The sequence below is a fragment of the Scyliorhinus torazame genome, chromosome 10, assembly GCF_047496885.1.
Source record: "Scyliorhinus torazame isolate Kashiwa2021f chromosome 10, sScyTor2.1, whole genome shotgun sequence".
Taxonomy (NCBI): Eukaryota; Metazoa; Chordata; class Chondrichthyes; order Carcharhiniformes; family Scyliorhinidae; genus Scyliorhinus; species Scyliorhinus torazame.
The window spans coordinates 101,959,286-103,112,718 of NC_092716.1; the positions used below are offsets into that span (position 1 = coordinate 101,959,286).

The window sequence follows — 1,153,433 nt, forward strand, 5'->3', positions numbered from 1 at the left end:
TGGCCTCTGGAAACCTAGTAGACACATCCATTATAGTCAAAAGATATTGATTCTCACTTTTTGTTTTAGGAAGCGGTCCTACACAATCAATTATGACCCTCGTAAAAGGTTCCTCAAATGCTGGAATGGGTATTAAGGGTGCTGGTTTTGTCACTGCTTGAGGTTACCCTATCACTTGACTTGTGTGACATGATTGACAAAATTTAACTCCATCTTTATGTAGGCCAGGCTAATCAAAATGTTTCTGGATATTAGCTTGCGTTTTCCTTATTCCCAAATGACCTCCCACTGGTAACTTATGTGCAACTCGTAACACCTCCTTTCTATACCCTACCGGCAATACTACTTGATGAACTTCTGCCCACTTTTCATCCGCCTGCATATGTACAGGTCTCCATTTTCTCAAACTGCAGCTCTCTGGAAACACACACACACACACAAGCTGCTTTTTCCAACTGAAACTTCAAAATGGCTGACCTGAACTCAGCTCCACCCACTCTCTGACATCACTGTTTTCTGAAAGGTACATTGCTTAAACATCCATGTCTTAAAGGTACTCTCACATGACAACACCAAGCCTATTCTCAAGGTGAATCTAGCTAAGAAGATGGGCATGCAAGTGTAATTCAGGCCCCATTTTAAAGTCACACTTTATTCCATTATTTTTAGGTTGATGTTCAAAATTCTTCTGTCCACGTTTATGATAGAAATTGCCTATGTAAACTTGTCACACTGTAAATACACCTCCCAACAGGGGCAGTGTTGCAGTTTAATTGCAGTTTGACAAAATTACTCAGGCACCTTTAACATAGGAAATATAATGACATTTTTGGAAGAATATTGCAAAAAATAACAACTTTTACTGAGCACCTTTTACATAGTAAAAAGTACCAAAACACTTCACAGGAAAATTATAAAACAATATTTGGCCCGATGCACATAAAGTGATATTAGGCCAGGTAACAGAAAGCTTAATTGCTAAAGAACATAGTGTCTTGAAAGAGAAGCAATTTTGAGAGGGTAAGAGGTTTAGGGACAAAATTCCAGGAATAAGGAACCAGGGCAGCTGAAGGTATGGTCACCAATGTTAGCATAATGAAAATCAGGCTGAGAAAGAGTCCAGAATCGGAGGATCACAGATATCTCAGAGGTTTGTAAGACTGGAGGAGATTACAGACATAGGGAGGGGTGACACCATGACGCAATTTAAACAGCAGGATAAGAATTTTAAATTTGAGGCCTTGCTGGACCAGGAATCAGTGACAGCAAGCATCCACAGTGGTGGGTAAGATTGACCTGTTTCAAGTTGGATACCGATAGCAGGGTTTTGATGGATAAGCTTTATAGAGTTGACATGTGGGAGCCAGTCAATAGGGCTTTGTAATAGTTGAGACTGGAAGTGACAAAGACAAAAGACAGCAGCTAAAGGCCAATGTGTATAATTTGGGATCATTTTTTGGAATCTATCCAAAGTCTCCTGAACGTGAGAAACGGGGCACTATATCTTTCGAATTGAGTGCTATCAATTTTACCGGCATTCTGGAATCCTTTAGATAGCACTCTCACTGGAGTATGTAGCTGGTATGTGTCATTAATGTTCCGTGAAACGCGACTGGGGGCCGCTGCCTGCTGCAATTTAGCAGGTGTGGCTTGGAACTGCTGCCGGTGGAGTCTGCACCCGGCGTCGCTCAGGTTCAGTCAGGTGCCTCTAGGAGCCGCTGTCGGTGGAGTCGGCAGCTGGCGGCGCTCAGGTTCAGACAGGTGCCGCTAGGAGTCGCTGCCGCGGGCGCCCGTCAGCCCCTGCCCCTCAGTCTCTTCTCGCTGACAGACCGGGCTTGTGACCGGTTTCTCAGGGTTGGGTCCGCACCCGGCGGAATATTTTCTTCCGCTGCGGGCCTCGCTCCTGGAAGGCTGGCTCGGTTACCCTGATTTAGGTTCATTCCGCTGCCTGACCCTCCCTTCCCCAAGTCCCCACCCCTTCGCCCCTCTGGGGTCCCTGCTCTTGTTGCCCCGGTTTTGCCCCCCCCCCCCCCCCCCCCCCTCCCCGGGGCCCCGCTCTCGTTGCCTGGGCCTTTCCAACCTTCCTCCTGCCTCGGGGGAAGCTCTCACTGGCTCCACGGGCTCTGTTGCTGAAGTTATCCTTGGTGGTTCTGCGTGGGTTGCGGCCGGGCCTGACTCCTGGTAGTCGGTGTGCCCAGTCGCGGTGCGACCTCTGTGCCCCCTCTGCGGCCTCCCGCTGGGGATTTCGCCCCCTTGTTCCAGAGCTGAGCCCTGGCACTGCCATGCCGGGTCCGGCTACCGGGAGCAGGGCCCGCGTGTATGCCGAGGTAAACAGCCTGAAACCCCGCGAGTACTGGGACTACGAGTCGCACGTTCCTGAGTGGGGGTAAGGCACAATATGTTGTAGCCATGAAGTTAATGTATGACTTGAATGTATAGGCATCTATCTATGTGAAGGCGGGAATAGGTAAATATTTGTTGAATGCATTAATGGCAACGCATAAGGCACAATCATCGAAATGTAGAAACATATTATGCATAGAAGCGTGTATCGGCTAGATAGAAATGTAAAAATAGGCACTCGAAAATAATCCGTGTTTCCTATAGAAGTGGGCTGTAACGGGCTTGATTATAAAAAAATGTCTAATTGTTAGAGGCTCTTGTTAGAGTACTGTTCGTAAGGCAATTTCTTAAGCCTGTTGTTATGATTTTTCAGTGCTTTTGTTTAGGGTGGCCCAGTGGTTAGCAGCTGCCTCACAGCTCCAGGATCCCAGGTTCAATTCCGGCATCGGGTGACTGTGTGGAGTTTGCCGACTGTGCGGAGTTTGCACTTTCTCCCCGTGGGGTTCTTCCCACAGTCCAAAGATGTGCAGGTTAGGTGGATTGGCCATGATAAATTGCCCCTTAGTGTCCAAAGATTAGGTGGGTTTGGGGGTTATGGGGATAGGATGGAGGTGTGCTCTTTCCAAGGGCTGGTGCAGACTTGATGGGCCGAATGACCCCCTGCACTGCAAATTCTATGCCCCACACCCAACTCTTGTTTTGTAGAAATGAAAATTAGTTGAACCAGTAATGCCTTTATGAACTTTATCATCTAAAAGGAGACCACACTTTGGGTTGCAAACTTTTGCTGAAGCTAATTGGAATGCTATTTGATTTCTTTGAATATTTTCTTAAATGATGCCAGTGTAAGATTAACACCAACCTTGGCTGTTTCACTAATCTGAAACCTGAGCAAGCACTTGACTACTATTGATGATTGACCTGCTAGCTCAGTTCACTGATGAGACCAGCACTGATGAGACCCTGGAGATTAGAACTGTTATTAGGACTGGGATTCTTCCCATTGCCGCCATATGAACCTGTAAGCTAATGATGCAATAAACAGGATATCCCTAACGAGAATGAGCAAGACCTTAAGTCTCTGCTTACATACTTGCCCTGAGATAAACATGACATCCCTACTGGGAGAGGTTGTGAATTCCATATTGGGTAAATCAGAATTGCGTTGCGGATTTCTGAAAAACTTGGTTTGGATATTAAGCATGATGACTCGTTTGCATGTATGCTTAGACATTTATTTGACGAAAAATAAAGAAAATTTCTAATGACCTGGTAAAGTTTTATTTTCATTAACGCCCACTCTTTTGTGAGGTCACACTTATTTTTTATTTTTGTGTTGAGCATTTGATTTAGTGTCAGAGGTTTTATAAGAACAAGCTGTTCTTGTCATGTGAATGAAAAATGTGTGGTGTTACTTGCTGCTGCAGCATAGACAGTGAAGGGAAATAAAAAGCAGGGCTTGGGTAAGAGAGCTGTTCCAAACGAGGTTAAATACAGAGCCTGGCCTCAAAATCCAAAAATATCCAAGACGTTCCAGTGAGGAGTTAATTATTAGTGACATTTGTTTCCCTCTTGTTCTAAGTTTAAGATCCAGAGGCATTCATTTCCACAGTGAATCAAAAATTGGTAATCCTCCCATGGTCAAAAGGTGTGTCCATTTTCTATGATGATCTTCATTCTAGTTAGCCATAACAACATTTATGTTGCCTTTGGAATCACAAGTACCTTGGATACAGTAACTAAGACATACATAGAATATCCTTCCCTTATTCAGATTGTCTTGTGTCAAGGTATAAGCAAATTATTGTGGACACTGGAATCTGAAACAAAAACAGAAAATGTTGGACAACCACAACAGGTCTGACAGCATCTGTGGAGAAAGAAGGGAGCTAATGTTTTGAGTCAAACTGAAGAGAACGGGGAAATAAAGTCAGATTTATACTATTTGGGGTATACATAGGTGGAGATTGACGAAGGCTAAGAAGGGTGCTGATAGTGACACTTGGAGAGGCACAAAAATCCCTTAATGTGCCACTACCAACACCCTTCGTAGTCTTAATCACACCATTTACATTTCCTTTGTCTTGCTGTCCACCACATTTTAGTCAATCACCACCTATCGCTGACCCCCTATCCAGCCCCAGCACTCCCCATCCCCTCGCCCCACAACAGTATACATCTTATCCTATTTCCAGTTCTGCCTAGCTTTGACAAAGGGTCATCCAGACTTGAAATGTTAGCTCCATTGTCGCTCCACAGATGCTGTCAGACCTGCTGTGATTGTCCAGCATTTTCTGTTTTTGTGTCAAGGTATGTTGTGCTATGCAAACATTCGACTGACGCAGTGACTTGAGGGCTGATTGTATTGGTGAACTTACCTGTCTGTCCGCAAATATCTTCTCTGAGAGAGGATCGATTAATATTTTGGCAAAATTTGCTCTCTGAATGTAGACAAATACTTTATGCGTGCAAATGTTTGAAATTTGTGTCCATATTCATTTAAAATGTCCAGAATAGAGAAGGGAATCTAGACCCTCAGTAAGTGGCAAGTTGGGGTGATAGGAAAGAAAATTGAGAAAATACTTTTAAAAAAATCTAAAAATGGATACTGTTTGGGGAGAGGAAACATGGATAGAATGAGGTTCCACATACTAATGATCTAGTTTTCTTTGGTCTGTTGCTTTCTCATCTGCCATGGGTGAGTTGTAGTTTGCTCCAGTTAAACATTTAGTAGACCTAAATCATCATCTGTGACTCCCTACACAAAAACTATATCCTCCCCACTAACTCTTTGGCCCAACCTTGATGCCTTGATTTACGTCAAGCTGGTTTTCAGAACCCTTATCATCCCTCGGTGTACCTACTTTCACCTCCATAATATTTCTCTATTCTGTACCGACATTTGCTTATCTGCTGTTGGACTCCTATATATGGTTAACACTGCTGCTTCACAGCGCCAGGCATCCGGGTTTGATTCTGGCCTTGGGTGACTGTGGAGTTTGCATGTTCTCCCTGTGTCTGTGTGGGTTTCATGGAATCATAGAATTTACTGTGCAGAAGGAGGCCATTCGGCCCATCGAACCCTACACCGGAAAGAGCACCCTTAAGCCCACTCCACCTCATCCCAGTAACCCCACCTAACCTTTTGCGCACTAAGGGGCAATTTATCATAGCCAATCCACCTAATCTGCATATCTTTTGATTGTGGGAGGAAACCCATGCAGACATGGGGAGAAAGGGCAAACTCCACACACAGTCACCCGAGGCGACAATTGAACACAGAACCCTGGTGCTGTGAGGTAGCAATTCTAACCACTGTGCCACTATTTCCTCTGGGTGCTCCGGTTTCCTCTCATAGTCCAAAAATATGAAGATTGGGTGAATTAGCTATGATCAGTGCACAGGATTGTGGGGATAGGGCAGGGGAGTGGGTTTAGGTAGAATGCTTTTTCAGATCGTTGCTGCAGACTCGGTGACCTGAGTGGCCTCCTTTTGCAATGTAGGGATTCTATGGACATGATTGCTTAAATGCCTCTCAACTGCCTGGCCATCAATCCTCAGTAAACCAAAACTGTGCTAGTTCTTCTACCTTATCCTGTACCTTGTACCAAGTCCCATTCACCTGTCAATCCTGACTTTGGTTCCTCATATTTTACATTTATTTCTTGATCCTCGTGGTTAAATTCATCCGTAGTCCTTGTTTATTCTAGCCGTACTTCCTCCCTTTCCCTCAATATATTCTTTTGGCCTCCAATGTCCATCCCCTTTCTTTTCACTCTCATAGCTGACCATGCTTTCAACCTCCGTGTAAAGTAAGGGAAGCATGAGGCTGATCCCTAATGTCAAGAGACTCTTTATAAAGAAAATTTTGAAAAGCTTTTACTGCTAAGGCTTGAGATGATTGGGTGGATTCTTTTAAAGGGGATCCAAGTCAGTGTGGAATAAAAATGTTAATCTAGAGCACAAATTGAACAACTATAGGGCAATGAGGTAAAGCGTAAGCTAGAAAAAGACAATTTCTGAGCTGTCAGGAAGCACTTTCACACAACGTGAAGACAAAAACTCTGAAATCATTTAACAGGCATTTGGGTGCTCTACTGTAGATACGTGAATGTCTGTATGATCTGGGTGGACCAAATGTCATCTCTTTTTGCACTTAGCTTTGTGATCATATTGTTGGCAGGTTGTTTAGGAACTAAAGGCAGCATTTCATTTAAAGTAATCAAATAATGGCTTTCAACTTTGCATAAAGATTGTAGGTGTACTCACGAAGAAACAATGATCATGAGTATCATAAGGTTAAGGCTAGCCAAGGAAAAGGTCAAAGAACAATCTGAAGTCAAAAATATTAAGTTGGGGGAGGAGCAATTTAAGTGGGGTAAAAATGGATGTGACCCAGGTAAAGTGGAATAAACATTGACAGACAAAGCTTTAATGGAACAATCCTCTGCCTTGAAAGGTGAGATGGTCTGGGTGCAGTTGAGATACGGTTGCACAAGAGGGAAAAAACCAAAGCCAGTGCTCTATGGATGACGAGCAGAGAGCGAGCCGAAGCAGAAAATAGGGGGTGTAGAAGATGTCAGGTTGATCGTACAAATGCGAGCTAGGTTGAATATAGAAAGTTAAGATGGGAATTGAAAAAGCAAATCAGAGGCAGAGTAAGTGAGAAGAGACTGGCAGCTAACATAAAAATGAATCCAAAAGTCTTCCATAAGAGAATAAATGGTAAAAGGGTAGTAAGAGGAAGGATGGGGCATTTTAGGGATGAAAAAAAGATCTACACATGGAGACAGAGGAAGGCAGAGGTGACTAAATGAGCACTTTGCATCTATGCATCTGTTTTTACCAAGGAAGGAGATGCTTCTAAAGCCATAGTCAAAGAGACGGTTGTGGAGCCATTTGACCGAGCGTGGCATCAAGGAACCATAAAACTGAAACCAATGAGAATTCGGGAAAAGTCCACTGGTTGGAGTTGTACCTAGCAGATAGAAACTGTCCAAGTCCATATGCAGCAAGATCTGAACAACATGCAGAATTACACTGATAAGTAACATTCATGCCACAAAAGAACCGGGCAATGACAATCCTAGAGAGAATATAAACAACAAAACCACCTCCCTGTGACATCCAACAACACTAAAGAAGTTCAACATCATCCAGAGCACAGCGGCTTGCTTGATTGACACCCCATTCAACACCTTAAACCATTCACTCCCTCCATCATCGATGCACAGTGACAAGTGTATATCATCCACAATATACATTACAAAGCTTCTTTGACAGCATCTTCCAAACCCATGACCTCTCACCTAGACGGGTTTGGGCAGCGGGTCCATGGGCTCACCAGCATCTGCAAGTTCTCCTCCAAGCCAACACCATCCTGACTTGGAACTATATCGCTGTCCTTTCACTATTGCTGGGTCAAAATTCTGGAAACTTCCTCCCTGACAGCACTGTGGGTGTACCTGCAGCACACCTGGACTGCAGCAATTCAAGGGCGGCTCACTGCAACCTTCTCGAGGGCGGGCACTAAATGCTGGCCTAGTCTGAGACGGCCACATCCTGTGAACAAATCTTTTAAAAAGTTGGAACATTGCGTGGGCTAAAATCTGATAAAGGAAGGTTTTAGGCTGATTGCATTTAAAGCTGGTAAGTCACCAGTACTGGATCAGATGCATTCAATGATGCTTGAGGAATTGCAGAGGGTCTGACCATAAACATCATGTCCTCTTCGGATGCAGGATGGTGATAAAGGACGGGGGAATTTCAAATCTCATACCCTTGTTCAAAAATTGTGCAAGGATAACCCAGCCACTACAGACCAGTCAGTTTAACCTTGGTGGTGGGAAAGCTTTTGCAGATTATAATCCAGGACAAAGTTCACAGTCACTTAGACAACAGTGATAATTGGAGAAAAACAGAAAACATTTCAAAGATGTCATCTCTAAGTACTTTGGAGTTTCTTGATGAGATAACGGAGATGGTTGATGAGCGTGCCATACATAATGGTTTCCAAAGATATTTGATTAGTTGCCACATTAGATTTTTCAGCAAAGGGAAACTGGTGTTATTCCTTGTGTCTGAATAAAGCTCGTAGTCTTACAGTTGAACTAGATCCTTTATTGTGAGTTTGTTCTCTCTCCAGCACTTATACTATGTTACATCTGAGCTGCCTGTCTGTGTCCTGCTCACCAGCTGCTGTTCCTGTGAAGAGTCCCTGACTTCCTGTTTGTCTGTATTTATACATCTCCCGTGCTCCCTCTAGTGATTGCTTAGTTGTATTGCATTTACATTGACCCCCTGTGTGTGTATATATACACAGATATGAAGATCACTGCATTCCCCCCTTTTTTCTTTTAAATATTTTCTGTACAGTGTTGAAGAAAATTGTTCAAAACAGTTAGATTACTTATGATATATATATCTGCACAAGTGATGATATTGGTTATTATACAAAGCCAATTAATATTTGAGTCCATTCTTGATAAAAACATTTATAAGGCCAAATTTTATGAATTTGTTCGGTTGAGGTTTTTTTTCTGTTGTTGACGTGGTGATATTGATATTGTAACTTTCTTTGTGAATGTTGTCAGTGTTGTTTTAAGTAACCACGTCATCACGAGGTGTTCGAATGGTCGAACCACTGATGTTTACTGACGTGGACTTTTTCTGTGCTTGTGGTATCGATTTAGTGTGTCATCTGCCTTCAAAGCTGGTGTGCTTGTTTGTTCCAGAGCAAATATGTATTTGTGAGATTCGTTGTCGTGCCATGGTATGTTTGTATTCTTGTCATTATTTTGGAGTGTGCTGTTGCATTGTCCTTCATGTGCAGAGTTGTGCCATGTTGTACAGGTCGTTTCATTGTTGTTGTTTCTGTTGTTTCTATCTTTGTTGTTTTTCGTTGTCGTTCTTATTGTTGTCGTTGTCGTGCTTGTTGCCGTTGTTCTTGTCGTGCTTGTTGTTGTCTTTGCTATGCTTCTTGTTGTTCTTGTAGTTGTGCTTCTAGTTTTTGTTGTTCTTGTTGTGCTGCTTGTTGTTGCTGTTGTTCTTGTTTCTGTTGTGCTTCTTGTGGTTTTTATTGTTCTTGTTGCGCTCAATGACTGCTCCGTATGGATAATTTGAGTCATTCTCCAAGTTATTGGTGTCAGTGTCCTTTGTGGTATCTGCTGTTTCATTGAGTGTTTCTTGAGGATTGTGAGAATGATCTGATATTGCACTGTTGGTCTTGGTGACATCAGTCATTTGTGGTGGATTTGATTCCTCTTCTTTGCTTCCTTTGGTGCTCCTCTTCTGGAGTCATTTCTGGTTCATTTGAATCACCTTTGGTTTCTTGGTGCTCCTCTTCTGGAGTCAAAATCTTCACACAATTTCATTTTCTTGTCGGTCTTGGTACTCCTCTTCTGGAGTCAAAATCTTGAAGATTTCATTTTTTTGTGGGTAGTTTAGAGTGGATAAGGTTTCAATTGACGTGGTCTCTCTGGACTCATGAGTAGCCCTACTCTGATTGTTGAGTGCTTCTGTACAGACGAGCTGAGACCTGTCAGTCTCGCTGTGATCCTGCACCTCCTGTATGTCGATTGTGATTACATTGTCACTGTTTTCGCATACAGTGGGTAGACTTGCATTGTCTGCTTGTGGTTGCTCAGATACGGTGGGTAGACCTTCATGGTCTTGATCATGCATGGCGTTCGCTATGGAGTGTTTAATTGCTTCCATTTTGGAGTCTGTGAACGAGCTCTCTGTGGAGGCTTGCATCGCTCTCACTGTGGAGTCTTTCATCGCTTTCTCTGTGGAGTCGTGCAGTGTTCTCTCTGTGGAGTCGATCTCTCTCAACGGAGTCGGTGAGTACTCGCTGTGTGGCATTGTGTTCTTGGGTATTTGACAGGTTGCTGTCATCCAATGTATCGGTGATCTGCCATTGCATCATGGTATTGGATTCATCTACCATATGTAGAGGTGTTTTGAGCTTTGCAACCGTGTTGCTGATGCTGTGATCAGCATATCCGAATAACTCAGCTGGTTTTGTGCCTTTAAAGGTCTTGTTTGTGACTTTCGGGCATTTCGCCTTGAAGTGGGCGTGGTCTGCGTCTGATGACGTCATGACGCTCATGACGTAAAGCGTAGGAATCGATTGCGCATGTGCAAATCGATTTTCATTTGTTGTGCGCTTTTTTATAAACTGCGCATGCACGGCGTGCGCATGCGCAGATCCATCTCTGCACTGTGCAGTCTTTTCTTTAAACTGCGCATGCGCAGATCGATCTGCAGCGAAAACATCTTTTTTTAATTGCGCATGCGCAGAACAGTCTTGGCGCGAAACGGCTGATTTCAACTGCGTGTGTGTGGCTGCGGTTGCCTGCCCATGCGCAGACTCAGATTTGTGTCTTTTGTTCCCCGGGCAGTTTAAAATGTGCTCAGACGCAATTTTAACTGCTTTAGACCCGTGGAAAAGAATGTTATTGTCGTTTTTTTCTAGGTAAGCACTTAGTTATCTTTTTCTTGCGACCTGCACTTATCACTCGCGATTTCCAGCGTTAAACCTTTCTGTTCTGGTAATGATTGGTTGAGTTTCGCATCACTCATTTCCCTTTTCGCATCACTCATTCCCGCATTTTGGTCTCCAAGCATTGAATGTCTTAAAGCAGCATTGTTATTGGTGTTACTGTATTCTTCAAATTTTTTTCAGTATTACTTCTAATTTGGTGTTGTCTTCACCTTTCAAGTATTTAAAGCCGATATATATTTCTCTAGCTTAATGTCCTGTGAGGAGCAGTGCTATTTTCATTTCTTCTGAAGCTGCTTTCAAATCATACGCACCCTCCGGGTGCTCCGGTTTCCTCCCACAGTCCAAAGATTGCAGGTTAGGTGGATTGACCATGCTAAATTGCCCTTAGTGTCCAAAATGGCCCTTCGTGTTGGGTGGGGTTACTGGGTTATGGGGATAGGGTGGAGGTGTGGGCTTGGGTAGAGTGCTCTTTCAAAGATCCAGTGCAGACTCGATGGGCCGAATGGCCTCCCCTGTAAATTCTATGATATATATGTCGAACATTTGTTTAAAACTTTTCCAGCTCTGACTTAAATTACCGGTTGTGTTCAGCTGCGGTGGAGTTCCGCATCTTTTGTAACCTTTTCGTAAATGTTCTGAAGTCTCCTGGTACCATGTGTTATTCCTTGTGCCTGAATAAAGCTCGTCGTCTTACAGTTGAAGTAGATGCTTTATTGTGAGTCCGTTCTCTTATACTATGTTACATCTGAGCTGCCTGTCTTGTGTCCTGCTCATCAGCTGCCGTTCCTGTGAAGAGTCCCTGACTTCCTGTTCGTCTGTATTTCTACACTCTTCCCCCCCCCCCCCCCCCCCCCCCCCCTCCCCCCCCACCACTCCCTCTAGTGATTGCTTAGTTGTATTGCATTTACATTGATCCCTTGTGTATATATACACACAGATATGCAGATCACTACGCTGGTAGCATGGATATGAGCTTTGACAAAGAGTCATCCAGACTTTAAACATTAGCTCCCTTCTCTCTCCACAGATGCTGTAAGACCTGTTGAGATCACCCAGTATTTTCTGTTTTTGTTGTATTATGGATATGAAGTTGTCTCAGTAATACAAAACAGCTTGGTGGCGAATGGTTGTTTGCATTTTAGGCTGGAGGAAACATGCAGTGGGGTTCTGCAGTGATCAAAACCAAGACCACTAACTTTCTCGATGTATATATTAATAAACTAGACTTGGGTGTGTAAGACACGATTTTTCCAAATTTTCAGATGACGAAGCATGCAAGTACTGTGAACTGAGAGGAAAATAGAGATAGACAAGGATAAAGATAGACATCAGGAGGATATAGGCTTGCGGAATGGGCAGATGCGTGGTAGATAAAATTAAATTTTAATGCACATAAATGTGAAGTGATCCTTGGTAGGATGACTTGAGGAGAGGCAATATAAACTCAAGGTTACAATTCTAATGGAGGAAACAGAGACAGATACATGCACAAATGGTTGAAAGTGGTAGGGCAGATTGAGAAACTGGTTTAAAAGGCCTATGGAATCTTGGCTTTTCTAATTTGAAATGTAAAGATCAAACTATGCTGAACCTTTTATAAAGCTGTTATAAAATTTGGCTGTACTGGAGTATTGTGTCCAATTCTGGGCTTTATAGGAAGGGGATGTGAAAGGTCTTTTGAGGGTCCAGAAAAGATTTACAAGAATGATTCCAGGGATGAGGAGCTTCAACGTCAGGGACAAATTGGAGATGGTTGAGTGGTGATTTGGCGGAGAAGGGTGAGAGGTGATTTGGTGAAGGTGTTTAAAATCATGAGGGCTCTGGAACAGAGTGGATATAGAGATAAACTGTTCCCATTGGTGGAAGGTTCAGTAGCTCGGGGGCAAAAGAACCAGTGGTGACAATTAAAACATTTTCTATACATTGTATGGTTAGGATCTAAAACTGAATTGGTTCAACAACTGAAGACGGGAAATTTTCAGGGGTACGAGATGTTGTGTGGGATTGTCCCTGCAGAGAACCGGTGCACATTTTAGTACAAATGGCCATCTCCTGTGCTGTATCCATTCTATGATACAGCAAAATATAATTTTGAGAGAAATTGGAATGTAAATATAATTTGCCAAGTTTACATTTATACAGCATTTTTCCTGTCGAACTATCTCAAAGCACTTTACCAGATCAATTGTTTTCTGGTACGAAGTTCATATTATAAAGCTACGTACTATTGTGTCAGTAGCATGCTGTATAGAACCAAATGATGAATGGGATTTTTTTTCCAAGGAGACCAGGGAGGAATGTTGGTCAGGGCATTGCTGTCCATATAGCTGCATGGAAATCTTTAACATCTGCCATTAGTTTAACATTTTACCCAATGGATGACTCAACACCATGACATTATTTGTCTAGGCTATGGAGTCATGGTCCTAAAACCTGCAGTGTACGAAGGATGCTGGCTAATAGTCAAAGACATCAGGAACATTCGCCCTGAATCCTAAAATGAAAGCTGAACTAACTGAAGGAATGAGGCACAAGGACAGATTCTTGGGTATTTTTAATGTTGAGAGAATTCTTGAGTGTTGCAGTGCAAAAAGCCCCTTTCCGCACCATGAACTGCTTCAATAAAGGTAGTTAAAACCAGGAAATAGCACAAGTACTCTACTAAGATAACAGTGTTCAAAATATATGGGATGGGTGAATTTTCTCTCAACATTTTTCAAGTAGCCTATGAAAAACTAAAAAGACTGGAGAGTAAAATCCAAGGAAGTATGCCCCCAGACATATTACAGTAGATTATGGTTCCTGTAATCCAACCTTTTTTAAACACTAAGTAAACACCATCAAATTAACGGAGCGACAGATTATTTATTTAAATTTGAAGTACCAAATTCTTTTTTTTTTTTTTTGCAATGAAGGGGCAATTTAGCGTGGCCAATCCACCTGCCCTGCACATCTTTGGGTTGTGGGCGTGAGACCCACGCAGACACGTGGAGAATGTGCAAATTCCACACGGACAGTGACTTGGGGCCGGGATCGAACCCGGGTTCTCGGTGCCGTGAGGCAGCAGTGCTAACCACTGCGCCACCATGCCTTGCTGCCCCTCTTGAGGGACACATTAAAAGGACAGTCCCTTAAAGGGAAACTGTCTTAAATAAAAAGCGAATTGCAAATGAGACTTAAAACATTAAACCAAAATGTGATTAACAGGGTCAATAAGGCACCCTGCCCTGCAGTACACAACTGGCACGGAAGATCTTGAGGATGTGAGGATGTCTGTTAACACTGTATGCTCCCTCTCCAGGGACACCCATTTTTTAATTTAAAGTACCCGATTCTTTTTTTTTCCCAATTAAGGGCAATTTAGCGTGGCCAATCCACTTACCCTGTGCATCTTTGTATTGTGGGGGTGAGACCCACGCAGACACGGGGAGAATGTGCAAATTCCACACTAACAGTGACTCTGGATCGAACCCGGATCCTCGGCGTCGTGAGGCATCAGTACTAACTACTGCGCCACTATGGGACAAATGTCCGTGAACATCGTATGCTCCCTCTCCAGCGATACCCGGCTGCGAACATAGCCACAGATATGGGCAAACAGTCGGGTCGGACAACCCTCTCAACCGCCTGCTGTCTGGACCTGTTGATGGCAAGTTTGCTAGCCCAGGAGCAGGTTCATGAGAATGTCCTCCTTCACTTCCCCACTCTGCACCAGGTGCCTGTACATCAGGAGCGTGGGACTGATGTGCAAACAAAACTGTACCAAAAGATGTTAAAAATAACTGAACAGGGCGTATAGCCTACAGCAGCCTGCATAAACGCGGTCCACGGACTCTATAAGGCCGCAAAAATGATAGGTATCTTGGGAGTCCATGAACTGGAGTAGCCATCTGGCCCTTTGAGCCTGCTCCGCCATTCAATGGCTGACCTTTTGTGGACTCAGCTTCAATTTCCCACCTGAACTCTACAACCCTTTATTCCTTTATTCTTCAAAAAACTATCTATCTTTATCTTGAAAACATTTAATGAAGGAGCGTCAACTGCTTCACAAATTCCATATATTCACAACCTTTTGGGTGAAGAAGTTCCTCCTAAGCTCAGTCCTAAATCTACTGCCCCCTAGTTCTGCTTTCACCTGCTCGTGGAAACAACCTGCCCGCATCTATCCTATCTATTCCCTTCATAATTTTATGTTTCTATAAGATCCCCCCCCCCCCCCCCCCCCCCCCCCCCCCCCCCCCCCGAATCCTTCTAAATTCCAACGAGTACAGTCCCAGTCTACTCAACCTCTGCTCGTAATCAAAACCACTCCAGTCTGGGATTAACCTAGTGAATCTCCTCTACACACCCTCCAGTGCCAGTACAATTATCCAGGTGTGGACTCACTAACACCTTATACAGCTGCAGCATAACCTTCTTAGTCTTAAACTTCATCCCTCTAGCAATGAAGGACAAAACTCCATTCGCCTTCTTAATCAGCTGTTGCACCTGTAAACCAACTTTTTGCAACTCGTGCACTAGGACACCCAGGTCCCTCTGCACAGCGGCATGTTTTAATATTTTATCATTTAAATAATCCCTTTTGCTGTTGTTCCCACCAAAATGGATAACCTCATTTGTCAACATTGTATTCCACCTGCCAGACCCTAGCCCATTCACTTAAACTATCCAAATCCCTCTGCAGACTTCCAGTATCCTCTGCACTTTTTGCTTTACCACTCATCTTAGTATCGTCTCAAACTTGGACACACTGCACTTGGTCCCCAACTCCAAATCATCTACGTAAATTGTGGGCCCAACACTGATCCCTGAGGGACACCACTAGCTACTGATTGCCAACCAGGGAAACACCCATTAATCCCCATTCTTTGCTTTTTATTGATTAACCAATCCTCTATCTGTGCTACTACTTTACCCGTAACGCCATGCATCTTTATCTTATAGAACATAGAACAGTACAGCACAGAACAGTCCCTTCAGCCCTCTATGTTGTGCCAAGCATTGTCCGAAACCAAGATCAAACTATCCCTGTAATTCTGGTGTGCTCCATGTGCCTATGCAGCAACCTTTTGTGTGGCACCTTGTCAAAAGCTTTCTGGAAATCCAGATATACTTCATCCATTGGCTCCCTGTTGTCTACCGCAATGGTAATGTCCTCAAAGAATTCCACTAAAGTAGTTAGGCACGACCTGCCCTTTATGAACCCATGCTGCATCTGTCCAATGGGACAATTTCCATCCAGATGCCTCTCTCTTTCTTCCTTGCTGATAGATTGCAGCATCTTCCCGACTACTGAAGTTACGCTAACTGACCTATAATTACCCGCTTTCTGCCTACCTCCTTTTTTAAACAGTGGTGCCACGTTTGCTAATTTCCAATCCGCCGGGACCACCCCAGAGTCTAGTGAATTTTGGTAAATTGTAACTAGTGCATTTGCAATCTCCCTAACCATCTCTTTTAGCACGCTGGAATCATTCCATCGGGGCCAGGAGATTTGTCTACCTTTAGCCCCATTAGCTTGTCCATTGCTACCTCCTTAGTGGTAATAGTTGTCTCAAGGTCCTCACCTGTCATAGCCTCATTTCCATCAGTCACTGGCATGTTATTTGTGTCTTCCACCGTGAAGACTGACCCAAAAAACCTGTTCAGTTCCTCAGCCATTTCCTCATCTTCCATTACTGAATCTCCCTTCTCATCCTCTAAAGGACCAATATTTACCATAGCCACTCTTTTTTAAATTTTTAAAATTTATTTGTAGAAACTTTTACTATCTGTTTTTATATTCTGAGCAAGTTTACTCTCATAATCTATCTTACTATTTTTTTATGCATGCAGCACCCTCCCTGATGTTAAGAGTGACCTTTGCTGTTGGGTGGTAACAAGGCACACCAAGGTGGAGGGCAAGAAAGTGAATGGTGTGCAGCAGCTGCCCATATTTGAAATCCTCCACAGCAGCCACAGTCCGTCCCTCCGCCAGGCACCAGAAGTGGTATTGGTGGAGGTGCAGATTCCTGAGCAGTAGCTAAAAGCAAATTATTGCGAATGCTGGAATCTGAAACAAAAGAGAAAATGCTGGAAAATCTCAGCAGGTCTGACCGCATCTGTGGGGAGAGAAAAGAGCTAACGTTTTGAGTCCGATGACTCATTGTCAAAGCCTTTGACAAAGAGTCATTGGACTGAGATTTTCCAGTATTTTCTCTTTCGTTCCTGAGCAATGGCTCCCTGACGACAGACGCCATTGATGACAGGACAGAGCTGCGGTGCGAGGCAACCATGCTCCAGACTTTGAGTAGGTCCTGGTAAAGATCTCCCCAACCAGCTCCATTGAAGAATAAAATGTGTCCTTTATTGTTAGTGTAAGTACAAAGGACCACAATTAATTTCTTTTGGTATCCAATCTGTCTCATTAAAGCTTGGGAAATCATTGAAATGTCAAATTTATACAAATTAAACCATTTGTTCTCTGCTGGTTAGCTTGGTGATGCAGTATTAATTTGTTTGTTCCTTTATTGCAGAGGTGAACCCTTTGAAGCCAATGTCTTGGCATCAACTTAAAATTGGACAATCATGAGGTGCTATGCACTATCAGCAGCAGCAGAATTGTATACAATCACAATCTGTTAGCTCATGGCCTGGCATATCCCTCACTGTACTGTTAACATTAAACTAAAAAAGGGGGAGGAGCCTCCACAAATATCCACATCAAGATGGGGGAGCCCAGCACTTCAAATCAAAAGGTTAGGCTGAAGCATTGGTAGCCATCTTCAGCCAGAAGTGTTGAGTGGATGATTATCTCAGCCTCCTCCTGAGGTCTCCTCCACTGACATGTACTAGTCTTCAGCCAATTTGATTTACTGCATATGATATCAAGATACTGTTGAAGGCACTGGATACTGCAAAACCTCTGTTAATAATCTGGCAATAGTATTGAAGATTTGTGCTCCAGAACTAACTAGTAGAGTTACAACACTGGCATCTACCCGGCAATGTGAAAAATTGCCCAGGTATGCCCTGTCCACAAAAAGGTCAAATCAAACCAGGCCAATTATTGTCCTATTAACCTATTCTCGATCATAGCAAAGTGTTGTAAGGTGTTATTGGCAGTGCTATTAAGTGGCACTAACTCAGAAATAACCTGTGTACTAAGGCTTACTTCGGTTTCTACCAGTGCCACTTTGTTCCTGAAACCAAAGAGAAAATGCTGGAAAATCTCCGCAGGTCTGGCAGCATTCGTAGGGTGAGAAAAGGGCTAATGTTTCAAGTCCAGGTGACCCTTTGTCAAAGCTTTGACAAAGGCTCCTCTGGACTCGAAACGTTAGCTCTTTTCACTCCCTACATATGTTGCCAGACTTGCTGAGATTTTCCAGCATTTTCTCTTTAGTTTCAGACTCCAGCATCCGCAGTAATTTGCTTTTATCATTTTGTTCCTGACCCTGTTACAGCTTTGGTCCAAACATGGACGTAAGAGTTTGTGCCTTGGACGTGAAGGCAGTGATTGACCAAGTGTGGCATCAAGGAGCCCTGACAAAACTGAAGTCAATTGGAAAACTCTTGACTGGTTGGAATCATACCTGGTACAAAGGAATGTGGTTGTGGTTGTTGGAGCTCAATCATTTCAGCCCAGGACATCACTACTGGAGTCCCCCAAGCTAGTGTCTTAGGCCAAACTGGCTTCAGCTGTTTCATCAATGACCTTTACTCCATGATAAGGTCAGAAGTGGAGATGTTCACCGTGCAATGTTCAGTACCACATGCAATTCCTCAGCTACTAAAGCAGTCTGTGTGCATATGCAACCAGACCTGAATAACGTTCAGGCCTGGGCTGATAAGTGACGAGTAAGATGCATGTCACACAAGTGACAGACAATGATCTCCAAGAACAGAGAAGCCAGTCTACCCATGGCATTCAATGGCATTACTATCACTGAATCCCGCACTATCAACATCTTGCCATTTACTATTGACCAGAAACTTAACTAGATCAGCCCTGAAAATACTGTGCTACAAGAGTAAGTTAGTGCCTGGGGATTCTGCAGTGAGTTACTCAGCTCCTGACTCCCCAACGTCTGTCCACAATCTACACGTCGCAAGTCAAAGTATGATGGAATACTCTCAACTTGTCTGGATGAGTGTAGTTCCAACAATATTCGAGAAGCTTGACACCATCCAGGGCAAAGGTGCTTGCTTGATTGGCACACCACCCAGCACTGTAAACATTCACTCCACCCATTGGCGCACAGTGGCAACAGAGTGTACCATCTACAAGATGTACTGCAACAACTCATCAAGCCTACTTCGACAGTACCTTCTAAACCCATGATGTCTAACACCTAGAAGGATGCGGACCGAAGATGTATGAAATGTCCCTATCTGAAAGTTCCTGTCCAAGTCACGCCATCCTGACCTGGAACTATATTGCCATTCCTTCACTGTTGCGAGGTCAAAATCTTGAATCTCCATTAACAGCATTGTAGGTGAGGGCGGCATGTGACGCAGTGGATAGCACTGGGACTGCGGTGCTGAGGACCCGGGTTCGAATCCCGACCCTGGGTCACTGTCCGTGTGGAGTTTTCACATTCTCCCCATGTCTGCGTGGGTTTCACCCCCACAACCCGAAGATGTGCAGGTTAGGTGGATTGGCCACACTAAATTGTCCCTTAATTGGAAAAAAAACGCTTTGTCGGTGTACTTCCAACACATGGACTGCACTTCTCGAGGGCGGTTAGAGATTGGCAGCCCATGGAAGTATAAGAAAAATCTAAAGCAGGCAACCCTAAAAAACCAACACAACTACAGAAGGTAATGTTCTCCATGACTAACTCCTCTTGGGTGATAAAGTGATTATGAAAAAATGCCTGAAAACCAAAAGTAGCCCTGTTGAAAATCTGAGTCCTTGATGGGGAAAAACACTTTGACACCTGTCAGGCACTATCTATGGAGCGAGGAAAAACAAGAGTTGATTTTTCAGGGCAGTGACCTTTCACCAACTTAAAGACAGCTAACATTGCAATTCTAGCTTGCAAGAGAATCTGAAGACTCCTAACTGAACAACAGGGATGTCCCCAGAGTTTGTGTCTCCAAAAGTGAATCTGTGGAGGATGTTGCTGAGCAGCTCCACCAATAATGAATGTGATGCAATCTCCTGTTCCAATGACATTAATTATCAAAATAAATACTGAGAAAAACGATAGATACTTGAAGATAGAATGTCTGTGATTGGCCTTTATTGTGTGATGAAAATGGAAAGTCTTTGAGAGGGACATCAGATCGTCAAGCTAGCGGTAGTAGTTCTTGAACATTTCAATGTGCGAGACTGCTGTAAATGTTGGTGCATTCCAGTCTGATTTTCTGAAAGTCATATCAGTTGCCCAAAGGAAAATTACGTTATCAATGCAAAACATTTTTAATATACAAGTAGGCACCAAGAGCATAAGCTAGCAAGTACAAAAGAACATGAGATGCAGCATTCTCAAGACGTTGTGCTTTTACAACATTTGGTGTGTCCTATCCCAACAGAAATTTGATGGCCTCACAGATGCCCCAGGCTCCAGAAAATCTACTTCAAACACTTCTATGTTTGCTATCCTCATTTACTGGATTTCTGTACTTCAGCTAGGCTGTCATGGAAAAGCAAGAGGACTGAGCTGGACACTCTAGTTTGTATTATTGTGAGAGAGGCAAAAAATTGGGATTCAATAGTTTGCAATTTCATCAGAAAACATTAGATTGTTTACGATAGATAAGTTGAGTGAGTGGGCTGATGCAGTATAATTTGGATAAATGTGAGGTTATCCACTTTGTAGCAAAAATGGGAAGGCAGATTGTTATCTGAATGACCATAAGTTAGGAGAGGGGAAAGTGCAAAAAGACCTGGGTGTTCCCGTACATCGGACGCTGAATGTAAGTATGCAGGTAGTAAAGAAGGCAAATGATATGTTGGCCATTTATAGCGAGAGGATTCAAGTGCAGGAGGAGGGATGTGTTGCTGCAGTTATCCAGGGCCTTGGTGAGGCCACACATGGAATATTGTTATTTGTGGGTGGAGATTTGGTCTCCTTATCTGAAGTAAGATGCTCTTGATCTAGAGTGCAGAGAAGGTTTACCAGACTGATTCCCAGGATGATTCTCAGACTGACATTTGAGGAGAGATTGAGTCTGTTAGGATTGTGTTCGCTAGAATTCGGAAGCATGCATGAGGGAGGGGATCTCGTTGAAGCCTATAAAACTCTTTTAAACAGAACTGGACAAGGCAGATGCCAGAAGGATGTTTCCGATGGTGGCGGTGTCCAGAACCAGGAATCACAGTCTGTGGATACGGGATAGACTGTTTAGGACAGAGATGAGGAGAAATTTCTTCACTGAGACAGTGGTCAGCCTGTGGAACCCATTACCACAAAGTAGTTGAGGTCAAAACACAGTTTTCAGGAAGCAGTTGGATATAGCTCTTGGAGCGAAGGGGATCAAAGGATATGAGGGGAAGGCGGGATCATGCTATTGAGTTGGATGATCAGTCATGATTATGTTGAATGGTGCAGCGGGCTCGAATGGCCAAATGGCTTCCTCCTATTTTCTATGTTTCTAAACAAACATGGGGGCATTTTTGGGTAATTCAGAAGGGGTTTTATTCTGCAACTAACCCCTGTGCCATCTAGTAACTGATCAAGGACTGGGAGCATGTGACTTTCTCTGTGCCATCGTGATACAGCTTTATTGATGCTTGCTGAGAAGTACAGGATATTTGCTTTTCACAAGCTGACTTTGTGCCATTTGCAGTCCCCAAGGCAGACCAGGAAGTTTATTAAAAAGAACATATCTTATTTTTCAAGATGAGGGGCGTTGGTGCTGATGAATGAAATACCAGTGACATTTTAATGCCTGCAGGGTGAATTGACCTCTGCTGCCCCCTGTGCAATGTTTCAGTTTTTCATACCAACAATTTCACAGCTTCAGTTAGACAAAATTTAATATGTCTTTCCTTTCTAGTTCTCCCACTTTCGCTTTCTGGTAGCATGACATTTTTGCATCTTTCCACTGGTACCATCAGTCCTCTGTTAAGTATGATTCTTGGCTAAGTGTTAGGTCATTCTACCTCGCCTTCCATCTTCCACCCTCCATAAACTTGAGCTCGTCAAAACTCTGCTGCCATGATTCTAAGCTTTCACCAAACTCGCTGACGTACATTGATCCCTGATCTACCAACACCTGAATTATAAAATTCTCATCCATGCGTTCAAATCCTTCCTTAGCCTCACATTTCTCTATCTACGCAATTTTCTCCAGCTCGACAATCTGAAAATCGTACATTCCTCTAACTTTTTATTTGTTCGTGGACTGTGGGTGTCACTGGCTAGGCCAGCATTTATTGACCATCCCTAATTGTTCTTGAGCTGTCTTATTGAACTGCTGACGTCCATGTGCTGTAGGAACATCTACAGTGCGGTTAGGAAGGGAGTTCCAAGATTTTGACTCACTGACATGTAGCAAACTTGACCTTGTGTAACTCCTTCCATTGGTAGCCATTCATCAAGACTGTAAGCTCTGGAATCCCCCATCTAAATGTCTCACCTTTCCAATAAGATCTTTCTTAAAGTTACATTCTTGTCCAAGCTATTAGTTAGCTTTCCTAAGATCTCTTTTGGACTGATGTTGATTTTTATCTGATTTTTTTGTGAAATAGCTCCTAATCTTTTGTTACCTTAAGGATGCTGTATAAGTGCAAGTTTTATTTATCTTCATATGCAAAGTGGTACAAAAGAAATCGTAGGTAAACCTAAGATTTCATTTCATGCCAAATTAGACCGCAGATGGCATTGATCAAGATAAAACTATCTTTATGTCAAAGGTGCAGTAAGATGCATTTTACTAGCAAACCAATTCGGGAGCATTGAGCTTTCAAAACTATCCCAACTGAATGTAATCCTGTCATTTAAAAAAATATATATGTACGGGATGTGGGCATCACTGACTGGTTAGGCCAGAATTTATTGCCCAATCTAGTTGCCCTACAGAAGATGGTGACGAGCTGCCTTATTGAACCACTGCAGTTCCTGAGGTGTAGGTACACCCACTGTGTTGTTAGGGAGGGATACTGACCCAGCGACAGTGAAGGAATGGTGATCTATTTGCAAGTAAGGATGGTGACTGACTTGGAGGGGAACCTCCTGCTGGTTGTTCCCACGTATCTGTTGGTCTTTTCCTTCTAGATGGTAATGGCCGTGTGTTTGGAAAATGCTGCCTAAGGAACCTTGGCGAGTTCCTGCAGTGCATCTTGTAGATGGTACACATGGTTGCCACTGTTCGTCGGTGGTGGAGGGATTGAATGTTTGTGGAAGGGGTAGCAATCAAGCCAGCTGCTTTGTCCTGGATGGTGTTGAGCTTCTTGTGTTGTTGGAGCTGCACTCATCCAGACAAGTGTAGAGTATTCTGCTGTAAGTAACTGAGTTGAGATTGATCTAAATTCACTTTATGTACTGTAGCTGGAACGCCTATTAATCCCAAAGTCAATAGATTGGGGCACTAATTTACAGTACCATCCAACCTCCTGAAGGCAGACTCAGTGCTGTATATGTACCTTGATATGGTTGGCGTTGATTGTGTGCTTCAAGGACTTGGAGGTGAGCAACCCTATGTGGAGCAGAGCAACTTCCTGGTATCGAGTCTTGAGAGTGGAATATTCATGGCCAGTATCAGGATTTTGCTCCCTAGCCCCCATCTTCTGAGCAGTAGATTATTTTTCTCGAAACAAAATATAGACATTTTAAACACTCTGTCCCCAGTGGAAATTAAAGAATCGCTAGTATTGTAACAGCACTAACAACAGTCTGTACACAGCTAGAGCTTTTTGTTCCGCTTAATTCTTCTTCCTCCTGAAAGTCCTCCCTGATATGGGATTGTGGTGACTGGGTGCCAGCAGTTTGAGTACTGCCCCTCAGAGGCCCTTCTTGTGTCAGTGAGCCTTGACTGTGTGTTTAAGGGCATTTCAAAAGTAAATAAAATCTAAGTGCGATCCACTTGTGCAACCTTGAGCAGGGCTCTTGAATAACAGTCAGAAATGAATTTATGGCTGATATTTTTCCTCTATGTAATCCAAAGACAAGGTGATAATTGTGGTGCTCCAACTCCTGTTTGCGTTCATATCTGAAATGTATACCATTAGTGATAGACAAGGCATTGTGGTTGAATGGAATGTTTGCAATCTACTCCAGATTCTCCCTGAACAGATGGAGAAGCTCAGTTTAAAGTTGAACTTTAGTGTCGTGGTAAGACTAATACTTAGTTCAAACTTACAGGCTTTAAATGGGAAAATTGAAATGTGCAGTACGGTGCTATGTTTAGCTAGCAAGCTCCACCTACTTTATTTTACACTTATGAGTACTGTAGACTGGTACATAGCCACAGCATTGCTTGTCGGACTGAAAATAGCAGGGTTGTACTGCCATCCTGTGCTATATACCACACCCCCTCTTGTTCAGGCTTGTCAGTCTGTCTATTCAGTGTTCAATTATCCCTGCTGTGGTTGCTTTCTCCTTTGCATTCTTTTTAAGCAACAAAATCCCCAAGTCGTTATCCTCGCTAGCTGAATTGAGGGGTAGAATTTGTTTGCCTAGAAAATGATGCAGATTGTTGATTATGAAAGGTTTGTAATGAACCTATGTGGGTGGGGCAGTGATTTGCACTGATGCCTCACAGCGCCAAGGACCCAGGTTTTGTTCCCGACCCCGGGTCACTACCTGTGTGGAGTTGACACATTCTCTCCTTGTCTGCGTGGATTTCATCCCCAAAACTCAACTATGTGCAGGGTAAGTAGATTGGCCATGCTAAATTGCCCACTAATTGGAAAAAAAATTATTTAATGAACCTATGTTTAATAAATAATTAATTTTGAATTTGTTAACTTTTTTATTTAAAAAACTCATTAATGGGATGTGAGTAAGCATTTATTGTCCTTGAACTGAGGCTTGCTGGGCCAGTTCAGAGGGCACTTAAAGAGTCAACCAAATTTCTGCCGGCCTGGAGTCACATGTAGACCAGACCAGGTAAGAATGGCAGATTTCCTTGCGTAAAGGACATTAGTGAACCAGATGGATATTTTAAAAAAAACATTTGACAATGGTTTACTGGTTGTCATTAGTTTCTTTTTTGCTGAATACAAATTTCACCATCTGCTTCGGTGTGATTTGAACCCGGGTCCCCAGAGCATTATTTGGGTCTCTGGATTACTGGGCTCATTACAATGCACTGCCTTTGTTTGTACACATTGTCATTCGCCCAAATGTTGCTGGAATGGGGATCTGGCATATGTGCTGTTCGTTAGACTTTGTCCTGTGCCCTTCCGCTTGATAAGACTTTACCCTGTAAGTTACTGGGGCATGCTGGCTGGCATCGACACAGCTAAGTTCAAAAGTGTTTGGAGGTATCCGTAACAAATGACATTTAAGCATCGAGAAAGAAGTGAGTGGGCAACATGAGCGTTAAACCAAATATAGAAATATAAATGAGTGAAAGAGAGATTGGATTGAGAGAGAAAAAGGAGACCAAAAGGGAAAATAATTTTTTTTATATCTCTAAGATTGACAACGTTGAGGAGAGGGAGTCAACAGTTTAAATTAGAGATTTGTGAAATATTTTCCGATGTAATCCCATTTGAGAATTGCTGTTAGCCAGATACGAGTAAAATGAAACAACAGTAAAGCACTATTTAAGAATTGTATTTTTATGTACTCTGATAAGTTAGCCGATGACAAAATGCATAATGTAACCTCTCTCTCCCTCTCTCCCTCTCTCTCTCCCTCTCTCTCTCCCCCTCTCTCTCCCCCTCTCTCTCCCCCCTCTCTCCCCCTCTCTCTCCCCCTCTCTCTCCCCCTCTCTCTCCCCCTCTCTCTCCCCCTCTCTCTCCCCCTCTCTCTCCCCCTCTCTCTCCCCCTCTCTCTCCCCCTCTCTCTCCCCCTCTCTCTCCCCCTCTCTCTCCCCCTCTCTCTCCCCCTCTCTCTCCCCCTCTCTCTCCCCCTCTCTCTCCCCCTCTCTCTCCCCCTCTCTCTCCCCCTCTCTCCCCCCCCTCTCTCCCCCCCCTCTCTCCCCCCCCTCTCTCCCCCCCCTCTCTCCCCCCCCTCTCTTCCCCCCCCTCTCTCCCCCCCTCTCTCCCCCCCCTCTCTTCCCCCCCCTCTCTCCCCCCCCTCTCTCCCCCCCTCTCTCCCCCCCTCTCTCCCCCCCCCTCTCTCCCCCCCCCCTCTCTCCCCCCCCCCTCTCTCCCCCCCCCCTCTCTCCCCCCCCCTCTCTCCCCCCCCCCTCTCTCCCCCCCCCCTCTCTCCCCCCCCCCTCTCTCCCCCCCCCTCTCTCCCCCCCCCCTCTCTCCCCCCCCTCTCTCTCCCCCCCCTCTCTCTCCCCCCCCTCTCTCTCCCCCCCCCTCTCTCTCCCCCCCCCTCTCTCTCCCCCCCCCTCTCTCTCCCCCCCTCTCTCTCCCCCCCCCTCTCTCTCCCCCCCCTCTCTCTCCCCCCCCTCTCTCTCCCCCCCCTCTCTCTCCCCCCCCTCTCTCTCCCCCCCCTCTCTCTCCCCCCCCTCTCTCTCCCCCCCCCTCTCTCTCCCCCCCCTCTCTCTCCCCCCCCTCTCTCTCCCCCCCCTCTCTCTCCCCCCCCTCTCTCTCCCCCCCCTCTCTCTCCCCCCCCTCTCTCTCCCCCCCCTCTCTCTCCCCCCCCCTCTCTCTCCCCCCCCTCTCTCTCCCCCCCCCCTCTCTCTCCCCCCCCTCTCTCTCCCCCCCTCTCTCTCCCCCCCCCCTCTCTCTCCCCCCCCCTCTCTCTCCCCCCCCCCCTCTCTCCCCCCCCCCCCTCTCTCCCCCCCCCCCCCCCCCACCATTTTAGTTTAAATCCTCCCAACCGCTGTAGCAATCAGTCCCAGTCCTCCCCAGGTGTAACCCGTCCAATTTGTACAGGTCCCACCTGCCCTAGAACCGGTCCCAATGCCCCAGGAATCTGAAACCCTCCCCCTGACACCATCTCTTGAGCTCTGTATTCATCCGAACGATCCCGTCATTTCTACTCTAACTAGCACGGTGCACCGATAGTAATCCTGAGATCACTACTTTGGAGGTCCAGATACGAGTAAAATGAAACAACAGTAAAGCACTGTTTAAGAATTGTATTTTTATGTACTCTGATAGGTTAGCCGATGACGAAATGCACAGTGTAACCCCTCTCCCTCTCTCTCTCTCTCTTCCCCCCCCCCCCCCCCCCATTCTGCTTTTAGGACCTCATTCCTCTTTTTACCTATGTCGCTTGTACTGATGTGTTCCACTTTGGACTTAAAATAGAACAAAATACAGGTACAGTGTTTCAAAATCGGCAACCTTGGGATGGATGGCATGCAGGATTTCAGATCTTGCTGGATGCTGTCAGACCTACTGAGATTGTCCAGTATTTTCTGTTTTTTCAGATTCCAGCATCTGGATTAATTTACTTTTATCTCAAGCTATTTATTTTATTTTACTCCATTAAAATTGACGCAAGGCACGTTTTAAAAATGTCCAGTTTTTGGACAGTCAGATTTGACTAACTACTGTACTTAATGGTGAAAAGTTAGTGATGGTCCAAAGGGCCTTGTGGTCCTGATACATAAGTCATTAAAATGTCATGAGAGCGCAGAAAATGATCAGAAGGAGAGTTCTAATGTTGGCCTTTATATCTAGAGCACTAGAATGTAAGGGGTAGAAGTCCTGCTTTGGCCACGTAAAAGTCTAATTTGATCGCACCTGGAGTGCTACGAGCTGTCCTGTGCATTACACCTTAAAGAATGTATTGGCCTTGGAGGGAGCGCAAATTTATCAGAATGATACCTGGACTCCAAAGTTTAAAAATGGATAAATTATACAAACTAGGGATGTAGTTCCTGGAATTTGGAAATGCTAAATGTTGATTTAATTGAAATTTTTGAAATACTATAAGGGACAGATAAGATGGTTAAACTGAAACTATTAGGGCAGGAATCTCCGCTGTCGGGATGTTCCGTTTTGCTGGCAGCCCGGGGGTTTCCCGACGGCGTGGGGCTCCCCCACAATGGGAAACCATATTGACCAGCCAGCGAAACTGAGCATTCCGCCGGCGTACTGAACCAGAAATCTGGCGTGCGGGATGAAGAATCCAGCCCTAGGAGTGGGCATGGGGGTGGCATGTTCTAAAAATTAATATTTCAGAAGTGAAATTAGGATGCATGTCTCCATACAAAGGTTGGGCGAGGTTTGAAATTCTCTTCCGGAAACAAATTTATGTCAGATCAATTGTAAATTTTCAGTGTGAAATTCATGGATTGTTGTTATCCAGCAGCAATAAGCCAGGAAATCTCATAAAGGCAGACACATGGAGTTGGGTAGCAGATCAGTCACAATCTCAATGAACAATAGGATAAGTTCCAGGGGCTAACTATCTTCCTACTCTTGTTCATTTTCTGTCTTCACTTAAAATGACTGCTCAACATTGTGCTCTCCAGAATGGTAGCTAATTTTATATTGTATTGTTTTAGAGAAACTTAAATCGGAACAGTTACAAGGATAATCCATAATACAAGCTAGAGTTTACTGTGGGTAATGTCAAAAGAGAACCGCAGCCTGCTTCCTGATGGTTCATTGCATTTGAATATTTCATCGCTGGATATTCGTTCAAGACTGTTTTGTTAATACCTTAATTATTTCCTTAGTTGGGAGAAGATGTGCTTTGAGACTTATTACTCCATATAGAAGAAATGTATGAGAATTAGCTGGAGTAATTCCTGAATATTACTCTCCCTTGGTATACAGAGGTGAAATATTGTGAATGTTGAACTTGAGATTGCAGTTCAGAGTGAGAGCTGAGGAAAGCTCAAATGCATACCCATGACATGATAGAACGTTTTGGTACTCTAACATGTCATCTCAGTGCATCACTGAACTTTCAGAAGCTTGTGGCTTTTTTCAAGTTGTTTTGCTGTACATGGCATTCTTGGATCCGCAAAAAAAATTAATAAACACCAAGGGATAGGAAAGAAGGATCTTGGCCAACTTGCACTCGACATTGTTTTGTGTTTCCATTTCAGGGAAATGGGTCTGTTTTCTGTTATTGCAAATGAAATAAATCGCTTATTGTCGCAAGTAGGCGTCAAATGAAGTTACTGTGAAAAGCCCCCTAGTCGCCACATTCCGGCGATGAAGGTTCTCCACCATTCACAAGTACTGCAGTCTCAGTGAAGTGGAGCTGTGTAGCCCATTGGCATTACAGAAAGTACATCACATTACCAAACTGGATCCTCAAGTCATTGCAAAGTGTGAGCATCTTTGGGAGTCCCAAGCATCAACTCCAAAGGGCATAAGCTTGTCTGAGATGGAGAATGCCAGTTGTAGAAGCTTTTCGCCTCCTGAGCGGTCTAGACGATGAATGCAGTCCAGAACAAGATTGGACATGCTAGACAGTTTCCAGGCGTAACCTTTTTAAAAAGGGGCAGGAGAGTCTGCTCAACATAGATTATTGAGAGATTGTGAAATTCATTTTCATGATGTGTAGTTGTGGTAGGAATTATCTCAACATTTACAGTTAGATTGGATACGTGGATGAAAGAAAATAGGATAACGGGCTATCGGAGCAAAGCAGGTAAATTTGATTAGAATTATTTGTACCATGGTGGCCTGGTTTGGTTAACTGGCTGGATTCTGTCCTGTAATTTCTATGTAGAACATGCACAATGATGTGAATGTATCGGACATGTTAAATTTTTTGGAGTTATTCCATGCCTTCACAAGTATTCTATTTGGTATGCATCAAATGCCAGCTTTGACTTGCTACTGCAGGTACTTTAGGTATTAATCTGTACTGTGCAGAAAGAGGACTGATGTAAGTAATGCCTTGTGTGTTGGAGCAGGTTGTGAAATGATTGATATTGTGTTCATTGGGATAGAAGTAATTCCAGTGATGAAAGTTTGGAGGAAGAATGTGGGAATGAAGCCTCTTTTTAAAAAAAAAAAACCACTGCATTTAAGCTGTAAATTGCTGAATACCAAATCTTGTTAAGTTTGATTAATCAATCATGAATAGGAACTGACAGAAATGCATTGCATGTTGCAAGCCTTTGAAGAACAACATTTGTTTACCTTTTTGTTTTGCCACAGTAACCAGGATGATTACCAGCTGGTGCGAAAACTTGGCCGCGGGAAATACAGTGAAGTATTCGAGGCTATTAACATAACAAACAATGAAAAAACAGTAGTCAAAATACTGAAAGTGAGTATTGGCTTTTTCTGTTCCGCACCTAATGGTCTGTCACCTGCACGTAGGGTCAGTAATGCATTATTGTCTCTATTATGCATAGCATGAATATTCCTGCATTATATTTCATCTCTTGCTATCTTGCTTTTTGCTCGCTCTTCATCCTTGTTGACCTGTACTTGCCCCCCACCTTCCCTTGTATATTAAATTTAAACTTTCACCTTCAAATCTTCCTGTAGTTCTCTGTCGCTCGCTCTCTTGTCTCTGTCGTCCCCTCTCCCGCTCGGCCCCCCTCTCCCGCTCGGCCCCCCTCTCCCGCTCGGCCCCCCTCTCCCCGTCGGCCCCCCTCTCCCCGTCGGCCCCCCTCTCCCCGTCGGCCCCCCTCTCCCCGTCGGCCCCCCTCTCCCCGTCGGCCCCCCTCTCCCCGTCGGCCCCCCTCTCCCCGTCGGCCCCCTCGTAATCCTCATGCTGTTCAGCACCGTCCCATCATTGCTTCCCAGACCTACTTGATCTAATAGGGTTAGTCTACAGTGATTTATAACCCTAACTTCAGGGACTTGGTTGTGCTGAGTTTTCTTTTAACGTGTGGTTTGGGTCCCAATCAATGCTCCAACAATAGGATGAACATTTTGTGGTTATAATGTTTTACTTGAAATGAGCTTGGGCAGTGGCAATTCACTTCATAGAGAATATGAACTCTCAGCACAAACTCCGTAGTTTGAAAGAAGATGACTTTAAATTATTTATATGAATTGAAAGCCAAAGGATGGCTGATGTGGTAATCAGGAAAAGGCCACGTTGAATACTCTTGTGAAGATTTGGCAGAGGCATGCTGTTGGGCCATTGAATCAAGTGATCTGAAAATGGTTGACAATAATGCTTGCTGCCTGGAAGTAATTCCCCCGCATTCCTTGTCACAAGAGTGTAAACTGACAAAGATCATAAAAATAGGACCCAACTTTGTGTTTCTGACCACTCATTATTGTTAAACAAAAGTGAGGATAGCTGAAAGTTGGAAAAAGAAGTTTCATTTTTTGGAGGTTGCTCCCTTTAAGATGTTGAATTAGTTGGTTTTATTTGGTTTATGGGGCACTCAGTCCTGAACTATAGAAGGGGTAAATTGACCTGATTTACATTGCACATTGTGTGCACTTTTGGTGAAGACAGGACCAAGACCAGCTGCTAAGTTTTCTTGGGTGTTTCGGAGGTTGACGGTCACTATAAAGATCACATGACTAAAGGTCAGTTGGATACTGGCAAGTGTTAGCCACCCATGGAGCCATCCCACAGAGAACAGTCGACTACCTGAGGAGAAGAGACTTCTTAAAAATAATTCTGGGATGCAGGATGAATGTGGACTGTGATGAGGTAAAACTGCATCTTGTGCAGCAGGTTAATTGCCATCTCCATAGGTGACTCTGTAAATTGGCCAAACACCGAACCCTTTAATGATTCCAGTGATTGGGTTAACAATTAAAAGAAAGATCATAGGGGAAAAGCTAATGCTGTTTATTTTTGATTAATCTAAATATTGCGAACTGTAACCTGACATTGGTGGTGTTGCCTTTTAATTTTTGTTTCCTTGGCATTTTCTGGCTTTTCATCTGCATGATGAAGTCGCTATGTGATCTCTTGGATTTTAATAAATGCGTGATTTAATTGAAGCAGCTCCACAGGAAATGTGTCCATAACACCACCAAAATGTCAAGTGTAAGTGAAGAACATGACAAGATGGGAAGGATTTGTTATAGACTTTGTGGGCAGCACGGTAGCATGGTGGTTAGCACAATTGCTTCACAGCTCCAGGGTCCCAGGTTTGATTCCCGGCTTGGGTCTCTGTCTGTGCGGAGTCTGCACGTTCTCCCCGTGTGTGCGTGGGTTTCCTCCGGGTGCTCCGGTTTCCTCCCACAACCCAAAGATGTGCAGGTTAGGTGGATTGGCCATGCTAAATTGCCCTTAATGTCCAAAATTGCCCTTGGTTTTGGGTGGGGTTACTGGTTTATGTGGATAGGGTGAAGGTGTGGTCTTGGGTAGGGCGCTCTTTCCAAGAGCCGGTGCAGACTCAATGGGCTGAATGGCCTCCTTCTGCACTGTAAATTATATGATGATTCTATGAAGTCGAAGGGTTTTAAATTGTTCCAACTAAATGATTCTTCAGATCTCCCAGTTTGAATATACAGGAAAATTGGGGTATTTTAGTTCATGATGTTTGCTGCTTGTTTTTATATCTTCAAGGCAACATCTGAAGGAAAAGCTTGAGATTTGTGTAAATTAGTTCAATTCAATAGTCCCAAATAACTTCTGTCTGCAATGAGGAAGGAGCAGTGCTCCGAAAGCTAGTGATTTGAAACAAACCTGTTGGACTTTAACCTGGTATTGTAAGACTTCTTATTGTGCTCACCCCAGTCCAACGCCGGCATCTCCACATCATGCAATGAATGTAGCCTAACTAAATGACAACCAGTTGTGAGGTTGTGCTACAGTTTAGTATTATTAATGTATGCTGTCCTTGATTAATACAGTGCTTAAATGCTCAAAACTTTTAACATATCAAAACTGTCAGGATGTCAGCTATCTGTGTAAAAGTTTTGGGAGGATTTATCATGCTTCGTACATCAGGATGTTACTGTCGCACTTTGTATACACCTCCGATGATTGATTGGCAAATTAATGTAATCTTTGGAAAGAAAACATGAAAGGGCACAGAAACCCTACTGTTATCCCAGTTGCAATAATGAGACGAGGAGCCTTGCAACTGCTAATCTAGGGAAACTTCCAACGACAATAACTTGCCTTTAATTGACCTTGAGGCCTACTGAGATCACTTCCCCACAGAGAGTATCTCCGTACTGGCCTTAAAGAGACTGGCCAGGTTATTGCACTACACTCAAGGCTACTTGTGAGTAATGTCAAAATGATTTATGCATGGGTGAGTGAGCATCTTTTTTTCAGGATAAAATGCTCTTTTTAGGTATTTCTATTTTCCCCCCCCCTGTTATGAGAGGTCTTGCACTCACTATCCGGAGTTGAAAGGTTGTTAAGTGGGCATGTCAGATGCTCCATGGTTACCTTGCATGACTAATATTGGAGTTGGAAGGAGTTTAACATATGAAAATGACATTGCTCAGTCGAAATTTAGAATATTTTAGTGCATTGTTAGTTTGTAGGGAAAATCTGCAGCTGATGTTTTTCCATATCAAACTATGGACATACATAGGCTTGATTACCAATAATTCTGGATTTTTAGAACTCCGAATGCTAGTTTAGAGGGAAAATTGACTTCTTGACTAGCATGTCTCTTTGCCAAAGCTTTTTACGTGAGACAGGCTATGCAGTTGGTGAGGAAACCTTTTCTTTTGGAAAATATTTTTATTTGGTTTTTTAAAACATTTTATACATAAAACAAAACAACAAGCAGAAAGAACAACATAATCCCCCCCCCCTGCAAATTCTACCAACCAATTCATATATGACTCAAAAAAATAACCCCCCGTCCCCCTCCTTTAGCAGCCGACGATGACCAACTCTTTAAACTGAAGAATAAACAGACTAAATCACCAGATGGGTGAAGGCAGCACTATACAGCACTGGCGTGAGATTTGGAGTGGTCTACCCGGTGAAGTTGAGAGTGACACGCAACTTGAGAAATTTCTATTTCTAGACAGCGGAGGTGGCAGAGGCGTTCGTGAAGGCCGAGGGACTGGGACTGGAATTGGGACTGTGCTTTGTCTTGATCTTTCTTTTTTTGTTTTGTGTTTGATGGTGGGAATGTGGAGTTTGTGTTAGTTGAACGGGGGAAGTGTAGTTTAACATTCTTTATAGTTGGTTACAAGAATATTGAGCCTTGGGTTTATGTCTGTTTTTGGGGGTGCACTGGTTTTGTTTGTTTCTCTGGGACTGGGTTATGGAGGAGAGATTGGGGGGAGAAGGACTTGGGCGGGGCCTCTGCACTAACAAGCGAAGGTCGGCTAGTGAACGGGTGTGGTGGGGGGAGGGTGCCGCAGTTGGAACCTGGTTGAGCAGATTTCGATGGACCTGGGAGGTGTGAAAGATGGGGGAAGAGGACCGATACTGGAAGAGGTGTTTGCAAGAGGAAGTGGATGGGTGATTCTGGGAGGGGAGGATTGGGTTCAATGGTAACAAAAGACTGGGATGGTCAGGCCTGAGGGGGTCTGTGTGTCGGTCTGTGTCGGGTTTCCGCATTGCAGGTTTTGGAGAAGGGGGTAGCCCAGAGGCCGGGGTGGAGAATGGACGTAGGGTTGTTAGCGGACCGGAGCTTCTGTGACAAGATTGGGAAGAGCAGTGGGGGTTGAGGGAATTTCTGGACGAACTGGAGCATCCGAGGCTGGGAGAGGAGGATCGGGCTGGGTTGGAGGATCCGGAGGTGATTGGGAGGAAGGTGGCAGGGCCCGATGGATTGCCGGTCGAATTTTATAAGAAATCTTAAGGACGAGCTGGTTCCGTTGATGGTGGAAATGTTTGAGGATGCGATGGATAGGCGTGTCTTGTTGCAAACGATAGGACAGGCTTCCATCTCATTGCTACTAAAGGATAATGAAAATGATCCGGTGGAGTGTGGGTCGTATAGGCCCATATCTCTGCTGAATGTAGATGCCAAGATACTGGCAAAGCTGTTTAAGTTGGAAGGGAGTCTCCGGAAAGTGATTGGGGAGGACCAGACTAGGTTTGTGAAAGGAAGGCAGTTCTCGAATGTGAGGAGGTTGATGAGCGTGCTCCTTTCTCTGGTGAAGGGAAGGGAGACGGAGGTGGTGGTGGCGCTGGACGCAGAGAAGGTGTTTGATTGGGTAGAATAGTGTTATTTGATGGCGGTACTGGAGAGATTTGGAATTGGGTTGAAGTTTGCGGCATGGGTGCTGCTGCTGTATAAGGAGCTGATGGTGAGTGCATGCACCAACTACATGAATTGAGGGTATTTCACACTGCACCGGGGAACGAGGCAGGGATGTCCCATGTTTTCTCCCCCTCTTCTGTTTGCATTGGATAATAGTCCTTGGCCTTTGTGCTGAGAAGCTCGGGTTGTGGAAGGGAATAGTGAGGGGGGGGGGGGGGGGGGGGGGGGGGGGTGTATAGGATGCAAGGCTTGGGGGATGGGACGAGAGGGGGATTTTAAGGAAATGAAAGATTTGTTCCTTGTGGGGTGCAATTCGTGAACTGAGAGGAGCTGAGAGAGAAGTATGGGTTGGCGCAGGGGGAAGGGTTTAGGTATATTCAGGTGCTAAACTTTGTGAGGAAGGTTTTTCTGACCTTCCCAATAGTGCTGGCCTCCTCGTTGCTGGAGGCGGTGCTGCCGGTTTTTGGGGCGGGGGGGGGGGGGAATATGGGGAGAGGGAATATGGGGAGATATGGGCCTATACGACCCACACTCCACCGGATCATTTTCATTATCCTTTAGTAGCAATGAGATGGAAGCCTGTCCTATTTCTGATAAAGAATGGGTTAAAGGGATATGAGGAACAGGTAGTGGTTTTGAGACCAGGAAGAAATCAGTCATGATATAAGTGAATGGTGGAGCATGCTTCAAGGGCTGAATTGCCTACTTCTCGTAAGTGGGAGATCTCTTGGGAGCTGAGATGGCTCCAAGTTAACAGGCTTGGCGATGCCCACCCTCTACCACAAGACGTGGTAATCCATAACTTGAATCGGAGAGGTCCAGAATACTTCAGTATTCAGTGTGAAGTCTTACAACACCAGGTTAAAGTCGAACAGGTTTGTTTGGAATCACTAGCTTTCAGAGCGTAGCTCCTTCTTCATCGGACTCTCCCGATGAAGGAGCTACACTCCGAAAGCTAGTGATTCCAAGCAAACCTGGTGGACTTTAACCTGGTGTTGGAAGACTTCTTACTGTGCCCACCTCAGTCCAATGTCGGCATCTCCACATCAGTATTCAGTGACTAGCCTGGCTGGCTCAGTAATGAAAGCTGAATGATAAAGCAAGTTTAAGGGGCCAAATGGCCTACTGCTCATTTCTGACTTCCTGGTGTTGGTATGTATTTGCGTTCGTTGCCATTCATGCTTAGATTTGTCGGTAGACTTTGGGGTTTTATGTTGGAACTTTCTGTGATTAGGCTGCCATTTTGGTGCAGTGCCCTCCACACGAGATTTGTGACTGTGCACAGGACAACAACCATAACTCCTTTGCCAGTCCAGCAGAAGCATTGTTACTGAGCAGTGCAGTCTGAACCAGGAAGTGTAAATTGGAATATTTAATTCAATATCCATGTACAGAAATCAAAACAAGGCGATATTTTAAAAAAAGTAACTTTTTTTATTCAAAATCGCCAACAATAATTAAAATTTGAAGGAATGAGACTGCACATTTGAAAGAGTTAATTGCATTGCCAGTGAGGATGTTTAAATGTGTTTAAGACAACATGCCATTAAAATTTTAATAAACTGGAATAGACTAACCCTAACATTTTCTGGTGTGTATTATCACATAAGTGAAACGTGTTTCGCTGTCAAGTCACTCTCAAATTCTGCTGTGGCACAGCTTTTGGACAAGCAGAGCAACTTGGCTAGCTACTTCCTGATTTCTACTTGTAACTATGTATGCAGTGTCATTGGAAGTTGTTGAGTGTTTTAAATTTTAATAACTGAACGCTGTTCGCTTCACTGTTACTTTTACCAAAAATATAGTACATTGTGTTAAGTTCTGCTTTAGATCATATTGAATTCGGAGACATGACAAATGTAACATGGGTGAGATTATCAGTACATTCGTATCTCAGAAATTCTTCTGCACACCTTCAAAGTAGAAAAATCAATTTCGATGACTCTTTCAGATCGGGGAAGCTTTGAGTAAAATTTACATGTTTGCAAAGAATTAACCCAACGTTCGTTTTAATCTAATTTCTGGTCTAACTTTGAAATCCAGTTGATGAAATCGCCCCAGGAAACCACACCTGGTGCTTGTAAACAGATGATATTTCAAGTCAACTCTAGGTTTGATTTGAACTATTTCAGTCGACATCCTCAAATATGTGTAAGTCTTCCATCTGGCATGCACATATAGCATTCCAGCCTTTGTACTTTTTCAGATGCAAAATAATTTTATGAAAAGAGAAAGCCAGGCATTTTGTTTTGGGCCTTTGAATTGGAGCCTGAAATTTACATCAGCTACTTGTATTTGTGTAGTGCCTTTAATGCCATTAAACACCCTATGGCATTTATAAACAATTGGAACATTATAAAACGTTATAACAATTTGACACAGCCCACATAAGATTTTAGGGCAGATGTCCAAAAGCTCAGTTAAAGGAGTAAGTTTTGAAGAGCATCTTACAAACATACAAACAAATGGAAACAGGAGTAGGCCATTTGCCCATCGAGCCTGCTCTGGCATTCAATAAGATTGTGGCTGATCGGTTTGTGTTTTGAGTTCCACATTCCTATCTACCCCAGATAACCATAGATTCTTGTTAGACGGGAATCATAAGATATAGGAGCAGAATTAGGCCATTCGATCTGTTGAGTCTGTTTGGCCATTCGATCATGGCTGATGGGTATCTCATCCCATTTTCCAGCTTTCTCCTGTACCCCTGATTCCTTTATTAATCAAGAGCTTATTTATCTTTTGTCTTAAAGACACTCAGTGACTTGGCCTCTGTCATGATATCCACATTAACATATGGTGCAATCACACACACACACACTGATGGACAGGCAGTTGGACCAACTAACACACACATAACATCGCAGCCAATCACCAGTGAGAGCACACGCACTATAAAACAGTTCCCGCTCATTCTACCAGGAGATAGCTCAGAGCACAGAGCTCACAGCATGCCACTCAGACATACACCATGTGCTGAGTGCCTCACTAAGATAGTGCTAGGGCTGGGTCCACAGGTTAGCTGGTGAAGTACGAACAACAGCCAGAAGTTAATAGTTATTATTGTACAGAATAATAAAACTGAGTTGTATCATCTACAACCGTGTTGGTTCGTTTGTGTATCGGAACACCCAAAACGACAGCCTCCACAGCCTTCTGTGGCAAAGAGTTCCACAGATTCACCACCTTCTGGCTGAAGAAATTCCCCCTCGTCTCAGTTTTGAAGGATTGTCGCTTCAGTCTGAGACTATGCCTTCAGGTTCCAGTCTCTCCTGCTTATGGAAACACCTTCTCCACGTCCACTCTATCTTGGCCTCTCTGTTTTCTGTAAGCTTCAATGAGATGCCCCCTCATTCTTCTAAACTCCATCGAATACAGAGCCAGAGTCCTAAAATGCCCCTCATATGACAAGCCCTTCATTCTTGGGATCATTCTGCTCTGGACCCGCTCCAAGGCCAGCACATCCGTCTTTGGATACGGGGCCCAAAACTGCTAGCAATATTCCAAATGGGCCCTGGCCAGAGACTTGTGCAGCCTCAGCAGTTCATCCCTGCTCTTGTATTCTAGCCCTCTCGAAATGAATGAAAACATTGCATTTGCCTCAAAGTGCCAACTGAACCTTAAGAGAATCCTGAACTAGGATCCCAAGTCCCTTAGTGCTTCTGTTTTCTGAAGCCTTTCCCCATTTAGAAAATAGTCTATGCCTCTAATCTTCCTACCAATACACAACCCCTCACTTTTCCACATTGTATACCATCTGCCACTTCTTTGCCCGCTCTCCTAGCCTGCCCAAGTCCTTCTTCAGCCTCCCCGCTTCCTCAACACTACCTGCCCCTCGACATATCTTTGTATCATCTGCAAACTTAGCAACAATGCCCACAGTTCCTTCTTCCAGATCATTAATTTATATTGTGAATAGTTGTGGTCTCAACACTGACCATTGCGGAACACCAATAGTCGTTGTCTGCTCTCCTGAAAAAGACTGCTTTATCCCCACCCTGTCTCTGTCAGCCAATCCTCTATCCATGCCAGTACATTTTCCCCTAACACCGTGGGCTCTTATCTTATTTAGTAGATTTCTGTAGGGCACCTTGTCAAGAGCCTTCTGAAAACCCAAATAGATCACGTCCACCGGCTCTCCTTGTCATTACCTCAAAGAATTCAAACAGATTTATCAGACATGACCACCCTTGATGAAGCCGTGCTGGCTCAGCCCTATTTTACTCTGCATTTCCAAGTACTCCACAATCTCATCCTTAATAATGGACTTCAAAATCTTACCAACGACCGAAGTCAGGCTGACCGGCTTATCATTTCCAGTCTCTTGCCTCCCTCCCTTCTTAAGCAGGGGCGTTACATTAGCCATTTCAGTCCTCTGGGACCTTCCCTGACTCCAGTGATTCCTGAAAGATCACCACCAATGCTTCCACAATCTTCTCGGCTACTTCCTTCAGAGCCCTGCGGTGTAGTCCATCAGGTCTGGATGATTTATCCACCTTCAGACCTTTCAGCTTCCCCAGACTCTTCTCCTTAGTGATGGCCACTCTGCCTCCTGACTCCCTTGAAATTCTGGTATGCCACTGGTGTCTTCCACTGTGAAGACTGAGGCAAAATACCTATTCAGTTCCTCTGCCATTTCTTTGTTCCCTATTACTACCACTCGAGCCTCATTTTCCAGTGGTCCAATGATCATTCTTGCCCCTCATCGAAAAAAAACCCACTTGCAATGTTTTTTATATTACTTGCTAGCTTACACACATTTCATCTTCTCCACCTTATTGTTTTTTTAGTTGCCCTCTGCTTGCTTTTAAAGGCTTCCCAAACTTCTGGCTTCCCATTAATTCTCGCCACAGTGCATGCCTTTTCTACCCCTGGCCTAAAAATATTCAGTGACCCTACCTCCACAGCCTTCTGAGTCAGAGTTCCAAAGATGCACAGCCCTCAGAGAAAATATTTTGCCTCATCTCTGTCCTTAATGGGCGAACCCTAATTTTAAATCTTAAAAGCGGTGGAGAGGCAGAGAGGTTTAGGGTGGGAATTACCAAGTTTAGGACCTGGATAGGTGTGGCCACCATGGATGGAGAAGTTGTAATCAGGAATTCTCGCGGCTCTATTTGAGGACAGCTGATATCTTAGAGGATTGTGGGGCTGGAGAAGATTGCAGTGGGGCTGGAGAAGATTGCAGAATAGAGGGATGTGAAAACCATGAGAATTTTAAAGTTGATTTTGAGTTTAACTGGGAACCAATTAATAATTTTTAAAGTCACAAGTAGGCTTTTATTAACACTGCAATGAAGTTACTGTGAAAAGGCCCTATTCGCCACATTCTGGCGCCTGTTTGGGTACACTGAGGGAGAATTCAGAATGTCCGATTCACCTAACAGCATGTCTTTCAGGACTTGTGGGAGGAAACCGGAGCACCCGGAGGAAACCCACGCAGACACGGGGAGAACGTGCAGACTCCGCACAGACAGTGACCCAAGCCGGGAATCGAACCTGGGACCCTGGCGCTGTGAAGCAACAATGCTAACCACTGCTACCATGCTGCCCAATTTAGACCAGCATGTACAGGGGTAATGGGTGATTTGGACTTGGTGAAAGTTACGACTCTGGCAGCAGAGTTTTGCATGACCTCCAGTTTGCATAGTACTGGAGCCCAACCAGAAATGTTTTGAAATAGTTAAATCTGGATTAGCAAATACAGGGATGAGGATTTTACATAGGCGATTTGCTAGCTGGATACCAAACTTCTACCAAAGCTTGTCATACAGAATGCATTTTGTACATGAACTCTCTTCCCTAGCAACTTTGCTTCATACGAATCCAACCAACATATTATCCTAAAAATAGAGCATGTATTAAAGTAGGATAGGAAAGGCCCAACTGAATGAGTGTTAAAAGAAAATATCTTCAGCTGACAAAAGATAAGTTTGTAATTTTTACGCCAAGAATAGCATACCAGCCTGTGTGGCTCATCTTAGTTTTATACACGACACCCATTCTGATCTTTCATTTTAATATCATACTATTCTGTTCCAGGTTGATTCTGAAATTCCCCCCTTTTTTTAATTTTCTGACTGCTTCTCATCCACGCTGAATGATTTGTTTAGATTCCTATTTCTGCCAGGGCTGTTTGATAAAGCATTTTTCATTTCTGTGCATCTGTGCCAACATGCACAATGTTGTAAATTGTTACGTTGTTTGTAAATTAGGTCGGTTTTATTGAGATGATGTTTACCTCACTGGCTGTTGTCCAACAAATGCAATCTTTGAGCAAAATACTGTGGATGCTGGAACTCTGAAATAACAACAGGGAATGCTGGAAAAACTCAGCAGGCCTGGCAGCACCTGTGGAAAGAGAAAACAGAGTCAACGTTTCAAGTCCGCATGACTCTTCGTAAAAGGACTGAGTCAGCACGGCTTTGCCGAAGGGAGGTCATGTCTGACAAATCTGTTCTTTGAGGAGGTAACAAGGAAGTGAAGGAGAGTGGGCAATGAAGTAGCAAATTAAATACAATGTGGAAAAGTGTGAGGTTATGCACTTTTGAAGGAGGAATTTAGACATTGCCTAAGCATTTCCCCATTTAGAAAATAGTCAATCAGAAGCACAAAGGGACTTGGGAGTCCCTGTTCAAGATTCTCAAGGTTAACGTGCAGGTTCAGTCAGCAGTTAGGAAGGCAAATGCAATGTTAGCATTCATGTCGAGAGGGCTAGAATACAACACCAGGGATGTACTTCTGAGGCTGTATAAGGCTCCCATTTGGAGTATTGTGAGCAGTTCTGGGCCCCGTATCTGAGGAAGGATGTGCTGGCCCTGGAGAGGGTCCAGAGGAGGTTCGCAAGAACGATCCCTGGAATGAAAAGCTTGTCGCATGAGGAACGGTTGAGGACTCTGGGTCTGTACTCTTGGAGTTTAGAAGGATGAGGGGGGATCTTATTGAAACTTGCAGAATACTGCGAGGTCTGGATAGAGTGGACGTGGAGAGGATGTTTCCACTTGTAGAAAAAACTAGAACCAGAGGACACCATCTCGGACTAAAGGGACGATCCTTTAAAACAGGTGAGGAGGAATTTGTTCAGCCAGAGGGAAGTGAATCTGTGGAACTCTTTACCGCAGAAGGCTCTGGAGGCCAAATCACTGAGCGTCTTTAAGACAGAGATAGATAGGTTCTTGATTAATAAGGGGATCAGGGGTTATGGGGAGAAGGCAGGAGAATGCGGATGAGAAAAATACCAGCCATGATTGAATGGCGGAGCAGACTCGATGGGCCTAATTCTGCTCCTATCTCTTGTGGTCTTATGGACTTGCACTCTAAATTATGTTTAGTTGAAGGATTCCTTGTATTGTCTATTGGCAAGTTCTGCTCAAACTCATGAGTAACTTCTGTGTCTGCTCTCCATCAATTAGGACTGGGTTCCCAGAGTCGCTTAGCCTTTTTCATTGGGATAATATTTCTCTCCTTGTAATAATAATGTTTATTGTCACAAGTAAGCTTACATTAACACTACACTGAAGCTACTGCCATACTCCGGCGCCTGTTCGGGTACACAGAGGGAGAATTCAGAATGTCCAAATTACCTAACAGCACATATTTTTGGGGGACTTTTTGGAGGAAACCGGAGCACCTGGAGGAAATCACTCCGACACGGAGAACGTGCAGACTCCGCATAGACAGTGACCCAAGCAGGGAATCGAACCTGGGACCTGGGCGCTGTGAAGTAACAGTGCTAACCATTGTGCTAGTGCCTGCTTTCTCATTTAAAGAGTTACCAGTAGCTTTGTTGCCTTTAATCCTTTCCTTTAAATGTACAGTGAGCAAAGCTAGTTTTCTCTGTTGTATTACAATATGTTAATATCACATTCTTCGAACTCCTCTCTGTAGATCTACTGCTGTTACAAAAAAAAACAAGAAAATATTTACCTCACTTAACGAGTACTAGAGAACAAGATTTGTGTTGTGGAGTCAGTTCACCATGATCATGATAAATGACCGAGCAGGCTCAAAGGGGCAAAAGGCCTGCTGCTCTCTTCTATGTACCAAAGTTAGTTATATTGTTGATATTAAGCGACCCATGCCAGGAGAGAGTTGAAATCCATTTCATTCTAATGAAAGCTCATTATTGCAAGAATGGAGATTTACCTTTGTGTGCAGGCTGACTTTGGGCCAGTAGCCTGTTTCTCCTCCAACAATTACAGGCTGACATTCCATATTCTTGTGAAGTTGGCTTTGAATGTCATAACGTACACTTTGTGCTTGCCATCGTTTGGGTCCTACTGTGACTCATTATTGGTGGCTGGTGAGAAAATCAAAAATTATTGTTCATATGTCGAGTGAATATCTGAATCTGGGCCACTGGCAAAGTGGTTAGCCTGTAACTAATGGGTATCAAGAAATTGTGCTTAAAATCCTCCAACTTATGGGAGAGGCACTTGCTTGTGCAATCAAGGAACCGGAGACTGTCTATGTTAATTAAGTAACATTGAAAGAGTATATTAATTCTTAATCTGTGACATAACTTTGTGACGTGTCACTGCAGGGGAAAGAACCACATAAATACTTGTGGCTGAGAGCCACCTGCCATGTTGGTATAATTTGAAATAGGAATTTTGAGCTGTTTATAAAGTATAGGGGAGTAAGCAGCAATGTAGCAATTGCCTTATACCTTTGTTGCATACCAAATGTCAAGTGTTTGGCTATCCTCCTTACTTAAGCACTGAATAAATGGGCAAACAGCATGGCTGTTCCCCAAATGACTAATTGCCAACCATCAGAATGTCAAAAGTTTGCCGAGTTATCCATGCATTTGTTGGCACGTTCGTGTCTAACAGCTTCAGGCCTTGCTTCTGAAGCCATACCTGGTATGCTGTACAGATCTGGCATTGCATAAGAGCTTGAACCTGTGCCAGGAGCAATCATGACACGATGATGTTGAAGCTGATTTAATGTGACATATAAATACTTTGTTCAGATTTGTCATGTAAATTGTATTAATAGGATTAGCTGGTGTAAAATGGGGGAGAGAGCTTGACAGTCGGTTGAGTTTTTCATGCTGAAGCAAAGATTTAGTGTAGCCACGATGAACCAAGTAGCCACATTGTCATAGCAGAGAAATATTTGTATACAAGAGTGATGGAGTATGCTAAACAGGTGAATGATGTGCTAAACAGAGGATTTTAAGAATATTGGCGTCTAAATATTCTCTAATTTAAGGGTTAAACACCTGGGGTTATGGTGTGTTTGACTTGTAGTGGCCATGTTTTTAAAAAGGATTTTGTTTTGCAGGGCCAGGAAGCCTTTAGGAGCCAGAAGATGAAATTGACCAGAGGAATGTGGTTTTCAGTCTGGGCTAATGCACTGTGGATTGACTAGGGAAAATCCCTGGGGAGTTGAGTGCTTTCAGCCTGGAGATTTAAGTGGTTTTGCAGCTTGGGGAGATGATATAATTGCTGGGTGGAGCTAAGGCATGCAGAGAGACTTTTGAAGAAAGCGTTGGAGAAGAGTTGCTCCATTTTTTGCAGTCATCCTTTTCTGAGAAATAGCCTTTGAGTCCATCCTTCCCTTCATCCCTCCCTCCTCTATCCTCCTGATGTCCCAGGTTCTGTCCTTCCTGCGAAATATATTGTTCCTCATCACCACTGAACCAGAAATCTGAGAATCCTGTCCCGATTGCTAGCTGGGGCATTCCTTGTGCCCAGGTAGCCTTCCAATTGTGCCTGGCAGCCTTGCCATCTGTGTCCCCACGATCCCAGGAGGGTGACAACCTTGTGCATTGCCAAAGCACATAATCAATGCACTTCCTAAGCCATGTGTGCTCTTGATGCAGCTGTGTGCCAATGGCCAAGACCCTCTCTCTGCCATTCGCCCTTTTATGGGCATTATTATTCCTGACTGGTTACCTACTGTGTTGCCACCTCCATACACCCCGATACAATATGTAGTCCATGTGCCCCCCAAAAAATCTCAACATGCTCCTCAGTGAGTTGCCAATATGCTTGTTAATGACCTCAAATCACATATTAATGCTTTGGGTGAGTTCTGGAGGCCAGCCTCATACCTGCTCTGTCAAAAATCGTCGCCCGCTGGAATGAGAACTGGACAGCAATGGAATTTTCCTCATCGGTCTGCCTCCTATCCCACCCGTGGCGGGTCATAAAATTCCAGCCTGATGTATTTTACAACAATCCTTTTTCATACAGCACCTTTAACACAGTAGCACATACCATGATGCTTTACAGGAGGATTATCCAATAGAATGTGACAGTGAGCCAGCCACGAGGTGATATTCTGGCAGGGAACCAAATGCTTGGTCTACAAGGTTGGTTTTAGGAAGCATTTCAAAGGAGGAGAGGGAAGTGAAAAAAGCGTGAGGTTTCGGGGGAGAATTCCAGTGCTTAATATCCAGGCATGAACACCAATAAAATCAGGGGATTTACAGGGGAGCAATGTTGGAGCTGTGCCTCAGGGGTTTGCCAAACTGGTGGAGTGGATGTGGTGCATTTGCTAGGGGTTGTTGCTGCATCTTCACAGGGAGGGCAGAGGATTACACAGGCTGCAACAGGTATGGGGGCAGCAGTGTCGGTGCCTCTGGGCCTGCAGCACAGCAACAAAATGGAACAAAGGCTGTTGAGAGATCAAGTTCTGCACGATGCTCTCTGCCAACTTGGAGCCAGCCTCCATGCTCCTTGACAGAGACAGGAGGCTTCCTGCGTGAGGTCATGGGGGAATATGAAAACAAGCATATAAATTAAAATTGAGGCTTGAATCAGCCCTCCCCATCAGAATTGTTAAGAAAAGCTGAAAAGCCACATGGATGCGGGACCTAAGAAAGTTCTAACATTTTTAATTTCTGTACATCTGGGAGAAAGAGAAGTACTCTAAGGAGCCCTTCACAATCTCAGGACTTTACATTTTAGAACTAATAAATTTCTAAAGGGTAGTCATTGTTCTAATGTAGGAAACATACAGCCAAAACAACAAACTTCCACAAACAGAAGCACAATAAAAGATTTTATGAAGAAGTTGGTTGGTTACCTCAGTAGGCTGGACAGCTGATTTATGATGTGGAGCGATGCCAACAATTTGAGCTCAATTCCTGTACCGGCTGAGATTATTCATGATGGCCCCGCCTTCTCAACCTTGCCCCTCGTCTGAGGTGTGGTGACCCTCAGGTTAAATCACCACCAGTCAGCCCTCTCTCAAAAGGGGAGAACAGCCTATGGTCCTCTGAGATTGTGGCGACATTTATATATTTACAGTTGGGGGATAAGTATTGGTTCAGGACACCTGGAAGGACTCCTGCTTTTTTCTTTTTAAAATTTTAAATAATTTTTTTTTGTTGTAAATTTAGGGTACCCAATTATCTTTTTCAATTAAGGGGCAATTTAGCAAGGCCAATCCACATTGAGTGACTGCAGCTGCTCTCTATCTCTGTTGCTGAGTGCTGGGCGTGTTGCTGACTTGCCTGCGGGAGGGAGAGAGAAGGAGGGAAGGAACAACAACAGGAAGGTGGCTGCAAAAACAAGGTGGGAGTAAAGCCCCATTGTACTGTTTGTTTGCTGCGCCCCTCCCGGGCTGAGGGCCCGGCCCTGCCCAGTTCTCCAAACTGTCAGGCATTCCTCATTCCATAAGTTTGTTCCGGGACAAGGACATTGAGTGGTTGCTGGGCCCCTCCCGGGCTGAAGATCCCATACACCAGCAGGGAGGAGATCGGTTCCATTGGGTGGTCGTTCCAGAGTGGAGCACAGACTGTATTTTGCTGAGCCCTACTTGGGCTGAAGACTTTAAAAAATATATTTTTTTTTATTAAGGTATTTGAAATTTTTTAAAAATAACATAGATAATGATATCAACATGGTATAATAAACATCCCCCCCCCCCCCCATCTCAATCTTCACACGCCCCAACCTACAACAACAGTCCGGCTCCTCCCACCCACCTCCGCCCTTGGAATACTGCATCTGCTGACATTTTAATTTTCCCCGAGAAAGTCTACAAACGGCTGCCACCTCCGTGTGAACCCGACCATTGACCCTCTTTATTTTCTCGAGACTGAGAAACCCAGCCATATCACTAACCCAGGTCTCTCTACTTGGGGGGGGGGGGGGGGGGGGGGGGGGGGGCGGGGCTTCGAGCCCCTCCACATTAACAAGATCCGTCTCCGGGCTACCAGGGAGGCAAAGGCCAAGACGTCAGCCTCTTTCGCCCCCTGAACTCCCGGCTCTTCCGACACTCCAAAGATCGTTACCTCCAGACTGGGCACCACCCGTGATTTTAGCACCGTGGACATTGCCTTAGCAAAACCCTCTAAGCTTCGGGCATGCCCAAAACATGTGGGCATGATTTGCTGGGCTTCCCGCGCACCTCACACACCTATCTTCTACCCTGAAAAACATGCTCAGCCTAGCCGCTGTCACGTGTGCCAGGTGGACTAACTTAAATTGTACAAGGCTGAGCCTGGCACATGATGAGGAAGTATTAACCCTGCTTAGGGCATCCGCCCATAGATCCGCCTCTATCTCCCCTCCGAGCTCGTCCTCCCAGTTGCCCTTCAGCTCCTCCACCGGAGTTTCCTCCACCTCCGAAAGCTCCTGGCAAATATCTGAAACCTTCCCCTCTCCTACCCAGGTACTGGAGACTATCCTGTATCCCCCATGGCGGCAGCAGCGGAAAGGCTGGCACCTGTTTTCTCAGGAAGTCTCGCACCTGCAAATACCTAACCCTGCTGGCAATTCAAATTTACCCTCCAAGGCTTTCAAGCTGGGAAAGCTCCCATCTATAAATAGATCCCCCATCCTTCTAATTCCTGCCCTTTGCTAACTCCGGAACCCACCATCTAGCTCACCCGGTACATACCTATGATTATTATAAATCGGGGTCCAAACCGATGCTCCCTCCGCTCTCTTATATCTCCTCCATTGCCCCCAGATTCTCAGAGCCGCCACCACCACTGGACTTGTGGAGTATCGGGCCGGCGAGAACGGAAGAGGTGCTGTTATCGGTGCTCCCAAACTGGTGTCTTTGCATGAAGCCGCCTCCATCTGCTCCCATGCCGATCCCTCCCCCACTACCCACTTCCTAATCATGGCTATATTAGCCGCCCAGTAGTAATGCGCGCTCCAGCAAACTTTCTTCACTCGTGGGGTTTTACCCGCCCACACACAGCCCCAAATAACCTTATTCACCCGCTTGAAAAAGGTCTTTGGGATGAAGATGGGGTGGCACTGAAAGACCAAACAGAAATCTGGGGAGGGCTGTCATTTTCACGGTCTGTACCCTCCCCGCCAGTGATAGCGGGAGCATGTCCAATCTCTTAAAGTCCCCTTCCATTTGTTCTACCAACCGGGATAGGTTTAACTTGTGTAGTGCCTCCCATTCCCGGGCCACCTGGATTCCCAGATATTGAAAGCTCTCCCAGTCTCTTCTCCTGTCCTCTTGCTTGGATCGCGAACATCTAGCTTTTCCCCATGTTCAATTTATACCCTGAAAAATTGCCAAATTCCCCCAAGAGTCTTCTCCCATCCCCTCCAACGGGTCTGAAATATACAAGAGCAGGTCATCTGTGTAAAGTGAGACCTGATGCTCCACCCCCCCCGAACCAGCCCTTTCCAGTTCCTCAATGCTCTTAATGCCATGGCCAATGGCCAGAGCAAACAGTAATGGGGAGAGGGGGCACCCTTGCCTCGTCCCTCGATGTAATTTAAAGTACCCCGACCTCAGCAGGTTCGTACGCACACTCGCTACTGGTGCCTGATAGAGCAACCGCACCCAGTCAATAAAGCCCTCACCAAACCCAAACCTTCCCAGCGCCTCCCACAGGTAATTCCACTCCGCCCGATCAAAAGCCTTCTCCGCATCCATCGCTACCACCACCTCCTCTCCTTCTGAGGGCATCATAACATTTAAAAGACTTCGAACATTGGCCTTGAGTTGCCTGCCCTTTACAAATCCTGTCTGGTCTTCCCCTATCACCCCGGGACACAGTCCTCTATTCTTGTGGCCAGTCTCTTAACCAGCAGTTTGGCGTCCATATTCAGTAGTGAAATCGGCCTGTATGACCAGCATTGCTCCGGATCTTTCTCCTGTTTCAGTATCAATGAAATTGAGGCCATGTGAACCGTTTGGCCATTCGGACCAGAGTACGCGAATCCTGGGGCTGAGTGTGAGTTTTCCTTGCCAGTTTTGGAGCCTGGAGTCATGGAGTCCGATAGCCTTTACCTCACTCTCTGTAAATAGCTACTTCACTTAATAAACCATTCATTCATTGATATCAGCCATGATTGAATAGTGGAGTGGACTCGATGGGCCGAATGGCCTTACTTCCGCTCCCATGTCTTATGGTCTTATATACTTGTTGGTCACCAGTCTTACAGGATACTACACTCGCATCCATTTGTTTCGCATTTGCAGGTTTGCAGCGACAAGATGGGTCATATATTAACATTATTTAAAGGCCAGGCAGCCTATTTGCAGATATACTACATTTTTAGAACTTTGTTTGAACTGGAAAGTCTCTGAGAGTATGTAGTGTGTTTTTGGATGTGTTCTGGTGCATTTGTTTAATGCGGAATTGAGTAGTAGTGTCTAAGGGGTAATTAGAAGCAGCTCTTGGGTGCGAAGCAGATCGTAATTAATGCAAAACTGTGAAAAGCCTTGCACTAGTGGCTCTCCAGATAATTCTTTGGATTGTTATGGTGTGTTTATCGGCTGCTTTGAAGGACTAGCAAACGATCAAAGTGGGATAGATGGCATTTTTGAATATGTAGGGCAGTTAGTGGTAGCTGAGATTGCAAAGTGTCTGAAGGCTTTGGAATGCTTTTAAATTGCGACTAATTTAGTAGGGCTCTTTTAGCCCTTGTATAAAACATGATAATGAATGCCATGCCTGGATTTTAGCTCAAATATGTACTTTAGCTCCATTTTGAAGGAGAAATTATAAGAGTTTTTAACTTCCTTGGATAGGGATGTTTTCCTGCAATTTTCCTGCAATTGTATACGGCGGCTAGGGGCGTTTCACAGTAACTTCATTGAAGCCTACTCGTGACAAAAAGCGATTTTCATTTCATTTCATTGGTGAGGCCACACCTGGAGTATTGTGTGTAGTTTTTGTGTCCTTATCTCAGGAAGGATGTTCTTGCTATGGAGGAAGTGCAGCGAAGGTATACAAGGCGGATTCCTCGGATGATGGGAATTTTAAAGGATCGTCCCTTCAGTCTCAGACTGTGCCCTCGGACTCTAGTTTTTTCCTACCAGTGGAAACATCCTCTCCACGTTCATTCTTTCTAGGCTTCAGTATTCTATAAGTTTCAGTCCTCAACCGCTCCTCGTATGATGAGCTCTTCATTCCAGGGATCATTTTTGTGAACCTCCTCTGGACTCTTTCCAAGGCCAGCACATCCTTCCTTTGATACTGCTCACAATACTCCAAATGGGATCTGACCTGAGCCTTATACAACTTCAGAAGCACATCCCTGCTCTTGTATTCCAGCCCTCTCGACATGCTAACATTGCATTTGCCTTCCTAACTGCTGACTGAACATGCATGTTAACCGTTAGAGAATCTTGAATTAGGACTCCTATATGCCTTTATGCTTCTGATTTCCTAAGCCATTTCCCATTTAGAATTCATAGAATTTACAGTGCAGAAGGAGGCCATTCGGCCCATCGAGTCTACACCGGCTCTTGGAAAGAGCACCCCACCCAAGCCCACACCACCCTATCCCCAGAACCCAGTAACCCCACTCAACCGACACTAGGGAGTGGATTGGATTGGATTTGTTTATTGTCACGTGTACCGAGGTACAGTGAAAAGTATTTTTCTGCGAGCAGCTCAACAGATCATTAAGTACGTGGGAAGAAAAGGGAAGAAAAGAAAATACATAATAGGGCAACACAACATATACAATGTAACTACATAAGCACTGGCATCGGATGAAACATACAGGTTGTAGTGTTAATGAGGTCAGTCCATAAGAGGGTCATTTAGGAGTCTGGTGACAGTGGGGAAGAAGCTGTTTTTGAGTCTGTTCGTGCGTGTTCTCAGACTTCTGTATCTCCTGCCCGATGGAAGAAGTTGGAAGAGTGAGTAAGCCGGGTGGGAGGGATCTTTGATTATGCTGCCTGCTTTCCCCAGGCAGCGGGAGGTGTAGATGGAGTCAATGGATGGGAGGCAGGTTCATGTGAGGGACTGGGCGGTGTTCACGACTCTCTGAAGTTTCTTGCGGTCCTGGGCCGAGCAGTTGCCATACCAGGCTGTGATGCAGCACGATAGGATGCTTTCTGTGGTGCATCTGTAAAAGTTGGTAAAGGTTAATGTGGACATGCCAAATTTCCTTAGTTTCCTGAGGAAGTATAGGCGCTGTTGTGCTTTCTTGGTGGTAGCGTTGACGTGGGTGGACCAGGACAGATTTTTGGAAATGTGCACCCCTAGGAATTTGAAATTGCTAACCCTCTCCACCTCGGCCCCCTTGATGCTGACAGGGGTGTGTACAGTACTTTGCTTCCTGAAGTCAATTACTAGCTCTTTATTTTTGCTGGCATTGAGGGAGAGATTGTTGTCGCTACACCACTCCACTAGGTTCTCTATCTCCCACCTGTATTCGGACTCGTCATTATTCGAGATCCGGCCCACTATGGTCGTATCGTCAGCAAACTTGTAGATGGAGTTGGAACCAAGTTTTGCCACGCAGTCGTGTGTGTACAGGGAGTAGGGTAGGGGACTAAGTACGCAGCCTTGCGGGGCCCCGGTGTTGAGGACTATTGTGGAGGAGGTGTTGTTCATTCTTACTGATTGTGGTCTGTTGGTCAGAAAATCGAGAATCCAGTTGCAGAGTGGGGAACCAAGTCCTAGGTTTTGGAGCTTTGATATGAGCTTGGCTGGGATTATGGTGTTGAAGGCGGAGCAGTAGTCAATAAATAGGAGTCTGATGTAGGAGTCCTTGTTTTCGAGATGCTCTAGGGATGAGTGTGGGGCCAGGGAAATGGTGTCTGATGTGGACCGGTTGCAGCGGTATGCGAATTGCAGTGGATCAAGGCGTTCTGGGAGTATGGAGGTGATGCGCTTCATGATCAACCTCTCGAAGCACTTCATTACGACTGAAGTTAGTGCCACTGGACGGTAGTCATTGAGGCACGTTGCCTGGTTCTTCTTTGGTACAGGTATGATGGTGGTCTTCTTGAAGCAGGTGGGGACCTCGGTGTGGAGTAGGGACAGGTTAAAGATGTCCGCGAATACCTCTGCCAGCTGGTCCGCGCAGGCTCTGAGTGCACGACCAGGGATCCCGTCTGGGCCCATTGCCTTCCGAGGGTTCACTTTCAGGAAGGCCAATCTGACTTCGGAAGCTGTGATGGTGGGTATGGGTGAATTATGGGCTGCTGGGGCACTCGATGGTGGATTGTTGGTTACCTGCTCGAACCGAGCATAGACTGCATTGAATTCATCGGGGAGGGGTGTGCTGCTGGAGAGATACTGTTCGGCTTCGCTTTGTATCCCGTTATGTTGTTTAGTCCTTGCCACAACTGCCGAGAGTCTGTCTGTGACTCTAGCTTGGTTTGATATTCTCTCTTGGCATCTTGGATAGCTTTGCGGAGGTCGTACGTGAATTTCTTGTATAGGTCAGGGTCGTCTGTCTTGAACGCCTCCGATCTGTCCTTCAGTAGGGAGTCAATCTCTCGATTGTTCCATGTTTTCTGGTTGGGGAACGCACCTACTGCTTTCTTTGGCACGCAGTCGTCCACACATTTGCTGACGAAGTCTGTGACGGCGGTGGCATACTCATTTAAATTGGTCGCTGAGTTCTTAAATATGGACCAGTTCACTGTCTCTAAGCAGTCACGTAAGAGCTCTTCTGTCTCCTCGGACCAGCACTGCCCATCCTTCTTAGCTGGATTCTCCCGCTTGAGTTTCTGCTTGTATGCCGGGAGAAGGATGGTCTGATTTCCCAAAGTGCGGTCTGGGGATGGAACGGTAGGCGCCCTTGATTTTTGAGTAGCAATGGTCAAGAGTGTTGTCGCCCCTGGTCGGACAGGAGATGTGCTGGTGGAATTTTGGCAGTACACTCTTGAGGTTGGCCTTGTTGAAGTCTCCGTCCACGATGAACAAGGCCTCCGGGTGTTCTGTTTCATAGTTGTTTATTACTGTGTATAGTTCGCCCAGCGCCTTCCTCACTTCTGCCTGCGGTGGGATGTAGACTGCGGTGATAATGGCTGAAGTCCACTCACGTGGAAGATAATATGGGCGGCACTTCGGTCATGTATTCCAGGTCTGGGAGCAGTAGGTCGCCATGGTCGCCACATCCAAGCACCAGGAGGAGTTGATGAGGAGGCACACCCCTCCACCCTTCGCTTTACCTGATGATGCCGTGCGGTCCGCCCGGTGAATTGAGAAGCCTTCAGGTTGTATGGCAAAGTCCGGTGAGGCGGGAGTGAGCCATGTCTCTGTGAAACAGAGCACACAGCAGTCTCTTCCCTCTGAGAGGTAAGTCTGGTGTTAAGTTCATCCAGCTTGTTTTCGTTCGCTTGCACGTTTGCCGTGAGTATGCTGGGGAGAGGGGTCTTGAAACCGCGTTGCTTCAGTCTAACCTGCAGACCGCCGCGTTTCCCTCGCTTCCTCGGTCGTCGGCTGCTGCTGGCTGATCCTGGGATCCAATGGGAGATGTCAGCTCTTGTGGAAGGTAGGTGGTTGCGTCTGGCGGGGTCCAGGGCGCAGGCGGGGACCAGGGCGCTGTTTACGTATCTGGGGTCATGTCTGGCAGGGTCCCGGGCACTGGTTGAGGTAGAGGGGTTGCTAGGGGGGCATGTTTGCGATCCGGATCGGTCCCGGTGTTCTGCGGGCGCAGGAATACCTTGCAGCGCGTTTGGGTCCTCGCGCGGGGTCTCTGCCGTTTCGGGGGTCCTGGGTCGTGGGCAGTGGCTTCCTGAGGCAGGTTGGGCTGGGTCCCGTGGTCTGTACCCTCCCTGGGCGCTCCTGGGGTCGGATCTTGAAGTAGGCCCGGTCGGGCCTCCACGTGGATTTTTCTTTCTTCCATCACCAGGTAGGTCGGGTTGTTGGGCGGGCCTCTCCGGGTCGGGTCGCTGGGCGGGTGGTCTCTCGGCGTCGCGTTGGGCTGGGTCTCGCCGTCGGGAGTCGGGTCGGGAGCTCCGAGGACTCGGCAAGGTGATCCAGGGGCTGGCGTCGGTACTTCGGCCGGGTTTGGAGCTCAGAGGTCCCGGTCGGCTCCAAATCGAGGTTGGGGCTTCACTTCCGATTTGGGCCCGATCTTCTTCCAGGTCGCGGAGGTCAGGTCGGTGTCGTGTTGGGTGTTCTGCCATACGGACGAACCAACACAGTTGCAGATGGTGCAACTCTGTTTTATTACTATCAATAACAAGATCTGTCTCTGTCCGAGTGGCTTGTTGTGAGCTCTGTGCCCTGAGTGTCTCCTGCTGGAATGAGCGGGAATTATGGTGTTCCCCATTTTATAGTGCGTGTGCTCTTGCTTGTGATTGGCTGTGATGTTGCGTGTGTGTTGATTGGTCCGTTGATCTGTCCATCAATGCGTATGTGTGTTTGCACCATGATGTTTATCTGAATGTCATGACAGCCCCCTTTTTTACAAGAATATGTGCCTATGTGGTAATAAATATAGATGTGTACTGAGTGCAGCTGAATGTGTGTGTGCAATATCTACAACATGTACATGAGGCTAAACTATATACATAGGAAGGTGTCAGGTGCAACATAGCAACAAGGTTGTACCATAAACAAAACAAGTGTAATCATCAAACATCAAAAACGAACTCCTGTAACGGCAAAAAGAGAAACATATTAACATTGTGGCATAACACTTTAGTGAGTCCAATGTTCAAACAGGCTCATAAGTCCAAACTAGTAGGTGGGCGACGAATTCGGGTTGACCGCCTCAAGGGTGGGCCAGGATCCACTGGCTGAGGAATGGGCCTGGCCACGGGCGACGACGGAATGGGCATGGTGGCAGGAAGCTCCACAAAGTTGACATCAGGAACAACAGGAGGGCGTGGCACCGGTGTATGATCACGTAGCGAGCGCGGAAGCAGGCGAAGAGCCCGGCGATTACGCCGGTGAATGGAGCCATCAGGCATGCGAACCAGGAACGAGCGGGGAGCCACGCGTCGGAGAACTTCGGCAGTTGCCGACCAGCCACCCTCTGGTAGGTGGATGCGGATGTTGTCTCCAGGCGTCAAGACAGGAAGATCAGTTGCCCGAGTGTCATGTGCCACCTTCTGCTGAGCACGCTGCTGTCGCATCCTTTGCACTACTGGAGCATGGTCGGGTGTAGGAACAAGAATGGATGGCACAGTGGTCCTGAGGGCGCGACCCATCAACAGCTGGGCTGGTGAGAGGCCAGTGGATAGTGGGGCCGAGCGATAGGCCAGCAGGGCTAAGCAGAAATCCGATCCGGCATCAGCAGCCTTGCAGAGGAGCCGCTTGATGATATGGACGCCCTTTTCCGGCTTGCCATTTGATTGGGGATGCAGAAGGCTGGACGTCACGTGTGTGAAGCCATACGAAGCAGCAAAAGAAGACCATTCTTGGCTTGCAAAACAGGGCCCATTGTCCAACATGACCGTTAGCGGAATGCCATGGCGAGCGAAGGTTTCTTCGCATGCCCTGATGACAGCGGACGATGTCAAATCGTGCACGCGTATGACCTCTGGATAATTCGAAAAGTAATCTATAATGATGACGTAGTCTCTGCCGAGCGCATGAAAAAGGTCCACACCCACCTTTGCCCAGGGGGCCGTTACCAACTCATGGGGCTGAAGAGTCTCGGGGTTGCGCCGGCTGAAACCTTTGGCAGGTGGGGCAGTTGAGCACCATGTTGGCGATGTCGTCGCTGATGCCCGGCCAGTATACAGCTTCTCGGGCCCTCCGCCTGCACTTCTCAACACCGAGATGGCCTTTGTGTAATTGTTCGAGGACCAATCTGTGCATGCTGTGTGGAATCACAATCCGGTCCAACTTTAGGAGGACACCGTCAATGACTGCCAAGTTGTCCCGGACATTGTAAATTGTGGGCAGTGTCCTTTGAGTCACCCTCCCGTCATGTGGCGCATCTCGCGTTGTAGAAGGGGGTCAGCCGCAGTCTCCCGGCGAATACGGGCCAGACTTGAATCATTAGCTGGCAGATTGGCCGGTGTGAAGGCCACATGCGCTTCGACCTGACATACGAACCCCTCCGAATCGGGCGGTGTGCTCACTGCTCTGGACAGGGCATCCGCGATGATGAGGTCCTTTCCCTGGGTGTAGACCAGTTGAAAGTCGTACCTCCGGAGCTTGAGCAGAATGTGCTGGAGGAGAGGGGTCATCTCATTCAGGTCCTTTTGTATGATGCTGACCAGGGGGCGATGGTCGGTTTCCACTGTGAACTGAGGGAGACCATACACTTAGTCGTGGAACTTATCTATGCTGGTTAACAAACCCAGGCACTCCTTCTTGATCTGCGCATAGCGCTGTTCTGTGGGGGTCAATTCCCACGAGGCATAGGCGACTGGGGCCCATGGCCCGCGAGGCATAGGCGACCGGGGCCCATGATGCAGTGTCGTCCCGTTGCAGGAGTACCGCCCCAATGCCGGACTGGCTGGCATCAGTCGAGATCTTCGTATCTCGAGAGGTGTCGAAGAACGCCAATACCGGGGCTGTGGTGAGCTTAATCTTGAGCTCCTCCCATTCCTTCTGGTGTGCGGGCAGCCACTGGAACTCCGTGGTCTTCTTCACTAGGTGGCGAAGAGCTGTTGTGTGGGAGGCAAGGTTGGGAATGAACTTCCCCAAGAAGTTGACCATCCCGAGAAAGCGTTGCACTGCCTTCTTGTCTGCCGGTTGCGGCATGGCTGTAATGGCGCTCACTTTTTATCTGCATCCGGACGCACTCCTGACCGGGATATGTGGTCCCCCAGAAACTTTAGCTCAGTTTGGCCAAAAGAACACTTGGCTCGGTTGAGGCGTATCCGAGCAAAGACACGCTGGAGATGACTGATGTGCTCCTGTGGTGTGGTGGACCAGATGATGATGTCGTCAACATAGACGCGCACCCCTTCGATGCCCTCCATAATCTGTTCCATGATTCTATGAAATACCTCGGATGCCGAGATGATGCCAAACGGCATTCTGTTGTAGCAGTACCTGCCAAAGGGAGTGTTGAAGGTGCACAGCTTCCTGCTGGACTGATCCAGTTGAATCTGCCAAAAACCCTTTGAGGCATCAAGCTTCGTAAAAATTTTAGCCCAAGCCATTTCGCTCGTGATCTCTTCCCGTTTGTGTATGGGGTAGTGTTCCCTCGTGATGTTGTTGTTCAGGTCTTTCGGGTCGATGCAGATCCTGAGTTCGCCAGAGGACTTTTTAACGCGCACCATGGAGCTGACCCATGGCGTGGGCTCCGTGACCTGGGAAAGCACTCTTTGGTCCTGGCGATCCTGCACCTGCTGCTTGAGGCAGTCTTTGCTGGGACTCTACGCGGTGCGTGAATGGCCGGGGTGGCGTCCGGTTTGAGCCGTATTCTGTAAGTGTTGGGCAGTGTGCCCATGCCCTCGAAAGGTTGTGGGCGAGGAGCGAATGGAGCTGTGCCCTAAATTCTGCATCCGGGAAGTCGGACGTGCCTTCTGGAGACAGAGTGTGTACCCGCTGAACGAGGTGGAGAACCTTGCACGCCTGTGCGCCTAGCAGGGAGTCCTTCGATGATCCAACTATCTCAAAGGACAGTGTGGCTGTGTATGCATTGTGTGTGACCTCGAGCTGGCAGGATCCCATGGCCGGGATAACATTTCCCCTGTAATCGACCATCTGACAGCGGGATGGCCGAATCGGTGGTCTGACCTTCAAGGCGTAGAAGGCTGACCATGCTAGAAGGTTGGCGGAGGCACCAGTGTCTAAATGGAATGTGATTGGTGATCGGTTGACTGTTAGGGTGGCACACCATTCATCACCCGGATTAACGCTGTTCACTGGCATCGGCTGGTGGGTCCTGCTTGGGGACATCCAGTTCCTGTCAATGACCGTAACGCGGGCTTCCTCTGGGTGCTCCGGTTTCCTCGCATAGTCCAAAGACGTGCAGGTTAGGTGGATTGGCCATGATAAATTGCCCTTAGTGACCAAAAGGGTTAGGAGGGGTTATGGGGATAGGGTGGAAGTGAGGGCTTAAGTGAGTTGGAGCAGACCCGATGGGCCAAATGGCCTCCTTCTTCACTATGTTCTAAAAAACAAATCAGAAGCCCAAAGGGACTTGGGAGTCCTTGTTCAAGATTCTCTTAAGGTTAACGTGCAGGTTCAGTCAGCAGTTAGGAAGGCAAATGCAATGTTAGCATTCATGTCGGGAGGGCTAGAATACAAGAGCAGGGATGTAATTCTGAGGCTGGAAAAGGCTCTGGTCAGACCCCATCTGAAGTATTGCAAGTAGCTTTGGGCCCCGTATCTAAGGAAGGATGTGCTGGCGTTGGAAAGAGTCCAGAGAATGTCCACGAGAATAATTCCTGGAATGAAGGACTTGTCATATGAGGAACGCTTGAGGACTCTGGGTTTGCAGTCGTTGGAGTTTAGAAGGATGAGGGGGGTAATCTTATTGAAATTTACAGGATACTGAGAGGTCTGGATAGAGTGGATGTGGAGAGGATGTTTCCACTAGTAGGAAAAACTAGAACCCAAGGCCACAGCCTCAGACTGAAGGGACAATCCTTTAAAACTGAGATGGGGAGGAATTTCTTCAGCCAGAGGATGGTGAATCTGGAACTCTTTGCTCCAGAAGGCTGCGGAGGCCAAATCACAGTGTCTTTAAGACAGAGATAGATAGGTTCTTGATTAATAGAGGATCAGGGGTTGTGGGGGTGAGAAACATGTCAGCCATGATTGAATGGCGGAGCAGACTCGATAAACCGAATGGCCTAATTCTATTTCTATCTTATGGTCTTGTGTATGATTATGGGGGACAGGGTGGGGAGTGGACCTAAGTAGGGTGCTCTGTTGGAGGATCGGTGCAAACCTGATGGACCGAATGGTCTCCTGTATTGTAGGGTTTCTATAATTGAACTCCTTTTCTTCAACAATATTATATTGGTGGTGGATTCACCTGGAAAGCTAGCTTAACCTTGTTAGACCATAGACTAACAACAACCAATGTGTTTTTGTGGATGAGAGGTGTCTTAAAAGGTATAAGCGCCTCTATCCCAAATGTTGATTTATTTCCTAAATGCCTTGGCATTGTCGTTGAGGAACAAGGGTGAAGATGAGTTGTCAACACTTTGGTGCAAGTTAAGCTAATTGTTTGCAGCTATGGGCATTCAATGTTAGGGTTTTCTGTGGCCCATGTGCCAGATCTGAAACTTCTAAATTTTGTTAATTAATTCAGCTATGGCATATGTATGAGTGTGCTGTGTCCTACGATATTACACAAATCCCACGATGCTCCTGCTGACCCGTTTAAAAAAGGCCTTGGGGATCAGGATGGGAAGGCACTGGAACACAAAGATGGAACCTCGGAAGGACCGTCATTTTTACCGACTGCACCCTACCCGCCAACAACAGTGGCAACATATCCCACCTTTTAAACTCCTCCCCCATCTGCTCCACCAGCCGCGTCAAATTGAGCTTGTGCAGGGCCCCCCAACTCCTAGCCACCTGGATCCCCAGGTACCGAAAGCTCCTTTCCGCCACCTTCAGCGGCAGCTCGTCTATCCCCCTTCCCTGGTCCCCTAGGTGTATCACAAAGAGCTCACTCTTCCCTACGTTAAGCTTGTATCTGGAAACGTCCCCGAACTCCCTGAGGATCCGCATAACCTCCGGCATCCCCTCCACTGTTCCGCCACATACAATAACAGGTCTTCGGCATACAGCGACACCCGGTGTCGTCCCCCCCCGTGCGCGCCCCCCCCCGGCCCCGAACCAGCCCCCTCCAGTTCCTGGACTCCCTCAGTGCCATGGCCAAAGGCTCAAATGCCAATGCGAACAACAAGGGAGATAGGGGCCTACCCCTGCCTCGTCCCCCGGTACAGCCAAAAGTATTCCGACCTCCATCGGTTCGTGGCCACACTCGCCACCGGGGCTTCATAAAGTAGCCTAACCCAACTGATGAACCCCTCCCCGAACCCAAACCTCCTCAGCACTTCCCAAAGATACGCCACTCCACCCTATCGAAGGCCTTCTCCGTCCATAGCCGCCACTACCTCCGCTTCCCCCTCCACTGCAGGCATCATAGTTACGTTGAGGAGCCTCCGCACATTGGTATTCAACTGCCTATCCTTCACAAATCCCGTCTGGTCCTCGTGAATCGCCCCCTGGCCACAGTCCTCCATTCTGGTTGCCAGCACCTTCGCCAACAACTTCGCACCGATGTTGAGGGGCGAGATCGGCCTGTACAACCCACACTGTAATGGGTCATTTTCCCACTTCAGGATCAGCGCCCTGGACATTGTCGGGGGCAGGGGCCCCCCTTCCCTCGCCTAATTGAAAGTCCTCACTAGTAGTGGGCCCAACAGGTCCATGTACTTCCGGTAGAATTCCACCGAGAACCCACCTGGCCCTGGGGCCTTCCCTGCCTGCATGCTCCCCAACCCCTTAACCAGCTCCTCCAGCCCAATCGGTGCCCCTAACCCAACCACCTGCTCCTCCTCTACCCTCGGGAACGTCAGCCGATCCAAAAATCGGTGCATTCCCCCCCCCCCCCTCCCCCATCGGGGGCTCAGACCTATACAGCTCCTCATAAAAGTCCCTGAATACCCCATTTATTCCCACCACACTCCGCACCGTGTTCCCCCCCTCTATCCCTAACTCCCCCAATCTCCCTCGCTGCCTCACGCTTCCGAAGCTGATGTGCCAACATCCGGCTTGCCTTCTTCCCCATATCCGTACGCCGTCCCTTGCGCTTTCCTCCACTACGTCTTCCTGGAGGCTTCGTCGCTCCTTAATATCTCCCCCACCAATCTCTCCCTCTCTCTCCTCTCCTTCCTTTCCTTATGGGCCCTAGTGGAGATTAACTCTCCCCTTACCTCGCCTTCAGCACCTCCCAGACCACCCCCACCTGCACCTCCCCATTGTCGTTAGCCTCTAAATATCTTTCAATGCACCCCCGGATCCGCCCGCTCACCACCTCATCCGTCAACAGTCCCACATCGAGGCACCACAACGGGTGCTGGTCCCTCTCCTCCCCCAACTCCAGCCAATGCGGGACAAGATCTGAGATAGCTATGGCCGAATATTCCGTGCCCTCCACTCTCTGGATTAGTGCCCTACTCATAATGAAGAAATCTATCCGGGAGTAGGCTTTATGGATGTGGGAAAAAAAGGAAAATTTCCTGGCCCCACGCTAGCAAACCTCCATGGGTCCACCCCCCCCCCCCCCCCAACCCAAATCTGGTCCATCAACCCCCTAAACACCTTGGCCGCTGCCGGCCTTTTACCCCGTCCTGGACCTGGAGCAGTCCAGTGCTGGGTCCAACACTGTGTTGAAGTCCCTCCCCACCCATTATCAAGCTCCCCGTCTCCAGGTCCGGAATCCGACCCAACATGCGCCTCATGAATCCGGCATCGTCCCAATCCGGGGCGTATACATTCACTAGTACCACCCGCACCCCCTGCAGCTTGCCACTCACCATCACATACCGACCTCCGTTATCTGCCACAATGCTCAGCGCCTCAAACGACACCCGCTTCCCCACCAAGATCGCCACCCCTCGATTCTTCGCGTCCAACCCAGAGTGGAAAACCTGCCCTACCGACCCCTTTCTCAGCCTAACCTGATCTGCCACCTTCAAATGCGTCTCCTGGAGCATAACCACATCAGCCTTCAGGTGCGCGAACACATGGGCCCTCTTGACCGGCCCGTTCAGGCCCCTCACATTTGAAGTTATCAGCCGGATCAGGGCCCCCCCCCCCCCCAAAGCCGACTAGCCATCTCCCTTTCTAGGCCAGCCACATGCCCGCGCCTCCTGCACCCTCCATTCCCCCAGGCGGCGGACCCCCGCCCCGATTCTCTCTCCGAACCCCAGCTCCCCTTTGGCCAATGCAGCAGCAACCCAGTCCCCCCCCCCCAGCTGTATTGCTCCCTCCCCTGGCACTCCCGTAAGTCAGCTGACTCCTGCTGACCCCTGCCTCTCCCGCCACTCTGTCGACCCCCTAGTGTGAGAATCTCTCCTTCCCCTCCTGGCAGTCAGCGTGCGCTCCTCTTCAACACCGCCCCCCCCAGCCCCGCCCCCTTCCTTCCCCAGCGCGGGAAAAAGCCCGCGCTTTCCACCAAGCCGGCCCCGCCCTCTGGCGAAGCACCTTTTTGCGGCCTTATCGCAGCTCCCCCACCTCGGACCTCCCATTCCCCCCCCCGGGGCAGGGCCCCATCCTTCCAACCACCGATGCCCAGACTCTCTCTCAACCCCCACTTCGAACCATTTACCCAACTCCACCCAGCACCAAAGAAAACAGAACAGGACATCCCCAAAAACACAATAACCACAATAACCCCCCCTCAACACGCCCTCCCAACAAACCCTCAGTCCGTGTCCAACTTTCCGGCCTGGATAAAGGTCCATGCCTCCTCCGGCGTCTCAAAGTAATGGTGCCAGTCCTTAAACGTGACCCACAGTCGCGCCGGCTGCAGCATCCCGCATTTCACCCCCTTCCGTTGCAGAACTGCTTTAGCCCGGTTGTACCCGGCCCTCTTCTTGGCCACCCCTGCGCTCCACTCCTGATATATACTGATCTCTGCGTTCTCCTACCTGCTGCTCCACTCCTTTTTAACCCATCTCAGGACACACTCCCTGTCCACAAAGCGGTGGAACCGCACCATTACAGCCCACGGCAGCTCGTTGGCCTTGGGCCTCCTCACCAGGACTCGGTGAGCCCCACCCAGCTCCAGGGGCCTCGGGAAAGCTCCCGTGCCCATCTGCGTGTTCAGCATCGTGACCACGTATGCTCCAGTATCCGACCCCTCCACTCCCTCTGGGAGACCCAGAATCCGAAGGTTCTTCCTCTTCGACCGATTGTCCATGTCTTCAACCTTTTCTTGCCACTTCTTGTGCAGCGCCTCGTGGGCCTCCGCCTTCACCGCCAGGCCCAAGATCTCGTCCTCGTTCTCCGAGGCCTTTTGCCGCACCTCCTGGATCGCCGCCCCTTGGGCCTTCTGGGTCTCGACCAGCTTATCGATCGATGCCTTCATCGGCTCCAGCAGCTCTGCCTTCAGGTCCGCAAAACAGTGCTTGAGGAACTCCTGCTGCTCTTGCGACCATTGCGCCCACGCTGCCTGGTCTCCACCCGCCGCCGCCTTGGTTCTCCTCCCTCGCACTTTTCGCTGCACCAAAATCACTTTTTTCACCGCTCCACTCCTGGTCCAATCCATACAGTGTCGGGGGAATCGTACTGTCGCTTTCCCACACTGGGAACCGTCGAACAAATGCCGGTGGGGCCCCTAAAAAGAGCCCAAAAGTCCGTTTCTGACGGGAGCTGCCGAATGTGCGACTTAGCTCAGCATAGCCACAACCGAAAGTCTGTCCAAAATTGAATCCAAATTAAAATCTTGCCACAGAATCACAAAATTATTACAGTGCAGTGTAAAATTATTACACCACCTTGTTTATACCGGCTCTCCAAATGACATGCCATTCCCCAGCCTTTTCCACGTACACCTGCACATTGTTTCTATTCAAGTAATCATCTCACGCCCTCTTGAATGCCTCTATTGAGCCCGCCTCCACCACACTTCTAGGCGCCGGAATGTGGCGACTAGGGGCTTTTCACAGTAACTTCATTTGAAGCCTTCTTGCGACTAAGCAATTTTCATTTCATTTAATTTTCATTTCAGGCAGTGCACTGAGACCCAAACTGCTCATCGTGTGAAAATGTTTTTTCCCCTCACACCACATTTGCTTCTTTTTCAAATCACTTCAAATCTATGCATTCTCTCTCAGTCACCCGAGGCCAGCATTGAACCTGGAACCCTGGAGCTATGAGGCACCTTGGCTAACCACTGTGCCGCCCAGAATAAAGGCCCCATGATCTTGGTACCATCAAGTGTACTCCGCAGTCTCTAAACTTTAATTCCCGCAATTCTGCTTCATCAAGAAATGCTTTCACAACGGCACAAACAGCATGGTCCTTTTTTTTAATAAATCCAAATTGGTCTGAATGAATGGATACCTCTCCTTTCTTTCTTTGGAGCCGATGTTTTGTTGTATGTACCCCTCAAATTACCTTGCTAAACGAGATAGACTTTGAGCAGGTGTAGCATTTCAAATCTGGGCATCCATGAGGCGCTGTGGGCCATTCACAGCAGCAGAATTGTATTCAAACCACAGTCTGCAACCTTAAGGCCTGACATATCCCCCACTCTACTATTACCACCAAGGCAGGGGATCAACCCCGGTTCAATGAAGAGTGCAGTAGAACATGCCAGGAGCAACATCAGGCATGCCGAAAAACTGGTAAAGCTGCAACACAGGACTACTTGTGTGCCAAACACCATAAGCAGCAAGTAATAGACAGCTAAGCGATTCCACAACGAACGCATCAGAACTAAGCTCTGCAGTCCTACCAGATCCAGCCATGAATCATGGTGGACAATTTAACAACTCACTAGAGGAGGACGCTCCACAAATATCTCCACCCGGAGGAGCCCAGCATGTATGTGCAAAAGACAAGGCTGAGGCATTTGCAACAATCTTCAGGCAGAAGTGTCGAGTGGATGATCCATCTCAGTCTCCTCATGAAGTTCCCAGCATCTCAGATGTCAGTCTTCAACCAATGCGAAGGCACTGGATACTGCAAAGGCTATTGGCCCTGATGATATTCCGGCAATATTTCTGAAGACTTGTGCTCCAGAACTTGCCCCCCCCCCCCCCCCCCCCCCAAGCCCTACCAAGCTGTTCCAGTACGACTACATCACTGGCATCTACCCGGCAATGTGGAAAATTGCCCAGATGTGTCCTCTACACAAACAAGTCAAATGCAACTCAGCTAATTACCACCCTTTCAGACACTTCTCCATCATCAGCAAAGTGATGGAAGGAGTCATCAACAGTGCTATCAAGCGGCACTTACTCAGCAATAACCTTTTTTTAATGTATTTTATTCCAAACATAATAGACACATCGTTTTTTAAAATTTAGAGTAAGCAATTATTTTTTTCCAATTGAGGGGCAATTTAGTGTGGTCAATCTACCTAACCTGCACATCTTTGGTTTGTGGGGGTGAAACCCACACAGACACTGGGAGAATGTGCAAACTCCACACGGACAGTGACCCAGGGCTGGGATCGAACCCATGTCCTCAATGCCGTGAGACAGCAGTGCTAGCTACTGAGCCACCCCAGCAGTAACATTTTCAACACCCGCAAAGTTCATAGTTCGTGCAATTTTTCTCCCATTTCCCCCCCCACCCTGCTGACAAATAATTCCTCAACCATTGTCATGATCAGTCCCCACTTTATCTCAAAGCACTCTGCTGATCCCCTCAACTTGAACTTGACTCATGCAGGTCACCCAGCCAGCTGACACCCCTGTGGCCAATCCAACAATATCCTTCGCTGGGCAATCAGAGAGGCGATAGCCACGAGATTGGCCCTCGTCCCCTCCAGCTCCGGCATTTCTGATGCCAAAGATCACCACCATTGGGTCCGGCCTGACCTCCACCTCCACAATCTTCAATAGTGTCCTGAATACACCTCCCAGTATCTCTCTAACTTCTCAAAGTCCCAGAATATGCGCACATGATTCGCTATCCCTTGCCCACACTTGTCTGTCCCCTGGGTGGCACGGTAGCACAGTGGTTAGCACTATTGCTTCACAGTGGCAAGGATCCAGGTTTGATTCCCGGCTCAGGTCACTGTCTGTGCGGAGTCTGCATGTTCTTCCAGTGTCTGCGTGGGTTTCCTCCGGGTGCTCCAGTTTCCTCCCATAAGCCCTGAAAGACGTGCTGTTAGGTGAATTGGACATTTTGAATTCTCCCTCGTGTACCCGAACAGGCACCGGAGTGTGGCAACTAGGGGATTTTCACAACTTCATTACAGTGTTAATGTGAGCCTAATTTGACAATAAAGATTATTATTATTAAGTGTGTGAAGACCCGAGACCTCTTCACCGTTCCGTCCCCGTACATTTTGTGTTATGAATCTTACCAGAGGCTTATGCCTCCACTCTCCTCTACCGTCCGCCATCATCCCCTTCCGATTCTACCTTTCTGAATTTCAGCCTAAACCGGGCCCATCCTAGATGTCCCCCATCTCCACCCATGACCACGCTCAGTCTCCAACTCTGCCACATCACAGCGTCTCTTTCCTTCCTTCCCCCCCACCCCCACCCCCCCAAAAAACCTGGCCAACCCCCCTCGGCCATCTCCCTTACCTCACTTCTGTTCACCAGCATTACCTGCCAGTGTGGTAGCTCCTGCCCGAAGACCCCTCCTACCCACCCCGTCCTTCTCTCCTTGGTCTGTGTAATCAGCTCCCTGTGGACCCCACCCTCCCCACATCCAAAACCGCAGGTTTTCCCCTCCAAAAAGAAAACTTACAAACTCCCCACCAAACAACAAAGACAAAATCACCCAAGCCAAAACTCACCTGATGAAGGAGCTGCTCTCCAAAAGCTAGTGATTCAAAACAAACCTGTTGGACTTTAATCTGGTGTTGTAAGACTTCTTACAGAGGGGAAATATGCAGTAAATGGCAAAACTCTTGGGAATATAGAAAGTCAGAGAGATCTGGGTGTGTACACGGATCTTTGAAAGTGGCAACACTAGTGATAAGGTAGTCGAGAAAGTATATGGAATGCTTGCCTTCATTGGCCGGGGCAGTGTGAATAAAAACTGGCAAGTCATGCTACAGTTGTATAGAACCTTGGTAAGGCCGCACTTGGGAATATTGTACACAATTCTGGTCGCCACACTACCAGAAGGATGTGGAGGCTTTGGAGAGGGTGCAGAGGACGTTTACCAGGATGGTGCTAAGCGAGGCTAAATAGACTTGGACTGTTTTTATTAGAACAAAGGAGGTTGAGGGGCGACCTGATAGAGGTCTGCAAGATTATGAGAGGCACGGATAGAGTGGATGGGCAGGCACTCTTTCCCAGGGTGGAGGGGTCAGTTACTCGGGGGGGGGGGGCATAGGTTTAAGGTCCATGGGCAAAGTTCAGAGGAGATGTGCGAGGCAGGTTTTTTACACTTGAGGGTAGTGAGTGGCTGGACTGCGCTGCCAGAGGAGGTTGTGGAAGCAGATGCATTACCGGCGTTCAAAAGGCATCTCGTGGGTAGGATAGGTATAGAGGGATACGGCACTAAGAAGTGCTGAGGGTTCTGGCCAAGGGTGGTATCATGACCGGTACCGACTTGGAGGACCGAAGGGCCTGTTTTTGTGCTGTGTTCTTTGAATAGGAGCACAAATGTCCCTGCTCCTGTTTGCTTTGGCAATAGAACTACTTGCTATAGCGCTGAGGTCCTCTTAAGTGGAGGGGGATAGATCGGGGAGGGGTGGAGGTGTCCCTTTACGAAGATGACCTATTTCTGCATAATACGGACCCAGTACCTGCCATGGGTGAGATAATGAAGCTGCTTAGTACTTTTGGCTCCAACTCTGGTTACAAGTTGAACTTGGAAAAGAGGGTGGCATGTGCACAGTGCCACAGTGGTAGCACTGCTGCCTCACAGTGCCAGGGACCCGGGTTGAATTCCATCCTTGGGTGACTGTGGAAATATGCAGGTTAGGTGGGGTTACAGGGATGGGGTGGGGGAGTGGGCTTGGGTAGTGTGATCTTTCAGAGGGCCGGTGCAGACTCTTGACCAAATGGTCGTCTCCTGCAGTGTAGGAACTCCTGCGCGAATGTTTCCCGGTCAAACCACCAGGGACGGGAGCCCAACTGGGGGATGTGCTGTTTTGTCTTGCCAAGACTAGTTTTTGATATTTTGGGATGGGGGAAGGCCCACAATTGATCTTGTTTCATAAATAAAATTACACTACTCGGGGGCTTCTTTAGCACAGTGGGCTAAACAGCTGGCTTGTAATGCAGAACAATGCCAGCACCGCGGGTTCAATTCCTGAACAGGCCGCCGGAATGTGGTGACTAGGGGCTTTTCACAATGGACTTCATTGAAGCCTACTTGTGACAATAAGCGATCATTATTATTATACTCTGATTGACAGTATCAAAACAGGCTTGGTGACAGTATCAAAACAGGCTTGCAGATGTGGGATAACCTTCCCCTATCATTGGCGGTTGGGGTTCAGACTATTATAAAGAACATGCTCCTGAGATTTTTTAATCATCTTTCAAAGTCTCCCCATTTTTTCTCCCCAAAGCCTTTTTTGTCAAAGTCAAACAATTAATGTCCTCTTTATTTGGGTAGGTAAGACCCCCAGAATCGGTGGGGCTTTCCTCCAAAGTGGCAAACAATCGAGGGGGCCTAGCCCTACCCAATTTATTGTTTTACTATTGGGAAGCCAATATTCAGAAGGCATTGTTGTGGTTTAGCGTTCCTGGATCCATATGGGGAAAACTGGTTCCATATTGGGATAAATTGAAGTGAGCTCCTGCACTGTTTCTGGCCTTCACGTAATAGTTAACGTGTGTAGTTGCCTTTTCCTCTGGAGAGATTTTCCTTGAATCCAGTGGTGGTCTTCACCCTGAGAATCTGGAAACCGTTTAGGCAGCATTGTTCCCCATTTGCGCTAGCCCCCATCTGCAACAACCACTATTTCGGCAGCGGGTTTGGACTCTACATTCAAGGCTTGGAAGGGGAAAGGTCTGGAGAGGTATGCTAGTTTTAAGGAGTTGGCAGAGAAATTCCAACTGTCAGATTCCAGTCTTTCCAGGTATTTAAAAATTAGATTTTCTGTGTAAGGCCCCCCCCCCCCCCCCCCCCCCCCCCCCCCCCCCCCCCCCCCCCCACACCCCTTTTCCCTTGGCGTCACCCCTCTTCCCCGTTGAAGAAGATTTTGTCTTTGGCCGGGACTGATGGGGGACTCTTTCCTGGTCTCCTCTTCTCCCCCCCCCCCCCCCCCCCCCTTCCCGGTCATGCTCCCCCCCCCCCTTCCCGGTCATGCTCCCCCCCCCCCCTTTCCCGGTCGCGCCCCCCCTTCCTGGTCGCGCCCCCCCCCTTCCCGGTCACGCCCCCCCCCCCCCCCTCCCGGCCGCCCCCCTGTAATCCTCATGCTGTTCAGCACCGTCCCATCATTGCTTCCCAGACCTACTTGATCTAATAGGGTTAGTCTACCGTGATTTATAACCCTAACTTCAGGGACTTGGTTGTGCTGAGTTTTCTTTTAACGTGTGGTTTGGGTCCCAATCAATGCTCCAATAGGATGAACATTTTGTGGTTATAATGTTTTTACTTGAAGTGAGCTTGGGCAGTGGCAATTCACTTCATAGAGAATATGAACTCTCAGCACACAGCTCCGTAGTTTGAAAGAAGATGACTTTAAATTATTTATATGAATTGAAAGCCAAAGGATGGCTGATGTGGTAATCAGGAAAAGGCCACGTTGAATACTCTTGTGAAGATTTGGCAGAGGCATGCTGTTGGGCCATTGAATGAAGTGATCTGAAAATGGTTGACAATAATGCTTGCTGCCTGGAAGTAATTCCCCCGCATTCCTTGTCACAAGAGTGTAAACTGACAAAGATCATAAAAATAAGACCCAACTTTGTGTTTCTGACCACTCATTATTGTTTTAAAAAAAAAAGTGAGGATAGCTGAAAGTTGGAAAAAGAAGTTTCATTTTCTGGAGGTTGCTCCCTTTAAGATGTTGAATTAGTTGGTTTTATTTGGTTTATGGGGCACTCAGTCCTGAACTATAGAAGGGGTAAATTGACCTGATTTACATTGCACATTGTGGTGCACTTTTGGTGAAGACAGGACCAAGACCAGCTGCTAAGTTTTCTTGGGTGTTTCGGAGGTTGACGGTCACTATAAAGATCACATGACTAAAGGTCAGTTGGATACTGGCAAGTGTTAGCCACCCATGGAGCCATCCCACAGAGAACAGTCGACTACCTGAGAAGAAGAGACTTCTTAAAAATAATTCTGGGATGCAGGATGAATGTGGACTGTGATGAGGTAAAACTGCATCTTGCGCAGCAGGTTAATTGCCATCTCCACAGGTGACTCTGTAAATTGGCAAACACCGAACCTTTAATGATTCCAGTGATTGGGTTAACAATTAAAAGAAAGATCATAGGGAAAAGGCTAATGCTGTTTATTTTGATTAATCTAAATGTTGCGAACTGTAACCTGACATTGGTGGTGTTGCCCTTTTAATTTTGTTTCCTTGGCATTTTCTGGCTTTTCATCTGCGTGATGAAGTCGCTATGTGATCTCTTGGATTTTAATAAATGCGTGATTTAATTGAAGCAGCTCCACAGGAAATGTGTCCATAACACCACCAAAATGTCAAGTGTAAGTGAAGAACATGACAAGATGGAAAGGATTTGTGATAGAAGTTGTGGGCAGCATGGTGGTTAGCACAATTGCTTCACAGCTCCAGGGTCCCAGGTTTGATTCCCGGCTTGGGTCTCTGTCTGGTGCGGAGTCTGCACGTCCTCCCCGTGTGTGCGTGGGTTTCCTCCGGGTGCTCCGGTTTCCTCCCACAATCCAAAATTGCCCTTCGTGTTGGGTGGGGTTACTGGGTTATGGGGATAGGGTGGAGGTGTGGTCTTGGGTAAGGTGCTCTTTCAAAGAGCCGGTGCAGACTCGATGGGCCCGAATGGCCTCCTTCTGCACTGTAAATTCTATGATGATGATCCTTTCAATGGAGTCTGCTTCATTGAGCGAGGTGAGGATGAAATGGGAGGGGTGAATTGGGTCACATTCTGGATGGTGAGGTGTGGAGTGAGGCCCTTCGCAGGGTCAACTCCACGCCTTGATTTGCTCGGCTAAGTTTGATTCAAATCAAGATGTTGCACAGGGCGCATCTGATTAAAACGAGGATAAGCGGATTCTTCTCTGGGGTGGAGGATAAGTGTGCTCTTTTTATTCTTTTTATCCTGTTTATGTAGCACATGCTCGCCTAATCCAGGCGTTATTACACGCATAGTATGTCCGTTGAAGATTTTTGGTTAAGTGTTGAAGAAATATTGCCGAGGTATCCTAGGAAAGCTGGTGATAAAAGTGAGCAGTCAAATACAAAGGGGTGGAGTTATCTTTTCAATATGGCGACCTGATCCTCAAGTGGACCTTCGACATGGAGCTTTCACAGGCGTTTGCAGATGATGATTGTGAAGACCATTAGTGATAGAAGTTGAGCATTGCTTGTTGACACAGAATATGAGTGCTCATGAAACCAAGCTGCAGAGCTGCACTAAGTGGAACGTCGGTCTGTCAGAAGGAGTGGAAGTTAAGATCCCTCTTACGTTTTTTGAGAGCCATCTACCATGGTTCCTTGAGCTGGATGTGACTGCTGGGCGTTTCAAACTGAAAAATGGAAATCATATCCTGTCTTTGAGGCTGAAGGACAATCAGAGTTCCAGCCTATAATCATTCACTTTTACAAATTCATGGATCGCCAGAAAGATCTGGAGGTGGTGAGGTGTGGTGAGACCTGGCTCCTTGATTGTGCAAGGATCTAATTTTTCCAGCGACGCAGAAGCATAAAGGCTTTGATGAAGTCAGAAAACAGTTCAAGGCAGCTGGAGTGAATTATGCCTTGCTTTATCTAGTGACCCTCAGGGTGCTATCCGACAACTCCATTAACGCATTTGATAATCCGGCTGGTGCCTTGGCCTTTGTGAAGTCAATAGAAGGTGAGGGTTTGGAGTTACAGTCTGCAGCTTATTGAAATATTTGGACTCCCTCCGTGTTATGGTGCCTCTTGTCGGTTCTTAGTGTTGTTATTTATCATGTTTGATGGAGGTGTTGATAACTGAGCACTATAATGACTGTTTTATCCTTAAGAATCTCAGGGACCTCCATTTATGGTAATTGTACCATGTGCTAGTTTATCTTGCCTTTTCTTCTCCGTATCTTCAAGATGGTAATAACTGGTTGTTTTGTATTCTTACTTTAATCATGGAGAGCTGAGGGACAACATTGCCGGGAGGTGGATGAAAGCTTTAGGTGTGTCTAAACTGCAGGAGGGGCATTTGGCTTATCTCTGCTCTTTTCTGAGAAGTTTGTTTCTTGATGATAATAACGGTGCTTGGTACCTGCCCGAATGTGGCGCGAAAATCCTATTTTCCCAAAGCAATGAAGCACTTCCACTTGAAATGTGCGCACTGTGGACGCACCTCAAGCTGGTTTGTGCACAGCAGGATCCCACAAAGCAGCACAGCGATGATGATCAGCTCTCCAGTTTTAATTACCATCATCATTGAGGGATGGACATTGGTCCCAGGACACACACCCGGGGAGAATTCCTCCTCCTTTGACAATCTCTCTGGATCTGAGATGATTTGCTTCCACTAGGGTTTAGTGGGTTCCAAGTTGGCTGATGAGTCTATTGCACAATAGAACATAGAACAATACAGCGCAGTACAGGCCCTTTCGGCCCACGATGTTGCACCGAAACAAAAGCCATCTAACCTACACTATACCATTATCATCCATATGTTTATCCAATAAACTTTTAAATGCCCTCGATGTTGGCGAGTTCACTACTGTAGCAGGTAGGGCATTCCAGAATCTGCAGACTCTGCCACATGTGGAGCAGGTGGGTGTCCGAAGGATTGGGTTAGATGGCAGAAGGCCAGGGTAATGAGGTGGTGAAAAAGGCATATGGGGCACTTTCCATTATCAATCGAGGCATAGCCTACAGAAGAAGGGAGATCATGTTAGAGTTGTATATAACTTGGCCACAGCTTGGAGTAGTGTGCGCAGTTCTGGTCACCACATTATAGGAAGAATGTGATTGCAATGGAGAGGTTGCAGAGATTATTCACCAGGATGTTGCCTGGGATGGAACATTTAAGTTATGCAGAGAGGTTAGATAGGCTTGGGTTGTTTTCGCTGGAGCAGAGAAGATTGAGGGGTGACCTGATCGAGGTGTACAAGATTGAGGGGCATGGACTGGATGGATAGGGAGCAGCTGTTCCCCCTTAGTTGAAGGGTCAATTACAAAGGGACACAAATTCGAAGTGAGGGGCAGGAGGTTTAGGGGGGGGAGATTTGAGGAAAAACGTTTTTATCCAAAGGGTGGTGACAGTCTGGAATGCACTGCCGATGCGGGCTGCCTCACAGCCTTTCAAAAGTACCTGGATGAGCACTTTGCACATCATAACATTCAAGGCTATGGACCAAATGCTGGCAAAGGGATTCGGTAGGCAGGTCAGGTGTTTTTCATGCATTAGTGCAGACTCGATGGCCAAAAGGCTTCTTTTGTGCTGTATTATTATGTGACAATCGTTTCGCAAATAATCCTTATAGTACAGAAGGAGGCCATTCAGCCCACTGAGCCTCACCGACTCTCCAAAAGAGCCCTCCCCTCCAAATCTGCACATTTTTGGATGCTAAGAGGTAATTTAGCATGGTCAATCCACCTAACCTTCAGATCTTTCGATACTAAATGTGTATGGCCCTCCAAATCGCTCCCTAGAGTTTGTTACTGAAGTGTTTATGGATTTTGTGGGGCAGGCATTGGTTAATTCTTTTGTTGGGGGTCATCTAAACCCTTTGGAAAAACTCCTAGCAACCAGAAATTCTTCCACCCTGCAGGCAAGGGGGTTAGCGCTGGTATGCGAGGAGGAGGGGTATTTAGACATGTGGTGAAGTCTACATTCTAGAGATAATGAATTTATATTTTTCTCTGCTCCTCATCAATGTCATGCTAGAACTGACTATTTCTTCATGCCAGGAGCAACCCTACATTTGGTGCCCTCCTGCTCTATAGGTAACATTGATCTCTGATATGTTCCTATTTTTCTTGAGTTTATACTCTCTATCTTGTGGGAAACACGAGCCTTGTGCTTGGAGAGTGATTATTTCTTATACAGCCAATAAAAGACATTGAATGCTAGAAATCAATGCTTGCTGGAAGTTGGATTGGCTCAGGCAGAGAGAGAGTATGGTAGGAACCCCAAACGCTCGTCGTTGAGGGAGATTAATGCGGTTCGGGTGGAGCTTGATTCCTTGTGACTCAGTGTCCGAGAGGCGTTCAAAGTTTGCGAAGCAAAAATTGTATGGGTTTGGGAAAAAGCCGAGTAAATATTTGGCTTTCTTGATTAAGGATCCCATTTCTAGGGCTATTCCGTATGTGCTAGATTCCAATGGTAATAGATTTATTAAAACTGAGGATATTAATAGGACATTTATGGATTTTTATGCTAAGTAACAAAAGAAGGGCCAGCCTGGGGATGTATGGACATATATGGAGCGCTTCTCTCCTTCGAGTGTCTCAGTCTCGGAGGATCAACGGTTGGTCCTAAATGCTCCTATCTCTAAAGGGGAAGTGGCTATGGCCATTAGGGAGTTCCAGCCTGGTAAGGCTCCTGGGTCGGATGGTTTTGGGTGCGAATTCTACAAGGAATTCAAGGTCTTGCTGATAGATCCGTTGACTGGCTTGATTACATTTATTTGAAGTAATCTACTGTTGATACGAGAAGCGAATGTTTCCTTGATTTTGAAGGCAGGCAAGAATCCTGAGGAATGCGGTTACCAGAGGCCTATTCCACTTCTGAATGCTAATTTGAAATTGTTGTCCAAAGTGTTAACACTGTGCTTAGAGGGAATTTTCCTGTTGATCATCTGGGGAGATGAGGCTTAGTTCCTGAAAGGCTGGAATTCTTGCAACAATGTTAGACGGTTACTGAATGTTATTCTGGTCTTCCAGAAACAGGCGTTAGATGGGTTAGTAATTTCCTTGGATGCGGTGAAGGCTTTGACCTGGTGGAATGGATTTACTTATACGCTTCAGAAATTTGGGTTGGGATGGAAATTTGGGTTGGGATGGAAATATGTTAAGTGGATACAGGTGCTGTATCGTAATCCTCTGGTGGCAGTACCTACGAATGGTTATAGAGCTGAGGATTTTAGCCCCTAGTGAGAGGGACCAATTTCCCTCAGTTGATTGTCTTATTAGATGGGACTTGGGCCCGCTCGTCCTCCCTGCTGGTATCGTGGCTGGATGGGATTGCATTGATTAAGATGGCTGCATTGCCTGGGTATCCCTTGCAGATGTTGCCAATCCTATTTCTGTTCGGGTCTTAAAGGGGATCAGTGGAATGATCAGTTTGTTTATATGAAATAAAAATAAATCTCGTTTGAAGTTGGCTATGTTGCAGCTCCCAGGTTCTAAGGAGGGGGGACTGGGATTGTTGAACATTAACTTGTACCAATTAGCCTCTCAAACTTAGGTTTATAAGAAATTGGGTTAGAGAGGGCTGTGCAGGTTTGGTGGATAAGCCATGCTAAATTGCCCCTTAGTGTCCAATGGGTTATGGGGTTGCAGGGATAGGGAGTGGGACTGGGCCTAGTTAGGGTGCTCTTTCGGAGGGTTTGGTGCAAACCTGATGGACTGAATGGCTTCCATCTGCACGTAGGGATTCTATGATTCCTCCATTTGGCTTGACATTGAAGCAGACCAGTTGATACTTACTTTAATGGATCGTTGTTTTACAAGAACTTCAAGACAGGCTTTGCTAAGTGTGAAAATCCTGTAATTATCAACACTCTTAGAGCCTGGAGGATGGTCTATTAGAGGGGAGATCTAAACTGACTTAATCTTTGTTATTGCCACAAGTAGGTTTACATTAACACTGCAATTAAAAATTACTGTGAAAATCCCCTAGTCGCCATACTCTTTCTGCCCCCATATTCTCTAGTCGATCCGTTGTGTAGTTAGAGATACAACATTTTTAGAACCATAGTTCTGAGGTTATGCTGTCTAATGTACGCAGAAATAATTTAACTGTGCTGAAAATTTGTTGTGTTATCTTTAAAAATGAGAAAACACTAAAAACAGATATAAAGAATATCATCTTGCGTGTCATAGGTTGCTGACCCCTGCAATAGAGATTTCAAATCAGAGGTATTTTATGTAGCGGTACATATGGAAAGTGATAGCTGTATAATGTCCAAAGATGTGCAAGTTAGGTGAATTGGCCATGCTAAATTGCCCCCAAATATCCAAAGGCTACAGAGATTTGGGCGGGAGATTAGGTCCAGGTAGCATGCTCCTTTGGAGGGTCAGTGAAGACTCAATGAGCCGAATAGCATCCTTCAGCACGAGGGATTTCTAATGTACCCTATATATATGTTTTATGGTAATTTGACACTCTAGTTGGAATCTGTTGGTGCCTTGGTGAGATTGTGGAGGAGTTGCAATCATTTCCATGTCTCATGGGCTTGTCCAAAAATCTTGGGTTTCCACTGAGATCAGGATGCTCCCAGGTCCCTATCCATGGACCATTTAATAGATTATATTGTTTATAAGATCAGTGTATTTGTCCCACTGTTATGGCATTGGGCACAACGCATGTTTTGTGGAATATAACTGCTGGATGGTTTGAGGAGCTTGTAGTTTGCTCACATCAGTCAGCAGAGTTGCCAACTAGCACGGATTTTCCGTATTTTATATGAAAAATCCATTTGAATACTGAAGTACGCTTTCTCATTGCAATACGGAAAAGCTACTTCCCAAAACGTGTTACTTTGTTTCCTTGGCGAGAGGGCACTGCCCCCTCTCTTCTCCGCCCCGCACACGACCAGCACATGCGTGTCAGACTAATGCGCTGTTGATGAGGAATTGAGATGTGTATTGAATATGCACCTCGATGCCTCATTAACAGCGCATGCATGTCTAACATGTATGCGCTGTTAGTATGCGGAGAGGAGCGGGGGCAGGGCCTCTGAGCGGGGCCCTGTCACCAAGGAAACCAATACACACCTTGATGCCTTGTGCAACACCATACAAAGGTCAGGATACCCTGACATTGTCGGGATACTGACCTTTGCTCAGTCGTTAGGGAGGGTGGGTTACAGTAAGTAGACTCAACACTAGCTCTATCGCTGATCTTTGTAGAGCACTGCTATGTATTTGAAGAAAAGAAAGTTCTGGAAATACTCCGGTCAGGCAGCATCAATGGGGAGAGAAGCAGAATTGACACTTAAGAATCGTTGAAAGGTCATTGATCTGAAATTTTAACTCTACTTCCCTCTTTCTATACTGATGGAGTGCAGCTGATAATACGTTGCACATTATTAAGTTTCAGCAGGATTCAGTTCATAAATCTTTGTTTTACTTATGAAAACTGCACTTTGCTGTGAGCATGAAACAAAAATGCTAAAAAAGGAAACCTGAAAAATCATGCATCAATTTAATCACACCTTCTACTTTTTGTGGCCATTCTTTTCTTTGTGCTCTTTTATCTTTATCATAAACCCTCTTTTGGACATCAAATCTGTTAGTGCTACTTCATGAAAATATTATTTGAAAGAAAGAAATGCACTTGATTCCTCTTGTCTATGTACAGTTTTTTGTAAGAATTCAGTTAAGTTAATCAAGTGTTCAGGCCAATTTTGAACTTCATGTAAAAAGGCGAATGTTTTGTTCACATTTTTAGTTATCCGATTTACTGAATGTTTGAAACTTAATTTGAAAACACCCATTCATGACTTGTACATGTATGAAGCATTGGATTTGCATTTTACATTTATGTTTTAGATTTGTGCAATAAAGGTGGAAAGCTATACTTCAGATTGGTGGGCATTTTTTGTTTGAAATGAAAATGGATTTTACTGCCAAAATACTGATTTTTGGTACCTGGAATACTGATTTCTGTTGGGAAAGCTCTGAGTCAGATGTTAGCAGCCCTGCGGATGCAAACCTTTTGTGTCTCTTCTGGTTTCCTTGTTGTAATGTACAAATGTCTTTACAAATATTCAATGTACCCTGCTGTACACATTAGGAACTGGCTCTTCCTCTGTCCCTGATTTGGATATGGATGTTGACTAACTTTGGCATTGTTCCCTCAGCATTAAATCGTGGTGTTCTTTTACCAAAGTACCACAGAAAATGATGAAATATTACTCATATACGACACTTAGGTTTCTTTTGAATGATGAAGCTATTGCCTGGTCTTCAAACGTTGCAACATTTCTGTTTGTGAGAGTTTAGGAGGTTGGCAGTGTAACCAAACCAAATGGCTACACTTCTGATTCATTCATGAAGCAGATGATCCACACCAGCTGCACGGAATTGGTTAATCCATGCAATCTTAGAAATACTGCTCATCTGACTCCAGTAACAGCAGACCAGCTTGGGGCTGTGCGTCAGTGCCAACTATAGTCTGACCCCAATGATAGTTTCAAAAGGATAAGCTAGCTAAAGTTACAGCTCATGGAACTGAAGGCAAATTATTGACCTAATTTAGGAGATTGGTTGGATAGTAGAAACCAGATTGAAATAATGGATATGCACTCAAATTGGAAGTAAATGATAAGGCTATGAACAGGGGATTCAACCGTCGAGAATTTTTATCAATAACTTGGATAATGCAATAGAGAGCCATTTATTGAGTTTGTTGACGACAGATTGTGGAAATAGTAAGTACTGTGGTGGAGATAGGAGTATAAAATTACAAAGAGGCACTGATAAATTAACCGAGTGGGAAAAACTGTGACAGATGGGTTTTAACACAGCTATGCGTGAAGCTATCTATTTAGGACCAAAAAAATGAAAGATTTGTGTGTACTTTAAATAATCAAATGTTAGAAGCAGCGGAAACCTAAAACGATTTAGGAGTCCACACACACCGATCACGACAATGTGGTGGGTACAAAACATCATATGAAAGGCCAAATAGAATGTTAGCCTTTATAACCACTACTGTTTCTGTGCTACATTTGAGGATTGTTAGCATTTTTTTACCTGAGAAACTGTAAATGGCTTACTACTTCTTACTCTTTCAGAGATTAAATTGAGACGTGTTTTTAAAGTTTTGTACGTTCCTCACTTCTTTATATCCTTGTTGGCCATTTACTCACTAATACAGTGATTTTCTTTGAACAAATAATTCAACCCGTTGTGTGAAGAAATTGTTATAATTTCTGTACAGCCGTGGTCTTATGTTAATGCTGCACTCTGTTATTTGCAGCTTTTCAGCAGAAGGGCTAGGCCACTATGCTGTACCACATGGCAGCTAGCTAAATAGAACTGTTGGTATGTCCCTGGTTGCAGATCATCTTTACAACCCGAGGTTTATGTGATGAGGTGTGGCAGTGGGACTAGAGAAACAGGAGTGAGGAGTGTCAACTTTATTTAATCTCTAAAAGAGGTACAAAAAAGTAATCTATAAAACAGGTTTTATCTTTGTGCAAAAGATGTCAGCAGAATCCTCCGTGTAGCATCCTGCCCTGAATAAGCCCACCTGTTACTCTCTCAGTTCAATTAGTATTTTGAAGTATATTTCATGTTAATTTTGCAGCCTGTGAAAAAGAAGAAAATAAAGCGGGAAATCAAAATATTAGAAAACCTCCGTGGGGGCCCCAACATCATCAAGCTGCTAGATGTGGTAAAGGACCCTGTGGTGAGTAATTGACTTGATCCAAATTAATTTCAGACTTTCACATTCAAACTTGAAAAGTTACATGCTTAGTTTGATCAGCTTTGTTCAGTTGGTGGTGTAATTTCTGAGTTAAAGAATTGTGGATTTAAGTGCCATGCCAACACTTGAGCATATAATCTAGGCTGGACCCCCCCCCTCCCCCATGCAATGGTGTATCAGTTACACCCCTCAGATTAACTGTCTTAAATTCTGTCAATGGTCAGGAGGGTGTGACTGCAAGTGAAGCAGGTAGAGGGATCCAAGGGATAATAGCCTCAGCCCTTGGTCCCTTTCCAACAGGTACAATATTCTTACTCCCTGTATGGACGAGAGGGGGGGACTTGGGGGTGAGAAAAACTGATCACAGCACCATGGTTCAGGGAGCCTTTCGTTTGCGGGGGGGGGGGGGGGGGGGGGGGGGGGGGGGGGGACAAATGCAGTCATAATTGGGGATAGTATAGACAGGGGAATAGAATTATAGAGTCAGATGTTTACAGCATGCAAACAGGCCCTTTGGCCCAGCTTGTCCATGCCGCCCAGTTTCTATCACTAAGCTAGTCCCACTTGCCTGCATTTGGCCCTTATCCCTCTATACTCACCCTGCCCATATAACTGTCTAACTGTTTTTTAAAGGAAAAAATTGTACCCACCTCTACTCCTGCCTCTTCGTTCCAGATGCTCACCACCCTCTGTGAAGAAATCTCCCCTCTGGTCTCTTTTGTATCTCTCCCCTTAAACCTCTGCCCTCTAGTTCTAGACTCCTCTACCTTTGGGAAAAGATGTTGACTATCTACCTTATCTATGCCCCTCATTATTTTATAGACCTCTATAAGATCACCCCTAAGCCTCCTACACTCCTTATAGCTCAAACCATCAGGTCCTGGTAATATCCTCCTAAATCTCTTGCGCACTCTTTCTAGTTTAACAATATCCTTCCTATAATAGGGTGACCAGAACTGAACACAGTATTCCATGTGTGATCTTACTAATGTCTTGTACAACTTCAACAAGACGTCACAACTCCTGTATTCAATATTCTGACCAATAAAACCTAGCATGCTGAATGCCTTCTTCACCACCCTGTCCACCTGCGACTCCACCTTCAAGGAGCTATGAACTTGTACTCCTAGATCTTTGTTCTGTAACTCTCCCCAACTCCCTAACGTTAACTGAGTGGGTCCTGCCCTGATTTGATCTACCAAAATGCATCACCTCCAAATTAAACTCCATCTGCCATTCAGCGGCCCACTGGCCCAATTGGTCAAGATCCTGTTGCAATCTTATATAACCTATTCTTCACTATCCACTATGCCCACCAATCTTGGTGTCATCTGCAAACTTACTAACCATGCCTCCTACATTCTCATCCAAATCATTAATATATATAACAAATAATAGTGGACCCAGCACCGATCCTTGAGGCACACCGCTGGTCACAGGCCTCCAGTTTGAAAAACCGCCCTGCACAACTACCCTTTGGCTTCGGTCGCCGAGCCAATTTTGTATCCATTTGGCTACCTCACCCTGGATTCCGTGAGATTTAACCTTTTGCAACAACCTACCATGCGATCCTTGTCAAAGTCCATGTAGACAACATCGACTGCACCGCCCTCATCTACCTTCTTGGTTACCTCTTCAAAAAACTCAATCAAATTGGTGAGACATGACTTTCCCCTTACAAAGCCATGCTGACTTTCCCTAATTAGCCCTTACCTGTCTAAATGCCTGTAGATCCTGTCCCTCAGAATACCTTCTAACAATTTACCCACTACAGGCGTAAGGCTAACCGGTCTGTAGATCCCAGGCTTATCCCTACAGCCCTTCTTAAACAAGGGCACAACATTTGCTAACCTCCAATCTTTAGGCATCTCTCCTGTGGCTGTCAATAATTCAAATATCTCCGCTAGGGGGCCGGCAATTTCTTCCCTAGCCTCCCACAATGTCCTGGAATACATCGGGTCCCACGGATTTATCTATCTTGATGCGCTTAAATACCTCCAACCCCGCCTTCTCTGTAATATGTACACTCAAGACATCACTTTTTATTTCCCTAACATTCTGTATAGCCAGGATCGAGAGTCTCAAAGGCGGTGTTACCTGCCCAGTGCCAAGGTTTGGGACATCTACTCTGAGCTGGAGAGGAACTTGCGGTGGGAGGGGGAGGATCCAGTGGTTATGGTCTATGTAGGTACCAATGACATGGGTAGAATCGAAGGAGGTTTTGTGTGGACAGTTTGAGGAGGTAAGCACTAAATTAAAGAATAGAACCTCTAAGGTTATAAATCTTTGGATTATTACCTGAGCCAATCAGCAAAAGGTACGTCAAATTAGAGAGATGAATGTGTGACCAAGGACTGGTGTGGGAAAAGTGGTTATTGGTTCATGTGACATTGGCATCAGAAGTGGGGGCTGTTCTGTTGAGAGGGCCTGCATCCAAACCATGCTGGGACCAGTGTTATTGTGGGCCGTATAACAAGGGAGCTAGAGAGGGCTTTACACTAAAGAGTGGGAGTGAGGCTTCATTTGCTTGGAAAATTAGGAAGTCAAAATTTAAGGTTAGGAGTGCAGGTTAGTGACCAGTCTTGAGAATGCCAACAGAAAACAACAGGTAGGTACAGATCATATGAATGTTATATATTTTTTAAAAGCATTTATGGGATGTGGGCATCGCTGGTTAGGCCAGCATTTATTGCCCATCCCTAGTTGCTCTTCAGGTGGTGGTGAGTTGCCTTCTTGAACTGCTGCAGTCCTTGAGGTGCCGGTACACCCACTGTACCGTTAGAGGGAGAGTTCCAGGATTTTTGCCCCAATGACAGTGAAGGAATGGCGATATATTTCCAAGTCAAGGTGATAAGTGACTTGGAGGGGAACCTCTAGGTGGTGGTGGTTCCCAGGTATCTGCTGCTCTTGTCCTTCTAGATGGTAGTGGTTGTGGGTTTGGAAGCTAATGTCTAAGGAATCTTGGCGAGTTACTGTAGTGCGCCCAAGTCTGGATATTGTCTGGGTCTTGCTGCATTTGGACATGGACTGCTTCATTATCTGAGGAGTCACGAATGGTGCGGAACATTGTGCAGCCATCCGCAAACATTCCGACTTATGGTAGAAGGGAGGTCCTTGATGAAGCAGCTAAAGATGGTTGTTTGGGGAATCTTGCTGTGTATAAATAGAACATAGAACAATACAGCGCAGTACAGGCCCTTCGGCCCACGATGTTGCACCAAAACAAAAGCCATCTAACCTACACTATGCCATTATCATCCATATGTTTATCCAATAAACTTTTAAATGCCCTCAATGTTGGCGAGTTCACTACTGTAGCAGGTAGGGCATTCCACGGCCTCACTACTCTTTGCGTAAAGAACCTACCTCTGTCCTATATCTATCACCCCTCAGTTTAAAGTTATGTCCCCTCGTGCCAGCCATTTCCATCCGCGGGAGAAGGCTCTCACTGTCCACCCTATCCAACCCCCTGATCATTTTGTATGCCTCTATTAAGTCTCCTCTTAACCTTCTTCTCTCCAACGAAAACAACCTCAAGTCCATCAGCCTTTCCTCATAAGATTTTCCCTCCATACCAGGCAACATCCTGGTAAATCTCCTCTGCACCCGCTCCAAACCCTCCACGCCCTTCCTATAATGCGGTGACCAGAACTGTACGCAATACTCCAAATGCGGCCGTACCAGAGTTCTGTACAGCTGCAACATGACCTCCCGACTCCGGAACTCAATCCCTCTACCAATAAAGGCCAACACTCCATAGGCCTTCTTCACAACCCTATCAACCTGGGTGGCAACTTTCAGGCATCTATGTACATGGACACCTAGATCCCTCTGCTCATCCACACTTTCAAGAACTTTACCATTAGCCAAATATTCCGCATTCCTGTTATTCCTTCCAAAGTGAATCACCTCACACTTCTCTACATTAAACTCCATTTGCCACCTCTCAGCCCAGCTCTGCAACTTATCTATATCCCTCTGTAACCTGCTACATCCTTCCACACTATCGACAACACCACCGACTTTAGTATCGTCTGCAAATTTACTCACCCACCCTTCTGCGCCTTCCTCTAGGTCATTGATAAAAATGACAAACAGCAACGGCCCCAGAACAGATCCTTGTGGTACTCCACTTGTGACTGTACTCCATTCTGAACATTTCCCATCAACCACCACCCTCTGTCTTCTTTCAGCTAGCCAATTTCTGATCCACATCTCTAAATCACCCTCAATCCCCAGCCTCCGTATTTTTTGCAATAGCCTACCGTGGGGAACCTTATCAAACGCTTTGCTGAAATCCATATACACCACATCAACTGCTCTACCCTCGTCTACCTGTTCAGTCACCTTCTCAAAGAACTCAATAAGGTTTGTGAGGCACGACCTACCCTTCACAAAGCCATGCTGACTATCCCTGATCATATTATTCCTATCTAGATGATTATAAATCTTGTCTCTTATAATCCCCTCCAAGACTTTACCCACTACAGACGTGAGGCTCACCGGTCTATAGTTGCCGGGGTTGTCTCTGCTCCCCTTTTTGAACAAAGGGACCACATTTGCTGTTCTCCAGTCCTCTGGCACTATTCCTGTAGCCAATGATGACATAAAAATCAAAGCCAAAGGTCCAGCAATCTCTTCCCTGGCCTCCCAGAGAATCCTATCTATTTTCAGCCTGTCCAGAATAGCCAACACCTCTTCCCTACGTACCTCAATGCCATCTATTCTATTAGCCTGGGGCTCAGCATTCTCCACAACATTATCTTTTTCCTGAGTGAATACTGACGAAAAATATTCGTTTAGTATCTCGCCTATCTCTTCAGACTCCACACACAATTTCCCATCCCTGTCCTTGACTGGTCCTACTCTTTCCCTAGTCATTCGCTTATTCCTGACATACCTATAGAAAGCTTTTGGGTTTTCCTTGATCCTTCCTGCCAAATACTTCTCATGTCCCCTCCTTGCTCGTCTTAGCTCTCTCTTTAGATCCTTCCTCGCTACCTTGTAACTATCCATCGCCCCAACCGAAACTTCACACCTCATCTTCACATAGGCCTCCTTCTTCCTCTTAACAAGAGATTCCACTTCCTTGGTAAACCACGGTTCCCTCGCTCGACCCCTTCCTCCCTGTCTGACCGGTACATACTTATCAAGAACACGCAGTAGCTGATCCTTGAACAAGCCCCACTTATCCAGTGTGCCCAACACTTGCAGCCTACTTCTCCACCTTATCCCCCCCAAGTCACGTCTAATGGCATCATAATTGCCCTTCCCCCAGCTATAACTCTTGCCCTGCAGTGTATACTTATCCCTTTCCATCATTAACGTAAACGTCAGCGAATTGTGGTCACTGTCCCCAAAGTGCTCTCCTACCTCCAAATCCAACACCTGGCCTGGTTCATTACCCAAAACCAAATCCAACGTGGCCTCGCCTCTTGTTGGCCTGTCAACATATTGTTTCAGGAAACCCTCCTGCACACACTGTACAAAAAATGACCCATCTATTGTACTCTAACTATATCTTTTCCAGTCAATATTTGGAAAGTTAAAGTCTCCCATAATAACTACCCTGTTACTTTCGCTCTTATCCAGAATCATCTTCGCCATCCTTTCCTCTACATCCCTAGAACTATTAGGAGGCCTATAAAAAACTCCCAACAGGGTGACCTCTCCTTTCCTGTTTCTAACTTCAGCCCATACTACCTCGGAAGAAGAGTCCCCATCTAGCATCCTCTCCGCCACCGTAATACTGCTCTTGACTAGCAGCGCCACACCTCCCCCTCTTTTGCCTCCTTCTCTGAGCTTACTAAAACACCTAAACCCCGGAACCTGCAACATCCATTCCTGTCCCTGCTCTATCCATGTCTCCGAAATGGCCACAACATCGAAGTCCCAGGTACCAACCCATGCTGCCAGTTCCCCTACCTTGTTTCGTATACTCCTGGCATTGAAGTAGACACACTTCAAACCACCTACCTGAACACTGGCCCCCTCCGGCGACGTCAAATTTGTGCTCCTGACCTCTATACTCTCATTCTCCCTTACCCTAAAACTACAATCCAGGTTCCCATGCCCCTGCTGCATTAGTTTAAACCCCCCCAAAGAGCACTAACAAATCTCCCCCCCAGGATATTTGTGCCCCTCAGGTTCAGATGTAGACCATCCTGTCTGTAGAGGTCCCACCTTCCCCAGAAAGAGCCCCAGTTATCCAGAAATCTGAATCCCTCCCGCCTGCACCATCCCTGTAGCCACGTGTTTAAATGCTCTCTCTCCCTATTCCTCATCTCACTATCACGTGGCACGGGCAACAACCCAGAGATAACAACTCTGTTTGTTCTAGTTCTGAGCTTCCATCCTAGCTCCCTGAAAGCCTGCCTGACATCCTTGTCCCCTTTCCTACCTATGTCGTTAGTGCCAATGTGGACCACGACTTGGGGCTGCTCCCCCTCCCCCCCTAAGGACCCGGAAAACACGATCCGAGACATCACGTACCCTTGCACCTGGGAGGCAACATACCAAACGTGAGTCTCTCACGCTCCCACAAAATCTCCTATCTGTGCCCCTGACTATAGAGTCCCCAATTACTAATGCTCTGCTCCTCTCCCCCCTTCCCTTCTGAGCAACAGGGACAGACTCCGTGCCAGAGGCCCGTACCCCATGGCTTACCCCTGGTAAGTCATCCCCCCCCACAAGTATCCAAAGCGGTATACTTGTTTCTCAGGGGAACGACCGCAGGGGATCCCTGCACTGACTGCTTTTTCCCAGTCCCTCTTACAGTTACCCACCTATCTCCAATCTTTGGTGTAACTAATTCCCTGAAGCTGCTATCTATGACCCCTTCTGCCTCCCGAATGATCCGAAGTTCTTCCAACTCCAGCTCCAGTTCCCTAACTCGGTCTTGGAGGAGCTGGAGATGGCAGCACTTCCTGCAGGTAAAATCAGCAGGGACACTAACTGCATCCCTCACCTCAAACATCCTGCAGGAGGAACATTGCACTCCCTTCCCTGCCATTCCTCCAACTTTCTACCAAGATCTGGCTAACAACTAAATTAAATTTTTTATAAAAAAATAATTCTATGATAATCTATGATAATAATAATAATATAATAAAATATGGTACTTACCTCAGACCAATGGGTTTTATTTTTAGGTTAGAGGAGGAGGTTGGGTGGGAGACACTACACGTGTAGTGTCTCGGGTTTCCTCTCCACCAGAATTTATTGGTGAGGGTCTTCCCAGATGTCCGCGGGTCGACTTCCTGTTCCCGCCTAAAACACTAATTTTAAAAAAAAATTCTCAGCTCCTGCTGAAATTGTCTAACCAGCCAGCTCCACTCCCGCCAAAATCGACTGGCCTGCCCCTGCAAAGACAAGTGCTTTTAAAGGACAGACTTACCTCCCAGCAACCACTTCCGCACTGCTCCCGCTGAAACTGACTCACCAGCTGTTCTCCCGCCGAAATCGACTGGCCTGCCCCTGCAAAGACAAGTGCTTTTAAAGGACAGACTTACCTCCCAGCAACCACTTCCGCACTGCTCCCGCTGAAACTGACTCACCAGCTGTTCTCCCGCCGAAATCGACATTGGAGGCAACTTTTTTTTTGAAGAATATTTTATTGAAGGCATTTTAAAATATTTACAACCTCAAAACGGCAAAACCAAAAGGTCATTGGAAATACAAGCCCCAACCCCCACACCCGACCACAACCCCCCCCCCCCCCCCCCACTCTCCTTAGAAACCACCCATTCACCCATCCCGACATTCGCCGCCTTTTTCCACCCTTTAAATCGGCTGCAACTTTGGCAGCATAAAGAGACCTCAGTGATTCACTGGAGGTGGAAACTTTACACTTGGGGAGGAGAGGCATATTGGTATTGTCGCTGAACTAGTAATCAGAGACCCAGGGTAATGATCTGGGGACACTGGTTCGAATCCCACCAAGGCAGATATTTGAATTTAAACTCAATATCTGGAATTAAGAATCTAATAATGACCATGAAACCATTGTCGATTGTCATAAAAAGCCATCTGGTTCACTAATCATAGAATTTACAGTGCAGAAGGAGGCCATTAGAACATAGAGCATACAGTGCAGAAGGAGGCCATTTGGCCCATCAAGTCTGCACCGAGCCACTTAAGCCCTCACATCCACCCTATCCCCGTAACCCAATAACCCCATCTAACCTTTTTTCGACACTAAGGGCAATTTCGCACGGCCAGTCCACCTAACCTGCACATCTTTGGACAGTGGGAGGAAACCGGACCACAGACAGTGACCCAAGCCGGGAATCGAACCTGGGATCCTGGAGCTGTGAAGCAACAGTGCTAACCACTGTTCTACCGTCCCACCCACTAATGGCCTTTCGGCACTGAAATCTGCCTTCCTTACCTGGTCTGGTTACATGTGACTCCAGCAATGTGGTTGACTCTTAAATAGCCTAGCAAACCACTCCGTTGCATTCACCTGCCGCAAAAACATGAAACCGGGCAGACCATCTGGCATTAACCCAGGCACCGCCAACTGCAAACCCAGTGCTGTCAGCCCTGCAAAGTCCTCCAGACTAGCAACTGGGGGCTTGTGCCAAAGTTGGGAGAGCTGTCTCACAGACGCGTCAAGCAACAGCCTGACACATTTATACTCTCAAAATCATGCCGTATAATGTCACAGACACCACTATCCCCATTCCTGGGTGTGTCCTGCCTCACTGGCAAGCAGCAGAGGTGGCGGCACAGTGGTACACTCAGGAGGGAGTTGCCCTGGGAGTCCTCAACATCAATTCTGGATCATGTGAAGTCTCATGACTTCTGGTTAAACATTGGCAAGGAAACCTCCTGCTGATTACCACATACTGACAACCATCAGCAGATGAATCCGTACTCCTCTATGTTGAACACCACTTGGGAGGAAGCACTGAGTGTGGCAAATGCACAGAATATGCTCTGGGTGGGGGACTTCAATGTCCCATCACCAAGAGTGGCTCGGTAGTACCACCACAGACCGAGCTGGTGGGTCCTAAAGGATAGCTGCTAGACTGGGACTGCAGCAGGTGGTGAGTGAACCAACAAGAGGGAAAAACATGCTTGACCTCATCCTCACTAACCTACCTGCTGCAGATGCATCTGTACATGACAGTATTGGTAGACGTGCACCGCACAGGCCTTGTGGAGACTGGAGGCAATGACGGTCTCCTACAAGAGAGGAGCTCACCATTGCCGTTGACATTCATTGGCATTGTCATTCTGAATCATGCACAATCAACATCCTGGGGGTCACCATTTATCAAAAACTGAACTGGACTAGCCATATTAATACTGTGGCTACCAGAGTAGGTCAAAGGCTGGGAATCCTACGGTGAGTAACTCCACTCCTGACCTCCCAACTGTCCACCATTTATGAAATGAATGAAAATCGCTTATTGTCACAAGTAGGCTTCAAATGAAGTTACTGTGAAAAGCCCCTAGTCGCCAAATTCCGGTGCCTGTTCGTGGTGGCTGGTACGGGAATTAAACCTGCGCTGCTGGCCTTGTTCTGCTTTGCAAGCCAGCTGTTTAGCCCACTAGGCACAAGTCAGGAGTGTAATGGAATACCCTCCACTTGCCTGGGTGACTGCAGCTCAAATAACTAAAACTCAACACCATCCAGGGCAAAGAAGCCTGCTTGATTGCTGCCTCAAACAAAATTGCGTGCGCACACTTTGACAGGAGGTGAATGGGTAATTAACCAAATGTGAGACACCTAGATGACTTCAGTGATACTACCTGTGACTGAAGCTCCAAGACCCTTCTCCTGGTAGGTATGTGAATTTAGTATCTCCTCCCACTACTGTTTTGGACATCCCACTTACTATTGGTTGAAATAAGGGCAGGAACACAAATAGGAACGGGGTAGGCCATTTGGGCCTTTGAGTCATCCATCATTCAGTAAGATTATGATGGACCCGATGGTGGCCTCACTCGACTTTCCTGCCCGCTTCCCATTTATCCTCGACTCCCTTGTAGATCAAAAATCTGTCTAATTAGGCTTTGAATATATTTAATAAAAAGCCTCCACTACTCACTATGATGGAGAATTCCAAAGATTAACATCCCTCTAAATTTCTTCAACTGTCTTAATTGATTCTGTAATGTCCCCAGTTCTGTATGCCTCCACAAGGGCAAACAGTACCTTATTAAGCCCCTTCATAATCTTGTTTGTTTCAATAAGATCACCTCTTGTTCTTTAAAAAAAAAATAAGTTTAAAGTACCCAATTATTCTTTTTCCCATTAAAGGGCAATTTAGCGTGGTCAATCCACCTAACCTGCACATCTTTGGGTTGTGGGGGTGAAACCCACGCAGACACATGGAGAATGTGCAAACTCCACACGGACAGTGACCCAGGGCCATGATTCGAACTCCGGTCCGCAGCACTGTAGTGCCAGTGCTAACCACTGCACCGCCGTGCTGCCCTAAGATCACCTCTTATTCTTAACTCCAGTGGCACAGGCCCAATCTGCTCCTCGGGTGGATGTAGCTGTTACAAGGGGGCATAACTATAAGGTTCAGGGTGAGAGATATAGGAGGGATGTCCGAGGTAGGTTCTTTACTCAGAGTGGTTAGGGTGTGGAATGGACTGCCTGCTGTGATAGTGGAGTTGGACACTTTAGGAACTTTCAAGCGGTTTTTGGATAGGCACATGGAGCACACCAGAATGACAGGGAGTGGGATAGCTTGATCTTGGCTTCGGACAATGCTCGGCACAACATCGAGGGCCGAAGGGCCTGTTCTGTGCTGTACTGTTCTATGTTCCCTCTTCCACAAATATTCAATCCCTGCACCACCGATGAACAGTGGCAGCTGTATGTACCAACTACAAGATGCATTGCAGGAACTTGCCAAGCTTCCTTAGGCAGCACTTCCAAATCCACGACTACAATCATCTCGAAGGACAAGGGCAACAGATACCTGGCAGCCCCACCACCTTGGAGGTCCCCCTCCAAGTCACTCACCACCTTGACTTGCAAATATATCACCATTCCTTCAATGTTGCTGGGTCAGAATCCTGGAACTCCCCAACAGCACTGTGGGTGTACCTATACCTCACTGATTGCAGCGGTTCAAGAAGGTAACTCCCTTCCTTCTGAAGGGCATTGAGGGATGGGGAATAAATGTTGGCCTAACCAGCAATGCCCACGTCCCATAAATTAATTTATTAAAAAAATTTTTAAAAATAACCCTACCGGCACCCTGATCCCATTGACCCCGCCACACATCCATTATCCACTGATCCTGAGGCAATTCTCCGCCCCTCTTTATGTTCGTGTTTTGTGAGTAATAATTTTACCACACATTGTTCATGGTCTCTGCCAGGTTTTCAGGGAAATGTTGTGCAGAGCACAAGTTCAACACAGGATTGAAATGTGCGCATACACCAGCCACATTCCTCCACTGGACAGCCTCACTGTCCCCAGGCCATTATGATATGGCTCCTACCTGGCAGTTATGTGGCATTTGCAGAGATCTTGGAACATATCTGCACCACTGGATTGCAAACAATGCGTGACTGCAGGAAAATAGGAGCTGATTATGATTCTGCAGAAAGCCGTGTGAGCTTAAAGAAGATAGATCCCAAAAGCGCAATGTGCATACATACAATAAACTAGACCCCTATACATGTACACCATGCATTTCCCCCCTCTTGTCGCACCTCTTATCTTCCATGTTCTCCCTTCATGGGGAAAGAAAAATTAAGTTGTAAAACTTTCGTGACCCAGATCAAAATAGCCTATGGACCACATCTTGGGCATCGCAGTTTTGAGTCTACAGGAATCAATGTAGTGGAATTTAACCATGGTTCATGTTTCATAGAGTACTGAACAAACTCTCAGCCCTGTCTCTGGTGTACTTCTCTGATTTTCCCCCCCACAATCTATGATTTCTGCCTTCTCTCCTGAAGGCCATTCTGTTCCAGAGTATCAGTAAACCATATTTTGTGTACACTGAGTGCATAAATGCCCCCAAAAAACATATTTCTGGATTAATCTAATTTGTGAAGAATGACATTGTTAAGCAGTGTTCAACACTACTCTATAAGAGAGGAGAAGAATTATCTTGGGCAGCCGTTGTCGTTATGTCGCAGTAGGTTTGAGAACAATATTGAGAGAAACCTGGAAGAAGGTTTGGTGCACCACCTCCTGGCTGAGATGGTTCATTTTGCAATCCATCAAAAAAAGGAAAGGGAACGATGTCTTAACAAGGATATAACTTTGTGCAATCAAGAAGTGATGACATCTCCTGTGCAAATGCATTTGTAACCTCTTGCAAGAATTCCCATTGGCCACAGTTACAGGATGTCTCTTGTTGACTGCAGCATTTTGTGTTGATCATTTGTGGTTACTGGTGAAATTGAGTTTGCTAAGGAATTTCTAACATGTTGGCTTTATGCTGTACCTCACGTAATGATCCTGTTCTTTCCACAGTCGAGAACTCCAGCTCTTGTTTTCGAGCATATTGACAACACTGACTTCAAGGTGAGCTCACAGGTGCGTGCGGATCTAATCAGCACGGTTATTGTATTTCACTGGTATTACTGCTTGATCCACACATACATGCAACATTTCTACTCACTCATGCTAAATTTCCTTCCTCCTCCCTCCCAACCATCACTTCCCCTTTTTTTCTCTCCCTTTGTCTAGCAACTGTATCAGATCTTGACAGATTATGACATCCGATTCTACATGTATGAAATCTTGAAGGTGAGTTCGAAGTTGAAAATTCTACTAGATAATTATTTGAATGGTGTTCACAGCAGCAGTAATAGATTTTTAGCTTCTTTCTGCTCTTCCCTTTTAGGTTATCTCTGGCATATCAGTACCCTTCCCACTACCACCAGACAAAAGAATTGCTGTGTGCCCCAGGCTTCTCCCACACCAATCCCTTGGCGTCCAACTAGTGATTGATATTCAATTAGTAGGAGGCCCCTCACAACTGGATAAAGCAATTTGTGCTTCAGGTGGCCTGGGGATAGTGCAGGGGTATGGGGCTGACTGGATTGCTCTACAGAGCTGGCATGGACTTGATGGGCCAAATGGCTGCCTTCTGTACCACAGTGACTGACTTTTCCCTGACCTCTGCCATCGTCAGAAAGTGGTGCTTTAAGTATAATCATCTTTATTAGTGTCACAAGTAGGCTTACATTAAAACTGCAATGAAAGGACAGCACGGTGGTGCAGTGGTTAACACTACTGCCTCATGGCGCTAAGGTCCCAGGTTCAATCCAGGCTCTGGGTCACTTTCCGTGTGGAGTTTGCATATTCTCCCGTGTTTGCGTGGGTTTCACCCCCACAACCCAAAGTTATGCAAGGTAGGTGGATTGGCCACACTAAATTAACCCTTAATTGGTAAAAAAAATGAATTGGGTACTCATTAAAAAAAATTTCCCCCCCCCCCCCCCCCCCCCCCAAAGAAACCACTGCAATGAAGTTACTGTGAAAAGTCCCTAGTTGCCTCACTTTGGCGCCTGGGCTTTAGTGATTCTTCTCTCACTGTTGAAAGCAAGTGCGCTGATGATTTTCATATTAGACTAAATGTTTTGAATCAGAGCTATTACTGATGGCATATTAAGGAGATCAGCCCTTTTTCATTAAAGCAATGCTGACTTAAAGACAACAATAAACTAGAAGAAGGTCTATTCTGTTTGGCTCCATTGGATTTAAGTCAACTAGCCCATTTTGATCTAGCCTGAAGGGAAAACGAGAGATACAAAGACAGGTTGCAGAACTCTCCAGAACAAGACACATGCAGAATTTCCTTAAGGTGCTGTGATCATTTGGAAGCCAGTTCTTCCAATGGGAAGGATGGGGTGTTCTGACATCCACTCCAGGCTGTTGTGTTTAGAACTGCTAACAGCATGGAGCACGTTTCTCGCGTTGCCTTGTGGTAGCAGAGTGACGGGAGAAAAGCCGATTGTGGAATAAAGGTCGGAAAATGCACAACCAAAAAAAAACAATTGCTTAATACTCTTATTCCCACAGGCCTTGGATTATTGCCACAGTATGGGTATCATGCACAGGGACGTGAAACCACATAATGTGATGATCGACCATGCCCAGAAAAAGGTATGGAGCTGGCTGTAGGTCTAAATGTCAAGGGATTGGGTTTGCGTGGGAGGGTGTTGTGTTTTGGGAGCAGCTGAATGATTGATACTTGGGTGTTAACTGAAATGTGCTCTGACTCTCCCCCTCTCTCCAATGTGCTGTAGCCACTTAAAGGTTGTATTGAACTTCTGACAAAATCTTTTCCATTAAAGTGGAGCAAAATTTAACTGAGCTTAGAGGGGGTTGCTATTTCCAGTGCTTGTAGCAGTGAGCTGATCAGATGGCTGACACAAATGGGGTGTATGTGCCAAGTCAAGTAGCTCAGTTTGCTGCAGGCTATTTAAAATCAGCTTCCTAACTCTACTCTTGAGTACTTGCTTTCTATTGAAGGATACATGTCAATGTTCTTAATTGGCCAAGTGTCTTTTCTTTGGAACTCACTGCTGAACCTGTTCCATTGCCATGAAGAGGCATACAGGAGTGATTGTCTGATCTACTTATTACCCTATCTAGGGAGATATTGTACTCCACCCTATGAAACTTTCATTGGAAACTAATTGGAACTAAAGAACAGTTTGTGGTTTTGCCTCTAGTTACACCATGGCCCCCTCTACTTTGTGTATGGATGTGTGCATCAGTTTAAAGCACGTAAGCTCCATCTAGTTAATGACCTTTCATCAGGTGGACGACTGTTTTCTCTCTACATACTGCTCGACCTGCTGAGTATTTCCAGCATTCTGTTTTTATTTCAGATTTACAGCATCTGCAGTATTCTTTTCTGTTAGCTCCATCTAGTGACTGTTTTGTTTCACTCTGTTTTTAGTGTCAGATCTGGCAAATTCGAATTATTTATTTTGTCTTCATATTTCTTGGGAAAAATAAGTGGGAAAAATACACTGCATTAAAAGTTATGACATGGCATGTAGTGTCAATATACTAGCTGATATTTGACTTGCCTATTTATTCTCAGCTTCGGTTGATTGACTGGGGACTGGCTGAGTTTTACCATCCTGAGCAGGAATACAATGTCAGAGTGGCCTCCAGATACTTCAAAGGTCCTGAGCTGCTGGTTGACTACCAGGTACAAGCAAAATGCATGATTTATACTGATTTACACTGAACAGAGATTGGAATGTCTTAGTGAAGGGATGTGGGTGGGGAGAGGGAGGAGGGTGGAGGCAGTGTGTAATGTTCCACGCTTGAGGTTCTCCCTTTTACACCTTTATGCTCCTCTCACACTATGTCATCCTTGTTCTCTATCAAAACAGAATGAGATAGAAGCAGGAGTAGACCATAAGGCCCTTGCAGCCTGCTCCACCTTTCAATACAACCAGGGCCGATCTTCTGCCTCATTTGCCTCACCACTCCCCATATCCCATGGTTTTCTGAGATCAAAAATCTGTCTGTCTCAGCTCAATGATGACAGATTCACATCTGTTTGACGTTGGGAAATCCAGAGGTTCACAACCTTCTGACAAGTAATTTCTCCTCACCTCAGTCCTCAACGATCCTAAGACTGGGCTCTTGTTTTCTAGACTCAGCCAGGGGTACAACGTCGTTGTCTCCCCTGACCAGCCCCTTCAGAATCTTGTATGCTTCAATGTGTTCATCTCATTCTTAACCCCAGAGTACAGGCAGTTTACTCAACCTCTCATCATTCAACAGCCTCTTCATCCCAGGGTCCAATCCCGTGAACCTACGCTATACTGCGTCCAAAACAAGTGTATCTTTCTTTTGAATATGGAGACTAAAACTGCAAATAGTACTTTTATATGTGATGTCATCAAAGCTCTATACATTTGTAGCAAGACTTTATTGATCCCTTACTTGACATTCTCTAGTCTCCTTGCGATAAAGGACTAAAGGTGCCATTTGCCTTCCTGATTGCTTGCTGCATCAGCATGCTGACATTGTTCCTTGTATGACTACACTCAAGTTTTCTGTACGCTCACATTTACAAGTTTCATGTTTTTTTAAAAGTCTGCTCTTCTAATTTGATTGCCAAAGTGAATAACCTCTTCCCCATATTATACTCCATATGCCACTCGTTTTAACCTTTCTTTATGTTGTTGCAGCCTCCATGTCCTTCTTGCAGCTTACATTCCCATCTAGCTTTGTATTGTCAGCAGCCATTACTCTTGATCTCTTTGTTTAAGTCATTAAATATCTTTCTTCAGAATAATTGTTGTAAATAATTGAAACTCCAGCACTGATTCTTGCAACGCTCCAATAATGCAACCTGCCAACTTGAAAATTCTTTGTTTATCCATACTCACTGCATCCTGTCTGTTAACTGATCATCCATTCTAATATAGTACCCCCAACTCCACGAGCCCTTACCTTCCATGTTAATCTTGTTTGTGACGTCTTATTGAATATCTTTTGGAATGCAAGTATATTACATCGACTGGCTTCCCTTTACCCTTCAAAAATACTCATGTTTGTCAAACATGACTCCAGTTTCATTAAACCATACTACGATTTTCTAAGTGCATTGCTAAGACTTTTTAATAGCAGATTCCATCATTTCCCTTCACTTATACTGACCCATAATCATGTATTTCAGCTGGATAAAACCTCCCATTCTTGGCCCTTCCCACCTCAAATACAGGAAATAGAGCAGGAAAGGCAGATAAAATAGTCTTTTTAAGATCGGAACATAGGTTCAAATCTCGGCACCTGTTTAGGTGTTTCAGATGCAGATGTTTTGAATGACTTAGAAAGTTTTAGTCTCACCAATCCCTTCGCTTTCTCCTTTTCTTTTCCAGATGTATGATTACAGCTTGGACATGTGGAGTTTGGGCTGTATGTTGGCCAGCATGATATTCCGTAAGGAGCCTTTCTTCCATGGACATGATAACTATGATCAGGTAAAGTTTGGATGATCCAGCAGTCACTGCTGGAAGAAGATGAAGGCTGAAAATCCGTTGACATTTAAAACAATGCATTAGAACTGTTATCAGATGCCATAGGGGCTGGTTTAGCTCACTGGGCTAAATCGCTGGCTTTTAAAGCAGACCAAGGCAGGCCAGCAGCACGGTTCAATTCATGTACCAGCCTCCCTGAACAGGCGCCGGAATGTGGCGACTAGGGGCTTTTCACAGTAACTTTATTGAAGCCTACTCGTGACAATAAGCGATTTGGTCACATCAAGATAGTAACTGCCAAATATAAACTTGCTGATTGAATTAAGTGTCACCACCAAGTTCCATACTTTTGTTCCAGAGATGTAATTACTTCATGTGATGATCTTCCAAGAATTTAAATAAGAGGTTGCATGTATGTACTTTGCATAAGAATTAGTAACCCTTTGCACTCAACTCTCAGCTTTCACTTTATCATTCACAGCACTCTGTGGAAATCAGTCAATTCCAACTTGCAAAACTTGTGTGCATCAGTTTAGGCAAACCTGTTCTGCCATTGACCGAGATATGCATATATGCCTCCTTCCTGGCAATTTCAATGATACTAAAATTAAACTTTCTTTGTTACATAGCTTCAGCATTCAAAGTTGTCTATGCCCTCCCTAATGCACTTTGAGGTGCTTCTCTTGATGCATTTCCGTTTTTAAAAGAAAATTTTTATTCAAATGTTTACATATTTTCAACAAACCCCCCCTTACTGAAAAAAGAAAAACAAAGAACGCATAAATAAACATCTTACAACTACATCATGAATTCCCCCAATATACAGACCCCCCCATTAAGCAATAATAAACACAGTAGAAAACACAAAGTAAACCCCCCCCCCACCCCCACCCCCCCTGGGTTGCTGCTACTGCTGACCACCTCCTAACGCTCCGCTAGAAAGTCTAGGAACGGTTGCCACTGCCTGAAGAACCCTTGCACCGACCCTCTCAAGGCCAATTTTACCCTCTCCAATTTAATGAATCCTGCCATATCGCTGATCCAGGCTTCCACGCTTGGGGGCCTCGCATCTTTCCACTGTAGCAGAATCCTCCGCCGGGCTACCAGGGACTCAAAGGCCAGAATACCGGCCTCTTTCGCCTCCTGCACTCCCGGCTCGTCCGATACCCCAAATAGTGCTAACCCCAGCTCGGCTTAACCCGGGTGTTCACCATCTTGGACACGGTCCTCGCAATGCCCCTCCAGAACCCATCCAGCGCCGGGCACGCCCAGAACATGTGGGTGTGATTTGCTGGGCTCCCCGAGCACCCCTCACACCTGTCTTCCACCCCAAAGAACCTGCTCAGCCTCGCCGAGGTCTCCTCCTCCTGCATCTCCTGGTAGATCGCCGAGACCCTGCCTTCTCCAACCCACCCCCCCCGAGAGCACCCTATCCTGGATCCTGAGTGCTGGAAGCAGCGGGAACTCCCTCACCTGCCGTCTTACAAACGCCCTTACCTGCATGTACCTGAAGGCATTTCCGGGGGGGAAGCCCAAATTTTTCCTCCAGCGCCCCAAGGCTCGCAAACGTCCCATCTAAAAACAGGTCCCCCATCCTTCTAATTCATGCCCAGTGCAAGCTCAGGAACCCTCCATCCATTCTCCCTGGGGCGAACCGATGGTTCTCCCGGATCGGGGACCAAACCGAAGCCTCTACCTCACCCCTGTGGCATCTCCACTGCCCCAAAATTTTCAAAGTTGCCGCCACCACCGGACTCATGGTGTACCTAGTCGGCGGGAGCGGCAGCGGTGCTGTCACCAGTGCTCCCAGACTCGTGCCCACACAGGACGCCATCTCCAGCCTTTTCCACGCCGCCCCCTCCCCCTCCATTACCTACTTGCGTATCATCGCCACATTGGCAGCCCAGTAATACCCACGCAGATTAGGTAACGCTAACCCTCCTCTGTCCCTACTCCACTCCAGAAACACACTTCTCACCCTCGGGGTCTTTTTCCCCCACACGAACCCCATGATGCTCCTGCTGACCCGCTTAAAAAAGGCCTTGGGGATCAGGATGGGGAGGCCACCAGTCGCGTCAAGTTGAGCTTGTGTAGGGCCCCCCAGCTCCTGGTCACCTGGATCCCCAGGTACCGAAAACTCCTTTCCGCCCTCTTAAATGGAAGCTCGTCTCTCCCCCTTCCCTGGTCCCCTGGGTGTACCACACAGAGCTCACTCTTCCCCACGTTGAGCTTATACCCGGAAAAGTCCCCAAACTCCCTGAGGATCCGCATCACCTCCGGCATTCCCCCCCCCCCCCCCCAACTGGGTCCACCACACACCGTAACAGGTCATCGGCATACAACGATACCCGGTGTCCCCCCGTCCCCCCCGACCAGCCCCCTCCAGTTCTTGGACTCCCTTAGAGCCATAGCCAAAGGCTCAATAGCCAATGCAAATAGCAAGGGGGATAGGGGCCACCCCTGCCTCGTCCCCCGGTTCAGCCGAAAGTATTCCAACCTCCGATTCGTGGCCGCACTCGCCACCGGGGCTTCGTAAAGTAGCCTAACCCAACTAATGAACTCCTCCCCGAACCCAAACTTCCTCAACACTTCCCAAAGGTACCCCCACTCCACCTACCGAAGGCCTTCTCCGCGTCCATCGCCGCCACTATCTCCGCTTCCGCCTCCACTGCAGGCATCATGATTACGTTAAGGAGCCTCCGCACATTGGTATTCAGCTGCCTTCCCTTCACAAAATCTGTCTGGTCCTCGTGAATTACCCCTGGGACACAGTCCTCAATTCTGGTAGCCAACACCTTCGCTAACAGCTTCGCGTCCACGTTGAGGAGAGAGATTGGCCTATACGACCCACACTGTAATGGGTCCTTGCTCCGCTTCGAGATCAGCGCCCTGGACATCGTCGGGGGTAGGGCCTCCCCCCTCGCCTCATTGAAAGTCCTCACTAATAGAGGGCACAGCAGGTCCAAGTACTTCCATTAAACTTCCATCGGGAACCCATCTGGCCCTGGTGCCTTCCCCGCCTGCATACTCCCCAGCCCCATAGTCAGCTCCTCCAGCCCTACCGGTGCCCCAAGCCCCGCCACCTCCTCCTCCATCCTCGGGAACCTCAGCCGATCCAAAAATCAACGCATCTCCCCCCCCCCCCCCCCCCCCTCCTCCGTCGGGGGCTCAGACCTATACAGCCCCTCCTAAAAGTCTCTAAATACCCCATTTATTCCCACCGCACTCCGCACCGTGTTCCCCCCTTTATCCCAAACTCCCCCAATCTCCCTCGTTGCCTCCCGCTTCTGAAGCTGGTGTGCCAATATCCGGCTAGCCTTCTTCCCGTGCTCCTACACCGTCCCTTGCGCTTTCCTCCACTGCACCTCTGCCTTCTTGGTGGTCAACAGGTCGAACTCGGCCTGTAGGCTTCGTCGCTCCTTGAGTAGTCCCTCCTCGGGGACCTCTGCATACCTCCTATCCACCCTTAAAATCTCCCCCACCAGTCACTCCCTCTCTCTCCTCTCCTCCTCCTTGTGTGCCCTAGTGGAGATTAGCTCTCCCCTAATCACCGCCTTCAGCGCCTCCCTCTTGATGCATTTCCAAGTCATCACCAATTAGCCTGCAGCTTTGAGTCTTTTTCAAATCTAACTAACACAGGAATGCCAAATAAGAGAAATTTATCAGCTGCCAGAGCATAATGTGTGCTTGTCAGAATGAGCTATTTGAGGTGAACTTTCTTGTCCTATATGATCAGGGAGCAAACATGAGGCTCTGATTCACACTGGCAAGCTCTCTCCATCTTGCATCATGAACCTTGCCATTAGCAGGTACTTTGTTTCTGGTGATCAATAGGACAATGGTGTGGATCGGTGATGGGCAATTTGCGACTCGTGAACTCGATTAGTCTTCAGGAGCTTGTGTGGCTCTTTGACATGTGGGCAAGATTTCATTAGGTGTAGCACCAGCCATGTTTGGACCAGTGAATAGGTTAGTCGAACTTTTGCAAAGCTGCTCACAGCTTTTCTGGATTCTGGGCATTTCAATGCTTTGTTTAACTCGAGCAGCTCGAAAGATGCACCTCAATTTGAAATGCAGTATTGTTTTGGAAACTGAGCTTGATTGAAAGCCATACACCCAATCACAGACAATGCAGAAATTGGATTGAAGACTTTTTAAAAATGTAAATTTAGAGTATGTTATTTCCAATTAAGGGACAATTTAGCATGGCCAATGCACCTACCCTGCAAATCTTTGGGTTGTAGGGGTGAGACCCACGCAGACACTGGGAGAATGAGCAAACTCCACGGACAGTAACCCGGGCCAGGATCGAATCCTGGTCTGCAGCAGCGCTAACCACTGTGCCGCCCGGAACGGATTGAAGACTTCTATGATTAATCTCCCTTCAGACGTGATCCTTCACTAGCTTCAAAGAAGTGATTTCTTGTTAATTTTCTAGTTGCTGAATCCTCTATTTGTGGCAAAGGAAAACTACATCCTGAATTGGACAATACTTAGCTTTTTGATTTGGCCTTTCTAGCAATGCATTTCTGGATCTGGACAGAGCAAATGCAAGGAAAGGTCATTTTTGGTGTTCAGCAGTGCTGCATACAACGCTGAGGACCTGGGTTTGATCCAGGCTCTGGGTCACTGTCTGTGTGGAGTTTGCACATTCTCCACGTGTCTTCGTGGGTTTCACTCCCACAACCCAAAGATTTTCAGAGTAGGTTGATTGGCCACGCTAAATTGACCCTTAATTGGAAAAAAATAATTGGGTATTCTAAATTTTTTAAAAAATTAAAGGTAACTTTTTTTTGGAACTTGGCAATGTGAGTTTGTTATTGAGAAACTGCAACCTTTGCAGACTCTATGACCAAAGGTGGACTGACCATCCATGATCGAGTATCATGGAAATGATGATGCAGCAAAAGATCCATAGAACTACAAACATTTTACAACCCATGTCTGAATCTTCAAGTCAAATAATTTAAAGATTTGGACTTGAAAAGACCTCTTAGATTTATGGTAAACCCATTCGCCATTGAGGGAGATTCCTTCAAGTCTCCATTGTATATAGATGAAATTGTAACTTTTTCCCAATTAAGGGGCAATTTAACATGGCCAGTTCACCTACTCTGCACATCTTTGGGTTTTGGGGGTGAGACCCACGCACACACAGGGAGAATGTGCAAACACCAAGTGGACAGTGACTCGGGGCTGGGATCAAACCCGGATCCTTGGTGCCGTGAGGCAGCTGTGCAAACCACTACATCACTGAGCCATCCGAGGTGAAATTGTTTCTTGATTTAACATAATTGAACAGCATTAAGATGACCAACTGGAGCCAATCCTGAAAGTTGGAATACTTGAGGGATGTGCCATGAGAGTGGCATCACAGATGCTATCTGATTTCTGCATTCAGTTCACCAATGTGTACATATCCTTTCTCTTCCCTATTCAGCATTTAAAATACAAGTGACATCTGACTGTTCACTTGTTAAGAGTAGTTCATGTACAACCGAGTACAAGCCAGATTCCGATAAAGCAATTTTATTGTGGTGGATTGTCATGGACTGCACATATATACACATGATCTCCCACTGTAAGGGTGCTCTTGAGCAGATTGCCTGAATGTCAGTGTCAGAAGAGATCCGTGTTTTCATCACACTTCCAAAGCTCAAGCTAGAATCATAGAATTTACAGTGCAGAAGGAGGCCATTTGGCCCATTGAGTCTGCACCGGCCCTTGGAAAGAGCACTCACGCCTCCACCCTATCCCAGTAATCCCCACTAACCTTTTTGGACACCAAGGACAATTTATCACGGCCAATCCACCTAACCTGCACCTCGTTGGACTGTGGGAGGAAACCGGAGCACCTGGAGGAAACCCACGCAGACACTGGGAGGACGTGCAGACTCAACACAGACAGTGACCCAAGCCGGGAATCTACAATGAAATGCTTGTCTCATGTTCCAAAGCTGCTTTACACTTCATACTGGTTCAAGAGTTTTGCCAACATTGGAATATTTGATCTCTCTTTGATTGCTCCACATGTTCCTCTGCATCCAAAGTAGTTCTTGAGTTGAGAGTTGACAGCGAGCTCCTAGAATTTGGATGTTTTTTGGTACCAAATTGACAATTCCAAGAGGACTCGGTTACTTAGAAACCAACAAGCTGACCTAGAATTCACTGGCATATTCTGATTCAGTTCTCTTCATCTGGTGTCTTCAGAGCATTACTAAATTCAGTAACTGGTTAGTGGCCTGGTAGGAGGTTTTGGGCAGTAGAAAGAAACTTCACACAACCTCTTTGACCACAGGCGAGGTTCCAGAGGACTGAAGAATAGCCAAAATTGTTCTCTTGTTTAAGAAAGGAAGCAGTGATAATCCAGCAAATTAAAGGCCGGTGAGCCTGACATCAGTGGTGGGGGAGCTTTTGGAAAAGTTACTGAGGGACAGCTTATATGCGCAGTTGGAGGAAAATGGATTAGTTAGTGACAGGAAGCACGGTTTTGTACAGGGAAGGTCATGTCTCACCAACTTGATTGAGTTTTTTGAAGAGGTGGCAAAGAAAATTTATGAGGGAAGGGCTGTGGATGTAGTTTATATGGACTTTAATAAGGCGTTTGACAAGGTCCCATATGGCAGATTGGTGCAAAAACTAAATCACATGGGATTTGGGGTGGGCTGGCCAGATGGATACAGAACTGGCTTGGTTATAGAAGACAGAGTAGTGGTGGATGGGTGTTTTCAAAATGGATATCTGTAGCTAGTGGTGTTCCACATGGATCGGTGCTGGGACCTCTGTTGTTTGTATATATAAATGATCTTGAGGAAAATGTGGGTGGTCTGATTAGTAAGTTTGCAGATGACCTGAAAATTGACAGAGTTGCTGAATGTGCCAACGATTGTCAGAGGACACAACAAGATATAGATAGATTGGAGACTTTGGCACAGAAATGGCAGATGATGTTTAAATCGGACAAATGCGAGGTGATGCATTTTGGAGGATCAAATCTAGGTATGAATTATACTGTAAATGGCAGAACCCTTGGGAACATTAACATACAGAGGGATCTGGGCCTGCGGACCCCTAAAAGTGGCAACATAGGTGGCCAAGGCAGTTAAGATGGCATATGGCATGCTGACCTCCATCAGCTGGTGTTGAGTACATTGAGTTGAGAAATCATGTTGCAGCTATATAAAATCTTTGGTTAGGCTGCATTTGGAGTATTGCGTGCAGTTGTGGTCACCACATTATCAGAAGGGTGTGGAAGCTTTGGAGGGAGTGGAAAGAAGGTTCACCAGGCTGTTGGCTATGAGGAGAGGTTGAATAAACTAGGGATTGTTTTCACTGGAAAGACGGTGGCTGAGAGGAAACCTAATAGAGGTCTACAAAATTGAGAGGCATAGATCAGGTGGATAGTCAGAGGCTTTTTCCAAGGGTGGAAGTGTCAATTACAAGGGGACACAGGTTCAAGGTGAGAGGGGATAAGTTTAAGGGAGATGTGCGGGGTACGTTTTTCATGCAGTGTGGTGGGTGCCTGGAACGCGCTGCCAGAGGATGTGGTGGAAACAGGCACATTAGCAACATTTAAGAGGCATCTGGATGGGTACATGAATAGGGAGGAAATGGAGGGACACGGACCGAGCATCATGATCGGCACAAGCTTGGAGGGCCGAAGGGCCTGTTCCTGTACTGTACTTTTCTTTGTTCTTTGTCTTTGATTGCATTGAGCAAATAAACCTGATAAATTTTCCTCAGTCTAACAAACTACATGTTAAATACAATAGCTGTTCCAAGGATTTGGGCACAGTCTTTATCTTTGTAAGGCCAGATGTTATGAACATGATAGGATTATGAATATTGTGTTATGAAATTAATTAAAAATTAAAAAAAAAAATTTAGAGTACCCAATTCATTTTTTCCAATTAAAGGGCAATTTAGCGTGGCCAATCCACCTAACTACATCTTTTTGGGTTGTGGGGGCGAAACCCACGCAAACACGGAGAATGTGCAAACTCCACACGGACTGTGACCCAGAGCCGGGATCGAACCTGGGACCTCGGCGGCGTGAGGCTGCAGTGCTACCACTGCGCCACCATGCTGCCCAAAATTGATTCAAAATTGACCGATTTATAATCAGATTCAAGTTATGCAGCTACTGATCTTCCAGAGTGGAATTTAAATACTTGAAAATCTTGACATTTGGGCAACTAAGTCTTTTTGCAGTTGGTTATGTTTTTGTTGTTGGTTATGCAGAATCTTACAGGGAGATGGGGAGAAGCCCTAGGAAGAAATGTTGGCTCATTTGCAGCAACCTTTGGTCTCTTCCTCAACATTGACGTAATTAGCAATAGGTGATTTTAAGATTTCATTATGCAAGAGTTCAAAGGACTTTTTTTTTTTTGGATCAGAGTTTGTCTTGTCAGACAGTTCTGTTTTTGAATGTGATAATTTCCTTGCTACTAAGTCGGGGAGGAAGCGATTTGCAATAGTCCAGATAAGGTTAATAATTTTCAAAATTCAATTGTTCTCAGAACGGTTGATGACTGACCGTCCTGATCCTTTGGTTTCTGTATCAAGGCGACCAACTCTGGCTGATGGTAGTTGATTACAAGTCAGATAGTTAAGTTATTTTTTTAAAAACAAGTCATTACTGGTTATTTTCAAAAACTAAATCTTTTCTCAAGCTAATGATGGACATTGTACAAATATCTTGTAGTTGATATAACATTTGTCTGCTCTCAACTATTGAAAAGTTCAAATTTAACGATGGGTTACATTGGTCCTGTCATAATTCAGTACATTAATATTTTCACATTTTTCTTCCAGCTTGTTCGAATTGCCAAGGTTTTAGGAACTGATGAATTGTTTGACTACCTCAAGAAATATCACATTGAACTGGATCCTCGATTTAATGATACTCTGGGCCAGTGAGTAGAAAAGTTATTGAACTATTAAAATAATTTCTGCTCCTGGTAGCCCGGAGATGGATCCTTTTCATGTGGAGGGACTCAAAGCCCCCGAGCGTGGAGACCTGGATTGGTGACATGGCTGGGTTTCTCAATCTCAAGAAAACAAAGTTTGCCTTGAGAGGGTCCATGACCGGGTTCTCTCGGAGGTGGCAGCCGTCTCGCGACTTTCTAGGAGAGCACTAAATGTCAGCAGCAGCAGCAACTGGAGGGAGAAATGTTACATATTCTTCTTTTTTTCTGTATATAATGTTAACATTTACCTTGTTGTGTTAAATGTTGTTAATGGTTATGCAAAAATTATGTTTTGATAAAAAATATAAATAAAAATTAGAAGAAAAAAAATAAGAATTTCTGCTGATCTGAGGCACTTGGTTCATTGAATCTTTAAATGCACATATCGTTTTATAAAGAAAAGGGGTAAACACTGAAAAGTTAATTTCAGAAACCTCTCTACTGTCAACAGGGTAGAAGAGCTTAGTGTATTGACCAGATGATGATTTATAGCAACCAGCAATTGTATGTCTGGCTTTTGCAAACTTGGGTGGAGGAAGGTTTGACTTGGTAGAAATTAAGGTGATCCTCAAGGGACAAAGTACTTTATCAAGCAGAAGCAATTCCTACTTGATAGATATTTACTATTCCGATCAACATAGCCAAGAAGAATATATTTTGAGTGGGATTGATGTATTTTCTTGATTTAATCAAGAACGATGCATGTTATGAATTTGGTATGTGGGAAGAGCATGTGTTGATTTTACTGGGATATATTTACTGCTGCTGTATTCAGTAACATCAACTGGGGGTGTTCAATTTTCTAATAAAGTACCCACTATTTCTCAGACATTCTAGGAAGCGCTGGGAGCAGTTCATTCACAGTGAGAATCGGCACCTTGTCAGCCCAGAGGCCTTGGATTTGTTGGACAAACTACTTCGCTATGATCATCAGCAGAGACTTACAGCTAAGGAAGCAATGGAACATCCATACTTCTGTAAGTATGAGAAAGAATATTAACCCACCACAACTTTACAAAAATCCTCCCTCTGTTCAGGAACTTGCTAGCCTAAATCAGTTCACTCAGTGTACAGAACTATAGCTGTAAGTGATCTGTTTTCATAGGTTAAAGGATTTGGTTACACTATAATTTACCATCAGAGCTGACAAACTTAGCAAAATAGATTGGATGGTGTGTTTCTCCAGCACATTGCTTCCATTCCTCTATCCAATTTAAGCATTCAGTTGTTGATGGCATCATAGTGAGAAGGTAAAATCAAAGAAAGAAGACTTGTATTTCTATAGCCTCTTTTATGACCACCAGACAGTTCAAAGTAATTTGAAATTGATTTTTTTAAGTGAACTCACTGTTGCAGTGTAGGAAACACGACAGCTAACATCGTACAGCAAACAGCAATGTGATAATGACCAGATTTAAAAATATGTTGATTGAGGGATAAATATGGAATATAAGGACTAGGAGGAGGAGTAGCCCACGTGGTCTATCGTGTCCGCTCCGCCATTATCCATGTTCATGGCTGATCTTGGGCTCCAATCCCACTTTCCTGCCTACTCCCCATATCCCTTAATTCTCTAAAAGACCATAAATCTCATTGTCTGAGCCTGTAATGTTTTCAATGGTGAAGCATCCATAACCCTCTAGGATAGAGAATTCCAAAGACACTCAATCCATTGAATGAAGAAATTTCTCATCTCAATCCTAAATGATCGGCCCCTTATCCTGAGATTGTGCCCCCGTGTTTTAGATTCCCAAACCAGTGGATACAATCCAACCCCTGGTCCACTTTATCAAGCCACCTCAGAATTTTGTAGGTTTCAATGAGATTGCCTCTCATTCTTCTAAACGTCAGAAAATATTAGCCCAATTGATTGTGTCTCATCATCGGACAGCCCCCTCATACCAGGGACCAATTTAGTGAACCTTTGCTGTATCACCTCCAATTCAAGTACATCCTGTCTTAAATATGGAGACCAAAACTGCGCACACTCCTCCAGATGTGGTCTCACTAAACCCTGTACAATTGCAGCAAGACTTTATTCTTGTACTCCACTCCCCTTAAAACAAAGGCCTTCATAATTGCGTGTTGCACCTGCAGGCTAACTTATTTGTACAAGCACCACCAAGTCTCCTTGAACATCAACACTTGCAAGTTTCTCATTTTTTTTAAAGAAAAATCTGATTTTTAAATTCCTACAGTAAAGTGAATAAGGTCTCACTTCCCCATATTATACTCCATCTGCCATCTTGTTGCCCACTCACTTCATCTGTTTATATGCCCTTGCAACCTTTCTCTCTCTCTCTCTTTCCTCCGCCGCCGCCACCACCACCACCACACACACACGTTGTCCTTGACTTCACGTTCATTTGAAAAACAGCACCTCCAACAATACCCCCTGGAGTGAAAGCCTTGATTTATGTGCCATAAGGTCCTGAGCTGCTCAAGAACCGTTCATCCGTTGTGTACGTGTTCCTTCAAAAAAAAATAATTAATCCAACCTCTGATGTTTGAGCAGGGAATGAACCCATAAAGTTCTGACTTGGGTAAGTGTGCTACCAGCTAAGCCATGGCTGACACCTAGTGCGGAGTGCAGCTCATCCTCAATTTCCAGATATACCCATGTCCAGTTATTCAAATGCTTTCCAGTGCTGTCACCTTGGAGAATGCAGTAAAAAGACAGTCTTTGTGTATCTGAGAAGGAATATTTCAAACTGGTTTATCACATAGTTTGGCAGGTCTGGGATCCGTCATGTGGTTTTCAGGCAGGGTCCACGGTACCTCCCCAGGTGTCTGCACAAATATTCCAGGCGGGTGGGGGAGCCACAAAATAATGTGAATTACGAAGCAGGAGTGGAGTGTGGCTGTCATGTGCAATAGGATCCCTACAGTGCAGAAGAGAGGCTATTCGGCCCATCCTCCTAAACAGCACTTCACCTAGTCCCAAATGCCCACTTATCCCCGTAACGCCACCTAACCGTAGAATACTAAGGGGCAATTTAGCATGGCCAATCCACCTAACCTGTACATGTTTCGACTGTGGCAGGAAACCAGAGCACCCGGAGGAAATCCATGGGTTGGCTGTCTCACCTAGAAGGGAAGCGTGATGGAGCACTGCTGAGAATGATACAAAGATACAAAATAAATGTGTTTCTTCAAAGCATTTTCACACTCTTTACATGTAGCACTTTTATATCATTAGTATTATATTTAGATGGGGGTTCCATTATTGCTAATCCACGAAAAGCAGTGTGGGGTGGTTCTCGTCCTCTTAACAAAAATCTTTGCGAACCACTGATTTGATAGAGGCCCTGTTGTCATCTGAATACAAATTAAATGAATTACCTCTCAACTCATTGCAGCTGCTATTAATGTTACCACCTGAACAATTCAGCAATAGAAGAACTCTATGTGTCATTATATCCCCTACTGCAGTCTCAGTAATTCAGATCTTTTGAGTCTGTTGCTGAGCTTTGGGTTGCAGTCGTCATTTTGGGGCTTCACTGTGGATAGCTGACATTTAATTTGGTTTGTTTTTTCCTCTCACTCCTGCCTCTCAGATCCAATAATGAAGGAGCATACGGATGGTGCTCGGAGTAACAACTCGCATGTGCCGGGTGTTTCTGCAGCTGTGCGGTGAATCCTGCTGCTGTCTGCACAGTTAAGACTGCAAGACGATGAGTTACAGGTTTTACAGGGGAGACATTGGGCAAAAGAGGAGCTATCACAGTCTGGAAATGTGAACTTGTGACTGCAGCTACACAGGTGACCATGGCTTACCCTAAATCCAGTGGCAACACTCTCTACTACATCCATTTATTTTAGATTTCCATTTATGTTTCGGAGAGAATGACAACTTACTAGATTTTTGGGTTCTGAAATTACAATGTTTTTGTATATTTATATATTATTTTTTTGTACTGTAATAAAATACCTAGAATGTGTTCCATTACCAGATTTTCTTGTGTTGTCCTTTTTCCCATCTTGTTTCTGTAAATATTTATCCAATTTGCCAAATGCAGTTAATATCTTAAAAGAAAAGCTATAATGAGTTCAAGGTTCTGAGCTGCTCACGATCAGTCCATCCGTTGTGTACGTTATGCTTTTTATTTAATCCAACCTCTGTTTAAAGTCGCACTGTCTTGTTTCCAGGAGATTCCAATCAATTTCAGATCTCTTGTAAAATTCAATCTCTGTTGGTGTCCTTGGGCAGATGTGCCCTATAACTGCTCAACTCTGGTAATAGCCCAGATGAACCATCTGGTTATTATTTGATGCCTTGAGTTGCCCTCAGACTGCCAGTCTCGGCCACACTGTGACCCTTAACTATACAACAATCTGCGGATGGTCAGGGCAGACTTGGTGGAAAGGAGGACTCTATCCAAAGTGATGTTGAGTGCTATTATAATCCATTACAGGTTGTAACAGTAAAGCAGCAGCAGGTAGACAAATGCATTACAATGTTCTAAAAAGTTTGACTAAGTTGATTGGAATGGAACTATTAACTTAAGTACAGAAGATATCATTTGATGTTTCTGCTACCGTTCCATGTCCTGGGATAATGCTGACCAGTGTTTTTATTCGCAGACGGTGTTTCCCTGGATGCTTCAAAAATGCCACACTCACCAAAGTGCACGTTTTTACAACCTATTGCTGGAAATGTATGGGATCCAAGAGAGAATACAGAGAGCTGTGCAGGCACATCATTCACAAAACAAAAACTGAGTAGTTTAGATTTCTTTGTTCCAAAAGATTTTGTTGAGACAATCTATTAAATGCCATACAAAAAATAAAGCAAGCAGCTGTACAGAGTGGGCCTGGGCTGTAGCCGGTGACACAATGGCAGTGTAGCAAAGGAGCTGCAGACATGCCAATGGGTAGAAAGAAGACAGGGGGATAGTCACAAAAATTTACACTTTGTATATAGCATATGGGCCATGTCGTGGGGATGAAAATACTGCAACTTTGTTTTTTGAGAACTACGGGTGCTAGAAAACATGCTTGACAGTGTACAGGGAAAGAATGTGAAGTACAAATGGCTGGAGTGCTTGCCAAAAGAAAAAGCATGAGAATGTTTGCAAAATGTACATTCGTTGACCAGTCGCATGGTAAATTGTTCCATTAACACTTTGACCTAATACAAAGCACTGTGTGACCTCGTGCACAGTCCAATTAATTAAGTACTGAACTGTACAGATTTAGACATCCTGATCCAGGCAAGATTTGATCTTTTCCGGCGGGGGGGGGGGGGGGGGGGGGGGTGTGAGGGAAGGTTTCTGTTGAGCAATATTTAAAAGAAAATCCTTGCATGTTGATTTAATTTTTTTTAAACTGCATGGTGTTTTGAATTTTCCAAATTTTGTTCCTGACGTTGTTTAACAATGATCTCAATTGAAATAAATTTTCTGCTTTTGTAACACAGGCTGCATTAAAACACTTGCCAGTAACAGAACTTTTATCCTTTGCAATTCCCATGCAATCACTGTAAGGCGACTTTCACACCCCCCCCCCCTTCATTGAGGTTCATTTTCAAATTGGTCAAGCAAATGAAGGATTTTTTTTTTCCTGAGCCCATTTGCTACAATCTAGTGCATGGTGTAGAGCGAAACTGTGCTTCATTTTAACTGTGTATCAGTTGGTTGACTTGTTTGTGTGGGGTTGGTGCGATGATGTGATGTACCCAATTGATGGCAGCTGCCATCCTAAGACCCAAGTTAACAAAACCAATAAAACATGGAGTCGTTGGCATTGTACACAAGTGTGTCTGGATTATAACGAGTACTGTAATTTTTTTGTTAATTCAGAATAAAAAGATATTGAGCAAATGTAAGTATTCTATGGTTCCTTTGTCAAAGACAACAAACTGCTTAACTCCTGATTCCTGTATTTGACAGCTCCCAAGTTTGGTTTGGATTTAAAAATGTTCAGGATTTGAGCTGAACAATGAGTCTGAACATTTTGGAAACATGGAAAGGAGTATATTTACAGCAGAGGTGGGGGCCCTAATAAAAAACAGTAAACTTGAGACTTCATGCACTGCGAATATCGATTCTGTGAATGAGAATTCAAAAATAGTAGCCCTGCAGACCTAAAGTTCTTTAAAAGCTGTTTTATAACTTTATTGCATGTAGTGTGCAAAGCAAATTTCTTACTCCAGTTATTCCTTATTTTTCTGAAATAACTTTCCAACCTGTGACCATCTTGTTTCCTGCAATAGGTGCTAAACTCTATTCTATTTCATCATACAGATCTCTTTATTTTCCATACCTCTTAAGAATATACTATCATTTAATATTTTAAGGTGTGATTCTGAGTTGTGAAGTCCTCCTTCAGCCATGTATTTACACACAAAAAACTGCTTGTACCAGTCTTTATCAGCTTTTATTGTCTCCACAAGTTCTTATTCTATAATAATGGCCTTTTGGAACACCTGTGTCATCATGATTTTGGTCCAACAGGTTTGCTTTTGGAAATGGTAATTTCTCAAGAGTGCTGTACTTTATATGTTTAAAGCATAAAAGTGATTTTTTTTTTTTAAGGTCTGTTACTCTTTGGAAGTAGTGTATATTTCTATTCCTCTATGTTTGACATTGGAGTATTTGAGTATCAATTTTCACATGGGGTTTGTGTCAAGGATTGGCGAAGGTTACATGATTCCGCATGTAAAGTTACATTTTATACAAAATGGTGGAAGTACTCAGCTTGTCTGGCAGTTAACTTTTTGAGTCTGCATTACTCCTCATCACTCTACTTCCCTCCACTGATGCTGCCAGACCTGCTGAATTTTTCCAGCGTTTTCTGTTTTCATATCTCCAGCATCTGTAGTATTTTGCTTTTATTTTGAAGATGTATTTTATCTTGGATTTTGCAGCCCCTAACTCATACTGGCAGTAAACTGTAAACCTGTTCAATTTGCTATGCATAGCTGTTGGGAAGACCTGGTATAACGCCCATTATAAAAGGAGCTAAAGAAGTTTTGGAGAACAACTCCACGTCCACATAATATGACACAGCACAAACCAAGCCTGTATTCCCCATAACACTTCCATCCCAGAGCTACTGCTAATGTAAGTGATTTTGGATACTGTATACAGTGCGAGTTGTAGTGATATCAGAAATCTGCAAGAAGTATGCAGGGGCTGGGAGTGATGCAGAGGGTAGAGTTAAGATGGCAATGAAGAAATAGATGTAACCAGGGCAGAGGCGAGATGGGAAAGAGGAATCAGCAGTTCTAAGTAGTACATAAGAATGGCTAGGAGTAACACTTAGTGTGGGAAATAGAGAAATTACAACACTGTGGGATGAGAGGAAGGGAAGCTTGAACCAGGGGGAGGAGGTTAAAGAATGCTGATTTGATGGAGAGGGAATTGTGTTGGCTGAACAGATGGATATAGAAGTATGACATTGTCACTGGAACAACATTGTTGTTTAACCATTGAGAATGACACTTGGACGGGCAGCACGGTGGCGCAGTGGGTTAGCCCTGCAGCCTCACGGCGCCGAGGTCCCAGGTTCGATCCCGGCTCTGGGTCACTGTTTGTGTGAAGTTTGCGCATTCTCCCCGTGTTTGCGTGGGTTTCGCCCCCACAACCCAAAGATGTGCAGGCTAGGTGGATTGGCCATGCTAAATTGCCCCTTAATTGGAAAAAATTAATTGGGTGCACTAAATTTTTTTTAAAAAAGAAAAGAATGACACTTGGAAACCTTGAGGACCTTAACTTACCTTTTCGTACCTAGGAATCACTTTAAATGACAGTGAGTAAGAGTGATAACAGGGTTGAGTGAAGATGGCAGTGAGGAAGAGGGAGAAATGGAGGTTACCAGGGCAGAGGCAAGCTGGGAAAGAGAAATCAGCAAACACCGGATTTGGTACATTGCTACATGACCTGATGACTGTTTCCAGGGTTTAAATGCATTTGAGATTTATAAACACAGCAGTGTGTTTTCTTTAGTGCCTGTCTATGAGACTACCTGTTAGACCCTTTACTCAATAGTCATTGCTTTTGGGGCTGGGACTAGGTTGAGAATCATAGAATCATAAGCTACTGTCGACGAGGGAAGAGGACAAGGGGTACAGTTATTTCCTGGTATGAACTGTGCAATGGGAGAGAAACAGGTCTGCAATTGCTTTCCAAAGCAGTGCTATGGTGACAGTGTTGTTTAGTGATGAATGCTGTCCTTGCACATGTGTCTCCATGGAACTCCAAGTCGCATTCATGGCTGCACCTAGAGATGTCGTGCTTCTCTTGGGTTCGCCTGAAACAAAAACCGATGCAACCTTGCAGATACATTGCTTGGTTTAATGTGGTTTTCGCGCTTTATTTTCTTTGTCATTCTCACAAATAAAGCTCAGGTGTTAATTTCTGCAGGGAGAGAATATCAAAGTGGGATTCCAATGAAAGGTCATGGACCTGAAACGTTAACTCTGTTTTTTCTCTCTCCCCACAGGTGCTGCCAGACCCGCAGAGCCTTTCCAGCATTTTCTGTTCTTGTATCAAAACAGTGAAGTCATGTTAAACTTTTACAGAACCTCTGTTACATCACACTGTATTGTGCACAGTTCTCCATATTACGTAAAAGTCGCTGAAGCACTTGAGAAGGTGCAAAACAAAATTTATGAGAATGATACTAGAACTGAGGTTTAACCCATTAGTCAGTGCTCTGTTCTCTAAAAATGAGAAGAGATATAATCGTGATCATTCAAATTATGAAAGAGGTAGGTTAGAAATAAAAATGTTTCCACTTAGGGAGATCAAAACTAAGTGTTGTAAGGTAATTCGGGAGAAACATTTTGGAGAATGATGAGAATATGAAATTTGCTACCACATAGCAAATGTGGGTTGGTTGAAGCAAACAGCATAGGTGCAATTAAGGGAAAACAAAGAAAATGCATAAGGACTGAAAAACGCATTGAGGTATATTTTGGGATTTGAGATTAAGTAAATAGAGTGGATGGAGGGTTATGTGGTGCACAAACACTGGTTGGGCCGAGCGTCCTGTTTCTCTGGTGTAAATTCAATGTTTCCTCATTGTTTTTGCCCTTGTGATGATTGGATATATTTGGAATTTTTGGGCCATCTGTTTCCGCTGCGTAGGACAATAACACTAGAGACCCATCAACTATGAGTTATTGGCTCAAAGTTAGGAGCGTCATATGCACTACGAAACTACTAAAGCTGCATGCATTGGATATTTTGCACAAAGAGTACATAGAACAGTACCAGGCCCTTCAGCCCACGATGTGCCGACCATTTATCCTAATCTAATATCAACCTAACCTACACCCCTTCAATTTACTGCTGTCCGTGTGCCTGTCTAAGAGTCACTTAAATGTCCCTAATGACTGACTCCACCACCTCTGCTGGCAGTGCATTCCACACACCCACCACTCTGTGTAAAGAACCTACCTCTGACATCTCCCCTATACCTTCCTCTAATCACCTTAAAATTATGTTCACTTGTGACAGCAGTTTCCACCCTGGGGAAAAGTCTCTGGCTATCCACTCTATCCATGCCTCTCATCACCTTGTATACCTCTATCAAGTCACCTCTCTTCCTTCACTCCAGTGAGAAAAGCTCTAGCTCCCTCAACCTTTCTTCATTAGACATGCCCTCCAGTCCAAGCAGTATCCTGGTAAATCTCTACCCTCTACAAAGCATCCACATCCTTCTTAGAATGAGGCAACCAGAACTGGACACACTATTCTAAGTGTGGTCGAACTAGAATTTTATAAAGCTGCAGCAAAACCTCGCGGCTCTTAAACTCAATCCCCCTGTTAATGAAAGCCAACACACCATACGCCTTCTTAACAACCCTATCAACCTGGGTGGCAACTTTGAGGGATCTATGTACGTGGACCCCAAGATCCCTCTGTTCCTCCACACTTCCAAGAATCCTGCCTTTAACTCTGTATTCAGCATTCAAATTCGACCTTCCAAAATGAATCACTTCACATTTATCAAGGTTGAACTCCATCAGCCACTTCTCAGCCCAGCTCTGCATCCTGTCAATGTCCTGTTGTAATCTGCAACAACCCTCAACACTATCTACAACTCCACCAACCTTCGTATCATTGGCAAACTTACTAACCCACCCTTCCACTTCCTCATCCAAGTCATTTATAAAAACCACAAAGAGTAGAGGTCCCAGAACAGATCCTTGCGGAGCACCACTGGTCACCAACCTCCAGGCGGAATACTTTCCATCCACTACCACTCGCTGTCTTCTTTCGGCCAGCCAATTCTGTATCCAGACAGCCAAATTTCCCTGTATCCCTTGCCCCCTAACTTTCTGAATGAGCCTACCGTGGGGAACCTTATCAAATGCCTTACTGAAATCCAAAGACACCACATCCACTGCCTGACTGTCATCAATGTGTCTCGTCGCGTCATCAAAGAATTCAATGAGGTTTGTGAGGCATGACCTGCCCCTCACAAAGCCATGCTGACTATCTTTAATAAAACTGTTTTTCTAAATAATCATAAACCTTATCTCTCAGAATCCTTTCCAATATTTTGTTCACCACAGATGTAAGACTGATGGGTCTGTAATTCCCAGGAATTTCCCTATTCCCTTTCTTGAATAGGGGAACAACATTCGCCTCCATCCAATCATCCGGTACTACTCCAGTGGAGAGTGAGGACGCAAAGATCATCGCCAACGGCGCAGCAATCTCATTCCTCGCTTCCCGTAGTAACCTTGGCTATATCCCGTCAGGACCTGGGAACCTATCCTGATGCTTTTCAAAATTTTCAGCACATCCTTCTTAATATCAACCTGTTCCGAGTCTTAACCTGATTCACAGTGTTTTCATGAGCAACAAGGTCCCTCTCTCTAGTGAATACTAAAGCAAAGTATTCATTTGGGGCCTCCCCCATCTCTTCAGACTCTAGGCACAAGTCCCCTCCACTATCCCTGATCGGCTCTACTCTCGCTCTGATCATCCTCTTATTTCTCACAAGTGTCGAATGCCTTGGGGTTTTCCCTGATCCCGCCAGGGCTTTTTCATGCCCCCTTCTAGCTCTCCTCAATCCATTTTTGAGTTCCTTCCTGGCTACCTTGTAACCCTCTAGAGCTGAGTCAGATCAGTAGTAGATGAGGCAAACGGGTCTACAATCAGGAGTTGCGTGAACTAATCCAGAAGACGTAGGAACAGAAGTAAACCATTCAGCCCATTGAGTCTGCTCCACCATTTGAGAATCAATAGAATTTGAGAAAGTTTTGATCAAATCATTTTCCATACAGCAATGTTTAAAACTTGGGGGATTGAATCCATGGACCAAGGAGCAGGAACCTCCCGTTGTAAACCACTTTTTTTACTTTCCCTTTCCTCCTCCTGGCGGCACCTGTGTTTTTTCTTTTTTAAAATAAATTTAGAGTACCCAATTCATTTTTCCAATTAAGTGGCAATTTAGCATGGCCAATCCACTTAACCTGCACATTTTTGGGTTGTGGGGGTGAAACCCACGCAAACACGGGGAGAATGTGCAAACTCCACACGGACAGTGACCCAGAGCCGGGATCGAACCTGAGACCTCGGCGGCAACAGGGCTAACCCACTGTGCCACCGTGCTGCCACCTGTGTTGAGGGTGCAGTTCTCTTGGCACAATGTATGAGGACCCAAACAAATGGAAGGACTTCGAATCTCAGCAGCAGAGATTGAACCTAAGCAGCTGGAGACCAGGCATTTGCCAAACAATATAAATTGGTCAAAATTAGAAACCATATTAAGCCAGCAGGACCAATTAAAAAGCCAGCACAAAGCATATTCAATCACTTGGCTTGAATCATAGAATCCCTCCAGTGCAGAAGGAGGCCATTCAGCCCATCGAGGCTACACCAAGCCTCTGAAAGAACACTGTACCTTCGCCCAATATCCCACCCTATCTCTGTAGCCCGACTTTTATCCGTTGGACACTAAGTGGCAATGTAGGATAACCTGCAAATCTTTGGACTGAGGGGAAACCAGAGTTATCTAAGTATTTTAACATACTCAACGATGCCCGCCACTTTGAAACAATAATCAAATAAGATATTTAATGATGAAGCCAAAACAGTAGTGTGTAGGTTCTAGTTGGTCTGGCTCAAACTGTACAATGCTCTGTCTTCTGTCAATGGCTGGAATCAACTCCAGCCTCCCGGATTGCCTTGATCCACTACAGTTTGCCTACCACTGCAACAGGTCCACAGCAGACACCATCTCCATGGCCCTGCACTCTACCCTGGAACACCTAGATAACAAAGACTCCTATTTATCGACTACAGCTCAGCCTTCAACACCATCATTCCTACGAAACTCATCTCCAAACTCCGTAGCCTTGGCCTTGGCTCCTCCCTCTGCGACTGAATCCTGAACTTTCTAACCCACAGACCCCAATCAGTAGAGATAGGCAACAACACCTCCACGATCATCCTCAACACCGGTGCCCCACAGGGCTGTGTCCTCAGCCCCCTACTATACTCCTTATACACCTATGACTGGCCAAATTCCCCTCCAACTTGATTTTCAAATTTGCTGATGACACCACCGTAGTGGGTCGGATTTCAAACAATGACGAGACAGAGTACAGGAATGAGATAGAGAATCTGGTGAACTGGTGCGACGACAATAATCTCTCCCTCAATGTCAACAAAACGAAGGAGATTGTCATCGACTTCAGGAAGCGTAGTGGAGAACATGCCCCTGTCTACATCAATGGGAACGAAGTAGAAAGGGTCGAGAGCTTCAAGTTTTTAGGTGTACAGATCACCAATAGCCTGTCCTGGTCCCCCCATGCCGACACTATAGTTAAGAAAACCCACCAACGACTCTACTTTCTCAGAAGACTAAGGAAATTTGGCATGTCAGCTACGACCCTCACTAACTTCACTGTCTTCACTAACTTCAAATTTGGCATGTCAGCTACGACCCTCACTGGGGCAGCACGGTAGCACAAGTGATTAGCACTGTGGCTTCACAGCGCCAGGGTCCCAGGTTCGATTCCCCGCTGGGTCACTGTCTGTGCGGAGTTTGCACGTTCTCCCTGTGTCCGCGTGGGTTTCCTCCGGGTGCTCCGGTTTCCTCCCACAGTCCAAAGATGTGCAGGTTAGGTGGATTGGCCATGCTAAATTACCCGTAGTGTCCATAAGGGTTGGGAGGGGTTATTGGGTTGCGGGGATAAGGTGGAAGTGAGGGATTAATGTGGGTCGGTGCAGACTCGATGGGCCGAATGGCCTCCTTCTGCACTGTATGTTCTATGTAATCTATGTAAACTTCTACAGATGCACCATAGAAAGCATTCTTTCTGGTTGTATCACAGCTTGGTATGGAGCCTGCTCTGCCCAAGACCGCAGGAAACTACAAAAGGTCGTGAATGTAGCCCAGTCCATCATGCAAACCAGCCTCCCATCCATTGACTATCTATAATTCCCACTGCCTCAAAGTCAGCCAGCATAATTAAGGACCCCACGCACCCTGGACATACTCTCTTCCACCTTCTTCCGTCAGGAAAAAGATACCAAAGTTTGAGGTCACGTACCAACCGATTCAAGAACAGCTTCTTACCTACTGCCATCAGACTTGAATGGACTTATCTCGTATTGAGTTGATTTTTTTCTCTACACCTTTCTCTCTAACTGTAACATTATATTTTGCAGCCTCTCCTTCCTTCCCTATGTACGGTATGCATTGTACAGCATGCAAGAAACAATACTTTTCACAGTGTACTAATACATATGACAATAATAAAGTCAGACATCCTGAATACGGTGTCCGCTTCTGTTACCCAAACACAATTTCAGGGCTTAACCTGAGAAAGGACATGTTTCCCCATTTCCGATGTGTCATGAGGAAAGACTGGAGAAACCCACAGGTCTAAAGGGAAGTGATTAAAGATAGAGTCTCAATGATGTGGAAAAGATGGATCCAGAAAATTACTTTAAACTGATCAGTGAGAGCACGGTGCAGACAGAAACTGGTAAAAGACACATTTAGGACTTGTTTGGAATGGACTTTTGGATGGGAGGCAAAATTTGATTTATACAGTAGGTGGAAAAGGGGAGGCATTAAAGGGTTGTTCTGGATGGAGGAGAAACGGTGTGACAAATAGCCATCATGATCTTTGAACTGATCCACACAATTAACAAGGTAGCATTGATGGAGAAAATTCCCCATTTCTCCTACATTTTGTTATTTCGTGGGATGCAAGAGTCATTAGTAAGGCCAGCATTTGTTGCTCAAAGCCTTTGGGAAGGAGATGGCCATCCGTGCCAGGACCTGCTGCAGTCTTTCTGGTGCTGGTACACCAACAGTGGTATTTGGAAACAAGCTCCAGGATTTTGACCCAGTAACTTTGAAGAAAAGGTGATATAAGTCCAAGTCGGGATGGTATGTGGCTTGGAGGAGTAATTGTGCCTGCTGACCTTGTTCTTCTACATAGTAGAGACCGTGTGTTTTGCCAGGTTCCCGTATAGAAGCCATGGCAAGTTTGAAGTAATTTTCTAGATCCACCTTTTCCACAACATCATTGAGACTCTATATTTAATCACCTCCCTTTAGACCTGTGGGTTTCTCCAGTCTTTCCTCATGACACATCAGAAACGGGGAGTCAACATGTCCTTTATGATCAAGTATATCTTGTAAATGGTACACACTGGGGTGGCGCAGTGGTTAGCATTGCTGCCTGTGGAGCTGAGGACCTGGGTTCGGCCCCGGCCCCGGGTCACTGTCTGTATGGAGCTTGCACATTCTCCCATGTCTGTGTGAGTCTCACCCCCACAACCCAAAGATGTGCAAGTTAGGTGGATTGGCCATGCTAAATTGCCCCTTAATTGGAAAATAATAATTGGGCACTCTTAATTTATTTTTTAAAAACTAAATGGTACACACTGCTGTCACTGTGCATCAGAGGTGGAGGGAATTAATGTTTACATGCATGAGGTGCCAAACAAGTGGGCAGCTTTGTCCTGAGTGGTGTCGAGCAATTGTGTTTTTGGAGCTTCATTCATCCAGGTAAGTGGAAAATATTCCATCACACTTATGGTGGACAGGCTTTGGGGAGCCTGGAGGTGATTTACATACTACAGAATTACCAGCCACTGACCTCTTGTAGTCACTATTTAGATGGCAAATCTAGTTAAATATATGCTCAATGCTAACTTACAGGATGTTAGTCGTGGGGATTCAGTTTTGGTAATGTAATTTAATGTCCTGAGGAGATGGCCATTGCCTGGCAGTTATGAGGTGTGAATATTTTTTGTCACTTCACCCAAGCCTGAATGATTTCCAGGTCTCGCTCCCGATGGATATTAACTGTTTCATGAGTAATCACAAATTATAGTGAACGGCATGCAATCATTAGCTAACATCCCAATTTCTGACCTTCTGATGGAGGGAAGGTCATTTGCTGCTTCGGCCTAGGATCCTATCCTGAAGACCTGCAGCTATGCTCTAGGGCTATGGAAATCGGCCTCCAATATCCACAACAACCTTCCTTTGTGCATGGTATGGTTCCAACCTGTGGAGAGTTATATGCTGCCATGATGTTTGAGGATAGTCCCTCAGTGCACTTCTTGAGTTCAGCTCTTTTGTCTATGTTTGGACCAACGTTTTAACGAGGTTGGGAACCAAATAGTCCTGGTGGAACCCAAACTGAGCATCAGTGAACAGGTCATTGCTGTGTAAGCACTCCTTGATAACACTGTTGATGACACCTTGCATCAGTCTGATGATTAAGAAGAGTAATGGGGCAGTAAGTGGACAGATTGGATTTATCCTGCTTTTTGTGGATAGGACATACCTGGGCAATTTTCTATATTATTGAGTAAATAAGAACTAGGATCTGGCCCCTCGAGCCTGCTCCACCATTCAGTGAGATCATGGCTGATCTTTTGTGGACTCAGCTCCACTTTCCGGCCCGAACACCATAACCCTTAATCCCTTTATTCTTCAAAAAACTATCTATCTTTATCTTAAAAACATTTAATGAAGGAGCCTCTACTGCTTCACTGGGCAAGGAATTCCATAGATTCACAACCCTTTGGGTGAAGAAGTTCCTCCTAAACTCAGTCCTAAATCTACTTCCCCTTATTTGGAGGCTATGCCCCCTAGTTCTGCTTTCACCCGCCAGTGGAAACAACCTGCCCGCATCTATCCTATCTATTCCCTTCATAATCTTATATGTTTCTATAAGATCCTCCCTCATCCTTCTAAATTCCAATGAGTACAGTCCCAGTCTACTCAACCTCTCCTCGTAATCCAACCCCCTCAACTCTGGGATTAACCTAGTGAATCTACTCTGCACACCCTCCAGTGCCAGTATGTCCTTTCTCAAGTAAGGAGACCAAAACTGAACACAATACTCCAGGTGTGGCCTCACTAACACCTTATACAATTGCAGCATAACCTCCCTAGTCTTAAACTCCATCCCTCTAGCAATGAAGGACAAAATTCCATTTGCCGCCTTAATCAGCTGTTGCACCTGTAAACCAACTTTTTGCGACTCATGCACTAGCACACCCAGGTCTCTGCACAGCAGCATGTTTTAATATTTTATGTTTATATTTAAATGCCAGTGTTGTAGCTATACTGGAACCGCTCGGTTAGGGGTGCAGCCAATTCTGGAGCACAAGTCTTCAGTACTACTACTTGGATATTATAATAGCCTTTAATGCCTTCAGTCAATTCTTTGTATCACTTGGAGTGAATCAAATTAGCTGAAGATTGATGTCTCTAATCTGGAGATCCCAGAAATGGATTACTCACTCAACACCTCTGGCTGAAGATGGTTGCAAACTTCAGCCTTATCTTTTGCACTGGTGTGCTGGGCTCCCCCAACATTCAGGATAAGTATTTTGTGGTGCCACCTCCTCTGGTTAGTTGTGTAATTGTCCACCCACCATTCATGATTGGATGTGGCCTGACTGCAGATTTTTGCTTTGGCTGGTTGTTAGAATTCTTCTGTCTATTGCAAACTGCTTCCGCTGTTTGGCGTGCAAGTAGTAAGTTCTGTCTTTCCTGTGAGGCAAGTTGGACCTTGTTGCTTCAGTTGCATTGGATGCGTGGAAAATTCTGAAAGGCTATCTGCCTTTTCACGCCTCTCAGAAACATCTCTCAGTGCTTCACATACAGTTAAAAACATTGAAGTGCAATTACTTTAGTTATGTAGGTAAACAAGAGTGCAGTCTATTAGAGATAGAGAGAAGAGCAAAATAAGGAACATTGTGGCGTAACGTAACCCCCTGAAACAAAAGAGAATGTAGGCTTGTGTGCAACACCATATAATAAAACAAATATGGGGTGAAAGGGGAAGGAACACCAGTTACTTGAATTTTGTGACCGAGTTTTCTTTTCAGTATCAGAAATTAAACAGTAACAAACCTTTGGACAATGTAGTGTTGAGTATCACTTTGAAAGAAAAATAACAGCACCCAAGAAAGAAGTGCGCAGTTTCTAGGGTCTAGTCACAGGTAAGGAACATTCAATGTAAGTGCCAACCTGTTTGATTAGATCTGGATTGATATTCAATGTGGTTGGTCAAGCAAGACTTTCCTTTTGAAATCCAAGCTCACTTCTCATTTCTTTTATGTTTTTGGTTTCCAGATATTTTTATATTTTCTCCTTTAGCAAGGTTTCCTATATTTGAGGTATTTATCCATTAAGATAAAATGGAAATACATTCTATTGAAGACCAAGGAAACATGGAGTGCACTCAGGAGCACAGAGATCTGTAATTGGAATGGAAGGAATCCTTGTGGTTGATCACCAATGCTATTCAGTGGAATTGAGAACTGATAAAATGATCTGAAAGCTGAGGATGCAGTGAGAGTAATTTTCTAGGGACAATGCAATCCATTTAATCAGAAGTAATACTTTGGTTCACTATGACACATTTGTTTCTTTGTCAAGATGATACAGTAGGAATTGGGGCAAAAATAAAAGATTAGGAGCAATAGCATGTATTTATATAGCCCCTTTTGCATTTGAAAATGTCTTCTAGTTCTTCACAGGAGCATTAACAAAACATGACACCGTAGTATAAGAAGATATTCGGTCAGATTGTCAAAAACAGGTGTTCAAAAAAAATATTTTAAGGGACGTTTTGAAGGAAATAAGTGAGATAGGTGATGATGTGTAGGGATGGTTTTCCAGAGCTTTGGTGGTGTGTGTGTTTGGGGGCGGGGGGGGGGGGGGGGGGGGGGGGAGTGAGGGAATGAAAACATGACTACCAATGGTGAAATGATTCCCTGATGACCAAAAGGACTGAAGTGCAGATAAATTGAATGGCTGTGTGGCCTGTGCTGCAAACACTAATTTCAACTCATGATTTTGAAACACTTTTTAAAAAGTAAATTGATTTATTGATTTATTTGATGTGGTTTGTCAAAACACAGGTGATGGGGAGGCAATAAAAATCAAATGTTTTACTGGCAGAACAGTTGAAATAAATGGGTACTATTGGGATTATGTTTCATATACTGATAAATTATCATTACAAGTAATGCTTTCAAAAAATTTCTCAAGTGCCACAATAGAAAGAATGATAAGTACATGTTCAAGAACATTTGTGAATTGTGCACTACAATTAAATAGGTTGGGCAAGTTACACTTTAAGCGAGTAGGAAAATAAATAAAACAAATTGTCTAAGAAGGTTGTCCAAGGGGGAAAGAGCAGAATAGAAATGTGATAGTATTGGGTGACTCTATAATTAGGACGATGTAGCGTTCTCTTCAGCCAAGAATGAGTTCATCAAAAGGTGTTTGATTGATTGATATTTATTGTCACAGGTACCGAAGTACAGTGGAAAGTATTTTTCTGCGGCCAAGGGAATGTACACAGTACGTATAGAGTAGACAAAAGAATAATCGACAGAGTGCATTGACAGTGGTGCATCAACAAATAGTGATTGGTTACAGTGCATAACAAAGCCAAACGAGCAGCATAGGGCATCGTGAATACATTCTTACAGGGAACAGATCAGTCCAAGGGAGAGTCGTTGAGTCTAGTAACTGGTGAAGAAGCTGTTCCTATGTCTGGATATGTGAGTCTACAGACTTCTGTATCTTCTGGCGTAACCCTTGCCAGGACAAAGGTTGGCAGGATACCTCACAGCTGCTGAAGAGGAGCTTGGAAAGGAAGGGTTTAAATCCAGTTGCTGCGGTTCATGTTGAAGTAAATGCCAAGTTAACAGGGAGGAGGTCTTGCTGAAAGAGTATAGGCTCTAAATTAAAAAGCAGGACTTTTGAGAGGAATAATCTCTGGATTATTGCCTAAACCACATGTTAATTGACATAGGATTGGACTGACCCAAAGAATAAAATCATGGCTAACGGGCTGCTGTGGGTCACTAACGTTGCTTTTTATGGGGCACAGGCACCAGTTCTGGGATAGGCAGGACCTGTAACCATTGGATGATGTTCTCCTGAACCGGGATCGGACCTGGGTCCTAGCGGAAAAGATAAATAGGGAGATAATAACTTTAAACTTTGTGGGGGAGGCACTGACACAGTGATAATCTCATTGAACTAACAATTAGAGGCCCAGACTAATGCTCGGGGCAGGGGCTCAAAACCCAGCACACTTAAATTCAATTAATAAATCGAAAATTAAAATGAAAAGCTAGTCTCAATAAAGCTGACCATGAAACCACAGCAATTATTGTAAAAATCCATCTGGTTCATGAATGTCCTGTAGGGAAGGAAATCTGCCATCCTTACCTGGTCTGGCCTATATGTGACCCACAGCAATGTGGTTGATTCATGTCTTCTACAATGGCCTGTATCAAACTGCTATGAAGCCAAAAAGGAATAAAACCGGATGGACCATTCAACATCGACCTAGGTATGGGAACAATGACAAACCCAACTCTTGTCAACCCTGCAAAATCATCCTTCCGAATATCTGGGGGCTTGTGCCAAATTTTGGAGTGCTGTCTTGCACACTAGTCAAGTAACAGCTTAGCATAGTCATATTCACAATTATACCTTGCAGACAATGTCCCAGACACCGCCATCATCATGCCTGCGTATGCTGAGTGGCTGGTTCATCTTGGCCTTTTCATGAAATCCCCTGTTGCTCTCTTTGGTTGTTTCTAAATATGACGGTCAATATGGTCGCCTTCCTTAATTCTAATTACGTTTGCTTTAGAGTCGCCAGGTATCTTCCGATACCGCCATAAGGTTCAACCCCGAATACTGATCAAAGAGCCGGTACACCGGTTAGTTAGTTCAAAGTCAATACTATTTATTTACATACACAGCAATATCTACTCATGCACGAAATACTACAGACAGTACCGCTAAAGCCTATACTTAGCTTTGGGTGCCCACTCAGTCAGAGGAACAATGGCTGTTCGGTTCTGAGGCTGCTGGGGTCGAAGTGGTAGAGGGGAACAGCTAAGGTCGTCCGTCTGGTAGCGAGTGTTGACCTTGGATTTACTTGCATCTGGTGTAGCTGGTGGACGGGCCTCTCTGCTGTGAGAGCCAAGTCCAAGAGAGCGATTCTCTCTTGGGGCCTTATACCTGAAAGGGGCTTGAACTTGGCCCCAATCAATTGGGCCATTTCTTGATCATTCACATTGATCCTGACCAATAAAGGGGTGGGTGCCCTGATGGCTGGGCGTATCCTAGGTGACCGTTGGCCTGCTTTGTTTTCTGCTTTTGGTTTGGCGAACTGATGCCGTGAGGTCTAGGGCCAGATTGTCTTCCTTTGTTCCCGGAGATGGGTCATCCATATGCTAATGGGCCTACAGTTTCAGTCTTGTCTGGGAGCTGTTTTCCAATATGCAGACAGGCTCTGTGCCTGCCTGCTTTCTTAGCATTGTCCATATTTCCCTGTAATCTTTGCAAATGTCCATTTTGTATTCTGGAAGTGGCCACCCCAGATGGCTACACCCCAGCATCATAGATGCCAGTCTTCAGCCAATCCAGTTAATTCCATTTGATATAACAAATGGCTGAAGGCACTGGATACAGCCAAGTCCATGGGACTAGACAACATTCTGGCAATAGAATTGAAGACTTGTGCCCCAGAACAAGCCATGCACCAAGTCAGCTGCAACTGGAATCTACCCAGCAATGTGGTAAATTGCCCAGCTGTGACCTCAACAAAAAACAGGACAAATCCAACCTGGCCAATTACCACCCCCATCAGTCTACCCTCGACCATCACAAAAGTGATGGAAGGTGTCATTGATAGTGCTACGACTCAGCAATAACCTGCTCACTAATAGAACATAGAACAATACAGCGCAGTACAGGCCCTTCGGCCCACGATGTTGCACCGAAACAAAAGCCATCTAACCTACACTATGCCATTATCATCAATATGTTTATCCAATAAACTTTTAAATGCCCACTAATGCTCAGTTTGTTCTGCCAGATCCATTCCGTGCCTGACCTCAAACAGCTTGGTCCAAACATGAACAAAAGAGCTGAGATCAAGAGGCGAGATGAGAGTAACTGCCCTTGACATCAACGTAACATTTGGCTGTGTGGAAGATGGTTGTGGTTGTTGGAAGTCAATTGTCTTGGTCCGAGGCCCTATTATCCTAGGCCCAACCATCTTGAACTGTTTCATCAATGATCATCCCTCTTATCCTAAAACCAGAAGTGGGTATCTACGCAGATGTGTGCACCATGCTCAGCACCATTTGTGACTTCTTCGATACTGAGCAGGCCATGTCCACATGCAACGATCTGGACAACATTCAGGCTTGGAAAAATAAGTGGCAAGTAACATTTGTGTCACTCAAGTGCTAGGCAATGGTCATCTCTAACAAGAGCGAATCTAACTATCTCCCCATGCATTCAATAACATTGACATCACTGAATCTTGCACATCAACACCCTGGGAGTTACAGTTTTATCAAAAATTGAACTGGACCAGCCAGATATAAACTGTAGCTACAAGAGCAGCTCAGAGGTTGGAAATTCTGCAGCTTGTAACTCACCAGATTCCACAAAGCCCTGAGTGCTGAATTTGGTGCTTTTTGAGTGCGATAGTGAGAGTTTGGTGACAGAGGGAGTGCTGAATTTGGTGCTTTTTGAGTGCGATAGTGAGAGTTTGGTGACCGAGGGAGTTGGGTGAGGAGGGAGTAAGGTGCTCCTTTCATTTTGTTTCCGACATTTCCGCAAAGAGTGTGAAGAGAGCCAGGAGTTTACAGGAAGTGTAGCTGACTGGGAGCAGAGTCGAAGGGCGGAGATCTAGTTAGTCCACACAGCAGCTATATTCTTTAAGGTAAGAGGGGATGGAGGCTAGGCCAGTTACATGCTCCTCCTGTAGGATGTGGGTGGTGAGGGATACCACTGGTGTCCCCGCTGACTATACCTGCGGGAAGTGCACCCAACTTCAGCTCCTCAAAGACCGTGTTAGGGAACTGGAGCTGAAGCTGGATGAACTTCGGATCATCCGGGAGGCAGAGGGGGTGATTGAGAAGAGTTACAGGGAGGTAACCACACCCAAGGTACAGGACAAGAATAGCTGGGTTACAGTCAGGGGGAAAAAAACAAACAGGCAGACAGTGCAGGGATCCCTCGTGGCCGTTCCCCTTCAAAACAAGTATACCGTTTTGGATGCTGTTGGGGGGGATGACCTACCGGGGGAAGGCCCTAGCGGTCAGGTCTCTGGCACGGAGTCTGGCTCTGGGGCTCAGAAGGGAAGGGGGGAGAATAGAAAAGCAATAGTTGTAGGAGATTCAATGGTTAGGGGAATAGATAGGAGATTCTGTGGTCGCGAGCGAGACTCCCGGAAGGTATGTTGCCTCCCGGGTGCCAGGGCCAGGGATGTCTCGGATCGTGTCTTCAGGATCCTTAAGGGGGAGGGTGAGCAGCCAGAAGTCGTGGTGCACATTGGTACCAACGACATAGGTAGGAAAAGGGGTGTGGAGGTAATAAACAAGTTTAGGGAGTTAGGCTGGAAGTTGAAAGCCAGGACAGACAGAGTTGTCATCTCTGGTTTGTTGCCGGTGCCACGTGATAGCGAGGCTAGGAATAGGGAGAGAGTGCAGTTGAACACGTGGCTGCAGGAATGGTGTAGGAGGGAGGGCTTCAGGTATTTGGATAATTGGAGCGCATTCTGGGGAAGGTGGGACCTGTACAAGCAGGACGGGTTGCATCTGAACCAGAGGGGCACCAATATCCTGGGAGGGAGGTTTGCTAGTACTCTTCGGGAGGGTTTAAACTAATTTGGCAGGGGAATGGGAACCGGATTTGTAGTCCAGCAACTAAGGTAGCCGATATTCAGGACGCCAAAGCATGTAATGAGGCAGTGGGGAAGGGAACACTGACAAAGGAGAGTATTTGCAGGCACGGAGATGGGTTGAAGTGTGTATACTTCAACGCAAGAAGCATCAGGAATAAGGTGGGTGAACTTAAGGCATGGATCGGTACTTGGGACTACGATGTGGTGGCCATCACGGAAACTTGGATAGAAGAGGGGCAGAAATGGTTGTTGGAGGTCCCTGGTTATAGATGTTTCAATAAGATTAGGGAGGGTGGTAAAAGAGGTGGGGGGGTGGCATTATTAATTAGAGATAGTATAACAGCTGCAGAAAGGCAGTTCGAGGAGTATCACCCTATTGAGGTAGTATGGGTTGAAGTCAGAAATAGGAAAGGAGCAGTCACCTTGTTAGGAGTTTTCTATAGGCCCCCCAATAGTAACAGATGTGTGGAGGAACAGATTGGGAAACAGATTTTGGAAAGGTGCAGAAGTCATAGGGTAGTAGTCATGGGCGACTTTAACTTCCCAAATATTGAGTGGAAACTCTTTAGATCAAATAGTTTGGATGGGGTGGTGTTTGTGCAGTGTGTCCAGGAAGCTTTTCTAACACAGTATGTAGATTGTCCGACCAGAGGAGGGGCAATATTGGATTTAGTACTGGGTAATGAACCAGGGCAAGTGATAGATTTGTTAGTGGGGGAGCATTTTGGAGATAGTGACCACAATTCTGTGACTTTCACTTTAGTAATGGAGAGGGATAGGTACGTGCAACAGGGCAAGGTTTACAATTGGGGGAAGGGTAAATACGATGTTGTCAGACAAGAATTGAAGTGCATAAGTTGGGAACATAGGCTGGCAGGGAAGGACACAAGTGAAATGTGGAACTTGTTCAAGGAACAGGTGCTACGTGTCCTTGATATGTATGTCCCTGTCAGGCAGGGAAGAGATGGTCGAGTGAGGGAACCATGGTTGACAAGAGAGGTTGAATGTCTTGTTAAGAGGAAAAAGGTGACTTATGTAAGGCTGAGGAAACAAGGTTCAGACAGGGCATTGGAGGGATACAAGATAGCCAGGAGGGAACTGAAGAAAGGGATTAGGAGAGCTAAGAGAGGGCATGAACAATCTTTGGCGGGTAGGATCAAGGAAAACCCCAAGGCCTTTTACACATATGTGAGAAATATGAGAATGACTAGAGCGAGGGTAGGTCCGATCAAGGACAGTAGCGGGAGATTGTGTATTGAGTCTGAAGAGATAGGAGAGGCCTTGAATGAGTATTTTTCTTCTGTATTTACAAATGAGAGGGGCGATATTGTTGGAGAGGACAGTGTGAAACAGATTGGTAAGCTCGAGGAAATACTTGTCAGGAAGGAAGATGTGTTGGGCATTTTGAAAAACTTGAGGATAGACAAGTCCCCCGGGCCTGACGGGATATATCCAAGGATTCTATGGGAAGCAAGAGATGAAATTACAGAGCCGTTGGCAATGATCTTTTCGTCCTCACTGTCAACAGGGGTGGTACCAGGGGATTGGAGAGTGGCGAATGTCGTGCCCCTGTTCAAAAAAGGAACTAGGGATAACCCTGGGAATTACAGGCCAGTTAGTCTTACTTCGGTGGTAGGCAAAGTAATGGAAAGGGTACTGAAGGATAGGATTTCTGAGCACCTGGAAAGACACTGCTTGATTAGGGATAGTCAGCACGGATTTGTGAGGGGTAGGTCTTGCCTTACAAATCTTATTGAATTCTTTGAGGAGGTGACCAAGCATGTGGATGAAGGTAAAGCAGTGGATGTAGTGTACATGGATTTTAATAAGGCATTTGATAAAGTTCCCCATGGTAGGCTTATGCAGAAAGTAAGGAGGCATGGGATAGTGGGAAATTTGGCCAGTTGGATAACGAACTGGCTAACCGATAGAAGTCAGAGAGTGGTGGTGGATGGCAAATATTCAGCCTGGATCCCAGTTACCAGTGGCGTACCGCAGGGATCAGTTCTGGGTCCTCTGCTGTTTGTGATTTTCATTAATGACTTGGATGAGGGAGTTGAAGGGTGGGTCAGTAAATTTGCAGACGATACGAAGATTGGTGGAGTTGTGGATAGTAAGGAGGGCTGTTGTCGGCTGCAAAGAGACATAGATAGGATGCAGAGCTGGGCTGAGAAGTGGCAGATGGAGTTTAACGCTGAAAAGTGTGAGGTTGTCCATTTTGGAAGGACAAATATGAATGCGGAATATAGGGTTAACGGTAGAGTTCTTGGCAATGTGGAGGAGCAGAGAGATCTTGGGGTCTATGTTCATACATCTTTGAAAGTTGCCACTCAAGTGGATAGAGCTGTGAAGAAGGCCTATGGTGTGCTCGCGTTCATTAACAGAGGGATTGAATTTAAGAGCCGTGAGGTGATGATGCAGCTGTACAGAGCTTTGGTGAGGCCGCATTTGGGGTACTGTGTACAGTTCTGGTCGCCTCATTTTAGGAAGGATGTGGAAACTCTGGAAAAGGTGCAAAGAAGATTTACCAGGATGTTGCCTGGAATGGAGAGTAGGTCTTGCGAGGAAAGGTTGAGGGTGCTAGGCCTTTTCTCATTAGAGCGGAGAAGGATGAGGGGCGACTTGATAGAGGTTTATAAGATGATCAGGGGAATAGATAGAGTAGACAGTCAGAGACTTTTTCCCCGGGTGGAACACACCATTACAAGGGGACATAAATTTAAGGTGAAAGGTGGAAGATATAGGAGGGATATCAGAGGTAGGTTCTTTACCCAGAGAGTAGTGGGGGCATGGAATGCACTGCCTGTGGAAGTAGTTGAGTCGGAAACATTAGGGACCTTCAAGCAGCTATTGGATAGGCACATGGATGACGGTAAAATGATGTAGTGTAGATTTATTTGTTCTTAAGGGCAGCACGGTAGCATTGTGGATAGCGCAATTGCTTCACAGCTCCATGGTCCCAAGTTCGATTCCGGCTTGGGTCATTGTCTGTGCGGAGTCTGCACGTCCTCCCCGTGTCTGCGTGGGTTTCCTCCGGGTGCTCCGGTTTCCTCCCACAGTCCAAAGATGTGCGGGTTAGGTGAATTGGCCAATGATAAATTGCCCTTAATGTCCAAATTGCCCTTGGTGTTGGGTGGAGGTGTTGAGTTTGGGTATGGTGCTCTTTCCAAGAGCCGGTGCAGACTCAAAGGGCCGAATGGCCTCCTTCTGCACTGTAAATTCAATGATAATCTATGATTAATCTAGGACAAAGGTTCGGCACAACATCGTGGGCCGAAGGGCCTGTTCTGTGCTGTATTTTTCTATGTTCTATGTTCTAAAGCCTGTCAACCATCTAAAAGGCATAAATCAGGAATGTGATGGAATACTCTCCACTCACTTGGATAAGTGCCACTCCAACAACATTTAAGAAGTTTGAAACCAGCCAGGACAAAGCTGCCCACTTGATTGACCCCATCCACCACCTTAAAAATGCACTTGTCCTCCACTGAGCACAGTAGCAGTGGTGTGTACCATCTATACTGCAGCAACCCGGGATCCTCCAATGCCATCTTCCAAACCTGTGACCTGTACCACCTAGAAGGACAAAGGCAATAGATGAATGGGAACACCATCAACTGTAGGTTCCGCTCTAAGCCATGCACCATCCTGGCTTGGGACTATGTTTCCATTCCTTCACTGTCACTGGGTCAAAATCCTGGAATTCCCTAACAGCACTGTGGGTGTACCTGTATCAAATTTTGGTTAGATCACAGTAAGTGTTAGGCATGCAGTTCTGGTTGCCATGTTATAAAACACATTAGAGGCACTGGAGAGGGTACAGAGAAGAATACACTGACAATACCAGGAATGAATGAATAAACATATCAGGAAAGGATGACCTAGCTGGAACTGTTTCCTCTTGAAAAAAGTTGAGGCCGACCGAATAACGTTATTTGAAATTAAGAAAAGTTTTGATAGAATAGATACAGTGCGTATGTTTCCATTTGTGGGGAAGAGCATAACTAGAGGCTATCGATACAAGATAGACATCAAAAAATCCAATAGGGAATTTAGAAGAACTCATTTACTCTCAAAATGCTGAGAATATGGAATGCACACCCACATAGAATGGCTGAAATAAATATTGTAGATGGATTCAACAGGAAGTTAGACGAGCATAAGAAGAACAGAATAAAGGCTTGTGGTGATAGATTTAGGTGAGGAAAGATGGGAGGCTCAAGGGAATCCTGAACACTAATCATATGTAGACATTCTTTAGATATGATCAAAGACAATTAATTACACAGAAGCATCACATCATGCAGCACAGGAGACCATTTAGCCTATCCTGCTGTGCTGATTCTTTGATTATAGAGCTATTCAATTAATCCCATTACCATGCTTTTTCCATTTTGAAAGTTACTATTGAACCTACTTCCAACACCCTTTCAGGCAGTGCAATCCAAACTCACATCATATATTTAAAAAACTAGAGAATTTTGATTTGTGAAGTATTTGTGAAATTTGATGAAAAGAATGGTTGCAATTCCATGCAGAAAGAGAATTCTATCTTACTTGAGTAAGTAAAGGGTTAAGATGTTGACTGACCTTATCCAACTCTCCTCCCTTAAACCTTATGCCTTAAGACCATCTGCAAGAGTCTCCAATGCAAAATGAAGAAAATCGAGCAGTGCGGAAAGCTTAGACCATAGAATTTGCAGTGCAGTTGCATAGGAAGAAAATAAAACTGAGAAGCCCAAAATAAGTTAAAGTTTTCTTTTATTATTCAATTCTGTTCATTTGCTTTAAGACCTTGAAGCATATAGTAATCATGGATATACATATACACTACCAAAGGAGGGCCTAAAATAATGCAAACCCACACAATCGCATTTCCATAGAATCCTCTTACAAATTTACTTAGAAACCATGCAGTGGGAACCTAGGGGAGAAACCAAATTAAACATTAGGAAAGTACTCTAGAAGATCCTTAATTAGAAACAATGCCCATTATAAAAGCAGCGGTGAACAATTGTAATAGCTTATGCAAGTTAAAGTTTGCATTTTGTACATCATTACAATATAGATTGCCATTTCAACAACATTTTCATAGCTCAGTATCCAAAATCAGTTTTTTTTAAACAGTTAGCATTTTTACAGCACAAAAAGAGGCCCTTCAGCTCATCTTCTAATCCTATTTTCCAGCACTTGGTCAGTAACCTTGTATGCTGTGTTGTTTCAAGTGCTCGTCTAAATGCTTAAATATTGAGGGTTCCTGGCAGTGAGTTCCAGATTCCCACCACCCTCTGGGTGAAAAAGATTTTACTCAAATCCCCTCTAAATCCCCTGATTATTGACACCTCCACTAAGGGGAAATTGCTCTTCCTATCTATGTTTTAATCTTCTAATTTGTATTTTGCATCTTTCTCTCCTAAAATGTCTATCACCCCAAACAGCAAGAGAAACAATATAACTGGAGCAACATCAACTCCCAAGTTCTCCTCTGTCACATACCATCCGAACTTAGACAATTATCTAATTTCTTCTCAATTGCTACCTCACACAATGATATAGAACCATTGCCACAAGCTCCGCAGTGCTTCCAGAAGGCCACCGTTATTATGGAAGGTCTGACCTGCATCTGCCACATCCCTTGAGCAAATTTTTAAAAATCTTAATCGTGCCTCACTGATATTCCAATCTCAGAAAAATAACTCGTACTATAGCTGTGTGACATTCTCAGATTTTCATAGCAGCTATCCAGCAACCTTTTGAGTGAGATTTATACTTAGTGGCAATAATGCCAAGTGATGAGCAGTTTTGTATTGTGGCGCCATGCTACCAAGTGACACACATGGTGCTTTTGACAGCAGACAAGAAAGACTTGCATTGCATCAAACTGAGCTAAATTTGAATGCAGTATTTAATATACTGCACCACCCAGTCACCCAACAAATAACATGTTTATGGGGGATATATACAATAATAAAGTTTAAAAAGATAAATCACATTATTGGCATGTGGATTATAATCTGAACAAGGATATACTGCATATTTCATGATCTGTTTGAGACTTTTGTTTTGAAATCAAATTTACTGTGTTTTGCTGTAATTTGAAATGTATTGCTATTCGTTGTCAGCATCAAATCCTATTGATCCCCACATTTACTAAGTCACCTTTTCACTCTCCTCACTGTCTGCAATTTGGATATGTTTTGGCAATCTCACCTTATTTCAAAGTGGATCCAGATTCACAACACAACAGTCTTAAATGAGCATAAATGGCACAGCTAGGCAATTTCATTTGCGAAGGCAGAAATAAAATTGTAGGAAATAAGAATGTCTCATTGGTGTGCTGCGCTCTCTTTTGAGGATAGGGTAAAAATGCATTATAGAAGCTCTGCACTTAATCTACACTGCTGTATTTAAACTTGTGATTGCTGCTGACATTGTTTGCTGCTGACATTTGGTGACAAAGCTGGACTAATAAACCTCACTTTGATGTATTCATTCTTGGGATTTGGGCACCACTGATGAGGCTGGCACTTAATGTTCATTTCTAGTTGCTTCATAACAATATGATACAACATGAAAGCTTGCTAGGTCATTGCAGAGGACAGTCAAGAGTCGAGCACACTGGTGTGAGACTGGGTTCACCGTGTATGCAAACTTGGCTAAGGACAACAGGTTTCCTTAAGGACATGAGTCAACCCAGATGATTTTTTTTATGGCATTTGACCGCTTTATAGTCACTTTCGCTGATACCTTTTTACTCAGACTATTTTAAATAAAATTCTCAACTGCCTGCCTTGGTGGGTTTTGATCTCATTCTTTGGATTATTAGTCAGTTCTCTCAATTACAAGTTCAACAATATAAGCAACATGCTAACAATAATCGTAATATTTTACTTGACAAAAACAGGCTTTTAGTGGTAGTGTTTTGTCTTCCCAGCTGAGATTTAAATTGGCAAAGCCCAGAATGCAGTTCTGGCAGGGAAGATCCCATGCCCCCAGCAAACCTGCTGAATTTGCCTTCCATTTATTTCAATGGGAGAATAATTCATTGATTCTGTTCCAGTGGTCAAGCCACCCTCACCCCACCACTGGTAGATTTTCATTGAATGAAATCAGACTGGTCTTCTACTTAAAAGTAAAACATAAATTTACAATAGGAAATTACTTGTCTTTGCTAAAGCAGTGTGTAATGTATACTGATAGCAAACACACAAACATGGGTTATATAGCCTTACCTGTACCATCATCTCCATAAACAGCCAAAAGCGGAACATCTGAAGTGGTGCTGCGATCATATACTGCATCAAGAGAAATGTTTAAATGCTATATTTATTTACTTCAGAAGGAAAAAAAAGAAATCACGTATTTCATTCAAGTCAGGAACATATAGAGTTAAAAACAAATTGCTGATATTGACTGTAAACCAGTTTTTACAGGTAACATCAGTAAGACAAATACTGTTCACACTTGTGGCCAATTTAAAGGGCATTATTGCATAGGTTTGCTACTCGCTCATTATTATGTCCTTCATTATGATCCCGAAAATGCTGTAGTATCTCTAAATGGTGACACTGATATCTAAAAATTGTACAAACCCAACCCTATGTCAGCAAATACATTATTTTGTGCTGTTACAGCAGTTTAGAATGATTTACACATCATCTTGTGTTTTTACATTTAATGTTTTGAGACTTAGTTTTTTTACTGAAAAGTTTGGTATGTTTAAGTGTTATTTATTAAAACAAAATAATTTCACTCATGGTTTCAAACTGCTCCTCGTATTGAGGAATGTGTATTAAAGTCAAATGAGTCAAAATGGGCAGTGATGTTAAAAAAATGATTATCTTGACTCAGCTGGTTAAATCCCAATATTCACAACCATTGTGGTGAGGACTATTCATGTGGGTATAACATGAGATATCTCTGGAGAATAGACTCCTGGAGAGGGGACAGTTGGTTTGTTTGACATTCCTGCTGGTGTATCCCTGTCCTTTCAACATGGATTTTTTTTTAATGAAGCTATTACTCTTGGTTAGAACATGGAAGCAAAAACGGCATGAGTTAGCCTTCACTGTATTCTGAAAAGAAAGCATGAAAAACTGCATTATCCCATGAAAGGAACAAGGTGTATGGTTTGTTATTTTTCTCTCTCCTCCCCCTCCCCCACCACCTTTTTGAGAAGTGAAATTACATTCAGTGGAATTTGTGTCAACTATTTGTTCACTTACTGTGTGTGAAATAAAGCAGCTTAATGATTTGGATCTGATCTTTGTCTCACCAAATGCTTCAGTCCACCTTTGAAAAGAGTGGAGAAGTGCATGTGAGGGGACATGTGAAAGACTCAATCTGCAAGGGGACTCTACTGTTACAGATCAGGTTATACTATTGCAGGGGTCGTCAACGTGTGCCAAAGATGGCGTGCAATATTATTTTAAGTGGCACTCACACTCGTCCAATTAACAGCATGAAAAGTCCCGATTTGCTGCTTACATCCCTATTGGACAAAACACTGCATTTTTGACCTTGTGTGTTTGGTGTGATTGTAAAAAAACAAAAGTGTCACATAATACATAACATGTGGCGAGGGATATTAATCTTTTAGCTTAATGTTTACTTTGAGGTTATATTTTTTGCGAATATTAGTACACAGGGATTCAAATTTGTTTTCCTGTTCTGGCATCGTTATCAATGTCCAACAGGAGAGCATAACTGCAAGGTAAAGCTTCCCCAACAATGCACTTCAATCTCAGCTGCAGAAAGATCACCCACTTCTGCAAATATTTCTTATTTCAACTTTCCAGTCCAGCACCCACTTCACATTCCAGTAAGATTGCTCACTTTTGTGCCATTCAAATTTGTGTTCACTGAAACTCATTTTGCTTTATAGAAGCAAACATTCAACTCAACCCGACTATACTGGGACAGGGTGCAGCAGGATATATTGAGGGTTTTCTCATTGAATTAAAAAGCTCAGAATTGTCAACATCAAAGTGCACTTGAAGCTACCAAGAAAGATCATGGGGATTCTATTCTGACCTGCAGGATGTCCCTACCAGAGAAATTTAACTGAAGAAAATTGGCTTTGGAATGTTTTCAGCATTTGGATTCACATACCTGTGTGAACAGGTATTTTCACACATGAAGTCAGTGCTCTGATCTTCTCGGAGCCAGTTAACAACTGATCACCCAGAAGTCTGTGTGCAACTTTAAATATCCAAATATGTTCCGTACGTTGAAAAATTGAACAAGGGCAAGGATCACATAAAGATGCTGCCGTTGGACTGGAGTGAGCACAGTAAGAAGTCTTACAACACCAGGTTAAAGTCCAACAGGTTTGTTTCGAATCACTAGCTTTCAAAGCACTGCTCATTCCTCAGGTGAATGAAGAGGTAGATTCCAGAAACATACATATAGACAAAGTCAAAGATGAAAGACGAATACTTTGAATGCGAGCCTTTGCAGGTAATTAAGTCTTTACATCCAGAGAGAGGGGTAATCATAGGTTAAAGAGATGTGAATTGTCTCTAGCCAGGACAGTTGGTAGGATTTCGCAAGCCGACAGAATCGCCGAGCAGAAACTTATAGCCAAGTTCCACACACATGAGTACGGCCTCAACCGGGACCTTGGATTCATGTCGTATTACATTCACCCCCCCCACCATCTGGCCTGGGCTTGCAAATTCCTACCAACTGTCCTGGCTTGAGACAATTCACACCTGTTTAACCTGTAATTACCCCTCTCTCTGGATCTGTAAAGACTTAATTACCTGTAAAGGCTCGCAGTCAAAGTATCGTCTTGCATCTTTGACTTTGTCTATATATATATGTTTCTGGAACCTTCCTCTTCATTCACCTGAGGAAGGAGCAGTGCTCCGAAAGCTAGTGATTCGAAACAAACCTGTTGGACTTTAACCTGGTGTTGTAAGACTTCTTACTGCACATGAAATTTGTAAGATCTGCATTTTAATTTTAAATGAAGCTTCTTAAGCATTTCAAAACCCTATTTACTTTACATACAACAGTAGTTTGATTATATTGAGATTTTATGAACGTTTAAATTTATTAGTGGCACATAAAACATTAGAGTGAATAAATAAAGACTTGTCACACCACTTTTGAGAGGTTGCTGATTCCTGTGTTATTGAATAGTTATTGCAGCATGGTAGCACAGAGGGTAGCACTGTTGCTTCACACCTCCAGGGTCCCAGGTTCGATGGGTCACTGTCTGTGTGGAGTCTGCACGTTCTCCCCGTGTCTGCATGGGTTTCCTCCGGGTGCCTCCCACAAGTCCCGAAAGACATGCTGTTAGGTAATTTGGACATTCTGAATTCTGTGTACCCGAACAGGCAGGGGCTTTTCACAGTAACTTCATTGCAGCGTTAATGTTAGCCTACTTGTGCCAATAAAGATTATTATTATTGATATATTTATATTATATTTATAGTTATTATAGATATTGATGCGTACAGGCACATCCCTAAAATCTCAGACTGTTTACCATAGTGGTCAGCAGCGCTGTACCTTAGAACATATCTAAAGCAACTTCTAAATTTGTAACAAGAACCTTTCAGAATTCTGTACCTTTTGCGGAGTAATAGAACTAGAATTTTCTTGGTAGTAGAGTTAGGCTTCATGCAGAGGTGGATCTGAGGCTTATGAGGTGCTGAATGTGGTTAGTTTTTGTTTGGATAATGAGTACTTCTGGGATTAATGATATTGGCACTGGAGGGAGAAGGAGTCTCACATGTCAAGTGCTAATCTTGTGGTCCATTGTACATAGAACATAGAACAGTACAGCACAGAACAGGCCCTTTGGCCCTCGATGTTGTGCCGAGCAATGTCCAAAACCAAGATCAAGCTATCCCACTCCCTGTCATTCTGGTGTGCTCCATGTGCCTATCAAATAACCGCTTGAAAGTTCCTAAAGTGTGCGACTCCATTGAGCTCTTAAGACGTTGGGAGAGCAGGGGTTTTGAGGTCAAGATGTTAATGTAAGGGGCAGCACGGTGGCGCAGTGATTAGCACTGCTGCCTCACGGCGCCGAGGTCCCAGGTTTGATCCTGGCTCTGGGTCACTGTCCGTGTGGAGTTTGAACATTCTCCCCGTGTTTGCATGGGTTTCTCCCCCACAACCGAAAGATGTGCAGAGGAGGTGGATTGGTCATGCTAAATTGCATCTTAATTGGAAAAAATGAATGGGGTACTCTAAATTTACTTTTTTTTAAATGGTGTTAATGTAAGCCTACTTGTGACAATAAAGATTATTATTAAGGATAGATCAGCAGAAAAAAGACCTGGGGCGAGATTCTCCCACCCCCCCCGCTGGGTCGGAGAATCGCCGGGGGCTGGCGTGAATCCCGCCCCCGCCGGTTGCCGCAGTCTCCGGCACCGGAGATTTGGCGGGGGCGGGAATTGCGCTGGTTGGCGGCCCCCCCCCCCCCCCCCCCCCCCCGCGCGATTCTCCGGCCCGGATGGGCCGAAGTCCCGCCGCTAAAATGCCTGTCCCGCCGGCGTAGATTAAACCACCTACCTTACCGGCGGGACAAGGCGGCGCGGGCGGGCTCCGAGGTCCTGGGGGGGGGGGGCGCGGGGCGATCTGGCCCCGGGGGGTGCCCCCACGGTGGCCTGGCCCGCGATCAGGGCCCACCGATCCACGGGCGGGCCTGTGCCGTGGGGGCACTCTTTCCCTTCCGCCTCCGCCATGGTCTCCACCATGGCGGAGGCAGAAGAGACTCCCTCCACTGCGCATGCGCGGGAATGCCGTCAGCGGCTGCTGACGCTCCCGCGCTTGCGCCGCCCCGAGATGTCATTTCCACGCCAGCTGGCGAGGCACCAAAGGCCTTTTCCACCAGCTGGGGGGGCAGAAATTCGTCCGGCGCCAACCTAGCCCCTTAAGGTTGGGGCTCGGCCCCCAAAGACGTGGAGAATTCCGCACCTTTGGGGCGGCGTGATGCCCGACTGATTTGCGCCGTTTTGGGCGCCAGTCGGCGGACATCACGCCTTTTCTGGAGAATTTCGCCCCAGAACTTTATACTGCTTCTCTAACTTTTTGTTCAGCCATATAAAGTAAGTAAAGTCTCCACAGTCCCAGAAGACCATAGGCAGCTTTTCCCTTTTGAGGGGGAAAGCTGATTTTCGGTGATTTAACCTGAGTATCACCACACCTCGGGTAAAGGCCAGGGTTGAGAAGGCAGGGCCTTCATTAATAACCTGAGCCAGTATGGGAATTGAACCCATGCTGTTGGCATTCCTTTACATCACAAACCAGCTGTTCAGCCGACTGATCTAAACTAGCCCCTGTCATCTAGCAGGCAGAAGATGTAATGTAATATATGTTATTGAGACAGCAGCATTTCTGTCTAGCCACGAGGCAAGTTTCTTACAACAGTTTATAAATAGTGTGCATCATGTAATTTTCACATATTAAAAAGGGAATGACACTTTAAAAACATTCTGTTATTTTCATATCATCATTACAAAAAGGCTATCTGGGGTTTAAACCCTCTTTAACAATGCCCCTTAAAGCCTGTTCTCACATACCTCATGATATAATGCTGATAGTATGAATACTGAGGTTTGTGCTTCCCATTTTGAATAACCCTTCTCAATCAGTGGTCTGTAAACATGTCTGTTGCATAATAAAAAGAATAATCTTCGTTGTAGCATCCAAATGAATTATTGTTCAATCTATTCTGCTATCATATCTTTATACTAAAAGTTATAAAATATATTAAGTCAATTTATCTATCTGTTCTAATTTTTTCTGTTATACTCACCAAAGTACTTTTACACCTTTTGAGGTAAGATCTCCTGTATATTGCCTAAGACTATTCTAATTCTTAACTGGCATAATGGTAGGATGATGGCGGTCAACCAATTCAAGATCGAACTAAAGTAGTTGTTTGATTGCTCTGCCATTTTCCTTGTTCTCCATTAGAAATTCTCCCATCTCTGACTGCAGGGAACCTTTATTTGTCTTCACCAATCTTTTTCTTTTCACAGACTTATAGAAGCTTTTATAGTCTGATTTTATGTTCCTTGCAAGTTTACTCGCATACTCTATTTTTTCCCTCTTTGTCTCTTTGCTGAATTCTAAAATGCTCCCAATCCTTGGGCTTGCTACTTTTTGTAGTAACTTTATATGACTCCTCTTTGGATTCAATCCTGTCCTTAATTTGTTTTGTCAGACATGATTGGGCTGTTTTAGCTATTGTGTTTTTGCGCCAGAAAGGAATGTATTCTGTTACATTACATGTATTCATTCCTTAAATATTAGCTATTGCTCTTCACCATTCTGCTTTTTATAAGTTTACCAATCTATCGCAGCCAACTCACTCCTCATACCTTGTAGTTTCCTTTGTTTAGATTTAGGAACCTACTTTCAGACTGGATTACTCCGCTTTCCATCCTAAGGAATAATTCTATAATAGTATGGTCACTTCCCTAAAGGACCCCACACAGCAAGATTGTGAATTAATCCTTTCTTATTGCACAACACCAAATCTAGGACAGTCTGTCCCTAGCTGGTTCCTTGACATAGTGGTCTAAAGGCAGGTTGTACACATCCCAAGAATTCACCCACCACCGTACTATTGCCAATTTGGTTTCCTAGTCTACACGTAGATTAAAGACACCCATGATTACTTAATCATTTTTGTTACATGCATCAGTCAATTTAACCTCAGTGGTGGACAAGCTTCCAGAAACAATTATTTGTGATAGTAAATGTAAATGAATAATTTTAAATTTACAAATGGATATAGGTAGGTCAGGAGAGTGTGTCAAATTTTGGCAGATGGAGTTTAACGTGGATAAGTGTGCAGTTATCCATTTTATTTGGAAAAATGGAAAGGCAACTTATCTAAATGAAGAGAAAATTCAGAGTGCTTCGATCCAGAAGGATCTGGGTGTCCTTGCACTATAATCGCAGAAAACTAGTATGAGGTACAGCAGGTAAAAAGGAAGGCAAATGGAATTTTAGCCTTTAAAGCTAAAGGAATAGAGTACAAAAGTAGAAAAGTGTTGCTGCAAATGTATAAGGCATTGATGAGACCGCACCTGGAGGATTGAGTGCATTTCTGGTCCTCTTATTTGAGGAGGGATGAGATTTCATTAGAGGAAGTTCAGAGGATATTCACTAGATTGATTCCAGAGTTAAGGGGTTTGTGAAGAAAGACTGAACAGTTTATGCTCGAATTTAGAAGAATGAGAGGAGATCTAATTGAGGTATAGAGCAGATGCCTCGTCTTGTGGGAAATATAGAATGGGAGGTCATAGTTTTAGGATAAGGTGTAACAGATATAAAATAGAGATGAGGAAAAGTTACTTCTCCCAAAGGGTTGTGAATCTGCAGAATTCACTACGCCAGAGAGCAGTTGTTGATGGGACATTGAGTACATTTAAGGAGATGGACAGATTTTTAATTAGTTTTTTCAATACAAATGTAGAGTACTCGATTCTCTTTTTCCCAAGAAAGATTCAATTTAGCGTAGCCAATTCACCTACCCTGCACATCTTTGGGTTGTGGGGGTGAGACCTGCGCAGGGAAGAACGTGCAAACTCTACACGGACAGTGACACGGGGCCAGGATCAAACCCGGATCCTCGGCGCCTTGAGGCAGCAGTGCTAACCACTACATCACCGTGCTACCTCCAAATTTGTAATTAGTATTGGCGTGAAGGGTAATGGAGAATGGGCAGGAAAGTGGAGTTGAGGCCGATAGGCAATCAGCCATGATTGTATGGCGGAGGGGCTGAATTGCCTACTCCTGCTCCTAGTTCTTATGTTCCTATATTGTTGCGAACAGTGGAACTGTTTGATCTGGCCAGCCAGTCTTTGGGCCCTACGGCCCTAACATTACACTGGCACTGAAATTCAAATACTACAATACTCATTTGTGTGATAAGCAGAGCTTCTTTTTGGCTTGGTGGCAGCATCCTGTTAATTGTGAATGCTGCTTATGTTGACACTGTATAGTAGCAGTGTGAAACAGCTAACTTTACTTGCTCGCATATCTGAGATACTTTGCCCTTCCAGGTTAATCTGAGGTTGACTGGGTACTTTTTAGAGCAGAAAGTGATGACCTTGTGCCTGTTCATGAGTTTGCATGAGAGTGTAAAATGATCGGATCAGGGTAGCCATTATCCCACAGGATTCCTTTGCATCCTATTTCAGCATCAAGTTTTGTCCAGGTTAGACTACAGGCCCATATGCCTGACTCTACTGAAAGATTTTGCATCATTGCCTACAGATCTGATGTCACGTCTGCATGCCTACTTTATTTTGCGACACCAATGCCACCTGAAAAAGCAAAATTTGTAACACCAGTAAGCTGACCATTGAATGCATACATGTAAGCCTTTCTCATTGGACTCTGATCGTGGGACTCTGAAACCTCCCTTTCTGTCTCTATCCCCCCTCCTTTTATTGCATAAATGTGGAGTGAGAAGTTGTGAGCACTCCTTTCTTTTGAATATGAAAAAGAAACTCGCATTCTGAGTATATCCTAACTTGAGTTTGCTGTTATCAGTAAAATCGGATCACACAAAAACCGAAGGATTTGGAAAATACGCCACAGCTTATTCTTAAAAAAATATTTAAAGCACCTTCTATTTACAGATAGGTGGTAAGATGAAAATTAGGACTGCTTAAATTGATCAACTCCTGTCTGTAACACTTATAGTTTTATTTCTTCAAATATTTATCCAATTCTCTTTTGAATGTTATTAAATCTGCTTCAACCACCTTTACAGACAGTTTCTAGATCACAACTCATGTTAAAAAAAAAATCCTTAATATGTCACTTCTGGTTCTTTTGCCAATCACCTTAAATCTACGTCCTCAGATTACTGACCTTTCTGCCACTAGAAATAGATTTTCCTTGTTTACTCTGTAAAATCCATTCATGATTTTGGATACCACCAGCAAGTCTCTTCTTAACTTTCTCTGCTCTAAGGGGAGGACAACTCCAGATTCTTGTCTCTTTTCCTTTTTTTCAGCATTCCGCTTATGCTCTGCTTGGTGAGTCCTCCTGACAGCGCAAAGTCATGGAGCGCACAGCAGTTGGAAACGGAATCCATCCTCTACCCAATGACAATTAAAACATTTAAAGCACATCTTGAAAATCTCAAAGATGCATACCTACACTCATCCCTGGAGCATCTCAACAACAAGGATCTCTACCTTAGACTCCTATTCATTGACTACAGCTCCGCCTTTAACACCATAATCCCAGCCAAGTTCGTATGAAAACTCCAAAACCTAGGACTTGGCTCCTCCCTCTGAAACTGGATCAGCGACTTCTTGACCCATAGACTACAATCAGTAAGGATAAACAACAACACCGCCTCCACGATAGTCCTCAATATCGGTGTCCTGCAAGTCTGCATACTTAGCCCTCTACTATACTCCCTATACACACACGGCTATGGGGCAAAATTTGGCTCCAACTCCATCTACATGTTTGCTGATGACATGACTGTAGTGGGTCGGATCGTGAACAACGAAATGAAATGAAAATTGCTTATTGTCACAAGTAGGCTTCAAATGAAGTTACTGTGAAAAGCCCCTAGTCGCCACATTCCGGCGCTGTTTGGGGAGGCTGGTACGGGAATCGAACCGTGCTGCTGGCCTGCCTTGGTCTGCTTTAAAAGCCAGCGATTTAGCCCAGTGTGCTAAACCAGCCCCTTAACGATGAGTCAGAGTACAGGAAGGAGATAGAAAACCTAATGACATGGTGTAACGACAACAATCTCCCCCTCAGCGTCAGCAAAACTAAGGAGCTGGTGATTGATTTCAGGAAGCGAAGTATACACACCCCTGTCTGCATCAATGGTGTTGATGACAGCTTCAAATTCCTAAGTGTGCACATCACCAACAATCTGTCCTAGTCCACCCACATCGACGCTACGCCCCACTACACTATGACCAAGAAAATACAGCGCCTATAATTCTTCAGGAATCTAAGGAAATTTGGCATGTCCACATTGACTCTCCGCAATTTTTACAGATGCACCACAGAAAGCATCCTATTTGACTGCATCACAGCCTGGTATGGCAATTGCTCAGCCCAATGCCATAAGAAACTACAGACAGTTGTGAACACAGGCCAGTCTGTCACATAAAGCCACCTCCCATCCATTGATTCTGTCAACACCTCCCGTTGCCTTGGGAAAGAGGGCAGCATAATCAAAGACCCCTCCCACAATGGGGTTCTTCTCTCTTCCAACCTCTTCCATCAAGCAGGAGATATAAAAATCTGAGAACAAGCACTAACATTCAAAAACAGCTTATTTTCCGTAGTTACCAGACTCCTGAATGACCCTCTTGTGGACTGAACTGTTCTCTCCACACATCTTTTCTACTGAGTAGCACTGCACTCCGTATGCTTCACCCAATGTCTGTGTCTATGTATTTACATTGTGTATCCATCGTATGTCCTATGTTTTTTCATGTGTCTGGACTGTATGTAGAACAATATGTTTCACTGTACCTCGGTACATGTGACAAACCCAAATCCAAACTCTATTGATTCAATTGGCACTTGCCCAATTATGTCAAAATTCAAGCAAGGGTGGGTGGCACAGTGGTTAGCACTGCTGCCTCATGGCGCTGAGGGCCCAAGTTCGATCCCGGCCCCCTGCCCACTGTTTGTATGGAGTTTGCACATTCTCCCCGTGTCTGCGTGGGTCTCACCCCCACAAGCCAAAGATGTGCAGGGTAGGTGAATTGGCCATGCTAAATTGCCCCTTAATTGGAAAAAAACAATTGGGTATTCTAAATTTTAAAATAAAATAAAAAATTCAAGCAAGGGGTCATGCAGATGTCCACATCACTGGTATCATGACAGGTACTGATGATTGCTGGACCAATCACCATCTTATCCAATCTAGCATCCATTAGCTTGATCCCCAAACAACGGATTTGGAAGCAATTCCACGTGACAATTAACATCAAAGGCCAAAAAGATCCCACCAAGGTGGCCCTTCTCAGTTCGTGCCTCTGCCAACCTCACAACCTCCAGTCACCATGTGCCACAGTGTACCCTTAGTTTGTTGACCCTAATGTCCATCATAACCATCAGTGAACATCCCCACTTCCGATCTTATGATGGAAAGAAGGTCATTTATGAAACAGCTGAAGATGTTTGGACTTGGCCACTACCCTGATGTTGTGGAACTGAGCTGATTGACTTCTAACAAGCACAACTATCTTCCTTTTTATGCTAGGTATGATTTCACCCAGTAGGTGATTTTCCCTCTCCTTTGCATCAACTCCAGTTTTCCTAGGGCCCCTCGATTCCACACTCAAATGCTGCCTTGATGCCAAGGGTCACTCTCGCCTCTGCAGTTCCGCGCTTTTGTCCATGTTTGAACTAAGGCTATAGTATTGTCAGGAACTGAGTGACCTCCGCGGAACCCAAACTGAGCATCAGTGAGCAGGTTATTGCTAAGCAGTGATCATGGCCCCTTCCATTACTTATCGAGAATAGACCGATGGGACAGTAATTGGCTGGGTTGACATTGTCTTGTCTTTTATGTGCAGGGAGTCCCATCCTTCTCCACATTTCCAGCTGTGCCAATTCACCTCCATACCAGACTATTCCAATGATTTCCTGGCTGGCTTTTCATTCTTCATAAATCAACTTTGACCAAGCTTTTTGCCAACATTTCCCATAGTTAATTCTTTAACTGGGTGTCCTTTTTGTCTCTTCTGTTTCTTTATTACAATGTATTTTTCCCCATAAAGGCAATATATAAATGCAAACTGTAGAAGGCATAATGGGAATTCCTATGCAAGCAGGTATATATCTACCCTGCATCATCTTTATTATTTAGCCTAATGCATAACTTCAGCACTGCAGAACACAAATCTCCACTGATCTGCAATTTAGCAGTGTATGAAAAATAGGTTGGAAGTAAGCACTACAATTAGGCTCATTGGCACCAATATTGCCTTTCAGCTATACAATTACATTTATTAAGCTTTACTCCAGGAAGTAAACACATAATATAGACAGACATTTCAATGCAGTACTAATGGGTATTTCATTGCCCAATGTGCCATCATTTAAAGGCAATATCAAACTGGGTCCAAGTTGGTCTGTTCTGATGGATGCATTTGAATGGTCATGATTGAAGAATATATTCTCGTATGTTTTCCTTTCAACCAGCGCCATCCAAAATGTTAGCTGTTCATTTTCTGCTTGAGAAACCTTGCTATATGAAATTTGGCAGCAGCCTTTGTCAATGTGAAAACAGTGACTGCACTAAAAGTAATTAATTGAAATTTTTTGGATATTCTGAAGAGGTGGTAATATGCTATATAAATGCATGTTATTTCTTAATTTTACAATGGATTTCTCAAAATTATTTTAAAAATGTATTTGTGGGATGTGGGCATCGCTGGCAAGGCCAGCATTTATTGCCCCTATTAATTGCCCTTGGCAGTGGTGAGCTGCCTTCTTGAACCACAGCATTCCATGTGGTGAAGCCACCTCACAGTGCCGTCAGATAAAGGGTTCCAGGATATTGAAAAGTGCAAAGAAACAGTGATAAATTTCTCAGTCAGGATAGCATTTGAGTTGGAGAGGGAATTGGAAGTGGTGGGGTTGCTATGAACCTGCTGCCCATGCACTTCTAGGTGGATTTGGAGGGTGCTGTCAAAGAAGCTTTGACGAGTTGCTGCAGTGCATCTTGTTGATAGTACATCCTGTATCCGTGTGCAACTGTGGTGAAGGGAGTGAATGTTTTAGGTGGTGGATGGGGTGCCAATCAAACGTTTACTGTAGCTCTTTAACAGTTCAGGCATTTGAGTTATACCACCAGTAACTTTTAGGTTTCTTTAAATGCAAATTTAAGCACACCTACAAGATCTTGAGATTTTAACTTTACCTCAGGTACCACTTGTGTAGAATAATATTCGAGTTTGACCAGAAATAAGTGAGAGTCTCTGAGTTCCTGTACAGAATACAAAAGTGTTAAAACTGTCAATATTTCCTTGACAAGTCTTTCATTGCTTCTATTCACAAAGTCAGAAATACATTAGATAGTGATACAATTGCACATTTAACTATTACTTCATTAAGAGAATCAGCTGCTGGACTTCCGGTGGCGACATGTGGGTGGAGGTCGCACGTTTGAGGCTCCTGCTTGAGGCTCTGGTTTTTGGACTTTAATGCCTGGTATCAGGGGCAATTTTTGAATGAGCTGGTATAGGAAGGTAGGAGAGTCAAAGTCCCAGAAGAAGCGCACAGGAAAGAAGAGGGCGAGCGAAAGTTTGCCATTGAGTGAGTTGGTGAGTCCGGTGGGAAGAAAGATGGCGAGGGTGGATCGCTGATTGGGGTCACTCCCTTCACAGTGGAAATTCTGACTGAGGTGATGGCTGTGCAGTTTGAGAGGCAATTCACCAAGCACACGGAGGTGCTGCAGAGGGAGATGATGGCTGCGATGAAAGAGTGGGTGGAGGTGGCGATTGTCCCGGTAAAGACCAAGGTATGGGAGAAAGGAGAGAGGTTGAAGGGGTAGAGGAGGCTCTGACACAGCACAGTGACCAGTTCACCTCGATGGGTGAGGAGCTGCAGAGGGTGGCGGAGGCTAACAAAGGGCTCAGAGCCAAGGTGGAGGACCTGAAGAACAGGTCAAGGTGGCAAAATCGGATCATGGGCCTGCCTGAGGGGGTGGAGGGCCCGAGACCGACCGAGTACTTTGCAAAGATGCTGGCAGAGCTGTTAGGGTAGGGGTGCAACCCTCCCAATTTGAGCTGGACAGGGCACATTGGTCGCTCAGGCCGAAGCCAAAAGCAAGTGAGACACCAAGGGCAGTAATAACCTGCTTCCATAAGTTTCATGGGAAGGAGAAGGTCGTGAGTTGGGCAAAGTAAAGATGAGAGATGAAGTGGGAAGGTATTGGTATTTGATGTATACGTGGAACTGGTGAGAAGGCAGGTGGCCTTCTGACAGGTGAAGGCGGCACTGTACAGCAACTGCATGAAGCTAGCTGGAGTGATCTACCTGGCGAAGTTGAGGGTGATGCACAACTCAAGGGATTTCTACTTCGAGACAGTGGAGGCGGCGGAGACGTCATGAAGGCCAAAGAATTGTGGTTGAAATGAGAGATGGGACTGGAATTGGGACTTGGATTGAGGGCATGGGGTCTGTGCTTTGTCTTTATCTCTTCGTTGTTTCTCGTTTTTGATGGGAATGTATGGGTTTTGGGTTGGTTGAATGGGGAGTGTAGTTTACCTTTATTTATAATTGGTTACAAGTATATTGGGCTTTGGGTTTATGTCTGTTTTTTGGGGGTGCAGTTTTGCACTGGTTTTGTTTGTTTTTCTGGGACTGGGTTATGGAGGAGGGGGGCCGGCAGGGGCCTCCGTACTAGCAAGCGAAGGTTGGCTAGTGAACGGGAGTGTGGTGGAGGGAGGGGCCGCAGTCGTTGGAACCTGGTTGAACAAGTTTCAATGGGCCTGGGAGGTGTGAAAGGTGGGGGGAATGGGACTGATACTGGTAGAGGTGCTTGAAAGAGGAAGTGGATGGGGGGGGATTCTAGTATGGGGGGGGAGGGGAGGTTTCGGATGTAACAAAAGGATGGGGCGGGTCAGGCCTGAGGGGCAGGACCCGGGGCTATGATGATGACAGATAAGAGGGGCAGGGCAGGGGGGTTGGGGGCGGCTGGTGAGAGACCCCCGGTCAGAATAGTGAGTGGAACGTGAGGACTTTAGGACCACTAACCAATTGATGGAAAGGAGCATCAATAGTTATCAAGCGGCACTTGCTTAGCAATAACCTGCTCACTGATGTTCAGGTTGTGTTTTGTCAGGGTCATTCAGTTCATGACCTCATTATAGCCTTGGTTCACAGACATGGATAAAAGAGCTGGATTCCAGAAACAACATGAAACTGACTGCCCTTGACATCAAGGTAGCATTTAACCAAGTGTGGCATCAAGGAGCCCCAGCAAAAATTAAGTCAATAGGAATGAGGGGAAATACCTTTGCTGGTTGGCGACCTAGCACCAAGGAAGATAGTTGTGGTGTTTGGATGTCAATCATTTCAGTTTCAGGACATCACTGCAGGAGTTTCTCAGGGTCGTGTCCTAGGTCCAACTATCTTCAGCTGCTTCATCAGTGATCTCCCTTCCATCATAAGGTCAGAAGTGGGGATGTTCATTAATGACTAAACAATGTTCAGCAACATTTGCAACTTCACAGATATTGAAGCAGACCTGGATGGTATCCAGGCTTGGGCTGTCATATGCCAAGGGATATTCACACCACACAACTACCAGGCAATGACCATCTCCAATAAGTGAGAATCTAAACATCGACCCTCGACATTCAATGGGATTACCATCTCTGAATCCTGCACAATTGACATCATGGGGGTTACCACCGATCAGAAACTGAAATAGGGTAGTCAGATAAATAATGTGGTTACAAGAGCAGGACAGAGGTGAGGAATCTTGCAGCAAGTAATTCACCTCCTGACTCACCAAAGCTTGTCCATCATTGCCAAGACATAAGTCAGGAGTGTGATGAAATTATCCACTTGCCTGTGTTATGGGCCAGGGTTTAGAGAACCCCAAAGTGTATCATGGAGTTCACCTGACACAAGACTTGATTGTGGTATGGGGAGCACACAGCCCACTCTACAGGTGTGGTGCAGCAGAAATTGAAAAATAATTTTTAATGCAAAACAACATTTATTCTCTGAACTCAGTTAACCTTTTTAAAACATACAGTGAACATCTTAGCAATCATCAATTCAAATACACCCCAAAGAATGCAACACTCTAAGTAATCCTTAAACTTTCCTTTTAACATCCATAAGACAAAAAGAACCCTTTGTACAGAAAGACATCAGGCTAAACTTCACGACTGAGAACGGGTACCACATTGAAATCACCAAATGGACATTCATAAGCTTGCAGAGATCCACACACATCCTGCTGTGATTGCAGCTTCTCCAAAACTAAAAGATACAGACACACACAAACTTTTCCTCAAAGCGAAACTAAAAAGCAGAGCCAGAGCTCAGCTCCACCCACACTCTGACATCACTGCAGCCACTTGAGCAGACAAACATTTCTTAAAGTGACATTCCCATGACACCTCCCCCCCCCCGCCAGAAAAAAAACCCCATCAACTTCAAGATGGTTTCATTTTTCACCTTTTCACAATCCTTTAAGAAATGCAGACAGTAAATATACTTTTTCATTTTTAAAAAACAACACAGGCAAACAGGCATAATAACATAGTTCATTTCAGTTCTTCATCTTGTAACTCGTCATCACATTCTTGACAAAGCATCGGCTATCACGTTTTCTCGTCCTGCCACATGTATAATTTTTAAATGAAATGGCTGTAACAATAAATTCCATCGAAACAGACTGGCATTGTTATTCCGGAATCGCGCCAAAAACGTCAGTGGATTATGATCAGTATAGATAATTGTGTTAGACAGATTGTTGGTCACATAAATTTGAAAATGTTGCAAAGTCAGCACCAAGCTCAAAGTCTCCTTCTCAATCGTGGAATGCGTCTTCTGGCGAGAATTCAGTTTTTAAAAAAAATAACCAATAGGCCGCTCTAGCCCTTTGTCGTCGTCTTGTAGAAGCACCGCACCTACACCCACATCACTCGCATCAACAGCCACTTTGAATGGTTTTGTGTAATTTGGGATGGCTAACACAGCCTTCAGGCCATCAAATACCTGTTGACACTCCGATGTTCACTGGAATTTGTTACACTTCTTCAGCAAGTCCGTCAGTGGAGCGACCACACTTCAAAAAATTGGCACACCTGTCCGATTGTATGGCCAAGGAAAATGACTTGGGCGTTTCCAAATTCACTTTTGGCTAGGTTTATCACCAAACCCGCCTCCTGAAGTTGATCGAATAACTCCATCAAATGCTTCAAATGTTCTGTCTATGTCTGGCTAAAAATTACCAGATCGTCGATGTATACGCACAATTGGGTAATCCTGAAACAATTTTGTTAGTTAACCGTTGAAATGTGACTGGGGCCTTTTTCATACAAAATGGCATAACTTTCAATTGGTATATACCATCTGAAGTCACAAAAGCTGAAATCTCCTTCGCCCTATCGGATAAAGGTACTTGCCAGTAACCTTTGAGTAAATCCAATTTGGAAATAGAAGCTGATTGTCCCACTTTCTCAATGCAATCCTCCAAACGTGGGATAGGATAAGAGTCTGTTCTTGTAGCTGCATTAACGTTTCTATAGTCCACACACAACCGTTGGGTACCGTCCGGTTTTGGTACCATCACTATGGGTGAGCTCCATTGGCTGCAACCCACTTCAATTATGTCATTTTTAAGCATACTTTCAATCTCTTTATTAACCTGTGCCAATTTTAAAGGGTTAAGTCTATATTGCTGTTGTTTGATTGGAACAGCATTTCCCACATCTACATCATGTATAGCCATTTTAGTGCTTCCCAACTTATCTCCACAAACTTGCCCATGTGATATCAATAACTCTTTCAGGTCAGTCCATTTTTCCTCTGGATGGTAACTCAACAATTTATCGCATTTTTAAGAACATCCTCGTTTTCCAATTTAATTTGAGGTATGTCAAATTCATAGTCACCTGGATTTGGTTTGTCACTTTGAGTTAGAATCATTAAAACCTCCTCCTTTTTCTCTCCTTCCCTTTCAAAGTACCTTTTAAGCATATTCACATGACACACGCAGTGAGTTTTCCTTTTATCCAGCGTTCTTACCACATAATTCACCTCACTTAATTTCCTTTCAATCTGATAACGTCCACAAAACCTTGCTTTTAAAGGTTCAGCTACCACTGGTAACAATACTAAAACTTTATCTCCACAGGCAAAACTTTGAATTTTGGATTTCTTGTCCGCTACCCGTTTCATCACATGTTGTGCAACTTTTAAATGTTGTCTTGCCAATTCCCCTGCTCTATTTAATTGTTCCCTAAATTTTGGCACGTAATCCAAGATTGTAAGTTCTGATTTCTCACTCATCAGTTTTTCCTTAATCAATTTAAGTAGTCCTCTTACCTCATGACTAAAGATTAGTTCAAAAGGATTGAATTTGGTTGACTCATTAGGTGCATCCCTAATTGTAAACAGTACGAATGGAATTCCTTTATCCCAATCCTCTGGATAATCTTGAAAATAAGCCCTCAACATTGTCTTTAATGTCTGATGCCACCTTTCTAAGGCTCCCTGCGATTCTGGATGGTACGCAGTTGATTTAAATTGTTTTATTCCTAAACTATCCATAACTTCTTTGAATAACTTTGAGGTAAAATTTGATCCTTGATCCGATTGTATTTCTATGGGTAGTCCATATCTAGTAAAGAATTTAAGTAACTCCTCCACAATCTTTTTAGCTGTAATATTGCATACTGGAATGGCCTCTGGAAACCTAGTAGACACATCCATTATAGTCAAAAGATATTGATTCCCACTTTTTGTTTTAGGAAGCTGTTCTAAGCAATCAATTAGGACTCTTGTAAAAGGTTCCTCAAATGCTGGAATGGATATTAAGGGCGCTGGTTTTATCACTGCTGAGGTTTCCCTATCACTTGACATGTGTGACATGATCAACAAAATTTAACTACATCTCTATGCAGCCAGGCCAATAAAAATGTTTTTGTATTTTAGCTTGAGTTTTCCTTACTTTCAAATGACCTCCCACTAGTACCTCATGTGCAACTCACAACACCTCCTTTCTATACCCTACCGGCAATACTCCTTGATAAACGTCTGCCCACTTTTCATCCACCTGCATATGTAAAGGTCTCCATTTATTTTTTTTAACAATACAGCGCAGTACAGGCCCTTCGGCCCATGATGTTGCACCGAAACAAAAGCCATCTAACCTACACCATGCCATTATCATCCATATGTTTATCCAATCTACTCATCAAGACATCATTTTTAAGGTAATAATACTCTGGTATACACTCAGATTCCTCTTCCGTGTATGCTTTCTGATACATCCAGTTTATTTCTACATATTTCTGTTGTAGCTCCGCCAATTTTCCTGAACTAAAAATATCCGCCTCATCCTCCACCTGTTCTTGTTCTTTTTCAACCATCTGATCAAAAATCGTTTCTGATAATGGCACTTCACCTTTTCTTCACTCTCTGATTTCTCCTCTTGTCTTAACCTGTGACTTTGCGACCTGGTTACTCCACAATCCGTACAAATCCCAGGGTATTCGTCCTTCAACACTTCAGTTGTCTGATTTTCCACTAGCTTATCAACCATAGTAGGCATCACTCCCACTTGCGATCCAGCTATATTATTACCCAAGATAAACTGTATTTCTGGACAAGATAGTTTCTCTATTACTCCTACCACTACTTCACCACTCTTCACTGGACTTTCCAACCTTACCTTATATAATGGAAGACTACTCTTCTCACCCTGAATTCCACATATTACCACCTTTTCTGGCAATATTCTTCCCAAACTACATAACTCCTCATCTCTTACCATCAAAGATTGACTAGCTCCCGTATCTCTTAAAATTGTGACTTCTTTACCTGCTCCTCCTGATACACGAGTAAACTTTACCCACACAAGTAAATTCTTTAAAGACATCTGACACCTTATTATCTTTTTAAAAAAAAAATTTAATTTAAAAAATAAATAAATTTAGAGTACCCAATTCTTTTTTTTCCAATTAAGGGGCAATTTAGCGTGGCCAATCCACCTAACTTGCACATTTTTGGGTTGTGGGGGCGAAACCCACGCAAACACGGGGAGAATGTGCAAACTCCACACGGACAGTGACCCAGAGCCGGGATCGAACCTGGGACCTCAGTGCCGTGAGGTCGCAAGGCTAACCCACTGCGCCACCCTGGCACCTTATTATTAATCACCTCTTGATCAGGCTGTACAATCTTTTGCACCTCCTTCGCTTCACTTGGGCTTTCCTTTACCACTTTAACAAACCCCACTGTCTTATCCTGTTTTACCATATCAGCCTTCCCAGTGCTTTTCTTCCACCACCAACATTGTGACTTTACATGACCAAGTTTATTACACTGAAAACATTTTAAACTTTTCATTTCTTTTCCACCCTCCTGGATTTCCTTTTTAATCTGAGGTACACTCTCCTTATTATCTCCCATCAGATCACCTTTGCCTCTACCACTTGAGTATTTCTTATGTCCCTCACAGGCTGAAACTGATGTCGGAAACCAATCTTTGATTTATGAACTAATTCATAATCATCTGCCATTTCTGCTGCTAATCTCGCAGTTTTAACCCTCAGTTCTTCCACATGAGTTCTCACTACATCAGGAATTGAATTTTTAAACTCCTCCAAAAGTATAATTTCTCTGAGAGCTTCATACATTTGGTCTATTTTCAAAGCCCTTATCCATCTATCAAAATTACTCTGTTTGATCCTTTCAAACTCCATGTATGTTTGACCAAAATCTTTCCTTAAATTTCTCAACACTTTGTCTGTGGGCTTCAGGCACTAGTTCATATGCATCTAAGATGGATTTTTTTCACCTCCTTACACGTCCCAGATACCTCCTTCGGTAGTGATGCAAACACTTCACTAACCCTACCTAGCAGCTTTGTTTGAATCAGTAATACCCACATGTCCTGTGGTCATTTCATTTGTTTATCAACCTTCTCAAAGGAAATGAAAAAGACTTCTACCTCCTTCTTATTCTACCTTGGCAGTGCGTGGACATATTTAAATTGATCCCCACCAAGCCTTCGACTATGATGCTCTTTCTCACTATCCTCATCACTATCCTCCAACTGTACGTTTCCCTTTCTGCCTGCCAATTTTAACTGACTGTCATGTTTCATGACCATTTTCTGAAGTTCAAACTCCCTCTCATTACCTTTTTCCCTTATCTGTATCTCCCTTTCTCTTTCTTTTTGTTCGGCTAGGCTATTCTTTCTTTTCTCCTTTCTTCTCTCTTCTTTTCTCTTTTTTTTAAAAACATACAGTGAACATCTTAGCAACCATCAATTCAAATACACCCCACAAAGAATACAATACTAAGTAATCCTTAAACTTTCCTTTTAACATCCATAAGACAAAAAGAACCGTTTGTACAGAAAGACATCGGGCTTCACTTCATTACTGAGAACAGTTACCACGTTGAAATCACCAAATGGACAGTCATAAGCTTGCAGAGATTCACACACATCCTGCTGTGATTGCTGCTTCTCCAAAACTAAAACAAAGCTAAAAAATACAGACACACCCAAGCTCAAAGCGAAACTAAAAAGTAGAGCCAGAGCTCAACTCCACCCACACTCTGACATCACTGCAGCCACTTGAGCAGAGAAACATCTCTTAAAGTGACATTCCCATGACATCTGGATGAGTGTAGCTCCAACAGCACTAAACTACCATCAAGAAGGACAAGGGCAGCAGACACATGGGAACACCACCATGTAGAATTTCCCTTCCAGTTCACTCATCATCTTGATTTGGAAGTATATCGCTTTTCCTTCACTGTTATTGGGTAAAATCTTGAAATTCCCTCCCTAATAGAACTATGGATACACCTACACCACAGGGACTGCAGTGGTTCAAGAAGGCAGTTCACCACCATCTTCTTACGGGTAATTAGCCAGCGATGACCACATCCCATAAAAAGAAGAATTAAAACTATTAGTATGGCCAACGGTGCAAAGTGCATCCAGTCATTCCAAAAGTGCAGGCTAGGCTTAATCAGTCTAACAGATCAGACTTAGCCGGCATGTCTTTGGTAAGGTTGAACATATCTTGGGTGCCCTCTGTAGTAATGCATTATACACTCAGATGAAGAGACCTGAACATCAAATGTATTTACAAAGGTGCATGAAATATAAAGTGACTGAACACCCATAACCCAAAAGTGATATCAAGGTTTCTCACTCTTTCGAACTTTACAGCTATGTCTCGGTGGATCCCTGACATCCACAGCAGAGGTGGAGACAGCCTGTTCAATGCTTTGATGACTTTAGCAAGTGTCCTCTGGAGGGCTGAGGCCTAAGGTCCCTCGTGTGCTTTGGGTCTCCTGCTATTAGACATGTGCCTCCTCCTCAGCCTGTGCAGCAGGAGGTGATGGGTTCACAAGCAGAGGGGATTGAGATCAGCTGACCATTTGTATTGTCACTTGAGTGAATCACCCTGGGGTCTCCTGCTGCTAGTCCTTCTCCCTGCGGGTACCCGAGGACCCCTGCCTGACACTTTGAGCAGAAAAGAAACCTGGAGAGACGTCAAGGTGCAAAGTCACCCTTTCACCAAGCCACTGATGGATCCCACCAATGCCCATAGCAATGGAATGAAGGTCCAAGCTCAAATCCAGCAGAACCTTGTGGACCAATGTCTCTAAGGCAGCCACCACCCTTCCTATGGAGACCTCGGGGTGCCCACATGTTGGAGTCATGGCATCAGACAGAACACGGATAGACTTATCCATCCTTTGCTCTAGGCTGTTGACTGCCTCTTGCAACTCTGATATACTGCCGCCTATCTTTGCATCTCCAGCATGTTTGCGACAGCTGCTTCCAGAGACTCATCATCTGACTCAGGGAGTAACTGTTCTCCAGCAGTCCTCCAAGTGCCAGAGACCTGGACTGTCACGTCGTCCACAAGCTGCGGAGATGTGTGAGTTCCCCGGAATGTGACCCCGAGCCTAATCTAAAAATATAATTCTGTGCTGGTGGAGGGTACATGTGAACGCAGTGATGGGCCTTCTTCAAATGGATCCTCAACATCCTTCCCTGAGGTGGCCAGGAGGCTGGGGCTTGTCATGGTATTCAAACACACACATCATGATAGACACACCAACAGACAAATCAGCACACACAACACGACAACCAATCATAGACAAGGACAGAGACAGTATAAGAGAAGAAACACGACACCTGGTGGCCAGTAGATCTGGAGACCAGGACAAGGACAGGACCTGATTAACATCACACACAGGGAGTCACCACGTGCAGAGTATCAAGACAGAACTGTAAATAACAAGTTGAAATAAAACAGCGTTGTACCAAATACAACCGTGTTGGTTCATCTGTACATCAGAACACCCAACACTACATGGTGCAGGAGTGGATCGATACCTGCCGGCAAACCTGCCATCCTGAGATATGGACATCACCAACAAACCGCAGCCATTGCAAGTCGCTGGGAACCTTGGCACCAATTGGAAGCTTTTCAAGCAGCGATTTGAACTGTACATGTGAGCCAATGAGAAACTGAGTGCCTCGGACGAAACAAAGATTGCAATGCTCCTCACCACCGCAGGTCAGCACACCATCGATGTATTCAACTCACTGGTGTTCGCGGAAGGCGAGAACCAATCCAAGTATGACACGGTCCTCCTCAAGCTAGACCAGCACTTTAATGTTGAAGTGAATGAAAGTTTTGAAAGGTATATCTTTCAGCAACGCCTGCAAGGTAAGGATGAGCTTTTTCAATCCTTTCTGACGCACCTCCGCATACTCGCGCAGTCCTGCGGTTACGGCAACACCTCAGAGTCCATGATCCGGGACCAGATTGTTTTTGGCGTTGCCTCCAGTGGCCTACGCCAGCAGCTTCTTAAAATTAAAGGCCTGACCTTAGCGTCTGCGGTGGAAGCTTGTGTCCTCCATGAAAATGCAACCAGCCGTTTTGCCCAATTTCAGGCGACCGAATCGGCACGGAGGGGGTCCCTAGCTGTTGAATCGGCAAGCCAGGCTGCCCACGAGGCCGAACGCATCCAGGCAATTGATTATCTCCCGGCCCGTGGCCCGGACGAGGGCGACCGTTTCCCGCGCTTTTCGCGGTCTCCCGCGCTTGTGCGCGCCAAAACCAACGGCAACATCGAGGGACGCACTGCGCAGGTGCGCCCGATGCAAGACCGAACTGCGCATGCGCAGTGGCGTAACGAACGCCGTGACGTCATGACGTGCGGCAACTGTGGAGCTGTACATTTAAAAGGGCAATGTCCTGCTAAAAACCGACAATGCCTACGATGTGGCAAGATGGGCCACTACGCTGCCTATTGTCGAGCGGTTCAACCGATGGATCCTACACATCTCCGACAACCTCGCAGACACGTCAGGACCGTCCAGCCCGTACATCAGGACATCCAGCCAAATGACACAGATGACCAAGATGCCTTCCGGGTTTCAGTCATTGATGTGAACAGGGTCAACACCATCAATCCGGCCGATGAATGGAGTGCCACCCTGACGGTCAACCGATCGCAGATCACTTTCCGCCTGGACACTGGCGCATCCGCCAACCTCATAGCATATTCAGCATTCCATGCCATGAAGGTCAAACCACCTATCCAGCCATCCCGGTGCAAGATGATTGACTATAACGGGAACGTCACCCCGGCCATGGGATCTTGCCAGCTCCAGGTGACACACAAAACGCACACGGCCACACGCCCCTTTGAAATTGTTGGCTCATCGAAAGATTCCTTGCTGGGCGCACAGGCATGTAAGGCTCTTCACCTTGTACAGCGAATTATGTCTCTCTCTCCAGACGACACATCTGACTTCCTGGATGCTGCCTTCAACGCAAATCTCCAATCCCTCCTTGCTCACAACCAGGAGGTATTTGAAGGCATGGGGACACTGCCATACACATACAAAATTCGCCTCAAACCGGACGCCATCCCGGTCGTTCACGCACCTCGCAGGGTTCCTGCGCCACTTAAAGACCGCCTCAAGTTGCAGCTGCAGGATCTCCAGGACCAAGGTCACAGAGCCCACGCCATGGGTCAGCTCCATGGTGTGTGTCAAGAAGCCCTCTGGCGAGCTCCGCATCTGTAAAGACCCTGAAGACCTAAATAATAACATTATGCGGGAACACTATCCCATACCTAAATGAGAGGAAATCACCAGTGAGATGGCCCAAGCCAAAATATTCACCAAACTGGATGCGTCTAAAGGATTTTGGCAGATCCAACTGGACCCGTCCAGCCGAAAGCTATGTACTTTTAACACCCCTTTCAGCAGATTCTGCTACAACCGGATGCCATTTGGCATCATCTCGGCATCCGATGTCTCCCACAGAATAATGGAGCAGATGATGGAAGGCATCGAAGGGGTACGCGTATATATGGACGATATCATCATCTGGTCCACCACGCCGCAGGAGCACATACATCGTCTCCAACGCGTTTTTGCCCGCATATGAAACAATGGCCTGCGCCTCACCGCGCCAAGTGTGCCTTTGGCCAGACCAAATTGAAGTTCCTGGGGACCACATCCCCCGATCAGGGGTCCGTCCCGATGCGGACAAGGTAAGCGCCATCACAGCCATGCCGCGGCCGGCCGACAAGAAAGCTGTACTACGATTCCTGGGCATGGTCAACTTCCTCGGGAAATTCATTCCCAACCTTGCTTCCCACACAACGGCTCTGCGCCATCTCGTAAATAAATCTACAGAGTTCCAATGGCAACATACACACCAGCTGGAATGGGAGAAGCTCAAACACAAACTTGCCACGGCACCAGTGTTGGCGTTCTTCGACACGTCTCGTCCCACGAAAATCTCAACTGATGCCAGCCAATCTGGTATTGGAGCAGTGCTCCTGCAGAAAGATAACACGTCGTCATGGGCCCCGGTTGCCTATGCATCACGGGCCATGACCCCTACGGAACAGCGCTACGCGCAAATTGAAAAAGAATGCCTGGGCTTGCTAACTGGTTTGGACAAGTTCCACGATTATGTATATGGTCTTCCACGATTCACGGTCGAAACTGACCACCGCCCCCTGGTCAACATAATAAACAAGGACCTGAACGACATGACCCCTCGCCTCCAGCGCATCTTACTTAAACTCAGGAGGTATGATTTCCAACTGATCTACACTCCAGGGAAGGACCTCATCGTGGCGGATACCCTATCCCGAGCAGTGAGTACACCACCAGATGCGGAGGGGTTCGTATGTCAAGTTGAGGCACACGTGGCTTTGACAGCGGCAAATCTGCCGGCTAACGACCCCAGTCTGGCCCGCATACACGCAGAGACAGCGGCCGACCCCCTTCTACAGCGAGTGATGCGCCACATGACGGAAGGTTGGCTCAAAGGGCAGTGCCCGCAGTTCTATAATGTGCGAGATGACCTAACCACCATTGATGGGATCCTTCTGAAGCTAGACAGGATCGTTATTCCGCACAGTATGCGCCAGATGATTCTCAATCAAATACACGAAGGCCACTTGGGAGTCGAGAAGTGCAGACGGAGGGCCCGAGAGGCGGTATATTGGCCGGGCATTAATGACGATATTGCCAACATGGTACTCAATTGCACATCCTGCCAGAGGTTTCAGCCGGCGCAACCTCCTGAGACGCTTCTGCCCCATGAGCTGGTGACGTCCCCCTGGTCGACCTATTTCCCGCGCTTGGCATGGACTATATTATCATCATAGACTACTCCAATTACCCAGAAGTCATACCCCTACACGATCTGATGTCGTCTGCAGTCAGCAGGGCCTGCAAGGACACCTTTGCTCGCCACGGCATTCCGATGACTGTCATGTCGGACAATGGACCCTGTTTCGCCAGCCGTGAATGGTCGTCCTTTGCCGCATCATATGGTTTCACACACGTAACATCCAGCCCTCTACATCCACAGTCAAATGGAAAGGCGGAAAAGGGCGTTCACATTGCCAAGCGGCTCCTCTGCAAGGCTGCTGCTGCCGGATCGGACTTTCACCTTGCCCTGCTGGCCTATCGATCGGCCCCGCTAGCCATGGGTCTCTCGCCAGCACAGTTACTGATGGGTCGCACCCTCAGGACAACTGTGCCTTCCATCCTGACACCAACAACGGACCATGCTAAGGTACTGCACAAGATGCAACTGCAGCGTGATCGCCAGAAGAGTCTGTACGATACAAGGGCGACTGATCTTCCCCCCCCGTCCTCCGGGGATAAAGTCCGCATTCATCTGCCAAATGGTGGCTGGTCAGCACCTGCCGAAATTCTCCGACGTGTGGCTCCCTGCTCGTTCCTGGTACGAATGCCGGATGGATCAGTGCGTCGCCGCAATCGGCGAGCCCTTCGCCGCCTTCCACGCTCGCAACCGAACAGTGCACACACGCCGGGTCCTCCACTGGTTCCCGAGGATGACTTCGTGGAGCTGCCACAGATCATGCCCCTTCCATCGCCACCCGTGGCCAGGCTCGCACCTCAGCCGGTGGTTCTCGACCCACCCTTGAGATGGTCAACCCGAATTCGTCGCACACCTACTAGATTGGACTTATGAGACTGTTCGCACGTTAAAGTTGAAACACTATTGTATTGTAACATGTTACTGTTTTATCATTCCAGATATCGTTTGACCGGACCACACTTCAAAGTTTTTCGTCTTCCTGTTTTGTTATGGTACAACCTCGTTAGCATGACACACCCGACATCGCCCCATATATATAGTTACGCCACATGCACCTGCTGTAAATATCACGCACACACACTTTTAGATGCACTCACGACACATTCGTATTTATAACCACGTAGGCACATAATTTTGTAAAAAAGGGGGGATGTCATGATATTCAAACACACACATCATGATAGACACACCAACAGACAAATCAGCACACACAACACGACAACCAATCATAGACAAGGACAGAGACAGTATAAGAGAAGAAACACGACACCTGGTGGCCAGTAGATCTGGAGAACAGGACAAGGACAGGACCTGATTAACATCACATACAGGGAGTCACCACGTGCAGAGTATCAAGACAGAACTGTAAATAACAAGTTGAAATAAAACAGCGTTGTACCAAATACAACCGTGTTGGTTCATCTGTACATCAGAACACCCAACACTACAGGGCTTATGCTGTCTGTGCTGGTGTATCTGGACCTGCTGCTGCCTGTAAGAGAGAGATTGATTTGGTTCATGAGCAGGCTGAGTACAATATTGCATGCTAGCATTGCTGTTTCACAGCCCTGGGACCCGGGTTCAGTTCTGACTTTGACTGTGTGGAGCTTGCACGTGGTGCTAGTGTCTGCGTGGGTTTCCTCCAGTGCTTCAGTTTCCTTCCACAGTCAAATGATGTGCAGGTTGGGTGGATTGACCATGCTAAATTGCTCCTTAGTGTCCAGGGATTTGTAAGTTAGGTGGGGCTACAGGGGTAGGGTGGGGAGTGTACCTAGGTGGGATGCTCTTTCAGGGGCTGATGCAGCCTCAATTGGCTGAATGGCTTCCTTCTGAAATGTAGGGATTCTATAGTTCTTCTATGATTCTATGGTCACTCGCTGTGAATGTCAGAATGCGATCAACTCATGGATGGCTCATCCGTTTTGGTTTGCTGGGAAGGTTCAGTTCACTTTCCCCATAGGAGCAATCTATGTCCTTGCCCACCACCTCAGCTGCATCCTCCTCAAACCTGGAGAGATCCTGGATGTCCACCATCCCTGTGATCTCTCCCTCTTGTGTAGACAAACGGATGGAATATGATGACAAGAGATCAAACAGGGATTGGGTAGTATGCATACCTACCTTGTGTGCTGAGCACCCCCTCCCCCAAGGGCTGAGGATGATGTTTGTGCCGTATGATAGATGAGATACTGGTGAATGGGCTTTCAATGCTGATCTCCCTTCCTAATATTTTGTGGGAACCCCTGAACTGAGTAATGCTCTAATTGCAAAATGCCATGAGTGTGTGTGTTTGGAGTGAGCAGAATTATAACATATCCTGTTGGTGTGAATGAGATAATTGAAATGAAATGAAAATCGCTTATTGTCACAAGTAGGCTTCAAATGAAGTTACTGTGAAAAGCACCTAGTCGCCACATTCTGCCGCCTGTTCGGGGAGGCTCTTACGGGAATTCTTCCTCTTCCTGCACTTCAAGGTGTTTCTCAGGTGGATGCTCACACAGCTAACATCCCTAGTATTCACCTCCTAGGCCAGGGAGGTGAGGTTGGTTGACCTCCTGGAATCATCCCTTGTTTAGAGGACATCCACCCCCGTGCTCGCACACACTATGAATAAGAGTCCATCGGGAGTCATTGCTCAACCTTTCACTGCCTTATTTCTACTTGAAGTCAACTCAGCCTTGGTTGTCCACACAGTTGGAATGCAGAGAGTAATTTGAGTGTTTGGTTGGCATTTATAAATGGCGTCAGGATCAACGCACCTATTTAAGTTATGGTGGGATGGGCGAATCATTAGCAGCTCCGCTATGTGATTTGGAGAGCTACGTCCAAATGCATAATTCTTGATCTTCCTAGCATAAGATTGGGCTGAATTTCACGATCTGCCGACGTGGAAAACCTGGGTGGGATGGTCCGTTCTGCCGCACCCGTTTTCTGATGCGGCGTGCCCCGCCGGCAGCAGGATTCTCTGTCCCGGCAGCTGGCAAATGGGGTTTCCCATTGTGGCCGCTCCCATCGGGAAATCCATTATGCGCTGCTGGCGAAAGAGGATCCTGCCGACGGAGAATCCAGCCCCGTCTCTAATCTCGCTCTCCATCGCACTTGGTCTCCAGAGCGCAGAATTCTGCTCTACGTTCTTACATTGGATTACACTGAGCATGCAGTGCAGAAACAGGACATTTAGCCCAAAGCAGTCCATGATGGTGTTTATGCTCCACTTGAGCCTCCTTTCTTTTCTCATCTAAATTGACCATCATTGCATCAGTGGCAATCAATAGCGAACAGCAGACGAAGAGAGGCTCACACAGGTTTGCTATACAAGGAGCAGTTAACAACATAGAACGATAACATTTTAATGTGTCAAGAAATTGGTTGAGGTCTTCCGGAGGCGACCATGGAGTGAGTGGTCGCACATTTGGTGGCTCCTGCGCGTGGTGGACCTTTTGGGCCTTTTCCCCGGATAACTGCGGAGCTGAGTGTTAGTAAAAGGTGCATGAGGGATGGAAGAAGAGAGTATCCCACCGTTGTATGGATTTGTGGACCAGAAGTGGCCGAAAAAGGAGAACAACGGTCGAAGGTTTGTGTGGAACCTGCGACACAGGGGAAGATGGGGGAGGGTCAGGGTCCGAGCCTGCCAGCTCAGTGGTCGACGGAGCAGCTAGTGGGCTTCTTCCACGAGAATTTTGCCCAACAGAGGAAGGAGAACTTGGAGGACATGGCCAGGGTGGTAGATCCGATAAAGGCGATTTATTGACCACATGGAGATAAGGTTAGAAGCCGAGGGCCAGGTCATCCGAGAGGTTGAAGAGGTGATGGGGGAGCTCGAGGAGCAGCTTGCCTCAATGGCTGTGGAGATGGGGTTGATGAGTGATCAACATAGGCGGCTGCAGGACAAGATGGAGGACTTGGAGAATAGATCGCGTAGGCAGAACTTCAGGATCGTGGGTCTGCCGGAGGGCAGCGAGAGAGCGGACGCCGGTGCATATATGGCACGGATGTTCGAGAAGCTGCTGGATGAAGGAGCGTTTGCTCGGCCCTAGAGTGGACTGGGCGCTTATGAGGAAGCTGCAAGGGCGATGGTGGTGCGACTGCACCGGTTTATGGATAAGGAATGGATTTTGAGGGGGGCCAGGCAGACGAGGAGCTGCACATGGGAAGGCAGCGAGCTGCATGTATATCAGGACCTGAATGCAGAGCTGGCCAAAAGGAAGGCGAGCTTCAATAAGGAGGACATTGAACTCTGGAGGTGATGTTCCTATCTTGTATCTTGGTTTTTCTTCTGGTTTATATGAACCACTTTTGCACTATACTTGGGGCCGTTGCTCTGTTTTGGGTTTGTTTGCTTTTGATCGGTGACGGTGAGTGCTCTTTTCTATGTGATGGGTAGGGATTGTAAAGTTTGCAGTGGGAGGTTGGTTGAGTTGGAGGGGGGAGGGTAATCAACTGGGAGTAGGATGCTAGGCGCCATGGGCGGGGGCTACCAGGCTGGCTGGGCGGGCTAGCTCACAGAAGCACAGTGGGGGATGAGCAAGTAGTAAGTGTGTAGATGGGGGTTGGGATTGTTATTCTGGTATGAGGTGGGGGGGAAAGGGAGGGGGGTAGATGTCTGCTGACATGGGAGGGACTGTTGAAGAGTGACATGGTCAGGGTTGATGATGGTGGGCAGCCCAAGGGCGGGCCTGAGGCAGTACGGGACGCAGGCTGGATGCTGGCCCTGGAAGGATTATGGTTGATCGGCAGGGGGGGCGCGGTGCTGGTGTGTGGCCCCCGACAAGGCTGATTACATGGAATGTGAGAGGGATGAATGGGCCAGTCAAGAGGGCCCGTGTGTTCACACATCTGAAAAGCTTAAAGGTGGACATGGCAATGATACAGGAGACACACCTGAGGGTGGTGGATCAGACGAGGCTGAGGAAGGGTGGGTAGGGCAGGTATTCCATTTGGGGCTAGATTCCAAAACAAGGGCGGGTGGAGATTTTGATTAATAAGCGGGTTGTGTTCGAAGTGGGAAGTATAATGGTGGACTCTGGGGGGCAGATACATTATGGTGAGCAGGAAGCTGGAGGGGATGACGGTGGTGATGGTGAACATTTATGCACCGAACTGGGATGATGTAGAGTTTGTGAGGCGGATGTTGGGGAAGATCCCTGATCTGGACTCGCATCGGCTGATTATGGGGGTGGGGGGGAAGACTTCAATACAGTTATGGATCCAAGGCTGGATCAGTCGAGTCCGAAGACAGCGAGGGTGTCAGCGGTTGCGAAGGAGCTAAAGGGGTTTATGGGACAGATAGGGGGAGGGTGGGGTAGACCTGTGGAGGTTTTGGCGGCCGAGAGCGAAAGAGTACTCATTCTTTTCCCATGCATACAAAAGTGCAGTCCTGAATTAATTTTTTTGTTATGGATAGGGCGTTGTTGGCGGGGATGGTGGACGTTGAGTACTCGGCAGTAGTAGTGTCGGATCATGCCCCACACTGGGTAGACCTACGGTTGATTAAGGAGGGGGGGCCAGCGCCGGCACTGGAGGTTAGATATAGGACTTTTAGCAGAGGAGATGTGTGTGCGGGTGAGGGAAGCCATTCGGAGATATGTGGAGATAAACGATACTGGGAAGGTCTCGGCAGCTACGGTATGGGAGGCGCTGAAGGCAGTAGTGAGAGGGGAATTTAACTTGATTTGGGCACACGGGGACGGTGGAGCGGGCGGAGATGGATAGATTAGTGAGAAAGATTCTCCAGATGGACAGGAGGTACTCGGAGGCCCTGGAGGCGGGGTTGTTGAAGGAGCGGCAGAAGCTGCAGATGGAGTTTGGGTTGCTATCCACAGGGAAGGCGGTGGGGAAGTTGAGAAAGGTGAGAGGGGCGGTGTATGAATATGGAGAGAAGGCTAGCAGGATGCTAGCACACCAGTTAAGGAAACGGGCGGCGGCGAGGGAGATTGGAAAGTGAAGGACAGAGGGGGGACTACAATTCTGGACCCGGTGGGCTGAACGGGGTATTTGGACTTCCACAGCAGGTTATACGAGTCAGAGCCTCCAGTCAGGGTGGAGGGGATGAGGCGGTTTTTGGAGGGACTGGAGTTTCCGAGGGTGGGGGAAGAGGTGGTGGAGGGCCTAGGTGCACCAATTGGGCTGTTTGAAGTGGTGGAGGGACTGGAGGCGATGCAGTCGGGCAAGGCCCCTGGGCCGGATGGGTACCCAGTGAAATTTTATAAAAGGTTTTCAGGAGTGCTGACGCCCTTGCTGGTAAGGGCGTTTAACGAGGCTAGGGAGCGGTGGGTACTCGCTCCGACGATGTCACAGGCCTCGATCTCTCTCCTGCTGAAGCGGAATAAGGACCCGGAACAATGCGGATCGTATAGGCCAATCGCCTTTCTAAATGGTGATGCCAAGCAGCTGGCCAAGATCTTGGTCTTGAGAATAGAGGACTGTGTGCCAGGGATGATAGGGGAGGACCAGACGAGGTTTGTGAAGGGGAGACATTTAACGGCGAATATTAGAATGCTGCTAAACATGATCATGATGCCCTCCGAGGGAAGTGAGGTGGAGGTGGTGGTCGCCATGGATGTAGAGAATGTGTTTAATCGGATGGAATGGGAGTATCTGTGGGAGGTCCTAGGGCGGTTTGGGTTTGGGCAGGGTTTACTGGGTTGGGTCCGGTTGCTGTGCCAGGCACCTGTGGCAAGTGTGTGGGCAAACCTCGTGAGCTCGGATTATTTTAAGCTGCACCGGGGGACGAGGCAGGGAAGTCCACTGTTGTTTGCCTTGGCCATGGTGCTGAGAGCGTCAAAGGACTGGCAGGGAATTGTGCGGTGGAGGGTTGGAGCACAGGGTCTTGCTATATGCTGACAACCTATTTTTGTATATTTCTGACCCGCAAGGGGTGGGGGGATTGGACTATAGGGATCCTAGGGGAATGTGGCCGGTTTTTGGGGTACAAATTGAATATGGGTAAAAGTGAGGTCTTTGCGATTCAGGCGAGGGGGCAAGAGAGGAGACTGGGGGGAATGCCGTTCAATGGGATGGGAGGGAGCTTTATGTATTTGGGCATCCAGGTGGTGCAGGAGTGGGAGCAGTGGAGGAGATGAAGGGGGACTTTAGAAGGTGGGACGTGCTCCCGCTGTCACTGGCGGGGAGGGTGCTGACGGTAAATATGACGGTTCTCCCAAGGTTTTTGTTCATATACAAGTGCCTACCTATTTTTATTCCCGAGGCTTTCTTTAAAAGGGTGAATGTGTTGATCTCAGGGTTTGTGTGGGTGGGTAAAGCCCCACAGGTAAAGAAGGTGCTGCTGGAGTGGGGTGTAGGGGAGGGGGTGTTGGCTCTGCCGAATTTCAGAAACTACCCCTGGGCGGCTAACATAGCAATGGTTAGGAAGTGGATAGTGGAGGAGGGGTTGGTATGGGAGCAGGTGGAAGCGGCATCATGTAGGGGCACGTTTAGGGGCACTGTTAACGGCACATCTGCCGTTCTCACCAGCTCAGTACTGCACAAGCTTGGTGGTAGTGGCGACCTAGAGGGTGTGGGGACAGTGGTGGAAGCACATGGGAATGGAGTTGGCATGGACACCTATTTGTGGCAACTGCCGGCTTGCACCGTGGGGGCTGGATGGGGGGTTTCGGAGGTGGCAACGAGTGGTCACCATTGCGGTTTGGGGTCCATTCCATGCTTGGAGGACTTGGAGGAGGAGTTTCAGCTGCCCAGGAGGACTGGGTCCCACTACCTGCAGGTGAGGGACTTTGCATGGAGGCAGGTTTTGACCTTTCTGCACCCACCGCCCCAGGGGGTACAGGACAAGGTAGTGTCAAAAACGGGAGTGGGGGAGTAGTTCTCAGAAATTTATAAAGAACTCATGGAATGGGAGGGAACCCCGATAAGGGAGCTAAAGCGAAAATGGGAGGAAGAATTGGGCAAGGGATTGTGGGATGATGCTCTGAGTAGAGCCAACGTCGTGAGCCAGGCTTAGCCTGATACAATTCAAGATGGTCCACAGGGCGCATATGACTGTGGCCAGAATGTGCAGATCTGTTGAAGGCGTGGAGGATAAATGTGGGTTGTGTGCGGGAGGGCCCGCAAATCATGCCCATATGTTTTGGGCATGTCCGGAGCTGGGGGAATTCTGGTAAGGATTTGCCGATGTCATGTCCACGGTATTGAAGGTACAGGTGGTTCCGAGTCCAGAGGTGGCGATTTTTGGTGTCGGAAGACCCGGGAGTCCAGGGGATGAGAGAGGCTAATGTGTTGGCCTTTGCCTCCCTGGTAGCCCGGCGTGGCGTGGAGGGACTCGGAACCCCCCAAATTGGGGGTATGGGTCAGTGACATGGCCGGGTTTCTCAAGCTTGAGAAGATCAAGTTCGTCCTGAGGTGGGCAGGGGGGTTGGTTGAGGTAGGAAATAGTTAGTGGGAAAGGGGGGGCTGGGGAAACTGTGTATGTAAGCCACGTTGGCTGGGTTTGGTTGTTGGTTTGGTGGGCGTTATCTGTTCTGTTGTTTTATTCCTCTTGAAAATTGTTGTTAAAAGTTATATATACCTTAATAAAATTTTTTTTTAAAAAGAAATTGATTGAGGTGTCAAGATGTTGGCATATTAAAGACTTTTAATTTCAAGGAACAGGGCAAAGCATTTTTCAATACCGGGCTTTTAATGATGAGAGGGGAACTGAATTAGCAGGATTTTAGACTATCCCTGCAATGGAGCCAGCCAGATTAGGAATATGGGGTGCAGGCTGGCAACCTAAAACAGCCCTCACCCTTAAAAGTCTCTACTCAAAATACACAACCCCCAAAATAGGATTATGTAGCGCACAATGACTTACGCGAGATGAGAAGCGATGAAGTCTATCTAGGCTTTATTAAGCGAGACTTGTCCCCAGCAGCTCAGCAACAGAATGAGGCTGCGGGGAGAAGCTCTTATACTCCGCCTTCAGGGCGGAGCCAGAAGTCGGCAGATCCAACCAGGACCCGGGACCTGTCAGCCAATAGCCTCTCGGCTTCACAGGTACCACATTACCCCTAATACATACCACCACATTCACCCCTTGTTAAAAAGGAACCCAAAAGGTGGTTCGCATGGTGGTAGGGGTTTACAAGGCTGGCCCTGGAACAAATTTCGGACTGTGTTAATACAGCTTTAGCCCTACACTGGGCTATGTACAAGTTTGTGAGAACTATTTACAATACGGGCAAAAACATTTTTTTTTGTTACAACAACATTCTTGCTTTTTCTTGGTGTCACGCGGATTCCACGAGTCGAGCGGGCGGTCTGGTCTTCCTCGTCGATCGCCTCAGCCCCGGTGGTGGTGCAGGTGCTTGCTCGGGCGTTGTCGTCTCCGGGAGCGTTTCGCTGTTTGTTCCTGTTTTACTTCTGGGTGGGCACGGGAGGAGGACTGATCCCCCCGGGAAGGGGGCGGTCGCGGGGTGCGCCGGTGGCAGGGAGGGGGTGATCGGTGTCGGGGGTGTGTGTGTGTTGCCGGCGGGCGCCAGGTCCCGCAGGGAGACCGTGTCCTGTCGGCCGTCGGGGTACGCCACGTACTGCGGGTTCGCGTGGAGAAGGTGGACCCTCTCGACCAATGGGTCCGATTTGTGCACCCGCACATGTTTCCGAAGCAAGTTGGGTCCTGGGGCCGCCAGTCAGGTCGGCAGCGACGTTCCGGAGGAGGACTTCCTGGGGAAGACAAGGAGGCGCTCATGAGGCGCTTGATTAGTGGTGGTACACAGCAGCGACCGGATGGAGTGGAGAGCGTCCGGGAGGACCTCCTGCCACCGGGAAACTGGGAGATCCCTGGACCGTAGGGCCAGTAGGACGGTCTTCCAGACCGTGCCGTTCTCCCTCTCTACTTGCCCGTTCCCCCGGGGGTTGTAGCTGGTCGTCCTGCTCGAGGCTATGCCCTTGCTGAGCAGGAACTGGCGCAGCTCGTCGCTCATGAAGGAGGACCCCCTGTCGCTATGGATATACGTGGGGAAACTGAACAGTGTGAATATGATGTCAAGGGCTTTAATGACTGTGCCCGCTGTCATGTCGGGGCAGGGGATGGCGAAGGGGAAACGGGAGTACTCGTCCACCACGTTCAGGAAGTATGCGTTGCGGTCGGTGGAGGGGAGGGGCCCTTTGAAATCCAAACTGAGGTGTTCAAAGGGGCGGGAAGCCTTGATCAGGTGCACTCTATCCGGCCTGAAAAAGTGCGGTTTGCACTCTGCGCAGTTGTGGCAGTTCCTGGTGACTGTACGGACCTCCTCCACAGAGTAGGGGAAGTTGCGGGACTTTATAAAATGGTAGAATCGGGTGACCCCCGGGTGGCAGAGGTCTTCGTGGAGGGCTTGGAGGCGGTCTATTTGTGCGTTGGCACATGTGCCGCGGGACAGGGCATCGGACGGCTCGTTCAGCTTTCCGGGACGATACAAGATCTCATAGTTAAAGGTGGAGAGCTCGATCCTCCACCTTAAGATCTTGTCATTCTTAATTTTGCCCCGCTGTGCATTATCGAACATAAAGGCTACCGACCGTTGGTCGGTGAGAAGAGTGAATCTCCTGCCGGCCAGGTAATGCCTCCAATGTCGCACAGCTTCCACTATGGCTTGGGCTTCCTTTTCCACCGAGGAGTGGCGGATTTCTGAGACGTGGAGGGTCCGGGAGAAAAAGACCACGGGTCTGCTCGCTTGGTTAAGGGTGGCCGCCAGAGCTACAGCGGATGCGTCGCTCTCGACCTGGAAGGGGAGGGACTCGTCGATGGCGCGCATTGTGGCCTTTGCGATATCCGCTTTGATGCGGCTGAAGGCCTGGCGAGCCTCTGTCGACAGGGGGAAGGTAGTGGACTGTATTAGCGGGCGGGCCTTGTCTGCGTACTGGGGGACCCACTGGGCGTAATATGAAAAGAAGCCCAGGCAACGTTTCAGGGCTTTGGAGCAGTGGGGCAGGGGAAATTCCATAAGGGGGCGCATGCGTTCGGGGTCGAGGCCTATTACTCCATTGCGCACTACGTATCCCAGGATGGCCAAACGGTTTGTGCTAAAAACGCATTGTTCCTCGTTATATGTGAGGTTCAGGGCGTTTGCGGTCTGAAGGAACTTTTGGAGGTTGGCGCCGTGGTCCTGCTGATTGTGGCCGCAGATGGTTACGTTGTCGAGGTACGGGAATGTGGCCTGCAACCCGTGCTGGTCAACCATTCGGTCCATCTCTCGCTTGAAGACCGAGACCCCGTTCGTGACGCCAAATGGGACCCTTAGGAAGTGGTATAGCCGCCCGTCTGCCTCGAAGGCGGTGTACTTGCGGTCACCTGGGCGGATGGGGAGCTGGTGGTAGGCGGACTTGAGGTCCACGGTGGAAAAGACCTTATACTGAGCAATCCGATTGACCATGTTGGATATGCGGGGGAGAGGGTACGCATCTAGCTGCGTGTACCGGTTGATGGTCTGACTATAGTCTACGACCATCCTTTGCTTCTCCCTGGTCTTTACGACTACCACCTGGGCTCTCCAGGGACTATTGCTGGCCTGGATTATGCCTTCCTTCAGCAACCGCTGGACTTCAGACCGGATAAATATCCGGTCCTGGGCGCTGTACCGTCTGCTCCTAGTGGCGACGGGTTTGCAATCCGGGGTGAGGTTTGCAAACAAGGACGGCGGTTCAACCTTGAGGGTTGCGAGGCCGCAGATAGTGAGTGGGGGTATTGGGCCGCCGAATTGGAATGTTAGGCTCTGAAGGTTACACTGGAAGTCTAATCCCAGTAATGTGGGTGCGCAGAGTTGGGGCAGGACGTAGAGCCTGTAGTTCTTGAACTCCCTCCCTTGCACCGTTAGGTTTGCGATGCAGAACCCTTTGATCTCCACTGAGTGGGATCCTGCAGCTAGGGAAATCTTTTGCGTGCTTGGATGGATGGTCAGAAAACAGCGTCTTACCATGTCTGGGTGAATAAAACTTTCAGTGCTCCCGGAGTCGATCAGGCATGGCGTCTCGTATCCGTTGACCAGCACCGTTGTCGTCGTCGTCTGGAGCGTCCGGGGCCGCGATTGATCCAGTGTCACCAAAGCCAGTCGTGGTAGTAGTGTCGCGGCATCTTCTTCGGACCCCGTGGAGCCGTCGATGCTGTGGTCCTTTGTTGTCAACCAAGATGGTGGCGTCCATGAATCGCACGCAGCCGGAGGTGGACAAAATGGCCGTCCCCATGGGTCGCACGTGGTCGGGGGTGGACAAAATGGCCGCCCCCATGAATCGCACGTGGCTGTCCTCGTTCTTCTCCGGGGATTGCGGCGACCCCCCGGGCCCGGCACACTGCCGCGTGATGGCCCTTTTTGCCGCAGCTTTTACAAGTAGCTGCGCGGGCCGGGCAGTGCTGTTGGGGGTGTTTCGCCTGTCCGCAAAAATAGCAGCGGGCCCCCCCGGGATGGTCTGGCGCTTTAACTGCGCAAGCTTGCGGAGGGGGGGTGCCGGGGAGTTGGTCGCGACGGGGGTCCACGGAGCCCAAGGGGCTGCCGCGTGGTCGGGGCCGTAGGCGCGGGTGTTTTGGGAGGCCACATCCAGGGAGGCCGCAAGGGCCCGTGCCTCTGAGAGTCCTAGCGACTCTCTTTCTAAAAGTCTTTGACGAATTTGGGGAGAGTTCATACCTGCCACGAATGCGTCACGAATTAGCAGGTCCGTGTGTTCGATCGCGTTCACCGGCGGGCAGTTGCAGCCTCGTCCCAAAATCAGCAGCGCGCCGTAGAATTTGCCGTCTCGTCGCGAGTTGGTGGCGCGCGTAGACCTGGTTTACGGGCTGAACGTAGATGCCCTTCAGCAATGCGAGCGCCGTCGGGATATCCTCTGTGTCTTCTATTAGTGAGTAAATTTCCGGGCTTACCCTCGAATGCAGGACCTACATTTTCTGCTCTTCCGTGATCCGGCCGGGGGCCGTTCGGAGGTAGCCTTCAAAGCATGCTTGCCAGTGTTTGAATACGGCCGCCGAGTTAGCGGCATGGGGGCTGATCCGCAGGCACTCCGGGGCGATCCGGAGCTCCACAGTCTTTTAAGCTCGCTTAATAAATTGTAGCGCACAATGACTTACGCGAGACGAGAAGCGATGAAGTCTATCTAGGCTTTATTAAGCGAGACTTGTCCCCAGCAGCTCAGTAACAGAATGAGGCTGCGGGGGAAGCTCGTGCTCTTATACTCCACCTTCAGGGCGGAGCCAGAAGTCGGCAGATCCACCCAGGACCCGGGACCTGTCAGCCAATAGCCTCTCGGCTTCACAGGTACCACATTATCCCGAATACATACCACCACAGATTAGTCATCCAGGAAGTGGATCCTAGTTGCCTTTTACACCACTCTCTGAAAATCCAGGCTCTAAAATCAACTGCCGATTCCCTATCACCTGTTGTACATTGTTGCACAAAGTCAAAACTTACCCTAATGATTTTTTTGCTTCAGTACTGCTCTGTTTCGCTGTGACCCCACTGTCACGGTGGCCATCTTGTGTAAACCTAGGTAGTGAGTTTCAGTGGGCTGTTTAATTGCTAGGATCATCACAGCCAGACTTGACCTTTTAACCGTTACATTTGCACGGTGGCGCAAAGGTTAACTCTGTTGCCTATGGCCCGGGTTCAATCCCGGCCCCGGGTCACTGTCTGTGTGGAGTTTGCAAATTCTCCCCGTGTCTGCGTGGGTTTTACTCCCACAACTCAAAGGTGTGCAGGTTAGGTGGATTGGCCACACTAATTGCCCCTTGATTGGGAAAAATTAAATTTTGGGTACTCTAAATCTACTAAAAAAAGGAAAAATTCACTTAATAAGATTCCTTATTTTTTTCCTCAATGCATAGCGATGCCAATTGTGCATCCATATGAATCCTTCAGCCCGAAGTCAGCTAAACCAGTATAAACCAGGGATCAAATCATGGACTTTTAGGGTTTATTTAGTTCAGTTACTTATTGCTTTAACCAGCAGAGCCATCTGGGGTCTTTAGTTGGTAATTTTTAAGGGATGGATGGAGACCTCAGCTGAAGAGTCTCTTTCAACACAATCTGAAAAAAGCCCCAATGAGGTAATTATCAATCATTTTCAATGTATTCACTCTCATTCTATTATGCTAACCAAGGTCGGCTATTGTTTCTTTCAAGGTAAATAATATTTTTGAAAAAAATTCTTGTCTCCTATGGAGGTTGTGTTCTGCAGGAAAGCACCTACCACCAGTCTCGATAAAACCTCCGATCTCCAAACCGCAAAAGCTCAGCGATAAAGTTCAAGGTCGAATGGAAGAACCCATGGAACAATATGAGCCACATGAAGTGATTAGGAATCTGTAGGAGAAACCACATTGAATAGTCTTTAATTTGCAGTGAACAACACATTTTGAGATGAATTAGAATCTTTATTGCAACATTACTTCTTTAAAACGTGGGCAGCATGGTAGCACTGTGGTTAGAATTATGGCTTCACAGCACCAGGGTCCCAGGTTCAATTCCCGGCTTGGGTCACTGTCTGTGCGGAGTTTGCGCGTTCTCCCGTGTCTGTGTGGGTTTCCCCCCACAAGTCCCGAAAGACGTACTATTAGGTAATTTGAGCATTCTGAATTCTCCCTCTGTGTACCAAACAGGCGCCGGAATGTGGCGACCAGGGGCTTTTCACAGTAAATTCATTGCAGTGTTAATGTAAGCCTACTTGTGATAATAAAGATTATTATTAATTAAATCCTCATCTCAACCCCTAGTTCCCCATGGCATCCATCTCGTATGGCGGATTGGAGCACAATCGGGTGACACGATAGCACAGTGGTTAGCACTGCTGCTTCACAGTGACAGGAACCCAGGTTCAATTCCAGCCTTGGTTGGGTGACCGTCTATGTGGAATTTGCACTTTCTACCTGTGACTGCATGGGTTGCCTCCAGGTGCTCTGGTTTCCTCCCACGGTCCAACTGGATTGGCCATGCTAATGGGTGTCCAAAGATGTGCAGGTTAGGTGGGGTTATGGGAATTCGGTGGGAGAACGGGCCTAGGTAGAGAGCTCTTTCAGAGGGTTGATGCAGACTTGATGGACCAAATGGCCTCCTTCTGCACTGTAGGAATTCTATGGTTTATATAATCTCATCCCGTAACTTGGCCAACACTTTTTTACTGTGCCATCCTATTCCATATTTCCGATAAATTTCCAATCCTTCCATGTTGTTCCTCCTCCCACTCATTGTCATTCGTCCTTAATTCATCGTCCGCTCAAATGCCAGGTCCCCATATTGCTATCCACCTAATCTCTCCAGCCAGGGTAACTGCACATGTGTAACACAATCCAGTCCACAGTGTAACCTACATGCACCGACACACTCCAACAGGGATGTTCATTAAGGGCATGCAACTTGCTGGCAGAAAGTTTATGAGGTTTGGGCCTCTAAACGGATTTTGACACAATCTGGAGGCATTGGTGGATATCTGATGCACGCTGGCAGTTAGCAACCCAAAAGTTAAAATCTACTGTTGACTTTGCATACACAAAAGGACAGCACACTAATTGTTACCTGTAAACCAGTGTTCTTCAAACAGCCAGGTGGACGGTGGAAAGTGCTACCGTGGGCAGGGGTCAGTCCTTGTCAAACAACGCAGAACATTGCAAAGCGTGTCCTCAACATAGAATCCCTACAGTGCAGAAGGAGGCCATTTGGCCATCGAGACTGCACCGAAACTTCAAATGAACAATCTACCCATACCCACCTCCCCCTTTTCCGTAACCTCATAGCCGAGGCTGCACATCCCTGGACACTAAGGCAGTGTTCTTCAAACTTTTTTCCGGGGACCCATTTTTACCAACCGGCCAACCTTCGGGACCCAACCCGGCCGACCTTCGGGACCCAATCCGGCCGACCTTTGTGACCCACACCGGCCGACTTTCGCGACCCACGCCGGCTGACCTGAACGACCCACGCCGGCTGACCTTCGCGACCCACGCCGGCCGACCTGAACGACCCACCATTTTCTCTTACCTTGTTTGCTGCTGATAAAAATGGAGGAAATGGTTTTGGGTCCCTTTGGCCCTCGTACACGCTCCTCCAATGGAACCTTTTGGATGAAGGTGAAGCCTTCCGGTGTCGGAAAGTATGGAGTCTCCATCTGTCCAAAGTTCTGCATTTTTTCCCATAAAACTTTATTAAATAAACCCCGCCCCCCCCGAACTTGTAAAAAAAAAATGAATAAAATAAATGAAAAAAAAATTAAATGAATAAAATAAATGAATAAAACCCCCTCCCGAATTTGTAAAAAAAAAATGAATAAAATAAATGAAAAAAATAAAAATTAAATGAATAAAATAAATGAATTAAAAATACCCCAAACTTGTAAAACAAAAAGCTGCGACCGTTTAAAAAAATAGCGGCCGCACTGCGCATGCGCGCCCGATCATCGGCGTGCATGCGCATAGTTTTGCGCATGCACGCCGATGATTGTGCTGCGCACTGCGGGCAAATTTTTTTACATGTTCGTGGCCATTTTAAAGGCCACTTGCAGCCGGCATTATTAAAAGCCGGCTGCTGCGCGGGGATTTACGCAATCGGGTGCACCGCGAAAGATGGCTCCGCGACCCTCCCGACACCCGCCTGCGACCCACCCACGGGTCACGCCCCCGAGTTTTAAGAACACTGCTGTAAATCATACTGTCAATTTTGGGTGGGCTTGTCACAACGTGAAACTGTATATAAAGTAATACAAATGTATTTATTTTAGGAGCCCAATTGTAAATTTCAGAGCTGCATAGGATTTATTTCAGATATAGCAATGCTGGTCATTCTTGCAAGCAGTCTGAATGTCTTATGTTCAGGAGCATTATCATTTTTACCAATATTTAATCATTCAATATTGTCACCCAGGAATTGCAATAGGATCCCTCCTGAACCGAGCTAGATGGTGTCCTTCAAACATGCTCTCAAATATGTTTCTTCAGTGAACCAAAAATATTGAGGTCAAATGCAAATCGTGACAAATTTTGTTTCATAATTCTCCTGTGAAGTGTCTTGGAATGTATTACTATGTTAAAGGCACTCTATAAATGCAATTAATTGTTGTTAAGCTATTTAATTTCATAGTCATGATGTGGATATGCCGGCGTTGCACTGGGGTGAGCACAGTAAGAGGTCTTACAACACCATGTTAAAGTCCAACAGGTTTGTTTCGAATCATTAGCTTTTGGAGCACAGCTCCTTCCTCAGGTGAATGAAGAGGTGGGTTCCAGAAACATATATATAGATAAAGTCAAAGATGTAAGACGATATTTTGAATGCGAGTCTTTGCAGGATGTCCCGAAGCGTGGTACATTGGTGAGACCATGCAGACGCTACGACAATGGATGAACGGACATCACGCGACAATCGCCAGGCAGGAATGTTCCCTTCCAGACGGGGAACACTTCAACAGTCAAGGGCATTCAGCCTCTGATCTTCGGGTAAGCGTTCTCCAAGGCGGCCTTCAGGACGCGTGACAACGCAGAATCACCGAGCAGAAACTTATAGCCAAGTTCCACACACATGAATACGGCCTCAACCGGGACTTTGGATTCATGTCGCATTACATTCACCCCCCCCACCATCTGGCCTGGGCTTGCGATATCCTACCAACTGTCCTGGCTTGAGACAATTCACACCTCTTTAACCTGTGATTATCCCTCTCTCCAGTTGCTCCGTCTGGACCTGTAAAGGCTTAATTACCTGCAAAGACTCCCACATTGTGGTGGCCTGCCATTCATTCTCCTCCTCCAGCCCGTCACCCCTCTGCTGAGCGATGTGAGGACACGGCAGGCCACCACAATGTGGGAGACTCGCTTTGCGCTATACTGGAAGGCCCCTCCAGAGCGGTCCAGGCACCTGAATCGCATTTTCCGAATGCCAATGCACCAATCGATCACACCCCTGGTCACTGCATGGGCGTCGTTGTGACAGCTCTCCTCGCCTAATAGGACATTAACAGTGTGTCTCCAATCAGATTTCTTGAGAGGAAACGAATCTAAACCATAAAGTGTAAATTATTATATTTAATTCCATACCAAACCTTGCACACATACCAAAATGGAGACAAAGGATTACGAAAGAGATAAAACGGGCATAAAAACATACTACACAAATTTCAGCAGTTTAAGAATGTGCTTCAGCCCCACCTTCTCAAGGGCAGTTAGCAATGGACACTAAATGCAGGCCTTAACACCCCATTAACAATAAAGACACAATTGTGCTGTAATTGCTGAAATGGGCTCATTTTCAGGGCCCTTGTTTATGAACTGGTTTTGTTGAATGTTAGAGACAATGGGTTGGATTCTCCGTTTCTGAGACTAAGTGCTAATGCCAGCGGACCATGTGTGGAGTTTCACGACAAAGAAATCGGCAAAACACCTGCACCGATTCAGCAACTTTTAATCAATGAACTCCATGAAAAATGGTGCCGGATTCGTCCGGTCCGTGATTGGCACTCAGGAGGCTGACATGCTGCAGCCGCACTTAATTGGTCCTTCCCCCCACACACACTGTCCTAGCCAACAAGATGGCTGGAAGGAGAGAAACGCCACAGTTCAGCGACACTGAGCTGGAGTCCCGCCTGGACGCGGTGGAGGAGAAGCGGATGATCCTATACCCAGCCCGGGAGGAAAGCCACCAGGCGCTGCCATTTGCCGTGCCTGGGCGCAGGTGGCAGGGGCGGACAATGCTGTGGGCAATGCCGTCCGGACTGGCACCCAGTGCAGGAAGAAACTGCACGACCTCCTCAGGGCGGCTAGGCTGAGTGTCCCTAGCACTAACCCCGCCCGCCACACACCTGTAACCCGGCCCCTCCCCCCCGGGGGGCCGCTGAAGCCCCACCCTGCCCCACATGCCAGCAAACCCCGCCCTGAGGAGAAGGTCGAGCACAATCGGCAGGAGCGGGTGAAACCCGGAGGGGAACCAGACATGCGGCCCCTCACCATGCCCAAGCAGAGGGCCCTGAACATGACCGGTGGCCAGGGTGGAGTGCGGTCATGAGCGAGGAAGTGAGACCCCGCTGAGTTGCAGTTCCCCATGACACGTGTCGATACCCTCCCTTCACCCCCACCCACCCCCACACCCCCTCACCACCACAGCAGCCTCACACCCCACCCCCACACCATCCATACCCTCCACCACCATAGAGGCTACAGTGGGCATTGTCCTTGGGTGGGTTGCCTAATGCCCCGCTGGTGTGTGGTGGGGGAAAGTATGTCAGAGGGTGGGGTGTGGCGGTGGGGGGTTGGGGGCACCCATATGGCTGGTGTCACTCTGCAGAACCAGGCAGGGGTCAAGGTGGGTGGTCAGTGGGGTGCGCAACAAGATGGCTGCCTTGCCTGGACTATGCTCCAGTCACATTAGGGGTCAACCCGACCACTTGGCCTGTTTCCCTATTACTCCGCCTCTTTCCTCCCCCGGTACTGGCAGGGCCCCAGCCAGCCTAGCCTGTGTCCAGCTCGGAAGCACAGGGTCACGCCTCTCTGTGTCCTACCTCCTCTCACTCGCTCATCAGCCACGATGCCGGTTTCACGACTTTTAAAAGCACAAGTGAACCACGCTATCGGGAACTCGGCCCATCGGAGGTGGAGAATCGCGGAGGCCCGGAGAATACCGGATGTGGCCTGATAATGACATGCAAACGGTGTTAACTGTATGTGCATTCTGGACCGCATTGACGCCGCTGTCAAATTGACTTGAGAATTACGATTTGGCGTCAAATTGGCGCCACCACGATTTTGGCATTGGAACCTTTCTCCGCCCAATCACGTTTTGCGATTTTGTCGTCAACCAACACAGAATCCCGCCCCTAGTTTCCCAATAGGAATTCTTCAGTATCTTTCCTTTTTGGAAGAGTAGTAGTAGTAAGGGAGGGAAGCCACTCTGATTAATCAACACCACTCTGAAATAGTTCTAATTTTAGTATTATACACTTCTATGTACAGAACTCAAACTCCCCTTTATCATATAATGGCAGCATATCTTTCCAAGTGTGCCTGTGTGTACATTGACTTCAGTGATGCAAAATATACTCAACATCTATCGTCTGTTATTGTGTCCGATGCTTACTGCTAGCAATGTGGGCACAATAAAGCTATGGGCTGGATTAACATTAAATTTAGGGCAGCACGGTGGCACAGTGGTTAGCACTGCTGCCGCATAGTGCCAGGAACCGGGTTCAATTCCAGCTTGGGTCACTGTCTGCATGGAGTTTATCCGTTTTCCCCATGTCTGCGTGGGTTTGCTCCTGTTTCCTCCCATAGTCCGATGATGTGCAGGTTAGGTGGAATGGCCATGATAAACTGTCCCTTAGTGCAGTGTTCTTCAAACCCAGGGGTGCGACCCACGGGTGGGTCGCGGGCGGTTGTCGGGAGGGCCGCGGAGCCATCCTTCGCGGCGCTCCCGATCGCGCAAATCCCCGCGCAGCAGCCGGCTTTTAATAACACCGGCTGCAAGCGGCCTTTAAAATGGCCGCGAACATGTAAAAAGAAATCGGCCGCATTGTGCATGCGCACCGATGATTGGGCGCGTATGCGCAGTGCGGCCGCTATTTTTTTAAACAGTCGCAGCTTTTTGTTTTACATATTTGTTTTTTTTAAATTCATTTTATTCATTTATTTTATTCATTTAATTTTTATTTTTTTCATTTATTTTATTCATTTTATTTTTTTTTCATTCATTTTATTCATTTTATTATTTATGTTTTTTTACAAGTTCGGGGGGGTTTTATTGAATAAAATTTTACGGAAAAAAATGCAGAACTTTGGACAGATGGAGACTCCATACTTTCCGACACTGGAAGGCTTCACCTTCATCCAACAGGTTCCATTGGAGGAGTGTGTATGAGGGCCAAATAGACCCAAAACCATTTCCTCCATTTTTATCAGCAGCAAACAAGGTAAGAGAAAATGGTGGGTTGCTCAGGTCGGCCGGCGTGGGTTGCGAAGATCGGCCGGCGTGGGTCGCGAATGTCAGCCGGCGTGGGTCGCGAAGGTCGGCCGGCGTGGGTCGCGAAGGTCGGCCGGGTTGGGTCCCGAAGGTCGGCCGGGTTGCGTCCCGAAGGTTGGCCGGTTGGTAAAAATGGGTCCCCGGAAAAAAGTTTGAAGAACACTGCCTTAGTGTCCAGGGATGTGCAGCCTAGGCTATGAGGTTACAGAAAAGGGGGAAGTGGGTATGGGTAGATTGTTCATTTGACGTTTTGGTGCAGTCTCGATGGCCAATTGGCCTCCTTCTGCACTGTAGGGATTCTATGATGAGGACACGCTTTGTGATGTTCCGTGTTGTTTGACAAGGACTGACTCCTGCCCACGGTAGCACTTCCCACCGTCCACCTGGCTGATCACTGCATGCGAGCTGGCCATTCCATCACATGGTCCCACTGAACCCTTGGGGTGACGGAGGTGGGGTCGGTGTGCGGATTGGGGTTCAGAGGGAGAGGGAGGGGTGGGTAATGTGCGGTGTCCGACCTCAGTGCCCCAGCCCGTGCCCACGTCCAATGACTGTACATCTTCCCCCCCTCCCACCCTGCCCCTCCAGCACCCCTCTGCAGCCAGCCCATCCCTCACATCCTTCTGAAAGAGCACCAAGGCAATTTGGAACTTTTGTGCACAGGTGTTTATTTTGAACATAGCCAGTGACCATGTCTATAACGGTTTGTGCCCTAGTCCCTAACGTTATCCTGTGTCCTGCTCCCATTCCAACTTAACTAGTGTCCACCTTTCTGGCCTTACCCGCCCTAATATTACATCAAGATGGGTCCCCAGGTGACACATCAGGAATGGAGGTGGCCTGATGCGATTCCCGTCCTGTGACCTGGGTCCTTTTTAGCAGCCGTTCTCTGAAGCGACTGGAAATGGCATTTGCTCGGGTGTCCCAGGTGTAGTGGTGGCACCCTGTTCTGCCGACTGCCCACCAGATGCGCCAGAACCAGAGGGACAGGGGTGGGAGTCCAAGGCGCTGTGGTGTTCCAGGGCCTCTCCTTTGGGAGTCACAGCCATGTGCCCCATCACCTCCTCCACCTTCGGGGTGTTCAGTGGCCCCCGGGCTGCTCCGTGGGATGATATAACCGGAGTGAACTGTCCGAGCTCCCCCACCACCTGCACTCTCAGTTCTGGAGGCCCACTCTCGTCACAACCAGGGTATCCATGCTCACAGCCAGGGAGTACAGGGACCGGGTCACCTCCCTCTGGGACTGTACCACAGCTCTCAGTGACTGTGCCATTATCCTCTGGGACTGAATCATGTCAGCCAGCGCCCGGGCTCTGCCATCGACGACCGCAGCCATAACACATTGTGATTGGGCCAAGCTCTGGAGCACTGTTGCAATATCCAGGTGGCTCTGGAACTAGATGCATGTGACATGGCAGCCCCGTTCTGTGCTCGGCCACCTCCCGCACAGAGTGCCCCAGGCCTTGGACATCCTGATCCATGGCCGATAACTTCACCCCCAAGGCCTCCACCGGAGACGTCAACCGTACGGTGTTGGCCTGGGGGCACGCATTGTCGGCATCGCCTCCTGCCACTAAAAGCGGTTGAACTCCTCCACTGCACCTGCAGTCACTGAATGGTTCCTGACAACCCCTCTAGTAGTCCATGGCTCTGTATCTGCATCTCAATTATCGATGGCACCGCCGTTTCCAGAAGCCCGAGACCCATCTGAACGGCACCAATAGTCGGGTGCTCCTATCTCCATCCGATATACTGCTGCATGTGTGTGGTGCAGACCAGATAGTGCCCCAGGAGTCTCTTCACTAACATGCCCAACGAGGTGAGTGTCTATGGGATGTGGAGGCTGTTGGTGACAGCTGTTACGGACAGTCAGTGTCGTCCCTAGACTGGTGCTCCAGGGTGTCTTGGGCTGCCGTTTGGGGGTTCCCGATGCTATCTGTTGCTGACCTCGCTGGAATCTGCTTGGGGTTGGGGTTGTGGGATACCAGAAGGGCCCGCCTCATCACCAGATGATCCTGCAAGACACAAGACATGAAGCATTATTGGATCGGGGTTGGGATAGTAAGTGGTGCGGGGGTGGTGAGGGTATGGTGTGGGGATCGGGCCACGCATGCAATAGGGACACTGAAACTGAGGGGACTCACTTGGTTGCCGGATGCCAACCTCCGCTCGGTGAATGCTCTCTGTCTGGGCCCACCAACTACGTCCAGTGCCCTCTGCTCCGTGACAGTGCGCGCGCTGGTCCAACGGTCCCCCTCCAGCCTTCTCTTTCTCTCTGTGCTTATGCACCGCTTTCTCCTTTGAGTGGGAGACAGCGCAGTGTTAGGCAGTCGGACCCATGCAGCACAGGTGGTGGGCAGCTGGCGACCTTTGTGGCCAGGGCACCCGGGTGGTTTGGTACAGGGGGGGTAGCGCCTACACTGCTGGCAGGTGGGGTTTGGTTGCCCTCTGTGTTGGGGGGTGGGGGGGGGGGGGGGTTACGGGTGTGTCAGACTGGAATTGGTGCGAGGGGAAAGGTGCTGGTTACTCACCCTGGCCGCCCTGAGGAGGTTATGCGGCTTCTTCCTGCACTGTTGTCTGGTTCTGGTGGTGGGGCCCACGGCACACATGGCCTCTGCCACCTGCGCCCAGGCCCGGTGTAAGGCGGTGGGTGGCAGCCCCCTTTCCAACCCGGCCTCTCCTCCACAGCGTCCAGCAGGATCTCTGCATCCGCAAACCAGTGTGCCACTCTCCGTGCTGCCATGATGTTGGGTGCGATGGGTGTGTGTGGGGAGTGGAGTGCTAATATGCGGCTGCAGCTTATCAGCCTCTTGAGTTACAATCCCGACCCCGGCGAATCGGTCACTGTTTTTCATTGGAATCGATTGAGTTCCACGTAGCGCTGGTGCTAGGCCATTAACGGATCATGAACGGCAATTTAGTTGTCGTAGAGGTCCACCAAGATCAACAAAATGGAGAATCGTGCCCAGGCCCCAAGTTTAGACAAACACCTTATGATGTTTTGTGTTAAAACCTGACTATTCTCTTGTTCTATTCATTTTGATCCCACTGCACAAAGGGATGGTTTTCACATGAATAAAACTGTCCTCACTATAATTGGTGTGCAAATTTGTTAGCCATCTGAGATAAAAGATAATGGGCACGATCCAATTGCCACGCTGTGCCTGAAAGTTAGAGTACTGCGGTGCAACTTGGCCAATAAAAGCCGGAAGACCCCGCTCCCGGGATCTATATGGCTCGCAACGCCTCGCAAAATCTAACTCAATCTAACTTGCGATGTAAATCCCACCCATTGTGGTCGGGATAACATTTTGGCAAATTAAAGCGAGACAGCTAATTTCACTTTAATGTGCAGCTTCCCGAGGTACCTGATGCTTTGGAATCTATCCCTTTGCGACAAACGGGGACCTGACCCGACAACACTTGTGGGGGTTTCCCAGGGGATTGGAGACCCCCAGCTGTTTGCCCTTTAGGCAGGGTGGTGCCCTGGCACTGCTCTGCTACCTGGGCACCATGGCAGTGCTACCTGGGTGCCAGCATGACACTGCAAGCTGGCCTGGACACTGCCAATGTGGCAGGGTAGTCTGCCAAGGTGCCAAGTTGGCATTTTTTGCGAATGCGTGATTGGGCCAGGGGTGCCCTGCTTGGCTGTTGGGGTGGGGATCGTCCCATAAAGCATTTGGGCAGGTAGGGGTAGGGGGGGGGGCGCTTCAGGGGCCTCGGAGATCAGCATGCCATTTAAAAATGGCGTCCCCATCTCTCATTACACTGGGGAGTTCTGGTGAGCAGAGCTCCTCAGTGTACAAAACGAGGCTATGTGTGGCCTCAGCCGCGTGTTCCCCACTGAGACCCATTATACAATGTGTGTTGCGCTGCATGCACCGGGAAACAGGGAAACATGCTGATGCTCGATCAATAACTCCAGAAGCGAGATTGGTGAAATTTGAAGGCTTTATTACACTAGATGTTTCCCCTAGCAGCGCAGGTACAGAGGCAGCTGCTGGGGCGACACGGGCTCTTATACCCCGCCTTGCTAGGCGGTGCCAGAAGATAGGCTTACCCAATGAGAACAGAGTACCTTCTACACCAATGGTCTTCCGGCATTTCAGAGTACCGTAATACCTCTAATACGGACTACCACATTCACACCCTGTTAAAACAAAGTCCGGGGGTGGTAGTGGCTCCGGCGGGGGTGGTGGCCTCACATTAGAGTGGTAGAAGTTAAGGTATGAAGGTACCTGGTACACCTCCGTACAGTGTTTCGCCTCGTCACATTGCAACTATTTACAAATTTTATTTACATTTCAGAATGAAGCAATTAGTCGATCTCTGCGATCGTCGTAGCTTTGTAGGTGATGCAGGTGGCGGCTCGGGCATCTGTGGCTCCAGGAGCGTGACTTTGGCTTCTTCGGCAGCTGCTTCATCACCCCTCGACGGGACCGGTGGGAGAACCGATCCACCTGGGAAGGAGGCGGCTGTGGGGTGCGCCGGTGGGAGGGAGGGTGGGACTGGTGGTGGGGGTGTGTGTGGGATCCAGCGGGCGCCAGGTCCCGTAGGGAGACCGTATCCTGTCGGCCGTCGGGGTACGCCACGTAGGCGTACTGGGGGTTAGCGTGGGGGAGATGGACCCTCTCAACCAATGGGTCCGATTTGTGCGCCCGCACGTGTTTGCGGAGCAGGATGGGTCCAGGAGCTGCCAGCCAGGTCGGGAGCGAGGTCCCAGAAGAGGACTTCCTAGGGAAGACAAGGAGACATCCGTGAGGTGTTTGGTTGGTCGTGGTACACAGCAGTGACCGGATGGAGTGGAGGGCATCCGGGAGGACCTCCTGCCAGCGGAAGACTGGGAGATTCCTGGACCGTAGGGCCAGTAGGACGGTCTTCCAGACGGTTCCGTTCTCCCTCTCTACCTGTCCGTTTCCCGGGGGTTGTAACTGGTCGTCCTGCTCGAGGCAATGCCCTTGCTGAGCAGGAATTGACGCAGTTCGTCGCTCATAAAGGAGGACCCCCTATCGCTGTGTATGTAGGCGGGGAAACCGAACAGCGTAAATATACTGTGGAGGGCTTTTATGACGGTGGCTGCAGTCATGTCGGGGCAGGGGATGGCGAATGGGAACCGGGAGTATTCGTCAATCATGTTCAGGAAGTACGTGTTGCGTCCGGTGGAGGGGAGGGGGCCTTTGAAGTCCATACTGAGGCGTCCAAAGGGACGGGAAGCCTTCATCAGGTGCGCTTTCTCTGGCCTGTAAAAGTGCGGCTTGCACTCCGCACAGATTTGGCAGTTCCTGGTGGCTGTCCTGACCTCCTCGATGGAATAGGGCAGGTTGCGGGTCTTGATGAAATGGAAGAATCGAGTGACCCCCGGGTGGCAGAGGTCCTCGTGGAGGGCTCGGAGGCGGTCCACTTGTGCGTTGGCACATGTGCCACGGGATAGGGCATCAGGAGGCTCGTTTAGCTTCCCGGGACGATACAAGATCTCATAGTTGTAGGTGGAGAGTTTGATCCTCCACCGTAAGATCTTGTCGTTTTTTATCTTGCACCGCTGTGCATTATCGAACATGAAAGCAACCGACCGTTGGTCAGTGAGGAGAGTGAATCTCCTGCCGGCTAGGTAATGCCTCCAATGCCGCAGAGCTTCTACTATGGCCTGGGCTTCCTTTTCAACTGAGGAATGGCGGATTTCTGACGCGTGGAGGGTGCGTGAGAAGAAGGCCACGGGTCTGTCCGCTTGGTTGAGGGTGGCCGCTAGAGCTACGTCGACGCGTCGCTCTCGACCTGGAAGGGGAGGGACTCATTGATGGCGTGCATCATGTCCTTTGCAATGTCTGCTTTGATGCGGCTGAAGGCCTGGCGGGCCTCTGTCGACAGGGGAAAAACTGTGGATTGGATCAGCGGGCGCGCCTTATCCGCATAGTTGGGGACCCACTGGGCATAATAAGAAAAAAACCCTAGGCAGCATTTCAGGGCCTTGGAGCAGTGAGAGAGGGGGAACTCCATAAGGGGGCACATGCGTTCAAGGTCTGGGCCTATAACTCCATTATGCACTACGTAGCCGAGGATGGCTAGGCGGTCGGTGCTGAACATGCATTTATCCTCATTATATGTGAGGTTAAGGATTTTTGCGGTATGGAGGAATTTTCGGAGGTTGGTGTCGTGGTTCTGCTGGTCGTGGCCGCAGATGGTGACATTATCAAGGTACGGGAATGTGGCCCGCAAACCGTACCGGTCAACCATTCGGTCCATCTCTCATTGGAAGACCAAGACTCCATTAGTGACACCGAAGGGAACCCTTAAGAAGTGGTAGAGCCGCCCGTCTGCTTCGAAAGCAGTGTATTTGCGGTCGCTAGGGCGGATGAGGAGCTGATGGTAGGCGGACTTTAGATCCACCGTGGAAAAGACCTTGTATTGCGCGATCCTGTTGACCAGGTAGGATATGCGGGGGAGAGGGTACGCGTCAAGCTGCGTATATCTGTTGATGGTCTGGCTATAGTCTATGACCATCCTATGCTTCTCCCCGGTCTTTACAACGACAATGACACCTTCCCTCAGTAATCGCTGGACCTAATAAAGGTCCGGTCCTGAGTACGGTACCGTCTGCTCCTGGTGGCAACGGGTTTGCAATCCAGGGTGAGGTTCGCAAACAGGGAAGGCGGATCGACCTTGAGGGTCGCGAGGCCGCAGACAGTGAGGGGGGGTATAGGGCCGCCGAATTTGAAAGTTAGGCTTTGGAGGTTGCACTGAAAATCTAACCCTAGGAGTGTGGCAGCGCAGAGGTGGGGAAGGACGTAGAGACGGTTGTTTTTAAACTCCCTTCCCTGGACTGTGAGATTCGCTACGCAAAACCCCTTGATTTCTACTGAATGAGACCCAGAGGCCAGGGAGATTTTTTGGTTAACGGGGAGAGAATAGCGCCTTACCGTGTCGGGGTGTATGAAGCTCTCCGTGCTCCCAGAGTTGATCAGACAGGATGTCTCATGTCCACTGATGAGCACCGTTGTCGTTGCAGTCGAGAGTGTTCGGGGCTGCGACTGGTCCAGAGTCACCGAGGTTAGTCGTGGCAGCAGTTGGATGTTCTCTTCGGGCGGTGAGTGGTCATCCGAATTGAGGTCCTGAGAGTCCAGCCAAGATGACGGCGCCTACTGGTCGCACATGGCTGGGGGTGTACAAGATGGCGGCGCCCATCCATCGCACGTGGTGTCCGAGAGACAAAATGGCGGCGCCCGGAGGCCACACGTGACCCTGGAGGAGGAAGATGGCGGCGCCCGCTGGCCGCACGGGGCCCGTGGAGAGGGTTGTGGTGGCGGTCCTTATTCGCCTCCTGGGACTGCAGCGACCGCCCGGGCCTGGCATACTGCCACGAAGTGGCCATTTTTGCCGCATCCTTTGCAGAAGGATGAGTGGGCCGGACAGCGCTGTCGGGGGGTGCTTGGCTTGCCCGCAAAAATAGCAGCCCCGGGGTTGCCAGGCCACCTCGCAGCACAGGCTTGTGCGGGGGGGGGGGGGGGGGGGGGGGGGGGGGGGGGGGAGGATGGGAGATGCATCGGGGTCGGCCGCGGGGGAGGGTCCACGCTGCCCAGGGGGCTGCCGCGCGGTCGGGGACGTAGGTCCGTGCGTTTCGGGAGGCCACATCCAGGGAGCTGGCAAGGGCCCGTGCCTCCTTGAGGCCTAGTGACTCTTTCACCAGCAATCGCTGGTGGATTTGGAAGGACAGCATCCCTGCAATGAAAGTGTCCCGGATCAAAAGTTCTGTGTGGCTGCTCACCGAAACTTGCGGGCAGCTGCAGTTTCTCTCCAACACCAGGAGCGCACGGTAGAACTCCTCCAGCGATTCCCCGAGGATTTGGCACCTCGTCGCTAGTAGATATCGTGCGTAGACCTGGTTTACAGGGCGAATATAATGTCCTTTCAGCAGATCCTTTGCGGCCTCGATGTCGTCCGCATCCTCGATGAGGGTGTAGGTCTCTGGGCTCACCCTCGAGTGCAGAATTTGTAGTTTCTGGTCTTCCATGGGTGTGTTTTCGGCCGTCCCGAGATATCCGTTGCAGCACGCCAGCCAGTGCTTGAAGGTTGCCTCTGAATTTGCCACGTGGGGGCTGAGTTGCAGACACTCCGGCTTGATTCGGAGCTCCATTCTTTAAAATCTAGTGTAATAAATTGATGCTCGATCAATAACTCCAGAAGCGAGATTGGAGACAATTGAAGGCTTTATTACACTAGATGTTTCCCCCAGCAGCGCAGGTACAGAAGACAGCTGCTGGGGCGACACAGGCTCTTATACCCCGCCTTGCTAGGCGGAGCCAGCAGACAGGTTTAACCAATGAGAACAGAGTACCTTCTACACCAATGGTCTTCCGCCATTACAGAATACCGTAATACCTCTAATACTGACTACCACACATGCGGCTAATGATGCTCGCTATCTTCCTAATTAGTTGAATCACGCACAATGAATTGCTTAATATCTTAGTCAGTGGTAATGGACCTCATTGCATTACTCTGAAATGGTGTTGGCTGTGATATCCCAAAATCAGTCTCTTCTGGCATTAATATACAAGTAGAATCCTTAGAATCCCTACGGTGCAGAAGGAGGCCATTCAGCCCATCAAGTCTGTACCAACTGCCTGAAAGAGCACTCTATCTAGGCTCACTCTCCCGCCCTATCCCCATAACCCTGTGCATTGATCATGGCAAATCTATCTAACTTGCACATCTTTTTGCTGTGGGCTTATCTTTTAACTTGTGAAAATTCATTTGTTTTCCAACTCAACACTTGAACAGAACTCAATCCTTTTTGTGCAAAAAGATAAAAATTCAACAAATTGACAATCTTTAACTACAATTGTAGTGATCTCTGTATATGTTAATACATGATTAGTTAATGTGCAGTCAGTACAGTCAGATGATCACTAGATGGCAACACCAACAGGAACTATATAAGGAGTTTCCCGCTCTTTCTTAGTGTTAGTGTGTGTGTATTGCAGCTAGAGGATAGACGTGACCAGTTCTGAGTGTAGTGTATTATATTAATTGTTAATTTAATCTAATCTTAGTTAATTCTATTACTAGTCAAAGTATTAAAGTAAAAGAACTCACAAGTGAATTATTTTGTTACTCAATAAATTGTCATCAATTGGAAGACTTTGACTGTTTATCATCAAGTTAAATACAACTCAGCAAGACAAGTGAGCAATATGTATATTACATCTCTGTAATATAACAACAATCAGAGGGAGATTGCCATTATTTCAGTTATAGGCACTGCATTCGTCCACAGATTCTTTAAATGACAGCACTGTATTCCAATCCATTGCTCCAACTGCCTTCCTCATAAATTTTAAAGCATTTTTAAGCTGTTATGTTCATAAAATAATCTGAAACAACACCATTCATAAATATTAAACATACATAGAAGTACATGGTGTGATACAATGTACAGTTTAGATTGTGACGCTATCAAATAAATTGCAAGCATTCAAGAGGGGCATTGTAAAAGCAGAATGGTTTTGAGGAAAGAGAAAATGCTGGAAAATCTCAGCAGGTCTGGCAGCATCTGTAGGGAGAGAAAAGAGCTAACGTTTCGAGTCGAATGACTCTTTGTCAAAGCTAACAGACAGAGAAAGTGGGAAATATTTTATACTGTGGAGTGAGAATGAAAGATGAGTCATAGCCTTATATGGTTTTGAGGATATCTTTTAAAACCTCACTTTCTAATCTTGACAAAAGAACATTGAATATTGAATGTTTTAGACAAAATAAAGCTTAAATGATATTTTAAAATAAAGCAAAATGGTATAAACCAGCCACATTAGATAAATAATTTAATGCAAAATAATCTGCTGAGGGAAAGTAGTAAACATCTAGGCATTTGCAGCATTTAAGGGGCTGGTTTAGCACACTGGGCTAAATCGCTGGCTTTTAAAGCAGACCAAGCAGGCCAACAGCACGGTTCAATTCCCGAACCAGCCTCCCTGAACAGGTGCCGGAATGTGGTGACTAGGGGCTTTTCACAGTAACTTAATTGAAGCCTACTTGTGACAATAAGCGATTTTCATTTCATTTCATTTAGAACACATTCAAATTGGGAGAGCTGAATGCTTGAGGGATGATGAGTCAAATGGCCTGTTCTCGTCCCTGACCTTTTTAATATTGTTATGATATTGCCCTTGAACAACAGTGCAATATCTAGACATGCAGGATGCTACCAAATAGTCTAGCTGTGTTATTTTTATAGTCAGAAAGCAAATCATAGAATCACTACAGTGCAGAAAGAGGCCATTCAGCCCATCAAATCCACACCGACCCTCTGAAAGAGCATCCTACCTAGGTCCCCCTAACCTGGTAACCCGATAACCCCACCTAACCTTTTGGACAAAGGGGCAATTTAGCTTGGTCAATCCATCAAACCTGCACATCTTTGGACTGTGGGAGGAAACCGGAGCACCCGGAAGAAACCCACCAGACACGGGAAGAACATACAAACTCCACACAGGCAGTCACCCAAGGCTGGAACTGAACGCTGGTTCCTGGTGCTATCAGGCAGCAGTGCTAACCACAGTGCCACCTTGCCGCCCCTCAAATTTCACCATCTGCTGTGGTGGGATTCAAACCCGGGTCCCCAGAGCATTACCCTGGGTATATGGATTACTAGTCCAGTAACAATATCACCATGCCACTGCCTCCTTCTTTTGATCATCAATGAGTACACTGTGAGCAGTGATATGAAAGACACAGAGTTGGGGTTACAAGTCAGGCAGAAATTGTTGCAATCATGCAAATGTAACTTCCTATCATGACTAAAACGCTATTTACTGGAAACGCTATAGTTCGAGTACTTTAGATGGGTCAGTTTTTGTCCAATGTGTGCAGGAGGGTTTCCTGACACAGTATGTAGATAGGCCAACAAGAGGCGAGGCCACATTGGATTTGGTACTGGGTAATGAACCAGGCCAGGTGTTAGATTTGGAGGTAGGTGAGCACTGGTGATAGTGACCACAATTTGGTTACGTTTACTTTAGCGATGGAAAGGGATAGGTATATACCGCAGGGCAAGAGTTACAGCTGGGGGAAAGGCAATTATGATGCGATTAGGCAAGAATTAGGATGCATAGGATCGGGAAGGAACCTGCAGGGGATGGGCACAATTGAAATGTGGAGCTTGTTCAAGGAACAGCTACTGCGTGTCCTTGATAAGTATGTACCTGTCAGGCAGGGAGGAAGTGGGCGAGCGAGGGAACGGTGGTTTACTAAAGTAGTTGAATCACTTGTCAAGAGGAAGAAGGAGGCTTATCTAAAGATGAGACATGAAGGTTCAGTTAAGGCGCTTGAGAGTTACAAGTTAGCCAGGAAGGACCTAAAGAGAGAGCTAAGGAGAGCCAGGAGGGGACATGAGAAGTTTTTGGCAGGTAGGATCAAGGAAAACCCTAAAGCTTTCTATAGGTATGTCAGGAATAAAAGAATGACTAGAGTAAGAGTAGGGCCAGTCATGGACAGTAGTGGGAAGTTGTGCGTGGAGTCCGAGGAGCTAGGAGAGGTGCTAAATGAATATTTTTCATCAGTATTCACACAGGAAAAAGACAATGTTGTCGAGGAGAATACTGAGATACAGGCTACCAGACTAGACGGGATTGAGGTTCATAAGGAGGAGGTGTTAGCAATTCTGGAAAGTGTGAAAATAGATAAGTCCACTGGGCCGGATGGGATTTATCCTAGGATTCTCTGAGAAGCTAGGGAGGAGATTGCAGAGCCTTTGGCTTTAATCTTTACGTCGTCATTGTCTACAGGAATAGTGCCAGAAGACTGGAGGATAGCAAATGTTGTCCCCTTGTTCAAGAAGGGGAGTAGAGACAACCCCGGTAATTATAGACCAGTGAGCCTTACTTCTGTTGTGGGCAAAGTCTTGGAAAGGATTATAAGAGATAGGATTTATAATCATCTAGAAAGGAATAATTTGATTAGGGATAGTGAAGGGTAGGTCGTGCCTCACAAACCTTATTGAGTTCTTTGAGAAGGTGACCAAACAGGTGGACGAGGGTAAAGCAGTTGATGTGGTGTATATGGATTTCAGTAAAGCGTTTGATAAGGTTCCCCACAGTAGGCTATTGCAGAAAATACGGAGGCATGGGATTGAGGGTGATTTAGCGGTTTGGATCAGAAATTGGCTAGCTGTAAGAAGACAGAGGGTGGTGGTTGATGGGAAATGTTCAGCCTGGAGTTCAGTTACTAGTGGTGTACCATAAGGATCTGTTTTGGGGCCACTGCTGTTTGTTATTTTTATAAATGATCTGGGGGAGGGCGTAGAAGGATGGGTGAGTAAATTTGTGGATGACACTAAAGTCGGTGGAGTTGTGGACAGTGCAGAAGGTTGTTGCAGGTTACAGAGGGACATAGATAAGCTATAGCGCTGGGCTGAGAAGTGGCAAATGGAGTTTAATGCAGAAAAGTCTGAGATGATTCATTTTGGAAGGAGTAACAGGAATACAGAGTACTGGGCTAATGGTAAGATTCTTGGTAGTGTGGATGAGCAGAGAGATCTCGGTGTCCATGTACATCGATCCCTGAAAGTTGCCACCCAGGTTGATAGGCTTGTTAAGAAGGCGTACGGTGTGTTAGCTTTTATTGGTAGAGGGATTGAGTTTTGGAGCCATGAGGTTATGTTGCAGCTGTACAAACCTCTGGTGCGGCTGCATTTGGAGTATTGCGTGTAGTTCTGGTCGCCGCATTAAAGGGAGGATGTGGAAGCATTGGAAAGGGTGCAGAGGAGATTTACCAGGATTTTGCCTGGTATGGAGGGAAGATCTTATGAGGAAAGGCTGAGGGACTTGAGGCTGTTTTCGTTAGAGAGAAGAAGGTTAAGAGGTGACTTAATAGAAGCATACAAGATGATCAGAGTATCAGATAGGGTGGACAGTGAGAACCTTTTTCCTCGGATGGTGATGGCTAGCATGAGGGGACATAGCTTTAAATTGAGGGGAGATATATATAGGACAGATGTCAGAGGTAGGTTCTTTACTCAGAGAGTAGTAGGGGCGTGGAATGCCCTGCCTGCAACAGTAGTGGACTCGCCAACATTAAGGGCATTTAAATGGTCATTGGATAAACATATGGATGATAATGGAATAGTATAGATGGGTTTAGATTGGTTTCACAGGTTCGCGCAACATCGAGGGCCGAAGGGCCTGTCCTGCGCTGTAATGTTCTATTGTTCTATGTGTTGATCCTTAGTGATTAGTATTTTCAAGCCTCTTAATTACATTCTGCATGCTTTTGGATTGCCTCTATTCATCATAAATGCACGATTGATGAAGAATGATATTACCCACCGCTAAAAGCATTAGTTGATGAATCACCGTAGTCAGCTTCATCTCCTAAATAAGTTTAAATAAAGACATGTTTAATCAACAACAGCCACTGGTTTAAAAACCCTGCAAGCTAATTTTGAAAAGAATACCTTACTTACAACAAAAGGCTGCATTGAGTTTCGAGTCACTGGCAAAACCCACTGGAGGAAAAAACATTAATTACTCTTTATTCTGTTTGACATCATAATATGAACGATATCTGCAAGTAAAACTTAACAATATAAATAGGCTCACAATTCAAATGGTTGTGAGTTGCTTAATAGAAAACTCCACACAATCATCAACATGCACTCGCAGTCAAATAAAATACATGTATTACATTACATTACAAGCAACTCTGAGATCACTTGCAGATAACGCAACCTATTCCATAAGTGATCACAAGCTGCTGACATGTTCTTTGGTTAATTGCTTCATCAATCCTGTCAGCCCAATTGCAATTCCAAGTTGTAATTTTTTGTTATATTAGAGCTACCTTACAATTTTTCTTTTTTAAAGAGATTAAATGTTATTTAACCCATATAAAATTGATAACAATATCTGTTTAGCTAACACGTTTGATATTTTTGGTTAGAAATTGCAGTGATTATAATTGCAGTGAAGTGTAATGCACTCAAATTTTATCTTTTTTTGCAGAGATGTTAACCCATTTAGAATAACGAGAATCAACTTGTCCCTGCACAACTCAAATTCTACAACCACTGTTTTACACTATTGTAAGCATACTAATATCTGCCAATGAGTTTGGGGACAATATTCAGAGAAATATGTATTCATGAAGTTGTTAGAACTAAAATTTCTCTGAATATTTCTCCCGTTCTTCTGATGCACATAGTTTGCGCTGATTCCACAAATGTCAGCAGTCCTTCATCCAAATGACCATTCTTTATGTGTGGTCGACTGAATGTTGACAAACTATCAATAATGAAAAATCATAGCCAAGTTCTGTGGTGGCCTTACTTGATGTCCACGTTTCACTAGAACTGATCCAATATAATGTCCCCGTATCAGAAACCTTTATTGTCCCTGCCATCTCCTTCGGCAGACTTCCACTGCAGTGACTTAAATCTGCTCATGGCCAATGCTCCTCTGCATTGCCATATTACATCGTATGTAAAGCATTGAGAAAATTTTACAGAAACTGAAGATTCATTTTGCAGTTTAAGTTAAACTTTAAGTGGTTTCAGGCCTTAAGCTGATTATCCACAGTCAAGTCGGGTGTCAGTTATCTCATTCAAACAAATGAGGCACTAATGACGAATCAAAAATAAATCTTGATTTGTCAATGCAGGAAAGTTTCCTGTCAAGGGAATGATAAGATTTTGGGCACTGATTACAAGCTGCCCATTTCTAATTAGCATTTGCCATTGTACTGTGGCTAGATGCCTACAGTTGAAATAATAATAATCTTTATTGTCGCAAGTAGGTTTGCATTAACACTGCAATGAAGTTACTGTGAAAAGCCCCTAGTCGCCACATGCAGGCACCATTCCGGGAGAATTCAGAATGTCCAATTCACCTAACGGCAAGGGCTGGATTCTCCGTGAGGTGACGCTGAAATCACGAAACGTGATCGGCCGGAGAATTGGCTCCAACGGCGAAATTGGGCCTGATGTTGGTTTCACGCCGAATCGGCATTCTCCAGACCCCCGAAAACGACAAAATCGCAGCGCTTGCCGCGTGACCCGGAAGTACAGTATTGCATCTCATTATCGGTCCTGACAACCGATTCTCCGGGTCCTCAGCGATTAAGCACCTCAGATGGGCCGAATTCCCGACGGCGTGTTTCTAATGTGGGATAGAAAATCGTGAACCTGGCGTGTTGGCTGAGAGAGGAGGTAGGAGGTGGAGTGGGGGGACTGCGGGCTTCTGGATCGGACACCGGCCATGCTGCCTGCGGGGGAGAGGGGGGGGGGTGCAGGGGGGGGGTGCGGGGGGTGCCCTGCCAGGGCTGGGGGAGAGGAGGGGAAGGGAGGAACAGGCCAAGCAGCCGGGGAGCCCCCAACAGGACAGGGCCGGTGCCCAGGTACGGACCACCAATACGGTGGCCATCTTGCCGGCCCCTGGGTGCACGCAGTGAAAAAAGCCCCCCCTCACCACATCCGACCATGCCACCCACCCGGCACCACCCACTGGGGGACCATCCAGGGCCATGCTGACCGCAGCCCCCAGTGAGGGCAATGCCATCAGACGTGCCCCTGGCAGCAAGGACGGGCATCAGGACATGGGGCACCGACGGGGCCGGAGTGCAGGGGCATGCGTAGTTGGGGCGCGCGGTGACAACCGGGGCCACCGTGCAGCCCATGGCATCTGGTTGCGCGCGGGTGTATGCGCCAAGATTATATGTTTGCCTTTCACCCCCTGCAGAAAATAATGGCATTCGGACATCAACCTGCGATGCTAACCGCCGTGGCGATGGCCGCTGCCCTGAATGCAACCTTGTGGCAGCGTGAGTGGGGGCGCTCAGAGAGGAGGCGGAGGCTGCAGCAGAGGGACAGGTGGCAGCCGCTCAGCCTGGAGGGCCGTAAGCCCAACAGGCCGAGGAGGAGGAGGAGGTGCCAATGAGGAGCCAGATGAAGCTACGTATTTACCGCGACCACATGTCCTTTGAGGACCTTCCGGACTGGGCATGCAGAAAGAGACTGCGGATGAGCAGGTAGACAGTGTGACACATCTGCCACGTGATGGCACACCTGGCACCGCATGGCAATGGGGAAGGGCACCCGCTACTGGTGGCCGTCAAGGTGACGGTGGCGCTGAACTTTTTCCTGACGGGGTCATTCCAGTCACTGAGTGAGAACCTGTCCGGCATCTCACAGAGACCAGCGCACAGGTGCATCCGTACCATCACCGACACCCTGTATGCCCAGGCAGATCGGTACATCCAGTACCCTGTGGACCGCGGCCTCAAGGATGCCCTGGCAGCGGATGCCATCGGCGGGATGCCCCGGGTCCAGGGGGTCATCGATGGGGTGTATGTTGCCCTATGGCCACTGGCGGATAACAGGCCGGTGTTCACGAACAGTAAGGGGTACCACTCCATGAACATTCAGGTGGTCTGTGACCATCAGATGCGGATTCTGCACGTCTACACCCGATACCTGGGGAGTGTACATGATTTGTTTATCTTGGCGCATGCGGTGATCCCCGACATGTTCAAGGGGCACCCCTCCCAGTTGCGGGGCTGGTTGCTGAACGACAGGTGTTACCCGTTGCGGTCATGGCTGATGGCACCTTAATGGAGGCCATAGACCGACGTGGAGTACCGCTACAATGATGCCCATTGTGTGACCAGGGGTGTTGATGAGAGGTGCTTTGTGGTACTGAAGATGCGCTTCAGGTGCCTGGACCGCTCTGGTGGGGCCCTCTAGTACGTGGCCAGGAGAGTCGCCCACATTGTGGTGGTCTGCTGCGCCCTCCACAATAGAGCCCAGCTGAGGGGCGATGTGCTGGAGTAGGATGAGGAGGAAGGGCAGGCCCCGTCAGATGAGGAGTTTGAGGGGAGTGGGACAATAAGCTAGACATGGGGCCTGGCCAGGCACGGGAGTCCGCACAACGCCATCGCCAGGGCCAGCGCGCATGTGACACATTAATCGAGACATTTTCACAGACTGGGGGGGGGGGGGGGCGGATTTGCTGGCCTGGGGCACGGACATGACCATACCACAACCCTCACCTCCCACACCACCGAACACCCTCACCTCCCACACCACCAAAATACCGGCATGCACACCCCCTCTGTTATATACACCTGCAGCCCTCTGAGCTGGGGGCACTGGCTTGGCAGTGACAGCGGGTCTGGTCCATGGGATGGAAGATGATGACATCCCGCTCTGCGAGGAGCTACATGCTCCACATTGTATGACAATGTCTGACTCATGCCCACAGTAGCGCCTTCCACCTGGTTGATCCCTGCATGCAAGCTGGCCAGTCGATCACACGGCCCTGTCGAATCGCTGGGGTGGGGTGCCGGGGATGGTTGGGGGTTGGGAGGGGGGTGGTGCGACACGGGTCCACCCACTGGACCTCACTCGTCCCCCACTCCTCACTCCCAGTGGCCAGCACAGACCGCCACACCCCCACACCCATCAGTAGAGCACCAAGGCAGCTTTGAACGGTATATATATTGAACAAATATATATAGTCTGTGCCCTAGCCCCTATAATTAAACTGTGCCCTGCACCCGTGCCAACTTAACTGGTGTCAAACTTTCATGCCTTACAGGCCCTACCACTACGCCTTTGTGGTTGCCCAGACGGAACAGCAGGAGTGGAGGTGGACTGCTGTGACTCCTGCCCTGTTGGCAAACGTCTCCTGGGGCAGCCTGGCCTGGATGGGCCCGGCTGCTCCTCGGGCATCCCGGTGGCATGGTGCCGCCCTGTTCTGCCCGCTGCCCACCCGATTCACCAGGAACAGGAGGGAGGGAGTCTGAGATGCTGCGGTTTCCGGCACCTCCCCTGCAGGAACCACCGGCACTGGCCCCAGCACCTCCTCCTCCCTCGGGGTGCCCGAAGGCCCCCGGGCTACTCCATAGGACGGCGGTGTGAGTGGGGTCATCCCCTGAGGTCCCCCCGCCAGCTGCGCTGCCAGTCCTGGAGTCCCGGTCTGGTGTCGACAAGGGTCATAGAATCATAAAATTTACAGTGCAGAAGGAGGCCTTTGACCCATCGAGTCTGCACCGACTCTTGGAAAGAGCACCCCACCCAAGCCCACAACTCCACCCCATCCTCATAACCCAATAACCCCACCCAACACTAAGGGCAATTTTGGACACTCAGTCCAATTTAGAATGGCCAATCCACCTAACCTGCACATCTTTGGACTGTGGGAGGAAACCGGAGCACCCGGAGGAAACCCACGCAGACACAGGGAGAACGTGCAGACTCCGCACAGACAATGACCCAAGCCGGGAATTGAACCTGGGACCCTGGAGCGGTGAAGCAATTGTGCTAACCACTATGCTACCGTGCTGCCCTTGAGCGATAACGGCCAAGGAGCACAGGGAGTAGCCCATCTCCGTCTGGGACTGCAACACATCACTCTGAGACTGTGCCACCACCCTGAGGGTCTGTGCCACATCAGCCAGTGAGTGGGCCACGTCCCTCATGGTGTGGGCCACATAGCCAGTGACTGGGCAACGTCACTCTGGGATTGGATCACCTCCCTCTGTGCCTGCACGACGCAGGCCTGCGATTGGGCACTGCCGCCGACGCTCTCAGCAATGGCCTGCTGTGACTGGGCCACACTGAGGAGCGTCGCTGAAATCTCCAGGTGGCTCTGGCACATGGTTGCCTGTGAGTCGTCAACCCTGCACTGGGCCACAGCCCCCGCTTGCACAAAATTCCCCAGGTTTTGCACACGCTGACCCATGTCCGACACCGTCGCCCCCGTGCGGTTTCGGCCTGGGTGGCACGCATGACCAGCACCGCTCCCTGCTCCTACACGCGTATGGGCTCCTCTACTTGCCCCAGCAGGTTCTGGAAGCCGGCTGTCAACCCCTCCTCTAGTCATTGCATCTCTGACTGCACCTGCACTAGAAAAAGAAAGTAACAGAGGCGGAATACTCCACGATTGTAATCTCCGACCACGTGCTGCACTACATCAACATGTGGTTGGAGAACCACAGAGAGGTCTCACCCTCCATGTTCTGGGAGGCACTGAAGGCGTGATCAGGGGTAGAAATTATAGCTTATACTGTGCTTAGTGACAGGATGGAAAGAGAAGCCAAGAAGTGGCTGATTGGCTCCATACTGGAGGTGGATTGGCACTACTACACGGCCCCAACCATGGAACTGTTGGCGGAAAGGAAAAAGCTGCAGATGGAATTTGACCTGCTCACCACACGGAGGGCAGTCCACCAACTCCGGCAGGCACGGGGCCTTTTACAAACATGGAGACAAAGCCAGCCGCATGTTGGAAACCTGGTGGCCATGAAAGAGATAGCTTAAGTTAAGGACAGTGAGGTTAGTGGACCCAAACGAGGTCAATAAGGCCTTTCCAAACTTTTACTGAGGCCAACACACCTCCGAGACCCTGGAGGAGGTCTTGGGGATGGAACATTTCCTTGACAGGCATAACATACCAGTTGTGGGGGAGGACAGGGAACGGGTGCTGGAAGCACTGCTAGGGCTGGGCAAAATCATGGAGTGCATCAACTCCATGCAATCAAGGAAAGTGCCAAGACTGTATGGGTTCTCAGTAGACTTTTACAAAGAATTCTCAGCAGCACTGGCGTGCACTTGCGGAAGATGACTTACAGTTGAAGGGTGCCCGGACGCCCACACTGGCACATGCTTCAATCTCACTAATCCCCAAGAAGGACAAGGAACCAGTGGAGTGTGGATGATACAGACCCATCTCTCTCTTAAATACTGACACGAAAATTTTAGTGAAAGCACAGGAGAGGCGACTGGAGAGTTGCCTGCCAGAAGATATCGCGGAAGATCAGACCAGGTTCGTTAAGGCAGACAACCAACAGTGAACATTAGACGCCTGCTGAACGTAAACCCAATCCGGGGAGAGGACATCAGAGGCGATTGTCTCCCTAGATGCTGAGAAAGCCTTCGATTGAGTAGGATGAAGGTACCTCATGGAGGTGCTTGAATGGTTTGGGTTTGGGGCAGAGTTCACAACACTAGCCATGACAATCAATCCTCCTCACACGCTTCTGGCGTAGCCTTTTTCCGATCCATAAGAACATCACTGGATTTTTGCTGCAAGGGAGGTAAAGGTTAATGAGAGGGAGGTGAGAGGCATCTGCTGACCCTTGGCGCTGCGATGAATAGAATTTGAATCAAAGACTTGCATTTACATAATGCCTTTCATAACCTCAAGATGTCCCAATGTACTTTACAGCTGTTGAGGTGCTTTTGAAGTGTAGTCAATGCTGTAATGAAGGAAATGTGGTAGCAAATTTATGCACCACCAGCTCCTTTAAATAGCAATGAGGTGATGTTTGTGTGCTGATATTGATTGGATGAATGGACTGAAGGTATGGTTGGGAAATTTGCTGACAACATAAAGATGGTTGAGAAAGTAAATTGTGAAGAGGACATAAGGAGGTTACCAAGGGATGGGTTATTTGAGTAACAAAAGTCTGGCAAAGGGAGTATAATATGAGCAAATTGAAATAATAACGCTTAATGTCGAAATGATGGGAGCTCTGAAGTACAGCGGATCTTGGTGTCCAAGTGCATAAATCACAAAAAGCTATTATATAGGCATTGCAACTTGTGGTGAGCCCTGTATGGCTACGTAAGGCTGTTGTATATATGTTTTACTGTTCTATTAGTATTGTTATCTCCACTGCTGTATATACTTATTGTTATTGCTGTTCTGTTATTGGTTGTTGCTGTTGTACTGTTGGAATGTTATTATTGGTGCTGCTGTTGGCTCCGCCTGTGGCTCCGCCCAGCTGTGGAGGTATAAAGCCTGTTGACCTGAGTCAACCCTGCAGTGCAGGAGGAGCTACAGGTCGGCACATATTTAGCTTATTAAAGCATCGGTTCACGGCTTCTCAGCGTCTCGTCTGAATTGATGTCTATCAATTTAATAAGCTAAAATTTTGATAATGGATGCTGCCCTCAAACCTTAACGTCTTGAACTGGACCCGCAGTGCGCTGAAGCGCCGGCTATCTTTGAGCATTGGCTCAGCTGCTTTGAGGCCTACCTCGAATCCTCGACTGCTGCGGTTTCCCCGGCACTCAAGCAACGTCTCAACGCCCGGGTGAGCAACAGGATCTTCCAGTTAATCCGAGTTGCGGGCTTGTATACGGAGGCTGTAGATGTACTCAAGGATCAGTTTGTGAGGCCGGTCAACGAGGTCCTCGCCCGACACCTCCTCACCATGTGGCATCAGCGCCAGGGTGAGTCGCTCGCGGAGTATCTTCGTGAGTTGAGGGTACTCGCCCGCAGTTGTAACTGCCGGGCGGTCTCTGCATCGGAGCATTCGGAGCTAATGATTCGGGACACTTATGTGGCTGGAGTCCGGTCCAGCTATGTCCGGCAGCGCCTCCTCGAGAAAGGGGCTCTCGACCTCGAGGCGACAGTGAAGCTGGCAACCTCATTAGAAGTGGCTTTCCAGAGCCTCGAGGCCTTCCCGTCTGACCACGCGGCATCCTCAGGGACGTCAGAGACGAAGCCATCACCTGACCCAGGCGTATCTCGCTCCTGCGCCGCACGGCTGCCTGCCAGCTCCAGAGGACCTTGCTGTTATTTCTGCGGGCAGGGCCAGCATCCCCTGCAGCGCTGTCCAGCACGCAGCGCTGTGTGTAATGAGTGCGGCAAGATAGGTCATTTTGCGAAGGTATGTCTGAGCCGCTCTAAAGCCCCCAAATCAAAAGCCTGTCGGGCTGAGGCTCACAGACGCCACAACGTGGCATCGTGCCTGCCGGGACCGCCCCCTTCCGACGCGCCATCCGCCGTGAACGACCCGTGGAGGACGCCATTTTGGTCATCGTTGCCGACGTGGCCTGCCACGTGCGACCAGTGGGCGCCGCCATCTTGGCCGATATTGTCGATGCCGCCATTTTGTGATCACGCTGCTGCCACAGATAGTCCTTCGCATTACCTCAGCTCGGTCCAGCTCGACCAGTCCCGGCCTTACCATCTGCGAAATTCGATGATGGCTGTCAAACTCAATGGGCAGGAGGCATCCTGCCTCTCGACTCCGGGAGCACAGATAGTTTTGTCCACCCGGATATGGTAAGGCGCTGCGCGCTCCAGGTCCTCCCCGTCTCGCAGACTATATCCCTCACGTCCAGTTCGCACTCTGTTCAGATCCGGGGGTATTGCGTCGCAAACCTGTCAATACAAGGCGTAGAGTACACTAACTTTAAGCTCTACGTCCTCCCTCATCTCTGCGCTCCCCATCTGCTTGGGTTAGATTTCTAGTGCAACCTCAGAAGCCTAACACTAAAATTCGGGGGACCCCTGCCCCCTCTCACGATCTGTAGCCTCGCAACCCTGAAGGTCGCCCCTCCCTCGCTCTTCACGAACCTCACCCCAGACTGTAAGCCCGTCGCCACCCGGAGCAGACGGTACAGTGCTCAGGACAGGGCCTTCATCAGGTCAGAGGTTCAGCGGTTCCTGGAGGAAGGGATCATCGAGGCCAGCAACAGCCCCTAGAGAGCGCAAGTGGTGGTCGTCCGGACCGGGTGAAAAGAACCGGATAGTAGTCGACAGTAGGGGCAGCACGGTAGCATAGTGGTTAGCACAATTGCTTCACAGCTCCAGGGTCCCAGGTTCGATTCCCGGCTTGTCTGTGCGGAGTCTGCACCTTCTCCCCGTGTGTGCGTGGGTTTCCTCCGGGTGCTCCGGTTTCCTCCCACAGTCCAAAGATGTGCAGGTTAGGTGGATTGGCCATGCTAAATTGCTCTTAGTGTCCAAAATTGCCCTAAGTGTTGGGTGTGGTTACTGGGTTATGGGGATAGAATGGAGATGAGGGCTTAGGTTGGGTGCTCTTTCAAAGAGCCGGAGCAGACTCGATGGGCCGAATGGCCTCCTTCTGCACTGTAAATTCTATGATCTATGACTACAGTCAGAAGATCAACCGGTACACGCAAACCTGATGCGTACCCCCTCCCACGCATATCTGATATGGTCAATCAGATTGCGCAGTATCGAGTCTTCTCTACGGTAGACTTGAAGTCCGCGTACACCAGCTCCCTATCTGGCCGGAAGACTGCCAGTACACTGCCTGCGAGGCAGATGTCCGCCTCTTCCATTTCCTCAGGGTCCCTTCGGCGTCACCAACGGGGTTTCGGTCTTCCAACGAACAATGGACCGAATGGTGGACCAGTACGGGCTGCGGGCCACATTCCCGTTCTTGGATAATGTCACCATCTGCGGTCATGACCTGCAGGACCATGACGCGAACCTAGACAAATTCCTCTGCACCGCCCGACTCCTTAATTTAACCTACAGTAAGGATGAATGTGTTTTCCGCACAACCCGGCTAGCCATCCTCGGCTATGTCGTGGAAAACGGTGTCCTAGGGCCCGACCCCGACCGTATGCGCCCCCTTTTCCAGCTCCCCCTTCCCCACTGCCCCAAGGCCCTGAAATATGCCTGGGGTTTTTCTCGTATTATGCCCAGTGGGTCCCCAACTACGCGGACAAGGCCCGCCCACTCATTAAGTCCACCATTTTCCCCTGACGGCTGAGGCCCGCTTGGCTTTTAACCGCATTAGAGCCGACATTGCCAAGGCCACGATGCATGCCGTGGATGAATCCCTTCCATTCCAGGTGGAGAGCGATGCGTCTGACTTTGCCCTGGCCGCTACCCTCAACCAGGCAGGAAGGCCTGTCACCTTTTTTTCCTGTACCCTCCATGCCTCCGAGATTCGACACTCCTCCGTCGAGAAGGAGGCACAAGCCATTGTGGAAGCTGTGCGACACTGGAGGCATTACCTGGCCGGCATGAGATTCACTATCCTCACAGACCAACGGTCACTTGCCTTCATGTTTAATAACACGCAGCGGGGCAAGATTAAGAACGACAAGATTTTGTGGTGGAGAATCGAACTCTCCACCTATAATTACGACATCTTGTATCGCCCTGGGAAGCTCAACGAGCCCCCAGATGCCCTGTCCCGCGGTATATGCGCCAGCGCGCAAACAGACCGGTTACGGGCCATCCACAACGACCTCTATCACCCGGGGGTCACCTGGCTTCTTCACTTCGTCAAGGCCCGCAACCTGCCCTACTCCACTGACGATGTCAGGGCTGTGACTAGGGATTGCCAAATCTGTGCAGCGTGCAAGCCGCACTTCTATCGGCCAGACAAGGCTCACCTGGTGAAAGCCTCCCACCCTTTTGAACGCCTCAGCATGGACTTCAAAAGGCCACTCCCCTCCACTGCCCGTAATATGTACTTTCTCAACGTTGTTGATGAGTACTCCCGCTTCCCGTTTGCAATCCCTTGTCCTGATATTGGATTGGATTGGATTTGTTTTGGACGTGTACCGAGGTACAGTGAAAAGTATTTTTCTGCAAGCAGCTCAACAGATCATTAAGTACATGGGAAGAAAAGGGAATAAAAGAAAATACATAAAAGGGCAACACAACATATACAATGTAACTACATAAGCACTGGCATCGGATGAAGCATACAGGGTGTAGTGTTAATGAGGTCAGTCCATAAGAGGGTCATTTAGGAGTCTGGTGACAGTGGGGAAGAAGCTGTTTTTGAGTCTGTTTGTGCGTGTTCTCAGACTTCTGTATCTCCTGCCCGATGGAAGAAGTTGGAAGAGTGAGTAAGCCGGGTGGGAGGGATGTTGATTATGCTGCCCGCTTTCCCCAGGCAGTGGGAAGTGTAGATGGAGTCAATGGCTGGGAGGCAGGTTTGTGCGATGGACTGGGCGGTGTTCACGACTCTCTGAAGTTTCTTGCGGTCCTGGGCCGAGCAGTTGCCATACCAGGCTGTGATGCAGCCCGATAGGATGCTTTCTATGGTGGATCTGTAAAAGTTGGTAAGGGTTAATGTGGACATGCCGAATTTCCTTAGTTTCCTGAGGAAGTATAGGCGCTGTTGTGCTTTCTTGGTGGTAGCGTCGACGTGGGTGGACCAGGACAGATTTTTGGAGATTCCCTAGGAATTTGAAACTGCTAACCATCTCCACCTCGGCCCCGTTGATGCTGACAGGGGTGTGTACAGTACTTTGCTTCCTGAAGTCAATTACCAGCTTTTTAGTTTTGCTGGCATTGAGGGAGAGATTGTTGTCGCTACACCACTCCACTAGATTCTCTATCTCCCCTCTGTATTCGGACTCGTCGTTATTCGAGATCCGGCCCACTATGGTCGTATCGTCAGCAAACTTGTAGATGGAGTTGGAACCAAGTTTTGCCACGCAGTCGTGTGTGTACAGGGAGTAGAGTAGGGGGCTAAGTACGCAACCTTGCGGGGCGCCGGTGTTGAGGACTATTGTGGAGGAGGTGTTGTTGTTCATTCTTACTGATTGTGGTCTGTTGGTCAGAAAATCGAGGATCCAGTTGCAGAGTGGGGAGCCAAGACCTAGGTTTTGGAGCTTTGATATGAGCTTGGCTGGGATTATGGTGTTGAAGGCGGAGCTGTAGTCAATAAATAGGAGTCTAATGTAGGAGTCCTTGTTTTCGAGATGCTCTAGGGATGAGTGTAGGGCCAGGGAAATGGTGTCTGATGTGGACCGGTTGCAGCGGTATGCAAATTGCAGTGGATCAAGGCATTCTGGGAGTATGGAGGTGATGCGCTTCATGATCAACCTCTCGAAGCACTTCATTACGACTGAAGTCAGGGCCACTGGTCGGTAGTCATTGAGGCACGTTGCCTGGTTCTTCTTTGGTACCGGTATGATGGTGGTCTTCTTGAAGCAGGTGGGGACCTCGGAGTGGAGTAGGGACAGGTTAAAGATGTCCACGAATACCTCTGCCAGCTGGTCCGCGCAGGCTCTGAGTGCACGACCAGGGATCCCGTCCGGGCCCGTCACCTTTCGAGGGTTCACTTTCAGGAAGGCCAATCTGACTTCGGAAGCTGTGATGGTGGGTATGGGTGAATTATGGGCTGCTGGGGCACTCAACAGCGGATTGTTGGTTACCTGCTCGAACCGAGCATAGAATGCATTGAGTTCATCGGGGAGGGGTGCGCTGCTGCCAGAGATACTGTTCGGCTTCACCTTGTAGCCCGTTATGTTGTTTAGAGCTTGCCACAACTGCCAAGAGTCTGTCTGTGATTCTAGCTTGGTTTGATATTCTCTCTTGGCATCTCTGATGGCTTTGCGGAGGTCGTACCTGGATTTCTTGTATAGGTCAGGGTGGTCTGCCTTGAACGCCTCAGATCTGTCCTTCAGTAGGGAGTCAATCTCTCGATTGAGCCATGGTTTCCGGTTGGGGAATGCACTTACTGCTTTCTTTGGCACGCAGTCGTCCACACATTTGCTGATGAAGTCTGTGACGGTGGTGGCATACTGATTTAAGTTGGTCGCTGAGTTCTTAAATATGGATCAGTCCATTGTCTCTAAGCAGTCACGTAAGAGCTCTTTTGTGTCCTCGGACCAGCACTGCACAACCTTCTTAGCTGAATTCTCCCGCTTGAGTTTCTGCTTGTATGCCTGGGGAAGGAGCACCGTCTTATGGTCTGATTTCCCAAAGTGCGGTCGGGGGATGGAACGGTAGGCGCCCTTGATTTTTGAGTAGCAGTGGTCAAGAGTGTTGTCGCCCCTGGTGGGACAGGAGATGTGCTGGTGGAATTTTGGCAGTACACTCTTGAAGTTGGCCTTGTTGAAGTCTCTGGCCACAATGAACAAGGCCTCCGGGTGTTCTGTTTCGTAGTTGTTTATTACTGTGTATAGTTTGTCCAGCGCCTTCCTCACTTCTGCCTGGGGTGGGATGTAGACCGCTGTGATAATGGCTGAAGTCAACTCACGTGGAAGATAATATGGGCGGCACTTCACGGTCAGGTATTCTAGGTCTGGGGAGCAGTAGATCGCCAGAGTCGCCACATCCAAGCACCAGGAGGAGTTGACGAGGAGGCAAAACCCTCCACCCTTCGCTTTGCCGATGATGCCGCGCAGTCCGCCCGGTGAATTGAAAAGCCTTCAGGTTGTATGGCACAGTCCGGTGAGGCGGGGGCGAGCCATGTCTCTGTGAAACAGAGCACACAGCAGTCTCTTACTTCCCTCTGAGAGGTAAGTCTGGCGTTAAGTTCATCCAGCTTGTTTTCGATCGTTTGGACGTTTGCCAGGAGTATGCTGGGGAGAGGGGTCTTGAAACCGCGTTGCTTCAGTCTAACCTGCAGACCACCGTGTTTCCCTCGCTTCCTCGGTCGGCGGCTGCTGCTGGATGATCCTGGGATCCGATGGCAGATGTCAGCTCTTATGGAAGGTAGGTGGTTGCGTCTGGCGAGGTCCAGGGCGCTGGCGGGGACCAGGGCGCTGTTTACATATCTGGGGTCGCGTCTGGCAGGGGCCCGGGCACTGGTTGAAGTAGAGGGGTTGCTCGGGGGGCATGTTTGCGATCCGGATGGGTCCCGGTGTTCTGCAGGCGCGGGAATACCTTGCAGCGCGTTCGGGTCATCGCACCACTGTCATCAAGGCAGCATTTTCTCCCTGTTTGGTTTCCCCACCTATATACATAGCGATCGGGGCTTGTCTTTTATGAGTGAGGAGCTGCGTCAGTACCTGCTCAGTAAGGGCGTCGCCTCTAGCAGGACTACCAGCTACAACCCCCAGGGGAACGGGCAGGTGGAGAAGAAGAATGCTACAGTCTGGAAGGCCGTCCTTCTTGCCCTACGGTCTAGAAGTCTCCCAGTCTCCCGCTGGCAGGAGGTCCTCCCTGACGCGCTCCACTCCATCCGGTCGCATCTGTGTACTGCCACAATCGAGACCCCTCACAGCCATCTATTTGTCTTTCCCAGGATGTCGATCTCCGGGGTCTCGCTCCCGGCCTGGTTAACGAAACCTGGGCCAGTCCTCCTATGGAAACACGTGAGGAGCCATAAGGCCGATCCCCTGGTTGAGTGTTTTCAGCTTCTCCACGCGAACCCTCAGTACGCGTATGTGGCACACCGCAATGGACGACAGGAAACAGTCTCCATCCAGGACCTGGCTCCCGCGGGTACCCCTGCGCCCATTACCACCGCGCCCCTCCCAGCCACCTCCCCACCCACTTCCCCACCTACACCTTCACCAACATCTCCCACAGGATCCTTTAGCCCTGCCTCTGCGTCGTCACCCTATCCGGGACCCTGTTGTGTGGATGATGTGCTCCCGGAGCTGAAGATTTTGACGCCAGTGTCCATGCCGCAGCCGGAGCTGAGGCGTTCGCAGCGAACAGTTCATCCTCCTGTGAGACTGAACTTACGAGTCCCTTTCACCCCCGCCGGACTTTTGTTTTAACGGGTGGTGAATGTGGTGAGCTCGGCTACGTAAGGCTGTTGTATATATGTTCTACTGTTCTATTAGTATTGTTATCTCCACTGTTGTATATACTTATTGTTATTGCTGTTCTGTTATTGGTTGTTGCTGTTGTACTGTTGGAATGTTATTCTTGGTGCTGCTGTTGGCTCCGCCTGTGGCTCCACCCAGCTGTGGAGGTATAAAGCCTGTTGACCTGGGTCAGCCCTGCAGTGCAGGAGGAGCTACAGGTCGGCACATATTTAGCTTATTAAAGCATCGGTTCACTGCTTCTCAGCGTCTCGTTGAATTGATGTCTGTCACAACTCACTAGGAAAGCTTCCCTTCAGGAGCATAGAGCACCGGACGAGCAAGGGACATTCTACTGGGAGCGGAGGATAAAGGGAACTCGAGGTTCAGGGCCCACACAGACGTGCGAGGGGACAGGGCCCACACAGACGTGCGAGGGCAGGCCCCACACAGACGTGCGAGGGGACAGGGCCCACACAGACGTGCAAGGGGCAGGGCCCATACAGACATGCGAGGGGACAGGGCCCACACAGACGTGTGAGGGAACAGGGCCCACACAGACTTGCGAGAGGACAGGGCCCAGACAGACGTGCGAGGGGACAGGGCCCAGACAGACGTGCAAGGGGACAGGGCCCACACAGACATGCGAGGAGACAGGGCCCCCACAGACGTGGGAGGGGACAGGGCCCACACAGACATGCGAGGGATCGGCCTTGTTGGGCTCAGGAGCTGTTCACAAGGCAGTAAGCTGATTGGTTGGTGAATAACTGACATTAGGGACTGTGTCTAAATAGCTGAAACTTAAATAACGGAAAAAAGATAACAATTAGGGAATGAAGCTTGGAGGATAATGGAGAAGTGAATCTGAAAGCAGAATCAGGAAATCAAAAGAGTTGATTTGGTGAATACATTTATATATTCTATAATAACAAGGAGCAGAGAAGAAGGACCTTAGTTAATACTAGTTAATATTATTTGATAATAAAAGGCTAAATTTCATTTAAAGGGTGAAACATGGCAGCAGAGCTCCAAGACGTGGTCTGTTCTTGTTGCTGCATGTGGGAGATGAGGAAAGTTTCCAGTTCCCAGGACCAGCATGTGTCTCCAGCTGCAGCTCCTGGAAGCCTGGGTTTCAGAGCTGGAGCAGCGGATGGAGACACTGAGGAGCATCCGCGAGGCAGAGGGTACCGTGGATAGGAAGTATAGAGAGGTGGCCACAGGGCAGGCTCAGACTCCACAGGCAGAAGGAAATGGGTGAACACTAGGCTGGGCAAGAAAGCTAGACAGGCAGTGCAGGAATCTTCTGTGGCCATTCCCCTGCTCAGTATACTGCTTTGGATACTGTTGAGGGATACCTCTCAGAGGAAAACAGCAACAGCCAAATTCATTGCACCACGGTTGGTTCTGCTGCAGCGGGGAGGAGTAAAAAGTGTGGAAATGCAATAGTTATAGGGGATTCAATGTAAGGGGAATAGATAGGCATTTCTGTGGCCGCACACGAGACTCCAGGATGTTATGTTGTCTCCCTGGTACTAGGGTCGCGGACATCTCGGAGCGGTTACAGGACAAATAATAATAATCTTTAATAATAATCTTTAATAATAATAAGTAGGCTTATATTAACCCTGCAATGAAGTTACTGTGAAAAGCCCCTAGTCGCCAAATTCCGGTGCGTGTTCTGGTACACAGAGGGAGAATTCAGAATGTCCAAATTACCTAACAGCACGTCTTTCGGGTCTTGTGGGAGGAAACTGGAGCACCCGGAGGAAACCCACGCAGATACAGAGAGAACGTGCAGACTCTGCACAGACAGTGACCCAAGTTGGAAATCGAACCTGGGACCCTGGCGTCGTGAAGCAACAGTGCTAACCACTGTACTACCCTGCCTCCATTCTGGAGGGGGAGGGTGAACAGCCAGTGGGCGCGGTACACATAAGTACAAATGACACAGGTAAAAAAGGGCTAAGGTACTAAAAGCAGAATCTGAGGAGTTAGGAAGAAAGTTGAGGAGTCGGACCTCAAAGGTAGTGATCTCAGGATATATCAGATGAATATATGGCTGAAGAGATGGTGTGAGGGGCAGGGTTTCAGATTCCTGGAGCATTGGGACCGTTTTTGGGGGAGTTGGGACCTATACAAACTGGACGGGTTACAGCAAACAGGCCAGGAACTGATGCCTTTGCGGGAACCCGCTGGAATGGTTGGGGAGGGTGTGGTGATACACCACTGTACTTCCCTACCATTGTACATAGTATATAATAGTTGTGTGTAACGTGGCCCTGTAATACTGTGTATTGTACTGTAGCTCTGCGGAGGTTCGGTCACTGGTAGGTAACCCGACCTGGCCACGGAGAGCTCCGCCTTAGCCACTCCCCCGGGAGTTAGTATAAGAACCCTCTTCTGGGACCGGCCCCATTCTGTCTGGGGTCGTCTGTGTCGGGTAAGCCTCCCATGTAGTATATTAAAGCCTGAGTTAAAGTCTCACATGTCTTTGTGGTTCTTGACGCTTAGTGCATCAGAGGGTTTAAACATATGGCAGGGGAATGGGAACCTATCTAAGGATTCAGAGCTGGAGGAAATCAAGAACAAGAGAAAAAGACAGCATGGAGAACAAGAAAAGTGATAGGCAGAGAAACCAAGGGCTTGCATCAGATAATGATACTATAAAAAATAATAGGGATGGGACAACGAACATTAAGAGGACTAGCCTTAAGGTTTTGAACCTGAATGCTCGGAGCATTCAAAATAAAATGGACAAATTAGTTGTGCAGATAGATGTAAAGGGGTATTATATAGTTGGGATTACTGCGATATGGCTCCAAGGTGATCAAGGATGGGAACAAAACATTGAGGGCTATTCAGTTTTTAGGAAGGACAGACAGAAAGGAAAAGGTGGTGGAGTTGATTGTTGATTAAAGAAAATATTGACACAATATTGAGGAAAGATAGTAGCACAGACAATGTGGAATCTGTATGGGCTGAGTTAAGTAACACCAAGTGGCAAAAAAGAATTGTAGGGGTGATATACAGTGGCCTACATTTGTAACAAACTGTAGTGGTAATGGTGGAAATAGCATTAGACAGGAAATCTGAGATGCATGTGATAAAAGAACATCTGTGATTATGGGTGACTAAAATCTGCATATAGATTGGGTGAATCAAATTAGTCACAGTACAATAGAGAGGAATATCTAGAGTGTACACGGGATAGTTTTCTGAGCCAATAGACTGAGGAACCAACAAGGGAATAGGCCCTCTTGGACTGGATGTTGTGCAATAAGAAAGGATTAGTTGGCAATCTGGTTGTGAGAGACCCCTTGGGATGAGTGACCATAATATCATAGAATTCATTATCAAGTAGGTAGGTGGTGAGGTAATTGATTCTGAAACTTGGGTCTTAATATCAATAAATGTGATTATGATGGTTTGAGGCATGAGTTAGCTACGATGGAATGGGAAACATTACTGAAAGGAAGGACAGTGGGCAGGCAAAGGCAGGCATTCAAGGAATGAATAGATGATCTCCAAAAGTTGTTTACTACTATTTGGTGCAAGAGTAGAGAGGGATGTGTGGCCAAACCATGGCTCATAAGGGAAATTAGAGATAGTATTAGATTCAAAGAAGAGGCATACAAATTATCAAGAAAAAGCAATAGACCTGAGGATTGGGAAGCATTTAAAATTTATCAAAGGCAGACCAAGGGATTGATTAAGAAAGGAAAATACAATATGAAAGTAAGCTAGTGGGGAACATAAAAACTGACTGTGAAAGTGTCTATAGTGTCATGTGAGAGTGCCTTTAAGACATGGATGTTTAAGCAATGTACCTTTAAGAAATGCAGTGATGTCAGAGTGTGGGTGGAGCTGGGTTTTATCTCGGCCATTTTGCAGTTTAGTTTTAGTTTGAGAAGAAAGCTGAAAAGTGCCTGGCTGGTTTGCTGAGAGCTGCTGAAAAGTGCCTGGCTGGTGTGCTGAGAGCTGCTGAAAAGGAGAAAGCCAGTTTGAGGAGAAAGCTGGGAGTGTTTGTGTGTTTTGAAAAGAGCTGCAAGAAGAAAAACACAGAGCTGGTCTGGTGGTGTCTGAAAATCCAAAGACTATAAGTATATTGAGTGTAACCTCATGTCTGTTGGTAAAGGTGAAGTCTTTTGGAGGTTTGAAGGAACATTTTGAGGGATTATTTACTGTTGTATTATTTTCGGGGTTATCTTTGAAGTAAGGGGTGTTAAGTGATCCAATGTTTATTTAAAAGGTTAACTTGAGTTCATGGAATAAACATTGTTTTATGTTTAAAAACCCATGTGTCCATAATTGCAATACCACACCGTGTGCTTCAAAAGCAACAATACATTAAAGGGGGAGGTTGATTGACCTCCATGATACTTTTTGGGGTTCTGAAAACGCCTCTCCCATAACAATAGGTATGTAAAGAGAAAAAGATTGATTAAAAACAAATGTAGGCCCCTTACAGTCAGAAACAGAGAAATTCATAACCGGGGACAACAAAATTGCTGAGGAACTAAATTTGTACTTTGCTTCTTGTCTTCACAAAGGAAGACATGAATAATGTACCGGAAGTTCTGAGAAACATAAATTTTAGTGAGGAGCTGAAGGAAATTAGTATTAGTAGATAAATGGTTTTGGGGAAATTAATTTTGATTGAAGGTGGATGAATCTCCAGGGCCGGATAATCTTCATCCCAGAGTACTTAAGGAAGTGGCCCTAGAAATAGTAGATCAATGACCACCAATAGTGGTCATTTTCCAAAAATTCTTTAGACTCTGAAATGGTTCCTACAGATTGGAGGATAGCTTATATAACCCTGCTATTCAAAAAGGGAGGTGGAGAGAAAACAGGGTACTATAGACCAGTGAGCCTAACGTCGTAGGGAAGTAGCTAGAGGCCATTATCAAGGATTTCATAGCACAGCATTTGGAAAGCAGTGGTATAATCAGACAAAGTCAGCATGGATTTATAAAAGGGAAATCATGCTTGACAATTCTACTGGAATTCTTTGAAGGTGTGAACCGGTGGATGTGGTTTATTTAGGCTTTCAGACGACTTTCGACAAGGTTGGCACGGTGGCACAGTGGTTAGCACTGCTGCCTTACAGGGACTCGGGTTCAATTCCGGCCTTGGGTCATTATCTGTGTAGAGTTTGTCTGTGTGGGTTTCCTCCGAGTGCTCTGGTTTCCTCCCACAATCCAAAGATGTGCAGGTTAGGTGGATTGGCCATGTTAAAATTGATCTGTAGGTTAGGTAGGGTTACAGGGATATTGCGGGGAGTGAACAAAGAACAAACAATAATACAACACAGGAACAGGCCCTTCGGCCCTCCAAGCCTGTACTGGTCATGATACCACCCTTGGCCAAAACCCTCAGCACTTCCTAGTGCCATATCTCTATACCCATCCTATCCATGTATTTGTTGAGATGCCTTTTGAACCCCGTTAATGTATCTGCTTTCACAATCTTCCCTGACAGCGCTTCCAGGCACTCAGCACCCTCTGTGTAAAATGCTTACATGGCACATCTCCTCTAAATTATGCCGCATGGACCTTAAACCTATGTCCCCTAATGACTGACCCCTCCACCCTGGGAAAGAGTGCCTACCCATCCACTCTATCCATGCCCCTCATAATCTTGTAAATCTCTATCGGGACGCCCCTCAACCTCCATCGTGTTAATGAAAACAGTCGAGTCTATTCAGCCTCTCCGCATAGCTAACACCCTCCAGACCAGGCATCATCCTGGTAAACCTCCTCTGCACCTCTCTAAAGCCTCCACATCCTTCTGGTAGTGTGGCGACCAGAATTGTGCACAATATGCCAAGTGCGGCCTTATCAAGGTTCTATACAACTGTAGCATGACTTGTTAGTTTTTACACTCGATGCCCTATCCAATGAAGACCAGCATTCCATATGCTTTCTTGACTACCTTGTCCACTTGTGTTGCCACTTTCAAAGATCTGTGGACCTGTACATCCAGATCTCTCTAACTTTCTATATTCCTAAGAGTTTTGCCATTTAGTGTATATTTCCCCTCTATGTTAGACCTACCAAAATGCATTAACTCATATTTGTCCGGATTAAACTCCATTTTCCATTTCTCTGCCCAAGTCTCCAACCTATCTATGTCCTGCTGTATCCTGACAATCCTCAACGCTATCTGCCACTCCACCAACGTTGGTGTCATCCGCGATCTTACTAATCAGACCAGCTACATTTTCCTCCAAATCGTTCATGTATATTACAAACAACAGAGGCCCCAGCACCGAACCCTGTGGAACACCACTAGTCACAACCTTCCATTCAGAAAAATACTCTTCTACTGCTACCCTCTGTCTTCTGTGACCGAGCCAGTTCTGTATCCATCTTGCAACCTCACCTCTGATCCTGTGTGACTTCACCTTTTGTACCAGTCTGCCATGAGGCACTTTGTCAAAGGCTTTATTAAAGTCCATGTAAATATCATCCACCACCATCCCCTCATCAATCATCTTTGTCACCTCCTCAAAAAACCCGATCAAGTTAGTGAGGCACGACCTCCCTTTCACAATACCATGCTATCTATCGCTAATGAGTCCATTTGTTTCCAAATGGGTATAAATACTGTCCAGAGAATTATTTCCAATAAGTTACCTACTACCGATGTGAGGCTCACCGACCTATAGTTTCCAAAATTATCCCTGCTACTGTCCGTAAACAGCGGTACCACATTAGCTATTTTCCAGTCCTCTGAGACCTTACCTGGAGCCAATGAGGATACAAAGCAGGATGTTGGAGGGGATGCTGGTGGTGCAAGTGAACATTTACATGCCGACTTGGGACGACAGGGGGTTTATGAAGAGGTTGCTGGTAGTGATTCCAGACCTGAACACTCATCAGTTGATTATGGGGGGTGATTTCAATTGCATGCTAGAACCGAAGGTGGACAGGTCAAGCCCTAAGTCAAGGGAAGGTTGAGGATAGCGAAGGAGTGGGAGGATTTATGGAAAGGGTGGGAATGGTGGATCCATGGAGGTTTAGGAACCCGGGGGAGAGGGCGTACTCCTTCTTCTCGCATGTGTACAAGAAAGGTATACTCCAAAACTGACTTTTTTGTAGTGATCTCTGACCATGCGCCGCACTGGCTGGAGGTTAAACTTAGTTTGAGGCAGGAGCAGAGGTCAGGATGGAGGTAAGAATCGGGGCTCCCAGCGGACAAATGATTCTCTGAGAAGGTACGGTACCGACTATGTGGAGTTGAATCAGAATGGGGAGGTATCGGCGGCCACATTTTGGAAGGCGTTGAAGGTCTCATTCAAGGTGCACAGAGATAGGAGAAGGAGTGAAGAGTATGGACAGTTGTTGGACAAGATAGTCGAGGTGGACAAGAAATATTAGAGTACACCCACTGTAGTGATCTATATATCTGTGTATATATAAGGGGTCAATGTAAATGCAATACAACTAAGCAATCACTAGAGGGAGCACGGGAGATGTATAAATACAGACAAACTGGAAGTCAGGGACACTTCACAGGAATGGCGAGCAGGACACAGACAGGCAGCTCAGATGTAACATAGGATAAGCGCTGGAGAGAGAACAAACTCACAATAAAGCATCTACTTCAACTGTAAGACCACAAGCTTTATTCAGACACAAGGAAGATCACATGGTGCCAGGGGACTTCAGAACGCTTACTATAAGATTACACAAGATGCAGACAAAGAAAGATCAAAATGACAAGAAAACCCGTACCGGACATACGACGTGGGAAGACTTTGTTAATTTAATGGAATTTGTTGGAACTCCACCGCAGCTGAACACAACCGGTAATTTAAGTCATAGCTGGAAAGGTTTTAAACAAATGTTCGACATATATATCATAGCTTATGATTTGAAAGCAGCTTCAGAAGAAATGAAAATAGCGCTGCTACTCGCAACAGCGGGACATGAAGCTAGAGAAATCTATAATTGCTTTAAATACTTGAACGGTGAAGCCAACACCAAATTAGAAGTAATACTGAAAAAATTTGAAGAGTACTGTAACAACAGTAACAATGCTGCTTTAAGACATTCAATGCTTGGAGACCAAACTGCACAGGGAATGAGTGATGCGAAACTCAACCAATCATTACCAGAACAGAAAGGTTTAACGCTGGAAATCACGAGTGGTAAGTGCAGATTGCAAGAAAAAGATAACTTTAAGTGCTTACCTAGAAAAATCGCAGATAATATTCTTTTCAACGGGTCTGAAGAAGTTAAAATGGCGTCTGAGCACAATTTAAACTGCCCACGGAACAAAAGACGCAAATCTGGGTCTGCGCATGTGCAGGGAACCGCAACCACGCAAGTGTAGTTGAAATCAGCCGTTTTGCACGAAGCCGGTTCTGCGCATGCGCAAGATGTGCATGCGCAGTTGAAAAAAGATATTTTGGATGCAAATCGATCTGCGCATGCGCAGTTTATTAAAAAAGCACACAGTAAAGGAAAATCGATTTGCGTATGTGCAATCGATTCCTACACTTTACGTCATATGCGTCATGACGTCATCAGAAGGAGTAAGGTGCTCCTTTCATTTTGTTTCCGACATTTCCGCAAAGAGTGCGAAGAGAGCCAGGAGTTTACAGAAAGTGTAGCTGACTGGGAGCAGAGTCGGAGGGCGGAGATCTAGTTAGTCCACAGGGCAGCTATATTCTGTCAGGTAAGAAGGGATGGAGGCTAGGCCAGTTGCATGCTCCTCCTGTAGGATGTGGGTGGTGAGGGATACCACCGGTGTCCCCGCTGACTATACCTGCGGGAAGTGCACCCAACTTCAGCTCCTCAAAGACCGTGTTAGGGAACTGGAGCTGAAGCTGGATGAACTTCGGATCATCCGGGAGGCAGAGGGGGTGATTGAGAAGAGTTACAAGGAGGTAACCACACCCAAGGTACAGGACAAGAATAGCTGGGTTACAGTCAGGGGGAAAAAAAACAAACAGGCAGACAGTGCAGGGATCCCTCGTGGCCGTTCCCCTTCAAAACAAGTATACCGTTTTGGATGCTGTTGGGGGGGATGGCCTACCGGGGGAAGGCCCTAGCGGCCAGGTCTCTGGCACTGAGTCTGGCTCTGGGGCTCAGAAGGGAAGGAGGGAGAATAGAAAAGCAATAGTTGTAGGAGATTCAATGGTTAGGGGAATAGATAGGAGATTCTGTGGTCGCGAGCGAGACTCCCGGAAGGTATGTTGCCTCCCGGGTGCCAGGGCCAGGGATGTCTCAGATCGTGTCTTCAGGATCCTTAAGGGGGAGGGGGAGCAGCCAGAAGTCGTGGTGCACATTGGTACCAACGACATAGGTAGGAAAAGGGGTGTGGAGGTAATAAACAAGTTTAGGGAGTTAGGCTGGAAGTTAAAAGCCAGGACAGACAGAGTTGTCATCTCTGGTTTGTTGCCGGTGCCACGTGATAGCGAGGCTAGGAATAGGGAGAGAGTGCAGTTGAACACGTGGCTGCAGGAATGGTGTAGGAGGGAGGGCTTCAGGTATTTGGATAATTGGAGCGCATTCTGGGGAAGGTGGGACCTGTACAAGCAGGACGGGTTGCATCTGAACCAGAGGGGCACCAATATCCTGGGAGGGAGGTTTTCTAGTACTCTTCGGGAGAGTTTAAACTAATTTGGCGGGGGAATGGGAACCGGATTTGTAGTCCAGCAACTAAGGTAGCCGATATTCAAGACGCCAAAGCATGTAGTGAGGCAGTGGGGAAGGGAACACTGACAAAGGAGAGTACTTGCAGGCACGGAGATGGGTTGAAGTGTGTATACTTCAACGCAAGAAGCATCAGGAATAAGGTGGGAGAACTTAAGGCATGGATCGGTAGTGGGACTACGATGTGGTTGCCATTGCGGAAACTTGGATAGAAGAGGGGCAGAAATGGTTGTTGGAGGTCCCTGGTTATAGATGTTTCAATAAGATTAGGGAGGGTGGTAAAAGAGGTGGGGGGGTGGAATTATTAATTAGAGATAGTATAACAGCTGCAGAAAGGCAGTTCGAGGAGTATCACCCTATTGAGGTAGTATGGGTTGAAGTCAGAAATAGGAAAGGAGCAATCACCTTGTTAGGAGTTTTCTATAGGCCCCCCAATAGTAGCAGAGATGTGGAGGAACAGATTGGGAAACAGATTTTGGAAAGGTGCAGAAGTGACTTTAACTTCCCAAATATTGAGTGGAAACTCTTTAGATCAAATAGTTTGGATGGGGTGGTGTTTGTGCAGTGTGTCCAGGAAGCTTTTCTAACACAGTATGTAGATTGTCCGACCAGAGGAGGGGCAATATTGGATTTTTTAGTTAAAATGGCGTCTGAGCACAATTTAAACTGCCCACGGAACAAAAGACGCAAATCTGGGTCTGCGCATGTGCAGGGAACCGCAACCACGCAAGTGCAGTTGAAATCAGCCGTTTTGCACGAAGCCGGTTCTGCGCATGCGCAAGATGTGCATGCGCAGTTAAAAAAAGATATTTTGGATGCAAATCGATCTGCGCATGCGCAGTTTATAAAAAAAGCACACAGTAAAGGAAAATCGATTTGCGTATGTGCAATCGATTCCTACACTTTACGTCATGTGCGTCATGACGTCATCAGAAGGAGTAAGGTGCTCCTTTCATTTTGTTTCCGACATTTCCGCAAAGAGTGCGAAGAGAGCCAGGAGTTTACAGAAAGTGTAGCTGACTGGGAGCAGAGTCGGAGGGCGGAGATCTAGTTAGTCCACAGGGCAGCTATATTCTGTCAGGTAAGAAGGGATGGAGGCTAGGCCAGTTGCATGCTCCTCCTGTAGGATGTGGGTGGTGAGGGATACCTCCGGTGTCCCCGCTGACTATACCTGCGGGAAGTGCACCCAACTTCAGCTCCTCAAAGACCGTGTTAGGGAACTGGAGCTGAAGCTGGATGAACTTCGGATCATCCGGGAGGCAGAGGGGGTGATTGAGAAGAGTTACAAGGAGGTAACCACACCCAAGGTACAGGACAAGAATAGCTGGGTTACAGTCAGGGGGAAAAAAAACAAACAGGCAGACAGTGCAGGGATCCCTCGTGGCCGTTCCCCTTCAAAACAAGTATACCGTTTTGGATGCTGTTGGGGGGGATGGCCTACCGGGGGAAGGCCCTAGCGGCCAGGTCTCTGGCACTGAGTCTGGCTCTGGGGCTCAGAAGGGAAGGAGGGAGAATAGAAAAGCAATAGTTGTAGGAGATTCAATGGTTAGGGGAATAGATAGGAGATTCTGTGGTCGCGAGCGAGACTCCCGGAAGGTATGTTGCCTCCCGGGTGCCAGGGCCAGGGATGTCTCAGATCGTGTCTTCAGGATCCTTAAGGGGGAGGGGGAGCAGCCAGAAGTCGTGGTGCACATTGGTACCAACGACATAGGTAGGAAAAGGGGTGTGGAGGTAATAAACAAGTTTAGGGAGTTAGGCTGGAAATTAAAAGCCAGGACAGACAGAGTTGTCATCTCTGGTTTGTTGCCGGTGCCACGTGATAGCGAGGCTAGGAATAGGGAGAGAGTGCAGTTGAACACGTGGCTGCAGGAATGGTGTAGGAGGGAGGGCTTCAGGTATTTGGATAATTGGAGCGCATTCTGGGGAAGGTGGGACCTGTACAAGCAGGACGGGTTGCATCTGAACCAGAGGGGCACCAATATCCTGGGAGGGAGGTTTTCTAGTACTCTTCGGGAGAGTTTAAACTAATTTGGCAGGGGAATGGGAACCGGATTTGTAGTCCAGCAACTAAGGTAGCCGATATTCAGGACGCCAAAGCATGTAGTGAGGCAGTGGGGAAGGGAACACTGACAAAGGAGAGTACTTGCAGGCACGGAGATGGGTTGAAGTGTGTATACTTCAACGCAAGAAGCATCAGGAATAAGGTGGGAGAACTTAAGGCATGGATCGGTACTTGGGACTACGATGTGGTGGCCATCGCGGAAACTTGGATAGAAGAGGGGCAGAAATGGTTGTTGGAGGTCCCTGGTTATAGATGTTTCAATAAGATTAGGGAGGGTGGTAAAAGAGGTGGGGGGGTGGCATTATTAATTAGAGATAGTATAACAGCTGCAGAAAGGCAGTTCGAGGAGTATCACCCTATTGAGGTGGTATGGGTTGAAGTCAGAAATAGGAAAGGAGCAATCACCTTGTTAGGAGTTTTCTATAGGCCCCCCAATAGTAGCAGAGATGTGGAGGAACAGATTGGGAAACAGATTTTGGAAAGGTGCAGAAGTCATAGGGTAGTAGTCATGGGCGACTTTAACTTCCCAAATATTGAGTGGAAACTCTTTAGATCAAATAGTTTGGATGGGGTGGTGTTTGTGCAGTGTGTCCAGGAAGCTTTTCTAACACAGTATGTAGATTGTCCGACCAGAGGAGGGGCAATATTGGATTTAGTACTGGGTAATGAACCAGGGCAAGTGATAGATTTGTTAGTGGGGGAGTATTTTGGAGATAGTGACCACAATTCTGTGACTTTCACTTTAGTAATGGAGAGGGATAGGTACGTGCAACAGGGCAAGGTTTACAATTGGGGGAAGGGTAAATACGATGTTGTCAGACAAGAATTGAAGTGCATAAGTTGGGAACATAGGCTGTCAGGGAAGGACACAAGTGAAATGTGGAACTTGTTCAAGGAACAGGTGCTACGTGTCCTTGATATGTATGTCCCTGTCAGGCAGGGAAGAGATGGTCGAGTGAGGGAACCATGGTTGACAAGAGAGGTTGAATGTCTTGTTATGAGGAAAAAGGAGACTTATGTAAGGCTGAGGAAGCAAGGTTCAGACAGGGCATTGGAGGGATACAAGATAGCCAGGAGGGAACTGAAGAAAGGGATTAGGAGAGCTAAGAGAGGGCATGAACAGTCTTTGGCGGGTAGGATCAAGGAAAACCCCAAGGCCTTTTACACATATGTGAGAAATATGAGAATGACTAGAGCGAGGGTAGGTCCGATCAAGGACAATAGCGGGAGATTGTGTATTGAGTCTGAAGAGATAGGAGAGGTCTTGAACGAGTACTTTTCTTCTGTATTTACAAATGAGAGGGGCGATATTGTTGGAGAGGACAGTGTGAAACAGATTGGTAAGCTCGAGGAAATACTTGTCAGGAAGGAAGATGTGTTGGGCATTTTGAAAAACTTGAGGATAGACAAGTCCCCCGGGCCTGACGGGATATATCCAAGGATTCTATGGGAAGCAAGAGATGAAATTGCAGAGCCGTTGGCAATTATCTTTTCGTCCTCACTGTCAACAGGGGTGGTACCAGGGGATTGGAGAGTGGCGAATGTCGTGCCCCTGTTCAAAAAAGGAACTAGGGATAACCCTGGGAATTACAGGCCAGTTAGTCTTACTTCGGTGGTAGGCAAAGTAATGGAAAGGGTACTGAAGGATAGGATTTCTGAGCATCTGGAAAGACACTGCTTGATTAGGGATAGTCAGCATGGATTTGTGAGGGGTAGATCTTGCCTTACAAGTCTTATTGAATTCTTTGAGGAGGTGACCAAGCATGTGGATGAAGGTAAAGCAGTGGATGTAGTGTACATGGATTTTAGTAAGGCATTTGATAAAGTTCCCCATGGTAGGCTTATGCAGAAAGTAAGGAGGCATGGGATAGTGGGAAATTTGGCCAGTTGGATAACGAACTGGCTAACCGATAGAAGTCAGAGAGTGGTGGTGGATGGTAAATATTCAGCCTGGATCCCAGTTACCAGTGGCGTACCGCAGGGATCAGTTCTGGGTCCTCTGCTGTTTGTGATTTTCATTAATGACTTGGATGAGGGAGTTGAAGGGTGGGTCAGTAAATTTGCAGACGATACGAAGATTGGTGGAGTTGTGGATAGTGAGGAGGGCTGTTGTCGGCTGCAAAGAGACATAGATAGGATGCAGAGCTGGGCTGAGAAGTGGCAGATGGAGTTTAACGCTGAAAAGTGTGAGGTTGTCCATTTTGGAAGGACAAATATGAATGCGGAATACAGGGTTAACGGTAGAGTTCTTGGCAATGTGGAGGAGCAGAGAGATCTTGGGGTCTATGTTCATACATCTTTGAAAGTTGCCACTCAAGTGGATAGAGCTGTGAAGAAGGCCTATGGTGTGCTCGCGTTCATTAACAGAGGGATTGAATTTAAGAGCCGTGAGGTGATGATGCAGCTGTACAAAACTTTGGTAAGGCCACATTTGGAGTACTGTGTACAGTTCTGGTCGCCTCATTTTAGGAAGGATGTGGAAGCTTTGGAAAAGGTGCAAACAAGATTTACCAGGATGTTGCCTGGAATGGAGAGTAGGTCTTATGAAGAAAGGTTGAGGGCGCTAGGCCTTTTCTCATTAGAACGGAGAAGGATGAGGGGCGACTTGATAGAGGTTTATAAGATGATCAGGGGAATAGATAGAGTAGACAGTCAGAGACTTTTTCCCTGGGTGGAACAAACCATTACAAGGGGACATAAATTTAGGGTGAAAGGTGGAAGATTTAGGAGGGATATCAGAGGTAGGTTCTTTACCCAGAGAGTAGTGGGGGCATGGAATGCACTGCCTGTGGAAGTAGTTGAGTCGGAAACATTAGGGACCTTCAAGCAGCTATTGGATAGGTACATGGATTACGGTAAAATGATATAGTGTAGATTTATTTGTTCTTAAGGGCAGCACGGTAGCATTGTGGATAGCACAATGCTTCACAGCTCCAGGGTCCCAGGTTCGATTCCGGCTTGGGTCACTGTCTGTGCGGAGTCTGCACGTCCTCCCCGTGTCTGCGTGGGTTTCCTCCGGGTGCTCCGGTTTCCTCCCACAGTCCAAAGATGTGCAGGTTAGGTGAATTGGCCAATGATAAATTGCCCTTAATGTCCAAAATTGCCCTTGGTGTTGGGTGGAGGTGTTGAGTTTGGGTAGGGTGCTCTTTCCAGGAGCCGGTGCAGGCTCAAAGGGCCGAATGGCGTCCTTCTGCACTGTAAATTTAATGATAATCTATGATTAATCTAGGACAAAGGTTCGGCACAACATCGTGGGCCGAAGGGCCTGTTCTATGCTGTATTTTCTATGTTCCATGTTCTAGACCACGCCCACTTAAAGGGGAAATCACAAACAAGACCTTTAAAGGCACAAAATCACCAAATTCAACCTCATAGGGCAATAACTTGAAAATAACTTTTGCAGCATCCTGGAACAAGCAGTTTGCACCCCCCAAAGTGAAGAGTGCAATGACAAATCCAAAACCAAAGAAGATGATTTGTTCATTGAACATGAAAAGAACGATAACAACTCCGAAACAAAAAGAGGTGATTTGTTTATCGAAAAATACTACTCAGACATGGCTGAGTTATTCGGATATGCTGATCACAGCATCAGCAACACGGTTGCAAAGCTCAATACGCCTCTACATATGGTAGATGAATCCAATACCATGATGCAATGGCAGATCGTCGATACATTGGATGACGGCAACCTGTCAAATATCCAAGAAGAAAACAACGCCACACAGCGAGTACTGACCAACTATGTTGAGAGAGCACAGATTGACTCCACAGAGAGAACACTGCATGACTCCACAGAGAGAGCGATGCAAGCCTCCACAGTGAGCTCGTTCACAGACTCCAAAATGGAAGCAATTAAACACTCCATAGTGAACGCCATGCATGATCAAGACCATGAAGGTCTACCCACCGTATCTGAGCAACCACAAGCAGACAATGCAAGTCTACCCACTGTATTACAGTAGTGAACTCGCCAACATTGAGGGCATTTAAAAGTTTATTGGATAAACATATGGATGATAATGGTATAGTGTAGGTTAGATGGCTTTTGTTTCGGTGCAACATCGTGGGCCGAAGGGCCTGTACTGCGCTGTATTGTTCTATGTTCTATGTTCTATGTATGCGAAAACAGTGACAATGTGATCACAATCGACATACAGGAGGTGCAGGATCACAGCGAGACTGACAGATCCCAGCTCGTCTGTACAGAAGCACTCAACAATCAGAGTAGGGCTACTCATGAGTCCAGAGAGACCACATCAATTGAAACCTCATCCACCCTAAACTACCCACAAAAAAATGAAATCTTGAAGATTTTGACTTCAGATGACACCAAGGCCCACAACAAAATTAAATCTTGACGATTTTGACTCCAGAAGAGGAGCACCAAGACCCACAAGAAAATGAAATCTTGAAGATTTTGACTCCAGAAGAGGAGCACCAAGAAACCAAAGATGATTCAAATGAACCACCGCAAATGACTGAGGACTCCAAGACCAATGCAACAACAGATCATTCTCACAATCCTCAAGAAGAAACGCTCAATGAAATAGCAGATACAACAGAGGACACTGACATCAATAATTTTGAGAATGACTCAAACTATCCACACGGAACAGTCTTTGAGCGCAGCGAGAACAACAAAAACCACAAGCACAGCAGAAATGAGAACAACAGCAACAACAAAACAACAAGAAGCACAACAAGAACAACAAAAACTACAAGCACAACAACAAAAACTACAAGAACAACAACAAAAACAACAAGAAACGTAACAAACACAACAACAGCAACAACAAGCACGATAAAAACAACAAGAACGACGACGAAAACAACAAAGACAAAAACAACAATGAAACAACGACCTGTACAACATGGTACAACTCTGTACATGAAGGACAATGCAACAGCACACTCCAAAACAATAACAAGAATATAGACATACTATGGCATGACAACGAATCTCACAAATTCACATTTGCTCCAGAACAAACAAGCACACCAGCTTTCAAGCCAGATGACACACTAAATCGATACCACAAGCACAGAAGAAAGTCCACGTCAGTCAACATCAGTGGTTCAACCATTCGAATACCTCGTGATGACTTGTTGGTTACTTAAAACACAAGAACACTTGACGACATTCACAAAGAAGTTACAATATCAATAACACCACGTCAAGAACAGAAAAAAAACTTAACCGAACAAATTCATAAAGTTTGGACTCATAAATGTTTTATTAAGATTGGACTCATAACTATTAATTGGCTTTGTATAATAACCAATATTATCACCACTTGTACAGATATACATATCATAAGTAATCTAACTGTTTTGTAAAATTTTCTTTAACGCTGTACAGAAAATATGTAAAAGAAAAAAGGGGGGATGTAGTGATCTGCATATCTGTGTGTATATACAATGTAAATGCAATACAACTAAGCAATCACTAGAGGGAGCACGGGAGATGTATAAATACAGACAAACAGGAAGTCAGGGACTCTTCACAGGAACAACAGCTGGTGAGCAGGACACAGACAGGCAGCTCACATGTAACATAGTATAAGCGCTGGAGAGAGAACAAACTCACAATAAAGCATCTACTTCAACTGTAAGACTACGAGCTTTATTCAGCCACAAGGAAAAACACACCCACCAAGGAGGGGTTGGCGGAGAGAAAGAAATAACAGGGCAGTTCGAGAGGTTGACGACGGGGGAAACAGTGGGGCGGCTACGGACGGCGAGTGCAATATGAATATGAAGAGAAGGCGTGCAAGCCTTATGCTAGCCCATCAGCTATGGAGGCCATGCCTAGGAAAATCCTGAGAGTACGGACAGGGAAGTGGAAGGTAGTGTCAGAGCTGGGAAAGATGAATGAGACATTAATGGAGTACTATGAGGTTATATAGGGCCGATCCGAGTGGTGAGGAAGGGGGCGTGGGGCGGTTTCTGGATGAGCTGGAATTCCCAAGGCTAGATGAGGAAAGGAGGCCGGCGCTGGAGGAGTCATTAGGGTTGAGAGAGGTGATAGATAGCATAAAAGGGAAGACGCCGGGGAAGGTACCGGACAGTTATCCAGCGGAGTTTTATAAGTTTGCAATGGAGCTGGTACCACATCTATCAGGGATGTTTAGTGAGGCACTGGAGAAGGGGGAGCTGCAGGAGACACTGACTCAGGCATTGATCACACTAATCCCAAAGAAGGGGAAGGACCCGTTGGAGTGTGGGGTCATACATGCCCATATCATTGCTAAATGTGGATGCGAAAATGTTGGCTAAGTTAGTGGAAGGGAAGATGGAAGGATGTATTCTGGGGGGTTGGATTTGGGCTGAAGTTTGTGGCGTGGGTGCATCTGATGTAGGTGGCCCCGGTGGTGAGTGTATGGAGAAGCAAAATGAGTTCATGGAGCTTCAGGTTGCATAGAGGAATGAGGCAGGGGTGTCCTCTGTCGCCGCTGCTATTTATGCTGGTGATAGAGTCCTTGGCAATGGTCCTTAGGGGCTCAGTAGAGTGGTAGGGATTGTGAGGGGGAGTAGGGAACACCGGGTGTTGCTGCATGCAAATGACCTGCTGCTGTTCGTATCGGACCCACTGGAAAGTATGGGGAGAATTATAGGCATACTAGAGCGGATCGGGGCCTTCTTGGCTATAAGCTGAATGTTGGAAAGAATGAGATGTTTCCTGTGAATGCCGCGGGTCGGGGGTGCTGCCATCTAGGGTTGCCAGGGACAGGATTAGGTATTTGGGAGTTCAGGTGGTGGGAGAGTGAGCGATGATGCATAAATGGAACCTAATAAAGTTGGTGGACGTTCTGCCAAGGTTCCTGTTTGTATTCCAGACCCTCCCGATCTTCATTCCAAAAACCTATTTCCGGAAACTGGGAGCAGCTATTTCAGAGTTTATCTGGATGGATACCGAAGATGAAGAGACCCCTTTTGGGGCGGCACGGTGTTGCAGTGGTTAGCACTGCTGCCTCACGGCTCTGAGGATCCGGGTTCGATCCCGGCCCCGGGTCACTGTCAGTGTGGAGTTTGCACATTCTCCCTGTGTCTGCGTGGGTCTCACCCCCACAAACCAAAGATGTGCAGGGTAGGTAGATTGGCCACGCTAAATTGCTCCTTAATAGGAAAAAAAAATAATTGGGTACTTTAAATTTCTAAAAAAAAAAGAAGAGGGCCCTGTTACAGAGGCAGAGGCAGAAAGGGGGTTGACGTTACCAAATCTGCTGCATTGCTATTGGGTAGCGAATACAAAGAAGGTGAGGTAGTGGTGGGAAGGAAAGGGGTTAGAATGGGTTAGGATGGAAGAGGAGTCCTGTAGGGGGTCCAGCCTGAGGGCCATGATGATGGTAGCGCTTTCACTGGCACCAAGGAAGTACACGGAGAGCCTGGTGGTACAGTCCACGATTAGGATATAGAATCAGTTGAGGAGACAATTTAGGATGGAGGGGATGTCGGTGTTAACACCGTTGTGTGGTAACCACGTGCATAAGCCGAGGGAGACGGATGGCATGTATATGAGGTGGCGAGAGGGGGGCTGGTGAGGGCGAGGGAACCTGGAGGAGAGGTTTGCAAGTCTGGAAGAGATGCGGGAGAGGGTGGACCTTCTGAAGGGAAGCAAATTCAGGTATGCGCAAGTGAGGGACTTTGTGCGGAAGGAATGGAGAGGGTTTCTCAAGCTGCCGAAGTATACATTATTGGAGTGGTTGCTACACCTGGATGTGGAAGGGGAGGGTAGGCTTCGGGATATATATGGGTGGCTGGGGGAGCAGGGGGGAGTGCAGTTGGTGAGGATTAAGGAGAAATGGGAGGAGGAGCTGGGGTGGGAGATAGGATGGGGAGTGTGGAGTGAGGTGCTGCGTAGGGTGAATTCAACCTCCTCGTGCGAGACGATGAGTTTAATTCAGTTTAAAGTGGTGCGTAAGGTGCATATGACTCGGGCGAGGATGAGCGAGTTCTTCCAGGGGTTGGCAGACAAGTGTGAAAAGTGTGCGCAAGGGTCAGCAAATCGCAAGCATATGTTCTGGGGCTGCGAGAAGTTGGAGAGATACTGGGAGGGGGTGTTTAGGACGTTATCAAACATTATGGAGGTAGAGGCCAGGCCAGACCCAATGGTGGTGATTTTTGGGGTGTCGAAAATGCCGGAGCTGATGGAGGGGAGAAAGGCCGACATTGTGGTCTTCGCTTCTCTAGTTGCCCAGCGAAGGATTCTGCTAAAATGGTGATCGACAATGCTACCAGGGGTGGCGACCTGGCTGAGGGACTTGCATGACTTTCTCTGGTTGGAAAATATTCTTTGAATTGAGGGGATCAACGGAAGGCTTTGAGACACGTAGGGGACTGTTCATGACCATGTTTGAGGAATTGTTTGTCGTGGGGGGGGGGGGTGAAAAGGGGGAAAATCTTGCGCAAACTATGAACTGTGAGGTGTGGAGAATGTTCAGAGAATCATAGAATTCACAGTGCGAAGGAGGCCATTTGGCCCATCATGTCTGCATAGGCCTTTGGAAAGAGCACCCTATTTAAGCCCACGCCTCCACGCTATCCCTGTAACCCAGTAACGCCACCTTACCTTTTGGATACTAAGGGGTAATTTAGCATGGCCAATTCACCTAAACTGCACATCTTTGGACTGTGGGAGGAAACCAAAGCACCCAGAAGAAACCCATGCAGACACGGGGAGAAAGTGCAAACTCCAGACAGTCACCCGGAATTGAACCCGGGACCCTGGAGCTGCGAGGAAGCAGTGCCAACCCCACTGTGCCACCATGTTCTTTGATTTATTTATGATTTTGTAACTTTGAATAAGTTTGGAATAAAATACATTTAAAAAATGGCATGCCACAAGTCAAAATAAGTCCTAACCTGCCTAGTTCTGAACAATGGCCATCAATATGAAAAGTTAACTGTTTCTCTTTCTCTCCAGAGATAACATTTTGTGCTTTTTTAATCAAATTTCCAACATCAGCAGTATTTTACGAATGCATAAACTAAAATTTCTGTTTAAACAAAAATCTGCATGGATATACATTATTCACATGGCATTAAAATAGAAGTTCAAATTACAGCTAGGTAGACTATCCTCCTGACTTCACTGTGACATTTTTGCTTCATTAGAATTCAATAGTACATTTACCCAGAGGGTTAGATTTAATTCATGGTCGAATGTGATGCCTGTACAGATGTTTACCCAACTAATCTGCCAAAAATCTATTTGCATGACCAACAACGTACTCTGTATAAAGCAGAATTTTAACAATACATATTGGATACATTTTTGTCTTGTTGTGTGGGCATTAAAACTGAAAACAATAGAAATCAAATATTGTGGTTTCCATATTGGGGGTAGGGGGAGGGAGGGGCGAGAGATGTGCAGTAAGCCAAGGTGATGGACAGGGAGTGGATGACAACCCATAATGTCAGTATTGCCCAGGTGGTGAATTGAAAATCTACTCCATTATTTCCATATAATAAGTTCTCTATATTGAGATCAAGAAACAGAAACATTAGAAAATTATGCTTGCAACAGGGATGCATTGTTTGCAGGATTTCAATCTTACCTGCTGTATCAGTCCAATAAAAAGATGAATCAAAAATATCTGGAATATAGAAGAAATGTTTAACAGATTATCAACTGAATACATTTTTTAAGAAGAAGAAGTAAAGTTTGAAGATAGGGTAACATTGCAATCATTCACCTCGCAATCTTACTGATTTTCACTATCACCTTGAATGACTGCTTTTAAAGAAACTGTGGGCGGGATTCTCTAATCCCGCGGCAGTGTCCACACCATCGTAAATGCCATTGCGTTTTACGGCGGCATGAATGGGCCGACCCGTCGACTAATTCTGGCCCGCAAAAGGAGCCAGCATGGCAGTGGAGCAGTTCACGCCGCTCCAGCTGCTGATCCCGGTGCGAACTGGGCACCGCGGTATCTGCGCATGCAAAGTGGCACCATCGCCAACGCATACATGCGTCGCGCCAACGCACGCATGCGCAGTGCCTTCCTTCAACGTGCCGGCCCTGACGTAGCATGACGCAGGACTAGAGGGGCCGATGTGGAAGAAGCAAGGCCCCCAGCCAGAGAGGCCGGCCTACCGATCGGTGGGTCCCGGTCGTGGGCCAGGTCACATCGGAGGCCCCCCACAGGGTCGGGTGCCCCCTCCTCCCCCACAGGCTGCCCCCCCCCGACCCTTCCACGCCAAGTTCCTGCCGGCTGAGAGCAGGTGTGGACGCTGCTGGCGGGACTCGGCGTTTTCACGACGGCCGCTCGGCCCATCCCGGCTACGCCAGCCACACCGGTGCAAATGGCGCCAATTCTCCGCTCTGCGGAGAATCGCGTGCCGTCGTCGGGGTGGCGAGGCGCGATTCGCGCCGGTCGCGGGGATTATCCGGCCCGGCCCCGGGCTGAGAGAATCCCGCCCAATCACTTTTATTAAAAAATAATTATCCTGCATTCAGTCAAGTAACAAGCACAAACATAAACCTCCCTGAGAAGAATTCCGAACATGAGATAGTCATGTTGCAAAATGAAAGAGGGTACTTAGCTGTTCCCATGAGCATGCACTCGCTGTTCAAGTTCGAATTATAGAATGGTTAGAGCACAGAAGAAGACTATTTTGCCCATTGAGACCATGCCATCGCTACAAAAACAACTCAGCTAGTCCCCTCCCTTGATCTTTCACCGTTGCCCTGCAAATCTTTCCTCTAATGTTTATCCAATTCACCTTTGAAAGTCCTGATTGTACCTGTCTCCACCATGCTCCCAATTAAAGGGTGAAAGCTTTAGAGAGGATGCAGAAAGGAGTTACAAGAATGATTTCGGGGATGATCAACTTCAATTATGTGGCTCGATTTGAGAAGTTTGAGTTGTGTAGAGATTTAATGGCGATGTTCAAATCCCTAGACAGAGTAGAAAGAAAAAAATTGTTCCCATTGGCAGAAGGATTGAGAACTTGAAGACACAGATTTAAGGTGACTGGCAAAAGGACCACAGTGACATGAGGAAAAACTGCTATGCCGCAAGTGGCTGTGTTCAATTTAGAAGTTAAGAAGCGCATCATCCACTTTGGGTAGTGTTAGGAAAACTCTACATATTAATAATATGATTAGATGACTTTCGGTGGCGGCCATGGAGTGAGAGGTCGCTTATTTGGTAGCACCCGCTCGTGGTGGACTTTTATGACCCTTTCCCCTGATTTATGGGGGATTTGACCGGTAAAATTGGAGACTGGTGAGACAGAGAAGAGGAATCCCCCACCAGTTTATGGAGTCATGGACCAGAAGTGGTCTGCAAAGAAGAGATTGTTGGGCAAAGAAGAGAGTGGAGCCTGCAGCACAGGAAAATATGGGGAAGGTTGAGGAGCTGAGATTGCCGCTCCAGTGGTCAATGGAGCAGCTGGTGAAATTCCTCCAGGAGAGTTTTGCCAAGCAAAGACAGGAGAACCTGTACCCGATTTTTGTGATCCAGGCGAGAGGGCAGGAGAGGAGACTGGGGGAGCTGCTGTTTAAAGTGGTGGGAGGGAGCTTCCGTTATTTAGGAATTCAGGTGGCACGGGGATGGGAGCAGTTACATAAATTAAATTTGACCCGGCTAGTTGAGCAAATGAAGGAGGACTTTCGGAGGTGGGACATGCTCCCGCTGTCACTGGCAGGAGGGTACAAACCGTAAAAATGACAATCCTCCCGAGGTTTCTGTTTGTTTTCCAGTGTCTCCCTATTTTCATACCTAAGGCCTATTTTAAGTGGGTGAGTAGGGTGATCTCTGGTTTTGTGTGGGCGGGTAAAACCCCACGAGTAAAGAAAGTGCTGCTGGAGCGAAGCTGAGGAAGAGGTGGGCTGGCGCTGCCGAACTTCAGTAATTACTACTGGGCGACAAATATAGCCATGATCCGGAAGTGGGTGGGGGGGGGGGTCGGTGTGGGAGCGAGTGGAGGCGGTATCTTGTAAGGGCACAAGATTGGGGGCATTGGTAACTGCTCCTCTGCTGTTCCCGCCGGCCTGGTACTCCACAAGCCCGGTGGTGGTGGCGGCCCCAAAGTCTGAGGGCAGTGGTGGAAACATATGGGAGTGGAGGGAGCATCAGTATGGACTCCAATTTGTGGCAATCACCGGTTTGTCCCGGGGATGCTGGATGGGGGTTTCGGAGGTGGCAGGGAGCAGGGATTGAGAGGCTGGGGGATCTATTTATTGATGGGAGCTTTCCATGTTTTTAAAGGAGTTGGAGGAGGAGTTTGAATTGCTGGGAGGGAATGGGTTTCGATATCGGCAGATAAGGGATTTTGTGCAAAGGCAGGTTGCGACCTTTCTGCTCCTACTGCCACTGGGGATACAGGACAAGGTAGTCTCTAAAATGGGGGTGGGGGAGGGGAAGGTTTCGGATATCTATAAAGAACTCAGGGAGTGGGAGGAAACTCAGATAGATGAACTAAAGCGTAAATGGGAAGATGAGCTGGGAGGGGAGGTAGAGGCAAGTCTGTGGGAGGATGCTCTGAGCAGAGTCAACACGTCCTCATCATGTGCCCGGCTCATCCTGATACAATTCAAGGTGGTTCACCGGGCACACATGACGGGGGCCCGGATGAGCAAGTTTTTTGGGATAGAAGACAAATGTGTGAGGTGTGCGGGAGGGCCAGCAAACCATGTTCATACGTTTTGGGCATGTCCAAAGCTTAGGGGATACTGGCAGCGATTTGAGGATGTCATGTCCACGGTACTAAAAACAAGGGTGGCGCCGAGTCCGGAGGTGGCGGTTTTCAGAGTGTCGGAAGATCCAGGAGTCCAGAGGGTGAGAGAGGCTGACGTTTTGGCCTCCTTGGTAGCCCAGAGATGGATCTTATTAGCGTGGAGGGACTCGAAGCCCCTGAAAGTATGGGTTAGTGACATGGCTGGTTTGTCAGATTTGAGAAAATTAAGTTCACCCTGGCAGGATCAACGTTAGGGTTCGTCCGGAGGTGGCAGCCGTTTATCAACTTCTTTGGAGAAAACTAAACTGTGAGCAGATTCGATAGGGGGGGGGGGGGGGGGGGGGGGGGGGGTTAGGGGGTAGGGGGGAGTTAGGCTATTTTGTGTGTGGAGTAGGTGGGAACAAGAGCAGATGGAGGGATGTGTTATGCACTGAACTATGTGTACATTTGTATTTGTGTTGTTTATTGTTATAAAATCCTAAATGACTTCATAAAATGTTTAAAAATAAATAAATAAATAATATGATGAGATATTTATTGAAATTGAATGCAGATTTTCAAGCTACATTTCTCAAGCCTCTTGTCAGTGAAAATAGATGGGAATATTATGTGTGGAAAAAAGAACAATTATTACTTAAATTACTTGCTTGGCCTTTGAACCCAAAGGTTCATGATTATTATTATTTATAATTAACACATTAGTTACATTAATCCAATTAACCATGCAAGTCTTGCAATCAAGATTCCACTCATCTTGAGGGAAATAAGCAACACAAGACACACAAAGAGGGAAACAATCTCCTTAAACAGCTTTTTAACAATAATCTGAAATATCCAGCTTTACAAGGATAAATTTATATGGCTTTCATAGCCGAGAACAGAATCCTATCTGTAGTGAAGTTACAGGCAAACAGCCGGATTCTCTGTTCCTGAGACTGTTGACACCAGGGCAGGATTAGTGGACTTCTACGACATCAAAACAGCCGCACCTGGAACAATTCAACGACCGGCTAGCACTGGTGCCACATGGAACACAATTGATTCCAATGGAAACAGTGCCGGATTCGCCAGGCTCGGGATTCACACTCAGGAGGCTAACAAGCTGCAGCCGCACAGACACACTAAACTCTCCACACACACCATCCCAGCCAACAGGTGGCATAAGACGCGCAGCCCCGAGATTCACCGGCGCGGAACTGGAGAGGCGGGTGACCCTATAGCCCGGGGTGGGAAGGAGGCTGCCAGCCCCCGCCGTTCGCTGGTATTAGGCACAGGTGGCATAGTTGGTCAGCGCCGTGGGCAACACAGTCCGGACCAGCCAGCAAAACTGGAAAAAACTGCAGAACTTCCTCAGGGTGGCCAGGGTGAGTAGGCACCCGTAACATCAACCTGCCCGTATCATCAACCTGCATCCCACACACCGCTAACCCAACCCCCACCCGGTGGGCAGCTGAACCCACCTTGCTCTACGTGTCGGGATCCAAACTGGCCGCCGTGGCCGGGTGCCCATCCCCAATTGCATGCGTCGGACTGCCTAACACTGTGTGTTTTCCATTGCCCCCATCCCCCTCCCGGAGAAGGCCTTGCACAAACAACAAGAGCAGGTGAAGACTGTAAGGGGATCGCCGGACATGCAGAACAGAGGGCTCTGGACATGGCCAATGGGCCCGAAGAAAGGGCAGTCGCCGGGGTGTAGGTTGGCATCGGGTGAGGAAGTCAGCCCCCGCAGAGTTGCAGGCATGTGTTTAACCCACCCTCCCCCCACCACCCCTCCACCCATGCCCACCGCTCCACCTACTACCAATCTCCCTGTTTCCCCCCCCCCCCACTCCCCCCCCCAGCCCGCGATGCAATCATGCGTCTTGCTTTGTGTCTTGCAGGAGCTGCTAGTGATGGGGCAGGCCCTTCTGGTGTCCCCCGCACCAATCCCAGCCACAGCCAAAATTCTGTGTGTCGGCCAGCGACGAGGACAAGACCAACGCGGACGGGCGTCCACAACCCGCATCCTGAGACACCCCGGAGCTCAACTCTGGGGATGACACTGACTTCCCGTCACAGCTGATTCCAACACTCTCCACCATCCCAGAGACATTCACCTTGGTTGGGGAATTTAGTAAAGAGGCTCTTGGGACACTATCTGGTGTGCACCACACACATGCTCTGGTACAGCACAACACCTTCATCCTGGCACACTCGACGATTCGGAACATGTTCAAGACGGCCCCTCCTGGCTAGGGGGTTGGTTCCTGGGCGACAGGCGTTACCCACTGCGGTCGTGGCTGATGACGCTTATCCGGAGGCCCACGGAGACCCGCTACAACGAAGCCCAGACAGCGATCAGGGGCATGATTGAGTGGTGCTTCGGCATCCTGAAGATGCAGTTCAGGTGCCTGGACCGCTCTGGCGGGGTCCTCCAGTATAGCGCTAGGAGGGTCTCCCATGTGGTGGTGTCCTGCTGCGTCCTCCACAATATTGCGCTGCACAGTGGCGACTTGGTAGAGCAGAAGAATGGACGTCAGTCCTCGTCCAATGAGGAGGATGCAGGGGAGGGTGGGGATGAGCAGGACATGAGGCCTGAGAAGGCACGGGAGACTGCACAACTTGTGCGTCTGGGCTGGCGCGCACAGGATGCTTTAAATGCCTCCAGGTTCACCGATTAGGGGGCCTGGCCAGTGGCATGAACAGACCATCCCACCCCCACTCCTCCCCCACCCCGGCTGATCACGCCCTCCCATGAACACCCACCTTGCAACCCGCTCCATGATACCTACCTGCCTCAATAAGGGGTGTTGGCCCTTGGTTAGCAGTAACATAAGGTGTGGCCCATGGATGAAGGGTGATAATGTCCCACTCTGGAATGAGCTCTGGTGCTCCGCACCATTTAACAATGTCTGACTCCTGCCCACGGTAGCACTTTCTGCTGTCCACCTGGGCGATCCCCGCATGCGAGCTGGCTATTCCTTCACATGGTCCCACCAAACCCCTGGGGTGGCAGACGAGGCGGTGGGGGGGATTAGGGTAGGCCATGGGAGTGGTGGACACTGGCTGCACTGGGGTCCATGGCACAAGCCCCCACCCCCAGCTGCAGCCAGCCCAGCCCATCCCTCACACCCTTCTGACAGAGCATCGAGGCAAGTTATAAAACATATTGAACATGCGTTTATTGTGGACATATATATACAGGTTAGCGCTCTAGCCCCTAACGTTTTCTTATGTGCTGCGCCCATGCCAACCTAACTGGTGCCTTTCTGGCTTTATGGGCTTAAGCTACATCGAGGTGGATATCAGGCGGTACATCAGGAATAGAAGCGGCCTGCTGCTATTCCCACCCTGTGACCAGGGTCCTCTTTAGCGGGAGCGGGAGCAGGAGCGGGAGCGGTGCGCAAGTGATTTCTGGGAGGTAAGTTTATCCTTTTAAGAAAACACTTACCTTCACAGGAACAGGCCAGTCGATTTCAGCGGGAGCGGTGCGCAAGTGATTTCTGGGAGGTAAGTTTATCCTTTTAAAAAAACACTTATCTTTTCTGTTTTATTTTTTTCGACCCACGGACTTCTGGGAAGCCCCCCCCCCCCAACCAATAAATTCTGGTGGAGAGGAAACCCGAGACACTACACGTGTAGTGTCTCCCACCCGCCCTCCTCCTCTAACCTAATAATAAGACCCATTGGTGTGAGGTAAGTGCCATATTATATTATTATTATATTATATAATTAGCATTGTGCAGGTCAAGGTTCGGAGGTGGAGGAGCAGTCTCTGTCAGTCAGAGAACCTGAGAACATCTAAGACACTCAGAAGGTAAGTAAGTGATTTTTACTCATTTTTACTTTTATACCTTTTTCAAATTGTGTGTGTCGGGGGGAAACTGAAGTGGCATCACAGAAAAGCTGTGGTCTGAGTGGCTGGTTGGGAATCTACACTAAATTAAAAAAATTAAGCATTGGTAACTAATTAAACATAATTACTTAATTATAATGTAGAGGGGTATCTAAGCCAGAGATCAGAGAGTACTATATTTAGCTTTCACATTTCTATTAGAAATCTAGTGCTAGGAAACAGATAGTTAACAGTAACTTTGAAATTTAAAAAAATATATATATATTTAAAAAAAATTTTTTTTTTAAATTTTAATTAATTGACGCAATGTCAGTTAGAGGGGTGCAGTGCTCTGACTGTGAGATGTGGCAGGTCCAGGACGCTTCCAGCGTCCCGGATGGCTTCATCTGCAGAAAGTGCACCCAACTGGAGCTCCTCACAGACCGCATGGTTCGGCTGGAGCAGCAATTGGATGCACTTAGGAGCATGCAGGTGGCGGAAAGCGTCATAGATCGCAGTTATATAAATGTGGTCACACCCAAGGTGCAGGCAGAGAAATGGGTGACCACCAGAAAGGGCAGGCAGTCAGTGCAGGAATCCCCTGTGGTTGTCCCCCTCTCGAACAGGTATACATACCCCTTTGGATACTGTCGGGGGGGGATAGCCTATCAGGGGAAAACAGCAGCAGCCAGAGCAGTGGCACCACGGCTGGCTCTGATGTTCAGAAGGGAGGGTCAAAGCGCAGAAGAGCAATAGTAATAGGGGACTCTATAGTCAGGGGCACAGATAGGCGCTTCTGTGGACGTGAAAGAGACTCCAGGATGGTATGTTGCCTCCCTGGTGCCAGGGTCCAGGATGTCTCCGAACGGGTAGAGGGCATCGTGAAGGGGGAGGGCAAACAGGCAGAGGTCGTTGTACATATTGGTACTAACGACATAGGCAGGAAGGGGCATGAGGTCCTGCAGCAGGATTTCAGGGAGCTAAGCAGAAAGTTAAAAGACAGGACCTCTAGGGTTGTAATCTCGGGATTACTCCCTGTGCCACGTGCCAGTGAGGCTAGAAATAGGAAGATAGAGCAGCTAAACACGTGGCTAAACAGCTGGTGTAGGAGGGAGGGTTTCCGTTATCTGGACCACTGGGAGCTCTTCCGGGGCAGGTGTGACCTATATAAGAAGGACGGGTTGCATCTAAACCGGAGAGGCATAAATATCCTGGCCGCGAGGTTTGCTAGTGTCACACGGGAGGGTTTAAACTAGTATGGCAGGGGGGTGGGCACGGGAGCAATAGGTCAGAAGGTGAGAGCATTGAGGGAGAACGAGGGAATAGGGACAGTGGGGCTCTGAGGCAGAGCAGACAGGGAGAAGTTGCTGAACACAGCGGGTCTGGTGGCCTGAAGTGCATATGTTTTAATGCAAGAAGTATTACGGGTAAGGCAGATGAACTTAGAGCTTGGATTAGTACTTGGAACTATGATGTTGTTGCCATTACAGAGACCTGGTTGAGGGAAGGGCAGGATTGGCAGCTAAACGTTCCAGGGTTTAGATGTTTCAGGCGGGATAGAGGGGGATGTAAAAGGGGAGGCGGAGTTGCGCTACTGGTTCGGGAGAATATCACAGCTGTACTGCGGGAGGACACCTCAGAGGGCAGTGAAGCTATATGGGTTGAGATCAGGAATAAGAAGGGTGCAGTCACAATGTTGGGGGTTTACTACAGGCCTCCCAACAGCCAGCGGGAGATAGAGGAGCAGATAGGTAGACAGATTTTGGAAAAGAGTAAAAACAACAGGGTTGTGGTGATGGGAGACTTCAACTTCCCCAATATTGACTGGGACTCACTTAGTGCCAGGGGCTTAGACGGGGTGGAGTTTGTAAGGAGCATCCAGGAGGGCTTCTTAAAACAATATGTAGACAGTCCAACTAGGGAAGGGGCGGTACTGGACCTGGTATTGGGGAATGAGCCCGGCCAGGTGGTAGATGTTTCAGTAGGGGAGCATTTCGGTAACAGTGACCACAATTCAGTAAGTTTTAAAGTACTGGTGGACAAGGATAAGAGTGGTCCTAGGATGAATGTGCTAAATTGGGGGAAGGCTAATTATAACAATATTAGGCGGGAACTGAAGAACATAGATTGGGGGCGGATGTTTGAGGGCAAATCAACATCTGACATGTGGGAGGCTTTCAAGTGGCAGTTGAAAGGAATTCAGGACCGGCATGTTCCTGTGAGGAAGAAGGATAAATACGGCAATTTTCGGGAACCTTGGATAACGAGAGATATTGTAGGCCTCGTCAGAAAGAAAAAGGAGGCATTTGTCAGGGCTAAAAGGCTGGGAACAGACGAAGCCTGCGTGGCATATAAGGAAAGTAGGAAGGAACTTAAGCAAGGAGTCAGGAGGGCTAGAAGGCGTCACGAAAAGTCACTGGCAAATAGGGTTAAGGAAAATCCCAAGGCTTTTTACACATACGTAAAAAGCAAGAGGGTAGCCAGGGAAAGGGTTGGCCCACTGAAGGATAGGCAAAGGAATCTATGTGTGGAGCCAGAGGAAATGGGCGAGGTACTAAATGAATAGTACTTTGCATCAGTATTCACCAAAGAGAAGAAATTGGTAGATATTGAGTCTGGAGAAGGGTGTGTAGATAGCCTGGGTCACACTGAGATCCAAAAAGACGAGGTGTTGGGTGTCTTAAAAAAAATTAAGGTAGATAAGTCCCCAGGACCTGATGGGATCTACCCCAGAATACTGAAGGAGGCTGGAGAGGAAATTGCTGAGGCCTTGACAGAAATCTTTGGATCCTCACTGTCTTCAGGGGATGTCCCGGAGGACTGGAGAATAGCCAATGTTGTTCCTCTGTTAAAGAAGGGTAGCAAGGATAATCCAGGGAACTACAGGCCGGTGAGCCTTACTTCAGTGGTAGGGAAATTACTGGAGAGAATTCTTCGAGACAGGATCTACTCCCATTTGGAAGCAAATGGACGTATTAGTGAGAGGCAGCATGGTTTTGTGAAGGGGAGGTCGTGTCTCACTAACTTGATAGAGTTTTTCGAGGAGGTCACTAAGATGATTGATGCAGGTAGGGCAGTGGATGTTGTCTATATGGACTTCAGTAAGGCCTTTGACAAGGTCCCTCATGGTAGACTAGTACAAAAGGTGAAGTCACACGGGATCAGGGGTGAGCTGGCAAGGTGGATACAGAACTGGCTAGGTCATAGAAGGCAGAGAGTAGCAATGGAAGGATGCTTTTCTAATTGGAGGGCTGTGACCAGTGGTGTTCCACAGGGATCAGTGCTGGGACCTTTGCTCTTTGTAGTATATATAAATGATTTGAAGGAAAATGTAACTGGTCTGATTAGTAAGTTTGCAGACGACACAAAGGTTGGTGGAATTGCGGATAGCGATGAGGACTGTCAGAGGATACAGCAGGATTTAGATTGTTTGGAGACTTGGGCGGAGAGATGGCAGATGGAGTTTAATCCGGACAAATGTGAGGTAATGCATTTTGGAAGGTCTAATGCAGGTAGGGAATATACAGTGAATGGTAGAACCCTCAAGAGTATTGAAAGTCAAAGAGATCTAGGAGTACAGGTCCACAGGTCACTGAAAGGGGCAACACAGGTGGAGAAGGTAGTCAAGAAGGCATACGGCATGCTTGACTTCATTGGGCGGGGCATTGAGTATAAGAATTGGCAAGTCATGTTGCAGCTGTATAGAACTTTAGTTAGGCCACGCTTGGAGTATAGTGTTCAATTCTGGTCGCCACACTACCAGAAGGATGTGGAGGCTTTAGAGAGGGTGCAGAAGAGATTTACCAGAATGTTGCCTGGTATGGAGGGCATTAGCTATGAGGAGCGGATGAATAAACTCGGTTTGTCCTCACTGGAACAAAGGCAGTTGAGGGGAGACCTGATAGAGGTCTACAAAATTATGAGGGGCATAGGCAGAGTGGATAGTCAGAGGCTTTTCCCCAGGGTAGAGGGGTCAATTACTAGGGGGCATAGGTTTAAGGTGAGAGGGGCAAGGTTTAGAGTAGATGTACGAGGCAAGTTTTTTACGCAGAGGGTAGTGGGTGCCTGGAACTCGCTACCGGAGGAGGTGGTGGAAGCAGGGACGATAGTGATATTTAAGGGGCATCTTGACAAATACATGAATAGGATGGGAATAGAGGGATATGGACCCAGGAAGTGTAGAAGATTGTAGTTTAGTCGGGCAGCATGGTCGGCACGGGCTTGGAGGGCCGAAGGGCCTGTTCCTGTGCTGTACATTTCTTTGTTCTTTAATGCCCGACTTCTGGGGCGACGGTGCTGGATGGGCCGGTTGCTCCTCAGGTGTCCCATGTGACGTGGTGCCGCGCTGTTCTGCCCGCTGCCCATATGATGCGCTACAGACAAGAGAGGGGGAGGTTGAGGCGCTGCGGTATTCCGGCACATCCCCTGCAGGAGTCACCGGCATGGGCTCAATCTCCTCCTCGTCCCTCGGAGTGCCCGATAGGCTCTGAACTCCTCCATGGAACGGGGGTGCAAGCGGAGTGAGGCTCCCCCATCACCTGGAGCTGCCAGTACTGGAGGCCCGCTCTCGTTTTGACTAGTGTCTCCATGCCCATGGCCATAGAGCACAGGGAGTGGACAACCTCCCTCTGGGACTGCACCACATCACCCAGTGACTGTGCACCACCTTCTGTGTCTCTGACACGCCAGCCCGTGACTGCGCCATCTGTCTCTCTGGGGCTGGGCTACCTCCCTCTGTGCCACATCCGCCAGCTCCCGGGCAATGCCGCCGATGCTCACATTGATGAACCGCTGTGACTGGGCCATGCTCTGGAGGACCACTGCAATGTCCAGGTGGCTCTGGTACATGGCTGCCTGTGACAGGGTAGACCTGTACTGGGCTTCGGCCACCTCCTGCACAGAGTGCCCCAGGTCTTGGACATCTTGGCCCATGGCCAAAACCTTAGCCCCCAAGGTCTCCACCGCAAACGGCACCCATGCGGTTGGCGTGGGTGCCATGCATAGTCAGCCCCACCTCCTGCTCCTGCACGCGGTTGGACTCCACCATCTGCACCTGCAGGCATTGAATGCTTGCCGACAACCCCTCATGTGGTCCCTGGCTCTGTGACTGCATCTCCATAATCGATGGGACCATACGATCCAGTAGCCCGAAACCCATCTGGATGGCAGTTAGTCCCTGGGGTTGGCCCGCCCTGCACCATCCCCCCCCTTGGAGGTTCCTACCTCCACCTGTTGTCCACAGCACGTGTGTGGTGCACATCAGATAGTGCCCCAGGAATCTCTTCACTAAAGCGCCCAGTTGAGGTGAGTGTCTCTCGGATGGTGGAAGGTGTTGGAGACAACTGTGATGGGAAGTCAATGTCTTCCCCGGACTCGAGCTCCGGGGGATGTCACGGGATGCGGGTTGAAGGCTCCTGTCGCTGAGCGTGTCCTTATCGTTGCGGCTCTTCACTTAATAATAATAATAAGCGCTTATTGTCACAAGTAGGCTTCAATGAAGTTACTGTGAAAAGCCCCTAGTCGCCACATTCCGGCGTCTGTTCGGGGGGAGGCCGGTACGGAAATTGAACCTGCGCTGCTGGCATTGTTCTGCATTGCAAGCCAGCTGTTCAGCCCCTACTTATGGTTGCGGTTAGGGGCGGGTGACACAAGGGCCCGTGCCATCACCAGGAGATTCTGCAAGGCACAAGAGAGGACACATGATTAGACCGTGGGCCAAAGGGGAGTGTGGGGGAAGAGGAGGTGTGTGTGAGAAGGGTGGTGGTGGTGGAGAGGGGGTGTGGGGTGGTGGTGAGTGTGGAGAGGATGTGGATGTGGGTTTAGAAATGGTAGTGGGGGTGATGGTGACAGGGAGGTGACACACATGCCATGGGGAACAGCAACTCAGCGGGGTCTCACTTTCTCGCCCAATGCCGACTTTCGCCTCGTCGACTAGCCTTTCCGGATTCCTGGCTAATGTCTAGTGCCCTCTGTTCTGCATGTCGCCCTGCTGCTGTGCCAAGCTGCAGACGGCACAGCAGACCACCACCAAGCGGGCGACCATCTGCAGTGCACCACCAGAGGGGTCGAGGCACCGGAACCTCATTTTGTGCAGTCCGATGCAGCGCACAATGGTAGCCAGGGTGGCCGCATGGGCCTCGTTGAATGGATCTCCACATCGGTCACCGGGCTTTGTACTATCGTCTTTAGCCAGGTCCTCAGCGGGTATCCCTTATATCCCAAGTGTCAATGGGCCATCCTGGGGTGGTCCTCGAAGAGGCCGGGGTGTCTGACTTCCCAGGATGTAGCTGTCATGAAAAGAAGATTCACTTAAGGTTAAGGTCACTACCGCGGCATACAATAAGGTCCCAGTCAGGGATACCGAGAGTGCCGGTCCCAGATCAGGCTGGTATTTAAAGGACTAAGTAACAAGCTTTAGCTGGGAGAGCTTCCGCCCACTGATGGGAAAGCTCGTATTCTATGAATCCCATGGGGAGATCTATCAGTGTATCCCCATGGGCCTCGTGAGGGTTATCACACCTTGTCTCCAGAGCATTAACAGAAACAGCCTGTCCCTGTCCATGCCAAATTGGTGGTGGGACCAGAGCTGTTGGAGTTATCCTCTAAGGGCATCTACAGCCTACCCACTGAAATTCAGCAGCCTTTCATCAGACATGCTAAAGTCATGGGGTGGCATTGTGCAGTGTCACTACGTCAAGAAAAGCAACATGGAAAACAGCAGATGTTGAATGCAGTGCCCGCAAAATTATCTCTATGCATTCAATGGGAACCCACACTCCAGAAATCTGGAGTGTCTACTTCACTGTCTACTTCTTTTGTGGGAGAAAATGAAATATATTTAATTGTGTTGCCAATACAGTCTAGGGGATGGATTCTCCGTTTTGGGGACAATGTCCCCACGCCGTCGTGAAAACTGTGGTCTTTTACGCCAGAAAAACTGGTCCCAAAAGGCCACAAATTCACAGCCTTGCAGGTAGCTGTCTGGGGGCGGAGAATCGCGGAACCGGTGCCGGTCCTGATTTTGTGCAGGAAACTGGGTTCTCCGTCCCATCGCCGAATGCAATTTGGCGGAGGCTCATCTCATCAATGGGGGAGGGTCGACATTTGCATTGCAGGGGTGAGGGGTGCCTGCCACTGGAATTTGGGATCGGGGAGCCTGCTCTGAATGGTGGCATGAGCCAGAGAGTGATGGGAATCCAATTCATCTGCCGCTCTGCATGCCAAAGGACTGTGACTTGCACCTGCATGCTGTTACTAGCGCCAGCGGTCCAGAGTCTAAGTGCTCCCGCCAGCAAAGAATCAGTCCTTAGACTCTGGAGTGGAAAATCCCAGCCAGGGATACACTGGGCTGGATTCTCTGGCTATGTCCACACGATCCATCAGGTCTTACGACCATGGGGGGGTGGGGGGGGGGGGGAGACTGTGCCCCCGGCTTTACCTGTAGATACGGCATGCGCACAGTGGCGGCGTGCAACATGGTGCTGGCCGTGCATGGACCCGGCCTGCCAAAAACTACCCCCCTGAGGCCGCCTAATGGCGTGTGGCGTACTCTTCCAGTATGCTGCTTATGAGGGGGCGGAGCATCTGAAAAACGGTGCCAACCCGATTCCAGCATAATAAATGCATTCTCCGGCCGATCGGCGAATGCGATTTTAGGGTTGGCGATCGGAGAATCCAGTTCACTGCTCGTTGCTGAGATTCACATTGAATTGCTGCCTGAGTACCCTGGGTACATATGGTCTTCTGCTGAGAGCCATTCTCCTCCTCCTTCTCCCTCTTCCAAAAGCTTCTTCAGCTCTCTGTCATCTCTGCTCATTGGTCCTATCTTGCTATACATGGGGGAAATTAAACTACTCTGCTCAAATATCTGAGCGCAAATAGTTTGCTCTTCCTCCCATTCTGCTCTCAGCATATGGCACAATGAGCATTGAACATTCATATTCTGTATTGAGTATACCTCACTGAATAGCAGGTTAGCTTCATATCCCACAAGCTCTGATGCAATGCAAGTCTAATTGCACAGGAATCTCACTGTTTGCCCATCATATTTTCCAGGTAATCAAATGGATACGGCTGAATTAAATTTAAAATTGATTTTCATTACTGTGCCGCTTACACTTTAGCGAATTCAATGATGATATTGTTGCTCTTCAGTAGTGGTGTACAGTACCACCTATGGCACCAAAACCCTGGAAATCTGGCCCCAATGTCCAAGCCACTATGTTATGGGTCCAGGTTTACAGAACCCCAAAGTGTTTCATGGAGTTCAACCGACCCACAACTTTTAATAGATTGTGGTATGGGAAGCACACGGCATACTCTCCAGGTGTGATACAGCAGAAATTGAGAAGTGGTTTTTAAAACAAAACAATGTTTATTCTATGAACTCAAGTTAACACTTTTAAAACAAACATTGAATATCTTAACACCCATTACTTCAAAGATAATCCCAAAAGACTACAGCACTAAATATTCCTTCAAACTGTTCCTTTAAACATCCAAAAGACTTCAAACCTTCAAAAATAGGAGCACATTAGGTTACATTCAATATATTTATAGTCTTTGGATTGCAGAAATCAACAGACCAGCTCTGTGTTTCTTCCTGCAGCTCACAGCAAAACACACAGACACTCCCAGCTGTGTTCTCAAACTGAAACTCAAAAAGCAGAAGTGAGCTCAGCTCCCCCACCCTCTGACATCACTTTAGTAATATGATCAGCTCCATTTCTTAAAGGTACATTGCTTAAACATCCATTTCTTAAAGGTACTCTCACATGACAACTATGTCCCATTTGTAGTACATTGCTAATTTATAAAAAAATTAATTTATACCGGATGTGGGCTTCGCTGGTTAGGACAGCATTTGTTGCACATCCCTAATTGTCTTTCAGATGGTGGTGATGAGCTGCTTTCTTTAAGCGCTGCAGTCCATGTAGTGTAGGTACACTGACTGTCCAATTAGGGAGGGTATTCCAGGATTTTGACACTGCGGCAAGAAGGAATGGTGATATATTTCCAAGTGAGGATGGTGAGTGACTTGGAGGGGAACTTCCAGGTGTTGGTGTTCCCATTTATCTGCTGCTTGTCTTTCGAGATGGTAATAATTGTGGGTTTGGAAGGTGCTGTTGAAGGAGCCTTAGTGGGTTCCTGCAGGACATCTTGTAGATGGTACACACTGCTGCTACTGTGCATAGGTGGTGGAGGGAGGGAATATTTGTGGCAGGGGCGCCAATCAAGCTGGCTGTTTTGTCCTGCATGGTGTTGAGCTTCTTGAGTGTTGTTGGAGCTCTACTCATCCAGGCAAGTGGGGAGTCTTCCATCACATTCCTGACTTGTGCCTTGTAGGACAGGCTTTGGGTAATCAGGTGAGTTATTGCTGCAAGATTCCTAGCCTCAACCTGCTCTTGTAGCCACAGTATTTATATAGCTAGTCCAGTTCAGTTTCTGGTCAATGGAAACCACCAGAATGTCGATAGTGGGAGACTCAGTGATGGTAATGCCATTGAATGTCAAGGGGCGATGGTTTGATTCTTTTATTGGTAAATGCACTTATATGTTACTTGTCACTTGTCAGCCCAAGTCTGGATATTGTCCAGGTCTTACTGCATTTGCGCGTTGTGATGAACGGTTACTGTATTACTGTACCGTTATCATCATGTAAGGTGATGTCCCCTTTGAGACCGGGCTTGGAACCCTGGGGGACTCCGCCTCTGGCTCCGCCTACCTGGGAGTCGTATATAAGGGGCCGCCTTGTGAGCGGTACCCAGTTAGCACCCGTCTCGGCACCAGGCTAGTTCTTAGCTTATTAAAGCCTTCTTTACCGTTTTACTCGCTAAGCGTCTTTATTGAGGGTACAACACATGTGGACTGCTTCAGTGTCTGATGAGTCGCGAATGGTGCTGAACATTGTGCAAACATCAGTAAACATCCCACATCTGACTTTATGTTGCAAGGAAGGTCATTGATGAAGCAGCTGAAGGTGGTTGGGCCTAAGACTCCTGCAGTGATGTCCTGGGGCTGAGATGACTGACCTCCAACAACCACAAGCATCTTCCTTTGTGTTAGGTATGGTTCCAACCACTGGAGAGTTTTCCCTCCGATTCGCATTGACTTAAGTTTTGCTAAGGCTTCTTGATGTCACACTTGATTTGTCAAGGCAGTCACACTCACCTCACCTCTGGTGTGCAGCTCTTTTGTCCATGTTTGAGCCAAGGCTGTAATGAGGTCAGGAACTTAGTGACCAAGGCGGAACACAAACACTGAGCATCAGTGAGCAGGTTATTACTATGTAAGTGCCGTTTGATAGCATTGTTGATGATCCCTTCCATCACTTTACTGATGATTGAGAATAGACTGATAGTACTACTGATAGGTAATTCGCTGGGTTGGACTTGTCTAGCATTTTGTGTACAGAACATACCTGGGCAATTTTCCACATTGCAGAATAGATGCCAGTGATGTAACTGTACTGGAATTGCTTGGCTAAGGGCATGGTTTGTTCTGAAGCACAAGTCTTCAGTACTATTGTCGGAATATTGTCAGAGCCCATAGTCTTTGCCGTATCCAGTGCCTTCAGCCATTTCTTGATATCACGTGGGGTGAATCGAGTTGGCTGAAAACTGGCATCTGTGATGCTTGGGACCTCTGGAGGAGACCAAGATGGATCATCCACTCAGCACTTCTCGCTGAAGATGATTGCGAATGCTTCATCCTTGTCTTTTGCATTGATATGGTGGGCTTCTGCATCATTAAATTAAGGATGAGGATATTAGTGAAGCCTCTTCCTCCAGTGAGTTGTTTAATTATCCCCCACCATTCACAATTGAATATGGCAGGACTGCAAAGCTTAGAAGTTATCAGTTGGTTGTGGGATCGCTGAGCTCTGTCTGTCACTTGCTGTTTATGTTGTTTGGTGTGCAAGTAGTCCTGTGTTGCGTTACTGCATCCTGGGCTAGAGCACGGCCAATTCCAGCCCCATAGGCCCCAGAGAACCAAAATAAGTGCATTTACCAATAATTTGTATGTTTTCCGAAGATCTTTGACTCTCAACTGCTCCAATGACTTACCGGCACCGGATTTGTAAGCCAAATATTTTAGAATCCCTATAGTGCAGAAGGAGGCCATTTGGCCCATCGAGACTGCACCGACCCTCTGAAAAAGCACTCCACTGAGTACCACTTCCCTGCTCTATTCCTATAATCCCTTAACCTAACCTACACATCCCTGGACATTAAGGGGCAATTTTGCATGGCCAATCCACCTAACCTGCACATCTTTGGACAGTTGGAGGAAGCCAAAGCACCCGGACGAAACCCATGCAGACACAGGGAGAAAGTGCAAATTCCACACACACAGTCACCCAAGGCCAGAATTGAACCTGCGTCCCTGGCGCTGTGAGGCTGCAGTGCTAACCACTGTGCTGCCGTGGCGCAGTTAAAAACTGTTTATATATAACAAAGGAAAAATACACATGTAATGGCAAAGATAGAACAACGATCTGCTAATCTAATTATTCCCCTAACCCGTCCCTAACACACAAGACAAACACATGGTGAAGGGTGGAGAGTAGAAGAAATCCAAAGAGGCAGAGAGCATTTAGTCTCGCTCTTCATGGATAACCTGCTCCTCTACATCTCGGACTCGGAAAGCGTCATGAAAGGAATCAAGAAGCTCCTGAGAGAGTTCGGACCCTTCTCAGGCTGCAAACTCAATCTGGGCAAAAGCGAAGTATTCCCTGTGAACCCGAGAGGGGGCAGAGCAGAGCTGGAGGGACTACCATTTAAACTAGCCCAAAACAAATTCTACTACCTGGGCATCCAGATTGCCCACAACTGAACATGGATCCACAATTGGAAACTGATCAGTCTGGCAGAGGGAGTAAAAAAGGACCTACAGATATAGGATGCACTCCTCTCCCTGGCAGGGAGGGTACAGATGATCAAGAATGTACTGCCCAGGTTCCTCTTCCTGTTCAGGTGCATACCAATCTACATCTAAGCATGGTTAAAGATCTCTGAGAAGATACAACTGGACATCAGTGAAGTTGATGAAGTACTGCATTTAGCTGATTCTTTAATTTCCCCTGTACGTGTTCCTTTTCACTTATGATCAGTGCTTCACAAGAGGAAAAGCACAGCTTGGTGGCAAGGCTCATAGTCGCTGTCCCTGGACTTGTTGGGCTCTTTACTGAGCCGGCGAGGGAATGGCGATGGTGACTGGAGAGATCTGCAGCCTGTGGATTGGGAAGGCATAATAAAGGAGAAGGGAGGAGGGGGGTGGGATTCATCTCAGTAGGTAATTATGCACCCAGCCTCTAGATAGGGTAGGTAAAGGTCCATGTGGGGCACGGGCACTTCAGGTGATGGGTTCAGGGTGTAAGAATGTCCACCAAAACAATGATGGGATCCAGCATTATTGGGGAGGCTGGAGCACAGTAATAGCGGGGTGGTGGTGGTGGTGGGGGGGGGGGGAAACAGTGCGATTGGATAGGGGCCAATGATAGGCAAAGATGTCAAGGACAGAAAACAAAGGGAATGTAAATGGGTGCTGGGGGAGCAGGGAGGCAAAAGGGTCGTGAGATCAAGGAGAAATAGGAAGGGGAGATCAATTTCGGAGCATGCAGTGAGGCACTGCGCAGGGTAAACGAGACTCCCTCCTGTGCAAGGATGAGCCTGATGCAGTTTAAGGGGTGCACAGGGTGTATATGACTCGGGCGAGAATGAGGGTGTTCTTCCAGGGGGTAGCAGATGAGTGTGAGTGGTGTGGGCGGGGGCCAGCGAATCACGCGCGCATGTTTTGGGGTTGTAAAAAATTGTAAAGATTCTGGGCGGGGGTGTTCGCGGTCCTAGCCAGGATAGTGGAGGAGGAGATGGACCCAGACCTTTTGGTGGAGATATTTGGAGTTTCAGATAAGCCTGAGCTCATGGAGAGGAGGAAGGCCGATGTTGTGGCCTTCACCTCTCTGATTGCATGGTGGCGAATCTTGCTGGAATGGTGGTCGACAAAGTACAGCACAGGAACAGGCCGTTCAGCACTCCAAGCCTGCACTGACCATGCTGCCTGTCTAAACTAAAATCCTCTACACTTCCAGGGTCCGTATCCCTCTATTCCCATCCTATTCATGTATTTGTCAAGATGCCCCTTAAATGTCACTATCGTCCCTGCTTCCACCGCCTCCTCCGGCAGCGGGTTCCAGGCACCACTACACTCTGTGTAAAAAAACTGCCTCGTACATCTCCTCTAAACCTTGCCGCTCGCACCTTAAACCTATGCCCCCTAGTAATTGACCCCTCTACCCTCGAACAAAGTCTCTGACTACCCACTCTGTCTATGCCCTTCATAATTTTGTAGACCTCTACTAGGTCGCCCCTCAACCTCCTTCATTCCAGTGAGAACAAACCAAGTTTATCAACCTCTTCTAATCGCTAATGCCCTCACCACCATGCAATTAGAGAGGTGAAGGCCACAATATCGGCCTTCCTCCTCTCCATCAGGCAACATCCTGGTAAATCTCTTCTGCACCCTCTCTAAAGCCTCCACATCCTTCTGGTAGTGTGGCGACCAGAATTGAACACTATACTCCAAGTGTGGCCTAACTAAGGTTCTATACAGCTACAACATGACTTGCTCAATGTTTCGGCCAATGAAGGCAAGCATGCCGTATGCCTTCTTGACTACCTTCTCCACCTGTGTTGTCCCTTTCAGTGACCTGTGGACCTGTATACCTAGGTCTCTCTGACGGTCAATACTCTTGAGGGTTCTACCATTCACTGTATATTCCCTACCTGTATTAGACCTTCCAAAATGCATTACCTCACATTTGTCCGGATTAAACTCCATCTGCCATCTCTCCGCCCAAGTCTCCAAACAATCTAAATCCTGCTGTATCCTCTGACAGTCCTCATCGCTATCCGCAATTCCACCAACTTATGTGTCGTCCGCAAACTTACTAATCAGACCAGTTACATTTTCCTCCAAATCATTTATATATACTACGAACAGCAAAGTTCCCAGCACTGATCCCTGCGGAACACCGCTAGTCATAGTCCTCCAAACAGAAAAGCACCCTTCCATTGCTACTCTCTGCCTTCTATAACCTAGCCAGTTCTGTATCCATCTTGCCAGCTCACCTCTGATCCCATGTGACCTCACCTTTTGTACCAGTCTGCCATGAGGGATCTTGTCAAAGGCCTTACTGAATTCCATATGGACAACATCCACTGCTCTATCTGCATCAATCATCTTTGTGACCTCCTCGAAAACCTCTATCAAGTTGGTGAGATACGACCTCCCCTTCGCAAAACCGTGCTGCTTCTCGTTAATACGTCCACTTGCTTCCAAATGGGAGTAGATCCTGTTTCGAAGAATTCTCTCCAGTAATTTCCCTACCACTGACGTAAGGCTCACCGGCCTGTAGTTCCCTGGATTATCTTTGCTACCCTTCTTAAACAAAGGAACAACATTTGCTATTCTCAAGTCCTCCAGGACATCATCACCGGGGGTAGCTGCACGGTTGGGTGACCTGTACGACTTTCTGCGATTGGAGAAGATAAAGTATGAGCCAAGGGGCTTGGCAGAGGGGTTTGAGAAAAGATGGGGATGCTTGTGATCATGTTTGAGGAGCTGTTCGTCACGGGAGGGTGAAAAAGGGGAAAACATTGTACAGACTGTATAAATTGATTGTTGAAAAGTATGTTTCCCGGGGTGTTTACGTGCTGTAACCTGTTTTGATACATGTTTGTAATGAAATACATTTAAAATAAAGGGAATGTAAATAGAGGTGATTAAGGCTAAGAAGGGGGCTGATAGTGGCTCATAAAGAGATTAATTCACACATTATAGTCTCTTTATGTGCCACTATCAGCATCCTTCTTAGACTTAATCACCTCCATTTACATTCCTTTTGTCTTGTCCTCGACATCTTTGTCTATCTCCACCTATCGCTGGCCCCCTATCCAGCCCCACCACTCCATGCCCCCCCACGAGAGTATAAACCTGACCCCATTTTCAGTTCGCTCTAGTTTTGGCAAAGAGTCATCCAGACTCGAAACGCTAGCTCCCTTTTCTCTCTGCAGATGCTGTCAGACCTGCTGAGATTGTCCAGTATTTTCTGTTTTTGTTCCAGATTCCAGCAGTAAAAGCAGTTATTTGCTTTTACCTACAGTAATGGTGTTCCCTGAAAACAAAAGTAACATTAAATCTGTCCGGGAACTGGTATGAGGCAGTGTGGGAGGACTGCTACTTTGGGCAATGTGGCCCTCCTTGGGGTGCACTCTCAGTCGTTGGTGCAGCAGAAGTGGACCTCCTTGACTCCCGGTGGGAGCCATGGAGTGAGTGGTCGCACATTTGGTGGCTCTTGCTCAAGGCAGATTATTTCGGTCTTTTCCTTGCCCGAAGGACAAGTATTTGAGAGCAAACGATCCAGGAGTGCCTGGGGAAGGTAATACTCACCTGGTGTGGCTGTTGGATGGATCCACGGACAAGGAGTGGTGCAAGAAAGAAAGAGCAGCAGGAGCTGGAGTCTTCATGGTGCGCCACAGGAAAAGATGTCAGACGACCAATGGAGCGCGCGCTGGCTGCCCAGTGGCCAACAGAGTTGTCGGTAGAGTTCCTGAACAATACATTTGGGCAACAGAAGAAAGAGGCCCTGGAAGACCTAGCCAAGATGGTGGAACCGTTGAAATCTGGGATCGAGCGAGTGGAGCAGAGGCTGGATCCCAGGGCCTGGCGATCCGGAAAGTGGAGGAGGCGGTGAGGGAGCATGAGGAGCAGTTGGCCTCATTGGTGGCGGAGGTGGGAGTGATGCGGGAGAACCAGAAGAGGCTGAGGGAGAAGGTGGAGGATCTAGAGAATCACTCCAGGAGGCAAAACATTAGGTTGGTCGGGATGCCTAAAGGCATTGAAGGTGTGGAGGTCGCTGTGTATGTGGCAAGGATGCTGAAGAAATTGATGGGGGAGAGGGTCTTTGATTGGCCTCTGGAGGTGGACCAAGCGCAAAGGGCGTTGAGGAGGAGGCCACAGGCTGGCGAACAGCTGAAGGCGATGGTGGTGCGATTGCACTGCTTTCTGGACAAGGGGGAGATCCTTGTATGGGCGATGCAGACCAAGAAACTATCCTGAGAAGGGAGCGAGCTGCGGGTGTACCAGGACTTGGGTGCAGAGCAGGCGAAGAGGGCCGGGTTTAATCAGATTAAGGCTGCCCTATTTTAAAAGGGGTAAAGTTTGGGGTATTGTACCCGGCCCGCCTATGGTTGACTTTCCAGAAGCAAGAGCTTTATTTTGACATGCCAGAGGAGGCGATGGAATTTATGAGGGACAATGGACTGGGAGGAGTGTGAGGACATTGAACTTTGGAGGAGTTTTGTGTGCTTTTTAAAGTGTTTGGTGGTGGGTTTTCTGTATAAGGTTCTCAAGGGGGAGCAATGATGGTGAGTGGGCCCTTTGTTGCTCTTTAGGGTTTAATGGTTGGGTTGGGCAGGGGGAGGGGAACTGGAGAGAGAATGGGTGGTTGGAGGCCTTGGTTGGGGGCCACAATACAAGCTGGATGGGCTAGTTAACAAGAGTGAAGTGAGGGGTTGCCAAGAGGAAGGTGTGGGGGGTTCGAGTTGGTTATTTATTTGAGGGTGGGGGGAGGGGAGGCTAGCTGACATGGGCGTGGTTGGTGTGGCACAGTTGGGAAGGGATCGATGACGGTGGACATCTGAGGGCGGACCTGGAGGGTCGTGTGACGCGGGCTGGCCCAGAAAGGGATATGGGTGATTGAAAGTGAAAGGGGGCTGGGAGCCCCCTGAGCAGGCTGGTAACATGGACTGTGAGGGTGTTGAATGAGTCGGTTAAACGGTTGCATGTGTTCACACATAGGAGGAGTTTGAAGGCGGACCTGTCTTTTTTGCACAAGAAGCTGGGGGACCAGATGAGGTTGAGCAAGGGATGGATGGGCCAGCACCTGCAGTAGAGGCACGGTAGCACGGTGGTTAGCACTGTTGCTTCACAGCACCAGGGATCTGGGTTCGATTTACGGCTTGGGTCACTGTCTGTGTGGAGTCTGCATGTTCTCCCCGTGTCTGCATGGGTTTCCTCCGGGTTCTCTGGTTTCCTCCCACAAGACCTGAAAGATGAGCTTGTTAGGTGAATTAGACATTCTGAATTCTCCCTCAGTGTACCCGAGCAGGCGCCGGAGTGTGGCGACTAGGGGATTTTCACTGTAACTTCATTGTAGTGTTAACGTAAGCCTGCTTGTAACACATATAAAGATTATGATTATAGCAGGAGATGCTAGTGAAAAAAAGCAGGGGGGTGGGGGCTGTGGTGGTTAGCCTGAGTGGGGGGTGGGGAGGAGGGTAGGAGTGTGGGTGGGTTCGCCACGCAGTTGGTATGTTGGTAGTGCTTGGGTGGGGACAGAGGGGGCAGCCATCTTGGGGAGGCCCGGATTTGTGAAAGGATGGAGGTTTGGCCGGGTATAGCGGATCTTGGTTGGGGGGGGTGGCAGAACTGTCCGGTGAAGGCTACAACGTGAATGTGCGTGGGTTAAGTGTTCCAATTGAATGGTCCCGGGTGGATTGCATTTGTTTATTGTCACTTGTACCAAGGTACAGTGAAAATTAGTTTTCCGTGAGCAGCTCAACAGATCATTAAGTGCATGAAAATAAAAGGAAATAAGAGTTTTGTGAGGGCCACGAAGAATCCAGCACGAGTTTTAAGGATACAAAGTAATAACATTTATTTACAATAACATATATCTATAACAGCAGCAGCAACTTCCTTTGCTGCACACTCCTTCCTGCTGGTTCCTAAACTGGCCAGCTTTATTTATACTAGGAGTTTACTAATGGTTTCTCCGCCCCCCCTCATTGGGAAAGCTCATACTCCCACAGGATTGTGGGATTGTCATTAGTCCCCAGCCAATGGTAAGTAGGCAGGTTATAACATCCCTCCCCCCCAAAGTCCAAGGAATCCACCGAAGACCCTGGCGAAGGAGGGCGTAGGACTCGTTTTGCCACAGGCCGGACACCATTTGCACGCGGTGCTGGATCAGGCGGCGTGTAACGAGACGGAGACCTGTGCTTCCGTGATGATCGGTGCAACGGTTGTACATCCACGGCCCGTGGACCCGAGGATTCCCCCTGTGATGCATCCTGTGTCTCCATCTCGGAGTCAGAGTCTGCTGCCTCCGTCATGTCAGCGTCTCGATCTCCATTCGGTTCTGTAACGACCTGCGCAGGCTTCGAGTGAGGCACCAGTGGAAGATTGTGAGGACTACCTTCCCTTGTCTCTGGTCTCTGCGGCTGTAAAAATTAGCTCCGGGGGCGGGGAATCTTTTGAGGGGATAGTTTTCTGGACCGAACGTGGTCTACATGTTTGCGCTGGAGACGACCCTGGACTTGCACCTGGTAAGATATAGGGCCCGTTTGGTGAAAGATTACACCAGGAACCCACTGGGCACCACCAGCAAAATTCCAAATGAACACTGGGTCACCGGGCGCAAACTGCCGAATTGGCTGATGCCGGGAAAATCCCTGTCCCTGCCGTTCTTGTGTGCGGCGTACTTTTGCGCCATTGTCCGGGAAAACCATACTAAGGCGGGTGCGAAGTCTCCGCCCCATTAGGAGTTCTGCGGGAGCTACCCCAGTCACCGCATGGGGGGTGGTCCTATAGGTAAACAAAAAGCGAGCCAGTCTCGTGCCCATTGATCCGGAAGACTGCTTCTTTAGGCCTCTTTTGAATGTCTGCACTGCGCGCTCTGCCAACCCATTTGAAGCCGGGTGATAAGGGGCAGTGCGGATATGGCGTATGCCATTCATCTTCGTGAACCTCGCAAACTCCTCACTCATGAATGGAGTGCCGTTATCCGTGACCAGCACCTTGGGGAGGCCATGCGTACTAAACGACAAACACATCTTTTCAATTGTTGCGCAGGACGTTGTCACCTGCATCTTATGCACCTCTAGCCATTTAGACTGGGCGTCAATTAATAGAAGGAACATGGATCCTCGAAAAGGGCCTGCGAAATCTGCATGCAAGCGTGCCCAAGGCCGCCCTGGCCATTCCCAGTGATTTAGGGGTGCGGCCGGCGGAAGCCTCTGATGCTCCTGGCAAATGGAGCAGTTTTGGGCCACCTTCTCAATGTCGGTGTCGAGGCCTGGCCACCAGACATAACTCCGGGCCAAAATTTTCATTTTGGTCAAACCTGGATGCCCATAGTGCAAGTCTGTGAGTATCAGCTCCTGGCTTTTTTCCAGGACAATCACACGCATCCCCCACAAGAGGATGCCGTCTTCCACGCTGAATTCTGACAGCTTGGAGGAAAATGCCCGCAACTCGCCTGGGAGCTGTCTATGCTGCCCACCATACAGGACTATGTGCCGAACCTTTGACAGGATTGGCTCCGTCTGGGTCCACTCACGGATCTGTGATGCCGTGACAGGCAAGGTGTCCATAAAATTTAGGGTTGCAACTACCTCACCAGTCGTGGGGGTCGACATGGGGCCGGTCGATAAAGGCAATCGGCTCAGTGCGTCGGCATTTGCTATCTGCGTACCTGGTTTGTGCTCCAGAGAATGCTCGTATGCAGCAAGCAACAAAGCCCAGCGCTGGATCCGTGCGGAAGCAATGGGCGGTATTGGCTTATCCTCTCTGAAAAGACCCAGCAGAGGCTTATGATCAGTCACGATAGTGAAATGGCGACCATACATGTACTGGTGGAAGCGTTTCACCGCAAAAACCACTGCCAGGCCCTCCTTCTCGATCTGCGCATACTTTTTCTCCGCTGCAGTCAATGTGCGGGAGGCGAAAGCTATCGGTCGCTCGGCCCCGTTCTCCATCTTGTGGGACAGTACGGCCCCAATACCATACGGGGATGCATCACATGTGACGAGCAAAGGCTTTCCAGGATCATAGTGGGTTAGTAACACAGACGACGACAATTGTTGCTTTACCCGCCGGAAAGCGGTTTCTTGCGGCTGACCCCAAACCCAGGTGTGATTTTTCTTTAGCAGAAGGTGCAAAGAGGCCAGCGTAGTTGCCAGATTGGGGAGGAACTTCCTGTAATAGTTTACGAGACCGAGAAAAGAACGAAGATACGACGTGTCAGTCGGGGCGGGGGCCTGTTGAATTGCATGTGCCTTCTCTGCGACGGGGTGCAAACCTTCGCGGTCCACCCGATAACCTTGGTAGACTACTTCCTTTGCCTGAAATACGCACTTTGTGCGACGTAAATGGACTCCAGCCTCCGAAAGGCTTCTAAGGACAGCCTCCAGATTTTCCAAATGTGCCTGCTCCGACGCCCTGTAATCAAAACGTCATCGAAGTAGACAGCAACACATGGTAAACCTCTCAAAATGCCCTCCATAACACGTTGAAAAATTGCGCAGGCAGAGGATACTCCAAAGGGCAACCGTGTATATTCATACAGGCCCCGGTGTGTATTAATCGTTACATATGGTCCGGAGGCAGGGTCCAGCTCCAACTGCAGGTAGGCGTGACTCATATCTAATTTTGTGAACGAGAGTCCACCTGCAAGCTTCGCGTAGCGATCCTCTATGCGTGGCATTGGATATCGGTCGAGTCGGGAAGCCGTATTCACTGTATGTTTATAGTCGCCACACAAGCGAACTGTGGCATCTGGCTTCATTACAGGTACAATTGGTGCTGCCCAGTCAGCAAAACGGATGGGCCTGATAATACCCAAACTCTCCAAACGAAGGAGCTCCCCTTCTACCTTCTCGAGCAAGGCGTAAGGCACCGGGCGCCGCCCGGAAATAGCGCGGCGTGGCTCCTGGTTCGACTTGGATACGGGCTACGGCCCCTTTTATTTTCCCCAAACCAGGCTGGAATACATCTGGGTATCGTCCTAGCACCTCAGTCAACCCTTCAGAAACTGTTTGGAGGATGTGCTGCCATTGCAACCGCAAATGGCGCAACCAGTCCCGACCCAACAGGCTGGGCCCATGGCCGCGCACCACGATAAGTGGGAAACGCCCCTCCTGGCGTCCATAAACAACAGGGGTCATTGTAGTTCCTGCAATGTCCAGTGGTTCCCCTGTGTAGGTGGCCAACCTGGCCTGTGAGTCGGTTAATGTAAGGGTCTGTATACCCTGCTTGATGCGGTCGAATGTCCTCTGGGCGATCACGGAGACCGCTGCGCCAGTGTCCAACTCCATCTCAAGCGGGTGGCCATTGACCCGTACTGTCACCTTAATGGGGGCCACACGGGGCGCTGCCACACAATGCAGCTGCAGGCAGTCGTCCTCCGTCTCCACGTCCTCAGGAGTAGTCGCCGCAGGTTCATCCACATGGAAGGTACGGCCCCTGGGCTGGCCCCAGTTACGGCCCCTGGGCTGGTCCCAGTTTCGGTCGGAACGACGGCGCCCCCAGGACCGCCGTCCGCGACGGGGTCGGCGCCTACAAGTCTGACACGGACATGGTTCCTCATCCATTGGTTCTGGAGAAGGCTCCCTTCGGTGAGGAATGTCCGACGGCCACTGGCGTCGGTCCAGACGTTGCCTCGCCCAAGGTACCGCAGGGGTGCCGGGGGGGATGTTTTTGGACGGAAGGGGTTGCGCCCCAAGGCATGCACTTCCATTCCCTGTAGCTCCTGCACTCCTCGTTCTGCGCTCTCTCGGGACAATACTATTTGAATGGCCTGTTGAAAAGTCAATGTTGGCTCAGCTAACAACTTTCTCTGGGTGGCCGCATTGTTAATACCGCAAACCAAACGGTCACATAACATTTCTGACAAGGTCTCACCATAGTCAGGGTACTCCGCAATCCTGCGCAGCCTGGATAGAAAATCGGCAAGGGATTCTCCAGGGGTCCTCTCAGCTGTATTAAACCGGTAACGCTGGACTATCGTGGACGGGGTTGGGTTAAAATGTTGCCCCACTATATTCACAAGTTCATCAAACGTTTTGGTGTCCGGCGCAGCTAGGTACGTAAGGCTCCTAATCACCCCAAACGTATGTGGTCCGCAGGCGGTGAGCAATATGACCACCTGCCGCTCGTTTTCGGTGATATTGTTTGCCCGGAAATAGTAACGCATCCGTTGTGTGTACTGGTTCCAGCTTTCCAGCGCAGCATCAAAAACATCCAAACGTCCGTACAGAGGCATGGTATAATAGAAAACAACTTCCAACCTGTATCCAACAAAAATCCAGGGAGGTGGCTTCAGCAGTGTAGACAGCTATTCACTTTAACCTTCGTCGCCAGTCTTGTGAGGGCCACGAAGAATCCAGCACGAGTTTTAAGGATACAAAGTAATAACATTTATTTACAATAACACATATATATAACAGCAGCAGCAACTTCCCTTGCTGCACTCTCATTCCTGCTGGTTCCTAAACTGGCCAGCTTTATTTATACTTGGAGTTTACTAATGGTTTCTCCGCCCCCCCTCATTGGGGAAGCTCATACTCCCACAGGATTGTGGGATTGTCATTAGTCCCCAGCCAATGGTAAGTAGGCAGGTTATAACAAAGAGAAAATACATAATAGGGCAACACAAGGTACACAATGTAACTACATAACACCGGCATCGGGTGAAGCATACAGGGGAGTAGTGTTAATGAGGTCAGTCCATAAGGGGGTCGTTTAGGAGTCTGGTAACAGCGGGGGATGAAGCTGTTTTTGAGTCTGTTAGTGCGTGTTCTGAGACCTGATGTATCTCCTGCCCGATGGAAGAAGTTGGAAGAATGAGTGAGCCGGGTGGGAGGGGTCTTTGATTATGCTACCCACTTTCCCCAGGCAGCGGGAGGTGTAGGTGGAGTCAATGGATGGGAGGCAGGTTTGTGTGATGGACTGGGCTGTGTTCACGACTCTCTGATGTTTCTTGAGGTCTTGGGCCGAGCAGTTGCCATACCAGCCTGATGCAGCCAGATAGGATGCTTTCTCTGAAGCATCTGTAAAAATTGGAAAGAGTTAATGTGGACATGCCGAATTTCCTTAGTTTCCTGAGGAAGTATAGGCGCTGTTGTGCTTTCTTGGTGGTAGCGTTGACATGGGTGGACCAGGACAGATTTTTGGAGATGTGTACCCCTAGGAATTTGAAACTGCTAATCATCTCCACCTCGGCCCCGTTGATGCTGACAGGGGTGTGTACAGTACTTTGTTTTCTGAAGTCAATGACTAGCTCTTTAGTTTTGCTGGCATTGAGTGATAGATTGTTGTCACTGCACCGCTCCACTAGGTTCTCAATCTCCCTCCTGTATTCTGCCTCGTCGTTATTCAAGATCTGGCCCACTATGGTCGTATCGTCAGCAAACTTGTAGATGGAATTGAAACCAAATTTTGCAACGCAGTCGTGTGTGCACAGGGAGTATAGTACGGGGCTAAGGATGCAGCCTTGCGGGTCCCAGTATTGAGTACTATTGTGGAGGAGGTGTTGTTGTTTGTTCTTACTGATTGCGGTCTGTGGGTTTGAAAGTCGAGGATCCAGTTGCAGAGTGAGGAGCCAAGTCCTAGGTTTTGGAGCTTTGATATGAGCTTGGCTGGGATTATGGTGTTAAAGGCGTAGCTGTAGTCAATAAATAGGAGTCTGGGCAGCACGGCGGTGCAGTGGTTAGCACTACAGCTCCACGGCACCGAGGTCCAGGTTCGATCCTGGCCCTGTGTCACTGTCCGTGTGGAGTTTGCACATTCTTCCCGTGTTTGCGTGGGTTTCGCCCCCACAACCCAAAAGATGGGCAGGGTAGCTGAATTGGCCTCGCTAAATTACCCCTTAATTGGAAAAAATGAATTGGATACTCTAAATTAAAAAATAAATAAATAAACAAGAGTCTGATGTAGGAGTCCTTGTTGCCGAGATGCTCTCGGGATGAGTGTAGGGCCAGGGAGATGGCGTTTGCTGTGGGCCGGTTGCGGCGGTATGTGAATTGCAGTGGATCAAGACATTCTGGGAGTATGGAGGTGAAGCGCTTCATGACCAACCTTTCGAAGCACTTCATTACGACTGATGTCAGGGTCACTGGACGGTAGTCATGAAGGCACGTTGCCTGGTTTTTCTTTGGCACCGGTATGATGGTGATCTTCTTGAAGCAGGTGAGGACCATAAGACCATAAGACATAGGAGTGGAAGTAAGGCCATTCGGCCCATCGAGTCCATTCCACCATTCAATCATGGCTGATTTCAACTCCATTTACCCGCTCTCTCTCCATAGCTCTTAATTCCTCGAGAAATCAAGAATTTATCAACTTTTGGCTTAAAGACACTCAATGTCCTGGCCTCCACCGCCCTCTGTGGCAATGAATTCCACAGACCCACCACTGTCTGGCTGAAGACATTTCTCCTCATCTCTGTTCTAAAGTGACTCCCTTTTATTCTAAGGCTGTGCCCCCGGGTCCTAGTCTCCCCTGCTAATGGAAACAACTTCTCTACGTCCACCCTATCTAAGCCATTCATTATCTTGTAAGTTTCTATTAGATCTCCCCTCAATCTCCTAAACTCCAATGAATATAATCCCAGGATCCTCAGATGTTCATCGTATGTTAGGCCTACCATTCCTGGGACCATCCGTGTGAATCTCCGCTGGACCCGCTCCAGTGCCAGTATGTCCTTCCTGAGGTGTGGGGCCCAAAATTGCTCACAGTATTCTAAATGGGGCCTAACTAATGCTTTATAAAGCTTCAGAAGTACATCCCTGCTTTTATATTCCAAGCCTCTTGAGATAAATGACAACATTGCATTTGCTTTTTTAATTACGGACTCAACCTGCAAATGTACCTTTAGAGAATCCTGGACTAAGACTCCCAAGTCCCTTTGCACTTCAGCATTATGAATTTTGTCACCGTTTAGAAAATAGTCCATGCCTCTATTCTTTTTTCCAAAGTGCAAGACCTCGCACTTGCCCACGTTGAATTTCATCAGCCATTTCTTGGACCACTCTCCTAAACTGTCTAAATCTTTCTGCAGCCTCCCCACCTCCTCCATACTACCTGCCCCTCCACCTATCTTTGTATTATCGGCAAACTTAGCCAGAATGCCCCCAGTCCCGTCATCTAGATCGTTAATATATAAAGAGAACAGCTGTGGTCCCAACACTGAAACCTGCGTGACACCACTCGTTGTGCTGTACATTGCTTTGTTCTTTAGTCGGGCAGCATGGTCGGCATGGGCTTGGAGGGCCGAAGGGCCTGTTCCTGTGCTGTACATTTCTTTGTTCTTTGTCACCGGTTGCCATTCCGAAAAAGAACCTTTTATCCCAACTCTCTGCCTTCTGCCTGACAGCCAATCATCAATCCATGTTAGTACCTTGCCTCGAATACCATGGGCCCTTATTTTACTCAGCAGTCTCCCGTGAGGCACCTTATCAAAGGCCTTTTGGAAGTCAAGATAGATAACATCCATTGGCTCTCCTTGGTCTAACCTATTTGTTATCTCTTCAAAGAACTCTAACAGGTTTGTCAGGCACGACCTCCCCTTACTAAATCCATGCTGACTTGTCCTAATCTGACCCTGCACTTCCAAGAATTTAGAAATCTCATCCTCGGAGCGGAGTAGTGACAGGTTAATGATGTCCGCGAACACATCTGCCAGCTGGTCCACGCTGGCACTTAGTGCTCAACCAGGAATCCCGTCCGGACCTGTCGCCTTCCGAGGTTCATTTTCAGGAAAGCCGATCTGACTTCGGAAGCTGTGATGGTGGGTATGGGTGTGTTATGGGCTGCTGGGGCACTCAACAGCGGATCGTTGGTTTCCTGCTCGAACTGAGAATAGAATGCATTGAGTTCATCGGGGAGGGGTGCGCTACTGCTGGAGATGCTGCTTGGCTTCGTTTTGTAGCCCGTTACGTTGTTTAGGCCTTGCCACAACTGCTGACAGTCTGTAACAATAGTCTGTGACTCTAGCTTGGTCTAATATTCTCTTGGCATCTCGAATGGCTTTGCGGAGGTCGTACCTGGATTTCTTGTATAGGTCAGGGTTGTCTGACTTGAGCGCTCCAGACCTGTCCTTCAGTAGGGAGTCACTCTCGCGATTGAGCCATGGTTTCCGTTGGGGAACGTACGTACTGCTTTCTTTGGCACGCAGTCGTCCACACATTTGCTGATGAAGTCTGTGACGGTGGTGACATACTCATTTAAGTTGGTCGCTGAGTTCTTAAATATGGACCAGTCCACGGCCTCCAAGCAGTCACGTCGGGTGTTCATGCACTTAAAGAGTTTGAAGGCGGAGGTGATTTTTCTGCAGGAGACATATTTACGGGCGAAGGATCAGATGTGGCTAAGGAAGGGTTGGTGGGGCAAATCTTCCACTCGGGGTTTGATTTGACGTTGAGGGGGTTGCAATTTTGTTTAGCAAGACAACAGTGTTTGCGGTGGCCAGGGAGTTGCGGAAGCTGGGGTAGGTTTGTGATAATGAGCGGCGTATTAGCGCGAGCACCGGTGGGACTGGTGAATGTGTATGCGCCCAATTGGGGCGACGTAGACTTTATGAAAAAGTTGTTAGGGTCTATCCTAGATTTGGATTAACACCAATTCATCATGGGCAGGGGCTTTAATTGTGTACTGGAGCTTAGGTTGGATCGATCGAGTTCTCAATCAATGGAAGGCCAGGGAAGGCCAGGGAGCTGGGGGCATTCATGGACCAGATGGGGGATCTGACAGAGGTTGTGGGGGGTTGGAAATATGCGGGAATAGTGATCTTGGGCAATGCGCCATACTATTTGGTGTTAGGTTTAGGTTGGGGTGGACACAGAGACCAGGGTGGAGGTTGGATTCAGTGCTTTTGGTGGATAAGAAGTTTTATGATAAGGTGGCACTGACAATTAAGAATTACATTGAGTTTATCAAAACGGAGTGGTCTCTGCAGCCATGTTCTGGGAGGCATTGAAGGTGGTGGTTTGGGGGTAAATTATTTTGTTTAAGGCCCATAAAGTTAGGGTTGAAAGGGAGGAGAGGCAGAGGTTGTTGGAAGGCATTGTAGACGTGGATCGGAGGTACTTGGTGGCCCCAACTAAGGGGTTGCTGACGGACAGGGCAGTTGGATTAGTTTTGTTTTAAAGAATATTTATTCCAAACACATTCAACAAAACAACACAAGCTTAACATCATATCAAAGCATACAGTTTGCACATTTTTCCCCTTTTAATCCCCCCCATGACAAACAGCTCCTTAAATATAGCCATGAACGGTCTCCATCGTACTGCAAAGCATTCCTCTGACCCCCCTTAAGGCAACCTGAGAGATTTGTACAGATCCCCCAGCCGTGTCTCAACCCCCGGTGGCGTAGCTGACCTCCAATTCAAAAGTATCCGTCACCAGGCAATCAGAATAGTGAAGGTCACGGCATTAGCCCCCTTTCCAACCAGCAGCTCCGGCACCTCCGACACCCCAAAGATCACCACAACCCCGACAATCCTTGATAGGGCCCTGAACACCGCCTCCCGAAAGTTCTCTAACTCCTCACACCCCCAGAACATATGAGCATGAGCATGATTTTCTGGCCACCTCTCACACCCGTCTGCTATTCCCGGAAAAAAAACACTCATCAAAGCCCTAGTCATGTGGACTCTGTGCACCACCTTAAATTGTATCAAAACACATTATTGCGCAGAAGGAGGATGAATTCACTTGCCAATTACCTCACACCATAGTCCACATCCTATCTCCCTCCCAACTCCTCCTCTCACCTCCGCATGATCCTTTTCACGAATGTCTTACCTGCTCCCACAACCATCCATATCTACCCCCAATCCTGCCATCCACCATCACATCCGGGAGCAACATTTTCTACAGAAGTGTATACTCTAGCACTTGAGGGAACAAAGGCAGCTCCTTATGCGCATGTCCCACACCTGCCAGTACTGAAACTCACTCCCCCTTGGAATCTCAAACCTCTCCCACAGTCCCTCTCGCCCAGCAAACTTCCCCTCCGAAAACGTGTCCCTAACCCTCTCCAACCCATCCTCCCCCCACCTCCCCGGTGAACCAAAAGTTCTCACACAATGGCGTTAACATTAACATGTGACCCAGTTTAAAGTGCCTCCTTAGCTGGTTCCAGATTTTTATGTATAACTCCATGACCGGACTCCCCGTATATGTCTTCGGAGCGAGCGGCAGATCGGAGCGAGCGATCACCAGAGCCCCTCTAACCTGACCCAGTCCATCCCCTCCCTCTCCCACCTTCTCCAAGTTCGCCACCCAATAATAATGCAACAAGTTTGAGAGCGCCACCCCTCCTTTCCCCCTCTGCCTTTGCAACAAAGCCCTCTTCACTCTCGGCACCTTCCCTGTCCTCACAAATTCCAAGATTAGAACCTCCATCTTCCAAAAAAAAGGCCTTGCGGAGAAAAATCGGGAGGGACTGAAACACAAACAGGAATCATGGCAGCATGTTCATCTTCACCATCTCCATCCTCCCGGACAATGTCAGGTGTAGCGTATCCCACCTTTAAAGGTCCCCCTTGATTTCCTCCACTTACCCCGTCAGATTCCACCTATGTATTGTGCTCCACTCATGATTTATGTGGATCACCAGGTACCGAAACCACTCCTTTGCCATCTTAAATGGCAGAACCCCCAGATTCATCCCCTGTCCCGCAGCATTCACCGACAACACCTCACTTTTCCATACATTCAGTTTATAACCAGAAAAAGCCCAAACCTTTCCAGTAAGCCCATGATCCTGATCATGCTCTCCAATGGGTCCGACACGAACAACAACATGTCATCGGCATATAACGATACCTGGCACACACCCCTCCAACCTTCTCGCCAATACCTTTGCCAGGACTTCATTCCATATTTAGTAGCGAGATGGGCCTATAGGACCCGCGCTCCAATGGATCCTTTCCCTTTTTCAGGATCAACGAAATTAATGGCAACTCCCCATTTTCCACCGCTTCACTAAACATGCCCAAAAGGTAGGGGGCCAGCTCCGTCGCAAGCTGCTTATAAAATTCTGCCGGAAAGCCATCCGGCCCCAGCGCCTTCCCCAACTGCATCATGCCAATACATTCCATTACCTCCTTTAGCCCTACCGGCTCCTCCAGCGCCTGTCTCTTCCCCATCTCCTGCTCCAGGAAGTCCAGCCTATCCAAAAGCCGACCCTTATCAGCCTCCTTCCCCCACCCTAGTTTGGCTCTATAGAGGTCCTCATAATAGGCCTTGAGCACCTTGTTTATTCTCTCTGGATCCGACACCACATTCCCCCCGACCTCCGCCCTCACTTAAAGCATTTCCCTCGAAGTTACCTGTCGCTACAACTGGTGGGCCTGCATGCGCCTCGCCTTCTCACCATACTCAAAGTGCACCCTCCTTACCCGCCATAGCTGACCCACCGCCCTTCATCAGGTCAAACTGCCCTTGCAACTTCTTTCTGTCCAGCAACAACTCCTTCATGGGGGCCACAGAATATCTCCTATCCACCTCCACTATCTCGTCCAACAATTGCCGATGCTCCTCCTTCCTCATCCCATCCTTATGGGCCTTGAACAAAATATATTCCCCCCGGCATACCACTTTCAAGCCTCCCAAAACGTAGCTGCCAATACCTCCCCTTTCTGATTGAGCTCAACATAATTCTATTTTTTATAAATTTAGACTACCCAATTCATTTTTTCCAATTAAGGGTCAATTTAGCGTGGCCAATCCAACTACTCTACACATCTTTGAGTTGTGGGGGAGCATGTGCAAACTCCACACGGACAGTGACCCAGCACCGGGATCGAACCTGGGACCTCGGCACCATGAGACAGCAGTGGTAGCCATTGTGCCACTGTGCTGCCCCCTGAGCTCAACATAATTCTTAATCACCAGTGTCACCTTCCCACAGAAATCCTTGTCGGCCAAAATCCCCAAATCCAACCTCCACTCAGGCCTCTGCGCCTGACCCAAATGAAGTCTTACGTCTAGCAAGTGGGGAACATGGTCCAAAATCACAATTGCACCATATTCTGCCCCTTCCACCCCCCATCAGCACTGCCCGCCTCACCACAAGAAACCCTATACACAGGCAAGAAGAAGGAATACTTCCTTTATCCCAGGTACCTAAACCTTCAGTGATCCCCATCCCCATCCTCTCCATAAACCATCCCAGCTCTTCTGCCATTCTTGACCTCCCCATCGACTTAGGGCTCAATCTATCAAACCTTGGCTCCAATACACAATTGAAATCCACCGCCCACCCGCTCCATAATCAGCTGGTGAGAGTCCAAGTCCGGGATTGCCCTAGCCTCTTAACAAATCTAGCCTCATCCCAACTGGATGAACAATACTCATTCACCAACACCACCGGAGTACCCACTAGCACCCCACTCACTATCAGAAACCTCTCCCTGGGCCCCACACTTCCCTGGCCCCCGTAAACTCCGTTTTCCTGCTCAACAATATGGCAAACCCCCTCAACTTGGAGTCAAACCCCGAGTGGAACAGCTGCTCCACCCACCCCTTCCTCACCCTCCACCTAATCTTTCACCCGGAGATGCGATTCCTGCAAGAAAATCACCTCTGCTCTCAAACTCTTCGGGGCACGAACTCCTTGCACCATTTAATTGTCTCATTTAGCTCGCGGACATTCCATGTCACGATTCTCACCGGAGGCGCCTGCCTCCCCTCCCCCGCGGAGACTGCCATCGTCACCCCCATCTCCACTCTGTATCGGGCCCACGACCCCGTCCATGACCAAACTCATCCTCCATAACTGCCAGGTCACCTTCCCCCTCACCCCAACCCCCCTCCCCACACTGGCTAACCATCACAGACCCCCACTTCACTTCCATTCACTAGGGTTCCTTGCTAGCATGAAGACTCCCATGCGAAGCCGCCCCCCCCCCCCCCCCCCCATCCAACCTGCACCTCCTCCGGTTCCTTCTCTCCAAACATCATCCTCGGTCCTTCCCCACATATCCCACACTCAACCGAAAATGATAAACATCATCCCAACATGGCCCCTCTACAGATCATTCTTGAGCCACCCTACCCCGACCCTGCGATGGTTAGCAGTTTCAAATTCCTAGGGGTGCACATCTCCAAAAATCTGCCCTGGTCCACCCATGTCGACGATACCACCAAGAAAGCACAACAGCGCCTATACTTCCTCAGGAAACTAAGGAAATTCGGCATGTCCACATTAATCCTTACCAACATTTACAGATGCACCATAGAAAGCTTCCTATCGGGCTGCATCACAGCCTGGTATGGCAACTGCTCGGCCCAGGACCGCAAGAAACTTCAGAGAGTCGTGAACACCGCCCAGTCCATCACACAAACCTGCCTCCCATCCATTGACTCCATCTATACCTCCCGCTGCCTGGGGAAAGCGGGCAGCATAATCAAAGATCCCTCCCACCCGGCTTACTTACTCTTCCAACTTCTTCCATCGGGCAGGAGATACAGAAGTCTGAGAACACGTACGAACAGACTCAAAAACAGCTTCTTCCCCACAGTCACCAGACTCCTAAATGACCCTCTTATGGACTGACCTCATTAACACTACACCCTGTATGCTTCATCCGATGCCAGTGCTTATGTAGTTACATTATATATGTTGTGTTGCCCTATTATGTATTTTTTTAAATTCCCTTTTCTTCCCATGTACTTAATGATCTGTTGAGCTGCTCGCAGAAAAATACTTTTCACTGTACCTTGGTACACGTGACAATAAACAAATCCAATCCAATCCAATCCTTGATGCACTGCACAGATCTTAACTAACAGAGTGCATTAAAACTAAACATTATACCACCAACACTGAAGGCACCCCCTCCGAAACAAGCAGCAATTAAATGTCAGTACATAAATACCAAAATACAAAAAAATAACAATACAAAAAATATAAAAAAAACAAAAAGCACAAAGGAGGGTGGGGGATGGATTCAACTCCCCCCCCTCCCCCAGTACAACTTTCACCAATCAGCAAACAGAAACAGATAATAAACTTTCGCAGAGATAACACTTGTATCCAAGATCTCCATTCAGCCCTCCTCCAGCTTATGTTCCTTAAAAATGTAATCTGCCTCCTCCGGCCTCCCAAAGTAATATTCCCGGCCCGCGAAAGTTATTCAATGTCTGGCCAGGTACAGCATCCCAAACCAAATCTGGCATCGATGCAGCATTGCCTTGGAATTGTTGAACCCCGCTCATCTTCTGGCCAGCTCCGCTCCAATGTCTTGATGGATACGGATTTGCTTTCCTTCCCACTCACAATCACGCTGTGCCCTGGCCATCTCAGAATCTCATCTTTGTCCTGGAACATGTGCATACACACAATCACTGCCCGTGACGGCTCCCTCACTCTTGGCTTCTGCCTCAGGGACCTATGGGCCTGATCCACTTCCAGGGCCTTGTCTAGTACCTTCTCTTCCACCAACCTGGCCAGCATCCTCACAAATAATCCCTTTTTCTGTTCTTCCTACCAAAATGGATAACCTCACATTTGTCAACATTGTATTCCATATGCCAGCCCCTAGCCCATTCACTTAAACTATCCAAATCCCTCTGCAGACTTCCAGTATCCTCTGCACTTTTTGCTTTACCACTCATCTTAGTGTCGTCTGCAAACTTGGACACATTGCACTTGGTCCCCAACTCCAAATCATCTGTGTAAATTGTGAACAATTGTGGGCCCAACACTGATCCCTGAGGGACACCACTAGCTACAGATTGCCAACCAGAGAAATGCCCATTAATCCCCACTCTTTGCTTTTTATTAATCCTCTATCCATGTTACTACTTTCCCCTTAATGCCATGCATCTTTATCTTATGCAGCAACCTTTTGTGTGGCATCTTGTCAAATGCTTTCTGGAAATCCAAATATACCACATCCATTGGCTCCCCATTGTCTACCGCACTGGTAATGTCCTCAAAAAATTCCACGAAATTAGTGAGGCACGACTTGCCCTTTATGAACCCATGCTGCGTCTGCCCAATGGGACAATTTCCATCCAGATGCCTCGCTATTTCTCCCTTGATGATAGATTCCAACATCTTCCCTACTACTGAGGTTAAGCTAACTGGCCTCTAATTACCTCCTTTTTTAAACAGTGGTGTCATGTTTGCTAATTTCCAATCCGCCGGAACCACCCCAGAGTCCAGTGAATTTTGGTAAATTATCACCAGTGCATTTGCAATTTCCCTAGCCATCTCTTTTAGTACTCTGGGATGCATTACATCAGGGCCAGGAGACTTGTCTACCTTTAGCCCCATTAGCTTGCCCATCACTACCTCCTTAGTGATAACAATCGTCTCAAGATCCTCACCTGTCATAGCCTCATTTCCATCAGTCACTGGCATGTTATTTGTGTCTTCTACTGTGAAGACCGACCAAAAACCTGTTCAGTCCTCAGCCATTTCCTCATCTCCCATTATTAAATCTCCCTTCTCATCCTCTAAAGGACCAATATTTACCTTAGCTCTCTTTTTTGTTTTATATATTTGTAGAAACTTTTATTGTCTGCTTTTATGTTCTGAGCAAGTTTACTCTCATAATCCATCTTACTCTTCTTTATAGCTTTTTTAGTAGCTTTCTGTTGCCTCCTAAAGATTTCCCAATCCTCTAGTCTCCCACTGATCTTTGCCACTTTGCATCCTTTTTCCTTCAATTTGATACTCTCCCTTATTTCCTTAGATATCCATGGTCGATTTTCCCTCCTTCTACCGTCCTTCCTTTTTTTTAGGGACCTGTTTACTGAGGGTAAGTTTGTGGGGTTGGAGGAAGTGAGAGAGGTTTGAGTTGCCCGGGGGAAATGAGTTTAGATATTGTCAAGAGAGGGATTCTGTGCGGAAGGAGCTGCCCTTGTTTCCGGGGCTGCCGGACAATAAACTACTGGGGAAGTTGGTCCTGGGCGAGTGGGGGGAAGAGAGGATTGGGGATATGTATGGGTGGGTTGGGAGAGAAGGTGTCGCCCTAATGGAAGGGATGAAGCGGACGTGGGAGGAAGAGTTGGAGATCTGAATGGGGTGGGGGAATTAGGAGCAAGATAATGAATTGAATCAACTCAACATCCTCCTCTGCGAGGAAGAGCCTTATACAGTTTAAGGTGGTACATAAGTGTTAATATGACTCGGATGAGTGGTTCTTCTTGGGAGTAGAGGATGTTTGCGAGAGGTGGGGAAGGGGGCCAGCAGTTTGCTGGCTTCTGGGAGGCAGTGTTTGCGAGTCTGTTGGCGATTGTGGGGTGCAGATGATGGTGGCGATATTTGACGTTTCGGAGACAGCGGGTCTGCAGAAAGGGAAGGGGCCCGATGTGGTGACCTTCGCCTCCCTGATTGCCCAGCGACAGATTCTATTGATGATGTGGAGATGCCGCCGTTGGACTGGGGGGGACACAGTAAGATCTTACAACACCAGGTTAAAGTCCAACAGGTTTGTTTCAAATCACTAGCTTTTGGAGCACTGCTCCTTCCTCAGGTGAATGAAGAGGTAGGTTCCAGAAACATTTATATAGACAAAGTCAAAGGTGCAAGACAATACTTTGAATGTGAGCATTTGCAGGTAATTAGGTATTTACAGAGCGACAGAGAGGGGTACCCCAGGTTAAAGAGGTGTGAATTTCCTCAAGCCGGACAGTTGGTAGGATTTTGCAAGCCCAGGCTAGATGGTGGGGGGTGAATGTAATGCAACATGAATCCAAGGTCCCGGTTGAGGCCGTACTCATTGCCATGATACTCAGGTAAACATCATGGTGCAAACATACATACATACTGATGGACAGATCAACGGATCAATCAATACACACACAACACCACAGCCAATCACAGGCAAGAGCATATACACTATAAAACGGGGAACACGGCACGTCCCGCTCATTCCAGCAGGAGACAGCTCAGGGCACAGAGTTCACAGCAAGCCACTCAGACATCCACCATGTGCTGAGTGCCACTCCAAGATAGTGTTAGGAATAGATCCACAGATTCAAGGGTTATGATCGAACCACAGTAACCAGTTTACCACTGTAAATATATGTTAGTAATAAAACTGAGTTGTACCATCCGCAACCGTGTTGGTTCGTCTGTGTAGCAGAGCACCCAACACATCATCGTACCAGGTTTGGTCCTCAGGAATCTGCCATCCTGCGCCATGGACACCGTCAGCACGCCGCAGCCGCTACAAATCGCTGGAAACCTCGGCGTCAATTGGAAGCTGTTCAAACAGCGCTTCCAGCTCTTCCTGGAAGCCAACGAAAGGGAGAGCGCTTCGGACACCAGAAATATCGCCCTCCTCCTCTCCACGGCAGGGCAACACGCCATCCATGTCTACAACTCCCTGGTGTTCGCGGAAGGTGAGGACAAGACCAAGTACAAGATGGTCCTTCTCAAACTCGACCAACACTCCAGTGTCGAGGTAAACGAGAGTATCGAGAGGTATCGCTTCCAGCAGCGCCTACAGGGTAAGGATGAGCCCTTTCAATCTTTCCTTACACACTTCCGTATCCTCACGCAGTCCTGCGGTTACGACACCACCTCCGATTCAGTGATTCGGGACCAGATTGTTTTTGGGGTCGCCTCGGGCACCCTACGCCAGCAGCTCCTCAAAATTAAAGGCCTCACCCTAGCCTCCGCAATCGAAGCCTGTGTCCTTCATGAAAACGCGACCAGCCGCTACTCCCAATTTCAAGCGGCCGAATCGGCGCGGCAGGGGTCCTACGCAGTCGGATCGGCAAGGCAGGCGTCCTACGAGGCCGAACAGGTCCAGGCGATCGAGATCCCCCCGGCCCGCAGCCCGGACGAGGGCAGCCATTTCGCGCGCTTTCCGCGGCCTCCCGCGTTTGTGCGTGCCAAAAAAGACATTGACGCAGAGGGACGTGATGCGCAGGCGCGCTCGACGCAAGACAGAACTGCGCATGCGCGGTGGCGCAACGAACGCCATGACGTCACGACATGCGGCAACTGCGGAGCCGCACATTTAAAGCGGCAATGTCCGGCAAAAATCCGACAATGCCTCCGCTGTGGCAAGATGGGCCACTACGCTGCCTGCTGTCGAGCAGCTCAACCTGCCAATGCTCCCCAATTCTGACAACCTCGCAGGGACGTGCGGACCATTCAGCCTCCTTACTACGAGTCGTGCCCAGACGATATCCAGACCAGTGACACAGACGACCGGGACGCCTTCCGTGTTGTGGTCATTGATAGGAACCAGATGTGTCCAGGCAGGACCCACCAGCCGATGCCAGTGAACAACGTCAATCTGGGTGATCAATGGTGTGCCACCCTAACGGTCAACCAATCACCGATAACATTCCGTCTGGACACTGGTGCCTCCGCCAACCTAATAGCATGGTCAGCCTTCTACGCCTTGAAGGTCAGACCACCAATTCGGCCATCCCGTTGCAAGATGGTGGACTACAATGGAAACGTTATCCCGGCCATGGGATCCTGCCAGCTCCAGGTGACACACAACACATACACGGCCACACTGTCCTTCGAAATAGTCGGATTATCAAAGGACTCCCTGCTAGGCGCACAAGCATGCAAGGTTCTCCACCTCATGCAGCGGGTCCACGCTCTGTCTCCAGAAGGCACATCAGACTTCCCGGATGCAGAATTTAGGGCACAGCTTCAATCGCTCCTCGCCCACAACCAGGAGGCATTCGAGGGCATGGGCACACTGCCCTATACCTACAGAATATGACTCAAACCGGACGCCACCCCGGTCATTCACGCACCTCGCAGGGTCCCAGCGCCACTCAAAGACCGCCTCAAGCAGCAGCTGCAGGATCTCCAGGACCAAGGGGTGCTATCCCGGGTCACAGAGCCCACGCCATGGGTCAGCTCCATGGTGTGTGTTAGGAAAACCCGCTGGCGAGCTCCGGATCTGCATTGATCCAAAAGACCTCAACAACAACATAATGAGGGAACACTACCCCATACCCAAACGGGAAGAGATCACGAGCGAAATGGCCCGGGCTAAAATCTTTATAAAACTGGATGCCTCGAAGGGTTTTTGGCAGATCCAACTGGACCAGTCCAGCAGGAAGCTGTGCTCCTCCAACACTCCTTTCGGCAGGTTCTGCTATAACAGAATGCCATTTAGCATCATCTCGGCATCCAAGGTCTTTCACAGGGTCATGAAACAGATGATGGAGGGCATCGAAGGGGTGCGCGTCTACGTTGACGACGTCATCATCTGGTCCACCACACCACAGGAGCACATCAATCGTCTCCAGCGCGTCTTTGCGCGGATACGGGAAAACGGCTTGCACCTCAACCGAGCCAAGTGTTCTTTCGTCCAAACCGAGCTGAAGTTTCTGGGGGACCACATATCCCGGTCAGGGGTCCGTCCGGATGCAGACAAGGTGAGCGCCATTACAGCCATGCTGCAGCCGGCAGACAAGAAAGCAGTGCTACGCTTCCTAGGCATGGTCAACTTCCTGGGGAAGTTCATTCCCAACCTTGCCTCCCACACGACGGCTCTTCGCCACCTAGTCAAGAAGTCCACGGAGTTCCAGTGGCTGCCCGCACACCAGAAGGAATGGGAGGAGCTCAAAATTAAGCTCACCACAGCCCCGGTATTGGCGTTTTTCGACACATCTCGTGACACTAAAATTTCGACTGATGCCAGCCAGTCCGGCATTGGGGTGGTACTCCTACAGCGGGATGACACTGCGTCATGGGCCCCGGTCGCCTATGCCTCGCGGGCCATGACCCCCACAGAACAGCGCTACGCGCAGATCGAAAAGGAGTGCCTGCGTTTGCTAACCGGAATAGACAAGTTCCATGTCGGACAATGGGCCCTGTTTTGTCAGCCAGGAATGGTCATCCTTTGCTGCTTCGTATGGCTTCACACACGTGACGTCCAGCCCTCTGCATCCCCAGTCCAATGGAAAGGCTGAGAAGGGCGTTCACATCGTCAAGCGGCTCCTCTGCAAGGCTGCTGCTGCCGGATCGGATTTCTGCTTAGCCCTGCTAGCCTATCACTCGGCCCCACTAGCCACTGGCCTCTCACCAGCCCAGCTGTTAATGGGTCGCGCCCTCAGGACCACTGTGCCATCCATTCTGGTACCCACAACCGACCATGCTCCGGTACTGCACAGGTTGCAACAGCAGCGCGTTCGCCAGAAGATGGCATATGACACACGGGAAACTGATCTTCCCGCCCTGGCGCCTGGAGACGACGTCCGCATCCACCTACCAGAAGGTGGCTGGTCAGCACCTGCCAAAGTTCTCCGACGTGTGGCTCCCCGCTCGTTCCTGGTTCGCATGCCTTGATGGCTCCATTCGCAGGCGCAATCGCCGGGCTCTTCGCCTGCTTCCACGCTCGCTACGGGAACTTACACCGGTACCACACCCTCCTGTTGTTCCTGATGTCGACTTCGTGGAGCTTCCTGCCACCATGCCCATTCCGTCGTCGCCCGTGGCCAGGCCCATTCCTCAGCCGGTGGATCCTGACCCACCCTTGAGGCAGTCAACCCGAATTTGTTGCCCACCTACTAGACTTATGAGCCTGTTTGAACATTGAACTCACTGATGCATAATACCACTGTGTTAATATGTTTCTATTTTTCCTTGTCGTTACAGGAGTTCGTTTTGACGTTCAACATTTCCCCGTCTTTTGTATATGGTACAACCTCGTTGCTATATCGCACCTGACATCGCCCCTTGTATATAGTTTAGCCTCGTGTACATGCTGTAGATATTGCACACACACACATTCAGCTGCACTCAGTACACATCTCTATTTATAACCACATAGGCACATGTTCTTGTAAAAAAGGGGGGATGTAATGATATTCAGGTAAACATACATACTGATGGACAGATCAACGGACCAATCAATACACACACAACACCACAGCCAATCACAGGCAAGAGCATATACGCTATAAAACGGGGAACACGACACTTCCCGCTCATTCCAGCAGTAGACAGCTCAGGGCACAGAGCTCACAGCAAGCCACTCAGACATCCACCATGTGCTGAGTGCCACTCCAAGATAGTGTTAGGAATAGGTCCACAGATTTAAGGGTTATGATCGAACCACAGTAACCAGTTTACCACTGTAAATATATGTTAGTAATAAAACTGAGTTGTACAATCCGCAACCGTGTTGGTTCGTCTGTGTAGCAGAGCACCCAACACATCACTCATGTGTGCGGAACTAGGCTATAAGTTCCTGCTCGGCAATTCTGCGTTGTTGCGCGTCCTGAAGGCCGCCTTGGAGAATGCTTACCCGAAGATTAGAGGCTAAATGCCCTCGACTGCTGAAGTGTTCCCCGACTGGAAGGGAACATTCCTGTCTGGTGATGGTTGCGCGATGTCCATTCATCCGTTGTCGCAGCATCTGCATGGTTTCGCCAATGTACAACGCTTTGGGACATCTGTTGCTGCAGCGCATGAAGCAGGCAACGTTGGCCGAGTCGCATGTGTATGTACCGCATACCTGGTAGTGGTGTTCTCACGTGTAATGGTGGTACCCATGTCGATGATCTGGCACATCTTGTAGAGATTGCCATGGCAGGGTTGTGTGGTATCGTGGTCGCTGTTCTGAAGGCTGGGTAGTTTGCTGCAAACAATGGTTTGTTTGAGGTTGCGCGGTTGTTTGAAGGCAAGTAGTGGGGGTGTGGGGATGACCTTGGCAAGATGTTCGCCTTCATCGATGACGTGTTGAAGGCTGTGAAAGCAGGCAAAGGCGGGGGGGGGGGGGCACCGTCATACTGAACAGAATGGACTACTGCAAAGAAGTGTACCGACAACCCAACAACCAGGAATACTGCAGATAGTTACCCGCAGATCCGACCAAAGAACACACTCGCCAACTCAACAGACTGATCAAGACCTTGGATCCACACCTTCAGGGCATTTTACGTGCTCTCATCCCACGTACTCCCCGCATTGGAGATCTCTACTGCCTCACGAAAATACACACGGCCAACACACCAGGCCGTGCTATCGTATCAGGCACTGGGACCCTGTGTGAGAACCTCTCTGGCTACATCGATGGCATCTTGAAACCCATCGTACAAAGAATGCCCAGCTTCTGTAATGATACGACGGACTTCTTACAGAAACTCAGCACCCATGGACCAGTTGAACCAGGAACATTCCTCGTCACAATGGGCGTCTCGGCACTCTACACCAGCATCCCCCATGACGAAGGCATTGCTGCAACAGCCTCAGTACTCAACACCGACAACTGCCAATCTCCAGCTGCAATTCTGCAACTCATCCGCATCATTCTGGATCACAATGTCTTCACCTTCGACAAAACGTTCTTCATGCAGACACACGGAACAGCCTTGGGGATCAAATTCGCACCTCAACATGCCAACATCTTCATGTACAAGTTTGAACAAGACATCCTCACCGCACAGGACCCTCAACCGACATTATACACCAGATACACAGATGACAATTTTTTCCTTTGGACCCACAGTAAAGAATCACTGAAACGACTACACAATGACATCAATAAGTTCCATCCCACCATCAGACTCACCATAGACTACTCCCCAAAATCGGTTGCATTCTTGGACACACTCATCTCCATCAAGGACGGTCACCTCAGCACTTCGCTTTACCGCAAGCCTACGGATAACCTCATGATGCTCCACTTCTCCAGCTTCCACCCTAAACACATTAAAGAAGCCATCCCCTATGGACAAGCCCTCCGTATACACAGGATCTGCTCAGACGAGGAGGAAAGTAACAGACATCTACAGATGCTGAAAGATGCCCTCGTATGAATGGGATACGGCGCTCGACTCATCAACCGACAGTTCCAACTCGCCACAGCAAAAAACCGCACCGACCTCCTCAGAAGACAAACACGGGACACAACCGACAGAGTACGCTTCGTCATCCAGTACTTCCCAGGAGCGGAGATACTACGACATCTTCTTCGCAGTCTTCAATACGTCATCGATGAAAATGAACATCTTGCCAAGGTCATCCCCACCCCCCCACTACTTGCCTTCAAACAACCGCGCAACCTCAACAAACCATTGTTTGCAGCAAACTACCCAGCCTTCAGAACAGCGACCACGACACCACACAACCCTGCCATGGCATCGCTGCAAGACGTGCCAGATCATCGACATGGGTACCACCATTACACGTGAGAACACCACCCACCAGGTACGCAGTACATACTCATGCGTCTCGGCCAATGTTGTCTACCTCATACACTGCAGGAAAGGATGTCCCAAAGCGTGATACATTGGCGAGACCATGCAGACCCTGCGACAATGGATGAATGGACATCGCGTGACCATCATCAGGCAGGAATGTTCTCTTCCAGTCGGGGAACACTTCAGCAGTCGAGGGCATTCAGCCTCGGATCTTCGGGTAAGCGTTCTCCAAGGCGGCCTTCAGGACGCGCAACAACGCAGAATCACTGACAGAAACTTATAGCCAAGTTCCGCACACATGAGTACGGCCTCAACCGGGACCTTGGATTCATGTCGCATTACATCCACCCCCCACAATCTGGTCTGGGCTTGAAATCCTCCCAACTGTCCTGGCTTGAGTATATTCACACCTCTTTAACCTGGGGTTACCCTTCTCTCTCGCTCGGTAAAGACTTAATTACCTGCAAATGCTCACATTTAAAGTATTGTCTTGCATCTTTGACTTTGTCTATATAAATGTTTCTGGAACCTACCTCTTCATTCACCTGAGGAAGGAGCAGTGCTCCGAAAGCTAGTGATTTGAAACAAACCTGTTAGACTTTAACCTGGTGTTGTAAGACTTTTTACCAGATTCTATTGAGGTGGTGGTTGGCTGTGCCGCAGGGGGTCACGGCATGGTTGAAGGATCTGGATGAATTACTTAGGCTGGAGAAGATAAAGTTTGCCATTAGGCGGTCGGAGGAGGAGTTTTACATGCGTTGGCACGTTTCTGTCCATGTTTGTGGAATTGTTCATTGCGGGGAGGGAGGCAAGGCTGGGGATTAAAAGGGGGAAAATCTAACAAACTGTATGTAATTTGTTTATTTTGTGCTATGTTGATGTGCTGTCTTGTGTTTGGAATAAAACATATTTTTTTAAAAAGAAAATAGTAGCAGATGTAGGCCATTGTACCCTGATTCTGCCTTTCCCCCATCTCTAATTCCTTCTTGAAATCACACAACAATTTGGCCTCAACTACTTTCTGTGGTTGTGGATTGCACAGATTCACCATTCTCTAGGTGAAGAAATTTCTCCTCATGTCAGTCCTAAAAGGTTTATCACTTGTCCTCAAAACTATGGCCCCTCGTTCTGGCCTCTCCCACCATCGGGAATTCTTTTGGAATCTACCCTGTCTAATCCTGTTAGAATTTTATTAGTTTCCATGAGATCCCCTCTCACTCTTCTAAACTCCAATGAATATAATCCGAACATGGGGTGAAATTCTCCCCCAGCGGCACGATGTCCACCGACTGGCGCCAAAAACGGCGCCAATCAGACGGGCATCGCGCCGGCCCAAAGGTGCGGAATGCTCCGCATCTTTGGGGGCCGAGCCCCAACATTGAGGGGCTAGGCCGGCGCCGGAGGGATTTCCGTCCCGCCAGCTGGCAGAAATGGCGTTTGTTGCCCCGCCAGCTGGCGCGGAAATGCGGCGCATGCGCGGGAGCGTCAGCGGCTGCTGTCAGTTTCCCGGCGCATGCGCGGGAGCGTCAGCAGGCGCCGACATTTTCCCGCGCATGCGCAGTGGGGAGAGTCACTTCCTCCTCTGCCATGGTGGAGGCCTTGGCGGAGGCGGAAGGGAAAGAGTGCCCCCACGGCACAGGCCCGCCCGCGGATCGGTGGGCCCCGATCACGGGCCAGGCCACCGTGGGGGCAACCCCCGGGGTCAGATCGCCCCGCGCCCCCCCCAGGACCCCGGAGCCCGCCCACGCCGCCTGGTCCCGCCGGTAAATACCAGGTTTAATTTACGCCGGCGGGACAGGCAATTTCTGGACGGGACTTTGGCCCATCCGGGCCGGAGAATTGAGTGGGGGGTCCCGCCAACTGGCGCGGCCCGATTCCCGCCCCATCTCCGGTACCGGAGACTTCGGCGGGGGCGGGATTCACGGCGGCCAACGGCCATTCTCCGACCCGGCGGGGGGTCGGAGAATGACGCCCCAGATCTCTCTTCATATGACAGTCCCACCACCCCAGGAATCAGCCTGGTAAACCTTTGCTGCACTTCCTCCATAGCAAGAACTTCCTTCCTCCAATACGGTAACCAAAACTTTTTTAAAAATTTGTTCATGGGACGTGGGCAGCGCAGGCTGTGTCAGCATTTAATGCCGATCCCTAATTGCCCTTGAGGGCAGTTAAGAGTCAACCACATTGCTGTGAGTCTGGAGTCAGATGTAGTCACATGTAGGCCAGACCAGGTAAGAGCGGCAGATTTCCTTCCCTAAAGGACATTAATGAATCAGGTGGGTTTTTACGACATGTTATTTCATGGTCATCATTAGACTTTTTTAATTCCAGATTTTTATTGAATTCTAATTTCACCATCTGCAGTGGTGGGATTTGAACCTGGGACCCCAGAGTACTCTGGGTCTCTGAATTACTGGTCCAGTAACAATACCACTACGTTACCGCCTATATGGTACAAAATACTCCAGGAGTGACCTCACAATGCCCGATACAATTGCAATAAAACATCCCTATTTCTATGCTCAAATCACTATGAAGGCCAACATATCATTTGCCTTTGTTACTGCCTGCTGTACCTGCGCCCTTACGTTCAATGACTAATGCATGAGGATACCAAAGGTTTGCTGAGTATTCACATCTCTCAATTTACACCCATTCAAATAATAATCTGCCGTCCTATTTTTGCTACCTAATGATAACCTCACATTTATCCACATTATACTGAAACTGCCATGCATATGCCCACTCATTCAGCCTGTCCAAATCCTGCTAAAGCATCTCTGCATCCTCCTCACAGCTCACCCTCCCACCCAACTTTGTATTATATGCAAATTTGGAGATAATACATTTAGTTCCCCTGTCCAATCATTCATATATAATGTGAACAGTTGGGGTCCTAACGCAGATCCCTGCAGTACCCCAGTAGTCACTACCTGCCAATCGGAAAAAGACCCATTTATTTCAACTTTTGCTTCCTATCTACTAACCAGCTTTCTAACCATCTCAAGGCACTGCCCGCAATCCCATAGGCATTCACTTTATATCGCAATCTGCTGTGTGGGACTTGTCAAAAGCCTTCTGAAAGTATAAATAAATCACATTCACCGGTTCTCCCTGGCCAACTCTATTGGTTACATCTTCAAAAAATTCCAGTTGATTTGCCAAACAGATTTCCCTTTTGTAAATCCATACTGGCTTTGTCTGATTATATCACTGCTTTCCAAATTCTGTGTTCTGAAATCGTTGATAATGGACTTTAGCAACTTACGTACTACTGGTGTTAGGCTCACTGGGCTATAGTACCCTGTTTTCTACCTCCATTTTTGAATAGCTAGGTTATATAAGCTATCCTCCAATCTGTAGGATCCATTCCAGAGTCCCAAAAAATTTGGAAAATGACCACCAATGGATCTGCTATTTCTAAGGCCACTTCCTTCAGGACTCTGGAATGAAGATTATCAGGCCCTGGAGGTTTATCCGTCTTCAAGCCCATTAATTCCCCCCAAACCATTTCTCTACTAATACTGATTTCCTTGAGCTCCTCGCTAAAACTTGTGTTTCTCAGAACTTCTAGTACATTAGTCATGTCTTCCTTTGTCAAGACAGAAGCAAGGCATAAATTTAGTTCCTCAGCAATTTTGTTGTTCCCCGTTATGAATTCCCTTGTTTCTGACTGTAAAGGGTGTATGTTTGTTTTTGTCAATCTTTTTCTCTTTATATACCTATAGAAACTTTTGCAGTTAGTTTTTATGATCCATGCAGGGCAACATGGTGGCACCGAGGACCCGGGTTCGACTCCGGCCCTGAGTCACTGTCCGTGTGGAGTTTGCACATTCTTCTCGTGTCTGTGTGGGTCTCATCCCCACAACCCAAAGATGTGCAGGGTAGGTGGATTGTCCACGCTAAGTTGCCCTCTAATTGGAAAAAAAAATAATTGGATACTTTAAATGTATAAACATTTAAAGAAAAATGTTTTTATGTTATCCGCTAGATTACTTTCATATTGCATTTTCCCCTTCTTCAATCAATCCCTTGGTCCACCTTTGCTGAATTTTAAACTATTCCCAATCCTCAGATCTATTGTTTTTTCTTGCTAATTTCTATGCCAATCTTTGAATCTAATACGATCTCTGATTTCCCTGGTAAGCCATGGTTTGGGCACAGTTCCCTTTCTACTCTTGCACCAAATAGGAATAAACAACTTTTGGAGTTCACCTATTTGCTCCTTGAATGCCTGCCATTGCCTGTCCACTGTCCTTTCAGTAATGTTTCCCAGCACATCATAGTCAACTCATGCCTTTATTGAGATTTAAGACCCTGGTCTCAGTATCAACCACCTCACTATCCACCTTGATAAAGAATTCTATCATATTATGGTCACTCATCTCCAAGGATTCTCTCACAACTAGATGGCCAACTAATTCCTTCTCATTGCACAACACCCAGTCCAAGATGGCCTGTTCCCTTGTTGGTTCCTCAACCTATTGGTCCAGAAAACCATCCCGTATACACTCCAGAAATTACTCTCCTATCGTACTGTGACTAATTTGACTCACCCAATCTAAAGTCCCCCATAAACACAAATGTTCCTTTATCACATGCGACTCAGATTTCCTGTCTAATGCTATTTCCAACATTACCACTACAGTTTGGTGGTCTGTATACCACCCCTACAAATGTTTTTTTGCCCCTTGGTGTTTCTTGACTTGACCCATACAGGTTTCACATCATCTATACTAATATCCTTCCTCAATATTGTATCAACATCTTTTTTTTTTTAATAAACAATTTTATTGAGGTATTTTTGGCATATAAAACAATGACATTGTATAGTACCGTACAAAAAGAAAAGCAAGCAACACATAGTGCAAACCACGACTCCATTCGCGCAAAGCCTTGCCTAAACCACCCCCTACTCTACACTACCCTAGCCCCCCCCCCATGCTGATGATTAATTCTCCGCGAAGAAGTCAATGAATGGCTGCCACATCCGGGCGAACCACGATAGTGAACCTCTCAAGGCGAACTTAACCTTGTCTAGACCGAGAAAGCTCGCCATGTCCGATAGCCATGCTTCGGTCTTCGGGGGCTTTGAGTCCCTCCATGCCAACAGTATTCGTCGCCGGGCTACCAGGGAAGCAAAGGCGAAGATATCGGCCTCCTTCTCCTCCTGGATTGCCACCTCAGGACTCATTACCACCCCAGTTTTCAAAACCCGGAGCATGATGTCCGCGAATCCCTGCCAGTACCCCCTGAGTCTAGGGCACAACCAAAACATGTGCACGTGATTAGCCGGCCCACCGGCGCATCTGGCACACTTGTCCTCCAGCCCGGAAAATTTACTCATCCGGGCCACCGTCATGTGGGCCCGGTGGCACGACCTTAACCTGGATCAGACTGAGCCTGGCACACGGTGCGGTCATATTTACTCTGCCCAGAGCTTCTGCCCAAATACCGTCCTCCATCTCCCCCCCGAGCTCCTCCTCCCACTTACGCTTCAGGTCATCAGTCTGTGTATCCTCTGCTCCCATTAGTTCTTTGTAAATATCTGAGACTCTACCCTCACCGACCTCTCCTCTAGAAATTACCCTGCCCTGCCTCCCCTTTGGTGGGAGGCGTGGGAAGGACGGCACCAGTCTGCGCACGAAATCCCGCCACTGTAAGTATCTAAAATCATTCCCTCCCACCAGCCCAAACTTCTCCTCCAACGCCCTCATGCTCGGAAAGCTCCCTTCCAGGAACAGATCCCACCCTCACAATCCCCGCCCTCCGCCAGTCGATACCCACCGTCCATGTTCCCCGGGGCAAATCAGTGATTGCCGCAGACTGGGGACCACACCGATGCTCTGACTTCCCCTATATGCCTCCTCCACTGGCTCCAGATCCGCAAAGCCGCCACCACTATAGGGCTGGTGGAGTACCGCGCCGGCGGGAGCAGCAGAGGTGCCGTAACCAGGGCCGCCAAACTGGTGCCCCCGCACGAAGCAGCCTCCATCCGCTCCCAGACCAACCCCGTGTCCACCATCCATTTCCTTATCATCGCTATGTTGGCCGCCCAGTAGTAGTTGCTAAAGTTCGGCAACGCCAGCCCCCCCTCCCCTCTGTTCCTTTCGAGCATCACCTTGCTCACCTGTGGGGACTTCCCCGCCCAGACAAATCCCAGGATAATTTTATTCAGCCTCTTGAAGAAGGACCTCGGGATAAAAATGGGGAGACACTGAAATATGAACAAGAATCTCGGGGGAATCGTCATCTTGACAGTCTGCACCCTCCCCGCTAGTGACAGCGGGAGCGCATCTCAACTCCGAACCTCCTCCCTCACTCGTTCCACCAATCAGGACAGGTTGAGCTTATGCAACCTGCCCCAGTCCCATGCTACCTGTATCCTCAAATATCTAAAACTTTCCCCTACCAGCCTGAACGGCAACCCCTTCAGCCTACTCTCCTGCCCCCTCGCCTGAATTACGAACAACTCGCTCTTAGCCATCTTCAATTTATATACTGAAAACCGGCCAAATTCCCTCAGGATTTCCATAATGCTATCCATCCCCGCCATTGGGTCCGCTACGTATAACAACAGGTCATCCACGTATAACGAGACTTTATGTTCCACTCCCCCCCGGACCAGCCCTTTCCAGTCCTTTGAATCTCTCAGAGCAATTGCCAGCGGCTCTATGGCCAGCGCGAACAGCAGTGGGGAGAGAGAGCAACTCTGTCTTGTCCCGCGGTGTAGTCTGAAGTAATCTGATGTTGTCCTGTTCGTCCTTACACTAGCCTCTGGGGCCTGGTATAACAGCCTAACCCAGTCAATGAACCCCTCCCCGAACCCAAACCTTCCCAGCACCTCCCACAGATAGTCCCACTCGACCCGGTCAAAAGCCTTTTCCGCATCCATAGCTACCACTATCTCTGCCTCCCTGCTCTCCGGGGGCATCATGATCACATTAAGCAGCCTTCATAGATTGGCCGCCAGTTGCCTACCCTTTACGAACTCAGTTTGGTCCTCTGCAATTACGTCCGGTACACAGTCCTCAATTCTAGTCGCCTAAATCTTGGCCAGTAACTTAGCGTCTGTGTTGATCAAAGAGATCGGCCTATAAGACCCACAGGCCTCCGGGTATTTATCCCGTTTCAGAATAAGCCTGCGACATCGTCGGGGGTAGGACCCCTCTGTCTCTTGCCTGGTTAAAAACCCTGACCAGCACCGGCCCCACTATCTCGGCAAACCTTTTGTAAAACTCCAGCGGATACCCATCCGGCCCCGGGGCTTTACCCGACTGCATGACCTTCAGGCCCCCCAGTACCTCTTCGATCCCAACCAGGGCCCCCAGTCCGTCTACCAACCCCCTACCCATTCTTGGGAAGGTCAGTCCGTCCAGGAATCGTCTCATCCCCTCCGGTCCCCTGGGGGGTTCCGAAGTGTATAGCTTACTATAAAAGTCCCTAAACACCTTGTTCAGCCCTGCCGGGTCCCCCACCAGATTTCCCTCCCCATCTGCTATCCTTCCTATCTCCCTAGCCACTTCTCTCTTCCTTAGTTGTTGCGTGAGCATTCTGCTGGCCTTCTCTCCATGCTCATATATCGCACCTTTTGCCTTTCTAAGCTGCTCTACAGCCTTGCCTGATGTCAGCACCCTGAACTCAGCCTACAGCCTCTGTCATTTCCTAAGTAACTCTGGCCTCGGGGACTCCGCGTAGCTCCTGTCCGTCCGTAAAATTTCCTGAACCAGTCGGTCCGTTTCTGCCCTGTCTGTCCTGTCCCTATGGGCCCGGATTGAGATCAGCTCCCCTCTCACCACTGCCTTCAGTGCCTCCCAGAGCACTGCTGCTGAGACTTCTCCGGTATCATTTACCTGCAGGTAATTCTGCATGCATCTCCTGAGTCTCTCACACACCGCCTCGTCTGCTAGCAATCCAACTTCCAGCCTCCATTGTGGGCGCTGGAAACTATCCTGACAAATTCGGAGGTCTACCCAGTGCGGAGCATGGTCCGATACGGTAATTGCCAAATATTCTGCCCCCACCATCCCGGACAGCAAGTCCCTACTCATGACAAAGAAATCAATTCGGGAATACACCTTATGGACGTGGGAGTAGTACGAAAACTCCCTCGCCGACAGCCGACTAAATCTCCACCCATTTGCTCCATGAACCCTCTCAGTTCCTTTGCTATCGCTGGCAACCTGCCCATTTTTGAAGACAACCGATCCAGGCTCGGGTCCAGGACTGTGTTAAAGTCCCCACCCATGATCAGTTTGCGTGAGTCCAAGTCGGGGATCTTCCCTAGCAACCTCCTGATAAAATCCACATCGTCCCAATTAAGGGCATACACACTGACCAAGTCTACTCTCACCCCTTCGAGCTTACCCCTAACCATAACGAATCTGCCGTTCCCGTCCGCAACTGTACCCTCCGCCTCAAATTGAACCCTTTTATTAATCAGGATCACGACCCCCCCTCGTCTTAGTGTCGAGCCCCGAATGAAAGACCTGGCTAACCCAGCCCTTCCTCAACCTAACCTGGTCTGCCACTTTCAGGTGCATCTCCTGCAGCATGACTACGTCCGCCTTCAGAACCCGCAAATGCCCATTTAACCCTCTAACATTCCAGGTGATCAGCCTGGTTGGGGAGCACTTCTTCCGTCCCCCTTTGCCGATCAGCCATCCCCTTTCCTTGGCCAGCCCCCCAGCCATGTGTCGCGCTTCCTCTGGCCCACCTCCTGGCCGGCTCCACCCATGACCTCCTCACCGTTGCCATGTCCAGTTTCCATCTTCGTCAGCAGATCAACCCCCCCCCCCCCCGTACACCATCCTACCACCCAACCCCTGCTCTAGTCTAACTGTATGAATCCCCCCACCTGGCTTCCATTGACTAGCCCACCCAGCTAGCCTGGTGGCTCCCCGCTTCGGCGCCAGTGCGTCTCTCACCCATTGTTTCCTGGCTCCCCTATCCCGGCCCATCCATACCACTTCCCCAAACCAGCCCTGCTTAAACACATACTCTATACAAGTCGAAGACATCCCCTACAATAGTGCAATTTAGATCAAATAGACAGAGATAAGAACTACCAGGCACTCTCAGCCCTTCCACTCCACACACAGAAAAAGATTACAAAGAATTCCCCCGAAACCCCCATCATAACCACACCTTTTTAGCTATTTTATTTTTTCTTTTCCACCTACCAAACCTCCAACCCAACAAGAGACCCCAAAAAGAAACATTTAGGGAAACCACAAAAAAGAACAAGAAAAACACATCGCAACCAAAATACATCAACCTAAAAAGGTTGATAAAACCAAAAAGAATGGATCCAAACATGCAGGCATCTCTCAAGGCGAAAGAGAAACAAAATAGACTTTAAAGTTCTACCATGAGTCCAAGAGTCCTCAGCTCAGAGCCAGCCCTTGCTTCTTAACAAAGTCCATCGCATCCTCGGGTTCCTCAAAATAGTGGTGCTGGCTCTCATACGTAACCCACAGTCGTGCCGGAAAAAGCAGCCCAAATTTCACCTTGTTCTTGTACAAAATCTCCTTCACCTGCCTGTCGCCTCCCCTCATCCTGGCCACCTCAGTGCTCAGGTCTTGGTAAACACGCAGGGTGCTATTGTCCCATGTACAGCTTTGTGCACTCTTGGTCCATTACAGAACCCGCTCCTTGTCCAGGTACCTGTGGAACCGGACCACCGTTGCTCGTGCGGGACCCCCTCGTCGCGGCGGCCTCACCTGCACTCTGTGTGCCCTGTCCGCCACCGGCGGCGGGGGAACACCTCGTTCCCCAGCAGCTTCTGAAATATACCCTCCACATACGCGGCGGCATCCAGCCCCTCAGCCCCCTCCGGGAGGCCAACAATTCTTACATTCTGCCAGTGAGATCTGTTGTGCAGGTCCTCCAGCCTTTCCAGGAGCATTTTTTCCTGATCCCTCAGCCTCCGAATCTCCATGTCCGCCACCGTTTGAAAGTCTGCCTGCTCCTCCACCGTCTTCTCCAGCTTCTGGAACTTCTCAGCCTGATCATCCAGCCTTTTTTTCCGATCGGTCCATTGACTTCTGGAGCGGCTCCAAATTATCACGTTTCAGAGCTAAAAAGCTCTCCTGCATGGCCTGTAGCAGCTGCTCCATTGTAGGCTGGGCTGTCGGCGCCTTACTCTGGACACTGGCCATATTGGTCTCTCTCACAGCCTCCACCTTGCCCTTGTTTGACCACTTTTTCTGCTGTTTACGGTCCCTCCGGCTTCTTAAGTCCATGCAACTCTGTATGGGTTCAGTGCCTGAGTGCTATTGCTTTCCAGTTCCGCGCTCAAAAGCGCAAAAAAGTCGGGGGAAAAGGTCCAAAAGTCCGACTGAAACGGGAGCCACCAAATATGCGACATACTCCCTCATAGTCCCCACCGGCTGTGATCAACATCTTCTTTAATCAACAATGCAACTCCACCACCTTTTCCTTTCTGCCTGTCCTTCCTAAAAACCTCAATGTTTAGTTCCTACCCTTGGTCACCTTGGAGCCATGTCTCCGTAATCACAACTATATCATACTCCTGAAGTTTTTGGGGGTGGAGAATGTTACACGTAGTATTTTACGGACAGAAACGAAAAGCAGACTGTTAGATTTGCAAGAACATTGCAGTTAACATTACCTGACAAAATGCGAAACGATGAGGTAATTATGGCGGTGGTTAAGCATTTAAAGTTGCCTGAGATAGAGTTTGACTCATTGGAAATGGCAAAAATTCAGTTGCAAATTAAACAAATGGAACATGAGAAAGAATTAAAGCCGCTGGAATACGAGAGTGAGAGAGAGGAAAAAGAAAGAGAAAGAGAGAGAGTAGAAAAAGAAAGAGAAAGAGAGAGAGAGGAAAAAGAAAGAGAAAGAGAGAGAGAGGAAAAAGAAAAGGAGAGAGAAGAAAGGAGAAAAGAAAGAATAGCTCGAGCAGAACAAAAAGAAAACGAAAGGGAGATACAGATCAGGGAAAAAGATAAAGAGAGGGAGTTTGAACTTCAGAAAATGGCCATGAAACATGACAATCAGTTAAAATTGGCAGACGTAAAGGGAAACGTACAGTTGGATGATAGTGATGAGGATAGTAAGAAAGAGCGTCATAGTCGAAGGCTTGGTGGGAATCTATTTAAATATGTCCAAGCATTGCCAAGGTTTGACGAGAAGGAAGTGAAAGCCTTTTCATTTCATTTGAGAAGGTAGCTAAACAAATGAAATGGCCACAGGACATGTGGGTGTTGCTGATTGATTCAAACAAAGCTGGTAGGTAGAGCTAGTGAAGTGTTTGCATCACTACCGGAGGAGGTATCTGGAACATATGAGGAGGTGAAGAAATCCATCTTAAGTGCATATGAACTAGTGCCTGAAGCCTACAGACAAAGGTTTAGAAATTTAAGGAAAGAATTTGGTCAAACATACATGGAGTTTGAAAGGCTCAAACAGAGTTTGAAAATAGACCAAACTTATGAAGCTCTCAGAGAAATTATACTTTTGGGGGAGTTTAAAAATTCAATTCCTGATGTAGTGAGAACTCATTAGGAAGAACTGAGGGTTAAAACTGCAAGGTTAGCAGCAGAAATGGCAGATGATTATGAATTAGTTCATAAATCAAAGATTGGTTTCCGACATCAGTTTCAGCCGGTGAGGGATAGAAACTGGGGACATGAGAAATACTCAAGTGGTAAAGGTAAAGGTGATCTGATGGGAGACAATAAAGAGAGTGTACCTCAGATTTAAAAAGAAATCCAGGAGGGTGAAAAAGAAATGAAAAGTTTCAAATGTTTTCACCGTAATAAACTAGGCCATGTAAAGTCACAGTGTTGGTGGTTGAAGAAAAGCACTGGGAAGGCTGATGTGGTAAAATAGGATAAGACAGTGGGATTTGTTAGAGTGGTAAAGGAAAGCCCAAGGGAAGCGAAGGAGGTGCAAATGATTGTATAGCCTGTTCAAGAAGTAATTATTAAGAAGGTGCCAGATGTCTTTAAAGAATTTACTTGTGTGGGTAAAGTTTACTCATGTGTATCAGGAGGAGCAGGTAAAGAAGTCACAATTTTAAGAGATATAGGGGCTAGTCAATCTTTAATGGTAAGAGATGAGGAATTATGTAGTTTGGGAAGAATGTTGCCAGAAAAGGTGGTGATATGTGGAATTCATGGTGAGAGGAGTAGCTTTCCATTATATAAGGTAAGGTTAGAAAGTCCAGTGAAGAGTGGTGAAGTGGTAGCAGGAGTAATAAAGAAACTATCTTGTACAGGAATACAGTTTATCTTGGGTAATGATATAGCTGGATCGCAGGTGGGAGTGATGCCTACTGTGGTTGATAAGCCAGTGGAAAATCGGACAACTGAAGTGTTGAAGGACGAATATTCTGGGATTTTTCCAGATTGTGTAGTAACAAGGTTGTAAAGTCACAGGTTAAGGCAAGAGGAGACATCAAAGAGTGAAGATGAAGTTGGAGTGCAATTATCAGAAACGATTTTTGATCAGGTGGTTGAAAAAGAACAAGAACAGGTGGAGGATGAGGCGGATATTTTTAGTTCAGGAAAATTGGCGGAGTTACAACAGAAAGATGCAGAAATAAAACGGATATATCAGAAAGCATATGCGGAAGAGGAATCTGAGAATATACCAGAGTGTTATTACCGTAAAAATGATGTCTTGATGAGAAAATGGAGACCTGTACATATGCAGGCGGATGAAAAGTGGGCAGAAGTTCATCAAGTAGTATTGCCGGTAGGGTTTAGAAAGGAGGTGTTGCGAGTTGCACATGAGGTACAAATGGGAGGTCATTTGGGAATAAGGAAAACTCAAGCTAAAATCCAGAAACATTTTTATTGGCCTGCACTAAATAAAGATGTAGTTAAATTTTGTCAGTCATGTCACACATGTCAAGTGATAGGGAAACCTCAAGCAGTGATAAAACCAGTGCCCTTTATACCCATTGCAGCATTTGAGGAACCTTTTACGAGGGTCATAATTGATTGTGTAGGACCGCTTCTTAAAACAAAAAGTGGGAATCAATATCTTTTGACTGTAATGGATGTGTCTACTAGGTTTCCAGAGGCCATTCCAGTACGTAATATTACAGCTAAAAGGATTGTGGAGGAGTTACTTAAGATTCTTTACTAGATATGGACTACCCACAGAAATTCAATCGGATCAAGGATCAAATTTTACTTCAAAGTTATTCAAAGAAGTTATGGCTAGCTTGGGAATAAAACACTTTAAATCAACTGCGTACCATCCAGAATCACAGGGAGCGTTAGAAAGGTGGCATTAGACATTAAAGACAATGTTGATGGCGTATTTTCAAGATTATCCAGAGGATTGGAATAAAGGAATCCCATTCGTATTGTTTGCAATTAGGGATGCACCTAATGAGTCTACCAAATTTAGTCCTTTTGAACTAGGTTTTGTGGACCGTATCAGATTGAAAGGAAATTAAGTGAGGTGAATTATGTGGTAAAAACACCAGATTGAAGGAAAACTCACCGAGTGTGTCATGTGAATATGCTTAAAAGGTACTTTGAAAGGGAAGGAGAGAAAAAGGAGGTTTTAATGATTCTAACTCAAAGTGACAAACGAAATCCAGATGACTGTGAATTTGACATACCTCAAATTAAATTGGAAAATGAGGATGTTCTTAAAAATTGGGATGAATTGTTAAGTTACCTTCCAGAGGAAAATCGAACTGGCCTGAAAGAGTTATTGATATCACATGGGCAGGTTTGTAGAGATAAATTGGGAAGTACTAAAATGGCTGTACATGATGTAGATGTGGGAAATGCTGTTCCTATCAAACAACATCCATATGGACTTAATCCTTTAAAATTGGCACAGGTTAACAAAGAGATTGAGAGTACGCTGAAGAATGGCATAATTGAAGTGGGTTGCAGCCAATGGAGCTCACTCATAGTGATGGTACCTAAACCAGACGGTACCCAACGGTTGTGTGTGGACTATCGAAAGGTCACTGCAGTTACAAGAAGGGACTCTTATCCTATCCCACGTTTGAAGGATTGCATTCCGAAAGTGGGACAATCTGCTTTTATTTCCAACTTCCAACAAAGAGCATTTAAAACATCGTATGGAGTTCTTCGATCGACTTCATGAGGCGGGTTTGGTGATGAACCTAGCTGAAAGTGAATTTGGAGAAGCCCGAATCACTTTCCTTGCGGAGTTTCCGGTAACCTCAAGACGAAGGCAAATAATGCGATTTCTTAGCATGAGTGGATTTGATCGAACATTTGTTCAAACGTTTTGTGGCGCGATTACTCCACTGATGGACTTGCTAAAGAAACGTCAAAAATTTCAAGGGACAGCAGACTTTCAACAGGCATTTGACTTCCTGAAAGCTGTGGTAACCAATGTTCCTGTATTGGAGAATTGCAAGGAGCTCTGTGGTCAGATTGAACCACAGTATCTGATTCTAAAGAGAAATGCCGAGGAGTAGAGGAATGGATGGATCGTGCAGAGACTCTGTTCAAAGAAACTGTCAATCGGGAAGGATTTCGGTTGGAGGAAGAAGAACAAAGAAAAATGGACTGTATTGTTATGCCTGTTTGCGTGTGTTGTTTTTTTTGAAAACGAAAAGGTATATTTGCTGTGTACATTTCTTAGTGGATGGTGCAAAAGTGAAAAATGAAAAATCTTGAAGTTGATGGGGTTTTTTTTTTCTTGGGGGGGAGGTGTCATGTGAGGGTACCTTTAAGATATGGATGTTTAAGCAATGTACCTTTAAGAAAACAGTGATGTCAGAGAGTGGTGGAGCTGGGCTTTAGGTCAGCCATTTTGGCAGGTTTTTAGTTTCAGTTTAAAAAGCAGTGTGTGTGTCTGTGTGTTTCCAGAGAGCTGCAAGTTTTGAAAAGAGCTGGGTGTGTGTCTGTGTTTTGCAGTGAGCTGGATCTCTACCATGAAAGACTATCTCTGGATCATTTGGGTGATTTAAAGTAAAGCCTTTAACCTGATGTGATTTTGTTTAAAGGTGTTAAGTCTCTTGGAAGTTTGAAGGAACATTTTAAGGAGTTATTTACTGTTGCAATATTTTCTGAGTCATCTTTGAAGTAACGGGTGTTAAGAGATCCAATGTTTATTTAAGATGTTAAGTTGAGTTCATGGAATAAACAGTGTTTTGTGTTTTAAAATCCCACATGTCCATAATTGTAATCCCACACCTAGGAAAAAAGCCGTGTGCTCAGAAAAGCAACAATGGCATTAAAGGGGGAGGTTGGTTGAACTCCATGATACATTTTGGGGTTCTGAAAACGCCTCGCCCATAACACTCCTTTACATCCATCTGCACAAATAATTCATCCATCGCTGGGCCAAATGGCCTCCTTCTGCACTGTAGGGATTGTATGATTCTTCTATGATTTTATTTTGAATGCTCCAAGCATTCAAGTACAAAACCTTAAGGCCAGTCCTTTTAACATTCCTTGTCCCATCTCTACCTTCTGGTTGCTTGTTATTTTAATCCACCACATGCTCTCATACTCATATTTCTTTCCTCACCTGGGCCGGGATTCTCCCCTACCCGGCGGGGCGGGGGGTCCCGGCAGGATGGAGTGGCGGGAACCACTCTGGCGTCGGGCCGCCCCAATGGTGTGGATTTCTCCGCGCCTTTAGGGGCCAAGCCCTCACCTTGAGGGGCTAGGCCCGTGCCGGAGTGGTTGGCGCGCTGCCGGCCAGCGGGAAAGGCCTTTGGCACCATGCCAGCCGGGGCCGAAGGGACTCGGCGGGGAGCGTCAGTGGCTGCTGACGTCACCCCCGGGCATGCGTGGGGGGTTGTCACTTCCGCATGGCCATCGGCCTGTGGCCGAGGCGGAAGGAAAAGAGTGCCCCCACGGCACAGGCCTGCCTGCGGATCGGTGGACCCCGATCGCGGGCCAGGCCACCGTGGGGGCACCCCTTGGGGCCAGATCGCCCGTGCCCCCCCGAGGATCCCGGAGCCCCCCCGAGGATCCCGGAGCCCGCCCACGCTGCCAGTTCCGCTGGTAAGGAAGATGGTTTGATTCACGCCGGTGGGACTGCATGACAGCAGCGGGACTTCGGCCCATCGCGGGCCGGAGAATCGCCGGGGGGTCCTGCCGACCGGCGCGATTCCCGCCATCGCCAAATTTGCGGTGCCGGCGACCGGAGAATTCCACGACCGGCGGGGGCGGGATTCACGCCACCCCCGGCGATTCTCCGACCCGGCGGGGGGTCGGAGAATCCCGCCCATAATGTTCCAGTGAAGCCTAACACAAGCTTGAAAAATAAATTAGGCACTTTGCAGCCTTCTGGATTAACATGGAGTTCAACAACTTCAGAGCATGAACTCTGTTTTGTCAAGTGTCAGTCTGTATCTTGTTTCCTGTTTTTGCTGTCAAGACAGCCGTTCATTATTTTGCCATTAGCATGCATTCTGGACCAATGCTTTGCTACTACAACCATTACCACTCCATTTTCTCCACAACATTGATGTTATTTTATCTCTCCCATCCTCTGCCCTATCTCAGACCTTCCCTTTTGTCCTTCACACCCTCCTTTCAACAGCATAAAAAACATCAGATTTCTACCTCCCTTCAATTCTGATGAAGTCTTATTCAGCTCAAACATTAACTTTGTTCTTTTTCTACAGATGCTTCAAGATCTGCTGAATATCTCCAGCACTTTCTATTTTTATTTCAGATTTCCAGCACAGTATTTTGCTTTTATTTTAGATACTGGGACTTCTCTATCCCCAAAAGCATACATTGACACAAAGGCAGCCCCATTTGGTGAAACATTTATGAGCATGATTAAGCAGAAAGAACACTGAACACTTTCTCTTCGGAATAGCACGACAGCCAAATGCACTGCATCACACATAGGGTTGAGTGATGTGCAATTGAGTCATGACGGTTGTTTTGTTATGATGCAGATTAGGGTAGTTAGGGAGAAATAATGTGGTATTCATGAGTCATTATGCATTCTTGGGACCAATAAAGGTCATGTTTCATTTGGCATCACCATGGACATTGTGAAGTTGACGTTGTGCATTGGAAGTATCAAGGTAATTAGGTATGATCTAATAAACACTGCCGTATACATCTTGACGACTGGGCTCAGCTTCACCAGGGTGAATCTTCTGTTTTACATTCATGACTGTCTTCTTCCATTGTTTGCTGCTGTCTTTCTTCATCTGCTTGTTCTGTAACTTTGTGGCAAACTTATGCAGCACATAACATTCACAATTCCATCCCTGAAGTCACAGGCCAAGATAACCATGAAATGATAGCCTTGGAAATCTTTCCCAGTTGCACAAGAGACTCTTCCACATCTGCCCAAGCCTCTGAATCATTGTTTCAAGGGAATATTTAATTGGATCTTTAAATATTAGAGATTTAGGATAGAGAGCAAAAGAAGTGTTTTTATATAGATTATAAAGAACTATGTAATCATTTCGCCAAGGTCAGTCTTCCAACACCATACCCTTTTATTTACACGACGGAAAAAGCTGCAGCTATTGGTGAGAGTGAAAACGTCCAAGCTTGGGGACTGCAGATTACCGGCCCGGTTTGAACCAGCGTGCTATAAACTCCTGCTGCTCATTTCCCATTGGGCGGGTTCCTGCCCGCTCAGTAGGGAAATTCATACTTCACGAAACCCATGGGGAGATGTATTTATGATCCCCCTTGTCCTGAGTGGCCACCATAACACACTAGAATGTACAGTGGAATTAAATGATCAAAAAAGATTTCATGTCAACATTTACGGCGCGATTCTCCGGAAAGATTATTAAGTAGCGAGCGGGAAATGTCGCATGCTTTACGCCGCTCGGCCCAGTGAGGTCAGAAACGCTATTCAACATTAAGCAACGCTATTCAACGTTAAGTGGTACACTCAACGAGGCCTCATGGGCATTTCGCCGTACATTAAGGCTAGCCAGCTGATTCGCCGGTACCACGATCGTTAGCCCCCTGCTAACAAGGTCGAGCAGTACTTAAGCTGCACTTGCTCAGATAACTCCAGCCAGCTCGCAACAATGGCGCCGAGTGGACCAGCCCCAAGATTCAGGATGTTGATCTGTGGAGGCTGCTAGACGCTGTGGAGGCCAGGAGGGATGCCCTGTTCCCCCAAGGGTCCAGGAGGGTCAGCCATAGGGCAGCCAATGCCGTCTGGGACGAGGTGACGGCGGCTGTGAGCTTGGGAAGTGTGACCAGGAGGACTGGCCTCCAGTGCAGGTAAAAGGTCAATGACCTACATCGGGCAGCATGACTGAGTAGACAGCAACGCCCCCCCCCCCCCCACTGAGACCTTTCTGCTCCCATGGGAGCGTCCACCCCTCCCATCACAACCCCCTCCCACCACTGTGAACCACACATGTGGCTAACGATGCCCTATCTGTGCCCCCTGAGGAAAAGCTCTCCGACAATCGCCGTTAGAGGGCCCAGACTGGCGGTGGTGTGCCAGACATCAGGATCCTCACCACCTTCGAGGAGCGTGTCCTGGAGGTGACCGGTGTGGCCGAGGACAGGGCGGTCACCAATGCAGAGGCGGGTGGATGCCACAGAGATAAGGAGCCCCCGGGCTCCCCCGGAGAACCTGTCAAACATGAGTTGTTATTGGCTTGCTGACTGCCCCCCCCCCCCCCCACCCCGCCACGGCCCCACTGACCACATGTCCATTCTCCCGCAGGTCCTCCAGCCGCCAGCCCTGGCCCATCCCGGGTGACTCCCTGTCCCATCTCCTATGAGACCACCTCGGTGATGGGCACAAAGGATGCCGCCATACTAGCCGCGCCACAGCTTCATCCCCGCCCTCCACCAGCGCAGATAAATGCACCTTTGTGGGACATGTTAGTGGTGAGGCTTCTGGGCCACAATCTGGTGAGCACCACACTGTTGCTAATGTACATCAGATGGAGGCAGGAACCCCCAGGCGAGACAGCAGTCGGAGGTCTGCTGCATTCTGGGTCCCAGCCTGATGCTGAGCCTGTGGAAGAGGTCATCCCGAAGCTGATGGAGACGTTAGGGTGAGGCCGGGACATTCAGAGGGAGAAGTCAGCGTCACTCCAGCAGATCCATAGATGCTTGCCGCAGATGTCGGCGGGAATGCGTGGCATGGAGGCCAGCACTGCGAGGGTGGCGACAGCAGTGGAGAGCCTGGTGCATGACGTCGCCACCATTAGTGAAAGTGTCCAATGCATCACGCAGTCGGTGACAGCCATGGCTGAGGGTCTAGACAGAATGTCTGTCTCGCTGGGGGATGTGACCCAGTATCCGACCGACCTTGATGAGGTTCTGCGAACATGTCCTGCTCTTAGATGGGCATTGCTGAGGCACTTCATAACATGGTTCAATCACTGAGGAGCATCGCTGAGGGCATCGACACGATGATGCGGACCATGGGGAACTGCCAGGGCCCGTTGAGCCAGATGATGCAGGGGCAGGCGGGGCTTGAACCAGCTGTTCCTCCTTCCCAAGGTGAACCCCAGGGCCCATTGGGCACCGAGCGGGAGGGGGCACCAGGTGACAACCTGGACCCATTGCATGGAATGGCGGCGGTGGCCACCAGCTCCTCTGATTTCCACGCCTCTGATTAGGCCGAGGCTCTCAGCCAGCACACGGGACAGGGTGGCACAGCTGTGCCGACAACAAGTGAGCCGGGGCACTCCAGCCTCAAAGCGCCTAGTGGACGCCCGCCAGGGGCATCGAAGGACACGGGACGTGGTAAGCTGCTATCCTGGGGACACACCTCGACGTAGTGGTGAAGCTAGGAGGATCAAGCACATTGAGGATCACTGAGGGCCCCGGGGGAGGGGTGTAGGTCGGGGGTGAGGGTCTGGGGGGTGCAACATCAGGAGGGTGGGGAATTGTAAAACACAATAATAACACTTCCGTGCACAACTAGTATGGCGCCGCTGTTACTTTCCTCCGCAATGCGGGCTGACCTCCAAGCCCTTGGCCCATCTCGCCAGGCATCTACCCCTTCCCTTGGAACTCACCCACCTTCCGTAGTGGACGTGTCCCTGGAGCTGTGTCTCATCCCCTGGGTGTTCAGATGTTGGCTGCTACGTGTGTGATATTGCCTCTCACGATGTTCAAGCACAGTGTCCATGCACCAAGGTGTGAATGCTCGACAATGATGCCAACATGCTACATGGCACGCCCACCCATGGGATCCACTTGGGTTGTGTGAAGTGCTCACTTAACCACGATTGCCAATACCCTGTTAGCAAGAGCCTTGAGCCGCATGACCAAAGGCCTCGGCAGTCGGTGGGAGTTATGGGAAGTCGGTGGGGCAGACAGGCAGGCATAAGGGTTGCCCCAGGAATGGGTACACACAATCCAGGGTTTGGCATGGTGGTGCCGCACACGGTTGACCCCCAGTGATGTGTTGGGTACTCTGGATCTGTGGAGACTGCGTTTACCTTAGCAGTAACATAGACAGGCTACCAACACTTGTAATAGTACTACACTATTTTGTTATGCTAGAAACCGTTGAACATACTTTCACTGTGGGTTAACACGATGTTAGATTAAACTAAAGACCTATGCCTGTCCTAACCAGTCTATGCACTCGGCACATGGTGAAGATCTGTGTTGTATGCTGTAAGCTCTGTCCTTCTGAGAGGCTGCATCCCGAATGAGCGGGAAAACTGATGCTCTCTGTCTTTATAGTGAGTGTGCTCTAATTGGTGATTGGCTGCGGTGTTGTGTGTGTTGATTGGTCTTGCTGTGTGTCCATCAGTGTGTGTGTCTGCACCATGATATACTGGTGTATATTATGACATTCCCCCCTTTTATTAAAAAAATGCATGTTTATGGCAATAAATAATGTGTGGTGATAATGTTCTTAACTACGTGTGGGGTGCATATTTACAGGACTATGTACATGAGAACTAAGCTATTTACATGGGAAGGTGCAGAGAAGCAGTATGCAACAAGAGTAACGAGATCAACACTATATATAAACCAGGGAAAAGATCAAACAAAGCAACAAAACAATTCAGAGAGTCCATAAATTTGAAAAGTTCATAAATTTAGTCTCTGAGGTGGGCGACGAATTCTGGTTGACCGCCTCAAGGGTGGGTCGAGAGCTGCCGGTTCAGGAGCGGGCAGGACTGCGTCAAAGTCAGGGGGAGGCAGAGTGACAGGGAGCTCTGCATAGTCCGTGGCAGGGTCAGCAGGAGGGCGAGGCGACTCTGGAGGATCATGTGGCGAGCGTGGAACAAGATGAAGGGCACGTCAATTGCGGCGCAGAATACAGCCATCCGGTAGACGAGCCAGGAACGAGCGGGGGGCCACCTGCCGAAGGACAACAGCGGTTGCAGACCAGCCACCATCCGGAAGATGGACGCGGACGTTGTCATCTGGAGCCAGAGCAGGGAGATCAGCTGCACGGGTGTCATGAGCTGCCTTGTGCTGTGCACGAGTCAGCTGCATCTGGCAAAGGACTGGAACGTGGTCGAGGCCTGGGACATGGATGGACGGCACTGTCGTCCTCAGGGTGCGATTCATGAGTAATTGGGCTGGCGACAGGCCAGTGGACAGTGGGGCGGAGCGATAGGCCAGCAAGGCAAGGTAGAAATCAGACCCAGCATCGGCAGTCTTGCATAGGAGCCGTTTGACGTTATGTACTCCCTTCTCTGCTTTGCTGTTGGACTGGGGGTACAGGGGACTGGACGTCACATGGGCAAAATTGTTCCACCTGGCAAAGTTGGACCATTCTTAGCTGGCGAAGCAGGGGCCATTGTCTGACATAACCGTGAGTGGGATGCCGTGTCCAGCAAAGGTTTCTTTACATGCACGAATGACTGCCGACGAAGTGAGGTCGTGCAACCATTTCACTTCCGGATAATTCAAAAAGTAGTCCATGATCAGGACATAGTCTCTACCCAGCGCATGGAACAGGTCATGCCCACCTTGGTCCATGGTGACGTGACCAACTCATGGGGCTGCAGGGTCTCACGTGGTTGGGTCGGCTGGAAGCGCTGACAAGTGGGGCAGTTGAGCACTGTGTTGGCTATGTCCTCATTAATGCCGGGCCAGTACACTGCCTCTCGGGCCCGTCGGCGGCACTTTTCCACGCCAAGGTGGCCCTCGTGTAGTTGTTCCAGGACAAGCTGGCGCATGCTATGCGGGATGACAATACGGTCCAGTTTTAGAAGAACGCCGTCTACTACCGCCAGATCATCTCTGACATTATAGAATTGAGGGCACTGGCCCTTGAGCCACCCGTCCGTTAGGTGGCGCATGACACGCTGTAGCAAGGGGTCAGCCGCCGTCTCGCGGCGAATTTCGACGAGGCGTTCATCCGAGGCAGTTAGATTGGAGGCTGCGAATGACACATGGGCGTCAACCTGTCAGACAAACCCGCTGGGTCACATGGAGAGTTGACTGACCTGGAGAGAGCATCAGCAATGATGAGGTCCTTGCCCGGGGTGTATACCAGCTGGAAGTCATATCGCCGGAGCATGAGAAGAATACGTTGGAGGCGAGGCGTCATGTCATTCAAGTCTTTCTGTATTATATTGACCAGCGGGCGATGGTCGGTCTCGACGGTGAATTGAGGAAGACTGTAGACATAATCGTGAAATTTAACAACACCGGTCAGAAGGCCCAGGCACTCCTTTTCTATCTGCGCGTAGCGCTGCTCCGTGGGGGTCATCGCACGTGACGCATATGCAACAGTGACCCATGATGAGGCCTCATCACATTGAAGGAGCACTGCCCCAATGCCGGATTGACTGGCATTGGTCGAAATTTTGGTCTCCTTTGCTGGATCAAAGAAGGCAAAGACCGGGGCCGTGGTCAGTTTTGCCTTGAGTTCCCTCCATTCGCGCTTCTGGGCGGGGAGCCATTGGAAGTCTGTCGTCTTCCTGACCAGGTTCCTGAGAGCCGTGGTATGAGAGGCGAGGTTAGGGATGAGTTTCCCTAAAAAATTGACAATGCCCAGAAATCGGAGGACCGCCTTCGTGTCCTCTGGTGTTTTCATAGCTGTGATGGCAGCTACCTTGTCCACGTCCGGCTGCACGCCCAATTGGGAGATGTGGTCCCCGAGGAACTTGATTTCTGTCTGACCAAAAGAGCATTTGGCCCTGTTGAGGTGGAGGCCATGCTCATGTATACGTCTGAATACGCACTGGAGGCGACTAACATGCTCCTGCGGGGTGGTGGACCAGATGATTATGTCATCGACATAGACGCGAACACCTTCAATACCTTCCATAATCCTAAGGAACACTTCTGATGCAGAGATGATGCCAAACGGCATCCTGTTGTAACAATATCTTCCAAAGGAGGTGTTAAACGTGCAGAGTTTCCTGTTGGATTCATCGAGCCGGATTTGCCAGAATCCTTTTGAGGAGTCGAGTTTGGTAAAGAGCTTGGCGTGAGCCATCTCACATGTGAGGTCTTCGCGCTTGGGAATTGGATAGTGCTCCCTCATAATATTGCGATTGAGATCTTTGGGATCAATACAAAGTCTCAATTCGCCGGAAGGCTTTTTTACACATACCATGGAACTGACCCAGTTGGTCGGTTCCGTGACTTTGGAGATCACTCCTTGGTCCTGGCTGTCCTGCAGCTGCTGCTTGAGGCGGTCCTTAAGGGGTGCTGGGACCCTGCAGGGTGCGTGCACCACAGGCATGGCATTCGGTTTTAATAATATCCTGCAGGTGTACGGGAGCATGCCCATGTCCTCGAAGACGTTGTGGTACTGGTTGATAATGGCCTCGAGCTGCGCCCTGAACTCAGTGTCCTGAAAGGCAGACGCGTCAGCAGGAGAGAGAGAGAGTGAACTCTCTGAACTAGGTTCAACAGCTTGCATGCCTGTGCGCCAAGCAGGGAGGCTTTCGAGGAGCCGACGATTTCAAAGGGAAGGATGGCTTTGCATGACCTGTGCATCACTTCAAGTTGGCATGAGCCGCTGGCAGCAATGGCATTGCCATTATAATCTAATAGCTGGCAGATTGATGGCAGGATGGCTGGTTTGACAAGAAGGCTTTGGAGGTCAGACCATGCAAAGAGATTGGCGGAGGCACTGGTGTCTAGGCGGAATCATATTTGGGACAGGTTGACCGTAAGGGTGGCACACCACTCATCGTCCGGATCGATGCTGTATACTGATAGAGGCTGGATTGTTTGCTTCGGGGACACCCTGTTTTTTGTAATGATACCGACTCGAAAAGGCGCCTTCGGGTCCTCCGTGTCAATATCGGGTAGCAGCTTCGAATCGGGCTCGGTGACCGTGGGTTGAATGGCCCGGACATTCCTGCGAGGCTGGCTGGAGCGACGAGAGTTGGCAGGCTGAGCTGATCTGCATAAAGCAGCAAAGTGGCCAGGTTTGCCACATTGCAGGCATCGTCGGGATTTGGCAGGACATTGCCGGTTTAAATGGGCAGAGCCACAGTTGCCGCACGTTGTAGCGTCAGTACGCTCACTGCGCCACCGCGCATGCACGGCGCAGCCATACGTGATGTGTAGTACGTTTGTCGATGTCGCCGTCCCCTTGGTCGGTGCACACAAGTGCGGGAGTCCGCGAAAAGCGTGCAAAATGGCCGCCCTCATCCAGGCTGAGGCCCTGGAGTTGCTCGATTGTTTGGACCCGTTCTGCCTCGTGGGGACCTTGCCGCGCCGTTTCAGCCGCTTGGATGTGGGAATACCGACTAGTGGCGTGTTCATGTAGCACGCAGGTCTCGATGGCAATCGCTAGGGTGAGCTGCTTTACCTTGAGGAGCTGCTGGCGTAGGGGGTCCGACTGAACACCGAAAACGATCTGGTCGCATATCATGGAGTCGGAGGTGGACCCGTAATTACAGGACTGCGCAAGGATGCGGTGGTGGGTGAGAAAGGACTGGAACGGTTCATCCTTACCCTGCAAACGCTGTTGGAATACATAGCGCTCAAAACTTTCATTCACTCGATGTCGCAGTGACTGTCAAACTTAAGGAGGACCGTCTTGAATTTTGATTTATCTTCACCATCAGCAAAGGTGAGAGAATTGAAAATGTGGATGGCAGGGTCCCCGGCCGTGGATAGGAAGGGAGCGACCTTCCTGGTGTCTGAGGCAGCTTCCCGGTCTGTGGCTTCAAGGTAGAGCTGGAAGCGTTGTTTGAATATCTTCCAGTTGGCCCCTAGGTTACCGGTGATGCGGAGCAGCGGCGGCGGGCAGACGCTGTCCATTTTGCAGGATGGCTGCATGCTGGTGGAAGGCAGATCACTTGCAGGTAGGTCTAAGAAGTTCTAACATCCTTCAACTACTGGTACCATAATGTGTTGGGTACTCTGGATCTGTGAACACTGCGTTTAGCTTAGCAGTAACATAGACAGGCTACCAACACTTGTAATAGTACAACACTATTTTATTAAGCTAGAAACATACTTTCACTGTGGGTTAACACGATGTTAGATTAAACTAAAGACCTATGCCTGTCCTAACCAGTCTATGCACTCAGCACCTGGTGAAGATCTGTTTTGTAAGTGTAAGCTCTGTCCTTCTGAGAGGCTGCATCCCGAATGAGCGGGAAAACTGATGCCCTCTGCCGTTATAGTGAGTGTGCTCTAACTGGTGATTGGCTGCAGTGTTGTGTGTGTTGATTGGTCTTGCTGTGTGTCCATCAGTGTGTGTCTGCACCATGATATACTGGTGTATATTATGACACCCAGGTGCTGCCCCAGCACCTCCCCCCCACCCTCCCATGTTGGCCCATCGCTGCGGGGTCCCCCACCTCTCCACCGTGCACTTGGGTGACATATCCAGCACCCCCGTATACTTTGCCTGTGAGCAAAGATGGCTATTCACCTTCTGGGCTCCTCACAGAAGCTCTTCTGCCAGGTTCATGTTTTTCAAAAGGAGTACTAATCGGCACCATCGTGGCCACTTGCTGGGGAGACTGCTGAATGATGGGAGGCCTTTGGATATCGGGTGGCTCTCGTTAACTGTATCAAAATAGGGCTTAAGTGGAGATAATTGGAATCTCGCCATGCTACAGCGATTTCGCCTACGGGAGCAGGCTGTTTGTATCGCAAATTGTTTGGCGCCTGGCACGGTTCTCATTTTCTGCCTCTCCGCTCTTCACCGGCCTCGTTTCACTTGAGCATAACAAGGCCAGAGAATCACGCCCTTAGAGATAAATGAGATGGGGGTTGAAGGAAATAGGAATACGGGTGTATATAGAGGAATAGAACTGTTTCATCAAAATAGTGGCCCCGGGTCACTGTTCGTGTGGAGTTTACACATTTGGAGCCGACCCGGACCTCGGAGCTCCCAACCCGGCCAAACTACCGATGCCAGCCCCCGGATCGCCTTGCCCAGTCCCCGGAGCTCCCGACCCGACCCCCGACAGCAAGACCCGGCCCAACGCGACCCCCAGAGACCCGCCCAGCGACCCGACCCGGAGAGGCCCGCCCAACAACCCGACCTACCTGGAGATGGAAGAAAGAAAAATCCACGTGGAGGCCCGACCGGGCCGACTTCAAGATCCGACCCCAGGAGTGGCCAGGGAGGGAACAGACCACGGGATCCAGCCCAACCTGCCTCAGGATGCCCCTGCACACGACCCAGGACCCCCAAAACTGCGGAGACCCCGCACGAGCACCCAAACGCGCTGCAAGGTATTCCCGCGCCCGCAGAACGCCGGGACCCATCCGGATTGCAAACATGCCCTCCTAGCAACCCCTCTACCTCAACCAGCGCCCAGGACCCTGCCAGACGCGACCCCAGATACGTAAACAGCACCCTGGTCCCCGCCAGCGCCCTGGACCCCGCCAGACGCAACCACCTACCTTCCACAAGAGCTGACATCTCCCATCGGATCCCAGGATCATCCAGCAGCAGCCGCCGACCGAGGAAGCGAGGGAAACGCGGCAGTCTGCAAATTAGACTGAAGCAACGCGGTTTCAAGACCCCTCTCCCCAGCATACTCCTGGCAAACGTCCAAACGATCGAAAACAAGCTGGAAGAACTTAACGCCAGACTTACCTCTCATAGGGAAGTAAGAGACTGCTGTGTGCTCTGTTTCACAGAGACATGGCTCACCCTCGCCTCACCGGACTGTGCCATACAACCTGAAGGCTTCTCAATTCACTGGGCGGACCGCCCGGCATCATCAGGTAAAGCGAAGGGTGGAGGGGTTTGCCTCCTCATCAACTCCTCCTGGTGTTTGGATGTGGCGACTCTGGATACCTACGGCTCCCAGACCTGGAATACCTGACCGTGAAGTGCCGCCCATATTATCTTCCACGTGAGTTGACTTCAGCCACTATCACGGCGGTCTACATCCCACCCCAGGCAAAAGTGAGGAAGGCGCTGGACGAACTATACACAGTAATAAACAACTACGAAACAGAACACCCGGAGGCCTTGTTCATCGTGGCCGGAGTCTTCAACAAGGCCAACCTCAAGAATGTACTGCCAATATTCCACCAGCGCATCTCCTGTCCCACCAGAGGCGACAACACTCTTGACCACTGCTACTCAAAAATCAAGGGCACTTACCGTTCCATCCCACGACCGCACTTTGGGAAATCAGACCATAAGACGGTGCTCCTTCTCCCGGCATACAAGCAGAAACTCAAGCGGGAGAATCCAGCTAAGAAGGTTGTGCAGTGCTGGTCCGAGGATACAGAAGAGCTCTTACGTGACTGCTTAGAGACAGTGGACTGGTCCATATTTAAGAACTCAGCGACCAACTTAAATGAGTATGCCACCATCGTCACAGACTTCATCAGCAAATGTGTGGACGACTGCGTGCCAAAGAAAGCAGTACGTGCGTTCCCCAACCGGAAACCATGGCTCAATCGCGAGATTGACTCCCTACTGAAGGACAGATCTGAGGCGTTCAAGGCAGGCGACCCTGACCTATACAAGAAATCCAGGTACGACCTCCGCAAAGCCATCAGAGATGCCAAGAGAGAATATCAAACCAAGCTAGAGTCACAGACAGACTCTCGGCGGTTGTGGCAAGGACTAAACAACATAACAGGCTACAAAGCGAAGCCGAACAGTATCTCTGGCAGCAGCGCACCCCTCCCCGATGAACTCAATGCATTCTATGCTCGGTTCGAGCAGGTAACCAACAATCCGCTGTCGAGTGCCCCAGCAGCCCATAATTCACCCATACCCACCATCACAGCTTCCGAAGTCAGATTGGCCTTCCTGAAAGTGAACCCTTGGAAGGCGACGGGCCCGGACGGGATCCCTGGTCGTTCACTCAGAGCCTGCGCGGACCAGCTGGCAGAGGTATTCGCGGACATCTTTAACCTGTCCCTACTCCACTCCGAGGTCACCACCTGCTTCAGGAAGACCACCATCATACCGGTACCAAAGAAGAACCAGGCAACGTGCCTCAATGACTACCGACCAGTGGCCCTGACTCCAGTCGTAATGAAGGATCATGAAGCGCATCACCTCCATACTCCCAGAACGCCTTGATCCACTGCAATTCGCATACCGCTGCAACCGGTCCACATCAGATACCATTTCCCTGGCCCTACACTCATCCCGAGAGCATCTCGAAAACAAGGACTCCTACATCAGACTCCTATTTATTGACTACAGCTCCGCCTTCAACACCATAATCCCAGCCAAGCTCATATCAAAGCTCCAAAACCTAGGACTTGGCTCTCCACTCTGCAACTGGATCCTCGATTTTCTGACCAACAGACCACAATCAGTAAGAATGAACAACAACACCTCCTCCACAATAGTCCTCAACACCGGCGCCCCGCAAGCCTGCGTACTTAGCTCCCTACTCTACTCCCTGTTCACACACGACTGTGTGGCAAAACTTGGTTCCAACTCCATCTATAAGTTTGCTGACGATACGACCATAGTGGGCCGGATCTCGAATAATGACGAGTCCGAATACAGGAGGGAGATAGAGAATCTAGTGGAGTGGTGTAGCGACAACAATCTCTCCCTCAATGCCAGCAAAACTAAAGAGCTAGTAATTGACTTCAGGAAGCAAAGTACTGTACACACCCCTGTCAGCATCAACGGGGCCGAGGTGGAGATGGTTAGCAGTTTCAAATTCCTAGGGGTGCACATCTCCAAAAATCTGTCCTGGTCCACCCACGTCGACGCTACCACCAAGAAAGCACAACAGCGCCTATACTTGCTCAGGAAACTAAGGAAATTTGGCATGTCCACATTAACCCTTACCAACTTTTACAGATCCACCATAGAAAGCATCCTATTGGGCTGCATCACAGCCTGGTATGGCAACTGCTCGGCCCAGGACCGCAAGAAACTTCAGAGAGTCGTGAACACCGCCCAGTCCATCACACAAACCCGCCTCCAATCCATTGACTCCATCTACGCCTCCCGCTGCCTGGGGAAAGCGGGCAGTATAATCAAAGATCCCTCCCACCCGGCTTACTCACTCTTCCAACTTCTTCCATCGGGCAGGAGATACAGAAGTCTGAGAACACGCACGAACAGACTCAAAAACAGCTTCTTCCCCACTGTCACCAGACTCCTAAATGACCCTCTTATGGACTGACCTCATTAACACTACACTCTGTATGCTTCATCTGATGCCAGTGCTTATGTAGTTACATTGTATATGTTGTGTTGCCCTTTTATGTATTTTCTTTTATTCCCTTTTCTTGTCATGTACTTAATGATCTGTTGAGCTGCTCGCAGATAAATACTTTTCACTGTACCTCGGTACACGTGACAATAAACAAATCCAATCCAATCCAATGCAATGTCTGCGTGGGTCTCACCCCCACAACCCAAAGATGTGCAGGGTAGGTGGATTGGCTAAATTGACCCTTAATTGTAAAAAAAAGAATTGGGTACTCTAAATATATATTATATATATATATTAAAAAAACATCAACATGGATTATTTGGGATGAGTGGCATGTTTCTGTGTTATAATTCTTTAGATTTTGCCAATGTTATGCAGCGGTTCCTTAAAACATGGTCACAGTAGAAATCCTTGGTAACCAACAAAATGTCCTATTGTCTTCATGGTCCTTCAAATAATGTTGGTGCTATTGACTATCATAATGAATCATGGAACTGCACGGATTATAAATATTCATGTGCATAATTCTATTCCTGTAGTCACAGACTGGGTGGATAATCATAAAGTTATAGCCTCTTCTGTTGATGATTGGTGCAGTATTTGGGATAGGTGATAGGGGATGGTCATATGTACAGTAAATTGGGCCTTTTAATCTGTCTATGGTGGATGTGAAGGGCGGCACGGTATCACAGTGGTTAGCACTGTTGCTTCACAGTGCCAGGGACCCAGGTTCGATTCACGGCTTGGGTCACTGTCTGTGCGGCGTCTATGAGTTCTCCCCATGTCTGCGTGGGTTTCTTCCGGGTGCTCCGGTTCCCTCCTACAACTGCCAAAAGATGTGCTCAGTCAGAAGTCTTACAACACCAGGTTAAAGTCCAACAGGTTTGTTTCGAATCACTAGCTTTCGGAGCGCTGCTCCAACCTCAGGTGAGGAAGGAGCAGCGCTCCGAAAGATAGTGATTCATAACAAACCTGTTGGACATTAACCTGGTGTTGTAAGACTTCTTACTGTGCTCACCCCAGTCCAACGCCGGCATCTCCACATCAAAGATGTGCTGTTAGGTAATTTGGACATTCTGAATTCTCCCTCTGTGTACCCGAACAGGCGCCGAAATATGGCGACTAGGGGCTTTTCGCAGTAACCTCATTGCAGCGTTAATGTAAGCCTACTTGTGATAATAAAGATTTTTATTATTGTTATTTTTTCTACTGCAGCTTACTTTCCAATGAAAAAATGGTGAATTCACTGACCCTGGCAAACGTTACATATCCATTAACTCCATGCCCCAAGTGTGTACTGAATGAGATGTGACAAAGATTTCCTATGATGGCTTTGTACGAGCCTGCCACATAAACATTCAAAGAAGTTGTAACCTTCACAGCCACTACCAGATCCATTACTTTCTAGGTTTAGTTGCAACAATATAATAATAATCTTTATTAGTGTCACTAGTAGGCTTACTGTTATGGGTCCGGGTTTCCAGAACCCCAAAGTGTTTCATGGCGTTCAACCGACCCACAACTTTTAATAGATTGTGGTGTAGGAAGCACACGGCGTACTCTCCAGGTGTGATACAGCAATTATGGACGTTTGGCTTTTCAAACAAAACAATGTTTATTCTATGACCTCAAGTTAACCTTTTAAAAACAAACATTGAATATCTTAACCCCCATTACTTCAAAGATAACCCCAAAAGACTACAATACTAAATAATCCTTCAAACTGTTCCTTTAAACATCCAAAAGACTTCAAACCTTCAAAAATAATAACACATTAGGTTACATTCAATATATTTATACTCTTTGGATTGCAGACATCAACAGACCAGTTCTGTGTTTCTTTCTGCAGCTCTCAGCAAAACACATAGACACTCCCAGCTGCCTTCACAAACTGAAACAAAAAAGCAAAAGTGAGCTCAGCTCCCCCCGCCCTCTGACATCACTTCAGTAATATGATCAGCTCCATTCCTTAAAGTTACATTGCTTAAACATCCATTTCTTAAACATCCATTTCTTAAAGGTACTCTCACATGACACCTCCCCCCAAGAAAAAAAAAAAACCCATCAACTTCAAAATGGTTTCATTTTTCACCTTTGCACCATCAATTAAGAAATGCACACAGTGAAAACACTTTACCGGTTCAAAAAAACAACACATGCAAACAGGTATAATAATATAGCCCATTTTTTCCCCTGTTCTTTTTCCTCCAGTCGAAATCCTTCTCAATTGACAGTCTCTTTGAACACAAAAGTCTCTGCACAATCCATCCATTCCTCTACGCCTCGGCATTTCTCTTTAAAGTTAGATGCTTCAGTTCAATCTGATCACAGAGTCTCTTGCAATTCTCTAATACCACAGCTTTCAGGCAGTCAAATGCATGTTGAAACTCCGCTGTCCATTGACATTTTTTGTACGTTTCTTCAACAAGTCCGTCAGTGGAGCAATCATGCTACAAAACTCTTGCACAAATGTTCGATCAAATCCACAAAATTGAATTATTTCCCGTCGTGTCGAGGGTATCGGAAACTACCCAAATAACTTTCGTTTTCACATCCCGTGGGACCAATTGACCCTGTCCGATTGTATGGCCAAGGAAAGTGACTTGGGCTTTTCCAAATTCACTTTTGGCTAGGTTTATCACCAAACCCGCCTCCTGAAGTCGATCGAATAACTCCAGAAGATGTTTTAAATGTTCTTTCCATGTCTGGCTGAAAACTACCAGATCGTCGATATACATCGCACAATTGGGTAATCCTGAAACAACTGAATTAGTTAACCGTTGAAATGTGCCTGGGGCGTTTTTCATACCAAATGGCATAACTTTGAATTGGTATATACCATCTGGAGTCACAAAAGCTGAAATCTACTTCGCCCTTTCGGATAAAGGTACCTGCCAGTAACCTTTAAGTAAATCCAATTTGGAAATAAAAGGGGATTGTCCCACTTTCTCAATGCAATCCTCCAAACGTGGGATAGGATAAGAATTTGTTCTTGTAATACATTCACCTTTCTATAGTCCACACACAACCGTTGGGTACCATCTGGTTTAGGTACCATCACTATGGGTGAGCTCCATTGGCTGCAACCCCACTCAATTATGCCATTTTTAAGCATACTCTCAATCTCTTTGTTAATCTGTGCCAATTTTAAAGGGTTAAGTCTACATGGATGTTGTTTGATTGGAACAGCATTTCCCACATCTACATCATGTATAGCCATTTTAGTACTTCCCAATTTATCTCCACAAACTTGCCCATGTGATATCAATAACTCTTCCAGGTCAGTTCGTTTTTCCTTTGGAAGATAACTCCAATTTATCCCAATTTTTAAGAACAACCTCATTTTCCAATTTAATTTGAGGAATGTCAAATTCACAGTCATCTGGATTTGGTTCGTCACTTTGAGTTATAATCATTAAAACCTCCTCCTGTTTCTCTCCTTCCCTTTCAAAGTACCTTTTAAGCATATTCACATGACACACTCGGTGAGTCTTTCTTTTATCTGGTGTTTTTACCACATAATTCACCTCACTTTATTTCCTTTCAATCTGATACGGTCCACAAAACCTTGCTTTTAAAGGTTCACCTACCACTGGTAACAACACTAAAACTTTATCTCCACTGGCAAACCTACAAACTTTGGAGTTCTTATCCGCTACCCGTTTCATCACATTTTGTGCAACTTTCAAATGTTGTCTAGCCAATTCACCTGCTCTATTTAATCGTTCCCTAAAATTTGACACGTAATCCAATAGTGTAATTTCCGATTTCTCACCCACCAATTATTCTTTAATCAATTTAAGTGGTCCTCTTACCTCATGACCGCAAATTAGTTCAAAAGGACTAAATTTTGTTGACTCATTAGGTGCATTCCTAATTGTAAACAGTATGAATGGAATTCCTTTATCCCAATCCTCTGGATAATTGTGACAATAAGCCCTCAACATTGTCTTTAATGTCTGATGCCACCTTTCTAACGCTCCCTGCGATTCTGGATGGTACGCAGTTGATTTAAATTGTTTTATTCCTAAGCTATCCATAACTTCTTTGAATAACTTTGAGGTAAAATTTGATCCTTGATCCAATTGAATTTCTGTGGGTAGTCAATAACTAATAAAGAATTTAAGTAACTCCTCCACAACCTTTTACTGTAATATTACGTACTGGCATGGCCTCTGGAAACCTAGTAGACACATCCATTATAGTCAAAAGATATTGATTTCCACTTTTTGTTTTAGGAAGCGGTCCTACACAATCAATTAGGACCCTTGTAAAAGGTTCCTCAAATGCTAGAATGGGTATTAAGGACGCTGGTTTTATCACTGCTTGAGGTTTCCCTTTCACTTGACATGTGTGACATGATTGACAAAATTTTACTACATCTTTATGTAGTCCAGGCCAATAAAAATGTTTCTGGATTTTAGCTTGCGTTTTCCTTATCCCCAAATGACCACCCACTGGTACCTCATGTGCCACTCGCAGCACGTCCTTTCTGTACCCTACCAGCAATACTACTTGATGAACTTCTGCCCACTTTTCATCCGCCTGCATATGTACAGGTCTCCATTTTCTCATCAGGACATCACTTTTACGGTAATAACACTCTGGTATACTCTCAGATTCCTCTTCCGTATATGCTTTCTGATATATCCGTTCTATTTATACATCTTTCTGTTGTAACTCCGCCAATTTGCCTGAACTAAAAATATCCGCCTCACCTTCCACCTGTTCTTGTTCTTTTTCAACCATCTGATCAAAAATCGTTTCTGATAATTGCACTTCAACTTCATCTTCACTCTTTGATTTCTCCTCTTGCCTTAACCTGTGACTTTGCAACCTGGAAAACGATCTGGAAAAATCCCAGGATATTCGCCCTTCAACACTTCAGTTGTCCGATTTTCCATTGGCTTATCAACCACAGTAGGCATCACTCCCACCTGCGATCCAGCTATAACATTACCCCCAAGATAAACTGTATTCCTGGACAAGATAGCTTCTCTATTACTCCTACTACCACTTCACCACTCTTCCCTGGACTTTCCAATCTTACCTTATATAATGGAACGCTACTCCTCTCACCATGAATTCCACATATTACCACCTTTTCTGGCAACATTCTTCGCAAACTACGTAACTCCTCATCTCTTACCATTAAAGATTGACTAGCTCCTGTATCTCTACAAATTGTGACTTCTATACCTGCTCCTCCTGATACACATGAGTAAACTTTACCCACACAAGTAAATTCTTTAAAGACATCGGGCAACTTCTTATCAATCACCTCTTGATCAGGCTGTACAATATTTTGCACTTCCTTCGTTTCACTTGGGCTTTCCTTACCACTCTAACAAACCCCACTGTCTTATCCTGTTTCACCACATCAGCCTTCCCAGTGCTTTTCTTCAACCACCAACACTGTGACTTTACATGGTCTACTTTATTACAGTGAAAACATTTGAAACTTTTCATTTCTTTTCCACCCTCCTGGATTTCTTTTTTAATCTGAGGTACACTCTCCTTATTATCTCCCATCAGATTACCTTTACCTTTACCACTTGAGTATTTCTCATGTCCCCAGTTTCTATCCCTCACAGGCTGAAACTGGTATCGGAAACCAATCTTTGATTTATGAACTAATTCATAATCATCTGCCATTTCTACTGCTAACCACACAGTTTTAACCCTCTGCTCTTCCACATGAGTTCTCACTACATCAGGAATTGAATTTTTAAACTCCTCCAAAAGTATAATTTCTCTGAGAGCTTCATACGTTTGGTCTATTTTCAAAGCCCTTATCCATCTATCAAAATTACTCTGTTTGAGCCTTTCAAACTCCATGTATGTTTGACCAAATTCTTTCCTTAAATTTCTAAACCTTTGTCTGTGGGCTTCAGGCACTGGTTCATATGCACCTCAGATGGATTTTCTCACCTCCTCATATGTCCCAGATAGCTCCTCCGGTAGTGATGCAAACACTTCACGAGCTCTACCTACCAGCTTTGTTTGAATCAGTAATACCTACATGTCCTGTGGCCATTTAATTTGTTTAGCTACCTTCTCAAATGAAATGAAAAAGGCTTCTACCTCCTTCTCGTCAAACCTTGGCCATATTTTAAATAGATCCCCACCAAGCCTTCGACTTTGATGCTCTTTCTCACTATCCTCATCACTATCATCCAACTGTAGGTTTCCCTTTACATCTGCCAATTTTAACTGACTGTCATGTTTCATGGCCATTTTCTGAAGTTCAAACTCTCTCTCTTTATCTTTTTCCCTGATCTGTATCTCCCTTTCTCTTTCTTTTTGTTCTGTTAGGGCTATTCTTTCTTTCCTCATTTCTTCTCTCTCCTTTTCTTTTTCCTCTCTCTCTCTTTCTTTTTCCGCTCTCTCTCTTTCTTTTTCCTCTCTACCTCTTTCGTATTCAAGCTGTTTTAATTCTTTCTCATGTTCCATTTGTTTAATTTGCAACTGAATTTTTGCCATTTCCAATGAATCAAACTGTATCTCAGGCAACTTTAAATGCTTAACCACCGCCATAATTACCTCATCTTTTCGCATTTTGTCAGGTAATGGTAACTGCAATATTTTAGCCAAATCTAACAGTCTGCTTTTAGTCTATGTCCGTAAGGTACTGCGTGTGACCGTCTCCACCCCCAAAAACTTCTGAGCATCTGAAAGAGCCATTGTCCACAACACACTCCCCACTTAAACTAAAGTACCACACCTGAAGAGCAACCACAATATGCTCACCCCTCACTGTCTTTAAGTTCACTAAGCCAATCCAATAGATAGACTTTTGTCCCCCTCGAGCCCCCAATTCTTATGGGTCCGGGTTTACAGAACCCCAAAGTGTTTCGTGGCGTTCAACCGACCCACAACTTTTAATAGATTGTGGTGTGGGAAGCACACGGCATACTCTCCAGGTGTGATACAGCAATTATGGACAAAATGGTTTTTCAAACAAAACAATGTTTATTCTATGAACTCAAGTTAACCTTTTAAAAACAAACATTGGATATCTTAACATCCATTACTTCAAGGATAACCCCAAAAGACTACAACACTAAATAATACTTCAAACTGTTCCTTTAAACATCCAAAAGACTTCAAACCTTCAAAAATAATAACACGTTAGGTTACATTCAATATGTTTATGCTCTTTGGATTGCAGACATCAACAGACCAGCTCTGTGTTTCTTCCTGCAGCCCTCAGCAAAACACAAGACACTCCCAGCTGCCTTCTCAAACTGAAACCAAAAAGCAGAAGTGAGCTCAGCTCCCCCCACCCTGACATCACTTCAGTAATATGATCAGCTCCATTTCTTAAAGGTACATTGCTTAAACATCCATTTCTTAAAGGTACTCTCACATGACACTTTTATTAACTTTTTATTAAAAAAAAATTTTTTATTCTCCTCCATTTTCACATTTTTTCCCACATTTACATCCATCAACAATAAACAATAATCAGCAAGATACATCAGTCCCCATAATAACAACAACGATCCCATCTACCCACCGACCCCCAAACCTCCACCCGCATGTTTACATAAACAAATGATAAAAAGGAATCAGGGATTACCCGTAGTCACCCTTAATCTTACACAGCTCCCCCCCCCCCCCCCCCCCCCCCCCCCCCGCCACCCACCCCAAGTCTCCAGCTCCTCCCGTCCACTGCCTCTTGTAAAACTCCTCCTCCCAACCTCGGTTCCTTCCCCCAACTTTCCACCCCGGCTAGACCACCCGGACCCTGTTCTGCCAGGCTCCGATGGCCGCAGCCCCTCCCCCCACCTCACTCCCGTTCACTGGCCGGCACACACCGGCCAGCGTGGAGGCCCCCGCCCGGGTCCCTTTCCCACTTGCCCGGCCGCAGGAAAGCCCAAAGATCCCCTTTTAGCACATAAACCCCGCCTATCCACCTACACCCCAACAAACTCTCATTTTGAGTGAAAGTCTCGTCCCTTCCCTTGTCCAAATATATACCACCTTGGCTCCTTTAATCTCTACACCCGCTCGCAGTGATACAAAATAGAAGAAAATACAGTCATGAGGTTACATCGGCACATGGCCATTCCTCAATTTGTCAGTTCTGCCACAGTCCTTCTGCTTTCGCAAACTCCTCCGCTGCTTCCGCCGTTCCAAAATAAAAGTCCCTGAGCTTGTAAGTCACCCTCAGCTTCGCTGGATATACAATGCCGCACCGCACCTTGCTAATGTACAGTGCCCTCTTCACCCGGTTGAAGGCAGCCCGCCTCCTTGCCAGCTCCACCGTAAAGTCCTGGTATACACGTATACCAGCTCCAGCCCACTGCACCACCCGCTTCTGCTTGGCCCAGCTCAGGACCTTCTCCTTCACCCTGTACCTACGGAAGCACAGAGTCACTGCCCTTGGCGGCTCACTCGCCTTTGGTACAGGCCTCCACGACCGATGAGCCCGATCCAGTTCATATCGGGAGGGGTCCTCCCCCTCCCCCAGTAGTTTTGCCAGCATCGCGGCAAAATACTCAGTCGGCTTCGGTCCTTCAACTCCTTCGGGCAGCCCCACAGTCCTCAAGTTCTGTCGCCTGGATCTATTTTCCAGGTCTTCCATTTTTCCTCGCAGATCCTTGTTAGTATCCATCACCTTCCGCATCTCTTTCCCCATCGAGGCAAGTTGATCACCGTGGTGCAATAACGTCTCCTTCACTTCCTTCAGCACCTCCCCAAGCTCTCGCACCTCCGCCACTGCGATCGCCACCTCCGTCCTTACCGGGGAAACCGCCTCCTCCACCAGCACACTCAAGACCTCCCTCATCTCCTTCCTCACCGTCTCCATGCATTTCGCAATCTGCGCCAACTGCTTTTCAAATTCCGCAGCCATCACCTTGGTTATTTCTTCAGCCGTAAGCAGTGCGGCCTTCCCTGGTGCTCCAGCCTCCATTTTTCCTGGTGACCCCGCGGTGACCTTTCCACTCCCCGACAGACCTCCAGCTGGTTTTTTTTCGGCCGTTTTTTTGCTCACCCTCGACATTTTTCTTTGGGGTTTTTTTCCCTCCTGTGTCTTCTCCGTGCCTCCTCCGTGCCTTCTCCCTTCTTCTGCCGCCTCCGCGGACCCTGGGACCGGGCTTAAAGCCCCGAAATTGCCGTTCCTGAGCGGGGCTCTCCATTGTGCGGCCGCCTCCCGCCCGCCGTCACCGGAAGTCACACTTACATTAACATGCAATGAAGTTACTGTGAAGACTTCTTTGTCGCCACACGACGGTGCCTGTTCGGGTACACTGAGGGAGAATTCGGAATTGTCCAATTGCAAGTCTTTCAGGACTTGTGGGAGGAAACAGAAGCACCTGGAGGAAACCCACGCAGACACTAGAAGATGTTGCAGTGTCTGCACAGACAGTGACCCAAGCTGGGAATCAAACCAGTGTCCCTAGTGCTGTGAAACAACAGTGCTAACCACTGTGCTCCCGAGCTGCCCCAATTATTTGCATAGTTCTCTCTTTTTGGGGGTTAAGGTATCTTCTGATATGTTTAGCCATTTTCAGCCTAATGTGGGTAATGTAAGAAAATTTCCAATGGATCATCCAAACACACCTGTGCGGCATACCTTTCTTGGTTCATCATTTTGTCAGGCATTGCCATTTTGTTTGGGGCCTTGAGAAGGCCATCCGAGGTGTTTGTCAGGAGCAGAAAGGAACCCCATTCCAGTATCCTTATTGGGATCCTATAATACAATCACAATGCCACTTTTACGCAAAATTGCCAAAAGAATATGTAGTGCTGGACTTGTCCAGATGTAGTGGGTACAATCTTCGAGGTTAATTTCAAAACATTTTAATTGAGCAGGCATCTGAGACTTCCGGTGGCGGCGGCATGTAAGAGGAGGGCGCACACCAGGCAGCTCAGATCAGGATCCAAACTTTTCTAGGCCTTTTTGCCTGATTTTCGGGGGGATTTTTACAGGAAAACGCTTTGTTAGTAAAGGATTCCAACACCAAATAATTGGGGGAAAAAGACCACAGAGACAACTCTTCGATGGACTCGATTACACAGCTCATCGATAGAGAAAATGGTGAAGGCAGCGTTGTCGACGACAGCAACCCCGATAACGGGAGACATGCTTTCAGGAATATTCAGAAAGGAGTTTGAGAAGCACGTCAACAGGCAATGGGAGGTGATGTTATAGAGGCTACTGAAATTGATTGAGGAGGCACTGGGACCCATTCGGATGAAATTTGTCAAAACTGCTGACGCAGTAAAGAAACAGAGTGAGTTCTGGAGGGAGTGGAGAATGGCCCTGACAATGCAAGGTAAGCAGCTTGCATCGTTGGAGGCCGAGATGGCGATGATAGCCAATGAAAACAAATGATTGAAGGCTATGGTTGACGACCTAGAAAATTGCTCAAGCAGGCAGAACCTCTGGGTGGTGGGGTTGCCAGAAGGGTGGAGGGCCCTGTAGCCATCTGGGATGGCCACGTCCCGATTACAAAATGGACACTTTGCAAAGAATGCAGGGAAAATTGGACAATACCGAGAAAGCAAGCAGGTGCAAGGTTTGTCTGTTGATTGGAGCGATAGCTCCCAGACACGACCAAGACTGCAGAACCATCTACATACTAATGAGCCATCTCCGGGGACAAAAGGGTAACATTTAGGTAAACAATGCTAAGACAGACACCACAGCACGCGAGGAGATTAAAACAAAGCAGACCAACGACCACCTAGGACATGCCCAGCAATCAGGGAACCCATCCCTCTATTGGAGGAAAATCACAGACAGACAGACTACGAGATCTTAAGCAAGATAATAACAGATATTATGGTTGTGTGCATAGAACTCCGGAACCTCAGGAACCCAGAGGAAGACAAAGAAGAAGACAGATAGACGGAAAGATGAAGACAACCTCCATCTATTTCACCTGGATCTTAGCGGGATCCCTTCAGTTGCGCGCGGACGCTACCCCCCTGAACCCTACCACACAGACCGTGAATGATTCCCACCCATGCCATACACAGAACCCCGAGATAGTTAGTCCTAAGACAGTTAATAATACCCCGACCTGGTGTGATAGGTTTATCACCTGGTATTCACTATCGTATGTAGTAGAAGCCCTCTTAGTACTGGCGATACTTTGCAGTGTCGTGCAGACACTTAGAATCAGAAAGTGGTGAAGGAGAGCCGATCGCTCTCGCACCCCGGTATACAGGTTTGGGTCCCCTATTTTCGGATTTCACCAAACCCCCGAACTCCTTGACATGAATTAAAGTGCATCTGTTTCTCTTTACGTGTGTTTTGTTCAATGAAGAAATGTAAACCTCTGTGTCTGACTGCCAGGCCAGAGAAACTTCTTTTGCTGCTATTTTGCACATTTAAAGTGTTATAGATTATTTTTGATTGTTTGAGTGAGGATAGTTTATTGAGGATAGTTAGAGGTTCCAGTTTTTTTATTTTGTAATGTATGCTGAATGTCATAGCGCCCCGAAGAGTTTTATACTGATGTATGTAAGTAAAATGATTTTAGGTAAAGAATTGTGTTTCATAGGATAGGGCAGAGTAGAGCATGATTATGGGTGCCCCGTTTGGTCAGAGAACGAAGACGACGCAGTAATGTGATCCTTCACGTTTTGCATTGAGGATCACAAGAAGGGGGTGTAGCCATCTGGGATGGCCACGTCCCGATTACAAAATGGACACTTTGCAAAGAATACAGGGAAAATCGGACAATACCGAGAAAGCAAACAGGTGCGGTTTATCTGTTGATTGGAGCTATAGCTCCTAGACAAGACCGAGACTGCAGAACCATCTACATACTAATGAGCCATCTCCAGGGACAAAAGGGTAACATATAGGTAAACAATGCGAAGACAGACACCCCGGTGCCAGAGGAGACTAAAACAAAGCAGACCAACAGCCACCTAGGACACGCCCAGCAATCAGGGAACCCACCCCTCTATTGGAGGAAAATCGATAAGAATGATTGGGAAATGGCCCAATTAATTGGGGCCAAGTTCAATGCCCACCCAAAAGCGCGCAAAGCCCTTTCGAGTATAAAAAGGACTCCCCAAGAGAGAATCGCTCTCTTGGCCTTGGCTCTCAGCGGAGAGACCGGCCCAAACTACTCCAGACCAAGTAAGTTCCAAGTCAACGCACGCTACGAGATAGACGCTCCTAGTTGCTATCCTGTAAACAGCTCAACCCAGCAGCCAAAGAACCGAGCAACGGCCATTGTTCCTCTGACTTAGTGGGCACCCAAAGCTAAGTATAGGCTTTTAGTAATAATGTTAGTTTAGGTTGTAGAGTTTTATGCATGAGTATATTTGACTGTGTGTAAATAGGGGCAGCATGGTAGCATGGTGAAGGGGCAGCACGGTAGCATGGTGATTAGCACAATTGCTTCACAGCTCCAGGGTCTCAGGTTCGATTCCCGGCTTGGGTCACTGTCTGTGTGGAGTCTGCACGTTCTTCCCGTGTGTGCGTGGGTTTCCTCCGGGTGCTCCGGTTTCCTCCCACAGTCCAAAGATGTGCAGGTTAGGTGGGTTGGCCCTGATAAATTGCCCTTAGTGTTTGGTGGGGTTACTGAGTTATGGGGATAGGATGGAGGTGTTGACCTTAGGTAGGGTGCTCTTTCCAAGAGCCGGTGCAGACTCGATGGGCTGAATGGCCTCCTTCTGCACTGTAAATTCTATAATAAATTCTATGATAAATTCTATGATAAATGAGCATTGCTTTTGAACTTACTAACTGGTGTATCGAGTCTTTGATCAGTATTCAGTTTTGAACCTTGTGGCGGTATCGAAAGATACCTGGCGACTCTTTTTTAAAAAATATATATTTATTAAAGTTTTTTAACACAATTTTTCTCCCTTACAAACAATAACCCCCCCCCCACCCCCCACCCCCGTAACAAAAAAAAACGAGAAATCGCGCAGAGCAAGATATATACATGGCAAAATGATATAATTACACAGCTTTGTACACTGGCCCTCTCCCGTACGTGCCAGTTTCCCCAACCCTTCATGTTATCTCTTGCTCATCCACCCTCCCAGGCAGTCCCCCCTCCCCCCCCCCCCTCCCAGGACATCCCCCCCCCCCAAGGTTGCTGCTGCTGACCGACCTTCCTCTAACGCTCCGCGAGATAATCTAGGAACGGTTGCCACCGCCTGTAGAACCCCTGCGCAGACCCTCTCAAGGCGAACTTAATCCTCTCCAACTTTATGAACCCAGCCATATCATTTATCCAGGCCTCCAGGCTGGGGGGCTTCGCCTCATTCCACATTAGCAAGATCCTTCGCCGGGCTACTAGGGACGCAAAGGCCAGAATGCTGGCCTCTTTCGCCTCCTGCACTCCCGGTTCGTCCACTACTCCGAATATTGATAGCCCCCAGCCTGGCTTGACCTGGACTTTCACCACCTGAGATATTGCTCCCGCCACTCCTCTCCAGAACCCCTCCAGTGCCGGGCATGACCAAAACATATGGACATGGTTCGCCGGGCTCCCTGAGCACCTTCCACATCTGTCCTCTACCCCAAAGAACCTACTCAACCTCGCCCCCGTCAAGTGCGCTCTGTGAACCACCTTAAATTGTATCAGGCTGAGCCTGGCACACGAGGAGGAGGAATTAACCCTACCGAGGGCATCAGCCCACAGCCCTTCCTCGATCTCCTCCCCCAGCTCCTCCTCCCATTTACCCTTCAACTCTTCTACTAGCACTTCCCCCTCTTCTTTCATCTCTTGGTGTATTTCCGACACCTTGCCCTCCTCGGCCCATACCCCCGAGATCACCCTGTCTTGAACTTCTTGTGCCGGGAGCAACGGGAATTCCCTCACCTGTCGCCTCTCAAAAGCCTTCACCTGCATATATCTAAAGGCATTTCCCGGGGGTAACTCGAACTTCTCCTCCAGTGCCCCTAGGCTCGCAAACGTCCCGTCGATGAACAGGTCCCCCATTCTTCCAATCCCCACCCGATGCCAGCTCTGGAACCCCCCGTCCATCTTCCCCGGGACAAACCGGTGGTTACCCCTGATCGGGGACCACACCGATGCTCCCATTGCACCCCGGTGCCATCGCCACTGGCCCCAGATCCTTAGCGTTGCCGCCACCACCGGGCTCGTGGTATACTTTGTCGGCGAGAGCGGCAGCGGTGCCGTCACCAACGCCCCCAGGCTCGTTCCTTTACAGGACGCCATCTCCATCCTCTTCCATGCCGCCCCCTCTCCCTCCATAACCCACTTGTGGATCATTGCCACATTTGCTGCCCAGTAGTAGCTCCCCAGGTTTGGCAGCGCCAACCCTCCTCGGTCCCTACTGCGTTCCAGGAACCCTCTCCTTACTCTCGGGCTCTTATTCGCCCACACAAACCCCATAATACTCCTACCTACTCTCTTAAAAAAGGCCTCAGTGATCACGATGGGAAGGCACTGAAATCCAAACAGAAACCTCGGAAGAACCACCATTTTGACCGACTGCACTCTACCCGCCAGCGGGAGCGGTAACAAGTCCCATCTTTTGTAGTCCTCCTCCATTTGCTCCACCAACCTCGTCAGATTCAGTTTATGTAGGGTCCCCCAACTCCTGGCTATCTTGTTCCCCAGATACCGAAAGCTCCCCTCCGCCCTCCTCAGCGGTAGGTCCCCTATCCCTCTTTCTTGGTCCCATGCCTGTAATACAAAGAGCTCGCTCTTCCCTACATTGAGCTTATAGACCGAAAACTCCCCAAACTCCCTTAGAGTCTGCATGACCTCCACCATCCCCTCCATTGGATCCGCCACGTACAGCAACAGGTCATCCACATATAGCGACACCCGATGCTCTTCTCCCCCTCGGACCACCCCCCTCCATTTACTGGACTCCCTCAATGACATGGCCAATGGTTCGATCGGCAATGCGAACAACATGGGGAACAGGGGGCACCCCTGCCTCGTCCCTCGGTACAGTCGAAAGTACTCCGACCTCCGCCGGTTCGTCACTACACTCGCCATCGGGGCTCTGTAAAGGAGCTTAACCCAACTGATAAACCCTCCCCCGAACCCAAACCTATGCAGCACCTCCCAGAGGTACTCCCACTCTACTCGGTCAAAGGCCTTCTCCGCGTCCATAGCTGCCACTATCTCCGCCTCTCCCTCCTCCGATGGCATCATCATCACGTTTAATTGCCTGCCCTTTACGAATCCCGTCTGGTCCTCATGGATCACCCCCGGGACACAGTCCTCGATCCTCGTGGCCAGCACTTTTGCCAGCAACTTTGCATCCACATTGAGGAGCGAGATCGGCCTGTACGATCCACATTGCAGTGGGTCCTTGTCCCGCTTTAGGATCAAAGAAATTGTCGCTTCCGACATTGTCGGGGGCAGGGTCCCCTCCTCTCTTGCCTCATTAAAGGTCCTCACCAGTAGCGGGGCCAACAGGTCTACGTACTTCCTGTAGAACTCCACCGGGAATCCGTCCGGTCCCGAGTCTTTCCCCGCCTGCATACTCCCCAAACCCTTGCTCAGCTCCTCCAACCCAATTGGTGCCCCCAAACCAGACACCTCCTGCTCCTCCACCCTCGGGAATCTCAGTTGATCTAGGAATCGTCTCATCCCCTCTTCCCCCGCTGGGGGATGGGATCTGTACAGCTCTTCTTAAAAGGCCTTAAATACCACGTTTATTTTCGTCGCACTCCGAACCACGGCTCCCCTTCCATCTTTGACTTCCCCTATTTCCCTCGCTGCCATCCTCTTACGGAGCTGGTGTGCCAGCATCCGACTAGCCTTTTCCCCATACTCGTAGGTCGCCCCCTGCGCTTTCCTCCACTGTGCCTCCGCCTTCCCTGTGGTCAACAGGTCAAACTCCGTCTGGAGCCGTCGTCTTTCCCCAAGTAATCTTTCCTCCAGAGCCTCTGCGTATCTCCTGTCTACTCTCAAAATCTCCCCCACTAACCTCTCCCTTTCCTTACCCTCTGTCTTCTCCCTATGAGCCCTAATGGAGATTAGCTCTCCCCTGATCACCGCCTTCAACGCCTCCCATATCACCCCCACCCGCACCTCCCCGTTGTCGTTGGCCTCCAAGTACCTTTCGATACACCCCCTCACCTTCCCACACACCACCTCGTCCGCCAGCAGTCCCACATCCAGCCGCCACAATGGGCGTTGGTCCCTCTCCTCTCCCAGCTCCAGTTCCACCCAGTGCGGGGCATGGTCCGAAACGGCTATGGCCGAATACTCCGTCCCCTCCACCCTCGGGATGAGCGCCCTACCCAGAACAAAGAAATCTATCCGGGAGTAGGCTTTGTGTACATGAGAGAAGAAAGAAAATTCCCTGGCCTGCGGCCTTGCAAACCGCCATGGGTCCACTCCCCCCATCTGATCCATAAACCCCCTAAGTACCTTGGCCGCCGCCGGCCTCTTTCCAGTCCTTGATTTGGAGCGGTCCAGTGCTGGATCCAACACTGTATTGAAGTCCCCTCCCATTATCAGGCCTCCTATCTCCAGGTCCGGAATGCGCCCCAACATGCGCTTCATGAATCCTGCATCATCCCAGTTTGGGGCGTATGCGTTTACCAACACCACCCACGTCCCTTGCAGCCTACCACTCACCATTACATATCGCCCTCCATTGTCCACTACAATAGTCTTGGCCTCAAATGACATCCGCTTTCCCACCAATATTGCCACCCTTCTATTCTTCGTGTCCAGTCCCGAGTGGAATAGCTGTCCTACCCATCCCTTTCTTTACCTGACCTGGTCCGCCACTTTCAGGTGTGTCCCTTGGAGCATGACCATGTCCGCCTTCAGTCCCTTTAAGTGCGCGAACACTCGAGCCCTCTTCACCGGCCCATTCAGGCCCCTCACGTTCCACGTTATCAGCCGGATTGGAGGGGCTCCCCCCCCACCCCCCCCCCCCCCCCCCCCCACCCTCCCACCCCCCGGCTGACTAGCCATCTCCTTTTCTGGGCCAGTCCCGTGTCCACGCCTCCCTCCCCCTCCAGTCCCCCAAAGGGGGGACCCCCATCCCGACCACCTCTTCTGTGTCCCATTCCCTTTCGGCCAGTGCAGCAGCAACCCTTCCCCACCCCCCTTCCCCCCTCCCCTCCCCCCGCTAAACCCCTGTCTAGCTTTTTTTCTCCCCCCCATGTCACTCCCGTAAGTCAGCTGACGCCTGCTGACCCCTGCTTCCCCCGCTGTCCCATTGACCTCCCCGTGTGGGAGACTCCCAATCAATATGCATTCCTTCGTTCCCCTTCCCGCCTTTCTTCCCGCGCACGGGAAAAAAAACCCGCGCTTTCCAAAGCCCGATCTGTCCCCTCTGGCGCAACTCCTGTCGCGGCCTTGTCTCTCTCCCCCAGCCCAGCTAACATTTCCTGCATGTGATTGACCCCCTATATACAACAACCATCACACATCAAACCTCAAACATCCCCCCCACCCTCACAAACCCTCAGTTAGAGTCCAACTTTTCGGCTTGTACAAAGGTCCACGCCTCTTCAGGCGTTTCGAAGTAATAGTGTTGGCCCTTGTATGTGACCCACAGTCACGCTGGCTGCAGCATTCCGAATTTCACTTCTTTCCGGTACAACGCCGCTTTGGCCCGATTGAAACTCGCTCTCCGCTTTGCAACCTCCGTGCTCCAGTCCGGGTATATTCAGATCTCTGCATTGTCCCACTTACTTCTCCGCTCTTTCTTGGCCCATCTCAGGACCCACTCTCTGTCCGTGAACCGGTGAAACCTCACCACCATCGCCCTTGGCGGCTCATTTGCCTGGGGCTTCCTCGCCAGCACCCGATGTGCCCCATCCAACTCCAGCGGCCTCGAAGGGGCCTTCGTGCCCATCATCGCCTCGAGCATCGTGCTCGCGTATGCCCCGGCATCGGCCCCCTCCACTCCCTCAGGGAGACCCAGGATCCGTAGATTCTTTCTCCTCGACCTGTTCTCCAGGTCTTCGAGTCTTCCCGCCCACCTCTTGTGTAGCGCCTCGTTCTGCTCCACTCTCACCGCCAGGCCCACGAGCTCTTCCTCGTTCTGACTGACTCTTTTCTGTACCGCCTGGATCTTAACTTCATGGGCCTTCTGGGTGATCCCGAGTCCTTCAATTGCCGAAAGCATAGGCGCCAACATCTTCATGAAGAGGCTTTTCCCCAGGGTAGAGGGGTCAATTACTAGGGGGCATAGGTTTAAGGTGAGAGGGGCAAGGTTTAGAGTAGATGTGCGAGGCAAGTTTTTTACGCAGAGGGTAGTGGGTGCCTGGAACTCGCTACCGGAGGAGGTGGTGGAAGCAGGGACGATAGTGACATTTAAGGGGCATCTTGACAAATACATGAATAGGATGGGAATAGAAGGATACGGACCCAGGAAGTGTAGAAGATTGTAGTTTTGTCGGGCAGCATGGTCGGCACGGGCTTGGAGGGCCGAAGGGCCTGTTCCTGTGCTGTACATTTCTTTGTTCTTTGTATCTCCTTGCGCATCTCCTCGCGCTGCTCCTCGAAGCAGCGCTTGATGAACTCCTGCAGCTCCCCTTTGTCCCTGGCCGCCGCCATTTTCTTTTCTTTCCCTCGCTTCTCCCGTTGCTCCAGTGTCGCTCCTTTGGACGTTGCACTTCTGGTCCGTTTCATAGAAGTTGGAGGGGGAACCTCTCTCTTCCCTTCCCCACGGGTTGCGTCAAAAAAAAGTTCCGTTGGGGCTCCTCTAGCGAGCCCGAAAGTCCGTGGTAGTGGGAGCTGCTGAATCGTGCGGCTTAGCTCCGCATAGCCGCAACCGGAAGTCCCATACCTGGCGACTCTTGAGCAAACGTAATTAAACAGAGCCAAATTAAGAGACCACAGCAAATTAGCAACAGCCTGAAGCCCACTGAATACCTGTCGCAAATGTTTCGGAACGTGATAGGCGAGAGTGGATCCATCTCCCCTCTGGAGCTTAACAGGGCCCGTCAGCAGCCTGGCCGAATGAGCCATCCCGAGCACTTATTGTTCACTTCCACAGCTTTAGGGAGGAGAGAGTTCAGAAGTGGGCCAAAGAAAACCATGAGTTGAAATGGGAGAGAAATCTCGTAAGTATTTACCATGACGGGCGGCACGGTGGCTAGCACTGTTGCTTCACAGCTCCAAGGTCCCAGGTTCGATTCCCGGCTTGTGTCACTGTCTGTGCGAAGTCTGCACGTTCTCCCCGTGTCTGCGTGGGTTTCCTCCGGATGCTCCGGTTTCGTCCCACAGTCCAAAGATGTGCAAGTTAGGTGGATTGGCCATGCTAAATTGCCCTTAGTGTCCAAAAAAAAGTAAGAAGTCTTACCACACCAGGTTAAAGTCCAACTGGTTTGTTTCAAAGACGAGCTTTCGGAGCACTGCTCCTTCCTCAGGTGAATGAAGAGGTATGTTCCAGAAACATATATAACGACACATTCAAAGATGCAAGACAATGCTTAGAATGTGAGCATTTGCAGGTAATTAAGTCTTTACAGATCCAGAGATAGGGGTAACCCCAGGTTAAAGAGGTGTGAATTGTGTCAAGCCAGGACAGTTGGTAGGATTTCGCAAGCCCAGGCCAGATGGTGGGGGATGAATGTAATGCGACATGAATTCCAGGTCCCGGTTGAGGCTGTACTCATGTGTCCGGAACTTGGCTATAAGTTTCTGCTCGGCGATTCTGCATTGTCGTGCATCCTGAAGGCTACCTTGGAGAACGCTTACCCGGAAGACGGCGAATGCCTATCACGAAGCTGTTAGGGTACACTGAGGGAGAATTCAGAATGCCCAAGTCACCTAACAGCACGTCTTACAGGACTTGTGGGAGGAAACCGGAGTACCCGGAGGAAACCCGCGCAGACACGGGGAGAATGTACAGACTCCGCACAGTGACACAGGCCAGGAATCAAACCCGGGCCCTGTGAAGCAACAGTGCTAATCACTGTGCTACCGATATTATGGCTCCAGAACTGTTTTTGTTTTACTCTGAGGGTTTGTTTGGTGGCCATCTTGAGTAGGCGCTTGGCCTGCACATTCTGAAAATGTATTTATTGCGGGGAGTGGGGACACACACACACAAATCCGTGATTTATGAACCCAAGGGTTAAGGAGTTTCCATTCTTTTTGCATGCATATAGAGTTTATTCCACGATTGATTGATTTCTAATGGGTAGGTCCCTGCTCCCTTGGGGAAAAAGAACGGAATTGTTATAACCCGAAAGAAGGTCCCTGAATCAGGACCATACGGTTTCCCATGATCTTCTCGGAATATGAACTTCCCCTATAAGGGAACGGGGCCTCCTCTTAACAAGGAGATTTCCAACTCGTATAAAACACTGACCTAGTTGCAGGTCGAAGAAGGAGACCCTTAGGGGAGTGAAGAAGTTTTGGAATTGCATTATAATAAACCTTGTTCATTTGTTTCTCGGCGTTCTTCTTACCGTAACACTGGAGACGGAAATTCAGTGGAGCTGCTGTCGATGCCGGTTGCTGCACGCCCGGTCCAGCTCTTCGCCTAGTCTAGGCTACGGGAAGCCCACTACTAACCGCCGAAATCCCACATATAGAAAAGCTGGAATCTTCTAACGCAGGTACAGATGATTGGGGGGAATACGTGGATCGCATTAAAAAAAAATTTCAAACAAATGCAATTACTGGCAATGAGATACAAACTGTGGTATTGCTAACGGCTTGCCTACCTACAGTGTGATCTAGGAGTACAGGTCCACAGATCACTGAAAGGGGCTACACAGGTGGAGAAGGTAGTCAAGAAGGCATATGGCATGCTTGCCTTCATTGGCCGGGGCATTGAGTATAAGAATTGGCAAGTCATGTTGCAGCTGTATAGAACCTTAGTTAGGCCACACTTGGAGTATAGTGTTCAATTCTGGTCGCCACACTACCAGAAGGATGTGGAGGCTTTAGAGAGGGTGCAGAAGAGATTTACCAGAATGTTGCCTGGTATGGAGGGCATAAGCTATGAGGAGCGATTGAATAAACTCGGTTTGTTCTCACTGGAACGAAGGAGGTTGAGGGGCGACCTGATAGAGGTATACAAAATTATGAGGGGCATAGACAGAGTGGATAGTCAGAGGCTTTTCCCCAGGGTAGAGGGGTCAATTACTAGGGGGCATAGGTTTAAGGTGAGAGGGGCAAAGTTTAGAGTAGATGTACGAGGCAAGTTTTTTACGCAGAGGGTAGTGGGTGCCTGGAACTCACTACCGGAGGAGGTAGTGGAGGCAGGGACGATAGGGACATTTAAGGGGCATCTTGACAAATATATGAATAGGATGGGAATAGAAGGATACGGACCCAGGAAGTGTAGAAGATTGTAGTTTAGTCGGGCAGTATGGTCGGCACGGGCTTGGAGGGCCGAAGGGCCTGTTCCTGTGCTGTACATTTCTTTGTTCTTTGTTCTTTGATAAAGAACCTGACTCACCCGGATCCCCAATATCCACCCTGGTGACATTAGTGGGGGAGCCATTGCTCATCGTGCACCATATCTGGTTCCACTTGGCTGCTCAGGCCCAGGCCAAGTCGTGAGTGACCTCTTGGCCCACCTCCGAAAACTGGTTGAGATTTGCAAGTTCGGAGTGACACTGAATGACACTTCGGGGCCGTTTGGTTTGTGGACTCTGCGATGTGGCTACGCAATGGAAATTACTAGTTGAGGCCCACCTGGACATGCAATACGTGGTGGGGATAGCCATCTCCAGACAAAGTTACTGAACAAGGCGTCCAGGAACTCCAGGGACTAGCAATGCTCAGTCTGGACACCAGATCAAGCGCCAATCACACTTGGCTAGAACTGAGGAAGCTGGCCCCCGATAGTGGGACACCTACCGGAGAAACATGGGCCAGGATTCTCCGAGCCCCCGCGCCACAATTGCGCCCGGTGCTGGGGCGGAGAATGGGGCGTCGGACCCGCGACGCCTTCGCGCGACTCTCTGGCAACTGGAGATACGCAGCCAGTCGAGCGCGGTCGACTCAACACCGGTCAGGGGCCGTTGAAAGAGGCCGTTGCAATTCTGCGCCGGCAACTGGGCGAGTTATCGCCGGCGTGGTTCTAACATGGTTCCACCCGGCGGGAGCTCGGAGTCACCGCTGCGGTGGCCATCCTGGAAGGGGAGCGGGGGGGGATCCATCACCGGGGGGGGCCTCCACGATGTTCAGGCCCCAGATCGGTGGCCACTGATCGGTAGGCGCGTGCGATCCGGGGGGGGGCCTATTTCCTGGCGCCGGCCCGTTGTGTGGGTCCGCCATATCGCGTGGGGCCGCCATGTGCATGCGCGTACCCGCGGCCACAAGTGCAGGGCCCCGTATTGGCAGCCAGAGCTGCGTGGAGCACTCTGGAGCCCTGCAAGCCCCCTTAAAAATGCCCCCTTTCTAGAAAAAAGTCCGGAGTGATTCGCGTCCATTTTCTCGCGGGAGTGGGGACATTGCCCTATTATTGGAGAATCCTGCCCATGGGCCGCCGTAATAGAGGGTGGGATTGCCACAGGACGCTCTCCCCTGACCATGAGGAACAGGACTACGACCATCAAACAGCCAGTGCTGTAATAGGCGGCAGAGACCAGTGATACAGGAGGCCCCGTAAAGATCTACCTGCCTGCCGGCCCATCAGGCTTGTCCGCCCCCCATGTGACAGGGTTTACTATGTGTAAGACGACGACAGCACCTACCAGCGCTTGTGCTACATTACTACACCAAGAGTGGCGCCCATCGGATCTCCCTGCAAATTAATGGAAAACCGATCTACATGGATACTGGGGCGGCAGTGTCGGTAGTCAGTTGCCATACTATCGACTGCATTCAGTCTGGCCTTCAATCATTGACCCTGTTGGACACCAATGCAAGGCTGGACACTTATACGGGGGAACCAGTGGCAATTGCGGGCACTTCAACTGTTGCGGATGAGTGTGGTCAACAATCTTCAAACCTTCCCCTGGTGATGGTTCACAGAAGCGGTCCGAGCTTGTTGGGGCGTGACTGGTTATGCATCTGCGGTTAGATTGGCAGCGGGTGTGCCGCATGCATCCACATCGCCCTGAAGGGGTTCTGACAAGGTTTCTTTCAGTGTTCCAGGATGGCTTGGGCACCATAAAAGGGCTGTGGCCCGAATAAGCATGGACCCGATGGCTCAACCACACTACTTCCGTCCTCGACCTATCGTATACACCTTATGATCCAAGGTGGATGCTCAATTGGACTGCATGAGGAATTTGGGCATCATGCGCCCGGTGCAGGTCTGTGACTGGGCAGTGTTTGTACGGTGACTATAAGATGACGGTCAACCGTGTGTCCCGACTTGACCATTATCCGGTCCCTAGGATTGAGGCTATCTATGCGAAGCTCAGCGGAGGCACACGTTTATGAAACTCAACGAGTCTCGCTTACCTCCATTTGCCCCTGGCCTCTGAGTCCAGACGCTTCGTAACTGTGAACACACACAGGGCGTTAACGTGAATATACCCACCTGTCCTTGTGTGCAATATTCCAACATGTAATGGAGAACATCCTGCAAGGCCTACCTCGCATGGCGGTCTATCTAGATGAGATACTGATCACCGGCCCATTCGACTAGCAGCACCTACGAAACCAGGTTGAGGTGCTGAGGCGTTGTGAGGAAGCCGGCGTCCGTCTGCGGCATGAGAAATGTGTCTTTAACGCCGCCGAAGTAACGTACGTCGACTACCGCATAGACCGCCATGGCTTGCATCCATTCATTTCTACTATCGTCTATGCATTCTGTTTGCCATGGATTCAACAGGAATATTCGGCAATAATAATATCTGCCCATACTCCGCCCTTTGTAGATTTGGTCTTGAAGATGGATCCTACTCAGCGCCTGTTGAGCTTGGGGTACTTTCTCCTGAATAGAGGCATGAGGCAGGGATGCCCATTGTCGCCACTATTATTGAACCTTTGGCCATTGCGTTGAGGTCATTGGCAGAATGGAGAGGGATAAGGCGGGGGTTGGGGGGGGGGGATAGTATAAGGTGTCTTTGTACGCTGATGACTTGCTTTTGTATGGTACGGCTGAGCTCCATGTGAAGTCAGATGGATTCATGTGGGGGCTTGCATTTGCAGGCTTTGGTGACGGCCTAGCTCCTGCTCTCCCCAACAAATTATTTCTCTACTTTAAGGATATGGAAGCAGTTTAGGCAGCAATACAAACTGAGTTCCATGTCACTATTAGCCCCACATCTACGGGCAATCACTCGTTTGCGCTGCCGGGTTTGGCTGGGACGTTCAACTCATGGAAGGGAAAGGGCCTCATGAGCTTTGGGAATCTGTTCGTGGGGGGACAATTTGCCGGTTTGGAGGAGCTCTCAGTGTAATGTAAACTGTCAGGGTCGCACTCTTTCTGCTACTTCCAGCTGCGCTATTTTATCCAGAAGGCCTGTCCTACATTTCCTTTAGCCCCAGAACCCACCCTGCCTAGGCGAACCCTATTGCTGGCGCGGTCTGAGGGGGTGGAACATTTCAAAATATTAATGGGCAGATCATTTCAAAGGAGGGAGCTTCGCTGAACCGGGTGAGAGCAAAGTGGGTGGGAGAGCTAGGTCCTATTCTGGATGAAGAGGTGTGGTGTGAAAATTTTTGTGCAGGGTGAATTCCATTTCTTTGTGCGCGCTTATCCAATTCAGCTGGTACATAGAGCTCACCTAACTAAGGCAAGAACGAGTGGGTTCTTCGTGGGAGTGGGGGACAAATGTGAGTGGGGCCAGCTCACCACACCCACATGTTCTGGTTGTGCCCTGGAATGGCAAGCATTTGGATCTCCTTCTTTAACACCATGTCAGCGATTCTCAATATAGATCTGGAGCTTCGTCCTTTGGTGGCCATTTTCGGGGCGTCGGACTCACCAGAACTGCAGACCGGGTGAAGGTGGATGTTCTGGCCTTTGCCTCGCTGATAGCCTGGAGATGAGTTCTGCTGGGATGGAGATCCTCTACTCCGACCAGTGCGTCGGCCTGGTTGGGTGACCTGATGGAGTTTATATATCTAGAAAAGGTCAAGTACACCATTGGAGGGTGGGTGGAGTGATTCTACCTGAGACAGCAGTCATTCATTTCCTACTTTAAAGAACTAGTCATCGTCAGCTGTTGGGGGTGGGGGGAGGGTAGTTAGTATTGTCGTGAAAAGATTATATGATAGTGTTAGTCTTGTTTTTTCTGTGTGTTTTTATCATCAGCTATGTTATTGATGTCCTGTTTGTTATAAAAGAAAATGTTTAATAAAAATATATTTTTTTAAATGAGCAGACACCTACATATCCTTCAATCATTAAAATATATTGTGTAATCAAAACTTGCTTGATCTACAGACTTTGTTGAGTTGAACAGCAGTGCATTTCTTTTACAAGAATTTGCTTTAAACCTCCAGAAATCCCAGGGAGCTACTGGATATTGAATAATATGGGATTTGCCTTGCCCAATCCATTCTTACTGGAGGTAGAGTAGCAGAAACAGCAGTTAGTGGGGATGCTCAGGGAAATGTCATTAGGAGTTCAAAATGGAGGAGTGCTGTTCACAGGTGTCTTTTGCCTGTCCTCAGACTCTATAGGCTGAGTCACGTACCTCTAGTTTACAGAGGCTGCACCTCATCAACGTGGCTTTAGTTTATTGGATGCCAACTCTCTATAGTATAACATCCTAAACTGTCTGATGTTCAGAGATAGGGGGCAGATTCACCGTTTTTGAGACTAAGTGTTGAAGCCAGCCGAGGAACTGTGGCGTTTTACGACAAAAAAATAATCAGCACCGACCCCTCACTGATCCTGCGACTGGTGAGGGACTAGCAGCCGGCGCCGAGTAAAACTCCCGGCTCACACGATATAAATGCTTGTGCACAGCAACGACCTGCAGCGGTCGTGCCGTAAAACATGCACAGGCCATGCGCGAACCCGACCTGCCAGATAGTACCCCCCGGCCACCCCCCACCAGTTCCCCAAGCCCTCGCAGAACCCCCCCCACTGGCCAGCAGCATGGCTCCCGCCCGACTGTGGCAGCGCTGGACACTGTCTGCAGAAGGGATTCTCCGCCTGATCCCGATTACACCCAGGACATTTCCTGAAAGTGTTTGAGAAGAGAGACTTGCCACACCTGAGAACCCTCAATGCAAAGCCCCATCTTTACTCTGACATCTCAACAGGACTGTGTGGTGATTGTGCACTTCTATGGCCCCTACGTTCCAGTCGAAGTTCTGCTCTCCTTCCTCGCCTTTGGCATCTGGACCTGCAAATGCCAGGTCAAGGTGACATTCAAGCCCGATGGTAAGCAAGTAATCCTCTGCCATTTCTCCAGCTTTGCGATCAGGGGAAGCTGTGGCTATCTCATCTATGCTGGCCACTCGAAAATTTGACGCTCCTGACGAAAATCTGGACATGGGGCGGTCAACTGCAGCACTCTCATCTGCAAGAATTGCAAGCAGGGAGGATATCAGACAAATGACTGTAAGTAGACTAAGTGCTGCAAGCTGTGTTGAGGAGCAGGCCCCCTCTACAGGACCTACCTCAAACGTGGCCTTGCTTATGCACAGGTGGCAAAGACCTAGGAGGCCGAAGCAGATGGAACGGCCAGCCTGATTACTGCCAAGCAGACGTGAAAATCTCCAGCCAGCAGAATGGGATAATAGGGGACAAAGCAGAAGATAAGGGGAAAGGAAAAAGGGAGGCTACAGATGGCCAAACGACATCACTGCTTCCCGCATCTCCCACCTCTCAGCGTACCGAACCAATGGAGGAGAAATTATCAGTGTGCCAGTTAGCGGGGGTTTGGCAGCTGACAAGGAGGAGCAGGAAGAAGTTGGAAAAGGACAAAGCCATCCCCCAAGTGAGCAGCAAGAGCCTACTGCTATCTGACACAGGGGCAGTTGTACTTCGGAGGAGGATGAAAATGGAAAGGGTTTATTGTCATGTGTACCGAAGTACAGTACACAGTATTGTTCGGTGTCCAGTCCAGACAGACCGTTCCATATATGAAAAACATAGGGGTGGGATTCTCTGTTCCACACCACCGATTTCGGAATCGGCGATCGGGCGGAGAATCCCTTTTGACGCCAAAATCGGGGGCGGCGCCTGTTTGACGCAGGTTTTGTATGTGAAATGAAATGAAAATCGATTATTGTCACAAGTAGGCTTCAAATGAAGTTACTGTGAAAAGCCCCTAGTCGCCACATTCTGGCGCCTGTTCGGGGAGGCTGTTACGGGAATTGAACCGTGCTGCTGGCCTGCCTTGGTCTGCTTTCAAAGCCAGCGATTTAGCCCTGTGCTAAACAGCCCCTCTGAAACAGCATCATTGTGTCACGCGCCATTGGGACGGCCTTAGGGCATCACCTGAAGGCCCTTGCCTGATGCTCCGCCAACGATGGGCCGAGTTCCCGACCGTGCAGGAGACATGTGGTCTTAGTGGTCGGGAACCCGGCATGGCGGCTGCGGACTGTGTCCAGCGGCGTCAGTCAGGCGGGAGCCGTGCTGCCAGCCGTGGGGGCTTCCGTGAGGGCTGGGGGGACTGGTGGGCTGGGGGGACTGGTGGGCAGTGGCCAGGGGGGCATGATCTGGCAGGTCGGGTCTGCGCATGGCCGACAACCTGTTTTACAGCGCGACCGCTGGAAGTTGTTGACTTCCGCGCATGCGCGGCCACGGACCCGGCTGTATATATTGTGGGAGCCAGGGGTTTTATGCAGTGTGCTAATAACCCCTCAGCAGTCACAGGATCAATGAGGGGGCGTCGCCGGTTTTTTTCACGTAAAACGCCACAGATCCTCCGCACTTAGCCTCAGAAACGAAGAATCCAGCCCAGGATATATGATAGATACACAATGTAAATACATAGACATCGGGTGAAGCATTTGGAGCGTAGCACTACTCAGTAGAGAAGAGTACGAAGTCTTACAACACCAGGTTAAAGTCCAACAGGTTTGTTTCGATGTCACTAGCTTTCGGAGCGCTGCTCCTTCCTCAGGTGAAGATGCGTGGAGAGATCAGTTCAGTCCCTAAGAGGCTCATTTAGGAGTCAGGTAACAGCAGGGAAGAAGCTGTTTTTGAATCTGTTAGTGCGTGTTCTCAGACTTTTGTATCGCCTGCCCGATGGAAGAGGTTGGAAGAGAGAATAATTCGGGTGGGAGGGGTTTTTGATTATGCTGCCTGCTTTCCCAGGGCAGCGGGAGGTATAGACAGAATCAATGGATGTGAGGTGGGTTCACATGATGGACTGGGCTGTGTTCATGACTCTCTGTTGTTTCTTACGGTCTTGGGCTGAGAAGCTGCCATACCAGGCTGTGATGCAGCCAAATAGGATGCTTTCTATGGTGCATCAGCAAAAATTGATAAGAGTCAGTGTAGACATGCCAAATTTCCTTAGTTGCCTGAGGAAGTATAGGCGCTGTTGTGCTTTCTTGGTCGTTGCATTGTCGTTGGTGGACCAGGACAGATTATTGGTGATGTGCACACCCAGGAATTTGAAGCTGTCAACCATCTCCACCTCGGCATACTTGATGCAGTCAGGGGTGTTTTGCTCCTTTGTTTTGCTGACATTGTTGTTGGGCATCTACAGAAGAAGTGGCTAAACTCTAGAGAGTTGGAGGAGGAGACACCCGAGCTCCAGGGCATCAGAAACGAGGTGATGAGCACACCCCAATACCAAGGTGAGGGGCTAGCACATCGCAGCACCCTGGGAAATCAGGAACAACAACATTCCTGGAGGGGGATGGATAGGAGAAACTATTTCAACAGGGGAAGTGACGCCACCTAGACGGAACAATCCCAATGGGGTATTCAGGACAGTTTCCTCAGCCCATCCAAAGTGAGAAGGTTTACAGACGCTCTGGGCATGCAGGAGCTGATCAAAGTACTGGAACTGTCAATATCAACAGATCTGGTAAGCGAAAAAACATGTTAAAATTGGGATAAAGATCACTTCCATTAATGCACGCAGTGGTAAATCCACTAAGCAATGTGTTGCTGCCTTGAATGAAAAAAATTAAAATCACTTATTGTCACAAGTAGGCTTCAAACGAAGTTACTGTGAAAAGCCCCTAGTTGCTAAATTCCAGCACCTGTTCGGGGAGGCTGGTACAGGAATTGAACCTGGCCTGCCTTGGTCTGCTTTAAAAGCCAGCGATTTAGCCCACTGTGCTAAATCAGCCCCTGATTGGATTACCTTGCTAAGGTTAAAGCTGACCTGCTGTTTCTGCAGGAGTGTGCAATACCACACCTCAGCTCCTACAAGCAATGGTCGCATTGGTGGTCCAGGGGCCATTAATCTGGTCAGGAGGAAATGACTCATGTTCCTCCAGCTTGGGTATTCGCTGCACAGGGAGGGGGTGGACGGGCGTCTCCTTGTTACAGACGTACTGGACAAGAATGCTCCACTCTGGTTAACTAATTGTATGCCCCGTCTCAAGTGAGCAGCTGGCTGTCCTTCAGCAGCTTCCACTGCTGCTATCGACTTCCAGACTGGTTGTTCTGGGCGATGAATTCAACTTCATCTTTGATGCGGCTGGAAGGTCCAACAGCACTGACAGGAGACTGGACGCCTCATCCAGACTCCTGATGGAAATGGTAAAAGATGCCAAGCTGCACATCTTCAGCAACCCTGCAGATGGAGCACAGCGTTTATATACCTGATCACATCTAGATGAGTCCGCCAGCTCCAGGCTAGACTTCCTGTTTGTGCCCTGAGATTTCATGGTCAGATCTTCTCTGACCACTGCCTCCTGTTGGCCGACTGTCATCTACAGAGGACCAGAGGGTTTGCAGTGGACCATGGAAACTGAATGTGAAACTGTTGACTCCAGAGAACATTGAAGAACTCAAAATGGATTACAAGTTGAAGAACTGAAATCCCTCTTTGAGTCCCTGACACATTGGTGGGAGGCAACAAAGGACATCAAGATATTTTGCATGCACAAAGGTGTTCAGAAGACAAGAAAGAAACGGATGAGGGGGGTGGGGTTGGGAAATGTCCCAACTCCAGAAAAACATGCAGAATTTTCTGAAGTTGATATCAAGGAGGATCTCCAGAGGAGGTGAAGCCTCACTCTTTGCCAAGGCTCCGAAGATAATCTTCCAGTCCAGAATCTGCTCCATGGAACAGGATGAGACGTGCTTGTGTTTCTTCTTCCAAAAGGTACACACAGAGAGCTCAGTACAGTCGCTGCAGTCTGAGATTTTAAGGATCAGCATATCCTTTTACGTCGGACTATATGATTTGAAACCAACAGACAGCATGGTCTGTCAGTCCTTCCTGTCCTCTATCATACAGGTCTTAAAGGACACTGGGCAGGAGAGCCTGGGCATACCACTAACTCTGGATAAATTGACTAAGGCCTTGGAGTCCTTCGAGAAGAGTAAAACTCCCGGAAGTGATGGCTGACAGGTCGAATTATATTTGGCTCTATTGGATTGGCCAAGATCTACTAGAGGTACTAGATCTATAAGAGTATGCTTCTAGCCAGGAGTATGTCAGAATCCATGAGGAAAGGCATCATTACCCTCATCTACAAGCAGAAGGGGGAAAGGGAAGAAATTAGAAATTGGCAACCTAATTCATTGTTGAATGTGGACTATAAATATCCAAGGTCATCACCAATCGGGTCAGGTCTGCTCTGGAGTCAGTGACCCACCTTGACCAGACCTGCTCTCTCAGCAGGACAGGTCATGAAGGACAGCCAGCTGCTCACTTGAGACGGGGCATACAATTAGTTAACCAGAGTGGAGCATTCTTGTCCAGTACGTCTGTAACAAGGAGACGCCCGTCCACCCCCTCCCTGTGCAGCGAATACCCAAGCTGGAGGAACATGAGTCATTTCCTCCTGACCAGATTGATGGCCCCTGGACCACCAATGCGATCTCAGGCTATCTCTGATAGTCTCACGCTACTCAGGTGTACGATTGCCTATGTACGGGACAGAGGTGTAAATATCTGCCTCTTCAGCCTGGACCAGTAGAAGACCTTTGACAGAATATTGCACACCTACATGATGGCTATGCGCTCCAAAATAGGGTTTTGGGAGGGAATTCACAATTGGCTGCTCTACACAAACATCAATGGTGCAGTTTCAATCAATGGATGGGAATCAGAAAGCTTTCCAATTAAAACTGGAGTCAGGAAGCGCAGCTCTCTCTCTCCCATCCTGTTCATGTGTTGTAGTCCAGCAGGAAGGATGTGGGTATAAGAGGAGTGACAATCGCAGGCAGTAGAGGCACTTAAGTCAAAGACTCCCTGTACATAGACAACGTCACTGCCTTCTGTCCGGATCCACTGTTGGTGCACAGACTGATCAACACCTGCGACCAGTTCGAATTGGCCTCTGGAACCAAGATAAATCTTGGGGAGAGAGGCCATGTTCTTTGGGAATTTGGCTGGCCAATCCCTTGTCCCCTTCACCGTCAAGTCAGACGGCCAGAGGTTGCTAGGCATATGGTTCGGGGGGGACCAAGGCAAGTGTTAGAAACTGGAAGGAGCAAGTAGGTATAATGAACCAAAAACTGGATAAATGGGAAGGCACTCCCTCTCCATTGCAGATCGGGTGCGGGATTCTTCGGAAACCGGTGGGGCGGGCAACTCCGGCGCGCAGGAGTGGCGTGAACCACTCCGGCGTCGGGCAGCCCCGAAGGTGCGGAATCCTCTGCATCTTCAAGGGCTAGGCCGGCGCCGGAGTGGTTAGCGCTCTGCTGGCCAGCGCGGAAGGGGCTTGGCGCCACGCCAACCGGCGTCGAAGCTCCGCCGGCCGGCACGAGTTGGCGCATGCGTGGGAGCGCCAGCGTGTACTGGCATCATCCCAGCGCATGCGCGGGGGGGGGGGTTCATCTCCGTACCGGCCATCGCGGACCGGTACACCAGCCCACGGCATAGGCCCGCCCGCGGATCGGTGGGCTCCGATCGCGAGCCAGGCCACCATGTGGGCACACCCTGGGGCCAGATCCTCCCACGCCCTGTAATTGAAAATATGGAAAGATGTGTCATTTGAAACATGGAAGTCTGGCAATATCTGGTCTGAGAGAAATATGAGAGAATACAGGGAAAGATCCCACAAAGGGTTAACAGCAGCTGCAAAGAGAAGGATTGTAAAATGCAGATAGCCTTAGTCAAGCAGGCTTAGCAAACACACAGGATTTCTGTATGAAGCTAAAAACAATGGTTCACGCCTTTATTGAAATTAACCATCTTAGTAAGCATTGGAAAAGCATGGATGAGGGTTTCAGTTGAATTAGATGGTGAATGTTTAAAACAGGCAGGTCTTTCAAGTCATAACTAAGTGGATTTTAGCATACAGCTAAAAGCAATGATTCACACCTTCATTGAAGTAAAATCAGCAGATAGGAAAGAATGACTGGGGGGCAAATATATAGGTGTGAAATTCAGCAAACATCAGGTTAATTAAAAGAAAACTGGAGACTATCAGTCTACAAGAAACATAATTTAAAGCTAAAATCAAAGTCAGAATTATCAGCTGAGGACGCAATTGGAAAATAAAACGATAGAAATGACAGGAATTAAAGGTAACACCCCTCTGGAAACCAAAGCATTTTTCAATATCTCAAAGGAACTTTGAACATCACAAAGGAAACAATGTAATCAGAGACCTGAGAGGTGAGGTCATGTCAAAATGAATACTTAGACGTGTTAGAAAAATTTAGATTAAAGGTACCTTTTTCAATCCAAGTGAAATAAAAGTTACTTTACACTAAAGTCATAAAAACTTAATAACTGTTAGAAAGAGAATATAAACCCAGAGACCAGAGCAGGAACTACCAGAACTCAGAGAGAAGCAGAGAGGGGCGGAGAAGCAGAGAAGGAACAAGAGAAGTAAGCAGAGTCAGCTTACAGTCAGCTCGGTCATGGGAAAGGGACAGAGCCAAGTAGCCGAGCTAAAACAGCTCATACATCTAAGGAAGACTAGAATTTAAAGAGGAGGCAGAATCAGCTCAGAGACAGCCAGCAGAGCCAGCTCTCATAGCTCAGTACATGGGATCGACAAGACATAGCAACCGAGCTCACCAGCGAATACATCTAAAGAAGACCAGACTTTAAAGAAGATTGATTGTCAAGTTGGGCCTGAAGGTCCCTTCAACCAACCAGAAGGATCCAGAAGCAAGATCTTTTTACCTTTCTGTAAAGACAGTGATTGTAGCTTTTAAAAGAAAAAATATAATAATAAAATAACTTTAAAATTTTAACCTGAAACAGTGGTTATTCCAAAGTCTACTTTACTTACTTAGCAATGCGGGACCCAGGATTGATGCTACTAAGTGGTAAGTAGATGAAATCTTCTGTGAAGGTATGGGTTATACCGGAGGATAACTTGAAAACGTAGTTAGACCTGAATAGCACCCACCGAAGCCTGCATAGGAGTCGGGGAGTGTGAATCCCTGTTCACCATTTAGAATGTCGACCCTTTTTGGTACAGGGGGACGTCTAAGAATAGTGGTGAGATTTCAACATGGCGCCCAACGTTTAATTAAAACCGTGTTAATTACGCCTAGCAGATTGCTTTATTTTCTACATGGCACCCGACGTGTTAACACTGTGTTAATTACGCCCAGCCAGTTGTTTTGCTTTCTCCATGGCACCCAGCGTGGAGGCCTAGAATATTAGAAGTTTCTAGGTAAAGCGAGTCTAGAATCTTAGAAGTTTCTAGTTGACAGAATGGGGGCTAGAGTGGGGGCTGGAATATTAGAAGTTTCTAGTTCCCAAGAAACAGTTGGAATATTAGAAGTTTCTAACCGGCACAAAGGCTAGAATATTAGAAGTTTCTGGTCTTTGTGTGAGTCAGACTTTACCTACCGAGTTTAGTCTGGAAAGTCATGTGTGATTGACTTTTGTAAGGATATTCTGTGGCTCGAGGGGACTAAAACTCAGGTTGGGTGTGAAAATCACCAGACTAGAAGATGCTGACCCTGAGAAAGTCTGCAAGACATCTTGGTGACAGCACTGAAAATTTTGCATCCATTGCTGGTAAAAGGAGGCCAAAACATAAATCATCCTTTGAGTAAGGCAGATTGTGAGGGAACATCCTAGAGAAATAGGGATGCATAGAATCTTTAGAGACCAATAGCCAATCGACCCTTAACTAAAACAGGAAGATAGTGCCTTAGTTAGCCTTGGATGGGGCGGATTACGGGAAAATGATATAGTGTAGATTTATTTGTTCTTAAGGGCAGCACGGTAGCATTGTGGATAGCACAATTGCTTCACAGATCCATGGTCCCAGGTTCGATTCCGGCTTGGGTCATTGTCTGTGCGGAGTCTGCACGTCCTCCCCGTGTCTGCATGGGTTTCCTCCGGGTGCTCCGGTTTCCTCCCACAGTCCAAAGATGTGCGGGTTAGGTGAATTGGCCAATGATAAATTGCCCTTAATGTCCAAATTGCCCTTGGTGTTGGGTGGAGGTGTTGAGTTTGGGTAGGGTGCTCTTTCCAAGAGCTGGTGCAGACTCAGGGGGCCGAATGGCCTCCTTCTGCACTGTAGATTCAATGATAATCTATGATTAATCTAGGACAAAGGTTCGGCACAACATCGTGGGCCGAAGGGCCTGTTCTGTGCTGTATTTTCTATGTTCTATGTTCTATGTTATCCTTAATTTCAGATTGCAACTGAAAGGGACAACCAGGAACAGAAGTTAGAAATCCGAAAAATGGCAATTAGAATAATCCTCTTGCTCTGAAACATGGTCAAGAGAGTTGAAGCAATGAAACAAGAGTGGAAAAGATTAACAGAGGCAAACATCTCCTGCATAAGAGAGACTTACTGGCACGGAGGGGTCTCAATTTTTGTTAAGAGTAACTAAAACCCTACTGAATAGAGGTCCAAGAGCTCAGTGGATAAATGTGTGTGTGTTTAATAAGGATTTGTGAAACCCTACAGAGTAGAGATCCAAGATCTGAGTGGATAAATGAGTGTGTGTATGTTTAATAAGGATTTGTGAATTTCCTTTGGTGTTTGTATTTTTTTAAATGTTGTATTTTGCAAAACCGAGTTTCACATCAATTGGAAGTTATAAATGGCAGGCAGAAATGTGATCAGTATTATGAGGTAGTAAATCAGTATGTTCAGAACTAAATTGGCCTCGGAATAAACAGATAAAGAAGTTTTTACTTGGCAGCAGTCAGCTGCTTGCAGGAAATTACTTTGAAACTAATGCGTTGAAATTGACACTGCATAGCTCCGCAGGGTCCTAGTGCCCGACGATCACAAAATGTCACTAGCAAAAATAATGATATTTAAAATGTTAAATACATTGAAGAAGGAGCTTTGGAGAATAAAGATATTGGACCAAAAGTTAAATTAAGAGAATTACTTGCAGTATCAGGAAACAAGAATCTGATGGCAGGAAAAGATTCAATAAAAATAGATGCAGGTAAAATTAAGATATGAAAACAATTGATAATACAGAGGAAGTTTGGGTGAAGCTACCAACTAAAACTGCAGGAAAAATAATCAGTGAAGCTGTAAAATGTAAAGACAAGATTGTTCAGAATCTGTGTAAACATACAGTTGAATTAGAGAAGCATGGTGTCTGGAGCAAAAGAAATTGTTTCACAATTAAAACACATGACCCAATTGGTGGGAAGACAGTGAATTAAAACCCGTTAGCAGCATCGATAGGACAGATGATTAAGTTAAAATGTCATGTTTGGAACTTACCTTCATAAAGATCTGGTCGTAATCAAAATAGAGTAATTAAAGTAAATGCAGTAACAATATCAGGAATGTATCAGGGTAAGGTTTCGACCTGATTGGATCACTGTGTGAGAAAAAGAGGAGGAGTTTGAGATTCTTCGAATCTCACTCAGGGGTGCAATGACAGAAGGAGGAGGCTTAACAGGCCTTAATTGTATGATGTATATCAATGATAAGGAAAATTAACCAGTTCGAAAAGAAAAAGGAAAGAAATGGTGGCAAAAGAAATCCGGAAGTCCTGGAGAGGGCACTTCTGGAGTACCCAAATGAAAATAGAAAGTACAAATTAAAGAATAGGGCCCTCTCCACCCTTGACCTGTTCATTTGATTTTTCAGAGGAAAAAAATAAATAACAGACAAACCAGTTCACAAGAAGGAAGAGAACTACACTCCAGAGAAGAATGTTTTAGACCGGATTGGGGGGAAACTAATGATACTATTGGCTACATATTTGAGGGAATTAAGTGACAGAGCCCGGAGGAAAACTTTACGGGTTAGAAACAAATCAAAATATCAAATTATTTCTGAGCAAAGAAACCTCCGGTCAGACATCTCTAACTGGCCATCAGCTGATGGACGATCTGCGGTCTCCACGGGATATGTACTATGCGGTGGAGTTATTAAGGGTCTCGACAGACGGCAGCGACTGACGAGGAACCCCCACAAACTAAATGACAATAGTTTAAGAATTTTTGTAGCTTGATGCCACGGCGGGAAAATTATTACCAATGCAGCAACCAATATTGCATTGACGAGCTGTAATAGGTATTAAGGAAGAAATGTCATGTAAATTGTTAGGGATGTATGTATGATAATGGGGGTATGTGTGCCATTCAAGAACTTGATCAGCATTTCTAAACTGTGTGAATGTTTAAATAGAGGGAAAATAGTGGGAGTTTAGTGTTTTTCTTGATTTAACTGCATAGAACATCATGAATAATGTTGATGTTGTTAACACGTCATATTTAGTACGTAATGACTTTTGGTCCCAAAGCCACGAAGGGATGTGCCGATATTGTACTTTATTTTTAGTGTTGAAATTGTGATAACATTTGCAAATATGTAAAGTTGTAAATCACAGTCTATTTGTGTGGTTAGGTAATGAGTAATGTATTAAGATAAGACTTAAATTTTTACTGTGTATTTAACAATAGGGAAAATTTATTTGGAAAAAGAAAAGTGATACTTCGATGTGATCTTGCGAATACTGTTGCCATAGTATTTTGCAAATGTTGTAATGGAAAATATACACTTTCATGTTGTAAGGGAAATGATAACGGACGAAAGGGATTTGAAGGAAATTTGTCAGAAAGATATTCTCTCATGTAAACCAGGGCTGGCAGACATACATGGTTCAGGACAATGTTAGACTTTAAGGTGAGGAAGTCAGGAATAGAAGCAGGATCAATTGAACCTTTTAAATTAATGAAGCAAGGGAATCAGTGGGTGGTACATGATATAAGAATTTACCATTCCAATGAGAAACGGAAAGCAATTTGGATGACGGAAAAATGGGACACTTAACAGCCAGTGATGGACAAAAGACCTTTTTGGTTACTGATGGACTGAGTTGTGTGCTGTTTCTAAGGGACATGAGGAAGCTTCTAAGGTGCTGCTACACCAAGGAAGTAAAATGCTTTGGAGGTAGTGGGACACACGGATATAGCTATTGAGTTACCTTCCTGAGAGGCTGCAGCTATGGTTCACGGTAAATGGACTTGAGGGAAGAACGAAAAAAGAGTCTATCGACACTGGTCTGTGATATGGATACATTTGCGAATTGATTTTGGTGCACAATTTAAAATCACAACGCATACATACAAATGACAAAGATCGGGGATATAGGTTAGTCAGTACAATTGGATGGGGGGATAATTGACCAAATGATATAGTTATGTTTCAACTATCAAGACGGGGTGAAATTGAAAATATGGAAAGATGTGTCATTTGAAACATGGAAGTCTGGCAATATCTGGTCTGAGAGAAACATGAGAGAATACAGTTCCCACAAAGGGTTAACAGCAGCTGCGAACAGCAGGATTGTAAAATGCAGATAGCCTTAGTCAAGCAGGCTTAGCAAACACAGGATTTTTGTATGAAGCTAAAAACAATGATTCACACCTTCATTGAAGTAAAATCAGCAGATAGAAAAGAATGACTAGGGGGGCAAATATATAGGTGTGAAATTCTGCTAACATCAGGTAAATTAAAAGAAAACTGGAGACTATCAGTCTATGAAAAACATAATTTAAAGCTAAAATCAAAGTGAAAATTATGAGCTGAGGACACAATTGGAAAATAAAACTATAGAAATGACAGGAATTAAAAGTAACACCCTTCTTGAAACCAAAGCATTTTTGAATATCACAAAGGAACTTTGAACATCACAAAGGAAACAATGTAATCAGAGACCTGAGAGGTGAGGTCATGTCAAAATGAATACTTAGTCGTGTTAGAAAAATTTAGATAAAGGTACCTTTTTCAATCCAAGTGAAATAAAAGTTACTTCACAATAAAGTCATAAAAACGTAATAACTGTTAGAAAGGGAATATAAACCCAGAGACCAGAGCAGGAACTAACAGAACTCAGAGAGCAGAGAGGGGCGGAGAAGCAGAGAAGGAACAAGAGAAGCAAGCAGAGTCAGCTTTTAAAAGAAAAAATATAATAAAATAACTTAAAAACTTTAACCTGAAACAGTGGTTATTCCAAAGTCTACTTTACTTACTTAGCAATGCGGGACCCAGGTTCGATGCTACTAAGTGGCAAGTAGGTGAAATCTTCTGTGAAGGTATGGGTTATACCGGGGGATAACTTGAAAACATAGTTTGACCTGACTGGCACCCACCGAAGCCTGCATAGGAGTCGGGGAGTGAGAATCCCTGTTCACCATTTAGAATGTCGCCCTTTTTGGTATAGGGGGACTTCTAAGAATAGTGGTGAGTTTTCAACAACAGCGCCCCCCCCCCCAGGACCCCGGAGGCCGCCCGCGGAGCCAGGTCCCGCCGGCAAATACCTGTCGTAACATACTCCGGCGGGACCCGCCAAAAACGGGCGGCGACTTGGCCCATTGCGGGCCAGAGAATCGCCAGGCCGCCGCAATTCCCGCTCCCGCCAAATCCCCGGCGCCGGAGAATTCAGCAGCCGGCAGGGGTGGGATTCACTCCACCCCCGTCGATTCTCCGATCCGGTGGCAGGTCGGAGAATCCCACCCCAGAACCTGGTCATCAGGTGCGAGGCACTCTTGGTGTTGCTGTACGTGGCATAGGTCTGATTCATTCCTGACTCCTGTGCTGTTGCGATTACCTGAGCCATTTTCCGCTTCGTCTGGGGGTCAAAAATGGACTGCATTCGAAGGTAAACAGATGTACAAACCTCTGTCAAGTCGTCTGTCAAGGTAATTTGGCAGAATGCCTCATGACCAGAACTTTCAAACAGGCACCAAGACCTAGCTAAGCTGGTGATCAGAAAGGCCCTCCCTACATGCTTGTAGTCTCACCCCACCATCTATACGCTGCCCTCAAAGTGATTTTGGTGGGGAAGAGATCATTGTCCACCTCCTTGTGGAATGTGCTTTTGCAAAGAAAGTCTGGAGAGAGATGAGGTGGTTTTTGTCACGGTTCGTCACAAGCAGCTCCGTGACACAGGACTCTGTGCTCCACGGGCTGTCCCCAGGGACGCACACCGGGACGAACATCAGCAGTTGTTGGAAGATCATCAACTTAGTGAAAGACCCCGTGTCTGCGTGGGTCTCACCCCCACAACCCAAAGATGTGCAGGGTAAGTAGATTGGCCACGTTAAATTGCCCCTTAATTGGAAAAAAAAATTGGGTACTCTAAATTTTTTAATAAACTTGGTTAAAGACACTCTTTGATCCGCCCAAAACATAAGACCATCAGACATATGAGCGGAAGTAAGGCCATTCGGCCCATCGAGTCCACTCCACCATTCAATCATGGCTGATTTCAACTCCATTTACCCGCTCTCGCCCCATAGCCCTTAATTCCTCGAGAAATCAAGAATGTATCAACTTCTGTCTTAAAGACACTCAACGTCCCGGCCTCCACCGCCCTCTGTGGCAATGAATTCCACAGACCCACCACTCTCTGGCTGAAGAAATTTCTCCTCATCTCTGTTCTAAAGTGACTCCCTTTTATTCTAATGCTGTGCCCCTGAGTCCTAGTCTCCCCTGCTAATGGAAACAACTTCCCTACGTCCACCCTATCTAAGCCATTCATTATCTTGTAAGTTTCTATTAGATCTCCCCTCAACCTCCTAAACTCCAATGAATATAATCCCAGGATCCTCAGACATGTTGGTCTTCCAGCGCAAAGTGTTGTTCCCCTTCGAGTGTTGCAGACAGGCACTTTCCAAAACCCAGGACTGGGTGCTGAAGGAAGCACTAAAGCTTGGGGCAGCTATCGCAAAGGCGCAATGGGGACGGTAACTGTCTAAGACTTTTCAAGCATAGTTAACGGAGAAGAGCGAAATTGTACAGAACCCTCTCGGGATGTATAACTCACACTGAATGTATAGTGAATATTACATGTATCACAATTGTATTGAAGCACCTCAGAGTGCAACTTGACCGATGTAGACAAATTAAATACATTTGCACCATTTGTAGGAGCCATTTTGAATTGGTTGAAATGTTTCTTTGACCGTATTAAAGCACCTCAAGGGTGCAAGATGATGTATGTAGAGCACTTTTTGTGTGATGGCCATTTTGAAATGTTTGTAATGTTCTTTGAGATATTTTACGAATAAATTATTTTTGCAAAAAGATAGGTCATTTCCCATAATTATGACCCCAGGTTTATGCAAGTGAGGATTCCTCTCCATATTGTGGCTGAAATATTCAGGCACACAGCCCCTATTTGGAATGGGTGCTTTAGGCGAACCTGCTGCATAAAGGATTTTTTTGCCAGGCGGATGAGGCTTTGTTTCTAACTGAGCCACTCTTTTGTCTGACACTTCTATTCTTTTGCCTCTATTAGTCATTTAACTGGCAATTATTGTATCTCAATTTACTTACTGTAATAAAAATCAATAGCACAACATAAGCAGACAATTGATCTTTCTGTGCTGTTAATGCTAAATATTCCAGTCAACCACTCATGTAGCATACCCACAGCGCCACTAAAATATTCAAATGAGTAGGCCTCACATTAACCTAGTTGCATAAAGGGGCTTGAAGAATGGTTATCCCACTGGCTTTGCACAGAGATTAAATTATCAAACCTTATGAATTATCACACTGAGCTAAAGTTGTAAAAGGAAAAGTGGACTGTGTAGTCAAGTGCATGCGTATGGGCAGAAGGTAAAATTAAAGGGAGATTCACCACTAATTGCTTTTGTATCACCTACTAATAGCTGGCCACAGTACAGCATGCACAAAAGCCTACATATTGATCACCCACCCACACTATCAGTCACAGATTGAACACAATGCAGGGAAGCTGGTAAAAGAGAAAGAGAAGAGTCTACATTTGTTGGTCTAGAGCAGTAAATTCTGCTTCTCACCATTTCTACTAGTCGTCTCAGAAGGAAACGTAACCGTATTTTTGAGGATCTTGGGAAATTCATCTGGTAACAGAGTGTTGGTGCAAACAGAAAATAGTAAAGATCTAAAAAGAAGATTCACAAGAAATTAAATTTCATTGACTAATGATAACAATTTAAGTTACTCTAAAATTATATTATTTAGCTTTCCTTCATAATCGCTCCTATGAATATTAAAGCACTGAATGAAAAATTCTGAAACATACACTTAATAATACTGAGTATACACTGTGATTAACATATGGATCCAGTAATTTTGTAAGAAGTTTCTTTCTTTGCTATTTTAATAAAGATGTTTACTCAAATGCTTATTTGGCAAAATTAAATTTCAGATCATAAAAAATGGCTGTAGAGTAGAAAGCACAAAAGCAAAATGTTGAAGAAAAAGGGCCTAAGCCTGCGAGAAAATTAATGTTAAATATTATGCAATTACCTCCCAAAAGTGAATTACTGATCTCACATTATGATCATGAGGAAGTATTGAATGGATTTTCCACAAAGAGGCATATTCAGAGAAAGTGAATCTTGGGCAACATTTTTTTATGTCTTTGTGGTTGGCTATACAGAGGCATGACCAATAATGTAGAAGTAAATATCTTGTGTACATTTTTTATTCATTCATAGGCTTCGTCGGCTAGTCCAGCGTTTATTGCCCATCCGTAACTGCCGTTGAGAAGGGCAACTTTCATTGCTTGCAATGATGTTCATCAGAAGAAAAGTGGATGAAGAAGTAAATAGGTGAGGCGCTGCAGCAGGGAGACACTAGATACCTCAATCAAAAACTGCTGCAAAGGAGTATTTCTCCTAAATCTCTTTGCTATTTTTGTTGGTATAGGATAATGCTGGAGGTGTAACCACTACTGACCCAAAAGGACTGCTGCGTCTGTGCAGTTGAGATTCAAAGTTATGCAAAACACATTAATTGTAACATTATAACCTGAGCAGTCATTCCATTCTGACACCTGTTATAACCTGCCTACTTACCATTGGCTGGGGACTAATGACAATCCCACAGTCATGTGGGAGTATGAGCTTCCCCAATGAGGGGTGGCGGAGAAACCATTAGTAAACTCCTAGTATAAATAAAGCTGGCCAGTTTAGGAACCAGCAGGAAGGCGTGTGCAGCAAGGGACGTTGCTGCTGTTATATATATATATATGTTATTGTAAATAAATGTTATTACTTTGTATCCTTAAAACTTGTGCTGGATTCTTCGTGGCCCTCACAAAACTGGCGACAAAGGTTAAAGTGAATAGCTGTCTACACTGCTGAAGCCACCTCCCTGGATTTTTGTTGGATACAGGTTGGAAGTTGTTTTCTATTATACCATGCCTCTGTACGGACGTTTGGATGTTTTTGATGCTGCGCTGGAAAGCTGGAACCAGTACACACAACGGATGCGTTACTATTTCCGGGCAAACAATATCACCGAAAACGAGCGGCAGGTGGTCATATTGCTCACCGCCTGCGGCCCGCATACGTTTGGGGTGATTAGGAGCCTTACGTAGCCAGCTGCGCCGGACACCAAAACGTTTGATGAACTTGTGAATATAGCGGGGCAACATTTTAACCCAACCCCGTCCATGATAGTCCAGCGTTACCGGTTTAATACCGCTGAGAGGACCCCTGGAGAATCCCTTGCCGATTTTCTATCCAGGCTACGCAGGATTGTGGAGTACTGTGACTATGGTGAGACCTTGTCAGAAATGTTACGCGACCGTTTGGTTTGCGGTATTAACAATGCGGCCACCCAGAGAAAGTTGTTAGCTGAGCCAACATTGACTTTTCAACAGGCCATTCAAATAGTATTGTCCCGAGAGAGCGCAGAACGAGGAGTGCAGGAGCTACAGGGAATGGAAGTGCATGCCTTGGGGCACAACCCCTTCCGTCCGAAAACGTCCCCCCGCACTCCTGCGGTACCTTGGGCGAGGCAACGTCCGGACCGACGCCTGTGGCGTCGGACATTCCTCCCCGAAGGGAGCCTTCTCCAGAACCAATGGACGGGGAGCCATGTCCGTGTCAGACTTGTAGGCGCCGACCCCGTCGCGGACGGCGGTCCTGGGGGCGCCAGAGGTGCCGTCGTTCCGACCGAAACTGGGACCAGCCCAGGGGCCGTAACTGGGACCAGCCATGGGGTCGTACCTTCCATGTGGATGAACCTGCGGCGACTACTCCTGAGGACGTGGAGACAGAGGACGACTGCCTGCAGTTGCATTGTGTGGCAGCTCCCTGTGTGGCCCCCATTAAGGTGACAGTACGGGTCAATGGCCACCCGCTTGAGATGGAGTTGGACATTGACTCAGCGGTCTCCGTGATTACCCAGAGGACATTCGACCGCATCAAGCAGGGTATACAGACGCTTACATTAACCGACTCACAGGCCAGGTTGGCCACCTACACGGGGGAACTTCTGGACACTGCAGGAACTACAATGACCCCTGTTGTTTATGGACGCCAGGAGGGGCGTTTCCCACTTATCATGGTGCGCGGCCATGGGCCCAGCCTGTTGGGTCGGGACTGGTTGCGCCATTTGCGGTTGCAATGGCAGCACATCCTCCAAACAGTTTCTGAGGGGTTGACTGAGGTGCTAGGACGATACCCAGATGTATTCCAGCCTGGTTTGGGGAAAATAAAAGGGGCCGTAGCCCGTATCCCGGTGCCTTACGCCTTGCTCGAGAAGGTAGAAGGGGAGCTCACTCGTTTGGAGAGTTTGGGTATTATCAGGCCCGTCCGTTTTGCTGACTGGGCAGCACCAATTGTACCTGTAATGAAGCCAGATGCCACAGTTCGCTTGTGTGGCGACTATAAACTTACAGTGAATACGGCTTCCCGACTCGACCGATATCCAATGCCTCGCATAGAGGATCTCTACGCGAAGCTTGCAGGTGGACTCTCGTTCACAAAATTAGATATGAGTCACGCCTACCTGCAGTTGGAGCTGGACCCTGCCTCCCGACCATATGTAACGATTAATACACACCGGGGCCTGTATGAATATACACGGTTGCCCTTTGGAGTATCCTCTGCCTGCGCAATTTTTCAACGTGTTATGGAGGGCATTTTGAGAGGTTTACCACGTGTTGCTGTCTACTTAGATGCCGTTTTGATTACAGGGACGTCAGAGCAGGAACATTTGGAAAATCTGGAGGATGTCCTTAGACGTCTTTCGGAGGCTGGAGTCCATTTACGTCGCACAAAGTGCGTATTTCAGGCAAAGGAAGTAGTCTACCAAGGTTATCGGGTGGACCGCGAAGGTTTGCACCCCGTCGCAGAGAAGGTGCGTGCAATTCAACAGGCCCCCGCCCCGACTGACACTTTGCATCTTCGTTCTTTTCTCGGTCTCGTAAACTATTACGGGAAGTTCCTCCCCAATCTGGCAACTACGCTGGCCTCTTTGCACCTTCTGCTAAAGAAAAATCACACCTGGGTTTGGGGTCAGCCTCAAGAAACCGCATTCCGGCGGGTAAAGCAACAACTGTCGTCGTCTGGGTTACTAACCCACGATGATCCTGGAAAGCCTTTGCTCGTCACATGTGATGCATCCCCGTATGGTATTGGGGCCGTTCTGTCCCACAAGATGGAGAACGGGGCCGAGCGACCGATAACTTTCGCCTCCCGCACATTGACTGCAGCGGAGAAAAAGTACGCGCAGATCGAGAAGGGGGGCCTGGCAGTGGTTTTTGCGGTGAAACGCTTCCACCAGTACGTGTATGGCCGCCATTTCACTATCATGACTGATCATAAGCCTCTGCTGGGACTTTTCAGAGAAGATAAGCCAATACCGCCCATTGCTTCCGCACGGATCCAGCGCTGGGCTTTGTTGCTTGCTGCATACGAGTATTCTCTGGAGCACAAACCAGGTACGCAGATAGCAAATGCCGATGCACTGAGCCGATTGTCTTTATCGACCGGCCCCATGTCGACCCCCACGACCGGTGAGGTGGTTGCAACCCTAAATTTTATGGACACCATGCCTGTCACGGCATCACAGATCCGTGAGTGGACCCAGACGGAGCCAGTCCTGTCAAAGGTTCGGCACATAGTCCTGTATGGTGGGCAGCATAGACAGCTCCCAGGCGAGTTGCGGACATTTTCCTCCAAGCTGTCAGAATTCAGTGTGGAAGACGGCATCCTCTTGTGGGGGACGCGTGTGATTGTCCCGGAAAAAGGCCAGGAGCTGATACTAACAGACTTACACAATGGGCATCCAGGTGTGACCAAAATGAAAATGTATGCCCGGAGTTATGTCTGGTGGCCAGGCCTCGACACCGGCATTGAGAAGGTGGCCCAAAACTGCTCCATTTGCCAGGAGCATCAGAAGCTTCCGCCAGCCGCGCCCCTACATCACTGGGAATGGCCAGGGCGGCCTTGGGCACGCTTGCATGCAGATTTCGCAGGCCCTTTTCAAGGATCCATGTTCCTTCTATTAATTCACGCCCAGTCTAAATGGCTAGAGGTGCATAAGATGCAGGGGACAACGTCCTGCGCAACAAAAAGATGCGTTTGTCGTTTAGTACGCATGGCCTCCCCGAGGTGCTGGTCACGGATAATGGCACTCCATTCACGAGTGAGGAGTTTGCGAGGTTCACGAAGATGAACGGCATACGCCATATCCGCACTGCCCCTTACCACCCGGCTTCAAATGGGTTGGCAGAGCGCGCAGTGCAGACATTCAAAAGAGGCCTAAAGAAGCAGTCTTCCGGATCAATGGGCACGAGACTGGCTCGCTTTTTGGTTACGTATAGGACCACCCCCCATGCGGTGACTGGGGTAGCTCCTGCAGAACTCCTAATGGGCCGGAGACTTCGCACCCGCCTTAGTATGGTTTTCCCGGACATTGGCGCAAAAGTATACGCCGCACACAAGAACGGCAGGGACAGGGATTTTCGCGGCATCGGCCGATTTGGCAGTTTGCGCCCGGGGACCCAGTGTTCGTTCGGAATTTTGCTGGTGGTGCCCAGTGGGTTCCTGGTGTAATCTTTCGCCAAACGGGCCCTATATTTTACCAGGTACAAGCCCAGGGTCGTCTCCAGCGCAAACATGTAGACCACGTTCGGTCCAGAAGACTATCCCCTCAAAAGATTCCCCGCCCCCGGAGCTCATTTCTACAGCCACAGAGACCAGAGACAAGGGAAGGTAGTCCTCACAATCTTCCACTGGTGCCTCACTCGAAGCCTGTGCAGGTCGTTACAGAACCGAATGGAGATCGAGACGCTGACATGACGGAGGCAGCAGACTCTGACTCCGAGATGGAGACACAGGATGCATCAGAGGGGGAATCCTCGGGTCCACGGGCCGTGGATGTACAACCGTTGCACCGTTCATCACGGAAGCGCCGGTCTCCGTCTCGTTACACGCCGCCTGATCTAGCACCGCGTGCAAATGGTGTCCGGCCTGCGGCAAAACGAGTCCGACGCCCTCCTTCGCCAGGGTCTTCGGTGGATTCCTTGGACTTTGGGGGGGAGGGATGTTATAACCTGCCTACTTACCATTGGCTGGGGACTAATGACAATCCCACAATCCTGTGGGAGTATGAGCTTCCCCAATGAGGGGGGGTGGAGAAACCATTAGTAAACTCCTAGTATAAATAAAGCTGGCCAGTTTAGGAACCAGCAGGAAGGAGTGTGCAGCAAGGGAAGTTGCTGCTGCTGTTATATATATATGTTATTGTAAATAAATGTTATTACTTTGTATCCTTAAAACTCGTGCTGGATTCTTCGTGGCCCTCACAAAAACACCCATCTCCAAAACAGCCAACCGCTGAAGCTTTGAGATCTGCCTTAAATTCTCCACAAGCAACTAAGTTGGATTTACATCCAAGGAAGTATTGGAAGTAGAACGTAACTCAAACGGAGCTGCCCATTTACGTGCAATGCTCTCCTCTATGGGTAGAAAAAGCCTTAGGAATCTATATACTCCATTATAATTGTTTCTTGAGTAATTTTCGCTTGTTCTAATCCAATTCCTGGAAAGAAAAACTTGCATTTATATTAGCATCCTCACAATGACTGGAAGTCTCAAAGTGCTATGAAGTACTTTAGAAGAGTAGTCTCTGTTGTAATGTAGAAACCGCAAATTTGACCACAGTAAACTTCCACAAACCCGCAATGTCGTAACGATCAGTTATTCTGATGTTGATTGAGGAATTAATGGATGCGATCCAAGGCCGCATTGCGCTCTTGCTAGAGTGCAATGCGGCCAGCGAATACTGGGAGAGCCCTCTTTGGGGATTCCCAGCAGTCTTCACATCTCGTGGAATTTATCCAAGTCCCGCAAGGTGTCAGACTCAGAATGTCGCTGTTGTGTTATGCTTCTTCATGTAGCATAAGCTGCTTCCTTGATGCATGCTCTGACAAAGGAAGGTTCAGACTTGGAGATAGGTTTAACACATTTATTGAACAGTTAACAATGCTCCTACTTGAGTTCGACTCTCCTGCTAATCTTGCTATAGTAACTCAGTCTAACTAACCAGTCTGCTCTAAGCCATCCCGTCCTTCTCTCTGAGTGTCGCCTGTGGAAAGAGAAGGAGCATGTGTGCCCTGTCCTTTTATATGGGTTGCCCCCTTGTGGTAGTGTGACCTCTGGGTGTCTTGACTGCCCATTGGTTGTGTCCTATTCTATGTGTTCATTAGCTGTATGTCTGCATGTCATGATGTCTCTGGTGCTCCCTCTAGTGTTTACTTGGTCTTAGTGTATTTACATTAACCCCTTGTGCATTTACAGTGATGCATATCACCACATCCGCCCTTTTTTCATGTTACATATTTTCTGTACAGTATTGAAGAAAATTGAACAAAATAGGTAGATAAGTGATGACATGTACAAATCATGATGACAGTGATGATTATACAATACCACATAATATGTATGAGTCCAAAGTTCATGAATTAATATGGTCGAGTGGCTTTCTTGTTTTGTTATTGAAGTGTCGATGTTGATGTTGTCATTTCCTTGTGAATGCCGTCAGTGTCCCTGTGCTTAAGGAACCAAGAAGTCATCAGGCGGTGTGCAAATGGTCAAATCACTTTGTTGTCTGATTTGGACTCTTTTTTTTCTATGCTTGTGGTTGCGATGCAGTGTGTCATCTGCCTTGAAAGCTGGTTTGTTTGTTCGTAGTGGAGCAAACTCATTTGCCTTGAAAGCTGGTTTGCTTGTTTGTAGTGGAGCAAACATGAATCGGTGAGATTTGCTGTCATGCCATGGTATGGCTGTACTCTTGCCAGTGTTAGGGGCTGTGCTGTTACATTGTCTTGCATTTGCAGAGTTGTACCATGTCGTACCAGCCGTTGTTTCAGTGTTGTTGTTTTTGTCGTGCTTGTTGTTGACGTTGGTGCCTTTGGTACGCTTCTTGTTGTTGTCTTTGTTGTTGTTTTCGTAGGTTTTGTTGTTGTGTTTGTTGCGCTCAATGACCACACCGAGTGGAGAATTCGGGTCCTTCACAAAGTTACTTGTGTCAGTGTCCTGTGTGGCATCTGCTGTTTCATTGAGCGCGCCATCTCTGATTCCTCGGCGCTCCCCGTCTGGAGTCATGTCCAGTTCACTGGAATCATCTTTGGCTTGATGATGCTCCCCGGCTGGAGTCCTTTCTGGTTCACCTGAATCAGCTTTGGTTTCTTGACACTCCCTGTTCGGAGTCATTTCAGGTTCACTTGAATCATCTTAGGTGTCACTTGAATCGTCTGAGGTGTCTTGATGCTCCCCGTCCGGAGTCAAAACATTCAGGAATGCATTTTCTTGTGACGAGGCGCGAGTGGATGAGGTTTGAATTAACGTGGTGTCACTGGAGTCACTAGTAGCCTCACTTTGATTGTCGAGTGCCTCTGTACATACTAGCTGAGATCTGTCAGTCTCGCTGAGATGTTGCACATCTGTATGGGAATTGTGAAGCCTTTGTCACTTGTCGCACATACAGTGGGTAGACCTTCAGTGTCTTCTTGTCGGTTAGATGAGCTGGGTAGACTGTCAGAGTCTTCTTCTGGTGGCTCAAATAATCTGGGTAGACTGTCAGTCTTTTTGTTGGACGACTGTCAGTCATCTTGCTGTGCACTTGAGCGTGGCAGACTTGCATCGTCTGCTGCTGGTTGCTCAGATAAGGTTGTTAGACCCTCATGGTCTTATTCATGCAAGAACTGCGCTCTGGAGTTTTGCTTTGCTTCCATCGTGGAGTCTGTCAATGGGTTCGCTGTGGAGGCTTGTACCGCTCTCTCTGTGGAGTCTGGCATCGTTCCCTGTGTGGAGTCGTGCAGTGGTTTCGCTGTGGAGTCTTTCTGTGTTCTGTGTGGAGACGTGCAGTGGTCTCGCTGTGGAGTCTGTCATCACTTTCTGTGCGGAGTCGGGGACTCTTCGTGGTGCGTGGACCACTCTCTGTGTGGAGTCGGGGACTCTTCGTGGTGCGTAGACCATTCTGTGTGGAGTCAGGGACTATTCGTGGTGCGTGGAGCACTGCTCATGGTGCTTGGACCACTGGTTTGGCGTCAGGCCGCTCTCTGTGGGCTTGGACCTCTTTCTGTCTCTTGGCGTCAGGCCGCTCTCTGTGGGCTTGTACCTTTCTCTGTCTCTTGGCGTCAGGCCGCTCTCTGTGGGCTTGTACCGCTCTCTGTCTCTTGGCGTCAGGCCACAGCGGAACCCTGTACTTCTGGGTTAGGATGTCGTCTGTGCTGGGCTGAGGATCCTCAAATCCAAAGAACTTGTCCATGTCTGTGTTGGATTCTTCACTGTATAACACATCTCATTGCGTTTCGGATTTGGTACTGAGGTCGCCTCATCCAATGATGAAATCATCGTCTGAGTCGTAGCCTTCAAGGATCAAATTATTTCTTTGGGCGGTGCTAACTGCTTGTTGCAAGGTTCTGCGGAGGTTACTTTCAGCTACTGGTCGAAGTTCAGGCATTGTGCTGTCGTTCCAGGTGAAAGAATTGTGTTTACGGCTTTAACATTTTTTTTTACTGTTTTGGGGCATTTCCCCTTTAAGTGAGCGTGGTCCGGGGCCTCTGATGTCATGACGCAGAGCGTAGGAACGGATTGCGCATGCACAGATCACCTCCTTTACTGTGCGCTCTTTGCGCAACTACTGTTTTGCCGGTTTGGGTCTTCTGGGGAACTGTGCATGTGCGGCTCCTTTCTCAAGAAGGCCGCCAATCAAAATTGCTGTTTTCCTCTGCTGCAAGCCTACCTGTGCCTCGTGGTGAGTATAGGCTCCAGTTTTGCCGATTTTTACCTCACAGTAGTTTTCAAACTTGTCCAGGACAATCTGGAAGTCTCTCTTGGTTTGCCCTTTGGAATACTTGAAGATCTTGAAGATTTCTGCTGCACTTTCACCCGCAATGGTGAGCAGAAGATTTATTTTCTCAGCATCGGCCACGCCATCTAGGTCGGACGCTACCAGGTAGATCTCAAATCTCTGTTTGAATGTACACCAGTTGGCACTGATATTGCCGTGGTACCGGAGCTGCTGAGGAACCGGAATCTCGAGCATCTTGCCTGGGTGCTGTTGCTGGTAGTCACGGATCTTGAATTGAACTATATAGATTCAACAGGGCACTACTGGTATTATGTTGTGTTATGCTTCTTCATGTAGCATAAGCTGCTTCCTTGATGTATGCTCTGACAAAGGAAGGTTCAGACTTGGAGATAGGTTTAACACATTTATTGAACAGTTAACAATTCTCCTACTTGAGTTTAACTCTCCTGTTAATTTTGCTATAGTAACTCAGTCTAACTAACCAGTCTGCTCTAAGCCATGCGGTGGGTGTGATGCTTCCGATCTGCCCCGTCCTTCTCTCTGAGTGTCGCCTGTGGAAAGAGAAAGAGCATGTGTGCCCTGTCCTTTTATATGGGTTTCCCCCTTGTGGTAGCGTCACCTCTGGGTGTCTTGACGCCCACTGGTCGTGTCCTATTCTATGTGTTCATTAGCTGTATGTCTGCATGCCATGCTGTCTCTGGTGCTCCCTCTACTGTTTACTTAGTCTTAGTGTATTTACATTAACCCTTTGTGTATTGACAATGATGCATATCACCACAGTCGCCTGCAAGGAGTGGGACCAAATGGCCCGCGCCGAAGCCAGTTTAAACCGATTTTGGCCAATTTACCCAGTATCCACCGGCATTGTGGGATCCAAAAGCCTCGCCAGTGAGGCCGCAGCCAGGCACCGTTCAGCACTGGACCAAACAAACGTGAACCAGGCGGAATGGCACCTGGGGGGTATCCCGGGCCTTCGGACATCTCTGGGATCAGGGTCAGTGCCGGGTGGCCCCCTGGCCTTCCCCCAGAACGTGGGCACCTTGGCACTGCCACCATGGCTCCTTCACCCCCCCCACCCCCGGCCACCCCTCTCCGCTTTCTCCCCCACCACCTCACTTCTGTTCACCAGCATCACCTGCTTGCGTTACAGCCCCTGCCCAAAGGCACCTCCCCTCCCCACTCCTCAGCTCAAGGAAGAAGGTTCCCTGCTGACCTTCCCCTCCCCCACCCAAACAAAGACTTCTCCTCAATCCCAGGCCGCCTCCCCCAAAAGCAAACAAACAAATGCTAAACACAAACAGTCCCATAAAACAGAAGAAGGGTGATGGCAACATCTATCCCCACATAAACTTTTCACCCCTACCACTCCTTACAATCCCAACAGTATACAGCAAACCCAAAAAAGCACCCCTTCAAAACGAGGGAACGAAAATCCCCCAATCCCCAAACATGTTCCCAGCCATTACGAAGTGCCAGCACCCAGGTTCCCCAGCATTGTCCACCAATACTCCCCAGTTTATGCTCCTTCATGAGGTTTTCGGCCGCTTCTGGGGTCCCAAAATAATACTCCCAGCCTCCGAATGTCACCCATAATTTCGGCAGGTAGAGCATCCCAAACCTGATCTGCTGCCGGTACAGCACTGCCTTGGCCCTGTTGAACCCTGCCCGCCTCAAGAGCTTTGACAAAGGGTCATCAGGACTCAAAACGTTAGCTCTTTTCTTTCCTTACAGATGCTGCCAGACCTGCTGAGATTTTCCATGTTTTTCTCTTTTGGTCTCTCAATTTATACCCATACAAATAATAATCTGCCTTCCTATTTTTGCTACCAATGTGGATTACCTCACATTTATCCACATTATAGTGCATCTGGCATGCAAATGTCCACTCACTCAGCCTGTTCAAATCCCATTGAAGCATCTCTGCATCCTCCTCACAACTTACCTTCCCACCCAACTTTGTATCATCTGCAAATCGGAGATAATACATTTGTCCAAATCATTAACATATAATGGGAACAATTGGGCCCCTAGCACAGATCCCTGCGGTACTCCACTAGTCACTGCCTGCCAATCGGAAAAAGATCCATTTATTTTTGCTCACTGTCTGCGAACCAGCTTTCTTTTTTTAAAAATATATTTTATTCAAAATTTTTGGCCAACCATGACAGTACATTGTGTATCCTTTACACAGTAATATAACAATATAAATAACAATGGCCAGTTTTAAGCAAGAAATAAATAATATATAAACAACATCGAAATAAAAAAAAAAACTAAATGGCAACTGCCTTGTCCCAAATAAATACTCTCCAAAAATACAATTTAGCAGTCCAATATACAATTACCTATAACAACAACCTATACATATTATACATATACACTAACATCCCTGAGAGTCCTTCTGGTTCCTCCCCCCTCTCCCCCCCCCCACCCCCCCGCAAAGGCCAAAACATCAGCCTCTTTCGCCTCCTGCACTCCCGGCTCCTCTGCAACCCCGAATATAGCCAACCCCCAGCTTGGTTCGACCTGGACCCTCACCACCTTCGAAAGCACCTTTGTCACCCCCACCCAAAACCCCTGTAGTGCCGGACATGACCAGAACATGTGGGTGTGATTCGCTGGGCTTCTCGAGCATCTCGCACACCTATCCTCTATCCCAAAAAATGTACTGAGCCGTGCTCCAGTCATATGCGCCCTGTGTAACACCTTAAATTGTATCAGGCTTAGCCTGGCACACGAGGACGATGAGTTTACCCTACGTAGGGCATCAGCCCACAGCCCCTCCTCAATCTCCTTCCCCAGCTCCTCTTCCCATTTCCCTTTCAGCTCATCTACCATAATCTCCCCCTCGTCCCTCATTTCCCTATATATGTCTGATACTTTACCGTCCCCCACCCATGTCTTTGAGATCACTCTGTCCTGCACCTGCGTTGGGAGCTGCGGAAATTCCCTCACCTGTTGCCTCGCAAAAGCCCTCAGTTGCATATACCGGAATGCATTCCCTTGGGGCAACCCATATTTTTCGGTCAGCGCTCCCAGACTTGCAAACGTCCCATCTACATACAGATCTCTCAATTGTGTTACTCCTACTCTTTGCCATGTTCCAAATCCCCCATCCATTCTCCCCGGAGCAAACCTATGGTTATTTCTTATCGGGGACCACACCGAGGCTCCCGTCTTACCCCTATGCCGTCTCCACTGCCCCCAGATTTTCAGAGTAGCCACCACCACCGGGCTTGTGGTGTATTTCTTCGGTGAGAACGGCAACGGCGCCGTCACCATAGCTTGTAGGCTAGTCCCCCTGTAGGACGCCCTCTCCAATCTCTACCACGCCGCTCCCTCCTCTTCTCCCATCCACTTACATACCATTGAGATATTGGCGGCCCAGTAGTACTCACTTATGCTCGGTAGTGCCAGCCCCCCCTTATCCCTACTACGCTGCAGAAATCCCCTCCTCACTCTCGGGGTCTTCCCGGCCCACACAAAACTCATGATATTCTTCTCAATCCTTCTGAAAAAAGCCTTCGTGATCACCACCGGGAGGCACTGAAACACAAAAAGGAACCTCGGGAGGACCACCATTTTAACCGCCTGCACCCTCCCTGCCAGTGACAGGGATACCATGTCCCACCTCTTGAAGTCCCCCTCCATCTGTTCCACCAACCGCGTTAAATTTAACCTATGCAATGTACCCCAATTCTTGGCTATCTGGATCCCCAAGTAGCGAAAGTCCCTTGTTACCTTCCTCAGCGGTAAGTCCCCTATTTCTCTGCTCTGCCCCCCTGGATGCACCACAAACAACTCACTTTTCCCCATGTTCAGTTTATATCCTGAAAATTCTCCAAACTCCCCAAGTATCCGCATTAACTCTGGCATCCCCTCCGCCGGGTCCGCCACATACAACAACAAATCTTGACAAATATATGAATAGGATGGGAATAGAAGGATACGGACCCAGGAAGTGTAGAAGATTGTAGTTTAGTCGGGCAGCATGGTCGGCACGGGCTTGGAGGGCCGAAGGGCCTGTTCCTGTGCTGTACATTTCTTTGTTCTTTGTTCTTTGTTGTTCAAATCGTCCGCATACAGAGATACCCGGTGTTCTTCTCCTCCCCTGAGTACTCCCCTCCACTGCCTGGAACCCCTCAGTGCTATTGCCAGGGGCTCAATCGCCAGTGCAAACAATAATGGGGACAGAGGACATCCCTGCCTCGTCCCTCTATGGAGCCGAAAATATGCAGACACCCGTCCATTCGTGACCACACTCACCATCGGGGCCCTATACAGCAGCTGTACCCATCTAATATACTCATCTCCAAAGCCAAATCTCCTCAACACCTCCCACAAATAATCCCACTCCACTCTATCAAATGCTTTCTCGGCATCCATCGCCACCACTATCTCCGCTTCCCCCTCTGGTGGGGGCATCATCATTACCCCTAGCAGCCTCCGTATATTCGTATTCAGCTGTCTCCCCTTCATAAACCCAGTTTGGTCCTCATGGACCACCCCCGGGACACAATCCTCTATCCTCATTGCCATTACCTTGGCCAGAATCTTAGCGTCTACATTCAGGAGGGAAATAGGCCTATAGGACCCGCATTGCAGCGGGTCTTTTCCTTTCTTTAGAAGCGATATCGTTGCCTCTGACATAGTCGGGGGCAGCTGTCCCCTTTCCCTCGCCTCATTAAAGGTTCTCATCAGTAGCGGGGCGATCAAGTCCACGTATTTCCTGTAAAATTCAACTGGGAATCCATCCGGTCCCGGAGCCTTCCCCGCCTGCATGCTCCTAATTCCTTTCACTACTTCCTCCATTTCGATCTGTGCTCCCAGTCCCACCCTCTCCTGCTCCTCCACCTTAGGAAATTCCAGCTGGTCCAGAAAACACATCATTCTCTCCTTCCCATCCGGGGGCTGAGCTTCATATAACCTTTCATAGAATGCCTTGAACAGTCCATTCACTCTCTCCGCTCCCCGCTCCATCTCTCCCTCCTCATCCCTCACTCCCCCTATTTCCCTCGCTGCTCCCCTTTTCCTCAATTGGTGGGCCAGCAACCTGCTCGCCTTCTCCCCATATTCGTATTGTACACCCTGTGCCTTCCTCCACTGTACCTCTGCAGTACCCGTAGTCAGCAAATCAAATTCTACGTGTAGCCTTTGCCTTTCCCTGTACAGTCCCTCCTCCGGTGCCTCCGCATATTGCCTGTCCACCCTCAGAAGTTCTTGCAGCAACCGCTCCCGTTCCCTACTCTCCTGCTTTCCTTTATGTGCCCTGATTGATATCAGCTCCCCTCTAACCACTGCCTTCAGCGCCTCCCAGACCACTCCCACCTGGACCTCCCCATTATCATTGAGTTCCAAGTACTTTTCAATACACCCCCTCACCCTTAGACACACCCCCTCATCCGACATTAGTCCCATGTCCATTCTCCAGGGTGGACGCCGTTCTTTTTCCTCCCCTATCTCCAAGTCCACCCAATGTGGAGCGTGATCCGAAATAGCTTTGGCCGTATACTCCGTCCCCCTGGACGGCGCTGAGGACCTGGGTTTGATCCCGGCCATGGGTCACAGTCCGTATAGAGTTTGCACTTTCTCCCTGTGTCTGCGTGGGTTTCACCCCCACAACCCAAAGATGTGCAGGATAGGTGGATTGGCCACACTAAATTGCCCCTTAATTGGAAAAAAATAATTTATAAAAAAAGATTTGTTAGGCATGATTCCCCTTTCGCAACTCCATGCTGACTTTATCTGATTATACCACTGCTTTCCAAATGCTGTGCTGAGAAATTCTTGATCATGCACTCTAGCAACTTCCCCATTACTGATGTTAGGCTCACCTCTATAATTCGCGGTTTTCTGTTCCGTCTCTTTTTGAATAGTGGGAATATATTAGCTACCCTCCAATCTATAGAAAACTAGAAACCATTCCAGAGAGCAAAAACTTTTGAAAATGACCATCAATGGACCTATTTCTTGAGCCATTTCCTTTAGTACTCTGGGATGAAGATTATCAGGCCCCGGTGATTTGGCAGCCATAAATCACATTAATTTTCCAAAAAATATTTCTTTGCCAATATTAATTTCCTTCAGCTCCTCTCAGAAGCTTGCGTTTCTCAGAGCTTCCGGTACATTATTCATGTCTTCCATTGTGAAGACAGAAACAAATTACAAATTTAGCTCCTCAGCCATTTCTTTGTTTCCTGTTATGATTCCCCCATTTCTGACTGTGAGGGACCTACATTTGTTTTTAGCAATCAATTTCTCTTTACATAGTTATAGAAACGTTCACAGTCAGTTTTATGTTCCCTGCTAGCTTATTTTCATATTGTATTTTCCCCTTCTTAATCAATCCCTTGGTTCGCCTTAGCTGAATTTTAAGCTGCTCGTAATCCTCAGGTCTATTGCTTTTTCTTGCTAATTTGTTTGCGGCTTCTTTGAATCTAATATCTATAAATTCTCTTATAAGCCATTGCCTGTCCACTGTCCTTCCTTTCAGTAATGATTCCCAGTCCATCATAGCCAGTTTATGCTTCATACCATCATGGTTTCTTTTGTTATTTTTATAAATTTAGAGTACCCAATTCATTTTTTCCAATTAAGGGGTAATTTAGCGTGGCCAATCCACCTACCTTGCACATCTATGGGTTGTGGGGACGAAACCCACGCAAACACAGGGAGAATGTGCAAACTCCACATGGACAGAGCCCCAGAGCTGGGATCGAACCTGGGATCTCAGCGCCATGGGGCAGCAATGCTAACCACTGCACCATTGTGCTGCCCGGATACCATCATAGTTACCTTTATAATAGGAAGGGCTTCTATTCCCTGAATGTGCAGTTGGTATGTGACCAGCAGCTGCACATCATGCACGACTGCGCCCAATATCCAGGTACATATACGATGTATATGTACTGGGCACTCATCGGTTCTTGCCGCTCCATTGGGTGAGGGGTAGTCTCCTGGCCGACAAGGATTATCTGAGCGGTCGTGGCTAATGAAGACTGTCCGGAGGCCCCGGACCAACGCAGAGAACTGTTATCACGGCGCCCTTGCAACAACTTGAGCGTCATTGAGTGGTGCATTGGCATCCTTAAGATGCGGTTCAGGTGCCTGGACCGCTCCGGTGGGACCCTGCAGTGTAGCCCTGGGAGGGTTTCCCACATTGTGCTGCCCTGCTGTGTCCTGCATAACATTGTGCTGCAGAGGGGGGCATGCTGGAGGAGGAGGGGCGCCAGGCCTCATCTGACGAGGAGGATGCAGTGGATTGCCAGGAAGAACAAGATATGGGACCAGGACAGGCACACATCCTCATCACCTCCAGTTTCGCCGACAACGAGGCCTGCCCACCAGCAGCTCAGCACCCCTGTCCCATCTCCTCATTCCCCCCCCCCCCCCCCCCCCCATTGCCATGCAACTCCACCCCTGTCATCTCCCTTCATTCCATCCGCCTTCCCCCCCAGCTAACCCACCCTCCTCTGTGCTTCCCATCAGGGCCATCCAGGCCCTGGGTTGGCAGTATCAGCGGGTCATGTCCGCAGCTGGGAGAGTGGACACAGAAGAGGCAGATGGAATACAATGTGGAAAAGTGTGAGATTATGCATTTTAGTAGGAAGAATGGAGACTATTTTCTAAATAAGAAAAGGCTTTGGAAATCGGAAGCACAAAGGGACTTAGGAGTCCCAGTTCAAGATTTTCTTAAGGTTAACGTGCAGGTTCAGTAGGCAGTTAGGGAGGCAAATGCAATGTTCGCAGTCATGTCGAGAGGGCTAGAATACAAAACCAGTGATGTACTTCTGAGGCTGTATAAGGCTCTGGTCACACTGCATTTGGAGTATTGTGAGCAGTTTTGGGCCCCGTATCTGAGGAAGCATGTGCTGGCCTTGGAAAGGGTCCAGAGGAGGTACAAAAGAATGATCCCTGGAATGAAGGACTTGTCAGATGAGAAGGGGTTGCGGACTCTGGGTCTGTACCTGTTGGGAGTTTAGGAGGATGATGGGGATCTTATTGAAACTTACAGGATACTAAGAGGCCTGGATAGAGTAAACGTGGAGAGGATGTTTCCACTAGGAGAAAAAAACTAGAACCCAAGGGCACAGCCTCAGACTGAAGGGACCGATCCTTTAAAACTGAGATGAGAAGGAATTTCTTCAGCCAGAGGGTGGGAATCTGTGGAACTCATTGTTGCAGGTTCTTGATTAATAGTGGGATCAGGGGTTATGGGGAGAAGGCAGGGGAATGGGCTTGAGAAATGTATCAGCCATGATTGAATGCCAGAGCAGACTCTATGGGCCGAAAGGTCTAATTCAGCTCCTATGTCTTATGGTCTTGTGGCACACAGGATGATGACGATTCACTGTGAGGTGAGCTCTGATGCTGCTCAATGTTTGGCAAAGTCTGACTCATGCCTTCGATTTAATTGAAAACAGCGCGGGAGCTGAGTGAGCCAGGAAATTGAAAACAGCGCGAGTGGTGAGTGAGCCGGGACAGTGAAAACAGCACGAGAGGAGAGTGAGCCGGGAAATTGAAAACAGCACGAGTGGTGAGTGAGCCGGGACAGTGAAAACAGCGCGAGAGGAAAGTGAGCCGGGAAATTGAAAACAGCGCGAGAGGTGAGTGAGCCTGGACATTGAAAACAGCGCGAGTGGAGAGACAGCCGGGACATTGAAAACTGCGCGAGAGGAGAGTGAGCCGGGACATTGAAAAACAGCGCGAGTGGAGAGACAGCCAGGGCAGTGAAAACAGCGCGAGAGGAGAGTGAGCCGGGACATTGAAAACAGCACGAGAGGAGAGTGAGCCGGGACAGTGAAAACAGTGCAAGAGGTGAGTGAGCCGGGACAGTGAAAACAGCGCGGGAGATTTAAATAGCGCAGGAGCTGCGAGTCAGAGCGGAGATTTTAAAAGATCGCGGCCTAGTTTCGGGAGCCGTTCGGAGGAGGAGGAGCAGTCTCTGTCAGTCAGAGAACCTGAGAACATCTAAGACACTCAGAAGGTAAGAAGGTAAGTGATTTTTACTCATTTTTACTTTCATACCTTTTTCAAATTGTGTGTGTCCGGGGGAAACTGAAGTGACATCACAGAAAAGCTGTGACCTGAGTGGCTGGTTGGGAATCTACACTAAATTAAAAAAATTAAGCATTGGTAACTAATTAAACAGAATTACTTAATTATAATTTAGAGGGGTATCTAAGCCAGAGATCGGAGAGTACTATATTTAGCTTTCGCATTTATATTAGAAATCTAGTGCTAGGAAACAGATAGTTAACAGTAACTTTGACAAAATTTAAAAAGATACAAAATTTTTTTTTTTTTAACTTTTAATTTTAATTAATTGATGCTATGTCAGTTAGAGGGGTGCAGTGCTCTGACTGTGAGATGTGGCAGGTCTGGGAGGCTTCCAGCGTCCCGGATGGCTTCATCTGCAGAAAGTGCACGCAACTGGAGCTCCTCACAGACCGCATGGTTCGGCTGGAGCAGCAATTGGATGCACTTAGGAGCATGCAGGTGGCGGAAAGCGTCATAGATCGCAGTTATATAAATGTGGTCACACGGTGCAGGCAGAGAAATGGGTGACCACCAGAAAGGGCAGGCAGTCAGTGCAGGAATCCCCTGTGGTTGTCCCCCTCTCGAACAGGTATACCCCTTTGGATACTGTCGGGGGGGGGGGGGGGGATAGCCTATCAGGGGAAAACAGCAGCAGCCAGAGCAGTGGCACCACGGCTGGCTCTGATGTTCAGAAGGGAGGGTCAAAGCGCAGAAGAGCAATAGTAATAGGGGACTCTATAGTCAGGGGCACAGATAGGCGCTTCTGTGGACGTGAAAGAGACTCCAGGATGGTATGTTGCCTCCCTGGTGCCAGGGTCCAGGATTCTCCGAATGGGTAGAGGGCATCCTGAAGGGGGAGGGCAAACAGGCAGAGGTCGTTGTACATATTGGTACTAGCGACATAGGCAGGAAGGGGCATGAGGTCCTGCAGCAGGAGTTCAGGGAGCTAGGCAGAAAGTTAAAAGACAGGACCTCTAGGGTTGTAATCTCGGGATTACTCCCTGTGCCACGTGCCAGTGAGGCTAGAAATAGGAAGATTGAACAGCTAAACACGTGGCTAAACAGCTGGTGTAGGAGGGAGGGTTTCCATTATCTGGACCACTGGGAGCTCTTCCGGGGCAGGTGTGACCTATATAAGAAGGACGGGTTGCATCTAAACCGGAGAGGCATAAATATCCTGGCCGCGAGGTTTGCTAGTGTCACACGGGAGGGTTTAAACTAGTATGGCGGGGGGGTGGGCACGGGAGCAATAGGTCAGAAGGTGAGAGCATTGAGGGAGAACTAGGGAATAGGGACAGTGGGGCTCTGAGGCAGAGCAGACAGGGAGAAGTTGCTGAACACAGCGGGTCTGGTGGCCTGAAGTGCATGTGTTTTAATGCAAGAAGTATTATGGGTAAGGCAGATGAACTTAGAGCTTGGATTAGTACTTGGAACTATGATGTTGTTGCCATTACAGAGACCTGGTTGAGGGAAGGGCAGGATTGGCAGCTAAACGTTCCAGGATTTAGATGTTTCAGGCGGCATAGAGGGGGATGTAAAAGGGGAGGCGGAGTTGCGCTACTGGTTCGGGAGAATATCACAGCTGTACTGCGGGAGGACACCTCAGAGGGCAGTGAGGCTATATGGGTAGCGATCAGGAATAAGAAGGGTGCAGTCACAATGTTGGGGGTTTACTACAGGCCTCCCAACAGCCAGCGGGAGATAGAGGAGCAGATAGGTAGACAGACTTTGGAAAAGAGTAAAAACAACAGGGTTGTGGTGATGGGAGACTTCAACTACCCTAATATTGACTGGGGCTCACTTAGTGCCAGGGGCTTAGACGGGGCGGAGTTTGTAAGGAGCATCCAGGAGGGCTTCTTAAAACAATATGTAGACAGTCCAACGAGGGAAGGGCGGTACTGGACCTGGTATTGGGGAATGAGCCCGGCCAGGTGGTAGGTGTTTCAGTAGGGGAGCATTTCGGGAACAGTGACCACAATTCAGTAAGTTTTAAAGTGCTGGTGGACAAGGATAAGGGTGGTCCTAGGATGAATGTGCAAAATTGGGGGAAGGCTAATTATAACAATATTAGGTGGGAACTGAAGAACCTAGATTTGGGGCGGATGTTTGAGGGTAAATTAACATCTGACATGCGGGAGTCTTTCAAGTGTCAGTTGAAAGGAATTCAGGACCGGCATGTTCCTGTGAGGAAGAAGGATAAATACGGCAATTTTTGGGAACCTTGGATAACGAGAGATATTGTGGGCCTCGTCAAAAAGAAAAAGGAGGCATTTGTCAGGGCTAAAAGGCTGGGAACAGACGAAGCCTGCGTGGACTATAAGCAAAGTAGGAAGGAACTTAAGCAAGGAGTCAGGAGGGCTAGAAGGGGTCACGAAAAGTCATTGGCAAATAGGGTTAAGGAAAATCCCAAGGCTTTTTACACGTACATAAAAAGCAAGAGGGTAGCCAGGGAAGGGGTTGGTCCACTGAAGGATAGGCAAGGGAATCTATGTGTGGAGCCAGAGGAAATGAGCGAGGTACTAAATGAATACTTTGCATCAGTATTCACCAAAGAGAAGAAATTGGTAGATGTTGAGTCTGGAGAAGGGTGTGTAGATAGCCTGGGTCACATTGAGATCCAAAAAGACGAGGTGTTGGGTGTCTTAAAAAATATTAAGGTAGATAAGTCCCCAGGGCCTGATGGGATCTACCCCAGAATACTGAAGGAGGCTGGAGAGGAAATTGCTGAGGCCTTGACAGAAATCTTTGGATCCTCACTGTCTTCAGGGGATGTCCCGGAGGACTGGAGAATAGCCAATGTTGTTCCTCTGTTTAAGAAGGGTAGCAAGGATAATCCCGGGAACTACAGGCCGGTGAGCCTTACTTCAGTGGTAGGGAAATTACTGGAGAGAATTCTTTGAGACAGGATCTACTCCCATTTGGAAGCAAATGGACGTATTAGTGAGAGGCGGCATGGTTTTGTGAAGGGGAGGTCGTGTCTCACTAACTTGATAGAGTTTTTCGAGGAGGTCACTAAGATGATTGATGCAGGTAGGGCAGTGGATGTTGTCTATATGGACTTCAGTAAGGCCTTTGACAAGGTCCCTCATGGTAGACTAGTACAAAAGGTGAAGTCACACGGGATCAGGGGTGAGCTGGCAAGGTGGATACAGAACTGGCTAGGTCATAGAAGGCAGGGAGTAGCAATGGAAGGATGCTTTTCTAATTGGAGGGCTGTGACCAGTGGTGTTCCACAGGGATCAGTGCTGGGACCTTTGCTGTTTGTAGTATATATAAATGATTTGGAGGAAAATGTAACTGGTCTGATTAGTAAGTTTGCAGACGAAACAAAGGTTGGTGGAATTGTGGATAGCGATGAGGACTGTCAGAGGATACAGCAGGGTTTAGATTGTTTGGAGACTTGGGCGGAGAGAATGCAGATGGAGTTTAATCCGGACAAATGTGAGGTAATGCATTTTGGAAGGTCTAATGCAGGTAGGGAATATACAGTGAATGGTAGAACCCTCAAGAGTATTGAAAGTCAAAGAGATCTAGGAGTACAGGTCCACAGGTCACTGAAAGGGGCAACACAGGTGGAGAAGGTAGTCAAGAAGGCATACGGCATGCTTGCCTTCATTGGCCGGGGCATTGAATATAAGAATTGGCAAGTCATGTTGCAGCTGTATAGAATTTTAGTTAGGCCACACTTGGAGTATAGTGTTCAATTCTGGTCGCCACACTACCAGAAGGATGTGGAGGCTTTAGAGAGGGTGCAGAAGAGATTTACCAGAATGTTGCCTGGTATGGAGGGCATTAGCTATGAGGAGCGGTTGAATAAACTCGGTTTGTTCTCACTGGAACGAAGGAGGTTGAGGGGCAACCTGATAGAGGTCTACAAAATTATGAGGGGTATAGACAGAGTGGATAGTCAGAAGCTTTTCCCCGGGGTAGAGGGGTCAATTACTAGGGGGCATAGGTTTAAGGTGAGAGGGGCAAGGTTTAGAGTAGATGTACGAGGCAAGTTTTTTACGCAGAGGGTAGTGGGTGCCTGGAACTCGCTACCCGAGGTGGTGGAAGCAGGGACGATAGTGACATTTAAGGGGCATCTTGACAAATACATGAATAGGATGGGAATAGAGGGATACGGACCCAGGAAGTGTAGAAGATTGTAGTTTAGTCGGGCAGCATGGTCGGCACAGGCTTGGAGGGCCGAAGGGCCTGTTCCTGTGCTGTACATTTCTTTGTTTTTTGTTGTTCGCATTCCACTGTTTGCCTGGATCATCATGCATGCGTGCTGGCCATTCCATCTCACAACCCCATATATCCGTTAGGGAGGTGAGGGTGGGGTGGTTATGACGATGGTCAGTGGGGATGGGTCACTCACCGGGTAGACCATACTATGTGGCGCCTTCACACCTCTGGCCCCGTTCCCTGCCACCTTGGTGGGTGAACCCAGGTGGAGCGTCAGACTATCCTGAGGGCCCTGCCCCGTGCCTTCCTCCCACAACCCTCTACAGCCAGCCCAGACCTCCCATCCTTCAGACAGAGGATTGAGGCAGGTCAGAATGTCGGTGAACAGGTGTTTAATGGTGTTGTGCTCTGTCCCCTAACTGAATCCTAAGTGTAGCACTGTGCCAACGGAACTGGTGTCGAACTTTCTAATCTTACGTGCTCTAATGCTCCTTCCAGATGTGGCCCGAGACGGAACATAGAACATAGAACAATACAGCACAGTACAGGCCCTTCGGCCCACGATGTTGCACCGAAACAAAAGCCATCTAACCTACACTATGCCATTATCATCCATATGTTTATCCAATAAACTTTTAAATGCCCTCAATGTTGGCGAGTTCACTACTGTAGCAGGTAGGGCATTCCACGGCCTCACTACTCTTTGCGTAAAGAACCTACCTCTGACCTCTGTCCTATATCTATTACCCCTCAGTTTAAAGTTATGTCCCCTCGTGCCAGCCATATCCATCCGCGGGAGAAGGCTCTCACTGTCCACCCTATCCAACCCCCTGATCATTTTGTATACCTCTATTAAGTCTCCTCTTAACCTTCTTCTCTCCAACGAAAACAACCTCAAGTCCATCAGCCTTTCCTCATAAGATTTTCCCTCCATACCAGGCAACATCCTGGTAAATCTCCTCTGCACCCGCTCCAAAGCCTCCACGTCCTTCCTATAATGCGGTGACCAGAACTGTACGCAATACTCCAAATGCGGCCGTACCAGAGTTCTGTACAGCTGCAACATGACCTCCCGACTCCGGAACTCAATCCCTCTACCAATAAAGGCCAACACTCCATAGGCCTTCTTCACAACCCTATCAACCTGGGTGGCAACTTTCAGGGATCTATGTACATGGACACCTAGATCCCTCTGCTCATCCACACTTTCAAGAACTTTACCTTTAGCCAAATATTCCGCATTCCTGTTATTCCTTCCAAAGTGAATCACCTCACACTTCTCTACATTAAACTCCATTTGCCACCTCTCAGCCCAGCTCTGCAGCTTATCTATATCCCTCTGTAACCTGCTACATCCTTCCACACTATCGACAACACCACCGACTTTAGTATCGTCTGCAAATTTACTCACCCACCCTTCTGCGCCTTCCTCTAGGTCATTGATAAAAATGACAAACAGCAACGGCCCCAGAACAGATCCTTGTGGTACTCCACTTGTGACTGTACTCCATTCTGAACATTTCCCATCAACCACCACCCTCTGTCTTCTTTCAGCTAGCCAATTTTTGATCCACATCTCTAAATCATCCTCAATCCCCAGCCTCCGTATTTTTTGCAATAGCCTACCGTGGGGAACCTTATCAAACGCTTTGCTGAAATCCATATACACCACATCAACTGCTCTACCCTCGTCTACCTGTTCAGTCACCTTCTCAAAGAACTCAATAAGGTTTGTGAGGCATGACCTACCCTTCACAAAGCCATGCTGACTATCCCTGATCATATTATTCCTATCTAGATGATTATAAATCTTGTCTCCTATAATCCCCTCCAAGACTTTACCCACTACAGACGTGAGGCTCACCGGTCTATAGTTGCCGGGGTTGTCTCTGCTCCCCTTTTTGAACAAAGGGACCACATTTGCTGTCCTCCAGTCCTCTGGCACTATTCCTGTAGCCAATGATGACATAAAAATCAAAGCCAAAGGTCCAGCAATCTCTTCCCTGGCCTCCCAGAGAATCCTAGGATAAATCCCATCAGGTCCCGGGGACTTATCTATTTTCAGCCTGTCCAGAATTGCCAACACCTCTTCCCTACGTACCTCAATGCCATCTATTCTATTAGCCTGGGGCTCAGCATTCTCCTCCACAACATTATCTTTTTCCTGAGTGAATACTGACGAAAAATATTCATTTAGTATCTCGCCTATCTCTTCAGACTCCACACACAATTTCCCATCCCTGTCCTTGACTGGTCCTACTCTTTCCCTAGTCATTCGCTTATTCCTGACATACCTATAGAAAGCTTTTGGGTTTTCCTTGATCATTCCTGCCAAATACTTCTCATGTCCCCTCCTTGCTCGTCTTAGCTCTCTCTTTAGATCCTTCCTCGCTACCTTGTAACTATCCATCGCCCCAACCGAAACTTCACACTTCATCTTCACATCGGCCTCCTTCTTCCTCTTAACAAGAGATTCCACTTCCTTGGTAAACCACGGTTCCCTCGCTCGACGCCTTCCTCCCTGTCTGACCGGTACATACTTATCAAGAACACGCAGTAGCTGATCCTTGAACAAGCCCCACTTATCCAGTGTGCCCAACACTTGCAGCCTACTTCTCCACCTTATCCCCCCAAGTCACGTCTAATGGCATCATATAATTGCCCTTCCCCCAGCTATAACTCTTGCCCTGCGGTGTATACTTATCCCTTTCCATCATTAACGTAAACGTCACCGAATTGTGGTCACTGTCCCCAAAGTGCTCTCCTACCTCCAAATCCAACACCTGGCCTGGTTCATTACCCAAAACCAAATCCAACGTGGCCTCGCCTCTTGTTGGCCTGTCAACATATTGTTTCAGGAAACCCTCCTGCACACACTGTACAAAAAACGACCCATCTATTGTACTCGAACTATATCTTTTCCAGTCAATATTTGGAAAGTTAAAGTCTCCCATAATAACTACCCTGTTACTTTCGCTCATATCCAGAATCATCTTCGCCATCCTTTCCTCTACATCCCTAGAACTATTAGGAGGCCTATAAAAAACTCCCAACAGAGTGACCTCTCCTTTCCTGTTTTTAACTTCAGCCCATACTACCTCGGAAGAAGAGTCCCCATCTAGCATCCTCTCCGCCACCGTAATACTGCTCTTGACAACAGCGCCACACCTCCCCCTCTTTTGCCTCCTTCTCTGAGCTTACTAAAACACCTAAACCCCGGAACCTGCAACATCCATTCCTGTCCCTGCTCTATCCATGTCTCCGAAATGGCCACAACATCGAAGTCCCAGGTACCAACCCATGCTGCCAGTTCCCCTACCTTGTTTCGTATACTCCTGGCATTGAAGTAGACACACTTCAAACCACCTACCTGAACACTGGCCCCCCCTCCTGCGACGTCAAATCTGTGCTCCTGACCTCTATACTCTCATTCTCCCTTACCCTAAAACTACAATCCAGGTTCCCATGCCCCTGCTGCATTAGTTTAAACCCCCCCAAAGAGCACTAACAAATCTCCCCCCCAGGATATTTGTGCCCCTCAGGTTCAGATGTAGACCATCCTGTCTGTAGAGGTCCCACCTTCCCCAGAAAGAGCCCCAGTTATCCAGAAATCTGAATCACTCCCGCCTGCACCATCCCTGTAGCCACGTGTTTAAATGCTCTCTCTCCCTATTCCTCATCTCACTATCACGTGGCACGGGCAACAACCCAGAGATAACAACTCTGTTTGTTCTAGTTCTGAGCTTCCATCCTAGCTCCCTGAAAGCCTGCCTGACATCCTTGTCCCCTTTCCTACCTATGTCGTTAGTGCCAATGTGGACCACGACTTGGGGCTGCTCCCCCTCCCCCTAAGGACCCGGAAAACACGATCCGAGACATCACGTACCCTTGCAGCTGGGAGGCAACATACCAAATGTGAGTCTCTCACGCTCCCACAAAATCTCCTATCTGTGCCCCTGACTATAGAGTCCCCAATTACTAATGCTCTGATCCTCTCCCCCCTTCCCTTCTGAGCAACAGGGACAGACTCCGTGCCAGAGGCCCGTGCCCCATGGCTTACCCCTGGTAAGTCCCCCCCCCCCCACAAGTATCCAAAGCGGTATACTTGTTTCTCAGGGGAACGACCGCAGGGGATCCCTGCACTGACTGCTTTTTCCCAGTCCCTCTTACAGTTACCCACCTATCTCCAATCTTTGGTGTAACTAATTCCCTGAAGCTGCTATCTATGACCCCTTCTGCCTCCCGAATGATCCGAAGTTCTTCCAACTCCAGCTCCAGTTCCCTAACTCGGTCTTGGAAGAGCTGGAGATGGCAGCACTTCCTGCAGGTAAAATCAGCAGGGACACTAACTGCATCCCTCACCTCAAACATCCTGCAGGAGGAACATTGCACTCCCTTCCCTGCCATTCCTCTTACTTTCTACCAAGATCTGGCTAACAACTAAATTAAATTTTTATTAAAAAATAATAATAATATGATAAAATATGGTACTTACCTCAGACCAATGGGTTTTATTATTAGGTTAGAGGAGGCGGGCGGGTGGGAGACACTACACGTGTAGTGTCTCGGGTTTCCTCTCCACCAGAATTTATTGGTGAGGGTCTTCCCAGACGTCCGCGGGTCGACTTCCTGTTCCCGCCTAAAAAACTAATTTAAAAAAAGAAAAGAAAAATTCTCAGCTCCTGCTGAAATTGACTAACCAGCCAGCTCCACTCCCGCCGAAATCGACTGGCCTGCCCCTGCAAAGACAAGTGCTTTTAAAGGTTGACTTACCTCCCAGCAGCCACTTCCGCAATGCTCCCGCTGAAACTGACTCACCAGCTGTTCTCACGCCAAAATCGACTGGCCTGCCCCTGCAAAGACAAGTGCTTTTAAAGGTTGACTTACCTCCCAGCAGCCACTTCCGCAATGCTCCCGCTGAAACTGACTCACCAGCTGATTCTCCCGCCGAAATCGACTGGCCTGCCCCTGCAAAGACAAGTGCTTTTAAAGGACAGACTTACCTCCCAGCAACCACTTCCGCAATGCTCCCGCTGAAACTGACTCACCAGCTGTTCTCCCGCCGAAATCGACTGCTTCATCAGACGTGAAGGTGGCCTGCTATGTATCCTGCCGTGACCTGGGTCTCTTTTGGCGGCCGTCGGAGGGCCAGGACCTGAATGGGCTCGGCCAACTTTCAGATGTCACATGTGGCAGGGTGCCACCCTATTCTACCCACTTCCTATTATGGTAGTCTGTGTTAGGAAGATTAAGGTACCTGATAATGCCGGAATACCATTGGTGGAGAATGTACTTGTTCCCATTGGTTAAGCTTGTATGTTAGCTCCGCCTTGCAAGGCGGGGTATAAGAGCCCGTGCCGCCCCAGCAGCTTTCTTCTGTACTTGCGCTGCTGGGGGAAACATCTAGCGTCTTAAAGCCTTCAATTGTCTCCAAACTTGTTTCTGGGGTTATTGATCGTGCATCAATTTAATATGCTAGATTTAAAGAATGGAGCTCTGAATCAAGCCGGAGTGTCTGCAACTCATCCCCCACATGGCAAACTCAGCGGCAACCTTCAAGCACTGGTTGGCGTGCTGGAACGGATATCTCGGAATGGCCGAAAACTCACCCACTGGAGAACAGAAACTACAAGTTCTGCACTCGAGGGTGAGCCCAGAAATCTATACCCTCATCGAGGACATGGACGATTTCGATCCTGCAATGGAGTTGCTGAAAGGACATTATATTCGCCCTGTAAACCAGGTCTATGCCCGACATCTATTAGCGACCAGGCGACAAATCCCTGGGGAATCACTGGAAGAATTTCTGTGCGCTCCTGGTGTTGGGGAGAAATTGCAGCTGCCCACAAGTTTCGGTGAGCGACCACACAGAACTTTTTATCCGGGACGCTTTCATTGCAGGTATGCTGTCCTCCCAAATCCGCCAGCGATTGCTGGAGAAAGAGACACTAGGCCTCAAGGAGGCACGGGCCCTTGCCGGCTCCCTGGATGTGGCCTCCCGAAAGGCCCGTGCTTACGTCCCCGGCCACGTGGCAGCCCCCTAGGCAGCGTGGAACGCCCCCCACCGCCCCCCCGCCGCCGCGGCCGACCCCGAGGCATCTCCCATCCCCCCACAAACATGTGCTGCGAGACGGCCTGGCAACCCCGGAGGGTCCCGCTGCTATTTTTGCCGGCAGGCCAAGCACCCCCGACAGAGCTGCCCGGCCCGTTTATCCACCTGCAAGGGATGCAGAAAAAAGGGCCACTTCGTGGCGGTATGCCAGGCCCGGGTGGTCGCTGCAGTCTCCGGAGGCGACTACGGACTGCCACCACAACCCTCTCCTTGGTCCCCATGCGGCCAGCGGGCGCCGCCATCTTCCTTCTCCAGGGCCACGTGGGGGCTCTGGGCGCCGCCATCTTGTCCCACGGGCGCCATGTGCGATGGATGGGCACCACCATTTTGTGCACACCCCAGCCATGTGCGACCAATGGGCGCCGCCATCATGGATGGACCCCCAGGACCCCAGTTCGGCTGACCACACACCGCCCGAAGAAAACATTCAACTGCTGCCACAAGTAGCATCGGTGATCCTGGACCAGTCTCGGATCTCACTCAGTAGAGATCAAGGGGTTTTGTGTAGCTAACCTCATGGTCCAGGGAAGGGAGTTCAAAAATTACCGACTCGCCGTCCTTCCCCACCTCTGCGCGGCCACACTCCTAGGGTTGGATTTTCAGTGCAACCTCCAAAGTCTAACGTTCAAATTCGACGGCCCAATACCCCCCCTCACTGTCTGCAGCCTCGCAACCCTCAAGGTCGATCCGCCTTCCCTGTTTGCGAACCTCACCCCGGATTGCAAGCCAGTCGCCACCAGGAGCAGACGGTACAGTGCCCAGGACCGGATCTTTATTAGGTCAGAGGTCCAACAGTTACTGAGGGAAGGTGTCATTGAGGCTAGCAACAGCCCCTGGAGAGCTCAAGTAGTGATTGTAAAGACCGGGGAGAAACATAGGATGGTCATCGACTACAGTCAGACCGTCAACAGGTTTACGCAGCTTGACGCGTACCCTCTCCCCCGCATATCCGACCTGGTCAACAGGATCACGCAATACAAAATCTTTTCCACGGTGGATCTTAAGTCCGCCTACCCACCAGCTCCCCATCCGCACTAGTGACTGCAAATACACTGCCTTCGAAGCAGATGGGCGGCTCTACCACTTCTTAAGGGTTCCCTTCGGTGTCACTAATGGGGTCTCGGTCTGCCAACGAGAGATGGACCGAATGGTTGACCGGTACGGTTTAGGGGCCACATTCCCGTACCTCGATAACGTCACCATCTGCGGCCACGACCAGCAGGACCACGACACCAACCTCCGAAAATTCCTCCAGACCGCAAAAATCCTTAACCTCACGTATAACAAGGATAAATGCGTGTTCAGCACCGACCATCTAGCCATCCTCAGCTACGTAGTTGTAATGGAGTTATACGCCCTGACCCTGAACGCATGCACCCCCTTATGGAGTTCCCCCTCCCGCAATGCTCCAAGGCCCTGAAGCGCTGCCTAGGTTTTTTTTCCTACTACGCCCAGTGGGTTCCCAACTATGCAGACAAGGCCCGTCCGCTGATCCAATCCACAGTTTTTCCCCTATCGATAGAGGCCCGCTAGGCTTCAGCCGCATCAAAGCAGACATTGCAAAGGCCACGATGCACGCCATCGACGAGTCCCTCCCCTTCCAAGTCGAGAGCGACGTGTCCGATGTAGCTCTGGCGGCCACCATCAACCAAGTGGGCAGACCTGGGGCCTTCTTCTCACGCACCCTCCGCGCCTCCGAAATCCGCCATTCCTCAGTCGAAAAGGAGGCCCAGGCCATAGTAGAAGCTGAGCGACATTGGAGGCATTACCTGGCCGGCAGAAGATTCACTCTCCTCACTGACCAACGGTCGGTTGCTTTCATGTTCGATAATGCACAGCGGGGCAAGATAAAAAACGACAAGATCTTACGGTGGAGGATCGAACTCTCCACCTACAACTATGAGATCTTGTATCGTCCCAGGAAGCTAAACGAGCCTCCTGATGCCCTATCCAGCGGCACATGTGCCAATGCACAAGTGGACCGCCTCTGAGCCCTCCACAAGGACCTGTGCCACCCGGGCGTGACTCGATTCTTCCACTTCATCAAGACCCGCAACCTGCCCTACTCCATCGAGGAGGTCAGGACAGCCACCAGGAATTGACAAATCTGCGCGGAGTGCAAGCCGCACTTCTACAGGCCAGAGAAAGCGCACCTGATAAAGGCTTCCCGTCCCTTTGAAAGCCTTGAAGGCCCCCTCCCCTCCACCGACCGCAACACGTACTTCCTGAACGTGATTTGACGAGTACTCCCGGTTCCTATTCGCCATCCCCTGCCCCAACATGACCGCAACCACAGTCACAAAAGCCCTCCATAGTATCTTTACACTGTTCGGTTTCCCCGCCTACAGACACAGTGATAGGGGGTCCTCCTTTATCAGCGACGAACTGCGTCAATTCCTGCTCAGCAAGGGCATTGCCTCGAGCAGGACGACCAGTTACAACCCCCGGGGAAACGGACAGGTAGAGAGGGAGAACGGAACGGTGTGGAAGACCGTCCTACTGGCCCTGCAGTCCAGGAATCTCCCAGTCTCCCACTGGCAGGTGGTCCTCCCGGATGCTCTCCACTCCATCCGGTCACTGCTCTGTATCATGACCAACCAAACACCTCACAAACGTCTCGTCTTCCCCAGGAAGTCTTCCTCTGGGACCTCGCTCCCGACCTGGCTGGCAGCTCCCGGACCCGTCCTGCTCCGAAAACACCTGCGGGCGCACAAATCGGACCCATTGGTCGAGAGGGTCCATCTCCTTCACGCTAACCCTCAGTACGCCTACGTGGCCGACAGGATACGATCTCCCTACGGGACCTGGCACCCGCTGGATCCACACACACCCCCCCGCCACCAGTCCCACCCTCCCTCCCACCGGCGCACCCCACAGCTGCCCCCTTCCCAGGTGGATCAGCCCTTCCACCGGCCCCGTCTAGGGGTGATGAAGCTGCCACAGAAGCCAAAACCATGCTCCCAGAGTCACAGGCGCCCGAACCTCCACCGGCATCACCACCAAAGCTGCGACGATCGCAGAGGACGACCAGGGCCCCCGATCGACTAATTGCTTAATTTTGAAATGTACATTACTGTTGTAAATAGCTAAGATGTAATGAGGCAAAATGCTGTACGGAGGCATTACGGTACCTTCATAACTGTAACTTCTACCACTTTTACCATGTTGTAATACAAAGCCACCACCCCCGCCGGACTCTTTTTTAACAGGTGGTGAATGTGGTAGTCTGTGTTAGGAGTATTACGGTACCTGGTAATGCCAGAATACCATTGGTGGAGAATGTACTTGTTCCAATTGGTTAAGCTTGTATGTTAGCTCCGCCCTGCAAGGCGGGGTATAAGAGCCCGTGCCGCCCCAGCAGCTTTCTTCTGTACCTGCACTGCTGGGGGAAACATCTAACATATTAAAGCCTTCAATTGTCTCCAATATCGTTTCTGGGGCTATCACCTATAAGATGCGCCAGAGTCAGATGAGGGTGGGGGGGGGGGGGGGGGGGGGCGGATTCAGAAGCGCTGGGGCTTTCCAGCACCTTCCCTGCAGAAGGCACCGGCATGGGCCCCATCACTTCCTTTTCCCTCAAGGCGCCCAATGGCCCCTGGGCTCCTCACCTGGCGTTGCAAGTCCTGGAAGCCTGCTCTTGTTCCGACCAGGGTCTCGATACCCTCAGTCACGCGGTACAGGGACTGGGCCACGTCCCTCTGAGGCTGTGCCATGTCCCTCTGTTCCTGGTCAGCCAGCACAAAGCCAATGGTCTTGATGCCCTCAGCCACCCTTTGTGACTGGGCCAAGCCCTAGAGCAACACAGCAATATCCATATGCGCCTGGTACATGGTTGCCTGTGACTGGGCTGCCCTGTCCTGAGCCTTAGCCACCACCCGCTGTATGCCCCAAGCCTTGGACGTCTTGATACATGGCTGTCACCTTCGCACCCAATGCTTCCACCGCGGACGTCAACCATTCAGTGCAGGCCTGGGAACCATGCATTGTCGGCACCGTCTCCTGTGCTTGAAGGTGGTTGCATTCAAAGAACAAAGAAATGTACAGCACAGGAACAGGCCCTTCGGCCCTCCAAGCCCGTGCCGACCATACTGCCCGACTAAACTACAATCTTCTAAAAGAACAAAGAAATGTACTAATTCCTCCAACTGCTCTTGAAGGCGGTGGAAGGTTGCTGACACCCGCACCTGTAGACCCTGGCTCCGTGTCTGCATTTCCAACAGTGATGGGACCATCCCTTCTAGATGCGTAAAACCCGTCTGGACTACAGCTGTTTCCTGGGGTCAGGCAGTTCTTCAACTGTCCGCTCCCTTGGGAGTTCTAACTGTGAGCTAGCCTGGAGAGAAACTCCCCAGGGCCCACAAAATTGACTAAATGTGGTTAGATAGTGGTGAGGAACATGCCGACAGAGCTGGGGAGAAACTCCGAGCCAAACATGCTGAAACAATACTTAGAAGCCTTACTGTTAGAATGTGCCCTTAGCCTTTCAAACGGAGAATCTCGTTCATTATTTTTCTGGCTCAAGAGACAGAGCTAAACTAGTCGCGATTTTCACTTTCAGAGTTCTGGAGGCAAGCTTGTCACAATGTTTTGCTCCTGTCCTGGGAACAGATAAAAGATATGACACTTTCATCTGAGGATTGGGAATCACTTGTTGGACAGATCTGTGGGAAGGGTTGCCAATTCTATGGATCAATGTGACAGACTTTTCCCAGTATTTTGTTCTTATTGTGCCTCTGTCACTGACACAACTGAGTTGAACTGGCTATGTGACCAAATTGCCTGACATTCACTTACCAAACTTTTATGGAGAGTTTGAGTCTGGAGTGCGGATTCATGGGAATCAAAGGACATGCTACAAGGACACTCCAAAGGCTTCACTTAGGAGTTTTGATAACAATTATGGGTTCTGGGAGAAGCTCACTCAGCATCAATACATCTGGCGCAACCAAATAAAGAACACTGCAGTCTCCTTCGAAAGCAAGCACATGAGAGGCAGAGAGAAACACAAGGAGAGGAAATACTGAACTAGCAACTCATCCAAAACTCAATCGTCAGCAGCATCAAGTGCTATTTGCAACAGAACCTTTTGGGCACAGATTGGCCTCAGAAGCCACCTACATACACCCACTGGAACCCTACCACACACTTAAATGATGAACATAGTCATCTTTGAGGGCGACACATGGCATAGTGGTTAGCACCGCGGCCTACGGCGCTGAGGACCCGGGTTCGAATCCCGGCCTTGGGTCACTGTCCATGTGGAGTTTACACATTCTCCGCGTATCTGTGTGGGTTTCACCCTACAACCCAAAGATGTGTAGGTTAGGTGGATTGGCCACACTAAATTATCCCTTAATTGGAAAAAAAATAATTGGATACTCTAAATTTATTTTAAAAAACCATAGCCTCTATATTTCAGCCCACGCAGGCATGAACTTGTAATGATTCTGTGACAGTTACACAACACCTCATGTAAAAGCTTGTTGCTGAATCTAGGTTAAATATTACTAGGATCTGCCTTTCTTCCGGGCCGCAGACCATGTCCAGGGCCCTCTGCTCTTCCACGGTCAGGGGCTGCAGGTCCGGTGGTCCGCCTCCAGCCTTCTCCCTCTCCCGGTGGTTATGAGCTGCTTTCTCCTGGGGGGGGCAAATGGAAAGCAACAGTGTTAGACAGTCCGACGTATGCTGACCATGGGATGGGTAGCTGGTAGGCTCATTGGCCAGGGATCCCGGCCATGGCGGCCAGTATGGGTGCCGGCATGTGGTGCAGGGTGGGGGTTATGCCGCCCTCTGGGTTTGGCGGGTGGTCGGGTTACGGGTGTGTGGGATGAGGGTTAGTGCCAGGGGCACAGTGTTGCTTACGGATGAATCCTGCACCGGAGTCAACACTTAAGTCTCAGAAGTGGAGAATCCAGCCCAATATTCTTTTGCCAACATACAGACTAGGTGCCACTTTATTATTCTAATATGCTTCATATTCTATGGTACTGTTTTCAATATTGTTGGTCTTCTACATGAGAAGCCTGCTGGCCTTTCTATAGGTTTGTCAATTCAAGTCTTCAAAATTATCTGCCCACTCCCAAAAGCTTGATAGTGACTTGGATTTGTCATCTGAATTGAACAATTTCTCTTGAAATTGACAACAATCTCAGGCTGTAGGCAGGCCAATGAGTGACTGTTGCTAACCAGGTGGCACCAGGATGCTCTCTTGCTGGATTAGTGAGTTAATGCTCAACACAACTTTGCTGACGACATTTCTAAAAGAAAAACCTTGGAAATCACTTTTTTTTTTTTACATCGGATTCCATTTGTACCTTATAGTTTGAGCTTTTGCAGCCAAGTCCTCTCCATATCTGAAATATCTTGGCATTGTTAAGATTGAATTACCTTTTAGATATACAAGCCACATTGATTCTGTAAGATATGATTTGAAAAGGTCATGAAACAGGAAACGATTTATCACAAATCCCTGAGACCAAATTCCTTATGTAACTACTTCAAGCTGAATGAGCAAACCACCCACCCCTCATGCCATATTATAGGTCATTCACATGAATATGGTCGTGGTAGAGGACTGTTAATCAGGGGGATAGTGCTCTGTGCTGCCGCAACTGGGAGTTCCAAAGGTTGTGTTGCTCATCCAGTTCAGCTGGAGGAGAACTTGGAGTTGGAGGGAGAGGATTCAATTGTTGTGGCCAACGTCGGAACCAATGACATAGGTGGAACTAGGAATGAAGTTCTGTTTAGAGAGTTTGAGGTGTTAGGGTCAATTAAACCCAGAACCTCACACATATTAGCCTCTGAACTCTTACCTGTGCTATGTGTAAAATGGTAGAGGGACCAAACAGGTTAGAAGGTTAGAGTGGAGTGTAAGGCAGGAGTTTCAATTCACTGGGCACTTGTATTAGTTAAAGTCTGCACTTAAACTGGACTGGGACCATTGTCCTAATAAACTTAAGTAGAGGTGGCATTTTCCATTCTGTGCAAAGTGCAGCGGTGGGCGTGGAAAAAGCATATTTCTTGCCGGTTGCAATATTGTGTTTCCACAATGTATTGTACTTTTCCAAGTTAACTAAATACTCATCCATGTGAAACCTGCCGGATCACTGGTAGGCGAACCCTGATTCTCTCGCTCTGACATGACCTCATCACTCCCCCGCCTCAGATGCCATACTTAAAAGCACATCTGAGCACAGCCCCTTGTCATGTCTCTGGCAACTGCCTTCCCAGCAGCAGACAATGGCAGTCGATGCCTGGGAACAACACCGTTTGCAAATTTTCCTCCAAGTCACACACCATCGTAACCTAAGACTATATCACCATTCCTACACTGTCACTGGTTAAAACTCCTGGAACTCTCTTCCTAACAGCACTGTGGATATTCCTACAATGCATAAATTACAGTGTTCAAGAAGGCAGGAGACCATCACGTTTTCAAGGAGTAGCAAGACTTCATGATACCGTGCTCTATATCAGATTGCTATCCTACCACAAGACACAATAAAAGGATCCTGGTTTGGACATATCGAAGTGTTTGGTGGGTTACTTCACAAAGTACAAGGGTCCAAACACAACAAGTGAGAGTGATTTCTCCTTGGCCGGGTGGATGGAGGCAGGACGGCCATCAAATCCTGATCAACTAATTAGGTATGCATCTGCAAGGAGTATGGTGAATCACACATTGGGGATAGGCGTGAAGTTGTTCTCATCATTACTCATGGGGTCGAAGGTCCAGGCGCCATATTTAAAGGGCACGTGGACAGCCATTCATTCACTGCAGGCAAAGAGCTGCAGAATCTGCAACAACCATTTAGCAGATATCTGGCCCCAAGGTTTAGTAAAGCCTCCCTGCAGGTTCTTCTCCAAATGTCCATAAAAGGTGAGAGGTGCTGTTCACCAGGGACAGCAGCAAGCAGCCCTCTTGTCTGACCACAGTGGTTTGGACAGAGTTCGCAGTGGAGGTTAGCGTCCTTGGGACCCACAGAAGCATTGCCCTGTAGTGCAGAAAAAAGATAAACAATCTGCTGTGCTCCACCAGAGTAAGCGGCGCCGTCTACCCACTGTAAAGTGACATTCATAAGATTATCAGGCAATGTAAGTGTGAGAGTGCACAGAGTGGTCAGGCAGGGGTTTGGATGACTGGACCTGGCAGAAGATGAAACATGTGCACTGAATGTGTGCCAGCCATTTCACGCTCCCAATGTTCTATCAGTTGCAGGACATTTTTCTTGCTAACCACTTACTGGGAAGGACTTAGGAGCTGGCAGAAGCATGCATATTTCTAAACGACTCATGCACCAATTTGGATAATACCCAATCCTTCTGTCAGAATGCACACAATAAGAGGTAACTGACCAAGCCCGCAGTGGCATGCTTGTTATTAGAATGCTAACCAACTACGAGGAGGTGACTGAACTAGTCGTGGAGGAGCTGGAACAAACCTGCACGGAAGGTGAGATAGGATTCTCCCAGGCAGCTGGTGATGCTTCTTCCAATCTGCAATTGTCAGATGCAGAGTGAGACATTTAATAAGGGAGTCTGTTTAGGCATCCACTAAATCTTTCTTTCTTCCATTCTAGTCATCAGTGAGAAAAGGGAGAGGCAAAGAAGGCAGACCAGTTACAACATTCACGTGCAAACTCTATCAGTACAGAGGCATTCACATCAGTGGGTGCAGGTTCTAGACTAGGCCCAGGGTCACAATCTGGTGAGCACATTACTGAAAGGGGTTCAGAGCTGGAAGAAGAAGTGAATGCAGGGGTCTCTGACACATAACGGACTGCTGATGATCAGGCCACAGCTCAGGCCCATGAAGACTGTCTGGTCTCGGCCATACGAGACCTAATGGAAATGCAGAAACAAGCAGGGGAAGATCAGGCAGAGATACCAGAAGATTCCATTCACCTTTGTCTGATGTAGTGGCTCTAGCGTGTGACTGCTTGGCTATTTCCACGAAAGGATAGTGGCCGCCTAGGAGGTCCTGGCCCAGAAGAACACACAATGGCTGATGGATATGCGCGCGACGCTGAACTTTGTCACATTAGCCATGGATGCACTGCAGCAGTGGCTAGGAGAGAGGGAGTCAGGGTGTCTCCACTTCGCTCCAGATGCCCCATCTCCTCAAGGAGTCAAGGAGGTGCCGATGGGCACCCACGGGGAGGAGCAGCGCCAGTCAGGAAGCCAGGTGTCTTCACCCCAGGACACTCCGAGGGAACTCTGCCTCTTCACTTTTGTTCTGCCAGTGACTGTAGTGCCTCCAGCAGGTCAGGCTCAGGAGAGTGCACCTGTGCAAGAGATGCCTTAGCAGGACGGGGTCCTGGAGGCCTCAGGCCACCAGTGAAACAAAGTTCACACTTTCAACAAGGCATAGAAATCAGCAGGCTGCCTTCACCCAACTGTGGATGTGGGGGCTGCACCTAGGCACTATAATTGGAAAAGAAAGAAAAAGAAGTTATGATGACACATAGATGGCATGGGTGTACAACCATCATAGATAATTTTGTCACTTGTATCTGTTCACTTGTACTGTTTGGAAGTGTCCTGGATTCTCATCCTGCTGCTAGTTGCTTCAATGGTCCAGGGCATTCATGGGTGTGGAATTTGGCTCCCATCAGAATCCAATGATGTTTTCCTATAGAGTCACTTCTCTCACATTAACAACATTGTGACTCCTGTCATGGAAGTGTGCCTTTAAGAAATGTTATTGTCTTATCATATGGCTTCAGTGATGTCATTGTGTGGGTGGAGCTGGCCTGTGGCTCTGGGAGTTGGTTTTACTTTGCTTTGCGTTTGAACTGGTTTTGTTCTGCACAGGCTGAAAGAAGATTTTTTTCTCTATCTGCATTTTAAAAGCTGTTTCCAGACTGCTTGATAACTTGAAAAGAAATAACTGTTTTCTGGAAGAAATTCAAACCTGCTTTTTTGTTAAGGAAACAGGAGCATCCATACCAGGTCTTGAATGCTATGTGCTGGGCCACATGTTTGAAAAGAGATTTCAGGTTTATGGGATCTTGTTAGTAAATTGGAACAGCTAAAGGGGTGAATTTATACATTAGAGTACTGTAGCTGGAGGGGTATTTATGTTGGTAGTTGATAAAAATGCTTACTGTGTGCGTTTATAAAAATGTTAACTAAATTCGTAGAATAAAATTTGTTTTTGATTAAAAGTGCTTTAGACCTCTGTTGAATAACACCTCAAAGGCAGGCCCTTGTGCTCATGTTAACCAAAATCAATAAACAGTTGTAGGTCAGGTGAACTCCATGATATACTTTGGAGTTTTTTAAACCCTGGCCCATAACAAATTGGGGGCTCGTGGGATAAAAGTCTATCTTTGTGGTTGGGTTGGCTTAGTGACCTTAAAGACAGTGAGGGGTGAGCATATTTGTGTTTGCTTTTCTGGTGGTGTATTCCAGTTTAAGTAGGGAGGGTGTTGTGGACAATGGCCCTTTCAGAGGCTCAGAAGTTTTTGGGGGTGGAGAAGGTCACACGCAATACCTTACAAACAGAGACTAAAAAATGGCTTTTAGATTTGGCAAAAACATTGCAGTTAACATTACCAGACAAATACGAAAAGTAGAGGTAATTGCGGCGATAGCTGAGCATTTAATATTGCCTGTGACACAGTCAGAATCATTAGAGATGGCAAGAATTCAAAAACAGATCAAGCAGCTTGAATACGAAGAAACAGAAAAAGAATAGCCCTGGAGAACAAAAAGAAAGAGAAAGGGAGGTATAGATCAGAAAAAAAGAAAAGGAGAGAGAAGAAAAGGAAGAAGAAAGAATAGCCCTAGCAGAACAAAAAGCGAGAGAAAGGGAGGTACAGATCAGAGAAAAAGAAAAGGAGGGACAAGAAAGGGAAAAAGATACAGACTTTGAACTTCAGAAAATGGCAATGAAACGTGAGTCAGTTGAAATTGGCAGATGTAAAGAGAAACGTACTGTTTGAGGATAGTGATGAGGATAGTGAGAAAGAGCATCATAGTCGAAGGCTTGGTGGGGATCTATTAAAATATGTCCAAGGATTGCCAAGATTTGATGAGAAGGATGTAGAAACCATTTTCATTTCATTTGAGAAGGTAGCTAAACAAATGAAATGGCCACAGGACATGTGGGTATTACTGATTCAAACATAGTTGGTAGGTAGAGCGAATGAAGTGTTTGCATCACTATCAGAGGAGGTATCTGGGACATATGAGGAAGTGAAAAAAATCCATCTTAGATGCAGATGAACTAGTGCCTGAAGCCTACAAACAAAGGTTTAGAAATGTAAGGAAATAACCTGATCAAACATACATGGAGTTTGAAAGGATCAAACAGAGTAATTTTGATAGGTGGATTAGGGCTTTGAAAATAGACCAAGCGTATGAAGCTCTTCGAGGAATGATAATTTCAGAGGCGTTTAAAAATTCAATTCCTGATGTAGTGAGAACTCATGTGGAAGAACAGAGGGTTAAAACTGCGAGATGAGCAGCACAAATGGCAGATGACTATAAATTAGTTTCATAAATCAGAATTTGGTTTCCAACATCAGTTTCAGCCTGTGAGGGATAGAAACTGGGGAAAAGAGAAATACTCAAGTGGTAAAGGTAAAGGAGATCTAATGGGAGATAATAAGGAGAGCACACCTCAGATTAAAAAAGAAATCCAGGAGGGTGGAAGAGAAATGATAAATTTCAGATGTTTTTACTGTAATAAACTAGGCCATGTAAAGTCACAGTGTTGGGGGTTGAAGAAAAGCACTGGAAAGGCTGATGTGGTAAAACAGGATAAGCCAGATGGGTTTGTTAAGGTGGTAAAGGAAAGCCCAATTGAAGCGAAGGAGATGCAAAAGAATGCACAACATGATCAAGAGGTGATTGATAAGCAGTTGCCAGACCTCTTTAAAGAATTTACTTGTGTGGATAAAGTTTACTCATATGTACCAGGAGGAGTAGGTAAAGAAGTCAGAATTTTAAGAGATACGGGAGCTAGTCAATTTTTCATGATAAGAAATTAGGAGTTATATAGTTTGGGAGGAATATTGCCAGAAAAGGTGGTAATATGTGGAATTCAGGGTGAGAAGAGTAGTGTTCCATTATCTAAGGTAAGGTTGGAAAGTCCAGTGAAGAGTGGTGAAGTGGTAGCGAGGAGTAATAGACAAATTATGTTGTCCAGGAATACAGTTTATTTTGGGTAATGATATAGCTGGATCGCAGGTGGAAGTGATACCTACTGTGGTTGATAAGCCAGTGGAAAATAAAACTGAATGGTTGAAGGACAAATATTCTGGGATTTTTCCGGATTGTGCAGTAACAAGGTCGTAAAGTCACAGGTTAAGACAAGAGGAGAAATCACAGAGTGAAGATAAAGTTGAAGTTCAATTATCAGAAACGATTTTTGATCAGACGGTTGGAAAAGATCAAGAACAGGTGGAGGATGAGACAGATATTTTTAGTTCAGGAAAATTGGCGGAGTTACAACAGAAAAATATAGAAATAAAACGGATGTATCAGAAAGCATTCACAGAAGAGGAATCTGGGTGTATACCAGAATGTTATTACCTTAACAATGATGTCTTAAAGACAAAATGTAGCTCTTTACATATGCAGGCGGATGAAAAGTGGGCCCAAGTTCATCAAGTGTTTTTGCCGGTAGGGTATAGAAAGGTGTATAGATATGCGAGTAGCACATGAGGTACCAGTAGGAGGTCATTTGGGAGTAAGGAAAACTCAAGCTAAAATACAAAAACATTTTTATTGGCCTGGATTACATAAAGATGTAGTTAAATATTGTTGATTATGTCACACATGTCAAGTGATAGGGAAACCTCAAGCGGTGATAAAACCCGGGCTCTTAATATGCATTCCAGCATTTGAGGAACCTTTTACAAGGGTCTTAATTGATTGCGTAGGACCGCTTCCTAAAACGAAAAGTGGGAATCAATATCTTTTGACTATAATGGATGTGTCTACTAGGTTTCCAGAGGCCATCCAAGGACGCAATATTACAGCTAAAAAGATTGTGGAGGAGTTACTTAAATTCTTTACTAGATATGGACTACCCATAGAAATACAATCGGATCAAGGATCAAATTTTACCTCCAGATTATTCAAGGAAGTTATGGATAGCTTAGGAGTAAAACAATTTGAGTCAATTGCATGCCATCCAGAATTGCAGGGAGCGTTAGAACCGCGGCATCAGATGTTAAAGACAATGTTGAGGGCTTATTGCCAACATTATCAAGAGGATTGGGATAAAGGAATTCTATTCGTACTGTTTGCAATTAGGGATGTACCTAATGAGTCAACCAAATTCTGTCCTTTTGAATTAATTTTTGGTCATGAGGTAAGAAGACCACTTAAATTGATTAAGGAGAAATTGGTGAGTGAGCAGTCTGAAATTACATTATGAAAAAAAAAATTATTATTGGATTATTGGATTACGTTTCAAACTTTAGGGAACAATTAAATAGAGCAGATGAATTGGCTAGACAAAATTTTAAAATTGCACAGCATGTGATGAAACAGGTAGAGGACAAGAAAGCAAGTTTGTAGTTTTGCCAGTGGAGATAAGGTTTTAATATTGTTACCAGTGGTAGGTGAACCTTTAAAAGCAAGGTTTTGTGGACCTTATCAGGTTGAATGGAAATTAAGTGAGGTGAATTATGTGGTAAGAATGCCAGATAGAAGGAAAACTCACCGAGTGTGTCATCTCTATATTAAAAGGTACTTTGAAAGGGAAGGAGAGCAAAAGGAGGAGGTTTTAGTGATTCTAATTCAAAGTGAAAAACCGAATCCAGATGAATCTGAATTTGACATTCCTCAAATTAACTTGGATAATGAGGATGTTCTTAAAAAGTGGGATAAATTGTTGAGTTACCTTCCAGAGGAAAATGGACTGACCTGAAAGAGTTATTAATATCACATGGACAAGTTTGTGGAGATAAGTTGGGAAGTACTAAAATTGCTATACATGATGTAAATGTGGGAAATGCTGTTCCAATTAAAAAACATCCATAGAGACTTAACCCTCTAAAATTGGCAGTTTCAAAAAGAAATTGAAAGTAAGCTTAAAAATGGCATAATTGAAGTGGGTTGCAGCCAATGGAGCTTACCCATAGTGATGGTATCGAAACCAGGCGGTACCCAATGATTGTGTGTGGACTATAGAAAGGTTAATGCAGTTACAAGAACAGATTCTTATCCTATCCCACGCTTGGAGGATTGCATTGAGAAGGTGGGACAATCAGCTTTTAGCTCCAAACTGGATTTACTTAAAGGTTACTGCCAGGTACCTTTATCTGGAAGGGCGAAGGAAATTTCAGCTTTTGTGACTCCAGATGGTATATACCAATTCAAAGTTATGCCATTTGGCATGAAAAACGCCCCAGCCACATATCAACGGTTAACTAACAAAGTCGTACAGGATTACCCAATTGTGCGGTATACATAGACGATCTGGTGATTTTTAGTCAGACATAGAAAAAACATTTGAAGCATCTGATGGAATTATTCGATCGACTTCAGGAGGCGGGTTTGGTGGCAAACCTAGCCAAAAGTGAATTTGGAAAAGCCCAAATCACGTTCCTTGGCCATATAATTGGACAGGGACGAATGATCTCACGGGATGTGAAAAAAAAATTATTGGGGAGTTTCCAATATCCTCGACACAAAGGGAAATAATGCGATTTCTTGGCATGAGTGGATTTTACCAAAAATTTGTACCCAATTTTAGCAGCGTGGTTGCTCCACTAACGGATTTGCTGAAGAAGCGTAGCAGATTTCAGTGGACGTCAGAGTGTCAACAGGCATTTGACAGCCTGAAGGCTGTTAACCACTGCTCCTGTCTTGGTCACTCCAAATTACACAAAACCATTCAAAGTGGCTGTCGATGTGAGTGATGTGGCCGTAGGTGCTGTGCTCTTGCAAGAAGACGACGAAGGAATAGAGTGGCCTTACGGATAATTTTCCAAGATATTCAATGATCACCAGAGGAAGTATTCAACAATTGAAAAGGAGACTTTGAGCTCGGTGCTGGCTTTGCAACATTTTAACATTTATGTTACCAGCAATTGGTCTGAAACAATTATATATACTGATCATAATCCATTGACGTTTTTGGTGAGATTCAGGAATAAAAATGCCAGACTGTTTCGATGGAGTTTATTGTTACAGCCATTTCATTTGAGAATTATACATGTGGCACGACGAGAAAATGTGATAGCCGATGCTTTGTCATGAATATGATGAAGAGAAGCCGGTTCGATGGTGGAAGAAGAAGAAATAAAATGGACTGTATTATTATCAATGTTTGCCTGTTTTGTTTTTGTTTAAAAATTGTATATCTATTGTCAGTTGTTCTTATTGGAAAGTGAAAAGGTTAAAAATGAAACCATCTTTGAAGTTGATGCTTTATTTTTTTCCTTTGGGGGGAGGTGTCATGGGAGTGTCCCTTTAAGAAATGTTTTTGTCTTATCACATGGCTTCAGTGATGTCATTGTGTGGGTGGAGCTGGACTGTGGCTCTGAGTTTTACTTTTGCATTAAGTTTGACCTGGTTTTGCATTGCACAGGTCGGAAAGAAGTGTCTCTCTATCTTCAGTTTAAAAGCTGTTTCCAGATTACTTGATGACTTAAAAGTGATAACTGTTTAGTGGAAGAAATTCAAACCAGCTGTTTTGGAAAGGAAACAGCTGTATCCACACTAAGTCTTAAAGATAGTATGAGTGCTGTGTTTTGGGCCTCACCTTCTAAAAGGGGTTTCTGGTTTATGGGATCTTGTTATTAAATTGGAACAGTTAAAGGGGGATATTTATTAAGGGTAATACATAGGTCACTGTAGCTGTGTGGGGTATTTATGTTTGTAGTTGATAAAAATGCTTATTGTGCGTGATTATAAAAATTTTAAATAAATTCGAAGAAGAAAGCTTGTTTCTGATTAAAAGTGCTTAAGGCCTCTGTTGAATAACACCTGAAAGGCAGGCCCTTGTGCTCATCGTAACCAAAAGTAATAAACAGTTGTAGGTCAGGTGAACTCCATGATATACTTTGGAGTTTTCTAAACCCTGGCCCATAACAAGCCCATTCAGTAATGGTCTCTGTGAGAGAAACCATTCAGTGATGGATGACATGTTACATAAAATATTGACTGATCAACCATATTGTAAAATGAAAACGGTGCTGGCATGGGCAGTGTATGCAAATAACTCTTTTCAAATAGTTATGGGGTACAGTCCATACTAATTGATGTACGTCAGGAATTCGTAGTTGCCTTTGGTCCTATCAGATGCTCCATGTGCTCAAGAGGGACTAGCATTTTCTGCTTAACTGAACACTTTGCATACAAGTAGAAAGGCTTTCAATAAAGCTGAGCTTTCAGAGGAAATTTGGCTAGCCTTATGGCACTACATGAGGCCATCAAAAATACAGTTTATAATAATAATTCTCATTATTGTCACAAGCAGGCTTACATTAACACTGCAATGAAGTTACTGTGAAAATCCCCTAGTCACCACACTCCGGCGCCTGTTCCGGTACACAGAGGGAGAATTCAGAATGTTCAATTCACCTAACAAGCATGTCTTCCGGGACTAGTCAGGGAGGCCTGGTATATTCCAAAACAGAAGGGTGGAAGGAATGAAAAGGCCCTGGCAAAGTGATAGGCAGTGAAGGAAAAGTATAAATTGTACATCATGGAAATTAAACCGTTCATACTTCGAGGCTAATTGGCACTCGCATTACAGATTCTGAACAGGACATAGTGAGTAAAGAGGCACTGTGCACTTTACATATGCACATAATGGGCAATTATGAGGAACCAACAACAGTAAATAAAGAACTGATTGATGATGAGCGAAGTAACACTCAAGAGCAGATAAAAATATTTATTCAAGAGGACAACTCCCTAAAGTGGGAGCAATGGTAACATACTTGCCAGAAGGGACCAATGTGTGGAGGGATGCCACCAGCATAGGAAGAGCAGGAAAGGCCACTAGTAAATATAAACATTGGTTAAACGTGCAGGATGAATGTCAGGAGATATGACCAGTGGATTGGCAAAAAAGAGGTAAAAATGTGGAAGGCCAGAAAGCGCAGTATAAATTCTGAGTTAACCAGAAAGGGGTCGTGAGATCAGGAAAAGATCTTGAACTTGCAGACAAGACTCTGATCACTTGCGGAAACCCTGGAAGAGAGGAAGTGGGAGAGTAATGATCGTAGCTTGACCAGAAAGAGAAGTACAAAACTAATTACGAATGTCACTCGAAGTAGAAACCCTCATGACATAGGAATTTAGTAGCTGTCCATAAAATGGAAGCTAACAAAAAGGGCTAGAAAACTGGAAAGAATTTGGAGTATATAATGAAATTTCAGACAGGAGACAGCTAGTCTTGTCACACAGGTGGAAATGCACCAAAAAGTTGCTCCCTGAGGGCACATACAAGGCTAAAGCTAGACTGGTAGCTCGGGGTTTTGAGGAAAGACTTGGGGTCAAGATATTAGAGTGGACTCCACTACTGCAAGGAGAGTAAGCTTGAAGATTTATTGTTTGCATATTTTGGTAACATATTCCTTGGAATGCAGATCGATGGATATAAAAACAGTGTTTCCGCAGGGTGAGCAATTTTAAAGGGAAGTATTTTTGAAACCGCCTATAGATCCTCCGATAGAAATTGTCAAAATCGCGGGCAGCACGGTGGTGCAGTGGCTAGCACTGCTGCCTTACGGCGCTGAGGTCGCAGATGTCATAAGGAGAGGCTAGCAGGAATTCATGCAAATGGATGATTTTCTGTGGGGAGCTTCTGTAGAATTTGAGCAATGGATGATCGATAAAATCAAGAAGTTCAAGGTTAAAAGCCATAATTCAGGGACTTTTAAATACATAGATTTAAACATTATGCAAAACAAGTCAGGTGTGACTTTGAACCAACGATCCTACCTAGAAAATATATGGCACATTCCAAGAAATTAGGTCAGATCTTCTTAAAGAGAGGAGCCAATGTCCAAGGAAGAAACCGATCAATTAAGAACATAATTGGGCAGTTGAACTGGTGATACGCTCAGACTAGACCCAATGCCAGTTATGACGTGTTGGAGTTGACCATGCCATAGTAGAGGAAGTTCTGCGAGCAAATAAAACATTAAAGAAATTAAACTTGGAGAAACTCAAGTTCCTCGCCTCGCATGCCAATCTTCCGGATAGATATTTGAGGGCCGGGACCGAAACACCAGATGAACCCACGAGGACCACCGTGCGTTCAACGAGAATTACATAAGAACATAAGAACTAGGAGCAGGAGTAGGCCATCTGGCCCCTCGAGCCTGCTCCACCATTCAATGAGATCATGGCTGATCTTTTGTGGACTCAGCTCCACTTTCCGGCCCGAACACCATAACCCTTAATCCCTTTATTCTTCAAAAAACTATCTATCTTTATCTTAAAAACATTTAATGAAGGAGCCTCTACTGCTTGACTGGGCAAGGAATTCCATAGATTCACAACCCTTTGGGTGAAGAAGTTCCTCCTAAACTCAGTCCTAAATCTACTTCCCCTTAATTTGAGGGTATGCCCCCTAGTTCTGCTTTCACCCGCCAGTGGAAACAACCTGCCCGCATCTATCCTATCTATTCCCTTCATAATCTTATATGTTTCTATAAGATCCCCCCTCATCCTTCTAAATTCCAACAAGTACAGTCCCAGTCTACTCAACCGCTCCTCGTAATCCAACCCCTTCAGCTCTGGGATTAACCTAGTGAATCTCCTCTGCACACCCTCCAGTGCCAGTACGTCCTTTCTCAAGTAAGGAGACCAAAACTGAACACAATACTCCAGGTGTGGCCTCACTAACACCTTATACAATTGCAGCAGAACCTCCCTAGTCTTAAACTCCATTCCTCTAGCAATGAAGGACAAAATTCAATTTGCCTTCTTAATCACCTGTTGCACCTGAAAACCAACTTTTTGCGACTCATGCACTAGCACACCCAGGTCTCTCTGCACAGCAGCATGTTTTAATATTTTATCATTTAAATAATAATCCCTTTGGCTGTTATTCCTACCAAAATGGATAACCTCACATTTGTCAACATTGTATTCCATCTGCCAGACCCTAGCCCATTCACTTAGCCTATCCAAATCCCTCTGCAGACTTCCAGTATCCTCTGCACTTTTTGCTTTACCACTCATCTTAGTGTCGTCTGCAAACTTGGACACATTGCCCTTGGTCCCCAACTCCAAATCATCTATGTAAATTGTGAACAGTTGTGGGCCCAACACTGATCCCTGAGGGACACCACTAGCTACTGATTGCCAACCAAAGAAACACCCATTAATCCCAACTCTTTGCTTTCTATTAATTAACCAATCCTCTATCCATGCTACTACTTTCCCCTTAATACCATGCATCTTTATCTTATGCAACAACCTTTTGTGTGGCACCTTGTCAAAGGCTTTCTGGAAATCCAGATATACCACATCCATTGGCTCCCCGTTATCTACCGCACTGTTAATGTCCTCAAAGAATTCCACTAAATTAGTTAGGCACGACCTGTCCTTTATGAACCCATGCTGCGTCTGCCCAATGGGACAATTTCCATCCAGATGCCTCGCTATTTCTTCCTTGATGATAGATTCCAGCATCTTCCCTACTACCGAAGTTAAGCTCACTGGCCTATAATTACCCACTTTCTGCCGAACTCCTTTTTTAAACAGTGGTGTCACGTTTGCTAATTTCCAATCCGCCGGGACCACCCCAGAGTCCAGTGAATTTTGGTAAATTATCACTATTGCATTTGCAATTTCCCTAGCCATCTCTTTTAGCACTCTGGGATGCATTCCATCAGGTCCAGGTCTCCAGACCTTAGACCTCCAAGATACAGATACCAGATTGGACACATATACAGGGGAGTCTCTGGCCATTGAAGGCACCTCTCTGGTATATGCAACTTACAGTGAACAGTCAGCACGCTTGCCCTTAGTGGTGGTCTGCGGTGGCAGCCCCAGTGTATTAGGCCATGACTGGCTGCGTCACCTGAAGTTAGACTGGCAGTGAGTCTGTCGCTTGTACCCCATGGCCCTGAAGGCGTGTCCTGACAAAATTTCTGGGGTTTGCGTTGAAGGTTGTGGGCACCATGAATGGGGTTGTGGCAAAAATCAACGTGGACCTGCAAGCGCAGCCTATTATCCACCCAGCAATACCGTACGCTTTACATCCTAAAGTCAACCAAAAATGGACTGTTAAAAGCATCGAGAAATTATCCACCCCGTCGGATTCGCTGGCTGGGCTGTGCCAGTAGTACCGGTACTGAAACCTGATGGGTCAGTGCGATTATAGGGTGAGAGATGACGGTGAACCTTATATTCCATCTAGACCATTATTCGGTCCCATGCATCGTGGACATTTACGCCAAGCTCAGTGGGGGAAAGATATTTACTAAACTAGATATGAGCCACACATACTTGCATTTAGTCCTGGGTCCGCTCCAGGCGATTTGTCACCATTAATATGCACAGGGGTCTATATGAGTACACTCAGTTGCTGTTCGGGGTTTCATTGACATGACCAATATTTCAACGAGTGATGGGGAACATCCTGCCCAGGGTGGCCTTGCATTTGGATGACATCCTTGGACAAAGAACACCTGGAAAACCTGGTTGAGGTCAGCCTGCTATTGGGTAGACAAACACAGCCTACACCCGATGGAGGACAAGGAGTGAGCGATTAAGCGGGCATAACTCCTTGGAGGTCAGACTGCGTTACGCTCCTTCTTAGGATTAGTCAACTATTACGGGACGTTTATCCTGAGCTTGGCAACACTGATTAGCCCATTCCACCAATTATTGAAGGGGCACCCTTGGGAGTGGGCCCCTCTACAACAGAAGGCGTTCACAGAGTTGAAACAGAAAAAGTCCTCTGAGAAACTGCTCACCCACTTCGACTCAACCAAACCACTTCTGTTAACAGTGACGCTTCCCCTTAAGGGGTGGGGATCACCCTCACACACTGCATGCACGACGGATCGGAACGACCCATAGCATTCGCATTCCGAACACTCACCGATCCAGAGCGCAATTACGCGCAAATTGAGAAGGAATATCTGGCCGTTGTTTTTGGGGTTTGCAAGTTCCACCAGTAAGTCTACAGCCATGCGTTTACGGTCTACAACGACCACAAGCCACTGCTCGGGTTATTTAAAGAGGATTGAATGTGGTTATTTGCAGTCCTGTTGGGATTGTTTTGTTTTGTGGTTGTGTTTGATGTGTAAATATATAAATGCCGGAATAAAATATTTTTTTAAAAAAGAGGACTGAGTGATTCCCCCGAGCGCATTGGCCAGGGTCCAATGTTGGATTTTGCTATTAGCCACGTACAAATATGGCTCTGACTACCTCACTGGCATACACGGATTCTACATGCCGACGTGCTGAGCTGCGTCCCCCTCTACAAGGGGCCACCAGCACCCGCATTGGCCGAAGTTGTCGCCAGCCTGCATTTCATCGACTCTGCCGGTCACAGCGGTTCACATCAAGGAATGGACTCAAATGGACCCACAGTTATCCAGTGTTTGCCACATCTTACTATACGGTGCCCAACATTGGCCTTTTGCTGGCGACCTGAGGGCCTATACTATAAAACACCAGGAGCTCAGAGTCGAGAACGGCATCTTACTGTGGTGGACGTGCAAGGGTAGTCGTCCCAGAATGCAGACGTGCCTCCTGATGCACTATCAATGATCACTAAAGCGAGGTTGTAGTCCAACTGAAGGCTTTAATAAGCTAGATGTTTCCCCCAGCAGTTCAGGTACAGAATGAAGGCTGCTGGGGCGGCACGGGTTCTTATACCCTGCCTATCAGGGCGGAGCTATCATACATTCTAACAATAGAAAGCATAGTTTCCACCAATGGTGCTTTAGCCTGTCAGGTACCGTAATACCTATAATACCACATTCACCCCCTGTTAAAAAAGAGTCCGGCGGGGGTGGTGGCCTGAAACTACAAAACATAGCAACATGGTATAATTAGGTATGGATGTACCGTAATACCACCGTACAGTGTTTAGTAACTATTTACAATTCTGAAAGCTATGTACATTTGATGGTTTATATTTACAGATTACAATTAAAATGAAGCAATCAGTCGATCGGGGGCCCTGGTCGTCCTCAGCGATCGTCGGAGCTTCGGTGGTGACTCCGGTGGAGGCTCGGGCGTCTGTGATTCCGGGAGCGTGGCTTCAATCTCCATGGCAGCTTTGGCACCCCTAGACGTTGATGTGGGGAAAACGGTTGACCTGGGAAGGGAGCACCTGCGGGGGTCGTCGGTGGGTGGGGGGGGGCCTAGACGGGGCCGGCGGAAGGACCGATCCTCCTGTAAGGTGCTGCGGTGGAGGGGAGGGTGGGACTGGCGGCTGGAATGTGCGTGGGGTTCCGGCGGGTGCTAGGTCCCCATAGGGAGACCGTATCTCGTCGGCCATCGTACGCGTACTGGGGGTTAGCATGGAGCAGATGGACCCTCTCGACCAACGGGTCCGACTTGTGCGCCCGCACGTGTTTTCGGAACAGTATGGGTCTGGGAGCTGCCAGCCAGGTCGGGAGCGAGGTCCCAGAGGAGAACTTCCTGGGGAAGACAAGGAGACGTTTGTGAGGTGTCTGATTGGTGGTCGTACAAAGCAGTGGCCGGATGGAGTGGAGGGCATCCAGGAGGACTTCTTGCCAGCGGGAGACTGGGAGGTTCCTGGACCGTAGGGCCAGTAGGACGGTCTTCCAGACCGTCCCGTTCTCCCTCTCTACCTGTCCGTTACCCCGGGGGTTTATAACTGGTCGTCCTGCTCTAGGCGATGGCCTTGCTGAGCAGGAATTGACGCTGTTCGTCGCTCATAAAGGAGGACCCCCTATCACTGTGTATGTAAGCGGGAAACCCAGACAGTGCAAAGATGCTATGGAGGGCCTTGATGACGGTGGTTGCGGTCATGTCGGGGCAGGGGATGGCGAATGGGAACCGGGAGTACTCGTCAATCACGTTCAGGAAGAACGTGTTGCGGTCGGTGGAGGGGAGGGGGCCTTTGAAGTCCATGCTGAGGCGTTCAAAGGGACGGGAAGACTTTATCAGGTGCGGTTTCTCTGGTCGGTAAAAGTGCGGTTTGCACTCCGCGTAGATTTGGCAGTCCCTGGTGGCTGTCCTGACCTCCTCGATGGAGTAGGGCAGGTTGCAGGTCTTGACAAAGTGGAAAAAGCGAGTGACCCCCGGGTGGCAGAGGTCCTCGTGGAGGGTTCGGAGGGGTCCACTTGTGCGGTGGCACATGTGCCGCAGGACAAGGCGTCAGGAGGCTCGTTTAGCTTCCCGGGACGATACAAGATCTCGTAGTTGTAGGTGGAGAGTTCGATCCTCCACCGCAAGATCTTGTCGTTTTTTATCTTGCCCCGCTGTGCATTGTCAAACATGAACGCAACCGACCATTGGTCAGTGAGGAGAGTGAATCTCCTGCCGGCCAGGTAATGCCTCCAATGCCGCACAGCTTCTACTATGGCCTGGGCCTCCTTTTCGGCTGAGGAGTGGTGGATTTCGGAAGCATGGAGGGTAAGAGAGAAGGCCATGGGTCTGCCCGCTTGGTTGAGGGTGGCCGCCAGAGCTACGTCAGACGCATCGCTCTCGATTTGGAAGGAGAGGGACTCGTCGATGGCGTGCATCCTGGCCTTTGCAGTGTCTGCTTTGATGCGGCTGAAGGCCTGGCGGGCCTCAATCGACAGGGGAAAAGCTGTGGATTGGATCAGGGGATGGGCCTTGTCCGCGTAGTTGGGGACCCACTGGGCGTAGCAGCTAAAAAACCCTAGGCAACGTTTCAGGGCCTTGGGGGCAGTGAGGGAGGGGGAACTCCACGAGGGGGCGCATGCGTTCAGGGTCGGGGCCTATAACTTCATTTCGCGCTCTGTAGCCGAGGGTGGCTAGATGGTCGGTGCTAAACACGCATTTATCCTTGTTGTATGTAAGGTTAAGGATTTTAGCGATCTGGAGAAATTTTCGGAGGTTGGTGTCGTGGTCCTGCTGGTCATGCCCGCAGATGGTGACATTATCGAGATACGGGAATGTTGCCCGTAAACCGTACCGGTCAACCATTCGGTCCACCTCGCGCTGGAAGACCGAGACCCCGTTAGTGACACCGAAGGGAACCCTTAAGAAGTGATAGAGCCGCCCATCTGCCTCGAAGGCAGTGTATTTGCGGTCACTAGTGCGGATGGGGAGCTGGTGGTAGGTGGACTTGAGGTCCACCATGGAGAAGTCCTTATAATGCGCGATCCTGTTTACCAGTTGAATATGCGGGGGAGAGGGTACGCGTCCAGCTGCGTAAACCTGTTGATGGTCTGACTGTAGTCGATGACCATCCTATGCTTCTCCCCGGTCTTTACCACCACTACTTGAGCTCTCCAGGGACTGTTACTGGCTTCAATGACCACTTCCCTCAGCAGCCGTTGGACCTCTGACCTAATAAAGATCCGGTCCTGGGCACTGTAGCGTCTGCTCCTGGTGGCAACGGGTTTGCAATCCGGGGTGAGGTTCGCAAACAGGGAAGGCGGGTCGACCTTAAGGGTCGCGAGGCCGCAGACAGTAAGGGGGGTATAGGGCCGCCGAATTGGAAGATCAGATTTTGAAGGTTACACTGGAAGTCTAAACCTAGGAGTGTAGCTGCGCATAGGTGGGGAAGGACGGAGAGACAGAAATTTTTGAACTCCCTTCCCTGGACCGTGAGGTTTGCTACACAAAACCCCTTTATCTTCACTGAGTGTGAACTGGAGGCCAGGGAGATTTTTTGAATAATGGGGTGGATGAGGAGAGAACAGCGCCTTAACATGTCAGGGTGTATGAAGCTTTCCGTGCTCCCAGAGTCGATTAAGCAGGACGTCTTGTGCCCGTTGATGAATACGGTCGTCGTAGCAGTTGAGAGTGTTCGAGGCCGAGACTGATCCAGAGTCACCGAGGCTAGTCGCAGCAGTTGAGAGTTCTGTTCAGGCAGTGTGTGGTCAGCCGAGCTGGGGTCCTTGGGGTTCAACCAAGATGGCGTCTCCCATTGGTCGCACATGGCTGGGGGTGGACAAAATGGCGGTGCCCATCCCTCCAACGTGGCGTCCGCGGAACAAGATGGCAGCGCCCGGGGTCCACACGTGGCCCTGAGATATGAAGATGGCAGCGACCGCTGGCCGCATTGGGGCCCGTGGAGAAGTTAGTGGTTGCGGTCCGCATTCGCCGCCGGAAACCGCGGCAACCGCTCGGGCCTGGCATACCCCCATGAAATGGCCCTTTTTGCCGCATCCCTTGCAGGTGGATGCGCGGGCCAGGCAGCGCTGGCGGGGGTGCTTTGCCTGCCCACAAAAGTAGCAGCGGGGCCTTCAGGGTTGCCAGGCCGCCTTGCTGCGCAGGCCTGTGGGGGAATGGGGGAAGTCTCGGGGTCCGCCGCGGGGGGTTCCATGCTGCCCAGGGGGCTGCCCCGTGGTCGGGAACGTAAGCGCGGGCGTTCCTGGAGGCCACGTCCAGGGAGCCTGGAAGGGCCCGTGCCTCCCTGAGACCCAGGGTGTCCTTTTCTAACAGGCGCTGGCGGATTTGTGATGATAGCATACCTGCCATGAACGCGTCCCGGACTAAGAGTTCCGTGTGTTCGCTCACCGAAGCTTGCGGGCAGCCGCAGTTTCTGCCCAACACCAGGAGTGCACGGTAGAATTCCTCCAGCGATTCCCCAGGGGTTTGTCGCCTTGTTGCAAGCAGGTGCCGGGCGTAGACCTGGTTTACCGGGTGAATATAATGTCCTTTTAGCAGCTCTATTGCTGCATCAAAGTCTTCTGCTTCCTCGATAAGGGTGTAAATCTCCGGGCTCACCCTTGAGTGCAGGACGTGCAGTTTCTGCTCTCCCGTGGGTGCGTTTCAGCCGTCTCGAGATACCCTTTAAAGCAAGCCAGCCAGTGCTTAAAGATTGCCGCTGAGTTCGCCGCGTGGGGGCTAAGTTGCAGACACTCTGGCTTGATGCGGAGCTCCATCCTTTCTTCTTAAAAAACTAGCTTATTAAATTAATGCACGATCAATGACCCCTAAAGCGAGGTTGTAGTCCAACAGAAGGCTTTAATAAGCTAGGTGTTTCCCCCAGCAGCCCAGGTACAGAATGAAGGCTACTGGGGCACGGGCTCTTATACCCCGCCTAGCAGGGCGGAGCTACCATACATTCTACCAATAGAAAGCATACAGTTTCCACCAATGGTGCATTAGCCTGTCAGGTACCATAATACCACACCTCCCTGCTGCACGATCTCCGCAATGGACATCCCAGGGTGTCGAAGATGATAATGTTCAACCACAGTTACATATGGTGGCCCGGAATCGACTCTGACATAGAAGGTGGCTCAGCGCTGCGGCCACTACCAGGAGTGTCAAAAAGCTCCACCGGCAGTGCCAATGCACCCGAGGGAATCGCCAGATGGAACAGCATATATATCGATTTTGCTGGCCCATTTCAGGGGGCAATATTCCTGATTATTATGGACGCCCACACCAAGTGACGCCCACAGGATGCAGGCCACGGGAGATGGGTGGGGAAGTCTAGATTCTGTGCATTCTTTCTGATGCTTACCCTTGGCCTCCATGTGCTCCACTTGGTGTTGCTTGAGGTGGTTGGTGCCTTCGCGGATGCTTCTTCTCCAGTTTGTATGTTCTAGGGCAAGTGATTCCCATATGTCATTGGGGATGTTGCATTTATTTAAGGAGGCTTTTAGAGTATTCTCTGCCCTCTTCCTGATAGCTTTCCATTGCGGAGCTGGGAGTGGAGCACTTGTTTAGGGAGTCTTGTGTCGGGCATGCGGACAATGTGGCCCCCTATCACAGCTGGTCAGGTGTGACCAGTGTTCCTCGATACTGGCCTGGGAGAAGATGCTCGTGATGGTATGCGTATCCTGCCAATGGATTTGCAGGATTTTGCAGAGGCAACGTTGGTGATATTTCTCCAGCGAATTGAGGTGTCTGCTGTACATTGTTTATGTTTCTGATGCACACAGGTGGGCGGGGAACATGGCTGCACTGTGGACCATGGGTTTGTTGCTGGATTTGAGGTCTCGGTCTTTGAACACAGTGTTGAAGGCCCCGCCTTCTCAATCTTGCCCCTTGTCTGAGATGTGGTGATCCTCAAGTTAAATCACCACGAAAGAAAAAGAAAGAGAGAGAGAGGAAAAAGAAAGAGAAAGGGAGATACAGATCAGGGAAAAAGATAAAGAGAGAGTTTGAACTTCAGAAAATGGCCATGAAACATGACAGTCAGTTAAAATTGGCAGACGTAAAGGGAAATGTACAGTTTGAGGACAGTTATGAAGATAGTAAGAAAGAGCGTCAAAGTCGAATGCTTGGTGGGAATCTATTTAAATATGTCCAAGCATTGCCAAGATTTGATGAGAAGGAGGTAGAAGCCTTTTTCATTTCATGTGAGAAGGTAGCTAAACAAATGAAATGGCCACAGAACATGTGGGTATTACTGATTCAAACAAAGCTGGTAAGTAGAGCTAGTGAAGTGTTTGCATCGCTACCGGAGGAGGTATCTGGGACGTATGAGGAGGTGAAAACCCCATCTTAGTTGCATATGAACTAGTGCCTGATGCCTGTAGATAAAGGTTTAGAAATTTAAGGAAAGAATTTGGTCAAACATATATGGAGTTTGAAAGGTTCAAACAGAGTAATTTTGATAGGTGGAAGGGCTTTGAAAATAGACCAAACACATGAAGCTCTCAGAGAAATTATACTTTTGGAGGAGTTTAAAAATTCAATTCCTGATGTAGTGAGAACTCATGTGGAAGAGCAGAGGGTTAAAACTGCAAGGTTAGCAGCAGAAATGGCAGATGATTATGAATTAGTTCATAAATCAAAGCTTGGTTTCCGACATCAGTTTCAGCCTGTGAGGGATAGAAACTGGGGACATGAGAAATACTCAAGTGGGAAAGGTAAAGGTGATCTGATAGGAAATAATGAGAATGTACTTGAGACTAAAAAAGAAATCCAGATGGTGGAAAATAAATAAAAAGTTTCAAATGTTTTCACTGTAATAAACTAGGCCATGTAAAGTCACAGTGTTGGTGGCTGAAGAAAAGCACTGGGAAGGCTGATGTGGTAAAACAGGATGACAGTGGGGTTTGTTAAAGTGGTAAAGGAAAGCCCAAGTGAAGCAAAGGAGGTGCAAATGCTTGTGCAGCCTGATCAAGCGGTGATTGATGAGAAGGTGCCAGATCTCTTTAAAGAATTTACTTGTGTGGGTAAAGTTTACTCATGTGTATCAGGAGGAGCAGGTAAAGAAGTCACAATTTTAAGAGATATGGGAGCTAGTCAATCTTTAATGGTAAGAGATGCGGAGTTATGTAGTTTGGGAAGAATGTTGCCAGAAAAGGTGGTAATATGTGGAATTCAGGGTGAGAGGAGTACCGTTCCATTATATAAGGTAAGGTTTGAAAGTCCAGTGAAGAGTGGTGAAGTGGTAGTAGGAGTAATAGAGAAGCTATCTTGTCCAGGAATACAGTTTATCTTGGGTAATGATATAGTTGGATCGCAGGTGGGTGTGATGCTTACTGTGGTTGATAAGCCAGTGGAAAATCAGACAACTGAAGTGTTGAATGACGAATATCTTGGGATATTTCCAGATTGTGTAGTAACAAGGTCACAAAGTCACAGGTTAAGACAAGAGAATAAATCAGAGAGTGAAGATAAAGGTGAAGTGCAATTATCAGAAACCATTTTTGATCAGGTGGTTGAAAAAGAACAAGAACAGGTGGAGGATGAGGCGGATATTTTTAGTTCAGGAAAATTAGCGGAGTTACAACAGAAAGATGCAGAAATAAAACGGATATATCAGAAAGCATATGCGGAAGAGGAATCTGAGAGTATACCAGAGTGTTATTACCGTAAAAATGATGTCTTGATGAGAAAATGGAGACCTTTACACATGCAGGCAGATGAAAAGTGGGCAGAAGTGCATCAAGTAGTATTGCCGGTAGGGTATAGAAAGGAAGTGTTGCGAGTTGCACATGAGGTACCAGTGGGAGGTCATTTGGGAATAAGGAAAACTCAAGCTAAAATCCGAAAACATTTTTATTGGCCTGGACTACATAAATATGTAGTTACATTTTGTCAATCATGTTACACATGTCAAATGTTAGGGAAACCTCAAGCAGTGATAAAACCAGCGCCCTTAATACCCATTCCAGCATTTGAGGAACCTTTTACAAGGGTCCTAATTGATTGCATAGGACATCTTCCTGAAACAAAAAGTGGGAATAAATATCTGCTGACTACAATAGATGTGTCCACTAGGTTTCCAGAGGCCATTCCAGTATGTAATATTGCAGCTAAAAAGATTGTGGAGGAGTTACTTAAATTCTTTACGAGATATGGACAACCCACAGAAATACAATCGGAGCAAGGATCAAATTTTACCTCAAGGTTATTCAAAGAAGTTATGGTAGCTTAGGAATAAAACAATTTAAATCAACTGCGTACCATCCAGAATTGCAGGGAGCGTTAGAAAGGTGGCATCAGACATTAAAGACAATGTTGAGGGTGTATTGTCAAGATTATCCAGAGGATTGGGATAAAGGACTTCCATTCGTTCTGTTTGCAATTAGGGATGCACCTAATGAGTCAACCAAATTTAGTTCTTTTGAACTAAATTTTGGTCATGAGGTAAGAGGATCACTTAAATTGATTAAAGAATAATTGGTGAGTGAGAAATCGGAAATTACATTATTGGATTATGTGTCAAAGTTTAGGGAACGATTAAATAGAGCAAGTGAGTTGGCTAGACAACATTTAAAAGTTGCACAAAATGTGATGAAACGAGTAGCGGGCAAGAAATCCAAAGTTTGTAGTTTTGCCAGTGAAGAAAAAGTTTTAATATTGTTACCAGTGGGAGGTGAACTTTTAAAAGCAAGGTTTTGTGGACCTTATCAGATTGAATGGAAATTAAGTGAGGTGAATTATGTGTTAAAAACACCTGATAGAAGGAAGACTCACCGAGTGTGTCATGTGAGTATGCTTAAAAGGTACTTTGAAAGGGAAGGAGAGAAAAAGGAGGCGGTTTTAATGATTCTAACTCAAAGTGACAAACCAAATCCAGATGATTGTGAATTTGACATACCTCAAATTAAATTGGAAAATGAGGATGTTCTTAAAAATTGGGATAAATTGTTGAGTTACCTTCCAGAGGAAAAATGGACTGACCTGAAAGAGTTATTGATATCACATAGGCAGGTTCGTGGAGATAAATTGGGAAGTACTAAAATGGCTATACATGATGTAGATGTGGGAAAGGCAGTTCCGATCAAACAACATCCATACGGACTTAACTCTTTAAAATAGGCACAGGTTAACAAAGAGATGAGAGTATGCTTAAAAATGGCATAATTGAAGTGGGTTGCAGCCAATGGAGTTCGCCCATAGTGATGGTGCCTAAACCAGACGGTACCCAACGGTTGTGTGTGGACTATAGAAAGGTTAATGCAGTTACATGAACGGACTCTCATCCTATCCCACGTTTGGAGGATTGCATTGAGAAAGTGGGACAATCAGCATTTATTTCCAAACTGGATTTACTTAAAGGTTACTGGCAGGTAACTTTATCTGAAAGGGCGAAGGAGATTTCAGCTTTTGTGACTCCAGATCGTCTATACCAATTCAAAGTTATGCCATTTGGCATGAAAAAACACCAGCCACATTTCAACGGTTAACTAACAAAGTTGTTTCGAATTACCCAATTGTGTGGTATACATCGACGATCTGGTAATTTTCAGCCAGACATGGACAGAACATTTGAAACATCTGATGGAGTTATTTGATCTACTTCAGGAGGCGGGTTTGGTGATAAACCTAGCCAAAAGTGAATTTGGAAAAGCCAAGTCACTTTCCTTGACCATACAATCGGACAGGGTCGAATGGTCACACGAGATGTGAAATCAACAGTTATTGAGGAGTTTTCAATGCCCTCGAGATGAAAAGAAATAATGCGATTTCTTGGCATGAGTGGATTTGATCGAACATTTGTGCAAAGATTTTGTAGCGTGATTGCTCCACTGATGGACTTGCTGAAGAAACGTCGAAAGTTTCAATGGACAGTGGAGTTTCAACAGGCATTTGACTGCCTGAAAGCTGTGATAACCAATGCTCCTGTGTTGGAGCATTACAAGGGACTCTGTGATCAGATTGAACTGAAGTACCTGACATTAAAGAGAAATGCCGAGGCGTAGAGAAGTGGACGGATCGTGCAGAGACCTTCTTGTTCAAAGAGACTGTCAATCGAGAAGGATTCCAGTTGGAGGAAAAACAAAAAATGGACTATATTGTTGTACCTCTTTGCCTGTGTTGTTTTTTTTTTAAAACAAAAAAGTATATTTACTGTGTTCATTTCTTAAAGGATAGTGAAAAGGTGATAAATGAAACCATCTGAAGTTGGTGGTTTATTTATTTTTTCTTGGGGGGAGGTGTCATCTGACAGTACCTTTAAGAAATGGGTGTTTATAAATGGGCGTGTATATAAATATCTGTAGTGAGAGTACCTTTGAGAAATGGGTGTTTATTACTGCAGTGATGTTAAAGTATGGCTGGAGCTGGGCTGCCTGTCAGCTTTTTACTTTTGTTTTAGTCTGTTTGCTGCAGGGTGTGTTTCAGTTTCGTTTTCAGTGTTGGAGCTGAAGTCAGACAAAGCAGCTGTACTGCTGTTCTCTCTGCCATGAAAAGACTATCTCTTGATCATTTGGTGAATACAGAATTATAAACGTTTTCAGTCCTGACTTTAACCTGATGTGCTTCTGTTAAAGGTTATGTTTTTTGTAAGTCTTCTAGATGTTGAAAGGACAGCGTAAGCATTACTTAGTGTTGCACTCTTTGGGGGTTGTATTTGAATTAATGTTCACTGTTTGTTTTAAAAAGGTTAACTTGAGTTCATAGAATAAACACTGTTTTGTTTTTAAAAATACTTTTCCATTTCTGCTGTACCACAACTGTAGAGTGGGCCGTGTGCTCCCCATACCACAATCTATTCAATGTTGTGGGTCAGGTGAACTCCATGATACACTGGGGTTCTCTGAACCCTGGTCCATAACAATATGCTACATTAAGTGTTCGCTCGAGCCCTGGAACGAACCGCTGGCATAGAGGTTCAGGGCTGCAGTGACCTTCATGGCCACCGAGAGTGGGTGTCACCCTCCTCCACAGGGTGCTGCACTGTCTCTTTGTTGAGACAGAGTCACCTGTGGCACATGCTGTGGTCAATTCCTCTAAAGACCAACGACGCCTTTACCCCCTGGGCTGTCACAGACATTCCCCCTCTAGGTTCTTCCTCAGCCTGATGGGTGGCCGTGTGTTCAGGATGATCAGCGGCCCTGCATATGGGGTGCCGTCTGCATAGATGTTGTTGCCTTCTCCAGTGTCTGGCCACCAGCATAAGGACATCCACTGCAGGATCGACAACACCAGCCATCCTGGTTTCTGTAAGGAATTGGAGCAGAGAGATTGACAATCAGTTCGTGCTCTGACTCCGGGACCTTCAAATGCTCCAAGCGTTCCCCACCCTTATGTGTCCCGCCTTCGCTCAGAATGCCATCCAGCGAGCTAGTTGTGTTGGAAAGGCTCGCTCTGCACACCCACCCGGCCGCAGCGGGAGCCCATAGACCCCAAACCCCTAGCGGGAACATTCGGGAGATAATGATTCACACACTCACCCTAAGGTCGGGAGCATATTCTCACTGCTGAAGCCCAGCTCTTGGGAGTGTTTGATTGTTAGTTGCTGCCTCTGTGGTGCTGACATTTCAGGCGAAGTGTCCAGGTTTTAACGTTTCACAAGGATTTCCCTCCGGAAAAGGCCGCTCCAACGTGGAGCAGAGAGAAAATCATTCCACCCCTCCCAAGAGTGGCATAGTTCAGGAGAGAACAGGTCCGGCACATGATAAGTAAAACTAAATACAGAGCAACCACAGAAGGAAAACCACAAAACAGCAGGAAGACAACAAAGGCACCAGCCATACTCCAAGGACAAAAACCAAAACAAAGAACAAATGAACAATGCCACGTCCCCGTGCTAAGAGGCGAGTTAAACCACCAGAAAAGGAAACTATCACGGGTCCAGCGGAAGGAGAGAGAACAACCCACCCTCCTCACCAGCATCGGTAGCATGCACCAAAAGAAAACACTAAACTGGCAGGAATACAACAAAGCCACCAGCTGCACACCAAAGACAAAATCGAGACAAAAAAACCAAAAAGAATACAACACCTGCCAGCTGCTGAGTCAGCGCATGCTTCCCCCCCCCCCCCCAACAGCAGACCTACATTGATGGAAAGGTGCTAAATGCATATACAGGAAAGCATGTGTGTGAACGTCACTGTGTGCATATCGGCGAGAGTGTGCGTGCATAAAGAGTATAGGCGTGGAGCACTCTTCCCCATCCAGCCCAGAGGCAACCCCAACCTGGAAAGCTTCAGCTGCCTGTCCAAACCCAAATCCCCTGAGGGGTTGTTTCTTCTCCCTCCCCCCATCCCCTGAGCACTGGGACAGCAGCCAGTGTGCTTGAATTGCATGCACAAAAATAGAAGTGGCTACTCACCACCTCAGTTGCCCTCAGCAGCCCTTGCGCCAGCTACACATTAAAAAAAATGTGTACTAAACGATGCCCGCGTGACTTCTTGCTGAGAAGCTGGTTAATTTCCGGAAGGCCATTACATTTGACTTCAATCTTGCTTGTGAGACAAATTGGGGTTAACGATATGCTCGCCATATTTGGGTGTGATCCAGAACTCGTCATCAAGGAGCGGGCTGGTTAGATAGCAAAATTGAATAGCCCTGGCGCGAATCTCGATTTTGGCCTTTCCCGCAATTTAACCGGTGCACCCAGATTCATGCCGGGCGCAACGTGGTGGTTAAATCCTGCCAATAGTCTTAGAAATTCATACCATTTTGCAAAATAGTGTCTTATCTTCGTAACCTCAAATATGTTTCCAATCGCACATGGTCGTGCAGCATTACAGAGAGGCAATTATGGCAATTTTACCACTACAGAAAGCAGACCTTTAGGTTCCATGCCGCTAGCAAGATTTTTCAGAGACGGTAACGGGCACGGTAGAATAGTGGTTAGCACTGTTGCTTTACAACGCCAGGGACCCGGGTTCGATTCCCGGTTCGGGTCACTGTCTGTGCGGAGTCTGCACGTTCTCCCTGTGTCTGCGTGGGTTTCCTCCGGGTCCTCTGGTTTCCTCCCACAAGTCCCGAAAGACGTGGTTGTTAGGTGAATTGGACATTCTGAATCCTCCTTCTGTGTACCCAAACAGGCGCCGGAGTGTGGCGACTGGGGGATTTTCACAGTAACTTTGTTGCAGTGTTAATGTAAGCCTACATGTGACACTAATAAAGATTATTATATCTGGGAGAAAATGTGAAAAAGGAGAATAAAAATATATTTTAAGAAAATATTATTATATGAACCATACCAGGATTTACAGATCATAGTGACAGTACAAAACATCTATCACCTAGAAGGACAAGATCCGCAGAAGCATGGGAACACTACTAACTGCAAGTTCCCCTGAAACCACACACCATCCAGACTTGGAAGTACATTGCCATTCCTTCACGGTCACTGGGTCAAAATCCTTCTGATGTGTTGGGTGTTCTGGATCACATACAGGTCACCAACACTTGAAGTAGTGCAACACTATTTTATTAAAAGGTTAACTATTTAAACATACTTGAACTGTGGGTAAATACGATACCAGCTTTAACTAAAGACCTTTGCCTTGTCCTAACCAGTTGATGCACTCAGCACATGGTGAATGTCTGTGTTGCAGGTTGTGAGCTCTGTGCTCCTAGCTAGCTGCTACTCGAATGAGCGGGAACTCTGATGTCCCCTGTCTTTATAGTGCGTGTGCTCTCACTGGTGATTGGCTGCGGTGTTGTGTATGTTGATTGGTCCCACTGTATGTCCATCAGTGTGTGTCTGCGCCATGATATACTGGTGTATATTATGACATCCCCCTTTTATATATAAATTGTGCCTGCGTGACAATAAATAGTGTGTGGTGAATGTTCCTGACTATGTGTGTGCAAAATATTTACAGGACTATGTACATAAAACTAAGCTATTTACATGGGAAGTTGCCTGGTGCAGAAAAAAACAGTGGGCGGGATTCTCCGACCCCCCGCCGGGTCGGAGAATCGCCGGGGGCTGGCGTGAATCCTGCCCCCGCCGGTTGCCGATTCTCCGGCACCGGAGATTTGGCGGGGGCGGGAATCGTGCCGCGCCGGTTGGTGGCCCCCCGCCGATTCCCCGGCCTGGATGGGCCGAAGTCCCGCTGCTGGAATGCCTGTCCCGCCGGCGTGGATTAAACCACCTCTCTTACCGGCAGGACAAGGCGGCGCGGGCGGGCTCCGGGGGGTGCCCCCACGGTGGCCTGGCCCGCGATCGGGGCCCATGATCCGCGGGCAGGCCTGTGCCGCGGGGGTACTCTTTTCCTTCCGCCTTCGCCATGGTCTCCACCATGGCGGAGGCGGAAGAGACCCCCTCCACTGCGCATGCGCGGGGATGCCGTGAGCGGCCGCTAACGCTCCCGCGCATGCGCCGCCCGGCAATGTCATTTCCGCGCCAGCTGGCGGGGCACCAAAGGCCTTTCCCGCCAGCTGGCGGGGCGGAAATCAGTCCGGCGTGGGCCTAGCCCCTCAAGATTAGGGCTCGGCCGCTCAAGATACGGAGGATTCCGCACCTTTGGGGCGGCGCGATGCCGGACTGATTTGCGCCGTTTTTGGCTCCGGTCGGCGGACATCACACCGATTATGGAGAATTTCGCCCAGTGCATCACGCAAATAGCGAGAGGAACACTATATACAAACCACTTGAATGATTAAACGGAAGAACAGAACAGACCAGAGAGTCCATTAGTGCAAAGTTCACAAATCAAGTCTCTGAGGTGGGCGACGAATTCTGGTTGACCGCCTCAAGAGTGGGTCTGAGGAGCCACCAGCTGAGGAGCGGGCTGGACTGCGTCAGAGTCAGGAGGATGCAGAGTAACCGGAATCTCTGCATAGTCCAGGTCAGGGACAACAGGAGGGCGTGGCACTGGCGGAGGATCACGTAGCGAGCGGGGAACGAGATGAAGGGCACGCCGATTACGGCGCAGAATGGAACCATCCAGGAGATGAACCAGGAACGAGTGGTGAGCCACCTGCCGAAGAACCACAGAAGTTGCAGACCAGCCACCATCCGGAAGGTGGATGCGGACGTTGTCATCTGGAGCCATAGCAGGGAGATCAGCTGCACGGGCATCATGAGCCGCCTTGTGCTGTGCACGAGACAGTTGCATTCGTTGAAGGACCGGAATGTGGTCGAGGTCTGGGACGTGAATGGACGGCACCGTCGTACTCAGGGTGCGACCCATGAGCAGCTGGGCTGGCGACAGGCCAGTGGACAGTGGGGCCGAGCGATAGGCCAGCAGGGCGAGGTAGAAGTCGGATCCCGCATCGGCAGCCTTGCAAAGGAGCCGTTTGACTATGTGGACAACCTTCTCCGCTTTGCCATTGGATTGGGGGTACAGGCGACTGGATGTCACATGCACAAAGTTGTACCTTCTGGCAAAGTTGGACCATTCCTGGCTTGCGAAGCAGGGGCCATTGTCCGACATCACAGTGAGTGGGATGCCGTGACGAGCAAAGGTGTCCTTACAGGCACGGATGACTGCAGACGATGTGATGTTGTGCAAACGTACCACCTCCAGGTAGTTTGAAAAATAGTCTGCAATCAGAACATAGTCCCTGCCCAGCGCGTGGAGCAGGTCGATGCCGACCATGGACCAAGGGGACGTGACCAACTCATGGGGCTGTAGGGTCTCACGTGGTTGGGCCGGCTGGAACCGCTGACAGGTGGGGCAGTTGAGCACTGTGTTGGCGATGTCGATATTGATGCCGGGCCAGTACACTGCCTCTCGGGCCCATTGGCGGCACTTCTCCACGCCAAGATGGCCCTCGTGTAGCTGTTCCAAGACGAGCTGGCGCATGCTGTGTGGGTTAACAATGCGGTCCAGCTTCAGGAGGACACCATCGACTACCGCCAGATCGTCTCTGATGTTGTAGAACTGTGGGCATTGGCCCTTTAGCCACCCGTCTGTTAGGTGGCGCATGACACGCTGTAGCAGGGGGTCAGCCGCAGTCTCGCAGCGAATTTGGATGAGGCGTTCATCCGTGGCCAGTAGATTGGAGGCCATGAAGGCCACATGGCGTCAACCTGGCAGAAGAATCCCGCTGGGTCACACGGAGTGTTGACTGTCCTGGACAGAGCGTCGGCTATGATCAGGTCTTTGCCCGGGGTGTATACGAGCTGAAAGTCGTATCGCCGGAGTTTGAGCAGAATGCGCTGGAGGCGAGGCGTCATGTTGTTCAAGTCTTTTTGTATTACATTGACCAGCGGGCGATGGTTGTTCTCGACGGTGAATTGGGGAAGGCCGTACACGTAATCATGAAATTTGACGACACCGGTCAACAGGCCCAGGCACTCCTTTTCTATCTGCGCGTAGCGCTGTTCCGTGGGGGTCATGGCGCGTGACGCATATGCAACGGGGGCCCATGATGAGGCTTCATCACGTTGCACGAGCACTGCCCCAATGCCAGATTGGCTGGCATCGGTAGAAATTTTTGTCTCTTTCGCTGGATCAATAAAGGCCAATACCGGGACGGTGGTAAGTTTGGTTTTAAGTTCTCTCCATTCACGCTCGTGGGCAGGAAGCCATTGGAAGCCTGTCGTCTTCCTGACCAGGTTCCTGAGAGCTGTGGTATGAGAGGCGAGGTTAGGGATGAACTTCCCTAGGAAGTTGACCATGCCCAGAAATCGGAGGACCGTCTTCTTGTCCTCTGGCTTTTTCATGGCTGTGATGGCAGCCACCTTGTCCGCATCTGGCCGCACACCCAACTGGGAGATGTGGTCCCCTAGAAACTTGAGTTCCGTCTGGCCGAAGGAGCATTTGGCTGTGTTGAGGCGTAGGCCCTGTTCCCGTATGTGTTTGAACACACGCTGGAGGTGACTGATATGCTCCTGCGGGGTGGTGGAACAAATGATTATGTCGTCGACATAGACGCGAACACCTTCAATGCCTTCCAACATTTGTTCCATGATCCTGTGGAACACTTCTGACGCCGATATGATCCAAAACGGCATCCTGTTGTAACAATATCTGCCAAAAGGGGTGTTAAAGGTACACAGTTTCCTGCTGGATCTGTCTAGTTGAATTTGCCAGAATCCTTTTGAGGCGTCAAGTTTGGTGAAGAGCTTGGCCCGAGCCATCTTGCATGTGACCTCTTCGCGTTTGGGGATTGGGTAATGCTCCCTCATTATGTTGCGATTCAGATCCTTTGGATCAATGCAGATTCTGAGCTCGCCGGAAGACCTTTTTACGCACACCATGGAACTGACCCAGTTGGTTGGTTCCATAAGTCTGGAGATCACTCCTTGGTCTTGGAGGTCCTGCAGCTGCTGCTTGAGGCGATCCATAAGGGGTGCTGGGACTCTGCGAGGTGCATGCACCACAGGCGTGGCATTCTGTTTGAGTAGGATCTTGTAAGTATATGGGCGCGTGCCCATGCCTTCGAAGACATTGCGGTGCTGGTCGATGATGGCGTTGAGTTGCGCCCTGAAGTCAGCATCCTGGAAGGCAGACGCATCATCAGGAGAGAGAGTGAACTCTTTGAACGAGGTTTAGCAGCTTGCACGCCTGTGCACCAAGCAGAGAGTCCTTCGAGGAGCCCACGATCTCAAAAGGAAGGATGCCTTTTCGTGACTTGTGCGTCACTTCGAGTTGGCATGAGCCGGTAGCAGGAATGATGTTGCCATTGTAGTCCAATAGCTGGCAGGCCGATGGAAGAATGGTTGGTTTGACACAAAGGCTTTGGAAAGCAGACCACGCCATGAGATTGGCGGAGGCACCAGTGTCCAGGCGGAATCGTATTTGGGACCGGTTGACCGTCAGGGTGGCACACCACTCATCGTCTGGATCGATGCTGTATACCGACAGCGGCTGGTGTCTTTGCTTCGGGGACAGCCTGTTTTACGTTACGACACTGACTGGAAAAGGCGCCTTCGGGTCCTCGGTGTCACTGCTGTGCGGGAGGTCGGAATCGGACTCGGTGACCGTGGGTTGAATTGCCCGAACATTCCTGCGAGGCTGGCTGAAGTGATATGAATTGGAAGGCAGAGCTGCTCGACAGCAGGCAGCATAGTGGGCAAGTCTTCCACATCGTAGGCATTGTCGAGATTTTGCGGGGTATTGCCACTTGAAGTGGGCGGAGCCACAGTTACCGCACGTCGTGACGCAGCACGTTCGCTGCGCCACCGCGCATGCGCGGTGCGGTCATGCGTGGTGCGCGCCTGCGCCTTACGTTCCTCCACGTCGCCGTCCCCTCGTTTGGTGCGTACAAGCGCGGGAGTCCACGAAAAGCACGCAAAATGGCCGCCCTCGTCCAGGCTGAGGCCCTGGAGGTGCTCAATCACTTGGACCCATTCCGCCTCGTGGGGACCTTGCCGCGCCGTTTCAGCCGCTTGTATATGGGAGTACCGATTGGTGGCATTTTCATGTAGGACACAGGTCTCGATGGCAGTCGCTAGGGTGAGTTGCTTTACTTTGAGGAGCTGCAGACGTAGGGGGTCCGACTGAACACCGAAAACGATCTGGTCGCGTATCATGGAGTCGGAGGTGGGCCCGTAGCTGCAAGATTGTGCAAGGATGCGGAGGTGCATTAAAAAGGATTGGAAAGTTTCGTCCTTACCCTGCAAATGCTGCTGGAACACGTAGCCCTCGAAACTTTCATTCACCTCTACACTGCAGTGAGTGTCAAATTTGAGGAGAACCGTCTTGAACTTCGTTTTGTCTTTGTCATCTGCAAAGGTGAGAGAGTTGAAAATATGGATGGCATGGTCCCCGGCCGTGGAGAGGAGAAGAGCAATCTTTCTGGTGTCCGAGGCGCCCTCCCTGTCCGTGGCTTCGAGGTAGAGCTGGAAGCGCTGTTTGAAAATCTTCCAGTTGGCCCCGAGGTTGCCGGCGATGCGGAGCGGCGGGCTGATGTTGTCCATGTTGCAGAATGACGGAATGCTGGCGGAAGGCAGATCACTTGCAGGTAGGTCTAAGAAGGGCTAGTATGAAACCCTCCTGGTATCATGATGTGTTGGGTGTTCTGGATCACATAAAGATCACCAACACTTGAAGTAGTGCAACACTATTTTATTAAAAGGTTAACTATTTAAACATACTTGAACTGTGGGTAAATACGATACCAGCTTTAACTAAAGACCTTTGCCTTGTCCTAACCAGTTGATGCACTCAGCACATGGTGAATGTCTGTGTTGCAGGTTGTGAGCTCTGTACTCCTAGCTAGCTGCTACTCGAATGAGCGGGAGCTCTGATGTCCCCTGTCTTTATAGTGCATGTGCTCTCACTGGTGATTGGCTGCGGTGTTGTGTATGTTGATTGGTCCCACTGTGTGTCCATCAGTGTGTGTCTGCACCATGATATACTGGTATATATTATGACATCTTCCTTACAGCACCATGGACAAACCTAAACATGGGCTGCAGCAGTTGAAGATGGCTCGCTATCAACTTCTCAAGGGCAATTATGGATGGGCAACAAATGTTACTCTAAACATAGATGCCACATCCTGTGAAAGAATTAAAAAACTGTTCATGGTGGCCTCCTTAAATACTTAGAAAATCAAATTGTGAGTCTCCTCCAGTTTGTGTTTTCCGATTATTAATTGTCAATTTGTTGTGCAAGCAGAAGTACATTAAGTTGAAGAGACACAATGACAAAGCTGCAGCATGTCCTGTCTTTTGACAAATGACTATAAATATCATTAGATTGTGAAATAATGTTTTGCAGTTCCTCTGAAGCTGTGAAAGCGCAAAGGGTTTCAATTGTAATTTACAGGTGGGGTTGCTGGGTTATGGGGATAAGGTGGAGGCGTGGGCTTAAGTAGGGTGCTCTTTCCAAGGGCCTTGCAGACTCGATGGGCCGAATGACCTCCTTCTGCACTGTAAATTCTATGATTCTATGGAGTCCAAATAAGTGAACACTTGTTATGCAGCAGCACCTTCAGCCATGCACTTCTCATCACAAGCTCACAAATGGTTTCTGCTTCATACTATTGTGTCAGCCACTGGATTTGCCAGCCACTTTCTCCAACCCCGCCCTCCCAACCCACATATAGCTTTTGTAGAGGTTGAAATATGAATTTAAAATACGTACAACCTTTTTCAAAGCGAATAAAATACCCCCCCCCATTCCCCCACAAAATACTTCAAAGCTTATTCTATGGTGAGCATCCAGTGCCAGGCTGATTATAAACAGTAAGGTCAATTGAACATATTAAAATATTTAACAGGAAATCCCATCTCATTCACATCTCGCGAAGTGCCAGTCATAAACCCAAGTCCAGCAATACATTGATTCTTGGATATCCTTCTGTAGCTTCAGTGGAAACTTAAGAGAAATAGCATGAACAATTTACAGTTGTAAACCATGGTGGGATTCTCCGGTCTCTGAAATTGGGTTCGGCGATCAGTCAGGGGGGGCGCCGATCCACGGGCAAGGGGGGGCTTAGGCGGGGGCTGGGGGCACTGGTGGGAGGTGGTGAGCTTGACCAAAGGGGGACACTATTTGACAGGCCGGGTCCGCGCATGGCCGGCGCCATGTTGGCCGGTGCGGCCGCTACATGCCGCCACCATGTGAATGCTAGAGCCAGGGTCTCTACGCTGCATGCCTGCTAGCTCCCAAACAGACAGAGGATCGGTGAAGGTTTTGGGTCATTTTTTCTGGTGTAAAACACCATTGTTCCCACGCCGGCATCAGCACATCATCTCGCAAACGGAGAATCCAGCCCATCCTCCAGGGTTCCTACTTATGATGGGAGATCAAAGAGCCTCAGCATCAAATGTTGCTGCCGGCTTTTAGGTATATTTGCAGCATTCCCAGCTAGGCAGCAACTGAATGCACTATCTGAAGTGTCTGAGAACCTTGAAGACAGAATTCATACCAGTAGACTTTTGTTTCTTTGGGTTTCACAGGAACATGGCATAATGATGATTTAAAACTATAGGGTAAAATAAATGTATTGATCCATTTAAATAACAAGGGTTTTTTTAATTAAAATTTCTTCTATAAAACTGATGGAAAGAAAGGGCAGAGTTGAAGGTTTGCAATTTTATTTTCATTAATCATTTCTCCAATTTTACATTGATCCTCCCTTAACAGTCGGCTCCATAGTTCAGTGGTTAATCACAGGTCTTGTAAACCAGAGGTCGCGAGTTCAATTTTGTGGGCGGCACGGTGGCACAGTGTGTTGCTTCACAGCTCCAGGGTCCCAGGTTCGATTCCCAGCTTGGGTAACTGTTTGTGCTGAGTCTGCACATTCTCCCTGCATCTGCATGGGTTTGCTCCGGGTGCTCCGGTTTCCTCCCACAAGTCCCAAAAGACACACTGTTAGGTGAATTGGACATTCTGAATTCTCCCTCTGTGTATCCGAACAGACGCTGGAATGTGGCAACTCGGTGGTGGGAGGATTCCTTTCTCTCTAGCCTCATTGAAGGTCTTCATCAGGAGTGGGCTCAGTATTTCCGACAACTTCTTATAAAATTCTACCTGGTAACCGTCCGGCCCCGGGGCTTTACCCGATTGCATGCCCTCTATACCCTTGACAATCTCCTCCAATTTAATCGGGGCCCCCAGCCCCCCCACCAGGTCCTCTTCCATCTTTGGAAATCTCAACTGGTCCAAAAATTGCCTCATCCCTTCCACTCCCAACGGGGATCCGACTCGTAGTTTACTGTAGAACTCCTTAAAGACTCCGTTTCCCTCCCCTCCCTGGATCCAAGACCATGTTACCCTCCTTATTCTTTACTCCCCTGATTTCCCTGGCCACCTCCCTCTTTCGTAGTTGGTGTGCCAGCATTCTACTCGCTTTCTCCCCGTACACATAGACTGCCCCCCTTGTCTTCCTCAGCTGTGCTACCACTTTCCCTGTGGTCAGCAGTTCAAACTCCGCCTGCAGACTCCACCGCTCCCTCAGTAGCCCCGCCTCGGGGGCCTCCGCGTAGCTCCTGTCCACTCGGAGTATCTCCTCTACCAGTCTCTCCCTCTCCACTCTTTCTCTCTTTTCTCTATGGGATCGCATTGAGATGAGCTCCCCTCTGACAACTGCCTTCAGAGCCTCCCAGACCGTTGCCGCTGCTACCTCACCCGTATCGTTTGTTTCCAGGTAATCCTGGATGTTCCTGCTAATCCGCCCGCAAACCTCTTCGTCCGCCAGCAGCCCCACATCCAGTCTCCAGAGCGGGCGCTGCCCTCTCTCCTCACTAAGCCACAGGTCCACCCAGTGCAGGGCATGGTCCGAGACTGTGATTGCTGAGTATTCCGTCCCCGCAACCTTTGGGATTAACGCCCTGCTCAAGACAAAGAAGTCTATATGGGAGTAAACCTTATGAACGTTGGAGAAAAAAGAGAACTCTTTCGCTCTCGGCCGTGCGAACCTCCAGGGATCCACCCCCCCCCCCCCCCCCCCTCCCCACCCCACATCTGCTCCATAAAACCCTTCAGTTCCTTAGTCGCTGCCGGTCGCTTCCCTGTCCTGGACTTCAACCGGTCCAGTTCGGCGTAAATGACTGTGTTAAGGTCTTCCCCCATGATCAGGTTGTGTGACTCTAAGTCCGGGTATTTGCCGAGCATGCATCTCATAAATTCCACATCATCCCAATTCGGAGCGTAGATGTTCACAAATACCACCCAAACCCCCTCCAGCTATCCGTTTAGCACAGGGCTAAATTGCTGGCTTTGAAAGCAGACCAAGGCAGGCCAGCAGCACGGTTCAATTCCCGTAACAGCCTCCCCGAACAGGCGCCGGAATGTGACGACTAGGGGCTTTTCACAGTAACTTCATTTGAAGCCTACTTGTGACAATAAGCGATTTTCATTTTTTCATTTCATTATATACCTGCCCCCCTTATCTGCCACAATTCTCCCAGCCTCAAATGCCACACCCTTACTGATCAGAATTGCCACCCCCCTGGTCTTCGAAACCAGCCTTGAATGGAACACCTGGCCTACCCATCCCTTTCTCAATCTTGTGTGAGCTGCGAGCTTTAAATGTGTCTCCTGAAGCATTGCTAAGTCTGTCTTTAGCCCCTTTAAATGCGCGAACTCGCGCGGTCTTTTGACCGGCCCATTCAAACACCTCACATTCCACGTGATCAGCCTGGACGGGGGGCTAATCACCCCCCCGCCCCCCAATCCCCCCCCTCCCCTGCCGACTAGCCATCGCCCCTTTTTGGCCAACCTCGAGCCCGCGCCCCTTGCTTCCTCGAGTGTCGAGTGCCCCCACAGGGAGCCACCGCCCCGACCCTCAATTGGTACCCCAAAATTGATACCTCCTGTCAGCAAAGCAGCATCCCCCCTCCCCCCCCCCCAATAGCCCCACAACCCAAAACCCCCAGCCAAGCACCAACTAAGCACTTGCTCACCCCCCACTACGCACCCGAGAGTCAGCTGACCCATGCTGACCCCAGTAGCTCCCGCCCTTGGCGCCGATCAGACTGTCGCCTCATTGTCCGGACCCCTCTCTCCACATAAATAAACCAATTAAGCTACCTCTCCAGCCCCAGTGAGTAAATAGTAATACAAAACGAAAAACAAACAGAAGACACTAACATAGCCCCGTGAGGAGACACTTATTGAACCAAGGCTCCAACTTCCCGAAAAATCGGACTAAGTACAGGGCCCCCTCCCCACTCCGTATCTCAACTTTGCCGAAAACACTGCACCCTCCAGCCACCACCACAGTCCTTACACGCACCCAACATTGTACACAATCTTATATTAAAACGGTATCGAGTTACCCAGCCCCACCACCGCATTCCACCAAAGCTTAACTGTCCTTTAATTCGAGTCCAGCTTTTCTTGTTTGACAAATGACCACGCCTCGTCCGGCATCTCAAAATAGTGATGCCGTTCCTTGTGCGTGACCCATAGCCTCGCTGGGTGTAGCATCCCAAATTTCACCCCCTTGCTGAAGAGGGTCGCCTTCACCCGGTTGAATCCAGCATGCCTCTTGGCCAGCGCCGCACCCAGATCCTGGTTAATGTGTATCACGCTGTTCTCCCACCTGCTGCTCCGTTCCTTGTCCGAGAAGCAATGAAATCTCACCACCATGGCCCTCGGCGGTTCATTCGCCTTGGGCTTCCTTGCGAGGGCTCCGTGCGCCCCGTCCAGCTCCAGGGGTCGAGGGACTATCCCCATCCCCATCAGCATCTTGGACACAAATGTTCCCGCATCCGACCCTCCACACCTTCGGGGAGACCCACAATTCTCAAGTTCTGTCTCCTGGATCTGTTTTCCAGGTCCTCCAGCCCCTCCTTGTGGAGGTCATCCTGCGCCTCCACATTAAGGGCCAATATGACCAACTCGTCCTCATGGTCGGATAGCTTTTTCTCCATCTCTTTTATCGCTTTCCCTTGTGTCGCCTGAGTTGCGATCATTTGGTCTATTGATGCCTTCATCGGGGCCAGCATGTCCTTTTTAAGATCAGCAAAGCAGCCCCTAAGGAACTCCTGTTGCTCCTGTGACCACTGTGCCCACGCACCCTGGTCTATACCGGCCGCCATGCCGTGCCTCGGCGCCCGCTCCGCACACTTCTGTCTGTTGGGACTTAAACGCTTCACCCGACCACTCCTGGTCCAGCTATCCATACAACAGAGAGGGAATCCTTTTTGGCAGTGTTCGCTTCACCAATCTGCCCCAAAAGGTCCGTGAAAACTCCTGAAAAAAGGTCCGAGAGTCCGCTCCAGGCGGGAGCTGCTGAATGCGCGACCTACTCCTCCATGGCCGCCACCGGAAGTCCTGCTGGGTTAATACTTAAGGGGGCTTAAGTTGCCAACGTACGGGTTGCAATTGGCAGCAGGTTCGGACTTATTCAGGGTGGAAGTGGGAAGATGACAGCCACCCTCCCACCCTAAACTCACCATGGGGAGGACACAAGATTCCACGCATAGAAATATGAGTAGGCCGTTTACCCCTTGAGTCTGTTTCACAAGTCAAGAGATCATGATTGACTTGTGACCTTATTCCACATATCCACCTTTGCCTCATGTCCTTCGACAACATTGGCTAACAAGATACGATCAGTCTAATTTTTAAAATTAACAATTGATCTAGCATCAATTGCGGTTTGCGGAAGAGAGTTCCAAACTTTTACCACACTTTATGTGTAGAAGTGTTTCCTAATTTCCCTCCTGAAAGGTCTGACTCTAATTTTTAGGCTAACGAGCACAAATAGTATCTCCCAATTTACCCAATTGGGAAAAAATAGGGTATGAGTGAAAGCCAGCTAGAGCTATAAAGACAGATAGTAAGAATTTCAATAGATATTTAATTTAAAAAAGAGTTAACAAAGTGAGCGTTGGTCCTTTAGAAAATGAGTTTTGGGAATTAATACTGGAAAATGAAATGGCAGCTGAATTGAACAGGTATTTTGCATCGGTCTTCTGGATAGAGAGGATACAAATAACACCCCAGAAATAGCTGTAAATCAGGAAATAAAAGGGAGGGAGGAACGTGGAAGAATTACGAGCACCAGAGAAGTAGTACTGAGCAAATAGTTCAAATTTGGTCTGAAAAGTCCACAGGTCCTGATGTGCTTCATCCTAGTGTCTTAAAAGAAGTGGCGAGTGAGATAGTAGATAAGTTTGTTTTACTTTTCAAAATTCTCGAGATTCTGGGAAGATTCCTTTAGATTGGAAAAGAGTGAATGAAATTCCTTTATTCAAAAAGGTTCAGAAAATAGAAAGCAGAAAACTAACAGCCAGTTAGCTGAACATCTGTCACAAGGAAATTGTTAGAAGCAATTATTAAAAACGTTATAGCAAGGCACTTAGAAAAATTATAGGTAATCAGGCAGAGTCAACATGGTTTTGGGAAAGGGAAATCATGTTTAGCTAATTTATTGGAGTTCCTTGAAATATGTGCTGTGAATAAAGGGGAACCAGTAAACGTACTGTACTTAGATTTCTAGAAGGCATTTGATATGGTGCCACATCAAAGGTTATTGCGTAAAATGAAAGGGTATAACAAAGAACAAAGAAAAGTACAGCACAGGAACAGGCCCTTCGGCCCTCCAAGCCCGTGCCAACCATGCTGCCCGACTAAACTACAATCTTCTACACTTCCTGGGTCCGTATCCCTCTATTCCCATCCTATTCATGTATTTGTCAAGATGCCCTTTAAATGTCACTATCGTCCCTGCTTCCACCACCTCCTCCGGAAGCGAGTTCCAGGCACCCACTACCCTCTGTGTAAAAAACTTGCCTCGTACATCTACTCTAAACCTTGCCCCTCGCACCTTAAACATATGCCCCCTAGTAATTGGCCCCTCTACCCTGGGGAAAAGCCTCTGACTATCCACTCTGTCTATGCCCCTCATAATTGTGTAGACCTCTATCAGGTCGCCCCTCAACCTCCGTCATTCCAGTGAGAACAAACCGAGTTTATTCAACCGCTCCTCATAGCTAATGCCCACCAGACAAGGCAACATTCTGGTAAATCTCTTCTGCACCCTCTCTAAAGCCTCCACATCCTTCTGGTAGTGTGGCGACAAGAATTGAACACTATACTCCAAGTGTGGCCTAACTAAGGTTCTATACAGCTGCAACATGACTTGCTAATTCTTATACTCAATGCCCCGGCCAATGAAGGCAAGCATGCCGTATGCCTTCTTGACTACCTTCTCCACCTGTGTTGCCCCTTTCAGGGACCTGTGGACCTGTACACCTAGATCTCTCTGACTTTCAATACTCTTGAGGGTTCTACCATTCACTGTATATTCCCTACCTGCATTAGACCTTCCAAATTGCATTACCTCACATTTGTCCGGATTAAACTCCATCTGCCATCTCTCCCCCCAAGTCTCCAAACAATCTAAATCCTGCTGTATCCTCTGACAGTCCTCATTGCTATCCGCAATTCCATCAAGCTTTGTGTCGTCTGCAAACTTACTAATCAGACCAGTTACATTTTCCTCCAAATCATTTATATATTCTACAAACAGCAAAGGTGCCAGCACTGATCCCTGTGGAACACCACTAGTCACAGCCCTCCAATTAGAAAAGCACCCTTCCATTGCTACTCTCTGCCTTCGATGCCCTAGCCAGTTCTGTATCCACCTTGCCAGCTCACCCCTGATCCCGTGTGACTTCACCTTTTGTACTAGTCTACCATGAGGGACCTTGTCAAAGGCCTTACTGAAGTCCATATGGACAACATCCACTGTCCTACCTGCATCAATCATCTTTGTGACCTCCTCGAAAATCTCTATCAAGTTAGTGAGACACGACCTCCCCTTCACAAAACCATGCTGCCTCTCACCAATACGTCCATTTGCTTCCAAATGGGAGTAGATCCTGTCTCGAAGAATTCTCTCCAGTAATTTCCCTACCACTGACGTAAGGCTCACCGGCCTGTAGTTCCCTGGATTATCCTTGCTACCCTTCTTAAACAGAGGAACAACATTGGCTATTCTCCAGTCCTCCGGGACATCACCTGAAGACAGTGAGGATCCAAAGATTTCTGTCAAGGCCTCAGCAATTTCCTCTCTTGCCTCCTTCAGTATTCTGGGGTAGATCCCATCAGGCCCTGGGGACTTATCTACCTTAATATTTTTCAAGACGCCCAACACCTCGTCTTTTTGGATCTCAATGTGACCCAGGCTGTCTACACACCCTTCTCCAGACTCAACATCTACCAATTCCTTTGCTTTGGTGAATACTGATGCAAAGTATTCATTTAGTACCTTGCCCATTTCCTCTGACTCCACACATAGATTCCCTTGCCTATCCTTCAGTGGGCCAACCCTTTCCCTGGATACCCTCTTGCTTTTTATGTACTGTAGAAATCCTTGGGATTTTCCTTAACCCAATTGCCAATGACTTTTTGTGATCCCTTCTAGCCCTCCTGACTCCTTGCTTAAGTTCCTTCCTACTTTCCTTATATTCCACACAGGCTTCATCTGTTCCCAGCCTTTTAGCCCTGACAAATGCCTCCTTTTTCTTTTTGACGAGGCCTACAATATCTCTCGTTATCCAAGGTTTCTGAAAATTGCCGTATTTATCCTTCTTCCTCACAGGAACATGCCGGTCCTGAATTCCTTTCAACTGACACTTGAAAGCCTCCCACATGTCAGATGTTAATTTACCCACAAACATCCGCCCCAAATCTAGGTTCTTCAGTTCCCACCTAATATTGTTATAATTAGCCTTCCCCCAATTTAGCACATTCACCCTAGGACCACTCTTATCCTTGTGCACCAGCACTTTAAAACTTACTGAATTGTGGTCGCTGTTCCCGAAATGCTCCCCTACTGAAACTTCTACCACCTGGCCGGGCTCATTCCCCAATACCAGGTCCAGTACAGCCCCTTCCCTAGTTGGACTGTCTACATATTGTTTTAAGAAGCCCTCCTGGATGCTCCTTACAAACTCTGCCCTGTCTAAGCCCCTGGCACTAAGTGAGTCCCAGTCAATATTGGGGAAGTTGAAGTCACCCATCACCACAACCCTGTTGTTTTTACTCTTTTCCAAAATCTGTCTACCTATCTGCTCCTCTATCTCCTGCTGGCTGTTGGGAGGCCTGTAGTAAACCCCCAATACTGTGACTGCACCCTTCTTATTCGTGATCTCTACCTACATAGCCTCACTGCCCTCTGAGGTGACCTCCCATAGTACAGCTGTGATATTCTCCCTAACCAGTAGCGCAACTCCGCCACCCCTTTTACATTCCCCTCTATCCTGCCTGAAACATTTAAATCCTGGAACGTTTAGCTGCCAATCCTGCCCTTCCCTCAACCAGGTCTCTGTAATGGCAACAACATCATAGATCCAAGTACTAATCCAAGCTCTAAGTTCATCTGCCTTACCCGTAATACTTGTTGCATTAAAACATATGCACTTCAGGCCACCAGACCCGCTGTGTTCAGCAACTTCACCCTGTCTGCTCTGCCTCAGAGCCATACTGTCCCTATTCTCCCTCAATGCTCTCACCTTCTGACCTATTGCTCCCGTGCCCACCCCCCTGCCATACTAGTTTAAACCCTCTCGTATGACACTAGCAAACCTCGCGGTCAGGATATTTATGCCTCTCCAGTTTAGATGCAACCCGTCCTTCTTATATAGGTCACACCTGCCCCGGAAGAGCTCCCAGTGGTCCAGATAACGGAAACTCTCCCTCCTACCAGCTGTTTAGCCACGTGTTTAGCTGCTCTATCTTCCTATTTCTAGCCTCACTGGCACGTGGCACAGGGAGTAATCCCGAGATTACAGCCCTAGAGGTCCTGTCTTTTAACTTTCTGCCTAGCTCCCTGAACTCCTGCTGCAGGACCTCATGCCCCTTCCTGCCTATGTCGTTAGTACCAATATGTACAACGACCTCTGCCTGTTTGCCCTCCCCCTTCAGGATGCCCTCTCCCCGTTCGGAGACATCCTGGACCCTGGCACTAGGGAGGCAACATACCATCCTGGAGTCTCTTCCACGTCCACAGACGTGCCTATTTGTGCCCCTGACTATAGAGTCCCCTATGACTATTGCTCTTCTGCGCTTTGACCCTCCCTTCTGAACATCAGAGCCAGCCGTGGTGCCACTGCTCTGGCTGCTGCTGTTTTCCCCTGATAGGCTATCCCCCCCCCCCCGGCAGTATCCAAAGGGGTATACCTGTTCGAGAGGGGGACAACCACAGGGGATTCCTGCACTGACTGCCTGCCCTTTCTGGTGGTCACCCATTTCTCTGCCTGCACCTTGGGTGTGACCACATTTATATAACTGCGATCTATGACGCTTTCCGCCACCTGCATGCTCCTAAGTGCATCCAACTGCTGCTCCAACCGAACCATGCGGTCTGTGAGGAGCTCCAGTTGGGTGCACTTTCTGCAGATGAAGCCATCCGGGAGGCTAGAAGGCTCCCGGACCTGCCACATCTCACAGTCAGAGCACTGCACCCCTCTACCTGACATTGCGTCAATTAATTTGTAAATTAAAGTTAAAAGTTGAAAAAAAAGTTACTGTTAACTATCTGTTTCCTAGCACTAGATTTCTACTATAAATGTGAAAGCTAAATACAGTACTCTCCGATCTCTGTCTTAGATACCCATCTAGATTATAATTAAGTAATTATGTTTAATGAGTTTACCAATGCTTAATTTTTAAATTTAGTGTAGATTCCCAACCAGCCAATCAGGTCACAGCTTTTCTGTGATGTCACTTCAGTCCCCACCCCCCCCCCCCCCACACACACACACACACAATTTGAAAAGGTAATAAAAGTAAAAATGATTAAAAATCACTTACTTTCTGAGGGTCTCCGATGCGCTCACGTTCTCTCCTTGCTGATTAAAGGTTACAGGCCAGAAGAGAGAGAACAAAACAGTCGGGGAAAAGCACCCTCTCCCACTCTGCACCGAATTACCTCACTGCACCAAATTACCAAGTTTCAAATTCCAACTCTGGATGAGTCTTACTCACTCAGGCTGTGTCTCTTTGACCTGCGCAACGGTTACTGAGTGTGCTTTCTTTCTGTCTTTTATACAGACTTCAGGATGACTTACAGTACTCAAACTTCAAAGAGACGAATACAATGTGTACCTTTGTGCCCCTGAACAGGCCTCAGGTGACTGCCAGATAACTGCCTCTCAGCAATTAGGGTGGGGGCAGCTTCAGCCAATCAGACACTAATCTACACTGCACTTTCAACTGAAAAACAGCAGAATTAGATTTACCACTTACCTTTCCTGGTTACCTCACTGCACCAAATTACCAAGTTTCAAATTCCCACTCTGGATGTGTCTTACTCACTCAGGCTGTGTCTCTTTGACCTGTGCAACGCTTGTTATGATGGAGGGGATAACTTATTTAGCATGGATAGAAGATTGGCTAGCTAACAGCAAAACAGAGAGTAGGCATAAATGGATTATTTATTGGTTGGCAAGATGTAAACGATTGGTATGCCACAGGATCAGTGCTAGGACCTCAACTTTTTACAATTTATACAAATGACCTTGATGAAGAGACCAATTGTGTGGTTGCTAAATTTGCAGATGTTACAAAGATAGGTAGAAGAATAAGTTGTGAAAATGCAAGGAGGCCACAATGGGATATAGATGGGTTAAATGAGTGGTAGGGGAAGCAGTGGTGTAATGGTAAGTCACTGGATTAGTAATCCCGAGAACCAGGGTAATGGTCTGGAAACCCGGGTTCAAATCCCACCACGGCAGATGACAAAATTTGAATTCAATAAAAATTTGAATTCAATAAAAATTTGAAATTAAACAAAACCGTGTAAAAAAACCCACCTGGATCACGACTGCCAGAATGAAGCAAAGGAAAATCTGCTATTCTTACCTGATCTAGCCTCCATGTGGTGAACCATTTTGCGATTCACCCGACCCCTTCCAATGGCGAGAATAGCATTAACCCTCTTTTGTATTCATTTCAATCTCATTAGCGAGATTAAAGTAAAATGGAATGGCCTGTCAGGAATTACTAGACTCCCCAGCATGGATTCATGTGGGCGCTATTAATTACTCCTTTTAAAAAATGCGAAGCTGGCACAATGGCTACTGAGGGGAAGTGAGGAGGTGAGTGGTCTGGATTTCAATTTTCATTTTCCGGAATGCAGCTCAAGGGCAGCAAAGCTTCTGCCCCAGTGCTTGGGGAGGGGGGTGGTGGGGGGTGCATTGGGCTTGCTCAAGGCGCTGAAGCGTTCCAAGTGGGGGGTCAACCCTGGGCTGGGGAGGGGGTGAGGGGCTCTGTGTCTGAGAGGCCTTCAATTCACCTTTAAGTATTGTGGAGACCCATAACTGGGGCAACTACAGCTGCAGCCTATCTGTCCCACCAGATACTTCCAGAACAGAATTCTGCTGCTGCTTTCATCCTGAAATTCAATTTCACTCCCATTGACTGTGATGTCACTTCATGCTTCACAGCTGAAGGCTATTTCAAATAAGGAATTGCCCACTTTTACCTGGAGTGTGGGGAGGGGATAATTTTGGCAGGCCTACGAGCAGTCTGTGGATGTTTTAAAAAGCTCTGTTTTGGGCGTTGACTGTGTATTCTGTTCTGGATTAGTGGGCCACCTGTAAATGCCCCGGATTCCTGTGGCCCGGTCCTCGGACAGGTGGTGATGGAAGATCAGATGCCGATGCTGCAGCGGTGGTGGCCCGGCTGCACAGCCAAGAGGTTGCAATGGGAGACTTTCATGGGCTACCGGTGACTTTTTATATTCAGTAACCATCTGCTACTGTAACTGGTTTATCTTTTCACCGGTTGCAGCCCATCCTGCTTCTGTAGCATGGGAGTCATTAGAACAAGGTGCTGACAGTGCCGGTGAGGAAGATGTGGTTTTCTCTTTCTCTCTCTCCTCCCTATGCTCCATGTCGGTGTGACTTTCCAGTGGTAGGTCCATTGAAGGGGCTGTGGGTGGATGGGGGCCCATTGACAGTATGTCCTTTTGCCTGGCGGCTGTGCGTTTGTCTGTTGCGAGCCCACTCGCTTCTATGGCCTGGACTCCAGGCAAATTACCAATGCTGGAGAAGTGTTGGGGTGTTCTTTCTCCTTCCCCCGCTGTGCGCCAAGTCTGCGTGACCTTTTCCGATGCTCTGTGCGGCTCATTCTCACCCACACGTACTCTAACAGGCATGCACATTCTTGCGGATGTGCACACACATACATTCCTGTACACGCCTTTCCTTCGCTGTGGGTCTGCTGCTGGAGCCATGGGGGTAGGGAGCATGCGCTTACTCAGCAGTTGGTGGTATTGTATACTCTTTGGGGTTTTTTGGCTTGAATTTGTCTTAGGTGATCAACTGGTGTCCTCATTATATTCCTGCCTATGTTGTGTTTTCCTTCGCTGCATGCTACCAACGCTGGGGGGTAGGGTGGGTGTCCCCTCTCCTTAGTCCCTTGTGCCCCCCTCTCCTTAGTCCCTTGTGCCCCCCTCTCCTTAGTCCCTTGTGCCCCCCTCTCCTTAGTCCCTTGTGCCCCCCTCTCCTTAGTCCCTTGTGCCCCATGTGACCTTTTCCGGTGGTCTGGTGCTGTTGTTCCTTTGTTTTCTGCTTTGGTTTTTGTCCTTGGTGTACAGCTAGAGATTTTGTTGTCTTCCTGCCTGTTTTGTGTTCTCCTTTGGTGGTTGGTCTGTATTTGGTTTGATTTATAATGTGCCAGACCTGTTCTGGGCTGAACTGTGCCCCTCTTGGGAGGGGTGGAATGTTTTTCTCTCTCCTCCGCTTGCTCCATTTTGGAGTGACCTTTCCCAGTGTGCTGGGCTGGTGTGCCTTCCCGCTGAAGTAGGTCGGGAGGTGGGGTGAGTGTGTTCTGGGTGCCAAGTGATTGGTGTCCTCATTATATTGTCTTTTGATACTGTCAATAAACTAAAGTATTTGCGTGTTGTGTTTGCTGTTTGCTCCTGCTTGCAAATGCATGGAGGCTGCTGTTTCCTTCCTTTTCTACAGCTGGAAAGGACAATTGTTTCTAAGATACCAGTGTCCTGGAACACCAGGCTCGGGGAAAAGAAAGTACGAGTCTAGAAGGCAACTTCTGTTTGAAGCAAGAAGATGCTGTGGAACCTGGTGTGTGACATTGATCCAAACTGGCCACCTGATGAAGCCGTTGAAGAAATGCTTTTGCAGATTGCTGGTGTGGTGAGTGCTGCATGTAACTGGCACATCGCTGTGGAGTAAGGATATTCAACTGCACCTTGAGCGCCAGTGGAATATGTGGATGCCAAGATTTGGTTCCGGTGAGATTGGGCCATGTGGGAGGGCCTGCACAGCTGTGGCCCCTGGATGGAGAATGGCACTGATACATGGAACAAGTCACACATTGATGGACAGATCATTTCTATGACAAAGTTCTGGACATGATAACACATTCTCAGGTTTATCCTCAGTTTCTGTTGAGAAACCTGTGATGGGTGAGGCCGTGTGTTTTCTTTGTGAAAATTAGCTGATATAGCTTTGTAATGGTACCAATATGGAACATAACGTTTCCTTGTTGTTTAATGGTTGGTTAGTGTGATATGTGGAATGTTACGTCATTATCAAATCGTTGTTACTGTTGACCGTTTAACAGACAAAATATTCTCAACTCCCAAATGCTTCCTCGAAGGCACACGTACTATGTCTCAGAGGATGATTAGTGCACTGCATGTCCAGCAAACTTTGAAGCCTGAACAATGTCCTTGAACTCTAGAAGCATCAGCGTCATAGGTGCACCTGCCGACAATCAAACAGTAAAAAGCAGGGTTTCAGCACTGTGGATCTTCTCGCAACCAAAGGGTAAGTGTGTGAATGAATGGAGGGCAGCTGAGCACGGTCTCCCTAATATTCCTGGCAGAGGTCTTGGGTCGGGGACACCTGATATGGCTGGCTGTGAGTGTGTAAAACAACTGGCACGCTGGATTGTCCTCTGAGAGAAGGGTGGGGGGGGACTTTAGGGGGGGGGTTGAGTGTCCCTAGTTTTGGGAGCCATTCGGAGGAGGAGGAGCAGTCTCTGTGTGAGTATAAAAACCTACTTTAACCCGGGGATCTCGGCCTAGTTTCGGGAGCCGTTGGGAGGAGGAGGAGCAGTCTCCGTGTGAGTATAAAAACCTACTTTAACCCGGGGATCGCGGCCTAGTTTCTGGAGCCGTTGGGAGGAGGAGGAGCAGCCTCTGTGTGCTGTGTGAGTATAAAAACCTACTTTAACCCGGGGATCGCGGCCTAGTTTCTGGAGCCGTTCGGAGGAGGAGGAGCAGTCTCTGTGGGAGTATAAAAACCTGTGGGAGTATAAAAACCTAACGGTAACTTCCTGTTTTCCACTTTTTCTTTCTCTCAAAAGTGACGTCAGAGGGAAGCTGTGATCTGATTAGTTGATAGCAAATCTGCCCCAAATTTTAAAAAAACACAGCGAAACTCGTAAACCTAAATTAAACTAATTAGTTAATTAATTAGAGATGGCTGGTCAGGTGATGTGCTTGAGCTGCTTGATGTGGGAGCTGGCAGATCCCATTGCGAGCTGCAGCGGCCACATCTGCAGTAAGTGTTGGCTGCTCGAAGAGCTCCGGCTCAGAGTTGATGAGCTGGAGTCTGAGCTTCAAACACTGAGGCACATCCGGGAGGGGGAGACTTACCTGGACACTGTGTTTCAGGAGGCAGTCACACCTGTCAGAGAAAGTAGTTTAAATCCTGCTAGTGGCCAGGGACAGCAGGGTGTGACTGCAAGTCAGGCAGGTAAAGGGAACCAGCAGTCAGGAACTCAGGAGCCTCAGCCCTTGACCCTGTCCAACAGGTACGAGGCACTTGCTCCCTGTGTGGATGGCGAACAGGGCTGCAGGAAGGATGAGTCAGCTGACCAAGGCACCACACTGACGCCCCCTCCAATCCCATGTGCTGCCTCCATTGCCCCCACACCCTTAGGGCTGACACCACCACAGGGCTTGTAGAGTACCGAGCCGGCGAAAACTGCAGGGGCGCCGTTAGTAAAGCCTCCAAGTTTGTGCCCTTACAGGATGCCGCTTCCACTCACTCCCAGGCCGACCCCTCCCCCACCACCTGACCATCGATATGTTGGCCGCCCAGTAATAATTAATAAAACTCTGGAGGGCCAGGTCCCCCTCCACGCGACCCCTTTCCAAGAGTGCCCTCTTTACTCTCGGGATTTTCCCCGCCCACAGAAAACCTGTAATCGCCACATTTATTTTTCTAAAAAAAGCCTTTGGGACAAAAATCGGAAGGCATTGAAAAAAGAAAAGCAGTCTTGGGGGGGATTGTCATCATTACTGTCTGGACCCTTCCCGCTAGCGTCAGCGTGAGCATGCCCATCTATGGAAGTCCCTTTTCATTTGGTCGACTGCTTTGCCCAGATTTAACTTGGGAGTGCTGCCCCCACTCTTTAGCCACTTGAACCCTAAATATCTGAAACTCCCCGCCACCACTTTAAAAGGTAACTCCCTCAGTCTTCTTTCCTGTCTCCGAGCCTGGATCACAAACATCTTGCTCTTTCCCATATTCAGCTTGTAGCCTGAAAATCACACAAATTCTCCCAGTACCTCCATGATTTCGGTAATTTGCCCCACCGCGTCTGTAACATCAAGCAGCGAGTCATCCGCATAAAGAGAAACCCTGTGCTCCACTCCCCCTCACTATTCCCCGCCACGCATTTGATGCTCTAAGGGCCATTGCTAAAGGCTCTATGGCCAGGGTAAACAGTAATGGGGAGAGCGGGCATCCCTGCCTTGTCCCTCTCCCGAGATTTAAATACTCTGATGGGGTTCGGTTGGTGCTCACATTTCCATCGGGGCCTGGTACAACAGCCGGACCCAGTCCACAAATCCTTGCTCGAACCCAAACCTGCCTAAAATATCCCGTAGGTACTTCCACTCCACCCGGTCGAAAGCCATCTCCGCATCCATGGCTACTACCACCTCAGCCTCACGCCCCTCGGCTGGCATCATTATAACATTGAGAAGTCCCGTACCAGCCCCCCCGAACAGGTGCCGGAATGTGGCAACTAGGGGCTTTTCAGTTACTTCATTTGAAGTCTACTTGTGACAATAAGCGATTTTCATTTCATTTTCAAGTTTTCTAATATTAGACGTCAGGTGCCTGCCCTTCACAAACCCCGTCTGATCCTCACCTATTATCTCCAGGACACAATCCTCTATTCTGGTGGCCAAGATCTTTGCCAGTAATTTAGCATCTACATTTAAACAGGAAATTGGTCTGTACGATCCACAGCTCTCCGGGTCCTTGTCTCGCTTCAGGATGAGAGAGATTGATGCCTGTGGTAGCGTTGGGGGAAGCACGCCCAACTCCTTGAATTCATTGAAAGCCTTGACGAACAGCGGTCCCACTAGCCCCGAAAACTTATTATAAAATTCCACTGGGAATCCGACAGGTCCCGGGTCCATACCCGATTGCATTGCCCCCACTCCGTCTAACACTTCACCAAATCTAATTGGCCCCCCAAGACTTCCACCAGCTCCTCATCTACCTTCGGGAACTCTAGTTTCTCCAGGAATTGGTTCATTCTCTCCTCCCCCGCAGGGGGTTCCGATTCGTATAAACAGCTATAAAATTCACGGAACACATCATTAACCGTCCCCGGATCCCTCACTACTTTCCCCCTCACATCCTTAATTTTCCCTATCGCTCTCGCAGCATCCTGCTTCCTCAGCTGATGTGTTAACATCCTGCTAGCTTTCTCCCCATATTCGTACACTGCCCCTTTTACCCTCCTCAGCTGTCCCTCCCACTTGCCTGTGGAAAGGAGCCCTAAATCCATTTGAAGTCTCTGACGCTCCTTCAGGAGCTCCTCATTCGGAGACTCCCCATATCTCCCATCCACACGCAAGATTTCTCCTACTAGCCTGTCGAGCTCCGCCTGTTCAGCCCTCTACCTATGGGCCCGAATCGAAATATATTCCCCTCTGATGGCCGCTTTCAATGCCTCCCACACCACCCCAGCCCCGGTCTCTCCCGTGTCATTGGTTTTTATATACCCCCGAATGGCCTCCCTCACTCGCTCACATATCTTATTGTCTGCTAACAGCCCTGCATCTAGCCTCCACCGTGGGCGCTGAGAGTTTCCCGTGTTCATCTGTAGGTCTAGCCAATGTGGCGCATGGTCTGATACTACGATAGCCGAGTACTCCGTCTCCACTACCCTTGCTAATAATGTCTTGTCAAATATTAAAAAACACATGAGAGGAGAATGAATATTCCTTGCTCCTTGGCTTCTCAAATCTCCACGGATCAGCACCTTTCATGTGCTCTTTCGCCATTGCTGTTACCTTCCCTGACCTAGAACTCGACCGCTCCATCCTAGGAGCTGTTACCTTCCCTGACCTAGAACTCGACCGCTCCATCCTAGGATCTAAGACCATGTTAAAATCACCCCGCATGATCAACCGGTGCGAGTCGAGGTCTGGGATTTTTCCCAGCATCTTCCCAACAAATGCGACATCGTCCCAGTTTGGGGCATATATATTCACCAGCACCACTGCCATTCCCTCCAGTTTCCCACTCACCATGATAAATCTGCCTCCCGGGTCTGTCTCCATTTCCCCCGCTTCAAACGCCACCCTTTTGTTCATCAGAATGGCCAATCCCCTTGTTTTAAAGTCCAATCCTGAATGAAACACCTGCCCGACCCATCCCTTTTTTAGTCTAAATTGATCCCCCAGCTTCATGTGTGTCTCCTGTAACATGGCCACGTCCGTCCTTAACTGTCTCAAGTGTGCGAACACATGGGCCCTCTTGACTGGCCCATTCAGGCCACGAACATTCCACGTACCCAGTCTGGTCGGGGGGGATCTTGCCCCCCCCCCCCCGTCGATCAGCCATGACCTTTCCTAGGCCAGCCCTTAGCCCACATCTGCCCAGATCTGCCCCTCGGTGGCAACCGCCATCTAGTCTCCATCTCCAGCTTCCTGGAAGTCCCCTAATCGTCAGCAGTACCCCCCCCTGTCCCCTCCCCCCACTACCTCGTCACTTTTCAGCTCACCCCCCACTTCGCTTCCGTGAGCCAGCCTTAACAGTTAGCCTAGCAGCTCCACCCCTGATGCCTAAACGTCTACTGGCTGCTGGATCTTTACACCCCAGTTCTTAATATAAGTTTTCAAAACAATAGCACCAAGCGCAAAAAGCAAGCACACCATCCACTTAAGGTCCAAGCTCAACAGCCCACCCCTCCCCCTTTACAACGTCTTATCAATCCCATCACCTTCAAACAGAGCCCCAAACAATGGAATTATAAACAAACCGGATAAATGGAGAGACAGAAAAAATTATGCATGTAAAAACTCAAACAGATGTCTTTTCCTCCTAGACCATCTTAATTTGAAAGCTTTTCTTCACCCCCCTCCATTCTTTTTTTTTCCATTTTTTCCCCTTTTTTACAAACACACAAAAAAAGGAAGAAACTGTACCTAAGTACATACACTGAAAGGTCAAAGTTAGATAACTCAAAAAAAAAAAAAAAAAAAAAACCTCTTCCCGGTCATCGCAACTCAAGTTACAGTGCACCACAGAAATTTTTGATTCAAATCGCTACCGACCAGTTTTCTCTTTTTATTCAGTCCTTATGGGGCCCCCAGGTTGTTGTCTTTCATAAAGCCCGCCACTTCTTCCGGCGAGCCAAAATATCTTTCCCGTTCCTCGTAGGTTACCCAAAGATAGGCCGGGTAGAGTAGTCCAAATTTTATTCCCTTCGCACACAGCGCCGCTTTAACTTTATTAAAACTCACCCTCCTCTTAGCAAGTTCTGCTCCCAAGTCTTGGTAGACCCGGATCTCAGCTTCTTCCCATACGAATCGTTTTGTCTCCCTAGCCCATCTCATGATGCGTTCCTTGTCCAGGAATCAGGGTAGCCTCACCACCAACTAACTTGGGGGCTCACGCATAAGCTTGTGCATAAGTGCCCTGTGAGCCCGGTCCACCTCCAACGGCCTGTCGAACGCCTCTGCCTCCATCATTTTCTCAAACATCTTCACAATATATACGCCGGCATCCGATCCTTCCTTTTCCTCCGGGAGACCGACGATCCGAACGTTCTGCCTGCAGGAACAATTCTCCAGGTCCTCCACCTTTTCCAGCAGCCGCTTTTGCCGATCCTGTAAAATGCCAATTTGCAGTGCCATCGCAGTGGACTGCTCCTCTTGGTCCGTCGCCGGCTCCTGTAGCTTTTGGATTTGCAGGATCTTCATTTGATAAGGCTGGACCATCTAGAGTCGTACCTTGCTCCTCCCTCACCACCCAAGTGATCGCCTCGGAGGAGAGCTCCAAGGAGAACACCATCAAGGCATCAGCTGCCTTCCGGTGGCGACTAGGGTGGCTTTTGGATCGACAGTCCCTGGGCCTTCACTGTCACCTCCATCCAGTCGACAGCCTCCTTAATCGAGGCTACCACCTTGGTCGGGTCCTCCGCACACGCCTTACGGTGCCGGGCGAACTTCTCAACCCGGTATGTAACCAACTGATCCATCGACCATTGAGCCGACGGGGCTGAATCTCGCTTATCTGCCATTGCAGCCATCAAGTTCAGATCCTCACTTCCAACCAACTTTTGGTTCCTTCTTTTGTGATTATTTTACGAGCGTAATTCCATAGGATGGGGGTCGCCTTCTCCTCCCCTCACTTTTATCTACTTATGTTAGAAAAATATCTGCAAAAATCCAGCTTAAAAGCCGTCAAAAAACCACCACGTGCAGGAACTGCTAAATGTGCGACTGTTCACAGCATAGTCGCCACCGGAAGGCAGCTGATGCCTTGATGGTGTTCTCCTTGGAGCTCTCCTCCGAGGTGGTCACTTGGGTGGTGAGGGAGGAGCAAGTTACGACTCCGGATGGTCCAGCCTTATCAAATGGAGATCCTGCAAATCAACGGACATTTGGTCAGTGAGAAGAAAGGATCATTTTGACTGACATGAATTACTCACTAGAGATAGGTCACCTGGGTGAAGAGGCAGCAGATCCTCACCTTTCTGATGCAGGCAAACCTCGCTGTCGATGACTGCTCTCTCCTTGAGCAACCCGGCAGATTTTCAGGGCCCGTTCCTCATAGGGGATGAAATTCTGCCCCAGCTTAACCCATTGCCTTTTATTATGGGCTATCTTCTCCTCCGGAGACAAAGAGAGGATATTGAGCCGCACCTTGATGGATCCGGGGGTGGGGGGGGGGTCTATAGCAGGTGATGTGTGGGCACCGTATTTGCATATGAAGGAATTGTGCTGGTGGGTGGCGGGGTTCTGATGAACAAGCACGAAGATTGGATGTGTAAAAGGTGCAAGGTGTCAGTCAGTGATTTGGGAATTTGATGGGTGGCAGGCGGAACTAATGCCAGGAGACAGGTGGTAACTTACCCTTGCAGCTCTTTGGAGGTAATTTGTCTTCCTCTGAAATTGGACGGTTGTCCTCCTTGTCATGCTGCCCGCACTGACAGCCGCTGCCACTGCCTCCCAGGCGGCATTGCTGACCCTCGTGCTGGTCCTCCAACCCCCTTGGGGGAACAAGGTGATCGCCTCTCATCCACAATGTCGAGTAGCGAGGAGCAGGTCTGTGCATTGCCATGCATATGTGTTGACTGGGAGTGAGTGGTGAGGGAATGCTTAAAAGTAGCTCTCTCTTGTTAGTGGCGAGCTGCTGATGTGTGAGGAGCAGGTCTGCGCTGCCATGTTTGTGTGCTGACTGGGAGTGAGTGGTGAGGGAAAACTTACAAGCAGCTTCCCCTGGTTAGCGGCAAGCTGCTGAGGCACGAGTTGACGAATCAAACGGCGAGGCAGCCAGTAATGTCAAGAATCTCGTGGGGGCTCTGTTTTGGCACTAAGGGCCGTTGAATACGGGCTGTGATCTCGCCAACTCTGCCGTCGCAAAACACCCCACCAAACATGCCCAGAACCAGACTTCAAATTGTCGAATCGCGCCCCTGGAAAATGGAGGACAATGTGGGAAAACATGATATTATCCCATTTGGCAGGAAGAATGAAAAGCAACCATATCACCATATTGCAGATTGCAATATGGATTGCAGAGATTGCAGAGCGCTGAAGTGCAGAGGGATCCAGGTGACCTAGTGCATGAATCGCAAAAGGTTAATATGCAGATACAGCAAGTAAACCGGGAAGCTAATAGAATGTAATAATTTATTGGAAGCGGAATAAAATACAAAAGTACAGAGGCTATGCTTCAGTTATGCAGGACATTGGTGGTGAGACCACGTTTGTAGTACTGTGTACAGTATTGGTCTCCTTATTTAAGGACGGATGTAAATGCATTAGAAGTAGTTCAAAGGTTTACTGGACTAATACTTGTATTGGGCGGGTTGTCTTATGTGGAATATTGGCCAGGCTAGGCTTTCACCCGCTTGAGTTTGGAAGAGTAAGAGGTGACTTATCTGAAACAAAAAGGATCTGGAGAGGTCTTGAATATGGAGAGGATGTTCCCTCTTATGGGAGAAACTAGAAATAGGTCACAGCTTATAAATAAGGAGTCACTCATTTAAGACAGAGATAAGGAGATTTTTTTTTCTCTCAGAGGGTTGTGAATTTGTGGAACTCTGTTCCTCAAAAGGTAGTGAAAGCGGAGTCTTTGATTATTTTTAAGGCAGAGGAAGATAAGATTTTTCATAAGCAAAGGGGTGTAAGTTCATAAGCAAAGGGGTGTAAGGTTATCGGTGTAGGTGGGAATACGGAGTTGAGATTATAAAATCAGGTTATAAAATCAATTATTGAAAGGGGGAGCTTGGAGAGCTGAGTGGCCTGCTCCTGCTCCTAATTTGTATGTATGTTTGCTTTAATATCTTGAAAATGTTGATTAAACCATTACTCAACTTTCTAATATTCCAGGGAAAACATCCATAGTTTATGTAACTTCTCTTTGTAATTGGACCACTGGAATCCAGGCATTGATGTGGTAAATCTACTCTTTATTTGCTCATGGTCTCATATGCCTTTCTTAAGGGTATGGTGCCCAAAACTGCTCAATTTAAAAAAAAATTAATTTATGGGATGTGGGCGTCGCTGGTTAGGCCAACATTTATTGCCCATCCCTTACTGCCCCAGAAGGTGGTGGTGAGTTGCCTTCTTGAACCGCTGCAGTAATTCAGGTGTAGGTACACCCACTATGCTTTTAGGGAGGGAGTTCCAGGATGTTGCTCCAGGGAAAGTGAAGGAACAGCGATATACTTCCTAGTTGGGGCGGTGAGCGACTTGGAGGGGAACCTCCAGGTGGTGTGGTTCCCAGGTATCTGCTGCTCTTGTCCTTCTAGATGGCAGTGATCGTGGGTTTGGAAGGTGCTGTCTAAGGAACCTTGGTGACTTACTGCAGTGCATCTTATAGATGGTACACAAGGCTGCCACTGTTCGTTGGTGGTGGAGGGTTTGAATGTTTGTGGAAGGAGGAGCAATCAAGTGGGCTGCTTTGTCCTGGATGTGTCAAGCTTCTTGAGTGTTGTTGGAGCTGCACTCATCCAGGCATTTGGAGAATATTCCATTACACTCCTGATTTGTGCCTTGTAGATGGTGGACAGGGTTTGGGAGGGGTCAGAAGATGAGTTACTTGTCATAGGATTCCTAGCCTTTGACCTGCCCTGGTAGCCACAGTATTAATGCGGCTAGTCCAGTTCAGTTTCTGATCAATGGGCAGTACGGTAGCATAGTGGTTAGCACAGTTGCTTCACACTCCAGGGTCCCAGGTTTGATTCCCGACTGGGTTACTGTCTGCGCGGAGTCTGCACGTTCTCCCCGTGTTTGTGTGGGTTTCCTCCGGGTACTCCGGTTTCCTCCCACAGTACAAAGATGTGCGGGTTAGGTGGTTTGGCCATGCTAAATTGCCCTTGGTGTCCAAAAAATGTTACGCGGAGGTTACTGGGTTATGGGGATAAGGTAGATACATGGACTTCAGTAGGGTGCTCTTTGTAAGGGCCGGTGCAGATTCGATGAGCTGAATGGCCTCCTTCTGCACTGTAAATTCTATGATGATTCAATGGTAACCCTCTGGATGTTGATTGCGGGAGATTAAGCTATAGTAATGCCATTGAGTGTCAAGGGGCGATGGTTAGATCCTCTCTTGTAGCAGATGGTCATTACCTGACACTTGTGTGGTGCAAATGTAACTTGCCACTTGTCAGCCCAAGCCTGGATATTGTCCTGGTCTTGCTGCATTTGTACATGGACTGCTTCATTATCGGAAGAGTCGCAAATAGTGCTGAACATTGTGCAGTCATCCGCAAACATCCCCACTTCTGACCCAATGATGGAAGTCAGGTCATTGATGAAGCAACTGAAGATGGTTGGGCTTAGGACATGTTTGAACCAAGGCTGTAATGAGGTCAGGAGCTGAGTGATCCCGGCGGAACCCAAACTGAGCGTCCATAAGCAGGTTATTTAAGTGCCACTTGATAGCACTGTTGATGACTCCTTCAATCACGTTGCCGATGATGGAGTAGACTGACAGAGCAATAATTGGCTGGGTTGGATTTGTCCTGTTTCTAGTGTACAGGACACACGTGGGCAATTTTCCACATTGCCGGGTAGATGCCAATGTTATAACTGTACAGGAACAGCGTGGCTAGGAGTGCGGCAAGTCCTGGAGCAAGAGTCTTCAGTACTATTGCCAGAATAAAGTGCATCAGGATGGTGCAGTGGTTAGCACTGCTGCCTCATGATGCCGAGGACCCGGGTTCGATCCGGGCCCCAGGTCACTGTCTGTGTGTAGTTTGCACATTATCCCCGTGTCTGCATGGGTCTCACCCCCACAACCCAAAGATGTGCAGGTTAGGTGGATTGGCCACGCTAAATTGTCCCTTAATTGAAAAAAAAATTGGGTACTCTAAATTTTTTTTTTAAACTATTGCTGGAATATTATCAAGACCCATAGCCATTGCAGTATCCAGTGCCTTCAGTCGTTCCCACGTGGAGTGAATCGTATTGGCTGAAGACTGATATCTGAGATGCTGGGGACCTCTGAAGGAGACCAAGATGGATTATCCACTCGGCACTTCTGGCTGAAGGTTGTTAAGAATCCCTCAGCCTTGTCTTTTCACACATGTGCTGGGCTCCTCTATCATTTAGGATGGGGGTATTTGTGGACTTCCTCTTCCAGTGAGTTTTGATACACCATCAATAATGGATGAAGACTGATAAACGTAACTGTGGCTTTAATACACTAAACAGCAAGCCTCCTGCCTCTGGACCCGAACTCGGTCCGGAGGCGGAGACTTGCCACTTTTATGCAGAAGCCCCGAGGGGAGGAGACACAGGCGGAGCCAGCCTGGACATGCCCAGGCATGTACAATACAGCACAGTGAATAAAATACAATAAACACAATGTGGTTTACCACATTCACCCCGTTTATATAAAAAAAAAAGTCCGGCGTGGGTGAAGTGGTCTTAAAGGTCAAGTCTGTCGGGGGCCTTGACCTTCCGCTGTGACCTCCTCAGTCCCGGCTGTGGTGCTGGCGCCGGCGTCGAGACATGCGCGTCCGGGAGCGTCTTGTCATCTTCACCCAGATGTTGTCGGCGAAGGGGGGTGCGGTGTGTGGGTGGTGGTGCTTGTCCTCGGTGGGCCTGCGGGAGTCAGTTCGTGAGGGAGGTGGGCGGAGGTGGTGGGAGACGGTGTAAGGTGGGGTGTGGTGGTGATTGTCGCCGGGGAGCCTGCAGGAGCCAAATCTATTATATGATAGGTTCAGGAATTTCACGGTGTGGAGGAAGCGCCGGAGGTTCTCGTCATGGTCCTGCTGGTCACGGCCGCAGATGGTGACGTTGTCTAGGTACGGGAACGTGGCCCGCAGCCCGTACTTGTCAACCATTCGGTCCATTTCCCTTTGGAAGACCAAGACCCCGTTGGTGACACCGAAGGGAACCCTGAGGAAGTGTAGAGCCGTCTGCCTCAAAGGCAGTGTATTGGCGGTCCTCCGGGCGGATAGGGAGCTGGTGGTACGCAAACTTCAAGTCGACTGTACAGAAGACTCGATACTGCGCAATCTGATTGACAATGTCAGATATGCGGGGGAGTGGGTACGCATCGAGTTGCGTGTCTGACTGATGGTCTGGCTATAATCGATGACCATCCGGTGCTTCTCCCCAGTCTTGACGACCACCACTTGGGCTCTCCAGGGGCTGTTACTAGCCTCAATGATACCCTCTCGCAGGAGTCGCTGGACTTCTGACCTGGTGAGGGCCCTGTCCTGGGCACTGTAGCGCCTGCTTCTGGTAGCGACGGGCTTACATTCCGGGGTGAGGTTTGCGAAGAGGGAGGGTGGGGTGACCTTAAGGGTCACGAGGCTACAGACGGTGAGGGGGGGGGGGGCAGGGGTCCGTTGAACTTTAGTGTAAAGGCTCTGGAGATGGCACTGGAAGTCGAACCCAAGTAATAGGGCAGCGCAGAGATAGGGGAGGATGTAGAGCCTAAAGCTGGTTTACTCTACGCCTTGCACAGTGAGGGTCGCGACACAGTACCCCCGTATCTCCACTGTGTGGGATCCGGAAGCCAGGCAGATTTTCTGGATCGCGGGTAGGATGGGGAGGGAGCAGCACCTTACCGTATCTGGGTGTATGAAGCTGTCTGTGCTCCCGGAGTCAAAAAGGCAGGCCATTTCGTGCCCGTTGATCCGGACGGTCAACGTGGACTTCGCGAGGTGGTGCAGCCGGGATTGGTCCAGTGTGACGGAGGCGAGTGTCGGAAGGCAGTCGGTCGGAGGTGGCGGCGGCCAGCGTATGGTCGGGTGAGCAGGGCTGCCGGGCGGCTGCGAAGTGGTCCCAAGATGGCGTCCAAGATGGCAGCCCCCGTGGGTCGCACGTGGCTGGTGGGGTGTAAGATGGTGGCCAAGGTGGCGGCCCCATGGGTCGCACGTGGCGGGTGAGGTATAAGATGGCATCCAAGATGGCGGCCCCAGTGGGTCGCACGTCTTGGCCGAAATTAAAGATGGCGGCGCCCACAGGTCGCACATGGCGGGTGGCTGCGCGGCGGCTGGGGGTGGCCCCGACAGGCAGCAGGCAGCGCTGCTGGGCCTAGAAGATTTAGGGGGGGGGGGGGTCGGGCCTGGCAGGCTTTTGCGAACTGGCCCTCTTCCCACAGCCATTACAGGTTGCATTCCGCGCGGGGCAGCATTGTCGGGGGGAATTACTCTGGCCGCAGAAATAGCACTTCGGGCCTCCGGCGTTGGCGGGCCGCTGCGTGGCACAGGCTTGCGTCGCACCCGGTCGGTTAGTGGCTGCGCCCACAGGGCCCACGAGGGTGCCGCGCGGTCGGAGGTGTAGGCCCCCATGTTCTGGGAGGCCACCTCCAGTGAGTTGGAGAGTTGTACTGTCTCTGGGAGGCCGAGTCCCCCCCCCCTTCTAATAAGCGCTGGCGGATATGGTTCGCATGCATGCCCGCGACATAGGCGTCCCTGATCAGTAGCTCCGCATGCTGAGTAGCCGATATCGCCCGACAGTCGCAGTTCCGGCAGAGAATGCGCAAGGCACGCAGGAATTCCACGAGTGATTTCCCCAGTGCGTTGGCGTCTTGTGGCGAGGAGGTGCCTAGCATATACCTGGTTAACGGATTTCACGTAATGTCCTTTTAGCAGCGTTATTGCCTCTGCGTACGAGGGGGCGTCCCTGATGAGGTTAAAGACTCTTGGGCTCACCCGTGCGTGGAGGACCTGCTTCTTCTGGAGGTCCGTGAAGTCCTCGTTAAAAGATGCGAGGTACACCTCAAAGCAGCTTAGCCAGTGTTCAAAAGTTTCTGTAGCGTCAGCTGCTTGTGGGTCCAGTTGCAAGCGATCAGGCTTGAGTGGGTCCAGTTGCAAGCGATCAGGCTTAAGTGAAGAGTCCATCTTTAGAAGTTTAGTGTATTAAATTGATACACCATCAATAATAGACGACGAGTGATAAACGTAACTGAGGTTTTAATACACTAAACAGCAAGCCTCCTGTCTCTGGACCCGAACTGGGTCCGGAGGCGGAGACTTGCCACTTTTATACAGAAGCCCCGAGGGGAGGAGCCACAGGTGGAGCCAGCCTGGACAAGCCCAGGCATGTACAATACAGCACAGTGAATATAATACAATAAACACAATAACGTGGTTTACCACAAGTTGTTTAATAGTCCACCAACATTCACGGCTAGATGTTGTAGGACTGCAGAGCGTAGATCTGATGTGTTGGTTGTGCAATCGCTTTGTGCAATCGCTTAGCTCTGTCTATTACTTGCTGCTTGTTGTTGCTTCACCAGGTTGACACCTCATTTTTCAGTATGCCTGGTGTTGCTCCTGGCATGGCCTCCTGCACTCTTCATTGAACCAGGGTTGATCCATTGGCTTGGTGGTAATGGTAGAGTGGGGGCTATGCCAGGCTAGGAGGTTGCAGATTGTGGTTGAATACAATTCTTCTGCCGATGGCCCACAGCGCCTCATGGATGCCCCGTCTTGAGTTGCTAGATCTGTTCGAAGTCCATCCCATTTAGCACGGCGGTAGTGTCACACAACACGATGGAGGCTATCCTCAATGTAAAGTCGGGACTTTGTCTCCACAAGGACTGTGCGGTGTTCACTTCCACCGATACTGTCATGGATAGATGCCATCTGCAGCAGGTAGATTGATGAGAATTTTCCCTCGTGTTGGTTCTCTCACCAGCTGCTGCAGTCCCATCAAGCAGCTATGTCCATTAGGACCCTCCCAGCTCGGTCTGTGGTGGTACTACCAAGCCACTCTTGATGATGGACATTGAAGTCCCCCACCCAGAGCATATTCTGCCCCCTTGCCACCTTCCTCCAAGTTGTGTTCAACAAGGAGGAGTACTGATTCATCAGCTGATGGTGGCCGGTACGTGGTAATGAGCAGGAGGTTTCCTTGCCCATGTTTAACCTGAAGCCATCAGACTTCATGGGGCCGAGAGTCGATGTTGAAGACACCCAGGGCAACTCCCTCCCATCTGTATACCAGTGCTGCCACCTCTGCTTGGTCTGTCCTGGTGGTGTGATAGGACATAGTGCTGTCTGGGTTATTGTCTGTCAGGTATGATTCTGACAGTATAACTATGTCAGGCTGCTGTTTAACTAGTCTGTGAGACAGCTCTCCCAACTTTGGCACAAGCTCCCGGAAGATAGTAAAGAGGACTTTGCAGGGTGGATAGGTTTGCCGTTGTCGATTCCGGTGCCTGGTTCGATGCCGGGTTGTCCGTCCGGTTTCATTTCTTTCGTCTTTGTAGCAATTGGATACAACTGAGTGGCTTGCTAGGCCATTTCAGAGGGCATTTAAGAGTCAACCACATTGCTGCCTGGAGTCACATGTAGGCCAGACCAGATTTCTTTCCCTAAAGGACATTAGTGAACCAGATGGGTTTAACGAACAATTAACAATGGTTTCACAGTCATCATTAGACTTTTAATTCCAGATATTTTATTGAGTGTAAATTCCACCACCTGCCGTGGTGGGATTCAAACCCGGGTCCCCAGATCATTATCGTGGGTCTCTGGATTGCTGGCTGAGTGACAATACCACTACGCCACCGCCTCCCCTCAGAGAGCCTGATCCCAGCTTTGCACAGCTTAAGCATAGCTTCTCCTCCTTATATTCTATTCTTTTAAAAAGCAATAAAGGGCAGCATTGCACTCATTAGCCTTTCGATTATTTTCTCCATCTGTTTATGACATTTTAAGAATCTGTATACCTGATCCCCCAAAGTCACTTTTAGCTTCACTGTTTCTAGCTTTTTACCACATAGAAAATACCCTGCTCTATCTTTTTGTAGGTCCAAAGTAGATGACCCCGCAATTGTCTACATCTATTTGCCATAGATTAGCCCATTCATCTATCAATATTTATTTGTAATTTTACATCTCCCATTGACATAACTTATAATACCGCCTATCTGTGTGTGACTGCTACATTTGGATTTCTATCCCATTATCAAAGTCACTGTTGAATATTGTGAATAGCTGAGGCTGCAGCACACCACTAGTCGCATCCTGCCAATTGGAGTACCTACCCATTATCCCAACTCTTTGTCTCCACTCAGCCAATTTCCTAACTTTGTAAATAATTTGCCTAACTTGAATTATATTAACTTTAGCTAACAGTCCCCATGAGGGACTTTATTGAATGCCGTCTGGAAATCCACCCAATTGACATCCATAGACATTCGCCTGACCATCACTTCAGTAATTTCTTCAAAAACCATCAGTCAGATCTGTCAGGTATGAGCAACTATTTACAAATCCAACAGATTCTATATTATTTACTATGTTTATTTGTTTTTACGGAATGGCTAAAAGGGCACTAAGTTGTTTAAAAATAACTTGTACCCTAATTACCAGTCAGGGCTGCGCATATGCTTCTAACACTTTTCTCACCAGTACTTTATAAGCCTTCTTTGACTGTCCCAGCTTTCCAGGATCTACCTCTCGTTACTTTCACACTAACAACTCTATCCTCAATGCTCCAAAATCTCACCACTATCTTCCTACTCACACACCAGAGGATCCCATTTGCACATTTCCAACACCCTATTCCAATACTCTCAAATCTCCTCGCATTACTCCTACACTTAAAAATTCCTTCCCTTATGCCTTCATATGCCGATATTCCTTTGTTCATCCAGCCCTACCACAACCCTTTTAGGTCACCTTCTCAACACTACTTTTACTACATTGACCCTGCAGTGCGTATCTGTCTAAAGCAGCTTTTTTTTTTACAACCATTCTCTGAATTGAATTTTGCACAAAAGGTAAGTTATATAATTTGCTAAATAGCCAAACAAGCATAATAATAATCAAGGTTACTGATTTATAATTTTTACAGAATAAAGACATAATCACACAATGTTGCACGAAAGAATACCCGTTCCCAAGAAACATGCTATTTGAAAAAATGACAAGACCCACTCCCTTATACATAGAACATCATACCAACTCAAGAGGAGTAAGCAATACTAAAAATAAAAAGGTAGCTCCATCAACTTATTTCTGGCTCTGTCATTGCTTAAACCAGTGGGACATAGCTTTGCTCTTTAGCTAAAACTCATATTTATTACAAAGAAAATCTAGACTGATTGAAATGGTGATTTGTTTTACTAAATAAGTCACCAATCTCTTTCTCCACAGTGATCAAATAACTGCATTAACATTACATTATCACCTGCGAAATTGAGCAGGGAATAAAATCTATACCTTTTATTGTTAAGTTGTCTGGAAAGATAACCATTTCTTGTATATTGCTCCCATCAGTGTTGTTTTCATCATATGAAACCGTACACGATGAAATGCCTGCAAACGCATCAAAATTTGATTAATTAGTATATCATAACAAAACAGACTGAAGGAACACAATTGTAACAGTGCTAAGAAATATTCAAAATTGATATACCTGGATGTTTCATGGCTGACTTTAGACCTAAAGGTGCCCATTCTTCACGAAGCCATCTATTCACCTCATGATATGAGTACAGTTTCATGAATACGATGCTATGCACTCCTAAAACCATTGCTGATCCCACTGCATATAGAAATAACAAAGAGGGAAATGGAAAGGCAAGAATGATAAGTACATTTACAAAAGCCGACCAGTCTATTGGCATAATTATAGTCAATTGGCAGGGAGTGCCCACAAAGTGGCAGCACAAAACAAGACCTCAAAATACAAATGTTTTACCCTCAATAACGATGCTGGAGAGTAAAACGGTAAAGAAGGCTTTTAATAAGCTAGCCTGGTGCCGAGACGGGTGCTTATTGGGTGCCGCCTGCAAGGCAGCCCCTTGTATACGACTCCCAGGTGGGCGGAGCCGGAGGTGGAGTCCTCCAGGGTTCCAAGCCCGGTCTTAAAGGGGACATCACCTTACATGATGATAAGGGTACAGTAATACAATAACCGTTCATCACAACAAACTTTTGCTTTATGGTATTTTACAGTATCACAGGAGGAACCTGTTCCCCTTGGCTACGACCTTGACTGTTTCCCTTGGTCGTGCTACTACTAAGAAAGCACAACAGCACCTATACTTCCTCAGGATGCCGATGCACCATAGAAACCATCCTATTTAGCTGCATCACAACGTGGTATGGCAACTGCTGAGCCCAAGACTGTAAGAAACTACAGAGAGTCGTGAACACAGCCCAGTCCATCACGTGAACCCGCCTCCCATCCATTGACTCTGTCTACACCTCCCGCTACCTTGGGAAAGCGGGCAGCATAATCAAAGACCCCTCCCACCCGGGTTATTCTCCCTTTCAACCTCTTCCATCGGGCAGAAGAAACAAAAGTCTGAGAACACGCACTAACAGGTTGATGGAGGAGGCAAAGGCCCTAAACTCTGGATCTGCACTTTACGTGCAGGGTTATGGGCTGTGCGCAGGAAGATGGGATTAGAAAGGGCAGTACCTGGGTGTCTTTGGATCAGCATGGACAAGATGAGTTGAATGGTCCCCTTCAGTGCTGTATGTCTTTTTTTTTAAAATATATTTTATTCAAGATTTTTTGGCCAAACATAACAGCACATAGCGTTTCCTTTACACAGCAATAAAACAATATAAATAACAATGGCCAGTTTTAAACAAGTAAATAAATAATATATGAACAAAATCAAAAATAAAACTAAATGGCAACTGCCTTATCCAAGATAAATACTCTCCAAAAATACAATCCAATATACAATTACATATACCAAATACCTATACATATACAATAACCTCCCTGAGAGTCCTTCTGATTCCTCCTTCCCCACCCATCCGGGTTGCTGCTGCTGTCTTCTTCTTTTCCATTCCCTCTATCTTTCTGTGAGTTATTCGACGAACGGTTGCCACCGCCTGGTGAACCCTTGAGCCGACCCCCTTAGAACGAACTTAATCCGTTCCAACTTTATAAACCCTGCCATGTCATTTATCCAGGTCTCCACACCCGGGGGCTTGGCTTCCTTCCACATTAACAATATCCTGCGCCGGGCTACTAGGGACGCAAAGGCCAAAACATCAGCCTCTCTCGCCTTCTGCAACCCCGAATATAGCCAACCCCCAGCTTGGTTCGACCTGGACCCTCACCACCTTTGAAAGCACCTTTGCCACCCCCACCCAAAACCCCTGTAGTGCCGGGCATGACCAGAACATGTGGGTATGATTCGCTGGGCTTCTCGAGCATCTCGCACACCTATCCTCTACTCCAAAAAATTTACTGAGCCGTGCTCCAGTCATATGCGCCCTGTGTAACACCTTAAATTGTATCAGGCTTAGCCTGGCACACGAGGACGATGAATTTACCCTACTTAGGGCATCAGCCCACAGCCCCTCCTCAATCTCCTCCCCCAGCTCTTCTTCCCATTTCCCTTTCAGCTCATCTACCATGATCTCCCCCTCGTCCCTCATTTCCCTATATATGTCTGACACCTTACCGTCCCCCACCCATGTCTCTGAGATCACTCTGTCCTGCACCTCCTGCGTCGGGAGCTGCGGGAATTCCCTCACCTGTTGCCTCGCAAAAGCCCTCAGTTGCATATACCGAAATGCATTCCCTTGGGGCAACCCATATTTTTCCGTCAGCGCTCCCAGACTCGCAAACGTCCCATCTACGAAGAGATCTCTCAATTGTGTTACCCCTGCTCTTTGCCATGCTCCAAATCCCCCATCCATTCTCCCCGGAACAAACCTATGGTTATTTCTTATCGGGGACCGCACCGAGGCTCCCGTCTTTCCCCTGTGCCGTCTCCACTGCCCCCAGATTTTCAGTGTGGCCACCACCACCGGGCTTGTGGTGTATTTCTTTGGTGAGAACGGCAACGGCGCCGTCACCATAGCTTGTAGGCTAGTCCCCCTGCAGGACGCCCTCTCCAATCTCTTCCACGCCGCTCCCTCCTCTTCTCCCATCCACTTACACACCATTGAGATATTGGCGGCCCAGTAGTACTCACTTAGGCTCGGTAGTGCCAGCCCCCCCCTGTCCCTACTACGCTGCAAAAATCCCCTCCTCACTCTCGGGGTCTTCCCGGCCCACACAAAACTCATAATACTCTTCTCAATTCTTTTGAAAAAAGCCTTCGTGACCACCACCGGGAGGCACTGAAACACAAAAAGGAATCTCGGGAGGACCACCATTTTAACCGCCTGCACCCTCCCTGCCAGTGACAGGGACACCATGTCCCATCTCTTAAAGTCCTCCTCCATCTGTTCCACCAACCGCGTTAAATTTAGCCTATGCAATGTACCCCAATTCTTGGCTATCTGGATCCCCAAGTACCGAAAGTCCCTTGTTACCTTCCGCAACGGTAAGTCCTCTATTTCTCTGCTCTGCTCCCCTGGATGCACCACAAACAACTCACTTTTCCCCATGTTCAATTTATACCCTGAGAAATCTCCAAACTCCACAAGTATCCGCATTATCTCTGGCATCCCCTCCGCCGGGTCCGCCACATATAACAACAAATCATCCGCATACAGAGATACCCGGTGTTCTTCTCCTCCCCTGAGTACTCCCCTCCACTTCCTGGAACCCCTCAATGCTATTGCCAGGGGCTCAATCGCCAGTGCAAATAATAATGGGGACAGAGGACATCCCTGCCTCGTCCCTCTATGGAGCCGAAAATATTCAGACCCCCGTCCATTCGTGACCACGCTCGCCATCGGGGCCCTATACAGCAGCTGTACCCATCTCCAAAGCCAAATCTCCTCAGCACCTCCCACAAATAGTCCCACTCCACTCTATCAAATGCTTTCTCGGCATCCATCGCCACCACTATCTCCGCTTCCCCCTCTGGTGGGGGCATCATCATTACCCCTAGCAGCCTCCGTATATTTGTATTCAGCTGTCTCCCCTTCACAAACCCAGTTTGGTCCTCATGGACCACCCCCGGGACACAATCCTCTATCCTCATTGCCATTACTTTGGCCAGAATCTTAGCGTCCACGTTCAGGAGGGAAATAGGCCTATAGGACCCGCATTGCAGCGGGTCTTTTTCCTTCTTTAGGAGGAGCGATATCGTTGCCTCTGACATAGTCGGGGGCAGCTGCCCCCTTTCCCTCGCCTCATTAAACGTTCTCATCAGTAGCGGGGCCAGCAAGTCCACATATTTCCTATAAAATTCAACTGGGAATCCGTCTGGTCCCGGGGCCTTCCTCGCCTGCATGCTCCGGATTCCTTTCACTACTTCCTCCGTTTTAATCTGTGCTCCCAGTCCCACCCTCTCCTGCTCCTCCACCTTAGGAAATTCCAGCTGGTCCAAAAAACACATCATTCTCTCCTTCCCATCCGGGGGCTGAGTTTCATATAATCTTTCATAGAATGCCTTGAACACTCCATTCACCTTCTCCGCTCCCCGCTCCATCTCTCCCTCCTCATCTCTCACTCCACCTATCTCCCTCGCTGCTCCACTTTTCCTCAGTTGGTGGGCCAGCAACCTGCTCGCCTTCTCCCCATATTCGTACTGTACACCCTGTGCCTTCCTCCACTGTGCCTCCGCATTACCCGTAGTCAGCAAATCAAATTCTACATGTAGCCTTTGCCTTTCCCTGTACAGTCCCTCCTCCGGTGCCTCCGCATATTGCCTGTCCACCCTCAGAAGTTCTTTCAGCAACCGCTCCCGTTCCCTACCCTCCTGCTTTCCTTTATGTGCCCTGATTGATATCAGCTCCCCTCTAACCACTGCCTTCAGCGCCTCCCAGACCACTCCCACCTGGACCTCCCCATTATCATTGAGTTCCAAGTACCTTTCAATACACCCCCTCACCCTTAAGCACACCCCCTCGTCCGCCAATAGTCCCATGTCCATTCTCCAGGGTGGACGCTGTTCTTTTTCCTCCCCTATCTCCAAGTCCACCCAATGTGGAGCGTGATCCGAAATAGCTATAGCCGTTTATTCCGTCCCCGTCACCTTCGGGATCAGCGCCCTTCCCAAAACAAAAAAAGTCTATCCGTGAATAAACTTTGTGGACATAGGAGAAAAACGAAAACTCCTTGCTCCTAGGTCTACTAAATATCCAGGGGTCTACTCCTCCCATCTGCTCCATAAAGTCCTTAAGCACCCTAGCTGCTGCCGGCCTCCTTCCGGTCCTGGACCTCGATCTGTCCAGCCCTGGTTCCAGCACCGTGTTAAAATCTCCACCCATTACCAGCTTCCCCGCCTCTAGGTCCGGGATACGTCCTAGCATGCGCCTCATAAAGTTGGCATCATCCCAGTTCGGGGCATATACGTTCACTAAGACCACCGCCTCCCCTTGTAATTTGCCACTCACCATCACGTATCTGCCCCCACTATCCGCCACAATGGTCTTTGCCTCAAACATTACCCGCTTCCCCACTAGTATGGCCACCCCTCTGTTTTTTGCATCTAGCTCCGAATGAAACACCTGCCCCACCCATCCTTTGCGTAGTCTGACCTGGTCTATCAGTTTCAAATGCGTCTCCTGCAGCATAACCACATCTGCCTTAAGTTTCTTTAGGTGTGCGAGTACCCGTGCCCTCTTTATCGGCCCGTTCAGCCCTCTCACATTCCACGTGATCAGCCGGGTTGGGGGGCTCTTTACCCCCCCCCCCCCCCCCCCCGCCCCCCCTTGTCGACTAGCCATCCCCTTTTTTTATCCAGCTCCTCACCCGGTTCCCACGTAGCTCTGTCCCCCCCCCAGGCGGCGCCCCCCCCGCCCCGCCCACCCCACCCCATACCAGCTCCCCCTTCTCCCCAGCAGCAGCAACCCAGTTAGCCCCCCCCCCACCCCACCGCTAGATCCCTCACTAGCGTAATTGCACCCCCCATGTTGCTCCCAGAAGTCAGCAAACTCTGGCCGACCTCGGCTTCCCCCCGTGACCTCGGCTCGCACTGTGCGATGCCCCCTCCTTCCTGCTTCCCTGTTCCCGCCATAATTATCATAGCGCGGGAACAAAGCCCGCGCTTCCCTTTTGGCCCCGCCCCAATGGCCGATGCCCCCAGCTCCTCCACCTCCCTCCCTCACTCCCCCATAACATGGGGAAGAGAGAAAAGTTACAGGGTCGCAGGATTAACAACTTAAAAATCATCTCTTCCCCCCTTTTCCCCCCTCTTCGCCCCCCATATTCGCCCCACCACTTTGTCTCAAACGTTCTTTTTTATAACCCACTTATTCCAATTTCTCTTCGACAATAAATGTCCATGCCTCATCTGCCGTTTCAAAGTAGTGGTGTTTCCCTTGATGTGTGACCCACAGTCTTGCCGGCTGCAGCATTCCAAATTTGACCTTTTATGAAGCACCGCCTTGGCCCGATTAAAGCTCGCCCTCCTTCTCGCCACCTCCGCACTCCAATCTTGATATACGCGGATCACCGCGTTCTCCCACCTACTGCTCCGAGTTTTCTTTGCCCATCTGAGGACCATCTCTCTGTCCTTATATCGGAGAAATCTCACCACTATGGCTCGGGGAATTTCTCCAGCCCTCGGTCTTCGCGCCATAACTCGATAGGCTCCCTCCACCGCCAACGGACCCGTCGGGGCCTCCGATCCCATTAACGAGTGCAGCATCGTGCTCACATATGCCCCGACGTCCGCCCCCTCTGCACCCTCGGGAAGACCAAGAATCCTTAAATTCTTCCTCCTCACATTATTCTCCAGCACCTCCAGCCTTTCCACACACCTTTTATGGTGTGCCTCGTGCATCTCCATCTTCACCACCAGGCCTTGTATATCGTCCTCGTTCTCGGCAGCCTTTGCCTTCACGACCCGAAGCTCTTGCTCCTGGGTCTTTTGCTCATCCTTTAGCCCTTCAATCGCCTGTAATAACGGGGCCAACAGCTCCTTCTTCATCTCCTTTTTAAGTTCTTCCACGCAGCGCTTCAAGAACTCGTGTTGTTCAGGGCCCCATATTAAACTGCCACCTTCCGACGCCATCTTGGTTTGTGCTTGCCTTCCTTGTCGCTGCTCTAAAGGATCCACCACAATCCGGCCACTTTCCTCTCCTTTTTCCATCCGTGTCCAGGGGGGATTCCCTTCTGGTTTACCGCACAGTGTTTTTAGCCGTTAAAATTGCCGTTGGGGCTCCTATTAAGACCCCAAAAGTCCGTTCCACCGGGAGCTGCCGAAACGTGCGACTTAGCTGGTCATCGCCGCACCCGGAAGTCCCCAGTGCTGTATGTCTTCTAATGTGTTCGCATATGTATAATGTACAATCTCAGAAAACAGTTGAAATTTCTGTGCTCTGTTGCTAAGGTTTGACATTTTGGTTTCTGTCATTCATTTCCACAAGTCAGACTCCAAAATTCCTGGTGCCAGGTTGTCAGAGTGGCTCTAGAGCATCCGGAGTGGGGGAGGGAAGGAATGTTAAACAACTAGGAGTGGTGGTTCCTACTGACAACAAGGGACATGGGAAGAAAATAAATTAAATCCTATAAGGGGAGATTTTAGAGGGTTAGGAGAGAAATTTAAAAGTAGGCTGGATAGGTAATAACCTCTGGATTATCCCTAGTATCATTCACAATGGGGTTCAACGATGGGCAGATAGTGCGGATGAATGCATGGCAAAAGAGATATTGCAGGAACGTGGGCTTTAGATTCCTCTCCTATTGAAGCTGGTTCTGTGGGAAATAGAACCTATACAAACCCAACAGGTTGCACCTCACCCAGGGCATACATGGTGGGAAGATGTACAAGTTCTTTTGCAGAGGTTTTAAACTAGCTTTACAGGGCGATGGGAAAATGATCATAGATTCAGAAGGGACAGAAGCAAAGTTGGAAATAGAATGCAAAGGCATAAAAGGCAGAGAAAACAAAGGCTAGAAAACAGACAACAAAGGGGTTGTTCAATGATTAGTGATATATACTTCAACGTAAGAAGTCAAGTGATTTAGAGAGATGAATTGAAGGAAAAGATAGGCACTTGGTAGTGTGATAGCATAACTGTCATCAAGACATGGTTTAAAGTACCAGAGTGAAAACTCAACATTCCTGGTTACAAAGATTTCAGATGGGTCAGCAAGTGGGGTAAAAATGGTGAAGGTTACAGTATTAATTAAAGCAACAACTACAGGAAGGATGATAATGTTAGAATGATCATCAAACTGAACCATATGGGTTGAATTCAGGAACATAAAAGGAGTAATCATCACGATAGACTAAGACTCTCTCACAAATAGAGAAAGATAGCAGAGCAAATATGTTACTAAGAAGTGCAAAAAACAATAAGGTTGTAATTGTACTGTCGTGGGAGTGTCCCTTTAAGAAATGTTTTTGGTCTTATCAATTGGCTTCAGTGATGTCATTGTGTAGGTGGAGCTGGGCTGTGGCTCTGAGTTTTGCTTTCGCTTTGGGTTTGACCTGGTTTTGTATTACACAGGTTGGAAAGAAGTGTCTCTCTAACTTCAGTTTAAAAGCTGTTTCCAGATTACTTGATAATTTAAAAGTGATAACTGTTTTATGTAAGGAATTCAAACCTGCTGTTTTGGAAAGGAAACCGGTGTATCCATACCAAGTCTTAAAGATAGTAACTTTCACCTGAGGAAGGAGCAGTGCTCCGAAAGCTAGTGACATCGAAACAAACCTGTTGGACTTTAACCTGGTGTTGTAAGACTTCGTACTGTGCTCACCCCAGTCCAACACCGGCATCTCCACATTAAAGATAGTAAGAGTGCAGTGTGTTGGGCCACACCTTTGAAAAAGGGGTTTGTGGTTTATGGGATCTTGTTATTAAATTGGAACAGTTAAAGGGGGGAATTTATTAAGGGTGATACATAGATCACTGGAGCTGTGTTGGGTATTTATGTTTGTAGTTGATAAAAATGCTTACTTGTGTATTTATAAAAATGTTAACTAAATTTGTAGAATAAAGCTTGTTTTTGATTAAAAGTGCTTACGGCCTCTGTTGAATAACACCTGAAAGGCAGGCCCTTGTGCTCATCGTAACAAAAATCGATAAACAGTTGTAGGTCAGGTGAACTCCATGATATACTTTGGAGTTTTCTAAACCCTGGCCAATAACAGTAGGAAATGTCAACTAACTTAACATTAACTAGGATAACATCAGTGTAAAACGTCTAAAAGGTGCAAAATTTTTCAAATGCATTCTGGAGAATCTTTTAAAAATCCATATAACATGCCCAACAAGAGAAAGACAATGTAGGACTTAGGTTTAAGAAATTAAGCTGGGCAGGTGAAAGACGTATCAGTGTTAAAGCATTTTTCCGGTAATAATCATAATTCAGTTAGATTTAATATAGTTAAGAAAAGGACAAAGATAAACTAGGAGAGTTTTAAACCAAAGAAAAAGCAATTTTACTAAGTTGAGATATGATGTTGCCTGGAAACAGCTACTTCTGGTCATTCAATATGCTAAAAAGGTAATTCTTGTGTGGAGGTTGCCAACATGGATGTGATTGTATGAGAATTGATGTTATTTTGGGATATTTTCGGGCAATGGTGTTATTTTGCAAAGAAAACTGATTGTGTGTGTGCGTATATAAATGATTTAACTAAACTGGGGAAAGGTTACTGGAGACCACCTGTCTGGAAGAGCTGAGAGAAAAGGATTCAAGGTGCTACATGCATGCGCTAATACTGAAGCTATGATTAAGTGGTTGTATTAATAAGCACAGTTTAGGATTCTGCATTGGGGAAGAAGATAGAGATTTGTTTTATTCGGCTGTTAAATTTGAAAAGAGAGTAAAAGGCTTTTTACAGCTTGCAATGGTGTAAACAAATGAAGGTTATCAATTTTATTTGATCCCAAAAGTAGGGACAATAGAAGAGATATAATAATAATCACTTATTGTCACAAGTAGGCTTCAATTAAGTTACTGTGAAAAGCCCCTAGTCGCCACATTCTGCGCCTGTTTGGGGAGGCTGGTACGGGAATTGAACCCGCACTGCTGGTCTTGTTCTGCATTACAATCCAGCTGTTTAGCCCATTATGCTAAACCAGCCCCTTTTTATAGTCAACATTTATAATGGAGGAGTGTTGCCCAGAAGGTGCTTAAAGTAATCAAGTTTTACAGCACAAAAAGAGGCCCTTTGTTCATCGTGTCTGCGCCGGCCATCAAGCGCCATTCTATTCTAAATCCCACTTTCCAGCACTCGGTACATAGCCTTGTATGCTATGGTCGTACTCAAGTGCTCATCTAAATGCTTCTTAAATATTGTGAAGGCTTCCACCTTCCCGTAACAGCCTCCCCGAACAGGCGCTGGAATGTGGCGACTAGGGGCTTTTCACAATAACTTCATTGAAGCCTACTTGTGACAATATGCGATTTTCATTTCATTTCACCTCTACCACCTTTTCAGGCAGTGAGTTCCAGATTCCCGCCAACCTCTGGGGGTGAAAAGGATATTCCTCAAATCCCCTCTAAATCTCCTGCTCCTTACCTTAAATCTATGCCCCATGGTTATTGACCCCTCTACTGGGGGTAAAGATTCCTTCCTAACTACCCTACCTAGGTCACTTATAATTTACTTGAGGGTCTGACCAAGTAAGGAGCTTTTTGGAGGGAATGTTTTTTCAGGCTAATTATAATTGTGTAACTGTAATCTTGTGTGCTTAAGATTTCTTGCCCTTGTGTTAATAAACGTTTTAATTTTTAAAATCCCCAAAATGTTACTGGACGTCTTGCTGTTGAAATCAATATGTTTGCTTATCGTTTTCAGAATACAAAAGGAAACGGATGGCCCGCAAGCCAAGTTTCCCTCTGGGATTTGGTTTAGGCAGCAATTAACATCTACTGCAGTCATAAAAGTTGTTCATGAATACTTGGACAGGAATTTGGGACATGAAGTTGGGCCTACTCATGTGCCGTTTAAAAATGGTGGGCAGGTTCTGATTCTGGGACTCCTGCCCCCATTCACATCATCAGTTATTTTAGCTGGTGTGGGATAAGGATGTGGGTACCAAGCCTTGCACTCCAAATCTGGTTGCATCTCATAGTTCTTGTAATTTTCATGGAGTTGGGCCAGCTTTTCCATGTTGAATTGCTGAGGAAAAAAAAATCTGACCATCTGTTACAGAAGCAGTTCCAAGATGGCCTCATTTTGAATGTTTGGCTGAGCTCGAAGACTCACTAATCCATGAGCTAAAGTGGGGGTTCCGCTTTGACAACTGAGTGGGGTGTTCACTGACATTTGTATGTGTTTACAAGTTATTCAAGGTCTTCTCATGGGACCCACCCAGATGACCGGTCAGATGTGAGTTGTTAATGACAAGTAGAATGACCCATCCATCTCAATGACCACTTGTCTATTCTCCCGCAGGATCCTCATTCAATAATGCTGGCCCATTTGGGGTGGTCCTTCCCCAGCGCCTTTTTTCCAGCGAGTAGAAGGGGGAGCCACAGTCCATGTCCGTGAGGAGCTGAACCCGCGACCTCACATATGCACCGTGGGACCCGATGAGTTGCAGGTCCTGCAGCACGCCCTTCTTCTCTCTGTACACCAGCCGCAGGGCCGAAACCTCATGGGCTGACCGAGATGTGACTCCAGGTAGAGTACCTCCTTCTCAAACTCCTTAATCCTGGATTTCCGCCTCTTTGTCGACTCCCTTGAATACCCCTGATAAAAGGTATGGACTGAGTCTTGCCCATGTTCCACCGTAGCCTTCCTGATTCCTTCTCAAGTCAACCCAGAAGTGACTAAATTTGGAACTGCATGTCCTCCAGCAACAGGTTGTTAAAGTGCTAGTACGCAGACCGTGTCTGAGCACGAGATGGGGCAAGCCTCGTCCACACCAGATGGTGGTCTGTGCACAAGATCTGCTGCACAGACGGAACGCGGCACGGATACGCCCTTGAAATGTAAAAGTGTTCGATTCTGGACGCCCCGACTCCAGGGTTCACAAAGGTGAACACGCTGGAGTCAGAATGGGGAGTTCACTACACATCCACCAAGTTGAGGGTTCAGACCAGGTCCCTCAACATCACCACCACTGGCGTGAAGCTCTGGGCACCAAGGCGGTCCAGTGTCTCGAGGGTGCAGTTAAAATTTCACCCGAGGACGATGCACTCACCTGCTTCGTTGGTGCCAAGATTGGCCACGTGCTTGAATAAAGTAGTTTGTTGTGGGTCTGGAAGGGAAGCGTAGACATTTCACGATTGCCAGTGGTTTCCCCCATATAAATGGCCAGCCTTGCATTGGTGTCCGTTAAACAGGGTCAGCGATAGAAGGCCAGGCAGAATGCGGTGGGGCGACTGACTAATGACATTGCCGCGCCAGTGTTGAGTCCCATGCAGAATGGGTGTCCATTAATTTTCAGGGAGTTCCGGATGGGCTCCACTTGGCACAGCCACGCAGTGCAACCGCTGGTAGGTGCTATCGTCGTCTTCCACATAGTAAGCCTTGTCAAGTGGGGGGCGGTCGCACCTAGCGGGTCGGCAGGCGGGTAGATCCTCACGGGGTCGCCTGTTCCCTTAGTTTCTGCGGCCTGTTGCGGCCCCCGTTCGGCGGTAGTCATATTCCAGTTCCTCCTGGTCATGGGAGCACGTCCAGCAGCATTCCGGGCCTCTATAATAGTGGCCCGGTAGGTGTCCCATTGTCACGGGCCGGCCTCCTCAGTTCGAGCCAAGTGTGATTGGGCTCGCTTTGGCATCCTAGACTGAGCATTGGCAGTCCCTGGAGTTCCTGGAACCCTTGTTCAGCACTTTCTCTGGAGATGACTATCTCCACTGCAAGTTGCAGGCCCGGGTGGAACTCAGCTAGTAATTTCCGTTGCATCATGGAGTCCACACACCAAGTGGTCCCAGAATGTCTCATTCAATGTCTCACCCAGTTTTCAGAGACAGGCCAGGGAGTCACTCACCAACTTGGCCTGGGCCTGAGCGGCCGTGTGGAACTGGAAACGGCGCACGATGAGCGGTAGATTCTGCTCCCCCCACTAGGGCCATCAGGGTGGTGAACGACAGGGTATCTGGGAGGTCCGGGTGAGTCAGGCTCTTTATCACACTGTACAGGGCCCTCCACAAGCCGGTAGGAATACCACAGTTGGTTTCTCATCAGCGGTAATCACATTTGTTTGAAAATAATAGTTCATGCCTTCCCCATATTCCCCCAATCGTCTGTACCTGCGTCAATAGGTTCCAGCTTTCCTCTATGCAGCATTTTGGCGGTTAATGATGGCTCCTCCTGAGGCCTAGATGATGGGTTTACTGGGCATGCAGCAACTGGTGTCGATGGCCGCTCCACTGAATGGCTGTCACCAGTATTGAATCCGCGGTAAGCAGGACACATAGATGATAGTAGAAATTCCCAAACAAGATTGATTATAAACAGTTCCAAATACTCCTCCACTCCCCTAAGGGTCTCCTTTCTTGACCTGCATTCAGGTCGGGGTTTTTATACGAGATGGAACTCTCCTTGTTAAACGGGAAGTTCATATTCCAGGGAGGTCATGGGGAAACCATATGTCCTGGTCCCGGGACCTTCATTGCAGTTATAACAGCTAAGATTTTAAAATGTGGGAACATGAATGCGGAATTCTCCATAATAAATGAATTTGGGCTGTGTTATAACCTGCCTACTGACGATTGGCTGGGGACTAATGACTATCCCACAATCCTATGGGAGTATGAACTTCCCCAATGAGGGGGGCGGAGAAATTCCTACTATAAATAAGCTGGCCAGTCCAGGAACCAGGAGGAAGGAGAAGGTAGCAAGGGAAGTTACTGCTACTGTTATGTATATATTGTTATAGTAAATAAACGTTATTATTTTGTATCCTTAAAACTCGTGCTGGATTCTTCGGGGCCCTTACAAAACTGGCGACGAAGGTAAAAGTGAATAGCTGTCTACACTGCTGAAGCCACCTCCCTGGATTTTTGTTGGATACAGGTTGGAAGTTGTCTTCTATTATACCATGCCTCTGTACGGACGTTTGGATGTTTTTGATGCTGTGCTGGAAAGCTGGAACCAGTACACACAACGGATGCGTTACTATTTCCGGGCAAACAATATCACTGAAAACGAGCGCCAGGTGGTCATATTGCTCACCGCCTGCGGGCCGCATACGTTTGGGGTGATTAGGAGCCTTACGTACCCAGCTGCGCCGGACACCAAAACGTTTGACGAACTTGTGAATATAGTGGGGCAACACTTTAACCCAACCCCGTCCACGATAGTCCAGCGTTACTGGTTTAATACCGCTGAGAGGACCCCTGGAGAATCCCGTGCCGATTTTTAAAAAATTTAATCCAGGCTACGCGGGATTGCGGAATACTGTGACTATGGTGAGACCTTGTCAGAAATGTTACGCGACCGTTTGGTTTGCGGTATTAACAATGCGGCCACCCAGAGAAAGTTGTTAGCGGAGCCAACATTGACTTTTCAACAGGCAATACAAATAGTCTTGTCCCGAGAGAGCGCAGAGCGAGGAGTACAGGAGCTACAGGGAATGGAAGTGCATGCCTTGGGGCGCAACCCTTTCCGCCCAAAAACGTCCCCCCGCACTCCTGCGGTACCTTGGGCGAGGCAACGACCAGACCGACGCCAGTGGCCATCGGACATTCCTCCCTGAAGGGAGCCTTCTCCAGAGCCAATGGATGAGGAGCCATGTCCGTGTCAGACTTGTAGGCGCCGACCCCGTCGCGGACGGCGGTCCTGGGGACGCCAGAGGCGCCGTCGTTCCGACCGAAACTGGGACCAGCCCAGGGGCCGTAACTGGGACCAGCCCAGAGGCCGTACCTTCCATGTGGATGAACCTGCGGCGACCACTCCTGAGGACGTGGAGACGGAGGACGACTGCCTGCAGCTGCATTGTGTGGCAGCTCCCCGTGTGGCCCCCATTAAGGTGACAGTACGGGTCAATGGCCACCCGCTGGAGATGGAGTTGGATACTGGCGCAGCGGTCTCCGTGATCGCCCAGAGGACATTCGACCGCATCAAGCAGGGTATACAGACCCTTACATTAACTGACTCACAGGCCAGGTTGACTCACTGGCCCCCTTACACCTGCTGCTAAAGAAAAATCACACCTGGGTTTGGGGTCAGCCGCAAGAAACCGCTTTCCGCCGGGTAAAGCAACAATTGTCGTCGTCTGGGTTACTAACCCACTATGATCCGGGAAAGCCTTTGCTCGTCACATGTGATGCATCCCCGTATGGTATTGGGGCTGTCCTGTCCCACATGATGGAGAACGGGGCCGAGCGACCGATAGCTTTCGCCTCCCGCACATTGACTACAGCGGAGAAAAAGTACGCGCAGATCGAGAAGGAGGGCCTGGCAGTGGTTTTCGCGGTGAAACGCTTCCACCAGTATGTGTACGGCCGCCATTTCACTATCGTGACTGATCATAAGCCCCTGCTGGGACTCTTCAGAGAGGATAAGCCAATACCGCCCATTGCTTCTGCACGGATCCAGCGCTGGGCTTTGTTGCTTGCTGCATACGGGTATTCTCTGGAGCACAAACCAGGTACGCAGATAGCAAATGCCGACGCACTGAGCCGATTGCCTTTATCAACCGGCCCCATGTCGACCCCCACGACCGGTGAGGTGGTTGCAACCCTAAATTTTGTGGACACCTTGCCTGTCACGGCATCACAGATCCGTGAGTGGACCCAGACGGAGCCAGTCCTGTCAAAGGTTCGGCACATAGTCCTGTATGGTGGGCAGCATAGACAGCTCCCAGGCGAGTTGCGGGCATTTTCCTCCAAGCTGTCAGAGTTCAGCGTGGAAGACGGCATCCTCTTGTGGGGGACGCGTGTGATTGTCCCGGAAAAAGGCCAGGAGCTGATATTATCAGACTTGCACAATGGGCATCCGGGCGTGACCAAGATGAAAATGTTGGCCCGGAGTTATGTCTGGTGGCCAGGCCTCGACACCGACATTGAGAAGGTGGCCCAAAACTGTTCCATTTGCCAGGAGCATCAGAAGCTTCCGCCGGCCGCGCCCCTACATCACTGGGAATGGCCAGGGCGGCCTTGGGCACGCTTACATGCAGATTTCGCAGGCCTTTTTCAGGGATCCATGTTCCTTCTACTAATTGACGCCCAGTCCAAATGGCTGGAGGTGCATAAGATGCAGGGGACAACGTCCTGCGCAACAATTGAAAAAATGCGTTTATCATTTAGCACGCATGGCCTCCCCGAGGTGCTGGTCACGGATAATGGCACTCCATTCACGAGTGAGGAGTTTGCTAGGTTTACAAAGACGAACGGCATCCGCCATATCCGCACTGCCCCTTACCACCCGGCTTCAAATGGGTTGGCAGAGCGTGCAGTGCAAACATTCAAAAGAGGCCTAAAGAAGCAGTCCTCCGGATCAATGGACACGAGACTGGCTCGGTTTTTATTTACGTACAGGACCACCCCCCATACAGTGACTGGGGTAGCTCCCGCAGAACTCCTAATGGGCCGGAGACTTCGCACTCGCCTTAGTATGGTCTTCCCGGACATTGGCGCAAAGGTACACCGCACACAAGAACGGCAGGGACCGGGATTGTCTCGGCATCGTCCGATTCGGCAGTTTGCGCCCGGTGACCCAGTATTCGTGCGGAATTTTGCTGGTGGTGCCCAATGGGTTCCTGGTGTAATCTTTCGCCAAACGGGCCCTATATCGTACCAAGTACAAGCCCAGGGTCGTCTCCGGCGAAAACATGTAGACCATGTCCGGTCCAGAAGATCATCCCCGCAAAAGATTCCCCGCCCCCGGAGCTCAGTTCAACAGCGGCAAAGACCAGAAACAAGGGAAGGTAGTCCTCCAAATCTTCCACTGGTGCCTCACTCGAAGCCTGCGCAGGTCATGACGGGACCGAATGGGGACAGAGACGCTGACATGACGGAGGCAGCAGACTCTGACTCCGAGATGGAGACACAGGATGAATCAGAGGGGGAATCCTCGGGTCCACAGGCCGTGGATGTACAACCGCGCCGTTCATCACGGAAGCGCCGGTCTCCGTCTCGTTATACGCCGTCTGATCCAGCGCCGCGTGCAAAAATGAATGGTCTCAGATTTCTAGTCAATTGTATCAAAGGGGAGCTTTGTAGCCTCAAGAACATAGGAAAAGCCAGAGTGAGAAATGGGTTCCCTCTCAAATATGAACGCCACAGGCAGATTTTAATGAAGGTAAGAGTAATCCTGACATCCGCCACCAAAACTGGCAGGACCCCTGCCGACTTGATCTCTGGGAGCCCCAAGGGAATTAAGTCCCAAAGTGGCAGTGGAAACCCTCTCACAAGAGCCCAGAACTCCACAGATTGCAGCCCAGAATTGCAGATTGCAGGACGTGTTCAACTAGGATGAAAATCCCACCTCAGTTGGTGCTTGTTCAATCAGAGGCTGGCAGCTCTGCATCACGGTCGTTACAACTGGGAGTGGTGACTGTGGCTGTAATGTATTGTGGAACCTCTGGAGAAAGGTAAGTGACGGCAAGATGAACATCATGGGAAAGGGGTTGCCAGCAAGGTTGGAGGGAATCGGAAGGAAGGCCAGGAAGTGTCTCCTCCTGGCAACGCCCCCTCTTCTCGATTCTCCATCCTTCAATCATGCACTTCTCCATCCTTCAATCATGCACTGAGTGCATTTGAACGAGGGGTGCATCCTCCGCTCCTTTTCTTGTCAATCCCCCATCTGCTGCTGGTTGACTAGCAATGGCAATGGTTGGGGGTATTAAGGGGACATCAATTTCTCATTGAAAGGTCTCAACTGACATCCTGGCAGTAAGGCTGTCTGCAAACTTTTTTTTTTTGCATTTAGAGTATCCAATTATTTATTTTTTTTTTCAATTAAGGGGCAATTTAGTATGGCCAATTCACCTACCCTGCACATCTTTGGCTTGTGGGGGGTGAGACCCACACAGACACGGGGAGAATGTGCAAACTCCACACTGACAGTGCCCCAGGGCCAGGATCAAATCCGGCTCCTCAGTGCGTGAGTGCTAACCCTGTCTGCAAATCTTAACAGTCCCAGACTTAATTCAGGAAAGGTGGGAAGGAGGAGGGGAAAGGCAGCATCCTCACCCTCACCTCCCACACGACCAAGCAACCCCCTCCCCACTTTCTAACTCGCCTCTGGGTGTGACTGATGCGCGATCAATTACACTCAAGACAAAGTGATTTCATAACTGAAGGCTTTAATCTACTAGAACTTGTTCCCCAGCAGCTTCGGTACAGAAAGTGAAGGCTGCTGGGACGGCACCGTTTCTTATACTCCGTCTGTCAGGGCGGAGCTACGTACAACAGCCAATGGTAGACTCCTGGGTCTAACCAATGGTCATCAGCCTCTTGGGTACCGCAATACCTGGTACTACCACATTCACCCCCTGTTTAAAAAAAGAGTCCGGCGGGGGTGGTGGCCAGTGGTAACAGTCGCCTTTAACATGGTATGACCAGTATGGAGGTACCGTGGTGTCGAGGATATTTACAAAGCGTTCACAGTGAAGCAATCAGTCGATCGGGTGGCCTGGCCGTCCTTCTGGAGCGTCTGGGCTTCGGTGGTGATTCTGGTGGGGGTCCCGGTGGTTTCGACTCCGGGAGCATGGTTTTGGCCTCCCTGGCAGCTTTGTCACCCCTAGGCGGCGCTGTTGGGGCAAACGGTTGACACGAGGGGGGGCGCCTGTAGGGGGCGTCGGTGGGTGGGCAGGCCTAGGCAGGAGCGGCGGGAGTACTGACCCCTCCCACTGCTGTGGGGGTGGGGGTAGGAGTAATGGTTCGGGTGAGCGTGGGGTTCCGGCGGGCGCCAGGTCCCGAAGGGAGACAGTATCTTGCCGGCCATCAGGGAACGCCACGTAGGCGTACTGGGGGTTAGCGTGCAGCAGGTGGACCCTCTCGACCAACGGGTCCGACTTGTGCGCCCGCACGTGCTGCCGAAGGAGGATGGGTCCGGGTGTCACTAGCCAGGTTGGGAGCGAGGTCCCGGAGGAGGACTTCCTGGGGAATACAAGGAGACGTTCATGAGGTGTCTGATTTGTGGTTGTACAGAGCAGCGACCGGATGGCGTGGAGGGCCATTGGGAGGACTTCCTGCCAGCAGGAGACTGGGAGACTCCTGGACCGTAGGGCCAGTAGGACAGTCTTACAGACCGTTCCGTTCTCCCTCTCCACCTGTCCGTCTCCCCGGGGGTTGTAACTGGTCGTCCTGCTCGAGGCGATGCCCTTGCTGAGCAGCAATTGACGCAGTTCATCGCTCATAAAGGAGGATCCCCTATCACTGTGTATGTAGGCAGGGAAACCGAACAGTGTAAAGATACCCTGGAAGGCCTTGATGACGGTGGTTGTGGTCATGTCTGGGCAGGAGATTGCGAATGGGAACCGGGAGTACTCGTCAATCACGTTTAGGAAATACGTGTTGCAGTTGGTGGCGGGGAGGGGAGGGGAGGGGAGGGGAGGGGAGGGGAGGGGAGGGGGCCTTTGAAATCCATGGTGAGGCGTTCAAAGGGACGGGAAGCCTTTATCAGGTGCGCCCTCTCTGGCCGGTAGGAATGCGGTTTGCACTCTGCGCAGATTTGGCAGTCCCTGGTGACGGACCTGATCTCCTCGATGGAGTAGGGCAGGTTGCGGGTCTTGACAAAATGGAAAAAGTGAGTGACCCGCGGGTGGCAGAGGTCCTCGTGGAGGGCTCGGAGGCGGTCCACTTGTGCAGTGGCACAAGTGCCACGGGACAGGGCATCAGGAGGCTCGTTTAGCTTCCCCGGACGGTACAAGATCTCGTAGTTGAAGGTGGAGAGTTCTATCCTCCACCGCAAGATCTTGTCGTTTTTAATCTTGCCCCGCTGTGCATTATCAAACATGAAGGCAACCGACCGTTGGTCCGTGAGGAGAGTGAATCTCCTGCCGGCCAGGTAATGCCTCCAATGTCTCACAGCTTCTACTATGGCATGTGCCTCTTTTTCGTCCGAGGAATGGCGAATTTCGGAGGCATGGAGGGTACGGGAGAAGAAAGCCACGGGTCTGCCCGCTTGTTTGAGGGTGGTCGCCAGAGTTACGTCGGACGCATCGCTCTCGACCTGGAAGGGGAGGGACTCGTCAACGGCGCGCATCGTGGCCTTTGCAATGTCTGCTTTGATGCGGCTGAAGGCCTGGCGGGCCTCCGTCGACAGGGGGAAGGTTGTGGACTGGATTAGGGGTCGGGCTTTGTCCGCGTAGTTGGGGACCCACTATGCGTAATAGCTGAAAAACCCTAGGCAGCGCTTCAGGGCCTTGGGGCAGGGAGGGAGGGGGAACTCCATAAGGGGGTGCATGCGTTCAGGGTCGGGGCCTATAACTCCATTTCGCACTACATAGCCTAGAATGGCTAGACGGTCGGTGCTAAACACGCATTTATCCTTATTGTATGTCAGGTTAAGGATGTTCGCGGACTCGAGAAATTTGCGGAGGTTGGTGTCGTGGTCCTGCTGGTCATGGCAGCAGATGGTGACGTTATCCAGATACGGGAACGTTGCGCGTAAGCCGTACCGGTCAACCATTCGGTCCATCTCTCGCTGGAAGACCGAGACCCCATTAGTGACACCAAAGGAAACTCTTAAAAATTGATAGAGCCGCCCATCTGCTTCGAAGGCAGTGTACTTGCGGTCACTACTACGGAGGGGTAGCTGGTGGACTTGAGATCCACCGTGGAGAAAACCGTGTATTGTGAGATCCTGTTTACCAGGTCGGCTATCCGGGGGAGAGGGTACCCGTCCAGCTGCGTAAACCTGTTGATGGTCTGGCTGTAGTCAATGACCATCCTATGCTTCTCCCCGGTTTTACCACCACTACTTGAGCTCTCCAGGGACTGTTGCTCGCTTTGATGACCCCTTCCCCCAACAGCCTTTGGACCTCTGACCTGATGAAGGTCCGGTCCTGGGCACTGTACCGCCTGCTCCTGGTGGCGATGGGTTTGCAATCTGGGCTGAGGTTCGCAAACAGGGAAGGCGGGTCGACCTTAAGGGTCGGGAGGCCGCAGACAGTAAGGGAGGTATAGGGCCGCCGAATTTAAAGGTCAGGCTTTGCAAATGGCATTGTAAGTCCAGCCCCAGGAGGGTAGCCGCGCAGAGGTGCGGCAGGACATACAGGTGGAAATTGTCGAATTTCCTGCCTTCGACAGTGAGGTTTGCTAGGCAGAACCCCTGTATCTTCACCGAGCGTGACCCGGAGGCCAGGGAGATCCTTTTGTTTACAGGGTGGGTTATAAGTGCATAGCGCCTTACCGTGTTGGGGTGAACAAAGCTTTCCGTGCTCCCAGAGTCAATCAGGCAAGACGTCTCGAGGCCGTTGATGAAGACCGTCATCGTAGCTGTTGCGCGTGTCCGGGGTCGACTTTGGTCCAGTGTCACCGATGCCAGATGAAGCAGTTGCGAGTTCTGATCGGGCAGCGTGTAGTCGGCCGTGCTGGGGGCCTGGGCACCCATCCAAGATGGCGTCACCCATGGGTCACACATGGTGTCCGGGGATGAACAAGATGGTGGTGGCGATGGACAAAATGGCGGTGCCCACCCGTCCAGCGTGGTGTCCGGGGAGCAAGATGGCCGCACCCATGTGTCGCACGTGGCCCTAGGATAGGGGGGTGAAGGTGAGCGCTGGCCGGTCGGGGCCTGAAGGGGGGGTTGCCGCGGCGGTCCGGAGTTGCTGGAGACCGCGGCCACGGCGCGGGCCAGATTGACCCACACAAAGTGGCCCTTCTTGCCGCACCCTTTGCAGGTGGCGGTGCGGGCCGAGCAGCAGGGCGGGGATGATTCGCCTGCCCGCAGAAGAAACAGTGGGGCCCGGTGGCGTTAGCGAGCCGTCTCGTAGCGCAGGCCTGCGGGGTCAGTGGGAAGGTCTGTGGGGCTGCCGCTGCGGGGTGCCACACAGCCCAGGGGGCCGCCGTGCGGTCGGGCACATAGGACTGCACGTTTTTGTAGGCAACGTCCATGGACCCTGCCAGGGCTCGTGCCTCTCTAAGTCCCAGGGTGTCCCTTTCTAGGAGTCTTCGGCGGATATCTGAGGAGCTCATACCTGCTATGAAAGCATCCCTGATTAAAGGTCCATGTGGTCGCTCCCCGAAACTTGCGGGCAGCCACAGTTTCGGCCCAGCACCAGTTGCGCCCGGTAGAAATCTTCCAACGATTCCCCGGGGCTTTGCCGTCTAGTTGCAAGCAGGTGCGTAGAACTGACTTACAGGGCGATCGCGGCATCATAGTTCTCCGCCTCCTCAATAAGGGGGTAGATCTCAGGGCTGACCCTTGAGCGCAGGAGATGCATTTTCTGTCCCTCTGTGGGGGTGCCTCCGGCCGTCTCGAGGTATCCTTTAAAGCACGGCAGCCAGTGTTTAAATATTGCAGCCGAGTTCTCCGTGTGGGGGCTGAGTTGAAGGCACTCCGGTTTGATTCGGAGATCCATCCTTCCAGTTTAAGACTAGTAGATTAAATTGATGCGCGATCAATTACACTCTAGATGAAGTGATTTCAAAACTGAAGGCTTTAATCTACTAGAACTTGTTCCCCAGCAGCTTCGGTACAGAAAGTGAAGGCTGCTGGGACGGCACCATTTCTTATACTCCGCCTGTCAACAGCCAATGGTAGACTCCTGGGTCTAACCAATGGTCATCAGCCTCTTGGGTACCGCAATACCTGGTACTACCACAGTGACATTAAATTCTGCACTTGGTTTACGCCCCTGAAGAAAAATCAATAAATTTATAAATATATCTTCCAATTCTCAATCTGAATTCTCAATAGACATTGAGCGAGCATCTTTTTCAAAGAGTCAAGTTGACCTGAAATCAACTTTCTCCAGTGTGTTATCTGTAACCACCTAAAATGGCTGATTCCCTATTAATTTGGCCAAAACCCGATTTTAAAATGGCTAACCGAAAAGGCTGATGGGAAAAGCACCCAACAGGACACAAACGGACAGCTGCAGACAGAATAGCGTATACGGCTCTGGGGAAGTCGGCCCAGATCGATACACAAGACTATTAGCAGCACATCAACCCAGACATCTGCAGTTTAATTGGCTATCCCCGGGAACAATTGCAACATATTAGCAATTGAATGCCGGGCCAGACCTGTCGGCGCCTGCAGTGGCCGAAACAAAGACAGGTGAACAACCACCCCCCGATCGAGGAATCGCCCCGTTATTGGACGTATCAGACCCAGTGATTGGGAACAAGTCCAATCACTTGGGACTCAGGGTCAATGGCCACCCCGAGAGGCGGGAAGCCCCTGAGCCCTATAAAGTGAGGGGGCAAGTTCAGATCTCTCTCTCTCTCCCTTCTTCTCCTGCTCGAGACCTTCGCAAGAACATCGACCAGAAACTGTAAGTTTGACTCCAGCGATCGCTACCCGATAAAGACTCCTAGCCATCGACCCGTATCAGCCTTTTGAATCCCGCCGGCCAGATCCGATTCGATAAACCATTTGTTTCCCTGACCCGGTGGGCCCTTCCTAAACATTACTTGTTGTATATAATAAATGACCGTTGATTTCAATCTTACCACGTGGTGGTATCAGAAAGATACCTGGCGACTCGTGAGCAAGGGTGACATAATCAGAGCTAATAAACTAAGGCTAAAAAGAGCGACATAATTGGCGACTACGCCGGGACCCGACATAGAAGTGGAAAACCACTCCGGGAGAACCCCAACAATTTGAATAGAATCCAATCGGAAACAAAAACAAAAAAAACGCCACAAGTGTTCAAGCGGTTCTGGTTAATAATTCACAATTCGGAAGTGTGTGTATGCATGCGTAACTAACAGGGTTATAAGGTAAAACTGATAGATTTTTGTTGCGTTAAAACTGTCGGAAGTCGGTATTTTCGGAAATTAGCGCACGCCGTACCCGCATCTACGACACCACCTTAGCCCCTTGGTCCAAATTTGAACGTAACGAGCAGATAAGAGAGATGGCCATGCAGGCAATGCAACGCCTCATGAACCCCGAAGAATTTGCGGTCGCACCGATCAGCAGCATTAAAGTGGGACAGTGTCCCATTTGGGAAGTGGAAATTCGCAAATTTCTGCAGGGCAAAGGATGGCCCATGTGGAGCGGTTTCTGTAATAATGATGACTCCGGTCCCGGAAGTATAGGGCATACTTGGTGGGAGAACATGAGTGAAATCCATAAGAAAAGCTTAGCAAAAGCGCGCAAGCCGATGGCAATCGTGTCCTGCATGGCACAATTGCGAGGCACAGAGGTCGTCAGGACGCTCCGAAAAGAAATAGAAGGCATACATCGGATGAGTAAAATCGATGTATGCGAGATGGAAAAGGAGAACCTGGAATTGAAAAGGCAGTTAGAAGCCAAGGACGAAGAGGTGGCTGATGCCAAACGGGACCACCAGTCTTGTCTGGCGCATTTGACGAATGTGATATAAAATAGTTACTTTAGAGATATTAGTTAATGTAATGTAGAGGTAGGCCAGTCTAATTCTGGTTAGTTCACAGACAAAGGATTTCAGACCGCATGGAAAAGCAGGAAGAGGTGTGTCCACCAAAGCAGGAGAAAAGGATGCTGGGTAATAGAGGCCAGAGGAAGGGATTGGAAGTGAGCCAATCAGAACAGATCAAACAGGTCAGGAGGGATATAGGCTGACCTATGGGCGTCGAGTATGTGAAACTTGCTACCATTTGAATTAATTTGCAGAGATCCCTTTGTCTCTTTGTTCATTTGCTTTATGGGATGTAGGAGACTGGATGTCTCCTATGTTTCTGTGAAATGAATCAAGCTTGCAAGCTAAATAAAGTAACTAATGCTGTACCTGCAAATCCATCTCGACTTTTATTGAGGCCAGACTGACGGGTAAAGAAACTTGGGATTCAACACATTTAAGCAGTTTTCAATCCCAGTATGAGAAGGCTTATCAGGACACGCAGCGTGCCGTCCTGGTTAAGAAAGAGACGGAGAAGCAGGTGGAGACGCTACAGAAGCAATGTAGTGATCTCAAGGCAGCCTTGAGAGCGCTCCACGCTGCAACCACGGAACAAAGGCAGAGTACCTTAGACCATGCGAAGTGCCGAAAGCAAATTGCAGACATGCCAGCAATGCTTTCTGTCCAAAAAGAATTCCAAGACACCTTTGGGGAAAGTTTAGACCAGGAAGACGGCCCTGATTGGGAAGAACTGCAAGAGACAGCGCAGAGATGTTCAGGGAACATGTGCGCAGGGAAAACCCCAAAGGAGGAGAGCACCCCCACCCCTCACACAGCAGGGAATACAGGCTCCCATGAACCCTGTAACAACCCACCGCACCGCCACAGCAGACGAGGCGGGAGTCTTATATTCCACCCTCCTCACAGTGACCCAATTACGGGACGCGTGTGCTAAAATCACACCGTTCCTCCCCGCTTCAGACCCACACCATTTCTTTGCCACCGTCAAACACCAGGCGACCATGTACGGCCTGGATGAGAAAGAGCAGGTAAAGCTCACGGTCCTCAGCTTAGACCCATCGGTCGCAGCAGCCCTTCCCGACCCACAGAATGTAGGAGGAGGCACCCTTGCAGAAATGCATACCGCGATCCTGGATGCGATCGGGTATAACCGGGGCGGCCCCGTAGACGGTCTAAATAAGTGCAGACAGAAAAAGTCTGAACACCCCACAGCGTTCGCAGGACGCTTGTAGATTCATTTTGAAGCCATTTTCGGAAATCTAGACCGTGCCCATTTGTCCGCCGACAATATGGCCAAATGGACCCGCACCCTTATCTCCCATGCCACGGAAACAGGACAGAATGCCTGTAGTAATTATGACCCCTCGGAGGAGGCTCATAATGAGAAGTGGGTGGTCAAAAGATTGTCCCGCGTTTGGGAACAAGCGGCTCACAGTAAACCTGCAGCTAGAACCTCTGAGGAAAAACAAGCCGCCGCAGACGTGCAGGCAGTAAGAACTACTCTTCACAACCCCGCCTGGGTAAACGAGGGAAAGAGCAGCCACCCAGCAAAACCGCAAGAATGCTACAATTGCGGACAGTTGGGGCATTTTGCCAAAGAATGCAAGGCCCCTAAAAAAACCACAGAAAGCCCAACAGACAGGCACTCTCAATAAGAAAAAGACAGAGCCCATACATAGCATTAGCGCCCAGTCCGATCAGACAGACTTGACCGGAACGGACTGACGGTGTGCAGGCTCCCCCAGCTGGGTCTGCGATACCCTGTTGGATAGGTCAGGACGACCCGTAGTCGCAGCAAAGGTTAGGGGACAGCCGATCGAGCTTCTCTGGGACACAGGAGAGTCCCGCACAACCTTAAATTCCTCCACCCTTGGTAAGGACACGTGGCCCACCACAGCCACTATCACCCTCAGCGGCTTCACAGGCCACTCACAACAGGGACATATCACAATGGTGCCATCCAAATCGGCACCATTAATACAAAACACCCCGTAGTGTTAGTCGACCTGCCCCCAACAGCAGAGCACATTTTGGGGATCGAGTTCATGAATTCTCACCACCTCTCTTTCGATCCAGTCAACCAGTGTGTCTGGAAGATGGCGAAATCCGCTAGAGCCCCCGCAACGCTCCATATAGGGGATTATATGAACAAAATTAGCGCAGTAGGCGAGTTTTGGTTCAACCCCACTACACTCAGCACAGACCGACAGGTTAGGGCAGTCCTGCAAAAGAACAGGGCAGCATTCGCAACCCACAAACACGACTGTGGACGGATGACCGGTTCCGTACAATTAACAGGACCGGACCCTAGACCCCAAAAGCAGTACGGATTCCCCCTAGAAGCAGAGGGAGAAATCCTCAAGGTTATAGAAAGTTTATTAGAGCAGGGCGTCCTAAGATCGGCAGCCTCAACTAATAATGCCCCGATTTGGCCAGTAAGGAAGCCCGACGGATCATGGCGCTTGACCATTGATTATCGGGAACTCAATAAAGTCACCCCCGTAGCAGCCCCCACTGTTGCAACAAGTCCCGAGACCATGCTCAAACAGGGACTCCATGCCCGATATTTCACGGTTTTGGACGTCAGTAATGGGTTCCGGTCCATTCCATTGGCAAAGGCATGCCAGTATAAATTTGCCTTCACTTTCAAAGCACAGCAGTACACGTGGACATGCCTGCCACAAGGCTTCCACAACTCCCCCTCCATTTCCACCGACAGCTGGCAAATGGACTAGCAAAATTTTCTCGCCCCGAATGTCTGGTACAGTATGTAGGCGATCTACTACTGCAGACAGACACGAAGGAAGAGCACATTGAGCTTCTGTCCAAACTCCTGGAATTACTACATTCCATTGGCTGTAAAGTAAACCCCAAAAAGGCCCAGATATTGGAAGAGAAAGTGGTATATTTGGGTACAATTATCACGCACGGCAAACGCGAGATCGAGCACAAAAGAATTGACTCGATTGCTAAATTGCCCCTTCCCCAACACGTTTCAGCCCTCCGGTCGTTTTTAGTACTGGTTGGCTACTGCCGAAACCACATTGACGGTTTCGCCAGCAAGGCAGCGCCCCTCTCAGACATCCTAAAGAAAGGAGCCCCCTGGGAATGGCTTCCGCCACATACGGATGCTGTGGAATCATTAAAACAGGCGCTCATAGCCGCCCCCGCACTACAAATTCCCGACCAGCTTTTCCCTTACGCAATAGAGGTAGCGACCACAGACCGCACCCTTTCAGCCGTGCTTCTGCAGGAACGGCACGACCAGCTAAGACCCGTCCGTGGCTTATGCCTCCCGAATTTTAGATGCTGTGGAGCAGGGATTCTCAGCCTGTGAGAGGCACCTGCTCTCAGTTTTCTGGGCAGTCCAGTACTTCTCATACATTACCGGACTGAACCCCATCACCATTTTGACCGAGCACACCCCCACCCAACTTTTACTAGACGGACGACTTGAAGACGGTACCGTTAGCCAAATCCGCGCTGCTAGATGGACCCTTCTCTTACAAGGACGGGACATCACAGTCAAACGGAACAAAACACACACATACTTAGTGGACAATCTACAGTACCCCGGAACCCCCCATGAGTGTGAAATCATCTCGCCCCACCATAATACAGGCCCCTTTATCGCTAAAACGCCCCCCAGAAAACTAGCCACTCCATCTCAGAACCCCCCTCACCCAGACACGTGTGACCCCATTAGGATCTATGTGGATGGATCTTCCATGGTCCTGGATGGGCAACGCATAACAGGTTGTGGGATTTATGTGGAGGACGCGCAGGGACGCGCCCTCGAGGAAATCGCATTAAAATTACCCGGACACTTAGGCGCGCAGGCAGCAGAGCTTGCGGCCATCGCTTACATTGTAGAGCACACAGATTCCTTCCCCAGCCCAGCAGACATATATTCAGACAGCCTATATGTTTGCAACAGCCTCACCGAATTTCTACCCCTCTGGGAAACAAGAGGATTTGTTTCCGCGGATGGGAAACCCCTCCCCTCAGCCCCATTACTCCGCCATATTTTGGAAAAAGCCAAGAACCGGACCTTTGGCATTATAAAAGTCCGCAGCCGCCATCGTTCCTCCCCCCCTGGAAATGTAAAAGCCGACGCACTGGCTAAGGCAGGATCCAGGCATGGGTACTTTTGGAAGCCCCCCGAGAGCGCGCCAGTGAGTGCAGTTCAGGTCGCGCAGACTAGGATCGAAGATCTAGTAGAGGCCCAGAAGCAGGATAGCGCTCTCACTGAAATCGTGAAAGGGAAGTTTCCAGCCTCATATGAGAGGTACAGAAATACAATAACCACACATGACGTCGTGGTGCTAAAGGACACCCTTTATGTAGTTCCTGAGCAGGAAAGGAACCAAATAATCTGTTTATTCCATGATGGTCATGGACACCAGGGAATCAAACCCACCGCAGCCCACCTCAAACAGCTTTGTTGGTGGCCTAATCTCAAAGAGGATGTATCCCATTACATTGAGAATTGCCTCATCTGCGCTCAGAACAACCCAGATAGATATGCCAAAAAGGCACACCTCAGCCACACCCGACCCGTTAACGGCCCCTGGACTAACCTCCAGATCAATTTTATAGGTCCATTGCCCCCTTGCAGGAATGGCTATAAATATGTTCTGGTGGTCATAGACACTTTTACAAAGTGGGTGGAAGCATTTCCAGCCCGCACCAACACCTCGAAAACCACCGCCAAAATCCTAACCCACCACATTTTTACAAGATGGGGACTCCCCCGCAGTATTGAATCGGACCAAGGTTCTCACTTTACGGGACGGGTCATGCAGAACGTCCTCACGATATTTGGCATAACCCAAAAATTTCACATTGCGTACCACCCTCAGTCGAGTGGTATAGTGGAGCGCATGAATCGGACCCTAAAAACCACCCTTAGAAAAATGGTCCAGCAGAACAACACCACTTGGGATTCTGTCCTCCTCTTTGCGCTGATGTTTTTGCGTAACACTGTTTCCACCTCCACAGGTTTCACCCCACACACCCTCATGACCGGACGCCCCATGAAAGGGACAGAGTACGTGTTGGGTTTAGACCTGACCAGCCCTGAAGTTAGGGCCCTCACCCACGAGAAAGCCGTTGAACAATTACTTATAAATGTAAAAACAGCTCAGTTAGCAGCCGCTGTTAAACTGGGTACTAAAAGAAAACAGAGCAAGGCCTGTTTTGATAAGGCAGTACATGCAACGGAGTATAACATAGGACAACAAGTGATGTTGTCTGTGTATAACCCCAGCACATTTCTGTCTCCGAAATACTCAGGTCCGTACTCCATTACGGATAAAGTGAGCCCATCGGTATATAAAATCAAATACCAAAATGGTAAGACTGCGTGGTTTCACATAAACCAGCTAAAGGCTTATGGAGCACAGTCAAACCACACCCACCACGTCATGCTTGACGCAGCAGACCAAACCCCGCCCACAGCCGTGACCACACCAACCCCCTCCACGTCCAGCCGAGACACGGACTCGCCCCCGACTCTGCCCACAAACTTTACACTCCGCCCCGGAACGCCCGCAGACTGCAGCAGCAGAGACAGCGACTGTGACTCTGACGACAGCCACAGCACACCTCCCTACTATCCTGGTCCCACACCCAGCAACTCCGAGTTCGACTCCAGTGACCCCTTCCTCATCACTTTCTTAAACAAACCACACCACCGACCACCGAACCACACGGACGACCCCGACTTTATCCCCACTCAACTTGACGAACGCCATTGGCACCGCGACAACTCCTACAGACTCGTCCGCAACGACGAGAGCAACCCCAACTCATACCACGCAGCCCTCTCAACATTAATTCACTCCAGAATTTGGCACCCGGGAGAAGGAGACGACCCCGACTCAGACCCCCAATCCGCCAACCCCTTTGCGACCCTGTTCGCAACAGAGAACTGAGTTGTCCACATGATGATTTAAAGGAGACACTTGGTGAAAAGTGTTGTCCTTCCTGATGGAACCTGCAGGATGTTTTACGTTGTTTGTATGTTTGTTTAAGTGTTGTTCGTCCGACAGGAGAATTTTTCTCACACGCCCGTTCTGCCGAAACCTCTGAGGACTTGCCTCAGAGACCCACCGCGGCCAGACGCTCGTTCAGAGGAACTAGCTTTTCAGCTGATACTTGTTCGGGTATCAGATGCCCGATCGTAACTGCTCTTCTGATTTGACGGGAGAATCACAGCAGCAACCATACCATGATGACTACATCTTTGCCCGTTCTTGTCGGTTGCTCAGGCAGTGGAGAAACGGCATGAGACCCGCCCTGCCTGGGGACCCTCCCCCCCCCTCCCCCCCCCTCCCCCCCCGTTGGTCATAAACGCTCGGGTAGGGGACATACGGTATTGGTAGCCGTCCTACCCGGGGACTCCATCCAAATTTTACCCGTCGCGGCCCATACGCACCTCATTCGACCTTTTCCTTTCAAAAACAGTTTTATTTATTTAGGCAACCTTTGGGTTGCTGCCAAATGCTATTTACATCCTAGAACATTTGGATGAAAAATCAGCACTGGTCCACCATTGGGAAATGTGCCGTGTCCTAACATTTGTTTTGAAAAAAAAATGAGGGAGTCACATATAGTGACCAATTATAAGGGAATAATTGGCCCCGCAGGACAGACATGTTAACATACCGGATATTATACCAAGGTAGTTACAGATACTATGCTTGTTTTACAGAACTCCAGAAGCTCCAGGACCGGAGAAAACAGAGAACACAAAGAAAGAAAAGAAAGAGGACAGCCATGAGGACTTCTTTCATCGTGCTCAACATCTTTTATTTGGACATTTGGTTGCGCGGGAACGCGGACCCCATTACTCCAAACCCCCCTGCCGTTAATGTTTCACTGCCCCGCAGTACCGAGGGCCCAGTCACCAGCCACGCTGCATTATCCTGGTGTGCCAAGTTCATAACTTGGTACTCCCTGTCGTACGTTATTGAGGCACTACTAGCGTTGGCCATACTCTGCTGTGCAGTACAGACTACGCGCCTCCGCAAGTGGAGAAGGAGAGCGTACCGCGCTCGAACCCCGGTATATCGGATCCGATCCCCTATATTCGGTTATGACCAGAACCCAGACCCCCGCGACCTATGAAACCAGAATCATAAAACATGCACTTGCGTTTTTCCTGTAAAATAAAAAGATGTACAAAACTTTCATGAAAAAAAAATGTATGATCCTGAGCTTGACTGCCAAGCTAGGAAAGAATATATGGAATGTTCTGATTGTTGTTGTATGTTTTAGAGAGATAGGATTATGCAATGCTTGATGAATGTATTTAGGTAAAAGTAGAGGTTCCAAGTTTTTATTTTGTAGATACATGCCCCTGCCTGACATAGCACCCTCAAGAATTGTTTAGGTAAATTTTTGTGCATAGCTAGGGTCAGAGTAGTGGCCATGTAGGAGGTGCCACCCCCCCGCCCCCTGGTCAGGGAACAGAAAGGACAAAATTTATGTGATCCTTCACGCTTCGCGTTAGGATCACAAGGAGGGCCTGTAGCCACCTAAAATGGCTGATTCCCTATTAATTTGGCCAAAACCCAATTTAAAATGGCTAACCGAAAAGGCTGATGGGAAAAGCAGCCAACAGGACACAAATGGACAGCTGCAGACAGAATAGCGTATTCGGCTCTGGGGAAGTCGGCCCATATCGATACTCAAGACTATTAGCAGCACATCAACCCAGACATCTGCAGTTTAATCGGCTATCCCCGGGAACAATTGCAACATATTAGCAATTGAATGCCGGGCCAGACCTGTCGGTGCCTGCAGTGGCCGAAACAAAGACAGGTGAACGACCACCCCCCGATCGAGGAATCGCCCCGTTATTGGACGTATCGAACCCAGTGATTGGGAACAAGTCCAATCACTTGGGACTCAGGGTTAATGGCGGCCCCGAGAGGCGGGAAGCCCCTGAGCCCTATAAACTGAGGAGCCAAGTTCAGATCTCTCACTCTCTCCCCCTTCTTCTCCTGCTCGAGACCTTCGCAAGAACATCGACCAGAAACTATAAGTTTGACTCCAGCGATCGCTACCCGATAAAGACTCCTAGCCATCGACCCATATCAGCCTTTTGAATCCCGCGGGCCAGATCCGATTCGATAAGCCATTCGTTTCCCTGACCTGGTGGGCCCTTCCTAAAGTTAAGTATTGGCCAGTAGTGGTAGGTTTCGATATAGATAGTAGGATTATTGTGTAAGCATTAATTGTTGTATATAATAAATGACCGTTGATTTCAATCTTACTAAGCGGTGTGCTGACATATTAATCATAACTCGAGCTTGAACCACATGGCGGTATCAGAAAGATACCTGGCGACTCGTGAGCAAAGGTGACATAATCAGAGCTAATAAACTAAGGCTAAAAAGAGCAACAATCAACCAACTATTCTGTGGGAAATAACGGGTACGATTCTGCCAAAAGAATTCCTAAGTGTCATTTTGGGCAGGTTGGCAGGGTGTTTCCCGCCAACTGTTTGGGTCAGATCCAGACTTGGATCTCAGTCATTCTTTTATGATCATGCATTTTTTGGGGCCTTGGGGAGTTTCTCCCCAGTTTAGCTCACACATAGAAATTGTTTCAGCAGTGGAGAGCTGAACTCGCCAGCGAGACAGGTTCCTCCAAGATCAGGGTGCCATTTTAAAAGTTTGCCCCGATCTCCAAGTGAGCTTGGGTGTCCCCCACAGCCCCCAACCAAGGGCAGTGCCACCCTCCACAGACATGGGGATTACCGCCTGATAGACATCAATTCAGACGAGACGCTGAGAAGCAGTGAACCGATGCTTTAATAAACTAAATATGTGCCGACCTGTAGCTCCTCACGCACTGCAAGACTGCCCCAGATCAACAGGCTTTATACCTCCACAGCTGGGCAGAGCCACAGGCAGTGCCAACAGCAGCACCAAGAATAACATTCCAACAGTACAACAGCAACAACCAATAACAGAACAGCAATAACAATAAGGATATACAACAATGGAGATGACGATACTAACAGAACAGTAGAACAATAGTGAACATATATAAAACAGCCTTACGCAGCCATACGTGGCTCATCACATTCACCCCCCGTTTAAAAAAAGTCCAGCGGGGGTGAAAGGGACTCACAAGTTCAGTCTCACAGGAGTAAGAATTGTTCGCTGCGATCGCCTCAGCTCCGGCTGCGGCGCGGACACTGGCGTCGAAACCTTCGGCTCCGGGAGCACATCGTCCGCACACCAGGGTCCCGGATAGGGTGACGACGCAAAGGCACGGATAAAGGACCCTGTGGGAGATGTTGGTGAAGGTGTAGGTGGGGAGGTGGGCGGGGAGGTGGCTGGGAGGGGCGCAGTGATAATGGGCGCGGACGTACCCGCTGGAGCCAGGTCCCGGAGGGAGACTGTGTCCTGTCGTCCATCGCGGTGTGCCACATACGCGTACTGAGGGTTCACGTGGAGAAGCTGAACCCGCTCGACCAGGGGATCGGCCTTATGGCTCCTCGCGTGTTTCCGTAGGAGGACCGGCCCAGGTTTCGTTAACCAGGCCGGGAGCGAGACCCCGGAGATCGACGTCCTGGGAAAGACAAAAAATGGTAGTGAGGGGTCTCGTTTGTGGCAGTACACAGAAGCGACCGGATGAAGTGGAGCGCGTCAGGGAGGACCTCTTGCCAGCGGGAGACTGGGAGACTTCTAGACCGTAGGGCCAGAAGGACGGCCTTCCAGACCGTAACATTCTCCTTCTCCACCTGCCCGTTCCCCCGGGGGTGTAACTGGTAGTCTTGCTCGAGGCCACGCCCTTACTGAGCAGGTACTTACGCAGCTCCTCACTCATAAAAGAGGAGCCCCGATCGCTATGTATATAGGTGGGGAAATCAAACAGGGAGAAAATGCCGAGCAGGGCCTTGATGACAGTGGCAGAGGACATATCAGGACAAGGGATTGCAAACAGGAAGCGGGAGTACTCATCAACAACGTTGAGAAAGTACACATTACGGTCAGTGGAGGGGAGTGGCCCTTTGAAGTCCATGCGGAGGCGTTCAAAAGGGTGGGAGGCCTTCATCAAGTGAGCCTTGTCCGGCCGATAGAAGTGCGGCTTGCACTCTGCACAGATTTGGCAATCCCTGGTCACAGCCCTGACATCGTCAGTAGAGTAGGGCAGGTTGCGGGCCTTGACGAAGTGAAGAAGCCGAGTGATCCCCGGGTGACAGAGGTCGTTGTGGATGGCCCGTAACCGGTCTGTTTGCGCGCTGGCGCATATACCGCGGGACAGGGCATCTGGGGGCTCATTGAGCTTCCCAGGACGATACAAGATGTCGTAATTATAGGTGGCGAGTTCGATTCTCCACCACAAAATCTTGTCGTTCTTAATCTTGCCCCACTGCGTGTTATTAAACATGAAGGCAAGTGACCGTTGGTCTGTGAGGAGAGTGAATCTCCTGCCGGCCAGGTAATGCCTCCAGTGTCGCACAGCTTCCACAATGGCTTGTGCCCCCTTCTCGACGGAGGAGTGTTGAATCTCGGAGGCATGGAGGGTACAGGAAAAAAAGGCGACAGGCCTTCCTGCCTGGTTGAGGGTAGCGGCCAGGGCAAAGTCAGACGCATTGCTCTCCACCTGGAATGGAAGGGATTCATCCATAGCATGCATCGTGGCCTTGGCAATGTCGGCTCTGATGCGGTTGAAAGCCAAGCGGGCCTCAGCCGTCAGGGGAAAAATAGTGGACTTAATGAGTGGGCAGGCCTTGTCCGCGTAGTTGGGGGCCCATTGGGCATAATACGAGAAAAGCCCCAGGCATCGTTTCAGGGCCTTGGGGCAGTGGGGAGGGGGAGCTGTCGGGGTCGGGTTCAGGCCCTAGGATACCGTTTTCCACGACATAGCCGAGGGTGGCTAGCCGGGTTGTGCGGAAAACGCATTTCTCCTTATTGTAGATTAAATTATGGAGTCGGGTGGTGCGGAGGAATTTATCTAGGTTCGTGTCATGGTCCTGCAGGTCATGGCCGCAGATGTTGACATTATCCAAGTACGGGAACATGGCCCGCAGCTCGTACTGGTCCACCATTCGGTCCATTGTTCGTTGGATGACTGAAACCCCGTTGGTGACGCCGAAGGGGGCCCTGAGGAAATGGAAGAGGCGGCCATCTGCCTCAAAGGCAGTGTACTGGCCGTAGAGAAGACTCGATACTGCGCAATCTGATTGACAATATCAGATATGCGTGGGAGGGGGTACGCATCGAGTTGCGTGTACCGGTTGATCGTCTGACTGTAGTCGACTACCATCCGGTTCTTTCCCCCGGTCCTGACGACCACCACTTGCGCTCTCCAGGGGCTGTTGCTGGCCTCGATGATCCCTTCCTCCAGGAGCCACTGAACCTCTGACCTGATGAAGGCCCTGTCCTGAGCACTGCACCGTATGCTCCGGGTGGCGACGGGCTTACAGTCTGGGGTGACGTTCGTGAAGAGCGAGGGAGGGGCGACCTTCAGGGTCGCGAGGCTACAGATCGTGAGCGGGGGCAGGGGTCCCCCGAATGTTACTGTTAGGCTTCTGAGGTTGCACTGGAAATCTAACCTGAGCAGGAGGGGAGTGCAGAGATGAGGGAGGACATAGAGCTTAAAGTTAGTGTACTCTACGCCTTGTATTGACAGGTTTGCGACGCAATACCCCCGGATCTGTACGGAGTGCGAACCGGACGCGAGGGATATAGTCTGCGCGATGGGGAGGACCTGGAGGGCGCAGCGCCTTACCATATCCGAGTGGACAAAACTATCTGTGCTCCTGGAGTCGAAGAGGCAGGACGCCTCCTGCCCATTGAGTTTGACAGCCATCATCGAATTTCTCAGATGGTAAGGTTGGGACTGGTCGCGCTGAGGCAATGCGAAGGACTATCTGTGGCAGCAGCATGATCACAAAATGGCGGCGGATGACGCGCCTGAAGGAGGCGGTCCCGGCAGGCACGATGCCAAGTTGTGGGGTCTGTGAGCCTCAGGCCGACAAGCTTTTGATTTGGGGGCTTTAGAGCGGCTCAGACATACCTTCACAAAATGACCTTTCTTGCCGCACTCATTACACACAGCGCTGCGTGCTGGGCAGCGCTGCCAGGGATGCTGGCTCTGCCCGCAGAAATAACAGCAAGGTCCTCCGGAGCTGGCCGTCAGCCGTGCGGTGCAGGAGTGAGATACGCCTGGGTCGGGTGATGGCTTCGCCTCTGACGTCCCCAAGGATGCCACGTGATCGGACGGAAAGTTCTTGAGGCTCTGGAAAGCCACTTCTAATGAGGTAGCCAGCTTCACTGTCGCCTCGAGGTCGAGATCCCCTTTCTCGAGGAGGCGCTGCCATACATAGCTGGACCCGACTCCAGCCTCATAAGTGTCCCGAATCATTAGCTCCGAATGCTCCGATGCAGAGACCACCCGGCAGTTACAACTGCGGGCTAGTACCCTCAACTCACGAAGATATTCCGTGAGCGACTCACCCTGGCGCTGACGCCGTGTGGTGAGGAGGTGTCGGGCGAGGACCTCGTTGACCGACCTCACAAACTGTTCCTTGAGTACATCTACAGCCTCCGTATACGAGCCCGCATCTCGGATTAACTGGAAGATCCGGTGGCTCATCCGGGCGTTGAGGAGATGTTGCTTGAGTGCCGGGGAAATCGCAGCCGTCGAGGATTCAAGGTAGGCCTCGAAGCAGCTGAGCCAATGCTCAAATATAGCCGGCGCTTCAGCGGCCTGCGGGTCCAGTTCGAGACGTTCAGGTTTGAGGGCAGCATCCATTATCAAAATTTTAGTTTATTAAATAGATAGATATCAATTCAGACGAGACGTTGAGAAGCAGTGAACCGATGCTTTAATAAACTAAATATGTGCTGACCTGTAGCACCTCCCGCACGGCAGGGCTGACCCAGGTCAACAGGCTTTATACCTCCACAGCTGGGTGGAGCCACAAGCGGAGCCAACAGCAGCACCAAGAATAACATTCCAACAGTACAACAGCAAGAACCAATAACAGAACAGCAATAACAATAAGTATATACAATAGTGGAGATAACGATACTAATAGAACAGTAGAACAATAGTGAACATATATACAACAGCCTTACGCAGCCATACGTGTCTCACCCCCCCCCCCCCCAAGTGAGGATGCCCTGCTATGGGGTAGCTGTGGGCCCTCGTTCACCCTTCAACCTTAATGGGACCCCTTAATACACCCCCTTCACTGCCCCCACCCTTCATACCCCCTTGTCATGGGCATGGCCCCCCTCATGCCCTGGCCCTTGGCAGTGCCAACATGGCACCCAGGAAGTGCCCCTGGCACCATGGGTGCTGGGTTGGGACTGCCAGGGTATCCGGGGGAGTACTAGGATCCTGTCTTGTCCCCGACCATCCGGGGGCTCTATTGGCCTCCGAGGCCCCTGAGTGGCCATCATGACTGTCTCCCCTTGTGGAAAGCAGTACGAATCGGCGTCCGGTTGAGGCCTTGCCGGTGTGGCTGGTGACTCGCTGGTTCTGTGTGAATATGGCCAAATATCTCATTTTAATATCATTATCTGGAACACACCCAGCATGGACATGATCGCCGCCATGTCCAATTTGGGTCTGTACCAGGATTCACCCATCGCGCCCAGCACAACGCAATGGCTGAAACCGTGCCCAACATTTCTCGAAGACAAATGTTCCTCTTCACTTGCACTTGGGCATGCAAGAGGAAACAAAGGCAGTGATCTGTAATGGCAGGTTTCCTCCCTTTTTATGCTGCTGAGGCTTTCCTGGGCTTCCCCAAGATTATATAACTGGGTCTGCACTTGTTGGATTTTTTTCAGGGGACATACAGAGAAAGTTGACATTCATAATTTCTGTTAATACTTAAGGACAAGAGAAAGGGGGCTGGATTCTTTGCGCGGGCGCATGCACGTGGTTGCCATCTCCGCGCCGGCTCAGAGCAACATGTCAACGACCGAACAGCGGGCCCGCGCAGAAGGAGGTAGGTACCCTGACGAATGTGATATAAAAGTTACTTTAGAGATATTAGTTACTGTAATGTAGAGATAGGCCAGTCTCATTCTGGTGAGTTCACAGACAAAGGATTTCAGACCGCATGGCAAAGCAAGGAGGAGGTGTGTCCACCAAAGGAGGAGAAAAGGATGCTGGGTAATAAGGGGGCCAGAGGAAGGGATGAGAAGTGAGCCAATCAGAATGTATGACCAGGTCAGGAGGGGTATAGGATGACCTATGGGAATCGTGTATGTGAAACTTGATACCATTTGAATTGATTTGCAGAGATCCCTTTGTCTCTTTGTTCATTCGCTTTCCGGGGTGTAGGAGACTAGATGTGTCTTATACCTTTGTGAAATGAATCAGGCTTGCAAGCCAAATAAAATAACTAATGCTGTACCTGCAAATCCATCTCGACTTTTATTGAGGCCAGACTGACGGGTAAAGAAATTTGGGATTTGTCACCCTACAGATCGCCGTCGCCTGCCGATCGGAAGCCCCGATCGCGGGCCTGGACCCGTGGAGGCCACCCCCCCCCCCCCCCCCGAGTCTGATCCCCCGCTCTCTCCCACCAGGACGTCCACATCAGCTGTGTGTCCGGGCTCCCACCGGGTGGTACGAGGTTTGAACCACGCCAGCGGGACTCGGCGGAAGTTCGGCCCATTCCCCGCGCAGAGTCGCTGTGAGGGCCTATTTCAGTGGCCCCCGACTAGTGCCGCGGCGACCACACGGGCGCAATTGGCCGGAGAATCAGCGGCCCGGTGTCAGAGAGGCGTGGCGGGATTCGCGCGCCCCCCGGCGATTCTCCGACCCGCCGCGGGCTCGGAGAATCTCGGGAGTCTCCCAAACGGAGAACCCAGTCCAGGATATTTTATGGTAATGAGAAACATTTCTGTTACCTTTGATCTGAAAGCTGAGCAAGTGTTTGCTTCCATTACTGAGCTTGCCGGCTTCTCATGGAAGTATTCACATGGTGGTGGTGATGGCATGAATTGGCCCTGATTTGCCATTAATTCCAGTGATAATGCAGTTGATACAAATGTGCAGTGAGCAGTAGTGGAAGAGATGGGTGAAATTTGGGAATTTTAAATGTAGCAACCAAATGTGGATAAATTGTGAAGAGAAGGAATTCCTAACCTGCATTAGTTGTAGTCACTGCAAGAACTAACAGTGGAAATAGTAGAACTACTCCAAGATTGATCATCTGTGCTGCATACCCTGATTTTTCACTCATTGTAAGCTGTAATATATACACAAAATCTGTTTAGTTTAACCACTTTTACCAACCTTTCCCAAACTTCTAATCATTTTTGCTTCATTGTCACAAATAAATGATGGTAAATTGAAAAAAAAATTTAAACTCCAACACTGTATATATGACTCAATTTCACAAAGCATTATACAAATCCCAATCGGAAAGTCCTACATCTACTATGCTTTCTATAAAATAAATGTAATGATTGGGAGAATTTATAGACAGTGATGTAAGTAATTAGTTTGCTTAGATTGAAAAACTATGTAATCACTGTCCACCGGATTTTAGAATTTTCAATCATATTCTAAATAAAAATGTAGCTGTAGTACATAGCAGAAATCCTACTCTCCACAAAATTATTGGGTGGCACAGTAGCACAGTGGTTAACACTATTGCTTCACAGCACCAGGGTCCCAGGTTCGATTCCCAGCTTGGGTCACTGTCTATGCGGAGTGTGCACGTTTTCCCTGTGTCTGCGTGGGTTTCCTCCGGGTGCTCCGGTTTCTTCCCACAAGTCCTGAATTACATGCTGTTAGGTAATTTGGACATTCTGAATCCTCCCTCTGTGTACCCGAACAGACGCCGGAATGTGGCGACTAGGGGCTTTTCACAGTAACTTCATTGCAGTGTTAATGTAAGCCTACCTGTGACAAAACAAAACTACAGCTGAGGTAATTCAAACAATGACGGATTTGAGTAATATTTTACTATGAAATCTAAACTGATGTACACAATTAAAGTGTACTGAAAGCTACATGAGTGATTTTTACCAAGACACGACTTACTATTTTAAGTTAAAGTAGAAATATATATTACGATTTTCAAATCATATAAAACTTCTGCCTGCTTTTGAGTATACCAGTGTCATTCTGTGGGAGAAGTCGCAAAGGACAACCTCCCTTTGATATATTTTGATGGGGTGATATTGAAAATATCAAGTATGCAACCTTACCATACCCACAAAGTATACAACAAGAATTAAGGAAACATCAATTCACACTAAGTTATCCTTAAAGATTTATTTGTCATTATTTACTAAGGAACCTAAGTACTGTCGTTCCAGTATACGGGCACTGAAAGGAAGTGAATAAAATCAGTCATATTTAGACAGATATCTCAGATGAATCACTAAATACAGGAGCTCTGCCAAGGAATTGTTGACAGTTTATAAAAGTAGATATAAGAGTAATATAGGGGCCACTATAGATCTGAAAATTTGATAGCAGTACTTAAACACACAAACTATAAGTAAGAGTATCTGGGATCCCTGTGATCAGTATTAATTATTTTTATGACTTGGTATTATTTGCATCTCCAAACTTTTGTCAAGCAACACAAATATCTTGGTCCTAAGCAAACATTTGCATCTGATAGGAAACTGCAAAATGGCCTCATAAAGGATTCAAAACTTGATTAGCTTAAGCAACAGTTTTCACAGTTAGGATTGAATTGAAAAAGTAATTTACTATTGTGATGACTTCAGATAAATCAGTAAGCAAATACACATGTAGAGCCAACCCACTGTTGGCAACTGATATTTGCCTGGTTTTGTTAGCCAAACCTTTATATAAAAATATGGACCGTCAAATTCTTCAGGGTTATTTTTTCTAAGTCCAGGAGACCGGGAGAACCCAAACAAAGTTTCATGTCCATTTAATTTGTTTTGCATAGAAACTAGATTTTCTGTAGAAGGCATCACATTGAAGTTGTGATGAAAGTCCAAATTAGAAACTATTTTTGCGAGAGGTCCACCATAGCATACCTGCTATTGAGCCAAATAGACGAGGAAAGTTCCAGGTTTGTTTCTTGGTCTATTACATTGGTCCTTTAAGCTAACTGATCTCAGCATGTAAGCAAATGCAACATAATTTTGGCCACGGGTTTCCCTGGGCTAAGAAGGTGGAAAATGAGAGTCGCCATTTGTAGTTACGATTGAGTAATTTATGCTGATAAAGTGCATGTGTGAATGTCAGCTAAGGCAATTAGGTTTAAAGTAGTTATGGAAAAACCCCACAGCAAAAGCAAAGGGAATATATATACCCAACAGGAAGAGAACTGATTTGAGAAGGGATCTAACATGGGTGGACTGACAGGAAAGTAGTACATGAGTAGCAGTAGGTCTTCAAAACAGAGATAGTTTGAGTCCAAATCAAACATATACTCAAAAAGAAGAAAGATGGTGCATCCAAAGCTAGGAGTTTTCTGTATGACAAAGGAAATGGAGGTTAAAATAAAACAAAAAAGATTTATAACTAAACTCAGGTACAGAATACAACAGACTACTACAGAGAGCATGAGAGAAATTGATATAGGGCAAAAACGAAAGTATTAGTAAAGATTCACAGCTTAAGATGAAAGGTAACCCAAACACCTTTATAAACATTAAAAGAGCAAAAGGATGGTGGGGCCAAAAGATTTTTGTGGGGCCAGAGAGCATGACCAAGGTACTGAATGAGTACTTCCCATCTGTGTTCACAAAAGGAGGAGGACATTAATGCTGTAGTAGAGAAGAGAGAATTACAGATTTTGGACAGGATAAAACTAAATGGGGAGATAGTAAATATGTTGGTATCACTCAAAGTTAACAAGTCACCTGGTCCAGATAGGATGCATCCTAGGTTGCTGAGGGAAGCTAAGATGGAGCTAGCAGAAGCTCTGACCACAATCTTTGAATCCTCCTTGGATTTGTGAGTTGTACCAGAAGAGTGGAGGATTGCAAATGTTACATCCCTGTTCAAAATACAGGAGAGGGATAAACCTGGCAACTACAGGTCAATCAGTCTAAAATCAGGTGTGGGAAAACTACTAGAGGTCAAGGGCAAAATTAATTCTCACTTGTAGAAACATGCCTAGGAGGAGACACCAGACTGGATTTGTTAAAGGCAAATGATGTCTGTCTAACCGGATGTGGGTTTTCTAATTAAGTAACAAGAGTCAATGAAGGTAGTGTAATCGTTGTTTGATATGTGGACTTTCAAAAGTCATTTGATAAAGTACCATTTAACAGGTTTATTCTGAAAATAGGAGCCCAGGGTTTTAAAGGGACACTGGTACCTTGAGTAGATAATTGGCTATGGGGGTTCAAAGGGAATTCAATATTAAGATCATTACTTTTCCTGTAATATACATTACAATTTTGAGTATAATTTTGAAGTTTGTGGATGATACAAAATCTGGCAATATAGTAAATAATTTGGACAATGTTAGTAGACTTCAGGAAGACATAGTAGGACTGGTAAAAAAGGAAGACATATGACCGATGCAGGTCAGTCTGAACTGATGTATTTTTGAAGGCAGTTCACAGGGAGGCAGTATATTACAAATTGAACTATTTTGAGGGGGAAATGCAAGAGCAAAGGGCCCTGGGGGGTGTATATTCATAAATCTTTGAAGGTGGCAGGGAAGTTGATAATGCAGTTAAGAAAACATATAGGATGCTTGGTTTTGTAAGGGGGCATTGCAAAAACAAGAAGTTATGCTAAACTTTAACCATTCACTGGTTAGCCCTCAGCTGGACTATTGTGTACAATGTTGGGCACCACACTTTAAGAAGGATGTCAAAACCTTGGAATGGGAACATAGGGGGTTTACAGGATGACACCAAAATGAGGAACCCCAGTTAAGTGAATGTATTAGGGAAGATGAGAATGTACCCTTTAGCACAGAGACTGTTAAGGATAGACCTAGTAGGGTATTTAAATTATGATAGAACATGGGAAGAAAACCTCCCTTGGGTCAGTAACCAATGGTCAAAGACTTGAATTAATTTGACAAAGAGCTAAGAGGGGAAACAAAATAATTGTTTTCACAAAGTGGGTTATTAAGATCTGGCGTGTAATAATTGAAAGGGTACTGGAACCAGAATCTACAAGAGCTTTCAAAAACCTGTACATATATTTTAAGAGGACTACTTTGTAGGATTATGAGGAAAAGTTGCAATGTGGGAATAAATTGGGCAGCTGGATCAAAAAGCTGCAGATGGGGCTGAATGGCTTCCTTCTGTGCTGTAAAATTATATAATAGGAGCAGGCCCATCAATGGCACTCTCTACAAAATAATAGGTGCAAGAACCTTTATTTGTTACTCAATATTGGTTAGCTAAGACTAAAATTCACTTCCTGGCCTCTCGTTCTGTAAAACAATATTTTTACAAATCTCAATTCTAGTAATAGAAATACACTTACTGCTGACAGCGATCTTTCTATATGAAGAGCAACAAAGATATATACATTTGACACTGAAAGAGAGAAAAAATGGTCAGATTACTGATTTGATTCAACAGATATACTATTTAAAAAACTGTTCTCTAACGTAAAAGACTGCCCCACACAAGCATTCATTCACTAAATGGAGTTGTTCATAAATTCATTCCGAAGATTAAATGGTACATTTCTCGTCTTGCTTAATAGTTGTTACGGGACTTCCGGTGACAGGGATGTGCTGAATAGTCACACATCAGGTGGCTCGCCTCCTACAAATCCGAAACTAGGCTCTTTTACTCGAAATAGCCCACTATTACAGGGAAAAAAGTATCCCCCCGCACCCCAACCAACAAAACACGAACGAAGATGCCAAGCAACAGCAACTCCAGAGGCTGTAAAGAGATGAAAAATAGGAAAAGCCAGGAGAAACAAGTGGCTGAGCTGGCGGATGCAGGAAGTGATGAAGCTCGGGCTACACCAGAACGAGAACAACAACGACTGGCCAGCTGCATGAGGAGGCCCCCCCTCCCCACCAGCACCACCACCAGAGGGTGTTGGAGGATGTTCCTCACAAGGGAACTGAGAGAATATAGAGAGGAGGTGAAGACCAATATGCATGCTGTGGTCAGGGTGGTGGCCGCAGCAGCTCTGGCGGTGACCCTGGACGTTTGGCAGAGAGGCAATTGGAGGCCCAGGAGAGCACCATAAAGAAGCAAGAAAAGGCCTCAACAGACCAGAGTGGCTGGATCGCCGCCCTGGAAAAGGAAACAACAAGGTTGATCGTGACGCAAGACAGTCTGAGTGGAAAGATAAAAGGTCAGTAGAAACCAGTCAAGGAACCTAAACCTGAGGAAAGTGGGTCTACCGGAAAGTATCGAAGGCAGGGACCCCATGGACTATGTGGCCCAAATGCTGGACAATCTGGTAGAAAGGTATAGCTTCCCCAACCCACCAGAAATAGAGAGAGCCCACCGGTCACTCCACCCGAGTCAAGGCTGGAGAGCAGCCGAGAGTGATAATTGCCAAAATGCACCGGTATCAAGACCGGGAAAGAATCCTGCACTGGGCAAGGCAGAGGAAAAACTGCAACTAGGAAGGTCACCGGATCAAGATCTACCAGGACTTTAGGACTGACCTGGCCAAGCGCCAGGCAGAGTTCAACAAGGCGAAGGCAGCGCAGTACAAACACGGCGTAAAATTTGGGAAGCTGTGCCCGGCCAAACTCTGGGTCACATTCCAAGGCAGGAAGCACTTCTTCATGGCCCTGTGGATGTGGACAAATTTTTCTGGGAGAACAGGCTGGAGAAAAGGCATCAGGGACAGCGGTGAAAAGAACACCCGAAGAGACTTTATTAATTTATTTAACCAACTTGAAGGACACTTTGCACAGGACTGCATTACCTCGTTCTGAAGACCGGAGTTGCAGCAGAGGAAGGAAATGGCGAAGGCAACAGAGTGCAGGGAAGGGTGAGGAGAACGGCAGTTGGGAGAACAGATAGCAGGCGATGGGTGGATGCATAACCGACTCGGGATGGGGGCCACCACACTAGTTGAAAAGCTAGCGTAGGAAGCATGATCGAGAGAGGAGCTGTGGCGCATCTGTGGTAAGTATGGTTGATCCCGCAGGAAGTGGGGGGGGGGGGGGGGGGGGGACACAACAAAAAACTATCAGAAGTCACCTGGGATGTCAGGGGTCTTAATGGCCCAGTGAAAAGGTCCGGAGTCTTCACCCACCTCTGAAAAGTATGAAAGCCGACATAATCTTCCTTGAAGTGACGCAACTGAGCGAGAAGGACCGACTGCAAGTAAGGAAGGGTTGGTGGGACCATTCCTGCTGCGAGACAAGGGCCAGGGGGTTGCCATACTGCTGTTTAAGAGGATGATGTTTACCGTGACGAGGACGGTTATGGACCCACGGAGACTCTACATCACGGTCAGCGGTGACCTGGACAGGACACTAGTAGTCCTGGTGAATGTGTACGCACCCAACTGGGAAAACATGGAATTTATAAAAAAGGTCATGTTGGAAATCCCCGACGTCGACACACACTGGCTTATCATTGGGGTGGGGGGGGGGGGGGGTGGGGGGAGTTCTCCTTTTTCTCCCAGGTACACAATGGATATATACTTGGATCAACTTCTTTGTAGTGGGGAAATAGGTGCTTCCAGGGCTGGTAACAGCGGAATACTCCACGATTGTAATCTCTGACCACGCTCCACATTACGTGGATGTGAGGTTGGAGAAGGGCTGTGCCCAACGCCCCCCATGGAGGTTACACACTGCCCTCCTGGCCGATAAGGCTTTCTGCGAGAAAAAAATCACAGACCTTGGACGAGTATATTACTAATAACCAGAATGGGGCGGTCTCACCCTCCACATTATGGGAGGTACTGAAGGCTGTGATCAGGCATGAAATTATTGCCTACAAGGCACGTTGTGGTAGTCACCACTGTTGTATTATATTGTATATACTGCACTGCATACGAGGGTATTACGGTAAGGCCCCTGTACTACAGGTACAGAGGTAAATCCCTGCCTGCTGGCTCCGCCCAGTAGGCGGAGTATAAATGTGTGTGCTCTCCGAACTGCAGCCATTTCGGCAGCAGCTGTCGGAGGCCACACATCTCTGTGTAATAAAGCCTTGTTTACTCTCTACTCTCGTCTCGTCGTAATTGAGAGTGCATCGATTTATTACACAGAAATTTTACAAAGATGGATCTCCACATCAAGCCGGATCGCCTGCAGCTGCATCCTCAAGCAGACAACACCAAAAAGGACTTTGCACATTGGCTAGCTTGCTTTGAAGCATACATCGGATCTGCGACAGACCCAATCCCAGAAGCACAAACGCGCCTACCTACACAAAGGCCATGGCGCTACTGAAGGAGAACTACGCTCAGCAGACCAACAAGATCTACGTCAGGCACCTCCTGTCCATGCGGCTCCAACATCCCGGTGAGTCTGTGGAAGATTTCTGGCGTGCCCACCTTGCCCTGGTGAAAGACTGTGATTGCCAGGCCGTTTTGGCCGCTAAACATTCTAACCTGCTAATGAGAGACGCGTTCATTACGGGTACAGGGTTGACCTATATCCACCAGCGCCTCTTAGAAGGGGCTACGCTTGACCTCGCGACGACCAAGAAACTAGCGCTCTCACTCAGTCGCCTCACGCAACATACAGGCGTATGCCCCTGACCGCCTGGCCCACCCCTCCTGGGCATCGTGGACCCCGCCAGCAGCCACCCCATCGTGGACCCTATCAGCGACCGTCCCCAGCCAACCCCACGCCTGCACCGCGTGGCAGCCAACCAACCCCGGGGGACACAAGTGCTACTTCTGCGGACAGACAAAACACCCCCGGCAGTGCTGCCCGGCGTGGAGCGTGCTCTGCAAGGCCTGCGGCAAGAAAGGACATTTCGCTGCAGTGTGCCAGGCCCGCTCAATCGCCGCTATTGTCCCTGCACCCCCACCCCCGTGCGGCCAGTGGGCGCCGCCATCATCCTTGCCTCAGACCACGTGGCGGCCCGTGGGCGCCGCCATCTTGCTCCCCTCACAACACGTGCGGCCCAGGGCGCTGCCATCTTGCTTGCCTCACAACCAAAGGCGGAGCCATCTTGCCTGCCCCAGGACACGTGCGGCCCAAGTGCGCCACCATCTTGCCTGCCTCAGGACATGTGCGGCCCGTGGGCGCCGCCATCTTCCCCGCCTCAGGACCCCTGCCCGTTGGGCACCTCATCGGGCCGCTCGTTGCCTGCAACCGCCGACGACCAGCCGCGTCTCGCCTCCGTCACGATCAACCAGTCCCGACCGCACAACCTCACGTCCGCGACGACAAAGGGGAAAGTCGACGGGCATGAGATATCCTGCCTTCTGGAATCCGGGAGCACTGAGAGCTTCATCCACCCCGATACGGTAAGGCGCTGCTCCCTCGCGGTACACCCCATTAACCAAAGAATCTCCCTGGCCTCTGGATCCCACTCCGTAGCATTCCGGGGGCACTGCATCGCCACCCTCACCATCCAGGGCGTAGAGTTCAGCGGCCTCCGGCTCTACGTCCTCCCCAACCTCTGCGCTGCCTTGCTACTCGGCCTGGACTTCCATTGCAACCTCCAGAGCCTTACCTTGAAATTTGGCGGGCCCCTACCACCCCTTACTGTATGCGGCCTCACGACCCTTAAGGTCGGCCTGCCTCTCTGTTTGCAAACCTCACCTCGGATTGCAAACCCGTCGCCACCAGGAGCAGACGGTACAGCGCCCAGGACAGGACCTTCATCAGGTCTGAGGTCCAGCGGCTGCTGCGGGAAGGTATCATCGAGGCCAGCGACATCCCCTGGAGAGCCCAAGTGGTAGTGGTGAAAACGGGGGAGCAAAACAGGATGGTCGTTGACTACAGTCAGACCATCAATCGGTACACGCAGCTCGACGTGTACCCCCTCCCACGCATATCTGATATGGTCAATCAGATTGCACAGTACCGGGTCTTCTCGACAGTGGACCTGAAATCTGCCTACCACCAGCTCCCCATTCGCAAGGCGGACCGCCCGTACACCGCGTTTGAAGCGGACAGCCGCCTTTACCATTTCCTTAGGGTTCCTTTCGGCATCACTAACGAGGTCTCGGTCTTCCAACGGGTGATGGACCGAATGGTTGACCGGTACGGACTGCGGGCCACTTCCCCGTACCTGGATAACGTCCCCATCTGCGGCCACGACCAGCAGGACCACGATGCTAACGTTTCCAAATTTCTCCACACCGCCAAACTCCTCAACCTAACCTACAACAAGGAGAAGTGTGTGTTCAGCACAAACCGATTAGCCATCCTCGGCTAGGTGGTTCAGAATGGAGTTCTAGGGCCCAACCCTGATGGCATGCGCCCCCTCATGTATCTTCCCCTTCCCCACAGCCCCAAGGCCATCAAAACGATGCGTGGGGTTCTTTTCGTACTACGCCTAGTGGGTCCCTAACTTTGCGGACAAGGCCCACCCACTCATCCACTCCCCCGGTTTCCCACTGACAGCCAAGGCTCACCAGGCCTTCAACTGTATCAAGGCCGACATCGCCAAGGCTGCGATGCATGCGGTCGACGAGATGCTCCCCTTCCAAGTCGAGAGCGATGCATCAGACGTCGCTCTGGCCGCCACCCTCAACCAGGCAGGCAGGCCCGTGGCATTCTTTTCCCGCACCCTCCATGCCTCCGAAATTCGGCACTCCTCCATCGAAAAGGAGGCCCAAGCTATCGTTGAAGCTGTGCAGCACTGGAGGTATTACTTGGCCGGCAGGAGATTCACTCTCTTCACAGACCAACAGTCGGTTGCCTTCATGTTTAACAACACACAGCGGGGTAAGATCAAAAATGATAAGATCTTGCGGTGGAGGATCGAGCTCTCCAACTTTAATTACGAGATTTTGTATCGCCCCAGTAACTCAACGAGCCCCCCGATGCCCTGGCCCGAGGTACATGTGCCAGCGCACAAGTGGACCGACTCCGGACCCTGCACGACGATCTCTGTCACCCAGGGGTCACCCGCTTTTATCACTTCATTAAGGCCCGCAATCTGCCCTACTCCATCGAGGAAGTCAGGGCTGTCACCAGAGACTGCCAGGTCAGCGCAGAGTGTAAACCGCACTTCTACCGGCCAGACCATGCACGCCTGGTGAAGGCCTCCCGCCCCTTTGAACGCCTCAGCGTGGACTTCAAAGTCCCCTCCCCTCCACCGACCGCAACACGTATTTTCTCAATGTGGTCGACGAATATTCCAGATTCCCCTTCGTCATCCCATGCCCCGATATGACGCCTGTCACTGTCATCAAAGACCTCAACACCATCTTCACTCTGTTCGGTTTCCCCGCCTATGTCCACAGCGACCGGGGATCCTCATTTATGAGCGATGAGCTGCGCCAGTACCTGCTCAACAGGGGCAGGATGACCAGCTACAACCCCCGGGGAAACGGGCAGGTGGAGCGGGAGAATGGGACGGTCTGGAAGGCCGTCCAGCTGGCCCTACGGTCCAGAAATCTCCCGGCCTCCCGCTGGCAGGAGGTCCTCCATTCGGTCGCTCCTGTGCAAGGTGACTAACGAAACCCCCCAATGAACGTCTCTTTGCCTTCCCCAGGAAGTCTACCTCCGTGGTTTCGCTCCCAACGTGGCTGGCAGCTCCAGGACCCGTTCTCCTCTGCAAGCACGTGTGGCTCCACAAGGCAGACCTGTTGGTTGAGAGGGTACAGCTACTCCACGCAAACCCGCAGTACGCATACGTAGCGTACCCCGACGGCCGCCAAGACACGGTCTCCCTCAGGGACATGGCAACAGCTGGATCTCCACACACCCCACCCCCCCTGCCCCGGCACCACCCTCCCTTCCCCTAGCGCACCCCACCACAGCCCCCGCTCCAGAACAATCCGTCCTCCACTTGGTCCTACCCGAGGATGAAGAGGATGTCAACACGCTCCTGGAGTCACCGATGACCGAGCCAACGCCTGACTCGCCACCAGCACTGCGGCGCTCTCAACGACAAATCAAGGCGCCCGACCGTCTAAATTTGTAACCGTCTCTGAAATTTCAATGACAACCTGTATGTAAATAGTTTTCCACCACCCCCGCTGGACTCATTTTTAACAGTGGGTGAATGTGGTAGTCACCACTGTTGTATTATATTGTATATACTGCACTGCATACGAGGGTATTACGGTAAGGCCCCTGTACTACAGGTATGGGGGTAGATCCCTGCCTGCTGTCTCCGCCCAGTAGGCGGAGTATAAATGTGTGTGCTCTCCAAACTGCAGCCATTTCGGCAGCAGCTGTAGGAGGCCACACATATCTGTGTAATAAAGCCTCGTTTACTCTCTACTCTCGTCTCGTCGTAATTGCTAGCGCATCACACGTAGAGACAGGGAAGAGAGGGTGGCTAGGCAACAACTAGTCAATTCCATTTTGGAGGTAGACTGGCAATACTTCGAGGTCCTGACCGTTGAGCTCCTGGCGGAGAGGAAAAAGCTGCAAATGGACTTTGACCTGCTCTCCACGAGGAAAGCAGTGCACTCACTCCACCAGGCATGGGGGATCCTGTACAAAGACAGAGACAAAGTCAACGACCTACTGGTTCACTAGCTGAGAAAGCAGGCAGCCACAAGGGAAATAGCTCAGATTAGAGGCAACATACACAAACTAGTAGCAGAACCGGAAAAGGTCAACGAGGCATTAGGGATCTTGTACCAGGGGCTGTACACCTCCGAGCCTCCTACAGGAAGGTTGGGGATGAACCAGTTCATCAATGGACTGGGGGAGGATAGAAAACGGGTGCTGGAAGCACAATTACGACTGGGAGAAATTATGGAGAGCATTAACTCCATGCAGGTGGGGAAAGTGCCGGGACCACACGGATTCCCAGCGGACCTTTACAAAGAAATTGCAACAGCACTGCTCCGCACTTACGGGAGATGCTAGCATAAGCCTCCAGTTTCATAGATACACAAGAAAGACAAAAACCCAACAGAATGTGGGTCCTACAGACCCATTTCGCTGCTAAACGTGGACGTGAAAATACTGGCCAAGATCCTAGCCAGAAGACCGGAGGACTGTGTAACAGAGGTCGTAGCAGAAGACCAAATGGGATTTGTCAAAGGCAGACAGCTAGCATCGAACATCAGGCGCCTGCTGAACTTGATAAGGACCCCATCCAGGAAGAGGAAGGGGTGCTCGTCTCCCTGGATGCAGAAAGGCCTTCTACAGAGTCAAATAGAAGTACCTCAAAGAGGTACTGGAGCAGTTCAGGCTTGGAGCCGGGTTCACCACCTGGGCAAAACTCCTGTACAGCTCTCACATGGCGAGCGTACAGACAACATCACAACTAAGCACCCCGTAGTTTTGGTTGATCTGCCCCAGACAGCAGAACATATCCTTGGGATCGATTTCATGAGCTCCCATAACCTTTCTTTTGACCCAGTTAACAAGTGTGTATGGAAAATGGCAAAGGCAGCACAAGCCCCTGCCACGCTCACAGTAGGAGAGTATGTAAACAGGATTAGATCAGTAGGAGACGTATGGTTCGACACTCGAGCCATTAGTGCAGACAAACAGGTTAGGGCAGTCCTGCAGGAACACAAAGCGGCATTTGCACGGCACAAGCACGACTGTGGCAAATTGGCTGGCTTTGTGAACATCACAGGTCCCGACCCTAAACCCCAGAAGCAGTACGGATTTCACCAAGAGGCAGAGGGAGAAATCTCAAAGGTAATAGAGAGTTTGTTTTATCAAGGCGTACTCAGATCAGTAGCCTCCACAAACAACGCACCAATTTGGTCCGTCAGGAAACCCGATGGATCATGCCGACTGACCATTGATTGCCGGGAACTGAACAAAGTAACCCCAGCAGCAGCCCCCACCGTAGCCACAAGTCCCGAGACCATGCTCAAACAGGGACTCCAGTCCAAATTTTTTCGCTTTTGGACATTAGTAACGGCTTTTGGTCCATTCCATTGGCTAAAGCGTGCCAGTACAAATTCGCCTTTACATTCCAAGGGCAACAGTACACGTGGACGTGCCTTCCGCAAGGCTTCCACAACCCCTCCTCCATTTTCCAATGACAGCTGGCAAATGGATTAGCAAAATTTTACCGCCCCGATTGTCTGGTCCAGTACGTGGACGATTTGTTACTACAGACACATTTCGCTTCTCGCCGAACTCCTAGGACTCCTAAAAGAAATTGGTTGTAAAGTCAACCCCAAGAAGGCCCAGATTTTGAAAGAGAAACTGATTTACTTAGGAACAGTGATCACACATGGTAAACGCGAGATCGAGCAAAAGAGAATTGACTTGATCGTCAAATTGCCCCTTCCCCCCAATGTTTCAGCCCTCCAGTCATTTTTAGGACTGGTTGGCTACTGCCGAAACCATATTGACGATTTCGCCACTAAAGCAGCGCCCCTCTCCGAACTTCTCAAGAAGCAGGCATCTTGGGAATGGCTTCCACAGCATAAAGATGCCATGGATGCTTTAAAAAGAGCACTCAGCACAGCTCCCGCACTACAGGTCCCAGATCAACTTTCCCCGTACGCTATCGAAGTTGCAAGCACCGACCGAACCCTTTTGGCAGTGCTCCTCCAGGAACGCCATGACCAATTACGCCCCGTAGCATACGCCTCACGCGTGTTAGACCCTGTCGAGCAAGGATTTTCTGCCTGTGAAAGGCACCTGCTCGCAGTTTTTTGGGCAGTACAATTCTTCGCCTACATTACAGGACTCAACCCCATCATCATCCTCACAGAACACACCCCAACACAACTATTGTTCGACGGCCGACTTAAGGATGGCAGTCAGCCAAATCCGCGCAGCATGTTGGACCCTTCTTTTACAGGGACGGGGCATTACAGTAAAAAGAACCACGACCCACAGCTTCCTTGCCGATAATTTGCTGTATGCAGGCACCCCTCATGAGTGTGAGATCATCACCATAAAACAGAACACAGGCCCATTTTTCCCAAAACACCTCCCAGGAAAACAGGTAGTACACCCCAGAGACCCCAGCCCACAGACACGTGCACACCCCTGAAGATTTATGTGGATGGCTCCTCCACAGTGTTAAATGGAAAGAGAATTACCGGTTGCGGTATTTACGTAGAGGACGTGCCCTAGGTGAGATTTCACTAAAGTTGCCAGGACACTTAGGCTCGCAGGCAGCAGAACTGGCAGCGATCGCATACATTGTAGACCACCCCGACTCGTTCCCGACCCCAGCAGACATCTATTCGGTCAGCTTGTATGCATGCAACAGTTTGACGGAATTCCTACCCCTGTGGGAAACGAGAGGATTTGTTTCCGCAGACGGTAAACCCCTACCCTCAGCCCCATTACTCCGCCATATCTTAGAGACAGCGAAGGATAGAAAATATGGAATAATTAAGGTTCGCAGTCATCACCGTTCTTCCCCCCCTGGTAACGTTAAAGCAGACGCCCTAGCGAAGGCAGGCTCCAAGCATGGTTATGTTTGGAACCCCCCCGAAAGCACCCCAGTACACGCAGTTCAGGTCTCACAGACCAATATTCAGGATCTAGCGGAGGCACAGAAAGAGGACGAGAAACTCAGGGAAGTTTTAAAGGTTATCTTCCCAGCCCCGTATCATAAATACAAGAATGCAATAACCACACATGACGGTGTGATTTTAAAGGATGGCATTTATATAGCTCCCAGCCAGGACAGGAACTAGATTATTTGTCAGTTCCATAACAATCATGGACACCAAGGAATTGAACCCACCCTAGCCCACCTCAGACCGCTCTGCTGGTGGCCTGATTTAAAAGCCGATGTTACCCACTACATAGAGAATTGCTTGATCTGTGCCCAGAACAATCTGGACAGATATGCGAAAAAGGCTCAACTTAGTCATACCCGCCCCGTTAATGGACCCTGGACAAATCTCCAGATAGATTATATAGGACCCCTGCCCCCTTGCAGAAATGGTTATAAGTATGTGTTGGTGATCATAGGCACCTTCACAAAATGGGTGGAAGCTTTTCCATCACGAACTAATACGGCCAAGACAAGGGCTAAAATATTAACACACCACATCTTTACACGATGGAGACTCCCCCGCAGTATAGAATCCGATCAAGGCTCCCATTTCACAACTTCCTCACGATTTTCGGCATTCAACAAAAGTTTCACATTGCATACCACCCCCAGTCAAGTGGTATTGTAGAGCGGATGAATAGGACATTAAAAGCCACCCTCAGGAAGATGGTACAGCAGAATAACAGCACCTGGGATTCAGTTCTCCCATTTGCTTTAATGTTTATAAGGAACACGGTATCCACGTCCACAGGATACACCCCCCACACCCTCTTGACCGGATGCCCCATGAAAGGGACAGAGTATCTATTAGGACTGGATTTGGTCAGCCCCGCAGTTACAGTCCTCACGCATGAAAATGCGGTTCAAACAATTGTTAGAGAACATAAAGGCGGCCCAACTCGCAGCAGCTGTGAGATTTGGGACCAGGAAGAAACAGAGCAAGGCTTGTTTCGACAAAACAGTACACGCCACTGAGTTTGCAATAGGGCAGCAAGTGATGCTTTCCCCATACAACCCCAGTTCATTCCTTTCCCCTAAATTCTCCGGACCGTACTCCATTTCGGACAAAGTCAGACCCTTGGTATACAAAATTACATATCCCAATGGCAAGTCTGTGTGGTTTCACATAAACCAGCTCAAGGCTTATGGCTCGCAGAATAACCACACACACCACATCCTGCTTACAGCAGCAGACGATCACGCCCCACCCACAGATGATGTTTTCCTACCCTCCCCCACCTAGTCCAGCCCGCCCTCAGACATGACTTCAACTCCACCCCCAGAGGCACGACTCCGCCTCTCCCTTCCTTCAACCAGCAGTGACAGCGACAGTGATAGCGATCACGATGACGATAGCCACAGCACACCACGTTATGACTATACCCCTGTACCAGGCCCCACTCCCAGCGAATCCTAGCATGATTCCACTGACCCCTTTGAGATTACATATATCAAAGCCCCTGATCCAGACCCACCGCCCGACCATTACGGATTGAAACCTAGTAGCTCTAACCTCGACACACGATTCTGGCACCGAGATAATTTGTTTCGGCTCATCCGGAATGATGAGATGGACCACAATTCAACCCAAGCAGCTTTAGCACGGTTACTACAGTCAAGAGTTTGGCAGCCGGGAGAAGATGATAACATCGAGTCTGACTCCCACCAAACAAATCCCTTTGCGACCCTGTTCGCTATTGAGCAGTGAGGTGTCCAGATGATGGAGAAAAAAGGAACCGATGGTGAGATTCGGTGTCCTTTCTGATGGAATCTGCACCATGTTTGTTGTGTTTGTTCGTTAGTGTTAATAGTAAGTGTTGTTCGTAAACTCGAAAGTTTTCATGGCCCACGTCACCACTCCTTTGACGCCCCCTGGCTGTTAATGGACACGTTTGTCCCCAGACAACAGTTCAGAGGAACTAGTTTGTCAACAGAAACCAGTTTAGAGGTACAAGTTTATCGCCAGACAACAGTTCAGAGGAACTAGTTTGTCGACAGACACGACTCATAGCTACTCTCCTGATACGAGAGGAAGCCCCCACGACGACCACATTCTTGCCGGTAGCTCAGGCAATGGAGAAACGGCACTGGTCCCCGCCCTGCCTGAGGACCCCCCTCTGGTCAGCTACGCTCTAGTAGAGCACAAACGGCATTCATCACCGTCTTACCCGGGGATTCCACCCATTACTTACCCGCCACGGCCCATACGCACCCCATTTTGGCACTTTCAGTTCGAAATTCTTTTGTTTGGTTTTGGAAACCCTTAGGTATCTTCCGTATGCTATTTACATCCTCAAACACTAGGATGGTAGATCGCACAGGCTGCGAGACAGCCCGCACTATGTCAGTATTTTCTCGGATGTCTTGTCCCAAATATTGGGTTTTTTAAAAAAATGAGGGAGTCACAGATGATGACCAATTATAAAGGGAGATTGGCAACAAAGGACAGACAGACAGACATACGAGATCTTAAGCAAGATAATAACAGATATCATGCTTGTGTTCACAGAACTCCGGAACCTCAGGAACCCCAGAGGAAGACAAAGAAGAAGACAGAAAGATTAAGGCGACCTCTATCTTTTTCACCTGGATCTTAGCGGGATCCCTTCAGTTGCGTGCGGACCCTACCCCCCTGACCCCTACCACACAGAACCCCGAGATAGCTAGCCCCGCGACAGCTAACAATACCCCGACCTGGTATGATAAGTTTATCACCTGGTACTCACTATCGTATGTAGTAGAAGTCCTCTTAGTACTGGCGATACTTTGCAGTGTCGTGCAGATATTTAGAGTCAGGAAATGGCGAAAGAGAGCCTACCGCTCTCGCACCCCGGTATACAGGATTAGGTCCTGTTGGGGAGAGTTTAAACTAATGTGGCAAGGGGATGGGAACCGATGCAGGACGTTGGAAGGTAGTAAAACAGGGACAGAAATAAAAGGCAGTAAGGGAGAAAGTGTAAGGCAGAGAAGCCATAGTCAAAAATCAAAAAGGGCGACAGTACAAGGTACAGTGACTGAGGGGAGCTCAGTGAATAGGACCAGGAATACTAAAAGAAATAAAACGGGAAGTGAAAACATGAATGGTAAGTGACGCGGCAGGTTGTTACAGGAAGATATGGGTTCAACAACAAGGAAAATTAGGAGAAAGGTTAAGAGGAAATATAACTTAGGAGAGGTTACTGATCGAGGTGTTAAGATTAAGAACAGAGGTAAAAAAGCCAACATAAGTGTACTTTACCTGAATGCTCGTAGTATTCGGAATAAGGTCAATGAGTTGATGGCGCAAATCATCGTGAATGACTATGATTTAGTGGCCATTACTGAAACATGGTTAAAGGATGGTCACGACTGGGAGTTAAATATCTGAGGGTATCAAACTTTTCGGAAGGACAGAGTGGATGGTAAGGGAGGTGGCGTAGCTCTGTTATTTAAGGATGACATCCGGGCAACAGTAAGGGATGACATCGGTGCTATGGAGGATAAGGTTGAATCCATTTCGGTGGAAATCAGGAATAGTAAGGCGAAAAAGTCACTGATAGGAGTAATCTATAGGCCACCAAATAGTAACATTATGGTGGGGCAGGCAATAAACAAAGAAATAACAGATGCATGTAGAAATGGTACAGCAGTTATCATGGGGGACTTTAATCTACATGTTGATTGGTTTAACCAGGTCGGTCAAGGCAGCCTTGAGGAGGAGTTTATAGAATGTATCCGCGATAGTTTCCTCGAACAGTATGTAATGGAACCTACGAGGGAACAAGCGGTCCTAGATCTGGTCCTGTGTAATGAGACAGGATTGATTCAGGATCTCATAGTTAGGGATCCTCTCGGAAGGAGCGATCACAATATGGTGGCATTTAAAATACAGATGGAGGGTGAGAAGGTAAAATCAAGCACTTGTGTTTTGTGCTTAAACAAAGGAGATTACAATGGGATGAGAGAAGAACTAGCTAAGGTAGACTGGGAGCAAAGACTTTATGGTGAAACAGTTGAGGAACAGTGGAGAACCTTCCAAGTGATTTTGCCCAGCAAAGGTTTATACCAACAAAAAGGAAGGACGATAAAAAGAGGGAAAATCGACCGTGGATATCTAAGGAAATAAGGGAGAGTATCAAATTGAAGGAAAAAACATACAAAGTAGCAAAGATCAGTGGGAGACTAGAGGACTGGGAAGTCTTTAGGGGGCAACAGAAAGCTACTAAAAAAGCTATAAAGAAGAGTAAAATAGATTATGAGAGTAAACTTGCTCAGAATATAAAAACAGATAGTAAAAGTTTCTACAAATACATAAAACAAAAAAGAGTGGCTAAGGTAAATATTGGCCCTTTAGAGGATGAGAAGGGAGATTTAATAATGGGAGATGAGGAAATGGCTGAGGAACTGAACAGGTTTTTTGGGTCGGTCTTCACAGTGGAAGACACAAATAACATGCCAGTGACTGATGGAAATGAGGCTATGACAGGTGAGGACCTTGAGAGGATTGATATCACCAAGGAGGTAGTGATGGGCAAGCTAATGGGGCTAAAGGTAGACAAGTCTCCTGGCCCTGATGGAATGCATCCCAGAGTGCTAAAAGAGATGGCTAGGGAAATTGCAAATGCACTAGTGATAATTTACCAAAATTCACTAGACTCTGGGGTGGTCCCGGCGGATTGGAAATTAGCAAACGTGACACCACTGTTTAAAAAAGGAGGTAGGCAGAAAGCGGGTAATTATAGGCCAGTGAGCTTAACTTTGGTAGTAGGGAAGATGCTGGAATCTATCATCAAGGAAGAAATAGCGAGGCATCTGGATGGAAATTGTCCCATTGGACAGACGCAGCATGGGTTCATAAAGGGCAGGTCGTGCCTAACTAATTTAGTGGAATTTTTTGAGGACATTAACAGTGCGGTAGATAACGGGGAGCCAATGGATGTGGTATATCTGGATTTCCAGAAAGCCTTTGACAAGGTGCCACACAAAAGGTTGTTGCATAAGATAAAGATGCATGGCATTAAGGGGAAAGTAGTAGCATGGATAGAGGATTGGTTAATTAATAGAAAGCAAAGAGTGGGGATTAATGGGTGTTTCTCTGGTTAGCAATCAGTAGCTAGTGGTGTCCCTCGGGGATCAGTGTTGGGCCCACAACTGTTCACAATTTACATAGATGATTTGGAGTTGGGGACCAAGGGCATTGTGTCCAAGTTTGCAGACGACACTAAGATAAGTAGTAAAGCAAAAAGTGCAGAGGATACTGGAAGTCTGCAGAGGGATTTGGATAGGCTAAGTGAATGGGCTAGGGTCTGGCAGATGGAATACAATGTTGATAAATGTGAGGTTATCCATTTTGGTAGGAATAACAGCAAAAGGGATTATTATTTAAATGATAAAATATTAAAACATGCTGCTGTGCAGAGAGACCTGGGTGTGCTAGTGCATGAGTCGCAGAAAGTTGGTTTTCAGGTGCAACAGGTGATTAAGAAGGCAAATGGAATTTTGTCCTTCATTGCTAGAGGGATGGAGTTTAAGACTAGGGAGGTTCTGCTGCAATTGTATAAGGTGTTAGTGAGGCCACACCTGGAGTATTGTGTTCAGTTTTGGTCTCCTTACTTGAGAAAGGACGTACTGGCACTGGAGGGTGTGCAGAGGAGATTCACTAGGTTAATCCCAGAGCTGAAGGGGTTGGATTACGAGGAGAGGTTGAGTAGACTGGGACTGTACTCGTTGGAATTTAGAAGGATGAGGGGGGATCTTATAGAAACATATAAGATTATGAAGGGAATAGATAGGATAGATGCGGGCAGGTTGTTTCCACTGGCGGGTGAAAGCAGAACTAGGGGGCATAGCCTCAAAATAAGGGGAAGTAGATTTAGGACTGAGTTTAAGAGGAACTTCTTCACCCAAAGGGTTGTGAATCTATGGAATTCCTTGCCCAGTGAAGCAGTAGAGGCTCCTTCATTAAATGTTTTTAAGATAAAAATAGATAGTTTTTTGAAGAATAAAGGGATTAAGAGGTATGGTGTTCGGGCCGGAAAGTGGAGCTGAGTCCACAAAAGATCAGCCATGATCTCATTGAATGGTGGAGCAGGCTCGAGGGGCCAGATGGCCTACTCCTGGTCCTAGTTCTTATATTAACAATTGAATACCGGGCCAGACCTGTCGGCGCCTGCAGTGGCCGAAACAAAGGCAGGTGAACGACCACCCCCCGATCGGGGAATCGCCTCGCAATTGGACGTATCGACCCCAGTGATTGGGAACAGGTCCAATCACTTGGGACTCAGAGTCAAGGGCCGCACCGGGAGGCGGGAAGCCCCTGGGCCCTATAAAGTGAGGGGCCAAGTTCAGATCTCGCTCTCTCTCCCTTCTTCGCCTGCTCGAGACCTTCGCAAGAACAGCAACTGGCAACTGTAAGTTTGAATCCAGCGATCGCTATCCGGTAAAGACTCCTAGCCATCGACCTGTAGCAGCCTTTTGAATCCCGCGGGCCAGATCGATTGGATAAGCCATTCGTTTCCCTGACCTGGTGGGCTCTTCCTAAAGTTAAGTATTGGCCAGTAGTGATAGGTTTATTATATAGATAGTAGGATTATTGTGTAAACATTACTTGTTGTATATAATAAATGACCGTTGATTTCAATCTTACTAAGTGGTGTGCTGACTTATTAATCATAACTTGAACTTGAACCACGTGGCGGTATCAGAAAGCTACCTGGCGACTTGTGAGCAAAGGTGACGTAATCAGAGCTAATAAACTAAGGCTAAAAAGAGCAACAGGGTGCATTCAGTTTACAATAACATATCAACAACATGCAAGCAATGACTGTGAGTGATCTTTCATGTATGAACCTGCCTAGTCAATGACTAATTCTCTCTTCTTTGTATTCCAAGATGAGTAAGAAAAGGGCTTCTTCATGAGGAAACGTCAGCCCATCCCCCAGACCACCTCTGAGGTGGAAGCAGACATAACCTCAGAGGACGAGCAGACATTGCATTCGCCTGCACATGCTACAGTGCAGATACATGAAACTCAATGGGACCTAGTTCTAGAGTAGGCTTGAATTCACAATCTGGTGATCACCTCACAGACATAGTTTTGCAGCAGGCGGAGACAGTGACAGCCAGGTCTCTGACACCCAAAGTCACTGCTGGTAATCAGGCCCGTGCTGAGACATGATGAACATCTGGAATTGGTGGTCGTAACAGATGTTAGAAATACAGGGACAGGCAGGAGACTAACAGGCAGAGTTGTCAGAGACTGTCAGCAGACTGGAACAAAGGATGGAGGAGTCCTTCCACATTCTGTGTGATGTATAGCTCTGAATTGCAAGTGCATCAAAAACTCCATCGGAAAGGAGGCAGCTACTTTGGAGACACAGGTCCAAATGTTTCGACTGGATTTGCGCTCAGATGTAACACCATCGCTCTAGTCATAGGTGTGTTCCAGCAGTGGCTAGGCGAGAGGAGGAAGGGGCACCTTGACTTCCCTTCAAGTGTCCTTTCTCCTCAGGGAGACAGGGAGGGGCCATCGTGCATCCAAAGGAAGGAATAGTGTCAGTCAGGCACCCCAGGAGGCATCCATCCAGAACTGCCCAGGTTTGCTCTGCTCCTTCACCTGCCCTGTCAGTGGCCCCATCAACTTCAGCAGGTCAGGGCCAGGAAGGTGCACCTACACTGATGTAGAAGACATTTAGCAGGCTGGACCATCAAGGGCACAGTGATCTCAGACAACAAAGTATAGCAGTCAGCAGGCTGCCTCCACTTTTGCTGCAGATGTTGGGGCTGCACGTATACACAGCAGTAGGTGAAGAAAAAGTAAGCAGTTTTAAACGCACACTGGTGGCACGGGTTTTCACTCATTGTTTTGTCTGTTCACTATATGTTGCATTAATCCTTCTCCACGTCTCATGGTTTTAATTGGTATTCAATGTGATTCAAAGCACCACATTCATTCAATGGTCAAAAATGTACCCTCCCAATGAACTCCCATCTGGATCTTCAGGTGCATTACTTCTCACAAAATCTCACCAGAGCCATTATTTCCAAACTGCGCCATCAGCAAAGGCACACTGAATATGACGCGGATGGCTGGCCAATGCACTTGTCAACCGTAAATATCATGCAAACATTATTTGGACTCAGGAGAAGTGCTCATCAAGGTTAGTGCTTGTCCTGCTGCTTTTATATGGATGTTTGTTGTTTGTAGATGGCACAAGCATTCGGACTGACTAACGTTTTAATCATTTTTCCAATGTGAAGTTTGCATTGGTGTTTACTTTATGAGAGTTGTTAGAAAATGTAGTATCAAACATCAGTAGGGAAAATGGAGAATCTGAGGTACACATGGGACAGCAGGGAAGGGAATGCCTGGAAAGGGTTAACCTGACAATCTCTAAAACCCAAAATGTGGACAAACGCAAATTAGCATACCAAACACAGGCATATCTCAGGTAATATATTTCTTTTCTTTTTTTTAATTATTTTTATTCAAACTTTTGTCAAAAACATAATTTTTGCATAACCTTACACACCAATTAACATAACAAAATAAATGTTAACCAAATATACAGAGAAAGGAACAATGCTACCTAACAATTCCCCCCCACCGCCCCCCCCCCCCCCCCCCCCCCCCAGGATGCTGCTGCTGACCTTTACTGCTCTCCCAGAAAGTCGAGGAACAGCTGCCACCTCCGAGAGAATCCCGTCATGAACCCTCTCAAGGCAAAATTTATTTTCTCGAGACTGAGAAACCCAGCCACGTCACTAACTGCACTCCACTCGGGGGCTTTGAGTCCCTACACATTAAAAGGATCCATCTCCGGGCTACCAGGAAGGCAAAGGCCAATACGTCGGCCTCTCGCTTCCTGAACTCCCGGATCGTCTGACACACCAAAGATCGCTATCTCTGGACTCGGCACCATCCGAGTGTCCAAGATCTTGGACATTGCCTTAGCAAATCCCTGTCAGAATCCCTTAAGAGCCGGGCATGCCCAGAACATAGGGACATGGTTTGCAGGGCTTCCTGCACACCTCACACATTTATCCTCAACCCCAAAGAGCTTGCTTATCCTGGTTGCCGTCATGTGTGCCCGGTGGGCCACCTTAAACTGGATTAAGCTAAGTCTGGCACATGACAAGGAGGAATTGACCCTGTTTAGGGCATCCGCCCACAGGCCCGCATCCAGCTCCCCGCCTAGCTCCCCCTCCAATTTGCCCTTAAGTTCCTCCACTGGGGCTTCCTCCACCTCCTGAAGTTTCTGGTAGATGTCCGACACCTTCCCCTCCCCTACCCAGGTGCCGGTGACCACTCTATCCTGTATCCTGTGTGGGGGTAGCAGCGGAAATGATACCAACTGTTTTTTGAGAAAGGTACGTACCTGAAGGTATCTGAAAGCATTTCCAGGGGGCAAACTGAATTTCTCCTCCATCACTTTCAGGCCGGGAAAGGTCAGGATTGGGTCCCCCTTTTAATGCCTGCCCTATGCCAGCTTTGAAACCCTCCGTCTATCTTGCCCAGGACAAATCTATGATTGTTGCGTATCAGGGTCCAAACTGAGGCTCCCTCCACACCCGTGCCTTCTCCACTGACCCCAGATCTTTAATGCCGCCACCGGACTGGAGGAGTAGCGGGCCGGCGAGAACGGCAGAGGTGCCGTTAGAAGTGCCCCTAGGCTGGTACCTTTGCATGAGGCCGCCTCTAACAGCTCCCACGTCGACCCCTCCCCCAATACCCATTTCCTAATCATGGGAAGGCACTGGAAGACGAACAGGAATCTGGGGAGAACCGTCATCTTAACGGTCTGCACCCCCGCCCGCTAAAGATAGCAGGAGTATGTCCCACCTTTTGAAGTCCCCCTCCATCTGCTCTACCAGCCGAGCTTGTGGAGGGGATCCCACCTTTGAGCCTCCTGTATCCCTAGGTACCGAAAGCTCTTCTCGACCATCTTCAGCGGAAGCTCTCCCAGTCTCTTTTCCTGCCCCTTAGCTTGGATCACAAACATCTCGCTTTTCTTCTCGTTTAGCTTGTACCACGAGAAATTGCCAATGTCCCTCAGAATCTGCATGACCTCCCCCATCCATTCACGTGGGTCCGAGATATACAAGAGCAGATCATCTGCGTAAAGCGAGACCCAATGCTCCTCCCCCCGAACCAACCTCTGCCAGTTCTTTGAAGTCTGCAGTGCTACAGCCAGCGGCTCTATCGCAAGGGCGAATAATAATGGGGATAGGGGGCACCCCTGCCTCTTCCCCCAGTGGAGCCTAAAGTATTCCAACCTCACCCTGTTCGTGCACACACGGGGGCCTGGTAGAGTAGCTGGACCCAACCTATGAACCCCTCACCGAATCCGAACCTTCTTAGTGCTTCCCACAGGTACTTCCATTCCACCCGGTGAAAGGCTTTCTCTGCGTCCATTGCCGCCATTACAGCCTCCCCTCCCTCTGAGGGCATCATGATGATGTTTAGGAGCCTCCGTACATTGGAGTTCAATTGCCTGCCCTTGCCGAAGCCTGTCTGATTGTCCCCTATCACCCCAGGGACACAGTCCTCAATTCTAGCAGCCAAGATCTTGGCCAGCAGTTTGCCGTCTACGTTCAGGAGCGATATTGGTCTGTAAAATCCACAATGTAGCGGATCGTTCTCTCATTTGAGGATGAGTGAAATCGAAGCCTGTGACATTGTTGGGGGGAGGGTCCCTCTCTCTTTGGCCTCATTAAAGGTCCTTAGCAGGAGTGGGCTCAGCAGCTCCGAAAATTTCTTGTAGAATTCTACAGGATAGCCGTCCGGCCCCGGGGCCTTGCCCGACTGCATGTTCCCTAGACCCTTTACCATCTCCTCCAGCTCTATCGGGGCCCACAGTCCCTCCACCAGATCCTCTTCCACTTTTGGAAACCTCAGTTGGTCCATGAATTGCTTCATCCCCCCCCCCGGCAGGGGGTCTGACTCATACAGTTTACTGTAGAACGCTCTAAAGACTTTGTTCACCCCCTCTGGGTCTATGACCGTGTTGCCCGCCTTAACCCATACTTCCCCGATTTCCCTGGCCGCCTCCCTCTTGCGAAGTTGGTGTGCCAGCATTCTACTCGCTTTCTCCTCGTATTCTTAGACTGCCCCTTTGACCTTCCTCAGCTGTGCTACCGCCTTCCCAGTGGTCAGCAGGTCGAATTCCGCCTGCAGCCTCCGGCGCTCTTTCAGTCTCGGGGGTCTCCGCGTAGATCCTGTCTACTCTGAGTATCTCCTCGACTAGCCTTTCTCTCTCCGCTTTCTTTCTTCTCTCTATAGGATCTGATAGATTAACACCCCTCTGATAACTGCCTTCAGGGCCTCCCACACTGTGGGTGCCACTACCTCCCCCGTATCATTAGTTTCCAGGTCATTTTTAATGTTCCTCCTTATCCGCCCACAAACCTCGTCGTCTGCCAGCAGCCCCACATCTAGCCTCCATAGTGGGGGCTGACCTCTCTCCTCCCCATGGACATGGGAAAAGAAAGAGAACTCCTTCGCCCTCGGTCGGGCGAATCTCCACGGGTCTACGCCTGTTCCATGAATCCCCTCAGTTCTTTAGCCGTCGCTGGTTGTTTCCCCGACCTGGGGTTTGACCGGTCCAATACAGGGTCTATAACTGTGTTAAAGTCACCCCCCATAATCAGGTTGTGTGAGTCGAGGTCCGGAATTTTACCCAGTGTGCGTCTCATAAATTCCACGTCGTCCCAGTTCGGGGCGTAAACGTTCACTAGCACCACCTGAGTCCACTGCAGCTTCCCGCTAACCATTATATATCTGCCCCCCTTGTCAGCCACAATATTCCCTGCCTCAAAAGCCACCTGTTTGCTGACCAGGATTGCTACTCCTCTGGTCTTTGAATCCAGCCCCGAATGGAACACCTGACCCACCCACCCTTTCCTCAATCTTGTTTGGTCCGCAAGTTTTAGGTACGTCTCCTGAAGCATGGCTACGTCTGCCTTAAACTCCTTTAAGTGCGAGAACACGCGAGCCCTCTTGACCGGCCCATTCAGGCCCCGCACATTCCACGTGATCGGCTAAACACCCCCTCCCCTGACGATTAGCCATCTCCCTTTTTCAGCCAGCCACGAGCCTGCGCCCCTCGCTTACTCGGGCCCTCCTATTGGAGGCCCCCCCCCCCCCCCCCCGACTCTCCCTCTGCTCCCCATGTTAGCTCCTTTTCTGTCAGAAAAGCAGCATCCCATCCCCCCCGCAGCAGCCACGTGATCCCAAACCCCCAAGTCAGGCACCCGCTTGACACTGGCTCTCCCCACATTACTCTTCCGTGAGTCAGCTGACCCCGGTCGCTCCCGCCTCTGTCTCCGATTATTGAGGTGCCTAATTTTTCGGGCCATCTGGGAGGCAAAAGCAAAGGCATGGGCCCTCCTCCCCAGGAATAGATCTGGCTGGTCTGATACCCCGAAGACCGCCACTTTCGGGCATGGCTCCACCCTCATCCCCACCACTTTGGACATTGCCTCGAAGAAGGCTGCCCAGTACCCCGCAAGTCTGGGGCAAGACCAGAACATGTGGCTGTGGTTGGCCGGGCATCCTTGGCACTGTGCACATCTATCCTCCACCTCCGGGAAGAACCTACTCATACGAGTTCTTAAGTGGGCTTTATGTATCACTTTTAGTTGCGTCAGGCTGAGCCTTGCGCATGTGGAGGTGGAGTTGACCCTATGCAGTGCTTCGCTCCCCACCCTATTTCAATCCCCAGGTCTTCCTCCCATTTCTTTCTTGTTGCGTCCTGTGCCGGCCCTTTCTACCAGTCAGTCATACATGTCGCTACAGTTCCCTTTATCTAGGATGCTTGTGTCCAGTAATTCTTCCAGTAATGTCTGTCGTGGCGGTTGTGGATACGTCCTTGTCCTCTTTCGTAGGAGGTTTTTGAGTTGCAGGTACCTTAGCTCGTTCCCCCTGGCCAGCTGGAATTTCTCTGTCAGTTCGTCCTTGTTGCGATCTGCCGTCCGTGTTTAGGTCCCTGACTGTCGGTGTCCCTCCGTCCTGTCCCCACTTTTTAAAGGTGGCATCAGTCAGTGCTGGTGTGAACCTATGGTTGTTGCAGATGGGAGGTTTGTCCGACATTTTGGTCTGGCCAAATTGCTGCCGTAGTTGATTCCAGGACTGGAGGGTGGCTATCACCACAGGGCTGCTGGAGTGTTTTTTGGGTGGGGATGGGAGTGCTGCCGTGGCGAGGGCCCGGTGGGAGGTCCCCTTGCAGAAGGCCTCTTCCGCGCGCACCCACTCGGCTCCGGCTCCTTGATCATCCCCTCATTCGCTCGGCTGTCGCTGCCCAGTGGTAGAATTGTAGGTTTGGGAGGGCTAGCCCCCCGCTGGATTTTGTTTTTTGTAGGACCTTCTTTGGGATCCTAGCATTCTTCCCCCCCCCCCATACAAACGCCATGATTAGTTTGTCCAGTGCTTTGAAAAAGGCCTTGGGGATGTAGATCGGGATTGATTTAGGTAGGATGAGGTACCTGGGCAGCACGTTCATTTTGATCATCTGGACTCTCCCCGCGAGGGAGAGTGTGTTCCATCTTTGCATGTCCTTTTTTATTTCCTCTGTCAGACTGGTGAGGTTCCATTTGTGGATCTCTTTCCAGTCATGGGCTATTTGGATCCCCACGTAGCGGAATTTGTGTCGTGCTTGTTTAAACGGCAGTCCCGTTAGTGCTGTTCCCCCCCCCTCCTTGAGGGTGTACCGGGAAGATCTCGCTTTTGCTCACGTTGAGTTTGTAGCCAGAGAAGGCGCCAAACTCTTTCAGGAGCGCGAGGATTCCGTCCATGCTGCTTTGTGGGTCCGAAATGTATAGGAGCAGGTCATCTGCATAGAGTGAGACTCTGTGCTCTCTGCCGCCCCTTTGGATCCCCCTCCAGCTTTTTGCTGCTCTGAGAGCAATTACTAATGGTTCGATCGCTAGAGCGAACAGTAGCGGGGACACTGGGCATCCTTGTCTGGTGCCCCTGTGCAGCTGGAAGTATCGGGAGTTAGTCCATTCGGTCGCCATGGGAGCGTTGTATAGGAGTTTTACCCAGGAGGTGAACCCTGTTCCAAGCCCGAACCGCTCCAGTACCTCTATGAGGTATTTCCATTCGACCCTGTCGAAGGCCTTTTCTGCGTCTAGGGAGACGATCACCTCTGGTGTTCTCTCCCTGGATGGGGTCATTATCACACTTAGCAGGCGCCTGATGTTCGCGGTTAACTGGCAACCTTTGACAAAACCCGTCTGGTCCTCTGCGATCACCTCTGGTACACAGTCTTCTAACCTTTTGGCTAGGAATTTGGCCAGTATTTTGGCAACTGCGTTCAGCAGTGAGATGGGTCTGTATGACCCACATTCCGTTGGGTCTTTATCTTACTTAGGTATCAGTGAGATTGAAGCCTGTGCTAGCGTAGGTGGCAGTGTGTCTCTCGCTAACAAGTCTGTGAACATCTCCCGCAGGTGCGGGGCCAGTGCTGTCGCAAATAATTTGTAGAAGTCCGCCGGGAACCCGTCTGGTCCCCGGCACCTTCCCCGCCTGCATGGAACTAATGCTGTCCCTGATCTCTCCCAGTGCTAGTGGTGCTTCCAGGCCCCGTTTTCTTCCCTCCCCATGACTGGTATGTCCAGTCCATCAAGGAACCGTTTCATCCCAGACTCCCCCATTGGGGGCTCTGAGGTACAGCCCTTGGTAGAAGGCCTTGAAGGTTTTGTTACTCTTTTTTGCTTCTGTTTCTAATGTGCCTCTGGTATCCCTGATTTGTGCAATTTCTCTGGTGACTGCCTGCTTTCTCAGCTGGTGTGCCAACAGGCGGCTGGCTTTGTCTCCGTGTTTGTATAGGGTCCCACGTGCCTGGTGGAGTTGGTGTACTGCTTTCCTGATGGAGAGCAGATCAAAGTTCCTTTGTTGCTCTTTCCTCTCTGCCAGGAGCTCAACTGTTGGGGCCTCGGAATATTTACAGTCACCTCCAGTATGGAGTCGACCAGCTGCTGCCTAGCCGCCTTTTTCCTCCCTATCTCTTCGAGCTTTGAAAGCGATAATTTCCCCTCTTACTACAGCCTTTAGCGCTTCCCAGAACGTGGAGGGTGAGACCTCCCCGTTTTGGTTCTTCTCCACGTACTATGCTATGGCCTGTGATATCTTTTCGTTGAAGGCCTTGTCTGCTAGTTGGGCCCCCCCCTCTCGGGGGTTACTGTCTCACTTCTCCCTCGCCCAACCTCTACGGTTTTCTGCCGGCTCTTCCCCCATCCTACCCTGCACTCCTCTCGCTTGCTCTCCCTTCTCCACTACTCTCGTTACCCGTGCTGTGGCCTGACCTCCCACCTGAAGCGGTCCCTCGGGTCGTGGTTTGCTTTTTGTTCAGGGTGCGCTTGCCATGGCGCAGGGGGGGGCATGGCATTGCCCCCCCCCCAACCCCGTTGGCGTGCTGTTGCCCCTTAACAGGGGCCCATTATTTCTACCCTTGCTGTCGGCTTTCCAGCCCGTGTTCCTCGACAAACTTGTTTGCTTCGGCGGGGGCTGTGAAGAAGTACTCTCTTTCTTGGTAGGTGACCCAGAGTTTCGCTGGGTATAGCATACCAAAACACACGTTGCTCTTGTGAAGAGCTGCTTTCGCTCTTTTGAATTTGGCCTGTCTCCTGGCTAGGTCTGCCCCAATGTCCTCGTAGACTCTAATGAAGTGCCCTTCCCATTTGCAGTTTCTGTTTTGTCTGGCCCAGCGTAGGATTGCATCCCTGTCTTTATACCAGTGCAGTTTAGCTATAACTGCCCTCGAATGATCCCCTGCCTTGGGCTTCGGGCGCAGCGACCGGTGTGCTCTGTCCATTTCTGTTCGGCTGGGGAAGGTTTTCATCCCCACTAAGTTACCCAGCATCTCAGCCACGTATTCCGTGGGGTTTCTACCCTTGATCCCCTCTGGAAGGCCCACTATCCTTACATTTTGCCTTCTCGAGCGGTTCTCCTGATCGTCCACTCTGCCCTTCAGGCTCCTCTTTGTTGTGACTAACACGCCACCTCCTTCTCCAGGGCCGTGAGCCAGTCGCTCTTATCAGTCGCGGCTTTTTCCGGCTCCTTAATGGTCGCCTCTTGGGTTTCCAGTTTCTCCTCTTGGGCTTCCAGTCTCTCCTCTGCTCTGCCCAGGGCGAGCTGCACCTCCGCCAGGGCCTTGGCCATTGCTGCCTGCACTGCGGTCTCCATGTCTGCCCTAGCCTCTGCCTCGTTTTCCTGCTGATGTTCCCTCAGCGCCTCGTCAAAGGATGCCTTCCAGTTCCAGTCCTCCCCTGGCCCAAGGGGAAAAAGCTCCTGTTCTTTTTGTTGCGGCGGGCCTTCCGTTCGCCGCTTCGTGTGCCGGTTAGCTAGTCTGAACAGGCTCTCTCATTGCCCCTTCTGCTTCTGGTGCCCTTTCTCCCTCTGCTTTGGCCATCTTCTTGCATTTTTCCCCCCTTTCTTTCTCCTCCCTTTCCCTTTTCTTTTCCCCTTCGCTTCTCCCCTTTAACACTTTATTTCCCCCCTCTTAAACCCCTTTTACAAATTTTTTTTAAAAATTCTCTTTACAAGTTTCCTCTACAGAAAGTTTTTGGGGAGTTCTTTTTTCTCTGACTCACCCACACACCAGGTCAGGAGGGTCGAGAGAGACAGGGAGGCTTCTGGCTAGGCCGGGTGTCCTCCTTTGTTCCGCCGCCTGCCTCGTGGTCGCCGTCGGGGGAGGGGGTGTTGTCGGACCCTGCCACTGGCTCGGTCCCCGCATTCTCCTGCCTCTCCTGCCATGCGGGGGGTGGGAGGTGTCGATCCCTGCCACTGGCTCGATCCCTGTCACTAGCTAGGTCCCAGCGTTTTCTCCTGCCGTGAACTGGCGGTGGGGGGGGGGGCAATCCAGCCAGTTTGCGCGTTTTGTTTTTTTCCTGCCCCTCACCCCCGGGAACAGGAACGCGACTGTCAGAGCTACGTTGCCCGCGACCGCTCTCCTACCCCGCCGGAAGTCTTATCCTCCTACAACTGCATTATAAAGAGTGTTCGCAAACTGAGTTCTTCCCAGCCATTCAGACAGAGGATTAAAGACTCATAGGCCTGGTAGAGAAACTGCTTCATTCCAGAAGTTTCCCTTTACAGTTCTGGCTGTCGTCTGTCTTTTAAACAGGAGTGCCTTCACATACCTGACTAGGAGCTTTTAAAATTGCCCGACAGAGAGAGAGTGCAGTGAAAGATTGCCTTACAGCTGCTTCCACGCTGAACCTCGATTCAGAATTAAGGACAAAATGAAGCTCTCCAAATGACCTGCCTTTCTCTGGATGATTCTGAATGGCTCCACCAATCACAAACAACAACAGGAGATAGTTCAGAATTGCAGCCACACTGATTGGCGGCTTGCCAAGTCTATCAAATTGACATCACGGGCTCTGCCAGAGAACCTAAAAGGGAAGTCCTGGGCAAGTCCATCAAACCAGGGATGTTTCAGGTTTTCCTAAAGTCTGTAGTTTAAGTAGAAATCCCAATGGGTAGCAGCTAATCAGAAGGCTGTAGATTAATGGCAGGCAGCAGGACAAGAATTCAAAGGAACCACAGAACAGGAAACAGTATCCTAACAAGACAGTTCTTATCTCTACATTTAAAGATCAACGTAATTTCATGCTTAGTTCCCACTCTCCACATGCATGATGCTGAATGAGGCAAGGATAAATCGGGAAAATTACAAATGTTTGCAAGAGGGGTATGTGTGTGATGTCAGGGATGAGTGCTTATATTGATTAAGTTGTTTCCTTATCTGAGATGATCTTATGTTGTTCCTGAACAGCTGCACAGCAGTACTTTGCCTGATCCTTGGGTAAGGCACATGACTCGATATGGGATTCATTGCATGGCAGTGCACACATTGGGGGCAATTTTGAGCCCGAACTCTCCATCTATGAGAAACTCGGTGTGGGCTAAAAGTCCCGAAAATATCGGAAAACTTGATTCTCTCCGGAGTGATTGGATTTCGCAATTATCAACCCCCCCCCTCCCCCTCCCCTTGCTGGTGGAGCAGTGCAAATCATGCTGTTTGAGCCCAATTTTAATACAGTAGCAGTGTTTTTTAAACTTTTTTGACTGGGACTTATTTTTGCCAACCGGCCATCCTTCGGGACCCACACCGGCCAAACTTCATGACCCACGTCGGCCGACCCTTGCGACCCACCATTTTTACTTACCTTTAATATGACAGATGAGTCTGCTTGGTACTCAGGGCAGCACGGTAGCATTGTGGATAGCACAAATGCTTCACAGCTCCAGGGTCCCAGGTTCGATTCCGGCTTGGGTCACTGTCTGTGCGGAGTCTGCACATCCTCCCCGTGTGTGCGTGGGTTTCCTCCGGGTGCTCCGGTTTCCTCCCACAGTCCAAAGATGTGCGGGTTAGGTGGATTGGTCATGCTAAATTGCCCATAGTGTCCAAAATTGCCCTTAGTGTTACTGGGGTTACTGGGTTATGGGGATCGTGTGGACCTTGGGTAGGGTGCTCTTTCCAAGAGCTGGTGCAGACTCGATGGGCCGAATGGCCTCCTTCTGCACTGTAAATTCTATGATTCCATGATGTCACTTGCTTTGTTATTCAATGCTACATTTCTGATAATTACTTCCACTGATCATTTAAGGCCTCATAGGATCCATTGAAAAAAATAAAGAGATTTGTCCTCAAACTCACCATGTTAAATCTTCAAATATCTGTAGTTTTGAGGATTTTAAAGTTTCATTTGCAGTGCTTCCCTGCATATAGCACACATGAACTTTGAATCCTGATTTGTTGTGGAACTAATCTTCTTTATGCTGCTTTGCTCCTGTTTTCAGCTTCTTCTTCATGAGTTGTTCACCAAAGGTGCGAGAGTTCTCACCAGCACTGATGGCAGCTGCAAAACTGAGGAATCTCTCTCGCGCCTAGAACACATGACGTTAGCGCATGGGGCGCGTGACCTGCTATCTGCCGCACCTCTTGGTGCGAGGGCTCCCTCGGTTTCTGAAAAAAAATGGCACTGGACAGCGCGCTGATGTCAGGAGGAGGCAGTCCACCCCGCTGGGCTTTGGGCATATGCACTGCTTCATCCCGCACGCATGCGCGGGATGGTGGTCAATCTCAAAGGTCTACTCCGGCCGGCCTTTTTAAAGGCTGGTCGCGGCAGTTGGGCGTTCCTCCCGCGATCGTGAACGGCGCGACCGAGCGCCGAGACCCTCCCGAAGCCCGCACGCAACCCATCCGATGGTTGCGACGCTGAGTTTGAAAACCCCTATAGCATGTCATTAGTGAGCACTTTCTCCAGACCTACCCCCCCTCCCGCCCCCCAACCACCGAAAGCCAACACGGAATATTCTGCGGGTGCCACCGTCACTTACAATAGATGTATAAAAGCATGAACCTGCTGGCCTCACCTCCAAGGGGAATATCAAAGGTGAGCGCTCAAGACAGCCATAATTCTCCAGGTTCTTAACTGCTCAGAGCGCACCGCAGAGGATGTGGGGGACACAAGATAAGTTCAACTCAGGGCAGGGGCTGGGGTCAGTCACTGGGAGGGGTCGCTAGCAAGCCTTATCTTCTATTCACTTCGGAGTGTCCCTTGCTTTAAGGCAGTCTGGAGGTTGGCATTCGTGCATCACTTCCTGTGTGCTCTTCATTGGGTTTGTGCTCAAATCACTGCTGAGACTTCCGGGTGCGGCTATGCAGAGCTAGGTCGCATATTCGGTAGCTCCCGCTTGGAACGGACTTTTGGTCTCTTTTACAGGGCCCCCACGGCATTTGTTTGACATTTCCCAGTGTGGCAAGAAGACTGCAGCATTCCCCTGACAGTGTCCCCCAGGAATGTTGTGTCTTTTGGCTACCAGACCCGGCAGAGACAGTAAAAGATTTGGCTTTGGCTGCAGGTTTAGACAAAAGCCTCTTCCAGCATGCAGGCGGGGAAGGGCAAGCTTAAAGCTGCAATCAGACTTGACTCTATCAAAGGTGAATTCTAGCAGCAGAGGGAACAACTGCGAAAAGATCTACCAACGCCATTGAAGAAGCAGGGACGAGGCTTCCGGTGGCGGCCATGGAGTAGGAGGTCGCGCATTCGGCAGCTCCCGTCTGGAACTGACTCTCAGACCTTTTTCAGGAGTTTCCATAGACTTTTTAAACGGACCAGAAATGTAACGGCCAAAGGAGCGGCACTGGAGCAACGGGAGAAGCGAGGGAAAGAAAACAAAATGGCGGCGGCCAGGGACAAAGGGGAGCTGCAGGAGTTCATAAAGCGCTGCTTGCGAGGAGATGCGCAAGGAGATGTTGGCGCCTATGCTTTCGGCAATTGAAGGACTCGGGATCACCCAGAAGGTCCACGAAGCTAAGATCCAGGAGTTACAGAAAAGAGTCAGTCAGAACGAGGACGAGCTCGTGGGCCTGGCGGTGAGAGTGGAGCAGAACGAGGCGCTACACAAGAGGTGGGCAGGAAGACTCGAAGACCTGGAGAACAGGTCGAGGAGAAAGAATCTGCGAATCCTGGGTCTCCCTGAGGGAGTGGAGGGGGCTGATGCCGGGGCATACGCGAGCACGATGCTCGAGGCGATGATGGGCTCGAAGGCCCCTTTGAGGCCGCTGGAGTTGGACGGGGCACATCGGGTGCTGGCGAAGAAGCCCCAGGCAAATGAGCCGCCAAGGGCGATGGTGGTGAGGTTCCACCGGTTCACGGACAGAGAGTGGGTCCTGAGATGGGCCAAGAAGGAGCGGAACAGTAAGTGGGACAATGCAGAGATCCGAATATACCCGGACTGGAGCACGGAGGTTGCAAAGCGGAGAGCGGGTTTCAACCGGGCCAAAGCGGCGTTGTACCGGAAAGAAGTGAAATTCGGAATGCTGCAGCCAGCGCAACAGTGGGTCACATACAAGGGCCAACACTATTACTTCGAAACGCCTGAAGAGGCGTGGACCTTTGTACAAGCCGAAAAGTTGGACTCTAACTGAGGGTTTGTGAGGGTAGGGGGGTGTTTGAGGTTTGATGTGTGATGGTTGTTGCATCTAGGGGGTCAATCACGCGCAGGAAATGTTACATGGGCTGGGGGAGAGAGACAAGGCCGCGACAGGAGCTGCGCCAGAGGGGGCGGTGCGGGCTTTGGAAAGCGTGGGGTGTTTTCCCGCGGGCGGGAAGAAAGGCGGGAAGGGGAACGAAGGAATGCATATGGATTGGGAGACTCCCACGCGGGGAGGTCAATGGGACAGCGGGGGAAGCCGGGGTCAGCAGGCGTCAGCTGACTTACGGGAGTGACATGGGGGGAGCAAAACAGCTAGACAGGGGTCTAGCGGGGGGGAGGGGAGGGGGGGTAGGGGAAAAGGGTTGCTGCTGCACTGGCCGAAAGGGAATGGGACACAGAAGAGGTGGTCGGGACGGGGATCCCCCCTCTGGGGGACTGGAGGGTGAGGGACGCGTGGACACGGGACTGGCCCAGAAAAGGAGATGGCTAGTCGGCGGGGCGTGGGGGGGCGGTGAGAGCCCCTCCAATCTGGCTGATAACGTGGAATGTGAGGGGCCTGAATGGGCCGGTGAAGAGGGCTCGCGTGTTCGCGCACTTAAAGGGACTGAAGGCGGACGTGGCCATGCTCCAAGAGACACACCTGAAGGTGGCGGACCAGGTCAGGCTAAGAAAGGGATGGGTAGGACAGGTATTCCACTCGGGACTGGACGCGAAGAATAGAGGGGTGGCAATATTGGTGGGAAGCGGGTGTCATTTGAGGCCAAGACTATTGTAGCGGACAATGGAGGGCCCACACTGGGTGGAACTGGAGCTGGGAGAGGAGAGGGACCAACGCCCGTTGTGGCGGCTGGATGTGGGACTGCTGGCGGACGAGGTGGTGTGTGGGAAGGTGAGGGGGTGTATCGAAAGGTACTTGGAGGCCAACGACAACGGGGAGGTGCGGATGGGGGTGGTATGGGAGGCGTTGAAGGCGGTGATCAGGGGAGAGCTAATTTCCATTAGGGCTCATAGGGAGAAGACAGAGGGTATGGAAAGGGAGAGGTTAGTGGGGGAGATTTTGAGAGTGGACAAGAGATACGCAGAGGCCCCGGAGGAAAGATTACTTGGGGAAAGACGACAGCTCCAGACGGAGTTTGACCTGTTGACCACAGGGAAGGTGGAGGCACAGTAGAGGAAAGCGCAGGGGGCGACCTACAAGTATGGGGAAAAGGCTAGTCGGATGCTGGCACACCAGCTCCGTAAAAGGATGGCAGCGAGGGAAATAGGGGGAGTCAAAGATGGAAGGGGAGCCACGGTTCGGAGTGCAACGAAAATAAACGAGGTATTCAAGGCCTTTTATAAAGAGCTGTACAGATCCCAGCCCTCAGCCGGGGAAGAGACGATTCCTCGATCAGCTGAGATTCTCGAGGGTGGAGGAGCAAGAGGTGGCTGGTTTGGGGGCACCAATTGGGTTGGAGGAGCTGAGCAAGGGTTTGGGGAGTATGCAGGCGGGGAAAGACTCGGGACCAGACGGATTCCCGGTGGAGTTCTACAGGAAGTACGCAGACCTGTTGGCCTCGCTACTGGTGAGGACCTTTAATGAGGCAAGAGAGGAGGGACCCTGCCCCCGACAATGTCGGAAGCGACAATTTCTTTGATCCTAAAGCGGGACAAGGACCCACTGCAATGTGGATCATACAGGCCGATCTCGCTCCTCAATGTGGATGCAAAGTTGCTGGCAAAAGTGCTGGCCACGAGGATCGAGGACTGTGTCCCGGGGGTAATCCACGAGGACCAGACGGGATTTGTAAAGGGCAGGCAACTAAACACCAATGTGCGGCGGCTCTTAAACGTGATAATGATGCCAACGGAGGAGGGAGAGGCGGAGATAGTGGCAGCTATGGACGCGGAGAAGGCCTTTGACCGAGTAGAGTGGGAGTACCTCTGGGAGGTGCTGCGCAGGTTTGTGTTCGGGGTAGGGTTTATCAATTGGGTTAAGCTCCTTTACAGAGCCCCGATGGCAAGTGTAGTGACGAACCGGCGGAGGTCGGAGTACTTTCGACTGTACCGAGGGACAAGGCAGGGGTGCCCCGTCCCCCCTGTTGTTCGCATTGGCGATCGAACCATTGGCCATGTCATTGAGGGAGTCTAATAAATGGAAGTGGGTGGTCCGAGGGGGAGAAGAGCATCGGGTGTCGCTATATGCGGATGGCCTGTTGCTGTACGTGGCGGATCCAATGGAGGGGATGGTGGAGGTCATGCAAACACTAAGGGAGTTTGGGGAGTTTTCAGGCTATAAGCTCAATGTAGGGAAGAGTGAGCTCTTTGTATTACAGGCGGGGGACCAAGAAAGAGGGATAGGGGACCTACCGCTGAGGAGGGCGGAGGGGAGCTTTCGGTATCTGGGGATCCAGATAGCCAGGAGTTGGGGGACCCTACATAAACTGAATCTGACGAGGTTGGTGGAGCAAATGGAGGAGGATTTCAAAAGATGGGACATGTTACCGCTCTCGCTGGCGGGTAGAGTGCAGTCGGTCAAAATAGTGGTCCTTCCGAGGTTTCTGTTTGTGTTTCAGTGCCTTCCCATCGTGATCACTAAGGCCTTTTTTAAGAGAGTAGGCAGGAGTATTATGGGGTTTGTGTGGGCGAATAAGACCCCGAGAGTAAGGAGAGGGTTCCTGGAATGCAGTAGGGACCGAGGAGGGTTGGCGCTGCCAAACCTGGGGAGCTACTACTGGGCAGCAAATGTGGCGATGGTCCGCAAGTGGGTTATGGAGGGAGAGGGGGCGGCATGGAAGAGGATGGAGATGGCGTCCTGTAAATGAACGAGCCTGGGGGCGTTGGTGACGGCACCGCTGCCGCTCTCGCCGACAAAGTATGCCACGAGCCCGGTGGTGGCCGCAACGCTAAGGATCTGGGGCCAGTGGAGACGGCACCGGGGTGCAATGGGAGCATCGGTGTGGTCCCCGATCAGGGGTAACCACCGGTTTGTCCCGGGGAAGATGGACGGGGGGTTCCAGAGCTGGCATCGGGCGGGGATTGGAAGAATGGGGGACCTGTTCATCGACGGGACGTTTGCGAGCCTAGGGGCACTGGAGGAGAAGTTCGAGTTACCCCCGGGAAATGCCTTTAGATATATGCAGGTGAGGGCTTTTGTGAGGCGACAGGTGAGGGAATTCCCGTTGCTCCCAGCACAAGAAGTTCAAGATAAGGTGATCTCGGGTGCATGGGTCGGGGAGGGCAAGGTGTTGGAAATACACCAGGAGTTGAAAGAAGAGGGGGAAGCGCTGGTAGAAGAGTTGAAGGGTAAATGGGAGGAGGAGCTGGGGGAGGAGATCGAGGAAGGTCTGTGGGCTGATGCCCTCGGTAGGGTTAATTCCTCCTCCTCGTGTGCCAGGCTCAGCCTGATACAATTTAAGGTGGTCCACAGAGCGCACTTGACGGGGGCGAGGTTGAGTAGGTTCTTTGGGGTAAAGGACAGATGTGGAAGGTGCTCAGTGAGCCCGGCGAACCATGTCCATATGTTTTGGTCATGCCCGGCACTGGAGGGGTTCTGGAGAGGAGTGGCGGGAGCAATATCTCAGGTGGTGAAAGTCCGGGTCAAGCCAAGCTGGGGGCAAGCAATATTTGGAGTAGTGGACGAACCGGAAGTGCAGGAGGCGAAAGAGGCCAGCATTCTGGCCTTTGCGTCCCTAGTAGCCCGGCGAAGGATCTTGCTAATGTGGAAGGAGGCGAAGCCCCCCAGCCTGGAGGCCTGGATAAATGATATGGCTGGGTTCATAAAGTTGGAGCGGATTAAGTTCGCCTTGAGAGGGTCTGCGCAGGGGTTTTACAGGCGGTGGCAACCGTTCCTAGACTATCTCGTGGAGTGTTAGAGGAAGGTCGGTCAGCAGCAGCAGCAACCTTGGGGGGGGGGGGGGGGGGGGACTGCCTGGGAGGGTGGATGAGCAAGAGATAACATGAAGGGTTGGGGAAACTGGCACGTACGGGTGAGGGCCAGTGTACAAAGCTGTGTAAATATATCATTTTGCCATGTATATATCTTGCTCTGCGCGATTTCTCGTTTTTCTTTTTGTTACAGGGGGGGGGGGGGGGGGGCGGGGGGGGGGGGGGGTGTTGGTGTTATTGCTTGTATGGGAGAAAAATTATGTTAAAAAACTTTAATAAATATATATATTTTTAAAAAATCACTGCTGAGGAAGTGCCCGTCCTTAGTGGAGCTGGAAAGTGGGTGGGAGAAGGTGAATGATGTACCGTCAATTACCATGAGGCGAGAATAGTGAAACAATCGAAGCTTTATTGCACAAGATGTTGTGCCTCCTGCAGCTGGAACCAGAATAGGAGCAGCGCAGGCGAGCATACACTTTTATACGTCGGGGATTTACTGTGGTGTTTGTAATACAGTGGCAGTACCATAATACATGCAATGTGTTACTAGTGGTGTTTACCACAGTGAATACAGAGGGTTAGTAAAGGGGGTGACTGATTTTCTTGGGTAGGGTCCCATGAAAGACCAGACTGAAAGGGCAGAGTGGGGTTCTAAGGAATGCATTGCATACAGTCTCATGCAAAATGAAGACCCTCTCACTTTGGGAGGCACAACTGAAAATTGAGCAGAACCCCACACTCAGGCAACACTATGAGGATCATGGGGTTAAGCTCTATTAAAGCCAGGGCAGCACGGTTGCACAAGTGGCTAGCTCTGGAGCTTCACAGCGCCAGGGTCCCAGGTTCGATTTCCCGCTGGGTCACTGTCTGTGCGGAGTCTGCACGTTCTCCCCGTGTTTGCGTGGGTTTCCTCCGGGTGCTCCGGTTGCCTCCCACAGTCCAAAGACGTGCAGGTTAGGTGGATTGGCCATGCTAAATTGCTCTTAGTGTCCAAAAATGTTCGGGGGGTTATTGGGTTGCGGGGATAGGGTTTAAGTGAGGGCTTAAGTGGGTCAGTGTGGACTCGATGGGCCGAATGGCCTCCTTCTGCGCTGAATGTTCTATGTTCTGAAATTCAATTCCACTTCTCTGGGATGTTTGTCTCTCAGGAATTAGTGTTTAGGGCTGTGAAATGGGAGAATGAGGGTGCCCTTTAGATATGTGTTTGGTATAATTGTAGGCTTCACTCTAATCAGCTGTGCCTCGCCTATCACAGGAGCCAGTCATTTGCTTGATATGCTATTTACCCTTCATTGACTCCTTGCATTAGGTGACAGGACAATTAAGTGGATGCATGGGACTCATGTCCTCAAAGACACTCCCCGCCATGACCTATAACAGGGGTGAGTGATGATAGACTTCACCATGGAGCCTTGCATTGGGGTTCACACCAATGTAATCTGTGTGATGTTACATTGATATGAACCCCAATGCAAGGCTCCATGGTGAAGTCTATCATCACTCACTCCCATTAGAGATCATGGCGGCGGTGTCTTTGAGGTGCCCCATGAGGACACGGATCCCATTCATCCACTTAATTACCCTGTCACCTAATGCAAGGATAAGAAAGATTTTGGCAATGGCCGAGAGAAATGTGCCAGTGCGACTCTCGAGAGTCCAGGCGTGTAATCCTGCTGCAGTTGAGAGCGACAGGTGTGCGAATATGCCAGTGTGAGAAGGTCGGTGTGAGGGTTAGAGGAATGACACTCATTAAGGGATGATGTGGAGATGCCAGCGTTGGACTGGGGTGAGCACAGTACTCATTGAGGGGGAAGCGCAAGGGTAGAAGTCCCAGAGGAGTCGAGCGTTTAGGGGCAGGGCTTTATCCAGAACCTTCAACGTTCATTCAATTTTCTTCTCTTTTCAGTGCATGATTCTGGAGAACCATGGAGCCTGTCGGGTTGGTGTTCCTACTACTTGCGATAAAGTAGCAGCAGAGACTGAGATGTGCCACTGCACCTGGCCAGGACCAGCACCCAGCAGAGGATGGTGAGGCTGGGCCCACAGTTGTAGAGGAAGCGCATCACATTGGGATCAGCCCTGTTTGAGACTGTTTCGGCAAAGGGTCGTCCGACGTTGGACATCCTATCAACGGATGTCGGAGCCACAGTGCCGGAGAAGACGGCCTGTCCTTAGGGATAGTGGACCTTGCCCATGTCCTGCAAAAGCTGGCACCACATGGAATGGGAGGAAACCCACTGCCCGTGGCCCTTAAAGTCACCGCTACTGTGAACTTCTTGGGTCACTGGAGTCTGCACGTTCTCCCCGTGTCTGCATGGGTTTCCTCCGGGTGCTCCTGTTCTCCCCCACAAGTCTGAAAGACGTGCTGTTAGGTGAATTAGACATTCTAAATTCTCCCTCTGTGTACCCGAACAGGCGCCGGAATGTGGCGACTAGGGGCATTTCACAGTAACTTCATTGCAGTGTTTTTTTTTTAAATATATTTTATTCAAGATTTTTTTTGGCCAAACATAACAGTACATAGTTTTTCTTTTAAACAACAATAAAGCAATATAAATAACAGTGGCCAGTTTTAAACAAATAAATAAATAATATAAAAACAGGAACAAAAAAACTAAATGGCAACTGCCTTGTCAAAAATAGTTACTCTCCAAAGATACAATCCAACAGTCCAATATACATTACCTATAACAGATGTCGATACACATATAATGACATCCCTGAGAGCCCACCCGGATCCTCCCCCCCACTTCCCCCACCCCCCCCCCCCCCCCTCTTCCCCCCCGGGCTTGTGATGTATTTCTTCGGTGAGAACGGCAACGGTGCCGTCACCATTGCTTGTAAGCTGGTCCCCTTGCAGGACGCCCTCTCCAATCTCTTCCACGCCGCTCCCTCCCCTTCTCCCATCCACTTACACCATTGAAATATTGGCGGCCCAGTAATAATCATTTAGGCTCGGTAGTGCCAGCCCCCCCCTATCCCTACTACGCTGCAAGAACCCCTTCCTCACTCTCGGGGTATTCCCGGCCCACACAAAACTCATAATGCTTTTCTCGATTCTCTTTAAAAAAGCCTTTGTGACCATCACCGGGAGGCACTGAAACACAAAGAGGAATCTCGGGAGAATCACCATTTTAACCGCCTGCACCCTACCTGCCAGTGACAGGGGCACCATGTCCCATCTCTTGAAGTCCTCCTCCATCTGTTCCACCAATCGTGTTAAATTAAGCCGGTGTAAGATTCCCCAATTCTTGGCTATCTGAATCCCCAAGTGCCGGAAGTCTCTTGTTACCTTCCTCAGCGGTAAATCCTCTATTTCCCTGCTCTGCTCCCCCGGATGCACCACAAACAACTCACTTTTCCCCATGTTCAATTTATACCCCGAAAAATCCCCAAACTCCCCAAGTATCCGCATTATCTCTGGCATCCCCTCCACCGGGTCCGCCACATACAACAACAAATCATCCGCATACAAAGATACCCGGTGTTCTTCTCCTCCCCTAAACACTCGCCTCCACTTCCTGGAACCCCTCAGTGCTATGGCCAGGGGCTCAATCGCCAGTGCAAACAATAACGGAGACAGGGGACACCCCTGCCTCGTCCCTCTGTAAAGCCGGAAATAATCAGACCCCTGTCCATTCGTAACCACACTCGCCATCAGTGCCCGAAACAGCAACTGTACCCATCCGATATACCCATCTCCAAAGCCAAATCTCCTCAGCACCTCCCACAGATAATCCCACTCCACTCTATCAAATGCTTTCTCGGCATCCATCGCCACCACTATCTCCGCTTCCCCCTCTGGCGGGGACATCATCATTACCCCTAGCAACCTCCGTATGTTCGTGTTCAGCTGTCTCCTCTTCACAAACCCAGTTTGGTCCTCATGAACCACCCCCGGGACACAGTCCTCTATCCTCGTCGCCATTACCTTAGCCAGAATCTTAGCATCCACATTTAAAAGAGAAATGGGCCTATAGGACCCACATTGCAGCGGGTCTTTTTCCTTCTTTAGGAGGAGCGATATCGTTGCCTCTGACATAGTCGGGGGCAACTGCCCCCTTTCCCTAGCCTCATTAAAGGTTCTCGTCAGAGGCGGGGCCAGCAAGTCCATATACTTCCTATAAAATTCCACTGGGAATCCGTCTGGTCCCGGGGCCATCCCCGCCTGCATGCTCCCAATCCCTTTCACTACCTCCTCCATCTCAATCTGTGCTCCCAGTCCCACCCTCTCCTGCTCCTCCACCTTAGGGAATTCCAGCTGATCCAGAAAGCACATCATTCTCTCCTTCCCTTCCGGGGGCTGAGCTTTATATAATCTTTCGTAGAATGCCTTGAACACCCCATTCACTCTCTCCGCTCCCCGCTCCATCTCTCCCTCCTCATCTCTCACCCCCCCTATCTCCCTCACTGCTCCCCTCTTCCTCAGTTGGTGGGCCAGCAACCGGCTCGCCTTCTCCCCATATTCGTACTGTACACCCTGTGCCTTCCTCCATTGTGCCTCTGCATTACCCGTAATCAACAAGTCAAATTCTACATGTAGCCTTTGCCTTTCCCTGTACAGTCCCTCCTCCGGTGCCTCCGCATATTGTCTGTCCACCCTCAAAAGTTCTTTCAGCAACCGCTCCCTTTCCCTACCCTCCTGCTTTCCTTTATGTGCCCTGATAGATATCAGCTCCCCTCTAACCACTGCCTTCAACGCCTCCCAGACCACTCCCACCTGAACCTCCCCATTGTCATTAAGCTCCAAGTACCTTTCAATACACCCACTCACCCTTAAACATACCCCCTCATCTGCCAATAATCCCATGTCCATTCTCCAGGGCGGGTGCTGTTCTTTTTCCTCCCCTATCCCCAGGTCCACCCAATGTGAAGCGTGGTCCGAGATAGCTATAGCCGTGTACTCTGTCCCTGTCACCTTCGGGATCAGCGCCCTTCCCAAAACAAAAAAGTCTATCCGTGAATATACTTTATGGACATAGGAGAAAAACGAGAACTCCTTACTCCTAGGCCTGCTAAATCTCCAGGGGTCTACTCCTCCCATCTGCTCCATAAAGTCCTTGAGCACCCTAGCTGCAGCCGGCCTCCTCCCGGTCCTGAACCTCGATCTGTCCAGCCCTGGGTCCAGCACCGTATTGAAGTCTCCCCCCATTATCAACTTTCCCGCCTCCAGGTCCGGGATACATCCCAACATACGCCTCATAAAATTGGCATCATCCCAGTTCGGGGCATATACGTTCACTAGAACCACCGCCTCCCCTTGCAATCTGCCACTCACCATCACATATCTACCCCCACTATCCGCCACTATGGTCTTTGCCTTAAACAGTACCCGTTTCCCCACTAATATAGCCACCCCCCTGTTCTTTGCGTCTAACCCCGAATGAAACACCTGCCCCACCCATCCTTTGCGTAGTCTGACCTGGTCTATCAGTTTCAAATGCGTCTCCTGCAACGTAACCACATCTGCCTTTAATTTCTTTAGCTGTGCGAGTACCCGTGCCCTTTTAATCGGCCCGATTAGCCCTCTCACATTCCACGTGATCAGCCGGGTTGGGGGGCTCTTTACCCCCCCCCTCCCCCCCTTGTCGACTAGCCATCCCCTTTTTTAATCCAGCTCCTCACCCGGTTCCCACGTAGCCTTATCTCCCCCCGACGGCGCCCTCCCGCCTCGACCACCCCACCCCATACCAGCTCCCCCTTCTCCGCAGCAGCAGCAACCCAGTTAACCCCCCCCCCCCCACTAGATCCTTTTCTAACGTAATTGCAGCCCCCATGTTGCTCCCAGAAGTCAGCAAACTCTGGCTGACCTCGGCTTCCCCCCGTGATCTCGGCCCCCACTGTGCGAGGCCCCCTCCTTCCTGCTTCCCGCCATGATTACCATTGCGCGGGAACAAAGCCCGCGTTTCCCACTTGGCCCCACCCCTAATGGCCGGCGCCCACAATTCCTCATCCTCCCCCCCCCCCCCTCTCCCCCACGACATGGGGAAGAGAGAAAAGTTACAGGGTCGCAAGATTAACAACTTGAGAGATCATCCCTTCCCCCTTTTTCCCCCCCTTCACCCCACGTAATCACCCCACCACTTTGTCCCAAACGTTCTTTTTCTGGCCCGCCTATTCCAGCTTCTCCTCCACAATAAATGTCCACGCCTCTTCTGCCGTCTCAAAGTAGTGGTGCTTCCCTTGGTGTGTGACCCACAGTCTTGCCGGCTGCAACATTCCAAATTTGACCTTCCTTTTGTGAAGCACCGCCTTGGCCCGATTAAAACTTGCCCTCCTTCTCGCCACCTCCGCACTCCAATCTTGATATACGCGGATCACCGCGTTCTCCCACCTACTGCTCCGAGTTTTCTTCGCCCATCTGAGGACCAGCTCTCTGTCATTATATCGGAGAAATCTCACCACTATAGCTCGAGGTATTTCTCCAGCCCTCGGTCTTCGCGTCATAACTCGATAAGCTCCCTCCACCTCCAACGGGCCCGTCGGGGCCTCCGATCCCATTAACGAGTGAAGCATCGTGCTCACATATGCCCCGACGTCCGCCCCTTCTGGAAGACCAAGAATCCTTAAATTCTTCCTCCTCGCATTATTCTCCAGCACCTCCAGCCTTTCCACACGCCTTTTGTGTTGTGCCTCGTGCATCTCTGTCTTCACCACCAGGCCCTGTATTTCGTCTTCATTTTCAGCGGCCTTTGCCTTCACGACCCGAAGCTCCTGCTCCTGGGTCTTTTGCTCCTCTTTTAGCCCTTCAATCGCCTGTAATATCGGGGCCAGCAGCTCCTTCTTCATCTCCTTTTTAAGTTCTTCCACACAGCGCCGCAGGAACTCTTGTTGGTCAGGGCCCCATACTAGACGGCCACCTTCCGACGCCATCTTGCTTTGTGCTTGCCTTCCTTGCCGCTGCTCTAGAGGATCCTCCGCAATCCGGCCACTTTCCTCTCCTTTTTCCATCCGTGTCCAGGGGGAATTCCCTTCTGGTTTACCACACAGTGTTTTTAGCCGTTAAAATTGCCGTTGGGGCTCCTATTAAGAGCCCAAAAGTCCGTTCCACCGGGAGCTGCCGAAACGTGCGACTTAGCTGGTCATCGCCGCACCCGGAAGTCTTGCAGTGTTAATGTAAGCCTACTAATAATAAAGATTATTATTATTCTATGTGAGCGGCTCGTTTCAGGGCAGCACCAGTGATCTGAGTGCCTTCTCCCAGTCAGCTGCACACATATGCGTTAGGGAGGTGACAGATGCCCTTTATATGGGCCGTCGAGCTCGGGACACCTTCATGGCCTCGAGGTTTTAGGATGAGCAAGACTAGGGATGGGGAGATCTCTTACTGTGGGGACTGTAATCTCATTAGTGTGGTGCCAGCAGTAGGTTTTCGTGATAGTGCCTGATTCCTTGGGCAGGGTGCTAAAGCCATTGGCTGGCCTTTGCCAAAGAATGATGATTTGCATTGAGGACAGAGCAATATCCTCCATTCCTCAGCAATATGTCTTACTCCTGACTGAGAGCTGAACGCATCCTGCCAATGCACAGGCTTATCATGGGGTTTAGAGATGCAGTGGTGACTGAGGTGACTTTGGTAGGTGTCCCCTGAAGGGCCTGCACCTTGAGGGTCCGGGAGCACCTTTGGGTAGCAGGGGAACTGCAATGCTGTCCTCCTCGGTGTGTGGGGCTGGAGATGTGTCGCTCACAGGGAGAGGTCAGATGGGCTGGACACACCCGGGGGCCCTGTGGATGGAGGGCCCCAGGCTGCGCTCTTCTCTCTTCCCTTCAGGTGTCCAGGGATAGAGAGGCATCTGGAGTGAGATCCAAAAGCCCCCCTGCCTCTGGAATGGATTCCCACCAGTGCGTCCACCATGCAGTTGAAGCCCACTCACATGGAGCTCATGCCCTCTGCCGTGAAGCTCATGAGCTGAGCCATGGAGCGGACATCCCCTGCGATGGAGTGCACGCCCTGCACCAAGGTCTCTTGGATGCCACCCTTGCAATGTTGCCCTCATCGCGTTGCATTAACGGCACCATCTCTTCAGACAGAAGGCGAGTCGACTCCTCCAGCCGGCCTGGCAGTCCGAGGAGGAATACTGCCATCCCTTCCTGATTTTAGTGACTGACTCTGCAGTTCCATCAGCTTGGGGGCGAATGGACCCAAGGGCATGTCATCGGTCAGGGGCTCAGCAGTGTCCTGGGCTCCAGCATCCTACTGAGTGCCGGATCCCAGGGACATCCCTGCCTCCACCTGCTGTGGGTCATCAGGTGTAAGGTGCTCAGCAGTGAGAGACCCAGAAGCCTGCCTACTAGTTACTCCCACTGAGGTGTGAGTATCTGAGCTGGTGGAGGATGCAGGTGACAGCTGTGATGCCTCTTTGGTGATGTCTGAGAATTCTCCCATGGAGCTACTCAGGTCTGTGATTTCCAGGGGGTGCATGGATGGTCTACACTGCTGATTTGATTGCCCTGCAAGGGAAGAGATATGGCATTAGTATATCCTGGGCAATACATGATGCGCGATGTTTACTTACGTGAGGTTTAAGGAATTATTGTTTGTCCTTAGGGTTCTCACTTTTGTTTGCAGCCCCCACTTCACCATCAGCACAGGTGCAGTGCTGATCAGATCAGACTGCAAGGAACAGTCTCCAAGATTCTCATAAGCATTCTCATAAGAGGTAATGCTCTAAGAAGGAGCGATCACAATATGGTGGAATTTAAAATACAGATGGAGGGTGAGAAGGTAAAATCACGCACTAGTGTTTTGTGCTTAAACAAAGGAGATTACAATGGGATGAGAGAAGAACTAGCTAAGGTAGACTGGGAGCAAAGACTTTATAGTGAAACAGTTGAGGAACAGTGGAGAACCTTCCAAGTGATTTTAAACAGTGCTCAGCAAAGGTTTATACCAACAAAAAGGAAGGACGGTAAAAAGACGGAAAATCGACCGTGGATATCTAAGGAAATAAGGGAGAGTATCAAATTGAAGGAAAAAACATACAAAGTAGCAAAGATCAGTGGGAGACTAGAGGACTGGGAAATCTTTAGGAGGCAACAGAAAGCTACTAAAAAAGCTATAAAGAAGAGTAAGATAGATTATGAAAGTAAACTTGCTCAGAATATAAAAACAGATAGTAAAAGTTTCTACAAATACATAAAACAAAAAAGAGTGGCTAAGGTAAATATTGGTCCTTTAGAGGATGAGAAGGGAAATTTAATAATGGGAGACGAGGAAATGGCTGAGGAACTGAACAGGTTTTTTGGGTCGGTCTTCACAGTGGAAGACACAAATAACATGCCAGTGACTGATGGAAACGAGGCTATGACAGGTGAGGACCTTGAGAGGATTGATATCACCAAGGAGGTAGTGATGGGCAAGCTAATGGGGCTAAAGGTAAACAAGTCTCCTGGACCTGATGGAATGCATCCCAGAGTGCTAAAAGAGATGGCTAGGGAAATTGCAAATGCACTAGTGATAATTTACCAAAATTCACTAGACTCTGGGGTGGTCCCGGCGGATTGGAAATTAGCAAACGTGACACCACTGTTTAAAAAAGGAGGTAGGCAGAAAGCGGGTAATTATAGGCCAGTGAGCTAAACTTCGGTAGTAGGGAAGATGCTGGAATCTATCATCAAGGAAGAAATAGCAAGGCATCTGGATGGAAATTGTCCAATTGGACAGACGCAGCATGGGTTCATAAAGGGCAGGTCGTGCCTAACTAATTTAGTGGAATTTTTTGAGGACATTAACAGTGCGGTAGATAACGGGGAGCCAATGGATGTGTTATATCTGGATTTCCAGAAAGCCTTTGACAAGGTGCCACTCAAAAGGTTGTTGCATAAGATAAAGATGCATGGCATTAAGGGGAAAGTAGTAGCATGGATAGAGGATTGGTTAATTAATAGAAAGCAAAGAGTGGGGATTAATGGGTGTTTCTCTGGTTGGCAATCAGTAGCTAGTGGTGTCCCTCAGGGATCAGTGTTGGGCCCACAACTGTTCACAATTTACATAGATGATTTGGAGTTGGGGACCAAGGGCAATGTGTCCAAGTTTGCAGACGACACTAAGATAAGTGGTAAAGCAAAAAGTGCAGAGGATACTGGAAGTCAGCAGAGGGATTTGGATAGGCTAAGTGAATGGGCTAGGGTCTGGCAGATGGAATACAATGTTGACAAATGTGAGGTTATCCATTTTGGTAGGAATAACAGCAAAAGGGATTATTATTTAAATGATAAAATATTAAAACATGCTGCTGTGCAGAGAGACCTGGGTGTGCTAGTGCATGAGTCGCAAAAAGTTGGTTTTCAGGTGCAACAGGTGATTAAGAAGGCAAATGGAATTTTGTCCTTCATTGCTAGAGGGATGGAGTTTAAGACTAGGGAGGTTCTGCTGCAATTGTATAAGGTGTTAGTGAGGCCACACCTGGAGTATTGTGTTCAGTTTTGGTCTCCTTACTTGAGAAAGGACGTACTGGCACTGGCGGGTGTGCAGAGGAGATTCACTCGGTTAATCCCATTCATTGAATGGTGGAGCAGGCTCGAGGGACCAGATGGCCTACTCCTGCTCCTAGTTCTTATGTTCTTATGTAATGGGCGCGATTTCCCCATCCCACCGGAATGATCTTGCAGGATTCCCGACGGTCGATACGCCTGACGAGGTCTAAGGGATTTCGCAAGATGTCATGATCTGGGTCCCTCCCACAATGGGCGAGGCACAGACTGGCATAGTTAAAAGAGCTTAAAAGTTCACTTACTTAAGCTGCTGCCAGATCTGACTGGCACCCGGCATCTATCGGCATCGCCGAGGAAACCCCAGCCAGGCGCCGTTTAGCACTGGTCCCGGGGTCAGGTAAAACGGCACTTGGGGGGGGGGGGGGTCTCCCAAGCGAGGCTCTCCCAGGTGATTGGCGGCCTCTGGCAAGGCTGGCTGGGGCACAGACTGGTAGTGCCAAGCTGGCATTTTGCCTGTGCCGGGTATTGGTCCTGGGGGTGCCTTTCTGCTATGTGGTGGGGTGAGGGGGGTGGGGGAGATGAGGACCTCCCAACAGGTGGGTTAGGGGTCGAGAGATCGGGGTGCCATTTGTAAAGGAGAACCGCAGGAAATTACGCTAAATTGCGGCCGGGGTGAGGCTCCCGTCGGGGCCCGGAAATGAAACCCAGAATGTAATTTGATAGTGGAGTCGTTCCAGGCGCTTGCCCAGAACGTACACATTTATGTAGTTACATCGCGCCCAATGTTAGTGGAGTCAATGGTTTTAAAAAAAGGCCCCTTTGTACTCAGGGAATCATGGTTCAGGATAATAGATGTGTCGGCTATTCAGTACTGGAAATAGTTTATGATCTTACTAAATTGACCAAGGTCAAAGAATGAGTTCTTGTGTGGATACTGATTCCGACCCAAAAGTGATTAGATGTGCAGTGACTTATCACCAGAAGCAGTACCTCCAAAGTCATTAGCTTCACTGAAACATGTCACTTCTTTCCTAAAGTGCAATACAGCTAAAAACCTCAACCTCAAAAGCACAATGTGTGAATATGAGGTTCGGTTAATGAGTGAAGAGTTTTAAATATGAGGAATAATCATGGTAGTATTATTAAAAGTGGTGCACAATGGAGGAGCACAATGGTATTATACAAGTATATACAAGGCTCAACGCCCTTCTTGAGGATAATTATTAATGGGCAATATTGCTGTCCTATCCAGCAATGCTCAAATCCCATGAACGGATTTTTAAAATGCATTATTCCAATCTTCCTGTTAGTGGATGATATATGCTTCTAACTTTCCACTCCCAAATGTAAGGGGCGCGATTCTCCGAGCCCCGCACGGGCCGGAGAATCGCCGCAACCGTGCCACGACGCCGGCGTGCGATTCTCCCAGGTGCAGAGAATTGCCGCCATTTGTGCCGCCGCGTTTGACGCGGCACTGGCCGCGGGCCGCTGGAATCGGCGGGGCGCGATTCTCCAACCCGGATGAGCCGTGCGGCCGTGCGGATACGAGAATCCAGCCGGCGCCGTTCACCCCTGGTCACTGCTGGCAGGAACTCTGCGCGAAGGGTCGGGAGGGCGGCCTGTGGGGCGGGGAAAAGCGCTCCTTCACCGGGGGGGAGGGGGGGCCTCCGATGGGGTCTGGCCCGCGATCGGGGCCCACCGATCGGCGGGCTGGCCTCCCCCCCCCCCCTCGGGCCTACTTTGTTGCGCGGCCGGCCCCTGAACCCCGACGCCATGTTGAGTCGGGGCCAGCGTGCTGAAGAAGTCCCCCGCACATGCGCAGGTTGGCGCAGCCCAACTGCGCATGCACGGGTTGGCGCGGTGCCTATTTGGCGCCGGGAAGGGAGGCTGGAGCGGCGTGAATCGCTCCAGCGCCGTGCTGGCCCCTCGGTCGTCCCCGTGCCCGTTTCGCGCCATCGTGTAACGCGACGCCGTTGACGACGGCGCGAACACTTGATCTCCATTTTGGAGAATCGCCCCCAAGATTTTGGAGATTTGCAGATTAACAAAATGATTGTCTGAGATGTTAATTTCAATGTTCTTTTGGCTGAAATATAAATGCAAATTTAAAACTGCACAATCTCTTTTTACAAAAATATCACTGATTGTCATTAAATTTCAAAAGGAAATCAAGACCTATTTAAAAGGATAAAATTTAAAGACTGACAAAATGTAGATCAGATGAAAACCAAATCACATTTAGTATCAACAGTCTTTAATTTTAACAGTCTTTAATTTTAATTTAGGTGCTGTCACTCACCAATAATCAAATATGAACCTGGCCAAGTGTTGGGGTCACTCAAGGCAAATGCAATCATCTGAACAGGATCCACGAGGAGTCCATACCTGTATAGATATTTTAGTTATCATTAATATTGCATTTAAACCTATAAACTAAATGTACACAATGAAAAGATCAGGATATAAAACTATCATAGATGTAACATAAATATACAGAAACTCTCTCTATACTGCATTTTGATCTTTGGTGTATCCACTGTCAGTTATTTTCCCTTCTCTTTAGTTTCTGTTGCTGTACACAAACTGCATCAAAGGGGGAAGGAAACCTGGATGACATAATGAGGTATTTGCCCTCTATTTTTTGATTTGATCTTTTAAATCCAGTCTTAGAATACAAGCAGTTTTGAAGGAGCAAATGGCTGCAATTCAAATGCTCATTCCAAGCTTGTATCGGTACCATGTTATAAGTGTCATCAGTTATATCCTGGAGAGAATAATATTTTAAAATTAAATAATACTCTGTCAATGGTTCTGTTTGCATATGATTGTTATTTTTTCAAATTTGGGTGGTTAGCATTCAAAATCCAAAGTCCAGGTAACTCTCGCCTGAGACAAAGGCCCCACCGGGTCGGAGAATCGCCGAGGGTCAGCGTGAATCCCGGCCCCGTTGTCCTCCGAATTCTCCAACCCCCCAAAAATTGACCCGGCGTGAATCGCGCCGCCCGCCTCGGAGAATGGCGGGGACCGGCGCGATGCTATGGGCCCGGGGCTGCCCGAATTCTCCCAGCCGGATGGGCCGAAGTCCCGCCGACGTGACCACGGGTCACGTCGGCATAAATTAAACCACCTATTTAACGGCGTCAACCAGTTCTGATGGGTGACACCGGTCAGCGCGGAGGTAGGTCTCGGCGTGGGGTGGCCGCTGGAGAAGTGACGGCGCGGCCGCAGTCGGTGGGGAAGGAGTGTTTGTGTGTGGAGGGGGAGGGAGGGGGATGTGGAGGGGGGGTGCGTGTGTGGAGGGTTTGTGAGTGTGATGGGGCGGGTGGAGGGTGTGTGTGTGTGGGGTCGTGTGTGTGGGCGGAGGGGGGTGTGTGTGGAGGGGGTGTGTGTGTGTGGAAGGAGGGAAGGAGTGGGGGGGGTGGAGAGGGCGAGTGTCGGGGAGGGGGGTGGGCGAGTGCCGGGATGGGGGTGGGCGAGTGCCGGGGATGGGAGAGGGCGAGTGCCGGGGAGGAGAGGGCGAGTGCCGAGGAGGGGTGTGGGCGAGTGCCGGGGAGGGGGCTGGGCGAGTGCCTGGGAGGGGGGTGGGCGAGTACCGGGGATGGGGAGGGCAAGTTCTGGGGAGGAGAGGGCGAGTGCCGGGGAGGGAGGTGGGCGAATGTCGGGGATAGGGGAGGGCGAGTGCCGGGAAGGAGAGGGTGAGTGCCGGTGACGGGGGTGGGCCAGTGCCGGGGAGGAGAGGGCAAGTGCCAGGGAGGGGGGTGGGCGAGTGCCGGGGAGGAGAGGGCAAGTCCTGGGGAGGGGCATGGGCGAGTGCCGGGGAGGAGAGGGCAAGTGCGGGGAGGGGGGTGGGTGAGTACCGGGGAGGGGGGGGTTGGGGAGGTTGTCCGTCTGGCTAGGTGCCAGCTTCCAACAGTCACGACCATGCAGCCCATGGCACTGGCACCTGGCTGCGGCGGGGGGAGACTACGGGCAATGATGACATGTCGTCTGTCCCCCCCTCCCCCACCCGCCACAGGCCATTATGTTTGGTGATCACCCAACGATGATGGCCGCCGTCGCGGGAGCCGCACTTCTACATGTTGCCGTGTGTACCGGCCCCACTCGTCGTACCAGGACCTCACGGACCGGGCATGCAGGAGCCGACTCCAGATGAGCCAGGAAACCGTCGCCCATATCTGCCACCTGATGGCACACCTGGCACAGCGTGGCACTGGGGGAGGACACCCTCTCCCCGTGTCCGTCAAGGTTACGGTGGCCCTGAACCTTTATGCCACGGGGTCATTCCAGGTGCCGAGTGGGGACCTGTCCGGCATCTCGCAGGCATCGGTGCACCCGGGCAGTGACAGTCGCCCTATATGCCATTGCAGACCGCTACATCCAGTTCCCTGTGGACCGGGCCAGCCAGGATGCCCGGGCAGCGGGCTTCGCTGCGGCGGCCAGGATTCCCATGGTCCAGGGCGCGATCGATGGGATGCACGTCGCCGTGCGGCCACCTGCGGATAACAGGGCCGTGTTCACGAATAGGAAGGGGACCTATTCCATGAACATTCAGATGGTCTGCGCCCGGTACCCGGGCAGTGTACATGACTCATTCGTACTGGCGCAATCTTTCATCCCCGGCATGTTCGAGGGACCCCCACCCCCCTCCCCCCCCCCCCCCGGCTATGGGGCTGGTTGCTGGGCGACAGGGGTTACCCGTTGCGGTCGTGGCTGGTTCCGCCTATACAGAGGCCAGACTGACGTGGAGATCGGCTACAATGATGTCCATGCAGCGACCAGGGGGTGTGATAGAGAGGTGCTTTGGGCTGCTGAAGACGCGTTTCAGGTGCCTGGACTGCTCTGGAGGAGACCTCCAGTACCTGCCAGATAGGGTCGGCCGCATCGTTGTGGTCTGCTGCGTCCTGCACAACATAGCCCAGCAGAGGGGCGATGTGCTGCAGGCAGAGGAGAGGGAAGTGGAGGAGCAGCAAGACGAGGCGCAGTCCTCCCCAGATGAGGAAGATGGGGGCAATGGTCAGGACAGACGGGCTGGACATGGACGGGAGGCTGCCCACCGTTACCGGCGGAGACAGAGGGCAAGGGGCAGGCTGATAGCCGCCCAGTTCACTGACTAGGGGGGCGTGGGAATCACCGAGCATGGGCAGACTGCACACCACGGCACCAGCCGACCACCCTCACCCACCCACCACCAACCACCCTCACCCCCCTACCCACACACCACCAACCACCCTCACCCCACCCGCATGCATACCATCAACCACCCTCATCCCACCCGCATGCACACCACCCCTCCATTGCACATCCACCTGCGGCACAACGGGCCGGGCTCACATGGTCGCCGGTGGAGGCATGTCTATTGCAGGCCACGGAGGATGATGAAGACCCACTCTGCGATGAGCTCCGGGCTCTACATCGTTGGACAATGTCTGACCCATGGCCACAGTACCACCCTCCACCCGGACAATCCCTGCATGCGGCCGTGACACTGCAGCGCACGGTCCCGTCGTCTGCCCGGGGGGATGGCGAGGGAACCCGGGGGGAGGGCACACTCACCTGAGGTCGACGTTCTAACACCCCTCACACACACATACTGACGCTCACCTCACCCCCCCCCCCCCCCCCACCCCGCACGCTTCAGACAGAGCACAAAGGCAGCTTCTGTAGGTGTGAAAGTGATTTAAATAACAAACAGTTCATACACGTGCCCTAGCCCCTGTGGTAAACCACTGTTACACCTGTATTAGGTGATGTAAGGTAGGATCTGGACTACAGGTTTGCCGGTAGCCCCTGCCTGCTGGCTCCGCCCAGTAGGAGGAGTATAAATATGCGTGTCCTCTATTCAGCAGCCATTTCACCAGCTGCTGTGGGAGGCCACACACCTTACTACAATAAAGCCACAGTTGTATCCAACCTGAGTCTTTGTACAATTGATACAACTACATCAATTTATTGCAGTAAGATTTTCTAGAAGATGGACCTCCCAATCAAACCAATCGCCTGCAGCTGGATCCGCAGTCTAGCGACGCCAGAAAGGACTTTAATCACTGGCTAGCCTGCTTCGAGGCCTATATCAACTCAGCGACCACCCCTCTGACGGAGGCTCAGAAGATACAGATCCTGTACTCAAGGTTGAGCTCCAGCGTGTTTCCGCTGATCCAGGAGGCCCCGAACTACGCTGACTCCATTGCGCTCCTCAAAGAAAACTACGCACAGAAAGCGAACACACTCTTCGCCAGGCATGTACTCGCCACTCGCTCTCAACTCTCTGGTGAGTCCATAGAAGACTTCTGGCGGGCCCTAATCCCACTCGTCCAGGACTGTGACTGTCAGGCAGTTACGGCCACCGAACATTCTAACCTTCTTATGTGCGATGCTTTTGTAACGGGGATTGGGTTGGGCCTCATTCGCCAAAGGCTGCTTGAATGAGCCACGCTCGACCTAGCGGGGACTAAGAAGCTAGCACTCTCCATGACAGTCGCCTCACGTAATGCTCAGGCCTACCCCTCCGGCCACGCGGCCCACCCCTCCTATCCCTCGTGGACCCCACAAACGGCTGCCCCAGCCAGGTCTTTACTCAGCCAATACGCCTGCGCCACATGCCAATCCGCGCACCCCGGTGGTCCCCGATGTTACTTCTGTGGCCAGCTGAAGCACCCTAGGTAACGCTGCCCGGCCCGCACTGCCATTTGCAAGGCTTGCAGCAAAAAGGGCCACTTCGCCGCGGCGTGCCAGGCCCGCGCAGTCGCCACTATCACCCCCTCCCCCATGACACACGCACAATGGCCGCCGCCATCTTCGTCCCGGACCACGCGCGGCCAGTGGGCGCCGCCATCTTCACCACCGGGGCAACACCCGGCCAGTGGACGCCGCCATCTTCACCTCACGGGGCCACGAGCGGCCAGTGGGCGCTGCCAACTTCCCCCTCGCAGTCTATGTGCGGCTCATGGGCGCCGCCATCTTGTCCAGCCCCTGCAACGTGCGGCCCATGGGTGCCGCCATTTTGGCCCCCGCAGGATCTTCAGGCACCGCCATCTTGACTTCCCCACGGGGCATGGACGCCGATAACATTCCATGACCTGGGACCCCCACGCTCTCCATTTTCGGACGCCAGCTCGCCTCAATGACTCTTGACCAGTCTCGTCCTCACAACCTGGCCACCGCCTCGACTACGGTGAAAATCAACGGCCACATGACCTCTTGCCTGCTGCTCTCCGGGAGCACCGAAAGCTTCATCCACCCGTATACGTTAAGGCGCTGCTCCATCGCGATCCACCCCGCCAATCAAAGAATCTCCCTGGCCTCCGGATCCCTTTCCATCCCGATCCGGGGGTTCTGCACGGTCACTCTCACGGTCCAGGGCGTAGAATTCAGCGGCTTCCGCCTCTACGTCTTTCCTAATCTCTGCGCTGCACTACTACTAGGCCTAGACTTCCAGTGCAATCTCCAGAGCCTCACCCTCAAATTCGGCGTGCCCCTACCACCCCTCACTGTGTGCGGCCTCGCGACCCTAAAGGTCGACCCATCCTCCCTCTTTGCCAATCTAACTTTGGATTGCAAACCCGTTGCCACCAGGAGCAGGTGGTACAGCACCCAGGACAAGACCTTCATCAGGTCCGAGGTCCAGCGGCTGTTTCAGGAGGGCATCATCGAGGCCAGCAAAAGCCCCTGGAGAGCTCAAGTGGTAGTCATTAAAACTGGGGAGAAGCACAGACTGGTCGTGGACTACAGCCAGACCATCAATCGGTACACGCAGCTCAACGCGTACCCCCTCCCACGCATATCTGATATGGTCAATCAGATTGCGCAGTTCCCGGTCTTCTCAATGATAGACCTAAAATCCGCCTACCACCAGCTCCCCATTCGTAAATCGGACCGTCCATACACTGCTTTCGAGGCGGACGGTCATCTCTATCACTTCCTCCGGATTCCCTTCGGCGTCACTAACGGGGTCTCGGTCTTCCAAAGGGAGATGGACCGAATGGTCGACCTGTATGGTTTGCGGGCCACCTTTCCGTACCTAGACAACGTCACCATCTGCGGCCATGATCAGCAGGACCACGATGCCAACCTTGCTAAATTCCTCCGCACCGCCACTCTCCTCAACCTCACCTACAACAAGGAGAACTGCGTGTTCAGCACAACCCATGCAGCCATCCTCGGCTATGTGGTCCAGAACGGAGTTCTGGGGCCCTATCCCGACCGTGTGCGCCCTCTCATGGAGCTTCCCCTCCCCCACTGCCCCAAGGCCCTCAAATGCTGCCTGGGATTCTTCTCCTACTATACCCAGTGGGTCCCAAACTACATGGACAAGGCCCACCCACTCATTCAGTCCACCCACTTTCCCCTTACGTCCGAGGCACAAAGGGCCTTCGCCCGTATCAGAGCTGATATAGCCAAGGCTGGGATGCACGCAGTAGAGACACTGCCCTTCCAAGTAGAAAGCAACACATCAGACGTCACTTGCCGCCACCCTCAACCAGGCAGGCAGACCCGTGACATTCTTTTCCCGCACCCTTCATGTCTCAGAAATTCGGCACTCGTCTGTCGAAAAAGAGGCCCAAGCTATTGTTGAAGCTGTGCGGCATTGGAAGCATTACCTGGCCAGCAGGAGATTCACTCTGCTCACTGACCAACGGTCAGTAGCCTTCATGTTCAACAACACGCAGCGGGGCAAGATCAAAAATGATAAAATCTTGCGGTGTAGAATCGAGCCCTCCACCTATAATTACGAGATTCTGTATCGCCCCGGCAAACTCAACGAGCCCCCAGACGTCCTATCCCGAGGTACATGTGCCAGCGCACAAGTAGACCGATTCCGGCACCCTATTCAACAGCCTTTGTCACCCGGGGGTCACACGGTTGTACCATCTTGTCAAGGCTCGCAATCTGCCCTACTCCGTTGAGGAAGTACAGACAGACACCAAGGACTGGCAGGTCTGTGTGGAGTGCAAGCCACACTTCTACCAGCGGGACCGTGCGCACCTGGTGAAAGCCTCCCGCCGCCCCTTTGAGCGCCTCAGCGTGAATTTCAAAGGGCCCCTCCCCTCCACCGACCGTAACACGTATATTCTCACTGTGGTCGATGAGTACTCCAGGTTCCCCTTCGCCATTCCCTGCCCCGATATGACGTCTGCCACCGTCATCAAGGCCCTGAAAACAATCTTCGCTCTGTACGGCTTCCCCGCCCACATCCACAGTGACAGGGGATCCTCATTCATGAGTGATGAGCTGCATCAGTTCCTGCTCAGCAGGGGTATCGCCTCCAGCAGGACGACCAGCTATAACCCCCGGTGAAACGGGCAGGTAGAGAGGAAGAACGGGATGGTTTGGAGGGCCGTCCAACTGGCCCTACGGTCCAGGAACTTCCTAGCCTCTCGCTGGCAGGTGGTCCTCCCTGATGCACTACACTCCATCCGGTCACTACTGTGCACCGCAAGAATAACACACTTCATGAACGTCTTTTTGCCTTCCCCAGGAAGTCCACTTCCAGGGTGTCGCTCCCGACTTGGCTCGCGGCTCCAGGACCGGTTCTGCTCCGTAGGCACGTCCGGCTCCACAAGGCGGACCCGTTGGTGGATAGGGTGCACTTGCTCCATGCCAACCCCCAGTATGCCTACGTGGCGTACCCCGACGGCCGCCAAGATACTGTCTCCCTCAGGGACCTGGCAACAGCAGGTTCCACTCATACACACTTCCCCCAGCCCGGCGCCACCCTCCCCTCCCCTGGTGCACCCAACATTAACCACACCAGGACCATCCCTCCTTCCCCTGCCCACGCAAGAGAATGTAGAGGATTTTGGCACGCTCCCGGGGTCACCCGACATCAGGCCAGCACCGACATCGCCGCTGTAGCCATCTGGGATGGCCACTTCCCGATTACAAAATGGACACTTTGCAAAGATTGCAGGGAAAATGGACAATACTGAGAAAACAAGCAAGTTCAGGGTTTGTCTGCATATTGGAGCCGCAGCTCCCAGACAAGACCAAATGTTGCTCTCTTTCATTGGCTCTGAATATGGCGGTCAATATGGTCGCCTTCCTTAATTCTAATTACGTTTGCTCTAGAGTCGCCAGGTATCTTTCGATACCGCCACAAGTTTCAAACCGAATACTTATCAAAGACTCGATACACCAGTTAGTTAGTTCAAAGTCAAATGCTTATTTATTTACACACACAGTTAAATATACTCATGCACAAATACTGCAGACTAAACTATCTGTTAAAGCCTATACTTCTCAGTCGGAGGAACAATGGCTGTTGGTCGGATCTGAGGCTGCTGGGGTCGAAGTGGTGAAAGGGGAACAGCTAAGGTCGCTTGTCTGGTAGCGTGCGTTGACCTTGGACTTACTTGCTTCTGGTGTAGCTGTTGGACAGGTCTCTCCTTGGTGAGAGAACGACTGTCTCTTGGGGGATCCTTCTTATACCCAAAGGGGCTTCACGCGCTTTTGGGCGGGCCTTGAACTTGGCCCCAATCAAGTGGGCCGTTTCTCGATCGTTCTATCGATTTCATCCAATAAAGGGGTGGGTGCCCTGATGGCTGGGCGTGTCCTAGGTGGCCGTTGGCCTGCTTTGTTCTGGTCTCCTCTGGCGCCGGGGTGTCTGCCTTAGTATCAGTTACTCAAATGTTACTCTTTTGTTCCCGGAGATGGACCATTAGTATGCTAATGGGCCTACAGTTTTGGTCTTGTCTGGGAGCTGCGGCTCCAATATGCAGACAAACCCTGAACCTGCTTGTTTTCTCAGTATTGTCCATTTTCCCTGCAATCTTTTAAAGTGTCCATTTTGTAATCGGGAAGTGATCCTTGTGATCCTCAACGCGAAATGTGAAGGATCACATTACCGCGTCGTCTTCATTCTCTGACCAAGCGGGGCACCCATAGGCACTTCACGGGCTCTACACTGCCCTATCCTATGAAACACAATTTTTACCGAAAATCATTTTACATACATACATCATTATAAAACTCTACAGGGCGCTATGACATTCAGGCATGCATTATAAAATAAACAAACTGGAACCTCTAACTATCCTAAATAAACTATCCTCACTCAAACAATCAAAAATAATCTACAACGCTTTAAACTGTACAAATAGCAGCAACACAAGTTTCTCTGGCTTGGCAGTCAAGCACAGAGGTTTACATTTCTTTATTGAACGAACAAAACACACAGAAGGAAAAACGGATGCACTTTAATTCACTCAAGGGGTTGGGGGGTTTGGTGCAGTCCGAAAATAGGGGAACTAAACGTGTATACCGGGGTGCGAGAGCGGGAGGCTCTCCTTCGCCATTTTCTCAGTCTAAGTGTCTGCACAACACTGCAGAGCATCGTCAGTACTAAGAGTGATTCTACTATGTACGATAGTGAATACCAGATTATAAACTTGTCACACCAGGTCGGGGTGTAGGTAACTATCTCGGGGGTAACTATCTCAGGGTTAACTATCTCGGGGTGCAGTGTATGGCAGGGGTGGGAATCATTCATGGCCTGTATGGTAGGGGTCAGGGGGGTAGCGTCCGCGCGCAACTGAAGGGATCCCGCTAAGATCCAGGTGAAAAGCATGAAGGTCGTCTTCATTTTTCCTTTTTTTTCTGTCTTCTTATTCTTCCTCTGGGGTTCCTGAGGCTCTGGAGTTCTGTGAACACAAGCATAATGGGCGAGATTCTCCACTCCCGCACCAGTTGGGAGAATCGCCTGGGACGCCAAGATTTCCCGGGACGCCTGTCCGACGCCCTCCCGCGATTCTCCCAAGCGGCGGGAACGGCCCCGTCGAGTTCCGCGGGCCGGAGAATCGCCGGAGACACCCAAAATGGTGATTCCCTGGCACCCCTGCTATTCTCAGGCCCAGATGGACCGAGCGGCCAGGCCAAAACGGCGGATTCCCCCCGGCGCCGTCCACAACTGGTCGTTGCCGTCGGGAACAGCGCGGAAACGCTGAGGGGGGCGGCCTGCGGGGGGGGGGGGGAAAGAGGAGGGGGGATACTGCACCGGGGGGGTACCTCAAATGTGGCATGACCCGCGATCGGCGCCCACCGACCGTCGGGCCGTCCTCTCTGAAGGAGGACCTCCATCCTTCCGCGGCCGCGCAAGATCCGTCCACCATCTTCTTGCGGGGCGGACTCAGAGGACAGCAACCTCTGTTGGGTTGGCGCGGGTGACGCCAGTTATGCGGCGCCGGCCGCGTCATCTATGCGGCCCCGCCCTTACACGGCAACAAGGCCTGGCGCGTGTAGATGATGTGGCCTCGATCCTAGCCCATTGTCGGGGCTGAATCGGTCGGGATCGAGGCCGTGAACCTCGACGGCGTTCACGACGGCGTGGGCACTTCGGCGCGGGAGTGGAGAATCCCGCCCAATATCTGTTATTATCTTGCTTAAGATCTCGTACGTCTGTCTGTCCTTTGTTGCCAATTACCCATTATAATTGGTCACCATCTGTGACTCCCTCATTTAAAAAAAAAATTTTGAACCAAATATTTGGGCAAGACATCCGAGAAAAATACTGACATAGTGCGAGCCGTCTTGCAGGCTGTGCAATCTACCATCCTAGTGTTTGATGATGTAAATAGCATAAGGAAGCAACCTAAGGGTCGCCAGAAACAAACAAAAGAATTTCGAACTGAAAGTGCTAAAATGGGGTGCGTATGGGTGGCGGCGGGTAAGAAATGGGTGCAATCCCTGGGTAGGACGGTGATCAATGCCGTTTGTGCTCTACCCGAGCGTAGCTGACCAGAGGGGGGTCCTCAGGCAGGGTGGGGACCAGTGCCGTTTCTCCACTGCCTGAGCGACCGGCAAGAACGGGTAAGAATGTGGTCGTCGTGGGGGGCTGCCTCTCATGATCGAATCAGAAGCGTAGCTATGAGTGGTGTCTGCCGACAAACTAGTTCCTCTAACAGCCATTGGGCGTTAAAAGGGTGGTGGCGTGGGGACATGAAAAATTTTCAAATTCACAAACAACATTTAACATGTACATTAAACGAACAAACATACAACAAACATGGTGCAGGTTCCAGCAGAAAGGACACCGTATTTCTCCATCGGTTCCTTTTTGTCATCATGTGGACACCTCATTGTTCAGTAGCGAACAGGGTCGCAAAGGGATTTGTTTGGTGGGAGTCAGACTCTATGTCATCATCTTCTCCCGGCTGCCATACCTTTTACTGGAGTAGTTTGGCTAAAGCTGCTTGGGGCGAATTGGGGTCCATCTCATCATTCCGGATGAGCCTGAACGAATTGTCTCGGTGCCAGAATCGTGTGTCGCGTTTGGAGCTACTAGGTTGTAATCCGTAATCGTCGGGCGGTGGGTCTGGATCAGGGGCTTTGATGTACATGATCTCGAAGGGGTCACTGGAATCATGCTCGGATTCGCTGGGAGAGGGGTCTGGTGCAGGGGTGTAATCATAACATGGTGTGCTGTGGCTGTCATCATTGCTCTCGCTATCGCTGCTGGTTGAAGGAAGGGAGAGGAGGAGTCGTGCCTCTGCGGATGGAGTTGAAGATGTGTCTGAGGATGGGCTGGACTGGCTGGGGGAGGGTAGGAATGCGTCACCTGTGGGTGGAGCGTGCTCGTCTGCTGCTGCGAGCGAGATGTGGTGTGCATGGTTGTGCTGCGAGCAATAAGCCTTAAGCTGGTTTATGTGAAACCACGCAGACTTGCCGTTGGGATATGTGATCTTGTATACCGAGGGGCTGACTTTGTTTGAAATGGAGTACGGACCGGAAAATTTGGGGGAAAGGAATGAACTGGGGTTGTATAGGGAAAGCATCACTTGCTGCCCTACTACAAACACGGTGGCGTGTACCTGTTTGTCGAAACAAGCTTTGCTTTGTTTCCTCCTGGTCCCAAGTCTCATAGCTGCTGCGAGCTGGGCTGCCTTTATATTCACAATTAACTGCTGTACAGCATTTGCATGCGTGAGGGCGGTGACTCCAGTCCTAATAAATACTCTGTCCCTTTCATGGGGCATCCGGTCATGAGGGTGTGGGGGGTGTATCCTGTGGATGTAGATGCCGTGTTTCATAAGAACATTAAAGCAAATGGGAGAACTGAATCCCAGGTGCTGTTGTTCTGTTGCACCATTTTCCTGCGAGTGGCTTTTAGAGTTCTGTTCATCCTCTCGACAATTCCGCTTGACTGGGGGTGGTATGCTATGTGAAACTTCTGCCTAATTCCGAAAATTGTGAGGACATTCTTCATTACTCTTCCTGTAAAATGGGAGCCCTGATCGGACTCTGTACTGTGTGGGAGGCCCCAACTTGTAAAGATGTGCTGTGTTAGGATTTTAGCTGTTGTATTGGCCGTATTCGTTCTGGATGGAAAAGCTTCCACCCATTTTGTGAAGGTGTCGATGACCACCAACACATACTTAAAACCATTTCTGCAGGGTGGGTAGGGGTCCTATATAATCTATCTGCAAATTCGTCCAGGGGCATTAACGGGGCGGGTGTGACTAAGCTGAGCCTTTCTTGCATATCTGTCCAGATTGTTCTGGGCACAGATCAAGCAATTTTCAATGTAGTGAGTAACATCAGCTTTTAAATCAGGCCATCAGCAGAGAGGTCTGAGGTGGGTTAGGGTGGGTTCAATGCCTTGGTGTCCATGATTGTCATGGAACTGACAAATAATCTGGTTCCTGTCCTGGCTGGGAACTACATAAATGCCTTCTTTCAAAATCACACCGTCATGTGTGGTGATTGTGTTCTTAAACTTATCGTACGGGGCTGGGAAGGTTCCTTTTAAAACTTCCGAGTTTTTCATCTTTATTTTAAGCTTTCGCCAGATCCTGAATGTTGGTCTGTGAGTTCTGAATACTGGGGTGCTCTCGGGGGGGGGGGGGGGGGGTTCCATAAGTAACCATGTCTGGAACCCGCCTTCGCTAGGGCGTCTGCTTTAACGTTAACGGGGGGGGAAGAACGGTGATGACTGCGAACCTTAATTATGCCATATTTCCTATCTTTAGCTGTCTCTAGGATATGTCGGAGTAGTGGCGATGAGGGTAGGGGCTTTCCATCTGCGGAAACGAATCCTCTAGTTTGCCACAGGGGTAGGAATTCCGTTAAACTGTTGCAGACATATAAATTGTCCGAATATATGTCCGCTGGGGTCGGAAACGAGTCAGGGTGATCAACAATATAAGCTATGGCTGCCAGTTCTGCTGCCTGCGAGCCTAGATGTCCTGGCAACTTCAATGAAATCTCCTCAAGGGCGCGTCCCTGCGTGTCCTCAACAGAAATGCGGCAACCGGTGATTCTCTTTCCATTCAAAACAGTGGAGGAGCCATCCACAACAATTTTCAGGGGTGCGCATGTGTCTGTGGGCTGGGGTCTATGTGGTGTATTTCCTGCTTTCCTGGTGGCTGACATAGGTATAATTGGGCCTGTGTTGTGTTTTGGGGTGATGATCGCACACTCATGTGGGGTACCTGCATATTGCAAATTGTCGGCTAGGAAAGTGTGGGTCTTGGTTCTTTTAACTGTAATGTCCCGTCACTGTAAAAGAAGGGTCCAACGGGCTGCGCGGATTTGGCTGACTGTGTCATCTTTAAGTCGACCGTCTAATAATAGCTGTGTTGGGGTGTGTTCAGTGAAAATGGTGATGGGGTTGAGTCCTGTAATGTAGGCGAAGTACTGTACTGCCCAAAAAACTGCGAGCACGTGCCTTTCGCAGGCAGAAAATTCTTGCCTGACAGGATCTAACATGCGTGAGGTGTATGCCACAGGGCGTAATTGGTCATGGCGTTCCTGGAGGAGTACGGCCGAAAGGGTTCGGTCGGTGCTTGCAACTTCGATTGCGTATGGGGAAAGTGGATCTGGGACCTCTAATGCAGGGGCTGTGCTGAGGGCTCTCTTTAAAGCATCCATGGCATCCGTGTGCTGTGGAAGCCATTCCCAAGGTGCCTGTTTCTTGAGAAGGTCGGATAGGGGCGCTGCTTTTGTGGGGAAACCGTCAATATGGTTTTGGCAGTAGCCAACCAGTCCTAGAAATGACCGGAGGGCTGTGACATTATGGGGAAGGGGCAATTTGACGATCGAGTCAATTCTCCTTTGCTCGATCTTGCGTTTACCATTGTGATTACTGTACCCAAGTAAATCACTTTCTGCTGCAAAATCTGGGCCTTCTTGGGGTTGACTTCACATCCAATCTGTTTCAGGAGTCCTGTGAGTTTGGAAGAAGCGAAATGTGCTCTCCCTTTGTGTCTGTCTGTAGTAGCAAGTTATCTGCATACTGGACCAGACAATCGGGTCGGGAAAATTTTGCTAGTCCATTTGCCAGCTGTCGGTGGAAAATGGAGGGGGAGTTGTGGAAGTCTTGTGGAAGGCACGTACACGTGTATTGTTGTCCCTGGAACGTAAAGACGAATTTGTACTGGCACGCTTTATCCAATGGAATGGACCAAAAGCCATTTGTAATGTCCAAAACCGATTTTCTTTTTTGACTGGAGTCCTTGTTTGAGCATGGTCTCGGGACCCGTGGCTGTGGTAGGGCAGCCCTGTCCTGGGCCTCAGCCACTGCCCGCACACAGTGCCCCAGGCTTGGACATCTTGACCCATGGCCGATACCTTCGCCCCGAAGGCCTCCATCGCGGATGCAACCCATGCAGTGTTGGCCTGGGTGGCATGCATGGTCGGCATTGCCTCCTGCCCCTGCAGGCAGTTGGACTCCTCCAACTGCAACTTTAGGCACTGGATGGTTGCTGACCACTCCTCATGCAGTCCCTGACTCTGTGACTGCACCTCCACTATCAACACTAATCATGGCCATGCCCCTTTTATGGTGCCCCGGCACCCCTGAAAAACATTGGGGACTTTTGGCAAGACCCATTCTGATCAGTGGGTACATGCGGCGGTTATGCTGCCAATTCAAGCAAAGGCACTGCAACCGGTCGTTGTCCAGTAAGCTTGGTCCGCCTCCGCGTGCCACTACTAACGTTAGATTTGCCTGACTGCTGCCAATACATGACTGGGGTAATTGAGGTACCTGCAATTGCCCCCTACATGTATGTCATCAGTCGGGCGTCAGTGTCCCGCAGAGCCACTCTCTGGGCACCCACCCTAATTTTGTGGAACGTTTGGCGGCTGATCACTGAGACCGTCATTCCGGTCTCCAGCTTCATCTGTACTGTGTGCCCATTTACCTGAAGTGTGACCAGGATCAGTGCCACCCGTTGTGCTGCTATGTAGTATAGCTGCTGGTATGAGCGTTCCTTTTCATCCAAATCGTATGCCCGGTCACGAGACGGGTGGTCAAGTATGGTGGAACGGTGAGAGGGGGGTTAGGATCTCTTGAGGCCGTCTGTTGCCTCGGTCTTGACGGCTTGTCGCTGACCCGTATCCATTGTCCGGGTCTTCTTGGTCGTGGGAGGCTACTCGGGTGGTTTTCTGGACCTCTGAGGCAGTGGCCTGCATCCCTGCGGTGATGGCCCCAAGGTTGGTAGCTGTTTCTTTGGGCCGTGGAAGCGATGTGCGCTGCTTGTTCGGGCGGCCTAAGTACAGGACTGCCAATTTTTGGCACAGTTTTGTAATTTATAAATTGTTGGATATAAAATATGAAAACTCAATAAAATCATTTTCAAACTATGCATTACTTTTGGAGATTTAAAAGCTTGAATTGCTTCCTGTGCTGGCACACATTGTGCTTCCTGATGTCTGCAGGAAAAATATCCTCTTCAAAGAACATGACCTATCTAACAAAGTACTCCCATCAAACAAAACCCACGTACTAGTTCACACACACTACAAATGGACCATTGCCCCACCTCTCAATGGTACACCTCCTGGTTGACTGCAAACATCACCAATTGCAACCTGGGCCGGGATTCTCCCCTACCCGGCGGGGCGGGGGGGTCCCGGCGGGATGGAGTGGCGGGAACCACTCCCGCGTCGGGCCGCCCCAATGGCGCAGATTTCTCCGCACCTTTAGGGCCAAGCCCACACCTTGAGTGGCTAGGCCCACGCCGGAGTGGTTGGCGCACTGCGGCCGGCACGGGAAAGACCTTTGGCGCCACACCAGCGGGGCCGAAGGGACTGCGCCGGGCAGCGGAAGTCCACGCATGCGTGGGAGCGTCAGCCATCGCAGAGGCTGTGGCCGAGGCGGAAGGAAAAGAGTGCCCCCACGGCACAGGCCCACCCGCCACACCCCGGAAGATGTACAAACCCCCACCCTGCACCACATGCCGACACCCACACCGGCCGCCTGGCCACTGAAGCCACCAATCACCCACTCCCCTGGGCTGCATGCGTCAGACTGTCTAACACTGCGTTTTACGTTTCCCCCCCCTCCCCCCAGGAGAAGGCCACCCATAACCATTGAGAGCGGGAAAAGACTGGAGGGGGACCGCCGGACCTGCGGCCCCTCACCACAGCAGAGTATCCCACAGCCAGAACCCCAGGTGCCGGCTAGCGACGAGGTCACCAACATGAATGCGAGACATCAACCAGAGACCCACGACACCCTGGAGCTCGAATCCGAGGATGACACAGATTTCCCATCACAGCTGTTTCCACAACCACCACCATCCCTGACACTCACCTCAGTTGGGCACTTTAGTGAAGAGGCTTCTGTGACACAATCTGTTACAGCAGGTTGAGATAGGAACTCCCGAGAGGGCGGATGGTCGGAAGGCGGGCCAACCCAGGGACCAGCTGCTGTCCAGACGGGTTTTGGGCTCCTGGAAAGGTCAGTCCCATTGATTGTGGAGATGCAGTCGCAGAGAGGTTGGGTGCGAGCATCCAGCACCTGCAGGTGCAAGTGGAGGAGTCCAACGGCCTGCAGGACCAGGTGATGACCATGCGTGCCACCCTGGCCAACACCACTTGGGTGTCGTCCACAGTAGAGGCCTTGGGGGCGAGGGTTTTGGCTATGGATCAGCATGTCCAAGGCCTGGGCAATCTCTGCGGCCAGTGGCCGAGGCCCAGGTCACGGCTGCCCTCTCACAAGCAGCCATGTGCCAGAGCCATCTAGACAGTGCAACAGCACTCCTGAACGTGGCCCAGTCACAACGGGCCTTGACTGAGTGCGTCGGCGGCTTTGCCCAAGGTGCTGGCTGGCATGGCACAGACACAGAGGAAGGTGGCCCGGTCCTACAGAGAGATGGCGCAGTCACTGGCTGATGTGGCACAGACCCAGATGTTGGTGGCACAGTCCATCGGTGATGTCGCGCAGTCCCAGGCGGAGGAGATCACTTCCTGTGCTCCATGGCTGTGAGTATGCAGACCCTGGTCCAGACAGCAGCGTGCCACTAGGATTGGCAGCACCATGTAGCGGGGAGCCTCACGAGATAGCTCCACTTGCAACTCCGTCCCATCGAGTAGCCTGGGGGCCATTGGGCATACTGAAGGAGGAGGTGATGGGGCCTGTGCCGGTGACTCCTGCTGGGAACATCGCAGCATCTCAGACTCCACCTCCCAGCCCCCCCCCCCAAAAAAAACCTCATCCCTGGCATCTGTTTGTCAGCAGGCAGAACAGGTCAGCACCACGCCACCTGAGCAGCAGCCGGGCCGCCTCAGAAGACGCCCACCAAAAGGGGACCCAGGTCGCAGGCCAGAATCACAGTAGGCTGCCTCCACTCCTGATGTACCGACTGGGGATCCACCTAGATATAGCGTTAGGGCCCGTAAGGCCAGAAAAGTAGACTCCAGTTAAGTTGGTTCTGGGGCAGGGCATAGTTTTGTGATAGGGGCTAGGGAACATATCTGTATATATGTTTTCACATTAAGCAGCTGTGCACAATGTTACAATGTGCCTCGGGGCTCTGTCAGAAGAGTGTGAGGGGTGGGCTTGTCTGGCCACAGAGGGGACGCCGGATTGGGGAGGAATGGCCAGACGTTGGGGGCAGGCTTCCCCCACGGTTCAGCCAGTGTCACCATTCCACACAAAGCAATTAAATGGGACCCTGAGATGGAATGGCAAGCTCGCATGCAGTGATCACCAAGGTTAATGGTGGAAAGTGCTACCGTGGGCAGGGGTCAGACGTTGTCAAACGATGCGGAGCTCCAGAGCTCATCGCAGAGTGGGTCATCAACATCTTCCATCCCATGATCAGACCCGCTGTTACTGCCAACCCAGGGCCCGCACCCCGTGATGAGGCAGGTAGGTATAATGGAGGGGGTTTGGCTAGTCCCCCAGCCCCAAAGTCGTTGAACCTGGAGGCGATCAGAGCGTCCTGTGCACGCTGGCCCTAGCACACACGTGGTGTGGCCTCCCGTGCCTGCCTGGGCCTCATGTCCTGCCCAACCGTGCCTTTCCCCGCATTCTCAACGAACGAGGATTGACGTTCATCCTCCTCCTCCAGCACGTCGCCCCTCTGCTGTGCGATGGAGGAAGCAGCATCCTGCCACAGTACAGGCGACCCTTCCAGCACCATGCCGGTGGGCCCCTCCAGAGCAAAGGAACCTGAACCGCATCTTCAGGATGCCAAAGCATTACTCGATCATGCTTCCGGTTGCTGTGTTGTTGCGGGTCTCCGTGTCGGTTTGTGGCCTCCGGACAGACGTCATCAGCCACGATCGCAGTAGATAACCCGTCGCTCAGGAGCCAACCCCCCCAACCAGGAGTTGCCTGAGACTGGGAATCGTTGAGTGTGCCAGGATGAAGGCGTCATGCACACTGCCCGGATATCGGGTGCAGACATGCATGATGCGCATCTGATGGTCACACACCAGCTGCACATTCATCGAGTGGAACCCTTTTTGGTTTGTGTAGAGCAGCCTGTCATCTGCAGGCGCTCGTAGGGCAACATGCATCCCATTGAACACCCCCTGGACTTGGAGCATCTCGCCGTTGGCAGCAAGTCCCGCCATCCGGGCATCCTGGTGGGCTCGGTCCACATTGAAATGAATGTATTGTGCTGACTGGGCATATAGGACCTCTGTTACGGCGCCAATGTACCTGTGCACCGAGCTCTGAGATCCCGGACAAGTTTCCACTCGGCGCTGGAAGGGCCCCGAGGCGTAGAGGTTCAGGGCGACCGTCACCTTGACTGGAAGGTGCACCATGATCTGGCAGATTGATTGCACTATCATCGACTGCATGCCTGGTCCAGCTGGTCCTCGAATGACAAGCGCTGCCGATACACATGAAACATCATGCGCCCCCTCCTTTGCACCTCCTCTTCAGCCTGTTGAACGACTGCTTCCTACTTCACTGAGGCAGGCTCAATTACTGCAGCTTCCTCCTCCTCGGGCAGCTCCAGCTCGTACAGCCGCAGTGCATCACCCAGGGCTGCGGCGACTAGGATGTAGGCCACCAATGCTGGTTGAATTCCGATGTCCTTTGTCTGCATGGGGTGAAAGGCCAACATGTTAGCATGGTGCGTACCCCCCATGACCAACCAGCTTCACCAGGCTACACAGTGGCCCTCGTTGGCACTGCGGATTCTGCCCCTTCATGTCCCATCCCCATCCACGCACCCATGGCCCTGTCGGTGCCCGGCACTGTGGGGGCCTCTGACCCTGGCACCCAACCATCGGCTGGTGCTGCCCATGTCAGCGGTACACTCCATGGCTCCCATCCAGCGCCCCCTGTAGGGGCTACTGTGGGCATTGCCCTTGGATGGGCCGCGTGATGTCCCTCCGGCGCATGGCGGCCGGTTTTGGGGGGGGGGGGGTGATGGTATGATGGAGGGTGGGGGCTGGGATGCGGGCACCCATATAGTCACTGGCACTCTGCAGGACATGGGGCCAAGGTGGATGGTCATTGGCGTGCACAGAAAGATGGCTGCCTTGCAGGCCGCGGCAATGGCGGTCCATGTCTGGACACCTCCCCAGTCCCATGCGGTGTCCCCCCCAGCCCTACGGCCGTCCCCGCCCCCTTCATTCTCCTCTCGCTCACTTATTAGCCATGATTTTCAAAAGCATAAGTGAACCTCGCCATCAGGAATTACCCCGTGGAGGCGGAGAATCGCGGAGTCTCCGGAGAATACCAGGTCAGGCCCGTTAATGACATGCCAATATTTACTGTACATGTGGAGTGGAAGGCATTGATGCCGAGGCACCGGAGAATTACGATTGGCGTGAAACCAGCGCCCGGCACAATTTCGGAGTCAGAACCGATTCTCCACCCAATCACGTTTCCCGATTTCAGCGACGGAGAATCCCGCTCAATGTTCTTGATCTTGCACAGGGCTACCACTGACTGGTTTCTTACCATAATTACTGCAAAATATTGGTGGAAATTCCAGACTACAACTATTTTCATGCCATTTTGTTAGGGTTTTCTGTTGAAATTACTGTGGGAGATGAGTGGAATTTGCATATTTTATATATGATTTCTAGACAATATTGCTAATACTGCAACTTACCTAGCAGCACTTGCTAATGTCCAGAGCATGGCAATACTGACAGGTATTAAATTTTCCTGATCATTTGTTAATGCAGACTTTCCCGTTACAGATGGACTGCCTGAGGACAATATAAACAGGAAAATTGGACCAGGAGAACCATATTTTGGTCACAAACCAAACCAGATTTTTTTACTTTTAAGTTAATGGACAGAAAATTCTCTGGACTCCCTTATGCAGTCCTCACACCCTGATTTACTCCTGCAAATTTATATCATCCAGTACACACGGGTAACTGGAAAGTGTGCCCATTTGAGTCAGAGCCTAAACTAATGGTTAGGCTAGTATAGTTAATTTTAATCATATTAATCTTGGACTCTTAAAATAGCTGTGTTTTGAGCCAGAAGAAGTAGTTTCTGATAAATTAGGTCATCAGGATTTGACTGGAGGGCATCTATTTCAATAAAAAGCAGTCTCCTGGACCCACTTACCTGTGGAAAACCAAAAATGATAATAAAATTTACTTATCACTTATGAAATATTTTAAGCAGAAACAGCGCATAATCATAAGTACAATACATACGTGATCAAGTTTTCCAAAACCATATATGCATGAGTCAAAATCTGGGAAAGGACAAGGAAACTAATATAAATATATTTACTTCTTAAACTCTAAATTATATATTGTAATAATGCTCCTACATCAGTCTATTAAAAAGATAGAGTATGGCAAGATAGTGGAAAAGGTTGTCCCAATTAATGCGAAATACACTATATTATTATTACTTCAGTGTGAAAGATCTAAAGTTCACATAGTATTTTAGGCTGTGAATAATGTTAACTTTTTGCTGAAGTGCAGTTCCACCAATAGCTTGTAATTTCTTCTGTACAAGTGAAAACAAAAGTGAAAAGTAAAAGACGAAGTTCATGTGTTCAAATTATTGGAAGGAGGCAAGGCAGGTTGAGAAAATGGTTAATTATGTATTCAGGATCGTGAACTTTATCCCTCTATTTACATAGAACATAGATCAATCAGTGCAGGAGGCCATTCGGCCCATCAAGTCTGCCCCGACCCACTTAAGCCCTCACTTCCACCCTATCCCCATAACCCCTCCTACACCTTTTGGACCTTAAGGGCAATTTAGCATGGCCAATCCACCTAATCTGCACGACTTTGGAAGGAAACCGGAGCATCCGGAGGAAACCCACGCAGACACGGGGAGAATGTGCAGACTCTGCACAGACCGTGACCCGGCGGGGAATTGAACCTGGGACCCTGGCGTTGTGAAGCCACAGTGCTATCCACTTGTGCTACCGTGTTTCCTTAGAGGCAAGGAAGTTATTGTAAAACTTTATAATACACCGGTTCATCCGTAATTGGAGATTTCAGGTTAATTCTGAGCACATTTAGAAATGACGTGAAGGCATTGGAGAGGGTGCAAAAAAGATTTAGGAGAATGGCTCCACAGATGATGGACTTCAATTACATGGATAGATTAGTGGGCAGCATGGTAGTACAGTGGTTAGCATTATTGCTTCACAGCGCCAGGGTCCCAGGTTTTATTCCCAGCTTGGGTCACTGTCTGTGCGTAGTCAGCACGTTCTCCCTGTGTCTGCGTGGGTTTCCTTCGGGTGCTCCGGTTTCCTCTCACAAGTCCCGAAAGACGTATTGTTTGTTGAATTGGACATTCTAAATTCTCCCTCGGTACCCAAACATGCGCTGGATTGTGGCAGCTAGGGGCTTTTCACAGTAACTTCATTGCACTGTTAATGTAAGCCTACTTGTGACAATTAAGATTATTATTGTTAGATTAATGAAGCTAGAGTGTTCTTAGAAGGTTGAGAAGTGATTTGATAGATGCTCAGTGATGTTCAAAATCATAAGGAGTCTGGATAGAGTAGAGAGAAACTATTCCTATTGGTGGAATGGTCGAGAACCAGAGGACATAGATTTAAACTGAGTGGCAAATGAACAAGAGGCATATTCTACCATGAAACTGGCATCCAAGGCACAGTTAAGTTAACAATGGGTGGGAATCTCCGGCCGTGTCCGCCCGGTGACCGGAGAATCCTGCCCAAGGTCAATGGAGTTCTCCATTGTATGCGGCTCACCAGTGGCACTCTTGCGGTGGGCAGGGTGGGAGAATCCAGCCCAATATTTGCTAAATCCCATTTTTGAACTTAAATCCACTGCAACTGCACCTGTTTAACAGTTTCTCTGGGAAACTAAAACAGTATCATTTGAGGTCACTTGCAGGGTATCACCAAAATATATGGCTGGGGGCAATCCTGCTGTTGCCGTCACTTGCATTATAGATTATGGTAGCAGAGTGGTTACGTTACTGGACTAGAATTTCAGAGGCCTGGACTAATGTTCTGGAGTCATGAGTTCAAATGGCCATTGTGGGCATTTAAGTTCAATTAATTAATACATTTTTAGTAGTAATAATCATGATCAACATCAGATTTTTGAAAAACCCATTTATTTACAAATGTCCTTCTGAGAGGAAATTTACCATCCTTACCTGATATGGCCTTCATGTGACTCTAGAATCATAACAATGTGGTTGACTCTTAACTTCCCTCTGAAATGGATTATTACCATTCAGTAATAATCCACTCAGTTGAATCAAATTGCTACACTCTTGGTGTACCTACAGCGAGTGGTTCATCACCACCTTCACAAGGGCAACTAGTGATGGCCAATAAATGCTGGCCTTGTTACTGACCCTAACATCCCAAGAATTAATTTAAAAAATTATTCACAAGCACGGTATTACTAAAAGTTTCAATATATATTCCATTCAACAGATTTCATCTACATAAACTAAACAAGTACCGTAGTGAATAATCTAGGCTCCAGTAAAATCTTCACTCATTTAGAAAGTGGAAAACTGAAGAAAATCTGGGTTTCAATTTGAATTGTACATAAAAGAAAATTTCAACACCCTGTACTTTAGTACATAAAAAGGTCATATTTTAAACCAAGTAAAAAGGTGCAACATTTTTCTCAAACTTTCAATATTCTGATCCATTTATTGCAATAGAAGTTTGCTTTCCATATTAACTAATATACTACATAGCCTGGAAAGCAGGAAAGCAGAGGTTGTTATATCTAAATAAGTAATTTTCTATTTTTAAGATGTTAAAGATATTTTCATCCCATAATTTTCTTGCATCTTCTTGCGTCATGAACATTCTTAAGTGAGAAAGCTCTAGTCAATGACACTTGTAAGCCAGTTGTCAGGAGATATCCCACTGCTCTGTAGTGAGACTTTAGGAAAAATATAGTCAACTTTCATTGCAAAATAATTTATGGTGTTGCCATTTACTGTTTGTACAAGTACGATGTCCAAGGTTGTGTTTCTGAAAATCAGAATTGTTCAAAACCAATAAATTTTTGTATCGGGAGATCTGGGCATTACTCTCGGAACAGAGTAAGCACAGGATTGAAGAGGCCATTCTCGGGCTGATCCCAGATGATGGAATCAGCAAGAGGCTTTTTTAATATGTTTATTGGAGCTTTTACATAATAATCAACACAAACAAGAATAAAATCACAAGCAAATATAAATGTTTTGAAAAACACATAATTAACTTAAATACTAAAACTAAACTGAACCCCCGAACAGCTGACGGTGACTAGATCCTTACAAAAGGAAATAAATGGTTGCCATCTGAAGTAGAACTTCTCCATTGACCTCCTGATGGTGGATTTGATTTTCTCCAAGTGTAGGAATGACAATAAGTACTCAACCAAGCAGAGGCACTGGGCGGAGTGGGAGACCTCCAACCAAGCAATATTCCCCTCCGGACTATCAGTGAGGAAAAGGCAACAACATCTGCCTCTAACAAGGTAGATGATCAGGATTCTTCTATGTGCATGGTGATTGGAGCCATAGATGGGATGAGGATACGAGCTTGAGAAGGTAAGAGCCTGATGGAAATGCAAAGAAAGGTGTTTGTGAGAGTGAGTGGTCACATACCTTGAGCTGGCAGTGTGTGAGATGAATGTGAATGTGTGATGGGCAGGTGTCTGTAAGATATGAGTAATAAAATGATGGGCTTAACCTGGCAGCACGGATGTATTTATTCATCCTCATCCTGCACTGGGTGACCAACCCCTTGTGTGCTGAATTGGCATTGACCACCATTGCCACTGCCTCCTGTGCTGGAGTGGTGAGGTTGGTTTACCTGTGGCTGGAGTGGAAATGGAGAACACTTCAGCAGGACTTAACTACAGGCAGTCCAGGGAGGCATCGCTGAACTTCAGGGCTTAGTTTTTGGGGCCATTTTGTTGCCGTGCAGTAATCCTGGGTTGCATTGAGTAATATAGGTGTACCCGGATACATTTCAAAAAATGGCATCCAGAGTGAGGCAATGGTGAGGTCACGGTGAGGTGAGTGAATCCAAGGCAATCCACCAGCAATCAAGTGTATTTCCCGTGCGTGCATATTTCATTAGCCTGGAAGCATTGATATGGTACGAAAACCCGCCATCACAGCAGTTGGGAAAAACGCTGTTTTTCACACGCGTTGCATCATAGAGTAGGCAGAATGGAAAATTCCACCTTATAGTTCTACAATAATCCAAATAACACCAACTGACATGAGGGGAATGCTTTGCTCCAAATTGCTGTCTGCTGATCCTGGAGAAAATGGTGGATTTTGGATTTAGATGGAATTGAGCTTGGGTATCTTGACTGAGTTTTCTTCTTTGACTGGCCTCCCATAATTAATTGTTGAGGCTCAGACTGTTTAGGTAAGAATCCAGAGTTATTGACAGAATAAAATGAGGTTGCGTGTTATAATGTGTAACTTTATTCATTGCAAGTAATTCAACTTCTACATGCAAAACTCACTTTCAATCTGTCTTTTGGTTTCCTTTTTGTTTTCATTGGACTGTTTGAATATATTTATATTTACTCTTGTTACTTGGGGGTCTCAATTCTACCATATGTGGGCAAAATAATTTTGGGTGCATTCTGGAATGAGGCCTTGTGAGCATCACAGTGGCGTAGTATTTTCAATCAACACTATCCAATATGAATTTCCCTTGATACAGAAATAAAACGCTGCAGATGCTGGAAGTCTGAAATAAAAGCTGAAAATGTTGAAAATGCTCTGCAGATCTGGCAGCATTTGTGGAGAGAGTAGTCTTGAGACTTCATGCTCCCCCTTCCCCCCACATCCATCCCAAAGATCCCCTGTGCTTCGTAGGTAGAAATCTTGCAGGCGCAAATTGGTGAAAGTATTTACGAGTGGGGACTGGATGCCATGGCTGTTGAGGGGGAGGGGGAGGCAAAAAAACTCTCAAAAACCCTCAACAATTGTTGGGCTTGCCTGTGCTGGGGACAGTAGCAGAGAAGGACTTGGTGCCAGGTCCGTGGACTTGGAATGCCCCTCGGAATCGGGGTGGGATGGCTAAGATCGCTATAGCTAAAGTGCTTTAAATGTACCCCTCTGGTGCTACTTATAGGTTCCTGGTTGCTCACAATGCTGACTGGTCACTCTGCACTTTGAATGCAAAGAGAGTCATCTAGAAGTCCACCCATGGAGCCCCTTTAGGCACCCTCATACCCACCAATCGGATGGGGTGTGGCCAAGCTCAATCAGTGGCCCATGAGGTGTCAGCACTCCTCAGAAGTGCTACCCCACTGCAGGGGAAGCAAGGGTTTAGCATTCAGTCCCGGCGGGTAGACTTGTCAAGATTCTCCATTTAGGAGGTTATGTTTACCCGCCAGAGCTGAATAGAACATAGAACATTACAGCGCAGTACAAGCCCTTCGGCCCTTGATGTTGCGCCGACCTGTGAAACCAATCTAAAGCCTATCTACACTATTCCATTATCATCCATATGTTTATCCAATGCCCATTTAAATGCCCTTAATGTTGGCGAGTCCACTACTGTTGCAGGCAGGGCATTTCACGCCCTTACTACTCTCATAGTAAAGAACCTACCTCTGACATCTGTCCTATACCTACCCCCCCTCAAATTAAAGCTATGTCCCCTTGTGCTAGCCATCACCATCCGAGGAAAAAGGCTCTCACTGTCCACCCTATCTAATCCTCTGATCATCTTGTATGCCTCTATTAAGTCACCTCTTAATCTTCTTCTCTCTAACGAAAACAGCCACAAGTTCCTCAGCCTTTCCTCATAAAATCTTTCCTCCATACCAGGCAACATTCTGGTAAATCCCCTCTGTACCCTTTCCAATGCTTCCACATCCTTCCTATAATGCGGCAACCAGAACTGCACGCAATACTCCAAATGCGGCCGCACCAGTTTTGTACAGCTGCTTCATGATCTCATGGCTCTGAAACTCAATCCCTCTACCAATACAAAATAACACACCGTACGCCTTCTTAACAACCCTATCAACCTGGGTAGCAACTTTCAGGGATCTATGTATATGAACACCGAGGACTCTGCTAATCCACTCTACCAAGAATCTTACCATTAGCCCAGTACTCTATATTCCTTTTACTCCTCCCAAAATGAATCACCTCACACTTTTCTGCATTAAACTCCATTTGCCACTTCTCAGCCCAGCTCAGCAGCTTATCTATGTCCCTCGTTAACCTGCAACATGCTTCCGCACTGTCCACAATTTTAGTGTCATCCGCAAATTTACTCACCCATCCTTCTACGCCCTCCTCCAGGTCATTTATAAAAATAACAAAGAGCAGTGGCCCCAAAACAGATCCTTGTGGTACACCACTAGTAACTGAACTCCAGGCTGAACATTTCCCATCAACCACAACCCTCTGTCTTCTTACAGCTAGCCAATTTATGATTCAAACCGCTAAATCACCCTCAATCCCATGCCTCCGTATTTTCAGCAACAGCCTACCGTGGGAGCCTTATCAAACGCTTTACTGAAATCTATATACACATCAACTGCTTTACCCTCGTCCACCTGTTTGGTCACCTTCTCAAAGAACTCAATAAGGTTTGTGAGGCACGACCTACCCTTCACAAAACCGTGTTGATTATCCCAAATCAAATTATTCCTTTCTAGATGATTATAAATCCTATTTCTTATAATCCTTTCCAATACTTTGCCCACAACAGAAGTAAGGCTCACTGGTCTATAGTTACCGGGGTTGTCCCTACTCCCCTTCTTGAACAGGGGGACAACATTTGCTATCCTCCAGTCTTCTGCCACTATTCCTGTAGACATGAAGATCAAAGCCAAAGGCTTTGCAATTTCCTCCCTAGCTTCCCAGAGAATCCTAGGATAAATCCCATCCGGCCCAGGCGACTTATCTATATTCACACTTTCCAGAATTGCTAACACCTCCTCCTTATGAACCTCAATCCCGTCTAGTCTAGTAGCCTGTATCTCAGTATTCCCCTAGACAATATTGTCTTTTTCCTGTGTGAATACTGACGAAAAATATTCATTTAGCGCCTCTCCTATCTCCTCGGACTCCACGCACAACTTCCCACTACTGTCCTTGACTGGCCCTACTCTTACCCTAGTCATTCTTTTATTCCTGACATACCTATAGAAAGCTTTAGGGTGTTCCTTGATCTTACCATTTTCAGGAGCGGGAGAGAGCCGGAGCACAGCGAGTGCAGCTTTCAGGTAGGTGTTTAAACTTGCCCCCAGGTTCCAGCGGCCTTCATTTCCGGGAGCGGGAGAGGGAGCCGGGGCACAGCTTGTGTTTCAGGTAGGTGTTTAAACTTGCCCCCAGGTTCCAGCGGCCTTCATTTTCAGGAGCGGGAGAAAGAGAGAGCCGGAGCGCAGCGAGTGCAGCTTGGGATTCAGGTAGGTGTTTAAACTTTCCCCCAGGCTCTAGCGGCCTTCATTTTCAGGAGCGGGAGAGAGAGAGGGAGCCGGACTGCAGCTTGGGAATCAGGTAGGTGCTCAAGTGATTGATTTTTACCTCTATTTAAGTTGGGCGGTTGCTAAACCCGAGACACTACACTTGTAGTGTCTCCCACCTCCTCTAACCCAAGGGGGTGAGTGAATATCAGGTAAGCTCTCTCTTTTCTTTTTCTTTTTCCGCAAGTTATAGCTTCAGATTTTCGGCGGGAGCAGTGGCCAGGGGTCTGTCGGGATGGTAAGTAGCTGGAAGAAATTTAACTCTTCGTGGGTTGGTAAGTATTGTGATTGGTAAGTAAAATCCTTATTGCTTTCACTTATTCATTATTTGATATTATATTTCTAATCAGTTTAAGGTAGTGTAAAAATGGCAGGGGATCCCAGACCCGTGTAATGCTCCTCGTGCTCAATGTGGGAGTTCAGGTACGTGGCTGATGCCCGACTCCTTCATGTGCGGGAAGTGTGTCCAGCTGCAGCTCCTGTTAGACCGCATGACAGCTCTGGAGCTGTGGATGGACTCACTTTGGAGCATCCGCGATGCTCAGGAGGTCGTGGATAGCACGTTCAGTGAGTTGGTCACACCGCAGATTCGGGTTGGTGAGGGAGACAGGGAATGGGTGACCAAAAGGCAGAGAAAGAGCAGGAAGGTAGTGCAGGTGTTCCCTGCGGTCATCCCCCTCCAAAACAGGTATACCGTTTTGGATACTGTTGGGGGAGATGACTCACCAGGGGAAGGCAGTAGTAGCCAGGCTCATGGCACCGTGGCTGGCTCTGCTGCACAGAAGGGCGGGAAAAAGACTGGCAAGGTTATAGTCATAGGGAATTCAATAGTAAGGGGAGTAGACAGGCGCTTCTGTGGTCGAAAACGAGACTCCCGAATGGTATGTTGCCTCCCGGGTGCACGGGTCAGGGATGTCTCAGATTGGCTGCAGGACATACTGAAGGAGGAGGGTGAACAGCCAGTTCGCGTGGTGCATATAGGCACCAACGATATAGGTAAAAAACGGGATGAGGTCCTACAATCAGAATTTAGGGAGTTAGGAGACAAGTTAAAAAGTAGGACCTCAAAGGTAGTAATCTCAGGATTGCTACCAGTGCCACGAGACAGTCAGAGTAGAAATTCAAGAATAGTCAGAATGAACATGTGGCTTGAGAGATGGTGCAGGAGGGAGGGGTTCAGATTTTTGGGACATTGGAACCGGTTCTGGGGGCGGTAGGACCATTACAAATCTGATGGTCGACACCTGGGCAGGACTGGAACCAATGTCCTAGAGGGTGCTTTTGCTAACACTGTTGGGGAACTAATGTGGCAGGGGAATGGGAACCAGATTAGGAAGTCTGAGGTCAGTAAAGAGGCAGCAACTAAAGCCAGTAAGGTGCTAGATAATAAATTCAATGTGACTAAGGGGAAGAGTAGACAGGGAAGAGATGATGAACGCAAAGGGACAGGTGGTCTGAGGTGCATTTGTTTCAATGCGAGAAGTGTAGCAAGTAAGGCAGATGAACTTAGGGCTTGGATTAGTACCTGGGAATATGATGTTTTTGGCATTACGGAGACTTGGTTGAGGGAAGGGCAAGACTGGCAACTAAATATCCCAGGGTATATATGCTTCAGGAGGGATAGAGAGGGAGGTAAAAGGGGTGGAGGAGTTGCATTACTGGTCAGAGATGGTATCACAGCTATGATTAAGGAGGGCACGATGGAGGATTCGAGCACCGAGGCAATATGGGTAGAGCTAAGAAATAGGAAGGGTGCACTAACATTGTTGGGACTTTACTACAGGCCTCCCAAAAGCGAGCATGAAGTAGAGGTACAAATATGTAGGCAGATTATAGAAAAATGTAGGAGCAATAGGGTGGTCGTGATGGGAGATTTTAAACTTCCCCAACATTGAATGGGACTCATGTAGTGTTGGAGATGTAGATGGAGCAGAATTTGTAAGGAGCATCCAGGAGAGTTTTTTAGAGCAGTATGTAAATAGTCCAACTCGGGAAGGGGCCATACTGGACCTGGTATTGGGGAATGATCCCGGCCAGGTGGTTAAAGTCTCAGTCGGTGATTACTTTGGGAATAGCGATCACAATTCCGTAAGTTTTAGAATATTCATGGACAAAGACAAGAGTGGTCCTAAAGAAAGAGTGCTAAATTGGGGAAAGGCCAAGTATAACAAAATTCGGCAGGAGCAGGAGCTAGGGAATGTGGATTGGGAGCAGCTCTTTTAAGGGTAAATCCACATTTGACAACGTTAATTGATGAGGGAAGGGCTATAGATGTCATATACATGGACTTCAGTAAGGCGTTTGATAAAGTTTCCCATGGCAGGTTGATGGAAAAAGTGAAGTCGTATGGGGTTCAGGGTGTACTAGCTAGATGGATAAAGAACTGGCTGGGCAGCAGGAGACAGAGAGTAATGGTGGAAGGGAGTGTCTCAAAATGGAGAAAGGTGACTAGTGGTGTTCCACAGGGATCCGTGCTCGGACCACTGTTGTTTGTGATATACATAAATGATCTGGATGAAGGTATAGGTGGTCTGATTAGCAAGTTTGCAGATGATACTAAGATTGGTGGAGTTGCAGATAGCGAGGAGGACTGTCAGAGAATACAGCAAAATATAAATAGATTAGTTGGGCAGAGAAATGGCAGACGGAGTTCAATCCAGGCAAATGCGAGGTGATGCATCTTGGAATATCGAATTCAAGAGCGGACTATACGGTCAATGGAAGAGTCCTGGGGAAAATTGATGTACAGAGAGATCTGGGAGTTCAGGTCCATTGTACCCTGAAGGTGGCAACGCAGGTCAATAGAGTGGTCAAGAAGGCATACAGCATGCTTGCCTTAATCGGACGGGGTATTGAGTACAAGAGTCGGCAGGTCATGTTACAGTTGTATAGGACTTTGGTTAGGCCACATTTGGAATATTGCGTGCAGTTCTGGTCGCCACATTACCAGAAGGATGTGGATGCTTTAGAGAGGGTGCAGAGGAGGTTCACCAGGATGTGCCTGGTATGGAGGGTGTTAGCTATGAAGAAAGGTTGAGTAGATTAGGATTGTTTTCGTTGGAAAGACAGAGGTTGAGGGGGGACCTGATTGAGGTCTACAAAATTATGAGGTATGGACAGGGTGGATAGCAACAAGCTTTTTCCAAGAGTGGGGGTGTCAATTACAAGGGGTCACGATTTCAAGATGAGAGGGGGAAAGTTTAAGGGAGATGTGCGTGGAAGGTTTTTTACGTAGAGGATGGTGGGTGCCTGGAACGCTTTGCCAGCGGAGGTGGTAGAGGCGGGCACAATAGCATCATTTAAGATGCATCTCGACAGATATGAACAGGCGGGGAACAGAGGGAAGTAGATCCTTGGAAAATAGGTCACAGGTTTAGATAAAGGATCTGGATCGGCGCAGGCTGGGAGGGCCGAAGGGCCTGTTCCTGTGCTGTAATTTTCTTTGTTCTTTGTACCTGCCAAGGACTTCTCATGTCCCATAGAACATAGAACATAGAACAATACAGCGCAGTACAGGCCCTTCGGCCCACGATGTTGCACCGAAACAAAAGCCATCTAACCTACACTATACCATTATCATCCATATGTTTATCCAATAAACTTTTAAATGCCCTTAATGTTGGCGAGTTCACTACTGTAGCAGGTAGGGCATTCCACGGCCTCACTACTCTTTGCGTAAAGAACCTACCCCTGACCTCTGTCCTATATCTATTACCCCTCAGTTTAAGGCTATGTCCCCTCGTGCTAGCCATTTCCATCCGCGGGAGAAGGCTCTCACTGTCCACCCTATCTAACCCTCTGATCATTTTGTATGCTCTTCTGGCTCTTCTCAGCTCTCTCTTTAGGTCCTTCCTGGCTAACTTGTACCTCTCAAGCGCCCTAACTGAACCTTCACATCTCATCTTTACACGAGCCTCCTCCTTCCTCTTGACAAGTGATTCAACTACTTTAGTAAACCATGGTTCCCTCGCTCGACCACTTCCTCCCTGCCTGACAGGTATGTACTTATCAAGGACACGCGTAGCTGTTCCTTGAACTAGCTCCACATTTCAATTGTGCCAATCCCCTGCAGTTTCCTTCCCCATCCTATACATCCTAAGCCTTGCCTAATCGCATCATAATTGCCTTTCCCCCAGCTATAACTCTTGCCCTGCAGTATATACCTATCCCTTTCGATCGCTAAAGTAAACGTAACCGAATTGTGGTCACTATCACCAAAGTGCTCACCTACCTCCAAATCTAACTTCTGGCCTGGTTCATTACACAGTACCAAATTCAATGTGGCCTCGCCTCTTGTTGGCCTATCTACATACTGTGTCAGGAAACCCTCCTGCACACATTGGACAAAACTGACCCATCTAAAGTACTCAAACTATAGTGTTTCCAGTCAATATTTGGAAAGTTAAAGTCCCCCATAACAACTACCCTGTTACTTTCGCTCCCATCAAGAATCATCTTTGCAATCCTTTCCTCTACATCTCTGGAACTTTTCGGAGGCCTATAGAAAGCTCCCAACAGGGTGACCTCTCCTTTCCTGTTTCTAACCTCAGCCCATACTACCCCAGTAGACGAGTCCTCATCAAACGTCCTTTCTGCCACCGTAATACTGTCCTTGACTAACAATGCCACACCTCCCCCTCTTTTACCACCTTCCCTGAGCTTACTGAAACATCTAAACCCCAGAACCTGCAATAACCATTACTGTCCCTGCTCTATCCATGTCTCCGAAATGGCCACAACATCAAAGTTCACCCACCTTATTCCGGATGCTCCTGGCGTTGAATTAGGCACACGTCAAATCACCTTCCTGCCTGCTGGTAAACTCCTGCGACCTTGAAACCTTACTCATGACCTTACTAATCCTGTACACTGGAGCTACAATTCAGGTTCCCATCCCCCTGCTGAATTAGTTTAAACCCTACCGAAGAGCATTAGCAAATTTCCCCCCCAGGATATTGGTACCCCTCTGGTTCAGGTGTAGACCATCCCGTTTGTAGAGGTCCCACCTACTCCAGAATGAGCCCCAATTATCCAGGTATCTGAATCCCTCCCTTCTGCACCATCTCTGTAGCCACGTGTTCAACTGTTCTCAGAGGTGGTCGGGATGGGAGTGCGCCGCCTGGGGGACAGGTGGGTGCGCAGGACCTGGACGTGGGACTGGCCTAGAGTAGGTGATGGCTAGTCGGCCGGGGGGGCAGCCCCCCAATCCGGCTGATCACATGGAATGTGAGAGGCCTAAATGGGCCGATTAAGAGGGCCCGAGTGTTCGCGCACTTAAAAGGACTGAAGGCAGACGTGGTCATGCTTCAGGAGATGCATCTGAAGGTGGCGGATCAGGTTAGGTTAAGGAAAGGATGGGTGGGACAGGTGTTCCACTCAGGGTTGGATGCGAAAAATAGAGGGGTGGCTATACTGGTGGGGAAACAGATGTCATTCGAGGCTAGGAATATAGTAGCGGACAACGGTGGTAGATATGTGATGGTGAGTAGTAGATTGCAGGGAATGGAGGTCGTGCTGGTAAATGTATATGCCCCGACCTGGGATGATGCGGGATTTATGAAGCGGATGCTGGGACGTATCACGGACCTGGAGGTAGGAAGCCTGGTAATGTGGGGGGGGGGATTTCAATACTGTGCTGGCTCCAGGGTTAGATCGGTCTAGATCCAGGACCGGAAAAAGGCCGGCAGCGGCCAAGGTGCTCAGGGGGTTTATGGAGCAAATGGGGGGAGTGGATCCGTGGAGATTTGCTAGGCCGTTGGCCAAAGAGTTTTCCTTTTTCTCCCATGTTCATAAGGTATACTCCCAGATAGATTTCTTTGTTTTGAGTAGGGCACTGATTTAGAGGGTGGCAGGAACGGAGTACTTGGCCATAGCCGTCTCAGACCATGCCCCACACTGGGTGGATCTGGAACTAGGAGAGGCGACTGGATGTGGGACTATTGGCGGATGAGGGAGTCTGTGGAAGGGTGCGGGGATGTATTGAAAGGTACCTGGAGGCCAATGATGATGGTGAGGTCCAGGTGGGGGTAGTATGGGAAGCGCTGAAGGCGGTGGTTAGGGGAGAGTTGATCTCCATTAGGGCTTACAAGGAGAAAAAAAGAGGGCAAAGAAAGGAAGAGGTTAGTGGGGGAGATTTTGAATGTGGATAAAAGATATGCGGAGGCCCCGGATGAAGAACCGTATAGGGAGAGGCGAAGACTTCAGACGGAGTTTGACCTGCTGACCACAGGGAAGGCAGAGGCACAGTGGAGGAAGGCACAAGGGATGAGATACGAATATGGGGGAAAGGCGAGCCGGCTGCTGGCCCACCAGCTTCGTAAGCGGATAGCGGCGAGGGAAATAGGGGGAGTTAGGGATGAACCGGGAACTACGGTGCGGAGTGCAGGGAAGGTAAATGAGGTGTTTAAGACCTTTTATGAGAGGCTACGTAGGTCCCAACCCCCGGAGGGAAAAGAGGGGATGCAACAGTTTTTGGACCAACTAAGGTTCCCGAAGGTGGAGGAGCAGGAGGTGGCAGGTCTGGGGGCGCCAATCGGGGTGGAGGTGGTGACTAAAGGGCTGGGGAACATGCAGACAGGGAAGGCCCCAGTACCAGACGGGGTTCCCGGTGGAATTTTATAGGAAGTATGTGGACTTGTTGGCCCCGCTGTTGGCAAGAACCCTTAACGAGGCCAGAGAAGGGGGGAACTCTACCCCCGACAATGTCGGAGGCGACAATATCATTAATCCTGAAGCGAGATAAAGATCCGCTGCAATGTGGGTCATATAGGCCTATCTCGCTCCTGAATGTAAGACGCCAAGTTGCTGGCAAAAGTGCTTGCGATGAGGATCGAGGATTGTGTCCCGGGGAGGTGCATGAAGACCAGACAGGGTTTGTAAAGGGGAGACAATTGAATGTTAACGTGCGATGGCTGTTGGGGGTGATAATGATGCCCCCAGCGGAGGGGGAGGCAGAGATAGTGGCAGCGATGGATGCAGAGAAGGCATTTGATAGGGTAGAGTGGGAGTATTTATGGGAGGTGCTGAGGAGGTTTGGGTTCGGGGAGGGGTTTGTCAGGTGGGTTAAACTCCTCTATGGGGCCCCAGTGGCAAGTGTAGTCACAAATCGGCAGAGATCGGAGTATTTTCGGTTACATAGGGGAACAAGGCAGGGGTGCCCTCTGTCCCCATTACTGTTCGCGCTGGCAATTGAACCACTGGCCATAGCGTTGAGAGACTCTAGAAAATGGAGGGGGGTGGTTCGAGGGGGAGAGGAACACCGAGTGTCACTCTTCGCAGATGACCTACTGCTGTATGTGGCGGATCCTGTGGAGGGGATGATAGAGGTTATGCAGATATTGAGGGAGTTTGGAGATTTTTCAGGATATAGGCTTAATATGGGGAAGAGTGAGCTTTTCGTAGTACACCCCGGGGATCAGGGAAGAGGGATAGACGGCCTGCCGTTAAGGAGAGCGGAAAGGAGCTTCCGATATTTGGGGATTCAGGTAGCCAGGAGCTGGGGAACTTTACACAAACTCAATCTGACGCGGCTGGTGGAGCAGGATTTCAAGAGGTGGGATATGCTGCCGCTCTCACTGGCGGGCAGAGTGCAGGCGGTCAAGATGATAGTCCTCCCAAGGTTTCTTTTTGTGTTTCAATGTCTCCACATTTTGATCACCAAGGCCTTTTTAAGAAAATAGATAGGAGTGTTATGAGTTTTGTGTGGGCAAGGAAGACCCCAAGGGTAAGGAGGGGGTTCTTGCAACACAGCAGGGACAGAGGGGGACTGGCGTTGCCGAATCTGGACGATTGTTACTGGGCCGCCAATGTGGCGATGGTTCGCAAGTGGATGAGGAAGGGAGAGGGGGCGGCGTGGAAGAGGCTGGAGATGGCGTCCTGTAAAGGAACGAGCCTAAAGGCGCTGGTGACGGCGCCGCTACCGCTCTCCCCGAAAAGGTACACCACGAACCCAGTGGTGGCGACAACCTTAAGGATCTGTGGGCAATGGAGGCGACATAGGGGTGTGACGGGTGCCTTGGTGTGGTCCCCGATCAGGAACAACCATAGGTTTGTCCCAGGAAGGATGGACGGAGAATTCCAGAGCTGGCATCGGGTAGGAATTAGGAGATTGAGACACTTGTTTATTGACGGGACGTTTGCCAGCCTGGGTGCGCTGGAGGAAAAGTATGAGTTGCCCCCGGGGAATCTCTTTAGATACATGCAAGTGAGGGTGTTTACGAGGCAACAGGTGAGGGAATTTCCGCTGCTCACGACACAGGGGATCCAGGATAGAGTGATTTTGGGGGTATGGGTCGGGGAGGGCAAAGTGTCCGAAATATATCAGGAGATGAGAGACGAGGGGGAGGCGCTGGTAAAGGAGCTGAAAGGAAAAAGGGAAGAAGAGCTGGGGGAGGAGATTGAGGAGGGTCTGTGGGCTGATGCCCCAAGTAGGGTACATTCCTCTTCCTTGTGTGCCAGGCTTAGCCTGATACAATTTAAGGTTCTACACATGACGGGAGTGAGGCTGAGCAGGTTCTTCGGGGTGGAGGACAGGTGCGGGAGGTGCTTGGGAAGCCCGGCGAACCACACACATGTTTTGGTCGTGTCCGGCACTGGATGAGTACTGGCGGGGAGTGGCAAGAGTGATTTCAAAGGTGGTGAAGGTCCGGGTCAAGCCAGGTTGGGGGTTAGCTATATTTGGGGTAGCGGAGGAGCCGGGAGTGCAGGAGGTGAAAGAGGCCGATATTCTGGCCTGTGCGTCCCTGGTAGCCCGGCGAAGGATCTTACTCATGTGGAAGGAAGCGAAACCCCCCCCCGGAGTGGAGGCCTGGATAAACAATATGGCAGGGTTCATAAAACTGGAACGGATGAAGTTTGCGTTGAGAGGATCGGTTCAGTGGTTCTCCAGGCGGTGGCAACCGTTCCTTGACTATCTCACGGAACGTGAAGGGAAAATAGATCGTCAGCAGCAGCAGCCCGGGGGGGGGGGGGGGTAAACCTGTTTTGTTCTGGTTGGGGTGGAGGGCCCCTCCCTCCACCCCGGGGGGGGGGGGGGGGGGGGGGGGGGGGGGGGGGGGAGCACTATTTTTTGTTACTTTGTTAGTTCACTATTTTATTTAAATAATGTTACCTATTAGTTATTGTGTTATCTTTCATGTTGATTTGTAAGGTGGAAAAATTGTGTTTGAAAACTATAATAAAATATATATATTTTTTAAAAACTGTTCTCTCTCCCTATTCCTCGTCTCGCTTGCACGTGGCATGGGTAACAACCCAGAGATAATAACTGTTTGTTCTAGCTCTAAGATTCCACCCTAGCTCCCTGAATACCTGCCTTACATCTCTATCCCTTTTCCTACCTATATCGTTGGTGCCTATGTGGACAACAACTTGGGGCTGCTCCCCCTCCCCCTTAAGGCTCCCAAAAACACGATCTGAGACATCACGGATCCTGGCACCTGGGAGGCAACACACCAACCGCGAGTCTCTCGTTCCCACAGAATCTCCTATCTGTCCCCCTAACTATGGAGTCCCCAATGACTAATACTCTACTCCTCTCCCCCCTTCCCTTCTGAGCAACAGGGACAGACTCTGTGCCAGAGACCTGTACCCCATGGCTTACCCCTGGTAAGTCGTCCCCCCCCCCAGTATCCAAAGCTGTATACTTGTTACTAAGGGGTATGACCACAGGGAATCCCTATACTGACTGCTTCCTCCAGGCCCCTCTCACCGTCACCCATCTATCTTCATTCTTCGGAGTAACTACATCCCTGAAGCTTCTATCTATGACCACCTCTGCCTCCCGAATGATCCGAAGTTCATCCAGCTCCAGCTCCAGTTCCCCAACGCGGTTTTTGAGGAGCTGGAGATGGGTGCACTTCCCACAGGTGAAATCAGCAGGGACACTGACAGTGTCCCTCACCTCAAACATTCTGCAGGAAGAACATTGCACTCGGTCTTCCTTGCCATCTCCTCTAGATAACTTGCGGATAAAACAAGAAGAAAGGAAGACAGAGCTTATCTAATATTCACCCAACCCCTTAGGTTAGAGGAGGCGGCTGCTCTCCCGCGCTTTTAAATCTCCGGCTCCTCTCCCGCTTTTCCAGAATTGCATCTGATTTGCACTACCACTGGAAGCGATTCCCAATCATTAGGCATGCAAATCTATGCATGGTGAGGATTGCGAGGGATGCCCTAGGGAATCCCACTATTGGGCCGCTATTTAGAGTGGACGGCCTGACGGCGAGGTCGGCTGGCATCAAACACATTAGGACGGCGCCTATCACCCATTGTCCAATGGTCTGAGAGCACCTTGAAAAATGTAATCAAGTAGCAGCTCGCCAGATCCATGGAGACAAGGTTGGCGCGATTTCTGTTTGATTACAGACCATGTCCTATACCACACCAGGAATTGCCCCAGCTGATCTATTGGCGAGACGAAGACTTTCTACCAGGCTGAGCCTGCTGCTTACAAATTTGGAGGGTGGAATCCAGACAGGCGAATCAAAAAAGAAATCATGATGCCATGAGACCCGAGAGAAGGTTCAAGACTGGGAACGCCGTCTGCATACAGGACTTTGGAGATGGCTCCTGCTGGCTCCCTGGAGTTATACTAGAAAAGCTGGGACCAGTCTCTTATAAGGGGAAGGTCCATGGGAAAGTCCTGAAAAAGAAACAGGACCACTTTAAGTAGGGAGCCTGCTCCAGCTGAAATGGCATCTCCAACTCTGGCAAAGGGCTCCAGCCTACCGGGGACCTTGTGATCGTCTCTCCCAGTAGTGAAGACGCAGGTTTCAACATGGAGGCCAAGGGATCAGGTTTTCGCCCGATAGCCGGTACTGAAGAAGAACCAGCATCAGTGACGCTCCGGCGCTCTCTGAGAAAGCGAAGGTCACCTGTCTGTTTTACACCCCCCAAACTGGCCCCTCTTGCTGCTGACTTGACTGTCCAAGAAAAGAGGCACAAGAGACCTCATCACTGTGGAAGCACCGGGGATGAAAGACTTGAGGGGGGAGAAGTGTTTTGACCCCCATGAAGACCACGGGGATCATCGACTGATATCACTGCGGAGTAAGAGTTCCCGTATTGAGTGGGCCAAGGGTTGTCCAAAAGAGACTTACTGGCGGAACTTTTAAAGTGTAACCCAGACAGGTGTTCCGAATGGTCCCCGGTGGGGTGTGAGCTTTATACGCAGCTTCTTTTTGTTTGTAAAATAAGCCCCAAGTTTGTGTTAGCCTGACATCAACTGAAGTTATTACAATTCTTGGCATTCACAGTTGAAGCAAGGAAGGTTAACAATGGCCTTGATGAAGCATGTGTATGCCTCACTGATTAGGATCTGTTTGAATGGGAGGCAGGCAACAGACTTCTCTAGTTGGTCAGTGAACTGTTGCCAGTGTCATGTGAGAGTACCTTTAAGACATGGATGTTTGCACAATGTACCTTTAAGAAAACAGTGATGTCAGAGAGTGGGTGGAGCGGAGATCAGGTCAGCCATTTTGCAGTTTTAAAAACAGCTCGTGTGTGTCTGTGTTTTGCAGTGAGCTGTGATGTCTGCCATAAAAGACCATCTCTGGATCATTTTGGTGATTTAAACTCATAATTGTAAAGCCTTTAACCTGATGTGAGTTTGTTTAAAGATGTTAAGTCTCATTTCATTTCATTTTCATTCATTTCATTTCATTTCAGTCTCTTTGAAGTTTTAAGGAACATTTTAAGGAATTATTTACTGTTGCAATATTTTCTGAGTTATCTGTGAAGTAAGGGGTGTTAAGATATCCAATGTTTATTTAAGATGATAAGTTGAGTTCATGGAATAAACAGTGTTTTTTATTTAAAAACCCACGTGTCCGTAATTGTAATCCCACACTGAGGGAAAAAGCCGTGTGTTAGGAAAAGCAACAAATACATTAAAGGGGGAGGTTGGTTGAACTCCATGATACATTTTGGGGTTCTGTAAACACCTCGCCCATAACAATTGGGGGCTCGTCCAGGATAAAAGTCCATCTATTGGATTGGCTTTTGTGAACTTAAAGACAGTGAAGGATTGTTGCTTTTCCGGGGTTGTATTTTAGTTTAAGTGAGGAGAGTGTTGTGAACAATGGCTCTTTCAGAGGCTCAGAAGTTTTTGGGGGTAGAGAATGTTACACGTAGTACCTTACGGACAGAAACAAAAAGCAGACTGTTAGATTTGGCAAGAACATTGCAGTTAACATTACCTGACAAAATGTGAAAAGAGGAGGTAATTATGGCGGTGGTTAAGCATTTAAAGTTGCCTGAGATAGAGTTTGACTCATTGGAAATGGCAAAAATTCAGTTGCAAATTAAACAAATGGAACATGAGAAAGAATTAAAGTGGCTTGAATACAAGAGTGAGAGAGAGGAAAAAGAAAGAGAGAGCGAGGAAAAAGAAAGAGAAAGAGAGGAAAAACAAAAGGAGAGAGAAGAAAGGAGAAAAAAAAAAGAATAGCCCTAGCAGAACAAAAAGAAAAAGAAAGGGAGATACAGATCAAAGAAATTGAATTCTCACCAGAAAAAGTATTCGACGATTGAGAAGGAGACTTTGAGTCTGGTGCTGGCTTTGCAACATTTTCACATTTATGTGACCAGCAATCCATCTGACACCATTATATATACTGATCATAATCCTTTGACGTTTTTGGAACGATTCCAGAATAACAATGCAAGGCTGTTTCGCTGGAGTTTGTTGTTACAGCCATTTCATTTTAAAATAGTACATGTGGCAGGACGGGAAAATGTGATAGCCGATGCTTTATCACGAATGTGATCAATTGAGAAGAACTTTGGTTGGAGGAAGAAGAACAAAGAAAAATGGACTATATTATTAGACCTGTTTGAGTGTGTTGTTTTCTTTAAATGAAAATTATAATTTACTGTGTGCATTTCTTAGTGGATAGTGCAAAAGTGAAAAATGGAACCATCTTGAAGTTGATGGTTTAGTTTATTTTCTTGAGGGGGGGAGGTGTCGTGTGAGAGTACCTTTAAGACATGGATGTTTAAGCAACGTACCTTTAAGAAAACAGTGATGTCAGAGAGTGGGTGGAGCGGAGGTCAGGTCAGCCATTTTGCAGTTTAGTTTTGCAGTTTTAAAAACTGCTTGTGTGTGTCTGTGTTTTGCAGTGAGCTGTGATGTCTGCCATAAAAGACCATCTCTGGATCATTTGGGTTAGATGGATTAAACTCATAATTGTAAAGCCTTTAACCGGATGTGATTTTGTTTAAAGGTGTTACGTCTCTTGGAAGTTTTAAGGAATTATTTACTGTTGCAATATTTTCTGAGTTATCTTTGAAGTAAGGGGTGTTAAGATATCCAATGTTTATTTAAGATGTTAAGTTGAGTTCATGGAATAAACAGTGTTTTGTGTTTAAAAACCCACGTATCCATAATTGTAATCCCACACCTAGGGAAAAAGCCATGTGCTAGGAAAAGCAACAAATACATTAAAGGGTGGGGTTGGTTGAACTCCATGATATATTTTGGGGTTCTGAAAACACCTCGCCCATAACACCAGCACGCTTTGCGGAAATCCCATCTTAGGTTTGGCTAGATGAGAGGTATACAGAGCCCAAGCTAGACAATTACAGGCCGATGCTGACATTTTGAAAAATTATTAAGGACTTGCTGCGGGATTCTCTAGTTTGCCAGCCGCGTTCCCGGCACAGTACATCCTTGCCGACAGCGGTGTTCTCCGTTACCACAGCTGGCCAATTGGGTTTCCCATTGTGGCCACCCCTCGCCGTCGGGAAACCCACGGACATGGGTGCATCCCCGACGGACCGGAGGATCCTGCCGAAGGAGAATTCCTCTGTTGGTATGCAGTTTGAAGGGGTTATCTATTGCTGGAGATTGACCCGACAGAAAATGGTGAATATTCACCCAGCTGCTGGAAAGGATCATGCCCTGCGCACAATATGCTGGGCATAACTGACACAGATCTGACAAGCCCTCTTCCTCCCTGGACTGGGACAAGGACAGTCATTCTAAGGACAGCCTTCTAAATTGTGGCACAGGGCCGCAGCACTGTACATTCATTCTGGATCTGAATATCTGTTGTATTTTTGCCCAGGATTGTCTATACATTCTGTTTGCGCCTTCGAGCCCCGAATAATTTCCCTCCCCCACCCATGTGTCTGTGCGCAGCCTTCCCTCCCCTTAGTCATGTATCTGGGTGCACCCTTCCCCAGTCTTCCCTCCCCCAGTCAAGCCTTTGCCCTCCAGCCCCTTCCCTTGCCTCTGTGTTGTCTAAGCCCCTCCAAGCCCAGCCTTTGCACTTGAGCTCCTTCCACCCACCACTTCACTTTTCTTACTGCTGGTCTGGAATAGACAGCATTGGCTCTGAACCCCGCCCCTCTCCTCCCTCTTGAGCTCCCTCTGGTCTTGCCTGCGCAGCCTAGTATAGAGTCAGAGCAGTGGTGAGTGCAGCACATAGGAAGGTAAGCGAACATACCTCAAAAGTCATGAATGAAATGCAGGTTTATATCCAGTCATGAATCACACCAGTCTAATTAGCCGCTGGATTGGTCTTTTGATCTGGAGTGCAGATGTGATTCTGGCAAGATTTTTTATAAATATTTGTGATATTTCACATGCAAATATGGTTCCAAACACGGGACGATGGCCAGAAAATCCTGTCCTATGCCTCTATTCATGAACCCAAGGATTCTGTATCCAATCATATCATTAAAAATCTTGTATAATCATAGAATTTTTTAAAAATATAATCATAGAATTTACAGTGCAGATAGAGGCCATTCGGTCCATCGAGCCTGCACCGGCTCTTTGAAAGAGCACCCTACCCAAGCCCACACCTCCACCCTATCCCCATAACCCAGTAACCCCACCCAACACCAAGGGAAATTTTGGACACGAAGGGCAATTTAGCATGGCCAATCCATCTAACCTGCACATCTTTGGTCTGTGGGAGGAAACTGGAGCACCCGGAGGAAACCCACGCACACACTGGGAGAACGTGCAGACTCCGCACAGACAGTGACCCAAGCTGGGAATCGAACCTGGGACCCTGGAGCTATGAAGCAATTGTGCTAACCACCATGCTACCGTGCTGCCCCTTAATAAACAGTGTTGAGTTTGAATTTATATTAATATTTAAGTGATAGGCATTGTACATCTGAAATCTGTAGAAAAATATATTTATGCAACTTTTAGGCCATTTGGCATCATAGGACAAATGGCATTTCTTGCTTCATGCTTTAAGCACCTTCGGCAATTGGAAATGCTGTAGTTAGACATTTCTTTCTTTTAAGTTTTATTGAGCAGGGAATTTTTGTGGCTTTTCTCAGAGGGCAAGTGGCAAGATCGTATGAAATTTAAAAAACAAATTGGTAGAAAAAATATTAATTTCACATAAATGCAGCATGGTAGCATAGTGGTTAGCACCATGTCTTCACAGCACCAGCGTCCCAGGTTCGATTCCCGGCATGGATCCCTGTCTGTGCAGAGTATGCACAGTCTCCCAGTGTCTGCGTGGGTTCCTCCGGGTGCTCCGATTTCCTCCCACAGGTCCTGAAAGACGTGCTATTAGGTAATTTGGACATTCTGAATTCTCCCTCTGTGTACCCGATAGGCGCCGGAATGTGGCGACTACGGGCTTTTCACAGTAACTTCATTCCAGTGTTAATTAATGTAAGGCTACTTGTGACAATAAAGATTTTTTTTAAACCATTTAACTCACCACAAATATTAGTTTTGACATAAAGAAAGCACGCAAAAGGTACTGCCATATTACGAATAGCAGCAACTGCAGAAATTGTATTAAAATCATAAAATGTCACAGCTAGATGTGACATTTTTAACTATCGCCACGGTGTTAAACCCAGCTGAAGCACTTTATAAACCTGTTATATAGTTCTTGCTGTTCTTTTCTCAGATATAAACATAATACCTACCAGCACAACCACCGCCCAATTCAAAATCCCACGGTAGTTGAGAAAGCCACTGGAAGAGCTAAATAGTGATTCTCGTTTTTTGTGGCAACTGTAAGAGAAAAAAGGCCGCTCAAATTGAAATGATCTGAATGTACTGCTAGCCAATTCTGATGATCAGTCGGATAATAAAGTCACAATTATTTCCTTCAACATGAAGCATCGAAACAAAACAGATAGGTCTGTATTCTTCATCTGACAGAATTACAGAACGGTCTCACCTATGTTCCAAGGAGAAAACAGACTCACAGTAAATAATTGAACATCTTTTCTTAAAAATATTTTTATTCAAACATGATTTTCATTATAACAAAAAACAAAACAAATTCCAACCCTGTACTCTACCAAACACACACCCACCCAATCCCTCAGTCCACCTCACCTGCCCATAGAGAAAACAGAACCTTAATAAAATATATAAAAAGACAAAGCCCGCAATATTCCCCAACAACTGACGGTAATCAGTTCCCTGAAAAGGGAGGTGAAGGGCAGCTACCTCAAGGAGAACCCTTCCACCAAACCCCTCTTGGTACACTTGGGGCACGATCGACCGGCGGCATCCCGCCAGAATCGGGACTGAATCCTGGAGCGGTCTCTCCCGGGATTCCTGACAGTCGTTACACCGTCGCGATCTGGATCCCACCCACAGGGTGGAAACCAGTTTTCCAAACTCACTTAACTCTGCCAATGCCAGATTGAACCAGCACCTGGGACTTACCAGCCTCGCTGAGCAGAACCCAGCCGGTAGCTGTTCAGCATTGGTCCCCACAAACGGGGACCACACAGAATGGCACTGGGGCTGGCCAGGGCACTTCCAGGGTGTCAGAGTGTCAATGTCAAGGTGTTCAGGTGGCATTTTGCCCCTGCCATGGATCAGGCCCGGGGTGCCCTGTCCATGTGAGGTGGGTTTTGGGGGCTCGAGAACTCACCCCCCCCCCTCCCCCAAACAGGTGATCTGGGGTCGTATCGGAGAGCTGAGAGATCAGGGTGATCTCTTCTGCACTCGGTGCAGGAAATAAGGCTAAGTGCGGCCTCGGCAGGGCGTTCCCCATTGAGGCACAGGAAAAAGAGTTGTTAAACCAGGGGCTGGTTTAGCACACTGGGCTAAATCGCTGGCTTTTAAAGCAGGCCAAGGCAGGCCAGCAGCACGGTTCAATTCCTGCACCAGCCTCCCCGAAGGCGCCGGAATGTGGCAACTAGGGGCTTTTCACAGTAACTTCATTAAAGCCTACTCATGACAATAAACAATTTTCATTTCATATAGTGGGTCCGTTCTTTGCGCTAGATTGCCGTCCAGAATAGATTCTTTTTTTTGGTTAGATTGTACCCGTGATCTTTTCAAGGTTTCATCAGGTCCCCCAACCAAGCCGAGACCGGAGGCAGCTCCGGGACTCCACCCAAGCAGAACTCTCCTCCGGGCTATTCGCGAGATGAAGGCAGGACATCTGCCCTCGTGCCCATCTGCAGCACCATCGAGTCTGATACTTCAAAAATGGCCACCAATGGGTACGGTTCCAGCTGAACGTCCAAATTCCCTGGGATTATATCAAAAAAGGAGACCCAGAAACTAAGACGACCAGAAAATGTGCTTGTGATTTGCCGGCCCCTTAAGAGCACTGCTCACATCCGTCTTCCACCTCTAAGAAGAACCCACTCATACGCTCCGTAGTCAGGTGTGCCGTGCCACCCCGATGGACTTAAAATGACTTGGGACTCGACCTATCCAACCTAGGATCAAAAACACAATTGAAGTCCCTCCCCATAATTAGTTGAATCAAGATCTTGGATAGACGCCAGCACCTTATTAATGAATGCCATGTCATCCAAGTTTGGTGCGTGCACAACCAGGGTACCCGCCAACCATCCACTGATGATTACGTACCTTCCACCTGGGTCTGCTAATTTATTAACCGCAAAATAAAACACCCTAACACCATGGCTCCCAGCACTCTCAATCAAAACCCAAGTGGTAAATCTGCCCCACCCATCCCTTCTGCAACCTTGTCTTGATTCTGGATTCTTAAATGGGTCTCCTATGGAAAAACCACATCGCCTTCAAACTTCTCAGATGCGCAAATATCCGTGACCTTTTAATAAGGACATTTAACTCCCTCACATTCCAAGTTATCAACCCCCACCCACCCCCACCCAGGATCAGCCATCGCCATCTTGCGAGGCAATCCAGCAGTGCCCCAGCCTGCACGAGCTCTGGGCCCAGCCAAAATGGCCACCACTTCCCCCATCAAGCCAGTCCTAAAACAAAGGAACCGTCAGCAGTCTACCCCTACACTCTTCCTCCCGCATCCCAGTCCCACCCTGAAAACCAAATACAAGAGCAAAAGCCCCCCTCCCCACATCGTCCCTGCCCCCTAACAGAACGGGAACTAAAAGCCTTAGCTCAATACCTTAAAAAAAAACAACTGTAACAAGCTGCAGACATGTCCTGTTCTCCAGTCCCGCTAACTAGTACACTGCTAGCAGGGTGACCTATATACAGGGTAGAAATCAATTTCAACTAAACAGTATATCAACATCAGCACCCCCCCTACCAAATTTCAATACAGAATAGAGGAAAATCAACACAAACAGCCCCCCCAAAAGAAAACTCCAAAAGTACGATATTCAAACTCCAACTATGCCAGAAAAAACAACGAAAGGCTCAGACACAACCCCAAACCATCCCCCACATTACAAAATTCCAACAAAAAATACAAAAAAAGATGAACTTAACAATGAACAAACAACAAATTCCATAGTCCTTAAGCACTTTAGTTCACCCCCAGTTTGTGCTTCTTGACAAACTAATTTGCATCCTCTGGCGTAGTCAGAGTTTCTCGACAAACTCATTTGCATCCTCGGGTGCATCAAAGTAATAGGGCAGAATTCTCCACCGTCAGGATTCTCCGTTTTGCCGGCAACCCGGGGGTTTCCCGACGGCATGAGGCTGCCCCACAATGGGAAACCCCACTGACCAGCCGGCGAAATGGAGAATCCCGACGGCATGCCGCACCAGAAATCTGGTGCAGCGGGACAGTGAAACCAGCCCAATGTCTGTCCTAAAAAGTCACCTGAAGCCGGGTGCATCATGCCAACCTCATGCTGCTCTTATACAGCGCGGCTTTGGCCTTATTAAATGCTGCACACCTTCTTGCCAGCTCTGCCTCTCACATCTACACTCTCAATGGAACATTGCCCACCTCAGGACCCACTCCTTACCCATGTATCAATGAAATCTGACTATGATAATCTGTGGTGACTCCCCAGATCTGGGCTTCTGCCTCAACGACCGATGAACTCTGTCCAACTCAGGAGGAGTTAGAAACAATTCCGCACCACCAAATTTTCTAACATCTTAGATCTATAGTCCTTGGAGTCTGAACCCTCCAGGCAGCCCAACATTTCTTAAGTTTTGGTGTCTGGAGCAGTTCTTCAGAACGTCAGCCTTGGCCTTTAGCACTCTACACTCCTCAGCCAACAATGCCATCTCTGCCTCCAGGGAGACAATCTGATCACTATGGCCAGAGAGCGCCATCTCCATCTTTTATATTGTCGGCTCTTGTACCTCTATTCGTCGATCCATCTTGTCTATGGCCGTCCGAATTGGGGCCAAAGCCCCCTCCATTGCTTTCAGATACTCAGCGACTGCCTGCTGTTGCTTCTTAAATTCATCGGTCAAGAACCTAACCAACGTCTCAATTGACCATGGAGGGGCCAATGACCCATCAGAAGCCTCTGTTGTATTCTCCCCTCCTGAGGCTCGAGGAACTTCTGAGTCTGATGACATCGCTTACCCGACTTCTGTCTTGTGTTACATTTACCAGAAATTACAAAGGGACCTTATTCCATCTAACTGCACCAATTTCCTCCAAAGAAATTGCCCATAAACTGGGCAAAAAGTGCCAAAAACAAGTGCCCTGGCAGGAGCCACCACGTGTGCGAATACTCACCACATAGCCGCCACTGGAAGTCCTCCAATAATTGGACATCTAACCCTGACCCAAGGTACCCCTCTCATCCTCCATGTTTCAACCAACCTCCTCCCAGCCTCTAACATTCTCCCCCACCCATCGAGGTCGGCAGTCTTCACCCCATCCCAACAAGCCTCTGACAGTCTTCTTCAATCCCCTCCCCCCCCCACCTGAAGTCTTCCAGCCCACACAGTTTGACAGAAGAAGCTTTTCTACAGTTGGAAAAAAATATTTGAGATGATTTAATGTTAAAGAGAAGTTACACTTATATGGTGGGAGAGTATGCTGTCAGTGTTAGCTCAACAGTGCCACTTAAAGCTTTCAGTCAGAAGGTTATGGGTTGTAGTTCCACTCTCAAGGCGTGTATACATAATCTGCTTCCATGCAGCCCTGCGGTTAACGTTGGATTTGAAGAACCATCTATCAAATGTGATGTTAAACCATGGACCAGTCTGCCCTCATAGTTGCTTTTTCCTGGTCTGTTGACTAACATATATTGCTCAACTAACACCACCAGAAAAATAAATATCTGGTAACTTATCCCAATTATGTGTAAATATTAGTTACTGTGTTCTTCTGTTAGAAGAGTGACTACAATACAAAAATACTTCATTGAGTGTAAAGCAATTTGGAATGTTCTGAAGCAATGGTAGGTACTTCATAAATACTAGTTCTTTCTTTCATCTTTAAATTATTCCGGCAAATGGGAACAAAAAAGAATACTAAATAACTGCCAGTTGTAAGAAGGAAAACTTGTGAAAGTACTTTTTCCGTACAAGTGTTCAGTGAATTGGCATAAAATTAAAATCTATTGGCAGTGTTATTATGACAAAAAAAAAACAAACACAATTTGACACCTATGAGGAGCAATATAATTTTATTTGTCATTTATTCTAATGATAAAATTACTGGATCTGTTCATTCTGTGGGCCTAGCACCGCACTATTGTCATTACTTAGGGGGTGTAATGATCTGTGTTCAGTTGTTAAGTGTCATTTATCTGGAACTTCCACTTGCCTCCTACCAAAGTAGCACCTCAGCAAAATTTTAGAGTAACTGGAACAGCATCCGCGCTATGCACAGAATGATAGACATTTATAGCACAAGTGAAGGTTATTTGGTTCATTGCATCTGTTCCAACTCTTTACTAAATGGCAAGCAATCCAGCATTGACAGCCTGTTGGGGGAAAAAAAAAGTGTTCCAGGTTTTCGCTACACTTTATGTAAAATGCTTCCTGATTACCTTGCCAAATAGCCTACCTCAAAATTTTTGTTTTTGAAGTATGTTTATTAAGGTTTTACATTTTAGGAAATTGCGCAATTAAATTACAAAATAATACATTGCCATAATCAAGGGAAAGATGGCTCAGTATACACAAGTTCAGAGAGGGACGAGAGAACATCATCACAATTGGTTCAATACAGTCATTATATAACTAGATACCTATACAGCCCACCAAGAGGTAAAGTAAGAAACAGGATGAGGCCATGAAAACATGGTAAAATGGTATAGCCCCTTCCACGCCGCGTCAGTTCGCAATTATCAAGTTAATTTTACATGCCGTATTAAGGTGCACACCAACATACTACAACTATCTCAACTCTAGCAGCACCAAAGGCACCAACGAACCACCACAACCTTCTTTCCTTGGATACCAGACCCATATGCACCCATGCAGGAGCCAAACAGGGATTCTTCATACCCACCCTTACAAAAGACAAAGGAAATACGTGAACCCCCCCCCACTTTCCAGTTCTAAGGGGAGTTACACAACTTCAATCTCAGGCCCAGTGCAGAATCAACATGATTCCATAGAATTGTGCAGAGAGGACCAGCATGTTCGGATCATGATGAAACCTTCAGCGCCACACAAGGAAAAATAAGTGAAAGAGCTCGTACTAACCCACTGGATTACGAGGGATCAGAACTCAACTAAGGTTCCATATTTCCCTGGTGCACGGCGAGCACCCATCAATGAAGCTGCTCATCTAAACAGGAAAGCATCCCATCCCCTGGACACCAGGGTATCCACCAAAACATAGGAAGCGGCTCATCCTCAGACCTCCAAGCGCCGAAGAAGCAAAACCCAACCATAGGATGTGCCTAATAAGTGCCTCAGAGAAGGAACATCCCAAGCTCCTGGGAGAACAGGATACGAGCCACAGCACCAGACCTGACCTAGCCCAGAACATCCTTACACACAGGAAACTATACCCACATGACCTCCAGCACCTCACAAAACCTGCACCCCAGCCAAACCTACAACTGTCCAATGCCATCCAGGGCAGTGCACCATTCCACTTATACTAAGAAAAGGATAATTACGCCAGCCCCAACTGGGGAGACCCCATCCCGAGGAGGAGGAGATTAAAACACCCTGACTGCCTCCTCCCTGGTACGATTAGGGGAACATCCGCCAAACCACCAGACTGGGTCAGGATTAGAAACAGTACATTGCTCAGCCAGATGAGGGAAAAAGAAAAAGAAAAAAAAATCCCAAGGGAGGGACTGATCCAGAACAATCACCGCCCTACACCATCTGCCATAATAGAGAAGATACCCAGGAAAATACTTCTCAACAAGCCAACCACAGACTAACCAATCTCACCTCTGCCAGCGCCATTACTAAATCTATTCATTCCAATAGCTCCAAAGAGCAGTAAAAAGGAGTCCAAAGTAGAAACTCAACTCAAGGAAGAGTCAGACTGAACCCAGTCTTCCCAGGATACAAAGGACTGGATTCTCGTTAGCCAACGCCGAGATTGGGAAATGTGATTGAGCAGAGAATAATTTCCGATGCCGAAATCGCGGTAGACGCCGGTTTCACGCCAAATTGGGATTTTCCGGCCCTCCCAAAATGGCGTAACTGCGGCGCTCGCCGTGTGCTCTGAAAGTACAGTAGGCATGTCATTAGCGGACGTGACGACCGATGCTCTGGGGCCTCCGCGATTCAGCGCCTCGGATGGGCCGATTTCCCGACATGTGATTCACATGTAGTTTTAAAAATCGTGAACCTGGAGGCCTGGCTGCTGAGAGGTAGGAGGTAAGAAATGGCGTGGGTGACTGAAGGCTGCTGACCCGGACACCGGCCATGCTGGCTGCGGCAGGGGGGGGGGGGGGGGGGGCACAGGACTGGGGCGGTGCCCAAGTACCGACCGCCATTACAGCGGCCATTTTGCTGACCACCCACCCCAGCCCCTGGTTCTCCACGGGATACCGGCAATATGGGTACAGACTGACGCGGAGATCCGCTACAATGATGCCCTTACAGCGACCGTGGGTGTTATTGAGAGGTGCTTCGGGGTCCTGAAGATGCACTTAGGTGCCTGGATTGCTCTGGAGGGGCCCTCCAGTACGGGGATAGAAGGGTCGCCCGCATTGTGGTGGTCAGCTGCCTCCTCCACAACATCGCGCAGCAGAGGGGCGATGTGCTGGAGGAGGATGAGGAGGAAGGGCAGGCCTCATCAGACGAGGCGGATGAGAGGAGAGGGGGGGGGGGGGGTAATGAGGACCACATGGGACCAGGCCAAGCACGGGATGCTGCATAATGCCTTCGCCAGGGCGCACTCGTCGCGACACATTTCACCGACTTGGGGGGGGGGGGGGGGGCGGCGGCACTGGCCAGGGGCAGACACCATCCCACACCCCCTCACCTCCCGCACATATACCCCCTCCGTTATACATACCTGCGGCACTACGAGCTGAGGGTACTGGGTTGGCAGTGATGGCGGGTCCGGTACATGGGATGGAGGATGATGACAACCCGCTCTGCGATGAGCTCCGTGCTCCACATCGTTTGACAAAGTCTGACTCATGCCTACAGTAGCACCTTCAGCCTTCATGCGAGTTGGCCAGTCCATCACATGGTCCTGTTGACTGGGGTGGGGGTGCTGGGGACGGTCACAGCAGGTGGGGGAGGGAGGGTGAGGGACACAGTCCATACACGGGGCCTGCATTCGTCCCCCACCCCCCACTCCCACTGGCCAGCACTGACCCGGGGGGGTCCAAGGTGCTGCGATGTTCCGGCACCTCCCCTGCGGGGGTCAGCGGCATGGGCCCCAGCATCTCCTCCTCCCTCGGTTTGCCCGATGGCCCAAGAGCTACTCCATGGGACGGGGGTGCAAGTGGAGCCATCCCCAGAGGACCCCCGCCATCTGGCGCTGCTGGTCCTGGAGGCCAACTGGTTTCGACAAGGGTCTGCATGATCGCGGCCATGGAGCACAGGGAGTGGACCACTTCCGTCTGGGTCTGCACCACATCACGCTGCGACTGTGCCACCACATTGAGAGTCTGTGCCACATCAGCCAGTGACTGGGTCACATCCCTCTGGGTGTGGGCGATGCCCTCTGTGGTTGGGCCACCTCCTTCCGAGTCTGCGGCAAGCCCCGCTGCGCCTGGGCAATGCCGCCGGCACTCTCAGCCATGGCCTGCTGTGACTGGGCCACGCTGAGGAGCACCGCTGCAATGTCCAGGTGATTCTGGCACATGGTTGCCTGTGAGAGGGTAGCACGTCCCAGGCCTTGGCCCCCGCCTGCACAGAATGCCACAGGCCTTACTCACGCTGACCCTTATCTGACACCATTGCCTCCACCCCGGACGCCACCCATGTGGTTTCGGCCTGGGTGGCACGCATGACCAGCACCATCCACTGCTCCTGCACGCGGATGGGCTCCTCCACCTGCGCCCGCAGGTGATGGACACCGACCGTCATCCCCTCCTGTAGTCCCTGGGTCTCTACCTACATCTCCACTGTGGTTGGAATTGGATGTTCCAGGAGCCCGGGACCCGTCTGAACGGCAGCTGGCTCCTGCGGCCGGCCTGCCCTCCAACCATCCAGCCCCTCGGCTGGTCCTACCTCCTCCTGCTGTACCTGACCGACTGTGTGGTGCAGACCGACTGTGTGGTGCGCACCAAATAGTGTCCCAGGAGCCTCCTCACTAGTGTGCCCAACCGAGGTGATAGTCTCTGGGATGGTGGAGGGTGTTGGAGACAGCTGTGACACAAAGTCAGTGTCCTCCTCTGACCCGAACTCAGGGGTCTCCTGGGTCTCGGGCAGAGGGCTCGGCCGTCTGAGGGGCACCGGCTCTGGCACTGGCTGGGGGCCCTGGATGGACCGGGCCCCTCTCCGGCAGGTCCTGTAAGACACAAGATGACATGTATGGTTAGAAGCCAGACGAGGGAGGAGTGTGGGCGGGGATTGTGATCGGGGGATGGGGTGAGGGAGTAAGGATGAGGGGTCCACACATCTGTCATGAGGATCTGCAACTAAGCATGGGGACTCACTTGCTCGCCCATTGCCGACCTCCGCGTCAGCGACCTACCTTTCCTCCGGGCCGCCAACCACGTCCAGTGCCCTCTGCTCGGGGACGGCGAGGAGATGCAGGTCTGGTGGTCCCCCTGGTTACATGTATGTGGGGGGGTAGGGGCACTGCCTACTCACCCTGCCCGCCCTGAGGAGGTTGTGCAGTTTCTTCCTGCAATGGATGCCAGTGCAGCCGACTTCGCCAACGGCACTAACCGCGTCTACCACCTGCGCCCAGGCATGGCGAACAGCAGCGCCTGGTGGCCTTCCTCTTGGGTCGGGTACAGGGTCATCCGCCTCTCCTCCCAGGCGGGTCTCCAGCTCAGTGTCCCTGAACCGTGGCGCTGCTCTCCTTCCAGCCATCTTCTTGACTGGGGTGGTGTGTGCGGGGGGATGAATCATTTAAGTGCAGCTGTGGCGTATGAGTCTCATGTACGGCAATCACGGACCCGGCGAATCCGACGCTGTTTGGCTTGAAAACAGTTGTGTTTTACATGGCGATGGTGCTAGCCCCTTTCGAGTTGCTGAATCGGTGCACCTGTTGCGCTGTTTTTGCTGTCGTAAAACACCACCGTTTTCACGCCAGCATTAACACTTAGTCTCAAAATCGGAGAATCCAGCCCAAAATCTTCACGGGCCATCAAAGGAGAAAGGTGGATTCTTAAATTCAAGTAAAATGAAAAAACAAATTTAAAAAGCGACACGGATTAGAGGACAGCACAATGGCAAGCACTGCTGCCTCACAGCGCCAGGGACCCAGGTATAATTCCAGCATTGGCTGACTGCCTGTGTGGAGTTTTCACATTCTCCCAGTGTCTGCAAGGGCTTTCTCCTGGTGTTCCGGTTTCCTCACAGTCCAAAGACGTACAGGTTAGGTGGAGTTACAGAGATAGGGCAGGGGACCAGGCGCAGGTAGAGTCTCTTTCAGAGAGTTGGTGCAGTCTCGATGGGCCAAATGGCCTCCTTCTCACTATAGGGATTCTATTCTATGGTAGCTCTAACTGGAGAGGGGGGCTATGCTCAATCTTACCAAGGACTGAACTAACCTTACAACTCTAAACCATCCACCCTTCACCCCATCCTGGCTCCACTCATCTTCTTTATAAACGAGATAAGGGTAATAAAAAAGCACTTCCCTCCCACTCCCACTAACAAGTATTGTAAGACATTATAACAAAAAGGAGTAAAACTGTACACAAACCATACTGCACAGAATCGACTCAATATGATTTTTCTAGAACGGAAAATCAATAACGCTCACCCTCATGCTCACATCTTGCACGTCTTTGCAGGAAAAAAGACACAACAATAAATAAATCATCAACATAAAAAAATCAACAACATAATACAAAGGAATAACGAATTGCAGGATAAAGACACCATTCATTTTGCTCAAGAAAACAGAGGTCAAGACAGGATCAACACACTTCACGATCTCTCACAGATTCCAACGATCAAGGCAGGAATCACCATCACTTCCATCATGCCGTTGTTCCGATGCCAAGGCCATCCACAGCCCAAGCCCTGGCCGGAGGGAATGACTCGACTGGCTCGGCCACCTCCAACCCCTTACAACGAGCATCGAGAACAGGATGAAATAGGACCAATCATCGGGAGGCCCAACCAGCCCCTGACCTCAAAGACCGAATACGTTGTGCTCCATCAAATCTGACCAGGAAAAGTGCTTTATCGAATGCAAGAGCTCTCAAAAGACCTCCACCGTTCCCCAAAAGCTACCTTGCAATTCTTCACATGAACTAGAACTATAACGACCTGGAGATCTTCAACCAAAACAGCACTTTCGATGGCGGCCGTCATTCGGATGCACACAGCAGCACTGAAGCAAGAGCCCGCTCATCACAACTGCTCCACAGCAAGTTGGGCCCCACCCTAGGCACTCGAACCACCACAAACAAAAAAGAGGATTTTTCAGATTTACCTCGGTCTTCTTCACAAGACACCAATCAGGATTCTCCAGGGACATAGCACAAACATGTAACCCAAGAAATAGCAAATATGAAATGTGCACCAGGATAAAATTAGGGATTAAAAGATGAGTGGAGCCAGAGTTTGTGAAAACAGTATTGCCCCCCTGCTGACATCATCCCGCCTCTAATTTTAACATGATGCCCTCTTATTTTGAACTTTTCCACCAGATGAAATGTTTTTTTCTTTGTCTACTCCATGAAATACTTTTAAAACACCCCTGGATTAGGTTACCCCTCAACCTTTTGAACTCTAAAACTACAGAAGCCAATTTCATGCAACCTACCTGCATTATTTATCCCTTGCAACCCTTGTATTTTTTGGTGAATCTGCACTGTAGCCCTCCCAAGAAAGATCAATGTACCTTTTCTGAAGTTTAGTGCCCAAACCAGGGCACAACGTTCTATGTGGGATGTGAAGAAGGCCCTGTAAAACTGTTCAAAACCCAAACACAGTTGATAAGCAAATCTTTTGTAGCAATGTCTTACTTTATGACGATTTTACAAGTACTGCATATGTAGGGAGAATATTTTTTCAGTTAGTCAGAATTACTAGGAAAATCATTTGGCCCAACAGGATTTTCCTGCTGTCCCTTCGTAACTTTGGTCAGTCAACAAAACTATCAGAGAAACGGTGAAAACATCTATAAATATTTGTTTCATCAGAATTTCCACAGTTCCTAATGAAATAACAGGTGGCGACTAGGGAAAATTAGGGGGTGAAAGCTCCACCGGCGGAATTCTCCATTCCCCCAGCAGCACATCCCCACCCACAGGCTTCCCAGTGGCATGGGTATGCCTACAATGGGAAATCCGATTGGCCAACGGGAAACATGCAGCTAGGGAGGCGGAGAATTCACCCTTAGATCTTTATTTCACAGTTAGACAGTACAGCCCATGAAAAATGTTGGTAACGAAGGAGCAGCATTCAGAACTATGTGATAACAAATGACACAGGGGAGGTAACAGCAACAACGGGTTGGGAGGCTATGAAGGCAGTCATCAGAGGGGAGTTAATCTCTATTAGGTCCCAGAGAGAGAAGAGGGAGAGGGTGAAGAGGGAGAGGCTGGTGGGAGAGATGCTTAGGGTGGACAGGAAGTACGCGGAGGCCCCCGAGGGGGGGCTGCTAAAGGAGCACTGGAGATTACAGGCGGAGTTCGATTTGCTGACCACTGGGAAGGCGGAGGCTCAGTTGAGGAAAGTGAAAGGGGTGGTCTACGAGTATGGGGAGAAAGCAAGTAGGATGCTGGCCCACAACTTCGCAGGAGAGAGGCGGCCAGGGAGATGGGGGGGGGGGGGGGGGGGGGGGGGGGGCGAGGGATAAGGAAGGTAATACGGTGTTGAGCCCAGAGAGGATCAATGAAGTCTTCAAGGAGTTTTATGGGAAGCTGTACGAGTCAGAACCCCCGAGGGAAGGGGAAGGGATGAAGCAATTTATGGATCAATTGAGGTTCCCAAGGGTGGACGGGGATCGGGTGGAGGGACTGGGGGCCCCGATTGAGTTGGAGGAGATAGTTAAGGGACTAGCAAATATGCAGTTGGGCAAGGCCCCGGGTCTGGACGGCTTCACTGTAGAATTTTATAAGAAGTTCTTGGAGCTACTGAGCCCGCTCCTGCTAAGAACCTTTAACGCGGCAAAGGAGAGAGGTACCCTTCCCCCGACGATGTCGCAGGCATTAATCTCGCTCATTTTGAAGAGGGAGAAGGATCCGCTTCAATGTGGGTCCGACAGGCCGATATCGCCCCTGAATGTGGATGCCAAACTGCGTCCCGGGAGTGATCGAGGAGGACCAGACGGGTTTCGTCAAATGGGAGGCAATTGAACACAAACGTGAGGAGACTCCTGAATATTATTATGATGCCCTCGGAGGGAGGGGACGCAGAAGTAGTGGCTGCAATGGATGCAGAGAAGGCCTTTGACAGGATGGAGTGGAAGTACCTGTGGGAAGTGTTAGGTAGGTTTGGATTCGGGGAGGGATTCATAGGGTGGGTCAAGCTACTGTATCAGACCACCGTAGTGTGTCCACGAACCGGCTGAGGTCGGAGTATTTCAGGCTGCACCAAGGGACGAGGCAGGGGTGCCCCCTATCCCCGTTACTATTTGCTCAGGCAATTGAGCCGTTGGCCATAAGCGCTGAGAACTTCAAGGAACTGGAGGGGGCACCAGGTTTCCCTCTGCGCGGATATCCTGCTATCATATATGTCGGACCCGCTAGAGGGGATGGGGGAGGTCATGCGGATCCTGGGGGACTTGGGGAGCTTCTCGGGGTACAAGTTGAACGTGGGGAAAAGTGAGCTGTTGTAATCACACTCGGGGTCAGGAGAAGAGACTGGGAGAGCTCCCGCTCAAGATGGTGGAGAGGAGCTTTCGTTACTTAGGTATACAGGTGGCTAAGAACTGGGATGCCCTACACAGGCTCAATTTATCTTGGCTTGTAGAGCAGATGGAGGGAGACTTTAAAAGGTGGGACATGCTCCCGCTTTCCCTGGCGGGAAGAGTGCAGACTGTGAAGATGACAGTGCAGACTGTGAAGTTGACGGTTCTTCCCAGATTCCTGTTTGTTTTTCAGTGCCTCCCCATTTTCATCCCCAAATCCTTCAAGCGGGGTGAACAGGTTTATCACGGGATTTGTGTGGGCAAACAAGATCCTGCGAGTCAAAAGACTGTTCTTGGAGCGTAGCCGGGGGTGTGTGTGGTGTGTGTGTATGACGAGGAAATGGGTAATGGAAGAGGGGTTGGCATGGGGGCGGCTAGGGGCACTGGTAACGGCACCGCTGCCATTCTCGCCGGCACGATACACCACAAGCCCGGTGGTGACTGTGGCACTGAGGGTCTGGGGTCAGTGGAGAAGGCACAGGAAGGAGGAGGGGGCCTCAGTTTGGACCCCGATACGGAACAACCATAGATTTGCTCCAGGCAAGATAGACGGAGGGTTCCAAGGCTGGTACAGGGCAGGCGTTAGAAGGATGCTTATAGATGGGGCTTTCCCTAGCTTGAAGGCGCTGGAGCAGAAGTTCGGCCTGCCCCCAGGAAATGCTTTCAGATACCTCCAGGTCCAGGACTTTCTCAAAAAACAGGTGGGGACATTCCCGCTGCTACCCCCTCGAAGGATACAGGACAGGGTAGGGTCTGGCATCTGGGTAAGAGAGGGAAGGTGTCGGACATATACCAGGAGCTGCAGGAGGCGGAGGAAGCCTCAGTGGAGGAGCTGAAGGGCAAGTGGGAGGAGGAGCTAGGCGAGGTGCTAGATGAGGACCTGTGGGCTGATGCCCTGGGCAGGGTGAATTCGTCCGCATCATGTGCCAGGCTCAGTTTAATTCAGTTTAAGGTGGTACACCGGGCTCACATGACGACGGCGAGAATGAGCAAGTTCTTTGGGGTGGAGGACAGGTGCGTGTGATGTGCAGGGAGTCTGACGAACCATGTCCATATGTTTTGGGCATGTCCGGCACTTAAAGAATTCTGGCAGGGCTTTGCGAGTGCTATGTCCAGCATTTTGGACACGCGGGTGAAGCCGAGTGCAACAATAGTGATCTTTGGGAGTGCAGGAAGCGAAAGAGGCAGAGATGCTGGCCTTTGCTTCCCTGGTAGCCTGGAGGTGGATCTTCTTAATGTGGAGGAACTCGAAACCCCCGAGCGTGGAGACCTGGGTTAGTGATATAGCTGGGTTCCTCAGCCTGGAGCGAATAAAGTTTGCCTTGAGGGGGTCCTGGCTGGGGTTCTCCAGGCGGTGGCAACCTTGCCGTGACTTTCTAGGGGAGTGGTAAAATGTCAGCAGCAGCAGCAACTTGGGGAGGGGGGGGGGGGGGGGGGGGAAAGAAACAATTTTGGGGGGGTGAAAGGGGCAGTAAATAATAGTCTGTTTTTGTGCATTTTTACAAATATCGTTAATTTAATTATGTTCATGTTATAACCTGCCTGCTTACCATTGGCTGGGGACTAATGACAATCCCACAATCCTGTGGGAGTATGAGCTTCCCCAATGAGGGGGGCGGAGAAATCATTCGCAGACTCCCTGTATAAATAAAGCTGGCCAGTTTGGAACCAGCAGAAAGGAGTAAGCAGCAAGCGAGGATGCTGCTGTTGTGTATATGCATGTTATTGTAAATAAATGTTATTTCTTTGTATCCTTGAAACTCGTGCTGGATTCTTAGTGGCCCTCACAAAAGGTCAATTGTTAGGAAAGCAAAGATACTTGAAGGGATTTATATTTGTATTGGTAAGAATTAGAAATTAGGTATAGTTGTTTTAATGGGTTTAATTTAATTTTTCGGTGCCTAGAAGGTTCATGCCAGACAAAGGTGGAAAACCTGGAGGAAAACTATGTGGGCTTTTAAACTTCTCAGGTGGGTGAAGACTCTGGGTCTTTTCACTGGGCCTTATGCTCCCAGACGTTCCAGGTGACTATCCTGATGGGGGAGGTTTTGTCTCCCCCACTCCCTCCTGCGGGATCAACCATACTTACCTGGTGGACGTGCTCCTGCACTCCGGGGTTTCTCTTTGTTAGGTGGTGGTCCAAGATGGCCACAGTCACCGTTCTCACCATGAGGACGGGCCCCTGCGCTCCAGGGTTTCCCTTTGTCCAGGGCCCACTCAACATGGCCACCAACTGTGTACGCCACGTAGGTGAGTCCCTGCACTCCGGGGTTTCCCTTTGTTTAGGGACACTCCAAAGTGATTGCTTGCGGTGCCATTGTGTTCCAAGTCGCCACGTGTGGCCTGTTGCAGCCAGCCTAATGCCCTTGCTATCTTTGTTCCTCTGTTCCCATTATGGTATTTTCTGCATCCGCCTCCCCCGCTCCCTTTCTCTGTTTCTTCTCCTAGTCCTCCCCCTGTTGCTGATGTCTGCCCCCTGTCCGCCCTTGCCAGGCGCTCACTAACTTGCAGGTGATGCGCCGCTGCCCCTCTTTTCTTCCCGCTTCCCGGTGCTAGCTTCCCTGCTAGTGTGGGGGCCCTGCTCCCGGGGTTGGTTGTCGGACCTTCTTGGGGCTCCCAACCTGCCATTCTGCGTTCTGCCCTTTCCTACGCTCTGCTACCCTCGCTCTTTCCTTCTTCTATTTCACCTCTTGTCCCCAGAACGAGGTAGTTTAGTCCCGCGCAAAGTGTTCATCAAGTTGGTTAACAATTAGTAAATGAGCAAATAAAGTCTCTTCAAATGATCTCTTCACTGCTGTCCCTGCTGCTGGTTCTCGATCCCGTTCTCGAGGACAAACTTCTGCAGTGGCCGTGAAAAAGTGCTCCCTCCTTGGAATGTTACCCAGAGTTTGGCTGGGTACAGCATCCCAATTTTTACGCTGCACTTGTACAGGTAGCCTTCGCCCTGTTGAATTCTGCCTGATGCTTGGCCAGGTCAACCCCAATGTCCTGGTATATCCTGATCTGGTGACCTTCCTATACAGTTCTTTATCTGCCTCGTCCAGTGCAGGATTCTTTCCAGGTCTTGGTAACGGTGCATTTAAAAAAAAAAAACATTTTATTAGGGTATTTGTAGTTTTTATAATAATAACGATAACAGCAACATAAACATGGCACCTAAAACATTTCCATCCCTATTACGTTCTTTGCACCCCTAACAATGAAACAATAGCCTATCCCCCACCTCTATATTTCTGCCTCTGCTGATATTTTAATTTTTTCCCCGAGAAAGTCGACGAACGGTTCCACCTCCGGACGAACCCTAACACTGACCCTCTTAGGGTGAACTTTATTTTCTTGAGACTGAGAAATCCAGCTATGTCACTAGCCCAGGTCTCTAATTTTGGGGGCTTCGAGTCCCTCCACATTAACAGAATCCGTCTCCGGGCTACCAGGGAGGCAACGGCCAAAACGTCAGCTTCTCTCGCCCCCTGAACTCCCGGCTCTTCCAACACTCCAAAGATCGCCACCTTTGGACTTGGCACCATCCATGTTTTAAGTACCGTGGACATAGCCTTCGCAAAACCCTGCCAAAACCCTCTAAGGTTCGGGCATGCCCAAAACATGTGGACATGATTTGCTGGACCTCCCGCACACCTCACACACCTGTCCTCTACCCAAAAAAAACTTGCTCGTCTGGGCCACCGTCATATGTGCCCGGTGGACTACCTTAAATTGTATCAGGCTAAGCCAGGCACATGATGAGGATGTGTGAACCCTGCTTAAGGCATCCGCCCACAGACCTGCCCCTATCTCTCCCCCTTGCTCAACTTCTCACTTGCCCTTTAGTTCCTCTATCTGAGTTTCCTCCGACTCCATAAGTTCTTCGTAGATATCTGATACCTTCCCCTCTCCCACCCATGTTCTGGAAATTATCCTGTCCTGTATCACCTGTGGTGGCAGGAGCGAGAAGGTTGGAACCTGCCTTCTCAGAAAATCCCGTACCTGCAGATATCTGAACCCATTCCCTGCTGGCAGTTCAAATTTTCTCCTCCAAATCCTTCAAGCTAGGAAGCTCCAGTCTATAAATAGATCTCCCATCCTCTCAATTCCTACTCTCTGCCATTTCTGAAATCCTCCATCCAGTCTTCCCGCCACAAAGCGATGGTTGTTGTAAATCGGGGCCCAGATCGATGCTCCCTCCACTCTCCTATATTTTCTCCACTGTCCCCAGACTCAGAGCCGCCACCACCACATGGCTTGTGGAGTACCGGGCCGCCGAGAACAGCAGAGGTGCCGTTATCAGTGACCCCAAACTAGTGTTCTTACACGATGCCGCTGCTACTCGCTCCCACACCAACTCCCCTCCCCAACTACCCACTTCCTAATCATGGCTATATTAGCCGCCCAGTAGTAGTTACAAAAGTTCGGCAGCGTCACCACTCCCCCAGACTACGCTCCAACAACACTTGGTACCGGTGCATTTTAGTGATTATCGCCCTCGGCTGTTCCCCATCTCTGGGCTTTGGGCGAAGCGACCGGTGGGCTCGGTATATTTCTGGTGGGTTGGGGAAGCTATCCTTTCCCACCAAATTGTCCAGCATTTGGGCCATGTAGTCGGTGAGTATCTATCTTGGATCTCCTCCAGCAGGCCCACAATCCACAGGTTTTGGCACCTCGATCGGTTTTCCTGGTCACTCCCTTCAGACTCCCCTGCGTTGCGACTAACCTTGATACGTCTTTTTCTAGGGCGGCGATCTGGTCGCCCTGGTCTGTTGCGGCCTTCTTCAGCTCTTTTATGGTGCTTTTATGAGCTTCCAGTTGCCTCTCTGCCTTGTCAAGGGCCACCTGCCGGCAGCTTGGATGTCGGTTTTCGTCTCTTCTCTGTGTTCTCTCAGTTCTCTTAAGAGAAATATCCTGACACCCATCTCCTTTTATGCGGGAGCCTCCTTCGCGTTCTGGCGATGCCCGAGTTTTGCCGCCTCGTGCGTCTGCCGGCTCAGCCATTTGCTTCTACTAGTTTTTTTCTACTAGTTTCCACGTGGCCTCTGGAGTGGTTGTTATTTGGCGTTGCAATTGGTTGAGGTGTGAGGATGTTTTTTCCTTCGTATTAGCAGGCTATTTCGGCTGAAAGAGCCTATTTTCAGGTTTGTGGGAGGAGAGCCACCTGATGTGCGACTTCTCAGCACATCCTCGTCACCAGAAACCCCCCGGCCACCAGACAACTCCTCATCACCATCTTCATTTTGGACACTCCTGGGTGCGCGTTGTGAGGGACTTTTAAACCGATTTCCTGGCCCTTCGCTGGAACAATAACCCTTGTGTCCCAGAGGAGGATACCATCTTCTACGGTCAGCTCTGAGAACTTAAGAGGAGAAAGCCTTCAATTCACCTGGTTGTCGTTGATGCTGGCCACCGTACAGCACCAGATGCTGCACGTTGGCAAGGATGGAGCCCATTTGTGTCCAGTCATGAATAAATGATGCAGTGGTGGGAAGGAGTTAATAAAATTCAGGACAGCAGCCATCTTGTCCACGTAGGGGGGTTTGCGGACTTGATCTGAAGAGGAAGATGGCTGATCGTAACAAACAGAAAGTCCTTTGACTGCTTGCAGTGGGCAAAGTACTGAGCGTACCCAACCAGCTTGTGCTTTAAAATTCAAAACATAATGTGCAACATTAAATGTGATTCCACAATTGGACATTTGCTAAACAATCCTAAGGGTGGTAAGAATTAAGTTGACAACAAATTTAAGATTACCCATCAGAATCGCAGTGTGGCTCTCTTGTGCATGTTGGTAGCTACATATATTTGTACACAGGGCCCTGTACTTTGCAGAAAGCACACGTACGCACATTGCCCTTTTTTCAACTTAGCAAAATAGGCAACAGCCATTCCCTGATTAATTCCCCAGAGTAATGGCTGATCAGAGTCAACCTGCTTGGATTGATTTGAAGCAAAGCTTGGCAGTTAACTGTCAGTAATCAGTTAATTGGTACATTTGTCATGACAACACCTCTACTAACAGAGTTCACTTGACAACCAATCAACATTCTCTTCTCAATGTGCAAATTGTTGTTCCCTTCACAATTTCCCATCACAATTTGCAAATTGCACTTGCAAATTGGCCCTTTTTCTGGATGCCACTAGTGAGGTGCCACAGGGTTCGGTCCTTGGGCCCCAGCTATTTACAACCTATATTAACGACTTGGATACAGGGATAGAAGGATCTCTAGCCAAATTTGCAGATGACACAAAAATAGGTGGGATAGTAAGTTGCAATGAGGAAATAAGAACCTACAAATGGATATGGATAGGTTGGAGAGTGGGCCAAAATGTGGCAGATGGAGTTTAACGTGGATACGTGCGAGGTCAGTCATGCATTTTGGTCAAAAAAATGGAACAGCAACTTATTATCTAAATGAGGAGAGACATAGGGGTGCTCCGATGCAGAGGTATTTGGATGTCCTTGAGCATGAGTCACAGAAAACGAACATGCAGGTGCAGCAAATAAGGAAAGCAAATGGAATGTTGGCATTTATAGCAAAAGGAATGGAGTATAAAGGTAAGGAAGCGTTGTTGCAACTTTACAAGGCAATGGTACGGTCGCAACTGGAGTATTGTGTAGTTTTGGTCCCCTTATTTGAGGAAAGATGTAGAGGCATTGGAGGCAGTTCAGAGGAGGTTCACTAGATTGATTCCAAAGATATGGGGTTTGTCATATGAGGAGAGATTGAACAGTTTAGGCCTATACTCTCTAGAGTTTAGAAGAATGAGAGATCATCTAATTGAGGTATAAAAGATGCTAAAAGGTATGGATAAAGTAGACGTGGAGCTGATGCTTCCTCTTGTGGGGCATTCTAAAACGAGAGGTCATAATCTTAGATAAAGAGGTAGCAAATCTCAAACAGATTTGAGGAAAAATTACTTCTCCCAAAGGGTTGTGAATCTGTGGAATTCACTACCCCAGAGTGCAGTGGATGCAGGGACAGTGAGTAAATTTAAGGAAGAATTTGACAGATTTTTAATTGGCAATGGGTTGAAGGGTTATGGAGAAAGGGCAGGACGGTGGAGTTGAGGGCAGGATGGGATCAGCCATTATCACATTGAGGGTGTTAGGCTCTAGAGGCTAAATTGCCTACTCCACCTCCCAGGTCATGTGTTCTAGGGAGAAGATGCTCTGGCTGATTTTGCAATCCAGCTCTTGGCCAGTAACATTGTAGGTAGCAGATAAGGAACATATCAGCCATGACAGAATGGCAGAGCAGACTCGATGGGCCGAATGGCTTAACCCTGCTGCTATATGTTATGAACTTACAATAAATCTGGAGTATCACGTGTGATTCGGGGCACCGCACTTTCGGAAGGATGTGAAAGCATCAGAGAGGGTGCAAAAAAGAATCTCAAGAATGCCCCTCGGAATGAAGAGGCTCAGTTACAAGATAGATTGCAGAAACTAGAGATGGGCTCCTTAGAGATGAGAAAATTGAGGTCAAAATCACAAGGGATCTAGACAGAGTAGACTGAATGAAACCATACCCATTGGCAGATAGGTAATCAGTAGACACTATTTAATGGTGATGGGCAAAAGCAGCAAAGGTAATGTGAGCAAATCTTTTTTTAAATGCAGCTGAGTGGTTAGGATCACAAATGGCTGAGAATGTGATGGAGGCAGATTCAATCGAGGTATTCAAAAGAGAATTTGGTAATTATCCTATGAAAAAAAAATGCAGGAGTACAGGTTAAGGTAGAAAGGGCAGCACAGTGGCACACTGCTACCTCACAGCACCAGGGACCCAGGTTCGATTCCGACCTCGGGTAACTGTCTGTGTGGAGTCTTGTATATTTTAGTGTGCGTATTAAGCTCCTCCCACAGACCAATGATGTGCAGATTAGGTGGATTGGCTATGCTAAAGACTGTCCACCATCTACAAGGCACAAGTCAGGAGTGTAATGGAATACTCTCCACTTGCCTGGATGAGTGCATCTCCCACAACACTCAAAGCTCAACACCATCCAGGACAAAGCAGCCCACTTGATTGCTCCCCCTTCCCCAAACATTCAAACCCTCCACCATCGACAAACAGCGATAGCTGTGTGTACCATCTACAAGATTATCATAGAATTTACAGTGCAGAAGGAGGTCATTCGGCCCATCGAGTCTGCACTGCAGTAACTCGCCAAGGTTCCTTTAGCACTTTCCAAATCCACAACCAGTACCTTTTAGGACAAGAGCAGCAGATACCTGGGAACCCCACCACCTGGATGTTCTCATCCAAGTCACCACCATGACTTGGAAAGAGATAGCCGCCATTCCTTCATTGTTGCTGGAGTAAAATCCTGGAACTTCCTCCCTTACAGCACTGTGCGTGTACCTACATCACAGGGACTGCCACGGTTCAAGGCAGCTCACCTCCACCTTCTGAAGGACAACCAGGGATGGGCAAGAAATGCTGGTCTAACCAGCAACACACACATATGATAAATGATTTTTAAAATAATTGCCCCTTAGGGTGAGGTTGCAGGAATAGGCTGGGGGATTAGGCCTAGGTAGTGTGGCCGGTGGTCTCGATTTGCCGAATGGCCGCCTTCTGCACTGTGGGGATTCTATAAAACGTCATGTGAGAAAAATGCGAGAAAAAACATTTTCACACAACCAGTGTGGCGGCTCTGAAATCCACTGCCTGCAAGTGTGGTGGAGACAGGTTCAATGGCGACATTCAAGGGGGCATTAGATAATTACATGAATAGAAACAACATGGAAGGGGACAGGGGAAAGGCTGGGGGATGACACTCGGCCATAATGCTCGCTTGGAGAACCCCTGCAGATACAATGTGCTAAGTGGCCTCCTTTTCCGTTTCACAATTCTGAGATTCTCTGAGGTAGGGTCGTGGGACGAGATGAATTGCTTTTTTTTTTGAGGCCATGCGCACACGACGGTGGAATGGTATTAGCCATTCCCTGACTGACTCCTCCATCCAATTAGTCTGAATGGGCTTAATGATGGTACGCATTCGCGGCAGGTGCGGACGCCTCGAGCACTCACCACATCTTCCGGCGCATCTCCTCCACCAGGTCCTCGTAGAACTTGGACCGTTCGACGGTTTGGGGCTTCACGTGCAAGTTAGAAAAACGCGCGGCACTCTTCTTCCTCGACTTCGAAGGGGTGTCAGAATAATCCGACTGGCTCGCCATTCTCTATGTCGTCTCGTCCAATTGCTTCCCCTTCCCTCCTCAAGCCTGTCCTAGTTCCCTCCTCCACTACCACCACCCGCCTCTTCACCGTCCCAACCTTGCCGCCAGTTCGTTCCCTTTTCAAAAACCAACCGGCCACCCGCCGCGCGCCAGGACAGGAAGGCGCGCGCGAGTTCGGTGACGTAATTCTCGAAGACGTCACCGCAACTGGCGTCATTTTCATGACGTCATTGACCCGCACTGCTTCTATATTTTGGTGCGTGTATTAAGTGACGTGATGGTTTATGAATCACCGCAATCCTGCCCCCTAGCACACTGCACCCATCCCACCGTTTTATAAAATTTCGATTTTCATAACACCAGCACAATCGATCTCTCTGTGCTCGGCATCTTCTCCCTTGCGGTCTGGGCGGGAGATTTGAATGCTTACCCGTTTCCGGCAGCTCGATCTCCCTCACCTCCCCCTCCCCTAACTAACCGGCTCGGGCCTGGTTATGCCGCGCTCGGAGTCCTACATGCCGGTCGCTCCGGGAGGGCTGGATGAGAACTTCTTCAGCCTGGACGACATCCTGATGACCCAGGAGAAGATCCCGTGTCGGACTGAGATGGTGCTGCCACGCCTGGGCTTCCTGGACAAGAGCAGCGAGGCCGATCTCATCCCCGAGGTAAGATTGGCGGCCTGGCCGCTGTCAAGTGCGGCTAGACTGGGAAGGAGAAAAGGGATCGCTTCGCTGTTTCCGGGATTCCCAAAGGTCACGTAAACAAACTGAAGGAAAGGAGCGTTGATGGGAGTAACATCAATGTAATTGTAACATCAGATGTAGAGACGGAAGCTGTTATTTTCCTGTGGTACCTGAGTAATGCCCCTAATTTTGTATAAACTAAGGGACAAAATCAAGCTAGTTGCCTTTTCTTCCCAAAGACAAATCAATATAGATTAACGATTTGGTTGTAAACCCCCTGCGCAAATTTATTTAATCCCTAACAGATCAGAATCCTAAAACAATTTGTCCACCTGAAGTCCTTCACACAAACTTATTTTTTAATCCTCTATGTTTTCAGTCCTGTATTTACCTCAGCAACTTAATATCCCTGGTTCGAGTTGATGAATGAGATTTTCTCAATCCTCAAAGGATTCTGTTTTTATTACCAGTTCTGTAGCCTAAAACTTGATAGAACGAAGTCCATTCATTTATACAAATTTGGGTGGCTGGACTTTTTTTTAATGTGTGCACAAAGAAAATTACAGCACAGGAACAGGCCCTTCATCTCTCCAAGTCTGTGCCGATCACGTGTCCAATCTGGACCAAACGTCTGTATCCTTCTGTACCCCGTCTGTTCATGTGTCTATCAAGATAAGTCTGAAAGGTCGCTAACTATCTGCCTCCACCACCACCTTCCGTGTAAAAAAAACTTCCCCCCACATCTCCACTGAACCTACCCCCCCCCCCCCCCCCCCCCCTCATCTTGAACTTGTGCCCCCTTGTAATTGTAATTTCCTCCCTGGGAAAAAGTCTCCAACTGTTCACCCTATCTATACCCCTCAGTTTTATAAACTTCTATCAGTTCGCCCCTCAGCCTCTGTCTTTCTAGGGAGAACAATCCCAGTTTATTCAATCTCTCCTCATAGCTAATATCCTCCACAACAGGCAACATCCTGGTAAACCTTTTCTGTACTTTCTCCAAAGCCTCCATGTCCTTCTGGTGGTGTGGTCTGTATTCCAAATGTGGCCTAACCGACGTTCTATATAGCTAACATAATTTGCGAGCTTTTATGCTCGATACCTTGTCCTATGAGGGCAAGCATGCCATGTGCTTTCTTTACCACCATTTTCACCTGTGCTGCCACTTTTAAAGATCTGTGAGCCTGCACACCCAGATATCTGTGTCTATGCTCCTGATGGTTCTGCCATTTATTTGATAGCTCCCGCCTGAATTGATTTACCAAATTACATCACCTCACATTTGTCCGAGTTAAATTCCATCTGCCATTTCGCAGCCTATCTATATCCTGCTGTATTCTCTGACACTCTTCATCATTATCAATTCCAGCCTCTGGTGACTGTGGAGTTTGCACTTGCTCCCCGTTTCTGCGTGGGTTTCCTCCGGGTGCTCTGGCTTCTTCCCACAGTCCAAAGATGTGCAGGTTAGGTGGATTCGCCATTCTAAATTGCCCCTTCGTGTTCAAAAGGATAGGTGGTGTTACTGGGTTACGGGGATAGGATGGAGGAGTGGGCTTAAGTGGGTGCTCCTTCTAAGGGCCAGTGCAGACCCGATGGGCTGAATGGCCTCATTTTGCACTGTAAATTCTATGATTCTATCCGCAACTCTTCATCCCTGACCCCATGTGATTTAATCTTTTCCACCAGCCTGCCATGAGGGACCTTGTCAAATGCTTTACTAAAATCCATGTGGACAACATCCACAGCCCTTCCCTCATCAATCATTTTTGTCACCTCAAGAAACTCAATTCAATTTGTGAGACATGACCTCCCTCGTACAAAACCATGCTGTCCATCACTAATAAGACCATTCACTTCCAAATGTGCATAGATCTTATCTCTGAGAATAATTTCACTATCACTGACATCAAGCTCACTGGCCTATGTTTACCTGGGTTATCCTTTGAGTATAAAAATTGTCACGTGAGAGTACCTTTAAGAAATGGGTGTTTAAGAAATGTACCTTTAAGAAATGGAGCTGCTCATGTTACTGGAGTGATGTCAAGAGTGTGGGTGGAGCTGAGCTCTACTTATGCTTTTTAGTTTCAGTTTGAGAAAAAGCTTGGGTATGTCTGTGTTTTTCAATGAGCTGCATCTGAAGTCTGCCATCCAAAGACTATGGATCATTTGGTGAAATCGGAATTGTAAACAGTCTCATTATTGAATGTAAACCTAGTGTGCTCCTGTTTGAAGGTTTGTTAAGTATTTTGGATGTTAAAAAAACAGCATACAGATTACTTAGTGTTGTATTCTTTGGGGGGTGTATTTGAATTAATGGTTGCTAAGATATTCATTGTTTGTTTTAAAAAGGTTAACTTGAGTTCATAGAATAAACATTGTTTTGTTTTTAAAAATACTCGTCCATTTCTGCTGTACCATACCTGTAGAGTAAGCCGTGTGCTCCCCACACCATAACAATTGGGGTCTCCAGGGGGATAAAAATCTATCTATTGGATTGGCTTAGTGAACTTAAAGACAGTGAGGGGTGAGCATATTGTGGTTGCTTTTCAGGTGTGGTATTTTAGTTTAAGTGGGGAGTGTGTTGTGGACAATCGCTCTTTCAGAGGCTCAGAAGTTTTTGTGGGTGGAGACGGTCACACGCAGTACTTTACGGACAGAGACTAAAAGCAGACTGCTAGATTTGGCAAAAACATCGCAGTTAACATTACCTGACAAAATGCGAAAAGATGAGGTAATTATGGCGGTACTAAGCATTTAAAATTGCCTGAGCTACAGTTTGACTCATTGGAAATGGCAAGAATTCAGTTGCAAATGAAACATGAGAAAGAATTAAAGCAGCTTGAATACGAAAGAGAGAGAGAGGAAAAAGAAAAGGAGAGAGAAGAAAGGAGAAAAGAAAGAATAGCTTTCAGAACAAAAAGAAAGAGAAAGGGAGATACAGATCAGGGAAAAACATAGAGAGAGAGTTTGAACTTCAGAAAATGGCCATGAAACATGACAGTCAATTAAAATTGGCAGACATAAAGGGAAACGTACAGTTGGATGATAGTGAGAAAGGGCGTCAAAGTTGAAGGCTTGGTGGGAATCTATTTAAATATGTCCAAGCATTGCCAAGGTTTGATGAGAAGGAGGTGGAAGCCTTTTTCATTTCATTTGAGAAGGTAGCTAAACAAATGAAATGGCCACAGGACATGTGGGTATTACTGATTCAAACAAAGCTGGTAGGTAGAGCTAGTGAAGTGTTTGCATCACTACCGGAGGAGGTATCCGGGACGTAATGAGGAGGTGAAAAAATCCATCTTGGGTGCATATGAACTAATGCCTGAAGCTTACATGATGTGGAGATGCCGGCGTTGGACTGGGGTGAGCACAGTACGAAGTCTTACAACACCAGGTTAAAGTCCAACGGGTTTGTTTCGAAGTCACTAGCTTTCGGAGCGCTGCTCCTTCCTCAGGTGAATGAAGAGGTATGTTCCAGAAACACATATATAGACAAATTCAAAGATGCCAAACAATGCTTGGAATGCGACCATTAGCAGGTGATTAAATCTTTACAGATCCAGAGATGGGGTAACCCCAGGTTAAAGAGGTGTGAATTGTATCAAGCCAGGACAGTTGGTAGGATTTCGCAGGCCAGATGGTGGGGGATGAATGTAATGTGACATGAATCCCAGGTCCCGGTTGAGGCCGCACTCATGTGTGCGGAACTTAGCTATAAGTTTGTGCTCGGCGATTCTGCGTTGTTGCGCGTCCTGAAGGCCGCCTTGGAGAACGCTTACCCGGAGATCAGAGGCTGAATGCCCTTGACTGCTGAAGTGTTCGCCGACTGGAAGGGAACATTCCTGCCTGGTGATTGTTGCGCGATGTCCGTTCATTCGTTGTCTATATATGTGTTTCTGGAACATACCTCTTCATTCACCTGAGGAAGGAGCAGCGCTCCGAAAGCTAGTGACATCGAAACAAACCTGTTGGACTTTAACCTGGTGTTGTAAGACTTCGTACTGAAGCTTACAGACAAAAGTTTAGAAATTTAAGGAAAGAATTTGGTCAAATATACATGGAGTTTGAAAGGATCAAACAAAGTAATTTTGATAGGTGGTTAAGGGCTTTGAAAATAGATCAAACGTATGAGGTTCTCAGAGAAATTATACTTTTGGACGAGTTCAAAAATTCAATTCCTGATGTAGTGAGAACTCATGTGGAAGAGCAGAGAGTTAAAACTGCGAGATTAGCAGCAGAAATGGCAGACGACTATGAATTAGTTCATAAATCAAAGATTGGTTTCCAACATCAGTTTCAGCCTGTGAGGGATAGAAACTGGGGATATGAGAAATACACAAGTGGTAAAGGTAAAGGTGATCTGATGGGCGATAATAAGGAGTGTGCACCTCAGATTTAAAAAGAAATCCAGGAAGGTGGAAAAGAAATGAAAAGTTTTAAATTTAAAGTAATAAAATAGGCCATGTAAAGTCACAGTGTTGGTGGTTGAAGAAAAACACTGGGAAGGCTGATGTTGTAAAACAGGATAAGACAGTGGGGTTTGTTAGAGTGGTAAAGGAAAGGCCAAGGGAAGCGAACGACGTGCAAAAGATTGTACAGCCTGTTCAAGAGGCGATGATAAGAAAATGCCAGATGTCTTTAAAGAATCTACTTGTGTGGGTACCGTTTACTCATGTGTATCAGGAGGAGCAGGTAAAGAAGCCACAATTTTAAGAGATACGGGAGCTAGTCACTCTTTAATGGTAAGAGATGAGGAGTTATGTAGTCTGGGAAGAATGTTGCCAGAAAAGGTGGTAATATGTGGAATTCCGGGTGAGAGGAGCAGCGTTCCATTATATACGGTAAGGTTGGAAAGTCAAGTCAAGAGTGGTGAAGTTGTAGCCACCTGGTTTGGCCACGTCCCAACTTTAAAATGGAGATCCGCAAAGAATGCAGGGAAATTCAGTCAAAACAAGCAGGTGCAAAGTTTCCTGTGTATCAGAACTTACAGAAACCCAGACAGCACTGAAACTAACAGCCATCTGCATATTAATGAACGATCCCCGGGAAACAGTTAAGGTAAACAGGGCCAAGCCAGACTCCTCGGCGCCAGCCGGAGCCAAGACAAAGGAAGGCCAACGGATACTTAGGGACCACCCAGCGATCAGGGAACAGTTCCAGTATTGGAGAAATCGATCCAAGTGATCAGAACGTAGTCCAATCACTTGGAACCAGGTACGGGGTCTGCCCAAAAGGGCGTGAAGCCCCTGGGGACTATAAAATAGAGTCCCCAAGTTCAATTCGTCCTTCTTGGCAGGGTCAATCAGCAGCTCGAACCAACCCTTGACAGTGACCTGCCTAGCTGCTACATCAACCAAGTAAGTCTCCATTCAACGCACGCTACGAGATAGGCGCTCCTAGCTACCAGTCCATACCAGCTTTGAAGCCTGCAGATTCAGAACCCGAACGAAAGGCTATTTGTTCCCCTGACCTGGTGGGCCAGTTCCAAAGCTAAGTATAGGCCTATAGTATAGAGATAGTCTAGAAAGTAGAGTTTTATGCACGAGCAGCGATTGTCTGTGTATAATAAATGTGTTTTGATTTGAAACTTACTAATTGGTGTATTGAGTTATTGATCAGTACTTGAACTTGAACCTCGTGGCGGTGTCATAAAGATACCTGGCGACTCTAGAGCAAAGGTTATAGAAACAGAGCAAATTAAGTAAAGATACAACGGGCAACATTTACTGCTGTGTCTGAGCCAAATTAAGAACCAACCAAAAGTTAGCAACAAAATGGTAGTAGGAGTAATAGAGAAACTATCTTGTCCAGGAATACAGTTTATCTTGGGTAATCGCAAGTGGGAGTGATGCCCACTGTGGTTGATAAGCCAGTGGAACATAAGACAACTGAAGTGTTGAAGGACGAATACCCTGGGATTTTTCCGGATTGTGTAGTAACAAGGTCGCAAAGTCACAGGTTAAGACGAGGCGAAATCAAAGAGTGAAGATGAAGTTGAAGTGCAATTATCAGAAACGATTTTTGATCAGATGGTTGAAAAAGAGCAAGAACAGGTGGAGGATGAGATGGATATTTTTAGTTCAGGAAAATTGGCGGAGATACAACAATAAGATATAGAAATAAAACGGATGTATCAGAAAGCATACATGGAAGAGGAATCTGAGTGTATACCAGAGTGATATTACCGTAAAAGTGATGTCTTGATGAGAAAATGGAGACCTTTACATATGCAGGCGGATGAAAAGTGGGCAGAAGTTAATCAAGTAGTATTGCCAGTAGGGTATAGAAAGGAGGTGTTGCGAGTTGCACATGAGGTACCAGTGGGAGGTCATTCTGGAATAAGGAAAACTCAAGCTAAAATCCAGAAACATTTTTATTGGCCTGGACTACATAAAGATGTAGTTAAATTTTGTCAATCATGTCGTCACACATGTCAAGTGATAGGGAAACTTCAACCAGTGATAAAACCAGCGCCCTTAATACCCATTCCAGCATTTGAGGAACCTTTTACAAGGGTCCTAATTGATTGCGTAGGACCGCTTCCTAAAGCGAAAAGTGGGAATCAATATCTTTTGACTATAATGGATGTGTCTACTAGGTTTCCAGAGGCCATTCCAGTACGTAATATTACAGCTAAAAAGATTGTGGAGGAGTTACTCAAATTCTTTACTAGATATGGACTACCCACAGAAATACAATCGGATCAAGGAACAAAAGTTATGGATAACTTAGGAATAAAACAATTTAAATCAACTGCGTACCATCCAGAATCGCAAGCAGCGTTCGAAAGGTGGCATCAGACATTAAAGACAACGTTGAGGGCTTTTTGTCAAGATGATCCAGAGGATTGGGATAAAGGAATTCCATTCGTACTGTTTGCAATTAGGACGCACCTAATGAGTCAACCAAATTTAGTCCTTTTGAACTAATTGGTCATGAGGTAAGAGGGTCACTTAAATTGATTAAGGAAAAATTGGTGAGTGAGAAATCGGAAATTACATTATTGGATTACATGTCAAATGTAGGGAACAATTAAATAGAGCAGGTGAATTGGCTAGACAACATTTAAACGGTGTCCAAAATGTGATGAAACGGGTAGCGGAAAATAAATCAAAAGTTTGTAGTTTTGCCAGTGGAGATAAAGTTTTAGTGTTGTTACCAGTGGTAGGGGAGCCTTTAAAAGCTAGGTTTTGTGGACTTTATCAGATTGAAAGGAAATTAAGTGAAGTGAATTATGTGGTTAAAAACACCAGATAGAAGGAAGAATCACCGAGTGTGTCATGTAAATATGCTTAAAAGGTACTTTGAAAGGGAAGGAGATGAAAAGGAGGAGGTTTTAATGATTCTAACTCAAAGTGACGAACCAAATCCAGATGACTGTGATTTTGACATACCTCAAATTAAATTGGATAATGAGGATGTTCTTAAAAATTGGGATAAAATGATGTAGATGTGGGAAATGCTGTTCCGATCAAACAACATCCATATAGACTTAACCCTTTAAAAGTGGCACAGGTTAACAAAGAGATTGAGAGTATGCTTAAAAATGGCATAATTGAGGTGGGTTGCAGCCAATGGAGTTCGCCCATAGTGATGATGCCTAAACCAGACGGTACCCAACGGTTGTGTGTGGACTATAGAAAGGTTAATGCAGTTACAAGAACGGACTCTTATCCTGTCCCACGTTTGGAGGATTGCATTGAGAAAGTGGGCTTTTATTTCCAAATTGGATTTACTTAAAGGTTACTGGCAGGTACCTTTATCCGAAAGGACGAAGGAGATTTCAGCTTGTGTGACTCCAGATGGTATATACCAATTCAAAGTTATGCCATTTGGCATGAAAAACGCCCCAGCCACATTTCAACGGTTAACTAACTCAGTCGTTTCAGGATTACCCAATTGTGCGGTTTACATCGACGATCTGGTAATTTTCAGCCAGACATGGACAGAACTTTTAAAACATCTGATGGAGTTATTCGATTGACTTCAGGAGGCGGGTTTGGTGATGAACCAAGAGTGAATTTGGAAAAGCCCAAATCACTTTCCTTGAGTTTTCGATACCCTCGAGACAAAGGGAAATAATGCGATTTCTTGGCATGAGTGGATTTGATCGAACATTTGTGCAAAAGCTTTGTAGCTTGATTGCTTCACTGATGGACTTGCTGAAGAAATGTCGAAAATTTCAATGGACAGCGGAGTTTCAACAGGCATTTGACTGCCTGAAAGCTGTGGTAACCGATGCTCCTGTGTTGGAGAATTTCAAGGGACTCTGTGATCAGATTGAACTAAAGTATCTGACTTTAAAGAGAAATGCCGAGGCATAGAGAAATGGAAGGATCGTGCAGAGACCATCTTGTTCAAGGAGACTGTTAATCAAGAAGAATTTCAGTTGGAGGAAGACAAACAAAAAAAAAAGGACTATATTATTATACCTGTTTGCGTGTGTTGTTTTTTGAAACAAACAAGTGTATTTACTGTGTGCATTTCTTAAAGGATAGTGCAAAGGTGAAAAATGAAACCATCTTGAAGTTGATGGTTTATTTTTCTTTCTTGGAGGGATCATGTGAGAGTACCTTGAAGAAATGGGTGCTTAAGAAGTGTACCTTTAAGAAATGGAGCTGCTCATGTTACTGGAGTGATGTCAGAGTGTGGGTGGAGCTGAGCTCTACTTCTGCTTTTTAGTTTCAGTTTGTGAAAAAGCTGCATCTGAAGTCTGCCATCCAAAGACTATCTATGGATCATTTGGTGAAATCAGAATTCTAAACGGTCTCATTATTGAATGTAAACCTAATGTGCTCCTGTTTGAAGGTTTGTTTAAGTCATTTGGATGTTAAAAGAACAGCATACAGATTACTTAATGTTGTATTCTTTGGGGGGTGTATTTGAATTAATGGTTGCTAAGATATTCATTGTTTGTTTTAAAAAGGTTAACTTGAGTTCATAGAATAAACATTGTTTTGTTTTAAAAAATACTCGTCCATTTCTGCTGTACCATACCTGTAGAGTGAGCCGTGTGCTCCCCATACCACATTCTATTAATAGTTATGGGCCAGGTGAACTCCATAATACACTTTGGGATTCTCTAACCCCTGCCCCATAACAAAATTGGCAAGTCATGCTGCAGCTGTATAGAACCTTAGTTAGGCCACACTTTAGTGTTCAATTCTGGTTGCCACACTACCAGAAGGATGTGGAGGCTTTAGAGAGGGTGCATAAGAGATCTACCAGAATGTTGCCTGGTATGGAGGGCATTAGCTATGAGGAGAGGTTGAATAACCCCGATTTGTTCTCACTGGAACAACGGAGGTTGAGAGGCGACCTGATAGAGGTCAACAAAATTATGAGTGGCATAGACAAAGTGGATAGTCAGAGGCTTTTTCCCAGGGTAGAGGGGTCAATTACTAGCTGGCATAGGTTTTAAGGTGCGAGGGGCAAGGTTTAGAGGAGATGTACAAGGCAAGTTTTTTTTACACCGAGGGAAGTTGGTGTCTGGAACTCGCTGCCGCAGGAGGTGGTGGAAGCAGGGACGATAGTGACGTTTATGGGGCATCTTGACAAGTACATGAATAGGATGGGAATAAAGATTATAGTCTACAAGGCACGTAGAGACGGGGAAGAGAGGGGGGGCAGCACGGTAGCCTTGTGGATAGCACAATTGCTTCACAGCTCCAGGGTCCCAGGTTCGATTCTGGCTTGAGTCACTGTCTGTGCGGAGTCTGCACATCCTCCCCGTGTGTGCGTGGGTTTCCTCCGGGTGCTCCGGTTTCCTCCCACAGTCCAAAGATGTGCGGGTTAGGTGGATTGGCCATGATAAATTGCCCTTAGTGTCCAAAATTGCCCGTGGGGTTACTGGGTTATGGGGATAGGGTGGCGGTGTTGACCTTGGGTAGGGTGCTCTTTCCAAGAACCGGTGCAGACTCGATGGGCTGAATGGCCTCCTTCTGCTCTGTAAATTCTATGAGAGGGTGGCCAGGCAACAACTGATCAACTCCATTCTGGTGGTCGACAGAAACAAGGCCCCTACCGTGGAGCTTCTGGCGGAGAGGAAAAAGCTATAGGTGGACTTTAACTTGCCAGCCACCAGGAAAACCGTGCACAAACTCCGTCAGACACAGGGGACCTTCTCCGTATTTGTAGAAAAAGATAGCCGCCTACTAGCTCACCAGCTGAAAAAGCAGGCAGCCAGGAGAGAAAAAGGTCAGGTGAGGAACAGCAGAGGCAGGCTGGTAACGAAGCAAAAAGAGGTCCAACCGAGCGTTCGAGACCTTTTACCTAGAGCAGTACACCTCCGAACCTCCCGATGGGGACGTGGGGATGAAACGGTTCCTTGATGGACTGGACATGCCAGTCATAGGGGACGATAGATGGGGGGAGCTGTAGCACCAATAGGACTGGGAGAAATGGTGATTATCCGCTCCATGCAGACGAGAAGACGCCGCAACCCAATGTGTTCTCGGCGGACTTCAATAAGAAATTCGCACCAGCCCTGGCCCCACACCTACGGGACATGTTTGCAGATTCGCTAGCGAGGGGCACCCTGCCTCCTACACTAATAGAGGCCACAATATCGCAGATACCCAGAAAGGACAAGGACCCGACGGAATGCAGATCATACAGACCCATTTCGCTACTCCATGTAGACGCCAAGATACTCTCTCAAGTCCTGGCCAAGCCATTGGAGAACTGCATACCAGAGGTGGTCGCAGAGGACCAGACTGGCTTTGTCAAGGGTAAGCAGCTAAATGCGAACATGAGGCAGCTGCTGAATGCAATAAAGACTCCACCTGGGGAGAGCACCACACACCGAAGGGGTCAACGACTTTGGCGTGGAACGATCCACTTTTCGATTAAAGCTTCCCTAAAATCAACAACTGGTGCGTGGCGATGTCCGGAATAGCCGCCAGCATGCTCGTCATAAAAGCAACATAATCCCAATTAGGAGCATATGCGTTAGCCAAAACCACCAACCTACCCTCCAGCGACCCCGTATCTATAACGTATGTACCCCCCCAATCTGCCAACACCTTCTCCATCTGGAACTGAACTCTCATTGATCAATATTGCTGCTACCCCCACCCCCGGTCTACTATCAAAGCCTAGGTGAAACACCTGGCTTACCCAACCCTTACAGAGACTTACGCGGTCCTTCACTCGTAAGTGGGTCTCCTGCAACAGCACCACTTCGGCCCTCGTGCTCTTCAAATGAGGAAAAACTCTTGTCCCCACACATTCCACGTTGCCATTTGAATCGCGGGTCTCTCATCCCTCCCATTCCTTCCCCCTCAAATCAGCCATTTCCACCGTGAGGGATGCTTCCCTCCCCCATCAAACTTTTAAAACCTGGGTCCATTCAAGATGGCACCCAGCGCCACCCAACGGATGGGACAAAGAACAACCCCAAGTCACCGTCGGCCAACTTCCCTCCTCTCCCCCCACCCCCATCCCAGAAATCCCTAGCAACTTCCTCTTGAAACAGCACCTCTCTCCATTATCCCCAACCCCCCCACTATTCACACCTCCGAGGCACACCCAAACCTGCCTGAACGGGTTCAGCGATTGCAGTTTGCTAGCGAGGTAGCCTCCGCCCAGAATTCTCTGCCCCCAAGTGAGCAACAAAGAAACCCCCCCCCCCCCCCCATCCAAACCATCCATCTCGAAGTATTGGAACACCCCCACCTCCACTCCATCCCAAAACTGCTACTCCCCTCCCAGCATCCATATGCCCTCACTAGCCCATTAAAACTCAGGAGGCGAGAAGCAACCAAAACATAAATGGCAAACCCCAAATATAATTTCAATACAATTTCAATTTAACCATGACTATGTACAAAGTAAATAGATGGCACCAAAAACTTAAACAAAAGAAAACACACATCCTGTTACAACAATGTCCCTCAACCAACCCATCCCAACCACAGCAACACCGTTCCTGTTCCAATCCCAAGTTCTTCAGCCATCACGAACGCCACCGCCTCCTCTGCCATCTCCAAAGAAATTATCCCTGGCGTTATGCGTGACCCTCGGCTTGCCTGGTAGATCACCCAAAATCCCATTCCACTCTTATAAAGCGCTCACTTCGACCTGTTAAATGCCATGCGCCTTCCCGCCTCACTTCTAATAATAATAATCTTTATTAGTGTCACAAGTAGGCTTACATTAACGCTGCAATGAAGTTACTGTGAAAGTCTCCTAGTCGCCACTCTACGGCGCCTGTTTGGGTACACTGAGGGAGAATTCAGAATGTCCAATTCACCTAAGAAGCGTGTCTTTCGGGACTTGTGGGAGGAAACCAGAGCACCCGGAGGAAACCCACGCAGATACGGGGAGAATGTGCAGACTCTGCACAGACAGTGACCCAAGCCAGGAATCTAACTCTGGTGCCTGGAGCTGTGAAGCAACAGTGCTAACCACCATGCTGCTGTACCACCGATACTAGATTCTGTTTGGCCCATCTCAAGACCTTCTCCTCAGACTATCATTACACTTGGTGGCTCGCTCACTCTCTCTCTCTCTCTCTCTCTCTCTCTCTCTCTCTCTCTTCCCCACCCCCTGCAGCTTTATGTACATTGTCAAAAAAAACAGTCTGCTTCGAGCCGTTCGCTCCCTCAGGCAGCCCCACGATCCTATGGTTCTGCCGTCGCAGCCTAATCTCCAGGCTCTTATTTCTATCCTCCACCTTCAGCAGCATAATCTCCAGGCCCTTATTTCTATCCTCCACTGTCGTCTTTTAAAATTTTTCCTACTTCAAGACTGTGAAGAAAACAACTTTACAACTCTGTTTCGAAATAAATAACTTTGTCTTTATTGACCAAAGTCTGCATGCAGATGGCTACAGGTTAGAGAGAGAGAGAGCTGTTAAGGTAAACCTGCTCATTCTTTCTCAAGCTCGCAAAGACATGGAGAAAACGTTCAATATTTATACAAAAGCTGTATCATTTTACAAAAACAGACCTTGTTCAAAATTGTCAATACAGTCATAACTTCTGATCAAACATGTTGTCATGGAAAGACCCTGACTCGGCTTATTTGCAGTATTTTGTCTTTAGAGGATTTAAGACGTGGTCCTATTTTGTTTTTCACCTCTGCCCTCATGATGCCTTGACGCAGATGGACCTAGGTCATGAGGAGGTTGTTATTAGGACATTCCTAGATCGTGGCTTTGTTATCAGGTTTTACTAAGGTCAGGCACTATTTTCCCTCTTCTGGCCTTGTCTGATACAATTACGTAGATTCTTAGCTTTGTCTAGTTTGTCAGGGTCTGATCTTGGCACTTAGCTGACACAGCTGTCTTACACTTGGTTATATAAGTTGGCTATTTTTCCCATCATGCTATTGCTGAGTTTGTACACTTTCACACCACCTTCAGCAGCACTGCTTCCACCAAGGCGAGATTGTTGCTGTGCCACGATCACGTTTCCTCAATCCCCTTCAACACCTTACCACGCTCCCGCACCATCTCCGACGTTCTTCCAAGAGCCTCCTTTATTGGGGCCAGCGTGTCCTTCATCGACTGCTTAAAAGTCTCCCATCATCTCCCTCTCTTGTCCTTCGAAATGTTTGGCCAATTGCCATTCAAATTCACCGCCATCACCTCAGCCAACGTATCTGCCGTAATAGTCGTGGCCCCACCTTGCGAACCTGCTCTGACACCTTCCCTCCCAACAAACACTGCACTGTCGTCTATTCTGCCGGCGGGCTAGAGTTCGCTTCTTTCTTCACAATATTCTTTGTTTGGTTTTTGGACATTGTTTAATAACCATGTCTGAACTGGGATGAACAAATTCTCCCCGAACACAGGGTGAAAAGGATCAAAAACTGAGGACTCTAGCGGGAGCTACCCAACGTGCGACCTCCTACAACATGTCGCCACCAGAAGTTTGATTTTCTGACCGCAGGTTGCCGAGCCTGCTGGGTGTCGTTTTCCAGCCAGGTTGGTGATGGGACAGACTATTTTTAGAGCAATTTTCTAGCTCTTTTTTTCCCGTGCAGGGTGAGCAGTGTGGAACCTGACGTAACTGCAGAAAAGTTATCCTGTTCCTGTTCTAAGAGTGAGACGACTGAATCAATCTCCCCCACCTACATTCCAGTTTGAAGCTAGGGACTTTCAGAACTCGTGGTCCTGTTGCAGTGACGTCTCACCAATGGCTCGAGGATTTGTCTGTATGGAGGATGTGTTAGTTTCCGCAACATAGAAGCCTGGTGCTGGACATCTTAAAACGTGGGTATACAATTGCACATCAGCAGACACATAGTCCTTGACTAAGAGGTTCAGCCCAGTTCCAGTGGCAAGGGAACCTCAACGACTGGGGATCTCCCTATTGCTGCAGCCTTCACCCATCATCGTAGCTGTTGATACCAAAAGAGTATCTTCCACCTGATCCACCATTGAGGACTTGTTTTGGATTGTGCTTTGTCTGGTTCCTTCCCTCCGACCTTACCGTCATGAGTGACCCTGCTTAAGACTCTCGACGGCATTATTCTCGGGACTAATGGAACGTCCGCGCCTCTCCACCATGGCAAGATGGCAATCCAAGGAAAGGATCGAAGAAAGTATTCTGGTTTTGAAACATGGGTTTAAGAAAGTACGAAATTTCACCTTTATAAGGACATTATTGTACTTTTAAAAAAATTACATTCCTCGCAATAGATCTGCAAACTGACAAGTATGATTACATACGAATTAGGAGCAGCGGTAAGCCATTCAGTCCTGTAGCCTGCTCTGCCATTTGATAAGACCATGGCAGACCTGAATGTGGTCTGAATTCATTTTTTTACAATTTGGAGTATCCAATTATTTTTTTCCCAATTAAGGGGCAATTTAGCGTGGCCGATCCACCTACCCTGCACATCTTTTGGGTTGTGGGGGTGAGACCCATGCAGATACTGGGAGAATGCAAACGTCACGCGACAGTGAACCAGGGCCGGGATCGAACCTGGGACCTTGGCACCGTGAGGCAGCAGTGCTAACCATTATGCCATCACGCCCCCCTGGCCTGAATTCCACTTTCTTGTTTGCCCCCCATTTGCGCATCAAGAATCTGTCTTACTCAACCTTGAATATATTCAGTTATCTAGTCTCCATTGCTCTCTGAGGAAGGAGATTCCGCAGGCTAATGACCTTCTGAGAGATTTTTCCTCCGCTTTGTCCTAAATGAGAGACCGTTGAGTTTTAAACTGTGAACCCCCAGTCTTGTTCGTAAGTGGAAACATCTACCCTATCAAGAACCCCAAGGATCTTGCATGTTTCAATAAGATCATCTTTCATTCTTCTAAACTCCAATGAGTATAGATCCAACCTGTTCAATCTTTCTTCATAAGACAGCACCTTCATCCCAGGAATCAATTGAGTGAACCTTCTCTGCAGTGCTAATGCAATTTTATCTTCCTTAAGTAGCGAGTGTATAGTAGTCCAGATGTGATCTCACTAAGGGCCTGTGGAGCTGCAGCAAAAAATCCTTAATTTTTAAATTTAATTTCCTGCAATAAACACAACTCCATTTATCTTCCTAATCACTAGCTGTACCTGTCGACTAATGTTTTGGGGCTGGGGTTGGTTTAGCACAGGGGACTACATAGCTGGCTTGTAATGCAGAACAATGCCAGCAGCGTGGGTTCAATTCCCGTACCGGCCTTCCCGAACAAGTGCCGGAATGTGGCGGCTAGGGGCTTTTCACAGTAATTTCATTGAAGCCTACTTGCGATATAATAAGCTATTAGTATTATTATTATTATTATTATTACATTTTTTATGATATTTACCAGAACATTCAGGTTCCTGTTTACTGAGTTCTGCAGTTTCCATTGAAATAATATGCTGTTTTTCCATTCCTGCCAAAGTGGGGAAAATTCACATTTCCCACATTATACTTAATGTACCAGATTTTTGCCCAATCACTTAACCTGCCTATAATCCTCTGGTAGACTTTTTATTTTCCTACCTACCTTTGTTTCATCTTCAAATGTAGCTACTCTATATTCAATCCCTTCATCAAAGTCATTGATATGGATGATAAACAGTTACGGTCCTAGCACTGGTGGCAGCACGGTGGCGCAGTGGTTAGCACTGCTGCCTCACGGCGTTGAGGTTCCAAGTTCGAACGCAGCTCTGTGTTACTGTCCGTGTCACATTCTCCCCGTGTTTGCGTGGGTTTTTGCCTCCACAATCCAAGGGTGTGCAGTGTAGGTGGATTGGCCATGTTAAATTGTCCCTTAATTAGAAAAAATGAGTTGGGTACTCAAAATTTATACAAAAGAAAAAAAAAGGTCCTAGCACTGATCTCGGTGGCACCTGTTTGTTGCATCCAAAAAATACCTTTTTATCCTCATTCTCTGCTTCCTGTTTGTTAAATAATTCTTTATTCATACTAATATGTTATCCTCTGCACCCTGTTCTGTAATTTTGTGGATTAACCTTTGGTGTTGCACCTTAAACACCTCGCTGAAATCCAAGTACGTTTGCAATTGCCCACAAATTTTTTCATAGGTTTTTGCTATGGAACTTGTGGCAATTAGAAATCCAAAATATCATGGTGCCCTCTATAGGGTTTCTAGTGAATAAGACGGGCAACTGTGTTTTCTTAAACAATCATATTCAAGATATGTCACTGAGGTGCAGAGTTTGAACCAAATCATGTACAGAAATGAAATAGTTAAAAAAGTGACCTTTCATGATCACCAGATATCTAAATGTGCTTTACAGCCAATAAAGTACACCTGAGAGCGGCACAGTAGCGCAGTGGTTAGCACCGCTGCCTCAAGGTGCAGGGTACCCGGGTTTGATCCCGGCCCCAGGTCACTGTCCGTGTAAAATTTGCACATTCTCCCCATGTCTGCGTAGGTCTCACCCCCACAACCCAGAGATGCGCAGGGTAGATGAATTGGCCATGCCCGAATTGCCCCTTAATTGGGAAAAAAAATAATTGGGTACTTTTAAATTTATTTTAAAAATACATCTGAAATACTGTCACTGTGTTGTAATGTAGAAAACATGACAGCAAATTTGCACACAGCAAGCTCCCACAAACCTAAATGTGATAGCATACATATTTGGAGCAGGAGTAGGCTATTTGACCACTCAGGCCTGCTCCACCATTTAATAAGATCGTCACTGATCTGATTGTGGCCCCAGTGGTTAGCACTGCTGCCTCACAGCACCAGGGACCCAGATTCAATTCCAGCCTTTGGTGACTGTCAGCGTAGAGTTTGAACTTCCCATGTCTGTGTGGGTTTCCTCCAGGTTCTTTGGTTTCCTCCCACAGCCCAAAGGTGTGCAGCGTGAGTTTCCTCCGGGTGCTGTGGGTTCTTCAGTCCAAAGATGTGCAGGTTAGGTGAAATGGCCATGATAAAATTGTCCCTAAGTGTCCAGGTTCATCCAGGGATGTTTGGTTCAATATGGTTAGGGTGGCGGAGTGAGCCTGGATAGGGTGCTCTTTCGGAGGGTTGGTGCAGACTTGTTGGGCCAAATAGCCTCCTTCTGCGCTAGGGATTCTATGAGCTCCACATTCTGCCAACTCCTGATAACCTTTGACTCCCTTGTTAGTCTAGAATCAATGTACCTCTGCCTTAAATATATTTAATGACCTAACTCAAGCATTCTCTGGGAAAGATCGCTCAACCCTCTGAGAGGAAATATTTATTTTCATCTCCGTCTTAAATGGGATACCCTTATTTTTAAACTGGTCCCTTGCTCTAGTCTCTCCCACAAGGGGAAATATCCTTTCTTCATCCACCCTGTCAAGTCCCCTCAGGATCTTGTATGTTTTAGTAAGATCCCCTCTTGTCTAAACTGCTCAGTTTGTCCAACCTTTCCTCATAAGATAAACTACCCATTCCAGTTATCCAATGAGTGAACGTTTTCTGACCAGCTTCCAGTGCATTTATCCTTCCTTAAATAGGAGAACAAAACTGTACACAATATTCCAAATGTGGTCTCACCAACACCCTGTACAACTGTAATAAAATATCCTTAGTTTTATATTCCGTTATAAATTACAACATTCCATTTGGCTTCCCAATCACCTTGCATACTAACTTTGTGTTTCATGGACCAGGACACCCAGATTTCTCTAAAGAGTTCTGCAATCTCTCCAGATAATCTGTTTTCGTGACATTAATTGAGGGATAAATATTGGTTAAGACGGGGATCTTTTACATCCACCTGAGAGGGCAGAAAAGGTCTCTCCTCTGATTGTGCAGCACTTCCTCCCTACTTTACTGTGGAGTGATGTTTGTACTCAAGTCCTGGAGTGGGATCTGAACCCCCCAAACCTAAACTCAGACAACAGTGCCACCCACTGAGCCACAGAAATTTATGGCATTTATTGCTGTCAAGTGCAACGCAGTCCACATGGAATGACTAGTTGAGAGGGCATGAAAAATGGGATAACGAGCAATAGAAAATTACATTTTTTTTAAATTCGCCAATAATAATTAAAATCTTAACGAATTAACTCCTTTTCAGTGCCAGAGAATTTGCTTGATAGTTATTACGACTTATCTCACTGTTTACAATGCGTTTAACTGACTAAATGACTCTGACCATCTGTGGATTCCTTGCAACGGTTTGGTTTGCAGTCCTTGTATTTTACAAGGCATTGATGACCACTGTCTACTGAACCTGGGTCAAATCTGTTGTACTACATAGTGGAAAGGCATGGTTGCAATTGGTAACATTAAAATGTATGACAAAATGATAAACTAATTTCACAGTAACTTAATTCCCTGCTATTTCTCTTCCAGGAATGCCTTCCTTGAAGAAGAACTCCTCTCTGACAGGATATCTGTTTTTCTCTTTTAGCATGTTCATTTCACTCTTGGTGTTTAACCAAGTGTTTATTCAGTCCCTAATGGCACCATTTAACAGCCCCTTTGTCTTATGTCCATGACATCTTTGTCAGTCTTTCCTTAACTCTGACCTACCACTGACTTTCCATTCTGCCCCACCCCTCTCCAAGAATATAATTCATCACATTTATATCCCTCTTCTTTAGCAGGGTCAGTTGGACTCAAAACATTAACTATGCTTCTCTCCTCACAGATGCTGCCAGACCTGCTGAGTTTATCCAACATTTTCTGTTTTTGTTATAGTCCATAAGTGCCTTTGCCACTTTTGGAGACTGCATGCAATCAAGAACAGAGCTTATTAGTGGAGGCAACTTATGTTCTAGGTGATGGTGACTGAGCAGCTCAGCTTACCAGAGCAGTCTGGAAAATGGTGACATTAATATCCGACTTCCTGCCTGTGCGTTTAGTGAATCGGGAAGGTGCAATGGCAGACCCACTTTCACAAATGTTGGCATCAAAGTATTTGCACATACTTATCCTTGTAATATTTCAACTGTTTAAGAAATTACTTCTATTAAGTAAAAAGATAATTTTTGCAGCACATGAGCCCTAACTGGCAGTACAGAATTGCTTTCTGCAGTGCTTGTGCAATTGTGACAGATGTGCCAAAAATTAAAATGGGGGCTTCTCTATTTTAACAGAAAATTCTCTATTTTCTGCATCTATTTTCAGTTTTATGTAATATGAAAGCTTTTGGTATTGAGTTTTCTTTTAAATAATTTTTGTCACAAATGGATTTGTAGCTTTAAACTACAGCTTGGAACCCCTGAGAAACTTTGGCTTTGATTTGGGAAGTTACAGGTTCAAGCCTCACTCCAGAGACATGAGCATGTAACCTAGGCAGACACTTCAATGCTGCCCTGTCAGAGACCTCGTCAATCAGGTGAGCATTTAAACCAGTGAATGGATGGAAATCATTTACTGCAATAATTGAAGAGCAGTTGAGTTGTAGCGTTCTGGACAACATTTGTCCCTGAATTCAACATGACTAAAATGGATTGTTCGGTCAATGATCTAATTTCTGCCTGATGGACAAATTTGTATCACATTTACCTACCTTGCAACAATGGCTTTATTTCTAAAGTGCTTTGGATCGTATATGATTGGTTGGTAACATGCTCTCCTCCGAGCCACAAGCTTCTGGTTCAAGTCTCATTTTAGGGCTCGGTCGCAAAAATAAGACTGGCACGCCAGTCCACTGAGGGACTGCTGCACTGTTGGTGGTAAGCCATCTTCTCCGCTGAGACGCTAAACCAATGTCCTGTCTGTTGCCTGGATAGATGTAAAAGGCCCCATTACACTATTTTGAAGAGCCGTGGAATTATCGCTGATGTTCTGGCCAATATTTATCCCTCAAGCAACATCAGGAAAAACAGATTTATGTGGGCAATATCACATTGCTCTTTGTGGAGCTTTGCTGTGCGCAAAGTGGGTGCCGTTTTGCCTGCTTAATACCTGTGACTACAATTCAAAAGTACTTATTTGGCTGTAAAGTGTTTTGAGGCATCCAGTGGTCATGGAAAACACTATATAAGAAACCAGTCTTTCCCCCCTTTGTTCCTTTTTTGTGTTCGACAAATGATAGGAAATGAAGATTCCATGTTTCCATGAATTGCTAGCTGCTCTGTTTTTTTTATTGTGAGCTGAATTTTTATTTAATTGTTTTGTTCTGAATAGGGTACTAAGATGGAACTCCCACTTTGGTTGGGAAAAGGGTTGTGTGACCCCAAACGCCGCATTCTCTCTGCTGGCACTCCAAAAGTGTACAAGGGTGGCTGGCGGACAATATTCAGTGCTGATGCGAAGGTAGTGGACCTGCACAAAATGGGGCCATATTATTATGGTTTTGGAACACAGCTGCTGCATTTCAATAATCCAGAGAACACCGAGATTGCTCAGACCATCTTACAGGTGAATTGTCCCAATTTACTGCATTTCAGAGTGCCATTCTTTATTTAACGTTTTGTCGGAAAACAAAATACTGTTGATGTTGGGTATTTAAAGGAAAAATGGGAAGCACTGGAAATATCCAGCAACCAGGCAGCATCTATGGAGAGAGAAACAGAGTTAAATGTTCAGGCTGATGACCTTTTGTTAAAATTGGCAAAAGTTGTTTTTATTCAATTATGCAATGTGTGCATTGCTGGCAAGGCCAGCATTTATTGCCCTTGAGAAAATGATGGTGAGCTAGCTTGAACTGCTACAATCTGGGTAGGTACACCCACAGTGATGTTGGGGAGGGAGTTCCAGGATTTTGATCCCGTAATACTGAAGGAGCATAATAATCTTTATTAGTGTCACAAGTAAGTCTTACATTAACATTGCAATAAGTTACTGTGAACATCCCCTGGTCGCTACACTGCGGCACCTGTTCAGATACACTGAGGGAGAATTCAGAATGTCCAAGTTACCTAACAGCACGTCTTTCGGGACTTGTGGGAGGAAACCGGAGCACCCGGAAGAAACCCATGCAGACACTGGGAGAGCAATAGTGCTAAGCACTGTGCTACCATATCAGTAAGTCCCAAGTTAGGATGTTGTGTGACATGGATGGGAACTTCCAGACGGTAAAAAGTTCCTGTGCCCCTGCTGCTCTTGCTCTTCTAGGTGTTTAGAGTTGGTGGGATTGGAAGGTGCTGGTGAAGGAGCCTTGGTGAGTTGCTGCAGAACAGTTGCTGTCAAAAGGAATGTCAGTACAAGAAAGAAAGAAGGGATGACAATGGGGTAAGTAAAGAAAAAAAAGATGGGGCAAGAAGACGTATAAATTGGAACAGCAGAAGCATTTTCTGCATCTGATGTCCTGAAAAATGTGATCAGTAGCTATTACCAGTTTCATTAACACCCTTTATGCTTTGCACCATCATCTCTTTCATCATGAAATTGTTCCTGCTTTCCTGCTCATTGTAGGTCTTCCCTTTTGTTCTTATTCAGAACACTCCGTTTCCCTACCTTTTTCTGTTTCGTCGTGAACTTTTGCCAGTTCTGATGGAAGGTCATCGACTTGTCATGTTAATTCATTTTTTCTCCCCCCATTGATGCTGCCTACCTTGTTGGGTATTTCCATCATATTTTGTTTACTTGGATATGAGTGTTATGGAATGGGATTGGCATTCCATTGATGTTACTTTGTATGGATTCAATCATGTGGCTGCTCTTTCTCTTTGCATGAGTTCTTAATTTCCTGGGAAAAGTTTACATTTGTTTTGCATCATAGCTCTCATGCCTTATTGTGTTTTAAATACAATTTATTATTTTGAAATGCAACCAGTTATTCTATAGTTAATTTCAGCAGTCACTTTAGGCACTGCAAAGTCCTGGCTTTTGGCGATTCAGAACACAGAAAATATCTTATTCTTCAAATAGAACCAAGTGATCAGGTGCACTTTTGAAGTACCTGAGAGTTCCCAGAACAGGCGGGACTTGCGTCTTGAAGATGATCTCTGACAATGCCCCACTGCCTCAGAACTGAGATGTTGTCAGTCTAGATTGTGTGTTTCAGTCCTGGAGGAATCTTGAATCACAATCTTCTGATTCTGCGTTGAGAACAATATCACCATAGCTTACTGACACTTAAATGTGTATGTATCTCTCCTGATCGTACAGCTTTCTAGCAGCTTCTGACTTTATAATGTACCCTCTCCAGTATCTTAAAAAAATTAAAAGACCAAACATGAAGAAATAAACAAAAACGTACCACTGCTAAAGGGAGTGGCCAGTTACTGAGCCCTCTGCCTGAAGCACGAAGGCACTGGTTCTGAGGACATATGGTGGAATAGACAATGGCTTTTCTGTCACTTGCTTTTGTTTCTGCTTTTACCTGACTCTTCCAATCCACATTATAAATAGTGAAAAAAAAATTCCCCAAAGTAACAGTTGTATTTTTGACTTTTGCCATTCTCCTTTTGGACTATATATTGCTGCTATTATTGTGTTGCCTTCATATAATAATAATAACCTTTTCTGTCACAAGTTTGAAGCCCTGATCTTGTTCCTGTCCGTTAAAAGTATTTAAGAATGCTACAGTCTCTAGCTCTAGCATAATGTTGAGCACAGGAGTGATTTATTTTGGCAGGTAATCATTTTATATGTATTGTAATCACTACTGAGTTGTCCTACAGAAAAACTCAAATAGCTTTATTAAATATCATTGCAGCACAGGAATGTTATTATTTGTAAAGTAGGATCTATTGGTCTTTTTTTTAAATCAGTGTATGTATTGACACCACTCTCAGCCAATGAGCATGGGGAGGAAGGAGCGGAATTGCAAGAAACCGATTCCGTTCTTGTGACCAAAACTGCAGCAGTCTTCTTATTAGAGAATAATTATTTGTCCATCAAAATGCACTAGCTGCAGAATAATTACACAATGCAAAATATGTGCTTTCAAAGTAATCACAGTCACTTCCAGCAGTGTGATCTCCGTGCGTGATTGAGAAATTTCCCGATCATTTCCATTGTGTCCAAGATCTATGCGAACACTGTATGTAGGTTTTTAAAATCTGCTGTTCCTTTACTGTACTTTTGACTAAGATTATTTTTGGCGCAGACGTTTGTCAACCGCTTCCGCCGGATCATGGATTCATCCCAGAATGCTTACAACGAGGACACGTCGTCACTGGTGGCTCATCTGGACGAGCTAGAGCGGGAGCTGTTCCGGGCTGGCCAAAAAGGGTTGAACGAGTTTCAGAAATGGGAGAAGGGGCAGGCTGTACAGATCACCACCTCCAACCTGGTTCAGAGCTATGGCAAACGGAAGTTTGCAGAAATGGAGGCCTGAAATGGATCTCTCACCAAAGAGATGCTAAGACAGGTGGCTAATATTGGATTCCTCTCCAATGCATAATTGGATTTTCTCTAAGGTGAAAGTAATTCTGCAGAAGTTACGACTAATTCGAACAGTGCAATGCTATCAGGATCAAATTTAAACCAGTTGGAGGGCATTGTATTCAACTGCAACTTAGCAACTGTGAGCCAGAATCACCCTGCTGGATTTGGAGTGATTCCACTGGAGCCTTGCTCATCCCCCTCTTATTTCACACAAAAAGATATTTGCAAAGGTTTTCTGCAAGCTTAATTTTGATGCAGTAAGCATTTCAGAGTTTGAGCCATTGTCTTTTATCACTGAGGGATCCATCTGCCTTAATTTTGAGCCTTTCTGATAACCAATATGGCACATAAAGCTGCCAATTCAATTTTGTTATTAATTATCTATTTGAGCTGCCCAGGAAAAGAGAGCAGATGAAGACCAAGCTCTTAAGATTATTTTTAATCCTCTGTTTTTCTTCTAAAATTGATTTTCTGTCTGTCTGTCTTATCATTTGAAGCCGAAAAGTCTTGTCTAGAATGGTGCATGATAACCATGTACATTGTACTTTTGTTCTTGTTTGGGTTTTTATTCAAACACCTGCTCATATTGTATGATTGTTTCACTGCTTATGTAAACCACAATCTGACGAAGGATGTTGTGCCATCCTCGGACAAGGTGATAGAGCCTTTGATTCTGAGTATCGCATTTCAATTCCAGGTTTCTCTGGTGTTTGAACTTGACCTACACTCCTCTCTGGCCATGCTTAGTTAGATAATGTTTCATTTGAAGAATCAACAAGTTACTGGCTAGTTGTCACGCATGACTTCAGTCTGTCTCTGTTTTGCTATGCTAGGTGTTACGACTGTGTAATTAGAACAGTGCAATGCTATCAACAACTGAGCTTTCAGTTGTTGATGTGCTTCACTGCTCGTTGATGCCTAAAATATCCCTGTCTGTCATCACTGGCTCCTTGGCTCTTGGTAACCTGTGCCAGAGCTAATATCTCACACCCAGAATACTTGTGCTTGACAAACTAAAATATATTCCCTCAGAAGGCTGTGTAGTATCCCTCCTGCTACTAGTGAGGGCAGCAGAGATTCAGCCTAAAGTGTTGTCAGGGCAGGTTCTGTTAATGTTAAGGATGTGTGTGACTGGAAATATCAATTCCAGATTAACAGTTAAACTGCAGAGGTTTTTTTTTAACAGGTTGGTTCCATGGACTGGATCGATATATCCCTTGGGTTTTGCTATTAGCAAAGGGAATGTAAACTATGTTGCCTAAGGGCCTTAGCAACTCATCAATATTAATTTCTTTCACATTGAAGAATGGTAGTGTCTTACAAGAGATCCAGTTTCTCATGACTTAAAAGGCTGAATAATGTAAAAAGCTTTTAATAGGATTGATTGTGTTACCTTGCCATTTAAATATATCCAGCTTTTAATGTTATATTTACTGGCTGTAGTGCCATAAAGCTGTTAATATGCCATCTGTTTTTTTAAATGCTATTTATTTTGGTCTTAACTAGGTCCAGTTTCTTAAACTATTTCTGTGTCTGTTTTTAAAAATATACTTGAGTATTTCATACAAATAGTCATTTTGATTTTAAAGTGTGCTCGTGTCTTTACACTGCAATTTTAGAATATAATCATACATTACAAAAGAATGTCTGGAGGCCCATTGCACCTGTTGTAGCTCTTCAAAAGAATTGTCCAATTGGTCCCACTTCCCTAATCTTTACCCATTGCAGTGCAAATGTTTCCTCCTTCGGTATATATCGTATTTGAATAGAGCATTGAATGTGTCTGCCACCTTTTCAGGTTGTGCATTCCAGAACAGAGCAATTCATTATGTTCTTTAAAAAACTGAATTCTTTGAATATTTTGCTCCACAAATCTGTACCCAAACAATCCTTGATTAACATCAGACTGTTTGCTGATCTCTTCGTGGTTTCCTGTTCAAAATATGCCTTGATGATATCCTTCATAGCCACCTAAGTTTAGAACAATGCGATTATCTAAAAAGTCTTCTTTGGAGACTATAAGGGAACAACATTTTTGACTGCTATTAGCTCAGTTCCAAGGCCTACAGGCCAATGGGACAGAACCACCTCCAAATTGTAATCATTTAGATACCACAACAGCCATGGTGTGATAAAGAAGAAGAATATCACAGTATTGTTTTAAAGGCTGTGCATCTAAGATTGAATCAAGGCCTGTTGAAGCAAAACCGAGGAGATTTACTCTGCACCTAATTTTTATACCCAAACTGGGGCAGGAGCCATGATTTTCAGCCTATCCCAGCCAACTTGTGATGACTATGATAGGAGTTCCACTCGCCACAATGCCTGCAGCATGGTTGGAATTCCCAGCATCAGAACACTTTTTTGTGGTTTATGCATGATGATCCCAGGTGATGTTAACATTGGACAAATCACCAGAGTGAAACCTGGCTTGATAGACCCCAACTTAAAAAAACTAAGAGACATCTTTAAAATAAGTTTTCATTTTCTATTAAACAATTATTCTCTTATTAAATTTCTATCTTAATTATGCAAACTTTACTCTAATAGTAACAAGGTATTTACATCAAATATACAAGGATACTTGACTTTCCAATAATTATATTTCACACAAGTCCCCTCTGATCACAACATTCGTGTTGCTCCACATTTAAACTCCTGATAAGATCTCAGCTATGATATGGTCGCTTCTTGCTACATGAATAATTTTCAAATTATGTGGTTGTAGGATTAAACTCTAATGAAACAATCTCCGATTCTTGGTATGAAATTTTGCTAGAAAGGTTTGTGGATATTGGTCCATATAAATAATAGTCTCTGCAGAGTTATTAAAGATATAGATTTCACGGGCGACACGGTGGTGCGGTTGTTAGCACTGCTGCCTACGACGCTGAGGACCTGGGTTCATTCGCGGCCCCGGGTCAATGTCTGCGGAGTTTGCACATTCTCCCCATGTCTGCGTGGGTTTCACCCCCACACCCAAAGATGTGCAGGTTAGGTGGATTGGCCATGCTAAATTGCCCCTTAATTGGAAAAAAATAATTGGGTACTCTAAATTTATTTTAAAAAGTAAATAAAGCAAGATAAGGAACAACAAAGTATGTATGTAAATAGTTGAAACCGACCAACGTGTAATTACTTTTTTTCCTCTGTCTCCTACTGTTTGTCCATATTTATCCTTGTTTTGTATACCTCAAAAAAACCAATAAAAACAGACAGTGACCCGAGGCCAGGATCGAACCCGGGTCCTCAGCGCCGTAGGTAGCAATGCTAACTACTGCGCCACCGTGCCGTCCATCTTGTTTTGTTTACAGAGATGTTTTTTTGTTCCCCACTGTTTTTTTTGGTTCTGGCTGTTGCCCCTGCCCCTTCTCTTTTCCTATCTCCCCCCCACCTTGCTTCTCATGTTTTTTTTGTTGGGCATGGATGGGTTCCATGCCTCCCTAACCCCGCCCCCTTCCTTGCTGTGCCGTGGCTACCTCCTGTTGTTTGGCTTTTTGTTGTTAGCTACAAACAGGTCTTGGAACAACTGAGTGAATGGCTCCCACATTTTGTGAAAGCCCTCTACCGATCCTTGGAAGACAAATTAAATTTTCTCCATTTGGACAAAGTCGGACAGTCAGTCTGCAGCTTTGGGTGGTGCTGCTGACCGCCAGCCGGGCAGGCTTCTCCAGCGGGCAATTAGGCAGGCAAGGGCATTTGCCCTCCTCCCAATGAATAGATGTGGCTGTTCTGAGACCCTAAAGACTGCCACTCTTGGGCATGGCTCCACCCTCATCCCCACCACCTTTGGGCATTGCCTCAAAGAAGACTGTCCAGAACCCTGCAAGTCTGAAGCATGACCAGAACATGTGGGTGTGGTTGGCTAGGCCTCCTTGGCACGGTTCGCATTTGTCCACCTCTGGGAAGAACCTACATATTCGGGTTGTGGTTAAGTGGGCTCTGTGTACAACTTTTAATTGTGCATGTAGAGGTGGAGTTGATCCTTTGCAGTCCTTCGCCCCAGTGTCCCCACCCTATTTCAAAGCCCAAGTCTTCCTCCCACTTCTCGTCCAGTTGGGTATTGACCCCCAGTAGCAGTCGCCCACACATATAATTCCCTCTCCCTAAGATGTCCGCGTCAAAAAGTTCCTCTAGCAGTGATTGTCATGGTGGTTGTGGCTACGTCCTTGTTTCCCTTCGTAGGAAGGTTTTGATTTGTAGGTACCTAAGTTTGTTTCTCTCTCTTTCCCCCCTCCCCCCAGCTGAAATCTTTCAGTTCTTCAAACGTTGTTAGCTTGTTGTTGGTGTAAAAGTCCCTAACTTGTCAGTGTCCCCCCCGTCCTGTCTCGTCCATACTCGCCAGCGTGAACCTATGGTTGTTGCAGATGGGGGGGTCTTGTCGGACATTTCGGTCAACCCGAAATGCTGTCGCAGTTGGTTCCATGACCGGAGTGTTGCTACCACCACTGGGCTCGTTGAATATTTGTTTGGTTGGGAAGGGAGTGCCGCCATGGCTAGGACCTGGAGGGAGGTCCCCCTGCAGGAGCCCTCCTTCATAAGCACCCACTCGGCTTCTGGCTCCTTTATCCACCCTTTACCCTCTCCGTAATTGCTGCCCAGTGATAATATTGCAGGTTTGGGAGGGCTAGCCCCCCCCCCCCCCAATGGAACACGTTCTCTGCAATACTCTCTTTGGGATCCCTGAGTTCTTCCCGCGCCCATAAACCGTTTGTCTAGTGAATTGAAAAAGGCCTTGGGATGTAGTTTGGGGTGGATCTGAACAGAAAACTGGGTAGTACGTTAATTTTGATCGTCTGCACCCTTCCCACCAGGGAGAGTGGGAGTGTGTTCTGTCACTTTTTTACTTCCTCCACCAGGCTGGTCAGGTTCCACTTGTGGATCCCTGTCCAGTTATGAGCGTGTTGGATCTCCAGGCAGCAGAATTTGTTTTGGGCCTGTTTAAAAGACAGCCCCTCCAGTTCTGCCCCTCCCCCTTGCGGGTTCACTGGGAAGATCTCACTTTTGCTCAAGTTACGTTTGTAGCCTGAGAAGGCACCAACTGTTTCAAGAGCGCCATGATTCTTTCCATGCTGCTTCGTGGGTCTGAGATGTTAAGGAGAAAGCCATCGGCATAGAGCGAGACTTTGCGCTCTTGTCTCCTCTCCAGATCCCTTTCCAGTTCTTTGCTGCCCTAAGCACGATCGCTCGTGGTTCGATCACCAGGGCGATTAGCAGTGGGGCAACGGGCATCCCTGCTTTGTGCCTCTGTGCAGCTGGAAGTACTTAAGAGCTGGTGGTATTTGTCCATATGCTTGCCTTCGAAACATTGTATAAGAGCTTCACCCAGGCGGCGAACCTTGTTCCAAGCTCGAACCGCTCCAATTCCTCTAGGAGGTATATCCATTCAACTGTCCAAGCCTTTTCTGCGCCCAGGGAGTCGATCACCTCGGGTGTTCTCCCTGGATCGAGTCATAATTACGTTCAGCAGGCACCTGATGTTCGATGTTAGTTGTCTACCCTTGACAAAGCCTGTCTGGTCTTCTGCTACCACCTCAGGTATGCAGTTCTCCAGCATTTTGGCTAGGATCTTGGTCAGTATTTTTGCATCTGCGTTTAGCAGCGAAATGTGTCTGTAGGAACTGCATTCTGTTGGGTCTTTGTCTTTCTTAGGAATCCTCAAGATTGAGGCTTGTGCTAGTTTAGGTAGCAGGGTGACCCTCGCCAGTGAGTCTGAACATCTCCCGCAGGTGCGGGGCCAGAGTGTCACAAATATTTTGTAGAGGTCTGCCGGGGAGCTGATATTCTCCATTACTTCTCCCAGTTCGAGTGGTGCTTCCAGGCCCCGTCTCCTATCCTCCTCCACGACTGGCATGTCCTGTCCATTGAGAAACTGCTTCATCCTCCAGTCCCCTGCTGGGGGCTTGGAGGTGTACAGCCCCCGGTAGAAGGCCTTGAATGCCTTGTTAACCTTTTCCAGCTCCGCTACTGGTTTGCCTTTGTTGTCCCTAATCTGGGCTATTTCCCTCGTGGCTGCCTGCTTTCTCAGCTGGTGAACCAGCAGGCTACTGGCCTTATCTCCGTGTTCGTGCAGGGTTCCCCATGCCTGGCAGATTTGGCGCACTGCTTTCATGGATAGCAGGTCAAAGTCCTTCTGTAGCATTTTTCTCTCCATGGTCGGGGCCTCGGAATATCACTGGTCTATCTCCAGTATGGATTTGACTAGTTGCCTAGCCACCCTCTCCCTATCTCTCCGTGCTTTGTAAGTTATAATTTAACCCCTGATCACAGCCTTTGACGCTTCCCAGAACGTGGAGAGTGAGACCTTCCAATTCTGGTTGTTAGTAACATACTCATCTATGGCTTGTGATATTTTTTCGCAGAAAGCCTTATCGGCCAGTGTCCAATCTGCATGGGAGAGGGGAGTTGATCATGATCCGAATCCTGTGGCCTTCCCAGTTACATTTTGCTGTACAGAATGTAAAAAATACACACTAAGCATTAGTGCGTTCCCGGTCCTCGTACCAGTGCATCTTGGCAATTATCGTCTTCAGCCTTTCCCTGGTTTTGGGCTTTGGGCGAAGCGACCAGTGGGCTCTGTTGATTTCTAGTTGGGGAACTATCCCTTCCCATCAGGTTGCCCAGCATTTGGGCCACATAGCCTGTGGAGTTCCTACCTTCAATCCCCTCCAGTAGGCCCACTATTCGTAGGTTTTGATGCCTCGACCGGGTCTCCTGGTCCTCGATTTTTCCTTTCAGGTTCCCTTGCGCGCAACCAACTTTGCCACCTCCTTTTCCAGGGCGATGATCCGGTCGCCCTGGTTTGTTGCAGTCCTTTCCAGCTCCTTGATCGTTTCCTCCGGGGCTGCCAGTCGCCTTTCCGCCTTATCCAGGGCCACCTGCATGGTTGCCATAGCTTCCGCACCCTTCAGCGCAGCTTGAATGTCCGATTTTGTCTCCTCCCGAAGCGCTCTCATTTCTCTTCAGCAAAACATCTTCCATCCATCCCCAGGTGTTGGGGGGCTTCTCATGCATCGGGCCAGTCCCTCTCGCTCTGGCAAAGCCCGAGTTTCGCTGCCTCATATGTCAGCCGGTTCGGTTGTTTGCTTGTCCAGGCTTTTTTTCACTCCTGATTTCCACCTGTCCTCTGGAGTGGCTGCTATTTTGCATTTTTCTCTCTGTCACGTTGTGGTAGTGGTGTGGGGTTGTCCTTTGGAGTTAGCGGGTGTTTCTTGGGCAAAAAGAGTCTTCTTTTCAGGTTTGTGGGAGGAGAGCCACCTGATCTGCGACTTCTCTGCACATTCCCCACCTCCGGAAGTCGACATCTACATTTTTAAGCATTTCCATATTATCCAATCTGATTACTAGAGGGTCGACTGGAATTTTGACTTTCTCTAATTGCTCTGATATTTTTATTTCACTCCATACTTCTGATGGTCTTCGCTGTCATAATCTTTCTTTGACATATTAATGTGACTTTTCCTCCTGTCTGGTGTACTCGCTATGTAATTTCCATAATTGAGTTCCTTTTTAATTTGATATGATCCAGTGAACCTCACTTAACAGTTCGCCAGAGACAGGCAATATACCAGCCCCTTGTCTCCAGAAGACCAATTTCAAGCTTTGGCATTTTTATTTGTTTCAGTTTTGTTTGATTGATTATCGATTGCTCTATTGCCAACTTACACAATTTGGTTAATCTCTCCTGGAACTTTTTTTAAAAATAAATATATTTATTAAAGTTTTTTAACACAATTTTTCTCCCTTACAAACAATAACCCCCACCCGTAACAAAAAAAAACGAGAAATCGCGCAGAGCAAGATATATACATGGCAAAATGATATATTTACACAGCTTTGTACACTGGCCCTCACCTGTACATGCCAGTTTCCCCAACCCTTCATGTTATCTCTTGCTCATCCACCCTCCCAGGCAGTCCCCCCTCTTCACTCTCCCCCCCCGCCCCCCCCCCCCCCGCCTCCCAGGACGTGTCCCCCCCAAGGATGCTGCTGCTGCTGACCGACCTTCCTCTAACGCTCCGCGAGATAGTCTAGGAACGGTTGCCACCACCTGTAAAACCCCTGCGCAGACCCTCTCCAGGCGAACTTAATCCTCTCCAACTTTATGAACCCAGCCATATCATTTATCCAGGCTGGGGGGGCTTCGCCTCCTTCCACATTAGCAAGATCCTTCGCCGGGCTACTAGGGACGCAAAGGCCAGAATGCCGGCCTCTTTCGCCTTCTGCACTTCCGGTCCGTCCGCTACTCCAAATATTGCTAGCCCCCAGCTTGGCTTGACCTGGACTTTCACCACCTGAGATATTGCTCCCGCCACTCCTCTCCAGAACCCCTCCAGTGCCGGGCATGACCAACACATATGGACATGGTTCGCCGGGCTCCCTGAGCACCTTCCACATCTGTCCTCTACCCCAAAGAACCTACTCAACCTCGCCCCTGTCAAGTGCGCTCTGTGGACCACCTTAAATTGTATCAGGCTGAGCCTGGCACACGAGGAGGAGGAATTAACCCTACCTAGGGCATCAGCCCACAGACCTTCCTCGATCTCCTCCCCCAGCTCCTCCTCCCATTTACCCTTCAACTCTTCGACCAGCGCTTCCCCCTCTTCTTTCAACTCCTGGTGTATTTCTGACACCTTGCCCTTCCCGACCCATCCACCCGAGATCACCCTATCTTGAACTTCTTGAGCCGGGAGCAACGGGAATTCCCTCACCTGTCGCCTCACAAAAGCCCTCACCTGCATATATCTAAAGGCATTTCCCGGGGGTAACTCGAACTTCTCCAGTGCCCCTAGGCTCGCAAACGTCCCGTCGATGAACAGGTCCCCCATTCTTCCAATCCCCGCCCGATGCCAGCTCTGGAACCCCCGTCCATCTTCCCCGGGACAAACCGGTGGTTACCCCTGATCGGGGACCACACCGATGCTCCCATTACACCCCGGTGCCGTCTCCACTGGCCCCAGATCCTTAGCGTTGCGGCCACCACTGGGCTCGTGGTATACTTTGTCGGCGAGAGCGGCAGTGGTGCCGTCACCAACGCCCCCAGGCTCGTTCCTTTACAGGACGCCATCTCCATCTCTTCCATGCCGCCCCCTCTCCCTCCATAACCCACTTGCGGATCATCGCCACATTTGCTGCCCAGTAGTAGCTCCCCAGGTTTGGCAGCGCCAACCCTCCTCGGTCCCTACTGCGTTCCAGGAACCCTCTCCTTACTCTCGGGGTCTTATTCGCCCACGCAAACCCCATAATACTCCTGCCTACTCTTTTAAAAAAGGCCTTGGTGATCACGACGGGAAGGCACTGAAACACAAACAGAAACCTCGGAAGGACCACCATTTTGACCGACTGCACTCTACCCGCCAGCGAGAGCGGTAACATGTCCCATCTTTTGAAATCCTCCTCCATTTGCTCCACCAACCTCGTCAGATTCAGTTTATGTAGGGTCCCCCAACTCCTGGCTATCTGGGTCCCCAGATACCGAAAGCTCCCCTCCGCCCTCCTCAGCGGTAGGTCCCCTATCCCTCTTTCTTGGTCCCCCGCCTGTAATACAAAGAGCTCACTCTTCCCTACATTGAGCTTATAGCCCGAAAACTCCCCAAACTCCCTTAGAGTCTGCATGACCTCCACCATCCCCTCCATTGGATCCGCCACGTACAGCAACAGGTCATCCGCATATAGCGACACCCGATGCTCTTCTCCCCCTCGGACCACCCCCTTCCATTTATTAGACTCCCTCAATGACATGGCCAATGGTTCGATCGCCAATGCGAACAAGGGGGCACCCCTGCCTCGTCCCTCGGTACAGTCGAAAGTACTCCGACCTCCGCAGGTTCGTCACTACACTTGCCATCGGGGCTCTGTAAGGAGCTTAACCCAATTGATAAACCCTACCCCAAACACAAACCTGCGCAGCACCTCCCAGAGGTACTCCCACTCTACTCGGTCAAAGGCCGTCTCCGCGTCCATAGCTGCCACTATCTCCGCCTCTCCCTCCTCCGATGGCATCATTATCACGTTTAAGAGCCGCCGCACATTGGTGTTTAGTTGCCTGCCCTTTACAAATCCCGTCTGGTCCTCGTGGATTACCCCCGGGACACAGTCCTCGATCCTCGTGGCCAGCACTTTTGCCAGCAACTTTGCATCCACACTGAGGAGCGAGATTGGCCTGTACGATCCACATTGCAGTGGGTCCTTGTCCCGCTTTAGGATCAAAGAAATTGTCGCTTCCGACATTGTCGGGGGCAGGGTCCCCTCCTCTCTTGCCTCATTAAAGGTCCCCACCAGTAGCGGGGCCAACAGGTCTGCGTACTTCCTGCAGAACTCCACCGGGAATCCGTCCGGTCCCGGGGCCTTCCCCGCCTGCATACTCCCCAAACCCTTGCTCAGCTCCTCCAACCCAATTGGTGCCCCCAAACCAGCCACCTCTTGCTCCTCCACCCTTGGGAATCTCAGCTGATCGAGGAATCGTCTCATCCCCTCTTCCCCCGCTGGGGGCTGGGATCTGTACAGCTCTTCATAAAAGGCCTTGAATACCTCGTTTATTTTCGTCACACTCCGAACCATGGCTCCCCTTCCACCTTTGACTCCCCCTATTTCCCTCGCTGCCATCCTCTTACGGAGCTGGTGTGCCAGCATCCGACTAGCCTTTTCCCCATACTCGTAGGTCGCCCCCTGCGCTTTCCTCCACTGTGCCTCCGCCTTCCCTGTGGTCAACAGGTCAAACTCCGTCTGGAGCCGTCGTCTTTCCCCAAGTAATCTTTCCTCCGGGGCCTCTGCGTATCTCCTGTCCACTCTCAAAATCTCCCCCACTAACCTCTCCCTTTCCATACCCTCTGTCTTCTCCCTATGAGCCCTAATGGAAATTAGCTCTCCCCTGATCACCGCCTTCAACGCCTCCCATACCACCCCCACCCGCACCTCCCCGTTGTCGTTGGCCTGCAAGTACCTTTCGATACACCCCCTCACCTTCCCACACACCACCTCGTCCGCCAGCAGTCCCACATCCAGCCGCCACAACGGGCGTTGGTCCCTCTCCTCTCCCAGCTCCAGTTCCACCCAGTGTGGGGCATGGTCCGAAACGGCTATAGCCAAATACTCTGTCCCCTCCACCCTCGGGATGAGCGCCCTACCCTGAACAAAGAAATCTATCCAGGAGTAGGCTTTCTGTACATGGGAGAAGAAAGAAAATTCCCTGGCCTGCAGCCTTGCAAACCGCCATGGGTCCACTCCCCCCATCTGATCCATAAACCCCCTAAGTACCTTGGCCGCCGCCGGCCTCTTTCCAGTCCTTCATTTGGAGCGGTCTAGTGCTGGATCCAACACTGTATTGAAGTCCCCTCCCATTACCAGGCCTCCTATCTCCAGGTCCGGAATGTGCCCCAACATGCGCTTCATGAATCCTGCATCATCCCAGTTCGGGGCGTATACGTTTACCAACACCACCCACATCCCTTGCAGCCTACCGCTTACCATTACATATCGCCCTCCATTGTCCGCTACAATAGTCTTGGCCTCAAATGACACCCGCTTTCCCACCAATATTGCCACCCCTCTTTTCTTCGCGTCCAGTCCCGAGTGGAATACCTGTCCTACCCATCCCTTTCTTAGCCTGACCTGGTCCGCCACCTTCAGGTGTGTCTCTTGGAGCATGGCCACGTCCGCCTTCAGTCCCTTTAAGTGCGCGAACACGCGTGCCCTCTTCACTGGCCCATTCAGGCCCCTCACATTCCAGTTTATCAGCCGGATTGGAGGGGCTCTCACGCCCCGCTGACTAGCCATCTCCTTTTCTGGACCAGTCCCGTGTCCACGCCTCCCTCACCCTCCAGTCCCCCAGAGGGGGGATCCCCGTCCCAACCACCTCTTCTGTGTCCCATTCCCTTTCGGCCAGTGCAGCAGCAACCCTTTTCCCTCCCCTCCCCCCCGCTAGACCCCTGTCTAGCTTTTTTGCTCCCCCCATGTCCTGTCACTCCCGTAAGTCAGCTGACGCCTGCTGACCCCGGCTTCCCCTGCTGTCCCATTGACCTCCCCGCGTGGGAGTCTCCCAATCCATATGCATTCCTTCGTTCCCCTTCCCGCCTTTCTTCCCGCGCGCGGGAAAACACCCCGCGCTTTCCAAAGCCCGCTCCACCCCCTCTGGCGCAGCTCCTGTCACGGCCTTGTCTCTCTCCCCCAGCCCATGTAACATTTCCTGCGCGTGATTGACCCCCTATATACAGCAACCATCACACATCAAACCTCAAACATCCCCCCTACCTTCACAAACCCTCAGTTAGAGTCCAACTTTTCGGCTTGTACAAAGGTCCACGCCTCTTCAGGCGTTTCGAAGTAATAGTGTTGGCCCTTGTATGTGACCCACAGTCGCGCTGGCTGCAGCATTCCGAATTTCACTTATTTCCGGTACAACGCCGCTTTGGCCCGGTTGAAACCCGCTCTCCGCTTTGCAACCTCCGTGCTCCAGACCGGGTATATTTGGATCTCTGCATTGTCCCACTTACTGCTCCGCTCCTTCTTGGCCCATCTCAGGACCCACTCTCTGTCCGTGAACCGGTGGAACCTCACCACCATCGCCCTTGGCGGCTCATTTGCCTGGGGCTTCTTCGCCAGCACCCGATGTGCCCCATCCAACTCCAGGGGCCTTCGTCCCCCATCATCGCCTCGAGCATCGTGCTCGCGTATGCCCCGGCATCAGCCCCCTCCACTCCCTCAGGGAGACCCTGGATTCGCAGATTCTTTCTCCTCGACCTGTTCTCCAGGTCTTCGAGTCTTCCCGCCCACCTCTTGTGTAGCGATTCGTTCTGCTCCACTCTCACCGCCAGGCCCACGAGCTCGTCCTCGTTCTGACTGACTCTTTTCTGTACCTCCTGGATCTTAGCTTCGTGGACCTTCTGGGTGACCCCGAGTCCTTCAATTGCCGAAAGCATAGGCGCCAACATCTCCTTGCGCATCTCCTCGCGCTGCTCCTCGAAGCAACGCTTTATGAACTCCTGCAGCTCTCCTTTGTCCCTGGCCGCCGCCATTTTGTTTTCTTTCCCTCACTTCTCCCGTTGCTCCAGTGCCGCTCCTTTGGCCGTTACACTTCTGGTCCGTTTAAAAAGTCTATGGAAACTCCTGAAAAGGGTCTGAGCGTCAGTTCCGGACGGGAGCTGCCGAATGCGCGACCTACTCCTCCATGGCCGCCACCGGAAGCCTCGTCCCTGCTTCTTCAATGGCCTTGGTAGATCTTTTCACAGTTGTTCCCTCTGCTGCTAGAATTCACCTTTGATAGAGTCAAGTCAGATTGCAGCTTTAAGCTTGCCCTTCCCCCGCCTGCATGCTGGAAGAGGCTTTTGTCTAAACCTGCAGCCAAAGCCAAATCTTTTACTGTTTCTGCCGGGTCTGGTGGCCAAAAGACAACATTCCTGGGGGACACTGTCAGGGGAATGCTGCAGTCTTCTTGCCACACCGGGAAATGTCAAACAAATGCCGTGGGGGCCCTGTAAAAGAGCCCAAAAGTCCGTTCCAAGCGGGAGCTACCGAATATGCGACCTAGCTCTGCATAGCCGCACCCGGAAGTCTCTCCTGGAACTTTGACAGAGGTCAAAAGTGTAATGGCTTGAGCTTCGCTTTATAATTTTTCCCTTCATTTAAGAGGCCCTCTCACTTCATGCCCATACATGAATGTTCCCACTACCTGACATGTATGACACACGTGGAAGGGTTTAATTATGCATTTATGCAAAACTGACCAATAAAACTTTCATTATTTTAGCCTGCATTTTCCTAATACCCACCCAAGTTACCTGCCATTGGAATGTTGTGAACGTTTGCTACAATAATAAGATGGAACTATCTTTTGAGCCACTGCCCACTCTATGTCTTCTAGTATTTAAGGTGGTCTCCATTTCCTCATTAGCACTTGGTCTTTTAAATAGCAACACTCTTGAGTAGACTAATACAGGTGTGTCAATTCAAGATCAGCCTGTTGCATTTCTACTAAAGAAAATGGGCCAGGACTTTCGGTTGCGGCATGTAGGTGGAGGTCGCATGTTGGTAGCTCCTGCCAGAGCAGTCTTTTTTAGGCCCTTTTATACTTAGCTTTTGGGTAAAATTCTTTTGTGAGAAGCTGTGGGATTGTTTGGGGTATGTATAGAATGTCAAATACTGGAAAGAAGAATCCAGGGAAAAAGATAGCGAGCAAAGGTCCTCTGCCAAGCGTTGTGAGGGGTGCAGTAGGCGGGAGATAGCCCGTCAGGTGGAGCCGCACCCATTACGGTGGAGAAAATGGCTGGAAAATTTGAATGATTGTTTTTGAAGCATTTTGAAATGCATCGGACGGAGATGATTACCTCGCTTAAGGAGTAGGTGGGTGAGACCCTTGCACTGATGAGAGAGGAGTTGGTAAGAACTTCAATAGCTGTGGGGGAGCAGGGGGGGAGATTGATGGGGGTGGAGGAGGCACATTGTCACGGCACAGTGAGCAGGTCACCTCAATGGGTGAGAGTTGTGGAGGGTGGCAGAGATAAACAGAGGACTGAGAGCCAAGATAGAAGACCTGGAGAACAGATCACGAAGACATAACCTGAGGATCATTGGTGTGTCTGAGGGAGTAGAGGGTTGGAGGCCTACAGAATACTTTATCGATAGGCTAGCGAAGTTGATGGAGGGGAGGGGGGGGGGATTCCTTCCAGTATGAATTAGATAGGGCTCACCGGTTATTCCAGCCTAAACCGAGAACGAGTGAAGCACTGCTATGATCGTCCGTTTTCACAATTTTCAAGTGAAGTAGAAGGTGCTGAGGTGGGCGAAGCAGGAGGTGGAGTGGGATGGCAAGGGTACACGCATATACCAGGACTTGACGATGGAGCTAGCAAGGAGATGGGCGCCCTTCGGTTGTGTCAAAACAGCATTGTACAAGCGCCAATGTGCAGTTTGGTGTGGTCTACCTGGCGAAGCTGCGGGTTCCGCACAATGGCAGGGCCTATTTCTTCGAGGCAGAGGTGGGGGGAGGGGCCATGGTCATTGGAATCTGTATGCAGGTTTAGATGGGCCTGGGAGGTGTGAATGGTGGCGGAGGGCTGGGGATGATACCGGGTGAGCTGCTTTCAAGAGAAAGTGGGAGGGGGGCTGGGGACGATACCGGGTGAGCTGCTTTCAAGAGAAAGTGGGAGAGGGGCTGCTGGGGAAGGGAGGGTGGGGTTTGACGGTGACTAGGGCTAGGGCTGGATCCTGCCTGCAGGTGGGACCTGGGAGGATGGTCATGGTGTGTAGGATGGGCGGGGGGGGAAGAGTAGGGACACGGAACGTGCAAGGGTTGAGAGAGCGCGTGTTTTCTTGCATTTAAAGAGCCTGAAAACAGATGTGGTGCTGTTGCAGGAGGCACATCTGTGAGACCAGCAAGGTTAAAGAAGGGCTGGATGAGCCAGTTGTTCCATTCAGGCTTTGACAGTAGGGCCCGGAGGGTGGTGATACTGGTGGATAAATGGATGAGGTTCTGGGTGGTGATGGACCAAGGGGGCTGGTATGTCGCCGCCATGACCATCCTCTCACGCCCCACCTGGCACGTGAGGAGAGAACCCAAGGAAGTCACAGAGCGAAACAAGGGGAAAAAGGGAGATGGGGAGGGGGCAAGAAGCACCCACCCCGCAAGGGCAACAACTAAAACTGCAGCAGAAAGGAGCAGAGCACTGTGGCACCCAGGGTGGAAGTTGGTACTAGGGAAAAACCAGACTACCAGCGGAGGGAGGGCAGACGGAGGGAATATACGTAAAAAGTAAATAAGAAATGTCCGTATATGTAAATGCCAGGTGCACTACAGATTGAGTTGTTACCATGTGAAAACTGCAAAATGGCAATAAAAATATTCCAAGAATAAATTGTATTTTAAAAAATTTCCATCTGGGGGTGGTTGATATGCCCTCGTACAGAGTGCACACAGTACATACAGTTGTGTTGTGGTCTCGTATCCTCTGGCCCTGTTTTCGGGACCCTCCCGTGACTTTGCCTCCTACCTTCTGCCTTGCTGGTTTCTGCACCCTCCGTTCCCGTTTCCCCCCACTTCGCGTTTTTGTGGTGCGTCTGTGCCCCCGTCCTCCGCTCTATTGGTTGCTGACTATGACCAGGGCTTGGTACAAGTTGGTCTTCCCACCCATGGATGGTGAATTTTATTCTCTCCAGTTGGAGGAATTCTGACAGGTCGGACAGCCAGCCTGCAGCTTTAGGTAGTGCTGCCGCTCCCCAGCCGAACACAATTCTTCAGGCGACCAGGGAGGCTAGGGCGTTGTCCCTCCTCCCCATGGAGAGGTCTGGCTGATTTGAGACCCCGAAGACTGCCACCTTTGGGCATGGGTCCACTCTCACCCCCACAACCTTGGACATTGCCAAAAAAAAATTTTGTACAGAATCCCACTAGTCTTGGTCAGGCCCAAAACATGTGAGTGTAGTTGGCCGGGCCTCCCTGTCACCTTTCATATTTGTCCTTCAACCTCTGGGAAGAACCTGTTCATCAGGTGCTCTCTATACATAAAAGAGAAAATGCTGGAAAATCTCAGCAGGCGTGGCAGCATCTGTAGGGAGAGAAACAAGCGAACGTTTCGAGTCCAATGACTTTGTCAAAGCTAACAGAGAAATTGGGGAATATTTATGCTGTGGAGTGAGCATGAAAGATGAGTCATAGCCACAGAAACCCAGGGAAACCGGGTGCTAATGGCCACATAAACCAAGGGGAAAGAATGCTAATTGCAGTTCCCAGAGAGAACAAAAAAGATGTGAATCTTTTCAAACAGCAGAGAAACTAACATCAGAGGGTGAACTGTAGATGTGGGGGGAGGGGCAGGGGGAAGCAAAGAGGAGAAATGAAATGAAAATCGCTTATTGTCACAAGTAGGCTTCAAGTGAAGTTACTGTGAAAAGCCCCTAGTCACCACATTCCGGCGCCAGTTCGGGGAGGCTGGTACGGCCTGCCTTGGTCTGCTTTAAAAGCCAGCTATTTAGCCCTGTGCTAAGCCAGCCCCTACCGGAAAGGTGGACAAGGTGGGGGGGGGGGGGATATATATTCGGAAATAAAGAAATGGTAAAAGACAGTTAAAATTAAATGGGTTGAGGTGGGGTAGGGCTAATCATCTGAAGTTGTTGGATTCGATGTTGAGACCGGAAGGCTGCAGCGTGCCTAACTGGAAGATGCGATGTTTTCCTCCAGTTTGCGTTGAGCTTCACTGGAATATTGCAGCAGGCCAAGGACAGGGTCAGGTTCTGCAGTAAAATGGCAAGCACCGGGAAAATCAGGGTCCGTAGTAAAATGGCAAGCAACGGGAAAGTCAGGGTGCTGCGGACCCTGACCTTCCCGTTGCTTGCCATTTTAACAAAAGACCCTGCTCCCATGCCTACATGTCTGTCCATGGCCTGACATTTATTCTCTTTAAGCCCTGCCCATTTAACTTCATTCTTGGCTACTCTTCATGCTGGGATGGGTCAGCGGTGACATTGACCTGGTATCTGCTTGATTAAAGAACCCGTATGATGTGGCGCAAAGGTTAATTGATGTTGACAACTATATTAAACTAACAATATAGAGCTCCATTTGGATAACAGCATATGTTATATAATCCATTTGCTGCAAGTACAAAATGTACTTTGTGTTGCTATGGTACTAGTCACATGATACTTTACATCTCGTATTATGTTGCTTTTTTCTGATATTGCCCTTTCACCTATGGCAGCAGTATTCATACTGCGGGACAGTGACCTCTTCTGGCCCACCTTCCCTTTATCTGCCTGTCACCATCTCACCCCTGAGGAGTTATTGCCCCATATGGCTTTGATTGTCTGTACACAGTTCCCTCCCTATGAGATGTTGCCAGATCTGGAAATCAACACTTTCCTTGCTGCTCAATGACAGAAGCTTGAAGAAATGCTTGGAAACAGCACTATTCCAGCATCTGCCAAGTAAGTGTAAGGAAATCATGCAAACCTACTGGAGTATTTTCTTCTCTGCCTATGTCATGACCTCTGGCCTGAATTTTACTGTGGCCATTTGGACCCTGACATTTGAGTGAAAAGCAGGTCCGTGGCTGGAATTTGCCAGCTGCAGAACAGGCTCGGTGCTTTTATTGCAGGTGGCCCTACCATGCATTTAAAGATAGGCTGCTGATGCTATGACACCAGGACAGGTGAACACTGCTGAGGCAAGACCTCGAGCCTCTGATGGGCAAGTTTAAACTTGTACAATTCAGGAGGACATGAGTTGAGGGGAAGCCCATCCTGGGAGTTTGCTCAAGTCATGGATGCTTTCCCTGGCTGCAGCCCCTATTCGGGTGATGGAGTCTCCTGCTGTGCCGCCTGGTCTGCTGCAGGGAAGTCCCCTTTGTTAAGCTGGAGTGAACTCCCCTCACCATGCTATTTGACGTGCTTACAGCTCTTTACAGAATAGATATAATACAGAAGGAGGCCGTTCAGCCCTTCATGCCTGTGCTGTTTTCTTGAGGGAGCAATTAACCTAGTGCCATTCCCTCGCCTTGAAGCCTGTACAGTCATCCTTTTTGGATAATCCAATTCCCTCTTCAATACCTGAATTGAACTTGCCTCTACCACAATAATGACATGAAAGAGATCCATTATTCCATGTTCGACAATGACACAGAGAATGAGAGAGTGAACAAAGGGTCCTTAATATGACCTTGTGTATCCCCTTGCGACTGCGCTTTATTTTCTTTGCCCCTCCACCCCACTGCAAAACTTCTGGCCTCTCTTTTTTCTTATTTTTCTCCCTTCTGTTTTACTTCTCTTTTTTACTTACTATGTATCTTCCTCTTTCCCCATACTACTTGCTCTATTTTGTTTTGTCTTTGTATTTTAATATTCCTCACGTTTTTGTTTTTGTCCACCACTATTTCTGTTCTTTCCTTTCTCACTTTAAATGTTGACTTTTGTTTCCTCTTGCTGTCTCCCTCATTGTGACCTGGATGATATTGAACAAACTAATTTTCTGGTTTGTGGTTGAGAGTCCCTGAGGGGCCCTAATAAATGCTCTTGTTTGTATAGAGTGGTCCATTCACACTGAGGTGCAGAAATGTTTGCTTCTACCGAATTAACTTTGACATGTTATTTTGTTTTAATGCAGAAAATTGACTTTGATCACGTGATTCCTTTCCAAACAAAGGTCACTTTGACTCCAGGACAAATACAAATATTCAGTATTTTTGATTTTCTGACTGACCTGATTTTCAATTCCTCACTGACATTCCATCAATATTAAAATTGATTTTCAGTTTTCTGGGGCCTTAGGACCCAAATAAGGGGGTAAAGTAGGCCAGATTATCTCCTTTTGCAGAACTCCCCTAGTCCCAACATGTATATAGCAACAGCTTTTATTTACACGGCACTTTTATATTTTCTTTAATAAATTAGAGTATCCAATTTTTTCCAATTAAGGGGCAATTTAGCGTGGCCAATCCACCTACCCTGCACATCTTTTTGGGTCATGGGGATGAGACCCACGCAGACACTGAGAGAACAAGGGGAGAATGTTCAAACCCCACACGGACAGTACACAGCATCTTTTAAAATAAAACAAATCCGTCTTCAGTGGCACTTCAAAAAAGCATTGCGAAACAAAGTTTAACACAGCCACATTAGGACAGGCGCTTGGCCTGAGAGATAAATGTTAACAAGCATCTTCAATGTTGTTTGCGTGAGTTTTGCCCCCACAACCCAAAGGTGTGCAGGATAGATAGATTGGCCAAGCTAAATTGCCGCTTAATTGGAAAAAATGAATTGGGCACTCTAAATTTTCTTTTTTAAAGGTATGAAAGAAGCATCTTCAAGGTGGTTAGGGAGGGAATGCCAGTGCTTGGAGCCAATTCGTAGCTGAAAACTGGGGCTTGTGGTTTTCCAAATTGCAGTTCATGCATTAACTTACAAAGCGATTTCACTTGTTCAGTGGAATTGCCTTAAATCTTAACATTTCTTTTTCACTGACGTTTGAGACATTGAGGGTTTTGATTTAATGCTTAAACATATAGATGGACTAGGAATCCAAAGTCAATCTGTATCAAATAGACCAGATGAAGTACAATGAAAATATGTGGATAATGAATGGGCACAGTTGCATAGAGCCCAACTACCAGGATTAAGCAGTGCAGGAAAGTAAAAGATACAAAGCAGTGACTCCCAATACACACCATCTTGGGTGCGAAGATGTCGAATGTTATACCACCCTCCTTATATGTTCCCAGTTATAATGTGAGACACTTTGTTACGGCAGTTCTTTAGCAGTATTCAGTAATGTTCTGTTTCAAGGAGGGCGATTCTTACTTCAAAGAACATGGGTGGGATTCTCCGTTGCGCCGGGAGCACACCCACACCCGCATGTTTCCTGGCAGCGTAGGGTGGCCACAGTAGAAAACCCCATTGGTAGGTGGTGGGAATGGAGAAACCCGCTGCCAGCGAGGGTGCACTGGCCAGGAAAACTAGGTTGGCAGACCAGAGACTCCAGGCCTGTGTTTTTGGCTAGCATTCTAATTAGCTATAGAATAATGAGGATGGGTGTCTGCAAAATATCTTGAAGATTTCAAAAAAAAATTCAAGTAACAGCAATCATAGGTAGGAATATATCTATTTCTTGTTCTGCTTTCAACCTTTTTGCTTAGTTATGGGAAATTTGGGGGGCAGAATGCATACATGTTCTTTTGAATCCAGATGTTGTGAAGCGCAGACTCAATAGGGATCAAAATGCAAAAACAAACTTTGTTAGGATCTGGAATGCACTGACTGAAGGGGTGGTGGGGGCAAATAGATTTGTGCTTTTAAAGGGAAATTTTATTTCTAAAAAGTTTTATGGGTCATGGAAAAAGGGCAGGGATGTGGGACTAGCTAAATTGTGCTAGCAGAGAGATGGCACAGACTTGTCTGAATGGTCCCTTTCTGTGCTATAACAGTTCTATGATTCTGTTTGAACATCTTCATTTGAAAATCAAGAACAGCACATTAATAATAGCAACATGTTTTCCAGAATTACTAATGCTAATTACTAATGTGTGATATTTGGGATGATCAAAGCACTAGGTTTTGAGCAGTGCCTTAAAAGGAGTAAAGAGAGGTGGAAAAGTTTGAGGAATTTCCAGTACTTAAAGCCTTGGTGGGTAATTCAAATCTGGGTTGCAAATGAGGCTAGAATTAGATGAGTGCAGAGATGATAGAGGGTTGAGGGGCTAGAGAAGATTTCAGAGATGGGGAACAGAGGGATTTGAAAACCGGATGAGAATGTTAAAATTCAGGCATTGCTCAACTGTGGTGGATGGAATTTGTGTGACTTACGGCATGGATTGAGATTTGGAAGACCTCAACTTTACAAAGAGTAGAACATGGGAGACTGGCCAGAAATGCAAGAATGTGGGAGACTGGCCAGGAATGCATTGAAATAGTCAAGTCTAGAGGTAATAAAGATATGGATGAGTGTTTCAGCAGCAAATGAACTAATGCAGGGATGGAGGCAAGTAATTAATGTTGTGCAGGCGGAATTATGCAGTCTCATAGACATTGCGGCTCATCTTGGGATAAAATATGACACCAAGGTCGTGAACAGCTTATTTCAGGTTCAGCTAGTTTCCAGCGAGAGGGATGCCAACAGTGGTTTTGCCTTCCCTACAATTAATTGGAAGAAGTTTCTACTCAAATCATTGCTGGATGTTGGACAAGCAGCCTGGCATCTTGGAGACAGTGGAGAGGTTGAGTGAAGTGAGGTAGAGTTGGGTGTCTACGGCATATGAGGAAACTAACATAGTGTTTTTGGATCAAGTTGCCAAGGATCAGCAGGTAGATGAGAAATAATGGAGCCAATGATAAATCCTTGGGACCATCAGGGTGGGAAGAGAAAGCCATTGCAATGGATTCTCTGGCTGTGGTTGGATAGATTAGATTTAGATCAGGTGAAATTAATCCAGCCAGCTGACAGCACGGTAGCACAGTCGTTAGCACTTGCTTCACAGCGCCAGGGCCCCGGTTAGATTCCCGGCTGGGTTACTGTGCGGAGTCTGCACGTTCTCCTTGTGTCTGCATGGGCTTCCTCCGCGTGCTCCAGTTTCCTTCCACTAGTCCCAAAAGATGTGCTGTTGGGTAATTTGGACATTCTGAATTCTCCCTCTGTATCCGAACAGGTGCTGGAATGTGGCGACTAGGGGCTTTTCACAGTAACGTTACTGTAATGTGAGCCTACTTGTGACAATTAAGATTATTACATTGCAGCAGTAGGGAAGCATTGGAAGGGTGATGTGGTTATCTGTCAACGATTGCAGACAGACGAAGAAGGATGAGGAGGAGGGATAGTTTATCGCAGTCACCCATTGTTTTGGGTCCATTAAAGATGATTCATCTGGAAGCAGCAGCAAAAGTGTCGTCTCTTCATCTTGCAATCTGTACACTGTGGAACCACGGTTTAATACCTAGATGTTGATTTGTGACAAAGAAAATGAATTGGTTCAGTATTTATCTCCGAAGGTTCAGTTAGATTTCCATAGTCCCTCCATTGAAAGGCATTTCTCCAAATGGATAGAGGAATAATCAACAAAGAAGTCACCTTAACAGCGCCGCTCCCGATAGCTCCGGGGAAATACTCAGGGAGTCCAGTAATAATAGCTTCATTGAGAATTTGGAGGCAGTTTCGCCAACACTTCGGGTTGGGGGGTAGGATCAAGGGAAATGCCAATTCGGGGGAACCAAAGATTTGTGCCAGGGAGGTGGGATGGAAATGGGAGGAGAAGGAGATTAAGACGCTAAAAAATGTGTTTCTTAGGGGTCGGTTTGCAGGACTCAAGGAACTGGAAGCGAAGTATGGGCTGGAGCAGGGGGAAATGTTTAGATACATGAAGGTTCGAGATTTTGCCAGAAAGGAAATCCAGAGCTTCCCAGAGGAACCGGCCTCCACATTGCTGGAGTAGGTGCTGACAACAGGGGGACTGGAGAAGGGGGTAGTCAGCAGTTTACAGAGCTATTTCGGAAGAGGATAAGGCACCACTGGAAGGGATCAAAGCAAAGTGGGAGGAAGAGTTGGGAGAGGTTATAGAGGAGGGGTTCTGGTGCGAGGTGCTCCGGAGAGTAAATGCTTCCACCTCGTGTGCGAGGTTGGGGCTGATACAGCTGAAGATGGTATACAGAGCACACCTCACGAGGGCGAGGATGAGCCGATTCTTTGAAGGAGTAGAAGATGGGGGGGGGGGGGGGCGTTAATCACGTTCATATGTTATGGTCCTGTCCAAAGCTAGAGGATTACTGGAAGGAGGTTTTTAGGGTAATTTCCAAGGTGGTGCAAGAGAAACTGGACCCGGGTCCCCGGAAGGCCATATTCGGGGTGTCGGACCAGCCAGGATTGGAAACGGGGGCGGAGGCAGATATCGTAGCCTTCGCCTCGTTGATCGCCCGAAGGTGGATCCTGTTGGGATGGAGAGCAGCCTCGCCACCCTGTGCCCTAGCGTGGTGGGGGGACCTGTTGGAATTCTCGAATCTTGAGAAGGTTAAATTTGAACTGAGGGGAAGGACGGAGGAGTTCTACAATTCATGGGCTTTATTCATTGTGCACTTTCAAAAACTGGATAACATCGAACATTAGTTCGGGAGAGTGAGGCTGTGTGTATGAATGGTGACGATGGGTGATCCCTGACTCCTTTTTGTCATTTGTTTATGTAAACATGCGGGCTAATGTTTGGGGTTTGGTGGGAGGGTGGGATCGTTATTGTTATGGGGATTGACATATTTGTTGCTGATTATTGTTTAAAGTACTTTGGAAACGTAGTCATCAATATAATGTAGGAATGGGCAATCAATTTGTGCACTGCAATTTCCCACAATTAGCAATGTATTCATGAGCAGATAATCTGTTTTAGTGAAGTTAGTTGAGGGATAAATATTGATCAGAATATTAGCGAAACCTCTTCTGAATACAGTAGTACCATGGTATCTTTTACATCCATCTGTGCAGACATGGGCCTCTGTTTAACATCTTGTCCAAAAGAAGGCGGCTCTGTTATTGTAGCACTGCAATATCTGGCTTGCTGAAGTGGAGGTACCTAGGATAGTCACTTTCTAATATGGCCGTATACAAAGAACAAAGAAATGTACAGCACAGGAACAGGCCCTTCGGCCCTCCAAGCCCGTGCCGACCATGTTGCCCGACTAAACTATAATCTTCTACACTTCCTGGGTCCGTATCCCTCTATTCCCATCCTATTCATGTATTTGTCAAGATGCCCCTTAAATGTCACTATCGTCCCTGCTTCCACCACCACCTCCGGTAGCGGGTTCCAGGCACCCACTACCCTCTGTAAAAAAAAACTTGCCTCGTACATCTACTCTAAACCTTGCCCCTCTCACCTTAAACCTATGCCCCCGAGTAATTGACCCCTCTACCCTGGGGAAAAGCCTCTGACTATCCACTCTGTCTATGCCCCTCATAATTTTGTAGACCTCTATCAGGTCGCCCCTCAACCTCCGTCGTTCCAGTGAGAATAAACCGAGTTTATTCAACCGCTCCTCATAGCTAATGCCCTCCATACCAGGCAACATTCTGGTAAATCTCTTCTGCACCCTCTCTAAAGCCTCCACATCCTTCTGGTAGTGTGGCGACCAGAATTGAACACTATACTCCAAGTATGGCCTAACTAAGGTTCTATACAGCTGCAACATGACTTGCCAATTCTTATACTCAATGCCCCGGCCAATGAAAGCAAGCATGCCGTATGTCTTCTTGACTACCTTCTCCACCTGTGTTGCCCCTTTCAGTGACCTGTGGACCTGTACACCTAGATCTCTCTGACTGTCAATACTTTTGTGGGTTCTACCATTCACTGTATATTCCCTACCTGCATTAGACCTTCCAAAATGCATTACCTCACATTTGTCCGGATTAAACTCCATCTGCCATCTCTCCCCCCAAGTCTCCAAACAATCTAAATCCTGCTGTATCCTCTTGACAGTCCTCATCGCTATCCGCAATTCCACTAACCTTTGTGTCGTCTGCAAACTTACTAATCAGACCAGTTACATTTTCCTCCAAATCATTTATATATACTACAAACAGCAAAGGTCCCAGCACTGATCCCTGCAGAACACCACTGGTCACAGCCCTCCAATTAGAAAAGCATCCTTCCATTGCTACTCTCTGCCTTCGATGACCTAGCCAGTTCTGTATCCACCTTGCCAGCTCACCCCTGATCCCGTGTGACTTCACCTTTTGTACTAGTCTACCATGAAGGACCTTGTCAAAGGCCTTACTGAAGTCCATATAGACAACATCCACTGCCCTACCTGCATCAATCATCTTTGTGACCTCCTCGAAAAACTCTATCAAGTTAGTGAGACACAACCTCCCCTTCACAAAACCATGCTGCCTCTCACTAATACGTCCATTTGCTTCCAAATGGGAGTAGATCCTGTCTCGAAGAACTCTCTCCAGTAATTTCCCTACCACTGAAGTAAGGCTCACCGGCCTGTAGTTCCCTGGATTATCCTTGCTACCCTTCTTAAACAGAGGAACAACATTGGCTATTCTCCAGTCCTCCGGGACATCACCTGAAGACAGTGAGGATCCAAAGATTTCTGTCAAAGCCTCAGCAATTTCCTCTCCAGCCTCCTTCAGAATTCTGGGGTAGATCCCATCAGGCCCTGTTGACTTATCTACCTTAATATTTTTTAAGACGCCCAACACCGGCTTTTTGGATCTCAATGTGACCCAGGCTATCTACACACCCTTCTTCAGACTCAACATCTACCAATTCCTTCTCTTTGGTGAATACTGATGCAAAGTATTCATTTAGTACCTCGCCCATTTCCTCTGGCTCCACACATGGATTCCCTTGCCTATCCTTCAGTGGGCCAACCCTTTCCCTGGCTACCCTCTTGCTTTTTATGTACGTGTAAAAAGCCTTGGGATTTTCCTTAACCCTATTTGCCAATGACTTTTTGTGACCCCTTCTAGCCCTCCTGACTCCTTGCTTAAGTTCCTTCCTACTTTCCTTATATTCCACACAGGCTTCGTCTGCTCCCAGCCTTTTAGCCTTGACAAATGCCTCCTTTTTCTTTTTGACGAGGCCTACAATATCTCTCGTTATCCAAGGTTCCCGAAAATTGCCGTATTTATCCTTCTTCCTCACGGGAACATGCCGGTCCTGAATTCCTTTCAACTGACACTTGAAAGCCTCCCACATGTCAGATGTTGATTTGCCCTCAAACATCCGCCCCCAATCTAGGTTCTTCAGTTCCCGCCTAATATTGTTATAATTAGCCTTCCCCCAATTTAGCACATTCACCCTAGGACCACTCTTATCCTTGTCCACCAGCACTTTAAAACTTACTGAATTGTGGTCATTGTTCCCGAAATGCTCCCCTACTGAAACTTCTACCACCTGGCCGGGCTCATTCCCCAATACCAGGTCCAGTACCGCCCCTTCCCTAGTTGGACTGTCTACATATTGTTTTAAGAAGCCCTCCTGGATGCTCCTTACAAACTCTGCCCCGTCTAAGCCCCTGGCACTAAGTGAGTCCCAGTCAATATTGGGGAAGTTGAAGTCTCCCATCGCCACAACCCTGTTTTTACTCTTTTCCAAAATCTGTCTACCTATCTGCTCCTCTATCTCCCGCTGGCTGTTGGGAGGCATTTAGTTAACCCCCAACATTGTGACTGCACCCTTCTTATTCCTGATCTCTACCCATATAGCCTCACTGCCCTCTGAGGTGTCCTCCCGTAGTACAGCTGTGATATCCTCCCTTACCAGTAGCGCAACTCAGCCACCCCTTTTACTTCCCCCTCTATCCCGCCTGAAACATCTAAATCCTGGAATGTTTAGCTGCCAATCCTGCCCTTCCCTCAACCAGGTCTCTGTAATGGCAACAATATCATAGTTCCAAGTACTAATCCAAGCTCTAAGTTCATCTGCCTTACCCGTAATACTTCTTGCATTAAAACATATGCACTTCAGGCCACCAGACCCGCTGTGTTCAGCAACTTCTCCCTGCCTGCTCTGCCTCAGAGCCACACTCCCTATTCCCTAGTTCTCCCTCAATGCTCTCACCTTCTGCCCTATTGCTCCCGTGCCCACACCCCTGCCATACTAGTTTAAACCCTCCCGTGTGACACTAGCAAACCTCGCGGCCAGGATATTCAGATGCAACCCGTCCTTATATAGGTCACACCTGCCCCGGAAGTGCTCCCAGTGGTCCAGATAACGGAAACCCTCCCTCCTACACCAGCTGTTTAGCTGCTCTATCTTCCTATTTCTAGCCTCACTGGCACGTGGCACAGGGAGTAATCCCGAGATTACAACCCTAGAGGTCCTGTCTTTTAACTTTCTGCCTAGCTCCCTGAACTCCTGCTGCAGGACCTCATGCCCCTTCCTGCCTATGTCGTTAGTACCAATATGTACAACGACATCTGCCTGTTTGCCCTCCCTCTTCAGGATGCCCTCTACCCGTTTAGAGACATCCTGGACCCTGGCACCAGGGAGGCAACACACCATCCTGGAGTCTCTTTCACGTCCACAGAAGCGCCTATCTGTGCCCCTGACTATAGAGTCCCCTATTACTATTGCTCTTCTGCGCTTTGACCCTCCCTTCTGAACATCAGAGCCAGCCGTGGTGCCACTGCTCTGGCTGCTGCTGTTTTCCCCTGATAGGCTATCCCCCCCGACAGTATCCAAAGGGGTATACCTGTTCGAGAGGGGGACAACCACAGGGGATTCCTGCACTGACTGCCTGCCCTTTCTGGTGGTCACCCATTTCTCTGCCTGCACCTTGGGTGTGACCACATTTATATAACTGCTATCTATGACGCTTTCCGCCACCTGCGTGCTCCTAAGTGCATCCAATTGCTGCTCCAACCGAACCATGCGGTCTGTGAGGAGCTCCAGTTGGGTGCACTTTCTGCAGATGAAGCCATCCGGGACGCTGGAAGCCTCCCGGACCTGCCACATCTCACAGTCCGAGCACTGCACCCCTCTAACTGACATTGCGTCAATTAATTAGTCAATTAAAGTTAAAACATTTTTTTAAAAGTTACTGTTAACTATCTGTTTCCTAGCACTAGATTTCCACTATAAATGTGAAAGCTAAATATAGTACTCTCCGATCTCTGGCTTAGATACCCCTCTAAATTATAATTAAGTAATTATGTTTAATTAGTTACCAATGCTTAATTTTTTTAATTTAGTGTAGATTCCCAACCAGCCACTCAGGTCACAGCTTTTCTGTGATGTCACTTCAGTCCCCCCCCTCCCCCCCAACACACACAATTTGAAAAGGTAATAAAAGTAAAAATGAGTAAAAATCACTTACTTACCTTCTGAGGGTCTCAGATCTTCTCAGGTTCTCTCCCTGCTGATTAAAAGTTACAGGCCAGAAGAAAGAGAGAGAACAAAACAGTAGGGAAAAAGCACCTTCTCCCACTCTTCACCGAATTACCTCACTGCACCAAATTACCAAGTTTCAAATTCTCACTCTGTCTGTGTCTCACTCACTCAGGCTGTGTCTCCTTGACCTGTTGTTGTTTCTCTTCCTGCACCTAGTGATGCACAAGGCAGACTTTCACCTGTTTCCATAAACAGGTCACTAGCCTGTTGCCAGTGGCTTATAGCTTTGAGGACACCACTTCAAATCAAGCTTGACTGATCAGGGGCCTCTCCCATTCTTACCACCTGCCATTGGCGTCTGTTGGAAAGATTTTGTCGGGTGATACCTGACTTGTTGACTGTGTTATAAATGCGCCTTTCAAGGCCATCAAGTGCTGGGGTGGGAAACAAACCCAGAGCTTCTGGCTTAAAGGCAGGGACATCACCCACTGCACCACAAGCCCTTATAAGAAACGTGAGGTCTAAATATGCAGATCTTGGAGTACTGATCATGCAGTAAAAGTACCTCGGCTGTCATTAAACCTGCATTCATGGTGCTTTCATTAGGTTCTTTACTTCATCTAAATGACCCTGTATGTTCAGAATTTTAAAGTGACACACAACCTCACCACTTTCTAAGGTCTGAGTTAAATGGCATCAGCAACCCAGAATAATGAAGTTAAAAATTGGCAGGGATGAAGAAAAAGGACCACACAAAACTGACCCATGTTGTACAATGTAATTAAATAGAATATTTCTTCATCAACAACTCAAACTACCACCTCCTACTTTCTGAATAGATCAGTTCACATTTGATCATCTTGTATGGATGCGTGACTTGCTGTGATGGGCAGTCTCCTGAAGTGATAGGATTCATTATGGAGCCTGGTTTAATTCCAACAGAAGTCCAGCAGAATGGCTTTGAAAAAGACCAAGACATAGATCTATTGGTTTCCAACCTAAGTTGAGAATGTATTTTTGGCCTATTGATTGACGTTCTGCTCCCTATAGGCAGCTTATATGAAAGGCAACAGGTTCAGTGACAGGAAGAGACACCAAGGTTTAGCAAGGGCACAGAAAGTACCAGTTTGAGGCCTTCACCATCCATCACTGAGTGACTCCCAATCAAACTGTCTGAGTCCTGCCTGACTGGGCCTGCAGAAGGTAGTGAGAGAACCAACATGATTGAACAACCTCATCCTCACCAATCCATTTGTCACAGATGCATCTGTCCATGACTTTTAATAAGGGTTTATTTTGGAGACAAAGTCCTCTGCAGTATCACAGTGCTCGATGGGATAGATTTAAAACTGATCTAACCGCTCAAAAGACCATAAGACATAGGAGCGGAAGTAAGGCCATTCGGCCCAACGAGTCCACTCCACATTCAATCATGGCTGATTTCAACTCCATTTACCCGCTCTCTCTCCATAGCCCTTAATTCCTCGAGAAATCAAGAATTTATCAACTTTTGGCTTAAAGACACTCAACGTCCTGGCCTCCACTGCCCTCTGTGGCAATGAATTCCACAGACCCACCACTCTCTGGCTGAAGAAATTTCTCCTCGTCTCTGTTCTAAAGTGACTCCCTTTTATTCTAAGGCTGTGCCCCCGGGTCCTAGTCTCCCCTGCTAATGGAAACAACTTCCCTACATCCACCCTATCTAAGCCATTCATTATCTTGTAAGTTTCTATTAGATCTCCCCTCAACCTCCTAAACTCCAATGAATATAATCCCAGGATCCTCACACGTTCATCGTATGTTAGGCCTACCATTCCTGGGATCATCCGTGTGAATCTCCGCTGGACCCGCTCCAGTGCCAGTATGTCCGTCCTGAGGTGTGGGGCCCAAAATTGCTCACAGTATTCTAAATGGGGCCTAACTAATGCTTTATAAAGCTTCACCAGGATGTACATCCCTGCTTTTATATTCCAAGCCTCTTGAGATAAATGACAACATTGCCTTTGCTTTCTTAATTACGGACTCAACCTGCAAGTTTACCTTTCGAGAATCCTGGACTAGGACTCCCAAGTCCCTTTGCACTTCAACATTATGAATTTTGTCACTGTTTAGAAAATAGTCCATGCCTCTATTCTTTTTTCCAAAGTGCAAGACCTCGCACTTGCCCAGGTTGAATTTCATCAGCCATTTCTTGGACCACTCTCCTAAACTGTCTAAATCTTTCTGCAGCCTCCCCACCTCCTCCATACTACCTGCCCCTCCACCTATCTTTGTATCATCGGCAAACTTAGCCAGAATGCCCCCAGTCCCATCATCTAGATCGTTAATATATAAAGAGAACAGCTGTGGCCCCAACACTGAACCCTGCGGGACACCACTCGTCACCGGTTGCCATTCCGAAAAAGAACCTTTTATCCCAACTCTCTGCCTTCTGCCTGACAGCCAATCGTCAATCCATGTTAGTACCTTGCCTCGAATACCATGGGCCCTTATTTCACTCAGCAGTCTCCCGTGAGGCACCTTATCAAAGGCCTTTTGGAAGTCAAGATAGATAACATCCATTGGCTCTCCTTGGTCTAACCTATTTGTTATCTCTTCAAAGAACTCTAACAGGTTTGTCAGGCACGACCTCCCCTTATTAAATCCATGCTGACTTGTCCTAATCCAACCCTGCACTTCCAAGAATTTAGAAATCTCATCCTTAACAATGGATTCTAGAATCTTGCCAACAACCGAGGTTAGGCTAATTGGCCTATAATTTTCCATCTTTTTCCTTGTTCCCTTCTTGAACAGGGGGTTACAACAGCAATTTTCCAATCCTCTGGGACTTTCCCTGACTCCAGTGACTTTTGAAAGATCATAACTAACGCCGCCTCTATTTCTTCAGCTATCTCCTTTAGTTCTCTAGGATGTAGCCCATCTGGGCCTGGAGATTTATCAATTTTTAGACCTCTTAGTTTCTCGAGCACTTTCTCCTTTGTGATGGCTACCATATTCAACTCTGCCCCCTGACTCTCCTGAATTGTTGGGATATTACTCATGTCTTCTACTGTGAAGACTGACGCAAAGTACTTATTTAGTTCCTCAGCTATTTCCTTGTCTCCCAGCACTAGATTACCAGCGTCATTTTGGACCGGCCCAATGTCTACTTTTACCTCCCGTTGGTTTTTAATTTGCCTCCCGTTTGTTACAATACAGCCTGTGACCATATTTTGCATATCCCTCACTCTACCATTACCATCAGGCCTAGGGAGATTCACTGATTCATTGTGGAGTGAAGGAGACCATTCAGAAGACCACCAGGTATATATAAAAATAAAGTACCATCCTGGTGATGCTACAACACATGATTATAAGCACGTTAAATTCAAAACTGGATGCTTTAGATTGAGCTAAGTAATCCCATACAAATGGATCGGATCAAAGTTTTGGGGTCCTGCCACATCCTGTCGTGAATAGTGGCAGACAATCAAATAATAAATGAAACAAATAGGCTTCACAAACATTCCTATCCTTAATGAAAGTGGAGTCCAGAACATTGCAAAGAACTATCTTCAGTCAAAGTGTTGTTCATAATCCAATTTGACCCCCTTGAAGTCACCAGATTCATAGATGAGTACAGTAGATGCAGCAAAGCTACAGGCTTGACAACATCCTGGTTTTAGTGCTGAAGGCTTCTGCTCTAGAAAAGAGTGGTGAGAGCTATGGTTAGTTCTAGTGCATCTATACCACTGCCATTTACCCACAAACACAGAAGATTTCCCAGTTATATCCTGTCCAGCAATTACTGTCACGTCAGTTCACTCTCAATTATCAGCAAAGTTATGGAAGGTGTCATTGACAGTATGATCAAGTAGCACTTATTCATCAATAGTTTCTCACCTGCTGCTCCGTTCAGAGCCAACCAGGACCAGTTGGCTCCTGACCTCATTACAGTCTTGGTCCAACTATCGATGAAGAGCTGAATTTGTGAGGTGAGTGTGATTGTCCTTATATCAAAGCAACATTTGACTGAGTGTGGTATCAAGGAGCATTAGCAAAATTGCTAATTTTGGGAATCCAGGCAAATCGCTCCACTGACTCAAGTCATACTGAGCAGAAAGCAAAATGATTGTGGATGTTGGAGACCAATTATCTCAGCTCAGAACATTGTTGCCTTTCAGCTGTCTCCATCATGATGTCAGATGTGAGGATGTTTGCTGATGATTGGATGGTGTTCAGTTCCAATCACAATTCCTCAGATAATAAATCAGTCCATGCCCACATGCAGCAAGAACTGACCAATATTCAGGTTTGTGCAGATAAATGCGAAGAAATATGCAAGCCACACAAAGCCCCGGCAATGACAATTGACAACAAGAGAGGCTAACCACCTTCCCTTGACAATTAATGGCAAATACCCTGCCACAAACATTTTGGGTTTACCATTGACCAGAAACTTAACTGGACCAGCTGCATGAATACTATAGCTGCGAGAAGAGGCCAGAGGTCCAACTCAATGTGTAACTCATCTTCTGACTCCAAAGCGTTTGTATCATTTAAAAGCATACGTCGGGCGTGATTGAATACCTTACATTCGCCAAGATGTGAACAGCTTTGTTAACATTCAAGAAATCATTAAGTACAAAGCAGCCCATATGATTGGCACTCCATCCACCACCTTGAACATTCACTCCCTCCACTACCAGCACACCACACCTGCAACGTGTAACTGACAAGACACACTACAGCAATTTGCCAAGGCTTCTTCCACAACTTATGGGCGGCACAGTGGTTAGTACTGTTGCTTCATAGCACCAAGGGCCTGTGTTCGATTCCCAACTTGGATCACTGTGTGGAGGCTGCACGTTCTCCCCGTGTCTGCGTGGGTTTCCTCCGGTTTCCTCCCACAAGTCCTGAAAGATGTGCTTGTTAATAATTTGGACATTCTAAATTCTCCCTCTGTGTACCCAAACAGGCGCCGGAATGTGGCGACGAGAGGCTTTTCACAGTGACTTCATTGCAGTGTTAATGTAAGCCTACTTGTGACACTAGTGAAGATTATTATTAATTATTCCAAACTCACAACCTTTACCACATAGAAGAACAAGGTGTGAGGCACATGGCAACGCCACTACCTGTAGGTTCCCCTCTAAGTAGCCTGACTTGGAAATATACTACTATTCCTTAAGCGTGGTTGGGTCAAAATCTTGGAATTTCCTACCTAATAGGACATTAACAGTGTGTCCCCAATCAGATTGAAGATTTCTTTAGAGGAACAGAGTCTAAACCATAAAGTGTAAGTTATATTTAATTCCGCACCAACCATGGACAGATACCGAAATGGAGACAAAGAAAGATAGGATTAAGAAAAATATTAAAGGGGCACAAAAAAATACTAGCCAATGTGGACACAATGAAGCCGTGGACTGGATTAACATTAAACAAGGCTATGGTAAATCCAGCAGGCAACCTGCCTGCTGCCTACTCACCTGCCCCTGTCAAAGACAATTATACCAGTGGCAGGGGTGCACCCAATGGCTTGCCTGCAGTTGGCCAATTGAGGCCCTTCTGTGGGCAATTAATTCCCAAAGGAAGGCCTCATCCTTCCACCACCAGAATTTAACCAGGAGCGGGAGAGACCAACATCGAACATCCAGCTGGTAGGTTCCTTTATTGGTTGGCAGGGAGGTCCTTCATCAATCGGCTCCCTCCCATTTCTTAAGGTCAAACCATCCGAAAGCCTCCCCTTGTCAGGAGACAGATAGTTTTAAATAATTTGTATTTGTGGGTGTTAGAAATGGAGTATAGCTTTAAGTAAGTTTAAGTTTGTTTTTCTGTATTAAAATGGGTTAAAACTTTTTTAGCTTTGTGTTAAACAAAGGCGTCTGTAGGGTTTGGTCACTTTAAACAGCGCCTTCATTGTAATTAAGGGTTTATGATATGAAAATAAACAGGAATTAAAGGAAAGCTAAGTTTTTGCACTGCAACTATGTGTCATTCTCAGTTAAAATTAACTTTTCATTTTAGTTTCAAGCTGGACCTAGGAGAAGCTGAACATCACAAGGGAGCAGATTTCCCAAAGGAACAAAAGAAAGTCCAGATGCCAGGGAGTTGGGGCAAAAAGTGTGTCTCCGGAAGACCGTTAAGTTAAAGGAACAAAGAACAGCAATTTGAACAAGGTCCTCTTGGGTGAAATTAAAGTAAAAAGCAGAAGAAAATGCTCCAAGTTAAACAGACAGCTGCAAGAGCCAGATTTTAAAGTGAGAAGTCTGACATCAACCTGTAATCAAAAGTTTGGTGACCTCTTAATACAGCCTGTGAAGCAGTAGTGTTCTGTTGGCGTAGCTGGGTACCTGAAAGATTGTGAGGACACTTGAATGCATGTGAAAATCCAAGAAGAAATTGAAATCCTGGAAGTAGATCTTTGGTGAAGGCATCATAGAGAAAGCGATGTCTGGGAGAGGATTCCAAGGTGTGTTTTTTTGAGAGTGGAGTTTGGAAACACTCATGTGAAAGTCACATTCCAGTGAGGCCAGTTGTCTTACAGTGTGATAAGTATCTGGGATGATTTGATGAAAAATCCACAAGTTATATTGGGTGGCAAGTGCTAGTTGGTTTCAGAGTGTGACGTGTTTGAACCCAGTTAGCTATTGGTTTACATGGACTGTGTACTTACTGAAAACGTTAGAGAATAAGATACCATTTGTAACTTGATATAGGTGGGATAAAGGAGTAGTGTATTGTCCTTCATCTTTTCATGTCTTATTCTTTCATTAAAAGTTCATCAGCACTCATGTGTCTCTGATCATTCACGTTTCTAAAAAATAAAATTCACAATCTATCTTTAGGGCGGCACGTTTGTACAGTTGCCTCACAGCTCCAGGGTCACAGGTTCGATTCCCGGCTTGGGTCACTGTCTGTGAGGAGTCTGCATGTTCTGCCCATGTGTGCGTGGGTTTCCTCCGGGTGTTCCGGTTTCCTCACACTATCCAAAGATATGCAGGTTAGGTGGATTGGCCACACTAAATTGCCGTTAGTGTCCAAAAAAGGTTAGGTGGGGTTACAGGGTTGGGGTGGAGGTTTGGGCTTAGGTAGGGTGCTCTTTCCAAGGGCTGGTGCAGACTCGATGGGCCGAATGGCCTCCTTGTGCACTGTAGATTCTATGATTCTATCAAGCGAGGGTTCCACTCTGGGACCTGACCGTCCAATAGTAACATCAACTGGGATTGTAACACCTTCCCCTCTAGTCTTTCAGCCCTGCCCCCTTACAACCTTCCCCCGCCACCCTCACTGTGGCCAGCCAGCTTGGCACCAAGGACACCCCTAATACTCAGCTCACAAGAATCTGGTGCAGCTCCATTGATTCTCATTGCCTAAGTCCCGTATTGGCAGTGGCCATTTATCCCAGTGGTGCTGCTATCCTCTGATCACCCAACAGGTCTCTGAGGTGGGTCTTCCTTTTCCTGAGGAGCAGAAGTCCCATTTCCAGTCTATTAACCTGCAGTTGGCTGCCATTCGTTTCCTGTATCAACACACTTGCATTTTTCACTGGGAAGGACAGGGATGCCAGCTTCATGTTTGTGCTCCTTCTGAGTGTTACCTAAATGGCAGATGTGTGTGAGGTGAATGCCTGCTGTATTCCAATGGCACTCTCTTGGTATTGAGGTGCCCTTAATGTACACTGCTAAGTCCTGAGATGGAAGTGGCTGTATCTCTGGCACTGCTGCACTGGCAATATAACCTTCCTTCCTTTATTCCACATGTGTGGAAGGCCTGGAGGGACACATACATGTGCTACTACCATGAGTGCTGGCTAAGCTTGACCACTATTTGAAGGATTTGTCATTGAATTAATTACTATGACTTACACTTGCTTATCAGTAAAAATTCCTCAATCTGATAATATTCTTTATTAGTGTCACAAGTAGCTTACATTAACAGCAATGAAGTTACGGTGTAAAATCCCCTAGTCACCACACTCCGGAGCCTGTTCAGGTACTCTAAGGGAAAATTGATAGGGGACGTTTGCCCTGTTCACACATGTCCCAGATCCACCATAAAAAGTACCTCATTGTTTTGACTCCCTAATTACTGCAAATTGCAAGTATGAATGGCCAATGTTGTTCATTTGTCACAGACTGCAAAATCTGGGTCTTTCAGTCCCAGTGCTAAGGTTTTCTCTTCACACCTGGCCCCTCTTATGTAGCATATATTTTGATTGAAAGTGTTTGATATTGCTCATTTTAATTGATACTAATTATCTTTGGCCAACTAGGGAAGGGGCGGTACTGGACCTGGTATTGGGGAATGAGCCCGGCCAGGTGGTAGAAGTTTCAGTAGGGGAGCATTCCGGGAACAGTGGCCACAATTCAGTAAGTTTTAAACTGCTGGTGGACAAGGATAAGAGTGGTCCTAGGGTGAATGTGCTAAATTGGGGGAAGGCTAATTATAACAATATTAGGCGGGAACTGAAGAACCTAGATTGGGGACGGATGTTTGAGGGTAAATCAACATCTGACATGTGGGAGGCTTTCAAGTGTCAGTTGAAAGGAATTCAGGACCGGCATGTTCCTGTGAGGAAGAAGGATAAATACGGCAATTTTCGGGAACCTTGGATAACGAGAGATATTGTAGGCCTCGCCAAAAAGAAAAAGGAGGCATTTGTCAGGGCTAAAAGGCTGGGAACAGACAAAGTCTGTGTGGAATATAAGGAAAGTAGGAAGGAACTTAAGCAAGGAGTCAGGAGGGCTAGAAGGGGGTCACGAAAAGTAATTGGCAAATAGGGTTAAAGAAAATCCCAAGGCTTTTTACACGTACATAAAAAGCAAGAGGGTAGCCAGGGAAAGGGTTGGCCCACTGAAGGATAGGCAAGGGAATCTGTGTGGAGCCAGAGGAAATGGGCGAGGTACTAAAGGAATACTTTGCATCAGTATTCACCAAAGAGAAGGAATTGGTAGATGTTGAGTCTGGAGAAGAGTGTAGATAGCCTGGGTCACATTCTTCTTTCTAAAAGATGCAATCACTGTCTTTACAGAAAAGTAAAAAGATCTTGCTTCTGGATCCTTCTGGTTGGTTGAAGGGACCTTCAGGCCCAACTTGACAATCAAGCTTCTTTAAAGTCTGGTCTTCTTTAGATGTATCAGCTATTTTAGCTCGGCTGCTCTGCCCTGTCCATTTCCCATGGCCGAGCTGACTATAATCTGTCTCTGCTTCTCCCCTCTCTCTCTGAGCTCTGGTTCTCGTTCTGGTTCTGATAGTTCCTGCCCTGGTCTCGAGGTTTATATTTGCTTTCTAACAATTAAGTTTTTTGATGTTATTGTAAAGTAACTCTTATTTTCTTTGATTGTAAAAAGAACTTTGATCTAAAACAGTCTAATCCAACCAAGTATTCATTTTGACATGACTTCATCTCATAGATCTGATTACATTGTGTCCTTTGTGGTGTTCAAAATGCTTTGGTTTCAATAGGTGTTACTTTTAATTCCTGTCATTTCTATAGTTTTATTTTCCAATTGTGTCCTCAGCATTTGACTTTGATTTTGGCTTTGAATTATGTTTCTCGTAGACTGATAAACCTGGTATTAGCAAATTTTCACACTTCGAATTATCACAAAATTCAACTGAACTCATCCATTCTTTTCCAGATCCTTACTAAGATAGTTACTTTCAATGAAGGTGTGAGCCATTGTTTTTGGCTTCATTCAAAATCTTGTTTGTCTTGTTTGCTAAGCCTGCTTGACCAACGATATCTGCATTTTACAATCCTTCCCTGACAGCTGCTGTTAACCCTTTGTGGGATCTTTCCCTACATTCTCTCATGTTTCTCTCAGACCAGATATTGCCAGACTTCCATGTTTCAAATGACACATCTTTCCATATTTCCAATAACAGGTCGTGTCTCACTAACTTGATAGAGTTTTTCGAGGAGGTCACAAAGATGATTGATGCAGGTAGGACAGTGGATGTTGTCTATATGGACTTCAGTAAGGCCTTTGACAAGGTCCCTCAAAGAACAAAGAACAAAGAAATGTACAGCACAGGAACAGGCCCTTCGGCCCTCCAAGCCCGTGCCGACCATACTGCCTGACTAAACTACAATCTTCTACACTTCCTGGGTCCGTATCCTTCTATTCCCATCCTATTCATATATTTGTCAAGATGCCCCTTAAATGTCCCTATCGTCCCTGCTTCCACTACCTCCTCCGGTAGTGAGTTCCAGGCACCCACTACCCTCTGCGTAAAAAACTTGCCTCGTACATCTACTCTAAACTTTGCCCCTCTCACCTTAAACCTATGCCCCCTAGTAATTGACCCCTCTACCCTGGGGAAAAGCCTCTGACTATCCACTCTGTCTATGCCCCTCATAATTTTGTATACCTCTATCAGGTCGCCCCTCAACCTCCTTCGTTCCAGTGAGAACAAACCGAGTTTATTCAATCGCTCCTCATAGCTAATGCCCTCCATACCAGGCAACATTCTGGTAAATCTCTTCTGCACCCTCTCTAAAGCCTCCACATCCTTCTGGTAGTGTGGCAACCAGAATTGAACACTATACTCCAAGTGTGGCCTAACTAAGGTTCTATACAGCTGCAACATGACTTGCCAATTCTTATACTCAATGCCCCGGCCAATGAAGGCAAGCATGCCGTATGCCTTCTTGACTACCTTCTCCACCTGTGTAGCCCCTTTCAGTGATCTGTGGACCTGTACTCCTAGATCTCTTTGACTTTCAATACTCTTGAGGGTTCTACCATTCACTGTATATTCCCTACCTGCATTAGCCCTTCCAAAATGCATTACCTCACATTTGTCCAGGTTAAACTCCATCTGCCATCTCTCCGCCCAAGTCTCCAGACAATCTAAATCCTGCTGTATCCTCAGACAGTCCTCATCGCTATCCGCAATTCCACCAACCTTTGTGTCGTCTGCAAACTTACTAATCAGACCAGTTACATTTTCCTCCAAATCATTTATATATACTACAAAGAGCAAAGGTCCCAGCACTGATCCCTGTGGAACACCACTGGTCACAGCCCTCCAATTAGAAAAGCATCCCTCCATTGCTACCCTCTGCCTTCTATGGCCTAGCCAGTTCTGTATCCACCTTGCCAGTTCACCCCTGATCCCGTGTGACTTCACCTTTTGTACTAGTCTACCATGAGGGACCTTGTCAAAGGCCTTACTGAAGTCCATATAGACAACATCTACTGCCCTACCTGCATCAATCATCTTAGTGACCTCCTCGAAAAACTCTATCAAGTTAGTGAGACACGACCTCCCCTTCACAAAACCGTGCTGCCTCTCACTAATACGTCCATTTGCTTCCAAATGGGAGTAGATCCTGTCTCGAAGAATTCTCTCCAGTAATTTCCCTACCACTGAAGTAAGGCTCACCGGCCTGTAGTTCCCGGGATTATCCCTGCCACCCTTCTTAAACAGAGGAACAACATTGGCTATTCTCCAGTCCTCCGGGACATCCCCTGAAGACAGCGAGGATCCAAAGATTTCTGTCAAGGCCTCAGCAATTTCCTCTCCAGCCTCCTTCAGTATTCTGGGGTAGATCCCATCCGGCCCTGGGGACTTATCTACCTTAATATTTTTTAAGACACCCAACACCTCGTCTTTTTGGATCACAATGTGACCCAGGCTATCTACACCCCCTTCTCCAGACTCAACATCTACCAATTCCTTCTCTTTGGTGAATACTGATGCAAAGTATTCATTTAGTACCTCGCCCATTTCCTCTGGCTCCACACATAGATTCCCTTGCCTATCCTTCAGTGGGCCAACCCTTTCCCTGGCTACCCTCTTGCTTTTTATGTACGTGTAAAAAGCCTTGGGATTTTCCTTAACCCTATTTGCCAATGACTTTTCATGACCCCTTCTAGCCCTCCTGACTCCTTGCTTAAGTTCCTTCCTACTTTCCTTATATGCCACACAGGCTTCGTCTGTTCCCAGCCTTTTAGCCCTGACAAATGCCTCCTTTTTCTTTTTGACGAGGCCTACAATATCACTCGTCATCCAAGGTTCCCGAAAATTGCCGTATTTATCTTTCTTCCTCACAGGAACATGCCTGTCCTGTATTCCTTTCAACTGACACTTGAAAGCCTCCCACATGTCAGATGTTGATTTGCCCTCAAACATCCGCCCCCAATCTATGTTCTTCAGTTCCCGCCTAATATTGTTATAATTAGCCTTCCCCCAATTTAGCACATTCATCCTCGGACCACTCTTATCCTTGTCCACCAGTACTTTAAAACTTACTGAATTGTGGTCACTGTTACCGAAATGCTCCCCTACTGAAACATCTACCACCTGGCCGGGCTCATTCCCCAATACCAGGTCCAGTACCGCCCCTTCCCTAGTTGGACTGTTTACATATTGTTTTAAGAAGCCCTCCTGGATGCTCCTTACAAACTCTGCCCCGTCTAAGCCCCTGGCACTAAGTGAGTCCCAGTCAATATTGGGGAAGTTGAAGTCTCCCATCACCACAACCCTGTTGTTTTTACTCTTTTCCAAAATCTGTCTACCTATCTGCTCCTCTATCTCCCGCTGGCTGTTGGGAGGCCTGTAGTATACCCCCAACATTGTGACTGCACCCTTCTTATTCCTGATCTCTACCCATATAGCCTCACTGCCCTCTGAGGTGTCCTCTCGCTGTATAGCTGTGATACTCTCCCGAACAAGTAGCGCAACTCCGCCTCCCCTTTTACATCCCCCTCTATCCCGCCTGAAACATCTAAATCCTGGAACGTTTAGCTGCCAATCCTGCCCTTCCCTCAACCAGGTCTCTGTAATGGCAACAACATCATAGTTCCAAGTAGTAATCCAAGCTCTAAGTTCATCTGCCTTACTCGTAATGCTCCTTGCATTAAAACATATGCACTTCAGGCCACCAGACCCGCTGTGTTCAGCAACTTCTCCCCGTCTGCTCTGCCTCAGAGCCACACTGTCCCTATTCCCTAGTTCTCCCTCAATGCTCTCACCTTCTGACCTATTGCTCCCGTGCCCACCCCCCTGCCATACTAGTTTAAACCCTCCCGTGTGACACTAGCAAACCTCGTGGCCAGGATATTTATGCCTCTCCGGTTTAGATGCAACCCGTCCATCTTATACAGGTCACACCTGCCCCGGAAGAGCTCCCAGTGGTCCAGATAACAGAAACCCTCCCTCCTACACCAGCTGTTTAGCCACGTGTTTGTCTGCTCTATCTTCCTATTTCTAGCCTCACTGGCACGTGGCACAGGGAGTAATCCCGAGATTACAACCCTCGAGGTCCTGTCTTTTAACTTTCTGCCTAGCTCCCTGAACTCCTGCTGCAGGACCTCATGCCCCTTCCTGCCTATGTCGTTAGTACCAATATGTACAACGACCTCTGCCTGTTTGCCCTCCCCCTTCAGGATTCCCTCTACCCGTTCGGAGACATCCTGGACCCTGGCACCAGGGAGGCAACATACCATCCTGGAGTCTCTTTCACGTCCACAGAAGCGCCTATCTGTGCCCCTGACTATAGAGTCCCCTATTACTATTACTCTTCTGCGCTTTGACCCTCCCTTCTGAACATCAGAGCCAGCCGTGGTGCCACTGCTCTGGCTGCTGCTGTTTTCCCCTGATAGGCTATCCCCCCCGACAGTATCCAAAGGGGTATATCTGTTCGAGAGGGGGACAACCACAGGGGATTCCTGCACTGACTGCCTGCCCTTTCTGGTGGTCACCCATTTCTCTGCCTGCACCTTGGGTGTGACCACATTTACATAACTGCGATCTATGACGCTTTCCGCCACCTGCATGCTCCTAAGTGCATCCAATTGCTGCTCCAACCGAACCATGCGGTCTGTGAGGAGCTGCAGTTGGGTGCACTTTCTGCAGATGAAGCCTACCTCATGGTAGACTAGTACAAAAGGTGAAGTCACACGGGATCAGGGGTGAGCTGGCAAGGTGGATACAGAACTGGCTAGGTCATCGAAGGCAGAGAGTAGCAATGGAAGGATGCTTTTCTAATTGGAGGGCTGTGACCAGTGGTGTTCTGCAGGGATCAGTGCTGGGACCTTTGCTGTTTGTAGTATATATAAATGATTTGGAGGAAAATGTAACTGGTCTGATTAGTAAGTTTGTAGACGACACAAAGGTTAGTGGAATTGCGGATAGCGATGAGGACTGTCAAGAGGATACAGCAGGATTTAGATTGTTTCGAGACTTGGGCGGAGAGATGGCAGATGGAGTTTAATCCGGACAAATGTGAGGTAATGCATTTTGGAAGGTCTAATGCAGGCAGGGAATATACAGTGAATGGTAGAACCCTCAAGAGTATTGAAAGTCAGAGAGATCTAGGTGTACAGGTCCACAGGTCACTGAAAGGGGCAACACAGGTGGAGAAGGTAGTCAAGAAGGCATATGGCATGCTTGCCTTCATTGGCCGGGGCATTGAGTATAAGAATTGGCAAGTTATGTTGCAGCTGTATAGAACCTTAGTTAGGCCATACTTGGAGTATAGTGTTCAATTCTGGTCGCCACACTACCAGAAGGATGTGGAGGCTTTAGAGAGGGTGCAGAAGAGATTTACCAGAATGTTGCCTGGTATGGAGGGCATTAGCTATGAGGAGCGGTTGAATAAACTCGGTTTGTTCTCACTGGAACGACGGAGGTTGAGGGGCGACCTGATAGAGGTCTACAAAATTATGAGGGGCATCGACAGAGTGGATAGTCAGAGGCTTTTCCCCAGGGTAGAGGGGTCAATTACTAGGGGGCATAGGTTTAAGGTGAGAGGGGCAAGGTTTAGAGTAGATGTACGAGGCAAGTTTTTTACACAGAGGGTAGTGGGTGCCTGGAACCCGCTACCGGAGGAGGTGGTGGAAGCAGGGACGATAGTGACATTTAAGGGACATCTTGACAAATACATGAATAGGATAGGAATAGAGGGATACAGACCCAGGAAGTGTAGAAGATTGTAGTTTAGTTGGGCAGCATGGTCAGCACTGGCTTGGAGGGCCGAAGGGCCTGTTCCTGTGCTGTACATTTTTGTTCTTTGTATCAACCTTATTTCACCTACAGTTAAATTTGTACATCAGTGTAGATGGATGACTTCAGCTATTATGCCACTGAATAAACATTGACATTTACCAATTGTTACAATAAATTATTGACAAACAACTACTATTTGAATCATGATGGCTTGGTTGATGAAGAAAACAGTTCTAGCTTATTGCACTGAAATAGAAAGCTGTTCGGAACCAAGTTCAAATTTAGTCCAAACTGATGGGATGAACACCTCTTGGATAACGATGAAAAGTGTTTAGTAGCAATTGGTTTCAGTAGTCTCAGCACAGTTATCAGTAGTCAAAGGTGGATAATGCAAAGATGTTATTAAAATTTCATGTTAATTGACAATCTCACTCAGAAATCCCAAATGTGACTCAAGTGGAAATGGGAAAATATGTATTAAAATCCGAGTGCCATTGTTGAGTGGTGCTGCAGCTGTGTTCGTCGATATCACAGTAATGGTACAGAATGCCATCAGAAGTACTATTTTGGATTGTGCGGGGGGGGGGGGGGGAGGTGGAATAGAGCATAGGATGTCCTTATATGCCGATGACTTGCTGTTATATGTGTCGAGTGTGTCGATAAGGGGACTATTGGAGCTGCTTCGAGTGTTTGGGTCTTTCTCGGGGTACAAACTAAATCTCGACAAGAGTGAGTATTTTGTGGTGCCTTGGCCGGGGGTGGGGGCAGAGGTGGGGGGGCTGCCATTCCGTAGGGCAGGGACTCACTTTAGGTACCTGGGGGTGCAGGTTGCCCGGGAGTGGGGGGGGGGGGGGGGGGGGGGGGCTCCGCAGGTATAACATTTCTAGTTTGGTGGGAGAGTGAAAGTTGATCTGGCAAGGTGGTATGATCTCCCTCTGTCACTGGCGGGTCGGGTACAGGCGGTTAAAATGAACGTGTTGCCGTGATTTCTGTTTATTTTTCAATGCCTGCCGATTTTCTTGCCAAAGGATTTTTTCAGAGAGATTGAGGGAAGGATTACTTTGTTCAAATGGGAAGGGAAGGTGGCCAGAGTTAGAAAGGTGCTGCTACAGAGGGGAAGGCAGGCAGTGGGTTTGGGTCTTCCGAACCTGATGTATTACTACTGGGCGGCAAATGTGGAGAAGGTGCGGAGCTGGGTCAGAGGGGTTGATTCCCAGTGGGTCAGAATGGAGGAGAGTTTGTGCAGGGGGTCGGGATTGAAAGCATTAGCAACAGGCGCCGCTCCCGATAGCCCCGGGGGAAACAGTCATGGAGTCCGGTAATAATAGCTTCATTGTGAATTTGGAGGCAGTTTTGCCAACATTTCGGGTTGGGGGCAGGGTCAAGGGAAATACCAATTTGGGGAAACCACAGATTTGAGCCAGGGAGGTGGGATGGGAATTTTCAGAAATGGGAGGAGAAGGGGATTAAGACACTAAAAGATTTGTTTCTTAGGGGTCGGTTTGCAGGATTGAAGGAGCTGGAAGCGAAGTATGGGCTGGAGCAGGGGGAAATGTTTAGATACATGCAGGTTCGAGATTTTGCCAGAAAGGAGATGCAGAGCTTCCAGGTGGAGCCAGCCTCCACATTGCTGGAGGAGGTGCTGACGACAGGGGGACTGGAGAAGGGGGGTAGTATCAGCAGTTTAGGAGCTATTTTGAAAGAGGAGAAGGCACCACTGGAAGGGCTCAAAGCAAAGTGGGAGGAAGAGTTAGGAGAGGATATGGAGGAGGGGTTCTGGTGTGAGGTGCTCCGGAGAGTGAATGTCTCCACCTCGTGCACGAGGTTGGGGCTGATACAGCTGAAGGTGGTATACAGAGCACATCTCACAAGGGCGAGAATGAGCCGATTCTTTGAAGGAGTAGAAGATGTGTGAACGTTGCGGGGGGGGGGGGGGGGGGGAGGCCCGCTAATCACGTTCATATGTTTTGGTCCTGTCCAAAGCTAGAGGATTACTGGAAGGAGGTTTTGAGGGTAATTTCTAAAGTGGTGCACGTGAAACTGGTCCCGGGTCCCCAGGAGGCCATATTCGAGTTGTCGGACCAGCCAGGGTTGGAAACGGGTGCGGAAGCAGATGTTGTAGCCTTCGCCTCGTTGATCGCCCAAAGGCGGATCCTGATAGGTTGGAGAGCAACCTCTCCACCCTGTGCCCTGGCGTGGCGGGGGGTCCTGTTGGAATTCTTGACTCTTGAGAAGGTTAAGTTTGAACTGAGGGGTAGGATGGAGGGGTTCTACAATTCATGGGCATTATTCATTATGCACTTTCAAGAACTGGATAACATCAAACATTAGTTGGGGCGTGTGGGTGGGAGGGTTGGGGGAGGGGGGCTGTGTGTGTTAATGGCGACTATGGGTGATCCTTAATTACTTTTTGTCATTTGTTTGTGTGAAAATGTGGCCAATGTTTGGGGTTTGGTGGGAGGATGGGATCGTTGTTATTGATTTGGGGATTGACATATTTGTTACTGATTATGTTTATTGTTGGTGGGTGTAAATTTGGGAGAAAATGTGAAAAAGGAGGAGAATTTAAAAAAATTTTTTTTTAAAGAATTACTATTTTGGGGGGCAGTTATTCTAGTTCCTTTACCTGGACCCTGCACTAGGACACCTGGATATAGCATAACTAGAAAAATTGCTCTGGAAAAACCTTTCAGTTAAAACACCTATCTAATCTTCCATTTATTAATGGAAATGTTTGATAAATCAGGTGGACTCTCTTATGGGTGTGCTGCACTCCTCTTCAACTCCCCTGATGATGCCATACAGTGAGGCATAGAAACAGGAAAGCCTGCCCCTGTGTGTAATGATAATTCACTGCTGACATGTAAAAATTCCCAGTGAATAGGTGCAGGGAATTCTTGGGCTGATATTCTAGTATAATTACACATAGTGACATCTCAATGACAATGTGCAGTGATGTCTCAATGACATTGTTTGCAGTGATACACTACTCGGAATACATGTTTGACCTCTCAATATCAGTGACATTGTTTGTGCATTCAACAATGTCCTAATGACAACATGAATGACTGTTAAGAGAAGTATTCCCTTATCAAGTATTTGCTTATGTGGAACAAAGCGTACATTCCTACAGCAATCATGATATTGTTTTGTTCTGTTTGCCCTTGAGCTAGTCTTTCACAGTATTTTTTGAAAAGCTGTCCTGTCAGGGTTAGAAAATAAAATATTTAGAAAGGACCATGATGAGCATTTGAATGTGTGGCTATAATCTCTTTAACATTCATGGAATCTGCTGAATTGGGATAGTCTGTTTGAATGGGGATTTGTTTTTGTATTCACTTGGCATTTTTCTGAACAGCACTTCACCCAATAAAGAAAGGACTTTTTTGTAGTGGCCAGTCATTTTGGATTATATTTTAGTTGATTAGATTGTCACACACACATCCAAAAATGAAACTTGTATCAGAATTAAATTAAGTACAAACAGATAAAAGGTCATGAGGTATTGCCTGTGAATAAATACATTTCTGTGCTTTAGAACCAGGGCATACTTGTTAATTGCTAGAATTCTTGAAGCTAGGGCCATTTTCTTCTGGGGATCGGTTGTTTATTAAAATAAACTCTTAATTATTATTGCTGTTAATTTTAAGCTTGCAGGGTTGCTGGTAAGTGTCAACCTTGGCTTTAGTGTTAGTCAGACATTTGTGGGTTTAAACTTATTTCATAAGTACAGAATCTACGCTGGCATTTCAGTGAAGTACTGAGCGATTGCTTCAGTACTGGACTGAAGGATTGCCCACCAGCAGGACAGACCCAGCAGAGGTGGCAGCACAGTGGGAGGGAGTTGAACTGGGAGTCAACAGTGACCCAAGCCGGGAATCGAACAAGGGACCCTGGCGCTGTGAAGCGGCAGTGCTAACCACTGTGCTACCGTGCCGCCCATGAGGATACATTGAGGATACCCTCCATTGTGTTATGTGGCGCTACCACCGTGCTAAATGGGTAAACTTCAAACGGATCTAGCCACTCCAGACTGGGCATCCATGAGGCGCTGTGGGCTATCAGCAGCAGCAGAATTGTACTCAACCACAATCTGTAACCTCATGGCCCAGCATATCCCCCTCTCTACCATTACCACCAACCCTGGTTCAATGAAGAGTGCAGAAGAACATGCCAGGAGCAACATCAGGCATAGCTAAAAATGAGGTGTCAAACTGGTGTAGCTACAATACTGAACAACCTGTGTGCCAGACAGTATAAACAGCAAGTAATAGACAGGGCTAAGCAATTCCACAACTGACAGATCATATGTAAGCTCTGTAGTCCTGCCATATCCAACCGTGAATGATGGTGGACAATTAAACAACTCATTGGAAGAGGAGGCTCCACAAATGTCGCCATCCTCAATGATGGCAGAGCCCAGCACATTGATGCAAATATATGGATGAAATATTCACAACAATCTTCAGCCAGAAGTGCCAAGTGGATGATTCATCCCGGCCTTCTCCGGAGGACCCCAGCATCACAGATGTCAGTCTTCGACCAATTCAATTCACTCTACTTGATAACAAGAAGACACTGGATACTGCAAAGGCTATGGGGCCTGACAATATTCCGGCAATAGTACTGAAGACCTGTGCTCCAGAACCTGCTGCGCCCCTGGCCAAGCTGTTCTAGTGCAGCTACAACACTGGTATCTACCCAACAGAAACATTGTATGTTCTGTACACAAAAGGCAGGACAAATCTGTGCCAGCTAATTGCCGCCACATCAGTCCACTCTTGAACATCAGCAAAGTGATGCAATTGGTCATCAATCTATTGCTATTAAGTGGAATTTGCTCATCAATAACCTACTCACTGACACTGACACTCCATGCTTTACATTCCAGGCCCAAAACACTCATTCCAGGTTAAGAAGCGTTTCACTTGCACCTCTTCCAATTTGGTCTATTGCATTCGCTGCTCCCAATGTGGTCTCCTCTATATCGGAGAGACTAAACTGGGTGATCGTTTTGCTGAGCACCTTCGGTCTGTGTGCATTCAGGACCCTGACCTTCCCGTTGCTTGCCATTTTAACAAAAGACCCTGCTCCCATGTCCACATGTCTGTCCTTGGCCTGCTGCAATGTTCCAGTGAAGCTTAATGCAAACTGGAGGAACAACATCTCATCTTCCGGTTCGGCACGCTACATCCTTCCTATCTCAACATCGATTTCAACAACTTCAGATGATTAGCTCTACTCCACCTCGACCCATTTGTTTTCATCCCATTTCATTTTAACTGTCTTTTACCATTTCTCTCTCTCTTGTCTTTCTTTATATATATTTACCTCCCCCCCACCGCCGCCCCCACATCTTATCCACTTTCCCTTACCCTTTCTCCCCATTGCTCCCCCCTCCCCCCACATCTACATCTGGGGTGGGATTCTCCCTTCTGGGGACTAAGTCCCCACACCGGCAGGAAAACCGTCGCCAACCACTCTGGCGTCAACAGCCCCCAAAAGTGAGGAATTCTCCAAATTTTCAGGGGGTAGGTTGACGCCGGAGGGGTTGGCGCCGCTCCAGCCGGCAGTAAAGGGCCTGCGCGAGTTCACGCATGCGTGGACCGGCCGGAGTGCTCTCACGCATGCGCGGACCGGCCGGCGTATTTCTGCGCTTGCGCGGGGGTTCTCTTCTCCGCCCCGGCCCCCGGGTAATATGGCGGAACCCTAGAGTGGCCCGCGCGGAGGAATGAAGGGCCCCATGGAAACAGCCCGCCCGCAGGATCGGTAGGCCCCGTTCGCGGGCCAAGCCACCGTGAGGGGCCTCCCACAGGGTCGGATCCCCCCGCGCCCCCCCGATGACCGCTCCCGCACACTTACCTGCCGGGTCCCGCCGTGCATGAGGTGAGTAATTCACGCCGGTGGGACTGGCCAAAGCTGGACGGCCACTCGGCCACTCGGCCCATCGGGACCTGGAGAATCGCCCCCAAACGGCCCCCGACCGGCGTGGCTGGAATCCCGCCGCCGCCCGGAAAATGGCGCCAGAGAATAGAGCAGCCAGTGTCGGAGCGGCGAGGCGGAATTCGCGCCTCCCCCTGGGGATTCTCCGACCTTTTTGTTCCTCTGGAGTACAATTTTCCCCTTGCTTTCTGCGGCTATTAGCACCCCATTTCCCTGGGTTTCTGTGGCTATGACTCCTCTTTCATTCTCACTCCACAGTGTAAATATTTCCCACTTTCTCTGTCTTTAGCTTTGACAAAGGTTCATCGGGATTCGAAACATTGATGCTGCCAGACCTGCTGAGATTTTCCAGCATTTTCTCTTTGGGGACATTCACTTTGTGTTGCACCAGTGTCACTCAGCTGTTGACTTGAATGCTGCATTGGTTCAAACATAGACAAAAGAGCGGAGAGTGTGCCTATGATATCAAGGCAACATTTGACCAAATATGGCACTAAATCCTCGCAAAACTGGGGACAGTGGGAATCGGGGGGAAAGATTCCACTAGTTGGAGTCATACTTAATACAAAGGAAGATGGTTGTGATGGTTGGGGTCAATCATCTCAGTTCCAGGACATGACTGCAGGAATTCCTCAGGATAATGATCTGGATCCAACCATCTTCAACTGCTTCATCAATGACCTTCTTCCCATCAGAAGGTCAGAAGTGGGGATGTTCGCTGATGACCCCACAATGGCAGCACCATTCGTGACTCCTCAGATACTGATGCAGTCCAGGTTCAAATGCAACAAGATCTGGACATTATCCAGGCTTGGGCTGACAAGTGGCAAATAATGTTTGCACCACAGAAATGCCAGACAATGGCCATCTCCAACAAGTGAGGGTCTAACCATCGCCCCGTAACATTCAGTGGCATTACCATAGCTGAATCCCCCCACTATTAACATCCTGAGGGTTACCATTAACAAGAAACTAAACTGAACTAGCCATATAAATACTGTGGCTACAAGAGCAGGTCAGAGGCTCTGAATCCTGCAGGGAGTAACTCACCTCCTGACTCCCCAAAGCCTGTCCACCACCTACAAGGCACAAGTCAGGAGTGTGATGGAATACTCTCCATTTGCCTGGATGAGTGCAGCTCCAACAGTACTCAAAAAACTCAACACCATCCAGGACAAAGAAGCCCACTAGTTCGGTACTCCTTCCACAAACATTCGATCCCTTTACCACCGACAACAAGATGCACTACAGGAACTTACTAAAGTTCCTTCAGTACCACCTTCCAACCCACGACACTACCACCAGTTAGAGAAGGATAAGGGTAGAAGATACCTGAGAACATCGTCACCTGGTGTTTCCCTTTCAAGTCACTCACCATCATGATTTAGAAATAAAACCCTGGGCGAAATTCTCCCCAAACGGCGCGATGTCCGCCGACTGGCGCCCAAAACGGTGCCAATCAGGCGGGCATCGCGCCGCCCCAAAGGTGCGGAATGCTCCGCATCTTTGGGGGCCGAGCCCCAACATTGAGGGGCTAGGCCGACGCCGGAGGAATTTCCGCCCCGCCAGCTGGCGGAAACGGCCTTTGTTGCCCCGCCAGCTTGCGCGGAAATGACATCTCGGGGCAGCGCATGCGCGGGAGCGTCAGCGGCCGCTGACAGTTTCCCACGCATGCGCAGTGGAGGGAGTCTCTTCCGTCTCCGCCATGGTGGAGACCGTGGCGGAGGCGGAAGGGAAAGAGTGGGCCCCGATCGCGGACCAGGCCACCGTGGGGGCACCCCCCGGGGCCAGATCGCCCCGCGCCCCCCCCCAGGACCCCGGAGCCCGCCCACGCCGCCTTGTCCCACCGTTCAAAAGGTGGTTTAATGCACGCCGGCGGGACAGGCAATTTATCGGCAGGACTTCGGCCCACCCGGGCCGGAGAATCCAGCGGGGGGGGCCCGCCAACCGGCGCAGCCCGATTCCCGCCCCCGCCGAATATCCGGTACCGGAGACTTCGGCAACCAGCGGGGGCGGGATTCACGGCAGCCCCCGGCGATTCTCCAACCCGGCGGGGGGTCGGAGAATGACACCCCCTGTTCCTTCACTGTCACTAGGTCAAAATCCTAGAACTCCCTCCCTCACAGCATTGTGTATGGATCTACCTCTCAAGGGCTGCAGCAGTTCAAGAAGGCAACTCACAGTACTTTCTCAAGGGCAACGGCAAGCCCAGCCCTGTTGACTCTACAAATTACTCCTTACCAACACCTGGGGGCTTGTGCCAAAATTGGGAGAGCTGTCTCACAGACTAGTTAAGCAACAGCCTGACATAATCATACTCACAGAATCATGGGCGAAATTCTCCCCCAACGGCGGGATGTCCGCCGACTGGCGCCAAAGCCGGCGCCAATCAGACGGGCATCGCGCCGGCCCAAAGGTGCGGAAGGCTCCGCATCTTTGGCGGCCTAGCCCCAACATTGAGGGGCTAGGCCGACGCCAGAGGGATTTCCGCCCCGCCAGCTGGCGGAAATGGCGTTTGTTTCCCCGCCAGCTGGCGCGGAAATGCGGCTCATGCGCGGGATCGTCAGCGGCCGCTGTCAGTTTCCCAGCGCATGCGCGGGAGCGTCAGCGGCCGCTGTCAGTTTCCCGCGCATGCGCAGTGGGGAGAGTCTCTTCCGCCTCCGCCATGGTGGAGGCCGTAGCGGAGGCGGAAGGGAATTAGTGCCCCCACGGCACAGGCCCGCCCGCGGATCGGTGGGCCCCGATCGCGGGCCAGGGCACCCCCCGGGGTCAGATCGCCCTGCGCCCCCCCCCCCCCCCCAGGACCCCGGAGCCCGCCCACGCCGCCTTGTCCCGCCGGTAAATACCAGGTTTGATTTACGTCGGCGGGACAGGCAATTCCTGGGCGGGACTTCAGCCCATCCGGGCCGGAGAATCCAGCGGGGGGTCCCGGCGCGGCCGGATTCCCGCCCCCGCCCAATCTCCGGGAGCAGAGACTTCGGCGGGGGCGGGATTCACGGCGGCCAACGGCCATTCTCCGACCCGGCGGGGGGTCGGAGAATGACGCCCCATACATTACACATAATATCCCAGATACCACTATCACAATCCCTGGGTATATTCTGTCTCACCGGCAGGACAGACACACAAGACATGGTGGCACTGTGGTATCCTGTCGGGAGGGAGTTGTCATGGGAGTCCTCAACATCGACTCTGGACCCCATGTAGTCTCGTGGCTTCAGGTAATAGATGAGCAAGGAAATCTCCTACTGATTACTACGTACCATCCACTGTTAACAACATTAACTCCCCGTGTGTGCGTGGGTTTCCTCCGGGTGCTCCGGTTTCCTCCCACAGTCCAAAGATGTGCAGGTTAGGTGGATTGGCCATGATAAATTGCCCTTAGTGTCCAAAATTGCCTTTAGTGTTGGGTGGAGGTGTTGACCTTGGGTAGGGTGCTCTTTCCAAGAGCCAGTGCAGACTCATTGGGCTGAATGGCCTCCTTCTGCACTGTAGATTCTATGATAATCTATGATTAATCTAGGACAAAGGTTCAGCACAACATCGTGGGCCGAAGGGCCTGTTCTCTGCTGTATTTTTCTATGCTCTATGACTCTGAACCCCATGTTGTCTCTAGTATCATGTCAAACATGGGCAAGGAAACCTCCTGCTGATTATCATGTACTGTCCCCTCCTCAGCTGATGAACCAAAACTTCTCTATGTTGAACACCATTTGTAGGAAGAACTGAGGGTGGTGAGGCCGCAATGTACTATGGTGGGGGACTTCAATGCCCATCATAGAACAGTACAGCACAGTACAGGCCCTTCGGCCCACGATGTTGTGCCAACCATTTATCCTAATCTAAGGTCAACCTAACCTACACCCGTTCAATTTACTACTGTCCATGTGCCTGTCCAAGAGTCGCTTAAATGTCCCTAATGACTCAGACTCTACCACCTCTGCTGGCAGTGCATTCCACGCACCCATCACTCTCTGTGTAAAGAACCTACCTCTGACGTCTCCCCTATACCTTCCTCCAACCACCTTAAAATTATGTCCCCTCGTAACAGCCATTTCCGCCCTGGGGAAAAGTCTCTGACTATCCATTCTATCCATGCCTCTCATCACCTTGTACACCTCTACCAAGTCATCTTTCTTCCTTCTTTGCTCCAGCGAGAAAAGCCCTAGCTCCCTCAATCTTTCTTCATAAGACATGCCCTCCATTCCAGGCAGCATCCTGGTAAATCTCCTCTGTACCCTCTCCAAAGCATCCACATGCTTCCTATAATGAGGCGACTAGAACTGGACACAATATTCCAAGTGTGGTCTAACTAGGGTTTTATAAAGCTGCAGCAAAACCTCACGGCTCTTAAACTCAATCCCCCTGTTAATGGAAGCCAACACACCATACACCTTCTTAAAAACCTGATCAACTTTGAGGGATCTATGTACGTGGACCCAAAGATCCCTCTGTTCCTCCAACACCAAGAGCGGCTTGATAGCATCACTACTGACCGAGCTGGCCGAGTACTAAAGGACATAGCTAATAATAATAATCACTTATTGTCACAAGTAGGCTTCAATGAAGCTACTGTGAAAAGCAGCTAGTCGCCACATTCCAGCGCCTGTTCGGGGAGGCCGGTATGGGAATTGAACCCGTGCTGCTGGTCTTGTTCTGCATTACAAGCCAGCTGTTTAGCCCACTGTTCCTCAGAGTAGGGTCCGAGGCCCAATCATCTTATGCTGCTTCATCAATGAGCTTCCTTCCAGCATAAGGTCAGGGGCGAAATTCTCCGTTATCGGCGGAAAGTCCGCCGATCGGCGCAAAAAACGGCGCAAATCCGACTTGCGTCACGTCGGAAAAATGGGTCGATAGTCTCCGGCCCGAAATGGGCTAGCAGCGACGTAACGGGATCCACGCTTGCGCAGTGGTTCACGCCGTGCAGCGTCATACGCGCTGCACGGCGTGACGGCTCATAAGGCCACGCTGCTCCCCCCCACCCGACCGGAACACCCGACCGCAACACCCGACTGGATGGCTGGCCGTCGCTCAGCTCCGAGGTTCGAGTCACGTGATGTGGAGGCGCTCCTGGACGCGGTGGAGCAGAGGAGGGACGCCCTGTATCCCGGGCACGGCCTCCGAGTTGCCCCACGCCACAGCCGGCGTCTGTGGAGGGAAGTGGCAGAGGCCGTCACCGCTGTGGCCCTGACACCACGGACAGGCACCCAGTGCCACAAGAAGGTGAACGACCTCGTCAGAGCAGGCAGGGTGAGCCTCCCCCATATCCCCCCCCATATCCCCCCCCTCCCCCATATCCCCCCTCCCCCATATCCCCCCTCCCCCATATTCCCCCCCTCCCCCATATTCCCCCCCTCCCCCATATTCCCCCCCTCCCCCATATTCCCCCCCTCCCCCATATTCCCCCCCTCCCCCATATTCCCCCCCTCCCCCCTATCCCCCCTCCCCCTATCCCCCCTATCCCCCCTCCCCCATATCCCCAAGTGAATCCATCCCTAACCTTAACCTCTGCAATGCACGCGCAACCGATGGCGTGCATTCATATACCTGCCTAACAGTGTTGCCTTTTACCCCTGCCACCCCCCCCCCCCCCACACACACAGGAGACACAGGAGAAGCGCGCACACAACAATAGGGAGCATGTGAGGACTGGAGGAGGACCCGCTGATGAGAGGCCACTGACCGTACACGAGGAAAGGGCCCTGGAACTGGCTGGCGGACCTGAGGACCGGGAGGTTGCTGATGCAGAGGTCGGGGGCGTACTAGCGAGTGAGCCACCGACAGCCCGTCCCCATATCCCCCCTCACCCGTATCACCTCATCACTGCCTGATGTCTAACCATGCATGCTTCATTGTGTATCGCAGGACCAAACGTCCAGGCACCCATCCCCGCAGATGCAGACCGCCCGCAGGATGCCCCTCGGAGACCACAGGAGACGGAGAGACCCGGACCCTCCAGCATGCGACGCCCGCAGGATGCCCCTAGGAGACCACGGGAGACGGAGAGACCCGCACCCTCCAGCATGCGACGCCCGCAGGATGCCCCTCGGAGACCACAGGAGACAGAGAGACCCGCACCCTCCAGCATGCGACGCCCGCAGGATGCCCCTCGCACACCACGGGAGACAGAGAGACCTGGAGCAACAGGGAAACGACACCCCCGTCACGTGCGGGAGCGACCACCCAGCGATGAGGGGGGCAGCCACAGGCCCCCGTCACATCCGAGCCAGGACACCACTACCCAGGACACCACTACCCAGGACACCACTACCCAGGACACCACTACCCAGGACACCCCTACCCGGGACACCCCTACCCGGGACAGCACTACCCGGGACAGCACTACCCGGGACAGCACTACCCAGGAAGACGAAATACCGGACAGTGACTCAGAGTGGATGGGTGGAGACGAACCCCCACCCCAAAGTGCCATGGACTCAGAGTGGGACGAAGAGCACGACACAACACCACTGCTGTCACCAACACCCTCCACCTTTGCAGAAACACTCACCACGGTTGGGCACTTTAGTGATGAGGCGTCTGGTACACTCACTGGTGCGCACAACACAGCCGTCCCGGTACAGCAGGTGGAGGTAGGAGCAGCAGAGGGACCGGGCGGTCGGAGGGCAGCCCAGGCCAAGCGAACATCTGCCGCCCAGATGGATCCCGGGTTCCTGCAGTTACCACACCCACACATAGATCCGATGCAACCACCGACCCGGAGACGAGCGAAGAGGGTGACGGGCGGCTTGCGGCGGCTGCGGTCGCAGGTGGAGGAGTCCACCCGCGTCCAGGAGCTGGGAGTGGTCCCGGTCATGCGTGCCACCCAGGCTGACACCGCACGGGTGGCGTCCGCGGTGGAGGCAATGGGTGCGACGGTGTCAGACATGGGGAACGGTTTGCGAGGCCTGGGGCCTTCCGTGCAGGCGGCGTCTGTGGCCCAGGAAATGGCTGCCCTCTCACAGGAGGCCATGAGCCAGTGCCAGCGCCAGATGGCAGAGGCGCTCAACGCCATAGCCCAGTCTCTGCAGGCCATGGCCCAGTCTCTGCAGGCCATGGCCCAGTCTCAGCAGGCCATGGCCCAGTCTCTGCAGGCCATGGCCCAGTCTCTGCAGGCCATGGCCCAGTCTCTGCAGGCCATGGCCCAGTCTCTGCAGGCCATGGCCCAGTCTCTGCAGGCCATCGCTGAGGGCATCGGCGCCAGTGGCCATGTGCGAGCCGGCGTCGCACTGTCACAGACAGGGTTTGCCAACACCCTGGGCTCCATGGCTGCAAACCTGCAGACCCCTGTCGATACCAGCACGGGCCTCCAGGACTGGCAGCGCCAGATGTCGGGGGGGGGGGGGGGCGTCGGATGGCCAGTCCGTTCGCATCCCCCACCCATGTAGAGGCCTGGGGGCCATCGGGCACCCCGAGGGAGGAGGAGGTGGTGTGGTCCGTCCCGGCTCCCTCTGTAGGGGAGGTCCCGGTACACCGCGACACCTCGGACTCCCCCCCCCCCCCCCCCCCCCTTCCGTCCCAGGTGCATCGGGTGGGCAACGGGCAGGACAGGCTGGCAGCTCGCCATCCCAGTCGCCCGGGCCGCAGCCTGGCCCATCTAGGCCAGGACGCCCCAGGAAACGGCCGCCAAAGGGATCCAGTGTCAGAGGGCAGGAATCACAGGAGTCCACCTCCAGTTCTGCTGTACCGTCTGGGGAACCACGTAGACGTAGTCAAAGGGCCCGGAAGGCCAAACAATTAGACACTGAATAAGTTGGCACGGGTGCAGGGCACAGATGAGTTTTAGGGGCTAGGGCACGTGCATGAACTCCTTTGGTTATTAAAGTCAATGTTACACCTACCGAAGCTGCCTTTGTGCTCTGTCCAAAGTGTGCGGGGGTGTCATGTACGTTGAGCGCAAGTGTGTGTGTGAGGGGTGGTCTTACCTCAGCCCCAGGTGAGTCTGCCCCCTTCCCCCTGGGCCGCCATCAACATCCCCCGGGCAGAGGACGGGACCGTGCGCTGCAGTGTCACAGCCGCATGCAGGGATGGTCCGGGTGGATGGTGGTACTGTGGCCATGGGTCAGACATAGTCCAACGATGTAGAGCCAGGAGCTCATCGCAGGGCGGGTTGTCATCATCCTCCATGGCCTGCGATAGACACGCGTCCACCCGCAACTGTGTGAGCCCGGCCCGTTGTGCCGCAGGTGGATCGGCAATGGGGGGGGTGGTGGTGGTGTGCATGCGGGTGGGGTGGGTGGGGTTGGGGAGGGGGGTGAGGGTGCTGGGTGGGTGGATGGGTGGGTGGTGTGGGTGGTCGGCTGTTGCCATGGTGTGCGGTCTGTGGCCATACTACCCGATTCCCACGCCCATCTAGTCAGTGAAGCGGGCGTCTATCAGTCTGTCCCGTGCCCGCTGGGCCAGCCGGTAACGGTGGACAGCCACCCGCCTGTGTCTACCCCGTCTGCCCTGACCATTGCCCCCATCCCCCTCATCTGGGGAGGACTGCGCCTCTTCCTGCTGCTCCTCCACTCCACCCTCCTCTGCCTGCGGCACATCGCCCCTCTGCTGGGCTATGTTGTGCAGGACGCAGCACACCACAATGATGCGGCCGACCCTATCTGCCCGATACTGGAGGGCGCCCCCAGAGAGGTCCAGGCACCTGAAACGCATCTTCAGCACGCCAAAGCACCTCTCGATCACTCCCCTTGTCGCTACATGGGCATCATTGTAGCGGTTCTCCGCCTCATTGCGTGGCCTCCGTATAGGCGTCATCAGCCACGATCGCAATGGGTAGCCCCTGTCGCCCAGCAACCAGCCCCTCAGCCGGGGATGGCGTCCCTCGTACATGCCGGGGATGGATGACCGCGACAACACGAATGAGTCGTGTACACTGCCTGGGTGACAGGCGCAGACGTGCAGGATCATCATGCGGTGGTCGCAGACCACCTGTACGTTCATCGAATAGGTCCCCTTCCTATTAGTGAACACGGCCCTGTTATCTGCAGGTGGCCGCACGGCGACGTGCATCCCATCGATCGCGCCCTGGACCATGGTGAACCCGGCAACGGCAGAGAAGCCCACGGCCCGGGCATCTTGGCTGGCCCGGTCCACGGGGAAGCGGATGTAGCGGTGCGCCATAGCATATAGGGCATCTGTCACTGCCCGGATGCACCGATGTCTGCGATATGCTGGACAGGTCCCCACTCGGTGCCTGGAATGACCCCGTTGCATAAAAGTTCAGGGCCACCGTAATCTTGACGGACACGGGGAGAGGGTGTCCCCCGCCAGTGCCACGCGGTGACAGGTGTGCCAGCAGGTGGCAGATGTGTGCCACGGTTTCCCGGCTCATCCGGAGTCTCCTCCTGCATTCCCGGTCCGTGAGGTCCTGGTATGACTGCTGGGGCCGGTACACACGGGGCGCCCTCGGGTGCCTCCGCTGCCGTGGGGCCGCGACGTCCTCCTCCCCCTCCTCGTCCTGTCGGTCAGGTGTCCCTCCAGCCTGGGCGGCTGCCGCCTGCCCCTCTGCGGCAGCCTGCGCCGCCTCTCTGGCACGCTCCTCCTCCTCCTCCTCCTCCTCATCCAGGGCAACATAGACATGAGCGGCTGCCACCACGGCGGCCAACATCGCTGGATGATCTGAAAACATGACGGCCTGGTGGGGGGGAGGGGAACGACGACATGTCATCATTGCCCATATCCCCTCCTCCCCCCAGCCAGATGGCATGGACCGCATGGGTCCAACTGTTGGAGGCTGGCACCTGGCCAGGTGGACCAACTCACTGGCCCTCCCATCCCCCTCCTCGGCACGGACCCCCCCCCCAACCTCCACCCCAGCACGGACCCCCCCCCCCAACCTCCACCCCAGCACGGACCCCCCCCCCCCCAACCTCCACCCCAGCACGGACCCCCCCCCTCAACCTCCACCCCGGCACGGACCCCCCCCAACCTCCACCCTAGCACGGACCCCCCCCCCAACCTCCACCCCAGCACGGACCCCCCCCAACCTCCACCCCGGCACGGACCCCCCCCCAACCTCCACCCCAGCACGGACCCCCCCCCCCAACCTCCACCCCAGCACGGACCCCCCCCCAACCTCCACCCCGGCACGGACCCCCTCCCGGCACTCCCCCGGAGCCCAGCCTACTCTAACCACCCCCTCCCCCGCCGCACACACACACACACAACCCGAGACACACCTCTCCTCACGCAATCAGACTGCGGCCACGCCATTTCCTGCCCAGAGCCAACCCCCCAGGCCATCACTCACCTCCACGCTGGTCGGCGTGAGCCTGGAGCACCGGGTCACGCCAATGAAAAGGAGGTTTGATTCACGTCGACGTGAACGGTCATCACGTCGACGGGACTTCGGCCCACCCGGAAGGGAGAATATCGGCAGGCCGAAAATCGGCTGCCTTGCGCAGACCCGTGACATTCTCCGCGGCAGCGGCACCATTAACGCCCCACCGACTTTTCTCCCTTCGGAGACTTTGGCGGGGGCGGGATTCACGACGGCCAACGGCCATTCTCCGACCCTCTGGGGGGTCGGAGAATGACGCCCCAGATGTGGGAATGTTTGCTGATAATTGCACAATGTTCAGCTCCATTTGCAACTCTTCACTGAAGCAGTCCACGTGCAAATGCAGCAAGACCTACACAATATCCAGTCCTGGGCTGACAAGTGGCAAGTAAATTCACATCACACAAGTGCCAGACAATGACCATCTCCAATAAGAGAGACTCTAACCCCTTATCACAGGGACCCGGGTTCAATTCCCGGCTTGGCTCACTGTCTGTGTGAAGTCTGCACGTTCCCTCGTGTCTGCGTGGGTTTCCTCCAAGTGCTCCAGTTTCCTCCCACAAGTCCCGAAAGACGTGCTTGTTAGGTGAATTGGACATTCTGAATTCTCCCTCAGTGTATCCGAACAGGAGCCGGAGTGTGACGACTAGGGTATTTTCACAGTAACTTCATTGCAGTGGTAATGTATGTCAGCTTAATTGTAACGCTAATAAAGATTATTATTATTGACATTCAATGGCATTACCATCACTGAATGTCCCACTGTCAACATTGACGAGAAACTGAACTGGACTAGCTATATAAATACTGTGGCTACATGAGCAGGTCAGACGCTCGGAATCCTGCGGGGTGTAACTCATCACCTGACACCCCAAAGCCTGTCCACCACTTACAAGGTACAAGTCAGGAGTGTGATGCAATATTCTCGACTTGCTTGGATGAGTGCAGCTCCAGCAACTCTCGAAGCTCGACACCATCCAGAACAAAGCAGTCCGCTTGATTGGCAGCCCGCTTGATTAGCACCCCTTCCACAAACATTCACTCCCTCTACCACTGACACACAGTTCCAACAGTGTGTACCATCTACAAGATGCATTGCACGAACTCATCAAGACTCCTTAGACAGGACCTTCCAAACCCACAACCACTACCATCTAGAAGGACAAGAGGAGCAGATACCTGGAAACACCACTTCCTAGAAATTCCCCTCCAAGTCACTCACCATCCTGACTTGGAAATATATTGCCATTGCTTCACTGTCACTGGGTCAAAAACTTTGAATTCCCTCCCTAATAGCACAGTGGGCATACCTACACCACATGGACTGCAGCAGTTCAAGAAGGCAGCTCACCACCACTTCCTCAAAGGCAATTAGGAATGGACAACAAATGCTAGCCTAGCCAGCAAAGCCCACATTCCATAAAAATGAATTTTAAGAAAACAAAGAATGGGCAATAAATGCTGGCCTAGCTAGCAACACCCACATCCTGTAATTGAATTTTTAAAAACCCTCAAGGTGTCTCCAGGAATTTAATAGTAATCTCCAGACGTTTCGTGGAACCAACTCAGTAGAAAATCAGACGGCATTAAATAATTAAACAAAACACTTTAAAAAATTTCTACATAGCTTAATTATTGAGTTTAAAAAAAGAAAAATCGGAAAAGAAGGCTGTTTCACGAAAAGTTAAGATTAATACAATTAAGTAATAATAATAAAAGCTTATTGTCATGAGTAGGCTTCAATGAAGTTACTGTGAAAAACCCCTCGTCGCCACATTCCGGCGCCTGTTTGGGAGGCTGGTACGGGAATTGAACCTGCACTGCTGGCATTGTTCTGCATTGCAAGCCAGCTATTTAGCCACTATGCTAAACCAGCCCCTAATAAGATCTGGGGTGGGATTCTCCCCTAACCATCGGGGCGTGGGTCCCAGCGCCGAGAAGTGGCGTGAACCACTCCGCCGTCGGGCCGCCTCAAAGGTGTGGAATCCTCCGCACCTTCAGGGGCTAGGCCAGTCCCGGAGTGGTTTGCGCCGCGCTGACCGGCGGGGAAGGGGTTTGGCGTCACACCAACCGGCGGCGAAGTGCCTCCGCCGGCCAGCGCAAGCTGGCGTCATCCCAGCGCATGCGCAGAGGGCTTCGTCTCCGCACCGGCCATGGCGGACCAGTACAGCCGCCGGTGCGGAAGAATAGAGTGCCCCCACGGCACAGGCCCTCCGCGGATCGGTGGACCCCGATCGCGGGCCAGGCCACCGTGGGGGCACCTCCCAAGGCCAGATCCCCCAAGGACCCCGGATGCCGCCCGCGCAGCCAGGTCCCGTAGGCAAATATCTGATGTAACATACTCCGGCGGGACCTGCTGAAAACGGGCGGCCACTCGGCCCATCCCGGGCCGGAGAATCACCGGGAGGGCCGCTGCTAGCAGCCGCCGACCGGCGCGCCGCGATTCCCGCCCCCACCAAATCTCCGGCGCCGGGAAATTGCGGCAGCCAGCGGGGGCAGCATTCTCCGCCACCCCCCTGCCGGCGCCGGAAAATTCTGCAGCCGGCGGGGGCGGGATTCACGCCGCCCCCCCACCGATTCTCCGACCTGGCGGGGGGGGTCGGAGAATCCCGCCCCTGTTCTCTTTACAATTAGCATGGTACAGCAGTGGTGCTTTTCAGCATGAACCAATGGCTGGGGGTGGTGGGGGGTTTTGAAGCAGGAGATAATGTGATGAAACCTCCATAAAAACCGCCATCCAGAGTTGGAAACGCAGATAAGCCTGCAGATGGATGCAGTAGATCCCATAGTGTTATTTTATGAATGACAGTGATTTTTCCTGACCAACTAAGTACAAAAATAATGGTATTAAAAGAGTGACAAATACCCAGGACCGGATGATTTCATCACCAGATTTTACAAGCGTTGAGAACATTGCAGCTGTCCTAAGAATAATCTTCCAAAGTTCCCTTGATTCAATGTGGAACTTTACTTTTGATTGGGAAATTGCATGTGTCACTACACTATGTCGAAACAGTGAGAGGGGAAAAAAGGAAATCATGGACCTGTTGGCCTAATATCTATTGTCAGTAAATTAATAGAATATAATTAATTAAAGATGAGGACACTGAACACTTTAAACGTTTTCAACTGATAGGAGTTAGCCAGCATCCACTGGTAAAAGGTAGGTCATACCTGGCTAACCTGGTTGATTTTTTTTTAAGAATTAACTCAACTTCCTACATTGCAACAGTGACAACACTTGAAAATTACTTCATTAGTTGTAAAGTGCTTTGAAACACTCTGTTGTCATGAAAAGCACTATATAATTGCAAATCTTTTTCTTTCTAAAGAAATGGACAGTGCAATGCCTAAGGCTCTCAATTATATAGACTTCCAGAAAGCATTTGATAAAGTCCCACATAATTAAAGGCACATTATTGACCTGGTTAGGAAATTGGTTAAGAGCTGGAGACACAAAATAGGAATAACGGGAAGGTGCTCTAATTGGCAGGATGTGACTAATAGTGTCCTGCAATGATCTGTGTTGGGGCTCTCAATTGTTTACTGTGTTTATTAATGACTTAGATGATGGGATCGAATGCTATATTTCCGATGACGCAAAAATAAGCAGCATTGGAGGGTGGCACAGTGGTTAGCTCTGCTGTCTACGGCGCTGAGGACTCGGGTTCGATCCCGGCTCTGGTTCACTGTCTGTGTTGTTTGCACATTCTTCCCATGTCTGCGTGGGGTTCACCCCCCAACCCAAAAGATGTGCAGGTTAGGTGGATTGGGCACACTAAATTGTCCCTTAATTGGAGAAAAATAATTGGGTACTCTAAAATTTAAAAAATAATTTAAAAAATAAGCAACATTGTAAGCAGGGTAGGTGGAACCATAAAATTACCAAGGAATGTTGATAAATTGAGCAAAACTATAACAAATGGAGGTAGATCATCCACTTTGAGCCTAAAAAGGATAGAAAGGTACTTCCTAAATGAAGAAAATCTAGAAATAGTGAAGCACCAAAGAAATTTGCGGATCAGGGTACACAGATCATTAACATGTCTGTTCAGGTACAGAAGATAATCAAAAAGGCTAATATAATGCTGGTTTTAATTCATGAAGTACGAGAATACAAGCGGGTAGAAGTCAGCTTCAGCTATGGAAAGCACTTGAAGTGCTGTCGGCAGTTCTGAGCTCAATACCTGAAGATGGATATATTGATCTTGAAGGGAGTGCTGCACTCCCTCCAATAATGGGAAGGTTACTCTAATTGGTGTCCCGCAAGGAATAATATCTGGACTCCAAGGGCTAAATTACGAAGAGAGATTGCACAAACTAGGATTGTCTCTGGTGGACTTTAAATAGATAAGTGAGGATTTAATGAAATTAGGATACACTCCGAAACACAAAAGGTGGTTGAGGTTTGCAACACCTCTGTAAATTAAAATTGATGCAAGATCAACGGTTAATTTAAAATCTGGGGCAAAATTCTCCCGAAACGGCGCGATGTCCGCCGACAGGTGCCCAAAACGGCGCCAATCAGACGGGCATCGCGCCGCCCCAAAGGTGCGGAATGCTCCGCATCTTTGGGGGCCGAGCCCCAACATTGAGGGGCTAGGCCGACGCCGGAGGAATTTCCGCCCCGCCAGCTGGCAGAAATGGCCTTTGTTGCCCCGCCAGCTGGCGCGGAAATGACATCCCCGGGCGGCGCATGCGCGGGAGCGTCAGCGGCCGCTGACAGTTTCCCACGCATGCGCAGTGGAGGGAGTCTCTTCCGCCTCCGCCATGGTGGAGACCGTGGCGGAGGCGGAAGGGAAAGAGTGCCCCCACGGCACAGGCCCGCCCCCGGATCGGTGGGCCCCGATCGCGGGCCAGGCCACCGTGGGGGCACCGTGATCGCCCTGCGCCCCCCCCAGGACCCCGGAGCCCACCCACGCCGCCTTGCCCCGCCGTTCAAAAGGTGGTTTAATCCACGCCGGCGGGACAGACAATTTATCGGCGGGACTTCGGCCCATCCGGGCCGGAGAATCGAGCGGGGGGGCCCGCCAACCGGCGCGGCCCGATTCCCGCCCCCGCCGAATATCCGGTGCCGGAGACTTCGGCAACCGGCGGGGGCAGGATTCACGGCAGCCCCCGGCGATTCTCCAACCCGGCGGGGGGTCGAAGAATGACGCCCCTGATGTTTTGATTTTTCTTTAGATTTAGAGTACCTTATTTCTTTTTTTCCAATTAAGGGGCAATTTAGTGTGGCCAATCCACCTAACCGGCCTTGGGTTTTGGGGGTGAAGCCCACGCAGACACGGGGAGAATGTGCAATTGTGATGTTTTGTTTTTTTAAAAATTTATTTTTTAAATATAAATTTAGTGTATCCAATTCATTTTTTCCAATTAAGGGAAATTTAGCATGGCCAATCCACCTACCCTGCACATCTATGGGTTGTGGGGGCGAAACCCACACAGACACAGGGAGAATGTGCAAACTCCACACGGACAGTGACCCAGAGCCGGGATCGAACCTGGGACCTCGGCGCCACGAGGCAGCAGTGATAACCCACTGCGCCACCGTGCTGCCATTGAGATGTTTTATTAACCAAAGGTATTTGGGGATATGGGGTAACGGCAGGAATATGGAACTAGGCTACAGGTCATCGGAACATACATAGAAACATACATAGAAAATAAAAGCGGGAGGAGAACATTCAGCCCTTCAAGCCTGCTCCGGCATTCATTATGATCATGGCTGCTAATCCAAGTTCAATACCCTGATCCCGCCTTCTCGTCATATCCCTTGATCTCTTTAGCCCCAAGAGCTACATCTAATTTTTTTCTTCAAATTACACAATGTTTTGCCTCAACTACTTTTTGTGGAAGTGAATTCCACAGATTCACCACTCTCTGGGTGAAGAAATCTCTCCTCATCTCAGTCCTAAAGGGTTTACCCCTTATCTTCAAACTATGACCCCTAATTCTGACTCCCCCACCATCAGGAACATTCTTTCTGAATCTACCCCGTCTAATCCTGTTAGAATTTTAAAGGTTTCTCTGATATCACCCTCAACCTTCTAAACTCCAATAAATATAATCCAATGAAGGTGAACATACCATTTGCCTTCTTTGCTGCCTGCTGTACCTGCACGCTTACTTTCAGCGACTGATGCCCAAGGAGACCAAGGTCTTACTGGATATCCACCTCTCTCAATTTACACCCTTTAAATAATAATCTGCCTTCCTATTTTTGCTGCCAAAGTGGATAACGTCACATTTATCTACATTATACTGCATCTGCCATGCATATGCCCATTCACTCTGTCCAAATCCCACTGAAGCATCTATGCATCTTCCTCACAGTTCACCCTCCCACCCAACTTTGTGTCATCTCAAAATTTGGAGATAATGGGCAGGATTCTCTGACCCCGGGCCTGGTCGGAGAATCGCCGGAGAGGGGCGCGATTCACACGGCGCTGATTCTCCGGTGATAGGAGAATTGGCACCGGCGCGGCGTCGATCGGGGCTGCTCTGCGCGTCCTGTCCCCCTTCCCGGCCATTTTCTGCGCAGGACGGGCCGAGTGGCCGCCAAGATAGGCCGAGTCCCGCCGGCGCCGTTCACATGTGGTCCTACCCGACGGGACCTCGGCGTCCATCCTGCGGGGGGCGGCCTGGTTTGGGGGAGTGGGGGGCCTTCACCATGGCCTGGCACGCGATCGGGGCCTACCGATCGGCAGGCTGGCTTCTCCTGGTGGGGGCCTCTTTTACTCCGCGACAGGCCCCTGTAGGTCTACGCCATGTTGCGTCGGGGCCGGCGCGGAGAAGGAAACTAGCGAGCATGCGCGAGTTCGTGCCGGTTGCAGCGCACATGTGCAAATTCGTGCCGGCCGCAGCGTGCATGTGCAGACCCGCGGCGCCTGTTTTACGGCAGTATCGGCAGCTGGAACTGCATGAGTCGCTCCAGTGCCGTGCTGGCCCCCTGTAGGGCGCAGGATCGCTGCTCCTGGGGCCTGTTGATGCCGTCGTAAAACGCGACGGTGTTTACGACGGTGTCAACACTTAGCCTCAGGATCAGAGAATCCCGCCCAATATAATTAGTTCCCTCGTCCAAATAATGTGAACAGTTGGGGTCCTGGCACAGATCCCTGCGGTACCCCACTAGTTACTGCCTGCCAACCGGAAAAAAAAACATTTATTCCAACTTTTTGCTTCCTGTCTGCTAAACGACTTTCTATCCATCTCAAGACACTACCCACTATCCCATGCTCTTTAACTTTACATCGTAATCTGCTATGTGAGACCTTGTCGAAAGCCTTCTAAAAGTCTACCTAAACCACATTCACCGAGTCTCCCTGGTCAACTCCACTTGTTACATCTTCAAAGAATTCCAATAGATTTGTCAAGCTTGATTTTCCTTTCATAAATCCATGCTGACTTTGTCTGATTATGCCACTGCTTTCAAAATGGTGTGCTATAAAATCCTTCATAATGGACTCTAGCAACTTCCCTATTACTGACATTAGGCTCACTGGTTTATAATTCCCTGTTTTTTCTCTACCTCCCTTGTTGAATAATTGAGTTACATTAGCTACCCTCCAATCTGTAGGAACCATTCCAGAAACCAAAGAATTTTGGAAAATGGCCACCAATGGATCTACTATTTCTTGGGCTACTTCCTTAAGTACACTGGGATGAAGATTGTCAGGCCCTTGAGATTTATCGGCCTTCAATCCCATTAATTTCCCCCAAACCATTTCTCTACTAATACTAATTTCCTTCAGTTCTTCACTAAAACTTGTGTTTCTCAGAACCTCCTGTACATTATTTATGTCTTCCTTTGTGAAGACATAAGCAAAGCATGAATTTAGTTCCCCAGCATTTCTTTGTTCCTTTTTATGAATTCCCTCGTTTCTTTTTTAATTTTTTAATAGATTTAGAGTACCCAATTATTATTTTTACCAATTAAGGGGCAATTTAGCGTGGCCAATCCACCTAACCTGCACATCTTTGGGTTGTGGGGATGAAACCCACGCAGACACGGGAGAATGTGCAAACTCCACACAGACAGTGACCCAGGATCGGGATTCGAACCCGGGTCCTCAGTGCCGCAGTTCCAGTGCTAAACACTGAGCCACGTGCCGCCCCATGAATTCACTCATTTCTGACTTCTATTTCTACATTCGTTTTTACCAATTTCTTTCTCTTTACATACCTGTAGAAACTTTCAGTCAGTTTTTCATATTGTATTTTCCACTTTTTAATCAATCCCTTGGTCTGCCTTAGCTGAATTTTAAACTGTTTCCAATTCTCAGGTCTATTTCTTTTTCTTGCTGACTTCTGTGCCTCTTCTTTGAATCTAATACTGTCTCTAATTTCCCTTGTAAGCCATGGTTTGGTCACGGTTCCCTTTCTCCGTGTGTGTCAAAAAGGAATAAACAACTTTTGGATTTCACCCATTCGTTCCTTGAATGCCTGCCACCCCAACCCACTTTCCCACCCAAGGGGACAGCAGCCTATGATCAACTGCAACTATGAGTATGCTAGTTTTAAATCCTTGTGACCACCCTATTTATCCTTCCCACTAGAACACTGATCTGGGTCCAGTGTTCTAGCGGAAAGGATAAAAAGGCTGGTCACAAGGACTTTAAACTAGCAAGTGGGGGGTAAGGGAAGATAAAACTACGGAAAGTATAATGGCTAATGGCAAGCAAAGCAGCGGGTAAGCATGTGGGGAGGTGGGTTCAACTACACGGAAATTCATGAAAAAAGTTAAAGGGAAGAATTCAGGAGGTGCTATTAATGGAAGTGTTAGGATTCAAAAAGAAGGTATGAAAACTAGCGTACGGGTACATTACCTGAATGCTTGTAGCATTCGAAACAAGGTAAATGAGATGATGGCACAAATCACAGTAAATGACTATGATTTAGTGGCCATTACAGAGACATGGGGCGGGATTCTCCCTTCTGGCGGCAGAGTGTTGACGCCGTCGTAAAAACCAGAGTGTTTAACGACGGCGTCATCGGACCACTAAGTGTAACGATCCTCTGCCCTACAGGGGGCCGGAACGGCACTGGAGCAACTCACGGCGCTCCAGCTGCCGATACCGCCGTCAAATGTGCACCGCTGGTCTGCACATGCACGCTGTGACAGGTGCGAATGTGCGCATGCGCACTGCGACTGGCGCGAGCTCCCACATGTGCGGTAGCTTCCTTCTCCGTGCCGGCCCCGATGCAACATGGCGTAGGGCTACAGGGGCCGACGCTGAGTAAAAGAGGCCCCCACCAGGAGCGAGCAGCCCGCCGATCGGTAGGCCCCGATCCCGGGCCAGGCCACGGTGGAAGCCCCCCCTGGGTCGGACCCCCCCCACCCCCTCTACCAGGCCGCCCCCGACAGGATGGATGCCGTGGACCCGCCAGGTAAGACTACATGTGAACGGTGCCGGCGGGACTCGGGCTTTCTTGGCGGCCACTCGGCCCATACCGGGCGGAGAATCACATCGCCGGCCACGCCGGTGCCAATGGCAGTGGACCGACGTCGGGGCGCATCGCTCGAATCACGCCTGCCGATTCTCCGACCCTCCACGGGCTGAGAGAATCCCGCCCATGGTTGCAGGGTGGTCACGCCTGGGAGTTAAATATCCAGGGGTATCAGACTATTCGGAAGGACAGACAGGAAGGTGTAGCTCTGATATTTAAGAATGACATCAGGGCGGGGGTGAGAGATGATATGGGGTTTATGGAGAAAAAGGTTGAATTTATTTGGGTGGAAATTAGAAATAGTAAGGATAAAATGTCACTGATAGGCGTAGTTTATAGACCACCAAATAATAACATCAAGGTGTGGAGAGGGGGCAGCCAATAAACAAAGAAATAACTGATGCATGTAAAAACAGTATGGCAATTATCATGGGTTTTTTAATCTACATGTCGATTGGTCAAACCAGGTCAGTCAAGCCAGCCTTGAGGAAGAGATCATACAATGTATCCACGATAGTTTCCTTGAACAGTATGTAATGGAACCTACAAAGGTGCAAGCTATACGAGATCTGGTTCTGTGTAATGGGACAGGAATAATTAATGATCTCATAGTTACAAATCCTCTTGGAAGGAGCGATCACAGTATGGTTGAAATTAAAATACAGATGGAGCGTGAGAAGGTAAAATCCAACACCAGTGTCTTGTGCTTAAACAAAGGAGACTACAATGGGATGAAAGAGGAGCCATGGATATCCGAGGAAATAAAGGAGGGTATCAAATTGAAAGAAAATGCATACAAAGTGGCAAAGATGAGTGGGAAACAAGAGGATTGGTAAATCTTTAAAGGTCAACAGAAATCCATGAAAAAGCTATAAAGAAAAGTAAGATAGATTATGAGAGTAAACTAGCTCAGAATATAAAAACAAGGGCGGCATGGTGGTTCAGTGGTTAACACTGCTGCCTCACGGCACCGAGGACTTAGTTTCGATCCTGGCCCCGGGTCACTGTCTGTGTGGAGTTTGCACATTCTCCCCGTGTCTGCGTAGGTCTCACCCCCAACCCAAAGATGTGTAGCGTAGATGGATTGGCCATGTTAAATTGCCCCTTAATTGGGAAAAAAAAAAGAATTTGGTACTCTAAATTTATTTTTAAAAAGAATATAAAAACAGATAGTAAAAGTTTCCACAAATATATAAAACGAAAAAGACTGGCAAAGGTAAACATTCGTCATTTAGAGGATGAGAAGGGGGATTTAATAGTGGATAGTGAGGAAACGGCCGAGGCATTGAACAGGTATTTTGTGTCGATCTTCACAGTGGAAGACACAAATAACATGCAATAATTGATGGCAAGGAGGCTATGGCAGGTGAGGACCTAGAAACGATCATTATCACTAAGGAGGTGGTGTTAGCTAATGGAGCTAAGGTTGACAAGTCTCATGGCCCTGATGGAACGCATCCCAGGGTAGTAAAAAAGATGGCGGGGGAAATAACAAATGCACTCGTGGTAATTTACCAAACTTCGCTGGACTCTGGGGTGGTTCCGGCAGATTGGAAATGAGCAAATGTGACGCCACTGTTTAAAAAAGGAGTTGGACAAAAGGCGAGTAACTATAGACCGGTTAGCTTAACTTCTGTAGTGTGGAAAATGCTTGAATCTATTATCAAGGAAGAAATTGCAGGACATCTGGATAGAAATTGTCCCATTGGGCAGACACAGCATGGGTTCATGTTTGATTAATATACTGGAATTCTTTGAGGATGTTACGAGTGCAGTGGACAATGGGGAACCGGTGGATGTGGTGTATCTGGATTTCCAGAAGGCATTCGACAGGTTTCCGCACAAAAGGCTGCTGCATAAGATAAAGGTGTATGGTGTTATGCATTAGCATGGACAGAGGATTGGTTAACTAACAGAAAGCAAAGAGTGAGGATAAATGGGTGTTTTTCCGGTTGGCGATCAGCAGCTAGTGATTTGCCTCAGGGATCAGTGTTGGGACTGCAATTGTTTCCAATTTACAGCGATGATTTGGAGTTGGGGACCAAGTGTAATGTGTCAAAGTTCACAGATGATACTGAAGATGAGTGGGAGAGCAAAGTGTGCAGAAGACACTGAAAGTCTGCAGAGGGATATAGGTAGTTTAAGGGAGTGGGCAAGGGTCTGGCAGATGGAGTACAATGTTGGTAAATGTGAGGTCATCCATTTTTGTAGGAATAATAGCAAAATGGACTATTATTTAAATGGTAAAAAATTGCAGCATGCTGCTGTGCAGAGGGTCCTGGGTGTCCTTGTGCATGAATCCTAAAAAGTTGATTTGCAGGTGCAGCAGGTAATTAAGAAGGCAAATTGAATTTTGTCCTTCATTGCTAGAGGAATGGAGTTTAAAAATAGGGAGGTTATGTTGCAGCTGTATAGGGTGCAGGTGAGGCCACACCTGGAATACTGTGTACAGTTTTGGTCTCCTTAATTGAGAAAGGATGTCCTGGCACTGGAAGGGCTGCAGAGGAGATTCATTAGGTTGATTCTGGAGTTGAGAGGATTGGCTTATGAGGAGAGATTGAGTGTTGTTATCTGATACTGGCCCTTACTTTCTCTACCTATCACTTTTCCTATTCTCCTTGCTGTGTTTTTCTTTTGTTCTTGATTCCCCCTGCTCTGAATCCTTATGTAAGTTCCCATCCCCTTACCATATTAATTTAAACCCTTCCCAAACCCCCAAGCAAGTACCTCTCCAAAGACATCAGACCCGGTCCTGCCCAGGTGTAACCTGTCCAGTTTGTACAGATTTCTCCTCCCCCAGAACCAGTCCCAATGCCCCAGGTATCTGAAACCCTCCCCCTCACACCATGTCATCAGACACATATTCATCTGATATATCCTGCTATTTCTACTCTGAGATGACTACCTTTGAGGTCTGACTTTTCATTGAATACTCTCATTGAATATTCTGACTGAATAGCCGAACAGGCTCAAGTGTCTAAATGGTTCACTCTTGTTCGTAAGTTCCCAAATGCAAGTGGTTCTATCTCAGAGTCACACCAACATAATCTCACTGACTGGCATCAGGATAGCAGATTTAGATGGCATAGGCTGTTTCCATTCATCCACCAAAAACATTGGCCAGTTTTCTTCTATGATGCTTCAGCAGGAGGCAGTGAAACAAATACAAATGAGTTAAAATAAAGTTAAAAACAGAACTGGTAAGGGCAGAAATCTGAATGTTATTTTAACTGAATCAGTTGATTATAGAACAAAACAAGTTATTCTATTCTTGTATAAACCATTGATGAGTGCACATTTGAACTGCAATCACCTTGTCTTCAATACAGACATAGAAATAGGGGTCAGCCATTCAGACTTCCTAGCTTGTATCACTAATCAATTAGATCATGGCTGATCAGTACCTCAACCCCATTTTCCTCCCATTGCTTATTTGATAATAAAAGTCCATGGACATCGCACCTTGAAATTTTCAGTTCATTGAATTTGTTTTCCCGCAGGAAATAAAGGGTTGAGGGGACAAGCAAACACATAAATAATCCAAATGTAATCAAGTTAATTTGTTTGAACCAAATACAAAACTATCAAGTCAGACTTGGTAGGTACTTGAAAAATGATCCCAACAAAAGCAATTAATGTGCCTTATTAAGTCCTTTAAAATAGAGCATGATATATATCAAACTAGGAATGGCACTAAAGATCTCAGGAATTTGTTTGGATAAAGATTGGATACTTTTTTTTTAAATTTAGAGTACCCAATTCATTTTTTCCAATGAAGGGGCAATTTAGCATGGCCAATCCACCTAGCCTGCACATCTTTGGGTTGTGGGGGCGAAACCCACGCAAACACGGGGAGAATGTGCAATTCCACACAGACAGTGACCCAGAGCCGGAATCGAACCTGGGACCTCGGCGCCGTGAGGCAGCAGGGCTAACCCACTGTGCCACCGTGCTGCCCTAAGATTGGATACTTAAGGTATCTGTGAATTGGGGGTTAGCTTGTGACATTTCTCCTGTAGAATTAATTCCCACACACTCCTCAATCACCTTCCCAATCTTATCGCAGAAACTTCGGTCCCCCAACAACCCCACATCCATTCCCCACGCAAGCCTCTGGGCCACTCCCCCCTCTCCAAGATCACATCCACCCAATGCGGCGTATGATCCGAGATCGCTATCGCAGAGTATTGCAAGTCTTGACTCCAGCCAGTAACACCTTCCCTACTACAAAATAGTCTATCCTTGAATACACTTTGTGCACTGGGAAAAAAACAAATACCCCGCGCATCCCTCGAGTGCAACAACCTCCACGGGTCCAGTCCCCCATCTTACTCATGAGCCCAGTCAGTGCCTTCGCCCCCCGCCTCCCCAACTGAGCAAGTGAGCGTGGCTGCGACCTGTCCATCCTCGGCTCTTGCACCATATTGCAACCCCCCTGCTACTATTAGCTCATGCATGTGTCTCCCCGATTTTTTGTTGGATCTGAAGTGGAAAATTGATGTTGGATACAACTGTGATGAGGAATCCTACATCAGTGCATGGAGAAGCGGATCAGGAGTGCTCGCAAAGGAAGAAATAGGCGAACGGAGAAGGCTTGGGCTGAGGCTGCAACGGGAGAAAGCATGGCGGAGGACCAGAGTTATGGCTTGACGACCCAGCGGTCGATGGAGCAGTTGATGCAGTTTATACAGGAGGCTTCGCTAAGCAGAAACAGGACTGCTTGGACCCGATTAAGGAGTCGATTGCGCGACTGGAACTCAGACTGGATGCTCAAGATCGGGCGATCCAGAAGGCACTGACTGAGCAGGAGGAGCACCAAGCTGCAGTGGAGTTTGAGGTGGGAATGTTGAGAGACCAACAGAAAAGGCTCCAGGAGAAGGTGGAGGATCAAGAGAACAAGTCCCGCCGGCAGAACCTGAGAATCGTGGGTCTCCCGGAGGGATCCAAAGGAACAGACGCAGGGGCATACATAACGGCTATGTTTGAGAAGCTTGTAGGTGACCCCCCAAGAGCAATGGTGGTGAGATTCCACAGGTATTTGGACAAGGAGTGCATTCTACGGTGGGCGAGGCAGACACAGAGCTGTAAATGGGAGAACAGCGTCCTGCATATATATCAGGATCTGAGCGCGGACGTGGCCAGGAGAAGAGCAGGGTTCAACCAGATAAAATCGACCCTTTTTAAGAAGAAGGATAAGTTTGGACTACTGTACCCGGCCCGTCTTTGGGTTATGCACGAAGGAAGAGCAACATTTCTATTTTGAGTCCTTCGAGTCGAGGAAGCGATGGACTTCGCGAGAAGGAATGGGCTGGTAGCGGACTGAGGTGTTTGGACTGAACTTTGCTGCAGTGCTGCCGTGTTTTTTTTCTCTTCTCTTCCGTTATTTTTTTTTAAAAAAAGAAAAGTTTTTGTCTTTGGATGTTACTTCTAATGCCTTTTGTATTGAGTTGGGGTCTACAGACGAGTTGTTTGAGTTAAAATTTGCATTTGCACTGATGGGGGATGGAGGGAACAATAGGTGGGAAAATGTCTGGTGCCATGGGCGGGGGCCACCAAGGTAGCTGGGCGGGCTAGCTCACAGAAGCGCAGTGGGGGTGAGCAGATGGTATGCTTGTTGGGGGAGGGGCTGTGTATATAGTGCTGTTACTGGGGGGGGGAATGTTCTACTGACGGGGGAGGGACTTTTGCTGTGGGACAATAGGGAGGTCGGGGATGGAGGCTGCCGGGGGGCGGGCCTGTGGATGCGTGGGGCGCGGGCTGGAGACTGGCCCAAGAAAGGTGATAGCTGATCGGCCGGGGGCAGGGGGGAGGGGGATGGGGGGGGGGGCGAGAAGCCCCCCCAACCAGGCTGATCACATGGATAGTAAGAGGGCTAAATGGACCGGTTAAGAGGGCACAGGTGTTCGTGCACTTGACGTGGCAATGTTGCAGGAGTAACTGACCAGGTCAGACTAAGGAAGGGATGGGTCGGACGGTTTTCCACTCGGGACTGGACTCTAAGATTCGCGATCCTGATTAATAAGCGAGTGTCATTCGGAGCGGGAAGAATAGTTGCGGACGTGGGGGGCCGGTACATAAAGGTCAGTGGAAAGCTGGAGGGGCTGCTGGTGGTACTCGTGAATGTGTATGCACCGAATTGGAATGATGTGGAGTTCATAAGGAGGATGTTGGGGAGGTTTCCGGACCTGGATTCGCATAAGCTGGTTATGGGGGGGGGACTTCAACACAGTCATTAACCCAGGGCTAGACCGATCTAGCTCAAGGACAGGCAGGGTGCCAGCAATGGCAAAGGAGCAAATGGAGCAGACTGTGTATTTACCTCTGGAAAGGCCAGACAAGATCGATACCAGCAACCATCAGCATAACAAAACACCAGCCATCTGCATACTAATGAGCAATCCCCGGGAACAATGAGCAACATTTAGACACATAAAGCAAAACCAGACTCTTCGGTGCCAGCAGAAGCCTACACAAAAGGAGGTGGATGACCACCTCAAGACCGCCCATTGATCAGGTAACCGCTCCAGCATTGGAGAAAATCGAACCAAGTGATTGGGACAAAGTCCAATCACTTGGAACCAGGTACAGGGTCCACCCCGAAAGGCGGGAAGCCCCTGGGGACTATAAGAATTGAGCCCCAAGTTCAAGGCGCTCTCTCTTCCAGCCCTCTTCAGCTCTCTTCCACCTCTCTTCAACCGCTTGCAGCTTTCTTCACTCTTCAACAGCCGCTCAAAATTGTAAGTCTTACTTCAACGCTCGCTACGAGATATCAATCTGTACCAACTTCGAATCCCGCAGGCTCAGAACCCGAACGAAAGGCCATTCGTTTCCCTGACCTGGTGGGCCAGTTCCAAGTCAAGTATAGGCCTGTTAGTTGTAAGAAGTAGCTTAGACGTAGAATTTATGCATGAGTAGTGATTACTGTGTATAATAAATGTGCTTTGATTTAAATCTTACTAAGCGGTGTATTGGATTATTGATCATTACTCGGACTTGAACCACGTGGCGGTATCATAAAGATACCTGGCGACTCAAGAGCAAAGGTAATAAAACAGAGCAATTGAACTAAGGCAAAGTTAGCAACATTATTTGGCGACATCCTGACTGGACCCGATCTAGAAGTGGAAAACCACTCCGGGAGAACCCAGAATTTACATTAGAGATCCAATTGGAAACAGAAAACCACAAGCGTTCAAGCGGTTCTGATCAATACTCATAATTCGGAAGTGTGTGTATGCATGTGTAACTAACAGGGCGATAAGGTAAAACTGATAGAATGTTTGTTGCGACAAAACTGTCGGAAGTTTGTATATCGGAAAGTAGCGAAAGCCGTACCCGTATTTACAGCACCGCCTTAATACCCCTGTCCCAAATTTGAAGAGCAGCATTCGGATTAAAACCCCTGTCCCAAAATTTGAAGAGCAGCATTCGGATAGGAAAGATGGCAATGCAGGCAATGCAGCGCCTAATGAACCCAGAGGAATTTGCGGTCGCAGCAACCAGCAGCAGTAGAGTGGGACAATGTCCCATTTGGGAGGAAGAGATCAGGAAATATCTCAAAGGGAAAGGATGGCCCCTTTGGAATGATTTCTGTGACAACGAGGAATCAGGTCCCGGGCGTATAAGACATACTTGGTGGGAGACCCTGAGCGAGATCCACAAGAAGAGCTTAGGGAAAGCTCGCAAGCCGATGGCAACCGTGTCCTGCTTGGCACAATTGCGAGGAACAGAGGAGGTTGTTAGGACGCTCCGGAAAGAAGTTGAGGGCATATATCGAATGAGTAAGGTCGATGTAAGTGAGGTAGAAAAGGAGAATTTGGAATTGAGAAGAAAGTTGGCAGCAAAAGATGTAGAGGTGGAGGATGCCAAAAGGGCACACCAGTCTTGTCTGGCGCACTTGAGCAGCTTCCAGTCTCAATATGAAAAGGCCTATCAGGACACGCAATGTGCAGTCCTGGTACGTGAGGAAATGGAAAAGCAGGTAGAGGCATTACAGAAACAGTGTAGTGACCTTAAGGCAGCATTAAGAGTACTCCATGCTGCCACCACAGAACAAAGACAAAGCACACTAGATCACGCAAAGTGCTGGAAGCAGATTGCAGAGCTGCAATCACTGCTTTCTGTTCAAAAAGGTTTCCAGGAAACCTTTGGAGACAAATTAGATCAGGAAGACGGCCCCGATTGGGAAGAATTGAACGAAACAGCGCAGAGATATGTTCAGGGAACATGTGCGCAGGGAAAGCCACAAAAGAGAAAAGCGCCCCATCCCCCCACACAGCAGATAGTTCACGCTCCAATGAACCCAGTAACCACCCACCGCACAGCCACATCGGACGATGCGGAATTTCTATACTCCACCCCCTTAACAGTGACCCAATTACTGGACGCGTGTGATAAGATCACACCGTTCCTCCCCACCTCAGACCCCCACCATTTCTTTGCCACAGTTAAGCATCAGGCGACCACGTACTGCCTGGATGAGCGAGAGCATTTAAAGCTCACGGTTTTAAGTTTAGATCCTTCAGTAGCAGCAGCCCTTCCTGACCCACAGAATGTAGGAGGAGGCACCTTTGCAGAAATGCATGCCGCGATCCTGGATGCAATCGTGTATAACCGGGGTGACCCTGTAGATGGCCTCAACAAGTGTAGGCAAAAGAAATTCGAGCACCCCACAGCGTTTGCTGGACGCCTGTGAATCCACTTTGCAGCAGTCTTTGGAGACTTAGACCGTGCCCATTTGTCCCCAGACAACATGGCCAAATGGACCCGCACCCTTATCTCCCATGCCACAGAAACAGGACAGAAAGCCTGCGCGAGTTATGATCCCTCAGAGGAGGCCCATAACGAGAAGTGGGTAGTGAAAAGATTGTCCCGCACTTGGGAGCAACCTGTTCAAAGTAAACCCGCAGTTAAGAATCCAGAGGAAAAGCAGACCGGCACAGATATGCAGGCAGTAAAAACAGACCACAACCCCGCATGGGTGAATGAGGGAAAGAACAGCCCCCCACCCAAGTCACAGGTGTGTTACAACTGCGGACAGTTGGGACACTTCGCAAGAGAGTGCAATGCCCCTAGAAAGCCACAGAGAGCCCAGCAGACGGGCACTCTGAGTAAGAAAAAGACAGAGCCCATAGCGTTAGCGCCCGTTTAGATCAGACGGACTTGACCGGAATGGACTGACGGTGTACGGGCTCCCCCAGTTGGGTCTGCGACACCCTTTGGGATAGATCCGGACGACCGGTGGTTGCAGCAAAAATTCGGGGACAGCCCGTCGAATTTCTCTGGGACACAGGAGGGTCCTGCACCACAATATATTCCTCCCCCATGTTCCAAAAAGACACGTGGCCCACTACAGCCACTATCACCCTCAGCGACTTTACAGGCCACTCACAGCAGGGACACATCACAGCCCCTGTACCCATTCGAATCGGTAACATCACCACCAAGCACCCCGTGGTTTTAGTTGACCTGCCCCACACAGCAGAACACATTCTGGGAATCGATTTCTTGAATGCCCACAATCTTTCATTTGATCCAGTCAACCAGTGTGTCTGGAAGATGGCAAAATCCGCAAGAGCCCCCGCCACGCTCAACTTTGGAGAGTACGCGAATAAAATTAGCGCAGTAGGCGAATTTTGGTTCAACCTGACCACGCTTAGTACGGACAAGCAGGTTAGGGCAGTTCTGCAAAAGAACAGGGCAGCATTCGCGACCCACAAGCACGGTTGTGGACGGATGACTGGCTCCGTACAAATAACAGGACCTGACCCTAGACCCCAAAAACAGTATGGATTTCCCCAAGAGGCAGAGGGAGAAATCTCCAAGGTAATAGAAAGCTTATTAGAGCAGGGCGTAATTAGATCAGTAGCCTCCACTAATAATGCCCCGATTTGGCCAGTGAGAAAGCCCGATGGATCATGGCGACTGACCATCGATTACCGGGAACTCAACAAAATCATCCCCGCAGCAGCCCCCACAGTAGCAACAAGTCCCGAGACCATGCTCAAGCAGGGACTCAATTCCCAATTCTTTACAGTTTTGGATGTCAATAATGGATTCTGGTCCATTCCATTGGCAAAGGCATGCCAGTACAAATTTGCCTTCACCTTTAAAGCACAGCAGTACACGTGGACATGCCTGCCACAAGGCTTCCACAACTCCCCCTCCATTTTCCACCGACAGCTGGCAAATGGTTTAGCCAAATTCTCTCGCCCCGAATGTCTGTTACAGTATGTAGACGACCTACTACTGCAGACAGACACCAAGGAAGAGCACATTGACCCTCTGTCCGAACTCCTAGAACTCTTACACTCAATCGGTTGTAAAGTCAACCCCAAAAAGGCCCAGATTTTGGAAGAAAAAGTGATATATTTGGGAACAATTATCACACATGGTAAACGCGAGATCGCGCATAAAAGGATTGACTCGATTGCTAAATTGCCCTTTCCCCAGAACGTTTCAGCCCTCCGGTCGTTTTTAGGACTGGTTGGCTACTGCCGAAACCACATTGACGGTTTCGCCAGCAAGGCAGCACCCCTCCCAGAACTCCTAAAGAAAGGAGGCCCCTGGGAATGGCTTCCGCAGCATACAAAATGGGTGGAAGCATTCCCAGCCCGCACAAACACTGCAAAAACCACAGCCAATATTTTGACCCACCACATCTTTACAAGATGGGGGACTCCCCCGCAGCATTGAATCAGACCAAGGCTCCCATTTTACGGGACGTGTCATGCAGAACGTCCTCACGATATTTGGCATCACCCAAAAATTCCACATAGCATACCACCCACAGTGAGTGATATCGTGGAGCGCATGAATCGAACCCTAAAATCCACCCTCAGAAAAATGGTCCAGCAGAACAACACCACTTGGGACTCAGTCCTCTCCTTTTGCGCTGATGTTTTTGCATAATACAATTTTTACTTCCACAGGTTACACCCCACACACCCTCATGACCGGACGCCCCATGAAAGGCACAGAATATTTATTAGGTTTAGACTTGACCAGCCCCGAAGTGACGGCCCTCACACACGAGAAAGCAGTAGGACAATTAGTCGAAAATGTTAAAATGGCTCAGCTAGCAGCCGCAGTAAAATTGGGCACCAGAAAGAAACAGAGCAAGGCTTGTTTTGACAAGACAGTGCATGCAACTGAGTACAGTATAGGACAGCAAGTTATGCTCTCTGTATATAACCCCAGCTCATTCCTGTCACCAAAATACCCGGGTCCGTATTCCATTGCGGACAAAGTAAGCCCTTCCGTGTATAAAATAAAGTACCCCAATGGTAAGACTGCGTGGTTCCTTATAAACCAGCTGAAGGCATATGGAACACAGTCTAACCACGCACACCACGTCATGCTCGACGCAGCACACCACGCCCCGCCCACAGCCAACGTAACCCTACCATCTCCCAAAACGTCCAGCCCAGCCACGGACTCGACTTCGACTCCACCCCCTAAATACACACTCCGCCCCGGAACGCCCACCGACTGCAGCAGCAGAGACAGCGACTGTGACTCGGACGATAGCCACAGCACGCCTCCCTACTATCCCCCTGCAACAGGACTCAAACCCAGCAATTCCGACTACGATCCAAGTGATCCCTTCATGATCACTTTCCTAAATAAACCCCACCACCGACCACCGAACTTCCATGACGACCCCGATTCCGTCCCCACACAACTAGACACCAACTATTGGCACCGAGATAACTCGTTCCGACTCGTCCGCAACGACGAGAGTGACCCACCTCACACCATGCAGTCCTTTCAGCCCTGATACACTCAAGAGTTTGGCACCCGGGAGAAGATGACGACCTTGGGTCTGACTTCCAAACCGAGAACCCCTTTGCGACCCTGTTCGCAACCGAGAACTGAGGTGTCCAGATGATGTTTTAAAAGGAACCACTTGGGAGAAGTGGTGTCCTTTCTGATGGAACCTGCAGAATATTTTATGTTGTTTGTAAGTTTGTTAAATGTTGTATGTCCGACAGGGGAAAAAAATTTTTCACTGCCCCACGCCTATTCGGCCGAAACCTCTGAGAACTTGTCCGCACGCCTTTTCAGCAGAAACCTCTGAGGACCTGCCTACAGAGACTCACTATTGCCAGACACTAGTTCAGCGGAACTAGCTTGTCTGCAGAGACTGGTTAAGGAACCAGACGCCCGTTCGTAACTGCCCTTCTGGTTCGAAGGTAGAACCACTACAGCAGTCCCACCACGATGACTACATTTCTTGCCCATTCTTGTCGGTTGCTCAGGCAGTGGAGAAACGCTTGGGACCCGCGGTGCCTGGGAACCCCCCCTCTGGTCAACTACGCTCGGGTATGAGAGACACGGCATTGGTAGCCGTCCTACCCGGGGACTCCATCCAACTCTTACCCATCGCGGCCCATACGCACCTGATTTTGGCACTTTCAGTTCAAAAAGCTTTGTTTTGTTTCAGGTAACCCTTAGGTTGCCAACCACATGCTATTTACATCCTGAAACATTTGGATGGTAAATCGCGCAGTCTGCGAGAGGGCTCGCACTGGTTCATTATTTGGAAGTGTGTCTTGTCCTAAAATTTGGTTTTTGAAAAAAAAAAATGAGGGAGTCACACATAGTGACCAATTATAAAGGGAGTAATTGGCACTAAAGGACAGACAAACTATCGTACGAGATATTAAACAAAGATAGTTACAGACACTATGCTTGTTTCCACAGAACTCCAGAAGCTCCAGGACCGGAGAAGAGAAGAAAGAAAAGGAACGAGAAGAGCCATGAGGACTTCCTTCACATGGATCAGCATCATATTTATGGACATTTGGTTGCGCGTGTGAACGCGAACCCCATGACTTCAAGCCCCCCCCAGCCGTTAATGTTTCACTTCCCCACAGTACCCAGAGCCCAGTCACCAGCGACACCACACCATCTTGGTGTGCCAGGTTTATAACCTGGTACTCTGTCCTATGTAATAGAAACATTACTGGTATTAGCAATACTCTGCTGCATAGTGCAGACTATGCGTCTACGGAAATGGAGAAGGAGAGCCTACCGCGCTCGAACCCCGGTATATAGGATCAGATCCCCTATTTTCAGATACAACCAGATCCCCGACCCCCGCGATCTATAATAAAGAACATTCCCTTGCGTTTATTGTAAATAAAGAAATGTAAAAGAACTGTTCATGAGCAAATTGTACGATCCTGAACTTGACTGCCAAGCCAGGAAGACTGATGTATAAACTGCTATGATTTTGTTTGTATGGATGAGGAAGTTAGGATAATGAAATGTTTAAGTGAGTGTAGTGTATGAAGAATAGTTAGAGGTTTTGTAATGCATGTCCCTGTTTGACATAGCGCCCTTAGAATTGTTAGTTAAAATTTTTTGCATAGCTATGGTCAGTGCAGAGGCCATGAAGGAAGTGTTCCCCCCCCAGGTCAGGAAATGGAAAGCAACAGGGTTATGTGATCCTTCACGCTTCGCGTTAGGATCACAAGGAGGGAATGTAGCCATTTAAAATGGCTAACTCCCAATTTAAAATGGCGAACGGCAAAGGCTGATGGGAAAGTCAGCCAACAGGACAAAAATGAGCAGCTGCAGGTTGACTGTGTATTTACCTCTGGAAAGGCCAGACAAGATCGATACCAGCAACTATCAGCGTAACAAAACACCAGCCATCTGCATACTAATGAGCAATCCCCGGGAACAATGAGCAACATTTAGACACATAAAGCAAAACCAGACTCTTTGGTGCCAGCAGAAGCCTACACAAAAGGAGGTGAACGACCACCTCAAGACCGCCCACCGATCAGGTAACCGCTCCAGCATTGGAGAAAATTGAACCAAGTGATTGGGACAAAGTCCAATCACTTGGAACCAGGTACAGGGTCCACCCCGAAAGGCGGGAAGCCCCTGGGGACTATAAGAATTGGGCCCCAAGTTCAAGGCGCTCTCTCTTCCAGCCCTCTTCAGCTCTCTTCCACCTCTCTTCAACCGCTTGCAGCTTTCTTCACTCTTCAACAGCTGCTCATAATTGTAAGTACCAATCTGTACCAACTTCGAATCCCGCAGGTTCAGAACCCGAACGAAAGGCCATTCGTTTCCCTGACCTGGTGGACCAGTTCCAAGTTAAGTATTGGCCTGTTAGCTGTAGAAGTAGCTTAGACGTAGAATTTATGCATGAGTAGTGATTACTGTGTATAATAAATGTGCTTTGATTTAAATCTTACTAAGCGGTGTATTGGATTATTGATCATTACTCGGACTTGAACCACATGGCGGTATAAAGATACCTGGCGACTCAAGAGCAAAGGTAATAAAACAGAGCAATTGAACTAAGGCAAAGTTAGCAACAGGGGGGGTGGACCCATGGAGATTTGGGCGGCCGAGAATGAAGGCGTTTTCCTTCTACTCGCATGTGCATAAAGTGTACTCCCGGATGGACTTTGTTATCCTGAACAGGGCTTTACTGGCGGGGGTAGGGGACACTGAGTATTCAGTGATCGGGATCTCGGATCATGCCCCGCACTGGGTTGACCTACAGGTGAGCAAGGAGGGTAGCCAGCGCCCGCACTGGTGGCTGGACATGGGACTTTTAGCTGATGAGGAGGGGTGTGTGCGGCTGACGAAATGTATCCAGAACTATCTGGAAGTCAACGACACGGGGGACGTTTCGGTTGTGGTGGTCTGGGAGGCGCTGAAGGCAGTGGTTAGAGGGGAGCTGATCTCGATATGTCCCCACAGGGAGAAGGCAAACAGAACAGAGATGGACTGACAGATAAAGTAGATACTACAGGTCGACAGGAGGTATGCGGAGACCCCAGAGGCAGGGCTTCTAAGGGAACAACGGAGGCTACAGGTGGAGTTCGGCTTGTTACCTACAGGGAAGACGGTAGATTTTGTAAGGGCCCCGAAGAATCCAGCATGAGTTTTAAGGATACAAAATAATAAAGTTTATTTACTATACCAATATATACATAGCAGTAGCAGTAACTTCCCTTGCTACCTTCTCCTTCCTCTTGGTTCCTGGACTGGCCAGCTTATTTATAGTAGGAGTTTCTCCACCCCCCTCATTGGGGAAGCTCATACTCCCATAGGATTGTGGGATAATCATTAGTCCCCAGCCAATCGTCAGTAGGCAGGTTATAACATCCCTCCCCCCCCAAAGTCCAAGGAATCCACCGTAGGCCCTGGCGAAGGGAGGCGTCAAACTCGTTTAGCCGCAGGCCGGACGCCATTTGCACGCGGCGCTGGATCAGGCGGCGTATAACGAGACGGAGACCGGCGCTTCCGTGATGAACGGCGCGGTTGTACATCCACGGCCTGTGGACCCGAGGATTCCCCCTCTGATTCATCCTGTGTCTCCATCTCGGAGTCAGAGTCTGCTGCCTCCGTCATGTCAGCGTCTCTGTCCCCATTCGGTCCCGTCATGACCTGCGCAGGCTTTGAGTGAGGCACCAGTGGAAGATTTGGAGGACTACCTTCCCTTGTTTCTGGTCTTTGCCGCTGTTGAACTGAGGTTCGGGGGCGGGGAATCTTTTGCGGGGATGATCTTCTGGACCGGACGTGGTCTACATGTTTTCGCTGGAGACGACCCTGGGCTTGCACTTGGTACGATATAGGGCCCGTTTGGCGAAAGATTACCCCAGGAACCCATTGGGCACCACCAGCAAAATTCCGCACGAATACTGGGTCACCGGGCGCAAACTGCCGAATTGGACGATGCTGAGATAATCCCGGTCCCTGCCGTTCTTGTGTGCGGCGTACTTTTGCGCCAATGTCCGGGAAGACCATACTAAGGCGGGTGCGAAGTCTCCGGCCCATTAGGAGTTCTGCGGGAGCTACCCCAGTCACTGTATGGGGGGTGGTCCTGTACGTAAACAAAAACCGAGCCAGTCTCGTGTCCATTGATCCGGAAGACTGCTTCTTTAGGCCTCTTTTGAATGTTTGCACTGCACGCTCTGCCAACCCATTTGAAGCCGGGTGGTAAGGAGCAGTGCGGTTATGGCGGATGCCGTTCATCTTTGTAAACCTAGCAAACTCCTCACTCGTGAATGGAGTGCCATTATCCGTGACCAGCACCTCGGGGAGGCCATGCGTGCTAAATGATAAACGCATTTTTTCAATTGTTGCGCAGGACGTTGTCCCCTGCATCTTATGCACCTCCAGCCATTTGGACTGGGCGTCAATTAGTAGAAGGAACATGGATCCCTGAAAAGGGCCTGCGAAATCTGCATGTAAGCGTGCCCAAGGCTGCCCTGGCCATTCCCAGTGATGTAGGGGCGCGGCCGGCGGAAGCTTCTAATGCTCCTGGCAAATGGAGCAGTTTTGGGCCACCTTCTCAATGTCGGTGTCGAGGCCTGGCCACCAGACATAACTCCGGGCCAACATTTTCATCTTGGTCACGCCCGGATGCCCATTGTGCAAGTCTGATAATATCAGCTCCTGGCCTTTTTCCGGGACAACCACACGCGTCCCCCACAAGAGGATGCCGTCTTCCACGCTGAACTCTGACAGCTTGGAGGAAAATGCCCGTAACTCGCCTGGGAGCTGTCTATGCTGCCCACCATACAGGACTGTGCCGAACCTTTGACAGGACTGGCTCCGTCTGGGTCCACTCACGGATCTGTGATGCCGTGACAGGCAAGGTGTCCATAAAATTTAGGGTTGCGACCACCTCACCGGTCGTGGGGGTCGACATGGGGCCGGTCGATAAAGGCAATCGGCTCAGTGCGTCGGCATTTGCTATCTGCGTACCTGGTTTGTGCTCCAGAGAATACTCATATGCAGCAAGCAACAAAGCCCAGCGCTGGATCCGTGCAGAAGCAATGGGCGGTATCGGCTTATCCTCTCTGAAGAGTCCCAGCAGGGGCTTATGATCAGTCACGATAGTGAAATGGCGGCCGTACACATACTGGTGGAAGCGTTTCACCGCGAAAACCACTGCCAGGCCCTCCTTCTCGATCTGCGCGTACTTCTTCTCCACTGCAGTCAATGTGCGGGAGGCGAAAGCTATCGGTCGCTCGGCCCCGTTCTCCATCTTGTGGGACAGGACAGCCCCAATACCATACGGGGATGCATCACATGTGACGAGCAAAGGCTTTCCCGGATCATAGTGGGTTAGTAACCCAGACGACGACAATTGTTGCTTTACCCGCCGGAAAGCGGTTTCTTGCGGCTGACCCCAAACCCAGGTGTGATTTTTCTTTAGCAGCAGGTGTAAGGGGGCCAGCGTAGTTGCCAGATTGGGGAGGAACTTCCCGTAATAGTTTACGAGACCAAGAAAAGAACGAAGATGCGAAGTGTCAGTCGGGGTGGGGGCATGTTGAATTGCACGCACCTTCTCTGCGACGGGGTGCAGACCCTCGCGGTCCACCCGATAACCTAGGTAGACTACTTCTTTTGCCTGAAATACGCACTGTGTGACGTAAACGGACTCCAGCCTCCGAAAGGCGTTTAAGGACAGCCTCCAGATTTTCCAAATGCTCTTGCTCCGACGTCCCTGTAATCAACACGTCATCTAGGTAGACAGCCACACGTGGTAAACCTCTCAAAATGCCCTCCATAACACATTGAAAAATTGTGCAGGCAGAGGATACTCCAAAGGGCAACCGTGTATATTCATACAGGCCCCGGTGTGTGTTAATTGTTACATCTGGTCGGGAGGCAGGGTCCAGCTCCAACTGCAGGTAGGCGTGACTCATATCTAATTTTGTGAATGAGAGTCCGCCTGCAAGTTTCGCGTAGAGATCCTCTATGCGAGGCATTGGGTATCGGTCGAGTCGGGAAACTGTATTCACTGTAAGTTTATAGTCGCCACACAAGCGAACTGTGGCATCTGGCTTCATTACTGGCACAATTGGTGCTGCCCAGTCAGCAAAACGGACAGGCCTGATAATACCCAAACTCTCCAAACGAGTGAGCTCCCCTTCTACCTTCTCGAGCAAAGCGTAAGGCACTGGGCGCGCCCGGAAATAGCGCGGTGTGGCTCCTGGTTCAACTTGGATACGGGCTACGGCCCCTTTTATTTTCCCCAGACCAGGCTGGAATACCTCTGGGTATCGTCCTAGCACCTCAGTCAACCCTCCAGAAACTGTTTGGAGGATGTGCTGCCATTGCAACCGCAAATGGCGCAACCAGTCCCGACCCAACAGGCTGGGCCCATGGCCACGCACTACGATAAGTGGGAAACGCCCCTCCTGGCGTCCATAGACAACAGGGGTCATTGTAGTTCCTGCAATGTCCAGTGGTTCCCCCATGTAGGTGGCCAACCTGGCCTGTGAGTCAGTTAGTGTAAGGGTCTGTATACCCTGCTTGATGCGGTCGAATGTCCTCTGGGCGATCACGGAGACCGCTGCGCCAGTATCCAACTCCATCTCCAGCGGGTGGCCATTGACCCGTACTGTCACCTTAATGGGGGCCACACGGGGAGCTGCCACACAATGCAGCTGCAGGCAGTCGTCCTCCGTCTCCACGTCCTCAGGAGTGGTCGCCGCAGGTTCATCCACATGGAAGGTACGGCCCCTGGGCTGGTCCCAGTTACGGCCCCTGGGCTGGTCCCAGTTTCGGTCGGAACGACGGCGCCTCTGGCGTCCCCAGGACCGCCGTCCGCGACGGGGTCGGCGCCTACAAGTCTGACACGGACATGGCTCCTCATCCATTGGCTCTGGAGAAGGCTCCCTTCGGGGAGGAATGTCCGATGGCCACTGGCGTCGGTCTGGTCGTTGCCTCGCCCAAGGTACCGCAGGAGTGCGGGGGGACGTTTTTGGGCGGAAAGGGTTTCGCCCCAAGGCATGCACTTCCATTCCCTGTAGCTCCTGTACTCCTCGCTCTGCGCTCTCTCGGGACAAGACTATTTGTATTGCCTGTTGAAAAGTCAATGTTGGCTCCGCTAACAACTTTCTCTGGGTGGCCGCATTGTTAATACCGCAAACCAAACGGTCGCGTAACATTTCTGACAAGGTCTCACCATAGTCACAGTATTCCGCAATCCCTCGTAGCCTGGATAAAAAAAATCGGCAAGGGATTCTCCAGGGGTCCTCTCAGCGGTATTAAACCGGTAACGCTGGACTATCGTGGACGGGGTTGGGTTAAAGTGTTGCCCCACTATATTCACAAGTTCGGCAAACGTTTTGGTGTCCGGCGCAGCTGGGTACGTAAGGCTCCTAATCACCCCAAACGTATGCGGTCCGCAGGCGGTGAGCAATATGACCACCTGGCGCTCGTTTTCAGTGATATTGTTTGCCCGGAAATAGTAATGCATCCGTTGCATGTACTGGTTCCAGCTTTCCAGCGCAGCATCAAAAACATCCAAACGTCCGTACAGAGGCATGGTATAATAGAAAACAACTTCCAACCTGTATCCAACAAAAATCCAGGGAGGTGGCTTCAGCAGTGTAGACAGCTATTCACTTTTACCTTCGTCGCCAGTTTTGTAAGGGCCCCGAAGAATCCAGCACGAGTTTTAAGGATACAAAATAATAAAGTTTATTTAATATACCAATATATACATAGCAGTAGCAGTAACTTCCCTTGCTACCTTCTCCTTCCTCTTGGTTCCTGGACTGGCCAGCTTATTTATAGTAGGAGTTTCTCCGCCCCCCTCATTGGGGAAGTTCATACTCCCATAGGATTGTGGGATAATCATTAGTCCCCAGCCAATCGTCAGTAGGCAGGTTATAACAGTAGAGCAGCTGAGGAAGGCGAGAGGTGTGGTCTATGAATATGGGGAGAAGGCCAGTAGAATGCTTGCGTAGCAGCTTAGAAAACGGGAGGCGGCTAGGGAGATTGGGAAAGTAAGGGACAGAGATGGGAACCTGGTCGGAGATTCAGCTGTAGTCAATAAGGCGTTCGAGGAATTCTACAGCAGGCTGTATGAGTCGGAACCCCCAGCTGGGCCAGAGGGGATGAAACAATTCTTAGGGGGGCTGAAGTTCCCGAAGGTTGATGAAGACTTGGTAGAAGGGCTGGGGGCCCCGATTGGGTTAGAAGAGATAGCAGATGGGCTGAAGGCCATGCAGTCGGGTAAAGCTCCGGGACCGGATGTATACCCCGTGGAGTCTTACAAAATGGTCTCTGGGATGCTGGGGTCACTGTTGATGAGGACATTTAATGAGGCAAGGGAGAGAGGGGGCTTCCCCCGACGATGTCACAGGCCTCTATCTCATTGATCCTGAAGCAGGATAAGGACCCAGAGTTATCCAGGCAAGGGGGCAGGAGAGGCGATTGGGGGAGCTGCCGTTTAGAGTGGTAGGGGAAAGCTTTCGATACCTAGGCATCCAGGTGGCGTGGGAATGGGAACGGCTGCACAAGCTTAATCTGGCCCGACTAGTAGACCAAATGAAGGAGGATTTTCAGAGGTGGATGTGCTCCCGTTGGCACTGGCTGGGAGGGTACAGATAGTGAAAATGACGGTTCTCCCAAGATTCCTGTTTGTGTTTCAGTGTCTCCCTATCTTTATTCCTCGGTCCTTTTTTAAACGGGTCAACAAGGTGATCTCGGGCGGGTAAGACCCTGCGAGTTAAAAAGAGGATGCTGGAGCGCAGCCGGGGGGAGGGCGGGGTGAGGAGGGCGTGGTGTTGGTGTAGGAGCGAGTAGAGACGGCATCTTGTAAGGGTACTAGTTTGGGGGCGTTGGTAACGGCGCCTCTGCCATTCCCGCCGGCATGCTACTCCACCAGCCCCGATAGGGCAGTGGATGTTGTCGATATTTTCTTCAGTAAGGCCTTTGACAAAGTCCCTCATGACAGACTGGTACAAAAGGTATGCCCACAGTATTGTTTGGAGGGATGCTCTGAATTTTAGCCCAGTGATAGTGAAAGAACAGCAATATATTTCCACTTCAAGATGGTGTGTAATTTGGAGGGGAACTTGTAGGTGCTACTGTTCCCAAGTATTTGCTGCCCTGCTGCTTCTAGGTGGTACAGGTCATGGATGTGGCAGGTGCTGCTGAAGAAGCCGTAGTGAGTTGCTGCAGTGTACAGTGCACTGTGCTGCCACTCTTCAATGGTGGAGGTTGTGAATGTTTACTGTGGTAGATGGGGTGCTAATCAAATGGACTGCTTTGTCCTGATTAGTGTCAAGCTTGTTAAGTTTTGTTGAGCCATACTCATCCAGACAAGTGAAGAGAATCACATCATACTCAATGTGCCTTTAGATGGTGGACAGGCTTTGGGGAGTCAGGAGATGGGTTATTTGTCTCAGAATACTATGTCTCTGACCTGCTCTTGTAGCCACAGTGTTTATATGCTTGGTCCAGTTCAATTTGTGGTCATTGGTAATCCCCAGGATGTTGATCATGGGGGAGTCACGGATGGTAATGCCATTGAATGTCAAGGGGAGGTGGTTAGATTCTCTCTTGTTAGAGGTGGCCATTGATTGGCATCTGGTGATACAAATGTTACCAGCCCAAGCTTGAGTGTCTTTCAGGTCTTGCTGCATATGGACATGGACTGTTTCAGTATCTGAGATGTTGCGCATGGCACTGAACACTGTGCAGTCGTCAGCAAACATCACCACTTTTTTTTTAAAAATGTATTTTATTCCAAATTTATTCAAACTGTTACAAATTTTTCCCCTTGTTCACCCCCGCCCCCCCGGCCCGGCAATGAACAGCTCCTCAAATGTGGCCATGAACAGTCCCCACCGTGCCTCAAAGCCTTCTGCTGAATCCCTCAGTTCAAACTTAATTTTCTCCAGCTGGAGGAAGTTGTATAGATCCCCTAGCCATTTCAACACCCCTGTGGTGTTGCTGACCGCCATTCCAGTAAAATTCTCTGCAGGGCAATGAGAGAGGCAAAGACCATGACGTCATCCTTCCTCCCCTCCGGCTTCTCTGATATCCCGAAAATCGCCACCGTAGGCTTCGGCCTGACCTCCACCCCCACAATCTTTGTAGCATTCTGAACACTCTCACCCAGTATCTCTCTAACTTCTCACAGCTCCAGAACATATACGCATGGTTTGCTGGTCCCAGTCCACACATCTCGCACTGATCTGCCACTCCCTGGAAGAACCCACTTATCCTCGCCCGAGTCATGATCACCCTGTGTACCACTTTGAATAGTATCAATCTCATCTTCGCACACGAGGAGGTCAAATTCACCCTATGCGGTGCCTCCCTCCACACTCCCCCAACCTATCTCCTCCCCACCAACAACTCCTCCCATTTCTCCTTGATCCTCACCCCCTGCTCTCCCAGCCACCCATATATGTCCCCAATCCTACCCTCTCCTTCCACGTCCGGAAGCAGTAACAGTTCCAAAAGGGCATATTTCTGTAGCCTGGGAAACGCTTTCCACACCTTCCACTGTAAGTCCCTTACTTGTAAATACTCAAATTCACTTACCCTCAAGAGCTCCACCCTCTCCCTCAGCTCCTCTCTTCCAGATACAAATGCCTCGCCTTCACCAGCCCCACCTCGCTCCACTTTCTATACATATCATCCATCTCCCCAGGTTTAAACCCCTGGTTCTCACATAACGACGTTAACACCGACATCCCCTCTATCCTAAAATGCCTCCTCAGCTGGTTCCACACCCTAATCGTGCTGTGCAACCGGGCTCTCCATAGATGGTAGTGCCGCCATCACCATGGCCCTCAGGCTGGACCCCCTACAGGACTCTTCCTGCATCCTACCCATTCTACCCCTTCTCCTTCACACCACCGCCTCACTTTCTCTACATTCGCTGCCCAGTAATAATGCAGCAAGTTTGGCAGTGCCAACCTCTCTTTCTGTTTCTTCCTCTACAGCAGGGCCCTCTTCACCTTTTCCACCTTCCCCCCTCACACAAACTCCGAAATGACTGCACCAATTTCCGAAAAAGGCCGTAGGAATGAAAATCAGGAGCGTCTGGAATATAAATAGGAACCTTGGCAGGACATTTGTTTTCACCACTTGAACCCTCCCTGCCAGCGTCAGATGCAGTGTATCCACCTCCTAAAGTCTTCCCTTACCGCCACCAACTTTATTAAATTCCACTTATGTGGAGACGCCCACTCTCCCATCACTTGGTTCCCCAAATATCCAAACCTATCCCTGATTACCCTAAATGGTAGCCCCCGCTAAATTGGTTCTCCGACCTGACTCATTCACCGGGAATACCTCACTTTTCCCCACATTCAACTTATAACCTGAGAAAGCCCCCAAACTCTCCAATAGGCTCATAATCCTCCCCATACTCTCCAGCAGGTCTGACACATATAATAGCAGATTATCAGCATACAGCGATACCCATTGCTCCCTGCTCCACCTCCTAATCCCCTGCCACTCTGCTGATCCCCTAAGGGCCATCACCAAGGGCTCTATCGCCAGCACAAATAGTAGCGGTGACAGCGAGTACCCCTACCTCGTTCCCCTGTGCAACCCAAAACTCCTTGAGCTCATCGTTGGCCCATATGCTCGCCACTGGGGCCACGTACAACAGACGTATCCATGCCACAAACTTTGACCCAAACCCAAACCTTCCCAGGACCTCAAACAGGTATCACCACTCCACCCGGTCAAATGCCATCTCCACGTCCATAGACATCACCACCTCTGGTACCCATCCTCTCGACGGGACCAGGATCACATTCAGTAATTGCCTTCTGTTGTTCAAGAGTTTCCTGCCCTTTACAAAGCCCATTTGATCCTCTGCAACTACCCCCAGGATGCATCCTTCCATCCTCCCCGCCACAAATTTAGCCAGCACTTTTACGTATTTAACAGCAATAAGGGCCTGTATGACCCACATTCTAATGTGTCCTTCCCTTTCTTTGGTATAAGCCTAATCGTCGCCTGCGTCATTGTCTCCAGCAGCTCCGCCTCCTGCAGTGCCTCACTATATGCCCCCAGTAAGTATGCTGCCAATTCCGCCACAAACTCTTTATAAAATTCCGCCAGGTAACCATCTGGCCCTGGGGCCTTCCCCAACTTCATCTCTTTTTTTTTGGAAAATATTTTATTAAAGCATTTATAATTTTTAACAACAATTTTCAAGAGGAAAAACAACAAAGTAAATAACACCCACCCAACCAACAACCAGACCTAGCCATCATGGCTTACATACACAATTAGCCAGTCCCCCTTTCCCACTAACTATTTCCTGCCTCAACCAACCCCCCCCCCCCCCCCCCCCCCCCACCTCCCTGCGCTTTGTATCTGCTGACAGCTTAATTTTCCCCCAAAAGTCAATAAACAGCTGCCACCTCCAGGCAAACCCCAGCATCGATCCTCTCAGGGCGAACTTGATCTTCTCAAGCCTGAGAAACCCGGCCATGCCACTGAGCCAAACCCCCGATTTGGGGGGTTCCGAGTCCCTCCACGCCAATAAGATTTGTCTCCGGGCCACCAGGGAGGCAAAGGCCAATGCATCAGCCTCTCCCGCTCCCTGGACTCCCGGGTCTTCCGACACACCAAATATCGTCACCTCTGGACTCGGAACCATCCGTACCTTTAAGACCGTTGACATGACATTGGCAAATCCTTGCCAGAATCCCTTAAGCTTCAGACATGCCCAAAACATGTGGACATGGTTTGCAGGCCCTCCCACACACCTATCCTCCATCCCTTCAAAAAACCTGCTCATATGGGCCACAGTCATATGCGCTCTGTGGACCACCTTGAATTGTATCAGGCTAAGCCTGGCACACGACGAGGATGAGTTAACCCTACTCAAGGCATCCTCCCACAGTCCTGCCTCTAACTCCTTTCCCAACACTTACTCCCACCTTCGCTTTACCTCCCCTATTGGGGTTCCCTCCCATTCCATGAGCTCTTTATAAATTTCTGAGACCTTCCCTTCTCCCACTTCCGTTTTCGACACTACCTTGCCCTTTATCCCCTGGGACGATAGGTGTGGAATGGTCGAAACCTGCCTCCAGGCAAAGTCTTTCACCTGCAGGTAGCGGAACCCATTCCTGCCTGGCAGCTGAAATTCCTCCTCCAAGTCCTCCAAGCACAAAAAGCTGCCGTCAATTACCAGTCCCCTAACCGCTCAATCCTAGCTCGCCAGCACCTCCGAAACCCCTGATTCAATCCCCCGCAGTTCAAACCGGTGATTGCCACAGATTGGTGCTCATACTGATGCTCCCCCAACTCCTGTATGCTTCCGCCACTGTCCCCACACCCTCAAAGCCGCCATTACTGTTGTGTTAATCACCCAGGGGTAACACGGACTGCAACTGGATGCAGTTGTACTTGAAAGTAGACTCTAAACGTTGGTGTTGGTTCAATGAACTTGTTAAGCAGTGCACACAGTTCGCTATAGGTTTGACACTCTACTAATCCAAGCGTGCTTACTATAACTAACTAGACCAGACTAGCTCTGAGCCACGTGTAGAAGGTGCTAACTGATATATACACCCTGACTGTCACTCCAGTTGTCACCAGTGGAAAGAGGCAGAGTGTTGATGCCTCCTGTGTTTTATAATGGGAGACCACCTTCTAGTATTCTGCCTGGCGATTGGTTGTGTTCTGTCCTGTGTCTTGATTGGCTGTACTGGGTGTCTTTACGTCAGCAATCCTATTTGGAAAGCATCAGCCCAATAGCAATTAGTCGTGGCCGAGTTTCACAAAAAGACGCAATGGTTTCAAAAGATAGAAAAAGAGCAACTGCGAAGTTTAATTGGGCAACTGAACTGGTTAGGTAGACAGACTAGACCGGACGTGAGTTTTGATGTCTTAGAGTTGAGAACAAAAATGAATGATCCCAAAGTGGAAGACATAATAAGAGCAAATAAAGCGTTGGCCAAACGAAAAATGCAGGAGTGTGTTTTGAAGTTCCCGGTTTTAGGTGACCTTAGGCACTTGAAACTCATAGTTTATAGTGATGCGTCCTATGCAAATTTATGTGATGGGGTTTCAAGTGCAGGAGGTTTTATAATTTTAGTCTGTCCAATTTCCAGTCCAATATATTTAAATGCACCGGAAGCCTGACTTCCAACCCTGAATTCTTTCCTCAAACCAGAGATTACAATAGCTTCAAAATCTCTAGTCCCACCCCACAAAAAATCATCGACATGCATCATAAAAATGCCAGAAAGATTTCCTTTATAGTGCCAGTAAAACATTGCAGGATCTGCTTTCAACTGGCAACAGCCTAACTTTATCAAAACTGACCTTACCGAAAAATACCTGACTCTAGATGCATCATTTAATCCATATACACATTTGTTCAACTTCCAGAGTACCCCTTCTGTGTTAGCTGCTTCTTTAGGAGGACAGAGAAAAATGTCTCTCTGGATCTGATGCCCCTGCAAAAAGGCAGCTTTTATATCTATAGATTTGCATTCCCATGCCTTTGTGGCTAATAGAGCCAAGAAGATCTTTAAAATAACCTTCCCTGCTGTAGGTGAATCTACCCTTAAATCCTGATCTTCTAAGTTTTCTTCAAATCCCCTTGCCACAAGCCTGGCCTTTGCCTTATAAGTTCCATCCGGAAGAACCTTTTCCGTGCAAATCCATCTGTGGATAGAGCTCTTTGTCCCCTATCCGGTACTTCCGTGAATACCCCAAATTCACTCCAACTATGCAATTCTTGCTGTTCAGCTTCTTTGATAACTTTTTCATCTAATTTATTTGAAGCCACCAAAATCTCACGTGCATGTGGGCTTCTACTCCTATTAGTATTCGTAGTCTTACTCATGTTCTGAGATCTTGATAAACTACGTCCTCTCTCCCGCCTGGTATCTCGTTCTGTACTGCTACTGCTTGATCTTTCCCTTCTGCTGTGGGATGTCCTTTCAATAGTTCTCGACCTTTTCCTGCGGACCTGTTCACTATCCGATGTACTATCTGAACTGGCACTGCGTTTCTGTGCCCTCCATTTTTGAACTTTGTTTTCCCAATCCATTGTCTTGACTCCTTCCCCTGAATGCTGTACGTTCAACCAATGTTTATACTTTCCAGTGGCATTCCCTACTCTACTAATAACAGTTGCATCCTTCCATTGACTCGACCCTTCAGGCAAGTATGTCACTTTTGTAGCAACTTTTGGCAGTTGCCCTTTCGGTAAAATGGCCTGTTCTAATTCATCAGAAGTGTTGTGTTCCTCCACAGAAACCCTGTCTATATCAGTTAATTGGCCCTCATATTTCTGTAACACATGCGTACCAGATGAGTCTGGTTCCTCGTCATGTCTGTCTGCTCTGTCTAAGTTTGAAAATTTGTAATCTGTACCCATTATCCTTGATTAATGTACCCTAACAGTTTGATTACCATGTTGCAAAATAATTGTTTTGCCATTTATGCCTATGATTTTCCCTGGGCCTTTCAATTCATTAATATTGTCTCTCTTATAGTATACCATGCCTCCTTGCTGAAAAACGGCAACGTTATGTCTTAAAGCTCTGCGAATTCTCTCAGAGACTTCTGCTTCCAAAAAAAAAAGCTTTTCTACTGCAATGTAATGCATTTAAATGTTCAGCAAAACCAGAGCTAATTGTAGTCCCCTCCCAAGCTGGAGGCTGGCCATCCAAAATGGACGGAATTTTAGGATTTCTACCAAACACTAATTGATAAGGACTATAGCCCCCAACTATCTGCAATGAATTCTTTGCATGTACTTCCCATGCTAAAGCTGAATTTAACCTGCAATTTGGTCGATCTGCCAAAATTTTCCGAAGCATGTCATCGATGACAGCATGATTTCTTTCACAGACACCATTACTAAATGGGCTTTCTGCAGCCGTATTCATAACTCTGATATTCATGTTTTCACACATATCCCTAACCTCATCATTAGCAAATTCTCCCCCATTGTCCGTAAGGAATTTTGCCGTCATAAAACAGGTCATTGTTATTTATACTGTTATATTATTGTGTAAAGGATACACAATGTACTGTGATGGTTGACCAAAAATTTTCAATAAAATATTTTTTTTTAAAAAGAAATGTAAGAACTATCTGCTAAATGAAAGAGGCATTTAATTTGAAATCTCTATTCTGGCATGAGAATATTAAAGTGGAACTAAAATCTAAAAAAAAAAGGAGTTTTGCCGGTGGACCCATTCCTGTCCCTATCCATTTTTCCACGATTTGATCCAGAATTACTCTCTTTTCTTTACTTCGTACAATCGTTGATTGACTAAATAAGGTTGCTAAATCTATAAAATGCAAAATAAATATATTATTTACTTTATCCCCTATCTTAACGTCCATGGCCACAATGTCGTTAAAATCCCTGCCCAAAAGTAGGGTTACTATCGGTCGTGCTGGTGTCCTGCTGTACTTCCTACAAACTTCACAGCGGTCACTAACCTGTTCTATCAGTTTAGTATAGTCGTCATCCCTTACCCCTGCATCCTGTAATAAATTCTGCAACCAACACCCTCATTACCGGCGTAAAACTGCTTGTCAATAGGACAATGCCTACTTTCTGGTCACTATCTTTTTCCTCTTCTGACTCTTTCGTGTCATGTGTCGCTTCAAACACTCTATCATAACGAGTTGGACAGTTGAAAGCATAATGGTATTGAGAGTCACATCGAAAACATCGATTTACCATGCCCCGTGCATTTCTGGGGTTCATCTTCCTATTGTCAGTTCTAACTGGGTTTCTGTCTTCATAATTTCCTTGTCTCGGTCTCCTTCTATAGTCTTGAGCCCTGTTCATAGCCATACGATTTCGCCATCCTGTTAGTAGTGTATCTTCCATATTCTGCCTTATTGCAGGCTGACCTATTTGGGTCATCAGAGCCATCGGAATCGAATGCTTCCCCAGAAACTTTTGTAAAGCTTTTGTCATCTGTTCGAATAAGGTATCCTTATCAGTAAACTGAACTCCTGTCAAAACCAGGAGCCTATCCATGTTGCTCACTCTGGCACAGTCAAGTAATTTAAAGGCCAACACAGACTGTGGAAATTCCAGGTTGTGTTTCTGCAGTCTTTTATATAGTCTGCCAAATTCCATTATATAGTCTTCCATGGAGATATCCTCCATTTTCAGGAACTTATCAAAATCCGACCATGCTTCATACGCACTTAACAAGTCATCTTTCGACTTCCGGGTGCGGCTATGCAGAGCTAGGTCGCATATTCGGTAGCTCCCGCTTGGAACGGACTTTTGGGCTCTTTTACAGGGCCCCCACGGCATTTGTTTGACATTTCCCAGTGTGGGAAGAAGACTGCAGCATTCACCTGACAGTGTCCCCCAGGAATGTTATGTCTTTTGGCTACCAGACCCGGCAGAAACAGTAAAAGATTTGGCTTGAGCTGCAGGAATAGACAAAGGCCTCTTCCAGCATGCAGGCGGGGGAAGGGCAAGCTTAAAGCTGCAATCTGACTTGACTCTATCAAAGGTGAATTCTAGCAGCAGAGGGAACAACTGTGAAAAGATCTACCAAGGCCATTGAAGAAGCAGGGACGAGGCTTCCGGTGGCGGCCATGGAGGAGTAGGTCGAGCATTCGGCAGCTCCCGTCTGGAACGGACTCTCAGACCTTTTTCAGGAGTTTCCATAGACTTTTTGGGGGAGACTGGTGAAGCGAACACTGCCAAAAGGATGCCCTCTCGACTTCCGGTTGCGGCTATGCGGAGCTAAGCCGCACGATTCGGCAGCTCCCGCTACCACGGACTTTCGGGCTCGTTAGAGGAGCCCCAACGGAACTTTTTTTTTTTTTTTGACGCAGCCCGTGGGGAAGGGAAGAGAGAGGTCCCCCTCCAACTTCTATGAAACGGACCAGAAGTGTAACGGCTAAAGGAGCGGCACTGGAGCAACGGGAGGAGCGAGGGAAAGAAAACAAAATGGTGGCGGCCAGGGACAAAGGAGAGCTGCAGGAGTTCATCAAGCGCTGCTTCGAGGAGCAGCGCGAGGAGATGCGCAAGGAGATGTTGGCGCCTATGCTTTCGGCAATTGAAGGACTCGGGATCACCCAGAAGGCCCACTAAGCTAAGATCCAGGAGGTACAGGAAAGAGTCATTCAGAACGAGGACGAGCTCGTGGGCCTGGCGGTGAGAGTGGAGCAGAACGAGGCGCTACACAAGAGGTGGGCGGGAAGACTCGAAGACCTGGAGAACAGGTCGAGGAGAAAGAATCTGCGAATCCTGGGTCTCCCTGAGGGAGTGGAGGGGGCTGATGCCGGGCCATATTCGAGCATGATGCTCGAGGTGATGATGGGCATGAAGGCCCCTTCGAGAACGCTGGAGTTGGACGGGGCACATCGGGTGCTGGCGAAGAAGCCCCAGGCTAATGAGCCGCCAAGGGCGATGGTGGTGAGGTTCCACCGGTTCACGGACAGAGAGTGGGTCCTGAGATGGGCCAAGAAGGAGCGGAGCAGTAAGTGGGACAATGCAGAGATCCGAATATACCCGGACTGGAGCACGGAGGTTGCAAAGCAGAGAGCGGGTTTCAACCGGGCCAAAGCGGCGTTGTACCGGAAAGAAGTGAAATTCGGAATGCTGCAGCCAGTGCGACTGTGGGTCACATACAAGGGCCAACACTATTACTTCGAAACGCCTGAAGAGGCATGGACCTTTGTACAAGCCGAAAAATTGGACTCTAACTGAGGTTTTGTGAGGGTGGGGGGGATGTTTTGGGGTTTGATGTGTGATGGTTGTTGTATATAGGGAGTCAATCACGCGCAGGAAATGTTACATGGGCTGGGAGAGAGAGACAAGGCTGCGACAGGAGCTGCGCCAGAGGGGGCGGAGCGGGCTTTGGAAATGCGGGAAGGGGAACGAAGGAATGCATATGGATTGGGAGACTCCCACGCGGGGAGGTCAATGGGACGCCGGGGGAAGCCGGGGTCAGCAGGCGTCAGCTGACTTACGGGAGTGACATGGGGCGAGCAAGAAAGCTAGACAGGGGTCTAGCGGGGGGAGGGGAGGGGGGGAGGGGGGGGGGGGCAGGGTTGCTGCTGCACTGGCCGAAAGGGAATGGGACACAGAAGAGGTGGTCGGGACGGGGGTCCCATTGTTCTGAATCCCATCATTCTGAAGATGGGGCTTTGTCTTCACAAGGACTTGTGTGGTGGTCACTCCTACTAATACTGTCATGGACATACTTCTACCAATATTGTCATAGACAGGTGCATCTGCGACAGGTAAATTGGTGAGGACATGACCTAATACATTTTTCCCTCTTGTTGGTTCCCTCACCACGTTTCACAGGCTCAGTCTGGTAGTTACATCCTTTAGGACTTACCCTGCTTGGTCAGTAGTAGTGATACTGAGCCACTCTTGGTGATGAACATTGGAGTCCCCCACTGTTATAACCTGCCTGAATCCTATTGGCTGGGGTCTATTGGCTATCCCATAAGATATTTGAAGTTTATTGACAACTCAAGAATACAAAAGAATCAACAGTCAAAAACAGTCACGAAAATCAGTAATATGTAAAAAGCATTTACAAGACACTAAAAAAACCAACATCACCAGCTCTCCAGCCAGCACACAAACACCCCCCCCCCACAGCCCCAACGGTAGCCCCACATTAGCGGAAAGGTGCCCAACGAGACGTACAGACCACTGGGAAAGGACATACTGGTACAGGGCACAGTGTGTGAGAGAGACAAAACACACCCACCTCTCCCAAAAGGAAGCACAGTTCAACCCAAAACAGTTCCTGTAAATAAACCACCAGCTGCAAAGCCAGAATACGCCCACCTCAGCCTCCCCCCCTCCCCAACGGTAGCCCCACATCGGTGGAAAGGTGCCCAAACGAGCAGCACAGACCACCGGAAAAGGACACACCGATACGGGACAAGGCGGAGGAGAGAGAGAGAGAACTCCCTTTACAAAAGAAAACAAGACAAAATACAGAGCAACCCCAAGAAACCCAAAACAATTAAGTACAAGGCAAAGCCGACAGCCCTCAAGCCAGCGCATGCTCCCCTCTCCCACCCTCCCCTGGCTCCAGCAATAGCCGCACGGCGGCGAAGAGGCGCCTGCAAGCAGCTCAATCCACTGGAAAATAACAGGCAGTACGCGGTGGAGGAGAGGGAGAGAGAACACCCCTCCCCCTCACCAACGCTGGGAAGGACCCCTCAACCCCAGTGCACAGACGCAGGAGGGCCACAACTAGCGAGCACCCAGCAGCTAGGTCCACAATAACAATACACAACAAAAATACAATAATACCATGCAATCCCCGAACAATAATACAAAACCAACACCAGTACAAACTGTATACATAGTCAATTATGCTACCTCCCTACTGCTCTCACAGTTCCGGCATCCGGTCACCAGACACTATCTAGTCCCAAACTGCAAAAACGAGTCTGTTCTCCACTTTCAGCCCGACAGCAAGCCAACCAAAATCCGCCCCAAGTTCCACTCCCAGCCGGCAAGCAGAAAGACAGCCAGCAACAAGTATGAGTCCCAGACGTGGCAACTGCAGGCAGGCAACTCCATCCTCTCTTTCCCCTGCAAACAATTTCTCCTCCATCCAACTGGTTGTAGCACCGTTCACTCTTGCCATAGTCCAGGCTTCAAAGCCCAGAAAAGGCAGCCAGCATACAGAATAACACACCAGGTCAGGGAGCAGGGTTACAGCCAGAAGCAGCTGGAGCTCAGAGACAGATTCCCCTCCAACACCTCAGAGTATGAGCTACTCAGGTGGAGCGTGAGCTTCCCCAATGAGGGGGGCGGGGAAATCATTAGCAGTTACACCAGTATAAATAGAGCTGTCCAGTGTGGTACCAGCTAGAGTAGGAAGCAGTGGTGAACTGCTGCTGTGTATATATTATTGTAAATAAAGTTATTTTCTTTTTGACTCTACAAACTCATGCTGGATTCTTCGTGGCCCTCACAAAACCTACCTAGAGTACATTATGCGCCCCTGCTATCCTTAGTACTTCCTTCAAGTGGGTTTCAATGTGAAGAAGACTTTGTGGGGTCCAGAGTCAATATTGAGAAGTCCCGGGTCAACTGCCTCCTGACTGTAAGCAATAATTCTGCCACCTCTTCTGGCTATAGCCTGTTAATGGAACAGTGATGGTACCTGGAACATGGTTCTGAAGTGTGATTCTGTGAGTATGACTATGTCTGGCTGTTACTTCTCTGCTCTGTAGGACAGCTGTCCAAATTTTGTCACAACACCCTCCAGTGTGATGTTGTTGTGTTGATGCCTGATGTCCTTCTGATTTTGCTGCTTTTGGCTTCTCTGTAGTGGTTTGGCCTGCTAGGCCATTTTAGACAGCAGTTATGAGCTGTGGATCTGGAGTCTCATCTGGACCAGACAGATAAGGATTGCAATTTCCTTCCCTAAAGTAAGTGAACCAGGTGAATTTTTATGACATTCAATGATAGTTTAGTGGTCCATCACTGGAGACTAACCTTCAATTCCAGATTTTTATTAATTAAATTAACTTAAATTCCACCAGCTGCTGTGGTGCTATTTGAACCTGCGTCCCCAGGGTATTAACCTGAATCTCTGGATATTAATTCAGTGACATTACCACTACATTACCATATTCCCTGTTAAATTCTTAGTGGCAAAATAATTTTGCTTGCCTATAAAGCCCTTCCTGCCTCCATTTAATAGTTGTCACTTCCATGCAGCTGGTCTCATATCAACAGTTATCAACTGAGCCCTTAATATGAGTGGAACTGTTTGAGGCCTACTCCCTACCCTGTCCTCAGGAAAATGTGAATAGTATAATGACTTCGACCAGGCCTTTGAAATTGGCCAATTGGAATACGAGTTCCCTGATTACTGGGTCAATCAGGGAACTTCTTCTTTGTATATAACAGGGAGTGTCAGATCCTCTACACTCCCAGTGTAGACAGCAAGTGAATGCACCTGGTTGTACTGCTGTTGGTTTTGTTAATAAAAGGGATTCTGGTGAAAGGACTTCTGCCTCCGTGGACATATTACAGTGGCGACAAGGAAAAAGGAACAACCCGAAGGAACCTGCTTATTATCAGCCACCACATATTGAGGGTAAGCCACTGACGGGCAAAATGCCTTTATTTGGGAAGTTGAATTCTTTTGACCCTACAGTGGAAGACTGGGCCCAATATGTAGAGTGGATTAAGTACTTTCATCCGGTCCAGATTGCAGAATGGGCGGCACCGGTGGTGCCTATTCTTAAGCCGGATGGCTCGATCTGCCTTTGTGGAGACTTCAAACAAACGATTAATCGCTACTCACAACTGGACAAATACCCAATTCCCCAGATTGAGGATTTATATGCAAAGCTGGCAGGAGGACTCTTATTCTCAAAACGACATGAGCCACGCATATCTACAGCTGAAGCTGGACAAAGAGTCACAAAAATTCTCAACGATCAACATGCTGAAGGGCCTTTTTCAGTACACAAGCTTACTCTTCGGGGTATCGTCAGCCTGTTCGATATTCCAGCAGACAATGGAGAATATATTACAAGGGTTACCACAGGTCACCATTTACCTGGACGTCCTCATTACAGGATAAACAAAAGCAGAACACCTGCAAAACCTGGAGGAAGTCCTTAGGAGGTTTTCAGCAGCAGGCGTGCGTCTAAAGAGGGAGAAATGTGTTTTTCTATCACCTCAAGTAACTTATCTGGGGTACAAGGTTGACAAGGAGGATCAGGTGAGGGCGATAAAAGATGTCCCGGCATCCACCACAATCCAGGAGTTAAGATCTTTTTTAGGACTCGTGACGCACTATGGAAAGTTCATACTGAACAGGGCTTCCATTTTGGACCCCCTACACCAATAACTAAAAAAGGGGCAAGCTTGGGAATGGTCCACCGCCAAGACAGGGCTTTCAAGAAGATCAAACAACAGCTCTCCTCAGAAAACATCTTGGCACACTACAACCCCAGGAAAGAGTTGGTGCTCACTTGCGACGCGTCTCCATATGGCATTGGTGCAGTTCTGGCACACACAGGGCAAAACGGACAGGAACAGCCTGTTTGCCTCCAGGACTTTGGCAACATCAGAGCAAACGTACGCCCAAATTGAAAAAGAAGGCTGTAATCTTCATGGTGAAGAAATTTCACTAGTACTTATATGGGCGGAAATTCCCGCTAATCACAGACCACAAGCCATTGCTGGGCTTGCTGAAAGAAGACGATACCAATAGCTTCGGCCCGGATCCGACGCTGGGCCCTATTATTGGCAGCGTACCAATATCAACTGGAGCACCGGCTGGGAACCCAGGTAGCAAACACCGACGCACTAAGCAGGCTTCCATTACCGGCACCCCACCATTAGTACTCAGAATAGAAGAAACGGTGATGACACCACGTTTCCTGGACACCCTTCCGGTGGCCATACAAAAGATTCATTTGTGGACACAAAGGGACCCAGTTTTAACAAAAATAAAACACATGGTGCTAACAGAGGAGATGGAAAGGCCAGTCCTAGCGGAATTCCACCCCAAAGGAGCAGAAGAGAGCAGATCACTGTGGAAGACGGGATACTGCTATGGGGAGCACGAGTAATAGTTCCAAGTCAGGGCCGTTCCTCCATACTGGCCGAACTGTATCATGGGCAGCCTGGAGTCTCAAAAATTCAAATGCTGGCCAGGAGCTATGTCTGGTGGCCGGGCCTGGACACAGACATAGCGGCATTGGTAGGTCGGTGCCAAGAATGCCAACAAGAGCAGAAGGTGCCACCAGCAGCCCTGCTGCACCCATAGGAATGGCTGGGTAGACCATGGTTCCAACTTCATGTCGCTTTTGTAGGCCCGTTTATAGGTTCAAAGTTTTTTGTGATAGTAGATGCCCATTCCAAATGTGGATGCCCACAAAATGATCTCGGCAAATACAACAGCAACCATCAAAAAACTTTGCACCTCGTATGCAACACATGGTATCCTGGCGGTGTTAGTTTCAGACAATGGATCAGTTTTCACCAGCCAGGAGTTCACAAAATGAAGTCAAAAGCCATTCGGCACACAGGATGGGACCATACCAGCCAGCATCAAATAGGTTGGCAGAAAGAGCCGTCCAGACCCTAAGGGCGGCACGGTTAGCACTGGTGCTTCACAGCTCCAGGGTCGCAGGTTCGATTCCTGGCTTGGGTCACTGTCTGTGCGGAGTCTGTATGTTCTCCCCGTGTCTGCGTGGATTTCCTCCGGGCGCTCCGGGTTCCTCCCACAAGTCCTGACAGACCTGCTGTTAGGTAAATTAGACAATCTGAATTCTCCCTCCGTGTTCCCGATCAGGTGTCGGAATGTGGCGACTAAGGACTTGTCACAGTGACTTCATTGTAGTGTTAATGTGAGCCTACTTGTGACAATAAAGATTTTTTTTTTTAATATTAAAGTCGGGTTGATAAAGCAGTCAGCAGCATCAGTAGACACTAAACTATCACGCTGGCTATTCAACTATAGGACAACCCCACACGCCACAATGGGAATAGCACCGGCGGAGCTACTCATGTGCAGACATCTCCGAACCAAGCTGAGCCTACTATTCCCAAATTTCGGCGGAATAGTAGAAAAACACCAGAGTCCTAATGCAGGGACCACAACAACACTTGCCGAGAAAAACAGTTCAACGTGGGTGAAAAGGTATGGGTTAGAAATTATGCAAATGGCCCCACATGGGTAGCAGGAATGGTAAAGGCCAGGACAGGTCCTTTGTCGTATCAGATAAATGGAGGAGAACACATCGTAAAAAGCACCTGGACCAGTGAGGGCCTTGGATTTGTTTTGTCCCCCGAAGCTGACTCAGACCAGCATACCGAGGACCGTGGAGAGTCCACCCGAGAGCCTATTTACGCCCCTCTGTAACCACTGTTGAGGACATCGGACTCTGATATGGATACCATGGATGAAGCAGCGGCTGCTCCCCTGCCACTAAAGGAAGAGGGCGAACCACCCCTCAGGCGCTCTGATCGGAAAAGACAGGCGCCTAGCCATTATACTCCCCCTAAGTCGGAGGCCGAAGTGGAGGATCCGGACCCGGCGCAGAAATAAAGAAAGAGACCCGTGAGTCATGGGGACCAGGGGGGCTCCTCGAACTTTGGGGGGGAGGGGTGTAATGACTTAGGCCAGGTCTTTGAGATTGGTCAATTGGAATACGAGTTCCCTGATTAGTGGCCCAATCAGGGAACCTCTTCTCTGTATATAACAGGGAGTGTCAGATCCTCTGCACTCCCAGTGTAGATAGCAAGCTGAATGCACCTGGTCATACTGCTGCTGGATTTGTTAATAAAAGGAGTTCTGGTGTAGGGACTTCTGCCTCTGTGGACTTATTACAAATAGAGACTATACTCTTGGCCACACAGCGTGCTGGCCATTTAATTCTAGATCCCACCCCAATTCCCGACCAAATCGGCCCTTAAGTGTAGTCAGAGGGGCTGGAGAGTAGGGTGGTAGAGCTTGCTTTTGATGGAGAAAGTGGGTTAAAATTCCGAGCTCCAGATCACTATTAAGTGTCGCCAGCTAGATTGCTGGAAATGCAACTGTGTAGACATGACGGGAGGATCATACTGGACTGTGGTGCCACTTATAGTCAAATACCCTTCTAGTACATACAAAATTGGGATGTAAAGGAACACATGAGATATGGGGACATTGCCAATGCCTATGGAACTGTGCTTCAGTAGGAGTCATGCCCGTTAGGGGGAGGTAGAGAAAAGCAATATGAGAGGGGAAAAAAACTGGAGAAAGATAAAATTTATGATGCACAGTGGTTAGCACTGCTGCCTCATGGCGCCGAGAACACGGGTTCGATCCCGGCCCGGTTCAACGTCCATGTGGAGTTTGCACATTCTCCCCGTGTCTGCGTGGGTCTCACCCCCATAACCTAAAAGATGTGCAGGGTAGGTGGATTGGCCACACTAAATTGCCCCTTAGGTGGATCAAAAAGAATTGGGTACTCTAAATTTATATTTTTTTAAATGTTTAAAAATAAATAAAAATTTAGGATACACAGAGAAAGGGATTATGACAACAATCTCACAGCTGGTATTTTCCAGCGCTGTTATTTAGCTTTTTCTAGGTCAGCATTTTGCGCATTCATATTCTGACACTAATAGCACTAACTGCAGCTGTCGGAGGTGAAAATGCCTCAGGGGTGTCATTATAATGTGATTGTTGTCAGAATGCAGAGAAAATTGTGAAAAGTATTACCAATGCTTTTAATCCTAATTCTACACTGCAATGGTTTAGGCTTGATTGCAAACCAGTTTAGAGAAATGCATTTCCTATTGAGAGCAAATCAGAGTTCAGACGTACTCAGTTAAACCAGACGTACTCAGTTAAACCAACCTGTTTGGGTAATAACGTTCATAATAGCAGAGACTTTTGCCATTTCCATATTACCTCCGGTTTCTAACCCAGTCCAAAAAGGGTTTCACAGTCAAGAGAGCTGTGTTTGCTATCTCAACTGCATTCAAACTCAGGCTCCTGTTGTTGTGGTGCTTGTTTGCTAGCTTTGACTGGCAGGAAACATAATCGGGGGAGCACTTACTCAGTCTGATAGTCTTTAGATTGACTTCATAAACGTTATATTTCTGGTACCCTGGTCATTAGTTACTTCGCATTGTCCAGACATTCAAACACAAAAGCCTACTTGACATAATTCACATTCTTAGGAACACATGCTGTGTCATATGTTTGCCAATGTCAGATAGCATTCATACTCAAACTTGTGCCAAAACAATTGGCCTCTCACTCAAGCTTGTCCATTTTGATTGGCATTTGTACTCAGACTTCTGTTTATGAGCCAAGTTTGTCTCCGCATAACAATGATGAAAGTGAGATTTTCCAGAGAAAATAATTAAAAATAGAACTTGCATTTATATAGCACCTTTCATAACCTCATGGCATCCCAATATCTTTGGGTAACAAAATTCATTGAAAGTTTTGACTGCTATTTAGATGGAAAATCATTTCATGGTACAAATACACACTAGTTTATCTTGTTTTTCCAACAGTTTCTAACCTGAGCATTGCTGGTAAAAAATAATTTACTTGAATTATGTCGTTAAGCTCACAGAAATAAATGATGCACTCCCAAATGACTCCGTGGTTATATGCCCTATGTAATGAATTATTTTTTTAAGTAAAGTCATTGCTGTAATGTAAAAGTGGCAGCCACTTCATGTACACCAAGCTCTTACAGACAATAATGTGATAATGATCAAATAATCTATTTTTCAGCAAAGTTGGTTGAAAGATAAAAATGGACCAGGACTTCCTTGCTATGCTTCAAAGTAATTCCACAGGATCTTTCTATCAATCTGAGAGGGTAAACAGGGCCGTGGCTTAACATCTCATCTAGAACAATAGCACTGCCCATGGTGCAGCACTCCCTCAGTACTGCACTGGAGTATCAGCCGAGATTTTGTGTTATGAGTAGGACTTTAACATTCAACCTTTTGACTGCACAGGCAAGAATGCTACTAACTAAACCGCAGCTGGCACTGTAAGGCCTCAGGAAGAAGAAAATACTGGACATGTTGACGAGCTACAATTTCCGATTCTTCCATATTTTTGATATGCCCTCAACCGGTGGGTTCCTCCACTCCCTCCACACAGGAAACTCTGAACTCTTGCTGTTTGCTTGTTAAAAATACATCTGGAGGACAGCACGGTGGTGCAGTGATTAGCAATGCTGTCTCACGGCGCTGAGGTCCCAGGTTCGATCCCAGCTCTGGGTCACTCTACGTGTGGAGTTTGCACATTCTCCCCGTGTTTGCGTAGGTTTCACCCCCACAACCCAAAGATGTGCAGGTTAAGTGGATTGGCCACGCTAAATTAACACTTAATTGGAAAAAATGAATTGGGTACTCTAAATTTATTTTTAAAAATAAATCTCGAGGTTTTCCTCCTTTGAGTTTATCCAAAGAGTAAGCTGAGTCGTACAGACCAGGAGTGTCTTGAGTTAGTTGATGCCAACCAAATTGGCATTCAGACTGCTGCAGTTGGAATCAGTGCCCCTGGCTTGAGGTGGGAAATAGTCAATCAGGTTTCTTACTCCTTATCACTATCCTGAAACATTGAAAGTGCACCATATTTGGTCAGGTTGCAAGGACACCTGGAAACCTGTGTGGACTCTTGGCTGTTTCAGACCAAAAAACAGCAGAAAGGCAGGAGTTGAATCAGTGACTAACAAGGCAGTAATGTCTATAAGGCTGAAATCAATGGTGCAAGGAAAAGTATAGAATGCTAAGGATGGAAAGAACCTGAGGAAGAAGAAATGAAAGTTTATATGTGAATAAAATACTGCTGAGACTTACCTTAAGAGAATCAAGATGGAGCATAGAATTGAATGTGTTTTAGAAAACAATAAAAGATCTCTTCAATGAGGAGATATGTTTTGATGTAAATAAGGACACCGACTCTTCCATTTAAACATTTTTTTTAGAGTGCCACATTCTTTTTTTCCAATTAAGGGACAATTTAGTGTGGCCAATTCGCCTACCCTGCACATATTTGTGTTGTGGGGGTGAGACCCACGCAGACACGGGAAGAATGTGCAAACTCCACATGGACAGTGACCCAGGGCCGGGATCGAACCCGGGTCCTCAATGCTGTGAGGCAGCAGTGCTAACCACTGCACCACCGTGCCGCCCCAGACTGTTCTTAACAGACTTGCTATACCTGCTAATTTTGTATCTTAACACCTCTTCTAAGTCCAGATATTTTACATAAAAGAGGTTTTAGAACAGATTCCTAAGCCACACTGCTATCTACATCCCAGAAACTTTTGATTTCTGATCCCTGGCAATCTCTGACCACATGGCTACATTCACTTTAGTACCAGCTGCCTTCATTTTCATAACAAACCTTTCATGTGGTCCCACTCCAAGCAATTACCACCACTATATAAGTAATGGTACTTTATGGATAAATGATGGGTAAGAAATTGAAGATGAGATTACTCAACCCTGATTGCCTTAAGGACATTGGCCTAAATCTTCCAATAAAAGTAGTGACAAATGTTGCACGTCCAGGCCCAGAGAAAGTCCTGACATGCACATGTGCACGGTATTTGAGTGTGATCTTAAGACTTCCATGAAAGCAATGTATTGCCTGGACCCCTCCATGGATCCATCTGGAATTGACCCTGCTGTTGTAGACTTGATCTAGATGCCCTGAAATTGCCCAAATGTTTACACTACTTTTCATTGCGGCATAGGACCAGAATGATAAGCGATTTACAGTAGAAGCTATATTGGGAAACCCTTTTTCTTACACAAATTGGTTTTAAAGAAAACGTTCTGAACAAATCCCACTTCTCCCTGCCTTAAATACGAAAACAAGGATGTCATGCTAACATCTAGTTAGGCCTCATCTGGAGTATTGTGTACAATTCTGGGCATCAACCTTTAGGAATGACATCAAGGCTTTGACATTGTGCAGAGGAGGTTAACCAGGATGATACTGGTGATAAGATTACAGAAGCTGAGATTTGTTGTTCTGTTGTCTTGCCACTGCAATGATTCTCATAGATCTGCTGGTGACTTACTTAGAATGATGATTTATTGATGAACACGTGGAAAGGTAACATACTGAATGCTGTAGACTTAGTTGCTCTGGAACCACCCAATGTGCGATTGTCCTGATGTACGCCTTATTACCAACTGATGAGTCTGCCACCTCATGTGACCAAGGTCTGACGCCACCAGCTGGTTGGAGATCGCATACAATACTATTCACAGACATATCGCCACAAGGTTGTTCTCCTTAGAGCAGAGAAGAGTAAGGGGAGACCTTAAACTGGTATTCAAAATTCAGAGGAGTTTTGATAGATACGTGGGGGAAAAAAATTATTACCCCTGTCAAGTGGGTCAGTAAACAGGACTTAAAATAATTGGCAAAATAACTAGAGAGAAATGAGGCTTTACACAGAATTGAAATGATTTGGAAAGTAATGTGTGAAACTGTGATTAACTCAAATTCCATAGGAACTTTTAAAAGGCAATCGGAAAATATATTTGAAGAACACTGATTTTCAGGGTTATAGGGAAAATGATGGCGTGTTGGATTAAATTGGACAGCTCTTTCAAACAGCCAATATATGCATGATAGGCTAAATTGCCCAATCCAGTTCTATAAGGTTATATCATTACTTGCCTTTGCCCAGTAGCTCTCCCAGCACCAAAACCTTCATCTGCAGATTTTTCCAGTACTTACCTTGCCGCCCTTCTCACTTCTACCACTCATGAACCACAATGTTCAGATGAATGTCATCACTTACACCACAACTCCCATTCCCATCATCCAAGCTCCACTGATTTCCATACCACAGAAAGTCAACTTTGATCCACAGCCGTGGGCCTATGTGATAATTTACCAGCCCTTTATCTTCATAGAATCATAGAATTTACAGTGCATCGAGTCTGCACCGGCCCTTGGAAAGAGCACCCCACTAACGCCCCATGGCTCCACCCTATCCCCCTTATCCCCGTAACCCAGTCTAACATTTTTGGACACTAAGGGCAATTTAGAATGGCCACACCACCAAACCTGCACACCTTTGGACTGTGTGAGGAAACCGGAGCACCCGGAGGAAACCCACGCACACACGGGGAGAACGTGCAGACTCCACACCGACAGTGACCCAAGCCGGGAATCGAACATGGAACATACAGAACATATACAGTGAGAAGGAGGCCATTCGGCCCATCGAGTCTGCACCGACCCACTTAAGCCCTCACTTCCACCCTATCCCCGTACCCAATAACCCCTCCTAACCTTTTTGGTCACTAAGGGCAATTTATCATGGCCAATCCACCTAACCTGCACGTCTGGACTGTGGGAGGAAACCGGAGCACCCGGAGGATGCCCACGCAGACACGGGGAAAATGTGCAGACTCCGCACAGACCGTGACCCAGCGGGGAATCGAACCTGGGATTCTGGCGCTGTGAAGCCACAGTGCTATCCACTTGTGCTACCATGCTGCCCATGTGCTGGGACCTTGGAGCTGTGAAGCAACTGTGCTAATCACTATGCTACCATGCTGCCCTTGGAGTGCATCTTCCAGCCCTCTGGCCTCTTTCTTACTCCCTGCTTCATTTTTTTCCACCAGCCACTACATATTTACTAACTCTACCATATGGAGCTCTGTCTCGACCCTCTACTTCTACCATCTATTTCTAACCTCTAGAGAACTTTGCCCCGGGACATCACTGCAGGAGTTCTTCAGGGTAATGTGCTAGGCCCAAGCATCTTCAGCTGCTTCATCAATGACCTTCCTTCCAAAATAAGGCCAGATGTGCAATCATCAGTGAACAATGTTCAGCACCATTCGCGACTCCTCAGACACTAAAGCAAATCCACGTCCAAATGCAGTAAGACCTGGACAATATCCAGGGTTGGGCTGACATGTGGCAAGTAACATTCATGCCACTCAAGTACTAATCAATAACCATCTCCATTAAGAAAGAATCAAATCATTGTCCCTTGACATTCCATGGCATTACCACCACTGAATCTCCTACTATCAATATCCTGGGGGTTACCATTGACCAGAAACTGAACTGGACCAGCTATATAAATACTGTGGCTACAAGAGCAGGTCAGAGGCTTGGAATCTTTCGACGAGTAACTCACCTCCTGACTCCCCAAAGCCTGTCCATCACCTCCAAGGCACAAGTCAGAATTGTGATGGAATAGTCTCCACTTGCCTAGATGAGTGCAGCTCCAACAAAACTCAAGAAGCTCGACACCATCCAGGACAAAGCCTGCTTGATTGGCGCCTCTTCCACAAACATTTACTCCCTCCACCACTCATGCACAGTAGCTATAGTGTGCACCACCTACTAGATGCACTGCAGGAACTCACCAAAGCTCCTTCGCACCTTCCAAACCCACAACCATTACCGTCTAGAAGGACAAGGGCAGCATATACCTGGGAACACCACCACCTGGAAATTCCCTTTCAAGTCACTCACCATCCTGACTTGGAAATATTTAGCCATTCCTTCATTGTTGCTTGGTTAAAATCCTGGACCTCCCCTCCTAATAGGATGTACTGTGGATGTACCTACACAAATCGCCTGCAGTGGTTCAAGAAGGCCTCTCACCACCACCTTCTTGAGGGCAGTTAGGGTTGGGCAACAAATGCTGGCCTAGCCAGCGAAGCCCAAATCCCCTAAAATGAATTTTTTAAAAAATCTCCATCATGCCACCTCCCTCCTTCTTTTCAAAATCTTCCTTTCGATCCCTGTCTGTTCTTTGGTTTCCACTCAGCCTGTTTCCTTTCTTTCCCTTCTCACCCCACAATGTTTTAGGATTTTCTCTTGTTTCTAAGATTCTCAGACCTCAACCAATATGCTCTTCTCCTCTTTCCATCCTCGCTGCATTGAGTTCATCACATTCATTCCATCCTAAGGCTAGAAAACCATGAACTCTTGAGCACTTTCAGTCTATTCTTCCTCCTGCATCCTTCAGTCCTTTCAGCTCAAACGTTAGTGTCATCTCGTTGTTACTTTTGGATTTGTGTCTTCTCTTTTATTCCATTGAACCATAATGATGTCCTGAGCTGTGGGATTCATCCCTTCGCCCTGATTTCTCAATAAAAATTTTTTAATGAATTCCTAAAGCAGAATTTATAGTTTACTAGCCTTTTTCATTTTGGGAACTTTGTTGAAGAGAGAAGATATATAGTCGTTCTTTGCTTATTGAAACTGTAAAGTACTCGGCCGGTAGAAGATGTAGGATGGAATTTTTCTCTCTATTTTTAGATGGTGATTGCTATAGCACAGAATTTTATCTAGTGTAAGCTCAACGCCCACCGGCTAAGAATGTCCTCACATTCAACTGTAATTGGCACTTAAAATTGGAAAAATAGGGATTGGGCTTCGCTGGCTAGGCCACCATTTGTTGCCGATCCCTAATTGCCCTCGAGAAGGTGGTGGTGAGAGGCCTTCTTGAACCGTTGCAGTCTATGGTGTGTTGGTACACGCACAGTTATATTAGGGAGGGAGTTCCAGGATTTTGACGCAGCGACAGTGAAGGAGTGGCCAATATTTAACCATGAAAATGCATTTTCAAATAAAAATAAATTCACTAATTGGTTATTATGAAGAAGAAAAATCATCTTTGATATATCTGTATGAAGCACTGATATTTATTTATACATTTAAAATACAAGTGCATGTGTAGACAAACCACTTAAGAAACAAAACTGATACAAATATGCACTTATGGTGGCTGTGATTCCTAAAAGTTAAATAATGGAGATTCTGGAATCCCTAGGGATGCCTTCAGTTGAGTAAGGGAATGGGGTAGGATGAAGGTAGTGCGGCAGTGGAGCAGAACTTCCACCTCTCCATTGATGACATTCCCCATTTGCACTACAATTCAAGGGTCAAACCAATTTAATCATTGGTAGCTGGTGCAACTGATCTCAGCTGGGGTGGGAGAGAGAGATTTTGGGTGGGTTTCTCCATTTGGGAGATTTGGCACTCAGCCAAATCTCCATTCACTGCAGCAGAAATGGACAACCCCGCCAGTGTGAAGGAGTGGAGAATCCTCCTCATCAGATGAGGCCTGATGCTCTTCCTCCTCCTCCAGCATGTTCTCCTCCTCCAGCATGTTCTCCATCTGCTGCGTGATGTTGTGCAGGATGCAGCAGGCCAGCACGATGTTAGAGACACACCCCCCCCCCCCCCGGGACTATTTTGGAGCACCCCACCGGAGTGGTCCAGACATCGGCATCGCATCTTGAGGAGGTTGATGCACTGCTCAGTGACGCTCCTGGTTGCTGCATGGGTGTCATTATAATGGGCCTCCATGTTGGCCTAGGGCCTCTAGACAGGCGCAGTTAGCCAAGACCTCAGTGGGTAACCTTTGTTGCTCAAGAGCTAACCCATCACCCGAATAAACTTCTGTGTGCAGATGTCTGCAAGATTTTAGACAGGTCCCTGCTCAGCCCCTGGAAAGATGCAGATGCATAAATGTTCAGGGCGACTGTCACTGGGAGTGGATGCCCTCCTCCAAACCCCCATGGTGTCGGGTGTGCCACCTGCTGGTGCATGGTCTCACTGGTTAGCTGAAGTCTTCGAAAGCACACGAGGTCCAGCAGCTCCTCGAAGAACAGGCGTCGATGGTATCCACGTGCCCTCCATGAGGCACCTCCTTCATACCTCTTCCTCGGCCTGTTTGATGGCCGGCACTCGAGCCTCACCGGTTAACCCCTGCTCTTGTGCAGGGACCTCCTTGAGCAGGCCCTGTTCCTCCAGCCTCCGTGAGGGTTTCCAGAGGGGCGATTGGGTGGGCTCCAAATGACCAGAGTTTCTCTAAACATTTACAGGACACAGTCAGCAGTGTGAACAGCTAGGTCCTGTAACTTGCACCAAAGGGGCACGGTTTAGCTCACTGGGCTAAATCGCTGGCTTTTAAAGCAGACCAAGGCAGGCCAGCAGCACGGTTCGATTCCCGTACCAGCCTCCCCGAACAGGCGCCGGAATGTGGCGACTAGGTGCTTTTCACAGTAACATAATTGAAGCCTACTCGTGACAATAAGCGATTTTCATTTCATTTTCATTTCATTTCATTCAAAACACTGACTGCAGCAATGGCGCCCTAACCAAGCCACCCCGATTTGAGGAAGCACTCCGAATCACGGACCTGTCACCAGGTCACTTCCCGCACCCCACCCCAGCACAGGTGGTCATCCCTCAGCGAACGCGACAATTTTGAAGACTTTTTAAAACTTTGCTTACCTTATCGCTCCCCATCAACAGCCTTGATGCCCAGGCCCCATTTGTAAATACTTGCACTAATTTGCACCCACATGACCTCCGCCTGAGATGAGCAGAGTGTCCAACCTGTTAACCACATGTAAATGCTTGCAAATACTGCTTTTGCATTCCCTGCTGGCGTGGGGCACAATCCTTGTTATCACCACCATGGAGGGACAGAAGCATGCGCCAGAATCAGCATCAGGCGCAAACCTCAATTTGGGCATGACACCCGATTCTCTGCTCAATTGCAGTTCGCATTCCCTGCATCGTAAGGGGGAGAAACCAGCCCTTTCCCAGGTGATTCACTACAATATCACCAAAGGGCTCTGGAGTAAGATAAAAGGTTTAAAAATTGTTCCCATTTGCCTAATTGCATTAAATCCTATTTATTATCAACCTCTGTGCTTGCTGATCTACATTGGCTCCAAATATGGTGTGCTTGATTTCAAATCCCTTTGTGGCTTCGTCCCTCTCTATCTCTTATCTCTATAATCTCTCCCCGCCTCAGACCCCTAAAAGACCTCTTCGCTCATTCAATTCTAATTTATTGCACATACTTAATTTTTATCACTGTGCTATTAGCAGCCATGCCTTCAACTGCCTTCAGCTGAAATTGTCACCCTAACCCTCTCCACCTTTCTACTTTCCTCACCTTTCAGACCCTCCTTCAAACTATATCCTAATATCCTTTTTTTGTTTGGCTTTGTCAAAAAGTATTTTGATTTTCTTTGTCTGTGAAGCACCTTAGTGAACTTTCAGTCAATACTTTCTAATATTGAAACACGCAAAGGGCTACAAAAAGATATCTTCATGAGGATCGCTTGGCATCTCTTGTGGAGTGAAACACTCCTCTCAAGAGGGAACAAAAGGAACTTTCCAACTGATGTCGACTCAATGGGCGGGATTTACCGGCTGCTCACACCAGCAGGAAATTCCGGTCCCACACAGGTGCATGGAAATCCCCTTGAGAACGCCGGGACCGGTAGATCCCACTGGCGGGCCGCCTCTCCCAATGAAAAACATGCGGTGGGGGAGGCGGAAAATCCTGCCCAATGTCTTTTCCTGAAACTAATCCAAAAAAATATTTTTAACTGAATAGGTCATTCAGATACTCTCAAGGTGTAAAAACCATCAAACTGGGTGGCCTAACCACCTACCTTCTTTGGAAAAGGACTTTGGACTTCTAACGAGTCACCTGGTGAGACATCCAAACAGCCATGGTAATAAACAGCAATAGTTTGAAAGTGGGAGATTCTTATCAAAGTGATGGACTTTCCCCAACCTGTTTCAAGTTGAGTTCACCTGAGGACCAACCTCCTGGAAATTCAAGCACAAGAAACCTTGCAGCTGACTGAGAATCCAAGACCTTCCAAGACCTTCAACCGAAGTCTTATCAATGTAAAAAACTACAGGCTTGGGTGGCGCACTAGTTAGCACTGGGACTGCGGCGCTGAGGACACGGGTTCGAGCCCTGGGTCACTGTTGAGTTTGCACATTTTCCCCGTGTCTGCGTGGGTTTCACCCACACAACCCAAAGATGTGCTGGTTAGGTGGATTGGCCGTGCTAAATTGCCCCCTAATTTGAAAAAAAAATAAAAATAATTGGGTACTCTAAATTTAAAAAAGAAAAGCACTGCTGCCTCACGGCGCTGAGGACCCGGGTTTGATTCTGGCCCCAGGTCAACGTCCATGTGGAGTTTGCACATTCTCCCCATGTCATAGCATCAGAGCATCATCATAGAATTTACAGTGCAGAAGGAGGCCATTCGGCCTATCGAGTCTGCACCGGCCCTTGGAAAGATCACCCCTACCTAAGCCCACACCTCCACCCTATCCCTGTAACCCAGTAATCCCATCTAACCTTTTTGGACACTAATGGCAATTTAGTACTGCCATTCCACCTAACCTGCACATCTTTATGGCCTGTGGGAGGAAACAGGAGCAACAGTGCTATCCACTGTGCTACTGTGACGCCCTCGTAACTAGATTGAAACTTCCACTGTATTTATTTCTATGAGCTGCGTGATGACATGCATAAAGCAATTCTGTACATAATGCTGTGCATGATCTCTTACCACCAGGTGGCAGTGTAAACTCACTATGTGACCCTGTGGCTGGGGAGTTGGGAGTAGGCCGCGCTGGAGGATTTTGCAGAAGTTCTATAATAATTAATTAGTGTTAGTAGTTTATTATTTTATTTATCCTAGTTATCTCGTCACGCAGTTGTTTCAAGATAAATTATTTAAACTAAATATTCTGTCGTTCATCATTGACTTTGGCCAGTCTACAGGACATGACAATCTGCTATCCTGATAATACACAAAGGCCAGGATTCTACACTTCCATTTTCAGCGGGCGCTAAAGCCATTGCGGGCAGAGAATCCAATGGGAGTCACCATGTGGCTTTTACACCGGCAAAATTTCAGTCTGCATGGGTCTCACCCTCACAAACTAAAGATGTGCAAGGTAGGTGGATTGGTCATGCTAAATTGCCTCTTAACTGAAATAAAAGAATTGGGTACTGTAAATTGCCACAAAAGAGACTGGGCCAAAAATTGCCATTGTTTTATTCCCCACCTGTGCCAATTGCTCTGTGTGTAATGGTGTGGGTGAGCCAAGTGAGTGTGCCATTGCATTATTAAATATCTGGGGAAAATGTGTTATCATATATAACCTTTCTTATTTTTGTTTATATATATTTTTGTTAAGAGTTTTATCAGTTTTACAGATAGCCCAATAATTGTTCAAAACACAACTGGTGCAGTACAGAACAATTATTTCTGCAAACAGAACAGAGAAGGACAGGATCATTTCAAAACAACAGTCCTTAGTGCCACCGACCGTTCCCGACAGGCAAAACGTGGTTAGAACCATGCCGTCGGGAACTTGGCCAGTTGTCCTCAGAATCGCCGTGAGGGCCTCTGTCAATGGCCCCCAACCCCGCCATGTAGACCGACCCCTTGAACCCAGCCAACAGCGGCTTCCCCACCATAAAAAAATCTATCCGCGAATAGACCTTATGAACCAAAGAGAAAAAAGAATACTCCCACTCCCCCGGGTGCAAAAACCTCCAAGGGTCCCCTCCTCCCCTTTCCACCATTAGCCCAGCCAAAGCCTTTGCTCCCCTCCGACTGGGTAAGCGATCGCGGTCGTGACCTGTCCAATTTTGGCTCCTGCACCAAGTTCCAGTCTCCACCCACTATCAATTCATGTGAATGCAAGTCAGGGATGGCCCCACACACCTTCTTTACAAACCCTGCATTATTTGGACCATACACGCTTATCAAAGCCACCAACTTCCCCTCCAATGCCCCTTTCACTATTACGTATTTACCTCCCTGATCTGCCACAACTTTCTCCATTTGGAACCTCACTCTTTTATTCTGCAACCCCCGCGCCCTACTATCAAAACCCGAGTGAAACACCAGGCTAACCCAGCTCTTTCTAAGCCTTACCTGATCCTTCACCCTCAAGTGAGTCTCCTGCAGCATCGCCACATCCGCTTTCAAACTTTTCAAGTGTGCAAGCACCCTCCACCTCTTCACTCAGCCTCCCAACCCCCTCACGTTCCACGTAACTATCCTAACAGGGGTTCTCCCACCCCCCCCCCCCTTGCTTGTCCACCATCATCAGAATTTAGGGCCCTACCCACTGAGCCTGACCCGTCCCTATCTATTGTTGACATTGAACCCCATCCCACCCTTCCAGAATCCTCCCCTTCCGCCCCCATTTCTCACCTCCTAAGCCCAGTGAAACCTGCCCACCAGGCTCCAATGTCCACAGCCCCTCCCCCCACAACACCTCCGCTCACTAGCCAACTTAAGTTAGGTAATGCGGGGGCCCCTGCTCAGGCCTTTCCTTCCCTCCTGCTCAGTCCCGGCATAAACAATCAAACATACACTTCACAAAAAATCGTCGCTACAAAAAACAGCAACAAAAAGCTTTAACCTCTATAACAGCATGAAGGAAGAACATTATTCAAAGCTAAATATATACATTCTCCCACTCTTTACTTCCGCCCCAAGCCTTCTGCCTTTATAAATGCCTCCGCCACCTCCACCGTCTCAAAATAAAAGTCTCTGGAATTGTAGGTCATCCTTAGCTTTGCTGGATACACCACTCCAAACCGCACTCCACTGTCGTACAATGCCGCCTTCACTCGGTCGAAAGCCGCTCGCCACTTAGCCAGTTCCACCGTCTGATGTGTTATCTGAGTTGGTTTAACATTGACTGCAACTGGATGTAGTGAGACTAGAAACAGACTTCCGACACAGGAGATGGTCCAACACTGTTTTATTGAACCTGCTTGTTGCTGTACATAATCTGCTGTGGGTTGACACTCTATTAATCTAAACTAATAACCTCTGACTGGCTTGACCAGACTGGCTCTGTGTCACGGGGAGACGGTGCTCACGGCCTTGTGCACTCTAACTATCTCTGTAGCTGTATCCTGTGAGAAGAGGGAGAGTCTTAATGCCTGTGTGTTTTATAGTGGTAGTGTCCTGTCTGGTGATTGGTTGATCCGTGTTGTGTGTGTTCATTGGTTATCCTGTGTGTCAATCACTGCCTGTCTGCATCTCATTATATACATGAGTGGATATTATGACACCGTCAAGTCCTGATAAATATGAAGCAGCCCACTGTACCTCCTGCTTCTTCTTTGCCCAGTTCAATACCTTCTCCTTCATGTGATATCTGTGAACACAGATAATCACTGCCCTTGGCGCCTCAGCGAATGATGAGCTCGGTCCAATTCATACCGAGAGGATTCTTCTCCCTCCCCCATCAGTTCCGCCAACATCTTGGCAAAGTACTCTGTTGGCCTCGGGCCCTTCACCCCCTCGGACAGGCCCATAAACCTCAAATTTTGTCTCCATATTCTCCAGCTTTGCTCGCAGCCCCTGATTGGCCTCAACCACCCTCTGCAGCTCATCTCCCATCGAGGTGAGCTGATTGCTGTGCCGCGACATGGTCTCATGCACTCCCTTCATCTTCTCACTCTGCTCCCTCACCTCGGCCGACGCCTTTGCAACAGCTACCTTCACTGGGGCAATTGCCTCCTCTACCAATGCCTTCACTGCCACCGCCATCTCTCTCATCACCTCCATATGTTTCGTGAACTGCTTTTTGAACTCTACAGGCACCACTTCAGTCATCTTCTCTGCTGTAAGCAGTGCGGCCCCACCCAGCGGCCTGGTCTCCGCCATCTTGTCAGCCCCGGGCTGGTCCTCACGCTCGACAGCGAGCCCTCACTCTCTCCCTTCCTCGCTGTTGTTCTCTTTTGGTTTTTGGACATCTTCACCTTCTTTACAGCTTCTTAATCATTCATGAATTACCCCCAGGACCGGGCATTAAAAATTCCCAAAAGGAAAAAAATATATATGCCTCAAGCAGGAACCACCCAACGTGTCCCAACCCCTCTACATGCCGCCTTCGGCTGCCTCGTGTTCGGGGCTTAACACCGCTACTTCGGCTGCCTCGTGCTCTGGAGCCAGCCCCGCCACTCCGACTGCCTCATACTCTGTACCCAGCCCCGCCGCACTGACTGCCTTCAATTCTGGACCCACCTCCGCAGTTTCGGCTACCTTGTCCTCCGGACCCGGCTCCGCAGTTTCAGCTACCTCGTGCTCTGGACCCAGCCCTGCAGTTTTGGCTACCTCGTGCCCTAGGCCCAGCCCCGCCACTTTGGTTGGTTCAAGCACTGACTTCAGTCCCATTGCTCCAGCCGCTTAGCATTCTGCCCTCAGTCCTGCCGCATCAGCCGCTTCATGCTCTGCACTCAGTCCCGCCATTTTGGCTGCCTCGCGTTCCGGACTGGGGCCTGCCACCTCGACTGCCTCGTATTTCAGACTTGGCCCTTGCCGCTCCGATTGCTCCGCACTCCAGCTCAATGCCCCCGCTCTAGTTGCCCTGCACTCCCGCGGGGTTTATTACCAGGTTTGAACCAGTGTGGTGCCCGTCCCTCGAGCCCCAAAGACCGGAAAAGGTCAAAAATAATATCGAAAGTACCGGAAAAAAATCCGTAGGTGGGAGCCTCCTCTTCAAGTAACTGCTCCGCTCACGAGCGCCACCGGAAGTCACCTATTCCATGAATAATTTGTGCCAGTTTTGAATCAAAGGATATTTATCACTGATCCAGGAACAGATGATATTATTCCAAGCTGTAAAAATTAGGATGTTACAGTCTTTTTTCACTAATGTCAATAATTCTCCCAGAATTCGGAACAAAGAATCATATTCTAAGGCCCTGCAAAGTATCCTCTAAATCTCCTTAACTACACCAGACCAATAGGATTAAATCTTGACACATGTCTATGCTCAGTGTATATAGTCACCCTTGGCTACAAGGCACTTTAGGCACAACGGGGGTATCAAACTCGATGTGATATGCAAGTGGTGCAGTATCTTTAATTGAGTCTCCTTCATTCTTTTGCACAGCAAAGTTTTATTGGCATATTCCCATATACTACCCCTTGTCTCCTTATCAATACTAGTTGCCAAGTTTCTTTCCCAAATTTGCACGTTTCCCATGTATAAATACAGGATCAAGAACACACGCGATCCTAAAACCTGCTAATTAACTGTTTAGGCTCCACATAAATCAACATTTCTTCCACTGGGGAAATAGAAGAGTCAAGACGCATGGTTGTCTTGTTCAGGATAAAGTCACTTACGTTGAAAATACTTAAAAAAGGAGTGTCTCAGAATGTCAAACTGTTGGCATAGCTGCTCATAGGACGACAAGGAAATAGCACCGAACATATCCCCAGCTTACAAATGCCTCTATCTCTCCAAGTATTAAATCCATTGAATCCACGATCCATAACACCTTGCGGAAAGTCTTGAGTCGCCCTGAATGGGACAGAGTGGAAGTCAGTTCAGGTCTCCCTTTTAATTGACGGATCATCCTCCACACTTTAAGAGTATTAATAATTATAGCAGTTTCACAGCTCGCAGAACCCAACCTCAATTCTCCGTAGAACAACAAGACCTGTAAAGGATATAATGATCGGTCTACTTCAATATTGAGCCAAATGGAGTTAGGGTCCTTTGAACTCAATCCCTTATAAACCTAATATGAGAGGCCAATCAGCACAATCCAATATTCGGGACCCCCAAACCCTCCCTCAGAAACCAGGAGCTGCAACTTGATGAACTTCAAATGAGGCCTCTTTTTACTCCTTACAAACGAGCCGATCATTCCATCGATCTCCTTTAAAATTCCAGCAGACCACAAGATTGGCAACACCTGCAAGGGACACAGCAATCCAGGACAGCACTCATCCCAATCAGTGCAATCCTACCCAGCCACAATACTGGCAGGGAGGACCAGCAAGTCAGGTCCCACCAAGTAGATGCAATCAACTGAAGGAAATATAGTTGCCTGAAGAAAGGGGTAATTGCAACACCCAGATAAGTAAACCCCAATGGACAGCATCGTCGAAAAGGGAAATTAGCAAAGGGAGCTGGCCTCCCTCTCCGCCCTCCCACCAGCATAGCCTTAGACTTCATAAAATTAATCTTATACCCAAACAAGAGAATCATATACACAAGCTGGATAAACTTAACGCTAGATTTACCTCTCAGAGGGAAGTGTGAGACTGTTGTGTGCTCTGTTTCACAGAGACTTGGCTCACCCCTGCCTCACCAGACTGTGCGATACAACCCAAAGGCTTCTCAATACACTGGACGGACTGCACAACGTCATCAGGCAAAGCAAAGGGTGGAGGGGTTTGCCTCCTCATCAACTCCTCCTGATGCTCGGATGTGTAGCCATCTGGGATGGCCACTTACAAAGGGAAACATGGCCACTTGCAAAGAATCACGGGAAATATGGCCAATGCAGGATCCAGACGAACTCAAAGCTTAAGTGTATATTTGCCACTAGATAACTAGACACTATCGAAACCCCCAGCCGATTTGCATTCTAATGGCCTATTTCCCCAGAACAAAAGACTTGTGCTCAGGTATCAGGTACAGATCCAGACTGATCGGCGCCATTCCCTTCACCCAGGAAGCCCAAACAGCCAAGGTCAATGACCGCTCCGGACACACCCAGCCATCAAGGCACCCGCCCCTTTATTGGCTAAAATCTAAGGGAGTAATCGAAGCCTGCCGAATTATTGCGTCCAAAGTTAAGGACCGCCCAAAAGAACGCAAAACCCCCGAAGGATTAAAAAAAGAGACACTGCCGTGTGTTCAGTCTCTTTTACCGGCACTCTCTTGGCCCGGGCTACGCCTGATACTAATTGCAGCACCACGACCAGAAGCAAGTTCAAGACCAACGATCACTACCAGACGGATGAGCCCAGCAGAAACGAAGTCACTTCTCCAGACCCAACCACGCAAGATCCGAATAAAGGCCTTGTTCCTCTGCATAAAGCTGGGTGCCTGAAGTTAAGTACAGGTTGTTGTAGTGTTAGGTGTAATTTAGCTTGTAGTGTTTTATGTTGCATGTCGAAGTAATTCTTGTGTGTAAATAAACAAAACTATCATTGAACTTGAACTATCTAACTGGTTGTTGATCGATATCCGGCTAAACGTTGTGGTGGTATCATTTGATACCTGGCGACTCTGAAAAGCAATATCATCATTAATAACTGTCATATTAGTATCCAGTTAAAAGGAACAACATTATTGTTGTCTCTGGTGCAAAATGGCAACATTATTGGCGACTCTGACGGGACTCGACCTAGAAATGATTTTGTCACTCCGAGAGAACCCACAAAACGTTGAATTAGAAACCCAATTGGGAAAAGTGAAAGAAACCACAAGTGTAAGGCCCGTTTCGATCAAATCTCCAAGATTCGGAAGTGTATTAACTTGCATGCGTACTAACAGGGATATAAGGTAAACTCGTTAGATTTTGTTGCGTAAAACTATCAGGAGCATTCTGAACCAGAAAATAGCTTAGGCCATACCCGCTGTTCGAATCGCCGCCTTATTCCCCCTGTCCCAAATTTACGGTAGAGAAACAGATTATGGTCGGAAAAGAGATACTAGTAGCAATGGCAGCAAAGGCAATGGAACGCCTAATGAACCCACAGGAACCCAAGGCCCCAGCGACCAGTAGAGCAGAGCAGTGCCCCATAAGGGAATAGGAATTGAGAAAGTACTTGAAGGGGAAAGGATGGCCCCTTTGGGCAGGGTTTTGTTCGAATGAAGAGTCAGGTCCAGATAGTATAGGACAAACCTGGTGGGATAACGTAACCAAGATACATAAAAAGAATGTAGGAAAAGTTCGTAAGCCAATGGCAATCGTGTCCTGTCTGGCACAATTGCGAGGCAAAGAGGAGGTTGTGAGGACGCTCCGCAGACCGTTTGTAGAGAAAGGAGAAGAGTAAGGGAAATTTTAGTGAATGTAAGAAAGTTAATGAGCAACTCCGAGAGCAGCTAGCATCTAAAAACAAGGAGATGGCTGATGTCAAACGGGCACACCAATCTTGTATAGTTCACCTAAGCAGCTTTCAGACACTATACGATAAGGCCTACCAAGATACACAACACGCAGTTTTGGTAAGAGAAGAGACGGAACAACAGGTAGAACAGTTAAAGAAACAATGCACAGATTTGAAGGCAGCTTTACGAGCACTCCATAGTTCCACAACGGAACAAAGGCAGAATTCAGTAGATCATGCCAAATGTAGACGGCAAATAGAGAAGTTGCAGTCACTGCTCTCAATGCACAACGGATTCAGAGACACCTTTGGACCGAATTTAGATCAGGAAAATGGCCCCGATTGGCAGGAACTCAATGAAACTGCCCATAGATATGTAGAAGACACTGAGAATCAGAATAGAGCCCCCCAGGCCCAGAAAAGGAAAGCACCCGCACCACCCACTGCACACAACCCCATGAATCCAGTCACCACACAGCGCAAGTCACCGATTGATGATGAACCTGATTTTGTGTACACCACCACACTAACCATCACACAATTAGAGATGCGTGAGACAAAATAGAACCATTCCAACACACAGCAGACCCTCATCATTTCTTTGAGCGAGTAAGACGACAGACAGTTATGTACAGTCTGGATGAACCGGAGGAAGTAAAGCTTTTAGTAATGAGCCTTGACCCATCCGTTAGCTCAGCATTACCAGACCCACAAAACGTAGGAGGAGGAAGCCTCCAGGAGATGAAGGCAGCTATTTTAGGCGCGATTGGTTACAACAGAGGAGACCCCGTAGAAGGTCTAAACTGTTGTAGACAAAAGAAGGGCGAGCATCCGACTGCATCGCAGGATGCCTTTGGATACACTTTAAAGCGGTCTTTGGGGATATAGTCCGCGCACACTTAGATAACGACAATACAACCAAATGGGCCTGCACTTTAGTCTCCCACGCCACAGAAGCAGGTCAAGAAGCCTGTGTGAATTATGACCCCGCAGACGCCACACATAATGAAGTGTGGGTTTTAAAGAGACTCTCCAGAGCTTGGGAACAATCCCTACATAGAAAGGCAGATCAGGAGAAGGCAGAAGCCAATATGAACCCAGTAAGGACACATCAGCACCCCGCATGGGTAAATGAGGGTAGAAATGAAGAACAGCACCCCAGAGCACAGGCACCACGAGGATGCTATAATTGTGGACAGCAGGGACATTATGCCCACGAATGCAACGCCCCCCTGAACCAGCAACAGAAGCAGCAATCGAACGCCCCACCTAGGAACAATGTTAGGCCCATACGTAGCGTTAGTGCCCGATCAGAGAATGCAGCAACCAATAGCACAGATTGACGGTGTCCGGACTCCCCAACTTGGGTCTGCGACACACTCTGGGACAAATCAGGCAGACCAGTAGTCAAAAGCACAGTCCGGGGACATCCAGTAGAGTTCGGCTGTTTAGCACAGGGCTAAATCGCTGGCTTTGAAAGCAGACCAAGGTAGGCCAGCAGCACGGTTCAATTCCCGTAACAGCCTCCCCGAACAGGCGCTGGAATGTGGCAACTAGGGGCTTTTCACAGTAACCTCATTGAAGCCTACTTGTGACAATAAGCGGTTTTCATTTCATTTCATTTCATTTCCTTTGGGACACAGGAGGGTCCCGCACCACTTTAAACTCCTCCACAATGTTTCAGCGCGACAAATGGCCCACCACACACACCATCACTCTCAGTGGATTTACAGGACATGTACAGGAGGTATACATTACGGCCCCCGTAGATATTCAATTCGGAAACATTAATACCAGGCACCCCGTTGTTTTAGTGGATTTGCCCCAAACAGCAGAGCACATTTTAGGAACCGACTTCATGAGCTCACAACATTTCCTTTGACCCTGTGAAGAAGTGTGTTTGGAAAATGGCCAGAACAGCAAAGAGCCCCCGCCACGCTCACGGTAGGAGACTACGAACACAGAATATGCTCAGTGGGAGATTATTGGCTTGACCCACAAGTGATTACCACGTATAAGATGATTAGAGAGTTCCTAAGAAAACATAAAGCATCCTTCGTCCAGCACAAGCCCGATTGTGGAAAAATTCCAGGAACAGTCACCATTCCAGCAATACGGTTTCCCACAGCAAGCCGAGGGAGAAATTGCAAAAGTAATTCAAAATTTGCTAGACCAATGTGTAATTCGGCCCGTAGCCTCAACAAACAATGCCCCAATTTGGCCCGTAAGAAAACCAGACGGTTCATGGAGACGAACCATAGATTACAGGGAAATCAATAAAGTAACCCCATTAGCAGCCCCCACCGTTGCCACGAGTCCCGAAACAATGCTAAAGCAGGAAATACATGCTAAGTACTTTACTGTGCTGGACATTAGCAATGGCTTTTGATCCATTCCTTTAGAATATATCCATGCCAATACAAATTCGCCTTCACGTTCCAAGGATAGCAATATACATGGACATGCATTCCGCAAGGTTCCACAAATCCCCCTCCATTTTTCACCAACAATTGGCAAACGGACTATCCAAATTTTCCCGACCTGAATGCATCATTCAGTATGTGAACGACTTGCTCCTACAAACTGACACAAAGGAAGAGCATGTTAAGCTTCTTTCCGAATTACTAGGTTTCCTACACTCCATTGGATGTAAAGTTAACCCGAAAAAAGCCCAGATCCTAAAAGATTACTTAGGCACCATTATCACACATGGAAAAAGAGAGATAGAACAGAAACGGATTGAATCGATAGTTAAATTGCCCTTGCCCCACAATGTCACTGCACTCCGGTCATTTTTAGGATTAGTTGGTTACTGTAAGAACCATATAGATGGTTTTGCCACAAAGGCAGCCCCACTTTCCAAGCTCCTTAAAAAGAACGCCCCATGGGAATGGCTTCCACAGCACACGGACACCATTGATGCATTAAAACGCGCCCTAGGCACAGCCCCCACTTTGCAGGTACCAGAACCACACTCTCCATATGCCATAGAAGTAGCGACCACCGACCGAACCTTCTCCGCAGTACTACTACAGGAAAGACATGACCGTTTAGGACCCGTAGTCAATGCCTCACGAGTTTTGGATCCCGTGGAGCAAGGATTTTCAGCCTGCGAATGGCACTTGCTCACAGTCTTTTGGGCAGTTCAATATTTTGCATATATCACAGGCCTCAACCCCGTAACGATTTTAACCGAGCACACCCCAACGCAGCTACTGTTAGATGGTAGGTTAAAGGACGGTTCAGTTAGCCAGATCAGAGCAGCTCGCTGGACCCTGCACCTACAAGGAAGGGACATCACAGTTAAACAGACAAAGACCCACACATTTTTAGCGGACAATTTACAGTATGAAGGAACCCCACATGAGTGCCAGATCATTGCAGCCAAACACCACTCAGGACCCTTTATTCCAAAATCGCTACACCCACGTGTAGGTAGTAAAGAACAGAATCCCCCGACCATGGATAACTCTTTAAAAATTTATGTGGTTGGTTCCTCCACCATTGATAATGGAAAAAGAATAACAGGATGCGGTATTTATGTGGAAGACGCGCAAGGACGTGCATTAGAGGAGATATCGCTAAAATTGCCAGGTCACTTAGGATCGCAGGCAGCCGAATTAGCTGCAATTGCATATGTAGTGCAGCACCCAGGTTCTTTCCCGACCCCTGCAGATATATATCCGGACAGTTTATATGTCTGTAACAGTTTGACGGAATTCCTGCCCCTGTGGGAATCATATCCACTGATGGTAAAACCCTACCATCAGCCCCATTATTGAAGCACATTCTTGAAACATCTAAAGACCGCACATATGGCATAATAAAAGTCAGAAGCCATCATCGTTCGTCCCCACCCGGTAACATAAAGGCAGATGCCCTAACAAAGGCAGGATCACGACACGGTCACTTTTGGCAACCCCCCCGAGAGTGAGCCAATACACGCAGTCCAAGTCTCACAGACAAATATCGAAGATTTAGCCCAGGCACAAAAGGCAGACGACACTCTTAAGCAAGTTTTAGACGGTAACTTCCCAGCCCCCTACGACAAATTCAAGGACACACTGATGGTACAGGACGGAATAATTTTAAAGAATGGAATTTATGTGGTCCCCATCCAGGACAGGAACCAGATAATTGGCCAATTTCACGATGGGCACAGACATCAGGGGATAGAAACCACCATTGCCCACTTAAGACCTTTGAGCTGGTGGACCGATTTAAAAGCAGACGCCATGCATTATGTTGACAATTGTTTAATCTGTGCACAGAATAATCCAGAAAGGTACTCCAGGAAAGGACAATTAAGACACACCCGACCTGTAAATGGCCCATGGACAAATTTACAGCTTGATTATATTGGTCCCCTCCCTCCCTGCAGAAATAGTTTTAAATATGTGTTGGTAGTGACCGACACCTTCACAAAATGGGTGGAAACATTTCCCTCCAGGACAAACACTATTAAGGCAACAGTCAAGATTTTAACGCAGCAGATATTTACACGCTGGGGACTCCCCCGCAGTATTGAATCGGACCAACGTTCTCATTTTATAGGCAGAGTTATGCAGAATGTCCTGACAATTTTCAGCATAAAACAGAAGTTCCATATTGCTTATCACCCACAATCCAGCGGCATTGTGGAACATATGAATCGGACCCTGAAAGCTACTATTGGGAAAATGGTGCAACAGCACAACACCACATGGAGCACGGTTCTCCCATTCACCCTTATGTTTATTAGGAACACAGTATCAAGTTCCACAGGATTCACCCCCCCCACACCCTCATGACCGGACGACACATGAAAGGAACTGAATATTGATTAGGACCTGATTTGGCCAGCCCCACAGTCACCGCCCTCACCCACGATAAAGCAGTCCAACAGGTCACGGAAAATATTAAAGCAGCCCAGCTCACTGCAGCTGTCCGACTAGGCGCTAGGAAAAAGCAGAGTATGGCCTGCTTTGATAAATCAGTCCACCCTGTAGAGAATACAGTCGGTCAGCAAGTGACGGTTTCCCTAATCAAACCATGTTCGTTCCTCTCCCCTAAATTTGCAGGACCCTACTCCATTTCGGATAAAGTGAGCCCCTCTGTATACAAAATAACGTACCCTAATAGAAAATCAGGTTGGTTCCATATCATTCAGCTTAAAGTTTATGGAACCCAATGCAGCCACTCACACCACGTCTCCCTGGCAATGGCAGACGAGTACGCCCCACCCACTGACAACCTAGTCCGACCCTCCCCCAACCAGGACAGCACGTCCACAGACCCGACCTTGTCCCCGCCCAGAGGAATGACTTTCCACCTTGAACTTGATTCAGACGCTAGTGACAGCACTCCAGACTTATTTGAAATCAACGACCAATGGCACAACCGCCCAGGCTCCAGTTGCTCCAGCCCCTGGAACCACGACCAAGACATGTTTGGCCCCCTATATCCCCTTTCATTGCCACAGCCAGAGCCACCACCACTGCCCGACGAGACAAATTTGCCCTTTGCAGCTACTGCCCCTCATGACCAAAGATTTCCCCATTGGCACCGCGATAACTCTTGTTGATTAATACGGAACAATGATTCGGATCCCACAACGGCCCACGCGGCCACGGCACGAAAATGCCAGACACGAGTTTGGCAACCGGGAGATGGTGATGTCTCAGAGTCTGACTCCCGTTACGGTAACCCTTTCGTGACGCTTTTTGATACTGAACCCTGAGGTGTCCAGGTGATGGGAAAAAGGAACCGGCTGAGATTTACGGTGTCCTATTTCCTGATGGAGCCTGCCTGCTTTCTTTCTTTCTTTCTTTCTTTCTTTCTTTCTGATCTTACATGGTTTTAGTTAATGTCACTTCGACATGGAATTTCTTGATACAGTCTATTCTTCTGGTCTCACATGTTTTAATTAATGTCGCCCATTCGCTACATTTCTTGATGCAGTCATGATTACTTTTCTGCACATTGTCGGAGTCCATATGTTGCAAATTCTTTCCGCTCGTGTAAGGTCACCCAGGCAGTGGAGTAATGGCACTAATCCCCGCCCTGCCTGAGGACCCCCTATGTATTCGGTCAGCAAAACTCGGGTAGTGGAGCAACGGCACTGATCACCGCCCTACCCGAGGAAGTCCACCCATTCTTGCTCTGCCGTGGCTCACATGCACCCCATGTTCCCGTCATTGTGAATAATTTGGGAAAACCTCTTAAAATTCCTTACTGTCCTTGGCAGGTCTTTGTTTCCCCTTATCTGCTCTTTCGTGTGGTTTAAAGAATGCTTTTTGTCACAGTCTCTGCACTCAACTCTTTACTTTCAGCGACTCTTTGGTCGCTACCCCAACTTCTATTTACATGTTCAACACACTTGGTTGTAACAAAATTTGCTGCTATACGCATCGACCACAGATTCCGTGCACTTTAACAGAATTTTTTTTTTCCAGATGTCTTATCTCCAAAATGGTTATTTCAAAAAGAAATGAGGGAGTCACAAATGGTGACGATTCTAATGGGTAATTGAAGTTCAAAAGAGAAAGACAAACAAAACGAGATATAAACCAAGGGTAATAACATATATTATGCTTGCACCCCCAGGAATATACGAAGAACGAAGAACAAAAAAACAAGACGATGAAGACAGAACTGATGACATCCGTTATGATCATCGTTGGATCCCTACAGTTGTGCGCGTTGTACGCATTTACCCCCTTCACCACACTGGCCCCGAACATAACCATACAACATGATACCCCTAGCCCGGACACCACACCACACATAGAGATACACACTGATGCCCCCACATGGTGCGAAAACATTGTAAAGTGGTATTCCCTTTCCTATACAGTAGAAGCCCTTTTGGTAATAGCAATACTCTGCAGTGTCGTTCAGACACTTAGACTCCGCAAATGGCGAAGGAGAGCCTCCCGCTCCCAGATATATACACTCCGAGCCCCTTTTCTTGGAATTCAACAAACCCCACAAACATTTTGAACTCCTTTTTCTGATGAATAATGTTTGCGTTTTCTGTAAATGTAATGAGTTAAGTAGAAATGTGATGCTGCTGTTGTTTAAAATTTTTGTATTGTAATATAAGTTCCTTTTTGTTATTTGCCGGCAGCATGAGTGTAGTTTAGGTAATGACAGTTAGAGGTTCCCCTTGTGTAAAGAAGTTAAATGTATGATTAAATGTTTATAGTGGGCCCTTAGAATTTATGAATGTGTGATGTATTAAAAACTTGGGTAAATGCTCCAAAATCATAGGACAGAGTAGTGTAGAAACTCTCCATGACCAAGGGTAACCGGCACACTGAAGACAGATGAAGGACCATAGTGTGAGCCACCACGCTTCGCGTTTGGGATCAAAAGGATGGGCTGTAGCCATCTGGGATGGCCACTTACAAAGGGAACCATGGCCACTTGCAAAGAATCACGGGAAATATAGCCAATGCAGGATCCAGACGAACTCAGAGCTTAACTGTATATTTGCCACTAAATAACCAGACACTATCGAAACCCCCAGCCGATTTGCATTCTAATGGCCCATTTCCCCAGGACAAAAGACTTGTACTCAGGTATCAGATACAGATCCAGACTCATCGGTGCCAGTGCCTTCACCCAGGAAGCCCAAACAGCCAAGGTCAATGACCGCTCCGGACACGCCCAGCCATCAAGGCACCCGCCCCTTTATTGGGTAAAATCTAAGGCAGTAATCGAAGCCTGCTGAATTATTGGGTTCAAAGCTAACGACCACCCAAAAGAGCGCGAAACCCCCGAAGGATAAAAAGAGACACTGCCATGTGTTCAGTCTCTTTCGGCCACGGCGCACTGGCACTCTCTTGGCCCGGCCTATGCCTGACACCAATTGCAACACCACGACCAGAGGCAAGTTCCAAATATTGACTGGAAAAGATATAGTTTGAGTACAATAGATGGGTCGTTTTTTGTACAGTGTGTGCAGGAGGGTTTTGTGAAACAATATGTTGACAGGCCAACAAGAGGCGAGGCCACGTTGGATTTGGTTTTGAGTAATGAACCAGGCCAGGTGTTGGATTTGGAGGTAGGAGAGCACTTTGGGGACAGTGACCACAATTCGGTGACGTTTACGTTAATGATTACGTTAATAATGCAGGGCAAGAGTTATAGCTGGGGGAAGGGCAATTATGATGCCATTAGACGTGACTTGGGGGGGATAAGGTGGAGAAGTAGGCTGCAAGTGTTGGGCACACTGGATAAGTGGGGCTTGTTCAAGGATCAGCTACTGCGTGTTCTTGATAAGTATGTACCGGTCAGGCAGGGAGGAAGGCGTCCAGCGAGGGAACCGTGGTTTACCAAGGAAGTGGAATCTCTTGTTAAGAGGAAGAAGGAGGCCTATGTGAAGATGAGGTGTGAAGTTTCAGTTGGGGCGATGGATAGTTACAAGGTAGCGAGGAAGGATCTAAAGAGAGAGCTAAGATGAGCAAGGAGGGGACATGAGAAGTATTTGGCAGGAAGGATCAAGGAAAACCCAAAAGCTTTCTATAGGTATGTCAGGAATAAGCGAATGACTAGGGAAAGAGTAGGACCAGTCAAGGACAGGGATGGGAAATTGTGTGTGGAGTCTGAAGAGATAGGCGAGATACTAAATGAATATTTTTTGTCAGTATTCACTCAGGAAAAAGATAATGTTGTGGAGGAGAATGCTGAGCCCCAGGCTAATAGAATAGATGGCATTGAGGTACGTAGGGAAGAGATGTTGGCAATTCTGGACAGGCTTAAAATAGATAGTCCCCGGGACCTGATGGGATTTATCCTAGGATTCTCTGGGAGGCCAGGGAAGAGATTGCTGGACCTTTGGCTTTGATTTTTATGTCATCATTGGCTACAGGAATAGTGCCAGAGGACTGGAGGACAGCAAATGTGGTCCCTTTGTTCAAAAAGGGGAGCAGAGACAACCCCGGCAACTATAGACCGGTGAGCCTCACGTCTGTAGTGGGTAAAGTCTTGGAGGGGATTATGAGAGACAAGATTTATAATCATCTAGATAGGAATAATATGATCAGGGATAGTCAGCATGGCTTTGTGAAGGGTAGGTCATGCCTCACAAACCTTATTGAGTTCTTTGAGAAGGTGACTGAACAGGTAGACGAGGGTAGAGCAGTTGATGTGGTGTATATGGATTTCAGCAAAGCGTTTGATAAGGTTCCCCACGGTAGGCTATTGCAGAAAAGACGGAGGCTAGGGATTGAGGGTGATTTAGAGATGTGGATCAGAAATTGGCTAGCTGAAAGAAGACAGAGGGTGGTGGTTGATGGGAAATGTTCAGAATGGAGTACAGTCACAAGTGGAGTACCACAAGGATCTGTTCTGGGGCCGTTGCTGTTTGTCATTTTTATCAATGACCTAGAGGAAGGCGCAGAAGGGTGGGTGAGTAAATTTGCAGACGATACTAAAGTCGGTGGTGTTGTCGACAGTGTGGAAGGATGTAGCAGGTTACAGAGGGATATAGATAAGCTGCAGAGCTGGGTTGAGAGGTGGCAAATGGAGTTTAATGTAGAGAAGTGTGAGGTGATTCACTTTGGAAGGAATAACAGGAATGCGGAATATTTGGCTAATGGTAAAGTTCTTGGAAGTGTGGATGAGCAGAGGGATCTAGGTGTCCATGTACATAGATCCCTGAAAGTTGCCACCCAGGTTGATAGGGTTGTGAAGAAGGCCTATGGAGTGTTGGCCTTTATTGGTAGAGGGATTGAGTTCCGGAGTCGGGAGGTCATGTTGCAGCTGTACAGAACTCTGGTACGGCCGCATTTGGAGTATTGCGTACAGTTCTGGTCACCGCATTATAGGAAGGACGTGGAGGCTTTGGAGCGGGTGCAGAGGAGATTTACCAGGATGTTGCCTGGTATGGAGGGAAAATCTTATGAGGAAAGGCTGATGGACTTGAGGTTGTTTTCGTTGGAGAGAAGAAGGTTAAGAGGAGACTTAATAGAGGCATACAAAATGATCAGGGGGTTGGATAGGGTGGACAGTGAGAGCCTTCTCCCGCGGATGGATATGGCTGGCACGAGGGGACATAACTTTAAACTGAGGGGTAATAGATATAGGACAGAGGTCAGAGGTAGGTTCTTTACGCAAAGAGTAGTGAGGCCGTGGAATGCCCTACCTGCTACAGTAGTGAACTCGCCAACATTGAGGGCATTTAAAAGTTTATTGGATAAACATATGGATGATAATGGCATAGTGTAGGTTAGATGGCTTTTGTTTTGGTGCAACATCGTGGGCCGAAGGGCCTGTACTGCGCTGTATTGTTCTATGTTCTATGTTCTATGAGGTGACCCCGAAATTGTGAAACGCGATCGGCCGGAGAATTGGCTCTGACACCGAAATCAGGCCTGAAGCCAGTTTCATGCCAATTCGGCTTTCTCTGGACCGCCAAAAATGATGAAGTCGTGGCGCCTGCCGCGCGGCCCGTAAGTACTGTATGCATCTCATTATCGGTCCTGACGACTGATTCTCTGGGGCCTCAGCGATTCAGTGCCTCAGATGGAGCGAATTCTTGACGCCGTATTTCTAATGTGGTTTAAAAATCGTGAACCTGGCGTACTGGCTGAGAGAGGAGGTAGGAGGTGGCATGGGGTGACTGCGGGCTTCCGGATCGGACACCGGCCGTGTTTCCTGCGGGGGTGAGCCCTGCCAGGGCCGGGTGATGGGGGGAACAGGTCGAGCAGCCGGGGAGCCTCCAACAGGACAGGAGGGGTGCCCAGGCTCCAACCGCCATTGCGGTGGCCATCTTGCTGGCCACCCACCTCGGCTCCATCCACATACTGACATCACTGCAGCTATTTGATAAACACCTATTTCTTAAAAGTACATCCACCTGACTGGTTATAATTTCTCCCCTGATCATAGCCTTCAATGTCTCCCAGATTGTGGCAGATGAGACTTCCCCGTTCTGGTTATAAGTAACGTACTCGCCTGTGGCCTGTGATGTTTCCTGGCAGAAGGCCTTGTCGGCCAAGAGGATTGTGTCCAGCCTCCATGTGGGGCGCTGGGCACGGCCCGTCTCCAACCTCACAGTGTGGAGCATGGTCGGAGATGACTATCGTGGAGTATTCCAGTCTTACTGCTGCTGGAAGCACCGATTTCCCCACTGCGAAGAAGTCGGTCCGGGTGTATACTTTGTGGACTGATGAGAAGAACGAGAATTCCCTCTCACCAGGGTGCAGGAACTGCCATGGGTCCACTGCCCCCATCTGCTCCATGAATGTTCCCAGTTCCCGAGCCATGCCTGCCTTTTTCCCCATTCTAGGGTTTGATCGATCGGTCAGCGGGTCCTGTACGCAGTAAAAGTCGCCCCCCATAATCAGTCAGTGTGTGGCAATGTCGGGGTTTCCGCCATGGCCTTCTTTATGAAGTCTGTGTCATCCCAGTTGGGTGCGTACACATTTACTAGTACTACCAATGTCCCATCTAGGACACCGCTGACCATGATGTACCGTCCCCCTTGGTCCGTAACCGTCCTTGTCTCCATGAACCTCGTCCTTTTGTTGATCAGTATGGCTACTCTCCTAGCCCTCATCCCGTAGCAAGAATAGTATGTCTGTCCCACCCAGCCGTTTCTTACCAGAAGTCGATCCTTCTCCCTCAGGTGTGTCTCCTGCAGGACGATTATGTTGGCTTTCAGGCTTCTGAAGTGGGTGACGACTCTGGATCTTTTTATTGGGCGGTTAAGTCCCCTTACATTCCAGGTGACTATCCTGATGTGGGGTTTCTGTTTCCCCCGTTTCTCAGAGATCAACCGCAGGAACCTGGTGGACACACCCCTGCACTCCAGGGTTTCTCTTTGTTAGGGGGCCATCCAAAATGGCCACGGTCACCGTTCTCACCATGAGGTCAGGCCCCTGCGCTCTGGGGTTTCCCTTTGTTTAGCGACCCTCCAATCTGCTTGCGCCGCCATCTTGTTTCCTCGGCCTGCTCCTTGCCTACCAAAGCCAATCTGGGTGCCACTATGGGGAACCACCAGGCTGGCAAAGCCAGTTGATGCATTGCAGGCAGGGCCCAAACATCCTAAGGTGAACCCCAGGACCCTATGGGCACTGACTGGGAGGATGGGTGCTGAGTGTCAACCCAGATCCGTCCCAAGGGGCGGCGATCGTGGCCACCAGCACTCCTGAGTTCCACCCCTCTGATGAGGCCACATCAGCATACAGGACAGGGCAGCATGGCTGTGCGTGTGCCATCGACAAGTGAGCCAGGACCTTCAGGCCCCAGAGCCCCCAGACAACACCCGCCAGGGGCATCGAAGGACAGAGGACGAGATAAGCAGCTGGCTGCCTCCATCTCAGATGTGCATCCTGGGGAAACACCAAGATGTAGATGTAGGAGGCCCAGGCACATTGAACATCACTGAGGGCGACTGGGGTAGGCGGAAGGGTTAGCTAGGGGGTGGGTATGGGGGCCGGAGGTGTTGGTGGGGCGGCACTCTTAAATTAGGTATTGTAAAGCACATTAAACAATTTTTTGCACAATCATCATGATGCCTCTGTCACTTTCTTCCACAATGCAGGCTGACCCCTGGACTCTTTTCCCGACTCTCCAGGCAATCGCCCCTCCCCGTGGCACCCACCCACCTTACGTCCATGGTCGTGTTCTGGGAGCTGTGTTCCATCTCCTGAGTGTTCGGTTGTTGGCTGCTGCGTGTGTGGTGTTGACTCCCACACAATGTCCGGCATCAAGGTGCGATCAGAATGCTAGGCAATGACCCCACATGCTACATGGCCCGCCTACCCACGGAAACCCGCTTGGCATGTGTCATGCTCACTTAACCACTTGCCTTGCCACCCCAGTGCTCTGCAGAGTATGTGGGACCCTCCACAGGGGTGGGCCGCCGTGGGAGGGTGGGGAAGGGGGAGCTGGGGGAAGGGGGCAACTGGAGGGCACCACCATGCCAACCCTTGGATTGCCAATTACCTATTAGCGATTGCTTTCAGCCACTCAGCAAGAGGCCTCAGCAGCCTGTGGGGGTTATGAGTGATCGGTGGGGCAGATGGGCAGGGTCAGGGGTTGCCCCTGGAATGGGGTTGGGATCCAATGGTTGGCACGGTGGTTCTACGAGCGATTGCCCCCCCACCCTCCCATGGCGGCCCACATTTGTGGAGGGTCCTCCATTCCCCTGCCGAGCATGGAGGTGGCAAGGCCAGTGTACCCGGCCTCTTTGCCTGTGAGCAAAGATGGCTACTCCCCTTCTCGGCTCCCAACAGAAGTCCTTCCGTCAGGTTCACATTTTTGTAAAGGAGTACTAATCGGCGCCAGCGTGATCACTTGCTGGGGAGGGCGAAGAATGACAGGACGCCGTTGGATGACGGGTGGCTCTCGTTAATTGTATGGAAATGGGGCTTAAGTGGTGATAATTAGTTTCTCGCCACGCTATGGCAAGATTCTGAATTCGCCTACGACAGCAGGCCGGTTGCATCGCAAACTGTTTGGTGCTTGGCGCGGTTCCTGTTTTTGGCCTCTCCCGCTATTCACTGGCCTTGTCACACTTGATTCACTAGCCTTGTTACACTTGAGCGCGAGTGTAATGAGGCCGGAAGACTGCACCCATAGCTTTAACTTAATTAAAATTCTCATTCTTATAAAGTTATGCTGGACTTCTGACCTGCACCTGTTTATTCTGTGATCCAGGATCTACAGTTGGGATACGAACCCCTCATGTCTATGCTCTTGTTATCTATTAGATTCATACTTACTGATAATTTTGGGTGATGCTGAGGTTTAATTTCATGTCCAGTACATGCAACTCTGAGACCATTAATGCCAATCTCCATTTATCCTTCCGCTTCAGTTGCAATGGGAAATCAGTGGTAGCCCTGCAGACATTCAGGGCCAAGAAGTAAAATGCCCCACTAAGTAGATAATAAGAATACCTGGTTTGTCTGAGTATCTTTATGAGTGAATATTATATCATAAGACAGCTGGCTTGTAATGCAGAACAAGACCAGCAGCGCGAGTTCAATTCCCGTTCCAGCCTCCCCGAACAGGCGCCGGAATGTGGCAACCAGGGGCCTTTCACAGTAACTTTATTGAAGCCTACTTGTGACAATAAGTGATTATTATTATATGTGGGGCTTCACTTGGTATTTATTACAAACTGGTGAATAATCAGAAGATCAAAAGATAATTATAGATGAAGACGACAAACAGCCCACTCTAATTCACCCATCCAGAGAGATCTTAATATTTCCTTCTGCAACATCCAATTGCTTCTTGAATAATTCAACATTTTTTTGCCATCCTAACTACATCTGAAGGTTTCTGCCACATATATTGATCACCCTTTCTATGAAAGAGAATTTCCTGATATTATTTACTAGTTTGAACCTGCGTCCCCAGTTCTACTCCCAGTTTCATTTAATATACCCTTAACAATCTTCTAGGTTGCTGAAAAAAGAAACATGCTGTCAAAGCTTGAAGTCTTACACTCATCGGACAAATTTGCAAGAATACCAGTTCTAAAGGGAACAACAATTTATACTGCACGAGAAGAGAGTGGTGATATGTTGTTATGTGGACTCTGATTGTTTTCCTTTATGTCACTACAAGACATTTTTTATTCCAGGCTCAAAAACCCAAATATTTACTATTGTCGTTGTAGGAGCGGTTTCAAGACCTGTGTACTGAGTCAGCTTCCATGTGGGGTTATTCCCTGTGGCTCAACTCAGTAAAGAGAGGAAAAAACACATCGATAACCTGGACAAGATGGCTATTTAATCAAGCTTGTTGCGTGTACACGGAGAACAGACCTGCATATCTGTCAAGATCTGTTCTGCCGAACAAAGGCCAGAACATAGTACTTATACAATATTCAAAAATCAGTAGCCCACCCCAGTTGGACGGGATCCAATCCCTGAAGCTGCTACGTTTAAACTTATCCAATAGAATTGCAAGCAATGTTCAAACTTCACCCAATAGAGTTGCAAACAGCACATAGAACATACAGTGCAGAAGGAACATACAGTGCAGAAGGAGGCCATTCAGCCCATAGAGTCTGCATCGACCCACTTAAGCCCTCACTTCCACCCTATCCCTGTAACTCAATAACCCCTCCTTACCTTTTTGGTCACTAAGGGAAATCTATCATGGCCAATCCACCTAACCTGCCTGTCTTTGGACTGGGAGAAAACCAGAGCACCCGGAGGAAACCCACGCACACACGGGGAGAACGTGCAGACTCCGCACAGACAGTGACCCAGCAGGGAATAGAACCTGGGACCCTGGCGCTGTGAAACCACAGTGCTATCCACTTGTGCTACCATGCTGCCCTTGATTGATCCTCATCCTGACAGCCATGCTTACTAGTAATTTGCTGTGCATTCATTGTCTCACAAAGACCAAGATATCAGAAGTGATGTCCTTCCAGACAGGTTAGCTATTGTTATGGGCGAGGCATTTTCAGAACCCCAAAATGTATCATGGAGTTCAATCAACCTCTCCCTTTAATGTATTTGTTGCTTTTCCTAGCACACGGCTTGTTCCCGAGGTGTGGTATTTCAATTATGGACACGTGGGTTTTTAAACACAAAACACTGTTTATTCCATGAACTCAACTTAACATCTTAAATAAACATTGGATCTCTTAACACCCCTTGCTTCAAAGATAACTCAGAAAACATTGCAACAGTAAATAACTCCTTAAAATGTTCCTTCAAACTTCCAAGAGACTTAACACCTTTAAACAGTATCACATCAGGTTAAAGGATATATATATTTTCTGTAGAATGGCAGAGATATATTAGCTTGGGTGACTTCAGCTCCAGCACCTTGCTTTCTTCCTGCAAACTCTCTGGAAACACACAGGCACACCCAAACTGCTTTCTCAAACCTGGCTTTCTCCCTTCCAGCAGATCACAGCAAACCAGAACTTCTCAAGCTGCTGTCTCAAACTGGCCTTCTACTTTTAAACTGCTCTCAGCAAAACCAGCCAGGCACTTTTTAGCTGCTTTCAGGAAAACTAGCCAGGTATTTTTCAAACTGCAAAACCCCAACTGCAAAATGGCTGACCTGACCTCAGCTCCACCCACTCTCTGACATCGCTGTTTTCTTAAAGGTACATTGCTGAAACATCCATGTCTTAAAGGTACTCCCACATGACACCTCCCCCAAGAAAAAAAATCCATCAACTTCAAGATGGTTTCATTTTTCACTTTTGCACCATCCACTAAGAAATGCACACAGTAAATATACATTTTCATTTAAAGAAAACAACACATGCAAACAGGTATAATAATATAGTCCATTTTTCTTTGTTCTTCTTCCTCCAACCAAAATCTTTCTCGATTGACAGTCTCTTTGAACAAAGTCTCAGCACTATCCATCCATTCCTCTACTCTTTGGCATTTCTCTTCAGAATCAGATAATTTAGTTCAATCTGACCACAGAGTCCCTTGCAATTCTCCAATACAGGAACATTGGTGATCACAGCTTTCAGGCAGTCAAATGCCTGTTGAAAGTCTGCTGTCCATTGAAATTTTTTACATTTCTTCAGCAATTCCATCAGTGGAGTAATCATGCCACAAAACGTTTGCACAAATGTTTGATCAAATCCACTCATGCTAAGAAATCGCATTATTTCCCATTGTCTTGGGGATAACGGAATCTCCGCAAGGAGAGTGATTCGGGCTTCTCCAAGTTCACTTTCGGCTAGGTTCATCACCAAACCCGCCTTCTGAAGTCGATCGAAGAACTCCATACGATGTTTTAAATGTTCTTTCCATGTCTGGAAGTTGAAAATAAAAGCAGATTGTCCCCCTTTCTCAATGCAATCTTTCAAACGTGGGATAGGATAAGAGTCCGTTCTTGTAACTGCATTCACATTTCGATAGTCCACACACAACCGTTGGGTACCGTCTTGTTTAGGTACCATCACTATGGGTGAGCTCCATTGGCTGCAACCCACTCCAGGGCAGCACGGTAGCACAGTGGATAGCACAATTGCTTCACAGCTCCAGGGTCCCAGGTTCGATTCCGGCTTGGGTCACTGTCTGTGCGGAGTCTGCACATCCTCCCCGTGTCTGCGTGGGTTTCCTCCGGGTGCTCCGATTTCCTCCCACAGTCCAAAGACGTGCGGGTTAGGTGGATAGGCCATGATAAATTGCCCTGAGTGTCCAAAAAAAGGTTAGGAGGGGTTATTGGGTTACGGGGACAGGGTGGAAGTGAGGGTTTAAGTGGGTCGGTGCAGACTCGATGGGCTGAATGGCCTCCTTCTGCACTGTATGTTCTATGTTCTATGTAATTATGCCATTCTTCAACATACTCTCAATCTCTCTGTTAACCTGTGCCAATTTTAAAGGATTAAGTCTATATGGATGTTGTTTGATAGGAACAGCATTTCCCACATCTACATCATGTATAGCCATTTTAGTACTTCCCAATTTATCTCCACAAACTTGCCCATGTGATATCAATAACTCTTTCAGGTCAGTTCGTTTTTCCTCTGGAAGGTAACTTAACAATTCATCCCAATTTTTAAGAACATCCTCATTTTCCAATTTAATTTGAGGTATGTCAAATTCACAGTCATCTGGATTTGGTTCGTCACTTTGAGTTAGAATCATTAAAACCTCCTTTTTCTCTCCTTCCCTTTCAAAATACCTTTTAAGCATTTTCACATGACACTCGGTGAGTCTTCCTTCTATCTGGTGTTTTTACCACATAATTCACCTCACTTAATTTCCTTTCAATCTGATATGGTCCACAAAACCTAGCTATTAAAGGCTCCCCTACCACTGGTAACAACCCTAAAACTTTATCCCCACTGGCAAAACTACGAACTTTGGATTTCTTGTCCGCTACCCGTTTCATCACATTTTGTGCAACTTTCAAATGTTGTCTAGCCAATTCACCTGCTCTATTTAATCGTTCCCTAAAATTTGACACGTAATCCAATAGTGTAATTTCCGATTTCTCACCAACCAATTTTTCCTTAATCAATTTAAGTGGTCCTCTTACCTCATGACCAAAAATTAGTTCATAAGGACTAAATTTGGTAGATTCATTAGGTGCATCCCTAATTGCAAATAATACGAATGGGATTCCTTTATCCCAATCCTCTGGATAATCTTGACAATACGCCCTCAACATTGTCTTTAATGTCTGATGCCACCTTTCTAACACTCCCTGCGATTCTGGATGGTACGCAGTTGATTTAAATTGTTTTATTCCTAAGCTATCCATAACTTCTTTGAATAACTTTGAAGTAAATTTCGTTCCTTGATCCGATTGAATTTCTGTGGGTAGTCCATATCTAGTAAAGAATTTAAGTAACTCCTCCACATCCTTTTAGCTGTAATATTATGTACTGGAATGGCCTCTGGAAACCTAGTAGACACATCCATTACAGTCAAAATATATTGATTCCCACTTTTTGTTTTAGGAAGCGGTCCTACACAATCGATTAGGACCCTTGTAAAAGGTTCCTCAAATGCTGGAATGGGTATTAAGGGGGCTGGTTTTATCACTGCTTGAGGTTTCCCTATCACTTGACATGTGTGACATGATTGACAAAATTTAACTACATCTTTATGTAGTCCAGGCCAATAAAAATGTTTCTAGATTTTAGCTTGAGTTTTCCTTATTCCCAAATGACCTCCCACTGGTACCTCATGTGCAACTTGCAGCACCTCCTTTCTATACCCTAACGGCAATACTACTTGATGAACTTCTGCCCACTTTTCATCCGCCTGCATATGTACAGGTCTCCATTTTCTCATCAAGACATCATTTTTACGGTAATAACACTCTTCCGCATATGCTTTCTGATATATCCGTTTTATTTCTACATCTGTCTGTTGTAACTCCGCCAATTTTCCTGAACTAAAAATATCCACCTCATCCTCCACCTGTTCTTGTTCTTTTTCAACCATCTGATCAAAAATCGCTTCAACTTCATCTTCACTCTTTGATTTCTCCTCTTGTCTTAACCTGTGACTTTGCGACCTTGTTACTACACAATCCGGAAAAATCCCAGGATATTCGTCCTTCAACCCTTCAGTTGACTGATTTTCCACTGGCTTATCAACCACCAGAGGCATCACTCCCACCCACTCTCTGACATCACTGTTTTCTTAAAGGTACATTGCTTAAACATCCATGTCTTAAAGGTACTCTCACATGACACTATCCTAAATCCCATTTGATTACTTATTACTGCTATGTCCTACAAATACATGTATAATGGTTAATAATGATTACTCAGTCCTATAATTCATCTCAATCCTTAATAAAGTAACTTATGTAAAACTACCCTAGTGGCATGCTAACTATTCAGTTTTAAGAGGTATCATCGCTGACCCTCCGCCACCGCCCCCCCCCCCCTTCAGTCCTCAAACTCTGTCTCAAATGGTAGATTCCAATAATTACCCCACAATGATTGTTCATATACAGGTCGCTCGTTACCTCGTTTCTTTCTCCCACTCTTAAATTATAGTGTCATTTGCACATTTCCAATCCAAAGGCACAATTTCTGAATAAAGTAAGCTTTAAATATTTTGGACCAATGCAATTCCTTCTCCTGTTTTTTAATATTTCCTAGTGTAGTGATATGGGCCAGGGTTTAGAGAACCCCAGAGTGTATCATGGAGTTCACCTGACCCACAACGTTTATTAGATTGTGGTATGGGGAGCACAGCCCACTCTACAGGTGTGGTACAGCAGAAATGGAAAAGTATTTTTTAAAGCAAAACAATGTTTATTCTATGAACTCAAGTTAACCTTTTTAAAAACATACAGTGAACATCTTAGCAACCATTAATTCAAATACAACCCCCAAAGAATACAACACTAAGTAATCCTTTAAGCTTTCCTTTTAACATCCATAAGACTTAAAACACCTTTTAACAGAAGCACATTAGGTTTACATTCACTACTGAGAACATTTATAATTCTGAATTCACCAAATGATCAAGAGATAGTCTTTTCATGGCAGAGAGATCAACAGTACCCCTGCTCTGTCTGGCTTCAGCTCCAACACTGAAAACAAAATTAAAACACACCCTGCAGCAAACAGCCTAAACAAAAGTAAAAAGCTGACAGACAGCCCAGCTCCACCCACTCTCTGACATCACTGCAGTAATAAACATCCATTTCTTAAAGGTACTCTCACATGACAGATATTTATATACACACCCATTTATAAACAACCATTTCTTAAAGGTACTCTCACATGACATTAGAATCAGGGTTTGGATTTTTAATGCAGGGTGGGGATCATGACACGGGAGGAATTTTGGGTCCTGTCCCCGTGTCGGAGCTTCTTGTGACATGATTTTTAAATTAAAATTGTCTAACTGGCCAACAGACAAACTCTTTTTAAAAAATATATTTTTATTCAAATTTTTACATATTTTGAACAACACCCCCCCCCCCCTTACAGAAAAAAGAAGAACAAAGAACGCATAAATAAACATCTTACAACTGCATAAACACAGTAGTAAGTACAAAGTACACCCTCCCCCCCCCCCCCCCCCCCCCCGGTTGCAGCTGCTGACCACCTCCTAACGTTCCGCTAGAAAGTCTTCAGTTGCCACCGCCTGAAGAACCCTTGCACAGACCCTCTCAAGGCAAATTTTACCCTCTCCAATTTAATGAATCCTGCCATGTCGCTGATCCTGCCTTTCACGCTTGGGGGCTTCGCATCTTTCCAATGTAGCAGAATCCTCCGCGGGGCTGCCAGGGAAGCAAAGGCCAGAATATCGGCCTCTTTCGCCTCCTGCACTCCTGGCTTGTCCGACACCCCAAATAGTTCTAACCCCCAGCTCGGCTTAACCCAGGTGTTCACCACCTTAGACACCGTCCTCGCAACACCTCTCCAGAACCCATCCAGCGCCGGGCACGCCCAGAACATATGGGCGTGATTTGCTGGGCTCCCCGAGCACCTCACACACCTGTCTTCCACCCCAAAGAACCTGCTCAGCCTCGCCCCCGTCAAATGCGCTCTGTGAAGAACCTTAAATTGTATCAGGCTAAGCCTGGCGCAAGAGGAGGAAGAATTAACCCTACCCAGGGCGTCCGCCCATGTACCCTCGTCTATCTCCTCCCCAAGCTCCTCCTTCCATTTACCCTTTAGCTCCTCCACTGAGGTCTCCTCCTCCTCCTGCATCTCCTGGTAGGTCGCCGAGACCTTGCCTTCTCCGACCCACACCCCCGAGAGCACCCTATCCTGGATCCTGCGTGCTGGAAGCAGCGGGAACTCCCTCACCCACCGTCTTACAAACACCCTTACCTGCATGTACCTGAAGGCATTTCCGGGGGGAAGCCCGAATTTTTCCTCCAGCGCCCCAAGCCTCGCAAACGTCCCATCTAAAAACATGTCCCCCATCCTTCTAATTCCTGCCCTGTGCCAGCTCAGGAACCCTCCATCCATTCTCGAACCGATGGTTCTCTCAGATCGGGGACCAAACTGAAGCCTCTACCTCACCCCTGTGGCGTCTCCATTGCCCCAAAATTTTCAAAGTTGCCGCCACCACCGGACTCGTGGTGTACCTAGTCGGCGGGAGTGGCAGCGGTGCTGTCACCAGCGCTCTCAGACTCGTGCCCACACAGGACGCCATCTCCAGCCTCTTCCACGCTGCCCCGTCCCCCTCCATTACCCACTTGCGCATCATCGACACATTGGTAGCCCAGTAGTACCCACACAGATTAGGAAACGCTAACCCTCCTCTGTCCCTACTCCGTTCCAGAAACACCCTTCTCACCCTCGGGATCTTTTTCGCCCACACGAATCTCATGATGTTCCTGCTGACCCGCTTAAAAAAGGCCTCAGGGATCAGGATGGGGAGGCACTGGAATACAAAAAGGAACCTCGGGAGCACCGTCATTTTCACCGACTGCACCCTACCCGCCAGGGAGAGTGGCAGCATATCCCACCTTTTAAACTCCTCCATCTGCTCCACTAGTCTCGTCAATTTGAGCTTGTGTAGGGCCTCCCAGCTCCTGGCCACCTGGATCCCCAGGTACCGAAAACTCCTTTCCGCCCTCTTCAATGGAAGCTCGTCTATCCCCCTTCCCTGGTCGCCAACAGGCAAACTTAATGCCTAATGAAATATGTCAAGTGCCTCCAGGAGGCGGGAGTTGTCTGATTGGCACAAGTGATAGAGAGAGGCAGGCAGCAAGCACGCTGGAGGCTGTCTTGCAGAAAAGAGCAGTGAGCTCGCTGGAAGAATGTCATCGTCCATGGCAAATCAATGAAGGGGCCCTAGAGTGTAGATAACGAAGCACCATTGGAACTGGTGCAAGGAAATCTAGAAAGGTTAAGTTGTAAGTTAATGGGGAGACTGCATCTTATGACCCCACAGCGAAATCGGCGGGTTTGCCAAATAAATTAGCATTCAAATTGCATTCTGAACTGGATCGATCCTTGAGATTTAAGTGTTTCCCACTCCCTCCTGCCCTGCACTCACTGGCCCCTTTGAAACTACGAAACTGTCCCCGAGGTACTGGAACCGCTAGATAACCTGTGGGGCTACAATGTTTAAACCCTGCTGCCCTGGGTCTGAGCCTCACGGCCCTTTCAAAATACTGCCTCAAGTCTGTGGTGTCCCAGCGATTTGACTATGTCAAGCCCCATTATTTTCTCCAATATTTTTCAAAACTTATATTAAATCCATAAAATTCTTCCAGCTGTCAACTGGACATTTTAACTTAATGTCACCTGGCTAACAGATGAATATAGAACCGTAATCTTTCATTCAGCTCATTATTGTATATGGTGGAAAAGTGATGCCTCCGTAGAGACCGTGGGGAATCATCTATAGGACAAGATTTTAAAACCTGAATAATCTATAGGACAAGATTTGAACACCTGAATAATTATAGGACAAGGTTTTAACACCTGAATAACTTATAGGACAAGGTTTTAACACCTGAATAATCTATAGGACAAGATTTTAACATCTGAATAATCTATAGGACAAGATTTTTACACCTGAATAATCTATAGGACAAGATTAACATCTGAATAAAAATAGGACAAGATTGTAACACCTGAATAATCTATAGGACAAGATTGTAACGTCTGAATAGTCTATAGGACACGATTTTAACACCTGAATAATCTATAGGACAAGATTAACACCTGAATAATCTATAGGACAAGATTGTAACACCTGATTAATCTATAGGACAAGATTAACACCTGAAGCCAATCCACTTCATGAATTAAAATCTGGCACGATCACATTTTACCGATCAGAGAACAAACCCATTAACTGGGTCACTGCAGCATAGATAGCCCAAGGCTCACGCCAGATAAATCAATGTTGTTATTACTTTATATTGAAGTGAGACTGATGGCTCTGATTTTTGCCCCTGTCTACTTTGTTATTTATTTCTGAGTACAGGCAACATATTAGCTCATTTCAAATCTGATGCCGCCCATTCCAGATTGACTGCCAGTCACGGTGTGTCTGAGTGGCAGTGAATGCTGTGCTGTAAGTGGGGATGCTGGCTGTTTATTGGAGATTGGGTCTGAGCATCACCGGAATGTGGCAGTGATGTTGGAGGGGTGGCTGTCTCCTTGCTTGTCCCTGTGTGTCCAGGGTCAGTGAGGCAGGACTGCCACTCCGGCGGGTGAGTAACCAGCCACCGACAACCTTTCCACTGAGCGACTCCGATAGCGGCCTCGGACACAGTCTCCGTCCCCACGCAGGTGTCCTGGAGCCGGGTCGAAGTGGGTGGAAATTCCTGCGGAATTAAGGTATTTATTCGCAGCAGCGTTGGGGTCCGTGCACCGATTCCGGCATCGTTCAGTCAACAGGAGCTGCTCATTCCTGCGGTCTCCTTGTTTAAATCGACAGTGGGTTGAGTTCAAGAGCCGGCAGATTTCAGTATTCAATAACTTGTTTGCTTCAGGTTTGAAGTGTTTCGGTATCTTGGTGATCTCGAGGTTCTAAAGTCTACTTTTGCTCATCGTTTTGGATCAATTTTCTAAGAATTAATAGAATTTAAGAAGTTCGAGTTAGCGGATATATGCGTTACTTTGTGTGTGTTTAGAAGATCTTTCAATGGTATTTCCTCAAGTGTGAGTGCAATAGAACTTCAGTCTGAGGAATGCGTCACGTCAGAAGAGCCTGGGTGGGACTGGCTGGGATTTTCCCCTGTACAAGCTGGGGGCATCTTGTGGCGGTTGATCGACAACAGGAAATATTTTTAAGAATAAAGTATATTTTTGAAATGTGTAAAAAGGGCATTGCATTTGACGTTACGAAGTGCAATACCGATCAGTTTCTTTCAATAAAGTGCTACTCGCCGAATATTCTCTGGTGCATAAAGTCTAGTGTTTCGCCCTGGTTCCAGTCCCTCGGGGTTACTATTGTAAGAGGATCTTGGGCAGCGGCCTTTACCCATTCAGCCTCGGTGCACCCTCTCAGACACACTCGTTTGCCAGCTCTTTCCACCCAAAGAACAGCAAGTTTCAAGTGGACCAGGGAGCATCTATCACTGGGTCGATGGCCCTCCAGCAGCAGTTGATGTTTATAATGGAGTGCATCTCTTGGGAGCAGTGCGTGAGGACTCTGCGCTCTGATACAGAGCTGCTTGGAATGAAATCAACGAACCTTAAAAAAAAGTTTATAAATGTTATTCCTTTCTCAGAGTTACAGTCATTGTACAGAGTGAACGGGGCAAGCCCCGAATCCATCTCCTTGCTTGGTCCAAAAAACAATTTAAATTGACTCCAATTCATGGTCCCTACAAGAGAGGCACTAGATCCAAGCTGACAAGAATAGACATCACATCTGATTTCGTGCTTGATCGTAGCCAAAAGGAATAGTTTTTTTTTGCAAAAGTATACTTTATTCATAAAATCACTGGAAGATAGAATTAATAATTGTAAAGTGCAATGATTTTCACACTTTATCTAGAGGTCTAGATGCACTATTTAGTACCTATAAAACTTCAATTTAGTAACTATAACATTTCAATCATTTCATCCGTTTCAATATTTTCATTACAGGGAGTACAACTCTTTTCCAACTATATACATCGTTAATATTGTATTCTGCGGTGCTTCATAGTTACATATAGTTAAGGTTAAGCATGCAATCCAAGGGGTTTTACACATTTACCAGCCCCTCGGTGAACATTAGCCAAAGGGCCTTACTCAGTGGCCTTTCCTCTTTGCACCTTGGTGATAATTCCCCAAGCTTAAATGCATCCTTTAGCATGTGGTCCTGACCTTGGAATATGCCAGTCTGCAGCAAATGATCAAGGACAATTCTTTGCACTGGAAGATCAACAATTTTCGGGCAGACAAAAGAGTATCTTTCGCCGAGTTGATGCTCCCTTTCCATTGCGGGCAAAAACCCGGTCAGCAGGTGTGCGGTATTCTTGGGGGTTGCAGTATGTGGTGCAGGTCTGGCCCATACTCCAGTGCTGCATCGCAGCAGTCAGCCGAGCCATCTTCGTGTTCACCTGGAGATCCAAGATGGATCATGTCCTAAGGGACAACATGCTCAAATCTCTGGATAAGGGAGGAAAAAATGCACCCAACCACCAACCTCCTGATGACAACCTTTTGTGTGCAGCTGCATCAAGCTGTGCAGATCCTTGGTATGCAAATACCAAGTCTCACTGCATACTGAAGTTCTACCTGTCCCTGTATTGCAGAGGATGGTTCTGGCCATGTTGCCACAGAATGCTCCCAAGTAGTAGGTCCCATGGAAAGATTTGTTCAGGGAAACACCTTTGATGACAAAGTGATCAATCAGTGGTCTGCACGTAACAACCTTGAGGCCCTGGGGGAAAAGGAGATTGTGGATCCTGTTGGATGGTTCCCATCATCAGTCATTTGGCAGAATGCCTCACCTAGAACTTTCATACAAGACTGAGGTTGGCTGGTGAGGAGGACACCCCCGTCATATCTTTCATGCATATCCAAAATCTCTGCGCCACTGCATGCTGCCCTTGAAGCAGCTGCAGGGAGTGGGGGGAAGAAACGGCCAAACGCCTCCTTGTGGGATGCGCCTTTGCAAACAGGATCTGGAGAGACATGCAGTGGTATTTGCCGAGGTTCATCCCGAGCAGCTCTGTGACACAGGACTCTGCTCTATGGGCTGTTCCTAGGCACGCACACCAAGACAAATATCAATTGCTGTTGGGAGGATCATCAATTTGGTGAAGGTGCTCTTTGGTTTGCCAAAAGGAATCATTTTAATGAAAATTTCCCACTTGCACAAAGAACAGGAGACAACTAGCCCTCGTGTAACTCCATCCCAGCAAGGAGTCAATCACCTTAAGGAGTGGGTGGGAGAAAGGGGTAAGGGTGACAATGTTAACAATTGTTTTTGAAACATGTTATTATCAGGACCTTATAATTCCATATTCATTGTTATTTTAAATTGTTACTGGAATTACTTTACAACAATTGGTGTTAATTTGAATACAATTTGCCCTGCTGTTAGATAGTAACTCTCTTGTGCTGGGTTACCTTCCATTTACAGCACACATCATTAGGAGCTGATAACTGAATTCTCATTTTGATTGTTACTCCAGCAGATGAAGGTAAATTATGCATGTAGAAGTGATGATAGAAATGCAGACACACTCCTCGCAATGCCATACTGTTCCTTTTGAGCTGGTGTGTGTGTGCACACATATAATAGTTGACATTAAGATACACATGGGCTGTCATTGAATCAGCTAGTCAGGACTAAAAGTAGGAGAGCTGAAATGCATCATGTGGGCAAACATGAGACCATTTAACCCTCTATTCTGTTTGCAAATTTTCAGGCAGGTAAAGTTGGAATTCATAAATGAGTGGCCTAATAGATGGGCGACGTTGTTATGATTATCTGCTATAATTTCCCTTTTATTGAAAAGTACGCATGATTTTTTTAAGTTCCTTTTTATATCTTGATACTGAAGCAACCTCGGGATCATCCTTCTGGATCATTTTTTAAAAAGCAACATGAACATGAAGAGGAGAGAATAGAGCAATGTCAGAATATTTTGGCTAAAGATTCTTCTCCAATGAGTGCTCGATGTCGAAGTACAGGCTGAGAAGTCTTTGCTTGGAGAGCGATGCTCTCCACAGGTCCAAAACAGAGATGGAAGTGAGTATGGAGAAGGATTCCTTTGAAGACTGATTGATGACAAATGTGAAGTGAGAAATGCAGCCAGAAAGGAAAGAGCAAGTGATGGCCTCAGCTCCAAAGTGACAGTGAATGAGGCAGTGAGGATCATGCAGCATGAGTAGCAAATGATTGTTACGGAAAGAAGAGACAGAAGACATGTTAGAAAGGAGAGAGATCAGAAAAGCAAATAACGCTGCTGTATTTCAGGTCATGTTAATTTATATCATGGCAAGAGCACAGAGAATGGAAGCAAGATGAAAGGAAAAAAGATACTAACGGCAGAATCTGAGTTTGCTAAGGCTTAAAATAATAACAGTTTTGCCTTGGGGTTTAGACGCAAAAGTCTATGTTCAAAATTTAAGTTATTGTCGGCAGGGTGGCACAGTGGTTAGCACTGCTGCCTCACGGTGCTGAGGACCCAGATTCAATCCCGGAGCCCGGTCACTGCACATTCTTCCCGTGTCTGCGTGGGTCTCACCCCCGCAACCCAAAAAAATGTGCAGGGTAGGTGAATTGGCTATGCTAAATTGCCCCTTAATTGGAAAAAAAGAATTTGGTACTCTGACTTTACAAATAAATAATTTAACTTGGTTAGAACACTGAGAATAGAGGGGCTCCACTAGAGGAAGTACATTTCTAATAATCTTTATTTGTGTCACAAGTAGGTTTACATTAATAATGCAATGAAGTTGCTGTGAAAATCCCCCAGTCGCCCATTCCGGCACCTGTTCAGGTACACAGAGGGAGAATTCAAAATGTCCAATTCACCTAACAGCACGTCACCCACAACCGGGTGGTATCCATCTGCGGGGCATCACGTGGCCCACCCAAAAGCAACGCTTACGGTAGCCCCTACTGGATGGGGGGCCGCAGAGCATACTGCAGAGTAGTGCTAGCCACCGGTACCCCTGCCGGCAGGGATGGATGCTGGGGCGAGAGGTCCCCATGGTGCCGAGCACCGACAGGGCCAGGGGTGTGGTGCAGAAGGCAGTGTGCCAGGGGGAATGACTGAGGGTGAGTGTGGGAATGGAGGAGGGAGAGGAGGGGAGCGGGGGACATGCAGGGGCTTCTGCGCAGACCGGGGCCACAATTTGACCTGGTTGGGCACATGCCTGCCTTTCATCCCCTGCAAACAATGAATTTCTGAAACCAACCAGGAATGGTTGCCATCATCCCAGAGGAACAGGAGGCAGTCGGTGAAGATAGAGAGCTGGCCGCCCAACAGGCCGAGGAGGAGGAGGTGGGAAAGAGGCATTAGGACTCGTGTACTGGCAATGCCGCTGACATTACAGGACCGACCGGGCCGGGCATGCCGTCGAAGACCCCTGCTGAGCAAGGGATCATACGACATATCTGCCGGATCATGGAGCACCTGGAACGGCAGGGGTATGGAGGAAGATATCTGCTTCCAGTGGCTGTCAAGGTGATGGTCGCCCTGAACCTTTTCACCGGAGGGTCCTTCCAGGCACCAAGTGGGGACCTGTCTGGGATCTCGCAGACGTCGGTGCATCCGTGCCGTCACAGAGGCCCTGTATGCCCGGTCGGCACAATATATCAAATGCAATGTGCACCAAGTCCACAAGGATACCTGGGCGGTGGGATTCACTGCCCCAGGTTCAAGCGGTGATCGGGATACATGTTCCCCCCTGCCCCCTCCCCCTACGAGCACCGACACACGTGCAGGTGGTCTTCACAAACCAAAAGGGGTTCCACTCCATGAATGTGCAGTTGGTATGTGACCGCGAGATTCACGTTTACCCAGTCAATGTGCACGACACTTTCATTCTGGCACAGGCGGCGGTTCCCAACACCTTCGGGGCGCAACCCTGGTGAGAGGTTAGCTCCTCGGAGGCAGAGGTCATCCGTTGTGGTCATGGCTGATGACACCTATCCGGGCCTCAGACCGATGCGGGGACCCGCAACAACGACGCCCATGCCATCCTAATCGACTCCAGGTTCGCCAACCATGGGGCCTAGCCAAAGGCGACACGAACATTCCATCCCGCACCAATCCCACTTCCCCACACCTGCAACCTCCCGTGATACCTACCTGCCTCACTAATGAGTGCTGGCACTGGGTTGGCAGTAACAGCAGGTCTGATCCATGGGATGGAAGATGATGATGACCCACTCCACGATGAGCTCTAGTGTTCCGCATCGTTTAACGTCTGACTCCTGCCCACGGTAGCTATTTGCACCATCCACCTGGGCGATCCCTGCATGCGAACTCGGCATTTCATCACACGGTCCACTAAACCCATGGGGTGCCGGAGGTGGGGACGGGGTGTGGGTGCAGGAAGGAGGGGGCGGGGGGGGGGGGGGGGGGCTGGAGAGCGATGGGGGTGGAGCTGGGTATTAGGGCAGTAAGCGGAGGCGGACCTGGGGACCCTGGCTTGTACCCACTTTAAAGGCTGCACATCTGCGCCCCTCTCCCCCAGTGTCCCCTCTGCAGCCAGCCCAGCCCAGCCATCCCTCATACACCCTTCTGACAGAGCACTGAGGCAGGTTAGAACGATTGTGAACAGATGTTTATTGTGAACAGGTGAACATATATGTACAGGTTTGTGCCCTAGCCCCTAACGCTATCCTGTGTGCTGCACCCATGCCAACCTAACTGATGTCTAAGTTTCTGGTCTTATGGACCCTAACGCAATGTCTAGGTGGATACCCAGGCAGTGCATCAGAGGTGGAGGCTGCCTACTGAAATTCCCATCCTGTTACCTGGTCCCCTTGGCAGTTGTCCCTTGGAGTGACCAGGCCTGGATGGGCCCATCAGTCTCTGGGGTGTCACAGGCGGCGTGGTGCCACCCTTTTCTGCCTGCTGCTCATCGATGGGACAAGAGGGGGACATCGCCTCCTCCCTCGGGGTGCCTGATGGCCCCTGGGCTGCTCCCTGTGATGGGGGTGAAGCCAGAGTGAGCTCCCGATTCTCCCCCACCACCTCGCGTTGCCAGTCCAGGAGGCCCGCTCTTGTCTCAACCAGGGTCTCATTGGCTGCAGATGGAGCATAGGGACTGTGCCACATCCCTCTTTGGAGCCAGTCAATGCTGTTGACGGCCGCAACCATGACCTGTTGTGAATGGGCCAAGCTCTGGAGCGCCGCTGCAATGTCCAGGTAGCCCTGGTCCATAGCTGCCTCTGATAGGGCCGTCTTGTCCTGTGCCTCAGCCACCGCCCACGCAATGTCCAGGCCTTGGACACCCTGACCCATGGCTGATATTTCCGCTCCCCCAAGGCCTCCATCGTGGACACCACCCAAACAGTGATGGCCTGGGAGACACACATGGTCCTCCCACTGCAACAACCCTCCATCTAGTCTCTGGCTCTGTGTCTGCATCTCGCGCATCGATGGCACCACCGTTTCCAGAAGCCCGAGACCCACCTGGAAGGTAGCTAGTGCCTGGGGTCGGCCCACCCTTCGACTGTCTGCCCCATCGGGTGTTCCTACCTCCACCTGATGTACCGCTGCATATGTGTGGTATAGTGCCCCAGGAGCCTCTGCACTAACTTGCCCAATCGAGGTGAGCGTCTCTGGGATGGTGGAGGGTGTTGTCTCTGGAATGGTGGAGGGTGTTGGTGACAGCTGTTACAGAAAGTTGGTGTCAAATACACCACAAGCCCAGTGGTGGTGGCAACATTAAAAATTTGGGGGCAGTGGAGACGGCATAGGGGAAGGACGGGAGCCTCGGTGCGGTCCCCGATAAGAAATAACCATAGGTTTGTCCCGGGGAGAATGGATGGGGGATTTGGAGCATGGCAAAGAGCTGGGGTAGTGCAACTGAGGGATCTGTTCGTAGATGGGACGTTTGCGAGTCTGGGAGCGCTGACGGAAAAATATGGGTTGCCCCAAGGGAATGCATTTCGGTATATGCAACTAAGGGCTTTTGCGAGGGAACAGGTGAGGGAATTCCCGCAGCTCCCTACGCAGGAGATGCAGGATAGAGTGATCTCAGAGACATGGGTGGGGGATGGTAGGGTGTCGGACATATACAGGGAAATGAGGGACGAGGGGGAGATCATGGTAGATGAGCTGAAAGGGAAATGGGAAAAAGAGCTGGGGGAAGAGATTGAGGAGGGGCTGTGGGCTGATGCCCTACGTAGGGTAAACTCGTCGTCCTCGTGTGCCAGGCTAAGCCTGATACAATTCAAGGTTCTACACAGGGCGCATATGACTGGAGCACGGCTCAGTAAATTTTTTGGGGTAGAGGATAGGTGTGGGAGATGCTCGAGAAGCCCAGCGAACCACACCCACATGTTTTGGTAATGCACGGCACTACAGGGGTTCTGGGTGGGGGTGGCGAAGGTGCTTTCGAAGGTGGTGGGGGTCCGGGTCGAGCCAAGCTGAGGGTTGGCTATATTCGGGGTTGCAGAAGAGCCGGGAGTGCAGGAGGCGAAAGAGGCTGATGTTTTGGCCTTTGCGTCCCTAGTAGCCCGGCGAAGGATATTGCTTATGTGGAAGGAAGCCAAACCCCCGGGCGTGGAGACCTGGATAAACGACATGGCAGGGTTTATAAAACTGGAACGGATAAAGTTCGCATTGAGGGGTTCAGCTCAACGGTTCACCAGGCGGTGGCAACCATTCATTGACTACCTCACAGAACGATAGAGGGAATGGGAAGGCAACAGCAGCAACCGGGGGGGGGGGGGAGGGGGAGGACTCGGGCGGGTTCTCAGGGATGTCTCTGTATATGTATAGATACTTGTACTAGGTAATGTATATTGGATTGTTGGATTGTATTTTTGGAGAGAAATTATTTTTGATAAGGCAGTTGCCATTTAGTTTTTGTTTATATATTATTTATTTATTTGTTAAAAACTGGCCACTGTTATTTATATTGCTTTACTGTTGTTAAAAAGGAAAAACTTTGTACTGTTACGTTTGGCCAAAAAATTTGAATAAAATATATTCTAAAAAAAAGAAAGTTGGTGTCGTCCCTGGACTGGCGTTTAGGGGCTCACGTCACTGTCCGGTGTTGCCTCAACACTCAACATCTTCTGGGGTTGTGGCCGTGGGTGAGGGACACCAGAAGGGAGCACCTCATCGGCAGGTGATCCTCCAAGACACAAGACATGACACATGGTTGGATCGGGGGTCGGAAGGCGGGGTGGTGTGTGGGTTGTACCATGTGTACCTTAGGGACACTGCAACTCAGTGGAGGCTCACTTGGTTCCCCACTGCCGACATCTGCTGCGGCGACTGCACTCTCCCCATGCCCAGCAACCAGATCCAGTGCCCGCAGCTCCGCAACGGTGAGGGGGCTGCAGGTCCGGCACCCCCTCCAATCTTCTCTCTCTCTCTGCATTTGTGCCACCTTCTCCTGGGGGTGGGAGGAGACAGTAAATGCACAGTCCTAGACAGTCGGACGCGGGCAGCACATGGGGTGAGCAGCTGGTGGACCTTGTGAACAGGGCACATGGCCATGGCGGGAGGTGTAGGTTCTGGCATATAGTGCAGAGTGAGGCACAAGCAGACTGCCGGCATGTGTGGTTCAGTCCAGTCTCCCGCTGGGTTTGGGGGGGGGGGGTTATGAGTGTGTGGGATGGGCATTGGAACCAGGGTCATGGCGCTAGCTACTCATCCTGGTCGCCCTGATGTTGCGCAACATTTTCCGGCACTGCTGGACGGTCCTGGTGGTGGTGCCCACTGTGCTCCAGCCTCTGCCACCTGCACCCAGGCCCAGTTTGCGGTGGCGGGTGGCAGCCTCCCTCCCACCCCGGAGTACAGGGTACCCCGCCTTTCCTCCACAGTCGTCCAGCGGAGTCTCAAGTTCCACATCTGTGAACCCGGGCCCTGTTCTTCGGGTTGCCATCTTGTTAGCTGGAATGAGTATGTGTGTGTGTGTGTTGGGGGGGGGGATGCTAGTATGGAGCTGCAGCTTGTCAGCCTCTCAAGTGCCATTCCAGCCCCTGGCAAATTGGACACCATTTTTCATTGGAATTGCGCTAGTTCCACATGGCACTAGTGCCGGTGCTAGCCCATAACGGATCCTGAATTCCTCCAGGTCTGGCGCCGCTTCCATGGCTGTAGAACACTAGCGATTCAGTCCCAGCATCAGCACTTAATGTCTGAAACGGAAAATCTGGACCATTGTTATTCATCTCAACTACTCCATGGTAATGTGTTCTATGTTCTAAATACTCACCAGGTTAATAAGTTTCCAGAATTCATTATTGGATTTATTAATGCCTATCTTATATTTATGGACTTCTTTTGGATTCTTCTCTATCACTCAAGCTCCTTCAACATTTTAAAGACCTTTTATTAGGTCACCTCTCAGCCTTCTCTTTTCTGAAGAGCTCCAGCCTGTTCAGTTTATCACCCATTAGAAAGAAATGGGACAATAAATTATATTACCCTGAATTTCTAGCAGATGTTTTCACAAAGAAAATCTTTGACTAAAGGAGTTGGTCGGCACTATTAGATTGTGCGAATTACACCTAGTGTCTTGAAAGGCGTCATCGAAAATTCAAACCATGAGACTGTAGATGTGTTTCTAGCAGCTGCCTGAAGAAACAACCACTTCATTTGATCACAACCCAGAGAAGCATCCAGAGGTTAATTATAAATGCAAAGGGAAGTAAATCAATGATTCCACCTCTCGTGTAATGAATTTCATAGGATCATCAAAAAATACAACACAGGAGACCATATGACCCATCATACCTGTGTCAGCTCTGAAAGGGCTATCCAATTATTTCCACCGCCCTCACTTTCCTCACAGCCCTGCTCGCACTAAAAGGCCAGAGAACTGTTGTATGAAATCATGCTGTTTGTTACTGCAGGGTAAGATTACTGATTGTGTAATTCTGTGAATTAGTTATTTGTTCAAGAGAACAAGAATTCCTCATTGGACTATGATGTTTCTGTTTTATTTTGCAGGTTAAGGGATACGTACTATATAACTTTACATGGTTCCTGTTTATTCAAGCTAAGAGTTAGCAATTAATTGTCGAGTAGTTTGTTCAGTCATATGAAGATTGTTCACCGAATTATTGAGCAGAGTAATGTTACACTCATAGACAATTTATTAAACAAAAGATGGGTTGCTAAATTTGAAGCTAATACAAATCTGTGCACAGGGACAGGTAGTATTGAGGAAGCAGGGGGCTGCAGGAGGACTTGGATAAGTTAGGAGAGTGGGCAAAGAAGTGGCAGATGGAATACACTAGGGCAAAGAAGTGGCAGGTGGAATACAATGTGGAAAAGTGTGAGGTATGCACTTTGGTCAGACGAATGGAGGCATAGCCTATTGGAAATCAGAAGCACAATGGGACTTAGGAGTCCTAATTCAAGATTCTCTTGGGGTTAATGTGCAGGTTCAGTCGGCAGTTAGGAAGGCAAATGCAATGTAAGTATTCATGTTGAGAGGGCTCGAATATAGGAGTAGGGATGTACTTCTGAGGCTGTTTAAGGCTTTGATGTGAGCGGTTTTGGGCCCCGTATGAGCTGGTCTTGCAAACGGTCCAGAGGTGGTTCACAAGAATGATCCCTGGAATGAAGTGCTTGTCATATGAGGAGCGGTTGAGGACTCGTTGGTGTTTAGAAGGATGAGGAGGGATCTTATTGAAATTACAGGATACTGAGAGACTGAGATAGTGGACATGGAGAGGATGTTTCCACTAGTAGGAAAAAATAGAACCTGAGGGCACAGCCTCCGACTGAAGGGATGATCCTTAAAACTGAGATGAGGAGGAATTTCTTCAGCCAGAGGGTGGTGAATCTGTGGAACTCTTTGCCGCAGAAGGCTGTGGAGGCCAATTCACTGAGTGTCTTTAAGACAGAGATAGATAGGTTATTGATTAATAAGGGGATCAGGGGTTATGGGGAGCAGGCAGGAGAATGGGGATGAGAAACATATCAGCCATGATTGAATGGCAAAGCAGACCCGATGGGCCAAATGGCCTAATTCTGCCCCTATGTCTTATAGTCTTATAGGTTATGCACTAGCATTTTGCCGCTGTTTACTCAGATGTGTAAAGGTCATTGTGTAACTGTATGAAGTTCTTTATTCAGCACAGAAACTTAAACTTTATGGCATTACTAATTATTCAGCAGGATAAGATTTATTTATTGTATATCTCTGTAGAGATTTTGTTTAACTAGCAGGGACTTGCTGTGTAGCCATTGAGAGTTGTGCAGAAGTGTTCTGGGATAATTGTCGAATTGACATATTCACCTGGCCATGCTTATACCCTGTTCAATTGCAGAGAGTCATTATAAAAACAAGAACAGTGGTGGGCAACCTGCAGCCCATTGGGGTTCTGACTGCGGCTGCAAGACATTTTGTTGAGCAAGTGTGAGTAGGGTTGAGTGGAGTCGTAGAGATAAAAGAATGTGAGAAAGAGCGATTATGAAAGTGGGGCTTGGAGGATGAAGAAACGCGAGAAAGAGCAGAACCAGGGAGATTAAAGGGTGCAGGATAGACAGAGACTAACCCCAAGAGCAGTGCTGGGAAATACAAGGGTGCAGAAAAAGTGCAAGACCGAGAGCGGAGCAATTAGTTGATGAGTGACTCTCTGCAATTGAACAGGGTACAGTTGGTGAGTGTTTTATTTTTAAATACTTTTATAATTTATTGGTGACTTGTTATAACCTGCCCGGAACCTATTGGCTGGGGACAATTGGTTACTCCATGCTAGTAACTCCCCCAAGAAGAGAGGGTTGGGGCAATCATTAGCAGTACAACTGACCAGTGTGGTACCGGCTAGAGAGGGAACCAGTAGTGAATTACTGACCCTGTGTACATACTCTTGTAAACTTTCTGCTTGATTCTGCAAACTCATGCTGGATTCTTTCTGGCTCTCACTAAACCTGCGACGAGGGTTAAAATTGGATAGCTGTCTACGCTGCTGAAGCCACCTCCTTGAACTTTTTGTTGGATACGGGTTAGAAGTTTTTTTCTGTTGCACCATGCCTCTTTACAGACATTTGGATGTCTTCTATGCTGTGCTGGAGAGTTGGAACCAGTACGCACAAAGCATGTATTGCTACTTCCGGACGAATAACATAATTGAAAACGAAAGCCAGGTGGTGAAAGTTTGGAGGCTGTGCTTAAACATTTCTCAGAGGTTGGAGTCCTTTTATGTCGCATGAAGTGTATCTTTCAGGCAAAGGAAATGACCTACATTGTCTATCGGGTGGACAACGAAGGTTTGCACCCCATCGTGGGGAAGGTGCATGCAATCCAACAGGCCCCCACCCCGACAGACGCTTCGGGCCTTTTCTCGGCCTCGTAAATTACTATGGGAAGTTTCTCCCCAATCTGGCAACCACGCTGGCCCGATTTCCACCTTCTGTTGAAGAAGAATCAAATCTGGGTTTGGGGTCGGCCGTAAGAAACTGCTTTTCAGCAAGTAAAGCAGCAGTTGTCGTCGTCCGGGTTACTAACCCACTATGGTCCTGAAAAGCCTTTGCTCGTTATGTGTGATGCCTCCCCATATGCTATCAGGGCCGTCCTATCCCACAAGATAGAGAACAGAGGGGAACGGACGATAGCTTTTGCCTCCCGAACATTGACTGCAGCGGAAAGGAAGTACGCGCAGATTGAAAAGGAGGGCCTGGCAGTGGTCTTTTCAGTGAAATGCTTCCATCAATATGTTTATAGCTGCCACTTCACTATTGTGACCGATCATAAGCCTCTGCTTGGGCCTTTTAGAGAAGATAAGCCAATTCTGCCCATTGCTTCCGTGCAGATCCAGCGCTGGGCTTTGCTGATCGCTGCCTACAGGTATTCTTTGGAGCATAAGCCAGGGACGCAAATTGTGAATGCCGATGCTTTGAGTCGGTTGCCTTTGTCAATCGGCCCCTTGTCGACCCCCACGTCGGGCATGCCTCCAAGGGGGTGCCCTCCGTTTGATAGACCACGGACTTGCAGCATATTACGGCGTTCTCAGAAACGCTGTTCACCTTACCGCCCAGTCCGGCGACTCCTGCGCATGACGCCTAGCCTGATGTCCGAGTTCAGAACCCTCCTTCGCCGGGTTCTTTGGCGGATGCTTCGGCCTTTCGGAGAAGGGATGTTATAGCCTTCCCGGATCCTCCTGGCTGGGGACAATTGGTTACCTCATGTTACTTGAGGAATATGGGCTCTCCCAATGAGAGGGGTGTGGGGCAATCATTAGCAGTGCAGTTGTATAAGTAGAGCTGGCCAGTGTGGTAATGGCTAGAGAAAATCAGTAGTGAACTACTGGCCCTGTGTACATATTCTTTCTAACCAAAGTTACTTTCTGCTTGACTCTGCAAACACGTGCTGGATTCTTCCCGGCCCTCAAAATAACTAAGGTTTTCTTCATAATAAAGTTTTCATGACAGCATTCGTAAAGCTTATTGGGAGCAGTAGGGTTTATTGATAAAGATAAATATAATAAATACCTGTAGCACATATGTGTAATTAAGAAATGTATAACCTTTAGTTGTAGCTGCTATAAATTGTAATATATGTAAGGTAAGCATAAATAATTATTTTGTTCCCATTTGAAGTTGATTACAGTTCTATTCATATATGAATGATTAAGCATTTTCTGTAACTCATTATGAAATATTTGGTATCTATTTAATCTTTTTCATGGGGTCATGGTTCGTGCCTATGCCCAATTTCAACCTTGTAGTCCTAGCCCACTGAGATGGAGGGCCACTCATGCGGCCCACTCCTTGCCCAGGTTGCTCATCACTGATATATGCTACCTCTGAACATCCCCTTCATTTCCATAACTCAAAAGTCCTAGACCTAGAGACTGGAGGGTGCAGGGAGGTAATATCATCCAAGAAGTCTTCAACAATCTGGGTGGTTCGTCCAACTGTGCATATTCAATATCATTATGGCAAGAGTATGGCGGCCCAGTAGTACAGTAGTTAGCACTGTTGCTTCATAGCATCAGCGTTGCAGGTTCGATTCCCGCTTGGGTCACTGTCTGTGCTGAGTCTGCACATTCTTGCTGTGTCTGCGTGGGTTTCCTCCGTGTGCTCCAGTTTCCTCCCACAAGATCCAAAAGACGTGCTGTTAGGTGAATTGGACATTCTGAATTCTCCCTCTGTGTACCCAAGCAGGCACCAGAATGTGGCGACTAGGGGATTTTCACAGTAACTTTATTGCAGTGTTAATGTAAGCCTACTTGTTACAATAATAAAGATTATGATTAGATTTGGCAGAATTGTTTCTTCAAGTGTATTAACAGCGTTACATCGGATCAGTTATTGCACTTTTCTTGGCTGCCATTTGAATGGGTTCACTCTTAATCATGTCATAGGTCTCAATAATTTAGCTTGGTTCCATCTGAACATTATACTGACTACAGAGTTGGAGTTGCTGGTCAATGAGATATTCAACCACCGACGTTGGCACGCCTCACTGATCCATTGCATCGTGTCACTACTGCCATTGTTCTGAAACCGGTCACTGGGAGATGTGAGTGAGCTGCGGAAGTGACTTTCGATTTGGCTTTTTTTTCCTCCTTGTAGCATGCAATCAGTGCCGCCAGTTGTAGCCCAAGGCCAGAAACTCTGTGGGGCAACTGTAGCCTGGAGTACCATATGTCCTGGTTAAAATATTACTGCTGGGGAGAGGGCAGGTTGAAATGAAAATCAGTGAACCTTTTGTTCTCGTGGCAAGTGAAATCTTAAGTGTGTAGATCCAAAGGTATACAAGAAAAAGAAAGAAGTTGCATTTATACCAGTATGTTCCAAAGCGGTTTACAACCAATGAAGTGCATTTTAAAGTGTTGTCACTAATGTAATGTAGGAATGTGGGAGCCAAATTTCTGCACAACAAGGTTCCATAAACAGCAACGTGATAATCATCAGATAATCTGCCTTCGATTAAAAGCAGAAAATGCTGGAAATACTCTGCCATTCGGGCACGGTGGCAGTGATTGGTACTGCTGCCTCACAGTGCCAGGCACCCGGGTTCAATTCCGGCCTTAGGTAACTGTCTGTGTAGAGTTTACATTTTCTTCCCGTGTCTGCGGGGTTTCCTCCGGGTGCTCCGGTTTCCTCCCACGGTCCAAAGATGTGCAGGTTAGGTGGATTGGCCATGCTAAAATTGCCCCTTAGTGTGCAGGGATTAGGTGGGTTTATGGGGACAGGGCAGGGCAATGGGGCTAGGTAGAGTGTTCTTTCGGAGGGTTGGTGCAGACTAGATGGGCTGATTGGCCTCCCTCTGCACTGCAGAGATTCTATTCTATGATTCTGCCAACATCTTGAAGAGAGAAACAGAGTTAACATTTCAGTGACCTTTCATCAAAGTGTAAGTCCTGATGGAGAAGGCTACTTGAAGTCAAACCAGTGCAAAACATTCCATTCTTATACTGAGGGAAGTCTCACTGTAGAGGCTCAGGTTTTTAAGAAGCAGTGATGGATGTGAAACGTTAAGTCTGCTTCTCTTTCACAGATGCCGTCAGATCTAAGTATTTCCAGCATTTGTGTTTTTATTTAAGATTACCAGCGTTTGTAGTGCTATGCTTTGGTAAATCGGTTTTAGATGTCGATATTAGAATGTAAATTGACCAAAACATTGGAGAGAACGCTGCTGAGTTTGTTCTTAATAGTGCCGCCGCCCATCTGAGGCAGAAGATGGTCTCCGTTCAACATCTATCTATAGGGGCTGGTTTAGCACAGTGGAATAAACAGCTGGCTTGTAATGCAGAACAATGCCAGCAGCGCGGGTTCAATTCCCGTATCAGCCTCCCTGAACAGGTGCCGGAATGTGGTGACTAGGGGCTTTTCACAGTAACTTCATTGAAGTCTACTTGTGACAATAAGCAATTATTATTATTATCTGGAAGATAGTCTCAGGCTCAGTGTTGATGTTGGGGCAGAATTCCTAGACTTCTACAACAGCAAAACTGGTGCTGCACCTGGACTGATTCAACGACCATTGAGAGGCTAGCACCGGTGTCACATGGAACGCAATCGATTCCAGTGAAAAACGGTGCTGGATTCGCCGGATTCGCGATTGACGCTCAGGAGGCTGACAATCTTCAGCCGCATATACACATTTCACTCCCCACACACACCATCCCAGCCAACAAGATGGCAGCAAGGCGAGCTACCCTGAGATTCACGGAAGTCAAGCTTGAGACGCTGCTGGATGCCGTGGAAGAAAGGCGGGCGACCCTGTACCCTGGCCTGGGAAGGAGGCTGCCAGCCGTTGCCGTTTGCCCTGCCTGGGCGCAGGTAGCAGAGGCGGACAGTGCCAGAGCAACACTGTCCCAACCAGCCAGCAGTGCTAGACAAAAAACACACAACCTCCTCAGGGCAGCCAGGGTGAGTAGGCAGCACTGTGCACCTGGCACCAATCCCCATCCCACACACCCGTAACCCGCCATAAGACCATAAGACACAGAAGCAGAATTAGGCAACTCGGCCCATCGAGTCTGTTCCGCCATTCAATCACGGCTGATATTTTTCGCAAACCTCATTCTCCTGCCTTCTCCCCATAACCCCTGATCCCCTTATTAAGCAAGAACCTATCTATCTCTGTCTTAAAGACACTCAGTGATTTGGCCTCCACAGCATTCGATGGCAAAGTGTTCCACAGATACACCACCCTGTGGCTAAAGAAATTCCTCCTCATCTCTGTTTTAATCCCTTTAGTCTGAGATTGTGTCCTCTGCTTCTAGTTTTTCCTACAAGTGTAAACATCCTCTCCACGTCCGCTCTATCCAGGCCTCGTAGTATCCTGTAAGTTTCAATAAGATCCCCCCTCATCCTTCTAAACTCCAATGAGTACAGACCCTGAATCCTCAACCGTTCCTCATAAGACAAGCAGTTCATTCCAGGGATTATCCAGGGAACCTCCTCTGGGCCCTTTCCAAGGCCAGCACATCTTTCCTTAGATGCGCGGCCGACAACTGCTCACAATACTCCAAATGGGGTCTGGCCAGAGCATTATACAGCCTCAGAAGTATATCCCTGGTCTTGTATTCTAGCCCTCTTAACATGAATGCTAACATTGCAGAGGCCTTTCTAACTGCCGACTGAACCTGCACGTTAACCTTAAGAGAATCATGAACAAGGACTCCCAAGTCCCTTTGTGCTTCTGATTTCCTAAGCATTTCCCCATTTAGAAAATAGTCTATGCCTAAATTCCTCCTTCCAAAATGCATACTTTTCCACATTGTATTTCATCTGCCACTTCATTGCCCACTCTACTGGCCTGTCCAAATCCTCCTGCAGCCCCCTTGCTTCCTCAATACTACCTGTCCCTCTACAGATCTTTGTATCACATGCAAACGTAGCAACAGTGCCTTCAGTTCCTTCTTCCAGAACATTAATGTATATTGTGAAAAGTTGTGGTCCCAACACAGACCCCTGAGGCACACCACTAGTCACCGGCTGCCATCCTAAAAAAGACCCCTTTATCCCCACTCTCTGCCTTCTGCCAGTCAACCTCCATCCAGCAGCACGGTAGCATTGTGGATAGCACAATTGCTTCACAGCTCCAGGGTCCCAGGTTCAATTCCGGCTTGGGTCACTGTCTGTGCGGAGTCTGCACATTCTCCCCGTGTGTGCGTGGGTTTCCTCCGGGTGCTCCGGTTTCTTTCCACAGTCCAAAGATGTGCAGGTTAGGTGGATTGGCCATGATAAATTGCCCTTAGTGTCCAAAATTGCTCTTAGTGTTGGGTGGGGTTACTGGGTTATGGGGATAGGGTGGAGGTGTTGACCTTGGGTAGGGTGCTCTTTCCAAGAGCCGGTGCAGACTCGATGGGCCGAATAGCCTCCTTCTGCACTGTAAATTCTATGCCAGGATCTTGCCCTTAATGCCATGAGCTCTTAACTTATTTAACAATCTCCTATTTTCAACTTGTCAAAGGCCTTCTGGAAATCTAAATAAATCGCGTCCACTGGTTCTCCTTTGTCTAACTTCCTTGTTACCTCCTCAGAGAACTCTAACAGATTTGTCAGACATGACCTCCCTTTGACAAAGCCGTGCTGACTCAGTCCTATTTTATCATGCACTTCCAAGTACTCCGCGATCTCATCTTTAATAACAGACTCTAAAATCTTACAATGACCGGAGTTAGGCTAACCGGCCTATAATTTCCCATCTTCTGCCTCCCTCCCTTCTTAAACAGCATTGTTACATTAGCCACTTTCCAGTCCTCTGGGACCCTTCTTGCCTCCAGTGATTCCTGAAAGATCATCACTCCACAATCTGCTCAGCTATCTTTTAGAACCCTGGGGTGTAGTCCATCCGGTCCAAGTGACTTATCCACCTTCAGACCTTTCAGTTTCCCCAGAACATTCTCCTAAATGATGGCTACTGCACTCACCTCTGCCCCCTGATTCTCCTGGAGCTCTGGCATCCCACTGGTGTCTTCCACTGTGAAGACAGATGCAAAGTAACTATTCAGTTCATCTGCCATTTCTTTGATTCCTATTATTACTTCTCCAGCAACGTTTTCCAGTGGTCCACCCAGAGGGCGTCCGAATCCCCCATCCTGCACCACATGCCGGTACCCATATTGGCCGCCATGGCCGGGTGCCCTGGCCACTGAAGCCACCATCTACACATTCCCTGGGCTGCATGCATGGACTGTCTAAAACTCCCCCCCCCCCTTCGCTGGGAGTGGGAAAAGATTGGAGGGAGATCGGCGGACATGTGGACCCTCACCGCAGCAGAGCAGCGGGTCTTCTGGTGTCCCCAGCCACAGCCAGAACCAGAGCCCTGGGTGCCGAGCATCAACAAGAACAACGACACATACGGGAGCCATCAACCCGAGTCCCAGGACACCCCGTAGTTCGGGTCCAATGGTGACACAGATTTCCCATCAGAGCTGTCTTCAACACCCTCCACCATCCCAGAAACACTCACCTAGGTTGGGCACTTTGTGAAGAGTGTCCTGAGACACTATCTGATGTGCACCACTATATGCTCCGGTACAGCAGTTGGAGGTAGGATCTACCAAGGGGCGGGAGGTCGGGGGGTCGGGTCAACCCCAGGGACTAGCTGCCATCCAGGCAGGTTTCGGGCTTTTGGAACGGACAGTCCCATCGATGTGGAGATACAGTCGCAGAGGTGGAAGTGATCCACTCCCTGTGCTCCATAGCCGAGAGCATGCAGACTCTGGCTGAGCTGAGAGTGGGCCTCCAGGACTGGCAGCGGCAGATGGCGGGGGAGCCTCAGGTTAGCTCCGATGGCACCCCCATAAAGTAGCCCGAGGGCCATCAGGCATGCTGAGGGAGAAGGAGGCGATGGGGCCCGTGTCTGTGACTCGCAGGAGAGGTGCCGGGACACTCTCTTTCTCTCACCCATCCCGTCCCTGGCGCATCTGGTGGGAAACGGCAGAAAAGGGCGGCACCATGCCAGCTGGCCCACTCTGGTCCGGTCGCCCCAGAAGGTGCCCATCAAAGGCGACCCAGGGCGCAGGGCGGGAATCACAGCAGGTCTCCTCCACTCCTGATGGACCTTCTGGGGATCGACCTAGACATAGCATTAGGGCCCGTAAAGCCAGAAAATTAGACATCAGTTAAGTTGGCACGGGTACAGGGCACAGTTTAGTATCGGCGTGAATGCACAAATCTGTATATATGTTTTCACATTAGACGCCTGTGCACAATGTTACAACCTGCCTTGGTGCTGTGACAGAAGGGTGTGAGGTGTGGGGTGGGCAGGACTGGCTGCCGAGGGGACACGGGTGGGAGGGGGATTGGGCGGGCATTGGAGGTGGGCTTGGCTCAGGGCTACAGTTTAGCCAGCAGCCACTGCTCTGGTGTCCCATCCCCATCCTACTGCCCCAACCCCATCCCACTGCCCACCGAGGCACTGGATAATTGCGATTTGGCGTGAAACTGCCGGCGCCACGATTTTGGCATCAGAACCGATTCTCTGCCAATCGTGTTTCCCGATTCCGGTGTCAGCCGACAGAGAATCCCACCCAGCACCTCTGAAGGCAGCATTCCCTTTAAGTCTGCTCTTTGACCATGGGTATCTTCCTACAGAGCAAGAGAATGCTGGCCCACAGAATGGATCACTTCCATTTTGTTCTGCATAATAGACTGTGAGTAGTCTACTTCTGAGTCCCTTTCTGTAAGAACACCCTCATTCCAGCTGGCCATGCCAGGCAATGGACAGTCCAAGCACCCTCCTACTTTGCTCACTTTCCAGCCCTTGGCTTTATATCTAGCTACAGCATCTCTGCAGTTGAAATCTCTCATCGTATTTAGCGCTGCATTGCTCTTAAGTGTTCTGTTGCCTTGTCTGGAATCATGAGCTGTTAAATCCACATCCTATGCTATGTGGTCTGGCACACTGGAAACCCTAGGTGTTGTGTCGGTGTGTGCTCAGCTCCATGTCAGAGATTTTGGATTCTAAATGCTGAAAGGCATAAATGAAAGCCTTATCTAATCTTGTGTTCTAAGTAGGCCAGGGGTGGAGCTAAAGTTAAGACGTACAATTGGGCAGGCAAGATCATTTTCTATGGCCACTTGCATGTTGGTGAAAGTTGCTATAGCGTTGGTTCACACATCAGTCGGGTCATCAACAGCACATTGCCGGAACGAAAGAGAAAATGCTGGAAAATCTCAGCAAGTCTGGCAGCATCTGTAGGGAGACAAAAGAGCTAACGTTTCGAGTCCGATGACTCTTTGTCAAAGCATTTTCTATTTCATTTCAGATTCCAGCATCCGCAGTAATTTGCTTTTAGCACATTGCCGGAATTGCTCAGGTGCAAAAATGGTCCTTAATTTGATCCTATATAATCTTGGTGATACAATAAATTCTACTGTCTTGGCTTCTCAGTGTGAATCACTTGCACCAGTCACAACCTGCGCTAACTAAATCATCTCAATTCACTGAAAAGAAAGGCTCTGGAAATAATAATATTATCCTGGTCTTAATTGTTATGATTCTCTGAATGATAATGTCTCAGGTATGGCTAATTCCAGCATATATTCATGTGATAAACTCGAATTGTAACAAATTCAGTATTTGTTTAGATTGAATTTATTTTTTGAAAGTATTACTTGCCTCTAAAAGATCTGCGTGGTTAAATATTTTCTGGTTTGCTGATAGTGAAAATTGACCTTGTACTTAAAAACTTGTCATTGCCAGGGGGGGACACAGCCGTGCACGCATTGAACAAAGGATATGTGTTTATATCATGCCTTTCACAACCTCTGGCTATTCCAAGCCAGTTTACAGCCAATTTAGAATTTGTGAATTGTAGTCAGTGTCGATGGAGTAGGGCAGGTTGCGGGTCTTGATAAAATGGAAAAAGTGAGTGACCCCCGGGTGGCAGAGGTCCTCGTGGAGGGCTCGGAGGCGGTCCACTTGTGTGGTGGCACATGTGCCGCGGGACAGGACGTCAGGAGGCTCGTTTAGCTTCCCGGGACGATACAAGATCTCGTAGTTGTAGGTGGAGAGTTCGATCCTCCACCGCAAGACTTTATCATTTTTTATCTTGCCCCGCTGTGCATTATCGAACATTGGTGACCGACCGTTGGTGACTGAGGAGAGTGAATCTCCTGCTGGCCAGTTAACGCCTCCAATGTCGCACAGCTTCTACTATGGCCTGGGCCTCCTTTTCGACTGAGGAGTGGCGGATTTCGGAAGCATGGAGGGTACGTGAGAAGAAGGCCATGGGTCTGCCCGCTTGGTTGAGGGTGGCCGCTAGAGCTATGTCAGACTTGTCGCTCTCGCCCTGGAAGGGGAGGGACTCGTCGATGGCGCGCATCGTGGCCTTTGCAATGTCTGCTTTGATGCGGCTGAAGGTCTGGCGGGCCTCTGTCGACAGGGGAAAAGCTGTGGATTGGATCAGGGGACGGACCTTGTCCGCATAGTTGGGGACCCACTGAGCGTAGTAACTGAAAAACCCTAGGCAGCGCTTCAGGGCCTTGGAGCAGTTAGGGAGGGGGAACTCCATAAGGGGGCGCATGCGTTCAGGGTCAGGGCCTATAACTCCATTTCGCACTACATAGCCGAGGATGGCTAGGCGGTCGGTGCTAAACACGCATTTATCCTTGTATGTAAGGTTAAGGATTTTTGCGGTCTGGAGGAATTTTCGGAGGTTGGTGTCGTGGTCCTGCTGGTCGTGGCCGCAGATGGTGACATTATCGAGATATGGGAATGTTGCCCGTAAACCGTACCGGTCAACCATTCGGTCCATCGCATGCTGGAAGACCGAGACCCCGTTGGTGACACCGAAGGAAACCCTTAAGAAGTGGTAGAGCCGCCCATCTGCCTCGAAGGCAGTGTATTTGCGGTCACTAGTGCTGATGGGGAGCTGGTGGTAGGCGGACTTAAGATCCACCGTGGAGAAGACCTTGTAATGCACGATCCTGTTTACCAGGTTGGATATGCGGGGGAGAGGGTACGCGTCCAGCTGTGTAAGCCTGTTGATGGTCTGACTGTAGTCGATGACCATCCTATGCTTCTCCCCGGTCTTTACCACCACTACTTGAGCTCTCCAGGGACTGTTGCTGGCTTCAATGACTCCTTCCCTCAGTAGCCTTTGGACCTCTGACCTAATAAAGATCCGGTCCTGGGCACTGTAGCGTCTGCTCCTGGTGGCGACGGGTTTGCAATCCGGGGTGAGGTTCGCAAACAGGGAAGGCGGGTCGACCTTAAGGGTTGCGAGGCCACAGACAGTGAGGGGGGTATAGGGCCGCAGAATTTGAAGGTTAGACTTTGGAGGTTACACTGAAAGTCTAAACCTAGGAGTGTGGCCGCGCAGAGGTGGGGAAGGACGTAGAGACGGAAATTTTTGAACTCCCTTCCCTGGACTGTGAGGTTTGCTACACAAAACCCCTTTATCTCCACTGAGTGGGAACCGGAGGCCAGGGAGATTTTTTGAATAACGGGGTGGACGAGGAGAGAAAATCACCTTACCGTGTCGGGGTGTATGAAGCTCTCCGTGCTCCCAGAGTCGATTATGCAGGACGTCTCGTACCCGTTAATAAATACAGTCGTAGCAGTTGAGAGTGTTCGAGGTCGGGACTGATCCAGAGTCACCGAGGCTAATCGCAGCAGTTGAGTGTTCTCTTCGGGCAGTGTGTGGTCAGCCGAGCTGGGGTCCTGGGGGTTCATCCAAGATGGCGGCTCCCATTGGTCGCACATGGCTGGGGGTGCAGAAAATGGCAGCGCCCATCCCTCTAACGTGGCGTCCGCGGGTCAAGATGGCGGCGCCCGGGTGCCGCACGTGGCCCTGGAGTAGGAAGATGGCGGCGACCGCTGGCCGCACGGGGATCGTGGAGAGGTTTGTGTTGGTGGTCCGCATTCGCCGCCGGAGACCGCGGCAACCGTACGGGCCTGGCATACCCCCACGAAATGGCCCTTTTTACCGCATCCCTTGCAGGTGGATGCGTGGGCCGGGCAGCGCTGGCGGGGGTGCTTGGCCTGCCCGCAAAAGTAGCAGCGGGGCCCCCCGGGGTTGCCAGGCTGCCTTTCAGCACAGAGGAGGGTGTAAATCTCCGGGCTCACCCTTGCGTGCAGGACTTGCATTTTCTGTTCTCCCGTGGATGTGTTTTCGGCCGTCCCGAGATACCCTTTAAAGCACGCCAGTCAGTGCTTGAAGATTGCCGCTGAGTTCGCTGCGTGGGGGCTGAGTTGCAGACACTCCGGCTTGATTCGGAACTCCATCCTTTTTTTAAAATCTAGCTTATTAAATTGATGCACGGTCAATGACCAGTAAAGCGAGGTTGTAGTCCAACTGAAGGCTTTAATAAGCTAGATGTTTCCCCCAGCAGCTCAGGTACAGAATGAAGGCTGCTGGGGCGGCACGGGCTCTTATACCCCGCCTAGCAGGGCGGAGCTGCCATACATCGTAACCAATAGAAAGCATACAGTTTCCAGCAATGGTGCTCCAGCATACCAGGTACCATAATACCTCTACTACCACACTTGGCCTGTGCAGAGTTAGTTGATCAAGCTCCGTTACAGAACAACTTTGGACAATTCAACAGGTAGATGCACTGTCACCTGAATCAGGAGGTTGCTGATTCAAAATCAGCAACACTTGGAAACATTTTTTCAGGTGATACATTAGTGCAGTACTGAGGAAGTTATGCACTGTTAGAGGTGCCATCTCGTGGATGGGAGTTTGAACCAAGATCATGGCTGGCTCCTCAGGTGAATGTAAAAGATCCCATTCTCCCGATGACCTGACCAAAATTTAACACTCAGTCAACGACTTCTGTCGGCAATGGAATGAGTGGTCACAGGCCAACTTCGGCTCGGAGGCATTGGTTTGAATTCTTTTTACCCAGAAGTGGGGTAGCTTCAATAGGAAAGTGTAGCTGAAGGTGTGGAGGGGAAGTCCCCCCGTGTGTGGCATGTCTGTGGTTACCAGACCCAGCAAAAAAGGTTAAGGACCTGGCCAAGGAACTAGAAGAGACCTGTGGCACAGTAGCAATTGTGAAGATGGCGGAGGGGGAAGGGTCGTCCCAAGTTGGAAAGCCCCAGATGGAGCAGTTGATGATGTTATATTAAGAGGAGTTCCACCAGCAATGAAAGGAGATGCACAGGAACCAGTCAAAGGCCATTGAGGGAACAGTACCACTCCTGGAAGGATCGATGGAACGAGTGGTGAAATGTCTTGAGGCACAGGGGTCGCAGATCCGGAAGATGGAGAAGATGTCCGACCTCAGTGATCGGGTGGTGGCAGTGGAGGTGGGGCTCCTGGGGGACCTTTACAAGTCACTAAGAACAAAGGTAGAGGAGCAGGGGAACAGGTCCAGAAGGCAGAATTTGCATATCATTGGCCTGCCAGAGAGTATGGAAGGTAGAAGTGCCACGAGATACTTTTCATGGATGCTGGCGGAGATGGTGGTGAAGGGGTGCTGGACAAGACCCCAGAGGTGGACAGAACGTACAGATCTTGAAGGCAAAAACTGAGAGCAAGGGAGCCGCCGGGGGCAGTGATTGTGAGGCTCCACAAGTTTGTGAAGAATGAAAAGATCCTGCGGTGGGCCAGGGCGAAGTGGAACTGTGAATGGGAGAGCAACCGGGTCCTAATTTACCAAGATATCGGTGCAGAGTTGGCGTGCTGGATTTAACAAGGCCAAAGCGGTGCTATATCGAAGGCAGATTCGGTTTGGGGTACTCTGCCCGGCGATACTATGGGTAACATTTAATGGTTGGGAGTATTATTTTGAAACGCTAGAAGAGGCCAATGACTTCACAAGAGACCATAAATTGGGGGAGAAATAAATGTCGATGGGAGACAGAGGAGCTGGAACAGCAGAGGTTGGATGATGTGGGTATTGTGTGGGGCCGGAGAGTGGGGCTTTTTTGGTTTGGGTGATTTTGTCGTTGTTGTTTGTAAGGGGGCAACTGCCCACCCCTCTCCACCGTCGTCTGTGGTGTTCTCTTTGGAGTGGGTGATCTGTGCTTTTGGGTGTTTCTTTGTTTGTGTGGGAGAAAGTGGGGTCCACAAGGAGCTGTTTGCACAGACCTAGGAGGGAAAGGGGATGGAGGTGGAGGGATAGGCTTTCGGACAGGAGCTTCCACGCTGGCAGGTAATGCTGGTGAATGGAAGTGAGATAGGGGAGGTGGCCATGGGGGATGTCCAGGTTGGCAGGGGGGGGAGAAAAGCGACGTGGCAGAGTTGGAGACTGAGCCTTGTTCAGGGCGAAATTCTTTAGAGGTAGAATCGTAAGTGGATGATGGCTGATGGTAGAGGGGAGTGGAGGCGTCCTTTATAAACATGGAACGTACGGGGACTGAACGGGCCGGTGACGAGGTCTCGGGATTTCGGGCACTTTAGGAGATTGAAGGCAGTGGTGGTCTTTCTGCAGGAGCCACACCTCTGGGTGAAGGGTCAGGTCAGGTTGAGAAAGGGATAGGTGGGTCAGGTATTCCACTCGGTTTGATTCAAAGTTGTTTGATTCAAAGTCGTAGGGGTATCTTGCTGAGCAAATGACGGAGTTTATAGGGGCCAAGGAAGTGCGGAACCTGGCTGGGAGGTATGTGATAGTGAGCGGGGTGCTGGAGGAGACGCCTGAATGTATATGCAGCAAATTGGGACGACGTGGGTTTGTGAAGGGGTTGCTGGGAAAGATTCCAGACCTAGAAGCGCATCAGTTGATTATGGGGGGTGATTTCAAATGTGTGCTGGAACCGAGGGTGGATAGGTTGAGCCCTAAGTCAATAGAAAGGTTGAGGATGGCGAAGGAGTTGGGAAGGTTTATGGAACAATGGGAATGGTGGATCTGTGGAGGTTTAGTGACCCGGGGGGAGGGAGTACCCCTCCTTCTCCCACATGTACAAGGTATACTCTAGAATTTTTTTGTAGTGAGTCGGGCGGTGCTGGTGGTGGCGGGAATCGTGATCGCACCTCATTGGTTAGAGATTAGACTTAGTTCGAGGTCGGAGCAGAGGCCGACATGGAGGCTGGATTCGGGGCTTTTGGCGGATAAGGGGTCCTGTGAGAAGGTTAGATAGGTGATCAGACATTATGTGGAGTTGAGTCAGAGTGTAGAGCTATCGGCCACGTTTTGTGAAGCGTTGAAGGCGTTGGTTCGGGGGAGAGGTTATCTCATTCAAGACGCACAGGGACAGGAGGTGGAGTGGAGGTACATGTTTGAGATACTGAGAAGGTTCGGGTTTGGCCTGAAGTTTGTGGTGTGGGTGCGTCTGTTATCTGTGGCCCTGTCGCTGCTGTTGTTCACACTGGCAATAGAGTCCTTGGCAATGGTTCTTAGGGGGTCAGTGGAGTGGCAGAGCATTGTGAAGGGGAGTAGGGAACACCGGGTGTTGCTGTATGCAGACAACCTGCTGCTGTTCGTGTCAGACCCACTGGAGAGTATGGGGAGAATTATGGGCATACTAGAGAGGTTCGGGGCTTTCCTGGGATTTAAGTTGAATGTCTGAAAGAGTGAGGTGTTTCCGATGAATGCAACAGGTCGAGGAGCCAATCTGGGGGTGTTGCCATTCAGGTAGCCAGGGACAAGGGAGGTTATGCTGCAATTGTATAGGGTGTTGGTGAGGCCACATCTGGAGTATTGTGTTCAGTTTTGGTCTCCTTACCTGAGAAAGGACATATTGGCACTGGAGGGAGTGCAGAGGAGATTCACTAGGTTGATCCCAGAGTTGAGGGGATTAGATTATGACGAGAGGTTGAGTAGACTGGGACTGTACTCATTGGAGTTTAGAAGGATGCGGGCGGATCTTATTGAAACATATAAAATTATGAAGGGAATAGATAGGATAGATGCGGGCAGGTTGTTTCCACTGGTCGGGGAAAGCAGAACTAGGGTGCATAGCCTCAAAATAAGGGGAAGTAGATTTAGGACTGAGTTTAGGAGGACCTTCTTCACCCAAAGGGTTGTGAATCTCTGGAATTCCTTGCCCAGTGAAGCAGTTGAGGCTCCTTCTTTAAACGTTTTTAAGAAAAAGATAGATACCTTTCTAAAGAATAAAGGGATTCGGGGATATGGTGTACGGGCTGGAGAGTGGAGCTGAGTCCACAAAGATCAGCCATGATCTCATTGAATGGCGGAGCAGGCTCGAGGGGCCAGGTGGCCTACTCCTGTTCCTAGTTCTCATGTATGTGGGGGTCCAGGTGATGGGGGAGTGGTCGACGATGCACAAGTGGAACCTGACAACGTTGGTGGGGGGAGGTTAAGGGGGATTTTAGGAGGTGGTATATGTTGCACCTGACACTGGTGGGGAGGGTCCAGGTGGGTGAGATGAATGTCCAAACCCTCCCGATCATTATCCCCAAGGCTTTTCTCTGGAAATTGGATGCCGCAAACTCAGAGTTTATATGGGTGGGGAAGGTATCAAGGGTAAAGAGGCAGTGGCAGAAAGGGGTGGGGGAGGGAGGGGGGGGGTTGGCGCTGCCAAACCTGCTGCATTATTACTGGGCAGCGAACATGGAGAAGGTGAGACAATGGGAGGAAGAGGGGTTAGAGTGGGTTAGGATGGAGGAAGAGTCCAGTAGAGGGTCCAGCCTGAGGACCATGGTGAAGGAGTCACTTCCGCTGGTGCCAGGGAGGTACACCATGAGCCCGGTGGCACTCACGCTTGGGCTGTGGAACCAGTTGAGGAGACACTTTCAGGTGGAGGCATATCGGTGCTGACGCCGTTGTGTGGAAACCACAGGTTCAAGCCGGGGGGAGACGGATAGCATGTGTAGGAAGTGGAGGGTGGCGGGACTGGCGAGGGCAAGGGATTTGTACTTGGAAGAAAAGTTTGCAGGTCGGGAAGAGCTGCAGGAGAGAGTGGAGCTGCCGAAGGGAAGTTAATTCCAGACTATGCAAGTGAGGGACTTTGCGCGGAAAGAATGAAGAGGGTTTCCCAAGCTGCCGGCGGATTCCCTGCTGGAGCGGATGTGGAGGGTGAGGGCAGGAATGGTGATGTATATGGTTGGCTGGAGGAGCAAGGGGGAGCACAGATGGTGAAGAACAAGAATAAATGGGAGGAGGGGCTGGAGGGGTAGATGCGTAGGGTAAATTCGATCTCCTCATGCTCGAGGATGAGCTTGATTCAATTTAACGTGGTGGACAGGGTGCATATGACTTGGGTGAAGATGGATGAGTTCTTCCAGGGGGTGGCAGGGGAGTGTGAGAAGTGTGGATGAGGGCCAGCGAATCATGCGCACATGTTCTGGGGCTCTGAGAAGTTGGAGTGATACTGGGAGGCAGTATTCGGAGATTGTGGGGGTAGAGGCCGGACTCAATGCTGAAGGATCAGGTTCGAGTTGAGGGGATTAGCAGAGTCCTTTGAGACACGGTGGGGACTATTCATGACAATGTTTGAGGAATTGTTTGTCGCGGAGGTGGGGGGAAGCCAGGGAGGGGGGAGTGGATGAAAAGGGGGAAAATTTGCACAAAACTGTGAACTGTGGGGGGTGTTGATAATATTACTGATTTGTGTTTTTGTACCGTTGAATATGTTTGGAATAAAATACATACTACGATCCCGGATCAGGCCCCAACAGTGGCTAGGATACTGAACAGAAACCCCAATATTTTATTTTAATTTTGTAAGACTGTGAGGAAAGGATAGTTCGCTCCAGGTGTAATTTCACGCAAAAATAGGGATATGGGGCGCAATTCTCCACTCCCACGCCGAAGTGGCCTTGCCGTCGTGAACGCCGTCGAGGTTCACGACGGCGCGAAACAGCCCCGATCCCGACCGATTCAGGGCCCGAAAATGGGCTAGGATCGGGTCCGTGAGAACCTCGGGGGGGCGTTCCGTTCCCGAATGACGCAGCGCTGCGTCATAAATTGCGCGATCCACGCACAGAGGACCCGGAGGAGAACAGAGGAGATGGCTGAGCCCCGAAGAGCCCCACCAAGGTTCCGGGACACGGACCCGGACACCCTGGTGGATGAGGTGGAGTGGAGAAGGGACACCCTCTGCCCAAGACGTGGGCATCGCCAGCCATCCAGCGCGGTGAGGCGTGGCTGGCGGGAGGTGGGCACCGCAGTCAGTGCTGTGGGGCAGACCCCCCGGACGGGGAGCAGTGCCGCAAGAAGCTGCACGACCTCACCCGGGCTGCCAGGGTAAGTGCCATGAGGGTGCCCCCAGGCTCCCCCCCCCCCCCCCCCCCCCCCCGTGCCGGGGGGTGGGGTGTTGGGAGTGTTGGGGGGACTGGGGCATCAGGGGCGATGTTGGGGGGATCAGGGGGGTTTGGGGGGGGGGGGTCACGGTGCCCAACTATCTACTCGACCCACATGAGCCCCGGGACCCCCCTGGAGCGAAGCCATGGCGTGCTGAACCAGCAACAATGTTGTCTATATCTGCATGCCCTGATGATACCCGCCTAATGGTGATGCTTTATCCACCCCCCCGCCCCAGGACAAGACAACCAGCGGGAGCGCATGAGAACCGGAGGGGGTTCTCCGGTCCTGCACCCCCTAACTGTTCACGAGCAGAGGGCCCTGGACCTCGCTGGGGGATCCGCCACCCGGGAGGTCGCGCCATGCCAGGTCGGAGGCGCAGTAGCAAGTGAGAGAACCCTGCATGTCCTCTCCACCCCCAACCCGTCATCGCCCCCCTCACACTCTGGCCACTGCACCCGCGATCCCATCCCCCCTCACACTCTGGCCACTGCACCCCCGATCCCATCCCCCTTCACACTGTGCACCCACCACCACCAGACACCCGGGCCACCGTGACTAACGAACCCCGAATCTTTTATGTTCCCAGGGCCATCCGCCGAACCTTCAGGGACGTCTCGCCCAGGAAGCAGCGCAACGCCGCCCACCGCAACAGCACCCAGGGACGCACGCCAGAGGTTGGCAGTTGTTCGGACAGGAGGGCAGACCTCTCAGTCTGGGACACAGGACCGGGACGCTGAGACCACCGGGACAGACATTAGTCAGGGGCACAGGGTGGACAGTAATGCCGAAGCCCACATCACGGCCACACACCCGCTGGATCAAACTCAAGACGACATGGCCCGCATGGAGCTTGCGCCGGGCCATGAGGGGGACCAGTACACACCAGACTTCTTGACGGATGATGACCTCGAGCTTGCGGCACTGCTGTCTCCCACACCGTTCACCATCGCAGAGACACTCACCTCGGTTGGGCATATAAGTGATGAGGCTCCCGGGTCACTGTCTGGTGCGCACCCCACAGCCGAGCCGGTACAGCAGGTGGAGTTTGGAGCAGCCGAGGGGCTGGACGGTCGGAGGGCAGCCCAGGCCAAGCAACCAGCTGCCACCCAGACGTTCCCGGGTTCCTGGATGTAATTGACCCACCCGGACAACTGATGCGTGTGGACACCCAGGGACTGAGTAACGGGATGAGGGCCATCTTCCAGGACCTGCACACGCAGCTGGAGGAGTCTATCCGCGTCCCAGGGACTGTTCATGAACATGTCCCTGCTGTCTGCAGGCGGGCGCATGGGGACGTGCACACCATCGATGACACCCTGGACCATCGGTATCCCGGCCACCTTGGCGAATCCACGTGCCCGTGCTTCCTGCTGTGCTCGGTCCTCGGGGAATTGAATGTACCTGTCCGCGATGGCGTACAAGGCGTTGTGACGGCCCTGATGCACCTGTGCACCGATTCCTGTGATATCCCGGATAGGTATCGCGTGTCCTCCTCCCATTCCACGTGGTGCAACTGCGCCACGAACTGACATATATGTGCGACCGTCTCCCCTGCTGAACCGTAGTCTCCTTCTGCATGTGATGTCCGTTAGGGCCTCGAACGACATTCTGTCACGGTACACCCTCGGCCTTCTTGGACGCCTGTGGCGCCCTGGCACCACCATCAGTGGACCCTCCTGCTCCACCTGCTCCTCCTCCTCCTGCTCCCCCCCAAGCACTTCCTCTGCATTCCTCGCTGTCTGGCGGTCAATGTTCCCCTCGGCATCCCCCTGTACATTCCGGGCCTGAGCGCTTGCGGCCTGCGCGGTGACGACGGGCCACTCCGTGGCCATCCCCTCTGCTGCACCAGCAACCGCTGCATCTGCAGCCACTGTGGGCCGTCCGACTCTACGCTGCCGGATGGCAAACTCCAGAGCTGCTGCTCCAACCATGGCAGTGAACATCGCTGTCTGGTTGGCATACATGGTGACCTGCAGGAGGGCGGTGGGGGGCAGAGAAACGACATGTTACACGGAGGTTCTTCCACACCTCGTCAGCCGGGCTGCATGGGATCCCTGTGTGCCCCGGTGGCCTGGTCGCGCTGCAGATACGCAGCCAGCCTAACACCTGGTCACTGTCTGCGCCCAACGGTCAGTTCACACCGTACTGCTCACCAGTGTGCCACTCTCCTGTGTCCATCAGCCACACGTCCTGCCCTCCGGTACTCATCGTCACCATCCTACCATATCAGGGCGGCTGACCTGTGGCATCCGCGGATGGACGATAACATTCACAATCTCCCTCACCCCCCTCCCACCTGCACGCCGCTCCCTCGTCCACCCCCCTCCCACCTGCACGCCGCTCCCTCATCACCCCCCTCCCACCTGCACGCCGCTCCCTCATCCCCCCCCTCCCACCTGCACGCCGCTCCCTCATCCCCCCCCTCCCACCTGTCCGCCGCTCCCTCATCCCCCCCTCCCACCTGCACACTCTCCCACACCCCCCCTCCCACCAGCACCCTCTCCCCCCCCCCCCCCCCCCCCCCCCACCTGCACACTCCCCCCTCCCACCCCACCTGCACACTCTCCCGCACCCCCCCCTTTGTCCGCAGCCTTCTCGGGTAAGCCGACCCGGTCTCCAGGCCCTGCGGAACAGTACGCTCACCTCCTCCCTGCTCAGCGTCAGGCAGCACGACTGGCTGACGACTTTAAAAAGCAGGGGCGTCATTCTCCGACCCCCCGGCGGGTCGGAGAATGGCCGTTGGCCGCCGTGAATCCCACCCCCGCCCCCGCCGCTGTCTCCGGTACTGGATATTCGGCGGGGGCGGGAATCGGGCCGCGCCGGTTGGCGGGCCCCCCCGCTCAATTCTCCGGTCCGGATGGGCCGAAGTCCCGCCAAGAAATTGCCTGTCCCGCCGGCGTATATTAAAGTAGGTACTTACCGGCGGCACAAGGCGGCGTGGGCGGGCTCCGGGGTCCTGGGGGCGATCTGGCCCCGGGGGGTGCCCCCACGGTGGCCCGGCCCGCGATCGGGGCCCACCAATCCGCGGGCGGGCCTGTGCCGTGGGGGCACTCTTTCCCTTCCGCCTCCGCAACGGCCTCCACCATGGCGGAGGCGGAAGTGACTCTCCCCACTGCGCATGCGTGGGAAACTGTCAGCGGCCGCTGACGCTCCCGCGCATGCGCCGACCGGAGATGTCATTTCCGCGCCAGCTGGCGGGGCAACAAACGCCATTTCCGCCAGCTGGCGGGGCGGAAATCCCTCCGGCGTCGGCCTAGCCCCTCAATGTTGGGCTCGGCCCCCAAAGATGCGGAGCATTCCGCACCTTTGGGGCGGCGCGATGCCCGTCTGATTGGCGCCGTTTTGGGCGCCAGTCGGCGGACATCGTGCCGTTGGGGGAGAATTTCGCCCCAGGTGTGAACGGCAACGGCGTGAACTGGGGTCACGCCGTCGGGACTTCGGCCCATCTGGGCCTGAGAATAGCAGGGGTGCCGGAGAATCGCCGTTTTGGGTGTCTCGGGCAATTCTCCGGCCTGCGGCCCGCGAAACTCGACCGGGCCGTTCCCGCCGCTTGGGAGAATCGCGGGAGGGCGTCGGACCGGTGTCGCGGGAAATTTTGGCGGCCCAGGCGATTCTCCCAACCGGCGTGGGAGTGGAGAATCGCACCCATGGTATATCAAGACAAACTTTATATTACTCATGGAATTTACAATGCAGAAGGAGGCCATTCGGCCCATCGAGTCTGCACCGGCTCTTGGAAAGAGCACCCGACCCAAGGTCAACACCTCCACCCTATCCCCATAGCCCAGTAACCCCACCCAACACTAAGGGCAATTTTGGACACTAAGGGCAATTTATCATGGCCAATCCACCTAACCTGCACATCTTTGGACTGTGGGAGGAAACCAGAGCACCCGGAGGAAACCCACGCACACACGGGGAGGATGTGCAGACTCCGCACAGACAGTGACCCAAGCCGGAATCGAACCTGGGACCCTGGAGCTGTGAAGAAATTGTGCTATCCACAAGGCTACCGTGCTGCCTAGGTACTAACCTAGAGTTTAGTTTTTTTAAATTAAATATTTTATTGAAAATTTTTGGTCAACCAACACAGTACATTGTGCATCCTTTACACAATATTATAACAACACAAATAACAATGACCTATTTTATAAACAAAAAAATGAATAAATAATAAATAACAAAAATGAAAACTAGCCCTAATTGGCAACTGCCTTGTCACAAGTAACACTCTCCAAAAATATAATTTAACAGTCCAATATATAATTATCTGTAGCAACGACCTATACATACTATACAGTATATATTAACAACCCTGAGAGTCCTTCTGGTTCCTCCTCCCCCCCCCCCCCCCCCCCCCATCCTGGGCTGCTGCTGCTGCCTTCTTTTTCCCATTCCGTCTATCTTTCTGCGAGGTATTCGACGAACGGTTGCCACCGCCTGGTGAACCCTTGAGCCGACCCCCTTAGGACGAACTTAATCCGCTCTAGCTTTATAAACCCCGCCATGTCATTTATCCAGGTCTCCACCCCCGGGGGCTTGGCTTCTTTCCACATTAGCAATATCCTGCGCCGGGCTATTAGGGACGCAAAGGCCAAAACATCGGCCTCTCTCGCCTCCTGCACTCACGGCTCTTGTGCAACCCCAAATATAGCCAACCCTCAGCTTGGTTCGACCCGGACTCCTCCTACTTTTGAAAGCACCTTTGTCACCCCCATCCAAAACCCCTGTAGTGCCGGGCATGACCAAAACATATGGGTATGATTCGCTGGGCTTCTCGAGCACCTCGCACACCTATCCTCCACCCCAAAAAATTTACTGAGCCGTGCTCCAGTCATATGTGCCCTGTGTAATACCTTAAACTGAATCAGGCTTAGCCTGGCACAAGAGGACGACGAGTTTACCCTGCTTAGGGCATCTGCCCACAGCCCCTCCTCGATCTCCTCCCCCAGCTCTTCTTCCCATTTCCCTTTTAGTTCATCTACCATGGTCTCCCCTTCGTCCCTCATTTCCCTATATATATCTGACACCTTACCATCCCCCACCCATGTCTTTGAGATCACTCTGTCCTGCACCTCTTGTGTCGGGAGCTGCGGGAATTCCCTCACCTGTTGCCTCGCAAAAGCCCTCAGTTGCATATACCTGAATGCATTCCCTTGGGGCAACCCATATTTCTCGGTCAGCGCTCCCAGACTCGCGAACTTCCCATCCACAAACAGATCTTTCAGTTGCGTTATTCCTGCTCTTTGCCACATTCCATATCCCCCATCCATTCCCCCCGGGGCAAACCTATGGTTGTTTCTTATCGGGGACCCCCCCAAGGCTCCAGTCTTTCCCCTATGCCGTCTCCACTGTCCCCAAATCTTCAGTGTAGCCACCACCACCGGGCTTGTGGTGTAGTTCCTCGGTGAGAACGGCAATGGGGCTGTCACCATAGCCTGTAGGCTAGTCCCCCTACAGGACGCCCTCTCTAATCTCTTCCACGCCGCTCCCTCCTCCTCTCCCATCCACTTACTCACCATTGAAATATTAGCGGCCCAATAATACTTAGGCTCGGTAGTGCCAGCCCCCCCTATCCCTGCTACGCTGTAAGAATCCCTTCCTCACTCTCGGGGTCTTCCCGGCCCACACAAAACCCATGATGCTCTTTTCAATCCTTTTTAAAAAAGCCTTCGTGATCACCACCGGGAGGCACTGAAACACAAAGAGGAATCTCGGGAGGACCACCATCTTAACCGCCTGCACCCTCCCTGCCATTGACAGGGATACCATATCCCATCTCTTGAAATCCTCCTCCATCTGTTCCACCAACCGCGTTAAATTTAACCTATGCAATGTGCCCCAATTCTTTGCTATCTGGATCCCCAGGTAACGAAAGTCCCTTGTTACCTTCCTCAACGGTAGGTCCTCTATTTCTCTACTCTGCTCCCCTGGATGCACCACAAACAACTCACTTTTCCCCATGTTCAATTTATACCCTGAAAAATCCCCAAACTCCCCAAGTATCCGCATTATTTCTGGAATCCCCTCCGCCGGGTCCGCCACGTATAGTAGCAAATCGTCCGCATACAAAGATACCCGGTGCTCTTCTCCTCCCCTAAGTACTCCCCTCCACTTCTTGGAACCCCTCAACGCTATCGCCAGGGGCTCAATCGCCAGTGCAAACAATAATGGGGACAGAGGGCATCCCTGCCTTGTCCCTCTATGGAGCCGAAAATATGCAGATCCCCGTCCATTCGTGACCACGCTCGCCACTGGGGCCCTATACAACAGCTGCATCCATCTAACATACCCCTCTCCAAAACCAAATCTCCTCAACACCTCCCACAAATAATCCCACTCCACTCTATCAAATGCTTTCTCGGCATCCATCGCCACTACTATCTCCGTTTCTCCCTCTGGTGGGGCCATCATCATTACCCCTAACAACCTCCGTATATTCGTGTTCAGCTGTCTCCCCTTCACAAACCCAGTTTGGTCCTCGTGGACTACCCCCGGGACACATTCCTCTATTCTCATTGCCATTACCTTGGCCAGGACCTTGGCATCTACATTTAGGAGGGAAATAGGTCTATAGGACCCGCATTGTAGTGGGTCCTTTTCCTTCTTTAAGAGAAGCGATATCGTTGCTTCAGACTTAGTCGGGGGCAGTTGTCCCCTTTCCTTTGCCTCATTAAAGGTCCTCGTCAGTACCGGGGCGAGCAAGTCCACATATTTTCTATAGAATTCGCCTGGGAATCCATCCGGTCCCGGGGCCTTTCCCGCCTGCATGCTCCTAATTCCTTTCACCACTTCTTCTACCTCGATCTGTGCTCCCAGTCCCACCCTTTCCTGCTCTTCCACCTTGGGAAATTCCAGCCGATCCAAGAAGCCCATCATTCTCTCCCTCCCATCCGGGGGTTGAGCTTCATATAATTTTTTATAAAATGTCTTGAACACTCCATTCACTCTCTCCGCTCCCCGCTCCATCTCTCCTTCCTCATCCCTCACTCCCCCTATTTCCCTCGCTGCTCCCCTTTTCCTCAATTGGTGTGCCAGCAACCTGCTCGCCTTCTCCCCATATTCGTACTGTACACCCTGTGCCTTCCTCCATTGTGCCTCTGCAGTGCCTGTAGTCAGCAAGTCAAATTCTACATGTAGCCTTTGCCTTTCCCTGTACAGTCCCTCCTCCGGTGCTTCCGCATATTGTCTGTCCACCCTCAAAAGTTCTTGCAGCAACCGCTCCCGTTCCTTACTCTCCTGCTTCCCTTTATGTGCCCTTATTGCTATCAGCTCCCCTCTAACCACCGCCTTCAACGCCTCCCAGACCACTCCCACCTGGACCTCCCCATTATCATTGAGTTCCAAGTACTTTTCAATGCACCCCCTCACCCTTAGACACACCCCCTCATCTGCCATTAGTCCCATGTCCATTCTCCAGGGTGGGCGCCCTCCTGTTTCCTCCCCTATCTCCAAGTCCACCCAGTGTGGAGCGTGATCCGAAATGGCTATAGCCGTATACTCCGTTCCCCTCACCTTCGGGATCAATGCCCTACCCAGCACAAAAAAGTCTATTCGCGAGTAGACTTTATGGACATAGGAGAAAAACGAGAACTCCTTACTCCTAGGTCTGCTAAATCTCCACGGGTCTACACCTCCCATCTGCTCCATAAAATCTTTAAGTACCTTGGCTGCTGCCGGCCTCCTTCCAGTCCTGGACTTCGACCTATCCAGCCCTGGTTCCAACACCGTATTAAAATCTCCCCCCATTATCAGCTTTCCCATCTCTAGGTCCGGAATGCGTCCTAGCATCCGCCTCATAAAATTGGCATCATCCCAGTTCGGGGCATATACGTTTACCAAAACCACCGTCTCCCCCTGTAGTTTGCCACTCACCATCACGTATCTGCCCCCGTTATCCGCCACTATAGTCTTTGCCTCGAACATTACCCGCTTCCCCACTAATATAGCCACCCCCCTGTTTTTCGCATCTAGCCCCGAATGGAACACCTGCCCCACCCATCCTTTGCGTAGCCTAACCTGGTCTATCAGTTTCAGGTGCGTTTCCTGTAACATAACCACATCTGCCTTAAGTTTCTTAAGGTGTGCGAGTACCCATGCCCTCTTTATCGGCCCGTTCAGCCCTCTCACGTTCCACGTGATCAGCCGAGTTGGGGGGCTTCCAACCCCCCCTTGTCGATTAGCCATCACCTTTTTCCAGCTCCTCACCCGGTTCCCACGCAGCTGTATCTCCCCCAGGCGGTGCCCCCCCGCCCATCCTCTCCCATACCAGCTCCCCCCTCTCCCCAGCAGCAGCAACCCAGTAATTCCCCCCTCCCACCCCCCCCGCTAGATCCCCCGCTAGCGTAATTACTCCCCCCATGTTGCTCCCAGAAGTCAGCAAACTCTGGCTGACCTCGGCTTCCCCCCGTGACCTCGGCTCGCACCGTGCGACGCCCCCTCCTTCCTGCTTCTCTATTCCCGCCATGATTATCATAGTGCGGGAACCAAGCCCGCGCTTCTCCCTTGGCCCCGCCCCCAATGGCCAACGCCCCATCTCCTCCACCTCCCCTCCTCCCCCCATCACCACCTGTGGGAGAGAGAAAAGTTACCACATCGCAGGATTAGTACATAAAACCCCTCTTTGCCCCCCACATTCGCCCCACCACTTTGTTCAAACGTTCTTTTTAATAACCCGCTCATTCCAGTTTTTCTTCCACAATAAAAGTCCACGCTTCATCCGCCGTCTCAAAGTAGTGGTGCCTCCCTCGATATGTGACCCACAGTCTTGCCGGTTGCAGCATTCCAAATTTTATCTTCTTTTTATGAAGCACCGCCTTGGCCCGATTAAAGCTCGCCCTCCTTCTCGCCACCTCCGCACTCCAGTCTTGATAAACGCGGATCACCGCGTTCTCCCATTTAGTGCTCCGAGTTTTCTTCGCCCATCTAAGGACCATTTCTCTATCCTTAAAACGGAGGAATCTCACCACTATGGCTCTGGGAATTTCTCCTGCTCTCAGTCCTCGCGCCATCACTCGGTATGCTCCCTCCACCTCCAACGGACCCGCCGGGGCCTCCGCTCCCATTAACGAGTGCAGCATCGTGCTCACATATGCCCCGACGTCCGCTCCCTCCACACCTTCAGGAAGACCAAGAATCCTCAGGTTGTTCCTCCTTGCGTTGTTTTCCAGTGCCTCCAACCTTTCCACACATCGTTTCTGATGTGCCTCCTGCGTCTCCATCTTCACCACCAGGCCCTGTATATCGTCCTCATTCTCGGCTGCCTTTGCCTTCACGACCCGAAGCTCCCGCTCCTGGGTCTTTTGTTCCTCCTTTAGCCCTTCGATCGCCTGTAGTATCGGGGCCAACAGCTCTTCTTCATTTCCTTTTTGATCTCTTCCACACAGCATTTCAAGAACTCTTGTTGTTCAGGGCCCCATGTTAAACTGCCACCTTCCGACGCCATCTTGGTTTTTGCTTGCCTTCCTTGCCGCTGTTCTAAAGGATCCACTGCAATCTGGCCACTCTCTCCTCCTTTTTCCATCCGTATCCAGGGGGGATTCCCTTCTGGTTTACCGCACAGTGTTTTTAGCCGTCAAAATTGCCGTTGGGGCTCCTATCAAGAGCCCAAAAGTCCGTTTCACAGGGAGCTGCCGAAACGTGCGACTCAGCTGGTCATCGCCGCACCCGGAAGTCCCCTAGAGTTTAGTTTTAACATCACAGAAGAAAATAGCTTACAATGACCCCTTAAACAATGCTAATCAATACCGTGACACAATAACCCTCAACTGCTATCTAACTTCTGCTCAAACAACAGGACCATTTTGGGTCCCAATCCACTTTTAAATGCAGTTTGCAAACTCCAGAATACTTGCTGTAAAGAGATATCTTGGATACTCCACTTTGAGAGAGACCTTTTGAGACTGATTGAAAGAAAGAGACCTGACACCTGGCACGATGACATAGTGGTAAGCACTGCTGCCTCACACAGGGACCCAGGTACAATTCCGGCCTTGGGTGACTGTGTGGAATTTGCACAATCTCCCTGTGTTTGCGTTGATTTTCTTCCAAGTACTCCGGTTTCCTCCCACAGGCCAAAGATGTGCAGTTAGGTCATCTCACTAAACTGAACATGATGGGCACGATTCAACCAAACAAATTCTGGAGTTTGGGGTGTTACTCGACGACTTTTTGGGTGTCATTTTTTGGGGGGCATTGGGGAGTTTCTCCCGGTCAAGCCCACACTTCGAAATGTTTTCAACACTGGGGAGTTGAACTCACCGGTGAGACCGGCTCCTCTGAGATCGGGGCAATATTCTGAAATGCTGCCCTGATCTCTAAATGAGACTGAGGGTCCCCCACACCTCCCACTCAGGGGCAATGCCAGCCTCCACCCAAAAAAACACACAGGCATTGATTTCCACAGTAACTTCTTTGCAGAACTAATGTAAGCCTACTTTTGACATTAATAAAAAAATATTAGTATTACCACACACCCCCTAAGTGAGGACACCTTGCTACGGGGTTGCTGAGAGCCCCTCCATTTTGAGGGAGAGCCAAAGAGCCACCATGCCCTCTCCCTGACCATCCAGAGGTCTCCAAAGGCCTGGGAATCCCCACAGGTGCCATTATGTTTGGTCCATGTTTGTCCACCAGTACTTTTTAAAAAAATATTTTATAAATTTTATAAAGTCTCTTGTGAGATTCATTGACCTCATCCGTCCACCAAGTCGGGCGCGACAAGCCGTTGAATCGTGCCTAACTATTTATCTACTCAATAGGGAACACTCTTAATATAAATAGAGGTCCATTGGCCCAACCTTTTACGATGCTTTAATTGCACCTCTGGCTCCAAAAAGCCTAGTTGTCTTTCAAACCAGACTTTTTAAAAACATGACTGCAGTACTCACATACTAACCCAGGCTTTTAACCCTCACTGCACCAAATACATATACACCATGGGTGTAATCAGTGACATCATTGCACTCGAGCGAGAGCGTGACGAGGCAAGTAAATAGCCTAAAACTAAAACTGCGGCAGGTGCCAAATCGTTCGCAATGCAACCGGCCTGCTCCTGTTGGCGAATTGGGATCCCACCGTAGCATGGTGACAAATTAATAATCATCACTTAAGCCCAATTTCCATACAATTAATAGGAGCCATGCCATACCCAATGGCTTCCTGTGATCCAGTCGCCTCTCCAGGAAGTGGTCACATGGGAGCTGTTTCGTACTCCTAAAAATGTGAACCTGGCAGAAGAGCTGCTGCGGGGACCCGAGGAGGTGAGTAGCCATCTACGCTCACAGGCAAAGAGCCCGGGGGCACTGTGTTTGCTGCCCCTGTGCTCAAGGAGTGAGGGGTGGGAACAACCGGGGGGGGGGTGTTCCGGAGCTGGCGGGGGGCAACCGCGTTCAGATCCCCATGCCAACTCCTGGATCATGGTCCAGAGACTCAGCATCTTAGTGGGACCCAGCTGGGTCCTGATATCCAGCAGATCTCCGACTGCTGTCTTGCCAGGACATTCCTACCTCCACCTGTGGTGCTCACCAGATTGTGCCACAGAAGCCTTGCCACTACTGTTGCCCATTGACATGCATGTCTCTGCATTGGTGGAAGGTGGGGATAATCGCTGTGACGCATTGATGGTGGCATTTTTGAGTTCACCTCCAAGGTGTTCCCATGGGAACTAGGTGGGTGCCATCGGCTGGAGGTCCCGCAGGAGAATGGACATGTGGTTAGTGGGAGGGATGGATCAGTCTGCATGACATTAACAACTCACATTTGACTGTCCATCTGGGTGGGGCCCAGTGGATCTTCACCTCTGTGCCTTGCGCTGTACTCCACGTTGGTGACCGCTCTCTCCTCAGCCATCCCCATAACCTCCAGGGCCCGTTCCTTGACAGTGGGAGGATTCTGTTGTCCGGCACCCTGCCACCTGTCTGGACCATCTCCCAATGGTTGTGGGACAACTTCTCCTGTGGGGACACAGCGAGGGCATTGTTAGCCGCACACATGGTGCACTGCGGGGCTGTGGGGAGCGAGCCTGGGGTGGGGAGAATGGTTCGTATGGGGGGGAGGTTTTGGGGAGGGGGTGGTATGGGTGGACCAGGGCACGGTACTAGTCAGGGGCGGTGCCATGTGCATTCCTGTGAGACGGGGGTGAAGTGGTCCGGTGCCAACTCACCCATGCGGACAAGTGTAAGTCGTTGACCTTGTGGCACTAGGTGCCAGTCCTCCTGTCACGCTGCCTGAGCTGACGGCCGCTGAGTTTAGAAGGATGAGGGGGGATCTTAGTGGAACTTACAGGATACTGCGACGCCGTGGGATGCATGGCCATGTGGAGTTTGCACATTCTCCCCGTGCTTGCGTGGGTTTCGCCCCCACAACCCAAAGATGTGCAGGCTAGGTGGATTGGCCTCGCTAAATTGCCCCTTAATTGGAAAAAATGAATTGGGTACTCTAAATTTAAAAAAAGAGTCTGGGTGAGGCCTGGATAGAGTGAACATGGCGAGGATGTTTCCCCTTGTAGGAATAACTAGAACCAGAGGACACAACCTCAGATTAAAGGGACGATTCTTTAAAACAGATGAGGAGGAATTTGTTCAGCCAGAGGGTGGTGAATCTGTGGAACTCTTTGCCACAGAAGGCTGTGGAGGCCAAATCACTGAGTGTCTTTAAGACAGAGATAGATAGGTTCTTGATTAATAAGGGGATATGGGGTTATTGGGGGAAGGCAGGAGAATGGTGATGAGAAATAATCATCCATAATTGAATGGCGGAACAGACTCGATGGGCTGAGTGGTATAATTCTGCTCCTATGTCTTATGGTCTTTTGCCACATCCTCCAGGCAGCACTGACTGCTCTCTGGCTGACCCTCTGGGACCTAGGAGGAACAGGACATCCCTTCTGGTCTTGACTGCCTCTAGGAACCTCCCCAGGTCTGCATCCCCCAAATCGTGGGGCCAGTCGTCTTGGCTGAGAGCTGAGTGGGGTTGGCTGTGCAAGAGCAGTTTAAGTGCTGCTCTATCTTGTTAGCGAAGGGGGGGGAGGTGCTGGCGAGCACGGTCCTGGCGTATTGGCTGGCGAGCCATTATTTGTGGCATGAAACCCATGGGACCTCCTTAAGTGGACCAATTGCTGGATTGCGGTGCTGGCCTCACCGGGCTGAGCACTGGGAAGCTTGTGGCAGTTCCCGCTCGATGCCACAGTTTGAAACATTTTCATTGAATCGCCCCCAACATATTTGAAATGCTTGCATTCATTACACTATGCACAATTCGACTACAATGTAACAGCAGGGCCTACCTTTCAAAAATACTTCTTTAACTGTGAAAAGTTTGGAATTTCCTGAATTCATGAAAGACCCTCTCTTAATTTCGAAAATGCTGGGAAAACCTAGCATGCCTGGCAGCATCTGTGGAGAGAGAAACAGAGCTAACGTTTCTTCGGAACTGGAAGAGTTTTCTGAGAAGTCATATTGGACTCAAATGTTAACTCCGTTTTTCTGGGCAACACTGTTGCATAGTGGTTAGCACTGCTGCCTCATGGCGCTGAAGATCTGGGTTTGATTCCGACCCAGGGTCACTGTTCGTGTGGAGTTTGCGCATTCTCTCAGTGTCCGTGTGGGTCTCACCCCTGATTTGTTATGCTCTAGGTGTAGCATAAGCGGCTTCCTTGTGGTGCACTTGACAAAGGAAGGTTCAGACGTGGAGATAACTTCAACACGTTTATTAAACTATTTACACTTCTATTACTCGGGTTCGACACTACTGCTAATCCTACTATAGCTACCCAGACTGACTAACCAGTTGCTGCAATCCACGTGGTGGGAGTGATATTGAATCAACCCTGTGTCTGTACTCACTGACTGTCTCCACTGGAAAGAGGCAGATCATGTGTGTAGTGTCCTTTATATATGGGTTGGTGTAATGCCCTCCTGTGGTCGTGTTACCTCTGTGTGGATTGTGAATGTCCATTGGCCGTGTCCTATCTAACTGATCTATTGGTTGAGTGTGTGTGTGTGAGATGTCTTTGGTGCTCCCTCTAGTGTCTAGCTAGCCTACATGTATTTACATTAACCCCTTGTGTATTTACAGTGATGCACATCACCACAACCCCTACGACCCAAAGATATGTAGGGTAGGTGGATTGGCCACGCAAAATTGCCCCTCAATTGGAAGAGAAAAAAACACTTTTTCCATTTAAATAGAGGCGACTGAAAGTAATTTTGGTTCCAGTTTAAAGAATAGCTTATTTCGATATCATGCTTCCTTTAAATGCAGCAAATTTTAGGGACTCTAAATGGAACAATTTTTATGTCTGTATACTTTCCCTTTTTAAATGACACAGATTAAAAATCAATGTTTTTCATACTGTAGGAACTGCAAATATGTTGTCCTCTTGGATGCACTTTAACCTAAAATCCCTGTCCACTAATGTACGTTCGTATTGTAACAGAAACATCATGCTGATGTTGGAGTAACAATGCAAACACAGAAATCTTGACTGTCGATGGAGTTCAGCAATACTCTGAGGGGGGCGGGGGGGGGTGGGGGGGGTGGTGAACCTTGCACACCCCAGTTTTGGAAACTAGTGCTGCATGTTACTTGAGTTTCCTTTTAAATTGAATAGATGGCATATCAGTGGATTTCCCCTTTAAATGGAGCAGACTGAGATTCAGTTGACCTCCCCTTTAAATGGAGTCATTGCATATCAGGATGATTTTCCCTTTAAGAAATGGACAGTGTATCATTCAAGCTGCCCTGTCACTAACACTGCAGATTCCACCTACCGGTTAACTGGGGCAACCACTCTGGAGTTGGAACCGTGGAGGAAACATTCAGTAGCATTCCCCTTTCTCCTTGAGGAAACAGCAGGGTTCTGCAGCGCACACATAGGTGGGAAGCATGGGCAAGCATCACATATTAAAGGGTCAGTCTCCAGAGATCTAAATTCAGTGTTATATTTCAAAAAAGAAAGATGCTTTGCTGAAATGATCAGTAAGAGTCCCAGTTGTTGTCTGGTAACATTGCTCTGTGTTGTGGGTGTTACAGGATTTGACTGGCACAGATTGGAAATGGCTGGACTGCAGGAGTTGCGAATGACAGAGGAGAAGCCTCTGCTGCGGGAGCAGATGTCAATGGTGAGTCACTTAAGATTTGATTAAAAATAAATGTCTCAAAGACCCTTCGATGGGTCACCTTATTGAAAGTCACCGGTACTTTCATGCCCTTTCAGTATCTGATGTGCTTGCCTACTTCTTAATTATAATCTCTATGCATCCTAATTAATGCAATTCCACATCAGTCCCTCTGGTGGTTTCAAGAATGCTTGCTTTAATCTTGCCCTAGTTTCTATTAATGCAGCTGCTCTGTACTGGTGAACTGGGTGTCAACTGTCTCTCTGCCACCATCCCCCCACCCCCCAACCCCCCAACATGTGCACAAGTAGGGAAATTGAAGGTCTGTACTGATTTCACTGCTCCAAAGAGGTGCGATAGGGATGCCGATATTGGCTTGAGGCCTGTGAATTAAGGACATAGTCGGGGGGGGGGGGAAGCATGTACTGCTTCTCCTCATTGCTGTCAGTCTGCTTCTCCTCATTGCTGTCAGTGTTCCTGATATGTGTATGTATGAATGTCTGGTATGGGCCCTAATGTGCTCAGCTGTGATGGGCCCTTTCATAATCCTGTAATGCGACAGGGCAGTATTTCTGTTACTGGACCAGTAATCTAGAATCCTTGACTAACAATTGAAGAAAGTGAGTTAATGAGTTCATATCCTATCATCACTGTTGAATTTTTTTTTAGAAAGATCTGGAAATGAAGGGCTGGTAACAGTTTAACAACAAAGAGTGATTAAAACTGTTGGACTGTCGCAAAACCCATCTGGCTCACTAATGTCTTCTTGGGAAGAAAAGTGTTGTCCTTCCGGTCTGGCCTATGTGTGGCTCCAATCCCTCACCAGTGTAGTTGATTCTTAATTGTTCTGTAAAGTGACCAAGCACATTCACAGGGTGGTAACTAAGGATTGGTATTAAATTCTGGTCTTGCTATTCTGTGGCACATATGGTCGCTGTCACCTGTCAGTGTATGTCTGCACATTAGGTAGGCCTTGTTGAAGGCCAGCATGGGCTGCTCTATTTTCAGTGCAGTTGTGACTGAAGCTGAAAACTCTCCAATCACCCACCAGTGGAGTTGTGATTGAAGCCGAAATGTTTAGCATCACCAGAGAATAGTCCACACTTGACCTTGTGGTGGGGGTGGGCTCATTAACAAAGCAATGAAAATAGTTAGGCCGAAGACACTTCCATGAGGAGCTACTGTAATAAACTCTGGGGCTCTCAAAACCATATTCCTTTGCATCAGTTATGACTCCAGCTTTTTGAAGGTTTTTCTTATAAACCTCTTTGGGCTGGATTTTCGTGGAGTCTTATTTACTCTGTGAACCTTTAAAAATGATGGGTGAGACCTGAATGCCGAAGTCCAGCCCCCAGTTCCAAAAGTTCAAATATTTGCTGGTAGTGAAAAGGAAGCTGGACCTGACTGCCACACAGGAGAATAACCTAAACACAGCAGGGCCATTTGAAATCTGTGTTGAATTCAAACAGATCCCGTTTTACCGATTGCAGGGTCCTTAATCCATAGTGTGGGAGTCATGAATTGATGGATCAGATGTAAATGCTCTTGAAGAATAGTCAGTACAACTGTCATGATCTGAAGTTTTTTAAATCCCATGCTCTTTAAACTTAATTAAAAAACAGCTACAGCTGTCACTGAGGGTTCAAAGAAAAACCTCTGTTGAACTGCATTCATTGACAGGCATAAGTTAGAAATAAAAGTAGCATCTGGTCATGTAGTTTCAATCGAGGTCTTTCACATATTTCCCAAAGACAATCATTATGTATCACGAATGCTTGGCTGAGTTTCAAAAACTACAATTATCTTAGCAGGGGTTCTGAGTTTGCAGTTTGATATTAAAGGATTAGTTGTCTTTGTGGGGGTTTGAATAGACATTTTTGTTTTATAAGAGATTAACCACATAAGATTTAAAAGCTGTGAATGGGCTTTATGAGTGGAACTTTTTTTCACTATTGAATGAGAGCTGTATTAGATTGTTAGTTTATTTTTTTCATCTGCATGTGGTCAGGCTGAGGTCTTCCCATGGTATACACTGGGTGAGTGACTGTGAAGTGAGCATGGATCCCATGAGGAGCTATGGCGGATGGGTGAAGGCATAAGTTGACATAGAGTATATAAAGGCCAATGAGGGTAGGTGGTTGCATGAGTTGGCATTAAGTTGACATGGAGGGTATGGGGGCCAAGGAGGTGGGCAGGGTGTGGGGGGGGGGGGTGGAGTGAAGGGGTGGGTGGGAAGGTGAGGGCTTAAAATCTAAAACAACTGTAGTGAAGTTCCAGAGAACCGAGCTAGGCTTTCTAACCAACCCCTTGGCATACCTCTTCTCGAATGGCTATCTATGCTCTGCTCCCAGGTTCAGCAGACCTAACTCTGTCCCACACCTATTTTCGCTTACAGCAAACAAAATACATTTCAGGGTGTGTTTTGCTAAGGCAGATCCAGTGAGTCTGGAAATTTCCTGACTTGAGCTACCCCACTCTGTTGCCAAAATCCAGACCCTTAATTTCCATTCTGCTAGGGTATCTTGCTGTTAAATTCAGTGAATTGCTGCCTTGATGTAGAATCATAGAATTTATAGTGCAGAAGGAGGCCATTCAGCCCATTCAGTCTGCAAACTCTTGTAAAGAGCACCCTACTTAAGCCCACACCTCCACCCTATCCCCGTAACCCAGTAACCCCATCTCACCTTTTTGGACACTAAGGGCAATTTAGCATGGCCAATCCACCTAACCTGTGGGAGGAAACCGGAGCACCCAGAGGAAACCCACACAGACACGAGGAGAATGTGCAGACTCCGCACAGACAATATCCAAGCCGGGAATTGAACCTGGGACCCTGGAGCTGTGAAGCAACAGTGCTAACCACTGTGCTACCATGCCACCCGTCAAGGATGGCTGTTCTCTCCTCTTTTCTTACATTCAACTCATGTCTAAGTCAAGGTTGTAAAGGGAGTGACATTAGTTTGAATATTTACACTGAGTGCTAGTGCCAGCTCAGGCTAAATGGATCAAATAGCTGCCTTTTGTTCTATAATTTCCAGTGTCGCGTCTATAGCTACAGCTATCGCACTGATGCAACATGACAGATGCCTTGGGTCGAGTTGCCTCCCCAATGAAGGAAAATGAACTGTAGAACACTTTTAGAACAAGACCTAAAGCAGAAATGTTTTAGATGAGATTTTCTGAGCTATTCAACTCCCTGGCCTGAGAATGAGAACGGTGGGCTACATTTTAATTTTCACTGCATGGTAAGGTTAAAAATGGTCCTGTCTTTAACAGGAACATTAACATTATTACAAACAATGATGGATATGTGTCACTGAATCTGAGAAAATAATCTCACTGGGCTGAGATGAAACGGCAAACATTCAGCAGTGAAGCTCAAGCTGTTTGTTGTCCTTTGTTTCTAGGTCTTTATTGAACTCTCCCACACATTCCTTTTTATAATATAAATATCATGTTCTTTCTAATCATAAAGGTTCCTTGTCATTTGGAAGGATTTTTTCCCTCAGCAGTTGTGATGCCAAAATCAAAGGCCAGGGTGTTATGTTCAGTCGATGTGTGATGGCCCTCGCTGTCAGATAACATTTGCGATATACTCATTGTAAAATTAATCCAGAGCAACAATACTGCTGCTCTGTCTGTCTGTCTATCCAGGTCTTGGCCCTGAAATTCTTGTGTCACTGTGCCAAGAATGCAGTATAATCTGAGTTGGTGAGTGTGCAATATGGACTAGGAATCCGCAATGCTGATCCTTGCCAGGGCGTTCCCTGTGCCACAGTTTCTGTGTTGGTTTAAGAAAATGAAACGATCTTAAGCAAATGATGGAGTGACAAGATAATGTAACAAAATGGTTTACTTGCAACTAATGTCAACTGATAAACTTTCAGGCAGAATCTTAAGAGACAATCCTTGCTAAACTATATTTGCCAAAACATTCTTTTTCTGCTTTACTTAGATTGTCTTGTTTGAGAACAGCTGGCAGCCTTCACACAGCCTATTACTGAACATTGGACAGTGGAGGGGAGAGCAACAATTTTGTTTTTATCTAAATCCACTGGAAAGATAGCACAGTACCTTTTCCAGGGGAATCTCTCTGTAGAGGAGGATTGTTTAGCTGATGTGAAAGATGAGACTTTCCTGATAGTAGCCAACCAGAAACTACATGCTTATTCCTTCTCCTATTTTCTATGTTTCTATTTTGCTATCTTGGTGTCCATACTTATATTTCCCAACAGGTCTACTTCTGTACGAGTCTTAAGTTTTAAAAGTTAATTTATGGGATGTGGTTATTTCTGGCGAGGCCAGCATTTATTGCCCATCTCTAATTGCCTTTGAGAAGATGGTGGTGAGTCACCTTCTTGAATTATTGCAATCCTACTGCAGCAAGTACACCCATTGTGTTGTTAGGGAGGATGTTCCAGTATTTTGATCCAGCGACAGTGAAGGAATGGTGATGTATTTTAAAGTGATGACGGTGAGTGACTTGAAGGGGAATTTGAAGGTCATGTTGTTCCCATGTACCTGCTACCCTTGATCTTCTAGGTGGTAGCGGTCGTGGATTTGGAAGGTGCTGCGTAAGGAGTCTTGGTGAGTTCCTGCAGTTCATCCACTATTCATCGGTGGTGGAGGGAGTGAATGTTTGTGGAAGGGGTGCCAATCAAGCGGGCTGCTTTGCCTTGGACTGTGTCCAGTTTCTTGAGTGTTATTGGAGCTACACTTATCCAGGCAAGTGGAGAGTATTCCATCACACTCCTAATTTGTGCCTTGTAGATGGTGGGCAGGCTTTGGGGAGTCAGGAGACGAGTTACTCACTGAAGGATTCGCAGCACCTGACCACAGTATTTATAGGCTGGTCCAGTTCAGCTCCTGGTCAATGGTAAACCCCCAATATATTGATAGTGTGGGATTCAGCGATGGTACTAACATTGAATGGGATGATGGTTAGATTCTCTCATGTTGGAGATGGTCATTGCCTGGCACTTGTGTGGCGCGATGTTACTTGCCACTTATCAGCTCAAACCCGGCTGTTCAGGTCTTGCTGCATTTGGACATGGACTGCTTCAGTATCTGAGGAGTCTGCTTCAATATCTGAGGAGTCGCAAATGATGCTGAACATTGCACGGTGAATATCTCCGCTTCTGACCTAATGATGGAAGGAAAGTAATTGATGAAGATGGTTGGGCCTGGACCCCCACATTAGAGGGGTAAAGCCCAATCGTGTCTGATGATGGAAAAGGTCTCGATGCAGAAGCAGAGGAACAGCATTCTTAAGGCTACTAATGAGTAGACAAACTGGAATTGATTTTGATGATCTATCGGAGGTAACTTTGACAGAAAAATATGACCCAAATCTTCCAGTTTATGGAGAGGCTGATGTCTTTGTGTTGGGACCGTGAGAAATTCTTGTACGCACATCTGTGGTACTTACCCCGGAAGTTCCTGTTGCCAGCTTTACCCTGCCAGGACTGCTCCATGATTCCAATGATAGTGGGATCAGATGCCAGAACCACAGAGACTTGGGCTATTTGTGCTGTACATACCCTGATTTTTACATGGATTTACATTTTCATAGTAGTTATAAAACCAATGGACCAATGGAACGTTTAAGTAAATCAACTGTCATGTCAAAGCACTCCAGAACCTATAGCAGTGTTCACCTGCCTCCTGGAAAAGTTCACTCCCACCTCTCCCAGCAAATTTCACCTCTCTCCGAGCAATGTTCTTCTCTGTCCACCACCCAGATTGTGCCCTTCCCTGCAGACAGTGATCATGACAGCCTGCACCCCTTCTCCTAACTCACCTTCTGGAATGAGTCCAGGCAAAGCAAAAAAGAATCAACATTGTCCTGCAGTGAGCGGGATTGAGCATCGGAAGGTGCAAAGCCTCCAGCTCCAGTGTAAAGTGTTAAATGGGCAGATTAGATCAGAGAAGCATTGGAGGTAACCTTACTGATGCAGACCACAAGGTCTGGGGCATCATAGTCATCTATACCCAAGGATTTAGCACGTTAATTGTTTCTTTTGTTATGAAGAACAGATTTATCTGCCATCCAAATATGCATCCCACCAACCATTTTAATTCTCAAACTTTACTCCAAGACATTCTACAGTCTTGCCTCCTACTCAACATTTGCTTCATTCTCATCCACTTCTCAGTTTTACAAATATCTCTTGTCTGCCTCCGGTTTTTAAGGACTGCCTTCCAGTCGGGGAACACTTCAGCAGTCAAGGACATTCAGCCTCTGATCTCCGGGTAAGCGTTCTCCAAGGCGGCCTTCAGGACGCGCGACAACGCAGAATCGCCGAGCAGAAACTTATAGCCAAGTTCCGCACACATGAGTGCGGCCTCAACCGGGACCTGGGATTCATGTCGCATTACATTCATCCCCCACCATCGGGCCTGCGAAATCCCCACCAACTGTCCTGGCTTGGTACAATTCACACCTCTTTAACCTGGGGTTACCCCATCTCTGGATCTGTAAAGATTTAATCACCTGCTAATGCTCGCATTCCAAGCATTGTTTGGCATTTTTGAATTTGTCTATATATGTGTTTCTGGAACAGACCTCTTCATTCACCTGAGGAAGGAGCAGCCCTCTGAAAGCTAGTGACATCGAAACAAACCTGTTGGACTTTAACCTGGTGTTGTAAGACTTCGTACTGTGCTCACCCCAGTCCAACGCCGGCATCTCCACATCCGGTTTTTAAATGTTCCCTCAGTTTACAGTATCCATCTCTGCTTCAGCTCCGGCCTAGTGTTAAACTTCTTGCCAGATGGTGAAAGAGGGAAACAGGGACCAGAAGTTAATCTTTATCTAAGTTTTATATTTATTCACAAGGTAGGCATTACAAATGTATAGATCGTAACTAAACACCCACCACCAGTGTTGATAAATGACCCTCTTATCTTTTGAGCAAACTTAAAATAATTTAAAATATATATATTTTTATTAAAGTTTACATTTTTACACTGTACATAAAGATAGATGAGACGGTTACAGTTTACATGTTGTTCCTTTTCGGCCTCTCCTCCCACCACTCCCGCCCTTCCCTTCTGCTGTTTCCGGGTGTTATCCTAGGCCCTTTATTTCACCGTGGGTGGTGCCCTCCTTCTCCCTCCCTCTCCCAGTCGCTTGGTCTCCCTTCCCTTCTTTTCTGCTCTTCCCCTCCTGTTCTGTGCTTGTCTTTTGTTGGTTCTTTTTCATGTGGCCTTGTGTTGGGCCCTCTGGTCCTGGTCTTTCTCTGGTCTCCCCTTGGTGTTTCCCCCAACCCCCTCTCGTTCCTGTTTGATTTCTGTGGTCCTGGTGTGCCTCCCCCCCCACCTCTATCAATTGTTGACTTCGAACAGGTCTTGGACCTGGTTGGTGAATGGTCCCCACTCTTTGTGGAAGGCATCTTCAGACCCTCGGATGGTGTACATAATCTTCTCCAGATGGAGAAATTCCGATAGGTCTGCCAGCCAGTCTGCAGCTGTGGGTGGTGCTGCCAGCCGAGCAGGATTCTCTGGCGGGCGATTAGGGAAGCAAAGTCAGCCCTCTTCCCCATATGAGGTTCTGGCTGGTCCAATCCCCCAAAGACTGCCACTCTTGTGCATGGCTCCACCCTCATCCCCACAATGTTGGACATTGCCTCAAAGAAGGCTATCCAGAGCCCTACAAGTATGGGGCACGCCCAGAATGTCACAAAAATCTCCATCCACCAATAACCCCGAATCGAGCCTCCGCCCCGGCCTCTGCTCTCGTCCCGTTCTAAACCGAATCTCCAAACAGTGGGAGATAACTATCCCCGCATATGCCACCGCCATCCTGACCACCAATTGGATCTCCACCTTAATCTCTCCTTTCATTGCTGTCATGTCCTTAGTGAGGAATGTCTTCCGACCATCTCCACGTCGGGTGGGGTGGAGCCTACCCGGTCTCCCTCTCTCAGCAGTGGCCGGGGATGACTCGCCTCGTGGGTCCACCGACTCGCTCGCTCACTTTCCTGGAGGAGAGCCACCTGATGTGGGACTATGCAGCACATCCCCGTCACCGAAAGTCAAAAATTAACCGAATGAATGAATAAACCGCCATTTAAAAGGACAGTAACAAAAAACAAAATTATTTCCTTTATACATGAGAACAACAATGGAACAAATGAACTAATTAACTAACTGACCCCCTTTCAGGGGCACTGTCACAAAAATCAAAACTTTCAAGGAACCTTACATTTTGGGGGCTGATGATGCACTCCACCCCAAAGTGTTTCTTTATGCTCTTTTGAGTACAACAGTTAAACAAATGAACGAATAAACTAAATAAATAAATGATCAGCCCCTTAAAGGGGCATAAGTGTCTCATTTATATCTGTGCAAATAATTATCCAGTGAGTATCCCCCACCTGTATATACTTATCCTTAAATTATAGACTGCGACTCCTGCCAATGCAAGATGGCCACTGATACCTGTCTGTGCATGCTAACTGACCCGCGCACGCACAGAAAACCAATTAGGTCACTCCGCTGTGCTCAGCCTGCCAAGCTTAAGATAGAAATTGAACACTGTAATAATGCCAGTTTGGATTAAGTGTGATTATTTGACTCTTTAAGATCATATTACTTTGTAGATTAAGGGTGACTATGGGTAATCCCTGATTCCTTTTTGTCATTTGTTTATGTAAACATGTGGGCTGAGGTTTGGGGGCTGGTGGGCGGATGGGATTGTTGTTAATATGGGGATTGACATATCTTGTTGATTATTGGTATTGTTGATGGGTGTAAATGTGGGAGAAAACATGAAAAAGGAGGAGAATAAATTTAAAAAAAAAAAAGATCATATTACTTGAAGAGCATATTGATTTGATTGATTTAACAACTGTAAGCCACATTGTTATCAATCAGCCCCTCGGAGAAGCAGCAACTGGGAATTGTTCACTTAATCCCCTAAATCAAGGGCACATTTTATTTGCTTATCACTCCCTGAATCGCAGGGCTGATTCTGACCTGGAAGAACTTGATCTTATTGCTCTGTTGCCAATCCAGTTTTCCAGTATATGGGGCGGGATTCTCCGAGCCTCCGTGCCGAAATCGCGCTCGGCGCGGGGGGCGCAGAATCCGTGGACCGTAGAATCGGCATCAGTCGCATGTGCATGGTCGACGTGGCGCCGGTCGGGAGCCATTGAAAGAGGCCCCTGCAGCGATTTTTAGCCGACAGCTGGCCGAGTTCCTGCCGCTGTGGTTCCATCCTGCGGGCACTCGGAGTGGCGGCTGCGGACTGCTACCCTGGTGGGGGACGGGGGCCTCCACGATGGCCAGGGTTCCGATTGGGGCCCACCAATTGGGCGCGCGCGATCCGGGGGGGGGGGGGGGGGGGGGGGGGCTATTTTGCAATGACATAAAGCATACTGCATTTGCACAGTGTTGGCATCAAATTCAGCCTAAATTATGCAATTAGCACCTAGTATCTTCCTCCAGCTCCCTCACAATTCAAGTGCTCTGCTTCCTGCCCTATGCAACATTTTGCACCAAAATGCTCCGGGTGTATTTCAATCCTGGCTGTTGCCCTCCATGGCTTCGCTATTGATTACCTTGGAGCAACACCATGATAAATCTTCTAGCACCAATACAATTAAAAGTATTTTGTCCAGAGAGCATCAGTAGCGTCACTGCATGAATATATAGCTCAGGGGTGTTGTTTTTCAGGGCATTACACATTGTTTTAAAAAAATAATTTTATTGTAATTTTGGCACTTGATATCAAAACTTTGCACAACAATATAAAAACAACAACACAAGTGTCACAAGTTACCACCGCATCTATGATAATAGTCCCAGTAATATAATTTCATTATTTACATTAGTGCGTATCATAATTGCTGAGGAAAAGAGAACATTATTTACAGTGACAGAGAGAGTCATATCAAAACTCCGATTACCGAATGCAGAGGACGAGGAAGATGATTTGTTTCCCTGGTTCTTCATGCATGGGACAAATCTTGTACCCCTCCAAGTGTAGGGCTTATTTCCCCTTTTCTCCTTGTGCGTGTTTCCTCTCTCCCCCAGTCGCTTTTTACAAACAGGTCTTCGAAGAGACTGGTAAATCTTTTCCACTTGTAGTAGAATCTCTCTTCGGATCCCCTGATTATGTATTTTATTTTTTCTGGCTTCAAAAATTCAGCCAAGTCGGAGAGCCAGTCCAAGGCTTAATGTGGCACTGCTGACTTCCCCCTAGCAGACGTCTCCGCCGAGCAATCAGAGACGAAGACAAGGGCATCATCCATCCCTCTCCCTGTGAAGAGTTCTGGATGCTCTACAGCGTGAAGATCGCCACAAATTGGCATGGCTTCATCTTAACTGCCATCACCCTGGACATGGCCTCGAAGAAGGCTGTCCAGAACCCATTGAGTCTGGGGTAGGACCAGAACATGTGGGTGTGGTTGGCCGGGCCCCCCTGACATCGCTCGCACTTGTCCTCCCACTACCGGGAAGAATCCACTCATCCGTGGGGGCGTCAGTCGTACTCACCTTGTGGGCCTCACCCTATTTGCCTCGGCCTGCCCTTGCTTGCTCTCGGGCAATTTAAGATGGCTGCTGTCTTCTTCCTATTCTCCACCATCTCCACATGCGACCTGTTGTAACCAGCATTCTATTCCCTCCCCTGCCTACTCCCTGCTTTGTCCTTGTCCCCCCCCCCCCCCCCCCCATCCCTTGTCTTCTCCACCTTCCCTGTTCCCTCCATTCCCTTCCCTATCACTCTTTGTTTCCCCATAACTGCTGCTCTTCCCCCAACGCCCCCCCATCCCACCCCACCCCACCTCCTGTCGGCCTCCCCCGTCTCTGTATCTTTGTACACCAGCCTGCTCACTTGTGGAGCATCTCCCTCTCAATGATCGGGTTCCCGTTTTTAACCTCGTCTGATTCCTCCCCATTTCCTCCTGGGCCTCCAACCTCCGCTCCACTTTGCCAATTGTCTCCTTTATGGGGGACATCACAGTCTCTACTGTCAACCCAATGGTAACCAAGAGGTCCTCCTTCATTGCCTCCCTGTGCTTCTGGAGCTCGGTGGTGATGAACTTCATTTTTTCCATCAAAACCTGAGTCTGCACTGGAAATTCTCTGGGATAGTTCCGTGTCGCCAGGTGGGCTTCCTTGCTCCAAGGCTCAGATATCCCCCGCCTCGCTTTTGCTGTTTTCCTGACTGACACTGCAGTTGATTGGGGTGGGTGGGGGAGGGGGAAGCAGAAGGACAAGGGAGGGAGGCGTGGTTTGGGGAAATTTTGGCTCTTTTGATGCCGGTTTGGGGTTTAAAGGCCTAAACCAAAGTTCCTAGACGAAAGCCACTTTTCATTGTTGGAGCAAAGGAAAAATAACTGCTTATCTGTTGAGCTACCAATTAGGTATTCAAGAAAATGAGTGAATAAAATTGTAAATAAGGAATGACAAACCAACAATACTGACAGTCAATCACTCCATGTTTTTCTAAGTGACTAACCAGTTCTTCAAAATGAACCAATCAAATTCACATAGAGCCTTTGCAGTTCATTAATTATGTTGACAGGCTCATAGTAGTTTATTAGGGCTGGTTCTCATAGAATCATAGAATCATAGCATTTACAGTGCAGAAGGAGGCCATTCAGCCCATCGAGTCTACACCGGCTCTTGGAAAGAGCACCCTACCCAAGCCCACACTTCCACCCTATCCCCATAACCCAGTAACCCCACCCAGCACCAAGGGCAATTTTGAACACTAAGGGCAATTTATCATGGCCAATCCACCTAACCTGCACATCTTTGGACTGTGGGAGGAAACCGGAGCACCCGGAGGAAACCCACGCACACACGGGGAGGATGTGCAGACTCCGCACAGACAGTGACCCAAGCCGGAATCGAACCTGGGACCCTGGAGCTGTGAAGCAATTGTGCTATCCACAATGCTACCGTGCTGCCCTATCAGAATGGTTCTATCAGACCATTGCAGTTAAATGTCTGACCATAGTTCATTTGTTGCCTAGGGTTGATTTGTAAATATTGGATACACTCTGTAAATCAAACCAGATGGACTGTTAAGAATTGGCTGACAGAAAATCATTTTTAGACCAAGAGGGACATCTGCACATAAACGTTACAGATTTTTCTCAGTTTGGTTGTCTCTTGCCCAGAAACATGCCAGTCGGATGTGATTGCGTAAACATTCACTTGACGTAATTCCATAATGACAATATTTTGCATTCATTGAGGATATAGAGCTCCTCCTGCTGAGAAATACATTATTTCAAATTCTGCAAGGAAGTTTCCAAAGAATTTTCTGTGTTTGTACCTTCTTAATGCTTGCATAAATACATTTGTGAAGGGTACCTCTAAATAATGTTTTGGGTTTACTTCATATATTTTGTTTACCATATTTCTTGTGGTGAGACGAAGGATTTTCTTTTGAGTTCATGAACTGGATAACATAATATCCATTGATTTGAAATTTTATTTGAATACATAGATTGGAGGTGGCAGGCCAAGTGCTAGTTCCCCAGTTCCACCCTGTCTCAGGGATTATGGGACAACATGCCTAACTGCCTGCATGCAGCAGGTAGCCAACACAGCTCATTAAGATCCAATTGTGACCTATTAAGGAGACTGACTGGAATTTGGCAGCGGGGGCAATTTAACTACCTTGAGGCGTGACTTCTGGCAGAATGACTGGGGGGTGTTGCCAGAGTTCCAAGCAAGCTTGAAAACCCGCGATGCCCACTTATGGCTTCAAAAATACTTCAATTTTTTTTTAAATGGAGAGGGGGCATCTCCACCTTGAAGCACACACTTTCTTCATTACAGGCTGATGTCTCTTTCAAATTGGAAGGCCACTGATTGGCCCTCAATCTTCAAGAGTCCACTTGCTGGCCTTGATTGGATGGCAAACCTGTATACGTATCAATTAAGTATGCGTTCCCTGAAATAATAATCTTTATTAATAATCTTTATTATTGTCACAAGTAGGCTTACATTAACACTGCAATGAAGTTACTGTGAAAACCCCCTCCTCGCCATACTCCTGCGCCTGTTCAGGTACACTGAGGGAGAATTCTGAATGTCCAAATTACCTAACAGCACATCCTTTGGGACTTGGGGGAGGAAACCCGGAAAATCGCAATGTGTAAGTGTTCCCTCCCTTGGGGGTGGGTTCAGGACCTGGAAACAATCCCAACCTCTGTTTCCTGCCCTGTCAGGAAAAATTCAGCCCTAGGGCTCTGATGTATTGAGCATAACTTCAGTAAAGAAAGACTTGATTTATATAATGCTTTTCAGGACCTCAGGACATCCCAAACTGTTTTACAGGCAATGAGAGCCTTTGAAGTGTGTCCACTGCTGTAATGTAGGAAATACAGTAACTAATTTGTGTGCAGCAAACTCCCACAATCATGCCATGAGATATTTTTTAATGAGATTGGTTGAAAGATAAGTATTTGCTCGGAAAGCAGGGAGAACGTTCTGATAGAAACGGAAAGTCTGAGGTGAATATTATCCAGGCCTTTAAAATGATGATGTGGAGATGCCGGCGTTGGACTGGGGTGGGCACAGTAAGAAGTCTTACAGCACAAGGTTAAAGTCCAACAGGTTTGTTTCGAATCACTAGTTTCGGAGCGCTGCTCCTTCATCAGGTGAATGAAGAGGTGGGTTCCATAAACAAATTTATAGATAAGTTCAATGATGCAAGGTGATACTTTGAATGCGAGTCTTTGCAGGTAATTACGTTTTTACAGGTCCAGATGGTGCGACTGAAGAGAGGGATAATCACAGGTTAAAGAGGTGTGAATTGTCTCAAGCCATGCAGTTGGTAGGATTTCGTAAGCCCAGGCCAGATGGCGGGGGGTGAATGTAATGAGACATGAATCCAAGCTCCCAGTTGAGGCCATACTCAGACGTGCAGAATTTGACTATCAGTTTCTGCTTGGCGATTCTGCGTTGCCGTGCTTTCTGAAGGCCGCCTTGGAGAACCCCTACCCGAAGATCAGAGGCTGAATGCCCTTGACTGACTGCTAAAGTGTTCCCTGACTGGAAGGGAACATTCCTGCCTGGCGATTATCGCACGATGTCCATTCGTCCGTTGTTGCAGCGTTTGCATGGTCTCGCTAATGTACCATGCCTTGGGACATCCTTTCCTACAGCGTTGAGGTAGACAACGTTGGCCGAGTCGCACGAGTATGTACCGCATTCCTGGTGGGTGGTGTTCGCGCGTGAAATGGTGGTACCCATGCCAATGATCTGGCACGTCTTGCAGAGGTTACCATGGCAGGGTTGTGTGGTGTCGTGGTCGCTGTTCTCCTGAAGGCTGGGTAGTTTGCTGCAAACAATGGTGTGTTTGAGGTTGCACGGTTGTTTGAAGGCAAGTAGTGGGGGTGTAGGGATGGGCTTGGCAAAATGTTTGTCTTCATCGATGAGGTGTTGAAGGCTGCAAAGAAGATGTCGTAGTTTCTCCGCTCCGGGGAAGTACTGGATGACGGTTGTGTCCCGTGTTTGTCTTCTGAGGAGGTCGGTGCGGTTTTTTGCTGTGGCGCATTGGAATTGTCAATCGATGAGTCGAGCGTCATATCCTGTTCTTACGAGGGAGTCTTTCAGCTTCGGTAGATGTCCGTTATTTTTCTCCTTGTCAGAGCAGATCCTGTGTATACGGAGGGCTTGTCCAAAGGGGATGACTTCTTTAATTTGTTTAGGGTGGAAGCTGGAGAAGTGGAGCATCGTGAAGTTATCCGTGGGCTTGCAGTAAAGCAAAGTGCCGAGGTGACCGTCCTTGATGGAGATGAGTGTGTCCATGAATGCAGCCGATTCTGGAGAGTAGTCCATGGTGAGTCTGATGGTGGGATGGAACGGAACTTATTGATGTCATTGTGTCGTCGTTTTAGTGATTCTTTGCCGTGGGTCCAAAGGAAAAAAAATGTCATCGATGTATCTGGTATATAACGTCGGTTGAAGATCCTGTGCGGTGAGGAGGCCTTGTTTGAATTTGTGCATGAAGATGTTGGCGTATTGCGGTGCGAATTTTGTCCCCATGGCTGTTCCATGTGTCTGGATGAAGAACTTGTTGTCGAAGGTGAAGTCGTTATGATCCAGGATGAAGCGGATGAGTTGTAGAATTGCATCTGGAGTTTGGCAGTTGTTGGTGTTGAGTACTGAGGCTGTTGCGCCAATGCCGTTGTCATGGGGGATGCTGGTGTAGAGTGCCAAGACGTCCATCGTGATGAGGAATGATCCTGGTTCAACTAGTCCATGGGTGCTGAGTTTCTGTAAGAGGTCCGTCGTATCACGACAGAAGGGTTTCCTTGTACGATGGGTTTAAAGATGCCCTTGATATAGCCAGAGAGGTTTTCACACAGGGTCCCATTGCCTGATACGATAGGATGACCTGATGTGTTGGCCTTGTGTATTTTAGGGTGGCAGTAGAGATCTCCAACGCGTGGAGTACATGGGATGAGAGCACGTAGGGTGCTCTGAACGTCTGGATCCAAGGTCTTGGTCAGTCTGTTGAGTTGGCGGGTGTGTTCTTTGGTCGGATCTGCGGGTAACTGTCTAATGTTCGAGGGGAATTTTAGTGTTAGTTTGCTGACTATCTGTGGGTTCCCCTTTGTCGAGTTATCTGACTTGGCTCAGTAGCAATCTTTCATGTATTTCTTTAGTTTACCTTTCAGTGACCCTTGTTTGGTATCTCTCTTTGGGAATGGCTGACTCCAGTTTAAGAAGTGGTCGGAGACCTCCAATTCATTTATTTACCTGGAATGTTCGGGGTCTGAATGGCCCAGCGCAACGTTTGAGGCATCTGCCTATCTTAAGAACCTAAACTTGATGTTGTTTCCTTGCAGGAAAACCATCTTGCATGTCAAGGATCAAACCAGGTCATATAAGGCTTGGGTCGGGCAGGTTTTTCACTCCAGTTTTAATGGCAGGGCCAGGGGTATGGCAGTTTTAATTAATAAGAGAGTTCATTTCTCCTTCTATAGTGACCATGCCCCACATTTTGTTGACCTGAGTCCGGCCCTGCCCAGCGCCCACCCTGGAGACTAGACACTACCCTGCTGGCAGACAATAAATTTTGTGAACGTTTGTCTACCTCCATAGAAGGTCATATTAAACTAAACAAGTCAGACTCAATCTCTCCCTCCATGCTTTGGGAGGCCGTCATTAGGGGCTAAATCAGCGTGAAGTTGGGGCAGCCGAGGTTGGTGGACTCCATCCTAGAGGTGACCACCAATACTTGCTTGATCCTACTCCGGAGCTACTGACAAACAGGAAATAATTACAGACCCAGTTCAAGCTGGTGTCCAGTGGCAAGACTGTGCACCAGTTACAACGCTCCAGGGGTACATGTTATGAGCGCAGGGTGAAGGCCAGTCGTCTTCTGGCTCATCAGCTCAAATGGCAAGCAGCCTCACCTGAGATCCCTAGAAATCCCAATAAAGGCAGCAATCTTGTTTCTGCCCCTTTCCAGGTCAAAGTCAGAGGCCACTGCGGATAAATCGATCATGGCTGACATTTTGGATGGTCTGCACATCCCAACTGTTGAGGTGGGAAAGAGCTGTTAGTTGGGTTCCCCCTTACGCCCGGACGGGATGTATTTGGCTGCTGCAACCTGGCAAGGCCTGAGTTTACAAAACATTCCTGGAACATCTTGTACCATTAATATTGGATATGTTCAATGACTCACTGTCCTGGATTTCATTTCCTCCGACCCTCACTCAAGCCTCTATTTCCTTGCTCCTTAAGAGGGACAGGGACCCAGCCGATTGCGGTTCATATCGACCCATCTCGCTTTTTCACACTGACGTTAAGCTGCTGGTTTATACATTTCCTTTTAAACATTGCTCTTCTTCCCACCCACACCCACGCCCACCCCAGTACCCAAGCCTGAGGCTATAACATCTTTGAATACTGAAAAAGCATTTGACAGGGTGGAATGGGAATATCCATTCGAGTTTCTCGGGAGGTTTGGATTTGGCCATAAATTTGTTGTATAATTCCCCTACTGCCAGCGTTCACACGAACACTCGAAACTCAGATTACTTCCCCTTGGGTAGGACCACTAGAACAGAGCTATCCTTTGCCCCCACTTTTGTTTGCCTTGAAAGAGCCTCTCTCTGTAGCATTGAGGGCCTCTGGTCAATGGAGGGATATTTATTGTGATGGAGTGGAGCATTAGGTATTACTTTATGTGGATTACCTACTTCTGTACGTTACAGACCCAACTCCCCCCATAGGCAGCATGATGAAGACACTTAATACATTTATCTCCTTCTCTCGGCAAGAGTTGACTGTTTTCTGGTGACCCCCCGCCCCACACCCGGTTAAAAAAACTCAGATCAGCTCATTACCTTTCCGCCTTTCCAATACCAGTTTCTCTTATTTGATGGTCTGGGTAGCCCATAATTGAGCCTCACTTCATCAATTAAACTATTCAACCCTGATTAATAGTGTCAGAGCAGATTTACAGAGATGGAAAAACTTCACTCTGTCACTGATCCTGTGGGTAGGATCCAAACAATTAAAATGAATGTACTTTCCAGATTATTATTTTTGTTTCATGTATCCCCACATCCTTTTTATTAAGGTTAACAAATCAATTTCTGCTTTCATTTGGGCAGGTAAGAATTCTAGAATCTACATGGCTATATTCTCTCATCGGATCCTCTGCTTTGGATGGGACGAGGGCGAGATAGGAGAGGGAGCTGGGTCCTGTGCTTACTGATGAGGTTGGAGGGAGATCCTCCACAGAGTCAACTCCACATCCTCTTTTGCCCGGTTGAGTTTGATTCAATTCAAGGTATTATAATGGACACACTTGACCAAGACAAGTATTATTGAGTTTTTCCCAAACGTGGAAGATAGATGTGATCGACGTTCTCTCCCGGCTAACCACACACATGTATGCCTTGCCCAAACTTGCCAGCTTCTGGGTTTCATTCTTCAACACTATGTTGGAAATTCTTTGGGTGGTTCTAGAGCTACATCCATTGGTAGCAATATTGGGGGTTTCATAGGGGCGGCATGTGGCGCAGTGGTTTGCACTGGGACTACGGCACTGAGGACCCGGGTTCGAATCTCGGCCCTGGGTCACTGTCCGTGGAGAGTTTGCACATTATCCCCATGTCTGCGTGGGTTTCACTCCTACGACCCAAAGATGTGCTGGTTAGGTGGATTGGCCACGCAACATTACCTCTTAATTGGAAAAGAAAAATAATTGCCTACTCTAAATTTATATTTTAAAAAAATATTGGGGGTCTCAGACTCACCAGCGTATCACGTTGTCGCCATTGCCTCACTGGTGACCCGGAGGCGAATATTGCTTAGCTGGAGGTCTCCCATCCCGCCCAGTGTTTCTGCCTGGCTGGGCGATTTAATGACATTCCTGCACTTAGAAAAAATGTAATATACTATCGGGGGTAGGTGGGGAAGTTCTAACTTAGATGGCAACCTTTTATCCTCGACATTGTCATCTGTTAGGGGGTTTAGTTACAGTGTTTAGGTTTTAGTTTGTGTATTTGGGGATTTGTTTGTATTTTTTTGACTTTGTACCCTTAAACACCTTCGTTGGTTGATTGTTATTAATGTGATCCCAGACCAGACTCCTACAGTAGCTAGGTACTGGAACAAAACCGCAATACTTTAGTTTATTTTGTAAGACTGCGGAAAGGATACTCCGCTACAGGAGTAAATGCAGAAAGAAATAGGGATTTGGTATTTTAAAACCAAACTTTATTATTACCACAATATTTAGCTCTTTAATATCAAAGAACAAAGAACAAAGAAATGTACAGCACAGGAACAGGCCCTTCGGCCCACCAAGCCCATGCCAACCATGCTGCCCGACTAAACTACAATCTTCTGCACTTCCTGGGTCCGTATCCCTCTATTCACATCCTATTCATGTATTTGTCAAGATGCCCCTTAAATGTCACTATCGTCCCTGCTTCCAACACCTCCTCCGGTAGCGAGTTCCAGGCACCCACTACCCTCTGCGTAAAAAACTTGCCTCATACATCTACTCTAAACCTTGCCCCTCTCACCTTAAACCTATGCCCCCTAGTAATTGACCCCTCTACCCTGGGGAAAAGCCTCTGACTATCCACTCTGTCTATGCCCCTCATAATTTTGTAGACCTCTATCAGGTCGCCCCTCAACCTCCTTCGTTCCAGTGAGAACAAACCGAGTTTATTCAACCGCTCCTCATAGCTAATGCCCTCCATACCAGGCAACATTCTGGTAAATCTCTTCTGCACCCTCTCTAAAGCCTCCACATCCTTCTGGTAGTGTGGCGACCAGAATTGAACACTATACTCCAAGTGTGGCCTAACTAAGGTTCTATACAGCTGCAACATGACTTGCCAATTCTTATACTCAATGCCCCGGCCAATGAAGGCAAGCATGCCATATGCCTTCTTGACTACCTTCTCCACCTGTGTTGCCCCTTTCAGTGACCTGTGGACCTGTACTCCTACATCTCTTTGACTTTCAATACTCTTGAGGGTTCTACCATTCACTGTATATTCCCTACCTGCATTAGACTTTCCAAAATGCATTACCTCACATTTGTCCGGATTAAACTCCATCTGCCATCTCTCCGCCCAAGTCTCCAAACAATCTAAATCCTGCTGTATCCTCTGACAGTCCTCATCGCTATCCGCAATTCCACCAACCTTTGTGTCGTCTGCAAACTTACTAATCAGACCAGTTACATTTTCCTCCAAATCATTTATATATACTACAAACAGCAAAGGTCCCAGCACTGATCCCTGTGGAACACCACTGGTCACAGCCCTCCAATTAGAAAAGCATCCTTCCATTGCTACTCTCTGCCTTCTATGACCTAGCCAGTTCTGTATCCACCTTGCCAGCTCACCCCTGATCCCGTGTGACTTCACCTTTTGTACTAGTCTACCATGAGGGACCTTGTCAAAGGCCTTACTAAAGTCCATATGGACAACATCCACTGCCCTACCTGCATCAATCATCTTAGTGACCTCCTCGAAAAACTCTATCAAGTTAGTGAGACACGACCTCCCCTTCACAAAACCATGCTGCCTTTCACTAATACGTCCATTTGCTTCCAAATGGGAGTAGATCCTGTCTCGAAGAATTCTCTCCAGTAATTTCCCTACCACTGAAGTAAGGCTCACCGACCTGTAGTTCCCTGGATTATCCTTGCTACCCTTCTTAAACAGAGGAACAACATTGGCTATTCTCCAGTCCTCCGGGACATCACCTGAAGACAGTGAGGATCCAAAGATTTCTGTCAAGGCCTCAGCAATTTCCTCTCCAGCCTCCTTCAGTATTCTGGGGTAGATCCCATCAGGCCCTGGGGACTTATCTACCTTAATATTTTTTAAGACACCCAACACCTCGTCTTTTTGGATCTCAATGTGACCCAGGCTATCTACACACCCTTCTCCAGACTCAACATCTACCAATTTCTTCTCTTTGGTGAATACTGATGCAAAGTATTCATTTAGTACCTCGCCCATTTTCTCTGGCTCCACACATAGATTCCCTTGCCAATCCTTCAGTGGGCCAACCCTTTCCCTGGCTACCCTCTTGCTTTTTATGTACGTGTAAAAAGCCTTGGGATTTTCCTTAACCCTATTTGCCAATGACTTTTCGTGACCCCTTCTAGCCCTCCTGACTCCGTGCTTAAGTTCCTTCCTACTTTCATAGATTATCATAGATTATCATAGAATTTACAGTGCAGAAGGAGGCCATTCGGCCCATCGAGTCTGCACCGACTCTTGGAAAGAGCACCCGACCCAAGGTCAACACCGCCACCCTATCCCCATAACCCAGTAACCCCACCCAACACTAAGGGCAATTTTGGACACTAAGGGCAATTTATCATGGCCAATCCACCTAACCTGCACATCTTTGGACTGTGGGAGGAAACCGGAGCACCCGGAGGAAACCCACGCACACACGGGGAGGATGTGCAGACTCCGCACAGACAGTGACCCAAGCCGGAATCGAACCTGGGACCCTGGAGCTGTGAAGCAATTGTGCTATCCACAAGGCTACCATGCTGCCCCTTATATTCCACACAGGCTTCGTCTGTTCCCAGCCTTTTAGCCCTGACAAATGCCTTCTTTTTCTTTTTGACGAGGCCTACAATATCTCTCGTTATCCAAGGTTCCCGAAAATTGCCGTATTTATCCTTCTTCCTCACAGGAACATGCCGGTCCTGAATTCCTTTCAACTGACACTAGAAAGCCTCCCACATGTCAGATGTTAATTTACCCTCAAACATCCGCCCCCAATCTATGTTCTTCAGTTCCCGCCTAATATTGTTATAATTAGCCTTCCCCCAATTTAGCACATTCATCCTAGGACCACTCTTATCCTTGTCCACCAGCACTTTAAAACGTACTGAATTGTGGTCACTGTTCCCGAAATGCTCCCCGACTGAAACATCTACCACCTGGCCGGGCTCATTCCCCAATACCAGGTCCAGTACCGCCCCTTCCCTAGTTGGACTGTCTACATATTGTTTTAAGAAGCCCTCCTGGATGCTCCTTACAAACTCCGCCTCGTCTAAGCCCCTGGCACTAAGTGAGTCCCAGTCAATATTGGGGAAGTTGAAGTCTCCCATCACCACAACCCTGTTGTTTTTATTCTTTTCCAAAATCTGTCTACCTATCTGCTCCTCTATCTCCCGCTGGCTGTTGGGAGGCCTGTAGTAAACCCCCAACATTGTGACTGCACCCTTCTTATTCCTGATCTCTACCCATATAGCCTCACTGCCCTCTGAGGTGTCCTCCCGCAGTACAGCTGTGATATTCTCCCTAACCAGTAGCGCAACTCCGCCTCCCCTTTTACATCCCCCTCTATCACGCCTGAAACATCTAAATCCTGGAAAGTTTAGCTGCCAATCCTGCCCTTCCCTCAACCAGGTCTCTGTAATGGCAACAACATCATAGTTCCAAGTACTAATCCAAGCTCTAAGGTCATCTGCCTTACCCGTAATACTTCTTGCATTAAAACATATGCACTTCAGGCCACCAGACCCGCTGTGTTCAGCAACTTCTCCCTGTCTGCTCTCCCTCAGAGCCCCACTGTCCCTATTCCCTAGTTCTCCCTCAATGCTCTCACCTTCTGACCTATTGCTCCCGTGCCCATCCCCCGCCATACTAGTTTAAACCCTCCCGTGTGACACTAGCAAACCTCGCGGCCAGGATATTTATGTCTCTCCAGTTTAGGTGCAACCCGTCCTTCTTATATAGGTCATACCTGCCCCGGAAGAGCTCCCAGTGGTCAAGATAACGCAAACCCTCCCTCCTACACCAGCTGTTTAACCACGTGTTTAGCTGCTCTATCTTCCTATTTCTAGCCTCACTGGCACATGGTGCAGGGAGTAATCCCGAGATTACAACCCTGGAGGTCATGTATTTTAACTTTCTGCCTAGCTCCCTGAACTCCTGCTGCAGGACCTCATGCCCCTTCCTGCCTATGTCGTTCGTACCAATATGTACAACGACCTCTGCCTGTTTGCCCTCCCCCTTCAGGATGCCCTTTACCCGTTCGGAGACATCCTGGACCCTGGCACCAGGGAGGCAACATACCATCCTGGGGTCTCTTTCACGTCCACAGAAGCGCCTATCTGTGCCCCTGACTATAGAGTCCCCTATTACTATTGCTCTTCTGCGCTTTGACCCTCCCTTCTGAACATCAGAGCCAGTCGTGGTGCCACTGCCCTGGCTGCTGCCGTTGTTTTCCCCTGATAGGCTATCCCCCCGACAGTATCCAAAGGGGTATACCTGTTCGAGAGGGGGACAACCACAGGGGATTCCTGCACTGACTGCCTGCCCTTTCTGGTGGTCACCCATTTCTTGCCTGCACCTTGGGTGTGACCACATTTATATAACTGCGATCTATGACGCTTTCCGCCACCTGAATGCTCCTAAGTGCATCCAATTGCTGCTCCAACCGAACCATGCGGTCTGTGAGGATCTCCAGTTGGGTGCACTTTCTGCAGATGAAGCCATCCGGGACGCTGGAAGCCTCCCGGACCTGCCACATCTCACAGTCCGAGCACTGCACCCCTCTAACTGACATTGCGACAATTAATTAAAATTAAAAGTTTTTTAAAATTTTAAATTAAAATTTTTTTATTTTTTTAAAGTTACTGTTAACTATCTGTTTCCTAGCACTAGATTTCTAATATAAATGCGAAAGTTAAATATAGTACTCTCCGATCTCTGGCTTAGATACCCCTCTAAATTATAATTAAGTAATTATGTTTAATTAGTTACCAATGCTTAATTTTTTAAATTTAGTGTAGATTCCTAACCAGCCACTCAGGTCACAGCTTTTCTGTGATGTCACTTCAGTTTCCCCCGGACACACACAATTTGAAAAAGGTATAAAAGTAAAAATGAGTAAAAATCACTTACTTACTAGGCCACAATCTTTTAAAATCTCCGCTCTGACTCGCAGCTCCTGCGCTTTTTAAATCTCCCGCGCTTTTTAAATCTCCCGGCTCCCTCTCCTCTCGCGCTGTTTTCAATGTCCCGGCTCTCTTTCCTCCCGCGCTTTTTAAATCTCCCGGCTCCCTCTCCTCTCGCGCTGTTTTCAATGTCCCGGCTCTCTTTCCTCCCGCGCTTTTTAAATCTCCTGCGCTTTTAAAATCTCCCGGCTCCCTGTCCTCTCGCGCTGTTTTCAATGTCCCGGCTTTCTCTCCTCCCGCGCTGTTTTCAATGTCCCGGCTTTCTCTCCTCCCGCGCTTTTTAAATCTCCCACTCTCTCTCCACTCTCGCTGTTTTCAATGTCCCGGCTTTCTCTCCTCCCGCGCTGTTTTCAATGTCCCGGCTTTCTCTCCTCCCGCGCTTTTTAGATCTCCCGCTCTCTCTCCACTCTCGCTGTTTTCAATGTCCCGGCTTTCTCTCCTCTCGCGCTATTTTCAATGTCCGATCACACCCGAAAATAGCTTACAATTACTCCTTAAACAATACTACTCAATATAGCGTATACAATACCCTTAATTGCTATCTTTATATTATCTATACAATACCCTTAATTGCTATCTTTATATTATCTACTAAGTCTATTCCCAATTAAACAATAATAAAGAAAAAAAGCACACACGCTCAATCCATCCTACATAACAATGGCCCAGAGTATTACTTGCTTTCCAGAACAGATTTGACTCCTGTTAGAACCCCTGCAGACTCTGCTGGATGTCTTCAAAAAGCTGTTTAAACTGGTTTGTTTCAGCTTCTACCTTGTCCTCAGACGTACTATTAATCTTTTTTTAACTGTCCTACTGTGAGAGCAAAATACATTATTTGTGGTCTAAAGGGTAGCCAGATCAGAATTCAACTCAAAAGCTTTCTCAAAATGTCTGAATACCTTAGTGCGATCTTCCCAAAAGGGAACAAAGTCCCGAGTGAGCACGTTTAGCCATTCAACGTGCCGAGACACACATGGCTATTCACTTTGAATCAGGGACCTGAACGGGGAACGCACGGCCGAGGCTGCACTTAGCCCCGTTTTTTACAATGGAGAGCTTTGCTCGCCAGAACTCCCCGGTATAGCGAGCGCTCCGAGGCCCCAAAAAGAATCCCCAACATCTCTCACCGCCCAAATTTCCCAAAAAGTGATCCTTCCCATTGTGGGATTCACTTTGCAACGTCTCGCGAGATTGCGTTGAACCTCATGAGGCGTTACGAGCCGGCTAGATCCCGGGAACGGGGTCTCCCAGCTTTCAACGGCCACGCTACGAGCTGCTTTGCCGCCACGGCGTGAGCGGAGGATCGCGCCCATCATTTCCCCAAGCTGAAAACACATGGACACACAGTGCATTAGCCCACGCTTTTTACTCTGGTCAATTTCACCTCTGGTTACAATAAACGACTGCCATCTTCAGCAGAATCCCTCAATTGCTCCCCTCGTGGTGTGGTAGCACAGTGGGTAGCAATGTTGCTTCACAGCGCCACGGTCCCAGGTTCGATTCCCAACTTAGGTCACTGTCTGGGCGGAGTCTGCACGTTCTCCTCGTGTCTGCGTTGGTTTCCTCCAAGTGCTCCGGTTTCCTCCCACAAGTCCAGAAGACATGCTGTTAGGTCATTTGGACATTCTGAATTCTCCCTCTGTGTATCCGAACAGGTGCCGGAATGTGGCGACTAGGGGTTTCTCACAGTAACTTCATTGCAGTGTTAATGTAAGCCTACTTGTGACATAAAGATTATAAATTATACTAGACATTATCGAGGTATAGGAACTCCATCAGGTCTCCCAGTGACACCAAGGCACAGGGTGAGATGCCGATCTTCACCCAAGCAGTACTCACCTTCGGGCAATCAGCGAGGCATAGGTCAGGATATCCGCCCCCGTGCCCATCTGCAGCCCCGGCTAGTCTGACACCCCTAATATGGCCACTACTGGACAGGGCTCACTCTTCAGAATCACCGACATGGTGCTAAAGAAGAAGACCCGGAAACCAATGAGCTTGGGACAGGATCAAAACATGTGTGCATGGTTAGCCGGTCCTCTTGAGCAGCGTTTGCAGCTGTCCTCCACTGCTGCAAAGAAGTGACTCATCCTGGACTTGGTCAGGTGCACCCTAAAAACTACTTTTAAGTTGGATCAAACCAAGCCTTGTGCACGAGGACGTGAAGTTTACCCTGCAAAGGACCTCGCTCCACACCTTGTCATCTAGTATGGGCCCAAACGCCCCCTCACACCTCATCTTAACACTCTTCACTGACACCGAATCCCCTGACATAGTCCATCCTTAAATACCTTTCCTCTGACTCTGCGAGAAAAAGAGCTGTCTCCAATAGAGAGGTTGGTGGTGCCATTGGAATGTTGGCAAAATCTGTTTCACAAAGTTGCAAGCTTGAAGGTATCAGAACAAATCTGAACCTGGAAGCCCAAACTTTTCGTCAATTCCTCTAGACTGGCAAATCATTTCTCCAGGAACAAATCGCCCACTCTCTCCAGCCCCTTCCCTTCCCACCCCACCCCCCAAACTTGGTATCCAATCTCACAGGCTCGAACAGGTGCTTGGCACAAATGGGAGCCAGCTTCACCATCTACCCCAACTTAAAATGTTGACGAACTTGGCTCCATATTTTCAATATGGGCAGCACGGTAGCATTGTGGATAGCACAATTGCTTCACAGCTCCAGGGCCCCAGGTTCGATTCCGGCTTGGGTCACTGTCTGTGCGGAGTCTGCACATCCTCCCCGTGTGTGCGTGGGTTTCCGCCGGGTGCTCCGGTTTCCTCCCACAGTCCAAAGATGTGCAGGTTAGGTGGATTGGCCATGCTAAATTGCCCTTAGTGTCCAAAATTGCCCTTAAGTGTTGGGTTGGGTTCTGGGGATAAGGTGGAGGTGTGGACCTTGGGTAGGGTACTCTTTCCAAGAGCCGGTGCAGACTCGATGGGCCGAATGGCCTCTTTCTGCACGATAAATTCTATGATAAAGTGGAAACAACTACTGCATTTGAAGAATACTTTGTCGGTGAGAAAGAGAGTTAGGACGTCGCTGAGGCCCCAAGACCAGACCCCTATATGACCCCAAATCCACCTGCACCCACATGGCTCCTGGATCCCTCCAGCAACCCAACACCCTATCCGCATTAGCAGTCCAGTAATAAAATATCAGATTCGGCAATGCCAAGTCCCCCGCCAAGCTATCCTTGCCCGTCCATATAAATGATGTAATCAACTTCTCAACCTTCCCAAAAAAAGATTTGGGGAAAAAAGTGGCAGACGCTGGAACAGAGACAAAAAACTGTGGCAAAATGTTCATTTTTTAAAAATATATTTTTATTCGCCATGTTTTCATCATTTTCGCCGTACAAAAAAGAAACAGAAACAAAACAACCCAACAGTATAAAATAAGAAAGCAGTCCCCCCCGCCCACTTCCCCCACTCCCTCCCCCTAGATTAAAGTCTAGATTAAACTGCATTTATTTTAATGCAAAGTCCTGACGGGCATGGATGGGTACTGTATTGGGCGATCTGATTTACCATTTCCGCGATGCGAGGAAGGGGGTACGCATCAAGCTGCGTGAATCGGTTTATGGTCTGGCTAGAATCCATGACCATCCGTTTCTTCTCCCCGGACCGGACTACCACCACTTGCACCCCCCAAGGGCTGTTGCTAACCTCGATGACCCCCTCTCCCAGTAAACGCTGGACCTCTGACTTGATAAAAGTCATATCTTGGGCACTGTAGCGCCGGCTCCTGGTGGCGACTGGCTTACAGTCGGGAGTGAGGTTCGCGAATAGCGAGGGGGGTGCGACTTTCAGTGTCACAAGGCAGCATACTGTGAGGGGGGGCAACGGTCCGTCGAACCTCAGTGTCAAGCTTCGGTGGCTGCACTGGAAATCCAGTCCGAGCAGCAGGGGGGCACAGAGGTGAGGGAGGATATAAAATTTGAAACGGGTGTATTTGGCGTCCTGGATCGAGAGATCCGCAATACAATACCCCTTGATTTGTACCGAGTGGGACCCAGATGCGAGGGCTATGGTTTGGGATGCGGGATGGGTGCGTAGGGAGCAGCGCCTTACTGTTTCAGGATGGATAAAGCTGCCCGTGCACCCGGAGTCGAAGAGGCATGCAGTGTTGCGCCCGTTGACCTGGACCTGCATCATAGAGTTCTGCAGGTGTTTGGGCCGAGTTTGGTCGAGGGCGAGCGCACCCACTCGCGGGTAGTCCGAGTCCTCAGCCGAGTCGGACTTGTAAAATGGCCGCCGCCGTCGGTCGCACGTGTCGGGTCGAGAAGATGGCCGCTGACAAGATGGCCGCCCCCATGATTCGCACGAGGCTGATGACGCATCAGATGGGGGCGTGTCGGGTCGGTGCGCAGCCGCATTGCGAGGCCTATGGGCCTGAGAGCCTGATTTTCGGGCCGACTGTTCTTTGTTTTTCTGGCCCCTGGGTCTGGCCAGGCAGACCCTCGCAAAATGCCCCTTCTTCCCGCAGTCGCTGCAGATCGCGGAGCGGGCTGGGCAGCGTGGGCATGGGTGCTGGCCCTGTCCGCAGAAGTAGCACGGTGTGTCCCCATGGTGAGCGGGTCACCGCGTGGCGCAGGCCTGTAATACGGCTGAGTCTGAGGAAGTCCAAGGGGGGCTCGCAGAGTCCACGGGGTACGTACCCAAGTTATGTCGGGCCACCTCCAGCGAGGAGGCGAGCGTTAGCATGTCCTGGAGGTCTTTTGGCCCGTTTTCGAGCAGCCGCTGCTGGATGTAGGTTGAGCGGATGCCGGTCACGAAAGCGTCTCTGATGTGCAGGTTCATATGGACTTCCCCTGTCACATCCTGATGGTTGCAGTCCCTGGCAAGCGCGGTGAGTTTCTCGCCGAATTCGTCTAGCGATTGCCCCGAGCGCAGCCGGGAGGTAGAGAGTAGATGCCTGGCGTGTACCTCGTTGATGGGTTTGACAAACCGCTTGCGGAGTAACTCGACCGCCTCTTCATAAGTCGTCGCCTTTTTGAGCGTGGCGGAGATTCTGTGACTCACCCGGGCGTGGAGTAGGCTCAGCTTGCGTGGCCCCAGGATGGGAATCTCTGCCGAGTCCAGGTAGGCCTCGAAGCACCGCAGCCAATATTAAAAAATTTCCTTTGCCTCCGGTGTCCGAGCTTCCAGATTGAGCTTCTCTGGTTTTAGGCCTGCGTCCATCCTGATCTGGTTTAGTCTATTAAATTGAGGTACCCTCAATAATGCCGATTCGAGTGTAAACGATAAAGAAGGCTTTAATAGACTAAGAACTATGCTAGAGCTGAGACATGTGCCAACTGCTGCACAGCCCACAAGGCAGCCCCTTATATATGGCTCACAGATGGGCGGAGCCAGAGGCGGAATCCCCAGGGTTCCAAGCCCCGTCTTAAAGGGGACATCACCTTACATGATGACAAGGCAGTAACCGTTCATCACAATTAGAATGGAGGGACTCAGGGCCCCCGAAACCAGGGGTGTGCGTGAGTGACCTGGCTGAGCTTTTCAGACTGGAAAAGATAAAGTTCACCTTGAGAGGGTCTGTGGAGGGGTTTGCCCGGAGATGGCAGACGATCATCGACATCTTTGAGAACAGTTAAGATGTCAGCAGTGGCGGAGGGGATAAAATCTGATGGTAGGGGAGCTGGTGATTGGGGGGGTGGGATGGTGGGGCGTTAGATATTTAATTGATTTGGTTATATACAGTCCTGTTGGCTTGTTTTGTTTTGTGATTGTGTTTGATGTGTAAATATATAAATGCCTCAATAAAATATTTTTCAAAAAAAAACAATGCCCCTAAACTCGTGCCCCTGCAAGAGGCCCCCTCCATTCGCTCCCATGCCTACCCCTCCTCCACTTCCTAACCATGGCTATATTCGCTGCCCATTAATAGTTCATTATATTTGGCAAACCGAACCCGTCCCCCTGCGACCCCGTTCCAACAGCATCTTTTTAACCCGTGGGGTGTTACCCGCCCACACAACCCCTGAGATCAAAGCATTAACTTTCCTGAAAAATGATTGTGGGATGAAGATTGGGAGGTTCTAAAAAACAAATAAGAGCCTCGGGAGTACCGTCATTTTCACTGCCTGCACTCCGCCAGTGATATCGGGAGAGCATGCCACCTCTTGAAATCCCCCTTCATCTGTTCCACCAACCGCAGCAGATTCAATTTATGCAGTTCCTCCCACCCCCACGCCACCTTGATACCCAAAGATCTAAAGCTCACCCCTACCACCCCAAATGGCAGCTCGCCCAATCTCCTCTCCTGCCCCCTGGCCTCGATTGGGAAGACCTCACTCTTCCCCATGTTTAACTTATATCCGGAAAACCGGCCAAACTCCTCTAGAATCTTCATAATTCCCTGATGCCTCAGTGGGTCCGAGATATAAAGCAACAGGTCGTCCGCATATAGCGAGACCCTGTGCTCCACCACCCCCCCCCCACCCCCCCCCAGTCCCCCACACCCCAGTCCCCCACGCTATCGCTCTCCAACTGCTTGGCATTCTAAGCGCCATTGCCAGTGGCTCTATTGCCAAAAAGCAACAGGGAGAGTGGGCACCCCTGCCTTGCCCCATGATGTAGCCCGAAGTACCCCAAACTCAACTGATTTGTTCATACGCTCGCTACTGGCGCCTTGTACAACAAACATACCCAGTCCGCAAACCCCTGCCCAAACTCAAACTGTCCCAACACCTCCCACAAATACTCCCACTCCACCTAATCGAACGCATTCTCAGCATCCATTGCGACTGCCACCTCCACATCCTGTCCCTCCTGGGGCATCATTATCACATTCAGTAATCTCCTGATGTTCGCCGACAGATGCCTCCCCTTTACAAACCTTGTCTGGTCTTCCCCTATCACCCCCGTCACACATTCCTCAATCCACGAGGTCAAGATTTTTGCCAGTAATTTGGCGTCCACATTTAGCAATGGTATCGGGCGATAGGACCCACACCGCTCCGGGTCTTTATTCTTCTTTGATATTAGGGATAATGTAGGGGGGAGTTTGCCCTTATCCCTCGCCTCGTTATATGCCCTTACCAGCAGGGCCCCCAGATCCTCAGAAAACGTCTTATAAAATTCTACAGGAAACCCATCTGGGCCCAGGGCCTTCCCTGCCTGCATCACCCTTATACCCTCCGTCTCCGTGTTTGGGGCAGCACGGTAGCCTTGTGGATAGCACAATTGCTTCACAGCTCCAGGGTCCCAGGTTTGATTCTGGCTTGAGTCACTGTCTGTGCGGAGTCTGCACATCCTCCCCGTGTGTGCGTGGGTTTCCTCCGGGTGCTCCGGTTTCCTCCCACAGTCCAAAGATGTGCGGGTTAGGTGGATTGGCCATGATAAATTGCCCTTAGTGTCCAAAATTGCCCGTGGGGTTACTGGGTTATGGGGATAGGGTGGCGGTGTTGACCTTGGGTAGGGTGCTCTTTCCAAGAACCGGTGCAGACTCGATGGGCTGAATGGCCTCCTTCTGCTCTGTAAATTCTATGATAATGAACCTCCACCAGTCCAATGGGAGCCCCAAGCCCCTCCACCAGGTCCTCCTCCACCTTGGGGAACTCCAACCCATCTAGGAATCGGCACATTCCTTCCACCCCCGGTTGGGGACTCCAATTTGTAGAGCTCTAAATTTCCTCAAAAACCCCATTCACCCCCATCAGATCCAGTATCACACTTCCCCTCCCGTGCTTCACCCTTCCAATCTCCCTTGTTCCTGCTTCCCATGTTGATGAGCCAGCATCCTGCCCGCCTTCTCCCCATACTCGTACACTGCCCCTCTGGCCACTCGCAACTGCTCCACTGCCTTCCCCGTGGACACCGACCCAAACTCCATCTGGAGCTTCTGCCGCTCCTTCAACAACCCTCCCTCCGGGGCCTCAGAGTACGTCTCATCCACCCGCAGAATCTTATCCACCTGCCTTGCCATCTCTGCTCGTTCTACCTTTTCCCTATGCGCCCAGATCAATATAAACTTCCTCCTGACCCCTGCTTTAAGCGCCTCCCATAGCGTGGCGGCCGAGACCTCATCCGTATTATTCAATACCAGTTGCCCGCGGATGGTGGTCCTCATCCGCTCACCGCCCCCCCCCCCCTCCCCTCCCCGTCCACTTGCAAGTCCGCACAGTGCAGCGCGTGGACAGAGACCACAATTGCTGAGTACCCCAAGTCAACCACCCCTGTCAGCAGCGTCTTGTCCACCACAAAATAATCGACCCACGAGTACACTGTGCAGAAGGGAGAAGTACGAAAATTCCTTCACCCTCAGCCTCCCAAACCTCCATGAACCCCTTCAGTTTCTTCGCCAATGCCGACACCCTCCCTGTGAGTTCAGGAGCTGAGTGACCCTGGTGGAACCCAAACTGAGCGTCCATGAGCAGATTATTGCCAATTAAGTGACGCTTGATAGCACTGTTGATGACTCCTTCCATCACTTTGCTGATGATGGAGAGTAGACTGATAGGGCGATAATTGGCTGGGTTGGATTTGGCCTGTTTCTTGTGTACAGGACACGCCTGGGCAATTCTCCGTTTGCCGGGTAGATGCCATTTTTGTCGCTGTACTGGAACACCTTGGCTAGGGGGGCGGCAAGTTCTGGAGCACAAGTCTTCAGTACTATTACCGGAATATTATCAGGACCCAGTATCCAGTGCCTTCAGCTGTTTCTTGATATCACCTGGAGTGAATCGTATTGGCTGAAGACTGACATCTGTGATGCTGGGGACTTCTGGAGGAGACCGAGATGGATCATCCACTTGGCACTTCTGGCTGAAGTTTGTTGTAAACGCTTCAGCCTTGTCTTTGGCACATGTGTGCTGGGCTCCTCCATCATTGAGGATGTTTGTGGAGCCTCCTCCTCCAGTGAGTTATTTAATAGTCCACCACCATTCACGGCTGGATGTGGCAGGACTGCAGAGCTTAGATCTGAAGCGTTTGTTGCGGAATCGCATAGCTCTGTCTATCACTTGCTGCTTATGCTGTTTGGCACACAAGTAGTCCTGTGTTGTAGCTTTACCAGGTTGACACCTCATTTTTCGGTATGCCTGATGTTGCTCCTGGCATGTTCTCCTGCAATCTCCATTGAACCAGTGATCCCCTGGCTTAGTGATAATGGTAGAGTGGGGGATATGCCGGGCCATGAGGTTGCAGATTGTGGTTGAATACAATTCTGCTGCTGCTGATGGCCCACAGCACCTCATGGATGCCCAGTCTTGAGTTCCTAGACCTGTTCGAATCTATCCCATTTAGCACGGTGGTAGTGCCACACAACACGATGGAGGGTAGCACGGTGGTAGTGCCACAAAACACGATGGAGGGTATCCTCATTGTGGAGACGGGACTTTGTCTCCACAAAGACTAGGCAGTGGTCACTTCTACCAATATTGGTGAGGATGAGGTCAAGTATGTTTTTTCCTCTTGTTGGTTCTCTCACCACCTGCTGCAGTCCCAGTCTAGCAGCTATGTCTTTTAGGGCCCGGCCAGTTCGGTTTGTGGTGGTACTACCGAGCCACTCTTGGTGATGAACATTGCAATCCCCCATCCAGAGCATATTCTGCGCTCTTGCCACCCTCAGATGTTGAGGACTCCCAGGGTAACTCCCTCCTGACTGTAACCTCTGTGCTGCCACCTCTGCTTAGTCTGTCCTGCTGTTGAGACAGGGCAAACCCAGGAATGGTAGTTGCGTTGTCTGGGATATTGTCTGAAAGGTATGATTCTGTGTGTTTGGCTATATCAGGCTGTTGCTTAACTGTGAGACAGCTCTCCCAACTTTGGCACAAGCCCCCAGATGTTAGTAAGGAGACTTTGCAGGGTCGACAGGGCTAGGTTTGCCATTGTCATTTCCGGTGCCTGGTTCGATGCGGGGTGGTCCATCCGGTTTCATTTATTTTTTGTGTTTCTGTAGCGGTTGAATACAACTGAGTGGCTTGCTCGGCCATTTCAAAGGGCATTTAAGAGTCAACACATTGCTGTGGGTCTGCAGTCACATATAGGCCAGACCAGGTAAGGATGGCAGATTTCCTTCCCTAAAGGACATTAGTGAACCACTTGGGTTTTTACCACAATTGACAATGATTTCATGATCATTAGACTTTTAATTCCAGATATTTTATTGAGTTTAAATTCCACCACCTGCCTGGTCCCCAGATCATTATCCTGGGTCTCTGAATTACTAGACCAATGACAATACCACTATGCCACCGACCCCCCTCTGGCCTTAAACGTGACCCACAGTTTCACCAGGTACAGCATTCCGAACCATATTTTGGCTCCACTGCCCTGCCCTATCCCTGTAACTCCACCTAACCTTTTGGTTACTGAGGGGCCATTTAGCATGACCAGTCCACCTAACCTGCACATCTTTGGACTGTGGGAAAAACCGGAGCACCCGGAGGAAACCAGTGTAGGCACGGGGAGAACATGCAAACTCCACGCAGTCACCCAAGGCCGCAATTGAACAATGGACAGTCTTTTATTGCTTCTGTCATTTTTCCATGACTGCTATCTAGTCACTGACGCATGGTTTAATGCCAACGTTATGACAGGAGTCCCAGGTAAGTACCCCACACTCAGACGATGATTGAGGGTGAGGTAGAAAAGGAGGCAGAAGATAAGGGGGGGGGAGAGAAAGAAGGAAGAGTAAAATGTCAGGCAACAATACTACCAGTTTAGTAGGACCTACCTTACCAGCACAGTCAGTGGGTGACAAAGGGAGAAATAATTTCACTGACTTTTACTGAGCACATTCTTGGCTGATTTGCATTCTGCTGCAGGGAATCCACATGGGAGAATGCACCAAATTAAAAGCAGGTTGCCTGTCTCAGAGTGCCAGTTAATTACTGCTATTAATCGTGCTTATTAATTAAATATGAATGTCCAAGCTCCCAGCAATATAAAGAGATGTAAAAGTCACACAGTGGAGGTGAAAGATTAATATTGGGACCAGCCCAAGTTTGAACTGAACTGTCTGGATTTGGATTGGTGATCTTGTGGTTTCTGTAATGTAGCAGTCTGGAGCTAAAGAAGGGTAAGCCTATAGAAAATTAGGCCTGCCAACTCTGCTCTGCATATATGAGACTTGGACTGCGTACCAGTGCCCTACGAAGAAGTTCAACCAATTTCACTTGAACTGCCTTCGAAAGTTTCAGAAGATCAGTTGGCAGGAAAAAATACAGACGCTGAGGTTCCCAGCCAAACTGGCATGTCAAGCATCCACATCATAGTGAGACAGTCACAATTCAGTTGAACCTGACATGTGGTCAGAAAGCCTGACACCTGCTTACCAAAGTGAATATTCTATAGAGATTGAGTCTGGGATGCATATTCATGGTGATCAAAAGAAGCACAACAAAGACATTGTGATGCCTCCATTTGGGAAGCCATGATGTGGAGATGCCGGCGTTGGACTGGGGTGAGCACAGTACGAAGTCTTACAACACCTCTCAGATGACTGCCTGGGTGTCCTTGTTCAAGAAATAGCAATCTGGCTGGATATACCGATGCCCAAGGACAGCGGAGAAGGCTGTCCCACCTGACAAAGAAGGCTAGGCGTGAGGTGGCTGCCCAGATCAGTGGTAAGAAGTGATGCACCGGATGCTGGCGCATCAGCTTCGGAAGCGGGACGCAGCTAGGGAGATCAGGGGAGTTAAGGATAGGGGAGGGAGTGTGGTGCGGAGTGGGGTTGGCATCAATGGGGTCTTCAGGGACTTTTATGAGGAACTGTATCGGTCCGAGCCCCCACTGGAGGAGGGAAGGATGGGCTGCTTTCTGGACCAACTGAGGTTCCTGAAGGTGGAGGAGGGACTGGTGGTGGGATTAGGGGCCCCAATTGGGCTGGAGGAGCAGGCCAAAGGAATAGGGAGCATGCAGGTGGGGAAGGCACTGGGGCCGGATGGTTTCCCGGTCGAATTTTACAAGAGATATGTGGACCTGTTGGGCTCGTTGCTGGTTAGGACCTTCAATGAGGCACGGGAGGGGAGGGCTTTGCCCCTGACGATGTCCCGGGCACTGATCTCTTTGAACCTGAAGCGGGACAAGGATCCCCTGCAATGTGGGTCTTAAAGACCGATTTTGTTGTTAAATGTAGATGCCAAGGTGCTGGCGAAGGTCTTAGCCACGAGAATTGAGGATTGGGTGCCGCAGGTCATCCATGATGACCAGACAGGGTTCGTGAAGGGGAGGGAGTTGGACGCAAAGGTGCGGAGGCTCCTGAACGTTATTATGATGCCGGCGAGGGAGGGGGAGGCGGAGATAGTGGCGGCGATGGACGCTGAGAAGGCCTTCGATAGGGTAAAGTGTGGGTACTTGTGGGAGGTGCTGAAGAGGTTCGGGTTTGGGGAGAGATTCGCCAGGTGCGTTAGGCTGTTGTACGAGGTCCCGATGGCGAGTGTGGCCACGAACAAGAGGAGGTCTGAGTACTTTTGGTTGCATTGAGGGACGAGGCAGGTGTGTCCCCTGTCCCCCCTGCTCTTCGCACTGGCTATGGCACTGAGGGAGTCGAGGAACTGGAGGGGGCTGGTGCAGGGTGGGGAGGAGCATAGGGTGTCGCTCTATGTGGATGACTTGCTGCTATATGTGGCGGACCTTGTGGGGGGAATGCCGGATGTAATGAGGATCCTCAGGGAGTTCGGGGATTTCTCAGGGTACAAGCTCAACATGGGGAAGAGCGAGTTGTTCGTGGTTCACCCAGGAGAGAGGGATTGGCGAGCTCCCACTAAAAAGGGCGGAGAGGAGCTTCAGGTATTTGGGGGTCCAGGTGGCCAGGAGCTGGGGGGCCCTGCATAGACTTAATTTCACGAGGCTGGTGGAGCAAATGGAGGAGGAGTTTAAGAGGTGGGACGCGTTACCGCTGTCCCTGGCGGGTAGTGTGCAGTCAGTCAAGATGTCGGTGCTCCTAAGGTTTTTGTTCCTGTTCCAGTGCCTCCCCATTCATATCCCGAAGGCCTTCTTTAGGCGGGTCAACAGGAGCATAACGGGGTTTGTGTGGGCACGAGGGACTCCGAGGGTGAGAAGGGCGTTCCTGGAGCAGGATGGGGGAGGGTGGGGGGGGGGGGAGGGGGGCTAGCGCCGCCCAACCTCTGCGGGTACTACTGGGCCGCCAAGGCGGCAATGGTGTGCAAGTGGGTGATGGAGGGAGAGGGGGTGGCATGGAAGAGGCTGGAGACGGCGTCTTGTGAGGGTACGGGTCTGGAGGCGCTGGCAACGGCGCTGCTGCCGCTCCCTCCAATGAGGTATACCACGAGCCCGGTGGTGGCGGTTACCCTCAAAATTTGGGGGCAATGTTGGCGGCACAGGGGGGAAGTGGGGGCCTCGGTGTGGACCCCGATACGGGGGACCACCGGTTTGTCCCAGGGAGAATAGATGGAGGGGTTTTGGTGTGGCACAGGGCAGGGACAAGAAGGTTGGGGGACCTGTTTGTGGATGGGATGTTCGCGAGCCTGGGTGAGCTGGAGGAGAAGTACGGGCTCCCCCCGGGAAATACCTTTAGGTATCTACAGGTAAGGGCGTTTGCCAGGCGGCAAGTGGTGGAATTCCTGCTGCTGCCGCCACGCACGGTACAGGACAGGGTGCTCTCGGGGGTGTGGGTTGGAGAGGGGAAGATCTCGGCCACATACCAGGTGATGCAGGAGGAGGAGGAGGCCTCGGTGGAGGAGCTGAAAGGTAAGTAGGAGGAGGAGTTGGGGGAGGTGATCGAGGAGGGGACGTGGGCAGATGCCCAAGGGAGGGTGAACTCTTCCTCTTTGTGCGTGAGGCTCAGCCTCATACAGTTTAAGGTGCTGCACAGGGCACACATGACCGAGACAAGGATGAGCCGGTTTTTTGGGGGTGAGGACAGGTGTGTTAGGTGCTCAGGGAGCCCAGCAAACCACACCCATATGTTCTGGGCATGCACAGCGCTGGAGGGATTTTGGAAGGGCGTAGCGAGGACGGTGTCGAGGGTGGTAGGATCCAGGGTCAAACCGGGCTGGGGGCTCGCAATATTTGGGGTTGCAGAGGAGCCGGGAGTGCAGGAGGCGAAAGAGGCCGGTATTCTGGCCTTTGCGTCCCTGGTAGCCCGGCAAAGGATTCTTCTTCAGTGGAAGGATGCGAGGCCCCCAAGCGTGGAATCCTGGATCAATGATATGGCAGGGTTTATTAAATTGGAGAGGGTGAAATTTGCCTTAAGGGGATCGGTGCAAGGGTTTTTCAGGCAGTGGCAACTGTTCTTGGACTTTAAAAAAAGAAGTGATGCACCGCACCTGTGTGCTGCAAGAGTTTCAATGATCTGTGCTCGCAAGGGCAAGTGCAGAGATGGCACGGAACTGTGTGGAGAAGTCTAGTTGGATGTTTGTCCCCTGGATTGGGTAAGATTGTAAGGTGATGTGTAACAACTGGAATTGAAGTGTGCGATACCAAGGCTGGGATGTTTGACCACTTGGACCTCCATGCATTGGAGGATGAGATGTCCCACAGTAACTCAGCCAGCTAAATGGTATTTGGGGAAGTTACTCACCACCATTTGTTTTGTCATTTGTTTATGGGATGTGGGTATTGCCGGTTGGCCAGCATTTATTGCCCATCCCTATTGGATTGAGTCAGCCTCCAAAGCTTGAGCGCCTAGCTGAAGGTTCAGTGGATCAATGCATCCCTCTCTGAATGTTCATATCATCTTCGTCGAAGCATTGGAAGCGCATCTTAAGCATCCTGGTCATCATTTCCACCCCCAAGCATGATTCCTGTTGTATCTCTCTTGTGCCCTAGTTCTTGGGTGAGAGAGAGGGGTCATCAACCCAGGAGTGATCCTTCAAATCTTGCAGAGCTATGAACAACCTTGGTACCTGGGAGTGCTACAAGGTGCATGAATCATGTGCAGTCCCTGGATAATGGGCACATACCTGCTGAAGCTGTTCTGTGGTTACAGACAAAATGCACATTCATCAGCTGGTACCCCTTCCTGTTAATGAAAGCTCCCAGCTCATGCCCGGCCCAGACAGGGTTTTCCACAAATCCCCTCTAAACCGCCTACCTTAAAATTATTTCCCCTTGTTAGCGACCCTTTAACTAAGGGAAAAAGCAGATTTATATCCACCCTCGTATTCTTATACACCTCAATCTGGTCTCCTCGCAGCCTTCTCTGCTCCAAAGTAAACAATCTGAATTTATCCAGCCTCTCTTCATAGCTAAAAGGCTCCATCCCAGGCAATATCCTGGTGAATCTCCACTGCGCTCTCTCTAATGCAACCACGTCCTTCCTATAGTGCGGTGACCAGAACTGAAGACAGTACTCCAGCTGTGGCTGAACCAAAGTCCTGTACAGCTCCAACATCACCTCCCTGCTTTTATAATCTCTGTCACGACTGATAAAGGCAAATGTCCTGTATGCCTTCTTAAATACCCTATTCACCGTCCAGTCGCCTTCAGGGATCTGTGGACAAGCACTTGAAGATCCCTCTGTTCCTTTGAGCTTCATAGTGTCCTGCCATCATGTTACTCCCACGTGCAGCACCTCACACGTTTCAGGCTTAAATTCCATCTGCCACTGATATGCCGATCTGACCAATCAGTCTATATCCTAAGATATAACCTAAGACCTCCTTCACGATCAACCACCCAGCCAATTTTCATGTCATCTGCAAACTTACTTATCCGAGAAACCCAGCATTGATCCCTGTGGTGCGCGACTGGACATTGGCCTACAGACATACAAACTACCTTCTACCACCGCATCACTAAGTCAATTTTGGATTGAATGTCACATTACCCTGGATCCCATGTGCTTTTACCTTTTATCAGTCTCCCATGTGGAACCTTGTCAAAGGCTTTGCTGAAACCCATATAAACTATATCAACTACACTACCCTCATCTATGCATCTAGTCAACTCCTCAAATAATTCAATCAAATTTGTTCGGCATGACCTTTGTCTGACAAAACCATGCTGCCTGTTCCTGATCAAACTTTACCTCTCCAAGTGGAGATTAATTCTGTCCTTTAGAGTTTTCTCCAATAGTTTCCCTGCCACTGATGTGAGACCCACTGGTCTATAATTCCCTTTATTGTCTCTACCATCCTTCTTGAAAAGTGGAACCATATGAGCTGTCCTCCAGTCCTCTGGTACCTCCGCTGTGGCCAAAGAGGAATTAAAAATTTGCGTCAGAACCTATATAATTTCCTCCCTCTTCTCCCACAGCTACCTGGGATACAACTCATTCCGACCTGGGAATTTGTCCACTTTTAAGCCCACCAAAACCTCCAGTATCTCATCACTCCCTATGTCAAACTGCTCAAGAGCCTCACAGTCCCTCTGTCTAATTGATGTCTTAAGAGTTCTTGTTTTAAAAACAAAATTTTAAGTGTCCAATTCTTTTTTTTTCCCCCAATTAAGGGGCAATTTAGCATAGCCAACCCACCTATCTGCACATCTTTTTTGTGTGTGGGGGGTAAAGCAGATAGCATGGTAGCACAAGTGGATAGCACTATGGCTTCACAGCGCCAGGGTCCCAGATTTGATTCCCCGCTGGGTCACTGTCTGCGGAGTCTGCACATTCTCCCCGTGTCTGCGTGGGTTTCCTCCGGGTGCTCCGGTTTCCTCCCACAGTCTGAAGAGTGCAGGGTAGGTGGATTGGCCATGATAAATTGCCCTCAGTGACCAAAAAGATTGCGAGGGGTTATTGGGTTACGGCGAAAGGGGGGGAAGTGGGGGCTTGGGTGGGTCGGTACGTACTCGATGGGCTGGGTGGCCTCCTTCTGCACTGTATGTTCTATGTTCTATGTAAGCATGTGGAGAATGTGCAAACTCCGCACGGACAGGACCCGGGGCTGGGTCAAACCCACGTCCTCAGCACCGTGAGGCAGCAGTGCTAACCACTGCGCCGCCGTGTCGCCCTGGGAAATCTTATGGGTAGCTTCTCTCGGGAGTGGCCTGGGACCTCCCACTTCGTGGGTCCGCTGACCCGCTCGCTTGCCACTCCTGTCCTTTACCACCGTTTGTGGGCCTCTGTGGCCTCTGGAGCTGCTGCTTCCAGGCATTTATGTTGATCCTTGTAAAGTTGTGGGTGAGGGGATGTTTTAGCCCGGATTTTGTGGGCTAATTACGGCTAAAAGTGCCTATTTTCTTGTCCTTCGGAGGAGAGCCACCTGATGTGCGACTGCTCAGCACATCCCCATCACTGGAAGCCCCACCAAAGGACACAAGGATATTGGCAAAAGTACCAGTGGCATGAAAAAGATATTTTTTGTAATGCAGTCAGTTGTTGTGATCTGAATTCACTGCCAGAAGGATTAGTGAAACCAGATTCAATAGTGACTTTTAAGACAGAATTGGTTATGTATGTGAGGAGGAATTAAAATTGCAGAGCTATGAGGAAAGGGCAGTGGAGTGGGACTAATTGGATAGCTCATTCAAAGAGCCAAAACAGGCAAAATCGAATGGCTTCTTTCTGTGCAGTATGATTCTGTACTTCTAATGAGAAAAGCACGCCAGATTTTTTCTCTGTGTCGCTGACGCATTTCATTTTTGGTGTATTTTTCTGTGTCACTGATGCATTTAAATTTTGATGTACTTTATACACAAGGCATTAAATAGATTTGAATGATTTAAAAATGTTCCATTGTCACTGCGCCACTGCAAATAAAGGCTTTAAAAGCCCAATGTATTTTTATGTCAGTTTCCTCACTGACGCCTCGGTTTCATGCATCTTCTAGCCGTAGATCTGACTATATCCATAGAGAAAACCAGGATTATAGTAATCGCCTTTGCTCAATAAATGGTTTGACAGTTTTATTCTTTATTATCCTTGTCCGTTGTCAAATAATAAATATCAGAGAAACTTCATGCTTAATTCTGTCTGTGAATCTCTTTAGGCACATCATCATTGCAATGAATCATACCCCTGTACACAAAATCAAGGCCGGCGTCTAGAACCCAAGGCTAAACTGGTCAGACCATGGATAAGCAAAATTGAGGAAGGACTTTTGTAGAGGTACCTAGTAACGGCTTCTTAACACTACAATGAAGCAATGAACTGGGGGATAGTTTTAACCTCAAAAACACTTGGGTTGAGGTCAGGTGAGACACAAATTTTTAAATCTCAAACCCAACCCACCTCCCATTTGCCCAATTCCTGATCTAACGGAGTAAGAATTGGAGCCTTCAGAGCATTGTTTCTGGGCCAAGAGAAGCAGGAGGGCTTCTTCACACCCCACCAAGTTTTGTTCTTCTTTGCCACTGGAGCTCCGCCCGTGCCATTGGAGCCCCCTCACATCCACCCCAGCCCTCAGCTATAGGGGATAGGGCATTGGATTCCCTCCAAATCTCCAGAAGCCACTTCCCACACAATTCCACTAACGTAGCAGTAAGTTCTTTACCTGCTCTTCTCGCTCCTTCAGAATGCTCCCCAACCAACAGTAAGCCAGGTTCGTCAATCAGGCTGGCTTTTGGAAAGGAAAACTGTTGAGAATAAAAGGCGTGCAGCCTGTTGTCTGAAACCGCATCCTTCCCCATTGACACAGCCTGTCCATCAATATCGCAGGACACTAATGTCAACATTACTTTCTTGCCATGCACACAATATCTTCCTTCTGTTTAACTATATCAAGTCAATTGCATAATTAACTAGATAATTAATTGTACATGCACTGGTTTGGCATGATTCTGAGATGTGAGGCACTAACGGTGGAATTCTCCATTTCTAAGACATGGGGCAGGAGATACAAAAGTCTGAGACACGCACAAACAGACTCAAAAACAGCTTCTTCCCCGCTGTTACCAGACTCCTAAATGACCCTCTTATGGACTGACCTCATTAACACTACACCCTGGGGCAGCACGGTGGTGGAGTGGGTTAGCACTGCGGCCTCACGGCGCCGAGGTCCCAGGTTCGATCCGGCTCTGGGTCACTGTCCGTGTGGAGTTTGCACGTTCTCCCCCATGTTTGCGTGGATTTCACCCCCACAACCCAAAAAGAAATGTGCAAGGTAGGGGGATTGGCCACGCTAAATTGCCCCTTAATTGGAAAAAATGAATGAGGTACTCTAAATTTTTTTTTAGAAACAAAAAAGAACACTACACCCTGTAAGCTTCATCCGATTTCGGTGCTTATGTAGTTACATTGTATACCTTGTGTTGCCCTATTATGTATTTTCTTTTCTTCCCACGTACTTAATGATCTGTTGAGCTGCTCGCAGAAAAATACTTTTCACTGTACCTCGGTACAAGTGACAATAAACAAATCCAATCCAAACTAATCCAATTCTGGGTTTCTGGTTGATGGCTCCGTCCATGTCGGTGTCATCCTCGTTGTTGGTCAGCACCTGGGATTCTGGCTGTGGTTGTGGTCAGTGGGTGGGGGACACCAGGACCGCATCACCAGCAGGTCCTGCAAGACAAGACTTATGATTAGACTGGAAGCCGGGGGCAGGGGGGGGGGGGGGGGGGTGCTGGCAGTGGTGTGGGCTGGGGTGGTGTTGGGGGAGGGCAGTGGTGTGTTGGAGGGGGGTTTGTGAGGGGGGGCGTAGGGGTGGTGGTGGATCATGCATGTGGGAGTGGTGTTGGGTGTGAGGGTGGTGTGGGGGTGGATGGTGGGGTGGGGGTAACACATTTGTCACAGGGAACTGCAACTCAGCAGGGTCATTTCCTTGCCCGATGCCGACCTCCACCCCAGCGATAGCCCTTTCCTCAGGTCCACCGACCACATCCAGGGCCTTCTGCTCTGCCATGGTGAGGGGCCGCAGGTCGTCAGTTCCCCTCCAGTCTTCTCCTGCTTCTGGTGGTTGCCCAGTGAAAAGATCCAGAGCCTTCACCCACCTTAAAAGTATGAAAGCTGACATGGTCTTTCTCCAAAAGATGCAGCTGAGGGAGAAGGACCGACTGCAGGTAAGAAAGGGATGGGTTGGACAGACCTAGCATTCCTGTTATGGGATGAGAGCTAGGGGGTAGCCATACTGCTCAGTAAGATGATGGCATTTAACACGACAAAGATGCTTATGGATCCAGGGAGATGGTACATCATGGTCAGCGGTATCCTGGATGGAGCACTAGTGGTCCTGGTGAACGTGTACGCGCCCAACTGGGACCACACGGAATTTGTAAAGAAAAATCCTTTGCTGGGCCAGGTGGAAATCCCTGACATACATATGCACCGACTAATCATGGGGGGACTTTAACTGTGTACAGGTCAAACCCCAAAACAGAGAAAATGGCAAGCATAGCTAGCGAACTAGGGACATTTATGGAGCAGGTGGGGCGGTGGACCGAGAAGGTTCATGTCTCCGGGTAAGATGGAGTTCTCATTTTTTTCGCAAGTGCACAATGTCTATACCTGTATCGACAAACAATTCCTCAAATACGGGCAGAGATGGCCTCCAACGCACATAAAACCACTCCTCCGACCCCCTAAAGGCGACTCTCAAAACCTGTGAACATGGTTTGCTGGCCCCCTCCCACACCTCTCGCACACATCTGCTACTCCCGGGAAGAAGCAACTCATCCAGGTCTGAGTCATATGGACCCTATGCACAACCTTAAACTGTATAAGGCTCATCCTCGCGCAGGAGGAGGTAGATTTGATTTGGTGCATTATCTCGCTTCAAATTCCCCATCCCGTCTCAATCCCCAACTCTTCCTCCCACTACCGCTTGATCCCTTCCACTAGGGCTGAACCCTTCTCACCCAACATCCATAAATATCCCCAATCCTCCCTTCCGCCCCACTCATCCAGGACCAATAACCTCTCCAACAAAGTATAGTCCGGCAGCCAAGGAAACAAGGGCAGTTCCTTCCATGCAAAATCCCTCACCTGCCAATATCTAAAATCACTCCCCCTCAGCAACTCAAACTTCCTCCAACCCCGCAAACTCCCCCTCTAAAAATAGGTCCCTAACCCACTCTATCCCTTCCTCTTGCCATCTCCCATACATCCCATCCATCCCCCTGGTGTGAACCTATGGTTTCCACATAATGTGGGTAATACTGACAAATGCCCTAATTTAAAGTGCCTCCTCCACTGATTTCACAATGTAACTGAAGATTCCACCACTGGACTGCTCAGATACTTCCTCGGGGAAAAGAGCACTGGGGTTGTCACCAGAGTCTCAAACTCGTCCCCCTACAAGATTCCTCCTCCAGCCACACACCCCTCCCCCCACCCCATCCATCGGCATTCGCCGCCCAATAATAGTACATTCGGTTAGGAAGTGCCAGCTATCCCTCCTGCCTCCTTCTTTGCAATAGGGCACTACTAATCCTCGGTGAATTGCCTGCCCAAACAAACTCTGAAATCAGTTTGTCCACCCTTTGAAAAAAGGCCTTGGGAAGGAAAATTGGGAGGGATTGAAAAATAAACAAGAACCATGGTTACACATTCATCTTTACTATCTGCAATCTCCCCGCCAGTGTCAAATGCAAGGTGTCAAATCTTTTGAAATCCCTCCCTAACCTCCTCTATCAAGTCCCACTTAAACATAATGGCCCAGTCCAGCACCACCTGAATCTCTAAATACCAAAATCTAACCCTAGCCACCGTAAAAGCCAAGACCCCCAAATTCGCATTCCTCTCCAGAGCATTCACGGGGAAGATTTCACCTTTCCCGACATTTAGTTTATACCCGAAAGAGGCCCCAAACTTCCCCAATAAGTCCAAGTTGGTGGATGAGATCTTAAGTGTGGATCGCAGGTATGCAAGTGACCTGACCCCAGAACTTTTGGTATGCAGGAAAAAACTGCAAACACAATGTGACTTGATATCCACGGACAAGGTGGTGTGGCAATTGAGGCGGGCAAAAGCGTCAGTCTACGAATATGAGGAGAAAGAGAGCTGGCTCTTGTCTTATCAACTGCGGCAGAAGAACGCAGACAGGGGTCAACAGAGCAGCTGGTGAAGTTCTTGAATAACAAGTTTCAGCAGCAGAGGAAAGAGGCTCTGGAAGACCTAGCCAAGGTGGTGGAGCCGTTGAGAACTGGGATTGAGCAAGTCGAGCAGAGGTTGGAGTCCCAGGGCTGGGCGATTCAGAAAGTGGAGGAGGCAGTCGGGGAGCATGAGGAGCAGATGTCCTCCTTGGCGGCGGAGTTGAGGGTAATGTGGGAAAGCCAGAGAGGCTGAGGGAGAAGGTGGACGACCTGGAAAACTGCTCCAGGAGGAAAAACGTGAGGATTGTTGGGATGCCTGAAGGTGAGGATGCTGGAGACGTTTAAAAAAAAAAAATTTAGAGTACCCAATATATTTTTCCAATTAAGGGGCAATTTAGCGTGGCCAATCCACTTACCCTGCACATCTTTTTGGGTTGTGGGGGGGCGAAACCCATGCAAACACGGGAGAATGTGCAAACTCCACATGGACAGTGACCCAGAGCCGGGATCGAACCTGGGACCTCAGCGCCGTGAGACTGCAGTGCTAACCACTGCACCACCGTGCTGCCTTGCTGGAGAAGTTGATGGGGGAGGGGGCCTTTGACTGGCATCTCGAGGTGGACCGAACGCTCAGGGCGCTCAGGAGGAGGCTGCAGGTAGGGGAGCCGCCAAGAGCGATGGTGCGGCTGCATCGCTTCAACCGGATAAAAGCTGTCCTCTTTAAGAAGGGGGTGAAGTTTGGAGTTTTGATTCTGGCCTGTCTGTGTGTGATATTCCAGAAACAGGCGCTCTATTTCAACATGTCAGAGGAGGTGATGGATTTTATAGGCGACAATGGGCTAGGAGGAGTGTGCGGACATTGAACCTTGGAGGAGATTTGTGTGCTTTGTAAAGTGCATGTGGGTATGTGACTTTCGGGGCTGGTCTTGATGGGGGAGCAGTGATGGTGAGTGTGTCTTTTGTTACTCTTTGTGTGTTGGCAGTTGGGAAGATTGGTGGGGGGGAGCTGGAGGGAAGAGGGAGGCCTAGGGCGGGGGACCACCATGCTAGCTGGGCGGGCTAGTTAACGGGGTGAAGTGGTGCTTGCCTGGAGGAAGGTGTGGGGGGGGGGTTGTTTTTTTTGTTTGAGGATGGGGAGGGGAGGGGGAAGGGTTGCTGAAAAGGGTGTCATTGGTGTGGCGCAGTTGGGAAGGGATCAATGGCGGCAGACATCTGAGGGTGGGTCTGGAGGGGCATGTGGGTAGGTGGGATATGGTGGGGTGTTGGTTTTCAGGGGACCAGGAGGGTTGTGGTTGTTTATTGAGTTGATGTGTTCTTCTGATATTTTGTGTATATTTGTGAAAATGCCTTCAATAAATAAATATATTTAAAAAAATATCTGGAGGCAACTCCACCACCATTTCAAGTTGGAGGCAAGTTCACTTCTGGCTACCTAGTGGTTACTTTCATGGCCAGTGGCAGTGGATGCCCACCCAGTACCTGTCATGGAAGTGCCCCTTTAAGCAATGTTTTGTCTTATCACATGGCTTCAGTGATGTCGTTGTGTGGGTGGAGCTGAGCTGTGGCTCTGAGAGTTGGTTTTACTTTGGTTTGGGGCTATTTTGTTGGCTCTGAGTTTTTTTGCCTTTGTTTTCACATTTGGCTGCTGTATTCAGAAAGAGAAGTATCTTGGCCTGTCTCTCCATCTTCATTTTAAAAGCTGGTTTCAGATTACTTGACAACTTTTTTTTTTAAATTGCTTTCTGGAAGGAATTCAAGCCTGCTGTTTTGGAAAGGAAACAACAGCATCCATACCAGGTCTTGAGTGCTGTGTGTTGGGCCACACCTTTGAAAAGGGGGTACTGGTTTATGAGATCTTGTTATTAAATTGGAACAGTTAAAGGGGAGAATTTATTAAGGGTGATACATAGATTACTGTAACAAAAGGGAAAATGCTGGAAAATCTCAGCAGGTCTGGCAGCATCTGTAGGGAGAGAAAGGAACAAACGTTTCGAATCCGATGACTCTTTGTCAAAGTTTACTATAGATTACTGTAGCTGTGTGGGGTATTTATGTCGGTAGTTGATAAAAATGCTTACTGTGTGTGTTTATAAAAATGTTAACTAAATTCGTAGAATAAAGCTTGTTTTTGATTAAAAGTGCTTACGGCCTCTGCTGAATAACACCTCAAAGGCAGGCCCTTGTGCTCATTGTAACCAAAATCAATAAACAGTTGTAGGTCAGGTGAACTCCATGATATACTTTGGAGTTTTCTAAACCCTGGCCCATAACCGTGCGCATGCTGCCAATTCCTGGACAATGTGACAAATGTGAGTCACCAGATCCCTGGACATATGGATGCATTGGCGACACTGTCTTTCACTCATCTGCAGATAAAGCATGCGAGTTGCATACACCCTGAGTCTTGCCAAGCGCCTACGAACAACATTTGTGAGCCTCATCCTCCTATGTCCGGAGGGGACTCTTCTCCTCATTCTTCTCTCCTGCCTATATTTGATTATGCAGGCAACAATAAATCCAGGCTCCATCTTCCTGATGGTCTCCTCTCTGCAGCATCAATGAGAAACTGACATGACTAAGCATCAGCCTGCAACGGTCTTATTTCTGTCAATGACTCATAAGTGACTGTGGGTTCAAGGGTTTTGTTCCAGTGTCTGAACCTAATCGCCCCAGAAATCTAGGCCAGCGCAGGTTTTGTTTCAAGGTGCACCTCCCTCCAGCACTCCCTCTCCACGCCACTTCCCCCCGCTTCCCCAATCCTTTACATGGCTGACTGCTATGAGATTGCTTTGGTCAAGCACTTGGATGAAATGAATGAAAATCGCTTATTGTCACGAGTAGGCTTCAAATGAAGTTACTGTGGAAAAAACCCTAGTCGCCACATTCCGGCGCCTGTTCGGGGAGGCTGTTACAGGAATTGAACCGTGCTGCTGGTTTGCCTTGGTCTGCTTTCAAAGCCAGCGATTTAGCCCTGTGCTAAACAGCCCCTGTGCTGCTTTCAGCCCAGGTGCTTTGATTGTCATTCAGCACTTTAAGATCACACCCTTTGGAATACACATGAATGAAAATGCTTAGCCGGGAGCTGAGATTATTTGAGGGGTTTCTGAGGCTTCTCTTTTGTGAAGCTCTTCTGTAACATACATCTAAAATTTGTTCAGTTGCCAGTTTGCTCTGGAGTGCATTATTCCTCTGGGATCTTCATGCTGTGAACAAGGGTTAATTCATGGACATCAATTACCAACGCACTGTGGGATTAGTCTTGCATGAAAGCAAATCATAGTTTCACTTGGCTGATTCCTTGCATTGTCATTGAAAGGTTCCTAACATGTCTCCGTTGCACATCTTTCTTCATTTGGGAATGCACAGTTGGATGGATTGGATTGGATGGATTGGATTTGTTTATTGTCACGTGTACCGAGGTACAGTGAAAAGTATTTTTCTGCGAGCAGCTCAACAGATCATTAAGTACATGAGAAGAAAAGGGAATAAAAGAAAATACATAATTGGGCAACACAACATATACAATGTGAAAATGAAATGAAAATCGCTTATTGTCACAAGTAGGCTTCAAATGAAGTTACTGTGAAAAGCCCCTAGTCGCCACATTCCGGCGCCTGTTCAGGGAGGCTGGTACGGGAATGTAACTACATAAGCACTAGCATCGGATGAAGCATACAGGGTGTAGTGTTAATGAAGTCAGTGCCCCTTTTAATGAACACAAGTGCATAATTCTGCTCTCCAATTGGTCCTTAGAGCCCTCACGAGCAGAGTACCTCCTGATTTTGTTTCTATACTGCACCATCACTGCAGGTTGAAAGATGGTGGTGCTGTGGGCGCACGACCAGACCAGTTTGGTCCCCCCTCTGTGAGTGTGGAAATCCCTCCCATTGTCCTGGAGGAGCTTAATGTTCAGGTTTCCCTCCCTCCAAGAACCTTTCAACCCTCCCCCTGTATTCCTTAATCCCATTGTGATTGAGCTGGATAACCATTTGTTACCCTCTGAACATGAACATGGCCTATGCCCTGTGTGGACCTCACCCCTCACATCATCAGGACACTTTCAGAGTCTGATATATATCACCCACCCACTTACCACACCCTCTAATGCCCATACAGTATATTTTACTTCCACCTAAAGGCTGCAGATGTCTCCTCTGACGAAATATCCCATTTGCGGCCCAGCATGATGCCAGAAACCCCTGGACCAACCCTGCATACAACATCCTGGGCATGACAGAGACTGGGCTGACATACCCTCTGTTATAACCTGCCTGCTGCTGTTGTGTATATTATATGTTATTGTAAATAAATGTTATTTCTTTGTATCCTTGAAACTCGTGCTGGATTCTTCCTGGCCCTCACAAAACCCTCCCCCTTGCTTGTACCGGAACAAGGACAACCTTTGCAAGCTCGTCGGGCAGCATGGTCGGCACGGGCTTGGAGGGCCGAAGGGCCTGTTCCTGTGCTGTACATTTCTTTGTTCTTTGTTCTTTGTATTGAGGCGCTTTTTCACTCGACGATCCTTCCATTCTGACCAAAGTTGTTTATGTTATTCTGTAACCATCCTGGTGCTGAGGGTGCTTCCCCACTGCCTCCCTCCCCCCAGCCACATGTCTGCGTGCAACCTTCCCCAATTTTGCCACCAGTGGAACCCTTGCCCTTTGGCCCTTTCCCATTTCTCAGGTCAGTTTCCCCCGCTTCCATGGTTGAGGCTTTGCCCTTCTGCACATTAAGGTAGGCGAATGAACCTCGAAGGCATGACAAAGTGCAGGTCACAAGGTACACATTGCTTATATAATGCTCTCTTGATTCAGAGTGGGGGATAATTCCAGTGAGCAATCTTTATTATGAGATGCAAATGTATTGAAATTACATTCTTGATGCGGCATGTGGGAAATGGGTCACACCATTGGGGCTGGAACGGACGATCCCAGACTGCTTTTTCAACTGCGGTAAACAGATTTTTCCAACCTCATGATGTTTTCTATTCACGTCCACCATGATGCCCACCAAGGGCAGGGCCAAAACATTATGCCTATTAAATTGGCCTTTAACCTTCACAAACCACTTAATCTTTTTAAAAAATATTTTATTCACGACATTTGCATATAAACAAAAAGCAGAAGAAAAATCATACAGATTATAAATAACCAACATCCACTCCCCCCCCCCCCATTTGCTCCCCCAATATCGCCCCCTTTCTACATCCTTCCTTCCCCATTTTAACCCCTTTACCCTCTCCCCCACCCCTTTTGCTGACCCCTCAATCCTCCTTAAATCAATAAACGGCTTCCGACTCCAAGTGAACCCATTGACCTACCCCCTCAGGATGAACTTGAATGTCTCCAGCCTCAGGAATTCCACCAGGTCGCTCACCCATGCCCCTGCTTTCGGCGGCTCCGAGTCCCTCCACTCGAGCAAGATCCCATCACCAGGCTATCAGAGAGGAAGAGGCCAAAACATTGGCCTGTGTCTCCACCTGGACTCCCATGTCTCTCCGACACCCCGAATATCGCTACCTCTGGAGTCGGGGCCACCTTCACCCCCAATACTTCGGACATTACGTCCGCAAACCCCTGCCAAGATCCTTTCAGCTTCGGACATGCCCAAAACATGTGGACGTGATTTGCAGGCCTCCCTGCGCACCTCCCACACCTATCCTACCCCCTCAAAAAACCCACTCATCTGTGTTATCGTCATATGGACTACATTCAACTGAGGTGAGGCTGACCGACAGGTACCTGAAACCGTTCTCCCTGGGCAACCCGTACTCTTCCTGCAGGTCCTCCAGCTTCATGAATCTGCCCTCTATAAACAAATTGCCAAATCGCTCAACCCCTGCCTGCCACCACCCCCAAAACCTCGCATCCAGCCCCTGCCAGTGCAAACCTATGGTTGTCGCAGTTTGGTGCCCACACCGAGGCACCCTCCAGTCCCAAATGCTGTCCACTGGCTCCACACCCTTAATGTTGACACCACCACTGGGCTCACGGAGTACCTGGCCGGCGAGAATGGCAGAAGCACTGACAACAAAGCCCTTCAGCTCATTCCGCTACACGAAGCCGCCTCCATCCGACCCCATGACAACCCTTCCCCCACGACCCATTTCCTGACCATGGCAATGTTTGGAGTCCAGTAATAGTTCATCATGTTCAGTAATGGCAGCCCCGCTGCAGAAAAGCCTTCCTGACCCACGCGGTCTTCCCTGCCCACACAAACACAGAGATCAGTGCATTGACCTTTTTGAAGAAAACCTTCGGAACGAAGATTGGGAGGTTCTGAAACACAAACAGAAAGATTGGCAGCAACGCCATTTTAACTGTCTGCAGGGCAGCACAGTGGTGCAGTGGTTAGCACTGCTGTCTCACGGCACCAAGGTCCCAGGTTTGATCCCCGCTCTGGGTCACTGTCTGTGTGGAGTTTTCACATTCTCCCCTTGTCTGCGTGGGTTTTGCCCCCACAACCCAAAAATGTGCAGGGTGGATAGATTGGCCACGCTAAATTGCCTCTTAATTGAAAAAATGAATTGGGTACTCTAAGTATATAGAAGAAATTTTTTTTGTTTACTGTCTGCACCCGTCCCGCCAGCGACAATTGCAGCACAATCCCACCTCTTAAAGTCCCCCTTCATCTGCTCCACCAACCAAGTATCTAAACCTCGCCCCCACTACCTTGAACGGCAGCTCTCCCGCCCTCTAGTCTCAATCGGGAGATTACTTCCCATATTCAGCTTGTACACGTAGAACTGGCCAAATTCCTCCAAAATCACCATAATGCCCCCAATACTGCCCAATGGGTCTGAAATGTATAGCAGCAGATCATCTGCATACAGCGAGACCCTATATTCGGCACCCACGGCACAATCCCTCTCCAGTCCCCCGATGCCCTAAGCGCCATTACCAACGGCTCTATCGCTAAAGCAAAGAGCAAGGGTTCGTCCACATACGTGGTTCATTCACATGCTTACAACCGGTGCCTTGTATAGCAACTGGACCCAGTCCACAAGCCCCTGCCCGAAGCCAAACCGCCCCAGCACCTCCCACAGATATTCCCACTCCACCCGATCAAACGCCTTCTTCGCGTCCATTGCCACCACCACCTCCACTTCCTGACGCTCCAAAGGCAACATAATTACATTGAGTAGCTTTGTCACATTCGCCGACAAATGTCACCCTTTCATGAAACCCGTTTGATCCTCGCCTATCACCCACGGGACGCAGTCCTCGATTCGCGAAACCAACACTTTCGGCAACAACTTGGCGCCTTTGTTCGATAATGATATCAGGTGGTACGACGCAACACAGCTCCGTATCCTTGTCTTTTTTTCAATATCAGGGAGATGGACGCCTGCAACAATGTAAGGGGAAGTTTCCCCCCCCCCTCCCTATCATTATACGCCCTCACCAGCTGTGGCCCCAGGTTCTACACGAACATTTTAGAAAACTCCACCACGAACCACTTATTCTAATTAGTGGTGAGATAATTTGAACCAATCAAAAAAAAGGTTTTCCTACTATCCACTTACTTCATGTCCTATCATAACTCACTGAGCAATATCACAGGCAATGGTGCCATTTAGCTCAGTTGGCTGGACAGCAGGTTTGTAATGCAGAGTGAGGCCAACAGCACAGGTTCAATTCCCGTATGGGTTGAGGTTATTCATGAAGGCCCTATCTTCTCAACCTTGTACCTCGCCTGAGCTGTGGTGATCCTCAGGTTAAATCATCAGCAGACAGCTCTCCCCCTCAAAAGGAAAAGCAACATATGGTCATCTGGGACTTTGACGACTTTATCACTGGTGATCCATTCATATTAATATATATTTAAATTCATAGCAATTTGAATTGATATTGTGCCTTAACAAGGAAAGCAGAAGAAAATATATAAGGGCGGCATGTGGCGCAGTGGTTAGCACTGAGACTGTGGTGCTGAGGACCCGGGTTCGAATCCCGGCCCTGGGTCATTGTCCGTGTGGAGTTTGCACATTCTCCTCATGTCTGCATACAGCGAGACTCTATATTCGGCACCTACCGCACAATCTCTCTCCAGTCTCCCGATGCCCTAAGCGCCATTGCCAACGGCTCTATCACTAAAGCAAAGAGCAAGGGGAGAGCGGGCACCCCTGCCTTGTCCCCCGATGCAACCCAAAATATCCCGGACTCACTTGGTTCATCCACATACTTGCAACCGGTGCCTTGTATAGCAACTGGACCCAGTCCACAAGCCCCTGCCTGAACCCAAAACGCCCCAGCACCTCCCACAGATATTCCCACTCCACCCGATCAAACGTACAACCCAAAGATGTGCAAGGTAGGTGGATTGGCCACACTAAATTTCCCCTTAATTGGAAAAAAATAATAATTGGGTACTTTTTTTAAAACAAGAAAATATATAGACGATGGGAAAATTTCAACCCTTAAAAGATTTTTTAAAAGTACATAAATACCGCTTAGCTCTACTAAAATGGTTGCCATACTAATGATTAAGAAACTTGAAATAAAATGTGATGGGCAGATCCCTGACTGTGGTTTATGGTTGATTGAGCCCCTCCCAATCCCCGAACTAGTTATTAGGCTGATTAGCATTTAAAATAATGCAGCGCAGCTAATGAAGATCTTCCATTATTGCTCCATTTGAAGTGCTTTATTTTTCTCTTTTTGTAGGATAATTGCGATGAGTTCCTGCCCCCCATGGACTCAAACTGGCAGGTACTGTACATCAATTTGTTTTGTCATTGTACGACTATAGTCTTGAGTTCTGCTGAGACCAGGGTAATTTCTGCGGACAGAATCGGTGTCTGATGCCGTGTGAGCTATCTTAGGAACTCTTTATGCTTGTCCTGCTGCCCTAATTTAAAACATCCATTTTAAGCCTACATTCAAACTTACTTTCTCCCAATGATTATGCTTGCTCTTGCCAACACTACACCTTGGGTGAAGAATGGAAACAGGCAATGCTTCACACCACTGCTATGATAAGAAAACTAGTTGCCAAAGTGACCGTGTATCTGGGCAATTTGCAGATACACGTTGGGGTAACCAGGCCTCATGATTCTCTCATCACAGCAAATGTCTGCCTCTGCTTGCTAACTTTTGGTCCAAGAACAAAACAGACCAGGAGGAAATTGAAGGTGAAACCTTCATTGCAGCACAGCATGCCATAGTGCTGTGCTTCCAAGAGTTGTTGTACTTCAAAGGATGGGAAGAAGGATGAGAGATTCTTGGGATCCTTGTGAAAGACAGTTGAGTGACTAAGAGTTGAGTGCAAATTAGATCAATAGGTCAGAGATGGTTGCCATGGAGGAAATGAGCCTGGTGATGTTGGGGGGAAGAAGTTGGGAACTTGGGGTGGGATTAGGGTGGGGGTGGATGAGGAGACAATAGCACATAATGTAGCTGCACAATTAGTCTTAATCATTGAAAAAGAAATCCATAAGCTCCTAGCACTTGGTAGTGCGGATGGAGGGACAGAAGTGCAATACAAGTTGGTCCTTGGCGGAAGAAAAATAATTTTCCCCACAGTGGTCATTAGGTTTGGACTAGCTATGGAAAAGGACAAACAGCAAGCTAGAGTAAAAATATTTAATTGCCGATGACCAACGAATCTAGCTCGGGTGAATTGGAATCAAAAGATTGGCAGGCAAAACTGTAATTGGACCATCTTTTAAGAGGAAGATTTGAGTACAGTTGAGGTACATTCTAATGAGGGAAAAGGTAGGACATCCAAAGTCAAAACTCCCTGGAAGTCGAAAGAGATAGCGAGCAAGATGAAGCAGAAAAAGAATATGATAGATCTCAGGTTGATGATGCAAGTGAGAATCAGGCTTAATATAGAACGTTGAGAGGAAGTGAAAAGTGAAATGAGAGGCAAAGAGAGAATTCGAGAATAGACTGGTAGCTAACATCAAATGTAAACCAAATGTCTGTTTTGTGTATGTAAATAGTAGACAGGGAGTAAAAGGAGGGATGGGGTTGATAAGAGATCGAAAAGGAAATTTGCACTTGGATACAGAAGGCATGGATGAGATGTTAAATGAGTACTTTGCAATTATCTTTATTAAAGAAGGAAATGCCACCAAAATCACAGGGAAAGAGGATGTAGTTGAAATATTAGATGGTCCGAACATGGATAAAGGGGAGGTATCAGAAAGACTGGATGTATTTAAAGTAGATGAGTGCAATCTTCCAGCATCGTTACACTCACGTTCAAGCATAACAAAGCCGGTGAAAGTGGGAGAGGCCAAAAATGGGAACCATGCCAGGCACCAAACAGTTTGCGATGCAACCGGCCTGTTTCCATAGGCAAATTCAGAATCCCACGTGGCGTGGCTAGAAACCAATTATCACCACTTAAGCCCCATTTCCATACAATTAATTAGAGCCACCCCATATCCAACTGCCTCCCGTCATTTACCGGCCTTCCCAGCAAGTGCTCACGCTGGCGCCGATTGGTACTCCTTTATAAAAATTGATGGAAGGGCTTCTGTGGGGAGCCGAGGAGGGGAGTAGCAATCGTTGCTCATAGGTAAAGAGAACGGGGGCACTTGCCTTGCCACCCTAGTGCTCAGCAGGGGATGGGGGACCCTCTGCAGGGGTGGGCTGCCATGGGAGGGTTGGGGGGGAGCTGTTGGGGAGGGCAACTAGGGGGCACCACCATGCCAACCCTTGGATCACAACCCCATTCCGGGGGCAACCCCTATCCCTTCCCGTCTGCCCCACCAATCAACCATAACCCCCACCGACTGCTGAGGCCTCTTGCTGCTCTGTTGAAGGCTATCACTAATCGGGAATTGGCAATCCAAGGGTTGCTATGGTGGTGCCCTCTAGTTACCCCCCCCCCTCATCCTCCCATGGTGGCCCACCCCTCTGGAGGGTCCCCCATCTTCTGCCGAGCACTGGGGTGACATGGCAAGTGGTTAAGTGAGAAATTGACGCATGCCAAGCAGGATCCCGTGGGTAGGCAGGCCATGTAGCATGGGAGAGTCCTTGCCTAGCATTCTGATCGCACCTTGATGCCTGGACACTGTGGGGAGTCAACACCACACACGCAGCAGCCAACATCCGAAAGACCAGGGGTGGAACACAGCTCCCGGGACACAACCATGGGCAGAGGGTGGGTGGGTGCCACGGGGAGGGAGGGGGCGTTGCCTGGAGAGACAGGCAAAGGGTCCTTGGGTCAGCCAATATGCGGATGAAAGTGACCGGGGCATCATAAGTGTTGTGCAAGAAGTTGTTTTATTGTGCTGTACAATGCCTTGTTTCCGAGAATACCGCCCTCCCAACTCCCCCGGACCCCAACCCTACCCCCTATCAAACCCGTCCCCCCTACTCCAGTGCCCTCAGCGATGCTCAACGTGCCTGGCCCTCCTAGTTCTTTGAATGCACATCAGAGGTGGAGAAAGCCGGCAGGCTATCTCGTCCCAGGCATCACTGGCTGCCTTGTGGCTCACCCTCTGGGACCTTCGGGGGAACAGGGCATCCATCCTGGCCTCCTCTGTGTCTAGGAGCCTCCCCAGGTCAGCATCCCTGAATCTTGGGGCCAGTCTCTGTGGTGCCATTGTTGCGAGGTTGGGGTTAGCTGAGCAAGTGCAGCCTAAGTGCTGCTCGACGTTGTTAGCGGGGGGGCTGGCCAGCAAGGTCCTGGCGAATCAGCTGGCGAGCCGTCATTCGGGGTGGGAAGCCCGTGAGGCCTCGTTAAGTGGACCAATTAACGTTGAATAGTGTTGCTGGCCTCGCCGGGCCGAGCGCCGGGAAACTCGTGGCAATTCCTGCTCGCTGCAACTCTTGGAAATTCTTCCGGAGAATCGTGCCTTATATGTCATCAGATCCGGATGGGATGCATACAAGGTTGGTGAGGGAAGTAAGACTGGAAATTATCGTAATCTTCCAATCCTCTTTGGATACGGGCAGGGTTGGTGCTAGAGGACTGGAGAATTGCAAATATTACACCTTTGTTCAGAAAAATGTTGAAAGATCTACAGCATTTACAGGCTAGTCATTTTAACCTTAGTGGTGTGGCAACTTGTGGAAATAAATGCCCAGATCTTCAGGTCTCTGGATCATTGGAGACTGGGGGCGAAATTCTCCGTTATCGGCGGAAACTCCGCCGATCGGCGCAAAAAACGGCGCAAATCCCACTTGCGTCACGTCATAAAAATGGGCCGATAGTCTGCGGCCCGAAATGGGCTAGCAGCGACGTAACGGGATCCGCGCTTGCGCAGTGGTTCACGCCGTGCAGCGTCATACGCGCTGCACGGCGTGACGGCTCATAAGGCCGCGCAGCTCCCCCCCCACCCGACCGGAACAGCCGACCGCAACACCCGACTTGATGGCTGGCCGTCGCTCAGCCCCGAGGTTCGAGTCACGCGATGTGGAGGCGCTCCTGGATGCGGTGGAGCAGAGGAGGGACGCCCTGTATCCCGGGCACGGCCGCAGAGTTGCCCCACGCCACAGCCGGCGTCTGTGGAGGGAGGTGGCAGAGGCCGTCACCGCTGTGGCCCTGACACCACGGACAGGCACCCAGTGCCACAAGAAGGTGAACGACCTCGTCAGAGCAGGCAGGGTGAGCGTCCCCCATATCCCCCATATCCCCTCTCCCCCAAATCCCCCCCTCCCCCATATCCCCCATATCCCCCCTCCCCCATATCCCCCATATTCCCCCCTCCCCCATATCCCCCCCTCCCCCATATCCCCCATATTCCCCCCTCCCCCATATCCCCATATCCCCCCTCCCCCATATCCCCCCTCCCCCATATCCCCCCCTCCCACATATCCACCCTCCCCCATATCCCCCCTCCCCCATATCCCCCATATCCCCCCTCCCCCATATCCCCCCCTCCCCCATATCCCCCCTCCCCCATATCCCCCATATCCCCCCTCCCCCATATCCCCCATATCCCCCCTCCCCCATATCCCCCATATCCCCCCTCCCCCATATCCCCCCTCCCCCATATCCCCCATATCCCCAAGTGAATCCAGCCCTAACCTTAACCTCTGCAATGCACGCGCAACCGATGGCGTGCATTCATATACCTGCCTAACACTGTTGCCTTTTACCCCTGCCACCACCCCCCCCCCCCCCCCCCCCAGGAGAAGCGCGCACACAACAATAGGGAGCATGTGAGGACTGGAGGAGGGCCCGCTGATGAGAGGCCACTGACCGTACACGAGGAAAGGGCCCTGGAACTGGCTGGCGGACCTGACGACCGGGAGGTTGCTGATGCAGAGGTCGGGGCCCCACGAGCAAGTGAGCCACCAACAGCCCGTCCCCATATCCCCCCTCCCCTATATCCCCCTCTCCCGTATCACCTGATCACTGCCTGATGTCTAACCATGCATGCTTCATTGTGTATCGCAGGACCAAACGTCCAGGCACCCATCCCCGCAGATGCAGACCGCCCGCAGGATGCCCCTCGGAGACCACGGGAGACGGAGAGACCCGAACCCTCCAGCATGCGACGCCCGCAGGATGCCCCTCGGAGACCACGGGAGACGGAGAGACCCGAACCCTCCAGCATGCGACGCCCGCAGGATGCCCCTCGGAGACCACGGGAGACGGAGAGACCCGAACCCTCCAGCATGCGACGCCCGCAGGATGCCCCTCGGAGACCACGGGAGACGGAGAGACCTGGAGCAACAGGGAGACGACACCCCCGTCACGTGCGGGAGCGACCACCCAGCGATGAGGGGGGCAGCCACAGGCCCCCGTCACATCCGAGCCAGGACACCACTACCCAGGACACCACTATCCAGGACACCCCTACCCGGGACACCACTACCCAGGACACCCCTACCCGGGACAGCACTACCCGGGACAGCACTACCCAGGACACCCCTACCCGGGAAGACGAAATACCGGACAGTGACTCAGAGTGGATGGGTGGAGACGAACCCCCACCCCAAAGTGCCATGGACTCAGAGTGGGACGAAGAGCACGACACAACGCCACTGCTGTCACCAACACCCTCCACCATCGCAGAAACACTCACCACGGTTGGGCACTTTAGTGATGAGGCGTCTGGTACACTCACTGGTGCGCACAACACAGCCGTCCCGGTACAGCAGGTGGAGGTAGGAGCAGCAGAGGGACCGGGCGGTCGGAGGGCAGCCCAGGCCAAGCGAACATCTGCCGCCCAGATGGATCCCGGGTTCCTGCAGTTACCACACCCACACATAGATCCGATGCAACCACCGACACGGAGACGAGCGAATAGGGTGACGGGTGGCTTGCGGCGGCTGCGGTCGCAGGTGGAGGAGTCCACCCGCGTCCAGGAGCTGGGAGTGGTCCCGGTCATGCGTGCCACCCAGGCTGACACCGCACGGGTGGCGTCCGCGGTGGAGGCAATGGGTGCGACGGTGTCAGACATGGGGAACGGTTTGCGAGGCCTGGGGCCTTCCGTGCAGGCGGCGTCTGTGGCCCAGGAAATGGCTGCCCTCTCACAGGAGGCCATGAGCCAGTGCCAGCGCCAGATGGCAGAGGCGCTCAACGCCATAGCCCAGTCTCAGCAGGCCATGGCCCAGTCTCAGCAGGCCATAGCCCAGTCTCTGCAGGCCATGGCCCAGTCTCTGCAGGCCATGGCCCAGTCTCAGCAGGCCATCGCTGAGGGCATCGGCGCCAGTGGCCATGTGCGAGCTGGCGTCGCACTGTCGCAGACAGGGTTCGACAACCCCCTGGGCTCCATGGCTGCAAACCTGCAGACCCCTGTCGATACCAGCACGGGCCTCCAGGACTGGCAGCGCCAGATGTCGGGGGCGCGTCGGATGGCCAGTCCGTTCGCATCCCCCACCCATGTAGAGGCCTGGGGGCCATCGGGCACCCCGAGGGAGGAGGAGGTGGTGTGGTCCATCCCGGCTCCCTCTGTAGGGGAGGTCCCGGTACACCGCGACACCTCGGACTCCCCCCCTTCCGTCCCAGGTGCATCGGGTGGGCAACGGGCAGGACAGGCTGGCAGCTCGCCATCCCAGTCGCCCGGGCCGCAGCCTGGCCCATCTAGGCCAGGACGCCCCAGGAAACGGCCGCCAAAGGGATCCAGTGTCAGAGGGCAGGAATCACAGGAGTCCACCTCCAGTTCTGCTGTACCGTCTGGGGAACCACGTAGACGTAGTCAAAGGGCCCGTAAGGCCAAACAATTAGACACTGAGTAAGTTGGCACGGGTGCAGGGCACAGATGAGTTTTAGGCGCTAGGGCACGTGCATGAACTCCTTTGGTTATTAAAGTCAATGTTACACCTACCGAAGCTGCCTTTATGCTCTGTCCAAAGTGTGCGGGGGTGTCATGTACGTTGAGCGCAAGTGTGTGTGTGAGGGGTGGTCTTACCTCAGCCCCAGGTGAGTCTGCCCCCTTCCCCCTGGGCCGCCATCAACATCCCCCGGGCAGAGGACGGGACCGTGCGCTGCAGTATCACAGCCGCATGCAGGGATGGTCCGGGTGGATGGTGGTACTGTGGCCATGGGTCAGACATAGTCCAACGATGTAGAGCCAGGAGCTCATCGGAGGCGGGCTGTCATCATTCTCCATGGCCTGCGATAGACACGCGTCCACCCGCAACTGGGTGAGCCCGGCCCGTTGTGCCGCCGGTGGATCGGCAATTGGGAGTGGGGGGGTGGTGTGCATGCGGGTGGGGTGTGTGGGGTTGGGGAGGGGGGTGATGGTGCTGGGTGGATGGATGGGTGGGGGGTGTGGGTGGTCGGCTGTTGTCATGGTGTGCGGTCTGTGGCCATACTACCCGATTCCCACGCCCATCTAGTCAGTGAAGCGGGCGTCTATCAGTCTGTCCCGTGCCCGCTGGGCCAGCCGGTAACGGTGGACAGCCACCCGTCTGTGTCTACCCCGTCTGCCCTGACCATTGCCCCCATCCCCCTCATCTGGGGAGGACTGGGCCTCTTCCTGCTGCTCCTCCACTCCGCCCTCCTCTGCCTGCGGCACATCGCCCCTCTGCTGGGCTATGTTGTGCAGGACGCAGCACACCACAATGATGCGGCCGACCCTATCTGACCGATACTGGAGGGCGCCCCCAGAGAGGTCCAGGCACCTGAAACGCATCTTCAGCACGCCAAAGCACCTCTCGATCACTCCCCTTGTCGCTACATGGGCATCATTGTAGCGGTTCTCCGCCTCATTGCGTGGCCTCCGTATAGGCGTCATCAGCCACGATCGCAATGGGTAGCCCCTGTCGCCCAGCAACCAGCCCCTCAGCCGGGGATGGCGTCCCTCGTACATGCCGGGGATGGATGACCGCGACAACACGAATGAGTCGTGTACACTGCCTGGGTAACGGGCGCAGACGTGCAGGATCATCATGCGGTGGTCGCAGACCACCTGTACGTTCATCGAATAGGTCCCCTTCCTATTAGTGAACACGGCCCTGTTATCTGCAGGTGGCCGCACGGCGACGTGCATCCCATCGATCGCGCCCTGGACCATGGGGAACCCGGCAATGGCAGAGAAGCCCACGGCCCGGGCATCTTGGCTGGCCCGGTCCACGGGGAAGCGGATGTAGCGGTGCGCCATGGCATAAAGGGCATCTGTCACTGCCCGGATGCACCGATGCACCGATGTCTGCGATATGCCGGACAGGTCCCCACTCGGTGCCTGGAATGACCCCGTTGCATAAAAGTTCAGGGCCACCGTAACCTTGACGGACACGGGGAGAGGGTGTCCCCCGCCAGTGCCACGCGGTGACAGGTGTGCCAGCAGGTGGCAGATGTGTGCCACGGTTTCCCGGCTCATCCGGAGTCTCCTCCTGCATTCCCGGTCCGTGAGGTCCTGGTATGACTGCCGGGGCCGGTACACACGGGGCGCCCTCGGGTGCCTCCGTTGCCGTGGGGCCGCGACGTCCTCCTCCCCCTCCTCGTCCTGTCGGTCAGGTGTCCCTCCAGCCTGGGCGGCTGCCGCCTGCCCCTCTGCGGCAGCCTGCGCCGCCTCTCTGGCACGCTCCTCCTCCTCCTCCTCCTCCTCCTCCTCCTCATCCAGGGCAACATAGACATGAGCGGCTGCCACCACGGCGGCCAACATCGCTGGATGATCTGAAAACATGACGACCTGGTGGGGGGGAGGGGAACGACGACATGTCATCATTGCCCATATCCCCTCCTCCCCCCAGCCAGGTGGCATGGACCGCATGGGTCCAACTGTTGGAGGCTGGCACCTGGCCAGGTGGACCAACTCATTTGCCCTCCCATCACCCACCCCGGCACGGACCCCCCCCCGCCCCAACCTCCACCCCAGCACGGACCCCCCCCCAACCTCCACCCCGGCACGGACCCCCTCCACAACCCCCAACCTCCACCCCGGCACGGACCCCCTCCACAACCTCCACCCCGGCACGGACCCCCTCCCCAACCCCCAACCTCCACCCCAGCACGGACCCCCCCCCCCCAACCTCCACCCCGGCACGGACCCCCTCCACAACCCCCAACCTCCACCCCGGCACGGACCCCCCCCCCCAACCTCCACCCCGGCACGGACCCCCTCCACAACCCCCAACCTCCACCCCGGCACGGACCCCCTCCACAACCTCCACCCCGGCACGGACCCCCTCCACAACCCCCAACCTCCACCCCAGCACGGACCCCCCCCCCCCAACCTCCACCCCGGCACGGACCCCCTCCACAACCCCCAACCTCCACCCCGGCACGGACCCCCTCCACAACCCCCAACCTCCACCCCGGCACGGACCCCCTCCACAACCTCCACCCCGGCACGGACCCCCTCCACAACCCCCAACCTCCACCCCAGCACGGACCCCCCCCCCCCAACCTCCACCCCGGCACGGACCCCCTCCACAACCCCCAACCTCCACCCCGGCACGGACCCCCTCCACAACCCCCAACCTCCACCCCGGCACGGACCCCCTCCACAACCCCCAACCTCCACCCCGGCACGGACCCCCTCCCCAACCCCCAACCTCCACCCCAGCACGGACCCCCCCCCCCCAACCTCCACCCCGGCACGGACCCCCTCCACAACCCCCAACCTCCACCCCGGCACGGACCCCCTCCACAACCTCCACCCCGGCACGGACCCCCTCCCGGCACTCCCCCGGAGCCCAGCCTACTCTAACCACCCCCCCCCCCCCCCCGCCGCACACACACACAAGCCGAGACACACCTCTTCTCAGGCAATCAGTCTGCGGCCACGCCATTTCCTGCCCAGAGCCAACCCCCCAGGCCGTCACTCACCTCCTCGCTGGTCGGCGTGAGCCTGGAGCACCGGGTCACGCCGATGAAAAGGAGGTTTGATTGACGTCGACGTGAACGGTCATCACGTCGACGGGACTTCGGCCCATCCGGAAGGGAGAATATCGGCAGGCCGAAAATCGGCTGCCTTGCGCAGGCCCGTGACATTCTCCGCGGCAGCGGCGCCATTAACGCCCCGCCGACTTTTCTCCCTTCGGAGCCTTCGGCGGGGGCGGGGGCGGGATTCACGGCGGCCAACGGCCATTCTCCGACCCGGCGGGGGGTCGGAGAATGACGCCCCTGATGTTTCATAGAATTTACAGTGCAGAAGGAGGCCATTTGGCCCATTGAGTTTGCACCGGCTCTTGGAAAGTGCACCCTACCCAAGATCAACACCTCCACCCTATTCCCATAACCCAGTAACCCCACCCAACACTAAGGGCAATTTTGGACACTAAGGGCAATTTATCATGGCCAATCCATCTAACCTGCATATCTTTGGACTGTGGGAGGAAACCGGAACACCCGGAGGAAACCCACGCTATTAACACTACACCCTGTATGCTTCATCCGATGCCAGTGCTTATGTAGTTACATTGTATATGTTGTGTTGCCCTATTATGTATTTTCTTATATTCCCTTTTCTTCCCCTGTATTTAATGATCTGTTGAGCTGCTCACAGAAAAATACTTTTCACTGTACCTCGGTACACGTGACAATAAACAAATCCAATCCAATTGCCTGCAACATTTGAACTACTAATGGGCAATTCCCCTGTTCCCTGGCAACCTCTGGAAAAGTCTTCAACTCTGAGTTAGAGTCAGAAATTTTGGCCGGTTCCAACATACTTACCTGTGTAGCTAACCCAACCTGACTAGCACAAATGCCCAATAGCTGTCCCGCTCCAATTTCCCTCTTGTGATCAGACCTGAATATCCCTCACCACCCGACTCCCTGTCCCGTTTCCCCCAACCTCACACTCAGCCACTCATACACTGCCTCAACCGCCCAATCCCTCACCCACCCACTTATTCCCTCACTCCCTTGCCTGCCCACCCACTCCCTAACTCACTCCCCCACATTACCACACACCCTCATGCTCACACACTGAGAAGCATGGGGAGTTTTAAACACTTATCAGAAGGCGCCAGCTAGTGCCCTGAGGTGGTTCTGCGGGATCCTCCATCAGAAGTCGGAGCCTTTTCAATATATCCAGGTAAATGAGTAGTTTTCTGTCTGATCAAAGTTGGACAACCTGTTGGCCAATAATTCGGAACAAAATTGAGTCACTTGGACAGGTGTGGATTAAATGAGGAAAGCTAGTAAAGATTTGTTAAAGGCAAGTCATGTTTAACTAACTTGCTTGAGGCTTTTGAAGTAACAGAGAGGGTTGATGATGACAATGTGATGTATATTGACTTCCAATAGGCTTTTGATATTCCAATAGAGTTTTGATAAAGTGTGAAGTTGCTGCCCATCAAATAAAAGTGATAGAAAGTAGTGGTGAAGGATTGTGTTTTTGGATTGGAAGAATGTATTTAGTGGGGTTCACAGGAGTTGGCACTGGGACCTGCTTTTTGAAATATATACTATTGATTTGGACTTGGATGTACAGGGCACAATTTCAAAATTTTCAGAAAACAAAACTTGCAAGCGCAGTGACATTGGTGAAAGACTTCAAGAGGAAACAGGTGGTTGAATGGACAGATATGTGGCAGATTAAATTTAATGCAGAAAAGTGTGAAGCGATACATTTAAGTAGGAATAAAGAGGAGAGGCAATATGAACTAAAGCATACATTTTCAAAGAGGACACAGGAGAACAGTGACCTGCCTGCATAAGCATCAATGAATGAAAGTGGAAGGGCAAGTTGAGAAAATGTTTAATAAGGCATTTAAGATCCTGAATTGGTTGTGATCTTCCCTCTCTAGCTAAGGGTAAAGAGTAAAACAAAATAAGGAAGTTATGATGGAAGTTCGGCCTCAGCTGGAATATTGTGCCCAACTCTAGGCACCACACTCTTGGAAGACCCTCAAGAAAAAGGATTCACAAGAATACAGGGATGATGAACTTTGTTATGTAGATTGCTTGTAGAAGCTGGGGTGGGGTTCTCGAGAGCAGAGAATTTTGAGAGAAGATTTGACAGAAGTGTTCAAAATCAAAACTTTTAAACAGAGTATCTAGGAAGAAACTGTTCCCCTTTGTAGAAGGGCCTATAATCAGAGGACACAGATTTAAGGCAACTGGCAAAAGAAAGGCAACATGACAATCCTTGTTATGCAACAAGTGGTTATGTACTGCAAAGGGCAGGAGGCAGGATGAGCTGTTACAAAGAGCCAGCATGGACTTAATAGGCTGAATGACCTCCTTCTGTGCTGTAACCATTCCGTGATCCTCCAGAATAATCCTGGAGTAAGGAAGATTTAACCTGCCTTTGACTGGGGAGTTTAAATGATTTTCCATCTATTTTATCTGATTTCACCCTGACTGCACAATGCAGAAACAGTGCACATTTCCTGTTTCTCTCCCTCTTGTCTGATTTTCCCATTCTTATACTCATTAAAAAGTAATTTTACCCTGTCCCATTATTTGGATCATTATTTTTAACCAGCTAACATTAGGGGCAGCACGGTAGCCTTGTGGATAGCACAATTGCTTCACAGCTCCTGGGTCCCAGGTTCAATTCTGGCTTGGGTCACTGTCTGTGCGGAGTCTGCACATCCTCCCCGTGTGTGTGTGGGTTTCCTCCGGGTGCTCCGGTTTCCTCCCACAGTCCAAAGATGTGCGGGTTAGGTGGATTGGCCATGATAAATTGCCCTTAGTGTCCAAAATTGCCCTTAGTGTTGGGTGGGGTTACTGGGTTATGGGGATAGGGTGGCGGTGTTGACCTTGGGTAGGGTGCTCTTTCCAAGAGCCGGTGCAGACTCGATGGGCTGAATGGCCTCCTTCTGCACTGTAAATTCTATGATACCCTTCCTCCACCATGACAAAACTGAAGGCCTTGGGCTAGATGTTTGGCCACCACCAAGGCTGGGATTGGAGGCAAGTGGGTCTGAATATTAGCATTACCAATCAGCATGTCGGTTACTGGCACCATTCTCCCTCATGACAGGTATATAATTAGGCTGGTTAAGAGCCTCAAGTCCAATTGAAGGAAGCTGACTGGAATTTCGCACATTGGTAGGTGCCAGGTTAGATGGAGATGGGCAGGGATGCTAGAGCCCCAGGCAGGCCTGATGGTCCTCCCAGCCTGTCTGGGTGTGAGAGCAGCCATAGGCAAAGGGGTTCCCCCTCCCAGCTCCCCACTGTACCCTGCCACTGCCGCAGTGGCTGCCTGACTGCAAGAACCATTTTTTAATAATAATATAATAATATTTGCTTATTGTCACAAGTAGGCTTCAATGATGCTCCTATGAAAAGCCCCTAGTCGCCACATTCTGGTGCCTGTTCGGGGAGGCTGTACGGTAAAAAAGTTATGGAGGACATCTTCATTTTGAAGTGCCCTCTCCCTTATAGATATCCTCTATTCCAGCCAGCTGCTCCTCGTCAGCTGGAAAAACTCTATTTCATAGAATTATCATAGAATTTACAGTGCAGAAGGAGGCCATTTGTCCCATCGCGTCTGCACCGGCTCTTGGAAAGATCACCCTACCCAAGGTCAACACCTCCATTCTATCCCCATAACCCAGTAACCCCACCCAACACTAAGGGCAATTTTTGATCATGAAGGGCAATTTATCATGGCCAATCCACCTAACCTGCACATCTTTGGACTGTGGGAGGAAACCGGAGCACCCGGAGGAAACCCACGCACACACGGGGAGGATGTGCAGACTCCGCACAGACAGTGACCCAAGCCGGAATTGAACCTGGGACCCTGGAGCTGTGAAGCAATTGTGCTATCCACAATGCTACCATGCTGCCCATTGGATCCCAATTTCAACATTCCACTGTCCTTAATTGGATGGAGACCCTGCCTCCCACGTCAATTAAAGGGACATCCTGTGAAAAGTCCACTGAGTGACTGCTTTCTCCAGGGATGGGTTTGGGATCAGAAAACAGTCCCAATTTCTGTCCCTGGAGGGAAAATCCAGACTCCTCTCTCCTTATAGAATAATGTGAATATAGCTGGATGAATGGTGGGATGAGCCAGGTGAACTTTGCTCTCTTTTCAATCTCCTTACAGTCCGACAGTAACAAGCTCTTGGACCATGAAAGTGATAGCATAAGCATGATACCACCACCACAAGTCCAGCCATGTCAACGTTACAGATCTCTGTTCTTGAGGCTTATGAACATTTTTGCTGCTTACAGCATAGCATTTAAACGCCTGTCAGATTGTTAACCAACAGAGTATTTGCTATATTTAGTCAAGGTGTTGGCCACACAATTTACATGATAAGTTAATAACGGTCCACTTTCAACTCAAATTATGAACCAAAATTTAATAGCCATCACATGAGAACTGTGAACATTCAGTCCATTGCTCTCTTAGTAACACTAATGCTTATTTCCTACTGAATAAGAGTTCAGTTCCTGTTAAGAAAGCAAACACAGATTTTAAATTTCAATTTTGTTCAAATGTCACTGCCTCAATTAACACCTGCCTCGGGTGTCAGTGTAAGTTGGTCACAGCTTCCAGGTGCTAATCAGATTTTCTTTTTGGTTTTGGATGATTCATTGGCTTCAAACAAAAAAACCCAAATATGTTTAGAATACAACCAGCAGGTTCTGTGAAAGAAAGAAATGAATAGTAATTATATAACGCCTTTCACCACCTCAGTAGTGCAAGGCACTATCAGCCAATGAATTACTTTGAAGTGTTGTAATGTAGAAGGAAATAGCTGGTAATTTGCACAAAGCAAGCTCCCACAAGCAATAATGATAATGACCAGAGAATCTGTGTGAGAGACAGACTTGCAAGATACTACTCGGCAAGGAGCTGATAAAGGCTGCTTAGGCATGAAACACCCTGCCTGACATAGCAATGGAAGCCAAATCCATAATCGTTTTAAATGCGAAGTGCAGAGGTTATGAACAAGGCACATCTTCAAAAGGGTTTGGGGAATGAGCTAAGTGGATCACTCAAGAGCCAACACAGAATCCATTGGGCTGAATAGCCGACTACCTTTGTGATGTAAAATTCTATGAGCTGATTTTTCTTTGCAGGCATGAGTGGTTATTCTTTGATTTGTGCTGCTTTAAAATCCAAATGAATCGCAGCCGCTAATAACACTTAATTTTCTGGTCTAACCTCATTTTCATAAAAAGACCCACTCAGATTGGTTGAGAGATTGTCCCATTAATAGGAGAAGGTAATAGCATGTCTGCCAAATATTAAAGGACAGGACAATTAAGGGGAAGTATCTCAAGCAGAGGATAAAAATTCACAAAACTTCCAGAGGTGTACAATCTTATCACCATTCCCCAAGGCTGAACGTGCAGACCAAGATAACGTCAAAACTGCTAGTATGAGTGTGTATACCTGGGGAAATGCAATTCAGCACTGGCTGCTTCTTTGATTGCTGAAATCTAAAGGGTGCTGTATTGAATGCTTGTAACAACAATTTGGATTTGTTTAATGCCTTTAACTAAATAAAATCTCCAAGGTGCTACACAGCAGCGTAATCAGACAAATTAACTTTGAGCCAACGAAGTAGACATTTAGGCAGGTATGCAAAAGCTAGGTCAATGTGATAGGTTTCAAGATGGTCTTGAGAGGCCAGACAAAAGGAAGCAGTGAGGCTTAAGGAGGAGGTTCTAAAACTTGGGGCCTTGGCAGCTAAATTACAAAAGTCAATGGTGGGATGAGGGACATGGGAAATTGACCAGTGTTGGAGAATGTTTCAGACCGGAGGGGGACTAATTTAAATAGCATTAATTTCTCCTCTCACCATCCGCCTGTAAACAGGAAGCTGTTTTTGATTTTCATCCTCATTTGTAAGCAGTGGCATATTTCCCAACCCCTCGGTGTTGGTGTGATTCAATTGTCTATGAATAATCTTACAGCAAACTTGAGATAGGATGAACTTTGCACATACTCAAACTGTGAGTCGACAAGAGTTGCAACATTTCCTCATTTGTGTTCACACAGTAAAAGAGGGATGGAGAAAAAGATTTACAGTGCAGAGACTGCAAAGAAAATAAAGTTGTTTCTCGAGGATCCAGCACCAAAGTCCAATGAGGTATTCCTTCATGGAGATTGGCAGGCTGCAAAACCATTGCTGGATAATTCATTTTTCCAGTGGAGTTGACTTCGCGCGATATGATATGCACACAGACAAATCATCTTAGAGACATTGGTACAGAAGTTCCAGCGGAAGCAGTAGATGGGGCCAGGTATTCAGTCTGGGCAGAGCTCCTTTTCTGTGGTGCTGCTAATATGTTGGATGGTAATATGGCAGACTGAATTTTCAGTACAGCACGGCAATATAATTATTCCACCAACTAAGGTCCATGTCACATGATTGCCACCTTTTCACAGTGTCTAATATAAAGGGTATATATCTCTCCTATGGGTCCCCGTGATGGTTAAGTGTCTCAATCATTAAGAAATGAAAGGAAGATTGTGGGGCCCTTTGTCCTAGCAGAGAAATAGCTTCCAGTTGCCCAACCTGGGTAATGCCTTTGTGTAACTCTCTTTGAACTTGGTCTATGCAGCCCACATGGGTCAGTGTCTCTTTAGAGATAATGAGGTGCAAGTTTCTTCAGTGCTGCCAGGTAGCTTATTTTGGTCCAGGGTCACAGACAGATATAGATTCAATCATTTTAAAAGGTCTTTGTCCAGTTTAAAACATTTTAGAAATAGCCATGAGGATGTCTATAATGTACAGTGTGAGGTCTCAGTCCCCTCACAGAGGAGTACAAAGAACAAGAACAAAGAAAAGTACAGCACAGGAACAGGCCCTTCGGCCCTCCAAGCCTGTGCCGACCATGCTGCCCGTCTAAACTAAAATCTTCTACACTTCCTGGGTCCGTATCCCTCTATTCCCATCCTATTCATGTATTTGTCAAGATGCCCCTTAAATGTCACTATCGTCCCTGCTTCCACCACCTCCTCTGGCAGCGAGTTCCAGGCACCCACTATCCTCTGTGGAAAAAACTTGCGTTGCACATCTCCTCTAAACCTTGCCCTTCGCACCTTAAACCTATGCCCCCTAGCAATTGACCCCTCTACCCTGGGAAAAAGCCTCTGACTATCCACTTTGTCTATGCCCCTCATAATTTTGTAGACCTCTATCAAGTCGCCCCTCAGCCTCCATCGTTCCAGTGAGAACAAACCGAGTTTATTCAACCGCTCCTCATAGTTAATGCCCTCCATACCAGCCAACATCCTGGTAAATCTCTTCTGCACCCTCTCTAAAGCTTCCACATCCTTCTGGTAGTGTGGCGACCAGAATTGAACACTATACTCCAAGTGTGGCCTAACTAAGGTTCTATACAGCTGCAACATGACTTGCCAATTCTTATACTCAATGTCCCAGCCAATGAAGGCAAGCATGCCGTATGCCTTCTTGACTACCTTCCCCACCTGTGTTGCCCCTTTCAGTGACCTGTGGACCTGTACACCTAGATCTCTCTGACTGTCAATACTCTTGTGGGTTCTACCATTCACTGTATATTCCCTACCTGCATTAGACCTTCCAAAATGCATGACCTCATATAGAACATAGAACTAGATATCTCGCTGAGTTGCAGTGGTGGGAGGGTGTTACAAGGATAAGGAGGAGCAAGGACCATGATTTAAATGCAAGGATGGAAATTTTTCAAGAGAGAGTTTCTAGAATCAGGAACCAATATATAATAGTGAGCCAGAGGTGTTGGGTGTGAGTTTGGAAATGGACAGTAGAGTTTTGGATGGGAGGTTGAGCAGGTGAGTTTTGGAATAGTTAAGTATGGAGGTAAATAAATACCTGGCTATGTATTTCAGCAGCAGATGGGCTGAGATACCACAACAAATTATTGAACTGTGAGTTTCATGAAAATATTGATTCATGATCTGGGTTGAGTTCTATGCTGAGATTTCTCGCTTTCTCATTTGGCTACATTGAATTATTTTCCTCTCCTGTGGGCTGATGCACACGAGGGCATAGTTTAACAAGTGCTAATATCCCTGAGGTACTTCACTAATAGCTGTTCTTGCATGCTGGTAGGGTATTTAGACATTGACGGGCCACAACTGAGATGTTGAACAGTGCAGCTATCTGGTAATCTCATGTACACAGTTTCCACTGGTAGTCACTGGATAGAACCCAAGAGCAGAGACTTTGGCTAAATGTTTCGATCTTCATTCAAGGTACTAAGACTCGTTGTAATGATGTACCATGTTCCAGCTGAGATCAGGGCAATTTTCTTCTTGTATTTTTCTTCAATACCGTTGTTTGATTTAGTTTAAACATCTCAAGTGTACAGTCATACGATTAGAAATAGGGCATAATTTTCAATATTTAAAGTAAAAAGATAAAATGTGATCTTCTGGCCAGTCGGATAATTTTGCTAAAAAAACCATGCCTGGCAGAGAAAGCATCTTCAGTGTCTGAGAGTATGTAGCGGGAGCTTGAAAAACAAATACCAGTGATCCTTCACAGGATCAATAATTCAGTGATTTTTCTTTCCCGCTTTGAACAAAGTGAGTATACAACAGCTGACTTGCATAACTGCTGTAATATCCACAGTCTATCTCTCAGAATTATGGGCAATTTCTGGAAAATCTCTGAACTGTATTATGTCTTTGGCTGCCTGGACATTTAGACAAAGAGCTCTTTAAAAATACAACAACGTGAAGCCACTTTTTAAATCACAAGCTCCTGTCTATTTAAAGTCAAAATACAATAATTTTTGTGCTTGAAGCTTGACTGACCTTCTGCCATAGGGGTCCCCTGTACAGATAGAAAGAACATCCATTTCTACAGCACCTTTTACTCAGCATCCTCTGACATCCAAAATACTTATGCCAATTCTGTAGTTTAAAAGGTCTGTAACTGTTATTACATAGATAAATTAAGCAAATACCATCCAAACAGTAATCAGGGGCGAAATTCTCCAGAAACGGTGCGATGTCCGCCGACTGGCGTCCAAAACGGCGCAAATCAGACGGGCATCGCTCCGCATCTTTGGCGGCCGAGCCCCAACATTGAGGGGCTAGGTCGGTGCCGGACGAATATCCGCCCCGCCAGCTGGCGGAAAAGGCCCTTGGTGCCCCGCCAGCTGGCGCGGAAATGACATCTCTGGGCGGCGCATGCGCGGGAACATCAGCGGCCGCTGACGGCATTCCCGCGCATGCGCAGTGGAGGGTGTCTCTTCTGCCTCCGCCATGGTGGAGACCGTGGCGGAGGCGGAAGGGAAAGAGTGCCCCCACGGCACAGGCCCGCCCGCGGATCGGTGGGCCCCGATCGCGGGCCAGGCCACCGTGGGGGCACCCCCGGGGCCAGATCGCCCCGCGCCTCCCCCCAGGACCCCGGAGCCCGCCCACGCCGCCTTGTCCCGCCGGTAAGGTAGGTGGTTTAATTTACGCCGGCGGGACAGGCATTTTAGCGGCGGGACTTCGGCCCATCCGGGCCGGAGAATCGAGCGGGGGGGGCCCGCCAACCGGCGCGGCGTGATTCCCGCCCCCGCCGAATATCCGGTGCCGGAGACTGCGGCAACCGGCGGGGCGGGATTCACGCCAACCCCCAGCGATTCTCCGACCCGGCGGGAGGTCGGAAAATTTCGCCCCAGATTCATGTCCAGTTAATCTGATTTTTTTCTGTGGAGTTGATTCAGTGAGAAATGTTGGCCAGGACACTGCAACCTAAATACTGTTTCTTGGGGTGGAATTCAATGGAAAAAATTCTAAGTTCATTTGTGGCGGGTTTTTCAGAGTGTTTCCCGCCGGCCCTGCCAGCGAGTTAACCACCGCTATCAAACGACACTTAGTCATTTCTTTGGCCGTGGGGAGCTTTTCACACTTTAGAGGGCGCAATTTAACTAAATGGGAACAAAGCCCCATAGCGAGTGTGTTTAGCCGCATGTTTCCTGGCGCTCGCAGCGCAGAGAAACACAAGGCTGTAAAGCGCAACTCGCGTTTGATACAAGGGCTCAACGGGGTACTCCGAGGGCGAATATAGCCCATTTTGTAGACTGAAGAGATGAGCTCGCCGTAGCCCTCTGTGTAGCAAGAGATCAAGACGCCATTTTTAACTGGCTTCCCAATCTCTGAGGCCCAGAAGCAATGCCCGACCCCCTCAAGCCCCAACACGCTGCACATGCACAAGTCCCACCATGCCGCTTATGCACATGTCCCAATGCGCCGCACATGCGCATTATCATATTATATTCCGAAATCTGAAAAATCTGATACACTCTCGGCACTAACCTGTCGTGGGATTAATCAGATTGGAGAAAAATTCCATACCTCGACCGCGGCGCCAATGCATACCAGAACGCATGTACAGTAAACACAGTTTGCACATGATTAGCGGTGTTCCACCCCCCCGCCACCAATGTTCAATGTTATCCAATTCTTGAAAGAGCATAATGAATAACGCCCATAAATTGTAGAATCCCTCCATCCTTCCCCTCAGTTCAAACTTAACCTTCTCAAGAGTCAAGAATTCCAACAGGGCCCCCGCCACGCCAGGGCACAGGGTGGAGAGGATGCTCTCCATCCCAGCAGGATCTGCCTTCGGGCGATCAACATCTGCCTCCGCACCTGTTTCCGCATCCGTTTCCAACCCTGGCTGGTCCGGCGCCCCGAATATGGCCTCCCGAGGGCCCGGGTCCAGTTTCATGGGCACCACTTTAGAGATTACCGTAAAAACATCCTTCCAGTAATCCTCCAGCTTTGGACAGGACCAAAACATATGAACGCAATTAGCGGGGGCCCTCCCCCGCAACAATCACACACATCTTCTACTCCTTCAAAGAATCTGCTCATTCTCGCCCTCGTGAGGTGTGCTCTATATACCACCTTAAATTGTATCAGCCCCAACCTCACGCACGAGGTGGAGGCGTTCACTCTCCGGAGCACCTCACACCAGAACCCCTCCTCCATACCCTTTCCCAACTCTTCCTCCCACTTTGCTTTGATCCCTTCCAGTGGTGCCTTCTCCTTTTCCAAAATAGCCCCGTAAACCACCGACACTACCCCCTTCTCCAGTCCCCCTGTCGTCGGCATCTCCTCCAACAATGTGGAGGCCAGCTCCACTGGGAAGCTCTGTATCTCCTTCCAGGCAAAATCTCAAACCTGCATGTATCTGAACATTTCCCCCTGCTCCAGCCCATACTTCGCTCCCAGTTCCTTCAATCCTGCAAACCGACCCCCAAGAAACAAATCTACTAGTGTCTTAATCCCCTTTTCCTCCCATTTCCGAAAATTGCTGTCCCACTTCCCTGGCTCAAATCTGCGGTTCCCCTGAATCGGCATTTCCCTTGACCCTGCCCCCAACCCGAAGTGTTGGCGAAACTGCCTCCAAATTCTCAATGAAGCTATTGTTACCGGACTCCCTGAGTATTTCCCCGGGGCTATCGGGAGCGGCGCAGTTGCTAGCGCCTTCAATCCCGACCCCCTGCACAAACTCTACTCCATTCTCACCCACTGGGAATCAACCCCTCTAACCCAGCTCCGCACGATCTCCACATTCGCCGCCCAGTAATAATACATCAGGTTCGGAAGACCCAAACCCCCTGCCTGCCTTCCTCTCTGTAGCAGCACTTTTCTAACTCTGGCCACATTACCTCCCCATATGAACGAGGTAATCATTCCTTCAATCTCTCTAAAAAATGCCTTTGGCAAGAAAATCGGCAGGCACTGGAAAATAAACAGAAATCGCGGCAACACGTTCATTTTAACCGCCTGTACCCGACCCGCCAGTGACAGAGGGAAACCATCGCACCTTGCCAGATCAGCTTTCACTCTCCCCACCAAACTAGAAATATTGTACCTGCAGAGTGCCCCCCCCACTCCCGAGCAACCTGAACCTCCAGTCCCTGCCCTACGGAATGGCAGCACCCCCACCCTTGACCCCACCCCCGGCCGAGACACCACAAAAAATACTCGCTCTTGTCTAGATTTAATTTGTACCCCGAGAAAGACCCAAACACCCACAGCAGCTCCAATAATCCCCTTATTGACACACTCGGCTCCGACACGTATAACAACAAGTCATTGGCATATAAGGACACCATATGCTCTATCCCCCCCGCACTATCCCTTTCCATACCCCCAAACTTCTTAATGCGATGGCCAACGGCTCAATCGCGAGTGCAAACAGCAGGGGGGATATAGGACATTCCTTCCGTAGTCCCACGGTGGAGAGAAAAGTATCGGGAGCTGATGTTATTTGTGCGGACACTCGCCCTCGGCTCCTTATATAGTCCGACCCGGTTACCCGGGGCAGCACGGTAGCCTTGTGGATAGCACAATTGCTTCACAGCTCCAGGGTCCCAGGTTCGATTCCAGCTTGGGTCACTGTCTGTGCGGAGTCTGCACATCCTCCCCGTGTGTGCGTGGGTTTCCCCCGGGTGCTCCGGTTTCCTCCCACAGTCCAAAGATGTGCAGGTTAGGTGGATTGGCCATGATAAATTGCCCTTAGTGTCCAAAATTGCCCTTAGTGTTGGGTGGGGTTACTGGGTTATGGGGATAGGGTGGCGGTGTTGACCTTGGGTAGGGTGCTCTTTCCAAGAGCCGGTGCAGACTCGATGGGCCGAATGGCCTCCTTCTGCACTGTAAATTCTATGATTCTATGATTCTCCAGGCCTCTGCAATTCTCCTCCTCCGATGGGCCGGATTGCCGATGCCAAGGTTCACTTAAAAAAAATCATGAAACCGCCGTCATGGCTGATGAGGGAGAGAGAGGAGGTAGGACACAGCGAGGCATGACTATGGGCTGACGGGCCGGACACTGGCTGGTGTTGGGAGGAGGGGAATCTGTCAGGGCCGGGGGAGGGTGGTTGACAGGGGAACAGGCCGATTGGCCCGGGTGACCTCCCAAGGAACTGGGGCGGTTTCCAGGCACAGTCCGCCATCACCATGGCCTGCAAGGCAGCCATCTTGCAGCCACCCACTGACCACCCACCTTGGCCCCTGGTTCTGCAGAGTGACACTGGCTGTACGGGTGCCGCCACATGCCACCCACCCGGCCGTCACCTGCCGGTGGTCCACCCAGGGCAATGCTCACAGTAGCCCCTACGGTATAACAAGACAATTGAGACAAAGTAGTATATTGGCCTGGAATAAGCACTGACATCGTCAATTTTGTACTAGAATGTGAGACATGCCAGCGAAATCCATCTACAACAGTGAGATCAGGTTGAATATTTCTGAAATTTGAACAGTGTCTTTTCGGCCAACCATTTTCATAAAGCTGATTACTCGTAACATTACATCTTTTTCAGTCTCTGCTCTGATGAGCTTGAGTTTTTCATCAGAGACTGGAAGAGCTTTAGCTAGAAGTTCCGCTTGAGCTTCTATTAGTTGAACTATCTCAGGTTGCTGTTCATCTGTTTCTGTAGCACGAGGTGGGGGCCGCAGAGCATTCCGCTAGGAAGGGCAGTGCCAGCTGACTGTAGCCCTGGCATCAGGGACAGGCGCCAGTGCCAATGGCCCTCATGGTGCCGGCCACCGACGGGGTCAGGGGTGCAGGTGGGGGGGGCATGTGGGGGCAGAGCCCGCAGTGCCACCCGGGGACACCGTGTAGCCCAGTGGACCTGGTTGGGCACAGGGGTATGCACCATGCTAACATCTCGGCCTTTCACCCCCTGCAGACAATGGATATTGGAATTCAACCAGAAAGGTGGCTTTCCGATTTATCGCTGCAGTCCTGGGGGATGCCCTGCGGCTGTACGAGCTGGTGCTGCTCGAGGAGCAGGAGGAAGCTGCAGCAGCAGAGCATGCAGCAGCAGAGCATGCCGCAGAGCAACAGGTGGCAGCCACCTGGGATGGAGGAAAAGGTGCCAAGGAGGCGCATGAGGCCTTGTGTGTACCGACACGACCTGTCTTCGAGGACCTGCCGGATTGGGCATGCCGTCGAAGACGCCAGCTGAGCAGAGAGACAATGCGACATGTCTGGCAGATGATGGCACACCTGGCACTGCGGGTGTATGTTGGAAGGGCACCCGCTCCTGGTGGCCCTCAAGGTGACTGTCGCCCTGAACCTTTACGTGATGGGCTTCTTTCAGGCGCCTAGTGGGGATCTGTCTAGGATCTCACAGACCTCAGTGCACAGGTGCATCTGCGCCATCACGGATGCCCTATATACACCCAGGCGGATCAATACATCCACTTCAATATGGACTGAGCCCAACAGGCTGCCCGGGCAGTGGGGTTCGCCACCATCGTCGATATGTGCCGGGTCCAGGAGGTGATCGACGGGATGCATGTTCCCCTACGAGCACTTGCGGATAATAGGCCACTCTACACAAACCTAAAGGGGTTCCACTCGATGAACGTGCAGTTGATCTGTGTCCATCAGGGGAGCATCATACATGTCTGTGCCCGATATCCAGGCAGTGTGCATGACACTTTCATCCTGGTCACTCGACGATTCCTGACATGTCTGGCTGGGGGATTGGCTCCTGGGTGACGGGGTTATCCACTGCGGTTGTGGCTGATGACACCTATCCGGAGGCCACAGATTGATACGGAGACCCACTGCAACGATGGCCATACAGCAACCAGGGGTGTGATCGAGCAGTGCTTCAACCTCCTGAAGATGCGGTTCAGATGCCTCGACCGCTCAGAAAGGGCCCTCCAGTATGATGCTGAGAGGGTCACACGCATAATGGCGGCCTGGTGCTTCCTTCACAACATCGCGCAGGGAAGCGGGGGAGGGCGAGGATGGGCAGGACATGACATGGGGCCGAGGCAGGCATGGGAGGCCGCACAACGCTTGCGTCAGGGCTAAGGCACACGGAACGCTCTGATTGCTCCAGGTTCACCAAAGGGGGGGTGGGGGGGGCGCCGACTGGCCAGCCGACAACCCCTCATGTAGTCCCTGGCTCTGCGACTGCATCTCCATGATTAATGGGATTGTCCGTTCCAGAAGCCCAAACCCCGTCTGGACGGCAGCTAGTTCCTGGGGTCGGCCTGCCCTCCGAGTTCCTACCTCCACCTGCTGTACCTGATCAACTGTGTGGTGCGCACCAGATAGTGTCCCAGGAGCCTCTTTACTAACATGCCCAAACTAGGTGAGTGTCTGTGGGATGGTGGACGGTGTTGGAGACAGATGTGAAAATCACTGTCATCCTCCGACTCGAGCTCCGGGGTCTCCTGTGACTCGGGTGGAGAGCTGGTGCCCGAGCTGCTCTCATCGATGCTCTACTCACGGGGGTGCTCCGGCTGTGGCACTGGCTGGAACGTGGTATGCCAGATGGATCCGTCCCATCTCCAGCAGATCCCGCAAGACATGACAAGATGCATGATTATTAAACCATGGGCCGGGTTATGGTGGGGATGAGCATGTGCGTGGGGGTGGTGTGGGTTGGGTGGTGTGGGGGTGAGGGGGGGGTGTGTGCCCCCACCCCCAACAAGCAGTTGCCAGAGGTTCAAGCCAATGGCAGCTGCTGGCTAGTTGTTTGTGTCGATGTCCACCACCTTCATATTTCACTTGCAGAGAGCTCACTTGCAACCTTCAGCATTATCAATGCTGATTGATGGCGGAATGGCAACATCCTGAACCATGACGTTTATTTTTGTGATGTTGATGGTGAAACCAGAATCTTTACCGACGTGAGAGAGTCTGTTTGCAGGTGAAGATATTCCTCAGCATGGAATGTTAGTGCAGCATCAGCAGCATAGAACAATTCTCTGACGAGGACTTGACATACTTTTGTCTTGGATCCCAGGTGGACAAGGCGGAAAGGTTTTCTGTTGGTTCTGGTATGTAAGAAGTCACCCTTGGTAGATGAACTGAAGGCATACGACAATAGTAAAGAGAAGCATCTGCTAGAGAGTGTCAGTATCAAAACCTTGTTTTAACCTCACTGCATATATTGAAGGGTTCCAATGTTGCCCCATCATAGCTGACCTTGCAACTCAAGTTGTCATGGAGAGAAGAAAACACTTATCCGTTATTTACATTATGATTTGGACTTTGGAACAAATAATTCTATTCAAAATTTGCAGATGTTGCCAAATTGGTGGGTATAACTAGCACTGAGGAAAAATGCAACAAGAAGACATTTAAAAACGTGCAGGCTGGATAGCGAAAGTACCAAATGAACTATAACATTGACGCACTTAGGTAGAAAGAAAGGCAGCACCTATACCTCAGAGAGTAAAAAAGCTCAATGGGTAGAAGAGCAGAGCGATCCAGACAATCGGGTCAACAAATCATTAAAATCAACACTGCAGGTCAGCAGAACAATTTTTTTTTTGGAAAAATATTTTATTGAAGCATTTGTATTATAAATTTTAACAGAATAAACAACCCCACACCAAGAAAAACAAAACCCAGCCAACATGGCTTACATAAGCAACCCCCCAACAACAAATCCCCACCAACTTACCCCCACCTGACCAGCTCCCCATGCCTCCCCTTTTAAACCCCCACCCCCTGCTGACAGCTTAGTCCTTTCCAAAGAAGTCGATAAACAGCTGCCATCCAGCCCTGAATGGAACACCGGTCCCACCGATCCTTTCCTTAACCTAACTTGGTCCGCCACCTTCAGGTGCGTCTCCTGAAGCATAGCCACGTCTGCCCTCAGTCCTTTCAAGTGTGCGAACACTCGGGCCCTTTTAATCGGTCCATTTAGGCCTCTCACGTTCCACGTGATCAGCCGCACTGGGGGGCTACCTGCCCCCTTCCCGTGTCGACTAGCCATCACCCTCTCTAGGCCAGTCCCACGTCCCGATTCCGCGCTCCCACCCGTTCCCCAGGCGGCGCATTCCAGCCCCGACCACCTTTTCTTTAACCAGTTCCTCTTTGACTTCTGCAGCAGCAACCCAGTTATCCCCCCCCCCCCCCGCTAGATCCCCATCTAGCGTGATTGCTTCCCCCATATTACTTCCGAACGTCAGCTGACTTCAACTGACCCCGGCTTCTCCCACTCACTCCTTGACCCCCCCGTGTGGGGAACTCCCATCTACCTTGCGCCTATCTTCCCGCCATCACCTTTCTGGCGCGGGAACAAGGACAGTAGGCCCCATATTCTCTGTAGTTGTCCCGCCCCTTGTGGCGCAGCTCCCTCTACCACCCCACTCCCATTCCTCATCCCCCGCCTATGTCTCTTCTTTTCCCCCCACCGGCACCCACATTTCTTAGTGTCCCCCCCCCCTTCCCAATTTACATCCCTCTATACATCGGCAGTGTCATTTCCCCTCTAAGATCAGTCCCTCAGTTCCGATCCAGTTTCTCGTCTTTAATAAAGGTCCATGCTTCTTCCGCCGTTTCGAAGTAGTGATGTCTCTCCTGGTACGTGACCCATAGTCGCGCCGGCTGCAGCATCCTGAACTTCACCTTCTTGTGTAGCACCTCCTTGGCTCGGTTAAAACTCGCCCTCCTTCTCGCCACCTCCGCACTCCAATCCTGGTACACCCGTACCACCGCATTCTCCCATCTACTACTCCGTACCTTTTTGGCCCATCTCAGAACCACTTCTCTATCATTGAAGCGATGAAATCGCACAATTGTCGCCCTAGGTGGTTCTCCCGCCTTTGGTCTCCTCGCAGGGACCCGATGAGCCCCTTCCACTTCCAAGGGGCCCGATGGGGCCTCAGCTCCCATCAGCGAGCTTAGCATCGTGCTCACGTAAGCCCCGCAGTCCGCTCCTTCCACTCCCTCGGGGAGACCCAGGATCCGAAGGTTCTTCCTTCGTGCTCTATTTTCTAGGGCCTCAATCCTTTCAATGCACTTTTTGTGGAGCGCCTCGTGCGTCTGTGTTTTGACCGCCAGGCCCAGGATCTCGTCTTCATTATCCGTCACCTTCTGCTCCACCATGCGGAGCTCCGTCTCCTGGGTCTTTTGTGCCTCCTTAAGCCCCTCAATTGCCTGTAGCATTGGGGTCAGCACCTCCTTCTTAAGTAGCTCCACACACCGTCTTAAAAATTCGTCTTGATCGGGCCCCCATGTCGCCTGGGCTTTCTCCGCCACCACCTTGCTTCTTTTTTCCTCCTGTCCCTATCCTCGAGGAGTCTTCGTGATGTAACCACCGCCACCGATATTTTTCTCTTGTGTTGGGGGGGACTCCCTGTTAACTCACCCCACACCGGGTTTCGTCCTGAAAAAATTCCCCGTTGGGGCTCTTAAAAGAGCCCGAAGGTCCGTTTGAGCTGGAGCCGCCGTAACGTGCGGCTTAGCAGGGCATCGCTGCAACCGGAAGTCCATCCCGGTGCAAACTTAACAACACCCACCCAACACAAAGAAAAGAGCAACCCACCCTCCCCATCCAAGAACAAACACAGAGCAAAACTCCCAAACACAATACAAAAGCAAACCCAAAGGACCAGAAAGCGAACATCTTCTCCAAAGTTCAATGTCCCCCTTCTCCTGCCAGTTCATTGTCCCTGACAAATTCCATTGCCTCCTCTGGCATCCCAAAGAACAGCTCCTGGCCTTTATGGGTCACCCACAGATACAGCATGCCAAATTTCACCCCCTTCTTAAAGAGAGCTGCCTTCATTTTGTTGAAGCGTGCTCTCCTCTTGGTCCTGGTACACACGCAGCTCGTTGCCCTCCCAGGTACACCGCCTCGTCTGGCTGGCCCACCTCAGGATCCGCTCCTTGTCCAGGAACCGGTGCAGGCGCACCACCATTGCCCTCGGCGGCTCGTTCCCCTGCGACTTCCTCATCAGCGCCCTGTGCGCCCGGTCCATTTCCAAGGGTCGTTCAAATGATCCCTCACCCAGCAGCTTCTCGAACATCCGAGCCACATATGCACCGGCGACCGCTCCCTCGCTGCCCTCCGGCAGTCCCATAATCCTCAGATTTTGCCTGCGAGACCGATTCTCCAGGTCCTCCACATTCTGTAGCCACCTCTGATTATCCTGCATCACCCTCATCTCCGCTGCCATCGAGGCAAGCTGCTCCTCATGCTCCCCCATCGCCTCCTCCTCCTTCTGGATCGCCTGGCTCTGGGCCTCCAGCCTCATCTCCAGGTGGTGGATCCCCGCCTTTATCAGGTCCTCACCCTAGCCAGGTCCTCCAAATTCTTCTTCCTCTGCTGAGTGAACTTCTCCTGAAGGAAGCCCACCAGCTGCTCCATCGACCATTAAGAGGGTAGGGTGGGTCCCTGACCCTCCGCCATCTTCCCTTGTGTCGCAGGCACAACTCCAGTTATCTCCAACTGTTCCTTTCTTTTTAGACCACTTCTGGCCCACAAATCCATCCACTCCTGGGACACCCCTCCTGTACCTTTTTAAATCAAAACATCCAGCCATTAGTTGGGGAAAAGACCCGGAAATTCCACCACGGGCGGGAGCCACCAAATGTGCGACCACTCACATCATGGCCGCCACCGGAAGTCAGCAAAATAATTATAAATACTATCACAACATTGGGATTTATTTCCAGGGGTTTAGAATTCAAAGTAGTGAAGTTATGTTTAACTTGTGTAGGACCCAAGTCAGGGTGCACTTAGAGCACTCTTCACAGTTCTAAGGCGGGATTCTCCGAGTCTCCACGGCAAAATCGCACTCGGTGCGGGGGCAGAGAATGGGCATCAGACCCGTGATAGGGTCCGACGCCGCTCCCGCGATTCTCCGGTCCCCGGAGAATCAGCACCAATCAGGCGCGCGCGGTCGACCCGCCGCCGGTCGGGGACCATTGAAAAAGGCCCCTGCGGTGATTCTCCCAGAGCAGTTGGCGGAGTTCCCGTCGCCGTGGTTCTCTCATGGTTCCACTTGGCAGGGACCATTCACCGGGGGGGGGGGGGGGGCCGTCCAGGACGGCCAGGTGATTGATCGGGGCCACCGATCCGTGGGCATGTGCGATCTGGGGGGGGTGGTGGCCTATCTTCTTGCTGTCGCTCTGCGGTGTGGGTCGGCTGTGTCGCGGGGGGCGGCCGACACGGCTGCCGCCGTGCGCATGCGCGGACCCCGACCAGAAGTGCAGGGCCCCGTATCGGCAGCAGGAATCACCCTGCACTTACTCCAGGTATGAAGCTATGGAGAAAGGATAATAAAAGATTAATAAGGATCGTACCAAAATTGAGAAATTACAGCTATCGGTAAAATTGAATAGGTGTCGGTAAATTTTCTTTAGAAAGGAGAAGACTTGGGGTGGTCCGACAGAGGTCTTTAAAATTATGAATGGGTTGGACAAGGTAGATGTAGAAAAGGTGGTTTCACTTGTGGAAGAACCAAAACTAGGGGGCATAAATATAAGATTGTTTCTAATCCAATAGGGAAATCAGCGAAGAGGGCACTCAGTAGAATGCATACCACCATCATTTTCTGCCTTTAACTACAAAGCTGAAAAAAAAATATTTCCAGATCATCTCACAGGCTTCAGACCTAATCCATATTCAACATCCTGCTCTAAAATCTCTTTGTACATTTTGACTCTGTGACAAATTCCACCACATCAGCTGAAACATTACACAACATCCCAAAGCAGTCAACATTATTCTTTCACCCTATCTCCCAATGTTAATTGTCCCTTTTTAAAAAAAAAAATTCCAGATCTGCACCTTCACCAAAAGCTAATCAGTTCTTCTGTGGGACTTTGCCTATTTGTGTCCCAAGTTTCATTCAAATCCGTCCATTAGTTTTTGAGATATTATTTACAGAGGCAAGAACATTGCCTCCCCCCATCTCCAACGATAGGGCTTACAAGGAGAAAATTCTTTCCTCAGAATTGTTAGAATATGGAACATACCATCACAGGAAGTGACTGAAGCAATTAGCTTAGATACTTTCAAATTACACAAAATAAATAAAGGAAGAAGGAACAGAAGAGATGCAGAAAGGCTAAGATGAGGTAGGTCAAATGGGTGGAGATTCATGTGGACTATAAACAGCAGATTGGATCATTAGCCGAATAGCCTGTTTCTCTTCCATATATTCTACATTCTATATATGATGCTATGAGCATATACTGACAAACACATACTGATGACCACACACAGACACACTTCATGATGTACAAGCATGTCCAGATACAAAAGGGTACAATAACTCCTCACTGAGTTGAAAACATTTGTGCGGATCACTTCCTTCCATAGATTTTGGTGGTGGCTCATTTGTAAACCTGGTTTTACAACTGATAAGTTAAAGATTTACTCCTAATACAGTGACATTCACATGGACATAATGACATATATGCACATGCACACACAGGGAGACAGTCGACCCTAAACAACACATGTGTTGATCATGTGCTCCCCACATATGCAAGCATTTACAAGCAGAGGCACAGAGCTGGTGTATGTGTGGCAGTGGAGGGGAGGCCGTGATCTGTGTTGACTTTGTTTAATTACTATAGTTATTCTGTCAGCCAACTAGCTGAATTAATAAAAGAGTTTCCAATTGGATGGATAACCAGGAGCGCAACCATTAATCACAGTAGTGAAACAATAACATTTATACAGTGCCAGATGTACTCGGGCAGGATGAGTCAGCGCTAAGCAAACCTCTGTTGATAAACGAAAGATTAAGCTGTTGTTAACATCAGGCATGTCGGTTTATTGTTCATTATTTGATCTTTTTAAAACGGTTTGTTCCAATTTCCCTTCGTCCTTTTTTTCTTCCCTGTCTCAACTCGTACATCAAACAAGATGGAGCATGTTATCAATCCATTTAATTGTGAGCGTGCATTACAGCCAAAACCAATTCTGCCCACACTCCGTGTGTTTTTGGATGTATCTGGAACATCAGATAATGATCTGCTTGCGCAGTATTATTCTGACAGGTCACGGATGCCCTGTTTGTTCAGGCAGAAAATTATATCAACTTTAACACGGACCCAGCCCATCAAGATGCCCGGGCAGCAGTATTCTCCGCCATCACCGGGATGCCCCAGGTCCAGGGGCTGATTAACTGCACCCATGCTGCCTTGCGCACACCGGGCCATCTAGGAGTGCCCTACGTCAACAGGAGCACTTCCAATCCCTGAATATCCAGCTCATGTGCGACCACCTGATGAGGATCATGCACCAGGGGGTGTGCAAGCTGAGAACATCAGATAATGATCGTTACATTTGCTGAACATCAGATAATGATCCAGATACATGTTTTTGGAACATCAGATAATGATCTGCTGAGAACATCAGATAATGATCGTTACATTTGCTGAACATCAGATAATGATCGTTACATTTGCTGAACCTCTCTGTTGCAGCCGACATCTGAACACCCAGGGGATGGGCGCCAACACCGGGGACATGTACCCGGCCGGAGGGTGGGTGAGTACAATGGGGAGGGGACCAGCATCCGGTTCAGGTCACGTTATGAGCAGGTGTCGCAGGTATAGGTTCTGTGGTCCAGTGAGCGGGGAACCACTGCATCAGGGTGTGCATGGACATGGTGTTCTGCGTTGGGGGAGGCTGGGATTCAATAGGGGAATGGAGGGTCCCGGGGTGGGAGCCACCGCCATATATCATTCTAATACCGTCTGCCAATTCCTTACAGATATTGAATTGGATGGACAGTATTTTGGATCCCGTGGAACTTGCCCTGGTGGTGCTGCTGGCAGGCCGGGTGGCCAGGCACCGGAGATAGCGGCAGCAGCACGACAGAGGCTCGAGGCAGCGGCCTATGTGCCGGACTCCACCCCGAGGACCCAGCTGCTTATCAGGCCAGGGTGAGACCCAGAGGGGGAGGCCCGTGACGCCCAAGGTGTACAGGTGTCGCTGGTCATTCGAGCAGATGGCGAATGGCACGTGCCGCAGGAGGCTCAGTCTCAACAAGGAAACGGGAGGGGGGCACTTGTGTCACGTCCTCGCGGATTTGGCACTATGTGGAGGAGGAGTACACCCGCTCTCTGTGGCTGTCACGGTCACCGTAGCCCGAAACGTTTACACCTTAGGATCATTCCAGGGCTCAAGCGGGGACCTATGCAGCATCAGGTGCATCTGACAGGTCACGGATGCCCTGTTTGTTCAGGCAGAAAATTATATCAACTTTAACACGGACCCAGCCCATCAAGATGCCCGGGCAGCAGTATTCTCCGCCATCACCGGGATGCCCCAGGTCCAGGGGCTGATTAACTGCACCCATGCTGCCTTGCGCACACCGGGCCATCTAGGAGTGCCCTACGTCAACAGGAGCACTTCCAATCCCTGAATATCCAGCTCATGTGCGACCACCTGATGAGGATCATGCACCAGGGGGTGTGCAAGACAGCTACATCCTGGGGCATTCAGACATCTCCGGCCTTTTCCACCCATGATGGCCGGCTGGCTCTTGGGGGATATGGGTTATCCGCTGAGGACCTGACTAATGACACCAGTACAGAGGCTGGTGAACGATGCAGAGACCCGATACAACGAGGCCCATGAGTGGTGCATCGGACTTCTCAAGATGCAGTTCTGATGCCTTGACCGCTCTGGTTGTGCCCTGCAGTACTCTCCCCGGAGGGCCGCCCGCTTTATGGTGGTCTGCTGTATCCTCCACATCCTGGTACAGCAGTGGGGCGATATGCTGGAGGTGGAGGATGAGGAACATGTGGCAACCGAGGAGGAGGACAAGGATGATGAGGAGGCGCTGGACCAGCAGGTGCTGGAGGACGATCCTAGGGAGGAACTGGAGGACCAGCAGAGGCTGCCGGACAGGCGGCAGCTGCGAGGGTCCAGCAAGCCAGGGGGGGCCAGGGAGGCCCTCATACTCTCCCGGTCCCTCAACACTTAACCACCCCCCATCCACCCCCCCACCCCCGCCACCCATTTCCCAACCTCCCAGGGTCTCCGGGGTGATGGGACTGTGTTGGCATTCTCAGCAGGTCATTGTCAAGGACAGGGGGGTGATGATAACCCACAGAGAGCTGAGCGCTGGTGCTCCTCGATCTATGCCATAGTCTGACCCCTGCCTGTCTGCTGAGTGCTCGCTCACACCCTTCACTTGCACGTGGTGTGCCAGGGGTTGGGGAGGGGAGGGGGGGGAGAGACCACCGGGGGGGGACCCCCCATTCCTGGGGAGATGGGGCAAAGGTTTGGAGGTCGGACCGCAGAGTGGAATAAAGTGACAAAGGCGTCATACTGGTTGTGGTGAAGGGTTTTTATGTTTCCCAACTGTCCAACACTGCCGCACTTTGCCGATAGTGCCGCCCCACTCTTTCTTCCCCTCCATGCTCTCTCAGTGATCCTCTCAATGTGCTTAGCCTTCCTTGCTCTAGCGCTGCATCTAGGTATGTCCCCAGGAGGTTGCCCACTGCTTACCGCGTCGATGCCCCTGGCGGGCGCCCTCTGGGAGTTCTGGGGATGGAGAGACCCGGCACACTTGACAACGGCATATGCACAGGCGTGGGACGGAGGGGTAGCTGGACTGGGCCCCGGCCGCCGCTGCATCATCTGGCTCTGCCAGCCCTGGCGACTCCCCAATGTCTGCATCATGGCGTCAACGCACTTGGCAATGGTCCTAAGTGACCGGGACATGCTTTGCCCACCTGCGTCTGGGACAAGCTCCACAGTGCCATTCCCATCTGAGACCGAGACATGTTCCTCAGTGCCTCATCAAGGTCAGCCTGGTGCTGAGTCACGTCTCCCATCAAGTCGGACAGTCTACCGAGGCACTCAGCCATGACAGTCAACGACTGCGCAACGCCTTGGACACCTCCACTCATGCTGCTGACGTCATGCACCAGGCTCTCCACTGCGGTAGGCACCCTAGCAGTGTTGACTTCGGTGTCATCCATTGCTGGTGCCATTTCCTGCGCCCATAGCCTCTGGGACTCCTCTAATTGGCTCTGGACCTGCTGGTGTTTCACTGACATCTCCCACTGAATGTCATGGCCGCACCCTATCTTCTGCATCAGCTCTGGGTAAACATGTTCCAGAGGCTCAGCATCTGAGTGGGACCCAGCTGGGTCCTGGGATCCAGCAGACCTCCAACTGCTGTCTTGCCTGGGTGTTCCTGCCTACACCTGATGTGCATCAGCAATTGTGTGATGCTCACTAGATTGTGCCCCAGAAGGCTGTCCACTAACATTGCCCACTGAGGTGCATGTCTCTGGTTGACGGTGGGGATGGCGCATCGATTGTGGCATCGTGGGAGCTTTCCTCCAAGGTGGTCTCATGGGGGGTATGAGGGGCAACATCCCTGGATGGGCCGTGCCACTGGCTGGAGATTCTGTGGGAGAATGGACATGTGGTCAGTGGGAGGGATGGGTCATTCAGCATGGCTTTAACATCTCATAGAACATACAGTGCAGAAGGAGGCCATTCGGCCCATCAAGCCTGCACGGACCCACTTAAGCCCTCACTTCCACCTATCCCCATAACCCAATAACCCCTCCTAATCTTTTTGGACACTAAGGGCAATTTAGCATAGCCAATCCACCTAACCTGCACATCGTTGGACTGTGGGACAGTTCATCTGGGTGGGGCCCGGTGATCGCAGTGGCATTGCCAGGTGCAGGACCGGGGCTGGGGGGGGGGGGGGGGCGGGGGGCTGCCGCCAACTCACCCATGCGGGCGGTGAAGGATCTTGACCTTCTAATGGCACTGGATGCCAGTCCTCCTGGTCGCGCTGCCTGAGCCGATGGCCGCTGCCAATTTATCCCAGTAGCACTGGCTGCCCTGTGGCTCACCCGCTGGGATTTTCGAGGAACAGGGCTTTGTCCACCTCCAGGAGCCTCCCAAGGTCTGTGTCTCCAAATCTTGGGGCTGGTCGTCTCGGTGCCATGGCTGCGAACTGAGTGGGGTTGGCTGTGCAAGTGCCATTTTTAAGTGCTGCTCTATCTTGTTAGCGGGGGGCTGGCAAATGCGGTCCTGGTGAATTGGCTGGCGTGCCTTCGCTTGAGGCTGCAGCCCTTGGGGCCACCTTAAGTGCACTAATTAACATTGTATTACGGTGACGGTCCCGTCGGGCTGAGCGCTGGGAAATTCACGGCAGTTACTGCTCACTACCACAGCTAGAAATGTTTTGACTGAATCATGCCCTAAAAGTCTAATGATGAGCATGAAACCATTGTTAATTGCCGTAAAAAAATCTAATGTCCTATCGTAGAATCCGTACAGTGCAGAAGGAAGCCATTCGGTCCATCAAGCACCGACCCTTCGAATGTACACTCTACCCATGTCCACCCTGCTTTATCCCCATAACCCCATAACCTAACCTGCACATCCCTGAACACTAAGGGGCAATTTATCATGGCCAATCCACCGAACCTGCACATCTTTGGACTGTGGGAGGAAACCGGAGCACCCGGAGGTAACCCATGCAGACACTGGGAGAACGCACAAACTCCACACAGACAGTGACCCAAGGCCGGAATTGAATCCGGGTCCCTGACGCTGTGAGGCAGCAGTGCTAACCACTGAGCCACTGTGTCGCCCCTATAGGGAAGGAAATCTGCCATATATATATAACTCCAGGTCCAATCAATGTAGTTCACTCTTAACTGTTCTCTCAACCTCTGAAATGGCATAGGAAACAATTCAGTTCAAGAGAAGTTAGGGATGGACAATAAATGCTGGCCCAGCCTGTGACACCCACATCCCATGAATGAATAGGAAAAAAAGTAACAAGGAACACTCCATATTTTAGTCCTTCCCATCTCTCTTAAGGTTAAGAGGCGTGCTGATTTCTCTCAGGGTCAGTTAATAATCCAGTGATTACAAAGCAGTGGCTGGAGCAATATGAGAGCTGAATAGAGCCGATGGAAACTAATCATTGCCTCTTGTGACATGAGAGCTGAGGAAAGTAGAGCCTATGGAAACCAATCATTGTCGCTATGCAATTTAATTTACTGCGGTAGCACACTGCATAAAATTTCATTTGCCACTATTTGGACACCATCATCAACTGGCTTGAAATAAACAGATAATTGCAAGTGTTAGAACAATGTGCAAAGAAATTTTGCACAAGGGCTTAACCAGTGCATTTCCAAAGGAAAACATCCTTCTCCCTGCATTCCATCACCGTTAACCCTCCCCAACCCCAATGACAGAAACACTTCAGGCTCAGTAAAACCGCTGTTAATCTGGAGGACTTTCTTCTTGGTTGTTGGTTCCCAGCAGCAATCCATCATCCGTGCTCATCCGTGCAGAAGTAATGAGGTTCAGTCTATCACTGTAGCAGTAGGCTGATCCCAGGACCTTGATTGTTCCTTTGTTTGTAATTTTAAATGAAGAAATGTAAGAGAGAAGATGAGGGGCAGATTTTCCACCTCCCACTGGGTGTAAAACTCGTGTTCTGGATTAGCTGCCTGTTGGACCTATGGCAGACGAGGCAGATAAATACAAGGTTAATGTGGGACTCAGTACAGCACTGCCCACACTGTGATGTAAAAAGGCCCATGATCTGGACCTAGGGTCAGTGTGGTTTTGGCCAGAGACGTGTTCAGACCTAAGATGGAGAGAGCTCCAAGTATGTACCTTTTTAATGTATAATTTGTGTATCGTTACAAATAGTTAACAAAGACTTGCTGGATCTTACAGAAGGCTACGAGGACTTTTTTAAAAAAATCATTTTTATTAAGGTTTTCATAAAATATCAATAACAAAATGAAAAAGGAACCCAACAGGGTTAAGTACAAAACACAGTCCAAAAAAGCAACCGTCCCCCTGTACATAAATAATAAATTAACATTAACACCCCGACTTAGCACAACAAATATATACACCCACGCAGACTCCCCAGTATAAATAACAAAAACAAAAATAAAGTAAACCTCCCCCCCCTCCCCCGAGTTGCTGCTGCCATTGACCAATGTCTACCGTTCTGCCAGGACGTCTAAGAACGGTTGCCACTGCCTAAAGAACCCTTGTACCGACCCTCTCAAGGCGAATTTCACCCTCTCCAATTTAATGAACCCTGCCATATCATTGATCCAGGATTCCATGCTTGGAGGCCTCGCATCCTTCCACTGAAGAAGAATCCTCCACCGGGCTACCAGGGATGCAAAGGCCAGAATAGTGGCCTCTTCCGCCTCCTGCACTCCCGGCTCCTCTGCCACCCCAAATATTGCGAGCCCCCAGCCCGGCTTGACCCTGGAACCTACCACCCTCGATACCGTCCTCGCTACGCCCCTCCAAAATTCCTCCAGCGCTGGGCATTCCCAGAACATATGGGTGTGATTTGCTGGGCTCCCTGAGCACCTAACACATGTGTCCTCACCCCCAAAGAACCGGCTCATCATTGTCCCGGTCATGTGTGCCCTGTGCAGCAGCTTAAACTGTATGAGGCTGAGCCTCGCGCACGATGAGGAAGAGTTCACCCTCCCTAGGGAATCTGCCCACGTCCCTTCCTCGATCTCCTCTCGCAACTCCTCCTCCCACTTACCTTTCACCTCCATCACCGAGGCCTCCTCCTCCTCCTGCATCACCTGGTACGTTTCCGAGATCTTCCCCACTCCCGCCCACCCCCCTGAGAGCACCCTGTCCTGTACTGTGCGTGGCAGCAGCCACGGGAATTCCACCACCTGCCGCCTGACAAACGCCCTTACCTGTAAGTACCTGAAGGCGTTCCCCGGGGGGAGCCCATACTTCTCCTCCAGCTCACCCAGGCTCGCGAACTTCCCGTCCACTAACAGGTCCCCCAACCTTCGTATCCCTGCCCTGTGCCACCCCGAAAACCCTCCATCTGTTCTCCCTGGGACGAACCGGTGGTTCCCCCGTATTGTGGTCCACACCGAGGCCCCAACTTCCCCCCTGTGCCGCCTCCACTGCCCCCAGATTTTGAGGGCAGCCGCCAGTACCAGGCTCGTGGTATACCTCCTTGGACGGAACGGCTGCGGCGCCATTGCCAGCGCCCCCAGACTCGTACCCACACAAGATGCTGTCTCCAGCCTGTTCCATGCCGCCCCCTCCCCCTCCATCACCCACTTGCGCACCATCGCCGCATTGGCAGCCCAGTAGTACCCACAGAGGTTGGGCAGCGCCAGCCCCCCTATCTCTACTCCGCTCCAGGAACCCCCTTCTCACCCTCGGAGTCCCTCGCGCCCACACAAACCCCATTATATTCCTGTTGACCTGCCTAAAAAAGGCCTTCGGGATAAACACGGGGAGGCACTGGAACAGGAACAAAAACCTTGGGAGCACCGTCATTTTGACTGACTGCACCCTACCCTGCAAGGACAGCGGCAACGCGTCCCACCTCTTGAACTCCTCCTCCACTTGCTCCACCAGCCTTGCAAAGTTAAGCCTATGCAGGGCCCCCCAGCTCCTGGCCACCTGGACCCCCAAATATCTGAAACTCCTCTCCGCCCTTTTTAGTGGGAGCTCGTTAATCCCCCTCTCCTGGTCCCCTAGCTGAACTACGAACAGCTCGCTCTTCCCCATGTTGAGCTTGTACCCCGAGAAATCCCCGAATTCCCTGAGGATCCTCACTACCTCCGGCATTCCCCCCACCGGGTCCGTCACATATAGCAGCAAGTCGTCCGCATAGAGCGACACCCTATGCTCCTCCCCACCCCACACCAACCCCCTCCAGTTCCTCGACTCCCTCAGTGCCATAGCCAGGGGTTCAATCACCAGTGCAAAAAGCAGGAGGGACAGGGGATACCCCTGCCTCGTCCCTCGGTGCAACCGAAAGTACTCAGACCTCCTCCTGTTCGTGGCCACACTTGCCATCGGGACCTCATACAACAGCCTAACCCACGTGACAATCCCCTCCCCAAACCCAAACCTCTTCAGCACCTCCCACAGGTACCCCCACTGTACCCTATCGAAGGCTTTCTCAGCGTCCATCGCCACCACTATCTCCGCCTCCCCCTCCCTCGCCGGCATCATGATAACGTTCAGTAGCCTCTGCACATTCGCGTTCAACTGCCTCCCCTTCACGAACCCCATCTGATCTTCGTGGATGACCTGCAGCACACAATCCTTAATCCTCGTGGCTAAGACCTTCGCCAGCACCTTGGCATCGACGTTTAGCAACAAAATCGGCCTGTAAGACCCACACTGCAGGGGATCCTTGTCCCGCTTCAGGATCAAGGAGATCGGTGCCCGGGACATCGTCGGGGGCAAAGCCCCCCCCTCCCTTGCCTCATTGAAGGTCCTAACTAGCAACGGGCCCAACAGGTCCATATATTTTTTATACAATTCAACCGGGAAGCCGCCCAGCCCCGGTGCCTTCCCCGCCTGCATGCTCCCTATCTCTTTGGTCAGCTCCTCCAGCCCAATCAGGGCCCCCAATCCTGCCACCAGTCCCACCTCCACCTTCGGAAACCTCAATTGGTCAAGAAAGCGGCCCATCCCTCCCTCCTCCAGTGGGGGCTATGACCGATAAAATTCCTCATAAAAGTCCCTGAAGACCCCATTGATGCCAACCCCACTCCGCACCACACTCCCTCCCCTGTCCTTAACTCCCCCGATCTCCCTAGCTGCGTCCCGCTTCCGAAGCTGATGCGCTAGCATCCGGCTTGCCTTTTCCCCACACTCTTTAATCTCCCCCTGGGCCTTCCTCCACTGCACCTCCGCCTTCCTGGTGGTCACCAGGTCGAATTCGGCCTGGAGGCTGTGCCTCTTCCTCAACAGTCCTTCCTCGGGCACCTCTGCATACCTCCTGTCTACCCTCACCATCTCCCCCACCAGCCTCACCCTCTCCCTCTGCTCCCTCCTCTCCTTGTGGGCCCTAATGGAGATCAGCTCTCCCCTAACCACCACCTTCAGCGCCTTCCATACCATCCCCACTCGGACCTCCCCGTTATTGTTGGCCTCCAGGTCCATCTCTATGCTTCCTCGGACCCGCTCACTCACCTCCTCGTCCGCCAACAGCCCCACCTCCAAACGCCACAACAGGCGCTGGTCCCTCTCCTCCCCCAACTCTAAGTCCACCCAATGTGGGGCGTGATCCGAAATGGCTATCGCCAAGTACTCGGTATCCTCTACTCTCGCTATCCGCGCCCTGCTCAAAATAAAAAAGTCGATCCGGGAATAAGCCTTATGGACATGTGAGAAGAATGAAAATTCCCTAGTTCCCGGCCTTGCAAATCTCCAAGGGTCCACCCCTCCCATCTGGTCCATAAACCCCCTCAGCACTTTAGCCGCCGCCGGCTTCCTACCCGTCCTAGACCTGGAGCGATCCAGTGCCGGATCCAACACCGTGTTAAAGTCTCCCCCCATTATCAGGCCCCCCACCTCCAAGTCCACGATCAGACCCAACATGCGCCGCATAAAACCCGCATCGTCCCAGTTCGGGGCGTACACATTGACCATTACCACCCTCTCTCCCTGCAGCTTACCACTTACCATTACGTACCTACTGTCATTGTCTGCCACAATGCTCGACGCCTCGAACGACAACTTCTTTCCCACCAAGGTCGCCACCCCTCGATTTATGGCATCCAACCCCGAATGAAACACCTGACCTACCCACCCTTTCCTCAATCTTACCTGGTCTGCCACCTTCAGGTGGGTCTCCTGGAGCATAACCACATCCGCCTTGAGCCCCTTCAGGTGCGCGAAGACATGGGCCCGCTTGACCGGCCCGTTCAGTCCCCTTACATTCCAGGTTATCAGCCGGATCAGGGGGCTACCCACCCCCCTCCCCCGCCGACTAGCCATAACCCCTCCTCGGCCAACCAAGCGCCCGCACCCCACTCCCGGCCCGTTCCCCACGGCAGCAGACCCCCGTCTCGACCCCCCCCCCCAGTCGCTCCAGCTCCCCCTTGACCATAGCAGCAGCAACTCGATCTCCCTATCCCCCGGCTAGGACCCCTCCTAGCTGCTTTACTCCCCCCATTGCACTTCCACAAGTCAGCTGACTCCTACTGACCCCGGCCACTCCCGCCTCTCCTTCGACTCCTCCCATTGTGTGGCACACCCTCCTCTTCCGTTCCCCATCTGCAGGCTCTCCCCCTCCCCTTCCATCCCAAGCGCGGGAAACAACCCTCGCTTCCCTGCCCCGGCCCCGCCCCCTCCAGTCTTCAGCACGGGAAAAATCCCGCGCTTTCCACCTACCCGGCCCAGCCACCTCTGACGCAGCTCCTTTTACAGGCCCAGTCCCCTCACCCCCGACTCGGGCCTCCCCCTCCCCCGAGGTGGTCTGCCTCCACCCGCGCTATTAGAGAGGCAAAGGCCAACACGTTGGCTTCAAACCCCACCTGCAGTCTGGATCCTCCGACACTCCAAATATTGCCATCAACAGGCTTGGAACCACCTTCACACCCAGAAGGTTTTCTCTGAGGCTCCGCGTGTAAATGGCGCTCGGCACGGGGGCGATCGAGGCAGCGCCAGTCGGGGGCCGTTGATAGAGGCCCCTGCAGCGATTCTCCGTGGTCGACCGGCTGAGTTCCTGCCAGCGTGGTTCACGTATGGTTCCACCTGGTGGGAGCTCGGCATCGCGGCTGCGGAGGCCGTCCTGATGGGGGGGGGCGGGGAATCAGTCTCCATGGAAGGCCTCCACGATGGGCAGGCCCGCGATCGGGAGCCACCAATCGGCAGGCGTGCGTGATCTGGGGGGGCCTGCCTTCTTCCGCGGTGGCCCGCTGTGTGGCTCCGCCATGTTGCGCGGTGCCAGCACGCAGGTGGCCACGCCCGCATGCGAGGACCCGCGGCCGGCCTCCACGCACGTGCGCGGACCCACGCTGAGCAGTGCAGGGCCGCGTACGGCAGCTGGAGCAGCACGGAGCACTCCGTCGCCGTGCTGGCCCCCTGTGGCTACAGAATCGCTGACCAAGATGCCCATTGACGCCAGCGTGAAACACTCCGGTGTTTATGCCAGCGTCAACACTTAGCCGCATTTTACCACGGTTCGGAGTGCAACGAAAATAAACGAGGTATTCAAGGCCTTTTATGAAGAGCTGTACAGATCCCAGACCCCAGCGGGGGAAGAGGGGATGAGACGATTCCTAGATCAGCTGAGATTCCCGAGGGTGGAGGAGCAAGAGGTGGCTGGTTTGGGGGCACCAATTGGGTTGGAGGAGCTGAGCAAGGGTTTGGGGAGCATGCAGGCGGGGAAGGCCCCGGGTCCGGACGGATTCCCGGTGGAGTTCTACAGGAAGTACGCAGACCTGTTGGCCCCGCTACTGGTGAGGACCTTTAATGAGGCAAGAGAGGAGAGGACCCTGCCCCCGACAATGCCGGAAGCGACAATTTCTTTGATCCTAAAGCGGGACAAGGACCCACTGCAATGTGGATCGTACAGGCTGATCTCGCTCCTCAATGTGGATGCAAAGTTGCTGGCAAAAGTGCTGGCCACGAGGATCGAGGACTGTGTCCTGGGGGTAATCCACGAGGACCAGACGGGATTTGTAAAGGGCAGGCAACTAAACACCAATGTGCGGCGGCTCTTAAACGTGATAATGATGCCATCGGAGGAGGGAGAGGCGGAGATAGTGGCAGCTATGGACGCGGAGAAGGCCTTTGACCGAGTAGAGTGGGAGTACTTCTGGGAGGTGCTGCGCAGGTTTGGGTTCGGGGTAGGGTTTATCAATTGGGTTAAGCGCCTTTACAGAGCCCCAATGGCGAGTGTAGTGACGAACCGGCGGAGGTCGGAGTACTTTCGACTGTACCGAGGGACGAGGCAGGGGTGCCCCCTGTCCCCCCTGTTGTTCGCATTGGCGATCGAACCATTGGCCACGTCATTGAGGGAGTCTAATAAATGGAGGGGGGTGGTCCGAGGGGGAGAAGAGCATCGGGTGTCGCTATATGCGGATGACCTGTTGTTGTACGTGGCAGATCCAATGGAGGGGATGGTGGAGGTCATGCAGACTCTAAGGGAGTTTGGGGAGTTTTCGGGCTATAAGCTCAATGTAGGGAAGAGTGAGCTCTTTGTATTACAGGCAGGGGACCAAGAAAGAGGGATAGGGGACCTACCGCTGAGGAGGGCGGAGGGGAGCTTTCGGTATCTGGGGATCCAGATAGCCAGGAGTTGGGGGACCCTACATAAACTGAATCTGACGAGGTTGGTGGAGCAAATGGAGGAGGATTTCAAAAGATGGGACATGTTACCGCTCTCACTGGCGGGTAGAGTGCAGTCGGTCAAAATGGTGGTCCTTCCGAGGTTTCTGTTTGTGTTTCAGTGCCTTCCCATCGTGATCACTAAGGCCTTTTTTAAGAGAGTAAGCAGGAGTATTATGGGGTCTGTGTGGGCGAAGAAGACCCCGAGAGTAAGGAGAGGGTTCCTGGAACGTAGTAGGGACCGAGGAGGGTTGGCGCTGCCAAACCTGGGGAGCTACTACTGGGCAGCAAATGTGGCGATGATCCGCAAGTGGGTTATGGAGGGAGAGGGGGCGGCATGGAAGAGGATGGAGATGGCGTCCTGTAAAGGAACGAGCCTGGGGGCGTTGGTGACGGCACCGCTGCCGCTCTCGCCGACAAAGTATACCACGAGCCCGGTGGTGGCCGCAACGCTAAGGATCTGGGGCCAGTGGAGACGGCACCGGGGTGCAATGGGAGCATCGGTGTGGTCCCCGATCAGGGGTAACCACCGGTTTGTCCCGGGGAAGATGGACGGGGGGTTCCAGAGCTGACATCGGGTGGGGATTGGAAGAATGGGGGACCTGTTCATCGACGGGACGTTTGCGAGCCTAGGGGCACTGGAGGAGAAGTTCGAGTTACCCCCGGGAAATGCCTTTAGATATATGCAGGTGAGGGCTTTTGTGAGGCGACAGGTGAGGGAATTCCCGTTGCTCCCGACACAAGAAGTTCAAGATAGGGTGATCTCGGGTGTATGGGTCGGGGAGGGCAAGGTGTCGGAAATACACCAGGAGTTGAAAGAAGAGGGGGAAGCGCTGGTAGAAGAATTGAAGGGTAAATGGGAGGAGGAGCTGGGGGAGGAGATCGAGGAAGGTCTGTGGGCTGATGACCTAGGTAGGGTTAATTCCTCCTCCTCGTGTGCCATGCTCAGCCTGATACAATTTAAGGTGGTCCACAGAGCGCACTTGACGGGGGCGAGGTTGAGTAGGTTCTTTGGGGTGGAGGACAGATGTGGAAGGTGCTCAGGGAGCCCGGCGAACCATGTCCATATGTTTTGGTCATGCCCGGCACTGGAGGGGTTCTGGAGAGGATTGGCGGGAGCAATATCTCAGGTGGTGAAAGTCCGGGTCAAGCCAAGCTGGGGGCTAGCAATATTTGGAGTAGTGGACGAACCGGGAGTGCAGGAGGCGAAAGAGGCCGGCATTCTGGCCTTTGCGTCCCTAGTAGCCCGGCGAAGGATCTTGCTAATGTGGAAGGAGGCGAAGCCCGCCAGCCTGGAGGCCTGGATAAATGATATGGCTGGGTTCATAAAGTTGGAGAGGATTAAGTTCGCCTTGAGAGGATCTGCGCAGGGGTTCTACAGGTGGTGGCAACCGTTCCTAGACTATTTCGCGGAGCGTTAGAGGATGGTCGGTCAGCAGCAGCAGCAACCTTGGGGCGGGGGGAGGGGTGGAGGGGACGTCCTGGGGAGGGGGGGGGAGGGAAAGGGGGGACTGCCTGGGAGGGTGGATGAGCAAGAGATAACATGAAGGGTTGGGGAAACTGGCACGTACGGGTGAGGGCCAGTGTACAAAGCTGTGTAAATATATCATTTTGCCATGTATATATCTTGCTCTGCGCGATTTCTCGTTTTTTTTTTGTTACGAGGGGGGGGTGGTTATTGTTTGTAAGGGAGAAAAATTGCGCTGAAAAATCTTTAATAAATATATATTTTTTTAAAACACTTAGCTGCGTTTTTACAGAATCCAGGCCAGAATCTTTGACATTGGGCGCAATTTACTACATGGGAACAAAGTCCCATAGTGAGCGCGTTTAGCCGTGTGTTTCCCGGCGCTCGTAGCGCAGAGAAACACAAGGCTATAAAATGCGACTTGCATTTGATAAGGGGCCTGAATGGAGAATGCGCGGCCGAGGCCGTGCAAGGCCTGTTTTGTACACTGAGGAGCTCCACTCACCTCAGTGTAGTAAGAGATCGGCCCCGAAGCAACCCCAGACTCAGGCTGGCAATGCCAGGGTGCCTGGGTGGAAGCAGCAGTGCCAAGGTACCACCCTCCCCAAAGATTATGTCCACAAATCACAATTTGGGACATATATGTTCACCAGCTCTACCGGCGTTCCTCCAGCCTCCCGCTTGCCATCACAAACCTGCCCCCAGGGTCCACCACTATATTCCCCACCATACAGGCCACCCTCTTACCCACGCGCCCCCCCCCCCTTGTCTTCATGTCCAATCCCATGTGAAAAACTGCCCCACACAGCCCTTCCTCAGCCTTGCCTGATCCACTATCGTCAAATGAGTCTCTTGTCGAAATGCAACGTCCGCTTTCCAACTCCTCAAATGCGCAAATATGCGCAACCTCTTAATCAGCCCATTTAACATTCTTCCCGTGTCTGTGCGAGTCTCACCCCCACAACCCGAAGGTGTGCAGAGTAGGTGGATTGGCCATGCTAAGTTGCCCCTTAATTGGGAAAAAAAATAATTGGGTACTCCAACAAATTAAAACAAATATCAGCCCATTTAATCCCTGAGCATTCCAAGAAATCAACCGGGTCGGGGGCACCAAGCACCCCCCCTCTCCCCGATCAGCCATATCCCCCTTTAATGGGCTCGTCCAGGCCCGCGTCTCGCTCACCCCCAGGGCCTCCTCAAAATGGTCACCGCCATCCCACTTAACCAACGGCACCACACCAACTCCACCCACGTCAGCAACCCTCCCCTCCCCCTCCCCCACTACCCAACCCCACACCCCCTACCCTCCTAACCACCCCCATTATAAACAAAAAAAACACCTCCACCCAACCACCCCTCCCCCTCTCCCTCCACACACCTACCCCCACTTTACTCCCGTTCACTAGCATACCTGCTAGCATAGTGGCCCCCATCCAAAGCAACCACCATTCCCCTCCCATAACGTCCTCTGCTCCTTCGACCAATATACAACCTCCTTCCCACCCTGGCCTCTCCATCCCACCCTCTCCCGCACCAATCCCACCCACCACCAGTCCCACAAAAACACCAAACTAAAATCCCAACTGTGGTAAGCAGAGTAAGAAGTCTTACAACACCAGGTTAAAGTCCAACAGGTTTGTTTCGAATCACTAGCTTTCGGAGCGCTGCTTCTTCATCAGGTGCGTTCTCGCCTAATGAAGGAGCTGTGCTCCGAAAGCTGGTGATTTGAAACAAACCTGTTGGACTTTAACTGGCGTTGTAAGACTTCTTACTGTGCCCACCTCGGGGGATCCTACTAAAAAGCTGTTGGCAGAGAGAAAGAGGTTGCAGTAGCCGTTTGATAGGTTGATCACGGGAAAGGCAGTGGGGCAGCTACGGGGGGCAAAGGGGGTGCAATATGAACATGGAGAGAAGGCGGAGGCAGGCTGCGTCTAGGGAAATTCTAAGGATGCGGGCTGAGAAGGTGGAGGTAGTGTCAGAGCTAGGGAGGATAAACAAGGTGTTCAGGGGGTACTCTTGAGAAGCCATACAGGGCTGGGTGGAGAGGAAGGGGATATGGAACGGTTTTTGGGTGAGTTTGAGTTTCTAAGGAGGAGCTGTTGTAGCCACAGTATTTATATGGCCAGCCTAGTACAGTTTCTGGTCAATGGTAACCCTCAGGTGGAGATTCAGCAATGGTCACGTCATTGAATGTCAAATGGAGATGCTTAGATTCTCTCTTGTTGAATACGGTCATTGCCTGGTACTTGCGTGGCCCAAACATTATTTGCCACTTATGAGCCCAAGCTGAATGTTATGCCTGAAGGTACATGTAAAAGATTTTGTAGCATAATTTTGAAGAATAGCAGAGTTCTCCCCAGTACCCTGGTGAATATTTATCCTTCAACTACATCACTAAAACAGATGATCTCATCATAATTACATTGTTGTTTGAGGAACCTTGCTTTTCACAAATTGGCTATCATGTTTCCTACATTACATTAGTGACTGCACTTCAAAAAATAATTCACTAACTTGCAAGATGTTTTGCGAGGTCCTGAGGCTGCGAAAGGCTCTATCTAGATGCACATATTTCTTTCTCTCTTATTCCTGTTGTAGCTCATAAGCAAGTTGAGATACCCTCAATTACGACTCAGGAGAGAAGATTGATAATTTAAAGGCTTTAATTACCAGAGAACCAGACAGCTGCCGAGAAGTGTGCTCACTGCACGCTGCCTACTGAATGTAACCTTATATAAAGTTTCCTGGGGGCGGAGCTGGAGGCGGAGTTCCCTAGGGTTCCAAACCCGGTCTTAAAGGGGCCTACGCATTACAGGTACATGTGTGTACAGATATCATTCAGCCCCTGTTTTTTAAAAAATGCATAGTCCGTCGGGGGTGAAGTGGAATTACAAGTTCAGTCTTTTGGGTGGTCTGATTACCCGTGTCGACCTTCTCAGCTCCGGTGGTGGTGTGGTGGATACGGTCGTCCTCGGTGGTCCCCGGTATATCCGGGAGCACGGTTGTCTGAGCCTTTGCCCAGGTTGGAGCAGGGGGGGTATCCGGGGTGACTAGGGTGATTAGTGCCAGCGCCGGCTGGTGGGAGTGGGGCGCTGCACTATGGGGGGGGCGCTGTTGGAGTCGACAGCCGGTGCGGGGAGGGGAGCGTCGGTAGAAGGGGGGGCATCGGTGGGCGAGCCAGCGGGTGCCAGGTCTCGCAGGGAAACGGTGTCCTGCCTGCCGTCGGGGTGCTCGACGTAGGCGTATTGAGGGTTTGCGTGTAGTAGTTGGACCCTCTCGAACAGTGGATCTGTCTTATGGCTCCTCACGTGCCTCCGGAGTAGAACTGGTCCCGGAATCGTCAGCCAATGTGGAAGCGAGACCCCAGAGGTGGACTTCCTGGGGAAGACAAACAAACAGTTGTGAGGGGTCTCATTCGTGGCCATACAGAGGAGCGACCTAATGGAGTGTAGGGCATCGGGTAGGACCTCCTGCCAGCGGGTGATTGGGAGACTTCTTGACCGTAGGGCTAGAAGGACAGCCTTCCAAACTGTCGCGTTCTCCCTCTCCACCTGCCCGTTTCCCCGTGGGTTATAGCTGGTCGTTCTGCTCGAGGCAATGCCCTTGTTGAGCAGATATCGATGCAGCTCATCACTCATGAACGATGTACCCCGGTCGCTTTGGATATAAGCGGGGAAACCAAACATCATGAAGATGCTGTGCAGTGCCTTGATTACAGAGGCCGAGGTTATATCGGGGCAGGGGACAGCAAAGGGGAAGCTGGAGAATTAATCGATGACAGTGAGGAAATAACTGTTGCGGTTGGTGGACAGGAGGGGCCCTTTGAAGTCCACTCTTAGTTGCTCAAAGGGCCCAGAGGCCTTTACCAGGCGAGCCTTGTCTGGTCGATAGAAGTGTGGTTTGCACTCCGCACAGATCTGGCAAGCCTTGGTCATGGCCTTGACCTCCTCGGCGGAGTAAGGTAGGTTGCGGGACTTGATGAAGTGGGCAAGCCGGGTGACCCCCGGGTGGCAGAGGTCATTGTCGTTGGCGCACGTGCCGCAGGACAGGGCATCTGGGGACTTGTTGAGCTTCCCCGGACGATATGTAATATTGTACGTGTAGGTGGAGAGTTCGATCCTCCATCTCAGAATTTTATCATTCTTTATTTTGCCCCTTTGTGCGTTATCGAACATAAAGGCGACCGACCGTTGGTCTGTGACGAGGGCGAACCTCCTACCGGCTAGGTAGTGCCTCCAATGCCACACGGCCTCCTCTATGGCTTGTTCCTCCTTCTCGACTGCAGAGTGTCGAATTTCCGAGGCGGTGAGGGTTAGGGAGAAGAACGCTACTGGTCTGCCCGCCTGGCTGAGGGTAGCAGCCAGGGCGACGTCTGATGCGTCGCTTTCTACCTGGAAGGGAACGGTTTCGTCCACCGCGTGCATGGCGGCCTTGATGAAATTGCCCTGATACGACTGAAGGCCAACTGAGCCTCAGCCGTCAGGGGAAAAACCGTGGTCTTAATGAGTGGACGGGCTTTGTCCGCATATCTGGGGACCCACTGGGCATAATAGGAAAAGAGCCCGAGGCACCGTTTGAGTGCCTTGAGGCTACAGGGGAGGGGAAGTTCCTTAAGGGGCGCATGCGGTCGGGATCTGGGCCAAGACCCCATTTTCCACGACGTAGCCGAGGATGGCTAGTCGGGTTGTGTGGAACACGCATTTCTCTTTATTGTATGTCAGATTGAGGGTCCGGGCAGTCTGGAGGAACTTCCTCAGGTTTTCATCATGGTCCTGCTAGTCATGGCCACAGATGGTGACGTCCAAGTACGGGTATGTAGCCCGTAAGCCGTACTGGTCCACCATTTGATCCATCGCCCTTTGGAAAACAGAGACTCCGTTTGTGACAGCGAAAGGGTCCCTGAGGAAGTGGAAGAGCCGACCGGCTGCTTCGAAGGCCTTATAGGGGCGGTCCTCTGGGCGGATAGGGAGTTGATGATAGGCAGATTTTAGGTCGACCGTGGAGAATACTCGATACTGGGCGATTTGGTTCACCATTTCTGCTATGCGTGGAAGTGGGTACGCATCGAGTTGCGTAAAGCGGTTTATGGTCTGACTATAGTCCACCACCATACGTTGTTTTTCTCCGGAGCGGACTACCAGTACTTGTGCCCTCCAAGGGCTGATGCTAGCCTCTATGAACCCTTTTAGTAGCCGCTGAGCCCCTGACTTGATGAAAGTCATGTCTTGGACACTGTACCGCCGCCGCCTGGTGGCGACGGGCTTACAGTCGGGAGAAAGGTTCGCGAAGAGGGGGGGGTGGTGCAACTTTGAGTATCGCCAGGCTACATACCGTGAGCGGGGGCAGGGGTCCGCCGAACTTCAGTGTCAGGCTTCGGTGGCTGCACTGAAAGTCCAGACCGAGCAGCATGGGGGCGCAGAGGTGAGGGAGGACATAAAGTTTAAAACGGGCGTATTTGGCGCCTTGAATAGCGAGGTTCGTGACACATTACCCCGTGATTTGGACCGAAAGAGACCCAGGTGCGAGGGCAATAGTTTGGGAGGCAGGATAGGTGCGCAGGGAGCAGCGTCTTACCGTGTCTGGATGGATAAAACTCTCCGTGCTCCCGGAGTCAAAAAGGCTGGGGGTGTCACGGCCGTTGATTTGAACCTGCATCATTGAGTTTCGCAGGTGCTTCGGCCGAGATTGATCAAGCATGATCTCTCCTAGTTGCGGGCAGAGTCCTCGGTTGAATCGGGCTCGCAAAATGGCCACCGCCGTCGGTCGCACGTTTTGGGTTTTGAAGATGGCCGCAGCCAAGATGGCCGCCCCATGACTCGTACGAGGCCGATAACGGAAGTAGGCGTGTCCGGCTGCCGCGCGGCTGTGTTGCGGGGCCTGTGGTCCTGGGAGTTCGATTTCTGGGCCCGATGAGACTTTTGTTTCTGGCCTTTGGGCCCAGCCAGACCTTCGCGAAGTGCCTCTTCTTTCCGCATTCGTTGCAGATAGCGGAGCGGGCCGGGCGACGCTGTGTGAGTGCTGGCCTTGTCCACAGAAATAGCATGGGGGGCCCCCGGTGTGAGCGCGTTGCCGCACGGCGCAGGCCTGTATCATGGCCGAGTCTGGAGGGGATCGAGAGGGGTTCGCAAGGTCCGCGGAGTACGCGCGGAGATTATGGTGGGCCGCTTCCAGGGAAGGCGTTACTGTGCCTTGGAGGTCCTTCGCTCTGTCTTCTAGGAGCCGCTGCCGGATGTACGTGGATCGGATACCGGATACGAAAGCATCACGAATATGTAAGTTCATGTGGACTTCTGCCGTCACCTCTTTATGTTCGCAGTTCCTGGCGAGCGCGGTGAGTCTCTCCAAGTATTCATCGAGCGTCTCCACGGAGCGCTGGCGGCAGGTCGAGAGCAAATGTCTCGCGTGTACCTCGTTTATCGACTTTACGAAGCGCTTCTGTAGGATTTCGACCGCCGTTTCGTACGTCGTAGCTTTCTCGATCACGGAGGATAGTCGGTGGCCCACCCGGGCATGTAGTAATCTCAGCTTGCGAGGTCCGTCAACTTCAGTCTCTGAGGAATTCAGATAGGCCTCAAAGCACCGGAGCCAGTATTTAAAAATTTCAGTGGCCTCCGGTGACCGAGCGTCCAAATTGAGCTTCTCCGGCTTTAGACCGCTGTCCATCTTGATGTAGTCTGGTAATTAAATTGGGATACCCTCAATTACGACTCAGGAGAGAAGATTGATAATTTAAAGGCTTTAATTACCAGAGAACCAGACAGCTGCCGAGAAATGTGCTCACTGCACACTGCCTACTGAACGTAACCTTATATACAGCTTCCTGGGGCGGAGCCGGAGGCGGAGTCCCCCAGGGTTCCAAACCCGGTCTTAAAGGGGCCTACGCATGAAAGGTACATGTTTATACAGATATCATTCATCACACAAGGCACAGTTCAATTTGTTTACCGGGTTAGTGGTAGGCTACAGAAAGAATTTGGACAAGGGACTTCCGGTTGCGGCCATGCCTGGATAGGTCGCACGTTCGGCAGCTCCCGCCGGGAATGGACTTTTGGGCTCTCTAGAGGGGCCCCAACGGCACTTGTTCGACGGCTTCCAGTGTGGGAAGGTGACAGCAAGGTCCCCCCGACAGTATATGGATTGGACCAGGAGTGGAGCAGTGAAAAAAGGGATCTTGGGGCAGCGAAAAGTGAGAGGGACAAAAAGCAAGATGGCGGCGGGTGGAGACCAAGCAGCATGGGCGCAGTGGTCGCAAGAGAAGCAGGGGTTTCTTAAACGCTGCTTTGAGGAGCTGAAAACCGAAATGCTGGCGCCAATGAAGGCGGCGATTGAGAAGCTAGTGGAGACCCAGAAGGCCCAAGGGGCGACGATCCGAGAGGTGCGGCAAAAATCCTCAGAGAACGAGGACAAGATCTTGGGCCTGGCGGTGAAGGTGGAGGCGCACGAGGCGCTGCACAAGAAGTGGGTGGAAAGATTTGAGGACCTGGAGAATAGGTCGAGGAGGAAAAACCTTCGGATTCTGGGTCTCCCTGAAGGAGTGGAGGGGCCCGATGCCAGGGCATATGTGAGCATGATGCTCAATTCGCTGATGGGTGCGGGCGCCTTCCCGAGGCCCCTGGAGCTAGATGGGGCGCACCGGGTCCTAGCAAGGAGACCCAAGGCCAACGAGCCACCAAGGGCTGTAGTGGTGCGGTTTCACCGCTTTATGGACAGAGAGTATGTCTTGAGATGGGCCAAGAAAGAGCGGAGCAACAGGTGGGAGAACACGGAGATCCGAATCTACCAGGACTGGAGTGCAGAGGTGGCCAAGAAGAGTGCTGGCTTTAATCGGGCTAAAGCAGTGCTCCATCGGAAGGGAGTGAAGTTCAGTATGCTGCAGCCAGCGCGATTGTGGGTCACATTCCAGGATCGGCACCACTATTTTGAAACACCTGAGGAGGCTTGGAATTTTATACAGACTGAAAAGTTGGACTCAAATTGAGGTTTTGTTGTTGTGGGGGGGATGTTTGCTGTATATATGGTTTTAACTACATGCAGAGAATGTTCCCTTGGTTGGGTGTTGGATGGGGATGGGTGAAGGGATTTGATGAGGAGACTGTGGGAGAGTGTGGGCATCGGTGTTGGAGGGAGGGGAGGCCCGGGGATGGGGAATTGAGGTAAGGCCGCAAAAGGAGCTGCGCCCAAGGGGTCGGGGCCGGCTCAGGAAAGCGCGGGCTTTTTCCCGCGCTAGGGAAGGACGGAGGTGGGGGTCGGAGGGGGGGGGGGGCGGTACTGGAGAGGAGCGCACACTGACTGCCAGGGAGGAGGGGGAGGGGGGATTCCCACACTGGGGGGGGGGCGATGTGAAGGCGGGAGAGGCCGGGGTCAGCAGGAGTCAGCTGACTTATGGGAGTGTTATGGGGGGAGCAAAAGAGCTAGATATGGATCTAGCGGGGGGAGGGTGGGGGGGGGGAGAGGGGGGGTATAGGGTTGCTGCTGCATTGGCCAAAGGGGAACTGGAAATAAGAGAGGTGGTCTGGGGGACTGGAGGGTGCGGGTGGCGCGGGTACGTGACTGGCCTAGAAAAGGAGATGGCTAGTCGGCGGGGGGTGGGTGGGGGGGGGGGTGAGCAGCCCCCCAATCCGGCTGATAACTTGGAATGTGAGGGGCCTGAATGGGCCGGTTAAGAGGGCCCGAGTGTTCGCGCACTTGAAGGGACTGAAGGCAGACGTGGTCATGCTTCAGGAGACACATTTGAAGGTGGCAGATCAGGTCAGGCTGAGAAAGGGATGGGTCGGACAGGTATTCCATTCGGGTTGGATGCGAAGAACAGGGGTTGCAATACTGGTGGGGAAGCGGGTGTCGTTTGAGGCAAAGAATATTATAGTGGATAATGGAGGTCGATACGTGATGGTGAGCGGTAGGTTGCAGGGGGTGTGGGTGGTACTGGTAAACATATACGCCCCAAACTGGGATGATGCGGGATTTATGGAGCGCATGCTGGGTCGGATTCCGGACCTGGAGGTAGGAAGCTTGATAATGGGGGGGGGATTTCAACATGGTGCTGGATCCAGCATTGGATCGCTCTAGGTCCAAGACGGGGAAGAGGCCGGCTGCGGCCAAGGTGCTTAGGGGGTTTATGGACCAGATGGGGGGAGTGGATCCATGGAGGTTTGCCAGGCCCCTGGCCAGGGAATTCTCGTTCATTTCCCATGTACATAGAGCCTACTCCCGGATAGATTTTTTTGGTTTGAGTAGGGCGCTAATCCCGAAAGTGGAGGGAACGGAGTATTCGGCCATAGCCATCTCGGACCACGCCCCGCACTGGGTGGAGCTGGAGTTAGGAGAGGAGAGGGACCAGCGCCCGCTGTGGCGTCTTGATGTGGGATTACTGGCGGATGAGGAGGTGTGTGGGAGGGTGCGGGGGTGCATCGAGAGATATTTGGAGGCCAATGACAATGGAGAGGTGCAGGTGGGGGTAGTCTGGGAGGTGTTGAAGGCGGTGGTCAGGGGAGAGTTGATCTCCATCAGGGCCCACAGGGAAGGGAAAAGAGAGAGGGCAGGGAGAGGGAGAGGTTGGTGGGGGAGATCTTAAGGGTGGACAGGAGATACGCAGAGGCTCCCGAGGAGGGACTACTCAGGGAGCGGCGAAGCCTCCAGACGGAGTTTGACCTGTTGACCACAGGGAAGGCAGAGGCACAGTGGAGGAAAGCACTGGGGGCGACGTACGAGTATGGGGAGAAGGCGAGACGGATGCTCGCACAACAGCTTCGTAAGAGGGAGGCAGCGAGGGAGATAGGTGGAGTTAAGGATAGCGGGGGGAATACGGTGCGGCGTGCGGTGAGAGTAAATGAGGTATTTAGGGACTTCTATGGGGATCTGTACAGATCTGAGCCCCCAGCGGGGGAAGAGGGGATGTGACGATTTTTGGATCAACTGAGGTTCCCGAGGGTGGAGGAGCAGGAGGTGGCTGGTTTAGGGGCGCCAATGGGGTTGGAGGAGCTGGTTAAAGGATTGGGGAACATGCAGGCGGGGAAGGCCCCGGGGCCAGATGGGTTCCCGGTCGAATTTTATAGGAAATATGTGGACCTGCTAAGCCCGTTGCTAGTGAGGACTTTCAATGAGGCAAGGGAGGGGGGGACCCTGCCGCCGACAATGTCCGGGGCACTGATCTCTCTGATCCTGAAGCGGGACAAGGGCCCACTGCAATGTGGGTCGCATAGGCTGATCTCGCTCCTCAATGTGGATGCTAAGTTGCTGGCAAAAGTGCTGGCTACGAGAATTGAGGACTGTGTCCCGGGGCTGATCCACGAGGACCAGACGGGATTTGTAAAGGGCAGGCAGTTAAACACTAATGTGCGGAGGCTCCTCAATGTGATTATGATGCCATCGGTGGAGGGAGAAGCGGAGGTAGTGGCAGCTATGGACGCGGAGAAGGCCTTCGACCGGGTGGAGTGGGAGTATCTTTGGGAAGTGTTGCGGAGGTTTGGGTTTGGGGAGGGGTTCATCAACTGGGTCAGGCTGCTATATAGAGCCCCGGTGGCGAGTGTGGCTACGAATCGGCGGAGGTCGGAGTACTTTCGGCTGTACCGAGGGACGAGGCAGGGATGCCCCCTGTCCCCCTTGTTGTTCGCATTGGCAATTGAGCCTTTGGCCATGGCACTAAGGGAGTCCAGGAAATGGAGGGGTTTGGTCCGAGGGGGGAGAGGAACACCGGGTGTCGCTGTATGCGGACGACCTGTTGCTGTATGTGGCAGATCCAGTGGAGGGGATGGCGGAGGTCATGCGGATCCTAAGGAAGTTTGGGGACTTCTCGGGCTATAAGCTCAACGTCGGGAAAAGTGAGCTCTTTGTGGTGTATCCAGGGGACCGGGGAAGGGGGATAGACGACCTACTATTGAAGAGGGCGGAAAGGAACTTTCGGTACTTGGGGATCCAGGTGGCTGGGAGTTGGGGGGCCCTGCACAAGCTCAATTTGACGCGGTTGGTGGAGCAGATGGAGGAGGATTTCAAAAGATGGGATGTGCTGCCACTCTCGCTAGCAGGCAGGGCACAGTCGGTTAAAATGATTGTCCTCCCGAGGTTTCTCTTTGTGTTCCAGTGCCTTCCCATTGTGATTACCAAGGCATTTTTTAAACGGGTAGGTAGGAGCATCATGGGTTTCGTGTGGGCAGATAAGACCCAGCGGGTAAAGAGGGTGTTTCTGGAGCGTAGCAGGGACAGGGAGGGCTGGCGCTGCTGCATCTGTGCGGCTATTATTGGGCAGCCAACGTGGCGATGATCCGAAAGTGGGTAATAGAGGGAGAGGGGGCGGCGTGGAAGAGGTTGGAGATGGTGTCCTGCAGGGGCACGAGCCTGAGGGCGCTGGTGACGGCACCGCTGCCGCTCTCGCCGACAAGGTACACCACGAGTCCGGCAGTGGCGGCAACGTTGAAGATCTGGGGGCAGTGGAGACGGCATAGGGGCAAGGTGGGAACCTCGGTTTGGTCCCCGATTCGGGAGAACCATCGGTTCGTCCCGGGAAGGATGGTTGGGGGGTTTCGGAGCTGGCATCGGGCAGGGATTAGAAGAATGGGGGACCTGTTTATAGATGGGACGTTTGCAAGCCTAGGGGCGCTGGAGGAGAAGTTTGGGTTACCCCCGGGAAATGCGTTCAGGTATATGCAAGTGAGGGCGTTTGTGAGGCGGCAGGTGAGGGAATTCCCGTTGCTCCCGGCACATGGGATTCAGGACAGGGTGATTTCAGATGTATGGGTCGGAGAAGGCAAGGTTTCGGCGATCTATCAGGAGATGAAAGAAGAGGAGGAGGCCTCGATAGAGGAATTAAAGGGCAAGTGGGAGGAGGAGCTTGGGGAGGAGATAGATGAGGGTCTGTGGGCTGATGCCCTGAGTAGGATTAATTCCTCTTCCTCTTGCGGCAGGCTCAGCCTAATACAATTTAAGGTTACTCACAAAGCGCATATGACAGGGGCGAGGTTGAGTAGGTTCTTTGGGATGGAGGACAGATGTGGGAGGCGCTCGGGAAGCCCGGCGAACCACGTCCACATGTTCTGGTCGTGCCCGGCACTGGATGGGTTTTGGAGGGGTTTCGCGAGGACTATGTCCAAGGTGGTGAAAGTCCAAGTCAAGCCGAGCTGGGGGTTGGCACTATTTGGGGTAACGGATGAGCTGGGAGTGCAGGAGGCGAAAGAGGCCGGTATCCTGGCCTTTGCGTCCCTGGTAGCCCGGCGGAGGATCTTGCTATTATGGAAGGACGCGAAGCCCCCCAGTGTGGAAGCCTGGATAAATGACATGGCAGGGTTCATTAAGCTGGAGAGGATAAAGTTTGCCTTGAGAGGGTCTGTGCAGGGGTACTTCAGGCGGTGGCAACCGTTCCTAGACTATCTCGCGGAGCGTTAGGAGGAGGTCAGCAGCAGCAGCAACCCAAGGGTGGGGGGGGGGGGAGAGGGAGGGGGGTCTCTTTCGAGGGGGGTATTTTGGTGGGTGGGGCTTCCCCAAGGGTACCTTTGAAAGTCATATGGGGGGGGTTACTATATACGGGGGAAACCCAATGTATAAGTTTTGTATTATTTTCGATTGTTGTGTTTGTGTTCTTTTTTCTTTTTGTTATGGGCGGGGGGTTGTCAAAAATCTTGGTTGGAAAAATCTGAATAAACATATTAAAAAATTTTTTTTTAAAGAATTTGTGCAAGGAAGCTAGTGCCTGTTCACCACCCTGATTTGGATTCGTCCCTCCTGTCACTGCTGGGACCATCACTGCTGGCTGCTCCTTCCTGTCCACTGCATGGTAATGTGTGTGGAAGGAGCACTGGGGAACTCACCTCCTTCCTGTCGCCCTGTAAGTGTCACCCATAATTCTCAGTGGTTGAAGCCAGCACAGATGTGTTGGGCCAAATGCCCTCTTGTTTCTACAGTTTCTCTCGGGGCTACTGGCCAGCTTTCACTTTCTGGTCAGAATCCTTCAGAAGCCAGAAAACGGGGCCAGAAACAAAAAGCAATAAGGCGGAAAGTGTAAGGCAGAGAAGCCATAGTCAAAAATCAAAAAGGGCCACAGTACAGGGTACAGTGACTGAGGAGAGTATGAAAAGAGAGGTGGCCAATGCAGGATTGAGGGTGTTGTACCTAAATGCACGCAGTATGCGGAACAAGATAAATGAGCTTGTTGCTCACATTGAAATTGGCCAGTACGATGTTGTGGGCGTCACAGAGACGTGGCTGCAAAAAGATCAGGGCTGGGATCTAAATATCCAAGGATATATGTCCTATTGAAAGGACAGGCAGATGGACAAAGGGGGCGGGGTTGCATTGTTAGTAAGGAATGAAGTTAAATCGATAGCAAGGAGCAATATAGGATCAGAAGGCATAGAATCTCTGTGGGTAGAGTTGAGGAATCGCAAAGGTAAAAAGACCCTGATGGGAGTTATGTACAGGCCCCCTAGCAGTAGTCAGATGTGGGGCAGAAATTAAATCAGGAGATAGAAAAGGCATGTAAAAAAGGCAATATTACAATAATCATGGGGGACTTCAATATGCAGGTGGACTGGGAAAATCAGGTTGGTAGTGGATCCCAAGAAATGGAATTTGTGGAATGTCTAAGAGATGGTTTTTTGGAGCAGCTAGTGACAGCACAATTGCTTCACAGCTCCAGGGTCCCAGGTTCGATTCCGGCTTGGGTCACGGTCTGTGTGGAGTCTGCACATCCTCCCCTTGTGTGCGTGGGTTTCCTCCGAGTGCTCCGGTTTCCTCCCACAGTCCAAAGATGTGCAGGTTAGATGGATTGGCCATGATAAATTGCCCTTAGTGTCCAAAATTGCCCTTAGTGTTTGGTGGGGTTACTGGGTTATGGGGATAGGGTGGAGGTGTTGACCTTGGGTAGGGTGCTCTTTCCAAGAGCTGGTGCAGACTCAATGGGCCGAATGGCCTCCTTCTGCACTGTAAATTCGATGATAATCTATGAGAGCCTACTAGGGAACAGGCAATTCTGGATTTGGTGATGTGTAATGAGGCAGACTTGATTAGGGAACTTAAGGTGAAGGAACCCTTAGGGAGCAGTGACCACAATATGATAGAATTTACCCTGCAGTTTGAGAGGGAGAAGCTGCAATCAGATGTAACGGTATTGCAATTAAATAAGGGTAACTACAAAGACATGAGGGAGGAGCTGGCCAGAGTTGATTGGAAAAGGAGCCTAGCAGGGAAGACAGTGGAACAGCAATGGCAGGAGTTTTGGGGGGTTATTAGGGAGGCACAACAGAAATTCATCCCAAGGAGGAGGAAACATGCTAAGGGGAGGACAAGGCATCCATGGCTGACGAGGGATGTCAAGGACTGCATAAAGGCTAAAGAAAAAACATACAAAGTGGCAAGATTAGTGGGAAACCAGAGGATTGGGAAGCCTCTAAAAGCGAGCAGAGGACAACCACAAAAGCAATAAGGGGGGAGAAGATGAAGTACGAGTGCAAGCCAGCTAGTAATATAAAGGAAGGAAGAGATTTTTTCAATATAAAAAAGGTAAGAGATAGGCAAAAATAGACATTGGACCACTAGAAAATGTGGCTGGAGAAGTAATAATAGGAAACAAAGAAAACTGAATAGTTACTTTGCATCAGTCTTCACGGTGAAAGACACCAGTGGGATGCCAGAGCTCCAGGAGAACCAGGGGGCAGAGGTGAGTGCAGTGACCATTACTAAGGAGAAGGTTTTTGGGAAACTGAAAGGTCTGAAGGTGGATAAGTCACCTGGATGGACTACACCCCAGGGTCCTAAAAGAGATAGCTGAGGAAATTGTGGAGGCATTGGTGATGATCTTTCAGAAATCACTGGAGGCAGGAAGGGTCCCAGAGGACTGGAAGGTTGCTAATGTAACACCACTGTTTAAGAAGGGGGGGAGGCAGAAGACGGGAAATTATAGGCCGGTTAGCCTGACTTTGGCCTTGGTAAGATTTTAGAGTCCATTATTAAAGATGAGATCACAAAGTACTTGGAAGTATATGATAAAATAGGAATAAGAATAGCACGGCTTTGTCAAAGGGAGGTTGTGTCTGACAAATCTGTTAAGAGTTCTTTGAAGAGGTAACAAGGAAGTTAGACAAAGGAGAACCAGTGGACATGATTTATTTAGATTTCCAGAAGGCCTTTGACAAGGTGCCACATAGGAGACTGTTAAATAAGTTAAGAGCTCATGATGTTCAGGGTAAGATCCTGGCATGGATAGAGGATTGGCTGACTGGCTGAAGGCAGAGAGTGGGGCTAAAGGGGTATTTTTCAGGATGGCAGCCAGTGACTAGTGGTGTTCCTCAGGGGTCTGTGCTGGGACCACAACTTTTTACAATACACATTAATGATCTGGAAGAAGGTACTGAAGGCACTGTTGCTAAGTTTGCAGATGATACAAAGACCTTTAGAGGGACAGGTAGTATTGAGGAAGCAAGGGAGCTGCAGAAGGACTTGGACAAGCTAGGAGAGTGGGCAATGAAGTGGCAAATGAAATACAATGTGGAAAAGTGTGAGGTTATGCACTTTGGAAGAAGGAATTTAGGCAAAGACTATTTTCTAAATGAGGAAATGCTTCGGAAAGCAGAAGCACAAAGGGACTTGGGAGTCCTTGTTCATGATTCTCTTAAGGTTAATGTGCAGGTTCAGTCGGCAGTTAAGAAGGCAAATGCAGTGTGAGCATTTATATCAAGAGGGCTAGAATACAAGACCAGGGATGTACTTCTGAGGCTGTATAAGGCTCTGGTCAGACCCCATTTGGAGTATTGTGAGCAGTTTTGGGCCCCGTATCTAAGGAAGGATGTACTGGCCTTGGAAATGGTCCAGAGGACGTTCACAAGAATGATCCCTGGAATGCAGAACTTGTCGTATGAGGAACGTTTGAGGACTCTGGGTCTGTACTCATTGGAGTTTAGAAGGATATGGGGGGATCTTATTGAAACTTACAAAATACTGCGAGGCCTGGATAGAGTGGACGTGGAGAGGATGTTTCCACTTGTAGGAAGAACTAGAACCAGAGGACACCATCTCAGACTAAAGGGACGGTCCTTTAAATCAGAGATGAGGAGGAATTTCTTCAGCTATAGGGTGGTGAATCTGTGGACCTCTTTGCCGCAGAAGGCTGTGGAGGCCAAATCACTGAGTGTCTTTAAAACAGAGATAGATAGGTCTTGATTAATAAGGGGATCAGGGGTTATGGGGAGAAGGCAGGAGAATGGGGATGAGAAAAAAATCAGCCATGATTGAATGGCGGAGCAGACTCGATGGACAGAGTGGCCTAATTCTGCTCCTGCTCCTATGTCTTATGGTCTTAAGCCCACCAAATATACTCCATATGACCTCTGACCAGATAATGTGGCCACAGTCATGGTGGAATTAGAGTGCAAGGGGAAATCCAGCCCCGGAAGTCATTTGAACCCATCAGTGTTGTCTTTATTGTACTTAAACCATTTATTTTACCTGAATTAAAATCTCATCATAGTGATTGCTATTGCAAATTGTAGGTGCCTGTTAATAAATCAGTTGAGCTCTCTCTCTCTCAAACTACTCTATCTCACCTTCTGTCTCTCCTTCTCTCTGTCTACATTCGTTCCCCCTTTCCCTTCCCCCTCTCTTCCTCCACTCTTGTCTCTCTCTCTCTTGCCACATTCATTTTATTCTCTTCTTCCTCTCTCCCCACCTCTCTTTCTATCGTCCCAATTTCATTGTCTCTCGCTCTCGTTTTCTCGCACTCCCCTCTCCCTGTCTCTCTTTTTTTTCAGTCTGACCTGGTGCTGATGCAGTGCCATCTTTCTCCAGAAAAGCACAGCTCATGCATAATGATTAGCATTGTTGCAGCAAGAGATGGCAAATTGTGTGGGGGATGGTGGGGGGATCACATTGGTGGATGGTTGTGACTTGTATTTTCTTTGTTGGACAGTGCGAAGCAAACATTCAAACAGAGTCAGGAGAACTGCAACACTGAGACATCATGAACAATGAAGGGAAGATATTACAGTCACATTATACCTCTCAGTACAAGCCGTAAAAATTTAAATCAGCTGCAGAAGCTGTGAAAATGCAAATCATTGGGATTGCAAGGCAGCAGCATCCTTGAGCGGATGTGACAGAGGCAAGAAACACACACAAAGACACTCTTACACACACAAAGACACTCTTACACATACAAAGACACTCTTGCACACGAGCAAAGACACCTAGGAGATGAGCAGCTTCAGAGCCAATCAAAGCACAATCATTTCTGTAGCAGCCAATGGGTGAGCTTTGCACACTGCCTGCGACCGCAGGATGCTAGGCTCCTATAAAAGGCACATCTTCTGAGTGACAGGCTGCAGAGCTGGGTTAGAGACCGACGTGCTTGTGCCTTTCACACACTGATTATTCAGGAATTTCTGTGCCTGCTGATCTGGAGCTGTACCTCTAATTTGATCTCAAGATGCCCGAGTGCTGGGATGGGGTAAGTGAACATAGGGCAGGGAAGCAATGTGTATCTGTCTATCCCCCCTCGCACCTAATCTCTACAGCCCACCCCCTACCTTCCACCATTTGCCCTCTGCTCAATGTTAAGTGTTCTTTTTGTTGGTATTCAGCGCTGGTCAGGTTGAGCAGCCACACAGTATTTCTTAGTGGCATCAGCTTGTGTGCTCTGGTAGAAGACAATGGTGGTCTGGGGAGGTGGGGGGTGTTAGTGGGGTGATATGGCCTTTGGCACCGTATTGAAAGAACATAGTTGCTGCATTGACACCTTATATGAAATAGAGAGCAAAAATTTGGAGGAGGTTCAAGGCATCTGTGTAGAACACATGGCACCACGTTGTATGTTTGCTCCCATCATTTTGGCTGGGGGGTGCGTAAAATCAAACCAATTTACTTTGCAGTGATGGGCGTTTGCTGGCATGGGGGACGGGTGTGGCATCTCAATCAGTAAGTGCAAAGTCAGGAGAAAGCTTACTGCAACGTTTGTACATTGTGGCAGTGCAGCGGTCACTGTGCCGTCTGAACAAGGACATTCTACAAATGACTTTGTCTTTTGTCCGATCAGCGCATGAGTGAGTGTGTGTTGTGGGGAATGTGTCCTATGGGAGTGAGTGCTATGACATGTGATAGTCAAGGTTTCAGAATATGTGTACTTTATATTAAGATGCAGGTGTATTTGTGTGTTTATATATGTTAGAAAATTAATGTACATTGTGTATGGGACCCCCTGTCTATATATGGTTTGGTGCATTATGCATACTTATTTGTATGTGCCAAAACTTAAGTATGACTGCATGAGTATGGAGGTATTTTAGACATGTACGTGAGTGCACATATATGTATCTGTGGGTATGTGCATGGTCATGAATGCGAGTATATGTGTAGATGTGAATACAGTTAAATGTAGGTTTGTGCATGTATGTTATGTGAAATTTTACATATATTATTTTAGGACCATGTATGTAGCCATGGCTGTGCAAATTCACAGGGCGGGTGCATTGGTGTGCAAAAATTTCTAGACATGTATGTATACATGTGTACGCATATATATCCTTGTGGGTGTATCATAGAATTTATCATAGAATTTACAGTGCAGAAGGAGGCCATTCGGCCCATCGAGTCTGCACCGGCTCTTGGAAAGAGCGCCCTACCCAAGGTCAACACCTCCACCCTATCCCCATAACCCAGTAACCCCACCCAACACTAAGGGCAATTTTGGACACTAAGGGCAATTTATCATGGCCAATCCACCTAACCTGCACATCTTTGGACTGTGGGAGGAAACTGGAGCACCCGGAGGAAACCCACGCACACAGACTCCGCACAGACAGTGACCCACGCCGGAATCGAACCTGGGACCTTGGAGCTGTGAAGCAATTGTGCTATCCACAATGCTACCGTGCTGCCCTTAAGAACAAATAAATCTACACTATATCATTTTACATGCGTGAGTGTACTGTTTTGTGGGAGTTCCTTGTGATTGTGAGTACAAGTGGCGGTGTGTAAATGTGCATTTTATGTTTGTGTGGAAGATATATAATATATGACAAGTACAATCTTTTAGTGTGTATTTGTAAGAATGTACATAGTTTGTATTTAAATTTTTGTTTTTTGTGTGTGTGCATCAATGAATAGGTGCGTGTGTCTATATGTGTGTCAGTGTATATAAGTACATTTAATGATCCTGAAATATCTTAGGTCTGTTGCTGTAGGTTCATTGATTGAGAGACAGCCAAAACTCCTCAGAAATAACTGAAACCTATTTACACTGCATCTCTGCTGTCTCTGGGAATTTTCTCGTTGCCTTTCAGCAGGAGGCACTGGAACATATGAAGGAGCATAGGTCATTCAGCACCTTTTGCATATTCCGCCACTCAATTAGATCATGGCTGACCTGTATCTCAACTCTATTCACCCATCTTCATTCCATCTGCCTTAATACTCGCACCTAACAAAAATTGTGTAAATCTCGGCTTTGAAGCTTTCAATTGATTTTTTAAAAACTTGTTTTATGGGATGTGGGCGTCGCTGGCTGTGCCAGCATTTATTGCCCATTCCTGAGGGCATTTAAGAGTCAACCACATTGCTGTGGGCCTGGAGTCGCATATAGGCCAGACCAGGTAAGGACGACAGATTTCCTTCCCTAAAGGACATTAGTGAACCAGTTGGGGTTTTTACGACAATTGACAATAGGTCGTCATTGGGCTTTTCATTCCAGATTTTTAAAAATTGAATTCAAATTCCACCATCTGCCCTGGTGGGATTCGACCAAGGTCCCCAGAAAATTACCTTGCATTTCTGGGTCACTAGTTCAGCGACAGTACCACTATGCTACTGCCTCCCCACTCCCAGCCTCAACAGCTTTTTTGGGGGGACAGAGTTCCAGATTGTCAATATACTTTGTGCGAAGATATCACCTCTGCTTGGACTAGCTCTAAATTTAATGTTGTACCTGGATTCACTTAGACTTAAAAGACTTCCTCCGTCTAGAGATGCATGAAACAGACAAAGCACAAGCTTATATCTGTTTTCCGTTTTTTTCTGGAAGAGGTCACTTGCCTGAAACCAGAGACTACAACTTGAAGTGCATCGAGCATAACTGACCAGAAGTCTTTCCCACTCTTACTGCCTGCCATAGATGTATTTGAAAGATAAGCAGGTTGATGATCAGTCTGTTTAGCTGCATTATGAATGCGCCTTCTATGGCAATTACGTCCTGAAGTGGGACTCGAATCCGGAGCTTTTGACTCACAGGCAGAGAGGCTCAACACTGTGCCCTCCCAGAAGGAAAAGGCAGTAAAATTGTGGAAATAGGAACACTGGTCTTAACTGGTCTTGTATACCAAGAAATGGACAACCAATAAAATTGAGGAAATAAGAATACTGGTCCGAACTGTTTTTTCCTACTGGGCTAGACTCTACCATCGGAAGAAATAGTTATTCTTGATCTACCTTTATTTACCTTAATCACCTTAATTAAATCACCCTTTAACTTTCCATACGATAGGGAGTGCTCTGCCTTTGCCTTTAAGAAGGCACATGGAAGACCAACGATACAACCAGGGAGGAATTCTTCCTCCTGAACCTCATTTTGGAATCTTTATTCTTGTGGGTGTGGGTGTCACTGGCAAGGCCAACATTTGTTGCCCATCCCTAATTGCCCTTGAATTGAGTGGCTTGTCAGGCCATTTCAGAGGGCAGTTAAGTGGACCCACATTGCTGTGGGTCCAGAGTCACATGTAGGTCAGAACAGGTAAGGAGGGTAGATTGCTCTCCCTAAAGGACATTAATGAACCAAATTTTTTTTACAACAATCAACAATGGTTTCATGGTCATCATTAGACTTGTAATTCCAGATATTTATTGAATTCAAATTTCACCATCTGCGGCGTGGGATATGAACCTGAGATTAATAATCCAATGACAATACCACTATGCCACTGCCTCCCCTTGGGGTGCAACATTGGTGCCACTGTGACTGATTTAATATGAGGGGTGAATTGGGAACTGGAGAATATTAACTTACCCAGCCTGAAGGCTCAGCAAGGAAAGTCACAGACTCTCATGGTGAGCTTTGAGGCGATGTGTGGCTGGAAGAGGGTCCACGACATGAATCATAGAATTTGCAGTGCAAAAGGAAGCCATTCAGCCCATCGAATCTGCACCAGCCCTTGGAAAGAGCACCCCACCCAAGTCCACACCTCCACCCCATGCCCGTAATCCAGTAACCCCGCCTCACCTTTTTTGGACACCAAGGGCAATTTATCATGGCCAATCCACCTAACCTGCACATCTTTGGCATGTGGGAGGAAACCGGAGCACCCGGAGGAAACCCATGCAGACACAGGGAGAACGTGCAGACTCCGCACAGACAGTGACCAAAGCCGGAATCGAACCTCGGACCCTGGAGCTGTGAAGCAACTGTGTTAACCACTGTGCTACCGTGCTGCCCATATGAAATGGAGGTGGTCTTTCAAAGTTACATGGGTTAACCTCAAAACGATTAAAGGGTCATGACTCTTCTCTCACTGGCTCCGCCACTATCTTTGGATGTGAACAATTGTGTGTTTATGTGAAGGTGTACATGTGAAAATAACCATATGTGAATTTGTATATATGTACATGTATATTCATAGGAATATGACTTTGTCCCTGGAAATTTTCCAGCTGTTCCTACTGGTGGGACCTTATGGTCCCACTGAGCACAAACACCTGCCACAGGTTTCCTGGTGGTGGGGGGGTGCATACGCCAAGAAACCCTGTTGACAGCATCGGGACCAGAAGATCTTGCTGCCAGCCAATGGCAGACCGCCTCCGCCACGAAACATGCCATGGGGCGTGTAGAAAATCCTGACACGGTGGCACACTGGTTAGCACTGCTGCCTCACAGCGCCAGGATTCGATTTCGGACTTGGGTGACTGTCTGTGTAGAGTTTGCACATTATCCCTGTGTGTGGGTTTCCCTTTGCGTACTCCGGATTTGGCTCACAGTCCAACAATGTGCAGGTTAGGTGGGGATAGGGTGGGTTGGTGCAGACTCGATATCTTAATGATCTCCTCTTGCACTGTTGGGATTATACGGTGTATAGCTATGGTATATTAGTAAGTGTGTGTATACGTATGTACACAGGTGCTTTCAAACATGGATACACATTTGCGTTTGTATATGCTTGTGTTTATATGTGTGACATAGAAAACAGAAGGAGGAGGAGGCTATTTGACCTTTCGAGCCTGCTCCACCATTCATTATGATCATGGCCGATCATCAAGTTCAATACTCGGATTCTGCCTGCCCCACCATGAACCCTTTAGCCCCAAGAGCTATGTCTAATTCCTTCTTGAATTTACACATTGTTTTGGCCTCAACTACTTTCTGTGATAGAGAATTCCACAGATTCATCACTCTCTGGGTGAAGAAATTTCTCCTCACCTCAGTCTTAAACAGTTTACCCCTTATCCTCAAACTATGACCCCTAGTTCTGGACTCCCCGTCATCTGGAAGATTCTTTCTGATTCTACCCTGTCTAATCCTGTTAGAATTTTGTAAGTTTCTATGAGATCCCCTCTCACTCTTCTAAACTCCAATTAATATAATCCTAACCGATTTAATCTTGCCTCATATGACAATACCGTCATCCCAGGAATCAGCCTGGTAAACCTTTGCTACACTCCCTCCGTAGCAAGAACATCCTTCCTCAGATAAGGATACCAAAACTGCACACAATATGCAAGGTGTGGCCTCACCAATGCCCTATATAATTGCAGTAAAACATCCTTATTCCTATACTCAAATCCTCTTGCTTTGAAGGACAACATACCATTTGCCTTCTTTTCTGCCTGCTGTACCTGTGCGCTTACTTTCAGAGACTGATGCATAAGGACACCAAGGTTTCGCTGAGTATCCATCTCGCTCAATTTACACCCTTTCAAATAATAATCTGCCTTCCTATTTTTGCTACCAAAGTGGATAACCTCACATTTATCTACATTATATTGCATCAGACATGCATGTGCCCTCACACTCAGCCTGTCCAAATCCCGTTGATGCATCTCTGCATCCTCCTCATTGCATGTGTATGTGTGTGGATGTTTGTGTGCATATATGTGTGCCTGTCTATATGTGTGCCCGTGTGTATCTGTATATGTGTGTATATGAGCTGTGGCTCAGTAAGTCATGGGTTCTGGCTCTGGTCTAGAGATTTGAACACAAAATCTAGCTGACTTGACCCTCCAGTCCATTACTTCAGGAGCGCTGTATAGTTGGAGATGCCTTCTTTCAGAAGAGATGACAAACCAAAGCTGTTCTGCCCTCACAGACCATAAGAATTAGGGGCAGGAGTAAACCATTCTCCTTCTTGAATCTTCTCCACCATTCAATAAGGTCAGGGCTAGACCATGAGCTTAACTCCACTTTCTTGCCTGCCCCGCAAACCTTGACTACTTGTAATTCATAATTCTATCTAACTTAGCCTCAATATTCATTGATCCAGCCTCTACTGCTCTTTCACATAGACAATTCTAAGATTAACATGCCTCTGAGAGAAGAAATGCCTCCTTAGTTCTGTCTTAAATGAAACATCCCTTATTCTGAAACTGTGCTCTCTAATTCTAAGTTCCCCCATGAAGTGAAACATCTTCGCAATATCTACCCTGTCAAACCTACTTACAATATTATATATTTCAGTAAGATCGCCTTTCATTCTTCCAAACTCCAATAACTTAAGGTCCAACCTGCCCAATCTTTCCTCGTAAGACAACCTCTTCATCCCAGGTATCACCCTAGTGAACCTCCTCTGATCTGCTTCCAATGCAAGTATAACCCTCCTTAAATTAGGATACAATAACCATACCCCGTATCCTAGGTGTGGTCTCACCAACCTTATGCACAGGTGTACGGAGTCTTATTCCTATTTATATACTGCACAGACATCCCCACTCCCCACCCGATCCCTTGTAATAAAGGCCAACGTTCAATTTACCTTCCTAATTACTCGCTGTATCTGCATGCTAACTTTTATGACTCATGCACAAGGACATCCAAATCCCTCTGTACCACATAATTCTGTAGTCTCTCTCAATTTATATAACATTCTGCTTTTCTGTTCTTCCTGCAAAGTGGATGGCCTCTTATTTTCCCACATTATATTCCATCTGCCAAATGTTATCACTTTATCCATATCCTGTTGCAGAATCAATAGATCCTCCTCATAACTTGCTTTCCTAATAATCTGTGTATTAACTGCAAATTTGGCTACAATACGCTCTAATCCTTCATTCAATATATTAAAATAGATTTTAAATAGTTGAGGCCCAGCCCTGATAGGGTGACACCCACTAGCTACATTTTGACAACCTAAAAATGACCCATTTATCCTGACTTTCTATTTCTTAGCCAATCCTCTATCATGCTCACATATCACCTCCACTGTAGCACAATGGTTAGCAGTGTTGTTTCACAGCTCCAGGTTTGCAGGTTCGATTTCCGGCTTGGCTCACTGTCTGTGCGGAGTCTGCACATTGTCCCCGTGGGTTTCCTCGCAGTGCTCCGGTTTCCTCCCACAGTCTAAAGATGTGCAGGTTAGGTGGATTGGCCATGCTAAATTGCCCTTAGTGTCCAAAATGGTTAGGTGGGGTTACTGGGTTACAGGGATGGGGTGGAAGTCTTAAGTGTGGATCTCTTACCAAGGGCTGGTGCAGACTCATTGGGCCGAATGGCCTCCTTCTGCACTGTAAATTCTATGACCATGGGCTCTTATCTTGTAGATTAACAATTTATGTGGCACCTTTTGGAAATCCCAATTCACTATAGCCTCTATTCAATGGACAAGTTTCTATGTGCGGTAGTGAGCGGGAACTGCCGCGAACTTCCCAGCACTCGGCCTGGCGAGACCGTCACCGCAATCAACATTAATTGGTCCACTTAAGGAGGCCCCACGGGCTTCAAGCCACAAATCAAAGTTTACCAGCCAATTGGACGGGATGCGCTCGCCAGCACCCCACTAGCAACGTAGAGCAGCACATAAACTGCTCTTGCACATTGTTATAGGTCAGGGTTTAGAGAACCCCAAAGTATATCATGGCGTTCATCTGACCCACAACTTTTAATAGATTGTGGTATGGGGAGCACACGGCCCACTCTACAGGTGTGGTACAGCAGAAAATGGACAAGTATTTCTTTAAAACAAAACAATGTTTCTTCTATGAACGCAAGTTAACCTTTTTAAAACAAACAGTGAACATCTAAGCAACTATTAATTCAAATACAACCCCAAAGACTACAACACTGAGTAACCCTGTAAGCTGTCCTTTTAACATCCAAAAGACTTAACAAACCTTCAAACAGGAGCCCATTAGGTTTACATTCAATACTGAGACCTTTGACAACTCTGGGTTCACCAAATTATCCATAGATAGTCTTTAGATGGCAGAGATCAACAGTACAGCTATTTGTTTAAACTTCAGATGCAGCTCACTGAAAAACACAGACATACCCTAGCTTTTTCAAACTGAAACTAAAAAGCAGAAGTAGAGCTCAGCTCCACCCACACTCTGACATCACTCCAGTAACTCGAGCAGCTCCATTTCTTCAAGGTACATTTCTTAAACGCCCATTTCTTAAAGGTACTCTCACATGACACCTCCCCCCAAGAAAAAAAAACCATCAACTTCAAGGTGGTTTCATTTTCCACCGTTGCACTATCCTTTAAGAAATGCACGCAGTAAATATACTTGTTTGTTTCAAAAAAACAACACACGCATACAGGTATAATAATATAGTCCATTTTTTTTTCTCGTTCTTCTTCCTCCAACTGAAACTCCTTCTCGATTGACAGTCTCTTTGAACACGAAGGTCTCCACGATCTGTCCATTTATCTACGCCTCAGCATTTCCCTTTAGAGTCAGATACTTTAGTTCAATCTGATCACAGAGTCCCTTGTAATTCTCCAACACAGGAGCATTGGTTAACACAGCCTTCAGGCCGTCAAATGCCTGTTGACACTCCACTTGTTATGCTTCTTGAGCAAGCCCATCAGTGGAGCGACCACACTGCTAAAATTTGGGACAAATTTCCGGTAAAATCCACTCATACCAAGAAATCGCATTATTTCCCGTCGTGTCGAGGGTATCGGAAACTCCCCAATAACTTTTGTTTTCACATCCAGTGGGACCATTCGACCCTGTCCGGTTGTATGGCCAAGGAAAGTGACTTGGGCTTTTCCAAATTCACTTTTGGCTAGGATTATCACCAAACCTGCCTCCTGAAGTCGATCGAATAACTCTATCAGATGTTTTACATGTTCTTTCCATGTTTGGCTGAAAATTACCAGATCGTTGATGTATACCGCACAATTGGGTAATCCTGAAACGACTGTGTTAGTTAACCGTTGAAATGTGGCTGGGGCGTTTTTCATGCCAAATGCCATAACTTTGAATTGGTATATACCATCTGGAGTCACTAAAGCTGAAATTTCCTTCGCCCTTTCGGATAAAGGTACCTGCCAGTAACCTTTAAGTAAATCCAATTTGGAAATAAAAGCGGACTGTCCCAGTTTCTCAATGCAATCCTCCAACCGTGGAATAGAATAAGAGTCCGTTCTTGTAACTGCATTAACCTTTCTATAGTCCACACACAACCGTTGGGTACCGTCTAGGTTAGGCACCATCACTATGGGTGAGCTCCATTGGCTGCAACCCATTTCAATTATGCCATTTTTAAGCATATTTTTAATCTCTTTGTTAACCTGTGCCAATTTTAAAGGGTTAAGTCTGTATGGATGTTGTTTGATTGGAACAGCACTTCCCACATCTACATCATGTATAGCCATTTTAGTGCATCCCAATTTATCTCTACAAACTTGCCCATGTGATATCAATAATTCTTTCAGGTCAGTTCGTTATTCCTCTGGAAGGTAACTCAACAATTTATCCCAATTCTTAAAAACATCCTCGTTTTCCAATTTAATTTGAGGTATGTCAAATTCACAGTCATCTGGATTTGGTTCGTCACTTTGAGTTAGAATCATTAAAACCTCCTTTTTTGCGCCTTTCCTTTCAAAGTACCTTTTAAGCATATTCACATGACACCTTCGGTGAGTCTTCCTTCTATCTGGTGTTTTTGACCATATAATTCACTTCACTTAATTTCCTTTCAATCTGATAAGGTCCACAAAACCTTGCTTTTAAAGGCTCACCTACCACTGGTAACAACACTAAAACTTCATCTCCACTGGCAAAACTACAACTTTTGGATTTCTTGTCCGCTACCTGTTTCATCACATGTTGTGCAACTTTAAATGTTGTCTAGCCAATTCACCTGCTGTATTTAATCGTTCCCTAAAATTTGACACGTAATCCAATAATGTAATTTCTAATTTCTCACCCACCAATCTTTCCTTAATCAATTTAAGTGGTCCTCTTACCTCATGACCAAAAATTAGTTCAAAAGGACTAAATTTGGCTGACTCATTAGGTACATCCCTAATTGCAACCAGTACGAATTGAATTCCTTTATCCCAATCCTCTGGATAATCTTGACAATAAGCCCTCAACCTTGTCTTTAATGTCTGATGCCACCTTTCTAACGCTCCCTGCATTTCTGGATGGTACGCAGTTGATTTAAATTGTTTTATTTCTGAGCTATCCATTACTTCTTTGAATAACCTTGAGGTAAAATTTGATCCTTGATCCGATTGTATTTCTGTGGGTAGTCCATATCTAGTAAAGAATTTGAGTAACTCCTCCATAATCTTTTTAGCTGTAATATTACGTACTGGAATGGCCTCTGGAAACGTAGTAGACACATCCATTATAGTCAAAAGATATCGATTCCCACTTTTCGCTTTAGGAAGCGGTCCTACGCAATCAATTAGGACCCTTGTAAAAGGTTCCTCAAATGCTGGAATGGGTATTAAGGGCACTGGTTTTATCACTGCTTGAGGTTTCCCTATCACTTGACATGTGTGACATAATTGACAAAATTTAACTACATCTTTATGTAGTCCAGGCCAATAAAAATGTTTCTGGATTTTAGCTTGAGTTTTCCTTATCCCCAAATGACCTCCCACTGCTACCTCGTGTGCAACACGCAACACCTCCTTTCTATACCCTACTGGCAATACTACTTGATTAACTTCTGCCCACTTTTCATCCGCCTGCATATGTAAAGGTCTCCATTTTCTCATCAAGACATCACTTTTACAGTAATAACACTCTGGTACACACTCAGATTCCTCTTCCGTATATGCTTTCTGATACATCCATTTTATTTCTACATCTTTCTGTTGTAACTCTGCCAATTTTCCTGAACTAAAAATATCCGCATCATCCTCCATCTGTTCTTGTTCTTTTTCAACCATCTGATCAAAAATCGTTTCTGATAATTCCACTTCAACTTCATCTTCACTCCTTGATTTCTCCTCTTGTCTTAACCTGTGACTTTGCGACCTTGTTACTACACAATCCGGAAAAATCCCAGGATATTCAACACTTCAGTTGTCTGATTTTCCACTGGCTTATCAACCACAGTGGGCATCACTCCCACTTGCGATCCAGCGATATCATTACCCAAGATAAACTGTATTCCTGGACAAGATAGTTTCTCTATTACTCCTACTACCACTTCACTACTCTTCACTGGACTTTCCAACCTTACCTTATATAATGGAACACTACTCTCACCCTGAATTCCACATATTACCACCTTTTCTGGCAACATTCTTCCCAAACTACATAACTCCTCATCTCTTACCATTAAAGATTGACTAGCTCCCGTATCTCTTAAAATTGTGATTTCTTTATCTGCTCCTCCTGATACACATGAGTAAACTTTACCCACACAAGTAAATTCTTTAAAGAAATCTGGCACCTTCTTATTAATCACCTCTTGATCAGGCTGTACAAACATTTGCACCTCCTTCGCTTCACTTGGGCTTTCCTTTACCACTTTAACAAACCCCACTGTCTTATCCTGTTTTACCACATCAGCCTTCCCAGTGCTTTTCTTCAACCACCAACACTGCGACTTTATATGGCCTAGTTTATTACAGTGAAAACATTTGAAACTTTCGATGTCTCTTCCACTCTCTTGGATTTCTTTTTTAATCTGAGGTACACTCTCCTTATTATCTCCCATCAGATCACCTTTACCTTTCCCACTTGAGTATTTCTCATGTGCCCAGTTTCTATCCCTCACAGGCTGAAATTGATGTCGGAAACCAAGCTTTGATTTATGAACTCATTCATAATCATCTGCCATTTCTGCTGCTAATCTCGCAGTTTTAACCCTCTGCTCTTCCACATGAGTTCTCACTACATCAGGAATTGAATTCTTAAACTCCTCCAAAAGTATAATTTCTCTGAGAGCTTCATACGTTTTGTCTATTTTCAAAGCCCTTATCCACCTATCAAAATTACTCTGATCCTTTCAAACTCCATGTATGTTTGACCAAATTCTTTCCGTAAATTTCTCAACCTTTGTCTGTAAGCTTCAGGCATTAGTTCATATGCACCTAAGATGGATCTTTTCACCTCCTCATACGTCTCAGATACCTCCTCCGGTAGTGATGCAAACACTTCACTAGCCCTACCTACCAGCTTTGTTTGAATCAGTAAGACTCACATGTCCTTTGGCCATTTCATTTGTTTAGCTATCTTCTCAAATGAAATGAAAAAGGCTTCTACCTCCGTCTCGTCAAACCTTTGCAATGCTTGGACATATTTAAATAGATCCCCACCAAGCCTTCGCCTTTGACGCTCTTTCTCACTATCCTCATCACTATCATCCAACTGTAGGTTTCCCTTTACGTATGCCAATTTTAACTGACTGTTATGTTTCATAGCCATTTTCTGAAGTTCAAACTCTCTCTCTTTTTCTCTTTCCTCTCTATCTCTTTCTTTTGTTCTGCTAAGGCTACTCTTTCTTTGTTTCTTTCTTCTCTCTCCTTTTCTTTTTCCCCGATCTGTATCTCCCTTTCTCTTTCTTTTTCTCTCATTGCATATTCAAGCTGCTTTAATTCTTTTTCATGTTCAAGTTGCTTAATCTGCAACTGGATCTTTGCAATTTCTAATGAGTCAGACTGTATCTCGGGCAACTTTAAATGCTTAGCCACGGCCATAATTACCTCATCTTTTCACATTTTGTCAGGTAATGTTAACTGCAATGTTTTTGCCAAATCTAACAGTCTGCTTTTAGTCTCTGGTCGTAAGGTATTGCGTGTGACCGTCTCCACCCCCAAAAACTCCTGAGCCTCTGAAAGAGCCATTGTCCACAACACACTCCCCACTTAAACTAAAATACCACACCTGAAAAGCAAGCACAATATGCTCACCCCTCACTGTCTTTAAGTTCACTAAGCCAATCCAATAGAGAGACTTTTATCCCCCTCGAACCCCCAATTGTTATGGGCCAGCGTTTAGAGAACCCCAAAGTGTATCATGGAGTTCACCTGACGCACAACTTTTAATAGGTTGTGGTATGGGGAGCACACGGCCCACTCTACAGGTGTGGTACAGCAGAAAATGGACAAGTATTTCTTTAAAACAAAACAATGTTTCTTCTATGAACGCAAGTTAACCTTTTTAAAACAAACAGTGAACATCTAAGCAACCATTAATTCAAATACAACCCCAAAGACTACAACACTAAGTAACCTTGTAAGCTGTCCTTTTAACATCCAAAAGACTTAACAAACCTTCAAACAGGAGCACATTAGGTTTACATTCAATACTGAGACCTTTTACAATTCTGGGTTCACCAAATGATCCATAGATAGTCTTTGGATGGCAGAGATCAACAGTACAGCTCTTTGTTTAAACTTCAGATGCAGCTCACTGAAAAACACAGACACACCCAAGCTTTTTCAGACTGAAACTAAAAAGCAGAAGTAGAGCTCAGCTCCACCCACACTCTGACATCACTCCAGTAACATGAGCAGCTCCATTTCTTAAAGGTACTCTCACATGACAACAGCCAACCCCACTCAACTATCAATTATGGCGCTGAGACGACCAGCCCTACGAGTCGGGGATGCAGACCTGGAGAAGCTCATAGAAACTGTTGAGGCCAAGGAGGGATGTTCTGTTCCTCGAGCATCCTGGAGGGTAAGCCACAGTGCAGCCAGCGCTGCCTGGGAGGAAATGGCAGAGGCCGCTGATACATGTCCATTCTCCATCAGCATCTCTAGCCAATGACGCGGCCCATCCGGTCTGAATCCCCCCTGCCTCCCATGAGAACACTTCAGAGGGTGCCACCATAGGTGCGTCACAGCTGTCACCCCCACCCTCCACTCATGCAGAGGCATGCACTTCAGTAGGCAACGTTAATGGTCAGGCTTCAGGGGCACATTCTGGTGAGCACCACACAGTTGCAGTTGCACATCAGGTAGAGTCAGTGACGACAGGTCACAGATGCCCTGTTTACCCAGGCAGAAAATTATACACACTCACACGGACTAAGCCCAACAAGATGCCCAGGCAGCAGCATTCTCCGCCATCGCCAGAATGTCCTAGGTCCAGGGACCGTTAGACTGCACCCATGTCGTCTTGTGCTCACCAGGCCATCTGGGAGTGCCCTTCATCAACAGGAAGGGGTTCCACTCCCTGAACATCCAGGTCCTGTGCGATCACCACCTTAAGATCATGCACATGTGTGCATGCTTCCCAGGGTGTGTGCATGACAGCTACATCCTGGGGCAGTCAGAATTCCCCAGCCTCTTCGAGGACCACTCCAGGATGGTGGTTTGGCTCTTGAGGGTAAGGGCTACTCACTTAGGATCTGGTTAGTTACGCAAGTATGGAGGCTGGAGACCCGATAAAATGAGGCCCATGTGGCCACCCGGGCTATCATAGAGTGATGCATCGGACTACTCACAATGTGGTTTTGATGCCTCAAATGCTTTGGTGGTTCCCTGCAGTACACCGCCTCGGGGAGTCACCCACTCTGTGATGATCTGCTGTGTCCTCCACAACCTGGCATAGCAGCGGGGCAATGTACTGGAGGATGAGGAACCTGTGGCCACTTCCAAGGAGGACGAGGATGACAAAGAGACACCGGACCAACAGGGGCCGGAGGACGATCCCAGGGTAGAACTGGTTGACCTGCTGGAGGCTGGAGGTAGCAAGCCCTGCGGGCCAGGGAGTCCCTCATCCTCGCCCTCTTCAAATAGGACGCGGCCAAGCCATCATCGCTGCCCGGACTGCCTGCAGCACCACTACGGCAAGTTCCGAGGGGTCCAGGATATCGTCCATACCGTTCAATATTTGGAAGGAATTGGGAGAGGGTTTGAGACTGACAACCAATGATGTCTTCCTCCTCCCTACAACCAGCAAGCCCTACCCACACACACTTGACCACAGTGGGAGCCCCTGCCCACCGGACCCTAGATTCTGTACCCCTGCACATCACGTTACCTGGACTGGGCGCTGGTTCCCTCCCCGTTGCACTCACCCATCGTTCGGCTGCGGACATGTCCCCAGGGCTTGGGCCCAGGCCCTGTGTGTGTGTGTCCGGATCTTGGCTGCTGTGTGTGTGGTGTTGCAACCCGCAGTGTTCAGGCAGAGTGACCAGGCATCACGGCCTGACTGGGATGCTAGGCAATAACACCCACATGCTACAATACAGGCTCACCCACGGGAATGAACATGAGATGTGTGAAGTGCTCACTTAACTACGATTGCCAATTCCCTATTAACAATTTCCTTCAGCTGCACAGCCAGAAGGCTCCGCGTTCAGTGGGGGTTAAGGGTGGTCGGTGGGGGCAGACAGGCATTACAAAGGTTGGCCCCCGAAACGGTTACACACGATCTAGGGTTTGGCATGGCGGAGCCACGCGCGGTTCCATCCCAGCTCCAATAACCCCAACCCCATGGTGGACCACCCCAAGTAAGACTGGATCCCCCCTCCCACGGCTGCCCTTTCACCCCCTTCCAAGCACAAGGGCAACAAGCCAGTGCCCCCAGGCTCTTTGCCGGTGAATGAAGATGGCTGCTCACCTTCTCGGATCCCTGCAGCAGCCCTTCCGCCAGGTTCACATTTTTAAAAAAGAGTACTAATTGGTGCCGGTTTGACCACTGCTGGGAGGCCGCTGGATCACGGAAGGCCATTGACTATTGGTTAATTTATGGAAATAGTGCTTAAGTGGTGATAATTGGTTTCTCACCATGCTACGGCGGGATCCCAATTTCGCCTAAGGGAGCAGGCTGGTTGCATCGCGGTTCTCGTTTTTGGCCTCTCCCGCTATTCACCGGCTTCATTTTGCTCGACCGCAACAAGGCCTATCTCGTGGTTCCCCTTTATCCAATGTGCTTCTTACATTCTCAAATAACTGTAATAAATCTCTCAAACATAATTTCCCTTTAATAAAGTCATGTTGACTCTGCTTGATTGTGTTATGACTTTCTAATTGTCCCGCCACTACTTCCTTAATAATGGATTACCCCATCTCGCTCCCATTCACTAGCCAACTTAAGTTTGCTGGCATGGTGGCCCCCACCAGAGGCCCCTCCCCCCCACATACCAACTACAAAGACCAACATTATACGTAACTCTCAGCTTCGTGGGTAGTCCACCCCGAACCGCACATCACTCTTGTACACCGCTGCCTTAGTCCTATTAAAGGCCATCTCGCCAGTTCCGCCGTAACGTCCTGGTACATACGAATACCACTGCCTTCCCAGCTCGCCTCTCGATTCTGCTTGGCCCATCACAAGACCCTCTTCCTTCACCTGATAGCTGTGAAAACAGACTATCACGGGCCTTGGTGGATCATTTGTCTTTGGTTTCGTCCGGAGCGACCGATGAGCCCCATCCAGCTCAAAGAGGGAGGTGTTCACGTCCTTCCCCAACAACCTGCCGAACATCCCCAAAAAGTACTCGGTCGGCCTCTAGCCCTCCAGCCCCGCAGGCAGTTCCTTGATCCGGAGATTCTGCCGCCATGACATATTTTACAAGGCCTGGACGGGGCGCACCGGGTGCTGGCGAGGAAGCCCAAGGCAACTGAGCCGCCAAGGGCGATGGTGGTGAGATTTCACCGGTTTACGGACAGAGAGAGGGTCCTGAAATGGGCCAATAAGGAGCGGAGCAGCAAGTGGGACAATGCAGAGATCCGAATATACCCGGACTGGAGCACGGAGGTTGCCAAGCGGAGAGCGGGTTTCAACCGGGCCAAAGCGGTGTTGCATCGGAAAGGAGTGAAATGTGGAATGCTGCAGCCACCGCGACTGTGGGTCACATACAAAGACCAACATTACTACTTCAAAACGTCCGAAGAGGCATGGACCTTTATACAAGCCGAAAAGTTGGACTCTAACTGAGGGTTTGTGAGAGTGAGGGGTGTTTAAGGGTTGAAGTATGATGGTTGTTGTATATAGGGGGTCAATCACGCGCAGGAAATGTTATATGAGCTGGGGGAGAGAGACTAGGCCGCGACAGGAGCTGCGCCAGAGGGGGCGGGGCAAGCTTTGGAAAGCACGGGGTTTTTCTCCCGCGCGCGGGAAGGGGAACGAAGGATTGATTGGGAGATTCCCACACGGGGGGGGGGGTCAAAGGGACGGCGGGGGAAGCCGGGGTCAGCAGGTGTCAGCTGACTTACGGGAGTGATATGGGGGGAGCAAAAAAGCTAGACAGGGGTCTAGCGGGGGGAGGGGAAGGGGAGGGAAGGGGGGGGGAAAGGGTTGCTGCTGCACTGGCCGAAAGGGAATGGGACACAGAAGAGGTGGTCGGGACGGAGGTCTCGCGGCTGGGAGACTGGAGGGCGAGGGAGACGCGGACACGGGACTGGCCCAGAAAAGGAGATGGCTAGTCGGCAGGGGGGGGGGTGAAAGCCCCTCCAATCCGGCTGATAACGTGGAACGTGAGGGGCCTGAATGGGCCGGTGAAGAGGGCTCGAGTGTGCACGCACTTGAAGGGACTGAAGGCAGACGTGGCGATGGTCCAAGAGACACACCTGAAGGTGGCGGACCAGGTCAGGTTAAGAAGGGGATGGGTAGGACAGGTATTTTACTCGGGGCTAGCATGTCCTCCACCAGCTGTTTGAGCGTTCCCACCATCTCTTTCCCGTGCACTCAAAATGCTTGGCAAACTGCCGCTTAAACTCCACAACCAGCACCTCGGCCAGCGTGTCCACTGTAATGGGCACAGCCCTGCCCGGCAGGCTTGCTCCCGCTATCTTTCCTCGCACCAAACTCAGACCCACAGGCGGACTAGCATTTATTCCGCTTCGTGCCGTATTCTTTTGTTGGGATTTCGACATCCTCTAATTCCCACAACTTTACTGAAGACAACTCTTATAAAAGCTTCCCCAAAACTGGGTGAAAAGGGCCAAAAAATGACAACACCAGCGGGAGCCACCTGCGACTTCCACCTACATCTCGCTAGCGGAAGTCCGTATTTGTTTATAATATTTATAATCAGATGTCAACATATAAAGGGTAACTGCTAGATAGATCTCCAATTCTTTTTTAAAATAAATTTAGAGTACCCAATCCAAATAAGGGGCAATTTAGCGTGGCCAATCCACCTAGCCTGCACATCTTTGATTTGTGTGGGCGAAACCCACGCAGACAAGGGGAGAATGTGCAAACTCTACACAAATAGTGACCCAGAGCCGGGATTGAACCTGGGACCTCGGCGCCGTGAGGCAGCAGTGCTATCCACTGTGCCACCCTGCTGCCCCAGAGACCTGCAATTCTAACTTGGGAAGAATAGATCGATATGTGAGAGGATATAAGGAAAGAAAGCATTTTTTTAAATTTTGAGTACCCAATTATTTTTTTTCCAATTAAGGGGCAATTTAGCGTGGCCAATCCACCTACCCTGCACATCCATGGGTTGTGGGGGTGAAACTCATGCAGACACGGGAAGAATGTGCAAACTTCACACGGACAGTGACTAGGGGCCGGGATTCAAACCCAGGTCCTCAGCACTGTAGGCAGCAGTGATAACCACTGTGCCACCGTGCCGACCACATAAGGAAAGAAAGTTGGTGATAAGAGAATGATGAATATGAAATCTAAACAAAGAGAGTGAAGAGTGTTCTGAGCACTCCATGAGTGAAGCACTTTTGACGTATAATTACTGTTGTAATATAGGAAAAGCCCCAACTCTGCTCTATGCTGAGACTAGCCAGCAATATGGCTGATGAGTTCTGCTGGAAGTGAGTTCATGTTGTTGTAGGCATAGGTCAGGCTGTAATGCCAGGGTATTGACCAAAACTCACCATCTGGCTTCATAAATGAGTACTCAAGTATACCCACCCCTGTGGAACTGCTGCCACCCACCCCCAGGCAGTACCATCACTAAAAAAAGAGAGGCAAGAGAAAATTGGAAATAAAATATCAAGAGAGTGTGGATGTACCAAAGATGGTGTTTAAAAAACACTGAGGTTTCACACCATTGAGCTGAAAGGCTTATATTCCCTATTATCATGTCAAGGGTATGAGTCCTTGCCTTCACCCCTCCGCTGTCAAACTAATGAGGTTTTATCTGTGTACGAAGAGGTGATGTGGTGTGCAGACAAAATATGACGTCGGTACAGAGCCGAGAATGAAATGAAAAGCTAAAGAGCAGCAGAAGGGAAGCTAATACTCTTTTGAGAAATTGGTGTGGATCATCGGGGGAGGGCCTCGGGTGACGTTCTGAGGCCGTCCTGATGGCCTGTGACGTACTTGTACGCCATTTTCGAGGGGGCGGAGCATTGCAAAAGCGCCGACTCCCCCGATTGTGGGGCAAACGGGGATTCTCCGGCCGATTGCCGAACGCGATTTCGGCATCGGTAACCAGAGAATCCCGCCACATGTGTGTCTTTTTGAAAATGTATCTACCTGTCCTATGACATTCAGTGATGTGTGGGAATACATTTGTTCCTCTACACTTGTTGGTATCCTACTATTTATAGTATAATTCCTTGGATTGTTTGCCTTCCCAAAATACATTATCATACAGTTCTCCAGATTGAACTCCATTTGCCACCTTTCTGCTCACCTGACCAGTCCGTTGACATCTTTCTGTATTCCACAGCTTTCTCTCTCACTATCAACTATGTGACCAATTTCTGTATCATCTGCACACTTCTAAATCACACCTCCTTTTTTAAAAAAATGTTTTTATTCTCCTTTTTCACATTTCTATCAAATTTACACCCACGAACAAATAATCAACAGTAAAAAATACAATGGCAAACCCCTGACCAACAATCCCTCTATCCCACCTACCCCCAAACAGCCCCCAACATTTTAAATACAAAACACAAAAGAATCAGGAATCCACCATTAACCCATACATAATCAGCAATAACCTATACATTCAAACCCAACACCCCTTTCCCCATGTTCAATGCCATCCAATTCTTGAAAATGCAAGATGAACAAGGCCCATGAGTTGTAGAACCCTTCCATGCTCCCCCTCAACTCGAACTTCACTTTCTTGAGCGTGAAGAACTCCAGCAGGTCCTCCCACCACACCGAGGCACAGGGCGGAGAAGCTGACCTCTGCCCCAACAGGGGCCCGCCTTCGGGCGATCAGCGAGGCGAAGGCTAACACATCTGCCTCCGCACCCGCTTCCAACCCCGGCTGATCCGACACCCTGAACATGGCTTCTAGGGGACCTGGTTCGAGTCTCACGTGCACCACCTTCGAGATTACCTTGACGATCTCCCTCCAATAACCCTCCAACTTTGGACAGGACCAAAACATATGAACGTGATTTGTGCCCCCCCCCGCCCCCCAGTGTTCACAAACATCCTTCACACCCTCAAAGAGTCAGTTCATCCTCGTCCTTGTGACTTGCACCCCATATGCCACCTTCAACTGTTTCAGCCCCAACCTCACGCACAAAGGTGAGGCATTCACCCTCCAGAGCACCTCACACCACAACCCGTCCTCCATACCCTCCTCCAACGCTTCCTCCCATTTTGCCTTAATCCCCTCCAGCATTACCTTATCCTCCCCCAGAATCACCCCACAAATCGGCGACACTACCCCCTTCTCCATTACACCTCCTATTTTTAAGTCAAAATCATTGATATATCCTATAAAAAGCAAGAAACTTAGTACTGCCAGTGAGTGGGAAGGGTGGTCGGTTCACCCTGATGTTTTTGTAGAGAGGGAGTAGTGCCCTGAACCTTTAGAGGTGGGAAGGGTTGCCCTTCTGTGTGTGGGGATGGGTAGGTGTTCCCCTTGTCCGTGGTAGGAATGATATGCCAGGGGGCACCTGTAAATGTGGCACCCCGATCTCTGAATCTTGGCATTGCCGGTGTATCTAGGAATTAATCAGGGCAGCAGTGAGAAAGCGGCAGGGTCCCATCTGCCACCTGATTAAATGAATCAACCACAACCATATTCTGCCCAATATGTATTAATATGTATCACAGTGTGAGTGGGCATCTATGACAGATTGCTTGCTTGTGACAGTATGAGCATATTTATTCCTCCTTTATCTTATAATTTTGCATGTATTTAATACAGTATAAATGATTTTGTTTGATAATATGACTGCATTTATTACATTGTCAGTGTGCATTTATAATAATGACTTTGGCTATCACAAGTTATTTATATATATTTATGTTGGGGTGAGTGTACTTTCAATGAGTGTGTGTGTAATTAGCTGATGTATTATACCATCAATGAATAATATTATAATGGATGTATTGAGAGGATAGACTTTACAATAACTGGTGCATTAAAAATTAGGAGGGAGGAGTTAGTGATTATATGAAAATGAAATGAAAATTGCTTATTGTCACAAGTAGGCTTCAATGAAGTTATTGTGAAAAGCCCCTAGTCGCCACATTCAGGCACCTGTTCAGGGAGGCTGGTACAGGAATTGAACCTGCGCTGCTGGCCTGCCTTGGTCTGTTTTCAAAGCCAGCTATTTAGCCTTGTGCTAAACCAGCCCCACCATACCCATGCCCATTCACACTGTGATACATATTAATATATATTGGGCAGAATATGGTTGTGGTGGATTCATTTAATCAGGTGAGAGGATGGCGGATGGGACCCTGCCGCTTTCTCACTGCTGCCCTGATTAATGGGGCTGGATATATGGTGGTGCATTGCAAGAGGCGGATTTGTGTAATCATTAATTTTATTAGGGGTATTTGAAGGAGACGAGTCTGTATAGTCACTGTAATAATTCCAGGAGGCGTGGAGTGAAAAGCCAAATTGGTTTATTTTAAACTGAAAACACACTCAAGAAACGCCTCAGCCCACGACTATTGAGAAGTGCAGGTCTGGGTCTGAGAGCTACGTTTAAAGGTCCTGCTAACGAGCCCAAGCTTGGCGGGCCTCCGCCTGCTCTCCACAGGAAGTCAGATTCTACAAAGCTCACTGGGAGATCCATCAGCGATTCCCCGTGGTCCTTGTGAGGGTTATCACAGTCACTCCTGATTTAATGAGGTATGTGATAGAAAATCTGTATGGATAAGAAGGAGTCTGTAAACAATTGCTGATTATTGCTGAGAAAAGAGACACACTGGGCAGCATTCTTCGGCTTCCCAGCCGTGTGTTTCTCGCCGCTGGGAGGCGGTGCGTCATTTGCTGTTGACGGGGTTCTCTACTCCCGCCATTGTCAATGGGATTTCCTATTGAAGCCATCCCACGCCGCTGGGAAACCCACAGGTGGGGCTGCGATCCTGGCAGGACCAGCAAATCCCACCGCCAGCGAACAGCCAGAGAATTCCAGCTACTGAAAGGCTTTTGTCTTGGACTTATCAGAACAAAAAGCTTTGACGGCATGTCTCTTTTTTCAGCAATTCTCAAGATTTATGGGGGAAATGGTGTCGTGGTGGCATTGTCGCTGGAACAGTAATCCAGACATCCAATCTAATGCAGATGGGGAAATTTGAATTTAATAAAAATCTGGAAGTCAATGATGACCTTGAAAACATTGTCGATTGTTGAAAAAACCCAAAGGTTCACTAATGTCCTTCAGGGAAGGAAATCTGTCGTCCTAACCCAGTCTGCCCTACATGTGACTCCAGATTCGCACAGCGATGCTGTTGACTCTTAACTGCCCCCCACTGAAATGGTCCAGCAAGCCACTCGGTTCAAGGGCAATTAGGAATGGGCAACAAATGCTGGTCCAGACAGCGATGTCCGCATCCCAAGAACGAACAAAAAAAAATACCACCAACTAACTAATTGCTGACTACTTTTGCAAGAGATTACAGAATGTGGGTCAGTACAATCACCAACTTTTGAGTGGTGGGCAAAAAGAGGCATTTCCAGTCACTGATTTCCACTTTTATTGATCCTCAACAGGAGCATGACATTGAAACCCCCTATGGGATGTTGCATGTGGTGATCCGTGGCGCACCAAAAGGAAACCGCCCGGCGATTCTGACCTACCATGATGTTGGGATGAACCGTAAGTACAACTGTTTACACTATTCACTTAGTGAAAGCACATGGTTCAGAGTTATTGCATGGTATTAAAATATATTTGGAGCCAATTTCTCTACATAATTTCTATACCACAATGAAGTGACACAATGAATTATGTACAATAGGAGTGAATGGAGAGCGGTTTGGTATTGGAATTCTATATAATGGGGATGAATAGAAAATGGTTTTGCCCACTGAATTATGCACAATGGAGGCAGGTGAATGGGAAATAGTTTGGTCTAATGGAATTCTATGTAATGTATTGAATGTGAAGGGGTTTCATTTGTTAGCATTCTGCATGATGGATTGAATGAGAAGCTAGGCCAATTGAAATTGTATTTAATAGAATGGAATGGAAAGGGATTGGGCTATTGGAATTCTATGGATTATGATTGAATGGGAAGGGGTTCATGCTGTTGAAATTCTATAGGTTGTGATTGAATGGAAAGGGGTTTGTGCTATTGGAATTCTATAGGTTGTGATTGAATGGGAAGGGGTTTGTGCTATTGGAATTCTATAGGTTGTGATTGAATGGGAAATGGTTTGTGCTATTGGAATTCTATAGGTTGTGATTGAATGGAAAAAGGTTTGGAATATTGAAATTCTATGGGTTATGATTGAATGGAAATACTTTATGTTTGGATCAAAATTATGTTTATAGGGGGTTCCCCCAAAACGCGGCTCTCCCGAAACAAGTTTGTAGGGGGTTTCCCGCAAAACGGGGTTTCAAGACCCCTTTCTCCAGCATGCTTCTAGCAAACGTCCAAGTGATCGTAAACAAGCTGGACGAGCTTAACACTAGACTCACCTCTCAGAGGGAAGTGAGAGACTGTTGTGCAATCTGTCTCACAGAGGCATGGCTCACTCATGCCTCACCAGCTGTGCCATACAACCTGAGGGCTTCTCAATTCACCAGATTGACCACACGGTGTCCTCTGGCAAGACAAAGGTTGGAGGGGTTTACCTCCTCATGAATATCTCCTGGTGCTCAGACGTGGAAACCCTGACGAACTACTGCTCCCCGGACCTGGAATACTTGACTGTGAAATGCCGCCCATACTACCTTCCTGGAGAGTTCACTTCTGCCATCACCACAGCAGTCTACATTCCACCCCAGGCGGAAGTGAAGAAGGCGCTTGATGAATTGTACACCGCTATAAACAACCTGGAAACGGAATATCTGAAGGCCTTGTTCATTGTGGCCAGGCACTTCAACCAGACCAACCTCAAACATGTTCTGCCAAAATTCCACCAACAAATGTCCTGTCCCATTCTTGTCCCTTGCTACACAACTATCAAGGGTGCCTACCGCTCCATCCACCAACCACATTTTGGAAAATCAGACCACAAGACAGTGCTCCTCCTCCCGGCATACAAGCAGAAACTTAAGCGGGAAGATCCGGTGAAGAAAATCGTGAAATAACATGGGGAAAAGCGAGATATTTGCGATCCAGGCAAGAGGACAGGAAAAGAGACTGGGAGAGCTACTGCTTAGAATGGTAGGGAAGAGCTTTTGATATCTGGGAATCCAGGTGGCCCGGAAATAAGAGATACTACACAAGTTAAACCAACCCCGGTTGGTAGAATAAATGGAAGGGGACTTTATGAGATGGGACATGCTTCCGCTATCACTGGCAGGGAGGGTACAGACCGTGAAAATGACGGTCCTCCCCAGATTTCTGTTTGTCTTTCAGTGCCTCCCCATCTTCATCCCAAAGGCCTTTTTCAAATGGGTGAATAAGATTATTTTGGGCTTTGTGTGGGCGAGTAAAACCCCGCGAGTGAAGAAAGTATTGCTGGAGCGCAGTCAGGAGGAGGGTGGGTTGGCGCTGCTGAACTTCTGCAATTACTACTGGGTGGCTAATATAGCCATGATCACGAAGTGGGTAGTGGGGGAGGGGTCGGCATGGGAGCGGATGGAGGCGGCGTCATGGAACGACACAAGTCTGGGAGCATTGGTAACGGCACCTCTGCCATTCCCGCCGGCCCGATACTCCACAAGTCCGGTGGTAGTGGCGGCTCTGAGGACCTGTGGGCAGTGGAGGAGATATAAGAGAGTGGAGGGAGCATCGATTTGGACCCCGATTTATAACAACCACAGGTTTGTACCGGGTAGGCTAGGTGGCGGGTTCCGGAGTTGGCAGAGGGCAGGAATTAGAAGGATGGTGGATCTATTTATAGATGGGAGCTTTCCCAGCTTGAAAGCCTTGGAGGGTAAATTTGAATTGCCAGCATGGAATGGTTTTAGGTATTTGCAGGTGCGCGACTTCCTGAGAAAACAGGTGCCAGCCTTTCCGCTGCTGCCACGAGGGATACAGGATAGAGTAGTCTCCAGTACCTGGGTGGGAGAGGGGAAGGTATCAGATATTTACCAGGAGCTTTCGGAGGCGGAGGAAACTCCAGTGGAGGAGCTTAAGGGCAAGTGGGAGGACGAGCTAGGAGGAGAGATAGAGGCGGGTCTATGGGCGGATGCCCTAAGCAGGGTTAATACATCCTCATCATGTGCCAGGCTTAGCCTGATACAATTTAAGGTAGTCCACCGGACACACATGACAGTGGCTAGGATGAGCAAGTTTTTCGGGATAGAGGATAGGTGTGTGAGGTGCGCGGGAAGCCCAGCAAATCATGTCGACATGTTTTGGGCATGCCCGAAGCTCAGAGGGTTTTGCTAAGGCAATGTTCACGGTGCTAAAAACACGGGTGGTGCCCAGTCTGGAGGTAGCGATCTTTGGAGTGTCGGAAGATCCGGGAGTTCAGGGGGCGAAAGAGGCCGATGTCCTGGCCTTTGCCTCCCTGGTAGCCCGGAGACGGATCTTATTAATGTGGAAGGGCTCGAAGCTCCCGAGTGTAGAGACCTGGGTTATTGACATGGCTGGGTTTCTCAGTCTTGAGAAAATAAAGTTTGCCTTAAAAGGGTCAATGTTAGGGTTCTCCCGGAGGTGGCAGCCGTTCGTCAACTTTCTCGGGGAAAATTAAAAATGTCAGCTCCAACTTCATCTACAAGTTTGCTGATGACACGACCATAGTGGGTCAGATCTCAAACGATGGCGTGCCAGAGTACAAGAGGGAGATAGAGAATGGTGCAATGACAACAATCTCTCCCTCAATGTCAGCAAAACTAAGGAGCTGGTCATCGACTTCAGGAAGTGAAGTGTCGTCCACGCCCCTGTCTGTATCAATGGTGCCGAGATTGAGATGGTGGACAGCTTCAAATTCCGAGGTGGAAACATCACCAACAATCTGTTCTGGTCCACCCACGTCGACGTGACGCTGGTGCTAGCCCCTCACTGGTACTGGAATCGGTGAGGGGTTCACGGCGATTTTCCTGATGTGAACGTCCCGCGGAATCTCCATTCGCGCCGGCACTTATCCTCAGAAACAGAGAATCCAGTCCCATGTCACCTCATTTTCTGTTGAAATCATTTTATTCGGTTTCTAATATGTTAACATTTTACAAATAAAACAAAACACTGCAAAATAAGAAGACTAACAGAAACCCGCCCCACACTCTACCAACCAACACCTCAATAACTCAAAGAATAGCCCCCCCATCCCTAACCCCTCCAACCCTCCCCCTCTTCTAGCAGCTGACGGTAACCAACTCTTTAAAGTGAAGAATAAACAGGCCCCATCTCTTGTGGAACCCCTCAATCGCTCCCTTGAAGGTAAGCATAACCGTCTCCAAATACAGGAACTCCGTCATGTCCCGAAGCCACACTGAGGTTCATGTCTCCTTCTTGATGGTCAAATATTTCTTTTGATGAATATTTTGTTTCTGAGAAAAATAATCAACATGCCTTTTGATTCTTTCATTGTCTTCCTGCAACAGTACAGCACACGCATTAATTGCCACCTTAAATGACTTGGCATAATTAGGTGTCATCAGCACTGATGGAGTGGTTAACACAGTTTTCAGATGATCAAATGCCTCCTGACATTTCGGTGCCCATTGAAATTTCCTTGGCTTTTTCAGAAGTTCAGTCAGTGGAACAACCACACTGCTGAAATTTGGCACGAATTTCCGGTAGAAAGCACTCATGCCCAGAAATCTCAGAAGTTCTTTCCTTGTTGATGGTATTGGAACTCCCCATTAGCTTTCTTTTTCACATTCCATGGGGCCATCTGACCATGTCCAATTGTATGGCCTAAGAATGTGACTTGAGCTTTCACAAATTCACTTTTAGCCAAGTTTACCACCAAACCAACTTCCTGTAGTCAATCAAATAATTCCTTTAAATGTTCCAAATGCTCTTTCATGTTTGACTGAACACCACCAAATCATCAATATACACTGCACAATTGTTTAGTCCAGAAATTACCTTGTTGGCTAATCTTTGGAACGTTGCTGGCTCATTCTTCATTCCAAATGGCTTGACTTTAAACTGATGAAATGAAATGAAAATCGCTTATTGTCACAAGTAGGCTTCAAATGAAGTTACTGTGAAAAGCCCCTAGTAGCCACATTCCTGCACCTGTTCGGGCAGGCTGGTACGGGAATTGAACCCGCGCTGCTGGCCTTGGTCTGCTTTACAAGCCAGCTATTTAGCCCACTGTGCTAAACCAGCCCCTGATACATGCCGGTTATGGTGGAGGAAGGGAGACGGGGCCTGGAAGCATCATTAGGGCTGAGGGAAGTCAAGGAGAGCATCAACTCCATGCAATCGGGGAAGGCACCAGGTCTGGACTTCTATAAAAAATTTGCACAGCACTGGTCCTGCACCTGCAGGAGATGTTTAATGCCTCGCTGTCGAGAAGGGACCCTGCCGCCGTGCGCAGAGGCCTTGAAATTGCTGATCCCTAAAATAGACAAAGACCTGCAGCACGTACAAATCCATCTCACTCCTAAACAGTGACGTCAAAGTCCTGGTGATGGTCATGCAAGGCTACTGGAGAGTTGCGTGATGGAGGTAGTCGTGGAAGATCAGATGGGCTTTGTCAAGCACAGGCAAATAACAGTGAATATCAGACGCCTGCCGAATGTGATTATGACGGGAAGAGACACCAGGCATGATCATCTCCCTTCGACAGAGTCGAATGGAAGTACCTCATGGAGGTTCTAGAACAGTTTGTGTTTGAGCCAGGATTCATCTCATGGGTGAAACTACTGTCCAGCACTCCCATGGTGAGCCTGTGGACGAACGGCATAGCTTGGGTACTGTGGGTTACACCGAGGCACGAAGCACGGATGTCCCTTATCCTCACTGCTATTTGCCATTGCAATCTAGCCACTAGCCATCGCTCTCAGATCGGCGAAGAGTTGGAGAGGCATCCAGAGGGGAGACAGAGAGCACAGTTTCCTTCTATGCAGATGACCTGCTCCTCGTGTGTACTGCCCAAGTTCCTCTTTCTCTTCAGATCCCTCATGATCTTCACCCCCAAGACCTCCCGAACTTCCACCACTACCACAGGGCAGCCACCGCAGAGAGAGTACGGAGCTGGGTAAAAGACCTGGGAGCAGACTGGGTAAAAATGGAGGAAAGTTCCGGAATGGGGACATCCCTCTGCACACTGGCCACAACCATACTCTAATTCACCCCAGCCAAGTACTCGAAAAACTCAGTGGTAGTGGCCAGGCTCAGAGCATGGAACCAACTCCGATAACACTATGGACTAGTAGTAATGTCCGCCCTGACCCCCATCTGCAAAAAACATCTATTCACCCGGTGGCATTGGACACCTCCTTCAAAAGCTGGAGACAAGACGCTGACAGTAGGGGACCTATACACATAAGGCAGAACAGAGGCCCTAGTGGAACTAATATACAAGCTATAGCTCCCAAAAGGGAACGAGTTGCAATACATGAACTTCCTCAGCAAGGAGACAGCAACGTTCCAACCACTAGGCCATTCCCTACTGGACAGACTTCTAACCACAAACGAACTAGGGGTCAGTAACTGCGCCGACATGTATGGATGACCACTGGAGGAGATAAGATCACCATGTATGAGCATGATTATGTACAAAGTATGTGAGCGTATTTACATGAGTAGGAGCTGACTTATATACAAAATACGTGAACGTATTTACTTGGGAAGGTGTCTAGTGCAGATAGAGTGCCTACAACAAATTAGGAAGAAACAATATGTACAGATGTGTAAACGAAGCACAAGGCAATGCAACATTCAGTCTATAAGTTCAGTCTCTGTGGCGGGCGACAAATTCTGGTTGACCGCCTCAAGGGTGGGTCAGGGCCCGCCTGCACTGGAATGGGTAGAGCTGCGTCCAACGTAGACGGTGGCAAAAGAAACGGTAGATCGGTGACCTCTTGAAAGGGTGTATCCTGAGGAATCAGCAGGCGAAGCGGGACATCACGTTCAGGTGGCGAGCGTGGAAGCAGCCGCAGTGCCCGCCTATTACGGTGAAGAAAAGAGCCCTCATGCATGCGAACGAGAAATGATCTGGGGGCCACTCGCTTGACCACCACAGCTGTGGCAGACCAGCTACCATCAGGTAGCTGAACACAAACTCGATCAGCAGGGACCAGAGCAGGGAGATCTGTGGCCTGGGCATCATAGGCCGACTTGCATTGGGCCCGAGACAGTTGCCTTCTTTGCAGGACCGGAAAATTGTCAAGGTCCGGGACGTGGATAGCTGGCACCGTCGTCCGCAGCTGTGCTGGGGACAGGCCAGCAGACAAAGGAGTCGCCCTGTAGGCTAGCAGTGCCAGGTGAAAATCTGAACCCGAATCAGCAGCTTTACACAACAGTCATTTTACAATGTGTACCCCTTTTTCTGCTTTCCCATTAGACTGGGGATAGTGGGGGCTTGAAGTAACGTGCATGAAATTGTACCATCGGGCAAAACCCGTCCACTCCTGACTGAAGAAGCATGGGCCATTATCTGTCATGACCGTAAGTGGAATGCCATGACGTGCAAAGGTGTCTGCGCGCAATGATAACTGTTGCTGATGTGAGGTCATGCAGTCTGACCACCTCAGGGTAATTTGAAAAATAGTCCACGAGGAGGACGTAGTCCCTTCCTTTTGCGTGGAAGAGATCAATGCCAACCTTGGTCCATGGGGACGACACCAGTTCATGCGGCTGCAAAGTCTCTTTCGGCTGAGCCGGCTGGAACCGTTGGTACGTTGGGCAATTTAGGACAGTGTTGGCGATGTCGTCATTGATGCTAGGCCAATATACTACCTCTCAGGCTCGCCGGCGACACTTTTCCACCCCCAGGCGACCCTCGTGGAGTTGGCCGAGGACGAGCTCGCGCATACTCTGTGGTATTACTATCCTGTCCAGTTTCATTAGTATGCCATCGACCACTGCCAGGTCGTCTTTTATATTGTAGAACTGCGGGCACTGGCCCTTCTGCCAACCATCTGTGAGATGGCGCATGACCCATTGGAGTAAAGGATCCCTGGCCGTCTCTTGACGAATCTGCACGACCCTTTCGTCAGAGGCCGGAAAGTTGGATGCGCAGAACTCAACATGGGCGTCGATCTGGCAGACGAAGTCAGACTGCTCACACGGCGTGGTGATGGAGCGAGAGAGTGCATCGGCCACAATGAGCTCCTTCCCCGGGGTGTAGACCAGGACAAAATCATAGCGTCGGAGTTTGAGGAGGATACAATGTAGGCGTGGCGTCATATCATTGAGGTCCTTCTGTACGATGTGAACCAGTGGCCTGTGGTCCGTTTCGATCGTAAACTTGGGGAGTCCATACACGTAATCATGGAATTTGTTAATCCCCGTGAGAGGCCCAGGCACTCTTTCTCGATTTGAGCATATCGCTGCTCAGTAGGGGCCATGGCTCTCGATGCATATGCGACTGGGGCCCAGGATGCGGATTCATCGCGCTGGAGGAGTACTGCCCCAATGCCAGCCTGGCTCGCGTCGGTGGAGATCTTCGTCTCCTTGGCAGGATCGAAAAACGGCAGGAGAGTTTCACCCTGAGCTCACGCCACTCTCGCTCATGAGCGGGGAGCCACTTGAAGTCGGTGTTTTTTTTTACAAGATTGCGGAGAGCTGTGGTGTGAGATGCGAAGTTGGGGATAAACCTCCCAAGGAAGTTGACCATCCCTAGGAAGCGGAGGACCGCCTTCTTGTCCTCCGGTGTCTTCATAGCATTGATCGCCGACACCTTTCTGCGTCTGGCTGCACACCGAACTGCGAAATATGGTCACTGAGGAACTTTATTTCTGCTTGACCGAATGAGCACTTGGCTCTGTTGAGTCAGAGGCTATGCTTGTGGATCCTATGGAACACTCGCTTGAGGCGATCGATGTGTTCCTAAGGAGTTGTGGACCAGACAATGATGTCATCGACGTACACTCGCACCCCCTCGATGCCCTCCATCATTTGTTCCATTATTCGGTGGAACACCTCCGAGGCGGAGATGATGCCAAAGGGCATCCGGTTGTAACAGTAACGACCAAATGGGGTGTTAAAAGTGCAGAGCTTTCGACTGGATGCGTCTAGCAGTATCTGCCCAAACCCCTTGGAGGCACCTAGCTTCATAAATAACTTGGCGTCAGCCATTTCGCTAGTGAGCTCTTCTCGCCTAGGGATGTGGTGGCGTTCCCTCATGATGTTACGATTCAAATCTTTGGGGTCGATGCAAATGCGAAGTTCCCCTGACGGTTTTTTGACACAAACCATGGAGCTAACCCAGTCCGTGGGTTCCGTGACCTTAGAAATGACGCCCTGGTCCTGGAGGTCTTGCAGCTGCTGCTTGAGGCGGTCCTTAAGGGGTGCCGGCACCCGACGCAGTGCATGAACCACGGGTGTGGTATTCGGTTTCAGACATACCTTGTATGTGTAGGGGAGTGTGCCCATACCCTTGAAGACGCTGTGGTATCATGCTACGATGTTATCTAATTGGGTTTGAAAGTTGGCATCTGGCGAGGCTGATGCCCTCAGCGGGTGACATGGAGTGAACCCGCTGCACAAGATTCAGGATTTTGCAGGCCTGAGCACCGAGCAAGGAAGATTTGTTGGACGCTACTATTTCAAAACGCAGGGCGGCTCTTGAGGAACGATGAGAAACCACAAGCTGGCATGAGCCACTGGCAGCAGTGGCACTGCCATTGTAGTCGATGAGCTGCCAAGCCGATGGAAGAATGCTCGGCTTGGCGTGGATGGTATCCAGGTCAGACATCGAAATGAGGTTCGCTGAAGCGCCGGTGTCCAGCCTGAAGCGTATGCGAGATTCGTTGACCGTAAGGGTGGCACACCACTCGTCGTCCGGATCAATGCTCAGCACTGGGAGTGGATTAGCCTTTTTTTTGGAAAGCATCGTATGCTTGGTGATGATGCCCACCCGGAATGGGGATGTGAGTCCCTCGGTGTCGGGATCAGGAACCATGTCGGAGTCTGCAACGGGTTGCCGCACTGACCGGACGTTCCTGCGCTGCGGCTGGGATCGCTGTGTGGTGGGCAGTTGAGCAGATCTGCACAGGGCTGCGTAGTGGCCAAGCTTGCCACACTGGAGACAGCGTCGAGATTTCGTGGGACATTGCCACTTTGAGTGGGCGGAGCCACAGTTGTTGCACGTCATGACGCCGATGTCAGGACGTTCCGTGCGCCACTGCGCATGCACGGTGCGGTTGAAAGATATGCGCACACGCGCAGTTCGATCCTCGGCCTCGCCGTCCCCTCGGTCGTTGTGCACATGAGCAGGAGCCCGGGAAAATCGCGCAAAAATGCCGCCCTCATCCAGACTCAGGCCCTGGAGCTGTTTTACGGCCTGCACCTGCTCCGCATCGTGGCGGTCTTGCCGCGCCGTCTCTGCCGCCTTGATATGGGAGTACCGGTCATTAGCGTGCTCATGTAGGACGCAAGTTTCAATGGCAATGGTGAAGGTGAGCTGCTTAACTTTGAGGAGTTGCTGGCGAAGCAGATCGGAATGGACCCCGAAAACGATCTGGTCGCGGACCATAGAGTCGGAAGTGGAGCCGCAGTTGCAGGACTGCGCGAGGTTACGGAGATGGGTTAAGAAGGACTGAAAAGGTTCATCCTTACCCTGAAGACTCTGCTGGAACACGTGGCATTCAAAGCTCTCCTTGACTTCGATGTCACAGTGGCTGTCGAACTTCAGCGGGACTGTTTTGAACATTGTCTTGTCCTCACCTTCAGCAAACGTGAGGGAGTTAAAAATGTGGATAGCGTGGTCCCCGGCTGTGGAGAGGAAGAGGGCAATCTTTCTGGTAACCAATGCGGCCTCGAGGTCGATGGCTTCAAGATACAGCTGAAACGTCTGCTTAAAAATCTTCCAGTTCACACCGAGGTTGCCGGCGATGCAGAGTGGCAGGGAGGGCGGACGCTGACCATGTTACCGATGGCTGATCGCTGGTCAAAGGTAGACTATCTCAAGGTGGATCCGTCAAACTCAAACATAACTCACTGGTACCATGATGTGTTGGGTAAGCTGGGTCTGCGAGGACTGCGTTTACTGTAGCAGAGAGAGAGACAGGCTTCTAACACTTGAATAAATGCAACTCCATTTTATTAAATTCTCAACTATTAAACACGCATGAACTGTGGGTTGACACTATGCTGAGTTGACTGGAGACCTGAGGCTAACCTGACCAGACTATCTTACTACCACATGGTGGATGTTCTAGTTGTTGCTCACTGGCTCTGACTATCTCAGAGGCTGCATCCCGAGAGAGCGGGAAAACTAGTGCCCCCTGGTTATATAGTGGCCGGGTCCTGTCTGGTGATTGGCTGCTGTGTTCTGTATGTTCATTGGTCATCCTTTGTGTCACTCACTGTCTGTCTGTGCACCATCATATCCTTGTGTGTATATCACGACATCCCCCAACCGTCCACCAAGCAGCCGGTCCCCCATCCGTCCGCCAGGCAGCCAGTCCCCCATCCGTCCACCAGGCAGTCAGTCCCTCATCCATCCACCAGGCAGTCAGTCCCCCATCCGTCCACCAGGCAGTCAGTCTCCCATCTGTCCACCAGGCAGCCAGTCCCCCATCCGTCCACCAGGCAGTCAGTCCCCCATCCATCCACCAGGCAGTCAGTCCCCCATCCGTCCGCCAGGCAGCCAGTCCCCCATCCGTCCACCAGGCAGTCAGTCCCTCATCCATCCACCAGGCAGTCAGTCCCCCATCCGTCCACCAGGCAGTCAGTCTCCCATCTGTCCACCAGGCAGCCAGTCCCCCATCCATCCACCAGGCAGCCAGTCCCCCATCCATCCACCAGGCAGCCAGTCCCGCATCCATCCACCAGGCAGTCAGTCCCCCATCCATCCACCAGGCAGTCAGTCCCCCATCCGTCCACCAGGCAGTCAGTCCCCCATCCGTCCACCAGGCAGTCAGTCCCCCATCCGTCCGCCAGGCAGTCAGTCCCCCATCCATCCACCAGGCAGTCAGTCCCCCATCCATCCACCAGGCAGTCAGTCTCCCATCCGTCCACCAGGCAGTCAGTCCCCCATCCGTCCACCAGGCAGCCAGTCCCCCATCCATCCACCAGGCAGTCAGTCCCCCATCCGTCCACCAGGCAGTCAGTCCCCCATCCATCCACCAGGCAGTCAGTCCCCCATCCATCCACCAGGCAGTCAGTCCCCCATCCATCCACCAGGCAGTCAGTCTCCCATCCGTCCACCAGGCAGCTAGTCCCCATCCATCCACCAGGCAGCTAGTCCCCATCCATCCACCAGGCAGTCAGTCCCCCATCCATCCACCAGGCAGTCAGTCTCCCATCCGTCCACCAGGCAGTCAGTCCCCCATCCGTCCACCAGGCAGCCAGTCCCCCATCCATCCACCAGGCAGTCAGTCCCCCATCCATCCACCAGGCAGTCAGTCCCCCATCCATCCACCAGGCAGTCAGTCCCCCATCCATCCACCAGGCAGTCAGTCCCCCATCCATCCACCAGGCAGTCAGTCCCCCATCCATCCACCAGGCAGTCAGTCCCCCATCCATCCACCAGGCAGTCAGTCCCCCATCCATCCACCAGGCAGCCAGTCCCCCATCCATCCACCAGGCAGCCAGTCCCCCATCCATCCACCAGGCAGTCAGTCCCCCATCCATCCACCAGGCAGTCAGTCCCCCATCCATCCACCAGGCAGCCAGTCCCCCATCCATCCACCAGGCAGTCAGTCCCCCATCCATCCACCAGGCAGTCAGTCTCCCATCCATCCACCAGGCAGTCAGTCCCCCATCCGTCCACCAGGCAGCCAGTCCCCCATCCGTCCACCAGGCAGTCAGTCTCCCATCCATCCACCAGGCAGTCAGTCTCCCATCCATCCACCAGGCAGTCAGTCCCCCATCCATCAACCAGGCAGTCAGTCCCCCATCCATCCACCAGGCTGTCAGTCCCCCATCCGTCCACCAGGCAGTCAGTCTCCCATCCGTCCACCAGGCAGCTAGTCCCCATCCATCCACCAGGCAGTCAGTCTCCCATCCGTCCACCAGGCAGCTAGTCCCCATCCATCCACCAGGCAGTCAGTCTCCCATCCGTCCACCAGGCAGCTAGTCCCCATCCATCCACCAGTCAGCCAGTCCCCCATCCATCCACCAGGCAGTCAGTCCCCCATCTGTCCACCAGGCAGCCAGTCCCCCATCCATCCACCAGGCAGTCAGTCCCCCATCTGTCCACCAGGCAGCCAGTCCCCCATCCATCCACCAGGCAGTCAGTACCCCATCCATCCACCAGGCAGTCAGTCTCCCATCCGTCCACCAGGCAGCCAGTCTCCCATCCATCCACCAGGCAGTCAGTCCCCCATCTGTCCACCAGGCAGCCAGTCCCCCATCCATCCACCAGGCAGTCAGTCTCCCATCCGTCAACCAGGCAGCTAGTCCCCATCCATCCACCAGGCAGCCAGTCCCCCATCCATCCACCAGGCAGTCAGTCCCCCATCTGTCCACCAGGCAGCCAGTCCCCCATCCGTCCACCAGGCAGTCAGTCCCCCATCTGTCCACCAGGCAGTCAGTCCCCCATCCATCCACCAGGCAGTCAGTCTCCCATCCGTCCACCAGGCAGCTAGTCCCCATCCATCCACCAGGCAGTCAGTCTCCCATCCGTCCACCAGGCAGCTAGTCCCCATCCATCCACCAGGCAGTCAGTCCCCCATCTGTCCACCAGGCAGTCAGTCCCCCATCCATCCACCAGGCAGTCAGTCCCCCATCCGTCCACCAGGCAGTCAGTCCCCCATCCATCCACCAGGCAGCCAGTCCCCCATCCGTCCACCAGGCAGTCAGTCCCCCATCCATCCACCAGGCAGTCAGTCCCCCATCCATCCACCAGGCAGTCAGTCCCCCATCCATCCACCAGGCAGTCAGTCCCCCATCCATCCACCAGGCAGTCAGTCCCCCATCCATCCACCAGGCAGCCAGTCCCCCATCCATCCACCAGGCAGTCAGTCCCCCATCCATCCACCAGGCAGTCAGTCCCCCATCCGTCCACCAGGCAGTCAGTCTCCCATCCATCCACCAGGCAGTCAGTCCCCCATCCATCCACCAGGCAGTCAGTTCCCCATCCATCCACCAGGCAGTCAGTCTCCTATCCGTCCACCAGGCAGTCAGTCTCCCATCCATCCACCAGGCAGTCAGTCTCCCATCCGTCCACCAGGCAGCCAGTCCCCCATCCATCCACCAGGCAGTCAGTCCCCCATCCGTCCACCAGGCAGCCAGTCCCCCATCCATCCACCAGGCAGTCAGTCCCCCATCCATCCACCAGGCAGTCAGTCCCCCATCCATCCACCAGGCAGTCAGTCCCCCATCCATCCACCAGGCAGTCAGTCCCCCATCCATCCACCAGGCAGTCAGTCCCCCATCCATCCACCAGGCAGTCAGTCCCCCATCCATCCACCAGGCAGTCAGTCCCCCATCCATCCACCAGGCAGCCAGTCCCCCATCCATCCACCAGGCAGCCAGTCCCCCATCCATCCACCAGGCAGTCAGTCCCCCATCCATCCACCAGGCAGTCAGTCCCCCATCCATCCACCAGGCAGCCAGTCCCCCATCCATCCACCAGGCAGTCAGTCCCCCATCCATCCACCAGGCAGTCAGTCTCCCATCCATCCACCAGGCAGTCAGTCCCCCATCCGTCCACCAGGCAGCCAGTCCCCCATCCGTCCACCAGGCAGTCAGTCTCCCATCCATCCACCAGGCAGTCAGTCTCCCATCCATCCACCAGGCAGTCAGTCCCCCATCCATCCACCAGGCAGTCAGTCCCCCATCCATCCACCAGGCTGTCAGTCCCCCATCCGTCCACCAGGCAGTCAGTCTCCCATCCGTCCACCAGGCAGCTAGTCCCCATCCATCCACCAGGCAGTCAGTCTCCCATCCGTCCACCAGGCAGCTAGTCCCCATCCATCCACCAGGCAGTCAGTCTCCCATCCGTCCACCAGGCAGCTAGTCCCCATCCATCCACCAGGCAGCCAGTCCCCCATCCATCCACCAGGCAGTCAGTCCCCCATCTGTCCACCAGGCAGCCAGTCTCCCATCCATCCACCAGGCAGTCAGTCCCCCATCTGTCCACCAGGCAGCCAGTCCCCCATCCATCCACCAGGCAGTCAGTCTCCCATCCGTCCACCAGGCAGCTAGTCCCCATCCATCCACCAGGCAGCCAGTCCCCCATCCATCCACCAGGCAGTCAGTCCCCCATCTGTCCACCAGGCAGCCAGTCCCCCATCCGTCCACCAGGCAGTCAGTCCCCCATCTGTCCACCAGGCAGTCAGTCCCCCATCCATCCACCAGGCAGTCAGTCTCCCATCCGTCCACCAGGCAGCTAGTCCCCATCCATCCACCAGGCAGTCAGTCTCCCATCCGTCCACCAGGCAGCTAGTCCCCATCCATCCACCAGGCAGTCAGTCCCCCATCTGTCCACCAGGCAGTCAGTCCCCCATCCATCCACCAGGCAGTCAGTCCCCCATCCGTCCACCAGGCAGTCAGTCCCCCATCCATCCACCAGGCAGCCAGTCCCCCATCCATCCACCAGGCAGTCAGTCCCCCATCCATCCACCAGGCAGTCAGTCCCCCATCCATCCACCAGGCAGTCAGTCCCCCATCCATCCACCAGGCAGTCAGTCCCCCATCCATCCACCAGGCAGTCAGTCCCCCATCCATCCACCAGGCAGCCAGTCCCCCATCCATCCACCAGGCAGTCAGTCCCCCATCCATCCACCAGGCAGTCAGTCCCCCATCCGTCCACCAGGCAGTCAGTCTCCCATCCATCCACCAGGCAGTCAGTCCCCCATCCATCCACCAGGCAGTCAGTTCCCCATCCATCCACCAGGCAGTCAGTCTCCTATCCGTCCACCAGGCAGTCAGTCTCCCATCCGTCCACCAGGCAGTCAGTCTCCCATCCGTCCACCAGGCAGCCAGTCCCCCATCCGTCCACCAGGCAGTCAGTCCCCCATCCGTCCACCAGGCAGCCAGTCCCCCATCCATCCACCAGGCAGTCAGTCCCCCATCCATCCACCAGGCAGTCAGTCCCCCATCCATCCACCAGGCAGTCAGTCCCCCATCCATCCACCAGGCAGTCAGTCCCCCATCCATCCACCAGGCAGTCAGTCCCCCATCCATCCACCAGGCAGTCAGTCCCCCATCCATCCACCAGGCAGCCAGTCCCCCATCCATCCACCAGGCAGCCAGTCCCCCATCCATCCACCAGGCAGTCAGTCCCCCATCCATCCACCAGGCAGTCAGTCCCCCATCCATCCACCAGGCAGCCAGTCCCCCATCCATCCACCAGGCAGTCAGTCCCCCATCCATCCACCAGGCAGTCAGTCTCCCATCCATCCACCAGGCAGTCAGTCCCCCATCCGTCCACCAGGCAGCCAGTCCCCCATCCGTCCACCAGGCAGTCAGTCTCCCATCCATCCACCAGGCAGTCAGTCTCCCATCCATCCACCAGGCAGTCAGTCCCCCATCCATCCACCAGGCAGTCAGTCCCCCATCCATCCACCAGGCTGTCAGTCCCCCATCCGTCCACCAGGCAGTCAGTCTCCCATCCGTCCACCAGGCAGCTAGTCCCCATCCATCCACCAGGCAGTCAGTCTCCCATCCGTCCACCAGGCAGCTAGTCCCCATCCATCCACCAGGCAGTCAGTCTCCCATCCGTCCACCAGGCAGCTAGTCCCCATCCATCCACCAGGCAGCCAGTCCCCCATCCATCCACCAGGCAGTCAGTCCCCCATCTGTCCACCAGGCAGCCAGTCCCCCATCCATCCACCAGGCAGTCAGTCCCCCATCTGTCCACCAGGCAGCCAGTCCCCCATCCATCCACCAGGCAGTCAGTCCCCCATCCATCCACCAGGCAGTCAGTCTCCCATCTGTCCACCAGGCAGCCAGTCTCCCATCCATCCACCAGGCAGTCAGTCCCCCATCTGTCCACCAGGCAGCCAGTCCCCCATCCATCCACCAGGCAGTCAGTCCCCCATCTGTCCACCAGGCAGCCAGTCCCCCATCCATCCACCAGGCAGTCAGTCTCCCATCCGTCCACCAGGCAGCTAGTCCCCATCCATCCACCAGGCAGCCAGTCCCCCAACCGTCCACCAGGCAATCAGTCCCCCATCTGTCCACCAGGCAGCCAGTCCCCCATCCATCCACCAGGCAGTCAGTCCCCCATCTGTCCACCAGGCAGTCAGTCCCCCATCCATCCACCAGGCAGTCAGTCTCCCATCCGTCCACCAGGCAGCTAGTCCCCATCCATCCACCAGGCAGTCAGTCTCCCATCCGTCCACCAGGCAGCTAGTCCCCATCCATCCACCAGGCAGTCAGTCCCCCATCTGTCCACCAGGCAGTCAGTCCCCCATCCATCCACCAGGCAGTCAGTCCCCCATCCGTCCACCAGGCAGTCAGTCCCCCATCCATCCACCAGGCAGCCAGTCCCCCATCCATCCACCAGGCAGTCAGTCCCCCATCCATCCACCAGGCAGTCAGTCCCCCATCCATCCACCAGGCAGTCAGTCCCCCATCCATCCACCAGGCAGTCAGTCCCCCATCCATCCACCAGGCAGTCAGTCCCCCATCCATCCACCAGGCAGTCAGTCCCCCATCCATCCACCAGGCAGTCAGTCCCCCATACATCCACCAGGCAGTCAGTCCCACATCCGTCCACCAGGCAGTCAGTCCCCCATCCGTCCACCAGGCAGCAAGTCCCCCATCCGTCCACCAGGCAGTCAGTCTCCCATCCATCCACCAGGCAGTCAGTCTCCCATCCATCCACCAGGCAGCTAGTCCCCATCCATCCACCAGGCAGCCAGTCCCCCATCCGTCCACCAGGCAGCTAGTCCCCATCCATCCACCAGGCAGTCAGTCTCCCATCCGTCCACCAGGCAGTCAGTCCCCCATCCATCCACCAGGCAGTCAGTCCCCCATCCATCCACCAGGCAGTCAGTCTCCCATCTGTCCGCCAGGCAGTCAGTCTCCCATCCATCCACCAGGCAGTCAGTCCCCCATCCGTCCACCAGGCAGTCAGTCTCCCATCTGTCAACCAGGCAGTCAGTCTCCCATCCGTCCACCAGGCAGCCAGTCTCCCATCCATCCACCAGGCAGTCAGTCCCCCATCCGTCCACCAGGCAGTCAGTCCCCCATCCATCCACCAGGCAGTCAGTCCCCATCCGTCCACCAGGCAGTCAGTCTCCCATCTGTCCACCAGGCAGTCAGTCTCCCATCCATCCACCAGGCAGCTAGTCCCCATCCATCCACCAGGCAGTCAGTCCCCCATCCATCCACCAGGCAGCTAGTCCCCCATCCGTCCACCAGGCAGTCAGTCCCCCATCCGTCCACCAGGCAGTCAGTCCCCCATCCATCCACCAGGCAGTCAGTCCCCCATCCATCCACCAGGCAGTCAGTCTCCCATCCGTCCACCAGACAGTCAGTCCCCCATCCATCCACCAGGCAGTCAGTCCCCCATCCATCCACCAGGCAGATAGTCCCCCATCCGTCCACCAGGCAGTCAGTCCCCCATCCATCCACCAGGCAGTCAGTCCCCCATCCGTCCACCAGGCAGTCAGTCCCCCATCCATCCACCAGGCAGTCAGTCCCCCATCCATCCACCAGGCAGTCAGTCCCCCATCCATCCACCAGGCAGTCAGTCCCCCATCCGTCCACCAGGCAGTCAGTCCCCCATCCATCCACCAGGCAGCCAGTCCCCCATCCATCCACCAGGCAGCCAGTCCCCCATCCGTCCACCAGGCAGATAGTCCCCCATCCGTCCACCAGGCAGTCAGTCCCCCATCCATTTACCAGGCAGCCAGTCCCCCATCCGTCCACCAGGCAGTCAGTCCCCCATCCATCCGCCAGGCAGGCAGTCCCCCATCCATCCACCAGGCAGTCAGTCCCCCATCCATCCACCAGGCAGTCAGTCCCCCATCCATCCACCAGGCAGCCAGTCCCCCATCCATCCACCAGGCAGTCAGTCCCCCATCCATCCACCAGGCAGTCAGTCCCCCATCCATCCACCAGGCAGTCAGTCCCCCAACCATCCACCAGGCAGCCAGTCCCCCATCCGTCCACCAGGCAGTCAGTCCCCCATCCATCCACCAGGCAGTCAGTCCCCCATCTGTCCACCAGGCAGTCAGTCCCCCATCCATCCACCAGGCAGCCAGTCCCCCATCCATCCACCAGGCAGTCAGTCCCCCATCCATCCACCAGGCAGTCAGTCCCCCATCCATCCACCAGGCAGTCAGTCACCCATCCATCCACCAGGCAGTCAGTCCCCCATCCGTCCACCAGGCAGTCAGTCCCCCATCCATCCACCAGGCAGCCAGTCCCCCATCCATCCACCAGGCAGCCAGTCCCCCATCCGTCCACCAGGCAGATAGTCCCCCATCCGTCCACCAGGCAGTCAGTCCCCCATCCATTTACCAGGCAGCCAGTCCCCCATCCGTCCACCAGGCAGTCAGTCCCCCATCCATCCGCCAGGCAGTCAGTCCCCCATCCATCCACCAGGCAGTCAGTCCCCCATCCATCCACCAGGCAGTCAGTCCCCCATCCATCCACCAGGCAGCCAGTCCCCCATCCATCCACCAGGCAGTCAGTCCCCCATCCATCCACCAGGCAGTCAGTCCCCCATCCATCCACCAGGCAGTCAGTCCCCCAACCATCCACCAGGCAGCCAGTCCCCCATCCGTCCACCAGGCAGTCAGTCCCCCATCCATCCACCAGGCAGCCAGTCCCCCATCCATCCACCAGGCAGTCAGTCCCCCATCCATCCACCAGGCAGTCAGTCCCCCATCCATCCACCAGGCAGTCAGTCCCCCATCCATCCACCAGGCAGTCAGTCCCCCATCCATCCACCAGGCAGTCAGTCCCCCATCCATCCACCAGGCAGTCAGTCCCCCATCCATCCACCAGGCAGTCAGTCCCCCATCCATCCACCAGGCAGTCAGTCCCCCATCTGTCCACCAGGCAGTCAGTCCCCCATCCTTCCACCAGGCAGCCAGTCCCCCATCCATCCACCAGGCAGTCAGTCCCCCATCCATCCACCAGGCAGTCAGTCCCCCATCCATCCACCAGGCAGTCAGTCCCCCATCCATCCACCAGGCAGTCAGTCCCCCATCCGTCCACCAGGCAGTCAGTCCCCCATCCGTCCACCAGGCAGTCAGTCTCCCATCTGTCCACCAGGCAGCCAGTCCCCCATCCGTCCACCAGGCAGCCAGTCCCCCATCCATCCACCAGGCAGTCAGTCGCCCATACATCCACCAGGCAGTCAGTCCCCCATCCGTCCACCAGGCAGTCAGTCCCCCATCCGTCCACCAGGCAGCCAGTCCCCATCCGTCCACCAGGCAGTCAGTCCCCCATCCGTCCACCAGGCAGTCAGTCCCCCATTCGTCCACCAGGCAGTCAGTCCCCCATCATTCCACCAGGCAGCCAGTCCCCCATCCGTCCACCAGGCAGCCAGTCCCCCATCCATCCACCAGGCAGCCAGTCCCCCATCCATCCACCAGGCAGCCAGTCCCCATCCATCCACCAGGCAGTCAGTCCCCCATCCGTCCACCAGGCAGTCAGTCCCCCATCCGTCCACCAGGCAGTCAGTCCCCCATCCGTCCACCAGGCAGCCAGTCCCCCATCCATCCACCAGGCAGTCAGTCTCCCATCCATCCACCAGGCAGTCAGTCCCCCATCCATCCACCAGGCAGTCAGTCCCCCATCCGTCCACCAGGCAGCCAGTCCCCCATCCGTCCACCAGGCAGCCAGTCCCCCATCCATCCACCAGGCAGCCAGTCCCCCATCCATCCACCAGGCAGCCAGTCCCCATCCATCCACCAGGCAGTCAGTCCCCCATCCATCCACCAGGCAGTCAGTCCCCCATCCATCCACCAGGCAGCCAGTCCCCCATCCATCCACCAGGCAGTCAGTCCCCCATCCGTCCACCAGGCAGCCAGTCCCCCATCCATCCACCAGGCAGTCAGTCTCCCATCCATCCACCAGGCAGTCAGTCCCCCATCCATCCACCGGGCAGTCAGTCCCCCATCCGTCCACCAGGCAGCCAGTCCCCCATCCGTCCACCAGGCAGTCAGTCTCCCATCCATCCACCAGGCAGTCAGTCTCCCATCCATCCACCAGGCAGCTAGTCCCCATCCATCCACCAGGCAGCCAGTCCCCCATCCGTCCACCAGCCAGCTAGTCCCCATCCATCCACCAGGCAGTCAGTCTCCCATCCGTCCACCAGGCAGCTAGTCTCCATCCATCCACCAGGCAGTCAGTCTCCCATCCGTCCACCAGGCAGCCAGTCTCCCATCCATCCACCAGGCAGTCAGTCCCCCATCCGTCCACCAGGCAGTCAGTCCCCCATCCATCCACCAGGCAATCAGTCCCCCATCCGTCCACCAGGCAGTCAGTCTCCCATCTGTCCACCAGGCAGTCAGTCTCCCATCCATCCACCAGGCAGTCAGTCCCCCATCCATCCACCAGGCAGTCAGTCTCCCATCCGTCCACCAGGCAGTCAGTCCCCCATCCATCCACCAGGCAGTCAGTCCCCCATCCCTCCACCAGGCAGATAGTCCCCCATCCATCCACCAGGCAGTCAGTCCCCCATCCATCCACCAGGCAGTCAGTCCCCCAACCATCCACCAGGCAGCCAGTCCCCCATCCGTCCACCAGGCAGTCAGTCCCCCATCCATCCACCAGGCAGTCAGTCCCCCATCTGTCCACCAGGCAGTCAGTCCCCCATCCGTCCACCAGGCAGTCAGTCCCCCATCCATCCACCAGGCAGTCAGTCCCCCATCCATCCACCAGGCAGTCAGTCCCCCATCCATCCACCAGGCAGTCAATCCCTCATCCGTCCACCAGGCAGTCAGTCCCCCATCCGTCCACCAGGCAGCCAGTCCCCCATCCATCCACCAGGCAGCCAGTCCCCCATCCGTCCACCAGGCAGATAGTCCCCCATCCGTCCACCAGGCAGTCAGTCCCCCATCCATCCACCAGGCAGCCAGTCCCCCATCCGTCCACCAGGCAGTCAGTCCCCCATCCATCCGCCAGGCAGTCAGTCCCCCATCCATCCACCAGGCAGTCAGTCCCCCATCCATCCACCAGGCAGTCAGTCCCCCATCCATCCACCAGGCAGCCAGTCCCCCATCCATCCACCAGGCAGTCAGTCACCCATCCATCCACCAGGCAGATAGTCCCCCATCCGTCCACCAGGCAGTCAGTCCCCCATCCGTCCACCAGGCAGTCAGTCCCCCATCCATCCACCAGGCAGTCAGTCCCCCATCCGTCCACCAGGCAGCCAGTCCCCCAATCATCCACCAGGCAGCCAGTCCCCCATCCGTCCGCCAGGCAGTCAGTCCTCCATCCGTCCACCAGGCAGTCAGTCCCCCATCCATCCACCAGGCAGCCAGTCCCCCATCCATCCACCAGGCAGTCAGTCCCCCATCCGTCCACCAGGCAGCCAGTCCCCCATCCGTCCACCAGGCAGTCAGTCTCCCATCCATCCACCAGGCAGTCAGTCCCCCATCCATCCACCAGGCAGTCAGTCCCCCATCCATCCACCAGGCAGTCAGTCTCCCATCCGTCCACCAGGCAGTCAGTCCCCCATCCATCCACCAGGCAGTCAGTCCCCCATCCGTCCACCAGGCAGTCAGTCCCCCATCCATCCACCAGGCAGTCAGTCCCCCATCCGTCCACCAGGCAGTCAGTCCCCCATCCGTCCACCAGGCAGTCAGTCCCCCATCCGTCCACCAGGCAGTCAGTCCCCCATCCGTCCACCAGGCAGTCAGTCCCCCATCCGTCCACCAGGCAGTCAGTCCCCCATCCGTCCACCAGGCAGTCAGTCCCCCATCCGTCCACCAGGCAGTCAGTCCCCCATCCGTCCACCAGGCAGCCAGTCCCCCATCCATCCACCAGGCAGTCAGTCCCCCATCCGTCCACCAGGCAGCTAGTCCCCATCCATCCACCAGGCAGTCAGTCCCCCATCCATCCACCAGGCAGTCAGTCCCCCATCCGTCCACCAGGCAGCTAGTCCCCATCCGTCCACCAGGCACTCAGTCCCCCATCCGTCCACCAGGCAGTCAGTCCCCCATCCATCCACCAGGCAGTCAGTCCCCCATCCGTCCACCAGGCAGTCAGTCCCCCATCCATCCACCAGGCAGTCAGTCCCCCATCCGTCCACCAGGCAGTCAGTCCCCCATCCGTCCACCAGGCAGTCAGTCCCGCATCCATCCACCAGGCAGTCAGTCCCCCATCCGTCCACCAGGCAGTCAGTCCCCCATCCGTCCACCAGGCAGCCAGTCCCCCATCCATCCACCAGGCAGTCAGTCCCCCATCCGTCCACCAGGCAGCCAGTCCCCCATCCGTCCACCAGGCAGCCAGTCCCCCATCCATCCACCAGGCAGCCAGTCCCCCATCCATCCACCAGGCAGCCAGTCCCCATCCATCCACCAGGCAGTCAGTCCCCCATCCATCCACCAGGCAGTCAGTCCCCCATCCATCCACCAGGCAGCCAGTCCCCCATCCATCCACCAGGCAGTCAGTCCCCCATCCGTCCACCAGGCAGTCAGTCCCCCATCCGTCCACCAGGCAGCCAGTCCCCCATCCATCCACCAGGCAGTCAGTCTCCCATCCATCCACCAGGCAGTCAGTCCCCCATCCATCCACCGGGCAGTCAGTCCCCCATCCGTCCACCAGGCAGCCAGTCCCCCATCCGTCCACCAGGCAGTCAGTCTCCCATCCATCCACCAGGCAGTCAGTCTCCCATCCATCCACCAGGCAGCTAGTCCCCATCCATCCACCAGGCAGCCAGTCCCCCATCCGTCCACCAGCCAGCTAGTCCCCATCCATCCACCAGGCAGTCAGTCTCCCATCCGTCCACCAGGCAGCTAGTCTCCATCCATCCACCAGGCAGTCAGTCTCCCATCCGTCCACCAGGCAGCCAGTCTCCCATCCATCCACCAGGCAGTCAGTCCCCCATCCGTCCACCAGGCAGTCAGTCCCCCATCCATCCACCAGGCAATCAGTCCCCCATCCGTCCACCAGGCAGTCAGTCTCCCATCTGTCCACCAGGCAGTCAGTCTCCCATCCATCCACCAGGCAGTCAGTCCCCCATCCATCCACCAGGCAGTCAGTCTCCCATCCGTCCACCAGGCAGTCAGTCCCCCATCCATCCACCAGGCAGTCAGTCCCCCATCCCTCCACCAGGCAGATAGTCCCCCATCCGTCCACCAGGCAGTCAGTCCCCCATCCATCCACCAGGCAGTCAGTCCCCCATCCATCCACCAGGCAGTCAGTCTCCCATCCGTCCACCAGGCAGTCAGTCCCCCATCCATCCACCAGGCAGTCAGTCCCCCATCCATCCACCAGGCAGTCAGTCCCCCATCCGTCCACCAGGCAGTCAGTCCCCCATCCATCCACCAGGCAGTCAGTCCCCCATCCATCCACCAGGCAGTCAGTCCCCCATCCATCCACCAGGCAGTCAATCCCTCATCCGTCCACCAGGCAGTCAGTCCCCCATCCGTCCACCAGGCAGCCAGTCCCCCATCCATCCACCAGGCAGCCAGTCCCCCATCCGTCCACCAGGCAGATAGTCCCCCATCCGTCCACCAGGCAGTCAGTCCCCCATCCATCCACCAGGCAGCCAGTCCCCCATCCGTCCACCAGGCAGTCAGTCCCCCATCCATCCGCCAGGCAGTCAGTCCCCCATCCATCCACCAGGCAGTCAGTCCCCCATCCATCCACCAGGCAGTCAGTCCCCCATCCATCCACCAGGCAGCCAGTCCCCCATCCATCCACCAGGCAGTCAGTCACCCATCCATCCACCAGGCAGATAGTCCCCCATCCGTCCACCAGGCAGTCAGTCCCCCATCCGTCCACCAGGCAGTCAGTCCCCCATCCATCCACCAGGCAGTCAGTCCCCCATCCGTCCACCAGGCAGCCAGTCCCCCAATCATCCACCAGGCAGCCAGTCCCCCATCCGTCCGCCAGGCAGTCAGTCCTCCATCCGTCCACCAGGCAGTCAGTCCCCCATCCATCCACCAGGCAGCCAGTCCCCCATCCATCCACCAGGCAGTCAGTCCCCCATCCGTCCACCAGGCAGCCAGTCCCCCATCCGTCCACCAGGCAGTCAGTCTCCCATCCATCCACCAGGCAGTCAGTCCCCCATCCATCCACCAGGCAGTCAGTCCCCCATCCATCCACCAGGCAGTCAGTCTCCCATCCGTCCACCAGGCAGTCAGTCCCCCATCCATCCACCAGGCAGTCAGTCCCCCATCCGTCCACCAGGCAGTCAGTCCCCCATCCATCCACCAGGCAGTCAGTCCCCCATCCGTCCACCAGGCAGTCAGTCCCCCATCCGTCCACCAGGCAGTCAGTCCCCCATCCGTCCACCAGGCAGTCAGTCCCCCATCCGTCCACCAGGCAGTCAGTCCCCCATCCGTCCACCAGGCAGTCAGTCCCCCATCCGTCCACCAGGCAGTCAGTCCCCCATCCGTCCACCAGGCAGTCAGTCCCCCATCCGTCCACCAGGCAGCCAGTCCCCCATCCATCCACCAGGCAGTCAGTCCCCCATCCGTCCACCAGGCAGCTAGTCCCCATCCATCCACCAGGCAGTCAGTCCCCCATCCATCCACCAGGCAGTCAGTCCCCCATCCGTCCACCAGGCAGCTAGTCCCCATCCGTCCACCAGGCAGTCAGTCCCCCATCCGTCCACCAGGCAGTCAGTCCCCCATCCATCCACCAGGCAGTCAGTCCCCCATCCGTCCACCAGGCAGTCAGTCCCCCATCCGTCCACCAGGCAGTCAGTCCCCCATCCGTCCACCAGGCAGTCAGTCCCCCATCCGTCCACCAGGCAGTCAGTCCCCCATCCATCCACCAGGCAGTCAGTCCCCCATCCGTCCACCAGGCAGTCAGTCCCCCATCCGTCCACCAGGCAGCCAGTCCCCCATCCGTCCACCAGGCAGTCAGTCCCCCATCCGTCCACCAGGCAGCTAGTCCCCATCCATCCACCAGGCAGTCAGTTCCCCCATCCGTCCACCAGGCAGTCAGTCCCCCATCCGTCCACCAGGCAGCCAGTCCCCCATCCATCCACCAGGCAGCCAGTCCCCCATCCGTCCACCAGGCAGCCAGTCCCCATCCATCCACCAGGCAGTCAGTCTCCCATCCGTCCACCAGGCAGTCAGTCCCCCATCCGTCCACCAGGCAGCCAGTCCCCCATCCGTCCACCAGGCAGATAGTCCCCCATCCGTCCACCAGGCAGATAGTCCCCCATCCGTCCACCAGGCAGATTGTCCCCCATCCGTCCACCAGGCAGCCAGTCCCCTGCCACCTGGCAGCCAGCCCCCCATCCGTCCACCAGGCAGCCAGTCCCCCATCCGTCCACCAGGCAGCTAGTCCCCATCCATCCACCAGGCAGCCAGTCCCCATCCATCCACCAGGCAGTCAGTCTCCCATCCGTCCACCAGGCAGCTCGTCCCCATCCATCCACCAGGCAGCCAGTCCCCATCCATCCACCAGGCAGCCAGTCCCCATCCATCCACCAGGCAGTCAGTCTCCCATCCGTCCACCAGGCAGTCAGTCCCCCATCCGTCCACCAGGCAGCCAGTCCCCCATCCATCCACCAGGCAGTCAGTCCCCCATCCATCCACCAGGCAGTCAGTCCCCCATCCATCCACCAGGCAGTCAATCCCTCATCCGTCCACCAGGCAGTCAGTCCCCCATCCGTCCACCAGGCAGCCAGTCCCCCATCCATCCACCAGGCAGCCAGTCCCCCATCCGTCCACCAGGCAGATGGTCCCCCATCCGTCCACCAGGCAGTCAGTCCCCCATCCGTCCACCAGGCAGCCAGTCCCCCATCCGTCCACCAGGCAGTCAGTCCCCCATCCATCCGCCAGGCAGTCAGTCCCCCATCCATCCACCAGGCAGTCAGTCCCCCATCCATCCACCAGGCAGTCAGTCCCCCATCCATCCACCAGGCAGCCAGTCCCCCATCCATCCACCAGGCAGTCAGTCACCCATCCGTCCACCAGGCAGATAGTCCCCCATCCGTCCACCAGGCAGTCAGTCCCCCATCCGTCCACCAGGCAGTCAGTCCCCCATCCATCCACCAGGCAGTCAGTCCCCCATCCGTCCACCAGGCAGCCAGTCCCCCAATCATCCACCAGGCAGCCAGTCCCCCATCCGTCCGCCAGGCAGTCAGTCCTCCATCCGTCCACCAGGCAGTCAGTCCCCCATCCATCCACCAGGCAGCCAGTCCCCCATCCATCCACCAGGCAGTCAGTCCCCCATCCGTCCACCAGGCAGCCAGTCCCCCATCCGTCCACCAGGCAGTCAGTCTCCCATCCATCCACCAGGCAGTCAGTCCCCCATCCATCCACCAGGCAGTCAGTCCCCCATCCATCCACCAGGCAGTCAGTCTCCCATCCGTCCACCAGGCAGTCAGTCCCCCATCCATCCACCAGGCAGTCAGTCCCCCATCCGTCCACCAGGCAGTCAGTCCCCCATCCATCCACCAGGCAGTCAGTCCCCCATCCGTCCACCAGGCAGTCAGTCCCCCATCCGTCCACCAGGCAGTCAGTCCCCCATCCGTCCACCAGGCAGTCAGTCCCCCATCCGTCCACCAGGCAGTCAGTCCCCCATCCGTCCACCAGGCAGTCAGTCCCCCATCCGTCCACCAGGCAGTCAGTCCCCCATCCGTCCACCAGGCAGTCAGTCCCCCATCCGTCCACCAGGCAGCCAGTCCCCCATCCATCCACCAGGCAGTCAGTCCCCCATCCGTCCACCAGGCAGCTAGTCCCCATCCATCCACCAGGCAGTCAGTCCCCCATCCATCCACCAGGCAGTCAGTCCCCCATCCGTCCACCAGGCAGCTAGTCCCCATCCGTCCACCAGGCAGTCAGTCCCCCATCCGTCCACCAGGCAGTCAGTCCCCCATCCATCCACCAGGCAGTCAGTCCCCCATCCGTCCACCAGGCAGTCAGTCCCCCATCCATCCACCAGGCAGTCAGTCCCCCATCCGTCCACCAGGCAGTCAGTCCCCCATCCGTCCACCAGGCAGTCAGTCCCCCATCCATCCACCAGGCAGTCAGTCCCCCATCCGTCCACCAGGCAGTCAGTCCCCCATCCGTCCACCAGGCAGCCAGTCCCCCATCCATCCACCAGGCAGTCAGTCCCCCATCCGTCCACCAGGCAGCTAGTCCCCATCCATCCACCAGGCAGTCAGTTCCCCCATCCGTCCACCAGGCAGTCAGTCCCCCATCCGTCCACCAGGCAGCCAGTCCCCCATCCATCCACCAGGCAGCTAGTCCCCCATCCGTCCACCAGGCAGCCAGTCCCCATCCATCCACCAGGCAGTCAGTCTCCCATCCGTCCACCAGGCAGTCAGTCCCCCATCCGTCCACCAGGCAGCCAGTCCCCCATCCGTCCACCAGGCAGATAGTCCCCCATCCGTCCACCAGGCAGATAGTCCCCCATCCGTCCACCAGGCAGATTGTCCCCCATCCGTCCACCAGGCAGCCAGTCCCCTGCCACCTGGCAGCCAGCCCCCCATCCGTCCACCAGGCAGCCAGTCCCCCATCCGTCCACCAGGCAGCTAGTCCCCATCCATCCACCAGGCAGCCAGTCCCCATCCATCCACCAGGCAGTCAGTCTCCCATCCGTCCACCAGGCAGCTCGTCCCCATCCATCCACCAGGCAGCCAGTCCCCATCCATCCACCAGGCAGCCAGTCCCCATCCATCCACCAGGCAGTCAGTCTCCCATCCGTCCACCAGGCAGTCAGTCCCCCATCCGTCCACCAGGCAGCCAGTCCCCCATCCGTCCACCAGGCAGATAGTCCCCCATCCGTCCACCAGGCAGCCAGTCCCCCAATCATCCACCAGGCAGCCAGTCCCCCATCCGTCCGCCAGGCAGTCAGTCCTCCATCCGTCCACCAGGCAGTCAGTCCCCCATCCATCCACCAGGCAGCCAGTCCCCCATCCATCCACCAGGCAGTCAGTCCCCCATCCGTCCACCAGGCAGCCAGTCCCCCATCCGTCCACCAGGCAGTCAGTCTCCCATCCATCCACCAGGCAGTCAGTCCCCCATCCATCCACCAGGCAGTCAGTCCCCCATCCATCCACCAGGCAGTCAGTCTCCCATCCGTCCACCAGGCAGTCAGTCCCCCATCCATCCACCAGGCAGTCAGTCCCCCATCCGTCCACCAGGCAGTCAGTCCCCCATCCATCCACCAGGCAGTCAGTCCCCCATCCGTCCACCAGGCAGTCAGTCCCCCATCCGTCCACCAGGCAGTCAGTCCCCCATCCGTCCACCAGGCAGTCAGTCCCCCATCCGTCCACCAGGCAGTCAGTCCCCCATCCGTCCACCAGGCAGTCAGTCCCCCATCCGTCCACCAGGCAGTCAGTCCCCCATCCGTCCACCAGGCAGTCAGTCCCCCATCCGTCCACCAGGCAGCCAGTCCCCCATCCATCCACCAGGCAGTCAGTCCCCCATCCGTCCACCAGGCAGCTAGTCCCCATCCATCCACCAGGCAGTCAGTCCCCCATCCATCCACCAGGCAGTCAGTCCCCCATCCGTCCACCAGGCAGCTAGTCCCCATCCGTCCACCAGGCAGTCAGTCCCCCATCCGTCCACCAGGCAGTCAGTCCCCCATCCATCCACCAGGCAGTCAGTCCCCCATCCGTCCACCAGGCAGTCAGTCCCCCATCCATCCACCAGGCAGTCAGTCCCCCATCCGTCCACCAGGCAGTCAGTCCCCCATCCGTCCACCAGGCAGTCAGTCCCCCATCCATCCACCAGGCAGTCAGTCCCCCATCCGTCCACCAGGCAGTCAGTCCCCCATCCGTCCACCAGGCAGCCAGTCCCCCATCCATCCACCAGGCAGTCAGTCCCCCATCCGTCCACCAGGCAGCTAGTCCCCATCCATCCACCAGGCAGTCAGTTCCCCCATCCGTCCACCAGGCAGTCAGTCCCCCATCCGTCCACCAGGCAGCCAGTCCCCCATCCATCCACCAGGCAGCCAGTCCCCCATCCGTCCACCAGGCAGCCAGTCCCCATCCATCCACCAGGCAGTCAGTCTCCCATCCGTCCACCAGGCAGTCAGTCCCCCATCCGTCCACCAGGCAGCCAGTCCCCCATCCGTCCACCAGGCAGATAGTCCCCCATCCGTCCACCAGGCAGATAGTCCCCCATCCGTCCACCAGGCAGATTGTCCCCCATCCGTCCACCAGGCAGCCAGTCCCCTGCCACCTGGCAGCCAGCCCCCCATCCGTCCACCAGGCAGCCAGTCCCCCATCCGTCCACCAGGCAGCTAGTCCCCATCCATCCACCAGGCAGCCAGTCCCCATCCATCCACCAGGCAGTCAGTCTCCCATCCGTCCACCAGGCAGCTCGTCCCCATCCATCCACCAGGCAGCCAGTCCCCATCCATCCACCAGGCAGCCAGTCCCCATCCATCCCCCAGGCAGTCAGTCTCCCATCCGTCCACCAGGCAGTCAGTCCCCCATCCGTCCACCAGGCAGCCAGTCCCCCATCCGTCCACCAGGCAGATAGTCCCCCATCCGTCCACCAGGCAGCCAGTCCCCCATCCGTCCACCAGGCAGCCAGTCCCCCATCCGTCCACCAGGCAGTCAGTCCCCCATCCATCCACCAGGCAGTCAGTCTCCCATCCGTCCACCAGGCAGTCAGTCCCCCATCCATCCACCAGGCAGTCAGTCCCCCATCCCTCCACCAGGCAGATAGTCCCCCATCCGTCCACCAGGCAGTCAGTCCCCCATCCATCCACCAGGCAGTCAGTCCCCCATCCATCCACCAGGCAGTCAGTCTCCCATCCGTCCACCAGGCAGTCAGTCCCCCATCCATCCACCAGGCAGTCAGTCCCCCATCCATCCACCAGGCAGTCAGTCCCCCATCCGTCCACCAGGCAGTCAGTCCCCCATCCATCCACCAGGCAGTCAGTCCCCCATCCATCCACCAGGCAGTCAGTCCCCCATCCATCCACCAGGCAGTCAATCCCCCATCCGTCCACCAGGCAGTCAGTCCCCCATCCGTCCACCAGGCAGCCAGTCCCCCATCCATCCACCAGGCAGCCAGTCCCCCATCCGTCCACCAGGCAGATAGTCCCCCATCCGTCCACCAGGCAGTCAGTCCCCCATCCATCCACCAGGCAGCCAGTCCCCCATCGGTCCACCAGGCAGTCAGTCCCCCATCCATCCGCCAGGCAGTCAGTCCCCCATCCATCCACCAGGCAGTCAGTCCCCCATCCATCCACCAGGCAGTCAGTCCCCCATCCATCCACCAGGCAGCCAGTCCCCCATCCATCCACCAGGCAGTCAGTCACCCATCCATCCACCAGGCAGATAGTCCCCCATCCGTCCACCAGGCAGTCAGTCCCCCATCCGTCCACCAGGCAGTCAGTCCCCCATCCATCCACCAGGCAGTCAGTCCCCCATCCGTCCACCAGGCAGCCAGTCCCCCAATCATCCACCAGGCAGCCAGTCCCCCATCCGTCCGCCAGGCAGTCAGTCCTCCATCCGTCCACCAGGCAGTCAGTCCCCCATCCATCCACCAGGCAGCCAGTCCCCCATCCATCCACCAGGCAGTCAGACCCCCATCCGTCCACCAGGCAGCCAGTCCCCCATCTGTCCACCAGGCAGTCGGTCTCCCATCCATCCACCAGGCAGTCAGTCCCCCATCCATCCACCAGGCAGTCAGTCCCCCATCCATCCACCAGGCAGTCAGTCTCCCATCCGTCCACCAGGCAGTCAGTCCCCCATCCATCCACCAGGCAGTCAGTCCCCCATCCGTCCACCAGGCAGTCAGTCCCCCATCCATCCACCAGGCAGTCAGTCCCCCATCCGTCCACCAGGCAGTCAGTCCCCCATCCGTCCACCAGGCAGTCAGTCCCCCATCCGTCCACCAGGCAGTCAGTCCCCCATCCGTCCACCAGGCAGTCAGTCCCCCATCCGTCCACCAGGCAGTCAGTCCCCCATCCGTCCACCAGGCAGTCAGTCCCCCATCCGTCCACCAGGCAGTCAGTCCCCCATCCGTCGACCAGGCAGCCAGTCCCCCATCCATCCACCAGGCAGTCAGTCCCCCATCCGTCCACCAGGCAGCTAGTCCCCATCCATCCACCAGGCAGTCAGTCCCCCATCCATCCACCAGGCAGTCAGTCCCCCATCCGTCCACCAGGCAGCTAGTCCCCATCCATCCACCAGGCAGTCAGTCCCCCATCCATCCACCAGGCAGTCAGTCCCCCATCCGTCCACCAGGCAGCCAGTCCCCCATCCGTCCACCAGGCAGATAGTCCCCCATCCGTCCACCAGGCAGATAGTCCCCCATCCGTCCACCAGGCAGATTGTCCCCCATCCGTCCACCAGGCAGCCAGTCCCCTGCCACCTGGCAGCCAGCCCCCCATCCGTCCACCAGGCAGCCAGTCCCCCATCCGTCCACCAGGCAGCTAGTCCCCATCCATCCACCAGGCAGCCAGTCCCCATCCATCCACCAGGCAGTCAGTCTCCCATCCGTCCACCAGGCAGCTCGTCCCCATCCATCCACCAGGCAGTCAGTCTCCCATCCGTCCACCAGGCAGTCAGTCCCCCATCCGTCCACCAGGGAGCCAGTCCCCCATCCGTCCACCAGGCAGATAGTCCCCCATCCGTCCACCAGGCAGCCAGTCCCCCATCCGTCCACCAGGCAGCCAGTCCCCCATCCGTCCACCAGGCAGTCAGTCCCCCATCCATCCACCAGGCAGTCAGTCTCCCATCCGTCCACCAGGCAGTCAGTCCCCCATCCATCCACCAGGCAGTCAGTCCCCCATCCCTCCACCAGGCAGATAGTCCCCCATCCGTCCACCAGGCAGTCAGTCCCCCATCCATCCACCAGGCAGTCAGTCCCCCATCCATCCACCAGGCAGTCAGTCTCCCATCCGTCCACCAGGCAGTCAGTCCCCCATCCATCCACCAGGCAGTCAGTCCCCCATCCATCCACCAGGCAGTCAGTCCCCCATCCATCCACCAGGCAGCCAGTCCCCCATCCATCCACCAGGCAGTCAGTCCCCCATCCATCCACCAGGCAGTCAGTCCCCCATCCATCCACCAGGCAGTCAGTCCCCCAACCATCCACCAGGCAGCCAGTCCCCCATCCGTCCACCAGGCAGTCAGTCCCCCATCCATCCACCAGGCAGTCAGTCCCCCATCTGTCCACCAGGCAGTCAGTCCCCCATCCATCCACCAGGCAGCCAGTCCCCCATCCATCCACCAGGCAGTCAGTCCCCCATCCATCCACCAGGCAGTCAGTCCCCCATCCATCCACCAGGCAGTCAGTCCCCCATCCATCCACCAGGCAGTCAGTCCCCCATCCATCCACCAGGCAGTCAGTCCCCCATCCATCCACCAGGCAGTCAGTCCCCCATCCATCCACCAGGCAGTCAGTCCCCCATCCATCCACCAGGCAGTCAGTCCCCCATCCATCCACCAGGCAGCCAGTCCCCCATCCATCCACCAGGCAGTCAGTCCCCCATCTGTCCACCAGGCAGTCAGTCCCCCATCCATCCACCAGGCAGCCAGTCCCCCATCCATCCACCAGGCAGTCAGTCCCCCATCCATCCACCAGGCAGTCAGTCCCCCATCCATCCACCAGGCAGTCAGTCCCCCATCCATCCACCAGGCAGTCAGTCCCCCATCCGTCCACCAGGCAGTCAGTCTCCCATCTGTCCACCAGGCAGCCAGTCCCCCATCCGTCCACCAGGCAGTCAGTCCCCCATCCATCCACCAGGCAGTCAGTCCCCCATACATCCACCAGGCAGTCAGTCCCCCATCCGTCCACCAGGCAGTCAGTCCCCCATCCGTCCACCAGGCAGCCAGTCCCCATCCATCCACCAGGCAGTCAGTCCCCCATCCGTCCACCAGGCAGTCAGTCCCCCATTCGTCCACCAGGCAGTCAGTCCCCCATCATTCCACCAGGCAGCCAGTCCCCCATCCGTCCACCAGGCAGCCAGTCCCCCATCCATCCACCAGGCAGCCAGTCCCCCATCCATCCACCAGGCAGCCAGTCCCCATCCATCCACCAGGCAGTCAGTCCCCCATCCGTCCACCAGGCAGTCAGTCCCCCATCCATCCACCAGGCAGTCAGTCCCCCATCCGTCCACCAGGCAGCCAGTCCCCCATCCATCCACCAGGCAGTCAGTCTCCCATCCATCCACCAGGCAGTCAGTCCCCCATCCATCCACCAGGCAGTCAGTCCCCCATCCGTCCACCAGGCAGCCAGTCCCCCATCCGTCCACCAGGTAGCCAGTCCCCCATCCATCCACCAGGCAGCCAGTCCCCCATCCATCCACCAGGCAGCCAGTCCCCATCCATCCACCAGGCAGGCAGTCCCCCATCCATCCACCAGGCAGTCAGTCCCCCATCCATCCACCAGGCAGCCAGTCCCCCATCCATCCACCAGGCAGTCAGTCTCCCATCCGTCCACCAGGCAGCCAGTCCCCCATCCATCCACCAGGCAGTCAGTCTCCCATCCATCCACCAGGCAGTCAGTCCCCCATCCATCCACCGGGCAGTCAGTCCCCCATCCGTCCACCAGGCAGCCAGTCCCCCATCCGTCCACCAGGCAGTCAGTCTCCCATCCATCCACCAGGCAGTCAGTCTCCCATCCATCCACCAGGCAGCTAGTCCCCATCCATCCACCAGGCAGTCAGTCCCCCATCCGTCCACCAGGCAGTCAGTCCCCCATCCGTCCACCAGGCAGTCAGTCCCCCATCCGTCCACCAGGCAGTCAGTCCCCCATCCGTCCACCAGGCAGTCAGTCCCCCATCCGTCCACCAGGCAGTCAGTCCCCCATCCGTCCACCAGGCAGCCAGTCCCCCATCCATCCACCAGGCAGTCAGTCCCCCATCCGTCCACCAGGCAGCTAGTCCCCATCCATCCACCAGGCAGTCAGTCCCCCATCCATCCACCAGGCAGTCAGTCCCCCATCCGTCCACCAGGCAGCTAGTCCCCATCCGTCCACCAGGCAGTCAGTCCCCCATCCGTCCACCAGGCAGTCAGTCCCCCATCCATCCACCAGGCAGTCAGTCCCCCATCCGTCCACCAGGCAGTCAGTCCCCCATCCATCCACCAGGCAGTCAGTCCCCCATCCGTCCACCAGGCAGTCAGTCCCCCATCCGTCCACCAGGCAGTCAGTCCCCCATCCATCCACCAGGCAGTCAGTCCCCCATCCGTCCACCAGGCAGTCAGTCCCCCATCCGTCCACCAGGCAGCCAGTCCCCCATCCATCCACCAGGCAGTCAGTCCCCCATCCGTCCACCAGGCAGCTAGTCCCCATCCATCCACCAGGCAGTCAGTTCCCCCATCCGTCCACCAGGCAGTCAGTCCCCCATCCGTCCACCAGGCAGCCAGTCCCCCATCCATCCACCAGGCAGCCAGTCCCCCATCCGTCCACCAGGCAGCCAGTCCCCATCCATCCACCAGGCAGTCAGTCTCCCATCCGTCCACCAGGCAGTCAGTCCCCCATCCGTCCACCAGGCAGCCAGTCCCCCATCCGTCCACCAGGCAGATAGTCCCCCATCCGTCCACCAGGCAGATAGTCCCCCATCCGTCCACCAGGCAGATTGTCCCCCATCCGTCCACCAGGCAGCCAGTCCCCTGCCACCTGGCAGCCAGCCCCCCATCCGTCCACCAGGCAGCCAGTCCCCCATCCGTCCACCAGGCAGCTAGTCCCCATCCATCCACCAGGCAGCCAGTCCCCATCCATCCACCAGGCAGTCAGTCTCCCATCCGTCCACCAGGCAGCTCGTCCCCATCCATCCACCAGGCAGCCAGTCCCCATCCATCCACCAGGCAGCCAGTCCCCATCCATCCACCAGGCAGTCAGTCTCCCATCCGTCCACCAGGCAGTCAGTCCCCCATCCGTCCACCAGGCAGCCAGTCCCCCATCCGTCCACCAGGCAGATAGTCCCCCATCCGTCCACCAGGCAGCCAGTCCCCCATCCGTCCACCAGGCAGCCAGTCCCCCATCCGTCCACCAGGCAGTCAGTCCCCCATCCATCCACCAGGCAGTCAGTCTCCCATCCGTCCACCAGGCAGTCAGTCCCCCATCCATCCACCAGGCAGTCAGTCCCCCATCCCTCCACCAGGCAGATAGTCCCCCATCCGTCCACCAGGCAGTCAGTCCCCCATCCATCCACCAGGCAGTCAGTCCCCCATCCATCCACCAGGCAGTCAGTCTCCCATCCGTCCACCAGGCAGTCAGTCCCCCATCCATCCACCAGGCAGTCAGTCCCCCATCCATCCACCAGGCAGTCAGTCCCCCATCCGTCCACCAGGCAGTCAGTCCCCCATCCATCCACCAGGCAGTCAGTCCCCCATCCATCCACCAGGCAGTCAGTCCCCCATCCATCCACCAGGCAGTCAATCCCCCATCCGTCCACCAGGCAGTCAGTCCCCCATCCGTCCACCAGGCAGCCAGTCCCCCATCCATCCACCAGGCAGCCAGTCCCCCATCCGTCCACCAGGCAGATAGTCCCCCATCCGTCCACCAGGCAGTCAGTCCCCCATCCATCCACCAGGCAGCCAGTCCCCCATCCGTCCACCAGGCAGTCAGTCCCCCATCCATCCGCCAGGCAGTCAGTCCCCCATCCATCCACCAGGCAGTCAGTCCCCCATCCATCCACCAGGCAGTCAGTCCCCCATCCATCCACCAGGCAGCCAGTCCCCCATCCATCCACCAGGCAGTCAGTCACCCATCCATCCACCAGGCAGATAGTCCCCCATCCGTCCACCAGGCAGTCAGTCCCCCATCCGTCCACCAGGCAGTCAGTCCCCCATCCATCCACCAGGCAGTCAGTCCCCCATCCGTCCACCAGGCAGCCAGTCCCCCAATCATCCACCAGGCAGCCAGTCCCCCATCCGTCCGCCAGGCAGTCAGTCCTCCATCCGTCCACCAGGCAGTCAGTCCCCCATCCATCCACCAGGCAGCCAGTCCCCCATCCATCCACCAGGCAGTCAGACCCCCATCCGTCCACCAGGCAGCCAGTCCCCCATCCGTCCACCAGGCAGTCAGTCTCCCATCCATCCACCAGGCAGTCAGTCTCCCATCCATCCACCAGGCAGTCAGTCTCCCATCCGTCCACCAGGCAGTCAGTCCCCCATCCATCCACCAGGCAGTCAGTCCCCCATCCATCCACCAGGCAGTCAGTCTCCCATCCGTCCACCAGGCAGTCAGTCCCCCATCCATCCACCAGGCAGTCAGTCCCCCATCCGTCCACCAGGCAGTCAGTCCCCCATCCATCCACCAGGCAGTCAGTCCCCCATCCGTCCACCAGGCAGTCAGTCCCCCATCCGTCCACCAGGCAGTCAGTCCCCCATCCGTCCACCAGGCAGTCAGTCCCCCATCCGTCCACCAGGCAGTCAGTCCCCCATCCGTCCACCAGGCAGTCAGTCCCCCATCCGTCCACCAGGCAGTCAGTCCCCCATCCGTCCACCAGGCAGTCAGTCCCCCATCCGTCCACCAGGCAGCCAGTCCCCCATCCATCCACCAGGCAGTCAGTCCCCCATCCGTCCACCAGGCAGCTAGTCCCCATCCATCCACCAGGCAGTCAGTCCCCCATCCGTCCACCAGGCAGTCAGTCCCCCATCCGTCCACCAGGCAGCTAGTCCCCATCCATCCACCAGGCAGTCAGTCCCCCATCCATCCACCAGGCAGTCAGTCCCCCATCCGTCCACCAGGCAGCTAGTCCCCATCCATCCACCAGGCAGTCAGTCCCCCATCCATCCACCAGGCAGTCAGTCCCCCATCCGTCCACCAGGCAGCCAGTCCCCTGCCACCTGGCAGCCAGCCCCCCATCCGTCCACCAGGCAGCCAGTCCCCCATCCGTCCACCAGGCAGCTAGTCCCCATCCATCCACCAGGCAGCCAGTCCCCATCCATCCACCAGGCAGTCAGTCTCCCATCCGTCCACCAGGCAGCTCGTCCCCATCCATCCACCAGGCAGTCAGTCTCCCATCCGTCCACCAGGCAGTCAGTCCCCCATCCGTCCACCAGGGAGCCAGTCCCCCATCCGTCCACCAGGCAGATAGTCCCCCATCCGTCCACCAGGCAGCCAGTCCCCCATCCGTCCACCAGGCAGCCAGTCCCCCATCCGCCCACCAGGCAGTCAGTCCCCCATCCATCCACCAGGCAGTCAGTCTCCCATCCGTCCACCAGGCAGTCAGTCCCCCATCCATCCACCAGGCAGTCAGTCCCCCATCCCTCCACCAGGCAGATAGTCCCCCATCCGTCCACCAGGCAGTCAGTCCCCCATCCATCCACCAGGCAGTCAGTCCCCCATCCATCCACCAGGCAGTCAGTCTCCCATCCGTCCACCAGGCAGTCAGTCCCCCATCCATCCACCAGGCAGTCAGTCCCCCATCCATCCACCAGGCAGCCAGTCCCCCATCCGTCCACCAGGCAGATAGTCCCCCATCCGTCCACCAGGCAGTCAGTCCCCCATCCATTTACCAGGCAGCCAGTCCCCCATCCGTCCACCAGGCAGTCAGTCCCCCATCCATCCGCCAGGCAGTCAGTCCCCCATCCATCCACCAGGCAGTCAGTCCCCCATCCATCCACCAGGCAGTCAGTCCCCCATCCATCCACCAGGCAGCCAGTCCCCCATCCATCCACCAGGCAGTCAGTCCCCCATCCATCCACCAGGCAGTCAGTCCCCCATCCATCCACCAGGCAGTCAGTCCCCCAACCATCCACCAGGCAGCCAGTCCCCCATCCGTCCACCAGGCAGTCAGTCCCCCATCCATCCACCAGGCAGTCAGTCACCCATCTGTCCACCAGGCAGTCAGTCCCCCATCCATCCACCAGGCAGCCAGTCCCCCATCCATCCACCAGGCAGTCAGTCCCCCATCCATCCACCAGGCAGTCAGTCCCCCTTCCATCCACCAGGCAGTCAGTCCCCCATCCATCCACCAGGCAGTCAGTCCCCCATCCATCCACCAGGCAGTCAGTCCCCCATCCATCCACCAGGCAGTCAGTCCCCCATCCATCCACCAGGCAGTCAGTCCCCCATCCATCCACCAGGCAGTCAGTCCCCCATCCATCCACCAGGCAGCCAGTCCCCCATCCATCCACCAGGCAGTCAGTCCCCCATCTGTCCACCAGGCAGTCAGTCCCCCATCCATCCACCAGGCAGCCAGTCCCCCATCCATCCACCAGGCAGTCAGTCCCCCATCCATCCACCAGGCAGTCAGTCCCCCATCCATCCACCAGGCAGTCAGTCCCCCATCCATCCACCAGGCAGTCAGTCCCCCATCCGTCCACCAGGCAGTCAGTCTCCCATCTGTCCACCAGGCAGCCAGTCCCCCATCCATCCACCAGGCAGCCAGTCCCCCATCCATCCACCAGGCAGCCAGTCCCCATCCATCCACCAGGCAGTCAGTCCCCCATCCGTCCACCAGGCAGTCAGTCCCCCATCCATCCACCAGGCAGTCAGTCCCCCATCCGTCCACCAGGCAGCCAGTCCCCCATCCATCCACCAGGCAGTCAGTCTCCCATCCATCCACCAGGCAGTCAGTCCCCCATCCATCCACCAGGCAGTCAGTCCCCCATCCGTCCACCAGGCAGCCAGTCCCCCATCCGTCCACCAGGCAGCCAGTCCCCCATCCATCCACCAGGCAGCCAGTCCCCCATCCATCCACCAGGCAGCCAGTCCCCATCCATCCACCAGGCAGTCAGTCCCCCATCCATCCACCAGGCAGTCAGTCCCCCATCCATCCACCAGGCAGCCAGTCCCCCATCCATCCACCAGGCAGTCAGTCCCCCATCCGTCCACCAGGCAGCCAGTCCCCCATCCATCCACCAGGCAGTCAGTCTCCCATCCATCCACCAGGCAGTCAGTCCCCCATCCATCCACCGGGCAGTCAGTCCCCCATCCGTCCACCAGGCAGCCAGTCCCCCATCCGTCCACCAGGCAGTCAGTCTCCCATCCATCCACCAGGCAGTCAGTCTCCCATCCATCCACCAGGCAGCTAGTCCCCATCCATCCACCAGGCAGCCAGTCCCCCATCCGTCCACCAGCCAGCTAGTCCCCATCCATCCACCAGGCAGTCAGTCTCCCATCCGTCCACCAGGCAGCTAGTCTCCATCCATCCACCAGGCAGTCAGTCTCCCATCCGTCCACCAGGCAGCCAGTCTCCCATCCATCCACCAGGCAGTCAGTCCCCCATCCGTCCACCAGGCAGTCAGTCCCCCATCCATCCACCAGGCAATCAGTCCCCCATCCGTCCACCAGGCAGTCAGTCTCCCATCTGTCCACCAGGCAGTCAGTCTCCCATCCATCCACCAGGCAGTCAGTCCCCCATCCATCCACCAGGCAGTCAGTCTCCCATCCGTCCACCAGGCAGTCAGTCCCCCATCCATCCACCAGGCAGTCAGTCCCCCATCCCTCCACCAGGCAGATAGTCCCCCATCCGTCCACCAGGCAGTCAGTCCCCCATCCATCCACCAGGCAGTCAGTCCCCCATCCATCCACCAGGCAGTCAGTCTCCCATCCGTCCACCAGGCAGTCAGTCCCCCATCCATCCACCAGGCAGTCAGTCCCCCATCCATCCACCAGGCAGTCAGTCCCCCATCCGTCCACCAGGCAGTCAGTCCCCCATCCATCCACCAGGCAGTCAGTCCCCCATCCATCCACCAGGCAGTCAGTCCCCCATCCATCCACCAGGCAGTCAATCCCTCATCCGTCCACCAGGCAGTCAGTCCCCCATCCGTCCACCAGGCAGCCAGTCCCCCATCCATCCACCAGGCAGCCAGTCCCCCATCCGTCCACCAGGCAGATAGTCCCCCATCCGTCCACCAGGCAGTCAGTCCCCCATCCATCCACCAGGCAGCCAGTCCCCCATCCGTCCACCAGGCAGTCAGTCCCCCATCCATCCGCCAGGCAGTCAGTCCCCCATCCATCCACCAGGCAGTCAGTCCCCCATCCATCCACCAGGCAGTCAGTCCCCCATCCATCCACCAGGCAGCCAGTCCCCCATCCATCCACCAGGCAGTCAGTCACCCATCCATCCACCAGGCAGATAGTCGCCCATCCGTCCACCAGGCAGTCAGTCCCCCATCCGTCCACCAGGCAGTCAGTCCCCCATCCATCCACCAGGCAGTCAGTCCCCCATCCGTCCACCAGGCAGCCAGTCCCCCAATCATCCACCAGGCAGCCAGTCCCCCATCCGTCCGCCAGGCAGTCAGTCCCCCATCCGTCCACCAGGCAGTCAGTCCCCCATCCATCCACCAGGCAGTCAGTCCCCCATCCGTCCACCAGGCAGCCAGTCCCCCATCCGTCCACCAGGCAGTCAGTCTCCCATCCATCCACCAGGCAGTCAGTCCCCCATCCATCCACCAGGCAGTCAGTCCCCCATCCATCCACCAGGCAGTCAGTCTCCCATCCGTCCACCAGGCAGTCAGTCCCCCATCCATCCACCAGGCAGTCAGTCCCCCATCCGTCCACCAGGCAGTCAGTCCCCCATCCTTCCACCAGGCAGTCAGTCCCCCATCCGTCCACCAGGCAGTCAGTCCCCCATCCGTCCACCAGGCAGTCAGTCCCCCATCCGTCCACCAGGCAGTCAGTCCCCCATCCGTCCACCAGGCAGTCAGTCCCCCATCCGTCCACCAGGCAGTCAGTCCCCCATCCGTCCACCAGGCAGTCAGTCCCCCATCCGTCCACCAGGCAGTCAGTCCCCCATCCGTCCACCAGGCAGCCAGTCCCCCATCCATCCACCAGGCAGTCAGTCCCCCATCCGTCCACCAGGCAGCTAGTCCCCATCCATCCACCAGGCAGTCAGTCCCCCATCCATCCACCAGGCAGTCAGTCCCCCATCCGTCCACCAGGCAGCTAGTCCCCATCCGTCCACCAGGCAGTCAGTTCCCCATCCGTCCACCAGGCAGTCAGTCCCCCATCCATCCACCAGGCAGTCAGTCCCCCATCCGTCCACCAGGCAGTCAGTCCCCCATCCATCCACCAGGCAGTCAGTCCCCCATCCGTCCACCAGGCAGTCAGTCCCCCATCCGTCCACCAGGCAGTCAGTCCCCCATCCATCCACCAGGCAGTCAGTCCCCCATCCGTCCACCAGGCAGTCAGTCCCCCATCCGTCCACCAGGCAGCCAGTCCCCCATCCATCCACCAGGCAGTCAGTCCCCCATCCGTCCACCAGGCAGCTAGTCCCCATCCATCCACCAGGCAGTCAGTTCCCCCATCCGTCCACCAGGCAGTCAGTCCCCCATCCGTCCACCAGGCAGCCAGTCCCCCATCCATCCACCAGGCAGCCAGTCCCCCATCCGTCCACCAGGCAGCCAGTCCCCATCCATCCACCAGGCAGTCAGTCTCCCATCCGTCCACCAGGCAGTCAGTCCCCCATCCGTCCACCAGGCAGCCAGTCCCCCATCTGTCCACCAGGCAGATAGTCCCCCATCCGTCCACCAGGCAGATAGTCCCCCATCCGTCCACCAGGCAGATTGTCCCCCATCCGTCCACCAGGCAGCCAGTCCCCTGCCACCTGGCAGCCAGCCCCCCATCCGTCCACCAGGCAGCCAGTCCCCCATCCGTCCACCAGGCAGCTAGTCCCCATCCATCCACCAGGCAGCCAGTCCCCATCCATCCACCAGGCAGTCAGTCTCCCATCCGTCCACCAGGCAGCTCGTCCCCATCCATCCACCAGGCAGCCAGTCCCCATCCATCCACCAGGCAGCCAGTCCCCATCCATCCACCAGGCAGTCAGTCTCCCATCCGTCCACCAGGCAGTCAGTCCCCCATCCGTCCACCAGGCAGCCAGTCCCCCATCCGTCCACCAGGCAGATAGTCCCCCATCCGTCCACCAGGCAGCCAGTCCCCCAATCATCCACCAGGCAGCCAGTCCCCCATCCGTCCGCCAGGCAGTCAGTCCTCCATCCGTCCACCAGGCAGTCAGTCCCCCATCCATCCACCAGGCAGCCAGTCCCCCATCCATCCACCAGGCAGTCAGTCCCCCATCCGTCCACCAGGCAGCCAGTCCCCCATCCGTCCACCAGGCAGTCAGTCTCCCATCCATCCACCAGGCAGTCAGTCCCCCATCCATCCACCAGGCAGTCAGTCCCCCATCCATCCACCAGGCAGTCAGTCTCCCATCCGTCCACCAGGCAGTCAGTCCCCCATCCATCCACCAGGCAGTCAGTCCCCCATCCGTCCACCAGGCAGTCAGTCCCCCATCCATCCACCAGGCAGTCAGTCCCCCATCCGTCCACCAGGCAGTCAGTCCCCCATCCGTCCACCAGGCAGTCAGTCCCCCATCCGTCCACCAGGCAGTCAGTCCCCCATCCGTCCACCAGGCAGTCAGTCCCCCATCCGTCCACCAGGCAGTCAGTCCCCCATCCGTCCACCAGGCAGTCAGTCCCCCATCCGTCCACCAGGCAGTCAGTCCCCCATCCGTCCACCAGGCAGTCAGTCCCCCATCCGTCCACCAGGCAGCCAGTCCCCCATCCATCCACCAGGCAGTCAGTCCCCCATCCGTCCACCAGGCAGCTAGTCCCCATCCATCCACCAGGCAGTCAGTCCCCCATCCATCCACCAGGCAGTCAGTCCCCCATCCGTCCACCAGGCAGCTAGTCCTCATCCGTCCACCAGGCAGTCAGTCCCCCATCCGTCCACCAGGCAGTCAGTCCCCCATCCATCCACCAGGCAGTCAGTCCCCCATCCGTCCACCAGGCAGTCAGTCCCCCATCCATCCACCAGGCAGTCAGTCCCCCATCCGTCCACCAGGCAGTCAGTCCCCCATCCGTCCACCAGGCAGTCAGTCCCCCATCCATCCACCAGGCAGTCAGTCCCCCATCCGTCCACCAGGCAGTCAGTCCCCCATCCGTCCACCAGGCAGCCAGTCCCCCATCCATCCACCAGGCAGTCAGTCCCCCATCCGTCCACCAGGCAGCTAGTCCCCATCCATCCACCAGGCAGTCAGTTCCCCCATCCGTCCACCAGGCAGTCAGTCCCCCATCCGTCCACCAGGCAGCCAGTCCCCCATCCATCCACCAGGCAGCCAGTCCCCCATCCGTCCACCAGGCAGCCAGTCCCCATCCATCCACCAGGCAGTCAGTCTCCCATCCGTCCACCAGGCAGTCAGTCCCCCATCCGTCCACCAGGCAGCCAGTCCCCCATCCGTCCACCAGGCAGATAGTCCCCCATCCGTCCACCAGGCAGATAGTCCCCCATCCGTCCACCAGGCAGATTGTCCCCCATCCGTCCACCAGGCAGCCAGTCCCCTGCCACCTGGCAGCCAGCCCCCCATCCGTCCACCAGGCAGCCAGTCCCCCATCCGTCCACCAGGCAGCTAGTCCCCATCCATCCACCAGGCAGCCAGTCCCCATCCATCCACCAGGCAGTCAGTCTCCCATCCGTCCACCAGGCAGCTCGTCCCCATCCATCCACCAGGCAGCCAGTCCCCATCCATCCACCAGGCAGCCAGTCCCCATCCATCCACCAGGCAGTCAGTCTCCCATCCGTCCACCAGGCAGTCAGTCCCCCATCCGTCCACCAGGCAGCCAGTCCCCCATCCGTCCACCAGGCAGATAGTCCCCCATCCGTCCACCAGGCAGCCAGTCCCCCATCCGTCCACCAGGCAGCCAGTCCCCCATCCGTCCACCAGGCAGTCAGTCCCCCATCCATCCACCAGGCAGTCAGTCTCCCATCCGTCCACCAGGCAGTCAGTCCCCCATCCATCCACCAGGCAGTCAGTCCCCCATCCCTCCACCAGGCAGATAGTCCCCCATCCGTCCACCAGGCAGTCAGTCCCCCATCCATCCACCAGGCAGTCAGTCCCCCATCCATCCACCAGGCAGTCAGTCTCCCATCCGTCCACCAGGCAGTCAGTCCCCCATCCATCCACCAGGCAGTCAGTCCCCCATCCATCCACCAGGCAGTCAGTCCCCCATCCGTCCACCAGGCAGTCAGTCCCCCATCCATCCACCAGGCAGTCAGTCCCCCATCCATCCACCAGGCAGTCAGTCCCCCATCCATCCACCAGGCAGTCAATCCCCCATCCGTCCACCAGGCAGTCAGTCCCCCATCCGTCCACCAGGCAGCCAGTCCCCCATCCATCCACCAGGCAGCCAGTCCCCCATCCGTCCACCAGGCAGCCAGTCCCCTGCCACCTGGCAGCCAGCCCCCCATCCGTCCACCAGGCAGCCAGTCCCCCATCCGTCCACCAGGCAGCTAGTCCCCATCCATCCACCAGGCAGCCAGTCCCCATCCATCCACCAGGCAGTCAGTCTCCCATCCGTCCACCAGGCAGCTCGTCCCCATCCATCCACCAGGCAGCCAGTCCCCATCCATCCACCAGGCAGCCAGTCCCCATCCATCCACCAGGCAGTCAGTCTCCCATCCGTCCACCAGGCAGTCAGTCCCCCATCCGTCCACCAGGCAGCCAGTCCCCCATCCGTCCACCAGGCAGATAGTCCCCCATCCGTCCACCAGGCAGCCAGTCCCCCATCCGTCCACCAGGCAGCCAGTCCCCCATCCGTCCACCAGGCAGTCAGTCCCCCATCCATCCACCAGGCAGTCAGTCTCCCATCCGTCCACCAGGCAGTCAGTCCCCCATCCATCCACCAGGCAGTCAGTCCCCCATCCCTCCACCAGGCAGATAGTCCCCCATCCGTCCACCAGGCAGTCAGTCCCCCATCCATCCACCAGGCAGTCAGTCCCCCATCCATCCACCAGGCAGTCAGTCTCCCATCCATCCACCAGGCAGTCAGTCTCCCATCCGTCCACCAGGCAGTCAGTCCCCCATCCATCCACCAGGCAGTCAGTCCCCCATCCATCCACCAGGCAGTCAGTCCCCCATCCGTCCACCAGGCAGTCAGTCCCCCATCCATCCACCAGGCAGTCAGTCCCCCATCCATCCACCAGGCAGTCAGTCCCCCATCCATCCACCAGGCAGTCAATCCCCCATCCGTCCACCAGGCAGTCAGTCCCCCATCCGTCCACCAGGCAGCCAGTCCCCCATCCATCCACCAGGCAGCCAGTCCCCCATCCGTCCACCAGGCAGATAGTCCCCCATCCGTCCACCAGGCAGTCAGTCCCCCATCCATCCACCAGGCAGCCAGTCCCCCATCCGTCCACCAGGCAGTCAGTCCCCCATCCATCCGCCAGGCAGTCAGTCCCCCATCCATCCACCAGGCAGTCAGTCCCCCATCCATCCACCAGGCAGTCAGTCCCCCATCCATCCACCAGGCAGCCAGTCCCCCATCCATCCACCAGGCAGTCAGTCACCCATCCATCCACCAGGCAGATAGTCCCCCATCCGTCCACCAGGCAGTCAGTCCCCCATCCGTCCACCAGGCAGTCAGTCCCCCATCCATCCACCAGGCAGTCAGTCCCCCATCCGTCCACCAGGCAGCCAGTCCCCCAATCATCCACCAGGCAGCCAGTCCCCCATCCGTCCGCCAGGCAGTCAGTCCTCCATCCGTCCACCAGGCAGTCAGTCCCCCATCCATCCACCAGGCAGCCAGTCCCCCATCCATCCACCAGGCAGTCAGACCCCCATCCGTCCACCAGGCAGCCAGTCCCCCATCCGTCCACCAGGCAGTCAGTCTCCCATCCATCCACCAGGCAGTCAGTCTCCCATCCATCCACCAGGCAGTCAGTCTCCCATCCGTCCACCAGGCAGTCAGTCCCCCATCCATCCACCAGGCAGTCAGTCCCCCATCCATCCACCAGGCAGTCAGTCTCCCATCCGTCCACCAGGCAGTCAGTCCCCCATCCATCCACCAGGCAGTCAGTCCCCCATCCGTCCACCAGGCAGTCAGTCCCCCATCCATCCACCAGGCAGTCAGTCCCCCATCCGTCCACCAGGCAGTCAGTCCCCCATCCGTCCACCAGGCAGTCAGTCCCCCATCCGTCCACCAGGCAGTCAGTCCCCCATCCGTCCACCAGGCAGTCAGTCCCCCATCCGTCCACCAGGCAGTCAGTCCCCCATCCGTCCACCAGGCAGTCAGTCCCCCATCCGTCCACCAGGCAGTCAGTCCCCCATCCGTCCACCAGGCAGCCAGTCCCCCATCCATCCACCAGGCAGTCAGTCCCCCATCCGTCCACCAGGCAGCTAGTCCCCATCCATCCACCAGGCAGTCAGTCCCCCATCCGTCCACCAGGCAGTCAGTCCCCCATCCGTCCACCAGGCAGCTAGTCCCCATCCATCCACCAGGCAGTCAGTCCCCCATCCATCCACCAGGCAGTCAGTCCCCCATCCGTCCACCAGGCAGCTAGTCCCCATCCATCCACCAGGCAGTCAGTCCCCCATCCATCCACCAGGCAGTCAGTCCCCCATCCGTCCACCAGGCAGCCAGTCCCCTGCCACCTGGCAGCCAGCCCCCCATCCGTCCACCAGGCAGCCAGTCCCCCATCCGTCCACCAGGCAGCTAGTCCCCATCCATCCACCAGGCAGCCAGTCCCCATCCATCCACCAGGCAGTCAGTCTCCCATCCGTCCACCAGGCAGCTCGTCCCCATCCATCCACCAGGCAGTCAGTCTCCCATCCGTCCACCAGGCAGTCAGTCCCCCATCCGTCCACCAGGGAGCCAGTCCCCCATCCGTCCACCAGGCAGATAGTCCCCCATCCGTCCACCAGGCAGCCAGTCCCCCATCCGTCCACCAGGCAGCCAGTCCCCCATCCGCCCACCAGGCAGTCAGTCCCCCATCCATCCACCAGGCAGTCAGTCTCCCATCCGTCCACCAGGCAGTCAGTCCCCCATCCATCCACCAGGCAGTCAGTCCCCCATCCCTCCACCAGGCAGATAGTCCCCCATCCGTCCACCAGGCAGTCAGTCCCCCATCCATCCACCAGGCAGTCAGTCCCCCATCCATCCACCAGGCAGTCAGTCTCCCATCCGTCCACCAGGCAGTCAGTCCCCCATCCATCCACCAGGCAGTCAGTCCCCCATCCATCCACCAGGCAGCCAGTCCCCCATCCGTCCACCAGGCAGATAGTCCCCCATCCGTCCACCAGGCAGTCAGTCCCCCATCCATTTACCAGGCAGCCAGTCCCCCATCCGTCCACCAGGCAGTCAGTCCCCCATCCATCCGCCAGGCAGTCAGTCCCCCATCCATCCACCAGGCAGTCAGTCCCCCATCCATCCACCAGGCAGTCAGTCCCCCATCCATCCACCAGGCAGTCAGTCCCCCATCCATCCACCAGGCAGCCAGTCCCCCATCCATCCACCAGGCAGTCAGTCCCCCATCCATCCACCAGGCAGTCAGTCCCCCATCCATCCACCAGGCAGTCAGTCCCCCAACCATCCACCAGGCAGCCAGTCCCCCATCCGTCCACCAGGCAGTCAGTCCCCCATCCATCCACCAGGCAGTCAGTCACCCATCTGTCCACCAGGCAGTCAGTCCCCCATCCATCCACCAGGCAGCCAGTCCCCCATCCATCCACCAGGCAGTCAGTCCCCCATCCATCCACCAGGCAGTCAGTCCCCCTTCCATCCACCAGGCAGTCAGTCCCCCATCCATCCACCAGGCAGTCAGTCCCCCATCCATCCACCAGGCAGTCAGTCCCCCATCCATCCACCAGGCAGTCAGTCCCCCATCCATCCACCAGGCAGTCAGTCCCCCATCCATCCACCAGGCAGTCAGTCCCCCATCCATCCACCAGGCAGCCAGTCCCCCATCCATCCACCAGGCAGTCAGTCCCCCATCTGTCCACCAGGCAGTCAGTCCCCCATCCATCCACCAGGCAGCCAGTCCCCCATCCATCCACCAGGCAGTCAGTCCCCCATCCATCCACCAGGCAGTCAGTCCCCCATCCATCCACCAGGCAGTCAGTCCCCCATCCATCCACCAGGCAGTCAGTCCCCCATCCGTCCACCAGGCAGTCAGTCTCCCATCTGTCCACCAGGCAGCCAGTCCCCCATCCATCCACCAGGCAGCCAGTCCCCCATCCATCCACCAGGCAGCCAGTCCCCATCCATCCACCAGGCAGTCAGTCCCCCATCCGTCCACCAGGCAGTCAGTCCCCCATCCATCCACCAGGCAGTCAGTCCCCCATCCGTCCACCAGGCAGCCAGTCCCCCATCCATCCACCAGGCAGTCAGTCTCCCATCCATCCACCAGGCAGTCAGTCCCCCATCCATCCACCAGGCAGTCAGTCCCCCATCCGTCCACCAGGCAGTCAGTCCCCCATCCGTCCACCAGGCAGTCAGTCCCCCATCCGTCCACCAGGCAGTCAGTCCCCCATCCGTCCACCAGGCAGTCAGTCCCCCATCCGTCCACCAGGCAGTCAGTCCCCCATCCGTCCACCAGGCAGTCAGTCCCCCATCCGTCCACCAGGCAGTCAGTCCCCCATCCGTCCACCAGGCAGCCAGTCCCCCATCCATCCACCAGGCAGTCAGTCCCCCATCCGTCCACCAGGCAGCTAGTCCCCATCCATCCACCAGGCAGTCAGTCCCCCATCCGTCCACCAGGCAGTCAGTCCCCCATCCGTCCACCAGGCAGCTAGTCCCCATCCATCCACCAGGCAGTCAGTCCCCCATCCATCCACCAGGCAGTCAGTCCCCCATCCGTCCACCAGGCAGCTAGTCCCCATCCATCCACCAGGCAGTCAGTCCCCCATCCATCCACCAGGCAGTCAGTCCCCCATCCGTCCACCAGGCAGCCAGTCCCCTGCCACCTGGCAGCCAGCCCCCCATCCGTCCACCAGGCAGCCAGTCCCCCATCCGTCCACCAGGCAGCTAGTCCCCATCCATCCACCAGGCAGCCAGTCCCCATCCATCCACCAGGCAGTCAGTCTCCCATCCGTCCACCAGGCAGCTCGTCCCCATCCATCCACCAGGCAGTCAGTCTCCCATCCGTCCACCAGGCAGTCAGTCCCCCATCCGTCCACCAGGGAGCCAGTCCCCCATCCGTCCACCAGGCAGATAGTCCCCCATCCGTCCACCAGGCAGCCAGTCCCCCATCCGTCCACCAGGCAGCCAGTCCCCCATCCGCCCACCAGGCAGTCAGTCCCCCATCCATCCACCAGGCAGTCAGTCTCCCATCCGTCCACCAGGCAGTCAGTCCCCCATCCATCCACCAGGCAGTCAGTCCCCCATCCCTCCACCAGGCAGATAGTCCCCCATCCGTCCACCAGGCAGTCAGTCCCCCATCCATCCACCAGGCAGTCAGTCCCCCATCCATCCACCAGGCAGTCAGTCTCCCATCCGTCCACCAGGCAGTCAGTCCCCCATCCATCCACCAGGCAGTCAGTCCCCCATCCATCCACCAGGCAGCCAGTCCCCCATCCGTCCACCAGGCAGATAGTCCCCCATCCGTCCACCAGGCAGTCAGTCCCCCATCCATTTACCAGGCAGCCAGTCCCCCATCCGTCCACCAGGCAGTCAGTCCCCCATCCATCCGCCAGGCAGTCAGTCCCCCATCCATCCACCAGGCAGTCAGTCCCCCATCCATCCACCAGGCAGTCAGTCCCCCATCCATCCACCAGGCAGTCAGTCCCCCATCCATCCACCAGGCAGCCAGTCCCCCATCCATCCACCAGGCAGTCAGTCCCCCATCCATCCACCAGGCAGTCAGTCCCCCATCCATCCACCAGGCAGTCAGTCCCCCAACCATCCACCAGGCAGCCAGTCCCCCATCCGTCCACCAGGCAGTCAGTCCCCCATCCATCCACCAGGCAGTCAGTCACCCATCTGTCCACCAGGCAGTCAGTCCCCCATCCATCCACCAGGCAGCCAGTCCCCCATCCATCCACCAGGCAGTCAGTCCCCCATCCATCCACCAGGCAGTCAGTCCCCCTTCCATCCACCAGGCAGTCAGTCCCCCATCCATCCACCAGGCAGTCAGTCCCCCATCCATCCACCAGGCAGTCAGTCCCCCATCCATCCACCAGGCAGTCAGTCCCCCATCCATCCACCAGGCAGTCAGTCCCCCATCCATCCACCAGGCAGTCAGTCCCCCATCCATCCACCAGGCAGCCAGTCCCCCATCCATCCACCAGGCAGTCAGTCCCCCATCTGTCCACCAGGCAGTCAGTCCCCCATCCATCCACCAGGCAGCCAGTCCCCCATCCATCCACCAGGCAGTCAGTCCCCCATCCATCCACCAGGCAGTCAGTCCCCCATCCATCCACCAGGCAGTCAGTCCCCCATCCATCCACCAGGCAGTCAGTCCCCCATCCGTCCACCAGGCAGTCAGTCTCCCATCTGTCCACCAGGCAGCCAGTCCCCCATCCATCCACCAGGCAGCCAGTCCCCCATCCATCCACCAGGCAGCCAGTCCCCATCCATCCACCAGGCAGTCAGTCCCCCATCCGTCCACCAGGCAGTCAGTCCCCCATCCATCCACCAGGCAGTCAGTCCCCCATCCGTCCACCAGGCAGCCAGTCCCCCATCCATCCACCAGGCAGTCAGTCTCCCATCCATCCACCAGGCAGTCAGTCCCCCATCCATCCACCAGGCAGTCAGTCCCCCATCCGTCCACCAGGCAGCCAGTCCCCCATCCGTCCACCAGGCAGCCAGTCCCCCATCCATCCACCAGGCAGCCAGTCCCCCATCCATCCACCAGGCAGTCAGTCCCCCATCCATCCACCAGGCAGTCAGTCCCCCATCCATCCACCAGGCAGCCAGTCCCCCATCCATCCACCAGGCAGTCAGTCCCCCATCCGTCCACCAGGCAGCCAGTCCCCCATCCATCCACCAGGCAGTCAGTCTCCCATCCATCCACCAGGCAGTCAGTCCCCCATCCATCCACCGGGCAGTCAGTCCCCCATCCGTCCACCAGGCAGCCAGTCCCCCATCCGTCCACCAGGCAGTCAGTCTCCCATCCATCCACCAGGCAGTCAGTCTCCCATCCATCCACCAGGCAGCTAGTCCCCATCCATCCACCAGGCAGCCAGTCCCCCATCCGTCCACCAGCCAGCTAGTCCCCATCCATCCACCAGGCAGTCAGTCTCCCATCCGTCCACCAGGCAGCTAGTCTCCATCCATCCACCAGGCAGTCAGTCTCCCATCCGTCCACCAGGCAGCCAGTCTCCCATCCATCCACCAGGCAGTCAGTCCCCCATCCGTCCACCAGGCAGTCAGTCCCCCATCCATCCACCAGGCAATCAGTCCCCCATCCGTCCACCAGGCAGTCAGTCTCCCATCTGTCCACCAGGCAGTCAGTCTCCCATCCATCCACCAGGCAGTCAGTCCCCCATCCATCCACCAGGCAGTCAGTCTCCCATCCGTCCACCAGGCAGTCAGTCCCCCATCCATCCACCAGGCAGTCAGTCCCCCATCCCTCCACCAGGCAGATAGTCCCCCATCCGTCCACCAGGCAGTCAGTCCCCCATCCATCCACCAGGCAGTCAGTCCCCCATCCATCCACCAGGCAGTCAGTCTCCCATCCGTCCACCAGGCAGTCAGTCCCCCATCCATCCACCAGGCAGTCAGTCCCCCATCCATCCACCAGGCAGTCAGTCCCCCATCCGTCCACCAGGCAGTCAGTCCCCCATCCATCCACCAGGCAGTCAGTCCCCCATCCATCCACCAGGCAGTCAGTCCCCCATCCATCCACCAGGCAGTCAATCCCTCATCCGTCCACCAGGCAGTCAGTCCCCCATCCGTCCACCAGGCAGCCAGTCCCCCATCCATCCACCAGGCAGCCAGTCCCCCATCCGTCCACCAGGCAGATAGTCCCCCATCCGTCCACCAGGCAGTCAGTCCCCCATCCATCCACCAGGCAGCCAGTCCCCCATCCGTCCACCAGGCAGTCAGTCCCCCATCCATCCGCCAGGCAGTCAGTCCCCCATCCATCCACCAGGCAGTCAGTCCCCCATCCATCCACCAGGCAGTCAGTCCCCCATCCATCCACCAGGCAGCCAGTCCCCCATCCATCCACCAGGCAGTCAGTCACCCATCCATCCACCAGGCAGATAGTCCCCCATCCGTCCACCAGGCAGTCAGTCCCCCATCCGTCCACCAGGCAGTCAGTCCCCCATCCATCCACCAGGCAGTCAGTCCCCCATCCGTCCACCAGGCAGCCAGTCCCCCAATCATCCACCAGGCAGCCAGTCCCCCATCCGTCCGCCAGGCAGTCAGTCCTCCATCCGTCCACCAGGCAGTCAGTCCCCCATCCATCCACCAGGCAGCCAGTCCCCCATCCATCCACCAGGCAGTCAGTCCCCCATCCGTCCACCAGGCAGCCAGTCCCCCATCCGTCCACCAGGCAGTCAGTCTCCCATCCATCCACCAGGCAGTCAGTCCCCCATCCATCCACCAGGCAGTCAGTCCCCCATCCATCCACCAGGCAGTCAGTCTCCCATCCGTCCACCAGGCAGTCAGTCCCCCATCCATCCACCAGGCAGTCAGTCCCCCATCCGTCCACCAGGCAGTCAGTCCCCCATCCTTCCACCAGGCAGTCAGTCCCCCATCCGTCCACCAGGCAGTCAGTCCCCCATCCGTCCACCAGGCAGTCAGTCCCCCATCCGTCCACCAGGCAGTCAGTCCCCCATCCGTCCACCAGGCAGTCAGTCCCCCATCCGTCCACCAGGCAGTCAGTCCCCCATCCGTCCACCAGGCAGTCAGTCCCCCATCCGTCCACCAGGCAGTCAGTCCCCCATCCGTCCACCAGGCAGCCAGTCCCCCATCCATCCACCAGGCAGTCAGTCCCCCATCCGTCCACCAGGCAGCTAGTCCCCATCCATCCACCAGGCAGTCAGTCCCCCATCCATCCACCAGGCAGTCAGTCCCCCATCCGTCCACCAGGCAGCTAGTCCCCATCCGTCCACCAGGCAGTCAGTTCCCCATCCGTCCACCAGGCAGTCAGTCCCCCATCCATCCACCAGGCAGTCAGTCCCCCATCCGTCCACCAGGCAGTCAGTCCCCCATCCATCCACCAGGCAGTCAGTCCCCCATCCGTCCACCAGGCAGTCAGTCCCCCATCCGTCCACCAGGCAGTCAGTCCCCCATCCATCCACCAGGCAGTCAGTCCCCCATCCGTCCACCAGGCAGTCAGTCCCCCATCCGTCCACCAGGCAGCCAGTCCCCCATCCATCCACCAGGCAGTCAGTCCCCCATCCGTCCACCAGGCAGCTAGTCCCCATCCATCCACCAGGCAGTCAGTTCCCCCATCCGTCCACCAGGCAGTCAGTCCCCCATCCGTCCACCAGGCAGCCAGTCCCCCATCCATCCACCAGGCAGCCAGTCCCCCATCCGTCCACCAGGCAGCCAGTCCCCATCCATCCACCAGGCAGTCAGTCTCCCATCCGTCCACCAGGCAGTCAGTCCCCCATCCGTCCACCAGGCAGCCAGTCCCCCATCTGTCCACCAGGCAGATAGTCCCCCATCCGTCCACCAGGCAGATAGTCCCCCATCCGTCCACCAGGCAGATTGTCCCCCATCCGTCCACCAGGCAGCCAGTCCCCTGCCACCTGGCAGCCAGCCCCCCATCCGTCCACCAGGCAGCCAGTCCCCCATCCGTCCACCAGGCAGCTAGTCCCCATCCATCCACCAGGCAGCCAGTCCCCATCCATCCACCAGGCAGTCAGTCTCCCATCCGTCCACCAGGCAGCTCGTCCCCATCCATCCACCAGGCAGCCAGTCCCCATCCATCCACCAGGCAGCCAGTCCCCATCCATCCACCAGGCAGTCAGTCTCCCATCCGTCCACCAGGCAGTCAGTCCCCCATCCGTCCACCAGGCAGCCAGTCCCCCATCCGTCCACCAGGCAGATAGTCCCCCATCCGTCCACCAGGCAGCCAGTCCCCCAATCATCCACCAGGCAGCCAGTCCCCCATCCGTCCGCCAGGCAGTCAGTCCTCCATCCGTCCACCAGGCAGTCAGTCCCCCATCCATCCACCAGGCAGCCAGTCCCCCATCCATCCACCAGGCAGTCAGTCCCCCATCCGTCCACCAGGCAGCCAGTCCCCCATCCGTCCACCAGGCAGTCAGTCTCCCATCCATCCACCAGGCAGTCAGTCCCCCATCCATCCACCAGGCAGTCAGTCCCCCATCCATCCACCAGGCAGTCAGTCTCCCATCCGTCCACCAGGCAGTCAGTCCCCCATCCATCCACCAGGCAGTCAGTCCCCCATCCGTCCACCAGGCAGTCAGTCCCCCATCCATCCACCAGGCAGTCAGTCCCCCATCCGTCCACCAGGCAGTCAGTCCCCCATCCGTCCACCAGGCAGTCAGTCCCCCATCCGTCCACCAGGCAGTCAGTCCCCCATCCGTCCACCAGGCAGTCAGTCCCCCATCCGTCCACCAGGCAGTCAGTCCCCCATCCGTCCACCAGGCAGTCAGTCCCCCATCCGTCCACCAGGCAGTCAGTCCCCCATCCGTCCACCAGGCAGTCAGTCCCCCATCCGTCCACCAGGCAGCCAGTCCCCCATCCATCCACCAGGCAGTCAGTCCCCCATCCGTCCACCAGGCAGCTAGTCCCCATCCATCCACCAGGCAGTCAGTCCCCCATCCATCCACCAGGCAGTCAGTCCCCCATCCGTCCACCAGGCAGCTAGTCCTCATCCGTCCACCAGGCAGTCAGTCCCCCATCCGTCCACCAGGCAGTCAGTCCCCCATCCATCCACCAGGCAGTCAGTCCCCCATCCGTCCACCAGGCAGTCAGTCCCCCATCCATCCACCAGGCAGTCAGTCCCCCATCCGTCCACCAGGCAGTCAGTCCCCCATCCGTCCACCAGGCAGTCAGTCCCCCATCCATCCACCAGGCAGTCAGTCCCCCATCCGTCCACCAGGCAGTCAGTCCCCCATCCGTCCACCAGGCAGCCAGTCCCCCATCCATCCACCAGGCAGTCAGTCCCCCATCCGTCCACCAGGCAGCTAGTCCCCATCCATCCACCAGGCAGTCAGTTCCCCCATCCGTCCACCAGGCAGTCAGTCCCCCATCCGTCCACCAGGCAGCCAGTCCCCCATCCATCCACCAGGCAGCCAGTCCCCCATCCGTCCACCAGGCAGCCAGTCCCCATCCATCCACCAGGCAGTCAGTCTCCCATCCGTCCACCAGGCAGTCAGTCCCCCATCCGTCCACCAGGCAGCCAGTCCCCCATCCGTCCACCAGGCAGATAGTCCCCCATCCGTCCACCAGGCAGATAGTCCCCCATCCGTCCACCAGGCAGATTGTCCCCCATCCGTCCACCAGGCAGCCAGTCCCCTGCCACCTGGCAGCCAGCCCCCCATCCGTCCACCAGGCAGCCAGTCCCCCATCCGTCCACCAGGCAGCTAGTCCCCATCCATCCACCAGGCAGCCAGTCCCCATCCATCCACCAGGCAGTCAGTCTCCCATCCGTCCACCAGGCAGCTCGTCCCCATCCATCCACCAGGCAGCCAGTCCCCATCCATCCACCAGGCAGCCAGTCCCCATCCATCCACCAGGCAGTCAGTCTCCCATCCGTCCACCAGGCAGTCAGTCCCCCATCCGTCCACCAGGCAGCCAGTCCCCCATCCGTCCACCAGGCAGATAGTCCCCCATCCGTCCACCAGGCAGCCAGTCCCCCATCCGTCCACCAGGCAGCCAGTCCCCCATCCGTCCACCAGGCAGTCAGTCCCCCATCCATCCACCAGGCAGTCAGTCTCCCATCCGTCCACCAGGCAGTCAGTCCCCCATCCATCCACCAGGCAGTCAGTCCCCCATCCCTCCACCAGGCAGATAGTCCCCCATCCGTCCACCAGGCAGTCAGTCCCCCATCCATCCACCAGGCAGTCAGTCCCCCATCCATCCACCAGGCAGTCAGTCTCCCATCCGTCCACCAGGCAGTCAGTCCCCCATCCATCCACCAGGCAGTCAGTCCCCCATCCATCCACCAGGCAGTCAGTCCCCCATCCGTCCACCAGGCAGTCAGTCCCCCATCCATCCACCAGGCAGTCAGTCCCCCATCCATCCACCAGGCAGTCAGTCCCCCATCCATCCACCAGGCAGTCAATCCCCCATCCGTCCACCAGGCAGTCAGTCCCCCATCCGTCCACCAGGCAGCCAGTCCCCCATCCATCCACCAGGCAGCCAGTCCCCCATCCGTCCACCAGGCAGATAGTCCCCCATCCGTCCACCAGGCAGTCAGTCCCCCATCCATCCACCAGGCAGCCAGTCCCCCATCCGTCCACCAGGCAGTCAGTCCCCCATCCATCCGCCAGGCAGTCAGTCCCCCATCCATCCACCAGGCAGTCAGTCCCCCATCCATCCACCAGGCAGTCAGTCCCCCATCCATCCACCAGGCAGCCAGTCCCCCATCCATCCACCAGGCAGTCAGTCACCCATCCATCCACCAGGCAGATAGTCCCCCATCCGTCCACCAGGCAGTCAGTCCCCCATCCGTCCACCAGGCAGTCAGTCCCCCATCCATCCACCAGGCAGTCAGTCCCCCATCCGTCCACCAGGCAGCCAGTCCCCCAATCATCCACCAGGCAGCCAGTCCCCCATCCGTCCGCCAGGCAGTCAGTCCTCCATCCGTCCACCAGGCAGTCAGTCCCCCATCCATCCACCAGGCAGCCAGTCCCCCATCCATCCACCAGGCAGTCAGACCCCCATCCGTCCACCAGGCAGCCAGTCCCCCATCCGTCCACCAGGCAGTCAGTCTCCCATCCATCCACCAGGCAGTCAGTCCCCCATCCATCCACCAGGCAGTCAGTCCCCCATCCATCCACCAGGCAGTCAGTCTCCCATCCGTCCACCAGGCAGTCAGTCCCCCATCCATCCACCAGGCAGTCAGTCCCCCATCCGTCCACCAGGCAGTCAGTCCCCCATCCATCCACCAGGCAGTCAGTCCCCCATCCGTCCACCAGGCAGTCAGTCCCCCATCCGTCCACCAGGCAGTCAGTCCCCCATCCGTCCACCAGGCAGTCAGTCCCCCATCCGTCCACCAGGCAGTCAGTCCCCCATCCGTCCACCAGGCAGTCAGTCCCCCATCCGTCCACCAGGCAGTCAGTCCCCCATCCGTCCACCAGGCAGTCAGTCCCCCATCCGTCCACCAGGCAGCCAGTCCCCCATCCATCCACCAGGCAGTCAGTCCCCCATCCGTCCACCAGGCAGCTAGTCCCCATCCATCAACCAGGCAGTCAGTCCCCCATCCATCCACCAGGCAGTCAGTCCCCCATCCGTCCACCAGGCAGCTAGTCCCCATCCATCCACCAGGCAGTCAGTCCCCCATCCATCCACCAGGCAGTCAGTCCCCCATCCGTCCACCAGGCAGCCAGTCCCCCATCCGTCCACCAGGCAGATAGTCCCCCATCCGTCCACCAGGCAGATAGTCCCCCATCCGTCCACCAGGCAGATTGTCCCCCATCCGTCCACCAGGCAGCCAGTCCCCTGCCACCTGGCAGCCAGCCCCCCATCCGTCCACCAGGCAGCCAGTCCCCCATCCGTCCACCAGGCAGCTAGTCCCCATCCATCCACCAGGCAGCCAGTCCCCATCCATCCACCAGGCAGTCAGTCTCCCATCCGTCCACCAGGCAGCTCGTCCCCATCCATCCACCAGGCAGTCAGTCTCCCATCCGTCCACCAGGCAGTCAGTCCCCCATCCGTCCACCAGGCAGCCAGTCCCCCATCCGTCCACCAGGCAGATAGTCCCCCATCCGTCCACCAGGCAGCCAGTCCCCCATCCGTCCACCAGGCAGCCAGTCCCCCATCCGTCCACCAGGCAGTCAGTCCCCCATCCGTCCACCAGGCAGCCAGTCCCCCATCCATCCACCAGGCAGCCAGTCCCCCATCCGTCCACCAGGCAGATAGTCCCCCATCCGTCCACCAGGCAGTCAGTCCCCCATCCATCCACCAGGCAGCCAGTCCCCCATCCGTCCACCAGGCAGCCAGTCCCCCATCCGTCCACCAGGCAGTCAGTCCCCCATCCATCCACCAGGCAGTCAGTCCCCCATCCGTCCACCAGGCAGCCAGTCCCCCATCCATCCACCAGGCAGTCAGTCCCCCATCCGTCCACCAGGCAGCTAGTCCCCATCCATCCACCAGGCAGTCAGTTCCCCCATCCGTCCACCAGGCAGTCAGTCCCCCATCCGTCCACCAGGCAGCCAGTCCCCCATCCATCCACCAGGCAGCCAGTCCCCCATCCGTCCACCAGGCAGCCAGTCCCCATCCATCCACCAGGCAGTCAGTCTCCCATCCGTCCACCAGGCAGTCAGTCCCCCATCCGTCCACCAGGCAGCCAGTCCCCCATCCGTCCACCAGGCAGATAGTCCCCCATCCGTCCACCAGGCAGATAGTCCCCCATCCGTCCACCAGGCAGATTGTCCCCCATCCGTCCACCAGGCAGCCAGTCCCCTGCCACCTGGCAGCCAGCCCCCCATCCGTCCACCAGGCAGCCAGTCCCCCATCCGTCCACCAGGCAGCTAGTCCCCATCCATCCACCAGGCAGCCAGTCCCCATCCATCCACCAGGCAGTCAGTCTCCCATCCGTCCACCAGGCAGCTCGTCCCCATCCATCCACCAGGCAGCCAGTCCCCATCCATCCACCAGGCAGCCAGTCCCCATCCATCCACCAGGCAGTCAGTCTCCCATCCGTCCACCAGGCAGTCAGTCCCCCATCCGTCCACCAGGCAGCCAGTCCCCCATCCGTCCACCAGGCAGATAGTCCCCCATCCGTCCACCAGGCAGCCAGTCCCCCATCCGTCCACCAGGCAGCCAGTCCCCCATCCGTCCACCAGGCAGTCAGTCCCCCATCCATCCACCAGGCAGTCAGTCTCCCATCCGTCCACCAGGCAGTCAGTCCCCCATCCATCCACCAGGCAGTCAGTCCCCCATCCCTCCACCAGGCAGATAGTCCCCCATCCGTCCTTCAGGCAGTCAGTCCCCCATCCATCCACCAGGCAGTCAGTCCCCCATCCATCCACCAGGCAGTCAGTCTCCCATCCGTCCACCAGGCAGTCAGTCCCCCATCCATCCACCAGGCAGTCAGTCCCCCATCCATCCACCAGGCAGTCAGTCCCCCATCCGTCCACCAGGCAGTCAGTCCCCCATCCATCCACCAGGCAGTCAGTCCCCCATCCATCCACCAGGCAGTCAGTCCCCCATCCATCCACCAGGCAGTCAATCCCCCATCCGTCCACCAGGCAGTCAGTCCCCCATCCGTCCACCAGGCAGCCAGTCCCCCATCCATCCACCAGGCAGCCAGTCCCCCATCCGTCCACCAGGCAGATAGTCCCCCATCCGTCCACCAGGCAGTCAGTCCCCCATCCATCCACCAGGCAGCCAGTCCCCCATCCGTCCACCAGGCAGTCAGTCCCCCATCCATCCGCCAGGCAGTCAGTCCCCCATCCATCCACCAGGCAGTCAGTCCCCCATCCATCCACCAGGCAGTCAGTCCCCCATCCATCCACCAGGCAGCCAGTCCCCCATCCATCCACCAGGCAGTCAGTCACCCATCCATCCACCAGGCAGATAGTCCCCCATCCGTCCACCAGGCAGTCAGTCCCCCATCCGTCCACCAGGCAGTCAGTCCCCCATCCATCCACCAGGCAGTCAGTCCCCCATCCGTCCACCAGGCAGCCAGTCCCCCAATCATCCACCAGGCAGCCAGTCCCCCATCCGTCCGCCAGGCAGTCAGTCCTCCATCCGTCCACCAGGCAGTCAGTCCCCCATCCATCCACCAGGCAGCCAGTCCCCCATCCATCCACCAGGCAGTCAGACCCCCATCCGTCCACCAGGCAGCCAGTCCCCCATCCGTCCACCAGGCAGTCAGTCTCCCATCCATCCACCAGGCAGTCAGTCCCCCATCCATCCACCAGGCAGTCAGTCCCCCATCCATCCACCAGGCAGTCAGTCTCCCATCCGTCCACCAGGCAGTCAGTCCCCCATCCATCCACCAGGCAGTCAGTCCCCCATCCGTCCACCAGGCAGTCAGTCCCCCATCCATCCACCAGGCAGTCAGTCCCCCATCCGTCCACCAGGCAGTCAGTCCCCCATCCGTCCACCAGGCAGTCAGTCCCCCATCCGTCCACCAGGCAGTCAGTCCCCCATCCGTCCACCAGGCAGTCAGTCCCCCATCCGTCCACCACGCAGTCAGTCCCCCATCCGTCCACCAGGCAGTCAGTCCCCCATCCGTCCACCAGGCAGTCAGTCCCCCATCCGTCCACCAGGCAGCCAGTCCCCCATCCATCCACCAGGCAGTCAGTCCCCCATCCGTCCACCAGGCAGCTAGTCCCCATCCATCCACCAGGCAGTCAGTCCCCCATCCATCCACCAGGCAGTCAGTCCCCCATCCGTCCACCAGGCAGCTAGTCCCCATCCATCCACCAGGCAGTCAGTCCCCCATCCATCCACCAGGCAGTCAGTCCCCCATCCGTCCACCAGGCAGCCAGTCCCCCATCCGTCCACCAGGCAGATAGTCCCCCATCCGTCCACCAGGCAGATAGTCCCCCATCCGTCCACCAGGCAGATTGTCCCCCATCCGTCCACCAGGCAGCCAGTCCCCTGCCACCTGGCAGCCAGCCCCCCATCCGTCCACCAGGCAGCCAGTCCCCCATCCGTCCACCAGGCAGCTAGTCCCCATCCATCCACCAGGCAGCCAGTCCCCATCCATCCACCAGGCAGTCAGTCTCCCATCCGTCCACCAGGCAGCTCGTCCCCATCCATCCACCAGGCAGTCAGTCTCCCATCCGTCCACCAGGCAGTCAGTCCCCCATCCGTCCACCAGGCAGCCAGTCCCCCATCCGTCCACCAGGCAGATAGTCCCCCATCCGTCCACCAGGCAGCCAGTCCCCCATCCGTCCACCAGGCAGCCAGTCCCCCATCCGTCCACCAGGCAGTCAGTCCCCCATCCATCCACCAGGCAGTCAGTCTCCCATCCGTCCACCAGGCAGTCAGTCCCCCATCCATCCACCAGGCAGTCAGTCCCCCATCCCTCCACCAGGCAGATAGTCCCCCATCCGTCCACCAGGCAGTCAGTCCCCCATCCATCCACCAGGCAGTCAGTCCCCCATCCATCCACCAGGCAGTCAGTCTCCCATCCGTCCACCAGGCAGTCAGTCCCCCATCCATCCACCAGGCAGTCAGTCCCCCATCCATCCACCAGGCAGTCAGTCCCCCATCCGTCCACCAGGCAGTCAGTCCCCCATCCATCCACCAGGCAGTCAGTCCCCCATCCATCCACCAGGCAGTCAGTCCCCCATCCATCCACCAGGCAGTCAATCCCCCATCCGTCCACCAGGCAGTCAGTCCCCCATCCGTCCACCAGGCAGCCAGTCCCCCATCCGTCCACCAGGCAGCCAGTCCCCCATCCGTCCACCAGGCAGATAGTCCCCCATCCGTCCACCAGGCAGTCAGTCCCCCATCCATCCACCAGGCAGCCAGTCCCCCATCCGTCCACCAGGCAGTCAGTCCCCCATCCATCCGCCAGGCAGTCAGTCCCCCATCCATCCACCAGGCAGTCAGTCCCCCATCCATCCACCAGGCAGTCAGTCCCCCATCCATCCACCAGGCAGCCAGTCCCCCATCCATCCACCAGGCAGTCAGTCACCCATCCATCCACCAGGCAGATAGTCCCCCATCCGTCCACCAGGCAGTCAGTCCCCCATCCGTCCACCAGGCAGTCAGTCCCCCATCCATCCACCAGGCAGTCAGTCCCCCATCCGTCCACCAGGCAGCCAGTCCCCCAATCATCCACCAGGCAGCCAGTCCCCCATCCGTCCGCCAGGCAGTCAGTCCTCCATCCGTCCACCAGGCAGTCAGTCCCCCATCCATCCACCAGGCAGCCAGTCCCCCATCCATCCACCAGGCAGTCAGACCCCCATCCGTCCACCAGGCAGCCAGTCCCCCATCCGTCCACCAGGCAGTCAGTCTCCCATCCATCCACCAGGCAGTCAGTCCCCCATCCATCCACCTGGCAGTCAGTCCCCCATCCATCCACCAGGCAGTCAGTCTCCCATCCGTCCACCAGGCAGTCAGTCCCCCATCCATCCACCAGGCAGTCAGTCCCCCATCCGTCCACCAGGCAGTCAGTCCCCCATCCGTCCACCAGGCAGTCAGTCCCCCATCCGTCCACCAGGCAGTCAGTCCCCCATCCGTCCACCAGGCAGTCAGTCCCCCATCCGTCCACCAGGCAGTCAGTCCCCCATCCGTCCACCAGGCAGCCAGTCCCCCATCCATCCACCAGGCAGTCAGTCCCCCATCCGTCCACCAGGCAGCTAGTCCCCATCCATCCACCAGGCAGTCAGTCCCCCATCCATCCACCAGGCAGTCAGTCCCCCATCCGTCCACCAGGCAGCTAGTCCCCATCCGTCCACCAGGCAGTCAGTCCCCCATCCGTCCACCAGGCAGTCAGTCCCCCATCCATCCACCAGGCAGTCAGTCCCCCATCCGTCCACCAGGCAGTCAGTCCCCCATTCATCCACCAGGCAGTCAGTCCCCCATCCGTCCACCTGGCAGTCAGTCCCCCATCCGTCCACCAGGCAGTCAGTCCCCCATCCATCCACCAGGCAGTCAGTCCCCCATCCGTCCACCAGGCAGTCAGTCCCCCATCCGTCCACCAGGCAGCCAGTCCCCCATCCATCCACCAGGCAGTCAGTCCCCCATCCGTCCACCAGGCAGCTAGTCCCCATCCATCCACCAGGCAGTCAGTTCCCCCATCCGTCCACCAGGCAGTCAGTCCCCCATCCGTCCACCAGGCAGCTAGTCCCCATCCGTCCACCAGGCAGTCAGTCCCCCATCCGTCCACCAGGCAGTCAGTCCCCCATCCATCCACCAGGCAGTCAGTCCCCCATCCGTCCACCAGGCAGTCAGTCCCCCATCCGTCCACCAGGCAGCCAGTCCCCCATCCGTCCACCAGGCAGATAGTCCCCCATCCGTCCACCAGGCAGATAGTCCCCCATCCATCCACCAGGCAGTCAGTCCCCCATCCGTCCACCAGGCAGTCAGTCCCCCATCCGTCCACCAGGCAGCCAGTCCCCCATCCATCCACCAGGCAGTCAGTCCCCCATCTGTCCACCAGGCAGCTAGTCCCCATCCATCCACCAGGCAGTCAGTTCCCCCATCCGTCCACCAGGCAGTCAGTCCCCCATCCGTCCACCAGGCAGCCAGTCCCCCATCCATCCACCAGGCAGCCAGTCCCCCATCCGTCCACCAGGCAGCCAGTCCCCATCCATCCACCAGGCAGTCAGTCTCCCATCCGTCCACCAGGCAGTCAGTCCCCCATCCGTCCACCAGGCAGCCAGTCCCCCATCCGTCCACCAGGCAGATAGTCCCCCATCCGTCCACCAGGCAGATAGTCCCCCATCCGTCCACCAGGCAGATTGTCCCCCATCCGTCCACCAGGCAGCCAGTCCCCTGCCACCTGGCAGCCAGCCCCCCATCCGTCCACCAGGCAGCCAGTCCCCCATCCGTCCACCAGACAGATAGTCCCCCATCCGTCCACCAGGCAGCCAGTCCCCCATCCGTCCACCAGGCAGCCAGTCCCCCATCCGTCCACCAGGCAGTCAGTCCCCCATCCGTCCACCAGGCAGTCAGTCCCCCATCCGTCCACCAGGCAGATAGTCCCCCATCCGTCCACCAGGCAGCCAGTCCCCTGCCACCTGGCAGCCAGCCCCCCATCCGTCCACCAGGCAGCCAGTCCTCCATCCGTCCACCAGGCAGATAGTCCACCAGGCAGCCAGTCCCCTGCCACCTGGCAGCTAGTCTCACAGCTGCCCAGCAGCCAGACCCCCTCTTCCCACCAGACAGTCCGCTCTCCTGCTGCCCGCCAGCTGCCCCGACCATCAGCTGCCCCCATCCACCTGCCGCCCTGCCGCCAGTCACCCTACTGCTGGTGCCCCTGCTGTCCAGCCACTGGCCCTCTGCCACCAGCCACTGACGCCGTGCCACCGGCCCTCCTGGTGCCCAGCCGCCAGCCGTCAGGCACAAACCCCCCCTGCTGCCAGCCCCCATGCCGCCAGCAGCAGTCAACCCAGCAGCTCCCACCGCCCGGCTGCCAGTCCACCTGCCTGTCGCTGGCCCTCCTGCTGCCCGGCTGCTGACCCTCTTGCCTCCACGCCGCCTACCCCCCTGCAGCCTCACCGCTGGCCTCCCCCTGCCGCCAGGCCACAGGCCCCCATGCCCCAGCAGCGCCCCCCCCCCCCCCCCCCCTTCCCAGAGTAGTCAAGGTATGTGGAGCAAAGGGAGTAAATGGATTTAAGTTACAAGTGAGCCATGATCAAGCACAGATACAAAACATGCTCAAGGGGCTTAATTACCTATTTCTGATCCTATTTTCTGATAGGGTCATATGTGAAATACCCTATTATAAGACTTTTAACAATGAGCCACAGAAGGACATATTAACTTCTGTATTTATATACATACGATTGGGAAGCATGGAACCTCTTGATTCTGGTTAGATGTAATTGTGCGCTTCCTGCCTGCCGTTTTGGAGACTTACAAAGTCACTTAGACTCAGGACAACGGTTCAATCATTTCGCACTGAGATGAGGAGAAATTACTTCAGTCAAGTGGTTGTGAATATTTGGAATTCTCTGCCCAAGGGTTTTTTTTTGAGTCATTCATGAAATGTTCCATCATTGAAAACATTTCAGGGCCAGATGGACATATTTTTGGTCACTCAGTGAATCAAGGAATATAGGGAGATTGGGTAGGGGGATGGAGTTGAAGCCCAAGATCAGCCGTAATAATATTGAATGTGGGAGCAGGCTTGTAGGACCAAATGGTCTACCCCTGCTCCTATTTTGCATTGTGTTTCTGTAACTTGAACCCAGAGCGTTTGGTTCAGAGGCAGTGACACTACCAGTGCGCCACAAGACAAGAGTTTGAGTTACCAACTGAGATATTGGAGAACTTTGGGATTAAATGTAGTTGTGGGAAGGGTAAATTCTTGGGGTTCTGCCTACTTTCTGTGTACAGTGAGAGCTGCAGTAGTATGAAAATAAGGATGGATTTACTCATTTTACTGGTCTTTCTTCTTTTCGTCCAGCATTACTGACCAAGTGTTGCTCTCAATCTTCTGGCATCCTCTGGAACTGCCAATAGTAAAGCCACCACTGACTTCCTTTTTTTTCCAGATAAACTCTGCTTCAATACATTCTTCAACTTTGAGGACATGCAGGAAATTACCAAACACTTTGTTGTGTGCCATGTGGATGCTCCAGGCCAGCAGCCAAATGCCTCGCAGTTCCCCTCAGGGTGAGTCCCACTTACCTGTCGTAGCAATCCACATCCGCTCAAAATTCAATAAAACTATTTTTTAAACAAATCGTGTGTAACTTGGAGGGGAACTCAGAAATGATGGTGTTGCCATGGTATCTGCTAACATTGTTCTCCTGGGGGGCAGCACGGTGGCTCAGTGGATAGCACTGCTGCCCACGGCGCCGAGGTCCCAGGTTCGATCCCAGCTCTGAGACACTGTCAGTGTGGAATTTGCACATTCCCCCATTGTTTGCGTGGGTTTCACCCCCAAAACCCAAAGATGTGCAGAGTAGGTGGATTGGCCACGCTAAATTGCCCCTTAATTTGAAAAAATGAATTGGGTACTCTAAATTATTACTTTTTTTAATTGTTCTTTGTTTTTGTTGATTTTTGATGGTTAAAATTGTTAAAATTATAAATGCCTCAATGAAATATTTTCTTTAAAAAAAATTGTTCTCCTGGATAGATATTATTTTCATATATAAACTGTCCGGAACCTCACATAGTTTGGTGCACAGTTGCATCGTGCCATCACGGAGGCCCTATATGCCTAGTTGGCACAATACATCCATTTCAATGTGGACCAAGCCCACCAGGATGCCAGGGCAGCGGGGTTCGCCATCATCGCTGACATGCCCCATGTCCAAAGGGTGATCGATACGAAGCATGTCACCCTACAGGCACCTGCAGTTGATAGGCCGCTCTACAGAAACCGAAAGGGGTTCCATTCGATGACGTGCAGCTAATATGTGACTATCAGTTGCACATCATATACGTCTGCACGACATGTGCTCGGCACCTCCATCCTGGCACACTCGACGATTCCCGGCCCAGCCAACACCTTCACACCCATCTGGCAGGTTGTAACAGTGTTTAATGTAAACAAATATACATTAAAACACGTATACGTGCCCTAGCCCCTGTTTGGGATGGGGATTGGTGCTGGGACACAGTGCTGCCTACTCACCTTGGCTGCCCTGAGGAGATTGTGCATTTTCTACCTGCTCTGCAGGCCGGTCCAGATGGTGTTATTGGTGGTGCTGACCACCTCTGCCACCTGTCCCCGGGCAGCTTGCAGCATCCTTCCTGGGCTGGGGTACAGGGTGGCCCACTTCTCCTCCACAGCATCTAGGAGGGTTTCCTTCGCAGCATCCGTGAAGCGCAGTACTGCTCTCCTGGCTGCCATTTTGTTAGCTGGAATGGTGTGAGTGCAGTGTGTATTTGCGGCTGTAGCTTGTCAGCCTGTGGGTATCAATCGCAAATCTGATGAATCTGTCACCGCTTCTTATTGGAATCGATTGGGTTCCACCTGGTGCCGGTGCTATCCCTTTGACAGTTACTGTATCGGCCCTGGTGTAGCGCCAGTTTTGCTGTCATGAAGTCCACGAATCCTGCCCCGGCGTCAACACTTAATCTCAGGAATGGAGAATCCAGCCGCCTGTCTTTTGTTATTTGTCTCCCAACATCTGTCAGCTTTGTGGTACATTGTTGTTTATTATGTTATCTCCAGCTGCACCCTCTTTTGTCATTTGATATAATGATGGGTCTCTCCCTCACTAACTGCTTTTGTGTGCTGGTCCTTTACTCAGGTACCAGTTCCCCACCATGGACCAGCTGGCTGCCATGTTGCCAAGTGTAGTTCAGCATTTTGGGTAAGTTGTCCTATGTTAACTATCTCCTAATAAACACAATATGCTAAGCACCCAATATCTCGAATAAACATTGTATGTTGCTAAGTATCCAGGATCTAATGAATACCACAGGCTGGATATGGAGATGGTGGGGAGTGGTGGGTGATTAAGTGAGTGTGTCTGGTTTGAGGTCAGGAACCTGAAAGAGTAGGATTGGGTGGGGAAAATTGGAATTTAGAGCTAGGAAAGATTGGGGGGGCTTGAGCGGGGATTGTCGGAAAATGGAACTACCAGGCAACATCAGGAAAGCAGGTTTTGGAGGAGGTCATGTGGGCCTAAGTGAGGGAGATCAAACAATAGGGCAGCATGGTAGCACAAGTGGCTAGCACTGTGGCTTCACAGCGCCAGGGTCCCAGGTTCGATTGCCCGCTGGGTCACTGTCTGTGCGGAGTCTGCACATTCTCCCCGTGTCTGCGTGGGTTTCCTCCGGGTGCTCCGGTTTCCTCCCACAGTCCAAAGTAGTGCAAGTTAGGTGGATTGGCCTTGCTAAAATGCCCTTAGTGACCAAAAAGGTGAGGAGGGGTTATTGGGTTATGGGGATAGGGTGGAGGTGAGGGCTTAAGTGGGTCGGTGCAGACTCGATGGGCCGAATGGCCTCCTTCTGCACTGTATGTTCTATGTTCTATAATAGAGGCAGATAGGAACCTGCAGGCGGGAAGATTGGGGTTGGTTTGAGGAGAGAGGGGATGGGTGGTATTTCTATTGTAGGATGTTGGCGAAGAAGTAAACTGAATCTAGCAGGGAAACGGAAAGATCTTACCTCCTGGATACAACAGTTCTCACTTTCTTTTAGCTGCTGGAGTTCCGAAGGACCATAAAACTAAGCCAGCCGGTTCTAAATTTTGAAATGGTAGATAAATAGGAGTCACACTGCCTCATTATAATATTTAAATTGCTACATGCCTCCTGTGAGCATTTTGGTTGCCCGCCCTCACAACACTTGCAAAACTGGAAGTGGCTGGGCTAAGGTTCGGATTCAGCCCAAAAATGTGCAGGTTAGGTGGATTGGTCATGCTAAGTTGCCCTGTGGTGTCCAAAGAGGTGCGGGGTAGGTGGGGTTACGGGGATAGGTTGGGGGAGTGGGCCGAGACAGGGTGCTGTTTCATAGGGTGCCAAATGACCTCCTTCTGCACTGTAGGGATTCTATAAATTCTATTCTATAAATCTATGATCTCACCAGCACCACCACCAACTAGTATTTATATAGCACCTTTAATGTAGTAAAATGTCACAAAACACTTGGACATCAATGCTACGTAACAAAATTTAGCATTGACCCACACAGAAAATCTTAAGGTAGATGACCAAAAGCTTGATCAAGGTTTTAAGCAGCACATTAAAGGAAAAAGGGAGAGGCAGAAAAGTTTATGGCCGGAATCCCAGAGCTTTAGGGCCTTAGTATCTGAAGGTACAGCTGCCATGTGAGGGATTGAGTAAAATTGGGAATGCACAAGAGGTGAGAATTAGAGAAAGGCAGATATCATAGAGGGTTGTAAGGGTGGAGGAGATTACAGAGATAGGGAGTGTGCAAGGCTAGAGAGCTTCCACAGAAGATGAGCTGAGGCAGGGATGATGTTAGGCTACATTACCAAGATGATAGTAGATGATCTTCATGATGGCATAGATATGTTGCCAGAAGCTCATCTTGGGACAAATGTGACACCAATGTACAAATGTCTCATTCAACCTTAGACAAAACCGGAGAGAAGTAGGGAGTCAGTAGCTAGAGAATGAAGTTTGGAGTGAGGACTTAAGACTATGGCTTATCCCATACTGGATGTTGGACAATCAGTCTGAAAGTTTAGAGAGAATGGAGGAGTCAAGAGAGGTGGTGGTGAGGTAGAGCCGAATGTCGCCATGGGAACTAATACTTGTTTTCAGATGATGTCCTCAAAGGGAAGCATGCAGAAGACAACTGGAATAAGGTCCAGGATAGATTCTTAGGGGATACCAGAGGTAATGGTATGGGAGTGGGGAGATAAATCATTGCAGGTGATTCTCTGGTTGTGACTGGATAGATGAGAATGAAACCAGGCGAGGAGTTCCGGGAAAGTTGGACATGGATTTGGGAAGCAACATTTACAGTAGACTTTTGAGAGAGATGGAGATTGGGCGGTAATTTATGAGGACAGATGGTGAAAGGTTTTTTTGAGGAGAATAATGGTGATGGCTGATTTGGAGAATGGGAGAGTATCTGAGGACAGAGAACTGTTAAGAATATCAGTTAACATGGAAGCTAGGAATTGAAATTGCATGGTTGGCATTTTAGTGAAAATAAGATTGAGGGAGAAGGTGGGTCTCATTGACGAGGTTAATTTAGTGAGGTCATGAGGGAATCTAGGAGAGAAACTAGAGAAAGATGCAAGTTCAGGGAACTGAGGAATTCCGACCTTGGGTAACTGTCTGTGTGGAGTTTGCTCGTTCTCCCCATGTCTGCGTGGGTTTCCTCCGGGTGCTCTGGTTTCCTCCCACAGTTCAAAGATGTGCAGGTTAGGTGGATTGGCCATGCTAAATTGCCCCTTAGGGCAGGGTTGCAGGAATAGGGATTGGGCCTAGGCAGTGTGGTTGTTCAAAGGGTCGGAGCAGGCCCGGTGGGCCGAATGGCCTCCTTCTGCCCTGTAGCGATTCTGTGATTCTATGATCCTGGAATAGTGAGCAGTTTTAACACAGCAGAGCAGGACCTGGTAGTTAATTCATGTTGCCAACCAGATCTACAGGTGATAGCCTAAATCAGTTGTCCGCCATATCAGGTGTGTGTTCCTCAACCTTGAGGAACCGGAGATGAGAGCTGTAAATGGGGGAAATGGCCACATGAGAGACAGTAATGGTTTAATCATGATAGAGCATCAAAGGGAGAGGTATGGATGTAGTTGAGCTGATTGGTAGTTACAGAAATGTGATGGTGACTAGAAGGCCAAACACTAAACAGTTGGGACCTTGAAATTACTATTAAAAGTGAACTGGGAAAGAATTATTTCCAGGGGTGGACACAGAAGGAAGCAGGGTTGGGAGCCTGAAGGGGATTGTGAATGCAGGGTGATACTAAGAAGTGATCAAAGATGGTCTCATATTTAATTTATATGATGGGAATTTCAAGGCCATCGCAAGTTCAAGGGGGCAGTTGTGAATATTGATTAGGGAATTTTTATGGAGAGATTAAGTGAGAATAGGGTGACAGTGAACTGAGAAGAGATTGAACATAATTTGAAATGGAGGTTGAAATCACAACAATGAGAAATTGTTCAATGCAGAGGCCGAGGGAGGACATTAGTGAAGGTCTCGCAGTGAGAAAACTTTTATGATACTTGGGTGGTGAGAGCGAACAAGGATTTAACTGAGAAGCAAGAAGGGTGGAACAAGGTGAGCTGCTCAAAGCTAGGAGAAAATACCAGTAGACTAAGGAAATCAAATTCGCAAGTGAATTAATGTTCTGGAGGAAGAGGTTGAATGCCATGAACGCTTCATTTGTCTACTCTTTCTGCTCCATCAAGGCCCCTCACAATTTCCCCATCTCAATCAAATCTCCCCTCAGCCTCCTCTGTTCCAAGAAGAGCGACCCAAGTCTATCCAATCTTTCCTCGGAGCTGCAATTTTCTAGTCCTGGCAACAATCTCGTAAATTTCTATACCAGCTCCAGTGCAACTACACCCCTTTCTGTAATGAAGATACCAGAACTGCACACAATGTTCACTTGTGGCCTAATTAATGATTTATGCAGTCCCAACATGGTCCAGGCTGCATCCCCTCAGCTCCCTTCCTACTGTAATTCTGCTGCTAACAGTGGTACTTTTGGACATGCATATTGTGGTGGGTATTGCCGCCAGAACAAAAATTCCCATCCACAGTGGCTAAATCATTTCCTTGGGTAGGAGTGGCACAAGGGGAAAGTTGATGGGGTGAAATTGGATGGAATGAAGGGAGAGGGGAGGGATGAAGCAAAGGGAAGATGATACAATGTTTTCACTTGTCAAAGGTACTTGTTGAGGATGTTGTGATGAACAGGTCTAGTTTGGGTCCCCTTCTTGGGCAGCACAGTAGCACAGTTTAGCACTGTTGCTTCACAGCCCAAGGGACCCGGGTTTGACTCCCTGCTTGGGTCACGGTCTCTGCGGAGTCTGCACGTTCTCCCCCCGTGTCTGCGTGGGTTTCCTCCGGGTGCTCCGGTTTCCTCCCCCAAGTCCTGAAAGACGTGCTTGTTAGGTGAATTGGACATTCTGAATTCTCCCTCTGTGTACCCGAACAGGCGCCGGAGTGTGGCAACTAGGGGATTTTCACAGTAACTTCATTGCAGTGTTAATGCAAGCCTACTGGTGAAAATAATAAAGGTTATTATTCTGTACCATGGTCACATTGGGTTGAAGACATATATGGTACATAGACTTGGTTGGATACATGGTGTGCAGCCCCAATGTATTGGTGTCTGCTGGGTGGTGGCCTGGTCATCCTACATTAAATCTTGGATGTATACAGACTAAGTTGTCCAGACTAAGTTGTCACATGACTTATTTCAACATAAAGGGCAGCACGGTAGCATAGTGGTTAGCACAATTGCTTCACAGCTCCAGGGTCCCAGGTTCGATTCCGGCTTGGGTCACTGTCTGTGCGGAGTCTGCACATCCTCCCCGTGTGTGCGTGGGTTTCCTCCGGGTGCTCCGGTTTCCTCCCACAGTCCAAAGATGTGCAGGTTAGGTGGATTGGCCATGATAAATTGCCCTCAGTGTCCAAAATTGCCCTTTGTGTTGGGTGGGATTACTGGGTTATGGGGATGGGGTAGAGGTGTTGACCTTGGGTGGGGTGCTCTTTCCAAGAGCCGGTGCAGACTCGATGGGCCGAATGGCCTCCTTCTGCTCTGTAAATTCTATGATAAATGTGTTGTCTTATTTCATTGTAGATTTAAAAGTGTTGTTGGAATCGGAGTGGGAGCCGGAGCCTATATCCTCGCCAAATTTGCTGTGAGTTTCTAAGCATTGCTTTGCAGAAAGTGTTTCAGGCTCCAGGGATTTTCAAAACTCACTTGAAGTTAAATTATTGTTGTTTTATTTGTTCCACTCCTTCCCACAGCTAGTTAAAGACTGAATACCACTGCTCTGATTGGAATTAATGAGTTTGGGAGAAATTGAGGACTGAGCCTGTGTCATTTCTGGTCTATACTGCTGAGTATAGGGCACTATATTCATCAACAGACTCATCAATGGGAGGGCTGACATCCTGTTAGAACAGGATTGGTCGCCATTAACTCAGTTTATCCTGTAGCAATACACTACCAACCGTTCTAGCCTGTGTTAACCCATGCTGAGTTCAGGTTCTCCAGTTTGTTCTGCTTATGTGTTCGAGTTCTGATGAGGGTCTACCTCCTCATCTGAGCCATTAAGCTTTCTCACACAGATACTGACTGGCTCACTGGGCATTTTTTTCACATTTTGAATTTTAAATGATCTCTCAACCAAAGAATGGCAGGTCAGCCTACTGAATTATATAGCCATTCTTCTACCCTGTAATGTACCAGTTGACATCATGCTACGTAGTATTAGTAACAAATGGTTTTGTATCAAACTCCGTATTTATTTTAAATGGACTGACCCGTTTTTTAAACAACAGGCAAAAGAATTTCTGGCAAATACATTAATTCATTCATTTGTATTGTTGCTAATTTTGTTCTTAGTTCTTGAGCTCTGAACCCACTCATAACTAATTCAATCATACTCGTGTCACGCTGGCCTCTCCCTCACGCGCTGGCCCCTCCCTCACGCGCTGGCCTCTCTCTGTCGCGCTGGCCTCTCTCTGTCGCGCTGGCCTCTCTCTGTCGCGCTGGCCTCTCTGTCACGCTGGCCTCTCTCTGTCGCGCTGGCCTCTCTCTGTCGCGCTGGCCTCTCTCTGTCGCGCTGGCCTCTCTCTGTCGCGCTGGCCTCTCTCTGTCGCGCTGGCCTCTCTCTGTCGCCCTGGCCTCTCTCTGTCGCGATGGCCTCTCTCTGTCGCGTTGGCCTCTCCCTCACGCGTTGGCCTCTCCCTCACGCGCTGGCCTCTCTCTGTCGCGCTGGCCTCTCTGTGTCGCGCTGGTCTTTCTCTGTCGCGCTGGCCTCTCTCTGTCGCGCTGGCCTCTCTGTCACGCTGGCCTCTCTCTGTCGCGCTGGCCTCTCTCTGTCGCACTGGCCTCTCTCTGTCGCACTGGCCTCTCTCTGTCGCGCTGGCCTCTCCCTCACGCGCTGGCCTCTCTGTCGCATTGGCCTCTCTGTGTCACGCTGGTCTCTCTCTGTCGCGCTGGCCTCTCCCTCACGCGCTGGCCGCTCTCTGTCGCGCTGACCTCTCTCTGTCGCGCTGGCCTCTCCCTGTCGCGCTGGCCTCTCTCTGTCACGCTGGCCTCTCTCTGTCGCGCTGGCCTCTCTCTGTCGCGCTGGCCTCTCTCTGTCGCGCTGGCCTCTCTCTGTCGCCCTGGCTTCTCTCTGTCGCGTTGGCCTCTCCCTGTCGCGCTGGCTTCTCTCTGTCGTGCTGGCCTCTCTCTGTCGTGCTGGCCTCTCTGTCACTGGCTTCTCTCTGACGCGCTGGCCTCTCCGTCACGCGCAGGCTTCTCTCTGACGCGCTGGCTTCTCTCTGACACGCTGGCCTCTCCCTCACGCGCTGGCTTCTCTCTGACGCACTGGCTTCTGTCTGACGCGCTGGCTTCTCTCTGACGCACTGGCCTCTCCCTCACGCGCTGGCTTCTCTCTGACGCGCTGGCCTCTCCCACACGCGCTGGCTTCTCTCTGACGCGCTGGACTCTCCCTCACGCGCTGGCTTCTCTCTGACGCTCTGGCCTCTCCCTCACCCACTGGCTTCTCTCTGACGCGCTGGCTTCTCTCTGTCGCGCTGGCTTCTCTCTGTCGCGCTGGCTTCTCTCTGTCGCGCTGGCTTCTCTCTGACGCGCTGGCCTCTCCCTCACGCGCTGGCCTCTCTCTGACGCGCTGGCCTCTCCCTCACGCGCTGGCTTCTCCCTCACGCACTGGCCTCTCCCTCACGCACTGGCCTCTCCCTCACGCGCTGGCCTCTCCCTCACGCGCTGGCCTCTCCCTCACACGCTGGCCTCTCCCTCACGCGCTGGCTTCTCCCTCACGCACTGGCCTCTCCCTCACGCGCTGGCCTCTCCCTCACGCACTGGCCTCTCCCTCACGCGCTGGCCTCTCCCTCACGCGCTGGCCTCTCCCTCACGCACTGGCCTCTCCCTCACACGCTGGCCTCTCTCTGACGCGCTGGCCTCTCCCTCACGCGCTGGCCTCTCTCTGACGCGCTGGCCTCTCCCTCACGCGCTGGCCTCTCTCTGACGCGCTGGCCTCTCCCTCACGCGCTGGCCTCTCCCTCACGCGCTGGCCTCTCTCTGACGCGCTGGCCTCTCCCTCACGCGCTGGCCTCTCTCTGACGCGCTGGCCTCTCCCTCACGCGCTGGCCTCTCCCTCACGCGCTGGCTTCTCCCTCACGCGCTGGCCTCTCCCTCACGCACTGGCCTCTCCCTCACGCACTGGCCTCTCCCTCACGCACTGGCCTCTCTCTGACGCGCTGGCCTCTCCCTCACGCGCTGGCCTCTCTCTGACGCGCTGGCCTCTCCCTCACGCACTGGCCTCTCCCTCACGCGCTGGCCTCTCTCTGACGCGCTGGCCTCTCCCTCACGCGCTGGCCTCTCCCTCACGCGCTGGCCTCTCCCTCACGCGCTGGCCTTTCCCTCACGCGCTGGCCTCTCCCTCACACGCTGGCCTCTCCCTCACGCGCTGGCCTCTCTCTGACGCGCTGGCCTCTCCCTCACGCGCTGGCCTCTCCCTCACGCGCTGGCCTCTCCCTCACGCGCTGGCCTCTCCCTCACGCGCTGGCCTCTCCCTCACGCGCTGGCCTCTCCCTCACGCGCTGGCTTCTCTCTGACGCGCTGGCTTCTCTCTGACGCACTGGCCTCTCCCTCACGCGCTGGCTTCTCCCTCACGCACTGGCCTCTCCCTCACGCGCTGGCCTCTCTCTGACGCGCTGGCCTCTCCCTCACGCGCTGGCCTCTCTCTGACGCGCTGGCCTCTCCCTCACGCGCTGGCCTCTCCCTCACGCACTGGCCTCTCCCTCACGCGCTGGCCTCTCCCTCACGCGCTGGCCTCTCTCTGACGCGCTGGCCTCTCCCTCACGCACTGGCCTCTCCCTCACGCACTGGCCTCTCTCTGACGCGCTGGCCTCTCCCTCACGCACTGGCCTCTCCCTCACGCACTGGCCTCTCCCTCACGCGCTGGCCTCTCCCTCACGCGCTGGCTTCTCCCTCACGCGCTGGCCTCTCCCTCACGCGCTGGCCTCTCCCTCACGCGCTGGCCTCTCTCTGACGCGCTGGCCTCTCCCTCACGCACTGGCCTCTCCCTCACGCACTGGCCTCTCTCTGACGCGCTGGCCTCTCCCTCACGCACTGGCCTCTCCCTCACGCACTGGCCTCTCCCTCACGCGCTGGCTTCTCTCTGACGCGCTGGCCTCTCCCTCACGCGCTGGCCTCTCTCTGACGCGCTGGCCTCTCCCTCACGCACTGGCCTCTCCCTCACGCACTGGCCTCTCCCTCACGCGCTGGCTTCTCCCTCACGCGCTGGCCTCTCCCTCACGCGCTGGCCTCTCTCTGACGCGCTGGCCTCTCCCTCACACGCTGGCCTCTCCCTCACGCACTGGCCTCTCCCTCACGCGCTGGCCTCTCCCTCACGCACTGGCCTCTCCCTCACGCACTGGCCTCTCCCTCACGCACTGGCCTCTCCCTCACGCGCTGGCTTCTCCCTCACGCGCTGGCCTCTCCCTCACGCACTGGCCTCTCTCTGACGCGCTGGCCTCTCCCTCACGCGCTGGCTTCTCTCTGACGCGCTGGCTTCTCCCTCACGCGCTGGCCTCTCCCTCACGCGCTGGCTTCTCTCTGACGCGCTGGCCTCTCCCTCACGCGCTGGCCTCTCTCTGACGCGCTGGCCTCTCCCTCACGCACTGGCCTCTCCCTCACGCGCTGGCCTCTCCCTCACACGCTGGCTTCTCCCTCACACGCTGGCTTCTCTCTGACGCGCTGGCTTCTCTCCGTCGCACTGGCCTCTCCCTCACGCGCTGGCCTCTCTCTGACGCGCTGGCTTCTCTCTGACGCGCTGGCTTCTCTCCGTCGCACTGGCCTCTCCCTCACACGCTGGCCTCTCCCTCACGCGCTGGCCTCTCTCTGACGCGCTGGCTTCTCTCCGTCGCACTGGCCTCTCCCTCACGCGCTGGCCTCTCTCTGACGCGCTGGCTTCTCTCCGTCGCACTGGCCTCTCCCTCACGCACTGGCCTCTCCCTCACGCGCTGGCTTCTCTCTGACGCGCTGGCTTCTCTCCGTCGCACTGGCCTCTCCCTCACGCACTGGCCTCTCCCTCACGCGCTGGCCTCTCTCTGACGCGCTGGCCTCTCCCTCACGCGCTGGCCTCTCCCTCACGCGCTGGCCTCTCCCTCACGCGCTGGCCTCTCCCTCACGCGCTGGCCTCTCCCTCACACGCTGGCCTCTCCCTCACGCGCTGGCCTCTCCCTCACACGCTGGCTTCTCTCTGACGCGCTGGCCTCTCTCTGACGCGCTGGTCTCTCCCTCACGCGCTGGCCTCTCTCTGACGCGCTGGCCTCTCCCTCACGCGCTGGCTTCTCTCTGACGCGCTGGCTTCTCCCTCACGCGCTGGCCTCTCCCTCACGCGCTGGCCTCTCCCTCACACGCTGGCCTCTCTCTGACGCGCTGGCCTCTCTCTGACGCGCTGGCTTCTCCCTCACACGCTGGCTTCTCTCTGACGCGCTGGCTTCTCCCTCACACGCTGGCCTCTCCCTCACACGCTGGCCTCTCTCTGACGCGCTGGCCTCTCTCTGACGCGCTGGCTTCTCCCTCACACGCTGGCCTCTCTCTGACGCGCTGGCCTCTCTCTGACGCGCTGGCTTCTCCCTCACACGCTGGCCTCTCCCTCACGCGCTGGCCTCTCTCTGACGCGCTGGCCTCTCTCTGACGCGCTGGCCTCTCCCTCACGCGCTGGCTTCTCTCTGACGCGCTGGCTTCTCCCTCACACGCTGGCCTCTCCCTCACGCGCTGGCCTCTCTCTGACGCGCTGGCCTCTCCCTCACGCACTGGCTTCTCTCTGACGCGCTGGCCTCTCTCTGACGCGCTGGCCTCTCCCTCACGCACTGGCCTCTCCCTCACGCGCTGGCCTCTCCCTCACGCGCTGGCCTCTCCCTCACGCACTGGCCTCTCCCTCACGCGCTGGCTTCTCTCTGACGCGCTGGCCTCTCCCTCACGCGCTGGCCTCTCTCTGACGCGCTGGCCTCTCCCTCACGCGCTGGCCTCTCCCTCACGCACTGGCCTCTCCCTCACGCGCTGGCTTCTCCCTCACGCGCTGGCCTCTCCCTCACGCGCTGGCCTCTCTCTGACGCGCTGGCCTCTCCCTCACGCACTGGCCTCTCCCTCACGCACTGGCCTCTCCCTCACGCGCTGGCTTCTCCCTCACGCACTGGCCTCTCCCTCACGCACTGGCCTCTCCCTCACGCGCTGGCCTCTCCCTCACGCACTGGCCTCTCCCTCACGCACTGGCCTCTCCCTCACGCGCTGGCCTCTCCCTCACGCGCTGGCTTCTCCCTCACGCGCTGGCCTCTCCCTCACGCGCTGGCTTCTCTCTGACGCGCTGGCCTCTCCCTCACGCGCTGGCCTCTCTCTGACGCGCTGGCCTCTCCCTCACGCGCTGGCTTCTCCCTCACGCGCTGGCTTCTCCCTCACGCGCTGGCCTCTCCCTCACGCGCTGGCCTCTCTCTGACGCGCTGGCCTCTCCCTCACGCGCTGGCTTCTCCCTCACGCGCTGGCCTCTCCCTCACGCGCTGGCTTCTCTCTGACGCGCTGGCCTCTCCCTCACGCGCTGGCCTCTCTCTGACGCGCTGGCCTCTCCCTCACGCACTGGCCTCTCCCTCACGCGCTGGCCTCTCCCTCACACGCTGGCTTCTCCCTCACACGCTGGCTTCTCTCTGACGCGCTGGCTTCTCTCCGTCGCACTGGCCTCTCCCTCACGCACTGGCCTCTCCCTCACGCGCTGGCCTCTCTCTGACGCGCTGGCCTCTCCCTCACGCGCTGGCTTCTCTCCGTCGCACTGGCCTCTCCCTCACGCGCTGGCTTCTCTCTGACGCGCTGGCTTCTCTCCGTCGCACTGGCCTCTCCCTCACGCACTGGCCTCTCCCTCACGCGCTGGCCTCTCTCTGACGCGCTGGCCTCTCCCTCACGCGCTGGCCTCTCCCTCACGCGCTGGCCTCTCCCTCACGCGCTGGCCTCTCCCTCACGCGCTGGCCTCTCCCTCACGCGCTGGCCTCTCCCTCACGCGCTGGCCTCTCCCTCACACGCTGGCCTCTCCCTCACGCGCTGGCCTCTCCCTCACACGCTGGCTTCTCTCTGACGCGCTGGCCTCTCTCTGACGCGCTGGTCTCTCCCTCACGCGCTGGCCTCTCTCTGACGCGCTGGCCTCTCCCTCACGCGCTGGCTTCTCTCTGACGCGCTGGCTTCTCCCTCACACGCTGGCCTCTCCCTCACACGCTGGCCTCTCTCTGACGCGCTGGCCTCTCTCTGACGCGCTGGCTTCTCCCTCACACGCTGGCTTCTCTCTGACGCGCTGGCTTCTCCCTCACACGCTGGCCTCTCCCTCACACGCTGGCCTCTCTCTGACGCGCTGGCCTCTCTCTGACGCGCTGGCTTCTCCCTCACACGCTGGCCTCTCTCTGACGCGCTGGCCTCTCTCTGACGCGCTGGCTTCTCCCTCACACGCTGGCCTCTCCCTCACGCGCTGGCCTCTCTCTGACGCGCTGGCCTCTCTCTGACGCGCTGGCCTCTCCCTCACGCGCTGGCTTCTCTCTGACGCGCTGGCTTCTCCCTCACACGCTGGCCTCTCCCTCACGCGCTGGCCTCTCTCTGACGCGCTGGCCTCTCCCTCACACGCTGGCCTCTCTCTGACGCGCTGGCCTCTCCCTCACGCGCTGGCCTCTCCCTCACACGCTGGACTCTCTCTGACGCGCTGGCCTCTCCCTCACGCGCTGGCCTCTCCCTCACGCGCTGGCCTCTCCCTCACGCGCTGGCCTCTCTCTGACGCGCTGGCCTCTCCCTCACGCGCTGGCCTCTCTCTGACGCGCTGGCCTCTCCCTCACGCGCTGGCCTCTCCCTCACGCGCTGGCCTCTCTCTGACGCGCTGGCCTCTCCCTCACGCGCTGGCCTCTCTCTGACGCGCTGGCATCTCCCTCACGCGCTGGCCTCTCCCTCACGCGCTGGCCTCTCCCTCACGTGCTGGCTTCTCCCTCACGCGCTGGCCTCTCTCTGACGCGCTGGCCTCTCCCTCACGCGCTGGCCTCTCTCTGACGCGCTGGCCTCTCCCTCACGCGCTGGCCTCTCCCTCACGCGCTGGCCTCTCCCTCACGCGCTGGCCTCTCCCTCACGCGCTGGCCTCTCCCTCACGCGCTGGCCTCTCTCTGACGCGCTGGCATCTCCCTCAAGCGCTGGCCTCTCCCTCACGCGCTGGCCTCTCCCTCACGCGCTGGCCTCTCCCTCACGCGCTGGCCTCTCCCTCACGCGCTGGCCTCTCCCTCACGTGCTGGCTTCTCCCTCACGCGCTGGCTTCTCCCTCACGCGCTGGCCTCTCCCTCACGCGCTGGCCTCTCCCTCACGCGCTGGCTTCTCCCTCACGCGCTGGCTTCTCCCTCACGCGCTGGCTTCTCCCTCACGCGCTGGCCTCTCCCTCACGCGCTGGCTTCTCCCTCACGCGCTGGCCTCTCCCTCACGCGCTGGCTTCTCCCTCACGCGCTGGCCTCTCCCTGACGCGCTGGCTTCTCCCTCACGCGCTGGCCTCTCTCTGACACGCGCTGGCCTCTCCCTCACGCGCTGGCTTCTCCCTCACGCGCTGGCTTCTCTCCCTCACGCGCTGGCTTCTCTCCCTCACGCGCTGGCCTCTCCCTCACGCGCTGGCTTCTCTCTGACGCGCTGGCTTCTCCCTCACGCGCTGGCTTCTCCCTCACGCGCTGGCCTCTCCCTCACGCTGGCCTCTCCCTCACGTGCTGGCCTCTCCCTCACGCGCTGGCTTTTCTCTGACGCGCTGGCTTCTCTCTGACGCGCTGGCTTCTCCCTCACGCGCTGGCCTCTCCCTCACGCGCTGGCCTCTCCCTCACGCGCTGGCTTCTCCCTCACGCGCTGGCCTCTCCCTCACGCGCTGGCTTCTCCCTCACGCGCTGGCTTCTCCCTCACACGCTGGCTTCTCTCTGACGTGCTGGCCTCTCCCTCACACGCTGGCTTCTCCCTCACGCGCTGGCTTCTCTCTGACGTGCTGGCCTCTCCCTCACACGCTGGCTTCTCCCTCACGCGCTGGCTTCTCCCTCACACGCTGGCTTCTCTCTGACGTGCTGGCCTCTCCCTCACGCGCTGGCCTCTCCCTCACGCGCTGGCTTCTCCCTCACGCGCTGGCCTCTCCCTCACGCGCTGGCTTCTCCCTCACACGCTGGCTTCTCTCTGACGTGCTGGCTTCTCCCTCACGCACTGGCCTCTCCCTCATGCGCTGGCCTCTCCCTCACACGCTGGCTTCTCCCTCACGCGCTGGCTTCTCTCTGACGTGCTGGCCTCTCCCTCACGCGCTGGCTTCTCTCTGACGTGCTGGCCTCTCCCTCACACGCTGGCTTCTCCCTCACGCGCTGGCTTCTCCCTCACGCGCTGGCTTCTCTCTGACGTGCTGGCTTCTCTCTGACGTGCTGGCCTCTCCCTCACACGCTGGCTTCTCCCTCACGCGCTGGCTTCTCTCTGACGTGCTGGCTTCTCCCTCACGCGCTGGCCTCTCCCTCACGCGCTGGCCTCTCCCTCACGCGCTGGCTTCTCCCTCACGCGCTGGCCTCTCCCTCACGCGCTGGCTTCTCCCTCACACGCTGGCTTCTCTCTGACGTGCTGGCTTCTCCCTCACGCACTGGCCTCTCCCTCACGCGCTGGCCTCTCCCTCACGCGCTGGCCTCTCCCTCACGCGCTGGCCTCTCCCTCACGCGCTGGCCTCTCCCTCACGCGCTGGCCTCTCCCTCACGCGCTGGCCTCTCCCTCACGCGCTGGCTTCTCCCTCACGCGCTGGCCTCTCCCTCACACGCTGGCTTCTCCCTCACGCGCTGGCTTCTCTCTGACGCGCTGGCCTCTCCCTCACGCGCTGGCTTCTCTCTGACGCACTGGCCTCTCCCTCACGCGCTGGCTTCTCTCTGACGCGCTGGCCTCTCCCTCACGCGCTGGCCTCTCCCTCACGCGCTGGCTTCTCTCTGACGCGCTGGCCTCTCCCTCACGCGCTGGCCTCTCTCTGACGCGCTGGCCTCTCCCTCACGCGCTGGCTTCTCTCTGACGCACTGGCCTCTCCCTCACGCGCTGGCTTCTACCTCACGCGCTGGCCTCTCCCTCACGCGCTGGCCTCTCTCTGACGCGCTGGCTTCTCCCTCACGCGCTGGCCTCTCCCTCACGCGCTGGCCTCTCCCTCACGCGCTGGCCTCTCCCTCACGCGCTGGCCTCTCTCTGACGCGCTGGCCTCTCCCTCACACGCTGGCCTCTCCCTCACACGCTGGCCTCTCCCTCACACGCTGGCCTCTCCCTCACGCGCTGGCTTCTCCCTCACGCGCTGGCCTCTCCCTCACGCACTGGCTTCTCCCTCACGCGCTGGCCTCTCCCTCACGCGCTGGCCTCTCTCTGACGCGCTGGCCTCTCCCTCACGCGCTGGCCTCTCCCTCACGCGCTGGCCTCTCCCTCACGCACTGGCTTCTCCCTCACGCACTGGCTTCTCCCTCACGCGCTGGCCTCTCCCTCACGCGCTGGCCTCTCCCTCACGCACTGGCCTCTCCCTCACACGCTGGCTTCTCTCTGACGCGCTGGCCTCTCCCTCACACGCTGGCCTCTCCCTCACACGCTGGCTTCTCTCTGACGCGCTGGCCTCTCCCTCACGCGCTGGCCTCTCCCTCACGCGCTGGCCTCTCCCTCACGCGCTGGCTTCTCTCTGACGCGCTGGCCTCTCCCTCACGCGCTGGCCTCTCCCTCACGCGCTGGCTTCTCTCTGACGCGCTGGCCTCTCCCTCACGCGCTGGCCTCTCCCTCACGCGCTGGCCTCTCTCTGACGCGCTGGCCTCTCCCTCACGCGCTGGCTTCTCCCTCACGCGCTGGCCTCTCCCTCACGCACTGGCCTCTCCCTCACGCGCTGGCCTCTCCCTCACGCGCTGGCCTCTCTCTGACGCGCTGGCCTCTCCCTCACGCACTGGCCTCTCCCTCACGCGCTGGCCTCTCCCTCACGCACTGGCCTCTCCCTCACGCGCTGGCCTCTCCCTCACGCGCTGGCCTCTCCCTCACGCACTGGCCTCTCCCTCACGCGCTGGCCTCTCCCTCACGCACTGGCCTCTCCCTCACGCGCTGGCCTCTCCCTCACGCACTGGCCTCTCCCTCACGCGCTGGCCTCTCCCTCACGCACTGGCCTCTCCCTCACGCGCTGGCCTCTCCCTCACGCACTGGCCTCTCCCTCACGCGCTGGCCTCTCCCTCACGCACTGGCCTCTCCCTCACGCGCTGGCCTCTCCCTCACGCGCTGGCCTCTCCCTCACACGCTGGCTTCTCCCTCACGCGCTGGCCTCTCCCTCACGCGCTGGCTTCTCTCCGTCGCACTGGCCTCTCCCTCACGCGCTGGCTTCTCTCCGTCGCACTGGCCTCTCCCTCACGCGCTGGCTTCTCTCTGACGCGCTGGCCTCTCCCTCACGCGCTGGCCTCTCCCTCACGCGCTGGCTTCTCTCCGTCGCACTGGCCTCTCCCTCACGCGCTGGCTTCTCTCTGACGCGCTGGCCTCTCCCTCACGCGCTGGCCTCTCCCTCACACGCTGGCTTCTCCCTCACACGCTGGCCTCTCCCTCACACGCTGGCTTCTCTCTGACGCACTGGCCTCTCCCTCACGCGCTGGCCTCTCCCTCACACGCTGGCTTCTCTCCGTCGCACTGGCCTCTCCCTCACGCGCTGGCTTCTCTCTGACGCGCTGGCCTCTCCCTCACGCGCTGGCCTCTCCCTCACACGCTGGCTTCTCCCTCACACGCTGGCTTCTCCCTCACACGCTGGCCTCTCCCTCACGCGCTGGCCTCTCCCTCACACGCTGGCCTCTCTCTGACGCGCTGGCTTCTCCCTCACGCGCTGGCCTCTCCCTCACGCGCTGGCTTCTCCCTCACGCGCTGGCCTCTCCCTCACGCGCTGGCCTCTCCCTCACACGCTGGCTTCTCCCTCACGCGCTGGCTTCTCCCTCACGCGCTGGCCTCTCCCTCACGCGCTGGCCTCTCACTCACGCGCTGGCCTCTCCCTCACGCGCTGGCTTCTCCCTCACACGCTGGCTTCTCCCTCACGCGCTGGCTTCTCCCTCACGCGCTGGCTTCTCTCCGTCGCACTGGCCTCTCCCTCACGCGCTGGCCTCTCCCTCACGCGCTGGCCTCTCCCTCACGCGCTGGCCTCTCCCTCACACGCTGGCTTCTCTCTGACGCACTGGCCTCTCCCTCACGCGCTGGCTTCTCCCTCACACGCTGGCTTCTCCCTCACGCGCTGGCTTCTCCCTCACGCGCTGGCTTCTCTCCGTCGCACTGGCCTCTCCCTCACGCGCTGGCCTCTCCCTCACGCGCTGGCCTCTCCCTCACGCGCTGGCCTCTCCCTCACACGCTGGCTTCTCCCTCACGCGCTGGCCTCTCACTCACGCGCTGGCCTCTCCCTCACGCGCTGGCTTCTCCCTCACACGCTGGCCTCTCTCTGACGCGCTGGCTTCTCCCTCACGCGCTGGCCTCTCCCTCACGCGCTGGCTTCTCTCCGTCGCACTGGCCTCTCCCTCACGCGCTGGCCTCTCCCTCACGCGCTGGCTTCTCCCTCACACGCTGGCTTCTCTCTGACGCACTGGCCTCTCCCTCACGCGCTGGCTTCTCCCTCACGCGCTGGCTTCTCCCTCACGCACTGGCCTCTCCCTCACGCGCTGGCTTCTCTCCGTCGCACTGGCCTCTCACTCACGCGCTGGCCTCTCCCTCACGCGCTGGCTTCTCCCTCACACGCTGGCTTCTCTCTGACGCACTGGCCTCTCCCTCACGCGCTGGCTTCTCCCTCACACGCTGGCTTCTCCCTCACGCGCTGGCTTCTCCCTCACGCGCTGGCTTCTCTCCGTCGCACTGGCCTCTCCCTCACGCGCTGGCCTCTCCCTCACGCGCTGGCCTCTCCCTCACGCGCTGGCCTCTCCCTCACACGCTGGCTTCTCCCTCACGCGCTGGCCTCTCCCTCACGCGCTGGCCTCTCCCTCACGCGCTGGCCTCTCCCTCACACGCTGGCTTCTCCCTCACGCGCTGGCCTCTCCCTCACGCGCTGGCCTCTCCCTCACGCGCTGGCTTCTCCCTCACGCGCTGGCCTCTCCCTCACGCGCTGGCCTCTCCCTCACGCGCTGGCTTCTCCCTCACGCGCTGGCCTCTCCCTCACGCGCTGGCCTCTCCCTCACGCGCTGGCTTCTCTCTGACGCGCTGGCTTCTCCCTCACGTGCTGGCTTCTCCCTCACGCGCTGGCCTCTCCCTCACGCGCTGGCCTCTCCCTCACGCACTGGCTTCTCTATGACGCGCTGGCTTCTCCCTCACGCGCTGGCCTCTCCCTCACGCGCTGGCTTCTCCCTCACGCGCTGGCCTCTCCCTCACGTGCTGGCTTCTCTCTGACGCACTGGCCTCTCCCTCACGCGCTGGCCTCTCCCTCACGCGCTGGCTTCTCCCTCACGCGCTGGCCTCTCCCTCACGTGCTGGCTTCTCTCTGACGCGCTGGCTTCTCCCTCACGTGCTGGCTTCTCTCTGACGCACTGGCTTCTCCGTCACGCGCTGGCCTCTCCCTCACGTGCTGGCCTCTCCCTCACGCGCTGGCCTCTCCCTCACGCGCTGGCCTCTCCCTCACGCACTGGCTTCTCTATGACGCGCTGGCTTCTCCCTCACGCGCTGGCTTCTCCGTCACGCGCTGGCCTCTCCCTCACGCGCTGGCCTCTCCCTCACGCGCTGGCCTCTCCCTCACGCACTGGCTTCTCTATGACGCGCTGGCTTCTCCCTCACGCGCTGGCTTCTCCCTCACGCGCTGGCCTCTCCCTCACGTGCTGGCTTCTCTCTGACGCGCTGGCCTCTCCCTCACGTGCTGGCCTCTCCCTCACGCGCTGGCCTCTCCCTCACGCGCTGGCCTCTCCCTCACGCACTGGCTTCTCTATGACGCGCTGGCTTCTCCCTCACGTGCTGGCTTCTCTCTGACGCACTGGCTTCTCCCTCACGCGCTGGCCTCTCCCTCACGTGCTGGCCTCTCCCTCACGCGCTGGCCTCTCCCTCACGTGCTGGCTTCTCTCTGACGCACTGGCCTCTCCCTCACGCGCTGGCCTCTCCCTCACGTGCTGGCTTCTCCCTCACGCGCTGGCCTCTCCCTCACACGCTGGCTTCTCTCTGACGCGCTGGCTTCTCCCTCACGCGCTGGCCTCTCCCTCACGCGCTGGCCTCTCCCTCACACGCTGGCTTCTCTCTGACGCGCTGGCCTCTCCCTCACGCGCTGGCCTCTCCCTCACGCGCTGGCTTCTCTCCGTCGCACTGGCCTCTCCCTCACGCGCTGGCCTCTCCCTCACGCGCTGGCCTCTCCCTCACGCGCTGGCTTCTCTCTGACGCGCTGGCTTCTCCCTCACGCGCTGGCCTCTCCCTCACACGCTGGCTTCTCTCTGACGCGCTGGCTTCTCCCTCACGCGCTGGCTTCTCCCTCACACGCTGGCTTCTCTCTGACGCACTGGCCACTCCCTCACACGCTGGCTTCTCCCTCACGCGCTGGCTTCTCTCTGACGCGCTGGCCTCTCCCTCACACGCTGGCCTCTCCCTCACACGCTGGCTTCTCTCTGACGCACTGGCCACTCCCTCACGCACTGGCCTCTCCCTCACGCACTGGCCTCTCCCTCACACGCTGGCTTCTCCCTCACGCGCTGGCTTCTCTCTGACGCGCTGGCCTCTCCCTCACACGCTGGCCTCTCCCTCACACGCTGGCTTCTCTCTGACGCGCTGGCTTCTCCCTCACGCGCTGGCCTCTCCCTCACGCGCTGGCTTCTCCCTCACGTGCTGGCTTCTCTCTGACGCGCTGGCTTCTCTCTCACGCGCTGGCTTCTCTCTGACGCACTGGCCTCTCCCTCACGCGCTGGCTTCTCCCTCACGTGCTGGCTTCTCTCTGACGCGCTGGCCTCTCCCTCACGCGCTGGCCTCTCCCTCACGCGCTGGCTTCTCTCTGACGCGCTGGCCTCTCCCTCACACGCTGGCCTCTCCCTCACGCGCTGGCCTCTCCCTCACACGCTGGCTTCTCTCTGACGCGCTGGCTTCTCCCTCACGCGCTGGCTTCTCCCTCACGCGCTGGCTTCTCTCTGACGCGCTGGCCTCTCCCTCACACGCTGGCCTCTCCCTCACACGCTGGCCTCTCCCTCACACGCTGGCTTCTCTCTGACGCGCTGGCTTCTCCCTCACGCGCTGGCTTCTCCCTCACGCGCTGGCTTCTCTCTGACGCGCTGGCTTCTCTCTCACGCGCTGGCTTCTCTCTCACACGCTGGCTTCTCCCTCACGCGCTGGCCTCTCCCTCACGCGCTGGCTTCTCTCTGACGCGCTGGCTTCTCTCTGACGCGCTGGCTTCTCTCTCACGCGCTGGCTTCTCTCTCACACGCTGGCCTCTCCCTCACGCGCTGGCTTCTCTCTGACGCGCTGGCTTCTCTCTCACGCGCTGGCTTCTCTCTCACGCGCTGGCTTCTCCCTCACGCGCTGGCTTCTCTCTCACGCGCTGGCTTCTCCCTCACGCGCTGGCTTCTCCCTCACGCGCTGGCTTCTCTCTCACACGCTGGCCTCTCCCTCACGCGCTGGCTTCTCTCTGACGCGCTGGCTTCTCTCTGACGCGCTGGCTTCTCTCTGACGCGCTGGCTTCTCTCTCACGCGCTGGCTTCTCTCTCACACGCTGGCCTCTCCCTCACGCGCTGGCTTCTCTCTGACGCGCTGGCTTCTCCCTCACGCGCTGGCTTCTCCCTCACGCGCTGGCTTCTCCCTCACGCGCTGGCTTCTCTCTGACGCGCTGGCCTCTCCCTCACGCGCTGGCCTCTCCCTCACGCGCTGGCCTCTCTCTGACGCGCTGGCCTGTCCCTCACGCGCTGGCCTCTCCCTCACGTGCTGGCTTCTCTCTGACGCGCTGGCCTCTCCGTCGCACTGGCTTCTCTCTGACGCGCTGGCCTCTCCCTCACGTGCTGGCTTCTCTCTGACGCGCTGGCCTCTCCCTCACGTGCTGGCTTCTCTCTGACGCGCTGGCTTCTCCCTCACGCGCTGGCCTCTCCCTCACACGCTGGCCTCTCCCTCACACGCTGGCTTCTCTCTGACGCGCTGGCTTCTCCCTCACGCGCTGGCCTCTCCCTCACGTGCTGGCTTCTCTCTGACGCGCTGGCCTCTCCGTCGCACTGGCTTCTCTCTGACGCGCTGGCTTCTCCCTCACGCGCTGGCCTCTCCCTCACGTGCTGGCTTCTCTCTGACGCGCTGGCCTCTCCGTCGCACTGGCTTCTCTCTGACGCGCTGGCTTCTCCCTCACGCGCTGGCTTCTCCCTCACGTGCTGGCTTCTCTCTGACGCGCTGGCCTCTCCGTCGCACTGGCTTCTCTCTGACGCGCTGGCTTCTCCCTCACGCGCTGGCCTCTCCCTCACGCGCTGGCTTCTCTCTGACGCGCTGGCCTCTCCCTCACGTGCTGGCTTCTCTCTGACGCGCTGGCTTCTCTCTGACGCGCTGGCCTCTCCGTCGCACTGGCCTCTCCCTCACGCGCTGGCTTCTCTCTGACGCGCTGGCTTCTCCCTCACGCGCTGGCTTCTCTCTGACGCGCTGGCTTCTCCCTCACGTGCTGGCCTCTCTGTCGCGCTGGCTTCTCTCTGGCGCGCTGGGTTCTCCCTGACGTGCTGGCCTCTCTGTCGCGCTGGCTTCTCTCTGACGCGCTGGGTTCTCCCTCACGCGCTGGCCTCTCCGTCGCACTGGCCTCTCCCTCACGCACTGGCCTCTCCCTCACGCGCTGGCCTCTCCCTCACGTGCTGGCTTCTCCCTCACGCGCTGGCCTCTCTCTGACGCGCTGGCCTCTCCCTCACACGCTGGCTTCTCCCTCACGCGCTGGCCTCTCTCTGACGCGCTGGCCTCTCCCTCACACACTGGCTTCTCCCTCACGCGCTGGCCTCTCCCTCACGCGCTGGCCTCTCTCTGACGCGCTGGCCTCTCCCTCACGTGCTGGCTTCTCTCTGACGCGCTGGCCTCTCCCTCACGCGCTGGCCTCTCCCTCACGTGTTGGCTTCTCTCCGTCGCACTGGCCTCTCCCTCACGTGCTGGCTTCTCTCTGACGCGCTGGGTTCTCCCTCACGCGCTGGCCTCTCCGTCGCACTGGCCTCTCCCTCACGCGCTGGCCTCTCCCTCACGCGCTGGCCTCTCTCTGACGCGCTGGCCTCTCCCTCACGTGCTGGCTTCTCTCTGACGCGCTGGCCTCTCCCTCACGCGCTGGCCTCTCCCTCACGTGTTGGCTTCTCTCCGTCGCACTGGCCTCTCCCTCACGTGCTGGCTTCTCTCTGACGTGCTGGGTTCTCCCTCACGCGCTGGCTTCTCTCTGTCGCGCTGGCTTCTCTCTGACGCGCTGGGTTCTCCCTCACGCGCTGGCTTCTCTCTGACGTGCTGGCCTCTCCCTCACACGCTGGCTTCTCTCTGACGTGCTGGCTTCTCTCTGACGTGCTGGCTTCTCCCTCACGCGCTGGCTTCTCTCTGACGTGCTGGCCTCTCCCTCACACGCTGGCTTCTCCCTCACGCGCTGGCTTCTCCCTCACGCGCTGGCTTCTCTCTGACGTGCTGGCTTCTCCCTCACGCGCTGGCTTCTCTCTGACGTGCTGGCCTCTCCCTCACACGCTGGCTTCTCCCTCACGCGCTGGCTTCTCTCTGACGTGCTGGCCTCTCCCTCACACGCTGGCTTCTCTCTGACGTGCTGGCCTCTCCCTCACGCGCTGGCCTCTCCCTCACGCGCTGGCTTCTCCCTCACGCGCTGGCCTCTCCCTCACGCGCTGGCTTCTCCCTCACACGCTGGCTTCTCTCTGACGTGCTGGCTTCTCCCTCACGCGCTGGCTTCTCTCTGACGTGCTGGCCTCTCCCTCACGCGCTGGCCTCTCCCTCACGCGCTGGCTTCTCCCTCACGCGCTGGCCTCTCCCTCACGCGCTGGCTTCTCCCTCACGCGCTGGCTTCTCTCTGACGTGCTGGCCTCTCCCTCACGCGCTGGCCTCTCCCTCACGCGCTGGCTTCTCCCTCACGCGCTGGCCTCTCCCTCACGCGCTGGCTTCTCCCTCACACGCTGGCTTCTCTCTGACGTGCTGGCTTCTCCCTCACGCGCTGGCTTCTCTCTGACGTGCTGGCCTCTCCCTCACGCGCTGGCCTCTCCCTCACGCGCTGGCTTCTCCCTCACGCGCTGGCCTCTCCCTCACGCGCTGGCTTCTCCCTCACGCGCTGGCCTCTCCCTCACGCGCTGGCTTCTCCCTCACACGCTGGCTTCTCTCTGACGTGCTGGCTTCTCCCTCACACGCTGGCTTCTCTCTGACGTGCTGGCCTCTCCCTCACGCGCTGGCCTCTCCCTCACACGCTGGCTTCTCCCTCACGCGCTGGCTTCTCTCTGACGCGCTGGCCTCTCCCTCACGCGCTGGCTTCTCTCTGACGCACTGGCCTCTCCCTCACGCGCTGGCCTCTCCCTCACGCGCTGGCTTCTCTCTGACGCACTGGCCTCTCCCTCACGCGCTGGCTTCTCTCTGACGCACTGGCCTCTCCCTCACGCGCTGGCTTCTCTCTGACGCGCTGGCCTCTCCCTCACGCGCTGGCTTCTCTCTGACGCACTGGCCTCTCCCTCACGCGCTGGCCTCTCCCTCACGCGCTGGCTTCTCTCTGACGCGCTGGCTTCTCCCTCACGTGCTGGCTTCTCTCTGACGCACTGGCCTCTCCCTCACGCACTGGCTTCTCCGTCACGCGCTGGCCTCTCCCTCACGCGCTGGCTTCTCTCTGACGCGCTGGCCTCTCCCTCACGCGCTGGCCTCTCCCTCACGTGCTGGCTTCTCTCTGACGCACTGGCCTCTCCCTCACGTGCTGGCCTCTCCCTCACGCGCTGGCTTCTCTCTGACGCACTGGCTTCTCCGTCACGCGCTGGCCTCTCCCTCACGTGCTGGCTTCTCTCTGACGCACTGGCTTCTCCGTCACGCGCTGGCCTCTCCCTCACGTGCTGGCCTCTCCCTCACGCGCTGGCCTCTCCCTCACGCGCTGGCCTCTCCCTCACGCACTGGCTTCTCTATGACGCGCTGGCTTCTCCCTCACGCGCTGGCTTCTCCCTCACGCACTGGCCTCTCCCTCACGTGCTGGCTTCTCTCTGACGCACTGGCTTCTCCCTCACGCGCTGGCCTCTCCCTCACGTGCTGGCCTCTCCCTCACGCGCTGGCCTCTCCCTCACGCGCTGGCCTCTCCCTCACGCACTGGCTTCTCTATGACGCGCTGGCTTCTCCCTCACGCGCTGGCCTCTCCCTCACGTGCTGGCTTCTCTCTGACGCACTGGCCTCTCCCTCACGCGCTGGCCTCTCCCTCACGTGCTGGCTTCTCCCTCACGCGCTGGCCTCTCCCTCACGCGCTGGCTTCTCCCTCACGCGCTGGCCTCTCCCTCACGCGCTGGCCTCTCCCTCACGCGCTGGCTTCTCTCTGACGCGCTGGCCTCTCCCTCACGCGCTGGCTTCTCCCTCACGCGCTGGCCTCTCCCTCACGCGCTGGCTTCTCTCTGACGCGCTGGCCTCTCCCTCACGCGCTGGCTTCTCCCTCACACGCTGGCCTCTCCCTCACGCGCTGGCTTCTCTCTGACGCGCTGGCCTCTCCCTCACGCACTGGCCTCTCCCTCACACGCTGGCTTCTCCCTCACGCACTGGCCTCTCCCTCACGCGCTGGCTTCTCTCTGACGCACTGGCCTCTCCCTCACGCGCTGGCTTCTCCCTCACGCGCTGGCCTCTCCCTCACACGCTGGCTTCTCCCTCACACGCTGGCTTCTCTCTGACGCACTGGCCACTCCCTCACGCACTGGCCTCTCCCTCACGCACTGGCCTCTCCCTCATGCGCTGGCCTCTCCCTCACGCACTGGCCTCTCCCTCACGCACTGGCCTCTCCCTCACACGCTGGCTTCTCCCTCACACGCTGGCTTCTCTCTGACGCACTGGCCACTCCCTCACGCACTGGCCTCTCCCTCACGCACTGGCCTCTCCCTCACGCGCTGGCTTCTCCCTCACGCACTGGCCTCTCCCTCACGCACTGGCCTCTCCCTCACGCGCTGGCCTCTCCCTCACGCACTGGCCTCTCCCTCACGCGCTGGCCTCTCCCTCACACGCTGGCCTCTCCCTCACGCGCTGGCTTCTCTCTGACGCGCTGGCCTCTCCCTCACGCGCTGGCTTCTCTCTGACGCGCTGGCCTCTCCCTCACACGCTGGCCTCTCCCTCACACGCTGGCTTCTCTCTGACGCGCTGGCTTCTCCCTCACGCGCTGGCCTCTCCCTCACACGCTGGCCTCTCCCTCACGCGCTGGCCTCTCCCTCACACGCTGGCTTCTCTCTGACGCGCTGGCTTCTCCCTCACGCGCTGGCCTCTCCCTCACGCGCTGGCTTCTCCCTCACGTGCTGGCTTCTCTCTGACGCACTGGCCTCTCCCTCACGCGCTGGCTTCTCTCTGACGCGCTGGCCTCTCCCTCACACGCTGGCTTCTCTCTGACGCGCTGGCTTCTCCCTCACGCGCTGGCCTCTCCCTCACGCGCTGGCTTCTCCCTCACGTGCTGGCTTCTCTCTGACGCGCTGGCTTCTCTCTCACGCGCTGGCTTCTCTCTGACGCGCTGGCTTCTCTCTGACGCACTGGCCTCTCCCTCACGCGCTGGCTTCTCCCTCACGTGCTGGCTTCTCTCTGACGCGCTGGCTTCTCTCTCACGCGCTGGCTTCTCTCTGACGCGCTGGCTTCTCTCTGACGCGCTGGCTTCTCCCTCACGCACTGGCTTCTCCCTCACGCGCTGGCCTCTCCCTCACGCGCTGGCCTCTCCCTCACGCGCTGGCCTCTCCCTCACGCGCTGGCTTCTCTCTGACGCGCTGGCCTCTCCCTCACACGCTGGCCTCTCCCTCACACGCTGGCCTCTCCCTCACACGCTGGCTTCTCTCTGACGCGCTGGCTTCTCCCTCACGCGCTGGCTTCTCCCTCACGCGCTGGCTTCTCTCTGACGCGCTGGCCTCTCCCTCACACGCTGGCCTCTCCCTCACACGCTGGCTTCTCTCTGACGCGCTGGCTTCTCCCTCACGCGCTGGCTTCTCCCTCACGCGCTGGCTTCTCTCTGACGCGCTGGCTTCTCTCTCACGCGCTGGCTTCTCTCTCACACGCTGGCTTCTCCCTCACGCGCTGGCCTCTCCCTCACGCGCTGGCTTCTCTCTGACGCGCTGGCTTCTCTCTGACGCGCTGGCTTCTCTCTCACGCGCTGGCTTCTCTCTCACACGCTGGCCTCTCCCTCACGCGCTGGCTTCTCTCTGACGCGCTGGCTTCTCTCTCACGCGCTGGCTTCTCTCTCACGCGCTGGCTTCTCCCTCACGCGCTGGCTTCTCTCTCACGCGCTGGCTTCTCCCTCACGCGCTGGCTTCTCCCTCACGCGCTGGCTTCTCTCTCACACGCTGGCCTCTCCCTCACGCGCTGGCTTCTCTCTGACGCGCTGGCTTCTCTCTCACGCGCTGGCTTCTCTCTCACGCGCTGGCTTCTCTGTCACGCGCTGGCTTCTCTGTCACGCGCTGGCTTCTCCCTCACGCGCTGGCTTCTCCCTCACGCGCTGGCTTCTCTCTGACGCGCTGGCTTCTCTCTCACGCGCTGGCTTCTCTCTCACACGCTGGCTTCTCCCTCACGCGCTGGCTTCTCCCTCACGCGCTGGCTTCTCTCTGACGCGCTGGCTTCTCTATGACGCGCTGGCTTCTCTCTCACGCGCTGGCTTCTCTCTCACACGCTGGCCTCTCCCTCACGCGCTGGCTTCTCTCTGACGCGCTGGCTTCTCCCTCACGCGCTGGCTTCTCCCTCACGCGCTGGCTTCTCCCTCACGCGCTGGCTTCTCTCTGACGCGCTGGCCTCTCCCTCACGCGCTGGCCTCTCCCTCACGCGCTGGCCTCTCTCTGACGCGCTGGCCTGTCCCTCACGCGCTGGCCTCTCCCTCACGTGCTGGCTTCTCTCTGACGCGCTGGCCTCTCCGTCGCACTGGCTTCTCTCTGACGCGCTGGCCTCTCCCTCACGTGCTGGCTTCTCTCTGACGCGCTGGCCTCTCCCTCACGTGCTGGCTTCTCTCTGACGCGCTGGCTTCTCCCTCACGCGCTGGCCTCTCCCTCACACGCTGGCCTCTCCCTCACACGCTGGCTTCTCTCTGACGCGCTGGCTTCTCCCTCACGCGCTGGCCTCTCCCTCACGTGCTGGCTTCTCTCTGACGCGCTGGCCTCTCCGTCGCACTGGCTTCCTCTGACGCGCTGGCTTCTCCCTCACGCGCTGGCCTCTCCCTCACGTGCTGGCTTCTCTCTGACGCGCTGGCCTCTCCGTCGCACTGGCTTCTCTCTGACGCGCTGGCCTCTCCCTCACGCGCTGGCTTCTCCCTCACGCGCTGGCTTCTCCCTCACGTGCTGGCTTCTCTCTGACGCGCTGGCCTCTCCGTCGCACTGGCTTCTCTCTGACGCGCTGGCTTCTCCCTCACGCGCTGGCCTCTCCCTCACGCGCTGGCTTCTCTCTGACGCGCTGGCCTCTCCCTCACGTGCTGGCTTCTCTCTGACGTGCTGGCTTCTCTCTGACGCGCTGGCTTCTCTCTGACGCGCTGGCCTCTCCGTCGCACTGGCCTCTCCCTCACGCGCTGGCTTCTCTCTGACGCGCTGGCTTCTCCCTCACGCGCTGGCTTCTCTCTGACGCGCTGGCTTCTCCCTCACGTGCTGGCCTCTCTGTCGCGCTGGCTTCTCTCTGGCGCGCTGGGTTCTCCCTGACGTGCTGGCCTCTCTGTCGCGCTGGCTTCTCTCTGACGCGCTGGGTTCTCCCTCACGCGCTGGCCTCTCCGTCGCACTGGCCTCTCCCTCACGCACTGGCCTCTCCCTCACGCGCTGGCCTCTCCCTCACGTGCTGGCTTCTCCCTCACGCGCTGGCCTCTCTCTGACGCGCTGGCCTCTCCCTCACACGCTGGCTTCTCCCTCACGCGCTGGCCTCTCTCTGACGCGCTGGCCTCTCCCTCACACACTGGCTTCTCCCTCACGCGCTGGCCTCTCCCTCACGCGCTGGCCTCTCTCTGACGCGCTGGCCTCTCCCTCACGTGCTGGCTTCTCTCTGACGCGCTGGCCTCTCCCTCACGCGCTGGCCTCTCCCTCACGTGTTGGCTTCTCTCCGTCGCACTGGCCTCTCCCTCACGTGCTGGCTTCTCTCTGACGCGCTGGGTTCTCCCTCACGCGCTGGCCTCTCCGTCGCACTGGCCTCTCCCTCACGCGCTGGCCTCTCCCTCACGCGCTGGCCTCTCTCTGACGCGCTGGCCTCTCCCTCACGTGCTGGCTTCTCTCTGACGCGCTGGCCTCTCCCTCACGCGCTGGCCTCTCCCTCACGTGTTGGCTTCTCTCCGTCGCACTGGCCTCTCCCTCACGTGCTGGCTTCTCTCTGACGTGCTGGCTTCTCTCTGACGCGCTGGGTTCTCCCTCACGCGCTGGCTTCTCTCTGTCGCGCTGGCTTCTCTCTGACGCGCTGGGTTCTCCCTCACGCGCTGGCCTCTCCGTCGCACTGGCCTCTCCCTCACGCACTGGCCTCTCCCTCACGCGCTGGCCTCTCCCTCACGTGCTGGCTTCTCCCTCACGCGCTGGCCTCTCTCTGACGCGCTGGCCTCTCCCTCACACGCTGGCTTCTCCCTCACGCGCTGGCCTCTCTCTGACGCGCTGGCCTCTCCCTCACACACTGGCTTCTCCCTCACGCGCTGGCCTCTCCCTCACGCGCTGGCCTCTCTCTGACGCGCTGGCCTCTCCCTCACGTGCTGGCTTCTCTCTGACGCGCTGGCCTCTCCCTCACGCGCTGGCTTCTCTCTGACGCGCTGGGTTCTCCCTCACGCGCTGGCCTCTCCCTCACGCGCTGGCCTCTCCCTCACGTGCTGGCTTCTCTCTGTCGCGCTGGGTTCTCCCTCACGCGCTGGCTTCTCTCTGTCGCGCTGGGTTCTCCCTCACGCGCTGGCTTCTCTATGACGCGCTGGCTTCTCTATGACGCGCTGGCTTCTCTCTGTCGCGCTGGGTTCTCCCTCACGCGCTGGCTTCTCTCTGTCGCGCTGGGTTCTCCCTCACGCGCTGGCTTCTCTATGACGCGCTGGCTTCTCTATGACGCGCTGGCTTCTCTATGACGCGCTGGCTTCTCTATGACGCGCTAGCCTCTCCCTCACGCGCTGGCTTCTCTATGACGCGCTGGCTTCTCTCTGACGCGCTGGCTTCTCTCTGACGCGCTGGCCTCTCCCTCACGCGCTGGCTTCTCTCTGTCGCGCTGGGTTCTCCCTCACGCGCTGGCTTCTCTCTGTCGCGCTGGGTTCTCCCTCACGCGCTGGCCTCTCCCTCACGCGCTGGCTTCTCTATGACGCGCTGGCTTCTCTATGACACGCTGGCCTCTCCCTCACGCGCTGGCTTCTCTATGACGCGCTGGCTTCTCTATGACGCGCTGGCTTCTCTCTGACGCGCTGGCCTCTCCGTCGCACTGGCTTCTCTCTGACGCGCTGGCCTCTCCCTCACACGCTGGCCTCTCACTCACACGCTGGCTTCTCTCTGACGCGCTGGCTTCTCTATGACGCGCTGGCTTCTCTCTGACGCGTTGGCCTCTCCCTCACGTGCTGGCTTCTCTATGACTCGCTGGCCTCTCCCTCACGTGCTGGCTTCTCTCTGACGCGCTGGCTTCTCTCTGACGCGCTGGCCTCTCCGTCGCACTGGCTTCTCTCTGACGCGTTGGCCTCTCCCTCACGTGCTGGCTTCTCCTTCACGCGCTGGCTTCTCTCTGACGCGCTGGCCTCTCCCTCACACGCTGGCCTCTCCCTCACGCACTGGCCTCTCCCTCACGCGCTGGCCTCTCCCTCACACGCTGGCCTCTCCCTCACGCGCTGGCCTCTCCCTCACACGCTGGCCTCTCCCTCACGCGCTGGCCTCTCCCTCACGCGCTGGCTTCTCTCTCACGCGCTGGCCTCTCCCTCACGCGCTGGCTTCTCCCTCACGCGCTGGCCTCTCTCTGACGCGCTGGCTTCTCCCTCACGCGCTGTCTTCTCTCTGACGCGCTGGCTTCTCTCTGACGCGCTGGCTTCTCCCTCACGCGCTGTCTTCTCTCTGACGCGCTGGCCTCTCTCTGACGCGCTGGCCTCTCCCTCACGCGCTGGCCTCTCCCTCACGTGCTGGCCTCTCCCTGACGCGCTGGCCTCTCCCTCACGCGCTGGCCTCTCCCTCACGTGCTGGCCTCTCCCTCACGCGCTGGCTTCTCCCTCACGCGCTGGCCTCTCTCTTCCGCGCTGGCTTCTCCCTCACGCGCTGTCTTCTCTCCGTCGCACTGGCTTCTCTCTGACGCGCTGTCTTCTCTCCGTCGCACTGGCTTCTCTCTGACGCGCTGGCTTCTCCCTCACGCGCTGGCCTCTCCCTCACGCGCTGGCCTCTCCCTCACGCGCTGGCCTCTCCCTCACGCGCTGGCCTCTCCCTCACGCGCTGGCTTCTCCCTCACGCGTGGCTTCTCCCTCACGCGCTGGCTTCTCCCTCACGCGCTGGCCTCTCCCTCACGCGCTGGCTTCTCCCTCACGCGCTGGCTTCTCCCTCACGCGCTGGCTTCTCCCTCACGCGCTGGCCTCTCCCTCACGCGCTGGCTTCTCCCTCACACGCTGGCCTCTCCCTCACGCGCTGGCCTCTCCCTCACGCGCTGGCTTCTCTCTGACGCGCTGGCCTCTCCCTCACGCTCTGGCTTCTCTCTGACGCGCTGGCCTCTCCCTCACGCGCTGGCCTCTCCCTCACGCGCTGGCCTCTCCCTCACGCGCTGGCTTCTCCCTCACACGCTGGCCTCTCCCTCACGCGCTGGCCTCTCCCTCACGCGCTGGCCTCTCCCTCACGCGCTGGCCTCTCCCTCACGCGCTGGCTTCTCCCTCACACGCTGGCCTCTCCCTCACGCGCTGGCTTCTCCCTCACACGCTGGCCTCTCCCTCACGCGCTGGCCTCTCCCTCACGCGCTGGCCTCTCCCTCACGCGCTGGCCTCTCCCTCACGCGCTGGCTTCTCCCTCACGCGCTGGCCTCTCCCTGACGCGCTGGCCTCTCCCTCACGCGCTGGCCTCTCCCTCACGCGCTGGCCTCTCCCTCACGCGCTGGCTTCTCCCTCACGCGCTGGCCTCTCTCTGACACGCGCTGGCCTCTCCCTCACGCGCTGGCTTCTCCCTCACGCGCTGGCTTCTCTCCCTCACGCGCTGGCTTCTCTCCCTCACGCGCTGGCCTCTCCCTCACGCGCTGGCCTTTCCCTCACGCGCTGGCCTCTCCCTCACGCGCTGGCCTCTCCCTCACACGCTGGCCTCTCCCTCACACGCTGGCCTCTCCCTCACGCGCTGGCCTCTCCCTCACACGCTGGCCTCTCCCTCACGCGCTGGCCTCTCCCTCACGCGCTGGCCTCTCCCTCACACGCTGGCTTCTCCCTCACGCGCTGGCTTCTCCCTCACACGCTGGCCTCTCCCTCACGCGCTGGCCTCTCCCTCACACGCTGGCCTCTCCCTCACACGCTGGCTTCTCCCTCACGCGCTGGCTTCTCCCTCACACGCTGGCTTCTCTCTGACGTGCTGGCCTCTCCCTCACACGCTGGCTTCTCCCTCACGCGCTGGCTTCTCCCTCACGCGCTGGCCTCTCCCTCACGCACTGGCCTCTCCCTCACGCACTGGCCTCTCCCTCACGCGCTGGCCTCTCCCTCACGCACTGGCCTCTCCCTCACACGCTGGCCTCTCCCTCACGCACTGGCCTCTCCCTCACGCGCTGGCCTCTCCCTCACACGCTGGCTTCTCCCTCACGCGCTGGCCTCTCCCTCACGCACTGGCCTCTCCCTCACGCGCTGGCCTCTCCCTCACACGCTGGCCTCTCCCTTACACGCTGGCCTCTCCCTCACGCGCTGGCCTCTCCCTCACGCGCTGGCCTCTCCCTTACACGCTGGCCTCTCCCTCACGCGCTGGCCTCTCCCTCACGCACTGGCCTCTCCCTCACGCGCTGGCCTCTCCCTCACGCACTGGCCTCTCCCTCACGCGCTGGCTTCTCTCTGACGTGCTGGCCTCTCCCTCACGCGCTGGCTTCTCCCTCATGCGCTGGCCTCTCCCTCACGCGCTGGCTTCTCCCTCATGCGCTGGCCTCTCCCTCATGCGCTGGCCTCTCCCTCACGCGCTGGCTTCTCCCTCACGCGCTGGCCTCTCCCTCACACGCTGGCCTCTCCCTCACGCGCTGGCCTCTCCCTCACACGCTGGCTTCTCCCTCACGCGCTGGCCTCTCCCTCACGCGCTGGCTTCTCCCTCACGCGCTGGCTTCTCCCTCACGCGCTGGCTTCTCCCTCACGCACTGGCCTCTCCCTCACACGCTGGCCTCTCCCTCACGCGCTGGCCTCTCCCTCACACGCTGGCTTCTCCCTCACGCACTGGCCTCTCCCTCACACGCTGGCTTCTCCCTCACGCGCTGGCCTCTCCCTCACGCGCTGGCCTCTCCCTCACGCGCTGGCTTCTCCCTCACGCGCTGGCCTCTCCCTCACGCGCTGGCCTCTCCCTCACGCGCTGGCCTCTCCCTCACACGCTGGCTTCTCCCTCACGCGCTGGCCTCTCCCTCACGCGCTGGCCTCTCCCTCACGCGCTGGCTTCTCCCTCACGCGCTGGCCTCTCCCTCACACGCTGGCTTCTCCCTCACGCACTGGCCTCTCCCTCACGCGCTGGCCTCTCCCTCACGCACTGGCCTCTCCCTCACGCGCTGGCCTCTCCCTCACGCACTGGCCTCTCCCTTACGCGCTGGCTTCTCTCTGACGCGCTGGCCTCTCCCTCACGCACTGGCCTCTCTCTGACGCGCTGGCCTCTCCCTCACGCACTGGCCTCTCCCTCACGCGCTGGCCTCTCCCTCACGCGCTGGCCTCTCCCTCACGCACTGGCCTCTCCCTCACGCGCTGGCTTCTCCCTCACGCACTGGCCTCTCCCTCACGCGCTGGCCTCTCCCTCACGCGCTGGCCTCTCCCTCACGCACTGGCCTCTCCCTCACGCGCTGGCTTCTCCCTCACGCGCTGGCCTCTCCCTCACGCGCTGGCTTCTCCCTCACGCACTGGCTTCTCCCTCACGCGCTGGCCTCTCCCTCACGCACTGGCTTCTCCCTCACGCGCTGGCCTCTCCCTCACGCACTGGCTTCTCCCTCACGCGCTGGCCTCTCCCTCACGCGCTGGCCTCTACCTCACGCACTGGCCTCTCCCTCACGCGCTGGCTTCTCCCTCACGCGCTGGCCTCTCCCTCACGCGCTGGCTTCTCTCTGACGCACTGGCCTCTCCCTCACGCGCTGGCTTCTCCCTCACGCGCTGGCCTCTCCCTCACGCGCTGGCTTCTCTCTGACGTGCTGGCCTCTCCCTCACGCGCTGGCTTCTCTCTGACGCGCTGGCCTCTCCCTCACGCGCTGGCCTCTCCCTCACGCGCTGGCTTCTCTCTGACGCGCTGGCCTCTCCCTCACGCGCTGGCCTCTCCCTCACGCGCTGGCCTCTCCCTCACGCGCTGGCTTCTCTCTGACGTGCTGGCCTCTCCCTCACGCGCTGGCTTCTCTCTGACGCGCTGGCCTCTCCCTCACACGCTGGCCTCTCCCTCACGCGCTGGCCTCTCCCTCACGCGCTGGCCTCTCCCTCACACGCTGGCTTCTCCCTCACGCGCTGGCCTCTCCCTCACGCGCTGGCCTCTCCCTCACGCGCTGGCTTCTCCCTCACACGCTGGCCTCTCCCTCACGCGCTGGCTTCTCCCTCACACGCTGGCCTCTCCCTCACGCGCTGGCCTCTCCCTCACGCGCTGGCCTCTCCCTCACGCACTGGCCTCTCCCTGACGCACTGGCTTCTCCCTCACACGCTGGCTTCTCCCTCACGCGCTGGCCTCTCTCTGACGCACTGGCCTCTCCCTCACGCGCTGGCCTCTCCCTCACGCACTGGCCTCTCCCTGACGCACTGGCCTCTCCCTCACGCGCTGGCCTCTCCCTCACGCACTGGCTTCTCCCTCACACGCTGGCTTCTCCCTCACGCGCTGGCCTCTCTCTGACGCACTGGCCTCTCCCTCACGCACTGGCCTCTCCCTCACGCGCTGGCTTCTCCCTCACGCGCTGGCCTCTCCCTCACGCGCTGGCTTCTCTCTGACGCACTGGCTTCTCCCTCACGCGCTGGCTTCTCTCTGACGTGCTGGCCTCTCCCTCACGCGCTGGCCTCTCCCTCACGCGCTGGCTTCTCCCTCACACGCTGGCCTCTCCCTCACGCGCTGGCTTCTCCCTCACACGCTGGCCTCTCCCTCACGCGCTGGCCTCTCCCTCACGCGCTGGCCTCTCCCTCACGCGCTGGCCTCTCCCTCACGCACTGGCCTCTCCCTCACGCGCTGGCCTCTCCCTCACGCACTGGCTTCTCCCTCACACGCTGGCTTCTCCCTCACGCGCTGGCCTCTCTCTGACGCACTGGCCTCTCCCTCACGCGCTGGCCTCTCCCTCACGCGCTGGCCTCTCCCTCACGCGCTGGCCTCTCTCTGACGCACTGGCTTCTCCCTCACACGCTGGCTTCTCCCTCACGCGCTGGCTTCTCCCTCACGCGCTGGCCTCTCTCTGACGCACTGGCTTCTCCCTCACGCGCTGGCCTCTCCCTCACGCACTGGCCTCTCCCTCACGCGCTGGCTTCTCTCTGACGCACTGGCCTCTCCCTCACGCGCTGGCTTCTCCCTCACGCACTGGCTTCTCCCTCACGCGCTGGCTTCTCCCTCACGCGCTGGCCTCTCCCTCACGCGCTGGCTTCTCCCTCACGCGCTGGCCTCTCCCTCACGCGCTGGCCTCTCCCTCACGCGCTGGCCTCTCCCTCACGCGCTGGCTTCTCTCTGACGCGCTGGCCTCTCCCTCACGCGCTGGCTTCTCCCTCACGCGCTGGCCTCTCCCTCACGCGCTGGCCTCTCCCTCACGCACTGGCCTCTCCCTCACGCGCTGGCCTCTCCCTCACGCGCTGGCCTCTCCCTCACGCGCTGGCCTCTCCCTCACGCGCTGGCCTCTCCCTCACGCGCTGGCCTCTCCCTCACGCGCTGGCTTCTCCCTCACGCGCTGGCTTCTCCCTCACACGCTGGCCTCTCCCTCACGCGCTGGCTTCTCTCTGACGCGCTGGCCTCTCCCTCACGCGCTGGCCTCTCCCTCACGCGCTGGCTTCTCTCTGACGCGCTGGCTTCTCCCTCACGCGCTGGCCTCTCCCTCACGCGCTGGCTTCTCCCTCACACGCTGGCCTCTCCCTCACGCGCTGGCCTCTCCCTCACGCGCTGGCCTCTCCCTCACGCGCTGGCTTCTCCCTCACACGCTGGCCTCTCCCTCACGCGCTGGCCTCTCCCTCACGCGCTGGCTTCTCTCTGACGCGCTGGCCTCTCCCTCACGCGCTGGCCTCTCCCTCACGCACTGGCCTCTCCCTCACGCGCTGGCCTCTCCCTCACGCACTGGCCTCTCCCTCACGCGCTGGCTTCTCTCTGACGCGCTGGCCTCTCCCTCACGCGCTGGCCTCTCCCTCACGCGCTGGCTTCTCTCTGACGCGCTGGCTTCTCTCTGACTTACTGGCCTCTCCCTCACGCGCTGGCTTCTCCCTCACACGCTGGCTTCTCTCTGACGCGCTGGACTCTCCCTCACGCGCTGGCCTCTCCCTCACGCGCTGGCCTCTCCCTCACGCGCTGGCTTCTCTCTGACGCGCTGGACTCTCCCTCACGCGCTGGCCTCTCCCTCACGCGCTGGCCTCTCCCTCACGCGCTGGCTTCTCTCTGACGCGCTGGACTCTCCCTCACGCGCTGGCCTCTCCCTCACGCGCTGGCCTCTCCCTCACGCGCTGGCTTCTCTCTGACGCGCTGGACTCTCCCTCACGCGCTGGCCTCTCCCTCACGCGCTGACTGCTCTCTGACGCGCTGGCCTCTCCCTCACGCGCTGGCTTCTCTCTGACGCGCTGGACTCTCCCTCACGCGCTGGCCTCTCCCTCACGCGCTGACTGCTCTCTGACGCGCTGGCTTCTCCCTCACGCGCTGGCCTCTCCCTCACGCGCTGGCATCTCTATGACGCACTGGCTTCTCTATGACGCGCTGGCCTCTCCGTCGCACTGGCTTCTCTCCGTCGCGCTGGTTTCTCTCCGTCGCGTTGGCTTCTCCGTCACGCGCTGACTTCTCTCCGTCGCGTTGGCTTCTCCGTCACGCGCTGACTTCTCTCCGTCGTGCTGGCTTCTCTCTGACGCGCTGGCTTCTCCCTCACGCGCTGGCCTCTCCCTCACGCGTTGGCTTCTCTCCGTCGCGTTGGCTTCTCCCTCACGCGCTGGCCTCTCCCTCACGCGCTGGCCTCTCCCTCACGCGCTGGCCTCTCTCTGACGCTCTGGCCTCTCTCTGACGCGCTGGCCTCTCCCTCACGCGCTGGCCTCTCTCTGACGCTCTGGCCTCTCTCTGACGCGCTGGCTTCTCTCTGACGCGCTGGCTTCTCTCTGACGCGCTGGCTTCTCTCTGACGCGCTGGCCTCTCTCTGACGCGCTGGCCTCTCTCTGACGCGCTGGCCTCTCTCTGTCGCGCTGGCTTCTCCCTCACGCGCTGACTTCTCTCTGACGCGCTGGCCTCTCTCTGACGCGCTGGCTTCTCCCTCACGCGCTGACTTCTCTCTGACGCGCTGGCCTCTCTCTGTCGCGCTGGCCTCTCCCTCACGCGCTGACTTCTCTCTGACGCGCTGGCCTCTCTCTGACGCGCTGGCCTCTCTCTGACGCGCTGGCCTCTCTCTGACGCACTGGCCTCTCCCTCACGCGCTGGCCTCTCTCTGTCGCGCTGGCTTCTCTCTGACGCGCTGGCTTCTCTCTGACGCGCTGGCCTCTCTCTGATGCGCTGGCCTCTCTCTGACGCGCTGGCCTCTCTCTGTCGCGCTGGCTTCTCCCTCACGCGCTGACTTCTCTCTGACGCGCTGGCCTCTCTCTGACGCGCTGGCTTCTCCCTCACGCGCTGACTTCTCTCTGACGCGCTGGCCTCTCTCTGTCGCGCTGGCCTCTCCCTCACGCGCTGACTTCTCTCTGACCCGCTGGCCTCTCTCTGACGCGCTGGCCTCTCTCTGACGCGCTGGCCTCTCTCTGACGCACTGGCCTCTCCCTCACGCGCTGGCTTCTCTCTGACGCGCTGGCCTCTCTCTGACGCGCTGGCTTCTCTCTGACGCACTGGCCTCTCCCTCACGCGCTGACTTCTCTCTGACGCACTGGCCTCTCCCTCACGCGCTGACTTCTCTCTGACGCGCTGGCCTCTCTCTGACGCGCTGGCCTCTCTCTGACGCGCTGGCCTCTCTCTGACGCGCTGGCCTCTCCCTCACGTGCTGGCCTCTCCCTCACGCGCTGGCCTCTCTCTGACGTGCTGGCCTCTCTCTGACGCGCTGGCTTCTCTCTGACGCACTGGCCTCTCTCTGACGCGCTGGCCTCTCCCTCACGCGCTGGCTTCTCCCTCACGCGCTGGCTTCTCTCTGACGCGCTGGCTTCTCTCTGACGCACTGGCCTCTCTCTGACGCGCTGGCTTCTCCCTCACGCGCTGGCTTCTCTCTGACGCGCTGGCCTCTCTCTGACGCGCTGGCCTCTCTCTGACGCGCTGGCCTCTCTCTGACGCGCTGGCCTCTCCCTCACGCGCTGACTTCTCTCTGACGCGCTGGCCTCTCCCTGACGCGCTGGCCTCTCCCTCACGCGCTGGCCTCTCCCTCACGCGCTGGCCTCTCTCTGACGCGCTGGCCTCTCCCTGACGCGCTGGCCTCTCCCTCACGCGCTGGCTTCTCTCTGACTCACTGGCCTCTCCCTCACGCGCTGGCTTCTTTCTGACGCGCTGGCTTCTCCCTCACGCGCATCCCTCTCCCACACGCGCTGGCTTCTCTCTGACGCGCTGGCTTCTCTCTGACGCGCTGGCTTCTCCCTCACGCGCTGGCTTCTCCCTCACGCGCTGGCTTCTCTCTGACGCGCTGGCTTCTCTCTGACGCGCTGGCTTCTCTCTGACACGCTGGCTTCTCTCTGGCGCGCTGACCTCTCTCTGACGCGCTGGCCTCTCCCTGACCCGCTGGCTTCTCTCTGACGCGCTGGCTTCTCTCTGACGCGCTGGCTTCTCCCTCACGCGCTGGCTTCTCTCTGACGCGCTGACCTCTCTCTTACGCGCTGGCTTCTCTCTGACGCGCTGGCTTCTCTCTGATGCGCTTCCCTCTCCCTCACGCGCTGGCCTCTCCCTCACGCGCTGGCCTCTCCCTCACGCGCTGGCTTCTCTCTGACGCGCTGGCCTCTCCCTCACGCGCTGGCTTCTCTCTGACGCGCTGGCCTCTCCCTCACGCGCTGGCCTCTCCCTCACGCGCTGGCTTCTCTCTGACGCGCTGGCCTCTCCCTCACGCGCTGGCCTCTCCCTCACGCGCTGGCCTCTCCGTCGCGTGCTGGCCTCTCCCTCACGCGCTGGCCTCTCCCTCACGCGCTGGCTTCTCTCTGACGCGCTGGCTTCTCTCTGACGCGCTGGCCTCTCCGTCGCGCGCTGGCTTCTCCCTCACGCGCTGGCCTCTCCGTCGCGCTGGCTTCTCTCTGACGCGCTGGCCTCTCCCTCACGCGCTGGCTTCTCCCTCACGCGCTGGCTTCTCCCTCACGCGCTGGCTTCTCTCCGTCGCGTTGGCTTCTCCCTCACGCGCTGGCCTCTCCCTCACGCGCTGGCCTCTCCCTCACGCGCTGGCCTCTCTCTGACGCTCTGGCCTCTCTCTGACGCGCTGGCCTCTCCCTCACGCGCTGGCCTCTCTCTGACGCTCTGGCCTCTCTCTGACGCGCTGGCTTCTCTCTGACGCGCTGGCTTCTCTCTGACGCGCTGGCTTCTCTCTGACGCGCTGGCCTCTCTCTGACGCGCTGGCCTCTCTCTGACGCGCTGGCCTCTCTCTGTCGCGCTGGCTTCTCCCTCACGCGCTGACTTCTCTCTGACGCGCTGGCCTCTCTCTGACGCGCTGGCTTCTCCCTCACGCGCTGACTTCTCTCTGACGCGCTGGCCTCTCTCTGTCGCGCTGGCCTCTCCCTCACGCGCTGACTTCTCTCTGACGCGCTGGCCTCTCTCTGACGCGCTGGCCTCTCTCTGACGCGCTGGCCTCTCTCTGACGCACTGGCCTCTCCCTCACGCGCTGGCCTCTCTCTGTCGCGCTGGCTTCTCTCTGACGCGCTGGCTTCTCTCTGACGCGCTGGCCTCTCTCTGATGCGCTGGCCTCTCTCTGACGCGCTGGCCTCTCTCTGTCGCGCTGGCTTCTCCCTCACGCGCTGACTTCTCTCTGACGCGCTGGCCTCTCTCTGACGCGCTGGCTTCTCCCTCACGCGCTGACTTCTCTCTGACGCGCTGGCCTCTCTCTGTCGCGCTGGCCTCTCCCTCACGCGCTGACTTCTCTCTGACCCGCTGGCCTCTCTCTGACGCGCTGGCCTCTCTCTGACGCGCTGGCCTCTCTCTGACGCACTGGCCTCTCCCTCACGCGCTGGCTTCTCTCTGACGCGCTGGCCTCTCTCTGACGCGCTGGCTTCTCTCTGACGCACTGGCCTCTCCCTCACGCGCTGACTTCTCTCTGACGCACTGGCCTCTCCCTCACGCGCTGACTTCTCTCTGACGCGCTGGCCTCTCTCTGACGCGCTGGCCTCTCTCTGACGCGCTGGCCTCTCTCTGACGCGCTGGCCTCTCCCTCACGTGCTGGCCTCTCCCTCACGCGCTGGCCTCTCTCTGACGTGCTGGCCTCTCTCTGACGCGCTGGCTTCTCTCTGACGCACTGGCCTCTCTCTGACGCGCTGGCCTCTCCCTCACGCGCTGGCTTCTCCCTCACGCGCTGGCTTCTCTCTGACGCGCTGGCTTCTCTCTGACGCACTGGCCTCTCTCTGACGCGCTGGCTTCTCCCTCACGCGCTGGCTTCTCTCTGACGCGCTGGCCTCTCTCTGACGCGCTGGCCTCTCTCTGACGCGCTGGCCTCTCTCTGACGCGCTGGCCTCTCCCTCACGCGCTGACTTCTCTCTGACGCGCTGGCCTCTCCCTGACGCGCTGGCCTCTCCCTCACGCGCTGGCCTCTCCCTCACGCGCTGGCCTCTCTCTGACGCGCTGGCCTCTCCCTGACGCGCTGGCCTCTCCCTCACGCGCTGGCTTCTCTCTGACTCACTGGCCTCTCCCTCACGCGCTGGCTTCTTTCTGACGCGCTGGCTTCTCCCTCACGCGCATCCCTCTCCCACACGCGCTGGCTTCTCTCTGACGCGCTGGCTTCTCTCTGACGCGCTGGCTTCTCCCTCACGCGCTGGCTTCTCCCTCACGCGCTGGCTTCTCTCTGACGCGCTGGCTTCTCTCTGACGCGCTGGCTTCTCTCTGACACGCTGGCTTCTCTCTGGCGCGCTGACCTCTCTCTGACGCGCTGGCCTCTCCCTGACCCGCTGGCTTCTCTCTGACGCGCTGGCTTCTCTCTGACGCGCTGGCTTCTCCCTCACGCGCTGGCTTCTCTCTGACGCGCTGACCTCTCTCTTACGCGCTGGCTTCTCTCTGACGCGCTGGCTTCTCTCTGATGCGCTTCCCTCTCCCTCACGCGCTGGCCTCTCCCTCACGCGCTGGCCTCTCCCTCACGCGCTGGCTTCTCTCTGACGCGCTGGCCTCTCCCTCACGCGCTGGCTTCTCTCTGACGCGCTGGCCTCTCCCTCACGCGCTGGCCTCTCCCTCACGCGCTGGCTTCTCTCTGACGCGCTGGCCTCTCCCTCACGCGCTGGCCTCTCCCTCACGCGCTGGCCTCTCCGTCGCGTGCTGGCCTCTCCCTCACGCGCTGGCCTCTCCCTCACGCGCTGGCTTCTCTCTGACGCGCTGGCTTCTCTCTGACGCGCTGGCCTCTCCGTCGCGCGCTGGCTTCTCCCTCACGCGCTGGCCTCTCCGTCGCGCTGGCTTCTCTCTGACGCGCTGGCCTCTCCCTCACGCGCTGGCTTCTCCCTCACGCGCTGGCTTCTCCCTCACGCGCTGGCTTCTCTCCGTCGCGCTGGCTTCTCTCTGACGCGCTGGCCTCTCCCTCACGCGCTGGCCTCTCCCTCACGCGCTGGCTTCTCTCTGACGCGCTGGCCTCTCCCTCACGCGCTGGCCTCTCCCTCACGCGCTGGCTTCTCTCTGACACGCTGGCCTCTCCCTCACGCGCTGGCTTCTCTCTGACGCGCTGGCCTCTCCCTCACGCGCTGTCCTCTCCCTCACGCGCTGGCTTCTCCCTCACACGCTGGCTTCTCTCTGTCGCGCTGGCTTCTCTCTGTCGCGCTGGCCTCTCCCTCACGCGCTGACCTCTCCCTCACGCGCTGGCTTCTCTCTGACGCGCTGGCTTCTCTCTGACACGCTGGCTTCTCTATGACGCGCTGGCCTCTCCCTCACGCGCTGACCTCTCCCTCACGCGCTGGCTTCTCTCTGACGCGCTGGCTTCTCTCTGACGCGCTGGCTTCTCTCTGACGCGCTGGCTTCCCCCTCACGCGCTGGCTCCTCTCTGACGCGCTGGCCTCTCCCTCACGCGCTGGCTTCTCTCTGACGCGCTGGCTTCTCTCTGACGCGCTGGCTTCTCTCTGACGCGCTGGCCTCTCCCTCATGCGCTGGCTTCTCTATGACGCGCTGGCTTCTCTCTGACGCGCTGGCCTCTCCCTCATGCGCTGGCTTCTGTCTGACACGCTGGCCTCTCCGTCGCGCTGGCTTCTCTCTGATACGCTGGCCTCTCCCTCACACGCTGGCTTCTCTCTGACACGCTGGCCTCTCCCTCACGCGCTGGCTTCTCTATGACGCTCTGGCCTCTCCCTCACGCGCTCGCTTCTCTCTGACGCGCTGGCCTCTCCCTCACGCGCTGGCTTCTCTCTGACGCGCTGGCTTCTCTCCGTCGCGCTGGCTTCTCTCTGACGCGCTGGCTTCTCCGTCACGCGCTGGCTTCTCTCTGACGCGCTGGCCTCTCCGTCGTGCTGGCTTCTCTCTGACGCGCTGGCCTCTCCCTCACGCGCTGGCTTCTCTCTGACCCGCTGGCCTCTCCGTCGCGCTGGCTTCTCTATGACGCGCTGGCCTCTCCCTCACGCGCTGGCTTCTCTCTGATGCGCTGGCTTCTCCCTCACGCGCTGGCTTCTCTCTGACACGCTGGGCTCTCCCTCACGCGCCGTCTTCTCTCTGACACGCTGGGCTCTCCCTCACGCGTTGGCTTCTCTCTGACGCGCTGGCTTCTCCCTCACGCGCTGGCTTCTCTCTGACGTTGAATTCACTTAGTTGTCTATTCTTTCAGCTGATTTTCCCGGATATGGTAGAGGGGATGGTCCTCCTCAATATTGACCCCTGTGGCAAGGGCTGGATTGACTGGGCAGCAACAAAGGTCAGTGTTCACAACCAACTTGTATTGTTACTAATCATCATCTTGGTTATTGACAAAGTTGGACTGGAAAGAAGGGAAATTCTGAATTTCTCTCAATCATTGAAATATAAACATGAACTTCAGATGGTTTATGTATAGAATAATGGATTTACCTGAGAGTGAGCTGCAGACTTGAATCTAATGAAGAGTTTAACAGTTTACATGTGAAATAATGGATACCCATGGATGTTATACTCAGTGTTGTAAATCCAGTCGAGGGGTTCATGTGGTTTTATGCAGGTCCCTTCACACTCAACCAGTCTGAATGGTTGTTTTTCAGTGGCCAATATAGAGGTGTGGGGATTCACATTTGGAGTCTATCGGGCGGCACGGAAGCCCAGTGGTTAGCACTGTTGCTTCACAGCTCCAGGGACCCAGGTTCGATTCCCGGCTTGGGTTACTGTCTGTGTGGTGTCTGCACGTTCTTCCCGTGTCTGCGCGGGTTTCCTCCGGGTGCTCCGGATTCCTCCCACAAGTCTCGAAAGATGTGCTGTTTGGTGAATTGGACATTCTGAATTCTCCCCTGTGTACCCGAACAGGCACCGGAGTGTGGCGACTAGGGGACTTTCACAGTAACTTCATTGCAGTGTTAATGTAAACCTACTTGTGACACTAACAAAGATTATTATTATTATATTATCCGTAGTTATAGCTTCGACAGTGGGAATATTTTACTTAAGGAAACCAGAAAAAGTTGAGTAGAACTCATTTCTCTTCTGTTTGTTTGTTGACAGCTTTCAGGTCTGACCAGTTCACTCCCTGACACCGTCCTATCACATCTCTGCAGCCAGGTAAGCAGATGTTTCTTTCACGAGGAGCAGTGGCTTAGTGCCTTGCAGCATCAACTGATAATCTAATAGAAAAGGTTCATCATCATAATGCAGTAAAGATGGGACAGTTTGTAAGATGTAGGTCCAGACACAGCTTTCCTCATTTGAAGTGAGAGTTACTGACTTTTGTTAAAATAGATTGTTTTAAATATTGATATATTCCATGATGGAAAACAAAAACTAGGAGGAGGATTTTAAGGGGGATATTACATGTGTGCCGCACAAGTGCCAAGCAATGACCAGTTCCTACAAGAGATGACTTAGCCATCGCCCCTTGACATTCAATGGCATTACCATCACTGAATCACCCACAATTAATATGCTGGGGGGTTACCATTGATCAGAAACTGAACTGGACTAGCCCTTTAATACTGTGGCAAGTCAAAAGGCTAGGAATCGTATGGCGAGTAACTCAACTCCTGACCCCCAAAGCCTGTCCACCATTTGCACGACACAATGAAGAGTGTAATGGAATACTCTCCACTTGCCTGGATGAGTGCAGCTCCAACAACATCAAGAGGCTCGACACCATCCAGGACAAAGCAGCCCGCTTGATTGCTGTCCCTTCCACAGTCAGTCCCTCCACCACTGATGGCAGTGGCAGCCAAGTGTATCATCTACAAAATGCACTGCAGTAACTCGCTAAGGTTCCTTAGACAGCACCGTCCAATCCTATGACCACTATCATTTAGGAGGACATGAGCAGCATATACCTGGGAACCCCACCGCCCCCAAGTCACTCACCACCCCGACTTGGAAATGTATTGCTGTTCCTTCACTGTTGCTGAGGCAAAAACCTGGAACCAGCTCCCTAGCAGCATTGTGGGTGTACCTACACCTCAGGGACTGCAGAGGTTCAAGAAGGCAGCTCACTACTACCTTCTGAAGGGCACCGAGGGATGGGCAATAAATGCTGGCTGAGACAGTGGCGCCCACATTCTGTAAATTATTTTTTTTAAAGGATGGGGATGTGCAGATAGCAAGTGGATTGGTAAATCACGGTGAGGGGGCTTTAGGGGGATCTGGTGGCAGGTGTAAACAGGTATGGGTCCTGGAGGAATAATATGGCTCCTCCTGGTTGCACAAGGAAGATTGTCCACTTAACTTGGAAGGCCCTTTCTCTGTTCCCAGCAGTGGACAACCTACCTTTATCTGGTGGTTTCTATGCTCAGGCCCGAGTCATAATATAGTCAAAATATAGAATAGGATCCCATTGCTGTAATGATAGCTCGATTTACATCAATGCATGAGGGCCCAATGATGGACATCACAATTAACTGTAGAAACCTGCAGGTTAAGACTGCCAGTAGTTGAAAAGGGTCAAATAACAGGTGGGTAACTAACCTGCTTTCTTTTAGCTGCCCCCTTGTTGGTTTCCGCCAGGCAAGAAGAATTAAGATCGACGTCTTGACATCTAAATAAATCCACAGCCTGTTTCATTCTATACATCATCTATCTTAACTCCTAACGTGTCCCTGATGGCTTTGCCTGACAGCTTGCCTTTCTTTTAACTGAGAAACCAAAGTAAAAAAGTAAAGGTTAACAGTGCAGGAAACAGCAAATTTGGAAACATTTAGAATGAGGTGAATCAAGAAGTCATGATTAGGCAATTCTAAGCTTGAGTTTTAAAAGCCAACAGGTTGTAAGGAAGGAACACTAAGGGAGAGTGGTGAGGCATTCTATAGCTGAGAGGTATTGGGAACAATCAACATATGATGACTCTTGGGTTCAACTCAATGAAGTTGTGGGATGAAGCAGAGCATTACGGATTGCATTTTTGGAGATCAGAAAGAACAAGGGAGAAAAGGGGAGAAATTTCCCTAAAGGACCAGATGGGTTTTTATGACAATCAACAATGGTTTCATGGTCATCATTAGACTTTTCATTCCAGATTTTTATTGAACTCAAATTTCACTATCTGTCAGTGGAGCTTTCAGGAAAGAGTGACCATAATATGATTGAATTTTACATTAAGTTTGAAAGTTATGTAGTTTTTTTAAAATTCAGAATACCCAATTATTTTTTTCCCCTGTTAAGGGGCAATTTAGCATGGCCAATTCACCTACCCTGCATATCTTTGGGTTGTGGGAGTGAGACCCACGTAAACACAAGGAGAATGGTCAAACTCGACACGGAGAGTGACCCGGGACCAGGATCGAACCTGGGTCCTCGGCAGCAGTGCTGATCACTGCGCCACTGTGCTGCCCTCAGTTAAAAGGTTAATTAGGAGCTGCCCCACCCAGATAACCGAGTGACAGTTAACTGCCAATCAGCTGAAGCCTGATTAGGCCTCAATAGGTGTTGATTACATACTTTTGAAGTTTAACTGGTGTGTGAGTCATCTCAGCACTATTTAAGAAAGGGGCTTCAAAGCATACTCACAATGGACTTTGCGCACAAACTTTGGGAGAGAACACACTTCCTGAGAGAGACACAGCCAGAGTGAGTGTGGGTATTGAGAACTTGAAACACTGGAGATTTGGTGCAGAGTGGGAAGAGGTGCTTTTTGGTTTTTCCCCTTGCTTTATAACTTTTAAAATCTTCAGTGAGTGGTCTTGCCCTGCTGCAGCAGTTGAGGCTACAACTGATTGATAAGTAGTGGGTACGGTCGTTTACACCTTTACTACTATCATCACTTATAGTTTGAAAATACATTTTGTGGTTTATAATCTGTAAGTGGTAGCAACAAGGGCCAAGAAAGAAGGGCCCTAGAGAATTGGATATAATTTAATATCAAGCACCTTCCAAAGGTTTAATTTAAAGGGGTTAATCTAGGCAGCAGAGCTCAAAGCCTTGGTTTTGTCCTCTTGCTCCATGTGGGAAGCTGGGAATATTTCCAGTGCCCAGGGCCAGCATGTGTGCAGGAAGTGCCTCCAGCTACAGTTCCTGGCTTTGGAGCTGGAGCGGCGGCTGGGAACACTGTGGAGCATCTGCAAGGTGGAGAGTGTTATGGATAGCATGTATAGAGAGGTGGTCACATCGCAGGCTCAGACTCCACAGGCAGGTTCTTGGATAAGGAACGGATTTTGAGATGGGCCAGGCAGACGATGTGCTGCACCTGGGAAGGTAGTGAGCTGCGCGTTTATCAGGACCTGGGTGCGGTGAATATTAGAAGGCTGTTGAATGTGGTAATGATGCCCTCCGAGGGAAGGAAGGTGGAGTTGGTGGTCGCCATGGATGCGGGGAAGGGACAGGACCAGAACATAGATGTACATGGTTGACAGGCCCCTCCCACACCGCACACAAACGTCTTCCACCCCCTCAAACCAGCGGCTCATCCTCAACTTCATCAGGTGTGCTCTGTGTACCGCATTTAGCTGGATCAACCCCAGTCTCGCACACGAGGTTGAGGCATTGACCCTCCATAATACCTTGCACCACAACCCCTCCTCCAGCACGATCCCTTCTCCCACTTGGTCTTAACCCCCTCCAACGATGCCCTACCTTCAAAATCCTCCCATATATTGCCGAGATTACCCCTCTACCCCAACTTCATTACCGACAGCACCCCCTCCAACAAAGAAGAGGGTGGTGCACACAGAAAAGTCGTGAAAACCGTCGCAAAATCCGTACCTGCATTGACCTAAGGGCCTCCCCTGCGGAATGCCAAACTTCCCCATCAATGCCTCCAAGCTCACAAACCGCCCTTCTAAACATATGTCCTTCATTTCCATCACCCCCTCGCCTCCCAACCCGAAACCTAGCGTCCAGCCTTGCCGGCTCAAACACATGATTTAATTGGATCAGCATCAGCTTCGACCCCACCCCTAACCTAATGTGCTGCCGAAATTGCCTCCAAATCCTTAGCGTGACCACTGGACTCCAAATATTTCCCTGGGGCAAGCGAGAGCGGCACCATTGCCAGTGCCCGCAACCCAGACTCCCTACAAAAACCAGCCTCCATCTTCACCCTACTCCAACCTCTCACCTTCTCAGCCTTCGCCACCGAATAATAATACAACAGATTTGGAAGGGCCAGACCCCTGACTGCCGCCCTCTCTGGAGCACGGTCTTCCAAATCTTCGCTACTTTACCTGGCCAGGCAAACGACAAAATCATCCATGCCACCCCCATAAAAACACTTTTGGCAAATAGACCGGTAGGCACTGAAATAAAAATTAAACCCGTGGCAAGATATTAGTCTGCACCTGCCCTGCCAATGACAGGGAAAGACTGTCCCCTGATGATAAGTAGATGGGAGTCAAGAGCGAGGATCTCTGCCACGGTCTTTCTAATGAACTCAGCGGCGTCCCAGTTTGGGTCATATATACAAAGGGGCCCACTGAACATTATGTAGCGTCCTCCTGGGTCAGTCACCGTGTTTGTCGCTGTAAAAGCTATCTTTTTGTTGAACTATATGGCCACCCTCCTCGCACTTGTGTCGAAGCACGTCTAATATGTCTGTGCCTTCCAGGTTTTCCTTGCCCCAAGTCGGTCCTTCTCTTTTAAGTGTGTCTCCTGAAGAAAGACTCATTGACCCTCAGGAATTTTAGATGAGCTAAGACTCTGGATCTTTTCACTGGTCCATTCAGTCACCTCACGTTCCATGTGACCACCCTGATGGGGGGTTTCTGTCCCACCCCCTCCCGTGGGGTCAGCCAAACTACCTTGTGGATGTGCCTCTGCATGCCCGGGTTTCCCTTAGTTCAGGGGCCATCCAAGATGTCCGCCATGTCCTCCTTCATTCGAACCAACTTTACATGCGACCCGTTGTGACCAGCATTATATTCTTCACCCCCCTCTGATCTGCCTTCCTCCCTTCATTTTTCTTGCTTCCCAATTGCTTCGCCCTTGCCTGCCCCCCCTCCTTCCTTTGCCTCTCGCACCCTGCCCCCACCCCGCCCCCGCCAGACATTCCTTCCCTCACGGGAGATACGTTGTGCCCCCCCATCCTGTTTTTACTCCTGTGCACCAACTTGCTCGCTAATGTGGTGGCTCCCCCCTGGAAAATGGATCCTTATGTTCCCAACCCGTCTCATTCGTCCCTCCATGACCCCAAGTACAGTTACCCAAACCCCCCCCCCTAGTTCGTGTAGGTCCATATTGTTCTTTACTACCCCCTCCCCCCACCCCCCGCACTATTTTGCCCCAAGTCCGTTCTTCCATATGAAGCCATTTGCTTCCTCCAGCATGTTGAAATAGTATTCGCTGTCATTATACGTGACCCATAGTCTTGCCGGGTACAACATGCCGAATCGTACCTTATTTTGGCCCTGTTAAACTCTGCCTGGCGCTTGGCCAGGTCGGCTCCAATGTCCTGATAAATGTGGGTGGTGTGTCCTTCCCATTTCCACGACCGCATGCTTCTTGCCCACTTCAGAACCCGTTCCTGTCCTGGAATTTGTAGAGCTTTGCTATTATTGCCCATGGTGGTTCCCCCAACTTAGGTTTATGGTGGCATACTCTTAAGTTTTCAATCACTGTCCCTTCGTACCATACTCTGATTATCATTACCTTTATTGCCACCTTAATCTATTGCCTTACATTTACCTTTGAATTTACTCAATCTTCCCCTATATGATCCATTCCCCCTCTGGTTAGTTTAATGCCCTGCCTATTTCCCTAATTATATGGTTGGCTAGAACATTTTCCCCAACATGACTCTTGCAGACCGCCCCAACGGTACAGATCCCACTTTCCCCAGTACAGTGTCATGGGCGAGGCATTTTCAGAACCCCAAAATGTATCATGGAGTTCAACCAACCTCTCCCTTTAATGGATTTTTTGCTTTTCCTAGCACATGGCATTTTCCCTAGGTATGGGATTACAATTATGAATACGTGGGTTTTTAAACACAAATCACTTTATTCCATGAACTCAACTTAACATCTTAAATAAACATTGGATCTCTTAACACCCCTTACTTCAAAGATAACTCAGAAAATATTGCAACAGTAAATAATTCCTTAAAATGTTCATTCAAACTTCCAAGAGACTTAATACCTTTAAACAAAGTCACATCAGGTTAAAGGCTTCACTATTATAAGTTAAAATCACCCAAATGATCCAGAGATGGTCTTTTATGGCAGACGTCACAGCAAATTCAGCTCATTTCAAAACACAGACACTCACAAGCTCTTTTCAAACTAACTGCAGCTCTCTGGAAACACACAGACACACACCAGCTCTTTTTCAAAACTGAAACTAAACCTGCAAAACTAAACTGCAAAATGGCTGACCTGACCTCAGCCCCACCCACTCTCTGACATCACTGTTTTATTAAAGGTACATTGCTTAAATATCCATGTCTTTAAAAGTACTCGCACATGACACCTCCCCCCAAGAAAATGAAAACCATCAACTTCTTCAAGATGGTTTCATTTTTCACTTTTGCACCATCCACTAAGAAATGTACACAGTAAATATACCTTTTCGTTTAAAAAAAAAAGCAACACATGCAAGCAGGTATAATAATATAGTCCATTTTTCTTTGTTCTTCTTCCTCCAACCGAAATCCTTCTCGATTGACAGTCTCTTTGAACAAAGTCTCTGCACGATCCATCCATTTCTCTACTCCTCGGCATTTCTCTTTAGAATCAGATACTTTAGTTCAATCTGACCACAGAGTCCCTTTGCAATTCTCCAATACAGGAACATTGATGATCACAGCTTTCAGGCAGTCAAATGCCTGTTGAAAGTCCGCTGTCCATTGAATTTTTTTTACGTTTCTTCAGCAATTCCATCAGTGGAGTAATCACGCCACAGGACTTTTGCACAACTGTTCGATCAAAGCCATTCATGCTAAGAAATTGCATTATTTCCCTTCGTCTTGAGGATAACGGAAACTCCGCAAGGAAAGTGATTCGGGCTTCTCCAAATTCACTTTCGGCTAGGTTCATCACCAAACCCGCCTCCTGAAGTCGACCGAAGAACTCCATACGATGTTTTAAATGTTCTTTCCATGTCTGGAAGTTGGAAATAAAAACAGATTGTCCCCCTTTCTCAATGCAATCCTTAAAACGTGGGATCGGATAAGAGCCCGTTCTTGTAACTGCATTCACCTGTTGATAGTCCACACACAACCGTGTTTCAGGAACAGCATTTCCCACATCTACATCATGTACAGCCATTTTAGTACTTCCCAATTTATCTCTACAAAATTGCCCATGTGATATCAATAACTCTTTCAGGTCAGTTCGTTTTTCCTCTGGAAGGTAACTTAACAATTCATCCCAATTTTTAAGAACATCCTCATTTTCCAATTTAATTTGAGGTATGTCAAATTCACAGTCATCTGGATTTGGTTCGTCACTTTGAGTTAGAATCATTAAAACCTCCTTTTTCTCTCCTTCCCTTTCAAAGTATCTTTTAAGCATATTCACATGACACACTCGGTGAGTCTTCCTTCTATCTGGTGTTTTTACCACATAATTCACCTCACTTAATTTCCTTTCAATCTGATATGGTCCACAAAGTCTAGCTTTTAAAGGCTCCCCTACCACTGGTAACAACACTAAAACTTTATCCCCACTGGCAAAACTACGAACTTTGGATTTCTTGTCTGCTACCCGTTCCATCACATTTTGTGCAACTTTCAAATGTTGTCTAGCCAATTCACCTCTATTTAATCGTTCCCTAAAATTTGACACGTAATCCAATAGTGTAATTTCCGATTTCTCACCCACCAATTTTTCCTTAATCAATTTAAGTGGTCCTCTTACCTCATGACCAAAAATTATTTCAAAAGGACTAAATTTGGTCGACTCATTAGGTGCATCCCTAATTGCAAACAATACGAATGGATGGATGGATGGATTTGTTTATTGTCACGTGTACCGAGGTACAGTGAAAAGTATTTTTCTGCGAGCAGCTCAACAGATCATTAAGTACATGAGAAGAAAAGGGAATAAAAGAAAATACATAATAGGGCAACACAACATATACAATGTAACTACATAAGCACTGGCATCGGATGAAGCATACAGGGTGTAGTGTTAATGAAGTCAGTCCATAAGAGGGCCATTTAGGAGTCTGGTGACATTGGGGAAGAAGCTGTTTTTGAGTCTGTTCGTGCGTGTTCTCAGACTTCTGTATATCCTGCCCGATGGAAGAAGTTGGAAGAGTGAGTAAGCCGGGTGGGAGGGATCTTTGATTGTACTGCCCGCTTTCCCCAGGCAGCGGGAGGTGTAGATGGAGTCAATGGATGGGAGGCAGGTTTGTGTGATGGACTGGGCGGTGTTCACAACTCTCTGAAGTTTCTTGCGGTCCTGGGTCGAGCAGTTGCCATACCAGGCTGTGATGCAGCCTGATAGGATGCTTTCTATGGTGCATCTGTAAAAGTTGGTAAGAGTCAATGTGGACATGCCGAATTTCCTTAGTTTCCTGAGGAAGTATAGGTGCTGTTGTGCTTTCTTGGTGGTAGCGTCGACGTGGGTGGACCAGGACAGATTTTTGGAGATGTGCACCCCTAGGAATTTGAAACTGCTAACCATCTCCACCTCGGCTCCGTTGATGCTGACAGGGGTGTGTACAGTACTTTGCTTCCTGAAGTCAATTACCAGCTCTTTAGTTTTGCTGGCAGTGAGGGAGAGCTTGTTGTCGCTACACCACTCCACTAGGTTCTCTATCTCCCTCCAGTATTCGGACTCATCGTTATTAGGATAAAGGAATGGGATTCCTTTATCCCAATCCTCTGAATAATCTTGACAATACGTCCTCAACATTGTCTTTAATGTCTGATGCCACCTTTCTAACACTCCCTGCGATTCTGGATGGTACGCAGTTGATTTAAATTGTTATATTCCTAAGCTATCCATAACGTCTTTGAATAACTTTGAGGTAAAATTCGTTCCTTGATCCAATTGCATTTCTGTGGCTAGTCCATATCTAGTAAAGAATTTAAGTAATCCTTTTAGCTGTAATATTATGCACTGGATTGGCCTAGTAGACACATCCATTACAGTCAAAATATATTGATTCCCACTTTTTGTTTTAGGAAGCGGTCCTACACAATCGATTAGGACCCTTGTAAATGGTTCCTCAAATGCTGGAATGGGTATTAAGGACGCTGGTTTTATCACTGCTTGAGGTTTCCCTATCACTTGACACGTGTGACATGATTGACAACATTTAACTACATCTTTATGTAGTCCAGGCCAATAAAAATGTTTCTGGATTTTAGCTTGAGTTTTCCTTATTCCCAAATGACCTCCCACTGGTACCTCATGTGCAACTCGCAATACCTCCTTTCTATACCCTACCGGCAATACTACTTGATGAATTTCTGCCCACTTTTCATCCGCCTGCATATGTACAGGTCTCCATTTTCTCATCAAGACATCATTATTACGGTAATAACACTCTGGTGTACTCTTAAATTCCTCTTCCGTATATGCTTTCTGATATATCCGTTTTATTTCTACATCTTTCTGTTGTAACTCCACCAATTTTCCTGAACTAAAAATATCCGCCTCATCCTCCACCTGTTCTGGTTCTTTTTCAACCATCTGATCAAAAATCGTTTCTGATAATTCCACTTCAACTTCATCTTCACTCTTTGATTTCTCCTCTTGTCTTAACCTGTGACTTTGCGACCTTGTTACTACACAATCCGGAAAAATCCCAGGATATTCGTCCTTCAACCCTTCAGTTGACTGATTTTCCACTGGCTTATCAACCACCAGAGGCATCACTCCCACCTGCTATATCATTACCCAAGATAAACTGTATTCCTGGACAAGATAGTTTATCTATTACTCCTACTACCACTTCACCACTCTTCACTGGACTTTCCACCCTGAATTCCACATATCACCACCTTTTCTGGCAACATGCTTCCCAAACTACATAATTCCTCATCTCTTACCATTAAAGATTGACTAGCCCCTGTATCTCTTAAAATTGTGACTTCTTTACCTGCTCCTCCTGATACACATGAGTAAACTTTACCCACATAAGTAAATTCTTTAAAGACATCTGGCACCTTCTTAACAATTACTTCTTGAACAGGCTGTACAATTGTTTGCACCTCCTTCACTTCCCTTGGGCTTTCCGTTACCACCCTAACAAACCCCACTGTCATATCCTGTTTTACCACATCAGCCTTCCCAGTGCTTTTCTTCAACCACCAACACTGTGACTTTACATGGCCTAGTGTATTGCAGTGCAAACATTTGAAACTTTTCATTTCTTTTCCACCTGGATTTCTTTTTTAATCTGAGGTACACTCTCTTTATTGTCTCCCATCAGATTACCTTTACCTTTACCACTTGAGTATTTCTCATGTCCCCAGTTTGTATCCCTCACCGGCTGAAACTGATGTCGGAAACCAATCTTTGATTTATGAACTAATTCATAATCATCTGCCATTTCCGCTGCTAATCTCGCAGTTTTAACCCTCTGTTCTTCCACATGAGTTCTCACCACATCAAGAATTTAATTTTTAAACTCCTCCAAAAGTACAATTTCTCTGAGAGTTTCATACGTTTGGTCTATTTTCAAAGCCCTTATCCACCTATCAAAATTACTCTGTTTGAGCCTTTCAAACTCCATGTATGTTTGACCAAATTCTTTCCTTAAATTTCTAAACCTTTGTCTGTAAGCTTCAGGCACTAGCTCATATGTACTTAAGATGGATTTCTTCACCTCCTCATACGTTCTAGATACCTCCTCCGGTAGTGATGCAAACACTTCACTAGCTCTACCTACCAGCTTTGTTTGAATCAGTAACACCTACATGTCCTGTGGCCATTTCATTTGTTTAGCTACCTTCTCAAATGAAATGAAAAAGGCTTCCACTTCCTTCTCGCCAAACCTTGGCAATGCTTGGACATATTTAAATAGATTCCCACCAAGCCTTCGACTATGACGTTCTTTCTCACTATCCTCATCACTATCATCCAACTGTACGTTTCCCTTTACGTCTGCCAATTTTAACTGATTGACATGTTTCATGGCCATTTTCTGAAGTTCAAACTCCATCTCTTTATCTTTTTCCCTGATCTGTATCTCCCTTTTTCTTTTTGTTCTGCTAGGGCTATTCTTTCTTTTCTCCTTTCTTCTCTCTCCTTTTCATTTTCCTCTCTCTCTCTTTCTCTTTTTCCTCTCTCTCTTTCTCTTTTTTTCCCCTCTCTCTCTCTTTCTCTTTCTTTTTCCTCTCTCTCTCTCTTTCTTTTTCCTCTCTCTCTCTTTCTTTTTCTTTTTCCTCTCTCTCTCTTTCTCTTTCTCTTTCCTCTCTCTCACTCTCGTATTCAAGCCGCTTTAATTCTTTCTCATGTTCCATTTGTTTAATTTGCAACTGAATTTTTGTTCATTTCTCTCACACTAATATTTGAGCCACACATTCATCTCTCTAATCTTCTTTAGTTTATGCCAATTTGCATGTGGCTCAGCTAATAATCCAGAAATTATTACTTTTGAGATTCTGCTTTTTATTTTAGTGTCCAGGTCTTTGTACTCTCAATGCAGAACCTCTTTCTTAGTCTTACTATGTCTTTGGTGCTGACATGACCACAAACACTGCATCCTCCCCTCCCACTGCAGGTTCCTCTCCAGTCCTCAGCAGATATCCTGAGCCCTGGCACCTGTCCTCAGTTTGAGTGTTCAGCCTTCACTGAGCAGAATACAATATTTAATTGCTTTAAATGGAGCAAGATTTAAGTTAACTAAAATGCCCTGATGTGGGCAGAAGTCCCAGATCTACATGTCCCCACTGTATAAAACCCCAACAAACCTTTGCCGTTCATTCTGCTGTTACCCTTTCTCTACGGCGGGCTATGGGCTATGCATGTTGGAACTTATCCAAATCGAAACGTTCAGCAGGTTGTTTGATTAAATTGAAATTAGAAAATGCTCACTCGAAAGTGATGAATCTCTGGAAACAGTAAACAACCCGTGTTTGCAAATCAAATTTGATTATGGTGTGCACTGGCATCCTAGTCAACATCACTAAAATCAGATGAATGATGAATGAACCGCAATGGCCAAATAAGAGCTACAATTACCTTCCACAACCCAGGGCTGGGAGAATGGGCCGGTATTGAAGAAATAAAATTAATTAGGACACCTGATTGTGATTGCTGACCCATCCCGTACTCCAAGCATGCCAACTTAAGTGAGGTAGCACAAGTCAGCCTATGCCCATGCAGTGGTACCCAGCAGAAAATTCAAGAGAAAAGGGAGAACGCAGGAGGTAGATATGGAAGTCAGCAGAGTCGTGTGTAACAGTGTTTCTACCTCCTGTCTCAGGAGGAACTGATGAACAATACGGAGCTGGTGCAGAGCCTCCGACAACAAATAGGAGCTAACGTCAACCAGAGCAATCTGCAGCTCTTCTGGAACATGTATAACAGGTAACACAGGCACTCCTCAATATAGGTAACATAGGCAGTCATCAGTACAGGCAGTGCTGTCACAGGCAGTCATCAGTACAGGCAGTGATGTCACAAACACTCAATCATAGAACAATAGAATCCCTTCAATGCAGAAGGAGGCCATTCGGCCCATTGAGTCTGCACCAGCCCTTGGAAAGAGTACCTTACTTAAGCCCACGCCTCCACCCTAACCCAGTAACCCCATCTAACCTTTTGGACACCAAGGGGCAATTTAGCATGGCCAATCCACCTAACTTGCATTTCTTTAAGCTGTGGGAGGAAACCGGAGCACCCGGAGGTAACCCATGCAGACATGGGGAGAACGTGCAAACTCCAAATAGACAGTCACCCGAGTCCAGAAATGAACCCGGGTCCCTGGAGCTGAGAGGCAGCAGTGCTAACCACTGAGCCGCCTCCTCAACACAGGTAACACTATCACCGACATTCCTTAGTACAGGCAATGCTGCCACAAACACTCCTCAATATAGGTAACGCTGTCACAGGCAGTTCTCAGTACAGGCAATGCTGTCACAGGCAGTCCTCAGTACAGGCAATGCTGTCACAAACACTCTAGATAGGTAACGCTGTCATAAGCAGTGCTACACAAGCAGTGCTCTCACAGTCACTCCTGAAAATAGGTAACACTGTCGCATTCCTCAGTACAAGTGATACTGCCACAGATCCACCCCAATAAGGATAACATTGTCACGGGTATCACTCATTACAGGCAACATTTGCACAGACACAGATCGTTCAGGCAATATTGGCCTAAAGATAGGGTTGAGCACTGAGACCTGACACCCCCTTTTTTGAGCATAGCTAAACTGATAGTAAAAATTGAAAAATCTGTTAGTTTTGATCTTATCTTGGCAAGCATTTAGAACTATTAGATTTCATTAAATGAGCTTGTAGCTTTGTTTACATTTATAAAATGTACTCCTTGTTCCAAAATTGAATCTTCTGAAACAATAGTGTGAAAAGAGGCAATTCGGCTATTTGTGCTGGTCCTTTGACTGGACCAGTTCACTCCAGTTTCCTGTTTGGTTTTGTGCTGACCTTGTAAACTTCTGTATGATGTAATTGCAAATTAGCACTCAGCTGCTCTGGCCGAGTGTGATTTAACACCACAAAGGATGTTTGTCTTGCAGCCCCTGACACCAGTTGCGTTTCACCATAACTTAGCTGAGATTACATTTAAAGGGCAGTTATCAACAGTTCCTGTGCTCCTGGAGAGGGGAGGAGAGCAGAGCTCAAGCTAATACCCTTTGCATCCACCTGTGCCCAAATTAAAGTTTGTATCTCAGAGCACCCCACATTTACTTTTGAAGAAATGAAAATGGAACCAAACTATGGTTCATATTTTAAATAATGACATTTTCTTTTTTCCCACAGTCGCAGGGATTTGGAAATGAACAGACCTGGAACTGTGGCCAATGCCAAGACTTTGCAGTAAGTATTCAGCTCTCCCCTCAGATTATCGTCCTTTCCAACACTACAGTCTGTCTACAGCCACATTGTTTTGAATTGCATTTATTGTTGGAAGTCCCAAAACACTGAATCATTCCTTTTTTTAAATTCATTTACGGGATGTGGGTGTCGCTGGTTAGGCCAGCATTTATTGCCTGTCCCTGGTTGACCTTCAGAAGATGGTGGTGAGTTGCCTTCTTGAACCGCTGCAGTCCACCGGGTGTAGGTACACCCACTGTGCTGTTAGGGAAGGAGTTCCAGAATGTTACCCCAGCAGCAGTGAAGGAATGGCGATATGTTTACCAGTCAGGGTGATGAGTGACTTGGAGGGGAACATATGGGTGGTGAGGTTCCCAGGTATCTGCCACTCTTTTCCTTCTCGATGGTAATGGTTGTGGATTTGGAAGGTGCTGTCTGAGGAACCTTGGTGAGGTCACTGCAGTGCATCTTTAGATGGTACACATGGCTGCCACTGTTCGTCGATGGTGGAGGATTTGAATGTCTGTGAAAGGGGGAGCAATCAAGCGGACTGCTTTGACCTGGACGGAGTCGAGCTTCTTGGGTGTTGTTGGAGCTGCACTCATCCAGGCAAGTGGAGAGTATTCCATTACACTCCTGACTTGTGCCTTGTAGATGGTGGACAGGCGTTCGGGAGTAGGAGGTGCATTACTTGCCATAGGATTCCTAGCCCTGCCCTGACCTGGTAGCCACAGTACTGGCTAGTCCAGTTCAGTTTCTGATCAATGTTAACCCCCCCAGGATGTTGCTTGCGGGGACTCCGTGATGGTAATGCCATTGAATGTCAAGGGGCGGTGCTTTGATCCTCTCTTGTAGGAGATGGCCATTGCCTGACATTTGTGTCATTGCCTGATCCATTTCTACCTGGTGCAAACACCCCTATCACTGACTCCAGCAGGAGGGGGAATATGCCGGTCTCTGACCCCAGCATGAGGGGAATATTCCCGTCACTGATACCAATATGAAGGGAACAATCGCTGTCATTGGCCTCATTGTGACGGGGAAACCACCCTTTCTTGGTCCCAGCCTGAGGATAAGTATTTCCATCACTGACACCAGGGAGAATACCCCTGCCACTGGCACAAGTATTAGACGAGTAGTTCTGTCACTGATCTCAATGTAAGGAAGAGTCTCGCTATCACTGACCCAATTTGCTCTGAAGGGAAAATGTAGGCTTTAGCATTATTTTCTGCTCTCTCCACTGTTTATGACCATGCCTACGTGAAGTTAAAACCCCCTGTATCCATCATGTGCCCATTACTTCCAGCAGCTAACTTTTATCCCTCTTAGTCTTCTGGTTACATCACCTTTCATGTTTCTCCCCTTGGGTACTTTGCTCCACCACAACCCATCACTTCATCTATTATTGTCTCAGGCTCGGATCTCTCCCTAGTAACCCAACAACTATTTTCTGTACCTGTCCCAGCATTTTGCAGTGCATCCATTATAGAGTCATAGATGTTTATAACATGAAAACAGGCCCTTCGGCCCAACTTGTCCATACTGCCCAGTTTGTGCCACTAAGCTAGTCCCAATTGCCCGCATTTGGCCCATATCCCTCTATCCCCAGCTTTCCCATATAACTATCTAAATGCTTTTTAAAAGACAAAATTGTACCCGCCTCTACTACACACGTGTAAAGTGATTGGAAATGTAGGGTGCGATACAACCAAAACATTTCGAAGTGTCATTTTTGTCATGTTCGGTAGACTGGCCGATATGAATTATGTTACAGAACATCTAATTTAAATAATTTATTATGAAACAACTGAGTGGTAAAGATAACTGGAATAAATAAATAACAAACTACTAACACTAACTAACCATTATAGAGCTATGGCAAAATACGTCTTATCCACCAACACAACTTACTCCCAACCATCCCTAGACACAGAACCACATGGTACATTTACACTGCCCCCCCACCTGCTGGTCGGAAGTCGTGTACAATATTATATGCAGAATTGCATATCATCACATCCCTTTCCTTTGGAAAATTTAATTATTTACATTCATTAGATCAGTTTTTAACAATTCAATATGATATGCATAAATATTTACATATTTAAACTATTTACAGTCTGTCACAAATTCAGTCTCTCAGGTTTACGTCTTAGCCTTGTTGATCTTCTGAGTGGCTGCTGAACTTGTGACGTTACTTCATCTTCATTTGTAGCTGTGGATGCTGCTTGATGTTCTTCTTGTGTTGTGTCTGTATCTTGTGTTGTGGCTCCGTGTGCTGCACTGTATCTTCTTCAGCTGCCTTAGGACTGCTACCTACTTCTTCTGGTGGTTGCATTCCAAACTTTTGCCGAACTTTCAGCAGAGCTCTTCTGTTCCTTCTTAAGACAACACCTTCATCCGTGTTGATGATATATGAATTTGGACCTGCTTGTCGCAGTACCTTTGCATACTTAGACCATCCATTCCTTTTGGAATCTTCCAGTCTGATCATGTCATAGAATCTTAGAATCATAGAATTATAGAATTTACAGTGCAGAAGGAGGCCATTCAGCCCATCGAGTCTGCACCGGCCCTTACAAAGAGCACCCTACTCAAGCCCATGTCTCTACCCTATCCCCGTAACCCAGTAACCTCCACTTAACCTTTTTGGACACCAAGGACAATTTAGCATGGCCAATCCACCTACCCTGCACATCTTTGGACTGTGGGAGGAAACCGGAGCACCTGGAGGAAACCCACGCAGACACGGGGAGAACGTGCAAACTCCACACAGACAGTGACCCAAGCCGGGATTCGAACCTGGGACCCTGGAGCTGTGAAGCAACTGTGCTAACCACTGTCATCCGGCTGCAATGGTTGGAGTCCTTTCGCGGATCTATCGTAAAATCCCTTTTGCCTCGTATTTTGAGAGATCAGTTGCCTCTCTAATGTATTAGACCATTATTGCCTCCTGACCAGCAGCACCAATCTGAGCCATTCTCCTCTCTCAGCAGTCATTCTGACCAGTACCCCCACTGGAGGCTAATCTCACGAATCTCCTCCTTGTTACCATTCACCCCATCTATCACTGTGTTCTTTGTCTCTTCCAGCAGAACAACAATGACTGCCCCTCTCCGCGTCTTCCTCCAGGATTCTGGAACTCTCCCCTTAATGAAGTATCCCTATTTGGCTATAGTTTCCAACAAATAGTCTTCCCAAACCGCTTAGTGGTGACATTGACACCAAATCACACATTGACCTCTTCCCCCACTCCTCTGGTACCTTTTCCTTTTGAGCACCTCCCTTTTTCCAATCCTGTTAACTTTCTCTTATAACCCCCATTTTCGACAGCCCTTCCAAGCTACTGGACTGAATATCTCCTCATCCTCGCTGATTGGGACAGCAAGCGCAGTTGGGACTTCTCCACCTTTGGGTCCAACACCATGGGCGGGATTCTCCCCTACCTGGCGGGGCGGGGGGTTCCGGTGTAATGGAGTGGCGGGAACCACTCCGGCGTCAGGCCACCCCAAAGGTGCGGACGTCTTCGCACCTTTAGGGGCCAAACCCTCACCTTGAGGAGCTAGGCCGGCGCCGGAGTGGTTTCCGCTCCGCCGGCTGGTGGGAAAGGCCTTTGGCGCCACGCCAGCCGGCGCCGAAAGGTCTTCGCCGGGCGACGCATGCGCGGGAGCGTCAGCGGCTGCTGACATCATCCCCGCGCATGCGCAGGGGAGGGGGTCTCTTCCGCCTCCACCATAGTGAAGACCATGGCGAAGGCGGAAGAAAAAGAGTGCCCCCACGGCACAGGCCCGCCCGCGGATCGGTGGGACCCGATCGTGGGCCAGGCCACCGTGGGGGCACCCCCTGGGGCCAGATCGCCCCGCGCCCCCCCCCCCCCAGGACCCCGGAGCCTGCCCGCACCGCCTTGTCCCGCCAGTAAGGTAGGTGGTTTAATCTACGACGGCAGGAGACTTCCGGTGACGGCGGGCTGAAACCCATGTGCGTCACCTCCCATTCTTGACCAGTCTCATACTCTCATGGCTGGCCTCCCATTTTCCATAAACTTTAGCTTATTCAAAACTGTACAAGTTGCCATCCAACATTTTAGTAATGACAACTTGGAAGCCTGAACTAAGACTATTTAGAGGTCAGAATGTTTAGAAATCGTCTTTGCAGAGAGAGAATTAATGCTGCTTACAGAATACTATAAAGTGCAAAACAATATCCGCTTACTAAAGACCCCAACTTCTTACAATTTTGTGCATTCTTCCTCCCCCAACCTTCAACACACCATAGATCTTGGTTCAATACCATGGAATATCGTGCTAAAGTAGCTTGACCTCTTCACCTTCAATCTCCTGCTTTAAGATCCTCGTACACATCACCTTTAACCAGTCAATGCTCTTCTATCCCAGTATTTCCTTTTTTGCGTCAGCATTGATTTATTTCTGATTACACCCGTGTGAAGTGCTTTGCTACATTTTCCTAGATTAAAGGTGATCAGCACATGCAAATTGTAAGGAGGTTATGATATTGGCCCATACCCCTGTATCAATTACTCCATATTGCTCACCTTCCTTCCTCTCTGTGACCCCTATCCTCCCATTAGGCCAAGAATTAATGAGTGTAATGCTGAAGCCAGTGAGGCTTTCATCAAAGACTCACTTTATTTTTCAGAGCCCAGTATTTATTTATTTTTTGACTTTCCTCCTCTGTCTATCCTTTCCATTTTCTGCAGATTTGCTTTTCCCCCTGTTTCCCTATTTTGGCCCACTGGGAGAGAGGGGGGCTGTAAAAGTGGGCACAATGCCCAGTGCCTAACACCCCCTCTCATGCCTGCCCTTACTCGGACTCTATCCACAGCAGGGAGCTTTGTGTTTAAGCTACCTGAAACATAGCAGGCTGGTGATTAGGCAGGAGAGGAGGTGACTCCTTTTTGGGCCCTCTATAGCAACTGTCTCAAGGTAGTTCTCCTCCCCCGACCAAGATCTCGCTCCCCCCACCCTTCCCTGCAATGCCAATTCTGGCCTCTCTTGTCCAGGCTCACTGTTTCAGTATGGCTCCAATTCACAACACAGCACACAGAATCCCTACAGTGCAGTAGGAGGCCATTCAGCCCATTGTGTCTGCACTGACCCTCTGAAAGAGCACCCTATCCAGGCTGCTGCCCTATCCCTGCAACCCCATAACCTCACCCAACCCGCAAATCACTGGACACTAAGAGGAAATTTAGCTTGGCCAATCCACCTCAACTGCACGTCTTTGGACTGTGGGAGAAACCGGAGCATCCGAAAGAAATTCACGCAGACACGCAGAGAATGTGCAAACTCCACACAGACAGACCATCACTCTCATTATGGCTCACTAATTAAGGATAGAATTGAACCCGGGTCCCTGGTACTGTGAGGCAGCAGTGCTAACCACTGTATTAACACATGGGGGAAGTGTGAGTGGGAGCTCTCACTTCGTTACTCTGATCCCTTTCTCTTGGTAATGAGAAATGAGATGTAAACCGATGCCAGACTACCTATGAACTGCCTGCAGGCTGAAGAATGTAAGCTGATGGTGTGTTGTATTTCAGGTGCCCGGTGATGCTGGTGGTGGGGGACAATTCCCCAGCAGAGGAAGGTGTGGTGAGTATGGGCAGTGATTCTGCATCACACTCAGTGTATGGGACCAACTACTGTCTTGAAGAAAGAACTACTGTCAACAATTGTCTTGAAGAAAGAAATGGCATTGTTCATTGTGCTGGCTAACTGTGAAAAGCTAGAAACCCAGGAGCACTGCATTAAGAAATGAGTAGTCCTCATTCTTCTGGCATAGGTTCCTTTCCTCTCTATGTCTCCCCATCTAGAAATCTCAGCATTTCTACTGATGTCTCTTTCCCTGAACTCTTCATACTTTGCTGTGTTAACTATGTCATAATTTTACTAGATTAATACAGGTTTTGAAAGTATTTTAGAGGAGGCATCCCTACCCCTAGGCCAGAAGATCTGGTTCCAATCCCACTTCAGGACTTGATGACCATTGAAGTGCAGACTGTGGCCAGGCAGGTTTATTATCAGTCTTTAAATCCTTCCAATATGTCTGATAGCACATGGTGAAAGAGCAGGGAGAGTTTCCTGATTAGCCACACTGCAGAAGCGAATGGCAAACCACTGCAGTACTTCGCCATGCACAATCATAATGGAGGTCCATAGCATGGTACCTGAAGGAGGAGGAATACATGTCTTAAACTGTTTGCTTTTAAATGGATTAAGTCCTCCACCAAATAGTGCTAATAGTTTCCCTGCTAGTATTGCCAAATTAGATTGAAGCTCAAAGTAATATTCCAATAATCCTCAGTCCAACTGGACAAAGGTTTTGAGCATGGCATCCAGAACAATCAGTTAAGTATTATTTTTGTTGCGTAATATATTTGGATCGACATGTAGATCTCTCATGGCTTTACTCACTTTGAGATGGAGGGAATATTATTTTGTAATAATAGGTGTATTATCAACAAAGAGATGGGGAAATGCTGATATGGAAGTGTCACAGGATGCTAGTGTGATACTTGCAGGAACTCTGTGCTATTTGCAATGTATTTAATGTATTATTTTGCGTGTGGCTGTAAATTAACCCAGTACAAGTAGAGAATAAATGGAAGGTAACTGATAGGGAAAAAGCTTTCTAGTTGTATGGTACAATTTCTGGAATACGGTACATGTGCAATGAGAATTTTCTCCAGTTAGCATTTCTAGCAAAATTGCAAATACTTATTCTTTTTGAACCACAAATACTGATCAGAGAAGACCATCATGAATACATTTAAATGTCGGTACATGTATTGACCAGAGAAATCCTTCCCCATTTTGGGAGGTGAAATTAGTGCTCATATTCAATCCACACATTTTATCACTCATAGTTTTATACTAATTCTGTCTTCTCAATCTAAGGTGGAATGCAACTCCAAGCTGGACCCAACTCAGACAACTTTCCTTAAGGTATTGAATATCCTGATCTAGCAATATTTGAAACAGATGAGGATTATTTCCACCTAAAAATAGCAGAGAGCAACAGTTGACTTAAATAAGTGCGATTACCTGCAGATGTATAGATGCAAGATAATTGGGTGACATGTGTCTAATCTCAAATAATAACTCTTTTATTTCTTGTACTTCACGTTCATTTTGTTTTGTTTGGGGGACATTGTCAAGGTAGTGTTTACTGCCTGTGCCTTAATGTACTATGAGCATTAATTGTCAAGCATTTATAGGCAAGGCCGGAAAGGAGTAACTGTTTTCCTTTACCGTTAGTTGTTTTTATGGCAGCTTTTATGGACACTTTTACTAGTGCTAGCCTATGAATGACCAGATGTATTGAATACATTTTTTTTTCTTTTTTAAATTTAGAGTACCCAATTAATTTTTTCCAATTAAGGGGCAATTTAGTGTGGCCAATCCACCTACCCTGCACATCTTTGGGTTGTGGGGGCGAAACCCATGCAACATGGGGAGAATGTGCAAACTCCACATGGACAGTGACCCAGAGCTGGGACCAAACCTGGGACCTCGGCGCCGTGAGGAGGCACTGCTAACCACTGCGCCACCGTGCTGCCCTGATTTATTGAATACATTATCACAACTCGCCATGGTTAGAATTTAACACCACAAGGAGCCCCTGAATAATCGCCCTCCTTGCCAAGGCAGTCAGTAGTACGTAAAGAACACTCCTCTATTGGCTCATTTGGTTGTTGCAGCTCCTAGATTCGCTGAGCCTGTGAACAGTAAGAAACCTGGATTCTATGCCCTATCTGTGCGACGTCACTTGGTCATAGGTAGTGGGAGAAGTATAGCAATTAATTAAGGGGTTTAGATATTTCAATAAGCTCAGGGAAGGTGGTAAAAGAGGGGGAGGGGTGGCATGGTTAGTCAAGGACAGTATTACGGTGGCAGAAAGGACGTTTGATGAGGACTCGTCAATTGAGGTAGTATGGGCTGAGGTTAGAAACAGGAAAGGAGAGGTCACCCTGTTAGGGGTTTTCTATAGGCCTCCGAAAAGTTCCAGAGATGTAGAGGAAAGGATTGCAAAGATCATTCTGGATAGGAGTGAAAGCAACAGGGTAGTTGTTATGGGGGACTTTAACTTTCCAAATATTGACTGGAAACGCTATAGTTCGAGTACTTTAGATGGGTCCGTTTTTGTCCAATGTGTGCAGGAGGGTTTCCTGACACAGTATGTAGATAGACCAACGAGAGGCGAGGCCGTATTGGATTTGGTACTGGGTAATGAACCAGGACAGGTGTTAGATTTGGAAGTAGGTGAGCACTTTGGTGATAGTGACCACAATTCGATTACGTTTACTTTAGTGATGGAAAGGGATAGGTATATACCGCAGGGCAAGAGTTATATCTGGGGGAAAGGCAATTATGATGCGATGAGGCAAGACTTAGGATGCATCGGATGGAGAGGAAAACTGCAGGGGATGGGCACAATGGAAATGTGGAGCTTGTTCAAGGAACAGCTACTGCGTGTCCTTGATAAGTATGTACCTGTCAGGCAGGGAGGAAGTGGTCGAGCAAGGGAACCGTGGTTTACTAAGGCAGTCGAAACACTTGTCAAGAGGAAGAAGGAGGCTTATGTAAAGATGAGACATGAAGGTTCAGTTAGGGCGCTCGAGAGTTCCAAGTTAGCTAGGAAGGACCTAAAGAGAGAGCTAAGAAAAGCCAGGAGGGATAAGAAGTCTTTGGCACTTAGGATCAAGGATAACCCTAAAGCTTTCTATAGATATGTCAGGAATAAAAGAATGACGAGGGTAAGAGTAGCGCCAGTCAAGGACAGTAGTGGGAAGTTGTGCTTGGAGTCCGAGGAGATAGGAGAGGTGCTAAATGAATATTTTTTGTCAGTATTCACACAGGAAAAATACAATGTTGTCGAGGAGAATACTAAGATTCAGGCTACTAGACTAGAAGGGCTTGACGTTCATAAGGAGGAGGTGTTAACAATTCTGGAAAGGGTGAAAATAGATAAGTACCCTGGGCCAGGTGGGATTTATCCTAGGATTCTCTGGGAAGTGAGGGAGGAGTTTGCTGAGCCTTTGGCTTTGATCTTTAAGTCATCTTTGTCTACAGGAATAGTGCCAGAAGACTGGAGGATAGCAAATGTTGTCCCCTTCTTCAAGTAGGGGAATAGAAACAACCCCGGTAACTATAGATCAGTGAGCCTTACTTCTGTTGTGGGCAAAATCTTGGAAAGGTTTATAAGAGATAGGGTGTATAATCATCTGGAAAGGAATAATTTGATTAGACATAGTCAACACGGTTTTGTGAAGGGTAGGTCGTGCCTCACAAACCTTATTGAGTTCTTTGAGAAGGTGACCAAACAGGTGGATGAGGGTAAAGTAGTTGATGTGGTGTATATGGATTTCAGTAAAGCGTTTGATAAGGTTCCCCACGGTAGGTTACTGCAGAAAATACGGAAGCATGGGATTCAGGGAGATTTAGCAATTTGGATCAGAAATTGGCTAGCTGGAAGAAGACAAAGGGTGGTGATTGATGGGAAGTGTTCAGACTGGAGTCCAGTTACTTGTGGTGTACCACCAGGATCTGTTTTGGGGCTACTGCTGTTTGTCATTTTTATAAATGACCTGGAGGAGGGCGTAGAAGGATGGGTGAATAAATTTGCAGATGACACTAAAGTCGATGGAGTTGTGGACAGTGTAGAAGGATGTTACAAGTTACAGAGGGACATAGATAAGCTGCAGCGCTGGGCTGAGAGGTGGCAAATGGAGTTTAATGCAGAAAAGTGTGAGGTGATTCATTTTGGAAGGAATAAGAGGAAGACAGAGAGAGTACTGGGCTAATGGTAAGATTCTTGGCAGTGTGGATGAGCAGAGAGATCTCGGTGTCCATGTACATAGATCCCTGAAAGTTGCCACTCAGGTTGAGAGGGTTGTTAAGAAGGCGTACGGTGTGTTAGCTTTTATTGGTAGAGGGATTGAGTTTCGGAGCCATGAGGTCATGTTGCAGCTGTACAAAACTCTGGTGCGGCCGCATTTGGAGTATTGCGTGCAATTCTGGTCGCCGCATTATAGGAAGGATGTGGAAGCATTGGAAAGGGTGCAGAGGAGATTTACCAGAATGTTGCCTGGTATGGAGGGAAGATCTTATGAGGAAAGGCTGAGGGACTTGAGGCTGTTTTTGTTAGAGAGAAGAAGGTTAAGAGGTGACTTAATTGAGGCATACAAGATGATCAGAGGATTGGATAGGGTGGACAGTGAGAGCCTTTTTCCTCGGATGGTGATGTCTAGCACGAGGGGACATAGCTTTAAATTGAGGGGAGGTAGATATAAGACAGATGTCAGAGGTAGGTTCTTTACTCAGAGAGTAGTAAGGGCATGGAATGCCCTGCCTGCAACAGTAGTGGACTCGCCAACACTAAGGGCATTCAAATGGTCATTGGATAGACATATGGACGATAAGGGAATAGTGTAGATGGGCTTTCGAGTGGTTTCGCAGGTCGGCGCAACATCGAGGGCCGAAGGGCCTGTACTGCGCTGTAATGTTCTATGTTCTAATGCTCCTGGGTTGGGAGGTGCAACATCGGCCATTGAAACCTGCTGGAAGTGGTGAGAACGGAATTTGACTCGGTTGTGAAACCCTCCTCAGTTGAACAGCCTGAAGAATGGCTTTAAAGTGGAGGAAATTGAGTACCCATACAACTGTATCTCAGCATGGATAAAACACCTTAAGAATATGGGGAGAAATATGGGCAGCGTGGTGGCGCACTGGTTACCATTGCTGCCTCACGCGCCGAGGTCCCATTTCGATCCTGGCTCTGGGTCACTGTCAATGTGGAGTTTGCACATTCTCCCCGTGTTTGCATGGGTTTTGTCCCCACAACCCAAAGATGTGCAGGGTAGGTGGATTGGCCTCACTAAAATGCCCCTTGATTAAAAAAAAAATGAATTGGGTACTCTAAATTTAAAAAAAAAGGAATAGGGGGAGAAATATTGTATCTAATTATATTCATGAAAGAGGCCATTCAGCCCATGCTGGCTTTCTGTCGAGCAATCCAGTCAGTTCCATTACCCTGCTACATCCCCAAAGCCCTCAAGTGTTATATCCTCAATTTCTGTTTGTCTCCACTTCACCACCCGTGTAGGCAGAGTGTTCCAGGTCATTACCACTTGCTGTGTAAAAATGTTTGTTTCACATCCCTTGCAATTTTTGCCTAAAAGCTTAAACCTGGGCCTCCTTCATCCTTGTAATTTCAGTTAACGATAACAGCTTTCCTTTGTCTACTTTATCTAACCCCTGTCATAAACTTGTGTACCTCTATCAGATCTCCTCTTAAACCCCTTTGCTTGAAGGAGAACAACCTCAGCTTCTCCAACCTAGCCTGGCACCTAAAATCTCTCATGTCTGGAACAAATATAGAGTCACAAGTGGCACAGAGAAACTTGTGCTTGTACCAAATATTGTCTCAATGTTATCACTCATCTCATAAGAGGGTGAGTAGTTTGCTGCCGAGTTAGATGCTATAATTCCTGGCTTCACATCACACTGGATATTTTTCACTTTGCTTTAACCGCTTGCTAACGTTGAATATGTGCTTCAGCAACTCATTTTCCATTTTCATTCATTTGGTTCCATCGTCATCGAGTGCGTTGGTTCCGTTTGTGCTTAAATGGGGAACCAGCTTCTCTGTCAAACTTGAGTGGTTCATTCAGTCATGTTATATTTTCTTGAAGAAGCACATCTACCCAAGACCTTGCTGGTTTCTGGGAACATTGATTCTATCAAGTATGACTCGTTTTGACTCGGTTGACATTGGGCGCGATTTTCCGGCCTCATTGCGCTCTCGCTCGTGCGGGACGAGGCCGGTGAATGCAGGAGAGGCTGAAAACGAGAACCGCACTGGGCGCCAAACTGCTTGCGGTACAACCGGCCCGCTCCTGTAAACGAAATTGTGGCGAGAAAGCAATTATCACCACTTGAGCCCTATTTCCATACAATTAACGGGAGCCACCCCATATCCAACGGCCTCCCATTATCAGCGGCTTACCCTTAGTGGTCATGGTGGCGCCGATCAGTACTCCTTTTGAAAAATGTGAGCCAGGCGGATGGGCTGCTGTGGGAAGCTGAGGAGATGAGTAACCACCTTCGCTCGCAGGCAATGAGCCTGGGGGCCCTGGGCATGCTGCCCCTGTGGGGAGAAGGGGTGGGGGATGACGTGCAGGTCTGCCATGCCAACCCCTGTACGTGTGTTCCCATACCTGAGGCAACCCTAGCCCCAGCTTTCTGCCCCACTGACCACCCACAACTCCCACTGACCGCGGAGGCCTCTGGCCTTGCGGTTGAAGGCTATTGCTAATAGGGAATTAGTAATCGTGGTTAAGTAAGAACTTTACACATCCCAACTGAATTCCCATGGGTGGGCGGGCCATGTAGCATATACAGCTCATTGCATCCCAATCACACCTTGATGCATGGACACTGAGCTTGAACACTGCAGGAGGCAGCACCACAGACAGCAGCCAACCTCTGAACACCCAGGGGATGGGCCCCAGCCCTGGGCGCATTTCCGCGGCTGGGTATGCGTGAGCATGGCATGTCGGGGGATGGGGCATGGGATTGGTGTCAGCCAGCGTCGCGGAACAAAGAGCCAGAGGTATCATACTGGTTGTGTTGAGGGTATTTTAATGTTCCTCATCCAAGTGTACACCAGTGCCCCACTATCCCGATGGTGCCGTCCCACTAGCCCCATTCTCCCTCCCTCGCCACCCCCAAAGACCTCTCTACTGCTACATCTAGGTGTGTCCTCAGGATGCACTTCAGAGGGGGAGGCAACCAGCTGCTAATCTCGTTCCATGGCCTTCAATGCCCCTGGCAGCCATCCCCTGTGGGCTTTGAGGCCGGAGGGCCCTGGCGCACTTGACGGTGGCACATTCACAGCCGTGCCACCCTATTCTCGGTGTTGGCTGCGAGATGCGGCCCCATCAGAAGCTCGGGGGAGGCTGGTGGCCACCGTCGCCATGCCATAGGATGGGTCCAGGTTGCCATGCAGTGCCCCCTCCTCCCAGTTGGTGCCTATAGGGCCCTGGGTTCACCTTGGCACAGAGGGGCAGCAGGATTGAGCCCCAGATGCCCCAGTGTCATCTGGCTCTGCCAGCCCTGGCGGCTCCCCATTGACTGCATCATGGGCTCGATTCCCTCGGCGATGCTCCTCAATGATTAGGACACGCTCTGCAGTGACTCGGCAATGCCCACCTGCGGCTGGGACAAGTTCTGCAGCACCTCGGCCATTCCAGCAGTACCTTATCAAGGTCAGCCTGGTACTGGGTTATGTCCCCAAGCGAGTCGGACATTCTGCTGAGGCCCTCGGCCATGGCCTTCACCAATTACGCCACACCTTGGACATCTTCATTCATGCTGCTGACATTGTGGACCAGGCTCTCCACTGTGGTTGCCACCCTAGCAGTGTTGGCCTCGGTGCCACACATTGCCGGCGACATCTTCTGCTCCCGTAGCCTCTGGGACTCCTCCAATCGGCTATGGACCTGCTGGAGTGTCGCTGACATCTCCCTCTGAATGTCCCGGCCACTCCCTAATGTCTCCATCAGCTCCCGGTAAACATGTTCCAGAGGCTCAGCATCTGACTGGGATCCAGCAGCCCACCATCTCCTGTCTCTCCTGGGGTTTCCTGTCTCCACCTGATGTACATCAGCAACTGTGTGATACTCACCAGATTGTGTCCCAGAAACCTGACCACTAACGTTTCGCACCGAGGTGCGTTTATCTGCACTGATGGAGGGTGGGGATGACAGCTGTGACGCATCAACTGTGGCATCCTTGGGGCTCTCCTCTGAGATGGTCTCATGGGAGGCGAAGCAGGGGGGTGCAACCCCGGATGGGCCTGCGCTGTCGGCTGGAGGACCTGCGGGAGAATGAACACATGTCAGTGGGACGGGTGGGTCAGTCTGTATGGCATTAACAACTCACGTGTGACAATCCATCTGGGTGGCGCCCGTGGATCCTCACCTCTGTGGCCTGCGCTGACCTCCACATTGGTGACCACTCTGTCCTCAGCCACCCCTATCACCTGCAGGGCCTGTTCCTAGAATGTCACGAGGATTCTTATGTCCAGCACCCCTCCGCCAGTCTGGGCTCTCTTCTGGTGATTGTGAGAGAGCTTCTCCTGTGGAGACACAGAGAGGGCAACATTAGCCATATGCGTGGGCCACAGTGCTGGGAGTGGAGGGGGGGGGGGTGGGGGAGAGAGGAGGAGGAGTTGTGAAAGGAGGGTTGGGGTGATGGGAGGGTTGGGTCGACGGGAAGGGGCTATGAAGGGTGGGTTGGAGGGACAGATGGAGGGGTGTGGGGGTGGTGTCAACTCACCTGTGTTGCCTGCCTTGGGAGAACAGGACTTCGGCCTGACCTCCACTTCATCTAGGAGCCTCCCCATGTCTGCGTCTCCAAATATTGGGCCCAGACTTCTCAGCGCAATGGCTGCGAGCTGAGTGGGCTTGGCTGTGCAAGTGCTGTTTACGTGCCGTTTAGGTGGGCGGGGCGGGGGGGTTTGGTGTGCGAGTTCCCAACGAATCAGTTTGCAAGCCTTCATTTCCTCTGGTTTCCTCCCACAAGTGCCGAAAGACGTGCTGTTCGGTAATTTGGATATTCTGAATTCTCCCTCTGAGCACCTGAACAGGCGCCGGAATGTGGCGACGAGGGGATTTTCACAGTAACTTCATTGCAGTGTTAATGGAAGCCTACTTGTGATAATAAAGATTCTTATTAAGATTATTTGCAGTGTGAGGCAGCCCATGGGCCAATTAATGTTGAATAGCATTCCCAGCCTCGCCGGGCCGAGAACCGGGAAGCTCGCGGCAGTTTCCACTTGCTACCACACTACGATACCTTTCAGGAGAATTGCGCCCTTAATGTGAGGGAGAAAGGGCTCCCTCTTAAACAATTCCAGCATTCAGCCAACAGAACCTGGCATTCAGGGCCATATTTAATCAAACAGAAACTAAGTAATCAAGGGCCTCATAATTCTACAGAATCAGACAAACCTGGGCTTTATTCATCCAACAGATCCAGGAAATATATAGACAGATGTAGAATTTACAGTGCAGAAAGAGGTCATTTGGCCCATCGAGTCCATACCAGAAAGACCAATCCACTAACCCCACGTGAACACGACGGGCAATTTAGCATGGCCAATCCACCTATCCTGCACATCTTTTTACTGTGGGAGGAAACCGGAGCACCCGGAGGAAACCTATGCACATACGGGGAGAACGTGCAGACTCGCACAGACAGTGACCCAAGCCGGGAATCGAACCTGGGGCACTGGCGCTGTGAAGCAACTGTGCTGACCACTGTGCTACCATGCTGCCCATGCTTCATTCGTTCACCAGAAGCAGATAATCATAGGCTTTATTCATTCCAGGGAGCTGCACCATGATGGACTTCTATTTGTTCAGGAGAACCAGGCAATAAGGTCAAACAGAGCCAAATCATCATGTCACATTCTGAACGAGGGATATTCTTACAATAAATTCACAAAGTCAAAGGATGGACAGTTGGCAAAACCGAGTTTGGGTCACCCACTTAACAAATTGCCATTAGACAATTATCCAACCGATCTCAACTGCAATTAGACATTCACCCGATTATTCTCAAAGCCACTCCAAGGTGGCCTTGGAACATTGCTATGGACCACATTCTAAAAGACCCGTATATTCATGAGACATCCATCCAATCTATTCAGATAGTAATTGGACACACCCAGCAAAGCCATGTAGATTGGAGGAATCATTAAACCACCTTGTTTACTTGACCTAAACTGATGGGTTATAGTTCTGGATGTCAAGTAGGCACAATTCTCATAGGAACTCTAAAAACATTAAATTGTAGAGTTCCTGTCCAAAAGGTAAGGCGCATTCCTGAATGTTCCTATGAGTTGAAGGCAGCAGTGGATAATGATAACTCAGATGTTGAAAATAAATAGCAGAAGACTGTTGTAACCTCTCCATCGGTGGTGTTTTATTTTGCAGATGGCTGATTCTGGTGGCCTGCCTCAGACCACACAGGTTAGTAGTTCACAAACCCTATCTGGTTGGATAGATTTTTTTCCTATCCAACTTCCTAGCTTGAATGAGGTGGAAGCTCTTAAACATGAATCAGAAGACTGCGGGTCTAAACTTCAAGAATTAAGAACATTATACAGAAACCCAGTTTGTGCTGATGTTACAGCAACAGAGTAGGAGAAGCTAGGAGGGAATCCCTCGCCATAACCCAGGGCAGTACTAATTTCAACTTATTCAGAATTTGGTCAAAGCCCTGCCTGTCTGCATATTCCAATGATTCAGGCAGGTGTTAAAAATGGCAACATTTGTAGAACATCACGGAATTCTCCCAAAGTCCAGGGAGTTCTCCCAAAGTCCTGACCAATATTGCTCCCTACACCAATAAAAAGCAGACTGGTTGGTTATTCAGCTCATTGTTGATTATGTGATTTTCCATCATTCACTATGCATCATTGTGTGAAACACTTTGAAGATACCATGATATGATTTGATATTGTACTTTATTTATCATTTTATATTTAGTATTCTCAGTTTGTGTGTTTTGTTCCAACAGCCTGGAAAGCTAACAGAGGCATTCAAGTACTTTCTGCAGGGCATGGGCTACAGTAAGTATCAAAAGAGCCAGAGCATCAGGCTCATTATGCATGACTGAGTATGAACGTGTTTCATCTTCTCTTCAGTTTTATTTACCAAGAAAGTAGCTAAATTCAGTTTGAGAGCATACTCAAGTCATACTGGTGATGAAATTTATATATCTTGGTGTCAGCTCACCATGGATTTACTCAGAGTAAGATAATGCTCATCTCAGGGTTTAATAACATTTAAGATTTTGGGGTTTATATTAGTTTGGAGTGCAATATTCAAACTGCTAGTATTCATTACACATAATTATATGTTCCCGCTGTAAACAAAATGTGCATTAGTGTTTTTGGCTCTGTTGTGCTCTTTGTGTCTGTTTACTCTTATGCTTGTCTAAATGTGAACTTACCATAACTTTCTGGTTATATGTCGTATGTCTGTATCTAGAAGGTGTATGATACAGCAGAAGGATCTTCCAATACTCTGATCGGACTGCACACATGCCAGTCCCAGTGGTCATGGTGACTGAACAGATTTTTTTCTTGAAATGAATGGAGAGGATCTTTGTTGTGGTTTTCAAGTTAGGAACACAGTAGACCATTCGGCCGATTGAGCCTGCTCCACCATTCAATAGGATGGTGGCTGATCATCATATTCAGTGCCTCTTTCACTTTATGTCATTGGTATTTAGAAATGCCAATCTCTGCTTTAAATATGCTCAGTGCCTGAGCTACCACAGCCCTTTTGAGGTAGAGAATTCCAAAGATTCATCATCCCCTGAGTAAAAACAATCCTCCTCCTCTCGGCTCTAAGTAGCTTTCCCCCTTATTTTGAAATTGTGCCCCTGGTTCTGGACTCCCCATCCAGGGGAAATATCTTACCTGCATCTACTCAGTCTATCCCTTTAAGTATTTTGTAGGTTTCAACAAGATCAACTCTCGTCCTTCAGAACACCGACAATACAGGCCCAGTTTCCCCAATCTCTCTTCATAGGACAGTCCTACCATCCTTGAAATAAGTCTGGTGAACCTTCACCGCATCTCCTCAATGGCAATAATATCCTTCCCAAGGTAAAGGGACCAAAACTGCATGCAGTACTCCAGGTGCAATCTAACAAAGGTTCTATATACAATTGAAGCAAGACTTCACTATTCCTGTACTCAAATCTTCTCGTGATAAAGGCTAACATACCATTAACCTTCCTTTTAAAATTTTTTTACAGTACCCAATTCTTTTTCTTCCTTCTAATTAAGGGGCAATTTAGCGTGGCCAATCCACCTCGTCTGCACATCTATGGGTTGTGAGGAGAATGTGCAAACTTCACACTGACACAGGGAGAATGTGCAAACTCCGCACAGATAGTGGACCGGGATCGAACCCGGGTCCTCAGCACCGTGAGGCAGCTGTGCTAACCACTGTGCCACCGTGCCGTCCTTCCATTAACATTCCTAATTGCTTGTTGCAGCTGCATGTTAGCTTGCAGTGACTTACTGACAAGGACACCCAGATCCCTTTGTATTCCCACACTTTCTAATCTCTCACCATTTAAGAAATACTCTGCATTTCTGTTTCTCCTACCAAAGTAAATAATCTCACATTTTTCCACTTTATATTCCATCTGCCATGTTCATGTCCATGTCCAATAACTAAGTCCGTCAAAATCACCTTGAAGTCACTTAGCATCTTCCTGACAACACATATTCCAACCTAACTTTGTGCCATCCCCAAACTTTGAAATATTATATTTGGCACCCACATCCAAATCATTGATATATATTGTGAACAACTCGGGCCCAAATGCTGATCCTTCGGGTACCACACTAGTCCAGCCTGTCAATGTGAGAATGATCCATTTATTCCTACTGTTAGTTTCTACCTATCAACCAATCTTTAATCCATGTCAGTATATTACCTTCTATCCCATATGCTTTAATTTTGCTAACTAACTTTCTTTGAGGGACTTTATTGAAAGCCTTCTGAAAATCAAGAAGACTACATCCACCAACTCCCCTTTATCAATTCTGTTAGCAACTTCCTTAAAGCAGGTTTGTTAAACATGATTTCCCATTCATAAATTCATGTTGACTATGCCCAATCGGATCATTATTATCTAAGTGCACGTTTCCTACTAATGATTTACGGCAAACAGGTCTGTAGTTCCCCGTTCCCTCTCTCCTTTTTTAAAAAGTGGGATGACTACTGTTACCTTCCAATCTGCAGGAACCATTCCAGAATCTATAGAATTTTGGAAGATGTTCACCAATGTTTCCATTATCTCCAAAGCTACCTCTTTCAACGCTCTGGGAAGAAAAATATCAGGACGCGGGAACTTATCAACTATTAGTCCCATTAATTTTTCCAACACAACTTTCTTACTAATACTAATTTCCTTTAATTCCTCATTCTCCATATTCCTGGGATCTCTAATTAACTGGAGAAATCAGACTATGTGAAATAATTAATCTCAAAATCTTATTAAGATGAGACGCCACACTTCAAAAGTAGCAGTGCCTTTTGTCACATCATAAAGTTGTATATCCCAATCCTTCTGTTGTTGTGCTTTCTACTTTAAAACAGCTGCTTGGAGCAGTGTAGGAACAAATATTATTTAACAGCCCTTCCTGTCTGTGACTACTCATTACAGTACTAATGCCGAGAATCCTGTGGTTGATGAATCTATTGAAATTATTACTTGCTTCTCCACATCATAGGACTTCAGAAGTGGTTCTCGCAGAGCAGCTCCTTAAATTTTCTCGTTTCTTCCTGTCCATGATTATATGTCCATTTAGGAGTTGGTATGTTTTCTGAATGATTTGGTATGAATTGAGTCTCGATACTCAATGGCCTCCTTCTGCACTGTAAATTCTATGTCTATGTCTATGATACATCTTTCCAGTGCTGATGTTATGTGCTCAATTGCTACAACTTTTATAATGTTGGGCTGACTAGAAATTAGCAATAGATGTCAAATATCCATTGGCTATCGCGCTAGCTTGATTCTCCCAGTAATTCCAAGCACTTCCTCCACACAAATTATGTGTCAACATCTTCAGATGGGTAGTTTTGCAGAAATGCTGAAGGGAGGCTTAAAGGTAGCTGCTGTGTCGTCCATAAGGGGTATTGAACATGTATACCTTTTCCAATCCTGACAACATCCTCCTAAAACACTGTGCCCTACTGGTGATCAAATCGTCCCTGTAATATGGTGGCCAGCACTGCACGTCAGATTTATCTTCACCTTGTGCCTTGGGGCTCTGTGGAACCTTCCAACTTGATGTGATGAATTGCTGTGCAGACCTTCTTGCTGTCCCTTCATCTTAATTTGATAGCCGAGGTGTCAGTAATTAACATTCTTACATTGAACTTTAGGTTTTGAAATCTTAGTTTGAATAAAAAGGACGTTTTGTTTAAGATTTTAAAACAACCTAATAGAGCCGCTTTGAATGGCTCTATTTCTGCTTCCAGACATTCAGCCTGCAGTCTGACATGAACTGACTACTGATTGCAACATTGTCAGACCCTGGTTAAGGAGATGTCTGAAAATTATGTACACAAGCTGATACATAAATTTCAATTTGCTGAATATAAAAATGTTTAGATTATTATAATCAGGAAATTGAGAACAGACAAGTCAGTACCTCAGCTATCAGAACTGACAGCAGTTCTATACCTGAAATATACCTGAGTTTGTGTCAATCTTTGATCCAGAAGCAGTTTAGTTTAGTAAGAAAAATTTGTCATTTCTTTAAAGTGCAGAATCTAAATATTTTTACGAATGTTTTAAAATTGCTTTAAAGAGTTTGCATCAATTGTAAAGTGATCATTTGAACTAGTTGTGGATAATAAGAAATACTGGTCCATGTGATCTGGAAACCTTTGACCTGGAAGCAGTGCCAACTGAAAGGAAATTAATACTAGAGCCATGTGGCTGAGACGAGGAGAGCTGCAAACACAGAGAGCCACAAGCAGAGAAGCTGGAGGCTGATAGTGCATAGATTCAGACTTAAAGAAATTAGACAGAGACAGAAAGAGGAACACATAATTCTTGAGGAGAAGAAAACCATTCTCGGGGAGAAATAGTTCTTTTCTGTTTGGCAGAAAAGGAGACAGGAGCTCTTGGAGGCAGTGTGTGAGCTGGCTGAAAAGGTATAAAACCTCAAAAGCTGTGAATAGCTTTTTAGACACAAAAGAACTGGGTGTTTTCCCAGAGGTGGCTAGCCGTGAATTGGGATGTTATAGGTTGGTCGGTTGTGAGGGAATCCTGGAAAGCTACACCACCAGGACTTTTGTGATCCGATGGAGAGGATTCGTACAAGTGTACCTTGCTGATGATAATTGTACCTGTGAAACTTGACGGTGAAAGCTATTGTTTGATAGGGATCCTGACCTACCCTGTATAAATAAAGAATAGCATACTGTGGAACTACATAGCTACAAAGTGTCACATTTGTGCAGGGATGTGACATGCTTGTGAGTTGAAGAAGATGTATCTTTGTATTGCCTATTTGAAATTAAATTTACCTTTCTATTTGAGGTATCATTTGCCTTTAATTCATGTTTAATGTACATTGGTTCTGATTCGTGTTACAGAAAACTTAAACTGGAATCTTGCTGGTAATTTCTTCATTTGGCGTTAATTTAGTAAATTTGGTTGCTTTGGGGAAAACCATACACATCACAGATATTGACAAACCTTTTATGTAATTGCAACAGAATCATAGAAAAAAATCATTAAACCTATCTTGGTTGTACTGGCCCATTGATTCCACTTCCCTGCTCTTGCCCCATAGAACACCAAGTCTTCCTTTCCAAATAAATCCTTTTGTAAGTTTTGAATTTTTGTTAGTTATTGAATCTGCTTCCAAATCAAGCAAGGCATTCCAGATAACAACTCATTGCATTAAAAAAGTCTTCAAATCTCCTCTGGTTCTTTTGAAAGTATCTTAAATCTGTGTCCTCTTCTGTGAGTGTCCAGAATCTTTTGTTTTACTTTGTTTTTCAGCAGCTACAGTTTATTTTTTCCTTGTTGCAATTTTTTCTGCTGCAGGGTTACGGTAGCAGTGGTTAGCACTGTTGCTTCACAGCGCCAGGGACTCGGGTTTGATTCCCAGCTTGGGTCACTGTCTGTGGAGTCTGCATGTTCCCCCCGAGGAGACTCCCCTGACTAGGGGGTTTTCAAAGTAACTTCATTGCAGTGTTTTTGTGACTAAGCCTATTTGTGACACTAATAAACATTCTTATTATTTCTTAAATTGTGGGATGAGGTGGTTTCCACTCTCAAAGCCCAACACTGCCCAGTATCCTCAAAGTGTATTTCACTGTCAGCTCGTCGTGCCATTACAGTAGACCCTCCAACACAGACACCTGCTTCTGGACTCTTTCAATACATTAGTGCTGAAGCATTATCTGCGAATATGTGTTCCCTACAGGAGAGAAACAGAGGACAATGGCTCAGATCTTCTGGTGAGTCGGAGAATCCTGGGGGCCCGCTGCACTAGGAGAATCCCGCCCCTTACGGCCTCCTCACAACTTACTCTCCTACCTTTCTTTGTGTCCAGTAAGATGTCTTACAACACCAGGTTAAAGTCCAACAGGTTTGTTTCGAATCACTAGCTTTCAGAGCACTGCTCCTTCCTCAGGTGAATGAAGAGGTGGGTTCCAGAAACATATATATAGACAAAGTCAAAGATGCAAGATGATACTTTGAATGCGAGACTTTGAAGGTAATTAAGTCTTTACAGGTCCAGACGGAGCAACTGGTGAGAGGGATAATCACAGGTTAAAGAGGTGTGAATTGTTTCAAGCCAGGACAGTTGGTAGAATTTCGCAAGCTCAGGCCAGATGGTGGGGGGTGAATGTAATGCGACATGAATCCAAGGTCCCGGTTGAGGCCTACTCATGTGTGCGAAACTTGGCTATAAGTTTCTGCTCGGCGATTCTGCGTTGTGGCGCGTCCTGAAGGCTGCCTTGGAGAATGCTTACTTGAAGATCAGAGGCTGAATGCCCTTGACTGCTGATGTGCTCCCCGACTGGAAGGGAGCATTCCTGCCTGGCAATTGTCACGCGATGTCTGTTCATCCGTAGTCGCAGCTTCTTTATGGTCTCGCCAATGTACCATGCTTCGGGACATCCTTTCCTGCAGCGTAAGGTAGACAACGTTGGCCGAGTCGCATGAGTATGTACCACCATCTGGCATGGGCTTGAGACAATTCATACCCCTTTAACCTGTGATTATCCCTCTCTCCAATTGCTCCGTCTGGACCTGCAAAGACTTAATTGCCTATAAAGACTCGCATTCAAAGTATCGTCTTGCTTCTTTGACTTTGTCTGTATATATGTTTCTGGAACCCATCTCTTCAGTCACCCGAGGAAGGAGCAGTGCTCCGAAAGCTAGTGATTCAAAACAAACCTGTTGGACTTTAACCTGGTGTTGTAAGACTTCTTACTGTGGTCACTCCAGTCCAACGCCGCCATCTCCACTCATATCTTTGTGTCAGCAGCAAATTTAGCAAACATACATTTGGTCTCTTCATCAGTCATTTCTCTTCATCAGTCATTTATGTAGGTTGTAAATAGTTGAAGCTCCAACACTGATCCCTGTGGAACTCCACTGGTTGCAGTATGCCAACCTGAAAATGACCTATTTATCCTTACTTTTTGCTTCCTGTTAGCTAACCAATCATCTACCAGGCTGATCATGAGCTTTTATTTTGTGCAGTAATCGTTGATATATCTTATCAAATGCTTTTTGGAAACAATAAGGTTTTCTTTAAACGCTTTCCAGGATGTGGGTGTTGCTAGCTAGACCAGCATTTTATTGCCCTTGAGAAGGTGGTGTGAGCTGTCTTCTTGAACAGCTGCAGTCCATGTGGTGTAGGGATACCCATAATAATAATCTTTATTAGTGTCATTAATATGGCTTATATTAACACTGCAATAAAGTTACTGTGAAAATCCCCCTGTCGCCACACTACGGCACTACTACGGGTACACTGAGGGAGAATTCAGAATGTCCAGTTCACTGAACAAGCAGGTCTTTCGGGACTTGTGGGAGGAAGCCGGAGCATCCGGAGGAAACCCACACAGACACGGGGAGAACGTGCAGACTCCACACAGACAGTGACCCAAGCCAGGAGTCGAACCCAGGTCCCTGGCGCTGTGAAGCAAAAATGCTAACTACTCTGCTACCGTGATAGGAATGGAGCTCAAGGATTTTGACTCCGTGGCAGTGTAAGTAATAGTAAGAATGATAAACTCATCGGGGGCCTTGCACTTCCTGCTGCTTAGATAACACTGACATGAAGTGGACAGCTGTCATACCTGGAGCAATGGGGGAGTGAAACTCAGATTATGTCCTGGCCATAACTGTTCATTGCAGCCCACTGCATCTCTGGATCAACTCAAAGGACCAGATATCTATCAAAGCCTCAGTCAGACCAGGCATTCCATATAGATTGTCTAGTTGTATGAGACCCTATGAACCTTTGTGCACATTTGTATGGAGTGGATGTGGATTAGATGTGAGTCTATGTTTATTTCTGGTGTAGAATGTAATGATTTGTTTCCTACCTCCTTATTTCACGCTCAGTTGCGTATTTAGTGGATAGACGACTGAGTAGTGGAGCAGGTACCTGTTTCCTGTTTCTTCCTGAGCTGCTACATTGCTTGCGCGAGAGCCTATCTTTCACTTCATCGTCCTTGTCTCTTGCCTTTGCATGAGTTGTGCTTGTCCATCTGTACCATTCACTTTGTTCCTAACTATTCTATTTCTTATCATCATGCTGCAGCTTGCAACAGCCAGTGTGCACCTTTCCCAACATTTGTGTGTAACTATTGGTCTCTCACACTTGAGCACTGTGAGGCGTGAATACTTGAGTTTTCTAGTTCCAATCGGTTTTGTTGTTTAAAAATATATATTTCTATGTGTATTTTATTTTGTTAAATTGTATACGGTGTTAGATCAAGGTATGTATTCCATGCCAGTGGATTTCATGGTAATAAAGGAAATGAGCCAATTAGTTATTCAGTGAATGTAATATAGGAACGATTTCAGAGAGAAGGCATTTTATCCAATCATATTCAGGGTGTGGCTGAGGCATCAGGGAGCAAAATATTTTCATTAAAATTAAATTTTCTTCCTTTTTGTTTTGTTGAACACAGTGAAGTTTCTTACCTCTCGTATTGCATAGTGTTTGAACATTTCTAGAATGATAACCGTACACCAACATTTTATTTTTAGAACAGATTTTATTCTTCCCATTTTCCTTTCATGAATCAGAATTTGCAGACATTAAGTTATTAAAACCTCAGTCAAGTCATGATCGCTGCGGCCCTGCCTCACTCCAATTCCATCTCCTGTCTCAATTCTTTAAATTGGCAAAAAGGTGACTATAAAACCAATGTTGTGGCAGTGACGATCAGCAAGCGATCAGCAAGCATTCAATTCCCTGTTTTCATTATAAAGGGGAAACAAGTTTGTCAAGATAATGCTAGTTACTTAAATAAGAACATTAAATGGGGGCATCACGCATCGGGTCCAACCGTAACTGAAAATAGGAAGGACAGGTTAAGTTAATGAGACCTTGGCCAGATACTGACAAACCCGTACTGTATATTCCCTTCTGTTTGTGGAGAGAGAATTTGCAACATTTGCAGTTAAAACCAAGCTTTGATTTCAATCACCATTACAATGACAAAAGGTGCTGCAGAAACTGGTTTAATTAGGAATATTCATCCTACTCTCTTGGCTGATTGCAGTGTTTAAGCACTTGATTGCCCTACTCTCCATTTACCTCAGAAGCTTGGAATTAAAATAACTCTAAATGCTAGTTATCTGTTTGACAATAAGCAGCAGGCAAATAACCAATTGGATTGTTCCTGTAGTTGGAGATATTCAAGTATTTATGAAGCATAAATTAACAAAAGAGTTTAGCCACTTAGATAAAAGTAATGCCTTGTACCTCACTGCAGGCGCCTGTAGCTTGAGCAATTTGGTTTGGGTGTTCCTCAGCTGTTATAACAAGTGTACATTTTAACAACATGCTATGACGATCTGAATAGAATTGGAGAAGCTTATCAGGCAGCTTGCAATAGTTCAGATATCACCAAAAGTATATTTCAAGTAATTATTAAACAGTCATTTGGTAGTACAAAACTTGAGCATTGCTGAAAAAAAGTGTTGTACGTAAAACGTCAGACACTTCCACCAGTTTATTACTCAAACATTTTATCCAGGTGCTCTTATTTGCGAGATGAACAATGGATAAATACAAGTTCATGATTAAACCAAATTTATTATTAAACACAGTAAAACAGTGTTTTATCCCATAAATTATCCCAAATAATAATCTCAAGATTCTTAATACTACCTGTGCCGATGAACTCTATGTGTGGGTCTAATTCTCTGAGCCTCTGTTGACTCAGGGCCTTCATCTGCAAATGTGGGTCTTGCACATTTGCTTCCTTCCATCTCTGGTCTGTCGTCAAATCTTTTCTATTATCTCTGCACCTGGTCTTCGCTGGGGAAGGTTCTGGATGGTCGATCTTTATATCCCCCTTTGTGCCTTTCCAAATAGTTATCAGGGCCTCAGCCAATGAGGTCTCAGGGTGGGGGGTGGGGGGGGGGGCGCTACACCCAGTGGAGCTGCCAATTGAAACTCTGCAGGAGACATGGGGTCCATCTCTATGTGTATTGTTTGTATGGAACCTTATTCCATATCTGTTAACCGGGTGCCAGAAAGTCTAGCTCTATCTAGGCAACCCAAAACAATCAATCCGTATGAATAGGACCGATTATCTCCCTGATGTGTTATTGACAGGGCAGGCCCAGATATGTCCTGGCAGGTTATTGGGTTACGGGGATCGGGTGGAAGTGAGGGCTTAAATGGGTTGTGCAGACTCGATGGGCCAAATGGCCTTCTTCTGCACTGTATGTTCTATGTTCTCATTAGGATATTTAGCAAGAATACAGGACGCTTTGCAAGAATACCAGTGTACGGGGAAAACAACAATTTATACTGTATGAGAAGAGAATGCTTACAAAGTGTCCTAATGAATGCAAGATGAATAGCTTTGACATGTCTCTTTTTTCCAATACAAAAATCATAAAATATGTTGGAAATTAGATTTGCAGTATTTTGCATGTTAGTATGAAATATGTTACCGAAAAGTGTAGTTTAATAGTGACAAACTATAAGAGGGGATTAAGACAACTCAAGTGTTACCATTTAGGAACATAATGGGGAGGGGGCCTAGGTACATAGAGAAATACATATGAGGTATTACTTATTAAAAATAAAACAAAATATATTTTCTTTGAGTTAAGTTGGGGGAATAAACCTAGGGATATAAACTTAGTAGATCATAGAAAAAAAATGTCTTTACTCAGAACGATAGGCTGTCGTAGAATCAGCATATGAGGAGTTCAAGGCACAGGTGGATTCTAGGCTGTGTGGCTTAATGGCTATTTTCCAAACTATGGAAAAGAATCCTTGAAGTTCCAATTTCTGATTTCCCAAACATGACTTGGGGCAAATTTTCATCTAATCCGGGGGCACAGTGGTAGATATGTCAAGAATCACAAGTTCTATCTTTGCAGCCCCCAATTTCAGGCAGACTGAACATCAGTGAGAAATGCAGAGGTACAGCACAGTCTCAGAAAGGGATTTGATTGATCCAGGATGTCATCATGCTTGTCTTCCATGGTGACTTGATCATAGGAGGCGGAAACCTGAGAGTATGTAACCTGCTATACCTTAAGTTGGTGAAATGACAAAGTAAAATTTGGAGAGAGTAGTGAAACAAATTGCTTAGCTGCAGAAGTGGGAGATAGGAAAGGATGTCAGAGCTGCAACAGCTACTCTGGTTGAAACATGAATGCTTTGGGCTAAGGTATGTATCACTGCATGCTTGCTAATAAATGCACATTGCAATCCTGGATTCTGTCCATTCTCTGCTCAGGAATGTAGACATTGCCCTAGACCGGGGCGTGAATCTGAGCCGAAACTTGCACGTGAAGGCTGTGAAACAGTATTTATCACTCGCATGACAGACCTAGGAAGCTCCATCAGAAACTAAATGCATGATTACTGCTGCAAATGGCATGTCACAACTGTGCTTTGTGCTAGACAAACTATGTAAAATGTGGTATGGGTACCTAAAAGGGGGACACATTGTCTAGTTCTCGAAGACCCATTGAGCAAACTTCCTCTGGCTGCCCTCATTTCCTGAGTCTCGGTGCAAGGTCCTTAAGATTGCTGTTCAACTTATGTTTTGTAATTCTCTTCACCTGAGTGGAATACTGGTTTATAACGTGAATTGTGCTTTCTCTTTCAGTGGCATCTGCCAGTATGACTCGGCTGGCTCGTTCACGCACGGCCTCGTTGACCAGTGCCAGCTCGGTAGATGGACACCGTCCACGAATCTGTACTCAAACCAATAGCAGTGACAGCGTGGGCCAGGTGACTCAGAACATCTCTCATACCATGGAGGTTTCATGCTAAAAAGTGATGAAACATAGAAAAAAGAATGTGGATGAACCTGAAAGGTTTTCTATTTCATATTATCCTTGGTATTGAAATAGTTAAAATATAACGAGTAGAGATTGCTTCATTGCAGTGTAGCAGTCTGTGATTTTCTAGCCTAACAATTAAAAGGCTGTCGACAGCTTTTTTTCCTGCATGGGTCACAATCATTGTGAATCTTATTTTGATAACTTGTAGTTGCCTGAACCTCTCCAACCTGTTAGCAGCCCTTCACAAGTCCTATATTTCTCCAGTCAATCAGTGCCATGGTACATAATAGCAACTGTGCCAATGTAATAGTATTCTTGTATTCAATTATTTTAACTTGTGCAATAGGAAAGCATCACAATTTGAACCGTTTAAATGTGGATGCACTTCCTAGCATTGGTGTGTTAATAACTGTTCTCGGTGTTCTTTATGCTTTCTGTAACAGTGTGCAAGCTACTCTGATCACTGCAGATATAGTGAATCTGGCTGCATTACTTCATGTTTTGTAGATACTTTCATTCCCTCTCCCCTCAACTTCAGTTTGGAAAACTATAAATGGAGAGGTCAAAGATTGTTGTGAGTTTTGTGTTCTGATCTTTGTGATAATTGTAGTGATGTTGAAATACTTTTTTGTACAAAATGATCCTTTGTTGTGGTTGCTGTTGATCTAATACCTAACCACGGCTGTGGGTGCCATTATTGATAATTAATTCACTGTCAATGTAGCCGTTTATGAAAATAATAAACTCAATATGGGAAACTAAAATATGTTTTGTCTTGGCCTTCACTTTGATGACAGGGGAACATTTGTCACTGATTCGTGTTTTCTTCACATTTTCTGATGCAATTTTCTCTCTGTCCCTTGGGTCTCTGTCACTCGGGTGACATTACCTCCCTGGGAACAATCCTGGAGGCGACGGTGACACTCTGGTATTTCACTCAGGTAGCCTTCTGAGTGAATTATACAGTTTTATCTGGCAGTGCAAATTCTAACCAAACCTTCCACTGTTCTGGGTGTCATGACTCAACGATGTACTTTCGCAGCTGAGATTAGTTAATGGATTGAACCTATCATTTTCCTGATCTGGACAGAACAGATTTTTCTTTAAAAACAATTCTGTGAATTATATTCATCGTGATGTGGGATATAGAATATATATTATCCACTTTGTGCACCAATACTGGTGCCTTTGATCCCTCTCCTATTGTAATTTATACTTGGTCACTTCTCATGGAGGAGAGAAACAACAAATGCATTGTTGTCCAACTAACTTCATGTACAGCATCCTCACAATAAGTAGAAGAAACTTTCAACTTATCTAGACTTGATTTGAACAGTCTTGACAATATGAAATCCAAATTGTGCAACCCATTATATGTCCCATTCTTCCAGCTCATTATAAAGAGCATTAGGTAATTTTCCAACAATTCATAAATCATTTCTCCTTTGATCACCATTCTCCCACTAATATTTGACAGATTTCTTCATTTGCTAAGTCAAGTGATGAGACAGAACAATCTCCTTGTGTTTCAGCGGCTTCGTTGCACCCGACTTGGTGTTGGGACGAGGCCATTGAACCTCACGAGATTGGCGATGCTCGAAACCCCCATCCTGCAAGACGTCATGATCCATTGGGCGTGATCCAAATCTGCATATTTAAATGAGCCATTAGGATACCACCTGGCACAACCAGGGTACCAGTGCCCTGGTGCCAGGATGGCACTGCCAGGGTTCAGGCTCAGCAGGGTGTTACCAGGGGCTGAGGGGGTGTTCCTGGGGGCCTCCCCGAGGTTGGGGGGTGGGTAGGGAAGCCTTCCAAAATGGCACCCCTATCTGCGAGGAACCTTACCTGTCAGGCATGCTAGCAGAAACAAAATGCAGCCTCAGCAGGGAGAAACTGCCCAATTGAGGCCAAAAAACCCGGCAAAGTGCCATTGAATAGTGGAGTGTTTCTCCTTGCTGCAGCTGCCAAGAAGGACCCCACTAAACTCACCCAAAACCGGACATAGAATTTGTTCCGCTTGAATCGCACACCATGAATTTCAATTCAAATCACACAGATGTCAGCAAATAGCCATACAAATTTATTACAATTTATTAAGAGTTAAGATGTACAGAGAGCAAGCAGCAGTAAAATGAGATTCAAATTGCCTTACTTAAGGGATAAAAGAAAAATATTTGGATTTATATAGCATCTTTTATAACCTTAGGATCTATCAAAGCCCTTTACATCCAATTAACCTTAGGATCTCTCAAAGCCCTTTACATCTAATTAATTACTTTCCTGAAGTTTAGTCACTTTGTAATGCAGAAAACACAATGGTTTGCAGTTTCTCCTCTTGTCTACATGGGTTTCCTCCCACAGTCCAAAGATGTGCAGGTTAGATAGATTAACCATGCTAAATTGCCCCTTAGTGTCTAAAGATGTGCAGGTTAGGTGGGGATAGGGTGGGGGAGTGGACCTAAGTAGTGTGATCTTTCAGAGGGTTGGTGCAGACTCGATGGGCTGAATGGCCTCCTTCTGCACTATAGGAATTCTACGGTTCTATGCGTTGATGTTGAATAGTGGCTAGTGGGAATGAGTGACAAGGGAAAGTGGTTGACTGGTGTGATGAATGTAGAGAAATTGATGTATGTTATATTTCATATTTGTTGCTTAATTCGTTTAAAATATATACACGCATTTGCTATCTGCTAAAGCTGTAATTAAAGAGTTGTAAAAGATGATGTAGTGACTGATTCTCAACATTTACTTGTTTACAGATAAAGGGCTAATGGAATTGTGTTTTGATTGCTGGAGATTCCCTGGAGTGTAGATAATTTATGCAGAAGTGGTATTTAGTCCTGGCTAAGCATATCACGGAACTAATGGGATATAGATGCTGTAATTAATGGGAGGAGCCAGGGCTGTCTCTAATTTTCAGTCTGTTGTAGGATTTTAAATTGGACAGCAGTTTTGCCAAATGCTGTTAGGTTGAGCAGTTTGCCATAGGAATCTGACAAGACAGTTGTTCTGGATCTGCTCTTGAAAGGGTCCCTCTCTAAAAGTATATATACAGAAGACTGCAAGTAAACCGGTTGTGTCAACTTTATTCATAAGTGGCATTTGAACTATATTGGGTTGCTTAATTGGAATTATCATAGATCATAGAATTTACAGTGCAGGAGGAGGTCATTTGGCCCACCAGTCCTTGGAAAGGGCACCCCACCCAAGCCCACACCTCCACCCTATCCCCGTAGCCCAGTAACCCAACCTTAAGTTGGGCAGGTGTCCAAGCTTTTCCTTTTATTTAAGAACTATTCAACTGATACTTGTAAAGCAATTTCTTTGATGTTAATGTGGTTAATTCTGTGTTTAAATTAAAGATTGTTTTAACATAAGGCAGCACGGTGGCACAGTGGTTAGCACTGTGGCCTCACGGCACCGAGGTCCCAGGTTCGACCACGGCTCTGGGTCACTGTCTGTGTTGAGTTGCATATTCTCCCCGTGTTTGCGTGGGTTTCGCCCCCACAACGCAAAAGATGCGCAGGGTAGGTAGATTGGCCATGCTAAATCGCCCCCTAATTAGAAAAAAATGAATTGGGTATTCTAAATTTTTTTTAAAAGATTGTTTTAACATAAAATATACCTATTGGTCAGAGTCATCACTTCTGGGGTGAAGTACTCTTTCCTCAACCGTTTTGCAAATTTACAAAAATTGCTTGGGGTTCTCGTCCGGTATTCTAACAAAGGTTGAGGCCTGATCCAGTATCCTATCGCTGGTATTAGCAATAGACAGTCTGAGAGTTGCAGTGTGTAGGGGATAGTACGGGTGGTAGGAGGAGGATGGTGTTGTTGTAGGTACAGCATCCTGAAATTGGTTAAAACTGGAAAACAATAGTTGAGAGTGGCTAGAAGTTGACAAAGAAATGAGAGGGGACTCGAATGTTTAGGGGATAGTAATGCTAGTTCTGTTACATGAAGGCTGTTGGGGTGGGAATGTGTGTGTATTTGGTTGGAGGTTAGGGTGGCTGGAAGTGGGCAGGGAATGGTGAAGATGTTTGAATGTTTTAGAGTTGGTGAAGTGGTTGGAAAAAGTGAATTTAGTTGCAGAATAAATATGGATAATAATCTTTAAGTAGGCTTACATTAACACTGCAATTAAGTTTCTGTGAAGGGTTACTAAGAGTTAGTGAGAAAGTTTGGATAGGCAATATAGTAAGTGAAGAGGCAATAAAAAGCTGAGTGCTATAGCAATGTAACAGTTTAGAGGGAATTAACAAGGTTGCAGATGTTATTTAGTGTGTAATATGAAGCCGTTGACAGGAATCAGAGCATACAAAGTCACATCAAAGAAGGATATGTTGAAACCACAGATGCATATTGTACATGTAGAAGTCAATGTTAGTGGCAATCTATAGTGTGTTAGAGACTAGCACAGTGTTAGGATTCTGCAAGCTAAAGTGTTTGAGGCAATTTAAGAGCAAGGTTTTTGCATAAAGAATTATGGCCAGTCTGGGGACATATCTTCAGCTTATTAGTCTGGAACAGTTCCTAACACCCCTTATTGATGAGAATTGCATTTCTCATGAGAATGAAGTATGTGGCACAGTATTTCCATATACTAGTCTAGTTTCATGTGGATCATATGACAATATAATCAGAATTGAGGGGTTCAACACACACCATCTGACACTGTCCATCTATATAAATATGCACCATTTCAAGTTGATATTTGATTTCCATGCTGAGAACACAACGGGATTGATAGTTTTTTTGAAGTTACCAATGGATATCCTACTTGTATGTATAGACTTACTCATTCTTTGTATCATTACTAATAAAGATAAAATGTTAATTTATCTCTGGTAACCAAACATACATAATTTTAATTAAGGATGAATGGGAGGTAGTGAGTGGCTGCAATATTGTGGGGTGGATGTATATGGGATTGGGGTGAATTGTGAACAGAAGATTGAAAGGGTGGATAATGTTCAAAGCAAACCATATCTATTCAATTTCTTGACATTTGGTGCTACATTTTAAATCCTAAATTTCTTTTGAGTCACTTGAGATATTCAGGTACTTAACTCACTGATCCAGTGATATCTAAAACATAAGATGCTCGAGACGGTCCTGGTCGTTCAGCTGGACTTGCCTGCAATGGTTTGGAGTTGACCAAATCAACTCAGCATATTTGCGTTGCCTCTCTGCCTCGTTGCTGTTTCTGAACCAACACTAGTTCCACTATTGCCTTGATCACCTTTTCAAGACAAGGTACTTCCAGCACGAATAATTTTGAAAAGCGCATTGACATTGCTATTTTTGATGGCATCTCGGCATGCGGAGATCACTTGGGTCTTGGGCTTCCCAACTGGAAGATAATTATACAAAAAGGTGTTAGACAATTAAATTGTTTCAGTGTACCAAGGACACCTTCAGATAAATAATATCCAAGTCAGTTTAACCACTTCACCAAAATAGCATTCAGACAGTTGTGATCCAATAGTACAAGCTTGTACTCAATAATGGACAGTTTCTCCAGTTAATTGTCCATCACCATTCCTGACTGAATGTGGCAGATCTGATCGGTTAGTTCTGGGATCGCTTAACTTTGTCTATTGCATGCTGCTTCCTATATTGTAGCTTCGCCAGATTGACACCTCATTTTTAGGTACCTGGTGTTGCTCCTGGCATGTCCTCCTGCATTCTTCATTGAACGTGCATTGATGCCCCCAGCTTCATGGTGATGGTAAAGTAGGGGATATGCTGGGCCATGAGGTTACAGATTATGGTTGAATACAATTCTGCTGCTGTTGATGGCTCACAGCGCCTCACGAATTTCCAGTTTTGAGTTGCCAGATCTGCTTAAAATCTATCCCATTTAGCACAATGGTAGCACCACACAATATGATGGAGGATATTTTGATGTTAAGACAAGTCAATGTCTACACAAGGACTGTGTGGTGGTTACTCCTTACTGACACTGTCATGGACAGATGCATCTGGAAGTGGTGTTCAATATGGATAAGTACCGATTCATCAGATGAGGGCGAGGGGAGCAGCTGTTTGTAATCAGTAGGAGGTTTCCTCGCCCATGTTTGTCCTGAAACTGTGAGATTTCATGGGGTCCAGAGTGTTAACATTCACATCAGATTCTTTGCATTTTTTCACCTTTACTAAGACATTTCTGCACATAACATGTGACTTTTTTGTATCAATCCTGGAATTGAATTATACACTGGGAGTAGGAATTCAACCGATTCAGCTTGTTGAATCACATAATTAGAACTCTTCAGGAGGAACCAGTAAATCGGATTTTCCTTTCCCAATCTTCTGTGTGCACTAGTCTACCGCGAGCCAGATGCAGGAAAAAGGAATGGAAAACTCACATCACCAGACATTTGCACCTTCTTTTCATTCCTAATCACTTGTATTTACTACAGAGATCACTATACTACCCTTTAACTCACCTCGTAAGCGTCCTGCCCTCTGTATCGCCTGATTCACTGCTCGTAGACAGCTCAAAAGCTCAGTATGGTTGTTACAGCGAATCTTGTAACCATTTATCAAATCTCGATTTAAGTCATAAAGTTCCATGTAGCCCTTCTTCATACTCCTCCTAAACAAAGTAAGAATAAAGCTCAGAGATGATGGAGATGAGTCTCAGAATTTAGCAGAGTAACTCTAATTCTTCAAAAGGTGGGTGTCTTCACCATATCAGATCTCTGGTTATCCAAAAAGATACTAAACAGCATGTGGTATGTATTCCTACTGACACTTTATGGTATGTGACCAACTCAACTGAAACTAAGCTCAGTTCCACACATCAATGGGCAGAACATCAAACACAGAGAGAAATGTATTGATACTTCCACGCTTTATACAAAGTAGCAGCAGTTATATGCTAGTGTCAAAAACACATACTTGGGTCAATAGAGTTAATGACATGTAATGCTTGTCTCAATTTAGAAGTTCAAACATTTTTACAACCAGGACCTCACTCAGAGTTATCCAACTCAACGTTTTCTCTCTTTCTCGACACATCCCCATGTTCTTAAGGAAGAAAATCCACATTGTGTTGTTGAATCTTTTCCCACAGTTGGTGTGGTCATCACATGAAAATGTTACACACCTAACTAGGATGAAAGAATGAAGAAAGGGTAGCACTGTGATGATAATTCTCACCATAATGCTTTCCATAATTACAATATTGTTCTTGTCTAAGGTAAATGTAACCAAAGAATAATTAAACAAAGAAATGTAGACAGTGAAATGTTGTCTTGGTCATTGGTGCAATGCCTGTATTACACCTTGCATGATTTCCTTGTAAAACAAGCTGGTGATTTTATCGCCTTTTTTGCTCTACTGCCAAAATGCCTCCTTGTCTACAGGATGTCGGTTCCCATATTAAAGTCCTTGGTAATCCATACACTGGTACTTCCAATAACTTATTGAAATATGAGATGTTTAACACAATCAATAATTTACAATGAGTTACTGCAAACGAATGAAATACTGAACTCCTGTCCACAAACTATTACTACTATGAATCAAACACGCATTTAAGACTGCACTTAACATTTCAATAGATACACAATGTGTTGCAGGACCAAAAATGGTGCAATAGACACTGTCCTTCTCCTGTATCCTCAGTTGTTGAAATTAAGACGCATTGCACCATCTCCAACTTTAATTCAGTCCTTCTGAGGACCTCAAAACTGTGGAACCCTCAAGTCCTCCACAATCTATAGTCATTTGAAATTCAATCTAAATCACTTAACATTGTTTCATGACTAATATCCATGACTAATATCCTGTCTTTTTCTGTGATTTTCCCTGCTCTAGAGCCTTGTCCCTTTACTTAGAGATATTACCAACAAAAGGTAGCACAGTGGTGAGCACTGTTGCTTCACAGCGCCAGGGTCCCAGGTTCAATTCCCGGCTTGGGTCAATGTCTGTGAGGAGTCTGCATGTTCTCCCCGTGTCTGCGGGGGTTTCCTCCGGGTGCTCCGGTTTCCTCCCACATGTCCCGAAAGACGTGCTGTTAGGTAATTTGGACATTCTGAATTCTCCCTCGGTGTACCCGAACAGGCGCCGGAATGTGGCGACTAGGGACTTTTCACAGTAACTTCATTGCAATGTTAATGTAAGCCTACTTGTGACAATAAAGATGATTATAAAAAAGGGCAGATCATACTAGATTTAGTAACGAGCTAGGCGTAGATAAAATAAAAACAGAAAATGCTGAACAAACTCAGCAGGTCTGGCAGCATCTGTGGAGAGAGAAACAGAGTTAATGTTTTGAGTCGAATTCTGTAGGAGGATCATATGAACGCAAAACATTAACTCTGTTTCTCTCTCCACACATGCTGCCAGACCTGCTGAGTTTGTTCAGCATTTTGTTTTTATTTCAGATTTCCAACATCCGCAGTATTTTGTTTTTTTAACCAGATTTAGATAAATGTTCTATTATCATTAAATTATATTAACTAACAGTAATCATGATACCAGCAAATTTAATGAGAAATTTGAAAACGAGAATGTAACATGGTTACTTTGATCCGAGATTTTGGTGAGGCTAACTTTAACAGGGTCGAGCAGAGTCTGGTAACAGTAAACTAGTGAAAACTTATTGGGTAAAACTATAGAGGAACAGTGGGAGGTATTTAAAAATGAATTCAGCTTTATGAAAATCACTTGTCACAAGTAGGCTTCAAATGAAGTTACTGTGAAAAGCCCCTAGTCACCACATTCCGGCGCCTGTTCAGGGAGGCTGGTACGGGAATGGAACCGTGCTGCTGGCCTGCCTTGGTCTGCTTTAAAAACCAGCTCTTTAGCCCTGTGCTAAACCAGGATCCGTGTATAACCTGTCATAACATACACACAAGTATATGATGGTGCACAGACAGACAGTGAGTGAAACAAAGGATGACCAATGAACATTCAGAACACAGCAGCCAATCACCAGACAGGACATGGCCACTATATAACCAGGGGGCACTAGTTTTCCCGCTCTCTCGGGATGCAGCCTCTGAGATAGTCAGAGCCTGTGAGCAACAACTAGAACATCCACCATGTGGTAGTAAGATAGTCTGGTCAGGTTAGCCTCAGGTCTCCAGTCAACTCAGTATAGTGTCAACCCACAGTTCAAGCATGTTTTAATAGTTGAGAGTTTAATAAAATAGAGTTGCATTTATTCAAGTGTTGGAAGCCTGTCTCTCTCTCTGCTACAGTAAACGCAGTCCTCGCAGACCCAGCTTACCCAACACATCATGGTACCAGTGAGTTATGTTTGAGTTTGACGGATCCACCTTGAGATAGTCTACCTTTGACCAGCGATCAGCCATCCGGTAACATGGACAGCGTCCGCCCTCCCCCACCGTTCCGCATCGCCGGCAACCTCGGTGCGAACTGGAAGATTTTTAAGCAGACGTTTCAGCTGTATCTTGAAGCCATCGACCTCGAGGCCGCATCGGATACCAGAAAGATTGCCCTCTTCCTCTCTACAGCCAGGGACCACGCTATCCACATTTCTAACTCCCTCACCGTTCCTGAAGGTGAGGACAAGGCAAAGTTCAAAACAGTCCTGCTGAGGTTCGACAGCCACTGTGACATCGAAGTCAAGGAGAGCTTTGAACGCTATGTGTTCCAGCAGGGGCTTCAGGGTAAGGATGAACCTTTTCAGTCTTTCTTAACCCATCTCCGTATCCTCGCGCAATCCTGCTACTCCGGCTCCACTTCCAACTCCATGATCTGCGACCAGATCGTTTTCGGGGTCCATTCCGATCCCCTTCGCCAGCAACTCCTCAAAATTAAGCAGCTCACCCTCACCATCGCCATCGAAACCTGCGTCCTACATGAGCACGCTAATGACCAGTACTCCCATATTAAGGCGGCAGAGACGGCGCGGCAAGGCCCCCACGATACGGAGCGGGTGCAGGCCGTAAAACAGCTCCAGGGCCTGAGTCTGGATGAGGGCAGCCATTTCGCGCGCTTTTCCCGGGCTCCTGCACATGCGCACAACGACCGAGGGGACGGCGAGGCCGAGGATGGAACCGCGCGTGTGCGCACATCTGTCAACCGCACCGCGCATGTGCGGTGGCGCACGGAACGTCCTGACGTCGGTGTCATGACGTGCAACGACTGTGGCTCCGCCCACTTAAAGCGGCAATGTCCCACGAAATCTCGACGCTGTCTCCAGTGTGGCAAGCTTGGCCACTACGCAGCCCTGTGCAGATCTGCTCAACTGCCCACCACACAGCGATCCCAGCCGCAGCGCAGGAACGTCTGGTCAGTGCAGCAACCCGTTGCAGACTCTGACATGGTTCCAGATCCCGACACCGAGGATCTCACATCCCCATTCCTGCTGGGCATCATCACCAAGCATACGATGCTTTCCAAAAAAAAAAAAAGGCTAATCCACCCCCAGTGATGAGCATTGATCCGGACGAGTGGTGTGCCAACCTTACGGTCAACGAATCTCGCATACGCTTCAGGCTGGACACCGGCGCTTCAGCGAACCTCATTTTGAAGTCTGACCTGGATACCATCCACGCCAAGCCGAGCATTCTTCCATCGGCCTGCCAGCTCATCGACTACAATGCCAATGCCATTGCTGCCAATGGCTCATGCCAGCTTGTGGTTTCTCATCGTTCCTCAAGAGTCACCCTCCATTTTGAAATAGTAGCGTCCAACAAATCTTCCTTGCTCGGTGCTCAGGCCTGCAAAATCCTGAATCTTGTGCAGCGGGTTCACTCCATGGTGCCCGCTGAGGCATCAGCCTCGCCAGATGCAAACTTTCAAACCCAATTAGATAACATCGTAGCACGATACCACAGCGTCTTCGAGGGTATGGGCACACTCCCCTACACATACAAGATACTTCTGAAACCGAATGCCACACCCGTGGTTCATGCACCGCGTCGGGTGCCGGCACCCCTTAAGGACGGCCTCAAGCAGCAGCTGCAAGACCTCCAGGACCAGAACGTCATTTCGAAGGTCACGGAACCCACGGACTGGGTTAGCTCCAAGGTTTGTGTCAAAAAACCATTAGGGGAACTTCGAATTTGCATCGACCCCCAAAGATTTGAATCGTAACATCATGAGGGAACACTACCCCATCCTTAAGCGAGAAGAGCTCACGAGCGAAATGGCTGACGCCAAGTTATTTATGAAGCTGGGTGCCTCCAAGGGGTTTGGGCAAATACAGCTAGACGCATCCAGTCGAAAGCTCTGCACTTTTAACACCCCATTTGGTCGTTACTGTTACTACCGGATGCCCTTTGGCATCATCTCCGCCTCGGAGGTGTTCCACCGAATAATGGAACAAATGATGGAGGGCATCGAGGGGGTGCGAGTGTACGTCGATGACATCATTGTCTGGTCCACAACTCCTGAGGAACACATCGATCGCCTCAAGCGAGTGTTCCATAGGATCCACGAGCATAGCTACCGCCTCAACAGAGCCAAGTGCTCGTTCGGTCAAGCAGAACTAAAGATCCTCGGCGACCATATTTCGCAGTTCGGTGTGCAGCCAGACGCAGATAAGGTGTCGGCGATCAATGCTATGAAGACACCAGAGGACACGAAGGCGGTCCTCCGCTTCCTAGGGATGGTCAACTTCCTTGGGAAGTTTATCCCCAACCTCGCATCTCACACCACAGCTCTCCACAATCTTGTAAAAAAAAGCACCGACTTCAAGTGGCTCCCCGCTCATGAGCGAGAGTGGCATGAGCTCAGGGCGAAACTCACCAAGGTCCCAGTCCTGGCGTTTTTCGACCCTGCCAGAGATCTCCACCGACGTGAGCCAGGCTGGCATTGGGGCAGTACTCCTCCAGCGCGACGAATCCTCCTCCTGGGCCCCAGTCACATCTGCATCTAGAGCCATGACCCCTATTGAGCAGCGATATGCTCAAATCGAGAAAGAGTGCCTGGGCCTCTCACGGGGATTGACAAATTCCATGATTACGTGTATGGACTCCCCAAGTTTACGGTCAAAATGGACCACTGGCCATTGGTTCACATCATACAGAAGGACCTCAACGATATGACGCCACGCCTACAGCGTATCCTCCTCAAACTCCGATGCTATGATTTCGTCCTGGTCTACACCCCGGGGAAGGAGCTCATTGTGGCCGATGCACTCTCTCGCTCCATCACCACGCCGTGTGAGCAGTCTGACTTCGTCTGCCAGATCGACGCCCATGTTGAGTTCTGCGCATCCAACTTTCCGGCCTCTGACGAAAGGGTCGTGCAGATTCGTCAAGAGACGGCCAGGGATCCTTTACTCCAACGGGTCATGCGCCATCTCACAGATGGTTGGCAGTAGGGCCAGTGCCCGTAGTTCTACAATATAAAAGACGACCTGGCAGTGGTCGATGGCATACTAATGAAACTGGACAGGATAGTAATACCACAGAGTATGCGCGAGCTCGTCCTCGGCCAACTCCACGAGGGTCACCTGGGGGTGGAAAAGTGTCGCCGGTGAGCCCGAGAGGCAGTAATTGGCCTGGCATCAATGACGACATCGCCAACACTGTCCTAAATTGCTCGTGCCAACGGTTCCAGCCGGCTCAGCCGAAAGAGACTTTACAGCCGCATGAACTGGTGTTGTCCCCATGGACCAAGGTTGGCATTGATCTCTTTCATGCAAAAGGCCGGGACTACGTCCTCCTCGTGGACTATTTTTACCCCGAGGTGGTCAGACTGCACGACCTCACATCAGCAACAGTCATCAGGGTGTGCAAAGAGACCTTTGCCCATCATGGCATTCCACTTACGGTCATGACAGATAATGGCCCGTGCTTCTTCAGTCAGGAGTGGATGGATTTTGCCCAACGGTACAATTCCACGCATGTCACTCCAAGCCCCCACTACCCCCAGTCAAATGGGAAAGCAGAAAAGGGGATACACATTGTAAAACGACTGTTGTGTAAAGCTGCTGATTCGGGTTCAGATTTTCACCTGGCACTGCTAGCCTACAGGGCGACTCCTTTGTCTGTTAGGGAGCTGCTAATGAACCGCACACTACGGACGACGGTGCCAGCTATCCACGTCCCGGACCATGTCAATCTTCCGGTCCTGCAAAGCATGCAACTGTCTCGGGCCCAATGCAAGTTGGCGTATGATGCCCAGGCCACAGATCTCCCTGCTCTGGTCCCTGCTGATCGAGTTTGTGTTCAGCTACCTGATGGTGGCTGGTCTGCCACAGCTGTGGTGGTCAAGCAAGTGGCTCCCAGATCATTTCTCGCTCGCATGCATGAGGGCTCTTTTCTTCACCGTAATAGGCGGGCACTGCGGCTGCTTCCACGCTCGCCACCGGAACGTGATGTCCCGCCTCGCCTGCTGATTCCTCAGGATACACCCTTTCAAGAGGTCACCGATCTGCCGTTTCTTTTGCCACCGTCTATGTTGGACGCAGCTCTGCCCATTCCAGTGCAGGCGGGCCCTGACCCACCCTTGAGGCGGTCAACCAGAATTTGTCGCCCGCCACAGAGACTGAACTTATAGACTGAATGTTGCATTGCCTTGTGTTTCGTTTACACATCTGTACATATTGTTTCGTCCTCATTTGTTGTATGCACTCTATCTGCACTAGACACCTTCCCAAGTAAATACGTTCACGTATTTTGTATATAGGTCAGCTCCTACTCATGTAAATACGCTCACATACTTTGTACATAGTCAGGCTCATTGACACATACACACATTTTTTGAAAGGGGGGAGATGTCATAATATACACACAAGTATATGATGGTGCACAGACAGTGAGTGACACAAAAGATGACCAATGAACATACAGAACACAGCAGCAATCACCAGACAGGACACGGCCCTATATAACCAGGGGGCACTAGTTTTCCCGCTCTCTCGGGATGCAGCCTCTGAGATAGTCAGAGCCTGTGAGCAACAACTAGAACATCCACCATGTGGTAGTAAGATAGTCTGGTCAGGTTAGCCTCAGGTCTCCAGTCAACTCAGCATAGTGTCAACCCACAGTTCAAGCATGTTTTAATAGTTGAGAGTTCAATAAAATAGAGTTGCATTTATTCAAGTGTTAGAAGCCTGTCTCTCTCTCTGCTACAGTAAACGCAGTCCTCGCAGACCCAGCTTACCCAACACATCATAACCCGAAGGGATAACAGCTCAACTTTCCAAATAAAATAGCTATGGGGGACAAAAGAGGTGAGATAAAAGAAAAGAGCATACAAACATGCAAAGGCCAGTGTAAATCCAGGTGTGTGGGAGAGATACGTATAAGGCAAAGGCAGACAAAAAAAAAAACGAAAATGAATATGAAAAGAAACTGGTAAGGGATGTGAAGCAAAATGGAATTAGAAGCAAAATGGTAACCTTTGGGACTGAGGGCCCTTTTAAAGCAGATCTGAGTAATATTACAAATGAAAATGAGGAAATGGCAAACTTGTTGAATAATCACTTTATTTCAGTCTTCACAGTAGGTTAAGAGAATAATCTACCTCATTCCAGTGAATCAAGGTAAATCACTGAAGCTAACACAAACAAGTTAACAGTATTGAGGAAACAAATGACACTAAAGATAGACAAATCCTCAAAACTGGATGGCTTCCACCCTGGGGAGTAGATCAAGAAACTGCAGATGCTTTAGTTTAGTCATGATCTTCCAAAGCATTCTCAAATTTGGGAATTCTCTCTTTAGGTTAGAAAATAGCAAATGCACCTCCGATTTTAAGAAAGGCGGTTGAAACGAGGAAAATGTAGACCTGCCAATCTAACATCTGTTGCAAGTAGGTTATTGAAATCTATAATTAATGATAGAGTAACAGGGTATTTAGAGAAATTTGAGCAGTTGAGAGCCACCATGATTTGTAACAGGTAGGTCATGTCTCAGAAACCTAATGAATGTTTTTTAAGGAAGTAATTAAAGTAGCAGACAGGGGAATGTCTGTCGGTATAATTTATCAAACTAATATATGGCATTTTGGAAGGCTCTGCATAAGACACTGCCAGCAAATTAAAATAATGGAATTGATGGTAAATTGTTGACTTGGCCAGGCGGTAGAAGAGAGCAAGTAGGGAGAATATGTGTGTACTCAAACAGAAGAAAGTGACTAGTGACTCCACATACTTGTTCTGAACTATTCAATATTTGTTAATAACTTAGATTAGTGTTCTTCAAACTTTTTTTCCGGGGACCCATTTTTACCAACCGGCCAACCTTCGGGACCCAACCCGGCCGACCTTCGGGACCCACGCCAGCCGACCTTCGGGACCCACGCCAGCCGACCTTTGCGACCCACGCCAGCCGACCTTCGTGACCCACATTTTCTCTTACCTTGTTTGCTGCTGATAAAAATGGAGGAAATGGTTTTGGGTCCCTTTGGCCCTCGTACACGCTTTTCCAATGGAACCTGTTGGATGAAGGTGAAGCCTTCCGGTGTCGGAAAGTATGGAGTCCCCATCTGTCCATAGTTCTGCATTTTTTCCCGTAAAATTGTATTAAATAAAAAAACCCCGAACTTGTAAACAAAATTTTTTTTTTTTTTTTAAATGAAAAAAAAAATTAAATGAATAAAATAAAACCCCACCCGAACTTGTGTAAAAAAAAAAATGAAAAAAATAAAAATTAAAGTAATAAAATAAATGAATAAAATGAATTTAAAAAACCCAAACTTGTAAAACAAAAAGCTGCGACTGTTTGAAAAAATAGCGGCCGCACTGTGCATGCGCGCACGATCATCGGCGCGCATAATCGTGCGCGTCTGCGCAATGCAGGCAAATATTTTTTACATGTTTGCGGCCATTTTAAAGGCAGCTTGCAGCCGGCGTTATTAAAAGCCAGCTGCTGCGCGGGGATTTGCGCGATCGGGAGCGCCACGAAGGACGGCGCCGCGACCCTCCCGAAACCCGCCCGCGACCCACCAGCAGGTCGGGCCCCCGAGTTTGAAGAACACCGACTTAGATAACACAATGGACAGCCATATACCCAAGTTTTCTTGCGACATAAAGATTAAGCAGCCTAGACAGAAACATGAAGTTACAAAGATAGTGATAGATTAAATGAGTAAGCAAAACTGTGGCAGATGGATTTCAATACAGGCAAGTGAGATCATCCATTTTGGACCAAAAAATTCTAGATCTGAGTATTTGGAGCGCCATGTAGATTTACCAGAATGTTACCAGGGCTCCAGGATTAAATAATGAGGAGAGATGACATAAACGTAAGTTTTTATTTTTTGAAATAAAGACAGCTTTGGGATGATGTGATTGAGATCTTTAGGATTTTGAAGGAACTGGTGGGGTTCCAAAGCATTATTATATGGTTTGGAAGATAGAGAGAACCAGGAGAATCTAGGACAAGGGGAGGTAACCCTAAAATCAGAGGCAGGCTATTCTGGGGAGAAGTTAGGAAATATTTCTTCATGCAAAGGGAAGTGTGGAACTCTCCACAAGAAGCAGTAGATGCTAGCTCAATTAATAATGTTAAATCTGAGGTCACTGAGATATAAAGCAAAGCTGATATGAGGAATATCAGCCCATATCAATATCAAAAATTGTACCAGCATTTAAGGATGTAACTTGTAGCCAAACTGTTCAGTTACACCAGTTCATTTTGACACTCTAGATCGCATTTGATCATAATTCGTCACTGCCACATGAGTTACTTACATGTCTCCCATTAGTCGTGCATCCTCTGCCCGGACCATCAAGCTACGGACCAGGTTGGCATGATCGGCCATCTCAGCAGTCAGTTTCTGATGAACAGAATGGTAGTCATCCACCTGTCAGGACAGAGTATTACACATCAGCAAATCTGTGCAAACCAATCCTCCCACTGGTTTGTTCAAGCAATTGCTCTTCAAGGACAAAAAGTACGCAAGAATAAATGAAAACTATACCAATAGAGAATTACTCTTCTCCCTCTTATTGTGGCCTTTTCATCTCTCAAATGGGTTGAAAGCTAAGCAGACCAACACCACATGTGTTAAATATAAGAGTCACCTTGTGTTGTGTAATATACGTATATTTGCATTGGGGCAGCATGGTGGTGCAGTGGTTAGCACTGCTGCCTCACAGGAGATTTCGTTTTTAATAAAATGCATCACCCAAACCTCATCAGAAGCAGAAGACCTATGTCACAATGGACAGAAACCCAAGTCTTCAGAGGTGAAAGCAGTGGGTTTTTTTACCATTGGGTTATTGTGGGCTGGGGGTGAACCAAGTCTCAACAGATCAACTCAAGCCTCACAGATCTGTTGGCTGCATTCTGCTGGAGACGTAACCCATCTTCTGTCGGGAGAATCTGCTACAGGTCCAGTCTCCAGTTCAGATTGCCGTAGCTCTTACAGGAATTAGCACTGTTTGCTGCCGCGCGGCATTTAAATAGACTTCAGATTATTGGGCATGTGGTATAGCAGAAGAAAACCAACCAGGCACCTGAAGGAAAACCTGTCTTATCGCTGAGATGTTGGAGGTTGGAACAAACAATGCCTGCCTCCCCCCCCCCCCCACCCCCCACCCCCCCCCCCCGATAGCAATGTGTTAAGGTTAATCTGTGACCTCCTGTCAGGGACGGCCAGCGACTGGGTAAATACTGGCAACTCTTGTGAACGTACGGTCGGAGTGAAAGCAGTGTTTGAACATAGTTTATTATTTAATACCCCATCAGAGCCCTGAGAGGTAAGTTGGCCTCTGGGGAATGGTGCATTGCGTTGTGGAGATAAGAGTAGGGTAGAGAAAATAATAAACAGTACAATTCAATAAGGAAAATAGATTTTATAATACAGATATCATCACAAAGTTAAACACTTATCCAGAACCAAGCACTAATATCTGTAAATACTAGTGTTGGCTCCACTTGCTCCAGCCCCATTGTAACTGTTGAATTCATTGGTGCTGACGGTCACACTCAGACTTTGAATGTAAGTTTCCCACTGGTCATTAACTTTCATACTCCAGTGTACTTATCCAATCAACCGTAGCCAGTTCTTCCCTAATATCTATGGAATAGGCTTTGTTTAAGTTTAAGATTCCTGTTTGTGATTGGACTATCTTGATATCAAACATAACTTGGAATTCAATTGTATTATGATCACAAGTTACAAATTAATCTTTTACTCTGAAATTATGACTTTATCCTTCCAGATTACATAATTTTTAATCTAAAATAGTTGAATCCATAGTTGATTACACAATGTACTATTCCAGGAAACTGTCATGAACACATTCTACAAACCCATCCTCTAAACCACCCTTGTGGTTGATCCAGTTGACATCAAGACAAAGGTCCCCGAAAATGATTACATTGGAGCGTGTAACAAAGACCATAATTTCTTGCTTAATGCTCTGTCCTACAATATATCTACTGTTAGGGGGCCTTTGACTACTCCCACCAGTGATTTCTGAGTCTTGATATTCCTAATATCCTCCCATTTTAATTCTACTTCATGATCTTCAAAACCAAGTTCCTTCCTCACTAATGTCCTATGTCACCATTTACAATAAGAGCAGCCCCTCATCCTTTGTCATTCTGTCTTGTCTTTTTACAATATGGTGCAGCCTGGAATATTTATTTCCCAAACTTGGTCACCATGTAACGAGGTCCCTGTAACGACAATTCGATCTGAACCGTTTACCGCTATTTGTGTCACAAGCTCATCAATCTTATCGAGGATGCTCCGTGCATTCAGATAATTTATTTTTTTACTACTATTTCATTGATGAATCTTATTTACTGGTGCACAATTACTGTTAACCTCTCTGTCCCTTGTTGTCCCACTCTGCTTGTCTTTACCAGTTTTGTACATTGTTCTGTTGACTCGATTTTTCTCTTTGGATTTCTAAGTATTGCTTCATCCAAACCGTTCCACCCCACCATCCTTCTGTTAGTTTAAAGCTCTATCCACAGTCCTAGCTTTACAATTCATTCGGCCAATGGTCCCAGCCTGGTTGAAGATCATGAATCAAAACCATTCCCCATATGTGATGATTAGAGGATTTTAGGAATATTGGCGTCTAAATATTGGGACATGTTAAGAGTTAAAAGCCTGGTGGTATAGTGTGTTTGGCTGCAATGGGCACGTTTTTAAAAAGGATTTTGTTTTGCTTCTAGTAATTAGCAGGTGAAATTAACCAGAATGTGATTGACTGGGGAGGTCCCTGGGGAGTTAATGTGTTTTTGCAGCCTGCAGAGATAATGGGCGGGATTCTCCGTTTCTGAGACTAAATGTTGATGCCAACGCAGATTTTGTGGATGTTCATGATAGAAAAACTGGTGCCACATCTGAACCGATTCCGCTACTGCTAAGGGGCTAGCACCATGTAGAACACGTTTGATTCCAATGAGAAACGGTGCCGGATTCATGAGGCTGACAAGCTGCAGCCACATACATATACTTCATTCCACACACACACCATTCCAGCCAACAAGATGGCAGCGAGGAGAGCAGCCCCAAGGTCTACAGATGCCGAGCCGGAGACCCTCTTGGACACGGTGGAGGAGCGGCGGATGACTTTGTACCCCGGCCTGGGAAGGAGACTGCCAGCTGCCGCCGTTCGCCGTGCCTGGGCGCAGGTGGCAGAGGCCGTGGGCAACACCGTACGGACGGGCGAGCAGTGCCGTAAAAAAAACTACACAACCTCCTAAGGGCAGCCAGTGTAAGTAGGCAGCACTGTGGCCCTGGCAATAACCCGCGTCCCACACACCCATAACCCGACACCCCCCCACCAGCAGGACGGCCGAACCACTACACTGCCCCAACATGCCGATACCCATACTGGTCTCCATGGGTAGTGCTCAGGCCACTGAGGCCACCAGCTACCCATCCCCTCCGCTACATGCGTCGGACTGTCTACCACTGTTGTTTACTGTTTCTCCCCTCCCCCAACCCCCGGGACCGAGCTGAGGGCCCTGGACGTAGTCGGTGGCCCGGAGGAACGGGAGGTAGCCAAGGTGGAGCTCGGCCACGGGCGAGGAAGTAAGACCCCGTTTAGTTGCGATTCCCCATGACACGTGCACCAACCACACCCCCACACCACCCTCTCCACACCACCCTCAAGCCAACACCCCTCCCCCTCTGCCCGGTCTAATCATGCGTTTAGTCCAGTGCCTTGCAGGACCTGCTGGTGATGTGGCGGGTCCATCTGGTGTCCCTCGCCCCCAGCCAGTGCAACAGCCGGGGGCACCCGTGAGCCGAGCTGCGACACTGAGAGCAGCTTGGACACCAGCCCTCCGCCTGAGATTCAGGAGGCCCCGGGTCAGAGGATGACAGTGATTTCCCGTCACAGCTGTCTCCAACACCCTCCACCATCCCAGAGACACTCACCTTGGTTGGGCACTTTAGTGAATAGGCTCCTTGGCCACTCTCTGGTGTGCACCACACAGTTGACCCGGTACTTCAGGTGGAGGTAGGAGTACCCGAGAGGGCGGACGGTCAGAGGGCAGGCCGATCCCAGGGACGAGCTGCCGTCCAGACGGGACTCGGGCTTCTGGAACAAACAGTCCCATCCATAATGGAGATGCCGTTGCAGAACCAGGGACTAGATGAGGGGTTGTCAGCGGGCATCCACACCTGCAGGCGCAGTTAGAGGAGTCCAACCGCGTGCAGGAGCAGGAGGTGGTGCCGACAATGCATGCCACCCATGCCAATACTGCACGGGTGGCATCCACGGTGGAGGCATTGGATGCGATGGTTTCGGCTATGGATCAGCATATCCAGGGCACGGGGCATTCTGTGCAGGCGCTGGTCGAGGCCCACCTCACATGCGACCATGTCCCAGAGCCACCTGGAAATCACAGCGGCGCTCCTGAGCGTGGCCCAGTCACAGCAGGCCATGGCTGGCAATGTTGCCGGCATTGCCCAAGCGCTGGCCAACGTGGCGCAGACAGAGGGGGAGGTGGCCCAGTCACAGAGGGAGATGGCGCAATCACTGGCTGATGTGACACAAACCCAGAAGGTGGTGGCACAGTCGCAGTGTGATGTGGCACAGTTCCAGATGGAGAGCTGGTTCAATTCCCGTACCAGCTTACCCGAACAGGCGGCAGAATGTGGCTCCTCGGGGTTTTTCACAGTAACTTCATACTCGTGACAATAAAACGTTATTATTATTATTAGATGGTCCACTCCCTGTGCTCCATGGCCGCGAGCATGCAAACCCTGGTCGAGATCAGAGCGGGCCTCCAGGACCGGCAGTGCCAGGTGGCAGGGTAGACTCGGGGGATGGCTCTCCTCGCACCCCCATCCCATGTAGTAGCCATCGGGCACCCCAAGGGAGGAGCTGGTGATGGGGCCCATGCCAGTGACTCCTGCAGGGGAGGTGCCAGAACATTGCAGCACCTCAGACACTCCCCTTCCTGTCCCTGGCGCATCTGATGGGCATCAGGGAGAACAGGGCAGCACCACGCCACCTGGGACACCCGAGCAGCAGCCAGGCCCATCCAGGTCCGGTCGCCCCAGAAGGCGCTCGCTAATGGGAACCCAGGTCCCAGGGCGGGAATCATAGCAAGGCCGCTTCCACTCCTGCTGTACCGTTTGGGGATCCACTTAGACGTAGAGTTAGGGCCTGTAAGGCCAAGAAGTTTGATACTAGTTAAGTTGGCACGGGTGCAAGGCACTGTTTAGTTATAGGGGCTAGGGCACAAATCTGTATATGTTCATTCATATTAAACACCTGTTGCCACCGTTACAACCTGCCTCGGTGCTCTGACTGATGGGTGTGAGCTGGTCTGGGCTTGCCGGGAGGGGACGGGTGGGCGGAAGTTGGGGGGGGGGGGGGGGGGGGGGGGGGGGGGAATGGGAGGAAATGGCCCAGGCTCCCGCACCACCGCCACCCCAGGGATCCGATTGGACCATGTGATGGAATGACCAGCTCGTATGCAGGGATCAGGTGGACAGTGGAAAGTGCTAACGTGAACAGGAGTCAGACATTGTCAAACAATGCGGAGCTCCAGAGCTCATCTCAAAGCGGGTTGTCATCATCCTCCATCCCATTAGCCAGAACTGGTGTTACTGCCAATGCAGGGCCCCCACCTCATAGTGCGACAGGTATATATCACGTAGGGAGGTCCCGCGGGGTTGGGATGAGACCAGGGGTGCGACTCAAAGAGATTGGGAATCTTCGAGTGTGCCAGGATGGAGGCGTTGTGCACACTGCCCGGGTATCAGGCACAGACATGTATGATGCGCAGCTGATAGTCACATATCAGCTGCACATTCATAGAGTGGAACCCTTTTGGTTTGTGTACAGTGGCCTGTTATCCGGAGGTGCCTGTAGGGAGACATGCATCCCGTGTATCACCCCCTGTACCCGGGGCATCCCGTCGATGGCAGCGAAACCCGCTCCCGGGCATCCTGGTGCGCTCGGACAACATTGAAATGGACGTATTGAGCCGTCTGTGCATATAGGGCCTCTATGAAGGCGCAGATGCACCTGTGCACCGAGGCCTGTGAGATCGCAGACAGGTCCCCTCGGTGCCTGGAAGGACCCCGTCGTGTAAACATTCAGAGCAACCGTCACCTTGACGGCCACCGGGAGCAGGTGTCCTCCCCCATACCCCTGCGGTGCCAGGTGTGCCATCATCTGGCAGATATGCTGCACTGTCTCTCTGCTCAGCCCAAGTCTTCGACAGCATAACAGTCCGGCAGGTCCTCAAATAACAGGCGGTGCTGGTATGCACAAGGCCTCATGCGGCGCCTCCTTGGCATCTCCTCCGCCTTGATGGGCGGTCTGCTCTCCAGCCTGGCCGGTTGCCACCTGCACGCTGCTGTAGCTTTCTCCTCGAGCAGCTCCAGTTCGTATAGCCACAGGACATCCTCCAAGGCGGCAGTGACTAGCAGGAAGGCCACCATTGCTGGTTGAATTCCAATATCCATTATCTTCAGGGAGTGAAAGGCCGACATGTTGGTATGGTGTTTACACCCGTGCCCAACCAGGTGCACTGGGCTACATGGTGGCCCCCATTAGCGCTGAGGGCTCCGCTCCCGCATGCACACCCCCATCCCCCCGTCAGTGGCCGTCACTGCCACCTCTAGCCCAGGTGTTCAACCCTGTTATCAGGGGCACCTTTCGCTGGCACTGCCCCCGCCAGGGGTAGGTACTGCGTCCCTTTTGGGGCTACTGTGGGTGTTGCCTTGGGTGGGCCGCTGGCGGGTGGCAGCCAGATTTGAATGGGGGGGGGGGTTTGGCAAGGGGTGGAGTCGGTGTCACTCTGAAGAACCAGGGGCCAGGGTGGGTGGTTACTGGAGCGCACAGCAGGAGGGCTGCCTTGCAGGCTACGGTAATGGCGGTCCATGCCTGGAAACCTCCCCAGTTCCGTGGGGGGTCACCACGGCCGCTCGACCTGTTCCCCCGGTCACCCCACTCCTGGCCTTGGCAGAGTCCTCCCCACTCCAGCCAGCATGGCCAGTGTCCAGCGTGGCAGACCGCAGTCGCTCCTCTCGGTCTCCTATCTCCTCTCTCCTGTATCAGCCGCAACGCCGGCTTCACAATTTTTAAAAGCACAAGCAAACCACGCCGTCGGGAATTCGGCCCATTGGAGGAGGAGAATCGCGGTGGTTCTGGAGAATACCGGGTCAGGTCCGCTAATTATATGCAGACAGTGTTTACTATACATATGCTCTGGTACGCATTGACGCCGCTGTCAAGGTGATAGAGAATGCGATAATAATAATAATAATAATAATAATAATAGGAACCGATTCTCCGCCCAATCGCGTTTCGCTATTTCGGCGTCAGCTAATGGAGAATCACAAGCAATGTGTTTTTCAGCTGGGGGAAATGAGGTCATTGCTGGGTGGAGCTCAGAAAGGCAGAGTTTGGAGAAGCTTTGAGAGAAAGAGCAGTTGAGTTCTGATCTGACCGACATCGAGTCCACAATTCTTTCCAAGGTCAGTTTAAAAAAAAAAGAGTAATAATATTTTAAAGCAGAGCAACCTTGTTTGAAGACAAGGAAGAGGCTGAAACAACCGAGTTGAAGCAGCTATTTGAAAATATTCAGCCAGAGTCTGAAGGGTTCCATCCAAGCTAAATCTGTTTGAAAGCAAGTATTACTCTATGCCCTGCTAATTTTAAGATGGAGTAAGAGCTGTATGTTTCTTCTCTTGTTGTTTAATGGGAAATTGTATAGTTGTATTGAGGGATATTGTATGCTGTTCTTTTCCATTGTGAAGTTAAAAAGTCGAATACTGTATTCATAAAGTTTTGTTTTAGAAATATCAAAAACCAATTTTTTCATGCAATCACTCCTGGAGCGAATCATTCTTTCCGCACTGTCTTAAAATACACTAAAAGATTGGGGTTTCGATCCAGTAACCTAGCCACTGTTGGGGTCTGGCCTGGGACGTAATACATACCACTCTTTGAGTTATGCATTCAATTCTCCAATCTGTTTGATCCTATGCCAATAGGCAAATGGCTTGGGCAATCTGCAGATTTACCTTTGATATTTTGCTTTTTAATTTGGACCCAACTCTTCAAACTCTCACAGTAGAACATCATTCCTAATGCTACATATGTTGTCAGTTCCGACATGGGCCATGACAACTGGATCCTTTCGCTCCCATTGTAAGTTTGTCTCCAGCCATGAGGAGATGTCCTTAACCCTGGCACTAAGCAAGCAACATAACCTTCCGATCTCCGGTCATGGCTGCAGAGAACAGTATTTATCCCCCTCACTATACTGTCCCCTCTCATTCCTACATTTCTTTTTGCTCCCCCCCTCCCCCAACCCCCCCACCACCACTAGAATGGCATCCTGCACCATGGTACCACATAGTCGGTTTGCTCATCCAACCTACAATCTTTCTCCTTATCCACACAGGTAGCAAGCACCTCGTTCGTACCTGTTGGTGAAATGCAAAAGCTGCAGCTCCTCCATCACTACCTGCTGGATCCCCATACTTGCCTGACTCACATTCACAACCTCCTAACGTTACCACTTACAAACTCTAAAATTCTACTTAGCCTAAGATGCATGACTGTCTCCTGGAACAAAGTATCCAGGTAACACTCTCCCTCCCAGATGCTCCACAATGCCTGCAACTCAGAGATGAAGTTGCTCAAGCCACAAGGACTTATATGACTGTCCAAGATGGAGACAGCAATGCATTCCGTAGGTTCACAAACATTGCAGTCACAGCATCCCTACCATGTCTACCTAACCTTTTTTTATTTAGTTAGCGAATTCATTTTTAATTTCCACAGCTAAAATACTAGCAAGTCTCCTAGATTAGAGACTACATAAGAACATTTGGCAGCTTTGGAGGCTGAAAAATGTATGAACAATAGACTGAAACATTTTAAGCTATAAATCTATTACATGTTACAAATGGTGCCTAGTCACAAAATACTAAAGAAATTGTTGTTCTAAGTTGTGAACATGGTGTTACATAAAATGAGAGAGCCACTCAAAACTAACAAAAGTGCCTTTCGAATCAGAGGGGAAAAAAATTAAAAACCTGTTTGGAAACAGCAGAGAGTAGCTTTCAAAATTCTGCAAGATCCCCCTTTAACTTTAAAAAACACAAAGTTACATTAAGATTGAGTTGACAGTCACCCACAGCCAGACGCACATATGAGGCCGTCAGATACTGCTCATAACTCCCCTTTTCCTGACAGAACAGCGACATAAAACTTGAACAATATTCACAGCAGGTTCCCCATCACCCCACCCACCCAATCACTTACCTGTCTCCCATGATGCACAACTCTCTTGCTGGCAACACAACTTCCCCCATTTGAGAGTGTTTAAAAGCAGAAACCCCCAACCCGCTCCCCAAGCTCATGGAGGAAAACCACTTCCTTAATTTGATCCACCATTAGACAATTCCTCACTCCCACAACATCCCCAATGCAATTTTTGAAAACCTCTCCCCTTTTCACTTGAGGAATAGTGACCCCCTCACTCCTCACCCCATGGATGGTTTCCTCTACTCCCTTCTTCCTTTATCTCTCCCCTTCTCTTATCCTCACCTTTGTCTCTCCCCTTCTCACACCACATTCACCTCAGCCCATCTTCATTCTTCCTTCATCCTCCTCAGTTTGTAGCAGTGTTCGGAATTAGAAATTACTGCTATGTGGTATGATTGCTGACAGTATGATGTGTTTTTTTCCAGTTGGGTCTGATTAAATGGCCATTGAAGGTTTTGATTTTTAAAGTTTTTTTCCCATTTACAAGAATTGTGGAACACTAATTTTGTTCCTGCAAAAAATATTTCTTCAGGGAGGACTGGGCATATAAAAATGAAAGTAATTGTATAAACATCAATACAACAGCACTGGATCCAGGCTCACTGATTGGAAACATAATCCCAGACTCCTGACACAAAGAGAATCTTTTGTTTTACTCAGTGGGTTGTGAGGACATGTAACGCACTACCAGAAACAATAGAAGCAGAATTCACAATAGCTTTTAAAATGGAAAAGAACAAAGTAACGTGTTTGTGGAATGATCAGGGGAAGTGGACAGACACCTCTTTCAGACACACACATGGCCTCGGCTTGTAAAATGTTATGATCCCAAACATTCATCAACACACATCTATGCTTACAAGATAAATCTATCTCACTATCACCTCAGTTCTTACCCAGACCGCAGAGACAAGCTGAGGATTAGCTGGGTTGAGTGCATGATAATTTATTATTTTCATTAAATAATTAACTTTTCGATGGAGCTTTGAGGGTGGAGGATAGTTGTTAGCCATCGTCATAGAAACAAAACCTGGAACCAAGTTCTGGTGCAAGGTCACATCGGTATTCTGAACAATCTTGCCCTACAGATGAGGAAGAACACCCTGCGGAAGATACACTGCAAATTTATGTCAACTCCCGGCAGGGTACTTTATTTTTGACCCTTTTCACTCAGTTTTTGGGGAGTGGTTGGGTTAAAACTTTGCTAATTCGATGAGATAAGGTTCCCACCAAAGGAAATGCCCAGAAAGTCCAGGTCAAGTGAGCCGGCAAAATAAAGAATCAGCAACGGATTTGGAGGCTTCTCGAGGCTCGTCCGCAAAAAGATGGCGGTGGAGGCCACTACTGGGTTTCTGGCCTAGACATTATGGGTCAAAATGTTTATAGGCATTTTGACAATGGAATTTCAGAAACAGTGGCGGGCTGTCTCTGAGGATTTCAACAAGTCAATAGAAGAGGCCCTAGCTCCCATTCCATCGGTGTTGGCGAAGACCAATGAGATGGTAAAAGCGCATGACACGGTGGTACAGCGTATGGAGGCGGCTCTCACGAGGCAGAGCAATCAGATCGTCTCCTTGGAAGTCTAGATGGTTAGAATAGCCAGTAATAATAATGCACTGGGGGCCAAGGTGGATGATCTGGAGAAGCGCTCCAGGAGACAGAACCTCAGAAGGGTGGCATTGCCAGAGGGAATGGAAGGCCCAAATCCGACTGACTACATTTCAAAGACGTTTGAGATGATGGCGGGGAGAGTGGATTGATGTATCCTCCCGAGCCGGATCCAGCCCACCAGTCACTTAGGCAGAAGCCCCGTTCTGGCAAACCACCACACGCAATCATCGTGATGTTCAGCAGTTATACAAAGAAGGAATTAGTCCAGAGGTGGGCAAAGGAACATCGGGACTACAGATGGGAGGGCCTCACCATCAGGCTCTATCAAGATTTGGCCGCAGAACTGGTTAAAAGGCGGGTGGCATTTAACAGGGCTAAGGCCACGGTGTATAAGAGTAAAGTTTGATTTGGGGTGGTATACTCCGCAAGCTGCCAAGAGACTTATGATTCAAAGGACTATCACTTTGATGCTCCAGAGGAGGCAGATGGCTTTGTCAGGAAGCATGGGCTGGGGGTGACCGAATTGTAATTTTCATGAGGTCTTTGTATTATTGGGGAGGACATGTGGTTATAGGGGAGGACATGTGGTCATAGGGATTTGTTAGGCTTTCTTGTACAAGTTTATATTTTCTTGAATGGGATAGGTGTTGTTTCTTTGTCTATTAAAGTTGGGTGGGGGGGCTGATTGTTATGGCTATTTATTTATCTGCACTCTGGGCGGAGGCCACCTTCCTGGCTGAAGAGTTAGCTAATGGGAGTGCAGTGGTGGGGGTAACTGCAGCTCATAGTAGTTTTAGATAATGAGCTTAGGGCTTTTGTTTAGTTTGGGATAGGGGAGAGGGATTTGTGTGTGCCTTTTGGTGGTTGAGTATTTACTTGAGTGTAGTATTATTGGGAGCCGGGGAGGGAGTGGGGGGTAGGGACAGTTTTCTGACAGTGCCTACAGCTTATTCTTTGTTTTGAGGGATGGCTTGGCGGCCAACTTGGATGGACCTCAATAGTCCTTCGAATCATAAGTCACTTGGCAGCTTGCGGGGTATGCCACCCCAACTCAAACTTTACTCTTTTACACCGTGGCCGTATCCCTGTTAAACTCCACCCGCATTTTAACCAGTTCAGTGGCCAAATATTGATAGAGCCTGATGCGGTGGCCCTCCCGTCTGTAGTCACAATTTTCCTTTGCCCACCTCAGGACTAATTGGTTGCCTGTACTCTAAGTAGTTGCTGGATTGCCCCGCTTGGAGGAAATGGCTGACTCTGGTTTTACGGGGGGGGGGGGGGGGGGGGGGTCTCCTTAATTTTTCTCTCCAAATCTTTCTTTGCTAGAGGCAACAAATTGATTGTTTCCTTCAGTCGGGCAGGTAAGATCCCGAGGATTCGCAGAGCGTTTCTTCAGAGAGAGACAGTCGGTCGCTTAGCTTTATCTAATTTGTTGTTTTATTACTAGGCAGCTAATATTGAAAAGGTACTGGGGTGACTCAAGGATTCAAATTCCATATGGGGTCCGATGAAGGCGAGCTCTTGTAATGTTCCAGTTTGGCGGTCTTAGTAACTGCCTCACTTCTGTTTTCCCCTGCAAATATTACCTCGAGCCGGTAGTGGTGTCCGCTCTGAAAATTTGGAGGTAGTTTTGACAGCATTTAAGCTTGGTTCCATGTCATTGTTAGCCCCTATTTGTAGGAATCATTTCTTTGTGCCGACGGGTTTGGGTTCAACAGTCAGGGCATGGGAGGAGGGGGATCTGGAGAGGTTTGGGGACCTGGTTGTGGAGGTTATGTTTGTTGGTTTTGAGGAGCGATTGGACAAATTCCAACTCCCAAGGACTAATCTGATCAGGTATTTCCAGGTTTGCGATTTCTTGCGTAAGGGGATTTCCTCATTTACCTTGGCACCTTCGCCCTCCCTCTTGAATAGGGTCTTATTTTTGGCCGAGTATGGTGAGGGCAGGATTTTGGACATAATAATAATCTTTATTAGTGTCACAAGTAGGCTTACATTAACACCTCAATGACGTCACTGCGAAAATCCTCTAGTTGTCACACTACGGCGCCTGCTCAGATACACTGAGGGAGAATTCAGAATGTCCAATTTCCCTAACGAGCATATCCTTCGGGACTTCTGGGAGGAAACCGGAGCACCCGGAGAAAACCCACGCAGGCACGGGAAGAACGTGCAGACTCTGCACAGACAGTGACCCAAGCTGGGAATTGAACCCGGGTCTGTGCTGCTTTGAAGCTACAGTGTTAACCACTGTGCTACCATGCCGCCCTTATTTACGGCCAGATCCTGTAGGTGGAGCAGGCTCCATTGGATGAGTGAGGAAGAAGTGGGAGGGTGAGCTGGGTCTGGTTTTTGATGGGGGGGATGTGGAGTGAGGTTCTTCACAGGGTCAACTCCACCTCCTCACGTGCGAGGCTCAGCTTGATTCAGTTCAAGATGGTGCTCAGGGCGCATCTGACCAAGAAGAGGGTGAATGTTTTTTTCTCGGGATGGAGGATAGATGCGAACGTTGTTCTCTGGAGCCGGTGAATCATACCCACATGGCCGAGGCACTGGGCGGAGTAGGAGATCTCCCCCCAAGCAGAACTCGCCTCCGCACTATTAACAAGATGAAGGCGATAGCATCTTCATGACCTCTTCAATTATTTTTTTAGTTATGGGATGTTATTAAGAGTTGATTGTACTATTCTTGCATTGTACCTTTATGTAGTTATTGTATAGAGTGGTGTTATTTTATCATGAAAAATTTCTTCAATAAAAATATTTTTTAAAAGCTGTTGTTGACTGAAGCTTCCAGCATTTACAGCGTTATTTTAACTTGTGTTGCATCTCCAGAAACGCATTTCATAGAAAAAGACTAGGAATTACTGTTGTTGGTAATAGTGGATGAAGGTTGACTCCACTGTATGATGTTACTCTCACAAATCTTAATTTTTTCATTACAGTCCCTTTCATAAAGTTGTATTTTCATGTATTGGAAGCAATGTTTTTACAGGCCACAATCAATCAAAAAACGAAAGCAACTAAGAAATAGTTTGTAGAAATAGGTGCACAGCATTCTCGGCAGATGTTTGTCATTTGTTGCGCTCTTTGTTTTTCACAAAGACAATTACGGGTGAGGTATTGAGAGCCACTTGGCTCAATATTCAATCAATTATTATTGTTTCCACGCTTTCATTTTGTGTTGACTGTTAATACAGGCAACTCAATTTCTCTCCCTAGATAGTCCATGGTAACAAAGTGGTCTCCTCCATTATAACCACAAACAAACTGTGAGCAACCTGGAAAGGTATGGGTATAACTAGGACATCAACTCACTCACAAACAGACCAAACCCTAAATCAAAGTGATATGCTGCGTTTTAAAGCTAAATACAAGTATTTCAGTAAGGTTTTTTTCTAATTAAGTAAAATATAATACCAGTTTTGTCTCACTTCAAACCATGGCAGTTCCATTGTCATTACCTGCCCTCTTTATTTAAAAACAAATGCCTGCAATTAGCTTTAAAGAAAATGAACATTCACATGAGCAATATATGGGCATGCCCCTGTAAGTTTCTGTCAAAAAATAAAATTTTAGCAACTTATTTGTTGCATCTAACCTTTCTTATTGGATAAATAAATAAATACCATTGTACCTGTAATTTTCAGAAACTGCCAGTTCTTCTGAAAAATAATCTCTCAAGTTTCAGTCATGAAAAGCTGAAGAAGGTAACATTTGATTTATGGGTCTGTTGGACTAATGATTCAGCTAACCTCTTGGTTCATTCCAAGAGCCTTCAATTTAATGAAGAAATCATTTTTTTAAATAGTGAAATGTGAACAAAGTGATCTATGGATTCAAACGCTATCAGCTTCAGAGGCTCATGATTGGCATGTCTGCATGTAGGAGTTACAAGCTGAGTCACACACCTACCTGAACAAGTATTTGACGCAGCTCCTCAAAGTAAGCTGGGAAGTCTGCTTCCACCTGGAGATCATCAATGGCCAAGAAAGATGCCATGGACTGGATGAGTTCACCAGCAAGATCGATATCCTCTGTTCCGATGGTGACCTGTTTGTAGGAAACAAATATCAATGGAAATAGTCATCAAAAGCAGGTATCTTCTGAAATAAGGTTAGGGGACTAGACCATGTCATTTGGCACAATTCTACATTCAATGGCAGGACATATCCAGTCTTCTGCAGAAAGGGGAGTTCTTCATCTTCTCATGCTGGATTAAATCTGGAGCAACGTCCCAGAAAGAGAAAAAAAAGACATTAAAGAAGCAATTTCATTGGTTTCCTAAAAATAGTTATAAGCTCAGAATGAGAAAGTTAGCCCATGGTATTCTCACTCCAGAAGGTGGTGGTGAACTGCCTTTTTGAACCGCTGCAGTCGATGTGTAGGTACATCCACAGTGCTGTTAGGGAGGGACTTCCAGGATTTTGACCCAGCGACAGTTTAGGAATAGCTGGCATATTTCCAAGTCAGGATGGTGAATGACTTTGAGGGGAACATCCAGGCGCTGGTGTCCCTGTGTACCTGATGCCCTTGTCCTTCTAGATGGCAGTGGTTGTGGGTTTCGAAGGTGATGTCTAAGGAGCATTAGCGAGTTCCTGCAATGCATCTTGTAGATGGTACACACTGCTGCTACTCTTCATAGATGTTGGAGGGAGTGAATGTTTGCGGATGAGATGCCAATAAAGCAGCTGCTTTGTTCTGGATGATGTCAAGCTTCTTGAGTATTGTTGGAGCTGCAGTCATCCAGGCAAGTGGAGAGTATTCCATTACACTCCTGATTTGTAGATAGTGGACAGGTTTTAGGGAGTCAAGAAGTGAGTTACTTGCCACAGGATTCCTTGCCTCTGACTTTCTCTTACAACCACATTATTTGTATGGTTAGTCCAGTTAAGTTTCTGGTCAGTGGTAACCCCATAAATGTTGAGAGTGGGGGAATTCATTGAATGTCACACAGCGATGGTTAGATTCTCGGTTGTTGGAGATGGTCATTGCCTGGCACTTGTGTAGCGTAAATGCTACTTGCCACTTGTCAGTCCAAGCCTGGATATTGTCCAGGCCTTGCTGCATTTAAACATAGACTGCTTCAGCACCTGAGGAGTCAGAAATGGTGATGGACACTGCACAATTATCACTTCTGACCGTTATGATGGAAGGTCATTGATGAAGCAACTGAAGAAGGTTGAATACTACCCTGAGGAATTCCTGTCACTAAAATGTTCAGGCATGACTACATCCATCCATGTCAACCTTGATTTAGTACCAAGCCAGGCTTAGATAGAATAAAAACAGAAAATTCTGGATAAACTCAGCAGGCCTGGCAGCATCTGCGGACAGAGAAATAGAGTTAACGATCAGAGTTCACATGGCTCTTCTTCAGTTCTGTAGAAGTCATATGGACTCAAAACGTTAAGTTTCTCTCTCCACAGCCAGACCTACTGAGTTTATGCAGCATTTTCTGTTTTTATTTATGCCAACGTCCTCAGTATTTTGTTTTTACCAGACTTAGGTAAATGTTCTATTATTGTTAGATTAACTAACAGTAATCATAATACAATCAAATGTAACAATAAATTTGAAAAGGAGAATGTAACATGGTTACTAAGATCCTAGAACTTGGTACGGTTAACTTTAACTGCATCAAAAACAGACTGGTAACCGTAAACTAATGAAAACTGTTATTGGGTAAAACTATAGAGGAACAGTAGGAGGTGTTCAGAAACAAATTTAGCTTGAGGATCCGTCCATAACCCTAATGGATAACAGTTCAACTTTCCAAATAAAAGATCTGAGATAAAAGAAAAGTAAAGAACATACAAATGTTCAAAGGCTTTCGAAAAAGTCCCATTTAGATATTAGAGTGTAAAATTAAAGTGCATGGTATTGGGGGTAGCGTATTGAGATGGTTATGAAACAGGTTGGAAGATGGGAAGCAAAGAGTAAGAAAAAAAAGTTTCCAAATGGCAGGCAATGACTAGTGGAATACCGCAGGGATCGGTGCTTGGACACCAGCTATTCACAATATATATTGAGTTAGATGTGGAACTAAATGTAATATCTCCAAATTTGTGGATGACACAAGGCTGGGTGGGAGGATGAGCTGTGAAGAGCGTGCAGAGGTGCTTTGCATCTTTTAAGAGATAGATAGACATTTGATGTTGAGGAAGATAAAGTGATGAATGTAGGAATTTGAGATATATTGTATCATATGTATTTGATGCATGAAGGGTTAAAAGCCTGGGTTAGTGTGTGTGTGAGACGGCTGCAATAATGTTTAAAAAGAATCCTGGTTTGAAAGGTTTTGGCAGCAAGAGGTTCAAAGATGTGCAGGTTAGGTGGATTGGCCATGCTAAATTGCCCCTCAGTGTCCAAGAAGATAAGGTGGGGTTGCTGGTTTACGGGGATGCGTGGAGGAGTGGGCCTAAGTAGGGTGCTCTTTCCAAGGGCCGGTGCAGACTTGATGGGCCAAATAGCCTCATTCTGCACTGTCAAATAGACCAAATGTATGATGCTCTGAAGGAACTGGTTATTTTGGAGGAATTTAAAGGTTCACTTCCCATAGTCGTGAGAAGGCATGTGGAAGAGCAAAGGGTTAAACCTGCTAGACTGGCAGCAGAAATGGCAGATGATTTTGAATTAGTTCACATTGGTTCACAGGGGCTGGTTTAGCACAGTGGGCTAAAGAGCTGGCTTGTAAAGCAGACCAAGGCCAGCAGCGCGGGTTCAATTCTCGTATCGGCCTCCCCGAACAGGCGCCGGAATGTGGCGACTAGGGGTTTTTCACAGTAACTTCATTGAAGCCTACTTGTGACAATAAGTGATTTTCATTTCATTTCACAAAGCAAAGTCTGGTTTTTAAAAATCAATTTCAATCTGTGAAGGATAGAAACTGGTAAGAAGAGACATTCACAGATAGAGAAGAGAATTCACCTGGGTTGGCCAACTCCCGACGTAAAATGGAGAACAGCAAAGGCTGCAGGGAAATTCAGCCAACAGAGGCAGAAACTAGCAGGTGCAAGTTACTGTGTATTAAACTCTGCAAAAGCCCAGACAGCATCGATACAAGCAGCCATCTGCATAATAATGTAGCAGCCATCTACATACTAATGAGCGATCCCCAGGTACAATCGAAACATTTGGGATAAACAAAGCCAAGCCAGACTCCCCAGCGCCAGCAGGAGCCAACACAAATGAGGTTAACGCTCCAGTATTGGGAGAAATCGAACCAAGCGATTGGAACGAAGTCCAATCACTTGGAACCAGGTATAGGGTCCGCCCCGAAAGGCGGGAAGCCCCTGGGGACTATAAAGTTAAGGCCCCAAGTTCAAATCGTTCTTCTTGACCGGGTCACTCAGCAACGCGAACCAACCCTTGACAGTGACCGGTGCAGCTGCCGCCGATATCCAGTAAATCTTAAGTCAATGCTCGCTACGAGATAGGCGCTCCTAGCTACCAATCCGTACCAACTTCGAATCCCGCAGACTCAGAACCCGAACGAAAGGCCATTTGTTCCCCTGACCTGGTGGGCCAGTCCGAAGCTAAGTATAGGCCTGTTAGTTGTAGGAGTAGCTTAGAAGTAGAATTTGTGTATGAGTAGCGATTACTGTGTATAATAAATGTGCTTTGATTTGAATCTTACTAATCGGTGTATTGAGTTTTTAAAAAAATATATATATATTTTATTCAAATTTTTTCCGGTCAAACAAAACAATACAAAGGTTTACCTTTTTACAACAATAAAACAATAATTATAACAGTGACCGTTTTAACAAATAAATAAATAATATATAAACTAAATGGCAACGGCCATAACAAAAATAATAACTCTCCAGAGATAAAATCAAACAATCCAATATACATAACCAAGTACAAAATATCTATACAAAAACACCCCTGGGGACCTGCCCGAGGGCCCCCCCCCCCCGGGTTGCTGCTGTTGCCTTCCCATTTCCTTTATCGTTCTGCGAGGTAATCAATGAACGGTTGCCACTGCCTGGTGAACCCTTGAGCCGAACCCCTTAGTGCGAACTTTATCCGTTCTAGTTTTATAAACCCTGCCATGTCATTTATCCAGGTTTCCACGCCCGGGGCTTTGGCTTCCTTCCACACAAGCAATATCCTTCGCCGGGCTACTAGGGACGCAAAGGCCAAGACATCAGCCTCTTTCGCCTCCTGCACTCCCGGCTCTTCTGCAACCCCAAATATAGCCAACCCCCAGCCTGGCTCGACCCGGACCCCCACCACCTTCGAAAGCACCTTTGCCACCCCCACCCAGAACCCCTGCAGTGCCGGGCATGACCAAAACATGTGGGTGTGGTTTGCTGGGCTTCTCGAGCATCTCCCACACCTATCCTCTACCCCGAAAAAATTACTGAGCCTTGCTCCGGTCATTTGCGCCCTGTGCAAAACCTTGAATTGTATCAGGCTTAGCCTGGCGCACGAGGACGACGAGTTTACCCTACGTAGGGCATCAGCCCACAGCCCCTCCTCAATCTCTTCCCCCAGCTCTTCTTCCCATTTCCCCTTCAGCTCATCTACCATGATCTCCCCCTCGTCCCTCATTTCCCTGTATATGTCCGACACCCTACCATCCCCCACCCATGTCCCTGAGATCACTATATCTTGAATCTCCTGCGTCGAGAGCTGCGGGAATTCCCTCACCTGTTGCCTTGCAAATGCCCTCAGTTGCATGTATCGAAATGCATTCCCTTGGGGCAACCCATATTTTTCCGTCAGCGCTCCCAGACTCGCAAACGTCCCGTCTACGAACAGATCTCTCAGTTACACAACCCCAGCTCTCTGCCATGCTCCAAATCCCCCATCTATTCTCCCCGGGACAAACCTA

The 1,153,433-nt window shown here is 49.8% G+C and overlaps 5 protein-coding genes across 14 annotated transcripts in view; 3 read left to right on the forward strand and 2 right to left on the reverse strand.

Annotated features, from left to right (window-relative positions):
• Positions 1–1,810: 1,810 nt before the first annotated feature.
• On the forward strand, positions 1,811–109,225 carry csnk2a2b (casein kinase 2, alpha prime polypeptide b). Of its 4 annotated transcripts, none has more exons than XM_072518526.1 (11): positions 1,811–2,386; positions 29,973–30,084; positions 79,247–79,348; positions 91,824–91,886; positions 92,040–92,099; positions 93,378–93,461; positions 94,411–94,521; positions 96,209–96,310; positions 105,122–105,222; positions 106,105–106,253; positions 108,834–109,225. In XM_072518526.1, exons 1-11 carry the CDS (start codon positions 2,283–2,285, stop codon positions 108,911–108,913), a joined length of 1,068 nt encoding a protein of 355 aa, XP_072374627.1. In that variant the 5' UTR covers positions 1,811–2,282; the 3' UTR covers positions 108,914–109,225. The 4 variants fall into 4 exon arrangements, with proteins under 4 accessions (XP_072374627.1, XP_072374629.1, XP_072374628.1 ...); XM_072518528.1 differs by having other exon boundaries at positions 92,052–92,099; XM_072518527.1 differs by having other exon boundaries at positions 91,824–91,874.
• Positions 109,226–133,220: 23,995 nt separating this feature from the next.
• LOC140430238 (diacylglycerol O-acyltransferase 1-like) lies at positions 133,221–609,027 on the reverse strand. Its single transcript, XM_072517667.1, has 19 exons — positions 608,583–609,027; positions 585,887–585,974; positions 562,733–562,773; positions 542,172–542,257; positions 494,561–494,613; positions 451,406–451,424; positions 451,100–451,195; positions 350,788–350,891; positions 348,476–348,608; positions 345,230–345,241; positions 335,771–335,994; positions 232,239–232,277; positions 196,153–196,194; positions 196,016–196,060; positions 175,957–176,069; positions 148,341–148,406; positions 140,989–141,076; positions 135,685–135,747; positions 133,221–133,376 (listed from the first exon to the last, which is right to left on the reverse strand). The coding sequence occupies exons 1-19, from the start codon at positions 608,729–608,731 to the stop codon at positions 133,221–133,223; spliced, it is 1,617 nt and encodes a 538-aa protein (XP_072373768.1). The 5' UTR covers positions 608,732–609,027.
• Positions 609,028–609,050: 23 nt separating this feature from the next.
• gins3 (GINS complex subunit 3) lies at positions 609,051–668,157 on the forward strand. Of its 2 annotated transcripts, XM_072518532.1 has the most exons (4): positions 609,051–609,396; positions 629,935–630,168; positions 632,804–633,067; positions 667,395–668,157. In XM_072518532.1, exons 1-3 carry the CDS (start codon positions 609,226–609,228, stop codon positions 633,032–633,034), a joined length of 636 nt encoding a protein of 211 aa, XP_072374633.1. In that variant the 5' UTR covers positions 609,051–609,225; the 3' UTR covers positions 633,035–633,067; positions 667,395–668,157. The 2 variants fall into 2 exon arrangements, with proteins under 2 accessions (XP_072374633.1, XP_072374631.1); XM_072518530.1 differs by lacking the exon at positions 667,395–668,157 and having other exon boundaries at positions 632,804–635,833.
• Positions 668,158–781,476: 113,319 nt separating this feature from the next.
• ndrg4 (NDRG family member 4) lies at positions 781,477–1,118,093 on the forward strand. 5 transcript variants are annotated; one of them, XM_072518539.1, is made up of 17 exons: positions 781,477–781,649; positions 826,565–826,653; positions 880,576–880,620; positions 965,677–965,782; positions 1,031,100–1,031,220; positions 1,032,813–1,032,875; positions 1,037,806–1,037,866; positions 1,074,472–1,074,558; positions 1,075,332–1,075,388; positions 1,087,614–1,087,717; positions 1,089,131–1,089,187; positions 1,094,745–1,094,796; positions 1,096,102–1,096,149; positions 1,105,206–1,105,241; positions 1,105,792–1,105,843; positions 1,113,406–1,113,444; positions 1,117,152–1,118,093. In XM_072518539.1, exons 2-17 carry the CDS (start codon positions 826,588–826,590, stop codon positions 1,117,316–1,117,318), a joined length of 1,161 nt encoding a protein of 386 aa, XP_072374640.1. In that variant the 5' UTR covers positions 781,477–781,649; positions 826,565–826,587; the 3' UTR covers positions 1,117,319–1,118,093. The 5 variants fall into 5 exon arrangements, with proteins under 5 accessions (XP_072374640.1, XP_072374637.1, XP_072374638.1 ...); XM_072518536.1 differs by lacking the exon at positions 781,477–781,649 and adding an exon at positions 784,091–784,208; XM_072518538.1 differs by lacking the exon at positions 781,477–781,649 and adding an exon at positions 826,303–826,442.
• A 1,306-nt stretch (positions 1,118,094–1,119,399) lies between these two features.
• Positions 1,119,400–1,153,433, reverse strand: part of bbs2 (Bardet-Biedl syndrome 2) — a 140,338-nt gene continuing 106,304 nt past the window's right edge. For both annotated transcript variants that reach the window (XM_072518533.1, XM_072518534.1), the window contains 4 exons: positions 1,148,504–1,148,641; positions 1,133,960–1,134,072; positions 1,123,782–1,123,930; positions 1,119,400–1,122,682 (listed from right to left, as the gene is read on the reverse strand). In XM_072518533.1, the coding sequence (XP_072374634.1) occupies positions 1,122,576–1,122,682; positions 1,123,782–1,123,930; positions 1,133,960–1,134,072; positions 1,148,504–1,148,641 (507 nt within the window). In that variant the 3' untranslated portion in view covers positions 1,119,400–1,122,575. The remainder of the gene's footprint in view (positions 1,122,683–1,123,781; positions 1,123,931–1,133,959; positions 1,134,073–1,148,503; positions 1,148,642–1,153,433) is intronic.

Bases quoted from the DNA above. Each gene is read 5' to 3' on its own strand.
- csnk2a2b (XM_072518526.1), top strand. From the start codon at position 2,283: ATGCCGGGTCCGGCTACCGGGAGCAGGGCCCGCGTGTATGCCGAGGTA. The intron at 2,387-29,972 runs GTAAGGCACAAT...GTTTTGCCACAG, and splicing joins TCGCACGTTCCTGAGTGGGG to TAACCAGGATGATTACCAGC. The intron at 30,085-79,246 runs GTGAGTATTGGC...TTAATTTTGCAG, and splicing joins CAGTAGTCAAAATACTGAAA to CCTGTGAAAAAGAAGAAAAT.
- LOC140430238 (XM_072517667.1), bottom strand. From the start codon at position 608,731: ATGGCGAGCCAGTCGGATTATTCTGACACCCCTTCGAAGTCGAGGAAG. The intron at 196,061-196,152 runs GTAAGTAAGGTA...AAACTTATTTAG, and splicing joins ACTCAATGCAGCCTTTTGTT to GAGATGAAGCTGACTACGGT. The intron at 176,070-196,015 runs GTGGGTAATATC...TTTCTCCTACAG, and splicing joins ATCAACTAATGCTTTTAGCG to ATTCCTAATCACTTCATGTG.
- gins3 (XM_072518532.1), top strand. From the start codon at position 609,226: ATGCCGCGCTCGGAGTCCTACATGCCGGTCGCTCCGGGAGGGCTGGAT. The intron at 609,397-629,934 runs GTAAGATTGGCG...TGTTCTGAATAG, and splicing joins AGGCCGATCTCATCCCCGAG to GGTACTAAGATGGAACTCCC. The intron at 630,169-632,803 runs GTGAATTGTCCC...TTTTTGGCGCAG, and splicing joins TTGCTCAGACCATCTTACAG to ACGTTTGTCAACCGCTTCCG.
- ndrg4 (XM_072518536.1), top strand. From the start codon at position 784,106: ATGAAAATTTCCCACTTGCACAAAGAACAGGAGACAACTAGCCCTCGT. The intron at 826,654-880,575 runs GTGAGTCACTTA...CTCTTTTTGTAG, and splicing joins TGCGGGAGCAGATGTCAATG to GATAATTGCGATGAGTTCCT. The intron at 1,074,559-1,075,331 runs GTCAGTGTTCAC...GTTTGTTGACAG, and splicing joins TTGACTGGGCAGCAACAAAG to CTTTCAGGTCTGACCAGTTC.